Here is a 1,116,793-nt window from a genome sequence, read left to right on the forward strand (position 1 = left end):
AAGCCCTAGAAAAGCTAAAAACAAAAAATAAAGGTTAATAATTGAATAATATCAGTTACATTAATATATGTACCATTTGTGCAATAGGCAGAAAGAAGGAAGGGCAGTAAAAACACAAGCCGAGGCTGGAAAACCAGGGCAACATGACGCAAAAATGAATAGGTGTTCCAAAATGAACCATTTAAAATTTTATTTTTATGCCTGCAAGATCAACAAGACAGGTGTTGATTTAAAAAGTAATGACTCAAAAATAATAATAATAATAAAATAATAATCACGTACAACGAGTCCAGACTCTATTACCACGAGATTTTCCTAGGCGTCTTGAATTTTCTCATAAAACATAACCCTCAGTTTTTAAGGCCGATTCTGTTTACCGACGAAGCTAATTTTTTTAGAGAGGCAATCATTAACTACCATAATAACCACATTTGGGTAGATGAAAATCCCCATATCATAGTTGAAGCTTATCACCAACCAAAATTTTCTTTAAATGTATGGGTTGGAATCATTGGAGACCACCTTATTGGCCCACATTTTCTACCAAAGAGATTGAATGGGTAAACATACATTTTCCAAGTTTTTTCCAAGATATACTTCGAGGACTTCTTAAGGCGGTACCCCTAGATGTTAGAAGAGTAATGTGGTTTATGCACGATGGGGCTCCTGCCCATTTTAGATTATTAGCACGTCGTTTTGGCCACCTTGGTCACCAGATATAAATCCACTAGATTTTACCACATGGGGTCATTTAAAAACTTTGGTGTACAGGATTCCGGTACTGGATATTGATGACTTGAGAAATTAAATTATAAATTCATGTGCCGTAATTCAAAATTCTCCCGGAATTTTTTATCGGATTCGCCGACAAATGCGACGACGTATAGACTCTTGCATAATGGCAGAGGGTGTTCATTTTCAACATTTTTTATAATTATTTAATTTATTTTTCTTTCATTTGGTTTAAAACAAAAATTAGAATCACATCTAAACATTAATAATAAACACGTAATACATTTAGGTAGATGGATTTTATTTTTTTAATCGAATACGCAACCTCGGACAAAAGAAAGTCAAGAGATCAAATTTGCTCAGAAATAAATGAGAATTACAAAAACAAAAAAAAAAGTGGTGTACCATATTTTTTATCAAAAATATTTAGTTTAAACCTTACACGAACGTCACTGGTACAAACTAAAAAAATTAGTGAGCCTCAGAAAATGTTTTTTGATGCATAGAAGATGCATACCAAATTTTATTAAAATATTTACAGGGGTTCTACAGGTATTATAAAAAAACATATATTTTTTTCAATCTTTACCACCCGATATCTCAAAAGTTACGCCTTTTAGGACATACGTTCATATAAAGTTTTTTTCTTAAAATTTACCCCAGAATCAGCCCCTAAATTTTTTCGCATCTATTTATTTACACCCTGTATATTTTAGATGTATTATTTTAATTTTTTTGATCTAATGTACTATTAATATATATTCTTGCCTGTCTCACCAAAAATCTACAACGCATAAAAAGACGCGAAATTCAGCTAGTGACAAGTCTTTTAACCGGACACTGGCAAGAAGCCATCTCCATACCATCGGTATTGCAGACAACCCGGAATGCCGGTGGTGCTGTGAGGAGGATGAAATCGTTGACGGTTGTGGAGTGTATGTGGTCGGGGAGTGCCCAGCACTCACGCGCGCCAGGTTCAGATACTTGGATAACACTTTCAGTGCACCAAGTGACTTTAAGTCCTTCAGACCAGAGCGCCTTATCGGTTTTTCTAAGGCCATTGGGCTCTGGTAACCCCCGGTGGGGCATGACGGGTCCATCAGGAGACCTACATATATGCACAACTGCCTTGGCAGCCCTTTTTTTTTTGACAATTTCATTTTCAATATATATTCTTTTTATATGTTTTGATTTATTTTAATTAGAAACAAATAAAAAAATTTTATATTGCATTTTATAATCATCATTGGTATTATTGTAAGTATTTAGTAATTTGCTGTAAAAGTATTATAATCTAAAGGGTGTTTCAATAAGAACGCAAGATTTTAATTGCGCGCTATGTTTGACAGTCATAATGTCACAGGATTATGATGGGACAGATCGAAAGTTGACAGATGGGAGTTAGTTAATATGAAGCATTGCACGGTATAACAACACGTTCGGATTGTCAAAAATTATTATCGAAATGGTAAAAGTTTAAATGCTACTATTCGTAAACTGTGTCCAATGTTCGATCGAAATAATGTTTTTAAATCATCTTTTGCGAAAAGAATAATCAAAAAACTCGAAAGTACTGACTCGGTTAGTGATTTGAAACACGCTATACGAGCCCGTAGAGATCGTTTAGTACAAAGCATCACGGCAGTTCGCAATAGTGTGACAGAAAGGCCAAAAGGCCAGAGATGTCAATTAGTCATCAATGAAACAAGAATGGACAGATCAACAAGCACTCTTCAGCGAATTCTCACTAAAGATTCACTGCGTGCTCTCAAAATCCAACTGACTTAACAACTTTTACCAACAGATCATGAGCAGCGAGGAAAATTCGATACTGATTGGATACTCGAGCAACCTGCTAATTTTGCAAATAAAATAAAATTTTTAGCGATGAGGCTCACGAATAATTCATCAGAAATCCACAACGTATTACTAAATAGTGTGCATTATGGTCTGTAGGAATAATTGGACCGTTTTTCTCCGAAAGAAGGAAATTCAGAAGCGGTGAATGGCGAACGTTATCGAGCTATGATAATACAGTTTCTTGTACCTCATTTGGAAGCTCTTGATCTTAACGATATGTGGTCTTAAAAGTGGGGTGTCACATCTCATATCGCCCGTGACATATTGACGATCTTGAACGAGTTTGCTCGTGGTCATGTCATTTCCCAATTTGGTAACCAGAATAGGGCTCCACGCTCTTGCGATTTAACGCTTATAGACTTTTGGCTATGGGGTTATCTGAAGGTACAGGTTTATGCCAATAAGCCTGCAAATATAATATTGAACGCCGAAATTAGGTCCTATGTCAATGAAATACCACCACATGTGTGCAATAAGATTTCGTCAAAAGGGTACGCATCTACCAACAAAGCCGTGGCCGGCCATTTACAAGATATTTTGTGTCATACATAATTTCCAAATGTATATTTTCTAAATCAATAAAAAGTTCAATATTTTAATATAGAAAACTATGTTTTATTAAACACTGAAATCTTACGCTCTTATTGACGCCTTTATCCTATCCTATATCGTCAGTAATAGCACGAACTTTTGACAAAAGTCTATCTTTGTTCCAAAGATCATAAATATAAAATCTTCCAACATTACTGAAGTGACCAGATTTGATGAAAGAAGTTATTCCTCCAATCGGCAAAAAAGTGGACTTAAAAAAAAGACAGATTAAAGGCTGGAAGACAATGTAAGTGATATTATATCTTTTTATTTTGAATAAAAACATTTTTTTTGAGTTTCTGTATACCTAGTATAATATAATTATGTTGTCGGGTTTTTAAGATAATTTCTTTTTTCAGTAGAGAAAGGAAGCATATACTAAAATAGTGCTGTATCATTCAAGTCTAGATGCAGAATTTATATGATGTGCTTCATCTGACGACCATGTGCAATTAAAATTATAAAGGTTTTTATCATTCCTGCGTAGTGAATGAAACTAGAGGAACGAGAAACCAATAGGGACTTAAAGAAAAACGGAAAATAGCTAATTGACTAAAAAAACATCGTTCGATTATCTTGTAATATTGTTTTTTAGAAAGTTAATAGAAAGTCAAAGTTCGTGTTCCATTATCGCTAAGTAATAATAACTTTCAAAAAAATTTAAAACCAAAAACATGAAAACTTAAAGTTGGAAGCGCTGTTAATATTGTTTTAAAACTTAAATTTCTTGTATCAAGTTTGAAACATTTTTAAAACGACAAAATAACTCTTTTCGTCAATTTTGTTATTTCCTTTATTTAAAATTAAGTTACTTTTTAATAAGCAACTCCTGGAAACGAATTCTTTTCAATTAACACAAGCATTTCTTAGATTTAAAATCAAAGCGATGTGAACTAAGTGATAAGGTAATTAGAGAAATATTAGGATAAGATATTAACGAAAGAAACTCTTACCTCTTTTCTGACTAAAAACCTGGTTTCAATTTTAGATTTTTGCTACATGTTTGACTTAAATCTATATATTTATTAAAATAACTAACTATAATTAAAGATTTTTTTTTCGTTTTTTAGCCACCGGCCTACAGAAACAAAATTATTTTGAATATAAGGGAAACGACTCTCTACTCCCAGATATTTTTTCTTTTTCATATAATCCATGAATAAATCTATATTTTTTGAAATCTTTTTAATTTTTTTTTAGTTCCTTGTCTTGCTTTCTCAGTGCTTGATTTTCTTGCTTAATAATTTAAATTTATATACTATCGGCCATTATTCGACAATTTTGCTTGGTTTCGGTCTGAACCAAACACAGTAGCAAGTTTTTATGAGAACAACTGGGAGAAGTTCTTATCAAAAAATCTGGTTTTCTACAATAAGATAATTAGAAAAAGGATCATTATTATAACTATTTAAAGTACTTAGTTCTTTATATATGCTCACTAACATTCTAAACAATTTGCTCGAGGTGCAGTATATTGGGAAATAAAATTCTTCATATATTTTCTTGCAAAAACTTATTAGTTCATTTATATCTTTAATTTCTTGTAGAAGTAAATACATTAATATAGTATAGATTTATAGTTTTTCTTCTTCTGTACTTTAAAAGAGATTCTTCTTGGAAAGAAGGTAACAAATCACGTAATTGCTAATAGACTTAAAACATTCATGTATATCTTAAAGTTTGAATGAAATCAAGCATTAAATAAGCTTAACAGTGGCAGTACCATGAGAAGTAACACTTCATTTATAGATAGGTATGGATTCAAAAATGACATTAATTGAAGTCGAATTATTTTAGGATTATTTAGGAGCACCACATTCTTAACTGTGGTGTACCTCAAGGGTCAGTGTTAGGTCCTATTTTATTCTTATTATACGTTAATGACTTACGCTCTCTATCACTGCATGGACTAGTGGTTTAGTTTGCCGATGGTACTACAATTCTGTGGCATAACAAAGATCAAAAAGTAGTCAGATCTCTCATAGTAGAGGACCTTCACAAAATTAAAGAGTGGTGCATCTGCAATCAGCTTGTATTTAATGTTGATAAGACTTTTGTTCTGAGCTTTAAGTGTAATGTTGAGGGTTTTTTGTTTGATGAGCAGAGCCCACTACATGGTAGGGATTATTGTTGATTTCTCGGCCTCGTCATTGATGAGAGTTTAAGGTTTGACAACCACGTTTTGGGCCTCGCTGCTAAACTTTCTTCTAGTTGTTTTGCAGTCAGGGTTGCCAGGCATGAGTTGGGGGGGTTGTTTGCTCGTTCAGTTTATTTCGCCTTAATAGACTCTCATATCCGTTATGGGTTGCCGTTTTGGGGTTTGTGCTCCAAAGGACTCCTTAACATAATTTTTACTATTCAGAAAAAAGCATTAAGGTGTCTGTGTGGTGTTGGTCTGAGAGTCCCTTGTAAACCTCTTTTTGTAGCTGAAAGCATTTTAACAGTTTTCTCACTCTTTATATTGGAAACTGCAACATTCATACATAAGTCCGTAAGTCCACCAGCCTGCCCCAGTCATAATACTCATCAAGTGGGCAACTTATCTCTTCCAATCCCCACCTCCTCACTTACGAGAAACTCTCTATTAGTCGTAAAATATTTAATCATGTTCCTTTTTCGATTAGGACTGTTACAAACCTTAAAAAGTTTAGGAGAGAACTAAAGAAATTAATCTTACCAAAAGCTTACTACAGCATTGAAGAGTATTTTAACGACTCATTTTAATATCTAAAATTAATTATATATCTGTTAATCAGATTTTTTTTTTTTTATTATTCTTGTTTTATGTTGGTTCTCGCCTTTTCTTTTCTTTTTTTTTTGGTTTTTTCTTTGATTGTTTAAAATATGCTTCTATGTACAATCAAAATCGATTCTGTATTCTGTTTTTGTCCTGTATCCTGTATAATCAAATAAATACTTGTATTATAAATTCTAGGATTAGGAAGCTTTTAGCACAAGTTTGTAAACTTAGCAAATAAAGTATATTTTGACTTTGACTTTGACCTAGCTGAAAATGCAGGATAGGTTAATTGAATCAAATTTCAAGTGACATTCCAAAAAGTGAATAACAACAACGGGTATTCAATAAATTGAGTAAAAAAATAAACTATAATAGTTCCGCGGGTCATAAAATACCAGATAGGAACATTTGAACTGAATAATTGGTTCATGTTAGTTAACTTAATTGTCAAATTAACTAAAATCAACAAGTAATAAACCTTATAATCTTGAATTATAAGGTTTTGGCTCAGTAGGCTGCCCCTTTCCAGCAATTTTCTGAAGTTAATTTACTATATTTTGGACACCTTTCCCGAAGCACTTTATCTATTGTTTTTCCTATCGTAAAGGCGACCACTCTTATTGATTGAACACATAAATATTTACGATCATTGTGTGTACGCTATTCATGTCATTAGAAGTTATAAATTCTCCTGGTAAAATTTCAGCACAAATTATTTCATTGAAAGAAATAAAATTAGCGAAACCTACGGGTAAATATTAACAAAAGATATAAAGGAAATGCGATTACCCTTTTTACGGAACGATCAGTGGTATATGTAAGATGACAGTGCAGCCAACAATTCCATTATAACTCGAGACATCGTAAAGTAAGTTTAGTGAATAGAAGCAACCGATCCGTTTAGTTGGCGTTCTCGTTCGTCACATGCCAGTTCTTTTCAATGCCTTTTGTATGGATTTTTAAAATGAAAAATCAACTAAGACTTAAATAGTATGCGGATATTAAGAAAAAGAATAATTGCCGCTTTTAAAAATATTTTTATTCTGGGCTCAGAATACTCATTTAAAATAGAAATACTAAACGTTATTATATTTGAAATTGAAAGGCTAAATAATCTAAATTGATTTTTATTTCAAACGTACAATATGAATAGAACGTTTAAATTGAAAGAAGTAACTAAATATTTAGGTTTTCTTCATATTAGGAAATGATATAAATTACACTACTACATAATAAATTTCCGTACTTGCATTTTACTATGTGTATTATATTTTTTAAAAGGAATTGTTTGCAAAAGATGCTTTAAAAAATTAAATATAAGTCCGGGTATAAAAAAATAAAAAATGAAATATCCAAATATATATAAGCAATAGCTTTATATTTATTGTTCCAATAGACGTCCCTTACAACGGAAACTTAAAGGATCATATTTCCTGCCCATTTGTCGTTTTCAAACTGTCAGGCACTCTGACAGTTTTCTGGGATTGCACTTCAATTTTTTTTTCTCTAGCTTTCTTTTAACTACTCCCTGATTTCTTATTATTACTTGGTCCAATCAATTTTTTTAAGGTAACATATGGCAAATTTTTCATACTAATATTCATATTTATTTTTAAGGTCAACTTAAATTTAAAAAGCTCATTTTTAAAATAATCTTTTTTATGTATAGGTTAATTTCTAGGCTAGACAAACAATGAGCTACTTGAATGTTTGAATTATGCTCAAAATTGTATTAGGTAATAGGGGAAGGTCAGGAAATGGATTTAGTTTTTTAAAGGCCAGCAATTCTGTAACGTTCTTCTAGACAATTTTTTTTTTGTAAATAACTAGCCTAAATTAAATATTTTGTAAAAGTTACTCAAAAACATTGAGAAATACGTTTCCACGTTATAAGAATTAATTACTACTCTAACACCTCTTTACCTTAGACTATAACTTATAACATTATTATTTTATGTAGGCCATTTATGTTAATAATCATCCTAAATTATCCTGATGTAATTAAATAAATCTCTCTAAATATTGATAATACAATAACAATATACAGACGTATCGATGTTCATACTGCTATAAATTATTCTCTCTATAATAGAGAATACAAAAATACATTGCGCGCCTAAAGTTTAAGTTTTTTTTTAAATCGTGGACTAAGTTTTGGTTTACTGATATATTTTGTAATAAATTCATAGAGGCAAAATCTTAGAATTTTAAACTATTACTTTTTGTTTTTGGCGCCACATTAAAAATTATCACTTAAACTCCATATAAAAATTGCAAAAAAATATTTAAATAAATGTTACTAACCTCAACTGTCAATGGCTTTTCTTTAAAATTTGTCTACTTGTCACGTGGAGATCACTTGACCAAATTAATGCTTCTTGCATTATAAAAGCATGGTTATAGACTAAAAAAGTGGCCCTTTACGAGAATCAAACTGTAAAGAAGCAGGAATTAAAGCGCATGCGTACTTGTTGCGCCTTCTTGCTCTACACTACGTAAGGCCATATGATCGATATCATAGCCCATGTAATTCTAACTTTTACATGCAACAGGTTAGCACAGGCAATCTCCACCTTTTACAGCAAATATACAATAAATTGCAGTAACAAATGCAGTATTGTTTAAATTTTATTATCACCTTATTACAACTTTTCAAACATCTATGGGCACATAATTTCTCCTTGATTTCTCCTAAATATGGATCTTTAAAAATTGTTTTGAGGGTTGCTCCTCAATAATTGATTCGATCATAATTTTTTACTCATTTTTTATCATTCAGACCTTAGCAAAGTTAGCTTTATAAATAATTAATAAGTTAGGGATCGAGTAAAAATTCAAATAAAAGTATAATATATTCCTTTGAACTAAATTAAAGAATATGTTAAAATTTAAAAACATTATAATCCAGTGTATAATCCAATTTTTTTTGGACATCACTTTTTGGCCCCTGGAATAGGCGCCATTCCAGGAATATTCATCATTCCTAAGTATGAAAAAGGAAATATTTAAAAGAGAGTTAAAATTGAACCAGAAAAATCAACAATTTTAAGCTTATTACTAATTAATGCAACGTAGAAGCGGGTATATATAACATATTGAGGGAAAAAAAGAAAACGAATGCGGTCAAAAGGATCCTTTTGAATGAGTGCGACGTTTGATCAGAAATTTGTTCCACCATCAACACACGACGAAGTAAATGATTTGTTTTTAGTCTCTTTTGGTGCAAACTTATTGATATACCACCTAGTAAGCAAACTTTAGCGAAGGTTTAAACAGACGTTTGCTAGCGTTCGTTGGGACACACGCTACACGACATCGGTGTAACCGATGTCAAAATTAACCACATTTGTTTGCCTTAATGAGTTTACCCTCAATATAAAGGCTTAATATGAGACTGCTTGAATATTTCCTTTGGTCGCACTGGATATGTAAACATATTTTCTTCCAATAACTGATGTTATGCACAAGTAGTTCTCTATATATACGAGTTTTCAAGTTTTCAGCACTTTATATTATAAAATTCATTCACTCTTCACATTAATAATTCAACGAATAGAAAATTTTATTTACGTAATTTCATTCAACTTATGTGATATTCTATGCCTTTAACGGATAGTATATCACATAAGTTTACCACCTACCAAAAGTTTTCTTCTTGTATAAATGAAATCTGGCTCTAATGGCAGTAATAAATAGTAACCTCGATTACTATTCATTTATTTATTTATAAACAGGCAAAACCCAATTACAATTCTGTTAAACTTTTAAATTCACAACAGTAATACCTAATATAGGTAATATACAGAAATACAGAAAATCATTAAGTAATAATAATTAATAATATCTAACCTAAGCTTACTAAAACTTGACGCAGGAATTTGTTAGTAAGTTTCAAAAAGGTCAATATCATGATGTGGGTTTGCTAATCTCATTGTTCTAGTGAGGAAGTTATTAAGACCATAGTTAGTACGGTGGATTGGGTAATAAAAGCTATCAGTGGCTCTAGTTGTTCTTAGTGGAGCATGAATATTGATTTTTTGAAGTAGCTCTGAAGCTCCAGATTTCCCATGTAGGATATTGTAAAAAGTAATAAGATCCCTCCTCTTAAGGCGGATAGAGATGGGAGCCATATGTAGCATATCAAGTATATCTGCATCATTGTAATTATCCAATATTTAATTTATATGCAATTTGTTTCAAAAATTTGTGTTCCACTAGTTGAAGAGCATCAATATATGTACCCCATAGAAAGGAGACCACACATAGGAGGCATACTCCAGATTAGGACGGACCAGGGCATAAGCATGCGGAAAGCTTTATTGGTAGCACCATCTAAGTGATAAGAAAATTGTAAACTTGTATCGAAAGTGACACCCAAATCCTTAAAAAAAAGAGCACTTTCAAGAGTATAGCGACCGATCTTGTAGTCGAAATTAATAGTATTTCTAGAACGACAAAAGGTCATTATGTAGCATTTAGCTGGATTAAGTTCTATACCATTTCCTTCACACCAAACTACTAAATTATTTAGATCATATTGTAATTTGTCACAATTATCAGGGGACTCGATTATACAACTCAATTTCAGATCATCGGCAAACAACAAAAATAGGCAGCTAGTGAAGCATCATCTATATAAAAATATTTGAAAAAAGTGGCCCGAGATGAGAGCCTTGAGGCACTCCAAATGGAACCTGAATAGTTTTAGAAAAAAAATTACCAATTTTAACAATCATTCAACGATCAGATAAATAGCTCTTGAACCGGGATAATAAAGGTTCATCAATACCAATCATTTTTAGTTTATGGAACAAAATATTGTGAGGTACCTTGTCGAATGCCTTGGAGAAATCTGTGTATATTGTATCCACCTGATATCCCTTCTCCAAGGCATCCAACAAAAAGTCCACCTGAGTAAGAAGGTTCAGCTCCGTAGATTTGCGTGGTCTAAATCCAAACCGCTGATCAGTTAGTAGAGGTTCAAGAAGGGGGTGATAAGGTCACATACTAAGCTTTCAAAAACTTTGGGAACTGTATTGAGTATAGTGACAGGGCGATAGTTGATAGCACTGGTTTTGTCGCCCGACTTATGAATAGGCTTTAGGAAACTCTCTTTCCAATAGTCTGGGAACAGACCAGTTTGAAGGGATAGATGGAATATGTGATATAAGGGTCTGGAGAGATTAAAGCTACATATTTTAGGAATAAAGTAGGCATACCGTCTAGTCCAGTACCCTTGTTCAATATTCAAAGTAAATATATCAGATATTCTAATGTGAAGGTGAGGGATATGGGTATCGGATGCAGATAATTCATGAGTGGTAACGTTAACACTATGGTGTAAGTATACTGTAGAAAAATAATCAGCAAACATGTTAGCAATCTCCTCTCCGGAACAACTTGTCCCGTCCAAGTATCTCTAGTGTATTTGGAAAAGAGGTTTTTTCCTTTTATGATTAACAAATGACCAAAATTTCTTTATGTTTGAGCCAATAGCTACTTCAGTGCAGTAAATATACTGTGGGTAACATTCCTGTGTCAGATCCTTGCATAGCTGTCTCAATCTAGAAAACTCCCGATAATCTGCAGATGATCGTTTTTGTTTATATTTTTTGTGCATTTTTTTCTTTTCGAAAATACAATTTTTAAGTTCAATTGAAAACCACACTGGGAATTTTCTAGCCGAGTTTTTTTTTAGAGGTACAAATGTATCAATTGCAATAAGGATAATTTCATAAAAAATATTTAGCATTGCTTCAAGAGGCTTATTCAAAAATAAAAAATCCCAGTCGAACTGATCCAAGAACGTTACAATCTCTTGAAAATTGGCTTAAAATCCCTGTAGAATCCATTAAACCCGAGACCCTCTTCGACCTCCACGAGGCAACTATTTAACTTAATACATAGCGGTGGGTGAACAACTAGAGGAACCAAAAAATAGTTTGCTTATTTCTTTATTCATCTAATAAAAGAAACCAGGTCATTGCAGGTAATGTTACTCAATTTATCCTTGGCTAGAAATTACTATCTCCTATTTCCCCTCTATACTCAAACAGCAATTAGGCCTTATCTTAAAAGGGTCTCATAATAAGATCCTTGGCTTGTCTGTCTTTGTTAGTCTTCGTCCAATGTACCTTAGTTTTCTCCTATACTTATTCTTTTAGGATGTGACTGACTTGCTCATTTTACAGCTGATCTGAGTCTCACGAACTTATTTTTATTCTCGTTACCCTCCATTATAGAAGATGAAAACAATTATACCAATTGAATGTTTAATGAAGACTAAAACATAAAATTGACAATAGGGTAGCACAATTAATCATTCACCAACACTTGCAAGTGCACTCATCAATATCCATTTTTTAACTGAAAATCCGATTTTATAGTTTAGAGTTTTGTTTAAGAAAATTTTAATATAATAAGCTCAGTAAGGCTTTGACTCAAGCAATCACAACATATTTGAGGCCACATTTTTAAATGTCTGGTAATCTGTTGGGGATTTTAAAACTTTCATTAATATTGGAACCCTGCCAATTAGGCCGCGAAGACGCGCAATTCGGTCGCGCTCAAAACGACTAGAAAACGTTTTACCGCTATAAATCAGCTAAATTAGTATCAAGACCTTAAAAGGGTGGCCGATTTACGGAACACTGAAAGAGCTTGTACTTCTCGACATATAGATGGCGCTAAGAAAGCGACATTACCTTCCCGAAACTACACGGACTGTGAAGCATCTGTATGTCATATAAAATATTTTCATAGTTTTTAAGCTTGCAGAGGCATTCTTTTTTACTTTTGTTACAGACCCCACTTTTGTGTGGCCAAATGACATTTTGTATGATATATTTGAAATCAATAAAATAATATATTTTTATTTGAGTTAGAACATTCCATTTAGAAATGTCTTTTTTCAGACCATGATTATGAAGAACTGCCCACTTTGGTCACATGAAGCAGCAGCCAATAGCAGAATATGCTGATGGATTAAATTTAAAAAATTGCACCCAGGTCTTTAATAATACCCTAGTATCCTAGATGAAAAATATGGCAAAATATAGTAAGGTTTTAATTTTTTTGATTGATATTAAAAATTATTATATTAAAGTATGCTTTCTATTTCTAGACATTGGAGATCAAAAAAAATTATCCAGTGCAATGCAGTTTTAATGCATGAGCAATTTTGGATTCTACACAAATCTTGGAGTCTATGAAAATTTCAAAGGCAAATAGAAAAATAGTAACTCCTATAAATTTTACTTTTAACATATTTGCCTATTTCATTGCTAATTTGTTGATTTTTATTTAATTTAAAAGATTTGCTAAGAGATATTCCTTGGTGATTTTAGTAAATTTTTATTGCCTTTATACAGGGTGATTTTTAAGTTGATACTTTTTTTTTTAACTATGTATAGAACTCGGTAAAATTATTTTTTTTTTCAAATAACTTTATTCAAAAAACCGAAAAATAAAAAAATTGCATTGCCAAAATGTGATAAAATTAGTCCAATACGGTCCTCTCTAATTTAAATAAGTTGTTAGTTGCCACCATTAACTTCAACACAACGATTTGCTCGACGTAACCACTGTTCCGTAACGGCACGCAATAGAGAAATTGGTTTTTGTCTAACTGTTGCCGCAGCCTGCTCAATACGTCCTATTAGTTCTTCTTGTGTGTCGATAGGCGTCTTGAAAACTAAACTTTTCATATACCCCCACAAAAAAAAGTCACATTTCGGCCAATCCACCGATTTGGGTAACTTATATCCAAAAATTCGCTCACTTCTCGTCTAAAATGGGTAGGTGCTCAATCCTGCGGGAGCCACATAGCTTGCCTGATATTCAGTGGCACGTCTTCTAACAGAACAGGCAGATTATTTTGCAAAAAGTCCAAAAAACATCGCCCGTCAAACGGTCTGGTAAGATAAATGGTCCAACAAGTATCCCATTCACAATTCCTGCCCACACATTAGCAGAAAAGCGGTGTTGAAAATTGGTTCTGCGAATTGCATGGGGATTATCAACAGACCAAACATGCGTATTTCGAAAATTGTTAATTCCGTTCCGGGTGAATGTTGCCTGTGAAAGGGATTAAATTGATTCTCGCGCAATGTTGTCCATACTTTTGTTTGACTTAATCCGACCTGCCCTGCAACAACTCGAGTACTTGTTGTTGGATCTTCTTCGATGAGATTTAAAATGTGTTCTTCACTATGAACATTTTCAGGTCTCCTTCCTCTTCCTGCATGCCCTCCACGATGTTCCCGTAAATCGCAAGTAAGTATCCCTAGCCCGTTGATTAAGATTTATGAAACTTCTGGGTGTAGGATGATTCCGCAAAAGAAAGCGGTCTGCGTATAATACCGAAGCAGCAGCAGCACTTTGAAGACGCTCTCCATAAATAAGCAACATATCCACAAGTTTATTGTTTTCATAACGATGTGCCATTTTTAGGATTTGCAAATTCAAAATTAACAACAATAAACCAAAAGTGTCTAAGACTAACTGATCGCGTACAATGCGTGATTGATAATACAAAAATTCGAGTAAAAACTAAACATAAACAGACGATGAAAAACAAACCCATATTCACTTTTTTTATTCTGTATGTCCCTTGTTTTTGAGTGTATCGAAAAAAGTTATTTGAAAAAAATGTATATTTTACCGAGTTCTATACACAGTTAAAAAAAAGTATCAACTTAAAAAGCACCCTGTATATTTACTATAACCTTTTACAACATATAAATTTGATTTAAATTTTTTTTTCAATATTATAGTTCCAAGTTATGTTGTTAGTATTATCCGAGACCAACAAATATATACTATGTATGTGATATATGCTATACTATAAGTTGTTTTCATTTTATTTAGTATTTTTAGAATATGTTTAATTTTTCTTTAAGAAACAGAAAAAAAATATATTAAACAAAAATAATTCATTCAGCAGCGAAATTTAGATTTAAAAAAAAAAAACATTATTAACAATTTTTATAAAATATTTAATTTAGGTGTAGTTATATTTTATGTATCTATTTTTTGCTCTTTATGTCTGGGGTCTGCTATGTTTTGTTTTTAAATCATTTTTAGTAATATAGATTATGTATTCTTTTAACTTGTGTAGGTTTAGTATATGGATGTTAGTATGTATGTCATTAGTCTTAAGTATTATTACAAAAGATTACCTCAATCTGCTTGTGTAAGTAAAATAGAGATATTATTAACCTAATGGTAATGTCTTTACATGATAACAAAATAAAACAAAAATCTTCCAAAATTTTCTAATCTGTTTGGGTTGGCATAGTTCAGTGCTAACAAAATACTTTTAAACATTTTTAGATTAATTCTAATTTATATAATATCTGTTATAATGAATTATTGTATATTATGTATATAATTTTAAGAAAGTATTTTTCAGGAAAATTAAATAATAAATGTATTAAAAAAAACCATTATTTTATTTCCATTTTAAAATTGGTGATATGTTGTACACTATTGTTAACTGATTATTGGAGTACATTAAATCATTTAGATATGTAAAATAAATCTGAAGAATTTTATTTTATCCTGATCAATATCTGATGCTAACACCTAATCAGAAATTAACCTTTATGATTAGGTGTTCATTTTGGATATTGCGATTAAATAATAACATGAGATTTCTTATTAAATGAAATTTGAATTTTTCCGCCTTAATTTGGCACCCCTTCTACCATTTTAATTGGTCAAATTAGTTACGTCAAACTGTCAAGTTAGGTACAATAGTTTCCGTTGCCAAGCGATAGGACGCTAGCAGATTTGTCAGAAGAATTTCAATCAGTTTGTATGCAACCACCACTTCTCTATATATTTGTGTTTTGTGCCAATCAGTATCGAATCAACTTGCAAGGGAACTGCTGTGCTGGGCATCACTGAATAAAAACCTGCCCATTTTGTAAATTGAATTATGCTATAATATGAACAGATGTTTGAGTAGCAAAACGGTGTTTTACCGATCTCAATGCCCCAGAATAAAAATACAACATACAGTCCACGTTAAAGAATTTCCGGAAGAACTAGATAATGGTGGGCAAAAAATGAAGAAAAATTCAAGCTCTGATTTGCACTTCGTTCAAAATCTCTGTATAACTTTAATTGTTATTGTAAAATGTGTTTATAATACGAAAAGCTAAATACAGGCCCTTTGATTGTGGGTTGTAAACTAAAACACGATTAATTTGAATACTCGAGCCGAATTTTTGTTCTTATTTTTGCAGCCAGACTTTAATCCCGAGATCAAAGTGACTGAGGTCGATGATTTTTTAGATCAAGGTGCTGTTTGGCTGTTTGGTTTTGACCGACCACTAGGCTTCGTTATTAGTCTTCTTAAGTTACTTATTATATTGGGTATTACGTCACTTATAGCAAAAATCAATTTAGAAATGTTTATCTCACACGCTCAACAATTGAAAAGAAGAAGAAAATAGACTTATTCACGTATTTAAAAGAAATATGAACTTAAATCTGTAACGATACCGTTCGATATACTTAATTTAATTTAAGTTCAATAGGTTTTAAATACAATAATTTACTTGAGGTATAATAGATTTTTTATATACCTAGGAGCTGAGGTTCAATTTATTAATCTCTGAGCTCGTTTCAATATCCTATCTAATTTTGTTATGAATATTACAATTAAAAAACGATAAAAAACAACAAGAAGTCCTACTTTTTTTAAAAATACCTAATTTGAACCAACGTTTTGGTAGTTATATCTACTATCGTTATCAAGGTAATTAAAGTAAAATTAAATTAAATTAAAAATAAAATACACTTATCTTTTAAATTTTCAGCAATGTATAGTATCATCAAAATTTCTTCCTAATTCGAAAATACTTTATGTACTTTTTTATATGATTTGACGGTTTATTAATAGTTTGACAAACTATTTTTAATTACCTTGATAACGGTAGTAGATATAACTACCGAAACGTTGGTTCAAATTAGGTATTTTTAAAAAAAGTAGGTCTTCTTGTTGTTTTTTATCGTTTTTTAATTGTAATATTTATAACAAAGTTAGGTAGGATATTGAAAAGAAGAAAGGAGCTCAGAGATTAATAAATTGAACCTCAGCTCCTAGGTATATAAAAAATCTATTATACCTCAAGTAAATTATTGTATTTAAAAGTTATTGAACTTAAATTAAATTAATAACGCTTAGATCTTATATCTTCCTGCGTTGTGTATATTAGATATATCCCAAATATGTATACCGAAAATTAGACTCGGAAGTAACTTATTTTTAGACTTGAATTTTCTCTGGCGTATCGCGATTAATTGGATCATTGCCTTGGTGGGGTTGAATTCAATTGATCAAGTCATCGAAGCTCTTCATCATGCCTGGAGATCTTTTATCTTTCACTTTGTTGGAATAGGCTTGGTAAATACTAAGAAGTCGTCTATATTATTAAAAAAAAAATGCGTCTATATTGAAACAAAACAAAATATCACAGACAGTTGTGAAGAAGAGAGGATGTGTTAGTATATACTAAGTAAGCAGTATATGTCTTTTTATCACTGTCTTTATTTAGTGCAATACCATATATCAACATCACTTATACTGAAAAGAATTTTTATATATAATTTTCACCACTATCACAACCTGTCTGGAAAGGTAACAAATCGGGTCAGTATGGCTCCAATCGTATTACTTAGGAATTATGTCTATATCGTTCACCTGATTTTAACACGCGATACATTTGTATTTATTATATAAACACAAAGCTATCGTATTTAATATCTATTAGCGCTAATCGATATGTCCTATGATGTTCCTATTCCCTTTACCACTGATATACCAAAATTTTTAAGAATTATAAATTACTTTTATAAAATTCAGTTTGTACTATAATAAAATTTATAGGTCTAGTTCTAGATCAATAATTAAATTTTAGTGGAGATAAAAAGTACTAATGTCATAATTTTTTTTTTAAATGATTTTCACTTTGTTATGACCATGGTTTAAAATGTTAAGATAAGAGTTTTCCCACATTGTAATGATTGAACGTTTCTCTTTAAATGTTGGTATTTAAAACATATATATAATAACATAAGCCTTATTTATGGCCAGTATCTTCTCGAATAAATACTCTTGTAGTGGTTAGTAACATATTTTCATGATATGAAATATTTTTGTCACATTTCCCTTAAACCTTAAATAAGTTAATATAGAACATGATAATATAAAATAAATGTAAAAACTTAGCATAGTTATAAGATAATACACGAATATCTTAAAGTTTCTAAATATTTCTAATAATTGAAAGTTCCAAAGAACTAGGTGCCCTCTAAAATCGAATCTTACTAGCAAAAACCTATTTAATGCCATAAATACGTATGGTATTTTTGTAACCTCTTCCTTTGGTCTTATAGAATAAACTATACAACGTATACACTGATCAGAACTTACATTACCCACTAGGAGTATTAAGATGGGAATGGTCATCTGCATTAGTGCTCCTGTTTATCCCCTATCCTATCACAGAGATGGAGACAAACTCAAGACCATACGCGCAATCTCTACGCAACAAAATGATCAAAAAGTTTACAAAACTATGAAGCAAAACCATCCAAATCATCTAGAATCAAAGACGACAAAAGAACAGACTACTGCAACAAACAATTCAGACAATTAGAGAAGATATGGCCCGACAACTCGGTTTCATACCAGACGCACGCGACAACGAAAATAGGGCCCACGAACCAGACGTAGTAAAAGGACAAATATTTATGCCTAAACAGCAAGAAATACACGAAGCCTTAACAGAATGCATAGAAAACAAACTAGAATGCATCCGAACTTTCTAAAATACACACAAACCATAAGAAAAAAGCCGCTTTAAAACACATGACCCACGTCATAAAAATCAAAGCAAATAATTGCAACGATATCACTGAGCTTCATGACTTGGTATATTATGCAGCGCAAGCTATAAGAACCACATAATACAAAAGGTACAAAAAAAAAACAAAACCAGGATGGGAAACCTAAACGTCTATCAAGATAATTTAACACCATAAGAAATACAGAAGGTCAAAAATCTCATCCCCAAAACAAAAGACTAAGACCAAAAGCACTTGAAATCATAAAGACACACATAACCAAAAACAACTAATCGCAGATAGCAATTTTGAATTTTCCTGAGCAATGGTTGAGAGTATATGCCAATAGACTCAACCGATACAAATAAGCATAGCAAAGAAGAATGAACCTCCAGTCAGAGCCAACTAAATTTCTATCGGAACTACAACATAAACCAAGCCGACCAGAGCAATGTCAAATACCCAACTGATGCAATCAAAGAAATGGGCGAATCCAGCTTAGCACAAATCATCGGCCAATAAGATTAAAGATGAAGACAAAATCCCAAAAAAGCATTAATGTAGAACTAGATTGGGTATTCTGATCGGGGCTCCTGATCTAGACAACATTCAAAAATGTTGGTAACTGTTGTTAGGTTATGTTGGTAATTTTTTTAGACTTACTAATACAAGACTAAAAGTTTTAAACCTTTTAAACGAATGATGCGACAAAAACTCCCAGCTTTCTTATGAAAGGCATCTTCTCCCCAAATCAGACCAACTTTGTGAAGATCTGTCAAAATATAGACCCATCAACTGTTCTCGACACTGGATAAGACATTAGGTTGTAAAATCTATAAACATATGAGGCGTCAAGTTGCAAAACCCGCCTTATCCCACAAACTTGATTTAGAGATAATCGACAAAAACTATTTTACACAAAGGTACTAGCGGTACTTAAAAAAATATAAGTTCATTGTGTGGAGTTATAATTTTGCATCTATTTTGTTCAGGAATAATCGTATTTTTTCAATTTTCAAGAAAAAAACCAATAAACAAAACTGGATAAGGTGAGTTTTGTTGCAGTAGGATGCATATTGCCAGTTTTGCTATAGCAAGATGCGAATATAGCTGCTTTTGCTTCCGAAATTTTATATTTGTGTTTCTTAAATAAAATTAAACAAACAGCATTAAGCAATGTTTTATTAACAAAAATAGTTTTCCCTGGTTACATATTGTTATTAATTATGAAAATAATAAAAATAAAATGTTATTTAGGTATTAAACAAAAATAAAACTATCTATGAACGTATAAGAAAATCTAAATTCTTAAATCAGTTTCTTCTTCTTCTGCGATCGCACCTTCATCATTATCAGAATCTTCTTGAAAGTTTTCTGGGGCTGCCTGAATTCCATCTAGTAATTCCCGGTAGTACACTAGGATATTCTGATCTCGCCACTCTTCCCCATAGTGCTTACGTAGAAGATTTTTCACATCTTTGATTTTTTCTTGTTTAACAGGACTTCCAATAGGTAAACGTTCCAGTTCCATATTTCTATAAGACTGGCCTTTCTTTAGTAAACTTCTATAGGTTAAAATATCAGACTTATAATTAACTTGCCCTTTAACAACAATGTCACCTTTAATGTTTTTTTTCAGCGACAATCTTTTACACTGGGAAAGTTTAAAGTGCCAGCTGGAAGTATTTTTCATGACACGGGATGATTCACTTTTCCAATCACTCACAACACATTCTCTGTCACCTAGTTTTTGGAGTTTTTCTTGCTCTTCAAATAACAAGTAATAATCTTCTGATTTAACTATTTCTACGAACTTCCTTTTCGATTCTTCCAAACACTCGATCCGGGGGTAGGTAAGAATGCCCAACTACTGGAAATGTTAGTTTTACTTCAGTAATAGTAGGTGGTGCTTGCGTCTGTAACCAGTATCCTAACATGCAAATAATCGTGGAATTCTTGTTTTGTCCAGGGCACCCATCACAAAACATTTCAACTACATTAATGTCGTCGCTGAAGGTATATGTCGTTAGGAGATGATTTATCATTAAAGTTATCTCATTGGATCCGTTAGGCCTTTCATTTTCCAACCATGTATATATCCGTACAGAATTGCGTGTCTGTGTAGATTTTGAGCCTCCAATGCAAACGGTAAAGTTATAGCAGTACAGTTGCCTAGAATAATACGCTGCTTAATCTGGTATTTTTGGTAAAATCATGTTCTTTTGGCAATCAAAGGAGAACTTTACTGTTTATCTTCTCATTGCCTGTACGAACTCTTACAAAGTATCTGACTGTCATTCCTTTTCTGGAACTTCCTACTTTTTCAGCTCTTGATAGTTGTGGTTGTTCCTGAGTTGTATAGCGCAGAATAAACTCGGCTTGTTGCATTTTTGTTTTGTTTTCGTAAAATTGCTCGTGGAAGCGCCAAATATCTTGCATTCCTAATTCGTTGCATTTTAAGGCATTTTGTTTCTTGTGTTTACATGTTGGTTTGGTTGGTAATGTTTTTGCAGCATACCGATTCTTCTTTGCTCGCTCACGTTTCCAGTTTTCTACATTACGTTTACGTTTTCTGCTAATGATGACTGTAGTTTCATCCATTACAAATATTATGGAACACACTTTCTACCCCGAATAAGAATAAACGACTAAACTTAAAATGCTTTTAAAAAGCTAAAGACGACTGCTTCAAAATAATAAACTGATATTTCGACGCCGGGCGGTTTATCTGCACGTGGCTGAAACAAATCTGTTTGAATTGGTTGGAAATTCTCTGTTTTCATGCAGTAAGTACAGAGTTGCAAAAATTATCAAATCATTTATCGCACACGTTATGGATAAGGCGGCAGTAACATCATACTTGGGTAAGTTACCTATGGTATAAAGCGGGTATTGCAACCGTAATCACAGTGAAAGTATATAAATGGATAAGACGGATTCTGCCGCAGTAATAGATTTTTACACTTAATTTTAAATAGGAAGGAGCGACTTTTACTGCATTTTGTGGCTGTATTTATAAAGATTCTAAGGTCCACTATTGATATATTTACTAACACAATTTCTTTTGAAAAATGGACAAGGCGGGTTTTGCAACTTGACGCCTCATATAATAAAACATAATCTTCTGGCAGATGAGCAAAAAAGGTGCCGGACTAAAGGTCAAAGATGTGAGGAACAACTGATCATAAACAATAACAAAACATGTCATGAAAACTATATTATCTTTTTCTACTCGTATGCATAAAATAAATCAATCCATAAGAGAGCTCAAGGGTCAACTCAAGGGTCCCGTCGCCATTATGAAGTTTTGCAAAATGAGCTAGGGACCAAAGAGTAAAATATTATTAATAAAAAAAAGTAAAGTATTATAAAAGTATTATTTAGGTTGCTTATGATGTGTGCCAAATTTCCAAAATTTAGATAAACGCATTCAAAAGAAAAGAGAACGGGGGAAGAATTAGGAGCCGTACTGTATAATAAAATATCAAAGCATTACAATAATTTAATATAGAATGTGTGGCGAAAAGCATGAAAATATGTAACACCTAATGTGTAAATAAGTGGATACAAAGTTTTAGCGTCACAGGCGTACACCGCATGTCACAATAACGTACGAAAAGTTATTTATACCGAATTGGCTCACAAATTAGAACTCACCTTAAAGAAGAGGCTATACTAAACTATACACCATAGCACGTAATGGAAAACTAAAAATATCTTCTACACTAAGAGACTTGGCAGGTAAAGAGAATACTTACAATATCAATCTTAATCAGAGCAACCGGGGAAATGCCTAAAGAATTGCCTGGAAAGTTTTGGGCTCCCAAACTCTCTTCTTCCAACTACAAAAAGCGGTCATTCCAGGAACATGTAACATAATAAGGACATAATGAGTATATCAGTTGTATGCTGTGCTATGTACCGTTTTTAAAGTGAGTTACTTGGACAATGTCCTAAGCCCTAATGGTGGGTCACGGCCGAAAGAGCTAGGCAGCAATTTTTAATTTTAGTTATACGCGGAATACAAAAAATAGTGTGTTTTATTTATAATAAGGAAAGTTTTAAATAAAAGTAGTTATTCCTGTAAACGTTGTAACTATCTATCTGATAGCAGAACAGATAATACGGTTAACGTGATGTAAAAAAAATATTATAATAATGAATAGATGAATATAGCCCTTTGGTATACTCTGCCTATCGTATAAGGCGACTACTAGGAGAATCTGGATACAGTGGTACTGCCTGGGAATCGGCAGAAAATGTTAGGAGCCGAATGTTTAAACAATGTGCAAATGTTCGGTCGCAGGATACTGAGGAAGCGGGCTCCTGTCATGCAAGAAGCCACAGCTCCTCTGCAATCTCAAGACCATATGGAGGCCTACACCAACAAAGGTCTTGCCCAAGGTACAGGAAGCTTAGCTAGCTCGCACCCAAGCAGAACAAAAAATATGCCAAGCCAACCGAATTTATCGGAGGAGTGCGAAATCGAAAAATGTGGAAGCTGCTTTATGCAACAAATATAACATGCGCAATAGGATCCCTAAAATCGTAGCCCTATCCAGTGCCTTAAAATCCTTAACCAGAAACGCTCTCTTTTTGCCTTACATTAAGTCATTTAAGAAAGTACAAATCCTCAAGCAACCGCAAGCAGTACAATGCATTATTTGAACAGAAAAAATGTTCTATCGAAAGCCTAATGATCCTACCGCAAACCAAAATAAAAAAAGATGCCCATCTCAAAAAGACATTGAGAATTTCTGGAGGGCTCAATTAAAAATTTAACTATAAGTAAATGGAGCACCAACCTGTACACTATTTGTGCCTTATCCAGGGTGCTTTTTTATTATAGAGACGAAATTCAGGGGCGGGTTCCTTGGTCGAAATCAAGCAAATAAATTCCTATGAACATATGTCCTAAACATCTTAGATTACACAGTACAGGGTGGTAAAGTTGAGAAAAAAACTAACTTTTTTCGATAATTTTGGAACATGGAGGCATATATTCAAATGTTTTACCGGAAGAACTTTTAAAAAAATGCTAAAAAAACAGAATTATGAATGTAATACTTAAATAATATATTGAGATTTAAGCGTTATGGTTATACACAATAATGGGTTTTTATTTGTTTATGCGAAAACCGTGTCGGCACAAGCGTTTTGTTATCAAAGCAACAAAACTTCGAAGAAACTTATAAATATTTAGGAACAAAGCAAACTTAAAGAGTAGATCATCAAATAATACAGAATTAATTAACAGGCAGTTTATTCAAAGACGATCGATTTTAGTAGCAGAAACTTGTTCTTTAAGGATCTAAACTCGGATAGAATACTACTTTGCATGATGGACTAAGACCGACATCGATAACTTGTAAAGTCAGTACATTAACAAATACTAAAAAATATCACTCCCGAAACATCGTTGAGCGAACCACATTGCTGCGACATTACGGCGGAAAGATGATTAACAAATATAGGCAAACAACTAGATCAGCAAATTTTAAGCATAGGAATGAACTTAACACCATTTAAACTTCAGGAGCTTCATGTTCAAACCCACCATAGAATCATCGAACTGAATGAGCTAGATAGGTGGATGTGAAAACCATTACATGGGCGGCACATCAACGAGTTCGATAGGAGTACCTACCTCGCACCGCAGCGTCAAACTATAGGTTGACTTTCATCTTTTCTAAAAATCGAAGGGAAAGGATTTATAGTGGGTATACATTATAAAATCATTCTAACAAGGAGCTGTCTAAAATTTGCTTATTTATTTATTTCTCTTCCAACGAGCAATCGCCCAATTTACAACAATATAAAACAATTTATAAGAGAAGAACCTACACACATTGCACAAAAATAATAATGATAGCTGATTAAAACCTTAAAAATAGATAGGTTTAGTACAGTATAGTACAATTTGACTTAAATATTTTCACATCACAGCATAAACTTACAGAACATTGGCTTTCAATAGTCTTAAAAATTCTATTTTATTAGTAAAACAATCCAACTGATCCGAGTACTGGTTAGCAAGTTTGCCTGCCTTGGTAACAAAGGAATTATTCCCACAATTGGTTCGGTAGAATGGAATATGAAATGAGGGGTCTGCCTATAAGGAACATACTAATTTTACCGAGTATATCTGAGCAACAAGATCGAGAATGGAGAATGTCATAAAAGACTGACAACTCACGATGTTTACGACGGCTTTGGAAAGTATTGATAGTAAGTTTAGACTCAAATTCGTGGTAGATAATGGAAAATGGAACATTCCTTACGAAGGCAATGTATCTTAAAAATTTGTGCTGAACCTGTTGAATCATCTGAATGTGATGGTGTTCCCGTCGCAGAGATCTGAGAGAGTAAAATGTTTAATGTTATTCCTGATAAGCATACCCACCCTGGGATTATTTCCAAGGAGTGCTTCGATTACTTTACTAATGGTTATACCCAGTCCACAGACTCGACCTTTATTGGAGTTCCATGGCTCTTGGAGAAGGGCGATGTCGATTTTCGCCTCATCGAAGATTTTTGCCAGGACAGTGTTTGAAGTCCTAGGCTGCAGATTGGCTTGTAGTACTTGTAATTGGCTTGTAAAGCGTGGTACAGCAATTTTTTTATTTTTTTTCTAAGTAGTGAGTTTATCTCCACTGCCACCTGGCTTGGGCCCTTTAGGTTCCTCAGGTCCGCCCCCTTTGGGCGTGGCAAACGAGGTGGCTGCTTTAGAGGGCGGCTGTTATCGCCCTGTTCCCCTCCACTCACTTTACCACTTTAACTCTTCTTCGACACCGTTTTGCCCGGTGTGTGTTTGCCCTCAGCACAAGGGCAATTGTTTTTTGGATTGGAACTAACTTTTTCTGTGGACGACTGTTCAGAGGTTTGAGCTAAGGCCGTGCTAGGCGTCTTATCACGCACGGTCCTCAGCTCTTCGCTCTTGGGATGCTTTAGTCCTCGAACAAAACCGCACCTGCAAAGATCAGCAAAGACAGCAAAGATCCAGGTTTGACCCGGTCCCGAACACTCACGATGTAGGACGACCCACTCGCGGGTATTCAGGCCTCGCTTCATCCGCCTTAGACGTTAGCACATCACCCGAACGCGTTGATCTTCGCCGTCATCCAGAAGGTATGCCACGCAGGCACGAGGTCGTGGAAGGTCTGCACCTCTCGCGAACCTGAGGCTAGCTCCCTCCCAAGGTTGAAAAGTCTCTGCAGCCTTTTCAAACCATTTGGCAGTTTCGTCATTCATAATGATCTCTTCAGGTATACCTTTGGATCCCGGCATCGTTCGAGAGACTTAATTTAAGGGCTCAGGTGCTATGCAGATCTTGGCACAATAGCTTCCACCTTGTCTTAAGCCCGATACCCCAGAAGCCCCACCTCGACAGAGGAAAGAAGAAGATAGCACAGTGTAAAGACAGGAGAAATCTAGAACTGTGGTCAGAGTGCGTTCTTAGTCCGACAGCCACAAGTGCCGTCACCAGGGAGGTTGTCGACATCTAGTCTAGAGGCGAGTAGTTCATAAAGAGAAACTGGTATACATGAAATTTTTACCATTAAATAAATAACTGATTTGTTAACTAAGCACAGACTTATAAGTATGTATTAAAATATAGCTTTTCCCGATTTTATTTTTAATTAGTTAAACAAATAACTTAAACATCATTCTGCTAGGCGAAATGGTAATTTACACAGGCTGTTCGGTCTGTCAGTTTTTTTTATTCAATCAACTAAAACCAAAATTCCACAAATTCATCTTTTATAGGACATACCGAAAGTACTATAACTCTTTACGGCGGGCTTAATTTAACAAAGCCCAAGAATAATGTAGTAAAGAATCAAAACACCTAAATTTTGGAATGGTGTGTTTACAATAATGTTATATTTGTTAAAACATGTGAACAGTTGATGCATTTGTTAAAAACAACACTCATAATTGTTGTAGTATTCATATATAATCAATATTTTTAAAACTTAGTTTTATAATTGAAATACAGCGTTAAATGTAACCAAAAAACTCACAAAAAAGTATAAAGCAACACTATAATGTACTAATAATATGCAATAATATTAAATTGTTAATAAAGTCCATGTAAACATATCACAAATCATTTAAACCTATAAGATGGCCTCTTAAATACCTATATTATTTAAGAAAATATAATATATACTATGCTTAGTTAATTTTGGCTTACAACTGCGCCTTTATACCTAGTTGTACATATATACAGGAGTAGCAACATACAAAGTTTTTTGAGAGTTCTATAAAAAGACATAAAACGTTTTTATTGTTTTAAAATGTGAATCAATTCAAAATATTGAACTAAACCGTCAAAACTAATGTTAAACAAGAGTTAATATAATTCAGCCACTATAATGGGTTTTAAAAATCACTATATTTTTGAAATGTTATTCTTATATAATTTTCTTCTAAAAAAATTACATTTTCGATATCGGCATAAACGTTTTATGAGACTTGTTTATTTATTTAATAGTAAGAGAATTGATTATGAGAAAAAATATGAGGTTTAAAATGTTTGCATTAAAAAAATATATAAATGACAGAATTTTTGTATATAATGTTTATGCATCGATATTTTTATTTAATTTATTATCCTGTATAGAGGATGATAATTTAAATAAAAATGCGGAAGAAATAGTAATAATAACTGTACACAGATAACAGCACTCAGCTTCCCAGGATTAATTTCAATTATATACATATATAATACGTGTCTAATACCAATATTGTTAAAGGGTTGATAAATTAGAACACTAACTATGTAACATTTGTGCAATGAAAATGGCTATTAAAAATACCAATACAACATTTATCTTCATCCTACATTTTAAGAGTTACAAATTTAAATTCGTTTTTGGCATTTTCTTAAGGAAGAAAATGTTGAAATTCTTTGTTCTTCTTTCGTTGTAGAGTACAACCTTCAACCTTTGTTTAAATTTAACCAATGATTTAGTTTTTTTTTCATGACATACTTTTCTAATACGTTTTAAAGTCTAAAAAAGTGAAAGATAAATCAAAATAAACAAAAAACGTATTTTAAAATTTTCTATTTAAATCCACAAAAAAAATGTAAATAAGTCACTTATAAATCAAGATATCTGTTAATAAATGCTTAAGAAATTTTTTTTAGTTTTATATTTTGACTAAAAAAATTAACTAAGTTGTATTATATAATAAGTTGTATATTTTGATATTACTATGAGTTAATATGATGCACATGCACTGTGAATGGTATTAGGAGATAAATATCGTATAAAAAACAATACAATAACAAATTAAATTTACTTTCACTTACTTTTGTTATTTAAAATTAAAAGAACTGGACGCTGGAATTACTATATAACTTCCTAGAAAAAAATCAAATATAAATATTGATTTTCAAAAAAGACATTTAGATTCAAAATAAGAATTTTTAATAAGAAAATTAAAATAAGAAAAACGAAATCCAAAGACAAAAGTTATTTTTCGCGACTGAATACATATCAAAAGTGAATAGTTTAAAAAACCTGTGGGGTATATTAGACTAGTTTTACCTATACTTTGTTTAGATACCACTAAAATATAGGTCGTCGCAGGCCAAAAATAATCATTAGAAACTATTAGATTACCAGATCTAAAAACTCCTTTATGTCAGGAAGATACAGAGGTTCAATATGGGAGTAAACAATTTTCCATAGAATAAAGAATACTTTTTTTAACACCTATTGTTTAACCATAATATTATTTTATATATGAGAATAAGATTGAAAAAATGAAAAAAAAGATAAATATTTACATATAGTACTAATTTGTAAAGAGTTTACCATGCACTCGTACATAATAATTAAAATTTATATACAACTTTTTGAATAAGCAAATTAAAAAACCAAATTTACACATGAAGGAAAACGTGTATAAGCACCATACAATCAATAACACTGCATAAATCCCAACCCGAAACGAGTCAAAAGTAAATGAATGGCTCTGACAAACCACATATGTAAAATATTATATATTTACAAGTTAGAACTAAATATATTACTATTACTTAGCAACAATATTGGCATGAAAATTATTAGTACCGTTATTAAATATCCCAAAATAATTTAAAATAACTAAACCACTCGACTATTTAATACCAATAGCAATTAAATTATTTCAAAAACCCAATTATTAATTTAAATAAGAAACTTATCTTTTAATCTAATTTTAAGTAAGTAGGTATACATTACTCATATACTTAAAACCTATATATTATACATATATACGTACATATACAAAAGCCCTGGAGGAGAAGGCTTGTATAAGAAAAAAATCTGTGAGATTCAAGTTAGTTGAAAAGGTGCTACACTTCTGAAAACATTCACCAAAATAAAAACTAGTTTTGAAAGCCAGTTTTGACTACTAGTTTTTCAGCCGTAAAAATCAAAGAATAAACATTCTTTTCACTTACTTCAAATTTAATGAAAAGCTAAATTTATAACAATGTATGTAACTAATAATTAAGTGAATAAAAAAAACTATAATAAACTATGCATATATTACATATTGTCACTATGTAAAAAACGGTATATAATTAAATGACATAGTCACTCATTTAAACTATAAATTTATATAATTATAATTATACACTTTTTTAAAACAATTTAGCGACATGTAAATAGATATAGAGATATAACACAATAAATATTAATTTTTGAATATTGTAAGCAAGGTATGTTGGTCTATATGTCAGAACATTTACATCACCTTATATGTTATCATTGAGACCAAGCTGAAAACTAAAAATTTTTCCCATTATTATGACATTTGTCAGCGTATTTAAAGAAGTTTAGCTGGACGTTGAAGGTTCAGGAGAACCATTCCTCTTTCTGCTCTTAATTTTAAGCTCATCTAAATACATCTGCTGTGATTCTGCTAGGACCTGTGCCATGATTTCTTGATCAAAATCTTCATATCCACCTAAAAACAATAGTTACTAGTCAAAACTAAATTTTAAATAATATTCCTAATAATACGATCTATCACAGATACATCACAGACTTTTATATGCCTTTCATTTTAGATGTTTACAATTTATAACAAAATCATAATTTTTATACGTATATCTATAACATACTGTCGTTTCAAAGCAAAAAAACAGCAGATATAATTTTTTCAGTTTTTTTATTATTTATACACAAATAGGTCTATTCTGATTCCTTTCATATAAAAGAAAAAATATTACAAAAAAATTAAATATGGACTTAAAAAACAAAATGTTTTTCCATTATCCAAATACATATTTCATACAGGGTGTTTCAGAACTATGGGATCAAACTTCTGGGGGTTGTTCAGTGCAACAGAAGAATCCATTTGAGTATAGGAACCCATGTCCGGAAATGCGTCACTACGCCACTACAACCCTAAGACGCGTCAAAATTTATAAAAAACATTAATTAGCTAAATAGGATTTGCTGCATTTATTTTTACCTTTTGTACATAATACCATAACAACAATTGTTTAAAATCAACGCTTATCAATGTCAATTCTCAATGTCATGTTTAAAAATTTTATAGCTTACAATTTTTAAACATTTATTGCTAATGGAAAACTTTACCAATCAAGAATTGGCGGATATGAATTTGGCATACGGGGCAACAAACTGCAACGCACGAGCAGCATCGCGATTGTATCATGAACGTTATCCCGAACGACAGCATCCTGGATACAAAAAGTTTATTGCGGTTCATCGGCGGCTCGCTGAGACAGGCATGTTTAAGACCAAGATGCATGATACTGGTGTTGCTCGAACCGTAAGAACGGTCGAATTTGAAGAAGAGGTGCTTCAGCGAGTTGCCGATGAACCATCAAATAGCACACGTGACGTCGCTAAGAATATGAATACGAGTAACGCTTCTGTCTGGCGGGTACTACACGAGCAACAACTCCATCCTTACCACTTCCAGAAAGTTCAAGGTATGACTGCAGCCGATTATCATCCAAGAGTTCAATTTTGTCGATGGCTTCTGGATCACATCATTGCACAACCAAATTTTTTACGATATGTTTTGTGAAGCCTCTTTCACAAGAGACGGTATTTTTAATAGTAGGAATAGCCATGTTTGGGACGAAGAAAATCCTTATGCAATTTTTCCAAGAAAACATCAGAATCGTTGGTCTGTCAACGTATGGGCAGGCATTGTTGATGAATATTTAATTGGGCCATACCTTCTACTGGAACAGGTAACAGGACCTATTTATCTGCGTTTCTTGGAGGAAGTTCTCCCAGAACTCTTTGTTCCACTAAACGTTAGACAGCAAATGTGGTTTCAGCATGATGGAGCGCCGGCTCACTTTGCTGTACAAGTACGCGAATATTTGGCTCGGCGCGGCGGTTGGATTGCCAGAGGTGGAGCAGTTTCTTGGCCTCCTAGGTCACCCGATTTAACGTCGCTCGATTTTTTCTTGTGGGGACATGTAAAGTCTTTAGTCTACGAAACTCCAGTAGAATCAGAGCTAGACTTAATTGGACGAATAACAGCAGCATTTGAAATCATTCAAAACGAGGATCAAATTTTTAGTGTAGTCCACCGAAATCATGTGCGGCGTTTAAATCGCTGTATTGAGGTTGGAGGAAGACATTTTGAACAATTTTTGTGATGGTATCATATACAAAAGGTAAAAATAAATGCATCAGATCCTATTTACGTAATTAATATTTTTTCTAAATTTAAACGCGTCTTAGGGCCGTAGTGGCGTAGTGACACATTTCCGGACATGGGTTCCTATACTCAAATGGATTCTACTGTTGCACTGAACAACCCCTAGAAGTTTGATCCTATAGTTCTGAAACACCCTGTATAATAAAATAGGTTAGTAGGCTGTACAATGCTCTTTTACTTAGAACTGCGGTGCTCCTACTTAGATGCAACATTCTTTTATTTAAAGAGTCTTAGAGCTCCCCTTTTTCTGTTTCCCCTAAAAGTTCTCAATAGAGATTAGATTAGGCGATTATGATCGCAAAAACTAAAACCCTATTGTTAAACCCTGGTTTATAACAAACCAGGGTTTAACAATTCGGACGGTATATATTCGAGGTCATTGTCTTATATAGAATAGACCCACTTTAATTCTGCATAAGGCAGTTCTAAAGGTCCAAAATGTGAAACCTACCCCATTATGCAAAAAACAGCCCCATAATTTTATATTTACTCTCGACAGTTATCCATCTGATCGACACAAGAACAGCAAAAACCATTCCACTTGCATTTCTTATCTATTGTGTATACAATTATATTTTAAAAAAAAATTAAATAACTTTTTTTCATCTTCTTAAATTAAACAAAAACAGTTTAAACCATGGCTTGCAACTGATACAAAAAGCAGAATACTTAAAACTTATCAGAGAGAAACAATAAACTATCTAATACCATTATGTCAAAGAGGTGCCAAGAATTAATAACTAATACTATTATTTTGTTCAACACTTTTTATATTAGGATTTATAATTTAATACCTAATTATGACATATCATTATGAGAATTGCTATATGTTTGTTGTTTAGATGTTATATATGTTATTATATATGACTATATATTTAAAAATAAAATTAAAAACTTTCTTATTTTTCTACTAAAGGTATATAAATTAAATTAATTATTGAACCCTTTAATAAAATCATTTGAAAAATAAGCAAAAATATAATTGTTCATTTTGTCGCTTTTCATTATTTCAATAAAATAGAGCTATTAAATTGAAAAATTTAATACATTCTAAAAAATGTAAACAACAAAGCACCTATCTCTTTAAAGTCAATAAAGCATGCATACAAAGTTAATAAAAAATAAAAAGTGACTTACCAAGATTACTACCAAAAAGAGAAGAAGAGCCAGCTTCTTCCTTGGCTATAAAATTTCCAATAGAGAAATCTGTATCATTCTGCTCTGAAATTCTACGAGGCGAGTTATATACTCTTTTAGCAAAAGCTTCTTCTTCTTTTGTAGGTACATAGGAAGGTAAAACAACATCTCGGGTATCAGTTTCAGTGGTCGACCCGAATGTATTTCGTGGAGATGCTAACAAATAAATAACGTACTTAATTTATTGACTTAAATTCTATAAATATTCCGTCTTTTTCGGTACTTTGTCGAAAAAAAACGTACTATATTCTCAAGTAACCTATATTTCAGTATTTTCTGTTATCTTTCTTTTTCTTTGTTTATAAAAAAAATATAGTTTTAATGTTATGATAAACTTACTGTATATATGTACTTAAATGGTTATGTTAAACTTACCCAATGGAGTTACATTAGTACTCTTGGGTGAACTACTAGCCTTAGGAGACTGACAACCTTTGGGAGAAACAGATCCCCTACGAGAAGCTGTTGTTCGTGGACTCGAAATTGATGCTGAGGTGATAGTAGAGCTGCTGCCACTAGCTAGTGGATGTCCTTGTTGCTTTAACCTCTTTTCAGTATCGCGAAAATATTGAATGTATGATTCTCTTGCTACTTGCTCTTCTATGGCTTCATTTGTGGCCTCCCAGTCAGTTGCTTTTAGTTTATCTTCAAGCATAGTCTTAAACGAACAAATATGGTTTTTGTGGCACTTTACTAGTTTATAATTATTACCTGTTCAATAAGTAATTGCTCACTGGCTCTGACCGCATCATGGACGCGCCTTCTGTCAATGTCAATAGGATGGTAGTTTGGCAAACCTAGACCAACCCCTACAGATGGTTTACTAGGATCGCTGATTGAATTGTAGTGGCACATTCTGTGATAGGAAAGTCTAATTGGCTCATAACTGTTCACTAATCTAGAGGAGCAATTGAAAATATTGATTGGCTCTAAAAATGAAAAACATTTTTAATAAAATCCAAAATATAACTATTCTAGAAATACAAAATTAGTCTTACCAATCTGGTAACAGTACACTTCTATATTTCGGTTGTATAGTTCACTCATTGCTTGAATTTCGAGATGGTTACCATGAACATACCATGTGCGTTTTCTGGCCACATATTTATCAAAATCTTCAGTAACATACGGCTCGAAATAATCACGATTTTTAACCTTAAAAAAAAATTAAAATAAAAACCTGTGAAAAAAATTAAGAAATACATATAAATGGTATCAACGTACAATATAGTTCATACAATCTTGTCTGACTTGGTGGTGAAGTTCCTGATCGCCGTAAATTTGATCAGCGATGGATCTAAAGAGGCATGCACCATCTTCATTCATCTGTTTAATTTCCCATCCTAAGCTAGACATACAACGGTAGAAAAATTCATCTCTCTAAAAAAAATAATGTATTCTTCAGTAAAGCTATTTAACAGAAAATAATTTTGCGGTAATAGAGAGATTCATATTATTTCCTTACCTTCTGCCACTCTTCATCAGAAAGGAGCCTGTTCTTAAAGCTATTTTCATCATATTCATCTTCGCTGTTAAACCCTGTTGATTCTTCTTTTAGTTCATTTGCTTTCGTTAAACTATTATTGCACGGAGGTTCAACAGCCTGCTCAACGTTGTCCGATGTATTATCCAATAATGGCTCTGCTCCAATATCTCTTTTAGCAACCGCAATTCTATCTCGTTTTTGTTCTCTGCGGATCTCCCGTTTCTGTTCTCTCTCTCTTTCAAGATCTCGCGACCGATTTGACTCCTTAAATCTTTTTCTAAGGCGTTCTTTTCTATTAAATTGAAAAAATACCGTATATAAGCATCATCTTTAAATAAAAGAGTCAATGAGTCAAAAACACATTTAAAAAAACTTAAATGCTATAACCAACATCATTCTAAATATAGATCTAAGTAACATTTCAAAACCCTTATTTGTTCGTACTGATTATATTATATTGTAAAACCATTTTTCTAAACAGACTATATTAAAATTTGATAAAATATTTCTAGGTTTGATCAATATGTGTTGTAAAATAGGATATGTTAAAATTAATGTAGAAATGAGTGGGAATTATTTTTAATTGAAGTAACAGTTTTTGGAAAGTAGTATAGATTTGGAACATCTGCGGCTGGCTGTTAGGATGAACCGGCTGCACTTTTTTGTTTGCTGGGTATTCTTTACAGGCCTGCTTCTTACAGTTATAGACAGCTAGGGGCTGTTGACCCATTGCTTTCCGCAATGGGTCACATGTATGACTATTATGAGAATACGTAGTATACGATGTATTATCTTAACAGGACATATTAATGTATATTTACTCTAAGAGATTAGTCGTATTTTTTTTTTTTAATCAGTGGAATTGGATGAAGGAATGAAGTTTTTGAACAGTGGAAATGTACGATGTAACAGACCATAGGCTTGTTTATTCTCTCTTGAATTTAAAAGTCCCGATGTACATAAACCTAAACTCATAACTTTTCAAAATTTTAGATTTGATAAAAATTTGTTTAATGGTTTTATGAGTTATAGTAATTTTAGGAAAATATTGACCCAATGCTCTATTGACAAGTCCATTAAAATCCTGAACAAGCAATTAATTGAAATCTTTGATTACTTCACTGCAGCTTTAAAAACTATAATTAGAACATGAGCTAAACCATATATAACTGACACAATCAAGGAATTGAAGAAAACAACATATAATAGATACAAGAGCTCACTTGCTTGGTCTGATAAAAATTACTTCCTGAATCTTAAGCATTACTTAAGTCAACTGCAATAAAAAATGTAAAAAACGCTCACCTAACTTTTCAATTAAATGAGGTATTGAATAATTCTAAAAAGGTCTGGTCAAGGCTTAATAATTGGAATGTTTATTTTAGGGCTTCATTTGAAATCCCTGAAAACCTAAAAGTCACAAGAATTAGCAATTACTTTCTCAGAATAGGTGACAGGACCATTCTAGTGGACCCAGAACTGGTCAAATATTATTCATCCAACACTATGTCGCTTTCATCAAATAACGCCTTCAAATTATGAATCATTACAGGATGAGATTAGTTATGATCTGCTTCTGTTTAGCCTTAATTTTTTCGCTGTGATAACGACTATTTTTAATAGATGTCTACAAACTGGTGAATATTCTGTCATGTGGAAAACGGCATTGATAAATGCACTGCCCAAGACTACACATATCAATAGCCTGGATGAATTACGACCAATTAGTCTCTTGACGATCCTTAGGAAAATGCTTGAATGACTGGTAGAACTGGTCATAGCACAGCAATAGCACTCAGTAGGGTTACTAGTTGCATATCTAAAAACACGAATGAATCAAAGGTCTCCCTTTCTAGTACTTTTAGGTTATTGTAAGATATTTGAACTTATTAACCATGACATTTTTTTGGGTTGGGTTGAGTTAGGTTGGATCAAGCTTGTGGCTGGTTCTCATCATATTTAATGTATAGAAGGCAGGTTGTGGACTTTTATGGGACTAGGTCTGGCATTCAATATCTTCAACATGCTGTGCCTCAGGGGTCAATTCTTTGTCCCTTATTGTTTGCCCTTTTTACTGCTGACTTGCCATCTCAGATTCATTAATGCTCATCACATCTATATACTGATCATACTCAGCTTCTATCATCATTTTATCCTGAAGATTTTTATAGGGGACTCACTGGAGTCAATATTGATATTTTACCACTATTCATATATAAGGAGTAATTATCCCTTCTGTTTAATATGCTAGAAATCTGGACCTTGTAATGGATGTTACGATGAATTTCCAGCAGCATGTTTTGAAGAAGCTGTGCTCTATTTACTTAAAATTGTAGAGCCTTTACTCTTTTAAATATGTTCTTCCCAGCCATATTAAATATCTCAGTGGAATACTATAGCAAAGAATAATGCAGCTGCCTCAAAGAATATAAAACTAAAATAAAATTAGCTCAAAATATGTGTATGCGTTTTGCATAGGAAGGCAGTAAGTTTGACCACATCACTCCATTACATCTCAATAAAAAACATTTAATGTGCACTTTGCTATGTTTGTATATCAGATTGTAAAAAACAACTCTGCGTCTTATCTTACAAAATACTCAACAGCAAGGGGAGCTTTACATAACCTCAACCTTAGAAATGTGTCTAACTGTGATATTTCCTTTTATCATACGAAAAAATTTTAAAACTGCTTTGCCTACTGTGTGATGGAATTTCTCAATGCAAATTATTGGCTAGTGGCTGGTCATTATTCTTTCAAAAATCGATACACTAAGTTATTACAACAGATTTTTTTTCTCTTCTTAATGCTGTATGTTTCGGTTGTATTAATAAGCTTAAGTTGTCAGTATAATTATTTTTATTTAACTGTTTGCGCCTTATTATTGTTTCTTTTAACAGTACCATAATTGTATATGGAATGTATGGTGTTATAAAAGATCAATTTATGTGAATAATACCTTTTGTATATATATGCTATGTTAATGCGCAATAAACTTGATTTTGACTTTGATAGGCGAACTTATTTTATTAATATTGCATAGACCCAATATTAAAAATTTATTTAACTCTCCCTACACATCATGCAGTTGATCGCTTGTATGATTATTTGCAAAAAGTATTGTCACTTATAAGGGGAATTTTACATGCAATTGCATATGATATTTAAAACTTATAATGGGATTAAAAAATAGGTGTAAATAATTATCATCAAATAAATATCACCAAAAGGCTGAGATTTGGTGAAACTTTTTTTCTAAATCCAATTTCAAAAAAAAAACAAGGAAAACATATTATGAGTTTAAAAGGGGGAGTGAAGGGAGAGGAGGATAGCATTAGTTCAGATATAATAAAAACATATCAACATTACTTGATCAAACCTTAGCTTCATATAACGAATATAGTTTTTGTTTCAGGAGTATTTCCAGATATTTCGAAAACAACTCTTATTACACCACTTCACCACAAACAGGGAGACAAAAAGTTTCCCAATAACTACAGGCCCATTGCTTTAACAAGTATAGTTAGTAAAGTTATTGGAAAATGCTTCAAAAGTCAGTTAATGTATTTTTTGATTGAATTAGGAAGCGTTCTAATACTGAAAATGCTTCGTGTAAGGTTTCTTAATCTATTTTAAAAAACTTAGATGTGTGCAAAAAGGTAATTGGTATCTTGCTGAATATGCAAAAGGCATTTAATACTGTAGTGCATCAGGTTTTACTTGACCATTTAGATGACATTGGTGTAAGAGGAATTCCAAAGGATTTTATTGGATGCTACTTGCACAGAAAAATAAAACAAAATTGACTAATATAATTAGTCAGGAACAGAGGGTGGAATTTGGAGTGCCTGAGGGCACTGCGATACTTTTTAATATTTATATTAGTGGAATTTTGTTATCATGAGGTAGAGAAGAGGGAACAGTATTTTCAATTGCTGATGATTCAGTTGTAATAATTTGTAGGAAGGACTGGAAAACCACAAAATAGAGAGCAGAGAGGGTTTTCCAATTAATTAAAATCTGACTGGATGGCAGTTTGCTCTCCATAAATTAGAAAAATCTAAATTTGTTGCCTTCTCACTTTCTATGTGATCCCTTCCTTTGGGACCTTTACCCTGCAGAGAGGCCTTTGTAGAAATGACTGTGACATGTGATTGCTTCATTGAGAGAAATGATTCTATTAAATATTTGGAAGTGTTTATTGGTGAAACCTTTATATGGAAAAAATAAGTAAAAAATGTAACTAGCAAAAATAGAAAATTAATGTTTAAACTTAAATCTGTGTATAGGGCCTTAGTAGAATCTATTTTAAATTATGGCATTGTTGTTTGGGGTGTTGCAAGGGTAATAATTTTGAAAAAACTTAAAATTGTTCAAAAACGGATCATAAAAATTATATTAAATAGGAATAAAAAGCATCCAACTGAGCTAGGAACAATCAGAACCATTGAAGTACTACTTGGACTGATGCATCTGCACATATACCTGCAGGGGGGAGCCATAAGAACTACTTACAGGCTGTCATAAATGGCATCTCGACAAACAAAGTCTGGATGGAATCAACTAAACTGGTTGTAAAAGTGTGCAATAACACGACTCTTGGCATGGCATCAGACCTAATGCCAAAAAAAAAAACACTAAACACAAGTTCATACTCGGTCAATGTACCAGACTGGGATCAGAAATGGATGGAACTATAAAAAGCAGACATCCAAGTATATTCAGATGGCTCCAAAAGCTCTAGAATTAGTGCTCTGTGTTATCTGATCAAGGCATTTGATTGTCTTGATCATGGAGTACTGCTGTGGAAGCTTGAGTGATACAGATTTAGAGGGCTGTCTCTTCAATGGTTTGGTTCATATTTAAGACACCAGACTGTAACTGTAAATGATAGTCCCAAGGGAGCAATTTGTCACACATGGTGTCTCCCAGGGATCAGTGTCCTATTTTGTTTTTATTGTACATAAATGACATGGCAAGTCTAAAGATAACAGGTAAATTTACTCAATTTGCAGATGATGCAACAGTGCTGTGGCATGATCTTAGTGCTGCAAATCTAAATGAAAGAATAAATAGAGACATTGCTGAGATAAAAAAATGGTATGACTGTAATAAATTAACTCAAAATATTGCCAAAACCAGCATTATAAATTTCAAATGCAGTTTAAGTAAAGTATCCTTGGGTACAAGTGCTTTAAATAATTTGAGTGAAAATAAATTTTTGGGAATAGGCATAGATAATAAATTAAAATTTAAAATCCATATTAGGGTACTAAGCAATACTGACATGAAATTGATATGCTTTTAAGGTGGTGTCCCAGGAGGTTGAGTTTAGTGTTGCCAAAAATACTTATTTTCTATTAATTCAATCAAATCTAAGGTATGGATGATGTTTCTGGGATGCATGTTGTGACCAACTTTTCAAAAGTGTTTTTGTGTTGCAAAAAAGAGCTATCAGATACATTTGCAAAATTGGAGCAAGAGATTCATGCAAAGAACCTTTTATTTCACACAAAATCTTAACTCTGACATCTTTATTCATTTTGGAATCCGTTTGTCTTATTCATAAAAAATATAGAAACCACAGCAATGTAACAGAAAGACATGAAAATAGCAGTAGAAGTAATGTAATGATGTAATTTTACTGACACCTAACAGAACATCAATAAAAAAATATTTTATTTTCAATGGTAAAAAGCTGTATAATCATCTTCCTGCAGGTATCAAACAGATTCATAATAAAAAGCTCTTTCAAAAAGTGTAAAAAGATTGCTTGTTGTAAAAGGCTACTGACTATTACAATTTTTTTAAACTTTGCATGAGGGTTTGCCAGATTGGTCTCTTCAAAAAGTTATCTTACATTTTTTCTGTAAAATGTACAGGGAAGCCAATAATTCACCCCCTTAAAATTTACATGGGATCTCCTATATTCCGCTCGGCGACGCACCACCCGGTATAGTGGCGATTTCAACAGGATGTTAGTATGAGGCCTTGGCAGAAAGAATGTTAGGGGATGTCTAGTATTAAGCCTAAGCACCATGAAACTTACACCAGAAAGAAGTACAGGACTATCAATGAATCCATTCAGCGATGTAATGGATGTAGATTGAAGCGTTCCAATAGTTGCCGGTGATCAAACCCTCTAACTGGATATATGCCATCCTGCCAGAAGGCCAAAAACTTAGCAAATCTATGCTCAACAGATTCAAGAAGACCAACATGATTCTGATAGAGTGGGTTCCATATAATGCAGACAAACTTCAGTTTTGATCCCACAAAGCAACAGAAAAGTCTTAATGTAGATTCCAAAGTAAAACTCTGAGAACTTCTAATTATGAACCCACGACTTCTCAGGGCTGACTTGACTATGTTGTTGAAGTGTGGAATGAATGTAAATTTAGAGTCAAAGGTGATACCAAGATCAGTAATTTGCTCTAGCCTACTCAAAATAGTATCATTAATAAAGTAATCAAAATTTAAGGGTTTTTTTGATCTAGAGTAACTGACCACACTACATTTTGCCGCATTCAAGCCTAATCTGTTAAACAGCGCACCATACCTCCAATGCATTTAGGCAGTTAGTAATGCTTAAAATATCCACTTCACCTAAGTTTAACAATCTTAAAGTCCTCTCAATTGAAGAGTGAGATGAATAATTAGTACCACAAAAAGGCAGGGAAAACAAAAGATTATGTCTTAGGTTTCTAGTTGGCACATTAAAGAAAATCATGTTCAGAAGTTCAGGGCAATTTATATGACCATTTAACAACTTGAATGTAAAAATAAGATCTGAATGTAAACATCTTTGTTGTAAGGTTTTTAGATTTAGCATCTCCTATGCATGGTCATATATATATGATTATCAGGGATTCTCATATTTAGCTTAAATAAACAAAATCTAACAAACTTGTTCTGAACCCGTTCCAAGGCTAAACAGCTGTTCATGTAAAATGGTGACCAAACCATAATCAAGCAGAGAAACTACAAGTGAGATATAAACTCTCTTCAGGTCTCCAGTAAAAAAGCTCTACACTTGCGAACCACAAAGCCAAGAACCCGGGATGCCTTTAAGATTATATTATTAATGTGTGTATTAAAGGTTAGTTGTTCATCAAACCATATCCCAAGGTCCTTTATTGTGCTGCAGTACTGAATATTATGGCCAGCAACACTGTAAGATGAATCATTCCTCTTATTTCCTCTGTAAAAACTCATATTACACTTGCTAATGTTTAAAAATAAATTATTTTTAATACACCATTCATACAACTTGTTTAAATCCTGCTACATACTAACCTGGTCAAGGGAAGATGATATTTGTCTATAAAATTTAATATAATCTGCAAATATCAAGAAGTTACTATTTTCAAAACAGGAGGCAATATCATTAATATATATATTAAACAGCAGAGGAGAACAATGGCCACCCTGCGGAACACCAGAGTAGACAACAATGTTGTCTGACCTAGCATTACCAATGTGAACTTGCTGGGTCCTTCCCGACGAAAAATCAGAAAACCAAGCCACTAATCTCCCAGGAAAGCCAAACAGTTCCAACTTCCTTCGTAATATGCCATGATTAACTCTATCAAAAGCCTTGGAGAAGTCAGTGTAGATGACATCCACCTGACACCCCTTCCCCAAGGGAGTTAGTAAAGTCCTGATGAAATAGAAAAAAGAAAGAAAGAAAATGTGCTATATTATGTAAGAATAATCTTGTGTACAAGCATCCTACAAGCTAAATAAACAAAACAAAAATACAATTTCAAAAATTGACAAAACAATGAACAAATTTAAACACAAGAAGACAAAACTTTTTGAACATACTTGAATTAAAGATAACTAAATAAATCAATCAATTACTAAATAAAGGTAAACTTGTTGACAGAACTAGAGAAGAAAAAAGAAAAAAAAAAACTTTCCAACATTTCCAAGGTTAAAACCTATCATTAAAAAAGTCATCCAGGTTATAATATGCCTTAGCCAATAAAAGCGACTTTAATTCTCTTTTAAATTTCTTAACATCCGATATATGTCTAACACGTAGAGGAACATGATTGTAAATTTTTTTACTTATGTAAATTAATGAGTTTTTGGTAAGGGAAGACGTAGGAATAGGTAGGGGAACATCATTTACACGACGAGTCAAATGGCCAGTGTCAGAGGGTAGTTTGGGAATTTTGTGAATAAGAGCAGCTGTTTCTAAGATAAAGAGTGAAAAAAGAGTTAGGATTTTTTCAGAAATGAAGAGGGGTTTGCAAGAATATCTTAACTTAGCAGAACACAGGTATCTAACTGCTTTTTTTTAAATAACAAAGACAATGTTAAGTAGCCCCTTATTGGTTAAACCCCAAAAAGGCAAGCCATACCGAATATGAGATTCAATAAGTGAAAAGTACACTGAACGTGCAACCACTCCTCCCAGCTCTTGTTTTGCCATTCTTACTGCAAAACAGCCAGAAGATAATTTCCCAGCTAAATGTAAAATATGATCTTTAAACCGAAGGGGACCATCAATGGTAATTCCTAGGTTTATTCCTATAGTTCCTATTCTGCAAGAGGGAATTTTCGTCAAACATCAGACCCTGAACATCGCACTTAAACCCCATAATAGACGTCTTTCTTACATTAAACACGAGTCTGTTGGAAGCACACCACCCTGATAAAATCTGAAGGTTTTCAAGGATACAAATCTTAATATAATCAGAATTTTTATGGCTCCATAGTATGGTGGTATCATCAGCAAACTGAACCACCTTGCCCTGCAGTTTCAATAAACTCGAGTCATCCACATACAGTAAAAATAACAGTATATCAGTAAATTTGTCAATGTTGATTTTCCATATGTGAATCCATGCTGCTCACCCACCAATAACTCCTTACAATGCAAATGCAACTGATCATAAATAAGCCCATTCAAAAGCTTTGGAATTGCAGACTGTATACTCACACTTCTATAATTTGTTAATTCACTGATATCACCAGCCTTAAAAATTGGTACCACAAAGCTGTGTTTCCATAGAGTTGGAAAAAGCTGTGGTATCAAAAGATCTTTTAAATATAATAAAAAGAGGGTAAGAAATAGTACAAACACATTTTGACAAAAAATAATTGGGAACACCATCCGGAGCTGAACTTAGCTTTGGCATTAGCCTAAAAATTTTATCAAATACCAATTCGAGTGACAAACTTACATTGGGAATGACTGTATTATTTACCCTAGTATGATAGCAAGCACTAAGATTATTTGGGCTATTCTGTTCATATATAGTGGAAAAAAATTGAGCAAAACCCTTTGCAATTTCCTCACATCCCAAGAATTCATTATCTGTAATTCATCAAATTAGGTACTCCATTTACCTCCCTATCTTTATTTAAATTAAACCAAAAACTTTTAGGGTTAGTATAAAGCTGCTGATCCCACTTCTTCAATATTATGGTTTGTTCATTTTTTTATTTTTTTTACAGCTTTGTCAACAAGATTTCTTATGAGAATAAAACTTATTGATTAATTAGTACATATCTGTACATCTAGAGCAATATGGAGCTGCAAAAATGAGCTCATGCTGCTTGGGGAAGGGAATAAAATGAAGCTAACATGGTGATTCTACAAAATAAATTAAAAGATTTCACTGAAAAATCACATTTTCATATTTCATGTTACAAAATTTATACAGACATTTTCAATGGTTATTATGTTTCCACTTGTTTTTCCGGCAGAAAAAAAAAATTCAAATTTTTTTTGTTTGTTTTTACCTTATTCTATTCATGTCCCATAATGACTGAATAAATATGACATAATAAATATATTAAGCAGCGGCGGAGAACAATGGCCACCCAGCGGAACACCAGAGTTGACAACAATGTTGTCTGACCTAGCATTACCAATGCGAACTTGCTGAGCCACTAATCTGCCAGGAAAGCCAAACAGTTCCAACATCCTTCATAATATGCCATGATTAACTCTATCAAAAGCCTTGAAGTCAGTGTAGATGACATCCACCTGACACCCCTTCCCTGAGGGAGTTAGTAAATCTTGATGAAATATCAGCAAATTTGTCAATGTTGATTTTCCAGATGTGAACCCATGCTGCTCACCCACCAATATCTCCTTACAATGCAAATGCAACTGATCATAAATAAGCCCATCCAAAAGCTTTGGGATTGCAGACTGTATATTCACACTTCTATAATTTGTTAATTCACTGATATCACCAGCCTTAAATATTGGTGCCACAAAGCTGTGTTTCCATAGAGTTGAAAAAAGCTGTGGTATCCAAAGATCTTTTAAATATAATAAAAAAAGGGTAAGAAATAGTACAAACACACTTTGATAAAAAATAATTGGGAACACCATCCGGACCTGAACTTAGCTTTGGCATTAGCCTAAAAATTTTATCAAATACCAATTCGAGTGACAAACTTACATTGGAAATGATTGTATTATTTACCCCAGTATCATAGCAAACACTAAGATTATTTGGGCTATTCTGTTCATATATAGTGGAAAAAAATTGAGCAAAACCCTTTGCAATTTCCTCACATCCCAAGAATTCATTATCTGTAATTCATCAAATTAGGTACTCCATTTACCTCCCTATCTTTATTTAAATTAAACCAAAAACTTTTAGGGTTAGTATAAAGCTGCTGATCCAACTTCTTCAATATTATGGTTTGTTCATTTTTTTATTTTTTTTAGAGCTTTGTCAACAAGATTTCTTATGAGAATAAAACTTATTGATTAATTAGTACATATCTGTACATCTAGAGCAATATGGAGCTGCAAAAATGAGCTCATGCTGCTTGGGGAAGGGAATAAAATGAAGCTAACATGGTGATTCTACAAAATAAATTAAAAGATTTCACTGAAAAATCACATTTTCATATTTCATGTTACAAAATTTATACAGACATTTTCAATGGTTATTATGTTTCCACTTGTTTTTCCGGCAGAAAAAAAAATTCAAATTTTTTTTGTTTGTTTTTACCTTATTCTATTCATGTCCCATAATGACTGATTTAGTGCGTGATAACACACTCTTCATGATAAAATTTGGCTTTCCGCCACTCTTAGTGAAAAATATATATCCAAACCCATCTATTTTATAAAAAACCCGACCATTTTTCGTTAGTTTTGACAAAAGCCGCTAGACTGGAGAATTACTGTTTTTCCATATTAAATACAAGTATACATTTGTAACAAAATTGCCGAGATAATAGTAAGTAAATTTACAATGCGCAATTGGGTAGTAAGAGCTCTCCCGAGGTCTTCTTTTCTCTTCCTTTAATAACTCAATTTGAAATTGACTTTCTGAATTGAATTTAACATCCTTTAAAGATGTTAAAGTACAGACCATTGTTAGGATCTCTTACACTTAAGTTTAAGGAAGGATGTCTCTCTTCACAAAATTTTCAATTTCTGTTTTTAATTTTGTTTCAATGAATTTTCATGAATCTTTTTTAGTACAATTAACTACATCTATATTGATGGCCTAAAGTACTTGTATGTAAACAATTTTGATAATACTTAAAAAAAATACTTACAATGGAAAAGGTGATCTCCTTGCACTTGTATTATTCTCAGCTATTTGTATTGAACTAATGTCACTTCTTCTGTTACTTCTATCCACAGATCCCTGAAAGAAACATAAATACAAAAAATCTGGTTAGCCCTCTATGGTAGGCATAATTTATATTTATATCTGTTTGGGCATGATAAAGAAAGTGTATTCATAAAATTAGTGTTAAGTCAAGGGAGAAACAGGCTTATAACTTACATTCTGTGGGTTAGTTTCTTTGTTTTCCTCTGTGCTATTACGAATGGCGGGTAGAATGGTCATTATTTCTAATTTGGAGAGTGTTTAGTTTGCTGAAGGAAACTCTTTTCTTACAAAATAAATCCTAAAAATGTCACAGAGTTATGTCAGGTACCTTCCCTCATAAAAACAGCTGTCCGGACTACCAATATAATAAAAATAAAAACAAACACTTTGACACTGCGCAGGTACACCAACCTAACAAAGCATTGGGTGACAGATTTCTGTAATCCGATTTTACCGATAATTTTAAGTCTTTCCTAGCGTTGTAAGATAGAGAGATGTTATGTTCATAATAACTAATTTTTTCTGAGTTAACCAAATATTTGAATAGCGGTGGTGAATATTTCTATTTTATATTTATTATTTATGTGGCTTTTTGATATTGAATTTGTTAACTAAATTGTAGCCACGCCTATAGATAACTAGATAGCGCCACATGAAAAGCAAAATGATTTTCCTGTTTGTTATTAAAACATTGATACGAGGGTCGGTAAAGTAGTTATATCCACTTAATAAGGCTTAACTTTAGGATCTTCGAGTAATTGTAAGAATTTGGACGACAAAAAACTCAATTTATTAGTTAATACCAACTTTTGGACATTTATTGTCATTTTCAAGAGTTCAAGTATCAATCAATCAATCAATCAATGCTTTATTGTCAAGAAATTGTTACAATTTGTAGACAAAGCTGTAAAACAAAAAAGACACAAAAATGCAAACAAAACACAATTAAAAAAAAGAAAAACAAAACAAAATTTAAAAAAAAATATAAATAAATAAATAGAATAGATTATCTACAATATATACAGATTAATACAATTTAGAAATTGTAAGTAGTCAAAAATATTATTATAAAATATACAATTTAATGTACACAATGTCAAAAAAAAAGATCATTAAAAAAATCTCTCTACGTTAAAAAAAAATGTAAAAAATGTTTAAAAAAGTAAAAAATTATAAAAAATCCAAAAATAGCTACAAAAAGCAGTATACCTAAACATGTACAGATAGTAAAAATACATAATCTGCTAGTGCGAAATTTCAAATCAATGATTACAAAAAAAAATCGTTAACTGTGTAAAAAGCTCTCTCCAGTAAGAATGCTTTTAATGCTTTACGAAATGCAAAAAAAGATGTGATGGATTTAATTTCCAATGGCAGATGATTGTGCATTTTTTTTTGCATTATATAATATGGAACTTTTGACCAACTCTGAATGTGGGGTAGGCAGGTATAGATCATGTTCCGTGTATCTAAGTAGATAACTATGGGAAGGCCTATCAGATGCTGAACCGTGTTTGCGTATTAGACAAAGGGACTCAAATATGAATAAAGATGGAAAAGTTAATATTTGACATTTTTTGAAGAAATGCTGGCAATGACTTCTGTATTTAAGTCTCAGTGTATAACGTAAAGCTCTCTTTTGTAGTCTAAAAATACGGTCAAATTGAGTTGCACTACATGTACCCCAGAATGGAAGGGCGTATCGAAGGTGCGATTCAAAAAGGGCAAAATAAACTGTTCTAGAAGTAGACAGGCTAAGCTCCTTAGAAATTGATCTTAACGCAAAACAAGCGGAACTTAATTTTCTTGATAAAAAGTCAATATGTGTGTCCCATTTTAACGAGTTGTCAACAGTTAGCCCTAAAAACTTTACAGAATCAACTTCGTCAATTGTTGCATTACCAAGTACAAAAGATTGCAAGGTATTTTTATAGGACAACATTTTAGTTTTGGAAATGTTGAGACAAAGGAGATTAGAGTCGCACCATGATTTGATAGTAGTTAAGTCACTTGATACGGTTCTATGAAGTTTAGAAATATCCGGATCACTCCAGGTAAAACTAGTATCATCAGCAAATAGACAGACTTTACCGTTAATATTTAGATTAGCAATGTCATTGATGAAGATAAGAAACAAAATAGGGCCAAGTACGGAACCTTGAGGCACTCCACTTTGTATTGGCTTGCAAGAAGACATAGTCGAATCAATTCTCACAGCTTGACTTCTGTTACTGAGATACGACTTAAACCATTCAAAAGGCGCTCCTCTGAACCCGTAATATTGCAACTTTTTTAATAAGATGTCATGATTAACACAATCAAAGGCTTTAGAAAAATCACAGAAAATTGTTGCTGTAGGGTGTTGGTTGTTTAAGCTAGAGTATACATTATTAAAAAGAGAAAACATAGCATCATTTGTGCATTTGTTATTTAAAAATCCAAATTGATAGGAAGTAAGTATTTTATATTTTAGCAAAAATGATTAAAGTCTTTTTTTAACCAATCTTTCAATAATTTTTGAAAGTGTGGGAAGAAGAGCAATAGGGCGATAGTTGGATGACTGATCTTTGTCTCCTCCTTTATGTAGTGGAATTATTATCGCCAACTTAAGGCAGTTAGGAAAAACACCTTTTTGAAAAGACTGATTAATTAGAGTAATAAGATGACATAATGTACATTCGGGCAGATTTGAAAACATTTTGAGAGTAATTCCATCAATTCCAGAAGAGCCTTTGTTTTTGATTTCCCTAATTGAACTGCAAAGCTCTGGTAACACTACGGGCGTAAAGAAGAAGCTGTGGAAATTCTCATTTGCAATGGGAAGATATGAAAGTGGATCATGGGAAGGAGTTATGGTACTCATTAAATTATTTGCCACATTTACAAAATAATCATTAAGGTTTTCAGATGAAGTGGAGATAGTATTCGACAAAGAAGGCTTATTTCTCAAAGCATTAACAATCGACCATGTTTCCTTAGCCACATTTTTAGATTTAGCCAGTCTCCTATTATAGTAAATATCCTTGGCGGCTTTTAAAGTTCTCTGATAAATCTTTTTGTAAAGTCTTACGTACTCATGAAAAAAAGCGCTGTCTGAAAATTTCTTAAGATGAGATAATAAGCGCATGTTCTTAGTAGATGTACGCAAGCCTTGGGTAGACCAGGGGTTATGTTGCTTTTTTTTAAGAGGTCTCAAAGGAAAGGACTTGTGAGAAAGACTAGATAGCGTTTTTACAAATCTAGAGAATTCTGAATCAACGTCGTCAGAGAGAATATTCCAGTCAGTTGATTGACAAAGGTGCCTAAAATGTAAAAAATTTTTATCCGAGAAAATACGGCCTAATTTGCGTGGAACATTTTTACTTTTAGATTTAGTTATGGAAAACTTTGTTAACATTGCTTCATGGTCTGAGAAACCTGGGCTTAAGACAGTACAATCGACGAAATCTGGCTCAAAGGAAGATACGACATAATCTATTGTACTAGAGCTGGTTTTAGTTATTCTGGTAGGTGATTTAATGTGCATGATTAAGCCAAAAGAGTCGAAAATGGACTGGAGAGATTCTTGAGCAAAAACGGTACTATTATCATGCTAGCAAGACGACTGGTAGTTAGTTGATTAATAGTTTAGCTATGCCGGGTCCACACCAAACCAACAGAACAAAAACAAAACAGCAACTCTGTGTTTCTCAACATTTTTGAAACAAAATCAAAACATTTAGGCAACTATTTTGTTTTGTTCGTGTTTTCAGCAACTTTTTATTTTCCCGCCGGTAAAGATCAAAGGGTTGATGTTTTGTCGGCGTTTCTGGCAACTCAGTTGGTCTAGTGTGTACGCGCTACGCGATCGACAAAAAGAAAACAGAAATAAATTCGTGGTTTTAGTTTGTCTCGTGCTGTGTACAAAATGACTACGCCGGAAAAAACAATGAAATGGAGTGTTCAAAATACGTGTAAATTAATTGAAATGTATAGAGAATCTAGATTGTTATGGGACGCCCGACACCCAGATTATAAAAATCGATATAAAAAGGCAGACGCCTTAAAGGAAATCGGAATTTTGTGCGATGCTTCTTCAGAGGAAGTAGACAGAAAGATAAAAAATATCAACACCCAGTATCAAAGAGAACACAGAAATTATCAGTTATTGAAGAAATCCGGAGCAGGCAAAACTTTCGTTTCAAAGTGGTTTGGTTATTCACCAAGACCAAGACCAAGTGGGAATATAGGCGGATTAACGAATACACAGGTAGATATAATTTTTTTTATAAGTACATACATAGTGGTCCATATATTTATATATATCATTCTCAAAAGACTATGAACAAAATTTTAACTGCCATGGAACTTGACCTTGCTCAGACACAAAATATTCAGCAAATTCTTTTCTTATTTCCATAGCTTCTACAGATGATTTTCGTGCAGTCTGTTGTAGATTAAAAAACGACTGTAAAGTTTGTTGATCTTTTCTCGAGGCGCCATCTTCTAGTATACCACTATCTATATGTTCTATATCAAAGCTCCCTGCTGGGTTATATTTATTTTTCGACAAGACACATCTTAGATAGTTATGCAAACAAATGCATGCCAAACTCACTTTTTCTACTTTTTCTGGTTGTAGCAACATTGGTTTCCGAAAAACTCGAAACACAGACGCTAAAATGCCAAATACATTTTCTACTATTCTCCGAGCACGTGAAATTCGGTAATTGAACACACGTTCTATAGATCCCTTATCTTGATGGCCACTGTATGGTTTCATAATGCATGGTTTAAGGGGGAACGCATCATCTGCCACTAAAACATATGGACTTTCTTTTTCCCTTCCAAGAAGAACACATTTGTTTGGCAAATTTAGTTTTCCTTCAACTAATAGTTTATAAAATGGCGTAGATTTAAAAACACCTCCGTCAGAAATTCGTCCTTGACAACCAACATTTGCATAGAGAAAATTATAATTTGCGTCAACAACCGCAAAAAGAACTACACTAAAAGTCCCTTTATAGTTAAAAAATTCACTACCACTGAATGTAGGTGCCTCGATTACAATGTGCTTTCCGTCCATGGCGCCTATGCAATGTGGAAAATGCCAAATCTTATTGAAATCTTCGCTAACTTTGTTCCATTCTTCTTCACTTTGAGGAGTCTGAAATAAAATACGATTTAAATTCAATTGGAAGTTGAAGCTTTTATTTATATTTTTTTAATATAGGTACTTATTTGGCTCTTTTACGCAGTTTTTAATAACATACATTCTTTACCTTTACAGGAAAGCAATGATTCAGGTAGTGATGAAGAGACTGAAAAAACCGAAGAAAATGACCTTGATACCGCTAGCCACAACCAGACTACAAACAATAGTATTGAAGAAGCTCAAGAAAAAGACAAAGATCCGCAGGCTTAAAAAGAAACTATTAATAATACACAAATCACTAAAAAAAACATCAAGAGCTCACAAGCAAAATCTACCACAACAAAGAAAAGAGCTGTTTCCACTAGTGAGAAGCAAAGTGCAGAAGTTTATGGAATAATAAAAGATGTATATAAAAAAAATCAGCAAGGAACATCCGTTCAACCCGACGATTTTGACATATTTGGTGAGCTAGTTGCTAGAAAAGTGCGAAAACTTTCCACTCCGTATGCACAAGCTACTGTGCAGCATTTAATCAATGATCTTCTCTACAAAGTAGAAATTGGAGAGTATGACAAACCAAAAAACATAGAAGCTCAAGAGCAACTGACTCCGTTCCGTCATTTCAGATCTGCAAATTCAGTTCACAATAGTTCTATGGATACAAACAACCACAGTTATATGAGTCCAAATAGCATTCGGTCCTCCACAGGTGCCCTTCGCATTGAAATTTACTCAAATCCCTCTAGCGTTGAAACTTACTCAAACCCACCCAGCGTTCTGCCTTACTCAAATCCACCCAGTGCTCCAACGTACGTGATTCTCACTAGTCCGTCCTGCTCATCGAATCCACACACCACCCAGATTAATGAGCCCTGGTCAGCTTCGCAGATTACAACAAATGCATCGGCTCAGTCATTCATGTAGTTCTCATACACATTCAAAATAAAGATTATTAAAAAAAAAAAACATTTTACCTTGACATATGTATTTAGTGCACTTGTGAGAGCATCGCAGGTTTCTGAAATTATTAATGATATTGCCTGTTTGGATACTTTCAAAAGATACATCAGACTCTGGTAATACTCCCCAGTTGCCAAAAATCTTAAAGTAATCACTAAACGTTCTGATACACTAATAGCATTTCGAAAATTTATATTTTTCTTCTGTATCGTAGGTACAATGATTTGTATTAGATTTTCAAGATCAGTACTAGTCATTCTTAAAAAAATTTTAAAGCTAGATCGCATTTCTCCAGTAATACCTATATCATCTTTTCGTAAATCTTCCAATAATTCCTCAACGTAGTTTTTTTGTCGGTTCTTTAAGCTCGGCTTAACCCAAAAACGTTTTTTCTTTTTTCGGTTTAGGAATAGAAAACCACATGCCATAATAAATAAGTCATTGTTCCTTTGTAATTCAAAATTTCGAGCACGCCACATTTTCTGTCGGAGATCACAAGTTGACTTGTTAACGTTTTCCTATCAATCAATCAATCAATCAATCAATCAATCAATGCTTTATTATCATAAAATTTAAAATTTTGTTGACGAAGCTATTATTTAAATAAATCATACAAACAAAATATACACAAAGACAAAACAAAAAATACAAATATATAAAAATAAAAAATACAACAAAACATACAAAAAACTTAACAATTTTATAAATTGTTTAGGTCACATTTCCTTAAAATCTATAAAATATATATACATTCACTTGTATACAAAGTCGGCAAAAGGCAGTTGTTTACAAAAACATTATTAGCAAACTACTAATTTGTTTATATAATATACGAATATTATTTATGTACATTATCATAACAACATAAACAAATTTACCAGTGTTTAGGAAGCGCGTGCTTAAAATTTCATAACATTAATTTTTAAAAAATTTAAAAAAGTCGTTTACTGTGTATAACGCTCTCTTCAGCAAGTATGATTTCAGAGCTTTCCGAAATTTGGAAAAAGTTGTTATTGATTTGATTTCAAATGGGAGATGATTGTGCATTTTTTTTGCTTTGTAAAGAATGGATCGTTTAACTAGTTCTGATCGTGGGGTTGGTAGATAAAGATCGTACTCTGCGTTTCTAAGAGGATAATTGTGAAATGGCCTTTCTGACATATCTGATAAGTGCTTGCGGATTAGGCAGACGGATTCAAATATAAATAAGGAAGGAAGAGTTAGTATTTTAAATTTTTTAAAATATTCCTGGCAGTGAGTTCTGTAATTTAGTCTTAATGAATAGCGTATAGCTCTCTTTTGTAGCTTAAATATGCGTTCAAATTGAGTCGCACCACACGTACCCCAAAACGGAAGGGCATATCGGAGGTGCGACTCAAACAGGGCATAATAAACTGTTATAGCCGTTGCCAAACTTAGCTCCCTGGATACTGATCTCAGAGCAAAACATGCAGAACTTAATTTTTTGGATAAGTAATCGATGTGGATATCCCATTTTAAAGAGTTGTCTACCATCAGTCCCAAGAACTTTACGGAATCAACGACCTCCATTCTGTTGTTATTAATTACAAAAGGTTGCAACGCACCGCTAAATGATAATACTCTAGTTTTTGAGACGTTAAGGCACAAGAGAATTGAATCGCACCACGATTTAATGGTGACTAGGTCACGAGATATGGTTCTACGAAGAGCCACCATATTTAAGTTGCTCCAAGAAAAACTAGTATCGTCCGCAAAGAGACAAATTTTACCATTTATGTCCAGATTAGCAATATCATTTATAAATAGAAGAAACAAAATAGGGCCTAGAACTGAGCCCTGAGGTACCCCGCATTCTATTGGCTTGCTCGAAGACGTCATCGAATCAACCCTAACAAACTGATTCCTGTTGTTCAGGTATGACATGAACCACTCGAGAGGTGTTCCTCTAATTCCATAGTGCTGCAATTTATTAATTAGGATATTATGGTTTACACAGTCGAAAGCTTTAGAGAAATCGCAGAAAATTGTTGCTGTAGAGAGATGGCTGTTTAGGCTGGAGTATATATTATTAAAGAGGGACAACATAGCATCATTGGTGCACTTGTTACTTAAGAATCCGAACTGATGCGGGGTTATAATTTTATATTTAAACAAAAAGGATAAAAGTCGTTTCTTTACCAGGCTTTCAATAATCTTCGATAATGTTGGGAGAAGTGCAATTGGGCGATAGTTCGAACATTGATCCTTCTCGCCCCCTTTATGTAAAGGAATAATAATTGCCGTCTTAAGGCAGCTTGGAAAGATTCCAATTTGAAGAGACATATTAATCAAGTTGGTAAGATGGTTTAAAGTGATATCCGGGAGATTTGAAAACATTTTGAGCGTTAGACCATCAGCCCCAGATGAAGATTTGTTTTTAATGTCTTTTATTGTGCTGCGTAGTTCTTCTAATGCTATGGGTGTAAGAAAGAAATTATGTAAATTCTCATTAGCGAGATATGAGAGAGGATCGTGGGAAGGAGTTACGGTATTCATGAGATTTTTGGCTACATTTATAAAGTAGTTGTTTAAGTTATCCGGTGAAGTGGGGATTGTGATAGATGGAGAAGCCTTATCCCTTAATTCATTAACAATAGACCAAGTTTCCTTACCAACATTTGCAGAATTAGAAATCCTTTTATTGTAATAGAGGTCCTTGGCTGCCTTTATTGTTTTATGGTAAATTTTTTTGTACAACCTTACGTAATCGTGGAAGAACACACTGTCTGAGAATTTTTTTAAGTGTGATAAGGAGCGTATGTTTTTAGAAGACAAGCGTAAGCCTTTAGTAGACCATGGTTTTTTTTGTTTAATTTTGATGGGTCTAAGAGGAAATGTGGACCCATCAAATTGTGGCCCTATGTGGACGGCAGTTGCCAGTTTGTTCCTGTCTTCGAAAACTTGCAATTTTGTTTTGTTGCTGATTTGTTGGCGTTTTTGTTTGTTAGTTAAAAAATAAATTTGGTGGCTGCTTGTCGACAATAATTTATTTTAGACGGAAACTGCAACTTCTTTACCATTCCTCGTAGAAGATGAGTGTGGTAGGTTGCCTACCCTTTTTCCAGAATTTCAACCTGCCAAACAAAGGGCAATACACACAGAAAGGCTGCGGATCATAAACATGGTGTAATATCGATCTAGAGCGGCTTTATAATGACTAAGTGGGAGAAAGATAGAACGATGCCTTACTGCGTTTACCGGTAGGTTTCCGAATATACCAGATCATCAGGTGCTATCTCTTTCTATTGACATTTTAGAAGCGGTATGTTTAAACACATGCCTTCTTTTTTATTTATAACAGTCTTGAATGAATATACTCGATAGAAAATGAATCGCTGTGATTCACCTAATGTCAAAGTTTCAATGCATTTACCGTTTTTTAAAAGTATTTTCCCTAGTAATGCCAAAAGTCTTCCAATTTGACTCCACCTTCCATAGTAATTTCAAACATTCAGTCTGGTTGCTAGAGAGAGATAGAACCAAAATTCTTAGTGTTTCCCTATGTTCTGTATATGTGTGTGTCCCTAGTCAAGTAAAATATATGTTACTCTACTGTTTTTCGAGTTCGCAAATTTTGGTTATCATTAGACACTCCCCGCATTTATTTACTAATCGTGCTTGTTTTTGAATGAACTTCTATCAAAATAAATGTCTATACAATGGACAAGTGCCTAAAGACAACTTTTATGAACAAAGAATTCGCGGTTAATAGCTCCTTCGGCGTGTGTTTCAAAATGGAGTAGAACATTTTTTGCAGTTATTCCATAAGTAAGCAAGACAATCAGCAATTTCTACCACTTGTACTTAACTGTCTTTCAGTGAAATATGTCTTTAAATACAGAAGATAAACTGTCATAACCTCTACCACAGGTATGATGATGAATATATAGAAGATAATATATAAGTAGTTTGTTTTTCATTTTTTCCATTAGTTATTATTTCTAGCAATGTTTTGTGCATGCAACCTTTTCCATTATGCAGTTTCTTCAGCACAATAAAAGGCACCACTCATCCTATTTAAATGAATATTAAAATTGGAAATATTACCTGATTTGCATTTAGGTCATAAAATCCAGGATACCTGTAATCAGCCATCAGCTGTATTTAAAATGTAAACATTCATTCATTCATATATTCAACAGTAAATATTTAGATTTGAAATACTTCTATATTTAGCATTTAATTAACCAATGAATGAAAAAGGAGACCTGTCTTTAAGAACTTTTAGCTACCAACCTGCATGTTTAGGGTTATGGGGCAAGCAGAAGAATTAAAATGTATTGCATTATTTATATTTTATTAACTTCATTAATTTGTTTGTGAAAAATGCCTTCGAAAATATGTTCTTTTCTCATTGCAATATTTATAGAAAAAGTGGTCAAATACAACACTCTTTACTTAATTAATATAAAATACCCAAAACACTTGATTGCAAAGTTTCACTTTCTAAGACACTTGATTCTCAATGTTCAAGCAGGCTATCAAAACCAAAAAAAATACCTATTGGTCTGGCTTAAGATACCTACTCATTGTTTATTGAAATTTTATTAATTTAAAAAGAGAGATTAAAACTAAACACTAAATAGTCAAAAATTATGATGTAATGAAGAATCATTAAAAAATCTGTACACATTCACAAGATAAAAAAGGTTCAAACTCAAACACATTATGTAGATATCTACACATTATTATATTTTGAATGGATGGAGTTTATTTCATAAAAACATATAGATTTGATTCCATTTGATGGAGCTGTAACAAAAACAATGTAAACTTACACATCCTATCTTTTTTTATATCAAACAAACATAACACAATCCAAATTTCAAAGATTCATTTTATTGTGAATTGCTGATACCTAGAATATAGGAAAATACATCTTTTTTAAAATGACAAGATTACAACATGTATAATAATTTTATAGCCACAAAATAGTATATAGTCAATAATTAATTAGCCAAAATAATAAATTTAGGGCATATTAGTATTTTGAATATTGTGTATATAAATTTTATAATCATTTTTAAGGCAACTGTAATCGCAGGTACTATACAGAGTGCAGCTAAAAAGCTACCCATACTTCTGTGACCCAAATAATAAAAAAATATTACTTGAATACATGAAAAAAAGCATAAAGGTTCTAATAAACTTTGGATCAATTTATCAATCTTACTATATTTTTTTACATTATCATAGGGCTTGATTATTATTTCTGGTATGTTCGTATGTGGCTCAACTTCATGTAAAAAATATGATTTTGCCAACTCTCATAGATGGGATTGGACAGAACAAGATTATTATTAGTATTTAACAAATAACTATTCTTCTTCGTACATCTTTAATTACATACCAATTTTAAGTTTAAACTAGACACTTGTTCCAAAATGTGTAATGTTCTTCAATTTGTATATAAAGTTTGTATTTTCTCCAGTTACATACTAAATAATGGTTTTAAAGCTTCATCCATGTACACCCCTAATTTTACTTTTAATATTATAAAATATTTTGTCCCAATATAGTTATCACAATCATACATGGTGTCTCACTTAAGATGGATACAAGCCAATATCTTGGTGGTCTGTTAAGAGATCTTTTTTTATTTTTGGTAGGATGTTGTATGGTTATAAGGAGCACATTGTATTCAGGATACGAAATGTGATACCTCCTAGACATACATTTTAATGGAGGTTTGATAATTTTTGGTTCAAGAGTAAACTATCTTTATTTATTTATTACTATAAACATTTACATAAACATTCTAAGATAATACACAATAGATATACATAATATATAATATTAACAGTTAAGTATCTAGAAATAGAAAACTAAACTAATAATAATAATAATAGGCCTTTATTTCCAACAGGCAACTTGCCCAATAACAGGAAACAGTTGCAAAACAATGAAAAATATAGTTAAAAAAATGCACACAAACAAACCGAAAAGAAAAGAAAAAAAGTAAAGTAAAGTCACAAAAAGAGTTATCCAAAAAATTAGAACAAATAACTATTAATATGATATAAAAACCCAACTATAAAAGTTTAACAAGATAATCACATATTCAATAAAATTAAATTAAATTAACTGCAATATTCCTACTTACTATAACTTAAACACATGGGTCTTAATCCCAAGAGTAATGATCCACCAAGATATCGACAATCACATGAACCGGAGAGAAATTTATATCGCACATGTGACAGATCGGATTAAATATAGCGGATATTGTATATAGTAGCAATTTCAACAGGATGTTAATATGAGGCCTTGGCAGAAAGAATGTTAGGGGATGTCTAGCATTAAGCCTAGGCACCATGAAATGTACACCAGAAAGAAGTACAGGACTATCAATGAATCCATTAAGTAACCCATGCAGGAATTTTACAGAGAAGATCATTCTTCTGAGATGTAATGGATGTAGATTGAAGCGTTCCAATAGTTGCCGATGATCAAACCCTCTTACTGGATATATGCCATCCTGCCTGAAGGCCAAAAACTTAGCAAATCTACACTGAACAGATTCAAGGAGACCAACATGATTCTGATAGAGCGGGTTCTGATAAACTAAGATAACATCATATGCACATTTCTTAAATTTGTTAAAATTACTGCAAAATAAATCAAGACTATCTGTGTACCTGCTAACAGTTGCAGAAATCCTATTTATTGGATTATTTAACATATAATATGATGTTCGACAAACCTCTAGTTGCATAAAATGGGATATAGATTAAGAAAAGAGCCAAACACTCAGGGCATCTGGTTAGGCCACTCAGTACCTTTTAAGCAAAACAGACATTATAAAATTCTCTTCTTAGTGACAATGCAGTAATGGACAAATAAAACATAGTTTGCTCCATACTAAAAACTACCCCAGATTTGAATAGTCTGTATCTTACAAACTTTAGAAATCTGGATTGGATGTTTTCAATTTGAGATATGTTGTTCTGGTAACAAGGTGACCAGATTATATTTGCGATTTCAAGATTCTATTGAACCAAAGTTAGATAAAATGTTTTCAGTGCTGGAATGTTTGTAAAATCCTTGCATGATCTCCTCAAAAAGCCTAAAATTTTATTTGCCTTATAGATCATAATATCAAAATCGTAAGAAAAACTAAGGGGACTTTAGGACACTATTTATTTCAAATCTGTTAAATTATATTGAATCCTCCTTATCTAGGACACTAAAGTTCTAATTTTGATAGATTTTGTTTTTTTTCTTTTTTTTTTATCATTATTTGTAATATTACACATAGTGTTTTTACAAGTCAATATAAATGGTAATATATAAAATGCAATTTCATGATATAAAACTTAAGTATTAACTAAGATTAATAAATGAAAATTATATAGGCACATATACAGTAAGATTCTAAAATTTATATATATAATTAAAATCTACAGACACTCAATTTAAAAATACTTATAATAGACACACAATATTTATAAAACAGTTAAATTAGGTCATTAAAATGGTTATTTAGGTACTCTTCAAATGAATATAATAAGACTTTAAGAATAAAAAGACTTTTTTAATAAATAGTTTTTAATTTTTTTAATAAAAGCTTGTTCATTAAGTTCCCTAACCTGCAATGGTAACACATTATAGAAACAAATCCCATGATAAACAGTTCCTCTGCGGGTTCTCCCAAGCCTGCGAAATTCCGGCAAAATATTCAGATTGTTTCGAGTTGAATACTGATGTATATGACTGTGTGTTAAATATGATGGTAGATTATTTTTTATAAAATTCAAACATTGCAAGATGAATACACATAGAAAAGTGAGGATGCCAAGTTCAGAATAACAGTGTCGACAACAGTCACGGTGCGCCAAACCAGTCATAGCCCTTATGCACCTGCGCTGTAAACCAAATATCTTCTCCCCATGAGTAGAGTGACCCCAGTTCAGCACAGCATATGACATAACGGAGCTAAAGTAACCATGATAAGCCAACAACAAAACTTCCCTTGATACAGAGCTGGATAGATTTCTTATTAGAAAGGTTATTTTTGATAACTTAGATGCCAGCTGAATAATGTCAATAATGTGGTTTTTTCAAGTGAGACCAGAGTCAAGAAGTACACCCAAGAACTTGTGAAAAATTTAAGATTTAGAAATTAAAGGCCTTCGTCAGGTCAAAGAATGAAGCATAGGTGTCGAAACCCATTTCCAGACCCCTTGATGAAAAATCCACCAAACTCTCAATAGCCAATGCAGTTGACCCGTTACTCCTGAAACCAAACTGACCCTTCATAAGGAGATTGTTATTTTCAAAATGTTGGTACATTTGATCCTTCATGAGTGATTCCAGAATCTTTGAGAAAATTGGCAACAGTGATATTGGGCGATAGTTTGACACATCATCAACTGAACCTTTGGTTTTATATATTGGTATCACTTTAGCCACCTTATAGGATGTAGGAAAAATGTTTTCTTTTATGCAGGCATTTAAGAGATTTGTCAATGGATAAATGATAATATTTTTAATTGTTTTAATGAGTTTAACGTTAAGATCAAAACAGTCTTTGCTCTTTTTATTTTTAAGAGAGTTTATTTTATCTCTAACCATATTGAAAGTCACCTCATGAAATTTAAAAAGAGTCAGTGGTGATTCTACCAGGAGTTAAAAATGTGGAAAAATTGTTCGTGGGTGTAGGTAATTCTGAGACTATACTTTCTGCAATGTTAACAAAAAAGGTATTAAAAGTTTGAGCAGTAATAGTAAAAGGGAGATTTGAAAAGGTGTGAGATTTTTGGTTTCCTTGCAAAATGGATTTTTTGATGCTGTTCATGACTTGCCGTTAACTTATAGAAAGAATTTGTATATTCAGCTAGATGACCCTCTGATCCATAATGCTGCATCTGTAAGAAGGCCTAATAAATTTTTTTAAGATAAATGGATTGGTCACAGTAGTCCTCTTCTAACACGGCTCCTGATGTCTCTGTACCTCACAGCTCTGGATTGCTTTCTGTGGGGTGCTATCAAAAAAAAAATTATAAAATCCATCCACAAAGCTTATAAAAATTGAAAACTTTATTAGGACAAGCATGTGAATATATTTCTAAACCAGAATTGAGTTTTAAGGAACAGGCAAATTCATGAAAAATGCGAAATTATGATGGTTTGGTTGAATGTGTTGACTTTTAGTTTTTTTATCCAGTGGCGTTGTATGTACTGATACCCATAAAGCCTCCTACCAAAAATTAAAAAGATTGCTTAACACACAACCTGTCAGCACATGTTGGCTTCTATCAATCTTAAGTGGAACACCCTGTATGTAACAATCCTAATTCACATTGAGTGTTATGCATGAAAATCTCAACAAACTCAATCTTTTCTATATTAAAACTCTATATAAGCAGTATTATCAAGTGATTTTTTAGTCCTCTAATCCTCACAATCAAATGAAAATTCTTTTTTTCTTGCTTACCCACATTTAAATTTGTTCAGAATTATTATTTTTCCTCACCCCTAAAATATAAGTGGTTGTTAGGTTGTTGGTTTGTATATATAGGTATAAGGTGATTCTCTTTACACCTATACTGGTTATTTTACCCTACTGATTTTAAAACCTGAAATAAATGAGAAGTTCATTTAAAACTAAATATAGGACTTCAATTTTTAAAAGGTTGCCTTATATAGGTAGAGAATCCTTAGGGTAGATGTTCAATTTTTCTGTGTGAAGTTATACAGAATGTGCCTATTATTACCTAAATTAGTAAAGCTGATGACCACTAGTAAAAGGGAATTATTTTTGTATATAATTAATGTTATAATCAATCCAATCAATAATTTCAAGGTAATCAAGGACCTGTCTGATCTGTTTGATTATTTTCGCGGTTATAATATTATGATTTGGCCAGATTTGGCGCATATAGTCCTGGAAATGAGTAAATGTGCTTTTGACATGTCAAGGTATCTACTTGAAACTTATTATTTTGATTACTTATGATATGATTTGTGGTTTATTATTCATATAAAAGCACATGAAGTTTGGTCTATTAAATACTCATAAAAATTCATTGCAATTACTAAATGTACAGTAGATTTTTCCACCATTTTATAAATTGGTTTATCATGTTAAAATGTGTCTTTAAATGCAACATTTTTATCTATGCTATTATGAATACAAATATTATTCCTTCCTAGTCAATATAATAATCATGCTGTTATAAAATATTACTGGTCGATAGCACAAAGTGATGGAAAAGGCCCCCATGTTCGTCCCTGCATTATTTGAGCACTCAATTGAGCGATAACTTTAATTCACATACTTCTCATAAGAGTTAAGAGGAGCATAATTTAAATGTGTAATTGGCTCAAGAAGATATCTTTACAGCACTCCAATATTTCAGTACTTGAATTTAAATATTTTACCAGTGCAGCAAACACTCCCACATTCACAACTTGGTCCCTCAGATGGGAATTAATAAGTTAATTAATACTAATAAGGGAATTAATACCACTGTTGCTAACATTATAGTATGTTTGCTCAGGAAGATATGTAAGTATCATGAGACATGCCGTCAAATTATTTTGAAGTTTCAGATAGTGATGTAAAATTCCCAAAACATTTAAAAGCCACAAAATATTCTTGAAAGCTTTCAAGAAACTTATGGAAATATTATTTGCTTTAGTATGTTTATGGGTAAATAAAACAAATTAGTAGTAAGATTTATTTATAGTGTTGTAATGCACTGACTTCATATAGACTATTTTTTTTTTGTAAAATCTATTAAAAATAAAACATTTATGTTTATAAAAATAATTTAACATTTATTTATTAACTTCTTAAAAAAAAACTTAGATACTCCTACTCATTATAAAATACTTATTACTACATTTATATAAGTCAAGGTATAACTAAAAAACTACTTTTAATTCCAAAAATAAAATGGAAAATGCTAACAAAAAACAAACTTAAAATATTTTTAACTTATTCAGGTACCTTGCATAGGAACATTCCGGAATAGGAACTTCTTTCCATAAGATAAAATACAACTACTTTAAAGCCAACAAATCACTTTTTGAAATAATTATAAATAAAAAAGAGAAGTCCTCTTCATCCAAGCTTGACTCTGTATCATGCAGAGTGTAGGCTGAGGAGTCACTCTCTATTTTTCTTAATTCATCATTTGCTATATAGGTGTAGAGATTTGCTCTGGATCTTGCTCCATTAGATGAGTTGTGGTAGGTTATGTTTGTTATGAGTGGGACACATTGTGTCCCTTCACTGCGACCCTAGATCTATTGTGGCTCACTCCTAGGTGCTTAATCAAGTCCGCCCTCTTTAAGAGTTCGATAATTTGACTGGGAGAAGCATTCTTAATGTCTTCCGTCTTAGGTAAGGCTTGCATTGCCGAAGATGGCCTGCCTGATTCTCTCTAGTGCCGGACATCTGCATAGGATGTGCTCTGCAGTCTCGTCTTCCTCCATGTCTGCATTCGGCAACTTCCGCCAAACCAATCCTATTCATGTGGTGACGCAGTCTGCAGTGGCCGGTATATATTCCTATTAGGGCTTTTAGGTCCTTCATCCTTGTTACATCCGGTATGAAAATCTTCTCATGGTTGTGTTCTCGTAATTCCTCCCAGGAGAGCTTTGCTTTGTTGTGCACTAGGTCTGAGATTGTGTATTTTGCCGTATTGTAGGCAATGCCTAATGCTTGTTCTAGACCTATCAAGTTGGATTCTGCTCCTTTTTTGACTAGCTTGTCAGCCGCCTCATTTCAAATTTATTGGGCCCATGTTAGGGTAATTTTGTTCCATTCCCCAAGCAGTATGAGCTCGTTTTTGCAGCTCCATATTGCTCCAGACGTGCATGTAGGGGATTCTAGCGCTTTTAGAGCTGCCTGACTGTCACTGTAGATTTACGTGGTTCTGTTTTCAAATTGCATTTGGTTAAGCATACTTGCACAGATGAATTGTGGTAACAGGCTTCTTATCTACCTCTATTTTCCCATCTTTATTCGAATTGTTTAAGAGCTTTTGATTATGAGCGACATATATAAGTTTGCATGCCCTCCCTATAGTCAGTCTGTTTCTCCTTTTAGTGTGGATGAATGAGTATGTGCTAACACTTCGCTCCGTTTCAGCAGACGGTGGGGGTAATCCTAATATTACAGTGGCTTAATCTTTAATATTGGTTTGGCTACACATTCCTTGCCACCAGCTGATCTTCCTGAAAGCCAAATGAAATCCATAAATCAAAGTTCTGTAAAAACTTTTCTTTTTTTGTCAATAAAATTGGGATGAGTGCTTAAAACCTTGTTTATATACTGTATCGCTAATATATGCTCTTCACCAGTGAGGCTTTGTCCTGTTAAAGAAGGACCCAGTAAGTTTCCGGCATAGGGCATAGTTCTAACTGCCATTTTTTTTCTTTTTTCCAATTTAAAAAGCATTCCTTTTCCACAGATTTACTGATTGGTAGTAATGGAATATTATATGTAACCTGGTATATTTTAAACATTTCCTTTCAATAAAGTAATCCATTTAACAATTGGTGTTACTTTTTGTAATTTTACCAAGAATAATTCGTCATCCAAACAATTCGGTTTATCGTATATGAGAAGAATGTATAAAGCTATTCATGCAATTGAAAATTAAACTCCATCTAGTTTTTACCAGAAGTTTTAATAATAAAACTTTATTGTTGTTTTGAAGTTGTATTTTATTAAATTGAGCAAGACTTATGTGGGAGCTAGTTACCTCGTTAACCATTATGCAAGCAAGATGTTTTAACATGTTTATAAGAGAATTTTAGAGAAATATTCGATATATATCGAATCACATTACTAGTTGCGGAAAAAAATAATATTAGATATATTGTCTTCAACTCTTTAAAAACACCATTTGTCCTCAAATTAAATTTATTTTTGGTACATAGTTTAAGCGGGTACATATACAGGATGTTTACTAAACATGCGGCAAAAATTTAAGGAGTTATTTCTTGGACTATTCTAAGGATATTTTGTCCTTTTATGATCTTTAATAGGAAGCTTTGTTTCGAAGATACGGGGTAAAAAATAATTTTGACAATAACAATGATTATATTTATTACCAAAAATAACATGTAATGTTTTTTAATCTACAAGCACTGTTCAAAATGAATACCTCCCGCTTGGATACAAGAATCCAATCTTCTCCTCGTCGACTGCCGAACTCTTTCAAAAACATCAGGATCGTTTCTGATTGCGTTACATCCAGCAATTATCCGATTTCTTAAATCTCCTACATCTTCCACTGGAGTAGTATAAATTAATGACTTCAAGTGTCCCCATAGGAAATAATTCAGGGGGTTTCCTCGTTTTACCTCGACACCATCATGTATAAACCACATTGCTTTTCTTGTAGTCAATGGTACATCCTCCAGAAACTGAGGTGTTTGTCCTAAAAAGTTGCGGCATATTTCACCGCTAACTTCCTGGCAGAAATACCGGTCCAATTAGGAAGTCACCTATAATTCCCATCCAAACGTTTAACGAGAACTGATGTTGAAAGCGATCTTCAAGCACCTCATATCGATTTTCTTCTGCCCAAACATGGTTGTTGTGAAAATTTCTTATTGAATTTCTGGAAAAACTGGCTTCACCGATAAAAAGAATAAGAGTCAGTAGTTGAGGGATTTGAACCAATATGTGCAAAATCCATTGACAGAATGCAATAGGTGGAAGAAAATCTGCAGGAGGAAGTGGAAGAAATTCTGCAAAAGAAACGTGTTGTTTCTTTTGAACATATTTACTAAAATTCAAGTCCTGAAAAAATCTAAATTCTAATATAAAAGTGAGGAACAGCTTTTCCAGATGTAGAATACGTTTACTTTAAGGTCGGACTGAAAAAAATATTGATATTTTAGTGTGTTTTGTTTGACACGCAAATAAACAATAAATGTCATACCCCACAGCTGGGGTACATTTGAACAGGCAAAGGGGCACAAATAAACAGTACATATATATTGGAAGTTTTATTGATTTTTATTACAAAAAAATCTATCGTAAATTAATTTTAATAAATTGCAGCTTAAACTCCAGTAATGAAGATATCCTCTCAGTACCTTTTTGATGCGGAACAGGTAATTTCTTAACTTCATCCATAGACGCTACTGTGCCTATATCTTCGACTGCGGGAGAATAAAATTTCCGTCATTTTTTCCTTAAAAATTTAATGATATATTCATCTTCTTTTTGCCCGATAATTTTTCCTACGTAGTGAACCAATGTTTTCTTAGTGCAAAATCGGACTAAACCATAATCGTCAATTTGTACATCCGACGACAAATTTGGCGAATCTTCATTTTCATCAGATGACCTTGACAGCTCGAACTCATTTTCAAAATCATCTTGTACTTGTAGGGATATGGCATCATTACATGATGAGTCACTATCTGCCAATATTACTCTCTTCACTCTTGGCTTCTTGGCTACCGTTTGTACTCTTTTCTTAGCTTCCCGAGCAACTGCTTCGGCTTCAATGGCATCTCTAATTGGTGTATCTGTAAGAAACAGAGACTGTTTTGTTTTGCGACTTTGGCGACGCTTTTTGGAAGTCGAACAAATATCGGGAAATGGTCTGACCACCTCAGGAGATGTTACTTCAGGTTCAATTAATAAGGTCGTGGAAGCTGATGCTACATAAGTGATCGGAGCTGCAGATGAAGTAGACGGTAGAGTCATTTTGTTCCTTTGGTATTTTAGCAACATCATTAGTAGATGCTTTTCCTGCTGCAACAAAGTCACTATCTGAAAAAATATTTCTATTTAACGGTCAGATCCCTGTTTTTTGAAAACCAAATATTATGTTTTTTGGAGTGAATGAATAGCTATATTTGCCAGCCCAGCCAGGTCATGGATTGTTATGGCTTTTCCGGGATTCGAAATTAAATAATCATATTGCGCTATTTTTAAGTTAGCCTTAAAAGGAGCCATTATTGAAACGTCCAGCGGCTGAAGGCGATGACTACAATGAGGCGGTATAGTGACCACCTCCAAGCGGGTTCGTGGTTGTCCATTATTATTAATTTTTTTTAATTTAGGGTACATTTTGTAAAAGATTTTATAAGCCTTTGGAGACTAAGATTTTGATGGCGTTTCATAAACCCTTGAATCCAATCTAACCCTGCCATTTTGTTAGTATCTCAACTAGGTGGATATTTTATAGACATAGATTTTGCATTATCAAATGCCAATACCCTCAGATTTTTATACGATAAGCCATATTGTAGTTTAGAACACGTTAAAATATATTTTTCCTACATAATTTCTTGATCATTAAACACTTGTCTCAATGTATGCTTAGAGGAAAACGCCTGCTCCCTGGGTTGTTTTTTTAAGCGGTAAAACAAAGCAGTATGTTTTACGCCATAAACTTCTGCAGTTTTTCTTAAAGACATTTCTTTTTCTTTTACAGCTGCTATCGCCTTCTCGCTATGTCTTCCTCAGTAAACCCAGTTTCCTTCTTCCTCTTATATTGTCTTACCATAAGAAACATTTTTTACTACTAATGGGGTACCTTTGAACAATGTTCAACAGTGCCCCATTTTAAAGTTCAAAGACACCCCTTGTGCTTACACTCGAATTCAACCACGTTTGATAAAATTGTCCTAACCTCAAAAGTCACATATTTTCACAAAACGATCTACATATCTAGTCTAGTTGACGACCTACTGCAGAATAAATGTCCTCTTTATAGTTTAGTGTTGAGCCTAATTTGTTTAAGTAGGAAATATTACAAGACAAAAGTTGAAAAACAAGGTTTATTCGTATTTGCGATACAGCAAGTCGTGGAAGCCGCTGCACAATACGGTTGCCTTCTTGCACTAGTTACTTCAACCACGTGCCGTTTTTAAACGATTATCGCGCCAGAGGCGGGAAATTTGAATGAAGTTCAAATGTGCCCCACGTTCAAACGTGCCCCTTCCCCCCTATGGGTACAACAAATATTCTCCAAGATTCTTCCAAATTGTCTCGTTACTTACATTTAAAGTATTTGGAATTTTTAGAGTAGAGGTACCTGGATCTTCTTCTGCCATGGCCAGCACATTCCCTTCTAGTTCTACCGTTCACTGCCCTTTCTGGTCCTCCACTTCGCTTCAATGCTCCTGTTTTACGAAGTCATTGATTTATACTTTGGAAGGTTTTTTTATTAGGCACATTACGATTAGGAAATCGTTCACGGTACAACCGACTAGCTTCTAATGAATTGCCATCAGCAAGTCCATAAATGCATGTCAGCCATCTCGGTGTTCGCATAGCCATTTATGATAGACGACTTCACTAACACACACATAGAGGTATAGGTATTAAACACACAAAATACACGTCTAACTTTTCCTAAAATTTTGACACTGACAAACTCAACTTTATTCGGCTACTTTAGTCGGAATGTTTTTTCGTTCCGAACGTTAAAATTCTTTTTTTACAAACCGCATCTTCGAAATAAAGATTCCTACCAAAAATCACAAAAGGACAAAATATGCTCAGATTAGTCCAAAAATAATCTCTTAAATGTTTGTCGTATGTTTAGTAAACACCCCGTATAACTGACATAAAGTACTAGCACCAGATGCTTCAATAGGCAGTTCTCTTTAGCGAAGCAATGCGTAGGTAAAATATCTTTTTGCAAATCTTACCATTATCACATTACATCTTGATGTGAGGCAACGAGTAGGAGATAAGGTAAGTTATGTCATATTTCTTTTGCTAATCAGTTTTCATACTTTTCATACTGCTAATGTATTTCATACTTTATAGACTAAAGGAGTCTTGAAAGAGGGGTGTACCAGAAGGAGTACGTGTTAGCAGTGGCGAAGCGTGAACTTTTTTTTCGGGTAGACAAATAATAAAAATCATTAATTAGAAAAAAATGTGTGTTCAATATTATTCACTTTAATGAAATAGAGAATGAAAGCGCATGAAATATTAACTCAAAGAGAAAAATTATGTAGTGATATAAAAACAAAAATTATTACTACTAGCATAAAAAGATAGATAAATAAAAATAAATACTACTTACAAAAAAACACAACTAAAATACAATTGCCAATATCGAACAGTCGTTCATAAATAACCACTAAAAAAACCTGTAAGATGTATTGCAGCCGACCAGATCAAGCGTGTCCATAAACAATAACCCTCAACAGCATAATAAAATAGCTGGTCGACTTCGATAGACAAAAGCTCGAAGGTCTTCCCCGCGAGTAAATTTTGCATACGTAATAGGCTGAATGCTGATGCGGCCGGACCTCTGCCACCTGCTTGATGCGTATATGGGTCGATTAATTGCTCTAAATTTCGGAAGACAAATATCAATATGTCTTTCTGGGGCTCGTATACAATAATTGGGTGTCAGCCCTGCATTTTTATTTTAATTGGTGCGTCAGGCGGGGCGCGCCTTAGATATTATAGATAGATAGATATTATAGCCGTTTAGATACTATCTAATAATAGTAAGGAGCGACTACGTTCTGTGTTAATTTTTTTTTAAATTGTAATTCAACAATTACATGAAATAATTACGTAATAAATTAATGACAAATAACTGGATAATTTTGGGTAGACAGTGTCTACCTTGTCTACTCGTACGCTTCGCCACTGCGTGTTAGTTTCACTCCTTGAAAAATATTTAACTTTTTATAGTTTATTTAAAAGATTTATGTATAGCAAAAGAAGCAATAGTCTTTATGTTTGCTTGCTATTATGTCTCACAAATGAATGAATTTCGATTTTTTTTGTCAATAATGGCCTCGGGTTGATATTGCTTTTAATTGTATTTTTATATGCAATTAAAAGTGGACCCGATCCATCCAATAAAATATGTAAACCCTTATGTAATAATAATAAATGTTTTCTTAGGAGTTGCCAATCCATATTTCAAATTAAAATCCATTAGATAAGACGTACGCATAAAGTTTTATGATTGTGTAGGTTTGACAGGTTTGCTCCCTAATATATATATAGCCTGATTTACTAATCATTAAAAAAATAGCCTGTAGATGATCGGATTTAAAAAAACCATTAAGATGTCACTTTACAATCAAATATTACTGTCTCTTTTTAATGTCTAAGCCGAGAAGAATTTTATCATCCGACAATTAATATAATGACCATCCAGTTGTTTTATATGCATATATTAGGCGTATTGTTTAAACTGCTATATAAGAGATAAGGCTTATCGTATTTTGATGTTACATTTGGTCTGACCCATCAAAAAGCATTCTTTTTTAAAGTATACTTTTAAGAGGTATTTAATTTTTTATTTGTAGGATAACTCTGGTTAGGATGTATTGATTATTTTTGGACACTAAAAGCTTAGTTGTCCGCTGGCGGTTTAAAACCATGCTAAATAAAGAATAGATAACCCTATCAAAATGTTAATGGGCATTTAAATATCACTTCTTTGTATTAAAAAAAAGAAACATTTGCTCTAAGGATGCCTTTGGGGATATGCATACGTGTTATAAACGATGTTTAGGAAATTTTAAAATGTTGTTCTTCTATATTTTACGAATAAATAGTTTAATTATTTCATGGTTAAGTGTTTAGTTGTGATTCTGCGTAAAAGTAAGGCCGTGTAAAAAGATTGATTTATTAATACTACGAGTACAGAAAGCTCTTGACCGTCCGACATTGTAGCTTATAAATACCGTATGCTCTGCAGTATTGATTCTAATTGAGGAGGTTAACATTTGTGCTGCTAGGTCCCAATAGATAGATAAATTCGTAAATCGATTTGCGACTTTCAAAGCGCATCAGTAAGCGCAGGGCACTCGAAGATTATATATTTCTGTTCTGTAGAGGTGTTTCTATCGGCAGTGTTCGGTGTCAAGGGTTTAACCTCTACTCGGTTGCAGTTGACTGAGGTTAAAAAAATTTGCAGGTAATCTTAATCTGTTTACAGCTTTTATCGAAGATTGAAAAAAACAAGTCTCGATTGAGGTTCACAGTTGAAGAAACCACAATATTTACTTAAGCGACAATATGCAAATAAACAAATAAAACTTGGGATACATGGAGCAGGAAGTCATTTGTTACTAACAGATTCAAGGGGCGGCAACCAAATTGCGTTAGACGCGACGTGCATTGATGTTTATTTTATATGAACGATATGAGTTCTTAGCTTATGACCATATCTTTAATCTGTATTCGTGCACTTTTGAAAAAGTAACATTGGTGTTACAGTTTATTTTCTTCATCAGATACATAAAGAATAAGAAAATGTTAACGAAAGCATAGCTGGATTATAAAACTTTAAGAGGCAATTTCTAAGTTATTCTGGTGCTAAAGTTAATAAAATAAACAGTTATCATTTTAGTATTAATTCTATTTTTGATATTAATAATTTTCAACCCTTATGATGAAACTCAAATTATTAATCATAATATTATTATTTCTTTATTGTTTTGATTTCAGTAATGTCAGAAGTCATATCCTAGCCAATCAGATCCCAGCTCATTCTCCTATATCCCTACTATAACCATTTCTGGCGCGAAAATCTTTGACCTCTAGGAGGCTTGAAGAACAAGCCTTTGAAGAAGGTTGAGTTCTTGGTAGTTTTGCCGTTTTTACTCCAATGAAAAGTTGAAAACTCACCTTTTGGGTATTTTAGTTTATGGATACTAAATGCCATACAGCAAAAGTGCAGGATTATAAGTGGTGTAGTTAAATTCCAACTTTTTTAAGGTTCTCTGTTTAAGTGCCCAGTTTTGTGTTCCCAAGAAAAGGCCAATTCCATTGACTTTTTTTTCTTCTCGATATGGTTTTTATCGACTATTATAAGAAGTAGAAATCCCCACTTATCTACTCCAATAACGTCCACAACACCTACATTGACATTCACTGTTAATCCACCTAGGTCCTCCATCTCAACCATGCAGCCATCTTGGAGCCAGGTTTGATCAATGTTTGTGATGTATAGTGAATCATGCAGTCAGTAAACCGCCTAACCAGTAAACCAAAGTCCTATCAACATTTATTAGCTTTACTGTAGTATATTATACTGAATACTAACCTAAAAATTATATTGTTATCACTCTCATTATTAGATTTCGCTACTATACTGTTTTGAATAGTTTCATAATAACTAGATGTATATTAGTTGAAATAGACCGTATAGATCTCCTTGTAAACTGGATAAATAGGCCTATTTCGAAAGTACTCACGCGAACTTTTAGCCCCAAACAACAGAATATGAGATTTTTCCCTTGACACTATATTCAGGAAGGGCAACATAACTTGTTTTTAAAGTAATAAGTTTGATTATTAACTTTTCTTTTAATATAGATTCACTTGAATGTCATCTCAGAACTAAAGCTTTTCTTTTATGTTTATTTTGATTTTTGAAAGATAACCTAACTTTCTAAGTTAGACAAGGGACTTTTGGTGTGAGCCCATGAGTTTTAAGGTGCTCTCACACTAAAGCTGTAATTTAATAGCATATAATATTAAGGGTCAATATAATTAATTGTATTTATAAATCTCCCCGTCTGTTCTTCCTTGTGAGATTTTCTTTCAGGTTTATATCTGGGATAAAGCAGGTGGTGCTTATATTTTATTGAACTCTTGTGGAATCCAAGCCACTCTACCAAAGTGGTTAGTGCTAGTCGGCTTCCCTTTGAGGAGATCTCCTGAGCCGACACCTCTATAGTAAGTCTCCCTCCTCTCTCCCTCCTGCCATTGGTTCCCTTGTACTCATTTTGTAACTCTCACTTCCCATACTTTTACCCTCCTTTTCCCCCTTTTCCTTCCTGTTATTACCCACCCGTCCACTCAAATTTCGTTTAATCCAAGTAAATAAGTTAAATTATTATTAATTTTTTATTATTTTTTTATAAATATAACATGTTCTTAAAAGTTAACCTATGAATACGTTTCCAATGAGCCACATATGAACCATTCTCATTTTAGAAACATTAAAGATACACCATTTTTGTTGTTTTAATGTTAGTTAGAAATATAGCTTTGTATGGTAATTATGAAAAATAGAGGCTTTTGTGAAAATCCACTAAAATGTTTTTTTTTTTTTTGCAAAATGGGTAGATTTGGATATGTATTTCTCACTAGGAGTGGCGGAAAGCCAAATTTGATTACGACCAGAGTGTATCACGGACTAAGTCACTCATGGCGGCATGCGGATTACGTTACCGTTCGTCCAATTTTAACGCTATGGGACGTGATTTATCGTTAGAATAATTCTGTTTTTGACTAGTTTTGTCAACAAGCAGGTGACAACTGAGGTGAGGTTTGGCTGGGTTAAGTTGCAAAGTGATAAAATGCGACGACAGAACTTGTAACATCACAGCCAACCCAACCCAACCTCACCTCAGTTGTCACTCGCTTGTTGGCAAAACTAATCGAAAACAGGATTATTCTAATGATTAATCACGTCTCATAGCGTTAAAATTGGATAAACGAACACGCATGCCACCGTGAGTGACTAAGTGCTTGATAACATTCTCGTCGTGATAACATTTGGCTTTCCGCCAGTTTTCCTGAAAAATATATATCCAAATCTACCCATTTTCCAAAAAATCCGACCGTATTACATAAGGTATAATAAATATATGAGAAAATTTTTTATTAAGATATATATTATTTAACATAAACCAAACGCAATTTAAGGGTTTTTAGAAATACTCTTCATGTAACTTAATGCTTTAGTAACAATTTAAATAATTTCGATAAAATTGAAAATAACTAAAAAATTACGAAATTATAATCTAAAAATAAATAATCTTAAAGATCATGTTGCTCGCGAGATCAAAAAAAAATTATTTTGCTTATTTTATTCCCCGAAAGGGTATTTAAAATATCAGAAGTTCTAATGTTAAAATAAGACATAAAATTACATTTATTGTGAAGAATTCAATAGGTGAGGAGTTTATATTTGCTATCTACAACTTGATGTCTTTACACCATACGATATGAAAGGGCTTTTATTGCTATAGTTACACATTCCCTAAGTAAACATACCCAGTTCAAATAACAGAAATAAAAGTGAGAAACGAAATTCAGTTTGTTTTACATGACTTATCATTGATGTTACCCAACTTTTATAATACGTAAGGTCGTAAAAGTTAATTTTCTCCGTCTAAAACTTTATCCCCTAATCTTATTCGACGCCTACAAATTTACAGATTAACTTATTTTGAAGTACGTGATAAAGCAACCCCTATTTGTTTGGATGACTTTTTTACCCTACCATAGTAATTTAATTCTTACATTGTAAATATATTTAGTCTTCATGTTAGCTTTCCTGACTTATTTCCTATGTACTTTATCTTTTCTTGTTTTTTGCCAGGCACTAAATAAAGGTAAGTGGTAGAATTACTGTTGATAATTATAATACACAAAAACAAGATAGTCGTTATGTTCAGCAGTTATTTCTGAAAAAGCACATATTATTAAAGATTACTGAAATTGCTTGGCCATCCAATCTTCGGTTACGGAGCATTGGTAAGGATAAGGAGGACACACTTGTAGATAAAATATGGCCGATTTCATTCATGAAATGCGTGGCGTATGCAATTTGACACAAATGTGACCACAAAACACACAAACTTAAACATATTATAGAACACTAAACCTACAAACCTTAAAACAGCAAACGAAACGAAAACTCCTGCCACTGAATACTTTAATATTACTCCATTCTTTTTGACACAACCTTGTCATAACAAGCAATTTGTAATTTCTGGCATTTAATACGTGGTTAAGGCTAATAACTCTCTAATAATCATCTTCCTTGCTAGGAATTCTTTCATTGGACATAGTGTTTTTTAATGAAATTTATTAAAATACTTAAACAGATGGAACCACATCAAACTTTTGATACTTGTCGATAATCTAAGCAAATATATTATCCAAAATCCGCCATTTCTTCAATTTAAATTATCATTGTGATAGGTAGCCAAGATGAAATTATCATTTATGACCGAGTATGATGTTCTTTTAACCTGTGTCTATAAAGCATCTCTTTCCAGCTCACTTGCAGCGTTTATGTAGGTGTCCAGCGTGAGAATTCCAGAACACAAATATAGAGAAATGCGTGTTCCGTGATGATCAGACCGAAATTCCATTGACGTTGATGACAAGGACGGAGGCGAGCGTCTTCGGTGGCGTGTGGCGGGAAATTTAAGCCTGATCTATTGCGCGATATTTGAACTTATTCGAAGAATAACAAGTTGATGCGTTAACTGAAGAGTGATCAGAGATAAAATTAAATAGAATTTTATTTTATTTAAAAATTAACAATATACTTATCAGTTTAAAAATGCCCACATTTTATTAAAGTCGTTAATTTTCAATTTGAAAAAAAATTAATGTTAATATTTCATATCTCAGACATCCCTCATCATATTCTTCAAGAATTAACACATCAACTATATTATTTAATTTCAATTTAGATGAAGAAATTGCTTATTAAGGACATTCAAGTCTGGACTTAAAGATATTTAAATATAGATACTTACCAATAATTATAAAGTAGCACCATAGGTATGAAAGCAAATTTGAAATTAAAGAAAAATCATTAAAATAAAGTTAACAAAGGGCTTTAAAATGCATAAAAATAGTTACAATACATTATAAATTAAATACTGTAAACTGTAAGCAATGTAAGCATCGTATTAATGAGACCTTTTATCTATGAATATAGAATTGTTGCAGGTTTTTTCTTTTATAAAATTATAGAATTTCTATTATTTTTGAACTTTCAGAAAAAATCACCTGCTTTTTTAGGTTTTGATAAGTGTTGTGTAACAAACACAAAAAAATTATGTAACAAACACAGCTAAATAAAAAAAATAAACATAATTGTACCTATTTCTTAAATTAAATCTCTTCTCATGGTCCTATGGTTGGAACCTTTGGCGTGACATTCAAATTACGAGACAGTTTTACCACAAATCAAAACTCTTTATTTTTACTCTCGACACGTGTTTCGCTAACGATGTTAGCATCTTCGGGAGAAGATTAAAACAGTTTTAATGGCAAGGTAAGTATTCGAAGTTTCCTAAAAACTGCACTGCAGTCACCCTTATATCCAAACTCGCACACCCTAACTGCCTTCCACCTGACCTTCCACAAGTAAAGCATATGACAGATGTGCGTGAAAATAGCAAAATAAGAGGTTCTTGGTACTTTTAAGGCATACACTATCTTCTAGGTGGCGTAGCAGGTACTACGTAAATTTTTGGTTAGTTTTGACCAATATAATCATTTGCAGTTGATTTCAACATCCCTCAGCGTAAAATCTTTTTCTTTTGGATTTGTTTAACAGTAATAAGTAACAGTAATGTTTTAGACAACCCAACCCAACCCAGGAATAAATCCTCACAAGTTTCAGCGACAAAAGAAATGGTGGTGTCATCAGCAGAGAGAGTATATTTTGGGGTAGCCCAATTTTTATCTTCTGCTAGGACGATGTCCACCACCATACTGCATAGCCTGGCTCTTTGTAAGGTATGACATTGGAGTCGAACACTCTCTGAAAGTATCAAGCTTTCGCAGAAGGATTCGATGGTTGACACAGTCGAAAACTTTACTAAGATGACAAAACAGAACTCTATTGTGGCACCTACCATTATAAGCATGCATAATATCAGACATAAGATTAAGTATACCCAGGGTTGTACTTCTATTCTTTCTAAACCCAAACTGGTTTTTATAAAACAAACTATTCCTCTCAGAAAGTTGATAATTTGCTCAGGCAGGTATTTCTCGAATACCTTAGATAGTATAGGAAGCAGTACTTCTGTCGTGCATTTGGGAAAAATTTCTTCTCTAACACACGAATTTATCACTTTTGTAAGGGGTACCAGATAAAGATTCTTGACTGACTTTATGACTTTACATTAAAGCCATACATGTCAGGATTGTTTTTTTAAGTTCATTTGGTGTTCCAATATATCAGTATCTGATCCTGATGGTATTTGCAATGTTAATAAAAAACAGGCTATTAAAATCATATTCCTATTTATACTCTGCCATATGCTTCTTGTGGGGTTGCTAGAAAAATTTATATGTTTGTCATTTGCAGCAATTTGGACGGAGTCAATCGATTTTCTATACTGTCTTTTATAGTCACGAACTTATAAATATACCTGGACTGCCAATTCAATGAAAAGTAAATGACCAATACTATGGGGCCGCCATTTTGCGTGATTGTGTCCTTTCGATGTTGGTCACTCTGACAAATTTTAGTTGTGCCAACTGTAGGGAAACAAAACAACTAAAGTTTTTGAGAGGTTATGTTTTTCAAAAATACAAAATAGAAAGTTACATATAGGTAAGAATTTAAGATAGTTGCGTTAAATCTGTGATTTTTCTGGTACTTCTTTAAGAATTTTGTTAAAATTTATGAAAGAAAATAATGCTCTAAAATGAGACAAAGATTCAAACAACTTGGAATAGATGCATGCACTTTAAAATATTTGTTTTATCATTCTGATAATCTTGAATCTTATAAATCCTAATAACATGAAAATCATGATATTCATTTAAATTTTTGCTTGTATTTACTTAATAAATTTAGTTAAAAACACTTATTTTCTTTCTATTTTTACTATTACGAGTTTTACTTTCCTTCCATGTACAGTGTTTCTACATTAATAGGTACAACCATATATAAGAATTAAAATATAGATGATTTTATGAGGGTTTGTAATTATATAGGGTTTATATAGTAAAAATAGATTATTCTGTCAACACCTCAATATATTATTCTATTATAAACAACACAGACGGATAATTCACAATAATTCGGTTTTGAGAAACTGAACCAAATACCTTTAAATAAAGATGGTGATACATTATTCACGTATTAAATAAGGAGAAAGATACATCGCCTTTTCCAGACGATATACCCAAGCGCCGTTTACAAATCGCCAAAAACTAGGCAATCCGCTATACTCACACGTCAAACGTCAGCGTCGTCAACTTCATTAACGTTATTTAATATATTTTTTTGTTGGCAACACTAAAAATTTTCAGAGTGACCAACATCAAAAGGACAAAATTATAAAAATGGCGGCCACCATGCAGTGGTCATTTTTGGGTATCGTGGCCATAATATGCATTAGCAATCCAGGTATAATTAAAAGTTCGTGTTTATAGTGCATATAGTGATATCTATTTGCTTAGGTTATACCACAGAACACAAATATATAGAATATACTGTCTGCTGATATGGCCTAATACACGTAAATTCTCCCTCATAGCTCGCAGGTCTAGAGTGAACCACCTAATATAATTTTCCAATTGCATAATATTTCCGGAAAACTTATGATATATGTTTCATTTAAAATACTACAATCATTTCACATTTACTATCAGCATTAATGTGTGAGCTGTCAACAAAATTCCAAGATATTTATAAGATTATGTTATAAAGAAATTAGTTTTCTTAGTAAGGTGATCAATGTGTCTGGCCAGTTGAAGCAAAGCGCAGAGTAGAGGAAAAAGCGGTCAACTGATATGTAATAATACGTATTATTTTCATAAGATATCACATAAACCACGATCTTGAATTTGTAATTATCCGACTCTCCTCTCAGATACATTATCAAAAACAAAGAGTTAGTAATACAAACACTACTTTGCTTCATCGTAAAGTATCAAGCTGTCGTAATAAATATTTATTAAGTTAGGGTGTAACAATATTTAAGTTCAATTTAGACCATAAATTTGGGCATTGTCGCCGACAGAGCAATAGATCGAATTGAAATCCTTTTCAGGAGGTCATTACAATCAATCCTTGACAACCATATATATGGGTCTTTGTCTTTCGGTCCAGAAATATTTATTTATTTACAACACCGCTGTATGTGCTTTCCCTGTGATTTTTTACTTTGTTAAAATATTCTCTTAAGAAGGTGCTTATGCACAATATGAATATTATGTAAAAAAGTTTGTTAAATAAGCTGATGTATCTCAAGAAGTAATGAAAAATATTTTTCACTTTCATGGATACGTACATCATTTATAGGATCTTACTTTTTTCATAGATTTCCAATTGATTTAAAAAAGCTTTTTCGGGTATAGTTTTTCCACCTGGCAAGATTTTACAGCTTTCACTAACTTGATTTTCCTAAACGAGAACACATTTAAAATTGTGTAGTAAGGTTTATCGTACAAATCTAAGAAAATTATATCATAAAACACTATAGATCATAAATTATTCGGAGTAGTAGAAAAAAAGTATTACAAATTAAGATTAAACACAAAAATATATAAAATCATAAAATTCAAAAGCTTTAACCAAAATAAAAAGAACATACATCTGAATTCAATTTTTGGCCAGTTGCTAATTTCAGCGAATACCCACCTATTCACATTCCGAATATCCAAAAGTTTTTGAAATGTTAAAAACTTTACAATTTATAGGCGAAGATCTCAGGTTAAACTTCCCTTACGGGCTAGTGAAAACTACATTTTTAGATTTACTTCTATAAAGTGTTTTTTAGAGACTATTCCATGATACTTTAGGGTATTTTGCTGAATTGAGTGTTAAGTTTTTTTAACGATTTCTTCTTGAAGTAGAAATGTAATACCTTTGAGTTTTATATGCTGATACGCTTAAGTCGTCTTTATATACAGTGTATTTATTTTTATTTATTTATTAGCACTAAAAAGTACAAACTCTAACCTAACTCAAGTTCGAATCGAGAGATCGGACTAATCAAGTTACAGTTTAATTTAAATAAAATATGATAAAACAGAAAATATATCTAAAATTCAGAAATTTTAACCACTCATGCCTCTAGGCTTAAAGAAATCTTACTTTAATTACAATCTTTTTGATTTGGACCTTTAGTGAAAAATCTATGAAGGACAGGCAAGGCGTTAAAAAAAATTACTTAATAATATATCTATTGTGTAAAAAAAAACTTTTGATATAGGGTAGATCAACCTATAAGTTCTCAAGTTCTCAAGTCTCCTCACAAGTTCTTAATTCAGGTGTACTAGTAATATAAGCATAAACTTGGGAAGGTTCTCAGTTACCGCTTTATTACCATTAAAGCGTAAAGGTTCCGAAAGGACGTAAAGTCCCAAAGTGAAAATTGTTACAATACATTTTGTATGGATAATAATTAATAGTCTGGATAACAATCATGGTTCAAAGGTTGTACCTAGTAGTTGTTTTTAGATGTCATGGTTTTGTTTCGATATTACTTGTGGATAATTTCCTAAAGCCTATTTATGAAAACTACCACGTAACTGCTCTGGTGTTAGTTTTACGTTTTATAGGGTAAAAGGAGGAGAGATGGACCACATATTAAAAAATTAAACGTGGTTCTTTATTAAAAAAAAAAACAAAATTGGAAAAAATATGTATAACATTATTCTTTTCGTATAATTAGGAATTAAAATTATTAATTCTAGGCACTAAAAAATATACATAATGACAGGTATGGCGAAAACATCTTGTCGGACTTGCATTGTCTTATTTATTTAATGTAACACGACGTTTCGGTTGGTAAGTATCTCCAACCGTTATCAAGTGTAAACAGTTTACACTGACAAGATGTTTTCACTGTACCATTGTCTACCACCTTCAAAAACAGACAGGTATGGCATTGGTCTATCTATTCTGCTCTGTGGAGATGAGATGGACCACTAGGGGTAGGATAGACGGACCATGCTATACTTTCTTTTTTTTTTTTTGGTGGCTACAGTCTTTTCACACTTATTGCAAAGGTTAACGAAGCCAGAACAAGTTTCATGTAACCAACGTTTACAAATGATACATTGCAGCCATTCGTCTTTTTTAGACGTTTGGTTATAGTCCTCCTCGCAACCGACACATTCATTTTCTAAATCACTAAAGTTTTCTTCACCACTGGAACTGTCATCAAGAGTAACGTCATCTTCAGACACTGAAGATTCAGACACCTTTCTCTTACTTTTTAATTTTCTTACAGGTTTTACGTTTATAAATTCCTTAGCTGTTATCTCTCCGGATATTTTTTTACGAACTCTTTTCACTGCTGCAGATAAAACAGGTACAGGCGTTACTTCATCAAGAGCCTTTCCGGGAGTTATATCTTCATCAGATACTGATCACTTGTTAGGGTTGATGGGTAAGGCTTTTAGATTTTGAATACCGGAGGGGCTTGGTTGAGGAGACTCAGCTCTAACTGATAAGTTATCCGTCTGGACCGTCTGTAATGTTTCTGTTTCAGGACTTTCAAGGGGTGTCTGTGTTGAAAAAGCATATTCCGGGATAATTAACGGATTAAATGGATAAATTCCTAGTGAATTTAAGTGTAGAGGCCGCATTTTGAACAGTTGCTGAGTTTCCCCATGCTCGACCTAACAGCTTACCAAATTGAAGACGATTAAGGACCCTGTTTGGGTTATTTTGAACCATAAAACGATATTCAGCGTAGAAGTTGCTTTTGAGAGATTTAAAGAAGGCGCGATCAAGAGGCTGCAGGTAGTGAGTGGTATGCGATGGTAAACAAAACAAAATTATATCATTTTGCTCAGCAAATTCTAGTAGGTCCAGGTTGGTCGTATGGGACGTGTGGCCATCTACTATTAGTAAAGTTTTACCTGAGGGATTTCTTGGTAGAAAATGTGTTCGTAACCATTCTAAAAAAATCTCGCTATTAACGTAAGCAGATTTTTCTGACATTCTAATTTTAGAACCCGGTGGCATACCTTCATGCCAGTCTTCTTTTTTATTTTTTCCTTTGAAAATTTAATATGGAGGGATAAAAGTGTCTTCTGCGCTATAACATGCTATGACACTAATTGTCTCACCCTTTTCCCCAGAGCTTACGCTTGGAACATATTTTGATTCTTTTCGGCTAGTATCTGACCGGCCCTAGTGTTCAGCTGTAATCCTGTTTCGTCTGTATTGAATATATGCCCGGGTTTATCATAAAAATTGTGTTTAGTCACAATTCTCTGTAGATCCGAAAAGTAATTATGAACGGTTTCTCTTGACATTCCCAAAGCTCGCGCAATTGAGGTGTTTTCGGATGTTCTGATTGAAATTTCAGGTCTTCGCTTTAAAAACAGTTCTAACCATTTTTGGCCAGCTTTACCTAAAAAAGACGATAATAAATTAGCAAGGTGGTTTTCATTTTTTTTTAATCTACCTTCTTTTTTATTAAATTTATTTGGAATTCCCAATCGTTCAGCTAAATTAAACGCCATGATTCTTACTTCTGTTCTAATGGGTGCAAAGCCTGCCTTTTGCAGTTTTTTTTATGTGACAGCTATCGATGTTATTTGCTCTTAATCTGCGCTTAAAAGTTGTTTTTGGGATCCCAAATGCTTTCGCGGCTTCGTTAATGCCTATACCGCCATTCTTCACAGCATCAACTACATCACCTAATGCTCTAGCCGTCCAATAACCTCTTTTAGGTGCGTTTTGTTTTCGGATATATTTATTGTGCAAAATCCTAAAACAAAATAGGCTGGTCCAACTCTCCTCTACTTAAGTGGGCCATCTATCCTCAAATAGGAGGATAGATAGACCGGTGTCTAGCTTCTAAAATATGCCGATTAGAGCTACGATTGGTGCTCTCTAGTACACCTTGTATATGGTATCTAAACACTAATCCAACAAAAATCGGTGAAACTTACCTGATTTAAAAAAAAAAAATAAGATTCTCAAAACGGATATAAAATTTTTGCACATGGTGATTTCAACTATCGTAAATAACATTCGCGAAGGTGCGTTATAATACGTTCCAGTCGCCGTCTCAAAGGCATCTGATGCTAAGAAACAGAACGGGACAGGTTAGTCTTGCCCTGTTGCCAAACCTTGCCGGATATTTTGAGTGGACCGTCTACCCCCCTGGTCCATCTCGCATCCTTTTACTCTACATCAGTACGAGTTATAATTAGTATATAGGGAAAATATTCAAATATAATATTAATTGCGTTCGTATGCCACATAATTTAAAATAGTGTGAAACGATGTATAATGCATAGTAACCATCATATCTAATAAATATGGCAAATCTATGAACTGATTCATTATTTAAGCTATCGCATAAAATCTAACAATATGAAAAAGTATAAAAAATACAAATAGCATCGCAATAGATATTTTCTAGCGATTTACAAAAAAAAAATTAAGTTAATCACATTAGATCGAAGCTAAGAAAATTGACAATATAATAGCAGCATTCTACTAGCTAACCTGAAGTTATCCAAGATAAGCATCATAGGTAGTAATTCAGAAACACAAAGCTAATCCTTTGTACCAGAACAAAAGAAACCAAATTACAAAAAGATGTAGTCTAAATACCGAGATATAACTTAAAAGGTTCAAACATTATATAATTAACAGAATGACATATTGCTTCCTAAATAAATTCACTGACGGGCCAAACACTTCAATGTTGCTACTATTAATGAGATTGCAGTAACGAACTACAAGAGAATTTTAACCATAGTTAACACGGTAAAACGTAATACGGAAAGATTGAAAGGCACTCCTTCTAATCCTAGTTGGTAAATCTAAGTTTATGCACTCCAACAAGCTGCTACAATCGATATAACCATTTATGTACGACCCAGCTTATGTACGAACATCATACCCGACATATTTCGCATACGTCCCAATGTAACCAGAATTAAATGACTCTCATTATTCATTCATTATTCTCGTTTATGCTGAACTCTTTCCACAGACAACTCGTGTACTGCCTGATAAGGTGACCAAACTAATATGACTAAACTAACGAAACTATGGAGGCATAGTCTAGCTTAAAATGAACCAGTCAGCAGTACACACTCTTTATAGTATCAAATGAAAAATTGTTACAATGCCTGAGATCAAATCCAAGCATTTTTGATGATTTAACTGTAATTTCGTTCAGATGTTTATTGAAAGATAGATTCTTTTGAAAAATGACTCTCAAATCTCTTATTTTGGTTACATATTTTAACCGTTTCCCATAAATAAGATAGGAAGTAGTATGTTTTCTGACCCCCTTATAAAAAAGCTAATAAAACAGCACTTCGACACTTTCAGACTAAGCTTACTAACCAAGTTTTTCTGTAAAATTGTCTGATCCCCTTGACAGTGAATTGACAGTTTTCATAGTTTTAAATTCATCAGCGACAGCTAAAGCAAAACTGTTTTAAAAGCAATGAAAGATAGTATTTACAAATAAATGAAAGAAAATTGGAGAACAATGTCCCTCTTGATAAACCTCGGAGCTAACAATAATTGCTTCTGACAAAAAAGGACCTATTTCACCCTCCGCTGACGCCCCACAAAACAACTAGCGATCCAACCTAGAGCTGCCCCAAATCAAACTACTTAAAAAAACCCTATGATCAACTCGATCGAAGGCCTTTGAAAAATCTGTATCAATTGAGTCAACCTGTTTAAAATCCTCCAAGGCATTGATTAGCCTATTTTGATATAACAATAAATTTTTGATGGTCGATCGATCAAAAAAAAATCAAAGCTAATGCATATTGACTAAATTTCCGCACATCCAACTCAATTGATCACTTACAGTCACCTCTGTAGTTTCTGACCTTACCATTTCCCAATTCTTAAAAACAGGTAAACAGGTATTACAAAATCTATTCTTCCGTCTGTCGGAAAATACAGAAGTTTTCAATGACATATTGAACATGAATGTGAAGAGGTTTAAAATTGTGCAAAGATGCTTTTTGAGAAGCACATTTGGTATGCCATTAAGACCCAAAGTATATCTATTAGACAAGTAGCAAATCTTATTAATTTCTTTAAGTATTTTTTTATTTAACCTTTTTATTAATGATGTTGTTGATTGTTTTGATTATTGTAATGTGTCACTTTTTGCTGATGATGTTAGGATTTTTAGAATTATAGACAGTAACTTGGCACATCATGAACTTTGTTCTGACCTTCACAAATTTGGATTGAATTAAATGGTGGTAAATGCTAAAAAATTCAAATATATTCAATTTACCAGAAGTTTTAATCCACCATTCCATCAGTACCATCTAATAGGTTTACTTATTGAGAAGGTATCAGAGATACGTGATCTTGGGGTGCTTTTTGATTGGCGAGTAACTTTTTCAAAAAATATTGAAAACCTGTGTTATAAGGCTTACAAAATGTTGGGTTTTATTAAGAGGCACACTCATGATTGATTCAATCTAACTTCTGTATTTTTCATTGGTTCGCAGTCAACTTAAGTCGAATTCATGTATATGGTCACCTTATTATGCTAAATATATAATGTGTCTAGAAAAAGTTCAACGCAAATTCATAAGATACATTGCTTACAAGCTTAATATTCCTTGTATTGATATTAATTACAATGAAATGTATAGATTCCTGAACATTCAAACGTTAGGAGACTCGAGGTAAAAACTGCGATATTGTCACGACATACAAGATTCTCAACAATGTAGTATCCTGAATTGTTGTGTAAGCTTAATTTAAATGTTTCTCCTACTACAGTGCTCAGACAGGCTAGATAATTGTACATTGAACAACATCGTACACTGTATGGTGAAAACTAAATGATGAACTCAGATAGTGTCAGTATAGAATTGTTTCATTGTTCTCTGAGTTTACTTCAACGAATCTTAGAAACAGCTTAAGTGCAATATAATTTTATATCTTGACTTTGCTTAAAGTGTGTCTTCTTTTCTGTTGTAGTTACTCTGTTTTAAACCATTGTTGTCCTTATATTTTATTTGATTTTATTGATGTTACCTGTTTTTTATGCTAGATATTTAATGATAGTACTAATACTTCAAGTGCTTTATTGCGATATAAAATATTATTATATTAGATATTTTTCATACTCTATTTATTTTGTAAATTGGTTAATTGCCGTAATATACTGAATTGAAATGTAAAATTTTTAAATTATACATTGCACTTTTTTGGTTAGATATTGCATATGTAGATCCCACTTCAGATATTTATATCAATTATGACATCTAAATAATCCCTTGTCTTTGTTTATTTTAGAATATGAACCCTGTTATTGATTTCTATATTGCCTAAATCGTACATAGACAGTTTCAAAGTAAATTTTAAGCAAGTTAACAATAAATTATCCATCATCTGCAGCTTCCTCATTGTAAAACAAGAAGTGAGGAAGATTCTGAGTAGATTTTAAGCCGCAAACATATTTCTAAAATTAATCAAATTCTGTATGCGTTAGAATTTGTGTATGTGTTAAGTAACCCAAGTCTGATGATGGCAAGAACACTTGCCAAAATGCATAACTCCTGAAATTAGAGGATTAGCGTTTTATTTGTAGAGAAAAGACTTCCCCTACTAACTTTTCAATTTTATTCTTTTCAGTTTAAAAAGCTTTTGTAGGAAAAACAAATTCATTATGGAAAATTGCAAAAAACTGTGTTTCGTTGACATTGCCACCCTTTAACTTCGTTTCTGCTGTTTGTACAGCTTGACTCCTAAAAGAATAAAATTTTAGAGAATTTAATTGCTTAATTTTTTGTTTTAGCGGTTAATGTTACTAAAACCGCAAAGGGAAGCTTATTATATATTTTCTATTGTAATAAATATCAGAAGCACAATTTCAATTAGAGAACAGTGTGCGAAGGAGTAAACTAATTAATAAATCTGATCTGAATTTTGAAGAAATGAAACCTTATAAATTAAAAATAAAGTTGTAATATTATCCGATTTTTAAAGTGCTCTAGATAAAATATTAAGATTTACAGATATTATATTGTGCCTTTAACCAATTACTAAATAAGTGTAATCTTTTCACGATTTATATCTTAATAAAATATTAGCAAAATACGAATTAGAAATGAAATATATGAAGCCTGGGAAATTGGAAATCTCAATAATAATAATTTTCATTAGAATAAATGTCTTATGAAAAAAAACAATAGTCTATTCTCAATGACACTATACCAAAAGGCAAACGCGGATGAAACATGTCCTTTGTCATACTATTTCGGTCATTTACTAAATTCTAGTTCTTTTCTAAAGAACGATAAATTTTATTAGAAATAAGCCTATCCATAAATGTATATATTTAACAATTTGAACATTTAAACACCAAATAATGCAACTATTTATGGTAAAAAAGTTTTTTGTCAGCCACTTAGCGTTACGGATAGTAGTAGTGGGGTCACCATTACGGTCTTGGGATCTCATAGTTATCTAAACCAGTTTTAATTCTGATTAGTTCCTGGAAAATTAGAAAAGCACCCGTTCTCGCTTGAAATCGCTCCCGCACAGCTAATTTCATTAAAAATTTTAACTAGGCAATTTTACAAAATGCTGGTTAATGAGCAATTACTCTATATTAAATCTGATCGGACTAATTTATGGCTACTTTACAAGTAAAAAAAAGATACTTTTGCATAAGAAATGTATTTCTTTCAAAAACTACACAAAACAATCTTGCTGGGGTCAAATTTTTCTCTCGAGTCCGAACACCTAATTTTCCATCTACATATAAACTCAATACTGATCACGTCCCATAAGCAGTATCAAAAAAAGTCAAGAAAGAGAAAAAAAACATTGTCATATCCTATATTGATCGACATGTCTGTAGGTTTAAAAAAATCCATGCAGTTTTTTGTTAGTCATTAGTGCTGTGAGTAAAGCTTAAAAACGAACATAGCAATCCCCCCTTTGCGGTTTTTTAGGGAACTATTTTAATTATGAATAACTTAATAAAAAACCGTTAGTCGTACAGAAATATTTAACGTTCGATTAAAAAAATTAAATTCTCTACAATTTTCCTGTTAAGAGTCAAGCTGTACAAACAGCGGGAACGAAGTTAGAGTTAGATGTACAAATAGAGGGCGCCAAAGCCAACGAAACACAATTCTTTGCAATTTTCCATAACGAATTTGTTTTTTCTACTATCCCAAAGCTTTTTAAACTGAAGAGAATAAACCTACCGAATTCACGTAGAGGTTGAGGGATTGAAGATTAGGCATTTTCCAATATAATGGCAACACCAGTCCGTCGTCCGATAGGTATTTGCTGTTTTTATTTTTTACAGAAGAACAATAACATTATCATCATGCCTCATTTTGCTGTGAACTGCACGATGTACTTTGTTTGATTTTCAAGCGCTATTTTTTTTCTAACTTTTGGCTGGTTAACCTTCCAAAAAAATTCAAATTATTAAATGATTTAATAGCAATTTGGGAGTACGATGTAGGGATTTATTTTTATTTAAAAATAAAACGATTCCTTTGCTAAAAAATAATTTTAAATGTGTTTTGGAATTTTGAGACATCCTTTACCCATATTACATAAATACCCAGACAGAATTACCCAAAGACACTACACAAAGACATTACACAAAGACAATACACATATTACCAAAAACAGGCGAGGAATGAAATTTAGTGAAAGTATGACGGAAAACTCAATAAAAATGTTTTTTTTTATAAAATATTTTATTTTTAGATCAATCTTCTTCTCTATTTATCTTCTAGTACCTTTTTGCAAAATAAATATTATTATATGAGAAATACAATTCTGTTGTTGTTCGATATTGGTTCTGGGAAAATAATCACAGAAGTTTTCAATTCCGTACTCAAAAATTGAATGTTTGGGTTGGTATTTTGGGCAACCATATGATAGCATTTTTAACTCAGTACTTTAAACATCCAAAAATACTTTGAGTTGCTGCAAAACCAAACTCTTTCTGTCCTTTAGTCCTCCCTGATTTAGATTTGAAATCGGCCTGTTTTCAACAAGACGGCTGTTCTGTTCATATTTCGGTAATTTTTTTAACAAATACATTTCTAAACGTCTTATTAGTCGGACTAGCGATATTAAATAGCCTCGTAGAACTCTACATTCGTCCCCAAATCACTTTTATTTCTAGTGTTATCTTAAGGAGACCATTTACAAACATGAGTTTAGTAGGCAAACAAAGTTAGAGCACTTGCAAGAGAAAATTGTTGAATCTGCCAATCCCATTTCACTTCAGAAACTCCTTTGAAAATACGAAAAGGCTTTTTTGATCTCTCTAGTCGTATACTTCACGGCTAAAGAGTCATGCCATTTAAGTGGTGGTTTGGGCAATCTTTCTCAATTTATTCCTGATCGGCGAATTCCTTATCTTGGTCGATCCATTGTCTTGGGGACTGTCCTCTAGGTAGTTTGTCCTACACCTTCCCCTCTAGTGACACGTCGAAAGTATTTCAGAATTCGCTTCATTAATACACTTAACAGTCTTTCCTGGATTCCCAATTTCAGTATGGAAGCATTGGTTCTAGTTGCCGTCCACGGGATCCTCAGGAGTCTTCGCCACCCCCACATCTCACACATCTAGCTTTCCAAGCTTTCATATATATGGCAATGGAAAATAGAAGTGTTCTAACTTTAATTTTGTTTATTAACCTTCGTGTTGTGGTTATCTTTCCAAATTTCTGCTAGTTTAATTATAGCCGATTTGGCAAGCGCTGTTATTCTCGTTATATCTGTTGATAAGTTGTCTTCTATATTTTTATGGCCACCCAGATAGACTATTTCACTTACATTTTCTACATCATTAATGTTACTTGCGGCTGCTAGTTTGTTGATACGATCCATTACCATAAGTTTTGTTTTTTGTCAGTTGAATTTTAAAGCGAATCGGAAACTCTTTTGCTCGAGCCTTAAAATCAACTCGATCATCTGTTGTTTCTCTTCTGCGATAAGGCCTGTGTCTATATTTATTATCTTGCTGCCGACAGATAGGTTCGAGTTAGAGTTTCCGCCATCCACCCTGACTATTCTTATACTATTAACCTATTACTTTCTCAATAGTGCGACAAGGTGTAATGGGGTTCTCATGTCTAGTAACACTTTCTAGACTTGAGATCATTCCACGCAGTCAAAGGCTTTACTGTGATCGAGGAAACTGGCTCTGGCTCTCTTGGCTTCTGGATGACCTGTCGTAAGTTTATAATCTGTTTATTCGCTGATGCCTGGCCGGTACGACTCCGGCTTGTTCTTCTGGAATTTGCGACTAAAACTTTTTTTTGGTCGATTTAGTAGTTGTAAGCACAACTTTACGTGTATGGGATATCAGTGCGATGGCTCTCTAGTTGCTACAATTTTGACTTGACTCTTTTTTATGCAGCAGAATGAAAGTGGATGAAATTCAGTCACTTGGCCACTGTCCAGTTTTTTAGATGATTGCTTCCAGGCTCGCTCTACTTCTGATTTTAGTATTGCCAAACCTCGATTACGACGTGTAAATCATTGATCACGTTTTCGTCTTTGTTCTCTATCCTCCAGGTGTTTGTTAAATTCTCTTGTCATGTAGTGTGTTGAAAGGCGTCTCGGGTTTAATTTCTTAGCTCTATTTTCGATCTGTTGGAATATTTGTTTTATGTGGTACTGTGGTAATTTTTAGCATGTCTACATGGCCGTTGTATTTCTCTACATAATCTAATTTTATAAACATAATTCCATGTTCGGTTCTTCCTTGTTCTGCATTTGTGCCCTGCTGTGGGTTTGCGCTTGTCTGAGAGACTTTCTTATATCACATTCAAGTTTTGTCGGTCATATATTTTCGGTTTTTGACTTTTTATTTGCTTTGTTGTATCCCTTGGGTGGTTAATAGACTCGTATAACACATTTGTTGTGGACTTGATTATCTTGAGGTATCCCAATTTGTTATTACGTTTTGATCCAATTTTTGTTTGAATTGTTCCATGTTTTCCTGCTTTTAAGGAGGTAGTAATTTTTTCTATTTTCTTTTTTTTTATATGAATTTTAACTTTAGCTAGCAGGAGTTTGTGGTCACTTCCACATTAGCGAGTAGCAGAGCGCATGAAGTGCATGCGTGAGCGTGGCCTTATTTTGGCTTTAAGCACCTTTCTATGCGTAATAATATGGATTCTGCAAACTGTGTACATTTTTTTCAACATGTTATGAAATATACAGTACATAGTTATGGAAAAGGTAAAAATTAAAAATCTTTTTTCACTTTTCTAACAGTTAAGTTTTAATCTATTTAACTAATTACATCTTCATGAATAGTATAAAAATAGTTTATAAAAATTATAATTGCATGCTTCTAATAAAAAAACTTGATAGTAATGCATATTTCGCGTATACTCGCCTTAACGTGAATTATTATATCCCTTGTAAGTACCGCAATTTCGTTATATACTTTTAGCTCAGCTTATTCCGCGCTGAATAGTTATGTGTGCATGGGGGCGATGTTCCTTCCTATAAATAACGGCGTTGTGTGCCGCAATATTATAGAAACTTTCGCAGATTTGTCATCTTCCGGAAACGAGACAAATGCCGCGTATAAAATGTCTCAAAGATACCGCCGCAAATTAGATGTGGCACCCGTTAAATTTCTATTTTTCCTTACATGCCTTTCCTTGACGTTTAAACTGAAATAGATTTAGTTTTTCTTTACTCTTTTACCTGTATAAGAGGAAAATTGCTTTCTTGAATATAAATTTGTGTAGGTCAATATTATTGGAATTAATTTGTTTTTAAATATTAACAATGCCTCAATGGTAGTGTTTATATTTGCGCTTTGCTGAATATTACATTACGAGATGTTATACCAGGACACCTGGTTGATCATTATTATACTTCACTTTAAACGTTTTTGAATGCGACAAAAGTCAGCAACGGATTCTTTTAAAAGATCTTCGGTGATTGATGTTGGTACGTTTATTCTATTAATCTTTGTATGAACAAAAAACTAAAACAGGCAAGAGTTGTAGACAAAGCGTGCTGGATTAAAGGACTCGAATAGTTCACAATAGACTTCCTATTTCGAAAGCCGCTAACCAAATATGACAAAGATTTTCATTTGATCAAAAATATCAGATTTACTAAAGGATTAATAGCAGTCATAACTGCAAATATTATACTTCATTCGCACCTATTTTAGGAAGGTCATCGAGTGGTTGAAATGGTGTTATGGAGGTCTAAAAATTAGTAAGTGCTCTAGCAGTGGCTACATATGATATGCTTAACTTAGCAGGGTATAAGAATCATTAATGGATTGTTTTTACATATTATTTGCTTTAGTCCAGTATGTCCACATTTTTAATTATCATCATTGGCATAATCCAGAACCCATATATAAGATTTAGTATTATACTATTTAAGGAATAATTTGTGGCATTGGTCAAAATAGCTGCATTATTATTGACAAATTGTTTTTTAATAATAGTATAAATAAATTATATTGCAGCTATAATTTTTTCATTATTAAAGCAGTTTTATGCAAATAAGTATCCTGTATATATAAGCATTGTTCTGGGAATTTAGACAAAATAATTTTAATTTTTATTAAAAGAGGTATACATACTTCGTACATTTACTTTTAAATATTGCTTTATAACTTTTCATGCTAAAAAACGACACGATTAATTCTGTTTATTCCTGTTGGACACGTATTACATTTTAATATATGGCATGTTAGACTTGTAGCATTTTGTGTTTATTTGTTATTACAGTAAATGCACTTGAACACGTAATTTATTGTTGTCCATTTTGAACAGCTAACAAAATAAACGTAATGGAAAACAGGAATTCTTCGACCCCATTTATGAAACAAATGTTCGGGATGATTTAAAAGAAATTTTCAGAATTTTTTCGAATTAGGATATATGAAGAGTTGATGTCAACATTACTAAATTCAGGATATTACCATAGTCTTATTGATAGATTTGAATATACAGGGTGCGGCATAACTGTCTCCCTATTTTTAACCTTCCCTCGTAATGCCGTGCGGCGTCGCAGAATAGTGGGGGTACCGCCACTAAGAGCCGTATGGGAAACAGTTTTGTTTAAACATGTTTTAGTCTGAAACATCATGTGGACCAACGCACAGCGCGCATTCGCCGTGGAAGTGTACCTTCGCGAAAATCGGTCAGTTATTGCTGCGCAACGAGCGTTCCGGATAAGCTTCCAAATTCCGCGAAATGAAGGAGTCCCGGACCGAAAATCAATTGTGTTGTAGGTCAAGAACTTCAGAGAAACTGGATCTGTTATCAAAAAAGGAGGTGGACGGCCACGGACACCCGAAAACATCGAGACTGTGAGACGCTCATTTTTACGGTTACCTAGACATTCTGCACGGAGACACGCAGCTGCTCTTCGTTTATCTGACCGCACTGTGTGAAGAATTCTTCACAAGGATCTTCGTTTTTATCCATACAAGATGGTTCTGGCACAGGAATTATCAGAACGTGATTGGAACAATCGACGTGCTGCATGTGAAATTATGCTTCAAAATTTACCTCAGGGCGCAGTTTTTTTTTAGTGACGAGGCACATTTTTACTTGTCTGGGTAAACAAGCAAAACTTCTAGCCGCTGATAATCCGAGAGAGATACACGAGAAGCCTCTACATAGTGAGAAAGTGACCGTTTGGTGCGCCGTGTCTGAAATGGGGATAATCGACCCTTACTTCTTTGAAGAAGAAAATCACGCTGTTACTGTCAACACGGATTCACAATTTTTTCGCCCCAGCCTTTGCAGGACTCAATGTGCAAGATGCCTGGTTTCATCAAGATGGGGCAACAGCTCACACATCTCGAGCTTCAATGCAAGTATTGAGAGAAATGTTCCCCGGACGTTTGCTCTCCCTGAGAGGCGATATTTCTTGGCCTGCACGCTCGCCCGACCTAACGCCCTGCGACTTCTTTCTGTTGGGTTACCTAAAAGCTGAAGTCTTCAAACATCGTCCAACGACTATTAGACAACTAAAGGATGCATGATGATGAGTTAGTAACCATGATAAATAATTCCGAAAACCTGCTGCGATTTTTGACTACAACAAACATAAAGCCTATATTGATCTTTCGGATCAAATGAAGTCTTACACCACTTCATTACACAGAGGGGTAAAGTGGCATAAGCTTAAGCTTGCTATTGTGCTTCTTATTGGCAGTGCTTTGGTAAATGCACATATTTTGCATCAAGAAGTAGCGAATGAAAAACTGTCCATCACAAACTTCAAGCAGGAGATCGTAAACAGTCTCTTAGGTCTTGATATTGAGCAACCCAGGCAAAATGTTGCTTTGAAGAATTTCAACCTTAGAACATTGAAAGCCTTTCAATTTTCTAAGGCGTCAATATTCCTTGGAAGACGTTGGTAACAGACGTCGATGCGTTATTTGTTATCAAAAGCTTCAAAGAGAATCTGGAGTAGAGGCTTTTTTCAGATAAATAACTGTACCAAATAATTTTTAGATCTTTTAATTTGGATGTATATCCTTTGTTTTTTTAGCTTTCTTGCTTTTATGCTGTATTTTAATCAATAAAATGTTTATTTTCTATACATTTTGATTTTATGAATGACTTATTTTTAAAACCATGAAGATCCACTTTCGAGTCTCAAATTCAAAAACCAAAACTAGTGTCAGACAGTTACAGCCGCGCTCTTTCAGTTCCATATAACTTATATAGGATTGAGACGCCGATCGAGGCCCACACGGCTAGTACACAATTACCTCTGAGACACCACATTTATGTCTCACGGCAGTTAATGTGTTAATGAAGGCTTGTCGGCAAACACGCTTAAGACCACAGTAATTCCTTTCACAAATAAAACGTCCCTGGAAGGACCGAAAGAATCAAAATGAAAGACAAATACGATTCTCGAAAGAAGGACACCTAGGGCAGAGAGACCCTGGAGAAAGCCATTAGAGCTACCTGACAACGGTGATCGAGGTGCTGCTGTATCTACGCTAATTTACGTCTTCATATAAGTAGAAATAAAAGAGGTCCAATACAGGCTTAAACAAGCCCAAAGCCACATAGAAGGGAAACTTAAATATGTGAACTGGAAAATAGAGGAATCAAAAGGTAAGTCAATCTATGACATGCAATCAGGCAAGGTAATTACTTCATACTATTTCAACAGATACTTTTCTGAAAAATCACATGCAGGCAGGAGTGATCCTCTAATAAAAACAGACTTGGTCTGCTATACAGCCGACTTAATGACTAATCAAAACTCAAGCCGTATATATAGTAATAAGCCAAAGAACAATATTGTTATGAGTTTTGGGATTTATGAAAGCAGACCTATTAGCCAGCCAAAGCTGAAGTCACAAACTAATAGGCCCGGTGCCATTCTGCGTTCTGCGGTATTATAGCAAGGATAAAGAAAAAATCTAGATTATGAGACAATTCCACAGCAGTTTGTTTCAAACGCCATGACAAAGATAGACTAAAAGATTAAAAAAAAACATACACGCCCAATTTTACAACAGACCTTTTGAACCACAACTGGAAGTTGATAGGGATGATAGTGGGTCTGCTTACAAAGCACTGCAAACTAAATAAGGATCTGAAAACTCTAAAAATCACAGAAAAGAACTGTTAAATAGGGGAGCAAAAAACTTCTGAAAATGGGTGGTGTCATTGTGAAGCATTTCCAGAACCAAGCAGGAGCCAGTGTTACGGCTTTGAAGTGTTATAAAAAAGATGGACCTAGATAAAAAGTACTAAAACGGTTTGAAAGTGGTACAGCTGGTATGACTTTTGTCTAAAAAACATACCTAAACATACTAAAAAAAAACAGACAAGGTATAGTAGTTATCATGGATAATTTATTCTTTTCAGGTATGTTATCTGTCTTATGCAGTCTTCCACCAACCTGTTAATAACCTTGTGGAAACTGATTGACCATAATGAACTTGAAATTAGCTACAGACTTAGTTTGTTGCTATTTTTGGATACAATTACAAATCATTCTTAAAGCTTGGTCTTTTGCTCCAAAAAAATCATATATAGGGCGCAAATGAGGAGGTTATAAAGTTTTTTTTGGCTTAAGAGCAGATGAAGAAAAGGAGGTCAGAAATTTCACGTTGTTATCACAAATCTAGTGGCGTTTTAAAAATATTTTGGTTTATAATGTGGAAACATAAATTGAGTCAGCATTTATGATAAATAGTAAATATAATTATTTAATTAATAAATTTATTTCCTAACATTTAGTTAATTATACTATATTTGTTATAGTTTTTGATTTAAAGCACTGGTATTCAACGATATGAATTTTGACGTTTTTTATGACTGCAACTTATAAACTACCGATTTAAATAGTCATTTTGCAACAAGGTCTTAGGATTTTACATATGTTTTAACAATTACCACTTTTACTTAATTGAAACTCCTATGTTAGAGACAGTAATAGTGCGCAGCAGCATGCATTTTCTTCAAAACTTCAAATACGTAAAAAAAGCAATTTTATGATTACGTGACCAAAAAACGGTTATCGTGACGATTAGTTGTATTAAAACTTTTTTACTTTTTTAAAGTATTTATCCATTTAAGTCGACCGCGGGATTTTATTGTGAAGTCACTTACGGGAAGTCATTAGGGGTTGAATCGGCCCCAAAGCGATTTTGATTATGCAATAATACAGTATTCGAGAATAGCAAACTCATCGTTTCATTTTCCTGCTCAAAATTTCGTTAGAAATTCATTTATTTTTTGTCAACGTTATAGGGGAATTAAGTCTTTTATTAATAAAGGGCCGTCCTACCTTAAATAAAATTAGGATTAAAAAAAAGTCGCATATATTATTCCAATAAAAAAATGCACGATAAAAATATAATATAGGCTACATTTCCAGGAAACATGATGCCTCTATTCGGAAATCACGAGATTGAATATTACATTACTATTAGATATAATTCACTCGAATTTTATTACCTTTTTCCTTTCAGACCCGAAACAAAATTCACCAGGGAGGTTTATTTTAAAAGCATTTATTAAGGTTTCGCTAAGGGTTCTCCCTTTGGCCCATTTTTCAATGGTTTCTACTCGAGTTTCACTGTATAATATATTTCAATACATACGGAAAATATCATCATTGCGAAAAATTCCAGCGTCTTGCCTTAAGTTTTTCTTATTCTCAATATTAAATAAAAAAGTTTACCTTAGAACAAAAAACTACCCAAACCATGTATTTTTGAGTATTCATGCAAGAACTTGTGCATTTATCGAGTACTTTTATAAAGCATAATATATCGAGGTAAATTCGTTCTGATTTAGTTCTTTGGCTAAATTTTAGATTAGAATCTAACTTTACAATTCTGCACGGATTTTTATATTTTATTTTTTGTGTCCGACTCAGAAGACATTCTTGAATAGCCAAATTCTGCATGACATGTTCCAGAATGAAATCTTGCAAAACGAATTGGAAGCAGTTTGTGATTATTTAGATTACATTGACTCAAAAGTATTTATTACATTGAATTCATATTCAGAATAGCCTATCCTTATGTAAGTAAACATGGGAAGAAATTACTCTTCTGGCTTCTCTGAGAAGCTGGAAAGACATTTCTTATCGGTCGATGAAACATTTTAAAATTTTGGGTACTTCTACTAGTGCAATTAATCGTTTGGGGCACAGATAGAGAGAAATAAATGATGTTAGCTACCTCTGCATAACATCGTTTTGTATAAATGCAGGTTCGAAGAAATTAAGCTTCTGCGAGTGCATATCGTGGACTTTCCATTTCCAAACTATCAGAAACCGTTTGTATTAGAGAGGACTTTATGCAAGAAGACTGCTTAGATTCACTTGGATGTAATCGTACTGCAAGATTAACTTGGTTAATTGGAACCCAGAAAGATTATCAACTTTTCTTTTTACAGAGGACTCTCAGAGGTTTTGTTTTTATTCTGGATGAATTGAAGATGAGATGCAGGGGAATGAAAGACACTTGCGTCTTGCGTGAGAAATAGTAAGGCAAGGTGGCGTATTGATAATGACTTAAATAATAATTAAATATAATAACTTAATAATACCCAAATTGTAAAACCAATAATATGAGAAGCAAGACAAAACAAAAAATTCGGTTTTAATTCGTAATTTTTGGAGGCTAGTCTCCTCTGGCGCTTTAATTTCCACAAAGAAAATTGCAATCGCGCCGTTTTACGTAGCGAATTCGAGTATGTCGAGCACAAAATACAAAAATATAGAGAAGTGGTGGTTGCATACAAACTGATGAAACTGAAATTCTTCGGACAAATCTACTAGCGTCCTCTCGCTTGGCAGCAGAAACTGTTGTAATTAACTTGACAATTTGACGTACCTAATTAGACCAATCAAAATGGTAGAAAGGCGTGGCCAAATTAAGGCGGGAAGATTTAAATTTCATTTAATAAGATATCCTAAATTAATTGAAGGACCAATGTCTACATAAAATACAAATAAACTACCTCTGTCTTGTCTCGGTAACACGGGAATTGGTATGAAACAAGCATGAGTGCAAACCTTACAAATAAATTCACTAAATGTTTCATGTGAAAAATAATGACAAAAAAAATGTGTAAATAAATATGTATGGTACTGTAAAACTTTATTTAATATAGTAATTTAGAAATAAGAGTCTCATATATCACAGATAATTGATTAAGTGATTAATTATCAGAGAAATTTGACTATTACCAAATACAATTTAGTTTTCGAATTTTTAACCTCTTTGTTGGAATCTTTGACAGATTTCTTTTTGTTTTTTTGCATGATCATCACTGTTTAAAGGTTCCTGATTTTTATTTGTCATGTATTTATAGATTGTTAATTGAGTAACACTTATTCCAATAGATTTAGCAATGGCATGTGTGTCGCAAAAACTAAAGGCATTAAATTTCTCCCGATGAAGAGACCTCAAATTATCTTTTTTAGAATATAATCAGCGACATATGGTGTGGCATCTTCGGAAAAAAAATCATCCTCATCAGAAATTATATCAATATTAGCAGAAGGCTGAATAAAAAAAAATGTTCGGGTCCAAGTTGTTATCAGTTTGTTTAATAATATTTTTGTAAAAACTCGCCAAGTTACCAATTGACTTACAGAAATCATTTGCACCATTAAAACTTTTTCAAATTGAAGAACTAAAATTATATATACCCAAAGTTTTTAAAGCTGCAACAAACTGCAAACAATTTGGATTGTAGTTTGTAATTCCATGTTTTCTAATTTGCCCAAACTAATTTTCAATGAGATATTTAAGTCCCATATCTTTGAGATTTTGCTATAACAGCATCACTGCTCTTAGTCATTTGCCATCCCTGAATAAATTGTCATCTCTTATTTATTTGTCCCTCTGCATCAATAATTTTCCACCCACTTAATTTAGGCAACATGTTTGACTGTAATTTTCAGTGAGGGAAATCAACTGACAAAGCACAATGATTGTTTGCCATCACTATTAATATATTGTGAATTATTAAGTGAATGAAACAAAAGTGTCACTGAAGTTGACTGAAGATAACCTGATTTTCCTTTTTTATTAAGGCACTTATATGTTCTTTTCAAGTTGACATATTGAAAAGCTTGCTTAATGTACTCCAAAGTGTTCAGTTAGAACTTGATATTTTAATGGAGACCATATAGCATCATACCTAAGCCTATGAGGATTATGAAGTGATCAGAACAACCTCTCAAAATTCACATTGCATATCTCACTCCATATGTTTTTGTTGCAATAGGGTGTGAAGGAAAAAAAGAAAAAACCTTTTATTAATGTGTCAATCAGAACCATTTAAAATGTACATACTCATACATAATGGTTATTTACAGGAACATTTTAATATATCTTTTCATTGGTAAAAAAAAGAGAGGTCAGACATTTTGTAATATTTATTTATGATGATCAAGTTAAAAATTAAATATTTGAAAGGTTGATTGAAACCAATTGAATTTGATTTTATTAAAGACTAAAAATTGACAAAAAGATAACAGTAATAAATAAAATCACATATTCTTACCGGAAACCTAGAATTGCTGTAAACCGATTAAAACATTACCCCTAATATTAAAACAGAAAATTTTTTGAAAAACAAATAATTAATTTAAAATAGCATCGTTAACCTTAAAATAAACCCAACCCACGCTTACGCCGCTTACGGCATAGATAGAAAGTACAAACTGAAATTATATGACAAATGATGTTCCATCAGTCAATGTCAACAACGTCATTTCTGTCATATTTGCCAAGCAAGATGGTCGACATGCGATTTCGATCTGCCCCATGCAAGTTTCATACATGTGTTGTCGAGCGTGCATATTCACCGTCATATTTATAGATTAATACTTCGTAGGTAGGAAACTCCTATAAGAGCCAATAGAACACTAAACGTCGATTGACTGTTGCGCCCTCTGAATGTCGAGGAGTAGTACTAACCGGAAGGGAAAATTGGTTTGTCACGTTGAAATAAGGCGCGAAATTTTCAATTTTGCTCTAGTATACCGTGCGCTTAAAATTAGTGGGAAATGCGAGATTCTTTCGGAAATTATAGTAGGCAGATTAAAAGAGTGTTAAATTGTGACTTCTTTTGTCCACATATTAAATAAAGTCCTCGATTTGTCACTTTTTCTATCTGCGTATTTTATCAAATATAAAAATTCTTTAAAATTCCATAGTGGAGAAATTTACAACTTAATTTGATAAGGAACTTTATTCAATCAAGAGAAGTTTGCAAAGCACAATTTATACAGGTTGTGGCAAAAAGTTATATTAAATGTACAGTTAAATTTACAGGCAATAAAATCACCAAGGAATTACTCTCTACTCAATTCACTAGTGGTGTTCCTTAGTAAATTAAATTACTATCAATAATTTAGTATTGAAAAATGCAATAAGTAAATATGTTAAAAGTAAAATTTACAGGAGTTACCATTTCCCTATTTGAACATTTTAGACTTCAAGATTTGTATAGAACGCAAAACTAGTAAATAAATTTTGACATTGAGGCTGCCAAAAAGTCTATACAGAAACAAGGTGAATTCTCTGCGTATTGGTCTCCACTGGGTAATTTATTTTGGACTCTAATATCTAGAGAACAAATGTTTTGAAGTACTAATTTTTAAAATCATTAAAAAAAAAAAATTCTTACCCCATTTTGCCATACTGTTCATCTAGGATCCTATGGTATTACTAAAGACCTGGATGCAGTTTTTAACTTTTAGCCTATCAGCAATTCGTGTTCTGAAGACGGACATTTTTAAATGGAGTCTCCTTTACATCAATGGACTCAAAGAAAAAAAAATAACCATACAAAATTTTATTTGGTCACACAACAGTCTAAGAGATATTACTAAGTTAAATATAATACTTTTTTTACTACGATAAAGTTAATTATTAATTAAAGAGCTTAGTTTAACACAAGCAGTTTTATCATTAAATTAACCTGAAGCTTACACTTCTGGGGTCACTTGTTACTAAGACCACTTTAACTTACCTTCTATTAAGCCTGGGAGCTAATTTTTAACAAATACTTTTCCTAACCGCCTTATTAGTGGGACTGGCAATAATAAATGACCTCCAAAATTTCCCGATTTGTCACCAAATGAATTTTATTATTTATAAACATCATAATAGTAGGCCAACGAACTTAAAGAAGTTGAGAAACAAAATTGTTGAATCTACCAATTCCATCTTACCTCAAACTCTTTCGGAAGTATGAAAAGGCTTTAACGATAGGCTAACCTTTTGTTTAGCTAAAGAAGCTCTTTTTGAGCCTTTTGTTAGGTTTATTATTTAGAGTTTTATTTTCTGTTTATAATGTTTATATTCTATTTATATTAGAGTTTATATTTTATTTTAATGGGAACAACGCTTTAATTTTCAATATGCAATGCACAGCAAAATTGTAATTCCAAATCTATCCGGGTTTTACACATGTAATTCACGCATTATAACAATATTATAACAATGCCGCCTAATATTTTTTTAAAATTTTGCCACAAGATTTACAGCCCCCACCGACGTTATATGCTTACTAAAACAACATTTAAAATAATCGAGCTCGAACACCATCGTACTGTCGCGGCGGCGGCGTTGCATCATCTCGCCTGTTAGAAATTTTGTATGTGTAGTGATGCATTCACCAATCTGTATATCAGATGTATAGTAAAATATATTTTTTATATTTCTGTAAAATCATGATCATTACGTTCGAAAAAGAACACTTAATTATTTACCGCTTGGAGCAAAATGAAATAACGAAATAGCGGACCCTGGTTTCCATTAAGTCAGAAAACGTTACTGTAATGCGAGAAAAGTCTGTTAAAGTGTTATTTTGTCCAATAAAAATATTGACACAGTCATTTCTCGGCGCAGCGAACAGCCAAGTCTCGAGCCATTTAGTAACAAATATATACAACTTTATGAAGTTTTTGTAGCTAAGCCCTGAGAAAATTACGACCTCTTTTCGTCACACTTCGGTATAACGCAATTAAAATTCCCCAGAAATTAAACCAATAAAGTAATGGAAAAAGATATTAAAACTTTTAATGCTTTACTCTATTCTCAGTGCTGTTAACGAATAGAATCTATTATTTTTTGTTCAGTTAATTATTTTTCTTACCAAAAACTTAATTTGTTTGTTTCCTATTTCGGTTGAATAAAGCCTACTTATACGGATTAAAAGATGTTTAAAGCGATAAGAGTTTTCGATTGCTGCGCTTAGATTTATTTAACAATTTTTTTTCTAAAATGAAAACTATTTCTTATGAATAATTAAAATACTTGTGAAACTAAATAAACGGTAATTTGCTCTGTATCCGGAAAATATCTTCAGTTAAACAGTAGCATCTTTATTACGACTAATTATTTCTTGAAAAATTTTGTTAAACTTTCGGGTTAGTGCTTCGAATGAAATACTAATTAGATCTTATAATTTATCTTGCAATGGAGGAAACTCTTTTTAGACTAATCTCATATTATATCACAGCATAGCCTAAGGCAGCGAAGGATTTTGAGACTTACGTAATTAAATACTACTGCGCAGGATTGATAAAATTTTTCTACCTCTATCAGCCGGATGCATTTGGGTTAAGTCGTATTTTTGGGATTGCTTCTAATTTAGGATTTTCGACCAGAAACGAGGATAGAGTGTAATATCCTCACTTCTATTTATTTTATTGTGTGTGGGTGATCTAAAAAAATATACAATAAATAGCAATTTATCAAATAAAGAATATTGTCATTTTAAATTGTAAGTGACATGATGGAAATGAAAAAAAAATAAAGAAAAATAAAAGTAAAAAAAAACAAGGCGATTTAGCTAGCTAATCGAAAAAATATTAAGCTTAATTAAACGAATGCAATTCTAGAAACGCTCACTTTTCTTTTTTTTTGAATTTTATTCTTTATAGCAAAAATAGTATCAGGATAGCAAACTCAAAGTAGCAAATGTTAAAAAATGTCCCTTCATGTAAATATTCAATTTGTTTGAAACCATATGTGACTAAAAATTGGCTATAAAGTAGATTAAAGTTTTTTACTCGGATTAAACAGTTTTAGTTTTATTTAAGAAACTTATTTGCTTAGACTCAACAGCAACTGAGAGTATTGCATATCAAAGCATAAACCATTTAAGAATCATAGTATCTAACTATTGTAGAATATATATTTTTTTATTTAGAAGATATTTCGAAATTGGTTTATCTAGATACCTCATAAGCGAAGCGATGACATTCATAATAATATATTTTTTAGAACAAGTACACTTGTTCTTACACTAAGAAATGTGAGTCTACAAGTGGAGTGTGTCTACTGCCGTAGCCGCTATCACATACAATGCACATTCTACTTATCCGTAAGTCTCATATAAAGGTTATCCTTAGCTCATGGTGCAGCCTAGTGCTACCGAAAGGAATTGTTGAATTGAACCATGGGGGTGCTGCGTATTCATAAAGAGGGATTGTCGCGAAGGATATGTTCCATAGTGTTATTTTTTTGAAATTCCTACATTTGGGATCGTTGCAACCTAAACAGATTCTTGTTTAGTTTACAATGATCAGTCAGGATTCCAATAACTAAAAACTAATTTCTTTTTCTGGGTCGATCCTAATCTTAAGCTCGCTGAAAGTCTATCTGCATAGTTTAGCAACTGCTTGGAAAGATTAAGCCAATATCGAGCAATCCTTTTGATTCCTGGCTGATGCTATACTCAAGCCGACAGAGGGTTCCAGGATCGGATTATGATGGATGTTTAAAAATGTCAAAACAGTTTCTAATTATAACAATGCTAACTATATAATTGTTAAACAGTTTTATTGTTTGTCATATTGTAGTTCATATGAAAAATGCATCATTTTGTTGTTTTTTGTTTTAACGCCAAAATAAATTTCTTTATTAATTATCCGAAAATTTTACACTGGCCAAAATGTTGCTGAATAAAAGTTTTTTTATCCTTATTGGGACTGATTACAGAGCATGCATCATTTCGGAAATACTTTTCACATGGTATAACTCCACTTTAGTGTCTTAAACACCAATTAGGTTGGGATCCTCCTCGATATTGTTCCTAATTATATATTTGGTTATTTATGTTGTTCTTTTGTTATTCATGATAAAAAATATCTTGTTATACAGGATGTTTCAGAACTATGGGATCGAACTTCTGGGGATTGTTCAGTGCAACAGAAGAATCCATTTGAGTATAGGAACCCATGTCCGGAAATGCGTCACTACGCCACTATTTATAAAAAACATTAATTACCTAAATAGGATCTGTTGCATTTATTTTTACCTTTTGTACATGATACCATAACAACAATAGTTTAAAATCAACGCCTATCAATGTCATGTTTAAAAATTTTATAGCTTACAATTTTTAAACATTTACTGCTAATGGAAAACTTTACCAATCAAGAATTCGTGAATATGCATTTGGCATACGGAGCAACAAACTGCAATGCACTAGCAGCATTGCGGTTGTATCATGAACGTTATCCCGAACGACAGCATCCTGGATACAAAAAGTTTATTGCGGTTCATCGGCGGCTCGCTGAAACAGGCATGTTTAAGGCCAAGATGCATGATACTGGTGTTGCTCGAAGTGTAAGAACGGTCGAATTTGAAGAAGAGGTGCTTCAGCGAGTTGCCGATGAACCATCAAATAGCATACGTGACGTCGCTAAGAATATGAATACGAGTAACGTCTGGCGGGTACTACACGAGCAACAACTCCATCCTTACCACTTTCAGAAAGTTCAAGGTATGACTGCAGCCGATTATCATCCTAGAGTTCAATTTTGTCGACGGCTTCTGGATCACATCATTGCACAACCAAATTTTTTACGATATGTTTTGTGGACCGATGATGAAGCCTCTTTCACAAGAGACGGTATTTTTAATAGTAGGAATAGCCATGTTTGGGACGAAGAAAATCCTTATGCACTTTTTCCAAGAAAACATCAGAACCGTTGGTCTGTCAACGTATGGGCAGGCATTGTTGATGATTATTTAATTGGGCCATACTTTCTACCGGAACGGTTAACAGGACCTATTTATCTGCGTTTCTTGGAGGAAGTTCTCCCAGAACTCCTTGAAAATGTTCCACTAAACGTTAGACAGCAAATGTGGTTTCAGCATGATGGAGCGCCGGCTCACTTGGCTGTACAAGTACGCGAGTATTGGGCTCAGCGGTTTGGGAACCGTTGGATTACCAGAGGTGGAGCAGTTTCTTGGCCTCCTAGGTCACCCGATTTAACGTCGCTCGATTTTTTCTTGTGGGGACATGTAAAGTCTTTAGTCTACGAAACTCCAGTAGAATCAGAGCTAGACTTAATTGGACGAATAACAGCAGCATTTGAAATCATTCAAAACAAGGATCAAATTTTTAGTGTAGTCTACCGAAATCATGTGCGGCGTTTAAATCGGTGTATTGAGGTTGGAGGAAGACATTTTGAACAATTGTTGTGATGGTATCATATACAAAAGGTAAAAACAAATGCAGCAGATCCCATTTAGGTAATTAATGTTTTTTATAAATTTTAACGCGTCTTTGGGCCATAGTGGCGTAGTGACGCATTTCCGGACATGGGTTCCTATACTCAAATGGATTCTTCTGTTGCACTGAACAACCCCCAGAAGTTTGATCCCATAGTTCTGAATCACCCTGTATACAGTGCAACGGTAAAGTAGCGGATAAATTCAATAAAAATGAAATGGACCATTTCTGACAAAAATGCCCGAACCCGTCGATTTTAATATTGGGTTTAGCGTTTTTCTACGTGGAAATTAAATATATAGGGTGACTCAGAAAAAAGATATGCCGTCATCAATATGTTTTTTAAATGGAAACCACCATTTTTTATTGCAGAATCAAAAAGAACGCATTTTTTTACAAAGGATATGGTACAAATGAATAGTGGTTACATAACCAATTTTGAACGAAAAATTATGATAAATGAAGAAACATGTAAAATTAAAGAAAAACCTATCTAAATTAAATGTTCGAATTCAGCACCATTAACGACCTGACAATAACCAAGGCGATTTAAAAATTCTTTTTGAACATGTCAGTGACATCTGGAGAAATATTTCTAATTTCCTGGCGTATTTATTTTTTTAAATCTTCTAAACTCGCTGGTTTAGTGTCATACACTTTACTTTTTAAGTATCCCTATAAAAAGTAGTCGAGGGGAGTTAAATCTGGCGATCTGGGTGGCCATTCAATGAACCCCCGTCTACTTATCCAACGATTTGGAAAAACTTTATCTAGATAATTGCGAACGGGTAAAGCATAGTGTGGCGGAGCTCCATCTTGCTAAAAAAAAGATCACGTTGGTGCATGTCGGGTTCTTCCAAATCCAGATACAAAGTTATCAGAGCGAGGATAAGATCATTTTATACCAAATACCTCTCACCAGTGAGAGTATTATCAAAAAGTAAGGTTCTAAAACTCTTCATTTCACTATACCGCACTACACATTGACTTTTTGTGCATGACATTCTGTGAAGCAATGAGGGTATTAGGTCACAGTATCGACAATTCTGTCTGTTCACATAGCCGTTTAGAGTAAAACGTTGCTTGGTCAGAAATTATTTTCCGTTTTACAAAATTATTGTTACCATTACATAATTGCTGCATTTGCTCACAAAATTCATTTCGACGATCAAATTTATCTTCCGATAGCTCTTGAAGTAAGAATATTTTATAAGGGTGGAACTTTACTTTTTTCAATACTTTTTGCACAGTAGATCGGGATAAATTAACATTAGAAGCCGTGCCTGTGGCTTTGGGATTATCTTGGACCGTTAACATGCCCGAATTCACAAAACTTTGCTTCAACTCTGCTTACCATGCTTTGGCTAATAATTTGACTGATCAGGATGAGCTGCATTAAACAACTGAACCACCTGCTTTTGAATACATATTGATGACGTCATATCTTTTTATTGAGTCACCCTGTATATTTAATTTCCACGTAGAAAAACCCTAAACCCAATATTAAAATAGACGGGTTCGGGAATTTTTTTTCAGAAACGGTCCATTTCATTTTTATTGAATTTATCCGCTACTTTAGAGATGCCTTTTATTTTGTCATTTATTTTGATTCAATTTGTTTGAGTTGGGAAGCAAATCTAGGAGATACTACAGCATTCGATCAATAAGGTTCTTCTAAGTTCTTCTAAAAATTGAACTGAAGCACCTATAGGAAAACGGGCGTTGCCAACAAAACTCTGCATTCCTCAAAAGATCAGTTACACATCAGTCATATTTTGGGAATTTCAGATTACTTTTAGAACGGACTTTTCTATTTAATATTAATTAGTCAATTATTCTTATAGTTCAAACACCAAATTTGTTTCTAATTTGCTTAACAAGTAATACATATACTATGGCAGTCGCCATTATTAGCAAAAATCTAACGATATGTCATTTTTGAACACAGACTTCGTAACTTCGATTTCTACATTGTTTAACTTCAAGGAACCAAAACATTTGATCTATTGTCTCATCTGACTGTCTTATTATTTAATCTTAAGTCTACCAATTCTACCGTAATGTGAACCGTTCTGTCAGTTTGGTTGATAAATAATTGTTTGTTGCTTTACGTAAGCTGGACGTTCCCGTTGAGGTTACAAAAGTGGTGCGCACAATTTGAAAGCAGTTTGGGCAGATATGAACGTATTTGTCATTATTTCACCATTTATTATTATATATTGGTTAAAATGTGTTAGTAAGTATCTAAATTTCTTTTGTTTAGTTATTGAAAATACTAAATCAGTACTGAAATATAAAATTCAATCAGAACTCAACTTATTACGTTTTTTTTTGTTGAATCTTATAGTTAACAAAAATTCTCCATATAAATGTAACTTATTCAGGCATTTTTTGTTCTGAACTTCGATCAAGAGACATTCTTCGAGATACGCTTATTTTTAATTTGCTTTTTACTTTTTTCAAAGCAGCAGGGAAATATGATATTTTTATTAAAGAGCGAGCAATCTATTAAGAATCCTGTTTTTATTTGTTAAAAATCAATATATCAAATCAGGACAAAGGGGTGTTTTATTTATTATTTTCTCTTAACTTGGAAATTCTCGAACTTATATGAAATTCTAATATTCCCATTTCCAATTGTTAGAAACAACCTTATGCCGTGCACAGTATACGCTGCGCTGCGCCCTTTTCTTGCCAACGTGTTAGTATAATTGCCAATTTAAACACGTCACCAAGGAATATATTGACAGGTCTGTTCGAAAAAATTCAATTGTTGAGTTAACAAGCGCCCTTTCACTGGAAAAATCTTAATATTTTTTCTCCTAATATTGTTTTATTTGCTTGGAATGGAAAACATGTTAACGCTAACTATTTGTAACTCTCCTGATATATGATAGAAAAACGCTTAGACCGATTTCTAGGGGGATATCTTTTTATCTATCTATAGCCATAGTGATCTAAAAATAAAATATTGCATTTTAGTTTAGATTTTTATAAAGCCCAATCTGTTTAATTTTTTTTATTCTGTATCTTCAATCGGTGTGAAGCTAGACATAGTTTCCATAATAACAAGACTTTACTTAAAAATTAAATCAACTTACCGAGTATTAAAAAAAAACGCAAATAACTTTTTTTAACAGTTTACACCCACATTACAGTAAAAATGAATTAGGAAAGACGTAGGTCAATGTGGTAGTAAATGGTGTCAATTTACTCCGCGTAGTACTAAAGTTTTTATTTGAATCTATTCCTCATATTTTCAGCAATTTTTTGAGTTATTTGAGCTAGATTTAACCGTAGTCGCTTCTGAACGTCTTGAATGGAAGTTGGCTTCGTACGAAAAACTTTACTTTGCTAATGTCCTCAAAGAAAATAATCTAAAGGACTTAAATCCGGTGATCTCGACAGCCGCTCAATGGGACCTGCCGATCTACTGATTTGCGAAATACTTGTCCAAAAACTGTCGTATTGGAGTTACATAGTGCGGTGATGCACCATCCTGTTGGAAATAAATATCATTTTCAATATAGTTTACTTATTTTTTTATTATTTCGGAAATTCATGGCTCTATTGTATTTTGATGTATGATTATTTATACAAAAGTTGCAGAGATAATCTACATTATAAGTTTGAAAAAATCAATAACAATTTTAATTTAACAAGGATTGTTTATATTTAGGTAGATGTTATTGGTGGTAAGATTTCTGAATAATCGTTTTTTATTGGTCTGGTCTTGAAATATCCCCTCATTCTAATACATTGGGCTTTATGATAAATATGAGTCAATAAATGTCGTTATTCCTCCAGGGACATTTATTTTTCTAAAAGATTTTCAATTTCAGTGTAAAGAGAATTATAATAGATCAATTACAGGTTCATTAGAGACATATTTGAATAATTTTTTAATACACCAAACTTCTTCCTGGAAATTTAATGGCATGACATTTTTTTGGGATTTTCTACCGCCCAATAATTGGGTATTGTGTCTTTTCAATATTACCGAGATGATTCAATTTTTTACGACTTAACTTATTTTTTATTTTCTTGACACTTGGACTTACAGCATTATTATTTGTAGTCTTCCATCAAACGATTAGTTCATTATGAAAAAATAGTATAAAATCTACTAAAAAGTCATTAAAGTCAAAATGGCTTTTAAGTGTTTTATACTAATATTGTAACTTGTTTTTTATATTAATATATTGTAATTTAATCATATAAGTAGAAAATGTGATTCTGTAAGCGTTGATAACTTAAAAACAGCTGAAGATAGACATATAGTACCCTTATTAAAAAACAATTAGAATTCAAAAGTGTGATAATAAATGGGTTGTTCAATTTAAAAAAATGCAACATTTATGGCGTAATTCTTTTGCTTTTTAGGCAATTGGTTTTGACGATTTTTCAAAGTCGCACACCTAAAATATATCGATGGACTATTTTGAACTTGGAAAATACGGGGAAAGTCGAAAAAATAAGCCGCTTTTCCTCTTGTAAATGTAATATCATGTATTAAATGTAATTAGAAATTGTTCAATAGAATAATGAAAATATCAAAAATATACCAACAAATGTTGGATTGGATCCAATGATTTTTCTTTTATATATTTTCATTGCCTTGTCCTTTATTTTATACTTTTTTTAGGTCTGGGTATAGTTTCCATATATTTGTCTTATAAGTCTGATAATTTTAATCTGACTAAGCCTAAGCTGTTGTCCGTAAGCAAGAACTGCCTTATTTTGCTTTGTTTTCACCTAATCAAGATTAAGGATAACTCTTGATATCTAGACCTTGAAAAATAGCAAAAAATGTGGCTTTTGCAGCGTGAGAAATACCAGTCTACCATTCTATGGACTGTACTTTTTTATTTCCATCTAAGTGTAGTGCATTCTGTTGTTGTTTCCTTCATGATGAAAATCATAATTTTTCCAACACAAACATTTTGAATATTTATTTCTGGATTGACAGCAGATGTCGTTCACTAACTTCGTTTTCTTATGTCTAGATGTTGTTATTGTAACCGTACGGATCGTTAACGTTTTAAGAAATTGTACGCTTTATAGCGGGTGAAAGTGGTTCAACCACATTTGGATTTTCAGTTAGAGTTTGTATTCTTATTTGGAAATCATAATTTCGCCCTGAGTGGAGTTTTATAGGAACCTCTCCAGGGTTTATTTAGGATCAAATCCACTACGTCACATGCTCTTATCAACATGTTTTTTTTTTGTAACCCTCATTGGTTTGCGAGGTAAGTTTCATGATTTCTAATTGCTCCTATTTTAAGAGAGGATAATTTCTTGTAGGGTTTTTCTTTTTCTTCTTAGTTTTATATTCGGTTTACTCATTGGTAACCCTTTTGTCTTCATATATTCTAGGATACCTGAAGTACCTGGGCTTGACTGATGGTTGGGTTAAACCTTGCGCTGTTTTAGATCTTCACCAATGTGCAATCTGATTTTCTTCAATTATGACTATTTGACTTGTACCATTTGCACATTTGTTTCTTTAGTGACGACTGATTAGTTACATAGTTACACCCTATAGCAGATTGACACCTGCTAGGTATCTAGTTTTAAGTCAATAAACAGGCTGTTATTTGACTTTTATTACCTATCATATTTTTTTAAAATTTGGTAATGGTGACTATTATAGATATTCTGGATGATTCACTATGATGTAAACAAAATATTTTAAGTAATTTTATTATGATATGCAATATGCACGGCATGTAAAAAATATTTGAATATTGACCTCTTTTTTGTATTTTTGATCTTTTTATGCTACTCAAAATGAATATAGAGACATGTCTTGCATTTATTAAAATTTACTTAAATTGTTTTCAAAAGGCTGTTTGGTAATACGATTAAAAAAATACAAATTAGCGTCAAAAACAAATAAAGTTTATTTAAGAAAAAGGTACATTAATCATGAGTATGTCCACCTCTGGCTCTAAGAACTTCGGCACAACCATAAGGCATGCTTTCCATTAAATTTCTAATTATTTGTTGTAATAACTGCTCGTAAATCGTTAAAACAGCATCTGCAACTTGGTTCAGATTTTGGAAGAGTTGATGATCCTTCAAAAGTCAACAATCCCAGAGATGCTCAATAGGATTTAGATCCGGGCTACTAGCTGGCCATCTCATGACATTAATATTCTGCTCCTGTAGGAAATTTCTTACGACCCTGACTATCTGTGGCCTGGCATTATCTTGCTGTAGAATGAACCCAGTGCCCATATTTTGGGCAAATGGGACATGAGGTTCCAACATCTCTTCTATGTAACGAACAGCTGTTAAAGTCCCTTCCCGAAATACCACAAGGTCCGTGTGTCCTGTCAAAGTTATACCATACCTCCACCTCCAAATTGAATTGATTTTGATCCATCATTTGATCATTGATCCACCTCCAAATCGAACAATTTCCTGCACACAGTCGTCCAAATATCGTTCTTCATACACGAACATGCCCATTATTGTTGCATAACATGAATCTTTTATCATCTGTAAACATTACATTGGCCGACTGCTCTAAATTTCAATTAAGATGCTCTTGATAAAAGGTTCTACGATTTGCTCGATCAGCTGTGAAGGAGTAGGGTTTTCCTGAATCCCCAACATCTAGTGCAACACTTAATGTTACACCACGTAGAACCGCGCAACTGATTCTACTATTAACTTCGAAGGACCACAACCATAGGTTGAATTTTATCCCAGGAAAGGCAAAAGTTACATTAAAACATACATAAGGGTTACTTCTTTACATCCCTTTATTATTGTAAAAAAGAATCCGTTTTTTACACATCACTACTTGCATAAATGCTTAATACTTATTTACCCAACACTTACATTTAAGCGTACAGCAAACTTCTAATACTAAAATTACTTCCACTTTTAACAACACTTGGAGTACAGAGAAAAACTGCTAGTGAAAAAGCCAATATTTAACTTTTACTATTTTTGGAAATTCCGGGAAATATTTTTTATACAGAGATCGAGCGCATCGACAGTGTGAAAGATGAACAGCTACTAAAGACTTCCTTCGCGCCTGGAGCTGCTTACGTAATCGTTAAGCACCATTCGTACTTATTAGTGAATAGCGTATTTGGTGCAAATATTTCATTGTGATTTTGACAGTGTTGTGGTTTTCACAACAAGCTGGAGTTAATCTAGGGGCTCTAGCAGGTCGTCTAGCATGGAGTTGTTCTTCGTGAAGTTGGTTTTCTATCGTTTGTTCCGAAAATTGCATTCCCGTAGCTTCTATACGCCTGTTCTTACGCTGTTCTTGTAGTAGCGGTGCGACTCCTAATTGCCCAAAGTCGTAAAAAATGATCTTCTCTCTGGGTTGTTGCCCTTTGTCGATTGGGATAAGGGGCTCTTCTTACTATGCCGTAAATTTGGTAGCGATTCCAAACCGCAGAATGACTTATATTAAGCATTTGGGCTACACGACGCCTTGAATACCCTACTTCGATCTACTGCCGCTACTGTAGCAACTTGAAATTCGTTGAGGTATACCCTACGTATCCTCCTTCTACCAAATACATCAACATGCATTGTTAAAATTTGAAAAATTAATGCCTATCACGAAGTAAAGCAAAGTGAAACTAAATAATAATTTTATCATCTCATGTTTTTTTGTTTTTTGTAGAGCTACAAGTAAAAAAAAAGTAAACAGCAACCGAAATTTCTTTCTTTTCATGATATAGAATTAGTAGAGAGTACACACCAAAAGTTTCAATCGTGCAATATGTCTCGTTATAATAATAATTATCATTTAACATAGTGTCAAAATTAAAAAAGAGATTCTTTTTATTTTGAATAACTTAGGCCTTTCACCGAAAATTTAGTGGCGTAATTTAACATATTTCAGATTTTCTATTAACTTTTGATTAAAATAAAAATGTGTATAAACTTGTAAATTTTTGACCTAAAACAAACTCACCCCTGATTTTAAAATAGGTTTTATTGTCTCGCCAATGTTTATTTTTCTCACATATACAGTCTCTACTATAAAGTATTGAATAAAAATTATTTAAAGCTTATATTCTAAAGTCAAACTTCAGTTTATTTCGAAATAATCTAATTACACTGTAAGCATCAGTTTCATTAATTCATTTATCACTAATTTTAATTCATAAATATATTATTCGAAATACTCAAGACTGATGTACACCAAAAGGAAGATCTAATTTAGCATAAACTCATAAAACTCAAATACAGAGAGAACTTTATGAAACTATTCTTTTTGTAATACATGTATGTATGTATCAATATATCGACGAATAGTGTCCGCATTTCGGCCTTATGTATAGAATAAATGAATAAATAACCGTTCTTTTTAAAGTTTTAGAGCAGGCACTGATAAAAGGCAATTTTTCAAAGCTTTGAAGCGTAACACAAGCAGGTCAAATAATGAATTTAAAATACCAACCGCATCAATATATATCCAACAAAAGATTTTTTAAATTGGCTTAAAAATAAGTCGCACGCTATGATTAGTAGGTACAGATTTTGTTACATGTTATGGTAAAGAAAGTCTTTTATATACTTTGGCGAAAATTAATATCCATTTTCTTTACTGTAAGATATGTAACAGGGATATATATAATAAAATACTAAAATACCCTTCTGATCCTTTTTGTGTCGGGATAACAAAGTGCCTTTAGGTAGTAATTAAATTATATTAAATATTGTGTATCAAATATTGTATATTAAATAAGGATAGCGTAGGAAACAAAACATGGCGACTCTTTTGTTACATTTTGATGTTTTAAGCTTGTTTATTTTTTATGCATAGTATTTTGGTGTGTCACTGTCATGGAAACATGTGTGAACTAATTAAACTTCGCCTACTAATTTAAATTGAATAATTCTTTGTCATGTTAAGAATCAGACTTAGCAATATGTGATCTAGAAAGATATAGCGAATCCTTCGAGAACAACTTCTTTACTGTACTCTCTTATTATACGGGGTGTTATTTAAGATCCTGGAGTTTGGCCTCCAGGATTCTATGAGTAATTTCAAAATAAAAAGTTCACGTAATAGTTGTAATAGTTGACTTATAATAGTTGCTGAAAATGCCCTCCTTCAACCTCAATGCAAATATCAGCTCGTCTTAACATTGATTGCCGGACTCGTTAAAATATTTCCGGCGTATGTCTTATCTGATCACATAAATCCCGTATCCGTTAGGTTAATTCTTCTTCAGTGTTGACTGGAGTTTTGTAAACGAGAGACTTTAAATGCCCCCAAAGAAAAAAATTTAACGGATTTAAATCGGGTGACCTGGGTGGCCATGACTGTGGACCTGCGCGTCCGATCCAGTTTTCTCCAAAAGTGAGGTGAAGCCCCATCATGCATGAGCCACATTGCTCACTTCCAGCGGGACATTTTCTAATAGTCCAGGTAAAATTAATTCCAAAAAATTCGATATTCTTAACCATTTAATCTCGGGGGCAAAAAATTAGGTCCAATGAGATAAACATCTTCAATACCAACCCCAACATTCACGGAAAACTGTTGGTAAAAATTAACTTCTGTAAGCGCATGGGTATTTTCTTCAGCCCAGATATGATTATTGTGAAAGTTCATAATTGAATTTCGGGAGAAACACGCTTCATCGTTAATTAAAATACGTGATAGAAATCTTGGAAACGCTTCCTGTTGTAGCAAAAGCCAAATACAATACAATAAGCAACTAGTTGGGGACAATCGGCAGGTAATAACTCTTGAACACGCTGTTTGTGGTAAGGATACAGTTGATATTCTCTTAAAATCTGCCATACGGTAAAGTGAGAAATATTTAATTGTTCTGCAATTTTGCGTGTACTTGTACCGAGGCTACGCTCAAGTTCATGTAAAACCACTTCCTCAATCTCCACTATTCTTATTGTGGTAGGTCTCCCAATAACAGCAGCCGACGTTTGAAATGTGCGTGATTCGCACAGCCTTTGATATATTCTCACAAATGTTTGTCTTATTTGTCTTATTTGGTATAATGCAATGAGGGTATCTTTCTTAATAAATGCATCTTGCCGCTCTAGAATTGCCTTCAGCCATTCCATAAACAAAATGCATATCGGCCATTTCTGTGTTTGTAAATTGAACCATTTTCCAATATTAGTAATTTTATTCTTCGAAACACTTCAAATAATTGCAATCGTTAAGTACGCACTGTTTTAAGTGAGTTATGTCATAGTCAAATTTGTTTTAATAGTAATTGTTTTTCCTTCCATGGCACTCTTATTTTTTGTTACTTTTTTTTTAATAAAGGCTTGCACGTTGTCCCAGTCCAGATCTTTAAGATCTTCCCGCTGGAGTGTCGTTGCTCAGAAAATTTTCCTTCTTAGGCGACTCTACCTATCACAGATACCTAGTATGTGGTATGAAGTTTCCTCCCCTGTACCGCAATTCGGACAGAGTGGGCTTTCTCTTATACCAAGAAGGTGTAGATGCCTGTTTAGACTGTTGTGCCCGGTCAGGATTCCCACCAAGTCTTTGATACTTTGTGGGGTCTTTGTTAGCAGTCGCCTTGCTTTAGAGCCGGCATGGTCTGGTATCATTTCCTTGGCCTGTCTACATACTTCGGTCCTTCTCCAATTCTTCCTTGTTTATTTCCAGACCCAATTATTAAGTGCCTGGGAGATTTGTTTTTTGCTAAGACCGAGACAAGGTTCGGGGCCTACGAAGGGGTTATCGGAACCTTGTCTTGCCAGTTCGTCGGTCCGCTCATTGCCCTCAACACCTTGGTGTCCTGGGACCCACCTCAGTCTCACTTCCTTGTGTGCTGCAAGCTTTTCCAATGCGTCTCTGCATTGCTGGACTAGCGCTGAGCTGGCCCTGGGTTTCTGAATCGCCTTGAGGGCAGCTTGACTATCGGAGTAGATGCAAATCCCCCCCGTCACCTTCCAATGCCTCTCGTTTGTTCGCTACTTCGAGTATAGCAAACACCTCCGCTTGGAAAACTGTGGTGTGTTTCCCTAGCGGGAAGGATTCCCCTGTGTTCGTTTCCATCCTGTACACTCCGGCTCCGGCTGAATTGGTGCTTTTCATCCATGATACATCCGTGTACCAGGCCTGGAAACCACTTGGCTCTTTAACTTGGTTCGCCGACCATTCTTCCCTTGTCGGGATTTCGACTTGAAACCCCTTCTTTAAACTTAGTTGGCCACTTTCTGTAGTGCATCTGGATGTCAGAATTGGTATGTTCTTACACATCTTGAGAGCAATCGTCATATGGCCTTGTCCTAAGTGAACATTGCGCCACCCTCCGCTATCTCTCATCCTTTTATACGCCGCCATGTCCTCCCTCTCAATCCAGACTAGAAGGTCCGGTAGCCCAAGAAGAATATTTAGTGGTGCAGCAGGTGTTGTTCTTATAGCTCCAGTAATTCCCAAGCAGACCAGTCTTTGCAGTCTGGTCAGCTTTTGGGCGTTGGTGACCTTCAATACGGCTGGCCACCATACCACGGATCCGTACGAGATCCTCGGTCATATGACTGCGGTATAAAGCCACTGGAGAACATGGGGTTTAAGACCCCATCTTGTACCTATTGTTCGCCGTAATTGCCATACATAATGGAAGGTTTAAAGCCTGTCAAATTCCGCCTCTTAGAGAATGAGCTCGGTCTTTTCGGGGTTGACCGACAACTCTGTCTCCCGACACCACAGCTGTTCCACTATCCTGCACGCGACTTGCATTCGCTCACAGACTGTGTTCACGAATTTACCCGTGACCATCACTAGTCCGTCGTCCGCGTATGCCTGTGCATAGAATCCTTCAAGTTCTAGCTTCCTGATGAGACTGTCCATCACCAGGCACCAAAGGTGTGGCGAAAGGCAACTGCCTTACGGGCAGCCGCCTTTCACCCTGGCCTCGACTCGACAGTCTTTCAGTGTAGCACTGATCTTCCGGACTTCTAGCGCCGTTTGACCCACCTGACAAGATGAGCCGGAGTGCTTTCAGGAGGGCTTGGCAGATAGTGTCTGTTTTTGCCTTATCAAATGCTCCTTGCACGTCAAAGAAAAGAGCAAGTGCAATTTCCTTGTTCTCTATTGTTTTTTCAGCTTTGCTCACTACAGAGTGAAGTGCCGTTTCCGTCGACTTCCCTTTCATGTAGGCATGCTGATTGCTATGTAGTGGCGATTCTATTAGAATCTCCTCTGTTATATACCTGTCTATAAGCCTTTCTATAGTCTTAAGTAAAAATGAAGTCAGGCTTATTGCTTATAGAACTTAGTTTTAATCTACGCGAAAACATTCAAGCGACGACTTTCGTCTAATTTTCATTGCTTAATTAGTTTGGTGGTTCTAATATTTTATCATGTTATTTTCTCGGGGACATGCATTAAAGTGCTTTTAATATTTTATCTCGCAAACGAAGAAAGATATGTAGGAAACTCAGGAAACAAAAAAAAATGTATTTTTAGCTGCTTAATTTGAAACAAAGAAAAAGATTAAAAGAAAGTCTCTGGAGCATCATTTTTTTGTCAAAAATATTGGTTAGGGTGCCTTCCGAGATGCCCACTGGACATAGTAATTTTAATCTAATTCGAGATAAATTAACCTCTTACTGCTATTAATATCACTGTTAAATTTAAACAAAATCGATTGAAAGGATTGAATTGAATCTCTTGGATTCGATTAGAGACTTTTTACTTAGGGATTAACTCCTCAACGTGCATTGCTTTTCAAAATAAGTTTCGGTCCAATGTAGGAGGCAGTAGATCCCGTAACGCTTTCAAAATTTTATCAAAAAAAAGTTTCCATTTAAATTCATTTATTGCAAATAGTAAGTGCATGAGATTTTTTATTTTTGGGTACTCCACTGTATCCTGAAACCTATACATACATGTATAACATTTACTGAGTTACGGTTTTAGCCAGCTTTTCCGGTTCTACTAGGTATGCTTATTTAATCTTTGCTGTTATCTTAGGGCCGTCTGGCCGTCGGTTTATGCAGAATCCTTGTTTTGATTATATTATATTATAAAGCATATGTACAGGGTGTCCAAATTTGGACACTTTTGAAGATTATCTCGGTTGTCATAGAAGATAGACCCATGCGGTTTTCGCATGAATATGTTACTTTACGAAAATGACCTGACGGTATATGCATATGGCAAATTTTTGTCTTGGGTGCCAAAATACCTACGAGTCAACATGCAATGGAGATTCCTAGGTAAAGTATTAGGCAAAAGAGAGAATCACAATACTTCATTTAATCCCAATTCTTCATTTGCGCTTGATCTAATAGGAGAATATGTAAAATACGCCACTCTCAGCCATCTAGGCTAAAGCTATTTTTTTGAATTGTGATTCACAATTATTGTTGCAACTTAATACATTCATTTCCGCACCCAAGACGTTCATTGCCCAGGCCTGTATATACCACCATTAGCTATCCAAATGATTCGATTCCAGGCAGCCAAAAATTTAACGACCTATTTTAATAGTAACTATAAATAAATATAGTTTTGCTTGTTGTATTGACAGCTTGACAGGTTGACAGCTTCTGCATCTATATCTGCCATCTCCACTCGTCTATATTTAAGATCTTTAAATTAATATAAAACCACGGAAACGTCAAGCAAAGATTTAGCTTCGTCAATGTGTTTCACCCCAAATAATTTTTACATGTTGTACTAAAAATTCTGCTTTTTCACATCCATTTCAGTTTATAAAACAGTAAAATTTATGTCTGGTGTTTATTAAATATTCTACTTGGAAAGTATTGCGCCCCATTTCGTAGTAAATAAATTTATTTTTGTGTTAAATGAATGCGAAAACTTTCTTAAAGAGTAATGCATTCGCACTTTCGTCTTTTGTGTATATTTTGTCGTTTTATTTGACAACTCGTAACTCCCCTAAGTATTACTCCCCCTATTAATTTAAAAAATTTTCATTTTATATAGGGCCGTTTATATTTAAAGCAGCGACAGCCAGCCTATCTTTATGGGTGCAGGTTATTTATTATTTAAGATATAAGAACTTTAAAATACCGCTTGCTCCTTATAATAAGTTTACCTGATATTTTGTTTGAAAGTTTCAAAAAAGTAATTGAATATATGAGATAAGTATCGAATACTTAAAGCGATTTTGTTTGTATTGGTTAAATTTAAATCAACTAAGAATTTAATCATTGTGCTTCGAAATAATTAGATTTTATAACACTATTCAGTTTTCTACGATAATTATGGTAAGTTCTAAATTTTAAATTCAAGTCTGATACATCATTAAAAGTGATAAACGAAAAATAAAACTAGAAAAAACTATTTTAGATGTATACATAATTTTGCAAGGGTGGAAAATTGATGCGTGCTTGCGTGAAGTGCACCATTAAATAATAGGGACAATTTCAATTATCTTAAATACATCTATTAATGTGTTGTTTTATCGACCCATTTCCATTATGTTAACTTTTAAGAAAGTTCGATAAGGGATCAATTAAAATGCAAGCTATTCAAAACTTTTTTCTGTTGTTACACACCAGCAGTTTCATATCCTCACAAACTAGCGAATAAAGTGGAGCAGCTTCCACAAACGGCAGTTTTTAATTCAATATCAAAATACAAAATTTTTTGGAATTGGCTTGACTATAACTGCATGTTGCTTATTTTTTTCTCTCTTTTTTAAGGGTACTTACTAGCACGTTAACATTATTATATTTGCGCCATCATTTTTTATCGCATTTTTTGTTTAAGATGTTTAATTATTATTTATCTAGTTTTATAGATCGCTAGTTAAACGAGTACAATGGGTCCAGTTATTAAGTAGTTAAAAATAAAACTTTGTATTCGTAATACGGAGACTCCACTTGCAGTAAAACTCAAGTGGAATACGTGACAGCCACGTATTTCCTTCCCACGTGGGAGCAAGCTTAGTTATAATGTAATTATCTAAAAGCACAATGACTAAATTTATTTTGCCTAAATTAAATTTCACAGTGTGACTAAATGGTTTATATATACTAATATTTATAAATTAACTTGCTTTACAACACTTTCGGTAAGTAGGTACTCAAAGAAGTAAAAGAGTTTCTGAAAGAGGACCTGTTTTGCAAGTGATACTTTGAAGCAAGGGACCACTCACTCTAATCGATGGCCAGAAAGACAATAAATCCCAATGACATTCTCCATATTAAAATTTGAATTTAAATGTCATAATTTTAAAACTGTTCGCTAGATAATTAGTGTTTGGAAATTGAAAGAAAATAGAATGACCGGCTGATAACATTATGCAGCATTCCAATAGATTCAATAAAAATGAAATGGACCGTTTCTGAAAAAATGCCCGAACCCGTCGATTTTAATATTTGCTTTAGGGTTTTTCTACGTGGAAATTAAATATACAGGGTGACTCAAAAAAAAAAGATATGACGTCATCAAAATGTTTTTTTTAACCTCCTGGGACCCGGACATGTTTTTGTTAAGTTAGGGTTGTGAGGCTTTTAAATATAATAAAAAATACTTAAATAAACATTGTTTACTAATAACTTTTTTTATTTTTTTTCTTACTTTGACAGATACATGACGTCTATTAAAATGGACATTGGGTCTTAACCTAAACTAAAAATTCCTAATATATAATTTTTTTTCAATAACATTTAAAACGTATGAAAACGCAGAAAATAAATGTAAACTTAAATTTATTTGCTATGGAACTCCATGAAACAGTTTCTGTTGCCAGTAATGCACAAAAATGTGTTGCATATATTACAAAAAAACTTGGCTTTTTTGGCACAAGAGTAATTTTTACATCTGACCGAATTTTTTAAGTCTGTGGCAATTTCTGGAAAGTGTTGTTTCCGTTTCCTTTCGGTGGCTAATGACGATGACGGTGAATGGACAAAGATATTTCCCTCAGGATTTCTTCTAGTACCTACCCCTCGGATGTTTTCTTGGGATTCACTTTGTAGGTTGGGTGTATTTGCCAAAAGTTGAATGGCAATTTCGATTTTAAAATCTAAATATTGTTGTATTTTACGTGAAGGGTTTTTAAATATTTTTTTATCTCTTCGATAAAAAAACCATGAGTTAGCCATTGCTAGATCAAAGAAATGGAAAATGACCCTTACAGTCCATTTTTTTGATCTATCAAGTTTTAATCTATCAAGTCTATTTCTCCCATACAATCGTTGTATTTAGCAACAACGTAAGGTCTTTTAACAGGAATATATTTAGAGTCATTCTTAGACCACCTTTCACACTCATCGCTAGGTTGAATTCCTAGAGCAGTAGATGCCAAAAGTACAGATTTCAGATCATACCATTGTACAACTACTATTTTGCCATCTTGTCTTACAATTTGTTCCGAGCTGCCTCTACCTATCTTGGCCATCATTTTTTCCGAAGGTAAATTTGCTGCCGCTGATACACGAGATTTCATAATGGTTCCAGTACAATATTTCTCTTGTAGACGAAGATATTCCAGAAGTGGTATTGTCGTGAAATATCTATCGCAGTACACATGACTTCCAGGAAATAAAGTCCTTCCAAGGCGAACAACAGCAGAAGGTCCAACACCAAGTTGTTTTACAGAATCATCTGGAAAAGTATCTTTTCCTTGATATAATTCAAAATCTACGACAAGACCATCAGGGGCAGCAACAACAAAATTTTTCAAGCCCTCTGGATTTGGCTTTCCTCTAACGAACTGCTTCATTTTACAAGTCCCTGTAAATGGGATCTGTTCATCTACAGCAACCACTTTCTCTCTAGGTAGCTGCAAACACCCTGCCATACTGCTTTTATAATAGGACGTACTTTCCAAAATTTGTCAGACCTCCGTACCTCTTCAGTGGTGCCATCAATGACGATTTTAAGGTTACTTCTTATAGCAAAAAATCTATCTCGAGTCATTGTATCTGCAATAGCTGAAACTTTAATGGTTTTTGCCCAGTACATTCTGATTTTGGGATATTTTAGACAGAAGATCAAACAAACTATTCCAAAATAATGTTTAATCTCATTAAGAGTCAATTTAAGAGATACTCCTCTGAGTTCAACGTACCTTGCATTTGTGCAATCACACACTTTTTGGAATAACTCATCTTCAAAGTACATGGCTAAATACGATTTTGCAGTCCAATCATACCGGAGCTATGCGCTGCATTCACTAGAGGGGCCTTTAAAATTTGGAGGTGCAAAAGTATCATCTCTTCTCCAAGACTTTCGCTTTAAAGGATCCACAGATTGCTTGGCCATTTTTAAGTTTTCTCTCAGGACACTAAGAGGAATTCTATCTTCTTCTTCTTTCTCCTCACTGCTGCTTACTAGTTCTTCATTAATTATTTTTTTTTCTCTCCCCATTAAATTATCCATAGTTTGAATTTCTTCTTAATCATCAGACCTTTCAATGTCAGAGTCATCATTTCCAATGATTTTTATTTTGCTTTGATTTGCTTTGATTGCCAAAAAATTCTAAAATAAATATATTGTTATTTAAATTTGTTTATTAAACATTTGCAAATAAAAACTTTCACAAAAATCATTACAAAACGTTAAAAAATAGGCTACATACCATCATAATGAGAACCACGTGCAGCCGCCATCACAACAGAAAACAAACAACTGATTCCCAGCACATGTGCACAATTAAAGTCAACCGAATCGGACTGGGCGGCAGCACCGAAGTGTCCAACGTAGTAGATGCGAGGTCTAAGCTGCTTAAATAATAAATTAACGAAACATAAAACTGGCATGTCCATTTAAATGGACGCTAGGTCCCAGGAGAATATAGAAACCACCATTTTTAATGCAGAATCAGAAAGACCGCATTTTTTTACAAAGGATATGGTACAAATGATGTTTAGAAATCTTTATTATATTTTTATTTTATTTTTTCTTGGTAAATTATTGGAGACTATTGAATGGGTAGAACATTGAAAATAAATTCATTTCAACCTTATAATAAATATTAATTTCAGCACATATCTATATTCAAAATAATAATGCAAAATAATCTTACTTTTATATCGCATCTAATATACAGTATCGCTCTGTATAATTTCCTTTAAATATACGCACAGATCGTCTTTTTTCGCATCGAGCATGCCCATAAGTGATAAATTTGTCAAGCCCAATTTGAGTGGGAAACGGGAATGACAACGGACTCCGGTGAGAGAAGTGACGGTACCGTCCGCGTGTTTCGTGCGTTGAGATTAACGCACGGAACCACTAATTTCTGGATTCAACCCAAATACTTGATTAATCGTGTGTGGGTGATGAATTGAGTAATCGCCATTCCAGTACCCAAGTCCGATTTAGAAGCCTTACCAGGTAAGGGACTTGTGCGTATCGCGTCGCGCCGATTAAATCCAATTTTTTCTTACTTTATATTCTCATTCAATTTCATTATCTATTTCCTACATTTACAAATGAATATAACCACTATTCATTTGTACCATAAGCAATTTTGAACGAAAAATGATGATAAAATGTAAAATGAAATAAATACCTATCTAAATGAAATGTTCGAATTGGGCACCGTTAACAAGCTGACAATAACCAAGGCGATGTAAAAATTATTTTTGAACGTTGCCAATGACTTCTGGAGTAATATTTCTAATTTCCTGGCGTATTTGTTCTTTTAAATATTCTAAGCTCGCTGGTTTAGTGACATACACTTTACTTTTTAAGTATCCTTATAAGAAGTAATCGAGGGGAGTTAAATCTGGCGATCTGGGTGGCCATTCAATTAACCTTCATCGATCGATCCAACGATTTGGAAAAACTTCATCTAGATAATTACGAACGGGTAAAGCATAGTGTGGCGGGGCTCCATTTTGCTGAAAAAAAAAGATCACGTTGGTGCATCTTGGGTTCTTCCAAATCCGGATATAAAGTTATCAGAGCAAGGATGAGATTATTTTGAAGTAAGTCCCAATACCTCTCACCAGCGAGAGTATCATCAAAAAAGTAAGGTCCCAAAACTCTTCCTTCCACTATACCGCACATTGACTTTTTGAGGGTGTTGTGTATGACATTCTGTGAACCAATGAGGGTTTTCGGTCGCCCAGTATCGACAATTCTGTCCGTCACCGTTTAGAGTAAACGTTGCTTCGTCAGAGAATATTATTCATTTTACAAAATTATTGTTATCATTACATAATTGCTGCATTTGCTCACAAAATTCATTTCGGCGATCAAAATCATCTTCCGATAGCTCTTGAAGTAAGAATATATCTTGGACCGTTAACAGAACGTTAAGCTCATCTTCTTCAGTTATTGAACCCCGACCAGCTTTTTGAGTATCCCGAACATGCCCGAATTCACGAAACTTTGCTTCAACATTGCTTACCATGCTTCGGCTAATAGGCGATCGATCAGGATGAACTGAACCACCTCCTGTAAAATACGCTTTAAAATGTGGTTTATTACCTGTCAGAGTTGTTCTTAGCCAATGGGTCTCTACAATGCAAATTCACTCAACAGTCATCCTTCTTATATTGTTAGACATAAACTCGAACATCACATAAAAATAATAAAAAAAAACAATATTTACTGTTCTGTCAACTTTTGGCAATAATAAAATATACTCACCGGGGAACTTCCGTTCCCTTGCATCATCTCAGTCAACATCAATTTACACAATGTCACATTTCAATATATACATATGTCAAACATGTTATCTTCCTTTATTTGACGACTAGCTAGTGTCACCTAGAATAGTAAGGGCTTCCCCAGACGCTCCACTGCCGCTAAACAGTAAGCATCTCAACGAATTAGACAAAGGATATATTTCTACTATATCCTTCTGTTTATTCGTGTCAATCGAGCCCCAGGTAAGGCCCCAGTCTTACCAGACAGCACTCGAGGAATTGCGCATTCGTTCCTAATTGAACAGAGGCTTTCACACCTACTTGTGCGGGCATCTCAAGATGCGCAAACAGATCTGTACAAACTTCTCATAATGGCCACATATCTACTCAAGATCAACTATTTCTCACATATTCACCACTATTAAATTTAGCAGCCTGGTTTAACCAGTAAACACAACTCTTTTTCCAACACACCAACTTACACACATTTTTCTCAAACCTTGCTTTCTGACTGCCTCGTCAAATAATATTTTTGGGTGTCCTCTTGACTCAATGAATATTAGAGATCTTTAGCAATATACGTTATTTTAAATATATCAAGTTAATAAGTGATTATGGAATTAATTAAATTGAGATAGAATTATTATAGATCATTAAAAGAGTTTTGTTTTAAATGAGAATACATATATTAAAACATAAAATAAAAAAAATATAATATAATAAAATGATAAAAATATAATATATGTTTTACACTCCTTTTGAGTACGCGACATATTTCCGAAACCAATCATGCACAAGATTTTGATTCTTTCACGTTCGGCTAATTTTCTTATATTTCATACAATAACAGTAGGTAATAAAGGGTAGTTACTAATAAAACGCATGATGGACTGATTTTGCTTCTCAAAAAGAATAAACATCACTTGCAAATTTAAAAATACTTTAAATAGTTGCACCAAAATACATTCACTTTTTGACACTGACAACAACGCCAAAATACCAACATTTAATTTAGATAGATATTTCTTTAATTTTACATTTTATCATCATTTTTCGTTCAAAATTGCTTAGTAACCACTATTCATTTGCAACGTATCCTTTGTGAAAAAATGCGTTCTTTCTGATTCTGCATTAAAAAATGGTGGTTTCCATTGAAAATTGATGAGGTCACATTTTTTTTTCAGTCACCCTGTATATTTAATTTCCCCGTAGAAAAACCCTAAACCAAATATTAAAATCGACGGTTTCAAGCATTTTGGTCCATTTCATTTTTATTGAATTTATCCGCTACTTTACGGATGCACTGTATATTATTTCTTCAGCAATGTTCTTAATCGAAATTATAATTTTTGTGGGATAACCAAAAGTTGTTTTGTTGATAACCAACTATGTCTAGGTCTGCTATAAAATATATAATGGGAAAGTGATGTTACGTAAGTTACGTTTCTTACTTAATTTCCTAAAGGTGTATGCTACATGCTTAGTAGCCTTCCGTATGAACAACGAGAACTCATAATCTGCTGCAAATTGTATACAATGCTGAAAACTGGTTTTGGATCGATAAGGTTTTTTTATTGTAGTATCCATATTACTGATTATTGTATTGCCCTATAAGGTAAGGTACTAAGCGATTTTTTGCAATTCCTTACCATCCAAGATGTATATGTGATGCGTTTTGGGTGTCACCAGATTGTCCTAATAGATTTTTAATGATTTTTTTGCTGTGACGTGTATCACAATATATAAAACAGTCGCAGTAGAATATCAACATCTACATTCCAGTTAATTGGTTTATAATAAGCTTGATTCCCTACAGTAAATTATAGACTTTTTTATAGTTTTTTTCTCTGATCTGACTCATTTTTTATAGTTTTTTTCTCTGATGATAACGATAGCCCAGTTTCCTCAAGTGCCTCATGTGATAAGGAAAGACCATGATGGTGATTATGTGGATTATATGGTTGGGGACCAATATTGCATGTACCTGTTAAAACTTAAAGAGATCTGTAATTTTTGTCAATGAAAATATTTGACTCTGACTGTTTTTAAATTTATTTTTTATTTTCAACGACTACAAATGTCTATACTTTTTTAGAGGGTTTCTTATGAATAGCAACTTTTTAAAAGTAAGATGTTAATTTTAGCCAAAAATGCTAAACATTTAGCCATATACAAGCTTTATATTCAAAAAATAATGCTTCACCAATATTCTATTTTGCAGTTTATTCGTCAGAGGTATCGCTGAAAGGCTCTGCCAGAGGCACCTTTGATGATAAAAGAAACCGCAAAATAGATTATTGGTGCGAACTATATCTCTTTATGATCTGAGTATTATTAAGTACTAAGTATTACAATAAAATTTTCTTTCATTTTTTTAGGCTAATATTGCTTCAATTAATATTACTTTATATGTCATTGTTAGTATTCAAGAGGAATATGAATATACTCAGATATAAGATAAAAATACAAGGTGTACCCCTAAATATATTGCTTTTAAAATTTTGAGTAAATAAAACTATATTTATTATAATGCAGAACTTAATTAAAATTACAACATGGAATATTGACAACTAAAAAATGAAGACTGAGAGGAGACAAAAAGTTTTGCCTACTTACTTATGATGCAAAAGTTCCCAAAAACTATGTTTTGTCATATTTAAGCCATTTTCTGTAAAATGCGCAATAAAACTTTTGGGTATTGGAAATATATCTGAAATTTCAAACTTCCATTATAATTTATATTTCTCTCTAGAAACCGTTTACAAATTTAAGATAGTGAATAAGAATAATGGCACTTTTTAGCGGACTACACAACTTTTCCCGATAGAATTTCCTGTTTCTATCTCCGGCGGATAATCGATTGAAAACTGTTTTAAACGAACCATAACTTTACTGGCTTTTGAGCTAAGTATCGTCTTTTCCATTTTGATATTTTAGATTGGTTACCAAATACAGACTTTTTTAGGAAAAAGAGTCATAAAATAAATCAGAAATATATGTAAAATTTAAAGCAGTTTATTAAAGTAAAGGAAGTTTAAATAGGAATATAAAAAATTATATACAATATTCAAGTAGTCACTGTTCCAGTCTTATGGTAATGCTATTCGACAATTAATTAGCCTTAATAATGCTATTTGGCAATCAATTTGATTAAAATTTGGCTTTGTTGAAAACAAAAATGAGCTGCCAAGCAGAGGTATCACCTGAGCTCATGATTCTCTATGCATATGTTGGATGACACCTTAATTCTTAACGAGAGAAATCAGATCAGTGAACCACTGTTAATAAGAAACGTTAATTATTCTAATGTGTTTGATAAGATTATGACTTGATATGTATATTGAAAACACAAGTAGTTTATTTGGGAAATATAATAAAAAATCTAACAAGCTGTAATTACAAAGGCAGGAGGTAGTCTTGCCTGATATTTTTTGTTTTGCAGGTGCATCTGAATCGGAGATTGGATTAGGATGAGGTTACGTTAAGGGTTGCCAGATTTTCCTACGGTCTTCGAGTTATTTCCAGTAATGTAGGCACATATTGTTTTGAAATATAGATTAGTGTTTTGACTATGAGAATCTAAAGACATATATCTTATAAAAAGGATACTCCTATGCGGCCTAACTAAGTTGTTGCAGAGATAAATATTGGATCGCGGATTTTTGGAATATTTAGTATTTCTAATAATGAATCCTAATCGTGTGTGTGACCTTTTATGTTTTATTATTTTATTCGAATTACTTGATTTGGTTGAACTTTTTACGAATCGTTTTAAGACGAATACACAAAATAACTGTCAACTTCATATTCGTAGAAGATATATTTAATTTGAATAGTTTTGTCAATCAGTAATAGAAAATAAATTAAAACAGATTTAATAAAGTGAACAAGGAATCAAAACAATAGTAGTGTCATTGGTTCTGATAATAAAATTATTTAAATGATAAATTTGATTAAAGTGTCGGACTTGCAAAACGAATCATAATAGCTTTTCTGCGACAACAACCTACAAAACTTCAGCGAAAGTTAACGAAATCTTTTAGCCACTTAAAAGATGAATAATTAATCTAATAAATGTCAAAAATATATGATCAATTAAATATAGACAATAACAATCAGTTAACGTAGTAAAGTAAGTAAAAAATATCAGAGTATCACAGTCGATGGAAGGTTAGGCGTTTGCGGAAAAAGATACTGAATTTTTCTTGTGATTTAACGATTTAAAATATTTTTTAGTGATGCAGCGTTGTCGTTCCCTTATACCAAAAAGGAGCATCTTCTTTGATATTTCAGATAAAATCTTTTTTGCCAGCAAAACGATACTAAAATGTTTTATTTGATTTCTGCATAATCAAAAAAACTCCCAATTCGAACGAAAAATCAGGTTCGGCGATCGTCACTTGCTATTAAATATACCCAATCGCTCGAAATTGTGAGCGGCCAATACAATTTATAAATTGTCTACTTGTCAAATTGTCCCAATTTGCAATTGATATAATCTGCAGGATCCCTGCAAATTAAACCCTGCAGATTGCTATTCGGCTTTGTGTAGGGCCTTAAATATTTATCGTAAATAGACATAAAACGTCATGAATAAAAACGATATTAAAATTCTCCACTTAATATATTTACACCCACATAATACATTCACACATTTTAACAATGTAACTGAAAAGCATCATTATTCATGAAAAAAATTGTCAAATAAGATATGAAGGATTAGATGAGAAATAACAATGAAATGTTTATCGATGAAATCGACCGAGAAAACGTTCGTTGGTTTTTATCATTATTACAAAGTAACATACAACTAAGTAACATAAATAAAAAATAACAATATAATATAAAAATGCAATAAAATAATTTAAGGTTTTGCAATAAATGTTTAAAATGATGACTTTTAACTAAACATTTTTGAATACCTCTATTCGGAGACTCAGTTGTGACCTTTAATTAAAAATGACCTTTGCAAAAAATGTAACTTTTCCTAAACCTATGTTCTTCACAACTTGCGCATTTTGGTCACTTCACCAATACTCTTTCCTCATAGTGAATATGCCTTCCCTGGGAAATTTGACTTTATCGGTCCATAATTTTCTTTGAGAAATTAGGACCTTCTGGAATGCGGAACAGTACTCTTTCACAAAATTGTACTCTACGCTGATAATCATTCGGTGTTACTTGGGTTCTTACTGGGAACTTTTATAATTTTGTATGAGTGCATATTATAATGATTAAGGATTATTTGAATAAAGGCATGGGTTATTTTTTGCACTTTTAATGGAAGCTTGGGGAAAGGCGTGGAAATAAGCGTTTTAACACGTTGAGCCCCGCGTGCCCACCGGTGGACATTTGGATTTTACTTCCAGGGACCAAATTTTTATTCTGGATATTTTTTGTTAATAGTTATTTTTTTGCAGTTTATGTTGTTTGTGGATCAATACTCTGTCGACTTTTGGCTGTTTTTGTAATTTTTTTGCGGTGACCCACGGGTGGGCACGTGGTCCCAGAATGCTATTTTACATTTTGGGACTGAATGCACACTCGTGGACACTAGCTTTAATGTGTTTTTTTGTTTCAGAGTTAACCAAATATGGCTAAGAAATATCTATCGGATCAGGAGTTGGCAAAGGAGCTGGAGAATCTGTCCGACGACGAGTCAAGAGATATAATAGAAGACGAAATTACCGGATAAAGATTTTATTCCTGTTGAAAGTGATCTATCATCCGATAACGATTCATCCGGTAATAATTCAGATAATTCTGCCATATTATTATCCGAAAACGAAGATCTAGACGATAACGTACCTATAGCGACTTTAACTACTAAGCAAAAATGGGATCACGTTCAAGGAGACCGACTGTCTTTCAGTGAAAGCCCTCAGAATGTTGGTGTTGTTCCAGATGTTAGTGCAGACTTTGCAGGGAAAGAAACAACTGAATTCTTTAACTATTTTATCGACGATGAGATGATTAATCTATTTGTGACTGAAACCAATAGGTTTGCTTCACAGCGAATTGCTGCGGCAATAGCAGATCCAAACTGGAAGGCCAAGGTGCCGAAATGGGTGGATACCAATCCCGTGGAAATGCGAAAATTTTTTGGCATTATATTATGGATGGGCCTTCTTCCAATGCCTCAGTTACGGGATTATTGGTCAACCAAATCGTTGTACCAAAATCGCATACCCACAATTATGAGTAGAAACAGATTTGAAGGTATTTTGGGCATGTTCCATGTAAGTGATAATGCGAAGGACAGACCCTCTGATGACCGACTTTACAAAATATCCGAATTTATTGACATGCTGCAAAAGAGATTTAAGTCCTCCTACATGCCCGAAAAAGAAATTTGTATCGACGAAAGTAACGTTCCGTTTCGAGGACGCATTTATTTCAGACAATATATACCCAATAAGCGACACCGGTACGGTGTAAAGCTTTTCAAGTTGTGTGTATCTGGAGGATATACCTGGGATTTCAAAGTATATACCGGCAGAGAAAAATCAAGTGAATTTGCAGTTTCTGAAAAGGTAGTCATGGAATTGATGGAAGGTTTTTTGGACAGTGGCCGCACACTTTACACTGACAACTGGTACACGAGCGTATCATTAGCCAAAAGACTGATTGACCGAAAAACCGAAAAAAAAGTTGAATCGAGGTGGAATTGTAGCTCGGCAAGATAATGACAAAACTGTAGTCCTGTGGAAGGATAAGAGAGACGTCATCATGCTAAGCATCAAACACGATGATTCTACCGTTACTTTAGCAAAGAAAGGAAAGGAAGTTATTAAACCGAAAGTAATTGTTGACTATAATCAGGGCAAGGCCTTTATCGACTTGTCGGATCAAATGTCAGCATACGCGCCTCTTCTAAGGCGAACTTCAAAATGGTACAAACGCCTAGTGTTTCATCTCATTACTGCTACAACAATAGTAAACGCGTTACATCTTTACAATAAAATAAACAAGAAAAAAATCAGCATCACCACTTTCAAAGAAGAGGTAGTTTCAGGTCTCATTGAAAACGACGAAAAACTTAATACTGTTTCTCGTCCTTCCACGTCAAGAACGCAACGCTGCACGTTGAAGGAAGTGGAAGGCCAAAAACGAGTTACTCGAAAGAGATGCACTAAATGCTACAGCACCATGTCAATGGCTCACAATGCTGCGTACGCCCGAAAAAATGCGAAAAAGGTCAATACAATTTGTGTACCGTGTAATATTCCCCTTTGTATTACTTGCTTTCAAAAACATTTGGCTTAAAACTTTAGTGTCAGCAGTTTCTTTGCGGCAGTGTGTATTTCGTCAAACGTTAGGTCGTTTTAGTAAGTTTTATTATATTTAGGTTAGTCATTTTTATGGTATTTTAAGTTTTGGTTACATAAGAAAACGACTGTTTTTTTATGACAATTTATTTTTAAGTTTTAAGAGTATTTTTTCTGTTTTAAGGTAATATAACATGGTATATTAACTCAAATGTTTTTTTTCTACTCTTATAAACTAAATACCTAAACCATCGAAACTGCCCAACCCAATATATTTTTTGGCTCATCCTGGGACTAGATCGTCGTTTGGTATAGGCAGAATCAATGTAATCCATGCTCACGGGTGAGCACGCGGTCCCTGAATAAGCGATGCGATGTGCCCATCGGTGGGCACGCGGAGCTCAATGTGTTAAATAAAAATAAGCATTTTAAATAAAGTAGTTCTCACATTCATTATTTGTTTATCGGGAAAAATGTCATTATACTCTCTGTAAGTTCATGTTCCTGCTATTTTTTGGTCTAAACTTCATGGAAAAATAAACAACTTCGTTAAAATTTTAGTTGAATAGCTATTTGTTTCTATTTTAATTATTTTTGAGTAAGCTTACTTAAGAGTATTTTGATATGTTATTATCAATTGTCACATATTATGGATAATGTTATTTTTAATGTCTACACTTCGTGCCTCTAAGATGAACAGTTGCAAATGCAAAGTTTTGATTTTTAACTCGAAACTTTTTTTCTTTTATTTTAAAGTAAAAAGAGACCGAATAATTCAAAAGAAATTTCTCAAAGCAAACCAATACATAGGATTTGAGTTGCTACACGCAGAATTTTAAATTTTTACAAATATATAAAGTTTTAAAAGATATTCAATAAGTTACGTTTTAAACAAAAATAGAAAATAATTATTAGACCGTTAGAGGTCGTTAGAGATAGTAGAACATATACAGAAATCTAAAATATGATGCTACCTTTTCCTATAAGCAGCAGCATCGCTAAAAATATTTTAAATCGGTACGTCACTGGCAAATACCTACATTACCAAATAAAAAAAAATAACAGCCAAATTTCTGTAAACGTCTTACCTACTCTATTGACCGTGACACCCCACCGTGCGCGGGTGAAATATGTTATGAAATAAAAAGTGTTTTTTTTTAATACTGACGATAATATAGGTATTAAAATATTTAAAATTATTGGAGGATAGTAGCATAGTTCAGTTTTATCTTCTCCAGAAGAACGTATTTTTGTTAAGTCGTAATACCTGATTTAACTAAAAAAGTTGTCTTATATAGTAGCGATTAGACCCTTTACTTTATTTCCAAGTTTAGCCATAATTACGCAGTAAAGACGTTTAGCGCTAAGTAATTAGTTCTTTTGGTCAGTCTCTATATGGCTTCCGATCTGCTTGTTGGTACAAATAAACATATACGCTTAAAACGTTAAAACTTTAGTTAATGCATTAAAAGTCGTGCACATTTATAGCCCTAAAGAGAGTATTAAAACTATGAGGAAATACTTACATACGCCACCAATGACTTTTTTTTACACTTGACAGCTTGGAACTTGTAGGAGTCTCGGCCTCATTATTCTGCTTAAAATAAGTACACTGCTACATTTCACTGTTCTCATATAACATCCTCTGGAAAAGTTCCAATAATATTCCCGCTCATTAATTTGAGGAAATGTGGAAAATCATGCAACGTTTTGAATAAAAAATGACACATACATATAAAAATACGATTCCTTTTTTAACGCCGTACTAGTTTCCAATAAAGATTTTACAAAAGATAAAGAGATGCGATTTATTAAAGACAAGCTTTTAATAAAGAGATGCGTGTGATTTTTCTATTGGTAATAAGCTATTGGCATAAATGATTTTATGATTTATTTAAGAATGATAAGAATTTAAAGGTAAATTGGTTTAAATAATACATTTCAGTTGTTCACCTCTGTATAATTTCGATTTTGTCATATTCTTTTGAAATGCGAAATACGTTATTATTAAATGGTAATGTTCCTTAGAAAGCTCGAAAGTGCTCATAAATCTCATTTAAAAGGGAATTTTTGGATATTTAACTTTTTGGCCACGATATTAAAAAACTCACGATTTAAGGTAGGCAACAGATGAGAGAAGTCGGTAAATCTTTTCTCTTGGGACTTTCTAAGGCCGATTAAAACTTTTAGGAAGTTTAGTCTAATTTCCACTGCTCTTTACTATTTCAGAAAGAGATACGTCAAAAACATAATGAATGTTCGTATCTCGCAGCACTTATAAACGAGAAACTTTATCAATTTTAAGAAGTAAGTTGGTCTTTTTACTTATCAGGTAAGTGACGTATAGCGTTTGGTCCATTAAGTTTATAAAAAATCCCGAGCCGGACATAGAGTTATAAGGGCCTGGGCAAACTTTAAAAAAATAATAAAATGATTATAAATAATAATAAACATTTTTGGAAGATTATGTAGACCACCCGGAAAATTCAAGCATGAGGTAAACACAACTCTCTAACACCTTGTTTATGTAGTCTAAATAAAAAATTAAGACTACATAAACTTAAATGTAGCTTATGTAGTCTAAATGCATAAGCTAATAGACTTTAAAATCCCCATCAATAGCCCATACCAATATAGATCATTTGTAATAGGCATTTCATTCAGAATCGTGTAGAATATTGGATTAAGAAAAAGAGGAAGAACTAAAAACCTTCTGCCTTACTTCGCTCTTTAGTTTGACACACGCTTAATCGGATCATAAAATGTTTATTATTTACCTCTCGTAGCACTCTTGTATTGTGAGGTGTGAATTAAAACAATTGAAAATAATCAACTCTATTATTTACACACTACACTACGAAAACATGACCACTCTAGACTACTACTGTTTATTTACAACTATTTTACATTTTGCGACAATATTCCGAAATTTACTTTACTGAACCGACAATGGATATCAGCCATGCGGTCGCTTATATACTCAGCAGAATGAATGACGGAGAATTAGTCGGTCTCTTGGTATTTACAATATCGTTACAGTGCTCCCTTCCTAAGCTCGTTTCATCCCCAAATGATTCCAAAGATAGTGGATGTAGTGTATGACTCGAGCTATACCGCTCGGCGGCTTGTGTATCCTGTAAAGAACATCGTTGATGAGAACAACACCTGCGGCACCACTAAATATTCTTCTTGGGCTAGAGGATATGATATGAGGATAGCGGAGGGTGGCGCAATGTTCATTTAGGACATAGGCCATATGACGATTGCTTTCAGGATGTGTAAGAACATACCAATTCTGATATCCAGATGCACTGCAGAAAGTGGCAAACTAAGGTTAAAGAAAGGGTTTCAAGTCGAAATCCCGACAAGGGAAGAATGGTCGGCGAACCAAGTTAAAGAGCCAAGTGGTTTTCAGGCCTGATACACAGATGGATCATGGATGAAAAGCACCAATTCAGCCGGAGCCGGAGTGTACAGGATGGAAACGAACACAGGGGAATCCTTCCCGCTAGGGAAACATACCACAGTTTTCCAAGCGGAGGTGTTTGCTATACTCGAAGTAGCAAACAAACGAGAGGTATTGGAAGGTAACGGAGGGATTTGAATCTACTCCGATAGTCAAGGCGATTCAGAGACCCAGGGCTAGCTCAGCCCTAGTCCAGGAATGCAGAGACGCATTGGAAAGGCTTGCAGCACACAGGGAAGTGAGACTGAGGTGCGTCCCAGGACACCAAGGTGTCGAGGGCAATGAGCTGATGAACTAGCAAGACAAGGTTCCGTTAACCCCTTCGTAGGCCCCGAACCTTGACGCGGTCTTAGCAAAAAACAAATCTCCCAGGCACTTAATAATTGGGCCTGGGAAAAAACAAGAAAGAATTTGAGAAGGACAGATTGATCTAGACAGGCCAAGGAAATGATACCAGACCATGACGCCTCTAAAGCAAGGCGACTGCTAACAAAGACCCGACAAAGTATCAAATACTTGGTGGGAAACCTGACCGGACACAACAGTCTAAAGAGGCATCTACAGCTTCTTGGTATAAGAGAAAGCCCACTCTGTCCGAATTGCGGTACAGGCGAGGAAACTTCATACCACATACTAGGTATCTGTGATAAGTGGAGTCGTCTGAGAAGGAAAATTTTTGGAGCAACGACACTCCAATGGGAAGATCTTAAAGATCTGGACTGGGACAACATGCAAGCCTTTATTAAAATGACGGGCCGACTCAGTGAAGACCGCGCATTGGGAGTGGAAGCGTAGGGGTAGGTGATTCTGGGGTTGTCGAAAAGGGACTATCCAGGCCTACTTGCCGAGCTCTAGCTCCCCCACCCTTACTACTACATCGTTGATGGCTTCCAGCACTTTGTTTAGAGGATGTTTGAAGTTTCAGTGACAAAGCCTTCCGTCTCTTAGGGTGATAGAGCCAAACCAATTTACCATTGTTGTAGTTCTGATCTTTGGTATTCATATGCTAGTGCATAGTACATCATATGCGTCTTTCATCCGGTCGCTGGCATCTTGAATGGAAATGCGCACTATATTATGAATGAGATTCATTCTCCAACGTAGCTCACTGACGTGACGGCAATATCGGTTTCTGGTGGGCAATTGAACTTTAGATCGCATGGGAGACGGAGCTCTCTTCCCACTACTATTCGACCCGGACGCTCCCCTGTGCTTTCATGGATGGCCGATTCCAAGCCAGGAGAAACAAACGAAGAAACCTATCTCACTCACTTTGGTGGCTAGAGACTACTTGCTCAAATACCGATTAATGATCCTATACATTAGTTCCACAATGCCATATGACTGCAAGTGTATTGCAGTAGTTCTCGTTTTCTTGATTCCAAGCGTCTTACAGATGTTCTGGAACAAGCTGGATTCAAAATTTCGTACTTGGTCTGAATGTAGCTCCAAAGGTACACCAAATCGACAGACGTCCCCTACTATGTCTGTCTTGCTATTGACCCAGTAAAATCTTTCCCTTTAGTTCTCTTATATATGTATCTTATCTTACGCATTATCGATGATGGTGGTTCTTAACAATTGAGCATATTTATACTCTGTTCGCTGACAATGTTTGCAGTTCTCTGGGCAGGGTCTTCTGGACAGAGCATCTGTAATTCCATGGATTTGGTCGAGGAAGATGTCAATACCTTGTTAAAAAATATCATGAACAAAATTCAGTTCCTGTTTTGGATCGGAGGGGAAAACAGCAACACAAAAAACATAGTAAAGCTCTCTTAGAGATATCATAGACTCATTGCCAAATACGAGAGCCATTACAGCCGCAATAAAAATCCTGACAAGTTGTACATGAGTCTTAAGGGTAATATCGCATCTCTATTTGAAAGAAATTAGGAAGGAAACGCACTTAAGAAGGAAAAACTGCAATATCTTGTGATAAATTTAAGAAAATATTTACTGAAAAGTATAATATTTTCTTCTAGGGTTCAAAATCAGATACATGCGCTACATGTGATGAAAATCAAATCAAGATTTCCACAGCAAAGACAAGACAAAATAAGAACTGGACCATTGTCGCGCTGTGGTTACATTTTTTGGCCCAAAAGAGATTTTCCAAAATCATTCATGTCTTTCCGAAAGTCGGACATATAATTCTGCCTAGTAATTGTGATTTTGCACGTGTTGAAAAGGCAGCAAGAAAACAGGCGGCGTCTATTCTCCGCAGCAATGGAAAAATATTCTAAAAATAGCTCAAAAACAAATACCTTTTCAAGTTACCGTAATGGCAAAAGAAGATTTCTTTTTGTTTTCTGAACTTCGCAAGGTCTTTAAGCAGCCTCAGTATGCAGAGAAAGCTATGCCGTAAGACTGGAATTTCGTTGTGAAGACTCTTTATACATTTTTGGACATAAAACCTACACTGGCTTGCCTACAAGCTATTTTTTGAAGAAACGAGGTAGATCTAGTTCTCTTCAAGAGATACCAATAGTAAATTTGCGACATAAGTATTATAAAGATCTTCCAATAGAAGACAGTAAACTGATCCACGTGTTGTCCTGTTTACAATGGATTCCACCTGTGGAAGATGCCTTTGATTATTCACTCAAATCACAAAACCAATAATTTGGAAGAGAAGAAACGTGATAATACTGACTAAAGATGTTTGTTTTTAGTTTTCCACTACGCTTTTAATGTAAATTTTTAGTTAATCATGTTGCTAATGGTATCTTTTTATTACTTCCAGTGCTATAATGCTCTAGTTTATCTTTTGTTGCCTGTTAAATTCTCTCTAGTTAATTTAGGTATATTTTTTATGTTGTCTTTAGAGTCTGTTTAATTTTCTCATGTCATGTAAAACATGGTATCTATTATATTTTTTTAGTTTTTAAATCACTAAAACAAACAAAAATTGTAGCTATTGTTTTTATTAAAAATATAATAGTATGAGTACGAAATAAAACACGCAGATTTTTTTACCTTCTATTGAAAACGGTTCTAAAGGAACTGACTATTTAAGACAAGAAAAGCCAAAAAAAATATCCATCGTCTGTGTTTATATTAACACCATTCAAATTTAAGAGAGGCCGATGGTAATAAATTAGATAAGTAAAGTGCGGTCTCTACGGTGTCGAATTACAATTTTTGCTTCGACTTATTTGATATATTTAACAGTTTTTATTTATTATTCCGCTTAAATAATCCTTAAAAATTAAAAAAAAAATAAGATAAAGGAAAAAATTAGATATCCTTTATTTTATTTATTATTAAAATATGTTTTTTTAAAGTTTCTCAAATTTTCCTTTATGTTGCATAACTCATTTTACAACCGAGGTCTTCAGGTGATCTAATGCTAACATAAGTCAATCACTAAGCCAAAACTGCTCCACACTATCCGGTCCCGTAAATATTAAAACCTTCACGTACAAACTCGAAAGCCCTGAAAATACATAGATAGTATCTTTAACGTTAATAACAACTCGTTAGGCTCATAATAAATTCAATAAGGTCATTTACTTCATGTCATAATACTGTTAGATAGTATTTGATTTCTTACATATGTATCTTTAATCTCCGTTTATAAACACAGAATATTTCTTACGAGAAAGGCAATTAAAAATTTTAAATTATATGCTTCGTAAGTAATCGAATCCTTTGGCGGGTCGTTAAAAAGCAAAAGCATACCGATCAGATGACTGAAACAAGATCCTCAGATATTTAAGGAAAACAATTTAAGATTAACTGCCTGAATGGTAGATGTTGATATGAAGCAAGACTTGTTACCGATAATAGGTGAATATGAAGAAAATAATACTTATAAAGTCAAAGAGCGAAAACATTAATTTTGTTTTAATATTTAATAATTTTTTTTGCGTATCTTGCGAAAATGTTATAATAAGAAAATTAATTGACTAAAAATTTAAAACATTCAGGAATAATCACATTGTGACTTTAGTTTCCAATTATTTATTAGATTTTTGTAAAAGAACCAATTTATACTTTTTCCTGAAAAAGAAAACATTTTGAAAAAGTAGCCTCGAAAAAGTAAATGCAAAAAATCTTATTTATAGATATAGTACTTTAGTGGCAGAGGTAATAACAAATATTTGTATGATGTTTATATGGTCTTGAGTTCCCTTAACTATATTAGTTTCCGATCAATGTCAATACATGCTTCAAAACTATTTCCATTAGAATCCTTGCCATTATCATATTAAAGGATGACTTCTGAATTCCTATTTAGCGAATGACACGTTTAACTTATTCCAGAACTTCGTTGATATATTTCCCTTTGCTAACATATCATCGTTATGGTTTGAGGTGCTAAGATTATTAAAATCAATTTATGTGGCTTCGTTTTTGGCATATACCAGGTGTTTGATTGCCTACTGTTATAATTTATTATTGTCTACTGCTATAATGCCTTTGTTCAGAATATTTTGCAGCATATTCACGTGCCGGAATAGAAACATTTTCGTAATTCAAACTCATTCTGTGGATTATTTTTCATTCTAGATTTATCTCATCTAATTTTAATTCGATTAGAATTATTCAAATTCAATGCGAAGCAGGCGGGGGTTCTGAAAATGCAGGAAAGATAAATTAATTAATATTTATAACAATAATAAGTAGACAGCAATAGAAGATCGAGCGGCTCAGCTCTTTTAATTTTTATTGTAGATTAAGTATTGTTTTTTTGAGAATCAACCAGTTTATTACGAATATATTTTTATATGCAGTAAACGGAAAACTTTTGCAATTAGCCGGAAGTCTATTCCAAAGTTGAGAGGCGACAAAAACAAAAGATTTTTGAAAATTGTCTGTTTTATGTTGTGGTATTTTAAATAAATTTATAAATCTAGTGTTATGCTCATGAAAAGAATTTGTAAAATTGTTAGCTAAATATAATGGCTCCCTAGTTTTTATAACTTTATACACGAAGGAATACATGTGATATTTTCTACGATTTTTCATATTTAGAATTAAGTTATTGTTTAAATAAGGAGAAATGTGACTCCTAAATGGAATTTTGTAAGAAAAACGCATACAACAATTCTGAAGTGTTTGTATTGAGTAAGCGGAGTCTTCAGTCAATGAATCCGAATATACCACATCACAATAATCAAATAAGGATAAAACAATGCAATTGCATGCAATTTTGAATTTATTCTTTATATGTGTTTGAAATGAAATACCGCTATCAATGTATACTCCTAAGTTTTTGACCTCTCGTACTACTGGTAGCTGCTCATTACGAATTTTTGCATTTAAAGTTGTTACTGCATTAAGGGCGTTCTTTCCACCACCCAGAAAAATTACACATGATTTAGACGAATTTAATTTCAAATTATGGTCGCAGGAAAAGTTATCTATATTTTCTAAATCCTTATTAAATTGTTCTTCTATTATGGGTAGAGTTTCACGTGAAAATGAAGTATACAGCTGGGAATCGTCAGCATATTGTTGTAACATTGAGTACTTCATGCAGGATTTCATATCTGCAACATACAATGAAAAAAGCAACGGCCCCAAAATAGAACCCTGGGGAACACCGGTAGTTACAGGATAATAACTTGATTTTTTAGTTGTAGAAGCCTTGTTTATTACTACGCAATTCGCTCTATTATTAAGATATGACTTAAAGAAATCAATTGCGTTATTCGAAAAACCAAAATAATAAAACTTTGCTAATAACATTTCGTGGTTTAAAGTATCGAAAGCTCTACTAAAATCCAATAATCCAAGACATGTTATTTCCTTTTTTTCCTCATTTATCCTACAGTTATTAAAAAGGTGTACTAGATTCGTGGTAGTGCTAAAGTTCTTTCTAAAACCCGATTGGCAGTCCGGGATAATATTATAAAAATCAAAAAAGCTGCATATTTGTTGGTGCACAAACCTTTCTAAAATTTTGGATACCAGAACACTAACGGACACTTTTAAACAATCCTACATCGAACAAAATCGGATAAGTCTTTTAAAAGTTATAGCCATTTAAACAATTGCACTTTCGTTACCTTCCTTTACTTTAGGAAGGTACGCCAATGTGTCTTTGACCAAAATCATGGAAAACATTCCAAAGTTTCTAATTATGTTAAAAAAAGATACCTTAAGCTAACATTTTTCGGGGAAAATTAGAATTAAATTATTGATCTTTTAATTACGTCCCCTGCTGATAAACTTTTCATGGTACAAATAATTTGCATTTTCTCTTGGTCAGTTTATCAAAAAAAAAATCCTATCTTAGTGAAACAGTCTGTATATAAGCTGACCAACTGGCTAGTAGAAAGCAATTTGAAGAGAGGTTTAAAGGAAAAGAACAACGTATTGGGTAATGAATGATGCAGATATTTTAAAGGCAACCTGAGCTTGTCGGTTCACATTTGCTAACTCCATTGTTCTCTTAGGAACAATTACTGTGTTTTCTGTGAAGATAAGCTTTTTCGATGTGCAAAATAGGGAGGGGATAGTTTAGTTCTACTCTTATATCTAGTAGTATCTAGTTTAGTTCTTACTATTTGATGGTTTTTCAACGTTTGATGAGAGATCTTTCTTTTACCGATTATTGATAAATATTGGCACTTATCGCAAGACAACATTTTAGGTTGGTTCTCTAGGAAAATCCTGAAAAAAAAACTTATGAAAAAAAGGTTGAGGAAGCCTGCATTTTATATGCGAGTCAATTTTTTCACAAAATACTGTACAGGGTGTTACAAAATTCAGTGCAAACATTTTTAGAGCGGATTGTTGAAGCCAAAATAAAAAAAACATTTATTTTATTTATTTATTTTAATATACGGCAGAGCCAGTTTACAAAAACAAAATATATATTACACAATACTAGATAATACAACAACACAAATATAATACTAGAATTACAAAAAAAATATATGAAGATAAAACCTTTGAAAAAACAATCATCAACAAGGCTAAAAAATTAACACTATCCAAGGAACGTAAGTTAAAGTCTAAGATTATTGATTTATTTTTGATTTGAATGACCGTAAGCCGCTGGAAAATGGATCCAAACTATTTTCATTAAAGAAACGCAAAGTCCTAGTCAGTGGAGAACAAACCCATAGTTGGCCGAAAGAAAGGGTAATCAAAACATAGGACAGTTGATCCTTCTTTGACAGGTGTTAAAACGAATTGCTTCCAAGACGGTAGGACAACGATATAAACCATTAAAGATCTTAACCATTAAAGATCTTATAAAACGTTAAAGCATCAGAATAATGCTGTCTGACTTCAAGATTAGGGATATTAAATTGGACACTGATAGCATTATAGTCGATGTAATAATTACGAAAAATATTAACTTCAGCTCTATAAGTAAGGGATCTTAAGAATCTTCTTTGGACAGCCTCAAGGCGTTCAAAATGAGAATCATAATAAGGGGACCAAATTACAGACGCATAATCAAGCAAGGAACGTGCCAAAGAATAGTAATTTGAAACAGTAAGGTGAAAGATGTACATTATTTCTAGTGATAAAACCAAGACTACGCATACTCCTGTTAATAATATTCAAAGTGTGCGGCAATAAAGTTAGCTTAGTATCGAAAAGAACAACTAAATCTTTAACTGTATCAACTAACTTGAGTTCGTTATTGTTGATTGTGTATTGATAATTAATAATTTTATTAGAACGACCAAACGAAATACATACAAACTTTTTTATATTCAGTTCCAGACTATCGCTATTTCCCCACTCAGCAACACTATTTAAATCCGCTTGAAGTAGCTCAGCATCAAGATATCACTCAATGGCTTTATACAGTGCATTTTTTTTATATCGGGTCATAGGGTTTTACGTGTAATATTTTCAACCCCATGTTAGAACCTATTCTATTTAATCGATAGGATTGAAACTTGGAACAAGTGAAGTTTAAGTTAACAGACTTTAAAAAATCCCATTATTCTGCAAAAAAAATTGCGAGATACCTATTTAAAATACGTTTTTCTGATGAAAAAGTTTGCTTTTTCTGCACCTCGTAACCTTCATTACCTTTACACTTCAAGGCAGGTAGACAAATATCTAACAGTGACACAAAATAATTTTCTCAAAAAATAGGTTTCTTGCAAATTTTTTTGCAAAATAATGGGATTTTTTAAAGTCTGTTAACTTAAACTTCATTTGTTCCAAGTTTCAATCCTATCGATTAAATAGAACAGATTCTAACATGGGGTTAAAAATATTACACGTAAAACCCTATGACCCGAGATAAAAAAAATGCACTGTATAGTTTAAAATCGTCAGAAAAAGTAAGATGCTTTGAATAAACAATGACATCACTTAAATCTCTTATGAACAAGTTAAAAAAGACCGCTCCAATATACGAACCTTGAGGCACGCCTGAAGATACTTCAATACCATTAGAAATATAATTATTTATCCAGACCAACTGTGTGCGACCAGTCAAAAAACTGTGACAAAATTCTACCAAAGTCCTATCAAGGCCCATAGCCTCAAACTTCTGAACCAGATGTTCATGACCAACCCTATCAAAGGCCTTCGAGAAGTCTGTATATGCACTATCGACCTGTACAGACCTCTCAAAAGCACCAATCAAGTGATTTTGGTAAGTCAACAGGTTAGTCACCGTAGATCTACCCTGACAAAAACCATGCTGATGATCACTAAGCAATCGCCTACAGTGCCATGAAAATCGCACAGAAAACAACCTGTCAAACAGCTTAGGAACTACAGACTGAATACACACACCTCTATAGTTACAAATATCAGTTCTATCGCCATTTTTATGAATTGGTGTTAAAAAGCTTACCTTCCAATAATCAGGAAATTTGCCTGATGTCAAGAAAACATTGAAAAGGTGAAGCAGAGGTTTACTCAGAGTGCACACACAGCTTATGAGAAAAACAGATGGGATACCATCAGGGCCAAAAGAATTTTTGTTAAGAAGGCGTAAGATTTCATCAAATATGTCCAACAAACAAAAAGAGATGCGATTTAAATCGAGACTGTAATCAAATTTATAGTCAGGAGCCTTGCTGAGGTTTTTATTTTAGCTGAATTTTCTATAAATATGTGTCCTAAAATGCACTCCCTCAGAGCTACATCCCTCGCAAAATTCTTGATGAAATTTGATTATTTGAAACAGTGAGTTATGCGTCAGATCTCCTAAAAATTTGCAAATCTCCATTTTTTTTAGGTGCTTTTTTATTTTTTTTTAATTTATTGTATGGAAAAAATGCAAGAAACAATAATTTTAGATTTTTTCATTGTTAACTTTATGGTGTTCAAGATTTTCAAATCTCTTTATCGGAAATATAAGATATGGGCTTTGATAAGGGTGAACCTTCCTGAATCTTTCCCTAAAATTGGATATACACAATTTTTGGGACGGAAAATATCAAGAGTACCCAAAACAATGAGAACTTGAACTATTCCAATTAATCAATTATTTTCAAGAATTTTGCGAGGGGTGTAGCTCTGAGGTTGTGCATTTTAGGATACCTGTTTATAGGAAATCTTTATAGTCTTACTTTAACTCCAAAAATACGCTCTTAAAATATTTGCACCAAATTTTGTAACACCCTGTATAATTATTATTAAGCTGCATATTAACGTTTAAAACACGCCTAAAGTGTTAAAAGTTAAATACGTATTACACAAAAACTACTTGCATCTTTCTTGCTACCTTTGCTTGCAACATTATAGCTTTATAACAATCTTGATATAGATTAGTCCTTTGTATAAAAAATGCGATGCCACGTTCTGTTATTTAATTAGAGTATATTAGAAAGTACTCTATTAAGGTTAATTAAGACATAAAAAATGAAGTCATTGAAGTCATTTGCATCTTGATTTTCCGTTGCGTCCACACTACAACTAGGTACCAGAGCTTCCCATATATTAGCACACGCGGTCTCATGGTATAATGATATAATATAATATATTTATGTATGAGAATTATCATTATTCCATTTGCATTGATCACGCGCTTATATTTCTATATTCGTATGCTATTAACTTTTTTATTCGTAAAAGTAGATCGTTAGTTAGTTAAGATTGAAGTTTGAGTGTATGGGGATCACGTTTCAGAGTATTGTTAATTAAATATTTTAAAGTTCATTGGTATTATACGAGTTATATAAATGTTATGATTTGATTGATTCCCTTTAAATATAAACGATGCTCAATATCTATGAGGTTTTTCTGCAGTTTTGTCCAGGCCAGAATATTCGTCACCAATGTGATTTGTGTGAAACCACTTTCTCGAAGTCGCAAAAATCGATTCGTATTTGCGTTAGGGCAATTTGTAAGGAAAGTAATAAATAAGTTATAGTACAAACACATTTCCGGTAAAATATATTCATTTTATTAAATTTCCTGTTTTCTTTTTGAAAATTATGAAAACTCTCTTACATTATTAATAAGTAAAAATTCTAAATTACTTCATTTTGTCAAGATATTTTTGCATAATGATTATTAGTTTTTTTTTTCACTTTTTAAATATAAATATTCTGATACATGAATAATTTTTAACTCCATATTAAACACAAATTCAGTAAAATTGACAACTTGAGCAAATAAAAGAGGAACTTTAATTAAACAAAATTAAATTAAACTGCGACGCCCATACCTATCGTGCTTTGGATGTTACTCTGGAATAGCTGATGGACTGTTGTTTGGCTGTCCCGTGTTTAATAAACGTGCCTATGTTCTCCATTTGACAGGGCTCCGTTACCGAGCGTATCCAAATCGCCTTTTTTCAGCATATGAGATACTCTTTAGGATTATTCGCAGTTTCGAACTTGACGGATCATGTCGCAGTCTATATTACATTGGACACACAAAGTAATGGCCATTTGGAATTTTGTCATTTGGGCTTAAAAAAAATGTTAATAATTATTTCCATCAACATAAAACAATATTTGAGTCTTATACGTTTCTTGATGCTTCAGCAATTAAATGCAGACCTAAAAACCCGATAGAGACTGCGGAGGCTACTATTATATTTAGGGTACTTATTAAGCTTATAAGCTTGACCAAATTTTTGGCCTAAGAAGTTCTTCTGAAGTAAACATGAGTGCTGTAACCACCTTTTACTTTTTATTTAGATTTTTGTTTTTTATAAAAATTGACCAATGTTGAAAGTCTTTAATAAAGTGGCACATATGCTAACGGCAGCTTATGAGTCTGGAGAACATTAATTGGTGGTGAGTTGGTATGAATTATTCTAGAGATTCACCTTTTAAATTGTGGGCTCCATCTAGTTTGATGTGTTTATATAAAGTGCAAATGTAAGAACCTTTAACTGGCAAATTGGTTCTCACATAAACAAAAAGGATGTTAAAAAATATAACACAAAGTAAAACACAAAATAAACCTTAATTATTAACACCACTATATTATAAAAAAATGCAATTACTGGTCAATGTTTATTGTGTAAGCTCAAAAAATCAAATTCTATACACCAAAGTTATAAACCTAAAAAAAAATCAATAACCCGCTAGTATGTAACTACCCTTTGGCCAAAGCCAGTAACCTACCGCACAGTACACTGTACAACATGTACTAAATCAAATAAAAATAAATAAACCTTTCAGTGCGGTTGCTTACATATGTATAATAAGGTATGAAAATCAAAATAGTGAAAGTAAAATGTATAAAGTAAAATATTATTTCAGTAGATATGCAATTTACTTTATAGTGCAAATTGCCAAGAAAGAGGTACTGGACAATAACTAATAAATTAGGGACCCATCAAATAGTATAATACTATAATATATACAAATCAGAAATCGTAACATTGCTTACACATTCCTTTTATCTGATTTGACCTGGTAACCCACTGTGGAGATTTAAGGACAGCAGCTGACTAAGGTCCAATCAATAACGTCATGAAGAGGCAAGAATGAGATGACTCGGGATGGTCTTGGGATGGCCCTTAAAACTAAAATCTCACTTAAGACTTGGTTTAGGACCAGGCATAAGACCCTAAAGTTAACACGTGAAACCTTAAAAATGGCCTTAAAAACCATGAAAAAACGTTTAACAAAAATTAGGAATCAAGCTTACTTCAAGATGTTAGCGGGTCTTTTATAAAGTGTATTAAAGTGATCTTTCACATTACATTGCTAGTGTCGCCATGAGGTAACTATGAAGTCGAATCCCGACCTCGAGCAATTGAAGTTGTTAACCTGAAGACTACACCATTTGAAAAGAAAGCCAACACGCAATTTCTGGGTACCTCTTCGATCGACAATCCCACGCAGGCACAGTTTTACAAGAATTGACAATACAACGTTGCCTTGCTTAGCTTTAAGTTGCAGCGAATACGGAAATCAATCTAATCCTAAAAGGAAAAGTATTTTAATTACAGGAAAAACAATGGCAACAACAGCCCGGTTTCGAAAATGCCAACACGTAAAAATTGTTTCTTGAGCATGGCGTACGTGACCAATGACATCATAGACAGACAGATGGAAAAATCACGTTAGTCAGAGAGAGAGAGAGAGAGAAAAAAAACAACCTGGTTCCAGTAAATTATTTAAAATATAATGCCAAGAACAGCTATCGTCATCCAGAAGTTCTTATTTTTATAATGCCATTAACTAGACACTAGACGTCGTGATCAGTACTATTCATTCAGTATTAAATTATTACATTATAAAAGCAACCAAAAAATAAAAACGCTACAGTGCCTTAGATAGAAATTCCGTGAAAGGAAAAATCATTTTACATATATTATTAAATTCTTCTAGATTGAGATTCTAGAATATTATTCTGGAATCTTAATATAATATAATATTTAATATTAGATAACTTACCTAACAAAATATACAGCCCAACTTACTATAAATCTATTTTAAAAATTTTATGAATCTTTTCTTCTTATATAATTGGCCGCACGCGATATGTATTTTAGCCATTGAATTTTAATCGTCGTTTTATTCGTTAATGCCTATGCATGCAAACTCTTTCCACCCCTTAAAATTTTTTTTGTCAACATGCACGAAGCCTATTAGACATCCAGCTCAGCTCGACTGCTGAGTAAAAAAATTATTGTTTATCGTAATGTACTTCACCTGAAATAAAAATTTAAAAAATAATCAACATTTTAAGTTTAATTTGAAAGTAATGATAAACAGAATTAAAGGCAATTTAAGGTAGCTATATATTCTTTCTAAAATGTGCCTTTGCGCATGTAGATGTTATAGGAATAAGTCTATATTTATTGATAATTTAGTACTAAAAGACTGTTTTAAACACATTGAGAAAACATCTTTTTATATTATTAATTCCTGAAGATCAGCTTGTTTATTGTTTTTTTTGACTTCATAAATATTTGTTGGCAGTATCATAAAGGAATTATGAAGTTGCTTGATTTTAGTCATTGAACGATATTGGCTTTTGTTTTGTTGGTAAATTCACTTCTCCTTTTGTAAAAAGTGTTATTTTTTGTTTAGTGTTATTTCTGATGAAATTTCACGTCTTTAAAGATCATATCTTTAACGGTCTTTACAAAGAATTTAATATATTTAGTTAATTTTCATTAAAATGTTTAGTTTAAAATATTTCATTAAAGTTTTATCATAGTCTACCTTCTCAACTTTTAACTACTGAAACGTTAAAACGCTTAAATTAGTATTTTTATTCAATGAATTGGATTTTCGTATTTCTCATATTTAGAAAAATTATGTTATGTAGATATTGAAAGGAAGAAAGAAGCTCAGAGGTCGAATAATGTCACATGATTATGATGTGAAACATAGAAAGTTGACAAACAAAAGCAGTTAGTAAACATGAAGTATTACACGATAGAACGACGCGTCCTGATTGTCAAAAATTATTATCAAGATTCAAAGTTTAATTGGCACTATTCGTAAAGTGCGTCCAATAATCGATCGAAATAATATTTTTAATTTATCTACTGTAAAAAGAAATCAAAAAATTCGAAAGTACTAGTGTGGTTAAAGATGTGGCATACGATACGAGCTCGTAGAGGTGGTTCAGAACAAAATATTACAGCAGCTGGCGAGAGTGTGACAGAAAGGCCAGAGATGTCAATTTGTCATCGGGCACATTTCAACAGCCACAGCGAATTCTCACTAAAGATTTAGAGCTGCATGCCGTTAAAGTCCAACCCAACCCAACCACTTTTGCCAGAAGACGATGCACAGTCAAGAGAATTCACCAATTGGTTCCTTTAGCAACCTGGTGATTTTGTAAAGAGAATCATTTTCAGTGATAAGGTTCATTTTTACCTCGATGGCTTCGTTACTAGGCAAAGTTGTTAGACCTTAGAATATCCCCGAATGGTTCGTCAGAAAGTACTGCATCCACAATATGTGCATTATGGTCTGGATGAATAATTGCGCCGTTTTTTTTCGAAAACGAAGAAGGTAATGTAGTAACGATTAATGGCGAACGTTATCGTGCCATGATATCAGTTTCTTGTGCCTCATTTGAAAGCTATCGATCTTGACGACATGTGGTTTCGGCAGAAGGGTGCCGTATGTCATACTCGAAAATGTTAATGACTCATTTAACATTGACGATCTTGCACAAGTTTGTTTCTGATCGTATCATTTTCTGATTTAGTGACCACAATTGGCCTCCACGCTCTTGCGATCTAACGCCTTAGACTGCTAGTGTGGGTTTATTTGAAGTCACAGGCTTATGCCAATAAGTCTGCAACCATCGAAGCTTTGAAAGCCAAAGTTAGACGTTGTATCGGTGAAATATCACCACACGTATAACGTTATTGACAATTTTGTCGAAAGGGTATGCATAGCCGTGGCGGTCATTTACAAGATATTTTGTTTCATACATAATTCCCAAATGTATCTATGTAAAACCATCTCTTATGGAACATTGAAATCCTGTGCTCTCACTGAAATATCATTTAGGATACTAGTAAATTATTTAATTAAGGAATTATTGAACTTGAAAAAAAATATAACGAAATGTTTTTATTAAAAGATTCAATTCATACGTATATTTATTCTTTTCAATAATTCCGCATGTGAGAGAGTATTTTTTAAATTTAATATTTAATATAATTTTAAAAAGTGCCATATTATCTTGTAAGTTATTAGGATTTGCCACAACAATAAAGAATTTATTTAGATAATATACTCAAGAAAAATATAATGTTGTTTTTTGTGACTCAAAAATCTTTTATGCATCTGCCTAAGTGAGTTAGATATGAAGTCAAACCAGCTGGCGAAGCTAAAAATTAGTATTAGGTCATAAAATTACCGCTAAATAGATTCGACGTTGGTCGAGTTAAGCTGGATAGTGTATTAACTGTCCAGCTCAAAAGTAACCAGAGTCCAGGTTGTGTATGAATATCATATTCTTGTAGTAGTAAACGTACACTGAATTTATAAAGACATCCAGCCCAGCCCTAGTTCCATTTAATACCTTTTATATTTTATTACAGGATGACTAATCAGATATTTAATCCCAACTCTTTCGGATTTTATTATACACATTTTTATTTTTAATCCAACCGTTTGAAGAAAGTCTGACCCAACCCTAATTTTTAGTGGCCTTTACATATAGCTTATATATGGGGCATCTAACTTCTAAACATCTAAAACTTTATTTGATTGTATTTATAAGCCATTTACTTTAGCAAAATATTTTTTTTAGTTTACATAAGTATTTTAATTGTTTTTTAACTATTTAAGCAGATTTAACGCCTTGCGGTTTTTTCTGTGAGGCTTTTTGAAAGAGTTATGAGTTAAGAGCAGTATTAAATATTCCGGATAATTTACTTAATTCTAACGATATCAGCTCATATTTCAGTGAATTCTAAAATTAATTTTTACAATCAAAATATTTACAACGACAATATTTAGTTTAATTTTAATTTAGCTAGTGTTGCTCAAATTAACAAAATACTAAATGGTATAAAAACAAATGCTTCGGGGGTAGATGAAATTAGTGCCAAATTGCAATGGTCTTTTAGATCACTTTCCGAAGTTCTGATTTGTCTTATTCGTGTCTGCCTTCTAGTTGCTTGAAAAGCTGCCTCATACTCTAATCCATGGGCCAAAGCTTCTGAAATACTTTTATGATGAGCCATCCTTAGAGCGTGGTTAGTATCTGGATCTCGAACTCCGTCAATAAAACAATTTATAGAAACTTGTTCTCGGAGCTCTGTTGGGGCTGAAGGGTAAGCCAGATTTACTAATCGAGCAACATCGGCCTCAAACTGTTGGAGTCCTTCCTCGGGTTGCAGTCTTCTAGATTTCAATTGAGCCTGGTACACTTGTTGTAGATGGGCTTCACCGTATCTCATCGCTAAGGTACGCACCAGTACGTCGAAATTGAGCTGATCCTCAGATGGCACCATTCTTAATATTTCTGTAGCTTCTCCTCTAAGGCTTAGCTTAAGATTGATTACCTTTTCTTCGTTATCCCAGCGATTTCCCCAAGCAGCGGCCTCAAATAGGTACTCCATGCTTCTTTGCCGTCGAAGTTTGGTGGCTTTACTTTCATCATTGTTTGCATTCCAGGATCGGGATGAAGAGGAGTCCGTTTTACTTTCATCTCTAGTTCTTGGATCTTTTTTTGTACTTGCACCAATTCTTCTTCTACTGTTGCTTCAAAGTTAGTCATTAGTTGTTTCTGATTCTTCTCCAGATCTTCTCTAAGTTGTAAAAAAAGTTCCTCTTGTTTTCCGTCTCGTTCCTCCTGCTCCTTTTTAAGATTATCTTTTAAATTCAGTAAGTCATCTTTCATGGTTCGAATCAGGTCTTCATTTTCTTTCTTTAGGTCAGATTTAATTGTCTTAAGTAAATCTTCCTGTTTCTTGTCTCGCTCTTCTTGTTCTTCCCTCTGTTTTCGGTCTCGTTCTTCTTGTTTACGGTCTCGTTCTTCTTGTTCTTTCCTCTGTTGACGTTTTCGTTCTTCTTGTTCTACTTCTTGCTCGTCAAATTTCCTTAATAGCAGCTCTATCAATTTCTCGGTCTCCATCTTGGCCTGACTTCTTGTTAAAGGCATCCACTAAAATGAGCTTCCAAAGATCCTACTTCTGACACCAATTGTAACAAAATTCGGGAAGTCACTTTTATTGTCAACGTCAAAAACACTAACCTAACTCGCCTTGACTGTCGTTTAATTGTTTCAGCAAGTTTAGTGTGTGTCGTTTCTAGGACATTATTGGTATTTGACACTGCTATGTCAATTAGAAAGGTTTTCTTTTGGGCTTTGTTGATTAAGATTATATCTGGTCTGTTTGAAGTCAGCGTCCTATCGGTCAAAACAGTTCTGTCCCAGTAGAGGCGAAAGTCGTAATTTTTATGTACAGTGTATGGTTTGTACTGGCAAGTTTCGCCAACTAGATGATAAAGTTTTGACAATTGTTGATGAATAATTTTTGCCAGACAGTTATGTCGGTGCATAATTATTGCTCATTAGTGCAATATTAGTGCTCAACTTTGAGAAGACTCCGTATATACTTCTTACAATTAATCTTTTTATAAATAAAAACACGTCCACCCAGTCATCCCACGCTATTGGTTAATGGTTAAAAAGTTAATTTTTCTGAGAAAACTTACCTTAAATAATAACCAACCATCCCATGTAATTATTTAAGTTGCGGCAGGTGAACAATATAACTACCACAATAGTAATAATTATTTTTAAAACATCAAGGGCATTGTTCTTGAATGGCTTTTTAGATACAGCTTTATGTGCCTAAAATGACCAAGTTAATTATTCTAAATGCCCGCGTCTGAAGTATGGTAGGACATAAATTTTATTTGGAATATAGTTACTGCTCGTAAATAAGTAAACGGTCCAACAACTCTCCGACTAAAGTATGTAACTTGAAACTATATATACAAAACCACATTAGCACCAACCTAATTTACATATAAACACAAATAAAATATTAATTTTATGGCCTTAAGAATGAGGTTCTTTTTAACCCCACACTTGCCTATTTAATTTGATTTGTTTAAAATATTCATTTATTTCATAGAGCGAGCGGATATTTGAACAGGCCATTTGTTTTCACCTTTCCACGATTTATTAATCCCTGACTGCGCAACGAAGAAAAATTTCCCTATTATTTTTGATTCTAATCTCCTTAATTCGTTAAGGTGTGTAAGCCTAGTTCACGCATATTATAATCGATAAAATATATATTCTTATTTTAATTAATATAAATGTATATTATATATTTTTAAAATAAACCACAATAACAAAAGAAAATGTTGGAAAAATGTGTAATAATGGTGGCGAAATTTGATTTTTCTTAATTAATTTAAAACTTCGATCTCAGCTGACTAATGGCATGGGCGTGGCGAAATAAGAAAAAAAATTGGGGGGGCTGTTTAAGTGTGGCCTGAGATTTACTTTCTTTCGCTTGTTTTTTTGTGAGGGTTTTTTCCTTTTTACTTCGAATTATACTTCCTTATTGACTTAAAAATCATAAATTGACATAAAAATATCCTTACCCTGTTTTCATTTTATTTGTTTACTGTAAGACTAACTTGCCATAATTATAAGCTAAATTGGAACCATATCCAGAGGTTTGTTTTTATCTTTAGTTAAACTAAACAACTTTTGCTTGTTTAAAAAATTGAAAAAAAAAATGTGCGGTGATAAAGCATTTTTACTTAAAAGGCTTAGAGTAAAGAAAATAGCTTAGATCGATCTAGCTTATGGCAACAGTTTATAATTGGATAAATTAATTTAAACGTGGTCGTACATGATGAACATCATTTCAATTTTGCATAATAAATTGGAAATGAAAATACTCTCTTCGAAATGATGCTTTATTTGGTCTAAGCTGAGAAAAAACAGCTAAAACTCTTTTGAACTGAATGCATCGTATCCTAGATCAGTTCCTACATAGATTAGTAGCTGTAGATGAGCATGTATATAGCACTAAAAAGGCCAAAACGGGAAATGAACTGAAAATGTTGTGATTGCGTGGTATTATTGTAAAAAGGGAGAAACGTACACTGAGCCCTTATAGTATTTTTAGTATAGTGTACTGATTGTGCATCAAGATTAGATCAGCTAAATGAAACAATAAGAGATAATAGTCCCTTTTCTATAAGAGAGTGCATACGTGCAAAGTTTAATGGCTAAAATTAAGGAATGGATGAATGAATTGATAGACCATTCACCATATTCACTAGATCTGGCCTGGAATGACTTGCTCTTACTTTCAAATTTTAAAAAAAATGGCGCAGTGTAATAATTTAATAACTATACTTACTTCTACCAAAAAACGCACTGAAAAAATATTTCGAATTAAATTTAGATGGACAGCCATAGGCTCCTCTTGCGAACACCGTCGTGTTCCATTGATTTACCAAAAGCTTTAAAGAAGCCAATGCGGCTTTCCAGCTTAAGATGTTCTACGTTGCCGGCCAAATTATAAAGGATATTTATAGTTAAGTTCCCCGATACAAAACTCAGAGTGTTAGGCACTCGATCGACGACAATGTGTTTGGTATTTTCTTCCTCTTCCAAATACCAATGGTATTCCGGGTTGTTCAGAAATAGGTATTTTAGTGTGGCGATGGCGCCTTAAGTACTAGAAGCTATAGGTAGAAAATCAATCAGTAGCCGTATTTCACACCTATTTAGTTACAGTAATTGTCTGCTGAGAGAAAGTCTTACTTTTAATCCCCTTTCGTTATAAATAAGTAGGCGTTTGGATTTTAAATTAATTTAAAATAAATGAACTCTCAAAATTGCAACTATCAAATATTTTTAAGAACTGTGTGCAGAAATAAGACAAAAAATTGCAATCAACAATTAGTCGTCGCCCTATTTGGGGTATATGGCTTCGTGGTACATTCTTTTGCGGTTGGTTCTGCAGTTGGTTCTCTCTGGGTCGGTATATTTATTTAAAAGTTGTAAAAGTTGTATAATTTTTTGTATATGTGTTAACAATAGTTAGTGTTGCTGTATAGAAATAGTTTTGAACTTTGTAAAGTGGCAAAAAGCGTAAAGCAAATTCTTTAAAAAATAGACTGAAGACAGCAAGACGGTAAACTACAAAGATTATCATAAAAAAGGACTATACAGTAGGGGTAAAGCTGACTTTAAGGAGTCATACAAAATAATATATAATAGAGTTTGGTCAGACATCTATCAAAACAACTATTGCATTGATTTGCAAACCAAAAGTATATGGTAAGTTTGTAATGAAAGCACCGTACATAATAATAAACCTATAAAATTCATAGGACTTATTGAAGGCAAACGTGAATATGTTGTAAACGACCATAACGACTGTTTGATATTGTTACAAAGTGGCCTTACTACGGCCCTGTCTTGGCCGGATTATTCTAATCACTTGATTCGATCTTAACTTAGTTATTAGAAATAGTAAGTTATGGTAATTGAAATAGTGAATAAAAGTTTAATGGTTAGTGTTCAAGTGTGCTTATTGTATGTAACCTATGGGAAATCCGTAAAAATTGGTGTCAGAAAATGGTTGAAAAAGGGCATTCTGCATCTCAAAGTATTAGGAGACCAGAATTTGAGGGAGATGAATTTTGAAACTTTCATGATAAATACGAGAACGCGAAAATACGAGAAAGAGTGACGACGACAGAAAAAAACGAGAGAAGGAAGAGAGGCGACGACAGGATGAAAAAAGAAGATGCCAAGAGAAGCATGAATAAGAGAAAAGATTCCAGAAATTAATACAAGCTGCTTTTATGGGCGAAAGGGCCCGAAGAATAAATAAAATGAAACAAATTCGGGAAGAGCAGCCAAAAATAGGAAACGAGATGTCCTTCACATAAGAGGCTGTGTAAACAGCTTACAGTCCGAAATTACTCGGATGAAAAATCTTACAGAATATAAAGCCTTTAACGTTTAAAGGCCAGACTTCTTGAACAATGCACAAACGACAAGCAGCTGCAACAGCCAGTTGCTGGGAATGAAGATAAAGCAACTGCTTTGGTGGTAGCTCTTCAGGGATTTGATGACCAAAATCAAAGGCAGCTATACCTATTTCAAGTAAAATCTAGACATCAAAAAGACGCAGGAAAGTTCATAAGAGTTTAAGGCAGATATAAGACGCCTTATTCATCTGGCCTACCCAGAAACGTCTGAGGAATTTTTAAATGAACTTACTGCCCAATATTTCGTAGATGGCATCAAAGCTCCATATCTCCAACAAATGCTGCGCATTAGCAAATTTGAAAACAGCATGAAGCGCTTGATAGAGCCCTTGAAATTGAAGCTGCATATAATTGCAGGACAAAGATCAGAGCTCTTTCTCTCAAAGAGAATAAGGGTTGTGCCAATACTGATGGTCTACACAATTTCTTTACAGAGATCATCAATGTAATAAGACAGGAATTAAAAGAAGAAATCCAGCAGCCTCCTCGCCGCCAAGGTATTCAGTGCTATCGATCTCGTTCGCCATCCAGAGATCACGGAATCTCTTGGAAAAAACCCGGAAAAGTAAATACAGTCGGCTTTAAGGGGCGAGTGTTGGCTTGTGAAGATAAAGGCCCTGGAATTATCTCCATCGGAAAATCTAGCAAGCAAATTTCCAGCAGAAAGCCTGATTATCAAAGGGGAATTTAATGAAAGACTAGTTACCATTACAGTTGACAGTGTCGTTAATAAGATCAATCATAGTACGTTGACTAAAGATTGTGCTTTTTTTGAGAGATTGATGCTGCGCACGGTGACTGGAGATTCGGCCAACGGTACTGGGGAGATGAAAGTCCATATCCGGCTGGGAAGTATCAGTTTTACAAGGTATTGTTGGCTGATATAGAAGATGAGTTTATGTTGGGAATAGATTTTATTAAACACCACGGATTCTTATTTAACAAGAAATTGGCTCTCATTTGGCTTAATATTGATTCGGTTCGGAAGAATTTTTTTGTCCAGTGCAAGGAAAGGTGCAGCTGCTATAAGGGTTGTGGCAGCAGATTCTGTTCGAGTGGGTGGTAATAGTGAGAAGATCATTTTTGGGAGATTGGAAAAAAATTCTGGAGGCCGCATTGGATTGATCCAAGGACAAGAGAAAATCCTTCAAATAGCTTTTGGCAAAGTCACTGAACATCAGAAGGTGACATTTCTGTAGGGATTGCCAACATCCTCCCCAGTAGCCTTAAGATCATCAAGGGTGACTTAGTGACTTTATACCAACCAGTAAAATCTATATCCAGATGTAAAGAAAGTAGCGCGATTTCTTTGACCAAGAGACTCGACACGAATCTGGACAGCGTCGCAAAGGATTGGAAGCATCTTTCTCCAGACGAATTGAGCAAGGCCAAACAATTCATCGCCGAGCACAACGAGATCTTTTAAGAGCCTCAGAGTAAAATTGGAAGAACTGGATAGTTAAGCATAAAATAAATACTAAAAATGCTCAACCAATCCGTCATCCACCTAGAAGACTACCTGTTACCAAATACCAGGAGGCAGAGTCCCTTATAAACAACATTCTTAAGAAGGGAATGGGAATGAATAAACTAGATTCTGTGTGGACTGTAGAAGACTTAATGGCATCACCAAGAAATATAATTACCCACTTCCTAAAACTGACGATATACTCTTGCCGGTTCAAGGTGGTTTTCGACATTGGATCTAAAAAGTGAATATTGGCAAGTGCATACAAAACAAAAGGAGATAAACTCAACCCATCCTACAGTGACTGCCTAACTCATTGTGGAAAAATCCTCATAATCACCTGTGAAGCTAGGTGCCTCAAAGAGCATTGAAAGATATCACAGGTGGAAGTAATTTTGTGGAAGCAGTTTTTGCACATGATAAAAATAGTATCTTCATAATTAATGTTAGTTCTGGCACGATCAAGAGCAAAAGTAATATTTGTTCTGGAGGAAAGGCGCGGCACATGCAAAGAGATCTGACCAAGAAGAGTTGGAGAATTTATGTGACATATAATCATTGAGCAATATCCACAAGAATTCTACAAAGTGAGTCTCTCTCCTTAAAACAAGAGCTTCTAGATTGAACAGGGATAATAGGTGATTGTAATTATAACTTCTAACTGGATAAGCACCATCCTTTCTAAACATAAGATGTTTCAAAAAGCTTTTGGATGTATTCAAGGGAGTTAATATGGCATTCATAAGATGGATAGCAAACCAGAGACTAATATTTGAGCTCGGATCGAACCAATATTATGAAAGAAAATGAATTGCTAAAAAGCCTGCAGTTCCGAATAATAAACTCCTAGTCTTAAGGAAGCACCCACTATATAATCAGTGTCAAAGTGCAGTATATATTACATCATTATTGTTTGCTCGCATGTCTGAGGCTCTGCACCCAAGCATAGTTTAAACCTGCTGGATTCTATACAGAAGAGAGCTATTCGTCTTATCGACAAACCAGAACTGACAAAGAGTCTGGATAGTCTGGAGCACAGGAGAAAGGTGGCTGATCTCTGTTTATTCTACCGTTATTATCACGGTAAGTGCTCCTCTGAGCTGGCAGGCCTGATTCCATCCAGGGCTGTTCCGGCAAGAAGGACGCGTCTAGCAATTGCGGCTCATCAACATCTAGTCCACCTGCCTACCCCAAGGACGTCGCTGTATCGGGACTCATTCATCTGGAGAACATCTTCTTTGTGGAACGGGCTTCCACTTCACATATTTCCCGACGCATACAACCTACAGCGATTCAAGATAAACGCCCACAAATATCTTCGCGCAAGCACCACTCCAAGAGTGACATAGGACTTTCCTCTTGTGCTTGTGTTTACCATAAAAAAAAAAAAAAAAAAATCAACTTGGCTTTTTTTATCAAGGGCGGAGGAGAGACATGGAGACAAGATACAAAGATTTGTTATTATGATCCTTTGGTAAACAAACCATAAAACCATAATAGTTTGGCTTGTTTTATCATAGTATAACAGTTTGATAGTGAGTGAAATTATTAGCGTAAATTAAATCAACGACGATGAACGTAAATGATGATGTATAATTCCATATCAATAACTTTAAAATAATCTTTCACCGTTGAGATTTGTAAATTTTAATAAACAAACATAGTTATGTTAGAAATGCGCTACTAGTCTTTAAAAATTGTGCTACCTATGTATGCAAGATTATCGTACAGCAGAAATCAACATGGTTATTAATAAAAATTTTAAGGAGTCACATATATATTAGGATTTGTTAGATTTTTTAAGTGCTTTTGATTGCGTTTATTTATACCCTCATATATTTAAAGCTAAATATGTATGTATGGGTAAAAGCATTACAATTATTCGAATCTTATTTAACAGCACATTATCAAATAGTAAAAATTTCGAATAATGGAAAAAGGCACTTGTTTAAATTGATTAATTGTTTTTATTATGCTAATAAAAATTATTGTGGAAAATTATATAATAGTTTTATCCGACTGTGAGACGAAATTGCCAGGATAGATGGGTAAACATAAAACCGAAACGTAGTTCTTATCTACTACGAGAAATTATTATATATGTTATTTCAAATATTTTATTTGCGATAGTAAAAAGGATTTGCTAGAGCTGGAGTTACTGCCTGCACCTACACATAAGATTCTTATTTGAATCAAGGATGCATGCTTAAAAATTATTTTATAGAAATAGTTTTCTATAAAACTTCTCCATGCTTTTTCCTTTGCGAGTACCTAACGCTTTATCTACTGTCCTAATACTTTAATAATATATTGGCTTTCCAAATAAGTAGATAAAATTAGTATTTAAAGAGTCACACTATTCAACTTAAACTATTTTATTAGTTTTAATAGAAAACTTTCAGGGGCAACTGAAAATTAAAAAAAAAATGTGTGGATTCGTCCTGTGTTAAAATACGATCCATAGTCGCAGTTGGTAATTTCTAACCGATTATCCTACCGACTTCATCAAGATGAATCTAAAAGTATTTTATAAAATATATTTTTTCTAGTTTGCAGTCTCCGATTGATACTGCTCACCGACTGCATTTAAGTACCATTTTTTTTTAAATAATTCGTTCATACAATACCTACAGACATCCAAATAATTTAATTGCTAGTGAAATGATGGAAAACGCCTTTAATCCAGTAAATTTAAATGACACATGTAAAAGGAAGTGTACATAACATTGATGTTACGTAAAGAAAACGACTATCGTTGATTCACTGAATATCTGATCTCTTTTTAACGTTACCAGTGTTAAGTCCAATATATTTTAAGTCCCTTTTTTTAATAGTAGTTCACTAATGACGAGTTACTGGAGCGTATAGAACAACGGCACAGTTACAGCTTTGAAGTCAAATATTTCTTTCTTAAGAAATAGAAAATTAAAAGAATTTCGACTGCAAAGTTTACAAAATTAAAGGGGTTGGAATAAAATTAAGAGTGATATAAATCAACTAAGACCGATACGATGGGGAAAATTGCAAATTGAAAACGTACTATCAGTGTTGAATAAAACAAGAACGGAGTACCAACAAAATTAGTGGTAGAGAAGAAGTTTCATCGACATGTTTGTATAGGAGAGTTTTTAAGATTTGTCGTATTGCTTTGGATTTTGTACATACGATGGTAGTCTTCCTCAATAAAAAAGCATTTGGATCATTCATTAAAATAGTTTATACTAATTTTAAGGTATTGTAGTCTTTTAATTTTATTTTAGATTCGTTAGTTATGTTTATTTGGAGTTCTACTTACGTTTATTTTAATAGCTTTAACTATAAAGTCTAGACTTAAGTATTTTATCTTTTGAGGGCCCTATCATTAGCATTTCGAGAATATTTTATGGGTGTTTAAAATTGACCAAGGTTCGTGATATTTTAATCAGTTATGTTGTTTATCTTGGATAATCCAAGAGTAGAGAATCCAAGAAAGTTTTGTAATCTGTGATAGAAAATTTAAAAAATGTTTACATAAAAGTAAATTCCTGGCATAAGTGTTTCTAGGTGTTTCCACTATTCTCCATCATGTTCCTCAGTTCTGTTAAATCTGGTGTCAGAAGTTAAAAAACTGAAACCCAAACTTAGTGGAGATGGCGACTAATGAATTGATGGCTAAAAAGTTGCTGCTGTAGGAATTTGAGGAACTTGATAAGGAACAAAAAGAACGATAGAAGAAATAGAAAGAAGAGTAAGAGAAACGAGACAAGAAACAGAGAGAAAAATAAGAGGAACTTTTTAAAGCAATGAGCGTTGACCTGAAAAAGCAAATGAAGAACATAACTAAAACAGTTTTAATCTTCTCCCGAAGATGCTAACGTCGTTAGCGGAAGACGTGTCGAGTGTAAAATGAAGAGTTTTGGTTAGTGGGAAAACTATCTCGTGTTTTGAGTGTCACACCAAAGGCTCCAAACATAGGAGTAATAACCTTATGAGTATAAAAAATCTTGAGATAGACCAAAATATGAATCCGATTTTTTATATTTGAGCTTTATACCACTGTGACAAACGGTATTCCATCAGTCAACGTAATAGTCAACTCCCTTTCAATTTCGTCAAGCAAAATTACTAAAAAATTATTCTGATGAGAATTTATACGACTCAAGCTCAGTTACATTTATTTAGATTGTTAAAGTGGGATAGAATGTACAGATCGTGTTATCGTGAGCTAGGTATTACCCAAAATAATGGCAACACCGCTTGGTTGCGGCTACTTTTCCTAACTGCCTTATTAGTGGGACGGGCGATATTAAATGGCCTCCTAGATCTCCAGATTTGTTTCCAAATAACTTTTATCTGTGGGGTTACCTTAAGCAGACCAGTTACAAGCATGAATTTAGTAGGCCAATAAATTTAGAGGAGTTGCGAAATAAAATTGTCGAAGGTGCCAATTCCGTTTTACCTGAAACTCTTTTGGAGGTGCGAAATAGCTTTTACGATAGGTTAAGTTTTTGTTTAGCGAAAGTAGGAGTTTTGAGCCTTTTATTTAAAAACTTATATGTTGTTAAGTTTGTTTATTAGTTTTATTTCTCATTTTTTATTATATTTTTATCAGAGTTGATATTTTATTGTTTATTAAAATAACGCTTTAATTTTCATTATGCAAAACACAGCATATTAAACATTTTAAGATTACAATTCTATGCGGGTTTTTTACATTGTCATGTCTGTAAAACCCGCATTAGAATAAATATTTTAAAAATGCCTGGATGTTCGCGTAATATTTTGGGACATTTTGTCGCCAAACGACGCAGCTCCCACGAAAGTCAGATGTTTACTAATCCCGTGACCAGTGTTGCCAGTTTGATTTTGCAAGGGATAATAGAATGTCCAATGAAAAGGTAACAGATTTGAAAAAAAGGTAATAAATTTTCAAAAAAGTTGTGATTGTTGGGTTAGGGATATTTTGGGCTCGAATCTATATTTAGTTTAAAAAATAAATAAATTTTGACTGTTTAACGGATGCCGATATGAAACGGAAACATTAAACCATCATGCGCGAAGAAAAAGACGCCTATTATGAAGAGTACTACCATTCAGTTTTTGCCTCGCGTGCGAATTGCAAATAATCAGGAGTCGAAATATGAACTCATTTCATTATGTAGGTAGAGCGCTTTTATTTTCTTTTTAAAAGGTAATAGGTAATAGATTTTAGCAAATGGTAACAAGGTAATAAAACTTTTGAAAAAGTAATAGATCTATTACAGTTCTAATAGACTGGCAACCCTGCCGTCCTCGGGCCGGCCGAGGAGGTGCTCTGTCGCAGGCACTCGTACACGCACGACGTTGCAAAATTTCGCCTCTATGCGGTTTCCTAAGTAACGGACGATAACACGATCTGTATATGAATTCATGCTGACCAGTTTCAGTATCGTCAGCAAGCAGTATTTAATAGGGCTCTAAATGTTTATGCCACTGATATTATCTATCGTATGCCAGAGAAATAGAAGCTATTGCTTATCGTGATAGTTTGGTTGGGAGCCTACGGATTCCTGTATAATTTTGGTAATAATTTAATACTTGATATTGCAATACTTTTTGTGGACACATCGAATTATTCGATAACTTCTAAAGCATAATTATTTTTATTATTTCTGTTTTATAAAAATTGCACAGTACTTTAATTTATGAAGTTAAAAATGCGAGCAAATGTTATAAAGCTAAAAGTTCATGAAGCATTAAAATTAATCAATACATTATAATATCATAAAAATATATATTTTAGATATAAAACAAAGCTAACCTATTATTCAGCTGTTTATTTTTGTTATAATTTTTATCTACATATCCACTATTAAAATGTTCGCGTAAATAAAATTAAAAAGCATCAACATTATTACCTTAGGTTTACATTTTTTGATGATTAATATTAAGAGAATTTCCATTGGCTCCGAGAGCGAGGCCTGAATTTAATTAAATCATTGTTGTTTGAAATAATAAAGGCAATGAAACGTTGTGCAACGGTAGATCCAACGTTTAACCTTTTTACATTTTATTATTTTAAAAATACTTTTGTATAATTTCTTTTAGTTTTATATTCCGTTACGTTTATTTTGAGTCATTTTTAAAATTGGATTATATTAAAAGGAAGGTGACCTCTGCTTACTGAAATTAAATTATGTGAATATTATCAGTTCTTTTAAGTTCTAGAGCAGTATGGGATAGAGAAAAACGCAATGCAGAAGTATTTACAAATAGACGACAATTTGTTAAGGTCGATAATATATTAGGCAAAGAAGAAATTATAAAAATAGTAGAGCCATGAGTAACTGTACTTTTTTTATAATTTAGGTAAATTATAAACAAGTTGGGATTAAACAACACAGTACTAATTAGTACTAATATGCTATATATGTATATATATATATATATATATATATATATATATATATATATAAATTTGTAATGAAATTCGGTAACACACTTTTATTGTCAACGTCAAAAAACACTAACCTAACTCGCCTTGACTGTCGTTTAATTGTTTCCAAGGTAAAAACTGACTAAACAATTAAAACTGAATGAATTGTCATGAAGCGCGTCCTTTTTAAAACCCGATGGAACAGTTTCGAAATATTTAGAATTATCTTAATTGTTTTTGCCCAAAGAGACCAATAATTTCAGGAGAATACTGACAGTCAAAGCAAGCAAGTATACAAATTCTAGAAAATTAGTAGAACTACAGGGATTTACAATAATATAACCTAAATAACCTAAATTGGGGCCAAAATGGGGCTCTCGAACAAGATGAACTACTTAAAAATTAAACACTATAGATAAAAATAATAAACCAAACGTAAGTAGAACACTAAAGAAACCCTACGAATCAACTTTAACTACAGAATACTAATAAAATTGTACAAAAACTAGGAGAATAATTAACGTATTTACATTTTCATAATAATATATAAGGCCCGAAATTTCATTGCTTTTTCTCTCACTATTGTAAACAAACCAGATTATTCACATTTTTCAATTAAAAATAAAGGAAGTTTTACATTCAAATACCTTGGAATATTCATTGATGAGAACCTTAAATTGCATATAATTTGGTAAGTAGTAAAGTATTATAACCTAAAACTTTTTACTTTATCGTGCACCAACAGTATATAATATTCTACCACCTAAGTTAAAGGGAATAGCAAACAAACAAAAATAGCAACAAATATAAAAAGTAGGTCCACATCAAATATAATATTTTCTCCTCATTTATCTAGGAATTTAAATAGTAATATAGTCCTTTTTCACAGATTGTGTTAATAGGTTTTAAGGTTTTAGTATTTAAGGTTATTATCTGTTTATTTATTATTAACAATCATACGTGATAACTAGCGCATAGAGGTGTATATTTTACACCTAAACGTTACAACTTAAATTTGTAACAGTGATCAGAAAAAAATCTTCGCATAGTGTCTAGTAACTGGTAAATTAATTATAAAATCAATAAATGTCGTAGGGTGTCAAGGTTTACTGATCCCTCCAAATAAATAAATATATAAATAAATTTTGTAATCAATATTTAAATTTTTTGTCTGTAATTAAAAATAATGATGCCAGTGATTTCCATTTAATTTTATTAACCCAAAAAAATACATATCCAATAAAGCAAATGTGTAAGTAATAAGAGGGTTGAAGTTCAAGTTGTGTTGGCGTGATATAACGAAGCTCATTATAAAGATGATGCTCTTTTATTTTCTCCATCTAAAATTAATAAACTGCCGATCACGCTTTATTTGAAGCTGAAACAAATAAAAGAAAACTTTAGAGCATCATGAACAAACTGTTAAGGATTTTATTTCTTGTAATGAGTAAATATTTAGTTATTTTTGTTTCATTTAGGAATCGATTTGGTCTACTATCAATGAAAACAAAATAAAATTCTTAATTAATATTAAACGTGCTGGAAATGTTTTAACATTTTGTAAAAAAATTAACTGCAATATTTTTTGACCGAGTTTTAGTACATTTGGCATTAAAAGTGTCTGAAAGGTCGAGTTAGTGGATGCCGTTAATCAGAAATTATCCTGATTGGACATAGAATGGAAGTGATGGAGAAGAAAATACAAAACTAAATGAGCTATTAAGCTAATATGAAAACTTAAGTGAAGAAAGAAGTCACGCAGAGCACAAAAAAAAAACAATAACTATTGTAAACCTAAAATAAGACCTTAAAAAAGACACAAAAGATCGACGTTTTAGTTTCGAAAAAAAACCTAGACTCAAAAACAGAACAAGGAGAATGTAATGTGAAAGATTATTTATTGAAACATCCAAAGAGAATGAAATAAGTCCTAAGCTATATCTGAGAAGGGAAGATACGTAATCCTAATAACTGTATTGTTTTTCTTTTTTTGGGATCTCTAGTGTAAAATTTGCTTTATTTCATGAAATTTGGTCTGTATCTGTGCCACATATCTTTGTCTATAGAAGTTCAATGTATTTAGTTTTAAACCACGGGCTAAAAGAACCGCTAGTGGTTGTAAATTTCATTTCGTAGGCCTAAAATTCCATATACAGGGTGCGGCACAAAGAGCAAACGTTTTTAGAATAGGTAGCGATTGGCCATTAGAGAAGGGAGGGGTGTGCATCAGATTACATTCGGTGCCTTGACTCAAACCATTTCAATTCAATTCGGCTTGATCGATCCCGATTTTTTTTTAAGAAAACGGGGTTACCGTTTGAATAACGTCTGAACGTTAATATGGTAAACACCTTCTCTATCCCCGAGCTAGAAAGAAGACGTATTGACCGTGACTGTTTGTGGTTTCAGCAAGATGAAGCCACACCGCCAGGGCATCTATGGCTGTCCTTTGTCCTTTTCCGTCCGTGTTTGCCATCCTCGGTCCTCGGAACATGTCCCTGTATGATTTCTTTTTATGGGGGTACCTCAAGTCCCGCGTCTCTGAAAATAATCCTCGTCTATTAGATGAATTGAAAGATGCAATCTGCCAGGAAGTTAGTGAAATCAATAAATATTTGTTGCAAGTTTTCGCGAACGCCTTCAAAAATGCGTCGATAGAAACGGTTACCATAAGCCTAATATTTTTTTTCATAACTGAAAATCCATCCGAGTATTATCAAATGCTATGTCTTTGTGTATGTTGGTCTACCAATAAATTTTCCTTAAAGCAAAAACTAATGATTTTATGATTATTTCAAAAACATCCTATTCCTCTGCCGCACCGTGTACAATGCCTCATCAGTAAACAAAACGTCAATAAAAAATCTTTATGTAGTAGAGCTTGTAGACGTTTGATTTGAAACTGATACAATTGAGGTTTTTTAAATTTAAAATACAACGGTGAATAAGCTGCTTACGCTCAATATGTTATATATGTTATATGCTGCAATTTTTGGAGTACTCGTTTCAGTTAATAAGGAGAATTAAATGACAAGAAGATAGGTTTTTCGGGACAGGCCGACAGTCATGAAGCAAACAGGATAACGGTGGTACTTGCTGACACCTGTCTCTGCTTAATAGTTTTTCCAGGGCAAAGCAGATACACTGACTGAAACTGGAGGTTGTATCACACGGTTGTATGCTTTCCTAGTGTAGATGCTTTAATTTCCAAGGTATTAGATATACAGGTTGCCTAATAGAAAGCTACGCATAGGCATTATAAATGACTGCCCGGCTTCTCACTTCCTGGTTCATAAGCGGCGGATTCCAAATATCTGATTTGGTATTTTCGGCACAGCACAATCAGCACATCTCATTTTGCTGTGTGACTACATGCTGCACTATTGAATCTTAAAGCGCTATTTTAAGTTTTTGATTATTTATCATTACGGTTGTTTATACCCCTTCCGAAAAAGTTCAATTGATTAAATGGTTTTATGGATGCAACTCCGCAGTACAATGCGGGTATTTATTCTCAGTAAATTTTGAAAATAGATCGATTCCTTGTGCTCAAACTATTTTAAATGTTGTGTCAACTTTTCGCCTCAAAGAATGTAGAAATGATCACACATCAAACCTTAAGAACCACCTATTGAAAAGGTCCAGGAGATAGAACGACGGGAAGACATGGTTTGTCGTTCTTTAGTTTTGGATTCAACACGATCGAGCAGAAGTGTTGGAGAGGAACTGGGTGTGCACCTTAAAACTGTGACGAGTATTTAGAAAAAACATGGATCTAAATGTTTTAAATATTCCAAAACCCAGGAGGTGTTTCCTGAAGACCAGTGGCGAAGAATGGCATTCTGTCAAACCATAATGAAAAATTAAAATTTCTAAGAAAAAATTTGTTTTCAGATGAGTTCTCTTTTCCATTGCATGGCAAACAAAATCCTTCCATTGTTTGGTACTGGTCTCTGGAAAACGAGCACAGAAGTTTTCAGTTCAGTTTCAGTTCAGTCAGTATCAAGTTCTTTTTGCCGTTCAACTACTCCCTGATATAGAGCTGGGATCAGTCTATTTTCAACAAGATGGCTATCCTGCTCATAATGTGGTTAGAGTAGAAGAATTTTTAACAAATAGTTTTCCTAACCGCCTTATTAGTGGGACTGGCAATATTAAATGGCTCCAAGATCTGCCGATTTGTCACCAAATTACTTTTTTTAGTGGGGTTATCTTAAGGAGACTATTTATAAGCATCATAATAGTAGACCACCGAATTTAGAGAATCTGCCAATTTCATTTTACCTCCATCTATTTTGGAAGTAAGAAACAGTTTTTACGATAGGCCTTTTGACCTGGACCTTTGTTTAGCTAAAGAAGGAGGTCTTTTTGAGCCTTTTTATTAAAGAATTATTTGTTAGGATTATTATTTACAGTTTAATTTTTTGTTTTTTTATAATGTTTACATTCTGTTTTTATTAAGAATTTATATTTTATTTTAATAAGAACAACGCTTTCATTCTCAATATGCAATGCACAGGATTAAAAAAATAGTAATTACGAATCTATGCGGGCTTTACACATGTCACTCCTGCATTTGAAAAATATTATACAATACCTAATATTTCTTAAAATTTTGCCGCAAGAGATGCAGTTCCCACCGACGTCAGACGCTTACTAAAATAGAATTTAAAATAATCGAGCTGAAACCCCGAACTTCAGCGTACTGTTGCGGAGGCGGCGATGCAACATATCGCCTGTTCGGAACTTTATATGTGTAGTGATCCATTCGCCAATCTGTATACGAAGGCAGCAGAGCATACTACATGCAGAAATTGTTGCACCTATTTTTATCATATTTACTTTATCTTATTCTACATATTATTTTATTATTACATAAAAATAAACTCTTTTTTGGCGTCCCCACTCGGACGAAGCATACATCTATGTAAATTATTTTTACCTAATGTTTACAGAACTTTTTTTATTATTTACTTGAATACTCACCACTGAACATGTTTTTTACCCTATTTAACCCCAAGATTTATAATTTATTTTAATTGCGAGCTCCGTTGTTGCTGGTAATTACAACTTTATAAAAGTCTTACAAATCCGCAAAACCGCTGATGTACTGTAAATATTTTGCTAGACTGGCTCGTAGAAATGTGCAACCTATGGCGCGGCGGCTGACGGTGTTTGCTAAGTTTCTGCAAGTACACAGACACAAGATCTTAATTATGTTAAAATAATTTTGAGGGAGTGAAAGTTTCAATCCCTAAGGAGCGCATTAGCCTTCTGGCGGCCGGCTTGTACTGACAAATGACCGAGCATATTTGGAAACGTTTACTTTTAGTTGTACGTCTCACTTACATAGCATAGTCACTACTCATTATTTAGTAAATAAGGTAAAAAGAATAAAATGCAGAAAAGCTAATTTATCTAAATAACATAAAAGATCTCTCGCGTCATTACATTGAGCTCTTACTGAGATATTATTGCACTCGTTTAATAGATGTTTTCTAGCCACTGTACAGAATCTCTGGTTATAAAAGTCAATGCGAAAATCGAATGATAAGTTAAACTATCTGTAAAAGTTACTTGAAATACTTTATTTTTAAGCAAATTATAATTGACCATTGCCTAATTATGTTGTTTTTCTAGACTCTCCTAGAATATAATTTATCAAAAAATATATCTTAGAGTAAACAATAAGCTTAAACAAATTCTGGTCCCATTTTGGAAATCTAAGGAAAGAATATAGGTAGCAGAAGATGTATATGATGACCTTTTATGATTTTACATATAAATATGCCGTTTTCTTAAGGGTATTTTTCAAAAATTACATAAAACTGTGACACAAAGGTGATCTGAACAACAACAAGAGTTGACATCTTTGATTAGTACGATATGTAATTTTTTTTAAATCGTTCTAAAAATAAATAATTTATTTAAAAAAAAAAAGAATTTTTTAAAATAAAAATTGAAACAAAATATTAATATTTGGAAAAAGAATTAAATTTAGTAAAGGATAAAAATAGAACAATTTAAAACAAAAGATATTAAGTAAATCCACTTATGGGGTTTAGTACGAAATTGTAAGTTGCATTGAATTTTTTATTTAGTTTCTTAGACAAATTCTTTGTTTGTATTATTTATTATTTATAAGCTTATTAGGTCTGTTGTCCTAATTAGGCGAAATCTGTAATTTTGCAACGTACATTTTATAGTAGTTGTAGAGAAATCTTGTAGAAATCCTATAAGAATCGCTTTGTGGAATTACATTTTAGTGCCTTGAGAAAGTCAATATATTTTGCCAAACGTCGGTTAATTTAAATGCATTTGGACTGTTATTGCATATTCAATCCCAAAGTTGTTTTATTTCACTTTTTATTATTACTTTATTATATTGTTTCATCTATTTATTATCAATTGGTCCTCCAATCGAAATAAATCGAGGCCTAGCTAAGCAATCTCCTTTACGCGTCGGATTTTCTTTATTGCTTTTATCTTGAACTGATATACTATTTTATCGTAAATATTATTATATTAAGACGGCCATAGTTTGCTCTCGATATTACTTCACACATTTTCTTCTTATTAGGCAATATAAAATTAATTTTCTCCAGTTGATACAAGACTGCGCAGTGAAAATGAATTACCTACCCTTCTTGATCTTTTATTTACTATACTGTATTTTTCTTTAGACTCGAAGATTATCACGATAAGAGAAAATCATAGTTCTCTCACACAGTACTTCAACAATTTTATGTTATTGATTTATTTAATCATTAACAGTTAATTTACGATACTAGCAAAGTTAAGATTTTTACAGCTAAGTTGCATTTTGGCTTGTTGCGTTTGGCCGACTTAAATAGGCGTAATTTGCTTATACAGGGTGTTTCAGAACTATGGGATCAAACTTCTGGGGGTTGTTCAGTGCAACAAAAGAATCCATTTGAGTATAGGAACCCATGTCCGGAAATGCGTCACTACGCCACTACGGCCCTAAGACGCGTTAAAATTTATAAAAAACATTAATTACCTAAATAGGATCTGCTGCATTTATTTTTATCTTTTGTACATGATACCATAACAACAATTGTATAAAATCAACGCTTATCAATGTCAATTCTCAATGTCATGGTTAAAAATTTTATAGCTTACAATTTTTAAACATTTATTGCTAATAGAAAACTTTACCAATCAAGAATTGGCGGATATGCATTTGGCATACGGAGCAACAAACTGCAATGCACGAGCAGCATCGCGGTTGTATCATGAACGTTATCCCGAACGACAGCATCCTGGATACAAAAAGTTTATTGCAATTCATGGGCGGCGCGCTGAGACAGGCATGTTTAAGACCAAGATGTATGATACTGGTGTTGCTCGAACCGTAAGAACGGTCGAATTTGAAGAAGAGGTGCTTCAGCGAGTTGCCGATGAACCATCAAATAGCACACGTGACGTCGCTAAGAATATGAATACGAGTAACGCTTCTGTCTGGCGGGTACTACACGAGCAACAACTCCATCCTTACCACTTCCAGAATGTTCAAGGTATGACTGCAGCAGATTATCATCCTAGAGTTCAATTTTGTCGATGGCTTCTGGATCAAATCATTGCACAACTAAATTTTTTACGATATGTTTTGTGGACCTCTTTCACAAGAGACGGTATTTTTAATAGTAGGAATAGCCATATTTGGGACGAAGAAAATCTTTATGCAATTTTTCCAAGAAAACATCAGAATCGTTGGTCTGTCAACGTATGGGCAGGCATTGTTGATGAGTATTTAATTGGGCCATACCTTCAACCGGAACGGTTAACAGGACCTATTTATCTGCGTTTCTTGGAGGAAGTTCTCCCAGAACTCCTTGAAAATGTTCCAGTAAACGTTAGACAGCAAATGTGGTTTCAGCATGATGGAGCGCCGGCTCACTTTGCTGTACAAGTAAGCGAGTATTTGGCTCAGCGGTTTGGGCACCATTGGATTGCAAGAGGTGAAGCAGTTTCTTGGCCTCCTAGGTCACCCGATTTAACGTCGCTCGATTTTTTCTTGTGGGGACATGTAAAGTCTTTAGTCTAAGAAACTCCAGTAGAATCAGAGCTAGACTTAATTGGATAAATAACAACAGCATTTGAAATCATTCAAAACGAGGATCAAATTTTTAGTGTAGTCCGCCGAAATTATGTATGTGCGGCGTTTAAATCGGTGTATTGAGGTTGGAGGTAGACATTTTGAACAATTGTTGTGATGGTATCATATACAAAAGGTAAAACTAATGCATCAGATCCTATTTAGGTAATTAATATTTTTTCTAAATTTAAACGCGTCTTAGGGCCGTAGTGGCGTAATGACACATTTCCGGACATGGATTCTTATACTCAAATGGATTCTACTGTTGCACTGAACAACCCCTAGAAGTTTGATCCCATAGTTTTGAAACACCCTGTATGTAGCAACTAACAATTGTTGCTTGCTGTTCTCGCAAAACAATTATTGTAATTAAAGGATTATTCAATTTTTTCCGTACGATACGGAAAAAAAAACGAAAACGTTAATCGGTAAACTTAGCTATAGCATATTGAATGTCGAGTATGTGAAATGTCATAATTGGAAAAATGACCTAACCTCTATTTATGCCTCATTAATATTTGTGCTACATGAATTATAAAGTTTAAAAGCCGACCCCAGTAGCACCGTGGGCAAATGTTTACGATGTAATATTACGGTCTCAGGATCGAAACTTGGCATGGGCATAGTTGTTTGTGTTGGTGCTTACAAGAAATCAAAAATGTCTTTACAAAAAACAATACTATCTGGACGGCAGTCGATAAAACGACGCAACTTTATTGTCATCGAGGAGGAATAAGGAAAATATGAAGTCTAAAATTCGTCAGATCACTAGAACTAATTAAAGGTACTAAGGCTAAGGTACTAAATAGCCTATTTATGCCTAAATAAATACAGTACAATTTATGATATATGTATATACTGACTTACCAGTTTAAGATTAAATCAGCGATGGTAGCTAAATAAATAAATAATTTAGAAAAATATATAAATTACGTGTGCGACCCGACAACATTAGTACCTGAAGTGACCATTCCTGGAAGGTTACCTGTCTGTTTGAGTCTCTGACTTACAGCTTGGTTTTATTGAGGCTCCGTTGTTACTCCGTTGTTACTAGGCTATAAAAGCCACAACAACCAACAGGTACTAGGTATAGTCAACGGGGAGGAATGCAAGTCACATAGGTGGTATCCGAAGCAACCGAATATGGATACGAGAGAAAAATTGGAAAAAGCAGATGTGGTAAAAGCAGCAAAAATAGGACTACAGCAAGTACAGGCCTAAAAATAGTGAAAAAATGAAATTCGGCATGGATGTCAGTTTCATGGATTTGTTTTGAGTATGTACATTTCATTGAATAAAATTTGCCCTTTGAAGCATGCAAATAATGTGAATTAAACCGAAAAAATTGGAAATTGAACTTTGGAATATAACATGTGTTAACCATATATCGGTGGAATGTGGTCCTTTCTGATTTGAACGTATTAAAAAAAAACGATAGTAAATCCTACACAGTTTCTAGCCTAACGGTAAAACAGCAATAAAGCTAAATAATTACTATAAGCTTAAAATAGGCCGAGAGCGAGTTCACCTTTTTAAATTTGCACTAAGCGAACGTATTTGGATGTAGCTATCCAATTACATATCCAATTTACAGATAAAAAATGACCTATAGATGTTGATATGCTGAGTATAACTACTAGGTACTATTTTAGACACACACTGGTTTAAGTGGCTTGCAACAGTGGAGCAACTTATAAATTGAGGCCATGGTTCAGCCACAGTAAAGACTGACAGACGAGCCTGTTATTCTATTTTTATTAATATGGATTCTACGACTGATTGACCAAAATAAATAAAAAATCTGTGATTATTATTTATGTAAACCGAACTAGATTAAATTTACTTGATTTAAATTGACTTCCAAGGTAAAATCATTAGTTTTTATTAATACTAATAATACTACTTAAGCGAGTTACCCAGCCAAAATATAATAAAAAACTTCCCTATTTACTGTTTTTGTCTAATAATAGTTATCCTTGTGTTTCAGATCGGGTCTGTGAGAAGGGACACAAGCTTTATTTATATCTTCAGTGTAGTATATATTGAATTTTCAATACATTTTCAATACACTTATGGTTAAGATTTTTTTTTATCCCGACCTGTTTTTGAAATTGAGAGAATTAACGGAACATAATATTTATTTTTATTGAAAAAAAAAAACGAAACAAGAGATATGCATAAATGTTGAGTAATATATAGTCTCTAGAAGCTTAATAAGATAAAGCAATAAGCAATTTTCGTTAGTCCGAAATTATTTTGTTTCCGAGAAACAGGGTGATAAGACTAAGAAATAAAATTGTGTGTTTTTATATAAGTATTGCCTAGTTTATACAACATTTCTTAAAGCAGAGTCATAATTTTTATTTCAACATCTATAACTGTATAGGTTATAGATGTCGAAACAGTAATAAAAATCAAATTTTATGCACTAAATTGTTTTTTTTAAACTGCGCGTTTATCGATTTTTCTTAACAGCTCAAAATAGCAATACAAGGAAACAGAAAAAGTGTTATCGCAATAAACCACACTAAAGTTATGAATTGTCGTATTAAATTAAGTTTTTTCCATACGCATCCTGGGGTAAAAACGTCTTGTGAATCTAGCCTTAGCCACTGTTCCACACCGCACAAGAGAGAAAGAGAGGGAGCGAGCATCTCTGGCCATGGAAAATTGTGCGAGTGTAAGCGGACTTTATTAAGAAGAGGATTTGAAATAGAATCAGGATATGGAAGAAAATATGAGTAAAGGGAAAGATGAGGGAATGATTTATGACAATATTCAAAGAAGAATAAAAATAAAAATGCAATTACCTACATATCTTAATAATATTATACTGAATAACACTAAAAAAAAATATACCCAAAAAGAAGCAGTCAATGTTTACCTAAAAAGTTTTTTCTGTCAATGTAGAATTTCTTATTTGAAACCTATTTATGTAGTATGCAATCAAATATGAAAATGACTTTTTTAGACGATTCCTTATTGTGCGCCGGAATAGTAAGCAAATTTCTTCTTCCAATACTTAAGTTATGTACATTGATTCGCAGTTCCTATGCTCCAAATATGATAGAGACTCCCTTCCTATCCAATTTTAATTCTAAATGCAACATGCTCCTTAAATTTTTGTTTATGATCCACAAGATTATTGGCTAAATTTTGAAATTGTATTAATTCATTGTATTTATTTGAAGTCTAAAGTTATTTAAAATCTCAATCCGGCAAGGGTCACTACCAAGAAGAATAACTCTTTATTTGGCTGGATTAATTTTTAAAAGTAGATTTTGAGTTTCATCAAAGATCTTAATATCAAGTTTAGCTTCAAGAGCATGACTGACTTTAAATGAAAATAAATTTGAGTATCATCTGCATAGCAATTATGTTTACATTTATTTATTTATATTGTTAATTGTGATGTGTAAATTGTAAATAGCAATGGACCCAAAATGCAATCTTGTGGTACGCCAGACATAACGTCAAGCGCCTAAGATTTTTTTCCATTTAGTGAAACTCTTTGTTTGCGGTTTGAAAGAAAAGATGATATAAATGTTAAAGCCGACTGAGAAAATCTTGTATGATGCAACAAAGATAAATGTATCTTATAATTCACTATGTCAAATACTTTGGTAAAGTCTAAGAGATTTAAAAAAGTTGCCTGATCTTTATCATATCGAAGCACCAAATATATCGTCTCTATCTAGAAATAGAACGAAGATTGTTAAATTTTGTGGGTTAATTTTATTACCTTAATGTTAGGTAAGGGAACAACAGGGGACAATATGAGCCTCCTTTCACTTTTCCTAAAAATTGTATTTACTACTGAAGAAATCATAAAAGAGAAAATGCAAAATTACTTTACGCAATAGGCATAACAAAACCAAATTTCACAAAAATAAAAAGTATATTATGCCTATACTATTTAGCTGAGAGTGCGATCACCATTACAAATTTACTGTCATATTTAGTAATATGTCTAGAGACGTGACATTCGGATACTAGTCCACTTGACAAATAAAATAAATTGAACAATAAGACCTCTCAAGAAATTCTTATGATAAGAGGACTTCAACAAGGTTGTGTGCTCTCTCTTCTTTTGTTTAATATACAGAAACATTTTTCAGTGAAGCTTTAGGGGAAAGAACAGAAGATATAATTTGTCAACGGAGTAGACTGATGATATGCTGATGATACAGTTCTACTAGCAACAGACAACGATGATTTGTAAATACTTCAGCCATAATAAATCATAGCAAGCAAACTTAAAGGAAAGAAAACCAAATAGTCACCAGTAGAGGACTTCAGTGAAAAAGTAAAATTAATATTATGTATAAAGTTATCGCAGAATATCGTGGCTGGTCAGTGTGACGAATCACAACAGTTTTGCAATATCTAAAAAAGAAAAAGAGGTTGTTAATGCCATAAAAAGTAGAAAAATGGTGCACTTTTCTTCTTTTGCCTACGTAATGAGAAATCCAAAATATAATCAACTACATATATACAGGGTGTTCATTTAAAAACTTCCCACTTCGAATTTATCGAAAACCACTGTTTAAAAACAAAAACGCCGAAATACGTCAAAAGGTTTGTCAAGGGGAACAACTTTCTAAGCTAAAATTACTTCACCCTCTGCCCCCCAGGGTCATCCCCTTAAAAATTTTAAATGGAAAGGGGTATCGAGTAATAGCTTGTTTAAAAGGTCTTCCGAAGTCTTTTATTTTGACGTTTGATTTTTTTAAATCGGTCGATTCGTTTTCGAGAAAATGAGAAAAATCTGTTTATCTTAATTTGTTCAGATAGAAAACAAAAACATGAAAATAATATTATTTCAATAAGTGTTTAAAATGTTGCCCGTTAGGGTTTGCCAAATCTACAATTCGTTTATAATTTAAAACGAAAACTACCAACATAAACAGCAATTCCGAAGATTAGACGTGGAAAAAACTAAATAACAACCTGAATTTTTTTCCGCATTCATTTCATCAACACAGATATCCTGCGCGAACTGTATTTATTGTTATACCTGCTTAGTTATTTATAGTTGCTAAGGAAAATAAATAATTTATTTTGCAGTCAGTTACATTTGTGACAGTCTTGGAATATTGAAAATTTATTTGTTGAATTGAAGATTTTACTTCCAAAATGGTTTACACACTAGCCGAAAGAGTGGAAATTATTCTAATTTATGGTGCCCAAAATCAATGTGCTCGGCAAACTGCCGTCACGTTTACTGCCAGACATCCGGAGAAGATAACTTCGCATAGGTATGTTTTGGACCTTGTTACTAAGTTTACTGAAACTGGATCTGTTGCAAATAAAAAACGTGATCATCGGCAAATTTTGGATGAAGCCGCTCAAGTTGAAGTTTTGGGTCATTTTGGAATAAATCCTAATACTTCATTACGCAAAATTGTTGCTGCCACTGGTATTTCATTAGGCTCTGTTCACACAATTACCAAACTTCATAAATTTCATCTATTCAAAATGAAAACATTGCAGAGTTAACCGAAGACGATTTCGATAGGCGAGATGAGTTTTGTGAAAAAATGACTGAAGCAATTAATGATAATACTATGTAAAGAATATCTGCTTCAGTGATGAATGCACATTTTATCTAAATGGATTTGTTAATAAACATAACTGTAGATATTGAAGGACCTCTTTGTAATGTATAAAAAGATTAGGTGAGAACATTATTCCTGTTTATGATCTTCTATAGAGCCCTAAGATTCTTATTTATTTAAAGGCAGACACAACAAAAACTACTTGTCCTGTAGGGCCTTTGGTAGTATGAATCACCCTTACAAGATTTATTATCATTATATAAATTTAGTTTTCTGTATATAAAATAAAGTGGCTAGCACTTCAATAAAATTAAAATCAGGGCAATAAAAGTTAAAACAAAGGGTGGCATGCCAGATTTAGCTGCGCAAAGGGGTAATAACTCATTTCTTGCAATGCCAACGTCGTAAATCAAATCGAACATTATTAACATTCTAAAATATTTCTGTTTTATTTCAGGGTAAGAAAATTGTGCAAGTGCTTTCCACCAGGAACGACAAAAATGCTTAGACAGGTATATTTTTAACTTAATCCAAAAGGTTCGTTATACGTCGTTTTTTTACGTCAGATTAGGATTTTTGATTCATGAGTTTTTGTGTGTTTAATAATTAGATCACAAAGTAAGGAAAAATTAAAAAAAATTTTAAAACTTTATTACCACCTAAATTGTAATATTCATGCTGATGAAACAATATAAGAGCGAATCTAGTTATTTTATAAATTGATTGATCTGTTTTTGCTATAAGATTTCGCCATCAGTGATGTGAAGTGTAACGAACAGTTTGGAAAGATGTTTAGAGCAGTTTGCTATTATATTCAAGTGGGTATGATTCAACCACCCACGTCAAGGGAGTCTTTTGGAATGCTAAATTTAGGTTAGGGAACGGCACATTTTTTAAATCCCGAAGCTAGCGAATTTATTGCCTGCCTCACCCGACTTCCAGCCCGAAGTTTAGAACCATATTTTAACTTTATTTCTCCAGTGACGTAATGTAATTAAATCTTTTGTTTAAGTCGTATAGGCATCTCATTTTTGGTATCTTAAGCTACCATACGAACACATGATATGAGTACGTAACCCAAATTAATCTTCTAATAGGATATTTATCGCTTCCGTTTCGCAAAGGGGGGTTAATATCTGCTTTTAGAATAGATCAATTCTCGCTGTAGATTATTTAACTCTGACCTAATAAAATCTTTTTATACCTCTTGAACTAGCTATTATTTTTCTTGATTTCTTTTTTAATAGATGGTGTGAAGCTAAAAAAAAATCAGAGTGCTAAGAGCCTAGGAATTATATATTCATACGTAGTAAACCTTGCTGCTGGACTATTTTTGATGAATCGCCCTGTATAATTCGTTGACGCAAATAATTTTGTTTAATATTATATGAGGAAGACAGAACTGTTTCCATCTAAATGAGTTATCAGTTATTATTTTAATTATTTTTTGTGGTGAATTCATTCTTGGTAAAGATAAACCGGTAATTGAACAAAGGCGTCTTTACCGTGTTTATATGCAACAACACAAGCAAATTTATCTAAACGTTCTATTTTTTGAAAATACCCTCATGGAATAATATTTGACAAACGTCATTATATAGCTCTGTTTACTTTGGTGAAGCGTATGTACTGATTGAAAAAAGCTAATTACAGGCAAAATCAAACAAATTGGAAAAAAATCTTCATTTTAGAATCGTATTTAGACTAGGTATTTGTATTCAATATGGTTTTTTCTCGCATATTCGTTTTTTCATTTTGCCCTTGCGGTTTATTTAAATTTCTTGTGAAAATTGTAGTACAAATGATACTGTATGTAAACATGAAGATGATTATAGATATTTTGATTTTTTTTTGCCCAAAAATTTTGCCCGAACCTAAAATCGTCGGAATGAACTTTCATTATTTAGTTTACTAATATGTTTTTATTATAGTTCAATGCAGTTAAATTATTTAATAATTTATTCACGTTTTGTGCATTAATATAATCCGTAGAGATCTAATTTTTTTTACTTCTCTAAAACATGCACTGAGAAAAAAAAGGCTGCCATAACTAAAAACTTAGTAATAGTAGCCCGAAAGTGTGGATATCATAGACGACAGGTCAACAAATTAGTTATAAGAGAAGGTATAAAATAGTACGAGGAACAGGACGTTTCTATTGTTATGACAACTAAAACTCTGGTAGCTTTTTTAGAACTCCTCCTATGGTTTAGATCAGCGTTACTCAAGGTGTGCTCCGCGGAGCCCCGAAGCTCCGCGAAACCTCCGGTAGGTCTCCGCCAGCAGTCATAATAAATGAATGCATGTATTAAAGTGGACCCTATAAGAATAAAGTTACCTAAGACAAAAATAAACAACCAAGACGAAACGTCTACTTATAGGTGTTACTGGTACATATACGAAAATGTAATATATGTATTATTAAGTAAATGTCCGACCTATTACATAGAAATGTTACAGCGTTACTCATACGCCACCATTCGCCTCCGGACTATAAGCAATTGAATGACCTCGGTTCGTCGCGCTGTTTCTCGTGCTCGTGCGTCGACGCGTACTTCGGAGAAAATCGTCTGCCTCTCCGAAGTTTCTATGGAATTCCAGATGATTCGATGGTTGCTGGTATAATATAAAGCCGCGTCCAGATCTGTACCACGTCGCGCAACCGTACCACGTCGCGTACCACGACGCGAGCAGAAAACCCACGTTCACGTACGCCTTACCGAACAACGCTTCGCACTTCCCATTGCAACCGTTTGTGCGATCCATTTTACTGATATTTTAATTTTTGTCAGTGGTTAATTTAGCGTTCAGAATGGATGTTGCTGCTGCTCTCCCTTCACAATGAGGAAAGCAAATTAGTTATCTTCTTTTTAATTTCATCCACCGTTGTATTTAACTTAGAGGATATTTGAGTCCAAGAATCAAATTTTTTATTTTTGTTGTAATAGAATGCATGTTTTGGATTCCATAATCATTCATGATGCCTATAGAACGCAATTAAAAGAGATATATGCTCGTCAGGCCACTCCATGACACCTGCCGATACCCAAAATAATACTAAAATAAAGAAACCAATCGTGTCGTACGGTCTCGTCGTTCGTTTTCCGTCCAGACTTGCTTGGCGTCGTCGCGTACCAATCCTTTGATGTTTCGTCAGAAAACGTGACGTGGTACGGTTGCGCGACGTGGTACAGATCTGGACGCGGCTTAAAGGAGGATTGTTTGGCGCGGAGAATTTATTAATCAAGCGACGTACCGCAAAATTTACTCACACCGCGCTCAGTATTTTATGTTCGCTTGTCTTGTTGTTGTTCGTAGTGGTTGTAAAATCTTGTATTTCGTGCGTCAAGAGATACTATTTATCATAAAATTGACCAAATCAAATTAGTGTTAAAGAAGAATGGAGCGCTGGCTTAGAGGTGTTGCAAAAAATGTGGTTCGCTTGGATGATACGTCAAATTCAAATCAAGGTGATATGACGGCGTCAAGTTCTAGTTTTATGGTTTTAAGTTCATGTAATAAAACATCTAGTGACACACTGAAGGTGAAAAAACGAAAGTATGAGGAATCATACATTAATCTCGGATTTGTTGATTCCAACTGCTCACCTCTTTGTATGTTGTGCAGCAAACTCCTTCCTAATAGTTCGATGGTAATGAAAGTGGTAATGGTAATAAGGTGATGAAAGCGCCAAATTGTAGTTCCAGCCACTGCATCCTGCATAGACAATCACTCGCCGTTAAGAAAATGCCACCAAATCTAAAATTGGTTCTTGATGAGTCAGTAAAAATAATTAATTTTATCAAGTCACGTCCACTACAATCCCGATTGTTCTCAATATTATGTGAAGATTATGGTAGCGATCATAAAACACTATTGCTCCATACTGAAGTGAGATGGTTGTCTCGGCATAAAACTTTCACAAGGCTTTTTGAACTAAGAACAGAATTAGAAGCTTTTCTTACAGATGTTCCTTTTAATTTAAAACACCGTTTGTCCGATAAAAGCTGGTTATTTAGACTAGCTTATTTAGCAGACATGTTTAGAAAACTTAACGAATTAAACCTGTCACTACAAGGAAAACAGACAACAGTTTTTAATGCTAACAACAAAATAACTGCCTTTAAAAGAAAATTAGATTTTTGGATTACTTGTTTTGGTAAGAGAGAAATCGAAAGCTTTTCATTACTTCAGTGAGTTCCTTAGTCACCATAGTCTTAGTGATACAGAAATATTTCATAATGAAATGAAATTTCCCTATTTCTGACAATATATTTTTTTGTGAACATTATCACTGTATAATTTGTTCGATTGATCATACAGCTCGGGTTTATTACGAACAATTTCTATTAATTTCTCGTCCACGTTGTCCATTTTTGGTAAAAACACTAGCGCTCAAGTCTTGACACGATGAAATCTAACGCTCAAAATATCCTCGGCAAAAGATCGCGACGCTCTAATGAATGCGCGGGAGCTTGGTGTCAGTGGTAATGTGAACATGCCTATTTGATTTCATTATATCAATTTTGAGCGTACCTGGAGCACCGTATGAGTGGAGCGTGAGTGTCGCCTTGATGTGAAACATCCTTAATGATGTAATGACCATGAAGAGACTGAAAGTGATCCGACAAACTGAGGATTCGGTACACTTCGGGGCCGAGGCACTACGTGCAATAAGTATTATTTCCTAAAATCTTGGGTCCGAAAGCTTGCGAAGGATGAGCTAACAAACATTAGTTGTTTGAACCAGGTTGTCACAACTAAATTTGGAGTAATGTTTTGGTTGTTTTTTTATTGAACGCTCTTGGAAAATAATGAAGAATCGTTTCCACAAATAAATTAGTAGTAAGATACGTTATTACAAAAAATAGTCGTTTTTGGAGCTGATAAAGTTAGTTGTAGGAGCTTGCAAGACCCAACTTATTTAAAATAGCTGGAACAATAGAGACATAAAAATTGAAGCAACAAATTTGATAGTAATAGCAACTAAAAATGTCAACTAACATGTTTAGGTAACCTGTTTTTCTCAGTGTGGATACATACGTCTTAATATTAAGGTTAACTGATATAACATACAATGTTTTGTATACCATAGGTGTAACGAGAGCTCTATCTGTTAAATTTGCTTACTTCCAATGTCTCGAATTTCATTTTTCCATCAACCGAAGTCGAGAAAAAAAAATTAAAAAAATTTCAATTAATTCTGGATGTTCCCTAATAGGTTTATAAAAGGATTCCGATTTGGCGTAATTTTTAGTCAGCTTGGGATTTGCTCCTTCATTGTGAGTTAGGCAATTAAGGGGTAAAAGGCTTATTAAATGTTAATAGCGAAGTATAAGTCAATTAATAATCTTTTCTTGGAAGCTAAGGTAATAAAGGTTGAGAGTTGTAAATAAAGTGCATTTGTAGCAGCAGTTTTTTTTTTAGTCCAATTTGATTGATCAAAATATATTTACCATTATATAGTTATATTAGACGCTGTCGAATTTATTTTTAAATTGTTTAAAGAAGTACGGCTCAAACTTGTTAAAAAATAGTCGAATATGTGTTTAATTAGCAAGATATTTGGGAAAGAAAGAGAGAGATTGTATAACTTTTATTAACTTCATATAAACACAGTATCTATGAACTTTTATAATAAGTGTGTTATTTCCATTGGTAATGGACGTTTGAATGGATTAAATTTAAACGTTATTAAAGGGTTAATTTGTTCAAAAGCATTATAACTTAAAGTCATTATAATATTTTATTTCAAAAATTTGCCAATATCTGGATAGTGTGGAGTTAATAAAGACTAGAAACAGAGCGGGGATCAGGAGTTGGAGCAGCCCATATTTATCGTTAATTTAAGGTATCATAAAGGTAGATTAGATGATAGATAGATCTTAAAGGTAGATAGCAGTTTGCGATAATTATTATTATTTTAAAGCTATGGTTATGTATAAAATGTAATAAAATTTAAATTTGAATTGGCTTTTTTTTTAAAAAAAGTATAGGATTGTCGGGATACTTGGTAAGAAAAGAAGCAGAAGAAACGAAGGGGGTACCTGTCAATACATGCTTCTGCTTATTGACTTCTTTAAGAATAAGTCATATATCCCAGAAACCAGTGGAAAAACCAATAAGCAACTTTTTAACTTTTGGCTTTGAGTTTTTCTCTTATAAATTTTATTGACATTATTTCTGATGAACCATATTTCGAACATCTATTGAAAAGCATAATAGAAAGTCCGTTAAATACTCTACTTGTTATTTTTATTGCGACAGGATATGTAATCCTATGTTTACTATCCTTGTATAGTGCAGACACATTCACAGGATATTTGTATTTCTGATGCATTTAAAATAGATTAATACAAATGAGTTTTGTGCTTCTGTTCTTTAATTTTCTCCTCTTAAATGTGAAAAATTATAAAGGAAAAATTATAAAAGGCATTATTTAAAACGAAAAAGATTTGTTTAATTTCTAAGCAAAATCCCACGCAAGAGATACGAGATGGGATAATGCGATGCATAAGCTCAGCTCTGCCATGCCACGTAGTGGCATTAAAATAAATACGAGATAATTTATAGGGTTTTTTCCGTGTTATGAAATAATATTTTAATTCAGACAGTTAAATGTAACTTGACTAATATTTATTGTTATATAAATTGGAATACTTATTAATAGTCTATAGCTTTAACCCGATAGGTTCCAATTTACTTAAATAAATTTTTTCGATTATTTAGAAGCGTATTTTTATTTCCGTTAGCAGGTTTAAAAGTGCTTGTACGCTTATACTCGCATATACGCCTAAAAATTATCAGTATGCCTTTTGTGAAATTCGCACTTCTAATTGGATTTAGACTCATGCACTCTATGTTGTATTTGAAAAGTGATGCAAGTCATCCTGCTTATTCTATTAATTTTTAATGACTTTTAGTGAAAAACCTTAACGTTCTAGCTAGAATTTATCAGGAAAAGATCAGAAACTGCACATTATCAAGGTACTGCTCTATTGGTCAAAAATAATCGCATAAAAAAATAAAGACATTTTCTATAGGGGTGTAGTGTGAAGTTTATTTCATGTATTAGTTAATTAAATCACTTCTAATGATTGTATCAGGCATCACAAACTCCCTTTTAATATCGCCAATAAGGAACCAAACAGAACAATGCCTCCCAGCACGTCAAACCTGATAATGAAGTGACCATATTTGGTGATGATAATATGAACTAAATGATGTCATCACCAATGTTACTAATTAACAGATTCCTACCAACTTCGCCAAAGCTCACAAACCACTAAGACATATCTTCACTCATGCCAAATATTTTATCTTACCCAATTGAAGAGTCAGATTAAAAGGCTTAAAACAGAATGACTAGTAATCAATGCTGATAAATAAACAAATTAGTGCAAGTTAATCTAACCCTTAAAAACCATACTGCTCCAAACTTTATAAAATAGTTACAGTCTAAAGGGAGGTTGGTTGTTATTAGTTTGTCAAACAACTTCACTCGCATAAACTGTTCTTCAGTTAATTGCATCAGACACTGCAAAAAATCTCTGATGACAATTAATTATTAAACATTTTTGCAATAGGGTTTGCCTGGGTAAAAAGTCATTTCTTCAATAGGAACATAGGTACTCCATCAAGTCCAAAAAATTACCTCCGAGGCAAGGATAAAACTTTGTTATTGCCTACTACATACAGATCGTGTTATCGTGAGCTACGTATTACCCAAAATAATGGCAACACCGCTTGGTTGCGGCTTGCAGGCGGCGGAATTTTTCGTTTTTATTTTTTGAACCGGGAGTCAGCAGACCTCACTTTGCTGTGTTGCTGCACGTTGCATTAATAATTTTTGAGCGTTATTTTCGTGTTTTTATCACTATGGCTGTTTATACCCCTTCCGAAAGAGTTCAACTAATTAAATGGTTTTATGGAGGCAATTCGGCAGTACAATGTAGAGATTTGTTTTCAGTGACATTTGAGAATAGACCGATTCCTTGTGCAAAAACGGTTTTAAATGTGGTTACAAAGTTTGAGACATCTTTTTGTCTTCAAGATTGTAAAAAATGCCACACAAAACGTCAAGAACCACCTGTTGAAGTGGTCCAGGATATAGAACGGCGGGAAGAAATGGTTTGCAGTACCCTAGAACTTGATTCGACACGGTCCACTAAAAGTGTTGGAGAGGAACTGGGAATGCTAGCTATCACATCTAGAGGCTTTTTCTATGTGATCATCATTGATTGGCTTTAAACACTTGTTACAGGGCTTCATTATTCATAATATAACATTACAAACTCTTAGAAAAACTCCAATAAAAACAAAATACTTGTGTAAAATCAATATGCTACACACACAGTAGCGACTTAGCTCTTTAACTTTAAGCAAACTAAGTTTTAGTTTTAACTATAATATTAAAAAAACTCAAAATTAAATCAGAGCAAAAATAAACACACGTGTACAATTTGAGGTTAGATCAATGTTGTGTTATTCAGGGTGAGTTTTTTAAAGTGTTACAATGCGATATGTCAAAAACGGCTGCAAATTTTTTTTGACATTTTGGTGACATTTCAAGTATACCGGGGGGCACTTTTTGTGATATTTTTGACATTTGTGCCATGCAGTGCCATGCCAGTGACGCATGCCAGCCAAATTGCTTTGCCATTTTTTGTTTCTACCCTTTTTAGTTTTAGTTTTGTTCTTTTTTAGGTTAATTAGAAATTTTTTTGTGTTTATTTATAATGTTTTTAAGGCCTGTTTCACGCAAATTGCGCTATCGGTTTTATATAATCGCGAAGCAGTTCCTTTTACCAGAAATTGTCAATTTTATTTTCTCATGTAGCTAATTATATTTATAACTATTTTTTTGGTAATAAACTTTTTTGACTTTGACTTTGACTTTGATTTGTCCCTTCACCCCTCTAAGAGGGGGGAGGGTCACTTCCTTATTTCAAATGGAATGACGTGTTTTTTATTCTTAAATACGAATCTACATAAAATATGAAGTCTGTTTACAAAAAATTTTTAAAATTGCTCTGCTGGTTACGGAATTATGATCAAAAATGTTTTGATTAAATTTAAAAATAATTCGAATATTCTACTACAATAAAAACAAATTATTTCCTACTTTTTAACTATTTATCGTCTATGTATTATGCCTAAGGAGCTGTTCGAAGTGACCGCCTTCGACTTCCAAACACTTTCTTATCCTTTCTTGACATGAGTTTCGTACCCGCTGTAACATTGCTGGTGTCACTAATGAACAAGCAAAACGAATCCTGTTCTTCATGTCCTCTGGAGTTGTAGGTGCACTAGCCATTACTTTGTCTTTTATAAATCCCCATAAAAAAAAGTCAAGGGGGGGTCAAATCTGGCGAACGAGCAGGCCAGTTGACAGGACCACCTCGACCAATCCACCTGTTTTCAAAAATCTCATTTAAATAAGTACGGGCCTGTATGGCATAATGGGGTGGAGCTCCGTCCTGCTGAAACCATACGTTAGGATTTAAATTTTGGTTTAGTAGACGAGGTAATTGATTTCTTAAAAAATCTGTGTAGACCTGTCCATTTAAATGACCTTGGAAAAAATGCGGACCAATAACTCTATCCTCGAAAATACCACACCATACGTTCACAGACCAGGGATGTTGATTTGGTACAGTTCTCATCCAGTGAGGATTATTTGCTGCCCAGTAATGCATGTTGTGCCTGTTTACCTTTTAGAAAAACAAACAGCCAAAACTTGAATATGTTCTAATTTAAATAAGTTAAATCTTACCTGCCGGCAATTATTAAAAGAAGCCTCATCAGAAAAAATAACGTTTCTCAAAAAATGGTTATTTTCACGCATTTTTGTTGAAATCCAAGTGCAAAAATTAATGCGATTCTCAAAATCATGTCCGTAAAGCTCTTGATGAAGTGTAATGTGGTAAGGATGAAACTTGTACCGGTGCAGATTTGTTATAATTGATGATTGACTAATTCCAGCATCTAAAGCAAGCCGCTTGGTACTGATTTGAGGATCAATAGCTAGCTACTGCTCCTAATACAGCAACTGCCTTATTTTCATCTGTTTGCGTTTTAATCCGATTTCGTCGTTTACTTTTTAGACTACCAGTCATACGACTTCTGGTCTCCAGTCTCTTAAAGGCCATATGAGATTTTGGAATATCCGGAAACCTCTCGGCCCACACTACTGCAGCCTCCCTATAATTTTTTCTGCACTCCCCCAAAATTAACAACATATCTACTTCTACACTGAAATTCGCTTCCATTTTTTTCTTTTTAAACACAATTTACTTGTTAATAACACGTCAAAATTTTTATGTGACACTGCTTGTTATGTTGCCATTGAAATCCTACTGTTACTAGGATTTTCATTTCCATCCATACTAGTAAAATAAACAGTAGGATTTCCATAGCAACCGGCTGTTATTATGGTAAAATATTCGAATTATTTTTAAATTTAATCAAAACATTTTTGATCATAACTCCGTAACCAGCAGAGCAATTTGAAAAATTTTTTGTAAACAGACTTCATATTTTATGTAGATTCGTATTTAAGAATAAAAAACACGTCATTCCATTTAAAATAAGGAAGTGACCCTCCCCCCCTCTTAGGGGGGTGAAGGGACAAATGTCAAAAATATCACAAAAAGTGCCCGCCGGTATACTTGAAATGTCACCAAAATGCCAAAAAAAAATTTGCAGCCGTGTTTGACATATCGCATTGTAACACTTTAAAAAACTCACCCTGTATAAACTCATTTAAAAGATAAGAAGGAGGGAGGACATTTAAGAGCCGCACTGTATATTTGTATTCTTACTCAGTAACTAAACCATTGTAACCCAAAAGGTTATCTTAAAGAGACAGTCTGTTTTGCATAATACTTGACTTTGATTACAAAAAAATATATATTTTGGCTTTCGTTTTATACCTATCACTTTAGTATAATAAGTATCATATGGCATTAAAATTCTCTTCTAAAAGCATTCGAATAGCCATTACTTGTAAAGATAAATGCATACAAATCTATATTTAAGCTTTCAGTGTTTGGGAGGTCCACATTTTATGGGTTTATTTAATTAGCAAGCACACACCGGTAAATTTTTAATTAACAGAGTGTTTTATTTCAGTTTAATTATTGCTCATAAAATTCGACCCAGTTAAATAGGAGTTCATAGTTTTTAATTAATATAAAATTTTATCATTATACAAGACCGTCTTTTGATTATCATCAGAGGACTTTGTAAGTAATAATATTTTAACCACATATTGTGTATATTTTTGCTATACATATAGTGACCAAAAAATAGGGACTGCGTTGGACGTTCTTACAAGACGTCACTCTCTAGTTTTTGCTAACCTATAGTCTTTAAGTATCTTGTTGTTATTTAGTATATTATGTTAAAAATGGTTTAAAAATGGTATAATTTCAATACCATAATTTTAACTATACTAATACATCTTAGAGACATATGTAATAATGATGTACTCTTTCAGAATGTATGCACTCTTTCAGAATATACACATCAAAATGGTCTAAGGAACACTTAGAAAAATATTTTTTTTCGCCTTATAAATTTTTATATATTTATATTTTCATATGGAATAGATACTACCTTTAATATTAAGATACCAACGCAGTAAAATAAATATTTGGGTACAAAAAATCATGTCAGAACAGCGTTTTTTACTACTTGCACATTTTGTCGAAATAACGCAGATTATAATTTTTAAATTCTAACGCAATATCGCATTTTCTGTGGTTCCAACCGAACAATTGTGATTTATTTTTTATTCAATAAAAATGGAAAGACGACATTTAACTCGAGAGGAAATGCTAAGAGCAGTCGGAATGCTTGAGGCAGGAACAAGTCAAAGAGACGTTGCAAGAGTTTTGGATACATCTCCCAGTATAATTAACCGTTTGTGGACAAGATATAGAGAGACAAATGATGTTAGAGAACGGCATCAAGGCCCGTCGCGAGTTACCACACCTGCCCAAGACCGTTTTATAACTTTGCAAGCTCAAAGAAATCAGTAGTAACAGCCTCTGTTTTGGTTCAGCAGCTCTCACGGGTGCATAACGTCGAGGTTTCAGGTCAAACTATTATAAACCGTTTGCGTGAGAGAGGACTTCATGCCAGAAGACCCCTAAGGGTTCCTCGGTTAACTTTAGGAAATCGAGGTGCAAGATTAACGTGGTGCCAAGAACATGTTAATTGGAATCAAGAAAGATGGGCCACAGTTCTTTTTACGGATGAGTCTCGATTTTCATTTTATCCTGATTCTGGTAGAATTCGTGTCTGGAGAGAGGAAGGAAATGAAAGTCGTTTGCGTCATGCCCGGGAAGTAGTAAGGCAACGTGGTGGATCACTAATGTTTTGGGGTGGCATTAGACTTGACGGAAAAACGAACCTCATTTTTGTGGAAAATACAATGACAGGAATAAGTTATAGGGATAATATACTACTGCCTATAATTGTTCCATATTTACTCGATATGGGCCCAAATTCGTTGTTGCAACAAAATAATGCCCCACCACATCGAGCACGGCTTGTACCAATCGCTATTGAGGAAAATCAAATCAATCTTCTACCCTAGCCCTTTACCTGACCGGACCTTAATCCAATTGAGCATGTTTGGGATTGGTTAAAAAGGCAACTTCTTCAACGATTTGACTTTTTTCAAAGCGCTCTGGAGCTTCGTCTTGCTGTGACACATGTTTGGGAGGAGTTGCCCCAAGAATTAATTAATAATTTAATTTTAAGTATGCCTAGGCGATGCCAAAGTGTTATTAATAATAGAGGTGGACCATCTGGCTACTAGTTTAATTTGTATTTGGTAAATTTTTATTTTTATAATTTTTTTTAATAAACGGTAATAAATGGGATTTTGTTCTTTATTTTTATTTGGGCCCTAAGTTATGAGTAAATTTTAATCTACAAAAAAAAGTTAATAACTATATTGTTATTTTATTCGAATAATGTAAAAAATTGCAATAATTAACTTTTTTCCAATCTTCTCAAAAATATTAACATATTGTGTATGTGTTCCTTAGACCATTTTGATGTGTGTATGTTAAAAGTATTATTGAACAAGTGTTCAAGTAACCTTCAAGGTATTTAATCTAAGAGGAAAAACGTTGCTTTATAAAGTGATCTTATTGACACAAATAATTTTTTTTTGATACTTATAGTCAGTACATTTTCACCATTTTAATTTTAGTTTACAAATATTGATTATAGTTACACTACTACAGTATTAATATAAGCGTTTAGTAATATTCCATATTTTGGTTAGTGGCAAAACTGTTTGGTGATTTGAGTGTTACACCAATCGTTTCAACCATAAGACGACTCTCTTTGAGGACTTACAAGTCATTGAACGAAAGTTGAAGTGCAAGCTACATTTACTTTGTCACAGGAAGGATATAGTCATGGAAAAATTCTAAGCATTCTATATATTGACTAATTTTTCGTCTGTTTAACGTTTCGTCTGCTTTAGAGCAAGATTAACAACAATAACAGCACTCGACCTCTTTCTAGTCATGTTAATTTTGAAAAATCGTATAATGACAACTAGAAACTGACAAGTTTAGTTGACAAGATGTCGTCACATAAGTATAAATAGATAATTATCAATATACTCAGAGAAAATCATTTAAAACAAAAAAGAGCAGCAACTGGTCATACAAAATACCATGCTGTGAGATTAACTAGAAAACACTGTATAACCTACACTGTACTCAGATGAGTTAAAGTTAGTTGTATGATTAGTCAGGTAAGTATAGAAGTCCGTGAAGCAGATACAAATAATTCTTTTAATGGTGGAGGTGTTATGAGTTGGGGAGGAATAAACTTTGGTACTAATAATAAGGCTTTTATTTCCAACAGTCACCCACTTACAGGAAATACAGAAAGAATTGTGTACAACAGGTTTAAGGTTTAAAATTAAATAATACAATATAATATTAAGCTAAAGGAAAAGTTACGGAAGAGGCTTATAGTCTAATAAAATTTTTAGAAAACATACATTTACTCAAAGCATTACCTACCTACAAAATCTCTAAGAGAAATTCAAGATTTAAGATTATTGATTAAAAAATCCTACTAAGAACGACATTGAAGCAACAAAGAGGTCCAAGTTGTGGTTACAAAGAGTATTAAATAAGTTACACATATAATAAATCGGCGACCTTCTAAAAATTTTATTTATTGCTCTATTACACTGAAATGGTCGAGGGTTTTTAGAGTTTAATCTGGGAACGACAAAGTAAATTTGTTTTAACAATGAACTACAGTCGATTTTATAATTAACTAACTTATATAAAAAGACCAGGGCCGCTACCACACGGCGCCGCGGTCGGCTAAGGCTTTCATGTTAAAACGTGCAAGCATTATATCTTAACATGTTCCTTTTGCTGGATAAACATCATCGGTCTTGTACATTAAATATTTTAAAAATCTACGCTGAATTGACTCAATTTTATCAATCTCCACCTGATATACTGGATGCCATATAATTGAAGCGTACTCAAGCTTGGAGCGAACAAATGAGCAATATAAGAACTGCACCACCCTAACTTCATCAAAATTGCGACAATTTCTAATTATAAAACCCAGAGATCTAGATGCTGCTATAACTGTATTATGGATATGATTTTTAAAGTTAAAATTGTGATCAAAAGTAACACCCAAATCCTTAATTTCAAGACACCTAGTCAAAGGAAAATTTTGTATTTCATAATTGTGCTGAATAAAATTTTTGTTTCTACAAACAGTTACCTGAAAACACTTTGACACATTAAGAAAAAGTCTGTTATTCCGACACCAGTCATATATATTATTTATATATGACTGGTGGACTGCTGGACTAATCTTTATATTTTGTAACGAAGTACTTTACATACTGAGAAATATATTACGGAAATTTTTCAACGGTATGTTATCCCTTTTGAGCCATTTGTTTGTGATAATTCTACATTAATGCACGATAATAGTTGACTATAGATATCAGTGACATGAAATAGCCACCTAGATCGCTGGCCCTCAATCTAATAAAACACATATGGGATACCTTTGAAAAGCGCCGTTAGAAGTCGTTTAAGCCTAGCGGAATTCCTGAAGCATTTTCTGAAACTATTATATATTTAAAGAATAGGTTGACCTGAAGGAAAGTCGTGAGTAAGGAAATGTAATATGCCCGATTTAAAAATTATCACAAAGGGAAGAAAAGCATAATTACGAATCTGATTAGGTTTAGTAATTGCTCTTTTTTGACACACAGAATCGAAATAGAGCTTATTATAATTATGACGCTTTGGTATCCGTGAAAAAATAAAAATAACAGAGTATATATTTTGAATATTTGACTAACAAATTTATGCACGAATGCAGAAGAAATTTTTTTTTTATGGGACCTGTCTTGTTATGATAATACAATTTAACACGTATATGATGTGGACCAGCAAGATAAGTACACAATCTGAAAAGTTTTAAGTCGTATAATTTTTACTAAATAACTTAATTAAGGACTCAGGCGATAAAATCTCACGTAGTATTAATTCTGTTAAGGTTAATTTATTGGTCTCGTAAGTTTCTTGCTAATATTAACTAACTAATTTCATTACTTTTAGATGAAATTGATAGAGGTCTAAAACCTAAATTTCATCAATTGAAATTACTAAATTGAAATATGGAGGTGTATCAACACTATCTTAGCCCCTAAAAATAATAACCTATAAAAACGTTGCGTATGAGTTCAGCACTTGCTTAAACTTATGATTTGTTAAAACTGAAATCTAGTTGACGCCCATAAAAGGTGTAAAGATCAAAATCGATATTTTAGGAAATCTCTAAAATTAGTTTATTGGTATTATACATAAAAAGATAACTTCGATTTTTGATATTATTCAAAGCCGATTTAACTAATCGTTTTGTCTATAAGAAATTTACTGCTACTTTGTTTTTAGGTTACTAATAATTAGTATAACTAAAATTATTGATTGTAAAATAGTGCGCTATAGTTTACGCATGATTATTTTCGTCAAGTAAATCTTCTATGTATGAAACTGTCTAAAAACATGGTAATCTGTTAAGAAAACCCAAGTTATTAATATTTAACTTAATTATTTGTAACTTATTAGTTACTAGTTACTGCTCTTAATTCACCATTTTCCATTATTTTTAAATTAATTTATGTAATTATGCTTGGTAAAACAAGTCAGCCACAGCAACTGTACAGGGTGTTAGTAAATACATGAAAAATTTCAGGTAGTTATTCTGCATAAAAAATAATATATATAATGCTATGTAAACGTATGTCCGCAAATGTTTCGCGGTGTCGGAATTTTTCTTACAAACTGATGACTTGTTTATTGCTCTGAAACCCGTTGAGATATGCAAATAAAATTTGGTGGGTTTTAAGAGGCAGTTATTGTGCATCTTTAAACATACAATTAAGAATTTCATGTTCATCATTGACAGGCAAACGGGTAATGGTCTGATTTTTTTTTAAAGAAAAAAAATGGTACGTCAATAAGATATTTCAAATTAAAACCGGTTTTTGGATTCATGGTTCAATTTGGGACAATAAATCTTTGTTGCCTCTATTTCATGTGAGGCGTTGTTTTTATGTAGAAAAATAAAACATCGTATAGTTAATTTTTTTAATACGTTAACAAAAAAAATGTATAATTCAGTACCGTTAAACGCATAAACTAATAGAAAGTAACTCTAAGAAAATTTGAAATAAACCCAAAGCTACCAAAAATATTCAAAATTATCTACCTTAAGCCCCGTCCAGACCGAATTTCCAACGCTAGCCAACGGCACATGTGAAGTAGCTTGGGACGCGTTGGTTTTGGTGTGTACGGCGGCGGCCAATCGAAACCAACGCTTCCCAATAACAAAGTTGCCGTTGGCTTGCGTTCGGTAGTCGAGCGGTAACATCAAAGAGATGCCTGCTTGTGTCGAATTTGGTGTGGACGAGATTTGGATTATTTTCAAATTTCAGTCGTTCGAAAACATTTGTTCTGTGCGTGCGTATTCTGTGCATATTTTTGATATGGAGTGGACTGAAGATTTGTGTTAATTAAAATTAATAGAAATTTATAGGGATAACCCTATTTTATGGGACCCTACAAATTTACAATTTAAATTGTCAAAAAAGAAAATATACATTTGGCAAAACATAGCTAGTCAATTTAACTGCGACATCTCAGAAGTTAAGAAAAAAATTGAGTTGAAGTTTAATGACTTCTTACCGCCGAGAAGTTCGCCGTGAAAATACGACGTTTTCTGGAATGGGGACAGAAGATTTATACCGTTCAAAATTGGTTGCATTCCAAGCTATGCAGTTTTTAAATAGCAAGTTTCGTCCAAGAAAAACTAAAAATACTGAAATTGTAAGTATATATACCTACTTTATTATTTTTTAATTAATATAGTTACTAATTTTAAAAAATAGGCAGTTTTTCATGAATTTTGCAAAAATAGGTTTTTGTGAATGTGAAACCTAAAATACAAAAAAACAACATATTAAAAATACATCGATGTCACAACACAGTAGAGATACCTTTTCTATGCATAATCATTTTGCCAAGGTAAAGCACCATTGGACGTAAAATATATAACTCAGCTCGTATTTGTTCAGCACTTGTAGCCGATTTTCGAGCTACTTTTGGAATGGTGGTTAATCCAGTTTGACCATCGGATTGTTTTCGCCATAATCCTTCTATTATTTGTCCATTTATCTCGTTATCAAAACTTCCATTTGGACTATACAAATGTTTCGAAGATTGATTTTTTCTCAAATAATTGTGCAAGTAAATGCATGCCATAACAATATTTTCTGCTTTATGTAGTTCTAACAACATTGGCTTCCTTAAAAATCCAAACACCGCAGATAATATACCGAATACGTTTTCAACAATTCTTCTCGCTCGAGAAAGTCTATAATTAAAAACTCGTTTGGAAGATCCATTTTGATGAGAGCCTGGGTATGGTTTTAAAATATTATCTTTTAAAGGGAAGGCTTCATCGGCAACGAAAACATACGGGATATGGTTGTGTCTTCCTGATAAAACATCTGGATTTGGCAAATTAAGAGAATTTTCTTTGAGTTTTTTAAACAAAGTTGCATTTCTGAAAACACCTCCGTCAGAAATTCTTCCCTAACATCCAATATCGGCATATAGAAAGTTGCAATCAGCAAGTGCAAAAAGGACAATGCTAAATGTTGATTTATAGTTAAAATAATTACTTCCACTGCAAATTGGTGCTTGTATTTGTATATGCTTGCCATCCATGGCACCGAGGCAATGAGGAAAATTCCAATTTTCTTCATATTGGCGAGCTACTTTAAGCCAATCCTCGGATGTTTCGGGTAGCTGGAGAAGAACGTTTTGATTTATTAAGGAAATAATAAAAGTAGCTAATAAAAAATAAAATAGAAAAAGAAAAAAGGTACAAAAATAAAAGTTTATAACTGCTGAATATTGTTATGTACGATGACAAACTATGCGGTTCCGGGTTCCGACTAACAAGCAAATCAGTTTAAAAATATGGGTAATAGCCGAGATTAATACAAACCAATTGCAATTACACAAAAAAATGTTTTGAAATCATAAACATAGGACTAATTATTAGACTACGTAATTATTTCTCAATTATTTGTTTACAGGAGACCAATTTGGTCGGAAACACTGAATCAGAAGACACATCATTAAACATACAGCAAGAAAGCAGTGAACTTGTACAGGAAGACGGAGAAAATATTGAAGAGACACAAGTTCAATCAAATAATAAAATAAGTAAATGTAAATCACTCACAAATATGAAACCAAAAAATATGAGAAGCGAGGATCCTCGAATAGGCGAGACCTTCAACATCTTGAAAAATATTGAAGCAAAGAAAGCCAGGAGGATAGAGAAAACGGAATCTACTATGTATGTCGCATATGAGTATGTCGCAAGCCAGCTTGAAAAGTTTGATCCACATACACGAGCTGTGGTTAAGCACAAATTTGCCACCATTCTTTTCGAAGCAGAAATGGGAACATCGACATCTGCATTCTGCATCTATGCATTCAATCCCCAGCCCACAATGGAGTTACCCTGAAAGTAACAGTTCGGCGTTAAGATCGACTCCATTGCCATCACCCAATTATAGCCAGCAACCAGAACAGATATTCCAAGGAAAAAAAACATCTGGCTGGGATGCAACATCAGCAGCCAATACTGACTCTATACCAGCATTTTTATCAGCGCTCGGTTCTGCTCCAGGACTTGTCGCACTCAGTATGGCACAACCCTCGACATCCACTAATGAGCCATCACCTGGACAATATGAACAACTATATTAAGTGCCGCAAATAAAATAATACCTACCTAAGTATACCTAATGTTTTTATAGGCTAAATTTTATAAGCAAAACCAAATAAAAATTTACCTTGATATATTCTTGTAGTGATTCAACTAAGGCCAAGCAAATTTCTGGAATAATGCGATAGAATGAGATTAATTGCTTCGATACTTTAAATGTGTACGCCAGACTAGTAAAGGAATTTCCAGTTGCTAGATAGTGCAGGGTAATGGTCAATCTTTCTTTAGCTGGAATTGCTTTTCGTTAATTGGTATTCTTTTTCTCAATTTTTGAAGCCTCTAAATCAAGCAGCTCATCAAATATTTCTGGGGACATTCGGCAGAAGTTCCTAAAATGACGAGAGTCTTCATTCCGAAGCTCATCCAATAAATTACTCGCGTTATAGGAACTTCTGTTTTTATACGGTGTTGTCATCCACCAGCGTCTGTGCCTTCGCTTCTTATTTTTTTTGTTTAGTAAATTATGTAAAATGAGAAATCCTGCACTTGCACACATTAAATCATCATCACTTTCGCTCGATGACATCTTTAGCTCGATGAAAAATTGAAAAACCACCACACAATCAAAAAAAATTTAAAACCACAGAACCGCTACCAACGGTCTTCAATGCAACACTAAAAATTCGGTGTGGACGATGTTCTCAAATCCTTACCAACGCTTACCAATTCCAACGCCAATGACAGCACATGTGCCGTTGGCGTTGGTCTACGTTGGAAACTCGGTCTGTACGCGGCTTTAGACCCGACACAAGATTCTCTTTGCCTCTTTAATAGTCAAATTCGCGCGCATTCTAAAGCGCGTAAATATTCATGGTGCATTTCTTATTGTCTCGCAGCCGGCTAAACTTGATTCCAAAGGTTTTCTTCAAGGTTGATCGCAGGCCAATGTTCCATACCTCCCGTATTGAATAATTTGGATATAGTACATCTAAGAGATTTCTTAAATAAAGGCTAAAATGAGCTGGTGCATTATCATGCTTGAACATGTTATCTCGGCTGTAGAAGAATTTATTCAAAAAGGAATAAGATAAATATGACACATTGAAACTAATTCGCGTGTTAATCGTTGTGGGAGAATATATCGACCGATTAAATGATCATCATTTACCGCAAAAAGTAGATTTACTGAAAATGTCTAAAAGATGCTACACACTATTTAAAAAATTAAGAATTTGAGCAATTAGGAAAAAAGTTTCTTTGATTTCTCTAGTATTATAAACACACGTTGGATATAAAACGGATACAATTGTAATTGTAACAATACAACTCGATGTTCCTCAAGAATTTAGATACAGTGAAGTTGCTTACATTAAATATTTTCGCAATTTTTCGAGGTGACTTCGTAATAAACTCAGAAACTGCTACTTCTAGTTAAACAGTTGGCTCTTTTCGAGGGCGCCGGCAATATTATTTAAATCAGCACCCTTTCTTTCTTAAATGCATGATTTTGGCGCAAACGTTGGTGAAGACGAGGAAATATTGTATCGTTGAGTATCCTACGTCCAGGATGCTCCTCAGCATACAGTCGTCGAACTTGCTGATAATTTCCATTACGTACCATAGACAAAATACATCTACTGTCTATTTTGCATTTATAAAATTTCTCATTTGCAATAAAGAAAATTATATAACCTATGATACCATGACCGCTAATTACAATTATATTTATATTATTTTTTAAGGAATTTTGTAATTTACTTATAAACTAAGTATACTTAGATTTTGACAAGGATTCTGTGCGTAAAGTTATTAAGAAAACTTTCAAGATAATGAAATATAATATCCGAGAAGTGTGAAGAAGTACGAAAAGTTTTAATTAGAAAATTTAAAAGCAAAAATAATTCCTTAAGGCTCCTGGTATAGTCTCTTTTACCAAGTTCGTAATGCTAATGACTAAATGTTAATCACTTAAATCCGAATATGGCTCGTGAATAAGCTTTGTATATAACGTAGCAAAATAAACACACGTCCAATTATCAAAATTGCGATTTGATTTTGCGATAAAGTGAGTTCGGTTTACAATACCTCACGAAACAAAAGAATACAAAAAATACTGTTTATACAGACTCGCAGCGGGATGTCTTGTGTAAGCAGTGAGTGTTCAAACCGCGTGAGCCTCGAAATGTATCGTCACGATATCGGCATTATGTACTTTTTCATCATTGGTTTTCTTGGCGGTTTAAAAATATATTAAAAATATTATCTTACAATATATCACGAGTTTAGATTATTACGAAGATTTATCATTTATATTCATGTTGATTTATTAACTACTAAATGAATATGAACTTTCAAATACCTATACTATAGAATATTTTATCTATTAAAAAGATTAATTTGGTTTAAGTTAAGCAAAAATATACAGAGTGGTCTATCGAAACCCGTCCAGCAAGGTTAAAATTTAAAATCAATCCTTAGATCTTTGGGCACTTTGAACAGTTGCTGTACTATTATTTGGAAGTTAACGCCAAACATTTTTAATAATTATTAAGATAAAATGAATAAAATAAAATTAAATATCATGTAACTAATATCGATGTTTAAAACGGTCTTCTTGAGTCACAAAATTTTTTCTTTCGAGCAACAATTTTCCACTTTTGCATTCAACAACTATTCCTATCCTTTTTTACTTTCACAAAAAACTCAGTTATTTCTTATAGCTTTATTGATGTTGGAAATAGTATATGTATTATCTTTTGGCTCACTCAGAATTTCAGATCTCGTATGATAAAAAAAATTAAATATTTTAAATCTCTGAAAAATGGAAATATAATGGACAAATCACAATTCGTCATTTATAGTCAATTATTCATATTTGACGTTCATTCTTTTTCAAGCAAATTTTTGAATATTGTGTTTCATGATCTGAAAGGCTTCCAAAGCATGATTGTTTAAGTTTATTGCTTCAAGGTAGGATTGTACCAAGTAACTTGATCTTTGACACAATCCACTTTTATTCCCGAATTAATGTCACATAAAAATAATTTTACCTGTTGAACATTATGGAGTTTTCAGATTTTATCAGCTAACACAATATTTTTTAAAGAAATGTGTGTATCATATATTTTAATAACGAACAACAAATTTATCTATATATTTTCCAAAGCAACATGTTAGGACTAAAGCTTCATAAGGCACCATACTCCACTAAGCAAGATCCACTAACCTTATCACCAACTCTATAACGTGTTCTATTTTCTAGGGAGATCGGGGAGATAAGATAATTCCCTAGGGAACAGTTCCGAAGGACCACTACTTCAAAAAATTGTCGATTCAAATGAATTACATGAAAGATATAAATGCTTCTACACATTTGGGATACTGCTAGATACTCGGTTACTATTTTCCATTTTTTCTTTATCATATCCAGATTAAATTGAAAGAATGACGCTTTAGTTAAATTCTGTTAAACATTTTTTAAGAGTTTCTTCTTCAGATAGCTGAGCATATCTTCAAATTGCAGAAAATGCATTTGGAAAGTTTTGCAATTTTGGGATAGCTTTTACTATAGGTAACTTACTTAGGGCAACTCTTAATACTGACAATTTATTAGCATATTATGTACTTCTGTACAGTTTTGTAACATAATATATACAGTATTGTGCATAAATATAGCAACAAGCGATGTTTTCAAAAATATTATTTGCTCCTTTATTTATTTCATATTATTTCTTTACTTTTAACCCTGTTGTTTGTAATTGTTGTATGTTAATTGTTGCATGATTTTTTATTTTTGTCGGAAAAAAATATATAAGATAAATCAATGCGCACACGTAAATGGAAAAATAATTAAAAAATTATATATTGAGTTTTTATCAAAATTTTTTATAAAAAAGTGTATGTACCATATATGAAGCGGCATGCGCTAACTATTTTTTAATCCATACTGAATAAGTTTGTAAAACTTATTCAGTTATTCAGTGTGGAATCGAATGAAACAATTTCTGTCTTTATTTAAGCAAAGGGGTATTTGGCACTTAAACAATAAATGTATTTCTGTCATTCTCTCTCTATTCTGGCAAATGATCGATTCCGTCTTTTCGAACTTCAGTTTGGGGTATTTCAGTCGTAGCGCCACGTTTCTTCTTTTGCAAATAAGCATTTTCAAGATTGGCGCTAGGTCGTCCACGTTTTTTGGTTAATACAGATTTCCCACTGTTGCATAAGGCATCTGCAATAGCCACCTTAAAATCTGCAAGTGACATATATATATATATATATCATTTTGCCTTCTCCATAAAAGCCAACTATTTACAACGCACATGTCCATAAAATGAAAGAAAATGCGAAAATACCATTTCTTGGATCTAATTTTAATCCGATAGTAACCGAGCATAGAGTCTTATAAGTCTACACCTCCCATGTATTCATTATATTTCAAAATTGTTTGTGGGCACTCCACATTCTTGTAGCATATCTCGCTTCTAAAAAATCTTTGCTTAGTTCCCATTGGCTGTGAACCGACGTAGGATGATAAAGTTGAGACAATTTTATTGTCATACCAGCAAACGGTACTTAACTTTACATCGTCTTTAATAGCAGTTTTCTCTTGCCAAGATCCTCGTCCAAGTTTTTTAAACTCTTTTTCTGACAGCATTTTACATCCTTGAACTCGATTCAAGCGCACAGTTCCAAGAGGATAGATACCTTTGTTGGTCAAGTAAACCATAAGCGGGACGCTAGTAAACCAATTATCAAAAAAAATCTTATGATTTACGTGTTTGGGGACTCTTTCAACAAGTTTCACCACCACATTACTACTAGTTCCCAAATCAGGAGCATCGGCAGGAACGATGTTGCTCTGAGAACCAGCAAAAATGTCGAAACTGTAACTAAAGCCGGAGATTCCACTCAGCACAAATATTTTAAACCCCCCCCCCCTTGTAAAGGTCTTATCTTGAATAACTTATCATGACCGGGCTTGCCACGAGGTATAAAATTATCATTATCATTAAAATGTATAAATCCTTTGATTTCTTCCCACCTGTTACATGTCATGATGAATCCTAGATATGGCATGGTGACCTAAATGTGGTGACCAATAGTTCCTAGCTTGAGGCAATTGTATGATGGAAATATATAAACACATGCCAATGAATTGTTCTATTTCATTATCTGTAAGGTTTGCGGGACGATTTATATGTTTTTGTAAGCAATATAGATTTGATTCGGTAGTTATCGTCGATATAATTTCATTAGTCAAGAAGAACTTAAAAAACTCTGATGGTGTCTCTAAATCAGTAACCTCTGGGGGCATATTCAGGTTGCCCGTAAATCCAAGCTCCTTTGGATCTTTCCTGAGATTTCCGGTTCTCCAGATCCTCGATTTATCTTCTCCGTAATTTCCTGAGAGTCACATTTTCACTATCATCAGACTCCACATCCGTTTCAGGAATGGTTGTCTCGTCATAATCTCCTTCAGGCATAGAGTCATCACTTTCGTAGGCTAATATATTATGATGGTTTATTGGGATATTATTGTCTTTATCATCTGACAAATCGGGAATATCACTCTCATTATCCTCCGGTACATCCCTAACATATTTGCTGTTAATTCCATAAAATATTTCACTCAATAGTCACTCACGGTGGCATGTGGGTGACGTGTCCGTTTGTCCAATTTTAACGCTATGGGACGTGATTAGTCATTAGGATAATCTAAATATCTGCAAAGCGACAAAACGCAGTCGAAGACAGAACTTGCATCACCACACCCACCTCAGTTGTCTATTTTTAGGAATAATCACGTCCCATAGCGTTAAAATTGAACAAACTGACACGTAACCCGCATGTCACCGTGAGTGACTTAGTGTGTGCGATAACGCCCTTGTAAATAAAAAATAACATGATAGTGAAAAATATAGAGGTATCGAAATCACCCCACTTTGCAAAAAATCCAATAATTTTACATTACTTTTGGCAAAAGCCGCTATTCTCCATATTAATAAAAAACTCTTGATTAAGAACCAGATTAGTTCAAAAATTTATCGAAACTTTAGCCCAAATTATCAAGGTTCATCCTAATCTCCTTGCACAATTTTCACGAGATAGGACTGGAGCTCTAACGGGACGACTGGCGTAAAGTTCACTTTTATATAATCTTTATTGTTAGTGCACTGACGGGAAGAATGGCCAGCTCAGCGCTAGTCCAGGAATGCAGAGACGCATTGGAAAGGCTTTCAGCACACAAGGAAGTGAGACTGAGGTGGGTCCCAGGACACCAAGGTGTTGAGGACAATGAGCGGGCCGACGAACTGGCAAGACTTAAGCCCTTCGTAGGCCACGAACCTTGTCTCGGTCTTAGCAAAAAACAAATCTCCCAGGCACTTAATAATTGGGCCTGGGAAAAACAAGGAAGAATTGGAGAAGTACAGAAGGACGTAGACAGGCCAAGGAAATGATACCAGACCATGATGGCTCTAAAGCAAGGCGACTGCTAACAAAGACCCGACAAAGTATCAAAGACTTGGTCGGAATCCTGACCGGGCACAACAGTTTAAACAGGCATCTACACCTTCTTCGTATAAGAGAAAGCCCACTCTGTCCGAATTGCGGTGCAGGGGAGGAAACTTCATACCACATACTAGATATCTGTGATAGGAGGAGTCGCCCGAGAAGGAAAATTTTCGGAGCAACGATACTCCAGCGGGAAGATCTTAAAGATCTGGACTGGGCCAACGTGCAAGCCTTTATTAAAAGAACGGGCCGACTCAGTGGAGACCACTGGGAGTGGAGGCGTAAGGGTGGGTGATTCTGGGGTTGGCGAAAAGGGACTGCTCAGGCCTACTTGCCGAGCTCTAGCTCCCCAACCTTTACTACTACTACTACTACTACTTGTGCACTGACACCAACGCCATTAACATTTTGAAGCGCAGTACTAAGCTGGTTGACAGTAATATTAAGGTTTCGTGCCTAAAAGCGAATAAACGTGCTTTTGGTGTACCTTACACCTTCTGCGAAATTTTGGATGTTCATATCACCATGTATCATATCAACAACTCATAACTGTATTGCACGAGCAAATAGTGCCTTTGCATATTGACTATGTTGTACGCACACAGGTTGTAAGCCTGCTAGCAAATATTGTACTGAACACATTTTTCAGTTTACTAAATACGCCTCGAAGAATTTAAACTATTTCTTTAATATCAACAAGAATAACTTAATATAATAATGATTAGGTACAAGGTATGTCCAACAAATAATAAACATTATTTATCTTGGAAACAAATTTTTTCGTTTAAAGATAAAACGTTTTTTTTCCTTCTCCCTTAGACTATTTTGATGTATCTTAGAGTTTATAAAATATAATAGGCGAGTATAGATATTTTCTTTAAGGCTCATTTCGCACGTTTTTTTTTATCGCTTAGTCAAGATGCCCAATTAATCAAAATTAGATTTTAGAAAAACAAATCCATGGTGCCTCTTATTAGCAAAATGACGATGGTCCTTTTACAAAGAGGATCATGTTAAAGGACTAATTTTTCAACCCTTGGCAAGAATTCAAATTCAAATTCAAATTCAAAATTGTTTATTTTGCCAAAAGTAAAAAAATACAAGTATCATTTAGTTACACATAATATATACAGTTGACAAAAAAGGACCAATTCACGATTACAAAACCGGTAACAGTGACCGCTGAGCGGACGCCTGCGAAAGGACCCTTAACCTAATAAATAGCTACTATAATAAATACAAAAAAAAATAAAATAAAAAATAGTACATATAAAGTATGCAAAGAAAAATAAATAAAAAACTACTTAATAAAATAATTCCCAAAAAAAAAAACAAAAGAAAACAAAAGACAAATTAAAAATAAGAGTTCTGAAGAGAATGGGAGCGCGCAGAAGGAAAACGAGTCTTGATGACAGTTAGATTTTAGGGATAAGTCAGGGCGTGGCAGAATATTAGAAACAATACGAAATAAAAAAATAAAAAATCAAATAAAAAATCTCAACATCGAAATTATTATAATATTGATCTTATTTAAGTACTTAAATTTATTTATGTGACTTTTAAAACTTATAACCTAGTCTGTTCTTCCAATAGGATCTTATTTATTGAATTTTTAAAAAACAAAAATTTTGAATTCTTAAGGACTTGTGTCAAGCTATTCCACATTTTAACAGCAGTGTATGCAAAACTTTTTTCATAGCATGAAGTTCTATGGTGGGGTACAATATAGCTTTGGTCATTGGCGGTACGCTGTAGCCCTAAAGTAGTTCTTGGAAGCGGTTTAAATTTTTCTAAAAGGTAGGGGGGTTTGCCAGTACTTATTACTCTGTGTATGAAACAGTAAAAATGTTGTTTTCGTCTGTTGGCCATATTTAAAATTTTAAATTCATTTAGATAGGGCGTTATATGCTCTCTATAAGATATATTATATGATAACCTCATACACCAGTTTTGCATCTTTTGAATGGACCTTTTAGTTACCAATGATAGCGAGTCACCATAGACAACATCACAATAGTCAAACAGGGACAGAACGAGAGAATTACATAAAAAATATTTTTGTTTTTGAGGTAGATATTTTTTAATATAATTAATATTTTTAAGTCTTAAATATGCAGTGGAAAGTTTACTATTTATGTGTTGCTGAAAAGATAGGTCTGTGTCAAAAATAACCCCCAAATTTTTTGCATTTTGAACGACTGGTATAGTATTATTATTTAAAGATACCTGAAATATTTGTTCAATTTGTTCACGAAGTTGTTTATCTTTGTTTATTATAAGAATTTTAGATTTATTTGCGTTTAATTTTAAATTATGGTTCTTTGAATATAAGAATAATTGGTCTAAGTCATTAGTAAGTTTTTCTTTAGCTTCTATCACATTACTCTTCACTACAGGTATAGTAAGTTGGGTGTCATCAGCAAATTGATTGAATTTACAAAATTTAACACTCCTGTACATATCTGCTACATAAATGGCAAATAACAGAGGAGAAAGGACGGATCCTTGAGGTACTCCCTTTTTGACAAGTTTGAGATCCGACTTTATTATTGTAGAGTCTTTTTTTGTACTTACGTAACTATACCTAAAGGTTAAAATATTTTGTAACAAATTTAGTGCATCTGTAGAGAATCCATAATACTTTAATTTTGCTAATAACAGTTCAAGATGTACCGTATCGAAAGCTTTACTAAAATCTAAAAGTGTCATGCAAGTACTATTTGTTTGTTCTTGATTTTCTCTTATATCATTGAGGATATTAGTTAGTGCTGATGTTGTGCTAAAATTCTTTCTAAAGCCAGATTGGCAGGTTGGGACTATATTTTGCTGTTCTATGAATGACTCAATTTGTGAGTAGATATGCTTTTCAAATATTTTTGACATAGCAGAAAGTGTACTAATTGGTCTTATATCTTTAAGGGTTTTTGGATCGTTAGTTTTAGGTAGTGGTAAAATTTTTGCAGTTTTCCAGATTGTTGGATAAGTTGAAGTTAATATGCAAGAATTAATAACATTTACAATAGCATCCGCACAAAAGGGTAGACACAATTTTATATCCCTTATTGATAAAAGGTCCTCGCCAACAGCATTAGATTTTATTTTAGAAATAATTTTAAACAATTAAAAAGAACGTGTTATTAAGGAATTTTCTTGTTTGTGTTATGCGCGGGGAATCTACAAGTGCCTTTTGGGTTTTAATTGTATGATGTTTTTAAACATAATTGGGTCTTCAATAAAAAAGAATTTTTTATGAAAAGAAAGTCATTACAAATGCTTGTGCTAAAACAATGAAAAATAAATAGAATAAAATTTGTAAGTAGAAAAGGTGAATAATAATGGAATAAAAATATTAGCAGGGGTCGAAAGCAGGTCATCGGATATTACCTTTTTCGATATTTTTAACTAAAGCATGAAAGCATTATTATTACGCGTAAATGGTAATTTCTTACCTATAATAAAAGTTATTTTATATTATTATGGTCACACTTTTACAAGTATTCTTTGACAACTTTATCTATGTCTCGAAAAGGAATTTATGGGGTGTGCCATATCTACTAATAGTTTTAAAGCAAAGTTGTCATCCCCTAAAAACACTATATTTTTTTTAAATTTAATATAGCTAATTGTATATGCTAATTAATTCTCTAAAAACTAAAAAAAAATTAACCTTTTTGTAGGTTCATCTTATTCAAATTGAATAAAAAAATTATAATATTTGATTGGTAATGATTTGGATTAAACCAATGCTGTATACAACTATTTCCGCATATCTATTAAAATAAAACTAATATGACAACATAGCACAGTAGAGGTGCCGCGCGCGATCGACAGGCTATCTGAGTGGCTCGGTTACAACAACAGCAAAATCATGGCCGTTTTGCGCCGAGCCAATTTTTAAACTAATTGGCTCTCCAGCCAAGATGTGTTCGAGGCGTAGGTATTTTACGTCATCGTCAGGTTTTTTAGGAGGCGGTCCTCTACATCAAACAGAGACGTAGGCATATTTATATTTGTTTTGTGCTACATAAGTTTATAAGACTTTATGAAATTTAAGTTATTTAAATTTTCTAAAAAAATAAAAAATAGTACGCCACTTACCTCCCGTCTCATCTACACCTCTAAGATTCAAATAATTTTGTCGACATATAACATCACTTTTGTTAAAAAAAAATAAAATAAAATAATATTATTGATAATAGAAGGTTATAATAATAATAAGTTGATAAATGCCAGTATATTCGACCCCGAAGCGGGTAAAAACTAAGATTTCATTCCATCTTTCATGAGAAATTGTAATTATACCTATATGATTATATTTTAGCCTTAAACCGCAAAACATGAAGATGACTGAAAACCAGAAAATTATTATCCTAGGTAGTAGACCACGGTATAGTATTTGCCATGGATATGCATACATTTTATGTTTAAAGGCATCTAAAATACTAAAATTAAATTTATAAAGTTTTGCTTTTTACGTACTAGTGCCTAAAAAAGTATTTTTACGCGCTAGTGCGTAAAAAGTAATTTGACCATTACTTAACTAAAGAGTAGAAGACTTCGAATAGTTATTCAAATATCATTTAAACGTTTTCACAATTATCTTAAGAATCTCTTAGGGATTTAGATAATTAAGAACTCATAGGAACATTATATCCACAGCCTAAATAAATTCTTAATTTGACTGTTAATTATTTTCGGTCTAATAGGTTTGTCAGTAAGAAATATAGGCAAAAGTTGCTCTTTAATTAGCCTTTGTAAAGTACTTAATTATAGTCATTTCCTAGTAATTTATTATAAATATTGCTGCTTTTCCACATAGTCTATTATTTAACTATCCCTATTTACAATTACTCCTAAAGCTTTTAGTTGCAAAAATTAAACCAGCTACCTAATTATGTTATCACAGTTAAAATTGATATAACTCAAACCTAAAAAGGATTCTGTGTCATCTTTTTTCCGGCCATCAATTGATGCCTTAATAGATGTTATCTTGGAAAACTAATTTCCGTTCTTTTAAATCTTATTTACATTCTCGATTTACCTAATGGAGGCAAACTTGAATATGTCTTTATTTAACTCGAAAAATAAATAACAAAAGTTTTATGATAACTAAAAACTTATTAACCTGGTGGAGGCGGGTTTGCCATGTGGTTAAAATGGTTAACCTATCTTTTTTTTTTAATTTATTTTCAACACATTCGATAGTTCATCCGCATTTTGACATTCGCTATTAAACTGACATTTTAACTCCAACATTAGCTTATTGTGTTGGCGTGTTTTACTAAAATAAAACAGTAAATGAAAAAAAATCAAAATCGTTTGCGTTTTTTTTTATATTGTATGCAATGTTTATCCCCTTGATGTCTTAATCATTAAAGCATTTATTGGAAATTGCAAATGGAATCAATCTCTTGATATAAGAGTAAAGTATTACTCTGACAGTAGTTCACTTGATAGTTCTTTAAAGCAACACAGCCACTTCTTTGGTTTTCATGCGTAGTCGTTTTTTTTAATTGTGGGAAAAATTAGATTTGAATTTGAAATTATATACTGTCAAACGGGGTGAATCGGGACGACTATTAGATATTTATGTTATATTTTTTTATACAACTGCCTAACAAAGTTAAAATTTAGCAGAAAGACCGTTTGACCGTAGTCCATACAATAGCAGAAATATGTATTCGATTATTTTTTAATTTCCATGGATTATAAAAAAAATAAATAAATATAGGGTGTCCCGATTGACCCCGTTTTGAGGCGAATCGGGACGTGCCGCCGTTTTAGGCCATGTAAAATGCATGTCGCCCTGCGTATGAGGTGAATCAGGACAAAAAATTAAAAAAAAAATATATTTTTCATATATTTTTAAGTATAAAAACAAAAAAAATTCTACAGTAAAATACAAAAACAGTCTTTATTTTACAGATTTCAGTTTAAAATTTACTCAGTTTGATTACAAACTTAAAAAAACCATATTAAAAAAATATATTTTCAGAAATAATATAATGATATTAGATGGCATAAGATTTTAACTTCAGTTGTACAGGAAATTTGTATCCTCCTCGTCGCAATTCGGTTGGTTTAGGTAGTTTTTTATTAATTTGTTCCGTCGTAATCATGCAAATATCTTCCACTGTTGGAAAAATAAAACAATTTTTTATTTTTCGGTTTGATCTGATAAATTTAACTTCAAAAGTTTTACCAAAGAGTCCCTTAATTTGCCCGATAAAATATTTTTCCACTTTATTTGTCTTAAACTTAACCTTGACAAAATCGTCAGTGGCAATGCTATTTTCCATTGGATGCTGTACATCAAAGCACTCGTCCAGTTGATGATTCAGATTCTGCTTTATCTGACTTAAGTTCGAAAATGTCGTCTTGTTGAAAGTCTTGAGGCACTGTTGTCTTGCTTGTTGACGGTTGCGGTTGCGCTTCTAAAAAATCTGTGGTAGAAATGCTTTTGCCTTGCTCGACTGTAACTTTCTTTTTCCTTGCTACAGTAGGCTTGCATGCATTCCTGCTTTCGTTAAGCACTTCTACCACAGATTCCGTCCAGTCATTAGGATCATCTTCTTCGAGGTTTCTTTCCGGTGGCAACCTTTTCAAAACTTGATTTCTATCGATGGGAATGATTCCCGTGCCACGAAAACCGCTTTTAAAATTTTGTATTAGAGTTGCTTCTAGTTTGCTTATAGCTTGCCTTAGTAGGCTTAGAAAATACTCCTTCGGCAAAGAACCCTTGTCAACCAGGTATCGTATAGATGCTCGCTTTTATAAACAACAAATGGGGGTAATAGATGGCCATTACCACTTACTGCAAACATCACTGATGTCGATTGTTTTGTTGAATCGATGATCCGTTCTGGATGTCTTGTTTTTCTTTTTACGATGACCTTTTTCGTCCGGGATCATCCACAAAACATGTATCATCATAATTAATGACGAACCCAGGTTCAACGTTTTGCAAGTTGGTTTGGAGATTATTGAAGTATTTATTTACTGTTTCCCGAGTCACGGCTGCACGAGACCGTTTGATATTCTCGCACAGTCTCTCAGTCAGAAGTTCTTTATGTCGGACACAAAACAAATTCGCCCAATCAACACCGGGCATATTATTTTTAAATTTCGCCACTCTTACCCCTTTTCTATCAAGATATCCCTTAACAATGTATCGAATAGTAGTTTTCTTCATTGGGTAGGCCCACTTTCCCGCCAGTACTATTAAATGGACCAGCCTGGATTCCTCAGCTCCTGTCAAAATTGTTTGACCACCTTGTTTCTTTGGCTTCTGCTTCGCATGACGCTGTAATGTCGATTTTGGGATGTTATTAAGTCCTTTGCGTCTCAAAGAGTTATCTGGCCTCTTTTGAACTGCCTCAAAGCCTTTTTCAGTTGTTCTTGTTAGTCCCAGGCGTTTTTTTGTATTTCCGGACCATTGTCTCGATTTTGCGAGTTTTTATGTTTAAAAATTAATAATAAAAAAAATCTAGGCAAAATAATTTAACAAAAGTCCACTCAACATCTAGAAAATACCCACCGGTATACTATATTAACAACCCAATGCTCAAATCTCCCAATAAATACCTTTTCCAAACAAAGTTAGCAGCAGATTAAAAAAACGTTAATTTTCGCTCTAATATGTGGACACCTGTACGCACTGGAATCTTCCAAATAACTAACGGCCACACGTGAATGTCAAACAACTGTTGTGTCTACAACAGGTTTTTCATATTACCTAAAAACTTTTGCTGCATGCATGAAAATCACGTGTTTTATTCTTGATTAATTGAAATAGACTCATTCTGCTTCTATTTTCGATGCATAGGTGATTTGCCGTTTGCCTGCTTTCGGTGTGGAAGAGAAATCTTTCACATGTCAAGTTCAGTATCGATTTTTATTTCAGAGGATGTCTAAGATTCATTTTGAGACTTAGCGAGGTGAGTGGTTGACCATTTCTTTATTTGTACGGGCATAATGACATTGAGATTTTTTATTGTCATTGGGAAATTGTTTCAGGGTTTTTCTTTTCGTTTTCGGTTTCTTTTCTATTTCTCCTGCTAAAGCAAACTTTACCACTGCCTTGTGGGTGTAATGGTTTGAAGTTCTGTGATGTAGGAGTGACACCAGAACAGTCTGGTTTCTAAATCACCGACTGTGAAGGATTCGAACCCTATTATCAGGTTTGAGCCTCATTTCACACAATATAATTTAAGACGAACTGTCCAGCTTGTCTTCGTTAAACTCCACGTGTCGCCGACTGGGACGAGGAGACTTCAGGCCAGTTCTTTTATAATAATTACTTTATCATTAATCATTCTTTTTATATTAAGTTTGTTGTTATTGTTGATTGAGGCTAATTGACAGGATATGGACACATAGTTGAAGTACATACAACCTTGGGTTATGTGTTCCTGTCTTCCTCTTATTGATCAACAGTACAAACCAGAAAACATCACTTTTCATACCACTTGTTTTTGTAATTTGGAAAACTGTTTGGATAGAATTTAAGTCTTTAGTAAGTGATAATTTTAAAGATTTAAATTATAATTATGATTAATTAAGTATAATTAAGTGAAATACTACAACCACCAAACAATGTTCATGAATTTTCCTTGTGGTATATATTTTGTTATTTTAATTTAAATATATTTCTATTTTATAAAAAAATAATCATTTTTATACTGTACGGACAATAGTAAGCGTAAATAGTTACTTATGTATGTACAATTTAAAATTGTGCGAGAATGCAGGCAAACCTGTGGAGAGCTTAAAGTGAAACGCCTTTTTTATTTTAAATTTAAATTAATTAATAACTTCAACAGTTATTAATTTCGATATTATGGATTTTATTTTTATTATTATCCCTTAAAATATTTTCTTTTTTATTAAAAACTATTTACGAGTATGTCGACAACTTTAATTTTTTAATGACATTTACCTTTTGAATTTTACTGTAATTTTCTGTCTGATGCTAAAAAAAAATAAATGTATAAAAAGGATCTTGCAATGATAGTTCTGGGAAAGAGTAAAATAAAATTTCTTTAAAATGCTTTGAAAATCGGAAATCAACATTTTAGAGGAATTTTATGCCTGTGTGTTTATATTGGTAATAATCCAAACCTGTAATAATACATCTGTAGAGGGTGCTAAGTGTTACCAAGTAAAGCTAGGATATGAGAATTTGCCAAAAGCACTGAATTATCTAGTAACGAGAATTTGCTACCGTTGATAATACAAAAACCCTAAAGTAATAAAACAATAAAGCTAATAATTTGCAAAGTTCGCTATAGTGTGATGCCTGATTATTAAGTTTAGTACAAAGTGGCAATAACGATTACACAGAGCAATTAGTATAATCTGTTCTTTGCTTTATAATGCAGAAAGTTTAGATTGAACGCGCGATGTTTGGCATTTTCAAGTAATTGTAAGTTGTAGGAAGGAAAGACTGAATGAGTTAAATTATCTTAGAAGTAGAAATAGTTAGAAGAAGTAGAGGTTGACTTGTTTAGGGTTAGACTAGACTTTTGTAAATTTTTGTGTTTTTTTCGTATTTGTAAGAAACATTTCTGGATATAGATTATAGTAAATATTTGTAATAAATAATTCAAAAATATACATTCTAATTGGCAAATTTGACAAGATCCAATTATTGCAAAATGCTTTTCTAAATTCTCGTCTCTCATATTTTTTATAGCATCTGGAGATTTATGTATACTATATACGTATATTTAGATAAGTGTATTTAAACAACTGTGGATGCAAAGCACCAAAGAAAATGAATTTTCTTTTGATCACTGAGTCTGAGTATTTACCCAATAGTATCATCAGGCTGTAAAAGGTGTTTTCACTATCAGGTATTTCCATTTAATCGCACGATAGTAGCAGAATTAAAAATATTAATAAAACAATTACCTTATTGATTAAAACTTAATTTGTTTTCCTAACAACTTTAGCTTGGCATGAGGGCAAAGTTACCGAAGGATAGACTTGTCTTTTCACTACATTTGAATCCATTATCGACTTGACTTAAATACGAAGCATGTTTTTAAAGTAAGTACCGTTTTTAAATTACGCCGCTGCAGCGCTGCAGTCTGCATTATTTTGATAATAATTCTTGGCAATCAGAACACGTTGTTCTACCGTGTAATCTACTAGTTTCCTGCTGTCAACTTCCGATCTGTCACATCATAATCATGTGATACACTTATCTAGATATACGTATACTATATACGTATATCTAGATAAGTGTATTTAAACAACTGTGGATGCAAAGCACCAAAGAAAATAAATTTTCTTTTGATGACTGAGTCTGAGTATTTACCCAATAGTATGATCAGGCTGTAAAAGGTGTTTTCACTATCAGGTATTTCCATTTAATCGCACGATAGTAGCAGAATTAAAAATATTAATAAAACAATTACCTTATTGATTAAAACTTATTTTTTTTTCCTAACAACTTTAGCTTGGCATGAGGGCAAAGTTACCGAAGGATAGACTTGTCTTTTCACTACATTTGAATCCATTATCGACTTGACTTAAATACGAAGCATGTTTTTAAAGTAAGTACCGTTTTTAAATTACGCCTCTGCAAAAATTATAACTGGATTTTAGTAAATTTTTACAAATATTAACACTAGAAAGAGCGTTTTATTTTTTATTATAAAAGGTGCTCTGAAATTGTCTAATAATTACTGATATATAATTTCTGGAATAGGTTTTAAAACAATAATTTCATTAAAAGCCTGCCAGAAAAGGCAAAATATTGATTTTCTCCCTGTGGCGTTCCGGAGATAAAGTAAAAATGGAAGTTGATGATAAATAACAAAGGGGGATAGGTCTGCAGCTTTTAAATATCCCGTTTGAATTAAATTAATTTAGGATTAATTTTTAATTGTATTTTGGTCACCCTTCTGGACTGGCTAATGCAAAGCTTGACTGGGGAACCAATATTTTCAAAAGAACATACATTGGTGCAAGGCGGGTAACTCTGCGTTGTTTATTCTTCATTAAGAGGCTTATGCCATATTTTTTCTTAGTACATTTTTAATATTCTGTTTCACAGATAAAATTTATAATTATTCTTTTAAATGTTAACAAGTAGGTATTGTGATACTTTTCAGCATTTAGATTGTAGAGTATTGAGAATTAAAAAGGTTTGAAAATTGGAATCACATATATAATTTTGTAAAAAAAATCTAAAATTCTAAAAGCGTGTTTTAATAAGAACGCAAGATTTGAATTAGGCGCCACGTTTTACAATCATAATGTCACAGGATTATGATGTGACAGATCGGAAGTTGACAGGAGGAAACTAGTAGATTACACGGTAGAACAACGTGTTCTGATTGCCAAGAATTATTATCAAAATAGTCATAGTTTAATTGCCACTATTCGTAAAGTGCGTCCAATGTTTGGTGGAAATAATGTTCCTACTTCATCTTCTTTGAAAAGATTAATTAAAAAATTCGATAGTACCTACTGGTTCCGTTAGGAGCTTATAGTCGTTCAGAACAAACCATCACGGCAGTTTGCGAGAGTGTAACATAATTCGTCATCGGAAACAAAAAGTTGACATTTTAACAGGTACTCTTTAGCAAATTCTCACTAAAGTAGCATATCTTCAATATTCAACTTACTCAACAACTGGTGCCAGCAGACTATGAACAGCGAAGAGAATTCACCAATTGGATCTTTGATCAAGCTGCTGATTTTGCAAACAAAATAATTTGGAGTAATGAGACCCACACTCACCTCGGCGGCTTTAGGCGTTAATAGGCAAAACATTCGCAGGATTAATAAAATCCACGAATAATTCATCAGAAACCAATAATCTACAACGGGTCACTATGGTGTGCGTTATGGTCTGGAGAAATAATTGAATTGTTTTTCTTCGAAAACGAAAAAGATAATGCAGTAACGATGAATGGCGAACGTTATCGTTCTATAATATAGTTTCTTGTACCTCATTTGCTACTATTGGTCTTGCCGACATGTGGTTTCAGCAGAGCGGTGCTACACGTCACACCTTTCGTGAACCATTGACGATCTTCCACGAGTTTGCTCCAGGTCTTGTCATTTCTCGATTTGATGAGCATTTGGCAATTGAGCACTTGGCCTTCACGCTCTTGCGATTTTTCGCCTTAAGATTTCTAACTGTGGGGTTACCTGAAGTCCCAGGTTTATACCAAGAAGCCTGCAAGCGTCGAAGCATTGAAAGCCGAAATTAGATGGTATATCAATGAAATACCACCACATTTTTACAATAATGGTATTGAAAATAAAATATTTCAATACTTTGCTACAGAAAACCACGTTTGATGGAACACTCAAATCTTGCGCTCTTATTGAAATACCCTTTATAAATCTATTTATTATTTTATATATACATTTGTTTAATTTTGGTTATAAATACGGTCATACGAATGATAAAATCGATTAGGCTCTTTTTAGTAGGGTCAAAATAGTTAGACTGCTTTACAAGAAAAAAATATGGAGAATTTATTATCACATTTCATCAGCAGAATCTAAAAAGGAAAAACTACAAGACAACTACTTTTTGAAAATATAGCCCTGAAAATAATAATACCCATCTATCAAAAACGTTGCCAAAATTAATTTAGTTTGTAGTGGGCAATGTTGAAGTAAATAACGATTATCCTAACATACCTCATGACTTTCCTTACTATTTTTTCTTTTGTTTGGGGTTTTTGGTTGCTTTGCCCTAAAGAAACCAATAAGCAGAAACGCCCTTCGGCAAGTACCATTTTTTTTTTGTCTGCTTTCTAACTGACGAAATATCTTGACTATGTTCCTATTCCTATATGACTTGTTCTTTTTTTTTATTAATGAAATTAAATTTATAGTAATCTACGAATGACGTAAAAATTAACAGAACTGTGGGAAGTTCCAAGTCTTTTTAGACTAAAAGCCATTTCTTTAGCTCAAAAAGGTTTTATTCCCTTTATGAGTTTCTAGGCTAATACAGATCTGTCTATTCTAATTTTCATCACTAAGAATTCACATTAATAATGCCAACAAGAATTTATCTAAAAAAATACACATTAATGGCCTTTGTTATCATATTTAGAAATCTGGTAAGAAATGAGTGTTCGAATAGACTAGTTGCATGTACAGGAGAAAAAATTATATTTTTGTGCCTTAGGTCTAAGTTACAAGTGTCATATCTAAATCCGGCTTTTTGATACAGATATGAAGAAAGTTTCTTGACTATTATTTTGTGATACCGAACTATTTTATGAAGTATATTTCTCTCCGTTTTGCATTTACTCCCCTGTCATATTTTCTTATTCCATCAATTTTGTATTAATTGTATCTGCCTTTTCTCCATATGTACCAAATATGGCACACTGAACAACAAAAATCAAAATGCGAGAGCACCAGCGAGTCGCAGAGTAAGTTTGAGGTTGGAATAGGCTTGTTTCATACAATGATTTATGTGTTCAGAGATTCTAAGACCAGTATTAATTAATAAGCCCAAATTTTTACAGGTATTGCGACATAATAAAATGTCTCCATTTACCTGCAAGTTAAGGAGATGTGATAATCTTTTCTTAGCAGTTTTTGGTCCGAACAGTAAGACTTCAAGAACGTCTATAACTCTAATCTTAAGTCTTTTATTTAAAATGTAGATATTTTGATGCAACTTGAGGCAAATAGTAATAAAATGGTATTGTTAGGTTTCTATTTAGTAATTAGGCTATTTTAACCACTAACAGATAATAGGAGGGAGTGCTTATTTGTGCGTTAATAGGAATTCACCATTAAAAAGATATTTAAGCTCTTATCAAATTTTATTATCACGTACTGCGGTAGAAATCTGCAAAATTACCAAACTTTTTCGTTTTTTAAGGATTTCACACTATTCTCAGGAGTATCTCAAGTATCATTGATATTAAAGCATGAGGAGTCTATTACCTTATCTTCCGCTGTTGTGTATTAGATCTTCGTGATCACTTGTGACCATTTTTTCCTATCTCTGGTGCTGTGAATTAATTCTCTTGTGGTTCCTATTCCTATTCGTTCTTCTCTTTATGCCCAAACCCCTTCTTCCCTCTATTTTTCTTTTTATTAGTTATTAATAGTTATTAATAGAAATAGTACTCTTTGTTGTATAACTTATGTACCAGGTACGCTGTTTTCCTTTTTTGATGGTGCCCAGCGATTGCCGTTCTTTTCCTATCGTCCTTAAAACTTCCTAGTTGGTTGTCGATGGGACTTTCAAGATTCTTTGATAGATTCATATTTCAGATGCTTCCAGCCTATTTATTGCATTAATCTTCAATGTCCAGCCTTCGATACTATACATTAGTATAGTATGCTCCATATTTCTTATTTTGTGAACCTTATTCTGAAATTTTGGTTAAAGCTCATAATAAGATTCAAGAATTCATAAAAGTTAGAGTTTATAAAGACGTTTTTGAATTTCATGATTAAGCTCCTAGCTTTTTCTATCCGGCATTTGATTAATACGTCTTCACATAACCAAGTCCCCACATAGTTAAATTAGAGGAGTCGATAAGTAATTTTAAAGATATGCTATTCAATTTGTGAGACTAGGCCTTGTCATTTTTGTCAATAATATCTTGTAGGTCTTCAGTTTCTGAATAAAAGTTCTCATTATTCCCATTGGGATTACTCCCGAAAGTGAACAATATTGACGATATAGTGTAAACCAAAACTGTGTGTATTTTAGTCAATATCAGAAATGCAATAACTTATTGAAGAGAGACAAAAAATAATTTAAAAGAAAAAGTTAAAGTAGTGCATTTCTACGGCCATTTCTACTAGAATAGGATGAGGATTAAGTTCTATCAGATCTTTGATTGTAGGAATCGAAGTCTATAACACATGTAATTAATGAAATGACAAGAATTTAAAGAGATCTAGTTCCTTTATGTTTTTTTTTGAGAAAAAATAGTGTTTAAAGTACATATTGTGCTGGATCACAAATTTTAGTTATCCGTGTCTACGCTCTAACCAATTAAGCCAACCGGGTCATGAAGATTGCCGTAAGATCAGAACTTTTTAATCTTTAAACTTTTCGAACCCTACACACGTCTACTTTTTAACTTTTAAAATTTTTACTAATTTACCGGGTTTGCTGCTAAAGTTTTATATTAAATTTTATTTTCAGAAGTTAAAGCAATCTAGTTAAATAATCTAAGTAAGTCAATAAAGTTCAAAGTATATTGAAAACGCAAGATTAAAAATTCGTGCTAGCAATACATTGCTAGAAAATTATTAAGTTAAATATTAAAGTACTTTTTTTTAATTTTAGGTAGTTTCAAATTGCTCCTCAAAAAAGTTGATCATGATTTTTTAGAATAAATAATTCTCATTTTCGCACACATTCAGACGATCCAACTGTAATACCGAAATTTTATGTGAGGTTCCATTTTTCGAGCTGTCGATAAGATGGTTCATATAAAATTTCTAAAATGTTCAAAAGTCAATGTCCTATTCTTTCCTATTTGGTAGTAGATATATAAAAATAAATAAGTATTATAAGCACAGATAATAAAATAATTGATTTAAGCAGATATCTATATTACAGAGAGTTATAGATATAAGTTTTTATATAATTAAGTGAACCAATGAGTTTTTCTAATTTGTTTAAGACACAGGTGTATAGGTGGCTGTGAGATAAGAGCCATCATATAACATGAATACCGTTGTTCCATTTGGAACTTGTGGCTAAATGTGCTCGACACAAGGCTATTAAAAAAAATTTATTACATTATTTTTCTAATATTTGTTCTTTGAATTATGTAGGTATTTTGTCAAATGCAATATTACTAAAATTTATCTATTAATTAGTACCAAAACTTTTATTTGACGATGGTCAAATAAATAAATGAAAATTTTGATGAGCCAACGCTAAAAAAAATTTCTTTGCAGGTGTGTCGGCAACTTCCAATTACAGAGCTTGACGCAGTCGTAATTTACTTGTGGTATGTATATTTATATGGCACACTGTTGGGCCCAGCATATGGCCTATATCTCATTTGCGTCGCACGCCAACCCATATCTTTTTTCTTATGTTGATGGAAGTTATTGCGGCGGAGAGCCTTAGTGGTCTTATTCATTTTGATTTATTTTGAATTTGTTCAGCTTTCCAATTGTATTATTTTATAACAAGTAATTCTTTTATAAAAGGTAAAACCTTAGAACATTGAAATACTAGAAACAATAAACAATGACTTTGTTTGAGGTCAACATGTGCTCAAGGGTAAGGGTGTTTTTTCTTTACAAAAATATTCACCGAATCGAAATAGTTTCAAAATAGGAAATTTTCAGCTATATATTAATACATATAATAATATTAATTTAACTTATTAATTGTGTTAGATAGGGATTAAATAAAAAGTAAAATAGATATAAACTACTATAGGAGCAAAAATAATACCTTCAAACAAACAATATGAGAGTATTTTTGTTCCTAAAACTGCTTTTCAAAAACTTGGAATGGCAACACAACAACCAAAATATCAGTGATGTCCGAAATGTCAAACGACGTTATGTTTTCACTAGGCATCTGTGAAGTTCTGTGTGTTTTCTTACGTTTTTGGTTGAAAAAAATGTCTCATTTGAGTGTTTTTGTGAACTGTTACGGTGATGGAAAAAACTTATGCCGTTTATGCCGCACTATAGAAAACAGGTGATTAAGACGATCTTTTCACAAGTAAATACCGATACTGTCATAACATCGTGTCAAGGGAGAACCATCATTATATGATGGAAGTGATCATGAACTTATTTTTATAAAGACTGTGTTTTATTCAACCAAGAGTACGCCTATTTTTAAGACAACACGCTGTTTCGAAAGTATAAATCTGCGACAGTTTGAGTCGGATCTTCGGTCTATACCCTGGAACAATATATATCATTTAACAGATGTTGATCAAAAAATTTCTTTTATAACCGACAATATAGTTGCCTTGCTTAATTTACATGCACCACCTATAAAATTTCGCATTACCAAGCCGTACGCTCCATGGTTGACTGCCGCTGTAAGGGCTATGATGCAGGATAGAGATAGAATGCTAGCAAATTGCAAAAAAAATAAAGTATTGATGACTGGAATAGTTATAAACTCCTAAGAAATATGACCACTCTTGCAATACGTAATGAAAAAAAATAATATTTTAACTTACAATTAACTGCTACAAAAGATGTTTGGTCTTTAATAAAATTACTTAACCTAAAAAATAAACAGAATAGAAATAATATTCCTAAAAATCTTGAAAAAATTAACTCTCTTCCAAAAATTAATTTAAATAAAAATACTCTAAATTATTTTAAGTGTTAAAAATAACTTATTTCAATTTTCAAACGAGTTTTAGGTTTTTAGCCGTGTCGTAGTATGATATTGTAAAGGTTATTAATAACATAAAAACTACTGCCATGGGCATTGATGAAATTAATATACTTACCATTTGACTATGCCTGCCTTTTCTACTACCTTATATTGTCCATATCATAAACTTCTGTTTCGAAAATTCTGTTTTTCCTTCAATGTGGAAGAAAGTGAAAGTTAGCCCTTTACCCAAGACGTTAAATCCTCTTACATTAAGCGATCTGAGATCAATAAGCATTCTTACAATGCTATCAAAAATATTAGAAAAAGTAATGGAAATGCAGCTTCAGAAATATGTTAAAGACAATTCAGTTTTACCAGTGACACAATCAGGATTTAGATCGAACCACAGCTGTTGTACGGCATTGGCCTCTATAACTGATGATATTTTATCAGCATTTGATTCCAATAAACTAACATTACTAGTAATGCTTGACTATAGCAAGGCCTTTGATACTCTGAGCCATGGTCTTTTAATAAATATTTTGTCATTTGTTGGTTTAGGGGAGGAGGCATGCGCGTTGATTGCTAATTATCTTAGAGATAGATATCAACCTGTTTCTTATAATGCTACCCCATTATATTCTGGTTTTTTAGAGACTTCTGGCGTGCCCCAGGGCTCCATCCTTGGGCCAATCCTTTTTTCAATTTTTCTCAAGAAATACCAAAATTTCACACTTAAACGGTAATAGAGCGCAAGTTAATACAATTAGTATCGGAGTTTCAAAGTTTATTTTGTTTTGTTTAATGTGTATTAATAAAAAAAGATCAATTTCAAGCTTCGTACATATTCTTCATACGTAGAATAGGGGATCATAGAAATAATCCTAATTAAAAACTTGAATATGAAATGTGTGTAAAATACAGGAATCTTTATATTTTTAAATTCAAATATATATATTTTTTTAAATATATAATTGATAAGAAATCTATAATAATTGTAAAATATTTAATTTCCCTAAAATAATGCTTTTTATTAGATCAGATCTTTACACCAATGAAGTATGTTAAAAAAACGCATTAAGAGTTCATAAACGGTAATATTGTTTATATTTAAAGAATAATTTATTATTAATAAATATTTACCATGTAAATATTTTTTGTCGACGTCACTGGTAAAGATTTTTTGTGTCTGTAGCATCCACAATACGATCGAGCGGCGTTGTGATGTTGTTGCGCTTTTCTTTAATATATGTTATCTACGTTCATTTAATTTTGGATATTAACTTCTGTATAGACTCTAATCTATCATAGTTTATTTTTAAAAAAATGCGTCATATTTTATTAAAGAGGAACAATAGTACTGTTTTTTGCCTGTCAAAATAGGTGACAATTTTTTATGATATTATAAAGTATTTTTTTAACAGTTCGACATAAGCATTTGGTAACATTGCATCAGTGATATTACAAGCAAACAAACTGCCTACAATTTCACGGCAATGCTAGTTCTTGCCTTTCTGTGTTCTAAGGCTACAACCTGTTAATAATAATTAGTTATCAGCCTTTAAAACTTATATACAGTCGACCATTGACAAGACACAAAAAAAAGTAAATACTTGGCATTATATAAAATTATACCACCGTCATTAGATATTCGGGCTTCAGAATGCGAATTTAGGTTTCTATAATCTATAACGGGCATGTAATAAGTTAAAAAAAAATATCTACACTAGTAGACTGAATTTTTTAAGGGTTTCAGCCTCTACTTTTTCTAGGACTATTAATTAAGGTTTTTTATTTATATTTGTTCGAATGATTTGCGTTTTGGCCGCAGACACCTTATAAACCATTAATTACAAAATAAAGCTATTCTGTTTTCAAATACTATATCTCAATATGTAGTCATCTAAAAACCTCATTTACAAACTTTCCTTCTTTTACTATTTTTGCGGACGACACCAAGATTATATTCCTTAATGTCTTAATTGCTAGTTACAACATAATATGAACAGGACCTTAAATTTAACTCTATAGTTATAAATTCATTAGGCTTATCGGCTTTTCTCAGTCAATTCATTAATTTCCATTATAGTACACTGTATAAAGATCCTTTTAAATTAATATACTTCGCATACCCTAGTGGAAATTAAAGGTAAACATAGGAGGGCTAAAGAACATGCTTACATCACGCCTGAATTATTGATGGGTTTCTGTCCCGCGCCACGTTCGATCGCTGCTCCCTCAATTGGCAAATCAACAAGTCGACAAGGTAAAAATATCTCCAGGGACAGTCCAAATCTACCGTTATTTCATCTAAATATAAGCTCCAGGCAAATGAAAATAAGCCATACGCCATCTAGTAAAGTTTCTATAAAATATAATTTCATTAGGCGCTCGTCGCTCAATTTAATCAAACGAAATAAAATCTTGAAATAAATATTGAGTAAAATTTTGAATGGTTATTGTCGACATTCTGCCACTGTTGGGGTAAGCGTCCGTCGTAGGGATCTTGAATCACCAATTGTCAATTATTATTATCCTATATGCGGCATTTCGATTGTGTTTATATAGGCTTCTGTGTTTATAAAGTGGTCCCATTAATAAGTCAAATCATTCTAATTAAATGATTTTAGGTTACACAACTCGGAAGGGAGTTTAATTGTTCTGAATTATTAGGAAGTTTGTATTATAGTGGATTTGTACGTTCTGTTTTTTAAATTAATAAAGATCCATTTACGTACAAAAAAGAAAGTACTTCGCATTTTCTGTAGAATAATATTTCCTTTAAGATCCGCTTGGTTACTTTGTCGAGATGTTGGTTCCAGCTTGATTTGGAGTCCAAGATAACCCCCAGATATTTTATCTCTCCTAACATAGGAATTTCTTTACCATTCAAGATTAGTGGCCCGAAGTCCTCAATCTTTCGTCTTTTGGTGGTACAATTTATCTTTCTTTCAGCGACAGAACACCTCTATGTGGACATCCCTGACTTACAGAGCGTTCCAGAGCTTCATTCAGCACTTCGCATCTTATTGTCCTGCTTCTGAGCAAGCAGTCTATCCACCTGCACCATCGCTCATCTATCCCAAATTCTCCTACAGTAATGGTGTATTGTCGGAAGCTCCTTTGACATCCAGGAAGGCAGCTTGTAACACCTCTTTGGTTTCCAGAGTCTTCTCTGCCATAGTTAAGAGCCTATACAATGCCGTCTCAGTAGATTTGCCTGCGGTGTAAACACATTGGTCTTGCAGCAAAGGGTTTTCAACCAATGGTCCGTCCCTAATGTGTCGAACAGTTTTTCTAGTGTCTTCAGAAGAACAGGCGCAAGACTTATCGGTGTAAAAGATTTAGCTTGAGAGTAGTCAGTTTTTCCGATCTTGGATGTGAGAGCAACCCGTACCGGCCTCCATCTTAAAGGTATATATCCATAAGCTAAATTGGCTTTTATTATCTCAGTCAGTTTATTTATTTATTCATCTAGTCCTTGCACCATTGCTGGAATGATTCCATCTGGGACAGCGATTCCATCCGATGACAAAGATTTGTAGGGCTCAAATGAGATGATGACCCATTTTATCTACTCATATGTCACAACTTTCTTTGTAGCTCTCCAGTCCTTTCGACGTGCTTTATATTGACGTCGTTTTGTATCCTGACTGCTAGTTATATTATCTTTTATACCGTGTCCAGGAAAATGTACCGAAAAAAGTTCGGTCAGTGTTTCTTTTTGAGTGGTTGGATACTCACCATCGTATATACTCACTATTGCATAGAGAGCTAATCGTGCAGGCTTACTCCTTGGCAAGAACCTTTTGCAGTTGAGAATAGTCTGGAACACTTTCCAGTTCCTCGCAGTACTTCCTCCAAGAGTCCCCTTTTGCCTGTCCTAGCCACTTATTGTAGTTAGTTAGAGATGTCATATAGGTTTGCCTACTGCTACTGTATTTGGAATTCTTAAATTCTTTTTTAACAGTTTTCCTCTTTTCAAGGTCTTTACTCTTTGGTTTTCAGATTTCGATAAGTTGTTATTTCCCGGTTAACACCCGTAATTTTAAAACAAATGTATCTATGGTCCGAGCAACTCTCCTTCATGGATACATGCCAGTTTTTAATAAAAGTATTTATATAATTAGTACATACAGTTAAGTCTATAACCTCACTTCTTTGTCTTGTTACAAAAGTAGTGTTATTACCTTTGTTTACAATGTCTTAGTTGTTTGCCATCATAAATTGAAATAGTGACTCACCTCTGGGGTTCGTGTCGTATTGGTGCTCTCGCAAGTGTGATGATGTGCATTTGTACCACATCCGACGAGCAACTCAGTTCCTGTTTGCCTGCAGCTTCTCACCAGTCTCTCTACGGCTCCTGTTGGTGCAGGCCTTGGGTCATCATAAGGAAGGTATGCCGATCCGATTACAAAGTCCTTCGGGCTCCCCTTCTTATTTATTATCTCACTGCTAATATGCCCCTAAAACAAAAGAGTCTGCCAGTTTTCCATCTTTAAGTCCAGGTTCTGTGCCTTGAGACGGATCCTGACCCTTTTTTCTTCATCATGGTCTTTCTTCTTCAGCATGGCCGCAGATCGAGCCGATGACCTTTGGTCTCTTGGCAAGGTCCTTGGGCTCAATAGATTAAAGCACAATCCCTTCCAATATCTTAGGCAGCAACAAGTAGCTTCAACCAACAACGATATTAGAGCAATCTTGGAGTGGGGCGATAACAATTTGGTCAATTTTAACGCTAAAAAAACGCAGGCTGCAGTATTTACGATGAAGACTAACCTTGGTGGCCCGGAGCTGGTTATGGCAGGGAAAACATTGCCAATGAAATCATCTTTACATCTTCTAGGAGTCGAAGTCACCAACAGTGTGTCCTGGCATGACCACGTTGCCGAGGTCGCCAGGGCGGCTTCCAAAAAATTCGGAGTGCTTTTCAAAACGAAAAAACTGTATACACCAGAACAGCTGCTGACTCTTTATAAGGCTCAAATACGCCCTTCCCTCGAGTATTGCTCGCATGTCTGGAGCTCTGCACCCAAGCATAGTTTAAACCTGCTGGATTCTATACAGAAGAGAGCTATTCGTCTTATCGACAAACCAGAACTGACAAAGAGTCTGGATAGTCTGGAGCACAGGAGAAAGGTGGCTGATCTCTGTTTATTCTACCGTTATTATCACGGTAAGTGCTCCTCTGAGCTGGCAGGCCTGATTCCACCCAGGGCTGTTCCGGCAAGAAGGACGCGTCTAGCAGTTGCGGCTCATCAACATCGAGTCCACCTGCCTATCCCAAGGACGTCGCTGTATCGGGACTCATTCATCTGGAGAACATCTTCTTTGTGGAACGGGCTTCCACCTCACATATTTCCCGACGCATACAACCTACAGCGATTCAAGATAAATGCCCACAAATATCTTCGCGCAAGCACCACTCCAAGAGTGACATAGGACTTTCCTCTTGTGCTTGTGTTTACCATAAAAAAAAAATATATGTTCTTGAACCTGCCGATGTTCGTCGACAGCCACTCCTTAGTATGCGCGGTCGCGCATTTATAGAACCCCTGCGGAGAACAAGGCCTCCAGGAACTGTATTGAACTGGCTGGTTGACGCCAAAGAGTCCATTCCCTCTCCAAGCTTCTCCTGAACCAGCCTACTTTACTCCTGGCTCAAGAATGTTTCCGGGTGCCTATGGTTTGTTACCGCTATTTATCCCCGCCACAGTGTCTCTATAGCTACCAGGTCGCACGATGGTGCTCCTGGATCGCTTTGACAGCTATTTAGTTGAGCGTTCCTCACTCTCCTGCGCCTTCTCCGTTGGGCACTTCTTTGGCTTTTTAGCTGTCTAAGTGCTCACTGCCATTTTTTTCTCTCCGTATGCGCATTTTCTGCGCTCCGGGTACCTTATCGTTAACTAGTCTGAGTCTTATTGAGTCTTATTGACCTGCTGAGTTAGTTTTTCAGTTTCTCCTTTTCTTCCTTTTACTGCCCTCTCTTCTCTTGGACCGTCCGCAGGTTGCCCCCCCCCCCCCTGTCCACAACATCCAGCAGCATCTGGTGGTTTTTTGTTACTCGAGTTCATAAGAGATCACGAGTAGGGAGGAAAAGAGGTCCGCGTCCGCAGTGCCCCCGTACGGACGTACGGCTTCATACTCGATGGTTTTGTTTGGTTTCCTGGAGGTACCGTAAAAGACACCTATTAGGTCCGGTGCCACTCGTCTCCTCAACACGGGCTTTAAGCTAAAACTTATAAAAGTATAAATTATCCCAATTATCTTTTTAATCTAAAAAATTGCATGGGGAAAGCTTGGACAGGGATCATTACATCATTGTTTAGCACAAATCACAAAGATGTCTTGGAATGATAGACAACCTCCAACGTTACGGAGACAAAAATTCTATTTTTTAGCAATGCGGGCAATTTAGAATCAGTTACTTTTTTTACCGTTCTTTGATTTCTTTTTAACATGTTTTTTGATATGTTTGAGTCGGAAAATGTTTGACATTTGGCTCAAATCAATTTATGTCTTTTTTAACGAATGTTTAGTTTTTTTATTTTGACATACAACGCTGTAATCCGTGGTAGTTTTCAGTAGAATATATAGATCTTAAGGACTAAAAACTTACATCAAGGTTTCTGCTTCTAAACAAACAGGACTTACTATTTCACCAAAATATAACTTTATTGATTACTTAACTTTGTTTTTCCCCTGTAGTTGGTAGCATCTAAAGAAAATTAGAACTAAACGTTTAAACGTGAGGCGTTAAAATCTAAAATCTATCTAACGTTAATTAGACTTAAAAAAATTATCTACAGGAATTGCATACATATCTTACTGCGATTCTTCTTCATACATTTTGGCTTTTAGCTTAAGGTCGATCCATCGTTAAGTCTGTGGGGTTGCGTGGATTGGTTGCATCGCTATTTGCGTACTTTTTACTGCAGAACTTAACGCTGAAACGGGTAATGGTAATCTAGACCTAAAGATTATCATCTTTGCGCCCCGAGGAATAAATGCGTTGAATTAGCGGATCGCGGAATGTCTTTGCATATTCGCTATTGGTAAATTTGATACAATTCAAAGGAAATGCGAGTTTATATGGGAGATGTCATATCTGTATACATAGCAGGAATGCTATTTGTATGCCTTTTCAATGCAATTTACGAATTATTAAGATCAACAGTTTAGTGGAATAAATTCGTTAATTTCTATTTGCATAATTGCTGATGTGAAAAACCGCTTTGATAGCAAAACTTTAGAACTTAACATACACTCAATTAGATTATATTATTTGACTTTAATATACTACTCTTATATTATAATAATTTTTATATGATGTACTTATATACCGTATACATTACTAAAATTAATTTTACTACAATGGGTGTTCAGTTGCTTATTCATCGCTTGAAGCATCCGTTTGCTATATAATCATTTTGAGTGTATATACATAATACAAACTTTCATCTTTTATTTAAATATGGTATAGCTTTATTACTTTCTTAAAATTAAAATTAATTTACTTAAAATTAATTTTAGTACAATGAGTGTTCAGTTGCTTATTCATCCCTAGAAGCGTCCGTTTGCTATGTAATGATTTTAAGTGTATATATGTAATATACACTTTCATCTTTTATGTAAATATGGCATAGCTTTACTACTTTCGGGATGATTTCTTGGAACTGACTAATAAGTAATTATAGTTAAAATTTACGAAATCTCTTTCAATTAGACATTAAAACCAGTTATTAATTTGTAATAATGCATTATTTATACAATAAATCTACATAGTCACTTGAAGATATTCTCGATTTGTCAGCAAATATGATGTCCCTGAATATTTTTTTTTGCAAATAAGAGCTATAAATCTATATTTAGGCAGGATTCTTCCATGGAGCTAACTGGTCCTCCAACATTTAATCTACATTCTAAACATTTTCACATAAATGCATATAATTTTTACATATTTACATTTTTTTAGAAAAAGAAAGAAATTTGATTTAAAAACTAATATTTGATATCTAATGATAACTAAAGCGACGTAAAATATAAAAATTCTTCATTAACTTCTAAATGTTTTAGAATGAATAATATTCATTTATACTAGCTTGGCGTTTTTACAATTTATATTAAATGCAAACTTCAGATAATCATTCTGTGAGGTACCTAGTTTTCCAAAACAAATAAAATAAATCGTTATTCCGAAACAAAGCATGATTTATGTGGTTTTGCAATTCTGCGACATTGTCTAAGAAGTGTGCAATATATTTTTGTCCGATATCACTGCTGAACTCGACTTGAAAGCAGCAAGCAACCCTTTTTAGTTTGGTATGGGAGGGTCGGACATTAATTAGCATGAATATAGGGGCGGGCGACCGGCACGCTATTTATTTGAATAGCACACACACGCAATATTGGAAATAAATAACACATTGCACAAGAACAAATAGCATCATTAAATACCATTTAAAGCTTTATGAGGGATAACTTTAATGGTATTAATGAGCCATAGCATCTGATGGCACTTTCAAAAGACCGACATTAATAACCCGGGATGATTTGTTATGAAATCATTAGGCCTGTGCATATAGTCCCGTTTTTCTTATTAACAATAAGTATATGGCAAAATATAATTAATGAGAAATGGTTATAATACACCAAATCAATGTAATATTTGACTTTTGTTTAAACAAAATATGGGGTTAAGTTGATTGTAACTCTAAGTAAAAAGTGCAACTAATCAACACGAAATTGGTCGAATTTCATTCATATTATTATTACATATTTCGGCAGAAATGTCATTGCTGCTTTGCGATGAAAAATTTAATCTTCTTCTTCTTCTTTCAGCAACCCTTCACAGTCCACTCCTGGTCATAGGTATCCCCTATATTCCTCCATATTTCTTTATTCTGTGCCAGTTGGTGCCATCTGTTGCCCACTTTGTTTTTGACATCATCGAGCCAGCGTAACTGTGGTCTGCCAACGCTGCGTTTATGTATGCGAGGTCTCCATTGAACGATGTGTCTTGACTATCTCAAGTCGTCCTGTCGGGCGACGTGTCCTACCCAGCTGCAATTCAGGTGGGCTATGCGTGTTATGACGTCTTCAACTTCAACTTAGTTCTTTACTAATACTCTCGTTTGTGATATGGTCTCTCAGGCTTATTCCTAGCAGCATCCGCTCTGTGGCTCTTTGGGTGGTCCTAAGCTTGTTGGCTGATTTAACAGTGTGTGTCATGGTTTCTATTCCGTAAGTCATCACGGGCAGTAAGCAGGCATTGAAGACCTTTCTTTTCAAATTAATTGGAATAGTTTCATTTCTCAAGACGTGTGACAGTTTACCCGTGGCTGCCCATGTCAAACGAACACGTCTGTTTATTTCGGCAGTTTGATTTTCTTTGCCCAATTTGATGCAATGTCCCAAATATACATATTCTTCGACGTTGTCAATAATTCGGTCTTCTATATGTACTTGAATATTGTCAGGTGACATGACTTTTGTTTTATTTTAATTCATGGTTAAACACATTCTTTTCGATTCTCTTTGAAGTTCTGCCAACATCTCCTGTAATTCTATTATACTCTGGCTAAAGAGTACGGCTCAGATGTTTGCCGTCAATTTTGATGCCTCTCTCGTTCCAGTTCACAGTTTTAAAAACGTCTTCCAGTGCCAGTGTAAACAGCTTTGGGGAGATGGTGTCCCCTTGTCTTACTCCTCTTTTTATTTGAATTTTGTTTGTTTCTATCTCTTCCGAGATTTTAACGGTGATTGTTGCATATCCATTAAATCTTTACTGTCCTCTTTGATGTTTCCGTTTGTTGATGTATTTGGAGGCGTCCATCATTATTACGTGTTTTCAGTACTTTCATGTTTTTGTTGTTTTCGATGGTCGTCGTTATCATTTCTGTGTTGTATTGCCTTAAATCTTCCCTTGTTTTCTTTTTTATCAATCTGTTAATTTCGTTGTATTCTTGAGTCGCTTTCTCCAAGTTTCTTCTCTTCGCCATGAGTTCTCTAGTTTCCTTTTTTATTTTTGAATTATTTTTCTTGGTAGTGGCACATATCTTTTTGGCTGTCGTTCTAATGTCAGTACTTATTCTGTTTTATAGATCATTTATATTCAAGCTGCTCAATGCTTCTATATTAGACAATTTCTTGTTGAGTTCAGCTTGGCGGTTTTCCTGGATTGTTTTTGATGTGGGAAATGGTTGTATTTTGATTAGCTTATTTCGTTCACTCTTCACGTTTATTTCTATTTTAGCTCTTACCAACCTCCAGTGATCGCTACCAGTATCAAAGCGATTTAGGGCCGAAACGTCTTTTATAGTAAGCTTTTTATTGGTTAGTACGTAGTCGATCTCGTTTTTCGTATTTGAGTTCGGGCTTCTCCATGTCCAACGTCTCTTTTCTGATTTTTTGAAGAAGGAGTTTATACAGTACATACTTTCTTTTTGGAGATAATTGATCAGTTTTTCTCCTCGTTCGTTGGTACAACCCAGTCCGAATTTACCCATATATTGATTTCCGTTTCCCGCTGGTACTCCTAGTTTAGCAGTGAAATCGCCAATAATGTTTTTGTAGTGTGCTGTTTCTATTGTCAGCGCTTGTGAAATGTCATCGTAGAATCTCTCTATCTCATCATCGGGTGCAGAGCTTGTAGGGGCATATACTTAAATTATTTGGACGCTATATCTTTTCGATATCTTCAATACTATGTAAATGACTCTACTCGATATGGATTTCATCTTAGTAACTAGCCGCTTTATACTCTTATGAATCATTATCGCTGTTCCGCCAATGTGTGTATTTTCCTCTCTGTTGTTCCGATACAAAAGGTGGCCTGATTTCAGTGTGATGCATTTTTCGTCCGGTAATCTGGTGTTGCATAGGCCCAAGATGTTCCATTTGATATGGGATAGTTCCACCTCTAATTCTTCCAGATGTTCAAGTGATCTCATTGTTCGAATAATATAGGTGGCTAGGTGAGGTTTAAATTTGTTCTGGATTAACAGTGGAGGGGATGAATTTTTGCCTCCCCCAGAATCCTTGAGGCTGACCTTGTTACTGGTGTGGGATTTGTCATGCGATGATCTACCCACCTGGGGTACTATTTCGTTTGTTTTAAAATCCATCATGGTTTACGGGGGTTTTTAGCCATAATCTTCCACGTTGGCTAAACGGGTTAGAAGATGTGAATATCAGCCGCTCCTGAGATGAAGAACAGACGCTGTTTGCAGCCGTCCACTCTGGATCAGACGCTGCGTGAGAACTTTCTTAGCTTCATCTTCAGCACTTCGAGACCTTACCGGCATGGGTGGCCCTACCGGTAGCTATGCTAACGCCGGCAAAAAAAAAAATTAAATCGAAAATATTGCTGTTGTCACCAATATCGAGGTAAATCATTGTTGGCAAAAACTGAGTCTCTCCAAGATGGCAACTTGAAGTATTTTGAGGCGGATATTAGTTTACACCCTTACAAAACTGTGCTAATAAGCATTATACAGAAGCCGAAGAAACTCTTAACCATCATGAGTGTCTTACGTTTAGCAAACCAATTCAGGAACAAGCTGAAAATGATTTTTATGGTTTTAAAAATGGTGGTAGTCAGTAGTAAAAGATCGAGTACTTAGATGCAGATTATTTGCAGTAACAATTAGGAAAAATATACCTTGTTACGATGGCACATTCCAGACTACTGGTAAAACCACTGACTTGAAGAAAAAATTTTTGAAATACGTTTTTCTTTTAATTCGGGAGATTGATTGTTGAATAACTTCGAACAGGCGCTTGGCTATGCTAAAAACCCACAGAAATTAGACGACAATCAACAACAATCAACACAGAGCGCTGCACTCATAAAACGAATACGGATTTATTGCACAAAGTGTCCAAAAATTGGGTTTATCAATTTGTTGACATCGATTGCGGCTCTTCATTCATTCATAGCAGCAGAGAATATTTAAGACATGTATTTGTTTAAAACATAAATATCATTGATAAAACAGTCAAGTGAAAAAATCATTCGGTGCATTTTTTCGGTGCATTTAAAAACTTATTATTTATATGTATGACTTGGAATTTTTCATGAAGCGAACTTTTTTATTTATTCTGGTGATATCGAATTCGCTATTCGAAACTGACATGGTGAATTCTAAAAAAAAATTTTCTTAAACGCTGCACTTATTTTTAGCAAATCTGAAATACTCTTCGTCTTCCAACTGAGATGATTATAAAAACCGTTTCTCAACAATACCTCTGCAAGAGGCACTTTTAAGTGATACATCCTTAAAAAAAGCAACAAAAAAGCAAATAAAATAAAAACAAAACAAAAAAAACCTTACGTAAAAATATTTCTTTCAATTCATTTTGATTTATGAGAGCTTGAATTAAAAAAAAATACAATTTATTTACAAAATTATGTACAGAGGGCAAGAACAGGCGACGACTGAATCAGGGAAGTGCAGGAGAGGAAACTCATCCAATATATATAAATATGATACAGGTATATCTTATTAAATGCAAAACAAAAATGTAAGTGTAGGCTTGACCCAGTACAGCTATATGAATATGGCACAACCTAAATGAAAAGAGACTGAAAAGAATGCAATTCACATACAACTCAAAACACATTTATTTATTAGGCATTATACTGTCACTGCATGTGCATATTTTTTATATATTTCTCACACTTATAAAAAGAATAATATTTAAAAAAATGACGCAAATTGTTCCACAAATGAACTGCAAGGAAACTAAATGATTTTTGAAATGTTAGCTACGTATAATGAGAATAATAAGGGTCCTAATAGAGATCCCTGAGGGTACGCCATAGTAACAGAAATAAATTTAGATTTTGAGTATAAGGGGGTGAGAATCAATCTCCACGCATTAAAACCTGCTGGTCAGGTAGAATTTTAGAAAGGCAATTGTGTTAGAAAAACCAAAGAAATTTAATTTAGCTAGTAGCATATCATGATAGAGTGTCAAATGCCTTACTAAAATCCAGTAAATATAAGGTTGTTAATTGTTTTCTTTCTTCACAGTGTCTGAAATCATTCATAAGATTTACAAGACAAGTGGATGTACTAAACTGTTTTCTAAACCCAGATTGACATTCAGGTATAATTTTATAGGAATTTGAAAATGAAATGATTTGATTATATATGTGTCTTTCTAGAACCTTGGACAAAACAGGTAAAATACTAATGGGGTGTAGATTCTTAGCTTCTTTGCGGTTTAAGTCTTTTGCAAATAGTTTACTGACAGCTTTTTTTTACAAGTCTAGGAATTGATTTTCTAATACAAGAATTAATAATATTGAGAATAGGTTTGCTATAGAATGGAAAACAAGTTATTACATCTCTTATTAATAATCCATCATGGTCTACTGAATTAGTACGAATTATCTCATCCATAAGATTACAATTCAGTAAATTTGTGAAATTGAAAGTTATTTTGATAGAAGAAAATTTTTTCTTTGCAAGTAGTGTCATTCAATTTTTTAGAAGTAGCAAAGCCATTATGCACATTTTGCTTCAGATAATGCTGTAGGTATCTTGTAATCATTTTTTCATTTTATAATATTCAACTTTTTCACTGTATCCCAAAAGGACTTTACAGATGTTTTATATAAGATTTAACTTAATAGCGTTAATTTTTGCGAAGGTATGAGCGACATTTTTAGTTATTCTAATTAGCCGTCAGTAATTTCATTTAGCCGTCCATATCCGTAGCTTTTAAGAAACTTATTTTTTTTGGGCTGTCGGAAGTCGATCTACCCTATTTACCATTTCTATTTCATTTTCGTTTTAAAATAAGTTGTCGAAGAAAAGTCTAGTTTATGTATTGGTAGTAAACATGAACTTGATTTAAATAACTTAAATATTGATCTGTATGTACATATGTCAATATATTTCTTCTCCAAATTTAAAGCTTTGACTGCTTTACAGTTATGAAAAATTATTCAAGTAAAGCAAGTATGTCAGTTACATTGATGTAGAACACACATATTTTTTTATATGCTTATGTAAGAAAATTTAAGTTTTACAGCATAAATGTTTATTCAAACTACTCTTTTTAAATTACTTTTTTAGTATGGTGTATAAGTAATGAGGTCTAAATGGCAAGAAAAAAACACTCTTTCATAAAAATATCAAAGAGTTTAGCTCGGATTTACATACCGAGCCGATTAAATGGTGCCAAACTTTAAAGAAAACTGAAGTTTTTAGGTGTATAGTTTCCTAGTATGATGGAATGTATATATAATAATATGATGAAAAGCCACAAAAAGCTTTTCATCGAAAAAATTTAATAAGGGTTAAACACTTTTGAAATACATGAAGAAAATCGATTACAGAATAACAAAAACTGCTGATCTGTTTAACTTAAAAGAAAGTTCATTTAGAGAATAATAATCTTTTACAAAATATTTTCTTGTAGTTGCGTATCTATGTTCAGAACAAAATACAGTACAGTCTCTAAATGGTGTGTAGTATTGGGAATTTTATAAAATAAAATTACTGCTACACATTATGCTACAAGTATTATTCAATTATTGCTTTGTCCAATAGTATGTAAAACATATGAATTATGAATAATTATTACGTTTTCAGGTGATTATTTAAGTCATTGATATATGACAATAATGGATCTTATTTTAAACAAGAATAAACGCGATTTTAAGGGGTTTTGTTCAAATTTCCTACCATGTATGCTAGGAAAATCTACCCTCGTAATTTATGCGTTGGTAACAGTGAACAAGTTAATCCTGCTGTTTATATACAAAGCACAAGCGCACGTTCTTGTCATGCCTTATCCCAATTAAAGCATTTTCCGATATAAGGGAGCAGTATGCATGTTGGACTTCACAGACTATTATAATATATAATATATTTGAAATAAAGCCCTTAAAAGGGGATCTCTAATCCGAAGCAGAAGGTCAATTTATTTAAATGGTTAAAAAAATAAACTGCTGTTAAGTGAAAAATTATAAATATAATTACATCAATTCATATACAGGGTGTTCATTTGAAAACTTCCCACCACGGATTTATCGAAAACCACTATTTAAAAAAAAAAAACGCCGAAATACGTCAAAAGGTTTGTCAAGGGGGACAACTTTCTACCCTAAAATTACTTCACCCCCTTTCACCCTCTGCCCCCAGAGTCATCCCCTTAAAAATTTTAAATGGCAAGGGGTATTGAGTAATAGCTTGTTTAAAAGGTCTTTCGAAGTCTTTTATTTTGACGTTTGATTTTTTAAATCGGTCGATTCGTTTTCGAGAAAATTAGAAAAATCTTTGTTTATCTTAATTTGTTCAGATAGAAAACAAAAACATGAAAATATCAGTTTTTATTTCAATAAGTGTTCAAAATGTTGCCCGTTTTTGGCCAAACAATGATATAGGCGATGTTCAAATTCCTGACGGACATTTTCAGAAACATGTTGTGGAATATCATGGCAGCTGTGGATGATGCGTTGACGAAGTTCATCCAAACTTGTCATCAAAAACAATCATAAGTTAGAATTTGATATTTATAGAAAACAAACAAATACTTCTAGATACATAACTAGTGACTCTAATCATCGTTTTCAACATAAAATGGATACCATGCATTTTTTGGTATATTGTTTAGCGGTAAAACTGTCTCGTAATTTGAGTGTCACACCAAAGGTTCCAACCATAGGACTAAAAAATACTAAAAAATAACAGTCCGAATAAACATAAAAAATAGCCTTGATCCAAACAACATAGGCTCTTTTAAAGTCAATAAACTCAAACAATCAATTCTTCAAAAAAATTTAACGAAATTCATATGAGAAAATGAATAGCTGATATGGAAAAGTATTACATAATAGTCTCATTCCTCAAGCTCAAAAAGTTTTTTTATTGTAAATTAATAAAAGTTTCCAAGAACAATAAACAGTTTACGGTAATAATACTCCACATTACGACTATTAAGTGACAAACTAAACTTAAAATATTAATAAATGAAAATACACTTCATATTTATAAAGACTACATTTGCGTCATCCGCAATGGTATCTAAATCCTCATTTTTTTGAAAGTTTTTTTTTTATTATCTTTTGGGGTTCCAGTCTAAAACGAAACCAACGATAATCAGGGTGGTTTATTTTATTAGTCATGTATTTTATACATCCACGCCTTAATACATTACGCTGTATATGTAGACTAAGGCCGTAGGCGTTTATTTGTAAATCGATGTTTTGTCAGTTTCTCGTTTGCATCATCTCGTTGCTTTCATGTTTGCATCAGAAATATATCTATTTGTATATACTTTGGTTAATTTTTTTGTGTTTTTTTTCTCAGTTGGAATATTTTTAAATGTAAGGAGATAAATCTGGATGAATTGTTCAAATTAATCTTACTATATGATGTCTATGTAATTAGAATATTATTTAGAAATGTATATCTTTTCTACCAATGAGAATGGACAATTTCGTAGAACGATCTTCTTTCTATCAGGCAATAATTTTCAAATATTCTTTCGTAATAGACATTCTGACAGGGATACTTTCTGAATATTTTTTAGCTATATTTCAGCTTATTTAAAATTCGAGAAAACGTAACAATGGACACCAAGAAATCTATTCTGATAAAAAAGAAATATGACCTAATTATTTGATTACTGGAAATTTGATGAGATAAATTAATTATATTACACATTTACTACTGTTCTCATATTAACTTTGAAACTTAACAAGATTCTTGTTACTAAAATCTGTCACTGAAGAAAAAAGTTTAATTAAAGCAAAAACATAGTTTATGAGATCCAACAAGCCTTAGTCCTCAGGTGTTTACATCAATCACTGGAGTTTTTTCTTATATGCTCTCTAATTTAATCAAAAATTGAGTATGTCCGTTGAAATTAGCCTTTGTGTAAGGGAAATACCAATTCATTTAAAAACTATAAACCCATTATTTTTCTTACTAATTTAAAACAAAAAAATTATATTGATAAAGTTAATGGTCTATAATGATTTATTTTTTCCTTTTAAACAGTAAATACATGACGCTCACACAAAGATTCTTAAATTCCTTAAAAGTCTTTTGATTCTTCAGATATATTTTTTTTGAGAGGAATATAAATGTTTGATATATGAGCATTTGTTTCATGCACTATTTGTGAATGAACTATTTTTATCTTTGTTGTTGCGCGTCACTGGATCTATATAGTTCTGTGATCACATGAAATGATATTTAGTGACTTGCCTTTTGGTTGACTTTGGTGCTTTTATTCTGGTACTTTCCAGATCAAGCTGTTTCCGTGCCTATCCAGGGACCACTTGCAAATAATTTTGTACATAGATGGTCGAAGTACTTCTCAAAGATTTCAGGTTTATCGGGTTCCCTGGTAATAATCTCCAAAAATAAATCAAAAATAGATCTTCGTCTCCAAAGAGAACTTTTTCTGGGCTTTTTTCAGTAGACTCGTGTTATAATATATTCAGTGCATCCCAAGTTATGTCTAAATTCATTTAAAATTCAAGGGTGTGTTAGAAAAAAAAACGCTCGGACCCGTCGATTTTTATTTTAAGTTGCACATTTTTGTACGTGAAGTTTGTATATACAGGGTTTACAAGTGCATATTTACATTTAAATCGTCCGGTGGACTAGGAAATAGTTTTATTCCAATAATAATTTTTAGTTTATTGTTTGTTTTCAAGTCGTTTAATTTTATATTTGCCTTGTAATTTATTGTAAAAATATATGTAACTTAAAATGAATCGATAATTAAAAATTTATATTAGTCGACAATGCATAAAACTTTTCCTACGTATGTACAAAACGCTTAACGATAAACTTTTACTACTCATAATAAAAACGCTTACTTGCTATTTTTTAATATTTAGTAAGTTAGAACTAGAATTAAAGTATTCCGAACCTAACATAAAAATGTAAGTTTTTACAAGGCAAACTTTAAAATGAAACATTTCTATTTTACTGGCAAACTAACAATAACACAGTTAACATTGTAGCTTCCTCTGATTAATATGGCTTTATTTTTTCCCATTCGTAAAATATGAGAGTCGGAAAAACGCCATTATATCTAGTAAAATAATAAATAGTTTAAATTGAATGTGGTTCGTATCGCGCTGAGTTTTCAAATTTTGAGGTTTTATATAATTGGTCCAATTTTATCTATTTTATTGTTTTGTTACATACTGGCGTTTATATTTATTGTTTTTAAACTCCCGCTCTAAAATTATTTTGCTTAATTAGTGTAAGCGCCAGACTGAATAAACATTTTTATGTATTTTCCATTCCATATTATTCCTTGAACTGATTAAAATAAATTACTTTTCATTAAATTGAGTGAGAGCGCTTGAAAATTGAAAATGTTTTTTGAATGAAAATTATTTTATAGGGAAAATCTCATAAAAAAAAATATATTTTTTTTAAATATATACATACATATTTATTGTAACAAAGTCAGAATAATTTAGATTATGTTTAATGTTCATAAACTTTACAAATACATCCGTCGATCAGTATTCTTATTAACCGATATTAAAGGTGTAGGAGAAATAAGACGAAAAATTTAATACAGTGGGTCATTGTTGTTGTTTTGTTAACAATATCTTTGTGACCCATAGTTTACGGAGGGTTCCAAAATTCCCTATCTATTAGGACCCATCCCACGGTTAATGGAATCTCCAGTCTGCTACTTATGCAATTTTTTTACATTTTATTTGTTTTTAAATATTTGTATTTTTTCTTGCGAAAATATCCAGACAAAAGTAAATAAAAATGCATAGGCAAATCCTTAAGTTAAAGAGAACGAATATGCTTCAGATTTTCCAATGTCAATCCGCCGTACGTCTACTGAACCACATTCAATTGCGACAAATTCTAGTAACTAGAGGTGGAGTAGCAGGAACGGTGTTCTCTTTTTATTTTAAGACTCAAGATCTTTATTGGCCAGGCGTGTGTAATTATGTGAAGGTACTCTGTTCTAATCAATAATAAGCTAGTTTTAAGTAATGGTTTTTGTTATTCTACAGCGGACAGCGTAGTCGAATAACCACCACAATCAGTCTACGATCAGACAAGTAACTTTTGAACCAGGACAATAAGGGTTCATCAATACCAATTATTTTTAGTTTATGCAACGAAATATTGTACCCTACCTATCAAATGCCTTCGAGAAATCAGTGTATATTGTATCCACTTGATATCCCCTCTCCAAGGCATACAACAAAAAGTCTACCTGAGTGGTTCAGCTCCGTAGATTTGCGTGGTCTAAAGCCAAACTGCTGATTAATTAGTAAAGGTTCAAGAAGGACGGTGATGATGTCACATACTAAGCTTTTAAATACCTTGGGTACACTGGTTTTGTCGCCTGACTTATGAATAGGTTTTAGGAAACTCTCTTTCCAGTAGTCCGGGAATACTCCAGTTTGAAGGGGGAAATTAAAGATGTGGTATAAGGGTCTAGAGAGATTAAAGCTAATTTTTTTTAGTAATAAAGTAGGCACATTATCTGGTCCAGGACCCTTGATAAAATGGTATGATTTGGATTAGAGTTTAGTGAATATATCTAATATTTTAATATTAAGGTCACGGATATGAGTATCGGATAATTCATGAATGGGGACGTTAAAACTATAGTGTGAGTATATTGTAGAAAAATAATCAGTAAACATGTTAGCAGGGTCCAGCTCGTCTGGATACCTGGCCACGCAGGCCATTATTTTTTATTACACTTTTATATTTTTTTTACATGAGTATTACTATTAATAATTTAGGAAGTCTTATTAATTTTGAATGTAAAAATAAAGAGTTGCTAAAATTTTTGTAATCGACCCTACAATAAGTATTGTTTGTACTATATTCATTCTTGTCTTTAGTTATAGTTCAGAATCAATATTTTGAAATAATTTTTGTTATAATGGATTTAATTGTAAATTGTTGGTTTAAAGCATAGACACCTTCATAAAGTTCGCTATGTTGTTTGTTTATTAGAACAACGTATCTTCAGGGAATGAATGAGTTGTGACAGTGGGCAACCAGTAGGACTGTAGCACAAATAGGTTTTCTGATGTGAATCTTTTATGCCTTACCCAATGTTACCAGAGCATAATACCTCGAAGGGCCCCTTAGTTAGGCAGGCTCGTCATTGATGCGGTATCTACTTATTTCGTTATGCTGTTGGCTTACCGACAGTTTTGCGAACCTCGGGACTTTACTACTATTAGTTCCTCTAGCAAGTTTATAGACTCAAGTATAAGCTTGGAGCTTACCTTTTCAACCGTAATAACATTAATCGCGGGTTTGCTGTCCAAGCAAATTGATTGGACTGTGTTGTGGTATCCGCCTTCTACATTTTGTCTGCAAATACAGTAAATACTTTAGCCTGGAAGACAGTGGCGTCCTCTTCGAGGCCCTGCCGGTATGTGCAGCCGTCGGCGTACCATGTACCCCGGTAGTAATGTAGACTTAATAAAGTCTTGCCACTCCTCTTTACCTGCTATATGGATCACGAAACGCTTATAATTTAGTATCAAAGGTGAAATATGGTCGACTCCCATCAACAGGAGAGCCAGGCCGTAGTTCACCAAGGCATGTAGCCTGTACACAGTCCTGATTGTCTCAAATTGCATCACAAGGTCCAAGGATGGAAAGTTCAACAAAATCTCAAGGGCTATAGTTCAGCATAATTGCATGTTGCCCAGGCATGCGAGGCGTTGTACTTGAGTAAAATTTAACTCTTATGGGCTTGATGGATTCGAAATAGAAATTTCGGATCTTCTTTAACGATAAAGGATTTCATGTCTTGCGACGTCCTAATTTTCTTTTGTAATTCATATGTTTCATATCAGTACGATCCCATACAATAATTTTATATGAGTAGCCAAGGATCAAACAGGCATTAACAAAATAGATATTATTAAAATGGGTTAAATTGATATACTCTTAGCGTTTTGGATCCAAAATTACTTTGAATTACCTAAAAGGTAAGCCTTTGAAGGTAAGGTAGAGTAAGGGAGCACCTGGCAAGTAACAGGCTAAGGCACAATTAAATGGACCCTCTGCCTATCTCACTAGAAATCTTTTGCGCTTAAAAAGACGCGAAGTTGGCTAGTGACAGATCTTTTAACTGGGTATTGGCATTTAATTTAACCCGGAACACTGTTGGTATTGCGTGGATTATGAAACCGAAGACCATTTTTTCAGGGAGTGCGCAGCACTTAAAGTGCGGGACATAGAAAATATTTTGAGACCGAGACTTGGGGTTTTTATTTTTTCTCTACATTTATGACAATACAATGTAGTTGGCCTTATATTAATGCATAAGTTGCATAGCTTTTGGAAGCGGAAATTTTCCCTATTTCTCCTCTTTGACCCGGTAACACCTACAGTGTACCGAGCGACTTTAAGTTCTTTAAAGCAGAGAACCTCATTGATTTTTGCAAAACTATTGGCCTCTGATAATTATCGGTGAGATACGATGGGTGCATTAAGCCGGCTCCAGACGATGTGTGTATATGGCGAACGTTCGGCATTCGCGGTATTTCGCGGAGCGTGTGGGAGGTCAAGTGCGTGTATCATTCGGCATTCGGCCGCTATCCGAACTGCTGTCGGTTTTAGGGCACGCATCAAAGGAGGTCGCGCTCATTCGCGTTAGCTCCCAGACGGTGTGCTTAGCTACGCACACTTATTTGCCTATTTTGTCTTCAGTCAGAGTCGCGACAAGCTTAGCAGCGGGTGTTTTTGTATAATATTTTTGGTGAGTTGCCTTTTCAAGTTTACTTGAAAATTAAAATTAATATTATTTTTAATATTTATTGGTCTTATTTATTTAAGTTATCATGGAATGGTCTAATGATTTGGTGATTGAATTCTTGGTTCTCTACGAATTATATCCCATAATATGGGACCCAAAATACCCAGACCACAAAAATAGAAACAAAGTTGGCGACGCCTGGGTGCAAATACATTCATCTTTTTCAAAGAGGGACCAAATAAGTATCGCAGATCTAAAAAAGAAGAAAGATTCTTTAATGTCTATATTTAGAACCCTGCTTAACAAAGTTAAAGCAAGCAACAAATCTAGTGCTGGTACAAATGACATTTTTAAACCAAACTGGTTTGCATTTGAAAAAATGCAAAATGCTTCCTAAAATAACCATATAGGCCGCAACCGCAGCCGCTTGCTCATCGTCACTATCCATATTTTTATTTAAAAAAACCACTACTACTCCTCTCCGCTACTGTTCTATAACTGAGGCCCTATGGCGAACGTTTGCCAACAAAGATGCGATGTGGAATATATCCCGAATGCCGCAGCGTGTGGGAGGGTAGCCGAAGCCGCAGTACGAAGGTACATTCGCCGAATACACACATCGTCTGGGGCCGGCTTTAGTTGTCCTATGTGCATAACAGTTTCTGCTATGCACCCTGTATTACAAATCAAATTAAAATCAATATCTTAAATCCAAAATCTGCGTTAATGATTATTGAAACACTCAATAATTTTTAGCCTTGACATTAGCTGATGTTCTGTTACTTCCATTAGCTTTAGATTATACATTGGTTTCTGTCAGGATATTTCAGCCAGGTTCATTTAGTTGTATAGTGATGCTACTCGAGTTTTTGATGAATGTTGCAAAAAATTAATTAATAGCACACTAATTTTTGAAATATTTAACAACTGAAGTAGCCTGTTATGGAGTACTGAGTCAAAAGCATTTTTGTATTCAAGATAGCTCATAAATAAATTTTGTTTTTTTAGTTTAAACTTAGCTACCTTCTATATTAATAATTTGTTGCTTTTCATATTCTGTTCTTTTTAAGTAACAACATCCTGTTCACCTGCAAATATATTGTGGTCATAGTGTTGTATCCTCTATGCAATACGGAAGGTGTAAATGTAATAAAAGAAGGTAAGAAAAGAAAGCATTATTTGGAGGTTAAATTTTACTGTTTTATTAAAGGCTTATGATTGGAACTTTTGGTGTGATACTCAAATCGCTTCGAAAAAAGTTTAGTTAGGTCGCGTTCGTTTTACCACTAACGAAAACTCTTTATTTTATTTATGACATGTGTAAACTAAGTGTTAATCTACTCAAAGAGAGTTTTCATCTTCGCTAGCGAAACACGTGTCGAGAATAAAATAAACAGTTTTGGTTAGTGGTAAAACTGTTTTGTAATTTGTATGTTATTCAAAAACATTGTTAATTTTTCATTTGTGCATTATTCATCAACTTTTTAGGGTTTTTCTTTCTTTTTCTAGGGCTTCTTTGTATCTTCTTAAATGAACAGCGTATACGCTGAATACGGGTATATTAGTACATTACAGTACAATATTAGTCAGAACATTTTACAAACACAATTTATTTTAGCACTATTACATAATGATTTGTTTGCTTATTTTCTTTTGAATTTGAATCTCTCAATATCCTGGCATCTTTTTTTATTTCCTCAATTTACCAACTCGGAATCTATTTATCCAGTGGGGTTTATAGGCAATTTCTCGTTACCGGTTTCCAATATTTCATTTTATACTGAAATTACCTCCTTAATCCGGAACAAGATTATAAGTTAATCAAAATGCGGCGAGAAAATGTATATCATTAAATTACGGAAAAGCAGGTTAACGAAATTCCGATGGAAAATATTGTTTGTTGAACCTACGAGTTTTATTAGGCCAGAAAAATTGCAATGGTCGTTAAAGTCTTGATAAGGCTATAAATTGACGACTTACCTTCTTTATTTATCGCCATGATCAGGTTTTCATCCTCAGATGTTTTACTTTCATGGCTATAAGGCAGTGGAGAAAAGAAAAACTACCTTACGTGTATAAAGCTAAATTCTTATGAAAGACGTAAGCGTAAAACTTGGACCATTGTAAATAACACTGCTAGTCGGAAAGTTACATCAAATAAAACTCTGGAAGTCAAAGTTGATAATATGGTATTATCAGACCCTGGAATAATTGCTGAGAAACTTAATGACTTTTATGTAAACTTGGCTGAACACACCACAAAACACCTGTCCGCTAAACCTTAACAAAATAAATTATGTGGAAGTAACAGCCCTTAATAGTTTCTTCTTTAAACCGGCTGCTCCTGAGGAAGTAATTAAAATAATTAAAAACATAAAAAAAATCTTATTCTGGTTTGGATCAAATTAAACCAAAATTACTAGGACAGATACCTTTTTAGGTTGATTGAGGTTTTGACCAGTCTCATAAACTGCTCATTTTCTAAAGGTATCTTTCCTGATCAAATAAAATCATCAAAGGTAATTCCAATTCACAAGGGCGGAAGTGACAATCGTCCGGAAAGTTTTCGATCTATCTCCCTACTGTCAGTTTTTTTCTAAAATACCAAAGACCTTGTCCAAGACTCGCCTTACTGAATTTTTAGATAGGAATAATCACAATTTGGATTCAGAGCTAACACAAGCACTAAAGATGCCGTTACAGGCCCTTGCGGAACTAAGGTGTCCTCTGGATTTAGGATCATTAGGAATGGGGTTCCTCAAGGTTCTGTATTGGGTCGCCTCCTGTTTATACTATATATTAATGATCTAGCTGCTCTGAACCTCAAAGGGAAGCTAATTCTTCTTGCAGACGACACTTCTCTATCTTGGTCAGAGCAGGATCCGTCTCTTCTACAGAGTTTTAATAATAAGGTCTTGCTCAAAATAAAATGCTAGTTTGATGAAAACAGGTTAGCTTTAAATACTTCTAAAACTAAATTTATGGTTTTTCCAAACACACTCTCTCCTAGAATATCCTTACAAATTCACAATAGTTTGGTTCAGAGAGTGGGTGAGTAGAAGTTCCTGAGACTAATGATCGACCAAAACTTAAAGTGGGATGTTCACATTAACAAGATATTAAAAAGTCTATCATCAGCTATTTACGCAGTAAGAACAGTACCTATGGGGATTAATGACCCAGGCATCTTAAAAGAAGTATATCATGCCCTTTTTGAATCTCACCTAAGGTATGGTGAGATTATTCCTCACTTAGATTACTGTAGCTGTACTGATTCGTTCCTCTTCTTTGATTACTGTATTGCTACTAAGTTACATTCTCTGCTTCTTCTACAGAACAGAGCTCTTAGGGTCTTATCATGTGCAGACTATAGTGACCACTATAAGCTGTGTTTTAACACCACAAAATACTAACTCTATGTGATCTTATTTTGTTTGATACATTTCGTCACTGCCATTCTAATACCTTCCAACAAAGGGCTAATATACATAATTACCATTCTAGACAAAACCTTCAGGTACCTCAGTCTCAGAGCACTTTAAGTAGAAATACTATTTTCCACTATGGAAAGCTCATGTATAATTTATTGCCTTTAAGGATTCGCAACTTGAATAGACGAAAATTTGATATTGTAATTAAAAAAGTTTTTTTGAGATCTGCTAATTATTCTTTCACAGAATTTCTTGACCTATCTAGGTATTGCAGAACCTTAATGACTTGTAATTTGCGTGCATGTATGTCTAGGTTATTTTTATTTTATTTCTACTGTACTTCTAAGTACACTTTGTAATTGTTTGTTATATGTTTATTGTAAATTTAGGAATTCTTTGTAAATTGTACAGCAAATTTGCTTTTCAATAAACTTTTGATTTCAATTTTCAAATTTCATGAAATAAACCTTTTATTCAAAAATTACTTCGATCTAATAATCAAGTTTTTACTGTATCATATAAGTTACACAATCGCCTTTTATAAAAATGATATTACCAGCATTTTTATATTAAAATAATAATTTATCCTATATGTTTTATATTAAATATTTACCTCGCTTTAATAAAAATAGAAAGGAATGAATGGAAAATATTAGTTTATATAAGTTTTTATTGTTGGGCAATTTTACAAATCAGCCTTTTATTTTGGTAGCAACATCTAAAACTTTAATTTTTGGAATGTTAAATAAATTTACTAATAAAACTGAGTAAGTAAAGGCTTGCTTTAATATTATATAAACGAACGTTATTTACAAATAAAACAAGATAAAAGTTAAAAATCGATTTAATCTTTTGCGGTGAAAATTTTGCAATTATTGTAAAAATTGCCTCAGGTGGTCAGTTTTAAAATGGACTTTGCAAACTGGCCTTTATCGGAAATAATATTTTAGTGCTAAAAGTTACGAGCATTAGATTTTGAACAAAACAAAAAATTGGCAGTTAAGTACCTTAAGCTAAAAAACTGGATTTGAACAAACCAACTAAGTACGATTAAAATCTAAGTAAATAAACTAACAACTTTTAATTTTTTAATATTTTTAATAGTAATTTTTAATAAAAATTTTTACTTTGGCTTTGTTACATAGGAATGCAGTAGCTTATGTAGCTTATCATAATTTTAGCAATAACATTATATTGGGAGTTCTGAAGTCGTTTTACGTCTAGTCGAAATTGTATTTAGTTTGATAAGAGTTCTAAGTAGAATTGTAAAATACTTATAAAAATAACTTTAACAAAAATTTGCATATAGTAGTATTTATAATTGACGGTATCCAACTTTATATCTTTTCTTAGCTAAAATTCTAACCTAAACCAATATTTGAAGTCTCTAAATATTGTCGCCTAAGTCCTAACTGCATTTTAAGCTGCTTTAATTTAAGAACAATCTAAAGTAAGCAACCAACTATAGACCCTGATCTCAATAAGTGGAGCAACAAAAAAGTTTATTATTTTAAAATTACGGGTAAATTATTACGTTTGGTCACGAAAACTACCGCCACAAGCAAAAACGCACAAACGACCGACAATTTTTTTTAGCTGGTTCGAACTGCTTTGTTCTTGGTTATAGGAAAGTCTATATATTTCAACTGCTATATGTTGAAATGTATAGGCTTTTGTTATAGTTACTTTTTGTAAAAATTGGCTTTACCGACAATGATTTGATGTGGAAAATTCTAAATTTGGTAACTGTGATTATGAAGTTAATGATTAAATTATCCATATTTTTCAAGTCGTATTTCTATATAATTGTATCATTTAGGAGTTTCCTTTATGATAATTCCGTCTTAAATGATGTAATATTACCAATATTTTGCATTTAATATTTTTTTGTAAAACAATTTTCAACATGGTACATGACAAAGGAAATATTCTATAAGTTCTTTGATTTTTAAGCAAAACAAATGAAGTGTGTTAAATAATGGCAGTTTTTGAAATTTTAAAGTGTTTTTTGCCGCTTGCTGTTTCACGGGAGATTGCCTTCATTTTCTAATTTATTACATATTACGCAATAAACGTAAATACCAAGTTTTATTTGTTTTACTTAGAAAGCAAAGAAGTTATAGGGTGTTCCTCTTTTCCTATTATGTACATGGCCTATTCAACTTTAAATATGCACTAATAAAAAAAGGGTAATGAAATTACATTTCAATGTCATTAAATAAAAATAAATAGTAAAAACCATGACATTTATATGATTATATATGACATTTTTATCATTTTAAAATAATGATTAGTGATGTCAATGGAAATTAATCTTTTAACATACTGTATACGATACATATTAAGTTTTTCAAGTGCATTTCTTTTGTCTGTATGCATTATTAGATGAAACTTTTTGTTTTTCTTGATAGTATTTAACACTTTTTCCAAAAGTTAAAGCGTACGAAAAAATTGTATAAAAAATAAAAACTTTTTAATATTTTATTATTTCAATACGTAAACCGCATTTCAGTACCATGGGCATTTTTTTTAAATGTTAGTTCCTAATTAATTACAAACAAAAAATTACACCCATAACAAATCACTAGGAAATTGTGTGTGTTTACAGATATATGATAATTACCCATCACTCCTTTAGCAAATTATTCAAAATAAGCACTATAACAGCAGTCTTATGCTAAAATAGCTAAAAGTCTGCTATTGCACAATATTTACGTAAATATAGATGGATCTAGTAAGGCATCTGCGGCTGGTTTAGGACTTTTTATAACAGAGCTGAACTAAAAATTTCAATAACCTTACTGAAAACATTGCATACCATTTTCCACGCATGTATACCACGTATACCATGCACATTGTATACCATAATTTTAGGGGTAAGCCAAATGAAAAAACAGTAACAGTGTTAATGACAAAAACATATTGTTTAGAAATATCAAAAGGACACTGTAAACACTACACGAAGTGGAACAAAGAAGTGCTTTAGTAGAGAGTGTGCCTGATGCCGATAACCGCTCCGGAAAGTGAAATACCGATTAAATGGACAGAGGACACGGAGTCAATCCAGAAACTGAAATGGCGGATACACTTGCGTAAGAGGGCATTCAATAACACCTATTCTGAATACGTCCTTCAATTATCGAGAAAAAATAATAAATACTAACAGGACAGTTAGTAGGACTCAACGATCGTGACTAATAAATTCTCAATACCTCTTGCAGATTGTAATAGGGTGAAGTGGGGTAAGTGTAATCAAAAAAATGATAGTGGCACTTTAAAATTTCATAACAAAAAAACCAAAAGAGAAATCGGGTTCATTTTTAGTAGGCACAGAGCTTATTTCTTTGTTAAATCAATGTCATATTTATTTATTTTTTGTCTGCTTTTATTTTTTTTTATAAACCAAAATAAAAAAAACATGTCGGCTGATTACACTTGCCCCAGAGAATGGGGCAAGTGTACTCACGGCTCCTAACTGCCATATGCTTACTCTGCCGATGGATCTGGGGCAAGTGTACTATAGTATGAAAAATTCTGGGTTAAAAAAAATAGCTTGATACCTATCTTAATTTATAAGGAAGTTATGAACTTTTTTCGTGGAGCAATGATAGGGAATAAAACTCAAAGATTTTCTGAAAAGTATATTACGTAGGTAAGTTGAGCAAAACAGGCTGTGACATGTTTTTTTTTATTTATTTAACGTTATATGAGGTAAAGGATACTGGAAAAGTTAGTTCTCCTCTTCGCCCTAAAGTGGGTTCTGGTAAAACTCGCTCTATATCTGATGCAGCCACTAAGTGATGGTCCTCTTGTTCAGGCCATTGAAACACTGAACTAAGCGCGTTTCGGTTTGATTTTTTTTAAACTTAATGGTAGGTTGCGATTCTTCATCAAGCGTTGTTATTTGACCAGCATAGAAAAGTATACTTTTCTTTCCTTTAAATGAGACCAAAACCCAGTTTCCAATGTTAAGTTTTTCTACCCCTTTGAGAAACAATTCGTCTTATTTTAGTGCTTCTTCATCTTCCTCTAACCTTTTTAAGAGCCTAACCTAACCTTTTAAACCTCAAAGGCGACGTTGTCGGATTCACTGTCACTTAAAATTTGCGGCTCGTCTTCATCTGAAGAGCTCTCATTAATATGTTTTGCTGTTATTTTTTTTGATTCCTTCTTTGTTTTCTTTGCTTCTTTCGCTTTCTTTGCTTTATCTTTCGCTATTCTTTCATCTTCTTTTTCTTGCCCAGCCTTTTTCTTTTTTTCTATGTTTTCTTTTGCTGTTATAATTTCAGCTCCCGGAGCTACCCTTTTTCTTCTTTCTTTTTCGTTAGGGCGGGACAGATTGCCTCACTGTTTCCAGCAACAATTCTTCAAATGATACAGAACCGCTACTTGGTGCTGCTATTGGTGTTTGTCTACTTGGCCCTGCTCTTGGTTCTGGTCGCGGTTCTGATGCTAGCTGCTGGTTGGTTTCTCTCTCGATGGCTCTTCATAGCTGCTTGTGCTAAGTTCATTAAGAAGTTGTTCTGTGGCAGGTTGGGGATTTCTCAAACGTTCTTCATATCTTCGTAGAGCTTCTGGATCATATTTAGAGCGGTCGATGACAGATCTATTAAATGGGCATATTCCTCCTCTACGAAAGCCCGATGTCAGTAAAGCTGGATCTGTCTCTTTCCAAATTGTGCTCACAAGTACCGAAAAATCTTTCTTTGGTATTTTAAAACCCACATGTTTTCTTTGGTACTCCGCTAATTTGGAATCCCACCGTGACTTAAGGCTCTTAAAGACCGCTAGGTCCATGGGTTGCAATAGGTGGCTGGAGTGTGGAGGTAAATTAAGTACAATTATATAATTTTCGACAGCCGCCTCGATAAGTTTTGGGTCTAAGTGCGTTGAATGTCCATTATACAAAAGCAGGATTGGTCTTTCAGGTACAACGTTGCGAATAAAAGTTTTTGTAAAATAGTTTACAAAGATTTCGGTTTCCATCTAACCATTTAGTGACGCAGCGTAAGAAGTACCTGGATTAGTACCTAGTAGATTCCTTGGGAGCCAGCCAGGTACTCCATAGATTTTTTCACTTAAAAACAATTAATGGAGGCAGTTTATCCCCATTGGCGTTGCCACCCATGAGAACTGTCGTACTCTCTCTTCCAGGCCCGGTGGTTTGAAGCAGGGGCATTTTTCTAACCCACAATTTTAGTTTTACTTGGAGCGTAAACTAGTTTCGTCGATGTCATAAATCTGAGAAGGCTTATTTTGCAGGTCGTCATTTTCTAAGGTTGCTTTTAACATGTCAAAATATTGTTCAATCACAAATGGATCATTGGCTTTTTTTCTGGCATACTCCAGTCCTTGTGGTTTTTTTAAAGATAGCCTGTGCCTTTTTTTAAAGGATAAGAACCAATCCTCGCCAGGTATTTCATCTTTAAATGGCGTTTTTATATTATTTTTCGTGACATACTTGCCCACCAATTCTAAGATTTTCTTTCTGCTGAGCCCCCAACCCCACTTCTCCATGATTTTTATGGCATTCACTAATTTTTCTTCATCAACTGCAAGTATTGCGGTGGGTCTTCCTTTGGGCGTGCTTTTTGATCCTCGGGTTCCTCGTAGGTGTTTTTGAAGGGTGGAAAATGGGATTTGATACCTCTGGGCAGCACCACGAATACTGATACGATTTTCTTGGATGTTTCTGATCGCATCATTTAAAAGTTCAGCACTGTAAGAAGGGTCTTGTTTCTTTTTTTTATACACTCTCACTATTTTGAAGGAACTCACTAGGAACTGTATAAACTAGTCTTAGATCGATCCTATTTCAAAGATTTCCATACTATCTTTACAATTAATTAAAGTCTTTGGTAAGTATTTACACTATTTCTTCGATATTAGTCTTAGCCTGTAACAATAGAGAAAATGATAGATTATAGCCTAAAAACTCAAGAAGGAGGAGGCTGGGGCAAATGTAGTCAGTGATTACATTTACCCCAGTCTCAGTGATTACACTTACCCCATATGCGTATTTCGGTGGGGTAAATGTAATCGCTGGCATACATTTTTTGTTAAGTATCGAAAATCAAATCTGATCGGAGAATCAACATCCTTGTCGAAAATTACATAAGGGAGCAAAATATTACAACTAAATACTAATATTAGCAGTAGTAATAGGGAATTAAAATTCCTAAAAGACAGTCACAAAATTATTATAAATGTCAAAGTACAAAAAAGAAAAAGGGACATCTTTGAAACTGGAACTAAGAGGTTAATAAAAAGTAATATGGGTATAAAAAGGGTCATATTTTCGAATTTCGAAGAAAATATGTTCCAAAACGTTATAAAAAAAATCATAGAGCTTGATTACATTTGCCCCATGATTACATTTACCCCACTTCACCCTATTGCATTAATTTATCTAATACAACAAAATACAAATGTAGTAAATGAGTATAAAAATATGGTTGGAATGAATAGTTTTATTTTCCAGAATAAAATAAATCATCAACATGCAACAACAAATAATATAGCCTCAATATTAGACCAGATACTAACAAACATGAACATACAGTGTTCTATTACACTACAGGCATAAAATAGTGTAGTTGAAATAAACTAAAAGACACTTCGGTAAAGAACAGTGGAAGGATCAAGTTAATACTTAAGTTATCATGAAAGAAACTATTGAAAAAACTCTCCAATGTTATTAACTAAATAAAAAATAAATGCACAAAAGTAAGAACCACTAAAATAATAAGTGGGTCATAAATCAATATATAACAAAGTTGAAATAAAAAGACAAGCTATATGAGATGGGGGAAAATATAGAATAATTTCACTGAAATTGAATTTAAGATGATGAAAAAAAATTAACTTAATAAACTGAGAATAAAACTTCAAAAACAATTCACAGACAAAAAATTACAAGAAGTAACACAAAGAAGACAAAAAAATTATACAAATTGATGGAAAGAAAATACTTGATAATGAATTTTAAAGCAGAAATTCTAGAAAAAATAGACAAATGATCGAAATAAAGCAACAAAATCGAGATAACTGTATTGATAACTATATGACTGTATTAAGATGGCTCAAGAAATGAATACGTATTTTTCATGTATAGGCAAGATTGGCTTAAAAAAACGAAATACACGGATTGCCATTCATAGAAGAGGAGGAACAGGAAGCATGTATTGCATGTAAGCATGACACATAATACACTACCGCTCAAAAGTATTTACCCACATATGACTGTTTTAAAGTTATAATTGAAAATAATAAACCCATCAGTTATTCTTATGAAACGGTTTATTTATAACAAAATGAATATAAACAATACATTTTTCAATTAATTAAATTTAAGAAAATCAAATTTTGGATTCATCTACATGTTCGCCTCGATTTTTAATAACAGCTTCACAGAGTTTCGGTGGTCTTCTAATTAATTTGTCCAAAGTTTCCTGAGGTATATTGTGCCAATCTTCTTGGATCATCCTCCACAAGTCTTCTTTTGATGTGGAGCCTGATTTTCGCACTTGTCTATCCAGTTCAACCCACAGTTTCGGATTGAGGTCCGGTGATTGTGGGGGCCATACCATAACTTTCAGAAGATGTTGCCTTTGTAATTGACCTAAATATTGCTTGCACAATTTCGACGTGTGCTTGGGGTCGTTGTCTGAAAGATGAAGTTTTCCCCAATTATTCGAATACCAGAAGGTAAGTACATTGTCACTTAAAATTGTTTTGTAACCCTCTTTTCGAAGAATTCCCTCTATTCTAATTAGATCGCCCACTGTAGATCCTCTGAAACAACCCCACACCACCACCGTGTTAAACTAAGGCCACCGTACAGTTCTCAGCGACCCTTTCATTGGCATAACGGCGAACAAAAACTCGCCTCTTTGTTCTAAAAACCTCGAATTTCGACTCGTCACTCCAGAGAACTTTCTTCTAGTCATCAATGGTCCATTATTTGTGTGATTGGGCCCACTCAAGTCTTTTCTTCTTATTAACATCCTTCAGTAGCGGTTTTGATACAGCTAAACGTCCTTTAAGACCAGCATTATAAAGTCGCCGTTTTACTGTCGAAACACTGACTGCTTTTTTACGCTCCTTGTTGATTTTTGCTCCGATTTCAGGGGCGGTAAGGCGTCTATTGCGTTTGCTTGTAATTCTAATATGTAAATCCTTCTTTGAACCTGTTGCTTTTGGCCTTCCCGATCGAAGTTTGTTGCTAATAGTCCCTTCTCTGGTGAATTTCCTAACATTACAATCGACAGTCCGCCTTGGAATTCCTAAATCCGTCGAAATTTGACGGTTAGTCTTTCCAGCCTTATGAAGTCCAATGATAATACCTTTTGTTTCTACCGATAACTCTTTTGTTTTAGCCATTTTAAAGAATGTTGAAAAACCAGCAAAGAAACGGTGACAATCGTCAATAAGCAAGCGAAATTATTTACCAATGTTACACAAAATCAATTCTTAAAGACTAAACACCTTTAAATGGTTCAAATTTCATCGGAAACGAGCTGTAAACAGATTAGTTTTCTAAAAGAAGTGCATATTTTCACTACATTGTTTATTATTTGCAAGACTATTTTTAAATACTCAGTGTTTTTCAACGAACCATAATTGATAGGTATGCTGTTTAAGCATATATGCAATTTAGAAAAGAGATACAATCTAAATATAGGTATAAAGATAAGATTTTTGTATCTAATTTAAAATATTAAAAAGAATACATGGTGGGCAAATACTTTTGAGCGGTAGTGTAAGTGACATTTAAAAGAATTGTGCATCCGATATAGACGGTACAAAGATATTGTGACTCTATTGGATATAATTAGACCTGTGAACTTAATCAACAGTATGCTAGAAAGTAAAAGGTAATATCCAAAAGAACTTAAACTTGGAAAAATAGTGCCTATACACAAAAAGGTACACATGATGTAATCAGCAATTACCGCCCTATATCGTTACTGACTACACTTAGCAAAATTGTTGAGAAAGTTTTAAAAAACGCGTTTTACGCAGCATTCTAAAAAAAACTTTAAATCTGATAAAAACCAATATCGATTCCAAAAACAATAGCGCATTTGAAGCAGAATACATAACAAGTGAACTCGAAAAAAAATATGTTTTGTGTTAATACACTTAGAAAAGGCATTCGATAAAGTTGATATAAAACTCCAAAATTGGGGATTAAAATCGAAATAAATGTTATAATTTATTATCTTGCTACTTACTGCGCAGAAAACAGTGTACAGTAATGAATGGTTAACAGAGCAATAAAACTAATGCAAGTGTTGGTGTTATCCAAGATTTGGTTCTTGCACAGCGCTTAAAATATGCAGGCCTTACTGTAAAATATATGAAGTTTTGTGACAATACAGTACTTATTTTCCTGAAACAAATAAAGAACAATTTGAACAATTAGTCAATATTTTGACTACTTATGTTTTAAAAAATTATGGCAATAATTCAAAACAGTGAAAAAAAATAAAATCACTGATAAGGATCAATAAAAAAACATCAATAAAATCTTGATGGAGATGGACTGCATATATTCAAAATATATTGGATAAGGTTTCACCAATGTTGGGTATAATAAAGAGGTGTAGCCATAGATTGAATAAAAATACAGAATACTCTATAACAGTTTTATTAAGTCGCATAATCGATATTTATCGTCCTGTTACAAAAATATCAATCTGAAGCTATTAAACAAATTATAAAGAAATTTGCAAAATAAATCAATAAACATAATTTGTTCTTTAAGCCACTACACTCTCAATAAAAATTTATATAAAGGATATATTATTTCGGGCCTATTTATAATATATGTTTAATTACTTAAATCAAGGCTGTTTCAATCTTAATTATTTTTCAAGTTATCAAGGCCAGACTGTAAAAAAATGGGGACGCTGCTCCAGTCACACTGAAATAAGGTGATCCTTCTGTTTTCGACGCATACCCTTAGTGACTATGTAATAAGCGAAATAAAATAGAAACAAAATAAGAAGAGATATAATTTCACGTGAAATGAAAAAAATGACTCGACTTACCTTAATAATAAATGAAGTAAAGGATTTTGATATAAGGAACACCCCAATCAGCTTTCATTAAATCGACAAAGACGTGATGCACTTCGGTATTATCTCGCATGAGATTTAGGTACCGATCCAGTAATTACTCTAGTACTACTGTTTTCCGGTACTGCACAAATGTTCCGTATTTTAGGTTTTTGGCGGATGACCTCGGTCAAATAGCTTACTCCTCTCGCCCCGAGGAGTCCGTAAAGTAAAGTAGGATACAAGAGCAAGGCTTTATGGACATTGGAGTAAGAGAGTAAGGAAATGTAAGATAGGTCGAGTTTAAATAATAACAATTTACCAAGAAACGCGTGTGTTATACCGGGTGAACTTTTATATGCAAAATCAATGTAAATAAACCAAAATAAACAACGTATTACCGAACTAATTATTAAATATCCTAAACTTTAAAGAAAACTTATGTTAACTAAAAATAAGTTAAATTAGCAAAAAAGTAACAAAAGGAGAGAGAACGAAACATAAATATTTCGAAAAAATGGAACATTTTAAAAATCTGAACACGCAAAGCTTATACACAAAATAAAAATAATAATAAACAAATTTGGAACTTAAATCAAACATTGATGTACATAATTATAATTTAAGAATAAAAAGAAATTTAAGAACTTATATGTGCAAGTACATGAAAAGCACGGGCGTCAACATACAAAAGTGTATTTACATATAATAAGTTACCAAAAACTCTCTTTACGTGACCTTAAAAGGCATTTGAAAAACAGAGACTGGGATTTATTTATTGATTTAATTTTTTCTTGTCAGGATATTACCGTAAAAAATATTCATTCTAAGGCCTCGATTCCAGTTACATTTATACCTAATTAGAGGTTTGAATCAAATAAACAAAAAAAAAACGATAACCTAAACAAGAAAATCTATATCTTCGAGATTCTACTTGTAGAGGATGCCAAGTCGATGCTGTTTGTTCAATTTGGCCATTTGTTACGCTCAGCAAAAGAATTAATTCTTTTGAGAGGTGAATGATTCTAAATTACCCGATTCTTTAATTTTATCACTTGGCATAATTTAAAAATATATATAATTTTATTTCAGTGAACTAAATAAAGTTGAAAAACGGGCGTCTTGGTATTTTATTATCCTTTTCCACAATTGTGGTACTTTTTTGCTTGAAGAATCTATCTGGAAGTCCATTAAGGAGGGTACGTAAGCAATAAGTTTTAGTACGCATTTCGATTATCTTAAATATATTGACTAAAAGTAGCGTCCTTAGTAAGTAGCCTAGATGGAGTTCGCAGGTTTAGGACCAATAAATCAAAAACATCCTTTTTGAAAAGGTGTCGGCGTTTCGACCTTTATTTGCGTTTTTTTCAAGGCTATTTACTATAAAGAAGCTTTTTTGTCGATTGCATATATACTAATGACAACGGAACAATATTTGTAGATGAATCCAGTTTCATCACCGATGAAACCAGTTCATCTGTGGGTCCTGACCGCGTTCGTTTATTAGTAAATATATGTATATGTATATCGTAGAAGTAATATGTTAGTGATGTGAAGTATAAAAAAAAGTTATCGTCTATTATGTGTCGAAACGTCGGCACTTTCTAAAAAAAGGATGTTTTTGATTTCTTGGTGCTAAACCTGCGAACTACATCTACATTATCTTAAATGCAATGACTAAAATCGGATCCGCTAATCGAGTATCCTCATGCTTGTATTGATAAATGACAAATGACGATGATCATTCATTAATTGATTCATGTATGCAAAATAGGTAAACCCTAACCACTTGATAGTAAAAGATATTATTTATAGACATAAATCAGCAAATAAGTCGTCTAAGACGTTATAGCATGTATATAAATTTCGTAGCACTGGACTGTGACAACCTTAAATTAAAGTAAGATGCATGTGTGTAAATGTTATTTCCGTCAGGTATCTAAACGACAAGGCATAGCGGTTAAACCAAAGCTCATTCATCTTACCTTAGGATGCATATTTTTATCGCTAGAAGAATTACCGGCAATCATGATACTGCTAAAAGGCCGTTTTTTTAATTAAAAATATGTGTTTGAAAGCGGTGTATCGTATGCAAGTTTAATAAAAAATTGAAAATATCTTAAAATGTTAGCAGTAAATTGTTGTTCAAATACCTACGTCGTCCTCTATTAACCCTAATATCTCCTTTGTTATATAGAATAACTAGTGGGATATACAAATTTAATCGCCTAAAGATGTTATGGCATGAAATATATTTATATATAAATTTATACAGAGTATTTTTCAAGGGTGGTGAGGTCCCATGATAATCCAGCAGCTATGGGTAGAAAAATGGGTTAATAAAGGTGACGAATAGAAGGTACTGGAGTTTCTAACTCTTCCGATAGAGGTTTAAAAAAAAAAGAAAAAATGGAGGTCATATTGGAAAAGAGATGTTTATTTTAAAAAACATCCCGATAAAGGATACAAAAAGTATCACGCCTATGAATCTACTCTCTTTTTGACTTTTGGCTCTAAAATATCAAATTAAGGCAAGAGGAGAGAGAAAATGTTTATTGATAAAAGTATTAATATTTTTGGTTCATATTTTGATAAACTTGGTCTCAGAATCTAATCGCCACTTCAATTTAATCTTCGTGGTCCCCGCTAGAGGATGTTAATTAAAAAATCTTTTTAATTCCGTTATTTTGGGTTAAAAATTGAATTTGAAATAAAAAATTTTGAAAGACTCAATTCGACATTTTTAGTTGTAAAAAAATGAAGCATTTTTTTCCGCGATGAAGAAAAATAAATAATATTTTTCATGGAAATGAATTTTTCTCAATAGTTAGCTCCTTTTTTTACTTCTTATTACATTTTAAATTTTGATGCTTTAAAATCAATAGAACGTTATTCCGCCATAGGACTAGTCTCAACTATATAGAGACATAAGATTCGAAGCACGTTTAAAGGCCAAATGGCTAAAATAACAACAAGAACGTACTTACCCAAATAGTTGGATTAAAAGGAGTAGCTCGTTTAACGTGACTACTGAGTCTTCGGAGTTGAATAATTAGGCTAAATTTTATTGTTATGAGAGAAAGAAACATTTTGCAATGCCCGCATCATTTTAAATTTATTTTAAGTCTATGTTTAACAAGTTTTCTTTCTATGGTTCATTAATAATAATAAATCAATTATTTGCCTTTACTCTAATTTTCTAAGCCTAAATAAAATGTTACAAAAGGTACAGGATAGTAACAATAAGAACTAAAAATTCAACATATGAAATTAAATAATTATGAAAAAAACACAATTGTTTCTTTAATTGTTAATTTCTTAAGTTTCATATTTTTTATTGCAAATTTATTTTACTTAATAATAATAGTTTGATAATTATATTTTTCCAGTTAAATTTTCAGTGAAAAATTAAATAAAAGAAAGTTTTTTAAATACCGCCTTGTTTTTTTTTTAATTCTGTTCTGAAACTGAACCAAAATAATGAATACTTTTATCAATGGAATCAAAATGAGGAAGAAAAACCCCGCTTCTGCTCCAGCATCTTATGGCATAAATTTCAAGGAGTTAAATCCGATTTTTCAGTGTAATTTAAATGCATTTGTTTTAATATAGGTCATCAACGAGGCCAAACTAGTATTAGTCAGAGAAACAACAATTATCTGGAGTGAATGCTGAAAAAGACCCAAGAAGATTTTTAATTACTATTATAAATGGGCTTTAAAAATAATTAAAGAAAACTTAAAAAATATCGGCCCCAAGATTAAGAATGCACCCCAAAATGCACAAGTTTGGCCCAAAAAAAAAAACTAACAAAAAAGCTCGAAAACACTATGGATTAGTAATGCTAATAAGCATAAAATGGATATTTTGAGGTTTGAAAGACGTCATTCTTGCTGATATTAATAAATTTATTAGTTTCGATTCAAATGAGTAATAATGGATTAAGATCTGATGAATTATAAAAGCTACTAGAGAATTATTAGGTTTTATGAATACATATTTAGATGTCTTTATAGAAAATTTACTGATTTTTTTTTTGGTAATCGAAAAATTTTGGTAATCTTTACATTTTATCAAGGCAATTAGCAATTGGTCTAAATATAAAGTAAAAAATAATAAATACCATTCTAACTAAGTTTCTTTACAATCAAACCAGTTATCAATACCCATCTAATGCACGCAGATAAGAATTTATGAAGCCATCATCTTAAAGTTATGCTGAATGAAGATTGATCAAAAATCTCTGCAGAATGTGGCAAAAATTAAGTACATGTCAAATTACTTACAACACGTTTATATAATTGGACCTTTAACACATATTATATAGTGTAAAATTTGTTAAATTTCATCTACAAATTCAATAATATTGCCTTTAGTGTTTTCTTTTCATAGCATGCAAAGCACTATTTATTTAATTTATCTTCATAATTTTGTATCTAAGTTTTATTTTATGTATATTAGCTTTTTCGTTTTTGTTAAGTTAGTAATAAAAATAATGTAAAATAAGTATATTATTGATTATTTATTTGAAAGCATAACACCTAAAAACTAAGAAAAGTATTTTAAAAACATTTAGGGTATTAATAAACTCTTCATCTCTAACTAATTGTCGTATTTTCATTCACAATAATTAATTTCTCTGCCTTCAGTGCTTTTCGGCACCGTCAGAGCAGGTTCGGATTCAGTACAGTTACTGATATGTTGGGGTGAGTACAAGAACTCTTCCAATATTATGTTCGCACGATTTGTCATTTCATTTTTTATTTTTCTGTACACAATTTGATTTTGGTGCACAAAATCCAGACTCGCACTAATTCTGGGTATCTCGTACTATTCTTAAAGGGAACGGGATATCCTGTATATTATATTGACAAACATTATACATGGTGCGTCAGCAAGGCATACGGCTGAAATAGCGCCTAAACTGTGTGAAAAAAAACTATTTGACATAGTTATTAGGTAGACAAAATTTACAGACTAAAAATAATTTGAAATGTATAGGGTGCGTCAAAAAAAGTTTTGGAAAAGAAGCAAATTCGTATTTTTAAGATATTTTTAGTGTTTTAAGCGGTTCATTAAAATTGTTATAGTAACCGCTGTATTCAATCTAAATAAACGAAATTTTTACGGCAGTTAGTTTACGGTATCAGCTTTACCTTTTAGTAAATGTCTACAGTTTTTTTTTAATTCAAATAAAATGGGCAATAATTCAATTTTTTTTGAATGGAACACGAATTCAGATGCAATCCAAAAATGACTAGTGGGATGCGCCGTAGTACAGATGCAGAAACAACAAAATCGGGAAAGGTAAGTGCCACTTCTTTTGCCCTTATTTTAGCGTCCGATTAAGGTTTTAATAAGGATAATTTGTAATAAGTTTTACAATTAATAGCATTTGTGTAACACAAAAAACTATTCGGCTGCGAATAGATTTTAGTTAAAATCAAGTGAATTGATCGCAATTATATTTAAAATATTATTATTTTAAATTATATATCAGATACTGACTCAGATTTAGAAATGAAAGATTTAGTCAATTGATGAGATTGCAGTATGGCAACCCAAGTAGCCTTAGATAAACCCAAAATAAACTGGGATTTATTTAAATCAAGATTAGATAACATTAAACCGTATAAGGTGATGTTGATACCCTAAACAATTTTATTTAATAGTATTTTATTTTTATAGTTTATATTAGTTATTATTCTTTAAATGATAATAATTTCATAAAGTACATCTTCGCATCCGTTCAGGAAAAAATTATTGGAAAAGCTTATACAAAACGTCTCTCAGACAATGCTTGTCAGATAGACCCGATATTGACTACTTTAAAAAATTAATTCGAGCAAGAACTTTTAAAGGTGAAACCGTATTAATTTTGGTAATCGGTTACAACTTTAATAACTATTATCAATATTAGTGATATCTGCTTAGGAAAGAACCTATCAAATTAAACACCATGATAAAAAAGCATTGATTACTTTTATTACTGGTTATATCGGAAACCTTAAAAATAACATGCATTTAAAAAAGCCAAATTCATTAGAATCGTAATTGAATTTAAGAGTTTTGAAAGAATATACAATAATATTAACACTATTAATATGAATAATCGATCTAATAAATCCAGAAATTTTATCATTGATAGAGCATATTATAATAACAATTATCAACCATTTTATCACAATCACAAAAATTATTTAAATAACAATTACTTTGCAAACAATAATTTTAATCCAAATTTCCAAAATAAACAATTCTCAACTAATTCACAATGGCCCTGTCAACTTGTTGATACTAGACCTAGAAGTTAGTAAACGAAGACAATTCTGATGTTGGCCCTTCTACTTTCAGTAATCAGCAGTGAAGATGACAAACTGATAACTACTAGGAAATGCTAGGATCATATATAATAAACATATATTCTTCCATTACATTGATTTAGATATTAAACAAGTACACTTTTAACTAACAGAAACTAATTAAAACATTTAACATTTTCAACTCTAATATTTTAATGAATAATGCAACTATATCATATATTACCTTAAGGTCTAGCAAAAGGTTTACTTCCAGATCGGAATATTACATTAATTTAATTAAAAATGTACTAAAGTATTTTAGCCCACATCAAAGAACTAAAAGAGGCCTTTTAAACAATGTAGAGCAAGCACAAAAATAGCTTTTTGGAACTTTAGATTCAGAAGATGGTAAAAGATTTGATGAAGCTATAGCTATAGTGAATTTACAACAAAATCAGAAAAGTATGATTCAACATTTAAATACGCAAATTTCACTATCCAAACATCTCATTGATAATTTTAAAAATAGTATTACCATGATCAAGTATAATCAATAACAACTTTAAAAAGAATTGAATAGATGCTTTCACTAATTAATTTAGATTGTCAACACTTAAATATTTTTCTTGATAATTTAGAGAAGGATATATTATTTGCCAAATTAAACTCCCTATAAAATTCCATTATTTTAATATTTCAGTTATTTAATAACATCCTTTAATAACAATTTATGATGATAATACTATAGCAAAATTCAAAAATATTTTATATTCTTATCAATTAATTGAACTCAAATTTCGATTTCGAATACTAAGATAATATTTTCAATTCAAATACCTTTAATAATAAACTTAAAGAATATTCCTTTTATCCTATATATCTATATAATACCCTTAAGTGGCACAAACCAAAAACAGTCTGCCAAAGGAAAGGGACACTTGCGCTGAAGTTGAAGGAACGTGTTATTGAAAGAAGCTTTCGGCAAAGAAGTTTATTGCACCTCTTAGTTATTAAAAAATATACGTGCAACATCTTTCCAAATAAATAAATTGCACGTTAAAGAACCTTGGGTTGATTAAGTTACACAAGCCGAAATTCTGGTCTTTCCAAAACAAGCAGTCCAAATTTTGACAAAATGTGACTCAGAAAAATATACAGGGTGTCCCAAAAAATGTGGGAAGGCGCTCGGATTCTACTTTCCTATAAAAAAAATGTAGTCCTCTTCTACAAAGATTTTTATTGCTTAATTTACTTTGTTTAATTTACCAGGGGCGGGTTAGGTTGTACATTATAATGCTTAAATCTTTAAGATATGAAATAATAAATATGGATAGCCTGAACTTTAAACTTAATAAAAGGCACTCATATTCATCATCGATAAAATAAAGCGTTTTGGAGAAAAAAAATAATTCAGGAATCACTGTTTTATTTTAATTAAAATGAAAGAGAAAAAGAAATATGGAATTTACGTTTATTGAGTATGAAGATATGTATCTTATGTATGGTTTTGCGTCTTGCAATGCATTGGAAGCAATAAGGTTGTATGAGGAAAGATTTCCTATTCGCACTATTCCAAATCAAAAGACATTTTAATGAATTGACCAACGTGTAAGGGAAACTGATAGGCGATTCCACTTATTTATGTGATATTATTGACTTTGAAGTTTTGGGAACAAAGTACTGATGCTAGTCAAAGAAGAACAGTACGTACGGTGCAAGGAGGAAAATATTTTGGATGCTGTAGCTGATACTCCGAGCACTTAAAAATTAACCGCTCAGCTTAATGCGCCAAAAACAATAAAACATAAAGTACTTCAAGAACAGTTGGTATACCCATATCATCTACAAACAGTGCATTAACTAACTCCTGAAAATTTTCCTTGTAGAATGCAGTTTGCGAACTGGCTATAAGATTAGCAGCGAACTAATCCAAACTTCATTAGCATTATTCTTTTTAGCGATGAAGTAGAGTTTATCAAAAATGGTATTGTGAATTTACATAACTCGCATATATGGGCACTGTTGTTTCTCATCAACATCAATCCCAATCAATTAAGATCTGTGCATCATTGAAAATTTTTGATTGGGCCACTTGTATTCGCCATGATTGAATGGAGAACTTTATTTGGAGTTCCTTCAGAACAATCTTCTGGATTTATTAGAGCTCCATCATTTCAGCGTTGCTGTAAAGAACCACCTGAATAACGTTTTTCCGTAGAGGAGGATACATTGCCTGACCTCCCCATCTAACGCCATTGGATTTTTACCTATGAGGTCACCTCAAAACTGAGGAACTTTTACTGAGAATCAGGTTTATGATGATGTGATCCAGGGTTATTGTGGCGAGTACAGCAGTCTACGATTCGTCGTACCCGTGAGTGTATCAGACGTCATGGAGCCCAAGTTGAACCTACTTATGAAGTTTTTAATTAATTGTTTTGAATTATTAACTTTTTATTTATTACGTTCTTTTTTCAGGTTGTTTTTTCGTTTTAAGAAAAACATAGGTTTACATTTTTTTAAACAATTTGATTAAATTGCCTTTCTACGAACAACACTGCATTTTTAAAAATTCGTTCCTTTTCAGATTAAACAACTTAAAATGGAACTTATCTGTTGTATGTTCATAAACGTATGTTCATAAGTATACCTTCTCTTTAACTAAAATTAAACAATGATTCTTAATTATTTTTTTCTCCAAAACGGTTCATTATATCGATAATAAACAAGAGTGCCTTTTCTTTAGTTTAAGGTTCAAGCCATCCAGAGATTTCCCACATTTTCCGGGACATTCTGTATATACTCACCAACTCCTATATCAATTCCACATTTATGTGAAGTATCTATTGGATCAAGGAAATTTATCAACGATAGGAGAATAAAACCAGGAAGACCATTGATCCCTTCAGAACTTCTACAATTCTACTACTACCCTAACTAACAATAAACATGAGTACTATAGACTGTAGTGATGTATACCCATTAAAAGATCTTGTTACAAAATATCGGAGGGACGCCATTTTGAAAAATAATATTAAATAGAAAGCTCCCACTGAATGCTTTATGGTCCTAGAATATTAGGTCATTACTTCTATTACTTCTACCCATAGCAAAATGGCACCCTTTCAGAATCTTATTTTTCGCATTTTTATTTTCTTTACTTCTTTACTTTTACTTTACTTTCTTAATTTGTTTTTAGATTTTTGTATTTTTTGTCAATGTCAAAAAAAAAATAATCAAAAAACTCTACAAACAACAATACACGCAATGTAATTTGGTTGTAATTACACCAGGTGCAGTAAAGAAAATGAATATAAATAAAAATGTGAAAAATAAGATTTTGAAAGGCTGCTATTTTGCTATGGGTAGAAGTAATGACTTAATATTCTAGCACCATAAAGCATTCAGTGGGAGCTATCAAACGATGTATCGCATGACCCACCTTTCTATTTGATTTAATTTTTCGAAATGGTGTCCCGACGCCATTTTGAAATTTTTTTGTAAAATGTGCTAGAGACCAAAAAGTAGTATTTACGTTGATAATGATGTGTGCCAATTTTAAATTTTTATATAAATGCATTCAAAAGATAAAAAGCAGGGGACAATTAAGAGCCGCACTGTATAATTAGCGCGCATAACTATGTATTTTTAAAAAATTAAGATTGCTTAGAAAAATTTGTGTTGTTGACAGACTATCGGAAAAAATACTGATCTGACCTTTAAACAGTTCCATTTTAAAGTTTATTATTATTTTTTAAATAACGTTAATAACAAATAATTTGCATTAGAGCTAAAATAAGTTTTAAATATTAAAGTTATTGTATTACTTGCAAATTATACATTATCTACGGGAAGAACTTATTGATATGACATGTGCTTTAGGGGCTGCTGAATAAAATACACTTGTTGCAGCCAAAATTTCTGCGCAACGTTAGCCTAAAAAAAGTGACTCGTAATCATAAGTATTTGTTAAAACTTAAAAAAAGATTGTAAAGGACAGAAAGTATTACGTATGATGGTAGCTGAGACGTCCACCAAAAATACAAGACAACCTGGTAGAGAATTACCGGTTGTTATTAATGCAAGTTTCATTACACGAATGCTTCGAAGTGAACATTTTCTTTATTCCTTACCATATTCAGCTATTGCATGAACTACAGCCGCAAGATTTTAAAACATAAAATATAAAAGAGACGTGGATCAATGAATTGATGACCTTCATGACAAATTCTCAATGGATGTTTGACATATGTTATATTATTTTCTTACATTGTAGTAAAAGACTTAACTAAATTAATTTTCGTTATGCATTTCGAAACCGTTTTCTTTAAATTTGTATTTTTAATTCACGGAGAATTTCTCAAATTAGTGTGACACGTGAATTATCTTTAAAATCGTGCCAGTTGAAAAAAGACAACACGAAACGTAAGTAAAGTTTGATATCATTTAAAATTTATTTATTTATTTCACGGCAAAGCTAATTTTTAAGAATATAATAAAACACATAATAATAATAACAATAAGTGGCAAAAACTATAACAATAATCAATAATATAAAACTAAAAATAAATCTAAAAGCAAAAACTACAAAAACGTAAAACATAACCCTAGAAACAATTTCAGCACTTTAGGTGCTGAAGTCTTAATTTCAATGATTTAATAAAGTTATTTACGAAGGGCTTAAGCTTAATCTTGACAGCTCATTAAATGCTCTTATCATTCCGATGATTGGAAAAAAGAAACCGTAATTAGCATGATGGAAAGCAAACACAACATAGCAGGATTCTGACATCTATTATTGATATTGATATTAAATGGTATATATTCCAAATTATCAGGGCAATAAAAAATTTCATTTAATATTTTATAAAATGTGAGTAAATTATTATGAAAATTTTGGTAAAATTTAAAGTCAGCCTTGAAGGATGGGGAACGAAGAAATGCTTTTTGAACGGCTTTAATTATTTCCCCATGGTTAGAATAAAAAGGTGACCATACAGGTGACGTATATTCAAGCCCAGACTGAAAAATTGAATAGTAGAGCATCGTGAAACAAAAAACAGACCACTTAATAGAGTGATGCGCAACAAAACCAAGATTACGCATACTATATCCTTATTGAAAATCATAATGAGGCACAAATGTCAATTTGCTAACACACCCAAGTCTCTAACAATAGTAGTAAATTTAAGAACTAAGCCATTTTCATTTTTTGATGTTAAGCTCCAAACTATTATTTACTGACCGTAAAAAACACTATCAACAACAGCTTGTATAAGTTGCTTATTAATTGCGGATTTTATCACCTTGTACAATTTTATGTCGTCTGCAAATAATAAAGAATCCAAGTTACCTATAATACAACAAGGGTTATTAATAAATAGAATGAATAAAATATGCTTTATGTGGTAGCCCTGACGTACACCGGAAAAAAACTCGAATTTCTTCAGAAATTACAGCAACAATTAAAAATTTCATCCAGAAGTCAGTGTAAATACTATCCACCTGACTAAAGTTCTCAAAAGCATCGAAGAAATACTGCTGATATATAAGCAAATCAGTTACGGTAGATTTACCCTCAGAAAAACCGTATTGCTGATATATAGTTACTGATTTATAGTTCTTTGGCAAAAAGGCTATCAATAATATTTGGTATTTTAGATTGAATACTTATTTATACCCCTATAGTTGCCAATGTCAATTATACCAATATCATTAAATTTGAGAATAAAAAAAGTAACCATACTTATAACGTTTTTTTATAACATTTATAAAAAAAAATAATTCTAGTAATTTAACATCAGAACTCAGTATTACTAGTAAATGCATAGATATTTGCTGTAATTATGTACCTAAGGGCTATTATTAAAGTTGTTGGATATTAATTTGATAATTTTGACCATTTCTAGAAACTCAATTTAACTTAAGCGACTATATACATATATGTATATACATACGTATTTAATTATAGACCAAATATATTAGCGCTTTTAAATGAAAGATTTGTACCAAGCAACTATAATTAGTTGCTTTGCACAAAGCGCTAAAGCGCTTTCCGGATGACTTTTCCTAATAATGCAAAATATTTGCAACGCGGGAAGAAATTTTAATTCAATTTAACTACCATTCGTAAAAATGCTTGTACGGCTATATCAGTTTTGTCTGCAAAAAACCCAATTGCCAATATATAATACCTTAAATGTATAAAAAATATTCACTTTAACTAAATAAAATATTTTATTTTAGAGAAACTTAAATATGGTATTTTCATTATGTGAGTGAATAAACCTGACTTCATTCTCTATAGGTTGGTATCCCGGCTAACACTCTTTGAAATTTAATTGACGTAGGCTCTAAATTTCTACACTGTAATTAATAAGATCCTACTCAACAAGAAAAAACATGTTTTTTAATTAAAAAATATTTTTTTATATAGATTTAATACACATTTTACTTTAGAAAAATCATATTTCCCAAAAGTCATATTTCTGCAAAAGTTCTTTATACTTTTATATATTTCATGAACGTCAAAGATACGCTAAAATTGTAATGATTGTTAACAAAACGTAATTGGTGTATAATGCCATTTTAGGGTCTTAAAAGAACAATAAATCGCTTGAAACTAGCCGGAGCATTATACGTATAAAACCCCATTTGCTAGGTTTCCGCGTAAAATTTTGAAATATGAGATGAAAAGAATTTTTATTAATTTGCGGAGTTGAAATAGTGTAAAAAATTAATGGAGTCCGCCATTAATATAAGGAATTTTACAAAATTTAGTCTCATTAAAATTTTATGTGAGGGGTACTTTTATTTTTGAAATAATTGTGTTTTTAAGCAAGCCGTCTCTCCGCGAAAGCGCTTTAGAAACGAAGAAATATAAGGGATTATTTGTCAAAAGAACCAACAAACAAACGAATAATATTCTTTTTGATGGTAGTTTCGCCGATCTCAGTAATTAACCTAAAACGCTATATGATTGTAATTACAAAAAAACGTTCCTTGCTTGTATATTAACTGCTGTTAAATGAAACTTTAACTGAAATATTTTCGCTTTCTACGAAACTTGCATCATACCCTAAATGTTCTTTGACGTGTATAGATAGATATATAAGCTTCCATACTCCACATTTTAAATTAATTTCATTATTTTAAAATAAAAGAAACGTTACCTAACCTATTCTACAATAGGCTTTAATGTCTTAATTGAACGTACGTAAGAGTGACTACATTAAGAGATATGCTTGCTATTTGAGGCACATAGAATAATAATGTTCTAAATTCATTCTTTTCAAAATTCGCGCCATTTACGTAGAAGGTATCATTGGTATCAATCTACATAGATCTATCAGTATAAAGCTGGTCTAATTCGTTGTTTCAGTTTTCAGTCAATAGATAGAATAAATAAATCAATAAATGAAAAGGATTGGAAAATTATTAAAAACAAAAAACTAAGGAATACTGGCAAAGAATACATTTCTAACAGTGGCGTAAAAATTAACGCCAAGCTTTTTGAAAATTTGGACTGTAAGTGCAGAAAGAAGTGTATTAATTTATTTTCATTTACTGAGAAAGAAAATTATGTGGCGCAAAATAGCTATATTTATGGCTTAGTAAAAGCTTCACCCGTAAATAGAAAACGCCCTAAAACTGGATCTCGCTTAGGAAAGCATACACATTTTCAATACGTATTGAAAAGTAATAATAAAACGCATAAAGTTTGCAAGAAATATTTTCTTGATACATTTAAGATAAGTAACGGCCGTCTGCATAGATGCATTTCGAAACGAGATTCCTCTAATTGCAAAGAGCCAAGAGGTACTACAAGCTCTAGAAAGTTGGATGATTCTGATATTGTCAGGCATATAAAAACTTTTTCGGCTTATCAAAGCCATTATTCTAGAACTAAAAATCCCAATAGAAAATACTTGGTCAGTAATCTAACTGTAAAAAAGATGTATGATCTGTATGTAGAAGAATGTCGAACCAAAAAAATTAAAATATTATTATCAGGTATTTAATACAAAATTTAATTTGCATTTCAAAATTCCTCATCAAGACACCTGCAAGTTGTGTGATGATCTAAAGTTAAAACTCAAAAGTGCCAACAATGATGACTTAAAAAACAATATTTCAGTTGAAAAGGAGTTGCATATACGAAAAGCAGACTCAGCAAGGGAGAGTTAAGTTTTTGACTCAAAAAACTATTAAAAACAAAAAACTATAAAAATTACAGACGCATGCATTTGATTTACAAAAGGCTTTGCCTTTCCCTAAGCTGACAACATCTGTGGCATACTATAAAAGAAATCTGTATCTATATAATCTAGGAATACATTCCTTCAACAGCAATACTGGTTATATGTATGTATGGAACGAAACAGAGGGTGGACGCGGATCGCAAGACATTGCAACTTTTTAGTAAAGCATTTAAGGCACTATGCTACGAATCCTAAACATATCATTGCTTATTCAGACTCATGTACAGGTCAAAATCGGAATATAAAGATGAGTTTATCTTTGTTGAAACTAGTACAAGACTCACAATTTGATATCAACATCACAGATCTTAAATTTTTGGTGTCTGGGCATTATTTTCTTCCAAATGATGGCCAATTCGGTACAATCGAAGGTGAAAGCACACGTCACAGTGTAATCTACCATCCAGATGAGTGGATTAATATTATTAAGAATTCCAAACGAAAAGAACCCAAGTTTGTGGTGACTGAATTGCAACATCAACAGTTTTTGAGTACAACAGGTTTAGAGAATATGATTACCAATCGGAAAGTAACTACTAATGGATACAACTTTAACTGGCTTAAAATAAGATGGCTTTGATTTCAGAGAGATTGACCCCTTCAATTTCAATTTAAGGAAACTAAGTCCTGAAAGTGAATTTTATATTGTCGATCTTTCAAAAAAGAAAAATGTTGGTAGGCCCATTAGCAGTTTGAATATAATACAAGAACCACTCTATCCAACAAGAAGGACTGTTACAGCTGCAAAGAAGAAAGATATGATGGACTTGCTGCCATATATAGAGTACATCATCAGTTTTATAAAAACTTACCCACTCCATTACCCACCCGAGCATCTGGTCAAGAAAACCTCGAAGGCAGACCTTCTCACGATGAACTGATATATGATTAGATCAATTTAAACAAAATCATTCAGATTTATAGTGGTCTAAGTCCATATTTTTTTGTTTACCTCATAGTTTTAAGGCATTTTTTTATAAAAAATCTGAATTTGTCATTAAGCCCACTTATGTTACACTGTATTATTAATGAATAAACATTTGAGTTATGTTGAAGACTCTCACGAGATGTGTTATTCTAATTTTAACAATTATGTCAGTTCTCCATATTTAACGTATTCGGAGTTAGACCATTACTATTCTATGTGCCTCATTTGGGATAAGTAACACGAATATTATATGAATTTTACCATTTTTACTTGGTTACGCCACATACAACAACACAGTTTGTAAGATTTCCAAAAATCGGACTGTTTTTGAAAAAAATCTCTCTCTTTTATTAACTGTGCACAAATTTTGCTTAAGATGACACTATCATAACTACGATATGTCGAGGTAATTTTCTTTTTTGACCATTTATTTTAAAAATAAACATTCTATATGTTACCCTGGATTAATGTCCACAAAAACCGCGTGTTCTTATCAAGCGTGCATATTGCGGTGTCCATTTGAACAGGCGCATCAGAAAACCATCATAATGTAAAGGAGGTGGTCTAGATAATTGAATACTTTATTGTAGTCCAAAAAGATTTAACTGAACGTTTTATCGGTTAAATATAAACATTAGCGCCCAACAAAGGTTCAGTTAAATTGCATAAATTTTACTAAGCCGAATAAACTCCTTATCAAGTATATTATAAGACATGGTTTGTTAATCTTATTTATATATTCAAATCACAGCATATAGTTTTTTGTAATATGTTTATTTTGTTGTAAAATAATTTAATAAATCAGATAATTGAACATGACGTTTAACGGATTGAATACGCGTAATATACACATAATTAATGAAAACTGAACGTATATAAATAAAACCTACATTTATGCGTCAATTTATTCTTTGTTAAAACCCGTAATTATATTTTAAAGGCAAATTGAAAAAAAAACGATGTATATGGCCACCCATGGTAAGCGTCATTTATGGCCATTGTATGAAACGGATTCGAAATGCATTGCAGGAAAAAAATTGATGCGCTTCAATTCGAGTAATGCTAGCAGGGGGTGTTGTCTGCCTGTTTACTTCCCCTTGCGTCCGCGACAGCAGTAACAAACTGCTTCAGATATTTTGAAGACGGGAACTAGACACGGCAATATAACTAACATACACATTCATATATAAATGTAGGGGATATCCCTGCGATATGTTTTCGTACGTATTTTGCAGCTTGCTTGGTATACACGATAATGTTGGATAATGCAATGTCTTGAAACTTTTATTTATCTTCGGAGAAAAAGTAAACAGTAATGCATTTTTTCTTAAACATTAGATTTTTTTGAGTAATGGTTTATATTATCTGTAAACAACCTGAAAACTTTGATTGGACATAATTATGATTTGTGATTTGCTTGCAAAATAGCCGAGCGTAAATCCGATCCAATCTCAAGCTATTCTTTCAACTCCTCGGCTCTGGTTCACCTTACATCATAAAGTAGTCGACTGTCTCACAGTTTTCTTTTATCAACAATTACAAAAATAAAAATGAAACAATATTTTTTTAAAACATATTTTTTTCGACACTTTTGGTATGCCTGAGGATATTTTTTTAAAAGCTGATATGCAGCTTCTATGCATTCAGAGCTAATTTCGGATACATAATTAAAATTTTTATATTTGCCCTTGGCATTCACGCAGGCTGTGAATTGCATATATTTGAAAAAGAATCCAATACGCCACTGGGTCATCTTGCAATAAAAGCATTTTTAAATTTTTTTATTTATTTTACAGTATATGGGTGGTCTCTTGGTACTTTTTGGCTCGATACACGGTTTTCGCATAATAAAATAAAAACCACTCTCGCTACTCGCCTTCACACTTAATTCTTGTAATTTTAACAATTGCCTTCTATTACCTTCATATTGTTATTGTTATTATTAATATAGATTTCATGCCAAACGGCAATCGCACCCCCCTGGAGAAGGGGGATAATTCACTTTTCCCAGATATCTCAGATATTAGAGGGATGAAGCTCTGATGGAGTCCTTTCCATGTTATCGGACCCTGTTTTTTACTTTTATTAACAAATAATTTACATAGACTAAAATTACATGATATGTCTCTTAACTAGTTGACGTTATCTGTGTTTCTAATGAACTTTCTGACGATTCGAGATGTGGATAATAGCGTCGACTTCTGCGTTAGGTTATAGATGCTTTCCTTAAGGTTAAGCAGGTTTTTTGCTATTACTCCTGACACAATACTTGGGATTGTCCGCACTTCTCTCTTTTCCCATTATCTTCTTATATCTTATATGGTGTTCTAGATCCCTCTACTTAACAATCTTTTATTCTCAAACATTTAATTTCCATTAAAATGCTTTTTATTAGATACGTAACTTCAACAAATTGCGTTAAAAAAAAGCATAAAGAGTTCATAAACGGTAATATTGTTTATAATTTAAAGCATAATCTATTATTTATTAATAAATATTTATGATGTAAATATTTTTTGACGACGTCACTGGTAAAGATTTTCTTGTGTCGGTGGAATTAATAATGCGATCGAGCGGCATTGCGACATTGTTGCATTTTTCTCAAATATACAAATTTGCATTCATTTTACTTTAAATATTGACTTCTTTATAGAGTATCTTATAATTTGTTATTAAAGAAAATGCTTCATATTTTATTAAAAAAGCACATTAGTATTTTTTTATCCCTGTCAAAATAAGTTACCAATTTGTATGATATTGTTTGCCATTTCTACATAAGCATTTGGCATTGATGTTAGAGGCAAAGAAGATGTTGGAGGCAAAGAAACTGCCCATAGTTCCACGGTAATGCCGATTCTATCGTTTCAATGTTCTAATTTCAATTCAATCAAGTTTAAGGTTGTTTTCCTAGAAATTTTAACGATTAGTATTAGGTCATGCCTATTGTTACTTACTCGTTGGTCTGTAGGTACAGTGTGTTCCTAATAAAATATGTGTTGCTCATTGTCAAGAATTATTTCCGGCTTATAGTCATAATATGGTACCTTGTTATAATACGAGCTCTTGATGCAGTATCTTTGCAACTGGATTATTCCGTTCTTTATATTCCTTTGGTGCAAAAGTTAGATATTCCGTTGTCTCACATCCATACCTACTTTCTACCGTCGGGTCACTTACGACAAACTTTTAAAAATTTCTTGTTGGTATTACTTGATCTTGGATAGCCATAAGAAACTTTTCAGTTTCGGGGAAAAGTTGTTCCGAAGCCAACCAGTAGTTCGACGCCGCTTTGTGGATATACTCTTGTTGAATCTAATAAGTCTTCTTGGTGCTATGGTGTATGGGCTCAAGCTCCTGTAGTTTAAGTAGTGTTAAGCCGTCTGCTTCACATACGTCACGATGAATGTGGGATGTTTCAGCCTTTCTTAAGAAAAAGGAACGCAAGTTACTAATTTGCTGCTGAGTCAGCTGCTTCTCTATGTCGGCCATTCCTGTTCCTCCCATTTGTCGAGGTAGCATAGTTCGTTCTACGGCATTGCGCGGATGATGTTTATTGGCTTTATTTATTATTATTATTATTATTATTATTATTATTATTATTAATTGTTTTTATTTTTTTATTATGCTTTTAACGGAACTGGAAATTTTTAATTTAAGCAGTCTAAGAAAATCTTGGCTTCTGCATTCTTTTTATAAAATATTATAGTTTTTGAGTTATTCAAAATCACACAAGATGCTTAGCACATATACACTTGCATGTTTAGAAATCGGCCCACTGTAAACTTTTGACTTTAAAAATATTTTTTTTTTTAAATTATACATCAGATCAAAAAAAGAAATATGCTGTTTGAAAGACAATTTAATATCCTTTAATATGAGTATAAATTTATGAAAACTTATTTGAACATCTTTAACATAGTGAAATTAATGCATTAAGAAAATTAGGCTTTTTTATTATTAACATAAATAGGGTTATTGACAGTTTAAAACTTAACACTTAATTTTTTAATAATGGATATGACCTCCTCTTGCCCTGATAACATTTCTCATACGATTGGGCATAGATCTAATCATGTTTGCTATTGTTTCTTGTGGGATGTTTAGCCACCCTTCTTCTACTGCAACAATAAGCTCTGGGATCGAGTTTGGGGTACGAAGTCTAGCTCGAATTCTTCGTTTTAGCTCATCCCATAAATGTTCGATCGGATTTAGGTCAGGACTGTATGCTGGCCACTCCATGACCCGAAAACCGACTTCTGCAATGTAATCTTGCGGTGTGCGGCCTTGCGTTGTCATGCATAAAGGTAAATTCATTTCCAATGTAGTCGACATAAGGTACCACATAAATTGCTAAAATCTCCTCGATATACCTAGCAGCCGTTAAACCTCTTCTTCCATGAACACGGTCACCTACGAATGAACTGAAGGTCGGATCGTGCTTCTATAGAAATTGCACCCCAGATCATGCAGGAACCACCTCCATAAGCACTTCGCTCTTCAAAGCAGCAATCTGCAAATAGCTCTCTTGGTCTTCGGTACACTTTCCTTCTTCGGTCGCTACCATGGAGGCATATTCTGGACTCATCTGAGAACAAAACAGATCCCCATTGTTCCAACGTCCAATTCAGATGATCCCTTGCAAAACGCAGGCGTGCTTGCCGATGAGCTGGAGTAAGTTTTGGACCCGCAGGTGTTTTAGGGGTTAGGTTATTTTCCTGCAGTCTTCGTCTCACTGTCGACTGACTAATAGGGACTCCTCGCACCTCACGGAGCTGTCGTTGCACTTGAACGGCATTAAGGTAACGATTTCTTAATATTGTTGACACAATAAAGCGGTCATTACGAGCGGTTGTAAATCGCTTCCTACCTGTTCTAGGTCGCCTTTGAAAGGATCCAGTCTCCTCATAACGTTGGCACACTCTTCGAACCGCTGCGCGAGTCATATCCAATTGTCTAGCAACAGCTCGCTGACTAAGTTCATTTTCGATTAAAGCAATAACATGGGCGGCTTTTTGTGGTGTAGTATGCATTAAATGAACACACTTGAATACTATTGAGGTTATGAAAAACGAATAATATCCAAATTTCAGTTGCAAACACAATAATTTTATTATTTGACAAATTTGTGATATTCGTTACAATCACCACATAAACACGGTTCATTTGTTTACCGGTTGCTACGCATATAAACGATAAGCCTTCCTGATAAATTTCTACTGACATTAAAGGATATTAAATTGTCTTTCAAACAGCATATTTCTTTTTTTGATCTGATGGATAATTTAAAAAAAATATATATTTAAAGTCAAAAGTTTACAGTGGGCCGATTTCTATGCACGCAAGTTTATTTTCTGCTTGACTTCATTCATATGACACTTTTATAATTTTTTTTATAATTGGAACACATTTCTTGCCAGGAACTTGGCTTTGCCGCACATTAATCAAAATATTTCTATTGATATTAAAATGAAAAAAAAAACAGGAAAATAGACATAATACACAAAACTTACCAAAACACGTGTAATAAACAGACGTAAATTAAGTCACAAATCGTAGTCTATCAGTATATAATTATTATCTGTCAATGTTGTCAAGGAAGGTGGCCGATATATAATTCCAATTTCCACCATACTGACATACTACAGGACTAATAAAAAATTGCGGTTAATATTATTGTATAAGATGGTGATAAATTCCAAGATGAGAGTGTCCGACGGTGGAGATTATCTCTTAAGAGGCATATTCCGTTTTTATTATGCATTTTCATCATGTTAATTTACAATCATTTTGCCGAAAATAATTTTGTAAAATTAACCATTGTCTGATGTTATTATCATTATGATGTATTTTGCGCCGATTCTCGCGCACCTTCAAAAATGTTTTCTTGAGAATATTTTATATTTTACCTTCGAAATTTGCCACTAAAAGATTGTTCGTGAAAAAAGCAAATGAATTTTAGGGTAATTTTGGGCAGAATTAAGCAGTTCTTTATCGTATAAGGTGGCGGCTAAAAATGCTTTTCTTTAAAACGTAAAGCTGTTCCCCAAAAAAATTTCTCGCTTTTTAGTGTATATTCTAATGTAATTCTAAAATGGCGGATTGATTTGAATAAAAAAAATAGCAGGTAAATTATATAAGAATAATTTGAATAAAGAAATATTAACCCTTGAACTCAACTAAATGTTGTTTATTAAATAGAATGTTATTATTGCAAAGTTGACGTTTGACTATAAAAAAATATATAAAACAGTCAAAACATATATACGTATAATATTTAGTGTTATTAGATCGATCTTAAAGAAGCCAGGTAATACGATAAAGATAAATAAATACATTCAAGAAATATACGATGTTAGTGCATTGCATACTTCCTCAGAGCAAGTAATTTTATACATTTTATTTGAAAGGCAAATATAATCTAAGGTCACAAAAACTATTGACGAAAAGTCAGATCTATCTAACTTTATTTGAACATAACATACAAATATGATTTTAGTTTTCATTTTTGAAAGTAAAGAAAATTATTTCAATATAATGAGTTTATATTAGTTCTGTACTATTAAAGTAACCTTTAACTAGTCAAAAACTCAGTATGTGCTTTGAAAGTTGCAGACAGTGGATAGCACTGGTATGTAAACGTACTTTTACATGTCGCACTTTACGAAGGCGATTAAGATAGTCACCATCATGATTACTGTGAGGTCATGTGCTACGCGATAGCCTAACTGTCGTAACTTACTGCACGAAAACTTTATAAAGCAGAAATTCTTCATACAATCTAATAATTAAAGCTTCTTGTCCTCTTACAGCCTCGAATGACAGAAAAACAATACACTTCATTACAGAAAGCCGAATGTAGGCTTTACTAATGGCCACTTCGCCTGAAAATTCATTAAATAATATTTAATAAATGATTTTTAATCAAAGGTGAGGTATGAGAAGGCCTAAATTTTAACTAGAAAACTAAAATGACGTTTTTATTTATTTTTCTTTTGTAGGAGTGTCTCTAAATATTTTGCTGTTTTAGGAACTTAGGACTTAACCTTTAAATACTATGATGCAAATGTTTGGAACCCTGCAAATGCAATTATTTAAATGAGCTTTTTACAGTCATGCTATCGCGCGACCGAATCTCAAAGGTTAAGATACTTTGGTCAGTCTGTAGTTTTTAACACACGCATTATCTATTAAAATATTAAATACTTTACTATTAATTTGATTTTTTACGATCTCATTAGCTAATGTGCATTTCCTAATTTACCTCACATCTAAGAACTTCTGGTTCAGGCATTCCTATAACGTTTAATCACACCCAACCCTACGTTAATTATATTTTGTTTTAATAACCGTAAGGTATCAGCAACGTTGTCGTTACTCATAACACCTGGTATCGTCTATCTATATAAATTTTTGTACTGCACAAAATACCTTATCTATATAAGTTTTTGTACTGCACCTTAGTATATCGCCTTTATAAGTCCAAAGCTCCGATATATTTATTTAGAAAGAAACTTATACCTAGAAATCATGTACATGCTCGAATTATTAGGCAAAACACTCTGACTATGCCCCATCACTCAATGGCTCTCTTTGAACGATCATTCACTTATAACACAGTCAAATTTGTGAACGTCTTTAGACCTGATTTTAGCAATGGCCTGTATGTTTTTAAAAAACATTTCAAGAACCTGTTTCTACAGGAATCATTTAGGTAAATCAAAAGATTTTCTTATTTCTGTTAAATGAATATTGTTTTATTTTCTACTGATTTATGTTTGTTTATTTTGTTTTTTTTTGTGTAATTTAAGAAGGTTAAGAGTTTAAGAGTAGCTTTTAGCTAATCTTCGCCTTCGAAGGCAAAACTATGTAAAACTATGTATTTGCTAAATAAAGGCGCTTTATTATTATTATTATTATTATTATCGTGTTAGACGAAGAATTCTTGCCCCGTCCTCCCTCCACCAAATCTATTTCTTTAACAATGCATCATGCTTACTTAAAAAAGAATATGCATCAGCATCAGCAATTGTGTATATTCAAATGGTAAGGAAATCGTAAAATTGTAGCAGCAGTACAATGCTTCTCTGTATTTTAAGGGCATTTGTTTTTAAACTTGATAAGGCTCATTTCACATTGAATTATTTCACAGGACGCGGATTAAAGTCTGTATGCTTAACTGGCGCCCCATAAAAGCGTAAAGCGGTACATATTCGACAAAGGTACATTTTTGAATTTGTATGGGTGCAATAAAAAGCTATTGTCTGTTGAATGTTGTTTATCATTAGGTATGAGTGTTATTGTATGAAATAAAATTGTGCTATTAAAGACATAAAGCAGTGCAGATAATTTTTTCCATGCCATGAATATTACGTTTCTTAACGCCACTCATTAACTTATATCATATAAATTTAATATGCATAGAACTATTAAATGACCTTCTTTAACTAAATAAATAAAAGTCAAACGTATTTAAAGAATATATAACTCATATAAAAAATAAACGTCGTTAAATCAAAACGATTCCTGTTAATTCCATTCCTACCAATGGCAGGAATTAAATTCAGAATTTCATGATGTTAACACGTCGGACAGTATTCAAGGGATAACTGCAAAATGGTGCCAATTATTCTGTCAGTTTTTATGATTGATGTATTAATTTTACAATGTAATATCTTCAATTTACATACAATTTTCTCCGTTCCGCTGACATTTCCTCAAAAATTTTAGAAGTTCAAAGCTTGGGTTCATTATTGTTAATAAAAACGATATAATTTATTTATTTTATTTAATTAGTTAATTTTTTATGTTGTAATAATGATACCAACCAAATCCGTTCCGACCCGTGGGGTCAAGGCATCCGGGCGGCAAGCCCTATGAAAAGAGAAAAATTAAGTTAACCACTTGGCAAATATGAAATTTTCTTGTTTGAACACGTCTTAGGCAGAAGTAATAACACTGCGATACGATGACGCACATTTTGCGACTAAGAAAAAAAAGGAAAAGACTCATCTGTAGTTAACGCAAATAAATGCATGCATCAGAATTTCTTTTGTTTTAATTTAAGCTTACAAAACGTGTAATTGTTTAATCATTATTTTTTCGTCATAACTTTTTGGGTAGATGGTCCAGTAATTCATTTTTTGAAGTCTTAAAATCGAAAGAAGTTTTCTGGGACACACTACACAACGAGAAAAAGAAGAAATTCAAAAAGGCTAGTGGTTTACTCAAAACGTTTTTAACTTTAATCGCATGGGGCACCATCAAGTCTCCAAGGCCAAGATGATAATGTGACAGAGACCGAATTAATACTGGTCAATAGCGAGGAACTCTCTCGTCGAATACCAAAACTGCAACAAAAAGTTTTTTATTAAAAGAACAAAGTTCTGCAGAGGTAAGTATTGAAAATATTGTTTATAAGATTCCTAGGTACTGGTCTTCTGTAATTTGGACCCAACAGACCGAAGCTAATAAAACGTTTTCTTTAAATAAATACAATAGAGGTTTTGCATCTAATGAAATAATCAAAGCAGCAAACAATTTCTACCAAAATAAAAAACATTTTCTTTTAAAATGACAACTGATTTACTAAATTAGAAAAGAAGGGATAGGTTTCTGTTTTAAAAATGACACACATGCTCGAAATCTAGGGATATTTAAAACTTTAAGCTATCTTATCTTATAAAACTCGTTTAACAGCATCTATTGATGTAAATATACGTCTTAAATTCATATCCAAATATTTTTTAAAGATGCTGAAAATATACAATATCCATAATGTACAATATTATTAGTTCTTTGTCAAGTGTAGTACTGCAACAGTTTTCTAAATTGTTGCTAGACGTCATTTGGCAGATCATGAGATGTTAAGAGGTGTGGGAATGTTCGAGGCTGGAATGCGTTACATTGATGTAACTAACGCTATAAGCACCACTCAGAGCGTTATTTCTCGCCTCTGGAGACGTTATCGAGAGACTGGAACAACAGACGCAAGGTATTTGGGTCGATCAAAGCTGACTACTTTTCATATAAACCGATATATTATTTTTAAAGCTCGAAGAAATGACGCAGTAATACCAGTGTGTGACTATTCCAAGACATACCATCTACAGATGGTTGAGAGAAGTTCTGTAGTAAGCCAAAGGCCTTGGAAATGCCAACCCTTAAATCGAGGGAATCTAACCAGTCGACTAGCTTGAGCTCGGGAACATGTCACTTGGGAGCAAAATCAATGGCAAAATGTTTTATTTTTTGATAAATCTCGCTTTGATCTAGATTCTCGAAAAGTACGTGTATGGAGGGCACTGGCCCAAAAAATTGAATCCATCATACATGGGAGGTTTACAGTTCACAGGATTCTGGATTATTTCTTATTAGCAGACCGCTACATTAGAAATATTCTACAACCTGAGATGAGAATTTTATTATAATGCATAATAATGCCACTCCACACACAGCTAAAATTACACGAAAGAGCAGGACAGTCGTGTTTTAGAATGACCAGCTCGATCACTTGATCTCAATCCTTTAGAGCATGCCTAGGATATTGTTCAGCAAAGAGTTCTTTATGGCCAGAATCAGTTTCAAACCCGAGACCAGCTGTTTAAAGCTCTTCAACACTGTTGGATAGCAATTTCCGAAGAAGATCTAGATAACTTAATCACTAGCATAGAAAGACGTTGTAGAGCCACAATCAATGCATAAGGAGATCATATTCCATATTAATTTGTTTCTCTTCCATTTTTTTGGTAAAATTTTGGTTACACATTTTTTGTTGTTTGGCATGTATTGTAAGTAATATTCAATTTTTCTTACGAGAATCAATATTTTTATATCACGTCATAATTCATTTCTTATTAGGTTATCTCCACTTATAATGGTTATAAAAAAATATTTAATTGAAAAATTTAAAACTTCTTTGTAATTCAAATTACTCAATATCCCAAGATTTTCAGCTGTGTGTATTATTTATGTCGTTGATTTTTTATCCGGTCAAAATTTGATGACACGATCTGATCACATTAACCGGATTAGAAGGACTGTTATTACAATTGAGTCTGTGTCGTCATCTAGTTGTTCATATTTAAAACGAACTAAGTGGTTTCCATTTAAAAAATATTTTGATGATGTCATATCTTTTTTTTTGAGTCACCCTGTATATTTCATTTTTACATAGAAAAACCTTAAACCAAATATTAGAATCGACGGGTTCGGGCATTTTTTTAGAAACGGCCCATTTCATTTTTATTTAATTTATCCGCTACTTTACGGATGCACTTTATATGCTAAAAAGTCGTACAGACCAATTTACTGATGCAATAAGGTTTGTTTTGTTAAATGGTACATCTAATTAAATAGGGATTAGAGAGCAATTTTAGCTTAGATTCAATAGGACCAAGGTTAGAGGATATGAAGAGTCAAGAGCAATAACCATTTAGCAAAAAATATTTTGAATTAAGCCCTAGCGCTTTCTACGTGCCTTGTGCGGTCCCGGCCCGTAGCTTAAATTTAGTTAATGATTCTGCAAAAGCGTCTTTAGAAATAACAAGATTCTTTGCTATTGTGCAGGAACTTTTTTAGGCACTTTTTTATATTTTTACGTAAGGTTTTTTTTGTTTCCTTTTTTGTTGCTTTTTTTTGAGGATGTATCACTTAGAAGTGCCTCTTGCAGAGGTACTTTTGAGAAACGGTTTTTATAATCGATATGCATTCCTATTTGCTAACTTCACTTACATCATAAGTAAAATTGTTTTGTAATTTTTGATATTGGAAAATAAACGATTTGAATTTGAATTTATTTAACGAGCACTGTGATGATGAGGCTCCTTAAAACAGAGCTGACTAATTTAAAATTATTTTTTATTTGTAATAATGGATACTGCATTATCAAAGTTGGAGGAAAGATTGAAACAAATCAAGCAACATTGTTTAATTTTTTTTCAAACGGATAAATTTAAGATTTATAAAATGAAATTTTTTACGTGTGCCCTAAGTTACCCATAAATGAACGTATTGAATATTTTAAACTACATATTTACAAATAACGTATTTCTAAATTTAGTAATTTTTATACGAAATTTTTTCATATTACCTGTGAAAGGAACTAGTGAGAAAAAAAAATTTAAATTTAAAATACTATTAAATGATCTACGATCCACAATGGTTTAAAAGGTTTTCCTATCCATCATTACTACTAAAAACGAGATGCCAGAAAAAATAAATGTTTTACATATTTAAGATATTTTCATTATTACATTACATTACAAATACTTCTAATTCTATTATATTAAATAAACTGTCTTTACAATTTCGTATACTTCTTTTTTTTTACTTAAAATGATTTCAACTTCATTTCAATATAAAGGGTTATTTACAACATATGACACGGCATATTTTGACTAAACTACAGGGTAAAAAAAATGGGAAATAATATAGGCATTTCAGAAGTAGTCTGTGTGTTGTAAAAATATTGTTTTTTTAAAATTCCCGACATGCTTCGGACATAGTGATGTCCATCATCAGGGGATAAAAGGTTTAAAATTGGTATCAGATATAAGCCCCAGGGTTTGATTTCATGTCAAAAAAACCCTCTATTTATTATTATTGTTTGTTTTTCCCTTTTTTTTATATTTTTTGAAAGTAATAAGTTGCCCGTATTTTATAATATAAACACACTGTATTTATTTTCGTTTTTCATTTTCTTTCCATCACCAATAAATGTGACAATGAATTCTTTTTAGAATCTAATAAGGTCTTCGTATACTTAAACCTTCTCATTTTTATAAAAAATAGCAATATTTAAAATGCGTTTTTTTAAACTTAAACTTAATATTTCATAGTAGGCGATAACAAATTGACATGCCTATTATTTTATTGTAATTTTTTTTAATAATTGATTTATTTTTTGTATGTAAAAATAACTAATTTATGTAAGATTTAATAGTTTAGTGCTCCTCAGTGCAAATATGGTAAGAAAAGTGAAAACACATGTTAAGGATTTTTTTATTGAAATAAAGTTGTCTCAGTATTTTGACAAAACATAAAATATTTCGGAAACTTTAATGTTTAGGCTGGGTAAACCTTAATAAAACCTACCTTTATTTACAAAGTAAGCTACAAAAATCAAATAATATTTAGGGTGTTCAATTTAAAAAAAAAAAAAACTTTGATATGTATCTGCACTTTGAAACACCCTATATGTCATTAAAATAATTTTACTATAAAGATACTTCTGGAAAGTTTCTGATCATTCCAATTTTTTAAATTTCTTTTTATCCTGTAGTCCAGTCATAATATTCCGTGTCGTATGCCGTGAATAACTCTGTATAATATGTTAATGTTTTTAAATTTTCGCTAGAATATGAATATTTTATAGATAGGGAAGTTATCAACAAAATAGTTTTGATTAAATTTTCTGTTTTTTCTTCAACTTTTATCGATATTTCTAATTTCCAAATAATTATTTTCTTAAAAAGTATACCTTAAATTGGATTGACCAAACTAATTTAATAAAAACACTTAAATATTACGATGAAAGCTACGCAAAAACAAACGATAGCAAGAAATATTTATTTATTAGGACATAATAATATTTTTACTATTGTCGGGCAGAAACTTCAGTGATAAGTGTTAATTTTAACATTTTTACGATTCAGCTAGCTAGCCGTTAGAGCCCATTTTATGGAGCGAAAAATAAAGTAAAACACCACTTGCAGATCTACAATGTCTTAAAGAATATGGATTTACTCTTGACAATGTAACTGTTTTTTATTAGTTCCGTAAGTGATACTATTTAGCTCATTAATTTACTTAACGCTTAATTATTTTGTTATATCATAATTTATTTTATTATTTTTAATATATTATGGAATAATTGTTTTTAGGTGGTCGCGCATAATTTAAAAAAACGAAACTTCATTTTTTACTGCGCTACTTATACAGCAATAGTAAAAGCCAGATACCTGCAAGATTATCATCACATTTCTGAAGAGAAATCCCTGGAATATAAAATATAGAATATAGAATAAATCCATCAGAAGTTCTAGGTATCTAAAAAAGATCTCTTGGAATAATTGGAAATGCAAAATTTGGCCTTATTTTTTTTTAAAGTTGATTTTACAAAATCAGTGACGAAAAACCTGCCTAAGTAAAACTCTAAATTAATTTAACTACTTAACCTGAACTTAACACAAAGGAAAATAAAAACAAAGAAACGAAATAGTACGGAAATTATGGAAAATAAGGAAGAATGAAGATAAGTCTGCACCTCTCAGAAGTTTCATCACATACATTGTAAAAGTTAGGTCAAGATAAGACATCAGTTGAACCCGGTGACCAAGTGAGATCTGCCTTCCCAATCCGTTTGAAACTTTGGTGGCTCGCGTTTTGTTCATGGTAGATTATTAACCAGACTCCCTAAGATTAAAACCATCAATTTCCTTCTGTTTATAGCTAAAGCTTCAGTCCACGCCAATTCATAGACCCTTCACAAACGGTTTTGTAGATGATCTCAATGATTTCAATTTTGGTTGGACCTCCGGATAATAATATTTAAAGTCTACAATCGTTCATGTTGCATGTTGCAAGACTCAAAATAGAAAAACAATAGGCCAATAAAAATAGTTATATATAGGCCTGTTATAGTATATTTTTTCAAAAATCTTAAATAAACTTTAATAGTTGTAAATCATGTAAACATTTTATTAGATTGGAAATGTATCACAAATGGCAAATTCCCAGCAAAAGACAAACTTATAAAAATGCTTGTTACTCATGGTCGAATTTTTGGTCTGAAAATGTTCCTTTATTCTACTTTTTCAACCTCAGATGGAACTATATTTTTGATTTTTTTATTAACTCATAACCAAGATCAAAAAATTTCTGTTAATTAATCAAAAAATTAAATTTACTTATAATTTGCTTTAGCCGAGATATTTATTTATACACCGCCTTAACAAAATAGTATTTTTTATAACTCATATTCAAAAATTGGGTTAAATTTTGCGGCATTTTTTTGTATACTCATGTAATGATGTAAAACAAGAATATTAAATGTATAAGCGTTTCTTAAAAAGATATGCGTGTATCTATATATTTTTCATGAAACAAATAACGTATTTTATTACCTTTCAATGAATGTCTAGCTTACTGTCTCATAAACTTTACCCATACATAATAATACAATGATTACTTCAAGGTACTAAAATATTTATTTTTATATGATGATTATATATCCAAAATATATATCTTATTATTATTGCTTAACGTAAGCTGTCAAAACACCACTAAAAAAAAAAGGAGGCGTTCAAAATCAAATTTATATTCTAATATTTTTATAAAAGACCACTTATGCCCCGCGGTTATAGGTATGCTCGGCCAACCTTTAAAGTTATTCAATTTTCATTTACTAAGTGATAGTTTATATGCCATAATTACTTCTCTTGATAGTTTTTAATCACACTAGGTCTATCATTAGAGAAAGCTATATTATTTATGTTTCTAGGTAACAATTTTGAATTATTTTCATCCGGGGCAGTTATACAGTCCCGTCGTTGTCTGCTAATTATCCACTTTGAAAAGATTTACGTGCACCTTTTTGAGCGATTCATAGTCATGTAACGTAACTTGTCTTGACATCTTATAAATTAAGAGCAAGACACCTTTCGTCAAATTCGACCTACATGTCAGTGGCGTAGACATCTTGAGTTGATGAGGAAAAAATCTTACTGATAAAAATAAATCCTTTCTTGCCTTTTGTAAGTGGTGGTATTATTTTCTTACTGATTATCTACAAGTTTTACCAAGGTACTTCTTAATGAATTCAAAGAATAGGTTTAGGGTTTTTATTAATTAAGCGATAATATACAGGGTGTTCATTTGAAAACTTCCCACCACGGATTTATCGAAAACCACTGTTTAAAAAACAAAAAAAGCCGAAATATGTCAAAAGGTTTGTCAAGGAGGACAACTTTTTAACCTAAAATTACTCCACCCCATTTCACCCTCTGCCCCCCAGGGTCATCCCCTTACAAATTTTAAATGGCAAGGGGTATCGAGTAATAGCTTGTTTAAAAGGTCTTTCAAAGTTTTTTATTTTGACGTTTGATTTTTTTAAATCGGTCGATTCGTTTTCGAGAAAATTAGAAAAATCTTTGTTTATCTTAATTTGTTCAGATAGAAAACAAAAACATGAAAATATCAGTTTTTATTTCAATAAGTGTTTAAAATGTTGCCCGTTTTTGGCCAAACATAGGATATAGGCGATGTTCAAATTCCTGACGGACATTTTCAAAAACATGTTGTGGGATATCATGGCAGCTGTCGATGATGCGTTGACGAAATTCGTCCAAACTTTCAGGTTGGGGAGTAAACACAATAGATTTCAAATGACGCCATAGAAAAAAGTCTAACGGCGTTATATCAGGAGATCTAGCAGGCCATTTTATAGGCCCCCTTCGCCCTATCCATTTATCTGGAAACTCGTCGTCTAGCCATTGCCGAACGGGAAGAACATAGTGAGAAGGATAGGCCGTCTTGCTGGAAATATATTTCAGCCTCATCAAGTATAGGATTTCCATCATCATCGATTTGGTTTTCAATGGATTCAGTGATAAGCGGATTGATGGTATTTTCCAACATATCCAAATAAATGACTCCATTTAAATTTCCGTTAATAAATAATGGCCCATTCACTTTATTTCCTAAAATGCTTGCCCATACATTAATTTTTTGAGGGTACTGGGTATGCCCTTCTACAAATGCATGAGGATTTTCATTGCTCCAATATCTACAGTTATGCTTATTAACAAATCCATTTAGATAAAATGTGCATTCATCGCGGAAGCAGGTATTCTTTACATGAATAGTATTATCATTAATCGCTTCAGTCATTTTTCACAAAACTCAACTCGCCTATCGAAATCGTCTTCGGTTAACTCTTGCAATATTTTCATTTTGAATGGATGAAATTTATGAAGTTTGGTAACTGTGTGAACAGAGCCTAATGAAATACCAGTGGCAGCAACAATTTTGCGTAATGAAGTATTAGGATTAATTCCAAAATGACCCAAAACTTCAACTTGAGCCCTTAATACCCCTTGCCATTTAAAATTTTTAAGGGGATGACCCTGGGAGGCAGAAGGTGAAAGGGGGTGAAATAATTTTAGGTTAGAAAGTTGTTCCCCTTGACAAACCTTTTGACGTATTTCGGCATTTTTTTTTAAACAGTGATTTTCGATAAATCCGTGGTGGGAAGTTTTCAAATGAACACCCTGTTTATAAAATTGAATCAATGATAAAGAGTAACATGTTTTTGTCTGATTTGTGGATAAAAACTAATGAAATCAAATCTAACCAAAATGTACATAATAAAATAATCTTAGGTATCAATTTGATGATGATATACTCCAAGAAAAAAATACTTTTAATTTAAAAACCAATGAATTTCAAGTTGATCAATATACGTACTTCTCTGTGTAATTTATGATGTACGGTAAACAGTAAATGTTAGGTTAATGCTGATTTGTTATGAATATAATGAACGATTTATATTAATACATGATTTTGTACATTAAACCAGCGAACAGTGATCAGGTTATTAATGCTGCGACATGAGTTTTAGTTTCTGAATATTAATCTGTACGTTAAAATAATCAGTAGTGAGAATTAAAGCATATATGGTGCTTTATGAAATAGGATATAAAACATTATGATAGGAATGTTTATTAAGTCTATTTTGTCATAAAGAAAAAGTCTGACATAATAAATCAGAATTAAAGCATGTATATTACTAATTATTATGAAATAGGATATAAAAAATTTTTGTACAATTGATGGTATGTGCATTTATTAAGCCTTTTTTGTCTTGAAAAGTGTTTGTTGTTTCAACTAAATGTTTAAAATCAGCTGTATAAATAAAATGTGGATTTCTAACATTTCCACGGCCACATACCATCTTGGGGGAATGAAAGGCAAATGGGCGGCAGGGACAGTCACCATCATGAAAAACGGGATATTTTCTAGTTTCTTTTCGTTCAGAATAGTAAACTGTAATTTGCCAGTAGGTCTGTTAAATATAAATTTTTCAAAGCCATACTGGTTCCATTCACAGAGAAAGTATAATTGTATTATTTGGCATTTACTTTTATCCCTATCTATCAGTGTCAACCTTTAGGAACTTGCAAAGTTCCTTCGGCAAACTTTGAACCATACTAATTTAGATATTTCCCAGCATTTAACGTTATGTAATTAGCTTTACTTTTAAATAAGACCTCAATTAAATGGAGTTCATGGTATTTTTGTCAATATTCGCTGGAATAGTTTCCAGACAATGAATTGTTGAATAATCCAAGGTAACGTGGGTATGTTTCTGTTAAAATAGTGGTTCTGCTCGGACAGTACAGTAGGGTATTCAATTGATGCATAAAAAAGTGGTTCTTGTCAGCGATGAAGTTGAGAGTTCTTTTTATGGCTATTCAATACTATTTTGATGCAATAGCACTATTTGTAAACATTCTTATTAAATCTTTGTATAATCCAGTGACATAAGTTTTTTTGAAGTAGGTATTTACGAAATTTTGTGTATGTTTTCTCCCAGTGCACGTATCCTTAAAGCCCAAGGAAAACCCCTGAAAACAAAAGTAAACTGGTCCGAAAATTGTTTGTAAATTTTCACATTTAAAGCCGCAAACCTTGCTGGACTGTTTTCGATAGGCCACTCTATATATAAAAAACATCTCAATGAGTTAGGATATAGTTAAGAAAAAATTCGAATTTCAGGTACTGCGAAGATGATCGAAGTATTGTAAAGAAAGATGTGTTTTTTTTTTCGATATGTGAAATCGTTGCTACTATCAGTTGATTAGAATATTGAAAGTTCTCGGTATTGGTTTAAAAACCCAAAGAGTACAAAATAAATACATATTAATATTATTACATGGAACTAGTAAATAAAGTACAAGTACAACTCTTTTAATGAGTTTATTTACTTTTCGGGCTGATTTCACAGCTTATAATTGTCTCGAACCTTAGAACATTGAAAGGCTAGAATTAGTATTACCATGGAACTATGGGCAGTTTGTCTGCTTGCAACATCTCTGATGCAATTATGCCAAATGCTTATGTAAAAATGGCAAAAAAAACAGGTTTTATAATATCATAAAAATTTGTCACTTATTTTGACAGGTACAAAACAATACTATTCCTCATTAATAAAATATGAAGCATTTTTTTTCTATAAAATATGATAAGATACTCTATGGCAAAGTCAACATTCAAAGTTAAATGAATGTAGAGAACGTCCCTATATTAGAGAAAAAGGCAAAAACATCGCAACGCCGCTCGATGGAATTGTTGATTCCACCGACACAATTACTATTTACCAGTGACGTCGTCAAGTCAAAAATATTTACGTCAAAAAATATTTACATGATAAATATTTATTATTAATAGATTATGCTTTAAATTATAAACAAAATTACCATTTATGAACTTTTTATGCATTTTTTTAACGTACTTCATTAGAGTAAAGGTACTTGAAAATTATTATAAAAATAGTTAATTTTCATAAAAAGCATTTTTATGAAAATTAACTATTTTTATAATAATTATAGATTTTTTAATAAGTTTTTATTATTCTACGGTTATGACGACGGTTGTTCCTTGATATGATGTTATGAGAATATCGGTATTTACTTGTGAAAAGATCGGCTTAAATTGCCTTTTTCTCATGGTGCGGCACAAACGGCACAAGTTGTTACTATTGTAACAGTTTACAAAGACACTGAAATGACTCAACCTTTTTCCTTTTTTAACCAAAAACTAAAGAAAAAACACAGAACTTCACAAATGCCGAATGTAAACAAAAAACCGTTTGACATCAGCTTTATCCTGCGGTGTTGCCATTTCAAATTTCTTAGAAGCGGTTTAAGGAATAAGAATGTTAATATTTTTTTTTTCTTTGAAGATGTTAATTTTGCGCTTAGAATTACATATATTTATTTCTACTTTTTATTTTTTATCCAAAATCTAACATCAATAAGTTAAATTAACATTATTATATGTGTTGATATATAGCTGAAAATTTCCTCTTTTGAAAATGCATGTAAACTTGACAATAGAGAATCAATGAATATGTTTGTAAACAAAACACCCTCCTTGCCCCTGTGCACGTGTTGAACTCAAACAAAGTTATTGTTTACTAATTCTAGCCTTTCAATGTTCTAAGTCTCGGACGCTTCCTGGTGGGTAAGTTTATTATATTAATGTTAGTGCTAATGAAATATGTTGATCTTGATTTATTTATCTGATGGTTTTCGCGAAATTTATTAGAAAATGAAAACTTGTTCTTATTAGTTATGTTTTATATACGTCGTCAAAAGAAGGAACAAATGATAATTTTAGGTCTCAGAATTTTGTCAAAATAAGAAACCCTATTATTAAATTCTTTGCTTTAATTAGTAACTTAATTTAAGTTATATTTGAATAAGGCTTTTAAGTTTATTATATTGCTTTTGTATTTATTTATCTACGTTGAATAATTTTAAAGAACAAACGCGAGTTACGTCTGATGTATCTTCATGGAAAAATAAATTATGAGAATATTATTCTACTTAAATTTTTTACTATATTCTAATATTAATAGTTAATAGTGACCATTTTTCTTATAGTTTCACAATATTTTTTTTCCGTATCGAACACTTCGAACTCTAACCAAAACCCAAATAATAGAAATTCCTAATGGTAGGTTCATTTAAAAATTAAAAAGCTGGTATGAATTAGTGATGAATCATAATGTATTAGGAAGTTACTTTAAGTTTATTTCAATGGATGGGGAGCCATTGCTCGGTCCAAAGGTTTTATGTATCTGGCCCGGAACAAACTTCCTTCGAGATTGTAAACTTCTAATCTTAAAGCGTACCTACCTTCTTTAAACTTTTTTTTTTATTTGTGTTACTTTCGATAAAGACGTTCGTTAGAAAACGTTCAAGGAAAAAGTTTTTTGTAAGCTGTGCCAACTAGAGTCTTTTTTTATATTTAAATTAATCTTTAAAAATATTTCATATCTACTTTATAACCACAAAAGACAGTTTCAAAAAAATCAATGCCTGCATAGGTATTCATTATGTATTGCAAGTAAACAGAAAAGGGAATACATAAAAATCGTAACACTTAAATGACAAAGAATATCGGTTTCTTGGGAAAACGAAAGATCGTTTGCTGGGAGATGAAATATTTCATACGAGTATATTTGAATACCCTATTTATATTAGAAGAGCGCCTAAGGGCTTTGGGATGATGTCAATATAAACATTATTATTTGGATTTCACTCCCGAACGAAACGTATTTTTGTAGCAGTATACTGATTGATTGTAGCATCGTAATTTTAATTTTCCTTACAGAACAGTCCTGTTGTGATTATATTTAAGTATACCTAATAGATTTTTAGAAATATACTTAATTTTTTTCATCTTGAACTGCTTAAATATGTTTTAATACATAAGAGCATAATGTCTTTTATTATCAGCCATATTTAATCAAAAAATATCATTTTATTATTAAAAAAATTGAAGACAGGGTAATCTTTTTCAGTTATTTGATGATAAATTAATAGACCTTTGAATAAACTATTAGGGAATTGTTTTGCCCTTTTTTTTACGGAATACACTAGCACAAACGGGCAAATGCAGTACTCGAGTAGTGCCAGTGCTACAAAGGTGTCTGTGGATATTTTTGCTAAAGTTGTAACGTTCGGGAAATACGTGCTTTGAGAGTTGATTCCACAGGCTTGCACTTTTCTACAAAAAAAGGAGTCACAGTATGGAGACGTTCTAGCCATCTGCAAGAGCAATCGATATTCATGAGTCACATCTGCCTATTGAGTAGATCTTGGATCTAATAAAACAGAGCCCCTGTCTGCCACCCTCTTCTATGCACCAAACTGCCCAAGCTTCTATTTATCCTATAAGACGGCTCTCTTCAGAATAAAATCGAGCAGTTTCAAAGTGTGTCAAGCATTTTTTAAGTATGTGGCTTATATTTAAATTTAGCCAAAACATTTTTTTATTAATCATGTAGCTTCTTCAGAGATTGATCTGACACTATTATTAATAACTCTCTCTATGTCTAATCGTAGCTCTAGCATATAAGCTGCTTGCATATGGATAATAAGTAAAACCCCATAAATTAAGTAAAATACTATGGTTTTTTAATCGTTATATTTGTACTATTAATTAATATATGGATAATAGTAGATATACTACATGAATGTAAGTAGGGAAATATAATATTATGTAAATATAGCATATTGAGTTATTTTATTTGTGTCACCGTGCATTCGATTTACAGTTACCAAAAACTTAATTAATATAAACATTTCATGTATTTAGTTGGTGAATATTGAATTTTTGGATTAAAAAATATTCATCACATGTAAATAAAGTTTACTCTTTCATCGAGGATTAATTAGATATTTAATTTGGTTTCAAATTTTTTTCAAAACATTTTTTTTAATACAAAAATCTAAAATTATTGAATAGATTTTTTTCATTGTTATAATGACTTTTTTTGTACTGTTTTGTTTGGGAACGGATTAGTGGTGCTCTTAGAAATTTTTGACCTAACTCTGTCACTACCGGTTTAACGAAAAGATGCCCTTATTTTCTAATTTTGATTGCGGTACCTGGTATATTATTATATTTTTTAATAGAATAATTTAAAAACTATGTTACACCGCTTATCATTTGACACTTAACGTTAAATAAATATAATTTTAAATTTAAGAATAAAATCTACTGAATAAATTGAAAATGTTAAATTTGCGTCAAGTATCCATCAAAGAATAATTTTCATCATGTTTTGGTTTCGTAATGAGTTAAACATGTATTTTTGGAGTTATTTTTTTCTTCAAATGGCGCCATTATGGAAACAATAAATCTTTAGGCGTAATTTTTTTTCTTATTATTGTATATACGTTAATCTTACGTTAATCTTGGTGGAAACAATTAAACGTCAACGCAAGTCGGGAGTTTTTGACGTTGTCAATAACAGTGTGTTCCTGTTAATATAATCACCAGACTTAAAAAAGAATTAAAACAAACATTACAAGTAAAAGACCATTTTAGTATGGATTTTCTAAACTGTGTACTACAACTAAAAGACACATACTGATATTACTCGCTATACTATAATAGAAGATTTGCTGAATTTTCTGGCATTCCAATCTATGGATATAGAGCAAAGAAGACATATTTCATTTATAAAATGCCTAGCCATGTGTATAATGTTATACAGTGCTTTCATTTCAAAACTATCCACCCTTAATAACTTTCTTAAAAAAAAAAAAAAAAAAAAAAAAAAAAAACACGTCAAATTAGATATACAGAGGGACGTTTAATTATGCATTTACTGAAGTTCTGTCAATCACCTCCTCACCTCCAGCTAACCTCACTTTAATATGTCAAATGGGAAACCCCATCGTGTGATACATCATAGTAAGCAGCGTAAAATTCTCTATTTAACGGTACCAAAAAAATGAAATCGATAAATGTGTAAGCAAATAGTTAGCGAAAATGTCTAGAAATAATGAATATTTTATTTACAAATTTTCAAAAGAATAAATTTTTTAGCTAATATATGACTAATAATGTAAATTTAACTAATTGATGTTAGATTTTGTATTAAAAATAAAAAGTAGAAATAGATATATCTTATTCTAAGCGCAAAAATAACATCTTTAAAGCAAAAAAAAATTATTAACATTCTTATTTCTAAAACCGCTTCTGAAAAATTTAGAATCGCAACACCGCAAACAAAAGCTGAAACCATTTTGTGAAATGTCAACTTATTAAACGGCTTATTTGTAAAGTTCTGTGTTTTTTCTTTAGTTTTTGGTTGATAAAGGAAAAAGTCTCATTCAACTGTTACGATAGTAAAAACTTTTTTACAAGTAAATACCGATATTGTCAAAGCAGCATATCAAGGGAGAACCGTCATCATAAACGTAGAATAGGGGACCATAGAAATAAACCTCAAATAAAAACTTATTATAGCTGTAATAATTATAAAATATATTATTTTCGTAAAAATGTCTTTTAGTAGATAGGTACCTTGACTCTAATGAAGTACGTTAAAAACTGCATAAAGAGTTCATAAACGGTAATATTATTTATAATAAATAAAAAATAATTATCATGTAAATACTTTTGACGACGTCACTGGTAAAGATTCGTTGTGTCAGTGGAATTAACAATGCGATCGGGCGGCGTTGCGATGTTGTCGCCTTTTTCTCTAATATACTTTATCTGCATTTATTTAACTTTCAATATTGACGCATTTTTATGATATTATAAAGTGCTTTTTTGCCATTTCTACATAAGCATCTGGCATCATTGCATCAGAGATGTTGCAAGCAAACAAACTTCTCATAGTTCCACGGCAATGGTAATTCTAGCCTTTCAATATTCTAACGATCACACAAATTAAAAAATGAATGAAGATCCTCTTGTAGAAGAACAGTATCGTTTAAAGGCTTAGTACTTCTAAATAGTTTGAGGTCTAATATTAGAATACAAAAGTGTTTATATTTTTAACCAAATAAATTAAATATAGGCAAAACAAAGTAGGGTCACAATGGGCCCGATGATACTCATATTGCATCGGATAATGTGCCTGCAGGATTGACTACTTAAGTTGTTCCTTTGAGAAACTCAGATACCCCTTTAAAAAGAGGATTTACATATAAATAACCACGGATCATAATTTTTCGGTACCTGTAAATACGTGTATTATTCAGTACTCACAGATGCCATAAATTAAATCTCCCCGAAAAAATAGCCAAGAAAAGTCGAATTCAATGTGTATCATCAACTTTAAGCCAGGTCTAATTTTTAATATTCTTACTTAGACTTTCGTCATCTGTCTACTGCATTCAAACACCGAATAGTCTTATCACAGTAAGGCGTGCTGGGTTATGCATTTTAGGTAATCGAAATTTTCTTAAATTTTTTAGGTCTGATGAGGCTTTGCTTAAACCGAAATATGTAACCCGTCTGTTTTAAATTTTCCTTTTAATTAAAACTTGTTTTATTGCAGCAGGATCTTGTTCAGAGTTAGAGACAATTTCCTTAAACCTCTTTTAAAATAAATAGGTTCTTTCTGTGCATCTGTTGGCCAATTTTAATAAGGTTGCATCAGATTGAGCGAGCATCCTATCATGTATAGGCTGACTAGCACAATCAATTGCGACAATTCAGCCTACATACGATGCAATCTGCTGTATCCCTAAATTGTGTACCCTGCAGATTGCCATTAAAATTGGGTCGTATGCAGACGCCTTTAAACTCAAAAATATTATATTTACTTATTTTAAAAATATGTATGTAGTATATAAGCGTAATCTAGGGGTCCAATTTTCACACACTCTTTCCAGTACTGCAGGCTGTATTTCGGCAATCACGCGTCGTATGTTGGCTTCCAAGTGCTCAAGTGTTTCGGGTTTATCAGCGTAGAGATGCAACTTAACATAGCCCCAAAAAAAATCTAGTGGCGTCAAGTCGCACGAACGAGCTGGTCAGTTTACAGGTCCATTCCTTGAAATTATTCGTTGCTCGAATGTCTCTTGCAGTAAATTAATTGTTTGGCGCGCTGTACGGCACGTGGCACCGTCCTGATAAAACCACATTTCTGCAACGCCTGCAACGGCTTCCAATTGAGGCACAAAAAAGTTGGTTATCATGTTTTTGTATCGCTCACCATTTACTGCAACGTTCTGACCATCAGCATTTCTGAAGACATAAGGACCAATGATTCCACCGGCCCATAAAGCGCACCAAACGGTTAGTTTTTCTGGATGTAACGGTTTTTCGCCAATAGCTCGTGGATTCTCATCCCCCCAAATTCGGCAATTCTGCTTTTTTACATAGCCATTTAACCAAAAGTGTGCTTCATCACTGAATAACATTTTCATATGAAATCGTGGATCAACAGCAATCTTTCCTTCCGCCCATTCAGCGAATGTACGGCGCAAAAGATGATCCTGGGGTTTCAACTCTTGAACAAGTTGAATTTTATATGCTCGCAATCCGAGATCTTTGCGCAAAATTTTCCATAAAGTGGATGGACATAAGTTCACTCGTTGAGAACGACGACGAATTGACACATTTGGATCATTATCAACACTATGCTGCACAGCAGCTGTCGCTTGTTGCGTGCGCACTGTACGGCGTCTTACGGGATGCGTATTGTCGACTAGAGTAAGAGTATTGCGAAGACGATCAACAGTTTCTCGAATCAACTTTCAAAACGTCTACAACTTTCAAAACAACCACGTCTTTCAAAATAAATTTGAACAATTTGGAAACGTTGCTCCGGCGTGAGTCTGTTCATGATGAATTGCTAAATCAAACTAATCTAAAAATAACCCAGAACTAGCAGGTCGGCTGTCATAAAAAACAGTGTTGCCAAATAAAAGTTCTCCGCCTCTAAAAAAAACACCCTTTATATGTTCTCAGTTTTACAAACATATATGTTATATAGGTATTCCGAAAAAATCTGATAAAATTATAAAGATATTACTTTTAATTATAAGAAATTACTTTGAATATCTGAAGTGTTGGCCTCGCCAACTGACGCAAAATCCATTTTCCGTCTCTCAAGAGGCAAAATAAACAGCCATTTTTAAAAAGATATTTCTCAGATAATCATAAAAGCTTGAGATCATATAATCCAATAATCCGAAGTTCATCTAAAATGTTTGTTGTTACGTTTGTTTTTCTTATATAGGATTTTTAATTAAAATTTCCAAGCTTAGTTATATAAACGCGATCATAAAATCATCCACTTAACTGATAGCCTTTCCATGGCGTCTCTGGAAATATTTTTGTCTGTATCAGATCGTTTATTATTTTATATGTCTTCCGAGCGTCGCTTTTACTTTTGACATTTTCAATTCTTGCTTTAATTGCTTCTACGGATCGAAACTCCTTTTTTTTACCTTTGATTAATTGTAGGTTTTAAATCCGTTCCTGGGTTTTCGCAACACGTCGACTTTAAGACCTGGGCCAATTATTTTTAATTAATGACCAGATGTTGGTGCAAGAGCCGATAGTTTGTATTACTTTCAAGCACTTGAATGAGAAAAACTTTTTGATAGAATCGGAAAAAGTTTTAAGGCTGAAACTTATGTTTAAACTTATTCGATTGGACTATTTACACAGGTTCTTTTAAAGCATTAAAACTTGTTTACTTAAGAGGCTGCTTTCTCCGAATAGCTAAGAAAAATTTATTGGGTTTTCTTTACATAATAATTTTATAGCCAATAGCTAGTTGAGTATTGAATCAAAACTCTGCCAGCTTTAAAATTTTATTTGCTTTTTTTGTGCCATTTATAACAAAAATTAAGTTTTTTCCGTTATTTTTTGAAATTAAGTAAACTTTTTTATCGTACTTTGAATAATAGATATTTTCTAGAATTTAAGCCATCTAGATGAATTCGGAATTGGACTGTTGACCTTTTTTGGTGAATTTCCCTTTATAAAATGCATGTTGCCTGGATTAAGTCTTGTCTCCTTATAATCGGTGCTATTAGGTACATATTAAACCATAATCTTTTTAGAGCTCTACTTAGAACTGTGGTTTATACATACATATTATTAAAAAAGTTTTATACTCTTTTTGAGTCCACATCTGTTATTGCCTTAAAGAACTGTGGCATTTTTAGTTTGCGAAAATAATTTGTTACTATTAAGGTGAATGTTGAGACAAGGGTAATGAAATAAAACGGCTATTGTTGCGTCTCTGACTTAATGATATAATGGTGTGAAAAAGCAGAGCTGATCGAAAGATATTAGGCTCTAAATCTCAATTAATTTAATTCAATGCATCCTTTCGGACAGCTTATGGTGTCTGCACAGTGATATACAATGCTCGCACCCATATGTGTGATTATTAAAGTTTAATAACAAAGTGCCCATTATTTTTAAAATATCATTTAAATAAGGGTTTCCTTCGATAGAGTTTTATTAATTGTCAATTAAGCTTCATTAAGCAGTAGATAAAGGGTCATTGCATTGACTTGTTATATTTGCAGTTTCTGTTGATTTATATTTATTATTTAAATAGTGTTATTATTACAGTGTGAGAAGATGTATTCTCTAAAATATATAGCATGGAAGTGCTATTTTCTTTAGTTCCCTCCATGCTACTACCTCACGAAGTTGGTAATGCGTGTTATGGGTCTAGATTCAAATCAATTTCATTTCTGTTACTTATTTTATTGGGTATTACGTCACTTATAGCAAAAATCAATTCATATTTATTTGTAAGTAGTTACACAATAGCTAAAATTGTACTAACGCTTAGTGTTGTACGTTCTGCTAAATTATTATGATTCTCTAGTTTATTTTTAACAATATTTAAAGTTTTGTCAACAGGAATATTAGTAAAAAAACTTACAAAATCAAAACATACCAATAGATCATGAGGGTTAAAAGAAATTGTAGAAAGTTTTTCTAAAAAGTTTTGAGAATTTTTAATGTAAGAATCATAATTATTAGTGTATGGAGTTAAGATATTTAAAAGATATTTTGCAAGAGGATGAGTAGGTAATATAGTAGTATATAGTAGTAATAACATTTATTTTATGTATTTTTGGTAACCCATAAAAATGTGGTGTTTTACTATTATGTGGAGTTAATTTAAATCTATCAATATCAGAAAATCGGTTTTTATGCTTTTTAAGTAAATTATAAATTTGTCTTTCAATTTTTTCTGTAGGATCTTTAGATAATTTAAAATAATTACCATCATTAATTATTAAATTTAATTTATTTTCATTCAAGTGTTAATATTTAAAAGAATAGTAGCATTACGTTTATGGGCTGGAAGTATTTTAATAGTGTTATCGGATTTAAGTGTCTTTAAAGCTTTTAATTCTAAAGTGTTTAAATTTTGTTTAATTTTCATTGGTTTTTCAATTTCTATCTTTGTCCTGATTCTAAATTCATCTTGTTGATCCCTTGGTAAGTCTTTCGTTGCGTTTTTTATAGCTAAAATTATATTTAATTTAGACAGAATTTTTGGAGTAATTGAGTAATTGAGACCTTTAGAAAGAACAAGTTTTTCTCTATCAGATAAAACTCTATCTGACAAATTAATAGCAGTTTTATTCATAAAATCATTATTATTTGTGTGTAAAAGTTCTTGATTTATATTTTCAATATAAAGTAGATTTATTTTATTTGTGTAAATTTGTTTTTGTTTTTGAAAATTATTTAAATAACTCTTATTTATACAGAAACATATCTGATTGAAATTATCTTAATTGACTAAATAAAATAAGTTATTTTTTCTTTTTGTATTTCATTATTTAAATTAATTTTATTATATCTATGGAATTGAATTCTTTCTCTTAATAACGCTTTACTTGCTCTTTCGAAGATTTTATGTGTTTTATTATTTTTGTATGACGTGTGTGACGTGTTATTAATTTTGCATTTATGTAACAATGTTATACTATTTTCACTGTGAGATAGTTTAATATACATTTTTTCTAAATGTCTAAAAATATCTAAACAATTAGGCCCATACCTTTTTAAGTAAAATCTGTATTGTTGTGACGAATTTATAATGAGTATAATACCTATTTTATTGGGTATTACGTCACTTATAGCAAAAATCAATTTAGAAATTACTACCTCACACGTTCAAAAAATTGAAAAGTAGAACAATTTCACAAACTCGTCACAACAATACAGATTTTATTCAATTTCATTTCTGTCAAAACTATAGAGGAGCTGGTAAATATATGTTTATTCTTAATTATACGTTCAAATCATATTTTAGGCAAATATCAATTTGTATTCCAGAAATATAAATGGTGTTTTTTTAGAGGCGGAGAACTTTCATTTGGCAACACTGTTTTTTATGATAGCCGACCTGACAGTTCTGGGTTATTTTTAGATTAGTTTGGTTTGGCAATTCATCATGAACAGACTCACGCCGGAGCAACGTTTCCAAATTGTTCAAATTTATTTTGAAAGACATGGTTCTATTCGAGAAATACATCGGGCATTACATGAGTTTTATGAAGCTCATAATCGTCCTTTAGAGAGATTAATTCGAGAAACTGTTGATCGTTTTCGCAATACTTTTACTCTAGTCAACAATACGCATCCCGTAAGACGCCGTACAGCGCGTACGCAATAAGCGATAGCTGCTGTGCAGCATAGTGTTGATAACGATCCAAATGTGTCAATTCGTCGTCGTTCTCAACAAGTGAACTTATGTCCATCCACTTTATGGAAAATTTTGCGCAAAGATCTCGGATTGCGAGCATATAAAATTCAACTTGTCCAGGAGTTGAAACCCCAGGATTATCTTTTGCGCCGTACATTAGCTGAATGAGCGGAAGGAAAGATTGCTGTTGATCCACGATTTCATATGAACATTTTGTTCAGTGATGAAGCACACTTTTGGTTAAATGGCTATGTAAACAAGCAGAATTTCCGAATTTGGGGGGGATGAGAATCCACGAGCTATTGGCGAAAAACCATTACATCCAGAAAAACTAACCGTTTGGTGCGCTTTATGGGCCGGTGGAATCATTGGTCCTTATGTCTTCAGAAATGCTGATGGCCAGAACGTTACAGTAAACGGTGAGCGATACAGAAACACGATAACCAACTTTTTTGTGCCTCAGTTGGAAGCCGTTGTAGGCGTTGCAGAAATGTGGTTTCAGCAGGATGGGCCACGTACAGCGCGTCAAACAATTAATTTACTGCAAGAGACATTCGAGCAACGAATAATTTCAAGGAATGGACCTGTAAACTGGCCAGCTCGTTCGTGCGACTTGACGCCATTAGATTATTTTCTTTGGGGCTATGTTAAGTCGCATGTCTACGCTGATAAACTCGAAACACTTGAGCACTTGGAAGCCAACATACGACGCGTGATTGCCGAAATACAGCCTGCAGTACTGGAAAGAGTGTGTGAAAATTGGACTTCATGATTACGCCACGTACGCGCCAGCCGTGGGGGTCACATGCCCGAAATCATTTTTAAATATTAATGCCAAAAAAAATTCTTTAATATAAAAGCAAATTCGTTCATATCAATAAAATATTTTTTGTTTAATTTCAATTTAAAGTTCTCCGCCTCTAAAAAAAACACCCTTTATTAGTAAAAGCGGTTCTCGGTGGTACCTTATGCCATAGTTATTATATCTTCGGTAATAGACGGTCGGGGCTGTTGTTTTTATTTTATTTGTTTAAAACTTTTCTGTATCATAAAATATTTGTTTTGGGGTCAACCTTTGTGGTGTTAGTTAAATGGTTTTATACAAGCTTTTTTCACTGCTTTGGTTATTATTACAATAATTTCCACAAAATTCTTTTTTTGATCCAGATCCCTTTCTAAATTACTTTACAAGATAATCTTGCATGCCTTTACAATAATTGCAATTTTTTTTGACGAATTATGTGGTCAGGATCTTATTGCAAGATATTTAAAGTGTAAAAATGTATGATAATTTTCTAAGAATAATAATAATTTTTGTTATTATAATTATCATGATAATAATAAATTAAATTATTTATTCATATAAAAAGTAGTATAAAGCTGAAAAAGAAAAGTAAAGTGACGATATCCAACTGGATCTGCGTATATAATTACAATTTGCTTAATGCAGTGCTAATGACTAGTGGTAATGAATAACGCATGGAAAACAATAATAAAGCATAATTTTATAGCCACTTAACAATTTGGTATTTACTAAATTAACTAAGTGGGTATCAGACTGTTTGTAAGACTATTAGTAAATAACTACAGATTCCGATTAACTGATATGGAGAGATAGTAAGAAATCGCTAGTCTTTTTAAGAAAGCTAAATGAGGATGAAGTCCTGGTAACGCTAGAATTTAACGAATTGAATGCATGAGTTGCGGAATAGTTAAAACGTCTTTTATTTCATTGTTGTCTTGGTATCCAGTATATGGTATACACCATGACGAGCCCGAATCAAACCTACAGCATGGAAATCAGAATGTTTCCGGTATAGATACATTAGAAAATAGTCTGACCTAAGATCGAACACAAAATATGTACCTAGTACCTTTTTCTTACAGCAAGCCAAGCAGATTCTTTTAGATATGTTGATATATCATCAAACTTGTGAACAAAAGAACTGTGGCATAATCAAACCTTACGCATTAATTTTAAATTTTTTGCAAAGAGAACTGATTATGTTGAGTTAAAAAAGGCATTTAAATTATATTATAATAATTCTCTATCCGTATACAATAATCTTCTAAGCTTTTCAAAATTTTTCTGAATATATATGATTCAAGAATCTTTATGATAAAAATCGATAAAAAGTCACAAATTCTTACAAGTGCCTATTCGGATTAAATCAATAATGCCATTTAGATCCAATAAAAAATGCTGATCATTGAAAATAGTCTCTTTAGATTTACCAAACAAAATTATGTAAGTTTCGTTTCCATAAAGGATCCTAAAGGAATCTGTGAGATAGGTAAACAATGTGTATACTTTGCAAATTAGTGTTCATATTCCTATATGCCAAAGAAATATTATTAGGATTGAAAAAGTGATACACTATGTAAAAATATTGCAGAAATTGAGGTTAATAGTTTAATAGTCTAGTCATGTTATAAATCTGCCTACTTTGCAGTAAAATTCATTCACACCTGAAGTTGGAAAGGTTATGTAATATAAACAACTAATGCCGTATTTCTTTTTCTTGGCCAGAAATGACTTACTGTCGTCAATGCTCGGATTTCTAAGACTGCTTATCTTCGATACACATGTCTATGTAACTATTAATGAATAAAAAATCAGTTGAATTATTTGTATCTTATCATTTATTAAGGAAAATCAAGAATTAATTGTGATAATATTTAACTTATACTTCTCCAAAACCTTTTTTCGAGGCTAAGCACCGTTTGCATTTTGTCTCGTAAAAGCTCCCGCACTTGAGACTGAAAATAAAATTAATTAAAATTCCTTAAGTAGCAGGTAACGTTATTAATCATAAAATGTGCCCGTTTTATTATTTAATCCAGGAATATACGATACCGGATACGCTAAAAGGTTTTTGAATCTGCCTTGAAATTTTTAGCAGCCAAAAAAGGGTTCATGTGTGTGTATAACATACGCTTCATAAATAATAAATTTTAACTGGAGTACACTTTTAAAACGTAATTGAAATATACGGCATATCTGCTCAATACATAATTATTTTTTCATATTATTAAATTGTTAATATGTTAGCACCATTCGGGACTTAGTTCTTAGACTAAATTAAATTAATGAAGCCTTATAGATGAAAGTCCGATGCTACCATAACTTGTAGAAATTTATTCTGGCACCTACTAACTATGTTAGACCCCTTTATATAGAGTACAGACTTGATTAGAGTACAAAAACGTGATCCTGGCATGTTGTCTTCTTCTGTTGTCAAATTAAATATAAGAGTATCTCTATATAATTCAGCATAAAGTAACATGGATGAAATTTGATTATCTACTACTTTTCTGGTTCTGCACCTATACATAAAAGAATATATTATTTACCAAAACAGATTTTTGAGAGCTTTCGCCCTAGACTCATTCAGTTCTAGTAAGTATTCTCCAAGACAAAGCAAAAATGAGTTATTGTAGTCTAGATAGCATGAAGTTAAGCTCCGTGATCTGACGGACTAAAGCGTGTATTTAACTCGTTGTTACTTAATCTTTTTGTACACCAACTAGCAAAAAATACAACTAATTACAGCATTCTTTATAAAGAGCTTGGTGTGACCTGATTAAAACTTCTGTGTATATACTGGGTCTAAAGATATAACTGAAAATACACTATTTGAGCCGAAAATATTAGATATTTGATATACAACTGAACTATTTTTTTCCTAGATAGTAGATATTTTTTCCGTAGAAGTCTGTTTAACACACAATTTTTAAATGCTGCTGGCAGCAATTCTCGTTGTATTAAATAATATTTAATAATGTTTCTCTTTAGGTAGTGAAAAAATGTAATAGTTATTAATGTATTATAATTCGATCTAGTCTCGAGATTTACTATGAGAAGAATAAATGGAGAAGATCATTGTTTCGCCTTTTTCTAATCGTTTAAAGAGCACAATGAAGGATCTCGCGTGATATGACCCTATTCACCTACTGATGGTTATTGATCTATTTTTTTGTAGTGGGTTTATTTTTCCATTATTCCCAACAACTCTTATCTCATTCAATAGACGGACAAAACACGTCTGCAATCGGCGTATAAAGAGATCCTTATACAAAGAAAGAAGAAAAATAAAATGTGTTATAAATCGTGTTTGTAACATTCAAAATATATGCCCTATAATTTTCGAACGATAGTTAATTAGAAAAAGTATGCACGTTTTATGTGCATATTTATTGTTGTAATCTTTTGAGTTAGTAGTTCATAGTATAATATTACTACAAAAGCAACCGTCGATTTTAATATTGGATTTAGGGTTTTTTTACGTGGAAATTAAATATACAGGGCGATTCAAAAAAAAAAGATATGACATCATCAATATGTTTTTTAAATGTAAACCACCATTTTTTAATGCAGAAAGAAATAATTAAAATTCTTAACTAAATATAACTTTGTATTTTGTTATTGTAAACATAACCTCCCAAAAACTTTAATTGCTTTGTCTCCCTACTATTGGCACAACTGAAATTTGTCATAGTGACCAACATCAAAAGGACATCATCACACAAAATGGCGGCCAACTAGTAGTGCTCATTTACTTTCCATTGAATTGGCAATCCAGGTGTATTTATTAAGTTCGTGCTATAATGTAAATCGTGTAAAAAGCCTAAAAAACTGAACAACAATAATTACTTTAACAAACTTCACATTTTTCCACTTTTAGGTTCTTCAGGCTTCCAAATACCAGCTGGATTCCGTGGCAAAGTGAAATCAAAAGCAAAGTGAAATGATCACATTTTTTTTACAAAGGATATAGTACAAATGAATAGTGGTTACATAGGCAATTTTGAACGAAAACTTATAATAAAATGTAAAATTAAAGAAATAGCTATCTAAGTTAAATCTTGGTATTTTGGTTTTTTAGTTGTTGTTGTTGTCAGTGTCAAAAAGTGAATGTATTTTGGTGCAACTATTTGAAGTATTTTTACATTTGCAAGTGGCGTTTATTCTTTTTAAGAACCGAATGCAGTGTCATCCTGCGTTTTATTAGTAACTACACATTATTACCTACTGTTAATGTATGAAATATGAGAAAATTAACCGAACGTGAAAGAATCGAAATCTTGTGCATGATTGGTTTCGGAGATATGTCGCGTACTTAAAAGGAGGTGGTTCAGTTGTTTAATGCAACTCATCCTGATCGGTTGCCTATTAGCCAAAGCATGGTAAGCAGAGTTAAATAATAATAATAATAATAATAAGCTTTATTTCCAACAGGTTACATATACCCAGTTACAGAAAAATCAATTACATGTATAAATGTACAAGTACGAATGCATGAACTGTATTAGATCCATGCAACTAAACTATAAAAGAATTGCTATATAATAAAAAAAGTAGTGAGTTTGAGAAAATAAATAATAAAAAATCAACACTAAATTAGGATAAGAATCAAGAATTAATTTAAATCAAAAGAGCAGAAAAAAAATGAGTAAATAAATGTATTCAAACTAAAAACTAAATAGCCTAGCCTCACGACCATACGTAGGTGACTCAAAATTAGTGCCAGATTGTCATGGTAAATGTCACAAGAATCAGTAATAGTGTTAAAGTTTTGACACATAAAGTGAATAGGACTCTGGTACAGAATGTTGGACACTGTCTAGATCCTGGGCATGGTATATGAAAGCAAATTCTTTGCAAAAGGGATGGGCAGTCAATTTTATGGTTAAGTAAGTTAAACAAGAATTTCACCGAATGCATTTCTCTCCTCTTCGTAAGTGACCGTTCAGTATATCTAGAGAGCAGCAGGTTATGATCAAAACCCCTTGGAGGATAGATTCCATCATCCTTAAATGCCAAACATTTAAGGAATCGCCGTTGGACTGATTCTAATAGGCGAATGTGCTTGTTGTAAATGGGAGACCAAATGAGGGAGCTGTAGTCCAGCCTGGATCTAACAAATGCATAGTAGAGAGTTTTGGCAACGGCAGTGTGAAAAAAGTTTGCAATTTCTAATAATAAAGCCCAGCATGCGAGCAGCCCTAGAAACAGTATTTTCGATGTGAGGGATAAAAGAAAATTTTTGGTCAAAGGTGACTCCAAGATCCTTAAAACAGGTACACTTGAGAGAAACTCTCCATTAACTAAGTAATTAAAGACAACTGGACTTTTGATTCGAAAGTAGCTGGCCACATTACACTTGAAAACATTAAGTTTAAGCCTGTTTAAAGTGCATCAATGGTGTACAGTATTGATGTTCTCTTGCAGTTGACCACAATCTGCTATAGAGTCAATCCTGTGAAAAAGCTTTAGGTCATCAGTATATGCTAACCGAGAGCAATTGAGGGTGGAAATCAAGTCATTAGCGAAAACGTTAAAGAGAAGGGGGCCCAAGTTAGAGCCCTGAGGAACTCCAGGAGGGTGAAAAACAAGCAGATCTAAAGCCTTAGACCACTACAAACTGAGAGCGGTCAACTAAATAGGAGTTAAGGAGCTTTATCAAGCGATCGGAGAATCCAAACTGGCGTTCATGCTTATTTAATAGAATGAAGTGGCCAATCTCGTCAAAAGCCTTTTGAAAGTCTGTGTAGAAGAATGCTAGGTTATAGTATGTTGATCGTTGGACAGCATGGACTTAACCTTGGGAAAAATTAATTTATAAAGAGTCAACTTGAAGAACTTTGAGAAATTGCACAGAATGGATATAAGGTGGTAATTCTCTATTGTTCCAGCATCGCCCTTTTTAAAGATAGGACAAACTTTGGCTTGCTTCCAGATATTAGAAAAAATACCAGTGTTAAGGATCAGATTAAAAGTGTGGAGCAGAGGGTCTGTAAGTGCAACAGAGCAGTCCTTAGCTAAAAAACTAGGAATTAGCTCTGGGCCAGAGGTCATTTTGCTTTTGAGACACTTGCTCGCCGTTATAATATCGGTAGCCGCGAGCGCGACGACGTCTCAAGTTAAGGGAGGTTCAGAGACGACAGGATGATCGCTGGGAAGTAAGTTCGTGTATACACTCCTGAAATAATCTCTAAAAGCGGACACAATGCTGTCAGGCGTATTGTATGATTGGTTAGAAAGCTTCATTGAGCCGGGGATTAGAGACTTGCTTCGTTTGCTTCGAATAAAAGACCAAAATTCACTCGGATCGGAGGTTATTTTGTTCTCAATACTATGGATGTACGTTTTGTAGGCTTGTGCAGTTAGAGCTTTAATTGTCTTGCGCAAAGATCTAAATATATATAACAGCAAAGTTCGTGGAATTCGGGCATGTTCGGGATACTCAAAAAGCTAATCGGGGTTCAATAACTGAAGAAGATGAGCTTAACGTTAACGGTCCAAGATAATTCCAAAGCCACAATCAGAGGCACGTCTTCTAATGTTAATTTATCGCGATCCACAATGCATAAAGTATTGAAAAAAGCAAAGTTCCACCCTTATAAAATATTCTTACTTCAAAAGCTATCGGAAGATGCTTTTGATCGCTGAAATAAATTTTGTAAGCAAATGCAACGATTATGTAATGGTAACAATAATTTTGCAAAACGGATAATATTTTCTGACGGAGCAACGTTTACTCTAAACGGCATGTGAATAGACAGAATTGTCGATATTGGGCGCCCGAAAACCCTCATTGGTTAACAGAATGTCATACACAACAATCTCAAAAAGACAATATGTGGTGCAGTATAGTAGAAGGAAGAGTTTTAGAACATTACTTTTCTTAATAACACTCTCACTGGTGAGAGGTATTTGGACTTTTTTCAAAATGATCTTATCCCCGCTCTGATAACTTTGTAACCGGATTTGGTAGAACTCGACATGCACCAACGTGATCTTTTTTTTCAGCAAGATAGAGCCCCGCCACACTATGCTACCCGTTCGCAATTATCTAGATGAAGTTTTTCCAAATCGTTGGATAGGTAGACGAAGTTTCATTGAATGGCCACCCAGATCGCCAGATTTAAGTCGATTACTTTTTATGGGGCTATTTAAAAAGTTAAGTGTATATCACTGTTTAGTGACATACACTAAAACTCTATCTTCTAAACTCGCTGGTTTCAGCGAGATTTAAAAGAACAAATACGCCAGGAAATATTAGAGATATTACTCCAGATGTCATTGATAACGTTCAAGAAGAATATTTAAATCGCCTTGGTTATTGTCAGGTTGTTAAAGGTGTTTAATTCGAACATTCATATTTTGTTCAAAATTGCTTATGTAACCACTATTTATTTGTATCATAACCTTTGTAAAAAAATGCGTTCTTTCTGATTCTGCATTAAAAAATGGTGGTTTCCATTTAAAAAACATATTAGTAGAGTCACTCTGTATATTTAATTTCTACGTAGAAAAACCCTAAATCAAATATTAAAATCGACAGGTTCGGGCATTTTTTTTTTCAGAAATTTCATTTTTATTGAATCTATCCGCTATCTAGTAGTTTGATATCAGTAGGATTTGCTTATTCATATTATCTTTGTACATATTAAATTGTAAATATTTCAGTCTAAATCCCAATGCAAGACTTCTTAGTGAATAATATCCTTACTTGTTAAATTCCTTAGGTTTCCTAGTTAGAAAATATGTAGTATTACTTTCCATTTAAATCTAAACCAATTGTAACGTTTAATCTTGTGTTAGCCTTTAACATTCGTATATCATATCAGGCTAGTTTCTTCTCTAATAATAATCGCAAAAGAATGAATACGCTCTATGAATTCCATGGGCGTAGACATCCTAGTTTTTGCATCAGACTAAAGTTCTTAACAGTATTTTGTTCACCAGAATGCTGTCACTCTTTTGCCTTACTTGGACTCATATACTTTCTTATTCTTTCTAAATCATTTTGGCTCAGCTGAAGTTCAACTTGGCCTCTAAACCTTAAATTCCTTCTAGCTCCAAAAGTGCTTTACCTTGAGTTCTGTTAATGTTCTGCTATACTTGCGAAAGGCGTCAATTTAAATATATTCATTATAATTATATTTTACAAGATGGGTGACAACAGCTTCTCTTTTCAGGTATGTTTTGGTTACACATTTATTGTTTAAGTATTGGCATTGTCAGTTATTAAGAGTTATTTCTTCTGATATACATTAATATGTTAGTCCACATAGGCTATTTTTGTTATTCATTCTCGTTTGACTATAGTTTATAAAGTGTTTTGAGCCTTTATATTAATCCGTATATTATTGGCTTACCTTACATATTTATCTTTTTAACACTCTTATCTCGTCGGTAATATCCAGGTTGTGTATTCGATGATTACGTGCAGCTAGGTCAATAAAATATTACGTAAAAAAAATATAAATTGTAACTTTATAGTATACTTCTATTTTATTATATACCGACATTCGAAGTGGTAAAATATTAACACATCCTAATATAACAACACTGAAAGCTTTAAAAAGAAACTGCCGGTATTTCAAAGGTTATTTTCCACGTGATACCTGAGAGGCTATACGCCTATACATTTTTGATGAAACACTCATATCCAACAAGTTTCTTTAAGTTATTTGCATTAAGTTTTGTACCTGCCTAAGAGGCACCGTATCAGATATAAAAATTAATAAAATATATTGCGGTTTTTACCGGTTATCTTTCGGGCGTTCGGTAACGGTCTTAATGGCCGAACTTTTCGAAAATAATAATGCTTAGGTTTCATTTATTAGGTAAATTGTGGTAGAAGTGTCGTGGTAAATAATAACAAGTCTTTTAAGCAAAGAGAGAAAGGAAATAAAAAAGAAAACCCAAGATTTGTTCTAGCGTAATACTCACATATCTTTTAATGCCCTCTCTTAAACTCCCATTAGAGGTAAAATATTTCATATAATGACTTTTTAAAACGTCTTGTATATAATACATATATTTTTTATGATTGCGATTTACGCCTTATGTCAATAAAACTCAGCTTAAATCTAAAGGTATTAAAAATATTAATGGGGGAGAAACTTATTCTGGGGAGATAAGTGATTTTATTGACATTAAATAGTTTATTACCTTTTATATTATCTTTTCTGCTCATGCGCAGGGATGAAATTTTGTTGTTCTCTGTTTTTGCGTACATTATCGCTTAAGGTATCTCGCTTCATTTAAAATTGATACGTACGTAAATTATGTTATACAGGGTGTTCTTTTGAAAACTTCCCACCACGGATTTATCGAAAAACGCCGAAATACGTCAAAAGGTTTGTCAAGGGGGACAACTTTCTAACCTAAAATTACTTCACCGCCTTTCACCCTCTGCCCCCCAGGGTCATCCCCTTAAAAATTTTAAATGGCAAGGGGTATCGAGTAATAGCTTGTTTAAAAGGTCTTTCGAAGTCTCTTATTTTGACGCTTGATTTTTTTAAATAGGTCGATTCGTTTTCGAGAAAATTAGAAAATTGAATATTAATTTGAATTGTATATTAATGTAACTTTAAGTATTTCTTGCACTTAAGGTTTCTTTATTGCTACATTTTCTGATACTTTTACTTAATACTTAAATCAAACTACCTACATGTTCTTCTCGACCTGCCTTTGTATTCCATTACCTATTTTTACTTCCTTCTTATCAATCCTCTCCCGTATTAATTCTTATTCGAAAATATGCAAACAATATACTTTACATGTGCGAGAGAGATGCAAAGGCAGATTAAGGAAAAACACCGCTAAAAATGTGTGCGGACAGTACGACTGCGGACGAGAAGCGAATTAGCAGTGCAACTAAACGCACGTATATCATAAAGCTGCAAAACCTCTCTTACCTTCCTTTTGTGCCTTACCGGGTAAGTCGAGTATATATACATTTATAATTTATTAATTTGATATACATTCTATATTTACGATTTTAAATAATTTACTATTACAATTTTACGTAACTATAGACGAAAGGGTTCGGATCAGGGGATGACGGGGTGAGCGGGCTTAGCCTATAAAATTACATCCATCACGAATCATTACCTGTATTTCATTTTAGTGTCTGATGATTTGTTTACACAGCCGAAATGCATAGATACTAAATGATCTAGATGCATTTTTTCTTGGAGATAAAGACTTTCCCATAATTTAAATTAAACTGTCTACCTACTTTATCTCTAAATGTATAAACAAGATCAAAATCTAATTAATAAAAACAATTAAAAGATGTGGGTATTTTCCACTAAACTGGATGACCAAGTAATTAATAATCTCTTAGAGATGTACAGGGTTACAATTTAAAAAGTTAAAATGGCCATATATTAGGAAAGAAAAACTAGATTTACAAATATTTACATTTACCAATGTTTCTCTGGATATAGCATGGAATTCCTGCAACTATTCTATGCTAGAGTTGCTGTAGTGACTCAGGTTGCGCCGTAAAAACATAAAGAGTTGCTCCATCCTGGTAGAATTGTAGTAGGTGTTCATCTAAAGATAAATTACGGTGGAGGCATACACCGATAAATCTGATTTTCTGATTCCAGCACTACTTATGGTTCCATAGACCTCTGTAGCATTCATCACCACTAAGGCAAATATTTTTAACTAGTTGACGTCCTGCCGTCATTCTACTTATGTGTTATTATTTTACAAAATTTGATTACTCTGTCCGGGTCATCATTACCAGTATTTGCAATTTATAGTGATAAAGCTTATGAAATTTGAGTACATTTCTTATTGGTTCAAGAGATAATCAAGTTGAATTCATTGCAAACTGGTCCAGAATTTCAATTTGCGTTATCTAATCGACTAATATAGGCTCGGTTGACTTCTCTTGTTAACACACTTTTATTAGCTCGGGTTTTATCTATGTATGAACGTCACGAAATCTTTGAGCTTTATTTTTACTGGTTTCTAAAAGTCTGATCAACTTGAAACTTTGCACACGTATCAAGGACCGATGACAATGCAACAATTTGATAACAGTTTCCCATTATCCTTATTAGGGCTGCCGGAATTAATAAATTCCTTTTTGATCCTCTGTAGGAGAGTAAGAGTCCTGCATTCTCAGAGTTACTCTGACTGATTTCTGGACTCTACAACTTACTCTTTCGAACTTGCTTGGGCACGCGGCTTTGCAAAACGGAGACCAAAATGTTTTTAGTATAGTTGCATTCTCACCTTGTTTATTCCTTACACATGCGTGGGTATTAATATTCATATAAGATGTAATATGATAACCGTGACTTACAAAGGCTTCTTTTTAATTATTACAACAAAATAATCAGAACATAAATTTCGAGATTATTTTAGGGAACAAAATTTGGCGAGTAAATAAGGAATTTATCGTAATCAAGATATATTAATTCACAAAGTTTTATTGATTAATGTATAATAAACGAATATGAATTAAATAAATAATAGTTTAAAGACATTTTAAAAAAAAAACGCAATTAATTACCTCAAATAAAAATCATAATAAAATTTAAGTTATGAACAGAATAATTCAAAACAAAGTAAAAAGCGTGGGGTGCATTTTACTCCATTTTCTTAACTCTTCTCTCATAGCTAGTTGCTAATAGAATAATTGTCATATTTAATATATCGAGCACCCCACGCTTTTTTACTCTGATTTGAATTATTCTGTTAATAACTTAAATTTTATTATGATTTTTATTTGAGATAATTAATTATGATTGATTGTCCGATCTTCTACTACTGTAATAAAAACGCTTTGTAATTAAAAATTATTTTATGCTTTTTAGTTTGATTAGCAATAAAAGCGTGTTCTTTTAATTTTTTTAAACCATTATTTATTATTCGTGATAGAACCAGTTTCTTCACATTTGACTACTAAGTCACGTCAACATTCTTCGGGCTTACATTTTGGTATGAATGCCTTTCGTTAAAATGTTGAGCTGTCCTTAAGGAACTGGGAACCATAAATAAAAATAATGACTACATGTGCATTGCTGAACTATACACCATTGTTAAAGATAAGAAGTGCTGCATTTAATTTAAACTGAACCAAAAATCAACCGTTCTTAAAATAATAATACTAGTATGAGTGACTTTTAAAGTAAATTCTGTGATAATTAAATGCGAATATTTATTAACAACCCTTTTTTTGCGGCAAAAAACCATAGCAAATAAGCCAATTCCAAATGCGTACGGACTTGATCTGTTTAGAGTTCTTAAGAGACATGCTGGTATATCGGTAGCCATCATGTTCAACAATTAATTAAAGAAATATTAAAAATTTGAAAAATGTGATTTTATTTATTGTTTTCCTTGATAAACAGGGAAGAATTTGCTGAACAGAAATGTGGCTTTTTATGGTGTCATTGGAAAGTATTTCATCATCAATTTTAATGCAACATGCATACACTAGTAGTACCTTATAAATGAACCATTTTTTTTGGATTCGACGTAAATTATTGGTTTCTGCCTAAATGAATAAAGGCGTTATTAGTTTTTATAATTTATTCTACGGTTAATTATATTTGTGTAATGCCAGACGTCATTTTTGATGAAATGATGTATGCAGTGCAAGAGGTAGGAAAGTATTTCAAAAGAAGAATACAACTGACTACGTACTGACATCTTTCCTAGCACATGTAACAAATACTTTGATAAAGACTTAGACGATATATGAAATTAACGAACTATAGTCTACAACATTAATTTTTGTCTTATTAATTATGATTCTGTACATTAAGCTCTCACATTAGCAGTCAGGTCTTATGAAGCAGCTGTTCTCCATCAAATACTTCTTATATTATAACTTGTGGTGTACTTCAAGGTTCATGTTTAAGGTTGTTAAATATTATAGATAAATAAAGTTACTTACAAGGTAACAAAAAAATCGATCGGGTTAAGTTGTCTAAGAGATTTTAATATAGTTAAAACAAAACGGAAAACTCGTAGAAAGTCTCAAAAGATAGATAACAGATTAGCAACTAAATAAACTTTATGTTGCTCTCTCCTCAATTTATGTTTGTTCTACATGTAAATTTTAACAAAAATATTACTTATTACTTAAAACTTATATCTAGAAGTACTTGTATCTGAGCTTATACATCTTTACGTATTTGGTGCATAAGGGTATTGAGTCGCTCAGTACTCGAGAACCTGTTTCGAAAAGTTTTTGCCAAACTTAAATAAAGCAAATGGTGTTTAAAAATGGTGTATCTAACCTTAAAGCTAGATGAATTATTTCAATAATTACACTGCTTTTAGCAATATGGAGATATTAATTCATTAAACTGTTTTGAGTCTAATCTTTCTGAAAAAAAGCTATTAGTCGTCTTAGAAAATCAAACTCTTACTTAAATACTTCTTACATAACATGTGGTATATCTTAAGGACCGATCTCAACGTGCTTAAGATTGTTACATATTGAAGAATTCACGGTTTTGCGGATGATACGCAAATTTATTATTTTTTAAAAATATATTGAAATAAAGTAAATAAAAATAAGTAAAATATTTCGACATTCTCATGAAGCATTGTACGTTAATAGAAGTATTATTACCTACAAAGTAAAAATTATTCATTATAAAATACTGCAACGTTATACAGGGTGCTTCAGAACTATGGGATCAAACTTCTGGGGGCTGTTCAGTGCAACAGAAGAATTCAGTTGAGTATAGGAACCCATATCCGGAAATGCTTCACTACCCCACTACGGCCCTAAGACGCGTTAAAATTTATAAAAAACATTAATTACCTAAATAGGATCTGCTGCATTTATTTTTACCTTTTGTACATGATACCATAATAACAATTGTTTAAAATCAACGCTTATCAACGTCAATTCTCAATGTCATGTTTAAGAATTTTATAGCTTACAATTTTTAAACATTTATTGCTAATGGAAAACTTTACCAATCAAGAATTGGCGGATATGCATTTGGCATACGGAGCAACAAACTGCAATGCACGAGCAGCATCGCAGTTGTATCATAAACGTTATCTCGAACGACAGCATCCTGGATACAAAAAGTTTATTGCGGTTCATCGGCGGCTCGCTGAGACAGGCATGTTTAAGACCAAGTTGCATGATACTGGTGTTGCTCGAACCGTAAGAACGGTCGAATTTGAAGAAGAGGTGCTTCAGCGAGTTGCCGATGAACCATCAAATAGCACACGTGACGTCGCTAAGAATATGAATACGAGTAACGCTTCTGTCTGGCGGGTACTACACGAGCAACAACTCTATCCTTACCACTTCCAGAAAGTTCAAGGTATGACTGCAGCCGATTATCATCCTAGAGTTCAATTTTGTCGATGGCTTCTGGATCACATCATTGCACAACCAAATTTTATACGATATGTTTTGTGGACCGATGAAGCCTCTTTCACAAGAGACGGTATTTTTAATAGTAGGAATAGCCATGTTTGGGACGAAGAAAATCCCTATGCAATTTTTCCAAGAAAACATCAGAATCGTTGGTCTATCAACATATGGGCAGGCATTGTTGATGATTATTTAATTGGGCCATACCTTCTACCGGAACGGTTAACAGGACCTATTTATCTGCGTTTCTTGGAGGAAGTTCTCCCAGAACTCCTTGAAAATGTTCCACTAAACGTTAGACAGCAAATGTGGTTTCAGCATGATGGAGCGCCGGTTCACTTTGCTGTACAAGTACGCGAGTATTTGGCTCAGCGGTTTGGGCACCGTTGGATTGTCAGAGGTGGAGGAGTTTCTTGGCCTCCTAGGTCACCCGATTTAACGACGCTCGATTTTTTCTTGTGGGAACATGTAAGTCTTTAGTCTACGAAACTGCAGTAGAATCAGAGTTAGACTTAATTGGACGAATAACAGCAGCATCCGCCGAAATTATGTACGGCGTTTAAATCGGTGTATTGAGGTTGGAGGAAGACATTTTGAACAATTGTTGTGATGGTATCATATACAAAAGGTAAAAATTAATGCATCAGATCCTATTTAGGTAATTAATCTTTTTTCTAAATTTAAACGCGTCTTAGGGCCGTAGTGGCGTAGCGACACATTTCCGGACATGGGCTCCTATACTCAAATTCTACTGTGGCACTGAACAACCCCTAGTTCAAGTTTGACACCATAGTTCTGAAACATCCTATATAAGCTGTTTGTTTAAATAGAATTACTATGTATCGTTTGCAAATGGTTACAAATCAGTGTTGTAAAATTATTTTTGATTGAAGTAAATATTAAGGAGTCAGAAAAAATTGTGTTTTTAGATGGTTGCATGTAACGAATCGTTTTTTTTATTAGCGTGATTTTTTTATGGATTGATTAATATCTCTTGTTCGGCTTCCCTTGACAAAAAAATTACTTTTCAAATTTAATTTCGTATCTGTTTTATAAAGTGCTGTTTCAGTACATGCTCAATTTCCAAATTCCTATTTTTTCATGAACAGTTTTCAACTATACAAAAATTCTTCTTGTAGCATATTTTTTTGTTTATTTATACTTGTTTTCCTATTCAAAACAAATTTTATGGCCTTTATTTTCATATTACATATTTGCTTGCATAATTGCTGCTATTGTAATTTGGTATGTGTTTGTTCTTATAATTGTGGGTTAAGTTAACTATCCCTCGACAAGGCTATATCTATAGATTTTGATATATTGAAGAAAATATATTTATCTATTTATTTATTTATAATTTTTTCCTGAACAAAATAAATAATAAATTCAAAGAACCCTCGCAGTTGAGGCTAAAGATATTATTCAATTGTCAAGTGTCCTCAATTCTTAATCAGAGCTAGAGAATCAATTTCTCTAAATGAAAAGATATCAGAGATTTCCACTAGTAAAACAATTTATTTAAGAGATTGCCCTACAGAAACTACAGCGATCCGAGAATATGGCCTGACCAGAAAAAGCTACGTTACACAGTTAAACAGTTTGTGGTTAACTAATTCATATCTATGCAAAATTTGTAAGCAAGATATCGAGACCATGAAATATATTTTCCACGGTTTATCTGCTATCTGTTGTGAATACGCAATATTAATTAAGGTGAATCGTACAAGTCTTAAAAATATATGAGATGCTCTCTTCCTCGCAACATCCATTGATCCTGCATTACGATAAATATCGTATAGTTTAATGTTAATTACACTGTCGATCAGAATACAAATAGAGTTTTTCTAGGAATTGTCAGGAACAAGGAATTTACAAAATCAACAGATGAAACGATTAGATAAATTTGGTATTAATTCAAGCTTTAACGATATTTTCATACGTCAATCAAAACCTCACTTAAGTATTAATTATATTAAATATAAATATACAGCGATAATTTTCTTTACTATGTCCAGTACAATAAAGCGCCGAACGTTTGCCTTTTCGTGTCATGCAATACAAATTACTACTCAACATCGCTCCAAAGTTCTCGTCATTCTCATTAAAATTTAGTATCCAATAAACGTTATCACTGTTACAATGACGAGGAATTAATTTAACAAAACATCTTGTTAGCCTTGCAAAAATAAACAAGATCAAATCTTGTCTATAGGCTGTGTTGTGTGGTACAAAGAATCGTTCCTTTCAAATGGGAAAATTTAATTAAACCCTGTATCTATATAATTTAAAAGAAGAAAGCGCTTTGAATGTAAAGGGTGTTCTACTGTATAAACCACGTATTGAAAATCAGTTCAGGACTTAAAATGATTTTAACGGGCTTCTTACAGGATAACAAATATTTATTGGCATAATACTTTATTGCAATATAAAGATATCTAGAAGTCGTATTTTATTTTTATTCTCTTTAAATTTAATTAGGCGTTTAATTTCTTAGTTGTTTTAAATGATTTTTCACAACAAATTGGTGTATTTAAGTTTCAAATGATTCATTTTTTTTTAAAGTTGTTGGTTTTTATATTATTTCGGATCTGCGAAACGTCAGCGTAGCAACTAAATAGAGTACGTAGTATTTTTTCAAGTATTTTATTAATTACTATAAAGATTTTTAAGTAAACCATTAAGCAATCCTTTAATTAATTAAACTTATTGATTTTGTGACAAAATGTGGATATAATCTATTTGGTCTTCTATCAGCTACTGAGAGTAATGTCATTTTCTATTTTTTTTGTCTTTCTTTAAAAAGTTGAATCTTAAGAATTAAAATTGGCAATAAATTTAATTTTACATTTGCTTGTTAGTATTAATTTTTGGCATTCTCTTCTGAATCGTATTACAAACTCCTCAGTAATTTGTTTTGACCTTTCTCTTTTAAAGTAAATATTAAGCAATAAATTCATATTACAATATTACATTATTATTATAATGGATTGTTTAATTATTAAAACTTTCTATAAAAAGCCATCTCAACCTATCGTTTTTGAGGAAAGATTTATTTTAATGTATTATAAAACTAGAAATATATCTTTTTCAATATTTTTAATAGGGCATACTTGTCAACATTTTGAAAAAGTCATATATAAACCGTTAGTATCCAAAATCTTGGAAAAATTTATTCACCAACAAATTTGGGCATATATTAAATCACATTCTTTAATTCCTGAATGCCAGGCAGGTTTTAGAAAGAACTTTAGTACTTCTATCAGTTTGGTTAACCTTCTTAATGAAATCAGAAAAAATGAAGAAAAAAAAGATGAAGAATGATCATGGCTTGGGTTGTTAGATTTTAGTAGAGCGTATGAATCACGAAATGCTATTAGCAAAACTTCATTATTTTGGATTTTCTGGTGATGCAGTAAATTTTTTAGGTTTTATTTAGCTGGCAGGGCTCATTGCGTAGTTCTTAATAAGGAATTTTGCACTGAAAAATCAAGTTACTACACTTTGTCTACGGATATGCTGCAAGATTCCATTTTGGGTCCATTGCTCTTTTCTTTATATGTTGCTGACATTATATCTTGTGTAAAACACTCAACATTACAGCAATATGCGGATGATTCCCAACTATATCTTTCGTTTTCACGCCAAAATGTTCCTATAGCTTAATTTCGGTTTAATCAGAATTTAAAAAGTATTGATAACTTTTCACAGGATAACAACTTAAAATTTTATACTTCCAAATCCTATACAATAACACTGAGTTGTGAAAAAAGTGCTTTTGAGGTTTCTCCCAATTTTCATGCATATATTCGAAATGTTCAACTACCAGTAGTCAATGAGGTTAAAAATCTGGGCGTGTATTTTGACAGTGGTAGTACATGTCAACTTCATCTCAAAAATAAACTTAAAATTGCATATACAAATATGCCTAAAAAAACTATATGGTCTAAAAAAACTTTACCATCTAATATTAAATATTATTTATGTAATTCACTAGTTCTCTCTTTGCTCGATTACTGTGATGTTTTGTATTCTGATTCCTTGACTAAAACAACTGCTTACTGTATACAAAAACTCCAAAACTGCTGGATACGTTTTAAATTCAAAATAATATTTAGGAGTCATATTACTCCCCATTTAAATAACAATTTTATTTTGAATATGAAAATGTAATCGTAGAAAATGCCATATATACACCGTTATTTATAACATTTTAAAAACTAAAGAGCCCCTATATTTAGCAAATAATTTTAAAAATCATCTTCATATGTATAACACTACATTTATAAATTTATTTAGAGTTCCACAGCATAGAAACACAAATTTTCAAAAATCTTTTGTTTTTGTAGCCTTTCAACTTTGGAATAAAATGCCTGAGCATCCTTGAAAATGAACCTCTATAAAAAACAGCAATATGCTTAATTTAATTTGAAATAAATACAATTAATATGTTAAAAACCATAAAAATGGCTGTATACATTTTTTTATAAGGCTTTGGTATCCGCTCGCCTCCATCTAAAATTTCTTTACAAGTAGCATTTGTTTACATGCTACGTTTTCTTTTGCACCCCTTGCGCGTCTACCTACCTCTCCCTCTGATATTTCTTTTACTGTTAAAAAAAAACAAAAACTGTATTATCGTAAATTTGTATTAAGAAAAGTACTTATATTGACCAGGTTAATAGTTATTATTATTCTTTGTTTATTATTCTTTTTTTAAAAAGGGCCTTGCTACACAGGTTTGAACCTGTGCTAACGGTTTCATAATCGAGGCATGGTCCTATTTATAATAATAGTTTATTTTAAATTGATAATTATGTTTGTAATTTTAATGATACATACATTTATTTTGAATTTTGAATTGAATATATTAAATCATTGCGGTATAAATGAATAAAAACGGTTCTTAAATCTCTATGTAAATTAAAGGTAGGTCATTTATCAACATTATGCTAAATTAAAAAAGGCATGACAAAACATGATTCCGCCTTATATCTAATCCACAATTTTAATATACAAAAACCTGAGATAAATTGTCATCTTCTTTCTAACAAAATCCTTTTTAGTCTTTCATTTTCTCACCTATCAAGAGAAAAATTTCAAACATGAACAAATTTACCTAATATTAAAACCCGCACCGCGCTTTATCAGGTCATCAGTGCCCGAGCTTCCTCATATTAAATTCAAAAGCGGAGGTGCTTATTACGGTCCTGTACAGTGCCATTATACTTCTGATGGGAGATAAGCAGCGCCAGGGTGAGACCAATATCTAAGTCAAAAGGGCAACGTTACAATTTAGACATTCTTTTGTAAACTTTTATTACATCACACCCGATTGTCGCTGTGGAATTGTCTTTTTCTGCGAGATATTAGCATCACTAAATGCCGTTCCGACCTGTGTTTTTATTTACGTTAGTAGTTTTATTAAAACGTTTTGTTTTTAAATTTTACATTAAAGTACGAAAAGTAGGAATATTATAATAAATATTTGAAGCAAACATAAATATATTGTATCAAGACGATGGTTAAATATATTGTTGTCCATAGTGTATTGATCACTTATACTTTTATATTTTATATTTTTTGTATGTTATTTTATGAATAAAAACATCTATGCTGTCACTATGTAATACGCTCTAATGTAAACATGTGAAAAAAATAAAACGAAAATGGAATATATTGACGTATATTTCTAGTTAATATACACATTATATATTAATATATTTAACATTAAAATATCTAAAGAATCATAGACGATAGATATGCAATATTGATGAAATGTTTTATAATTGAAAAACGGATATTATTATTTTACAAGTTGTTTAACATTTCTGTTTTGCTAAGTACAATATAGATGTGCGCTTTAAGGCTACACCGCTTCTAAGAAATGGAAAACCTAGAAAGAGATAAAGAAGCAATAGAAGCCGCTATGAAAATATACCGCTGTGGATCCTTCCAAATTGTTAAATCCGTGCAAACTTTGGCCATAGAGCATTTACGATAGCTTGTTTATATTTGACCAATGCTTTTAAAAGTGGAGGCAACAAATAAACATAACTAGTGACTTTAAACATTGTTTTCAACATAAAATGGCTTGCATACATTTCTTGGTACATCGTTTGGTCTCATTTCCTCTAAGTAATAGCAGATTTAATTAAAAAAAAGCAACAATTAAAACAATTGCTAGGGTCAATGGTTATGACGATAATATTATTGATAAGCTGATTAGAAGATATAGGTTTAAAGTTAATTTTAAAAACTCTTGCTGCAATACCATATGATCCTATCTTGACGAGAGGCTTTGATAGGGCTTTTAATGACTTAGGTCTAAGAATGGTCTATCAAAGTTCGGCCAAGTTACGAAATCTTGTAGGAAACCCAAAAAATAAAATAAAGACCAATGAAAAGTCTGAGATCTATGAGATTAATTGCAACGATTGTGATAAAAAGTACATAGGACAAACCAGAAGATCAATTAATGTCAGATTTAAAGAACATCTAGCTCATGTGAAATATGGAAGAATTGAAAAGTCAAGTGTGGTTGAACATGTTTTAAATACTGGTCACTTTGCAGGGATAGACAACTTAAAATTACTTAAAGCAGTTAATAACAATAGAAAATTAGATGTATATGAAAGTTTAGTAATATTCAAAAATCAAAAAAACACAGGCAGACCAAGGTCTAATCCCTTATAGTCAATTATATAGTTTAGTTAGTGTTTAAGATGTGTTTGGCCATGCTTAACTGCCTTTTCCACTCTAGTAGTTACATCATTAGTATATAAGAAGATTTGTAAGTAGTTTTAGCTTAGTTTTAATTTTCTCCCGAAGATGCTAACATCGTTAGCGAAACACATGTCGAGAGTTTTGGTTAGTGGTAAAACTGTCTCGTAATTTGAGCATCACACCAAAGGTTCCAACCATAGGACTATGGTTGGAACAAGACTGGTGGAACTAGCCAAACAAATGCAATAAATAACAAATGCAGAAAATATAGACTTCGTCATTATTAGTGAACCGAATATAATCCTAGCTGCGAAGTATTGTTCACACATGGCCTTTTTAGGATGAATTAATAAAAAAGCTGAAACATCTCTCGCACCTTTTGACTATGACATTTAGTATTTGTTTGGTTGAAGGGATTTTCTGTTCATTACCTCCATTGACTTACTTACTAGGTTTCCCGGATTATCAACATATGCTCGGATTACTATGACAAGCAGGTCATCTAATACTTGTAACCATAGACAAAAATAGATGCAGCCCTGATTTTTACGATTTACCTGTGTTTTAACTTGTATATAACCAAACGTCTACATTTTTGGAATTTAAATTAATGCTCAGAAATATGTCAAACAAATTTTAATGAAAATGAGAATGAAAAGAAGTCTTACGAGCAGAAGATTCATGAGTTGATGATTGAACTAAAAAAAAAGGATAGGCATATAGAAAGAATGAGAAGAAACAGTTTGGTGTTTGAAGTTCATCTTCAAGTGTCAGAGGCCGAAAAGAAGTTTTCCTCCTCCCTAGATAATCTACACAAACTTAATGATGAACTTAAAATTGAATTAACAAATTTAAAAACTAAAGAATGTGAGTTACTGTCACTATTAAAAGTATGTGAAGAGGAAAAAATAAATTTCAATATAGAAATCAATGAGTTAAATACTTTAAATAAAAATTTAATTGTAATAATAAAAACATTAGAAAATGAATCTGCAACCTATAAGACGCAAATAAATATGTTACAAAAGGAAGTTAATGATTTAACTAAGATGAATAAGAATATGATCCAGTCTATAAAGGTGTTGGAAGTTGAAAAAGATACTTGCTATTCCGATATTTGTGCATTAAAGGAACAGCAAAACTTATCTAAATTTGTTAATATAAATTCTCCAACACAGTTACCATGTAGGCCAAATTCACCCGTTGATAATCGACCTAATCTTTTTTTTGTGGGTGGAAATTGTAATAGAGTGTTCCTGAAGAAATTGCGTCTGAAGTTTGAAGCTAACTACAAAGTCCAATATTTCCTGAAGCCATCAGTTCAAACAATGAACTGATTTATACTGCATCATCTATGGTTAAGGATTTTACAGAAAATGATATGTTGATTTGAATGTTAAATAGTATTTGCTCATCATTCGATATTTAAAAAAAATTTATACATTTACATAGCAATAGTTTAGTGATGACAAGCCCTTACATGTATCCAAACCATAATGTAATTTATAATAGCAATAAGGCTCTCTATAGAATATTTCATGCAAATAATATTAATCTAAATAGAATTTTAGAGTCTAATCATGCCAGCAACTTTGGATCAGATTTGGCATCATTACTGTATACCCATATTTTAAAAGTAGCATTTCATCAAAAAATGTGTCCACAATAAAACCAAGTAATCAACCTGGACTTTTAGATACTGACTGTGATAGGGATTCTTTTTTATAGATAAATACACAGAAGATGAAGCTCACTCACATTCTATAAATAACATTGAAAATAAGCATGCGAAAAGTTTTAGTAGTTTTATTTTTGAATATACAGTCGCTAAGAAATAAAATGGACGAGCTTCATCTTTTACTTGATTCATGTGATTTTCCTGATATTGTATTACTAACTGAGCACTGGTTAAAGCCTAACGAATGTTTCTTAATATCTGATTATATTTCTATATCAATTTTTTGTCGGCAACATTCCATACATGGAGGAATAGCTATTTTAGTTAAATAAACAATTGAAGCTTTTTTCTGTAAAATTAATAAGTATGATAGCTTTCTGTTGGAGAAGGTTTTTGAATTCTCCCTTTGTTTTTGTAAGCGATTTAATTTATATGTTATTTGTGTTTATAGACCACCCACAGGAGATATTGGTATGTTCCTGGACAAACTTAATTCTCTATTATCCCAATTGTCTCTACACTCCATAGTTATATTGGCTGGTGACTTTAATATTAACTTCACTGATGTAAGCTTGCTGTCATATCATACATCCCTTTTAAATATATTGGAATCTTATGACTTAAAGATGCATGTTCTTTCACCCACACATATAACATCCTCATCTGCAACTACTATTGATTATTTGTGTACAAATTTAAATGATGTGTTATGAGTACTCTCATCTGGTATTTCTGACCATGAAGCCATTCTCGCTAGGATTCCATGCAACACTGTATTTCCTTCTGCTCATTATATAGGAAGAATTTTCAGCAGAGCAAATTTCAATGCTTTTTCTTCTACTACAGCTTTGGTTAATTGGAATGAAGTTAAAATGGCTCCCGACCCGTTTACTTTGTTATTTCATGTGCTATGTGACAAGATCAATCAGTGTTTTCGTAAAAAGAGGCTTAAAATAAAAAATAGAAAACCATGCGTCACAGCGGGCCTCAGAACTTGAGCTAAAAACCTCCGTTTTTTGGCTAAGTTTTGCAAGGTTACAACTAATGCAAACATTATTCTTTATCATCAGAAATATCATAGTCTATACAGAAAGACGATAAAAGCAGCAAAGGTTAAATATTATAGTGGCCGCTTGAATGTGTCCTCAAATAGGCAGAGAGAATGTTGGTCAATTATAAATGACTTCAGGCATTCTCACAAGAAAGTTTCAGAACCAGAAGTAAGACCAAATAGTTTAAATGATTATTACTGTAATATTCCTCATTTATTGCTCAAGGATGTAAATACTAATATTGATCCTTTGCATTATATTCAACAAGTGTCAGTTCAAAATTCTTTTTTCTTTTATCCTGTTAGCCTTACTGACGTTGAAGATGCAATTAAAAGCTTAAAAAACCATAAATCAGCTGGAGCTGATGGAATATCATCAATATTACTACTCCTTTTGCCTGACTCAGTATTGAGTGCCTTAGCTTCTGCCATAAACAATTCCTTTCATAATGGCATCTTTCCAGCATGTTTGAAAGAGGCAGTGGTTATCCCTCTTTGTAAGGGTGGAGATTTGAGTGAGCCTTGTAATTTCCGTCCAATTTCTATATTATCTACCCTCTCCAAGATAGTTGAAAAACTTGCAAAAATCAGAATTTTGCCTTTTTTGCAACATAATTGCATTTTATCTGCAAATCAGTTTGGATTTCAAACGAGAAAAGGGACTCATGACGCTATTTTCGGCTTTTTGGAGAGTGTCTATGTATCCTTAAATTCTGGAGAGTCCGCGGCGGCAGTGTTTTGCGATTTATCCAAGGCATTTGATTGTGTAGATCATGGAATACTGCTGTCTAAGCTCAATAATTATGGCTTGAGAGGTATGGCATTGCAATGGCTGGAATCCTATCTGTTTAATCGTACCCAAAGAGTTACAGTATGTGGATGTTTATCCGATTCCACATCCCTTAAAACTAGAGTACCTCAGGGTTTAGTGTTAGGACCGCTATTATTTTTGCTCTATGTAAATGATTTGGGTTCATTAAAACTACAGGGCAAAGTGGTTCAGTTTGCTGATGATACCACCATTTTATGGAATCATAGAGATTCTGATAATGTTAGAGCCCAGGTTTTTAAGGATCTTAAGATTTTATCGGAGTGGTGTGCTGCAAACATGCTTGTATTTAATGTAGGCAAAACCTTTATTATGGGATTTAAATGTGACGTTCAGGGCCTTATGTTTAGTGAAAACTCCCCCTTGCAATACAAAGAAAGCTGTAGGTTCCTTGGTATTACCATTGATGGGTCGCCTTCGCTTCGAAGATCATATCCTAAATCTTGCATCAAAATTATCCTCTGGATGCTTTGCAGTAAGAATGGCGGGGCATGAGCTGGGAGGGGTAGTTGCACGTTCAGTGTTCTTTTCTCTTATTCAGTCCCATCTTCGTTATGGCTTGCCTTTTTAGGGGTTTAAACAACAAGGGATTATTAAACATAATGTTTGTGATTCAAAAAAAGGCAGTTAGATACCTATGTTGCGCTGGGCTAAGAGATTCTTGTAAACCTCTCTTTATATCTCTAAAATCCTAACTCTTTTTTCTCTTTTTATCTTAGAAACAGCTACTCTTATTCATAAATGTCCTAAACCTCCCTCTAACACTGGTCATATGACTCGCCAGGTTAACGATTTTCCCTTACCAATCCCTACATCCTCCCTCACCAAGAACTCACTTATATACCTTAGCAAAAAAATGTACAACCATGTTCCTCTATGAATCAGAAAAATTTTAGAAGTTAAGAAATTCAAAAAGGAATTAAAATCACTTTTATTATCCAGGGCATATTATAGCCTTGACGATTTTTTTAATGATACCTTTTGACCTGTGCTCTGACATCATTTTAGTGTTTTAGTTTTGTTTCCTATTAAATATTTTAATTTACTTCCTCTAAATTCTGTTTTATTGACAGCTTTACTTATTTTTTAATCAAATTTTTCAAAAAGATGATTTTTTTTAATTTTTCAATGTGTTTTGTTATAATTAATGTTGGTAATGTGTGTCAATTTTATGGTAAAATGTTTTAGATGTTATGTTTGTTTGAAATTTGAAATTTAAAGTGAATTTAGAATTTTTTAGTTTTTAGGATGCTTGTACACAAGATTTTGTTTTGTCTTACGTAATATAGCACATTTTCTTTCTTTCTTTCTTTCTTTCTTAAATTGTCTACTAAACCATCTGTCATTTCAGATCGGCTGCGGCAATCAGAAAATTCTATAAAAAACAAAATAAAACACAAAATATATGTAAACTTTATTGGGGTATCATGTAAACATGAAAAATTTTAAAAATCGAAATAAAATGGTTGCTCGTAATAATTTATTTCGGATCAATATTCTCTTTTAAAAATCCTGTTTGATATCAAAATACAAATAATTCATATTTATGTTATTGGCAAAAAAAAGGATATTAATATTCATCAAATAACATGTATTTAAATAAATGTCAATATGCAATAATGTTATTGAAGCCAATTTGCCATATATGTTTAAAGTAATTCGGTTAAAATTGCACGTTATTTGTATTTTGTGTTAATAAACTATGAATATTGGGGCGCGCATGGCATCGTTTGATGATTTTTGGTCTGATGTTCTTGCATTATTTAATAATAATTAAAAAATATTTCTATTAAAAATACATAATGCGATAACAAAGTTTATAATGCTTATAAATTTTTAATTGTTCCCCGTTTGCCCATTTAAAGCTACAATTTGTTAAAATAGTAAAATTAATTAATATAAATTCAAAAACTGGCTATATAATGAAAGGAAGGATACTGATAAAGGACTGTTAATATAAGCATTTCGTTATATATGTGTATAAGGAAAAGCTCATGCCCATTATAGATAAATATACTTAGATATTTTAAGAAGAAAATCCTTGACAATATGGTTTTTGACATTATATGAACCAAATTTTAAAATAAAAGCTATAATACTTATAAACTTTGAATTATTTACCTTTTGCCCATTTACAGGTACAATTAGTATAAATTCAAGAAACTGGCTATATAATAAAAGGAAGGATCTTTTAATAAGGGACGGTTAATAGGACCATTTTGTTATGTATGTGTACACATAAAAGCTCATGCCGATTATACATAAATATACTGGGATATTTTAAGAAGGAAATCTTCGATAGAAATTTGTACGAGTATATAAAATACATCTCTTCGTATATATTTGTCACAGCTTATATAACGTAATAGAACTACCTGATATGAATATGATACCCAAATCATATTAGGGAACTTAATAGTTTTACCCACCGCGCATGCGCGTCACAATCTTTATCCGTGTAATTTTTTAAACCGCATTTTCATGATAAAATATTAATCTGATGCAATATATCCGGTCTAATCTACCGCAGATTGCTCTATCCGATATTATTATATATAATACGTTTATCCGATTATTTCTAAAATACTATTGTGCCAGGATTTCAGTCGGAACCAGATACATCCATTTGCACAAAGTGAGAATCTCTTTAAACGGGGTTTTTGGTTAAATATTCTATCTGACCGAAAAACTGAATCGCTCCAATGTTCCTACCCGCCTATTCGATTGATCTAAACGCTGTTAATAAAGTTCTAACAGAATATTGTAATCCATGCGTGAACTAAATCACTTAAAAACTATTTATTTAACACTGTAAGTGCTATGCCAAATACTCCTAATCGCTACTTAGCTTTAATATTAGATTGTGTAATTCTTAAGAACAGTTAATTTTTGTAGCAAACTTAGAAGTCAGCCTTTTACAACAATAGTTTATCGTACATGTTTATAGAATAATTATGCGTAGGAGACAAATTGTTATGGATCCCGAGCACAATGCTGGACTCTTCATAGCGAATTTTTTTATAAAATAATATCGAAATCGAACTTATCTTCTGGTTTTAAAATAAAAAATCAATACCAGCTTTTAAGAAGCGAAGTTGTTATGGTTACTGGAAAAAATCAAGATTATCAGGTTGATCATCTTAAGATGTGTATATTTTTTTAACTTGTTTAATATTGCCGTTGTAATGTCAATTTCAATAAGTAAATTCGAAAACAATGAGATTAAATTTGAAAGTAAGTTTACTAAGAAAATATAATATTACTTATATTACCCTTAACACTATTATTAGAATGTTTAGGTGTAAGTTTACTATTAATTTATGCACTGATTGAAGTAAACTTCATCTTTAAAAAATACTAGTTTTTTCAAATTCTGTTGGTTGCCATCTTGGAAAAAATGCCTAAACGGAAATTTTATTTTTAATATAGTAATTTCAACAGACTGCAGACGTTTCCAGAAAATTTTACAAATACTAATTCAAATTTGTTTTCGATCCGTGAGACGTTGTAATTTAATGTTTTGTAATAGTAAAATACAAACCGATAACGAGCCCTGTGTCTCCGGGGCATAAGCGAGACGGGAGTAAAATATGGTCGCTTCATCTATTTTATTTATTTTTTATAAAAAAAAGTAAATTAGAAACAAATGGTTGACTTATACAAAATAAGTTTTAAAAATTATTCAAGTTTTTGAGAGTAATGATTTGAGAAATGTAACTCTTAGTTACTAATTTTGTAAAATGTACATATTTCAAGTATGTACTCATCGCGAATTGGAACACACGTCTACCGGTCAAAATAAATACATATATTATGCTCAAAATTTAGGGATTTTGAATTATTTTAATTACAAAGTGGTTTTAAATTTTCAAATTAAATATTTATTGTAACTATTATAAGTGCAGATACCCCAATAACAAAATTAATTATGACGTAATATCAAAATACTGATTTTCGTGGGGAAAATTATTTTTTCTACGATATATGCAAAACGACAAAAAAATCAAAATTTTACGAAAAAATAGAAAAGAAAAAAATTAATGAATAGTGATCTCCTCGTGCTACCTGTTGATTATCGCTCTACAATGTCTTTCCATGCTGAGCATTAAGTTATCCAGATCTAATTGGGAAATTGCTTTCCAACACTTGTTGAAGAGCTTAAAACAACTGATCTCGGTTTTGAAACTGATTGTCCCTGAAGAACTCTTTTCCTAAGCATATCCCAAGCATGCTCTATAGGATTAAGATCAGGTGATTGAGCTGGCCAGTCTAAAACACGAATGTTCTGCTCTTCCAAAAATTTCATTTGTTTCTAGTTGTGTGGGATGTGGTATTATCAATACATCAATAAAATAAAATGTGCACCATTATTTTGTGCGTATGGAATAACAATACGTTCTAGAACATTTCTAACGTAGCGGTACTGATAAGAAATGATCCAGAAGTACGAGCTCAGTTCTAGGTAGGGAGGACTGCGGTATTTAATAATTTTATAAAATAGCACACTGGAATGTAGCTTACGTCTATTAAAGATATTAAGCTACCTAAGACCATTAAGCTTATGTGATACATGACCTCGCCTATTAATACCATACTCACGTTCAATATTCAGATCTAAGCAATGTCGATAAGGGTACATGGTTTTTAGAGCACAATATGACTTTTTAAGATTATTTAATATGTGTCCACTAAACTTTAGCTGTGAATCGAGTGTTAAACCCAAGCTCTTGGTGCTCTCAACTACTTGAAGTTTTTGATGTCCAACAAACAAACAAAATTCTTCATAAATAGTCCTTATTTGAACATTACTTCCAAAGAGAATAACTACACATTTTTTAGGGTTTAATTTTAACATATTTACTAAAGACTTTAATAAGTGCATCAAGATCAGCATTTATATGGTTCAAAGCAGTTAAATAATCAGAAGGTGCAAAGGTGTAATACAACTGCGTATCATCTGCATAGAAGTGATACTTACAGTATTCAAGATATTGAGGAAAGCATGTTGTATAAATACTAAATAGTAGTGGCCCCAATATACTACCTTGGGGCACCCCATTAAGAACTGAAAGACGACTTGAAAAAGTTGCATCAATTTTTACCATTTGAGACCTAATGACTTTATTAAAGCTATAGCATGATTTGAGAATCCTATGTAGTGCAGTAAGGCTACCAATGTTTGACGATTTAAAAAATCGAAAGTTTTAGTAAAATCTAGTAATACTAGAGCAGGGACTTTGTTATTATCTGGGGCACGAAAAATGTCATCGGTAATATCTGCTGTTGCGCAACTATATCCACTGCGAAATCCAGATTGCTTGATGGATAATATTGAAAATCTATTAATATGGTTCCTTATTTGTACATCCAATACGCGTTCTATAATTTTAGACATAGTTGGTAGCACACTAATCGATCGAAAATGTGTATAGTCAGTAGGATTACTTATTTTTGGAAGGGGTAAGACAATGGCTTCCTTCCAACAATTGGGAAAATAGTAAGTTTCTAAGCATTTATTTATTATGTGTGTAATATATTCGCAAATATCAGGACAGCAAAGCTCAAGAAGAGTTATGTTAAGACCGTCTGATCCAAAGGCTTTACTTTTTATTTTTTTAATTATGTTAAATACCTCATAATTTTCCGCTGCTCTGAACTGCAAAGAGAAATCTATGTCAGTTTTTTTTATTTTTGAATAAAATTTAAAAGTTCCTGATCTAAAGGCGGTTTGAGATAGTAGAGTTTATAAAAAAATTGTTAAATTGATCAACATCATTAAACTGCACCGGAATATCTTTTTTCTTAGACGGAGTTAGTTTATTAAGTTCCTCCCATTTTTCTCGAGTACTGCAATTTTTAAATTTATGCTTATAATAGGCTTTGCGTTCCATTCTTATTGAGGCTGTTGTTAAGTTTCTTAATGATTTATAATATTCCCATTTTTCTGGACGTTTAGTGGGTTTAAACTGCCGAAGAGCTACATCTCTTAATTTCTGCATTTTCTTAATATTCTCTGTAATCCCGGGTAGGAAGGGTTTTTTAGGCAATGTAATTGTTTTAAGAGGAGCGTGAAGATCAAATAGGCTGGTTATAGCGTTGTTAAGAAATACGACTTTTTGATTAACATCAACGATATTGTAAACATTATTAAACGGTATCGATTGAAGGTCATTTTTAAATAGGTTATAGTTTATATTTTTTAGATTTTTAGAAATGATAGTTTTTGGTTTATAATTTAATTTGGCCATTTGTATCTCACAATAGACTACGAAGTGGTTGGAAAAATCAGAACAGATAACACCAGTGCATTCAATTTGGTCATAATTAGTGACTATTAAATCAATTAGGGAACTAGAGGATTTCGTGACTCTGGTTGGCTCCATTATAATTTGTCTTAAATTGAAGGGCTCAAACATCGAAACTAACTTTTTTGTGAAAAGAATATCGCATTGTAACATATCAATATTAAAGTCTCCTATACAAAATATGTTGTTATACAAAGAAAACAAGTTAAAAACAATGTCCTCCATTTTGTTTAAAAACTTATAGCTGATTATTCGATCTAGGTGGTCTATAAATTATTCCAATAGCAAAATGTTCTTTCTTTATCGTAATTTTTGCCCAGACACATTCTAAAATTTCATAACTCTCAAAAAAGAGAATTTAAGTTTTAAATTGATTTCTAATAAAGAGCCACATCGCCCCCGCGGCCATACGCTCTATCGCATCTTTTTAAGGTATAATTATTTAGTTTTATATTATTGTTTGGTATATCTGGACCTAGCCAAGTTTCAGTAATGTCGAAATTATTGTTGAACATGGTAGTCTTAAACTCGCCCAAATGCGGAACTAGTGATCTAACATTAATTTAAGAAATACGTAGAGACATATTGTACCTACCCTAAACAATTATTTGAAGTGAGACAGAAGAAAACCAGAAAAAAAATCTTTAAACTAAAAACTTATCTTAAAACTAAGGTTTACTAAACTAAGGCTTATTTCAAGTTTTTCAGTACCGATTTCTTATCTAGAAAACGAGTAAACCTAATAATGACTGGTCTATTGGCCTTTCCTTTTTTGCCAACTCTGTAAATATTGTCAATACTTTATTTGGACTGACAACGTGTCACTTAGCAGTTGATAAATTATGTCTTCCAAATTATCTTCGTTTTCTTGCAGTCCAAAAACGATAACTTTACTGGATTGTTCAATCTTTTGCAATTTTTTACTAACTTCCAATTTTTCCACTTTTTGCTTTAAAAATACTGGCCGATTTGCTTGTATAGTAGGTCTCGCTTACCGGTATGCTACTATCAGATTACAATGACTTGAAACTTTTAGGTGTATAGGGTATGAGCTGATAGTTTATATTGTTTTGATTTTTTAAACCTCTTATTTATAAATGAAAAAATTTGGTTGTCTGGTATGTAACGCATTAATATCACTAACTTTTATGTTTTAATTTTTATTCGAATTTAGCAAATTTATTACTTAACGAGGAGCTAAGAAAATTAAGTTTGTTTTATTGTTAGACCTACTATATATATCAACTATATATATCTATGAATTTAATAGCAACTAAACCACATATATATATTATAAGATAAATATGTCCCAAATTCAACCAATTTCATCTAAGAAAATTATTAAGATTGAATAATAGATTATTCGTCTTAAATTTATAGAGAAACTCATTATTAAAATGCTAACCAGAATGCAGACATATAAAATTCCCATCTTAGTGCATCTCGAATATATTTATTTTTAAAAACTACATAACAAAATAAAGTTGGAGAATATTTATGAGACAATCTCTATCACCGATGAGACTATAAAAACGACAGAAAATAACTTACGAATAAAATATGTACCCACAGTAAAAAGTGTTTTTTTTATTGTTTTGAAGAGTAAAATAGCCTTTTAGCGAGAAAAGATAGATAGCTAATGCTATTTGCTTAAAATATTGGTTTAAATTTATACAATAATAATGCTATTAAATTTGGCCGCTCCCCTGTAGCTTGAAGGATGAATAATGTTGCTCTACTTACTAAACAATGCAATAGAGTTCTTATTGTTCGTAACAAAGGAAATTACTTTTACAACCTCAGCGTCGCCGTAAATATTGGTGTCTCTATATTATTCTGATATGGATATAATGCAATGCTTGTATTCCTGCTGTTTTGGATTAAATTAAATCTTTTGTTATTCATAATTTCTTGTCGCCCAGGTCCGGTAACCTTTTAGCAGTCCGATAACCCAAGATTAAATAATGTAATTGTGATTGTGCATGCATTTTATCTAGTACATCGAGACGAAAATGATAATTTTTTTCTGTCGACAATACGGCAATATATTTCAGCTTAGTATACATAATAATAATTATAAGAATGGACCATGGGAACGGAGAATCATCTCTGTAATCGATAATTTAAGGGCGGATATCGGAAGAATTCAAAAAATAGCTAACGGACAGTGGAATAAAAAGAAGTTTTTCAAAATCCTTCCAAAAGATACACAAAAACAGACTATTACTACTACAAAAAAAAAACAAGGTCATCACATAATTAAAGACTTCATAGACAAGCGTAAACAAAAACTAATGGTTAAATCTCACAAATTAGCAAGATATCATAAAACCAATCAACGAAAGCAGCACAACCATCAATTCACAGAAAGCGAAAAACACTTTTACAGGAATCTAGAAAGTCCAACCTCAAAAACTAAAATCATCTCTCCACCTAAACAAGCTATAAAAGAGTCTTGGTCAGGAATATGGTATCTTTTTTTTAACATAAGGATGATGCTCAAGATTGAACAGGCTCGATATTCACATCATAAAATGTATCCAATTATATTCACACCAGAAGATATCAAATTAAGCTTCAAAAATTTAGCTAATTGAAAATCGTCAATATGTCACTACAGCTTTTAATATGATCCTTACCGACCCGTCTCTTTTACATCTATTCATTACTCAGGGATTAACCCATCTAATACTGAAATCTGAAGATACATTAAATATAGCCCAATATCGCCGAATCACTTGCTTACCCACCATTTACAAACTTCAATCAATGGTTTGAAACAAAATATTACCTGGAGGAAATTCAAATACTTACCTTAACAAAAAGGATGCAGGCGCAAAGATAAGGGGTGCAAGGAACAGGCAATAGTTCCTTCATATTATTATTAGAGCAGGTAAAAAAAATCGGAATATACATATGAGCTATGTCGACTATCAAAAAGCCTTTGATTCTATCCCTCATAGCTGGCTTTTAAAAATCCTTTAGATATATGGTATTAATCCTAAAGTCATAGAATTCTGCATGGACTCGTTGAAAAATTGGTGCACAAAAATACAAATAAAATCTGAAACAGCTCTGACTGTAGTTGACAGCTGTTTTCACACCCAAGAGAGCCTCACCTGTTTTACATGGATGACCTGAAAGTATACGCTGCCACACAACGACAACTAGAGTGAATCAAGCGGATCATTTTCAAGATTAGTAGAGATATGGGTATGACATTGGGAGTAAGCAAATGTCAAACAGTTACTGCGAAGAAAGGTAAACTCGCAGAGGTTGGTGAAATTGAACTTGATGATGATACTACCGTATCGGCCATGACTGAGGACCCATATAAATATCTGGGATACGTTCAAAGAAACTGTATTGAATACAAGGTTATCGAAGAAAAAATTACCAAGAAGTTTCGAGACAGACTTAAGACAGGTCTAAATTCACTCCGATATACTATAAACAGCTATGCTGTACCTACATTATTCTGCTCATTTGGAGTCGTTCATTGGACACAGACAAAGCTAGAAAACATCAACAGACTCATAGAAATAAAAATGACTTCACAGAGAATGCACCACTCAGAGGCTTCAAAATAACAATTAACACTGCCACGTGAACATGAAGCCAGAGGAATCTTGTTCTCGTGGTTCAGCAATGTGCCAAACAAATGCAATCTCTGAGACAGTATTTTTACAAAAAAAGTAACCTATTCTATAATACAATAGCAGAGGCAGATGCAAAAATGACACCTCTTAATTTCAGTTATTAAAAATACTTACCTTTCACTAACCTAAAAACTTATGACCAAAAGAGAACTCGACTAATGTGCATGGTAGATTTCAAAATTACTTAAACTGGGATAGTATCGACAAGTCAGCTTGTGTGCGCTGGATGGACGTGTCTTTGCCAGAAATAGAAGGGTTTAGGCTGGATATCCAAGACAATGTAATTACCACCAGACATTATCAAAAATATATATTGAAGCAACAGATAGAGACTGACAAATGTAAAAAGTGCAATATTCAAACTGAAGCCATAGAACATATTACGTCTGAATGCATCCAATTAGCAAAGACAAAATATTTGGAGAGGCATAACAAAGTGGCTGCAATTGTTGACCAAGTGCTACTGAAGACACACACATTTAATTATGACACCGATTTTACTACAAGTTAAACAAACCCACCACCATTCATTGAAAATGAGAAAGTTAAAATGTATTGGAATAAAGCACTGACCACAGATCATGAAGTCGAACACAACAGATCAGACATAATAATTATTGACAAAGTAAGCTATGCTTGGAAGCTTGAGCATGTGGAATTTGTCCCGTTAGTTATATCACCGATTGGTCTCATCCCGAAGACCCTGAAAAAAAACCGTACGTATCCTGCTATGAAAGCCGATACGTCACCTGAAATAAACCAAGTAAGCTCGAGTATATTAAAAAAAATAATAATAATAATAATATTAAACTTATTTTATTAAACAAACAAATAATTTACAGTTGTGTAAATACCATAAATTTATTTCAATAAGTATACAAGAGAGGAGAAGTGTAGCCGTGTGGCTACTCTGACTTAACCTACCTAATTCCTATAAAGTAAGAATAAAATATTATGCAATTTATTAGCGAACATCTCTTTAAAAATAGAAAAAGTAAAAGTAGGAAAAAGCTACTCAAAGATTGATTAAATTGATGATGCAAAAGAAAGTAATTTAACAGTTTTATCCAGAAGTAGGTAGAGATTTAACAAAAAAAAGGTAGAGAGTACATTAGTTATATTGCTACAAAATCTAGACGGGTACATTATGCAATGTCAATATCTGTTTATAAATTCCTCAACTGTTTTTCAACCAATAGCTAAGAATGTGCCGATTCTTATATAATAGTTTTAGCGCAGGATAGTTTTTTGTTGATAAATTCTGAAGGTTTGCACCAAACCCGAGATATTCAATAAACAAGATTTTTTGTGCTGGAAATTTTATCGTAAAATATCTATTTTTAATTTCAAATTATTTTTAATAGAGTTTCTTGTCATTCTATTTCCAATAAAAGTTTAATTATAGTTGAATAATCTTTAATTATGTAAAGATCAGCATTTATTTTATCGGCCACCTCTTGCATTTTGTTATAATCAAAATAAATATAGATTTGTATGTCACCCGTGTATGCCTGTGTTTTACAGGATTTAGATGCAATAATTATATCAATGGTGTAAATGATAAAGAAGAGGGGGATTGTTATAAACCACATTTTGCGACCGTTTGCTTAAAAATTAATGAACTAATTGAACGGAGCCCGCGTGGAAACCTTAATATTATAGCTTAGCGAATTAGAGATGGTGATCTAGACTATCAAAGGCTTTGGAGAAGTTAAGAAGTATCAAAATATTATGTAACTTTCATCGCAGGCCCTAAATATGTCATCAGCAACAAATGCTAAAGCAGATATCGCACTCAAATTCTCTCGAAATCCAAATTGATTATCAGGCAGGAATTTGTTTATACTAAAATAGGTGATTTGACTATTTGATTTTAGAGAATTCCCTTAAAAAATTTTGACAGTATGGGAAGAATACTTATGAACCTTAACTCGAAAAAATGAGTGCTGGCTATTCTTTGGTAGTGGGATACCCAGAGTTTTCCAAATTGTTTGAACTTGTTTCTTTTCTATTGCCGTGTTAACAATGTATAAAATTATGTGATCTATTAAAAGGCTGCATATTTTTAGCATTTTGGCATTAATTTTATCTGCACCGAAAGCATTAGTTCGGCTGTTGTGTAGAGAGGATGTAAGTTCTGGAATATATTTAATTGAATATACTCGGTACTATAATATAATATTTAATTATGTATGTAATCCATATATTTGATATGGTTTGCAAAAAGGGTGTAAAATAACTATTCATTCCATTAGGGTTTGAGAGGTTACTGAGTATAATGTGTTTTTTTTTGGTGAGCGAATATTTAAAGCTTCAAAAGTTTTACAGAGCTTAGCGGAATTGCTTAATGGAGAAGTATTTATAATATATATCTTTTTTGCAGCTGTAATGGTAGATGGGTATGCTGCTAATACTCTTATAGAATAAATGGCCAGCCTCTGATCCAGATCTCTTTTATATTTGAAAATTCACCAACTGTTATTTCTCAAGTCTTTAAGGTGACGACTTTCATTATTTAATTACATATTACTCGAATCTCTGTTACGGGAGCATGCTTATCAAAAAGTTCTATAATGGACTGGTTTGGTTTCTAATTTTGTATCCTAAAAAATTGATGACATGGACAAATTTAAAAGATCATATTCAAAATTTAATTGATTCAAATTTCTAAATGATCTAAAAGAGTCTATTCTATATAAGAGATGCCTGAACATACACTAGCTTTTTAACATATACTAATTTATTGTTTTACTATGTCAGAATTATTAATAAATATAAGATCAATAAAGGTGATTGACGTCATTCTAGTAGGCTTATCTATAAACTTTTGCATACCATAAGACTCAAACGTATCGACTAGAATATTAGATAAATTAAAAAAGTTTTCAGATTCACACTTTGTTTATATTTGTCGTCGCTTCAATGTTTAATTTGGAAGTGTGATTTTTAAAAATATGTATCCTAGTTAATCAGAAGTTTGAAAATTGAAATTAAATATTGTAAGTTTTAGTTTATATTTTACATAGGTAGTTTATATATAACAGTAGTTTATATTTACTATGGAATTTAAAAACAAAATAAATAATAATAATTAGGAGTAATAAAACAAACTAACATAGCTTCTTCGAAATAATTGTCCGAAAATTTATATGCATATATTCACGCCAATCAAGTAAGAAATATGACTCACAAGAAGAAAAAACTAATGATAATTAACTTAGTGACTAGCAGAGGTAGTAAAAGTTACTATAAGTTAAAATACATCTCTAATGTACGGAGAAAGGTCATTATTAGGTTAAAGGTATTATTAGCAAAGGTCAAGGTTAAGTATAGAACTTATAAGTTTGCTCTTACCTGAGATAAAAGCATAAACCGAACTATTATATGAGCACACCGATTTTCTCTGGAGCAGAAACTTCTGTTCACAATAAACCTTGGGCCCTTCAAATGTTTTTTATTATTTGTAAACACTAGATCTTTGTTGCCTCCCTGCATCCCACGGATGATCAGGTAGTCCGCATTGTATTTAAGTTGCACATTGCGCAGCTTATTTTCTTGTCGTTCTGCATTAACCTTTTGGTTGTTAAGTAGGCTGAAACGTCCATCCTCGTTGTTTGGCCCTTTTAAGATTTCAGCCTTTTTTAATTGCGAGAACTCTTGTTGGAGCATGCTCAGTCCGACATTAAACTCAGATGACAGCTGATCAACCCAACTATTCAACATTTGTGCCTGGTTTGGAGGAATGACTCAATTTCCTCTTTCCTAGTTAAAAAAACTTATCTTCTGCTTGCACTGCAACTTGCAAACTTGAACTTTAAAACACTTTTAATATTTAAAGGCTTAAATTTTTTTAAACTGTCTATCACTTGTCTGTTCACTACAAAGCGCCACCTATTATCCTTTACTGAACTACTGACTTCCTTATAAAATTAACAAAACTACATTTTAAAAAACAAAAAATTACGAAAAAATAAGGTTGGCATTTACACTTTTCAACATATTTCTTATAACACACATTTCACGAAGTAGAAGCTGAAAATTACCCCGGGTTCCTATATTAAATTATTTGTTAGTTTAGTTTTAGATTGTGGAAGGCACAAAATGCTTTTAAACTACAAATTGTCGCGTATTTCGAGCTATTGAAAAATGTTAGTAAATGGTGGCAAATATGGGTCAAATGTATTGCCAAAATTAGTTTTTGATTGGCAATTTTACGGTTTATTTGGACAAATTGCTGAAACTTGTTTCTAATTTTTTTTTTATTTTGTGATAAAAGTAAATTTTTTATAACTACAAAAGATAATATTTAGAAATGTATTTTGCAAAATAATTCGTGAATTTTATAGTATTTTATTTAACAATATCTGGATAAATGACAATGTAATCAACTTAGAACATTAAGAGACTAGAATTAATAAAGAACAACTTTGTTTGAGTTCAACATGTGCACAGGAGTAAGGGGAGTCTTTTGTTTACAAACATATTCATTGATTCTCTGTTGTCAAGTTTACACACATTTTCAAAAGAGGAAATTTTCAGCTATATATCAATGCATATAATAACGTTAATTTAACTTGGTGTTAGATTGTGGATTAAAAATAAAAAGTAGAAATAGATATATGTATCTTACTCTAAGCGCAAAAATAACATCTTCAAAGCAAAAAAAAAAATTAACATTCTTATTCCTAAAACCGCTTCTAAAAAATTTGGAATGGCAACACCGCAAGCAGAAGCTGATTTTATCTTGCGAAATGTCATTTGTCAACGCTTTTGTGTTTACATCCGGCATTTGTGTTCAGTGTTCTGTATCGTTTCTTTATTTTTTGGTTGAAAAAGGAAAATGGTCTCATTTGGTCTCGAGTGTTTTTGGGTGATTCAAGCTGATCTTTTCACAAGTAAATATCGATACTGTCATAGCATTATGATGTTAAACGTATGTAATAAGTCTTTATTATTCTAGAAAGAAATTTATAATAATTATAAAATATTTTATTTCCATAAAAACGCTTTTATTTAGATAGTTATGTTTACTCTAATGAAGTACATTAAAAAACGTATAAAGAGTTCATAAACGGTAATATTGTTATAAATATTTATCATGTAAATATTTTTTGACGACGCCACTGGTTAAGATTTTTTGTGTCGGTGGAATCAAAATGCTATCAAGCGGCGTTGCGATGTTGTGGCCTTTTTCTCTAATATAGGAACGTTATCTGCATTCATTTAACTTTTCGATAGAGTATCTTATCATATTTTATTAAAGAAAATGCTTCATATTTTATTAAAGAGGAACAGTAGTATTGTTTTGTGCCTGCCAAAATAAGTAACTAATTTTTCTGATATTATGAAGTGTTTTTTTGCTATTTCTACATAAGTTTTTGGCATCATTACATCAGAGATATTGCAAGCAAACAAACTGCCCATAGTTCCATGGCAACGGCAATTCTAGCCTTTCAATGTTCTAAGGTAACCAAATATGAGCTAAATGTATTTTAATAATATGTACAAAAAAGTTTATGCTCATTTGAATTAAATTTTGATTTAATTTTTTATATATTTATAATTATTTTGTAAGAATACTGAGATAGAATTAACATTATTCGTTTTAAGATTTTTAAGTTTTTAGTTCGAATTCATCTCATAACTGACCTATATTTCTAGAGAGCTGAGGATCATTAACTGCTAAAAATAGTCATTCTTAGCCATTCAAAGTTTAATGTTACTTTCTTGCTTTTTTCTCTTTTGATATTTTCAGCCTGTTTACCCTAATAGGCAAATCTGACCATTAAACCTTTAATGTATTTTAGAGATTTAAGCTTTCTCCAGACTTTTTCCATGCAAAAGTGCACTATCATTAAAGAAAATTTTCTTAGACCAAAAGTAAATGGGGCTTTTTACTTTTTTGCTTTCTTCTATATTTTACTCAATTTTCCTTTTATTCCATTGGTTCTTTAGGTATTCTGATGAGATGTAAGTTAGGATTATTTTTGCATTAATTTTTTGAATAGTTACTTGAGGGACTTTCTTAGGTTATTAAAAAGTATAATTCTTATCAATATTTTATTATCGCATTAATCAAGGGCATCATCAAGGGCGTGCTGATAATTTGTTATTACGGCTATATCGATGAAAAGTCTGCTAATAGAAAATTTATATTTTTTATATTTAATATGTTTTTGGTTTAATCATTTTCATATGTTTTCTGCGTTTCGGTAACAGATATCTTTATAATATAAACTGATTAATTACATCGCCATATATCAACTTACTTCTAACCCACAAAAAAGATAGCCGATTTAAGAATACCCTTTAAGAATAAATTCTGCGTTGGATTGGAACAAAAATTCTTTTATTTTATCCAATCTGCCATTCTCCATGAACCGCCGCCCCTACAAAGCATAAAAGAATCGCAAATAAAAAATTACGCCTATTAAATGCGGGAAAAGATAACGCAGTTTTTCTCGTCTTATAGATCGCCTAAAAGATTTGGACCGAAAAAGTTTCGGACAATAGAAAATACAACCTTAATGGCTTTCTTATTGCAGAATTAAAATGACTAATTGATCAATTTGTTTATATATAAGATCTATATTGCTTTGACGAATTCATAATAAGGTTCCTATTTTGTTGGGTATTTCGTCATTATTTCAATAAATATCAATTTAGACAATTCTTGTAATAAAAAGAAGGAAACATACATATACAGGGTGTTTCAGAACTATGGGATCAAACTTCTGGGGGTTGTTCAGTGCAACAGAAGAATCCATTTGAGTATAGGAACCCATGTCCGGAAATGCGTCATTACGCCACTACGGCCCTAAGACGCGTTAAAAAAAACGCGTTTATAAAAAACATTAATTACCTAAATAGGATCTGCTGCATTTATTTTTACCTTTTGTACATGATACCATAACAACAATTGTTTAAAATCAACGCTTATTAATGTCAATTCTCAATGTCATGTTTAAAAATTTTATAGCTTACAATTTTTAAACATTTATTGCTAATGGAAAACTTTACCAATCAAGAATTGGCGGATATGCATTTGGCATACGGAGCAACAAACTGCAATGCACGAGCAGCATCGCGGTTGTATCATGAACGTTATCCCGAACGACAGCATCCTGGATACAAAAAGTTTATTGCGGTTTATCGGCGGCTCGCTGAGACAGGTATGTTTAAGACCAAGATACTGGTGTTGCTCGAACCGTAAGAACGGTCGAATTTGAAGAAGAGGTGCTTCAGCGAGTTGCCGATGAACCATCAAATAGCATACGTGACGTCGCTAAGAATATGAATACGAGTAACGCTTCTGTCTGGCGGGTACTACACGAGCAACAACTCTATCCTTACCACTTCCAGAAAGTTCAAGGTATGACTGCAGCCGATTATCATCCTAGAGTTTAATTTTGTCGATGGCTTCTGGATCACATCATTGCACAACCAAATTTTTTACGATATGTTTTGTGGACCGATGAAGCCTCTTTCACAAGAAACGGTATTTTTAATAGTAGGAATAGCCCTGTTTGGGACGAAGAAAATCCTTATACATTTTTTCCAAGAAAACATCAGAATCGTTGGTCTGTCAACGTATGGGCAGGCATTGTTAATGATTATTTAATTGGGCCATACCTTCTACCGGAACGGTTAACAGGACCAATTTATCTGCGTTTCTTAAAGGAAGTTCTCCCAGAACTCCTTTCAGCATGATGGAGCGCCGGCTCACTTTGTACGCGAGTATTTGGCTCAGCGGTTTGGGCACCGTTGGATTGCCAGAGGTGGAGCAGTTTCTTGGCCTCCTTGGTCACCCGATTTAACGTCGCTCGATTTTTTCTTGTGGGGAGATGTAAAGTCTTTAGTCTACGAAACTCCAGTAGAATCAGAGCTAGGCTTAATTGGACGAATAACAGCAGCATTTGAAATCATTCAAAACGAGGATCAAATTTTAGTGTAGTCCGCCGAAATCATGTGCGGGGTTTAAATCGGTGTATTGAGGTTAGAGGAAGACATTTTGAACAATTGTTGTGATGGTATCATATAAAAAAGGTAAAAATAAATGCATCAGATTCTATTTAGGTAATTAAATTTTTTTCTAAATTTAAACGCGGCCGTAGTGGCGTAGTGACACATTTCCGGACATGGGTTCCTATACTCAAATGGATTCTACTGTTACACTGAACAACCCCTAGAAGTTTGATCCCATCGTTCTGAAACACCCTGTATATAAAATTAAATATTACAAAATTACTTGTATTTTTTATATTTCTTTGATTCTTCCAACAACATTACAACATTTAGTTTAGCAACATTTCCAGGTTAAAATAAGAACTCTAAATCTACAGCATCAGTTAATGTCTTTAATAATAATAATAATAATAATAATAATAAAATGTCTTTATTCAGCAAATGTTACAATAATGCCTGTTTGCTTACAAAGGCGAAGATTAGCTACAAGCTACTTTTAAACTTTTAATTTAATGAAGTACTTATAGTTACATGTTTTGCTTTAAGGGCATTATAACAATATTCACAGTATAAAAATTTAAATAAAAATGTTAATGTTTATTCTGTGAAATGTAAAATAATGTAAAATTGAGGAACATTCCAGTGTATTCTATGATGATTATAAAATGCTAGTTTTTATTATTTTTGAAAACCATTATATTTTATGTAAGTTTGTTATAAGTAAGTTTTTGAATTTATGTAAGTTCATTAATTAATGGTAAAGATCTATGTATATGTTTCACCTATGTAACATTTACCACATATCCACAAGGCATTTCATATATTACACTATTATTTAATCGATTCTGATTAAACGATTTAGTGTTGTTAATAAATATCTTATTGTATTTTGCCATTTAATAGTTATTATATTACAATTTTATTCGAAAATTCATCTTATGAGAAAAACTAGGAATAAATGGTGAAATAACATTTGTCGTCTAAAATTATGGATTTAATCTTATATGCGCAATATAAAACTTTCTAAAGTAAAAAAACTTTTTTTAGGAGAATCTGTATTACGATATTCATGTTTTCCATTGTTTATAATCTTGACTATTATAATTTTTTCTTTAGTAGTATAAGTTGGTTTATGGTAAATTCTAATTTCAAAATACTGCAAATATATTTTTATTATAAAGTATCACGAAAGTAGGAAGTTTACCTAGTGTCTCCGAAATACTTCCAAATGCTGTAAGAAAATTAATAGAATTATCGGAATTATGTATTTCTAATGCTAAAGTGTTTAAATTTTGGTTAATTTTTAATGGATTTTAATTTCTATTTTTGCACCGATTCTAAAGCAAATTTTTTCTTGTTAATTGAGTAATTAAGTAATTAATAAACCTTTAGAAAGAACAAGTTTTTTAATTTCAGTTAAAACTACCTGATGGATAAATAATAAGTTCCTTAATAAATTTATTATTATTCGTGTTTAATAGTTCTTGATTCATCTTGTCAATTAAAAGGAGATTTATTTATATGACTTTTTTTTGTTTTTAAAAATTATTTTAATAATTGTTTTTCATACAGAATGATATGATTAAAATCTTTTGGTTTAACTAAATAATTTCTTAAATTTTTATATTTTATTATTTAAAAACATTTATTTACATTATAATATTCAATTCATAATTTTTTTGTTTCAAATTCACATTCAAAAAAAACTAGGTAGAATATTGAAGAGAAAAAACGATCTCAGTGATCGATAAATAAAACCTTAGCTACTAACTATGTGAAAAAATCTATTACACTATATATATATATAGAGAGAAAATTATTATATTTATGAATTATTAGACTTAGATTTAATTAAACGACAAGTATCTTTAATGATTTTAATTCATAATTTTTTTCAAACACGTGAATTCAAAGTCTGTTTTTTCCTTCTTTTCAATAATTTAAGGTACAAGGGTACTGGATTTTTTAAAATTGATATTTATTTGAATACGACCCTACAAAATTGGTATTCATGAACTCGTCTCGAACAATATAGATTTTACTTCAACTTTGTAGTATTTATAAGTCTTAAGTTAACGACAATTTTTCGTATATGCATTATATTATATAGGGTTTAAGGAAAAAAAACTTATAGTAAAAATTCTATATAGTAGTTAAATATATGTTTTTAAGCAAGAGTGTTTAGTTATTTTGTCAACGGAATAATGACGTGAAGGGTTCTTTTTCAATTCCTATATTAGACAAATGTAAAGAGTATTCACATCTTTGTGAACTTATGCAACATTAAGGCTCTGGAAGTTTTATTTAATAGCTACATATATTTTATCACTCTTTGATATAGAGCTTTTCACTTACTGGATTTTGATATTAACCTCTCCAACTTTTCAAGATTTAGATCTGGCTCATGCACAATATCTTGTCTTATGCTCCGTAAAATAGAATTTAAATATTTTTTACTTAAATTTTATATTATACACAGTGAAACCTCTCTTGAGCGGACACTCATGGGACCTTCAAAAAGTGTCCGCTCAACGGAGGTGTCCGTCCAAGGGAAGAAGGCCACACAGAAGCAAAATTAAACAGCATGTTATTTTTTTAAACAAGTTTAATATTAATTATTTAATGACAATAAGTATATAATTAGGGTTACAAAATAATTATAATTATGCAAAAAAATAAACTTAAAAAACAAACAAAAACTTATGAAATAACAAACCGAAAATAAACTAACTAAACTAAACTAGTACATACATATAAAGATTTTTGTAAGAAATAATATGTAAATATTTTGGAACACATGTACAAATTAAGATCATTGTTTATGTTTAAAATATTCTAATAAAGACGTTTGTCGATTTTTTTTGTTGAGCAAAGTATCTTGGAAATGAAGATCAAGCTTAGATAGTAAATCTAGAGCAGATAGGTCACCCGTAGCCTGAGTGAAGCGTTTTAACTGTTGCGTCATATTTAAAGCCTGTTGATAGGTAGTCAATTCCTCTTCTTCCTCAATGTGTTCCTCTTCTGACTCATTGGATGATACCACTACTTCCTCTTGATTCGAAACTTTCAGAAGAAGGTCATCAATTTGCTCCAATATTAAATCATTGTCTACATTAAAAAATTCGTTGATATCATTATTCTTTATCATTCCAAAATTATCCTTATTCCTCAACAGTTGAGCTAAAAGTGACAATGGAATGTCGTCTTCATTTTCCCAGATTTCCAGGTTTTCTGCTCTATTTTCTGAACGATTAGAGTGTGTAATGCCAGACTTAATAAAGCAATTTTGAACCGTTTTCTTTGTCACTTGGTCCCATTCAATATTTATAAAGTAAATTGCATCTAGGACGTATATTTTTCTGGCTAATTCTTGGGCTGATCAGCTGTATTTATGGCTAATAAAAGTTTTTTAATAATGATTGTCCTATAAATGTTTTAAAACTCTTAATAATGCCCTGATCTAAAGGCTGTACAATAGAAGTCTAGTTTGGAGGCAAAAAAATCAATTTAATATTTTTCTTATATCTTATATCCTTTGGGTGCACTGTCGAGAAATAATAAAATTTCTCGTTTTTTACGCATCATTTTTTTATCAAATTGATTTAACCATTCGGCCATTAGTTTACCGCTCATCCAAGTTTTTTTATTCCACCTATAAGTAACTGGCGATTTTTTCACATTAATATTTTTAAATGCTCTTGGTTTGGCCGTTTTTCCGATCACTAGAGGTTTTTCTTTTTGTCCCTCCATATTTACACAAAAAAGTATAGTCAGTCTCTCTTTTGAATATTTACCTCCAATACATCTTTCTCGCTTCAAATGTAGAGTCCTGTTTGGCACTGCTCGGAAAAATAGCCCAGTCTCATCAGCATTATAGATATTTTTGGGAGCATAGTTCTTAATTATAGATGGTACTTTCTCCCAAAATGTCGTGACATCGGCAGAGTTCACACTTACGGCCTCCCCACTGATAGTTCTAAAAGCAATGTTGTGCCGGGTACGATACTTTTGCAGCCAACCTGCTGAAACTTCTATACCCCAAACCATCAGCGATTTCTTTGGCTTTCGTTTTAACAATTGTACCTAAAAAGATAATAGGCACATGTAAAATATACAGTAATATGATTTTGTAATAATTGAAGTATGTTACCTGATAATGGAATATTTTTGCTTCGAGCTCTAATGAACCACTCATAGCACTGTCTGTCAATATTTCTGCCCTCTTCTCTTAGGAAGCTTCTTTTTCATTAACATTTATATTTGAGTGGAACTTACGCTTAGTTGGTCTTTATTAAAAATCTCAATTACGTCAACTTTTTCTTTAAGAGTTAGCACTTTAGGTTTCGACGACATATCGGTTGTTACGCTAATAACGCTAGAAGATACGACAATAAACCCCCGATTGCGTGTTTAAATTTAGGTGTCCGCGTCCGCCCGAGAGAGTGTCCATTAAAGCATTTGGGAATTTAGTGTATTTTCAATGGGACAAAAAAAAATGTCTGCTCAAGGGAGTTGTCCGTCTATTGGAGGTGTCCGTATCGGGAGGTTTCACTGTATATATTCTTAAAAGCTGAACAACACTTGCTTTCTAAAACTTGTGCTTGAAGAATATAATTAATATTATTCTTGTGTTTATAAAACTCAAATACCAATTCTATAGTAAATTAGACCAAAGTTTTAGTACAATAGTTTTTTCTATTAAAAAATGTAACTGGATTCTTTAGAAATGATCTTACGGCCAATATAAGTGAGTCATCAAATGCATCAGATTCGCCCTCTCATAACATCATTCTTTTCCTTGATATGCAATTCTTTTATTTGGCATTACACGGGTAATAATGTAAATATCTTTCTCAATTAATTTAATTAAAAAGTGAAGTCGGACCCTTACGAAAACTCAACCATCTCGCTTGGAGAGTTTCGTTTTAATTTCGTTTGCTTGTTGAAAGACCGACCACAAAGCAATAAATCTTTTGTCGCTGACGATTAACGTGTGCCAGTGTCTTCTTGTTTTTCTTTTTTCAATTTTCTCTTGACAGGGAGGATGAAAAATAGAATTTCTAAGTCTAATATTATAAGTGAAACGCTCCTTTTAAATGTTTTGTTTTATTTTAGAAAAATATTAAGGCATTTAGTTGTCTAATTTAATTATGCCGTAATATGCTGGAAAAAATTAATGAATTTATAGTAATCCCGCTAGTAATTTTTAGCGAACACTGTGACAGAGAAAATAAAGCATAAACAACTATTTTATTTAACGCGTTTCAGCTAGACAAAAGTGTTCGCTAGGAATCACATGTTTTTAGGCAGAGGGTGTCTTACGTATTTGCTCTTAAATTTTTGTAATATCGGTACGAGAAAGAAATATTATGACAAATACCTTCCTTTAAAACACATTTTCTTTTGTTATTTTCAGATTCCATTTCCTATGCATAGCCTTGTCTACGTCTTCTTTCCCAGACCCGTGTTCAAGCTCCAGCACAGGTATCGCATGTGTTTAAAATGTATGTACAACAATATTTACTTTCGACTTACATATTTAAACGTAGCTATTTTAGATTTAGAGGGAAATTGATCCCTTGTAACAGTATACCATAATAGATAAACGTTTAGGGAGGTTACGTAAAAAATTTATGAACGTTCTTACGGTAAATTATTGGTTTTGAAATTAACGTCGGTATTTACTATTTTTGATAAAAAACATTGCGAGTAAAATACTAATTAACCACAATAATTATTAAGTTGTTTTTAGCTGTATAATTCCATCGTCAAATTGTAATTATTTACATTTGAAGACTAAAGAGGAAAAAAGTGCTTATAGTCATGATTTTTCATATGTCAAAATGTAAAATTAAAAACGCTATAATTTTTTATTATATAATTTTTTTTAAAAGTAGTTGATCAACTTTACTATACAACTGCAAATTCCTACAACATTCCTCAAAAATGTTACATCTTAACAGTTTTTTTTAAATAAATATTATTAATATCGGATAACGACAAAATATGCAATAAAGAGAGATGGTATGTCATGACTTAAAAACACAAATTAGGCAATATGCAACTGATAAATCAAGAAAAATATTTATTTACGGATGGTGAGTATTGTTACATATTTCATTCAAAACTGCGTGTTTTTATTTTTCAGTTAATAAATACTTCAACTAGGTTTGTTTAAAAAAAAGCTGTTCACCATCACCTCAAAGAGTTGCTGGATGATGAAATTGTTCCTTGGGAAGAGGAGCTTTATTAATTCGTTTTTTTTAAATGATGCTATCATTAAGAGTTTCCATGATCTATATGTAAAGGCCCGATTTTCTTATCGGGCTGTTCCTTTTTCTAGAATAAAATGCGTCGGTTTTTGTTGAGTTTAATTTTTGTGCTACTTGTAGCTTTTTAATTTCTACTTTATTTTAGCATTATTTCATTTCTTCTAGCATGAATTCACTTCGTACCCTATAGGCAATATTAAACTTGGTGCAGAATATTTGACTGTAACTTCCATAGCTTACATTTACTTTAGGATATAGGTTTTTGAAAATGTGATGCTTTTTTAGGTTCTTATAATGACTCAATCTGCTTTTAAAACATTTTACCTATTTAAAATGAGTGTTCAGTTTCGGTGAACTTGTGTTTGCTCTATAAATGTTTACCACTTTTATCAACAGGTGCATTTTCAGATATCAGAATGCTATGAATACTACATAATACTACTATATTGTTTCAATCCTACGTTAGTAAATTAAAAAAAGAGCTGCTTTTAAAATTACTTCCCCTTGACTATCTTGGATAAGAGATTGGATATAATAAAATTTGGGTAGTGAGATAAGCAGATTATTCGTGCTCTTTCTTCTAATATTATAATTTCGAAATATTTCGATCCTGAACATATACAATCAAGGTTTGTTGCATGTACCTGTAATCTCAATTTTTTTGAGTCGCATACGCCCAGTTGACGTTTAGCGATGATAAATTTTTTTCAATCCACTTCTCCAGTCTTCTGTATCCATCACAAACTGTTTTAAAATTAGACTGAACCAATACTATTTTAGTTGTTTTGAAACCTAAGCTAACCACTTTTTAATACATATAGTACGACTTTAATTACACTCAGTCTATCAGTTTTAATAAATTTCGTATTTTGCTACGTAATTTCTTATTAACGTATAAAATACATTAAGTCTCTATTTGTTTCAGAAATGGTCCCGAAGGCGCATTAACATTTCCTTGTCTGGCAAAATATTATTTTAGTGTTTCCTCGTTCAGAAAACCCATGAATAAGTGCCGGGGTTGTAAAGCCCTTTTTGCCCCGAGGGCTAGACTTAACCAAATTGTATGCAATAATTTTATTTTCACCCCTATAAGATAACATAGGAAACCTTTATTGTCTGGGTTTCAACGAATATCAGTCCTAATGTTTTAATATAAACAGTGTGTGACCCTTTTTAAATTTATTTTTGGCATATGTGGTAATAATATTTGGTGAGAATCACTTTTATTTTCATTTTAATAACGTGATGTTATTCCGTAAATTTATTCCAAAACACGGATACGAGGATTTAAATATGTAAGATTATAAATAAATACGCAAAAGGGTATGTAATATATGTATATTTATATGCTAAACTTATATTCTACACTGCTCAACATACAGTGCATCCGCAAAGTAGCGGATAAATTCAATAAAAATGAAATATACCGTTTCTAGAAAAAATGCTCGAACCCGTCGATTTTATTATTGGGTTTGGGTGATGTGGTACAAATTAATAGTGATTACACAAGCAATTTTCAACGAAATTTTTTTCTTTTCACTCTTATTACGCCTTATCAGTAGTTTATATACTTTTTATCTTCAAAAATCCTCGGATCCATCGATCAGTATTTTTAATTTCGCTCTTTTTTGTTAAAAACAATGTTATACGTGTTATATGTGTACTGTTATATGTCGATGACGTAAGATATGACGCCATCCACGATCTTTTTAAATAGTAACCCAAATTTTTTATTGTGCATTTTTAGAGAGCGTATCAGATTATACATAGCTGCAAAATTTCACGTTCATATAATTAACTATTTTCAAGATAATTAAAATATTCGTTTTTATTTAATATAAATTATTAACTCTGTTTTACTCAAAAAGTATTTTTTGCAAATGTTTCAAATGTAGTCCATTTACTATTTAATATTATGCTTAATATATTTATTTCAAAATCGTCTTGACCATTCTTAACGATGTATATAGAAATTAATATACAGTGTATTCCAAAATTGGATAACATTATAATTTTTTTTTAATAACTTTACTACCAATGTAGATATTTTTTTAAACCTTCAGATATGCATAAACCCTAACCTCCTTTAAAAACATGAGGAACAGGGAGCATCTTTGACGTACAATAAAAAAAAATTATCAGTGCTGTCGGTAAAAGGTTTATCGTAAATATTTTTTAATAAAAAAAATACACGACTGCATTTTTCTAAAATAAATTTAATTTTTTAAATCCTTACTTAGTTTTGAGTATCTGTATTCTTGAGTTTCTTTTTGAGGTACTGTTTTTGCATGAATTAATGAAAACTGAAAATGGAATAGTGAAATTGATATACGAGGTATGATAAAAAAATAAAGTGAATTTTTATTTTTTCTTAAAAAATCTTTATTTATTCATTAGTTTCTATTTTGTGCCCTTCAAAGTAATCCCCCTGGAACATAATACACTTATGCCAGCGCTTTTTCCAATCCTCAAAGCATTTCAAAAAATAATTTTTTGTGATCTTGTTCCGCTCCTCCTTCGATGCTATCTTTATCTGAGTCGTATTCTTCCACAACTTTATCTGTCTCGACAAGGAATTTTTATAACTAACTTTAATTAATATAACTATCATTGTATATACTAATTAATTCTATAAAAACTGGAAAAAATTACCTTTTTGTAGGTTCAATTTTATTCAATTTGAAAAAAAAAATTATAATATTGGATTGGCATGGATTTGGATTAAACCAATACGACAAGTATTTTCCCATATCTATTAAAATAAAACCATTATGACAACATAACAAGTAGAGGTGCGCCGCGAGATCGACAGGTTATCTGAGTGGCTCGGTTACTACAACAGCAAAATCATGGCCGTTTCGCGCCGAGCCAATTTTTAAACTAATTGGCTCTCAACCTAGATGTGTTCGAGGCGTAGGTGTTTACGTCATCGTCAGGTTTTTTAGGAGGCGGTTCTCTACGACAAACAGAGGTGTAGGCATATTTACTATTTGTTTTGTGGTACACGTGTTTATAAGACTTTATGAAATTTAAGTTATTTAAATTTTCTAAAAAATAAAAAGTAGTACGCCAATGGTGCGGCTACATTTAACTCTCGTCTCACCTATACCCCTAAGCTCCAGAGAAACTTTGTCGACCTATAAAATGCCGTCCTTTCATGGGCCTCTTCAGTTTCGGGAACAAGAAGGAATCGCAGCGGGCCAGGTCTGGGGAATACGGTACTTGCGGCATCGTTAATATCCGAAAATTCGCGCACAAGAAATGGTGTGTGAGCAGGGGCCTTATCATGGTGTAAAAGCCAATTTCTGTTCTTCCACAATTCCGGGCATTGTTGCCGGATGGCTTCACGAAAATTGTACATAACTTGCAGATAATATTGATTGCTTATTGACCGTTTTATCCTGTGGCAAGAACTTATGATGTACCACGCACCTGCAATTGAAAAACTGTAAGCAAAACCTTGACATTTGGTCGAACTTGACGTACTTTCTTTGGTCTTCGTGATCCAGAATGTCTCTACTGAGACGGATTATTACCCACGTTTCATTACCTATTATGACTCTTTTGAGTAAGTCTATATCATCGTCGACGTCATTTAATAGCTCATGGGCGATGCTCATGCGACGATTCTTTTGGTCGAAATTGAGGAATTTCACTGAACAAACTTCGCTGACACACGTCTCATGCCCAAAAGACCTGTTAAAATTGCTTAGCATGAACCAAACAAGATAATATCATCAGCAGTTTCTCTAATGGTAATTCGACTGAGGAATCGTACGAATACTATTTTCCTGAGGTAGTTCCTATTGTGCTGGGGCGTCCAGAGCGAAGTTTGTCATTGGTCTTTTCTCGGCCGTGTTTTCTCGAAAAAGTTTATAAGACTTGTCAACATTCTTTTAGCCTAAAGTAGTCTCACCGTCTGCCACTTTTAACGTTCAAACAAAACTATTGAAGTTTTGGAGCCATTGATTCCATTTTTCACACAAAATTTAATGCAAACTCTTTGTTAGTCGATGTTTTACGACTACAGAAACTCGTGGACCACACAAAACACTTCTAACCTTTATGCCTCTTACAAGCAGACTAAACATACTATGCAGCTGAAATTTCGCACATATGCTCGAGGCAAGTGTACCAACATAACCAAATAAAATGATCGAAAATCGAACGGATGTTGCCTGCTAGATTTGAAAATTCACCTTACTTTTTGATCACACCTCGTATTTACTCAACAATTATTAAAACTATTTTTCTTTAGTGCAAAAATCGCAGTGATTTAAATCAGATGATCTAGGAGGCCAAGCGATCAGAAACCTCCCCTTCACATCTATTTATTTTGGTATATCTGATTTAAATACTATCGAACGTTTGCACCAAAGTGTGAGGGACAGCCATCTTGAACCAGTAATTTTGACGTATATTTAAAGGTACTGCATCCAGCAGTTGTGGTACTATGATTTGTCAAAAACTTAAATATTCATTAGCGTTTAAGCGATTAGGCAGGTCGACGGGCCCTAATAAAATATTACCAAGCGCTGCTATCCAAACATTAAAGGCGTCTTTAAAAACATGAGGATTTTCTTAAACATTTGAATAATAATGGGTGTTATAAATTTTAAAAATTCCATTTTTAGTAAAAAGGGATTCATCACCAAACAAAATCTTTAAACCTGATAATCGTGGTTTCTTTTATTTTGCAGTTAGTGTGAAAATTGGAAATGGGAAGGGGAAGGTGAAATCTCGTTCCAAAAGCGCCTGAACTTTTTGAAAATAAAATGGATAGATGTTTTCCTTATGCGAAATATGCCCCAGAGGTTTTTTTTGACAAATGATTAACCACAGCAAGGCTTCTAACCCTAATTTTAGTATTTTCTTTAACGGTCGCTAAAATAATTTCCTCATTATCAGCGTTAGCGGGTATCTTCCTGTCTCATGATTCTGTGGAATGATCCTGGCTCTATAAGCCGCTGATAGGGTACAGTAAACGTAAAGTGCAAAGATATCTTCTGTTGGGAAATTTTTTCTGCGTCGAGCTAGTCTGGAATCACCATAAACTAAACGCATACCAGCATATTCTTCATTATTAAAATAAACCATTTATAAAGTTAAATTTTAAAATGTCGAAAAATATTTACAGTTAAGTTACTGTAAGAACTAAATCAAACTTGGTTTTGTTTCTGTCATTTTATTTTTAGTCTACTATCAAAATTTAAAGAAATTTTTAAAAATATTGAAATACATTGCTATGTTCTTATTTATTGAAATGATCCTTCTAAAAAAAAGGTTTTTATTTGTTACTTAAACAAAAATAGTTGATCAAATAAAAAAAACTCAAGGACAGAAATTTTGGTCAGAACTAAAAGGTTTAGAATTTTTTCAGGAAAATTCAGAGGCGTACTGTTCTTTTATTGAAATCACGACAGTTTTTAAGTTTTTTTTATTGAAAAATATTTAGGATAAATCCCTTCCGGGCGCCACTGGTAATTTTTTTTCCGGTTCGTCAAAAAATGCTCCTTGATGAAGACACATCTGCAAATTTTTAAAAACTATTTATAATAAAACTAAATATCTGTTATTAGTAGTAAAGTAATTTTTTTTATATATAATAATTTAGTTGTAAGCTTTTTAGGACATACATTTATATATTTTTTTTTCTTATTTTTATGTCGGAGAATCACCCTGTAAGGTTTGTCGGTAGAGTTTCTGGACATTCGGTATATTAGATACATCCAATTGACACTTGTTAACGATCATAGTAACTTATTTTTACGCTGTTCTAAGCGTTGTTATTCCAATATTTTGGGTAACTAATTTGTGTTAGAGTTTCTTAAAATAGTGATCCCTGTATACATATATTGTAATGTTACTCAGAAAAAAAAAATAGAACTGATTGAAATGTGGGCAATAATTTCTAGAATCTAGAAAAATTAAGCTCCGAGTGAACACAAAATAACTACCAATTGAATTACGAAAAAAACTATTAAACTAAATGTACCCTAAAGTAAACTTAACTCGCAAACAAAGAACAAAACAGTACAAAAACTAACAAGAAACTATAATTAACGCATTTACATTTTAATATTAACAAATAAAAATAAATAATAAAAAGGTATTTAATAACCAGGTTAATTAGTATAAACATGAAATCCTAGGCCAAAAATTAATTTTGTCTCTATTAGCTGCGTAACCTAATTTTGTAGGTATCTCATAAAAAAGGTTGTTAAAAAATTTAATTTCCTTAATAAAGTTGCAGCGTCCGCTGTAAAAAACCGAAAAGATCACAGGAAACCGATAAAGTTGACAAATGACATGAAATTAACGTGGGTAGCGTACCCTTTTGAAGTCCTTTTATGGCATCGGCTTGCCTCTAAAGCGGGATGCTAATTTCTATTAAAAAAAAGAATTATAAAGTTGTCAGTCATCTTTAAAGTAGTAAAAAATACAATGGACCAATTGATTGTCGGTAAATCTATTAAGTTGGTGTTAAACTTTTTTAAAGCTAACATTTACGTTTTATATTTGTGTAACAATTACCATTACCAGGAGATGAATCTCCACATTTTCTTTTTGGGGTTAAATCAATAAATCAAGCTATTACGAAGAATCAGCATATAGTATTTACAATTTAAATTACGCTTATATTATGTTTTCATTTTTAAACAATATCTATTCAATGATTAAATTTAGATAATATGTCGGTCATTGATAATTGATGTATAAAGTTTATACTTTTCAGTTTTTTTAAAAATTAGACCTAGTCACAAGGAGGATCAAGAATCCGCTTAAGGGTGCTGAATAAGGTTTGATATTCATATTAAGGTAGGTTAATAGAGGCAACGACCAAATATGTTTATAGCTTTTTAGTAATGGATATGTTTACCGAGTATCATGTCATTTTTCCTTGAGTCCCCTTTTAACATGTTTGTTTATCTCTATATTTAATGTCTGTTTGGCACTTATTTCATGTACAAGTTTCACAATTGCATAATTTATAATTCCCATAATTAATAATATAATAGCTTTTTAGACGGCTATTTTTTTAATTTGTATTACCATTTTGAGTTATTCAATTCAGTTTTACAAACGCACTAATTTGAAACACAGCATTTATGTCATCGTCAAATAACCTAAAAATCCAAAAGGAGGACAGCACTTGCGCTGTTTCGTTTTTTTTTCATAAAAGTTGAGATTAGTCAATATTATCCTTAGCATTATAAGCTATAAAAAGGTCGGTAAACTGGTGTATTTAGCAGAATTGTGTTAACTTCTTTTTTTTGCCCCTAGAAGCTTATTCAATAGATGATTATTTATGAAAGTTCTTCATGTTCTATTACATATACCTCGATTTGCTTCTAGACTATTCACTTGATAACGATACGTGGTTACGTAATGTCCACCCACAATCTTTCGCCTTTATCTAATTAATTTTTCCTTTAATTGCTCTAAAAGAAATTATGATAATACTAATAAAAAGGGTTACAATTTAACAACTTAAACTGGCCATATATTAGGAACGAAAAACTGGAAAAAAATGCTAAAAACAGTTTCTATAAAACGAAAGGGGAACAAAAAACAGCACATTATCTGACCCTTATCTACAACCTCTTGAACAGGATGAGATACATCATCTTGCAGATTAAAAAAACGCTTTCCATTGATATTATAGAATGCCAGATTTTAGGAAATTCTTCTCCGTTTATCAAGGAAATCAATAGATGAAAATTATTTTTAGCATTTCTTATTATTATTTAATTAAATGTTCAAAATGACGGCTACCGATATACTGGCATATCTCTTAAGAATTCTAAATATGTCAAGCCCGTAGATATTTTGTATTGGTTTATTTGCTATGGTTTTTTTTGCGTTTTATTATCACAGATTTTCCGTTAAAAGTAACCTGTACAAATATTATTATTTTAAAAATAGTTAACTTTCGGTTCAATTTAAGCGAAAAGAAGCACTTCTTATTTTTGACAATGCTGTACACCAGCATAGCTGAACGTGTAGATATTATTTTCATTTATGGTTCCCAAGATAAATGTTCCAGCTCAACGCTTTAACGAAAGGCATCCAGGTCGAAATGTAAGCCCAAAGAATGTTCACCAACTAGTAGCCAAATTTCAAGAACTTGGTTCTGCCATGAATGAAAAGAGGAATCAAACGAGATTAGCCAACAAAACAACTCAAATTGAAATTGCAACTTTGTCAACTCATCAAGCCGCTGTAGCAACTAGTTATACAAGTATTTGCTTTAGTAATGAGTGTACCTTTGTAACCTCTGGTTACACCATATATATTCTCAGCTTTGCTTTACTGAGACCCGCTAAAAGGTTGTCAATAAAAAAGAACAGAGTTTATTGATAGCTGCTGCCTTCTGTTCCTTGCGGTTCTGGAACCTACTTGGCGTTACTCGATTTGCCTTTTTGTAATCCCTGCTAGGTATCTCTAAGACAGCTTCAATGTACTAGGTGCGTTCAATGCATTTAAATAGTTAAAATCAATTAGCTGATTGCCAAATAAATATCATTAATAAATGTTATGTATATATATATATATATATATATATATATATATATATATATATATATATATATATTACATTATATGTAAATGTAATATTATATAATATAATATTATATATAAATGTAATATTATATATTACATTTATTAATAACTAAATGTAATATCTGTGATACTCACCTCGTCTGTGTTTGACCCATTCTTAATTAAAAAATAAGCTCAAAAAATATAGGCTGGCACAATATATGGCTTAAGTTAACTAGATCGGTCGGCTGTTTAGATCAGAAAGTAAGTTAAACGTGTTCTCTTCAACAAAGGAACCAACGCGTAGTTTCACAGGAACTCAAAAAATGATGGTTTAAATAAGTAAAAACGAATTTAATTTACATATATAATATAATAAAAAATATAATAATAAATAATATATATAATAAAAAAAATAAGAATTACCCGGAAGCCCCCCCACTTAAGCGTGGCGCTTCCAGACAATCAAATGACTGTCTTTTACAGAGATGAAATTGTAATTATTGAATTTATTGATACTGAAAAATCATAAAATAATTAATTAAGCCCAGCGAATCTACATTTGGTTTTGAAAACGAAGCTTATTAAAAATACAGTAATTCCGCCTGATCTGACTACCTGCCCGCAATCCATCAACCTTCAACTCTGCGAAGTTAAATAGAGAAAATCTGAATTTAGTTACTTACAAAATTACAAATAATATTGTTAACGAAAAGTATAAAATAACGGTGAATGACAGATGATTCCAAGTAAGTTTCTGTAAATAGGGGATAACAAAATATCTATAAAACTACATTATCATAAGGTCATACAATTCAGGTGATACATATATAAAATTAATATAAATAATTAATAAGTTCCTATATAAATAATAAAATACATAGTTATCTTAACAATTGCAGCATTACAATATAGGGAGTGAAGATCTTAAACAATATACGCACATGGTTGCCTAAATTCATTGTTAAATAGTCAGTAGCCAATGCCATCTATGCACGTTCTGAGCAAGGGAATGGTACTATCGATTTTTAAGTTTCGCCATTATATGAGTAAATGGAATATTGTGATTGTTATATAATAAACTATTCTAACCTAACATTGACATGTAATAAGCAAATATAATAAGCAAAACTGTCGTTACTGGAATGATAAAAACCCACACGTATTTAGAGAAGGGCATTTTTTTATTCACTTTTTGGTTCACGATATATGGAATTTGAAGATTTTAAATTGTCAGCCTGTATATTAAATGTTGCTTGCTCGGGTTATTTTTCTTATACAGGGTGATTTTTAAGTTGATACTTTTTTTTAACTGTGTATAGAACTCGGTAAAATAAACCTTTTTTTCAAATAACTTTATTCAAAAAACCGAAAAATAAAAAAATTGCATTGTCAAAATGTTATAAAATGAGTCCAATACGGTCCTCTCTAATTTAAATAAGTTGTTCAAAGTTGTCACCATTAACTTCAACACAATGATTTGCTCGACGTAACCACTGTTCCGTAACGGCACGCAATAGAGAAATCGGTTTTTGTCTAACTGTTGCCGCAGCCTGCTCAATACGTGCTATTAGTTCTTCTTGTGTGTCGATATCCAAAAAATTGGCTAACTTCTCGTCTAAAATGGGCAGGTGCTCCATCCTGCAGGAGCCACATAGCTTGCCTGATATTCAGTGGCACGTCTTCTAACAGAACAGGCAGATTATTTCGCAAAAAGTCCAAATAAACATTGCCCGTCAAACGGTCTGGTAAGATAAATGGTCCAACAAGTATCCCATTCACAATTCCTGCCCACACATTAGCAGAAAAGCGGTGTTGAAAATTGGTTCTGCGAATTGCATGGGGATTATCAACAGACCAAACATGCGTATTTCGAAAATTGTTAATTCCGTTTCGGGTGAATGTTGCCTCGTCTATGGCTAAAATTTTGTTCGAAAAATGTTGATCATTTTCATGTTGTTGTAGGAACCATTCACAAAACTGAACTCTGCGGGGGAAGTCTTCAGGCAGTAGCGCTTGGACACGTTGAACGTGAAAGGGATTAAATTGATTCTCGCGCAATGTTGTCCATCCTTTTGTTTGACTTAATCCGATCTGCCCTGCAATAACTCAAGTACTTGTTGTTGGATCTTCTTCGATCGATGAGATTTAAAATTTGTTCTTCCCTATGAACATTTTTAGGTCTCCTTCCTCTTCCTGCATGCCCTCCACGATGTTCCCGTAAATCGCCGGTATCCCTAGCCCATTGAATAAGAATTATGAAACTTCTGGGTGTAGGATGATTTCGCAAAGGAAAGCGGTCTGCGTATAATACCGAAGCAGCAGCAGCACTTTGAAGACACTCTCCATAAATAAGAAATATATCCACAAGTTCATTGTTTCAACGATGTGCCATTTTTAGGATTTATAAATTTAAAATTAACAACAATAAACCAAAAGTGTCTAACACTAACTGATCGGTATAATGCGTGATCGATAATACAAAAATTCAAGCAAAAACTAAACATAAACAGACGATGAAAAACAAACCCATATTCACTTTTTTTATTCTGTTTGTCCCTTGTTTTTGAGTGTATCGAAAAAAGTTATTTGAAAAAAATGTATATTTTACCGAGTTCTATACACAGTTAAAAAAAAGTATCAACTTAAAAATCACCCTGTATATATTTTTGTGTTCGTTGTCTTCTTGAGGCGCAATTATTATTCTCAAACATGTTTCTTGTATAGCTGTAGAATATTAGTAGTTCCACTAGGTTTTAGCTGTTATCAAAGTTTAAAAACTACCTTATTTTACTTTGTTTTCCTCAGTGTTTAGAGCTTGTTTTGGGAGTTGAATTGATTGTTCGTATTAACTTTATTGTGTGTTGGTTTTCTTATTTTGCTCTTTGAACATTAATGGTCTGGAAAAGCTTAAGAAATCATTTGGAAAAAATTATCTTAAATATTATGGATGATTGCTGATCTTTTGTTCTTGCTTTGGCGTTATATATTTTAATTGACTTATCTAATTTAATTGGACACAACAAGGACCTTTAAGATTTTTGTTTTTTTTTTAAATTACAACTCTTAATCTTATTGCTTCTACTTAACTATTATGAACATAGTCTAATTTTGAACTTGGTCTCGTTTTTACCACTAGTGAGAAAATAAAATTAATTGCATCAGATATTTAAACGGTGGCTGCTGAAATTTAAAATACCTTAAACCTGATTAAAATTTGGATTGCTTAAATTTTGCCGATAACAATGGCACCCAAAGTAGTAAGTTGACGGTAACAAATGAGAGAGTGGAGCTCGTAAAAGCACGCATTATTATTTTCAATAATTAAAAATTTGTGCTGCAGTGGCTGTATGCGCTATGTGCAAAACCAAAGAATGTGCAACCAAAAAAGAATTGTTTAAATCTGTTAATACGTTTTAGAACAAAATATTCAAAACCCAGCCATAATACGTATTTGGTATCACATTACTAACCCTATTAATAAATTTAACTAGTAATCTAATTTAATTGCCATTTATTAACTAAGCCTCATTTAATATGTAAAAAAAAAACAGCTTATTATTGTTTTTAAAATTAATAATACTTTTTTTTAGAAAAACCCCCGTTTCCCTATTTCTAAGTACTTTAATAAGTAGGTTAAAAAGTAGTAAGCTCTTTGTTCCCAAATTCACGAACCATTTTAACTATTCTTAGCAGCAAGGAAAAATTAGCTTAACCAGATTAACATGTATTGGCAGTAAATTAAAGCCGCAGAAGCCCTCAAATAATTGAAAGAATTTAAATTCTCACTCGCCTCAAAATGCTATTTTTTTTTTGCCTAATTGCAGCTTCTCTGGGTTTCATTTGGGGAGTTTTACATGTTCCGTTTTAACGTACTTTGTAAGAAAAACTTTTTATTATCCTTTGTAAAGTGCTTTGTGAGGAATTCGTAATGAGGCAATGCATAGTACCGCATTTCTAGAAACTGGTTGAAATATTTTGATATTTAATGTGCATATTTTTTTTCGTACAAAGCTACTGCTTTTTACAGCATAAAAAAATTTCTAGTTGTTATTTACACATATTATATTATTTACCCACACTAAAGGTTTAAAAAAAAATTCAACTTTTGAACGAACAAAAAAAAATTACCTTTAATTTTTGTAATGACATTTTTGTAATTTTTGTAATGATTGTGTGTAAAAATAACATTATTTATACACACAAAAACGAGGTAAACTTCTTTAACCCTAACAAGATTCTTGTTAATTATATATTTTTTAACTTTAATTAGTAGAAGAATTTAAAATGATTATATGTTCGAAAATATTTTTGCTTTGATTCCAACTCTACTTCCAAATCTTAATTATAAAAATTTAAACCTGATTTGCGATTCAAACGCTTCTCGTTGTTTCTTTGCCACACGCCTGAGGATATGGATGTGCTTGTGCTTTCATCGTCGAGAAACCCTTCAGAGTAAACATTTTTTGTTTTATTACCCAGCATAATTTAATTAAAAGCAGTTAAAAAACCTATTTAGAAATTTTCAGAGCTTGTTGCACCCTCAGGCCAGCCACAAATTCATTTATAATTATGGATTATTTTAATAAAAATATCTGGTAACGAGAACGAGGGCTGTTTTTGACAAAAATATTATGTTACGTAAACCACGATTTACGTAAGAAGAATCTTATTTAGAATAACCTTATTTACTTATGCAAATAACAGCTGCTTCGCAGAAAAATGTTTGAAGCGAATTATGTCTTCCAGCTTAATTCCGTCTTTATTCGAAAATTATTAACCTGTTTTTTTTTCCTCTTGGGGTTCGTGCATTATGCCCGACTACACCGTAGCCTAAAGGTTTACCCCAATATACATCTATACTACCCAGCCTAGCACCTCGCTACCCTGTACCAGCCGGTACAGGTCTTTTGCTGCTGTGGTACCTAGTGCTTCTGAGTCCAGTGTATCTTTCCAAAATTTGTTGCCTTTTGCGGCATAAGGCCTCGCAATTGCAAACTACATGTCGGACCGTTTCTGGTTCCTTTTCGCCCAATCGACAGTTAAGGTCTCCAGTATACACTCCAATTCTGTTCGGATGTTCTTTAACGGCCATGTGACCCGTTCTGATACCTATAGGTATTCTGAGTTTGTTCCTCCCAAATGTAAGGAGGTCTCTAGTCATTTTTCATCTATTTTAAAGTTCATCAACATGTTTTCTCTTTTCAGCTGTTTCATTTCTGTCCAGTGAGCTTGATGTTTTCTTTTCACCTTCCACCAGTCCCTGATCTCATTGCGGAGTGTGCTTCTTGGCACTCCCAGTGCAGGTTCTGGTCCGATGTAAGGTGCCGTAGAGCCTTTTCTTTCAAGTTTATTGGGTTTTTCATTTCCTGGAATACCTGTATGTGTCCGAACCCATGTAAGCCTAACTGAGTTGCGGTGTTCTAAGGTTTTCAGTTCCATGAGGCATTTCCAAACCAGCTTTAATGTGACTCTAGGGTTCGATAAGGCCCTTAGGGTGGATAGTCTATCTATTATTATTTGGATCTGCTTGTTGGGGTATCCCTAGTAAATATTTCTGTTTGAAAACCTGTGGCATGTCTTTCAAGCGGATGGGACGTTTCATGCTTAGGTTTTTCTCCAAAAATTCCAGCTCCCGTTCCCTTGTCGGTTTTGGATCCATCTGTGTACCAAATAAGATCTCCGTCTGGTCTGTGGTTACTGTCATTGCATTATTTTCTTGTTGGATATTCAACTTTGAATGGTGTGCGGAAGCAATACTTTAAAATCATGTGATCCGAAATCATTTCTGATTTGATTGCCTCACTTATTCTTTGGTGTTCTGTCAAGTTAACTTGACTATTATTTCCCATTCGCTCCAGTTCCAGCTTTCTCCTTGAATCACCAGGTGTAATGGTGGGAGGTAATATATAATAAACTTCAACATAATGCTTTGACTAACTTTCTAATAATCTTCAAAGCCGTTCCATACATAAATTAATTAACGTCATTTGCAATGTTTTTTAACGTAAAGAGTCTATACGCCGCAGGTTCCTATCAATATCTCCACTTAAAAATTATCTGCAACATTTTAGGAATTTATTCATGAAAAAAAACTAATTAAAGGTTGCCGAATACCAATAAATATATACCGGATTGGTCACGTGAAAGCCAAAAGATTTCAGGGAGAGAAATTTGGCCAGGCATTAAAGTCAACAAGAAGATTATCTTATGAGCGCAGATAAATTCTAGGTAAGTTATTTTTTTCTTCCTTTTGTCGCAGTAGGCCAGTGAATACTTTAAGAAATAAAAAAATACTTTCAAAATTTAAAATAAGAAGGTAAAAAAAAATCGATCATTACGATTTACCGTGCAGTTCCACTTTTTCGCCTTATAAAAGTAGAGTTGAAGTTAAGAGTAAGTTGTATATATCCATAAAACCATAATAGAAAGGTTTTACATTTATTACTTTTTTACGCTTTTTTTATTTTAAAGCTATATACTCGCGAATTGAGCAAAAAATAAACTACGCAAGTAGAAGGTTTTCACTATTCCATTGAGGATGGTTGGATATGGAGGAATGTATCAGGTGAGTATTGTACACGTTAAAATAATTTAAAAAAGCTGATATGTTCTTGTCCGGTTCTCATAGTTTTTAAAATTATAGCGTAATTAAAAGCTTTTAAGTAGTTTACCGCCACTCAGCATAAACACTGAAGGACATGTGCAAGTATCAGTGACAGTGTGTTTTACGCGTTTATTTTCGAGTTTGTACTACTAAAATCATATAAAATGCCACACATTTAGTCAAATTTAATTAAAACATTCAAATTCGATTTTTTGTTTACGGGTTTTGTAACGAGCTTATTATTTATCAGAGTTTTTAACAAACTTTGCGAGATCATAACTCTGCCCAGTAACATAACATCTGAACGAGCCACTCGAGAAGGTTCAGAGTTTCGTTGAAGATGATGCAATGCAACCAGCTCACGAAGAAGTCATTTCAAAAAAAAAGTGTAACCAACACGCTCCACGAGCAAGGCTTATATCCATATCCATACCATACAGCTCTTACAACCGGAAGATAATGTTAGACGTATGCAATTTTGTGACCGGATAAAAAATAATCGTCCTGTTGTATCGCGTATACTTTTTACCGATGAAGCAACATTCGCCCGTGATGGCATCAATAATATTCACAACTTCCATGTATGGTCAGCTATAATTAAAACCATGTTAATGTAGGAATTTTTATTTCTTTGTAATTACGCTATATTTTGAAAACAAATGAGAATCGCATAAGAATATATCGGTTTTTTTAAAATAATTTTCGATTGTTCGATATTCATCTGGAGTTTGGTGCGCTCCTCCCGACTCACCCTCTATAATTTAAATGTTGCATCTTAAACTGCTAAAATATTCACTATACTAGCTGCTACCTTCTATAATCCGTACCTCGATTGAATTGGCTTCTATATGGTTCTGAATGGTACTAGATTGGCTACTAGTAAAAAAATTTTAAATATAAAGCTAATTCAAAATTGGTTTAATAAGCGGCGGCCACATCAGAAACTTATCATTATGGAAATTCAAGTAATAATATCTAATATTTTCTAATAGTGATACATAATCTCGCGCAAATATACCTGCACAGAGAGTTTTATGCAGGTTGTAGGGCATTGGAAACGATTTAAGAGTATGTCATGGGCGAAACTCATGGGTCTATATATTGATTCTTAACGGCGCAGTATTTATTTTAACGATAAAATCTCTTATATTTTACAAATTAAAATGATTTATGTCACCTGCCTGTTGTCAATAGCAATTTCCTTTAAAAAAATCTTGTTGGTGTGCGTAACTTGCTGTATTTTTCCACATTCAGTGACGTTGGAGAAAGTTTTCTTTCGCAGACACCGGTCGATCGTTTGATAAAACAATGAGAAATTGAAAACAAAATCGTTTTTGCTAATTACTTAATTGGCAAAAAATGAATTCATGGATAATTAAAGGAGTAGTAATATGAAGTGTATTTCATATTATATTGCTACTTCATTTAATGTAATTCATCATTAAAACCATTTGATTCAAATGTTTTTAATAAGTTTCACGAAAGCATATAATTATCCAGTTATCAAAAATATTATTGTATTTAAAATTGTAAACCCAAAATTAAAAGAATATATATATATACATCGGAAATATAAACCATTATCAATAATACGTTATTTAAAGCATGCATATCTAAGTACTAAGTTAATGGTTGTACATAGCAGAGCGTATGAATATGGATAAGCGAGGAGTTTATGAAAATATTGGAAGCAATAAGTTCAAAATCCAGAGGATGAAACTGTTCGGGTTATACCATTCACGTAATTACGTGATTTAACTACTTGTAGCGGCCAGGCATTATTTGTGCCTGCAGGGCTTGTTATCAAAGCAAATTTGCTCATTTATTTGCGGTTATAGTTATTTAAAGTTATACTATTTAGATATACCGCAATTTGTATTTTTAGATGTGATAATGTTTAAGTCGTCATATATTCATTTTAAAAGTTTTAGAGAAGCAAAGATTAAGGATCTCAATAAAAATTACTTTTAATGAAATTGAGTTAGTTCAACGTATTGTAGCCCCAAAGAAGAAGATACCAAAATCGACACTAACAAAATGGTCTGTCCTGGAATTAGAAGAGGTGTTGCTATTGAAATATTATTCTACAGTAAAAGGAACTATATTCGGGATATATTTTGAATCTTGAGAGAGGTCCCATGTAAAGCCTACAGTTCTTCTAAAGCATGTATGTACTTGATACTTGATCGTATCAAGACAGGTTAAGTAAAACCTAGTAAAACGGCCATAACTGGCGGTGGCAAGATTTGTATTTCTATTACATTTAGTGTATCAATCCAATATGCCAATTTTTTTTACGTGTCACATGTTATAAATTCTTTCATTGCTTCAATGTTATAAAGTATATAAAAATAGTTATGTTTATTTTTTCTCAACTATTGTACAAATTATTATTGACAAAAAGTTTAATAAAAAAATAGTTTCTAATTATGAAATTAATCCGTATATTTACTTTCCAATTATTTCTTTTTTTTATTCCACACGGCATGTATAACAAATGTATTTAAATTCTATCCGTACATATATACTCCGACAAAACTAATGACAATTATTGATAAATTGTTAATTAGGCAAATTCGCGTATATTGGGTATTTAATTTCGATGATGATGAAAACCGATAAAAACGAATAGTTTGGATTTATTTCTCGGGAACGAATGAATAATTTTAGGTTATTAATTTTTTACGTTTACAAGCTGGGATCTTTTTAGGTCCTATTTGCGCTTCTATTTTTTTGTCAAACTACGCCCCAATTGCCTAAAATTAACCACGTTTTAGAGGTTTCCACTCGTAATTATCTTAAAAGGATTAAATATAGTTTTTGCTTATTATTTTTGATTCAATCTCAAATAAAGGTCATTCAAGTGGTTTAAGGATCTTGACAACTGTCGCAGATATTTCCCCACAATATCCTATATATGCTCTATTGGATTCATATCCGGGCTTCTGGGTGGCCAATCCATGGTACCGATTTAGACTTCAGCTTTGCCACGTGTCGTCGCGCACTATCGTGCATAAGCAGGAAATTACCTCGAACATAGGGGGGCGAATGACACCACATTATCTTCTAAAATGTCTTTAATGTACTCTGCGCCATAAGCTGTCCTCTATCTACAAGTAATATAATTTTGTGCGGCCGCTTCACACCATAACTAACGGTTCCCACTATATTGCAATGTGCATATGGTTCTCCTGGCCTTTTTTAGCTTATTTTCCCAACCAATGTGTTCACGAGCAAATTACAGTGTCCTATGCTCTCTGGTGAGTAATAGACCATTAGCTACTCTAGTAGGCTAATATTAGTCTCCGCTAGCCTTCTTCTGATTGTGTTTTAACTTATTCTAAAATTGTAATGCTCCAGGAACTATTTTGTAAAGAAGTGCTAAGTCGCAAACCGTGGCCTCAAGGTACAAATTCGTAGAAAACTAGAATGGAATTCGTAGGTCTTCAGCAAAGGTTGTAAAGGTTGTTGTCTTTCACGACCTTGGCCCGGTCTTCTAATGTTGCTACCATCTTGTGCAAGCCGATTCAATACTCTGGGGATGGTTGACTGGCTGACATTAATTCTTTCAGCAAGCTAAATATGGGTATACCCTTCTTCCTGAGAGGGAGTAACAACTCTAACACAGTCAGCTTGTGACAAATTGAGGTTTTCTCGTTTTTCAAGAACTCAATATGTAAAGTTAAAATCACGTCTAATATCGAAACTCTATTGTAAGTTAAACGCATGAAATTCTGAATGGAGAAATATCAACATAAATACTTTGTATCTTTGTTCAGTTTCTTTGCGCTTATAGAGGTATGCATTTACATAAAAAACCAACCGTCAATAGTCCCGTTATAACAATACATGTACGTCTATGGTTTTAGAAATAAAAAATATTTGAAATAAAATATTTTTTAAAGTTATGCGTTAATTTTGCAAATGCGTTAAAGTGCAGTGTATGTTTATTGCCTAGAGGCAAGGAGGCAACTCATTTGCAAAAATCTCTTTAAAATTGTTAAAGGTACATTTTTCAGCATAATGTAAATAGATACGATTTAAAATATTAAAATATATATGCCTATTTGGATGTAACCAAGTAGAGAGTAATTTTTAGGTGGTGGTCGAAGTGGTGCTATCATATTTTACGAAATCTAGCTAAAACTTATGTAAAAATGTGTACCTTTAAATAAAATAAAATAAACATTTAAAATAGAAATGAAAGTTAAATGTTATATTGTATTTATAGCCATATAAATTGTGTTTTCTGGTAAGATCGGGTAAGTCAGTTTTAAAAAATTTAATAAAATATTTTCTACTAGATAATAAAATCGATGTGATCTAAGAAAATGAACAACGCAAATGGATAAAAGCTAAAAGTGGTACATTTTTCATTAACGAAGAACGAATTTATTTAGGCTTTGCCGTATGCAAATTTACAGTAATATTTTTTTACTATAGTTTTTGCATAGAAGAGTAGCCAGTGTTCTTTTATTTAAAAATTAAAAACTTGATGATGAATAATCATCAGGCTAACTTAAAGATAAAATAAAGTAAATTAAAAATTAAGCTCTAATATAATTTCTCTTCATTTTAATAATACTGAATTGGGTCAACTGCAGAATTTTAATTTTTTTTCCGAAAATGAGAAAGGTGCTTCTGTTGACTTGTTCATATAAATTTTAATCTTATTAAACATTGCAAACATATTCATTAAAATAATATTAGCGCAGACTGAAGTAAAATTTTATATATTATATTAATGCTGATAAATACGGTTTTTGTGAGATTGTTTGTCAGTAATAACTTTTGTCAAACTTTATAATTTGCCACGGCTTTATTTGCCTTGTTATTATAAAGCAGACTTATACTTATATTCACCTATAATTAAATAAGCACCTTAGTGTACACTTCCATTTGGTGCCATCGGCATCTTTTTTTTAATTCACTCATTAGCCCTTTCAATTTTCTCTTGTTCTCGTCCTTCGTATTGTGCCTCTACGGCAAAGATTATTTAAATTAAAACTTGTTGGCTGCTGGAATAGATACTATATGTGGCTTAAATATAATAAATGCCCGACGGGCGTATTCCGCAGTTTTGAAGATTTTTTTTTTCGATTTCATACATACATGATGTGATGAACATACATGAAATTGAATATATGAATATAAAGGCAGTATAAAACTATAGTTAATATGTCTATTTTAACAAAACAGAAAACTGATATATCCAACAGATTTCTGGTACAGAATAATAAATTTCAAATTTGTAGTATAATACAGAAAATAATTAAATTGTAATAAGATTTACATTTAATTTTCATTTTAAGTGATTTTATTTTATCCAAACTAATAATATTAGCAATAAAACGATTTTATAGTATTTAGGATTCATACAAAATTAAATTTATTTAAAAAATATATAAAAAAGTTTTATTCCTTAAAATGTCCTTTAAATGCATGATTGTTTAACTATTTGACCGTCACTTAAAATTAATCCATCATAAATATTTGATTTTTATTATCTGATAACTTTTCTTTGATACCTTCATATAAAATCCTGACAGAGTCTTTTTTGAGAAGTAAATTTTAAGTAAAGAAAAATAAAAGTTTAAAAGACCACCTAAGATGGACAAAGTCAGACAAAAAGAATATACAATTTATTTGCATTTATAGTACTATAATACTTAACGTTTCCGTATTTCACCAACAATAATTCTGTCAAAAGTAGGCTTTTATCTTAGACGACCCTGATTTTGTTCCTAAAATAAGGTCATTTTCTTGGAAATGTGAGCTACGTATTTACTGGCCAAGTGGAGAGCCTTATAGTCTTGAGCTGGTACTATGACGTGACGCGACATCTCCAAAAAGGGTGACTTGGCAAAAAGCTTTAACAAAGTAAAGCAGCAAACGAAGCAAGTCATTTATATATTGCAAGAAAAGAATGGGTCCTAGAACACTCTATTGAATAACTTGAGTCCCCTGTTCTAAAGTTGTTTAAAATAATAGATAGCCAGCTCTAAATACTTACTGGCGATAAGGCTCTTGTAATAGGCTCTCATAATATATTGGAGTTAAAAAAAGTATATTTATAGCTCTCGCATTTTTTTGATATACTCTCAAAAATATTATGTTTATACTTTTAGTTGACGTTGGTAAACTTAAATTGGATTAGGTCGGTAAGATACCTCTGCATCGCATTTAGGCGACGTGAATTGGCCCTACGGCACTCAAGTTTTGTCACCTCAGCATGGTTAGCATGCCGATGTGTTCGGTTCCGGGAAAGTATAGTAAAAATAAGATAGAAAAAATAGCAGGATGACCTCTCTTGGATCAAATTGTTCCGGAGTTAAAACAGCCTCCCATTAAAATCTCCAGGTAGAGGCTGGTCTGGAGGGTCATCAGGCATGAAATATTTAAGAGTGGATATAGAAAATCTCAACACGTCATGCACCAATATCTGCAAACAAACAGACCTCACAATTTAAGCTTTAGAAGAGGTGAAAGTAGCGTAGGAAACAACCAAGGTTCAAGATATATCTTGCCTGTAAAATAAGGCTCTAGAGGCCCCAGATTTCGATGTTATGTGGTTCAAAATAACAACCAAAAGAGTCACAAAGTATTTCTGCTTCCTCTACAGACCAACCAGCAATAACCACTACAAAACTCTTTTTACCGACTTTGATGATATAATCAACCCTATTATTTGCAACTGAATCAAAGCCATGCTTAGTGACAGGAGAATAACGACCACCTTATAAGGTAAACGTGTGTACTTCAATGCCTCGCGAGGTTGCCCATTGCCTCTTTTTGGGTCGCTACTGGTTGACGACCTCTTGGTTATAACTCGACTGTAGGAGGTCAAAGTCTACGCAAGCTTACGCATATGATCTGATGATTCTGTTAAAAGAAAAAAATCAGAAGGCAGCACTACAAGAAGTGCTGAATATCATTCTAAAATCGTGCGAGAGAAAGGAAATGTCCATAAATCCGCATGAAATGGTAATACCAAAAAAAGGAATATGGGCGAAATCAGACCCTCAATACTGAGAGGTAAAACCATCCGATTTGCAACGGAGGCGAAATATCTTGGGTTAAGAACCCCTTACAGGTTGCACCATGTCACAAATTGCATCTTGGCAAACAAACTCTGGATGGAATTATCTGAACTAGTTGAGAAGGAATGCAATCATATCACACTTGGGATGTCATCAGACATAATGCCAAAAAGAAATTAAACCCAAGTTCATACTCAGTCAACATACTAGACCGAGCGGCCTGGGATCAGAAACTTAGAGCAAGCAGACATCCGAGTATATTCAGACGGCTCCAAAATCAATTTTGGAGTAGAAGTTGGAATATACTGCACTAACCCAAGGACAGAAATATCTATCTACCTTGAGACACACTCATCATTCTTTCAAGAGCAAGTACATGCCATTGAAATCTGCGCAAGAATGCTTAGCCAAATGCAAATTGAAAGTAGCAGCAGCAGCAAGCAGTTAGCCAAGGTTTCTGTAGATCAAAAATTGACTAGAGAGGATGGTTCCATTGCAATGATCGCAATAGAAAAAGCGGTCTTGCTAAGTCAGATGATGTCATTTAACTCTTTCTTACACTTCTTCACATAATCTTAAAAATGTATTCAAAGTATTAAATACTAATAGGGCCACTGGCCTTGATGGAATATCTATGGACCTTTGTTTTAATATTAATACGAACATCATTTTGGAGTAAGGTGAGTGCAATCCGATTGAGTTTAATGCTGCTTAGACTAAGGCTGCTGTATTTAAAAAAGGAGGCTTCCTCTGCCATCCCAAGTCTTATTATGTCCGGGCTTTCGTCAGTTCACTTTTTAGGAGTTTAGGTTAGGTTGGAAGGCATATATCGCGGCATGATTAAATAGTAAATAGTAAATAGGGGAAACACTTGGGACTCAGTTTTAAATGAAAAAGCTATATACATGGCAATAGCTTCATATTTGGCAAGGCTCAGATTCGTCCGTCTCTTCAGTATTGCTCTCACATAATAATATGGAGCTCTACACCCAAACACACTTTAAAGCTGCTTGATTCCATCCAGAAGAGGATATTCTTATAGGAGATCCAGAGATAACTAGAATCTTGAAAAGTTTGGCAAATGGAAGGAAGGTGGCGGACCTTACGAGAGCATTTGCTGTTTTGTGCGAGTGTATTCCATAAAAAAAGTTGAGGTTATTCTTTTCTGCAATAAATTTCAAATTCTTTCGTCTATATCCTAATTTTGTCAATGGTGTTTTTAAACCTATTTTCCTATTAGCGTATTGCTTTGGCTCCTGTATTTTGCTTTAGTTGGTACATATTTTCTTGAGTTTTTTCTATTCGTTTAATGAACTTTATTCTTTCTCGGCTTTTTTTTTGTTTTTTTTTTGGCTTTTCCATTTTGGCATCTCTTAAAGTTATCAGCGAACTTCTTCTTTTAAAACCTCTTTAGATAGCTGTGTAGTGGTGTTATCGGAAAATCTATTATCTTTTTATAAAAAATATGTTTGTTTATATATTTTTTCTAATAAAATTTTAATCTTTTTTTTTTGAAAATCAAATCTACTTTTGACGAACAATTGTAGAATTTCCCAGAATATATCAATCTAAAATTAAACTACCTCTGAATATCATGTTATCATTTCTTAAAACTTTCGCATTTATCACAAAAATTTTAAAATCACCATTAAAATTCTAATAAAACTCTAGCAACTAGTTTTTTCATTATTTTTAGTTCAACATTAAATGATAATAAATATATTTTGAAATAACCTAAGCGGTAATAATTTAAGCTTGCATAATAGTGAAATAAAAAATATCGATTGACAGTTACTCGAGAATGGCTCAGCTTTCATCAAAAAACTAATAATAATATATCTCTGTGAGTGATGAGAAAATCATTATAATTATATTAGTATTGCCTGGCGGGGGTATAATTGTTTCGCTACTAGCAAGGCCGTCGCCACGAAATATTAGGGAAAGGGTGCGTCACGCAACCCCCAAGGGTGAGCATAAAGCGAGTTAAGTGTTACTTAGGCCCCAGAAAAACAATCGTCCATTGACCGCGAAAAATATATCGCAGGATTTTCATCGTGCGCTCTCTGAGGAATACGCGACTGAACGACGCTGGTGTACACTATCCATCATTTAATTCCTTTTAAATGTCCCTGCAATAATTTTCTATGAATTATTAATTTCGCAATTTGTTTTAATGTTGTATAACGGTTGTGTACAAGGCCAGCTGGTTCACAAAGAAAATTGACATTCACCCTTTCGTTTAAAACGTTTTTATTAAAATAAATTTTAAATGGATCCTCTTCTCCATTTGTTTTTCCACAGACCCAATTGTCTGCATATGAAATGACGGAATAACAATAAAAAACAAACATTAATTAAAATGCTGTTTTATTAATAATTTTTATCAATATATAGGAGCGGACTGCTTAGATCTTATCATTTTTGAAAAACTGCGGTGACATGAAATTATTTTTTATTTGTTAAGTATAATAATAGTGCCTAGAGACAGCCAGTCACACTAAAATAAAGAAAAAAGAAATGAAAATGGTAAAATATATTTATGTCACATAGTCTATGTGAAATCTGGCATTATATATACGGTTTAGGCCATTTTGTACAAAGTGGTAGATTAGGTCGGCCTAAGGGTGAGTTGATGTCGTTTTAGTTTTCTTGAGTCGAATGTTGGGTTAATATACAAAGGTAAATCGTAGTCGAACCACTTCGTTCATAATATTATTAGACTAAAACTAGCATTCTAAAGCCTTCTTATATTGAGATAGGGGATAATTGAAACAAAATAGTTAACGCCTTTTTCACAAGTGAGGTGAGGATTTTATGGTTATCCTTGAGATTTATTTGTAAAAAATATAAATTCTTATTTATTATTAGGCAATATATTCCTAAGTAAACTAAATAAACTAAAAAAAAATAATCTTATGCATGATGATTTTTAAAATTTCTTATGACCTCTGTAAGTTCTGCATCTCATAAGAAGAATGATATTCTTAATTGAGGTTATTCTTAAAGATATAAGTTTCAAGGAACAAAATAAAATTTTTTCTTTTGCTTTCATACACTTTTTGACATTAATAAATAATATATTAAATTCTCTTAGATTCTATATTGATTTTTTATAAGGGTATTTAATTTCTTGAAAATATAATTTTATCACATATGTATTTCGAATTAGCAAAACGCCTATATTCTCCCTACATTTAAGTAATTATTTTTTATTTTTTAGGTAATTACATATTATTTATTTTTAAATATACTGTAGTCTTTTTAACTCAAAAAAAATAAACTGCCATTCATTTTCTACTTAACATTTCCTATAATAATTAAGTTTTTTTCTTCAAAAATTAATATTTAATTGACATATAATTTTTGTTTATTTTTGTACCTTCATTATTTAAAAATACCGAAGGTTCATTATAAATAATATGAGAGCATGTTTGCCTCTAATGCCCTATTAAAATCCATCTCTTTTATTTAAAAAAAAATCTTAAAGTATCATCTTTCTGCACATAGATGGCAGAAAAATTTGTGAGATAATATACAAAACAGGATCTATATCCTTACAAAAAAAAGTCAAATGAAATCAAATATATTACAGAAAAAATAAATATAATTTTGTGATACTTGAATGTAGTTCTACATCTTGATGTATAACATCTGTGTGGATAGAACATATATTATGCATTATTAAGTCCATTAAACTATAGCACAATTGTTAACTTAGACACTCTCTAGTCTAACTAAAGAAAAGAAAAACAGAAACAATAAATTCTCTAAACAACTGAACAACTAATAGATACATACTTAGCATACACCTTTTAGACATATTAATTTATTATAATACGAAGCACTACGTTACAAGAACAAAAAAAAAACTAATAACGAACAACTAAGAATATAATGACAAAAGCTAACAACGACGAACGAGCAAAACGAATTAACAAGCTCGTCTTCGACCATCTTGATATTCAAATTCTAACTGCTCAAACTTGTCTTTCACTTCCTCGCTTATCGAGCCGAATTCAAACAAAAGAAATAATATAATTGTTGCGACATATCCATAATATAGTAAGTTAAAGTTAAGGAATTAAGTTAAAAAAATTTAGGATCATAAGATTTAGGATACCTTTGAGTTTTTGTCTTTACCAGGAAATGAACACTCATTGCCTCTTCCGACTTACTTCTTCTTTGCTAATTTCAGATAATATGTTGTATTAATTCAGGATATTTATTAACTATGAACAGCACAGATTTTACATATAATTGGTGTAACAAAAGACGGGTCGAGTGCCTGGGCATTTTGTTGTAAATAATTTTAAGGAGCTGTATTTGTTTGACAATAAGAATATTTAGTGTAGTGTTATATGCTCCTACCCATTTAGATATTTCATAGCTCATAATAGATTCTGCAAGAAAAATGTACAGTAGTTTCAGAACATTAAAGGGTATGCAATTTTTAATCTGGTAGAATGTGTAGACTAATTTACACAGTTTAACGTTTATACTTTCTATCTGCTTATCCCATTTAATATTCTGATCGATGGTAACACCCAAGTATTTTAGATGTCAAACTTTTTTATAACTTCAGTACACTGACATAGTGTATCTCTAGTAGTCTGATTATTTTATGATTCAAGTATGCTAAAACACATAACCCTTTTGTTTTTTCTATGTTAGTTTTTAAACGATTTTTACATAACCATTCACAAACCTTTCAAATTCAGTTTTAGCTTGTTCTTTTATTACGTTCCAGGTATCTCCTTGTAGGAAAAATGCAGTTCCTTTTACCCACATTAAATGGTTTTTAACCCACTTTACTTATTTTTAATTGTTACCGATCTTGAAGATAGTTTTTTATGAAATCTGGGCAAATTCTCCTTATACTAGTGTCTTAATAGTGACTTAACTTATCGAATAAAATTTTACGTGAAAAACTATTAAAAGCTCTTGTAAAATCGAACAACAATTACTAAGGGTCTCTTATTTTTATTACTAGTATTGTAAATGAACTTTGTTCTTTCATAAAATACGTTATCCGTCGAACTTCCTCATCGAAAACCAAACTGCTTGGGTGAAAGAATATTTAATTTATCTATGTGACTTGTAATTTTGTCTTTTATATAAGTTTCCAGTAATGTAGCAGTGTTAATCAAAGACACAGGACGATAATTTAAAGTTGTTATTAATGTTTAATTTTTTTCGACCTTTGCGGTATTTCCACAGACTTTTTCAGTTCGCATGAAATTTTTCCAGTTGTAATAGAGCAATTAAAAATATGAGTAAGAGATTTTGCAATTGAGTATTTTATACTTTTTAAAGTCTTGCTAGTAATCTCATCAAGTCCCAGAGCTGAACTATTTTTTAATCCATTTATATTTTCAATTAATACTTTAAGTCAGTTTTTGTGTCACTGTAATGTAGTTCGTCCACATTAATTTACCAATATCTATAAAAAAATCAGTAAATATATCTGCAGCTTGAAATCTTGTAAAATACTATTTTTGTCGAGTGGTAGAATATTCTTTACGCTTTTATTACTTTTATCACGGTCCTGTATAACTTTTTACATTTTCTTTTGGTTTCGTTTATTTTTTTTTTATTTATTTGATTTTGAAGTAGTTTGCTATAGTTTCTTTTAAAATTAGCCGATTTAAAGTATTTCAATAAATTTTATATTGATTCAAAAGCACAGTATTTCCTTGTCCAGAATTGTCGAAACAGTGGAGTGCCAAGGCAGTTGTGCATATAGGTCTCTTGATGGACCCGTCATGCCCCACCGGGGGTTACCAGAGCCCAACGGCCTTAGAGAAACCGATAAGGCTCTCTGGTCTAAAGGACTTAAAGTCACTCGGTACACTGAAAGTGTCACCCAAGTATTTGAACCTGGCGCGCGTGAGTTCTGGGCACTCCCCGACTACATGGTCAACGGTTTCATCCTCCTCACAGCACCTTCGGCATTCCGGGTTGTCCGCAATACCGATAGTATGGAGATGGCTTCTTAAGTGCCAGTGACCGGTTAAAAGACCTGTCACTAGCCGAATTTCGCGTCTTTTTAGGCGTAGTAGATTTTTGGTGAGACAGGCAGAGGGCCCACCTATGTGCGCTTTGGCCTGTCTCATACCAGGGGACTCAGTCCATCTCCGGTGGGTCCACTTGTCCAGCAGACCCTTCATTGACGCGACCGTAACGCATTTGGCGATACCAATTATGGGTTCCGGCCTTATCGGCACATTCGCGGATCCCAGTATGGCAAGAGAGTCCGCTTTCTCATTACCTGCATGGCCTGCGGGGCCAGGTATCCAGACGAGCTGCCCTGCAGCCAACCTGTACCAGTTTTTTCAGGACTTTTATGCACTCATTTAGTACAAGCTTCGAGCTTACCTTTGCGGCCGTGATAGCCTTAATGGCAGCTCTGCTGTCCGAGCATATTGACACGACTGTATTGCGGTGTCCGCAACTTAGGATTTCCTGTCCGCATTTTAATACAGCGAATACTTTGGCCTGGAAGACAGTGGCGTGCTTCCCCAGCGAGTATGCCCTACTGGTATGTAGGATCCCACCACAAAGCCGTGATCCAGCTCTGTTATTCATTCTGGCCATCTGTGTAGCAGATGGTCCCCCTATTTAGCAATGCAGGTCTGTTGGAATGCTGCCACTCCTCTCTGCCTGCAATGTGCGTCACGAATCATTCGCAGTCCACAGTCACTGGAGCCATGCAGTCACTGCCCATCAGAAGGAGAGGACATTCCTGTATGGCCCGTGACCAAATTTTTGCGTGATCGGTCTCGCCAGCACGTAGTTCGCCGAGGACATATAGACTGTACGCAGTCCTCATTGCCTGAGTCTCAAGCGCTCTAGTTAGCGCCGTCCGCATGGAAACCGTTATGCTTAGACATGCAACACGTTAGACTCTGTCCAGTTGAGCACGAATAGTGTTTCCTTTATTTTCACTTTTTTTAAATATCTCGATACTTGATTTATTTTATTAATCCCAAAGTGATCCAAAATCTTCAATTTTTTTAGTTAACTGTTATATTAATTTTTTCATTTGCAAATTTAATAGAAACTCATTGTTTGACAAAATGCTTATATAATTATTTTATATACCTTTATCTATTGGGACTTGGTTTAAATCTGTAAGAAAAGTGGGGACATTACTTGTTGGAGATTTATAAACCGCAAATAATTGGTAATTCATGTTAATAAATGAAAAACCTAAAACTAATGTTACATCATTTAACAATAAACCGAAGCAACAGGATAGGTGGCCTATGGATATCAACCACAAAGTCAGCAAGTTGATTACTAAGTTAATAACTATACCGAGCCAAGAACTGATACTGTGTTCAGCTCTGGCTGAGGAATATCGGGTTGCCTTCAGAGCGACTCGAATATCAAGATAATGAGTTTAAGATGAATCTCAAGACATATTGGTGTAAAGGTAGGTCAGTCAGTACTAGATTCCTTAGACCGGAACTATTCTTTTTTTAATAAAAGACAAATTTCTAAAAAATTCAATAGTTAGGTCTAGAAACTGAAAACAAAAAAAAAACATCATACTTGAGGAATCTCTCACAGGTAGAGTTATCTAAGAGTGGGGAAATAGCAATCTGATGATGTTGGTGTAGGCAACGTGAGGAAGGTGGTTTGATGTTCGCACAACGGGCCTTTTTCCATATCTTCCGCACACTATAAGTCGTAGTCTACCGAAAGATGGACGCTTTGCGAAGACAAAATATGCTAGTTCTAACGAAAGGCGGGTTTGCTAGGCTCTTCATATTATTATTTCAATTCGAATTTTAAATGTTAATGACATTTTACTAAACTATTACTATTCACTCTAAGAATTAAAATGATTTACTAGTATTTCTGTGGTTTGTGAATATTACCTCTTAAATTTACTGTTTAGAAGCGATTTACTTGAAATATTATATTTGGTGAATACTTAGGACCGGCTGCCACAAATGCCTCTTTCCAGCCATTTTATATGCAGTACAAAATAAATTTTTGCATATATTTTCCCCGTTTTAGAGCAAGAAAATTCAGCTTTTGGGTGGTAACCCTCGAGGATTCTAAAGGTCTTACTTCATGGAAACATATTCATAGCTTTTAGTTTGAATAATAATACATTAATGCGGGCTGACATACTGTTAAGTTTGTATATTTCATTTTGAATAAAGTGCATTAACTTTAGTAAGGGAAAATACTAGATGTGGGTAAATGTCATACTACTTTAAGTATTTTGCTGTAAAAATGGTTTCTAACGACACTTTAAGGGCATGCAATATTTTATTAGGAATATTTTTTATCATAAAATCATTTTTAAGGATATATTATTTACAACAAACAGTAATTATTTTATTGCAATTTTGCAACAGTAGATATGAGGGATAAAAACCTCTACCCTTAGGTCTTTCAAAACGATTCAAAACCAAGAACTAATTTTCTCTGTTAAATTGAGTACGAGTTTAAAAATGTTCCTAGACTCGTTTTTGTATACTCATACATTTTCATTTGCAGGGTGAAATATGTAATAGATTACATATCTTGTGTAAATGCCTCGCTTTGAGAGAGGCGATTCGTTACCCGCAACTTTATTTCTTGGTGGATGCGATCAATAAAATAAAAAGTCGAGAACTTTGTTAGCCCATCAATCATAAGCATGACCAAGGCGAAGAAAAAGTTGGAAAACAGCTTAAAAAAAGTTAAATTTTTATTGACGTCCATGGTATAGCATGTCAGCCTGCGATTATTTATCATCCTACCTAGATTGATAAACAAACTTTTTTCTGCTTTAAATGGTTTCTAGGGAAAAGGGAGAATTTTTAATATTTGTAATGACTTTTTAATAGGATTTATTTAAAGTTAAAAAATTGAAAATTATTGCTTTAAAATGCCAAAAGCTCTTTATTATCGTAAAATTGTATAACTTTTTGAATTTTTTTCGTACTTATATTGATTGAGTCGATGAGTAAAATGAACAATATTTAAAAAATTGTTGACAATGAAAAAAATATATATTTTGAGAAGGACCTAATCGCTTAGCATTTATATATGCGCTTTTGTTTAAGTTGGCACTATTGCGTAGTTCAGTACTATTGGAAATATTAAATATTTTTTCTTACATAAAACTCCTTATACAGTGGTGGTCCATTTAACTTAAGACCTAATATCTCAAAAACAGCACGTTTTAGGAGAAATAGCTTCGTGGTAAAATTAAGTGTTGATGTAACTAATAATAATTTCAAGTGCATTTCAAGAACAACTTGATTTTATAAATGCAAATCGTGTTCATTTCAGAAGTTTTTATTCAATTGCCACTTGAACAGATATGATAATTTTTATAACGAGAGCAAATGAGATTTTAATTTTTTTTTAAGAAAAACCATATAGAGTTTATTTAAAAATAAAATTATTAAATAAATCAATGCTACTGTATTTTGAACTCTTTTGACTAAAAGTTCCTTGGAATTTTTACATTTCTTAATTCGTAGAATTTTTTTACTATATTTCAAAGGAGTTTACGTAAAGTTGATATACAGGGTGTCCCAAAAAGCAACGATAAGCCGGAAACGCGCAATAGACCAGGTGCTCGGGGATTCAAAAAAACCATTAAAAAAATCTATCTTGAGTGTTTTTAAAATTATAGGCATTCATAGAAAACTGAAAAAAATTAAGACCCCCTGTTGATCTTTTTGGTACTGTGGTTACAAATTTTTGAATTTTTAAATATTTTTTTTTAATGTAACCCTGAATAACCTACAATAATAATAAACTTTAATAAATTAAAAAACTAAATTCAAACACAGCTGTTTATATTTTTAAGAAAATCAGATTTTTGCTCAACTTTTTTTTTGAAAATTGTGTCTCTTGACCATCATTACTTAACTTTAAGTAACTGTCCTGGAAAAGAAAATTATTTCACTATTTGGCAAGTGATTTCAAAAGTTGGCGTATCTAAACTAGATTTTAAAACGGTAAGATACTTGCTGTTTCAAATGGAGTGTTTTTTTATACATAGTCAAATATACGCCGCTACTAGCTAAGTTAATAATTTTACAGTCAAATAAAAATAAAACTTTACTTAAGACGCAACTAGTGTTCAAATTGTCTGCCTCCATTTCTGATACGACGTTTTGAATTGGATTAATGTACACTTTCTCTTAATTTTAATTTTTCACTAGACTCAAATCGTCAGTATCGTCAGGTACCCAAATGAAGAGCGTTATCCAGATAACAGAGTATTTCTAAATGTGCATCGATTACTTCTAGAGGGCTGATTCCCAAATGAAATAGGTGGTCCAAGCAGACCGCGCTTGCCCTACGAGGCCGAAGTCTTACAAGAGGTTGCATGTGATCCAAGTACCTCATTACGTGGAATAGAAACAAGGACAGGCGTGTCTAAAAGGAAGGCAAATCGAATATTAAAAAAAAAACAGTTACATCCATACCATGTACAACGAATTCAAAGTTTATTACCTCAAGACTACCCGGCAAGACTTAAATTTTGTCAAACAATGTTGCAAAGACATAAAGATGATCCGCGATTCTTGGAAAAAATTCTATGGTCCGATAAATCGACTTTGAAGAAGGATGGATCCATAAATCTCCAAAAGATACATGAGTGACATGTGGAAAATCCCCATTTACACCGAAAAGACCGGTCACAATATCAGCTTAAAGTAAACATGTGGACAGGAATACTTAATGATGGAGTTATTGGACCATTCGAGTTGCCTAAAAAATTGAAAAAGTTTATCTAGATTTCTTGGAAAATCATTAACCAGACTTACTAGACGATATGCCGCTTAATATTTACCGAAATATGTTGTTTCAACAAGACGGCTGCCCGGCTCACTATGCCCAGTAAGGGAATTTTTGGACAGAGAATACTCGAACAGGTGGATAGGTCGGGGTGGACCAACGGGGTGGCCGTCACGTTCACCCGATTTAAATCCTTCGGATTTCTTTTATTAGGGAGCAATAAAACGCAAAGTCTACAACAATCCTATAGAAGACGTAGCTGAACAGCGCCGAAAAATCCAGGCAGCCGCTGAATAGATCAACAATTGAAGATTCGCCCGATTAATAACGCGATCTTTTCTAAAAAGGTGTAGAATATATATTAAGAATGATTGCAGATAATTTGAGCATTTGTGGTGACTCTAATAAAGTTTTATTTCATTTACTTATTTTGACTGTACAATGATTAACTAAGCTTAGAATGGTGGCGTACCTTTGACTATGTACTCAAAAAAAATACACCCCTTTTGAACCAATAATCTAGAACGTATTTTACCAGTTTGAAATCTACATAAGATACGCTGACTTTTGAAATCACTTGCCAAACACTGAAATAATTTTCTATTTCAGGACAGTTACCTAAAGTTGGGAAATGATGATCAAAAGACAATTTTCAATACAAGTTGAGTAAAAATCTGATATTTTCTTAAAAATATGAATAGTTGTATTTAAATTTAGTTTTGTAATTTATCGAGGGTTACATTAAAAGAAATTGTTAAAAAATTCAAAAATTTGTAACCACAGTACTAAAAAGATCAACAGGAAGTCTAAATTTTTTTTAGATTTTCTATGAGTCCCTATAATTTTAAAAGTGCTCAAGATAGATTTTTTTGAATCCCTGAGCACCTGGTCTATTGCCCGTTCTCGGTTTATCGTTGATTTTTGGAACATCCTATATACAGCAGAAGAAAAGAAAACGACAAACTACTATCACTGATGAGGTTGCAGTATTAGCAGCATTTTTTGTAAGTTCACATGCTTCTTATTAAAGAATTTCTCGCGATTCCAAAATTTCTGAAGCGGTATATTCAGAATATTAAAGAAGCACACATTTTATCCATACCACATTTCCTTACATAAAGAAGTTCATGATGATTAATACTACATTAACCAGCAATACATGAACCAAATTTTAAAGAGTATCTTAATCAGCCTACTAGTTTTTTTTTAATAAGAGTTAATATGTTTGAAAGGGCAAATATATGGTTGCAACATGATGTCTGCTTATTATATGAGATTTCTTCTCGTGAATCGGGAATGCCCTAATCAGTGTGTGGAAGAACCGGCTTTATGGCCTGCCAGGTATTTTGACTTAATGCCTCTTGATTTCTTTTTCTGATTTAATAACAAGAAATTGTGTATCAGGAGTGGTCCGTCCACATTTAGATTGTGAACGTCCACATAGTTTAATTTTTTTCTTTTTATAATATATTTTTCTCTCCAAACTAAAACTAATATCTCATTTTAATTTAATTTTCTCATTTTATTATAACCAATTTAATTAATATTTTCTGTCTTAACAACAACAAATCAGCGCGTGTACGAGAGCCTTTAAATTTCTAAATTCCTTTGGTTTGTGCTAAACAGAGACCAGAGAGATCTACTTCCTTGTTAGCACTTTTACGCATCGCGCATTGATTCCAGTGTGGTGATCTATACGTTTATTTCCGCACCTGTTGTTTTAATCTTACCACATCACATATCGTGATTTACTTGTCAAACCCGCAACCACTCTTAGTAATTAAACCCGAATTAGAAGACCCAAGAAGTCCAGAGCAGGCCTGCTGAAGCCGGATACACCTTAAGGCGCTTAAGGTAAGGATCTTTAAAGGCTGATTTTTCGACCTTTCCACATTTACTTTTAATCACAAAAATACAGTCCACTTTAAATATCTCACTGAATTGTCTAGACCCACCTTGTGCTTAAATAAGTAACAATTTTAATAAAAAAAGAAACGGTTTTTTTTTCTTACTAGACCAACCAAGGAGTTTCCTATATATCCAAAAAATATAATCAAATCAGAAATGCCTGTAAAGTAATTGACAAGTTTCTTTAAGCTGCACATAATAAAATGGTCGTCCCCTAGATATTACTTAATATAACACTTGCCTAATTATAACTTAAAAGATAATTATTAATAAGGTATTGTAAATTTAAAATAAAAAAATTTAAAGAAAAGATAATATAGAAGAAAAGTGTTTATTAATAGGATATATGACCACTCCTTTTGTTAATAACATCTGTTTGCCATGTTCCTAGTTAAATTCTCAATATTGTTTTGCACAATTTGTAGCCTTTGCTCTTGTCTACAGTTCAGCAAGTCTTCTCTTGTCTCGAATATCATTACTCTATTCAAAACATACCTTTTCAACATATCCCCAACGTGCTCGATAGGATTTATGCCTGGAGATTGCGCAGGCCATGGCAATACCTGAAAATCGTGCTGAACCATAGAGTTTCCAGCGGTTCTTCCAACATGCGGACGTACATTGTCGTGCCTAAATACAAAATTTTCAATGAACAATGGGTTCCAGAATTTCATTCCGGCATTCGTTTGCTATTAGAATCTTTTCCCTCATGAATCGCATGAAATAAAAATCTTAGGTATTGCGAAAAATAGCCGAATTCATTTTGACAAATACCGAAACTCCATTAAGTTTTAAGAAGACGTTTTATTATAATCGAAAAGCCCGAAAAGCGGGCTGTACAATTTCAAAAGATTTTTTTTTGTAATGCGCTTTCATCAACATTTTAATTATTTGCCTTTCAATTAAATTTAAATAAACGCATGTATTAGTAGAAACACACTTTTATTAGATTATCCACTAATCTGACTTTTTAATAAAGTATGGTGATAAACATTTTGAAAATGCCGGAATTAAGAATTTTGAAACTATCACAAAAAGTATTTTGGTATTATGAGTTTAATTTTAGAAAGGAGAATAATTTTAAGAGATAATATATATCGTCAGCTATTAAAAAAAAATAAGTAAATAAATTAAACATATGAAGAGTACATGGAAAAAACGACGAAAATCCATTTTCTGTCAGATTGATATTTACACAAATAACTTATCTTCCTGGGGAGCCGCATATTTTGTAATCAAATAAATGGAAATATCAGTGACAGTCATGAAAAAAAAGCTTTTTAAAATCACCCCATACTTGAAAAACAATGAGAGGCAATTGGAAGAATTGATGAGAGTCAAATTATTCATCCGTTATTGTTGCTGGAAAGGATATGGGAATGTAATGATATGAGAATTAGCCGATATTAATAGAAAACTTTTTAAAACTAACCATACTTGTAAATTTTTTTTAAATTTATATAAACTCTTAATTGTTAAGCATAATTAAAGGCTTGTTTATAATGAGTTCTTATGAATACATTATTTTATGTTTATTTATTTAAGTACTGTGAAGTGTGTGAATGGCTTTTAAAGGCCTGATGATGCGCTAGCTAGAGCGAAACACGTGTAGCCTATGATTATATATTGTGAGGCCGTGACTTGTTGGTCTCTTGACTGAGAATAATGGATGAGATTTTTGTATACATTATTTTTTTGGGAAGCAATTGGACTAACCTTACCTTTGCCCAAAAATGATTATAATCATAATAAAATTAGGCAAATACCTTCTCTACTGGCAGGTCTAATGGATTAAAGATGCATCAACACCACAACATTCTAAGGAAAAAGTAGAACTAGAGCATACGAGAAAGACTACATAAATGAACGATATACACTCTTTTTTCGCGCCCGCATCTGTCTCACTGCAACACTATATACTTATTTCAACTGTTTATATTATTGTTATGTCAAAACAGCAGCCCATATAAAGTACACTGAATTCACATTCTTTCTCACTGTTAACACGGTGAGAAAGAATCCTGGCATCGTGATTTAATGTTATAAATATCTACTGTAAATAAAATTCTGTAAAAATTTTGAGTAATGGTTTTCATTAAAAACTTAAATAAAAATGGATAAAGTCTCCTGTTTTCGAGCAACGGTTATCTGTAAGTTGTTATCTGAATTTATAACAAACGTTAAAGAAAATCGAGCTACAAATATTTAGCCCTTGCTATACTCGTCTATCATAATCTATATCTTAATATTCAGGAGTGTCATGAATATTTAGATTGATTTGGCTTACTTCCTGGTTGCTATAAAGCAATTTTGTCATTTTTTAAATCATATGCGGTAAAAGTATTTTTTGACCCTATTGGTATTTTTATAATATATAAGAGTTTTAGTACACTTCGACTTGTAACAAAAGTTTTCTAGCAGACTAGTTCTCCTTTTAACAAGAAAGGTTTCCTTTTACAACATTTTCTTTTGTTTGGCAACGTTATCGCCTAACTCTAATATATTTATCGCGTTTTATAAATCTGGCGAAATAGTTCTAACTCGGTTACATTGCCTCCCTAATTTGGGAACAGTTGATCGAAAGATTAGAGCTTTTCTAGGAGGGTGCATTTCATTAAATAAATCAACACCTCTTTGCGGCTCTTTCTTTGTCATCATGTACATGGGGGTATTGTGGCCCATCCATCGCAGATTTTCAGTAAATGCTAATATTGGACTCCGAAAACTGACTGGATATTACGTTATTTTATTTTTTGTGAAGTGCCCTATTTACAATACAATAGAAATGATCAGTTAGAAGCAGAATTGATCCCTAGATCTATTGTATCTGAATAAAACATGCTATCCTGAAAATAAATATATATTTTAGAGTATAAATTTTATATCTGTATATAATGGACTGGCAGAATGAAAATTTGGTTGAATAGTTTTAAAAAATGATTTTGAACATTTTATTAAAGATTTATTATATTATATGTCGGAATATCGAGAGTTTCTTATTTATATATTAACCTAACCCTCATGATATAATAATTGACGTGACCGCATGTTATTCATATTTATGAATATATTGTTACAAATAAATAAATATGTTATATTGTATTATAAATATTTAAATAAATTCCTAAATAATACCTATTCAGAATATTTTAGCCAAGTGACCATTCGCAGAAATGAATACCCCAAATAATCAAAGATAATTTGCCGAAATTTAAATAATCGTCCGTTAATATGACGTTCCCAAGAAGAACCACACATTATGGCAGACTTAATAGTTTAAAATACAAGCGTAAATTATCTTAATGTTCGATCTCCTCTAATTAAAATTTTAAAATGGTTTTTAACGATCTAAAAATGTTTATTAAAATCGGTTTTTTACTACTCATAAGAAGGCTTTTATGGTGGTAGAAAAAAAGGCGACAGGTGTGAATGATCTTTGTTGTATTGAAGGCTGCGTTCATTTAGAAATATGTTTTATTTTATCTATGGGCTCAAAATATTGGATTTTTTAAAGGTCTTTACTAATACATAATTTTGTAGCATATCTGACAAATAGTTTGCTCTTAATTGCCAAATACTTAGCATTTAAAAAAATATTCTTTAACTTTTAAGATGTTTTTGTTTAAAGAAAGTCTGATTTAATTTATTACTGCTATTAATACAAAGGATGCTGTGAATTACCATACCAGGTCATCCAACTGACGCTGAGGAGATTAGGCATAAAAATATGATAAAGGTAGAATGTGCATAGACCACTGCGCATCCAATTTTGGCGAATACATAGAGCGCCACCATTTTTCATTTCTCCTTCTGTTACAGCTGACTTTTGGCAAATGTTTTCAATTAGAGCAGGTTATTTATTTTGTTCTTTTCATATTAGTTAGTTTTTTTATATTTATATGGGACAGAATTCATACCCCAAGTGAGATTTCATATGTCATGTAAATTCTTATAGATTTAGTCCTTAAAAACTAGTATAGATTTGACAAATAAAAGTTCCTATTTTCTTTAAGTTTTAAATGAAAAACTATCGTGTCTAGATTTTAAAAACTAAGATAGTGGCAGATGTCTTTATTTGATCTACAAGCCCAGTCCCATTTCCGTTAGCCCAATAGAAAAAATTCTTAAAAATTGCTGTAATAGCCAAAAATAGACAAATCATGTAGTTTTGTGCACTTTTTATAATTTTTGAATAGGTTAATTATAATTAATCTAACTTTACCTCTACTAATTTTTAGAGATTACACTACCATCAAGATGCATCTTTTATCAAAAAAAACTTCTGCTGTGTTATACAATGCTATCGCATGATTTTGCAGCGCCAAGGTCTACTTAAATTTGAGTCCTTGGCCTAGTGGATTTGTGTCCTAATGAATAGAACCCTTAAATATATGTGTACAAAATTTTATTATCACCAAGACCTTTTTGACATATTTAATATCCCAAATATCATACGTAATGTTTATAGCATAAATAAAAATAAGAATCCAAAAATGAAAGAAACAAGAATGTAGATTTTTCCAGAAAACTCATGAGAAAGTTGAACTTAATAGTAAAATTTAAATTAGCAAATAAAAAATATTGCTAAATATAAAATTTTAAAAAAATAAAGATTCTATATTCTCCAACATTAAAAATTTAAAAAAGTTTAAATTTTTTTTAAGTTTTTAAGTTTAAACACCTCAAAAACAAAAAAATGCAGAAACGAAAAACACGTGGGATATTATCATAAAAGAAGAAGAAGACCGTACAAATGGCGGTCATGGTCATTAAACATTTGGTGCAGATCTTGGCCCATTCTACCTTTCTCTATGTCTATGAGATTAGGCCTTAGGTGCGAAAATTAATATGCTAACATGCAATAATATAATGTAATGAATTGCCCAGGTTGGCCTTTAACACTGTAACCATTTATTGTGCTTCCCCTGTCCCTATCTATTCAATGTTTGAGGACAGGATCAACTTCTTTAGTGGGTGCCTCAGCAGATCCTTTTCACTCAGCAATACACCGTACTCGCAATTAATGCTTTAAAAAAGGAAATACATAACAATGTATACCGAACTACTTAGGTATGACAAAGAAAAAACTGCATCCCGACCAGTTATCGTTCCAACGCTCCTGTTATCTTACAATTTTTATGATTTTTGTGCATGTCACCCATTGGTCATACATGCACATTGGTCACAAAAGCTATAGTTTATGCAAATAATATATTTAATAATAACATTTGAAAGGAATAAAAGTACGTAATAAATGGCTTAATATTTACCTAGCTTTACATCTCGTTCTGAAAGAAAGCTTGGTTTTAAAAATAAAATTAAAATAATTTGAAAAGTAATTATTAAATAGAACAAATAATATTAAACAAACTATACCTTCCCAAAAATTTCCTAGCAGAGTGCACTGTTCGCAGTCTGACGCGCCTCATGTGTTTCACAAAAATCACGGCCAATAAGGTGTTTCGCACTAAAATTGTGGGATAGTACGAGCGTCGGAACGATATCTGCTGGGGACCCAGTGCTCCACAATTTGCAATCAAGTGTTCCATCGACTCATCTTCCTCACCGCAGAATCTGCAGATATCTGTGTTGAATAAGGCTATGCTGTATCCTGTCCGGTCTTAGAGCTAGAGCCGTCCTCCCAGCGTCGAAGCTCAAGAACTTTTTGCAGTGAACCAACCCATCGGTATTATTTCATAGTCTCATTATACGAACGAAGCCCAACATAATCCAGATAATCCAGTACCTATATCAATCTGATTACGAGTCGTAAGGTCATTGAGCCTGCTGTGGTACATGTCTGTAGTACTCTGAACCTGTATGTGCAGCCACTCAGGAGCCTAAGAACCGATTAGTTATCCGATAATATCGTAACACCTATTCCCCCGTGTCCTCTTGGAAAACTGTTGTATCCTTTCTCAGCATTATGGATTTGTGTATTCTAGGCCCTATTATTCCTGCCCCAACTTTTTGAAGCGTTTTTGATCCATCCGTTTTCCAAATTTGGGATTTATCTGGTAACCACCTTGGTCTTACGTTCCATTCTTCCCTTGTAGGAAAGGGGATGGTGTATTTCCGATCGAAACAGTTTACCGGTTTCACATGGACCCCCGCTTGAGACATATCAAGTATATGCCAGACTCCCCTTAGGATTCACAGATGACCAGTAAGGTCGTGTCCGGCGGCGGGCACTTAAGGTTTCCTTTCATGTAGATAGAAATTGCTCTCATAGCTCCTTTTGTATAGTCATATTGAGCAGTGTTTTGTTTAAACGAGTCTTCATGCTCAGGGTTGAGGTTGATTTTATGGCCTCTGTGATGCATAGACATGCAATTCGCTACAGCCTGCACAGTCTCGATATGGCGTTTTTCTGCTCGGTTTTCCTCTACCATTCCAGAGTCCAATACAGTATGGTGGGCCTCACCATTTGGGTATATATCCAATAGGTTATTTTGAGGCCCAGACCTCAGGATTTCCGAAGTAGTTATCTTGCCAATAATCTTTTGCCCTCTTCGGTTAACGAGCCTGATTAGGTCATCCATCATCAGGTTTCCATATCCATCAATAGGCCGACCGGATCAGCTCCTATATTAGATAGCCCCAATGCCCATAAATGCAGATAGGGCTATTTCTTTGGATTCCAAGGAGGAGAGCAATTTCTCTTGACAACAGTGGCGGAAAAATGCCATCTGGCACGGTGACTCATTTCACTCTCTCATTATCCTCACAAGGCCATCACCTTATAATCCTTGTGGCATGGGCATTATGGTCATGCCACTTGAGTGTCAGTAAGCTCGAAACCTGCAGTTAGGAAAGTAATTTTTAAGAAGAAGCTATAATGTCTTGTAGAACTATCTGAGTAGGTTCTATTCAATTCATTCAGTGCTTATCAGATTCATGCCTTCTTTTGAAGGGGCTATGTGCAGCCTGGCTGAACGTCCTTAAGATCTTCATAGGAGAGCTTTTCTGACTTTCTTTTGAACTTTGTGCATTCTGTCCTTAAATGTATTCCTAATGATTTTAGATCTTGGAAGTATTTTAACCAATCTGTTGCCCTGGGGTTTTTATGGAGCGATTGAATTCATCGACCCCTTACTTCAAAAGTAATGTGTTTAGTCTCCAGTCACTGATAGTATCAAAAGATTTTTTAGTTATGAAAGTCAGATCAAGAACCTCTTGGCTAATTGCGTTGTAAAATTTTAGGTTATTACCTCTATTTGCAATCCCCATGTTAGTGAATATTAGATATTATAAAAGTGAATCATCTTTTTTGTTTGTCTCCGTGTTTCCCTATACTGTATTGTGCATCACAGGCAATGATCAGGATCTTTCCATGGCATTTACAATATTCCACTAGTTCCTTGATATTTAGAGGTGGAGAAGTAGGCTGAGATAATAACGACCTCTCTCCTGCTTCCTTTTAAGTCCAACTCGACTAGCACCACAGCTGTGTCCCTCATTCATAAATTCTGTAGGAGGCAGATAGTTAATATCGGTGTTCCTGATAAGCGCAACCCTTGGCCTGTCTGCGCCCGTGTCATAAATTACCTCAGTGTTTTGTACATGGATGCCTCGTATACGGCCTCTTGATCTCAGGGACTCATAATCCCCATGTTGATGAGGCCACCATTAAACCTTCTGCTAATTTCAGCCAATGCAGTCTTAGCATGATAAAGATTTGCTTGGATACACTTCATTTGTTTACCCTTGATTTAGAAGGAGGGCTTTCGCCCATCTTCTTCCATCTGCACAGCCTCCATCTGCTGAATCAACGCTTTCGTTGTCAACCTTGATCCTAAGGATAATTTGGCTAAACCGGAAGGTTAGCTTCCCGTTTGCCTTCGTCATACTGGCTACTGATTTTTGGTCTATTGAAAGGACTTACAGGAGAGTCTTTGTCAGCTATTTTTAGCAGTTTCCATATTTCAACGAAGAGGCCATGGTTCTGTCGCTGTAGCAGATTCAAGATCTTGCGCAGTCGAGTTTGGGAAGTATCCCACTGCAACTCGAGATTGAGGAATCTTGTGCCCTCCAACGGTGTCAAATCGGTGACTTTAACCGCCCTTTAACGGGTTATTTTAACCAACTCTTTACATTCAGCCGACGCACTATCCTTACTATTCATGACTAGGTATGCCGCCTTGTAAAAACAGCCCTGAAAAGCAGATCATATGGTCCGATGCTTACTAGTTACAATTGTTTTTTCAGAATGATACTCTGAATGGATTTCATTTGTTGCGTCGTGAGTGGACACCGATTTGCTTGACTGCTGCGACTTTGCAACTGGCTAGGTGGATGGTTTTTCATCTCTTCTTCAAACGTTTGCCTTTTCGGGCCAAATATCCTGCCCTCAGCCCCTTGGTCTGCAGTCATTAGATAGAGCCTTGGCATATAAAAGACTAAGGCTCTTTTTGAGTAAATATGCCAGCCTTATTTTGCCTGCTCCACTGAGTCTCTTTGACCTCTCTTCATTACTTGCTTTATTGGTTGTTATTTCCGCTCCAATTTCAGTTTAAGGACTTTCCTGCCTCTGTAATATTTTTAGCATTTTGTGCTTCTTTAACTTGTTTTTGTTTTTACTTTTTTCTGTGTTTGTCCATATTGTTCCACGGGTGAAGGGAAAAAGTCGGTTAATTGCGCCAGAGCCCCGGAAGGGCAGTAAGGCATCCATTGAAATATCCGTTTATGATAAAATAGATATAAATCGATAAAATAGAGACTGGCTTTGTAAAACAAGTGATAACATTTTACGTTGCTAAGAAGCAGATTTTGACGCCTTAATCAACTTTCAATGCATTGGTGTTGTTATTAATAATTAAAAATCGCTTGTGGTAAAGCTTTTTCTGACGAAATAAGAAAAGTGATCATTCACTTGCATTAAAATCGTCAAAATGCTTCCCAAATCGCTGACAGTATATAAAAAAGGTCAAATCGAATCCCGCAAGGACCGTTCCAGAACTGCAAACCCATTTTCAAGAAATTTGGAGCAGTTTTTACATTAGATGATGGCCAAACATTAGTTGACATTATGTCAAGACGTATCAACGTATCAAAGCAGTAATCAGTAAAAAGTAACGCATGTAACACAGTGGTGATTTGATGCTATTTGGTTTCGTTGATTTTTATTAATCGGCAGTTTTTTTGACTTTTTGTAAGATATTTTTTTCTGTTACAAAATATGTTGTATTTGAGGCTACTAATAAATAAAAATATGGTATGTTATCAGAAATACATTTTTGTTTTTAATACGTTTCCGCTAATATGACAAATTTCGTAAAAACATAGTTTTGATAGTTGCGCCAAGTTCACTGAGACAAGGCTCGTATATTGTGATATCTATATTTAAATTTAAGGATTACTTGTATATTATAATTATTGCAAGGAAACTGAAGCCCTAGCTTCGTGACCATGAAAGAAATGTAATTTCAAACTTGACACGAAACAAAAAGTGTACTTTAGTCGTTTGACTACAAACTTCACTCTTACTTTAGTTTTTAATTACTATAATGTATAACAAAATGATTGAAGTCAATACCATATCAGAAAAGCGGTATAATACCGGCTGTTCCTCTGTGATCTTTATCCATTCATTATAAGAAAAAATCAGGTTAGTAGAACATATTAACCACTGTAGAGACTATAATATTAAAATATTTTGTTGTTTCTCATAAATGTCTCCAATGTCCATTTCAACTTGTTTATCTTGAATGGAACACCATGTGTATAGTTGCATTTTTATTATAAATATTTTTAACTCTTTTTGAGGATTTTGGTTTAAAAAGTTACATTTTTCGGTACTTTGAACGCCTATAGAATCAAACGATTCGAAAAACATACCTTTCTCTATTCAACTCTATAACTCAAAAGAACAATAGACTCTATATGATGGCATGCTATTAAAATTAAGTAAATCTTTTAATAATAATCAGTTATAAAAAAAATGTTACAGACTACATACTGACTTTTAAATAATTTTTTTACATATGTAAATAAGGTCGCTTAATCAAATATTAGGTTGATAAAGATTGAACCTAAAAGTACACGTTAAACACGGCTAAATTGTATGCCTTAAAAATGAATGTAAATAATCGTGATGAAATTTTGTCTTTTTGAATGAGATTCCTACTTTCCCGCAAACGTGGACCGTTAAACATGAAAATACTATATATTTTAAAAACTTGTTGATACATAAGATTTTATTACAATAATTTAAAATATCTAGAAAATTTAATCAAAAACTGAATTTTCTAAAAGTTGACAAAAAATGTATTAATATAATTCTAAGACTGGTTGCTTAAACTTTGTTCTCCGAAACATCCCGTGTTTCATTGCTTTGATATAAATAGAAGTGAAATTCACTAGTTTAGTAAAAGAAGTAACATCAACACTTCAGAAACTTCTAGCAAAGCAAAATATCCAGCATAATTTTAATTTCTAGAGGTGAAATGCAGCACTGACTGTAAAACAAAAGAGTTGTTTAATTTGTTTGTTTAACTTGTTATCTTTTCTGTCAGAAAACTGAGACAAACTTTGATATGTCTTTATAAATACTAAAGTTGTTTTTTTTTTCTTTACGTCTATTTGTTACTGAAATTACTCTCGATTGACAAATATTTCATTTATTTTCACCGAATGCATGAGGCTTTTGTTTGATATTTCAATTTAATATTTTTGTAAACAATAGTTACTTCCGCACTCTTGTTTATTACATATTTTGTCATTTATTAATGCAAAGTTTAATTCTGTAAAATGCTTGTTCGAAATTTGTCACATCCTCGTACCAAAATGAATTGAAAACACTATTGTGTGCAAATATCATTGAAATTGGATTAATTAATGAAGCTTCCTCTCTGAAGGACGATATTTCCTAAACAATTACAAAACGATTAAATAGCCAGATTAGTTGTTGATAAACACATGGCTATTTACATGGTAAAGACGAATGTAAAATTTCATATCCGGGTAACCAATTTTACCGGTCTTATTCCAGAACACAGAGCTCGCTGATATGGGTTAATTGCATATATGGTTTATATACATTATCAGGAATATTAGTCTTTTATTTTTGTTTGTCTAATTTTCAAGTTAAGTTACTGTTGCTATCTCTATAGCGGTGGGAGCTGCACGATCGATTAATTTAGTGTAAATTTATTAGCGGAAAAAAGAAGGTTATATGAATTTATGATATTGAGTTGGTTACAGAATTACAAAACGTTCTCGTTTCCAAGATACAGAGGAAAATTAACAATCTGAATAAAATAATTTATTTAATATTTAAAATTATTTACTTTAGTACAAAATGGTTATTCACAAAATCATAGGTGCTACGACGATCATTAGGAAATCTTTATGAGGGAAGCATAGATGTGCCTTTTTGCTCTTTTTGTTCATTAGAACGTATCTCATGTACTACATGTATATGACCGTAACTTTCTTATTTCAAGTAGAATAGCCGCTAAATTTTTGCTTATTTTGATAATCTATTTGTCATTTTTTGACACCTTATCTAAAAAATATATACAGAACTAACAATGTAGCATAATACTATAGTTTTTTTTATACCTCTTTGGACTCAACTCTTTAGAGCTACGAGGGTGGTCCAAGAAGTACCCGACCCAAGAAAGAAAACACGAAAATTTTGGAAAAAAATTTATTTATTTTTCAACATAATCTCCTTTCAGCTCTATACACTTTTCCCAGCGATGTTTTATAAGTTCGATACCCTTTTTATAATAAGAACTGTCTTGCGCCTCGAAGTAGCCATTAACTGCAGATATCATTTCTTCATTGTTGGAAAATCTTTGACCACTGAGTCAGTTTTTTAAGTTTAGAAACAGAAAATAATCTGAGGGGGCTAAATCTGGCGAATAGGGTGCATGAGGTAGCAATTCAAACTTTAATTCGTTAATTTTGGCCATTGCAATAACGGATTTGTGAGCTGGTGCATTGTCTTGATGAAACAACACTTTCTTCTTAACCAAATGCGGCCGTTTTTGCTTGATTTCTTCGCTCAAACGTTGCAATAAGTTCGCATAATACTCGCCTTGATAGTTTTACCTTTTTCAAGATATTCAATGAAAATTATCCCTCGCGAATCCGAAAAAACCGACGCCATGACCTTGCCTGCAGATGAAACGGTTTTCGCCTTCTTTGGAGCCGGTTCTCTCTTTTGAGTCCATTGTTTTGATTGTTCTTTTGTCTCAGGTGTGAAGTGATGGACCCATATTTCATCCATAGTTATGAAACGACGCAAAAATTATGCTTTGTTGCTATTAAATTTCGCTAAACACTCAATTGAAACATCTTCACGACACTGTTTTTGCTCGAGTGTGAGCAAACGCGGCATCCATCTTGCACATAGCTTTCTTATGTCAACATTTTCAGTTAATGTGCAATGTACCGCACTTTTTGAAATGCCTACTATGTCCGCTAGCTCGCGCCACTTTATGAAATTTTCTTAAAAATTTCTGGAGTCGTCAGCTCATTTGGTCGACCACTGCGATGCTCGTCTTGGCAGCTCGTACGGCCTCGTTTAAACTCTGCTACCTAATATTTTACTGTTGTTAACGAAGGAGCAGACTCACCCAGAGTAGAATCCCGTTCAGCTTTTATATTGGTTGAGCTGAGGCCTTTCAAATAAAAGTATTGTATCACATAACGATGACCAATTTTCTCCATCTTCACAAATTCACTGAAAACGTTCACTATTGATGGCTGCCAAACAAATACTAAACAACGTGGCGTCTTCAAACTTGAAACATATGCTTTATAGATTGTATACTTTCCAATACACTGATATGTTTCAAACTACTACCGACATCTCTAGGTCAGGCCGGGTGCTTCTGGGACGCTTCTGGGAAAGTTAAAAAATAATTAAATAATTAAACCCCTTTACTCATTTTCTTTAATTAAAGATGTTTTAATTGGGTTCTTCTAGGCATATAATCACTAAATATTTGACAACCATTATAGTGCCTATTTTCTTTAATTTGAATGAATTCGTTGTTGCAACAAGATAATGTCCCACCACATCGAGCACGGCTTGTACGAATCGCTATTGAGGAAAATCAAATCAATCTTTCACCCTGGCCCTCTACCTCACCGGACCTTAATCCAATTGAGCATGTTTGGGATTGGTTAAAAAGGCAACTTCTTCAACGATTTGACTTTTTTCAAAGCGCTCTGGAACTTCGTCTTGCTGTGACACATGTTTGGGAGGAGTTGCCCCAAGAATTAATTAATAATTTAATTTTAAGTATGCCTAGGCGATGCCAAAGTGTTATTAATAATAGATGTGGACCATCTGGCTACTAGTTTAATTTGTATTTGGTAAATTTTTATTTTTATAATTTTTTTAATAAACGGTAATAAATGGGATTTTGTTCTTTATTTTTATTTGGGCCCTAAATTATGAGTAAGTTATAATCTACAAAAAAAGTTAATAATTATATTGTTATTTTATTCGAATAATGTAAAAAAATTGCAATAATTAACATTTTTCCAATCTTCTCAAAAATATTAACATATTTGTATGTGTTCCCTAGACCATTTTGATGTGTGTATATACATTAAAAATAAAAAAATAGGATTATTTTACAGTTACTATCTACTGATAAAATTGTTAAATGAGAAGTACAGTAGAGAAACATTTCAAATATATCATTAATAATTAATAATTCTAGTAGAGAGTAAATTAAAATATAAAAATTATTCTCTATACTTAATAATTATGTATGTAGATATGCCAACTATAGGCTGGATTAGAACGATTTTAAGCCTGATTTCGTTCTTTGGTCGCCATATCCCTATGCCAGACTCCAGAATTTTCCGACCCAACTCAACCCATTCCTACATCTCATTATTAATATTAACATTTTTATTTGTGCATCTGCAGGCATTCTGATATCAACCAAATAAGTATTTCTATTTTTTTAGAGTAAATGTCTTATGTATACATTTCTTGCTTATGCTAAATATTTTGTGTAATATTATCATGTTATCCGCAAATTGTCTTTTGTGACCATTTCAGCTGTTTGCTAACTCAGATTTAGAAGTCTATAGTTCTTTTCTGCTCCTACTACTGCTTGAAAATTTGCTTTGGATATATATTGTTGTCGGCTATTTATTTATTTTGCATGCAGTTCCGTGACGTCAATTATTTTCCTTTCCCCTTAATACCACTTCACTTGGTGGTGACTCTATGTTCTAATGTTCTAATGTTCTAGTTCTACTTTTAATGTCAAAGCCATATTTTGTCTAACATAGTGATTTTAATACCGGACTGAAATGAAAAGAAAACCATAGCGCGCTTAATGAATTTACCTGAAAGAAACTTCACTTAATGTTTCTTAGGTGTTAGGTGCAAATGTTCAGTACTTGTTGGACTTAACTGTGTAGAAGAATTAAATAGATTTCATCGATGTAGCATGTCCATTTATATTCGCATAGAGTCCACGATACTTATGCTTCGATTTACTTGTATGCGATTTATTATTTGATCCATTAATTAGTTTAAATTGCTTGCATTTAAGTGTGTAGCTTCAATAGATTAACTTTACATTCATTTAGTTTAATTTAAATAAAAAGGATCCCTAACGTTTTTGATGTTTGCCTGCATCTACTTGTCCCATCCGTTGGATTTGTCTTAGACCACTCTCTTGGAGTCACAGAAATCGATTACAGATAATACCGGACATTCGCATTTTATGTATAAATATGGGATATGTAAGTAAATGTGTTAGTAAAAATACGGATGTATAATGATTTGTTTAAAAGAACGAGTGAGAAACGAGCAAATATGAAACTGCAACACTGCAAGAGAGTACAAGTTTTAAGTTTCACGAACGCCTTAAGATAAACAGAGGTCCACAGAACAATTGACATTGTTACCGACAGATTTAAAACACTAAGCACAAAAGTCAAGTATTATAATGACAAGTCGGTATTAGTATTTTTATAGTTAACTACGGAATAGGAATATGAAAAATGTAATAAATAAACTATACATCAGAAGCAATATAGTATGTAGACATATTCTACAACCAACTTGTATTTATTCGTGTGTGGTACATACAAGTATGTATAATATAAGCCCGCCGGCCAATTTCTTTTGTACTCCATATATAAGACTTTAATAAAAGCAAGTTGGAACGAGTTAACCCTCTCTAACCGAATTTCAAAAGCCATTGAAATGTACAAGAAGTCTGCGGGATACGGTTTTATTATTAGCTGACAAGCTGCCTGTTATGTTGGTCAAAAACAAAAGCCATTATTTTCGACGCCACTGCTTATTCAAGAGCGCCTTTGATTAGGCTTGGGCCTCTAGAAACCGGTAAGTACAAAGAATAAAATATTCATTTTCATCTCACGTCTTATAAGATGTACGTACTTGATCAATCGACTTATTCCTAAGAACTTCATTCCTATTTATATCAGTAATATACTGTATTCCTAAAAAAATACTAATAAGAATGTTTATACCTTTGGGGATTTAAAGTAAAGGTAAGTAAAAAAGTTATTTTTTCATTTCAGAATTTTATAGAAGGATTCTTTTTTAGTTGTTATGGCACAATTTTAAATTATATATATGTATTGCAGACGGTAGCTCAGAATTATTGGAGGCTTGGGATTGTTCGAAGGTTCACTTATGACTGGCTATTAAAGAATCTAAACTTGATTATAACTATTAAATAAGAGGGCGCCACTTGTTAATAATTTATTATGAATTAAAATATGAATAATGTTGATATGATTAAAATAATTTTGACAAAAGTAACATTTAATTATGATTTCGGTACTAGGTAGATTTCAGCACTTAAAAAATAAATTGCAATTATTTATGCAATTAAGTTTTTTGTATATATTTGTAGTACGCAGGGAAAGTTCATGAACCTTTTTACCTAAGGCATATCAGCCTTAACCGAGTTACATCTACTTAACTACCAAAAAAGGTACTGAAAAATACTGAACAAAAAAAAATTAATATTATAGATAAGAAATTGACGTATTAAATTATGACATTGACATTTATTCAATATTTGTAACGTTAGATTAAAATAAAAGGTATATTAATAAAAATTTAGATAAGTGAGACAAATCTATGGTTAGTAATATTTAAATAAATGGAATAAAGTGGCCTGTATATTCCTCCAAGAAATGAACGGCTTCAAAACCGAGGCTGTGAATGTATGCCATTTGTAGCTCAGCTATCCGGACTGGAAATCTCTAATACTAGCTCTAACTCTGGCTCCAGCTCCACCGCTTTCAGCTATTTCCCGGGGAAATCAAAAGCCTGCAGCCATCAACAATTGAAGAAGAATAAAGAGGAAAACGGAAAAGTAAAACCCTAAAACAATGGTTGCCATTGTATTCACTGTCCATAAAAAATGAATGGCGTTAAAAATGTGACACACTTACCTTGCTAAGTTTCATTCTCTATCCATCAAAATCTTGGGTATCCTGCACCAGAATTATGAATTAAACGGTTCCCTAAAGGAACAAGATTAAGGACTATAAATTACAAACTATATTGGCCACTTCCTGCTTCACAAACTTCGGAAATAAAAAACTGGCCTTTTACGTGCGCTCCTACCTGCAACACGGGAACAAGTCGTCGAAAAATGGATGCAGTACCGACTAAATCAATAACGACCCCACCTCTCGCCTGTGCTGTCAATATCAGCCAATCAGAGAAAACATTAATTAAGACCAATCAGAGAAGTGACGGACCGTCAACAGAAAGCATGGATAATTATACCTGGAGAGTGATGCGTTACAGTAGTAATGTGTCATTGACAGTGTGAATTTAAAGAAATATGAATAAAAGAAGTTGACTGAAATTATTAATGTAATTATTGAAATTAATGAAATATCAATGGAGCGTTAGTGAACATAAGGAGTAGAAAAATAAAACGCTACATTACTCTAATTATATTTAAATAAAATAAATAAATATATACCACAGGGAGGTTCATGAACCTTGTTTGGTGGGTGTAGTATTAAAAACTATTACTAAATTATAATCATACCCAAAAAAATGTACAAATTACCAAAATAAATTTTATAAAAAATTATCTTATGTAGTGTGTAATGCTGAAGTGAGGAAGACAGGATTATACAAACCACGGGATTAGACTATAATAGATATAGACCAATACGGGCTTAGACTATACGTTGATGCTTCAACAATGACAACAAACTTCACTAATAATTATCAATGTTTTAAAACTAAAAAAAGGTTTAAATGTCTAATGGTCAAATAATTCAAAAATATCAAAAATAACTGGACAAGCTGAACGTTCTATTTTAAATAGTGTTATGTGAAATGGTGCTTATAGCCGCTGATATTGGGGTTAGAATCCTAGTGATTGGGAAACCAAGCTATTCTGGTATCACACATGGTATATTACAGAACTCCAAACCATTACACTTTTAAAGAAGTATTAAGATAAAGTAGCAATTTTCGAAGAAATGAGAATAACATATGATGCAACCAGATCACTTTAACAATTTGGAAGAGATTTGATAAAGATCTTATCTTTTATTTTAACTAACATTACATACCAATCATCTAAAATGCTTTTGTATTAACCTAGTAAGAAGAATTCTCGTTCCTATGACTCTCTCAATCTCGTTAGCAATGTCAGATTTAGAATCTCACCGAGAAAAACCATGATAAAAAAACAAAGAATAAACTATGTCCAAGAAGCCTTTGTGCAAATAGTGATGAGAATTTATACGGAACATTTCACTAACCTCGTCATTTTCTACATTGGACTTTACACATGTAAAAACTATTGCATTTTTATCAACATAGATTAAATTTGCACTGCCATCTTTCTGTTTTATAAAACTATCGTATCTAAAGTCTATAGATACTTTGTATATATATAGTTTAAGATCTTCGTGTCCCTTAATTTATTTTCATCTCTATAAATACTGTTAATTTAAACTGTGGTGTACGTTAAATAAATTAATTGTGGACTGCAATCTGTACAAAAAACCTTAACTCCCTGAATCAGCATAACGGATTCGTACTAAGCACACGGACAAGAACAGCTTATGTAGCGTGATTTTTTTTTGAGAATGATATAAACGTATTCAAAATATTTAAAAAAATAGAAATGAATAATATTGTAATGAAATTTAGGACCCATGAAATAATTTAGAAATGCTTAGAATTTTCGGCCTCACAATACCAATAATTAAAAGAGAATACTTACAGTCAAATCAAGCAAGTATACAAATTCTAGAAAATATAAAATATATGGATTCACAATAATATTACCTAAATAAGCTAAGTTAAGGCCCAAATGGGGTCCTCAAATAAGATAAACTACTTAAAAACTAGACACTTAAGGTATAAAAATAATTTAACTAATCAATTTAAACTACGAATAACAAGCAAAACAGTACAAAAACTATGAGAATAATTAACGTATTTATATTTTCATAATCTTATCTTAATGAAAGAAATTATTACTAAATATATAAGTATGGATGATTTACTTTTCTTACACGAAAAAATATACTAAATATATAGTTGAATCGTAATGATCTTTAAATAATAACTATTGCTTAATTTGATTATTTTAAAATACAGTTTGGAAGAAACACTCTTTTTCATATTAATAATTTCTATTCTCTTAATGGTCCTACATAGCCCAAAAGAATATAAATTTCGTTAAGGTTAGATAGACGCAGGTGTATATGTACTGGTGGAAGTGGTTGACCCTCTTCTTTTCTTTTATGTTTTGGCAGAAAGACTGATTGGGTTACGACCAAAAGAGGCTATGCTTTCTTGTTCTAAATATGGTGTGGGTGGGTTGTTAGGGTCCTATTTTGACTGTTCTAATCAATTATAGCAGCTGATTCTTTTTTTAGTAGATCTTTTTAAATTACCGTTTGAATAGAGGTATATGGTAAGATTGTTTTATATTTTAATGATTTATCTTATTTAAACATTAATGTAGGAAATATTTATATAAAAGCTATTTGGGGTTATAGGTACCTAAACTACAAAGCATACTTTAATGATTTTGGAGAGAAACGACCCAAAATGATATTACATTTTTGAATCTCTGCGGTAAGATTAAAGTAAAGACATAAATATTAATTTACGGTTTTATTTAATAAGATGACGTTTGACTAGCTACAAACACAAGTTGTTTTTCCAGTCTTAGAATTTGCTAAAAAAATAGTGTTTTTTAAAGACGTTTATTACCAGTTGTGATAAAAAACTTAATAAAATTACTAATGTCTCAAGGTGAGCTTTAGCCAGAAACCTAGATCTATATATATAAAAGAGTTTGTCCTGACTGACTGACTCATCATCGCAGAGCCCAAACTACAAGAGCTGGAAACGTGAAATTTTGCCAACGGGTTCCTTTGATAATGTAGGCACCGGATAAGAACGGATTTTTTGAAATTCTACCGATAAGGGGTAAAAAATGGGAAAATTGTTACCCGTGACCTCGAGAACTAAGGGGCGTGGCTTCGGAGTTTGAACGGAGACTGCCCGCACCAACGAGTCGCAGCAATCAACTTAAGAAAAAAAAATTAACTGCAACAATGTTTTTTTTTATAATGTAGGCCCCGGATACGAACGAACTTTTTGAAATTCCACTGATAAGAGGTGTTAGCGATATGATAAATATCGCATAGCGGTATAAAACTGATTAATCAATACGATTGAAAAAGTGCCTCTGTATTATTTATATTTTGGTAGACATAACAACAAGGCGGGTCCAGGCGAGACTGATACCCGAGAGGTGACTCGACTTAGTCTTACCGCTCGCTCTGCATCTAACGAATCATTTTTAAGATTATTTGTGTCTTGGTTTTATATTAATAATATTATATTAATCGCGCCCCCTGACCTCAAGAAAAACGGCGTGGCAATTGTGGGTTGCATGTACTATCAATGAGGCGAGGCTTCGGATTTTATTTTTGTGTATTGTGGGTTGCATTTACTATTATTGAAGGCCTTCTTCGACTTTTCTATTATTTTCACGCGAGCAACGCCGGGGGCATTCAGCTAGTATTCGTATATATGATGTACCGTATAAAGAAAACAAAAATCTTCGCAGCGAAATTCTTTCAGTGTTCAATCAAAGAATGAAACTAAATATGCAAGACAACCACATAAAGTTATAGTGAAAGGAATCTATTATATGCTTACTACCAAAAATTCCAACCCAGAAACATTTACGAATTTAGGACCTGTTAGTTTATTACCAGTTTTATGACAAATCTTAGAGAAGATTGCGCATAGGCAAATAGTCCAGAACGTCACAGTAATCGCAGCTGCACTTTTAACTGATAATATAATTAGAGCTATCGATAATCAAAAGTTAATGTGAACTCAATGAAAAGTTAATGAAAACTCGCAGTTTTTTTTTTAAGACTATTTATGTGATCGAAAACAAGAAGTTAGTTTTGATGGTTCCACTCACTACAGGCATTCCTCACGGGTCATTAATTAGGTCCGTTGTTATTTTTAAATTATACCATTGATATGTTTTCAGAAATTGACTGTCAGTTTATTACAAGTTTAAAAACGTTATATGCTAATAGGAAAAACTTAAAGTTTTAAATTAAGGAAAAAACTTTGTGATTTTTCCAATTTTTAATTATCCGAGTATTGTGTATGGTCCCTGTTTAGATTTACTAACGAAAACTCGGATCTAGAGGGTGCAGCCGACATGTGGTCGATTCGTGTTTGGAATCAAAAAGTATGGACCAATTTCCCAGAAACTAAAAGTATTGCGTTGGAAATATGGGAACTGCATCTCGTAACATTTACACATAAGCCTATTGTAACTAATACTTCTTGTTATTTACGAAATAAGTTAAAATATATAAATGAGACCCATGATATGAGATTTCGTACCTCATAGCTGTTTTCAATGTGCATATATAGAACAACCGTGTTTCGAGGGGATTTTTCGTATATGTCGGTTAAACTTTATAATAATATAGAAAACTTAATAAGGAAATTAAAACCATCATCTTATAAAAATAAAGTTAAAAGTTAACTGCTAGCTCACTTTCTTGATTCTTAATTTTTCTAAAAAACAAGGAAACATATTGGGTGTAACTCTTGTTAAATTAAATTTAACTTCAAATATTTATGTGGGACCGGGGATCTCTGCGGGTATGATTATTATTATCATTATTATTTGAAAATGATGCCAATTTCAAAGTCATCTTTTATCGTGTCGGTTATATCAGAGCTTATAAACGTTTCTATATTTCTAAAAAAATATAGAATTAATACTTTAAGTATATATTTCAGGGATATCTAATTCTAACAGGATTTAATTCTCAGGATCAGATTATTACAATTATTCAATTAAATAGTGTGCTAGAATGAACCAAAATTTTGATTATTTTGAATGCTTTCTTTTTTCTGTATACAGGGTGGTCCAGTTTAAACGTCATTAATTTTAATACGTGATAGCGAATTTAAAAAGAAATAGACTTTCATCATAAAATTTTTCTCAGAAATATTTAATAACAAAGATTTTAAACTACCTTTTAAACTACCAGCTCAATTTTAATTAAATTTTGCATGCACGTTATTGTAGTGAATTATCAATTACTGATAAAGCCAATTTTTAAAAAAATTGCCAGTGTCGTAACATAGGGAGGGGCTTGGTCCTTTTTTGCCTCAAATCTGCGAGGCGATAAAATATTTTTTTATAAGAAGTTAACTGTTAGATTCTCCATTTAATTTGAAAAAAAAAGTTACGCTTTAGAAATTAAATTTAAGGCACTGTTTTTAAAATATTTTAATTTAATTGTTCAAAAATACCTGCAAAAATTTATAAAAAAAAGGAAAAAAATCGGGCTTGATTTTTTTTAAAAGTTGAATATAAAAGATCATCAAAAGTTACCTTAAGTCATTATTTTATTTGACAGATTTAATTTAAGATTTAAGCCTAATTTTCTTTTTTTTTTCAAAGTTTTTGCACCATTTTAACTGGCGTTTCTGTACAATTAAACTAAGATATTTTAACAACAGTGCCTTAAATCAAAATTTTGCAGCAGTAACTTTTTTTTCGAAATTAAATGGAGAATCTAACAGTTGACTTCTTATAAAAAAATATTTTATCACCTCGCAGATTTAAGGCAAAAAAGGACCAAGTCCCTCCATGTGTTACGCCACTGGCAATTTTTTTTAAATTGGCGTCATCAGTAATTGACAATTTACTACAATAACCTGCGTGCGAAATTTAATTGATTCAAATTGAGCTGGTAGTTTAAAAGTTATGATAAATAAACAAATAATTATTATTAACTTTACCACCCTCTATCTTTGTTATTAAATAGTTCTGAGAAAAAAAAATTATAATGAAAGTCTATTTCTTTTTAAATTCATTATCACGTATTAAAATTAATGACGTTTAAACTGGACCACCCTGTATGTGTATAAGGTGACTTAAATTAGTACTTAGATCGATCTAATATATAATTTCGTCAAGTTATATTCTGATCAAAAACGCTGCTAACTTTGACTTAAGAAGGTACAATATCAATTAAAAGTACGTTAAACCAATGAATACTAACATTAATTTTATGCCAATGACTCGTGGACGATTAATTTAACGAATAATGGTACAAATCGGTGTCAACATATTTAATGTAATGTAATATAATTAATCGGACACACTTAATCAATATTAATATTAAAAATCTTAATAATATAAAATATGATGGATGGGTCACGTTTGTTCTTGCCTATCTTAGACTTGTTATTCCGTTTGATTCGTCATAAGTAATCATCAAACCAAAAAAAACTATTTGTAATTTTGGCATGGTCATAGCACCTCCATGTGAAGAAACATGTGATAACCCATAAGCCAAAACTATATTTAGTCCTGAACGAAACTCTAGCATTTTATTGAATATGACAATGAACAAAACATTGACAATATTCACCCAAGGCTCAGCTTCAGAATCTAGGAGAATAATATTAAGTGAGCAATAATATTTATACTATATCAATTTTTGGACAAAGTCAATTAACTGATTGTGTTCATTAACTCAATGTTAATTATTTGCAGAATCACCGGCTCTTATCAATCCAGTCTCTTTGTTATTATTCTTAAAGGTTGTTTTTTAATAACTTCAATAGCAATCAGCCTGAGTATTAATTGGATATTAACAAAAAAATCACAACTTTAAAAACTTACTCAGAACCTTAATATAATGGGGCAAGAAAAAAAATGTATGCAACTGCATATACATATTTTGTTTTAGCGCAACTAACTGTAGACAGACTATGTTATTTACCCATAGTCACTTAATTTATCTTACCGCCAAGTCTCCTAGACACGTGCAATATTTTTTGACAAAAATTGATGAAAACAACACCAAAATAAAAAAGTAAAATTTTAGTAAATGGCCCGTGGAACGCCAGCAACCGGCAGAGATTTCCAGAGTCAGACATGTCAAAGTTTAAAAGCCCACTAGACTGTGAAGTGGTTTGTACCAAGGCTTAATTTATCAAATCTGATCTGCTGCTGGATAATTTATCTCCCGTTGGCAAAAAAAGTTAGGAATATGACGTGACCGCAACAAAAAATATGGCCCACTGCTTGGATTTATTTATTACACCACCAGATATATTCGCGGTATTTTTTTTCTCCTAATTAATATATTATACCTGTCAAATGCAGAGATTTTATAAATCTATATGTGCTTTTAGCAATCTTCCCTTCCTGTATAAATATTTACTGGTTAATTATGAATATAATAATTCTGTTACCCCAATTCATGCACTATAAAATAGTTTAAGTTATTAATTAATATTATAGTTATTATGGTAAAATTTGTTTTATAGGAATGTGGTAAAGAATAATACATGAGCCTTCTGTCAGTCAAGCTTTATAATCTAAATATATTCGTTGTATGCTAATAGCAAAGAGCCGCCGACTATTTTATATTTCTATTATTATTTTCTTTGTTACAGTGATGTTGGGTTTAAGTGTTACGTCGGTGTTTTATGAACCATTTTATGATGTAGGGTATAAAAAATATATTTTTAGTGGTACTCTTACAGATATAAAATCCAAGATATTTATTCGGTTAATGTCAGTCAAAATGGGATTTTTTTTGTCTTTTGAACTTCTTTAACAATGTTATAAAAAATAAAATAGGTTACACCACATATTAATAATTAGGGCGCGGTACATTATTGGCCAAGGATGCAACAGTATTTCGAAAATTCGATGTAAAAATTAATATTTTTCCCTTGCGAAAACTATGGATTTTACTCAGCCAAAATATCGAAATCAACTGGCGAGACCGAATATTATCAATAGTTCGATTTACTTTATGAAGCCTGATAAGTTTAACAAAGAAAAAGTAAAAGGGAACTCACAATTAATACGTTTTCCACTTTTCTTTCCTGCAAGATAATGCAAAGTGGGTTTCTCGTAGTAATGACTCACTTTGCCTATTCTTTGCTGTTGCTTGAATGTAAAGATATAATTTCTTATAATATTTACCTTATATTTCTTTACAACAGTATCGTTTTCACAAAGTTAAATATTTTATGGGTTTCTCGAGTTTAAATATACAGTTACTAATCTAATATTATTTGTTCATAGATTATATTATCAGGCTATAAATTGCAAATATCAACTAGATTTCATCTACACAGATTTTACGAAATCCTTCAATAAGGATAAACTGTTATCAGCGCTGAAAATACAATACAATACAAAGTTTTCATTATTTGTGTATTAATTATATTCAGAAATGGTAGTAACCTGATGTTAGAATGAACGTGCCCAACTTAAACTAGCTGCAACTTACTTTTTATTTTAGTAGAAATACCATTTTCATATTTTAATGAAAATACCATTAGATTATCACTAAAATGAATCATTCGCTCCAGATTAAACTCGACCATAAAAAAGTCATTGCCAAAAGAGCGACGAAATGTCGATAAACTCTCCGATAATGGCCTTTTTGATTTTGCCGTTTTTCGATGTGCTTCTGTCTTCTTTCTATCTGCAACCCTAGGCTTGATGTTCTTCCTTCTGAGTGCTCTACCTTCCTTGTGCCAAGCGACTCTCCGAAGTACCTAGCCTTACCCAAGTATACGGGCCAATGAAATATGGACCAAACTGACGAGTGAAACAAAATATTAACCTCCTTCCCCCTCGATCCCCTTCACCCCGGTGCATTCTAAAACCTCAGTGCACTTTATTTTTTCCTCTCCCATTGCGGGACCTTTCTCTAAAGGGCACACTCATTTACTCTTGAGGGCTCTGTCTCAACAGGGTATCCATCATCCCATTCCACAAATCTATATACCTAGTCTACTAAGCCGAAGTATTTGCTAAGTTAAAATGTAAATAAAACACTTTAAAATGCAGATACCCCAAGACGTATATCGTATACAGTTGTACTGGAGTGTAGAAAGGTCCTAGAGAAACTGGTGAAGAATTACTGCAGGGTTCAACTTGTCTGTGTGCAGTAAGGCTAATAATAAAAAAGTGGATTTTCTTGACTAGACTGGGATCTGCCAAACTGCCAGTAGCCCTAAACCTAGGATCGGCATAGCGAAATATGTAGCTGCCGCATCAACAGAAGATTCGATTGCGGACATGGAAGTACCTGGCATGAGAAGGTACACACAGATAGGCCCTTTGCCTGTCTCACTAAGCAACTATTGCGCTTAAAGAGACGTGAAGTTTGGCTAGTAGCGGGTCTTTTAAATTTAAGCTATCCCTTAGAATACCATCTGAGCACCCAAGGTGTTGCGGATAACTTGGAGTGCCGTTAGTATTGGGAAGAGGAAAAAACTGCAAATGATGTCATCACTTAAGCGCTCTAGTTACATATACAGTGCTTTCATTCAAAGCAAACCACTCTTAAGAAACTCCTTAAAAAAAAATACGTCAATTCAGATATACAGGGTTTCCGTCAATCACCTTCATACCTCCAGCTAACCTCACTTTGATATGTCAAATGAGAACCCCCATCATGTAATACATCATTGTAAGCAGCACTGAAATATCTATTTAACAGTACCAAAAGAAATGAGTCAAATGATTACATATTACTTACGCCAAAAAAAATTGATGCAAGTTGATGCGATTTACCAGTAGAAATGTATGGTAATAAACAGTTCATTGAGTCCAAATAGTCCAAAAAATCCTCCTCGAAAATAGAATATATCCTTCAATCGTCCATTGTTTGGCAAACCAAGTGTATGTAAATGGTATTGTATTTCCAACAAGATGGAGATCCCCCGCATTACGCTTTGACAGTTCGATAGTGGCTTAATGAACAGTTTCCAGGGATGTGGATTTGCTGGCTTGGTGCAGTTGAATGGTCGCCAGACTTAACACCACTAGATTTTTTCTTTTGGGGGTATTTAAAAAGCAAAGTTTATAAAAGCCCACCTGAAAATATTAATGATTTAAAGGATCCAATTACTCGCGAATGATATTATCGGACAAACACTTGCCAATGTTTACACAAATTACACAGACATTATTATTGTCTCGCGAATAACGGAGCACATTTTGAGCTCTTAATAAAATAAATCCTGTAAATTGTTTATTTTATAAGCACCTTTTTACACCCTTACTGTTTATAAGTCTATAAACTTACATTTTTATACACCGTTTCCCTGTATATCTAGATTGGCATGTTTTTTTTTAAGTTTTTAGGGATGGTTCGATTTGAAATGAAAGCACTGAATATATGTATATATAGGATTCATAGTCCAGAATTAATTAATTCATTCAAGTACCTCGGTGCTAAACATTATCCAAGCTCTTTGATATAAGAAAAAATTAAGATGTTTAAATTAGTGACGATGTTTAATTTTGATGTTAAAAATTCTTAAATTTACCTGACATTATTTAATTATCATAGTTTAACTTGTTGTTAATAACAAATAAAAACTAATTTCTACAAAATCCATTTTCTTTTATGCACATTCAATTCATTAAAGAAGTCTATTACATTTAAAAAACTAACATCGCAGATGAACCAAACAAATAAGGAAAATGAATAAATGAAAAAAAAACAAGATAAGTATATGCAACCTAAATTGGGGTTGCATATTCATTTCATGCCTGAAAAATATAGCTTATAAAAATTATAAAATAGTTCCAATTAAAAATATAGATATACTATTTTTCTAAAAGGTGACATAAGTCATTATTTTAGTAAATGGAAGTTCTAAAATTGTCTTTATCCTTAAAGAAGCTGTGGGATTAGAAAAACTTGTCTTTTAATTATAATTTTAGTCAATATACCGGAAAAAAATCCAATTTGTAAAACAAAAAACGTAAAAAAAAGAATCGTTTCGGCGACGTAAAAGGTAACTCCTCCAAAACAAAAAGTTTCTTAGAACTTTCTGGCAATTTTCTCCTTTAAGGTAAAAAGTCGATGAGAGATCTTTATACACTTAAAGTACTTTTCGAAGTAAGGAAAAATATACCGGAAAGTAAAGTCAGTAAGCACCAATGCTATTTTATTAAAAAAGAGATTTTATACGTTACATTATTAAACTTCTGAATATTAAATAAAATTAATATAAAAAAACAGTATTTAGTATGCCTTGCCTAAATTGTTGCACGTAATGCAAGATGCAAGAAGCATTAACAAGTGTATGTTGTCTGAGGTTTTCTTTTTTTAATGATATAGTGCATGCATGCACTAAGGTAAAGTGCAGTTTTATGTTATTTTTGCGCTAATATTTTCTAATCCGGAGATTAGCCTCAGGTGAATACAAGCAGATTGTGAGACACCAAGCTTTAGAGTGTATGTAATGAAAGGTTATTAGCAAGAAATAGGAGTGTCTAAGTAGCTTAATGCATTCGATATTCTGCACCGAATAATTGCATCTAATGAGAATTATTCCTAATATAAACATATTGCTACGTTGCCTGCAATCTTGTTTAATCAACTAAGGATTTTAAACAAATTACATAGTTTACGCATGAAACCCTATAGCCATGTTGTCTCTTAATAAGTCTCCTGCGAGATTTATCAGCTTTTTAAATATGGAAAAGCAATTTTTATGGCACTTGTTGTTGAAACTGGGTTTATTACAATTTATTCAGCTTTATCTCTTCTTGCGACAGGGAGGAGAAAAGATATAATATTGATGGGTTCATATAACGTTGTTTTAGATTTTTTGCCCTTTTATGATAGTTTTATTGTAATTATGCATAAAAGATGATATTAGGTAAAAGCCAACTGCAACCCACGGCTTTACGTAATCTATTTTAAGAAATTCCACTGCTGTGAGGCACAATTGAAGTTTTATGCTGGTAATTTCAAATATGATCTCCTGTTTCAACTTTACAATGGTGTTAAGATTGCGGCGGCTAATTGATGCTACCATTACGTAAAATAATGGGACCTGGAAACTTGGCACGCCATAACTCTATTGTTTCTCTTACTGTATGGCATATGTTCACATTTTGCAACGACTTCTAGAAAAACTATATGTTTTGACTAATATCGCAACTGGTGAGAAATACAAATAAAGCTGCTGAGTAATATAAAATATCGTAAATAATTGAGTTATCGGCGAAATGAATACAAATCTTTCTTCTGAAGAAATCCAGTATTTCGAGTTTGAGCAATTAATATAATCAATAAAAATAATAAAACGAGTTAAAACTAGTCTCCCAATCTTAGAGGTAGAAGTGCAGTGTGAATTTGATCGAAGGGAAGAAGTGGCTTACAAAAGTTCTCTATGTGCTCTACGTTACGGGCGCCATACTCAATTTGTTAACTAACCCAATGAGCCTAATGCTAGGAAATGTAGCGAGATTCGATCAATAAGCTTGATGAGCCATCTACCAAAGATATTCGTAGCCACAGTAAAATATTTAAACTATCTGAGATCTAATTCATCTTTAAAAGTGCTGTAGGGACTAGAGAGACTCTATTTTTGATCCGGGTGTTTTTTCCGGCGATGTCAACTACGATGACATGTATCATATATTATAAGAAGGCATTTGATCAAGTGCGGCACACAAAAATAATAAAGATTCTGCAAAAAGCTGGCCTGGATGGAAAGGACCTGAAAATCATTTGAAATCTCTACCTAGATGACTTCTCTCAGGGTAAACAGAGAGACGACAGAAGATATACAAATATTACATAGTGTAAGACAGAAACGCATACTCCTGAGATTTTGAGTCTGTATTCGAAATACATCTTCAGAAAAGCCTTGATATTGAAGCTAAATTCCTGCTTAATGGAGAACGATTAAAAAACAATAATTAAATAGACTCCTTATGAACAATGTTCCATCGTACAGTCAACAATATGGTTTGGAAATCAAAACCAACACAACAAAGTTCCGGATAATCAGTAAAAACCAAAACATCCGTGGTCTTTATAAGTAGATGGAACTCTTGTACAAAAAATCAGCAATTCCACATACTTAAGACAAACAGAAATGATCAATGGGACCATTTTGTAGAGATCAAAATGTGTTGAAAAAAGCCATAGTCAGATGATCTCTTTGATGAAAAAAGTCTTTACCAGCCACGACTTACAGATTTTAACGAAAATTTACCTATTGAGATGCTACATGCTTTCGATATATTTTTATGGGGTCGAATTATGAACGCCAACGAATACCTCGGAGAGAGAGAATAACTAATACAGAAGTGCTGAGAAGAATTGGTAAGAAAAAAAAAGTCCTGAATACAGTTCAGGAATAAGACTCGAAAGGTAGAATAGAGACTGAGAAGAATATCTTGGACATGTAATGTGTAATGAGCCGCTGTGTCATTTTGCAGAAGATTCTCTAAGGCAAGATATATATGGAGTTAGAGGAGTGGGCAGAAGGAGAATATCGTGGTTGAAGAATGTAAGAACGTGGTTCAACCATTCAAATTTCTTGTACTTTACTAAATTTATCTAATTTGCCAGTTTTTGATAAAATCTTAAATCTTAGAAGTAACTTAAAGATATATGGTTGAGTCGTTAAAAATGAAAGTTATAAGTTATGGATATTAATCTATGCAAATAGTACACATCAACACAAAACATGAAGTAAAAAAAAATATGTTTAACATAACTATAATGAGTTTCCAACTAAAAGGTAATGTAAAAATAATGATTAATGATACATCGATGCAGGTTCTGACTTAAAATAATAACATTCGCGAATGTTACCTCTTAATACCAATTATTTGTGGGAGATGTCTATCAATATTTTACTTATCCTTTGTATAATCTTTAAATTGTAAAGTAAATAAAGAAAATATAACTTACTATAATTCTCCCCTTAAAAAATTATTCTAAATTCCGTTATTGTGGTTTCTCAGTAGTGAGATTATCCAAAATCCCTCAGGAAGGTCCAATTACGTCACTGCAACTATATAGGGGGAATATTATAAAATACGGAGGGCGAGAACAGAACACAAGCGGGGAGTCTGTTAGCGAAGCACAGGGGCAGGGTGATTGATCAGGCGTCGTTGCTCTGGATTTCCACAAGTTTCAAGGTACAAGGACCTTAACGGTAGCGACAATTTAAAGCACTTTTTTTAATAAACCCTGGGGAACACCGGGCCGCACATTATCTAGAAATATGAAAAAACATTCCCGTGTGAAATATGGAGAAGATTTTGTAACAGAGCTGTATGCATTTGGCGATAATTTTTTTCGGAGTTTCCGAAGAATATAATAATACTTGTAAATATTTAAATATTCATCATTATCATCATCATCAGCTATTGTCTATTCACGGCAGGATGTAGGTCTCTTTAAAAAATTTTCCAATCGCTCTGTGTGCTCTCTTCATCTCTCAGTTTTTACCCGGCTATGGCTCGAATGTCTTCGATCTATCTGTTAGGAGGTCGACTAACTGAGCGTTTTTCACACAGTGAGTCACAAGCGTAGTCTCCAACATAATAATGTTTTTGCCAATTTTTTCTCTAGCTGTCTGGCTATGTGTCCTACCCAAAATAATTTGGTGTTGAATATTTCTTGATGTCAGTGACTTTCGTTTGTCGAGGAATGTGCTTGTTTCTGGTCGCGAAAGCCTCTCTGACTTACCCCTAGAATGTTGGCACTTCGTGCCATCTCGCGTTGCCGTAATCGTGTCTAGGTCAGACGTCAATACCGACCAAATTCATTTATCAAAACTGTTTCTTTTTGGACTGTTCGGAATTTTGCAGATAAATATATAGTTGAGTCTACCAAAAGCTGTCCATCCAAGTTTGATCCTGCTATTCAAATATTACAGTGCGAAAATCTTGTAATGATTTTTATAAGCGGTACTTTTAATACGGATTTATGGAAAAGTAATATAGTTTAACGGGTGCTAGGCGGTATTGCTATAAATGATTACCACTGATTGCATGAATTTATCGTAAGCTAATAAATCCTGTTGCATTCTAACTAAATCTACGAGGTATTAATTAAATTTACTTCGATAATTCTTGTACGAGCCGTAAACTTCTTGATTTAATTAATACTAACTAACTTGTAGGCTCTGCCAGGTATCCCGGAACGGGAAATGAGGATTACTTTGCCTTGGATAGATTATCTGAAATTAAATAATTTTGTCTTATGTACTAAATCAATCCCTCTGTTAAAAGGTATTCTAGGGGATGCATGACTATTTTATTTAGGCCTTTAACTACAGCCCTAAACATTATATAGTTAGACTGTATATGACAAGATTATCAATGATGTTTAAACAGCTTTTAAAGTCTTATTAAAAACTAAAGTTATAAGAGAAAAGAAAATTACAATTGCTATAAATTTTATTATAATTTTGAACTTTCATCTAATATAGAGAGCAGAGCAAAGGCGCTAAAATGCAATTAAATAAAATTTATTTGGAAATTATTAAAATTGACCACATTTAAATTTATTTTGAAATAATTCTGAACATTAATTTAGCAAAAACACAGAAATTCTTTGTAGTTAAACACCCAGTATTTTATATAATGAAATCACTTATATAAAAAATCATTAAAAAAAAATTATATAACCTTTATTAATAAAAATATTCCTAAATAACTAAAGAACAAAAAAACCTGTATACATTTCCAGTTCACTGCTTATCATTTTCCGATAAATCCTGGTGGAAAAAAGCCGTTAACTATTACATTTTTGGTAAATATCCTTCATATTCCTGCTTCAGCAACATAACATATCGACGCCATGTCCTATTACACTTTTATAAGTGAGCTATGCTTGGATTATTGATAGTTCTTGTTAGCCCCATCCTTTCAGGGTTACTTTCACGGAGTTAAAGAAAATCGAATTAGATTTTTCTCTGACTTATAGCGTATTGAGCAAATGACTTCATGAGTCCGAGTGTTGACTCAAATAAATATCCCTATTTATTAAAAAGGCCAAAGCGAATTTATTGAACCGATTTATTGCTTTTATAAAAGGTTTTCAAATAAAGCGTAAAAGTGTATGTCTATATTGTTCCGGGATGAATGCAAAACGTAGTTTATTTATTAAGCCAATTATTCAAAAGCATGCAATTTGTTTTCGACTTTGGGGATTTAAAAAAATATATACATATATTGGTACATAAATATTTTGGTATATATACATATATATATATTGTAATGATTTTGTTTATTGTGATAAATAAGAAAGCAATATTTTCCGAGAAAAAGATTCTGCGAATTTACTTTTCCTTCAGTTTTATATAAAATTAAATAATTTTTCGACCGGGATGCTTTTTTGTCATTGTATTATTTCGTGTATAAAGGTAAATGCCGTTATATATTAAAAAGAAAATTCCTAGAGGTAGGTATTGTTTTTCAGGTGTTGATTATATCGTTTCAAGTTTACCATTCAGACCAAAATAGTAGATTTTTTCTGCGTGGATAACTTCTTTGCTAAATATAATTCTTGTGCATATGCTTTAGAGGTTTTCATGGGCTCAATCAAAATAGCTTCTCCCTATTTTCCTCCAGCTGTAGCATTAACAACCATCTCTAAATTTGCTGGTATGATAATACCCTTAGATAGCTGAATGATTCTGATATTTCCTTTATCATCATGTAAGTGAAGCATAAAAATCTTTGCAGATCTCGTCAACAATATCCTATTATATAGGTTGGTCAATAGAAGACTAGGCACAATCAGCAGACCTCGTTTTGCTGTGTGATTTTAGACTCAATAGTGTTTTAAAGCGCTATTTTAATTTTTTTTAAATATTTATCATTATGGCTGTTTATACCCACCCTTTCCGAAAAAGTTTAATTGATTAAATAGTTTTATGGGGGCAATTCCGCAATACAATGCAGGAATTTAATCTCAGTCAGTTTTAAAAATAGACCGATTCCTTGTGCTAAAACTATTTTAAATGTCGTGTCAAATTACGAGACATCTTTTTGCCTCCAAGAATGTAAAAATTGTCATATCAAAGCTCAAGAACCACCTACTGAAAGGGTCCAGGAGATAGAACGGCGGCAAGGAATTGTTTGTATTACTTTAGTTTTGGATTTAACACGATTGAGCACAATTGTTGGAAAGGAACTGGCTATGCACCATAAAATTATGACGATTATTTGGAAAAAACATGTATACAAATGTTTTAAATTTTCCAAAACTCCGGAGGTGTTTCCTGAAGACCTGTGGTGAAGAATGGCATTTTGTGAAACCATAATGGAAAAGGCAAATGAAAATAAAAATTTCTTAGAAAATATTTTATGTTCAGCTGAGTCCTCTGTTCCATTGCATGGTAAACACAGTGTTACAGAAAAAAAAAGAATGTTGTTGTTTATTATTAATTAATTAAATAAGGGTGGCTTATGGCAAAATAGGGGTATTCGGGGTTTAAAATTGCCTCCAGCTAGCCCACGAGAGTGGTGTTGGTAAACTTTACCGAATGTATCTATAAGCGCCACCTGCAATGATACCCTCAAAATCTTGCCTTAATATGGCCCTGAATGTGGCCCCGAACCGAAAGCAGGAAGTATCCCTAGATAATTAAACCACAACTAATTTAGGTCAGCAAAAGGTATAAAAAGGTAATCCGTAAATTCAGCTTTAGTATATTGACAAATAACCTAACCTCTAGTTATCAAAGTTCAAATGTCAATGTGTCAAAGGCTAAATAAAGAAATGGATATTAATCGTATTAAATTTATAAGTTCACTAGAATTAAAGCAATTTATAAAAGTTAAATAAAGTGATAAAAACCGGCGGTTTATAGTCAAATAAATAAGGTACAATTTATAATATACCTTGCATATACGTATATACTCAATTACTCAGTTCCCAACAAAGATAAGGGCAACAAGGTGCGTCAAAAATTTAAGTAAAACTAGTAAATGTATATGCAATAAATTATTAACAATGGTGAAAATAATGTGTGTGGCCTTTGTTTTACACTTCTTAATGGTTATATTATTCTGTGATACCTGTAGTCCTTGTTCTCGCCCTGGTTGATGACTAGACGGCTATGGGGCCCACTTGGTGTGTCTCAGGACAGTGTCTTCTGTGGTGGTTGGACAAAGTGATTCAGCCAGTATGGACGCCCTGTGATGGATGTCAGGATATCCAGAAGAAGCTTAAGTGTGTGCGATAGGGCCCAGACCATCAAATTCCATCAAGTCTTTCACAATAGCGGTGATGAAAATTATATGGAATGGGAAGTGAATCATGCCGCTATTGAACTAATAGATGAGGAAGCCCAAATGGTAGTTAGAAGGGGGTAGATAGATAGTAAGCAAAATAATTTTTTATTAAAATTTTGCTTCAAAAACTTGGATGCCTTTATAAACTTTAAATTAAAATAAATTCAAATATTTAATGGGTTATATGAAAAATTATAAGAACAAGTGTTGAATAAGTGCCATGTGCCACTTTCCAAGTTGGTATGTGGCCTTTTTTTGGAATTTTTATGGCAAAATAACACAGGAAACCCTAAAAACTCTTTAGTCTGTTTCTTGAAAACTGCCTTCGACAAAACTTTAATTTAACTCACAAAAAAAATCAAACCTAGATAGGGTGTTTCCTTTGTAAATCCGCGCAAAGCGAAACCAGCTGAAGCCTTCAACTTTCAGCTGAAAAATGACCCAATAACCCAAATCTGTCGAAATGGTTCCCCTCCAGATTTTACCATGTTTAAGTCATCTGTCAACCTTGCAATCTTACTGAAAACGTAGACAATTCTTGCATGAATTAAGTAGTACTGTAAGTATGTATCAGCCACAATAAAACTTAAGGAGGTCTTGAGAAGAAATTCAATATTTGGGTTTGACAGTTACTTTTTTTACTATTTTATTGAAACGAAGATTCTACACTACACTTTTCCTACAATAAAATTATGTGAAAAGGAAGAGCAACAAATTATGGTCAACTGACTATTGCAGACATGATAGATAATAAAGTCTTATTCTAATTTTCAGATCGATGTTGGCCAAGGCAACCGAAAGAAATCAGACACCTGTATAACCTCACAATGTAAGATCAAGGTACCAATAATATCAACCTTGTCAAGATTATACTTTAATATGAATTTTATTCCTAATAAGTAGTTACTGTTATAAAACAAAATATCCTATCCATTAATGTTTGTAATCTGTTCCGATATATTTATACATATATTTTCCATTTAAATACATTTGCAATAAATATGGTTATTTTTTAAACTGATCAAAATTTTATAATTATTGAAACCTATAGAATTAGGATTGATTTTTCTATAGAAATTAAGCCTTTCTTATAAGCCCAAACCCTATTTGCTTTCTACTTTTATAACTATTAATCTAAACCTTTGATAAATGAATGAAGTTTTATTAAATTATATTAAAATATTTCAAATTTGAATGCATTGAGTTAAAGTGTTATGCTCATAAAAAAACAATCCTTTCATTGTTCTTTACTGGTCTCAGGAAAACGAGCACAGAAGTTTTCACTTCCGTACTCAGACTCAAAAGTTGAATGCTTGGGCCGGTATTTTGGGCAACCATATTATTGGACCAATTTTCATTGATGGTACTTTGAACGCCAAAAAATTATTTGAGTTGCTATAAAACCAAGTTCTTCTTGCCGTTCAACTTATCCCTGATATAGACCTGGAATCAGTCTATTTTCAACAAAATGGCTGTCCTGCTTATAATGCACTCAGAGTAAAAGAATTTTTAACAAATACTTTTCCTAACCGCCTTGTTAGTGGGACTGGGAATATTAAATGGCCTCCAAGATCTCCCGATTTATCACCAAATAACTTTTATTTGTGAGGTATCTTAAGGAGACTATTTATAAACATTATCGTCAATTAACGTCATAATTCCAGACCTCATTACAATTCCAATAGCGGAATGGTGTCTTAGGTTCTCTAGCCACAAATGACTTAAGCTTTTTCAGGTAGTCCTTGAGATCACTTTCCGAAGTTCAGATTTGTCTTATCCGAACTTCCGTGTCTGGCTTCTAATTTCTTGAAAAGCTGCTTCATATCCATTTGTTGTACTTTAAGACTTGACTTTAAATTGAGCTGATTCTCAGATAGCACTTCTTAGTATGTCTGTAGCTTCTCCTCTTAGGCACAGCTTAAGATTGATTGTACCCTCTTCGTTATCCCAGCGATTTCCCCTAACAGCGGCCTCGAACTGATTCAAAAAGCTAGTTCACGCTTTTTTGCCGTCACATTTTGGTGGCTTTACTTTCATAATTTTTGTACATACCAGGATCGGGATGAAAGGGAGCACGATTTATTCTCACCTCAAGTTGGATATTTTTTTATACTTGCCCCAATTTCTTCTTGAACTGTTGCTTCGAAGTAAGTCTTGTTTTTGTTTCAGCTCCCGATGTTCTCTAAGTTGTATATAATCTCGTTCCTCTTGTTTTCTGTCTCGTTCGATCTGATCCTTTTTAAGATCTTTTAAATTTAATCGTTTTTCATGGTCTTTACAAGGTGTTCTTGTTTTCTGTCTCAATCTTTATTTTCTTTATTAAGGTCATCTTTCATTTTCACTTTCCAGTAAATTATCCGTCGTTTATATAAGCAGAAATCGACGTAAGCTCAAATGAATTGGTCCGTCAAATCATGTTGTTCTTTCAACACGTTAATTCGTTATTGACGTATTTTAATAAATTAAGTCTAAATTATAGAACGAAAAACCAATACCCATGTCTATTTACGTTGATTTACTACGTACTCAGAATTAAGTTGCCAAGCAGATATTTATTACTTAGAGGAGTTGTGGATTATTAACTAGAATAACATTAAACAAAAGATTTTTTTCTTTTTTAACATTTAATTGTAAAAAAGTAGGCTATATTTTTTTTAAATTAAAATTATTTCTATGCTTTAAATTTTTTACCTTCCTTTTAAATTATTTCCATTTTTTTTTAATCGACAATATTAATAAATTGGTTCGTTTTTATTTAAAGCGGTAAATGCATCGAGGTCGAGCGATAAATCTACATTATCTAAATTTAATACGTTTTTTGCGCATTTACAATTTTGGGTCCAATGACCTTAATGAATGTTTTAAAGTAAGACTTTTAATTGTTTTCCGTCGTAAATGCCTATGAAAAAATGTGTCATTCTTCCTTTAAGAACAAATATTGTAAAAACGATTAGAAATGAATGCAAAGTTGTTGGTAATAAATTAAAGGTAAAAGAATGCTCTATCAAAATGCGTTACTAGGTACAGGGTGTTCCATTTAAAAAATAGCAAAATTGAATTGAAAATATCATTATTTGAGTAAGGATTTTGATCACCCCGTATAACAAGTTTTTTTTCGCTTAAAAATTTAGCCGCACAATTAATCGAGCACAGCGATATTAAATAGGCACCCTATATATAACTAATATAGGCAAAAAAACACTCACTTCTCATCGTCCTCCGTCTTCTCACCATTGCCGTGTATAATTTATAAAGTCCACTTATCGCCGACAGGCTGAACCAAAACGGAAAAAAATTACCTCTGTGGCGCTTAATGTTCCATCAACATTCATTAGTGTATTAGTGTTATAATATGCAGCACAAAAATTGATTTAAATAGCAATTCTTCCAAGTTAATTTAGCGTGACCATCGTTTGGCACATTAATTTCCAAAATACCTTAAGTAATTATTAACAGAAAGTATGCGTGCGTGTCTGTTTAAAAAGGAAGTATTTAGAAGGAGGCGCTGACTTTAGTTCAGAACTTTTCCCACCAATTACGTTATCTATTCAATTTGAAGAAATTTTTTGGTAATGAACTTAAGACTTGCTGACTATGTAAAGTTCAGCTTCAAGAAAGTAAAGACCATACCGTGACGACTTTAAGGCATAAGAACCGTTAACAGTTTAACCCGGCCGATTGAAATATAAATAATTATTAATATACTACGACGGCTATGTAATGATAAATTACAAACTAGAAGAATGGAGGTGAAGAGACTGTGGCAGCTGTTTCGTATTCCGTTTGATGTTTTTTTCTAGTAACTGCTACTCGCTTAATATTAGAACAAACTATTTAGATTTGTTGTAACAACTTACCATAATGTTTTCCCAAGCATGATTTACTTCATTTAATGTTGTTATAATTACTTCATTTAATGTAATATTTAATACTGTTTCCTGAATATTTATCTTGATACTAATTAAAAAAAGAAATCAAACAATAAAATACCTTTTAAGTGTTTTTTTGTTCTCTCAAAAAGCAATCTCATTTTGAGAAATAATAAGCTAAATTTAGTATTTCTGAGGTTTCCTGACCGTAAAAGGATTTTATCTAAATTTGCGAGTTTAAAAATGAACGTAAAAGTTTTGCCTTCTTTCTGTTATCCTTAAACTTATTTTTGTTTAAAGTTCGGATTTCTATACAAAACTTTGTATGAGTTCCAATATCATTTCCTTATTTTTTTTGAGTTGGTGGAATTTTATTCAGCTTTTTTAACACAATCGCCTATTTTTTTATTGACTGATCTTTTATTATTTTTCAGGTGTTATCAGATATAAAATGGTAAGTACAGAAACCTATTTTATCTATTTATAAAGTAATTATGTTGTCTTTTAAAACCTAAAAAGCTTGGGATGTTAAATATTAAAATTAGTTTAATTATTATTAATTAATTTTAGGGTGTTACAAAATTCGGTGCAAATATTTCAAGAACGTATCGTTGGAGTTAAAATAAGACGTTTTTTTCTCATAATCATATATCCTAAAACGCCTTTCCTCAGAGTTATGCTTCAATGCTTCTGAAAATTTGCATGTCCTTGTATTTTGGTTACTCTTTTCATTTTCCGTCCTAAAAGTGATGTAAATCCAATTTTAGGGGAGGGTTCAAGGAAGCTTACCCTTTGATGGCCCGTATCTTATGTTTCCTATGACAAATTTAAATATCTAACAACACCATCTAGTTAGCCATCAAAATATCTAAAATTTCTGTCTCTTGCATTTTTTTGATATATTTAAGCGTTTTCGAGAAAATCGCTGATAAACGATAGGAAGGCATTATTACACCCGATTAAACTATCAAGTTAGAAAAAAACGAAGTGGGCTGTGACTGCTTTATTTTTTGTCAAATTAAATTAAGTTTATCAGAAAGTGCAAAAAATTATAATTTTAAATTTTTTCATGGCTAATTACATTACAATTTGTTATTGAAAACATAAGATATGGGCTATTATAAGAGTAAGCCTCCTTGAATCCTTCCCTAAAATTGGGTTTACACCATTTTTGGGACGGAGAATGTCAAGAGGACCCAAAACAATGTAGAGCTGCAAATTTTCAAAAGATGTGGCGCACAACTGTAGTCAGTACTACAAATAATCAATTTTCTTCAAGCAATTTGCGCGGGCTTTAGCTCTGAGAGGGCACTAGAAGACTAGACTAGAGGGTTTTAGGACACATGGTGATAGGAAAAAAAAGTCTTACTTTAACTCCAATAATACGCTCCTGAAATATTTGCACCGAATTTTGTAACACCCTGTATAATATTTAATATATTATTATGTTTGTCGCCTTAATAAAAAGAAAATCAATATATATATATAAGATCTTAAATAATTAGGTTGATAATAAGTAACCAATTTAAGTTAAATATCAGATTATATATTTATAATTTGGGTAAAAAAACATCGCTACATGATTTCCTTAAATCCATTAATTGATTATTTTACTGTTAAGTTACACTGTGATAGGCACATATACTAAAAATGTTCATGGCTAGAAAATAATAAGCAATAGAGAACTAATCAGTAACCAAAAAATCAGTCACTAAAGCAATCTCATATTTTAACTAATTGGGAAAACACTTTAATGCAAAGTTTGAATTTTTTAAATCTTCCATGTTTTTTTTTATAAATAATCAGTAAATCTTAAATTCTGCTATAAATCTTAAATTCTAATAAATTTGATTGGAATGTAAACGTTTTTGATTAACACACTTTAACATGTGAAACTTAATTATAAACACAGAAAGCAATAAATCAATAATTAAATGCCATAATAACTGTTTTGTGTAGCCAACAAATTACAAGCTACAATGGTAGTTTTAAAAGAATTTCTTAAATTTGGAAATGAAATGCATTTTATTCTCTCCGAGTTTCATGACTTTTCTGATAGTATAATTGGATTTTAGATCCATTAAAATTAAATCTCAATAAAGATTTAATTAACCAAGTTGTAGTAGGTCAATTTGCTCAAATTTAATTATCGCAAACCCTGTGATGTAGAATTTTCTTTATCAGTTTGTTTGCAAAAAAGGAATTCCTAAAAAAGTTCAATCAACAACATCGACTGGTTGATTATAGAAAAATAAATTAAAAAATCTACTTAGAGTAAGTATAGCGCATTTAGTCAACATTGTTCAACAATAGAGTCTGCGAGTGGTTTTTAACCTATGAATAAGGTGAAAAATTCTAATTAAAAATCCGCGTTTGCAGTTAAAAATTAATATTATGAAAATTTACCCATAGCGTTAGGCTTAAAAATTGCAATCTAAACATGCCAACGTGTTATAACTATAAGATAAAATAAGGCTAATATCACAAATATAATGAAAAAAAAGTATTGTCTTAAAGTTTTGTTTCGTTTTATATATGCTAATACACATTTCCGAATTTTTAACACATATTTAAAGCTTCAATGTTCTAAAAAGTTAAGAAAAGATTAATTAAATGTTTGACCTAATAAACGAAGTCTAAAAACCGATTTAAACCTTTGGAATAAATAACTATAGCCATTCAAATAACAAAACAGTTTTTACTACTAACCAAAACTCTTTATTTTATTCTCGACACGTGTTTCGCTAATGCATCTTCGGCAAAAGCTTAAAACCAATCCAAAGATTCAAAATGCATATTTAAAAAATACTGAACTATTAAACTAAAACGTGATAGTGCTTTATCATGCACGAAACATATTTTAGTACATATTGCCATTAACGCATCAACTCAAAGTTCTGGTAGATTATTCTAGAAAAATTCCAAATGAAGTTCTCCAGCTAGCCTCAGGCAAATTAGGCAATTGGACTCTATCTCAGTAAGATAGAGTCCAATTGCCTAATGATTTTGACCCAAACGTTGATGGATTGGGTTGGGTGTTGGATGTTGGTGATTCGACACATGGCAACACTAAAGTAGGATATAAATTTTTTAGTTCTAATCTGAATTATTATGTATTTTCTAGTCAACAAAATGCGATCTGCAAACTCTGCGAGAAGGAAACTTCAAGCACATTGATGAGAAACAGACATCTTAAGAAGTTTCATCCAGAATTTGTTGGCTAGGAATTCAAGAAACACATTAAATGTCCAATGTGTACCAACAGTACCCAGGCATTTTCTTATTTTAATAGTTTAAACAAACATTTGCTTGATATTCACAATAGAATGATTAAAAAATCATTTTTAAATTTCAGGAATTTTGAATAACATACCTCTTGGAAAGATCGATTATGATTGTCAGACCATATGAAAGCTCGTCTCCCTATAAATGTAAATTGTTAGTTTTAATAATCTGTTGCCGTATTTTAAAAATTTAGCTTCATCAGTAAACAGAATTAACCGAACCCCAAGTTGAAAACTTTATTCGTCGCGGACTTTGATTTTGGGTAATTAAACTGGACTGCTAATTTCGCACATTTGTAGAGGGATCTGCCTCTAAAGCATATAAAATATTTTCTTGTGCACCCTATATATTCTATATATTCCTACAATTATGATGATATGATTCCCACAATTTGTTAAGAAATTATGTACTAGTAAAAAAAATAAATAAAATATAATTTTGGTCAGTTTACCTGAGACGCCGATGAACTCGTTTAAATGATTCGGATAGGGTTCCTCGTAAAGCCTTTTGGCTAAAGCATTACAAGATGCAAGGCCTCACATAAGCATATCAGAAAATTTAGAAAACGTAAATTCCATTTTGGCAAACAAATTAAAAGAAGTATATGATAAATAAGCATAAAGAAAAGGAAAAAATACCTCAACACTTTTTAACAGTACAGTCTAGGGCTAACAAATATTAACTTAAAATATTTATGATAGATTACTAAAAATTGTTAATCTGCCTTAAAAAGTATATCAGTAATAACTCAACATAATATCAATAAAAACCCATTGTTATTAAAATACATTTTAAATATAATTTACTTCAAATTTCCCTATTTCCGATCAAAATTTAAGATATAAAAGACATGATATTTAGCTTAAGGGGCTTTATAAGGCTGTAGGAAAAAATAGGATTAAAACTTGTGGAGCGTGTAGCGTGATTGCCATAGTCAACAAAAAAATCATTTTTTCATAAGACGTTATAAAACAGGAGACTAGGGAGAAAGTCTATTGATAAAAGCACACATTTATCATTTTAGTTCACTTTAAATAAAAGCTATGTCACAGAAAAAACTTTCACTAGAAGAAGAAAGTATTTCAAAGGCTTATCTCTAATTATCCTCTAGAAATTAAAATTACTAAAAAACAGGCTCGGTCAACGAAGAACTTGCGTGCGAAAACCAATCTAATAATCATAAGTTAAAAAAAGGTTTTGTTTCTCTTCTTTCGATACGAACGATGGAGCGATATCGTCTTCCTTCTACTAACTACAGACCCTTCCAAATTGAAGGCACCCATATCAAAGTTATGTTTTTTTTAATAGAACTCCCTGTATATGATTTGATTTTTGGATTCTACATCCTATTAATAAAAGTAGTAATGGTGGGAAAACAGTGTCCGGCAGGTAGGCCTAAAAGTCCCTTTCCGCCAACCCCTGAAACCCGTCATTACCGCTGACCACCCTCTCTAGTCCGCCTAAGCAGGCGACCCGTTCTCCTAGTAAAAGAGAGCAGGCTTTTCCAGTTTTGCACCCATGATTTTTCTCCTAATATTAGCCCATCCTTCGCGTTCTCCTATAAAATAATATGCTGTTTTCTCCACAATGCCAGGCCAGTCTAGGGCACAGCGGGCTGAGCACCACGCCTTAGATATGCAGATGTCGGTTGAGTCTAACCGACCTTTGTATCGAAACAGCAGCCACGCTCTAGCTAGATTTGATAGCAGTTCTTTGGCCTATTGACAACCGCTGTTCCTAATCCAATTTTTCCTAGTCTTTTCCTATGCTCAGTTGTCTAGGATATCCGAAATGTGTCTTTTACTTAGTCCAAGGTAGGCTTCGGGACTAATCGGTGGAGAGAGCTGATTCGAGCCTCGCGAACTTGTCCGCCCGCTCATTGCCCTCCACTCCGCTGTCTGGGAACCCAACAAACTCAAACCTTCTTCCTCCTACCCAATGTGTCCAGCGCATTCCTGCACCTTGCATCAGTCTGAAGCTAGTTCTGGTTGCTTTAATGACTTTTAAGGCATCCTGGCTGTCAGAGTTAATTTTAGTCTCTGGGCCGATAGGCGAACACTTTCGCTTGAAAGACGATTGACGAGTATCTTATAAGCGAGAATGCTTGTCCTTGATCGGTGTTGATATGATACACTCCAGCTCCTGACAGCTCTGTGTGGGCCATTCTTAAACTGTCTGTGTACCATATTTGTAATATCCTTTCGAGGTCGAGCCTCTTTGTAAGGCCATTCTCCCTACTTGCTAGGTCGTCCTTAAAGGAACCTCTTTACTCTACAATGTCTGTCATGCTTCTCTACCAGTTTGATTATGGATGTATGCCCCGCTACCCCGGGTCGGTGCTGCGATGTGGTCCTATCCTTCATCTTTACATAGGATGCTAACGCCTCCCTCTGAATCCATAGCGGGAGTTCTGGCAAACCCAGGAGGGTATTAAACGCTGCACCTGATGTGGTTCTCATCACACATGTAATGTCGAGACTAGCCAGCCTTTGCAGTCTAGCTAGCTTGTCCACTGACCATTTCTCGGTTTGATTACAGCACTATATAGCCAGTGAAGGATGTTGGGCTTTGGGAGGTGTAGTACTCCGTTAACTACCCACTTAGTTGCCACAAGATGGCGATTTCTTTGTTGTCTGCCTCGGTGACATGTTTACTCCGCGTTAGCTTGTTATCCAAGTACACGCCTATGAACTTGACCTCTTGCCTGATGTGCAGACATCTTTGGATGATCTTGCATGCACTCTGTATGCGAGCCCACACTACCTCAAAGAATTTGCCTGTGAGTATAACCAATCCATCATCAGCATAAACCTGCGCATAGAACCCTTCCTCCTCAAGCTGCCTTAGTAGACCGTCCATGACCAGACACCAGAGCTTTGGCGATAAGCAACTTCCTTGCGGGCACCCACCACCCACTCCGATCTCTACCCGATGATAACCAGATTTGAGCTGGCGGTCCTCTCTCACAGCGCTGATCTGACCCAACCGACCAATAAAGCCAACGTGTTCCTGATCTGTAGAGCCTCGCAGCGCCTTTCTGAAGTTTTCATTAGAAAGGACGTTAAACTCATAGGCTTATAAGACTTGGTCAGGCTATAGTCCTTTTTGCCTACTTTGGGGATAAAGACAACATTGGCTGCCCTCCATGTCTTCGGTGCATATCGCATTGCTACGCTAGCCCGAAAAATACCCTTCAGTGAAGGAAAGAATAAACCTAGCATGACTGCAGGATCTTTAGGATTATTCCATCTGACGCAGCTGCCTTGCATGGGTAAAAATCACTAGCTGCCCATTTGATAGAGCTATCGGTCACTATTTCTACAGCCAATTCCCCATCAGGCTTCTGATCGTTCTCGACCGGATCCGTAACCGTATCGGCCTCTTCTGGGAAGTGAGTCTCAAGGAGATATTTCAGTGTCTCCTCTTTAGCGCTTGTCCAGCTGTCTCCTGCCTTTAGAGAACCTATTTCACGTCTCCTATCTGAGCTGTGAAGTTTGACTAGTCTGGCGGAATCGGACATCGTTTCCAGTTTGCTACAGAACTTTTGTCAGCTAACTCTGTTATTTCTTCGCACCTCTATCTTAAAGCGCTTTTTCACCTCTTTATACTAATTCCAAGCCTCTTGAGATCCATTGTGCTCGGTGGTGGGCCCTCTTAGACTCCGTTTTGAGTTTATCAAGGGGCCTCGTTCCACCTTGCGGGTACCTTCCTTTCCTAAATAAATGTACATGCTACATAAATGTAGGTTTTATTAAGGTTTTACCTACACATTAAAGTTTTCGAAATATTTTGCGTTTTGTAAAAATACTGAGACAATTTCGATAAGAAATTCCTTAATAATTATTTTCTTTTTTACCATTTTTGTGTAGAGAAGCACTAAATTATTTAATTGTGAAAACGTTTGTATAAAAAGTTATTATAGAACATTCAAAAATTAGCTTCAAATTATTACAGTGTTTACAAGACAATAAGTTGGTTAATTTAAATGGAACATTCTGTATTTTATATTACTATTTAATGTGACAATGAATTCTTTTTCGAATTTAATAAGGTCTTTCTATACCTAAACTTTCACATTTTTATGATTTTTTTTAATATGTATTGATTTTTTTATATTTATGTAATACTCACTGAGTAGGCGATGATAGATTGCAAGATCATGTTGTTCATAATTTATTTGTCAGTTACTTAAATGTCTTTTTAAAGTTCTCGTTTAATAATTAAAAGTTCTACCAATTTTTTTTTGCTTAAATTACTTTATTGAAAATGAAACATTACGCTAGAGAAGAACGAATTGACATGGTATTTATTCTTGGTGAATGCCTCCAAAATAACTTGCTAGCATGTCGCATCTATCCTGAAAGGCTTCCCAATAGAAATTAGTTCAAACGTTGGCTCAATTCAAAGAAACTAGAGTGAAAGAAAACCCATAATCGAAAATAAAGATATCGAGTTGGCCGTTAGTGCTGAAGTTGTCGAAGCTCCTCATATCAGACAACACCAAATGTTTCTAGGGAATAAATCGAAATCACTTTCATCCCTATAAAATTCATCGTCTCCCAAGAATTTCGGAAAATGATTTTAATAAAAGAGTTGAATTTTGTGTGTGGGTTTTAGAGGTTCTGGACAAGGCTGCCGGAAACACCTATTTTTTTTAATAATGCTCTATTTACCTACGAATGCACTTTTTACAATAATGGCTCTTTTAACAGACATAATTTTCATCATTACTCCGATTTCAAGCCGCATGGGTTTAGAGTAGTCCATAAACAACATAAATGGTCTGTTAATGTATGGAGAGAATTGGTCCACATTTTTTTGATGCAAGTTTTAATGAAACAAGATGTTTGGAGTTTTTAAATAATGATTTCCCCCTATTATTGGAGAATATTCATCTATGCCTTCGAACAACTATGTGGCTTCAAATGGATGGAGTACTACTACATTTTCACCGCGGGGTTAGACAATTTTTAAATAATAATTTTTAAAATCGATGGCTAGGAAGGTAAACCTATCGAGTGGTCTCCAACATCTCTTCCACATTTTTCTTATGGGGATACGTGAAATATTTTATTTTTAAGTTATCTCCAACCACATCAGAAAATATGAAAGAGCAGATGAGAGAAGATTTTCACACTATTTCTTTAAAAATGCTGTCAAAAGTCGCTGTAAATTTTGAAAAGGGGTGCGTCGTTGTTTGCAATTAGATCGTTATCCTTTTGAACATATTTTGTAATTGTAATTCTTTATTTTTCTTAAGTATAATGTATTATAATGGTCAGTTGAAAATTTATATATTGTTAATACAGTCTTAAATTTTACCTATAGCTAATCAATTGTGTTGCATGCTGTAATTACTTATAATCCAGTGTTTAATTTAAACTTAGCATGTCATTGTACCTCAAAAGCCATAACTGTTTAAAGTTAAACTTGAAAACCCTCGATGAATTGGTTACTTTTCCATACAAAAAATGAATAAAAAAAATACAAGAAAATAATAAACATGCGCAATTGTTATCTCCTACTATGAAATATTATATTATAAGTTTAAAGAAATACGCATTTCATTTTTTTATGAAAATGAGAATGTTTAGAGTATTTTTTTTAGAAATGAAATGTAAAATTTAATAGTTTAGTGTTGCTCTGTGTAAATATGTAAAAAAAACTGAAAACTCATGTTAAGGATTTTTTTACACAAAACACAAAATGTTTCGAAAACTTTAATATTTGGGCTGGGTAACCCTTATTAAAACCTGCCTTTAGTTACGATGTAAAATCCAATCAAATATTATACAAGGTGTTCCATTTAAAAACAATATAACTTTGATACGTACTTGCACTTTAAAACATCCTGTATGTCATGGTCTGGAACGCCTCTGATAATCCCAATTTTTTTTAACCCTTTAGTTAGGCCATAATAATCCATGTGGTATGTCGTAAATAATGAAATCGGTAAATGTGTAAGCAAATAGTTAGCGAAAATGTCTTGAAATAATGAATATTTTATTTAGTACCGTTGAATAGAGAATTTTACGCTGCTTACTATGATGTATCACACGATGGGGGTTCCCATATGACATATTAAAGTGAGGTTAGCTGGAGGTGAGGAGGTGATTGACAGAACTTCAGTAAATGCATAGTTAAACGTCCCCCTGTATATCTAATTTGACGTATTTTTTTTTTCTTTCTTTTTTTTTAAGAAAGGTATGAAGGGTGGATTGTTTTGAAATGAAAGCACTGTATTAATACCAAAACAGTTATACTTCTATTTTCAGAGTACTTTTCTAAATTTTACAGTCCACTGGAAAATAATGTTCAAGTAGGTGATGCATCTTTTTACACAATTATTACTTTACAGAAATATGTAATAATGCTTTAAATAAATTGCTACAAAAATAATTTAAATTAATTAAGAACTTGATTTATTTCACAGTACAAAAGTTTGCCACAGAAGCATAACTGAATGGATAAAAGAGAAAGAGAGCCAGCCAGAGAGCCCTAGGAAACGCAGTTTTTGAGCCATTAAGAAATATGATAGGGATCTCCATGTAATAGAGTTCCATATGACTTCTTCAATGTCGTACATGTGTGTCAATATATTTGACATTAATAATGATGTCAAATCTTTTTTACTATAGTGCTCTTTCTCGTTATTCATAGGGTCCATTTATTACACAGTATAAGCTATCTCTAAATAAATCTTGTGATAGAATCTTTGAGGTTAACAATAAAGTTTTAGAAAGTTTTTGTGCACTTTCCAAACAGAACTTTAGTATGCTAAAATATTGATATTATACTCAAATTTACTAAGTACCAGAAATTTGTAGGGGGGGAAATAATAAGCCTCTGAGAAATTAATAAATAGATCTTTACTAGGTTATAAAATAATTTAAATCTATTGACAGCGAGACAAATCGCACGTCTGAAATAATAATATTTAATACGAATTGCAATTTAACTGACGTTAGTTTTTTCAGATTTATTTTGAATTAATAAGCAAAATTATATTAAATATCTTCAAAATTGCGGAGGGTTGTTGGGTGGAGTCAGATGATTCTACTTTGTTAATTTATTCACAACTTATTATTGTAATTGCGTGCGTTAACCTCACACTAGCGTTATATTTAATTTTTTATACAAACTATTTTGTTTCTTGTAGTTTTATGAATAAAAGTTTTATTATTATAAAATATCTAATACAAATTGAAGGAACTCGTCCATTATCTCAAAGAGACCTACGTAAGTAAAACTGAGAGACTTATTTTTTCTCTATATCTAATACATATTCAGTACAGTCGCTAACCCTTAAGTAGCTAATCTTTTAAAGTTTATATAATTTTTAAAACAGCGTTTTCTCCCGCTACGCGGTATTTCGCAGTTTTAACATGTATATTATTTGAATACCATTAATTAAATATAAACAATAATATTTTCACTTGAAAATAATCCTAAAAAATTACCCCCAAACTTACTCAAATATATCAAATTTGTTTATATTTATCATTTAATTATTAATTGAGGTAAATACAAATTCATTATAAAATATGGAAAGGCAGATTTTTGAACTAAAAATATCAATATGGTTTTGAAATGGAAATAGAAACGCATAAAATGTTGAGTTTTTTATTCATATGCTTTATGGTAATACAAATATTAAAAACCGATAAAATAGTAATTTTTTCGACCATCGATTTATTAATGGATAAAGAATTAGAGAGAACGGTAATGCAATTTAAAATTTCTATTTAGATATGGATTTGTTTGTATAATTGAGTGTTGTTTAAAAAGGGAAATTTGTTTATTGTAGTCCTGAAGAAGTCACTAAAATATATGACAAAATATTCAGAACAATACAAAAAATACATATCTATGTATATATATAGGGTGTTACAAGATTCGGTGCACATATTTTCAGAGTGTATTATTGGAGTCCAAATAAGACTTTTTTGTCTATAAACATGTGTCCTAAAATGCTCCACTATACTGCACCACGCATTGACTTTTTGAGGGTGTTGTGTATGACATTCTGTGAACCCATGAGAGTTTTCGGTCGAGCAGTATCGACAAATATGTCTGTTCACATAGCCGTTTAGAGTAAACGTTGCTTCGTCAGAAAATATTATCCGTTTTACAAAATTATTATTATTAGTACATAATTGTTGCATTTGCTCACAAAATTTATTTCGGCAGTCAAAATCATCTTCCGATAGCTCTTGAAGTAAGAATATTTTATAAGGGTGGAACTTTGCTTTTTTTAATACTTTATGAACAGTAGATCACGATAAAATAATATTCATATATAAAAGAATTGACAATAATAAATTTATAAATTGACAAATGAAGAATTACTTAAAATGCTAGTCAAAAATCGTAAGTAAGAGGACAATAAATACAACTTAAGTTACTTAACTATATATATCTATCAAATTCTATTAATGAGATAATTATATACCGATCCTATTTTCAAATAGTTTTTCACCAAAACGTAAACGAGATATATATTTCTTTTGCTAGTTTTGAAGCTTCTAAAGTTTGAATTTCATTTGAAGATGAAAATTTTTGGTTAAAATTTAAAGTGTCAGTTCTTTTTTAGACTTATTTCGTTGAATGTTGTAAATCGTGTTTCACAAATATTCTTTGGCGATCGATGTTTTCAAGTATTCTTATACTTTTCTTGCTTCCCTATAGTTGCTAGTAATCTGTTTATTTAAATTTTAAGAACCCATTTCTTAGTATGACCGGAATATCCCAATATAGCATGAGTAGAAAGACCTGTGCGACATCGACGAAATTCTGCGCGGCAACCATGCAATTATAATTTTTATATTTCGACTTATCATAAAAGCACACTGCTCACCAGAGTAACTTGTTTCAGGTGGCGATGTCGCATTTCTCAGCATTGAAATTGAAAAAAAATACTACGTATATAAAAGTTTCACTACAATTCGCTTTGTTTTAAAACTTTTTATTATGAAAGATAAAATTAAGGTCGGAAGGGAAGACAAAAGTCTATTGATAAAAGTATTTTTAATTTTAATTTTTTTAAAAATTTTTGACTTAGCTCATTCTGATTTCTCAATTAGATTTCTTTTAATAAAAAGAGGTTTGCTGGTTAAGAAAAATTAATCGTTACGTCATATCGATTGCCTCGGTTTATGTTAGAATTAAAACTCATGTGATATAAAACATAAAAAAAATTCAATTTGATAGAACTCACTTTTAGTTTGCCACTCGCTGTAGTATATCTAGAGGTCCGAATTGGTGTGTTCTTACACATCCTGAGAGCAATCATCATATTGCCTTATGTTAAGTGAGCATTGCGCCATTCTCCGTTATCCTTTATCCTATCATGCGCTGCCATGGTCTCCCTTTCAATTCCAACTGAGAGTTCCGGTAGCCCAAATAGAATCTTTAGAGGTGATGCAGTTGTTATTCTCATGGCTCCAGTAATTCCCAAAACAGACCAGTCTTTGCAGTCTGTCCACTGTTGGTGACCTTTAATGCCGCCATACTACAGATCCGCCATGACTGTAGTATAAAGGCACTGGAAAACATGGGGTTTTAGACCCCATCTTGTGCTTATTGTTCGCCATAATTGGACTGTTGCCTTATTTACTACCGGTTGAACGTTAGTTTGCTGTCTAAAACAACTCCCATGTATTTGACCTGCTGCATCAATGTTAAGCAAGTCTGATATATAGTGAGAGGCTTAAATCCTGTCAAATTCCACCTCGTCCTAGTAAAAAGAATGAGCTTGTTCCTCTTTCGGTTTACCGATGTATGCGCTAACAGACTGTGTTCATGAAGTTACCCGTGATCATCACTAGTCCATTGCCCGCGTATACTTGTGCATTGAAGTTAAGTTAGACTAGCTTCCTGAGATTATTTATCGTGAGACACGTGACACGAGACCTGTATCAAGAAGCAATTGCCTTGCAGGCAGCCCCCTTCACCCTGGTCTCGCTATGACAATTTCTTAGTGTACCACTAATCTTCCGGTCTTCCAGCGCCGGTGTGAACCACCTAACCAGGTGAGCTAGAGTACCACTAGCCAGAAGAGCGTGGAAAATAGTATCGGTTTTCGCGAAATGCTCCTTCTACGTCAAAGAAAAGAGCAGGTACCGTTTACATCAATTTGCCTTTTATGTAGTCATGCTGATTTCTATGTAGTGGCGATTGTGTTAAAATCTTTTTCTATAGTCTTCATTAGAAATGGAGTCAGGCTTGTTCCCGACTTTGTGTACTATTAAACGCTGTTGTTTGGTGGTAGTCTTTCTTGCCCGGTTTTGGTATAAATTCCACATCTGCCGCCCTCCATGCTAATGGAACATATTATAAAGAAATGATGGTTTCAAAATCTCTCTTTAAGTAAGGGAGTGTAATTTTAATGCCTTTCTTTAACTTCGTCATGGGTATGATTCCATAAGGCCTCGCAGCCTTATATTAAACCCACCTACTGGGCTATCCACTACGGCCTAGATTTCAGGTATAAACTAGTTCTAACTAAAAGTAGAAAACACGTTTATTATTACTCATAAAACCATAGAGAATTTGTCAGATTTTTGTATTTAAAATGACCACGTCTTGCAAAATACAACTGATGCTATTCTACTGTGAACCGCAGTTACAACTTTGACTGCTTGCCAAATGTGTTTTTGTGATTGATAAACAATCTTTGGTTTTGCCCATGAGGAAAAGTCTAGTACGGTGAAATTTTAAGGTAACCACGAAACCCAACTTCCGATTCCATAAAAAATTTATTGGAAAAAGGGAATCAATGGGATTAATAAAATTTTAGTATTGACTGAATTAGAAAATGTATGAAAAAATTTAAGTAAAAGTTAAAAATCTTTAAAAAAAAAGTGTTACTTTCTTATTTCTATTTTTTCAAAAAAAAAACACCTTTTTTTGTTGGCCATATTAAACTCGCCCCCTAATAGTATTTTCTTATAATAATATTAATATTTAACTACTAAATATAAAGGATGTTCCAAGAATATAATAACAACTACATTTAAAGTACGAATCTATTTTGCTAAAAGACTTTAGATTTCAACATTAATCAAATTTTCCAATAAAGCCTTTTTGTAAGACCCGTCTAATCATCCAAGTAACTTATATATACGTTTATTTATCCCATTTTAATTTTTTTTTTCGATGTTTTTACAAACGCATTTTACCCAATATTAATTCCACCTTGCAGGTAAAGAATATTATTGCGTCATTAATATGTAGAATACTTTCAAATAATACGTACGTACTTCCTGACTGTTGTAGTTAAAATTCAAATTATACTAAGTAACTATTAATTTTGGACGGATGTTTATTGACGCTTGATCTATACTATACGGTTTTAAACGAGGCTTAATGTCATCCTGTTTGTTATAATATTAAGTTAAAGTCATTTAGAATTTAATATAGGTGCGTCATTTTTGATGTATTCCTGTATATATTTTTCCCTTAAAGTTATTTACAATATGTATGCTATATTTATCTGGAATAGATTATTGCCAAATAAAATGATGGTTAGTACATAATGGACATAACTTCTCTAATTAATTAATTTATTATTTTCGCTAGCATATTGTTTGACTTTATGTGAATATATAATTAGTTTTTAAAATAGAAACATAATTACTTACCGCAATTTCATTTAGTGAACTTTATAGCGCACGACGCCATTTTGACTGTATGGATAACAATAGAGGGTTTGTAATGTATTTGCGTGCCCCTTTTTTAGGTACGATATCCCTACTGAAAAATTACATCATCGTTTATCATCATTTATCATTTATTCAATGAAATAAATCGAGCAAGCAAAAACCCCAATCGATGCTAGGTGTGTAAAAATTAATGCTGCTCCTAGTTTTAGGAACAGGCATTACTTACTTAAGATTTTATTCTCCGTTATTTCCCAAAGAATAAAAATAAAGTCTTTATTGACACAATTCATTCGATCATCCTCGAAAATAGGAATTGGTGAAACTACGGGAATTTAAGGATGTGACTTGATCGCCCCATTTCCTATGCGTTGATAATGCATATCAAAAGACGTAACATGACGACAAATAAATTGCTTTTAGATGCAAGCAGGTTGAAGTAAAGGATTCACTTTTAGTTTAATAATTCTCTATATTGGAAACAATGCATTTATAAAAATTAAACAAAATAAAGGAATTAAACATACATAATTATATATAGGGTTGCCCAAACTTTAATCTCATCATTAGGGTAAATTATGGTAAAGTTGGGTCATTTCGTGATCAGTAAAATATGTTCGGCGATAACTAAAAAGCACGAAAAAAGTAATAAATCTTTATATTTTTTTTTATTTGAAAAAATTCTATACAAAAATAAATGTAGGGGAGGACGGGGCAAGTGAGACACCTTAAGGCTCTGCGGCTTATAACTTACTAAGTTTTAGAAATAAAAAAACTCTCATCGTTTGTAACACGAGTTTAATTGGTTTCAAACTAACATAACCTTAAAAATAAACTTAATGTTTAGGTACTCTTTGGAAAAATATCAAACTTAAAACAAAAAAAGAAAAATGACTCTCTTGCCCCAAGTTATAGGGGTAAGTGAGTCACCCACATGGGGCAAGTGAGTCCGAATGCTAATTAATCAACGACAATTGTGACAAACATAATTATTAGTACCTGGCTCATTATCGGAACAATCCTCATGTAACCAGGCACCACATTGCATGCACATTATCCATTCTTCATAACAAGTGTCTTCGTAGGTCTCATGACAGTGAATGCATAATGTGTTTTTTTCTTCGTCCGGCATTGTTTTTATGTTGTGTTGTTTCTCTTCTGCTCTTGACGTGGCACTTTGCTTCTTTTGCTGCGTCTTTTAATTTTTTTCCATTACTAGTACTTGTCCCTGCTTTGTCGTCTAGTTTCCTTTTTACTTGCTTAGCTTTCACTGGTTTTAATTTTTCTTCCAATTGATCTTTGTAAGGAGAACTGGTTATTATTTTAGATCCTTCTATGCGCCTAGATTTGGATTTGGCATTTTCTTTCTTTTGAGAGGGTTTTGGAACTGGGCTTAAAGTTGAAACTGAAACATAACTACATGATGGTTGCTCTTGCTCAAAATTGTTTACTAATTCTTTAGAAGTACTCTGGATATCATCTTTTCTCAACAAGACTTTATCACTTATTACGGGACTCTCGACGGGATTAATGTTTTCTGTCCTACATTCCTTTTGAAGAATGTTCTCGGCTGGTGCAAAGTCACTGTCTTGAAACACATCTGGATTATATGGGTAGATTCCTGTTTTTTCAAAACCCTTAATAATATTTATTGGTGTAAAAGCCTTAATAAGCGCATTTTTAATAATAGGAGCCATATCATATTCTGTGATCCTAGAGCCTGGATGATTTGTAAGCCAGTGATCCATTTCTTCTGCCAGATAGGTTTTAAATGGTCCAAAGACACTTACGTCCAGCGGTTGCAACTTATTTGATGTGTGAGGAGGTAAGGTTATAATAGAAACTCCTGATTTTCTAGCCTAGTATCAGTAGACTTGGACAATCTGTTGTTGTTTTGGTGCAGCCTATAAAATAATTTAAAAATTTGATAAATAGGTCAGCATCCATCCAGCTGATGGAGCAGGAAATCCTATTGCTCCAGGAAATGAACCGCTCAAAAACCTAGGATTCATTCGAACACGAGGGAAGACCATAAATAGTGGAAAAAACATACCTGTAGCGCTGACACTAGTTAATAAGGTTGTGTTTTTTCCTCTCTTTAAAGAAGTTAATCTTCCCACTTGCTTTCTTTTCAGCTAAAATTTTTCCCGGTTTTTGAACGCAGCTAATCCCCGTCTCATCACAGTTGAAAATCCGATGCGGCGGAAAATTAAACTTGTCCAAGGTCTTTTTTAAGTTTTGAAAAAATCATTAACCCTAGATTTGGAAAATCCTGTTACTCTTGCAATGCTGGTTGCTTCAGGTCCTCGAATGAAGAGGATTTTCTGACGATTTAAAAATGAGCTCACCCAGTCTTTTCCAGCAAGTTTTCGATCTTTATTAAAAGGATGACTTATTTGATTGGCTTCAGCAAATTGAGATGCAATCCTTCGAAGATTTGTTGTGGTCGAAAGTCCATAAAACAGTTTTTCCAACAAAACTATGTGTTCACATAATTCCTTTTCCATTTATTCAGTGAATACGGGTTTGAACCTGCCGTGGTTTACGAGTGGAGTGAGCTGTCGACGCTTTAATCGTGATTGTAAGGTGGTTCTCGGAATACTAAAAACCACACTAGCTTTTTTAATTGACATCTCTTAATTTTGAATCGCTAAGGCACCACGAATGGCATCTTCTGAGGATGATCCTTTTTGGGTTTTGCGCACGTAGTTACGCACCATTTTTCCTCTGCAATATATAAAATATATTTATAAGAACTTTTTATACTACAGTGTATGCTACAATGTTTTATACTACAATCGTTCTTAAAATATAAAAATTTAAAAGAACAGAAAAAGAACTTGAAAAGACAGATAAATGTGGCAACATTCTAAACATAACGCGGTATTAAGCAAATATAATATTTCTAGAAACGCACTTGCCCCCTATGATTCACTTGCCTCACTCTCCCCTAAATTTATAAGGGAATTCCCTATTTTAATTAATTTTTTATACAAAATGTTATTTCAGAGTATTTTTGCCATCTTATTATTTCTTACATAACAATTGGTTTTTAAATTACAATTTTGTTTCCCTTAACATCATGATAAATGATATTAAAGAAGTTTTTCTATTAAGAAAAACGTGTTCTTTCGTTATTTTCGCCATATGTCTATCCATCTCTAACTCGTTCTACTTCAAAAACAAATGCGTCGAAGTGTTGATAAATTTTTATTTATATTCATTTATTTATATTATACAGTCATTGTCTGCAAAAGTCTTTTCAAAAACCTACCACATATTATTTACACCAAAATTAGCCGATTTAGATAAACTTACCTTAGAACGAAGTTACTTAGTTTAACGGATTGCGGTACAATGATAATTTTAAAATCGTTTTTTTTTTCTTAAATTCAAACACTGTTCATACCATTTTGCAGAGATTTGATTGCTTGTTTTAATTTGAAGTATTTGTAAAATCTTTTACACACATCACGTGTATTAAAATAGTTTTAGAAGTAAAAGCTTACTCTATTTTTAAGTTTAAAATAAATTTTTTAATAATGTAAGGCGTGACTTTTTTCTACAGTGCAATGACTTGTGGCCCTAATGAAATAATATAAATTTATATATCGGATAGTAAATAAATTTATTTTTATAAACTAATCAGAACATACCAAAGCAAATTTTTATTAAATTAAAAAAAAAATACTTTACTTGCAAAGTTCTTAGGTTTTACAAAAATCTGCAAATTAGTTGGCAATATCAATTTTGTATTTTTTTAACCACACACAGAATAGCCTCTAGCGATAATCGAAATTTAAATAAAAATGTTCTTTCGTCTATTGGCACAGACAAACACACCGGAATTTTTTGCTGGCTAGATAGCGGGAGTAAAATGTTAAAGGCGTTTCCATTACTAATATGTCAGTGATTAAGTCGATTCAAAAAAATTAAGTTCGGTTAAAAGTGGGTAATATTTACATATTTTTTTATTCACAAAACTGATTAAAAGCTGACAAATTTATAGCAATGATATTAATGCTTTTAATATTTTTACTCTTGAATTGCATTATTTAGTACTACTTCTAAAATAAAAGTTTAATTATATTTGAAAGATTTATTTTGTGCGATCATACACACATGCTAAAAATCTAGGGAGATTGATTTTTTTTTATTACGAAGTGGTTTTAAATTTTCAAATTAGATATTTTTTGTTAGAATTATAAAGGGAGGTACCCCAATAACAAGTTAATTATAACGTGATATCAAAAAACTGATGTTTGTGAGAAAAATTGAAATTTATTTACAATATATGCAAAACAAAAAAAATTTCAATCAAAATTTTACAAAAAATAGAAAAGAAAAAAATTGAGACGGAATGTGACCTACCTGTGTATTGATTGTGGCTCTTCAACGTCTTTTCATGCTAAAGATTAAGTTATCCAGATATTCTTGGGAAATTGCTATTCAACACTGTTGAAGAGCTTGAAAGAGCTGCTCTCGGCTTTCAAATTGATTTTGGCCGTGAATGAATCCCAGGCATGCTCTATCCGATTAAGATCAAATGATTGAGCTGGCTGGTCTAAGACACGAATGTTCAATGCTTCCAAAAATTTCGTGTGATTCTATTTGTGTGTCTATTATCCATTAAAATAAAATTTGCATCAATATTTTGGGCGTATGGAACAACAATAGGTTCTGAAACATTTCTAACTTAGCGGTCTGCTGAGAAACGATTTAGAAGAACAAGCTCAGTTCGATTTCCAAGAGAAATTCCTGCCCATATCATAATTGTGCCTCCTCTATAACCGTGAACCTCCTTTGTGTAATGGATTCCATTTCTTGTACCAAGTGCCCTTCATACACGTACTCTTAAGAATCTGGATGCAAGCGAGATTCGTCAGCGAATAAAACATTTTGCTATTGATTTTGCTCCCAAGTGACATGTTCCTGAGCCCAAGCTAGTCGACTGGCGCGATTCCCTCTATTTAAGAGTTGGCATCTGCAAGACCTTTGGCTTACTAGATTACCTTTTGTCAGCCTTTTGTAGATAGTATGTTTTGAAACAGTCACATTATGAGATCCGCGCAGATCACTTATTAATTGTAGTGCTGTTACTGTGTTATTTTTTCGAGCTTCTATCTTCTTCTTCTTTGGTGAACCCAAATGCCTTTCGCGTGTGGTGCCAGTCTCCCGATAACGCCTCCAGAGCCGAGTAATAACGCTCTGAGTGAAGCCTATATCATTGCTACATCAATTTGACGCATTCCAGCCTTAAGCATCCCCGCAGCCATTAACATCTCATTATCTACCAAATGACGTCTAGCCATATTTAAACAATTTAAAAAACACCTTTGCAGTACTAGACTTGAGAAAGAACTAATAATATTGTATATTATCGATATTGTGTATTGTAGTTATTTTTTAAAAAACAATTTTTTGTAAGTAAAATATTTGCAGATGCATTTAAGTTGTATATTTACAGCTATAAATATTGCTAGAACAGTGTTACACTGCTCAACATAGTTTAAGGTAAAAAAGAAATAGTTATCAAAGAATTATTAGGTAGTGACAGTTTTAAATGTACCCAGATTTTAAGCATGCGTATAGCTACTCCGATAAGTTTGTATTTCTAAAAATAACCAAGTATGTATTTTCGAGAGCAAATATTCACAAAAGGGTATGTGTACTTCAAAAATACCTTGAAAAAATAACTGAAAAAAACGTTGGTCGCCGCTAACATTCAGGGGAAAGGGTAAACATACTTTCAAAATTAGCTAATACGCTGAACCAATTTTGAGCTCGGGCTTAGTTAGATTTCACACAGAAAATAACTTTTGAAATAATATTTGCTGTCTAACAAAAAAACCTTGCAGACCTGTGTCACTATTATACGACTTTTCTAGGACTAACTTCTAGTTAACAATATAGGCTGACCTAAAAATAAATGCGTTACTTGGAATTTAGACCACGCATCTAATCTCAATCAGCGAGTTCCTACCCGATATGTACTTCGATTACTCGCCGCGTCGCCACTGCTGTTGGGTACTAGAGCATCCCATATCTGAGCACGCAATTTGATAACCTTTTCACAAATTAACTATTATTCCGTACACCGCATTTATATTTTTATTTATTTGCATGCGATTTTATTTTATTCCTTACTTAGTTGATTGTCGCTAAATGGTATAGTTAATTAAATAGCTTATTACCATCAAACAAAATACATTATTGTATGTTAAGCTTTTATTTTTCTTTTTTGAAATTTGGGAATAATTTACGCAAAACTGTTAAAAAGTCATTTCAGAATAAATAAAACACATTTTACTTAACCAAGCAACTTAAGAGGAGAAAGCAACTTGTTTTTCAATTTTTCTATTCCAGTTTACTGGAATTAATGATTTTAGGAATTTGAATGTGTTAAAAGTACAGAGTCTTCCTATTATCATTTAATATTTGACTCCTTCTACCTGTTCCATATCTACTATAGTACCCTCAAAACTATGCAGCTCTAATATTCTACTGGGAACATCCTTAATAGGAGCATTAGGAGTGACATACCATAACACTACTACCGTAATGAACCAAAGTTGTTTTCGGTGAGTCCTATGTTTTAGAAAGTAACTTGAAAATAACCCGCACGGATTATTATTTCACTGCTTAAAATACAGTTATGGCATACAAATTCTCATTAAATTGCAAGACTGAGTTTACCCTTTGAAAATTGCATTTCAACAATATAGCTTCTAATTTGAATTTAATTTTAGCCACTATTATTAACTAAAAGCTATATATTTTTGTTTTCAGGCCTATTATATATTACTTAAGACATGAAAATATTGCCTAGAAACCTTATTGGTGTTATATTTTTTATTTAGCAACAGTAAAATAGTAAAGCAGTTTTTTATGTAGAAATAGGAAATGAAAACTCGACTAATCTCAGTAAATTTAATATTAATTTACCTGGTACTGAGTATTTGAGTAAGTTTTAATTTGATTAAAACTCGTATGTTCTTATCCGATTCTTATTTGTTCTTGAGTTATAGCGTAATTAAAATATTTTCAATCGATTACCGCTTCTTTTTACAAGTACCGTAGGTACCAATTGTTTTACCCTTGACAATTTCCACACTGAAGTAGTCTAATGAATAACGTATTTATCAGAGTTTTTAACAAACCTTGCAAGACTGAAACTCTGCACAGTACTTACATATATAGCATCTGTAACGAGCTAGGTTGACAAGGTTTAAAAGAAATTTTCTGAATTTGGTACAAGACGATAAAAGGACCAGTTCACGAATAATTGCTACTCAATTGGTCATTCTACAGAAACGAGCATCAACACGTTCCACGAGCAAGGCCTATATCCATACCATGTACAGCGTTTACAGCACCTACAACCAGAAAATTATGTTAGGCGTATGGAATTGTGTGTTTGAATAAATAATAATCGTCCTGGATGTATCGCGCATACTTTTTACCGATTAAGCAACATTCACACATGATGGCATCAATAATAATGCACACGTAACAGTCTAAACTAATTTTCAGCACAAGTTTTTGGTAAACGTCTTGTGTGGTATGGTCGATAGTTATTTAATTGGCTCACATATTTTAGAAAATCGTCTCACAGGAGAGAACAATTTTTTTTTTTGCGAAATCAGTTAGAAGCAATATTAGAGGAAGTTGCTGTAAGCGTCAGAATGCAAATGTATTATCAGCACAATAGAGCTGATAACAACAGCATTAGAAATGCGGCAGTGATTCTCAAAGAAAGACATGAATCACTTGGAAAAGAAACAAAGGTCCTTCGCAGATTAAATAGAATATGTTTAGGTTACTAAAGGTATTTTTGAATATTTATTAAAAGAGCAGCGTAATTAAAACCATATTAATGTAGGAATTTGTTTCTTGTAATTCCGCTATATTTTGAAAAAAAATGGGAATTACATAAGAACGTAAGGATTTAAAGAAAATTATTTTTACGTGTATAATAGTCCTTTGGTTGGAACCATCATCTGGAGTTTGGTTCCCGACTCACCCTATATTTCTGCTTTAACAAAACCTTCTAAAGTATTTGATTATGTATCGCAATTGAAAGGAATAAGGGAATTTTATCTTTAACTGGAACATACTTTTTCCGATTGGGAAAATGTGTCCCAAATTTTGCTCCTACTGCTCATCATAAGGCCTTACAAAATGTAAGATTTAACCTTGTTCTCGCTTTGTTGTAACATAATCGAAATATATATATTTTATAAGATGGATTTGTGCCAAAATTAGGAGTCTTGAGTGTTTTGTAACTGAATTAAAAAAAAATTATTTTTTTTATATTTTAACGTAACATTAATATCCTAGAATCGAACTTATACCCGGAATACATAAGCAAGGTGTATTTCGATTTATTTTAACGACAGCGCTGACCAGTTATTTAACTAACAGTTTATATAGCTACATTTGGGTGTCAAAATAAACAAAAGAAAAACTAGTTCAAATTTACAAACATTGTACTTTTTCGCCACTTTTAAAACTTGAAAATACGAGCATTATCCTATTGGCATAGTTTGGAAAAGCAACAGCAAGACCAGGCGAGTATCGATTTTAATTCTTCAAATCCCTATGGTATTAAATGGAAAAGTGTAACAACATGAAAATCCAAAACCTTGCTCAGAACTTGTAACTTTGAAATTCTTGCTCTTTATCACCAATACTGGTAAGTTCACCGTATAGGCTTTCCTCGTTCTCTGTTGAGGAATACCTTTTAAGTTTTTTATAACATTAAACCCTATTATCAATTCATTAGAAATCTTAGAAAGTGACAGTTGACACTCAGAAGATCACATGTAGCTAAGGATACATATAAAAAAACGCTTAGTGCTAACCTGTCTTTATGTCACTAAATTAAAATATGTGTGTTGAGGTTCATGGACAAATATCTAAAATTCTGTCTCTCGACAAGGGCGTTCCACAGGGCATCTTCGGGCCACTAATATTTTTAATAATTGCCAAAATGTATACAAAATTCTAAAATTTGTCAATGCGGAGACGACACGCCGGTTTTTAAAACAGAATGGTCTCAAGATGCTTGAATCTGTGAATGGAAGATTAGATTCAATTACTAGATATTGCGATAACGGTCTTCAACAATAGAACTTAGTTCACCCAAATCCTCAAAACCAGAGATTTTTTGCTTAGATTTTTCTTAAAAAAGATCAGAAATCAAGAAAATTTCATGAAACATGAGAGCACAGTAGCGGTTGGGGTCACTCATAGACTTCGCTTGTAATTTAAGATGTTCAATAATATGCTTAATGTGTCCATATTCAAAAGGAATATTGGAAAGGAAGGATTGAAGAGTGCGACGTGAACTGAAAAAAATATTTGTACAGTCTGGGACTAGATTTCAAAAATGGAGAGGGAGATAGCTCTATCCTTACTAGACCATCTACAACAAAAAAGACCCTTATACAGCAATTTGGGAGATGTTTGGTGAATTAGAACCAACCATTTTTTTTAAGTTCATTTCAAACTTTTTCTTTAAATTAACTTAGAACTTGCTTATTAACCGAATGAAGATGTTCTCTCTCTTAATTTGAGCAACATCAGTGAGTACATCTTAATTTTGAGATTGGGTTGCAAATAGGACTTTTTTCGCATTAGGGGTCTTTAGGTGATTATGCTCTGTTATTGGAGCAAATTCAATATTTTTACTAGGACTTATATGACATATTTTCCTCCAAGATTTGTAAGGATGAATTCGATGGAAATTTAAAAAATCTATGATTTGTGACTGTCTGGGCAATTACTGACTTAGATTAAATAAGGCTTGGTCAATAACTGTGTTTAGGGCAATATAGATACTTTTTGAATTTGAATAATAATATACAAGTTAGTGCATCAAGGATATTTGCATGAATATTTTAACCTAGATGAAGACTAAATTTTTAATATTTTGATCGGTAAAGGTGTGAGAATTAGAATTGAATTTTAAAAATTGAGAAATATGACATAGTAGATAGTCTGTCCAAAATGAAAACTTTAAATTAGAACAAAATCATGAGGCTTGGCTTGTTTTCCATCCAAAGGGAACACAAAAAAAGACATTTAAAATATCATTAGCGTTATTAATGTCATATTTAATATACGTCAAAAATTAGCCAATCAGAATAAGTCGACTGTCTTGGGTGGTAGACATATGCAACCTTCATACTCATGGAGCTACTAGTGAGTTTTTTTCACGTTCGGACAAAGTTTACAAAATATTCTATATAGTATAGTATATTCTGTAAAATTTAGTTCGGAGCTATTCATGCAATCGTTAATCACCATTTTAATTTTTCTCTAAATAAATAATCAATTAAAATTTTATCTATAAATAGAAAAATTTAGGAATTATGTTCGATTCGAATCTAAGATTCAAAGGTCAAGTCGCTAAAGTAGTAACAACTGCATAATATAATCTTAGAAAACTATACAGGAACAAGCACAATTAAAACTGTTAATTTAGAAAACAGTTATTTAAAAGCCTACTATTCTCCCATTGTAATCATTGGAGTTTTGTATATGAGCCGTGTCTCGCCCTAGCAAGTAAATGCAAAGCAAAATTCAAAAATCCATGTATACATGCTACATATACCATATTTATATTAAATAGCTCCAAACATCGATTGGATAACATTATATACAGATATATTAAATTGAATGTTGTTATTGTTTAAATGAAGAGATTGTATCGTTTCGTGCTTTAGTATCTGGGAGGAGAACTTTTAATTTGTTAATGTACATCCCTCGCCCTATTCTAGTGCGAGCGGGAATTTGTAAAATGTCAGAGAATGGTGCGCCGGCAAAGATGAATAACCTGCCTTCCTGACTATCCCGCCGCAGGATGAAACCACTCACCGTTTTCGGAATAACGACACATGGGACATGTTTTTACTCCGGGCATACGAGTTGGACATCTACTACTAGTTAATGACACTGATATGTATTATTGATGTTGTCCGTGAAATACGTTTTATATAGGAAAGTCCAATTAGGTCCTAAAATTTAAGTTACTTTCAAGTTTTGAAGTAAAAGAATAAATTGAAACCACAGTGGGTGTTCAAAGGCATTTTTGCATATGGGCCAAACAGTAAAAAAATGTAGCGCTTAAATTATATTTCGGGATGGTAAAACGGGGTGTTTTCACAGCCGTGAAGAAGTGAATTTAAAAAAAAATAATCATTAAACGATTATGTTATACTTCAAACAAACAACTTTTTAAGTGTAAATAGTATTTGCGAAACCTCTGAGATATAATAAAATTTATGAGATTTAATTTTTTCAGAGGGCATGATGACCATTGTCTTGATACTAAACGTATATAAAAAGTAAAAAATGTTCGGAAAATAAATTCAATAAATAGCTGCCTATTATAACCAAGAAATTCACAAACAAAGTTGCATTACTAGAGCCCTGTCTTGGCCAGATTATTCTAATCGACTTATATGCGTTTATAACATTCTGTTAAGATTCTGTTATTTATTATAATTTATTTTTAAACAAAGAATACATTTATTATTATAAAATTTAAATATACATTATTTACAAAGTCTCTTATTTCTCCCAAACTTACGTTTTAACAAGTTACTTTATATTGATTAATTTAATATAGGCATTTTCCGTTTTCATTCATTTTACAGTCCACTGACTTTTCCCTTACATATTTAACGCTATTCACCTTACATATATAAACTTACAAGATTTACGCTCAATGCCGCTGGTGAAACCTACACTGAAAGTGCAGCCTATGTACACCACTCTAAGTGTATATTAAACATAAATGTATTGGCTTAAGATATTAATGCTGTAAATTGGGTTAAGTATCCGAAGTCTGGGATATTAATGGCCTGACTACAGTGGCATTAGTGAATCCATGAGAAGAATACCAAGAATCTTTTGTAAGCCATTAAAAGATGGTTGTATATTTAACGACTGCAAGACTAAGATTTTAGAACAATCCGACAAATGTCCATTTTATAGTTCCCAATACTAAGTCAAAACCATACAACATGGTTCTTATAAATAGATTCGATTTCCACAATGTTCCAATCTACAATTACAGTGTTGTATTAAGTTAAATATGGAAGTTGTATAAAGGTTATTTTTGACAAGAATAACACAAGATCCTCCAAACCATAGATGAGAGGCTCAGAGGCTACCGCAAGTGCCAATTTGGGAATCGACGAAGCATTGTCGTTCTCTCTTTAACTTTGCCTATGATTTTTTTGTTGCATGTTAACGTGTGAGGATTTCGGCACCCATGAAAGAAACGTGCCAGACGTGAATACGGATATTTTTTCATATAGACATTGCCTCAAAAAAGTTTCTACACCTTTGCATATTTAATTACTATTAGTATTTTAAATATTGCATATTTGATAACAGGTTTACCAGATGTTGGAGCATTTCCTAAAAGGAAAGGTCTTAGCAGAGAGGAAAAAAGTTTATCTCTAAAGAGCTAGGTTCTCGATGCTAAGCTGTCTTTAACTGCGTATGACAAAACCAATAATTTCTAGACATTTGGTTTTTTATAAACCAGCTCTGGAGCAGCATTCTGAATTAGTTAATCATATTATCTCATTCTGAATAGCAGAGAATAGAAAGACATGTAAAAAGTTTAAAAGTAAGTGCAAATATTAACCCCAAGCAGTTTTTCCCTGTGACCAATGTAATCTTTTCTTGTGATTAACTAGACTACCTCTTCCCTACATTTTAATTACTTATATTAATATGGGTTGATTGAGCACGAGCAATTTATATCTCAAGTACTCCATGGTTTTTGTTTAATTTTTTTATTAGTTCTCTCTTTTAGTAGATATGAAGGGAAAGTTTTTTCATTTAAAGAGAATTAATTTTTATCGCTTCAGTATAACTTTCGAGTATTAGGATTCTATGTAACGTATTTGCTAAGTTAAGGCCATAAGAATAAGCTTTTGCAATAGTAATTAAATATTTATTAACTATAATAAATACAGTTAGTAGCTTATTAATAAGTTTTCTTTATTGGGCTATTATAGTGGCAATGTATAATTTTATCCCGAGACTTGCATTCGCAGGACTTGTGCCTCGCAGGCTCTTCCTCCCTGGCCTTACACTCTGTGACTTGTTCGATCTGTTTGGGATCGGTGCTGTTTGCTTTCAGTTTGGGACCAGTCTTTTGTATCGGATCTTCGTATTTTCTCACTGGTTATCTGTTGTCCATCGATCGCGATATCCTGCTTGCTTTTAAGAGGTAAATCTTTTCAAGATCCCTATACAGAATAGAATGGGAGAAAAGCCTGATTTTGGACCGAATCCTAGTATTGGTAACCGAATTATTCGGATTGTGTTGATGGCTTACATAATGATGGTTAGATTTGATCTCGAGAGGGTCGATATCTTTTTGTTGAACAATGTTTTGAATTTATGCAGTGATCTTGACGTTTTGTTTTGACATTCGGCGCTTGTTATTGTGTTCGCTTTAAAATCGAATCACCGCCGAACGGGTAAGTTGGATCACGTGACTGGGTTTGGTTGAAGGCGTCGTAGCCTTGCAGGGTTGCCAAGAAATACTCTAAAATCCTACGGATTGGGATGTCTTGTCACGCCACGTTTGTTACTAACTCTTTATCACAGGATATTTAGGCGATCGTGATAGATTTCTAAGAGATCTTGGCTCAGTGACGGGCGAGGATTCAGGTATCTTTTGGTGTATATATTTTTGGGGTTGATATAAATAAATATACAATTTTTGGTGGCGTCGTGGTCTTCCTGAAAATTGTTGGTAGAGGCAACGTTACCATCATTTCCAGTAGGGCCTTAATACCAGATTTCTGAAGCCTTCGGAGTTTGTCGGACGTCCCCTTGTTCGTGTTAACTGGGTACATCTTCCACCTGTATATGGTTGAGCTGAGCTATTGTCATTTCTCGTCACTCTTGTGAAAAAAAAATATTTTTTTACTCTGGTTTGTTTTGATGTGGAAAAACAATAAATCTAAATTTCCAAAAGTTTTGTCGCCGCTATAAATGGGAGTTTCGGCTCGCCCATTTTAGATCAAGTGAGTTAGTGGTGCCGAAAACTGCTTGAGCAGCGTCCGTCAATTTTTGTTAAGTTAATTTGGTTTGTTATTGGTTTGGCTCCCACTAAATGTAAGTTTCACCATTTTGGTTTGATGAGTTCTTGATGGGATATCCATACTCATTTGAGGATTCCGAGCACGTGCCCACTATTCATTCCACATGGGTTATTTATATTTTCGCTCTCTATAGTTCCTCCATCAGCATCTATAAGGGAAAAGAGAGTTTATCTACCTAAGGAAGTTGTGTTATTGCTGGATTTTTTTTGCTGTATAGAGTGATCTGTCTAGTCATTTAGAGTTGCCTAAGTAGAGAAAAAACCCTCCGTGCAGGTGAGTCTATAATCATTCCTGATACATACCGTATAGAAATGTTTCTGGAATACTTATGACGGTTGTATTTTAGGGTTTTTTCCTCCATATCTTTTAATGATTGTCCTTGCCTTGTGGGTCAAGGTCAACGTGGTTTAATCCCTTCACCACTAACTGCAGAGTTTTGCTTTTCTGTGGCTGCACCGTTTTAACGTAGTCAACTTATCGACCACAAGTTCTGCATCACAATGGATGAAGGTATATTACACTCTCAGAAATTGTGTGTTAAGTAGCTCTAACTGTACTAGTGAGATTAATGACCGGGATCTTCTAGTATCGTAACTACTATTATTAACATTGCTTTTATTACAATTTTTTTTGTTTACTTCAATTTTTTCCGTTTATACTTTATTAAGTTTTCACTATTTATATTGTTGTAATCATGTAGCAAAGCTTAACCTCATACCTATAATTAAGTTACAATTCTCTTTTTACCTAGTTTAATTTTGCTTATTTTGCATACTATCTTGAAATTGTATTATTTCATAGCACTTATATTTTCCCCATCTGTTAACTAAATTAAAATATACAGTATGGTATTTTAAACAAGATTTCTATTGTCATCCTTTCACCTCACACTACTTACAAAGTGTGGCTATCATAATAGAGTTTCTATGGAGAAATAAAGGGTATTCAATCATTTTTTTATTTGCTATACTTGGTTATTCTTTTATACGTATAATTGACATTGAGATTTACTGACCGGAATAGTTTTGTGCAATTTCGGGGTTAATTGTTTGTGATTAAGATTGGGTCTCAGGGCAGAAGAGCATTAATGTGATATTCTCTCTTTGTTAGCATTATGATGTTTTGATTACGTGGCATCCTCTTTTCTAACCAACAACCCACTCCATCCGACTGTAGCTGGGGGCATAATTTGCCATTCCAGCAATTCTCTTCTCACCACTGAGGGGTCAGAATATTATGTATTTTTTTTAATTCCATTTTTCAAAGAGAAAAGGGAATTACCGTCCGTAATGGGTGAAAGGGGTATTAACTAAGTATTTTTAATTTTTTTTTAGTGTAAAATCTTAATTATGTTTTTGATCAAATAACATTGTAAAAAATACAATAATATTGATAAAAAAGTCAATAACGCACATACATCAAGCTCTTTATTATGATTAGTCATAAGTGGGTTTTTGCATTTGCTTACAATTCAGTGCATAAACGTCTAGACGAGCCTATTAAAAAAGAACCATCGTAAAGTGGCACTTGAATGTCAATAGGGAACGTCAGTTGAATGCCAAACATTGGCCACTGAAGTGTAAAATAAGTTGATAAAAATGTGCATCTGCCTTTGGAACTGGCGAATAAGTGTAGTGTTAAGTTCTTTAACGTAACAGTCATAACAAGATATATATTATCGGTTTAAGTGGTTTCGGAAAAGGCCTTTATAAGGGAGAGTTAAAAATGTTTAAGTTTTATTGCTTATGGAAATTGAAATTTAATTTTTGGTGCAGATTCGGAAAGATGTGCACAGCCGCTGCGGCGATAAACAATATTTTTACTTTAAATTTGCTCTTGCTAAACTCCAATATTTAATGCGATAAGCAAAATAAATAAATGCGTAATTATTGTCAAATCCAGAATATGAATTAAACTTCTTTAGTGATTTTTTTTGGTGGAAACTATTAACATTTTTCTGCTAAAAATAAGAATACGTATTTTCACTGAAAATTATAATAATATGTATTAAAAGAAGAGTTTTACATATATATAAGAATCGTGACTACTTGGTTTTGGGTTTTCCATTTTGTTTAATTTTACCGTATTAAAATAATACCGTATTATTTATGCAAAAAATTATTATAGTTATACTAAAAGTAATAAATTGTATATAGTTTAGCACTTAAAATTTTAACTTTTTTATAAGAATTTTAAAATCAACATAATTAAAGAATTATGATTAAATATAATACGAAATTAAAGGTCTTATATAACGAAACTTCTATTTATATAAATTTTATCAATTTAATGTGAATTCATTAAATTAAATATGTATTAAACCTAAAAAACTTTTTCTTTCTAGCCAAGTCTTAATTAGTCAATCCCTTTAGAAGTTTTCCTTAAATAAGTCATCCTTTGAATTATCGAAAGTGCGACAACAGAGAATTACATGGAAAGTGTCGAAAGTTTCTTAAAAAGATTTTTTATGACAATCAATCTTAAGTAAATATTAAAAAAAGTGTAATTTGGTGTGAAAATAAATTAAATGCTTTTAAAAACACATAATTTTTATATAAAATGTACTCACTGTTATACTGAAAGTTTATCATTTTTTAAATAATTTTTTAAATATTTTAATTGAAATTAAACTTTGGATGCCTATGTTTACTATTTACTTCTCCAAGATTTGATGATGTCTTTATGAGGCGCAACATGTCACCTTGAGTCAGTACATCAAAGAAAAATCTGCCGTAATAAGTTTAGCTTAGACTTGTTGCGTATAAATAAAGTAAAATCGTGAGGATATTACAATTAATAAAGTTATACGAAAGACCAGATATGGATAGTTAACAAAAATAATTAGAAAAGAACAAACTTTACCTCAGAATATTTTTTCAAAAACATCTGGCGTTGTTCTGTTGCGTAGCGAACTTGATACAACATTAAATATTTTAACGGGAAGACTTTTCTCCACAAATGAAAATGCTAATGTTTTGTCAAAAGGTATTCATAAGTTATGCATTTCGATGAGTTCACTCATCATCATCAGACTCTTACATGTTTACATTTAAACATCACAGCTATGAAGTGTCCGAGTCTGATGATGACGAGTCAACTCATAATTCTTGACAAAAGATTAGCATTTTTGTTTGTGGAGAAGTCTTTCCGCCCTTCTCAACCCGCTATATTATAGCCATTTCACTTCAGGAATGGACTTCTACTTACAAATGTTCATATTATTATAATTTTTCTTAATATTGAAAATTAATTTGATAATGATGTTAATGATGAATGTTGAGCTCAATCAACTCAGAGCATAAATAAATAAAAAAAATTAATTAAAGTCTATAACCACATAACGAGCTTGCAAACAAATAAAACATTGATGTAATGGAAAATTAAAGTATTAACCAAGACATTTTTGGAAAATAATTTTTCTAAATATTAAAATTTCTTATGAATGTGACAAAATTAATATCTATAAAATCACTTGCACCATTTTCCAAAAATATCAATGATTACAGAAAATCCAATAAACATAATAATTTATGTAGATCAAACATACTAATTACAGAACTAATAGGTCCGCGTCCTGAGTTTCCAGTTTTGAAATTACAAAAATGAACAGAAAGCGTTTTATTAATTTTAAATTTAAGTACCTGCATTTCTGTGTTGCAAGTTGCTCAGTTCATTTACAAAATACCTGAATATGATTGAAATAAAATTCTGTTAACTAATTTTATATATTTTTATTTTATTTTTTATTAACTTCTCCCTCTATGTCTTGATTAATAGAGTAACATATATTAATAAGTTACTCCACTTAAATACATACAGGGTGATTTTCAACCTATGCGCATAAACTTGGGAAATGATAGCTGATAATTAATAATGAGTAATAATGAAAAAAAATGTAGTAAAATATTTTTAGTTTTGGAGATATCCATATTTTTTTAAATAAAAAACGTGTAGTTTTTAACGTGTTTAATTTAATCTAATTTAAAGCAACTGTTCGAAGTTGTTTCCATTATTTTCGATACAGACTTGAGCTCGTCGAATCCATGAAGACGTACATGCACGGGCCAAACCAAGCTGTAGGCGAATTGCGTCACTGGCAGCGTTTATGCGATGTCGTAGCTCTTGCTCATTATCAACTTCGTTTACATACACCATCGTTTTCATATGACCCCACAAATAAAAGTCTAATGGATTAAGGTCAGGGGAGCGAGGGGGCCACCCAACTGGACCATCACGGCCTATCGTCCGGGAAACACACGATCTAAATGTTGTCGCACTGGTCGTGAAAAATGTGGTGGAGCACCATCATGAAGAAACCACATGTTCTGCCTAACGTTGAGATTCACATTTTCAAAGAGCACTGGTAAATTGTTGCGCAAAAATTCTAAATACCGAGCACCACTCAAACGATTTTCCAGAATAAAAGGTCCGATGAGCATCCCGTTCAGAATTCCAGCCCATACATTTACAGAAAAACGTTGTTGAAGTATGTTCTCCGTGTAATATGCGGATTTTCCAAAGCCCAGTAATGAGTGTTATGAAAGTTGAAAATTCCATTGCGCGTAAAATTTGCCTCATCCGTAACTAAAATATTCATGGTAAAGTTTGGGCTTAACTGTTGGTGATGTAACAACCACTCACAAAAGTGTACTCGAAGCGGCAAATCTCTTAGAAGTAGGGCTTGTACCCTCTGCACATGAAACGGGTACAGCAACTCGTGCCTTAAAATTTGCCAACTTGATAACTTCTAAAATATCCTCCTCCAGGTTTAGAATGTGCCTAGGTCTAATAGCTCCTCCATCTTGTCCAGGCCGCGGCCGCAAATTGCCAGTTTCTCTACCCCGCTGAATAACACGTAAGAAAGCCCCACGTCTCGGGTGATATCTTCGGGAAAATCTTTGGGCATACAGATCAGCTGCTGCCACTGCATTCTGATGCGTTTCTTCGTAAACCAATACCATGTCGACAAGTTCTTCGTTTGTAAAAATGTGCGCCATTACAGTTGACGCTTTTATTTTGTTCGTGTAAAAATAACGATCGAAAACGATCACAGCCACCAACAAACTAAGTACTGCTAAAGATTCCAAACAACAAATTCCAAACATTATAACTTGTTTACTATCAGTTATTAATAAACAAAATAAGTTCGTCTGATACACGTTCTGTTGACATTTGTTTAACTTTATTTCGGAAACCAAAAATATTTTACTACATTTTTTCTCATTATTGATCTTCATCTACCATTTCCCAAGTTTATGCGCATAGGTTGAAAATCACCCTGTATTATTTAGTTTTCTTTAAGAGAGAACAATATTTAATGTGAAAGCTTTAAATCTTCTAAACTCGCTGGCTTAGTGACATACACTTTACTTTATAAGTATCCCCATAAAAAGTAATAGGAGGGGAGTTAAACCTGGCAAACTAAGTGGCCATTTAATGAACCCTCGTCTACCTATCCAACGTTTTGGAAAAACTTCATCTAGATAATTGCGAACGGGTAAAGCATAGTGTGGCGGGATTCCATCTTGCTGAAAAAAAAGATCACGTTGGTGTATGTCGGGTTCTTCCAAATTCGGATACAAAGTTATCAGAGCGGGGATAAGATCATTTTGTAGAAAGTCCAAATACCTCTCGCCAGTGAGACTGTCATCAAAAAAGTAAGGTTTTAAAACTCTTTCTTCCACTATACCGCACCACACATTAACTTTTTGACGGTGTTGTGTATGACATTCTTTTACAAAATTATTGTTATATTGTTAATTATTGTATTAATTGCTGCATTTGCTCACAAAATTCATTTCGGCGATCAAAATCATCCTCCGATAGCTTACTTTATGCACAGTAGATTCTAGTACCTGTGATTGTGGCTTTGGGATTATCTTGGACCGATAATCCCAAAGCCAGAACAGGTTAACAGAACGTTAAGCTCATCTTCTTCAGTTATTGAACCCCGACCAACTTTTTGAGTATCCTAAGAATGCCCGAACTCACGCTTCAAGTCTGCTTACCATGCTAATAGGCGACCGATCACGGTGAGTTGCATTAAACAACTGAACCACCTCCTTTTGATTACGCGACATATCTCCGAAGCCAATCATGCACAAGATTTCGATTCTTTCACGTTCAGTTAATTTTTTCATATTTCTTACAATAACAGTAGGTAATAAAGTGTAGTTACTAATAAAACGCAGGATGACACTGCTTTCGCCTCTCAAAAAGAATAAACAGACACCACTTGCAAATGTAAAAATACTTCAAATAGTTCCACCAAAATACATTCACTTTTTGACACTGACAACAACAACGACAACAACAAACCAAAAAAAACCAAAATACCAACATTTAATTTAGATAGGTATTTCTTTAATTTTTCATTTTATCATCATTTTTCATTCAAAATTGCTTATGTAAGAACTATTCGTTTGATTAGCAATGTTTCAACTCATTCAAAAAAATTTTTAACTCACTCATTGCATTAAAAAATGGTGGTTTCCATTAAAAAAACAAATTGATGAGGTCATATTTTTTTTGAGTCACTCTGTATATTTAATTTTCACGTAGAAAACCCCTAAACCCAATCTTAAAATCGACGAGTTCAGACATTTTTTCAGAAACGGTCGATTTCATTTTTATTGAATTTATCCGCTACTTTACGGATGCACTGTATATCAGTCTTATATTTCCAACCAGTTCTGGTCATTGATAATAGAATTGGTTCTGGTTGGTCTAGTCTATCAAGTCAGGGGTGGCCTTGTAGGATCCTAGAGGTAGGAGAGTAAAATCCTGAATTACAGGATAATATTTATATTCTGATCTGGTGGTCTTTTGACAGGGTTGCCTGCAAGTATTAAGTGACACTGGCGATTATGATCCAGGGTATCTTGCTGAATGTGTTCACTTATGGTTTATGTTTTAATTTAAAAATAACTTTGCCAGAAAATCGATAGATTTTTGGATTTTTTTCTGTGTATAATCTGAAATTTTTTTTAAGTTTCACTAGTTAAAATACATACCGGGTAAAATACATATCAATACTTTCAATCTCGAATGATTTTTAACAATTTTTGAAGCTATCTTTACTTAAAGAAACATGGTTGTAGAAACAATAACTGTTCTAAAAAAGAACTATTTTTTGGTTCGAAAATTAATATCAATTTAATAATTTGTGTACCAAATAAATAAATGGTTAAAATATTACCCAGTATTCATCAAATAATTATATAATTGTTGTTTAAAGTCGCGGCATTCAAAAAAGATCTTTTAATTCTTGCACGAAGCTGTTCCAAAATTGTGAAAAACATACTTTAAAAAGCCCTAAGAGAATTCTAAGGGCCTCAAAGCAGGTGATCAAGCTGCATATCATAGTTTCTTTTTGTTGTTTTCTATCCGTTTATCTGAAAATTCATTGTTTAAGAATTTTCGTACTAGAAGAACATAATAAGGAGGAGCTCGATCTTATTGGAACATTATATACAAATACAAATAAACAATAACAAATAATACTTGAAGTATTATTTCAAATTGTTTATGGTTTGTGTGTGCATTAAGTAACTCTAGTCTGATGATGGCAAAAACACTTGCCGAAAAGCATCACTCCTTGAATTAAAGGATTAGCATTTTATTTGTGGAGAAAAAAAATCCTACTAGCTTTTCATTATATAAAATAAGTTTTATTGGATTAATTTTGAAAATAATATTTCAATGCTTAGTAAAAAGACATATAAACTTACGGAGACTAAATATGACTTACGGTCTATTCCGACAAACCTATATCTTTACCATTTAACCTAACTTTCTTTTTTTTAAACTATATTGACTCTAGTATAGCTGCTTTTTTTCCTATGTCAAAGATACTAGAGGTAATTACACAAATTGTGTCTTGTTCGAGATTTCGATGATTTTTTAAATTTCGTTTCCTTTGGTTTTCTGGTTGTCTTGAAGAAGCCAATGAGTAGAAACACGTATCGGTGGGTACCAATTTTGTTTTTTCTCCTAGGAAGCATATCGACAAACCTTAAGTTTTTTTTTTGATTTTCTTCAAATTCTGATTCTGCCTCAAATTTCAGAAAATATGTAAGAATGATGTTTTTTTCAAGTCGAAATGATAATAATGAACTTTATAATTGGACTTATATCTATGTTAACTATACAGGCATTTTGAACTTTAATTGAATATTGCGTAAGTAGATATTATGTATATGACATGCAATTTTCGTTAAATTTTCTGTAAAATTTAAGGGTTAATTTAAAGTAGCGGTTTCGTGCAACTAAACAAGCTACGAGGTGTTCGCCTTTTTAATTGCAATAATATAATATTATCATTCTTAAAAAAGACACTTATTTTTTAATTACTTTTTCAAGTTTTGTTACCACCATAAAAATTCTAGTAAACATTTTTGTTTTTAAAAATTCAGCGCTAAAAAACTACTCCTCTAAATGTACAAATGAATGCCCTATATATTAGCCATATTCCTATATAAATTAATTAGATAATTTATTTAGATGTTTACATTTATATGTAAACATATATACTACACTACAATTTATTTCCGTCTTAATATGGTTAGTTCCTCGAACACACACTACGTTAAAAATTCTTTAGAAATCGGTCGTTAAAAGTGATCAGCTTAAATGAGTCGGATAGAAGTCATTAGTTAGAGTTCCCGTTTGAGATATACTACGAGCTACATATCAAGTGAATTTTAAAATTATATTTGTCAGTTGTAAGCAGCTGAAATGTCTGGGGTATGAATAATGACAATGGTCGCGTTGACTGATTTAAACGGGTGAAATTCTATTTTTATTTTCCACTAACTTTAAGCGTATTTCCTTTCGCGCATTCAGTGTTAAAGGATTTATTTAATAAGAAAGAAACACTTAACCAATGGTATCTCAGTTTTGACATTCTGTTTTAACTCAGGCGCAAAATTTATGATTTTTTTATGGAATGCCTCGGAAGCTTTATTTACTTTTTGATTTATTTAACAGCAGAAATCAAACCTTAGGAATATCTGGTATTACTAAGCGTTGAATATACAAATCGACTGTTCAATTCAAATTAACTATAATAGCTACTATTTTATTTATTCAGTGAAGTATCCTGAAAAAAACGTTATCATTCGTATCAAAAGGCATATTAGTTTATTGTTACACGTTCGTTACCTTAAGTATTATATGGTCTTGACGCGTAAAAAATCATTTATATAAACCTATATATGTATGTTTAGCCTTTGTAAAAAAAATAAGTCATAAATCTTATAGAACCTGTAATAATGTTAGACAAAAAGCCTAATTAGGATCCCAGAGCTGAGGTATTTTTGTCGGCGGTCCCCTCGATCTTTGTGGGAAGTCTTCGGCGCTTTGATACGGCGTACCCTATTGCAATATTAAAATTAAATAAGTGGAAAGATTTATGGCCTGTTTTTAGGGTAGAAATTAACTCGGCGGATATTCATATAAATTTTAAGCAATACACACTTCCTCTATACCATGTCGAGCTTAATATTAAATTTGTTTCGTAAAATTCATATTGTAATGCTACGAAAATTATCGGTTGTCCTGTTAATTCATAATATGTAACAGCATTGAAATATAAGGTTAATTAAATCTGTTTTTGAAAAGTATTTAAACCGTCCATTTTCGAAATAGCAATATTTGTTCTTTTAGATAGAACTCCTAAAATTCTTGATTGATGTGACGATGCCCTACTAAGAGCAACAAACTTATTGAAAAAGAGTTCATGTCAACAAATACTTAAATTAACCAATTGAAGAGCGGAAATTAGAAAGGGCTTAAGTGCAAAAAAAAAAAGGTTTTGAGATAATAGAGAAAAACTAAATAAAAGTCAGAGAACTTTTTTAAGCTTTATTAAGTATTATGCATTTAAACTGAAACGGAAGACCTACTTCTTACTACAAAATAAAAATGTTTAAACAAGTAAAGTTAGGAAAAGGCCTAAGTGCCATAACTGATTTTGAGTATAGAAATATTCATAAAATACATTTTACTTCTTTTTTTGTTCTAAACCATTGTCTTCAATCTGAAGTAGCTGTTTATAAAAACGTGTTCTGGATTTTGAAGATAAGGAATCATGCTTCGAAGAGATACCTTTTTATTTTCCGACACCTTGCTTTCTGATGGCAGCTTCATTATATTAGCCTGTCTGAATCCAGCTAAAGTTTTCCCTTTCTTTAAAACATTAACTTAATATACTAATCCGCCGCTTGTTTTAGGTCCCAAAAGCCGCGTGGAGTCATGTCAACAACATTCAAAGGTGGAGCGTACCTTGCTCATTTTACTATTGCTTGGAGGTCTGAGGGTACAGATGCTTTAGATAATTTCTTCCGCTTTTCTACTAAAGCAAAATCTTCATCGCAGGGCATGAAACTATGGCCACTTACAAGAAATGTTACCAAATGCTCCTTAAGGGTCAATCCACGGTTAACAATTTATAAAAGATATGATGCAATTTCGTTCGCTCCACGAGAAGCTACTCCCTCGTGCCATATACACATGTAGGCCTCATTTGTATCCCCAATATGAACTCCTAAGTTGTAGCAGGACAGCTGCGAAAGATAGAACATGTCGCTGTGTATCAATGATGGAACAAACATGACCTGCTGTGGATCCATGGATAAACAACACTTTGTGCTTTCGGGATCTTGAGACTCAATCGTATCTCGCTTTAATATCTCTCTTGCCCTTTCGGCCTTTCGATGATGGATTTCCAGCTGATCTTTTGCAGATTGACTTGACTTAATGTTGGCTTTAATTTGACACTCTAGTTTGTCACATGTGCTACACGTATCACCTCGTGGTCTGTGGAAATTTAGGTTGGGAAAATCCTTGATGAAAACAGATCTATAAAATTTGTATGTGACTGGCGAATCTGGGTGTAATTGCGTAAAAGCTTTAAACAGTCTGTGGATATTTAAGTCAGGACTAAGGTATTCTTTTTCGGATTTGGCTTTTGAATATTGACCAACTTCCCTTGGTATCATGTTTACATGATTTTTTACCAGAAGACTATCAGCTTCAGAAAATGTTGGAGCAGCATGTCTGGTACGTTTATCATAACAGGTCTCACCCATTTTCTTCTTTTCAATGAGGACCCGTACTTTTTTATCGTTAACACCGAATGTATTCTGAAATGTTTTCTTACATACCCGTTCAAATTTTCCTTAACCATTAGGAAGAGAGTAATATATTGTTGCTTGACGTCTGCTATTTTGCTCATCCTCATACGAACCATGTCGCCTTCTTTGAACATCACAAACACTTATAAGCCCCATTAGAAAAGTGCTTTGTGTTTTCATATTTTGTACATGGTACTTTTCAAAAAGAGAACGTCTTCTTTCGTGGGACCTTTGCAGCTGAACTTACATTTGCATGTAATCTACAAAACAAAGTTATAACCGGAAAAGAAAACTAAACTTTCTGAACACTAAGGCCTACCCTACAAATACATTCACAAACCAACGTCAACACACATACCATTTTCTTAATGTAATTCCTGCGTTGAGAACCGGTTCGGAATAATCTCCGCGAAAATAGCTAATAAGTTTGTATTCCATACCTGCTGTTCTGGATAGTTTTTTTCAGGTACTATCTTCTTTTATAAGTTTTGTATGACTTTCCACTTGTTTTTAAACGACTCTGTTCACTTCTAAATAAACCACTGCCTTTACTTCTCCTTTTTCTTTGGGTTTCTTCTATTATAATGAATTTCAAATCAAGAAATTATCACACACAACGCGTACACGTGCGAATGTCTAGACATAACTAAGGTAATAAATATATGGGACTTAGGACCTTTCTAAGGAAAATGCTTGCGCACATAAAACTATCGACATTTGTGAGGGACTCCTATAAAGGTAAAAATGATATTTTGGCACTTAGAACCGTTCATAGGACATAAAGCATGGCGCATAGAATGTTTCTATGTAAAAAAACTGAATTTAGTAAAAAAGGCACTTAGGACCTTTCTAATTTCCACTCTTCAATTAGTAAGATTTGCTTAATTGCACAACTGTATAACACTTGGTATGATCTCATTTCTTTTGCAAAATCATAATCACAATAAAAATGTATAGTAATTTCTTATAGTATAGTATTTTTATTGAACTCTAAATTATCAAATATTCACATTCATGTATAATTCTTTAGCTCTGGTTAAAGTGCAACACAGTTTTCATATATCCCTGCGGAGTATTAGTAGTCCTACTTTTGTCTAACTACATCTAAACTATCTGTCTAAAGAACTGCTTTACTTTGCTTTCTTTGCTTAGTGTTAGGAACTTGTTTGGCAGCTAGAATGGTGGTTGTTACTAGCTTATGCGTTGAAATACGGTTTGTTGGTTCTCTTATATGGTTCTTTGAACACTTATTGTCTGGGAAAGTCTTAAAGACTCTGGATCTTTTCTGATTTCTAATCCTTGAAATATAGGTAACATTGTAGTTTGTTTAGTAGACTGAAAAATACAACAAGTTTTTTTTTTATAAAAATGTAATTTTAAACGAAGCGATTTGCTTTGCAGCAAGAACACGGCAATTTTTTTGTTTATTTTTAGATTCTCAGCGGGAATCTTATCAACCGGGTCTTTGGTCTTTGCTCCTTTTGGGTTGGAAACGACTATAAGTTTTCTTTTAAGAGCGTAGTTATAGCTTAAATTCTAGCTCGCTCTCATTTGACTGGAAGTTGTAATTGTAACCTCACTGGTCCTTAGAATTTTTACTCTTTATAGGGGATGTAAATTATTTAATTACATTTAAAATTTCGGTATAGTTCTAATCTTCCACTGCGTGATCTGATTTTCCTGATTGCGACAACTAAATTTGGATTTTTTTTTTTAATTATTCTTAGTTTTTATGCTACACCTTTTAAATTGTGCAAGTTATTGCTATTATTTGTAAAGCACGTATGACCATACTTCGCTACTGACTAAGGAGTAAATCAACGTAAAATTTAATAGTTAATCCATTTCTTTCTTTTTTCTATGATTGATAGGTAGTTCATTTTAAGTTATCTGATTGTGACTTATGCACTTGTTTGTCGAAAGTACATTAAAAGATTGGTCTGCAAACATATTTCAATATTCAATTTTATTTTTTATTCTCTTTTGTAAAAATTTCAAATACCTAAACTTTAAAAATGTTGGACATGTCAGTCTCACCCCTCTGTAGAGTTAAATATTAAATGAATGAATTTCTAATTGTAGCTTTAGCAGGGCACAAGAACGACCTTGTTGGTATCAAGATTTTACTCATCACGCTTATTCGAATATTTAAATAATTTGAATTGTGACCTTGAATTTTCAATTTTTATAATCATTAGATTTGAAAAATGCATCTGTTCTTATTTTGCTAGACTACTCTAAAGCATTTGACATTTAAACCATGAACTGTTGTTGGCAGTACTGTAGTATATTAAGTTGTCTGACATAGCATTAAGGCTAATTAAATCATATTTAACAGATAGGTTTCAAAGGGTTTGCATCGGTGACTCTGTTCCAAGTAGTATAAAAATAACAGCTGGTGTTCCTCAGAGCAGCATTCTGGGCCTCTCTTATATTCTATTCACACTTGTAACATCTACAAATGTCTTCAATACTGTGATCACCATATGTATGCTGATGATACCCAATTAATTTACAGCTTCATTGTTCCTGGTACTGAGAAAGCCAATTTAAAAATAAATAGTGACTTTCAGTATTTATACGAAAAATCGACAAATATGCAGCTTAAACTTAATCCAGTCAAATCCGTAGAAATTGCCTTTGCCAGTGACATTCACTGAACGAATATAATATAAATAAAAAGATAATAATTAAAGATAGTGCAAAAAACTTGGGTTTAATTATAGATCATAAATTACGATTTAAAGAACACATCACTACAAAACTTAAAATAGCCTATTCAACTCTAAAAATGCTTTATTCACACATACATTATTTAAATCAAACAACAAAAAAAACATTATGCGAATCCTTAGTCTTATCTCACTTTAACTTTTGTGACTCAATTTATGGCCCATGCCTTGATAATGAAACAAAACGTCGAATTCAAGTTGTTCAAAACTCCTGTCTAAGATTTATTTTTGGTGTACGAAGACGCAACAGGATTACTGTAAAATGGTTATATATGGCAAAACGTAGAGATAAATAGCGTTATTACAAAATTTTAAAAAATCGCACCCCTCACTACATCTTTAATAAAATTAAACTAAGAACTTCAGCACATCATGTAAACCTAAGAGAAAGATATCTTGTTGACATTCCAAGACATCATAAGGAAATTTTTAAATCATCTTTTTCCTATAATGCTGCCAAGCTAATAAATAAGTATAAAATTAGTGATTTAACACTGCCAGTCCGCTCATTTAGACATTCAATTTGGAAAAAAATGTTTGTTTAATATGTAACCTATTTAATTATACAATATGTGACGTAGCGCTGCATTTATAGTGTCATCTCTTCTTTACGCCTTCTTTTCTTTCAATCTCTCTTTCTGTTCTCTCTTTCTTTCTCCCTCTTTATTTTGTAAATATATTCTTACATATATAATTATAATAATTATTAAAAAAATAAATAAATTATTATTATTTTTCTGTTTTAGCTCGCTGATAGCGGTGTTGTGTCGATTTCATCGGCCTGAAGGCAAGATGAATTTTGCTATGGTAGATTTAGGAACTTTCGAACAATGTTGCATGTATTCAGTATAACAAATTTCTGTATAGTGACAATCGTCCAGGAGGAAAGACCCAATGCGTTAAGGTTTTGGACAGTATTAAAGGGACAATACCACTGGATGAAATAACTAGAGGGAGTATATATACATTATCTTGCCTCCATTGTTGTTTTATCTCGTGAGCCAGATCTGCGTATTTAGCAAGTTTAGTGTCGTTTCTAGGACATTATTGGTATTTGGCTTTGCATATGTCAATTCGAAAGATTTTCTTTTGGGCTTTGTTTATTAAGATTCTATCTGGTCTGTTTGAAGTCAGCGTCCTATCGGTCAAAACAGTTATGTGCCAGTAGAGGCGAAAGTCGTCATTTTTAAGTACAGTTTCTGGTTTGTACTGGTAATAGGGGCAAGTTTCGCCAATTAGATGATAAGGTTTTGCCAGTTCTTGATGAATAATTTTTGCCACGCAGTTATGTCGGTGCAGATATTCGGCAGCTGATAGAGATGTGCATCCTGATGTTATATGTTGAATTGTCTCCGGTACACGCAGGCATTTTCTACATCGATCGTCGATTACTTTCTCATCTTTGGTAATGTACTTAAGGTAATTTCTTGTAGCAATAACCTGGTCTTGTATAGCCATCATAAAGCCTTTAGTTTCAGGAAATAGATCTTCACGAGTCAACCAGTAGTTCGAAGTTTCATAATCGACATGTTCGGCAATAAGTTCGTGAGGATGCTTTCCGTGTATTGCCTTCTGCTTCCATATGTTAACTTTAATGGCTGTGTGCTCTGATCTTGTTACAGTAATGTGTTCTGCTATACCTGCACGGAGTTTTTATTATTATTATTATTATTATTATTATTATTATTATTATTATCATTCTTATATACTACTAACCAGTGAAAGAATAAAATTTCACCAAATATTTCAGAAGTGTGCAAATTCTTAGTTAGTAAGTTAGTTTAGCTGTTTGGCAGATAGCACACTCAAATAGTTTACGATTTTAGAAATGCTTTCATATAGGTAGAGACGTATCCAGTATTTATTGTAAATTTCGAATATTGAAATTTGTTAGCATACGTAGCTTGGAGACTACCATGACTTTATTAGGACAAAGATGATTTTTCTTATGCCATATTAACCATGTAACAAACAGCTTACGAAATTGGTTTCACATGAAGATATTAATCACTTCGAAATATAACACTAGTTTTTTATTTTTCATTAATTAAGATAAATATAAGTAATAGTTTAGGCTTGAATATAATAATGTGTCATCTTACATAAAGAAAGGAAAAGGTATTAAAGTTATTCATACAAAAAATTATGACATATATAAATGGATTTGTAGACATAGAAAATTAATTTCTTTGCAGAAGTTGAGTCATCTCAAAGACGAAGAGATTCAAGAACCAAAGTATATATTTAAAAAAATATTTTCTAAGAATTGATTGAGTATAATTCTGATATAGTAATTTTTATTTGGCAATGGAAATGATAGTATATTTATGCTTTTTAATTTTAGTACCGAGAGTATATTTATAGTAAGATAGTATATTTATGTTTTTTTAATTTTAGAAACGTAGACCTGAATCCTAAATTCCAATAGGTTCCAAACAAATAATAATGAGACGCTGTTGACGTGTTCTAAAATTTGTTCTATTCTAAACTTTCAGTCAGTTTGTCAATATTTTATCATAATAACCATTCACCATTACTATTTCTAAATTGTCTCTACCTCTTTCTTAAGTTTTTTCTATTCAGAAGTTTCATTTCCTGGATGTGAATGTTAGGTAATCTGCGAAGTTATTAAATTTTAAAATTGTTTGATCAAAAATAGCAGAAACCTTTAAGGAAAATTACAATAAATAACTAAGCTAGAGGTTTTTATTAACTAAATTGTTTAACGAGAAATAAAGTTTTTTTTCGAAATCGAGGATAAATCTTAGTATCTGCAGTGCTTTAAAAGAATACTAAATGTAGAATATATCTGTTCGGCGATAACTTTATACGCATCTGTTATTAAAGTGTGACTTTAAACTGTCCATATAAAGCAATAAACGAGACATTCTTTATAAAATGTGTCGCATTTTTAAAAGGACACTTTATCCATATAACATTTTATTACTGACTTTATACTTCATAAATCCAAGTTATGACAAGTTAGACGTTGGTTGGCTTCTAAAATTTGTAATTTAGCCATAAGAGACACGAAGAAACGCGCTTTTAATATCTACGTACTTGAGCCTGAAAAGTTGCTTGAAAAAGAAAGAGTAAGGAGGCTAGCAACACAAAACATGTAACGCGAGGCAACGGGAAAATAAGTTTTAATGGCATCCGCCGGTGGCTAGGCTAAATAACTATGTTAAAAATAAAACTTAATTTAGCGGAAAAAGTGGCTTGAATATTTTATGCTTTATTTATGTTGCTTTTGTTGCCAGAAAAAGGATAAGCCAACTTTTCGTTTAAAAAAATCTTTTAATTGCGTTTGATAAATAATAATTATTTTATATTTAAAACCTACCAAATACCTGTTTCATGTACCACAATTATAACTTTCAATATTAATATTGAACACTAATTAAGGCACTGAACGAAACAGTTGATCTCCAGTCAAAAAACTAGTACTTCGAAGGAATAGATATCATTTCGTGCAACAGGAAATATTTTAAAAAATGCAAAGAAGAAATAGAAACCAAATTAACCAGTAGCCTAAATTGAATTTAAGCAAAATCGGTTCTTAAAGAATAAAACAAATTTTGGAACTATGGTAAGCCTTTCTCTCGATAAGTCTGCTAGAATAAAGCAACATTACAAATACAAAAATAATTTTCCGGTATTACAGTATTAATATTGAACTGTCCGTTTAAGCATGAATTAAGATATGCGATGCACAAAAATAGTCAACTGATTTATTACACATTTGATTTATTACATTATATTTATGTCGATTTAAAAGTCGCGCCAATATTCCGACTTCAATCGGCCTCCTAGCGGCGATGTACTAGGTATGCCATTCTTTCAAAACAGTCGTTAATTTTTCGTGTATGCCTGAAGACGTCACGCGGTGCGGCGGGTATGTATCGTATGTATGCATCGCTCGATCGCTCGCACCAGTATACGTTAAAAGACGAATATGCTCAGCCAATGAGAGCATTCCGGCACTACAGAGGCGTGGCTTGCGTACCGCCAAAATTCAAAATACGAATTTTCTAATGCATGTAGTTGAACAGCGAGATTTGGCATCTCTGACCTTTGTATTTTCTAATATAGGACTTTGTTTTGTTAGGCATTTATATTTTAGATGGAAAAAGAAATGCGATATGCATATAAAAGACGCTCAATAAATAAATATTTATACCTGTTATAGATTAGTAAATTAACGATTTTTTTTTATAAATATCTATGTAGTACCTTATTGAAATCATCTTATTATGGTAGCGATAGAGGTATAAAAGCAATTTCCATTATTACTGGAGATAGTTATTGGATGGGGTCAGAAATTTAAAAAAACAGAAACTAGTCATCCTCAGGACACTTAGTATTTCTAGGGTTCTTTAGTTGAAGTTTAAACGTGGGTAATAGGGAACCGAGTACGGTGGAGTTGCTGTATTAATTAGCAAATACATTAAACAATCCAAAAATTATGCCATATAACACTTAAAGGTTTTTTTTGTTTGGTCTTTTAGCTTGTTTTAAAGATGTATTTTATGGTATTATATTAAAATTTAGTGTGAAATTACCTCTTACATGTCATATTTCTATGATAGGTACCTATAATTTATAATTTTATTAATATAATAATTGTCAATGGACCTTTGGACTTTATTTAAATAGCCAATTATACATTACTTAGGAGATTGAAATGTGTGGATCAGAGAATATCAAGTGGGTAGATGATAAAGATTGCTAGGCGATAAATAACCAAAAGTATATGTATTTCCAAAAAACCATATAAATAACATAAAAATATTATAATCCAAATTTAAGTACATTTGAAAATGTAACTAGAAAATAAGTAAAATACCAAGTTAGTAAGTTAGTAAGTTAAAATAGTCTCAAGATAAAAGATAGTTTACGTCAAACCTCTTAAAATTGATATTTATAATATTACTTTACTATTGATATCTACCAACCCTGCACCAAAACCCTTAATAGAACACAAATTACTGAATAATACACCATCATATTTTAGCTACATACATACCTGCAAACATAAAATATAGCCATAACAACAATCCAAATATTTATAACCATTAACTGCTTAGCTTTCTTTTCTTTTCAAACCTATGAGAGTTTTCTTGTTTTATCGCTTTATTTTTGAAATTGTTGAATTGAGTCATAAATGTGGCAAAAGCATTTTCATCTAAAGTGCTACCATAGCTACACATTTACTTGAATAAAATGACTGACATTATCCTGATAATTTGTTAGCTAACTGCTGGTTCATCAACAAGCAAAACATTATCCTCTCCCTCTTTAGTTGAGGAACCTAAAATTTAATTTCTTTAAATTTCTTCTTTATAATTCCATTCATGTAGCCCACAGCAAAATCGTTATCATTCAGTCCCGAATAAAAATATCCTATGAAAATTAAAGCTTAAATAGCAAAAAAGAAAGAACAACTAAAATAAAATTATTAAATTGGCGAGAAAATCTGATGTCTTTCATTGAGATCACTCCCCATATGCATGAGCACTTTCATTATTTACATATATTTATATCATTATTAAAGAACCCAAAGAAAACTCTCTAATTTGTTATAAGTATTAATTTTTATTGTTATACATGTACACATACAAACTCTCGTGAAAACAAATGCATAATTTTTCCCTTGGCTATTAATTTTTATTATTTTTCAAAGCGGTGGCTACCATATTATAACCATATTTTTTTGTCAATGTTATATTTCCTTATCAAATATGCCAGGTCACCTCAAGCAAGTTTAGCGTTTCTATTATGTCATTCTGAGTTTTTTTTTGCATCTTGAATTATTTGTGTATTTGTCACACCTGCAGTCAATTTCTTAACAATGATATTTTCTTCAACCTTAGATAACCTTTTGGTTCTTAACTCGTCCATCTAACATGTCCTACATGTATTTCAAAAAATGTCACATCAATTGATCCTACAAAGGAATAAAATTATGAATTAGTCTAGGAATATAAAAATGAATGCAATATTATTACCATTCTTTAAAACCTTAACTAAAATCCTTGAGGGGCATATTCCTTGAATGCGTATGTTTGCCCCAGACTTAACACTTCTTATTTTACATGAGCTATTGAATCCTAAAATTAAACAACAAAATATACAAATATGTCTAAGAATAAGTAAGAGCAACCTCCAACCTCTGATGTCGCTCCTGTTACCATTGTAAAATACATATATGTTCTTCTCCATTCTTAAATTTATTTCGGGTCTGACAAGCATAATCAACTTCACTATTACGTTGTGCCCTCCAAGAGGTATATTCTTCGAAATTCTTAAAATTGAAAAATGATTGTTTTATTCAATCATTATATCATTAATATATCAAGCAAATGTGTGTTTAAACTATTCAAATAAAAAAATATTTGGGTATCGTTGGTACATATTGGATATATAATATGTTTCTTGTATTCCTGACCAACAAATTCTGGGTGAAACTTCTTAAGATGTGTGTTTCTCGTCGATAGGTTTAAAAATTCCTTCTCACAGACTTTGCAGATTGCATTTTGTTGACTGCAAGATACATAATAATTCAGATTAGAACAAAAAATAAAAAAATTATATCTTACCTTAGTATTGCCATAATTATCGTAAACAGATACTGCAGTAACTAAATAAGAAATTATACAGGAAGAAAATCACTGAAAAGTTTATTAGAAATTAAAAGTTAACACTAACCACTATGATTGCTGTGAGCACTCAAATAGTCGCAAAATCGATATAAATAATAATTATCGGTAATAATTAAATCATTCAGGAAGCAAAGCAAATAAAATCTGCAATCTAGGTTAAGGAAAACGAAACAAAATTAATATGCCATTCGGGCGCGTTTTCGGTCCCATATTCAATTCTCATTGGCTGGGCATATTCATCTTTAAACGTATACTCGCTCGCACCACCGAGATGATTCCCGAATGCGAACAAACAGCTGGTATATTTTCAGCGGTTAACATCGTTACAATATCTTCTTAGCAACCAACAGCAGCCATTTATCGGTATGTCCATTTATCGGTAAGGTGGGATGAAGTAATTTTAGATGGGAAAATTATCTTAATTATTTATCTATTTATTAGAAACACATTTAGTTGTTTGCCGAATAGTAGAGGTTTCAAAGCCTATAATCATCTTACACTATTGCTAGAACTGTTAAGCCTTCCTGTTTTAATAACAAAGAATGAAAGCACAAGTATTTTGTCAAAACCTTGGGCAAGTTTTCTATAAAAACCAAAGTTAAATACGTTTTCCACCTCGAAAAACTGCATTATCTGTTATAATCGACACTTGTAATAATACTAATAATCTTAGTGAAATAATATGTTTCAAACCTTTTCTTACCTGTCACATAGGCAATAAATATTTGGAATTAACTGATTAATAATTTAAAAGTAGTTTTATATTTTCGAGTGATTAATAACATAATGTGAAACCAATATCAAAAGCTGCAAAACAATATCTGTTGCATAGCTCGTTTAATATCAGCCAAAAATGCCATCTTTCTCCTAATAGAAGGGAACAAAGGATTGATGCTCTAGAAGCTATGTACGTTATTAGGTTTCAATATTCGAAATTTATAATGAATGCTAGTCAGGTCTCTACTTGTGTGGCAGCAAGCCCAAAATCGTAAACTATGTGAGTGTTACATGGTTGTACTAACAAACAAACCTCAATAGGAAAATAAATACTGCGGCAGAGAAAAGCAAATTGAATTAAAGATCAACTCTAAACCACCATCGGTTTATTTATTGGCTAATTACGAAGATACAACGAATTTGGCAAAAAAAGTTCTCTTTTATTTTCTAAGCTTTTGCATTCGGCTTTGATCTTAGTTAGATGTTTGTACTCTTTTGTGTTTGTGTAAAAGCAACATGATTAGAAAAGCGCATTTCGGATGTGTACATTTAAAGTGTTATTTTAAGCCGTTCGATAAGTTTCTACTGTTGGTTTTTAATTTCTACAATATATTAAAAGGAAATATAACATGGAATTAAAAAAAAAATATAAGCAATATTTCCATTGCAGGGCTAAAATTTTGCTTTTAAAATAATGATCTAAAATAAGGTAAATTAATGGTACTCCCTTGCAATGCACTGTGTTACTCATCTCCATTTATCGCAAAATTTACTAAGTTGATGTGGTTCTATAAAAAAACAAACCAAAATTTGATGTTACTCAAAAATGGATAATTGGGCTTTGGCTTTAGACATGTAACGTAACTTTATTAGACATTTATGACTTAACACATCGTCTCGTCAAAGTAGCAAAGTTAATCAAAATATTTTAGCCATATGCCTACTAAAGATAGATTAGATACGTATCCTTTAAAAAAGGAGGCATATTGTATTAAATTACTTTATTTAAATATATTTTTTTCACAGTTTTAAAATCCTGCACATATTTACTAATTAAAATACAGTCACATCCATTGCTTTGTTGCTTCATTTTCATAAATATTTCAACAAACATATGTTCAAAGGGCCATGTTTTATGTTAACCAAGCAGTCTGATGTTTCCTGGTGAACAAAAAGTGACAGTTTTGTCGAGTTTTGTAGCCCTTTCTCTTCGTTATGAAGTTATTACTTCTTTGAAGAATAACCGCTTTTATTTTTGTTCACTCTAACGCCCTTAGCATATGAACTATTGTCAAATTAGCATAAAGGACATGAATTTAGATCTGACCGTGACCGCTTGAAATTGTGATGATATAATTTATTTTTCTTTACAAAGTAAATAATTATTTATTTTATGAATAAAGAATGTTTCTATGCATGTTACGATAAACATTATTATTATATTCTATCTGATTAATATTAGATAAATGCTGCATTATTTATACTGTTAGATTCAATGAGTTGTCTGAATGAAGCATTTCTAGTATCTTGCGCTTAACGTTGGAAAATTCCAAAAATGGTCTGTCTACAATCTAGATCATTCTATTTTTGACAATTACATATTATGATGTGTGTTCCCTTCCGATGCAAAATCTGCATTAATTATTATCTGCCAAATTACTCTATACAGGGTGTTTTAAATTCGACTCTCAACATGAGGATCTCGGAATCTATAAGAAATACGAAGATAATTAAATTGGGGCGTTGAGAATCTGAGTTTAATAATATGCTGTTAAAAAAAATAAAAATTCCGAATGGTTCCGAAGATATTCGAAAAAATCCGACATTTTGAAAAATACATTTTATTTTTTTTTACGTTTATTTCTTATCCGACTTTAATATAATTTGCACTTTTGCATTGCCACTTTTTTCGTGCTGCTTGCTGGTGTTTTTATATTTTTAATACGCCGTTTCGACTTTTGCCAACTATCATTAACTTTGTTTTTTCTTATGGGCGCCATACTAGATTTTCACATTTTTAAAATCTCTGCAAAATTTCCTTTTTAACGATGTATCGCAAAATTTATTTTTTTGTAAAAACCCAAATTTTTGGAAAAAAAAACAATTTTTCGCAGTGGGCTGTAATAAACTGACAAGACAATGTTTTGTGAGTATTGTAGTACAAAGTGACAGGTATTTCACTAATTATTTAAGCAATTTTAATTTGTACGAATGCAAAAAAGCGAGATATGATTAAAATTTATTATAAATAAGATCGAAATGCCATTAGATGTTGATGTATCCGGGATGACAGCAACCTCACCAGACTTTATTTATAACTTTGGATAAAAATCTTGGTAAGTTCTTTTAATTTAATGGACCGATGAAAATACATCTTCATACTATGGTATTTTTAACAGAAAATAATAAACGCAAGTTGGAGTCAAAATTATCCCCGACAATTTCGGGGCAGAAGTGCGATTTAGTCTAAATGTTGAGGCAGGTATTTATAAAAATTGAATTTTGGGTTCTTATTTTATTATTGGAACTCTTAACGGAGATTTTTATTACCAGTTTTTTGGATCTGATTTTAAAGATTATGTATTTGGATAACATGATTTCTTTAAAAAATTATTATAAAGTTGGGTTTAATCTAGATGGTGCTTACCTACACAATACACGACAAGTTTAAAATTATCTTACATAAAGGTTTAATGACAAGTGAATTAGAAATAATGGTCCTATAAGGTGGCCGACAAGGTCTCCTTATTTAAATGTTTTAGATACATTTTTATGGGAAACACTAAAAAATCGGGTTTATGGAAGGGAGGAATTTGAAAATATTGAGGAGATGCGGTTAACTATTATTAGGGAGTTTAACAAATTAAGTTAAAGAGAAATAAATCGCGTGGTGCTCAATATTCATGAGAAAGTGCAATTGTGCCTTGGTATTCAGGGATAACAATTTAAGCACTTAATTGTTAAATTTATTTATTTATTTATTTTCCAACTCGTGTTAAACCCAATATGAAATAAAATGGTTAATAAAGCTTCCCTAGTTTAGTTTTTTTCCAAAAATTCAGGTTTTTAGAAATAAAAAATATTACTTATGATATATTATTAAAAAGAAAATTTTGCAAAGATTTCAAAAATGGAAAAACCAAATAAGGCGCCCGCACGAAAAACCAAAGTTGATTATGGTTGGCAAAAGACGAAACGTCGTATTAAAAATCTAAAAACACCATCACGAAAAAAGTGGTAATGCAAAAGTGTAAATTATTTTAAAATCAGATAAGGAATAAACTCAGAAAAAAATAAAATCGATTTTTCAAAATTTAGTATTTTTTTGAATATCTTCGGAACTAGCCAGAATTTTAATTTTTTTTAAAGGGCATATTGTTAAGCTCAAAAATTTTCAACTTTACCTCAGTTTAACCATCTTCGTATCTCTTATAGATTCCGATATCCCCATGTTGAGGGTCGAATTTGAAACACTCTGTATAGGCACGTATGGAGTGTGTTTCTTACTTGGTGCCTTATGATTTCTTTCATGTAATTTATATTCACAATCATTGTGTGATTCGGTATTAACCCCACAATAACTATAATTTTATGGTCAAGATTGTAAGGTTTTGCGACTACAAGATCTTTCTCGGTACCCCAGCTTAGTTTTTCTGTCCCTTCATTAGCTTTAACACTAATGAAATCATTATCATAGCAAGGGTTTCTTTGCCATTTCTTTAATCACGGTCATAGATGTGCATGTGTTATTATGTTCTTCTACAAGATACTTAAATATATGACCACATTCGAAATCAAGAATAACACAATGCAACAGGAAGTATAAGGCACATACTAAATATTTTCCAATTTCATTACACTATAACGTTTATTAACTACTTTCATAAACATTGCAAATTATACAAAAAGTTACTGTATCACTTATTTCATTAAGTCTACAAAGTAGTTATTATTAATTGTACAAAAGGATTCCATATTTATCAGTCTGTTCAAATAAGAAGTAAATAGTGGCCTTAAAGAAAATCGTGTATATACGTTTAAATATTTTTGATCACGCCGTTTTCTTTTTGCATAAAATATAGTAAATTCGTCTATCCATGATGATTTAATGAAAAATATGCTAAACTCAAATAGTTTTTTCAGATCTACCTTCAAGTTTATTAAATAATAAAGAGTATTGTACATTAAAGGTAAATTATGTAATTATGTAATATTTTTTTATCTTGATCAGAGTGGAAGTTTCATTAAGTCTCATCAATATCATCAATATTTTTGCACTACATACGAATTTGAGCTGTTTTTATACATAAATATCCATAAACGTATATAATACGTCGGTGTTTAAAAAAAGTTTTGTTCAATTGCTAATTTAGCTTTGTAAATATAAAACTATTGCCCTCATATATTGCGATTGGCTCAATTGTGATGGTTTATGAACAAAAACAATCGATGGAGCGCTCATGTATGTTTGTTTTTTTACTCGAAGGGGTGTTGACTTTTAATTAGAGCCTTGACCAGCCCAAACAACGCCTATTGTCGTTAACAGACATGTTTCACACGTCAACAACTTTGATTTTAGCAGGACAGCACCGAATGCAATGCGAAATGAAATATACATACATTATAACATATATCAGATCAAGGCAGTTAAAAAAATTCAGTTTCTGATCTGGATTATCCGCCTTTGTGGCGAAACAATTATATACACCAGAATTAGGTGCTTTAGTTAGGATAATTTAATATTTTGCAATAACTTGACATAATAAGTTATATGCAGTGCGAGTCTGTAACTTGAAATAAATTCGATAATAAATAAATGGGGGCCGTATTCAGAAAAACGCTTGGACACGTCAATTGAGATTATAAGTTGCGCATTTTTTACAATAAAAAGTTTTTGTATACAGGGTGTGCCATGTAGGCGGGGCTAATAGCAACTTTCGTATTTAAAATGGGACACCCTATATGTTATTAAATTTTTGGATTCTCCACAAAATTCTAAACATTTTGATGTATCACATGCTATACGTTTATCCGATTGTTTTTAACATACAGGGCGTTAAAGAAAACACATTTCATAAACTTAAAGAGGGTGTATTTAAATCTTTTTCTTTAATAAGTGTTTCAAATGTAAACCATTTACTATTTGGCAATGCCCTAAACGTACTACAAATTCATTTTGAACGTTTCTTATGCATTCCGGCAAAATGTTTCGACACCCTTGCCTTATTCTAGTTTTCGACTCCTCATTATTAGCCGGCCTGGTCACATAAACTTTGGATTTCAAATATCCCCATAGGAAAAAATCCAGCGGAGTCAAATCGGGCGATCTGGGTGGCCATTCAAAAGGTCCTCTCCTGCCAATCCATCTGCCTGAAAAAATAGTATCCAGGATAGTTTCGAAGAGGTCTTGCAAAATGGGGAGGCGCACCATCTTGCTGAAACCAGATGTTTCTATTCGGCATATCAGCTTCTATTGGATTAGGGAATAGAACAGCTAGATTTGGAATTAGTTCTTTTTGTAAAAACTGTATGTACCTTGCTCCATTTAAATTTTCTTTTAAGAAAATTGGGCCTATAACTTGCTGACCTAGAATTCCTGCCCAAATATTTTCTTTTTCTGGTTGTTGAGTGTGGCCTTGCCTCATCCAACATAGATTTTCTTGTGCCCAATAACAGCAATTTTGACGATTTACTTCTCCGTTCAGCATAAATTCACAAAATTCAATTCTTCTATCTGCATCCTCCTAATTTTTTTCTGCTTTAAGAACTCTTACTACTGAAGACTGGCTGACTTCCAATTTGCGCGCTACCTGCCTAGTGGGAATATTAGGATTTTCTTCAATAATAAATGTAGTAACACATTAATTTTGATGTCTTCATTAAGCGCAGATCGACGAGAACTAGTTATGTTCTTACGTGACCATTTTCCCAAAACTCTTTTTCAATCTTGCTTATAGTACTTTGAGATATGGGTGGTAAATCAGGATACTTCTGTCTGAATAAATGCAAAACTTCATTTTGGGTTCTTGTTCTATCTCCATACCCAATCATCATTAAGATTTCAATCTTGTGCTTTTCACTTAAATAGCCCATTTCGTAAAAAAATTAAAAGAAACTGAAATCTGATTATCCGACAGTAAAGGCACGTCTTGTAGCAATGTCAAAATTATAAAAATGCCACATTTTTATAGGGCATTCATAAAATACATTGCGAACGAAAAAAAAAACTGTTTACTGAAACGTATATTTTTGAATTTAAAACATTTTTAAAATAAAAAACCAAAACTTAAAAATAGGTGAATAAAGGTATGGCATGTGATACATCAAAATGTTTGAAATTTTGTGCAGAATCCAAAATTATAATAATATATGGGGTGTCCCAGTTAAAAATGACATTGACGTTTGCATGACACACCCTGTATAAAAAAAATTATTGCAAAAAATGCGCAACTTAAAATCTCAATTGACGCGTCCGAGCGTTTTTCCGAACACGCTTCGGTTTATTTATTATCGAATTTATTCCAAGTTACAGACTCGCACTGTATATTCTTTTTAGGTCTGTTTGTCCTTAAATTAACGCATACAATATATTAATATAACTCGTGTTTCAATTTTCAACTAAAAGTGATATTTGCTAAATAATCAATATCATCCCCAAGCTTGAATAGTTTTTATTTTATACCTGCAATATAAATAACATCGTTAAAATTAAATTGACATCGAACATCGAATGTAACATAAAATAATCACATAAAAATTCACTCTATTTAAACGTTTCGAAATTGGAGTTTAAAATCTGTATTTGTATAATTTTGTTAATTTTAGAATATTGGTTGTTTAACAATTCGCAAACGTATATATTTTAAGTCCTAGCAAGGGAATGCACATTAAATTTATTAAAAAAAATGGTTTTGTCTGTTCATACTCAACAGTGCAGCTCAAATGAATTGAATATATTAATCACTATTTTGAAAAAAGGTAAAATTAATAGTAGAAATCGCACTCTCACTAAAATAAATAAATTTCCGATTTTTAGGATCTTCATTTAAACTAATAGCAGCAATTAAGTTAATATATGCATACATAATGCTTCGCTAAAATCAAAAACTATATCATCCATAAAGAGATAGCTGAATTAACTGGTTTCAAATTCATCTATTTAAATTTACCACCAAATATCGTTATATCCAAATAACGTATTAACTAAGTTTATATGCATGCGAGAGGATTTAATCAACATTACAATAATCAATTTGTCATAAAATTCTCATAGAAGTGAAGTTTTAATATATAATTCATATTCTAATATATAACTCATAGTTTACTTAGTACATTTCTTGCATTTAAAAATTTCAATAATATTTCTGGTTAACCCAAAAACATACAGTAAATTAGCTTATAAAGTCTGCATATGCTGAGCTATGAAACATTGATAAAGAATTTGCTCTTGGGGACTGCTTAAATCTTTTTCGTACATTTTCTTAAATGTAACTAAACTGTATATGTTAATAATATTATAATTGCACTAAATGCATAAGCAGGGACCTGACATTGTCTTACATAACTGTTTTGATTGCTTTATTTATTATTAAAAAAATATATATTAGTATTCATTATTGTTTTAGGTTAGGTTACAGTTTATTTTTGTTTAGTTTCGTAAACCGGCTTTGAAAAGGTTCTGTTAAGGTTCATAAATGAACCCTTTTTGACATTAAAACTGACAACCGATTTTAATTCCAACAGCTTTTTAATGACGAGTTTCTCTTTGCCTAAATGTTTCTCTTTCCTTAAAAACTTATTATTTTGGAGGGTCATTAATTATAAGATTGCCTTTACACCATAGATGCCATCATCATTATTTAAGTAAAACAGGGATTGGATGTCGTTTTTTAAAGGCCTTCGAATTCCTTTCATAATGATATCAATTATATTATTAGGTGCAATAATATATTTATAGATTTAAGGTTTAAAAGCTAATACAAGCAGTAATGTTACCGTAGTTTACTGTGGTAAAACATAAATTAGCTATCATACGTATTTAGGGAAGGATCATATTCTGTTCCAAAAATATTATTACTTCAGAAAAGATTTATTGTGAATGCGTAATACTAATTAATACAGTTAATAATCGTCAAAAACAAAACCTAAAAATGACTCATAGTTTTTGTAATATTTTTTTCCGGTAATAATATAGAAACCCAAACTTTTAATTTAATAGAATACGACAGCATTAAAATTAACTGCTACATTTTAAATTACTATTTTTCGTGCGTGTCAATTGAATCGAATCAGTAAACATAAATGCTAGATTTGCAGTCGTTTGGACAAAGTATATAGGTATTATTCGCTGTTTTGTCAACTACATTATTAATTACAACTACTACATTACTATTTTAAGATTTAATAAAAGGTCAAGCTTCTGTTTTTCCATATGACATTCGACATATTTTTGCATTAATACTACCGTTTCTTTCAGATCGTTTTACATATGGTAATTTTGTCCAATTCGGTTGCTAGAAATTTGAATTAGAAAGACATACAAAATTATTAAAAATGTTAAGAGATCTTAAATATTCTATGGATATACTGTGCATTCACGATGAAAAGAACAAATTCTTTTATAATTCAGGTTTTTTTTTCTTTCATTTTTTTACACGACGATTAATATTGTCACTTGCTCGTTTTTTTAAGATTAAAGAAATCCTATACAGGGTGACTCAAATAGAAACTATGGCGCTAACATTAATTTTTTTTTAATAAAATATCCTATATATTCTGACGTTTTGCAATTCTATGATATATTCTGAATACGACGTAACAGACTAACGAAATATGAAATTCAAACATAAAAATTTATAGTGAAGAAATAGTCCATACTTGAAGTGAAGTCGTAAATTAAGATAAAATGAAAATCTTATGAAGCGACTGTAGGATATTCATTTTACCATAAAAATTCATATTGTCTGAATTGTTTAGGAAATAGGAGTGACATGACTCATGGAAATAAAGTGACAATGACCCATATAGAATAATTCAGTTTTGTAAAGATATGACAGAACTACTGGAAAACCTCTACTCAATAATATTTTTACTCTCTCACAAGTTTATTTTTTGTTTATTCTTTATTTTTGTAAGAAAGTTGACAATTCTGTTTTAAAATGCGACCCTAATCAGTAGAGTGTCACAGTCAATAAACATTTTTAATTTTTAATGTCGTATGTTTCATTAGTCTATTACGTCAAATTCGACAAACCGCAAAAAAAAATAAAAGAAGAAAAAAATTCCTGAACTTTAAATGAATTTGTTCATTTCGTCATGAATACACTGTATGTAGATACGGAGCCTCAAATAGAGTCTGCACTATTATTAACTTGATCTAGATGGAACAAATGTTCCATAATCTTTTCATAAAGATTTAACTTAAATGCTTACATGCATTTGTAACCGTTTAATAAAAACCTCTTATAAATAAAGGCAAAATGTTCCCCTATCCTGCACCCCTTGTGGCTAATGGATTTAGTCCATCAGTTGGTCAAGTATCGCTTCGAACCGGAAAGCTCTGTTTAGATTGTGCTTAAGTTCTGTTAATAATAACGTTATAGGTAAGCCAAATGTTTAAAGTGTTTCCAATTTCTCCATAATGCTTATTCAATGCCTATAATCTAGTATCGAATGGAACATTAAATGGTCCTTTATTGGAATAATATCGCTAGACTTCGATTTACAATTACTCTGGAGGTTTCATAGCCAAATTCTATGTTGAAAATTAATATACGTGCTAGCAGAATGATTCGATTAGATCCGCTTTGTTCTTCAAAATTTCAGACTTAAACGCTGACAAGAACTATCAAATGTATCTTATATTTGTCCTATTTTTTACTGTATGTTCCATTCATATGAGTTACTATTTTTTATATACTTAAATAAAAAACGCGTACATGAAAGCGCACTCATTAAATAAAAGATGTTATCATTAAGTTCTTATTTAAAATACCTTAACTTTTTGTAAGTAAACTTTCTGTCAAAGGATTGTCCAGTTACCCCTAACGTCAAGCTAAATGAAGCGGGATTGCCTTTATTACCTTGGTCATCTGAAGTTTTGTCAAATAAAGACGATTAACGGAACAGAGATGTTATGGCAGTTTGACCTGTTTGGGTTTATAGATTAATTTTCTGTTTGGAATTATATTTTGGTTAAGCTGAAAGAGGCTATTAGAACTTTTAGAAACTGATGTGAAACTAGAACAATTAACACAAATTAATTTAAAAAAGTTTAATTTGTTTTAAAACTGTTCTCTAATGCATTGTTTATTTTTGTAATAGCAGTATTAATATCAAATCACAGCATATTGAGTGTGTGTTTTATTTTTATTTTGATCTAGAAAGTTTAAACATCTCGACCGCGATCCAATGCTATTTATTTGATGAATAAAGATTCCGGTATAACCCTTTCTTGTTGGCAAAGATATGCCATTTTTCTTAAGATATAAATTTGAGATAGCGCTCTATATTTTGCCTGAGGATATAGGTCCAACATACCATGCTAATAATATATAGCCTATAGTGTATAGGTAATGGCTTATTATATAATATAAAATAATAATAAGCCGTTGGATTTTATTATAGTCGAAATTATGTGTTTATCAGAAAATTGATCACTTTCATTTTATTTTTTTTAGTAATGGACATTCATTCGGACATTTCATTTCCATTTATTTTAATTATAAAATAAAATAATCGATAAGGCGTGAAACTATATGGCTACTTTCAAATAATAAACAAAATTGTTTGCCAAATTATTCTTATTTTTTTAAAGCAAAAACATAGGCTAGTCAGAATATTTCGTAAGTTAAGTATGTTTCCTGACTTACGAAATAAACTGCTCAACAATCGAACTGGATATTTTATAAATTACCGAAATTTGCCTAAAAAAATTAAATTCATCAAGTTGCGTTTTATGCTATGAGTAAATCCTGTTGATAGCAAATATTTTTTGTCGTTTTTTCCATTTTTTCATACATTCTTATCTCTTTTAAAGAATTCGGTTTCAAAATCCTAACAATTTAGTCACATAAAAGTGCTTGTAGATACTTTATTATTCTCATTGTTACCAATAAATCTCTTTACTTTCTTAAAAATAATGGTTCTACGACGGTTAGAAACAGTACAACTCGAGCAATTAGTATGTTGGCTACAGGAGGGCCTAACTCAAGAAGTAGTTGCTAACCGGCTAAATGTGTCCCAAAGTGTCGTGAGTCGTGCATGGAATCGATATGTAGAGACTGGGTCTGCAGCTTACAGGCACGGTGGAGGCCGAGAACGTGCTACAACTCATGCTCAAGACCGCTATATAACAGTAACCGCAAGAAGAAACCGAACATTTACGGCTTCGAGAATTAACAGCTACTTAAGTCATGCTACTGGGAGGGTAATTTCTAATGTTAGAAGAAGATTACATGCGTCCAATTTAAGAGCCAGACGACGTGCCACACATCCACGGTTGACGGGGAACATCGTGCATGCAGAAATCGGTGGGCAATAGAACACAGTAATTGGAATTTTCAAAAGTGGAGGTCTTGTATGTTTACGGATGAGTCCAGATTTCGGCTACATATGTGTCAATTTTGGTATGGAGGGAAAGGGGACAGCGACACCATGAAAATTTGATGGCGCCCACTACTCTTTTTGGTGGCGGTTCAGTTTGCGTTTGGGGAGGCATATGTTTCGATGGCCGCACCGATTTAGTGGTGTTAAGAAATGAAACAATGAACGCTATACGATATAGAGACATTATTATAGAAAACATAAGTGTACCATTTTTTGGTGCAATAGGCGAAGAATTCGTTTTAATCGATGATAATGCGCGCCCGCACCGTGCGAGAATTGTCAATTATCGCATTGAATTTCATGGCATTACCAGAATGGACTGGCCACCACATTCACCCGACATGAATTGCATTGAACATGTATGGGCCGAAATGTCTCGAAGATTAAACCAGCTCGAACAGCCACCTCTAACCTTAGAACAACTAGCCAATCAATTACCGGAAATATGACAAAAGATTTCTCAACACTACATTAACAACTTAATAAGAACTATGCCAAACAGGGTGACAGCACTAAGACAAGTCAGGGGTGGACCTACGAGGTATTAATTTTCATGACAGGACTTTGGGGCAGGCTTTACAGGGTGTAATTTTATTTTAATTTTTCCTGTTGTGTGTTAAAAATTTAAATTTTTTAGGAGATATCTGTTTATTTAATTTTTTTTGGGGCTATTGTGAGTGAACTTAATAGAGATTTATTTATTACATTTAATTTTGTTTTATTGTAAATCATTGGCAAACTAAAATTGCAGATTTTTATAATATCCACTTCGATTGTTGAGCAGTGTATACCCATTAGGCAGCCTATCGTTTTGTTATTTAAGTTTCTTGCTAACTTTTTTTAAATAATTTTTCCTATTTTTTTTACTTTATTTTTTCTTCTCTGCACTTCTTATGTCACTATCGTATTATATCATGTCTTAAAAATGCTGACCTTCCAGGAAATTTCATCAGATTCATGATTATTTAATGCGAAACAATTTCAGTTTAGCTTCAGTTTAGCTTCCTGTCTGATTTTAAAAGTTCTCAGAATTTGATGCGTGAAGAATCCCTGGAGATAAGGAAATTAACTTATTGTATTGATATTTCATACATTTTTCACATTAAATAATGTGAAAAAATATAACATAATTAATAACTTTTTTTACTTTTAGTACAAACTGATATACCTAGTCAGGATTTAATAACGTTTTATAATACCAACCTTCAAAAACACTTTAAGCAAAAATTTTAAAAATTACAGAGAGTTGAAAAGTTGAAATAAGTGATGTAACTCCTAAAATTAAAAGTAAAGCTGCAGAGTGGAGAGATGTAAATGTTAATATTATACAATGCGGCTCTTAATTGCTTCCCCTCCCCCTTCCTCTTTTTCAATACGTTTATACAAAAAATTTCACATTTAAATGAAATAAAAAAATACTCTATAGTATTATTATTATTAATATTATTATGAACAATATATATTGTACAAAGTAATAAAATCTCAGGTAAATGATTCTATGCTAATAATTGGGTTTATTACGCATTTCATATCGCATTAAGAATGTACAGTCTTATAAGCCCATCAGGTATCGAACCTATGACCTTTAAAATTTATGACAATGACCGATCGAGTTAAAGCCACGTCAGACGAATTGGTATTTAGAATTGAAATGCTACCAAATGCCGGGTTCCTTCCAATAGCGACGGTATTTTAATAATGAAATAAAATACAAGCGTAAATATGAATGATTTTTCTTAATTGGCCATGATCATCGTTGAGATTTATTAAACTTTGTAAAATATTCTTTTTTCATTTAAAATCTTCTTAGTAATTTGTGCCTGTGTTAAATGATTTACTTTGCTTACTATGATTAGGTTTTATATTAAATGATATGATGTATTAAACTTAAATTTGAATCTAACTTATTATATATTCATAACTACAATATAAATTAATTTCGCTAATAAATAAATAAGTAAATAAATATAGGGAGGTATTAAGAAAGTATGATATTATTAAGATATATTATACACTATCTGCAAAAAGTCGTAGAAATCCTTATTAATTCGCGAACCCACCCCTTAAATACTGTTTCAAACGTACCTCGCCGATTGTACCTTCATTTCGCAAAATAAGTAAGGCTGTCAGTAAAATTGAAATATTTAGTTGCAAAATATCTCTTAAAATATATCTCTTTAAATCTATTTGGTATGAGTTTTTACGCAAAATACAAAATACGTTTTTTTTATGCAAAATTCAATTTTTTAATTTTCTAAAATGCATCTTTAAATTCTAATATTTAAAACATAAAAAGAGTAATGCAAAGCAAGTTAACCGATATTTCCGGTCTCGTGACATCGATTTTTTTTTAAATGTCCTCAGAAAAAGTAGTCTAAAATCCTTATAGTTGCGAGAATTGAAGCTTCTTGTTGGCCAATAAATTTTGGCATCCGCAGTTTGGGAAAGTTATAATTAAAAAAGTTTATACAAATGACCAACTAGAGTTATGCTGATGTATTGTGCGGTTTAAAAAAAGATGTAAAACGTAAAATAATTATAACACGGAGTTCAAAACAACACACGGATTTTATTACTAATTAATATAAATCAGGTGAAATAAAATAAGATGGTTATTTTACAGGACGACTACAATCATCCGCGTTGCAGGTTAAAAACCAAGTCTCCCGTCTTCTTTGTGGTTTTCCTAGACCCCTTAACGTAACTGACAAAAATAAACACTCCTGTTATTTATGGGTTCTCGATGGCGTCACAAATTGCAAGGCCTTGGAATGGTTCGTCTCGTCAAGAAGTTCAAGCATTGGTGTTGATAACATGCGGTCATCCTGACTTTAGAGTGACCACACTCTACTGCAACTTGTTTTGACCTAATTATAAAATAGAACCACATCTTTGTAAGTTCACCGGGCCATTTCCAGCATACCTTTACCATTTATCTCTAAAATTGCGCACGAGTATACCAGGTATAAAATATACTCGGCCGCCTAAGAACTTTATACTCTCACCTTAAGTATAAATCCGTAGACCATTTTCAGATACTTCTTACCTCCAGCTACACTTAAAACCGGATCCAAGGCTTTAAATTGTCTATATCAGCCACCCCAACATAGGAAGTCTGTGATCTGGTCATCTCAGGGATGTCTCTAGCCTCATATCGGTCATTCCCAAGTACCTTGAAGATCCAAAAAGGTCCCCACCATTTCAGTAACAATGAAGATGTTACTCGCAGAAGCCCTAAATCTCCAACTTGATACACATCGGGAGTACGACGCCGCGCACCAAATTGTTCTTTCTGGCGTGCCTGATAAGTCAGATAATTATCACACACCTTTTTTCCGTAACTCGGTAACGTCAATGTCAACTTCCTCGGGTACAAACGCAAGTTGTCCCGTTACGCGATACCCCATTAACACTTCACTCGGAGTCGCCCCTAGTGCCTTATTCACTGTCCCGTTAAGTCCCAATTGCATATTTAACAAATTTATATCCTAATCATTATATTCCAAATCAGCTCCCATGGATGACAAAGAGTCCAAAACAGTGCAGTTGTATCTTTCGACTTGTCCATTTCCTCGCAGCAGTCCTACCGCATTCAGGTAGTGAGTTATTCCGCGAAAATTACAAAATGCCCTATGTTTGTTAGACGTAAAAGCTGTACGCCTATCACTTATGATTCGCATGGGCACCCCAAAATTTTTTATAATATCCATTAAAGAGTCACCATTCTGCTCACAGGTCATTCTAGGCCGAGCGTAACTTCTTTCTTGATCCATAGAACGATAGCGAGATCAGCAGTCCTTTCTCCCTCACCACTTTTGGAACTTTCGTAAACACTAGGGGAACCCGAGTAATTTACGTAGCACCGTCCGGCGTTTTGAGGCATTTTTTTTACACGAAATCGAAACAATCACGTATCAACCCTTTAAACTTTTATAAGATCACTGGATTTACTATCCCACTTCTGATGTAAAACGTAAAATAATTTTAACACGGAGTTCAAAACAACACACGGATTTTATTACTAATTAGGATAAATATGGTTAAATAAAATAAGATGGTTATTTTACAAGACAACTAAAAAGTCATCTGCGTTGCAGGTTAAAAACCATTTTCCCCCTTCTTTAAGGTTTTCCTAAACCCCTTAGCGTACCCGATACCCAAAAATATAAATTCCTGTTATTTATGTGGTCTCGATGTTCTGGGAATGGTTGACCTCGTCAAGACGTTCATGCATTGGTGTTGATAATAAAAAACATCATATTTTTGCATCACGTACATCATAACATCATATTATTCCTTAGATAATTTTATGCGGCGCTCATTTTTAAATGGTTCCTGTATCAACATAATTTTATAGCAATAAAACTTGATACGTTTAAGGACTGATGAAGAACATATATTCATATATTCTATTTTTAAACTCTTTTGATTATTGCAGACCTCCCCGAGCGTTGAAGGTTGTTACAATTTCCTATTTGTCGGAATCTCCTAAATATTCAACTTGCCTTCATTGTAATGCTCCCTGTATATCTTCTGTACAAAATGAAATCAAATCAAATATATTATGAGAACCTGCAATATTCTATTTGTCCATTAAATACATATATAATTTAAAAACAATAAACTATACGTTTATTTAATTGGCATCTGTGGAGGCAAAATGGTTTACATTATAATAATTTATTACCATTGTAACAGTGTTGATGTATTTCATATTTAGGTTGTAATTTTATCATGTTGTATTGGTTGACAATATGAGTATATTGTACTAACAAACTCAAATGAGAACAAAATGAAAATTATTCGTGTAGCCAAAGAAAACAACAACTTTCATCTAGCGCAATTCACAGGCTTTATTAAATAATTTGAGACAAATTTCTTATGTTTAAAAGTAAAGGGTTGTAAGGTTTATACGTATAGGCATCATCTTAATGTTTTGGATAATTTATTTTGGGATATTTTTGGAGGTTCGTTAATTTTGTTTTTGATATGAATAAAAAAATAAAATAATATAAAAAATAAAAATCTATTTTGTAAGTGGAATGATGCTTATTATACATATTAAACCTTTTGAAACCATCTGAAAGCTAATTCTCAAATATGATGTATAATAAAAATTATACTTACCCCAGTCATAAAATATATCATGACTCAGAGTTAATGGACATACGACAGCTATATGCTCGTAGAATGCCAATAGCATAACACAAAAGAAAGAATGACTTACAAGGAATTTCTCATGAATACAAGATGAGGCACAGAGATTTCGTGTTGACGAAAACATACCGATCATCTAAAACATTAGCACAAAGGTAAGGATGATTTTGGTCCGTGTATATTTACCCAATATTCTCTAAAAAAATAAAAGATATATATAATATCGATTTAGAAATAAAGTTGAAACAATAGATTTGGCAGCCGCTTAAGAGAATTTATGAAATCTTGGAGTTAGAAGCCATTGGGAGCATTAGGAATAACATTTATTGACACCTCCTGTTAAATATTAATTTTAAAGGCTGATAATAAGGCATGCAGTTTTCATTTAATACCCTTTTATGAGATCGTAAAACGTAATATATATAGTTATCCTATAAAAGATTTGTGTTGATGAACTTACTCTCACGAGATGTGTAATATTCATGTTAACCCAAAATAAGTTAAAAGTATTTAATAAAATTGTTAAGAAATGACTTTTATTGCGATTCATATTAAGAACCTTATTACTAAGAAACAAGCTGAGATGATTATATATTACTTGCATATTCTCTAGCTTTCATCGCATTATATGAGTGGTATTCTACACAAACAACTAATACAACGATGGCTGTACATCTAACCAATTAATATTGTTTCAGCCAAATGCACTGCCCAAAATATGTGTATTTAGTAATAAATGTTCATTTGCAGATGTGCCTCGTTATTTATATTGATTTTGCCGCCTGCATTACTACTATTATATACAATTTATCATGTATATGCAAGAAATTAAGAAAAGTTTCCTAATTTACTAACTGAATCAGCTAATAGGTATTTGAGTATTAAAATTGTTATTATTATAATTTTAATAAGAATGTATTTGTATGTTTTTTATACGACTGCTTATAAAACGACTTTTAGATTGGTTTTACTTAACCTGACTTATGAGAAGTTAAATCATAGTAGTGCGATGTTTGGCATGATGCAATTATTGGAAAAAACTTTTATTTTAATATTCCTCTAGTTTTAATACAAATATTTTAATTGGTTTACATTCAATCAAGGTACCCTTAAAGATAATGAGTAAAAATCAAAGACATTTTTGTTCACACAGATACTTGCTATATTTTATTTTATATATTTTTATAATACTATAATTTGGTACTATACAATATGTTTCTATTTTTAGTATTATTTCTAGGCCCGAGCTAAAGCACGAGAATTTTATGAAAAACCCTTTTTTTATTAAATCGTCTACACGTCTATAATGGCGTCTTGAAGAAAATATAATATACCTGCTACGGAAAGCGGCTATAGTTTTCTTGTTGAAATTTAATATAATTAATCATCAGTACAGTGGCTATATACTAAGATGAAAAATAACTTACGGAGTAATCAGAATTATCAAAAATGTACAAAAATTACCTCAACATTAAAATGGAACTGGCTGCAGCTAGTCTTAAGAATACCGAACCGAAATGCATTTTTATTTTTTTTACAAATATATATCTTGTAATATACATATGTACCTTATTACAGATTAATTTAGCAAAGTCGATTTTTAAGTACAGAAGTCTAAAATATCTCTTTTAAAAGCAACAGAAAACTTTTCGACCTTTATAATTTGTAAAACGAAAAAGAAAAGTCCATTTTAGTTCGAAAAGCAGCAGTTCTGCAATGCGGTTCCAACGGCAGATTTCTGCCAGTGCTTAAAACTATCCTTTGTATTCTCAAAAGTTTTAACTTTTGCGAATAGAAAAGACATTTAATGCACATGGCCCCGGCCATAGTGCGCCCAATGTGAAGTCATCCATAGTAATTACAAGTTGCGGCGTTCTCCTCAAAGTTGAAAGAATAATTTCGTTATAAACAGTATGTAGTTACTTTAATTTACTGTGAACCTTACATGCTTTATTTGTGCTCGACCTGTCTTTTAAATTTACCGCAGGCCGCTATTTTATGTACTTTTTGGTTTTTACTATAAAGCTGGCTCCGGAAATAAACTCTTTTGTAGACTCTTTTCATAGTCATTTTAGAGGCGCGTTAAAAAACCGAATTCGCTTTTCTACTTTCGACCAATTACGAATTTCCTATATTTAAGTATCCTTAATGTTGGTTCCTCTTTGTTTAAGATCAAAATGGTATTACTGCCAAATGAATATACTTTTGGTTAAAGGATTGGCTCGATAAAAGAGCAAAGTGATGTTTTTCTTCAAACGTATTTTTACTTACCTACTGAAAAATAAAATGTATTAGTTAAAAAGATTTTTGAAACCATTATAATAAATTATTTTTATAAAAAGCAACAACAAAAAATCTCAGCATCATATAAAATGTATGTGACATATTTTGCATTTTGTGTTGTTGCTTTTTATAAAACGTATGACCAGCATCTTTGTGAAGATGGATGAAGTTTTCGATTATAATAAAAGTATAAACGTATTGCAATGAGCAGATGGCGCTATATGTGGTCGAATACGTAACGCGCAAAGGCTTTGATGAACAAGAGAGTTTTACAGATGGCATGTATAAGATAAGAGTCTCACTAAAAGAGTATTCTACGCTAGTATTGACAATCTATTGCTATCAAGAGATTATAGGTAGTGTCACCTTACAATATCATGTACTACTTATGATCTGATCATATTAATTTTTTTTATTATTGTAACAATAGTAAATAGATAGCAAAAATAATCTCCATATTTATACTATTTATTGATTAAAACACATTGATATCTTTATGACAAAGTAGATGCTGCAATGGAAATAAACTTATGGCGCATTTTGCAGAAATATGTTTTCCTCACACCATTACCATGAACTAATATCATAAAAGAGAAAGGCTACTATTATGAATAAATAGCTTATGAGTGCTTTAAAAAATATAACCGTATTTTCTGCTCTAAATAAATTATTTTCTTTTTATATGACTATTGTGTGGATTCCAATATAGTTATAGTTGTTGATAAAGGAAGTGCTGTTTTCGGTAATCAATGCGATCTCACCCTTATTTCGGAATGACATGTAGCGCCATCTATCAATTATGCTTTTAAGCATGAATTAAGGTATCTGAGGTCGAAAAGGTGACCTATTCAAATACATATTATGAAAAATTATTGGGGAAAATATAAATTGATAATACTAGAGTAGAAAATCTTCTTCTATTTCTTCATCTCTTTGGAAATAAAGTCATACGCTTCATTCATTCTTTACTAACAGAGACTGTTTTGTTTTCATTAGAAGAAACTTCACTTGTTTTACAAAATATAGTGAAAGAATTTAACATCTTACCAAATTGCCATCATATATGTAAATATTGGAGAATAGAAAAATTTCCAGAAGGCTAATATGAATAGTAGTTGTAATTATTAGAATAAGTTATTGATACGTCTATCCTTTTACTAGATAAATCATTTAACACTACTTCGTAGACAAATTTCTGAATTCCTTTTGTCAAAAATTTTCTACAAACTGTTGTGTTTTTTTTTTCGTTTAAAACACTTTTTTTTCTTAATTGTCATATTTGATTTTCATTTATAAATCAAAAATTTGATCTAATTTGTAGATCATAATGCATTCTTTTTAGTTGGTGCTATGTGCTTTTTGTAAATCCTAATGTAAATCACGAGTTTAGCTTTTATTTATCTCTTAAGCATACTATTTTTACCAAATACTAAGCAATAGGTTTCCTCCAGACTATTAGTTGCAAATATTGTTGCTGGAATGCCAAAAATTAAGTGATTGGCTCACATAATTTATCCTAGACTAAGAACCTCTTATGCTCATACGAAATATGCCTGTTGAATGTACTGATTAGGAATTACTTTGCCAAAAAAACTTCTATCACTCTTATACTTTCATGGTTAACTTTTCATAGATGTAGATTCTGGAGTTGAATATGGGATGTATTAATGTTGAAACTTTAATCAAAAACTTACGTTAATTTTACTATCATAAAGAAAATGCAAAATTTCTCAAACTTTTAAAATTAAGAATTTTTAATTGCTTCGCAGTAACCGTATATACAGTGCATCCCAAAACTTATGTCTAAATTCATTTAAAATTCAGGGGTGTGTTCGACGAACGCTCGGACCCGTCGATTTTTATTTCAAGTTGCGCATTTTTGTACATGAAGTTTGTATATACAGGGTTGCTCAAAAATAAATTACGACCATCAACTTCATTTTTTCAAATGAAAGCACCTTTTTTTATTTCATCTTTGAATTTCGCGTGGAATTCTACGTATGTTTCATGCATCATGTCCTATACCTAAAGTCAACAGTTATCGAAAAAAAGACGATTCATGTAACAAATAAAAAAAGAATAAAAATTATGTTAAATGTTCAAAATGGTTGCCATTCACGGCTTGACAATATCCAAGGCGATCAATAAAGTCATCATTTCCGGAGTTATGGCGCGCACTTATCTGCGAATTCTCTCTTTCAAGTCGTCTAGATTATTTGGTCTATTAACAAATACCTTCGGCTTGAGGTATCCCCACAAAAAAAGTCCATTGGTGTTAAGTCAGGCGACCTAGCAGGCCATTCGATGGGTCCTCTCCTTCCTATCCACCGATTGGGAAAAGTTTCATCCAAAAATGGACCCACAGTGGCAGCATAGTGTGGAGGAGCGCCGTCTTGCTGAAAAATTAGTTCTTCATCAGGATAGTCTGGGTCCAATGGATTTGGAAATAAAGCTGGTAATGTTGGAACTAATTCAAATTGGAGAAAATCGAGATACACTTGTCCCGTTAAAGTCTGTTCAAAGAAAAAGGGACCTATTACTCTTCCGCGCACTATTTCACACCACACATTTAGTTTTTGAGGATACTGGGTGTTTACCTCCATCATCCAATGCGGATTTTCTGTTGCCCAATATCGACAATTTTGTCTGTTCACACTACCATTCAAACAGAACGTGGGTTTATCGGAAAAAAATAATATTTGTTACTAAATTATTATTTAGATTGCACATGTTTTGTAAGCGTTCACAAAACTCATTTCGCCTATCGAAATCGTCATCAAATAACTCTTGCACAGGAATAACTTTTTAGGGGTGATATTTGTGCTTTTTGACTATTCGGTGAACTATAGATTTCGCCATGTGTAAATTTGCCCCAATCTGCGATAGAGGAGTGCATGGATTTTCTTCCAAAGAAATCAAAACGTCAAGTTGTTCATTTTCATCTCGAGCAGGACGACTAGATTTCGGCAGATCTTAACATGACCGAATTCTCTAAATTTAGCCTCTATTCTACTCACCACCTTTTGGCATATCGGAGGACGATCAGGATGGATTTCATTGAATAATTGAGCAGCTTCCCTTTGAGTACGTGTTCTATCACCAAACCCAACCATGCACAGAATTTCTATTTTTTCTCGTTCCGTTAACTTTACCATTGTGAAAACCGCAACTTTGCTCGTACACTTCACACTTGACAATATCTGTTTGGCGTACAAATGTCATACAGTTTCTATGAAAATACACGGTCACCAGCTAACAATAAAAAAACACGAATGAATGGAATTTTGCTCTGTATAAAAATTCTCAGAGATAAGGTGACTCATAAGGTGAACTTCAATAATAATGCTTGGTCGTCTTTTTTTTGATAACTGTTGACTTTAGGTATAGGACATGATGCATGAAACATACGTAGAATTCCACACGAAATTCAAAAATGAAATAAAAAAAGGTGCTTTCATTTGAAAAAATGAAGTTGATGGTCGTAATTTATTTTTGAGCAACCCTGTATATACAAACTTCACGTACAAAATGCGCAACTTGAAATAAAAATCGACGGGTCCGAGCGTTTTATTTTCGAACACACCCCTGAATTTTAAATGAATTTAGACATAACTTTTGGGATGGACTGTATAGGGTAATATTTACATCAATGTGCCTGGCATTGCTATCACAGTATGAGAAAAATCAACAGGTCATTCCTAGTAGTTTATATACTTTTCTCAATTTTTCACTAAGAAAATATATATTTAGTCATCGTTGCAAGCTAACAGTAATAATTCATCTTTTAGTGACAGCCACTAGACAGTAGGAGATTACGACGAATTAAAATACGACGACTCTGTCTTACGAATCCCTTGGCAAATTTGTCGCCCATCGAGTGCCCTAAGCTAATTTACTCTCTGGGGTATAAAATTATTAAACATAATTAAGAAAAATGCATGTATCACATTTTTTAATCCTTCGGCCAATTAATATTAGATAGTTAGATCCTATTTGACAGCCATTTCTTTGTATATTTTTTTTTACATATGTATTATTTTTCACCGCCTTCTCACGTACCATAAATTTTATCAAAAGCTTGTTAACATATGTTTCCTTAAGCAGATTTACAAGAAAAAATAGTCACGTACAACCATTAAACTCTTTCATAAAGTGTAATGCAGTACCGGCTCGGCTCATTTTTAAGTTGCCTATGTTGAAACAAAAATCGGCGCTTACACTACTATTACAAATATGGCATTTATTAGTAAATTTGCATTAGTACAATTTTATATATAAACATTAATATGCAAAGGGAACATATTGATCGTGAAACACAGTTACGTGCTGTTAGTATAATACAAGGTGATATGAGCTTGTTCATAAATTCCTACCTATAGAAGGTTATGGCTGAGATTTAAAGAATGGTGATGTAGGAGAATTACTGCTACAACAACAATAATAGAACAAAGGCATTAGTGTTACTGCTAGTAAACAATAAGGAAAAAGTTACATGAAAACACTTTACGCCAGACGTCCCGTTAGAGGTCCAGTACTATCCCGTAAAAATTGCACAAGGAAAATAGGATGGATATTAGCAAGAGCCTGAATGGGCAAGCATTATTTTTACAGAATCACTTTTTAGTTTGCATTCTAATTTAAGAAGGCTCAGGGTGTGGCGAACACCTGGCAATGCCTTTGGCTTCCAAACCATTCAAGAAGTTGACAGGTACCAAGGCGGAACTTTGATAGTTCAAGCAGAAGTTTAAATTGGTTTTCGGACTTAGGGAAATAGGGTTTTTATTAAAAACCCATATTTAAGAGCCAACAAATATTGGGATTAAGTTCTGCAATTATTCACCAACGAGCTACAGAATTTGGTGAACATTTTGTACTTATGTACATCTCTACATGACCGAATGTTACAAGAACCGCTACAAACATTTTAGAGTAGCACAAAGTTTAAGTATTGCCATAGCCTGCGCAATTTTGTGACCTTAATATTATCGAACACGTTTAAATATGTTGAGAGGGCGTTTTTAAAATCAAGGAATAGTGTTCCAGATAAGAGTTATTGAAATGTATGTTCGAGCAATGGCTACAAATTGGGCAAAATTGACATTTACAATATAATAGAAGCAAATAATTAGGAGCATGCCAAGCAGATGTCGGGCTTACTTCTTTATTACTTATTAATAACAGAGGTGATCATACACTCTATTAGCAAGTTTAGTGGTGTTTCCACAATTAAATTAGATGTATTTATTTAGATGCTTGATGTTTCCATCCTTATTGTTTCTGTTTTCCGTGCTTACTTTTTTTTAATATTAGTAGGTTAGGATCTGATATAAATAGGAATGTTTTTTCTCTTAATCTTTATTTTTATTACAAGTTAGCGCGATTTATTAAATCCAGATTAAGACAAACTTTTGGCGCTGTCAGGTTATTATAGGACTTATTATCCATTTTTTATCCTTTTCAAAATAATAATATTGGCATAGACATAACAAGAGCTCTTTGCGTAGGACAGCACATTAAAAAAAAATATTTGAGAAAATCATAAAGGTGTTTTTACTAATAATGCATACGTGTAAAATACATTTGTCTTGTTTAATTTAAAATATTTCGTGCTACGTATTTATTTTAAAATAAAGAAGACTTTTCATAATATATTAATAATGTATATATTCCCAACTTTACTTCAATTTAATAATTTTTCATTAATAGTTATTACATGTTAGTTAACAAATGTTAGGCACGAAAGAAGGGAAATGCAAGCGCATGAAACTTTATTCATATGCGAAGTTGCGAGTGGCTGGCCATGTACTATTGGAATGTCAATAGTCGCATTTAAACTTGGTTTTCCTCACTAAATATTAATACGGAATAAGACTATAAATTGTAACAAAAGACGTTGTTCTGTATTTTTCTTGTTTCTTATATCTAATATAGAACAAGTAAATGTTTAATGATAACTTTTTTTTAGAGTGTTAGATATTTTGTTTAACTAGGTTGACCAAAGTTAAAATAATCTACAAGCTGCCTGCAGTAACTTATGTATTAAGTACATATAGTTAGAAAGAACATATTTAACCTTGTTAAATCACTATTAGGCATTAGTAGACGAATTAAATCATTTGCAAAAAATTTGCCAGAATCAAGATTTTTATAAAGAACGAATAAACTTAACAACCAAATTGCTGAATTTAACACATGTTATATATTTGGATGTCACAAAGCTCTAAAGCGAATAAAATTCAATGAAGAAAATTATTTACTGACAAGTATAGACACCAAAGGTACTGCCTCTTAAAGGATATTTCTGTCTAAGCAGACCTATTTATATTCATCTTAGTGTATACTATAGGTACTGCACATTTTGCCACACCAGACACACCACTGATAATGATTGGACATACTTCCCAACCGAAACGTCGTGCTAAATTTAAAATAAAGACAATGGAAGTTCAAAAACTAGACTTACTATTCCAAAGGGAACTACGTAAGTCTCGGTCTCAAAAACTTATTAATTCTAACAGTAGGTTACACGTGTTTCGCTCATATCAAGAGCATCATCAGACCTTAAAAATCGAGTACAAACAGTACATGCTTTACAGTCTCATTTTTAAGGTCTGATGATGGTCTTGATATGATCGAAATATGTGTAACCTACTGTTACAATTAATTAATACTTTTGAGACCGAGACTTTGTGCAGTTCCCCTTAGCTTATTGAATCTAGGTCTCTTTGAGAAAATGGACGACTTCTTTCAACTAGACTTACTAGACTACTACTTTACCAATGTCCACCACTTTCAAAAATATATGCTATCTAGTTAGATCTCATTAGAGAACATTAATAATTTATAATTATTCTTATCTTTACTATTGGAAGACCCTCTTAAAAATATAAACTTCATCAACTTTGTTATTACACGTATACACGGTATATTATTAGTGTAGATTCAAATAAACTCCAAAAAACTTTAGACGAATTACTATAAATGCTTGCTTACGAACACTTTTATCATTAATTGCTGACCTTATATCTATTATATAGAACAAACTAGTTAGTCTTTTATTTCTTGTAAATGACCAAATAGTTGGTTTCCTAAATCAAAAAGCTTAATATTTGACAAAACTTTGCTAAACAGTCTGACCTACTTTACCTGTATTAAAACAGAAGAGAATCAGGTATTAATTTTTCTCAATAAAGAGGAATATATATAGGGTGTGTCAGTAATTAATTTAATATGAAAGTTAATCGTAAATTTTGCGTTAAATTCTATACATAATTTATATACCTCTACTTTACCTACATTTAACTGTTCTATAGAAAACTAAATTTATATAAAATGGGTAGGTACAGGTAAATGCTTTTAAGTACTGTTAGTAGTGAAATAACGACTATATTCAATAGTTATTTTGTTGTTTATAATTCTTACTGTGAATGTGTTAGTTCGAATAAAGGCGAATATAATCCATAATCTAATTTAGGAATTGAATTTTTGTACCTCTCTAACGTCAAATATCTCAAACGACCCATCGTAAAATATATAGGAAGTAAAGTTAATAGGTTATAAATAAATTAGAGACAGCAGCAGTCAGTATAACCACTGAAATCCATTGTAACTGAGGCTGAAATAAAGAATTAGACATAATATTTCAATTGCTATAATTATTACAATTAAATTATTTGTTGGTTCCACTTCTGTTTAAGTACCAGAAAGACCATTGATTAAAATTTAAAAAAAATTATGGTTCACGGCATTTTTATTATGGTTTTCAGGTTACCGGTAATATTTATGAACAGTAGATACTTTATCGCCATAAAGATGGTCTAATATAGGCCGTTAATAATAAAATTTAAAACCTGAATTTCATTTGTCCTTATCCTGCAGTAGCTAATGGCTTCAACGCCTGAACGGACAGTTTTAGTCAACTATGCGAAGTGAATAAAAATTATCCCGTGGCAGGGTATAGTTATGCGAAACAATTATGGAAAGGTGTAACTTTTGCTTTGAAAGCCAATTAATTGATGGTAAATAGACAAAACCTCAATTTCATTATTGGATAAGAGAAACAGTATTGGACTTTTTTTCCGCTAAAAATTACATAAGGAACCAAAATATGTAGTTTCTTCAAAATAAGTCCTACATTAGCAGAAGTATTTTCTAGTAAAAATCAACCTGTTAAGCAGCTTTTTTCGGATAATGAATTGATAGGAGGGGATGTAATGGTTAGCAAGTACGGAGGTCTCATACCTCGTAATTTTTCCACTGATGGTATTAAATATTAAAACCATATGAGGACGACCAGAAGATTAAACGTTTTATGAATACGACAATATTCTTATTAATAATATGCTTGGTTGGTTTTTAAATAGATGAGTTTTTGTTAACTCCAGTATTAATATTGGAAAGTATTTTTATTTAATTTGAAGTACGATACTGCCTATACCAACATTATACCGAAATAAATAAATGCCGGTTCGCTTCTAAACATAATTCTACAAAGAAAACCGAGTATAATTTATAAGAATTGTTTTAATCTTGCACTTAGATAAAAAAAAAACACAATAAAAATGATGTTCTGGTCTGGTAGTTCGGAGGCGTACACTGATTTGTTTTATGGTCATTTATCTCGGGCTCTTTAGCCGCAAACTCTTTTGTAATCCTCTGCGGTATCGAACCAGAGGTTATATTTAAAAATGTCAATTGCTTGGGTATTGTATATTTTTGCTTTTTAAGTTTGTAGCAAGCGGAGCTGAGTAAAACTATGCGATCATATCTAGAAAACGTCATAATAAATGCTATGAGAATTTGCTTCGATTACGCCGGTAATAAATGAAATTATTTTTTAACGAAAGATCCTAAGCACGAAAACCTAAACAATTTTTTTAATAATCTAAAGGTTGCTAAAAATAGATTTTATAAACACAATCCTTTATTTAATTTTAGCCGTATCGCTACCAATTAATATAAGAAGTGCTGTGTATCTTTTACATAGTTGTTGACTAACATTTTATATACTGCTAAGTAAGCAAACTATTAAATCGATGCTTATTAAAATCATCAAATAGACTATTAGGCAAAATAATAAAAATTAATCTATTAATAATGAAATTAACCTGCCTCTGCCTTGATCTTATTTTCCGCAATGAAAATAATTAATCCTATTGGCATTGTAACGAGAACGAATTTCCATTGTCTAACCCCGTTTTCAGAGTAGCTAAATCAAATTTACTTAAAGCGGTTAAAACTTTTCTGAAAATAAATACAAGTCTCTTTGTTTAACCAGATTGAGATTAATAAAAAACCAAGAGAGATAGCATTTTTTTCTGATATTACCTTTTTGCTAAATAATAATTAAAAGTTTTTAATTAATTTAGATAATTTATTACTTTTAGACAAGATTCAAAGTTCTGCAAACCTATAAGAATTTAGTTTTACTAGTTAAGATCATGTTATTATAATATTATATCAGGAAGTTAATTATGGTAAACAATTTTACCCCGTTATTTTTAAGAAGAGATGCATGATAAATACCCTTAACGCGAGTTTTTGACAATAAGGGCAGCAATAGCTGGTTCTTGTATAAAACAACTTTTGCTTAACTAGAACCTACCCTGTGCAAAACGATAATATATTTCATTGCTTTGTTTATCCTTGCGATTTGTAGATAATTTAGCCCCAATTAGATTAAAATTATTATGTCCAGTGGCGTCCCGGAAGACAACCTAACCAATATTTTTGACAAAAAAACTTTGACATAACTTACTTAAAACAATGCATACTTAACGATTGCAATTACTTGAAGTGTTTCGAAGAGTATTAAACTAATAAAATTACTACTATTAGAAAATGGTTCAATTTACAAACACAGAAATCGCCCATATGCATTTTGTTTATGAAATGGCTGAAGGCAATTCTAGAACGGCTAGATGCATTTATCAAGAAAGATACCCTCATCCCATTATACCAAATAGACAGACATTTGTGAGGATACATCAAAGGCTGTGCGAATCAGGCACATTTCAAAGGTCGGCTGCTGTAATTGGGATACCTGCAACAGTAAGAACAGTGAAGATTGAGAAAGCGGTTTTACATGAGGTTGAGCGTAGCTCCGATACAAGTACACGCAAAATTGCAGAACAATTAAATATTTCTCACTTTCATGGTAGATTTTAAGTGAATATCAACTGTATCCTCACCACATGCAGCGTGTTCAAGCAATATTATCTGCCGATTTTCCCCAACGAGTTTTTTTATTGTACTTGGCTTTTGCAACAACAGGTAGCGCTTTTAAGATGTCTATCCCGTATTTTATTTACTCACGAAGTGTGTTTTTCGCGAAATTCAATTATGAACTGTCACAATAATCAGATCTAGGCTGAAGCATGCGGTTACAGAAGTTAATATTCAGCAACAGTTTTCCGTTGGGTTGGTATTGTAGATGATTATCTCATTGGACCTCTTTCTCTAGCCCCGAAAATAAATATTTAAGAATAGCGTAATTTTTTGAAATTTATTTTACCTGGACTATTAGAAAATGTCCCGCTGGAAGTAAGAGGAGCAATGTGGCTCATGCATGATGGGGCTCCACCTCACTTCAGCGTAGTATCTCGCCAATTTTTGGATGCAACTTTTAGAGAAAACTAGATCGGGCGCGCAGGTCCACAGTCATGGCCCCCCAGATCACCGGATTTAATCTGTTAGATTTTTTTCTTTGGGGGCATTTAAGGTTTCTCAAAACTCCAGTCAACATTGAAGAAGAATTAACCCAACGGATACGGCATTCATGTGATCACATACGCCGGGAATATTTCAAACGAGTTCCGCAATCAATGTTAAGACGAGCCTGAGATGATGAAGAATGTTGGCATTGACGTTGAAGGAGAGCATTTTCAGCAACTATTAAAGGTCTGGTGTTATTTATTGTTCATTTTTTTTTTATTGAAATTAAAGTTTAAGGGTAGATCTTAAAACAGGTTTCTTAAATTTGAACAAAATCAACTGAAAGCTTATTATGTTTAGAACACACCGGTTTCTTAAAAAAGTTTTTGTATCTTGAAAATGAAGCATTTCTGGACCTTTATTTATGTGAACTTCTTACCTTGAAATTTCTCATAGAATCACCTCCTGAAGTGTGGCCACGTACTTAAATAATACCCTGTATATTATACCTGTTTGAGTCTCGAAGGCAGTAGGCCTATTTCCGGCATATCTGTAGTTTTGTCTTCTTTACAAAAAATAATAAGGCTAATTGCAAAATCAGAACCAAGAGGTTCTTAACAGCGTCTTTTCATTTTTCTGAGGATTCTTACCCTGGTTTCTTTGTCACACTATGCTTGATTCATGAGAAATTTGCTTCCGAGTAGCAACAATATGGCCACCTGAACAATTATCCCACACGCACCATTAGTACAAGCTTAAACGTAAAGAATATGTAAATATCGTTTACCTGTTGGCTATCGAATTCTGGCTACCAAAGGAATTCAGACTACATTGTCGTCGCTGCATGGTGATATATTTTTTAATTTAAAATTGATTTGATTAACTTTTCTTTTAAATGTTGTCCTTATCGGTTAAACTGATAACGTCAGGCGAAAGAGGTGTGTTGGTGCGATCTAATCGCAACTACCTGATTGCCGTGCTCGTTGTTGTAATAAAAATCGCGATTGGACATAGATCTCGCGTATCCACACATAGAAAGTTTTGTTTCGTCCAGTGTTCCTTTTTATTTATATATTCAGTGTTTACGCTGCTGGGCATTTTATAAATAAATCAGCCATGTTTTATTTACCAATGCGGTCCCTTACCGATGGCCGGTAGCCGCAGATTGGATTTCTAGAGAATATATTTCCAGTATGTAATACTAGTTTTTTTCTTGTAAATTTTAGGTTAAATTGTTAAATTTTCATTTTTGTAAGGCCTCTTGGATCATAAAAACATGTTTGATCATAGTTTCACAACTTCTTATCAGGTTCGGGAAATAGAATAGACAGCTGCCTATCTTATGGGAATTTTACCCTTGGCTGATCGTAGATTTTCTGACAATTTTAAGAGCCTACAGAACCCTGTTCTTAACTTGTGGTTAGCAAGTAATTTTGAAATTCTATCGGTTACGCTGCTTATAAGAAGGAAAATCGTAACAAATGTCTGGCGTGTCTATTGGGAAGTTTTACGGAATATGTGCTTATCAATTAAGTGAGTTTTCTGTCTCTGAAATGGACATGATTTTTAGTAAAATTAAATGTTTTAGTTTATAGTCAAGATATTACTTTTGGGACAGATCGCAATTTGTAAATCGCTGTTGAATATTATCATTTTCATACAGAATTACATTTTTGTATAGAAATAACTATTGATTATTCTCTTATATCTTCTGTAGAACTAAATATTTTGGTAGTTCAAGTGCTTGGTCATTTGTTGCTTTTAGGTTTTGAAAAAGTGAACGATTTTCATACTTACAAAACCTTAATTTAGTAGAAGCTTTCGGTACAGTAGATAAAAATTTTTAAAAAACTTTAAGAGTTTGACATAATTATAGTTTTTTTTTTTAAATTTACAATTTATGATATGTGGTTTAACTTCATCTAATAAGATCTAGCGTATGCCTTTATGGTCTTGCTTTATTTTTGCTTCATCATTCTTTCGTTTTCTTTATAACGCATTTTTTCTTCTATAATAATATTACTGTTTGTTTTTTCAATCATTCAGTTTCAAAATAATTAAAAATCTTTTTAAATTTTTTATGAAACTCGACGTACCAGGTAATAGTGAGCCAAAATGTCTGGTAATAATGAATATTTTGTCGACGTCATACTTTAATATGTCAAATGGCTATCCTAAAGTGTGATACATCATTTTAGAGGGCATACAATCTAACACGCAACGGTGTATAAAAATGTAGGTTTATGGACCTATAAACAGTAAGAGTGTAAAAAGGTGTTTAAAAAATAAACAATTTAGTCAGTTAATAATAATAATCTTTATTTAGCAAAGCTACATAGATAAAATAGTTCTATATTTTTTTTTACGAAGTGCTCAAAATGTGCTCCGTTATTCGCGGGACAATAATAAAGTCTGCTTTGAAACTCCTCACGAACATTGGCAAGTGTTTGTCCGCTAATATCTCTATATTCGCGAGTAATCGATCCTTTAAATCATTAATATTTTCAGGTGGGTCAAACTTTGCTTTCTTAATACCCCCAAATAAAAAAATATAGTGTTGTTAAGTTTGGCAATCATGCGGGCCATTCAATTGCACCATGCCTGCCAATCCACATCCCTAGAAACTTAGTTCGTTAAGCCACTCTCGAACCGTCAAAGCATAGTGCGAGGGAGCTCCATCTTGTTGGAAATGCAAATTATTTTCGTTTAATATCCCAATAACATTTTGATCCACTTGGTTTTCCAAAGATTGGACGATTCAAGGATATATTGTATTTTCGAGGAGGTTTAAATATATTTTTCCAGTTAAATTTTCTTAAAAAAAAATTGTCCGATGATTTCGTTACCATAAATTTCTGCTCATACTTTTTGTTTTGCTATATTGCTTGCCATTAAAAAAAAAAATGTCATTAGCTATGTTTACAACGGGGGTACCAAATATTTATTACTTGGATCAAATGCCGTAACGAGGACTATTTTTTCGGTATAAACGGCAGCGCACTAAAATTTGATACGCGAATTTGATACTTCCCAAACAGGGTAGATTAAATTTAGTTTATTTTTCGTGTAAACACCTAGGACCTATTTTAAAGTACCAAAATGACAAGTTTGACATTTTATTGGATGTTAACTTACAAGGTTTTTATTTTTGTACACAAAAATAAAGAAGAAAATACAGAGGGCAAGCTTAAGCCTTGAAAAAGGAATTATTAGTTTATTTTTATTATCTTTAAACAATAACACTTTTAAAGATTTAGAGGTTATGTCCTATAATTCTTCGTCTAAACTCACTTCAACTGACATTTTGATCGTAAAGATAATCCTGGACTAATTTAACCCTCAAAATCAATCCTTGTAAACAGGGCTGTACTAAATAAAAATAATCATTTGATCCATGGACCTAATAGATCCGCACGTTGTAAACGTAGGTAATATGAGACAATCATTTGACCTACCAAAGTTTAAGTTGGTAAAGTATCGTTTATTACCGCAGATTTTTGCTTACTATTCGCTTATACGTCAACCGATTTTGCATTTTTTTTGGATTGGTTAGAACGGAGATTGTATGCTTTTTAAAATGATTTATCACACTTAGGGTCGCTATTTGAAATATAAAAATTTGAGATCGATAAAATATCCATTATTCCCAGACATTTTTGGTCACTTCTCGCTGATACATCAACCGATTTGATTGTTTTGGCACTGCGTGTACTTAGTTAATAGACACTTTGCTGCTAACACACGATGCGGGTTTCTATTTGACATATCAAAGTGGAGTTAGTTGGAGGTGAGGAGGTGATTGTCAGAACTTCATAAACAGAATATGTATTTCTTTTTTCATGTAAGTAAAAATAAAGTTTTAATGTAAGTGTAAGTGAAAACGATTTATTATTATAAATAGTTGCCAAATGCTTCTGACAGTTTCAAAAATATTTTTCCTTTATGGGTTTCTACAGGTCTTTTAGGTTTTAGGAGTATATAACGGTCTTCAAACCGTTTATTGATTTTTTTCCACTCGGATTTATTATTCTCGTTTATAGTTGAGACGGATCATTTCAATACGTGTCTTATCCACAGTATATCAAATCTTAGTTTCCAACAGATAACAGCAACTTTAGCCTTTAGGCTTAAGGTTGACTTTTATATTTTATTTATCTTTCGAATTGCATCTTATTACATATCAAATGCATATATTAAACTGATTTAAATTCCTATTACAAAACAGCAATTTAAACTTGTAATTCAAGTATATTTAAAATATATAATATACTTCTAAAGAAATTCAGATAAACTACACAATACAAGGATCAGTGACAGAAGGGTCATATGAAAAGACGTTATTTTGTCATATATACGACACCAGCGGAGCAATACGGTGGTCAATAGCCATTTTATAGTCTTTGCATAGAATCTGCCTAGTCCTTTTCCCTTAGGGCTCATGCATGTTGCTAAGAATCGTCACGCTGATGGGGTGGGTTACCGAAGGGTTGTAAATTTTCGTAAATTGTACTTCCTTCTTAGATGTTTTGTACTAGAAACTAAATTTTTTTGTAGCTTCATAAGGATATTATTTCACGAATTTAAAAGAATTACAATATATCTATAACAATTTAGGGGAAATATCTTAGTGAATATTTATCAAAAAAATAATTTTTTTTTTGTTTTTTAATCCATAAATATTAAATTTGGATGGACAAATGAGCCAATTCAGCTAATGGTCAAGGACTCAAAATGCTCATTTTTTATTGAGTTAAAGCTATATTGCGTAATAATAATAAAACTCCAGTTCGAGGTCTTATTTTATGATAGAGAATATAAATTTAAATAAAAGAGTTTCGAATTTTATTTCTTATATAACATATACTAAACTTACTATACACGAGGCAATTTTAAAAAGATATGGTATGAAGTCCAATAACCTGTATTTTTTGCCAGAAAAGAATGTTCTTTTAACGACAATGTCGATATCTTTTTGTTTGGCAGGAACTATCTAGCCGTAGGCTCTCAAGCTCGTTTATGCTGCACAAAAAGTTTTCTGTTTTGTTTTATATGCACTTTTGATGAGATAATGCTACGGTCTATGATTTTAATGATAATTCAGTAACTTTAGTTGGTGTTTTGCCTGTATTATAGTTAATCAATTATAGTTAGACGTTTTCAATGTGAAATGTATTGCTTTTTTGCACTATGAGGAATATAAAATATTTGACTACGGAGATTATTTGCAAGAAAGTTTTAAATTGATATTTTATGAGATACGCCGTTTTTTTAAGTTTGGTTCAATGTAATCCATGTGTCGATCATATTGAAAACAAGCCTTGCAAATCTGCAGATCTACAAATAAAAATATATACCGTACAAGAAGGAACTATTCAGTACACCATACACTACACATACTAAAACTTAAAAAAGCTATGAATGTGAAGACTAGAATAACTTTGTGAGATTTGTGCTTTTGAACTGCAGATTTTATAATTTAAATATTTTCATAATATTTTATTCAGGTAAAGATCCTAAGAGTCTTAATATTTTTCTTAAGATCCTACCAGAATTAATAAGATACCGTCTCGTTTAATATTGAAAAGAAGCAATAAAATAGATTTTGCTTGATAATGTAGCGTTCTTCTATTATATAATCTTTTAATATTTTATTAATATTTAAGAAAACTAAAAATCTGCTAAAAGCCTAAATACTTTTAGCTGACTAAAGGTTATCTAACCTTTTTTGTGAACAATTGTTTGCTGAAGATGATATCTACATAATTTGGTTAATCTGTGCTTATACAGGTTAAAATGAAGTGCAGTAATTATATAAAATAAAACATGAAACAGTCTCTTTTCACCTGAGTTTAAAACTTTATTTAAACTCCTGCGAGAATGAAGGAAAAATTAGAAGTTTCCCATTCGTTTATGCCTATATTGTGGAAAAATCTTAAACAATAATAATTTTATTACTTTACCGAAATCCGTTATGTGAATATTCCACACGGGCTTCGCTTATTGTATTAGAAGCGGAGATTTAAACTAAATATTTAATTCTCTCCTTTAATTTTAATCTTCTCTGAGCCTGTAGGGCCTTGCCAAACACGTGTAGGAAATTTTAATAAAGTATTTTAGTGATGTAATAGCTTGCAATATTTACCTCTCAACTTATATTTTTTTAGATAAAAGGAAAATGAAAATGTCAACATGGTTCTTGGTTTCATTCTATTGAACGTTTTGATTATTTTAAAGTGATAATGGTTATAAACCGCACTTGTCTTCCTTTGATTTTTTAATTCTCTCCAACATTCACGCTATAGAAAATGAGAGTCTTGCATATAAACATCAAATTTCTTTGCTACAAAGAGATGTTGATGAGTATTCTTCTATTAATGAAGGGATGGTGACTTCTATAAGAGTTTTAGAAGCAGAAAAAGAAAGCCACCTTTTGGAGATTGGGCTCTTGAAAACTCAGCTGGTGGTATCAACAGTCACTGACTCCAGGAATGTGCGTACTGAGATCAATAAACAAAACAATAAACATGATGATTTTCGTCCAAAGCTTCTGTTTGTAGCTGGAAAATGTAATAGATTGTTTCTTAAGCTTTTACGTAACAAAATGGGACATGTGTACAACATTCAATATTTCCTAAAACATGGTTGCTTGACTCGGTACTAACTACGGTGATTTGGTACTAACTGCTTCAGCTCTTGCTTCCAATTTTACCAAGAACGATTTGGTGATCTTGTGGTTGAACGGAACATATTCTCCTACATCTATTATTAACGATTTTATCGTTCCCTGTAAAAACACTACTTTCCTCGTTATGACAAGCCCTTGTTTTGGACCAAGTTGCAGTGTTGTATATAATACTAATCTGTCATTATATAAAGCTTTACATAAAAACAACATTGACCTAAGTCGAATACTTGAATGCAATTATGCTAATCATTTTGCTGATTTGGCTTGTATATTACATGGCCACATAAAAAAATATTTTCTAAACCCACTGTATAATTCTAAGCATCTAAAACTAAATAGATCACCTAATTTTGTCGAAAGCGTAGGAACTGCGTCTGAGCGTGTGACTGCTTCTGACTCTTTTTTATAGATGAGTTTTTTCTTTCATTCAACTGCAATATCAAAATTAAAGCATTGTAGTGCATTTTTATTAAATATTCAATCCCTTCGGAATAAGGTGGATGAGCTTCAACTTCTGCTTGCTAATTTTAATTTTCCTGACATTGTTACATTAACAGAACATTGTCTTAGACCTAATGAATGTTTTTGTATTGATAAGTATGTACCACTGTCAGTTTATTAAAGACAAAACTCTCTGCATGGAGGGACTACTGTTCTAATTAGAAGACATTTTCAACGCTTTTTCTGTACTGTTGGTAAGTTTGGTGATGCCTCAGTTAAACGGGTTTTTGAGTGTTCGGTGTGTTTTTGTAAATTGTTTAATATGTACGTTATTTGTATATACCGCCCGCCCTCTGGGGATATCAGTGTGTTTCTTGACAGGTTAGATTGTCTTCTGTCCCAGCTCCCTATTCACTCGCGTGTTATCTTGGCTGGAGATTTTAATATTAATTATTCAGAGGTTCCTTACCGCAAAGAATTTCTCTTGATGGAATCTTCAAATCATTTGCACTCACCATACATGTTAATGCACCCACTCGTATTTCGTCCTTTTCATCGACCACTATTGATTATTTCTGCAGTAATTTGGACGGTGTTACCTGTTCAGTGCACTCAGTGGGTATATCGGATCACGAGGGGGTGTATGTCCAATTCCATGGTGACCTTAAAAACAAATCTGGCTGCTACACAACCATTTTCTTCCTTTTATTTTACATTACGTGATAAAAAAATATCTGCTTTCCCTTAGTTAGACTTAAATCCAAGAGACGAAAACCATGGATCACCGCGGGACTAAAAACATCTGCCCAAAATTTGCGATGCTTAGCAAGACTTTTTTTGCCACCCTGTAGATGCCACCGAGTTCCTTGAAACAATCCAGTGCTTGAAGAATCATAGGTCTTCGGGTTCCGATGGTATCTCTTCATGTCTGCTGTCACTTCTGCCTGCGAGCGCTTTAAGTGCTTTGGTTTGGGCAATCAATCAGTCATTTCTTCAGGGCGAGTTCCCATCCTGTTTAAAGGAAGCTATGATTATCCCTCTTCATAAGGGTGGTAGCTTGGACCGACCCTCTAACTTCCGTCCCATATCAATTTTGTCTACCCTCTCCAAGGTTCTTGAGCGGCTTGCAAAAAAGAGAATTGTCTCTTTTTTGACCAAATACAATGTGCTATCCCCTAATCAGTATGGATTTCAGTCATCTAAGGGCACGCAGGATGCTATTTTCAGATTCTTGGAGTGTGTATCTATCTATGAACTCCAAGGAGGCTGCAGCAGCGGTGTTCTGTGATCTGTCCAAGGCCTTCGATTGTGTGGATCATGGAATACTGCTGTCAAAGCTTGATTTTTACGGATTTAGGGAAGTGGCTTTGGGGTGGTTGAAGTCATACCTGTCTGGCCGCATCCAGAGGGTGGTTGCATCTGGATTTTCGTCAGGGATAGCACATCTTAAATGTGGTGTACCTCAAGGGTCAGTGTTGGGTCCTATTTTATTTTTATTATACGTTAATTACTTAAGCTCCCTATCACTGCATGGACTAGTGGTTCAGTTTGCCGATGATACTATAATTCTGTGGCATAACAAAGATCAAAAAGTAGTCAGATCTCTCATAGTAGAGGACCTTCACAAAATTAAAGAGTGGTGCATCTGCAATCAGCTTGTATTCGATGTTGATAAGACTATTGTTCTGGGCTTTAAGTGTAATGTAGAGGGTTTTTTTGTTTGATGAGCAGAGCCTACTACATGGTAGGAATTATTGTCGATTTCTCGGCCTCTTCATTGATGAGAGTTTAAGGTTTGACAACCACGTTTAGGGCCTCGCTGCTAAACTTTCTTCTGGTTGTTTTGCAGTCAGGGTTGCCAGGCATGAGTTGGAGGGGTTGTTTGCTCGTTCAGTTTATTTCGCCTTAATAGACTCTCATATCCGTTATGGGTTGCCATTTTGGAGTTTGTGCTCCAAGGGACTCCTTAACATAATTTTTACTATTCAGAAAAAACCATTAAAGTATCTGTGTGGTGTTGGTCTGAGAGTCTCTTGTAAACCTCTTTTTGTAGCTGAAAGAATTTTAACAGTTTTCTCACTCTTTATATTGGAAACTGCAACACTCATACATAAGTCCGTAAGTCCACCATCCTGCACCAGTCATAATACTCGTCAAGTGGGCAACTTATCTCTTCCAATCTCTACCTCCTCACTTACGAGAAACTCTTATATTTATTAGTCGTAAAATATTTAATCATGTTCCTTTTTCGATTAGAACTGTTACAGACCTTAAAAAGTTTGGGAGAGAACTAAAGAAATTAATCTTACCAAAAGCTTACTACAGCATTGAAGAGTATTTTAACGACTCATTTTAATATTTAAAATTAATTATATATCTGTTGGTCAGATTTATTTTATTTTTTTTTTTATTATTCTTGTTTTATGTTGGTTCTCGCCTTTTCTTTTCTTCTTTTTTGGTTTTTTCTTTAATTATATAAAATATGCTTCTATGTACAATCAAAATCGATTCTGTATTCTGTTTTTGTCCTGTATCCTGTATAACCATATAAAACCACTTGTATTATAAATTCTAGGATTAGGAAGCTTTTAGCACAAGTTTGTAAACTTAGCAAATAAAGTATATTTTGACTTGACTTTGACTTTGACTTTACTTCTGTGCATATATATATAGAGATAATTTTGCACCTATCTACGGAATTTTTCAACGCCTGATTAATCCCCACTAGCAATTATGTAATTATATCCTTTCAATGCACAACCTAATCCGTTGAAGCTTTATTTGTCGACATATTAGTAAATATCTCATATCTTTATAATTACCTAACGTAGAAATTTATTAGAACTTAAATAGAGTCTTGTTGTTGACGCTGTGGTGACGTTCATAATTTGTGAAGGATATTACATCAGAAATAAAGTTAACAACTATGTTTATTTGAATACTGGCGCGAGGATCATTATTTGACAGCAACTATATTAGGAATTTATATCATCGCATAATCTCGATTTTGTAAGCATATATTGAGGTTAACATAAAGAAGCTATATTTGGCACTATTTCCTTAAATTTAGCTTGGTATGCTGCATAATATACATTAGTTGTTTGTTAAATTAATCTGGATTTTACGTACAGTTCTGATCTATTAAATATAAAAAATCACAATGTAGGCATTCTTTTTTGCGTCTTGTCCAGCTTACAATTCCCAAAGATTAAAAAAAAAGCAAGTTTTGTTCGGCTATTTAACAAGCAAAAGTGATTGTTGATGCCTGTGAAATGTGTAAAAACACGTTTGTCTCGAGTTGTTGGTCTTTAAATATTTACCTATGAGGAATTCTTCTTACACTACAATTTTGGTGCAAATTGAAGCCATTGCAAATTCTCGGCCATTAATCCCTCTAAGCAGTAATGATTTTAAGTGATTGGCTGGAATTGTCATTTTTTTCACTGCTGAACCTTTAACTTACCTACAATGTTGCCTTATTAACGAATACTGCCATTTCTTGCTAAAAATTAGTTTCCCGCCTTCAACAGCATTATTGGATCGCTGGTCTCGCGAATATTTACATACTTTAAATCAAGAAGAATAGACTAAAGAGAATCTACTTATATTAAAAGGTTCTTTATATTTAATTAAAGAAGATAATTTCCCACCTCTAAAATGGTCCCCAAGTCGTGTTCTCTTTTCACTGGCTAAAATAGAAGAGTGAGAGTCGTATCTGTGTCGGCTGCCTATTTTTTATTAACAAACAAAATCATATTGCATCACCAGCTTTTTCTAAATTTTTTTTGATTTGGTGTTTTCAATTTTAAGTAATTTAAGCAAAGCCCAATAACGGAGGGACTCACAGTATTTAAAAGCTTAATAATACAAAGAAAAATATTTCCGAGTTTTTGGCATAGATTTATTAACTTACGTAATCAACTACGCAACTCTCACTGTTAATAGGATTGATGCGCTTGCTCTTAAGTTAGTAAACTTCGCTTTGATCAACTTTTTTTATTCTATTTGAATAGCCTCCAACGATAATTATAAAATAATAATAAGAATTAGGTACTTTTGTTGGCTTACTTTCGGAGAATTTCGACAAACCAACTATAATTTTTTGTTTGCTAGGAGGCCAATTATATCGGATTACTAAATTGAGAAATATTAATTTCGTGCCAAATAAAATTAGCAATAGCTATTTTTTTTTCTATAGAATCATTATTGCGTTAATTTAAATCAATAATACTAGCGGAAACCTACTCCTGTAGCTTTTTTTACCATATCTGGACGTAAGCTACTGTAATTGCGCCATTATCTAGATCTCTCTTTGGATTTTTTATATTTTTTAAATATGAAACGCTGTCTTGGTAAAACTTATTATATTTCTTTGACCTCTTCCTATCTCCATTCAGAATGGAATATAGATCTATTTTTGCGCATATATCAAAAATACTATTTAAGATTATATAGACGCTTACAAAAAGCCCTTGGTACTGCTAAAGGATTTAATAGTATACTGAACTGAATATTTATATATATTTTTTTAAAGTTTATTCTAGATCTTAAAATCATCAAGGCATGAGCAATTTAGGAAAGATAACGTTAATAGTGAACATTAAGCGTGAGAAAGTGAGTTTCTGATTACTCGTGTAGTTTTCGGTATCTCATCATGGTTGTGTGAAATTTGTCACTTTCTGCCCTTAGAAGGAATATTCTATTTTTCTTAGCCGATACATCGAAGGACAGGTAGTGGGTGATACATTATATTAGCAAGTAATACTATTCAATATAGTAATAAAAGACACTTCCATTAAATTATAATTTTACTATTGGAATATAAATTAAATGAATATTTTAAAGACATTTCTCAAAAAGTACAAACATTTTAATGAAAGTGCTTATTATTGTATAATGACTTAAAATCAAACCAGTAAATAAAAAATACAGGTTTATTTTATTTTATTTTCTTTCGGCTCTTCACGTGATCGATATTCCGTGAGATAGAGACACAAGGAATTAAAGAAATGTATAATAAATAAACTCCTTAAGATATATAATGGTTTACAACAAATTGCATTAAAATAACAAATTTAAATAAAAATAATAAACTATAAAACAACATTTTCTTTTGTCATTTGTAGTATTTGTCTATTTGTTGTTTTTTTTTAATAAAAGACGATTATTATTATTATTAAAAAATACAGAAAACATAAATTAAAAGATTCAAGTTAAGTGATATATTCTTTTATTGCTATTAGTTTCCTATTTTAAGGGTTAATATTACAACAATTATACTATGTATAAAAGATATTACCTACGATTTATTGATAACATATAGGTCCATCATCAAACTTAAATAAATTTTTAGAATATATATAAATGTTTCTTGACACAAATTTGACTGAAAATTATATTTTTGGGTGACGTCAAAATTGTTCTTCTTAGAAAAGACTGTACCAATGTAAATAAAGATCCATCTTCAATGTTCTCGTATAGATTTATTTCTCTGTGTCAGGAAATTACAAGTTACTAACACCTGTCTTGGCCATATTTTTTTGCGAAATAAATATAAATCAACTTATAACTTGTTTCTCTGGTTGGAGTTGCTCTCGTGACTCGAGGTTGCGTTTAGAAACCACAGATTTTTGCCACCTAGATCCCCGGACCATTCAATAGGATCTGTTCTTCCAGTTCGCTGGTTAGGATAATAATCATCCAACCATGGCCTAATAAATAATAAGGAGGTACTCCATCCTGTTGGAATTGTAGTAAGCGTTCTTTTAAAGATGAATTTCCGTATATTTTCCTCTGATTTTCTAATTCCTACACTATTAGTGGTTCGATAGACCTCTGTAGCATTTCAGCATACGTGTCGCCATTTAAATTTGCTGGTATAAATATTGGGCCAATATTACTACTTCTCAGTATACCAGACAAACAACCAGTTTCTGGAGGTACTGGGTATGCCCTTCTCTAAATACGTATGAGTTTTCGTCATTCCAGTTAACGACATAACGACAGTTACTGGAATGACAGTATAATGACAGGGATAACACTTATAAACTGTTCCTTTCCTATTACATTACTTACTACTACTTATTACTACTACTTATATACTAAGTTCCTTTCTTATTGATTTTAGTTGCTATAACTGCTTGACGAATTGATAAAGTTGATTTTTTTTTGTAAATAGAAGTCCATTCTTAAAGTGGAGTGGCTATAATATAGCGGATTGGAAAGGGCTGGAATACTTTTCTACACAAATGAAAATGCTAATCTTTTGTCAAGAGTATATTATTATATTTTGGTTTAATAGATATTAATATTAGGGCATAAAGTTTTTTTCTCTTTACGCAATAATGTCTTTTTCTTTTTTTGTTGTTGTCTCTTTCTTTATTGAGAGAAAATAAAAACGGTAGAGATCAAGGTGTATGATCTCGCAGGGTATCTGCTTTTTTCAAAAATTTGAATATAAAAAAAATTTAATTTACACTAATAAATTTGGTATTTTAATTTACTTAATTACATATTAAAAATATTTATTATTTAGTTTCGATGGATAAGTACTGAAAATCCTATGCGAGGCTCATGGGATCAAAGTTTTCAATTTCTTTTTATGTTTTCTAATAGTAAAACGGCATAGTGACACCAAATTAGTGATTTTAGACTCTCCAACGCAAGAAATTGAAATTGCGCGATAGTGCAGTGAAAGCGTTTTTAAATTATTTTAGTTTTTGTATATCCAAAAACTGAATTATTATTGAAGCGGATAGACCAGAAGACACATGACTTCTGAGCTCAAATCGAAGAAAAAATCAATAAATATTTCAAAATCAAGTCATCATAGTCATATCAGGTCAAATTTTGGGAAAATTTTAGAAAATTTAACTTATTGAAATTTGGCTTTCGTCGTTACCTCTTAAGCCATGATGAAACTCGAAAAAAAACTATAAATTTTCTAAATTGTTACAAAGACCTTTACCAATGTAATTTAAATGAGCTATTTTTTTTAGTTTTATTCTCATAATTATTGTGGAAAGGTAAGCGGTGCGAAAATGGTAGCTTCTCTCCCATAATCGAATAGCAGGAGGTTTAAATTTATATTTGTCCCGTATGTCACTTTTATCTCTGTCATTTTTGCTGGACAAAATTTACGGCTGTTTTCTATTCGTCTTAAGTCGGTTTATGGCCGTGCATTCTATCAGCTTGTTCAACAACATATAGGTTTTAAAGTAAAAAATTATGATAATAGAAAAATGTGTGTTTTGTTTTGACAGTTTCGTATGAAACAAAAAAATCTGCATCTCAGTCTGATATCACCTTTAAATAATGTAGGGTTTAGGTAAAAACGTAAAATTAATTAGAATATAGAAGATAACATTAACAAAGCTACCTCTGTAATTTTGGAGTAAAAGTCAAAACAACAGTATATAGAAAAAGCCGAGAAATTTTTTAGGTATCAGGTTTAATTTTTGTTTGAAAGTCTTAAAAAACGTTACAATAATTCATTGTGCTACTGGTATAAAAATAGATTAGCTAGGCTTAAGTCAAGTAGGTATATTTAAGCCTCAGGCTGCAGAAAACTGATTGCATATAACTGTAATACTATATAGAGTTTATAAGAATATTATTAATAGAAATATTTTTTATACAAATACATACATATTTTAAAATAAATAAAAAACACTCTGCTAGTTAAAATATCTATTATACATTAGTCGACCACCTCACATATTATGTATATAATAAACACATGCACAGTCCTGGATTTACACTGGGGGCAGTCGGGGCAAGTGCCCAGGGCAACAGAATTTTGAGGGGCGGCAAATCTCAAGAAAGAAAAGGAAATATTTTCAACGGTTATACTTATAAATTACCATGTGGAGTGTTTACATGTCAAATATTAAAATTAAAATTTGCTTTAATGAAGTAATTGCGAAGTTATCATCGAACAGTTCGTAACACAAAAAATCAGACGCGTCTTTCGATGAAAATGACACGCTCATATACATCTTTAGATTTCTATAGCTGTCAGATCGTTTTTTGAAACAGTTAATAATATTTTCAAGCAAGTCTGTAATTAAAAATCCGTCTCCATTTTGCAATTGTATTAAATGACAGAACATTTTACATCTTTCAATTCCTAATAAAAAGTATTTTTCTCCTGTTATTTTATATATTTTTTGTCTTAACCTCCCTTCGTGATAAAGAAAAAAAAGGCGAAAGTAAATTATATTTAATTGGATACAAATTTATTTCTAAAATAAGGATTTTACTAGTATTTCAATATGATAGTTTTAGAAAATATGTAGTCTAATATTCAAATTGACCAGCAACAAATAACAAACCTCAGCATACGATTTTACCTACCCTAACTTCGCAAGCTAAAATCACCTCAAAAAAAAGGGCGGCATTTTTCACTGTGCCCAGGGCGGCATTTTTTGTAAATCCGGGCCTGCACATGCATATTAAGAGAGTGCGTATTTTTGGTTCCCTAAGTTTAGAACTTCATATTCAATATTTCTGGCAACGTTAATATTAACAAGTAAAAGGTTACTAAACCTATCTTGGGTAATTCGACTAGACCACGTTCCAATTCTTCGCATTCTCGAACAAGATGTTTCGCACTTGATCCACTGAGAAAAATTAGGGCTATTTGAAGCAGGCTGAATGTGTTAAGAAATATGCCTTTCACGTCACAATATATTTTAAGTGAAAACTTTCGCTGAAATTATCAGCCCTGCAATTTTTAAGTACCTGCATCTTCGCGATTACGAAATATTTGTCAATATTGAATAATTTTCTACACTGTTCTATAAAAGTTTCAGAAAATCATATTTTCATATGATTGACATGACATTCAAGCATATATAATATTGATGGATTAAGTTAATATTTATGGATTAGCCAGAATTGAGTTATTTCAGTAAAACTTATTCCTGCACATGTAGCAATATCTTCATTTTCAGAATAACCTCAATAACCTATAGTTGAAACAGACTTTTTCTCTAGGGTGATCTTCCGATATCTAAAAAAATATAATTTTCTTGTGCCATTTTTTAAATATTTTTCCATAGTACATTAAATGATTCTTTGTTTCTTTTAATTTCCAGAGTTTGTATAGTTCCATTTATTATTTTGTGGATGCTACTAAAGTATTTGCTTTGCTCTGCAATTGTTCGCTTAAAATATTGGCAATTGTCAAAATTTCGGTTAGTAAAAATAGATTCATCAAAAATTTACTTGCTAGTTCTCATAGTTGATAAGGTCCTGAATAACTTTTTAATTTGAATTCTCCTTAATTTCCTTTTTTAAAAGTAAAATTATTAAGGAATATTTTTTTAACCGCTTGACAGTTAGTGGTTCTACAACTTCATCTTAAGCCTGAAATCCTACTTAGTACAAGCGTACTTATTCTCAATTCTTTTTGTATACACACGCTTGATCCGTCACGTTGTTAGGAACATTCGATGAATCCCAAAAAGCGTTCTTCTATTTGAAGCTTATTTGTAACACCTACGATAACATGGTAACTAAAACCTGTAAAATGTACTGCAGTACACAGCATTGAAGTATTTATAAATTTCTCAACTTTTTTTGGGATGTACTAATTTATATTTTGGAGATGCTAAGCATCACCAAACTCTCCCCTAACCTCGCCAATGGAAGATAACGCTTCCCTACTCGTCACCGACTTAAATTGCTCCCCTTATGCTAGTCCCTTTATTTTTATTTCCGTACCCTGCAAATGACTGCATCTTGCAGACGTTTCAAGCGTTACTTCAAATTTTCCCCGATCGGTAATTTCTGATTACTTAGCTCTTAAAACAAGACAAGGAAAGCGTTGAAATTGTACTAAAAGATCTTCAACCCTGGGCAAAGGAAATAGCGAATGCAACTGGAAGGGGATGATTGTATGAAGCGACGCTGTGCACGTGGTGATTAGGGCGACGGCGACGGCGCGTCGCGACGCTTCTCCCCACGCATCGCTCGACATCGCATCGCATCGCATCGCGAAGACCAACACACCTGATGAATTTTAGTTGCGATCCGACAGAAGAGTGAGTGAGAGTCGAGTTGGGCTGAGGTCGATCCGTTTCATTCTCGAGTTGTTCAAACGCTTCGAGACGGGAATTTCAGTTGCCTTTTGTCGTCGCGTGATCCTAGCGGAAATAAGCAGCAAGTTCGTGTGGCTTTAAGCTTTGTATTCTATATGAATATTATTTCTTATTTTCGTCGGACGTTTTTTTTACGAGTTCGAATGAAGAAATCGGATAGATTTAGTGTGTTTCTGTGATGTGATCTGTGAAATTTTTAAGTAGAATTGTGGGAATTACAGGGTTGAACTTCTAAGACTGATTGTGTTTCTGAAGGCTGAAACTTCCAACTTTCTTTTGGACAATTTATCAGTTTTTGTCTGTGATAGTGTGGGTCTTAGATGTTCTTATAAAACTACCACTCTTCCAAAGATAATTTAAGTAAAGTTTAGAAACTCGAGGCTGGAATCTTAACAACTTAATAAAAGGACTTAAATCGAAATACAGTTAACTAGTTTGAATTAACTTTTGTGCTTTGTTTTCAGTAAATTTCTTTGAATTGTGTGTTGTGTTAAACGTGCTTTTATAATGGAAAGGTATAAATTATTAAGAGATTTCGGTGCGTAAAAAGACAAAATGTAACTTTGTTGGACGTATACCTACATTTAACTTTAACAGGTAGGTGCTTTCAAACTTTAATATCCTACCTCTATTTAATTTAAATCTTAAGGAACTCTGTAAAATGTTATGGCATAGGGTTCTCATTGCATCACATGCATTTATTTTTAGTTAAGGCCATTGTGTTGTTTCTCTTTGCTGCAGAGGCAGGTATTGGTATTATACCTTGTTCTCATCCTTCTTTATCTTTTAAACGGGTATACGAATAGTCGATAATCGTATAGCGGGCCGAGATAGCGGTTTAATCAACTAAGAACTAAGATGGTTTTATAAAATATGAGTATCTTCGTTGTTAGAGACTAGACTACTCTTATACTGAAATACAATGAGGTACTTGCTTACTTTGAAAACCCATATTTTAGTAAATTAATGTTACAACCCTAATTGCTATTATCTATGTAAAATGTAGTAAAAAAGAGTATTTACTACAGAAACAATCTATACAGTGCATCCGTAAGGTAGCGGATAAATTCAATAAAAACGAAATTGTCCGTTTCTGAAAAAATGCCTATACTGAACCCATCGCTTTTAATATTTGGTTGAGGGTTTTTTCTACGTGGAAATTAAATATACAGGGTGGCTCAAAAAAAGATATGACGTCATCAATATGTTTTTTAAATGGAAACCACCATTTTTTTACAAAGGATATGGTACAAGTGAATAGTGGTTACATAAGCAATTTTGAACGAAAAATGATAAAATATAAAATTAAAGAAATACCTATCTAAATTAAATTTTGTTATTTTGGTGTTTTAGTTGTGGTTGTTAGTGTCAAAAAGTGAATGTATTTGGGTGCAACTATTTGACGTATTTTTACATTTGCAAGTGGTATTTGTTTATTCTTTTTGAGGGGCGAAAGCAGTGTCATCCTGGGTTTTGTTAGAAACTGCACTTTATTACCTACTGTTATTGTATGAAATATCAGAAAATTAACCGAACGTGAGAGAATCGAAATCTTGTGCATAATTGGTTTCGGAGATATGTCTCGTACTCAAAAGGAGTTGGTTTAGTTGTTTAATGCAACTCATCCTGATCGGTCGCCTATTAGCCAAAGCATGGTAAGCAAAGTTGAAGCAAAGTTTCGCGAATTCGGGCATGTTCGGGATACTCAAAAAGCTGGTCGGGGTTCAATAACTGAAGAAGATGAGCTTAACGTTCTGTTAACGGTCCAATATAATCCAAAGCCACAATCACAGGCACGGCTTCTAATGTTAATTTATCGAGGTCTACTGTGCATAAAGTATTGAAAAAGGTGATAACAATAATTTTGTAAAACAGATAATATTTTCTGACGAAGCGACGTTTATTCTAAACGGCCATGTAAACAGACAGAATTGTCGATACTGGGCAACTGAAAACCCTCATTGGTTTACAGAATGTCATACACAACACCCTCAAAGAGTTAATGTGTAGTTCGGTATAGTGGAAGGAAGAGTTTTAGGACCTTACTTTTTTGATGACATTCTAACTAGTGAGAGTTATTTGGACTTTCTTTAAAATGATCTTATTCCCGGTCTGATAACTTTGTATCCGGATTTGGAAGAACCCGACATGCACCAACGTAATCTTTTTTTTCAGCACGATGAAGCCCCGCCACACTATGCTTTACCCGTTCGCAATTATCTAGATGTTAATAAGTTTTTCCAAATCATTAGATAGGTAGACGAGGGTTCATTGAATGGCCACCTAGAACGCCAGATTTAACTCCTCTCTATTACTTTTTATGGGGATACTTAAAAAGTAATAATGTCACTAAACCAGCGAGTTTAAAGGAAGATTTAAAAGAACAAATACGCCAGGTAATTAGAAATATTACTCCAGATGTCATGGACAACGTTCAAAACGAATTTTTAAACCGCCTTTATTATTGTTAGGTTGTAAACGGTGCCCAATTCGAACATTTAATTTAGATAGTTATTTCTTTAATTTTACATTTTATCATCATTTTTCGTTCAAAATTTCTTTTGTAACCACTATTGATTTGTACCATATCTTTGTAAAAAAATGCGTTTTCTCTTATTCTGCATTAACAATAGTGGTTTCCATTTAAAAAACATATTGATGACGTCATATGTTTTTCCTCCCACCCTGTATGTTTAATTTCCACTTAGAAAGACTATAAATATTAAAATCGACGGGTTGGGGCATTTTTTTCAGAAACGGTCCATTTCATTTTTATTGAATTTATCCGCTATTTTACGGATGCACTGCATGTCGATTACGATTATCTCATAACAAAAAGGATGAAAAGCAATTATTTTGGACATAATAATTATTCGTAATAATTATTTCAACTGATATTTATCGATAATTAAAAAAAATTATTCATAAATTAGTGCAAGTTTCCTACTTAAGTGAAAAAAGTATAACAATTTTAGGTTTAACAGTTTACAAATCGGTTTTCTGCTATTTTACTAATATAAGAAAATCTTTCTATATAGGCCTTTTCTAGCGTCTTTATAGAACACAAAACTGTCGGCGTTACTTTAAAAAAGGTTTTTTTTTGTGGTTATTTTTACTCTAGAAGCATCCGGGACCCAGGAGTGAATAGGGGTGCGGGGTGGAGTAAATTAACTATAAAGTACACGTGAAACAGCATACGTACTACATACCTAAATATAGTGAGGTAAATGAAGGAACGTTCCCTTCGTGCTATGGCGAATATTCGCACACGTTCGCGCCCGATAAATCGTTCGTGCGCGCAAGATAGATCGTTCTCTCGTGCGCGAACGTTCGCCGGAGAATTTTCAGCACGATTCCATATTAGGCGCGCTTTATTTTACGGCGAACATTTAGTAGGTATTCGTATTGCCTGTAACCTTAATCTGATGACCAAAGAGTCCCAAAAACAAGGTGAATCAACGTCAATGGAGATAAATCAACCTCAATCCTTGGATCCTTCCACGTCTACACAGACAGCTCCTCCTCTGGGTGTTCAGGTCCATGATTTATTATTAACATTAGAATCTGAGAATTCAGAGACTGATGAGCCCGATGATGAAGAGAGCGGGGCCTACAGTGTTCACGATTTCGATTCCAATAGTAGCAATTGGGCCAGAAAGTTTCGATTAACTACTCTTGATCTTGATATTGATCCAGAATTAGAGTACCTGAGTTAGGTTAAAACTGTATTTTTGGTTTATTGCAGTTTATTTTTTTATATAAAGGTTTTTTTTGAGTTACTTTTTACTTCTTACATCATAAAACGTTTCTCATGTTATTTTCATGTTACTTTACCTACTTTGTATTTGTATTCACATAGCATAGCACACAAACTATGCTCAGTTTTTAAGAATATAATATCAAACCTGATCGGTAACATAAATTCTTGTATATTCTTTAAAAACCCCTTTAGATGTAATATTTGGTTATTTATGATGAATATTCTTATTCTATCCGGATTTATGAAAATTATGATGTTAAGGTTTTTATAAAGTTAGAACAATAATTGAGTGTCGGTATTTTACAAATCATTAGGAGAATATTGAGCATTTTTCTAGGCATTTTGAGAATTTTGAGCATTTTGAGAAAAAATCATGAAAAATAAGTTTTTAAATACTTTACCACATCCCAAACATAAATTCTCAGGTTTTTTTCGTTTATGCTTGTTTATTCTCGTTCATGCTCGTTCGTGCTCAGGGAACATTCTTTTAAATTACGTACTCGAGAATTTTACATCACTACTTAAATACAAAAAGTAGTTACAGGGTGTTTTTAAACAAAATAGAGTACCGTCAAAAAACCGTACAAAAACAAAATCTTACAATATAAATTTCAACGGACTTTTGCCACAATCGCATACGCATTGAGCAATATCATATATTAGTTTCTTTATATTAAGTGAATTAGTGGCCAAAAATTTGATTTTAAGCCACTTAATAGTGCAATTTGCTTTAAATGCCGTAAGTTTCGGTTGTTTTTTCCATTAAAAAAAAACAAGCTTTCATTTAAAAAAAAAAGAAGCAAATTCGTGTTTCCGCCAGCCACATCTATAAACTTTATACTCAACACAAAGTGCCTAAACCAGAAATATCCCGTTTATTGATAAAAAAGCTGAAAACCGTTTTGTAAATAATTACCCAATTTTCTTTCAAAGAAACTTCAGTCTTGAGAAATAATTTTGTTTCTTTTCATCTATCCTTATATAGTAGACAATTTCATATGACCACCGAAAATTCGTTGTTCATCTCTTAAGCGATGCGATGCATCTCTTAAGCGATGCGATTCTCACCCAGAAAATTTTTCTCTTCGCTAAGCTTCTAAAATTTGTGTTGGCTGTAAGGAAAATATTACTTTTGTATCTATCGTTTTTGCTTAAAAAAAACAAGAGACTTCTCAAAGAATGTCTATCACAACATATCCATATTGTGTAACTCATACTGGTTAGAAATTACAGCCTTTTGTCCGTCTTTTTATAATAAAATATGTTCTACTAGCTTAAAGGAAAATTCCATAAATGATTGTTAAAAAATTATTAGATATAACCAGTTAATATACAATTGTTTTAGAATAAAAAAGACATTTAAATGAAGTCTAAAATGGTATAATATTATATGAAACTTAAATGTTTTAAACCAATTACATACAGGATAACATTTTAAAAACTTGAAATATCCATATATTAGGAACGAAAAACTGAATAACAGAAACCCTAAAAAACAGTTTCTATAAAATGAAAAGGAAACAAGAAGAAACATAATATCGCATCCTTATTTACAACCCCTTGGACAGGCTGAGATCCTAACATCTTAAATAGAAAGGAAGATCGAGTGGATACATCTTGAAGCTCTTTGCTTTCCAATGATACCATAAAAAGTCACATTTCAGAAAATTCCTCGGTGTCAAATTTCAAGTGGTTCAAACTGTCACCAATAAAAAGAGATTAGTCGACGAAACAGCGCTATTGAAATTCTGGTACTGCAAATACTGCAAGAACTAGGTGACGACGACCCGGACAGAAGAATTCAGGTTTGTACAATAATGACAGATAGAATTACGGCTAGTCAAAAATATTTGCTTCAAAATATCAGTTCTGTTAATAATCAAAAATGTCGTTAGTGACATGACTGATGACTGACATGTATTTAGAGAAGGACTTTCAGTAGAATATTACGATTTAGGCTGGTATAATTGGAGTTGGTGATATGGGCCTAATATTTATACAGGTCTGTCGAGCCATTAGTAGTGCGGGAATTAGAAAATCAGAGGGATATACACGGCAATTTATCTTTATAATAACGCTTACTATACTTCCAATAGGATGGAGCAACACCTCACTATGTAGTTCCGTTCCCATTAGGCAATAGTTGGATGACCATTATCCTAACCAATGAATTGGAAGAAGAGGACCTACTAAATGGCCATCTAGATCCCCGGACCTAACATTTTTTGATTTCTTTTTATGGGGTAACCTAAAATCGGTGGTTTTTAAAACGCAACCTTAGTCACTAGAGCAACTCGGGGATAGAATAGTTCAGAGCGTGCTATATCCAGAGAAACGGTAACCGTGCGTGAACGATTTGAAAGTAAGCTTTATTGTTTTCTTCGAAATTACGAAAATCATTTTCAACATTTAATAAAATAATAACAAACAATTCAAAATAGTGTTTTTATTTATTGTTTTCCTTGGTAAAATGAAAAGAATTTTCTGAAATGTGGTGTTCTATGGTATCATTGGAAATTATTAGAAGCTGCAAGAAAATATATTACTCGACTCCCCTTTCTATTTTAGATTTTAGGGTTGTTTTTGTTCCCCCTTTATTTTATGAAAATTATTTTTAGGGTTTTTTGTTCAATTTCTCATTCCTAATATATGGCCACTTCCAGTTTTTAAATTGACACCCTGTGTGTGTAATTTACAAAGTAATTTATAAAAATGATTTAAGAGATTCTATTGGAGTACTGCATTTGTAGACATCTATTTAGTCTGTGGATAGCCACATTTTAGTTTTATTAAACCGCATTTGCCATAATATTATTCTTTGCCTTTAAACCTGTAAACTCCCTTAAGTGGCATCTTAGCGCTGACTCAAATTTTTGAAAGGAGTTGTTAAGTAAAGGAAAGTCAAGAAAAATAACACCGGTGCAAAAGTTGCCGGTGCCCTATTGTCATGAATTACAGCTTTTATAGTAAAATGTATCGAATCGGGGCATTTTAAGTTTGCATTCTAATAAAAATAATTTTACAGTTTTAATTTTACCTTCGAAATCATTATTTTGAGAAATTTAGCCAGTCCAACCTGAACATGAACCTTCGCATGAGGGTTATTAGGTTAAGAAATATTTACATTTAACAGGTATGTTTACTTATTGAATAAAAAGAAAACCCAGATCTAGAAAGCATATCGCTAACGCATACAAGACCCGAACAAGTGACAAAAGAAGACGAGGACTAGCAAGAAAGGAGAGAGCAGCCGACGTATCTGGACTAAAAAAGGATCGAGAAAAAGCAAATGGCGGATTGAAGAATCGGTTTTATTCGGTAGATTTGGTGATTCGTGGGAGCCAAATTTGGCATGATTTTCTAAGATTATTTGTCTAAAAGTTTAAAAACTTAAAAATTAATTCAAAGTACCAAAGTAGAATCAAAACCTGTTTTTGATACTAGGTCACAGTAACAATCTTGGAACTGTGTACAACAATATTTTTTTACATATTCTTTTCTCGAAACAAAAAAACTATTTAAAAATAATTCATGTATTTCATGAAGTACGTGAATTAAGTATTTAATATTGTACAGTTGCAATTGGTACCTGGATAGACGTATAATAGACTCGGGTTTACTTAGTATTAAGTACTTGTAACAGACCTATATGGCATCCTGCTGAGACATGCGCGACCTAAACAAGTTTGAAAACTAGACGAGAAGTAGAAAGAGAAGAGAATGCAGCCGACTTGTACGAAAGGAAGAAGAAAAGGTAAATGGCGGATCGGTCCTCCTCGGTTTGTATAATGTGCTTCGGTTAATATTTTTTCTCTTTAAGAACTACCACTGACCAACTATTCTGTTTCAAACCATTAACGATGGACCAAAAACTTTTTTTGACATGAACAGCGATACTTTCGGTTCGGTATGCCGAGGTCTTAAGCAAACATTTGTTCCTAGGAAAATAAAAATAGGAAAGATAAATTAATATATTTATTTATTTACGAAAATATTTACATGTTCTCGTAACCAAATCCATAAACAAAGAGGTATTTAAAAATTATCATTTGCTCTTCACCATGCAAAAGAAACATTATATTTTGAATACCACCGGAGCTGATGTTCCCTGTGATATCATACATTTCGAAAGTAAATTAAATATTAAGCAGTTGCAATTGAAACCTAGGCGGGTGTATAAATATAGACGCGGGTTCACTAAGAATGTGGGTATTCTTATTTAAGGGTTAAAGATGGTAAAAGGAAATCACATAGAAAAAGAAAGTATTTTCCAAGTCTTAATCTAATTGCCTATGTCATTATCTGCTTAAAAATATACTAAGTTATCTATCTATTTAACTAAGGTATAGCAGACATTTAACAAAAGCTTGTATGTTCGATATAACTGGTGATCTTTGCATGGGGAAAACGGTTGTTGGGTCCTATAGGTTAACGCTCAAAGTTAAAAGCTAACGCTAAAAATTAAAAAGTTTTATCTAAATATGCATAGTACAAAATTATTTCGTGACAAATATGATTCTGAAAAAAAACATTAAAGACATGTATAACATTGAAGTGAAATTTCATAGCCATAAATATGCCGGTATTTATAATGTTAAAGCAATATACGCTTCAGTTGAACACTTTGCCAACCTCAAAAGCAGCGTCTCTAGAATTTTCGAAATTAATTTATACTATTCTGAAAATAATATAATATACTTTTGATACTATAATGGAGAAAAACATTACGAATATCAAATAACATCAACAAAAGACAGCCGAAATGAAACTATTGAGTCCTCTACAATAAAAAAAAATTAAAGAACTGTTATGCTGTAAAAGCAAAGTAATTTTACTAAAGGTTATGTGAAAAATGCATTCCCGAAATAAAGAACAATATTATTTATTTATTAATTTATAGCCTCAAACGAAATAGAAATTAATCTTGATTTTTAAAAAAATAATTTATGAATTTGTAGGTTCTATCTGATATCAGAATAATTTTTTCTTTGAAAAAGTTTTTTTTTTGTAAAATTTTTCAATTGCAGTTACCGTATTTCTTCATAATATTGTTTTTCTTCAAATTTATAAATTGTCACATTTTTTTTATATTGTATTACATTGTAGGCTGGCATCCATTTTTATTACATTTATATAAAGTAATATATAGAATTTTCAAAATAAGTTATACAAATTGCACCGATTAGGTGCATTTTGCATTTAAAAAAAACTTTATTAAGTATTATTCCTAATTCTTCGTGATTTCATCGTAATCATTATTTCGCCAAACTTAAATTGTCTTTTAGCTAAATTAAATTTAAGTACACTATAAAATGTAGATTTTATAGAAACTAGGTTAATTAATGTTGTTTTTTTCTTAATAAATTAAGTTTCTTCCGTGTATATTTGACAGCAGCGTCTAAACAATCGCATCGAAGAAACTTCCACAAGTAGTAGGAGTAAAGAGCACTTTTAAATTTTTAAATAATAACTTTATTAATATCCTATGTGTATACAGGGACAAAATTCAGGGGCGTGTTGCTTGGACGAAATTAAGCAGAAAAGTGCCTATTAACATATGCGTTAAACGTCTTAAATTTTACACTACAGGGCAAAGTTGAAAAAAAACTATTTTTTCGATAAATTTGATACCCCTGTAGAGATTTTTCTGAAAATGTTTTAACATTTAAGTACTTTCATCATACTTCACCGTCTACCTTTTTACCCCATTATTCTCTTGCCCAAAACTTTTACATTTTATAAACATTGTTTTCATCAGTTGACATTGGCATCAGTGAATCATTCAAAGTGACTGTTTTCATAAACGTCGAAATCGAACGAAATGTGCGATATGCACTTTGTTTATGAACTAGCTAACGGCAACGTACGAGAAGCTATGCGTATTTATGCTGACCGTTATCCCAATCACGTCATTCCGCATCACTTTATGTTAACTCGTTTGCATAATCGTCTAAGAGAAACTGGTAGCTTTAAAAAACTTACCGCTGAAACCGGACATCCTCAAACAGTTACTCCTCAATTGGAAGAACAGGAACTTAATGAAATTGAGGAAAGCCCTACCACGAGCACTAGATAGGTTGCTCAGAGGTTACACATTAGTCATTTTACAGTTTGAAATATGCTTAAAAGGAATATTTTTTACATATATCATAGGAAGCGTATGAAGGCACATTTGCCGGACGACTTTCCGAAAAGAGTGGCATCGTCTCGTTGAATACAAGAACACAGAAGGCAATATGCAACGTTTTTTAGGAAAGTATTCTTCACCGATGAGGCTATTTTCTCCAGGGACGCAATCATGAATTTTCATAACAATCACATATAGAGTAATAAGAAGGCAAAAGCGGTGTCACCAGTTTTTGCTTAACACTTGGGTTGGAATATTGAAAACTTTCTGATTGGCCCATTTTTGTTACCGGAAAGGTTTACTGGAGAAGTATATCGTGGATTTCTTGAAAATTATTTGCCAGCACTGCTTGAAGAACTTCCTATTCAGCTTAGATAACGAATGTTTTATTACATGACGGTGCTCCAGCACATTTTAGTTTAGTTACTCGGAAGTATTTAGATATTACATATCCAAATCAATGAATAGGTCGGGAAGATACCCAACCTTGGCCATCACGGTGTCCCGGCCTAAATCCGCTTGATTTTTTTCTAAGGGACCACCTTAAACATTCGATTTATAGAACTCCAATTGAAAATGTGGAGGAATTGCGGAATTGCATTATAGCGTCTTGTGAAATAATTCGACAGGGCGCAGATGTTCACCAATTAATGCGACGTTTTTTACTTAGTCTATAACTACTTGTATTGATGTGCAAGGTGGCCGCTTTGATAAACTTTTGGAATCTTGTTAAGTATTTCTTTAATAAATAATTCATAAAAAATGGCGTATTTTATTTCATCACTTAAAAACTGTATTATTTTGAGGAAAAAAAATGGAGGAGCTACAATTTTTTTATTCTTAAATTACAATGTTTCAGTTTCGCAACAAAATAACGATAATAATAAAAATAATATAAAAAGTTTTTTTTTCATGCGAAAACCTCGAGTTGAGCGAAAAACTACCGTCCGAGACTAGATATACTCTAAAAAAATAAAGGATTTAAAAATATTTTTTATTTAAAAAAAAACCAATAGCGTACACTTTTCTTTAAAAAATATTCAGTTCAGTACCCTCATGAACGCCAATGGCGAATATAAAAATTTAAATTTTATATAGGAAAAACGCTATGGATGTTTTTAAAGTTTTTAGTGTAAAATCTAAGTTGTTTAAGACATTTTTTAGGACACGAACTTTTTTCCTTGATTTCGTTTAACGAAAAGGCCTCTGAATTTTGTCGCAATATTAAAAAAACACCCTGTATATTGTTACTATTTATAGAACTTGATTATTGAGCTTTTCGCTGCAAATCATATTTTCAAACTCAAGTTATCAGATTTATTTATACATTCTAAGAATGAAAAAATCAACTTTAGGAACACTTTAATGTAATTTAGATACACAGGGGGACGCTTAATTTTATATTTGACTCACCTCAGGCTAATCTCACTTTGATATGTAAAATGGGAAGCACACCGTGTGATACATCGTTGTAAGCAACAGTAAAATATCTATTCAACAGTGCCAAAAAAAAACTAAATCGGTTGATGTACCAGCGGATAGTGAGCTAAAATGTCTGGTAATAATGAATATTTTATCGAGGTTACACTTTGGTATGTTAAATGGCTCTCCTATAGTGTGATACATTATTTTAAAGGGCATACAATCTACCAGCCAACGGTGTATTAAAAATATAAATTTACAGTAGAGGCGTGAAAAAGATATCAAAAAATAAACAATTTAATCAGTTCACAGAATGTATTTTTTAAGAAGTTATTAAGGGTGATTCGATTTAAAATAAAAGTACTGTAAATGAAAACTATTTTAATTATGAATTCTAAAGTATTCACTCTTTGATCAATGGCTGAATTATTATCTTAAATATTAACTTATCATGCCAAAATATTATAATTTTTTATTTGATTTTAAACAAAAAATTATGGATTTATTTACAATAGAAAGTCTTTAAATATTTCTAAAAGTGTTATAATACTAAATTAGACGGGATGACCTCGGGGGAATTTCTTGAAAAATTTCTAGAAAAATTGGAAACGAAATCTTAAAGATCTTTATGGAAAATTTTCTATTAAAAAGCTGCATAAAACAAGAATAGAAAGCTTCAGATGGAGTTCTCTATACCTCGCCTCAGAAAAAATAGAATAACATGTATTCAAAAGATATAACACGTCAAAATCATTTGAATTTATAATACATTTTAGAAAATGTTAATGGCTATTAAAACATTTCTTAATAGATACTAAATAACTCCTTAAAGCATTCTTTAATTTATTAAATAATAGTAAACATATTACCGAAGGTAATTTATGAAAGAAGATTCGAGCGTAATGAAGTGCTGCATTCCTCAAGGTTTCCACTTTAAAAATTTCACATATTATCAGTGAATATATTGCCTGGTAAAGTCGGACTTATGTACTAGGCGAAATTCTAAAAAGCTATATAAACAAAGGTCAATAAAACATCATCTCTATAATAAGCCCTTGTTGCTGCAACCCTTGCAAACTGCCCTTTTCTGTAGTACAAATATTTAGGTGTGTGTCCAAAACATCTCTATGCAAGAAATCCATAACACTTTTAAAGTATGTTAAGCAATTAAACAGACTCTAGACTCAACAATACGCCCCAAATTTCGGCGAACAAATAATCCCGACTTGATCCTACTGGAATCTAGCTCAATCTGTTGTTCAAACGTTAGATTTTTATCTTAATTTATTCCCAAGGATTTATTCCTATAAGGGTTTTTCATCTGCTTGCATCAGTGTTAAGATTACATTGAATCTTTTCTTTAATTTATAATAAGCCTTCCTCGCAGGTTCAGACATATTTTCTTATAAGACTTCATGACTCTTGTGTAATCAGCATATGTCACCAAATAGTTGGCCAGAGTTGTTGTAATATCGTTTATATTGATAAGAGGAGATCCTTAAGGACCCCATAGATATTACATAATCTCTTACAAAACTAGACTTAAAAAGAGGTTACTTGTCTGCGATTGAACAAACAACTTTCTTTTAGACTTACAATCTTTTGTGCCTCTTGCAAAACACTAAAAAGTACTAATACGAGGGCGGGTCAATAAGTCCGTGACTTTTTGAATTTCCCGCCCTTTAATGGAAATGGCAACTCTGCTCCTGTCAATAGAGAACTGTCAGTTGACGCCTGTCAAAATTTGAACAAGCTGCGTCATTTAGTTTGTGTTTGACAGCTGTTGATAGCAGACTACCACTCGTTTTGAGAAGAAAATGGAAAAAAGTGAAATTTCGTGTGCTCATTAAGCATTATTTTTTACGGAAAAAAACCATTACTCAAACCAAGGCTAAGCTTGATAAATATTATGGGGACTCTGCACCATCCATTTCCATGGTAAAGAAGTGGTTTACTGAATTTCGATGTGGCCGTACAAGCACGGAAGATGCCGAACGTTCTGGACGCCCAGTCGAGGTCTCTATATCCAAAACAATCGAAAAAATTCACGATATGGTTTTAGCCGATCGGAGATTGAAAGTGAGAGAGATTGTGGAAGCCATAGGCATCTCACATGGTTCAGTAGTTTCAATTTTAAATGATCATTTGGGTATGAGAAAGCTTTCCGCAAGATGGGTGCCGCGTTTGCTCACAATCGACCACAAACGCAACCTTGTGACAATTTCTTAGGAGTGTTTGGCGTTATTCAACCGCAATATGGACGAATTTTTACGTCGTTTCGTCAACATGGATCCACCACAACACGCCGGAGACCAAACAGCAGTCAAAACAGTGGATTTCTCGGGGTGAATCGGCGCCCAAGAAGGCAAAGGTGGGTTTGTCAACCAATAAAGTCAAGGGTCCACACATGTGCAGTTTCCATGGCAAAAATCCATGAATTAGGTTACGAATTATTTCCTCATCCGCCCTATTCTCCAGATTTAGCCCCCAGTGACTATTTCCTATTCCCAAACTTAAAGAAATGGCCCGGCGGAAACAGATTTGACTCCAACGTCGAAATCATCTCTCAAACAAATGCCTATTTTGATGACCTCAACAAATCATATTTTTCCGAAGGAATAAAAAAATTGGAGAAACGTTGGACTAAGTGTATAGAATTCAAAGGAGACTATGTTGAAAAATAAAATAACTTTTTATATAAAAACCTGTCTTTTATCCAAAAAGTCACGGACTTATTGACCCGCCCTCGTATATTTTATAGAATAAGTGTCCCTTTCTATTTCTGCAATTTGAAACTGCCTTAACACTGAAAATATAAATCTCAAGAAAAAATATTTTCTTTAAAAAATAGAAAGATATTCCTTTATTTTATATTATAATAATGAATCAGAATAAGCTGCACAAACAAATAAACTCATAAGATAAATAGTGTCATGATCGTATTTTAAATTTTGTCTGTAAAAAAAGTGCCTTAAGCTAACGGAAAGTAAAGAGTGCTTGATGCTCCAAAATACACTTAACTTGTATAAATAATATCACATAAATATTTTCAATTTATTTTTCGTAAGTACCGTGAGAAAATTTTTAAATTTGTCATGATAATTACAAGCATGCTTTGTACTCAACACGCGCGTCAAATCAAAGTTGTAAAGCAAGAACTGCAAGAGATTCAATATTCAATCTATAGGCACGACGTCGCACGCATGAGGTGAATAATATTTTGTTGAATAAGTAACATTTAATTTATATTTACCAGCCATGGTCTTGTAGCAATTAAGCTACTGAAATGTGATTACAAATATAGCTTAAAAACAAACAGATGCAATCTACGCCCATAGAACTCATAGCAGAATAACTTATTTTAGTAAGTAAATATTAGACAATACCATTAGGCGATTTAGATAAACCGAGCGCACTTTATTTAAATCCACGGGAGAAAATACATTATTATTTTATGTAAAATTTAACCATATAAAACATAAGTCGATTAGGTTTTAGGATTTTAAATTTATTAACATAATTTTTACTGAATTAGAGTTTTTATTAAATAAATCTAATCTAGGGTCGCTCTTTGTGTTTGTCTAAGCTTTTGTTGGAAAGTTTTATGGTGAGTGCTTTCTTTTACCTGTTTCAAATATTTCGCTATGAAGCTTTTTTTATATCCACGAACCAGAGCTATCACATTAACAGGAAATTTTTGAGTTAACTGAAAAAGTATTACTTCTCTTTTTTCTCTTATGGTAAAGTAAATGAGATTTTTAGTATTCTATAAATCCAGCTCATTAAAAAATAGATAAATTATGAATAATTACAGTTAGATTTCGGAAGCTATATTCTTGTCGCAGTCGTTTGTACAGTGTTTATTTTTAACGATAATTGATCATTTCCTCGGTAGTGTAGGGCGGGGCTAGTTGAGCCACGGGACTAGTTGATCCACGCACCATATGACAAAAACCTAACACTTTTTAAGGAATCCGAGTGAACACGAAGCTACGTAGACCGGCCGTATTAGTTTATCTTATGAATTTAGTTGATCGCCAGCAGTTTAAGCGGAGGTATCATCAATTTTCTATTTTTGCACGCGAAAGTAAAAAATCGATATTGAATGTGTTTTTGGTCCTACTTCGTTATTTAAAAGTTGTGGACTTCAAAGTAAGTACAATATTTGTTCATAACCGTGTTATTTTAATAATATTTAGTTAAAAAATAACAGTTCTAAATACATTTTTTATTATGTGTTGAATTCCAAAAACGTGTGTGGGGTTAGTTGATCCAAAATTAACGGGGCAAGTTGAGACATGGCTCAACTAACCCCCTTTCATGTATTTGTTTTATTTTATATATACAATAATATTTTTGCTATTTTTCCTGTTTTATTTTCAGATGCGTACTTACAAGAGGACGACCGCACGTGGAGAGGCAACAAAAGAGCAGCTATTTAATGCAGCAAAAGCAGTTGAAAATGAGGGAAAAAGTATTAGAACCGCAGCAACTGAATTTGGAATTGATCGAACGACACTGGGCCGATATATAAAAAAATTAAAGAGTGGAGATGGACCAGACGAAGTAACAATGGGATATGTTGCATCTCGTTAAGTTTTTTCTTTAGAGCAAGAAGAAATTGGCATCCATTTTTTATAGTCTATCGCCAATTCATGTTAGACGTCTAGCCTTCGAATGTGCAACAAAATATAACTTAAATGTTCCTGAACCTTGAAAGATAAATTAAATGGCAGGAAAGGACTGGTTGACGGCTTATTTAAAGAGAAACCCTCAGCTCTCAGTAAGAAAACCAGAATCGACAAGCTTAGGTTGAGCAATCTCGTTCAATAAAAAATAATGTTAATATGTTTTTCGAAAAACTTGCCAACGTTATGGACAAGTATAAATTTTCGCCATCAAGAATTTGGAACACAAACGAAACGGGCGTGTCTACAGTAACAAAACCTTCAAAAATAGTAGCAGCGAAGGGAAAAAGAAACATAGGTGCTGTTACTTCAGGACATCGTGAAACTAATGTAACCCTAATTACCGCCGTATCAGCAATAGGGAATACAATACCACCCATGTTTGTCTTTCCCAGAAAAAAATTTAAACCCTATTTTATTTCAAACGGTCCTCCAGAATGCATCGGTGCAGGAAATGCAAGTGGTTGGGTGACTGATTTAGAATTTTATGATTTTATGAAGCATTTCGTTAAACATACAAGCCCTACTAAACAGTCTCCTGTTTTAGTTTTACTGGACAATCATTCATCACATTTATCAATTGAGACCGTAGAATATGCAAAGAACAACGAAGTGGTAATGCTTTCATTCCCACCACACTGCACCCACAAACTTCAACCACCGGACGTGTCAGTCTTCGAGCCTTTCAAGAAGTATTTGGCTTCTGCCCAGGATGCATGGCTTCGTAACAACCCCGGACAGACAATTAGCATATACGAAATACCAAAAATTGTTGCCACAGCTTTGCCATTAGGAGCTACAAGTTCCAATATAATAAATGGATTTTCAAAAACGGGTATATATCCTTATAATCGTGATATATTTTCTGATACAGATTTCGCGCCATCATATGTGACTCATTGTCCAGTTCCCGAATCTATATCTCAGCCGCCGTCGACAGAAAATAACAGCATTTCTGCCAGCACTTCCCAAACCATAGCTCCAGAAACATCTGATGACAACGGCATACCATCTACATCTACTGGAGCTTTTTCACCTGAAAGCTTGCGGCCTTTGCCTAAGGCAGGACCAAGAAAAACACAAAACCAGAGAAAGAAGAGAGCTTGCGCGATTTTGAGAGACACGCCAGAAAAAGAAGCACTGGAGAACAAAGCAAAAGAAATATGAAAAGTTCTGGTAAAGTAGATAAAAAGAAGAAAGAAGCTACTAAAAAAGCTATTTTAACAAATATACATATATATATACATAATGTGTCCTACTCAGTTAATACACTATTGAAAACTAAAGAACGACGGTCCAATATTACTTCTTCACATTCAGACGATGGAAAGACTCTAGGAGCCGTTGCTCGAGAAAAAGAAAACAAGTTTTCCAAGAACATAAAATAGCATAAAATAAATAGGAAATCTTTTTCCCCATTGCCATCATCTGAGTCTGAAGATGATGAATATTTATGTCTGATGTGCCTAGCAGCATTTACAGATAGTGTTCCGGATGAAGAATGGATACAGTGTTCCAGTTACAAAAAATGGGCTTATTTAAGGTGCACTCCGGGTATTAGTATAAAAAATTATATACTTACATGACGGATATTAGTATAAAACTGACTTAACCAGCCATTATCTTAGTTTAGTTTGTGTGGTTCAACTAGCCCCATGTGTCGGTTCAAGTTGCCCCATATGTGGGGTAAGTTGAGTCAACTGTACCCAGCCATATTGCAGTCATTTTTACCTAAATAAAACAATATTTCGTAAAACTTATTAATTGCTTTTTAAAAACAAATATATACATCAATAATCCCTAGAATGTTTAATTATTTATATTAAATAATAACAACATGACCTTTCATTTTTCCAAATCCGGCTCAACTAGCCCCACCCTACCCTACATCAATGAAGCCTCCATTCAATTCTTGTGAAGTTTCATATTAAACAGACGCTATTTTATCGTTTAAAATGTTACTTAAAACCAATTAATACTGAGATTGATAATAAATTGGCATTGTCGCTTAGCGTCTTGTTGGGATTAAGTACCGACATGGAGTAAAATGATAATAGCTGTTTATACTTGCTCTTTTAAAGAAATTTTTCATCTTATTGGAAAGCTTGTTAGGACTTGTTATAAATAATGTACCTTTTTCTGAATTAGGTGTTACTTATTAAACAGAAAACAAGAATGTATAATATTAAATCCACCAACCTTGCCTAATGTTAATAACAGCTTTTTCAGGTCGTGGCTAAAGTTTATTATTTAAATATTTTTCCTAAACTTGGTAAATTTGTTCTATATAGGATTTTCCATATTTTATCCGACCGTGTATGTAAGCTCTATAAGTTAAATTTTATATACTACTTAATGTCATTAGTTACTGAAATTAACCCACATGGTCGCATCAAAATCGATTTCGGCAACATTTCTTTGAATAAAACCTTAAATGGTCATATTCCTCTTGTCTTAACTATACTCGGTTCTTATTTTTGAGTTTTCGAGTTGGGAGTTCAATAACATATATTGTAGAATATAATACACATATGCAGTTGTAGCCACCTCGTTCATAATATGCCAACCACTATTATTATAATTGCATAAAAATAGCTTAGGTAAGAGACATTAGTGAATATATAAAATAACCTTAGTCCAACACGAAGTCCTCATAAATTTAATTGCATGGCTGTATACTTTTCATGCTTAATATGGTACTGTAATTAAAAATCTAATTGACGAAGCTTGACAAGTACGAGTAATTTATGGTCTATATAAAGAATCTTTAAATGAAACTCTGGTTCCAAAGGTTTGACTTAGATTGAATATGATTTCATTAATTTAATGAAACCTTAAGCCATTTTTAAATATAAACTTAAGCATAATTGCAATACAGTAATACAGTAAGTATAATTTAATATTACTGTTGCCTAGAGCTGAATTCAATCTCGTTTTTTTCTCTTTATCAACAGCCGGACGCTAAATTTAACTTTTAGCTCGTTTTTAATATTATTATTACTATTAATATACAGGGTGTCCGGAAAAAGGAGGCCAATCCGCCGGCCACATATAGGGTAGACCAAAATAATGCGACTTTCGTTATGCCATTTTTTAATTGGGCGCTCGGTATTCAATATACAGGGCGTCAAAATGAGAAATATAAAATCGTTTTTTTTTAATAAGGCGAATGTTTCATAAGATATTAAATTGAAATTTGGTGTGAGGCGGTTTTTTGAAACGAGAAATTGAAATCCGTTCACGGATTTGCTATACCTCGCAGAGGGCGCCATCTGCGGTATATTGCATGTGTTAAAAATGCCAAAACTTTTTTGTACACCTGTATAATAAAGTTCTAGTAAAAAATTCTAATTATCCAATCTTTTCTTGTAAAAAAAGTATTCTTAGTAAATGTCGTTTTGAGAATCCGTTTATTAGCTATCTTAATTTTAAAATCTAGATATATTTTAACAAGTTAACTAAATAAACGTAAATTATTTTTTCTAAATTAATGCTAAATTACTTATTATAATAAAATCATAAAATATTCACCCTAAATTATTTGTTCAACGTGACCATTTGTTTGTATACACATACGAGCCCTCTTTATTAATGAAAATCTAAGGCTTTCAAAAATATTTGGTTTCAACCTGAAATACTCTCCAGCTGCAAGGATTCTTTCCCTTAAATAATCCTCGTTTAAAATCGGAACCATATACACAAAATCTTTCATAGATCCCCAGAAAAATCCAAAGGTGTAAGGTCGGGCGAATGAGGTGGCCACGGAACAGGAGCATCTCGACGCCTACCAATCCAGCGATTAGAAAATACTTGATGTAAATAGTTCCTAACATTTATGGCAAAATGAGCCAGAGCACCATCGAGTTGAAACTAAAGATTTTGTCTTAAATTTAGAGGTAAATCATCAAGCAAATCGGGCAGTATTTCTTGTAGAAACAACAGAAATAATTCACCAGGTCAAATTACCTGGTAAAATCCTACTGGTCAGATCCTAAAAGAAAGTTAACCACAACACCTGCCCACTTGATGATGTGTCTCAACTATGGTCCTAGGATTCTCTTCAGCCAATATGTGTGCGTTATGGATATTTGTCATGCCGTTTCTCGTGAACGTGGCCTCGTCAGTAAATAGAATCGCACTTATAAAATCCACATTTCTATTATTCATTTCACATAACCATCTACAAAAGGCAAGTCTTGCCTCAGGAGCGTCGTGTAAAAGACCCTGTACTTTTTGAAGATGAATTGGATAAAGTTGTTGACTCCATAAAATATGATGTGTCTCGGTTTTCCTAATATTTCTCACCCGTTCAGCCAAAACCTTAGTACTAATGTTTGGTGATTCTTCGACAATTCTTAAAATGTCTTCCCCTTGCCCTGATTGCATCGCACGACATCCGCCGCAATTACCCTTCCGTCTTTCGCTGAAACTTCCAGTCTCCCTTAGACAGTTAATCAAATTTAAAAAATATTTTCTTTTGGGATGAAATCGGTTTGGGAATGTCTGGGTATAGCGTCTAGCGGCTAAACTAGCATTGGAGTCAAATTTTCCGAGTTAAGAATTGACAGGTATTTACCGTTTACAATAATATTTAAAACTTGCCAAACATTAAAAACATATCCGCAATTTCGGAAAAGGGTACATTTCTTGGTCTATGAGCCATTATGGTTTTATAAGTTGTAAGAAAACACGCCAAATACAAATATGTAATTAAAAAACGTAGACTTATCTTAGGAGTCATTGAGAAGCTTGTAAAGAGCGTCAGAAGCATTTAAATGTGTTACTTTGACAGTACGTAAAAAATTACTGGATCCGGGAGGTCAGCCGATTTGTTTAGAAAGAAGTATCTAGATTTTAAAATTAAGATATCTAATAAACGGATTCTCAGGCCGACATTTACTAGGAATACTTTTTTTACGGAACGGATTTCAATTTCTCGTTCCAAAAAACCCCCTCATACCAAATTTTAATTTAATATCTTATGAAACACTCGACTTATTTAAAAAAAAACGATTCTATATTTATCACTTTGACGCCCTGTATATTGAATACCGAGCGCCCATCTAAAAAATGACATAACGAAAGTCGCATTATTTTGGTCCACCCTATATGTGGCCGGCGGATTGGCCTCCTTTTTCCGGACACCCTGTATAACTTATAAAATACGTTTCGAATTAAGAAAACAAAGCTATTAGCTTTTAAAACTTTCAAATTTTAACAAGTTGAAAAAATCAACACAACACCCAAGTTTATCTAAAAAAACAACTTATTATACCTTATAAAATAAATTACTGTTTTTTAGGATTATTGGAAATTTGACAAGTACGAGTAATTTATGGTCTATGTAAAGAATCTTTAAATGAAACTTTGGTTCCAAAGGTTTGACTTAGATTGAATATGATTTCATTAATTTAATGAAACCTTAAGCCATGTTTAAATATAAACTTATAGCATAGTTGCAATACAGTAATACAGTAAGTATAATTTAATATTGCCGTTGCCTAGAGCTGGATTAAATCTCGTTTTTTCTCTTTATCAACAGCCGGACGCAGAAATCTAACTTTTAGCTCATTTTTAATATTACTATTATTAATAATATATAACTTATAAAATACGTTTCTAATTTAGAAATCAAAGCTGTTAGCTTTTAAAACTATAAAATTTTAACAGGTTGAAAAAATCAGCACAACACCCAAGTTGATCTAAAAAACAATTTATTATCCTTATAAAATAAATTACTGTTGTCTATGGTACGAAGGGAAAAAAAACTATATTTATCTAATATATGCGCTGAAAAAAATATTAAAAAAACCTGGAGGACTCTTAAATCTTTTAATGTTTGTTCAAATAATGATTTGAATATTCCGGATTATTTACTTAATCCTGAAGATATAAACTCATTTTTCAGTGAATTTTTGCAGAATACGTCAGACTGTTCTTCTAAAATTAATTTTTACAATCAAAATATTTTCAACGACAATATTCAGTTTAATTTTAATTTAGCTAGTGTTTCTCAAATTAATAAAATACTAAATGGTATAAAAACAAATGCTTCGGGGGTAGATGGAATTAGTGCCAAATTACTTAAATATTGCAGTCCCTTCTTAGATGTTTACATTACACACATAATCAATTGTTGTATAGAACAAAGTTATTTTCCTGATCAGTGGAAATTATCAATAGGTAAGCCACTTCCGAAAGTGAAAAATCCAACGAACTATGGTGATCTGAGAATAATTAGTATATTACCGGCTTTGTCAAAGGTTTTCGAAAGGGTTCTGTATAATCAGTTGATTGAGTACTGCGGTGTGAATAAAATTATCCCGGAGACTCAGTGTGGCTTTAGAAAGGATTTGAGTACTGATGTTGCCCTAATTGGAGTTACTGACGACATAATAACGTCAATAGATAAAAAGTTGTCTACTGCTTTGATTCTGTTAGACTTTTCGAAAGCGTTTGACACGATCAATCACGAACTTTTATTGGCGAAACTGAAGTTTTATGGACTTCTCGATGGTTCGGTAATGTTGATTAAATCATATCTTCATAACAGATTTCAAAAAATATTTTCAAATAATTCATTTTCCGAAAAAGCTAGAATTTTATCAGGCGTACCTCAAGGGTCAATCCTAGGACCATTATTGTTCATAATCTACACCTCAGATATACTTACATCATTAAAGTACTGTAAACTGAGAGCTTTTGCCGATGATACCCAGGTTTATCTTCACTTCAATCATCAGGATTATTTGCATGCATCTTCTTTAATAAACCATGACCTGAATTTACTTAACCAGCTTTCTTCTTGCCATAATCTAAAACTTAACCCTCTTAAATCAAATGTTATGATTTTTGGACCTAATAAAGATTTTCTTTAAAATAATTTAAATATCTTATTAAATGATGTTCCTCTTCCCAAGATGGATCGTGCAAAAAATTTAGGCATTGTTCTGGATACTGAGTTGAGGTTTCGTGAATATGTTAAATTGTTAATTCAGAAGTCATTTTTATCACTGAAAATTTTGTATAATAGTCGTCAGGTTCTTAGTTTTCATTTGAGAAAAATGCTTTGTGAGTCTCTGGTCCTGTCCAACTTCAGCTACTGTGATTTTATTCATGGTCCTTGCTTAGACATTGCAGATAAAAATCGTATTCAGAAAGTTCAAAATGCTTGCTCACGGCTAATATTTGGATTACGAAAATACGATCACATTTCACACACATTTAAAGAGCTTAACTGGTTGAGGATGGACAGGCGCAGAGAGTTACACTTAGGTAATTTTTTGTTTAAAGTTTTATTAAACCCCTCCCTTCCCTCCACTTTACGGAATAAATTTGTTCGTTTTCGTAATCGTTTAAACGTTCACACAAGAGTGATCCGATTTCCGGAGAGGATGACACTTCCTCGTCATTCGACTGCAATGTTTCAACGTTCTTTTACGTACAATGCCATTAAACTCTACAATAACCTACCAACTGAATTGTCAACTTTAGATCAGAAGTCATTTAAATCAAAGTTTAAGAAATATCTTTTACATTTAACCTTCAACCCGTAATTTAGGCCTTTAATTATTTATTTTATTTTTGTCAATCTTTTATATTTAGCTTAAGTTTATGACCGTTGAGTAGGGTTCAGTAGAGTAGCTGTCTTAGCTAGACTGCGCCCTGCTTCTCGGGTACTTAATTATAGAATATTATTATTGTCAACTACATCTGTAAATTTTGAATAAAAGACATTTATTATTATTATTATTATTATTATTATTATTATTTTTAAGGATTATTGGACTTATATTGAATTAAATATAACGAAGGGGATCGTTAAAGGCTAAAGTTTATATTTCTTCTAGCTACGTATAAATTTATTTTCTTCTTATTCTAAATTGAGCGTATCAGATACTATGTACCTACTAAATTGATATTTACTTAAATAGCGACATTTATAATTTTTGGCTGTAAATTAAATTAAAACAAAAAAAAATTTACGACTTACTTGTTACCAAAAATTAGTTATTCAGCTCAGCAGTTAATCTTTTAGTGTATATAACAAAATTTGAACTGCTAACGTTATCGTCCTTCCAACTTGACTTTTTAATTTGACATGTTCAAGTTTGTAAATATGTCATAAACCATTATGCTAATATCAATTGATTATTGACTCCTTCCCCGTCTTATTGGTGAAAATACTATCAGATAGGATTCGTCAACAGTAATTGAGTAGCAAAAACATTTTCGAGGTCGCCAATGCCGCCAATATCGAGTTTCTTTTTTCCAATGCTTTGAGTTACCTCGAAAGTAATTGCTCTAGTCTTAAAGTGGAAGATCAGTCATAAGCTTTGACATAAAATAACATATAAATACCGGATAAATTTCAACTATTTAAAAGTAACTGCCTTCTATACTTCTTGACGAATATAGCTTACGGCATTCCACCATTCTCTTATCATGTAAAACATTAAAACTAAAAAAAAATTGTCCTCGTGTTATTTATTTATTATAATAGGTATTTTTTAGTAATTATCGTACTGGGCGCACAAAATAGATAGTGCGCTATCTCACCGAAACATATTTGCTACAACACGTAGAAATATCAAATATATTCGCAGTTCTTGCACATTATTTTGAAAAAACTGACCTACTTACAATTTTTAAATAAATGACACTTTGTTTTGGTAACCGCAAAATGAGATGACTTTTTGATTGTGCTATATTGAGATACAGGTTTAAATTATAACAAATGGAATTGAGTTCCATGTAAGATGAACTTTTTTATTAGAAATAACCTTTTAGTTTCTATGCTCGGTAAGATATGTAAAATTTTCTTATAAGAATTCAGTTAATTAAGGCATATGAAGTGAAAAGCACAAAACTCAAAAATCAAAAAAAATATATCGATTTTGGTTTTCATAAAATCGATTTGTCATGACACTGGTCGTTTGAAAACATGTTAGCTACTCACTTTTGCCTGCCAACTTCAGTTGCATTTTAAATATACCAATCATATAATAAATATTTCTTGGTTACTTTTTACGAAAGGTTTCAAAGAATCTAGTATTTTTAGGGTTCTCTAGCCCTACTGTGAACCCTTATAATTTCGTAATTTCCGTCTGAGAGTATCACAGGACGTGGCTCCCTTGCTGATTGCGTGCATTGCGATAATTTTGTGCAGCTGTCCCTAGCATTTCCGAAGTAACAGATAAAAAAGAGGGTTTATTAAGAAGAGATGTCCCTATTTTACGCTACTGGAATTACTGAATCTTTTAAATGAATATTGCTTAGGGTAATGCAAACTTTGTCGGCGAAATTAATTTCATAGTAAGTTTCTAAAAAAAAATCGAAAACAAATTGATTTTGAGTTAAATATTTAGACGTTAAGTTTTTCATTTGACAAAAAATCAATTTTATTAGATGCTTGTAATAAGAAATTAAGCTATTTTATAAATCTTTTTAATATAGTTAAAGGGCGTTTCATGCAAAGCTTTATTTTTGCTTTGAGGAGTTCATGTAACAGTATATTGTTATACCTCCAACGGAGCTTTATTAAGAGTCATCAATTATTAACAGACTTGAAAAGAAGTTTAGTGTAGCTTCCTATTAGTTTTTTTACAGCATAATATCTGGTTTCCAGTTCTAAGAAAAACGATGAGTCACGGCGGGGTCAAGTTTGTTGCACGCAAGTTTATTTTAACGAAAATTAATTGTTTTTTAATGACTTTTCTCTTACGTCCATTATCTTTAAATATTATAGTCAGTTAAAATTTGTTCAAAACGCCATATAAAATCGAAAAATAAAAATCTCCGGCTTTGCATCATTCACCAGTGGCGGTTCTAGTTCTATTAAGTGAAAAACGTGACTAGAGACAAACGTATTTTTTTTGGACCACGCCTTAATTTTCATCATTCAAGATCTCCTAAATACATACAGTGCTTTCATTTCAAAACGAACCTCCCCTAATAACTTTAAAAAAAAATACTAATTTACCGACATCATACTTTGGTATGTCAAATAGGTATACTATAGTGGGATACATCATTTTAAAGGGCATGCAATCAACCACCCAAAGGTGTATACAACAGGTAAGTTTATAAACTTATAAACAGTAAGGGTGTAAAAAGGTGTTAAAATAAACAATTTAATCAGTTCACAGAATTTATTTTATTAAAAGCTCAAAACGTGCTCCGTTATTCGCGCGACAATAATAAAGTCTGTTTTGAAATTCCTCATGAACATTGGCAAGTGTTTGTCCGCTAATATATCTACATTCGCGGCAATTCGATTCTGTAAATTATTAATATTTGGGCACATGGGGTTTTAAAAACCTTGATTGTTAAATACCCCCAAAGGAAAAAATCTAGTGGTGTTAAGTCTGGCGACCTTGCATCATTCAATTGCACCACACCTGCCAATTTACATCCTCGTATTTTTGAAAAGGTCTCAACAAATTTCTCCAGTTAAATTTTCTTCCAAAAAAAATGGCTCCATGATTTTGTTACCATAAATTCCTGCTTATTCATTAATTGTATGAGTATGATCTTCTCGAAAAAGGTATGGATTTTGATAATCACAGTATCTGCAGTGTTTTGCCGACTTACCAATCCATTTAGAAAAAAAGTTGACTCGTCACTGAAGCAGATGTTCTTTACTAAATGAATCGTCAATTCGCTAGCACATCAGTTCGCAAAATTCAATTCAAAATCGTCTTCTCTTAGTTGTTGAAAGATTGACAAATTTTTTTTCAAAATTTTGTCTACAGAACCTATCGAAATATTATTTAGCTCTGCGATTTTGGGGATAGATAATGTTGGATTCATTGCAAATGGTCCCTGTACCCCAATTTGGCAACCTTCATTAACAACTTTTTCCTCAGTACACTTTTTATTGCAAACAGATCCCGTTTCCTCCAACTTCCTTACCAATTCTAGTACATATTTGTGGTCTACGTTCTTGTCTGGATGTCTGTCATTGAATGAACCGACGGTTCTAAGAGCGCTAAAAAGAAAAATAATTTCTATTTTTTCCGCTATGTACACACCATTTTAATTTATTTGCCTTGCTGAATTAAACAATAATAATCAACTGATTTTTACTGCAGTGTTATTTTTATAGCTGTTAGGTACAATAATAAAAAAAATATTTGGACTCGATGAACTGTTTATTACGATACATTTTTACTGGTAAATCGCTTCAACTTTCAATTTTTTTGACGAAGTAAGATGGAAAATTGTTTTCCATTTAAAATAATGTGTGACATTATAAGGCAATTATTTGACCTGCTAAAGTTGATAAAATGTCACACATTTGTGCTTGCTATTCTCCTATACGTCAACCGATTTTGTTTTTTCAGTCATTCTTGGTTTGGTTGGATAAGAATTCAAAAAATTGAGGTCGATAAAATATCTATTAAATTTTTGGTCACTTTCGCTGGTACGTTAATCAATTTAATTTTTTTTGGCACAGCTGCATAGACATTTTAATACTGCTTACAATGATGTGTCCTACATGAAGAGGTGATTCACAGACCTTTGTCAAATAAAAAATTAAACGTCCGCCTGTATATCTAAATTGACGTGTTGGTTTGAATCATATATCCCTTTTAATTGCATTTTAATTTAATTTGGGTCTTTCACACTTGCAAAATTATTTGTAACAAGAAGTTTGATAAACTGATCAAATGACTGTTCAAAGATTACTCTATACCCTCAACCCATATATCAAGATCGGTTTTGGCTCGAAAAGAATCAGAATTTTAGGTGCTTTCAGGATGGGCTAGATCGGTTTTACCTTAGCGATATCTAGAATCTGGGATACTTCCTTTAAGTTAAACATAACTGTTTCAGCCCAGAAAGGCTCATAATCTTTAACATCTTCGGCTAGGCTAAATCGGTTTTAGCTCAGGATTAATTTTTAATTATTTGTTGGTTTTTCTTTATTAGTAAATAATATTATTCGTAAAAAAAGGACACCAGTAAGTTCATTTTTTTCAGTCCGGAAGAGTCTCGGTCATAAATTTTCAATAAAAAATAAAAAACTTAGGCGTTGACCGAGCATCAGTTCTCTACGGCTTCATTCATACTAAGAAGAGTAGGGCCTCTCCAGTCTTTTTAGTTCATACATTTTACCTTAAATAATTATTTTTTCTATTTTTGCATTTATTAAATTGCTTTGAAAATTTAATGTAAATTATTGACAAATCGCCTCTTAATGTCAATATATGTGGTCAATCGAAATAGGCAGAGGCGATCATCAGGTTAAAGGCTTTTAATTTTACTGAAAAATTTTAATTTACTATGGTCTTTAATATTTAGAAATGATAATTTTTTTTAAATATATGAATAAGTACAAAATAGTTTTTCCTTTAGTCTTGGAAAAATGATATAATATAATAATGGGACATAATCTTCATCATTCTCTCGTAACATCTCATTAATACCACAGTTGAAATTTAGAAAAAGATGGTAAACGAGCATGCAAACAAAAAAAATTCATCAGGTTTACTGTAGGTACTAAAAAAGAAGCGCTCTTAGAGCCTTGGTTTTGTTGCAGCAATGGCTGATTTTTTTCCGATAACATGGAGGATTTTAAAAGCCTTTACGTTTAACCGAAAATACAGCGTTTCTTACAAAAATACAACGGTGTGTCAAACTTTGCCGGTGGATAGATCAAAACCTCTAATAGCGCAATTTTTTTTATTTAAATTTTATCAGCCTCTTTTCTTTAAAAATCTGATAAAGTTAATGTTTTTTTAAATATTTTTTCTAATTAACGGATTAACATCAAATTTTTTTAAAGCTGCGTATAAGTTGGTATTACCGGCATATAAAGTTTCATAAGAAATAAGATTACAATGAAATGATAACTTGAATCCAACTGTGCATTATGTATTTTTTTTAATTAAGAAGAATCCATAACATCCTATGATCTTAAAATTTCTGTGGTCTGTACTCTGTCCAATGGTATATACAATAATAAACAAACTTCTTGCTTATTAACTAAGGGGTGAAAAAAATCGTAATGGGTAGCTTTCGTTATCAGAGGTGTTACTTATCTACCCTTAAAGTTGAACACGCCATCCGACAAACATTCTAAATACAAAACTGGACTTAGACAAAGTTGTATCGCGTATTATGACCTTTATTTTTAAGTTATTAATATTGTTTTAAAAGGTTTTTATCTTTAGTGAAGACTTTTTAAAATTAATGGGATATCCTAAAATAGTGCCACGGGGAGTTTCGTGACCTAACCCACCAATTACATTGACCATGTGGAAACAACGTGTTTCAAATCGGTTCTTTTCTTATGAGATGTTTACTGTTTAGGCAGTAAGTATAGGTTGTATCTATCAAACATTTCTGTGTGCGTCTATGCTCCAATAACGATAGGCTGAATACAAGCAAGCAACAATGATTTATTTACCTGGTTTGTTACCCGGGTCTGAGTATAGGTCGATAATCAAGCCTGTTACCTTGAGTCGAGACAAGACACTGGTTTCGTTTTAATGCAATATTTGTGCAGCCGGCACTTAAGCATCGTGTAGCCGTTTTAGTTGGATGTAAAGAAGTTTTTTTTTATATTAAAATATTAGCGACCTAAAACAATTTTATTTTAAATAATCAATTAGGAAAATTCAAATATATTTATTTATTGTCTAACAGGAATCTAATCCTAATCACTAAGACAATATATCAAAATATAAGTAATAACAATTCATATATCATGAAAAATAATAATAATCATATATAAAAATATAACTAATAAGTAATCATAAACTATGTTCAAGAAGAAAGAAAAAATATATATAAGAGGTATATTAACTAAATAGGTTTACGATAATATTTGACAATATTTTTTTTAAATTACGAGAAGACATATTAAAAAGATCGACATCCAGACTCAAACGGACCAAGTTAAACTAAGAGCATGCTCTGTATAAAGGCTCTTTCTTTGCTAAATTTGTGCTATGTGTTTGTAAGTAGAAAATGTTTTGTCTTCTAGTATTAATGTAAGGCACAACAAAGTGTATAGCTGCTAGCAATTCCGGGCAGTTAATAAGACCATTACACAATTTGAAAAGAAAAAGCAAACAAATGGTTTCCTGATGAAGGGAAAGCATATTGAATCTGCTGAATAACAAGTGCTGATCGTATCCTTGTTCCGGATAAATTCCATCAGTTTTAAAAGCGATATTTTTCAGAAATTTACGTTGAACAAATTAAAGTCTAACAATGTGAACAGTATAGTTTGGATACCAGAGTGGAGCCACATAAAGAAATCGCAATGTTATTAGGGAATTAAATAAGATGATTCTACTTGATATACTAGTGAAGTCTGATGTAGCTCTTATAATAAAACCAAGAGATTTTAAAGATCGAGTATACATACAGCCAGTATATTAGTTAATAATAACAATGTGACATAATGAATTATTTTTTACCGTAATAATATTATCCTAATTATTTACTTTTATAAAGATACACATAAATTTATTATTATTCATAAGTTGTAAAAGTTATCTCGAAATGAAATTAGAAAATCCGACAACTAATCTGGGCGAAATTGTGTTTCGAGAGTATTAGGTTATATCGCGCATTAACCATAGAGTCCGACGGAATTATAAATTTGCAAGCTCTCACTAATTAGCTCTGCTGCTTTATTGCCAATTTTCCAAGATTGTTTCCGATACCCTATAGCCCGACCCTTATTGCCCTTGCCCCTGCTGCTACAGGAACCGGATGCCTTTTCCAGCTGAATAGCCTTTATAGAAACGACAGAAGGGAATTGCCTATATATATATATACTATTACCATTGATGCAATTAATAACATTAGGTATATAGTTTCCGTGAAATTGACTTATTTGCTATGCAAAATCGAGTAACTCGAAACCTGCAAATACTATGGTCAGATGTTATCTCCTCCCAAAGTCCAAGATCGGGGTATTTACATTTCTAATTGTTCTGTTCACTGTACTGTTTGTTGATCAATTTTGGGAAGCTAGTAACAGTATTTAATCGTCACTTATGTTAAGGACAAGTTGGTTACTTCTTTTAAGTCATTTTTCTTATGAATATTATAAAGTTATTTTATTAAAAACTACGACGTGTATCGATTATGTCTCATTATGCATTCTTAAAGTTTATAGTGCATTTTCCTTAATAACGAATGACTGTTTCTATACTTTATTGGATTTTTGGTTTTTGAAGTAGTTTGTGCATGAAAAATCTTTTATCAGAGGAGCATGACACATAGTGTATTTTGCTAAATATTATAGGGACAATATTGTCTGCATAATAGTTTATAATAACTTTATAGTTTATACAACTTTAATAAGGAGCTTATATATACACTGAAAAAACCCTAAAAATTCAAATTTACAATGTTTTATATACGCTTGCATTCTCATCCATCTTCGATTTCATCTGTTGGTTTTTCTACTGGCTACATGAGTTCAAGGAATATCTAAATACCATACAGAGTGTTTCAAAATTCGATGTAAATATTTTAAGACATTTTAATAAATATTTTTACGACCCTCAGAGGTACCGCCCTCGCAAATTGCTTGAAGAAAATCGATTATTTGGAACCGTAACTACAATTATGCATCAATTCTTCTAAAAATTTGCCCATTGTTTTGGATCCTCTTGATATTTTCCCTTCAAAAAATGGTGTAAATCCGAATTTAGGGTAGGATTCGGGGAAGCTTACCCTTCTGATGGCCCATATCTAACGTTTTCTATAAGAAATGTAAAGATCTAGGAACACCATCTAGTTAGCCATGAAAAAATCTACAATTTTTGTCGCTTGCATTTTTTCGATATAATTAAGAGTCGCCAAGAAAATCGCTGATAAAGCAAAGGGGAGCATTATTAAACACGATTAATCTATTAAATTAGAAAAAACGAAGTGTTCTGTGACTGGTTTAATTTTTGTCAAATAAAATTAATTTCACCGAAAAAATGCAAGAAACGATAATTTTAGATTTTTTCATGGCTAATTAGATGATAAGATGTAGATTTTCAAATTTCTTAGTGGAAGATATGGGCCATCAAATGGGTACGCCCCTCTAAATCCTTCCCTAAAATTGGATTTACACCATTTTTGGGACGACAAATATCAAAAGGACCCAAAACAATGGGCACTTACAAATTTTCAAAAAAATTGACACATAGCTGTAGTCAGTGTTTCAAATAATTTATTTTTTTAAGCAATTTGCGCTGGTTTTAGCTCTGAGGGGATGCATTTTAAGACACATGTTTTTAGGAAAAATAAGTCTTATTTTATTTCCAACGATACGCTCTTAAAATATTTGCACAGAATTTTGTAACACCCTGTATCAAAAATAGCTTAAATAAAATTATATTCCAATACTTATCCGTCGCCTCTATTAGGTCACTGGGTCAAAAATGTAATTTTTTAAAACTGTATCTGTTGCGTCACCTGCTTTTTCTTTAATTTTTTTTTTATTATTTGAATAATTCTTAAATCTACCAAATGCAAGGCATTCGTTATACGTTAATACGATTTCATTAAGATTAATTTAATTTTGCTTAAACTAATATGATTTTCTCATAAATGATAAATCTTTATAAAATTCCTATCGTGTATCGAGCCTTAAAATTTCGTTATTTTGTTCCGCAAATTTCACAAAACTGTTTTCCATATTTTTGGACAAAAGAAAATTATTGTTATTGTGATTCTCGAACTCTAAGCTTACCGTGAAAGTCGCTATATATCCAATCGATTTATTTAATTATTACCACCAATTTTACGTTTATACTTATAACTAAACACAGAGTGAAAAGTGCATCTTCCTCTGACCATTTGAACAACCAAAGACGAGGCTGGTCAACCACAGCAAACAAATCTTAAGGATAACACTAGGTTGTGTTCCGATACGTCATTTTAAGGCTGCGGATTGTACTATCTTTAATTATTTTCTTCTAAGGTTTAATTTATTTAATGTAAAATCTATCATTAGGCCATTTTTCTCTTTTCTATTTAAATTTCACCTCAAAACAGAATTTAAAATGAAGAACTAAAAATTGACGGGAGAAAATTAAAAATACTTTAAATGCTTGATAGACATCAATAATGACTAGAAAAGATAATTTATTAAAAAATGATTTGGAATTCCTTAAAAATAAAAGATACAAATTGATTCCATTGGTCTACAAGAAAATTATAAATATTTAAAATATGTGAAAACATATAAAAGATAAAGTTATATTCAATTCCTGGACATGAAAAATGAAAATGATAATTAGTCCGAAAATCTGGAACATATACGTAGAATGAATGACATAAATGACTTATTGTCTGAAAGGTAAGTTTAAAAAAACTGAAGCATTAAGAATTTTCAAAAGAATCAAAAACTAAAGATTTTGTCAATTTTGGAATGTCTTGTAATAAACTTGAAAAAACAAAATTAAATTTGAAAATTAATAGTTGGGGCATTGGAGTAATGGCTTGTAACATCTTGATTTATTTCAAGTTCTTTCATTAAAACTTTTAAATAATTCTATTTACTCGTATGATGGTGTGTTATAATCAAATTAGTTTTACTCTAACCCATCCCATAGTTCCAATCATAGTTGAAACTATAATTATTCTAGGCTAGTACATTCTCAAAATATTTAAAAAAAGTGCAAGAATGAATATATACATCCGCCAATTCAAGTAAAAGACGTAACATCTAATTGCACTTAATTACAAAATATACAGACTGTAGTATTTTAGTTTTTTTTTTTTTTAATTTTAAAACTTGGCCAATGATGTTTCATGTAATGATTCAGTGAAGCTCCGAGAGCCACAATATCAAAACTTAAAAAAATATATATATTGCCTAGTTTTGTCGTCAAACTGAATAAGGTTACCTTTTTGATCAGTTTCTGCTTTCCAAATAATCTGCAGTGTAAGGACCAAATAAACAATATTGAATAATTGATTTAATAAGTACCAAATATCATAAATCTGGCATCGATTTCATTTAACGAATATAATATTTTATATGCAGCACAGTAACGCTGTAAAATCCAAAGAGCAAAAATATTCCAAAGATAACAAGTAGTTGCCTTCATATCATGTGCAAAAAGCAGTTTTTTTGCTTATTGAACTTATTTGTTTGCATTTCGTTGTTGCCAAAATGGAAAAATCCGGGTGATGTATTTTCTTTATTGACTATATCAAGAGAGTTTTCGCTTCTACAATCTTGCTGGAAATCAAAAAGAGATCACTAACGAGTACTATTTTTTTTTCATTTGTTTTCTGGAACTTACGACTTCGGATTTACTATTTATATATACATTGAGCACTTTATTTGCAAACGGAGGATCTAAATGAAAAATCACCATTATAGGCGTCCATATTTTCATTTACCATAAAAACAAATTCGTTTTTATGAACCTTTGGAATAATTTGGAAATGGCTAGAAGTTTGTAAATTGTTTTTGCCGATAGAGTCAATCATTTTAAGAGAACGCTAAGGAAGCAAGTACACAACGTCAAAGAAGATTTAAACTATCATGATTTACAAGAAAATTACCTAAATTAAGGTCCACATGAGTTCCTGAAACAAGATAAACTACTAAAAACTAGATCCTATAGGTGAAAATATTAAACTAAACTAACCGACTTAAACTACAAAGTAAGAGCAAAACAGCGCACAAACTAAGAGGATAATAATTACCGTATTTATATTTTCATAACAATATTAAATGTTCGATATTAATGCGAAACGCAACGGTCAAGGTCTTCCAGGATCAATAGGTACGAATCAAGTTGGTGTTTATGACCTAGAAATCTGCTTTATACATTTATATCTTGATTAACAAATCAAATACATACATCAAGATGGTATAGGGGAGAAATATATTAGGAGACTATTAAATAGAAGAGTGATATTTTATTTGGAAAGTATTGAAATTAAGCACATCTGAATTCATTTCGGAAACACTGCTGAACATCAATTTATCAAAAACATGAAATTTCACGTACCGAGGGATCGGCTTTTTTCCTTGTTCCCTACACCATTTTGATCTGTGTAATTCTGCAACATTAGTTATTAAGTCTTTTGAATATATTAGTTTTATCAGTATGAAGGAGATAATTAATATTAGCAATATAAGTAATAAGCAGGATTAGATCCAATATGCGACTCTGTGGAATTATTAGTATTATCCGGTTTTTCATCTTTACTTACTTTAGTATTTGTATAAATTATCTCAGCACTATATTTTTTGATAATAACAATAATGAACTTTTGTTAGATTCAAGATAATTTCTAATTTATGAATATTTGTTGAAAAATCAGTTTAATATTTACCTCACATAAGGATGTTAAAAATGTAGTAGTCTGGGGCTTCGATCCAAGCTAGCAATCCAGCCATTTTAGCATTAGATTAATTTCGTTTAGGTGTATAGTTAAAAATAAATACTTAATAATTAGCTATAATCTACATTAATTACATTATGCTCATTCAGTTTAAATAACGAAACTTTTGTAGCCACTTTTTCCAGGTCAGGCTTCCGCATCTGGGTTAGGGTAATTTCTAGTTGTAACCTTTAACAGGTAATGGCAGAGTTTATTCTATTTTCCCATTTACTTTGAGTTACACACACATTGTCCTAATTCTATGATTTGTCTTCTTATTTAAGACAGATCATCAAAAACATTCCATTATTTTTAGTTTAAATTAAAGCTAAATGTAATATTTATAGATTATTGCTTAACTCTAGTGATGATATATGTATTATTATGTCCTAAACACCCCAAAAGGTTGAAGCCATATATTATTTCAAGTAGCTGGTTATAGTACAGCTGATGAGTGAAGCGCCTTATTACTTTTATTGTTGTGATTGCAACCAGGGATATAATAGTCGAATTCAGGTTCATCTGTTGTACTAAATTATCTAGCAAAATCATTTTATTTCAGATGTATAAACCATACATATAAACTAACCTATCTCTTATCTATGATATTATCTTGATACATTCTGATTCCCTGGATGAACTTTTGTTTCTAACTTCAAAGTAGCTCTAGGACTTAATAAAATATCATTTTAAATAAGATCCTTAAATCCTGGCCAATATCGAAGACTTATGGCCTATGATCATATATCAGAACCACTATTCGCGATTTTATCCGTAACACACTCAGAAAACCAAATGTATCAAAAATGCATATTTATTTCATTTATATAATAGAATTTATTTTATTTATAAAAGGCAGAAAATAGTTCAATTTATAATTGAAAACGCGCTACATAGGGTCCTTTAATTCTACGCTTTATATATATAACGTTACCAGTATAGTGGATTATTATATCTTCTTATTACAGCAAATTTCCCTTTTGACGTATAATGTTATATATTGTAATATAGTCGTGTCTTGGATATCAGAGATATTCGATATCTACAAAGGAATTTCTGAAATATTCTACTTGCCACAAAAGTATTATATGATATATTTTAAGGATAATAAAAAAAGAGTGATTGATAAAAGTTTAACAAATCCTCAACAACTTTTATAATACTTTGTTTTTCTTTTCAGTGATGCCAAATTGCTCTAAGGCGTGGAGAGCCCTGCTGGTGGGCATGCCTACTCTCAGGCCACCACTACCATTCAGTCACTCGCGGGTATGGTAGGGCTGTGGGGCAGAGCACTAGCTGCACTGGCGGCCTGGCTACTGTGTCTGGCTGATGCGGGGCTGCCGATCAGAGGCTCCCCCGGCTCAGGGATCAGGCCCCCTTTGCCCGGCTCTGGGGCTCTCTTGGCCCAATACCCCCGAACAGGCGAACCTACACTTCGTCTATCACATATGGCACTTGATCATAAGACAAGAAGAATTTATGTTGCTGGTAAGGCCTTTTTTACACTTCTATTACCTATTTAGTACAAGGTATAATCATAAAGCACAAATTGTATTGTCTTCAATGTACTTCATAGAACTTTTGTAGCTTTTGCTTTAACCGCTTTCATAGTTTTAAATCGTATCTCCTTTAGCGTCGATCAGAAAATAAGGGGGCAACATCGAGCGAGTTCAGGGAATGTTCCACGGTATTCCATGCTTACTTGACATCTTGTTTTGGTGTATGATCCAGAATTTGGTCTTCCGCAATTCAGGTCTTTTCTCAGGCTCACGTAGGTCCTTTGGGACCTTGATGTAGAAATGTTGATTTATTGTATATTTATAGGGAATCAATAAAACATTACAAATGTTGTACTTGATTTCCTTTTTCTGGGAGTAAGAATTGTTGCGCAACCCTTGTATTTCAGTAAGCCCAGATTTCAGTATGCTCATAATTTACTAATTTTTTTCAATTTCGATTACCGATTTTGTTATTTCTCTCCTTTCTTTGGACTGTTTATACCCCTTAAGAACTTATGTGTGGGATACATTTTTCTGTTAAATGTTGATGTCAGGTTTACTTAATTCAGCAAGAAACTTGATATTAACCCGTTGCTTTATTTGGTCACATTTTTCCAACCCCTTACTGGTGCATAGGGTACATAATTTAATCGGCTACTAGCTTGTCCACCAAGTTTGTATTGGGGGAAGGAACATTAGACACAGTAAAGTTCAAAGATTTGCACTTTTCTGGGAGTAGCATCAGTCCGATTATTAACAAACGAAAATTATTGTAAATTTTCTCATCTACTTCATTACGACTTAGTAATAAAATCATATCTTTAGGCGCACTTTAAAACCTAAATAATGCATAAATTCAAATTCGAAAAATTTAAGGAAAGTACAGTTTTTGATATTTTATTGGCATTAACCAACCGTTTTAGATCGTAGTGATAATAGCCATGTTTGCACTAGCTTCTATATGGATATTACCCATGGTAATGTCAGTCTTATTGAATGGTAATGATTCTAATTCTAATTAAATTTAAACAAATTACATAATATGGCGGCCGTTTTGGACTTCGGTTCACATGTAAACGGTTGCTCCTCAGTGGTGCCAGTCAAACAAGTTCAAAATAAGAGAAATAACATATTTTTACTTTTAATAATGATCTATATATATATCTACAATCTATTTTTATCCAATTGCAGGTGTAAACGTCCTTCTCCAACTGGATGCAAACCTAAACCTCGAACACTTTGTGATAACAGGACCAAAAAATGACAGTCCGCTCTGTCACGCCACCGGATGCACCGACCCGGATATTAAAGTCTCACTTATGGATAACTATAACAAAGTGCTTCTCGTGGAACCAGAATCTCGGACGTTGATTACGTGCGGTTCCCTTTATCAAGGTGCGTGCTCTAAATACCGACTTAGCAATATAAGTGCTGAGGCTAAGTTCATTCCAAAATCGGTTGCTGCGAATGACGCAAATGCTAGCACATTCGCGTTCATTGGCCCGAAAAGTTATAATCCATGGGGAAAATCAAATATTTTGTACGTGGGTACCACATTTACTAACCAAGGAGAGTACCGTCATGACGTGCCAGCGATAGCAAGTAGGGATCTTGATACATTAGAATACGCGGAAGATTCATTTAGTAAACAGTCCATGGTGCAAATAGATGTGAAATATAGAGACCATTTTATCATTCAGTACATTTACGGTTTTAACGCAAGTGATTACGCATATTTCGTTATAGTGCAGAAACAATCTCATCTTCCGGGTCAAGAAGAACTGGGTTATGTATCACGACTAGCAAGGACATGTATAAATGATCCGAATTATGATAGCTATACGGAAGTCACTCTGCAGTGCGTTGACGGTGATCAAAAGTACAATCTTGTACAAGATGCTAAGATTACTTTGGCTGGGGAAGAGCTCGCAGACTCATTAGGGATTGAAGTTGATTCTCCAGTACTAATAGCAGCATTCAGGCCAGCAAAGGGAATTACCAACGAGCCTCAAAACCATTCAGCGCTTTGTATATTTACACTTAGAGATATTGAGAATATGTTTATAGAAAATATACACATGTGTTTTAACGGAAGTGTAAAATATAGGTAAGTTTGCATGAAAGATTTAGTGTTTGCTTTTTATTTTGCTGATAAAATATTCTATTTAATTAATACTATGTCTGCATAAAACCATTTGATACTTAAATGTAAATTACATGTAGTCTTTTGCTGTATTATTTTACGTTTTTTTACTATACTTTCTTAGGGCAATAACACATAAACTAAGTCACAAACCCAAATATAACAATCATAAATTTATCGACCTTTTTAAAATTTTGAGAGGTTAGTTATTTGCATTCGACCTACTGACAAAATTCATAGACTTTTGACATGTGTGATAGAATGAAGTGTATGCGAGTGTTTTTTAAAGAATAGATATTTTAAAAAAGGAATTATAAAAAATCGAAAAGCTCGAAAAGCTCGCGAAATTGAAAAGCTCTCAAATTGTAAAAAATTCTTACACAGTGTAATTACTTCTAAAATTATATTATAAAAAATCATTAAAAATTATTTTTTACAATATTTGTTTGTAGTCAAAACCACGTTATAGAGGCCATAACATAGGCTTAATATTCACGGGTTTCTCTAACAGTGTTGTCTTTTTGGCTTGAATCTTCAAACCATTTAAGTACAATTAAATAGGTTTTTCCATTATATCGTTTTATTCTCGTTAGTTTAATTTTAAAATAAATGTTCTAGTATAATTATGTTAATCTTTTAACTTGCTTTCATTTTTTCATTTTCTATTTCTCGACGTCCTATTTCTTTCAGGTCGAAGTTCAAATTTAAAACCGCACATCCAAAATATTCATTTTTAAAATACATAAACATTATTATATTTACTATACTTTCCGCTATGCACACACTTGTATGTAAACTTCTAAAGATAAGGCCATATATCATAAATATTTTTACATAATGTAAAATGCAAATACATTTCTCCTCTCAACCTTTGACACACTTTTGTTTAATTTTTATTTCATATCGGTCATGCTGTACTACATATTGTATGTTAAATCCATATCACTATAAAGGTGTGTAATATTAATAACTATAATACATTTACAAATACATTTTTTTAAACTTTCCAAATTATCCAAAATGAATTTATTTTTATAAAAAAATTTTAAATGCGCTTATGTTTAAAAATAGGTCAGTCAAATAAAGTCAGACTACATATATTTGGACTTGTTTTCTACTTTTTTTGATCAGTCACGTATTTTATTTCTTTATGTTATGGATACGTGTATAAATTTATGATATTGCCTTCAGGCATCTCACTTTATGGCATGGCATTGTAGCTCTTTTTGGAGGTATGTACCGGGTGGCCAAATAAGCGAGTTAAGCGGCTGTATCTCAGGACCTGTACATCTGGCAATAATGGAATTTTTTCATTATTTCCAGATGAAATGAGAAATGATGCCATGAGAAAATTCTGGAAATTATTTTTAAGTTCCGTATTTCACCGCAAGAGGGCGTAACTAAAAATTAAATAAAAGAAACGTCTTTTTCTCCGAAAACTTAAATATTAACTTATACTTTTGATATTATTTTTAGTAAGCCTAGATAATTTGCTATAATTTTGGTTTATGAATTATTGACGTACGAACGATAGTAGGGGTGGGGGAAGCTATTGAAAGGGGAATCATTAAAATCTGTGTAAATTCTAAACCACTTATTCGAGTTGAGCAATTCAAAATTTATTTGCAAGATAAATGTAGCTGCTTTAAAAGTTTGATCTCATCACTAGCCTATAGGTCCTAATATAACCGCCAGAGGGCGCAATTTGTAATAATTCCAGTTTCTTTCATTTTGCTCCAAAAATTCAAATTAAATGGTATATTTTTAACATCATATTTAAAAAGTAGATAAAATTTGCAAAAATACTATGAAAACCGCACGATGATATCTTTGCTTGTTTTAAAGTTATAGCGAATTAAAGTCTTTTACTCACCGAGTCCAAACTTATGTACCGCCATCTAGCGCTCGGCCTTAGAATGTCTAGTTAACGTATAGTAGACGGAAAAAACAAAAGATACTTTTAAAAAGGATTGCATGGAAACGTCAAATATTTATTAGACGGCCAGTTTAAATCTGTTTTCAATGTTCTTTGCTCGATTTTTTGTAAAATGCCTTTGACAAATAATGAAGCTGTGGATTTGATTGCGGTTTTCTTTGAGTGTTTTCAAAATGCAGCAATAGCTGAAAGACAATATACCCTTCGGTATCCAGATCGCCGCCATTATGGCAGAAAAATTTTTCTACGGTTGGTACAGCGACTACGCGATACTGGGAGTTTTAGTCGGCCCAAATTTAGAAGGCGTTGCTCTACTGGAAGAACTGAAGAAAACATTATTAATGTGTTGGCCTACGTAGAGTTTAATAGGCATATTAGAACTCGTGCGTTATCTTTAGATTTGGGAATAGCTCGAACTACTGTTCAAAATATACTTAAAGACCACAGGTAATATATCTTTTTATTATAATTTTCTTCTCGAATATAGGCATTTCTTTTTATTTTAAGGCTACACCCTTTCCATATAATCCTACACCAAGCTCTAAACGAACATGATTTTGAGCGCCGAATTGATTTTTGCCAACGGATACTAGCAATGATTCGCGAAAACAGGGATTTTTTGTCACAGATTTTGTGGACCGATGAAGCCACTTTACCATATGCATTATCGGTCGGTTGAAAATCCTCGTTGGATGCAAGAAGTCCAGCACCAAGGCCGCTGGAGTGTAAACGTATGGTGTGGCATTATCGGAATGAAAATTATTGATCCTTATTTTTTTGATGGCACATTAACCGGTAATGTTTTTTTGCATTTTTTAACAAATTCCTTGCCTATTTTAATGGAAGATTTGACATTGGAAGTAATGTATTTCCAATTGGACGGGTGCCCAGCATATTTTTCCTGTTTGGTGCGGCATCATATAAATAATTACTTTCAAGGGCGCTGGATCGGAAGGGGGAGTCTATATCCTTGGCCGGCCAGGTCACCCGATTTAACATACCTAGACTTTTACTTATGGGGTCGTTTAAAAGATATTGTGTACCAAACTCCACCTACAACAATACAGAATATGGAAAACAGAATCCGTGGTGCAATAAATGAAATATCAGCTGCTGAAATCGAAACAGCAGATGTATCCACCCAGAGAAGATTGGAAGCTTGTTTGGAATGTGATTGAAAATAGTTTGAACACCTATCGAGGCATTAAATACCAAATATGTTTGGGTTTAAAATCGGTCCTTTTGAGGACCATAATTTAAATATAAAAAGAAATTTGTTAATAAAATTATTCGCCTTAAAAAAGTAACATAAACTTCCAGTTATTCTGTGATACATAGGTATTATTAATTTATAATTTATCAATCAATAATTACTTTAATAATTTATTAATTATGACAACATCATGGTATCCTAGTTGTAGTAATACTAATTAGAGATTTTTAGGCGGGACACTAGATGGCGGTACGTAAGTTTAGGCTCGGTGCGTAAAAAACTTTAATTCGCTATAACTTTAAAACGAGCAAAGATATCATCGTGCGGTTTTCACAGTACTTTTGCAAATTTTATTTACTTTTTAAATAGGATGTCAAAAATATACCATTCAATTTGAATTTTTAGAGCAAAATGAAAAAAACTGGAATTATTACATATTGCGCCCTGTGGCGCTTTTATTAGAAACTATAGAGTAGTGATGATATCAGACTTTTGAAGCAGCTACATTTATCTAGCAAATAAATTTAGAATTGCTAAAATCAAATGAGTGGTTTAGAATGTACAGCGATTTTAATGATTCCACTTTCAATAGCTTCCCCCACCCCTACTTTCGTTCGTACGTTAATAATTCATAGACCAAAATGATAGCTAGGCTAACTAAAAATAATATCAAAAGTATTAGTTAATATTTAAGTTTTCGGAGAAAAAGAGGTTTCTCTTATTTAATTTTTAGTTGCGCCCTCTTGCGGTGAAATACGGAACTTAAAGATAATTTCCAGAATTTTCTCATGGCTACTTTTATAATAATAAAAAAATTTCCATTTTTGCCAGATGTACAGGTCCTGAGATACAGCCGCTTACCTCGCTTATTTGGCCACCCGGTACATACTATATCGACTTTAATCCAACCAACCAAATTATTTTGCGCCTTTATAGAAAAAATAGTCTTAATAAAATTTAGTCATTTTACCTTAACTCGTTGAAAAAGGTAAAATTGATTCTGATAAGATTGGATACAACTTACGTAAAATTACGAGACAGTTTTACCACCAACTAAAACTCTTTATTTTACTCTTGATACGTGTTTCACTAACGATGTTAGCATCTTCGGTAGAAGATGAAAACTAATCTAAAACTACTTACAAATGGCGTTATATACTAATGATGTAACTAATAGGGAAGAAAATGCAAGAAAGCATGGCCGAACTAATCTTAAACACTAACTAAACTATATAAAGCGACTAGTATTTAAAACATACTCAGCCAAACTTGACTTTTCAACTCTTCCATATTTCACATGAGCTACATATTCTTTAAACCAGACATTAATTTTATTGATCTTCTGGTTTGTTGCAAAATCATTGCACAATCGTTGCAATTAACCTCATAGATCCCGGACTTTTTATTGGGCTTTATTTTATCTGTTGGGTTTCCTAAAAGATTTCATGATTTTGCCGAACTTAGACCACTCTTAGACTTAAGTCTTTGAAAACCCTATCAATGCCGCTCGTCAAGATAGGATCATATGTTATTGCAATGAAAGTTTGCTTATTTTCATCTTTTTGAAATGTGGAGTTTTTAACTTTAAACTTATGTCTTCTAATCAGCTTATTAATAATTTTATCGTCATAACCATTAACCCCAATTGTTGCAACCCAAGCAATTGTTTTAATTGTTGCCTTTTCTTTATTAAATCTGTTATCACTTAGAGGAAATGAGACCAAACGATGGTCCAAGAAATGCACGCTAGTCATTTTATGTGGAAAACAATGGTTAGAATCACTAGTTATGCATGTCAAAGTATTTGTTTCTTTTCTATAAATATTAAATTATTATTCTTGATGACAAGAGTTTCTAAGAATGGAAGTTTGTTATTTGTTTCTTGTTCGAAGGTAAATTTAATAGATGGAAAACGCTTATTGAGTTCTACAAAGTTATCAATATTGCATTTGCTTTTGTCGAACACTACAAACACATCATCAATATGTCTTAGCCAACTTCGTGGAAAGTATTGATATGTATTTTTTGCATTTAACTCAAAACGGTTCATGAACAGCTTTACTAGGAAGGAAGAGAGGCAATTACTATGATTTTACCTTCCAGTTGTTCATAGTATGAGTTGTTATATTGAAAAATATTTTGTTAGGTGCAAAGTTTTGTTAATTTAATTATTTCTTGGCTATTATCGAAACCATTACTTTCCAAAAGTTCAATCAGATATTCCAAAGTTTCTGGTACAGGAATGCTTAGGAACAAAGCAGATACATCGAAAGAAATAAGAATTTCATTTTCACTTAGAATTAAGTTATTGACTTTTGATATAAACTTTTCATCAAATAAAATCTTTTTATATGGCCCATTTTCAATAAGATCATCAAATCATTTAAAATATTCTGTTTTTTCTAAAATAACACTTTGTTTCAGTTGTCACCTTTTAAATAGAAACAATCTTTTTCTCTCAGTTGTTTAACACTATTTGTATCAAATTACAAGGATTTTTAAAAACTGTTTCGTAATTTTAGTGCCATAGCAAAGGTTCCAACCAACTTACGTAAAGTTATAAGCAAAATGTATATGTCTATACAGGGGAAGTTAAATGTTAAAAGCAGTCAGGATATAATAAAGAAATTTTATTTTTTCTGAAAATGATTTCATGTTTTTATTTAGAAATAAATGAGTTCGACGCGATGCCAACGTCACCATTAGAACTCGGATAAAAAATTCATTGATTTTGGAATATGTTACATTTGTGTTTTACTTATTGTTCGTAAAACCTTGATGCATACTCCGAGATCAAAATGAATGTATAAAAAAACATGTCTTTATAAAATCATAATTTGTAGCTATTTAAAATAAATAACCGGTTTAAAACTCACGAATGTGCACCAAGAACATAAAATTCGGTCTTATCTACATCAGGACGATAAAATCCAAAATCGAGGGTAAATTATTTCTTTTTTAGAAATATGAGCTACATTTTGGGACCTATCCTGAATGGCTAGTGCCAACCGAGCGGCTTTGGCACTATTCCAGACTTTTTAAAAAACAGTATTTTATTTTTGTCCTTATGCATATATATGCAAATGTAAAACAATATTTACATTGACTATTTGAACTTTATCGAACCTCTTTTTCATTGTTATTTCTACTAATGGAAGAGAGATTCACTTAGTGTCCCATTTAACTTTAACCATGACGCTAATTAATGCTTATACAGGGTTCCTCCTATTAAGCGAGCACTATTGATATTTTTGTTAATAATTAACATACAGGGTCGGGTAAATTAGCAAACGAAAATGGTGAAAACAGAGGAAATTTGAACATCGCGTTTTTGAGAAAATGTGAAAATTGTACTTTTGTCAAATGGAATACCTTGTATATTTTTACATAAAACAAAAAAAATAATTTTTATTTACACTAATAGCCTAAACCTAAAAATAAAGTGATATTGATAATTTTGCCAAATTTATGCAAATTGGCTTTGAGATTAAAACAAATAAATCATTGTTTGAAAAATAAAATGACAATAGCCCTAGAGATATGTATAATAAACTAAATAAAAACTGACAGTTACACATTAGCAAAGTTTATGATTTTTGGAAAATCTAAATTAGTAAAATGACGTTACGCATATTAAAAAATGTGATATTTTAGAATGTTAGGCCGAAAAAATAGCTCAGGGCGCTAGAAGAGTACCGCCAAAGGTTCCAGACTCGTAACTTGCCAAACCGGCGAAGATACTTTTTAATTCTCTACACAATAGTTGGACGTAATAAGAACGTGTTGTTGAAATGTCTATTTTGGAATATGGAATATAAGTATCCATCAGTACAAACATTGTTGCGCGCCGCAAGAAGACTTGCTTTTTCCAACTGATTATGTAATAATGCATATGAAGCAAATAATAACATTTTGAACTGTTTAAATTGTGGCGACAAAGCTAATTTTTCAAACAAAGGTATGTAAAGTTATGTTATATGGAGCCAAATTATAGGACCTATGTTTTATGATGGCACTTATGTTTATGGACCTATGTTTTATGACCGAAAGAGGTATGTTAACCTCGTAATATTTGCTGCGCTGTAATTTGGAATTTGCGTAACGTTAACTTGGAGAGACGACAACAAATTTATTTCCAACGGGATGGCGCATCTCCCCATCAACTAAATGATGTAAGAATATTATTTAATAGACTGTTTAACGATAAATGGATTCCAACATATGACCCGATTCGTTGGCCATCTAGCTCCCCAGACTTTAGGCCTCTCGACCTCTTCTTTATTTTCGGAGCTACATAAAGAATCAAGTGTATTAAAAAATACAGAATCGTTCATGAACTTCAAACACATATTAGACAAATAATGGGATCAATAGATGAAAGATCAATCTTAAAAGCTACAAGACGCGTACTAAAGTATGTTCAGAAATGTATTAATGTTGTAAATTAAGTAGGTTTACTTGATGTTAGTTTTATGTGTCAAAGTCAGCTTGCCTAAGTTTGATAAAATTATTAATATCGCTATAGCTTTGTCATTTTTAGGTTTAGGCTGTTAATGTAAATAAACTTTTTTATTAAGAAAGTTATTATTTTTTGATATTTGCAAAAATATTCAGGTCATTCCAACGCGATGTTCAATTTTTTTTCTGTTTTTGTCATTTTAATCAACAGAAAAAATCCAACTAGTTTGTATATTGGATATATCTCTGTATCTTAAATATCAACTAAGAGTGCCTGCTGAATCGGAGGCACCCCGTATTATATTGAGGGGCATTTTTCCATCCCAACCTGCACGCTAATATAAGAATGTTCTTTGCTATATCTATACTTCTATATCTAGCACTTTGTATTTCGACAATTTTTTTTAATATAATTAAAAAAATTAATTCATAAATATTTATTTCTCCTCGTGGGTTCATTAAAAGAAAATTATTTTATTTCGAGAAATGTTCAAATATGTTACGGCACAATCCAAGCCATTTCGTGTCTAATTTTCTATGTCAGCTCAGCAAAAGTCTTCAGGTTTTTTTTGTAAACCGCTCTTGGCATGGCAAAAATGACGAAAAACAAAGAAAAATACAAAGTCACGGTCATAACATGTAATAAAACGGGCTACACGTGTTTCGCTCAAGTTAGAGCATTATCAGGCCTAAAATAAAAATGTGTCAATTTTGTATGTTGGTCTCTTAGAGAATAATGGATGAGATTTTTGGATTTGAAAATGCTAGTCAAGCTGAACTCATCCGCCACTACCAAAAGAACCTTTTTGCACGGTAGAATCTGCTGCTAAAAATATGGTTTCTTCAACAATGTTTACTTTTCGGTTTGACCCCGAAATTCATCAATCTGAGGTGTAAAACAAAAACGAATTCATCAAAAACTGCCGTGAACGTCGCCAGAATAACTTGGTTGAAGGAAGAAGTGAAGTGCTTTTTACTAAAATACCTCTATTTCACGTTAAACTCATTTCTAAATCACTTTTTAGTACTTTAGTACTTTAGTCTGTTTATTCAGGGATAAATTAGAGGTTAGTTCTAGAAACACTTTTAATAAATTAAACAATAAGTTAGCTCTTAAAGCCACCGTTAGGTCTAATAACTTTAGGGAATATCAAATAAAATTAGGCCATTGTCATTTTCAGTTCCATAAAAGATTTTTAAATTTATCTGATGTTATTTTTACCTCTGACGAAGAAAGTATACTAAACCTTAACCTTAAGTTTAATCTTTATAATAAGGTGGACTCACAAACACGAGACTTTAGCTGTGGAGGCCGAGAGTGTTTTGCAGACGACTGATACAAGAAATAAGAACATCTAACGCGCTAAAATAATAAACTTTTTAAATTCTGGATGTGGCTCGAACAGCATGAACAATAACATCAATAAAAAGAACCTAATTTCGCTAAAAAATTAAATAAAGAGTAACGATTTGATATTGGCAAAAGCAGACAAGGGTAATTGCTTAGTCATTCTAAACAAGACTGACTATATTCAAAAGATATTGGATTTTCTCGACTCGGGGGATTTCATTACAGTTAATAGAGACCCCACCAGTTCGTATTTTACGAAAGTTAAGCAAACATTGGACAGATGGAGCTTAACTTTCGATTTCTTTAACTCTAAAAAAGAAAAACTGTATCCTATGAATCCTAGAACTCCGATCCTTTATGGTCTCCCCAAAATCCATAAGACCAATTTTCCCATAAGACCAATGGTTTCCTTTGTTAACTCTCCATGCTACAATCTTTCCTCTTGGTTAAATAACGTTCTCAGGGAGGTGACCAACTTTAAAAGTATTTATTCGACTAAGAATTCTGTTGATCTAACCAACAGTTTGAAAAATCTTATTATCCCTCATGGTTCTAAACTTATTTCCTTAGATGTAAAAAATCTTTTTTCCAGCATCCCTCCCAAAGATTGTTTAAAGTTAGTGAGAACTCTCCTATTAAAAACATCTCTTAGTCGTATAGTCAAGTTGAAGGTCTTTTAGACTTACTCGATATAGTGATCAACCAAAATTTTTTCCAGTTTGACAATAAAATTTTCAAGCAGGTTTCAGGTTTGGCTATGGGTTCTTGTCTTTCCCCTCTACTAAGCGAGATTTTCATGAGTCATCTAGAAAGAGAAATAGTTGAGGGTAGGTTTAGAGATTGTCTCACGGTATACAAAAGGTATGTGGATGACATTTTTATAATCTGGAATGGCAGGCAGGAAGACCTATAAAATTTTCTTATTTTTGTAAATTCCAACATTTCATTCACAATCAAAAAAGAAAAAGATGGTTGTTTGTCTTTTCTTGACCTTCTAGTTAAGAAATGCAACAATAAACTTATTTTTGAAATATATCGTAAGCCTACTAGTACCCATAATGTAATTCAGTACTCTTCAAATTCTCCTTACTCATATAAATTTGCCTTCTTTAATTTATTTTTCTATAGATTGTTTAATATCCCCTTGTCAAAAGAGCTTTCGCTAAAGAATTGAATATTATAAAACAAATTGCTCTCAACAACGGATTTCCCCTTCATTTAATAGACAAAATTTATTACAAATTTGTAAATAAATATAAATTGACCTACAATATTCATAATAACGACTCAATAAGTTCCTTTAGATCCTTGACCTTTTTTGGTTCTATCCCCGTAAATTTAGTAAGATTCTTTAAATCCCTAAATGTAAAAATCGCGTTTAAGACAGTCAATAATTTAAAGAACCAATTGGTCAGTACAGTGGACAAAGCAAACATCCTTTCTAAATCGGGAGTTTACTCTTTAAAATGTGACGATTGCAACGCAGTATACATTGGCCAGTCTGGAAGAAAAATCTCTACACGCCTTAAAGAACACGTAGCGATTTTTGAAAATTTTAAAAATACCAATGTCAGTGATACCAAATCAGCGTTTGCGAACCATTTGCTGGCCTCTACTCATAATTTTTCTCCGGGGGTGGGAGCTAAAATGCTTCATGAATGCCCTAAAGGTAAGAACCTTGACCTTTTGGAGAAAATGGAAATTACAAAAGTTAAAAAGAGTCCTGTTCTCGTGTGTGTGAATGACGTGTTTACTTTTGAATTTTTAACAATTTAATTTAGCTAAATATCGTTTAACATTTTCCTTGTAGTCACTTTCTTTAATTTACATTGGCTAACGTGTTAAGTTGTTTCAGCATTAGGTCCGTATAGCCGATAGGTGTTACATTTATACTTCTAACCTTGTTGTACCGGGTTCGATTCTCGTTGAGTCTATGTTGTTGCGTTCCACTTTTTTTCCACTGTTTTTGGTTTGTACAATTATAACCTTAAAATTATTGTTTATTTATGTACAGTGAAGTGTGTGGATGGCTTCTAAAGGTTTTTTATTGTTTTATGTAAGTTTTGTTTAAGTAATATTTTTATTTTAGGCCTGATGATGCTCTAACTAAAGCAAAACACGTATAGCCCGTTTTATTACATGTTGTGAGACCGTGACTATGTTTTTCGTCAATTTTGTATGTTGGTCTCTTAGAGAATAATGGATGAGATTTTTGGATGGCAAAAGTGTTATTATTACCGTTGCATAAAATATTGCAGCCTGAGCCTGAAAATTTGACGCGCAGGAAATATTTCTTCTGTTCTGTATCAGTTGTCATTATTGAAATTAGAGATGTTCGATATTTATATCTTTTACTTGCTCCCAGCAAAATTCTGTTAACATGTTTCGATAGCGAATGCCATTATTCGTCAAAACATTCGTCATATGATCTTCAAAAAAAAATGAAGCAATTACGGATCCGGGAAACAGGGATGCTAAAAAGTTACCTCTTGAACATGCAACATTCTGTCTTAGATTCTCCAATACCCAAATATGAACATTGTGCATGTTTACGAAGCCTCAAACACAAAAATATGAGGATCAATCACTGCGGATTATTTTTATTGCAAAATTTTTTTTAAGCTTCACATTACAGAGTGATTCAAAAGAAAGCGGCATCCTTTCGGGGGCATAATCCTTGCATAAAAATAAGACAAAAAATTCCTATTAACATGGGTCCGCAAAACGATTTTTCCTCTACACCTTTAAAACCGTTTACAATAATATTTTGAAAATTGTGAACTAAATGAAAAAGTCTAGTGACCTCACATACGGGAATGGTAGGGGTTAAAACAGTACTTTCTTTACGCTCTGGGTTATTGATTTTATTTAAAAATTATAGTTTTTAGGTACTTTTAGTTCATTTCGATGAAGCGTTGCATTTACGATAAAACTGGCTTTTAAAAGAACTTTAATTTGCGTATGTTTACTAATGAAACTTACTCTAGGTACTCTGTATTTCCATAGAAACAAAACATATTTATTGAAAAACATTTTATTTAAAAATTTAAAGAAAATGTTCAAAATGTTCAAAAAAATTATTACCATTAGCATCACGACAAGCTGCTAATATTTTTATTAAATTACGCTGCACTCGTGAAAGAATTCTTGGGGTGTGTTAAACTGTTTGAAATCCTTCCTCTATTCTTTCTCTATCATAAAACATCAATATTGGGTGTTGGGTGAGAATAAACGGGCTGTTTTATGTATCCCCATAAGTAAAAATCAAGAGGGTTTAGGTCAGGAGATCCTGGTGGCCATGACACTGGACCCCCACGACTTATCCAACCCATTATTTAAATTGTTTCTAGAGATAATGCTAAATTGTGTCGAATCCCCGGTGTGCATAAACCACATTTCTGCTCGAAGTAGAAGTGGAAGACTTTCTAATAGTGACGATAATTCATTTTGTAAAAATAATGTGTAGGTTTCTCCATTTAGCCGCTGCGGGCAAAAATATGGGTCCTAATAAGTGTATATCGATAATTCCCGCCCACATATTTAAAAAAAAAATGCTGCTGATGAGCTCTCTGTACCGTAGAATAAGGATTCTCATCTGCCCATACATGGTTTTTATGGAAATTAAATATTCCATTTCTTGTATAGCCGGCCTCGTCGGTGAATTTTTTTTTTCCGAAATGTTCAACAGCAAGGTATTGTTCTTCCATCTAATTACTAAATTAAACACGAAGTGGAAAATCTCACTCTTTTAATGCATGAATTCGTTGAATATGCTAAGGGTGCAATAACATCTCATGCAAAATTCTCCATACAGTTGACTGAGAGATCCCTTCTTGATTTGCGATGATGCGGGTAGTTAACGGTGGATCTGCTTCAACACAATCTAGCACTCGTTCTTCCAGTGCTAGAATTCTGGCATTTCTTGGTCACCCAAAAACTTCCTGTCTTTAAAAAGATCCTAGAATAAAATGTAAGCAGGTATTATACAACACCTTTTTCCTACATTTTTAGAATTAACCTTTTTCCCTTAAATTACGATCTACTCTTAAGACAACCGAACGATGTGGCACTCGTCGATCAGGAAATGCCTCTTCATACAACCGTCTTGCTTCCATACAATGACCAAAAGCCCTTACATACATAATATGAATATCAGCGTTTTCTTCATAAGTAAAATTCATATTTGCTTTTTAAACTTAATATACATCAAGTCAACAAAGGCGATTCTTATTATTAATAAATTAGTTTGAAAAACTCTTCTAACTAATCACTATAGCTAAGTCAAGCGTATTTTACAAAGGCAATCATCGGTGACCTACAAAAAATGCCAAAATAAATTTAGTAAGGTATTAAACGCATTCTTCTATCCATGATAGTAAAAAAGGTTTTTATGGAAGGGAGGATTTTGAAATTAGGTACTGAAGTTCATTTTAAATGTGTACTAATTTTAATACGAATAAAGCTACATACATAACCAGAAAATTTTCGAAGTCGATTTTCTCGTAAATGGAACGCTTTATCGAAATGAACTAAGAGTACCTTTTTTACGTACCTAAAGTTTTATAATTTTTAAATAAAGTTGCAACAACCCAGAGCGTAAAAGAAATAGGGATGTTTTAACTCCTGCCAACCCCCGTATGTGACGCCACTGACTAAAATTTTTATTTTTTTTATTAAGTATTTTAATTACCATCAAATGTTTTACAGTACACCAATTTTCAAACTTTTATTGTAAACCTTTTTAAAGTTATAGAGAAAAAATCGTCTTTAAGATGTCTTATTAGAAGGGGAACTCCCTTAGGGAGCGTTATATAGCCCCCGAAAGGATGCCGCTTACTTTTTAATCACCATGTATGCCTAAAGGGTCAATTTACTTAAGTTTGATCTTCGTTATTTTTATGATAAATCAATAACCATCGCGTCCTTCGTTGCTTCTGCACCCTCCACAATAAGAACCATTTTCATTTACACTGTATTCGCGATGCAATTAGCCTTCAGTCGAGCAGCAAGAATTGTTTTTAATACACTTTTCGCATTTCTTAATTAAAATATTGATTTCATTTTATGTATGCCTGATTTGTTCCATATTTCTAGGACTCCGATATATATTCTATTTCACTTAATTTCAATATTTTTTTAAGTAATCGTGTAAAGTATACATCATTTTATATGTCATGAAAATAATAATCTTTATTGTTTTTTTTTTCAGAAATATGGGCTACATTTCAGGACCTGTTCTGGATGGTAAGTGTCCATCCAGCGGGTCAGCTGGGAACATTCCAAATTTCTGCGGTGACGTAGGATTAAAAATCAGTGGCATAACACCAATTTCCACCAATGCTGCGTTGGTATTTCCAAATATATCTCTATCGGCTGTAGCTACAGCTTCGACTGGTAGACATGTAATGGCTTTTTTGGGAACTACAGACGGATTTATTAAGAAAGTTTTACTTAATGGTCCAAATCCGCCAGAATATGAAGAGATTTTGGTTGATGCTGGAAATCCTATCTTGCCTGATACTACTTTGTCAGTTGCTGGGGATTATTTATATGTTTTATCAGCTTCAAAGGTAAGAACAAATTTTAATGTACATGTACAGTTTTTTTGAACTATCAGAGGTCTATGAATTGCAAAACTCATTACACTTTTTCCTTTGTACATATATGAATAAATTTTATTTTGACTTTAAAATTAATTAAATAGAATATAGATATAGTTCAATTTAAATTTCTTGCAATGTTAAGATTGTTTATGTATGATACATGCTGTGAATCATAAAAGTAATTAATATATGGTACAAGGTTTTTTATATCAGTGAATTTGGTTGATGGGTTTCTTAAACTGCTATGACCCATGTTATATAACACCTTGATTTGCTAACAAAAAAATCTATGTTATGATAAAAATCGATTAAGAATTATTTTAGAATTGTCTGATCTTCAGCGTAAATTATTAGCCAAAGAAGCGTACTTATCAGAGTGTATGAACAAAAAATATATTAAGCTCCATTTCCTCAATCTTAATTTTGATTTTGAATGAAATTCATAAAACTGTAAAATTTACAATACTATAGAATGTTCTAGAAGACTTAAAAACTGAGGTTTTATTACTGTAGAAAAATATTTTATCGATCCAGAAAGCAGTACATATTGAAAAAAAATCGGATTTTAAATATTTTTTAAAAATTTGATTTTTTGGAAAATATTTTCTTATATTTTAGCTGCTATGTGTTAATGAAGCAATCGAGCCTTTAAAAAAATCATTTAATTTTAGTAGCAAATATTTAACATGTAAAACATACAAAGTTTAATTTACAAAAACTAAAACCGTACAAAAATTATAATACGAACAGCATATTATCATTATCTAAAATTAATTACTTTCTACACTGAAAATCTACGCAGGAATTCTAGCTCGTTTAATTTCATTTTATTTAACATTTAGATTAATATTATATATATCGTTTCTAAAATACAGGCATATTATTTTGGGCGAAAAGTCGAATAAAACAGCTAAAACATTATAAAATTAATTACTTGTACTCTTATTACGTTATGAAACTTTCTATTCTGTTTTATTTTCCCTGAATGGGGTAATTATAACATGTGCCACAGTTTGGTGGCGCCATTTCTCGTTTTATTCTGAACATTCTTCGTTGAGTGCCCCGACAGATTGAAAGAGATTTTTAATGAAATATTATTTCATCGTCCTTTACGGGACTTAATTTATTGAATATGAATTATTATTCTTTATATATTATTTTTTAATAAATATGTATTTTTTTCATACACCATAAATTTTTCCTTTATAAAGTAAAAAATCCAGTTTTAAATTAATATACTTAAAAAAATAGCTATATACTATTTAATACAAAGTAAACTTTTTTACGCGCCGTATAAAAAATAAAGTTTGATGATGGTTTCTCTTCAACGAAACGTCGTACGGAAAATCTCTCAACGCTGGTTTGTAGAGCTTAAAAAGTGGCCTTAAGAAGGTGTCTTTGGTTTTTCCATTTCTCTTCAAATAACGTCGGAAAAAAAATAAAAACGAAGCAAATCAGCAAATTTCGGTTTTTTAGGCAGATCTCCGGAACTACTCCAAATTTTATAACTTTATAAACGGCATATTGTTAGGCTTGAAAATGCGCAACTTGGACACACTGTATATACATATTACGTGGTTCTTCTAGAGGAAGTTATATCGAAAACCGTCAATATTTGACATATTATACATCTTTTATGTAGAATTAAATGAAGAATAAAAATTTGGTAAAATATACAGGGCGTTGCTTTGAAAAAAACCTACTTGACAACGAAAACTTTGTTTTTGAGACGCTCTGTATATTTATCAATACTCAACAAAATTCGTATTTCCAAACAAACACTTTTTATCTTAACTTTTTTTTTATATCAGATACAGGGGAGAAAAAATCGTCGATAAATAGAATTCGGACACCCTGTATATATACCGGGTGACACAGGAAAAAGGAACACTTAATAACTTTTTTTATTTTAAATAGGACAATTGGTTTATTATTAGATATTATGATAGAAAATATTATTCTGAGAATAATGATACCGCATTTGACACTTTTTGTTTTATACTCTTAGAAAAAATCAATTTTTTAAATGTTGAAATAGGGTGCTATGAATGCGTTAAAAGTTTTAATTGTTAATCAAGTAATCACGGAAAAATAATATTCATTGTATTTTATTACTTTAACCTTTTACACACCTATTTAAAATTTCGAAACTAGTATTTTTGGTATTTACTTTATGTTTCTAAATAGCACCCTATTATGAAAAACCACTACTGAAATGCAGTTTCTCAGAAATGTCGTCAGTAAACATCTAAAATATTAGTAAACACTAATATTGCACTTGACAAGATGTCATGTATTATGTAAATTGAAAAATAATTGAAGAACACGTCAAAACGCAGCTTCCTGTTCAAGAAATAAAAGCCTTCTATGCTATTTTTATTAAATAAATGCGTTTATTTATATGACTTAGTTTTTTTCATAAGAAAGATGATTTATTAACCAATTTAAGAAATAATCATATCAAATTATTGGAAAAAGAAACAGCATTTTAAAAGTGGTTGTTCTCAATGACGTGATATTTAAAAAAATAAAGTAGATGCCAAAATTAATGGTTTGGAGATTTTAAATAGATGTAAAAAATTTAAGTCATAAAACGCAATGAACGATGAAAAAAACAATTCCGTTTAAGATTCAGGTATTTTTTTTTATTTGTATGGACACATCGATTAGTATGGTCACATGCCCCTTTTTTTAATTGAAAAAAATTCTATACAGGTTGCCTTAAGTAGAAACTATGGCGTCAGAATTCATTTTTTTTTAATAGCATATATTATGACGTTTTACTATTTTATGATACTTTCTGAATACTTTTTGTTTAGCAAACCACATGCCCAAAGTAAATGGTTGTTCAAAAATGATACAACAGACTAACGAAACATGACATTAAAACATAAAAATTTATTCTACATTTATTGCAACAAATGTTTAATTTATTGTCCATTTGATTCAATGCGTCCTTTGCAATGAAAATTTTTATTACAGAGCGACTCAGGTAGAAACTATGATGCCAACATTAATCTTTTAGGTGCTTTCTTAGAAAGTAAGCAGACGGTATTATTCTCGAAGAGTTTTCAAATTTAGAACCTACTTGATGACTGTTTATCATGCATGTTAGTATAATTGTCATAATAGTTGTCATCTCACGTATATTTTGGTAACGAAATGCATTATCTGAAAAAATTTATTGAAATACTCATGATGATTGGTTTTGGAGACCGGGTGCGTACAGAACAAGAAGTCTGTCCATTTATTGCAATTTATGCTCATCGTTAGCAAAGTTGAATCAAAATATAGGGAACATGGCCATGTAAGAAATTTATTTAAAGAAAAACTTTAAGTATCTGTAGATGCTATAAAGCAATAAATCCAATTTTTAATTTCTATAGTTAAAATGTTCCATTAGAAACGGAAAATAATCCCCATGTTGCGATTAGTACAATTTTCAAGAATTGGGATTTATCAGTATGGTCATTGGGCAATCGGAAATCCTCATTGAACCCAAGAATACCACACATAGCGCCCATGTGTGGGCAGGTCTGGTGAAAAATGGAATCCTTGAACCCTTTTTTCGAAAAAACTGGAGAGCGCTACTTGAACTTTCAACAGTTTGAATTTATCCCTACTTTAGTTGTTTCATTCCCTAATCCACAAGAGGTTGACATACGTAATAACATGATGGTTTCAACAAGACGGGATACCTCCTCACTTTGGCATCGCCGTTCGATAATTTATTGATGCAACTTTTCCTAGCAGATTGGACGAAGAGGATCGACTGCGTGGCCACCTAGGTCACCGTTATATAACACCATTAGATTTTTTTCTTATAGGCTATTTAAAGTCCAAGGTTTATGTGTATAGACCAAATAATGTTGATGATTTAAAGCAAAGAATTCGACAAGAAATTAGACTAATCGATCCGAAAGTGATTGAAATACACATTTTCAATCACTTGCTTTGAAGTTATTATTATTGGAAGCTATTTACTGATTTCGAAAATGCATTGAAGTAAATGGACAAAAAATTAAACATCAGTTGCATAGATATTGTATCAATTTTTTTTAATGTCGTATGTTTCATTAGTCTATTATGTCAAATTTGACAAACCGTTGACTGTAGATATATGGTATGCTATACAAAAAGTATTCAGAATATATCGTAGAATTATAAAATGTCATAATATACATACAGGGTGTTCTATTAAAAAAAAATAATTTTGACGCCAGTTTCTGAGGTACCCACTATAGAAAATTTATATTACAAAAAACGCGCAAGTCACATGCTAATCAACGTGTGAGCGATCTTTTTCCTTTTTGGTAGGAGGCTGTATATAGCTAGCTATAAGACCCGCATTTTGTCCAGGGTAAAGAATGCAATTCCTTATTATTCAATACACTACTTATTTCAAATCTGTTAAATTATATTGAATCCTCCTTACTCAAGATACTTAAGTTCTCATTTTGATGAATATTGATACAGCGTTTGTCATTAAAATAATCAGACACTTTTATTATATTTTAAGTACATACTTACGACGCCACTGGATAAAAAACATATTTTGGATAAGGAGGATTCAATATAATTTACCAGATTTTAAAGATTTTAGACACTATTCAATTGCCCTTAACGTAGTTTACTCTTGAATCTAAAAATATCAAACCCGACTAAAACGTACGTCTATGAGGTATCACATTTCTTACCCTAGGCAAAATGTGCGCCTTATAGCCATACAGCCTCCTACCAACAATGAAAAAGATCGATCAACAAACAACCAAGATATTGGCTTGTATCCATGTTAAGTGCGACACCCTGTATATATCTATATATAGTGCATTCACGATTTCTATAAAGCAACGGTCGTTGTTTTCCTTTTTGTAATAAAACTTTAAATATTAGTATTATGGGCAGCAAAAGCCGTGCACCTAGTTTTTAATCCTGCCGGGTATGTTTTAGCTTTTACGGCAATATTGCATGCTGCCTCTTTTCCCGTAAATTTATATTAGCTTGGATTTAACGGTTCAAAGTAGACACATTAGCTGTCAAACTGCAATATTAGATCTAGTTATTTTATCCGCTTTACTACCGCCGAGAAAAATGCACCTACTCCACGTAAACACCTTTTGTTCTATTTTTAAATTGTGAAATATAAGTTGCCTTTTATAAAGCTGTATTTGGCGATAATTAAAATTAGATACTTAAAGTTGTTTTTAGATGTATCTCATATTCATGTAAATAAAACATTTACGTTATTGCACCAAAAATTTTGTCATTAGACTTCGTGACACGGGATACTCAAAAGTCTGCTTCTGGTGAATTGATCGAACACGAACAAACAATGACTACTAGAAGAAGTATAACAGTCCAAGTTAAAGTTTTTGTTAATAACAAACAGTGGAAAAGAATATGACAAGAACAAAATTATTCTAATAATTAGCAAAGTACAAGCGATACAACCCGAAGATCATTCTAGAGTTGCGCGTTGACAGCGACTTTTTAGAATAGTTTAATAAAAATGAAGATTTTTTCTAGATATTTAAACCAAGCGCGCGTAAGTCTCTCCCCGATGACATAGTCTGTAGTTTTCTCCCCAACACTCACAGCACTCCGGTTGCCCGTATTATTTACGGTGTGGATATGACGTCTTAACTGCCAGTGTCCGGTTAGAAAACATGTTAGTAGCCGACATCGCGTCTCTTAAACGCAGTAATTGTCTGCTGAGACAAACAGAGGCTTTTTCTGGATATTGCTTAGGCGGTCTTATAACAAATGCTTTCGTCCATCTCCGGAGGGGATTCCTGTCGGGCAGACTTTTTATTGATGCCACTGCTACACATTTGACTATTCCGATTATAGATTTAGGGTCTACCAGCAGTTTCGTATATTCCAATTTAACAAGACAGTCCGTCGCTCGTTACAAGCATTACCTGAGTGACCAAGCACCCAGACAAGCTAAAGCCTGTAGCCCTCCTTCACTAGTTTTTCCAGGAGCTTTACATACTGACTTCAATAAAAGCTTTTCCACTCGGCTGTGATTGCCTTAATGGCAGCTCTGTTGTTCGAGCGGATTGATCAATTCAACACTGTGTTGAATTTTTCTTGTTGGATCCCGGGAATGTGATGCTTAGGTATGCGAGGCGTTTTTGCTTCCTCTATGTAGGGCCACCAAATGATAGCTCTGTATATGAGAAGTATAAATATGTAAAACAGAATACATGGTTCCTACATGAGCCTCGCGACATTTCAAACGGGAAGTTCATTAACCTCTAAATACTGAGTAAATGGATAAAGCATAATTGACTTAAATAACTTGTAACCACTTTTTCTGTTTTTATAAAAATTAACTGATATTGAAAGTCTTAAATGGAATGGCACATAAGCAAATAGCAGCTTATCAGTGTGGAGAACATTAATTCAGACAGATTCTTGTTTTACCCTGAAATCAAAACTAAGCACCAAAGTTATAAAACATAGAAAGAAATTAATAATAGTCCGCTAGTATGTAACAACCCTTTGGCTAAAATCAGTACCTACCGCACAGTACACTGTACAACATGTTCTAAATAAAATAAAAATAAATACATATACTTTTCAGTGTGGTTGCTTACATATGTATAATAAAATATGAAAATCAGGATAGTGAAATTAAAATGTGTTAACTAAAATATTATTTCAGTAGATATGCAAGTTACATTACAGTGCAAATTGCCAAGAAAGAGCTTTAGGCACTAGACAATAATTAACAAATTTGGGATCCATCAGATAGTATAAATTAGCCAATATGACCATTCCCAAAATCGAAATAAGAATACAAATCAGAAATTGTACACGTTCCTTTCCTTCCTTGACCTGGTAACATTGTGCAGATTCAAGGATAGCAGCTGACTAAGGTCCAATCAATAACGTCATGAAGAAGCAATAAATCCTAATAAAGGTCTAATTTATGATGGGAAATGGGAACAGTACCTGAGATGGCTTGGGGTGGCCCTTAAAACTAAGATCTCACTTAAGACTTGGTTTAGGACCCGGCATAAAATCTGGATTATGACCCGGCATAAAACCCTAAAATTAACACATGAAACTTCAAAAATGGCGGCTTTAAAAACCATGAGAAAACCTTTAACAAAGAATAGGAATCAAGCTTACCCATTAGATGTTGGAGGATCTTCGCCATGAGGTAACTATAAGGTCGAATCCCAACCTTGAGCAATTGAACTTGTTAACTTGAAGACCACACCATTTGGAAAGAATTTCTGGATAAACGCAATATCTGGATGCCTCTTCGATGGACAATCCCACGCAGGCCCAGTTTTACAAGAATTGACAATAAGGCTGTAACTCTAATAAAAGGTTGCCTTGCTTAGCTTTAAGTTGCAGCGAGTACGGAAATCAATCTAATCCCAAATGGAAAAGTATTTAAATTACAGGAACAACAGCCCGGTATCGAAAATGTCAATACGTAAAAATTGTTCCTTGTGCATGGCGTATGTGACCAATAACAAAGGCAGACAGATAGAAAAATCACGTTAGTCAGAGAGAGAGAGAGAGAGAGAAAAACAACCTCATTCCAGTAAATTGTTTAAAATACCACGCCAAGAACAGCAAACGCCATCTAGGAGTTCTTATTTTTACAATCCTATTAACTAGACACTAGATGTCGTGATCAGTACTATTCATACAATATTAAATTATTACATTATAAAAGCAACCAAAAAAATAAAAACGCTACAAACTGTCTTATTGTGCAACTCTTAATATTCTAACTTGTTTTGAGAAATGCTACAAGCTAGTGTGTCTGGTATACGACTGTTTCTTTACTGATACTGGTAACTAAAATTCCTTTAAAATTAAAATGGATGCGGTGCAAGACGCTACTCAATAGTATTGGATACTTACCTAGTTTAAGTAGGTTTGCTTCCTGAATATTACCTGTATTTTAAGAGGTCTAAGAGATTCACAATCTGTATTAAAATAGATCTATATAAAGACCTATAATAAATAGCAATCACTAAAAAGATTTATTTACAGAGCACTAAATTAAACATGCTATATAGCACCATGTATATTGCCATGGTGTGTCTATTTAGCATCGAGTAAAACGAACACAAATTAAAAAGAGTAGGGACGTTAATAAGAGGTTAAAGTCTGCACTAAAATCATAAAAAGTCATGGAATAACCCAGAAACAGTATAAACAAGCAAACAAAGAATATTTACAAGACCGGTTATTATTTTAAATATTAATGTGGATATAAATAATACGGATAACGAATTGTCTATGAAATTATATTATGCATTATGAAAAATAAATTTTAAACTCAACAAGCCTTTAAAGTAATAAAAGTACATCTAAAATAACGAGTCTATAAGTCTTTATAGCAACAAAACCAACAAATATATATTAATAATAAATCAAATTGCTACTTTTGAAGTTAATGTTAACATTTACGATGCTTCTGTCCGAATATTTATTTATTTGTAACTCTGAATGTATTAAATAAATAAACAAATTTTTAAAAATATTTACTATTTGCGGTTATTATTACATAAATAGTCGCAGCACAAGGGTAAATACATGCGCACCTCCCTAGAAATTTTAATAAGTTTTCCAATCTCTTTCTTCAGCACAAAGGCTCTTAAAATAGAGTAAATATTTTTAGGAAAGTCAAAGTAGATTTAGCGTTTTAAAGGAATAAATTCTTTAAAAATACTATGTTATTTATTATTTTTAAAAAGTGCAATATTAGCAGTTTCATTCTGTAAATTTATTACTTAACATATAAATATTACATGTTCTTTTTGTACATTTCAGATTTTATTCAAACAATTGTTTGAAAACACAACAAAATTTCACATAATATGTACTTAGCAGAGTATCCACGGAGATATTGTTAAAGAAATCAAATACATTTTGATTTTTTAAATAATTAATCCTTTCTCAGCAAAACGTTTAATATGTTCTTATTTTAGAAAATGCATGCTTGAGACGAAGAAACTAATAAATTTAAATACTAAAATGCCTGTAGAATTACTCAAAAGGTTACAAAATCATAAGACTACAAAAAGGGCAGTGGGTGTTAAATTTCTAAAACAGAATATACTCATTAATACCAGATAACAAAAAGCCTACTATAAAATGAAAACATCAGAATAACACTGTACTTACCTTTAAGACATTATATAAAATATGTTCTGATGATTTGGGTTTAAATAGAAATTGATTAATTTTAAGCCTAATTAAACCTTTTAACTCTTGTCACAACCTTAATAAGTCAATTTGACGAAATGCGATATAAAACGCTTTTATTAATTTTTCTGTTAACAGTGAAGCTGCCGCCCTTTTGCGCCGTAGTTAAACAGGGAAAACATTTTGTAGTTATTATAAAATAAAAAAATATAAATAAAAAACTCTACTTTTCTTAAATTAAACTTAGATTATCCTGTCCCTGAATGATTTAAAAACAGGTCAACCAGCTGAAATACATCGAGATGTCTCTATGATCTTTCTTTTATTTAAAAATAAGATATTAAGAAATCTTCTGAAAGTTTATCATACATTTTATAAGACGTGTTTTAAAATTATTGCAAAAGTTATTGCAAGTCATATTCGGGTAAAACATAATGCAGATCAATAAATTATCAGCAGGGGAAAAATACAAAGGCAGTAGTCTTTTTTTGTAAAAACTTCTATATAGCGCAAAATTAGTTATGCATATATAACTTCAAATTTGACCAAAATGGAGCTGCCTCCTTCTTGCAACAACATTCAGAATTTATCAAGTACGTAATTTTCACTAATTAATAATGGGGAAGCCTTGTAGCGCAACACATGATGATAATACACGAGTTAACAAAATAACCATTAATAAAATCTCTATATTATACCTTCGTCGTAAAGTTTTCCAGTTATTATAAAAAACCTACCGAATTCATATATACATTTCCTTCACGATTCAATGCTTCTGAAATAAAGTACATTTATTTCCCGAATTGAGCCATTGTATCATATTATTATATAACTTGTGTGAAATGAGCGGCCCATGCTAGTTTACGGCATGTAGCAGCCGCGGATTATGAGACTGAGTGTTTTTAATAAAACAAACTTTTTTTGGATTTAATTTTTCCAAGAAATGTCAATACTGTAACGTTTGAAAGAAAAAAAAGATATAAACCAAATTCACTAACTAAATGGCTCTCTAAAAAATTACTAAAAGCTGAACAACCAACGGGAATCTTTATCCCTCTTGTTTCCCTCCGAACGTAGATTGTAGATAATTTAATTAAAAAAAATTTTTGTTCTATTATTTTGTTGTGCAACTCACGGTTGGAAGGAACTAGAAGAATAATATGAATGCGAATACATTATATTTTCAATATAATATTTATTTTTTATTAATTATTTTTGGCAAAAATTAACCAAATGGAGGAATTCCAAGGTATAAATGATAGTCCTGGAAAACCGCTTTGCTATATTTTGCAACGCCTTTATAGGTAGACTCTTAGCTTAAGGTGCCTGGTAAATAGAGTAATTATTTGTATCTCAAATTAATAAATAGTTTGCTTTATTGTCACAAAAAATTAGAAATTTGTAGACAACGTTGGTATAAAATAGTAAAAAAATATACTCTCTTCAGCAAGTGTAGTTCAAAGCCTTGCGAAGTACGGAAAAAGATAATATGGACTTGATTTTGAGTGGAAGATGATTGCGCTTTTCTTTTCATTGTAATTTATTGTATAGAACTTTTAAGTTGAAAGAACTCGTCCTTTATCTTAAAGAGACCTACGTAACTAGAGAAAAAAATGAACTCCAAAAACTCTAAGTCTCAGTCTCAAAATCTTTTTATGTATTGATCAGGTAACATGTTTCGCTAATAAAAGCATCATCAGACCTACAATAAACAGAAAAACACACGTAACTACAATAAAAACCTTACACTAAAACAAAATCAAATATTATTATTATTTTATAATTTTTTTTCTCTGAACTTGTGCGGTTGGAAGATAGAGATCATACTCCCCGTTCCCCATTGCGATGCATGCTTATAAACTTAAGAAAGAAAATCTTAAAAGATTGAACGATGGGTAAACTATATCACGGCTTGCTCCAAGTAAAGCTTGTATCGTCTGCAAAGAGACAGGTTTTACCGGTAATGTTCAGCTCTTCAATAAAAATCAACTCTTACAAGCAGACTTCTGTTATTAAGATATGAGTTAAACTATTAGAGAGGTAATCCTTAACCCGTAGTGCTGCAGCTTTTTATGATATTATGATTTATGCAGTCGAAATATTTAGAGAAATCGCAGAACATTCATATGGAATAATCCTTGCTTAGAGAGGAGTTTGCTCTACTAAAAAGAGAAAATATAGCATCGTTGGATTGGAAGTAACTAGTTTATATTAAAACAGGAAAGAAAGAAAACTTTTTTAACCAATCTTTCAATGATCGTGAATAACTTGGGAAAGAGTCCAATTGGACGATAATTCGATTGTGACAATTTCTCTATGCAACGGCATAATATTTACTAATTAAATTCGTAAGATGGTTTATCTGGCAGGTTTGAAAATATTTTCAGGGTAAGCACATCTGTCCCAGAGGATGTTTTGTTTCTAATGTCATTTAATATACTGCGAAGCTCTGCTAATGTTATGGGATTAAGAAAGAAACTGTATAAATTCTCATTAGGGAGGTAGGTATACAGTGTGATGACTTTAACTGGAATAAATTCAGTTAAAATTAATCAAAATTTATCTCGCAAAATTCCTGAGACCTGTTGATTTTTGTTTATTTTTTTTTCACATTTCAAGATAGTTTTTGTATTTTTTCACCTACAGGAGGAGTCCAAATTAACCCCAACTTTTTTTAAACTCTCATTGAAAAGAGCCCTATTTCTTGATTAAATTGCCCTATTTACTTTTGTGATTATCTAAAGGAGAAATACGAAAAAAAAACCATTAAATTATTAAAAGTTGCGTTTAATGTATAAGATGAGCTCAAAATGAGCACCATTTACTTGTTGGCAAAGCCCAAGACGATAATAAAATTCGTTTCTGACATTTTCTAACACTTCTGGAGATATTTGTCGGATTTCTTGCCTAATACATTCCTTGAGTTCGTCTAGGTTTCCTGGTTTGTTCATATAAATTTGACTTTTCAAATGTCCCTACAGAAAAAAATCAAGTGGGGTGAGATCGGGAGAACGTGCCGGCCACTCGATTGCACCCCTTCTACCAATCCATCTATTTGGAAAATTTTCATCTAAATACTGGCGTACATTACGGGCATAATGTGGGGGAGCACCATCTTGTTGCATCCAGATTCTTTCATCATACAAATCTGGATCGAACTGACTCGGATATAAGGCACGTAAGACTGGAACTAGTTCATGTTCAAGAAATTCTAGATATCTTTCCCCAGTTAAAGTATCATTGAAAAATATGGGCCCTATAACTTGCCTGCCAATTATGCCAGCCCAAACATTAGTTTTCTGGGGATATTGTGTATTAGTTTCCCTTACCCAGTGTGGGTAGACCAGTAGCGACAGTTCTGCTTATTAACATGGCCATTTAGGGTGAATGTAGCCTTATCAGAAAAAAGGATCCACTCCGAAGATATGCGATTTTCATCAATGGCGTTCATCATTAATTCACAGAAGTGAACTCTGCGATCTGGATCGTCTTCCAATAACTCTTGAACGGGTTGCATTTTACAAGGTCGTTTGTTTGCACTTTTTAAAATTTTTAGCACAGATTTATGATGAATAGAGTTTTCGCGAGCTACTCTTCTGGCTGAACTTCACTTTTTTTTTCAACTGGTTGAAATTTACTTTAACAGTGATACTACAACAATGTCAGGAAATGTCTCGATACCAATAAAATAAACAAACACGCCAAAAATTTATCAACACAAAATATTTGGAGACTTTTAATAATTTAATGGTTTTTTTTTTCGTATTTCTCCTGTAGATAATCACAAAAGTAAATAGCGCAATTTAATCAGGAAAAAGGGCTCTTTTCAATGAGAGTTTAAAAAAAGGGACTTTCCATTTGAAAAAAAAAGTTTGGGTTAATTTGGACCCCTCCTGTAGGTAAAAAAATACAAAAACTATCTTGAAATGTGAAAAAAATAAACAAAAATCGACGGCTCTCAGGAATTTTGCGAGATAAAATTTGATTAGTTTTAACTGAATTTATTCCAGTTAAAGTCACCACACTGTATAAGTGGATCATGGGTAGGATTTAAGGTATTCATTAAATTTTTTGCCACATTTACAAAATAATTGTTAACTATTTTCCCAAGTTGTAAAGGACATACCTGGCGAAGGGGGAAGAGGGGGGGCCTGATAATGTACAAGATTATGTAACACATTTCTCCCCACAATAAGTTCTACGTGACTCGAAGAAAATATGATTTTTAGGGCTCGGAATTTTTATTTATATGCCCTGGCATTGCCCATCTCTAACAAGAGTTGTAACTCGTAAATAGCATTGCCAACGAACAATATAATATTTTTTTTTTACAAAAAGGAAAAAGTAAGTATTCGGTATTATGGAATTTAACTGTAATATGTCATGACTATTATAATAATGAGGATAGATAAAAGAAATATTAGTAAGCCTGCATGGTATAATAATGTTACAGCTACAAACGAAAGGTTTTGTACATTAGTGATATCCGTAAATATAATTATAAGTACATAAATACTCCAGAATATCTTAATATAATCATAATTAAAATTAATGCGCATTTGATTACTAATTTAAATTTAACAAATCACTTATTTAATCTCGTGCAATACCACTTCGAAATAAAACGGGGTTGTTTGGAATGCCCCAAATTACTATTAGTTTAATACATTATCAATAATATTATTAATATTGCCATCTATTAAAATTAGGACTTAAACTATTAAGTCCTATAGTTTAAATAAATCACGTGATTTCCCCTTATCAGAGAAAAGGAGATATTTCTTCTAGAAAAGCAGGATATTTTTAGAAACAGTATGATCCATAAGTAAAAGGGTGTCGAATATTATAGATCGTATGTCTACATGTGTACACTGTAGAAATTAGATATTACCTCTATAAAATACTGAGTAAATAATCAAAAAATAAAATATTTAGAAGTTCCATAGGGGAAAAAAGAGGCTATAACGAAATTCCCTTTAGTAAGAAGTATTTTTGAACAGATTAGTTTCTGTCAATATTACAACTGTAGTAATCTGTCAACGTTGGCATTAACCTTACCAACGACGTCTTTGTTGGTCATCAATTATCCGTGTAGTCACTCCCCGATAATTGAAAATACTCTTTTGTAATACCTTTACTCAAGATAAATAATCCTCTAGGGATAAAAGGTTTCAATAATTACTCACATAAACTAGCTACCAGCCAACGTCAGTAGAAGTCCAAGGGATAAAATCGAAAATAAAAAAATCAGAATCATCTGGTTCAGCACAGTTGTCTTTCGATGTTTTATAGGAATTTATTTTGTGGCCTTCATTTCTTTAAACTAGTTGGAATTTTCCAGTATGCAGATTGAATTTTGGGATCCTTAAGTCAACTTAATCAGGATCTGGAGATACTCGCTGAAGTTGTTCAGAAACATTGTTTAAATTGAACCTAATCCATCCAACTCTCAGGTCTTTTCGTAACAATCGGTTACAAAAAATACGTTTAACGTAAAATACGTATAACACTTAACTTACCTTAAGTAATAAAGATTACCGAGTCTATTAAGTTCTTAGGCCTAATTTTACTATGTTTATAAGAAGGTCTTTTGCGAATCTAAAACATACATAGACTTTTTTTCAAAGTCACTACGTGCAGTCTTTTAAATCAGTATTATTCCATTTTTTTACAATTGTTTCACTCATTTCACGAACGTAATTAATAATCCATATCTTCTACCAAGAAATCTACTTCTCCTATTTTTAAAATCCTTGCAATTAATTTCTTGGAACAGAAGTATTAGACGTTATTATTTTCACTAGTTATGCTAAAAGTGTTATAAAGCTTAAGAGAAAATCATTTAATTAGATATCTCTAACATTAAAGTGGATGTTTTATATCACGCTAACTCAAGAAGGAAAATAGCAAAGATCAGGTATGAAACGTTTAAAAGATGCCATTTTACAATTAAGCAAATTTTCTCCTGATACATCATTGCTTTATGTGATAATTACCGATGAAATACCACCCCATTAACACATAAAATAGCAAAAAACAAACCTAATCAAGAAAAATCAAAAACTTAGCGAAAAAAAATAAATTCTTGTGTTTTGGCGTTTAGTAACAAAAAAATAACATGTCATTTCTGACTAACCTATTCTACCCTTGTCATAAGTAAAATAAATATTTAAGTTTACCCTGTAGCAGCTCAGAGCCTAGACAATGCATCACATTAAATCAAATGCGGTCGTGCTGGTTTCTCTTGTATTTCCCCAAATATGCTATTCTACATATACTTGGTATTTCATAATTAATATTGTATAAAATATTTAGTTAAAAATTAACTTTAATTACGTTTTTGTTAAATTCCGACTACACTTACGGTAATTTTTACCGTAGCATACTGCAATGTTAAATTTTAAAAAAAACGTGAAATCCATCTCTTAAGAAATATTTTAAATATAAAATCGAAAATATAAAAAAGAATACTTGCATGCGCGCCCGAATGAAACTAAAAATATTATTGAAACCCCTAATTTTTAATCGTAAATCGTAATATGCCTTAGCATTTAAATTCACATTTTAATGCTAACTTTATACTATACAATCCTGGTTAAGAATAGGTCTTTATACGATTTATTCAATTGAAGCAGAAAACCGTTTTGGCAAATAATTTCTTTTACGCTTTATTATCACAAAACAATTCAATAAATAAGAAAAACTTAAAATCCATTTTTAAGTAAATTAAAACGCTTGTAAGTGTTCTACGTGGACGAAAATAGGAATGTGTAAAAAATAAGTTTAATGGATATTTTCATATAATTGAAAATGATATATATAATTTTGAAATCCTCCTAGTTTTTTAAGGCTATTAAGAGACATACCTATACAAATTGTACTTACACAAGTCAAAAATAGACAAGTATATATACAGTTAATACAAGCAGTAATAATAGTAAAATAAAATGTACTAGGCCTCTAAAAACACTAAAACCCAATTAAATGCATCTGAATAGTACATGCTGCTATTATTTGGAGAGCCCTTTAAAGTGAAAAGATCTTATAGCTTTAGCGCTCTTACCCCATCCAATTATTTTATAATAAATTTGAGATAGACAAAGAACAAAATATGCTGCTTAATTACATAAAACATAATAACCTAGGCCAGGCAATACAAAAAATTTTTGAAAAGTTTATGACATCAGTATCACCGCAGTACTCTATCTAAATTGATTCTCAAGAAGTTCAATGCCATCCGGAAGGTCCCAGGTTGAAAATACTGGGTCTTTGCTACATCTGATTTTAGTAGAGCAAAACGAATAAAATGAGCCTTAATGTTGGCCAAAGGCAAGTGTAGGAAAAAGCATTGGCAGGAAAACCATCGTCCCATATCTTAATTTTGAATGTAAGCTAAATTTCATGTAAAGGATGGTAATCAAAATAACTTTGCTTAACGACTTAATACAAAATATGTAGTTAATATAAATTGATATTAATTTTTATTTAAAATCACAATAGCCAATAAAGAATCGTCGTTATACAGAGCGAGCCATGACATATTTCGCTCAATAAATTTTTCTCAATAGATATCTCTATAATAACTGTCTGTATACAATCCCGCAGCATGTTAAGTCTAAAGACTTAAAATCTTTAAAATTGATAATAGAAGAGAGTAAGTCGAAGAATAATTCCATTTTGCTGTTCAACTTGGCAAGATTATATGAATAAATGACCCATATTTGACGACTGCATTTTCCCGAGTCTGTCATTGATGGAAACATATAATGAAACAATCTTGCTCTTGATTGTTCTACAGCATAAACCCGTCAACTAGGCGTTCCTGTTCCCATTGACGTCATTAGGCTAACATCTCATTCTAGGGAATCCAATGTTTAATGGATCTCACTTGATGCAATCACAAGCAAGAAGTTTAAACCGCATAAACAATTATGCTGCAGTAGGATGGCAATTTCTGTGCATTAAAATTGCATATGATATGCAGTAAGGTATTATTACTATTCAAATTTGAATTATATGTACATATATTCTTTATCCTTGACGTGGCCTATTTCCTTCTTTGCTTTGGAAAGAAGCAAATAAAAAGAGGAAAGGATGGGTCTCAATGGTTTAATATGTTTCCGCTGATCATAAATCACTACGATGCGTTTATCCATTTTTGAAAAGTATTTAGGATTCTTCTGGGACACCCTATATAATATTTAATCAAGAAAATGGACTAGAGTATTTATTTATAGAGAAGCACTTTAAATATAATTGAATCGTTTAACCTCCAGAAATACAATGTAGCAAGACTAACTTAATTTTAACATGAGACGAATAGTCGTCTTTGTTATGATGATCTTTTCAATTGTTTTTTTCTCTTTTAAGGTATCGAAAATAAACGTGGAGCACTGCAGCACTTACACAAACTGTTCGACGTGTTTGGAATCGAAAGATCCCTATTGTGGTTGGTGTTCGCTTGAAAAAAGGTAAGTACATTTTATATTTCATATCTTTTTAAATTGTAAAAAAAGATTTCATTTAGGAAAACGACTTTTGCGAAAGCCCTCGTTAGTATTTGCTTTTGTTTTCTATTTTTATTGTTTTTCTCGTTTTTGTTTTGAAGAGCACATGTTTTTCAGAGTTTTTCTGTGTAATGGTAGTATATGCAATAAAAAACATATATATTTTTTTAGTTTACTTTAAAAATGCACTAAAATTTTGCAATTTAGCATTAAAATTTGAAGAATTTTTCTATTAACAAAAAAATTTTTTCTAGAGATGGGAAATCCATAAGACTTACTATTCTTAGGTCTAAAGACGAAGTACATTCATTCATCTTTGTTACCCGCTAAGAAACACCTCCTGCTCTTGAAAAGCATCTTCTCCTAGAATTGGCATTGTCCTTAGTTCTCAATTTAGTTTTGCATATCTACTATCTATTCAGGCCTATTTACCTAATTTAGGCATTTTATCAGGTTAAATTTCTGCAATGTTTAGGTAACGATAAAACCCTTACTAGTGCTTTCCTACAATTCTATTTTTTTTATTTCTTTCATATATTCTTCTTTTCTGTTCTATGTCGCATCATCGTGATTTAATCTGCTTTATGTAATTATAGTGACAAATAAAAAAAAAGAAATACTGTGAGTAGGTACCTAACTGGATTGGGTAAAATGGTTTACACATACCAATGGGTCGAAATTGTTTAATATGTTCGACGAAGCGGCACTGCGTTTAATGCAAGATGCCCAGATAAGCTAAAATTTCCTAAGTATACCCTATGCCTTATTTTGAAAATTGCTCAGGCTGAATTTGTTATAAATGTAAAACAAGACAAAGTTAGCCAAGGGGTTTCAACGAGGCTGCCCAAATTTTCAAATTTCAAAAGGTTGTTTTCATTGGTTGTGTAAAATTTCACCTTCGGTTTTATTTATTTTACTTGATTTCTCAAATGGTATTCGCAGTATCCTGGAAAAATAATTCAAGGGCAGGGCATTACAGTTTAGGAGACACCTGTTGGACAATTTTTTATTAATTAAAAGTGAAATAACAAACTTTATCTTGATACATTAAAAAATGTATAATTACTAGAGCTGTTAGAAATCTATTGGGATCCAAGTATTTAATAGACCGGAGTTAATTTTTATCAAAATGGAGATCCTCATTACTATGTTCCATCACTCCGACAATAGTTAGACAATGAATTTCCTTGAATATAGTGGCCAGCTACATCTCTTAATTTGAGGCCATTAAAGTTTGTTTTAGAGTCATTTAAATTCTGTTGTTTACATTTTGCAACCTCAAACTTTTTTACTCGTTCAAGGTTAGTGAAAGCATTACTGTTAGACTGCATGGCTAATAATGGATATTATTTGACGACAGCATTGTTTTACATTTACTATTTACATTAAAATGGTTATTGTTTCTAAGGCAATGGCCTTTTTAATAAAAAAAATTATCACCTTGAGGAGCTGAATTAAATGTATTTTTAACATCCGCTGTAGTTATTTTCCATACCAGCTTTTATTTTTCATATATTCGCTGAAACATTTTTAAACCACGAATAATTTTCTATCACATTGGGGAAATACTTTGCAAATTCTTCTCAAGTTGGCTTCCTCCCTTCCTTTATCCAGGTTAAGTATACCTGGATATCAATATCCTCTTCCTGGTCTTTTATGTTTAAGTCCCTATTTTGCTAAGTGTCATCGACGATTATGGTTCTTTACAACTGAAAATCATTTTGTTCTGTCCGCAGCCAATGCATAAGTCCTCCGGATAGAATCTTCTTGCTACGGTTTGCTGAAGATAGGTCGGCGATCGCCTCTTCGGATCGACCTTCCTTAGTTTGACGCAAGTGAAACTAGTGCCTTCTGGAGGGTGTCTTTTTACGTGACCTGCTTTGTCGCGTTTCCAACACTCCATTTGCCGGTCCTGTCAGCTACGTTCTCCAATCGCTTCCCTAATCATCCGCTAGACCGATTTTTTAAAGTCGTTCTCTTCTGGAATCATTGCCGGACACGCGCCTTGTTCTTGTTCTTGGCAGATTCGAACTCAACTGTGTAGTAGCTTGTGTGCATGCGCTGGTAGTAATTACTGCCTCGTTTCACAATTACGGAATCCATCCAATGCTTGTACTACCAAACGTGTTTTATGATCTGGATATGCCAATCGAATAAAATCTGCAATATCGGCTTCAAATTCTTGCAAGGACTCCCCTAATTTTTGACACCGATTTTTCAACTGTAACTAATTTTTGACAACGATTTTTAAGACGTGTGTTAGACATGTTCCAAGTGTGATTGGCCATAACGCATCTTCAAATGCCTTACTAGGTGGTCGTACACTTATTATTCTTCTAAGGACATTTGTAGGATGGCAACAGCATCTCCTTTTAAGGCCAATGTAAGAACAGTGGCCTTCTCTCTGGATGACCAACCATTTGCTTCTGCAGTCGCTTCAAACTGACCCTCATAAATATTCCAGGATGTAAAACCACCAATCAGTTTGAGGCGCATCAGCCCAACAAATTCCGTATTGCCAGAAACCTCATTATTATAATCCGCTTGTTTAAACTTCCTGGATCCTGTCCTCTAATAATAAAAGAATTTCTTATTTTAATTCCATCTTGTTTTCTAAAATCTTTTCTTTTAACCTGGCGTAATTCTCTCTTAGTGTGGCACAGTTTTCTCCTAGTTATTCTCACAATTTAGGTTCCAGTTTGGAGGTATTTTCTAGCAATTTGACTGCCAGGTTGGCGGAATTTTCTAGTAATTAATTTTTCAAACCTTGGCAACATTTGACTTAATAATTATAATAATAATAATAATATTATTATTATTATTATTATTATTATTATTATTATTATTATTATTATTATTTTATTTTATATTACGAAGTAGCGGGAACGTGCCATGATTACTTAAAATGAAGCTACTCGTCTACGTATTGTATTGCACTCTGAAAATATGCTGTTTTAAATTTTCCTTTCCTTGTACTCAAAATAAAACCAATCATTTTTACTGCTTTATTTAGTTAATTGGAAAATATCCATTTTCTTTCAACATTAGCAAGGTTTTCGTTAAAAGGTTGGATATTGGATTTATCATCTTTAATTTTAAATATTTGCTTTTTATTCTTGATTCTCGGATACCATACACTGTTAGTGATCAACAGTGTTTATAACTATTTAAAATAAACTTAAACCATAGTACGTTGTAGATTATATGGTGTATAATATTATAATATTATATCCCATAATTACCAACTCATTTATTTACTTTCCAACTTAATTTTTGAAAGAAAGTTAGAACGAAAAGTTAAAGGATAAGTGGGTCGGGATACTCCGTAAGACACGAAGCAGAAGAAACAAAGAAGGATTTGACTTATGCTTTCTTAGTAGATCATGTATATATGTACTAGAGCTGATTACTCAAATTGATTGTGCGCTCCTGTGTTTCTGACCGCTTATGTATTTTTTTCCATTCTTTTCTTTTGGTTTTCTCGTTATCCTTGCTCTAGAGAAGCCAATAAGCAGAAACGCACATCGACACCTTTATTTCTCCTGCTTCCCATCTTGTGGAGTTTCTTGTATCTTTGTACATTTTCAATATTTCTCTTTTCCGGAACATCGACGTGATATGGCTGTTGAGATGTTCTGTGGTATAACGAAAGCTTTTGATTAACGGGGGCAACCTCTGATAGGCAAGGGTGGTTTTTCAAACAATCTGTTGTTGTTTACGATACTACATGGCTCGGTACTAGGATCTCTGTTGTTCTTGATTTATGTTAATAATCTTCCAAATATAGGCATTTCATCATGTTTGCCGGTGACACAATAATTCTATAGCAGACCAATGGGCATTCAGTCACCTTTTGAGTTGAGAAGCAAGTCCTTTCTGTCCATTATTTATTCTGTAAACTTGTCTGAGTCGCGCAAAATAACCAATGTCTAAAATGTCTATACAGAGGTCATGTTACATGTATAAGATCATCCCATCTTTATATTATTATTGTCAATAACCTCCCAATGTGATTTTTAACAAAAAATTATCTTTTTAAAACTTTGATGGGTAAACCAACATTTTAAAAAGATAATTTTAAAACTTGGTATTGGAATGATAACATGGCACTGTGATAATATGTTCTGACTTATTTATTATTTTGTTTAAGACAGAATGTTAGGTAAATGTTGCTCTTAATTTTATTGCAATATGATTCATGACTGTAGTTTTGTACTAGTATTAGTAGAAATCAGCACAGAGCATAGCCAGCGCAGCTAATCTAGTGGATTAACTAAATAGTTGAATTTTCTTAATAAAGATCACGTTTCAGTCATTACGTTTTGAAACGAATCTGTTCATTAGGAATTATAAGAACGATGAAATTTCCTTTATTTTGAAAAGCTATCTGATCATCCAATTGGTTGCTAGTGGATCCATAAAGTTTTATTAATAAAAAATATTTTGTCTCGCATCTTGCATTTATACGTCAAGCCATGTCAAAAAAAAATTCTTGGTGATTTAGTCTGCGTTTTTTTATATCTAGGGTAATTAATTCACTATAAAAAGAATGTTTCTAATTCTAAGATTTGTAAATACAATGACACCATATTGATATAGGAAAAAGCATATTATTATCTCTGTTCAATTTACATGTCCTATTTAATCGAACGTGAACATTCCTCAATATACAATCCATCCGGACATATTGAGGGTGCCAGCAGGTAAACTGATGTAATGTTATTCCCCCTTCCCCCTTGATTTTATCTTCTTAAGTATAATGAATTCATCATTTGCATTATTTGTTGGCATTTCATTTTAAGATTTGTCTTATAAGTATTGCATTTTGTAGTTGTTCGATTTTTCCTTATATATATTTGTATAAAAGGAGGAAGTTGCGTGCCACAACAAGGGATTTAGATATCATCATGTTATTTATCTGTTAACATCTGGAAAATTAATACTGATATAATTATACTAGTATTAATTTTCTTAATTATTACTAAACTGTTTATAAGTCTCGATTTGTCAATAATTGCTATTTTTATATCAATATAATATATTTAAATCTTTGCTTTAGGTGTATATAATTATGTTTAACTAATTATCTAGCCGACCAAATAACAGCAATTAATTTAAAGTATTATATTCCAGCAGACACTTTTCAAAGGATATTAAAAAGTATAATGGGATTCTACATCAGATAACTGCATAAAAACTTTTGCTTCCTCTCATTAGGGATGATGATGGGCCGGTGATTGATGATGACACGCTACAAGCCACTTAAAAGTTAAAATAAACAAACGGGCATTTACCTAAGCAAATGTAGAATACCAAAGTATGGCGCATATTAAAATTAAAGAAACTCTGACAGCTAAATTCATTTGATGGTCGATTTACTGGTATAAGAAAAACGTTTTCCTTTGTTAGTTAATAGAATGAAAATGAATGATTTCTTTGTTTTGGTCTTATTAGTGTTCAAAACATAAGGTTGTAGGTTTTTTCTCATAAGCAAGTTTTATTAACCAACAAAAAATCCCTTATTGTGATACAATCTTACAAAATAACAGTGATTTTTTAAAGAAAAATATATAAGCGCCAAATAGGCCCCAGAAATAATAGAAATGACTACAAACTAGCCATACTTTTTAGTATCATGAAATAATGTCACTCTTATATATGAGATAGAGATATAGGAAGTAATCTCGTTAATGCTATAGAGGATAATGATTTGAAAGATAACAAACACTATAACTAAGGAACCAGGAAAAAAATCCATCTAACATTTTTTCCACCGGAAATCTATACTAATAATACAGATGTATTCGTATAAATGCGTAGAAATATTCCTTAAAATATTTTTCTTCTTTAGAGAAGTAATTTATTTAATTTTTAAAAAAATATAAATAGTTTATTTATGCCATTAACAAATTACAGTTTTACACACGTCACAAGAAGATTTATATAACAAATTAAATGAAAACATTTAGTTAATAATAAATAAATAAAAAAATATTATATTCAGTATAAAAAAAGGTTCAAGTATATTAGGTAAATTATTTCATTTTTGGAGTTTTAAAATGTCTCAATTTTTGACATATAATATCGTTTTAACTTCTCAACAAAAAAATATATTTAATGCATTTTTAAAATGTTAATCCTACCATATTTTTAAGACGATTTTGAAGCAGAGATACTTCATTTTTATATATACTAAATATTCAATATTCAAAATATTAATATGTCAAATTTATTAATTTATTGTCATATGTACATGTATTCAGATTACTAAAATTATTAAAAAGCTATATATTTTGGTTTTAATTATTTTATTCTAACCAATATCATGGCACTATATTATTATAATATTTTTAATATAATAAGAATATTTTAATGAAATTAAGATATTAATCGCCTTATTTATGGATTTGACTTATTAAAAATATTAAAATAGGATAGGAGAAAGTTAAATGTTGCCTAGTAAGAGGAGTAATTTATTGGGGATATTTTTTTAAGTGAATTATCATTTGTTTACATAAAGTAGGAAGTCAGATACATATTATTTTCAATTGTATATTATTCCGATATGTTATTTCACGTTCTAATGTATTTATGAATTAGGTATGCTAGAACTAAAAGATTTTTATTTAAAGAAAGAGACATAGTTTGTCTAATAAAGTTTAATACGTGTGCAATTTACAACCGATAATGATTTTTTTTTAATTCCAGGTGCACAATAAGAAGTGCTTGCCAAAAAGCCTCTCATAGTGCCCCAAGATGGCTATCTCTAGGCACCGGTCAGCAGTGCATAGATTTCGAACAGGTGCAGCCAGAACGGATACCAATTAACCAAATGACAACCGTCCGTTTAACTATAAGAACCCTACCAGAACTACCCTACGGTGCTAAATACAAATGTGTATTCGGTAACTCCGATCCGATCGACGCACAAGTTACTGACTTCGGACTTAGCTGTCCTACGCCCGACATTAAAAGAAGGCCCAAAATACCTGCCAAAATGGACCATATTTTGGTGCCGCTCAGTGTGCGGTCTTCGGAAACGAATAAAGACTTTGTTTCGAGGAATTTCGCTTATTACGACTGCGAAAAACACACAACATGCTCGGAGTGCGTTCGGTCGAAATGGGTATGCAATTGGTGTGTTTATGAGAACAGATGTACTCATAACATCTCAAATTGTCAAAGGAATATAATTAGTGGGGAAAATGTAAGTTGAGTTCTCGAACAATATAATTTTATATCCACGTTCAGCTTTAAATTCATAACGCCAGGTTTATTAATTATACTAATTATGAAAATATTTTTAAATCACAAAAAGGATTTAGGAGCATATTTTCATTAAATTTTATACAACATTAACGTCGAATCGCTTAATAATTTGGAATAAATATATTTTTTTTTATATTAAACATGTTTTTGGATATTGCTGGCACAAATAATTTCAGTAGAGTTTTGATTAAATAAAATAAAAATTATTTTTATTAATATAAATTTAATATGAAATAATAACATCCACCGATTAGTGGATTATGCGGATTATAATTATTGCTTTACAGATTCTGTAAAAATGCCAAGAGTGCACCATAAAATTTGTAAAAAATTTACCTTTGGAAGCAAACCTTAAACCCTTTAAAGTTTTAAAAAATACTTGTCGTTCAGCAAAATACTTTATTTAATACCCTCCACCTGTTTCGGTAACCATTAGCCATTAGTGATCAGATAAAAACATATTTAAGATTCCTCTAATAGTAGTATTAGTAGCAGAAGAATTACGTTAAGACTTTACACCATGATTTTGTTTAAAGTGATAAAAACATCTTCATATTAAAAATAATATTCAAGAAAAACAGAATGATTATTTGTTCTTCTTTAGGTGCGTCCAAACCGGGCGCGCCGAACCGCGCAAAACGTTTTGCAACGTTGCATTGCATTCAGTGTGGACGGGAAAGTGCGCACAAACGCGCACTAACGATCTTCTTTGCTCGTGTTCGTTGTTGTTCCGTCAGCTATCAGTACATCAAAAGAAAACCGAGGCTCGATGCGCGTCTTGGCGCAGTTAGTTTGGACGAAGTTTTTGATGTGAACTGTTAACATACGTTTGTTTTTATATGCGTGTATTGATTGTGTCACATTGACTTTTTTTGGTAATCGTGTGATTATGAATATCTGACGAGTGGACCCACGAAAAAATAATTTAATAGATCGCTTCCATTATACTTTTTTCCACTCTGAAATAGCCTTGTTGTCCACCGGCGTCGTCTTTTCTTTTTTTGAGCTTTCTTAACATGATCACAGATTAAAATAAATGCAGTGGCGGCAATTGCAATGTCAATATCACTCATATTTTAATATTGATGCAAAACTATCTCTTTAACGAGCAATATTTACCACAAAATTTAAAAAAACCAAACAACTAATCGCAGGACTTTAAACACTAATTAACAACTGTTTCTCGCGCAAAGACCAAATTATCTTGACTTGGCGCGGTTCGGCGCGCCTGGTCTGGACGCACCTTTTCATTTCTTTGAATTTTATATCCGGATTTTATAGCACCTGAAAGCAATAAAAATGCCTTTTTTACCTGCCAACACAACAGAAATATTACGAGAGTATACGTCATATATAATTTTATATACTCTATCTTCGGGACACCTGTTATAAATATTTTAATAATTGATAGAAATATTTTGACATGAGAAAAGATGAAGATTTACCAACTTATATTATTTAAAATATGAATAAAATACTTAAGAGGCTGGTTAGTAGCTCAATTGTAAAATTAAAACCAGAAACTTCCAAAAATGGTGCAACATTTTATTATTTAGCTAGTTTTAATAGTAAATGATAAAGTAAAATGTAATCCTGATTTTCTTTGAATTTACAGACCTTGATTTACGTCTAGCAGCGTTAAAACCTTTATCCCTTTTCGTAACACTATAAACAAATTTATACTCAGGTAACTTTGAGAAATAATTTAAAAATTCCATGTTTTACCCATATAGCTAAGAAAAGATTTTCTTTAAATTTTCCCTGTTTCAACCGACCACATTAATTTTATCCTGCCTTACACTGCCCATGGCAAATAAATGCTGCTGGATATCATCAATATTAAAAAGTACTTTCATCATATTTATTCAAAGAACATGTGAAATTTAACAGAAAGAAAAGAAATTTAACAGTTAGAAAACTTTAAAAAATTAAATTCATGAATAGCTAAACTTGCTTAAACTGCTTGAATTTTTGTTATATTTTGTTTACATATTTTTTTGAATTAATAATTTTATTTTGTACAAGAACAAACAATTGTAAAAGTATTTTTTTTAATTTTTTTAGAATCCCAACATTTTACCTAATCATGGCTACGCTTATTGTCCACAATTTAAGAAAAGGGATATGATATTACTTCCAAACAACGTATTAAAAGAGATTGTCTTTGAAGTTAAAAATCTACCCCACCCCCAAGCCGGTCATTTCGGCTTTCAATGTATAGTAGTTATAGAAGGTGCAACTATGTTAGTTCCTGCGCGAGTAGACGCCGATAAATATATTGTATGTGATAAAACGACTGTAAGTACCAACACCTTATTTCAATAGTAGGCTGTACCTCCTAGAACTATGTGAATGAATATTGATAAAGAGAGAAGCATATTGACATTACTGTTTCATCCTACGGATTTATACTATGATGAAAAATACAGGCCAAGATCTCTCAAAAAATAAATATTAACTTATAATTCTAAAACATATGGTTTTATTCCTTTATTTATGAAAATTAGAAATATAATTGTATACGTTAAAAAAACTTTTTTCAAATAAAACATAATGCTTTTTGGTCGTTAACATAAAGACGGGGCTTCTTTATATTTTGTTTTGGAAAATTAGATAAGAAAACTTTCCTCGTAAGGTGGTAGTGAGTTACCTCACCGACATGCATCATATTTAATATTTAGACCAAAGAGCATTTTATTTTGAGAGAAAAAGTTTTCCCAGCACATCCCTCTACAATATTCATTCTACTTCTACGAGATGAGAAATTTTATTACAAAATATTTTTAGTATTCGTATGAAGCCAACGAAGGTGAACATGAAGCTAGCGTTAAGGTTGTATGGAATAGAAGCCACCATATAGATTCTATAAATGTTGTTTTGTATAAATGTGATATATTAGGCTCACATAGAGAGCATGCAGATTGTTCGTTATGCGTTACTCGAAATTCTAAATACCAGTGTACCTGGTGTGGCAACTCCTGTCAGTACGCCGAGACGTGCCTACACACGCCCCATATTGAGTGTCCTAGGCCAAGAATTGATGTGGTAAGTACCAGAAAATACTCATTTTAAAGCCAGAGAAAAAAATCTTTCATGTATTATGATTACGTTTTGTGGCACATGAAAGTTCGAGCCCTAAATATTGTCCAAATTTTGTATCGAGTATTACTTAGAATCCGTATTATATGGGTTTTAAGTATTTTTAATTAAAATAAGTGTGATTATTCCCGCATCCCCCGCCTTTACAATGTCAATAAGTCCTAAGTTTTACATATTTTATTGATTTTATATGCTTTAAAGTTGATAAAGATAATAACAAAATTGAATTATAAATGTAATTATAGTTTGCCATAGTATATAATATAAATTGGCAAGTTGTTATTTGGATAAATGTCAATGATTGCCAGTTTGTCACAGAAAAGAAAATAAAGCCTTCTTATAGTTTTCGAAACATTAAATAACATTTATATCTTGAAAATAATCATAACAAAACCAAATAGGTCTGGATCATTAACATATTGATGTTGAGATCAAGAACATATTGTGCTGACCTTAATTGAAGCGCTAAATTAACATATTATTAGTTAACATGCAACGAAGAATGTCCCAGATATTGTTACCAATTAAGCAATTAGCCTTACTATTGTAATTAATAACAGTAAATAAATAATATGATTATTTGTTGTTATTGTAAATAAACATATGTTTATTTTATGCCAAATATAATATGTTCAAATAAAGGCTTAATATAGTATTAACCATATTTATATATGTAAAAATATAGAGAATATAAAAGTCTCAAAAATTGAATTCATTCTGATCTATTTAAGATGCCTGGGGAAAATGTTTTAATTCTGAAAATCATTGCTCAATTTATTGAGTAACCCACGGAGTATTAATATCAGTTTTTTTTTAATTACAAACAGGTAAAAATCATTCTTACTTTTGTTCTTTTTTTAATTTTATGCTTAAAAATATATCAAAATAATTATGCACAATATCTGAAATCTACCATTATTTGAACTCACAATTTAAACCCATGTGTTAAGAAGGGTTTTACAGATTAAAAGTGATTTGCTTTTTGATCTGTGTTGTCATTGATTAGCGATTCTCTCTCCATTTCTTAATTTCTGTATTGCATCATTGGCTTCTTATCATATAGTTAATATAAAAATACTATTAATATGCTTACACATAAATGTAACTTAATAATAAACGATTTATTACAAAAGGTAAGCACGTAAAGGATAATTGGAAATGTATTACAGCATAAAAAAAAATTTTATAATTACAAGTAAACTTTAAAGTTTTTCTCTGAAGCTTTAAAATGTTCGATTAAAGTTAGTTCTAATATTATGAATGAGGAATTTTTGAGCATCAACTAGCTTAACTCTAATTTATTTACTAAGTATACCATAATTTTAGAGATTGCATTGCTAACCTATCGAATTTATATGGCTTAAATGATAATTTAATTTTTTGCTACGTGATTTATATCTTTATTAAGTTAAAACAAATTTCGGTCAACAAAATGCCGTATTAGCTAAAGCAAATTAAGAATTTGTGGCCTGTGCTCTTTGTTAAGCACTAAAACTTGTGTCATTTTATTTTAGATAAAGCCTTTAAGTGGTCCCATTGAAGGTGGAACCCTTGTAACAATTGAAGGAAGCAATTTAGGTCTAAAGAAAGAAGACGTCCAAGGTAAAATTAGGATAGGAGACGTCCCTTGCAAATTAGTTAACTACGAAGTATCTGTCCGTATCCAGTGTGTAACGGGTCCATCCAAAAATGAGCATACAGCTCCAGTTATTGTAGGTAATGAAGCTGGATATACCAAAAGCACCGTTGAATTTAGTTATCAGGATATTAGATTATCCGGGATTTTTCCTTCTATGGGGCCCCAAAGCGGTGGTACTTTGTTAGCGATTACTGGCAAATATCTAAATATTGGATCAGATATCACAGCTTATTTAGACAACAATATTTGTACAGTTAATCTTACACAAGCTTCGAGTAATAGGCTAACTTGTATTACCTCAAAGGCAGCGAAACCTTCCAATATAGCTCGGCTTACTCTTAGTATAGATGGTGCTAATCGAACTTTAGATGGTAACCCATTTAACTATACACAAGATCCTACTATAATGGAAATCAAACCACTTAATAGTTTCGTTTCGGGAGGAAAAATGATTTTTGTACACGGTAAGTTTTAACATAGATATATTCTTTGTAATACAGCCTAAATGGGGATATTCTTTATAATAAGTTTTTTCATTTGATTTGTTATAAATTTTTTTTTGCTATTACCTTTATAAATGTCATTTGACACAAAACAACATTTGACAAAAAACGAAAAAAATTTAGTTCTAATGTTAAATAACCAAACAAATAAATAACTTTAAATCTTGAGCCTCATCATACATACATTCTCATCTCCTTAGGTAGAACATTTAAATATTTTGGTGAATCGCTTCAAAACTCTACTTTCGGTTATTTAAGTTAGTAATAAGTTGTTATTTTATAGGTACTAATCTGGACAGTATACAACGTCCAGAGATGGAAGTATTCTTGTATAATGACCTTACCAATCCTGTAAATCGAACAGTGTGTACTGTGTTAAGTGCCACTCAAATTGAGTGTCCAAGTCCAGCGGTTAATCGAGTTTTCGAAGCCAATAGTATGAGGCCAAGAAGGAGTTTAAGAAAGCCTGCTGCTATAAAAGTAAGAGAATGTTCGTTTTATTGTGAAAAAATATATAAAACCTACATTGAAACATTTTTACAATTTACCTGTTGATTTTTTTAGATGGAACCAAAGTTAATTCTTAGGGTCGGATTTATTATGGACAACGTGCAATCAGTTAGAAACTTAGAAAAACATTTCCCCAACATACGTTCCTCAATTCTCTATGTAGAAGATCCAAAATTTATACAATTCCCGAATGAAATTAAGCTCTACAAAGGTGATACACTAGTAATAGAAGGGGAGAACTTAAATGCGGCAAGTGACGAAGCTGACGTAGTGGTTACGATTGGAACCAAACCTTGTAACGTGACTAGCTTAGCTATGACACAGCTTGTTTGTTCGCCTCCTGAGATACAACCAGCCGATACAGATGAACATGGATTAAAAGTAATACAATATAAAAAATGTTTGAAGTGTTCCTATTTATAACACAATCTTTTTTTAGACTGATACAAATCTTCCTTTAGTTGTTGTTCGTGTAGGCAGCAGCTTACGGTTCCCAATAGGGTACCTCAAGTACGATCTATACAAAACCTTTACATTTCCACCGGAAGCCATTATCTTAATAGCAGCTGGTATTGTTCTTTTTGCTTTTTTCTTTATGGCCGTGCTATTTGTTTACCGAAGAAAATCTACCCAAGCCGAGCGAGAATATAAAAGGATACAAATCCAAATGGATACTTTGGAAAGTAATGTTCGATCTGAATGTAAACTTGGTAAGGCTCATTATTTATTTTTGTATTTCATAAACTGTTGACTGACCGTAATTTAATTGAATGTTTGATAAGTGTTTCTATAGACGGGAATGTGACTCTCGCTAGAATAGTTCTTTTTGTTTACAGTTGGGGCGCGTTTTAATGAAATTAAAACTTGGTTGTGTTATATTAATTGCAATTCCTTAAAAGCCTCTATATTGAGACATATTGATTACTTATACGCTCAACTTAGTTTTTATTAGAGGAAAAAAACCATAAAACAGGAATTCCTAGATAGTAGGAAATAGCACATAACTATCTTATATCAAGAAAGCGTACAGAAAAAAAATGCGAAACTTTAGGTAAAAACTTCTGGTGATTCTATATATTTTTGATAAATTACTATATTAATAATATTAATTATTGTTCACATAATTAACTTTAATAATAAAGAAATTTAATTTTTTTCTGTTATTATAGAAATATAAAGATTCCCCTTTTGCCAAACTCAATTAAGTATTTTCATCTCTAATGCTAAAAATTTACTCTAAGTAAAAACTCTATTATAACGATGGTTGTTAAGCCGGTTAGAAAAAATGATGCTAGAATATGTACTTGACTTGATAAGTTTATAAACAAGTTTGTGAATAAATAAAAAAATATGTATTGTATGCAGTTATTTCTGTAGTACTAACTCATCTAATAGTCTTTTTTACAGCTTTTGCAGAGCTGCAAACTGATATGACTGATTTAACCGCCGATTTAGAGAACTCAGGAATTCCTACTTTGGATCACACTACTTATATAATGAAAGTGTTTTTTCCGGGACTTAGTGATCACCCTATATTAAATGCTCTTAAGGTAAAATTCTATGACATAAATGTAAGACCTTTTGAAAATCAAATTTTATTTTAGGCGAGGCCCAATGGTCCGAAAATGCATTACGATGCTGCCATGTTACAATTCGATCAACTGATAAATAATAAATATTTTATATTAACATTTATAGAGATATTAGAGGATCAAAAATCATTTAATATTAGAAATAAGTAAGTATAATTATAATTTAACGGAATATTCAATGATGTTCGTTTTTGGATTGTGAACCTGTATTCTGAACTTTTTTGTGAATAAATATCTTAATGAAATTAGAATAGTAATACAACGTTAATTAAGATTTTTATCAGGTAAATCTGTGTCATTTCTTAATTATCTTTTTAATAAGAAGATATCTTGAAATGCAAAATTTAAGTTGAAATTAATACAATGGAAATTATGCTTACGTTTTTAGTTAAATCATATGTATATAGTAAATCTTTATTTATCCGTTTTAGAGTAAATGTAGCTTCCTTATTAATGGTAGTCCTTATGGATAAAATGGAATATGCGGCAGATGTACTGAAGTGTCTATTGTTACGTCTCGTAGAAAAATCGGTCAATACCAAGCATCCTCAGCTTATGTTGCGCCGAACAGAGAGCGTTGTAGAAAAAATGCTTACAAACTGGATGGCGCTTTGTATGTACCAGTACCTTAAAGATTATGCTGGCTCTTCTTTGTTTTTGTTATTCAAAGCTATTAAACACCAAGTGGAGAAGGGCCTTGTAGATGCCATAACTCATGACGCAAGATATTCTTTATCCGAGGAGAGATTATTAAGAGAAAATGTTGACCATAGTACAGTGGTGAGTGTTTTTAATATTGCTCAAATACAAAAAGATATAAATGACCCAATTTTAGACACTGCATATAGTTCAAGATGACCTAGATGAGAAAATACAGTGTAAAGTTTTGGACTGCGATACGATAAGCCAAGTAAAATCCAAAATTCTAGACGCCCTATTTAAAAATACACCATTTTCTCTAAGACCTTCCATATACGAAGTTGATTTAGGTATTTATTATTTACTCGTAAGAACATAGTTATAAAAGTAGTGACCCGAATTACCATTAAAAATTTATGTATTGTTAGCAACAATTAAAGAGAAATATTATATAGTAAGGTGCCGTTATATTACCTAACCTCTTATCATATATTATTCCATTCAAAGTCCTTTTTTTTAGAATGGCGACATGGAAGAGGCGGTCATTTAACCTTACAAGATGAGGATTTGACAAGTAAAACAATAGGCGGCTGGAAGAAACTAAATACTCTAGCCCACTATGGCGTTAAAGAAAGTGCTGTAATGTCGCTTATAACAAAGCAAAATGATAGTTACACTAATTGCAAGCAGCCTTGCCGTAATTGTGTTGCCGGTTTGTATTTAAACAACTCTCAAACTCCGATTATACCTCATTCGAACGGTGATGTAGAAGTCCCAAATCATCCAAGAGTTTTCCACTTAGTTAAACCAATCGAAGACCAAGCTTTTCATAACAATAGAATACATGAACGGACTCATAAAGCGATACCTGAAATATTTCTAACAAGACTTCTATCAACCAAAGGAACAATACAGAAATTCGTGGACGACTTCTTTCTCACAATATTAACAGTTAACGATTCCCTTCCCCCGGCTGTAAAATGGCTCTTTGACCTTTTGGATGAAGCAGCCCGAAAACATGGCATTCAAGATCCTGAAGTTGTATATGCTTGGAAATCTAACAGTCTTCCTTTAAGGTTTTGGGTAAACTTTATAAAAAATCCTGATTTTATTTTTGATATCAACAAAACTAACACACTGGATTCTTGTTTGTCGGTTATTGCACAAACATTTATGGACGCTTGTTCTACTACAGAGCATAGATTAGGAAAAGATTCACCTTCAAATAAACTGTTATTTGCGAAGGTAAGTAATCATTATATAAAATAACTGTTCAATTTTATATTGCACTTATTAAACTATTTACACCGTTTCATAACATTTCCTTTCTTTCACTAACACCTTTTTATTAAATATTTGTCATACACTTTTTGGTCTTTTGAAAGATTAAAAAGATATGTTTGAAGTATTCCTATATATTTTAGTTATTATTATTTAATCCAAATTCCACTAGTGATTAAATACATGCAAAAATAACGAACGTATTATAATATGATTATATTTACATCAGTTTTTAGTTATAATAAAGATAAATTGTTGGGTATTGTAAAAAACACTAATACAGAACTTTAATTTTAGGATATACCAAGATACAGAGATATGGTTTCACAGTTCTATGCAGATGTAGCCAGATTACCTGTGATAACGGACCAGGAAATGGGTTCGGCTATGCAGCAGCTATCAGCCCAGCAAGCTGAAGAATTTGACATTGTTGCCGCCCTTAAAGAACTCTACACCTATGTTACGAAATACCGAGAACCTGTAAGTTATTTCAATTCAGTTTTAATAAGGATAACTCTATAATTACTCTTAATTACAGTTGTGTGAGGCACTTTCGACTGACCCTCTATGCTGGCGCCTAAACTTGGCTCAAAAACTGGATAGTATCGCCTACACTTTGGGAGGAGATGACATGTCCTGCTGCTGACCTCGTGAGTCACCTGATCCGCTGCTGCCCGAATCGGCATCTTGACTGAGCATTTGACGCACGACTGCTTTTGTTGACAGTATTTTGACAATACCATTTGATTCGAGAGGACATCAGTCTAGCCCTCTCTTAAAATCATTAAATGTGTCTATTTTTAATAATGAAACCAAAGAACTGTGACCAGAGTTACATGCAAGAAAATGTGTTGACGCTAAGCTTTAAAAGCTAGTAACTAATTCCTAGAGTTGTTGTAACTTTTATCACGTATCCAACTAAATTATTCGTTCATTCAAAACAAATTTAATGTTACGAAGGAACAAAAAGAGGGGGCCAGAGAGATGTAAAGCTTTGAACCTGTTAACAAATCATACTACCGCAGGCGTGTTGATTTGACCGTGTTATTCTGTGATATGGCGCATGATCAGGTGACTGTGAAATGGATGAGTACTTATTTACCCTCCAGCGGTCACTAGTTTCCTTCCTGAGTGCCTCGCTATGCTGATGGGACGTGAAATGGACAGTGTTTTGCGCGCAACACTTTTGATGCAACTACATTTGAAAATGGCGCACTAGTACACTGAATTTTGAGTATTTGATAGATAACACTATAAAAAGGCGATAACTTTATGTAATACAGGAAGGCGTTTTTAAGCTACTATAAATTATGATTAGAAAACACATGTTCTTTTAATTTAGATCGGCTAGTTCAATTCCAATAAAATAAATTATAATAATCTTAAAATAGAGCTGAGGTAAAGCCGAAATAGATTACTAATGTTATAAAGCTGAGCAGAAGATTGAATATTCTTAAAGAACAACTACTTTTAATAGATTTAATGTTAATAAAATCCATGTGTCACTATTAAATTAATATTTGTAGGAAAATATATTTTCAGAAGAAACTTACACATTTATTTCTTATATTAATTCTCTGTTTAAAATGCTTTTATATTCTGAACTAGACATCTCTTTCAGCAGCTATATAATGATTTCGTCTTTTTATACAATGTCCTCTAAAAACACAAAAGGCAGTGTAGTATAACGTTCGGTCCGGTTAGCCTAGTTTTTCTGAAGTAGATATAGACATTGATTAATTCTGTGTATGACTGATGTTCAATTTGAATTCTTAGCTTAACGATAGTTGCGATTTTTTTGGGATACTTAATACTAGTTCATATAGATTCCAAGCTATTCCTAAAACAAATTCTAGGATGGCGGTCCATAATGAACATTTCAATATTGATATTATTGAATAATAAAATAATCTCGTACGAGTCCATATTCTTAAATTTTACCTAAAAAACAGTAAATAATCACATTTACCACAAAGGAATCATAACATAATAATAAAGCTCAAGCATTTTTCATATAGCCAATTCGATAAGGTTTAAGTTTAGGCTTCTTCAAAGTCTAACTTTAACCTGGGATTTTCATGATCGAATTACATAAGTGTTCTATCTGTTTAGAAATAGCTCTGAATCCATAAAACTTTCAGACCTTCAATTTGCTAGAATGACTCGAGAGAAGGGCCTAAAATTAGAATGATTGTATATTTTAAAAATATTTTTGTAGATCTGAAAGTTGTCCTGAAGTTTTTACATTAATCATTCTTAGCACCCTGTACACAACCGTAGTTAAAAAACATAATAATTTATCGAAGTGTTTGTTTAGATCTTAGACGAAGAAAGAGAGGTGGCCAAGTTGTCACCAAGCAAAATTCACCAATGACGTATCGTTGAAATATTAGTATATTTTTTATACTTTCATTATCTTGTCACATCAAGTAACTTGTATACTGAAAGTCCACTACATAAACACAAAGATGGCTACGGCACTTGTATATATACACCATAAGCGTTTAACGAATATACCATTATGTTAAGCCACTGGCTAAATTTTTTGTGAGACAGAATTGGCGAACTACGACATCCTGAAAAGTTTTGCGTATACCTGTCTTTAATTTTTTGTCTTAATAGTCAGTTTTTCTAAAACCTATTGAAGTCCTGTAAAAGAACGTAGACATCCAATATTCGAGGCTACTCTCTTTCCCAGTCCAAGGTTTAGATAATTAAGGTGTTACATTAGCCTCAATGTAAAAACACTTGGAAATAAAAAAAAAATTGGGCCGTTATAAATTATGATTATTTGTCTACTGTTTGTTATATATTCTCCTCCGTAATGTGACGAAAATATATGTTTGAATTTTGCCGCTAAAGAACTGAACTTTTAATATCGCTTTTTCATTGTATTTTGCAATTTAAAGAAAAAACTTAAATATTTCCATAATTAAAAGAACATGTTACCATTGCATATGTTTTAACATAGGTATTTTGTTATTGCTACAATAGACATTTAGTAATAAGTGGATTCTAGTTAAGTCTTTTGCCAGTTATTTATCTAGTATTTTTTTTATACCTTGGTTCGGCAAAATTCAAACCCAAAATTTTTATTTATTACCAGATTTATTTCGATGCTTTGCTTTTACTTAGGTTTTGACTATTATTTATTTATTAAATCAAAATATTTTTTATATGGCTCAATTTGCGGTTTAGCCTGTCACCCGATAGGTAGATATAAAATGTTGATACACGTTTTTAGATAATAACATTTTATTTTTCGAGAATAGAAAAGTTTTTAAGGAAAATTTGTTAAATATTCTGTTTTTTTTTGTGTAAATATATTAAAATGTGCATATAGATTATTATATCGGGTTTACAAAAGTGTTAATAATTTAAGGATAACATTCATCGATATTAGAATGTGTTAGAATAATAATTATTTTGAATCTCTATCGTGTACAAGTAGGAGGGCCTCTTTGAAGTGCGGCAAAACAATTTTTCCGTACCTCAAACATGACTTATATTTTTATCAATGTATGCTGCAAATTTGCAATTTATAAAGTATATTCTAGGAATGCATTTCGAGGAAGCCTTTTTTTAATATCGACATTTCAATTTAAAATAATGATATAATTAAAAAAAAATCTTAGACGATATACAGACTGTAAAGCTATGAATTTAGTTTATTTAATTATTTTTGTATTACTTTATTTCTATAACTTCGCAGCTTTTACTTCTCTTTAATGTTTTGGTAATGTGATTGTGAATTAAAGCTTTTTATATAAATCGTATTGTTTAGTGATATTTTTTTACTCTATTAAACATGTATTCCAGATGTGTAAGTATTTTATTTAAACAAAACCAATGTATTTCCATGTAGGCACGTAATCTATTATTACAGATCTCTGCTGATTCAATAATATTTTAAATGGTGAGTACTTGATCTATAATTTATGGTTTCTTCTGAATATTTTAAAAATCATTAAAGAAAAAATATAACTGTAAAAATTACACACCTATTGTAAAGTAAAAATGTATCTACTTATTTTAATATTTTTACTTTTATGTACTTTTTCTGTGAATAGTCTTGGAATAATCTCAATAATGCGATTTAACATGTTCTATTCACTTGATGTAGGTATAAATGTCTGGTGTTGCGTCGGACTATAAATAAGGAATATTTATCGTGAGAAGATAGTATTATCAACTATATACTATAATCGACTTAACCGAATATACATGTAACATCATCAAAAAACATGAATTAAATTTCCATAAAACATATAATCTGGACATTATTATTTCATGCGGATCCTATTTAGTTCATTCTAGTGGTATACTCTATTTTTAGAAAAGACTTATGATCGAAAGAACACGACAAATACCCTATAAAATGTTCCGAGAATGTGAGCAATCTTATTTTGGAATATTCTTAGCACATGGCACTGACGGTTAAAAGAGCTGGTTAGTAGAACTACTTTATCAATTTTGGTGCCACGGTTAGATTCGATGAGGTGGTCTATATTTATCATTTGGAAGATATATTTCATCTGAAGCTGGCACCATTTTGAATTTATGCAACAGATACTAGTATTTGCTTAGGATGAAATATTAACTTATTAATTATATTCGTAAGGTATTATCTCTTAACGTAATTGATATCTTTAGAAACAGGCCGTATTTGGAAGTTACGGGGCTCTATAACTGCCTAGTTTTGGGTTGCGCACCGTAACGGTGATGGTCTCTTAAACTTCATTGACATTGCAAGACGGCGTTCGGCACATTTAGTGAAGGCGTAGCCACCGCCGTATAAATTATACGGGGCCTTTTTTGAGAAATAACCAAAATCAAAATAAAATCTTTTTTTCCGCGTAAAGCGTGCGTTCAAAATTTGGCTACACACTATATCGGTTATCGCGGGCTGCGGGAATTCCCCGTTTAATTAATTTTCTTCAAAGGGCGAATCCCACAATAATCTATGTTTTATGTATATGTATACGATGATAAACCACAGAGAGCAGTGTTTACTTACGCGTTTTCTTTTATTAACTGTGCATTAGATTGCAATACAATACAAATAATTTTTTCCCAGCGAAGCTGAGCTACTAAGAGAAAAAGTAAACAGAGAAGGACGAAAGTCATAAAAAAAATGCCCAAAATTTCTTAGTTTTTTCAGAAACCAGCTCCCGTGAGTAATTTAAACTGCACAGGTCAGTACGACCCAACCCACTTCATATATCTTATCCACGTGTAACGAAGGGTGAATTTTGTTTTTAGGGTTCCGTACCTCAAAAAAACCGGCACTCTTACTTAGCCTGCGTACGTCTGAACATTTTCTAACCGTAACCTTACGTATAGTAATTTATTTAATATATATTTTTAAAATTTATCAAAACATTCGCTATTTTTTAGCAATTATATTAGATACTTACTACGCGCATTTTTCATCAGATGTCCATCCGGAAATAGAAGAAACTCAAATCGACGATTCTGAGATATCTGGAGATTGTAACATAGTTTAATCAGAAATTTTGGTTACAGTCCTCTAACTGAATTTGAACGAAAAATAATTTTTAAATTGGGTCCATTTAAATCACAAGGACCGTTTTCAAAAGATTCAGAAAGTAGCCGACCTTTTTCGGGCTATTATTCATATTTTAATAAGGCAGGCATAAAAATTGACCATGGTTATGTTATTCTAATGTTTTAAACAAACCGTATTGCCACTTTTGTTGGTTATTAGCAATCGTTAGAAGCAATTTCACCCAAACTATACTTGCCACAGCAGCATATTAATGCATCCCTATATTATAATAATTTGTTGCAAGGAAATACTGCCCATACTCAGCATCTTGTAATCTACCTTTAAGAGGCCATAATTCTGATTCTGGAAATTTTACGTTTGCTATCTAATTATATGCAACTTTAAAAGAAAAAAGAAGATAAAGATTTAGAAGCTAAAACATTTGTATCCAGTTTTCCAGAGATTATAACAACATCCTTTTATTCTTGACCCTTCCAGTTACAACCGCAACTGCTGAAAAGTTTTTCGAAATTAAAATTGATAAAAAATTGCCTAAGAACTTCGATGGGACATAAACGCCTCTCAGACTTGTCACTATTGTCAAGGCAAAAACTTTAGAAAAACTAAAGTCATCATCAGCTATAAATGATTTAATAAAGCAGTTTGCCAAAAAAAGGCACGGACAGTGTATATTTAATTTAAATTATTTGGAAATATGTTGAAAAAAGTGACAGACAATTATGATGAACAAATTTCTTTTAATTTTAAATAACATTTTTTGTTCTTTTGTGAGAAATCTTTACCCCTTCATAAGGGTCTGCAAACAAATTTTTATACGGGGCCCCGCCAAGGTACGCTATGCATCTGCAAAGAAGATTCGCTTACGGTAAAATTATCACATGGACATGATGTCTCATATCTCGTAATCAAGTAATGCGAGTATCACACTCACTTGTTCAACATTTGCACTTCTACGAACCCTTGGTATAACTAAGCCGAAATAATCGCAGTCTCAAAATTTTTTCAAATGTTTTGTTCCTTAGTAAACTCAACAAATCGGTATTTTGTGAGGCATTTCACCAAATGAGCGAAATTTAAACAAGATTACGATTTTTGATTTAAAATGTAAAATGGCTTTTGGGGCACCAATAGTTTAATAAAACACGTTTTAATTATACTTTTTTATTACGTACTCCTTTTACCACCTATCACATAAATGTGGATGACAATCAACCTGTTTAAAAGAGGAATTACAACATTTATTATAATGCGTACAATTTCAAAGGAAGCATTTGATTTGGAAAAAAAACATCAAATATGTTAAAATTGTTACATTTAAAAGGTAGGTTATTCCTTAGGTTAGGTTAGGTGTTTTTTTGTGGAAAGTGTTGAGTAGGATACTGATTTGTTATTCTACTAATGAATATTTACTAAAATGTAAATAAATAGCAAAAATCAATTTTGCTATTTTTATGTGGACCTAGAGTTTGCGATTTAGATTAAAAAATAACGTATTACAACCATCAATTTGCTAACCTTTCTAAAGAAGCCTTTTTATTAATTTTCTATAACTTAATATCACAACACAAGGCTATGAAAGGAAAAGTACCTAATGCTTAATAAACCTCATAAAATGAATTATATATAAACATTAATAAAATATAAAATATCTAGCAACAATAAATACCCTTTCTTCTTTTATATGCTAAGAGCTCAGGAATAAATTTAAAATATATTTATTCTTGAATTAGGAAGTTGAATAAATTAATCTATTTTGCCACATATTCCCCTTAGGATGGTTATACAACGAAAAAAACTTATTCAGGTAAATTAAGGTGATAAAAATATTATAATATCATCATTAATCTAATGTTTGAGTTGATTAATTGACAATTAATAATAATAATAATAATAGTCCAGAATAAAATCTTTTTTTATATTGCGAGGACCGTATTTATATTGATGGCAGAAATAGCATAATATTACTCAACTATTCCATTCATGCTTTTAATTCATTCGGTACATTCAAATAATGATTTAAACAGAAATATGGAATTAATTTTCCATTCATTTCAAAGCATACTAACTGGTATTTGATGTTTCTAAGTTTTTAAGTAAGAATTTATTTCTAAACCTGAAGTTATTGCTTATTGTGTTAAATTTAAGGTTTTTCCGTTCCAGCATCTATTTTAAAGATTTTTAGAGATGTCTCAAACAATATCTTGAATTAACTAAAAGGCTCACTATCCTCCAATAATTTTAAAAGACACATATTATTTTTGACATATACCACCACATATACTAGTTACCATAACTACGTAATCGAAAAATAACAAATCACCGAAAAATCACAGATATTTTAATCAAAAAATTACATACTAATTAATTGAGTCTTTATTTTCATTCCATTTCTTTATTGATATAATTGCAAATATATGCGTTATTCACAGATGGAAATTGTTATCAAACGACTTGTAAAAAATTATGATCAAAATACCTATCTTCAGTGTTCTTAAATTTTTTAGCTAGTAAGCTTTTTTTCTAATTAGCCATCGAACAGTTGATACACATAGATATTTTGACGAAAATACAGACATTTATATTTGAAACATCTAGAGATTAGTAAGTAGGGCACATATATGAATCGTTTGAACATATATCTTTAGGATCACAAAAACATAGAAAGTACCATCGTCTAGTAAGCAAAACAAGAATTGTTTTCAAAGGACAAACAGAGCGATAGATACATAAAGTAATCCAAGTTTTATTTTAGTTGCCAGCATCGCTGTAACCAGCTGGAGCTTTAAACATCAAATTATCATAGAAATTGCTGGTAATTAATAAATAGCAACTTCACAAAAAATCCTAATATTAGTTTAGACTTGTGATAGTGGTGCTATCTAAATTAGGCCAAATGTAACGGTAGTCCACACTTTTAATATGAGTTGTAATTTTGTGAAAATAATAGATAGCAACACCAATTGTTAAAAAAAAAAACCAGTGCAAAAATGAGTGTTCAAAACAATAATATAGTATGTAAACATTAATTTGACAAAAGAATGGCTCATAAAGAATTTTGAAATACCTCTTAGCTTTTACAAACTATTTTCCCACCCAGATATTATCAGACCATCAGCTTAGTCCTAAACACACAATAGGTGCTACCGCAGTATCACAAATTTTACTTTATTTAGATGGTACTATAGATTTTAGTTTTTTAATTTCCTACCTATTATTAATCTTGTACCTTTAAATTATTAAGAATTTCTTAAACCTCTAATATCTTTCATAATTTTGTAATTGCTTAGCATATGCTGCGGGAAACTTTTAGAGCTAATTTTCCTGGTAACTGGAATGGTGTACTCGATTTTTGCACGGATGTGTCCTAATTTGAACAAAATTCCTTTGCCTTTTTTCAAACAAGCGATTTTGGTGTTGCTTTATTTTCACATCGATCTGCAAATAAAATCACGAACATTTAAACAAACTTAAAAGCAATGATATATCTTAAACACCAAGAAGAAAGATCTATAGACATATTTTAAAATATACCCAAAACACAGATTTTGTGAAACTGGATGAAGAGAATATTGGGTCCTACCTTTCCAAACCAATACGTAATAAAAAAAGGAACGAAACGAACTAAACTAATCTAAATCTAATGACTAAAAAACAAAACGAAAATGAACGTAAGCTACAGCAAACATAAAAAAACAAATGACGTTTTTGAGTTTACAACTTTTGTATTACGGAGGTTTAGTTAGGTACTTAACGCATAGCAAATTTGAAATAAAAACTAATAAATTGACAAATTTTTCCGTTAAAAACTGTAAAGTCAAAGACGTCAAAACCAACAAACGATATATTATAAGATAGATATTTAACGTAAAAAACACCTAAGTTAATTATTAAAAATACAACTAAAAAAATAAATGATTTTACTGTATGAATTTAAATAAAAGTAAAACCCAACAGCTATAACAAAACATTTTATTTTATTGTGGCACCCACTGATTTCAGTTCTATACGGGCGGTGGATAACCAAAGTAAATTCATATACACCACTTTTACATAATAAATACCTAAGTAAAGTGTATATTGCATGATTTTTTTTTTGTCGAAAAAACGCAAATTAATTCTTAGTGGCTAAGTTTTTTTATTCCTAAACACCTAATAAGTCTCATCTTAAGTCTTAATTAAAAAAATATGCCGATTTTTAAAAGCTCGGCTTTAACCAACTGTAAAACCAAAATTCTAAAACAACTGCGTTAATCTTTCGCGATTTTCGAAAAATTGATCTAATAAATCTGATAAAACATTTATTGAAATAATTTGTAGCGTGTTTAAGAATAATTTGATACATTTTTGTTAGTAATTAGAAATCTTTCAGTTTTCAAAGGAATGAGAATATTAATTATTTGCTTGAGTAAAATTTTAGATTTATAAAAGATAAATTGAAAAAGATTATACCTTGATTATTAAATACATTGTGTTAAATTTAAATCATTTTGTTTTATAACCAACGTGCTGCGTTGGACACACCGAGTACTATCAAATATTCAATAAACATTCTTGGTATAGCATGAAATGACTAAAACAACAATACTGAGTATAGGAAAGAGATGATATATATTAGGAAAAGTTTCACAACAATCTATAATGATGACCAAGTTGTAAAACCCAAAACGCTAAGCAGAAAGAAATAAAAGTTGTCGACCCAAGTCTATAAAAATATCACTTGGGTCGATTTGTATAATCTATTGTCGTCCTATTTTCCATCATTAAAGATATTTCTTTATTACTACCGACAATGAATCAATATTTGTTGGAAAAAAAACGTTAAACTCTTCGTTAAACAAATAAAAGCTAAAACTGGTACAACCAAGTTAATAAAATTGTTTCTAATATCACTCAAGCAAGTTCAACTTTAAATATATGAATAGCCTCAACTAAAGCAATTTTAATTTGCATTTTCTCTTTTAAATTAAGGCTAAGGGATACAAATTAAAAAATTATAAAACCGTAAAACTAGAATCGAACGAAAAACCTCTAAGGATTATCCACCAATCGACCCCTATATGCATACATTTGAATATAGAGTCTATAATTGGATACTATTTATTTGAAGATACAAGGTATTATGAAGAATAAACGTAAAGTTCATTAGAAATTAATTTGCTTGTCTTATTCATACACATTTGCTGCAACAAATCAACCAACAAAATAAACCTTTCTAACATAAGGGCGCATCTTTACTGTTTTTACACTCTTGTATCTCCTGCTACTTGCACAATCACTTCGGCTTATAAAATTGTTTCATGTTCATCTCTATCATACTGAAAAATATAGAAGTAGATACGTATAAAATTGCCAAAGTGAATGGGATAAACATGAAACATTATCTGCAAAGACTAATCGAGAAACAGCTCATAATCTGACCAATCTGACTCATCGGAGTCTGTGAAGAACGCAACAAGGTCTTCGATGTCGTCGGCCAGGGATTGCCAGGGGAAATCTCGTTCATCGAGAAAGTCCCACAACATCACCTATAAAAACAAACACTGTTTATATTTAATTAAATACTTATAGGTCAATAATGTATTTCCAATATAACACAGTAAGGTAAAATAATCAAGGTTATATGCATGTCAAAGCGTTTAAATGATAACTATAAACCGAAACAGCGCAAAATTGTATCTTACGTTTGACCTTCACTATGTACATTTAAATAAAAAAATATGTCATTTAAGATCAAGGACTGTAATTTTCACGGCAGATTACGCACATTTAAAGGTGAAACTACTTTTTTAAAGAGGAATCCCCACATATGATCTGCATGGGCAAACCTTAAAGATAAATCATAGATGATTATTATGTCCCAAGACTTTTGTCCTTAACCTTTACAATTTTTTTTCAATTTAAAATTAAGCTGAAGCTTATACGCAACGTAACAAAACAAAAGCAAAAAATACTCTGCCAATCTACTAGAAAGGCCTTTTGCGAATGTATTAACAGTCATTGTGATACATGGAATAAATACTCACTTGAAGTACATCAAATTCACTGTCATTACTTCTATGTCGACGCTGTCGTGGAGGTGGACCGACGTCAATCCTATTTCCATCAGCGGTGGCATGCATGTAAAAACATTTGTTGCCAAAGGGGCATTTACCATCTCCCCTTTTAAAGTATTTGCAATCCTTCCGAGATAGAGCGTTTTTATAATCCTCAATCAATTTTTCTTTGTCTTCTTTTGTATCTACCCAGTACATACTGGGGCATACGAAGTCTGATGTTACACGACACTCGGGACATGCTCTAAAAAAAATGATTTGATTAAATATCATCAATCATAAACACTTTATTTTTTTTGCCTTACTATCAACCATTTGTTTTAGTGGAGTTTCCTAAAGTTTAGAGTTAAGAGATTAAATAATACAAATTAAAGACCAAATAGACAGTATATCAGAAGAAATGATAGCATCCATTTTTAATATTTGATATTTCTGGCTGTAATGGAAGATATTTTGAACTATAAATCTATTCATTATTAAAGTTTTGACGTTTAACAGTTATGTGTAAGGTCTTTTATTGAAATTTAAAAACAGGAACATTTAAAACCAACAGTTTATGCAGATATCATGAACAATTTTACATTATTACAAATATTAAATTCCCTTGCATTGCAAGGTATTTTGCGATTAACTCTGTTGCGTTTTGATTAAATCTCTGTTTACAATATAAAATCACATAAATTATTTATTTTGAATTTATTTTGAAGTACTAACCTTATAATTTTATTTTCAAACTGTCGGGCCTGACGCCACTTTCTGATGCAAGTCAAGCAGAAACAGTGACTGCAGTTGGGCAAAATTCCGAATCTTTGTTCCCCTGAAGGTTTCTCCATAATGATCTCAAAACATACACCGCATGTTTTTTCTTTAGATCGTTGGACAGCGAAGGATAATTCCATATTTTTTTCGTGCTGCTTAATGCATTCCTAAAATAAAAAAAGATTTTTACTTGCTCAAGAATAGCCCATATAAGTATATAAAGAATAACCCAAATAAGTTTCAGGTTAATGATATTCATGAGTAAAATTATAATTATCCAACAGTAAAACTTATACTTAAAAAGCATTGACAAATAACCTACTTGTTGGTGTTTTTTCTTCTCGTCATCATTATAAGGATGTAAAACGAATCTTTCACACATATCACAAAAACCGCCATGTACGTTGGTACATGTGGCGACATTCACACATATTCCATCTTTAGTTGTGTATGGGCATAGCCTGCGCGTCTCTTTACCATCCTTTTCAAATGTTTCATTTGGATTAAGGGCTTGTGCATAACTTTTTAGTTGCATCGGGCCCCTGGGAACAAACTCTGGTGCGTCGACCCAATTCTTTTTACATACTTCAGACTCCGCGGCAAGTGCCTCTTCGTTTTCACGTTTAGTGCGGCCAAGGTCTTCAGTGGAGTCTTCCAAAGTTAAATTAATTTCTTCAAGTTGAGAAGAAGTTGAAGGCTGGTTTGCATTACTAAAAGGAATATTAATTGTAATACAAAACTTACACTTACTTACTGCGCTTATACATAGAGCTCTTAAAAGAAACCATATCAGATACTTTAAATTAATTATTCTACCAAAACTAAAACTAAACACAAATAGTTTCGTCTACAGACGAAGTAAAAATATTAAGATTAATCTTACCGTTCATTATTAATATCACATTCTGTAGTTGGTTCCTGACCACTGTTCTGCTGATTGTTTCTCACAGGCTCACTGTCATGTAAAAAACGACATTTCTCCTTATACATGCATGCACCTATTTTATGAAAATAACACGATCTCTGATTGGTTAAAACTGGTGCCTGTCCCAAAAAAAAATCAGAACCTCGTAAAAATGCTATTGGCTCCACTTCATGTCGTAATTTGTGCTCGAATTGACAGTTTGCTCCATTTGGACAAGCTCTGGATTGGAAAAAGCTGAAAAAAAATTACAATTATTTTCATTATCTGGCACTTGGCTAATACATTAAATTTTGCTAAATTTTGTAGCATAAAATTATGTAAAACCTATTTTAATACATAAAATGTACCTCACATATCAAGTGATTGTAAACATTCTTATTAAAAACCTTATATTAAGTTGTTGAAAGTTAAATCTTTTCTCTAAATTAAAATTTATAATATTTGTCTTAAAAATATTTTATTTCAGAGGAAGCCATTTTAATATTTGAAGTATCGGATTGATTGGTGTATGTTCATTACAGTTAAGAACAATTTGCATTACTTCATTTTGATTGTCACTTAGAGCAAGATATAAGTAATGAGGAACAGTCACTAAAGTGCGGTAAACTAATTATATTGTATACTAACATATCGTATACGTCCATGAGACAAGCAGTTGAAAATTGTCTCAAAAAACCTAACCTTTTTGGCAATCTTTTTACAAATATAAAATTTAATTGTTGATATAAAAGAACCGCTAAATATTTAAACTGAAGTTTTAATTAGTTAATTTTAATACTTAAACCTTGATATGCAACTTCTTTGTTTGATACCTATTAGCATACACTTGTCTGATTACTTTAGTTTTACAAAGCTATTGATACAAAGTATTTAAGTCACTCATTGCTTACCAGTAATTTTTACCTGACCTGTTTATATAAATAACGAACGTCAACGGCCCAAAAAGAACACTACCTTGTGGTACACCTATATTTTCAATTTTATTTGAAAACTTTTGTCCTATACAAACTCTATTACACGTCTTATCCAATCTATAATTTTTAATCTAGTACAAAGCTATATTACATACACCGTAAGGTTTCTTAAGTCAGTTTTGGTTCTATTGTCTATTGTCTCAAAAAAACGTTGAATATCTAAAACTAACTTTTTGTTTTCATTAAATCTTTTCGCATTTCCACACACATACTTAAAGAGCCGATTCACAAAACTAATTATTCCTAAATCCTAATTGTCCAAAATATAACAGTTTTTTGTTTCTATGCAAAGTATTGTCACAACTGTGGGCATACATGTCTCTATAATTTTACCAATGACAGGAAATATCAGTCGAAAATCTGCAGTAATCTTTGGCATTATAATCATTACACTAGTTTTTAAATCACTTGGAATTTTTCCTGTTGATAAGCACGAAATTATCCAATAACAGTAAATAAATATTTTAATAAATTTACACTAAGTACATTATGGATAGTTTTATATTGCTAAATCCAAAACCCACCTCTATACTGCATGTATCAAAATGTCTTAGATTGTTTCTTATTTCCCAGTCAACATTTTAATGTTCAAAATAGGATCAAAGTTTTATATACTTAATTTATTCCTTAAGTTAATAATCTATGAGCAGATATGTAATGGTAAAAATATTAAATGGCTTTAAATTTATAAGTTTTGAATTACTATTTACTAAGAATTAGGTCTTCAAGAAGGCAAAATCGGGAGACAGTGTTTCTAAAGAATTAAATAAAAAAATGTTATTCAGATTATTGGCTGTTAATCACATATCTTAAACTCTTTAATATTTATGCAAAAAAGGAAGTAATGGTTTTAATCATTGTATCATTAAATCCATTGCACATCTTACCCAAACTCATTTACTGAGTTTGGGTAAGATGTGCAATGCAAAAAATGAAGTATTCTGGTCATATGAATAGCCCCGCAATCCTTTGATCAAGAGGAGTTTTATTCCACACTTAGAAATTTAATTAGCTAATTCAATTTTATTAGCAAGAATTTTTAGCTTCAGGATGTAAAAATTCAAAGACTGTAAAACCTTGACCGACTCTATACAAAATTCAGGCCATGAGGCAGATGAACTGAAATTATTTTTATAACAAATAGAAAGTCCCATCACTTTGCCCTTATTGGTAGAAAAAACTCTAATTTCCACTGAAAAATATATGTTGCTGTCTAGATGCTCAGAGTATATACACAAAATTTAGGGTAGGAAAAAAAGCTTTCAGATCTTTTTATAGTAGTTTGTCAAATTTAGATTAATATTTCTTACATGATGTATTAGTTTCCATTTGCTTACAAGACATTAACTTTACAGTAAAACAGTTTATTAAAAGATAAGCATAACCTGTCTAAATTTAAAAACAAAAGTTTACTTTAAAATAACTAAAAATATGTGAATAATACTGAAAGAAAAAGACTTTATAGATATTTACTCCTAAAAGTCACAGTTTCACTCTAAGAAAATTAAAGAATTCTCACATAATAATTGCTGCATTAAATGTAATTGGGAAATAAGGAAAATTACTAGACAAGTTAAAAAAAAAAGCACTAAACAGGAACAATGCATCTGGAAAGTAAAAAAAAACTGCATTCTTAGAATTTGACACAAATTTTTAATATAAACAATACTAGTATTCCAAGATGAATCAAGCACCGTCATACAACAGGGAAATTCGGTGACAAAACCAAAAATTATTTAATCTGTACTATTGTTTTCAAATTGGTCACCAGTAAGGAATAACACCAAAAAGAATTGTATAAGTCATATTGCCATTTTAATAATAATAAATTGATTAATTCAACATTTAAAAAGTTTGAGAGGATGTTATCTGTGAGTTAAAATGGTTAACAGGATTTAAGAAAAAACATTGCTCTTAAAACTTTGAACACCACCTGAATCTTTATACAGGGTGTTCGAAAAATAGACGGAGATATTTCACTGGGTGATTCCTTGTAAAAAAATATGAGAAAATGAGAAAAATGAGAAAGAAATGCACAGTTTTCAAGATACAGGGTGATTAATATTTTTTTAAATATATTTTTTTTTATTAATTCTTCGAAACCCAAAGACCTATGATTCTTCAAGCACTGAATTGTTTCAAGGACCTCGATGGCATCTACAGGGTCGAAGAAGAATGATTGGTTCATAGCATTCCGATTAAGATACTGCAATGGATCGCCGTCACTGGGAACTGCTTCCAGTAACTTCTCAGCAATATTAGAAAAATAGTCATTGAAATCATCGGGCTCTAAGTCCGGTGCAACCAACCGCCGACGAGAAGATTAAAGTGATGAGAAAACTGAAGGCTTGTATCAAGAGTGACACCCAAATCTTTAAAAGAAAAAGTTTCTTCGGGGAATAGCGACCGATCGTGTAGTCGAAAACAATAGTATTTGTAGAACGAGAAAAAATTTAATCTCTTTAGATCATAACTTTATATTTAGATCTGTTCTAGTTCCACATCATTTCTTGCACACCAAACTACCAAGTTATTTAGATTAAATATTTAAATATTATTGTAATTTGTCACAATTATTAGGGGATATGATTATACAGCTCAATTTAAGATGATCGGCAAACAATAAAGATAGGCAGATAGTGAAGCATTCATCTACATTCATCATTAATAAAATTATTAAAAAGAATTGGACCAAGATGAGCGCCTTGAGGTACTACCAATGGAACCTCAATAGTTTTAGAAAGAAAAGTGCTAGTTTTAACAATGAGTCTACAATCAGAAAAGTAGGTTTTGAACCAAGACAATAAAGGTTCATCAATCTCAATCATTTATCCCTTACGCTACCCGATGTCACAATCGTGACTTCCTTATTTACTAGTGTTATAAGGATCAAAAAATGTTTAATCTGGGTAGAGAACCGTGCGACATGATTGTGAATAGTGTATTTTATAGGTGTGCACGCGCAAATCGTTTATTTTGCCGGGAGTGCGTTCTTGTCATAACCTGAAAAGTTTCAGATTATTTTCAACAATGGCTCGTGCAGGTAAGTTATTATTTATTTATAGAATTTAGGGGAAAAAAGAAGTGCTTAATATTTAAATAGGTATAATAAACTTCAATTAAATGTATTGTTTTAAGAGATTGAAAATATCTTTAAAATTGTTGATTCCAAGAATGGTTTTGTTATGTATATCACAATTGTGAGCCACGGGAGTTAACGTGGTTTGGTTTTAATTAAGTTGGATACAATTAATTCTTTGTAATTCCAATTGTAGCACCAAATGAAGCTGATAGCTCTTCAGATTCAGAAGATGATTTACCCCTCATACATTTCCAGACTCTCCAGTGGAAGCATGGAAACTTTAGAAGCAAGGATTTTTCTGTAAAAGAGGACTATACTCAATCCATCGTAAAAACTCCAAACGAATATTTTGCTAAATATTTGGATGATGATTTTTTTGAGTCAGCCGCAAATTTCACTTCCCAGTATTTCTTGCAACAAAATGCAAAAGAAAACAACTTTACCTCTCAAGAATTAAAGAAATTTTTCGGAATTAATGCTTTGATGGGATGTATTCATCTTCCAAGGAAACATATGTATTGGAATGGAAAATATAAGTTCCCATTAATTGATGGGGTCATGACCCGACAAAGGTTTTACATAATACGTGTAAATTTACAGTGGGACTGAAGAATTTCGTTCTTACGACATCCGACGGACTGGTATTGAATTTTGAAATCTACCAGGGCAATACTACCCCGCTAAAAGATTTAGGCTAAGTGATTTAGGCTTGGGACCCTCAATAATATTGTGTCTAGCAGAAACATTACTTCAAAATAATTACCTGTATTTTGACAGATACTTTCCAACTATTGCTTTGATGAACAAATTGATGAGTTTTAATATAGATGCAACTGCTACTATTATGTCCAACAGAGTGAAAGGGTTTGATTTTAAAAAAGACAGTTTAATGAATAGGGGAGAGTCAGAAGAAGTTGTTAGAACCGATAATAAACTTTGCATTACAAAGTGGAAAGATAATAAATCTGTTTTAATGATATCCACAGCTTTTGGAAGACACACAGCCGGAAACTGAGGTGCAAAGATGGAATAAAACAGAAAAAAACGTTCAGGCATAGCATGCCCAGCTGTTGTTAAATCATACAACAAAAACATGGGTGGTGTAGATGTTTGCGACCAAATGATGGAATACTATCGATCTTTCTTTCGAACCCGGAAATGGACTCTTAAAGCCATCCTACATTTGTTCGACTTAGCAATAGTAAACATCTGGATGAAGTATCAAAGGGATTGTTATAGTCAAAACCTGCGAAGCAAAGATATTATGGATCTTTTGGAATTTAGACCTAATCTTGGGGAATATCTGATTGCCGGTACTAAGAAGCATGGATTGGAGGAAACAGAATGCCAAGAAAATATAGAGGAAGAGACTAGCGTTGAAGGAAATGAACTAAAAAAGAGAAGAATGCCTTCCAGTTTGCCCTGTGCAGACAAACACTTTGATGGTTTTGAACACTGGCCAAAGAATGAAGAAATGAAGAACCCAGTTAAATGCAGGTTAGAAGGGTGCAAAAGTCGGTGCAGAATGGGTTGCCGAAAATGTAATGTTTTTCTTTGTTTAACCAAAGATAAAAACTGTTTTATTTCATTCCAAACAAAGTAATAAATTTTGTTTCACAACTGTGCTTTTCTAATGTTGGCTCCCTAGACACGCAATTGTGTACTCCCTAAATCCCTCCCTTAACCCTTTCGAATATTTTTTAAAATAATTTTCCGTACCTTTTGACCCAACTTTATTGGCGTAAAATATATATAAACCCCAAACTCAATTTTTTTTATCTCGGTACTGTAAGGGTTATAGTTAATACAACAAAATATTCTGGAGTATTCTGTCGAACGCCATAGAGAAATCAATTTAGAAATTTTACCCACTTGATATCCCTTCTCCCAGGCATCCAACAAGAAGTCCACCTGAGTAAGAAGATTCAACTGCGTAGATTTGCCAGGTCTAAAGCCAAACTGCCGATTAATATTAATTACCAGGGATTTAAGGGGGGGTGATAATGTCACATACCAAGCTTTCAAATACTTTGACCACTTCACTGAGTATACTGATGAGAGGATAATTAGTAGCAGAGGTTTTGTCACCTGATTTATGTATAGGTTTTATGAAGCTCTCTTACCAGTAGTCCGGGAACACTCCACTTTTCTCAGACAAGGGGGAGATTGTAGATGTGGTACAAGGGTCTGGAGAGATAAAAGCTACATTTTTTTTTAGAAATAAAGTAGGAACACCATTTGGTCCAGAACCCTTGTTAATATCAAAGGATGAGAGTTTAGTAAATATATCTGCTATTTAAAAGCGTTTTGTTAAATATATTTTAATGTAGTATCTTTATTGTATAGAGAGACAAATAGTTTACAATAGCAATTTACACCACCAGGTATAATTTTTTTTCTACCTATCTAAGAAGGTGTGCATCATGTCAGTGTAAAATTAACATAACAAAAAAGGTATAAAAACCTGGACTTTCTTGTATTTTTGTATTATTTGTAATTTTTTTTCCTGACGTGTCTACATGACATTTTGTTATTTATCATGAATAAAGAATTGAATTGACTATTACTGTCCATGAATACCTCTAATCATATTACGTTTTAATCAAATTGTTAAACGGTAAAATACTTACAATACACAAAATAATATTAAATAAAAAACAAAAAATACATTAATCTGCGCAAGTTAATTCATACACTAATAGACATACTCACATACACTAAATAAATATAACTAAATGACAGTTTCATTTAAATTTGTCATCATATACTCTTGAATAGAATAAAAAGCCTTTATTTGCAGTTACAACTTTAGATCCCTTTTCATATCTTTATTAAATTTTTGCATAAAGTTCATTGTGAGTTTATTCTAGGCAGCCAAAATACCATGTACCACATTTCTCTTCACAAATGTAAAATTTCATATGTATGTTTTCAGGTTGTTCTCATAAATGGTATTATGTGTATGTTGCTCTTTTAGATCTTCAAAAAAGATTGCATTATACAGTATAAAAGGAATACATTCATAAATATAAATACAGTAAAAGTTTAAGCATTATGTTAAAAAAAAAATACAAAATCTTTTTGCATTTATGAGAGTTGAAGTCTGTTCCTAGTGATTTATTATGAAATTAGCTAATTTTGTTAATTTTTGAATGTCTATGTTTCAAATTTATAATGTTTAAATTATCTCTTAACTCTGACAACAAACACAACTAAATTATTTGAATCACTATTGTGAGAAAGCAGATAAATATATCCCATACATCTGCAGCTATTTTCAGATGAGATAATAAAACCGCTTTGTACAAAACTGCGAGAAAATGTAATGGGGAACAAAAGCTTATGTTTGCTTAAAATGAATATATTGACTTTCTCAAAAAAGTACAAACTTATGAAAAAACATATGAAAAAACAATATTATAGTTCTTCTGGTACCAAGTCACCATCTACAGTGGACCACAAAAAATCCTTTAACACAAGCTCTATGATGCGCCTAGCTATAATTATACATAGAAACGATTTATCGCAAATGTCAAAAATGTTCAATAACGGATTTATCGGGGTGAAATAAGTAATTCATTTGTAAACTTCTAGACTACTAGAAGTAATTTATTCTAATCACCACTTTATTTAATACTATTTTATAACTTTTTTGATTCAAACAAATTTACCAAATATAATTAAATTGCTCAACAGGAAATATTTTAGTGTGTCAACAAGGGCATCTTATAATAAAAAATCAGACCTCGTTTCCAATGTTAATGAAGTCATTATTTTAAAATGTCAAGAGTTATGCAGGTTTGTCTTATCTGATCTTTTTGTAGTGAAAAAATTGGAAAAAAATATACCATCATAAGACACAAAATTTTAGGATTTAAACTGGTTTGAGTATTAAAAACTATTAAGTTTCATTAATACTAACAGGTGTGTGTCAGGAAAAAAAAAGCATACCTTAACTCTAAATTTAAATCAAATCAAAAGAATTTTGGAAAAAGTTGAATCATTTTAAAAAGTAATCCAGCCTCAGAGCCATCTGAGTACAGTTCTTCTAAAAATCTCTGAAGAATTTGGTAATTACTTTATTAGCTCTATCCCAACCAGCAGGAATGAAAACACCTAAGGAACATTATTGATACTAGGTATGCTTATCAATCAATTTTAAACAGTATCAAATTGGGCTGTACTGGCTCAGATAATATAAGTCTAAATCTGCAAACTTTAATTTTACTGCAGCTCATTGATGTTTTTACTTTTATAATTAAAGAATGCCTTTCAATTGCTTAATTTCCTAATCAATGTGCTAATATAATTTAATATTAGCATTATATATAAGATTATTCTCACTACCATTTCATAGCACTAATTATGCATCCCACTCCCCTACTGAATGGACACTTAAATTTATTAACTCTAATGAGGTGGAAATATTGGCATTACTTTACCTAGTTTTAAGAGGCAAATTAAAAGTTTAATTTAATTTCAGTGTTCAAAGATCTATTAGTGTCATCAAGTAATATTATTATTATTATTTCTATTATTATTACTATTTTTTGTTATTTCCATAACCTAGTTGTTATAATATAAATTAGTGAATTACTATTGATTAATGTTGGATCTTAATTAATAGTAAATGATTTGATATATTTGTATTTATTGTTAAAGTTATTCAAATATTGGGCTAATATGGATTGTTATTTGTTATTGTTTTTATAGTTTATATTACTTGTTGGAATGTAGCAACATATCATATTGACTGTATTATTTTTGTTAGGGAGTGTTAAATTGGGTGTTAGGCTAAAATATTATTTTGTATTTGAATTTTTTTATTTTGTAATGGGGTTGATCCCATAAATAAAGAATAAAGAATAATTTCTATTCAAAAAAACTAATTGTACAATGTTGCCAAAATTTTGGAAGAATGTATTTAAATTGCAATTAAATCAATTCATACATAAGTACAACGTTTCAACATCTATATAGTCAGGTTTTCAAGCCAATCATAGCATGACTACAACACTCGCTAAGGTTACAAATGATATTTTTAAGGCTAGCCCTAAAGGATTAAATGTTTAATTTTACTTGATTCTAGCAGGCTTTTGACACCCATCAGTACAGACATTCTATTGCATAAGAAATTAAAATTTGATGCTTCTGTAAACTTTTTTAATAATTTTCAAAGCATTTTTTAATAACACAAAGTATTAGATTATATTATGATTAGAGTTCAGACAGTGTCCTTACAATATCACCACATCAAATCAAGGGCTTTTGAACAGTGCAATGCCCCAGGTTTTTGTTCTGGGGCCTGTTTTGTTCTTTTTGTATGTAAATGACTTCAATCTAGCCATGTAGAATCCCATTTACATTATGGAATATGCTTTTGGGGCTGTTGTTCTAAACAGCTGATGCAAACAGTATTTATCATGCAAAAAAACCAATTAGGTACATGACTAAAGCCAAACTGAGGGACTCATGTAATACACTCTTTATTGCAAATAACATTTTCACATTACCACCTTTGCTTATATTCCAAACAGTGCCACTGATATATAAAAAATTTATGCCACTAGGCAAACTTATAGGCATTACTTGTTTCCAGAATCTCCCAGATGCTTGATTCCATCATTTAAACAAAACATCAATTAGACTGTTAACATTCTGCAATAATGCTGTTAACATTAGAGAGATTTCCAATGAAAGAAAATTTAAGAGAGAAGTTACCAAATTGTTTGTTGTGAGAGCTTATTACAGTATTCAAGAATATTTTAATGAAAGATTTTAATATGATTATTCTGACTTTTTAACTGCCCTTTTATGTGTTAATGACATACTGTTGCCAACAAATTTCAATGTTTAGTATGGCCTTAATCAAGATTTTATTGACACTATATATTTTTAAAAAATTCATAAACCAACATTGTTTACATTCACCAGAGCAAATGTAAACAAGCATTTAGTAATGTCAATTATATGGCCACTTATGCTTAATATAAGTTTAGTTAAAGATAATAATTGTCTAACAAAAGAGTTTTTAATTTTTTTTTCATTTAATGTAGAATTGCAAATATAGTTAAAAGATTACACTATTGGATGATTCATACAAATGTTTTGATACTTTTTGGGCATCATTACAATAGTTAGTAACCTAAGAATAATCATACAAGATGTATAATCAAGGACTTTATATATATATATATATATATATATATATATATATATATATATATATATATATATATACAAGTACAAATTAAGAGATATATACATATATATCTCTTAATAAGATCATTTTTAAAAGCTAGAATACAGGAATTATCTCAGGAGCTGAAACAGTGTGCTGGAGGCAACTGATGTTAACCAGGCATATCCAATATTTACCTACATCTTGACTGAAAAACCAAACCTAGTCTTTCCTAGTAAGACTATTAAAAATATAACCTGCAGAACAAACAAATGGATAACAACAGGTTTAAAGAAAGCTTGCAGAAATAACATGGTACTATATCAAAACCCAATTTCAGGGCAAGTAACACTAGAATTTTATAAAAAATATATTGAGATCTTAAAAAGCCTTAAAGAAGCCAAAAGAATGATAATTCAATAATTTATTGAAGCTTCTGATAATAATACTAAAGCAACTTGGACATTGGTATAAAAAATAACTCATCCAAACTGTAAAGAGAAAAATCTTTCTGATTATCTTTCAAATAAATCTCAAAAAATCCATTTTGAATTAAATAAATGATTTTTTTATTAATGTATGCCTGGATATTACAGATGAGGGGTAAACAGATTACTCAAGAGCACCAATTAATCAGGCTATTAAATTTTTATGGAACCTGTAATACAAAAAAGTTATTAGAACAATAAAATTTCCAAAAAACAAAGAGATCGGTAGTACATGATAACATTCCTTGTTATGTTAAAACGTTTCAATTTAAAGCCCTCATATTCGACATATTGAGATCTACCAATCAAGTAAGAATGAAATAAATTAAATAATCTCTCTGAAAAAAACATACTGAGTTAATTTAAGCAGCAAAATATAGTGATCTATCCGATCAAAGGCTTTTTGAGAATCGGTATAAATAACATTGACATCAAGTGATTCACAGATGTGGCTAGACAGACAGGATAAGTTAGTAACATAAGATCTCCCCCTCAGATTTTTTAATATCTGATTATGTTCCTATATCAAATTTTGGCTAGGCAAACAATTGAAACAATTTTTTGTAATATTGATAAGTATGATAATCTTCTGTTAGAGAATGTTTTTGAATTCTCTTTTTCTTTTTGTAAGCGTTTAAATTTATATATTCTTTGTGTTTATAGGCCAACAACAGGAGATATTGCTATGTTTCTGAACAAACTTGATTCTCTTTTATCCCAGTTGTCCCTACACTCTAAGGTTATAATAATAATAATAATAATAATAATAATAATAATAATAATAATAATAATAACTCAAAACTCAAACTCAAAAATGCTTTATTATCAATATGAACATAGAAGTTGTAGACAAAGCCAATAGACTGTACATTAAATGAATAAAAACGAGAAACTAATTTAAAATAAAATAAAATTATATAAAATATAAAAATAAAACTTTGAAAAAAACTTAAATGCTAGTAATAAGCCTTTATTTCCAACAGGCAACTTGCCCAATAACAGGAAACAGTTGCAAAACAATGAAAAATATAGTTAAAAAAAAAAACACACAAACAAACCTAAAAGAATGAAAAGAAAAGAAAAAAAGTAAAGTCACAATCTCAAAAGCTATCCAAAAAATTAGAACAAATAACTATTAATATGATATAAAAACCCAATTATAAAAGTTTGACAAGATAATCACATATTCAACAAAATTAAATTAAATTAACTGCCAACTATACCTACCAACTATAACTCAAACACATGAGTCTTAATCCCAAGAGTAATGATCCACCAAGATATCGACAATCACATGAATCGGTGAGAAATTTATATCACACATGTGACAGATCCAATTAAATATAGCGCATATTGTACATAGCGGCGATTTCAACAGGATGTTAGTATGAGGCCTTGGCAGAAAGAATGTTAGGGGATGTCTAGCATTAAGCCTAGGCACCCATGAAACATACACCAGAAAGAAGTACAGAACTATCAATAAATCCATTCAGTAACCCATGCAGGAATTTTACAGAGAAGATCATTCTTTTGAGATGTAATGGATGTAGATTGAAGCGTTCCAATAGTTGCCGATGATCAAACCCTTTAACTGGATATATGGCATCCTGCACGAAGGCCAAAAACTTAGCAAATCTACGCTGAACAGATTCAAGGAGACCAACATGATTCTGATAGAGCGGGTTCCATATAATGCAGCCAAACTCCAGTTTTGATCTCACAAAGCAACAGAAAAGCAGCCTTAATGTAGGTTCCACAGAAAAACTCTGAGAACTTCTAATTATGAGTGGAACAAATGTAAATTCAGAGTCAATTTACTCTAATCTACTCAAAATAGTATCATTAATAAAGTAATAAAAATTTAAGGGTGTTTTTGATCTAGAGTAACTGACCACACTACATTTAGCCGCATTCAAGCCTAACCTGTTAACAGAGCACCATACCTCTAATGTATTTAGGCAGTTCTGAAGAAAAACACAATCCCCTAAACCATATACATTTAAATATAGCTTCAAATCATTGGCAAAAGCCAGCCTATGACAAGTGAGTGACTCAATCAAGTCATTTATAAAAAAAGCTAAACAGGAGTGGACCCAGGTTTGAGCCCTGTGGCACACGCAACATTACGTTAAAAAGTTTTGATTTAAAGCCCTCATATTCAACATATTGAGATCTACCAATCAAGTAGGAATTAAATAAATTAAGAAGGCTTTTTGGGAGTCGGTATAAATAACATCGACTTGAGTTTTAACATCAAGTGATTCACAGATGTGGCTAGACAGACAGGATAAGTTAGTAACACAAGATCGCCCCCTAAAAAACCCATGCTGGTCTACAGAGATGAGTTCTTTTGAGTGACGAAATAGCCTTGTGAACATGAGTTTGGAGTCTGTATATTAACCCTTTACACTCGAGGGCTCCATAGCGGAGCTCTGGAGTTTAAAGAATAATTTTAAATGGCTTCACTCCGGAGCCCTCAAGTGTAAAGGGTTAATATACAGACTCCAACTGCATGTTCACATATGCTTTTTTTGCTAAGTTTTCATATAAAAACATTTAATAATGAATGGATTCACGTACCTATCCTGTTTTTTAGAATAACTTGAAAAATAAAGTCTTGTTTAAGTACATAGATTATTTAGAAAGATTTATTTACATGTACAATCTAACTGGCATAAAACTTTGAAAAATACACAGCTACCATATTTTTAAGTCTTAAATTTCAATCGTCATTTTCTCGAAACCTACATTTTGGCAGGTACAGTCTTTGTCATAAGAATGGCAGTTATAACTGTATAACTATGATTTAATAAAACTGATTTGATTTGAATCTTGATTCGTCTTACTATATTTGTTTTTTTTATGACTTATATGTATTCTGGTATAGAAGTCGTTTTCATATTTCCCGATTTCATATTTTGTTATTTCATATTACTTTGATGTAAAAATAAAGACATATTATTACTAAAAAACAAAGAAATTCAAAAGCTAAACATAAAAACAAAACCGCAGTGGGGGGGGGGGAGTTTAGCCAAAATCAGAATGGGATTTTTGGCGGGAACACCCCGATTTCCGCGGGAGATTTGGGGGACCCGGTATTTGGCGGGAGCGGATATTTGGAGAGCAGCTATATAAAAGAGAATTATACATCCACGGATCGAAAGCCTAATTATTATTGTAAACGGGCGAGTCGTGGTTATTGGGGCAAAAATATTACTATATTTATTTCAAAATGCAAAGCCAAGAAATAAAGATCAATTGCCAAATATTGAATATGCATTATTTGAAAGCACTTACCAAAGACAGTATTTGCGGTACTGTGAGGGCCTAGCTTCGCTAACAGATAGGCTAAAGGGATAATGTCTACCGAAATCGCGGTCCGCCATTTTTAGGAAAAAAACTACTTCTTCAGGACAAACTTATGGCTGCATGCTATTTTGTCGAATCTGCAAAAAAAAATTATTATTAAGGACCGGTTGAGCTATATTATGTAAGAAAACATTAAGCTGAAAAATAAATATCACTTAATAACTTACATTCGGATAATCGTATGCAATGACCTAAAGTGCAGCCACAACAAGACAATTGAAGACAACGACAACCGTCACTACCACTCAGCCAACCACTGCCATTGCAATCAAATGCTCGAATCGCTTGGTTGAGTACACGGTGCATCCGCATCCGCCGTAAATCATAGAGGGCTAAACTTCACAGGGACAAGAAATGCTCCTCATGTCGGAAAAAAAGCATCACATTAACTTTATGGAATTAGGCACTCCTTTGGACGCATTAAGTCTTGATGAATTATTTCATTGACAGTATAGTTTTCTCTCTACCATCTATCAATCAAATAGGTCAAATAATAGAGAGATTTTGCACCTCTTAAACTCGATTCAGACGCAGCCAATGATTAGTGGAGTAAATAAATTTAGTGAAGTGACTCTAATGTCCACACTAATAGAGTTATTTATTTATTTATTTATTCATGCCAAAAAGTACAAACTCTTACACAAGTCGAAATACAGAAAAAAAGTATTACAATTAAAATTACAATAATAAAACTCATGCAGTAACTATATAATACCATAAGATAATCCACAACTAAAGGAAAAATACATCAAGGATTAAGCGTTAAGCAAGTAAAACCAACAAATGCAAAGCAGCTTTAACAGAAATACAATATAAATGTGAAAAACACAATGCTCCTAAAAAGCCACAGTAGAGTGAAGAAATTCCTCAAATGAGTAAAAAGGGTTGTTAATTAAGAAATCGTTAACTTTGAAGTGGCAGAACCCTGAGGCTGGCAGAGCATTAAAAAGTTTTATTCCATATTGCGAAACCCCAGTTCTTGATCTGGAGACTCGATGGAATGGTGGAATTAAGGAGTCATTATCCGGTGGGTATCAGCATATGTTGCATAGTCAGTCACATTTTCCCTAACATATAATAGGCACACTTGAATAAATGCACAGGGTAGAGTGAAAATGTTCAATTTCCTGAAGTGGTATTTACAATACTCTCTGTAGCCCAAACGAGCAATCACCCTCATATATTTTCTTTGCAATGCAAATATCTTAGACATGTGTACCGAGTACCCCTAGCTGATAAGACAGTATGTCATTATAGAATGAAAATAGCTGAATTAAGCAATCGAGAGTGCGTCCAATGAGTGTGTTTATTGAGACAGAGCCTTTACTGTTACATTCGAGAGATGCGGGAAAGAATCAAGATATCGAAGAGAAAAAATAGTCTGCTGGGTTTTGGTTTCGTTGAAAAAAAATCTGTTTGAAACAGCCCAGTCTTTCAAGTTTGCACATGACTCTTGAGATATGTGAGAAATATTCGCTGCACCAGCATCAACAATTAAAGAAGTTGTGTCAGTTAGTAGAGTTAGCTTTATTCTGGTAATTAGCACTACTGCTCACACGTATTTAGTAGCTTAGTAGAGTGGTGAAACAAAATCATATTCGATCAATATTTATCATCGTTCACCCATAAATATCCACTGCTGGACATAGGTCTCCATCAGTCCTTTCCATCTGTCCCTATTTTGTGCATCCTGCATCCAATTGCTGCTAATATGCTTCAGATTATCAGTCATCAGGTACGTGGGCAGCCTCTACTCCGGAAAGCTTCTGGCCTTGGACTCCACAACCTTTTCGTCCAAACGTCTTTTCCATCTGTAATAGTTTGGCAACGTGCCTTGCCCAATTGCATTTTATAGTAGAAATATTTTTTATAGCACTATAGAACAGGGACACGTCATAACGTATTTTTTCATTTTTGATTTGATCTCTAAGAAAGACACCTGAAATCCGGCTGCTGATCCTCTGAGTTACGCGGATCTTATCTACAACTTTTCTTGTAAGTTCAATGTTTCTGCGTCATAAGTAAGAACAGGTAGCATACATTGATTAAATCGTTTTATTTTGAGGTATACGGATAATAAATGTATGGTTTAGTTTACCAAAGGCTGCCCAGGTCAATCTAGGCGACCGGAAATCTCACAAGTTCGGTTAAGCTGATGAGGAAAATTTTTTATCTTCCCGTCGGACCCCATTGGAGTTAAGACGGTAACGGCCAGCAGTTCCAAGTTTTCGTTAGTGTTGTTGAATGTTCAATTTGTTCGTAATAAAACGAGTGAACTTTCTTTACTTTACATGTACTTAATGATCCTAATATTGTAGTTCTTACTGAACATTGGCTTAAAAGGAACGAATTGGTGAACTTTCATAATTATGTAGTTATTTCTAGCTTTTGTAGGACTGAATTATTTCATGGAGTCTGGATTCTGTCGTCTATTGCTTGAAATCCCTTGCTCCTCCACTGTTCTACTGACAGGTGATTTAAATGTAAATTATAATGAGGAGAGCTCTATTGAAGCACTAATACTACGTAGCTTAAAATGCATGTTGAATCTCCGACTCGCGTTACTCAGTTCTCATCCAGCACTATTGACTATATGTATTATGTGTAATATGTGTAATTCGAGTTATATTTTTCAGTCAGCTTTCTTCGTTTATTTAAGACCTCTTTGGGATGTTGGCTTAGATTTAGACCGGATAACATTTCTTTTCTGTTTCTTTTAGTACATGTCTGTACATTGCTGTCGCTTGAAATGCTTTCTACATTTTGTAAAGGTCTGGCTAGTGTATCTTCATATTAATCCTTGTTCTCTGGGAGACTCAATTTCTTTTTTCGTGTTTTTAGGATCATCTGGGTTCTTTCTATTTTTGACTATTGTATTAGTGTCTAGTGTATCGGTTGTTTGTCTGCAACTTGTCTTCGTTCTGCCCACCTAGTGCGGTAGAAGAATGTATGTTCAGCAGTATCAGTGCCGCAACAATAAGAGCATTTCTCTCTTTGATTTAAGTTAAAGCACTTTAGGTAAGCTTGGAAGAGTCCATGGCCAGTGAGTAGCTGCGTCAGGTGAAACTCTCCTTCATCGTGTTTCCTTTCAAGGTCTTATGTTGGGCATTAGCCTTTTTTCGAACATGCTGTACGATTATCGTGATCGTACTCTTTTTCTACTGGGATATTAGTCCTTCATTGGCTATATTTCTGGCCTCTTTTCCTTCTCTATCTATTCCCGTCCTCTATTTTGCTAGCAAGTCTATTGGAGGAGTTCTTGCTACTACCATTGCACATTGTTGATGTTGTACCCTCGAAATATTCCAACTCAAAACAACCAATGTTGACTTTTTAACAATGTTTTTGATATGGTTTGGGAAGATAAAGTTTTTATCTCCTTTTCTCTAGTTTATACTAGGATACTCAGATAATCCGCATATGCGCTCACTCCTCTCAATACTGGTAAATTTAGTATCCCGTTATAATAGACGTTCCACAGCTTAGATCCTAAAACTATCCTGTGGGACACCGCACGTAACTATTTTTTGCTGGTCTACTCTACCGTTTAGGCATCGGTCTTCGAAATAGCTAGCCAACATATTATATAGAGTATATAGAGCAAGTGAGAAGCATTTTTTCTTTTTCAGATTTCTGTGAGTAAGCCCTTGGAGCCGAGTTAAAAGCATTTTCTACATCGACCGTTACTAAGGCGCATAGATTTTTTCTTTCGCAGGGTATGAGCTTGACTTCTGCGGCTCTTTCCTGAATCTTTCACAGTGCACTGATACATCTCTTTTATCGGAAACCATAATCCTTGTCTGAGAGTAAGAGATGTTCTATGAGTTTTGAAGCTATAAGGACCATCAGTACACTGCTATTTTCCTCCTTCCGTTTTTTAGGAAAGGCAAAGTTGCAGGTTTTGCAATTTTAGTGCCTGTTTGAATGCTGCCTGTTTTCAAGTTTTTTGGAGATTGCTATGGACATTAGGTTTATGCTTTCATTTTTGAATTGTCAGTTTTTTCATCCACTTTATGTATTTTTGTGTTGTTTTTGCAGCCTGTCCTAATTTTGTACTTGTGTAATGTATTAATGAAAGCTGAGATTTTTCTTCTCAATGACTTTTCAGATCAATGAATAGTTGGCTATATTTTTAGTGCTGAAAGTAAAATATATTTATATATAGTCTATATGTATATATAAATATAGTCCTGATGCTGACGACAAATTAAGACGAACAAACAAATCAAGTAGTTGCTCCAAATAATAGACAATGTGAAACAGTTTTAAAATAAGAGGTGCAAGACATGCAACAGACCTCTATTTATGATATTTGCCCACACCCATGAACCCTAGGAACAGGACGTTCGACGCCGATACTGAATTATTTATTTGCGAGGCAAAAATCGAGGCGCACGAACGTTTCCTTACCTCGCTCTGTCGCTTTCTCTGTCTCTCTCGGGCTCATGTAACCCAGTATTATGCAGAAACATTATTGGCCCGCTTTTCCAAGGTTATGTTGTATTGTTGTTATTTCGTTTAGAATTGTTGAAAAAGTAACTATTTGTTACTCAAGTACTCGTAACTCGGAATTCTTCGTAATGAATACCGATCTGAAAATTAAATGATTACTTTGACTATTTCGGGTATTCAGTGTTCACTAAATATTAATAGGCCATAATGCAAATATACTAATATGTATATTCAAATGACTGTCTGTTTCCGGCCAAAATATAGTTTATTGTCTAGAAAAAGAAAAGGCTTAGTCATTTTGTTAGACCGATTTCCTAAGAAGAAAAAAATTAGTATTCCATATTTTATACTTAATTATCAAGGATTGAACAGTTATAAATTGTAGAAGATAAGGGTTTTAGATAATTGATTAATTCAAGAAAAGCCTTTTATACCATGTCTAGTAGGACTACTTTTACAAAATCATTCTTGCATCAAGAATATCAATAAAAAAAATGAAAACTTAAGGTCTAATTTATAAATCATATTCATTTGCTTTAACTGCCAATGCATGGACTTCTCAGTATGGACGTGGCTATAGTTGTTATACAACACGATTTATACAGAAACTTGGCTTCTATATTCTAATTTATTAGAGTGTGAAAAATTATTGTCTGTCAGCAATTGTTAAAAGTGTGTTTTAGTCGTTTAAAGTTCGTTAACTTCTTATATGAAAAAATGGTTTATTTAACAGAAACGCAGAATTTAAGTTGCTCGCTTATTTATTTCAAAATATCTCAATTTTCTTCCTATATCCCAAAAGACAATTAGGAAAATAGAAAAGCAGTTTCGTGAGCTTGAGCATGTAAGGCATATTAAAAAACCAGCTGCGAATTCAGTAAGTGATGATACAAAATAGGATATTATTCTTGATATGTTAGCCATTTATCGCTTTGGGCAGAAATAGTTGGAGATGTTCATCGATGGCAATGGTGATAATTATTTAGCACTGCTGCTAAATAACGTCGTGTCAACATTGACAAACTTATATCCTAATGTCGCAAATTCATAAATTCTAGCTAATATAATATGGTTTCAGCAAGATGGAGCTCCACCTCATTATCAAATCAATGTCCGGCAGGACCATAACCGAATATTTCCAAATCGGTGGATGAGGAGGCGAGGACCGATGGAATGGCCGGCACCACCCTGGTCTGGCATCATTAGACTTCTTCTTATGATATCCCCAACCTCAAAAATATTATCTACAAAACTAAACCCCTCTTAATCTAATGACTTAGTTGACTTAAGAGGACGAATAACGGCTGTTCGGTCACGTCTAAGATGTTGAGTAACGTTAGTATAAACTTCTATTTAAGATTAAGATGTTGCCAGGATGTTCGTAGCGAGCAAATTGAACATTTCCTACATTAATCTTAATGTTTTGTTGTTGTTTAATTAACAGATAAACAGTATTACTTATTAGTTTTTGAGTCTGTTGTAAACAATTTTTTTTTTGTTTTTAGTGATATTTTTCAAAAATGTCCTTATTTATTATGGAATTTATGCCATTTGGATGATACACACTGTATAACGACACTAAGAACAATGGTAGTTTATACGCAAATATGAATTAAAACAACACAGTAACCAAAGTAACGAATACTCCAAATCACTACCTAATATCTGAGTAACGAGAAGTAACGAGTAGTTAAAATTCTGCCGAAACTGCGGTAACCAGGTCGCGGCGCGCGAATCTTCGATACAATTCGATGCTTGCAAGGAATCCATGCATGCAGCCTGCGCTGGGCTATCTCCCGATGATTATACCCGCATTACGAGGAAAAAAGTTCGGGCCTTAAAAGTTTTATACTCACATTGCGAAATAAAGTTGGAGAATATCTCCAATATAAAGTCAATTATACAAGAGGAAACATCCAAACTAATGTCCAAGATAGCTGAGTTGGAAAACAAAGTAAGGGAGCTTAACTTGGAAAACACAGGTTCTAAAGAATGTATTACTCCAACCCCCTTTGAAGAAATTATTTCGGAGATTAATGAGCGTAACAACCGGAAACGCAATTTAATGATATTTAATCTAAAGGAGCCGTCGTCCACTATCAGTAAGGATCAAAGAATAAGTCAAGAGATGAAGGATGTCAAGGGAATAGTTAAGTCGATCGTCCCGGAGTTGCAGATAGATAATTTTCAATCCCATCGCCTGGGTAAATACACTCCAGGTAGCAACAAACCTCGTCCTATCAGACTGACATTTTCAAGCGAAGATATCGTACATAAACTAATAAAAAATTCCAAAAAGGTCCAAGAATCGCAGGATTACAAAAACGTGTCTATCTCTTACGATAAAACCCCTAAGCAAATACAAAGAAGTTAAATCACAACTTAAAATAAGAGAAGATAATGCTGAGCGTAATCTTGTGATTAAATATATACAGGGAATTCCTAAAGTAATTTCTTTAAACTAGTAAAGTCACCTCCTTCCAGCTTAAATGTTTCAAAAAGTCTTGTACTTTACTACCAAAACTCTAGAGGTTGTAAGACTAAATGTGACAAAATTTTTAACGCAGTTTTCATAGGTTTTTGTAACGTTATGGGACTTATAGAAGCGTGGTTAAAGGCCGATATATCTAACTCTGAATTGTTTTCCTCTAACTATGATGTCTGTCGTGCTGACCGCGACTGTGAATCTCCTGGCGTCGGAAGGGGCGGGGGGTGTTGCTAGCAACTAAATTGAAACTTAGGGCTATCCAGATTAATTTTGCCGATTTAATTCGGCGATTCCCATTAATCGATATTGTAGGGTGTAGAATAAGTATTAATAATCTATATCGTATAAATATTATTGTAATTTATATTATGCCTTCTCTACCCTACGACTACCTTGAGCAGTTTATAGAAACAATATGCATGCTTGATGAAATTCTTAATCAAAAACTTATTATTATGGGTGACTTTAATGTTCCTCTATATGGTATAAATGAATTTGACACCAAGGCTGCACTGATTTGCACTCTTTTTTAAATCTGCACTCTTTTTTAAATATTCTGGGCCTAAAACAATTAAACATTGTAAAAAATGTTATGGGGCGCACATTGGACTTGGTAATTTCAAATATCGATTGCGAAATCTCTGAAACAAGCAGACCCCTATAAAGAGTCGATCATTATCACCCCCCTTACTTATCAATGTTGACAATTTAATAATGAAAAAATCGTCTCCTTTTGGATTGTGCAAAACTGCTCCTATAGGGCATTTAACTTTCGTAAGGCAAATTTTCCTCTTCTATATGAATTAATCTTGAATATCGATTCGATTCGATCGAAGCAATTGTTTGAATGCACAGACGTTAACAAAGCCTATGACATTTTGTATAACTTAATTAATAATGTTTTAAAACTACTGTACCATTAAAAATAAATCGGAAACGAAGATATCCCCCCTGGTACACTTCTGAGATCATTCGCTTAATTGAAAATAAAGAATTAGCTTACAAAAATATAAAAAACACAAAACTAACTATAACTATAAAATTTTTCGAAATGCTAGACTAACTCTTAAAACACTACTTGATAGTACATTTTTAAATTATTTACGTCAATTACAAAATAATATCTACACTGACAGTTCTCAGTTTTGGACATACATACAGATGAAGAAGTGTGACTCCAGAATACCAGGTGTGGTGAAAAATGGCACTAATGAGTTCTCGGATCCCAAGTCAATAGTCGAGGCTTTTGCTAATTTCTTCCAGAGCGTTTTCATTGATTCAGATGCAAGCAACTTTGTTCCTCATACTTTACTGCATACTCAAAACACAATCCTAATTAATCCTGTTCAAGAGTCCGATATAATCGAAGCATTCAAAAAACTCAAAAAGAGATTAACAAGTGGTACCTATTCTATTCCAAGCTTTTTAGTTAAAGACTGCGTTACACCTTTAGCGAAACCATTAGCTCACATTTTTATCTTATCCATTCAAACAGGTTCGTTTCCGTCTTGTTAGAAGATCGCGCGAGTTATTCCAGTTTTTAAAAAGTCAGAACTTAGAAACTATAGACCGATATCAATTCTATACAATTTTTCTAAGTTTTTTGAAATTTGTATACACAAACAATTACACGCACAAGTAAGTACACTAATATTGCCCGATCAACATGGTTTTATGGAACAAAGATCATGTATCACTAATTTATATTGTCTTTCCGAATACATATGTCAAGCCCTAAACAACAGAAGTCAAGTGGATGTTCTGTACATGCATTTTCAGAAGGGTTTTGATCAAGTAGATATCACTATTTTATTGATAAAACTTTATTATCTGGGTTGCTCTGAAAATGTAATAAAATAATTTTCTTCGTACCTTCTAGACCGAATGCAGTTTGTCGAAATCGACGGTTTTCGCTCCAATCAATACATCGTAAGATCTGGTGTCCCACAGGGTGTAAACTTGGGACCGCTTCTTTTTTTGTTGTTTATGTTATTACCTTGCACTGACTATTTTATGTCTTAAACTGCTTTTTGCAGACGATTTAAAAATTTATAGAAAAATAGAAACCATATCTGATTGCCAACTGCTTCAATCTGAACTAAATAATATATATGACTGGTGTCGGAATAACACACTTTTTTTTAATGTGTCAAAGTGTTTTCAGGTAACTCTTTGTAGAAACAAAAATTTTATTCAGCATAATTATGAAATACAAAATTTTCCTTTGACTAGGTGTCTTGAAATTAAAGATTTGGGTGTTACTTTTGACCAAAATGTCAACTTTAAAAATCATATCCATAATACAGTTATAGCAGCATCCAGATCTCTGGGTTTTATAATTAGAAATTGTCGCAATTTTGATGAAGTTGGGGTGGTGCAGTTCTTCCAAGCTTGAGAACGTTTCAATTATATGGCATCCAATATATCAGGTGGAAATTGATAAAATTGAGTTAATTCAGCATAGATTTTTAAAATATTTAATGTACAAGACCAATGGTGTTTAACTGTTTATCCAGCAAGAGGAACATGTCAAGATATAATGCTTGCACGTTTTAACATGAAAGCCTTAGCCGACCGCCGTGTGGTAGAGGCCGTGGTGTTTTTATATAAGTTAGTTAATTATAAAATCGACTGTAGCTCATTGTTAAATCAAATTTACTTTGTTGTTCCCAGATTAAACTCTAGAAACTCTCGAACATTTCAGTGTAATAGAGCAATAAATAACATTTTTAGAAGGTCGCCGATTTATTTTATGTGTAACTTATTTAATACTCTTTGTAACCACAACTTGGACTTCTTTGTTGTTTCAATGTCTTTCTTAGTAGGATTTTTTAATCAATAATCTCATAATTTGAATTTCTCTTAAAGATTTTGTAGGTAGGTAATGCTTTGAGTAAATATATGTTTTCTAAAATTTTTATTAGCCTATAAGCCTCTTCCATAACTTTTCAATTAGCTTAATATTATATTGTATTATTTAATTTTAAACCTTAAACCTGTTGCAAACAATTTTTTCTGTATTTCCTGTAAGAGGGTGACTGTTGCAAATAAAAGCCTTATTATTAATGGAAATCGACATCTCTCATGTTTTTGTGAGCACTCGCATACTAAATGATGCGCATTTCATATGTGCGGCGCAGGACAGCGAAGCTTGCAGGCACCTTTAGCTTCCGCCATCAGTGCCCGTTGAACGTCCTGAGATTCTAGAGTTCATGACCACACCACAAATAATGGAAATTAAATTATAATTGCGCAAGCGGCTGTCATTATTACTGTCGTGAGATTTTCTTTATTATTTACTCCTGACTGTTTGGGCTGTTGTACTGTTTACTGTTTATTGAAGTATTGTAGTTTTGCCACTGCGATACGGTTGGTTGGTTGTTTGAGTGAATTGAACTTTGAACTTTTAAGGGTCATGTAACCAGTAAAGCAGTAGGTTGAAAACAATCATATTTTGAGGAATTATTAAGAAAACTTAGCAGCGTTTTCTATCCCTTTGGCTAAAACTAAAAGGAAACTTCTTAAAATGGTTAAAATATCTGGTGTTTGGGTAGTGCGAACTGACAAACGATGATTTATAATAGATTGTTTTTCCAAAATGGTGGGTGTTTGTTTTTGGATTTCTTCTATGGTTTTGCTCTTTAGTTCTGTAAGTGTGGCAAAATCCAAAACGGGAAAGGCCTGTCAGAACCTTAATACTTTTGTTGACTGTGATGGGAAAGGTCTCAAAGTTGTACCCAAAAATTTACCTCAATGGACAAATCACCTGTAAGTAAAAATGCTTATAACTTCACAAAAGGTATAGGTTTTTAGCTAGATTTTACTTAAAGCCCTACTTAGAGGTTTAAACAGGATTTTAACAATGGAGTTGTATATTATGTATTACCTGTGTTCTCAAAAAATTAATTTCTTAACATTTTGGTTTCTATTTTTTTTTACTGGTAGCAATTAAGCAAACTTGTTACTGAATTAGACAAATTTGTTGATATAATAAAAAAGGATAAAGTATAATTATGTTAGGACAATCAAAATATGAATAATTTGATAAAATTACCTTATGTCTTTTGATAAATGAAAATATAACTATACCATCAGTATAATATAAATCAGCTTGACACATAGTACTTTACTGTTTGTGAATATCAATAAACTTATAAACAAACAGCAGTAATGGTGGCACAAACAATACCTTTGTCAAAAAGACTGTCCAAAGGCAAAAGCTTTTTTTCTGAAATAATCATATCTCATATTTAGATATTCCTTTGACAAATAAACACCAGGTAATAGTGATACCTTAAGAAAGAGGTATTAAGTATTGGCAAAAAAATATTAGGTACAATTAATAATAATAATAATTTCTTTATTGCTTTCAAGATCTAATAAAAATAGTAAGAACAAAAAGATAATGTTGGACATAATAATGGGTGCATTACCTTACCACTTGTATCTCAAGTATGATACATTATGAAGATAAATAAATTAGTAAACAAACCCTTAATATTAATCATAATACACATTTAAAATTGTAAATCGAAACTATAGATACACTTGCCCAACAGATACCTTGCAGTGTTTTTCCTAAACTTCATGATATTTTTCTCTTGCCTTAGGGTGAGAGGTAATCTATTATATGTTTTAATAGCAGCAAAGGCAGGAGATCTTTGAAAAAAGGCAGAGTGATGAGTTGGGACACTCAGTTCAGCTCTCCCCCTTGTCACAATAGACATACCCTCAGCATAATGATCTTCATTAGTTTGAAAAACATGTAGGTGTTTCTTTGCAAAAATAGCTAACATAAGAATTTACAGAGCTGGAACAGTGAGTAGACCAAGCTTAGTAAAATAAGTCCTACAAGACATTTGTGGTGTGAGTCTGAGCATACATCTTATGATGCGTTTTTGTGCTATAAAGACTGACACGAAGTCAGTTGAAGATCCCCAAAACATCACACTATAAGTGATTAGAGATTGGACCGATGCATAGTAAAGTTGCTTCAGACAATTTAGGGAAAGCTCTTCTCATAGACGCCTCATTAACGCACAGAAACTATTTAGTTTTTTGCCAAGAGTGTCTATGTGTGGGACCCATGTGAGACAGGAGTCAATTTGTATACCAAGGAATTTTAAGGAAGCTACCTCTCAAAGATACTTTTTTTCAAACTTTACTAGTAGGGAATTTTGAGGTAAAGTTTTGGAGAATGTCAGTAGCCCGGTTTTATCAGCATTAAGCTTCAGAACATGATTGTCACACCACTCCTGCATCCTCTCTACCACCTGAGAAGCTCTGACAGATAGCTCTTCAATTAGATGTTCTGACAAGATTATGAAAGTGTCATCAGCATATTGGTTGATAAAACACCCTGGAAAACACTCACTGAGACCATTTACATATAATATGAATAGTACTGGGCCTAGAATTGAACCCTGAGGCACTCCCTGTACCACCAAGGATGACGCTGAGTAAACATATATACCATTACCAGAGCCAAGGCAAACTGTTTGTTCCCTCTGATCTAAATAAGAGGCTATAAGTGTGGCACAGTTTCCCCTCAGTCCATAATTTTCAAGGATTGACACCAGTAGACCATGGTTGATTGTGTCGAATGCTTTCAATAAATCGATCAAGCTTATATCACAAAGGATATAAGCTTGAAAACTGCCAACTGGTTTGAATGATTGGGCCTAAAACCAGACTGGCTATCTGAAAGAATAATTTGCCTTTTATGTTGTGTTTTATAATTGTGTTTCATAATCATTTAGGTATCAAATAACTGGTTAGTTAATTATTGAATTACCCCATTATTAATTTAAAAAACACTCATTATATCATTATGAAAAACTCATTTGATTTTTTGGTTGAATCATGAAAAAAAAAGAATTATTTCAATTTAATATAATTGTCTCATTTGAGTCATAAGAAGTGACGAGGCATGGGAATTGTAGAAGTTTTCCTCTAGATTATTATGAAGATGAGTGATTTGTAATTTTAATTATAATTGAATTATTGAAATAAGCAATTTCACCCATCTCAATAAATTACCATCAAATTAAAATCATTATATTTTATAAAAACCAATGTAAGTAGGCAGTAAGTCTACCTAAACCAAGTAAGCAATACTTTTAAGGAGCGGTTAGTAAGCAGTTCTTTTTTATGTCATGTTAATAATGTATGTAATTTTCATAATTTTTTTGTGGGTGCTTAATCAATATTATTATTGATATTTCAAGACAATTCATAGCATTAACCCATTTGGGATGCATGCCAAAATCAATGGTTACTTCCTTCCGTTTTATATAAGGATTGTAATGTTGGTTTTATAAATACTTGAAAAATTTTCATATAGACAAAAAAAAATTCTAATTTACTTATTCTCTTTTTATTTGAAAATGTTATTTCTGTCTTCTTTTACAACTTTTTACTTATTATAAGAACAAATTAATTAGGATTTTTTATGTTTATAAATTTTTGTTTTATTTATATCAGGAACATGTAGGGCGACAGCCTCAGTCACAAAATGTGAGTGATGCAAATGTACAGCATGTGGCCTGCAAACTGGAAAATGCCAAACATATCTGTAATCTGTATGGTGCACATCCCAAAATCGGTTACTAAAAAAAAAACAATGCTTGAAATCTTATATACCTATATTGAGTATATTATATTCAAATTATGTCAGCTAAGTCAAAAACCTCTTTTCCCAACAATCACATTCACAGGTTTTTGCACCTTAGTTTCCAGCTGCAAAATCACAGGTAGCTTCTTCACAATCTATTGATAAGGACAAATCTAACTACTGTCAACAATGCAAGAACATTTCACTTACCTTTCCCCAATCAAGATTGATGATAGTTTTATACATGTTTCTTGGCAGAGCATGATATTTCAGCACTACAGTTTAAAATAGAGTTGAAACAAACATTCTCAATGCAAAAAAAAATTGTATCCATACTTAAATTGTCCCAGGCCATCCCCTATGTTGCCTGTGTGGTGATAAATCGACCACTGCTCTCAGATTAGTTTTTCCAACCACATTGTGACTGCTATTTCAAATGCTGGACTTTAGATTAGAAGATTTCTAATGATCTTGAACATATGGCTCTTGCTTATCGTCACATTTATATTGTTGAGTCATTAGATCATCCCAGTGTAAAGGCTAAATTCAAGCCATCAAATGAATCCAGTTCAAATTTTTGGGGCACACTGTTGTATATTAAGTTTCCCAATACATTACAGGAGTCTTAGTTGGATCTGAAATTTTCATTTTTCCAATTAAGTATGATTTTTGGCATATACTAGACTTCACTTCCCACTTAGACAGACCCAAAAGGTTGCTTCTTCTCATAATCCTATAGCCTGCAAAAAAAATTCTCACAGGAAATCAAAATGCATTAAAGCAAATTTGCAAACAAATGCTGTATTCCATTAGAAAAATTTCTTTACTAATACCCATTAATAGGTATGGATGATAGCTATTAGTTTAAATATGATTCAATTTTTTCATGCTCTATTTTTTACAGATGTATTTATTTATCAACAGAATCCATTTACATTGTAATTACAGAAAATATATAATAATAAGATTTTGTGTTTAAGTTGAACTGATTTAATTTATAACTGTTTAAAACAGTCAGTATTATGAATCAAGTTATAGCTAATAACATATAATCACTAAGGAAAAACATTTCACTCTGTTAGTCTATTACATAGATCATATTATATATTACTCATATATTACCAAAATTAAATTGCTACATACATGTTTATATTATACAAAAATTTGTATGTTTACTATTGTAATTATATTAGGTACCTAGAAAACCTAATTTCTTACAGCATTTTTTTTTAATCTGCAAGAAATTAAATAAATAATATTTGAATTTGGGTCTAGATATAAAAACAATATGTGTACATAGACTCAAATTAAAGAAAATACCAATTCAAGATGCCTCTCATAATTCTATCAACATTTTCATAAAAGTCTGTTAATCCCGCAGCATAGAATTTACAGGGTAAATATATATCTACCAGTAAAATTGTTTTTAAAGACGTTTCAGGGCTTTTAGTTGTTGGAGATTGTCAATTAAAGTTGACTAGTTATAGGTTGTTTTTTTTTTCCTTTATTATTTTAGATCTACATAATTGTATAAACATACCAGGGGTTCCAAACATATACAGACAAATTTCAAGGGGTGATTAGACAATTATTTTTTGTCCAGTAAACATATGTCTGAAAATGAGCCATTTGGGCACTAGAGCAAAAGACACATGAATGCGGATATTTACCTTTTCTAAAAAATACTTTGCTGCTATTATTGTGAAACATCCCTATAAACCTTACAAATAACATAAGGTTTCAACATGACATAGCAATTCCACATTTTGGTGCAAACATTTTCCGGTATTTAAATCATTGATTTCCCTGCCGATGGATTGGAAGAGGAGGTTCCATTGCCTGGCCCGTGTGTTCTCCTGGTCTCAACCCCCTAGATTTTTTTCTTTGGGGTTGCCTAAAGGTTTGGTTTATGCAACATGTGTTCCTAATGAGGAAGGTCTGCTACCAAGGATAATGTCCGGCTGTACCCATGTAGAAGCTATTTCAGGAATGTTTGAAAGAGTTAGGAACTCAATGACTCAACAGTGCAATATTGAGCTTTAAGGAAATGGTTGGCATTTTGAGCAAATATTGTAACCAATAATTCATTTTGATAAACAATATAATGATTAAACTGCACTGCAGTGATTCAGTTAATGAGCAAAATAATATTATTGAAAACAGTTTTTTTGCTCTAGAGCCCAACCAGCTAATTTGCGGACATATATTTACTGGACAAAAAATATTTGTTTTGGTGTCACCTACCAGCCCTTTAAGTTTGTCGTTATATTTTTGGGACACCATGTATATGACTGGCAATAATTAGTATTATTACTTCTAATAATATTAATTACTAGTAAATGGTCTGTTGTCTGCCTTAATGTTGTATAAGCTGAGAATAATATTGTTTTTGTAGCATAGTAATTATAATACAATTATCATTTCTTAGGAACATAAATAACAATAAGCTGACAGCTATTGAACCCCTCACATTCAAAAATCTGGAAGACTTGCAGGTCCTTAATCTCAAAAATAATGAGATTAATACACTCAATGATGGAGCATTCTATGGACTGAAGAACATAGTAAAGTTGTAAGTGTTTTATTATGAATATGTAAAAATATAAATTAAAATTGATGGTTTTAGTTTTAAAATTGATCTGCTTTCATTTAAAATGATTGAATTTTTTGATTAGGTAGTTTTTTGTTTTTAATTTTCGAGCTTAAGATTAAACATGTCTATGTCCATGCCTGGTTGAATGTTATTTGACCAGTGGATTATGAATATTAGAACTGCATATATAATATTCTTGACTCTAATAAGTTCTAGTTTTAATAGATCCTATACTAATTATTTTAACTATAACTCATATTCATAAGGGCAATGGATATATTTTTTCAAATAATAATGATGAATAGGTAGGTATTTATGTCAAAAGTAATAATGCAATTATACTGACAGTAGCATGTCTATAATTAAAAAAAAAACCTGCTGCCAAATAGGTTAACTCTATAAGTTAAATGAATGTTTTAATCTTTATTTAAAATTACAAGACATTTCTTGGTTTTTGATAAGGTTCATTTATTACCCTGTATAGTAAACACATAAATTGAATATATAACATAGAATTTCCAGCATTATTAGAGATAAATGTCACCATTCCAGTTAAGGGCTATTGGTTATTGACATTCTATTGCTAAACAATCAATATTGTTCTCCAGAAAAATAACTGTTTGTGTTGGTTATTTACAAATACAATAACAATTAATAATATAACAATTTTTATAATTCTTATCAAACCTGTTATCTCTGACAATAATTCATGTGTATAATATTCTCTGTGCAGGTATCTGTACACATTTTTATTTTATATTGAGCTATAAAAGTATTTGTTTGGAATAACCAATCATGTTAATCCTGATTAAGTAAGATAGTTGTTATTTAAGATAAGAAATGTATTACACATTTACTTAGTATTATCAAAAATTTGTTACTTGATAAAATCATTTTCCTAAGTAGATGTTTAAAGCATTTAAGCTCTTTTTTATTATTGCAAAATATTTCTAGACGTTTTTGTAAATGAAAAATGAACAGATATTTGCAAGAATGAAAAGTTATATTTTGATTCTAAAAGATGAATTCAAAATCATTTTAAAGATTTTTCAATTTTAAAGAGCATAAATTTATATATATAGGTGCCAGCGGTAATAAGAATACCCACTCCCATGTTTATACAGAAGTGGATTATCGTGCTAGATAGCTTCTTTTGTATTTAAATATTTCATTATACAGGGTGTTTTGTTTTTAATATTGCGAATTGAATTTTTTTAAATTCAGGGGCATGTTCCTTGGATGAAATCAAGCAAAAAAGTTCAACATATTTCCTAAACATTTTATATTTTACACAGGATGGTTTTACAGGTAAAGTTTAAAGAAAAAACCTAATTATTTCGATAAATTTGATACTCTTGTAGATTATTTTATAAATGTTTTACCGGAAAACATTTAAAAAAAAAATTGCTGGAAACAGAGTTATAAAAGTAATACTTGACTAAGATAATCAGATTTAGGCGTTATGGCTATCCGCAATAATGGTTTTAATTTTTTTTTTATGCGAAAACCGTGCAGCAGGCAAAAAATAAGCAAGAGGCCAGATATGCCCTAAAAAAATTAAGAATTCAAAAATATTTTTCATTATAAGTAAAACAAAAATAAAATTTAAAAAAAATCAGTTAAAAGGCCGCGTGAACGCCAATGGCGAATATAAATATTTTAATTGTATATAGGAAAAACGCTATGGATGCTTTAAAACTGCATACCAATTTTCAGAAAAAATATCTACTAGGGGTATAACATTTATTGAAAAACATAAGTTTTTTGTTTCAATTATACCACTCTATAGTGTAAAGCCTAAGACGTTTAGGACATAATTATGTTCATAGGAATGTTCATTATTATTTGCTTGATTTCATCGAAGGAACACGCCTCTGAATTTTGTCTCAATATTAAAAAATCACCCTGTATATTTTGATAAAAATATAATAAATGGTCTCTTTCTTTTTAAATTACAATGCCACTTAGCCGATACATTAAAACATATATAAATGTGAAATAATTGACTAAAGTATTTATTTCATTGTGTATGCATCCAGAAAATAACTAGGTATTTATTGACAGTTGAAATCCTTTTTGTAGTTCTTATAATGTGAAATTGTTTTCTGTTATATACCTATGATCACTGTTCATGTATAAGACCTTTAGTTCAACATGATTTTCTGTCTCTGGTATGAAAAATATGTTTTAAGGGAAAAGTCCATTCTGAAGTGGAGTCAATGTAACATAGAAAAGTTAGTAGGGGAAGTCTTTTCTTCATAAATAAAATGCTAATCGTAATCTAAGTAGTGAAGCATTTTGGCAGGTTAATTTAATTACAGTTAATTTTACAATTTTAGTCTGTATTTTTTTAAATCATCTCTCAGAAAAAAAAACTGTTGTAAATGTTTTTGAATATATTTTAGAGTCTGATGATGGCAAGACCATTTGCTTGAAATGCATCACTCCTGAAATTAGAATTAAAAAATATGTGAATTAAATTGATGTTTTTGTTCTCTTTTCTGGAACTTATCTAAACCTTTTTATGTACGAACCCTTTATATTTATTAATAAACACTTGTAATACATTTTCAAACTTTAAATCGGCATAGTCATGTTATCGTATTTACTTTTTTACCCTCAGATGAACAGACCCTGAGATCTAAAATACAAGGAAACCAAGAACAAACATTTAAAATGCTTATTTTCATAAAACTTGCATATTGCAAAATTAGTTATGTTTTAAGGTTTGTTGGAATTTAATGATTAAGAGAATGAACTGTACAGCTGGTATGGGTCATAAATTACACAGGTATTATTAAAATATATGGCTAATGATTATCCTAATATTAAAATATATATCTTTAAATAAATATATATTAAAACCCAATGATCAAAAATTTCTTTTAAAACAAAGTATTAAATTGCTTTGATTTGTCTTTAAATAATCTACATTTCAAGGCTTGAAGATATTGTTAATGTTGCAGATAAGTTTTATCTCAACATGCACTCTGTTTTGCTGATTCAGTGTCTTTTGTTCAATTGATAAGCTTAGGTATGAACAATAACAAAGAGAGAATTACCTTTCATAATGCTTATTTACAAGAAAGGCTTATCACTTCTTAGAACTGCTTGACTCGCATATGCACATCTGGTCATAATATTTCTAATAGGACTTTCATCACTATAGAAAAATCATATTTAATAAATCAATAATTTAAACAATAGTCCCTGTATGTGTCGCAAAACAAATTTTGTTGACGAATAATACAAATCTATATGTTAAATCATATTTTAAATGGAGTATAGAAGGCGTCCTGCTTTTAACCTATTATAGAATTTATACTCGTTTTCTAACGTGTATTAATTTCTATTAGGAATAAACCTGTGGCTACACATACGTGCGTATATTATTTACACAGCCTATCAAGCAACTTGATAAATGTAATTTAGTGATTTATGAATTTGTATAGTGTATGTTATATTAATTTTTATGCATATTACTGTGTAATTCAAGTAGTGGGTGACATAATTTATTAGTTTGTTTATATATAGGGGGATTCGATAACAAATCTTGCCAGTTAGCTAGTTATTTCGATTTTTGAAATTATTTTTATTATAATTATTATTTGCTTTTACGAATTTATTTAAAGTAGTTATTGAGGATAGTGGCTTTTTTTTTGTCAAAACTAACGAAAAATGGTCGGATTTTTTGAAAAAGGCGTATATTTGAATATATATTTTTAACTAAAAGTAGCTGAAAGCCAAATTTCATCACGACGAGGGTATTATTACGCACTAAGTCACTTACGGCGGCGTGTGGGTTAGGTTGGGTTAAGATTGTTAAAAGTGGACAAACGGACACGTAACACGCATGCCGCCGTGAGTGACATAGTGCGTAATTACATCTATTACTGCCAACCTTAATGAAAAATATATACCTAAATCTACCTGTTTTCCAAAAAACCCAATTTTCGGAAAAGCCGCTATTACCCATAATTACGTTATTTAGTACTAGGAAGGAAAAATTCTTTGTTCTCCTAAGTGACTCTCGACATAAAGTATATGTGGTATACATAGTGCTATTCTATAATTCAAGAATACAATTGCCTTAGTGCTGTTTGAGAACAGAGATGTGTATCACTGTAAAGTATATCGTGGTTAGCTGACGACGATTTTTACCTGTAACAAGTTAAACAAATCAAAGCTGTTATAAAGATAGTTTTCAATACATCATTCTAATATATATAATTTGATATTTATAGACAAATTGTTAAATAATACCCTTTATACAAGTATACTAAATACGCTATAATATTTAAAATAAATTATATGCATGAATAAATAAAAGGCATCTACGTGAGGTGGCAGATGTAATTTTCATAGGAGCACAATATACAAAGGGTTTCTTATAATAATTTAAACTAATCCTTCAATTTCTAATCAAACTAGCCGAAACTATATTTAGAATAGCACGTAATTCCGAATAGTTCTCAAATTTGATTGGTTTTAATTATCTAAAGATATTTTGTAAATCTAAAATAATTATATGAATAATTTAGTTTTATAATATTGATGTAAATTAAGCACTGGGATAAAAAGGTATGAAGAACCAATCAAGAAGAGAAGCACTTCCCGATTTCTTTAAAGTATAGTAAAAAACGAATATAAACAATTTGCATTTTATAGTTGAAATGAGATAAAGTTTTGAGCAAGAATTGAAGCACATTAAAAATAGTTAGGGTATTTTTATTATTCATAGGGTATTACAGTGTTTTTCTGATATTACCTTTGGTGTGACAACAGATTTCACATGGTTTGTTTTTAGCTTATTTATAATATATAATGCGTGTAAGTATCGGCCTAAAAGAAGTGTATTTTAATGAATTAGGTAGTGAATAATTTTTGCATCATTATATTATTTGACGTATGTAAATATATTTTTTTAAATGTTAGTTATATATATAATTAGAAAAGATTATAAATAGAAAAGATTAAGTAAATTATTATATGTATTCAGAAGATGCAATTAGGAACCATATTGCACTTAAAAGTTATTATTGTTCAATATTTACTTAAATCTAACATGTCTCAATTATTAATACGCGTAGCCGATTATTACGATATTTTAATTTTCAATTAAAAGAATGTAGAAATATTAATATAAGGATCTATGTTTAACACTACGCCCAAGGTATAGTAAAGCATACATTTTCTGACAGTACATTAAAAAAATATATAATAAATGATATTTATGTAGAAAATATAATAATAAACATTGTCTGAACAATCTTACATTTTTCAGGAACTTGGATAACAATCATGTGACAGTAATTACTAAAGGGTGGCTTTATGGCCTGAACTCTTTAAACAGGTTATCATTGAGTCATAATTGGATCAATCAGATTCATAAAGATGCTTGGGAGTTTTGCAGTAACCTTACTATGCTGTATGTTTTGAATAATGCTAACTTAAGTTATTATTAACTTTTTTATGTTTATTATAGGAACCTTTCTTATAATAAGTTGGATTTTATTAGGGAAGAGACCTTCAAAAGCTTGAACAACTTGCAGAAGTTGGTCCTAAGCAATAATAAAATTGCTAATATTATGGACAACTCCTTTGTGCATCTTCCAAAGCTAAAAAAATTGTAAGCAATTTGTGAAGTATTTTTTTGTAATATATTTAATTTATTTCTTTAGATATCTTAACTACAACAAGATATCTTGGATGATAGAAGATTCAAAAGGAGTATTTCAAGGGATGGGCGAATTAGATAAAATCTACCTTGTAGGAAACAACATTAAGTCTATTAACTCTGATGCTTTTTTGGGTTTAAGAAATGTTACTTACATTAATCTGGCTGAAAATAATATTACTTCTATTCATAATAACACTTTCGTGAAAGTGCCGCAACTGAAAGTAAGAATAAACCATGTTTATGTTAACCTCTTAACAAATTCAATTTTTTTTTTTTGTTTTAGCAATTGATAATAAATTCTCAAAGCATGTTGTGTGACTGCAATTTAAAATGGTTTCTAGAATGGATAAAATCAAAAAAATTTGACGTTCAAGCTTCATGTGTTTATCCGCTTGCACTTCAAGGTCAATCTATAAGTGCCATTAGTATGGCCAACCTGACATGCGGTTAGTATATGATGGTTTTTAAACTTTAGCAGACTACATAAGTTTTATTGTAGATGAACTCCCAAAACCTAGACTAATTGATGAGCCGCCATTGGAGATTATGGCTCTCAAGGGAGCAAACGTTACTCTCAATTGCACGGCGGTTTCAAGTTCAAGTGGAAATATGTCATTTATGTGGAAAAAAGATAACATGGAATTGCTGAACTCAAATGCTATAATTAAATCCAAAGTAGACTCTGATGGTAGAACCATTGAAATGATCTCTCACCTAGAACTGATATCTGTAGAGCATTCACATGCAGGAAAATACCAGTGTGTTATAAGCAATGTTTACGGAACAACGTACTCCCGAAAATCCACAGTTTCTGTAGTAGTATTTCCCACATTCCTCAAAAAGCCGAAAAATGTTGAGGTTGAGGCTGGACAAACTGTAATGTTAGAATGTGCAGCCACTGGAGAGCCACCACCTGAAGTTGCGTGGCATAAAGATGGAGGAAATGATTTTCCAGCTGCAACAGAAAGACGCATGCATGTTTATAATGGAGATGATAGGTTCTTTATTGTCAGTGCTAGGTCTACAGATGCTGGCATTTATAGCTGCACTGCTCACAATCTGGCTGGAAAAGTAACTGCAGATGCGCGGTTAGAAGTAAGTTCTCTTTTAACCTGAAATATTTAAATTTTTGAAACTATCTTTAAAGTAAAAAATCTTGTTCTTATCAACTAACTTCTTTTATACTTTACCCTAAGAAACAATATGAACTATATTTTACAGGTGCTCCAAAAACCCCAAATAGCAAATGGTCCAGAAGATAGAGAACTGGCCGCTGGAGAGCATATAGTTCTTCAGTGTATGGCACAGGGTGTACCAAAACCCACAATCACGTGGTACAAGGTATGGTTTATTTTGAAGTTTTTCTTTCAGTCTATGAATTTAACTATAATCATTTAACTCACTTAATAGGATGGGGAACAAATAGTAGCAACTGAAAGGCACTTCTTAATAGCTGAAAGTCAGCTTATGATAATCATGGATTCCGTTCATAATGACTCTGGCATCTACGAATGTCATTTAAACAACTCACAAGGCGAGGTGGTTGGTTACAGCCGGATTGTTATTAAGCCAAGTAAGATTTTTGCAATATTTCTTATATCATTAAGATCTTTTGTATCAAATGCCAAACCATAATCTTTTTTTAGTTTAAGATGCAATATAATATACTTAAATTGCAAATGTAACGCTTTAAAATTTGGAAATGCATAGAATATTATTATTTTTATTGTTTAGGCTCCATAAAGTTACAAAAAAAATTAACACTGTCTTCATTTTAAACCTACAACCTTAAATACAAGGCGTTTTCCCAGTCCAAGAGATATTTTAGAACTAATCTTATAACCTTTAATACTTAAGTTTGATGCAATGTGCTTCATACAAAACGTAGTTTCATATCCCTGTTAAACTATTTAGAGTTTTGGAAAAAATATATTATTTTATTTTTTCCATTTTATAAAATGGGTTAGCTTTATTACTTATATAAAAATAATACTAATATATGATAGAAAAGTATCTAGTATATTAATATATCAATAAACTAATATACATACACATATAATAAATAAAATTTATCTGCATGGAAATAAAACTTTCTTTATGGGCATTGAAGTTTAACAGAATATTGTAATATTTTTAAGTTAGTTTAGTCTAGCTCTTCTTGATTTGAATTTGTTTCCGATTATTCGATTTCGCTGTACAAAAACCGCACTAACCTCCGGTTCATTCATAATGGTAGATATTTATATTTAGATTTAATATGTATATGAGGAAAAGTAAGACAAAACGTCTTAACGCAAAGCATACCCATGCATTTTCAAATAAGTGCAACTATTTGTCATTTTGAAAAAGCTGTGGTAATTTCATAACGAATAATTTTCATCACAGAAAAAAACATTGACTAAGGGATTATGGTATTTGGTATATGTTACAGATATTGCCTTATATACAGGGTATCCGAGACAAAACAGTCCACCCTGAAAATCTTCAAAAATAAATTGTGTAGCCAAAAACGGCCGTATAGTCCATTGTTCTCAATACTATCAATATCACTGGGATTAGATTAAATAAATATTTCGTGCTACTGTTGTTATTGTTCACACTCGGCGTCGAAATATGCAGGCATTTACTGCGTTTTCGTGCAAAATAATCTGAATTTTCGAAGGGTATTTTCTGTCTTAATTACAGATAACACCTGGATAACTTTAAATTTAAACTTTTGAAGATGACTGTCACGAGATGTGTTATTTCTTGCGAACGAATTGATAAAATTAAAAAAATTAAAATAGGGTATAAAATTAAATTCTCTTCGTTCAAATTATCACTCGACTGCTATTTCTATTTTAAAAAAGGACTCTGCAGGTTGAGGAGCTGACGTCAGAGAAATGCAGTTTCTGTCAATAAATGCCTCCTCAATATTAATTTTGACGTGTTCGGCCGTTTTTGGCTAAACAATTTATTTTTCAATCTATTTTTAAGATTTTCAGGGTGGACTGTATTGTCTCGCACACCTTGTATTTGAATTTTTACCAAAACTAAATTGCTATAATATTATTAAGAAATATCCTTCTATTTTAAGATGTTCTTGATACGGGGAATGTTTTGGGAATAGTTATAATCACGGTAGCGTGTTGCGCGGTGCTAACGTCAATTTGCTGGGTGTGCATCATCTATCACCATCGCCGATCATCTCGCGCCCGAAGTAAAGCTTTAGCACGTTTGCCTGGAACTGAACTAACAGAAATCCCACAGGATTGCCCATCAGAGCGGTCATCCTGCAAAGACAGCGGAACTGGTGATTCGGCCAGGAGGTCTAATGACGACTTGGCGGAATTTTCTGGTCTGATGCAGTGTTCAAGATCAGATCACGATCGGCTAAATCAAATAGACATGGGAGAAACTGGAGACTAATATGCGGCTTGTACTACCATGCTTGGTAATGCGGCTCTGGTATGCTTTAATATTTTAATTTACAGTTGCAGCAAGGGTTGGTGCAATAGGAGCTAGTTTTAGGGTGACCCCAAAGAAAAAATGAGTGATAGCGAAGGTGAGGTTTTTATGATCTTTTGAAGTTTTAAAGCTGACAAAATATGACCTCAAGATTTTGAAATGGAAAAATTGACTGCTTTCTCAGCCTTATTACATTAAACCGTCTCTTAGTGAAAATTATACTCCATAGAGGTATATATTTTGTCACCTAGTTTTATTGGCACTGTTTATAAATTATTCGTTATGATAACTGTTTGTTCATTTTGCCATAATGCGTTGACTATTATTTCACTTTTAATGGGTTTATATAATGATATGCGTAAATAAACTGGGCGGGTATTAAATAAGAAAGAAAATAAACATTACTTTAAGTGTTTAGTTACTTCAATCAAAAGTCGGTCATAAATTTCGCTGGACAGTCGTTTTTTAGCATTTAAGAGCTTGATATAGGTTTTCTCTTAATACATGTATTAATTTATTAAATGCAAGGAAACTGCATAATTAAATAGTACCCCAAATCTCATTGTAGAAAACCCAAAATATATAAACAGAGTTTACATATTCGGTGGATCCTTATTTTGTAGATATTAATGATCGATGCACTGTATATTAAATGCATACTTAAATGGGGTAAAAAAAAAGAGAACTTGGATTACAATGGTATTTTATGGACTTGAGGTACAACGGTATTTTACAAAACTTTTTACAAGCTTAATTTGCATTTTTTAAGTGTAAACCATGGTCTTTTGTCAAATTTCTTTACCGTTCTAACCTTTTTTTAGTCTATAACAATATTGCTCTCTTATTGCCATATGCCTCGATGTCTCTGAAGTTTTATATTTTTTTCTCTTTAATTTTTGTTTGATATTAAATTTCTAGAATTGTGCTATTATTAAATTATGTTGCTGTTTTAAGTTTTGAAATCATAAATTGTATAGTTCTTGCGGTTGTGTAAAGTTCCTTTTTTAATACGAACTAATTCTGTTTCTGGTTTCTCCTTCCTTAAGGAATATTTTGGCAGACTCGCAAATGACTCACTCTATATTTTAACGGGAAATAATCGTTTTCGCGTCTATATAAAAGTACACTGGTGATCTAGTTTTCCTCGGAAATTTTCAAGAAAATTCGTAATTGCTTATTAGAAAGAAGCTTGTTATAAAGCTTTAAACAGAAATGAGCATATTTTTTTAACGAATGAGGTGTATTCGTCCGCCTATTATATAAAATGAAATTTGAAAATGTACATGTATATAATTATATAAGTAAACTAATGACCTCTGAAAATGTCAAGGTAACTAAATGATTGTTACATTTTATAAAGATCGGACAAATTATTTTCTCACCTGCTCGTGTGTTAGAGGTACGCGAATAATGAAATCAGTACGTACAATTTTCTTAATGTTTCTTGTTTGTGTTTTTGTGATAGTTTTATCAAAAGGCAAGTTATAAGTTTCATATTGGTATAAGGAAAAAATAATTACTTTTCTGTGTTACGAAAGGAAATGGCACTATTAATTAATCATTTCTTCAAGAAAAAAAGTATTTTAACCTAGTGGATATTTTCTTTTCCTACATAGTAATCTACTATTATATCCTTCATTTTTTGTATTTCTTGAAGGACTAGTAATTTATTCGAAATACAGATCTCCTATAGTACCAATCAAACAAAGACAAGTGTTTAACACCAATAAATGAAATTACTATATAGCTTTAAAAGATACGATATAGTGTTAAGTACTAGTAGCGTCTTCTGTTTGGTCTAATTTTTAATTTGTTTAGTAATACCTCTAAATACTTTAGCTTTAAGTATAAGATACGATTTACATTTTTTTGGTTTTTAACTTAAAACAGCATTTAAAAAGTTTTTTTTTTAAATTTAATATACAAGAAATGTCACGTTTAAAATATATAAAAAATATGATTAACCTTACATTTATGCCAAAATATAGGTAATTAAGTGAGGCCTATTTTTAACTAAAATTAGGGTTTTAGTAAACCTTTAAGCAGCTTTAACATTTAGTTAATAATACTACTTAATAATTCTATTTGCTACCTATTAACTTAAATAGCCATTAATTCATGTTTTTCTTCTTTCGTTTTTCTTTCTAGTCTTATTATTAAATAGTTCAATGTTAGTGCAGTGGCAGTTATTTTAAAATTTTGGTATTTTCATAAATTTTAGTCAAGTATTTATGTTTAAATTTGCAGCTCAAATAAGTCGTTGCATTCCCGTATTTTTTGTGAACTGATATGAATAATTGAAAAATAGTAGACTACACAAATGAGTTGAATATTGGCCGTATTTTCCACCGTAATTTGACAAATGGGTCAATAAATTCTTATTAACAGAATGGTTGTTAAAAAAGCTAATGTACAAATTACATGTAATTTGTTTTTTTTTTTAAATTTCAAAAGAATATTTAGATATTAAAAGTCTTAAAATGGTTATTATTTATGGAGGCCTTTTTTTACTAAGTGAAGTAGATTTCTCAGAAACAAAAAGAAAAATAGTTCCGGTAGAAGAAAAGCTCTTTTAATGGGAATTTTAAAACCCGTATTATTTAAGTATTTTTTAGTAACTTTTCAATATTATAGTATCAAGACCTACACTCATTTCTGGTAACATTTATCTAGGGTGGAAAATCAACTTTTAATTCAAATCTTTATTTCTCATGAGTCAAAATAGCTTTGACGCTTAAGAAAGTTTCCTGTTACTAGACTGAAACTTTATTTGCATGTGAAGTGTTTATAGATTTACTTTGATCACTATTTAAAGACGTTTTCATGAATAACACCATTTTAATATGGATCGTATTGTGGTCCTCCTAATAAAATCAGTGCTTTAATAAATAAAACAATATCAAATTTTAAGTTCATAAAACTACGTGGTCGTGAGATACAACCTTTTTTGATGGTATATTGTATGTGATTAACACAATTCAATTTCAGAAAAAAAAAAATTTTGTCCCTCATAAAATAAATGGTACAAGTTCGTGAAAATTCCTTAAGTAAATAAGTTTTAGCACACAATAGACATATTTTGTTCCCTTCTTAATGTTAGGTAGTACCTTGTACATAACTGATTCTTATATTCTTGGTTCCTGCGTTAAATTTTATTTTAACTTTTAGAGCCTGTTATACTTTTAAGGTTTTTGTAAATGTGATATTATTTAAAGAGGTATTATTTGTTTTATCTTTGTCCTTTCTGTAGGTTTAATAGGGGGACTTACTGTTCCCTACAAGTTGTTTAATTCGTTTTAATTGTAGACTGTAATGAGTGTTTATATCTGGAAATTTGATTTATTCGTTATCTTGCCATAGAACAAATCCTGTCTTATTGATCAGAACAACATTTTTGTTAGTTATGTCGCATGTAAAATATACCAGGGTGGTTTTAAGTCGAAGCTTTGTCTACATTTATGACATAGTTCGATCTTTTATAAGTATTATATTTATGTTATGTAACAATATTACATATATACGGATATGTCCCAAATATAGACTGGGAAGCAATAGAAAAAACCGTACGTCGTACAACTGTATATTAATTCCTTTAGTTTAGGCAACTATGATCGTCCATTGGCAAGTTTCCACCTTATATTTCTTAGAAATCCACAACATTATTAAAAACTATACCCAGATGGTTAATTTCTTAAGTGGCACTTTTAGGGCGAGAACTTTTTTTAAAATATTTAGTTTGAAACTTATATATATGTATTATATATTAAGACTTTCACCATGTTTATTTTTTTTTTCATCTATGAGTAATACTTTTAAATATAGGATGAATTAAAAATATGTCGATTTACATTATGTAATACTTGGCAAATTTAATTGATAATACCCAATGGTTTGGGTAGCAATAACATAGTTTTTAAACATTCAGTTTACCTGATAACGTTTTTAATGTTAACATTTTTTTCGCATATTGTCGACTAGGATTTAAATTATTAAGACTGTTAAAATATGTGGTTTAAAGGTGGAAACTTATTATTTGGCCATCTAGTATGGATATTGAAGTGTTTGTGCTTGTCAATGTTTATTTATTATTTAATCAGTATGCATGCGTGGATGTGTCTTTTATTTCTTAGTATTAGTTTAAGTTCTAGTAATTTTATGTTATTCTACATTAAACACAGTACAACATTAACAATCAGTTCAGTTGAGTACAAACTAAAGAAAAACTGTGATAAAAATTATAATTTCTTTTGTTTAAATAAGTAAATGTTTGTTTTAAATTGATTCGGTTACAAATAAATATACTAATACATACAGAATTATGTATGATTCTTAATCGTATAACGTATTATTATTACCAAAATTACACGCTACATTAGATTCGATTTATAATATATAATGTATTATTGTATAAGTAAAATATAATGTTTACCTCATTACTACTTAGATTAATCTCAAAAATACAGTTTTTCTTTAGCCACACTACACACGAAAATATTTTTATTTATAAGTATTGTTATCGTTTATTCTCACATCACACTCCGATTTTATAGTATTATCATCTTGTGATGAGCGTATATTTTTTTTCAAATAAACAACTTTTACTCAACCAAACAAGTTCGTTTTAGTTAAAATACCTTTATTTTTTTGCCCACACTTTACAAAACACATAGTAAAAACACATTTGCGCATGGTCCGACCTGTCATGTTCGCATGGTAACATTGTACTGATAGGATAGCATTTGTATTTTTATTTAGTTTATGAAAACAAATATTTTTTTACTACTAAGTCCTGGTGAGATCGCTTAATGTGATTGTTTTATTCTTATTAACAGTTAAAAAATAAGAAGAACCGCAGTCATGCTGGCGTATCGAAAAAACAGATGACTACATCAAGAAATGACGCATTAGTTACTACATTATTTAATAACATAAAATGTGTACGTACTAGATGTTCGGTGTGATTAAACATTAAATTATAAACTACTTCACTACATAGATTTTCACCGACCTCAATAAACCAAAATTAATAATTTAGCGGTTTATTTCCGCATTGAGTAAGTACAGTTCTACAACACTAGAACCAGTAGAATAAAAAAATTATTTATGATAAATGTAACGTACAGCATGACGTATGTAATGTAATGTCAACATTTAAAGTAGATCTGTTGTATCATGTATGTCTTATCATGAGAGATGTCGCTATGACATTCTTTCGGAAAACGCTGTTCTGTTGTTCAAGGAAAGCTCATAAAATTTATTAGTGTTTTATACCTAGTTATAGTAAATGTAATCTAATATACACCGCTAGTATATGGATAGAATTTATCTATATCCACAACATGATGAGGCCAACATTCACGTGTACCATATACACGTGAGGGATACTGTCAGGTATGGGCTTAACATATTTTTGAACCCCATATGTAAAGGACAATAATCAAGGCGCTGTCAACATGCGCGGATTACACAACCATTTCAGTAGTGAAATTAGTAAAGTAAGACTTAAAAAACGAGATAAGCTATCGAGAAAAAATCCTCTGCCATAAACTTTGACCTTAAATCAAATAGGGATATGAAAATAATTGTTTAGGAAATCGGAAAGGGTAGTTTTTGCAAGGGGAGGAGGTAATTGTTTTTGCAACGCGGGTTCATTTTTTGATTCGTTTCTTACTTTTTTTCTACAAAAAAGGTACTCTTGTTGCACATCGCTCAGGGAAATTTTTTTCGAGAAAATTAAAGGCAAAGAGTTTGCTCTCATAAAATCAACATAAACTTATGGCGTGTCAAAAATAACCAAGTAGTTTTTAAATAATGAATTGAAAAATAATTATTTAAAAACTTCCTGTCCAGGATCCCTGTGAGATATTCCAGGCCTGGTACGAATTTGATTGGAGCAGTCAATAATACGTTGTGGTAGTTGCTCTTTTGTATTAATCGGCACTGAGTAAACCAAAGTTTTTAAGCAGCCCCATAAGTGGAAATCTAGTGGAGTAAGATCTGGTGATCTTGCTCTTTAAGCTTATAGACCACCACGTCCTATCCGACAACTTGGTTCAAATGATTCCTCATCACTAGCGGAAAATGAGCTGCTACACCATCATGCATAAAATACATGATCTGCGTCTTTGCTATGGGAGATTTCTCCAAAAGTGCTGGTAGATCAAATATTAGAAAATTAAGGTAACTTTGGCCACTTAGCCTAAAATCTTTATTATAATAAGAAATAAGTGACTTTTCGAAAGGTGTAAAATTAACATCAGGGGTAGAAAAAATGGTCCAATAAGTCTATCGCCAAGAATTCCCACCCAAACGTTAACTAAGGATCGAACTCCGTATCGAGTTTCCACAACAGCATTAGGGTTTTCATCGGACCAGTGATGTGTATTATGGTATGTAACATCAGGTGACGGTACCTACCGTCAAATTACGGCCACAGTCTTGGTTTTTGGGTTCAAACGAACCTGCTTCTCTTAGGCGCTGATCAATCCACGCTAGTATCCGATGAAGAGGTGCCCTGCGATATATAAAAAGGATGCATACCTGCAATTAATCAAATAAGTATGCGTTTAATAAAGAATTTTGATATTTGGTTTATTTCATTTGTTAAAGCCATAAGATGTTTTAAAAAATCATAAAATCACCATTTGATTTGGGGTTAAAATTTATGGCAGAGAATTTTTTGTCGATATCTCGTTTTTTAAATTTGTGATTTTAAAAAACCCGGTATTTCAAGTTTCCCATTCAGTGCCTCTAACTCCCTTAAAATGCCTTTTCCACCCTGTACTTAAAGGAACTTTTTTTAGTAATTTTAATTGTACTATATCTTCCCCCCCCCCCCCCGATTTTTTTTTACACCATTTCAATGACATCCTGTATACCCAATCGTTATTAACCTTTCATATCCGTATAGCTTTTAAATTTGTCTTACTATAACATTTACCAAATATCTTTCAAGGACTGTTTGCAAGCGAATCAACAATGTATTTTTTCTTTGCGTTAGAGCGTAAAAATGTTTCACTATTATTGGTACTTAATATTTAAATACTAAATGGTAATATTTTAATAAAAAAATTAATGCAACAATTTTCCCTAATGTTCTAAAAACTATACATCATATTTAATGCAATCATACATGTTCCTAAAATTTGCCCAGTCACCTTACGGTTTATTATACAGGGTGTCATTGAAATGGTGTAAAAAAATTCGGTGGGTGATAGTACTCCTAAAAATTTTAAAAAAAGTTCCTATAACTATAGGGTGGAAAATGCATATTAAGGGAGTTAGGGGCACTGAAAGGGTAAATTTAAAAAACGGTTTTTTGAAATTGTAGGCTTAAAAAACGAGATAAAATTTCGAAAAAAAATCCTCTGCCATAAATTTTGACCCAAAATCAAATGGTGATACTGAAAAATAATTTGGAAAATCGGAAAGGGTAGTTTTTGCAAGGGTAGGGGGTTAATTCGTGAATAACTTTTTTTAGGTTATTTTTTTCGCAAAGTGGGTTCATTTTTTAAAAACTACATACTTTTTCCTACAAAAAAGGTACTCTTGTTGCACATCGCCCAGAACGATGGTTTTCGAGAAAATTGAAGGCAAAAAGTTTGCTCTGATGGGCTGCTAACTGGTTAAACAACATAAACTTATGAAAGTTATAGGGTTTCAAAAGTAAACACGTAGTTATTAAATAATTAATTGAAAAATCTAAATTTCATGATTTTTAAAACATCGTATTGCTTTAAAAAAACGAAATAAACCAATTACCAAAATTCCTTATTAAAATAATGCATTTCTTAATTCATTCATAGTAAATGTTCAAAGTGACCACCATTCATTTCAATGCAGACATCTGCTCTTCTTCTCCATGATCTGCGTACCCTGTGGAATATCCCTGGGGTTGTACGAATTTGATTGGAACAGTCGATAATGCGTTGACGTAGTTGCTCTTCAGTATTAATCGGCACTGAGTAAACCAAAGTTTTCAAGTGGTTACCCTTTCAGTGCCCCTAACTCCCTTAATATGCATTTTCCGCCCTATAGTTATAGGAACTTTTTTTAAAATTTTTAGGAGTACTATCACCCCCCCGAATTTTTTTACATCATTTCAATGACACCCTGTATATCCGATAATGTTTTGTGTATATTTAGCAATCAATAGCGTATCAGCAATAACATTATTAATTTTCAGTTTTGAATTTATTCGCTATATAAATATAAACGGTTTTGATAATCACTGTTTTGATCGCATGCACTTTTTTTAAGAATAATTTTATTATCAACGTAAAAACGAAAAACAATTAAACACACGTCAGTTGGAATATTTAAGTACCCAAATTGGTGTATAATTTTCTGAACCGTCATTTCGCATCGAGTAGGCACTTACAATATCATCAATGTTATATGGGCGATTAAAAGTAACGTTAACGTGAGCTACACAGTTTGTACGGTTTTGGCGTTGGAATAGCTTGTCATCAGTTCGTAATTATTTCTATAGTACGTTAATGGTATTTTAAGCTGGTATTAAATAGTGTAGCCAACCAATTTTTGTTCTTTGGTAATTTTATATTTGTGACAATGTCTAAAAGTAAGTATTCTTCAATATATGTAATACAGTTATTATAATTTAACAAAAATTTTTAATAATCTACTTTAACACCGGACCAAAATTCAACCGTAAATTTAAAGAAAAAAAAACGCAATTTTTTTAGCGAGACGGTCCTACAGTTTATTTTTAATTTTTCTTTAACTGCCAGAATCCGCCTACGGATCTAAAAATAAAAAATTAACCAATTCTATATATAGATATAGATTTATTTACTATTATAAAGAATAAAATACCATATTTTAAATAAAATGCGTATTTAATTATTAAGTTAATGTCTAAAAAATTTAATAGAACTAATTATTACTTGGAATAAGGCGTCATTCATCATTAACTATACGCGCATAGTGTATTAATCTACAAAATAATACTAGTGAAAGAATTTATAAAATTTGGGTTTATAACAGTTCATAATTTTATTTTACAATCGTTGGTATAATTTTTGGAGATTCTTTCTTTTTGGAATGAACTCCTATTTAAAATAATTCGATCAGCCTTTATAGCAAATTAATAGATGTATTTTCTTTTATAATAAAATAATTACATTTTATTATTTAAAAGTAAAAATTATAAAGTAGTATCTATTAAATATACATCGATATTTTATTGTAGAATGAAGTGTCCTGATTTTTTGAAGCCGATATATAAAAACTATATTTATCAAGGGATTTTAACATTATGTTTTTGTAGCCAGTTTCGGTCTATAGTTTTCAAGGTTTAAGAATACGGAACCAAAAAATTAATAAGGGAAAAAGTTACTTATTTTGATTGGTGTATCTTTGTTGGCTCTGAATTTTTCAATTAGTCTTAGTTCCAAGACTAAACCGTTTTTATTTAGAAAACATTTTACTATTGTTAGAAATAAATTAGCAAATTTAAATAATTTGGAGCATATCTTATTACTACATCTACAGCACTAAATGGTATAGTAGTTTTAGAACCGTTCCTTGCTGTGTAAAAACAATAAATTTTATCAATTAATTTTTTATGTAAATTCACCAATTTTAAGCAATATTCTTATAGAAAATTTTGAATCTTGAGAATATGATCATTGAACAAAATTTTTGAAAAGTCTAAATTGAATTACCGATACAGATATGATAACTATGTAAATGATTGTCCGAAACAATTTTTGAAAAATGGCTCCAAGATTCTAAAAATTCGGGGTACGATAATAGATTGGAATACCGAAACGCTGGTTAAAATTAGCAATTTAATTTTATTGGTTTCTTTCTTTAAATATAAAACACGTGTCAATAGATCTTAGTTATATAAAAACTAAAATTATTGTGTATTTTTTATCGTAATTTTACAATTTTGACTTAGGTTAAAAAGTTTGGCAGCGGCTCAGGACTGCTTGAAATATAATTGGTACATCAAGTCAAGAAACAATGAAATCTACAATTAAATGATGACTTGTATTACTTAGTAGTACCAACATAACCTAAAAGTTATTGTGGTTTGGGTTGCCTATATCCAAACTTTTTTGGGTACTTATTTAATTAAAGCATCAAATATAAGCGTCCCTTGCGTAGTACCATTTCATTTGCAAAATTATTTTCGGCAAATATAATGGGACCCGTTTGTGTACACAAGCGAAATGGAGAGAACTGCGGTGAGTACAATTTTTAATTTATCAGCAACCCCTGTGAATTCAAAAAAGGCGGGAACTTTTAAAATACTTTTCTGATAATGAGTAATATAACATAACCTTGAAGTGAACCTTAAAAAATTGCAAATCTATGCTGTGTTATTGAACACCCAATGAAAGTCATCTGATTAATTTGTTAAGTTCTGAGTGTTTTTTATCTACTCTAAGTAAAGCAATAATTTGGTTTAAGAGTGATCCTACATCATGGCTCGTAGACCCCTTTTGTCATGCAATGACGGTAATGTTTACATTTTATTTATACTATTCTTATTTTTCTATATACATACTACATTTAAGAAAATTCTGTTAATTATTCACATATTTCGGTGTTTATGGCTTTTAAGTTACTAAGCTTGTCAATATTATGCTTTTTACATTATCTGCAGTAAAGACTTATTGATGTTCTATATAAGGATAAGTGGCTCTTATGGCCTTTTGGGTTCCAGACAAATGTAAAATGACACATTCAATAAATAAGAATTGTATTAAAACAAATTATACAAAAAAATATATATTACATATATCCTAACAAAAGATGTTGATAATGTTATATAAAAGTATAGTGGCTACAAATACATAAATTCTTTCTGGTAAGAATATTTTGTTCCTTGCAGCAGTATTTTATCCATTCTCTCTGAAAAAGATAATAACGGAAATCAAAAGAGCTAAATCCATGTAGTTGTTTATCTACTGAAAGAATGTATATTGGAAAGAATATTGAAGTAAAAATATGAAATAAAAGATCAAAAGTAAATGGTTGCTAGGGATTCAATCCACATTATTAAAACAGATTTTATCAGATACCTTGAATTACTAAAATATGTGATTTTCCCACTTATGTATATTATATTGATCATACACATTTCATTCAATTAAATTAGAAGCATTATTATATCTTCGCATACAAATTTTAAAACAAAAAAGTTTTAAATCTAGCATATACACTTAACGTTACGTTACACGTTAACTTTGTATGTGTAAAATGTGATAGTATTTGTTCGATTTCAAATTTTCTTTATTACATAAGATATTGTATTATTTCAGATCTGATGATGCTTTTAATTCAAATTAAGCAAATTATGTTATCAACACAATGTATTGGTTGTGATTTTCAAATTTTTTTTTACTTTACTTAGAAATCAGTTGACTGTTAGAAAACTGTTACCTGTTTTTGCACTGACAATAGAGTCCAGGCATTTAGTTATGTTAGCCCTACATGGTGTCAAGGGCAACAAAACAAATCCAGATCTCAGTCTTGATTTAGTAATAAATAATAAACAATAGGTCCTATTAAAATATTTTCAATTATATTGTTTCTGGCATTTTTAGTAAAGTTGTGACTCTGATGTCCAGCTTTCAACCAACATTTTGTAGCTAGTTGATTGTCAGGCATTCTATTGACGTGCTCTTCTTCTTGTTCTGGATCCTCTTATAACATCTTGTATTTCACATTGGGATCTGATGTTGCTGCTTCTCACTCTGTCCATCACATAAGTCTTTCCCCCAATATTGAACTTAGTGCCTTCATTTCCGTTGTTTTGAGCAGTTGCTTACTAATGGCTGTTTCTGCTCGTGTTGCTGTAATGTAGGTCATAATAGGTTGTATACATGTCTTGTATATTCCCCTCTTGCTTCCGATACTCATAAATTTATACCTCAATATTACATCTCGAAGGTATCTTAATACCCTAGCTGCCGCCATTGCTTGTGTTCAAACTTCTTCCAGGTTTCTATTACTTGTGATATTATTACCTTAGGTATTTAAAGGACATGATCTGTTCTACGCTTTTATTGAAGATCGCTATTCATCTTCTTGGTTCTCTTGATAGTATCAGAGACTTCATTTCCTGGACAGAAATCACCATATTCAATTCCTTTGCGACTGTTTCGAATCTATACCTTGCCTGATTCCTGTTGAGACGGGTATTTTATTGGAAATTTTGTTGTATGCTTTTATAAAGGTGCTATTTCCTATGTTCATTTTTTTGATAATTTCATTTGTTTTGGAATTCAGATTTCTGTCCTTTAATAATTTTAAGATATCGCTAAGTCTAACCCTATCGAATGCTTTTGTTAAGTCGATAAAGGCAGGTTTATACTCATTTGATTTTTCCGCTTTTTGTCTTAAGATAAATATTGCATCTGTGGTTGTCGAAACGCCTGTTGTTCTTCACTGTCATATGTCAGTCTGTAGAATTTCTTCGGCTAGATTTTTGTGAATAGAATTTGAAGGTGCACTTAACAGACAATCGTTATACTCTGTTTCCACTCTTCTGGCACCTTGCATATCTTATATATTTTCTTAAATAAAACTTGTATTTCGTCCAATGATGCGTCGCCTCCATATTTGATTAGTTCATTATTGATATTATCAAATCCTGGCGACTCTCACGAGATGTGTTTGGACACTGCTGATTTAATTTCTTCTATTTGTATCCTTTGATTTTTCTCTTCATTGTTTTTGCTGTTAACATTTTCAGGTCTTAAAGTATCTCTCCCACACTTCTGTTGTTATTTTATTTGTTTGTACATATTCGTTATAGGTTTTTTTGCGGGTTCATAGCATACTCCATATTTTTCTTTGGCCTCCGTACAATCTCCATCTCCATGTCAATTGAGTATTTCTCCCAGAACCTTCTTTTAATTTCCTGAATTGCTGCGTTCAACCTGTTTCGAACCATTTTATAATCTTCGTAAGTGATAGTTTGACTTCTAAGTTGTAGGTAAACTTTTCTTTTCCCCGCCGCAAGTATTTTGATCTCTTTGGTAACCCATGGTTGATTGACCTAGTGCTTCCTTTGCAGCTGTTGTCATGTTATTGCCAAGTAAATAAGTTTCATCCAGGCAATCTCAACATCCTCTTCATTCTCTATTTTATTTTCATCAATTTTCTGCTTCAGTCTTTGCTGGTATAAGTACTTTGCGGTAGCAGCCCTGATGCTACCGCAAGCTATTGAGTTTTTCAACTATTATAGGTTTATCTTTTGGTCTTATTTGTACACATCCCCTTAATTTAGCTAATACTAATCTGTGGTGGGTTCCTGTCTTTGCTCAGCTTAGTACCCTTATATCTAATATTTTCGAAGGTTGAATATTCTAGTTTGTGATGATGTAATCTATATGGTTGATTTTTGCCCCCTGGTATTTTCTAATGTGTATTTATGTGGATAGAATGTATTATTGATTCGCAGCTCATTACTTATATACACAAAAAATTGGATTAGTTGTTCTCCGCTATTATTTAGAACTTCTTCGTTAAAACTGTTTTTGATACATTCGAGAATTTCGTTACCCACTCTTGTATTGAAATCCCCCAAAATTATAACTTCCTCTGATTTGGATATCATGTCCAGAGTGTTTTGGAGATCGTCGTAGAACGAATCTCTCTCTTGTAGTTTTGTTGTATTAGGGGCATATAATATACACTTATAACGTGGGTTTTACTTGTTTTTGTAAACATTTTCGTAATTAGCAATAGTAATCTTCCACTGTAGATTACTGTATATATATATACTCTGCTATTTTTAAATTTCCATTGCCTTTCTTTTTACGTCTCAGACTATTTTAGGGTTCTTTTACTCTATTTTATATTCCATGCAGCTCTTCGTAGTTGTTCTCGTTTCCAAAATCGTTTTTTCGTTAATTTAACTTTGATTCATCCTATCCGAGGCTACTCCCTTTGTTCCGTGAGCAATTTCGATTTGCTGCTGTGCTTACCATCATTTTGAAATTATTTTATTTAAAAAACTAATAGAACATGTTCATTCCTTAAGCCAAAGAAATGATTGTATGATCAATTTTAATTACATACATTTGCAAATAATGTCAACTTCAGTTAAAAGTGATCAAGTGTATATGTATTCATTTTTCACCATATTTCGTCAGAACATTAAATCTACTGTGAAATTCTTTTGAATTGTAGAAAATGCAGAGATATGCCTTGCCCTCTACAGGCGTTCGTTAATGTCCAAGTGCATGGATCATGATGGAACTCATTGGGATGGCCAGTTACCCCATATTTTTGTTACACTTGGTGCTTCTGTAAGTGATTTCCTATATATATATATATATATATATATATATATATATATACTACCATAAAAACTTTATTATTAACTTTAATTTATAATAGCATTATTAAACTTTATATTTATAATAGCATCAATGCTACATACACATTAACCTTTCCTGACAAATTATAGCCGACTGTAATAAAAGGGCTTTTTAATTCAATAAAAACTTTTTTTTTGAGCTTGAACAAGTTAATGCCAATGATCTCTTAAATAAATTTAAAACATCGTCTTTACTATAACATTTTTTTAGGCTGATTGGTGCTATTTTAGTATTTTACCTGACAAAATAAACAAATTTCAAAATAAGAAAACCATTTTATAGACACTAGGTACTATATTAAATTAACGCTGGATTTTGTTATCTCTTTAATAAAAGGGATTTCATATCTAAAAATAACATTTAAATTGTAACATTAACATTTAAAATTTTGGTCCACTTTTTTTTTCAATTCTTTTTAACACCACTTTTCTTTTTACGCAGTTTTTCTGAGCGCTGTGCATAAATATATTAAAAAAAGTTGGTTGCATGAAACATCTGGGATATTTAAAAACATTGCTGTTTGTAATAGATATTTGTTTTGTATTGTTGAGCTTATGCACAATCACAAAGGGCCTTAACCTAAAAAAATCTTTCTTATCTCAGTATTGGGTAGTTTGGGTACACAGAATATTTCTACCCAGTCCATTACCTTGCTAGCCTTGATGGGCTTACATAGCTCTTTTTTGGTATGGAAATATTTCAGGATTTAGTTTGCCTATCAAATATTTTGCCTTTTATGGCACTGCATTCCATAAAAAATCTTTTTTATGTAGGGCTAGTGATGCTTAAATTATAAACGAAATAAGAACCGTTTTTGGAAATAGGAAAAAACTAAAAAATTGCGGGTTCTTGAGCATACCATATTTTGGGTAATTAACGGGTGTAGTATTAAACTAATATTGCGTGCAGCAATGTTATGTTTCTTATTTATAGCGCTGAACGTACGTTTTGAGGCTGAAACAGGCAACTATTATTGAAAAACACCCTTCATGCATTCATAAATGACTGGATGGATAGGGATGAATGTTCCTAAAAGATAATAGTAAAACCTTCAGTTAACCTTAAGTGAATATACAAATCCACCCCACATATTTAGTGGGTAAGAACATACAATCTCTTTGGTAAGTACCTGGTAAGAACTTTTTGTTGTATTTTTGATTTTTTTTTAATTTATATATATTTTTTGTAACTGTTTTGTAAGAAATTGCTAACATTTTTTAGTTATTTCCATTGGCTTGTGTTGTATTGCATGCTTATGCATGAATAGCATACGTAATGTTTTGATACTAATTGGTGTTATTCTAATGACTGTAGGGGAGAAACTAGAGCTACATAGATTTTACAATTTTATGTTGTGGATTTGCAGGAGCTAGTTAATTATAATTGGATTAGGATCGGGATTAAAGAGTTAGTGATATCTATTTGCGAATTTCCTGGTACCTTTTTTTGGCTAGAATTTCAGTTTGAGCCGCGAATGTTAGCAATTTCTTCTTATCATAAATGTTTTAGAAAGAGCCGCTTGTTCTCAATTTATGTAGTAATTTTCACGATAAATATTAATTATTGATTTTGTTCTTACCAGGCCTCAGAAATAGTCATTTATTTGTTCTCAACCGATTCTATAAATGTCGAAATTTAAATTGAGGATTAATTGATTGGAAATAGTTATTAGTTTCATAATTTTATTAGTAGTTCGATGCGTTTTTGATAATAGTGTAGAAGTTAAAAAACACACTTGATTCTTCAATTTCTCAGTCCATCGTATAAAGTTATATTTGGTAAAATAAAAATATTTTGACAAATATTTTTATTTGGGAAATAATTTCTTATAATGGAAAATTTATTAATTAAAAGAATGTAGAAACTTATTCCTATTCAGTATATTTAGATAACTGTGTAAAAGTTGTTCGAATTGTATTGGGGTAAGAAATAATTAAAAATTGGTATTTGATTAACAATCACACTTCCTCTTTCTAAAAAAAAAGAGTTTTTTAGGAGACAGAAATTTCCATGTATTGGAAATTACTGGTAATAGGTTTTCACCATCTGCGCAAAACTATAATCTTTGTATCTGAAGCATAATTTAAGAGCTGTTAAAAGCTGTTGAGATTAGTAAAACAAAGTAAACAATAGGAACCGGGGCAACATCTGAGATAAGTGTTATTATTTTGTTATTTCTCGATATGTATAAGTCTCCAGATATATTGTTTTTCTTAAGTTGTTCTCTTTGTCGTTTATAGTTGAGGAATACAATGTTGAAATGTTGTACGGGTATTTTAAGCTGCATAAGTTTGATGCTATTTATACTTTTTGTATAATTGTTAGATGGTTTTTTGTGCTCTGTGCTAATTTAAATATTTCTTTCGAAACTCCTCTGCAAAACCATTTATCTTAGGTTCCGGTGGTGAAACTAAATTAAAAATTGACTAACTATTTAGTTTTTTATTAATTATTTTTATCAAAAGGCAAAATATTTTAATAAAGCGTTTAGCCAACATGTGGATATTTTAGGGTGACTTAGCACGCAAAAAGATCTACCCTACCCTGTGGTGGCTATACAGGGATAACTTACTTCCTGCAAATACCCATTTTTTTGGTTATGCCAGAAGCAATACTACCATCGAAGAAATCAAAACAAAATGTGAACCTTATATGAAGGTTAAACCAGGAGAGGAGCAAATGTATGAGGATTTTTGGACTTTAAATTCATACATATCGGGCAAATATGACGTCAGAACTGATTTTGAGAAGTTAAACCAAGAAATAAGGCGATTTGAAACTGGGCCATCAGCCAATAGATTGTTTTACCTAGCTTTGCCTCCATCAGTTTTCCAAGATGTTACTGTTTTGATTAAGAATACTTGTATGGCAGAAAAGTATGTATACTATGCCGCTCTTGCCTTCCTTTATTGCAATTGGTAAAATCTATTTTATTTTAGAGGTTGGACAAGAATTATTATCGAAAAACCTTTCGGCCGCGACACCGCCAGCTCACAAGAGCTGTCTGACCATTTAGCCTCTTTATTTACTGAACAGCAAATTTATAGGATAGACCATTACTTGGGAAAAGAAATGGTTCAAAATCTCATGACTTTAAGATTTGGAAACCGAATTTTTGGTCCAACTTGGAACAGGGATAATATAGCATCTATCCAAATTACGTTTAAAGAACCTTTCGGAACTCAAGGAAGGGGAGGTTACTTTGATGAATTTGGTATTATAAGAGATATTATGCAAAATCATTTATTGCAAATTTTGACACTGGTTGCCATGGAAAAACCGCCTACTACTCATCCTGATGATATTAGGACTGAAAAGGTAAATTCTTGACAATATTTTTTTATGTGTTTGAAAATATTTATTTTCGTATTTATTAGGTTAAAGTTCTAAAAAGTATACCAGCTTTAGGACTTAACGATGTAGTGCTAGGTCAGTATGTAGGAGATTCCAATGGAGAAGGCGAAGCAAAATACGGATACCTAGACGATCCAACGGTTCCAAATGATTCAGTTACTCCCACTTATGCAGCTGCTGTTCTTAGGATTAATAATGAGAGGTGGGATGGAGTGCCTTTTATACTTAAATGTGGGAAAGGTAAAAATGCATCCGTTATCAAGTCATTAGTTGAATATAATAGATATAAGTTAAAGAAGTAATACATATTCCGTGCATTTGGTGAGAATCTATTTTTAATCATGTTTTAGCTCTAAATGAAAGGAAAGCTGAAGTAAGAATTCAATTTGAAGACGTGCCTGGTGATATTTTTGATGGTAAACCTAAACGGAATGAATTGGTAATTAGAGTGCAGCCTGGTGAAGCGCTGTATGTCAAAATGATGGTTAAAACCCCAGGGATGGCCTTTGATATGGAAGAAACTGAGCTTGATTTAACGTATGGGCATAGATATGAGGTAAATAATAATTAATGGTTAACAAAGAAAGAACCAATAGCCTACTTATTCATACATTTTTTTGTTGCTAGAATGTTAAACTACCAGATGCGTATGAAAGGTTGATCCTAGACGTTTTCTGTGGTTCGCAAATGCATTTTGTGAGGTCAGATGAACTTAGTGAGGCATGGAGAATATTTACTCCTTTACTTCACGAAATTGAAAACAATAAGGTAAAGCCTATACCATATATCTTTGGAAGCAGAGGTCCTAAAGAAGCCGATCAACTTTTGAAGGAAAATAACTATAATTATTCAGGATCATATAAATGGTACAAATCTAATATCTAAATGAGATAGATAGAAGTTTTAAGATCAATTTAATTTTATAAAATTGTTTTATAGTTGTTACAAGTTTACATTGAATTGTTATTTATATTAACTCTTCCCTTTATGAAGGTGCTGGTTTTTTCTATGAATCTGTTTTTTCATAAGCTTAATTAAATCCTGGAATAGTTGTAAATTATTTTAAATAAATACTCTATTTGGTTTATTGACCTATTTTTGTCACTTAAGTGTAATGTAGCTTTGGGTTTTACAGGTTATAATTAAAAATGCGCGGTATAAAAATATTTGACTTGAAATAAATTCAGCTGTAATAAATATCCTCCATAAACGGTTTCCAGTTGGGTTATTTGGTTTACTTTGTTCTTGTTTGGGTTTCGCTATACCTATGCAACATAAATTCATGGACAAAACCTAAGTTAAACAGAGAATGACTGTGCTTTGTGGATTAATCAATTGCGCTTACCACTTCTCTACGTTCAATTCAAAGGTTCTAGTGACAGTCCGATAAGGATATGTAAGGCAAATTTCTCACCAAAGTTGCCAAATCAACTTTCATCTTAAATCGGTTTTTTATATGATAATACTTTTAAATTACCTCAGTTCCTATTAAAAATAATAAATTTGTTTGTCAGTTCCTACCTATACACACACAAAAATTACATAAAGTAGCTTGCTTATTCATCTTTTAAAATTATACATATAATGATAATAAACATGAATCGCTCCTACTGACCCTGAACAATATATTTGATATCCGGAAACCGGCGGAGTTTCTATTGTTATACGCACCTGTTTATACGGTTAAACAGGTGCCCTGGCATTTACTAATCATTCTACGTGTTTGTTCCAGACTTGCGGTTATAATTATAGCGTTTTTAATAATTTTTAACCTTCAAAGATGTATTTTCATACAATACGAGCTTAAACCGGTAGGTTTGCGTGGAAGTAACATTAATTATCGTCATTCTGTAAGTAGTACTGAATGATGTCGCAAAGCAAAGAGTGCTGCGCGAAACGATCATACGACTATTATTCAACATTCGCGTAATGGTATTGCAAACTCGACGATGACTCTGCAATTAAAACCATCATTATAATCTTCCTCGGTCAAGAACACCTAATATATGAGTTATTATAAGTGTGCTTAATTTTCGTATTATTCCGCAGCGCAGTTTAGAGAGCATTGTGACGGACATTCAAAGTCCAAACGAACCACCCTTAATAACTTCAAAAAAACACGTCAATTATTTAGATATACAGGGGTCGTTTGATTTTATATTTGACAAAGATGCAGGGGGAGATGATATTTATAAACCAAATTGGTCTGCTTTTGATAGAATGAAAAATGTTTTGCTGTCGATATACAATATAGGAAGAACGGGAAACTCGGAGGTAAGTATATATAATTTTGTTTTAAAAAATTGTAAAAAAAGTTAGATTTTTGTATTTTTTTTAGATGTGTGTGTGTAGTGGCTTGATTTTTTGGCGTTCTGTAAGAAAGTCATATATGGAATAATTTTTTCTAGGAATATATAAATAATTTTTAACGAAAATGAAATATGGTTGTACTGTGTTTTTTTCTATATGAATTTATTTGAAGTCCAGTTTAAAAAAGTAGCATTTTTAATTCCCCAAGTTCAACTTAAAAATGTCAACAATAAACTTCCAACTTTCCTACTCCTGAAAAAAAGTCCCAAACCCATCTTTCACTTGTTTTGCTTGAAGTCCACTTCGTCTTGGAATATTTTGAAGAGGTGTATAGGAGGTCATTCCATTATCCTCTCATCTCCAAGATCCCTGAATTACCTGCCCATCCACCTCACGATCCAGAACCTCTGTAGGAGTATATCTTGATCTTGACTGTCTGCTTTTTCTTAAAAAATTGTGGAGGAGAGTACAAGTCATAACAACAGCAGAAGCCTTGTCGGGTTGTAGTAGCTTTGGTTTTCTAAGTACTCGAAATACAGAAGCCATCATACCTAAAACGTTCTCACCAACTCAACGAGCACGTGATAGGATACTTAAAATGTATTTCTTCGCTGTCTTTTTTGTGATTTCCTGAATACGGTTTCATAATATGCTCGTTCAAACCAAAAGCATCATCAGCTACAATAACATAAGGCTTTCGTGTTTGTTGAGTGGGGATGGATAAGGTGTGGGTGAGGTAAATTCAATTGATTATTTTCCAACTTTTCAAGCCAGGACGTATTTTTAAAAACATCTCCATCACTTGTTGTTGCTAATTTCAGCCTACATAAACCTAAATTTAGTACAAATATTTAAAAAAAATTGGAATGCAAGCAGATCCAACAAAAACTGAACTATGACCAACATGCTAAAAACCTGTTTGATGTATACCCACACAATAAGATCTTAATTCAACGAGGCCTTTGTTATTGGAAACCAGGGGTAGTCATTTCCAAAGGTGATTATAATGACCATCATGTTCGAACCGAGCAAGGGGGTGAATATAGAAGAAATCGCGTTGATTTAAGAGAAAGAAAAGAGAGACAGAAAGAAAGACCTGAAGAAAATATTTTCAATAAAGTTTCAGAACCAGCTGTTTCAGAAAATTCTGGAAGCAGAGATTTCAGCGAGACTAAGCCTGTTGTACAGGCTTTACCGCAAGTCAATTCTTCTGTAAACTCTATGGACAATAACATTTCTAGAGCTAGAAGTGGTCAGTTACTTAAGCGCCCTGAAAACGTGGACCTATAAAAATAAAATGTGCGCTTTTATATATATGTTATTCTATAAGTTTTTAAATTAAAATGTTCCTGTTCGTTCATCTTATTTTATAACTATCATTTATGTTAATAATAGGCTTTCTTTTATTTTTTAAATGAGGGGCGTATTATGTTTAAAATCTTATGATGCTGTATGACTCCACTATTAAGTCGTAGAAAAAAAAAAGAAAGCGTCTGCAACCTAAAGAACAATGAAAGATGGCTGCATTTTATATGACATATCAGATGCTTGACAGTCCGTGTAATCTCCAGAAGGTAATTTAGCTCTCTTACCGCCATCTATATGTCGAGGAGTAGAACCTTTTTCAGTGTTCAGTACATCGCCCAAGCTTTCAAGGCCCTGAAAAAGTCAAGGCCAAGACTGTCCCTAACATTACTACTGTCAAATGTCGAGTCGCGTCAAGATGGGCGCCATCCGAAAGTCCCCTTTGGCAAATCAAGATCAAGTTTCTTGATTAAGAAATGTTTCTCTTGTATCATTTTTTCTAAAAATTCACATCATTTGCATACTTTATTATCATCTTTGTTGCATCTTTCGTTATTGTATTTACTTAGTTTATTTGTAAATCGGTCGTAGGACGACCTAGATTTTTAATTTCAACTTTTTCTTCAAAGGACGCTGGCCTATTCTTTAAAATTTAGAATTGCATGCATTATTATTATTTAATTTTACGCAGAGAAATAAGTGCAACCGAAGCGACGACACGAGATCCGACGCATCGAAAATAAACCATAGATTAATACTTCTTACATAGGAAACTCCCATAAGTGACAATAGAACACTGAACGTCGATTGAATGTTGCGCCCTCTGAATGTCGAGGAGTAGTACTGACAGGAAGTAAAAAATGTTTTTGTACTGCGTGGATGGCCAAGTCTTTCTGCAATAGGCCGTATCGGACGACCATCGACTCGTAGAGCAACAGCATGTGCAACTTATTCTGGACTCATCGTTTTTAAACGTATCGCTTACGCAATAGCCCCGAAACACACTTTCAAAAATAACTTAAAAAACGCTTCAAAAAACTCAAAAATATACGGCAAAATTAAATCTGTAATTCGTCGACAAACAATCTTTTTGAAATAAATGAATGAATCAAAAAACAAGTTGTAAAGAAAAGATTGGGCTTGAAAAGAGAAAGCAGCAAAAAGAATCATTATTAAGTTGACTTTTTTTTCCACAGAGTGTTTAAAACTTTAGAGTAAAATTGAACTTTTTATTAATTCATATCTAACAACAAATCAGTTGGAATTTTTTTTAGCTTCTATATGAAAAAACTATGACAATAAAATGTCCTAAAACACGACAAAAATTTATTAAAATCAATGTAATACTGCAAAAGTTATTAAGAATTGAATTTGAACCAAATTTTCGTTGTCCGGTTAATTATGGGGGTCACCATAATTAACCGGATTAATGGGGGTCACAATATCACACCACCTTGTGAGGAAGGTGAAGGGTGCTCTGGGTAGTGGCAAGGCCTGTCTGGGTGCGTTTCTAGACATTGAAGGGGCGTTCGAAAACACCCCTTTCGCATTTATCTGCCAAGCATTCGAGAGCCGCGGCTCAGAACCCTGTTTGGTTAGCTGGATAGAGGCCATGCTCTCGAAACGTTATGTATTTGCCCAGCTCAACAACGAGATTGTCGAAACATTGGCGGCTAGGGGCTGCCTGCAGGGAGGAGTATTGTCTCCTACCTTGTGGTTGACAGCCTGATAAATCTATTAAACAATGCTGGCCTATACACACAGGCCTACGCTGATGATCTGATAATCCTTTGCCCGGGGAAAGACGGCGTCTCAATACGGGGGCCCTTTGATGAGAGCCCTGCGTATGGTGGACATATGGTGCCTCTCGGGGGGTCTAAGGATTAACCCCAAAAAAGCAGAACTCCTACTATTCACGAGAAGACGTAACTTTGGCACGCCCCCTGTTATATCTCTAGGAGGCGTGCAGCTGCATTACTCCAGGACAGTTCGTTTTTTTCGGAAAGTTAGATCCCAAACTCTCCTAGTACGATCATGCAGACACCAGAATGAAGAAGGCCACCTGCGCGCTATGGGCTGTCAGGCGGGCTTTCGGCAATACCTGGGGTCTGTCTCCTAAGATCCTCCACTGGATCTACTCGCGCATTGTGAAACCTCTTCTCACATATGGGGCTATCGTTTGGTGGCCATGTACGGAGAAAGCGAAAATTCGTGCTCAATTGGACAGAGTTCAAAGTCTTGCATGTCTCAGCATAACGGGTTCCATGCGGACGGCGCCAACTAGAGAGCTTGAGACTTTGCTGAGCCTTCCGCCTCTGGACCTCGTTGTGCAATTCAAGGCAATGAGGACTGCGTACAGGATATACGTCCTCGGCGAACTACGTGCTGGCGAGACTGGTCACGATAAAATTTGGGCCGGAACCCATAGTTGGTATCGCCAAATGCGTTGCGGTCGCGTCAATGAAGGGTCTGCTGGACAAGTGGACCAACCGAAGATGAACTAAGTCCCCTGGTATGAGACAGGCCAAAGCGTACATAGGTGGGCCCTCTGCCTGTCTCACCAAAAATCTACTACGCCTAAAAAGACGCGAAATTCGGCTAGTGACAGGTCTTTCAACCGGTCACTGGCACTTAAGAAGCCATCTCCATACTATCGGTATTGCGGACAACCCGGAATGCCGATGATGCTGTGAGGAGGATGAAACCGTTGACCATGTAGTCGGGGAGTGCCCAGCACTCACGCGCGCCAGGTTCAAATACTTGGGTAACACTTTCAGTGTACCGAGTGACTTTAAGTCCTTCAGACCAGAGAGCCTTATCGGTTTCTCTAAGGCCGTTGGGCTCTGGTAACCCCCGGTGGGGCATGACGGGTCCATTAGGAGACTTATATGCACAACTGCCTTGGCAGCCCACTGTTTCGACAATTCCTTCATTCATGGGGGCCAGTGTATATTAAGCGTTCTAGATAATTATTAATTTTATCAGGGGCCGTTTTTTTGCATCACGAAGAAATGTTATTAAAATGTGACGGATTAAGAAAAATGTAATTTCCGCCCCTCGAGACGAAATTTTGCTATTCGCTATTTCTAGTCGATGCAAAAAATCAAATTGTCCGGAGGTGATATCTTGGAAAAAATATTAACCGTATAAGGAGCGATATACAAATCTAAAATTTTTTCGACATTTTTTAATCGTGTATCTCAAAAACTAAAATGTTTATTACTCAATCTGTCGTTCCGCTTTTTCAACTGTAGTGTGAACGTGCTTTCAGCCTCGGCGAATCTGTCAGATAGTATTTTGTTTTGCGGACTTGCCATGTTTATAATTTCAATTTCAAACTTATCACTTATTTGTTCTGTTTTGTACTTTGACCTGGGGTTCTTACATTAATTTTTTCTGTAATTTGTGTAGGAATAGTTATAAGGAACTTTAGTTTGTGCTTAATTCACTAGCTAGGAAAGATGTTTTCCAGACATGTAGCTCTTAGAGTAAGTAACAATTAAATTATTTTTTAAAAGCAATAATTTAATTATTTGATTCTAGAATATATTATATATTTTTTTATAGTTCACAGGCCAGTTTCAAAGGTTTCAAAGTACACTACTTATTGCAGAGCACAACAATGAAACTTTGCTTCCAATAACTCAAAATGCTATTACAGCTGCTAAGAAACTAGGGGGTGATGTGACAGTTTTAGTATGTGGAACAAAATGTGGTCCGGCAGCTGAACAGCTTTCAAAAGCTGAGGGTTTATCGAAAATCCTAGTCGCAGAGAGTGATGTTTTTAAAGGGTTTGTAGCAGAAAATGTGTCAGCCCTTGTTTTAGAAACACAAAATAAATTTAAATTTACCCATATTGTTGCTGGAGCCTCATCTTTTGGGAAGTCCGTGCTTCCAAGAGTAGCAGCCAAATTAGATGTTTCTCCAGTCTCTGATGTAATTGGTATTAAATCACCAGATACTTTTGTAAGAAGTATTTATGCTGGTAATGCTATTCAAACTTTACAAGCCACTGACACTGTTAAAGTTTTATCTGTAAGAGGCACTAGCTTTGAACAAGCAAAGTTAGAAGCAGGATCTGCTACAATTGAGAAGATTACAAGTGACAGTTGTAATACACAATTAACAACTTTTATTAGCCAAGAACTAAGCAAATCTGATAGGCCAGAACTTACAAGTGCAAAAGTGGTCGTCAGTGGAGGTACAGTATTTATTGCATTTTCCCCCTTAGTGTGCGGCCACACATAAAGCTGGTCATGGAGAAGAAGCCAGAGAGTACTTTGGATACTAGCCACATATGTCGCGGGTTTGATGTGATGTTTTTATGGAAAAATCTCTTGCTTATAATGTATATTTAATCGATTATTAATTAAAGTTTCAGAATTGATTTTTCACAAGTACTTCTCCAAAACTCTATATGAAATAACCTAATACGCGCGAAAATATTAAAAAAATTTGAACGCTCTGCTAGCAACTACGCGTTTTTCCGCCATATGTGTGGCCGCACTTATTGATCAACTACATAGTATCTTAAATATCCATTTGTTCCAAATAAAACAGCCTCTAGGCCACTTTCTTTCCGACCCATTTGTATGTGCTTATTTTCGTGTTAAAAGACAATATAATGCAAAATATTTAAATAACTAAAATTTATTGCATCATATATTACCTAAGAGGTATTTTTAGGTTAAATATTGGTTAGCCTTTTTTTCCAAATTCTCTTTTCAGTAAAACTTTTATTTATATTAATCAATAAATTTAAGTATGAAATTTTATTTTTCAATTAATTTTGTTTTTGATATTCCATCTTATAGGTCATAGATTATTTAAAAAAGAATCTTTATAGTCAACAATATGCTTTAATTTTATATGATTTATTACATTTTTGTGTTTAGGTAGAGGCTTAAAATCTGGAGATAACTTCAAGCTGCTTTATGATCTAGCTGATAAGCTTAATGCTGCTGTAGGAGCCTCAAGAGCTGCAGTGGATGCTGGTTATGTACCAAATGATCTGCAAGTTGGACAAACTGGTAAAATTGTTGCCCCTGTAAGTATTTTTTGTACGTACTTAAGGGTTATTATAACGACTTTTAAAATATTTATTTTAATATACATATTATATTTAAAGTGATTGTATTAACATCTTTTATAGTTTCTTCGCAATACTGATTTAATAATGTTATATTGGTTCTTAATTTATTATTCAGCATATCAGATTTCTGTAAAAAGTCTTAGCTATATGTACAATATATAATTACTATTATTCTTTTAACAAATAAGATTATTGATAGGGCTTTAAATTCATCAGGTTCTTTGTAAATACGTTCACTGTTTTAAATTATCTGCACTTATTGCGCTTCATAAAAAACGATGTAATGGGTTCCTAAAGTGCTTTTTTAATCCATAATTTAACAAGCATACTCTTTTTTATTCACATGTTAAAAGTTTACTTCTAATAGGCCTATTAAACACAATCATAAATAAGACTTTTTACTGTACTCACGTACAATGAATAGGGGGTCGAGTTGATAGAAATTAGTTTAAGCACCATTATTTCCTTTGAGGAAAATAATTATTTTTTGGCTAAAATCAGCCAAATTGTAATGTGTTATAAGTTTTATTAGTATTTTGATGTATAGTAAATGTACTATATAAGTATTCAGATAGCACGCTTCACACATGGTTTAAAATTCCATCAAGTTGATTAGTCTACTTCACCTAAACTTTTCTTTTTAGGAACTATACATTGCTGTAGGAATCTCAGGAGCGATTCAACACTTGGCTGGCATGAAAGATAGTAAGACTATTGTTGCTATCAATAAGGATCCAGAAGCTCCAATTTTCCAAGTAGCTGATTATGGACTTGTAGCAGATTTATTCAAAGCTGTCCCAGAAATGACAAGCAAATTGTAAAAAAATTGAATTAAGAAGTTGCAAATTTTACATAGAGCATATAGCACACGTATATACACGTAGTTAAATATTAAAAAAATGTATAAATATAAATTTTAAACTATAATTTTTTTAATGTGAACTTTTAAATTTTCTATACCATATTAATTTTTGTATTGTAATAAAATTATTTCCTTTATTAAAAAGCAGATTTTACTATTTTGAACTTTATTTTACAAATGTAAATATATGGACGGAGTCTTTTCAGAAATTATCACACTTGTTCTGCCACAGTCTAACCTTATAAAATAATTTATTGGAAGAGTTTCAATAACTATTCAGTGAGTTAACTTTCAATATCTTACAGTAAAAAAATAAATTGAACAATATTTTACTAATAAAAAAATATTTTGTTCCAAAAAACGGGAACTCCCTATCTACAATGTATACATTTGGCAGCCACTAAATCTATATAACAATATATAGTACACATTTAAAAAATAATAAACAAAGGTTGGTGTAAATATTATAAAATATTGCTGTTAATAAAAGTGGAATAGAACTATGCAATGGTGGAAGAAAAATTAAGGGAATATTTTTTGCCTACATGAAATATAATTGCTTTACTATATAACCTGCAAGAAACAGATATTTTTTGTATATAGCGTGGGATCAGATCCACATTTCCAAAAAACAACAAATCATATGTGTAAGATGTTCAGAAGATTCCAACATTGCCATATGGCCAGCATCTGGTATTAGTTCTAAGAATGATCTTGGAATGGTCTGGAAAAAATCAATGTAATGTTGCAAGTATTTTTGGAGCAAACATATTACCCTTTCCATTTCACATTCTTGTACCAAGGTAACATTTTTATCCAACAGGCCATGTACCAAAAGAGTAGGTACTAAAATTCTCCTATGAAATGATGCATCACCTTCCAACCACTGCTGCCCATGGATTAAAAAGTCCTTAAAATGAGGAGGTACAGAAGATTCATCTTCACAGAATTTAAAATTTTTACCCCTGGATGAATAAAAAAAACTCCTAAAAAATTTTTTTTAGGCTATTGTTTCATATATTACTTTGGAATTTACCTCTTTAATCCACAGTACATAAAAGGGTGACATAAATGATGAGCCCAGCCATATCTTGATATTTCATTCATATCAGCAGGTGGAGCTAAAGGTGTGGGTCCACCTCCACTTATAAGGATTAACTGAGCTATTTTGGTTGCCCTGGTAGGGTATAGAGCTGTAATAATACTACATCTAAAAAGAAAATTGTTTCATAAATTAGTATTTTAAAAGAAGCATTATGTTAATATGATCTTACCCATAGGAATGGCCAATCAGCACACATTTCCTTTGGTTTTCTTTTTTCATATAATAGTCAAAAACCGTACTAAATTGGTTAACAAGGTTTTTAAACTGGTAACAGCTTGCTTTATTAGGAGCTGAACTAAAACCATGCCCCAACATATCAGGGGCAATAACCTCAAAACCCCTTAATGCCAAATTGTGCATTAGGGTATTCCATACTTCTGCAGTACTACCCAATCCATGCAGCAACATAATTAAAGGTTTAATATTTTTGTGAATACAGTTTTTTAAGCTAGGCAGACTAGAGTCTGGTGGCACTTTATGTGAGTCTTTGTTCATTTTCTGGTTCCTGAGTCTGACAGCTGAATCTACTTCTGATATCTCATAACTTGGGTTTTCAATACCTTCAGTGTTATTCAAAATAGTTTTCTTTGTACATTCATCAAGTGCATTGCTTAGTGTTTGTTCTACAAAACCTTGTGCAAATTGTTCCAGTGTTTCTTGTTTCTGTTGTGAAATACTTGAGGATGGCTTCTCCAGACTAAAAATATTATCATGTAAACTTAACTCTTTTTCTAAAATTATTAATCTCTTTTTCAATCAAGGTAAACCTAAATTCTAATGTATTAAAAATTAATATTTTGGGTTTCTATTTACTTTTTTTCAACTTTTTTCCATCATCGTTGCATTCATCTTTTTGCTGCTATAATTTTTCATCAAAATGCCATAAATTGCTTTATAATTACTTAAATTATGAAACAACACATTTTATAATTTTCTAAATATGAAACAAAACATCATATGGGTAAACTCTTAAGTAAATATACAGGGTGCCTCCGAGTAAGTCGGCACTATTGGTTTTGTTAATATTTAAGATAAAGGGTCGGATAAATTAGCAACCTAGTAGGATTTTTTCTGCTGATTAAAACTGTGAAAAAATAAAAAATTGAACATCAAAAATAATTTTTTTTTAAGTTTATTTACACTAATAGGCTAAATCTTAAAATAACAAAGTTAATCGATATTAATCATTTTGCCAAATTGGCTTTAAAATGTTTGAATAATTAAATACGAAAAGTTACACGTTAGCAAAGTTTGTAATTTTTGTAATATCTAAATTTAATAAAACATATTTCACGCGTATTCAGACATGTGATATTTTAGAATGTTACCTTTTATTTTTTTTTTTTTAATTGCGACAGAACCAGACTCGTAATTTGACAAACCGGCAAAGATACTTTTTATTTCTCTACAGAAAATTTAGAAGTAACGAAAATGTCTTTAATAGAACTAGAAAAAGAACCAATTTATCGTAAGCGACGATGTTGAAACCTCTATTTTGGCATATTTTGAAGCTCATATGGAAAACTCAACTAGAGATTTAGCAGATTTTTTAAGAGCTTACTGTGTGAACATAAATTCGTCCCATACAAGTATCGACCATTATGAACATTGTTGCCTGGCGATAACGAAAGAAGACTTGCTTTTTGCAACTGGTTACGTAATGCTTTTTGCAACTGGTTACGTAATGCATATGCAGCAATATTTTAAAACGTATAATAAACTGCTAATTTTTTAAACAAAGGTATATTTAACAGTAAAAATGTACCTACATTATTGGTTCCAAGAAAATCTTTCCAGAAACCCTCAAAATCAATTCATTTCAAAATAATTAAGCGTTTGGTGCCACTTATAGGAAACCAAATAATAGGACCAGTGTTTTATGATGCCACTTTGATCGGAGGGAGATATATTGACCTTATTATATCTGGAGCGCTGAAGGATTATTTGGGTAATGTTAATTTGAAGAATATAGACAAATTTATTTCCGACAGGATGGAGCATCTCCCCATCAACTAAATAATGTAAGAGTACTCCTAAATAGACGATATTTAACCATACATAGATTGCTACAGATGGCCTGATTCATTTGTCGCATAGGTTACCAGACCTACCCCTCTAGACTTTTAGTTTTGGGGTTACATAAAGAATGAATTGTATAAAAAAATACAGAACCATTGAACTTCAAACACATATTAGGAAATGAATTGGATTAATAGATGGAAGATCAACTTTAAAAGCTACAAGACGCGTGCTTAAACGTGGTCAGTGCCTCAATATATTGAACAAGATGGCGATGTTTTTGTAAGACTTGATGTTTTTTTTATCTCTCTTGTCGCATAATACGGCAACCAGTTCCCCACGACCATGTATTGCTTGTAATTTCTAATAGCAGGTTAGTGCAAAGGCATGTGGCTATTTTATCAAAATGCTTGAACATATGTGGTTATCTTTACTGTTCCAATAAAGCTCGTGAACAAATGTCATCTTTAGGTTTTCCAAACGACCAGGCAAGCTAAGTTATCGCCAAAAGCTGCCGCAAGAGGGTTTATGGGTTCCGAATGTTCCGATAAATAAACGAAATCATTTTCCTTTTTGAAACCTTAAGGTTTTGGAAATAGGTCCACCACTCTTGTCACGAGGTGGCTCTAGATTAAGTTGACCATTTGACACTAAGTTATAAGACAGTGAATGATCATGCTATCTTTATTTTTGCACTCAGTAGCTTAACATATATTTTTTACAATTTGTACTGACCCAGCTTTGTTGCCGTTGTTCTTCCTAATATTTACCCTCTATACTTGGGAATAAAATCCTTTGGTATTGCGTTATTTTGGTTATGTTTGACATCACTGTGTCATCTCTTTGTTCTTTTCGTTCTCTATTTTGAAGGACTCTGATGGGTAAAACATCTTCCCAAAACGCCGAAGATTGGCCATATTTTTCAAGTAACATGTAGTTTCCTTTTGTCATTCTTTTAGACGTTGTTTACCATGTAGACACTAACAAACGGCAAACTTCGATTAGTATTTTTAGTTACGCTCTATTTTTGTTGAAAACAAAGTAATGGAGTGTGTCCCAAAAATAATTTTTTTAGCGTATTTTTAAAGAGCATATCAAAATTATATATAGTTGAAAATTTTTAAGTTTACCTGATTAACCGTTTTCAAGATAATTAAAATCAAACTTTTTTGATTTAATATAAGTTATAAAATTTGTTTTACTCGAGAAGTTCTTTAACAAATGGTAAAAATGTAGTCCATTTACTATTTAATATAATCCCACATGTACTTGAAAATCATTTTGAACATTTTTAACGATTTATGTAGAAAGTGTGCACCAAAATTGAAGTACACATTATAACGTTATTGATAGTTTTTTTAATGACTTTTATTAATTATTTCTAAAGACCATATAGAGCATCACCTTATACAAAACTGCAAAATTTCAGGATTTTTACGATTTCCAAGATAATTGAAATGTTTTGTTTATATGAAAAACAAAAATTTAATGACAATGTTTTCCTTTTATCAGTGTTCAAAATATAGCCTATTTGCTACTTGGCACTGCCCTAACCCTACTTGAAGCTCAATGTGAACGTTTCTTATCTTTCTTATATTAACTCCTGGAGAGATTACTCTACACATGAGTGTAGCCTTATTCTGGTTTTCAACTCCTCAATGTTTGCAGACTTAAACACAAACTTTGGATTTTGAATATCCCACTAGGAAAAAATCTAAAGAAGTTAGATCGGGGGATCTGGATGGCCATTCAAAAAGTCCTCTTCTACCAATCCATCTGTCTGGAAATATAGTATACAGATAGTTTCCAACAGGTCGTGCAAAATGGGGAGGCGCAGCCTCTAGGTCAAAGCAGATGTTTCTATTTGGCATATGAGATTCTATTTGATCAGGAAATAAAGCAGCTAGATTTGAAACTACTTCTTCACGTAAAAACTGTATTAGCTTCCTCCATGTAGATTTTCTTCAAAGCAAATTGAGCCTATACCATGTTGGCCTACAATTCCTGCCCAAACATTTAGTTCTCTGGGTGATGAGGGAGAATTTTGTCGATTTACTTTACTTTGCATCAGAAGAGAATATTTTCTGTTTTAACAGCATTATTTTGCAGTAGTTCCATAAATTGTTCGCAAAATTCGATTCTTTAAGAAGTCCATAACTTCCTTTTAGGTTCTTGTTCTATACTCGCCGGCACAAAGTTCCGCCACCCTGAAATATTGGCCAAGTTTGATGTTTTATAAATTTTTAATTTTTTATCAGATTCTCACGATTTTGCCATCAGTTTTTAGATACATTTGTTGTAATTTTTTAAAATCATTTTGTAAAGTAGCATTTTTTGATTAGGCTATATTATACAGGAGTAAAACAAAGTGTTGTTTTTTCTCGTAGTTTCAAAAGACCCTGTAGGAAAATTAAGGTGGATAATTCTGTTTACATACTGTTCCTTGTATCCATCTTTCATGTATTCTAAACATTTCGATTTTTGATTCATTCCATTATCTCATTTCTGCTGCGAGCTGCAAATTTTTTCTTAAAACGCTGATTTGAAGCTTATTTTTAGAAAATTAATGTCAAGTTTTCGGTTAAAAATTATCGACGTTGGCTAAGGACGCAATTAATGTGACAAAGTTTGACAGTGTCACTATTATAATTTGTTGTGTGTCAATATGGTATTAACTCCAGCAGACGTGGGTAGAATTGTTGCGTTAATAAAGGATGGCCGTAGCAAAAGTTATGTCGCTCGTACTCTGAGATTTCCTCGGTCTACAGTTCGAGATGCCTGGAATAGGTATTTACAGACGGGAATTTTTACTAGACGACAAGGCTCTGGCAGAAGAAGAATGACCACTGCAGCTGATGATCACTTTGTCACCATTAGTTCTTTAAGAGATCGAAGATCTACTGCTGTGTGTCTAAAAAATGACTTGCGAATACTTCATGGAGTAAGTGTAAGTGAAAAAACGATACGTAGAAGATTAGCAGAAGCTGGACTTTATTCACGAAGGCCAGCCAGCAAGATATCCAAAATTACTTCCTCGGCATCGACAACACCGACTGAGGTTTGCAAGGTCGCATTTTGAGTGGACTCTAGAACAGTGGGCAAACGTACTATTCACAGATGAATCCAGGGTTTGTTTAGGGACGCCGAATGGTCGTGAGCGGGTATACAGACTTAGAAATTAAAGATATGCTGACTGCACCATTTCAGAACAAATCTCATATCGTGGCGGTTCAGTCATGATTTCGGCGGGTATTTCTACCGAAGCACGCACCAATCTTGTATTTATTGAAAATGGAGCTCTAACCGCCCACCGTTACATTGAGGAAATCCTTCAAGAAGTTGTTGTCCCATTTGCTCCATTCATTGGGAACCAATTTACATTAATGCATGATAATGATGCATGACATTAATGCATGACCTCACGTTGCACATGTAGTGAGCGAATATCTGGATGAAGTTGGACTCCCAAGATTGGAATGGCCCGCATGTCGCCCGGATCTCAACCCAATAGAACATCTTTGGGATCAACTTAAAAGGGCCGTTCGTCGTCGTCCTGTACAGCCACAAACCTTGCAAGACTTACGACTAGCGCTGATCGAAGAATATGAGGCTATTCCTCAAGAAAGAATAAGGAACCTTATCCATTCGATGCCGCGAAGACTGCAAGCTGTTATTGCTGCGAGAGGAGGAAATACACGCTATTAAAATTGTTTTTTTTTAGTTAACTTTATGATATACCTAGTGTTTGTTTCTCCTAATAAAAATACGCTTCAAATCAGCGTTTTAATAAAAAATTTGCAGCTCGCAGCAGAAATGAGATAATGGAATGAATCAAAAATCGAAATGTTTAGAATACATCAAAGATGGAAGGAACAGTATGTAAACAGAATTATCCACCTTAATTTTCCTACAGGGTCTTTTGAAATTACGAGAAAAAAACAACAGTTTGTTTTACTCAAGAAAAATGCTACTTTACAAAATAATTTTAAAAAATCACAACAAATGTATCTAAAAACTGATGACAAAATCGTGAGAATCTGATAAAAAATAAAAATTTATAAAACATCAAACTTGGCCAATATTTCAGGGTGACGGAATTTTGTGCCGGCGAGTGTATCTCTGTATCTAATCACCATTAAGATTTCAATCTTGTGCTTTTCAGTAAAATTAAAAAAAAGTAGTTAAAACCGATTATGTGACTTCAGATCTCGGCATCAGCGGTTCTCTTTTACTTTGGATCAAGTCTTATCTGATGGATAGAGAGCAGCGTGTTAAAATTGGTGGTTTTTTGTCCAACCCATTTTTGACAACTTCAGGGGTCCCTCAGGGCTCCCATTTGGGACCATTGTTATTCAGTCTCTTTATCAATCACCTCGGCTCCCTACTGGAGTCTGAGTTTTTGCTCTTCGCTGATGATTTGAAAATTTTTCGGCGGATTTCCTCCTCTCAGGATCAGTTGGTGCTTCAGAGAGATATAAACAGAGTGTTTTCCTGGTGTAAGTCGAATGAAATGTCATCGAATGTTAAGAAATGTGGGTTTATGAGGTTTACTCGTTTAAGGGTCTTCCCTCCTTGTCAATATGTTATTGATGGTATCCCCTTGAAGGAGCTTGACTCAGTCAAGGATTTGGGTGTCTTTCTGGACCCGAGTCTTACTTTCTCCCACCACTTCGAAAATACTGTAAATAGAGCTAATAAACTGCTTGGTTTTATCAAAAGATCTTGCAAAGACTTTACTAATGTGTCAGCATTGAAGACACTATATATTTGCCTGGTGAGATCTCTTCTCGAATTCTCCAATATTGTTTGGTCACCTCATTTTCTGATTCACATTGAGAGGCTTGAAAATATCCAGCACAAGTTTATCAGGTTTGCCAGATATACTCTTATGAAGTCAGGCCTGGATCTTACCTGTTCAGAGACCAGGTCCTACCTGAGCATAAACTCCTTATCAAGTAGAAGGCAGTTCTTTGATGTTTGCTTTGCGTTTAAGGTTCTGAATGGTATTGTTAGAAGTCCGGAATGTCTGTGCCTTTTCTCTTTGCATGTATCTTCTTACACAACACGAGGTCAGGCGCTTCTCCATATTCCCTTTTGCAGAACATCCTATCTACTAAACAGTCCTATAAATAGAATAGCTTCTACAGTGAATAGATTTGCAAAAGATCTTGATTTTTTCAGTACATCTTTAAATAAATTTAAGTCGTCAGCTAGGGCAACTATCTTGGGATAGTGCCGTACTCCCACTCTTTGGATTAGGTTTAGCACAGTATTGTTTATTAGTATTATAGTTTTTACTTAAGACTACTGTTAATTATTAATAAGTACTTGAAATGTTATATACATTGATGAATAAATCAATAAATAAATTTACTGTTTTTCTTTACTGTTTGAACAAATATGAAATACCACATTTCATCCAGATTTATGAAATTCCCTAAAACATAAATAAAAAAGCAATACTCTTAAAATTATGTTGTTCAAAAAGTTCACAATAATGTATTTTACCGTATTATTCAGTGAAACCAAGTGGTTTAAAATTTTTAAATAATAAATTACATATATTGAATACAGTTTACAAGAATTAAAAACTCTCAATTTTGTATAATTATATATGCTCTTTAGAAATAAGCAATAAAAGCTATTTAAAAAAAATCATCTATGTATTTCAATTTTGGGACACACAGTATATTAATTTCTACATAAACTGTTTAAAATGTTCAAAATGATTTTCAAGTACATTTAGGATATTATATAATAAATTGTATAAATAATTAATACAGACTCAAACTGTATAGCGAACTATCAATTTTGCGGATTGAATGCAAATCCAATATGCAAAAAACAACCCCAAACTATTATATTGCCATATCTGTGCTTAATAGTATGAGAAATAAATTTTGGATCCAGTCTTTTATTTGCTGGATGATGTATGTACTGCCCTCATCACTCAAAAATATCAAATTTGACTCACTACTAGACAAAACATTGTTCTAGTCCCTAGCAGTCCAATGTCCAATCCAGAATGAATGATATGGATATAAAGGCAGATAAAGAAAAAAGAAGCTCCATTAGCGTGCAGAGTTCGGATTAATCAACCATAGCTCAGAAAGGTTCATAATTGCAACAGGCTGTAGACTTGTCTTTTCCACAAGGCATGGCTAATAGTCTTCAATGTTATTTGAAATAATAATATGATCAGCACCTCAATGAAACAAAATACAAAACAAGTCTCTCTAATTTTATCACAATAATTTTTCTTTCTATATAAAAATCTTTGTAAAATAATTTGTAAGTAATTCTTTTTGTTGTTGGAAACACACTATATGTCAAAACTAACAAATACTTCAACTAACAAATATATATAAATAGCCTGAAATATTAAGACTGGTAGGTGTTTGTATAAGAATATATTTGTGAATTTATTAGGTTCAAAATTGAATTTATATGATCCCCTGAAAAACTCTCTATTTTTATACTAAACACTAAATACTGATATTGCTGAATACACATGCACATGTATAGGAGTACTAAGATCTATTGAAATATTTTAGTGTCATAAACTATATATAGGTTCTTACCATTCATTAAGTTGTACATCTACCGTCAAAGTTTTTGTTGAATTCCTTAAAGATTTTCTAAACGAATTCCTGAAGGAGCAATTACAGCTAGTATTTCTTAAAGGTTTATTTTTTGTGAACCAATATTCTTCTGATATAGACATCCTTTTGGAAGAGGGTTCTGGACTGATAACAAATAAATCTCTCGCTTTATCAGGCATGAAATGAATAACCCTTATATTAATTTTTGAGTCAACAGAAATGAATTCACTATCTTTTGGTGGAACTGGATCAGATGGATATACTCGGTTAGTTGAAGTAAAGGCACCAGAAACATTTCTCCAGGTATCTGAAATTTTGGGAAGACAACCCAAACCTGGACAACTGGTCTCCTCACTCATTTTTTCACAATTGTTATGTCACACCCATGATAATGTTTCAAATCATTTGTCTTAGGCTGCAGGTGACTCTTTAAGTCTGCCTACACATATTAACATTCAGTGTTTTTAATTAAATTAAAATTGCAACCTTTAACAGTACCAAATTCCTTTCCATTAATGGGTATCTGCTTATTACGTAAAAATACTTGTTTTTTTCTTTAGCTTCTGTTTCTATTAAATTAGTATGTCTGGCCAACAATTACTATGATAATTAATAATCCCAATATTGCTAATTCCAATACATTCAATAGTTGTAAACTTTACTTTTTCTGTTGTTTTTTCATGGGTTGTCATTGTTTATATGATGACATTGACAGATACTTATATAAATAAAAGGGCAAAATTGTTAAATGATTAGGGACCATACTATAGTGAATACTGAATAACAATCAAAGATTCGTTAAATTAAACATAAAAGTGAGGAGGTCTTGTGTATAAAATCGTTGCTTCTGTTTGTAAGTTTGAAATTACTGAAATGTGTTTATCAAAATATGAGGTTAATACAGAACTACTAGTCCTCTGGTTTTAGTATTCACACGCAAAAAAACAAAAATACAGAATAACAATGGATGACAGAACACAAAAATATAGAGAAATACTAGCAGGTACAAACTGAACACCTGTTGCTTAATATGTGGGTCCTTATCCTTAGGACTGTATACCAGTATGCCGGAATTACGATAGTCGGAACAGAACGCAACGGAACGAAGCGCAAAAATCTGCGCGTGAGTTGAGTTGACAGATCTGCATGCATTATGAAAATTTGACAATAGTGACACTCTTGACAGTTTTAACGTTGATTTTTTTATTTTTACTTTTGGAAGGTGTCGCCTCATGCGCCAAGAAATTATTGCTGAAATTACTGGTGACTAAAGCTTTCTATTTACCGTAAATTCTAGTTTTATTTCTTGTAGAATTAGAGCATAAAACGCCATAGAATTTGGAATCAGGTGAATTTCCTAGACATAGGGTTCCTTGGTAAAGGCAACATGGGCTAAATTAATGGAAGAAACGAGCTGGTAAGAATATTTAATACTTACAAATTATTATTAACTTAGTACTAAGTACAAAAATAAATTGGCGAGAGAAATGCCTGGAAAACAATAGGCCTGCTTTAAGAAGAAGAATGTAAGATTATAGATAGATCAATCAATTTTATCTATTCATAGCATCTGCTTGTGATCAGAGATGGACTGTTAAGAGCTAAATGCACAGATATAAAGAGGCTGTACAAAATACACCATCCGTTACCGGATCTGCAAATATGCCAAAATGGCATCATTTTAGGGCTATGGTCTAGGTCTTTTGGACCAATTTTTAACAGCAAGACGGTCGGTCATTCATTCTTTTAGATACATTGCAGAAATACACTATAATTAATATTACAGAACTACAACAAATTTCGAAGATGTTGCTGAACAGGCGGATTGTAGTTATGTTGAGGCTCCTGCTTCTGATTTGTGGGATTCCATGAATAACATTATTGGAATGGAAAAAGTTATTGTAAAGCGGAGAACGATGAAAATTCTCCTCCGAGGACATTGTGGTTGCGACATCGGGAACCAACAAGACTAATGCGGAAAAGCTTCCTTCTACTCCTAGGCAAGCAATGCCCATAACATCTAGGAAGAGAATCCTACCTTTGGAGAGGACCAGCACTTATCAAGAAATTCTTATAACCAAAATGGAAGAATGTATTTTTAAAGAGAATGAAAAATGATGACAAAGAAAAACAATACGATAGTCCAGCTTTGATTTTGCAAAAGGGTTGGCAAGGGACATGGAGATCTTAACCAAAAAAGAAAATACAATTATTCAAAGAAATTATTTATGATGTCTTAAATGATTTGATTACTTCCCGGGACATTTTAAGTATAATTTGTGAATTAATATATTTAATTTTTTCAAGTGTTTCAATTTTTCTTTGTGTGATATTAATTATTCCAAAGACTTGTGTTCTATAAGTAAACTTTTTTTGAGAACAAATGTATCTTTAAGTACGTTTTTGTAATATTTTTATTAGAGTTTTGTTTGTTCTTTTTTTCGTTGTAAAAAACTATAAATAAATAGTTTTTATTCAGGAAACTTAAGATTTTTTTGTAGATACATAAGTATTAAAAAAGTTTTGTATTTTGTGTTGTTGTAAGAATTAATATTAATAAATGTTCATTTAAATACATGCTAATCTGAAAAATTCATTTATTTTAAATCTTCAAGTAAGAGAAACAAACTTATTTCTTAACGCAAAACAAAGGTATAAAAAATAATAAAAAATAAATATTTTTACTTATTAAAACCGCCACTATAATAAAATGAAATTTTCTGATGCATCTTTTTATCCACATGGTTCCTCTAATATATTACAGAACCTGCATCAAAAATAAAATAGGAGACAAGTGTATCCCTCAAGTCTTGTACTGGCCTAGACTTGTTATTTGATCCTATTTTGTCTGCAGGGTCTAAATTTTCAGGCATGTTTCTCCACTGGCCATCATGCCAATTGCCTTCTTTGTCTTCCCAGTCCATAAACCCTGTTGGACAATACCGTCTTTTACTGACTGAGATGTCTTCTTCGCCTTTTTGAATAAAGTTGTGAAGAACACCAATGGCTTTCATAATATCTTCAGCAGTATCCACATTGGCCACTATTGGGTTGCAAAGACGTCTCTACCTTTGAATGATTTTAAAGGATTGAAATGATTCAAAGGGTACGTCAAACTATAGAAAATTATAGTTGGAATTTTATATGTTAAAAACAACTGACAACTAATACGCGACAGCTGATACGCTACCATGAGCGCACTACGTTGTTGTGATGCTCGGCCAAGCGGTTGCGCCACAACAGTTACTTCATTACACGAACTTATAAATATACCTGGACTGCCAATTCAATAAAAAGTAAATAACCACTACTAGGGGGCCGCCATTTTGTGTGATTGTGTCCTTTCGATGTTGGTCACTCTGACAAATTTTAGTTGTGCCAACTGTAGGGAAACAAAGCAATTAAAGTTTTTGAGAGGTTATGTTTACAAAAATACAAAATAGAAAGTTACATATAGGTAAGAATTTAAGATAGTTGCGTTAGATCTGTAATTTTTCTGGTACTTCTTTAAGAATTTCGTTAAAATTTATGAAAGAAAGTAATCCTCACCTGAAATGAGACAAACTTTCATTTAACTTGAAATAGATGCATGCACTTTAAAATATTTGTTTTATTATTCTAATAATCTTGAATCTTCAAATTTAGGTAAAAACACATATTTTCTTTCTATTTATACTATTACGACTTTTACTTTCCTTCTATGCACAGTGTTTCTACATTAATAGGTAAAACCATCTATAAAAATCAAAACGACTTTATGAGGGTTTGTAATTAGCAAGGTTTTATATAGTAAAAATAAACAACTTTATATATTATTCTATCATAAACAACACAGACAGACAATTCACAATTATTCGGTTTTGAGTGTGACTGAACCAAATATGTTTAAATAAGGATGACGATACATTATCCACGTATTAAACAAGGAAGAAGCTATATCGCCTGTTGCAGACGATTTATATCCAAGCGTTGTTTACAAATCGCCAAAGACTAGGCAATCCGCTATACTTACACGTCAAATGTCAACTTCATTACCATTATTTAATATATTTTTTGTTGGCAACACTAAAAAAGAGTGACCAACATCAAAAGGACACAACCACTATAAAAATGGCGGCCATCATGCAGTGGTCATTTTTGGGTATCGTGGCCATATGCATTAGCCGTCCAGGTATATTTATAAGTTAGTGCTTCATTAGCATAGGCTCATTGCATACCTTCTTTGGGTTTTTGTTTTAAAAAAGCCCCCACCCAAAATAAGGTTGATCAAGCCATTAATAATGCAAAAAGCGTCATATCCTTGTCTGTCAACTTTTTTTATTGAAAAAACAACACAAGTCAGTAGGTATGTTCAAATAACATTTTTAAAAGAAATGAAGAAATATTCCTTAACCTATAACATATTATAGTCCATAGACTTGCTAGTTTCAATGGCTTCTGCTACGAGGCAATCTGCCAGCACGATTTGGAGATTCGGGAAACCGTCGGGTATGTACCCTGTTCCCCGAATCGATTTTTTCACAATTTTTAATACTGAAATGCACGGATCACCGTTATCACGTCACCAGCATCAGCTTCCCCTACGATGCATCCGGCATCATCCGGCCTGGCTTTATATTTTATGGGCCTGGCTACCGGCGTGAATAGGTTCAGCTAGCACTGGCAAAGGGCAAGGGCAGGAAAGGGCACAGATGTAAATAGCCGCACGTATTTACATCTGTGAAAAGGGTCTAGGAAGGGTTCCAAAGGATAGGAAAGGAAAGAACAATCACGTGTTGACTGGGTGAAGGATGACGCGGAAGTGGGCTTGATACTTTCACTAAATTTACTTCTTAAAGGCACGTTCTATCCAACGGCAAGGGGTAGGAAAGGAATCTGAAGGATAGGAAAGGAAAAGCACGACCACGTGTTGACTGGGTGAAGGATTACACGGAAGTGTAACCAATAATATACACAAACAATTTAAAATCAATAATGAGGTTAGAGATGTAGTCATGCGCAAATCATCGATTTTCACATATAATGAGCCCAAAAGTTAAAAGTTGGGCAACTCTTATTTATTTTTTATTTTTATTTGGTGCGTAAACCCACCATTTATTCTCAAAATGTAATAATTTAATTTTGTCTCTATTTATAATATATTTATAATAATTTTTGGTTATTGATTGTACTATTTGCACAAATACAAACTTATTATCAGGTAGCGGTCTGAGGCTAATAAAACTCATTTGTTTCTTCTCAGTATTTTGTCCTATATTTTCGTGACTTCTTCAGGAGAAGAACACAGAGTCACTTCAACATCTAAAACAAAAAAAATTTAAACAAAACATCTTTTGTTCCTTTTGTATACATAATTAATACCGAGATAGTGCGACTGTACTCGTGATTTTTCAAACAATATATATGTGTATATATATAGAGGGTTTTAAAAAATTCGGTGCCAATATTTAAATAAGATATAAATATTCAAATATAAGAGAGTATTGTTGGATTGCCTGAAGAAAATCGTTTACTTGGAACCGCGACTACAGCTATGCATCAAATATCCTGAAAATTTGCTAGTCCATTTTTTGAGTCCGTTTTTTGAGTGCTCTTTTCATTTTGCGTCCGAAAAATGGTGTAAATCCAATTTTAAAGGAGGATTCGAGGAACTTATCCTTCTGATATTTTATGTTTGCAATATGAAATGTAAAAATCTAGCAACATTATCTCGTTAGCCAGGAAAAAGTCTTAAATTTTTATCCTTTGCATTTTTTTGATACAATTAACCGTTTTCGAGAAAATCGCTGGTATACGAAAGGAAAACATGATTAAACCCGATTAAACTATCAAATTAGAAAAAACAAAGTAGGCCGTGACTGCTTTATTTGTTGTCAAATCCAATTAATTGTATCTAAAAAACGCAAGAAACGAAAATTTTTGATTTTTTCATAGATGGTATTCTAGATTTTGAAAATTCTTATCGAAAAAAAAGATGTAGATCATCATAAAGTTAAGCCTTCCTGAATCTGGGTTTACACCATTTTTGGAATGAAAAATGTGAAGGCAACCCAAAAAAACGGAGACAAATTAAGACGCAAGAGAAGACGCTGGCAAATTTTCAAAAGATTTACCGCATAACTATGTGTTATTCATCCGGATTGTTTGTGGCAAAAAAACATTTAATTTGCAGAAGCTTCATAATGTAGGGGGGATGACCACGCACAGTGCTTATACCAGGCATGGAAGAGGAAATCTTAGCGCAAATTGACGAGTCTCCTTCCATAAGTACCCGAGCTGTAGCGCACTCGTTGCGAATAAACCACGTTCGGGTATAGGAAGTTTTACACGAACAACAACTACATCCATTTCATTTTAAAAAGGTGCATGCACATAGAATTCGCTCAATGGCTTTTACAACAAACGAGACGCGACGCTGAATTTCCGTCCGTAGTGCTGTTCACGGATGAAGCCGCCTTTACCTACGAAGGGATTTTCAATCCGTAACAGCCACGTTTGTACGTTAATACTCAAATATTTATTTCCATAGGGCATAGACTCATATAAATAAGTATCGGATAATGTCAAAAAATAAAACTATGCAATTTTAAATATTCTGTCACCGTATAAAAGGAATTTTTAATTAAAATTCTTTTCAATGAAGCTTTGAAATTTTTAACCTTCTTAATTTTTTTTATTTCAATGGGATGATTGTATAATTTAATAGGTAAAACTAATGAGCTGTTTGCCACTTTGGTTAAATTATGTTTGGGTCAATCCAAATTTAAGTTAACCCTGAGTTCATGGTGGGTATCTCTAGACAAAGAATAGTCAGACAGGTTACGCTTTATATGCATGACCGAGTTGAAAATAAATAGGCAAGGAAATGGCATAATTTTTAAGCCTGGAAAAAGTGTTCTACAAGAAAATGTATAAGGCTGAAATAAAATAGTTCTATTAATTTTTTTCTGGGCTGTAAGAACTTCACCACTTCTAGAACAGTTACTCCAACACATTATGACATAACCATGCGTAAGGGAACATCTAAACCAGGCATATCAGGGAAGAGTGATTGGCAGGGGCTTACCAAATGCATGGCTGCCACGTTCACCAGACCTGACCTTAAAAAATCTGAAGTTAAGAAATTCCGTAAGTTTTTCAACGTGACAAGGAGGAAATAGTACGACGGCTGTTACCCTTGCATTGAAGCGGATAGTCAGAATTTTAAACATCTTTTAATTTAAAACATTTTTTTTAAAAATTCCAAATATTCCTTGTGTTTTTATGACATTTATTAACACGGTTTTCGGTAGAAACACGTTTCTCCGTGCCCAAGGTTGGATACCACTACGCAGACCTTAATGCACTATTATCACTGAACGCATGCGCCTATGGGTTAATAAGTAAAAAACGTTTGCTTTGGTGAGATCTACCCACTCTTAGATTTTGGCACAATAGTTTCAGAACACCCTGTATATGTAAATATGAATATCTTTAAAACTTTAATTTTCAACTTTGTTACTAAGAGAAGCAAAATATGATCCTGATATATGGGTTCGGCAATAGATTCCAAAAATAAGATGAAAGCAAGCATTTCGTACTTTTTGAATTCTAGGAGAGTCATTTTATCTAAGGTCCATAAGGTTATCATAGTGGTTGAAGTTGGATAACACTTAAGAATCACAAAGATGTTTTTTCAAGTCTTGACTTAAAATTTTCTCTGGTTATAAATAAGTTTAAGAGCGCTATACACTTTTTTTAATAAATCAATTAAATGCTCATGAAATCAAAGATGAGAATCAATAATAAGCCCTAATAATTTCGAAGTTATTTATTTTTATTTTTTTCTCACTTATTTACGGAGGTCACCCGTATAGGGTAACTGATGATTTTGTAGGATTTAGTACTTTTAAATGACGCTCTTTAGAAGCTCTAATTAAATGTTCTAGATCGTATTAATATTTTAATTTGCAGGTGTTTAATTATTAGCGTAAATGTGAAAAAAAAGCTGAACATCTTTAGCACACAAATAGTAATTACAATGTTTTTAAACTTGAAATTTAATATTTGATTTTAGATAAAAAGCGCCACTTTTCCGCCTTGTTTGGTTATTACACCTTGCGATATTTGAATATGATTACTATTAATTATTCAGTAAAAGCGGGTTCCAGTTACTGCTAAAATATCTACATTAAAATCAAAAATACAATATTTAAGATTTGAGAAATTTGCTGGTAAAAACCGAAATCATAAGCGACATTTAAGGGCAGTAAAAAGGTTCTAAAGGTGTTGATATATATATGTCAAACATAATAAAAAAAAATATAGCTAAACACAAAGATATGCATGCCCTATGACCGCTGCTATTCAGAATATAACAAAGTATCTTATGTATTACAAATAAAAACCAAAAACCAAATTAATTATGGTCATAAACCATTAACCTAAGTTTAAATTTGTAACTTAAGTTTCTAAAATGATTTTGAAACAGTAGAGTATCCCACCCTAAACTCCCAGGCAATATTCTGTAATCCTCCATTGGCCAAATATTTTAGTCATTATCAAACGTAGTTCTGAGAAATTCTCTTTGACTGCGTTTCAATGTTTTTAAATTGAACTTAATAAAATATTATTAAACTGCAGGATACATTCTCGTATATTTAAAAAAATATTACATGATCATGTGTTTTCATGTGCTAAAATATGTTTACTAAGGCATCTTTTTTACTCCTAGGTAAAACTGTCTCGTATATTGATGTCAAACTAAAGGTTCCACCCTAATGAGAGGCTATAGATGCAAAATTTGCTTATAACGCTCATAAAATCATAAAAAGGTTGCAAAGAAAAAAATGTCTATTTATACAAAGTCGCAAAACAATCTAATAATTAAACTTTTTCTTTTTTTATATTATTCTTTCCCAAATTCTTACAAAAAACATAACTTTATATAATTTAATAATTCTGAAACTTTAACGATAATTTTAGAACTCTAAAAGTTTGATTGGCATTGTAATCGGTGTGCCAATTTATTTTCCGATGATCCTATCTATATTGACAGGAAAAAATATTAAAAATATATAATTACTTAAATAATTTTAACACTAGATATTTGAGATTTGTCACCCACTTCTTCCTAGAAGACGTTTTGTTGTTGAAAAAATCTTTTTAAGTATATATGCATGTATTGAAAGATTTATGATTAATTTTATGTATGTATTTAAAATAGCTTTAATTTATATAATGTAGGCTTTTATACTTAGGTTTTAATTTTTTTATATAAAATTATTTTTACTTAATTTTATGTTACTTTATATATAATAACTTTTAATATAGGCTATTCAAAAAATATATTTTTATAAATAAAAATAATTAGAAGCATTTAGTCTGAAGCTTTATACTTTTCCAAAATTGCTACCTAAATTCGTTGTTTTCATTGCGAATTTTAAAATGCGGTATCTCTCTGTGTGTGTAAAATTTTGGAACTGCGGCAACAATTGTCCAAACAAGATGCCATAAATAAAAAGTACGGTATAAAACTTATGCGGATTGTAATCTGCCTTAATAAGAAGTAATAAGAAGTAATAAGAAGTAAAATAGATGTTAAGTTCTCAAAATAGGCCCCTTGAAATCTTACGATCTCGACATACATAAGTGTGCCTATAAAGACATCCAATATTCGTAAGCAAGACGAATATTCTTATTATGGGTACGAATATCCAGGTCTATGTTTCTCTTATAATATAGCTTACCAGGAAAAAATACGATATAAATAGCTAGAATGCAGCAAAAATCACCAAAGGAGGTCTTTTAGATGATAGTTTACCCTATTGCCGTCATAATACCAAAGATGACCGTGCCTTTTTGTTTACTTATGTACTACAAGATGTATGAACTGTGGAAACTGTGGTTTTATTGCAAATGCGTCGTCAGCTATAATAACAAACGGCGATATATTTTTCTGAAGGCTGCTTTGAAAGGGGCAAATTTATGGTATTATTTTCCAAAGCTGTGGACAGAAACTAATTGTTATAAACACTACCTGATATTCTGCCATTGCAACTAATATCCACATAAGTTAATTTGTACGCACCATCATATCACGTACAGTCATCGCCATTAAAATTATACTATGTGTGCCTTTATAATTAAAATAATAGCTCGCACTATTAGGTGGTACAATAAAACTTGCATACCAATATACTTGCCATTTAAAGTGCCCACACAATTCGGAAAAAACTCCACATATTTTAAAAAGCTTTGGCAATATTGATTCATACCGCTTGAGTATTAGGCACCTAAAAAAGTAAGTAGAAGTAAATAATTTTTTTTAGACTCCAATAGAAGATACTTCATAAATAGAAATGCAATGCTCGTCAATACATACAAAAAAGATAATACCAGAATCCGTTAGATTGAAAGGATAGAACGAAATTGTTGTAAAAAGAAAGTATAAGGAAACTTATAATGACACTACCTTAAGTTAAGCTATAAAAGTTATGGAGTGGTCTTTACTTAACTTCCAAATATTTGGAGATTAACTAGCACCAGAGCTCAGTTCCTTACGCTCCGATCACCTACAAAAAAACAAATGATACAAAGAGATCTTACAAGTGAGAGAGATTGTGCAAATGTTAGATTTAACAGATCGGGCAGAAACTCGTTCTTTATTATCAATACATAACGCCGGTTTCGATCCCACTTGTCTCTCCCGTACATAGTACAAGTTGCTCAATTTTATAGTCATTTCATACACTGCAGTCATATACTACCTATTCTGATTCATTTTAACCAAGTCAAATAATAAAAAAACCAAAAAGACTTTTAAATATTTCTTTTGTAGAACCTTGTGAAATGCAGCCCAATACTGGGAGACAATCCTTGCGATTGTACTTTCAAGAATTCGATAAATAAAAATATTTAACCACCTGCAGAAAGGCATTATAGAAGCAAATTATTTTAAAAGATTTAAATTACTTTTAAAACGAGATTTTTAAATGGTCGAGCTTATTAGTCAGTACTTGAATATTTCAATGACAATAATATCTTGACGAACTAATGAAACCACGGTTCCCTTTTTGTGTTTTTTTCTTAATTCTTTGTGCATGTTAAATTTGTCATATCTAGTTAATTATGTCATGTCACTTTTTTTTATTAAGTATAACTACTTTTTACTTATTGTATGTCTCTTAAATTTCTATCTAGACGAAAGCTTTGTTCATAACAATAAAGCATATTTGCATTTGAAAAATTGTATGTATTCAAGTGGAATTGCTTGTAAATTCAACCTAAATTTAATGACAGGAGTTACAATGCAGCCGCAATGACACAGCTCACAAATGTCATTTAATTATTATCATTTTGTCAAAATAAATAACATTATATGCCATTTCTAAAAAAAATAAAAAATGTATTTTTGTATCTATTTTTATTTTTAGAGACCGTTTGATATGATTATTACATATAATAAGATAATACTAAATAGCTTATACTGATCTGTTATGTCAGGAAGGTACATTCCAGGTTCGTTTGTGAGGCGAAAATGCATTTTTCAATACCTGATACACAGGAATTAAATGAAGGCAGTGGATCTACCTTTATTGTATGTTTCACCTTTACTTTTTTCAACTCTCAGGCTTATTAAATTATCTTTAAGGGTTATAATATACATATTAATGGTGTTTTCCATTGCACTGTCCGCTACAAGCAACTCCACAATTTAAATGAGCAAATGAAGAGGGAGTTTGGCTCTGAAAATGTTCCTGTTTTTCCACCTAAAAAGTTGCTCCCACTAACATCTGGTCAGCTGGAAGAGAGACGAACTTTACTAGAAAAATATATACAAACAGGTGCATTTCATAGTAATAATTGTAGTTATGGTTCCATGTACATTTAGTAATAATCTTTAGAAAAACTAACTGCCTTACATATTTATTCATTTTGTGTGTTGCAATGACTAATATAATATTAGTAATATGATTTATATTTTTAGTTGGACAAGATTCAAAAATAATGTCTTCCAATTTAGTATCTGGATTTTTCTTATCCGCCCAGCAAGAGACTGCATGCAAAGAAAAACAAGATATAAATTTTGATGTTTATACAATGAACAATGGTTTAATTAAAATTAGGTTGCCAAACACTGATTCTTCACAAAAAGTGTTGAGAAAATCTTTAAAGCATATCAACTTGCCTGCAGAATATATGCCTTTTTTTTCACTTTACCTTGTTAAAGTTGATAATGCAGGTAATATCACTACAGTCCTCAGAAAGCTGCTTGACTTTGAATCACCATACTTGACCCAACAGGCTATTAGGACTGAGACTAGGATAGTAATTAGGAAAAAGTAAGTAAAATATACTTTTTTGATTTAAATATGGTTTAAAAAACAGTTTAATAACATCAACTTAACATTTAAATAAGTTGGTTCTTCAAAAATTATGAGTTTGCCTCTTCCTTATATTTATGTCACATAAAAATTCTAAAGTTTTATTGACAACTAAATTGTCTAAAAAAAAACATGGAAGTCAGATATAAATAAATACTAGGATTTTCATAGCCATGGCTGTTAGTATAATTAAAATATTTAGAATTTTTTTTACTTATTTAATATATTAATTTTATATTATTAATATTATATATACTTATTTATTATATTTAATTTTTTTTATTTACTTATTATATAGTGAGGACGCTAAAGTTGGAACAAATTCATTTAAAATTCTGGGGTGTGTTCGAAAAAAAATGCTCTGATTTTTTTGATGATGAATTCATGTATACAGGGTGAACCAAAAATAAGCAACAACCATCAACTTTAATTTTTTAAATGAAAACACCTATTTTTTATTCCATTTTTGAATTCTGCATAGAATTTTAAGTATATTTTGAATACCATATCTTATACCTAATACTAACATTATTAATAAATAAGTATCTGGAGAGGCCTATTACACCTTTGGTAGTAAAATTGAGAAAAAGTTTAGAGATTTTGGTCATTTTAGAGACAAATATGACCTGGACTGTCCTACACTTCCAGAAAACACACAATTAGATATTTTGCTTCATTTACAAGAAAACCCACATAAACCAACTTGATAAGTTGCTGCAGTTCAGTCGGTTAGTAATTCTTGTGTTCTAAAATATTTGCATAGGAATAAATGGCATCCATATAAAATTCATTTAATTCAGGAGCTTATTGAAAATGATCACATCCACAGAATAGAGTTTTGCGAAATAATGATGAATAAATGTAATGCAAACCCACAATTTTTAAGTAATATTTTTTTTTCCAACAAGGCAAGTTTCTTTTTAAATGGTTCTGTAAATAGGCAAAATTTTCGTTATTGGGCACCAGAAAATCCACACTGGAGTATGGAAAGTCACACACAATTTCCCAAGAAGTTCAATGTATGGGCAGGAGTTGTGGGCACATCAATTGTGGGTCCCTATTTTATTGTGTGCACTTACCTCTGAAACATATTTAGAGTTGCTTCAAAATCAGATAGTACCTAGTTTAATTGCACTTTATCCAAATGGTGAAAACCCATTTATACCGGCATATTTGATATGGTTCCAACAGGATGGCGCCCTCCACACTTCGCGAGTAGTATGAGATTAGCTAACCAACATTTTCCCAAATAGATGGATTGGAAGGTGGAGGTTTTATTGAATGGCCAGCAAGGTCCCCATTGGGTTTTTATCTATGGGGTTATCTAAAATCTAAAGTTTGTTTTGATAAACCTAAAAGTTTAGAAGAATTAAAAAATAGAATTAGAGCCAAAATACAACAAATCCAGCCTTAAACAATAAGTAAAGTATTAGAAGAATTTGAATATCGACTTGGTTACTGTCAGGAACTTAATGGTCAACAATTTGAACATTTATTTAAATTTTTTTGTTTTGTGTTTTTTTATAGATTGTTTTAAAAATTCATGGTTATTTATAAGTTATTTATAAAGTTGAATCGCAAATTTCTTAGAAATATTAAGGTTAGGTATAGGACATGGTATACAAAATATACTTAAAATTTTATACAGAATTAAAAAATAAAATAAAAAATTGGTGTTTCTATTTAAAAAAATTAAGTTGATAGTCGTAGCTAATTCTTGGTCCACCCATGAATTCATCATCAGAAAAATCGCGACAAAAAATAAAAATTAACGTGTCCGAGCACCCCTGTGTAACACCCCTGAATTTTCATTTTCACTGTATCTATATTTAATTTTCAATTTCTATTTTTCACTGTCTAATATACCAGCAGAGCAAATTTTTAAAATTTTTGCCAAACAAACTTTATTTAGTCATTGTTATTAAAGACATCACAAATAGATTTGCTTTTTAAAGTAAAAAACATCATTTCCTTTAATAAGAATGTGATCCTCCTACAAATGTCAAAAATATCATAAAATGTGTTCCCCATCTACTTGCCAAAAAAAAATGTGCAGCCTATGACATATTTCATAGTAACACTTTAAAAAACCCACTCTATATATAATAGTGCACATTTCATTTTCATTAACTTCACTGAAAAAAAAAAATACGACAGGTAACTTTGTTTATTGGGCCTAATTTATATAGATTAGTGGAAATTGGTTTATACCTTATTATATTTAATTATCTGTAAGATGGCTGGTGGCTTATTAATTGTTATTATTATTATATCTTGTGCTTTGATAGAGGAAGTTTGTAGAGTTTAATATATATAAAATAAGGTATCTTCAATAGTTAGTTGTACACAAAAAAGAGTATTCCTTGTTCAGTATCTGACACTAATCTTTCTAAGATAATAGGAGTATACTGTATATATACTTCATTAAAGGGTGTTGTTTTACTTTTTGTGTATAGATTAAATAAAAAAATTGAAGATCAATACAAATGATTAAAGGAGCAAACACTCATTAAGTAGTGGTAATTAAAATGATGAACTATGATTTGAACAACATATCCTTTGGTTGCGGAAAGTGCTGAAAGGGAATTTTCGGACAAAACAGAAAATTATATTACAGAATGTTTTTTGAATAATTTTATGACATCTATTATTAAGTACTGTTAGTTGCTATATATTTTGTTTTGCACTCTGTTAATTTTGTTTCCTGTAAGATTCTGATATGAAACTTACTGTATGTAAGAGTTTCTTTTGTGGTTTTAGCTATTGGAGCATGCAATATGATAAAGAACTTATGACAGATCCCATAGCCCTTAACCTGCTGTACAGTCAAACTGTAACTGAGATAGAAAGAGGCTGGATAATAGCAATGCGTGAATCCAAATCGCAACTTGATAAATTAAAAATGGGATTAGCTAAGAAGGAGTATATTGAGTTTGCTCAAAAGCTAAAATACTATGGTTTTATGCAGTTTGGGAATTGTTACTGTGATTATCCTAAACCTCGAACAAAGGTGTTAGTTTCAATAGGAGAGGAGGAATTAAGTTTGCGTATTCTTGGCCCTGGGAATTTGGTGAAAGAAGGTGTTTTTAAGGTTATTAGGATGAAATGCTGGAGGGTTATTGCCACTAACGTAAGTTAAAGTGTGACTTGTAAAAAAAAGGCTATTTACCTAAAGACATGCTTATCATGACCGCCACCACTACTAGTTTCTTATTTTTATTCTACACAAAGTTATTTCTGTAGACATAAACTTTTATTTACCAAATTACTTAGTAAAATAAATTTATCTCGCGGCGGTTTATTTGCAATGCTCTAAACAAATAATTTTATTAAGGAGAAACCTGTGGGTTTGTAATTGCTTTTAATCTTGCCAATAATAAATGTATGACATTGCAATAAAAAACAGTCACCATCATACTGTTGAAATCTGGAGCTTAGGTTAAAAGATGTTAATTACATTTATATCTTTTAATATGGCTACTATCGGCATTTAAAAAATGGTTTATGTTATTTCTAACATATGATTAATTTAAAAATGCAAAAATTAAGTTCAAAAGATACAGAGATAAACACTTAATTTTTTTTTTATATCTAGTATAAAGTGTATTTTTTCAAACATTATTTTCTTTTAAGAGACATAGTTTTGTCCCACTTGGTTCACCTTTTCTATTAATAATACATATTTTAATATAAAATGCTGGGGATTTCTGAAAAAATTTATACATGCTACATTAGCAAAATATATTTTAGGTAGATTATAATAACCAAATAGAAAACTCGTTATATGCCTGCAATAACAGCTCTCATATGATGTCGAGTTTGGAACTGTCTTTTGAGTACCTTATGTCAAAAGATAAATTACAGTGGATAACTATAAGCAGTGACCAGGCAATTTTAATGTCTGTATGTTTGCAATCCATGGTCGACGAGATACTAATGAGAAAGAATGCATATAAAAAAAAGAATCTTCAAAAATCCACTGAGGAGTGGACTTATATGAAACGGGATGGATCTTGCCAGATTATATCCAACAGAAGCATAGATTTGGATAATTTTGAGGTAAGTAGTGTTCGAGCAATTCTAATATACTGCGTTACTTCTTAGACCCTTCTGCATAGCCACGGTTGATTGCCGACCTTGACATTGATTTTTATTATCAGAACATTCTTGTATATCAAAATTCATTCAGTTATACAATGAAGTTTGCTTAGCGGAAAAGGATATTACTGCATCATTTATAACAAGGACAGGACTTACAAGGACACACATTTATGATGTGATTTATGCTTAATCTTTTTAGAACTGGTTTGTCAAGAGGCGTGTTGTTGGCGGTTAGGCGCTAACTGGCTAGCGCGAATCTGATGACGCGAATTTGAAACAAATTAGACTTATGAATTTGTCTAATTTGTTTCAAATTGTATAACTTATACATTTTATTAAGATAGTGGGTTCACAAATATCCTTTGGCCATTACGTGCTTTCTATTTAGTGTATATACAGCATTGGCAAACCGCAAATTGATATTGCAGACCGGAGATTAATGCATTAGAAAAGGAAGTACATGACAGTGTATACCCAACTACTACTTGTACTAAGGAATGACCAAGAAAGGACTGTATCCCCAACAGATATTGTTCCAACGATCGTACTCTCCCACAATTTTTTCTTGAGGCACCTGATTGGCCGTGATTTTTGTGCAACACATAAGGCGCGTCAAACTGCGAGCCGAGAATTTACTCTTCTGGGCGCTATTTTGTCTAGGTTGGTTGTTAGGTAGGGAGGACAAATCAGCAAAAGCAATTTTGTTTGGGCAGGTATAGTTTGTGGAATAACAATTATTCTATTTAATAATTACTCTTCAAGGAAATGAGAATAGCAGTGTTGCTAGACTTTGCCATAAACTTGTATAGTTTTTCAAATAAAGGCCAGATTTATTTTTTTATTTATTTATTTAGAAGTAATTTTAATTTTATTTTAAAAAGAGAAGTCTGTTTAAGACGAAAATGCAACACTAGGTAAAAATTTAGCCATTTATTAGGTACTTTTATTCCTTTCAGTTATTATGAAATAGATCAATTTATCTTGCACAAACTATAGCTTTTACGGGGCACTAGGACGGTCGCAACAAAATAGAAGAATAAATTCTCTGTTCTCAGTCTGAGACACTTCATGTGACCAATGGGTGGCGGCGACGCGACTTCCTCCTTTAAACAAGCCAATCGTATTCTGGATTTAGTGATCACCAGTTTGTCCAAGTGTGAAGTTAAATAATTTTTTGTTTGTTTAATGTGATTCATCCTTCTATAATTATGAATTCTAAATGTAGATTGCCACAGACATAATAATTTCACCCCCAATTTACTAGGACAGAATTGTTTCAGTTTTAGATGTGCTAAGTATAACCACTATTAATTAATTTAACAGAGGCTGCTGACTGGCAGGATATATTTGTTTCGTAATTTATTTTGTGAGTTTTGTTTTACACTTAATGAAAAATTTACACTTAATATAACTGAAAAATATAAATTTCCAGTCTGGTTTAATTCCTATATTATAAAAAATCTCGAATTGACTATTTAGGTAATTCAGAATTGAAGATTCAGTTAAACCTTAATACAGTTCAGAAAAAATCGGGTGTGATTCTGCTAAATTGTTATAATTATTATATTATATAGTTATAATTATTATAGGATTTATTTATCGAAACTGTCGGCATTTTGAAAATGATAATTCTCTACAACTACTTTTCTTCTCTTACATTCCCTTTTACATTTAACCTCTTCATTTCATGAACTGGATCATCAATTGTGTTGAAATATGTTTAATATTATATCCTTACAAAAAAGGACCAAAGTTCTTTCAGTAAAAATCTTATATGATCTAATCTATTACAAGATTGATTGCCCCAATCTATTGGCGAGACTTTTTTAGGTACCAAAAATGAATTCTTGACATTATAAAGCAACTTAGCGGGATTAACATTATTTCATGGTAATCCCGCTAAGACAATTATTTTGCTTAAATTCTCTATTACTATAATGTTTTAGAATTATAACAATAATAATTTATGTACAGTGTAATATTTTTGTTGACAGGTTAAGATCCATTAACTAAATATATCTTAGTCTTTTTTGTTTATATACACTGCCGGACAAAAGTGGAGAAACAAAGTGTCTTTTGTATTTATTTTTATATTAGTGTATTTGATCATTAATTTTTTATTTTTTTTTAAATATAATTTTGTTTCTAGTCTTCAGTACCTCAATAAAAAATTAAAAAAAAAAACAGGTGACAACTAATATATTTTATTCTTGTTTTTACAGGGGACAAAAGTGGAGAAACACTATTTTTATTTATTTTTTATACACAATGTATTAGTTAGTTGTACATAAAAAGACTAATAATGTGCAGCAAAACCCTTATTTTTTATAACTTCAGCACACCGACTTCGCATAGAGTTCATTAGGCTGTCAATATAATCTGCTAAAATGCAATTCTACTCCTCTTGAAGAGCTGTGAACAAATCATCCTGGTTTCTAAATTTATCTTTATTTTTTTGTCTGATTTTCCTCTAAATGGTCCCATAGGTTTTCTATCGGGTTTAGATCCGGACTTTGTGCGGGCCATTTCATAAGGGGCACATTGTTGTCTTCAAACCATTTCTTTACTACTTTTGCGGTATGCTTCGGATCGTTATCCTGCTGAAACGACCATCGAAGCGGCATATTTTCTTCTACGTATGGAAGCATATGATCCTGAAGAATTCTTAAAAATTGAAATCTGTCCATTTTTCCTTCAACTTTTCTTAATGGTCCTACTCCTGATCCGGAAAAGCAACCCCAAACCATGATATTGCCTCCTCCATATTTCACAGTTGCCCTGGTGTACTTTGGATTAAGTCTAGTATTGGCAGGACGACGAACCCATTTCATTCCATCAGATCCGAATAGGCAGAACTTACTTTCATTAGAAAATAGAACCGTTTTCCACTTTTGGGTTGTCCAATCAAGGTGTTCCTGTGCAAATTGGAGTCTAGCCAATCTATTCTTTTTAGATAGAATGGTTTTTTGGCTGGACGACGGCTATAAAGTCCAAATTCAGTTAAACGACGACGAATAGTACGCACAGATACCGAAACCCCAGGTATTTCATTATAAATTTCTGTGGCGGGCATAAAGGGATGTTCTGTTGCCAACTGTTGTTTCCTTGGCTGTCCATACCTTGGACACACTATTATATTTTTTAAAAGTAGCAATAGTTTTTGAAACTACGGATCTATTACGATTAATTTTCCTAGCAATTTCACTTTGTTTTACACCAGCTTGAAATTTTGAAACAATTAATTTTCGGAGATTAATACTCAGATCTATACCGCGAGACATTTTGCACAAATCGTATATAACAGTTTAACACTCAACGTTAAGATCAAACTAAAGATAAATAATCACTTTAAATACCAAATAAGATTTGTTTGGAATGTTTATTCACTTTTGTCCGCATAAAATAGCATAAATAATTTTTTGATCAACTGATAAGGTAAATACAAACAAGAAGGATGTGTTTTTATGCTGCAATAATAGAGCTAAATATTTTCTACTAAAAATGTAAAATAATATCTTGTATGTTAAGATGTTATTGTTAAATTTGTAAATGTTTCTTCACTTTTGGCCGGTAGTGTATGTGGAACTACTATGCTTTTTTATTATTTTTTTGCTTCTTGTAACTGGTTAACTAATCTGTTGGTAATAAATACCTTTTTTACCAAACTACAGGTAATTGAAAGTGGACTACATCACAAATATATAGAGAACGACCACATATAGCAAAATCGTCTTTATTATTTTAAAACGAAACATCCTATACATATTTTTTCAATAACCGCGGTATGACTTCTAATTACTTTATTTTAGGATCAAGAAAATAATGAAGCGGATAACTACCAAGAACCCTTTTCCGTTAAATCCCTGCAAGAAAAATTTTCAAGTGTGTCTTTTAAAAATGGAAGAAGGCACGAAAATCACGCTTTTGAAGGAATTGGAGATGATGATTTATAGTTAACAAAAAATACTGAAAAACAGGGTGTTTTGTGGTAAGCGTCCTAACTTTTTAATCCATGATCTGACTACAACTTTTATGACTATTATAATATTCTAATTTAAGAATATCAATTTAAATATGACCATTTTTTATGTATTTATTATTTTTGTTTTTGTTTAACTTTGAAACTGTTTTCGTTTGTGGATGCTAACTGTCTAAACATATTTTACAGAAAACGCAATTTGTTAATTATTTTATTTGTTGCTTTTGATTATTAAATTAGGTATATTAAGTTCTTTTGTTTAGGTTTAAGTTCTAGCAATACGTACATTTTTTAAAAGTTAGCTTTGATATGTAATTTTTCAGGTTTAAAAATGAGATCCTGTGACATTTATTAGATTTAAAAAATATATAAATTTCATGTTAGTAATTAAGTTTTGATCCCAATTAATTTTGCATATTTTTATATTTACTTTCTAAAGGGAGAGGCAAATTAAATTACATATACTTCAAACATTTTAAGACATAATAGATTATTATTTTGATCAAAAGAATAGTAGTTAATTTTCACAATTTTATACGTGAAAAGACATTTATATTTATAGATGACTTCGGTTGTTTTGTAGCTCAGCTAAAAGTTTTGGGCGTCCTAGGCTTTGAGATATCCCTTTAACATAGAGTGCGTACCAGTAGTTTTGTTTAGTTGCATAATTTAATTTTTTCAGCTGATGTTTTAAGAGCTTTTGGCATTTTTCAACATTTTGCTTCCATCCATAGAAACATAAAGGATTGGATGAGGATGTTGACCAATACGAGGTCCATGTGCAAGGGTCATGCGCACTCGCATATTCGTACATTACTGCATTTTGTGTACGACTATTTTCTTATCTATAAACATATCTGCATTAATGAGAGAATGTTTACAAATAGTTGTTATTCCCATACTACACGGGGACACAAATGGGCTTTTCCACAGGAATCTAACGGTGCACTTCTTGTGAGAGAATTAAATCTGGGCGAATATTTAAATGGGACATGAATACGGACGAAAACTACGGCACTTTACAAAGGTTAGCTTTACGTATATATTACGTACCATGATGCCTCTCATTTGATTGCACGGGACTGCAGCTTGTAACATTATTTTCCCAGAGCATACGTAGATGCTGAAGTTCTGACGAGGTTCCTGAGTGTTTTGTTTGTAAAATGTAGATTACCTTTTTAGATAATATTTTTTTTACATAATTCTAATAAATTTTTAATAGATGAACCTAATTAAGTGAGGGGCTCTAGAACTTTGCGCTGGCGTTTTTTGTTCTGGTGAGCTCGCTATAAAATTGAAGCAAATATTGGGTCTTTAAAACGTTTAACAAGAATGTTACAGAATTATGATTCGAGTGTTTTTTATAAAAGTAATCCACATCTGTTTTTTTTTTTACTTTTTTAGATATGCATATATATGCATTTAATTTGAAAAAAGAACATTTCAATTTAAATGCATAGATTAAAAATCAATACAGTAAAATAGTATATTGGTATATATCAGAATACAAGATCCCATAAATATTATATTTACGCGGGAATTTAATTATTTTATATTTTCTGCTTTGGTAATTAAATTTGATTAAATTTCATTATCAGATTCGTGGCTTTATGAATATATTTTGTACCTATTTATAAATATTTCAAAAAGTTAACATATTTAAACATTTTAACATATTACTCTCTTATTTAAAAATAGCACATACACAGGTCCATTTAACCTATAAACATTGGTAAACCTTTATTGAAAAAGACTCGGATTATTTATGGTATTTATTATTTACTATAATCAATTTAGAAAGTAAGTCCTCTCTGAAAGAACTTATTCCATCATACCGTGAAAACATAATAAATTTGTATATTTTTTAATTGCTTTAAGAATCAATAAGTAATTTTAGATATTTACTGTAAGTAATAGTCCTACGGTTTCATTTTTTAACCGCGGCTTGAACAAAAGTGTCATCAAACCATTACAAGAAAGATGGATAATTACATTTTATGTAATCTATGGGTTATATGTATATTGTACATGTAAAATTTAGGCAACGTAGAATTTATTATTTGAAGTTTTTTACCTGTATAAAAATTTTAAGATATAAACAAAAAATAATAAAAATACATTCCCTGCCCTTTATTTATTTAACATACTTTTGATACTTTTATATAATTGGAAATAATACTAGGAATTTACAATATTCGTACATTGACAAGGCAATTGCATTTGTATTATATGTTTATTTATTATTTTAAGAAAATATATCTTTTTATTGAAATATTTGTTTTACACTTTTTATCCTAAATGAAATTTTGTGTGCATCCGATGTTCAATCTTATGAAGGTGTTTACACAGCATGAGATTAGCTATCGAAGCTCCAACAGTAACTTGATTGATGAAAACTACAGGCTAAAATGCTTTTGGGATAAATTTGCAGTATCTAAAAACTCTCTGGTATACGCAAACGGTTACTTTTAGCGCTAAAATGTAAATTTTATTCTAAATAGTTTCCAGTTAATTAATAAATGCAAAATTACATTAGTGCACTTAGAAGTCAATGAGGGCGGAACTTTTTGGTACAACTTTGTAATAAATTAATACACACATGTAAATATGGTTTCAATCACGGTTTTTTTTCAAGCAAACGAAATTTATTTTTGATCATCTTTGCGTCATAAATTCTAATTGGCATAGGCATTGTATAAAAATTTTGTAATCATAGCGAAAGCAAAAGGGGCGTTAGAACATTTCTAAGTAAGGACCATCCCAAATACCACAATTACGTCTTAGAGTACCTACTTTATATCCACTGAGAAATATTCATTATATGCACGCCTTTTCTAGATTAGATTTTTAAGTCTTTTGATCGACATGGAGGCTACCTTGTCACAGTTTTACATCTTTAAGCTTCTGTTACCCTGACTTCGGGACACTTGTTTTTCTTATATACAATTACTACTTTAAAAAAATATATCTATAAGAAATAACAGTGACGGCGATATCCCCTTGCGACGTAGTTGAAATAGAACGATTATATAAAAAATACTTTTACGTTAATTTTTCTATTATCTTAAACAGGAATTCATGCCCCTAAGAGATTAAAAATGAGGGAAAATAAAACTCATATATTGCTTGCTTGCTATACTAGTTTATTTTAGGGAGAAAGGTATACACATACAAACATCTTAAGTATAAAATCCCTATAATTATTTTACATGGGGATGTTATGGCTCTTCATTTTTAAACTTTTCTCTTTTTAATTACTATAATATTGTCAGCAATTCAAAATCACAGAAAAAATGCAGACCAAAGATAACGTTTAGGGTATTTTTTTATTCATAGGTTTTATATATAAGTTTTTGTTATGAGTCACAATTAAGGAATAATGGATATTGACTAATGGATTTTAGACGACATGTTCCGAATATACATATTATTTAGTTTGTCCTGATTGAGTTTTTCATGTTAGCTCCACACTCTTACGAAGTCCGCACTTTTATTATGTATTTGACATATATTACTACTGCTACTACTATATTAATACCCTTAGAAAACTCCGTCTACTCCGAATACTAAAAGATTATCTCGATTCGGGTATAAACTTAATTTTTGAGTATGATCGAGGTTTGATCAGTTTTTAATGGCTCGTTCGGGCCGATAATAGTAAATATACGATAATTATACACCAGCACAAAAATAGCATGCTGGAAAATGATAAACAATAAATATAAGTCACCTGTCGAGACCTAAGCCAAATTGAGATACTAGAGGAGGTAATTTAGCTAGAAAGTCAATGTTATTACATTTTTTTCATTAACCTGTGTAAATTGTTCATAACTTGTCAAAGGTAGGTCAATTGCTATTTATAAAATAAATGAAGATAAGCATCTATACAAATTTTTTAATTCCTCGAATTTCGCTTAAGATTCTAAATATAAAAAAATATAGTAATATATATGTTGCATCTAAAATAATGGAAATATATTTTGCTAATTTAGTAAATAAAATAAAAAATTGACAATATGTTCATTCCATCTTTTATACTATATTATAGTCTCATCTCTATTATTTCAGAACGATCATATTATACAAAGTTAGCACTTCGTTTAATTGTTAACGACTTAGAAAAGGGATTAAATCGAGTTTATATGGCTTATAATGTTTAAATCCCCTTCCAGTCATTTCACTTGTATACGCAAATGGGCCAAAAATTTATAGTGCGAACAGCATAAGACGAAGGTCGAGAAGACTGAAAGAGTTATTACATGCCTGCGTAAACTTTATTTTGCACCGCGAGAGTGTGGAGCTCTAGTATTTAGTGACTTATAGTGCTTTGACTAAAAATATTTTTATTTAGAGGTCCTCTTGGTACCTTACAAATATAATCGGTGGATATAATGAGGAGTCTCCTTGCCCTGATAAACATTTGCTATTTTCTTATAATAAATTTATTTTGAAATAATTTATGTGTATTTATAATAATTTTATTTCATGTTGATGGGCGCCTTAGTATGCGGCCAAACATAAGGTTGGGAACAGTGGAGGTGGCGGAGAGGAAGACGGAGATGACTTCGGATACTGGCTAGTGCTACAGATGTCGCTGATTTGGAAGCGTATTTTAAGCCTCAAATTACATAAACAGTATAGAAATGAGGTCATGATGGTGTTGTTTTTACGGAAAAATATCTTTTGCTGATAATGTATATTAAATAGAAAATTCAACATTAAAATTAAAGTTCCATTTTTCACGTGTACTTCTCCAAAACTCAATATGAACTAACCTAATACGCGGGAAACTATTAAACAATGAACGCTCCGCTACCATCTCTCACAAATACGCACCTCTCTGCCGTGCGCTCCGCAGCATTTGTTCTTTACATTTCTAATTTAAATCAATTGAACGCTCCGCTATCCTCTCCGGTCCGTTTTATGCGTGGCCGCACACTTAGCATATGCGGGTTCTTTTTATGTATTTTTTTTTTTATTTTAAAAGATTTTCTTGCGTTAAATTAATTTCAGTAAAAGCAAACTTGGCGCCCAGCAGTCTGCTCCACACATAAACTTTATTTAAAACTAAAATTGACTTGCTATTTATTGTCGATTAACCACCATATTTGAGAATTAGCCAAAGTATAACTTATATTCCATATCTCACTTACCATATTATTATTTACTTTACTCATAATTTATACGCATTGTTATTCGATTGTAAAAAAGCCATAACAACTGACATAAAATTGCAAGGCATTTGCTTATTTTTAGCGGTAGATCGAACTGTAAACATACAGGGAGTTTTAGTACGCGTTTAAAATCTTTTAGAGGCCTATTAATAATTAAATTACTTTTAAAAAGGCAATTTCTTAGTTTATGATACCATAATTAGATCTTCAATACTGGTCAAATTAGCATAGTAAGCAGGATTTTTTTTAAAAACCTGAATGTAATATAGGCACCTCTTTATGGTAAGTGACATAATAATATATGTTTTCGTGGCACGTTTCTCATGTTAAGTAAAATTTGGTCCTATGCTTATTGACAAGTTTTTAATTTAATTTAAAGGCCCTATCTCAATGGTTCCTGGTTCACAAAATGGCAAAGCAATAGATACTATTTTTCACCATATGTACCGATTTACGACCATTAATATTTACGCAATCGTGGCTTGCTCTGTTTTATTCTTCCAATACTATCACTAGTATTTTGGCAGTCATATGTATTTTTTCACCATAATTTTTTTTTCAAATTTGTTTTTGAAAGCATTTCTCAATCTTATTTTGGTTGACCGACAAGATAGTAAGTAGATTGGTGATTGATAAATAAAATTATAATAATTGCATACGACTGTTTTTTAGTACCTAGGACTTTTGAGACTAAAAGTTTGTGTAAATGCAATCATTTGTAAGATATTTGCCATTTTGCAACCAAAAGGGGTGCAACCACGATTTATCAACTCCAATTTCTGTTTTACATATTTTAAAACAATCTTATTAGCAGTTCTTTTTACTAGTACTTACCAATGTTTAAAAATTCTAGTACATGTACTTTTGACAATATAAATATTATTAGACATAATAATTGAATATTTTTTGAGGTTACCGCCATACTTTGACAAAACATATACATTTCTTATATATCTGTCTAGAACATTACAGTATTAAATTTTGGGATATTTGATAATATTTAAAATACTATTTTATGATAAAATGTATTTCCTTGTTCTTTAATACTGTCACGTTTTTTTTCAATTCTTAAATAATTACAAATGTAAGCTTATATCTACTATTTGGTAAAAATATATTCTTAATTTATAATATTGTCATTTAAGCTTCTTAATTATTTTAAGAATACAACATTTAAAATCGAACCGTCAAAATATCTATATTATATATACCAAAAATGGTTGTTTTACGTTAAAACATATTATTTTTATTATATATTATTGTCAGTGGTTACTATTCTGAATTCTGTTAATAAAAGTTACATCCTATTCCAGGATTTATTTTCTTATATATTTTTAAATTTTTTTATTATCTATATATTATTGTCGGTTATAATACTGTTTAGGTATCATATTAATAAGTTTGATTAGGAAAAGTAGTAAGAATTAAATTAGCGTACATACAAGTATAATAAAGGCGTGTCAAACAACAAGAATTTTATAAAATAAGAAATCAGATCAATTGTATTAAAAAATAACAGAAAACTCGAAATGTATTTAAAGTTAATGGTGTAAAATAATAAACCTATTAAACGTACTAATCTGTTTCTTATCTCCTTTACCTACAATATATTTAAAAAGTTGAATGCAAATATTTAACATCGTAGAAGACAATAAAATCGTCTTAAAATATCTTTTTGTAAAATCCTTTTTTGAAAATTTCAGGTTTTTTAATTGATTTTTTTGATATAGCTGCATTAAAACTACCTTCCTGTAATACGTGATAATGTTGAATGTTGGATTTACTTTAGTTAGGTGATATTTGAAAGATATGCAAAAATACTTCGGATAGATATATGTACATAGGGCGAGTAAGATATGTGATCTACACCTATAATATATTTTACGAGTAGGTTTTTTCTTATGATTGAATTTTTAATAACAGAGATAGTTTAAAAAAAGATTTTTTTTAAATGAAAGTATAATTTAAATAAATTAAAATAATAATGTTTCATTTATTTCATCTAATAAATAAATATTGGAGTTTTGATATTTACAAAAAATTGACTTGGATATATAGATATCTTTAATTTGACCTCTTTATTTTCGAAATAAATGCAGTCATAAGAGTAAAACCTAAAGATCAGCCTCACAAAGGATCCAGTTAAAAACTTACATTAACAACTACATTTTTGTAGAAATATTCATTTAGAGTATATAATAAGTAAATGCATTCAAGCAAAGTAAGTTCTAGAGCCTACTCGTACATTTTCCTTGAACTAGGTGTACAAAATAGTGCACCGACCATTAAAAATATATATTTTCTTCAGACAGTCTATCATATCATCGAGGCATACGTTTCAAAAAAATACAGTTTCATTTCATAAATAATATCATATTATTCTTAATGATATTTTGTACTGGCAAGTAAAAATGTATGTTAGGCTGAAATATCCAAAAAATACACCTATTTTATGGTTATATACAACCCTACGCAATCTGCACTACCGTAGTACAAAAATACACTTTAAACAGAATTGAATTAAATACAAACATTCAATTTAAATAGCTATTTTTGATATTAAAATAGCATCATTTGATATGTCGGCATTGTGATAATGTCAAATGTAGAATTAGGTAGGGCTATATATTCATAAAATGGAACCATTTGATAAACGCAATGTCCAGCCTTTTAACAATTGTTTTTATCAGATTTCCATGTACATTACACTAAAATATACAAAATCTCTGTGATTGACTTTAGCACTTATCTAAGAACACCAAACTGACAAACGCGTAATGTTTTACTTTTTTTGGAAAATGCGAGTTTACTGATGTATACTCTAGTAGAGAAGGATGTTTCTTTTTTAAATTGGCGATAAACATTTTTTCACAAGGACCACTGTTGGTAATTTCTGTTGAAATGGCGATCCTTAAGTTTATCACAATTAATTCCTCTACAGGATGTAGTCAGAGTACCCATCCTGAAAAAAATAATGCTTTTAAAATCACAAAAAAAATACAATTTTGCAACACTAACAAGTATGTACTTTATATTTATAAATAAATAAAAGAATAAGTTTAAAAAGATGTAGTCAAAAAACATTATTAAGATTAACTCCTTAAATAAAACTATTTTTAATACACATCGCAGGTTTATGAAAATTAAAAGTATTTTTCTTTCAAGTATTTTTTGAGTCGAGAAATTTTTAACGAGAAATAAATTCACCAGAACCAATTTAAAACAGATTCACAAAATATAGACACATCAAAATGGTCCAAGATACAAGAAAAAACCATTTAATTTTTAGCCGAGAATCCGTTTTATTTTTAGACGCAAACATTTGTTTCCAAGATAAATTATGTTTATTATTTGTTGTATATTCCTTTGAACATACCTTATCCCATTCGTCATATTATTATGTTATTCCTATTGAAATTAAATTCCTCGCGGCGTATTTGGTAAACTGACCAATGTATTTAGTATAATTTTTGCTGCCAGTATAATGAATTTTTTTTTAATTGTGTGGGCAATATAGCAATATGCAAAGGCAACACCTTAATCTTGACACACGTACAATTATAAGCTATTGGTATAATACAGGGTGGAATGAAGATTCGCGACGTCACAGAAGATTGAGAGAAAGACAGACTGGTCCAACAAGACCAGCAAAACCTATACATGATAGGTTTGTTCGCCTTCGTGGATTATGAAATCTCAATATTGCTGCCAACTGGCTAAAAACTGAGCTTCTAAATATTCACGTTGTTAGTGTCACTGCTTAAACCATAAGGAATGCATTACATGAGAACAATCTTTACGCCAGACGTCAGACGACATTAGAACTCCAGTATTATATCGTGGAAATCGCGCAAGAAGATTAGAATGGGTTGAAGAATTGGTTCTAATCCACTTCAGGTGCCTCCGATTTTTAACAGTTTTGAATATGAAATACTAAGCTAAACTTTTTTGGACTATTTTGAGTAAAAAAAAATGGAGAAAAAAATAATTTTATCAAAGGACTAAAACTCAAAGGACTAAAACTCAGGTAACTAAAATTGTTTCTGTCATCCACACACAAAAAAAATTTTTTTTTTCTTTTTTTTTTGTTCTTAGTTCTTGTTGACATAACAATTATCCTAGTTTTGTAATTATGTGATTTTAATGTTTGTATAGACCCTGCTTAGTCCCTTCTCATGCATCTTAATATGCCCTTTTATTTATTGTTGACATTTTAACTTTTGACCTTGCTAGTAGCCCGATAGCTGTTATATGTTGTGACGAAAACCCTCATTGTATATCCCTGAAGATGGACATCTTATATGTCCGAAACATGTAGGATAGATGATTTTTAAATAAATTTAGTGGAGGATGACAGAAACAATTTTAGTTACCCTTTAACTTATTAACTCCACTGCAAGTATGGACTACTTCTTCAACTTTAAATAATTTTATATTTAAGAAAATAATAAAAGAACAAAAAATCATGACAATGGGTACCTACAATTGATCTGTTCCAGGTAGTTGAATGAAAAAATTTTTACTGCATAAAAGACAACATAATTTTCTTGGATTTTTCTTCAACTGCCTGGAACAAAAAATTAATTGGTCTATTCCATGCAGTTGTTAAAAAAAAAATTCTTTAGATTTGTCTGCAACTGCCTGGAAAAAAACATGACTTTTTCTATTCTGGGCAATTGAGGATGAAAGAAGCTCAACTACCTGAGAAAAACTATATATTTTTCGGATGATTCTGTAACTGCCTGCAATAAGAAACAAATATTTGATCTGTTCCAAGCAGTTGTTTTTATCAGTTTTTAGGCAATTAAAGTAATTTTTGAATTTCTTTCAAGCATTTGAAGATATTTTACATTTGTCTGAATATTTGAATGAATGAATTTTTTTTTAAATTTTTTCCAAGAAGTTAAAGTACATTTTTAGGCAAATAAATTTGTTTTAAGTAACAAATTTATTCCTTATTTCAGGGAGTTTTTAATTCCTTAGTTCAGAGAGAGACAATGAATTTTTTGTTTTTTTTTCGGATACTTCAAGTAATTTTTTTCTGAAATATTCTCAACAGTTCTTTCTATGTAAATGGAGGAAAATTTTTTAAATCACTATCAAGGAAATACCATGTATATGATAATAAAAGCCTACAATAATTTACCATACCATATAAAATCTGTTAAAAAATTCTAATACTTTCTTAAATTCTTAAAGTGTAATAAAGAATGTATTTGTCGAAAATCCCATAACCAGTACTTTGAATTAGAGCTAGCTATACTTGGGTTACCGAACAGATGGAGTGGTCACGTGATCGTTCTGCGCCGGAGGTGTGGCCTAGAGCCTCGATAGGGTTCATGACTTGGGGTTTTATTTAATTTTATTGGTCGAGCGGCTTCAGATCGTTTTGGTTGAATTTTCTGCTATTCGAATATTTGAATCTTCGCAATATTGAAAAGTTGAGATTGTGTTTATTTTTTTGTTAATTTGTTAATTTGCTATTGATTACCTATCCCTTTTCGGTACACCCCAATATATTAACATAACTTTGCATAACAAAATACTTAAAAGGGATTATTATATCATTACCTGGCACAACCTCAAAATCGGTTTGGACCCATTTTACAGGCGACCGTATTATATTTTAAAAAAAGCTGCTTACAAAGCAAAGCTGTACGGTAAAATAATTTAAAATAAGTAGGCATAATTCTCCTCGTCTAAATCTGCCAAGGTTGCATCGATGGGCGGGCCTATATTTCGCGCGCATCATTTACTCCATCTGTTCGGTAATCCGACTATAGGCCAGCCGTGATTACGTGTGTAACATAAATAAATAATTTTTTTATGTGAATTGACATATTACGTGTTTGCTTTTAAGTTGTAATTATATGACTTTGACTTTTATCGATGTAAGCCTAATTTTATTCTATTTCTCTTGTTCATAATTTAGGTTTACTATAGTTTTTTTTGAAGCACGCAATTTTTTATGAAATTTGTGTGTAAAAAAAATAAATAATTAAATCATTAACTCTTCGTCGCGGCAGTTAAAAAGTTTTTTTGTTGTTCAGGCAGTTTTGTTGCGTTTTTTTTTAAATATTTTTTGAATATGAAAAATGTTTAGCTGCTAGACAGTAATTTTTTTTTGTGGTTTTTAAGTTTTTTCAGGCAGTAAAACTTTTTTGTGTTTTTTTTTTAAATTTTAGATTGGGTTGGGTTGGGTTGAGATAGGTTATGTTGCATTGAGATGTCCAAGCCCTCTACATAGTTTTTATACCTAGTGGGATATCGTACGACTAGAATCTCAAAATGTGAAAAAATATGGAGACTACGTATGCACCTCTGCATAAAGTTTCAATTTTTCAGCGCTGTATATTGGGCTTGTGTACAGATAGTGAAACCCGTTCGCCATTATCATGCGACTACAGTGCTGTTATTTTGGCAGATAGATTTAGATATTTTCCGTCGTTTCTCTTCTTATATACGATTCACTTTTTAGATGTCTTTGCTTCTTATTACTTACTTGGGCTTCGTAACAGTTAGTTATAATAACATTCACAATTTGGCAACTGCGAAAACATCTGACAAAAGTTTGACAATGTAACTATTAATAGCAAGGGGTTTCAACCATAGAGAAAGTAAAATAAGCCTATTTTATTTTCGCTAGGCTTTCAACCATTAACTAGATTAAATTAGACCCATATTGTAGCATATTTAAAAAAAAAGCGTATTTTTTAGCATCTTTTATGAACATTTTTTTTTCTCCTAATGTATTTTCTTCAAAGAACTCATTTTACTTAAATTTAAAAATATTTCAAAGTCGGAAATACTTAAAGTCGACAAGAATTTGCAAGAAGGTGCATGGGCATTCTTTTTACCGATCTAGAAGTTCACAGGTACCAAGATTGTTTGGACTGGCTCGGCGTTTTGATATGTTTTCGGAATAATGTGGTTTTCATTAAAGAGGTTTTAACAACAAACGAATACTGGGATAATTTTTTTAACACTCGCAGGGTTTTGTACTTATGGCAAATTTTGCACGCATTTTCAAAAACCGCTTGAAAGAGTTTTTGGAGCAGCACAATAATCAGGTATTGTCATGGTCTGCGCAATCCACTGACTTAAATCCGATTGTTTTTGGGATAGGTTAAAAAGGCGTGTTTTAAATTAAGGTATAGTGTTTAAGACAAGGGAACAGTTGTTAAAATGTATACAAGAACAATAGCTATCAATTGAGCAAAATGACATAGGCAATTTAATTAAGGGCATGCGAAATAAATGCCGAACTATTATTAATAACATGGATGGCTTTACACTCTATTAGCAGGCACTTTATTTTTATTACTTCTTTAAATTATCGTACATTAATTATCCCATTATATACTATGCTGAATTTTGTGTTTTTGATAAACTAATATTCAGAATTATTTCGAAAATTAATTCATATTTGTATAATTTCAATATTGTCCAAATAAACTACCAAAGTGTTATTTAATTGTCTTTTAAAACCTTTGTCCCCTACACCATTTTAATGTCTGTATATAATAGATGCAATACTGATAAAATCACATATTGAGTAGTTTAATAAGAAATATTTATTTAATGGAAAGGGAATAATTAAAATAAACTTGGAGTTAAAAACATCAGTATTATATACATTTTATTTTTTATAAATTACAAAAATAGAAATAGAAAAGATAAACACAAAAATATTTGTTAAAGTTTTCTTATGAGTTCAGAAATTAAAACCCAATTATAATTTAGTTATTCATACTCCATGATGATTTCGTTTAAAAATCTTGAAAATATCTTGATCCAGTCTAACTCTAGTCCTAAATGCTCCACAATCATTATAGAAGGCATCTAATACACACATTTACTTATTGCTACTCAAAAACCTTTAAGGTCACCAAAGATCCTCTGGTACACGAATATTGATCACTTTGGACGCTCTTCTAGGTTATATGTAATCAGGGCCAATCCAATCGTTTAAATGGATAACCCCGTAAAGAAATATCCTGGAAAACGCTTTTTCCTACTACTCTCATAACAAACTTCACTTCAAAACCTTAAAGAAATTATAGAATAGAACCTTAAAAGAATGAATCATCATATAGAAAATACAGATGTCATACTAATCCAGAAATTATTCCGAACGAGCAAAAAGGAGAGCGATGTAAATAATTGTGGCGATGTAATAGTAGAGAGAAAACAAAGGCAAAGTAGGCCTACTGACAATTTGTTAAAAATGAACCGGATGTTTAGTCATTAATAAGAGAGGTGGATCATGGCCTATAACGAATTTGCATTTTTTCTATTGAGAATTTCCGATAAGTAAATGCATTTATACAAGTACCAGTTTTATACCAACACCAGCATTCAATTTTTTAATGTCTAAATACATTATCAAATTAACATTTAATTATTGTTTTAAAATTTTGTCCCCTAGGCCATGTCAGTATTTTTTAGAGCAAAATTTGATTTAAATTACATTAAAATCACACCTGTGATATAACAGGCATGCCTCATCAACCGCGATTTTATCTGGAAATCACATAGTAGCCTAATCACTGAACGATTCTGAATAAATTCATCAAAACTGTAACCGCTTAAAATTTTTTTAAATGGATGTAAGACGATGAAGATAATCAGATACCGTGAAGGCATTCACATATAGTCTTGTTTATATAATATTAGGTGAGTAAGATATCATTTCAGCAACTTCTTCTAAGATTATATAATTAAATCCTAGTAGATAGTCATTATGAAAAAAATTTTTTACGTTATACTTTTACTACGTTTACGTTATACTTTAACTATTTCGATAAAGGAACAAATTCCTAGAAGAAGACGTCTTATCATAATAGATTTTTATTCGTATTTTTACATAATGTTAGAGCATACTAAAATATTTGAACGAAAATTCCACATAATATACTTATGTCATAAGTACCCAATTTTTCCGATAAATTTATTAAAAAATATTATGATCAATTCTTATTTCATACAGTCCTATAACTTTTTAGAAAAATATAAAACTCGAATGCTGACAAATCCTGAGAAGACTGCCTAAGAACCTGTCACCCTTTATCACTTTAGTGTGGCATTAACTACTGTCTGGAAGCAGAGAAAATCTTTGAAACTAATCGGATATGATTCGATATAATATCTTGTTGCAGAAGTTCTTATATATTTTCAGAAGATTATCAATTTTCCATACTTTACCTAAGATCCAGATCGAGAATTTCTTACAACATATGATTAAAAAACAGTTGGTTGTATTTAGTATAAAATTCTTATTTTAAAATAAAGAAACCTAAACGCAAAATATTTTATTATATCTGAGCAATCTTAATACCTAACCAACAAATCTAGGGTATGATTTAAAACTTTCTTAGCATCACCCTGGACGGGAACTTATGAGTTAGTCATGTTTCGCAAATCAGCTGTTGGCTTTAACTTCTGCATCCAAGACTTCATATGAGAAGTTACTAGTTGCATATTGTATCCACTGTTGATATTTACTCACAAAATACTTCTGTTTATAGATTTTTTCTACGGCCCATTCATCTTTTTAATACAGTCTTCGGTATTCAATTCCACACTATCTAGAATTTACAGGTTTAGGGCCTATTTATTATTTCGGCATTTTGCTACAAAGTGACCTTTGCCTCATGTTATATCAGTATGCTCCACCACCCTCTCATGAATAATTTAGTTTTGGTTAGGTTAAGAGGTTTTGCGGGTAGTTCGAGGCCGATTTTCAGGTGTTGTTCCCTACCTAATACGGTTTTTTTGCTTGGTTGATGATGAAAAGCTGTCTAACCCTACCTAACTTATGACTCATGCTGACCAGCAAAACAGCAACTCCGTAGAAGGGTTCCTATCGAGAAGATCTGAAAAGGATAATCTGTATTTCCTAGCCTTTATTGGACAGATTTATTTTTGCTTTTTTTTGTGGTTACTTAATTGATCTAAAGTTAAAAATGTAGTTCATTCGTGTAATGAATTTTTGGAAATGAGGTAAATAAAAAACTTCAAGTACCTCGATAGTTATATTTTAATTAAATTCATATGATTTTAAGTACCCGACCCTATCTTAACGATCCATATAGGATCAAACAGCGAGGTCTATCCAAAGAGATATGAACTACCCCATCATATCTCTAAACCAAAGTGCCACTGATTCTCAGAAAATACCAAATAAGCTATGAGCCGCCGGAACGATGCTTTTAAAAAATATAAAGTAACAAAATTGTAATGCAACTTTCAGGCATGTAAGACGTTACGAAATTTAACCTTAAAATCTGTAAGAAAAGATGAATGTATCTGAGATGTGTCAAAGCAATTATTATTATGAATAATTTTGCAAAAATCTAGTATTCAAAAACTTACAATAAGCTATCAATCTATTATTGTGGTTTTTATCGTAGAAGATCATGTATGACTATCCTTCCAAAATGAGACTTATCAAAACCAATTTTACCAAAATGGTTATAGTGTGTGAAGTGCGGTGGTATCATATATGGAAGATGTATTAGAGAGCTTCCAAATATTGAGAAGCGATATTATTTAACATGAAACCTGCGAAGCGAAATTATTTGTTGTGCCAGGTAGAAACAACGATGTTTCGTTGTCTAGTAACCATTCCAGAAGAACCATTACTGGTGGTCTTTCATATTTGATGGTTTATTTAGCGCATGATAAGATTAAGCCATATCAAACCAGTTAGAATAAAGCGGAACTTACATCCCAAAATTACAATCCACAAAACCCATGCAGAAGAGACAATATGATGCCACGCCCAGCAGAAGAATCGCCTTTCGTATATTAGCGATCATCATTTCTTTTAGAAAATATATTAAATATTTCATTTGAACCAGGAAAATTTCCCAAACTACTAAAAATCGCCAAAGTCATCCCAATTAAAAAAAAGTCACAATTTCAATCCAAATAGTAACGCGATATTCATTAGAAAACACAAAAACTATTTTAAGAATAACGTTTATTTGAACAAATGAATTCAGACTCGTTCTAAATCGGACCTCAGCATTCGATCACATATCAGCACCACGTTTGAAAAATCACCAATGTTCCAGGTAATTCAACAATATAACTCCAACATTAAAAACTGATTTTTTTTTTATACAAGGAAAAAATTAAATCAATTTTAACTAGAAATATACTAGAATGTATAAATACTAAATACTCACATAATGACTATTTCCTGATCCTTTTTAATTCGCACAATAATTTTGCAGCACAATTGTAAGTCGTGTTACTCTCAGTTTTGCGATTCTTTCTTTATTCTAGTTTAGTCATAGATCAGTTTTATTGTACTTCAATGTGTTTTGTCGTATTTTATCATATTTTTTTGTTTAATTATAAACGAATCAGTTGAAACAAATTTTTGGTAATGACTTTATATGTAATGTCTGACTTGTCGATTAATTTCTTTAGAATTTTAACTTCTTTTACTAAGTATTTTATAAATAGGTATCTTACGGTTTTGAGAACTAAATGAAATAACAAAAATATTTGTGACCTTTGATTAGGTTAATTACATTGTACTAAAAAAAGTAACTGCTAAATTAAGGTTTTCCTAAAAACTGGGGAACCAGATTCACCGAATCTGTTTAAAGATTCTTAAAATATGTAGCGTTTAGGGAGGACGGGATTTTCCTGAATATAGTATTGTCTCGATTTAATTAAGTTCCTTAAAAGGCCCGCATAAATATCAGTTAATCATATTCATACACAAGTTTACGACAAATGTTTTTTCATTTAGAAAAAGTGTTTTTATTATAATTTTTAGTAAATCCTTTATTAAATGTTTTAAAAAGTGTTTAGTTAAAAGACGATGATGGAAATGTACCTTTTTTGGTTTTATTTAAATGTTTTGGGTTTGGCAACTGAAAGTCTAGATTTTTTTATTTTCGTTTATTCGGGATAAATTGAATTTACGGGCTAGGTCTAAGTCTCCAATATTTTTCTTTTTTAAAACGTGTTTTAAACACTTTAATTAATTTATTTACTTACAAAACACGCAATTAGCTGCTGGTTTTTATGTAATATTAATTTTATGTAAGTAGTAATTCATTTTTCCATTGTTTATTTTAGTCTAAATATTTTCATTTCTTTCTTAATCGCCCGAGCCTCATCAGGCTCTAAGGCTTAAGCGACACCTTGTTAAGTGTTTAATGCCATTAAGATTCACTGAAATGTTAATAAAAAATTACACTACTCTATATTTACCCCCTAACCACTATTGACGGGGTCAAATTGACCCAGAGACGCCTTTAAACTGAAATTTCCCCCTCCAATTTTGTAACTTGGGGGCAAGGCTTCACGACTTTGTCTAGCGCGCGTGTTTACTTTTAGTAGCACATTAACTACGTAGGAATGCAGCTTCGTTGCGGCCGAATTTACGAAAATTGGTCAAAGTGACCCAGCGGTAGTTGTTGCGTTATAAATATTTTCAATTTAGCACTTTATGAAATAATTATTTTGGTAAGTTTTTTTGCATAAAAATTGTTTCGAACAAGTGTTTATTGTAATTTTTGTATCTAGTTATCCATAAAAATGGATTCCAAATTATACACGGATGTGGAGCTTTTAGACATTATAGAAAATGACGATTTTTGGCAGGACCTCGAAAACGTGGATGAAACTAATGAGTTCACGGATGATGAAAATGGCGCCAATGTGCCCTTGGAAATTGCTAAGAATGAACAGGAAGGAAAAATTTTGGAGGATGGAGATAAAAGCGATGATTCTGAAGAGGACTGCGAGCTATTTAGTGAACATGATTCTCTGAGTGAGGCTTCTGGGGTTTCTGGCAATGATGATTCTGAGGAAGATCAACCTCTAATTAATTTTACGTCTTGGGTTGGAAAGGATGGAACAAGATGGTCAAAAGGAGTAGCAACACGTGGAAGAGCAGCAGCTCATAACATTATTTACACTAAACCAGGTTTGAAGGGCTTTGCATTGTCCAATCCACCCAAGTCACCTGAGTCAGCATGGAACTTACTTATAAATGATAAGATCCTAATTGGACTGTGTCAGGCCAAATATAAAAGTTTCCAAAGACGTAGGGCTGCCCGAAGAAAATTTCAGCCAACGTTTATTGCCAAAACAAGTAAAGATGAGCTAAAAGCATTTTTTGGTTTGTTATATCTTCAAGGCTTATTCAAGTCTGGTCATGAGGATCTAAGGTCAATGTGGTGTACTGATGGAACAGGAAGAGATATTTTTAGAGCTACAATGAGCCTTGCAAGATTTTCTTTTTTGCTTTGTTGTTTACGCTTTGATGATTTGCAAACCAGGAAGGAAAGGATCAAATTGGACAAACTGGCGCCGATTTCAGAAGTTTTTAATACATTTGTGGATAACGCACGGGAAATGTATAACCCTGGTGATAATGTTACCCTGGATGAGATGTTGGTACCCTTTAGGGGCTACCCCTATGTACGTATGTACATCCCTAGTAAACCAGCTAAGTATGGCTTGAAAGTACAAATTCTGGCGGATTCAAAGACCCACTATATATGTTGAACGCCGAAGTATATACAGGTGCCCAAATTGGAGATCGGGCCCCTAAAGAAAAACGTTTTTCGAATCCTTCCTTGTGCTTCGTTTGACAAAGCACATAATGGGTACCAACCGCAATTTAACCGCTGACAACTGGTACTCTTCAATTGAGATAGTAAATGAGCTGCTGAATAATAAGCTTACTTATGTAGGCAAACTAAAAAAAATAAACGTCAAATACCACCAGAATTTCAACCCAGCCGTAAGCGACAACCTAAAAGTTCACTGTTTGGTTTTTCTCCCGCGATTACCATGGTATCATTTGTTCCAAAAACTAATAAAGCAGTTATATTAGTATCAAGTATGCACCACGATAATAAGATAAATGAAATTTCATTGAAACCAGATATAATCGAGTACTACAATGGGACTAAAGCAGGGGTTGATGCTCTTGACGAAAAATGCGCAAATTATTCTACTTCGCGCAGAACAAGACGTTGGCCAATGGCATTATTTCATGCAATATTGAATATTGCTGGAATTAATAGTTATGTTTTATATAACTGTGCATCTAATGAAACAAAAATTACGCGCTATGATTTTCTAAAGCGGCTAGGGGTATCGTTATGCAAGCCGTTCGTCATAAAAAGACTAGGAAATACAAAGGTACCTCGAAAGGTTCGAGAAATGGGCTCCAATATATTTCACACTGAGATTCCAGAACTTCCTGTGCCACTCAGTGATAGAACAACGTCCAAGCAAAAAAGATGTACCATATGCCCATGGTCAAAGGACCGAAAAACAAATACTGTTTGCAATAATTGTAAAAAGCCTATTTGTCAACAATGTGCAGTAAAAGTTTGTCCTAACTGCACTAAGTAAGTTTTTTTTTGTTAAAATGTTTTTGTTTTTATGTTAGAAAATACGTTGTAAGTTTCGTTACCTTTTATTGAATAAATAATACAGTGGGTCATACTGACCCATCAATAGTTGTTGCGATTTTTTTTTTGGAATAGTTGTTAAGGGTTACTATTTAACTATGATGTTCTTTGAAAACCAAAGGACTTTTGTAAAAAGATATAACAATAAATAAAGATATAGACTTACACGAAAAGCAGTGGTTTCAAAAAGACTAGGTGCGTGCGAACGCATACGCCCACCACCGTGCGTCCTTGCATATGGCATATGTTCAGAAACAAATCTAGCCACCTGTCCCTCAGGACTCACTCGAGCTACCGGTGCTAATAGGTCAGGAAATGCGATGACTCCATCGGATGATCCATGATTCCTTTCTTCTTGTAGTCCCGTCTCTTGATGAATATCAGGCATATCTGACGAATACATAATTTCTTGAGGCTCACTAACATCGTAAGAGAAATGATCAGCAGTGTATCGACTGAAAAAATAAAAGTATATTAAAACTTAAAAATAATCAAAAAGAAAAATAATTAAGGAAAAACCTAATTATCGAAAAATGAACTTGGATTGGCGTGGTGAAATGACTAAATCTAATATAGCAAAATCAAAGTAGGAATCATAAATATTACGTTAAGATCATATAAAGTAAATGCAAATGAAAAGTTTTTTTTTTAATTTTATTTCCAATATTGATACAACTGGTCGGTATGTTAAGGATGTGCAGCAACCCAATTTCTATAAAGAAAAATCTCAATATAACTGTTTACCAATAAGGTTTATAAGTTTACCATAAATTTTTTTAAAGTATATAGTCTAGGATTATGCTAGATAATATATGAAATTAAACATGTATTTAGTAGTTTTAACAGTGAAACATTAGACAGTTTTCGAAACCATTAAAAAGTATGACCGGTAACCACTAATTGACATATATGACATTTGAAGTGTCATTTATCGTATATCCCTTCTGGCGCCCTGCGCTATCTTACGGTCGATAGACACAGCCATAAACATAGCGAAGCAGATGCGCATTAATGTTGTTTACATTATTGTCAAATAATATTAATTAGTAATTTAAGTTTATTTAATCTCCTTTTATCTAAAACAGTAAAAAGAAATTTGTTTTTTTTTTAATTTCCTTAACAATGACCACGACCAACCCAAATCTAAATTCCAGTGTCTTGACAAAATTCAAGAGAAGTATGGTCAGATTTAATGATGAAGATGACCAAATACTTCTAATGAACATCCTAGCAAATCTTCCCTATGTTGATCTAGCAAAATAGAACATCATACACAATAATTTCTGTCTGATTCTAGAGCTGCCAAATCCAAATTAAATAAAAATGAGGTTAGAAAAGTTAAGGAGTAATAATCATAAAGAAAACAATGAAAACGAATTTCTTAGAAATAAAGCTTTTTGCTATCGTTAGGTAAGCGATAAAGGTGTCACCTAGTTTGAAAACACTTTTTGGAGAGCTGTCAAACAGCGGCTAAGATAACATTTACGTCTATGTTAAGCGTCGAAACATATAGATCTTCGAAAACTGTCTATTGAGTAATGTGCCTTACTCCCCCTGGTAACAATCGATCTCTAATGGAAATAATGCAACCAACTATAATTACTTTCAGTGTGCTGCAGTACTACGCTGCATATTAATACTTTATGTGTTGTATAAAACTTTCATTATGTCTCCAATTTTACCATATTATTTAAATTATTCTGTAAAATAACACAATGACCGTTAGAAACAAATTTTATATAACTCTTTAAATCATCCGCGAACAGAAATACTTTGAATGACTAATTTTCAAACGTAGAGCGATAGTGAATCAAGATGTATTAAAAATTTTAGTTTCCTGTAGAAGTTTTCTATCAAAACTAAAAGGTAAAAACGTTACAAACAAATGTAGTTAAGCCAACTGTCACCCTACTCAGACATAGAGTATTTTTTGTATTATGGTAAGTGTTGTTGAGCTTTGATTTTGTTGCAGTTTCAAAAACTTTAAAAATATAAGTAGAAAGATTTACTAGATTATATTTTATAATTAAGAAACACAGCCCCTTTTTGGAATGTAATCAGGCAATCCATTAGACCCGACATATCTGTTGCCGATTAAGTTGTTCTGATGCCTGCCTTAATTTATTGTACAAGAAACGGCTTACTACAAAAGCAAATTTTTGCATAAATCCTTTTGCACAAAAAAATGGACATATATGTTGACATCCCTTTTGCCAGATACCGACATACTATTGTAACATTTTTTGGCACGTATAGCCTTAATATTTTTGGCTGCGAACTTTTACAAATTCTACTTTGTTCTATTTGAGGCGTATTTATTCCAAAGAATTTTGTTTTTCATCAAACTTATTCAGAAATGATTTTAACCTATTATTCTGATTAGTTTACTAGTTCTGTTTAATAAACCAAGTTGAGAAGATGGTTTTATGTTGAGAATTAGAACTTTTCCCGATTTTTCTACAAAAATCAGTCTTATCCTAGAACATAAAAAAGTTAAATTACCCTTATCCGGTAGCAAACATTATAAGGAATCATACCGAATTTCACATTGAATAGTAAAATCTAGCCTTATTCTAGACTAAAGTGCTCCATTTATCGTGGCTTATCTACTAAATGTAATTTTGGTAAATATGGTAGGCGTTTCCACTTATTAAGGTGATATTATTGAGTTCCTTCATTGTAATTTTAGGATGTTTTGGGGAAAAAAGTATTGCTGGTGGTCAGAGAAGAACAGTATGTACGGTACAATTGGAAAAATATATTTTCGATGCTGTAGATGATACTCGTATAATACAGTTCGCGAACTGGTTATTAGATTAGCATCGAACTAATCCAAACTTCATTAGCATTATTCTTTTTACCGATGAAGCAGGGTTTACCAAAAATGATATTGTGAATTTACATAACTCTCATGTATTGGCTAATACGAGTACTATGGCTCTGAATATGGCTGCGTGAGGCAAAGCTAATTTTATTTTAAATCATGTGCGTGCGAGAGAGATAAAGAATAGAAAATTTTAGGTGTGTGATGGGAAGCATGATACTATTACTGAAAAGATAAACTCACTTGGCGATGCAATTTCGTATGACTTTGCGCATGACGTCACTCGATGGCAAAAATTCTGTTTGTCGGTTGGAAAAGCAGTATTTTTTTTACATTTTTTTTATTTGACATTTATTAAGTATTAAGTATTATTATATTTTGGTATATAAAATATCCTATGTTTATATTTTATGATGAGATTTAGAACTTTTTTCCGATTTTTCTACAAAAATCAGTCTTATCCTAGAACATAAAAAAGTTAAATTACCCTTATCCGGTAGCAAACATTATAAAAAAAGCATACCTAATTTCACATTGAATATTTGCCTTATTCTAGACTAAAGTGCCCCATTTACCGTCGCTTATCTACTAAATGTAATACTGCGGCCTTTAATATGAAACAAAAACCGTATTAACAAAAAAACATGAGTGGAACGTCGGATGTGCTGAAAACCTAACATGTGTTTAAATAGAATTTTAACCTTTTTGGTCCAGGATTAGCTATGAACGACCAATTATGTATACTTGAACACTCAAACAAATAATTCTTAGATCTATGAAGGCTGATGATTGAACCCTTTAGGGACTAGCTAACCAGGGACTAAAGAATAACTAAATGAGCGTACATTAGGCAGCGGTCTAATAGTGCCAGAAGTAAATTAAACAATTTTTGCTCGAATAATATAAATTTTCTGACATTTTCTGAAACTGATTTTCCACACGCTGTTTTATAATATATGTAAGTAGAAATGGCAATATGTTTCTGAACAACATAATGAATATTCTAAGAAAATAAATATTTTGCGCATAAATTATCCTCTTCGTGCTCAGTTTTAAAATAAGTTCTTAGGGTTATTGCCTATTACAAGCCTACGCAAACTCTCCACACTACCTTCGTAAGTAAGATTTTTATTTTCATACTAGAAGACTGGCTGTGCATAAATATATTTTTATCCAAAGCTAGGTGTATATACAGGGTGTCCCGGAAAATGTGCGAGATTTCTCGGATTCAGGTAGAAAATTACAAAATAATATGAAACTTTCCTATAGGCCCTCCCTACGAAGATACGGCCTCTTCAAGACGCTGCTGGAAATCGGTTTTACTTGAATAACTTTTGAAGTACTTGGTATAATTTAATAAACATTTTACGTGATCAACACTACTAAGAACTTCTTAAAACCGAGTCCTTAAAACAAATTTATCTTATTTATTTTACCAGGGTCGGACTAGGTTGTACATTATAATGCTTCAGTTTTTAGCACCCAGGATAGCATGAACCTTAAACTAAAGAAAAGACACTCTGTTCATTATCGATAAAATGAACCGTATTGGAGTCAAAAAAAATTGAGGAATCACTGTTTTATTTTAATCAAAAAGAACCATGATATATTTTTTTTTCAGCGATGCGACAGTTATTCAAACAACAGAAAAGTTCCATTTTAAGTTGTTTAATCTGAAAAAGTACATGTTTTTAAAAATGCAGTGTGGTTTTTAAAAAGCCACCTTAACGAAATTGCTTAAAAAATGTAAACCTAGGTTTTTCTTGAAACGAAAAAACAACCTAAATAAAAATGTAAACGAAAATGCTTTTGCATCTTTTTATTGGCATTTTTTTGTTTTTATAAACGCACTATTCTTGCAAACGTTTCTATGGTATACAATAAACAAATACCTATCTTTCAAAACTTGCCATCTTTCACGTTAATATGTTATTTCTTTATTACGATAATAATTTATTGATTTTTGGATTTCTTGGTGAAATCAATTTAAATTAAGTCGAAATATGGAATTCACGTTTATTGAGTATGCAGATACGAGATACATCTTATGTATGGTCTTGCCTCTTGCAATGCATTGGAAGCAAAAATTTTGTATAAAGAAACATTTTCTAATCGCACTATTCCAAATCAAAAGACATCTCAACGAATTGACCAACGTCTAAGGGAAACTGGTAGGCGTTTCAACTTAGTTTAGGTAGGAAAAAAGTATTGCTGGTGGTCAGACAAGAACAGTATGTACGGTACAATTGGAAAAATATATTTTCGATGCTGTAGGTGATACTCGTGAAAATTTTCCTCGTAGAATACAGTCCGCGAACTGGTTATTAGTAAAAACTAGTAAAAACTAATTAGTAGTTACTGATCTAAATCAGCAGCGAACTAATCCAAACTTTAGCATTTCATTAGCTTTTTACCGATGAAGCAGGGTTAGGAAAACAAAAGGAATGATATACAGCTTATTGTGACAATTAATTTTTATAAATTTGTGTGCGCTAAGTATACATATGAGTACCCATTGGTTGCTGGTAATAATAGTATTACCAGTAAATGCCAAAAGAAAACGCATGATGCCATTGATGACATACAACCAAAGTTTTATTTATTTCCCCTTTTTCTTAAGTATCTAGAGTCCGTAGTTTTTATATTGTTTATGGGTAGAGGTGTTACTAAAATGATCTTGTAATCCATTGTCGGCAAACTTGTTTGTCCTTTAAAAATCTAAAGAATCGGCAATCCGAAACTACCTTACTTTTTTGTTGTTGTTGCTTGAACAACCCACCACTGTATAGTACACCACGATACAAACATTTTAATTATTATAATTTAATAAACGTTACTACATTTGTCAGTAAAAATAAATACAAAACAAATAAACCATGCAAGATCTACAGTACCTAAAGAAAAACGTTACTAAAGATGAGATGCTTCGTGTCAATGATTCTGAGACAGAATATTCAAAAAATTCATTAATTCCATCCATTGAAAGGGTTAAATATCCGAATAAATATATATTTTACTGAAGGCAGCTGAATTCCTGGATATCTAGGAGATTGTTACAAACTTGCCTTACTACGGCCTTGTCTTGGCCGAATTATTATAATCGTATTATATACGTTTATATTTGTACTTAAAGAACATTCTGTTAAAATTCTAGAAATTAGCAGTAGAATTTTATTAGGTATATACCCTGTATATATCAATTTAACTTGAGACATCGCAATATCTCGAAAACTAAACATGTATCCAGAAAATGTTTCAGGTGAAGTTTAAATGGTTTCCAGGGGGCCATAAAATGACGTCATTGGTTTGACCTTAAGTGGACGTCTTCAATGTCAAATGAAAGTCAACTTCACTTTCTTGCATAGAAATCTCTATTTCTTTAGTAGTATCTGATTTAGCGTTAAAAAATAAGTAACTTTCATTTGACACTTTTTTACATGCGCCCTCTTCCTTTAAAGGTATTAATTCTTGATTCTTTTACAAATTTTTTCCTTGACAATGATATTTGCTCTTGTAGGTAGTATCTGATGATCTATCAAAAGGAGTGAAAGTATCTTATGATAGAATTTTATTATCAACAGAATGGAAAACTTGAAAATAAAACGTACAAAGTTCAAATAAAAGAAATTGAAACAAAAAAAGTCAGAAAATTATTTCAATAAATGTTCAAAGTGTTGACTTTCCACTTTTATACATTTTTCGACTCGCTTTCTAAACGATCCATAAACAGAGTGCAGCATCTGTGGAGTTATCTGCCCGCAAACCTCCGTGATTCGCAGCTTCATATTTTCAGGAGTCGTTGGTAGATCGCGATACACGACGATCTCCTTCAAATAACCCCATAGAAAAAAATCTAAGGGCGTCAAATCGGGTGACCGTGACGGCCAGTGGACTGCTCCACCGCGACCTATCCAACGTCCATTGAGGTCACGATCCAACACTTGGCGCAACGCGTGAATAATGTGCAGGACAACCATCATGCTGGTACCACATATTTAGTCTTACTTCAAAACACATATCTTCCAAAAATACTGGTAGAATCTCCAGCAAAAAATTACGGTATTTTTGGCCTGTAAGGACACCATCAATAAAATAAAGTCCCTATGACTTTATCATTGATGATGCCACACCAGACATTTACAGACCATGGCCGCTGATGTTCTATCGCTCGAAACCACCTGGAATTTTCAACTGCCCAATAACTGATTTTGGGCCCATTCACAAAACAACACTCGATTTTGGAAATCATTCCCGTGAAGCTCTTGATGTAACGACAAGTGATACGGATGAAACTTGTGGCGTTTTAAAATTCTCAGGATACTTGTTTTGGAGATTCCAGAAGCAGAAGAAATTGATCGTGAGCTGACTCCAGGATTATGGCGCAACTGCAGCTAAGACGGCAATTTTATTATTTTGACTGATAATGATTCTCTTTCGTGATCGATTTATCGTTCTCACACTTCCATCTTCTATAAAGTGGTTCACTACACGATAAAATGATGCTCGCGATGGAAGTCGCCGTTGAGGATGTCGCATGGTATACAGTTCAATGCCTCTATTAATATTCCGTTCAGATTCACCATAGATAAGGAGCATTTCAACTTTTTTATTTATTGTTAGACATTCCATAGTCACTTAACAAAATAGTCAAATACTTGATAACTGAACGAATACTGTGAACCAAAATAATCTCTCAATTACTTTATTCATCAGTATTTGTTTACAATCGCCTGAAATACCTGGGATAAACATATGACATCTGTTCACTATAGAAAATTTTTGCATCATAACAACTTGCATTGATCATTGATCAACAATGCCTTGTCACAACAATATTGAAGAATTGCTGAACCAAAGCTATTCCTGTTTCTAATGTCATTGTCAAGGAAAAAATTCGTAAAAGAATCAAGAATTAATATCTTTAAAAGAACAGGTCACATGTAAAAAAGTGTCAGATAAAAGTTACTTATCTTTTAACGCTAAATCAGATACTATTAAAAAAAATAGAGGTTTCAATGCAAAAAAGTGAGGTTGACTTTCATTTGACCTTAAAGTCGTCCACTTAAGGTCAAACGAATGACGTCATTTTATGGTCCCCTGGAAACCATTTAAACTTCACATGAAACATTTTCTGGATACATGTTTAGTTTTCGAGATATTGCGATGTCTCAAGTTAAATGGACCACCCTGTATATAGACCTGATTCGATGTTAAGTTGAAGTTTTTACTTGTTGATTTGAGTAGGTTAAATAATTAATAATAGAAGAAGTAGAGAATAAAAGTCTATTGTTAAGTGTTCAAGTATGCTTATTTATTGAACCCACGGGAACCCACATAGCTTTTTTTTTTTTCCTTGAAACTTTATAACCGGCCCACAATATTTAAGAAAGTATCCATGTTATGATGAAGAACTTTTTTTTATTGAACAAATTAGTAAAGAAAATGAAATTTGATGAAACCACCTACTAGCTCGCCATTCTGGGACAAAACCTCCAGATTTCTATTTACGGGATCATCTTGTTTATAAAATCGTACTATTGACAATTAAAGAAGTTTACATGTTACATATCAGATCCATTTATTTTATTTTTTCGAATTTATTACTACATTTAGAATCACGGAATTTATTTTTATTTCGCTTATAGTCTTATTTTACAATACAAATACGCGATTCTTCTTTTAATCTAAATTAATAATTTCCAAAATGATTATTGACCACTATACTTTGCTTAATGAATTTAAAAAACATTTCTATTTCGTTAATAAACACGTTACCACACCAAGTATTTTATCACCATATATAAAGGGTGTTGCTTGGAGAAATTGACAGAAATTAAGTTCTTTCATTGACTGATGGAACATGCATTTGTCAAATTATATTTCAGTTTGTTTCTCAATGTATGCCGTAAACGTAGGTTGGGTCTGTTTTAAGGATGCTATTTTAAATTAATTACTTTTTTTCCTAAAAATGCCTATTTTAATACCAGCTGTAATGTTTTAATTAATTTGCAGCAATTCCAATTTTTTCTAATCTCTTGGGGTTGGCGTAGTTCAGTGCTAACAAAATACTTTTAAACATTTTTAGCTTAACTTTAATATATATAATGTCTGTTATAATAAATTATTGAATATTATGTATATAATTTAAGAAATTGTTTTTAAGGAAAATTAAATAATAAATGTATTAAAGCATTTTTTTAATTGGTGATATGTAATACACTATTAATTATTGCAATACATTAACTTATTTAAATATTTAGATATGTAAAATAAAGGCGAAGAGTCTTATTTTATCTGATGCTAACACCTAATCAAAAATTAACCTTTTTGCATTTGCTTTAGATATTCCGAATAAATAACAAAATAATGAGATTTCTTATTAAATGAAATTTTATTTTCGCGCTTTAGTTTGCCACCTTTCCACTATTGTGATTGGTCCAATTAGGCACGTCAAACTGTCAGGTTAATTACAACAGCTTCCATTGCCAAGTGAGGACGCTAGCAGATTTGTTAGAAGAATTTCTATCAGTTTGTACGCAACCACCACTTCTCGCCCCTGTTTGTCAAAAATTATTATCAAGATAGTGAAAGTTTGATTGCCACTATATGTTAAGTCCAATGTTTGGTCGAAATGATGCTAATTCATCTACGGTGTAGAGAATAATCAAAAAATTTAAAAGTACTTCCTCTAAAAAGTTTGGTTAGTAGTGAAACACACGATATGAGTTCGAAGAGGTCATTCACAACAAAACATCACGACAGTCAGTCAGCTGCATGTCAACCGACCATGAACATATAACCCTTGAGTAATCTGCTAATTTTGCAAACATGCATTTTCAGTGATGAGACCCATTTTTACCTCGATGTCTGGTCCTGTCATTTCCCGATTTGGTGACTAGAAAGGGTCTCTACGCTTTTGCGATTCAACACCTTTAGGCTGCGGAGTTATCTGAAGTCATAGATTTATACCAATAAGCCTGCAACATTCGAAGTACTGAAATACGAAATTAGACGCCTTTAATACCTTGCTACCGAAAACCATGTTTTATTGAATAGTGAAATCTTGCGTTCTTATTGAAACACCCTTTATTGCGTCAGCTCCATTTCTACCGGTAGTGTACGGCGTTGCACGTCGGACTATTTTACCAGGCCACGATGTACTTCTTTCAAGGACAAAGGTGATTGTGTGTAGACTGTGGGGCCGTTTTACGATACCACCTTCTGCCTTAGATGTTATTTCTGAAAAGGAGATAGTATTGCGTGTCGGACCGTTTTACCAGATAGTACTGGATTCTAAAAAGGATTGTGTGTCGAACCGTACAACGAGATAATTCTTTGCATCTGGCGCCATCATATTGCAGTTCTTGATCCCGTTGCCTCTTACATGTTTCCTAAAATTGCCACCTACTATCCTAGAAGTAAGGCCGCATTTACCGTCACTATAGAAAAAGCTGGCAAAGGTTATGAGCGACCGCACTATTCTCTCCTCCAATATCCTCCAAATCCTTATCTCCTCCAAAAGTAATTTAACGCTGACTATCTCTTTAATATTGACTCTTTAATGCTTATTTTCCTTGGTGCTATCTATGGTACGCAAGTATCAAGTGTAGCGTTAATGCTACGAAGGTGTCTGTGGATATTTTTCTTAAAGTTCCGCAACTTGTAATGTCCGAGAAACACGTGGTTAGGGAATTAATTCCACAAACTTGCACTTCTCCATAAAAAAAACATCGATATAACGACATCCTAGACGCGTGCAGGTGCTCTTGATATTCATAAGTCGCATCTGACTGTCAAGTAGATCTTGCGTATAGTAAAATTGTTTAAGTAAAATTGCTTCAGGTCACAACAAAATAGGTCAGGTCCGCTACCTTCTTTCTGTGCGACAAACTGTCCAAGTATTTAGTTACCTCTGCATTTTCGTCGGTGCAGAGCTCTATATATGAAAGCTATATGTGAGTTAAAAGCTGCTGCAGTGTATTCAGGCCTTTCGTTTTAAAGAGAGCCTTAAGTTTTTTAGATGCTTCTTTAGCTATTTCTGCGACATGATCATGCCAAGACATATTGCTTCCATCCTCCATACCTAAGAAGCGAACTGACCAAAACAGCGACCAAGTAAGTTTTTTGTATATACAGCAGCCTGACTCTTAGCTGCGTTAAACTCGATCGGATTGCAATCCTCCCACTCCAAAACGATGATAGGACGGGATTACTAATTTTTATCTGGTGACGCCTATGGCACTGGGGGGTCAGCTGAAGTTATCTGGTTGGGCGAATTGAAGTACACCAATGTAATGTCATCAGCAAAGCTTTAAATTGGATTAATAATTGTCTTGTCGAGAAGGTCGTTAATATGAAGAAGGAAGAAAGGGGGCAAGACGCATTTCTGAGAGATACTGTAGAACTATTTTAAATGTCCCCATTTCTAGTTCATATGTTACGGTTATTAATTTGTGATCTGATGTTCCTATTGCTGTATGTACAGTTATATTGTACGACTCAAGATGCGTCGCGTCGCGAGAAACAGATTTAGAAAGCTAACAAAGTCTCCCTATTAATTAGGGATTCTGGTTAGCTCCTGTATAAGCTGCGTTAGGCCATGACTAAACACAAAGTCCTCTGCTTGGCGCCCCTTATCATCTATCCTATTAGAAAACGTCAACCAGTTAAAATATTATGGACGTTAAACTCTCCGGCAGTAATAATTTCTGCACTTGGATAGTTTGCTTGCAGATCGTCGATTTTATCATTAAGGTAGGTAAAAAGTCATCTGTAGTGAGTATCGCTGGGTGGTGTGTAGAGAAAGTAAAAATACTTTCGTCGCATTTAATTTGACCGTAAAAATGTATATAAGATTTATGAGTTACCTACTAGTGAGAATTGAGAATAGTGATGACCTGAATGAGCATAGTTATGACCTGAGAGTTGACGTGTCGTACAAGAGAGCTGGCAAGTTTGGGAATGAATTAATATCGTTTTGTTACAATATTGTAGCTTGCTTACTTTCTCCACTATTTAAATGCTATCCGGTGGGCCGTGGTCTCTTACCCATATTAAACTTGAAGGTGGCGCTTAAGATAACCGTTGGATAACTACAACTTTATAAATAATCCAGATGATTGACGAACGGTTTACAAAAATTAGTAAATACCATTGCAGGTTTTTATTTTATGTTATTCAAAGATAATTTTCAAAATAAGTAGATGATTCTTTTCTCAAAAACGAAGACAAATAAGTTTAATTTTTAATTGCTTAATTTAAGAAAATATAAAAAAATTATAAGAAACTGGCTGTGGCGCATACTGAGACGCCACTGGATTAAATAATTTAATTCTAGTTATAATTAGATAAGCGCCTTATTACTGCAAATAATACATCAAATATCGATCAAATCCGTTTACGGATAACTATCATATTTTATAAATACCGTTTTCCTTAAACTTCAATGCTTATTTGTCAACTTGAAAGTTGAATTATCTACAACCTATACTTATTACTTTCGGTTAGATTGATTGCACTAATCCTGTTAAAATGTAGAGAATGAAAAGCCCTTTGATATTAATTCATCCCCTAGCAATAGAGGATGAATAGATTTAAGATATTTGTGAGGCTGACTCTGACAAAAGGGTTGAAGCAGGCAAAGAGATTAATACGTATATTTTTTTCCTGTTAGCTAGTCTGTTTCTGTTGGCTAGTTCTAGAATTATTTTAACTGAAGCCCTTATATGAAGATTCTTTAAATTAATAATCTGTATATCATTTATTTGTTAATTAATAAATTATTATTTATTAATTTTTAATCTGCTTTTTCTGGTTACACTGGTTAAGTTTCTGTATTTTCCTTACATCAGTTATGGCTAAAAAAAAGAATGCAAAATTGGTTGATTTGTATTTTTTTAACTTACGAATATTTAGCAAACATGATAAAAAAATAAACATTTTACTTTACACATGAAAATCATCTTGTACTAAGTGATAATACCCTATAGACTTTCTATAGAACAAAACGATTTTGAAGAAAGTGTTTCTCTAGTCTAGTGGAACGTAGAATAAAATAGGCCAACAATTTTACTATAAAATAAATCACGAACATAATTATTTTTGCTAGCAAAAATTGTTGCTGGCCGAAAATTTTCAACATTTTTTATTAAACTTTACCCTAAAACAGAATAAATCCAGTCTTCAGAACTATTAAACTTGGTCTTCTTTCAGTGAATTCTTAAACTTATTTAGGGTCTTGACAATTTAATATTTCTAAGTAAACAGTCTATTCTTTGAAGAAACTTTCAAAGCATGCTTTTAAAGCGGAAATTGGGATTTATGTATATTTGTTCAGTTTGCAATCATGCCAGTATATTTAAAGTAATTAAAAAATAATTTAGAAAATATATAACTTCTAAACGACTAAAAATAAGAAATAATTTTTTTTTATTTAAAAACTTATGAACTTAATGTTTTAATGATTTTCTTCATTACTTAGTTTAATTCAATATACATATAAATAAAATACCTGTGTATTGGTAAATTACATAATATATAAAGCAAGTCCCAAAATAAAATTATTTAAAATAAATATTTAAAATAAATTTTTATTACTTAATATAGAACTAATATTATTTCAAAAACATGAAATTTTACATGTGAGTAACATAAAAAAAATAAGACAACATACTAAACCTAGAGACCCTAAAATTTATAATTTTTCATTAAAATCGCTATTGATATTGTCTTCATATATGGATTTTTCTCAAAATTTATATTTTATTTTGAAGTTAATTATTTAACAAAAATTGGCAAGAGTTAATCGCTTATTCTTTTAATCTCGAGATAGTCAGTGCTCAATTTGGTTCTCAAAAGTGTGACGAAAACCTGGGAAAATATAAGTCTATTGCGAGTAGAATAGTAATTAATTAAATTATGTAAAGTGTAAATTGACAGTCATCGTGTCAAGCAGACAGCGAAGTTTACATATATAGTGTCTGGCAGAATCCGTACACCAAACTTAATAAAGCGATATTAATAAATTCGCATTCCCGTGATATTGCATATAAATATACGTAAAATACGTATGTTATAATTCATATTTGAACCAATGATTTAAACAAGTCTAAGATAGCATGAGACATAATTGAGAAGAATATCAATGTTATGCTGTAATACATACAGAATTTATGATAATGAGGTTAACTTCTTACAGACGTATGAGCCTCCCAAGTAAATATCACATCAACGAAATTTCCCTAAACATTCATTCGCAAAGAGAATAGGTTAGTTCAGGCTGTCTCTCAGTTTCGTTTAGCATCCTTTATCTGAGAATCTGGAAGTTTCTCAAATCTCAATGGATATAAAATAAAATCATCTACCAATAGAATCATTTTCTCCGTCTGGCTATTAAATAATGAGACAGCTTCTGAAAAAGATTTTTAATTTAGGAATTATTGTACAAACAAATATTCCCATTCCAATGTATTTGTGTTACCACAGATTTAACGCTACGAGCGTAGCTAGTTAAATCTGTGGTGTTACTAAATATTCCCTCTCCTTGCCCGACATCATTATTATCCATTAGTTTTTTTCAATGGTCAAAGCAATGCTGGAAACAGGAAAAACTAGCAGATGCGCTTCACAGACAGTGCGTTATGAGCAGTTGAATTACTCTGGTGTAAGATCCACGACTTGTTTTTCCACAACCTTGGCTGCTTCTTATCATCTCGCTCCCGTAGCGTTGTGAAAACTATATAATATATTTGATTTATATAGTTTCTTGCTATTTGACCCTATAGAAGCCATTCAAACACCATAATGCTATTTAAACGAGAGATTAACCTGAGCGGCTTAGCAGTGCATAAATTTCCGTTTAGTTTTATTATCGTATTAAAATACTCAGGTTTCATCGCAAGTGATGATGTTTTCCATTATTCATGTTATTTATAAAACTTCTAAAAAAAATCTAACTAAAGCTTCTATTGATGTATGAGCTTTTGGGCAAAGATTAAATTTCTTATCATCAACTTCGCACAGATTGTCTTTATGTTCAATTGGTTAAGTAATTTTTTTCTGACAGTTTTTTGATCATCATAAACAGTCTCAGCATTCATATGGATACTCCTACGATAAACTCCGTACATATTTTCATTCAGTCACTATTTGCCGAATTGAAGCAGAAACAGATTAACCTGAACGTTCGTGCTCTCTCGGCTTTCAGAAAATCGTTCTCTTGTTTGGTTGCTAGTGTTTTTCATCACACATTGTTATCTGCATTAAAAAAAAAAATACGTTTCTAACCTCTGTAGAAAAAATACAGCGACAAAAAAAGTGTTAAAATCGTGTTATCGTACTGCTTCAGGTATCTTACTTAAGGAGCTTATCTAAGACATACCAATTATAAAAAGACCAACGCCAAGACTCCTTTAAAAATATACTTTGCCTTATTACAAACTTCTTTACATGACAGAATTCTTTATCATACCCAGTTATTACTGATCCTTGACTTGCCTTGCCAGATAGCTCATTAAATTGAGTCGTTATACATGTAATTTTTTTCTGATCATTTAACACTTTTTTATATAATTATTATTCTTTTCTATATTTGATCAAAAGGGCGACTATAAAAATATATTTTTAACATTCGAACTTCATTATTATTTTTATATTCACTACCTTTTAAAATATATTCTTTTAATACACGTGAAAAGAGTTTTTTATTCGACGACTTTTAGGAGATATATATACACAGAAAAAGAACTATTCATTTTTTAAATTATACTTAACACATGTAACCTCAAACTGCCCTTCCACTGTTAGGATATTTATTTTAGGCTTACAGTTACTTTTCCATATTTTCCACTACAAAATAATGATACATATTGAATAAATTTACTTTATCCAATATCCAAACACTCTTGGTAACATTTTTATTTTTGAGGGATGATAACTTCATTCTGTGTTATTCACAAAATATAATCCGAAAATATTTTGATGGATAATAATAGTATGTGTAAAATCGATTGATTTGGTATTTTTTACGCTTGTGTGCAACTTAATATTAGTTTTTATCCTGTAGCTAGCTTATAAGATTTTAGTAATTTAGATGGTGTTATCATCATCATACATTTCATATTTTCATAATTTTGTTCATTTTTTGCAGGATAATTTGCTACAGCTCCAGATAAATTTATTATGACATATTAAGCACAGTACAGAACTATAAAACACATCACATGATGGCTATTACAATAGCCGAAATGCATTATAAATTATTTTAAAGATGTTTGCATTTCATTATGAAGAGAACGACAACCTTACGTAGCCTTTGTAGTTATTATATCATATTGTTAGTCCTTAAGAAAAAATGTGTATTCCCTTAGAATGATAATTAGATCTAAACCATCGAATGGTCAAATTGAGACAAAAGGCTGAGGCAGTTCTTTATCATAAGTCTTAATATAAAAATATAGTTTGCCTCCTACCCACAATTTTGCAAAGTTTTACAAAGTCGTGAATTAAGCAGATAAACTTGTTAAGCAAAAAGTTTTTTTATTACATGCATTTAAGGACAGCTTTTACATTGTACACGGTTTTACACATGTTATTTTTGTTTGCTAGAATAACTGTCCCTTCATGTAAATGCTTCGCACAAAAGCAAACACTAATGAAAGCTCCAATACATTTGCCACCTCAATTTCTTCTATACAGGGTGTTTCAGAACTATGGGATCAAACTTTTAGGGTTTATTCAGTGCAACAGTAGAAAACATTTTAGTATAGGGATTCATGTCCGGAAAAATTTCACTACGGCACTACGGCCCTAAAACGCGTTAAAATTTAGAAAGACCATGAATGGCTATGAAATATGATTTAATCCATTTAATTTTTGCCCTTTGTACCGTCACAATAGTTGTTCAAAATCTCACTACACCGATTTAAACGTCGCACATGATTTCGGCTAATTTGACTAAAAATTTGATACTCGTTTTGAACGATTTCAGGTGCTGCTGTAATTCGTCCAATTAAGTCTCGTTCTGTTTCTACTGGAGTTTCGTAGACTTAATTGACATTGACATTGAAAACATTGACATTGACAATTTAAACAATTGTGATGTTGCTATCATGTACAAACGGGAAAAATTATATGCATTAAATCCTATTTAGGCAATTCATCTTCTTTCTACATTTGAACGCGTCGTAGGGCCCTATTGACACTTTTCCGGACATGGGTCCCTATACTAAAATGTTTTCTACTGTTGCACTGAATAACCCCTAAAAGTTTGATCCCACAGTTATGAAACACCCTGCATAGAACATAATATTATGCCATTAGTTTTACAGAACACATATTATGACTATTTCTCTTGTCATGATGATGTTGGTATTTAAAATTTGAAGTTTTGTGATTAGGCTTTATCCTAAAGGTGGATTCATAAATTCCGTACGGTATGCAGTAAGAAGTAACACGTAAGAAGTAAGAAGTAAGGAAGGTTTACAAGGAATTGATGCCACTGCGACCCATTACTAGCTCAGGAGATTCAGCAACGTCAGAACTTTCTAGGTTCCTTTTAGAAATAATCAAACAACTCCAAGGGAATACTGATTCATACGTTAAGAACTCCAGTCATTTTGTGGATCTACTTCGACCTATCAACATCGGACCAGAGGATAGAATGGTTAGCTTTGACGTGGAAAGTCTTTACACCAATGTCCTGATTGGAGATTCCCAGAAGATTATCCATGATAAACTGAGCAATGACACGTCACTTCCGTCTCGAGGAGTGATGGAACTTTTGGAGGTCTGCCTACGTAATTCCTATTTTCAAGTGAAATATAGGTTTTACGCCCAGGATGATGGTCTGCCTATGGGATCATCGCTGTATCCGGTGGTAGCCAACATATATATGGAATGGTTTGAGGAACAGGCAATCAGCACCTCACGACAAAAGCCGAACTACACCACCTGAACAACATGGTGCCAAGTATCAAATTCACCATGGAGACGGAGAAAAATTCGACGCTGCAATTCTTAGATGTTCTTGTCAAGAATACAAATGGCATTATAAGAACGTCTGTGTATCAAAACCTACACATACTGGACAATACCTACACTTTGATTCCAATCACTCTGGTTCGACTAAAGTTGGAATCATCAGGTCTCTGTATAACCGAGCTGTAACCATCTGCAATAACGACGCAGGCTTTAAGGCGGAAGTAGCACTTCTTACTAAAGATCTGCAGCAGAAAGGCTATCCCAAAAAACTTATCCAGAAAACTATCCAGAGGTCGAAGGCGAAGGAAACCAAAACCAACCAAGAGGATGAATCAACTGGGCTTCTCGCAATCCCCTATATAAAAGGTACATCCGAGAAAATTCGACGAATTGCTAAGAGGTTTAATCTAAAAACCGCCTTTAGATCTGGCAATATAATAAGAAGTTCTGTTTCCAAAACAAAGCCAGAATCTACAGCAGACACCAAAAACTGCATCTACCAGATACCTTGTGAGTGTGGGGACTCATATGTTGGCGAAACCAAAAGACTTTTGGCAGTTAGGACCAAGGAACATCGCAAATGGACGACCACTGGAGAAGTAGTCAGATCAGGCATTGCTGAACATGCTTGGACAAACGGCCATAACATTCACTGGTCTGAAACAAAAATCCTAAGGAAGGAATCACACTGGCGAAAAAGGATATTTCTGGAAGCTGCCTACATAACGCAAAACAAGGGCGTCTTCAGCCAACCCAGTGTGGATATTTCCAACATATGGAGACCTCTTCTAGCAGACGCTCTCTTCACGCATCATCAGAATTCACGCCTCATTGATCCCATCAATCATATATAAGCCTGCAGAATAGGAAATTGCTTTAGTTTACACTTGATAACGGTCGGAGATACTTACCAACCGAAACGTCGTATTGTACGAAAACAAAGACAATGTCAGTCCGACTACCTGTTTCTACAAGTAAGAAGTCAGTTCCATGCCGTAAGGATAGTACGAATTCATAATATAAAAACGTAAGAAGTAAAAAATTTAGCAAAATTCATACGCAGAAAGAGAGACATTCTGAATATTTTCCTCTGTGAAATCCCTACTAGCCTACCCCTTTTGATTGGTTATATTGGCGAACATTGACGATCACTTACGATTCCGTAAGAAGTATGACGCAAGAAACAAAATTAAACCATTTCATGCATCTTACTACTTACGGCATACGGCAAAATATGAATAGCTCCATTTGGATATTAGTAGTTTATTTTACCGCTTACCGTATGGAATTTATGAACCAGGCTTAAGGCTGACCAGTTTTTAAAGTGTCAATTGAGTACCGGAAGTATTTCAGTTAAAAAGCATTGTAGAAAGCACTAAAATGGAGGTTCTTTTCTTGGTCTTTTAACTTTTGTTCTGTAAATACATTCTTTTTTCTACCATCAGTTTCACCCGCATTAATAATAAGAGGGTTTAAACAGAGACATTTTACTACGTCCAACAGCAAAGTTTTTAAGAGGATTCGAATGCTCCAAAAATGTTTTTTTAATGACTTTCGGTAAAGAATTTGGATGCGAAATCTTCAGTTTTTTTAGCCTTCTGCGGACTCTACGCCGCCCTTTTTTATCCTTCATTTAATATTACGATTTACTTGCACCTCCCAAATACAAAATCCACGAACCGCCATTGTGTTTTATAATCAACATCTTTTCTGATTACTATTTTAAGTTTGCCTTTACACCATGTTGCGTTTTTATTTTTTTTTGTTGCTTTTATAATGTAACACGACATGTAGTGTCTAGTTAATGGCATTGTACAAATAAGAACTTCTAGTTATGGCGTTAGCTGTTCTTTGCTTTGAATTTTAAACAATTTACTGCAATCAGGTTGTTGCCTCTCTCTTTAACTAACGTGATTTTTCTATCTGTCTGTCTTTGTCACTTTGTCTTTGTCAAAAGCCGCAATTTTTGAGGTTTCACGTGTTAATTTTAGGGTTGAGCCGGGTCATAAACGAGATCTTATGCCGGGTCTTAAACCAAGTTTTGAGTGAGATCTTAGTTTTAAGGGCCATCCCAAGACCATCTCAGGTGCTGTTCCCGTTTCCCATCATAAATTAGAGCTTTATCAGGAGCTTTATCAGGATTTGCTTATTGATTGGACCTTAGTCAGCTGCTGTCCTTGAATCTGCACAGTGGGTTACCAGGTCAAGGAAGATAAAAGGAACGTGTAAGCAATGTCATGATTTCGGATTTGTTATTGTTATTTTGGAATTTTTAATTTGTTATTGTTATTTGGGACTAGTTATATTGGCTTATTTATATCTCATTTATTATATTACTTAATTTATTAATTATTGTCTAGTGTACAAAGTTCTTCCTTGGTAATTTACATTATAATGTAATTTACATATCTACCTAAATAATAATTTATTCAATACCTTTTAAGCAATCGCACTGAAAGGTATATTTATTTTTTATTTGATTAAGTGCATGTTGTACAATGTAATGTGCAGTAGGTTACTGACTTTGGCCAAAGGGTAGTTACATACTAGCAAGATATTGATTTTTTTTAATGTTTTAGAACTTTGGTGCATAAAGTTTTGATTTCAGGGGTTGTACTTTTAACAAGAATTATTTATTTAGGTGAAAGTTTAAACAATGAACATTGGCCAGAAATAGCATATTTTAATAATATAATGTTAATCATTGAAGCTTATTTTGTGTTGTACTATGTTTTATATTTCTTAACATCCCTTTTGTTTATGTGAGAACCAATTTGCCAGTTAAAGGTTCTTACAACTGCACTTTAAATAAACACATTAAACTGGATGGCGTCCACAATTTAAAAGGTAAGCATCTCTAGAATAATTCATGCCAAGCCACCACCAATTAATGATCTCCAGACTAATAAGCTGCCGTTAGCATATGTGCCGCTTTATTAAAGACTTTCAACATCAGTCAATTTTTATAAAAAAACAGAAATCTTAATAAAAAGTAGTTACAACCAATAAATAACTTACAACCTATTTTTAGGCTATTTACTCACCACACAAATTCACTGTTGAAGTCTAGTTTGTTCCACGACTTTGTTTTATCATCCAATTGTCAGTTCAAATCCAGTTGTCATCCAACTTTTGTCACAATTTTGTGGTCAATCTTTTCAGATCGATTCCTCCTCATAACGTCTAACGAAATTTTATTTAATCTTAAACATTCTAATCTTCACCACTAATAACAATACAATCAATTTTCCTAATAAAGTTACTATCTATATTTCGGTTATGGAAGATAGAATTTCTGCATGATTTGATGGGAGCAATGATATTTGCCATTTTAGCCACAGAATAAAACCAAATCATTAGCTATAATCAGAGGACCAATTAAATTAAGTTAATCATTTGTTTGGCTCATCAAATAATTTTAAATTAATTGTAAAAATTTCATTTCATTCTTAAAAACTTTGACAAGAATTGCCGTTTCTGATATATTTATGACCAAAATCACCAATCAAAATCTTTATTTCATAATTAAGTGATAGATACAGTGAAGGAACCTCAAAATTAAAAAAAAGTCAAAGACACTTGCTTCCAAGAAAGATTTGTAAACCTATATCTCACAGCACTTTTCATCCAGATAATAAATTAAGCCGTTGAATGCTCAAAAAGAACTTAAATAATTATCTCAAGGAAAAGATCAATTTCTAAATATTACTGCCATTTTAGAAAATAAACGTCTTGCATAATTTCACTGACTTAGTACGGATATCTTTAATATTGTTTTAAACTGTGGGATGTATAAACTAATCCCTTTGCTGCTTTATCGGATCTGCTATCTGAATTAGTTTTTTATAGATTACATTTTTGACTTAGTTATTATACCAAAAATCGCTTCTGTTGTTGGGTCCCTTTCCAATGAAACTAAAACAGGTCTTAAAATAATCTTTGTTTTTGTTGAGACTATGGGACTGTCTAACAATTATGAACTGGAATCGATGTACGATATAATTTTTCCTGCTCTCGCAGGAATTTAAGATATATTCGCTAATTTCTACATTCACGTATTATTAGAATTATTTGATGGTTATCTGCAGGTATACTTATTATCGTTAGTTCCTATACCGGCAATTCTTTTTATCTTGTTCATAATAGATTCTTTCTATACCGCGCCAGTATTCGTGTCGATAATTACGTTTTCATCGGACTGGGAAATATTAATCGATTCCATTGAAAGTGTCCTATTGTGTAACAAATTGAAATCTGTTCCTTTTTTCGTGACGCCCATTTTTTACCATTATTTTTTTTTCATTTACATGGATTTTTCATCGCATTTTTATGTTAAAAAGTATGTCTTTTATATAAATTTAATCGTGATTTAAAGATCAATATTTTTTACACTAATCACGTTTTTTAACGACTATTAATAGTAATTCTAATTTAGTTCTTTGCAATACAGATTCATTAATGGATGTATTGAAATTAAATTCATAACGATGTGTTTTGGATGCATATATCTATTAATCTATAAGTCTGTAATTTAGTACTTATTATTTAAGTAATGATATGATATATGTATATGTAACGCAAATGGTCCAAATTATAGTTGAAATTAAAATATTATATTATTATATAATAAATATTATGTTGTCATGTTGGCATTGACAAATACAGAAAACAACATTGTTATCCGAATTTAAAGACATATTTTTTCTATAACTTGTAGAAAATTTTCTTCTAAATAGAAGTTTTTTTATCTTTTTCTTTGAATTTAAAATAACAAATTAGCAGTTTAGAGGCATTGCCAAATATTAATACTAAAATTTATTTTGGATTCATTAACTAGATTTAAAATAACTATTTTAGAGCAATAATTTTGAGTTCGTGAAACGCAATTTAATTTTGAAAATTAATTATTTACTGAAGGTATTATTTAGTGGAGACCAGTGCAAAATATTTCAAGAGTTACCTGATCAAGATGATCTTTATCTAATGAATTCCAGTCTGCCTCAGTATATGAATTTCCTATACAAATTTATTCTTTTAATGAGAATATTATGCCACCTGATACATGTTATGCAATGTATCTTATGATTCTCGGCGACCTCGCATTGTACTGTAAGTTGCAGTATAACACCTGACACTGTCGCGTAGTTTAGTCCGGTAATAGCTATGTGCATTATGCTCGTCGTCATTTTATCCAACTTAAAAGAAATAAGTCAGACTAAATAAACCCCTGCCTTCCTATTTAATCTCGCTACTTACCAACTACTAAATATTACATTGTGGCAGTGAGTAAATAGGTGTAACTTGTTGATCGGCCTATAATATGACAATAAAGGTATTAATAGGGCAACTATTGTAAAATAATAAACCAGGACATCTGAGTATGCAAAAATAAAAATATTTGTAACTACTTATACTATGTTACTGCAAAATACACGAAAAGCTGTACGAAAAGCAGGATAATAGATAAAATGTCTGAGAGTAAACTACCCAGTGAACTTAACTTTTCAGGTGGCTTGGCGTCAAACTGGAAATTATGGAAACAGAAGTTTGAAAATTACATTTTAGCTACTGGCGAATCCAGTAAAGGTAATGATATTACAATTTCCACCCTTCTAAACTTAAGGAGCAAAGACTTCAAATTTATACTTTTAATAATAATAATAATTAATACTTTTGAATATTCGGAGATGGAGGACAAAACCAAACTCGCAGCTATTTTAGATAAATTTGATGCTTACTGCAACCCTGTTAAAAATTTTGTTTATAAGTATTTTACATTTTTTAAAAGGGCCAGCAAAAACAGTGGATCAGTTTATCACAACTCTGAGGCAACTTGTTTCTACATGTGAATTTAAAGAAACCCACGCATTAATCAGAGATAGATTAGTTTTGGGTATTAAGGATAGTAGAATACAGGAAAGATTTTTACAGAAATTTGATTGAAAGCTTTCCGAAGCAATGTAGATATATAGGTCAATCGAAGAGTTTGTGTTACTACTCAAAAATTTTCTCAGCCACAAGATCAAGCTGTACACTTTGTAAAACCTATGAAACATAATCAGGGGCTAGGAAAATCTGAGGGTACATAACATAAAAGTTAAATCTGGGTATGCTGAGCAGTCTCTGGATAAAGCTAGGCGAAGGATTAATTCATCAAATTTTGGAAAAGACTCTAGTTGTGGTTCAATTCATGCAAAAAGCCAATGCCCTGCATATAATCGAGTATGTTTTAAGTGCCATCATAAAGGTCATTATAGAAGGATTAGAAAGTACTGTAACAGAAAATACCAAGTACCACATGGAGTCGATGCAGAAAGTGACAGTTCTTACACAAGTTCTGAGAGTGAAAAATCGATGATATCCTTAGAAAGTGATAATGTCGTTTGGACTTTAATAAACCCGAATATGAATGCTGTGAAATGGTTTGAAACCCTAGTTATTAGATAGTGTAAAATAAGCTTAAAAATTGATATTGTAAATTTAACATCTTGACTACAAAGACTTTAAAGTGTTAAATATAAAGACTAGTGACATTTTAAAGTGCTCTTCAATTTTGATTTCATACTTTGGTCACAGAATAGCTACTTTAGAGCAATTTAATATTTTCTGTGATTTTGGTAACAAATCAGAAGAGCTATTGCTTTAAGTGTTTAGTCCTGGACAATCTGTCTCCTCTATTTTTGACTTAGAACGTGAAAAAACTTTTGAACATTCTTAATAGCTTTTCTGAAATTACTTATCGGAATGAAATACCTGATCCTAAAGTGTGTACTGCTCGAAAAATACCTCTAGCATTAGAGTATAAGGTAAAACAAAAGACGGGCCAGATGGTAACTAAACTAAAGAGTTGGGTTCATCCTATTGTTAGAGCGGTAAAATCCAATGGTGATATAAGGATCTGCATAAACCGCGGGACTTGCTTGAAATTCATTTATTTAACGCGAGAACTTTCCTATTCCCACTATTGACTCTTTGTTCAGTGAACTTTTTTACAAAAGCCGTTAGGTTATTACAGTTCAACAATGTGTATAACTACTCCCTGAGGTAAATACCGTTATGTCCCTTTAGTCCGAGGTGGTGGCGTGATAAACTACTTCGATAATATTTTCGTTTTTGGGTCTTGGCTAAAAGAAAATAATTATAATTTGTACATTGTATTAACAAAGATTTTTAAAACATTAAAATTTATCGGTCATGTGATAAGCGAAAGTGGTGTTCCTCTGGATAGTAGTAAAATTTAAACTATTAATAATTCAAAACCACCGGAAAATAAAAAGGATTTACAAAGATTTTTGGCAAAGTTTATTTTTAATTTCTCGCAAGAAACTGGTCCACTTATAGGAAACTCATTAGTACAAAAAAAACGATTGGCCCGGGTCAGAAAACAAATCTAGACTGCTTAAAAAAAGAAAAATAGCAACGTTTGCGCCAGTTTTGTCAATCTTTGACCCTTTAAAGAAAACTGTTTTATCTATAGATACTAGTCCTTATGGCCTAGGTGCTGTATTAATGCAAGATAATCATCCAGTTAAGTTTGCCTCGGTTTTTTTAACAGAGACGCAACAAAGGTATAATCGAATCAAGAAAGAGAGACTTGCTTTAGATTTTGGATGAAAAATATAATTTTTATCTCTATGGAAATAACTTTTACTTAATAAGTCTCTAATAGGTCTTCTTAAAAAAGCACTTGATAATTTTACTCTTCGGCTACAAAGATTGGCAATTAGACTCTTAAATCTATTGGAAAGTAGAAAGTAGAGTGTTGTGGGAGTAGATTCCCCAGGTAAAAAATATTTTTCGAAAGTGTGAATGTAGCAAATCAATTCTGGGAGCTTTTCTTTATATTCTATATATATAATATATATAATGATATATATAAATTCTATATACAGTGAGAGCCAAAAGTCCGGAATAAATTCATTTAAAATTCAGGGGTATGTTAAAAAAAAAACGCTCGGACACGTCGATTTTTATTTTTAACTGCGGGGTTTCTTACTATAATTTTATGTATACAGGGTGGTCCAAAAATAAGTTACGACCATCAATTCAATTTTTGAAATGGAAATACCTATTTTTTATTCTGTATTCTTAAAGAACAAAAAATTCTAGACATATTTTATGTATAATGTCCTATACCTATCTTCATTTGTTTTTGAGTTATTGACAGTTGAAAATCGGCATATTTGCACTTTTGACATGTTATAAAATCCGAACGGTTAGACATAGACAAATGCGGTTTGCACTTTTTATCGAAGCTTTTTTAAAACCATCTGTTGACACTAGCTAGTTAGTGCAAAATTAGTCCAAATGCAAAAAATCCCAATATTCCAGAAGCTTCAATTTGGTTCCAGCAAGATGGCGCGCCGCCACACTTCAGCAGAGCCGTGCGCCAATATTTAAGTGAGGTATTTCCGGGTCGATGGATTGGACGAAGGGGTCAATTGGAGTGGCCTGCTAGGTCCCCCGACTTGACTCCTTTGGACTTCTGTTTGTGGGGTTATTTAAAGCATAGAGTGTAGGTAAATAAACCCAACAATTTAGAAGAATTGAAAAATAATTTAAGAAATGAGATTCAACGAATACTTAAAGAAATGATACGCAACGTTCTGAGAGAATTCGAATCAAGACTCGCTTACTGTCAAGAAGTTAATGGGGCTCAATTTGAACATTTAATTCAGTCTAGATTAGAATAGTTTCTTTTTGTTCAACGTTTATACAATACTTTTGATTAAATACATTAATATTTTGAATGTTTTTTAGAAATTCAACCGTAAATTTCTCAGTACCCGTTGACACTTACTAGCTAGTGTTAACAGATGGTTTTAAAAAAGCTTCGATTAAAAGTGCAAACCGCATTTGTCTATGTCTAACCGTTCGGATTTTATAACATGTCAAAAGTGCAAATATGCCGATCTTCAACTGCCAATAACTCAAAAACAAATGAAGATAGGTATAGGACACTGTACATAAAATATGTCTAGAAATTTCTGTTCTTTAAGAATACAGAATAAAAAATAGGTATTTCTATTTCAAAAATTGAAGTTGATGGTCGTAACTTATTTTTGGACCACCCTGTATACATAAAATTATAGTAAGAAAATCCGCAGTTAAAAATAAAAATCGATGTGTCCGAGCGTTTTTTTTTTGAACATACCCCTGAATTTTAAATGAATTTATTCCGGACTTTTGGCTCTCACTGTATATAATGAGCTGGATGATGTTGTTGGGGAGACCACTGTACTTTACGCTGATGATCACTCTCACATTTAGTAACGAAACCATGGAGATACTTGAAGAAAGAGCTGAGTCAGTACTTGGGTCTGTTGGTGCATACCTTCAGGGTAATAACCTGCTTTTAAATGTATGCAAAACTCAGTGCGTATGTTTTAAAAATCAAAGACATGTTAATTTTAGTTTCAATTATAATAATAGCAGAATATCATCTATTGAAAAGGTTAAATTTTTAGGTAGTAATGTAGATCAACAATTGGATTGGAAAGCGCATGTTAGGGAAGTTGTTACTGGGATAGGGTGATTTTGCTATGCCCTTAGAATTATCACAGGCAGAGTCGGTAAAAGTGCCGCAATATCTGCACTTATTCATTCTCCAATGAGGACTTATTTTTTGGGGAAACTTCGCTGAGATAGGAAGGGTGTTGTGATTTTGTTTTGTTTGTCAAAAATAATGAGGATCTTTATGGTGAATCATTTCGAACACATAATTATGATACAACAACGAGGAGTAACCTGGTTATTCAAAGTCTATTTAAGCTTAAGTAAACAAATTTATCTTCTTATTGTTAGGTCATTTATTCTCTTGTTGAAATAATTGTTCCACGCCTACGGTCTTTTGTATTTTGAAAGGAATTTAATAAATATTATTATTATTATTACATTGATTATATATTATCTAGAAAATTAATACAAGTATACTCTGTCCTTGAAACTTTTAAATAAAATGAATAAAAACTGCTAAATCCGATTTCTAAATATCTTATTATGCAGAATAAGATATTTAGAAATACTCATAGATTATACAATTTCAGGCTGGCCAGAGCATAAAGACAATTTAAAACTATCAGAGCTTAAGTCGTATTTAAATATTCACAACGAAATATATCTGCATAAAAATATTCTTTTTTATAAGAGGTACTACCGTAGTATCCAAGAAGAGCCTTTGACACCGTATATAGTTTCAACATTACCCTGAGAAATAGTGGATAGAGATTTTAAGTCTCCTACCGACTCTCGTTATCTGGGCATATTTTTCAAAAATTGGAATGCAAGCAGATGCAACAAAAACTGAACCATGATCAACGTGCTACCTGATTTACACTCAAATGATAACATATTAATTTAATGAGGTCTTCGTGATTGGAAACCAGAGGTAGTAAGTAATTTCCAAAGGTGATTATAATGACTATCATGTTCGAACCGAGCTAGGAGTGAATATAGAAGAAACCGCAAAAAAAAAATCGTTCTAAAAGGGTATACAACGCGATTTATCTTGGATTCTTGTGATGGGGCCTATGGGGTGCCACGGGCTCAAAGTGTAAAATTGGTTGGGACATTAATGGTATATCCAGCTTGTGACAACGGCGGTGATGTATGTGTGAGTATGTTTAGGGCCACCGAAGAATATTTTTTGGTTCATATTCACTATGTCGTTAATAAATCCACCGCAATATGGACTTTTTAAAAACTTCTAATTTGTGAAAAATAAATAAAATTAGGAAAATTAAAAAAAAAACTTATTTAGGGGTTATTATTTTCTTCTTGTAACAACTTAATTAGATTGTATTTTACTATTATCAGAATTGATTACATTCTTTTTTTAGCAGACAGACAAAAAGCTACCTTCGATATGGGAGCTTTGTACCATTAAAAAGCAATTTTTAAGAGCTTCCAGATAAGAGATCACAAGCAGAAGGTTGTTTGTCACCCTGTTTATAGCAAGCTTAAATTTTGCTATTCTTTACTACTTTAAATTATTAATTAACAAAAAACACACATTCTCTAATATGTGGCTTTCGAAAACCTAAAATCATATTAAAGGAATATATTTAATAACATAAATCAAAACATCAGGGGTTAGTCAGATAGCAGAATTAGGTCACATGTGGTCCATGCTATATTATCTACGCAAATTTGACCAATTTGCTTAACGTCCGTGTTTTAATCAAAACAAATTATATCTTAACCCTAAAAATAATATAACCTAATAACATAATGTAAATAAATATATTTTGTATTTCACACTGTGCAAGAATAAAATTTTCTATATAGATATATACCTAAATATATATACAAAATATATCTGACGAAAATGGCATTAACGAAAATTTAAATTGGCAACCAGCACTCGTTCAAAAATATTTGTAACTTGTAAAGTAGCTGTAAGAGTCGAGATAAAAATACCAATTTAAAATTTGACCAAAATCACAAAATTAAGATATAAGTTTGATAATGCTAGTGGTAACCTCAATAAATTTTCTGTGAATTCCCTTTAAGCCAAATTTTCATTGGATCAATAATAAGGGTGGGGGAAACAAATATGGGGAAACAAAATGAATATTCTCATATTTAAATCGCGGTACTTGTTCTACACTTCTTCTTAACCAATTTTAACGAAGGTGTCCTAATTTACAATAGACAACGAGAATAAGAACAAAACTCTCCGAAAAATTGACGAGATAGTAGTTTCAATGTCCGCCACAGATATGTCTTTTTTAATTCTCTCGGCCATATTTTCTCGTATACTGGTCGAGGTTTGTAGACGAGTTCTTTTATTCTTGCCTATAAAGAAAAATCGAGATAACGTAAGTCCGGGGACCTAGCTGGTCCAGAATATAAACGTCCTCTTCCAATATACCCGAACGAGAACTGCTGGTCAAGGAGTAATGCACCTGATTCGTAAACGCACCTGGGCATGATCCATCGCGTTGAAAATTCATAACTTTCATCTTATCGTGAGGGTCACCTTTTCTTGTACCTGTGGCATGTCATTAATTAAAAATTGAAGGTTAATTCACCATTTAGAGTTCTATCAAGGATAAAAGGGCCGGCAACAACTCTACATCATACATTCACTCTCCAACCAGGTTGATGGTAAACTTTACGCATCCAGTAATGTTGTGCAGGTTTACTGTATCATTCTCACTAGTAAATGAGACTTCATCTGTCCATAGCACTCTATCCCAAAAACGACGATTGTCCCTTATCATGTTAAGAAGCCAATGATAATAATTTAAGCAGCTGTGAAAATCTGCGTCCAGTAAAGTCTGGTGCAAAAGAATTTAATAGAGATGCATGTTAAAATCCATAAAAATCTTATGAATGGACCCAACTGAAAGTCCCTGGAAAGTTCGCGAATACTGGCATAAGGATCAACAACGTTTAAGTCTAAATTGGTTGGCCTCTGCCAGTTCCTCTAAGTCCTCTAAATAAGTAAACACGTGCTCTCTTGAAGCTTTGACTGCATTTCGAAAATACACATGTAACATATCGAATGATACTGCATTTTTACTTTAATAGCGGAAGTAAGAAGTAAATTTTCACAAGACAATAAACAAACCAAAATGACAATTACTGCTTCTGCAATGACAATGAGAGACAATATTTTTATTATTTTCCAAGGCTTCTCTCAAGGTTCAACTCAGTTAAGATTTTTTAACCTGGAAACGAATGAAGATATCGATATGCGGTTTTCGCCAAAATGTAGTAGGCTTTATAATTCGTGAAAATTTCCGATTTATTTGAGATTTTAAAAAAATTCCAAGAAAACTCTAATAGCATTGACAGCGCCACCAAATTTTTTTATATCACTGTAAAAGTCCATTAAAGGAGAGGAAAATTATCTTTTACACGACACATTATTCATTAAAATTGGTTAATAAATGTACAAGATAAAGTGATTTAAATATAACGACATTTATTTATTTCTCCCACATTTGATCCAATGAAAATTTGACTTAAACCAAATTCATAAAAAATTTACTCAACTTTCCAATGGCGTTATCAAACTTATAAGTCTGTAAGTGTAAATCCTTAACTGAACTATATTGAATATTTCAAAAAAATTGGTAAATAAATAATGAACACCTATTTATTACCATAATAAGCATATTTTGATTGCAAATAACATTTAGTCACTCGTTTAACATCTGTCAGCTACATTGCGGCTGGATAGAGTTAAATTTGCACATAAATCCTAGTATTAATTAGGATCCTCTGTTACATAGCATGGATTAAATTTAATTATTTAGGACTTATGGCAATTTGTACCTACCAACGTGAACAATTGATTGACAATGCATACTGACTTGTTAATTGTAAAAAAGCATCTACTTTGCTACTTTTATTTATTATGGCATGATCTTTCGTCTCAGATTTAAGTCTTTTTCAGATAGCTACTAAGAAAATACAAGTGATAAAATTAAAACTTACAATATACAACAAAATACGAACCTAGGATACAAAGTATCATGCAAACAAAGCAATAGTCACATAATTATTGAACTTGAAACATTTAACAACAAAGTTGAGTCTAGTCTAACAATCTAGCTTGATTTAAATTACTGTGGTCAAAATGTGTCTCATTATTTTTCTGAACAAATTGTATTTTGCTCTCAAAAGAAGAAATAATTTCAAAAATAAATCTTTCTCTCTGTGAAGTATTAGGCGGCATGCCAAAATTAGGCCCCATTAACAAAGTTCTCTATGTCAAGAATGTCAACGCTATTTGAAAGTTTGCTAATAAAAAAATCTTTGTTTTTTAACATACAGGGTATTCATTTGAAAACTTCCCACCACGGATTTATCGCAAACCACTGTTTAAAAAAAAAAACGCCGAAATACGTCAAAAGATTTGTCAAGCGGGACAAATTTCTAACTTAAAACTTCTTCACCCCCTTTCACCCTCTGCCCCCCAGGGTCATCAAATAAATAGCTTGTTTAAAAGGTCTTTCGAAGTCTTTTATTTTGACGTTTGATTTTTTTAAATCGGTCGATTCGTTTTCGAGAAAATTAGAAAAATCTTTGTTTATCTTAATTTGTTCAGATAGAAAACAAAACCATGAAAATATCAGTTTTTATTTCAATAAGTGTTCAAAATGTTGCCCGTTAGGGTTTGCCAAATCTACAATTCGTTTATAATTTAAAACGGAAACTACCAACATAAACAGCCATTCCGAAGATTAGACGTGGAAAAAACTAAATACCAACCTGAATTTTTTTTCGCATTCTTTTCATCAACACAGATATCCTGGGCGAACTGTATTTATTGTTATACCTGCTTAGTTATTTATAGTTGCTAAGGAAAATAAAGAATTTATTTTGCTGTCAGTTACATTTGTGACAGTCTTGGAATAGTAAACATTTTACTTCCAAAATAGTTTACACACTAGCCGAAAGAGTGGAAATTATTCTAATTTATGGTGCCCAAAATCAATTTGCTTGGCAAACTGCCGTCACGTTTAACGCCAGACATCCGGAGAAGATAACTTCGCATAGGTATGTTTTGGACTTTGTTACTAAGTTTACTGAAACTGGATCTGTTGCAAATAAAAAACGTGATCATCGGCGAATTTTGGATGAAGCCGCTAAGTTGAAGTTTTGGGTAATTTTGGAATAAATCCTAATACTTCATTACGTAAAATTGTTGCTGCCATTGGTATTTCATTAGGCTCTGTTCATACAGTTACCAAACTTCATAAGTTTCATCCATTCAAAATGAAAATATCGCAAGAGTTAAAGACGATTTCGATAGGCGAGTTGAGTTTTGTGAAAAAATTACTGAAGCGATTAATGATAATACTATTCATGTAAAGAATATCTGCTTCAGCGATGAATGCACATTTTATCTAAATGGATTTGTTAATAAGCATAATTATAGATATTGGAGCAATGAAAATCCTCATGCATTTGTAGAAGGGCATACCCAGTACCCTCAAAAAATTAATGTATGGGCAGGCATTTTAGGAAATAAAGTGATTGCGCCATTATTTATTAACGGAAATTTAAATGGAGACATTTATTTGGATATGTTGGAAAATACCATAAATCCGCTTATCACTAAATCCATTGAAAACCAAATCGATAATGATGGAAACCCTATACTTGATGAGGCTGAAATATATTTCCAGCAAGACGGCGCTCCTCCTTACTATATTCTTCCCGTTCGGTAATGGCTAGACGACGAGTTTCCAGATAAAGGGATAGGGCGAAGGGGGCCTATAGTTATATCTCCTGATATAACGCCGTTAGACCTTTTTCTATGAGGTCATTTGAAATCTGTCGTGTTTACTTCCCAACCTGACAGTTTGGATGAACTTCGTCAACGCATCATCGACAGCTGCCATGATATCCCACAACATGTTTTTGAAAATGTCCGTCAGGAATTTGAACATCGCCTATATCATTGTTTGGCCAAAAACGGGCAACATTTTCAACACTTATTGAAATAAAAAGTGATATTTTCATGTTTTTGTTTTCTATCTGAACAAATTAAGATAAACAAAGCTTTTTCTCATTTTCGAAAACGAATCAACCGATTAAAAAAATCAAACATCAAAATAAAAGATTTTTAAACAAGCTATTACTCGATACCCCTTGCCATTTAAAATTTTTAAGGAGTTGACCCTGGTGGGCAGAGGGTGAAAGGGGGTGAAGTCATTTTAGGTTAGAAAGTTGTCCCCCTTGACAAACCTTTTGACATATTTCGGCGCTTTTTTCTTTAAACAGTGGTTTTCGATAAATCCGTGGTGGGAAGTTTTCAAATGAACACCCCGTATATGAAAGTTTTCTGTGATCATCCAGTAGTTCCGTGAATAACATTATAAATTTAAAATCAAAAAGTAATACTTTAAAATCCTGTATGTCTTTGATATTATACAGTTTGAAATTTAAGAACTTTAGAAAAATACCCTCGTCTCGACATCGACGTAACAAATATTGATGATTCTTGACTTTCGGTTCTTGAAATTTTCATAGGGTTAAATCTATGATTCACTTTTGATGGCAAGATTTTTCAACAAATTTATGGTTGCCCTATGGGCCCTTCCTTAAGTCTTACAATTGCTGATATTGCTCCATGTGGAACAAAGAATTTTATCAACGACTGATTTCCCAATATCTATTTATTATCGATACGTAGATGATACTTTACTTCATGTACCTAAAAATAAGATTCAGGATATGTTTTATAAATCTACCCTTGTAAAAACGGCTTTCTTGAAAAATATTTCGATTTTACAAGCAAAAAGAGATTTAAGAAATAAGAAAATATTATAAACAAATAATAATATAACCAACAACAACACAGAATGGAGAAGTACGTAATTTTTTCTAAAATCAAAGATATCAGTCCTCTTATAAATAATAGTAATGTAGTTTATAAGGTTGATTGTCTTTTTTATTAGATACCTACCTGTTATATTGATAAAACACTTCAGTTACTGCACAAAAGGATCATTCAGCACAAATATTATTGAGAAAATCTAACCCATAATCATTCTGGCCTTTGTGAATATACCATAACTACAGGACATAAGTTCTACTTTAAGATTGTTACGATGCTTTATAAAAAGAGTGACCTTTACAGAAGAAACAGGTTGATCAACAGAATATCTTGGAAAATTATAGATTTATCCTTAACAATATTAAGTCACCAAAAAAGACTATTCAAAAAATAAAAGTTATATTAGTGCTCATTTCACTAAAATAAGAATTTTAAAAATCCTAAACACAAAAAATGTTTTGTGGGCCATCTAGTTGTTTCTTCTCCAAACGCAGGTTTTAAGTATTTGATTTAGAATAATATTTCTGTTAGTATAGTTTAATTTTTAAGTTTTTATTGTGGATTTTTTAAGTGAAAAGACGTATACTGAACGTTTTTTCTTCTGGATAATTGTGTGTGTTGTTAATTGTTATAAGTTTAATAATTATGTAACTGTTGCTTTGTTTGAATGATACTTTGTGCCCTAGGTTCGTAATTTTCAACCAGTTTTAATTTTATCATTTGCATTCTCTTAACAGTTATCTGAAGAAGTCTCAAATTCGAGATGCCATTATAAATAGACGTAAAGAGAAATTGAGGCTGTATTTTTGGAAACCTTTTATTTATCTACTTTGCTACTGAATATTTTAAAAATGGCAAGTTTAAAAAAATGACTATTTATATATTTATATATTATGTTATTGTTTATTTATTTAAGTACAAGTTGTGGATCGGATGCTTATAATGCCTTATCTTTCATCCTGCCAATGAAAAATTTAATAGGGAGTATGCTATTTTGATTGTAAATCATAACGGTGGTATTATGCACAACTGTGACGCTATTTCTATAAACGAACTGTAGTACTCTATATTAATGCAACTCTCTTATTAAAGAAAACTTTCCTAAATTAATTGACTGACTTTCAGGAATAAAATGAGGTTACAATTTAACTATCTCAAACTCTGAACTTAAAGCCTTTGGGAAACTCCCAAAGTTGATGTCCGTAAGTAATTAGAAAATTGATATTGTTAATGCTCAGAAAATTATATGAAGCTATTAAAAGTAAAGATTTTGCAACAAAATATTCACCGAATCATATATTGTAAGTTTTTGTTTTTTAAATTTTACATTCCACTTGATTTAGTTTTCGGTTGTTATGTTTTCACAAGAGTTGTTTAGAAACCAATTTTTGACTAAACATTTAAACTAATGAATAGGTTCTATTAACGAATTTATAAAATATCCCCAAAGGGAATTACAGACTTTAAAAACTTTAACGGGAAAAAGTTCTTTAAAGTCCTTTTTTGCGCCATTTTTTAAATATATTATGGAGGCAAGTTGCTAATTATTATTAACGTTATAATCTATATTTAATTGATGACTTTTAATTTTTTAGAAATTTGTATTGTAAATCAATATTTGAAAAAAGTTGGATTGTAAATCGATTAACCTTACATGTAATATAAAAGGCAATAAAACACTTACCCAGGCAAGTTTCGCTCAACTTCTTTCATAGCAGCGGCTTTTGCAGCTGCCTCTTCGACGATTCTTTGCTGTTGTAGCTCTCGCGCCCTTTCTGTTTTAATCAGTTCCTGAAGGCAAAATGAGTATTTAATAAAACAGAATCATTTGGAGCAGAAAGTACAAAAATGAGATTACTTAAAGACACTAAAGCTGGATGGCAAAATCGGTTGCAATAAAAAACAAAATGTGTTCTTGAAGTCTAAAAAGTCCTTTAAAAGGGGAAATTTAAAGACATTTTAAAATAATACTACCAAAAATATAAATATTTAATTAGCCCTAAAGAACTTAGTTGGCGAAAAAAAAAAAAAGAACCTGAAAACTTAAAACGTAATAAATAATTAAATCTGTACCAATACTTGACGGATTTAAAGCTGATTATTCAGAAACTAACCTTTAATGAATTTAGTAATTTAAGAACTTGAAACTAAGAAAGCATCATGGTATAATTTAATTAATTCTAAAACACTAAAACATATTTCTGAAGCAGTCACATTACATCTATTTTTTTTAATTTTATAAACCTATTTTCTCTCATTCCATCAATTTAGTATTTTTATTAAAATAAATTTTAACGTGTTCGATATGCATCTGCCATGATCTTAAGGCTTTTAGTAAAGAGTTTGTAAAGTATTATCTAATTGTAAAAAAAATATAAATAAATTTTAAATTCATATTATGTGGAAATTTCCATTTGGAACGTGAAGTTGGAAGGGTCCCACTGAACGTTAACGAACTGAACATTTTCCCTTTATATCGGTTTACATCAAAATCAACTCGAGCTGAGACGATGATTTTAAATAAGATGAAACGAAGAAGAAACTGCTTTTACTTAAATTAACCATAGAGAATGGTAGATAAATAAAATAATACAATATATTCAGGCAGATAATGATTTCTTAGGTCTATTTCGATATTATATTCAATATTTTTTTAATTACTAAATACATTCCTATTTAAAAATGCAATTTAAACAAATTTTACCTGTAAAAAAAACTTATTTATACTACAAATTTAATATAATGGAAATAAAATGAGCTTCCGATTAAGAACGTCTAATTAAAAAATCTCTATGTAACGTGTTCCTATGATGGTAAATATTTTACATTATTTGATTAAATAACCCGATCTTTGTTATTCTTAAGTTTAAAATTATAGCTAAAGATACTTTAAAATATTTTCTAAGAAAATATTGTCAATCGAGTATAAAAAGATACAGACATAATAAAAACAAATTTCAAAAGTTTGATAAACTTGAAAAAGTCTTTGCATTGTAAATATGACTACTAATTTTTTTTTTACAAAATAAGGAAATGTTATTAGAACTAAAATACATATTGTCAATGAGATTTAGATAAAATACATTTGATGGAATATGAGAGAGAAAATAGGACGATATCTAGAACCGACGCTAGCTCTCTATGATTTGTCCAACTCTCGTATGATAATCCTGAATAGGGGTACAGGTAAACCAAATATTTTTTTTAAATTAATTTATTTATAAATGAACCAAAACTAATAATTTTTACTATAAAGGTTCTTCATGTATAAAATTATGTTTAAGTGTTCAAAAATATACTATGTTATCTATCAATTTAAATAAAACTTAAAAGAGATCACCTGAGCATCAAGGGTCCTGAAATCAGCTTCGGAGGTGTGTTTTTCTTAGGTAATAATTATAATTATCATTACTATTAAATAAGGAATGCACTACATCTCTTATTCAAATCTCATCACTATATTTATGTTCTAATATTATTGTTTGTTAGTATACTTAATCAGTTAGTATTTAATCTGATAAATAATTTGTATTACTGTATTGTTCTGCTTTGGTTGTAGTTTATTCGAAAAATGTATTGGTAAGTTTTCCCAGGATGGGACAAGATATCTTATATGTGGCAAAGCAATGGAGTTATGCTTAATTTAGTTTTATTTCTTCTATTTCTGCTTAATGCTGTATATTGGGTTTTATGCTTTGAGTATGTTCTTTTACTTGTTAATATGCAATGCCTCTATACTTAATTCTTTCTTTTATTATCTTCTCTACTGTTTTAAGAATAGACTTATAACAGAGATCAATCTGCAATTCAGTTCTTTTGATAGTTAATTGTTGGTTAAAAAATAGGACTTATTTAAGCATTCTTTAATTCCTATGAAAAGTTGCCACTTTTCAACATCTGGTTTACCAGCTAAACAATTTTTCCACCATCCTGATTGATGAGATTGCTTCCTATTCCTTACAGTTACTTATTGGGCTCGCTTTTCCTTTGAATTTTGTTGTATCTAGTTTTTTTCTTTTAACTATCATGTTTTTGGTTTTACATCTCTTCTTTGTTTACTAAAGTCTCTTCTTTATTATGTACATCACCTTATGATCTGTAATATAGTAAGTACTAAGTAATATAATACCTAATGTGTGTAATATCCCAGAATATGTCCTTATTGCTAATTATATGATCGATTATGCTTAAAAAGTTTGAAGTTACTTGGTTACTGGAAGTCCTGCTATTTTTATGTATTAACGACGTTCTATATTCATCTAATTTCGCAGCCTTCATATGTTTAAATACGTAATGTTAAATGTAACGTTTGAATCTATTTTAATGACTTTTCCTATGATTGTGGGGTTTGTTCTATCTAAAAACGAATTCTGATTAAGAAGTCTTCAGCGTTTCTTGAAATGAATTCATCTATTATAATCTATTTTTACAGAATAAAGCAGAAAAATTGTAGTTTTCTTATATTCTCTAACCTTTTTGAAAGGAGTTGTTATAGGTTAAATTGTCGTTAATAAATATGCGTTCATTTTCCCACACTCACGAACTTTTTTAAAATCCTCTTTAAAATCTTTGATTTTTTTAAAATTTTTTCTGTTGCCCGTCAGTCCAATCAGTATGTCTTTTTTTGTGATATCTAAAGCATTACGTTATTTCTTCCTTCGTCTACCTTCATTGATATTATGACTCTCTCAATTGCTCTTTTCTGATCATCTTTTTGTTCTTCGCATAGAAATATGATAAAGGTAGAATGTGCATAGACCACAGCGCATCCAATTTTATGCGAATATATAGGACGACACCATTTGTATGGTCTCCTGTTACAGCTGATCAGCTGTTTTTGGCAATTAATTTTGTTTTGAATTAAAGCAGGTTATTTATTTTGTTCTTTCTGCTTGTAAATCAAAATTTCAATATTTTCAATATTTGTTTTATATTTAGTGCATGTTAGTTTTTTATATTTATATAGGACATAATTCATACCCCAAGTGAGGTTTAATATATATTGCCATGTAAATTAGTATGCATTTCATTCTTAAAACTAGTCTAGATTTAACTAATAGTTCCTGTTTTCTTTACGTTTTAAATGAAAAACTGTCGTGTTATAGACAAATTAGACCAAAATAGACAAATTATGTAGCTTTCTGCACTTTTTATCATTTTTGAATAGGTTAATTATAATTAAACGAACTTTCCAATCAATAACTTTACCTCTACTCAATTTTGCAGGTTAAACCAACATCAGTAGGTACTCCAAGTATGCATCTGTATAACACGAACTTAAAAATATACCTGGACTGCCAATTCAATGAAAAGTAAATGACCACTACTAGGGGGCTGCCATTTTGCATGATTGTGTCTTTTGATGTTGGTCACTCTGATAAATTTTAGTGTGCCAATTGTAGGGAAACAAAATAATTAAAGTTTTTGAGAGCTTTACAAAAATATAAAATAGAAAGTTACATATAGGTAAGAATTTAAGATAGTTGCGTTAGATCTGTGATTTTTCTTGGACTTCTTTACGAATTTCGTTAAAATTTATGAAAGAAAGTAATCCTCACGTAAAATGGGACAAAGTTTCGATCAACTTGGAATAGATGCATGCATTATAAAATATTTGTTTTATTATTCTGATAATCTTGAATCTGATAAATCTAAACTTAAACTTGAATCTTATAAATCCTAATACCATGAAATCTTCATTAAAATTTTTGCTTGTATTTAGTTAACAAGTTCAGGTAAAAACACTTTTATTTTCTTTCTATTTTTACTATTACGACTTTTACTTTCCTTCTATGTACAGTGTTTCCACATTAATAGGTACAACCATCTATAAAAATCAAAATATAGATGATTTTATGAGGGTTTGTAATTAGCAATAATTCGGTTTTGAGAAACAGTGAACCAAATACGTTTAAATAAGTATGGTGATACATTATCCACGTATTAAATAAGGAGGAAGCAATATCGCCTGTGCAGACGATATACCCAAGTGTCGTTTACAAATCGCCAAAAATTAGGCAATTCGCTATACTCACACGTCAAACGTCAGCGTCGTCAACTTATTTAATCTATTTTTTGTTGGCAACACTAACAATGTTCAGAGTTACCAACATCAAAAGTACACAACCACTATGAAAATGTCCGCCACCAGGCAGTGTTCATTTTTGGGTATCGTGGCCATATGCATTAGTAGTCCAGGTATATTTATAAAGTTCGCGGTAACTAAAAAAAAATTCTGCTGTGCTATCGCAGGGCCAGGGCCGACTTGGATTTGGGTCCACGTAAAGAATTTTATTATCAACGTTTTTGACATATTTGATATTATAAATATCATTCGAAGTGTTTATCAACTTTCAAAATCTATACTAGAGGTAACACTTAAGTAATGTTTATAGCATACTAATACGAGTTACTTTTTGGTACTGTGAAATAAAGGCTACTACATTCATTTCTTACTAATTGATGAAATAATAGTTAAGGTATTAAGATATAGTAGTTATTATAGTAGGTATAAAAATGCTTGCCATTTCGAGAAAATTAAGAAAACCCAATAGTTTAATTGCCTTTTTGTTATACTTAATAAAAAAACTTTTGTATTTAACTCCATATTTGTTTAAAACAAAGTTCTCAGATCTAGAACTTGCCTCTGGTATTTCACTATTTTCCCAAATGTGCCAGGTTATTTCTTGATCATTCAAGCATACATGCTTTCAGAATAGTAAATATTTTTATTTTATTGTTGTCGCAACGTCAAGAGGTAGTTTTGATTCTGGTTTTCATGGAAGACTGATAAAAAAAATAAAAACCAAAAAAATAATAAAATTAAACTTGTCAAATTTAAATTTAGAAACGCACAACACATGGAATATTATCATAAAAAAAGAAGAAGAAAACCATACAAATGGCGGCCATGTTCATTAGACAATCGGCGCAGGCCTTGGCCCATTCTATCGTTTCACTATATCTATGGTTCTTTGCTCACAGTGAACCAACAAGATCACTGTAGATCGCAAGTTGCAATATAGTTCGCTGGTCTGCGGTATGGTATCCGTTGGTCGTATATCTACAAATTTTAGTGCATCGTTTACTCTCCTTTTTTTACAAAATTTCTACCAAATTCAGTAGCGCCATGGATAAAAAATGAGTTTCATTATTTGACCTGGATATTCAGGGCCAGCCCAAACCATCAAAGTTCTGCCTTGGTAACTGTCAACTTCTTGAATGGTTTTCAAGCCAGCATTGTCAGATATTCGCCACACTCAGCCTTCCTGAGTCAGGATGTAAACCACACCTTGATCGGTAATAAGAATGCAAGCCCATGCAAGCTCTTTTGATGTTCTTTAGCCCACCCTAATTTCCTTACCCGATTTTTATTGGGTAGTACTCCAGCTCTAACGGGACGTATGGCGTTAAAGTTTTTTTTCATGTAACCTATTCTTTATTGTGTGACCAATGACACTAATGCCATGAACATTTTTAGGCTCACTTTTGCTGCAGCTAGTTGGCAATAACATTAAGGTTTCATAATGCCTTAAGGTGAATAAACCTATTATGCATAGCTTCTATTGTTCTTCTTCGACCAGCATGTTTTTCTCACATCACCAGTCAGATCTCTGCCACAATCTTGCTAGCTCCTAGTAGAATTTACAGCTTTTATCGCGATATTTTATACCACCCTGTATCATATCAACAGTTGTTAACTGTTTTATGATCAAGATGTGGCCTTTGCATATTGATTATGTTGCACGGAATTAAAGCAAATTCTCACTTCAAGGACAAGATAATATGATGGATGTGATAAATTATGTTTAAAGAAATGTTCAAGAAATAATAAACTTAAATAATAATTTTATCTTCGAAACAAATTTTTTCGTCTAAAAATAAAACGGCTTTTTTCCTCGTCTCCTAGACCAAGATTTTTGATGTGTGTATATAAACATATTCTAAAGGTTATTGTTGTTGTTCTGTCTTGCTACTTAACCACTTGAAGCGACTATACAGGGTGTCCGCTAATTAATGGTACATGGAAAAACCACAGACTCTTAATGTAAAAATATTACGATTTAACTATATTTACCTATATCCAAAAGTTGATATTAACTGAGATACAGGGTGTTAAACTTATTTTTTGTTTTTCCCCAATAACTTTAACAAAAGTTAACTTTTTTTCACAAAAATTTGTAGTTAGGGGTTTTTTAGGTCGAGAAATTCATTTTTTTTAACAAATTGAGTGTAAAATGTAAGGGACATGTCTGCGACATCTTTTTCTCTTTCATAAGGTCATAACTTTTTTGTTTTTTAAGTTAAATCGTAATATTTTTATATCAGGAGTCTGTGGTTTTTCCATGTACCATTAATTAGTGGACACCCTGTATAACACAATATGGTTATTTAAAGCAGGATACTGTAAAAATTCATCCTCCAGAAAAATTGACACTGTTGGCACCGATCTTTTGTGGGGATTTATTAGCACTAAGCTAATAAATATTTAAATATTTTGGTGGATATAGTACTTTGATAATCCCCCTTTCCATAAAGTGCACTTTTACTACCCTTATCATTAGATAAGCATCATTATCTAAATTTTTAATAGCTTCTGCCAACGAGACTTCTTGCTCTAGACTTTTTCTTTTCAAGACCAAAATAAAAAACTTAAGCTTAGAAGTATATATAAATTACGTTTTGTATTTTCAAATATAAACTAAAAAAAATATCTCTTTTCAAAACCCATTTTTCGAAAAGAAAACGTATTACACAAGTAAACAATGAATCTACTATTATTACTTCCTTATTTCATTAAAAAATAAAATAAACGAAAGGGCGAGGCGGTAAAGAAAACTTAAGAAAACAATCAAAAAAGTTCTAGAAACGAATAAATTGTTTCGGTATTACGAAATATAATTGCGCATCCACAAGTAGATCTTCTTTTTCGGGATTCAAGCCAATATGTGAAACTCAACAATTATGAAAAGGATGGGGTTTATGTTAGTAACGGTTGAAAGAGAATGACAACGATGCTTAATACCTGTTTTTCGGAAATCCATTTTCTGCTATTGAAAGGGGCTTAATGTTTAATGTGCTTTAAAAGTTTATTCTTTTATTATTTTCTATAATGATTAATCTAAAATCCATATTTGCACCAAATTTTCTCTGATACGTTGAGATAATTATATATTACTCTTCGTGATAATGTTATGTCATAATGTCTCGTAAATTTTGCTTCATTCTTTTTACTATATACAAATAAAAATTAGTATTCATATTTTAAAGTGTTTAAGTTTTCGACATTTTTATATTAAACCAAACCTTTAAGCCGTCTTATTTCGAGTTTGCTTTGATGTAATCTTTCCTAAGTTTGTCCTTTGTACTCCTACATTTCTGAATTTTCGATCGTGCTGTAAGCTTACTAGCTTGGCATTTCACAACTCCCTATAAAATGATTTTGACTCTGGACATGATTTACCCGAAGTGAATTTTTTCATTAAATCCATACCAACGATTTTGTATTTGTCATGTGAACCAATTATAAGAAGGGAAATCTGTTGGCTCATGAATGTTTAGCATATATCTCAACGTGAACAATATGATCAATTCTGGGCTTTTGTTGTATTGAACTTGTTGAATACTATCGTGACAGAAATGCAGTATATTGTTTGGCTTCCCCATAAGGAAGAGGATTAAATAACTATTGCCTAAATAGTCCTATGGTTTGAACTTTTTTGATGTGATATTCAAATCATGGCGGTTTTAATCTTCCCTCTTAGATGTTAGCATCTAACATCCTTAGCAAAACTTGTATAGAGAGTAAAATAGAGAGTTTTGGTTAGTGGTAAAACTATCTCGTCATTTAACTATTGTCTTAAAATTGTATCTGTTACAATAATATTATGCATGTTTAAATATTCAGTATTACTTTTTCTTGACTTTTTATTTGCATCTTTTCACCCAGGGATGTATGTTCAGAACTTTATTCTAAATTAGACATTAAATACAAGATACTTAAAAAAAAAACTTAATCTTAATAATGTTACAACCTAATTATGCTGATTATAGGAAAACTCGTTTAAAAAAGTTATTCCAAAATATTATACTAATTTTTGTGATATGGATTAAATTTATTAATACATTTTGTCTCTAATAGCATTAACTCAATCAATATAGAGCGTACAAAAAATAAATATAATAATTTTAAAGAAATTTTCTAGCGGAGCTTGAGAGGCGAGAGAGAGCTAGCTAAAATGTAAGAAGTGGCTAATTGACCATACATACCTAGATTTCACTTTTACTTATTTCACTTATTTACCTTATTTTCACTTTTTTACGAATATTTTATTATTTAAATTTTTTTTTTCTGTTGCATATTAATGCCTGGGCCATTCGAAACAAAGTAAAAAATTTGTGCAGTGGTATATACATATATAATGCTATTCAAGTAACTATTAAGCATCATAACTCTTGACATAAACCGTTTATTCTGCATTTTATTAATATTAAATTTACCTTTAAATGATTGAATTGCCCGACCTGAGATGGAGGGAAGAAGCCGTGCACAGTATGACCTCCCCCAGGTAACCTAAATGATCCTGGTCTTCTTCTGGGTGCTAGTTGTGCCTCATAGTGTAGATAGGACATTAGATGCTCTGGATTAATTTTGCCGCTTCTTAAAGCATTGGGGCCATAAGCTACTTTACCAAAGGCTATTGGAAAACGCCGTCTGAAAAAATTGAATTTTAATCACAACTTTAAAAAAAAACGTAAATTTTTATAAATCTTCTTAGACTGCCATGATTATCCATAGGTTTTTAAAGGGACAAAACGGAATTAAAAATATTAATAATTGTTCCAAATTAACGAAATCTTTTTAAAAAATAATGTAGTGTTAAGTTCAGTACCACTACAGAAAACGTATGTACTATGTATCTAATATTAAGCACTATAATATAATGTACCTTTTTTTCATATACAAAATACTCCATCGAAAACGTACCGCAAGACATTACAAGGTTTGACACAGAAAATATAGCAAAACCTTTAACCTCATTAGAATTCACCGATAGTAACTAAAATTCTTTGTCATTAAAAATAAGTCGCTTAAAAATATTTTTTGAGTATGGCTTAAGTTATCGAGATTAACTGAGACATGGAGCTTTTGGCAATGCAAAGACCGATTCGATATGTAGGTGCTCTATAGTGTCGGAGTATCAGTTTTGTTGATCGGTTACAGTGGGTCAGATTAGTCAGATCCGGTTTGCGAGAAAGGATTACCAGATTCTAAGAGACTACCGCATCTGATGAAAACCAAAGTAAGTGGCGGCCATAGAATAATACTCAAAAAACTGAAACATCTTAAATAGGTCATCAGAACTATTAGCTCTCCAATCTACCGGGCGGAAACTACTCCTAAAAATGAGTATCATGCAAATCAAATCTCTCTTAGAAGAAAACTAAATTGGACAAGGAACAGCTAGTGTAAAAAAACGAAATATATTGACACCGAGTCCTTATACCGGATATGATTGGATTCATCACAGGTCGATGTAAATTTAACCTGGAGCTATGAAGAATGGTGCAAACTCTCTGTGATGCAATCAAGGTGCAGCAGAAGAAACGGCTTACCATTTTATAGGAGAGTGAGAAAGGTGGGCTAGGTTGTTCTCTTCTTGTCTCTCTCTGTTCTCTTTTATTGAAAGGATTGCCTATTACATTAATTAATGGTCGACTAACTTTATTAAATAATATAATAAGTTAATGAAAATAATATAAGTAAATTGATATCCTGATTTTATTAACCGTGTCCTAATCTAATGAAAGAAAATCGGTATTAGGCATAAAATGAAAAAGCATAAAAGCGCGAAAAATAAAGCAAAGTTTATTGAGTTCTAATTCAAAGTTTATTGAGTTCTAATTTTAGGCCCCTATCTTCAAACTTTACGGCACTTTAACGATGTTAAAGTTTTCCACTTTAATGTTTAATGCCATAGCATTTCTTAATTGGCTGTTACTAATCAAATTTCCAAAGAACTGTTCGAGAAGCACAACTGGCGCAAAGCAATTTCCGTATGAAATATTTTATGGAACATCTAAGTACAAGCCTTTCATATAGCACTTATTAAAGAAATAATCATTAAGTAAAAGCGATTTATGATAGCGTATAGTGGATTCTGCCGATTATATAATTTAATTGCTAAAATATATGTTGTTAAGGATTAAAGATCTCATTTTTAAAAATAGGCTTAAATTTCATAATTTTTTAAAAACATTTGTGCAAAAACAATTTAGAAACTACTCTCAGCTTTTCAATGTTGCATAACAAGTTTTTAGACATTTGTACCAATAATGTAAAGAAGGACATGAACTAGTATCAAAAGCATGAAAACTAAACCTCTTGTAGGAAACCAAAAAAAAAGAACATTTAGAAAAAAAACTGGCTCTTGTTTGTGATTCTTTGTATGTATTTTAAATTATATGTAGCTGTATTAAGATTTAATACCGTGCAAAGAATCCTTAACGAGGAAAGGGTCCTTTGTTGTATCTTAGATATCTCGAATAAGTGGATGTTTTCCTTAATGTGGGGGATATGCGATGCGGTCTGAAATCTGTATAATATTGGTAAACAAAACGTTAGAAGTATTTATGGAAATAAATAGAAATGCCAGAGAGAGCAGTACAGGCATATTAGGTTTAAAACATAACATTACTAAGATTTATAAATCTGTAAATAAACATATATTTTAAGATATAATTTAAAATAAATATATTATTAATATGTTAATGTTATTTTATATTTTGATATATTTTTCTAGTTATCGTTTTTTTTAAATACAATTTAAGAAACTTTGAAATGTTGCCTATAAACTTCCCCGAATTCGAGCTTTCTAAAAGATACCGTTAAAAATCTAGGATAAAACAAATCAAACCAATAATGACACATATTTGTGAAAACACATTAATGAAAATACGTGATTTTCTTCCCAAGTAACTAATATTTCTGATCAACAGAAATTCGTGTATTGAGATAGACAACTCTCTATATATTACACTATGTATCTTTTTTGGATAGTAAATAAATGCGAGAAAATATAAACAAAAAAAAAAGCAATTTGCTTTATAGCAATATATTTATGTAATAATGTCAAATATGGTGCCCTTGTTTTTTTTATTGTATTAGTTGTCAGGAAAGAAATAAAGTTGATTCAGTTGAAAAATTATATTTTGTAAATTAATTTTAAATAGCATTACTAGCAAATTTGAAGAGCGAAAGAGGCGATCTAAGAACATCATGCTGTACAATGTGACTGAGTCGACATCTGAGGATACTAGAGAGAGAGTGGCGTTTGATGCGAACAAAGTTAGAAGCTTGCTTCAGAACGTGGTGGAGGACAGATCAGAGGATCAAATTAGTAAAGTTTTTCGTGTTGGGAAGAGGGGTACAGGAGTGAGACCTATCAAGGCTGTTCTTACTAATGAACAAGTGGCATTGAAGATTTTGAGGAGCAAAGTGTATAGTGACACTGGTGTTAAATTAGGTCCTGATCAGCTTACTCTTTCGAATCGCCTTAATAATGGAGAACAAAATCTGGGAATCAAGTACATTAGAGGAGTGCCCAAGATCGTGCCGTTGAAAAATGTGAGGTCTTAAGATGGTGATAACAACTCAAAAAACGATTAAGCCTCTACTGCCAAAATGTTGGTGGTATGCGCACTAAAATTGAACATTTTCATCACGGAGTGCAGCTGTCCGACTATTCTGTCATAATCCTAGTTGAGACTTAGTTGAATGAGGATATCTCTGACAGTGAAATCCGTGTGCCTGGGTATACCATCTACCGCACTGACCGTAGCCTGGAATCAAGTACAAAGATTAGAGGTGGTGGGGTGCTTATAGCAGTTAGTAATAAATTTAGTTCTAGAAAAATTGCTACTCCTTACATCTCAGTGGAGCAAGTATATGTAGAAGTAAATATTTGCAAGAAGTCATTTGTTTTTGGATTTGTTTCAGTGGAGCAAGTATATGTAGAAGTAAATATTTGCAAGAAGTCATTTGTTTTTGGTAGAGTTCCACCAAATGCTACCCGCGATAAGTACGAGTTACATGGGATGTCAGTTCATGAAATCTGTGAAAGCTACCAACAATCATCGGTGCTGGTGTTCGGTGATTACAACCTACCTGAGGCGGTTTGGTGAAATGGTGTTGATGGGGTTTGTGTAGCTTGCAACGAACACTATCTAGCCCGAGTATTAGCTGAAATGTTTTCTTATCATAATATGTTTCAATGCAATAATGTACCAAATAACAGAAACACATTTTTAGATTTAGTATTTTCGGATTTGCATAATGTTAATATTTCAGCTGTTGTTGACTGCATTTTTAGTAATAGTTTGCACCACGTTTCTTATCATATTAATATTCAAACTGACTCATCTTCACCAATGCTTGATGAATTTTATATCGATTTTCGGAATGCCGACTTTGGGGCTATTAACTTTCATTTGGGGGCTATTGATTGGAGTATGAATTTTGATGGGTTGACTGTTGATGGTGCTGCGGGTAAGTTAAATGATATTTTATAGGATTGCCTTCATTTGTATGTTCCTAAAAAGAGACTAAAGTCTTCATCTTTTCCTTAATGGTTTAGTCCTTTACTTAAAGACTTAATTTGTAAAAAGAAGGCTGCACACAGGAAATATACATCTACTTCCTCACCTGACTCTTATGCTCATTTTTCGACCCTTAGATCTCGATGTAAAGTAAAACACGATCGTTGCTTTAGTGAATATATTGGTAAAGTAGAGAGGTCAGTGGTGGATGATAGTCGTTACTTTTGGAGGTTTGTCAATGACAAAAGAAAGAGCAATGCATTTCTAAATTCGATGTTTTTGGGTCAGGAAATGGCAGAGTCTAGAGAAGCAATTACTGACTTGTTTGCAAAGTTTTTTGCTACAGTTTACGACAACTCTACTTATCCCGTTCCTGATTCTCTTGAATTTGGTTCCCAGAATATTATTGTTGGACGCTTCACTCTCTCGGAGGTATTTTCTAAGATCCAGAAATTACCTAACAAGTTTATCTGTGGGCCAGGTAATATACCTAATGTCCTTTTAAAGAATTGTATTTATACAATTAGTAGGCCTCTCCAGATGATCTTTAATATGTCTTTACAGGACTCTACCTTCCCAGAAGCTTGGAAGCACAGTTTCATCATGCCGATATTTAAGGCTGGCAATAGGGGGGATATTGCCAATTATCGTGGAGTATGTATTCAAAACTCATTAGCCAAATTGTTTGATAGTTTGGTTTGCGATCAGCTAACATGGCAATGTAAACAAATTATTAGTGAAAAACAGTCAGGATTCTCTTCTGGGAAATCCACAACCAGCAGTTTGGTTCAATACGAGTGTGATCTGTTGGGGGCTTTGGAGAGGAGGATTCAGACTGATGCGGTCTATATCGACTTCACCAAGGCCTTCGACAGGGTGAACTTTGGTCTCTTGCTGGCCAAGTTGGAAAGTGCTGGTTTTCATGACTCCCTCTTAAAGTGGCTAAAGAGTTTCCTGATAGGAAGAACTCAGAGTGTGAAGGTGCATGGCTGTACTTCTGCACCTACTAATGTAGTCTCAGGGGTTCCTCAGGGATCTCACTGTGCCCCTCTGCTCTTCAATCTATTTGTGAATGATATTGTTAATGTGATCAATCATAGTTCTGTAAGTATGTTTGCTGATGACCTGAAGCTCTACATGCAGATTAAGCAGGTGAATGATATAGCCAAACTTCAGGAAGACCTTGATGCTTTGTGTGAGTGGTCAGTGATGAACGGATTGAAGCTCAATATTTCCAAGTGTTCCTACATATCATTTCATAGAGGTTCGAAGAGATTCAATTCTACATATAGTATCCTTTGTAAGTCCTTGCAGTATGTGAATGTAGTCAAGGATTTGGGCGTGTGGTTCGATGAGCATCTGAGATTTGTTCATCACATCTCTAAAATAACTTTAAAGGGACTAAGAGTGTTGGGTACTGTAAACAGGTATAATTCACATCTCTCTCTGCAAGCCTATAGACTCCTTTATGTCTCACTGGTTAGATCTAATCTTGAATTCTCTTCAGTAGTGTGGTCTCCTCTATATCAGAATTCAATAGATATGATTGAGAGAGTGCAAGATGGATTTTTACGGTGTGCTGCATTTAGAATGGGCATCAGCTTTGACGAGTACCATCGTGAGGACATGAGAGTAAGACTTAACCTAGATAAATTGGCCAAAAGGCGTGTGAACGCTGATCTTTGTTTTGTCTTTAAGCTGGTTAATGGCATGATTAATGCTCCTTGTTTCTAAAGTGGGTCTCAATGTTCCAAATAGAACTCTACGCAATTTAGACCTTTATCATGTTCCTTTTAAAACAGCTTTTAAAATGAAACCTGTTCAGGAACTGCTAGAGGATGATCCTGATCGTAGATTAAAATTATGCGAAACCCTGATGAATTTAATTTATAATGGATAGGTGTTATTTTAAGATGAAGCCAGTTTTACTATTAATGGAGAGGTACATGCGTAGGTAGATGCTGATACCGTTTTAAAGTTTAAGCCAAAATCTTATTATGTAGTCTTTGCAAATATCTATCGCTTACATTTTCTTTTTAGGTACCTGCAAAATTATTTTTACTATGCTGAAACAAATCCAAAGTAAACGTCAAGCAGCATACACAACATCAAGCAAAAACTAATATGTGCGCTGGAATCACTGGAGATCACCAATATTTTTTAATAACAATTTAACTGTTGACAATTATCTTGATTTTTTACGAAACACGACTATTTCCTACTGAAAATAGAAATTTTGATGAAAGAATCTACTTTTAGCAAGATAGTGCTACTACTCATTATACTGCTAATGTACGACAATTTCTTAATGGATGGATTGGATGGAGAAGGACCATCGAATATCCAGCAAGATTTTTACCTTTTGAGTTACCTTAAAGGTAAAGTATATGCTCCAAGACCCAGAAATATTGAAGAACTAAAACAGAGGATCACAAAATATAATTAGTTACCCCAAATGTTTTAAGAAGTTGACAAACAGAGTTCTATTTTCATTTAGGGATTTATCAAGAAGTAAGTAGTTTCCATCTTGGACAGTGACTTAAGTTATTAATAATTCCTTTTGTACAAAAATTACAGAAACAGTATACTAAAAACAGTAACAGTACCAAGAATGCTTAAATTTAATGTAAAAAAAAGAAATTTAATTTTTTTAATGACAAACAAAATGTGTCATCAATCTCCATTATTATCTAGCATTCGCACGAGGACGCCCAAGAGGTATGATTCCATTTAAAAAATATGTGGGATAAGTTCTGACCTGACCTGATTCCTTGTGGGATGACTCGGGCCATTTTTTAGTGATTGATTACTTTCTCAAGATAAGCAAAACACGCATTTTAACGTCAGGATATTTTGTTTTCATACCTCTAAACAGTTTTACTTAATTTAAAGTAAAGGGTTAATTTGTTTTAAAAAGAAAAGTACACCGCTAATTTCCCATTTAAAAGAGCTTTCCAGCAAGGTGCCATAAGTGCCATAAGGCCTTTTAAAAAAATTAAGTACTGTTGTAGTTAAGGGTTACTCTTTTGGAGGGATTGAAAAAGGCCGTACGAATTTTTGCGTTTTTGTGAAATATTTTTCTTAAGATTGTTAGCGAAGTTCTTCCTATTAGAGCATCTTGTAAATATTAAATCGTTCTTTTGGTTGACCCTTATTATTAACACATGTTTTACACTTTAATAACATTTTGGAAACTTGGAGTTTAACTAAACTTTATTAGTTTACCGTCTCTACTGTGTATGTCTTGAAACCTGTTAATATTGTATTAGAATAATGAGTATATATCTATAAAAACTAAAAACCATCAGCAAACAAATGAATGGGGAATAAAGAAAGGGAAAAATTTTAATACCTACTACTGTTAAATTGTAATTTCACTCATTATAATGATGCACGGGAAGCCTCGCATGGCTTTAATGAAATCGTAAATTCAGTATTCAGCAAGGAATTTGCTTGTAGGTTTCGCAGGCATTTTAATTAAGCAATAAGTAGTTTTACCGCCGGTGCTTAAAAAAATAGGATCGTTTGACTGAGAAAATAAATTTCTAAAGAGTAAAGCTATTACAAGGAAAAAAGTTTGAATTGCCAGAGCCTTTTAAAATAAATTAACTTGAAAGCTTGCATGAGATTAATATTATTTTAAGACTTTAGGCGTGATATAAATATTAATTTTCTTTATAAAGTTACAGCAGACTGAAAAAACTGGAAGTTATTGATTTTATTGCATTAAAACCCTAAAATATCAGGATAATTGATGTATAGCCTCAAATGTGTTTAAAATAAAATATCTTGTCAACTAGTAGTATTCAGTATTCGGTTTTGCTCTAATTAACAGCTTTTCAGTCGAAGAAAAATATTTTTGTATAAAGCCATTTTCTATAAATTGGGAAAATACAATTTTAAAAAGCAATTTTTGAGAAAAGTGTAGTTTTTGAGTCAGACATAGGCTTTTAAAACAATTTATATATTATATTTTTAATAACAAGGCTGTCGAAAATTCGATTTGATTTTCTGCTCTAGAGACAACATTATTTTCGGCGCTGCTAGCTAATTTATATTCAAATTTATACCTTTTTCGTATTGTGTGTTGTGCTCCCACACAGTGTTTCTATAATAAAATAATCTCAATTTTCCAGGTTTATAGCAAAACAGTGTTATATATCCCTTTTTTTGAAGTACCCGTAGAAATATCTATTCATCTCACGGTTCATCTTTTGGTTCTTTTGAAAACAAAATAATGGCTTCTCATTAAATTTTGGATATATTGATTGTTGAGATCATGTTACCTTCTATTGCTCAGTTGCTTGAAGTCTGGCATATATTTTGTAAGATAAATTAATTTTTTTTATTGAATATTTGACATATTGATTATTATTGTATTTATCATGGCATTTTTTTTTGTAATTATGGTCTGTGTAGAACAAAATAATTTATTTCTATTAAACTGAATGTTAAAATCAGGTAACAATTTCATTTGTTTGCTAGTTAAATAACAATAAGTTAAATATTATTTTAATTTTCTTCTGTACAATTAAATTTTCTTTAATGATTTAAAAAACTATTTTGCAATTACGCAACCCTGAGCCATATCGTGATTATAATAATGTTTACTTGGAGTCTCTAAATAAACATTATGCTGCTACATGGATAAAATGCTGCTAACATTTTAATAATATAATTTCTTGGCCGAAATAAAAATTGACGTGTTAAACAATAATTTAAGCATTTTTTTAGACATGCATGCTGCTTTAAAAATTCGTAGAGAAAAGCAAGCTTTTTTAAAATCATCTGTTGATCAAAATGATTAAAAAAAACTTTGGCCTGATCTGAAAAAGTTGGGGGTGTATGAAAGTAAATGTTAGTGAGTTATTTTTTCAGAATGATTTTTTATGCTTTGCTGTTTCTTTCTTCGTCAATATAAAACACACATTATAAAATTTATTTTGTATTAATAATCATGAGATTCCTCGTCAGTGGAAACAGGCCTGTATTGTCCCTATTTCTAAAACCCTTAGTCAAACAGAATATAGCGAGCTGACACCTATAAGTTTATCGTTATAGTTATCAGTTTTGTCAAAAATCTTTAAAAAAATTAAAACAATAAATTGCGTATCACATATACAAAAAATATAATTTGCCAAACAGAATCTGGTTAAAGGAGGGGGCAAAGCTGTGCCACTGATTTATTCAATGACACAGACTATATTTTTAAAGTCAACGATAAGAGAATGTGTATTATTCTGGTTTTGTTCGATTATTTCAAAAGTTTTTGACACTCTGATATCTCTTAGGTTCACATTCTCTTAGGTTGAATAGTAAAAAATTAACTGCTGGTCTATTCGGCCTACCAGTTGAAAGAAGTAAACTAGCTTAACAATTAGAAATAATAATAAATGATCAATTGTTACAGTTTTTTAGTAAAATGAAAAATGTGGGTATAATTCTCTATAGTTCACCACGTTTTGCAGCATATTTCATCTTGCATTAAATAAACTATTATAAACCTTACAATTCTGTATGCAAGCTTAAAAATTATGCTGTTCGATGCTTTTGTATTATCACATTTTAATTAGTGTGTTTTAATTACTTGTTTGACTTCTGAGACGGATCCGCAGATTTTAAAACTATTGACTTTTTCATGGAATTAGAACAAGACAAGGTATCAGTCATAAAAAGAAAATTTTCATATTTATACATTTGACAAAATCATTGAAGTGTAAAGCTTCCATATCTATACAAGGGGTCATTGGAATAATGTAAAACAAAATTCGGGGGTGATAGAACTCTTTAGAATAGAAAACTTTGGTTTACTCAGTGCCGATTAATACTGAAGAGCAACTACTGCAACGCATTATTGACTGTTCCGATACGTAGATCGTGGAGAAAAAGTCTGTATTAAAATGAATGGTGGTCACTTTAAACATTTAATATGAATGAATTAAAGAAAGCATTATTTTAATAAGGAAATTTCATAATGGGTTTATTTCGTTCTTTAAAGCAATAAGATTTAAGTCGTAAAAATCGCGAAATTTTTATTTTTTAAAATAATTATCTAATAAATACTTGATTACTTTTGAAACGCCTTAACTTTCATAAATTTATGTTGATTAACCATTAATATAAATTTACTGCCACATACTTAGGTTACAGCCAAACTGAAATGCGGGTGGGCCTGAAGCGGGCGATAAGCGAGCGAGCGATTTTTCCAAAAGCTAAAGGGGGGTTTACACGATGCCAGTGACTTGAACAAGTTACTAAAATCCAGCACTGGATTTTAGTACTTGCTTTGTGTAAACATATATTCCAATACTAAATTCCAGTACTGATTTTAGTAACGATTCCAGTACAGTGAATAGAAAGCATTTCTATTTACTGGAGCAAGTGGTTACCCCCACTCCCACTATCCTCTTAACTAAACCTGTGTAGACACGATGATTCCAGCGTTCGATTTTACTAAATAAATCAGTACGTAGTTTTAGTAATTGTTTTAAAGTGTAGGTGTTATTATTATTCAAAATGTGCGCAAAATGGACTGAAGATACCACAGTAAAGTTTGTAGAATTATATAGGGAGGAAGAGTGCCTTTGGAATACACAGTTGGTAATCTATAGAAATAAACAAGCCCGTGAGTCGGCTATAAAAAGAATTGTGGAAACAATGGAAATCGAGAATTTTGGTCCAATAGATGTAAAAAACAAAATAAAAACTCTAAGGTCGACTTATGTACAAGAGGTAGCAAAAATTAAGAAATCGCAAAGCTCTGGGGCCGGAGCCGATGAAATATATAAACCAAAAATGAAGTGGTTTTCAGTTATGCATATGTTTTTACAAACAAGGATAAGAGAAGGGTAACATGCAGTAATTTGGTAAGTAAGAAGCTACTATATATTTTTTATTATATGTACCTATATTAGTAATTGAATACAAAATATATTAAAAAGAAATTAAAAAATCATTCGTTCCTGCCATGAAACGGCCCCTGTAGTCATAAAATAGTGTTTATATTTATCCCTTAAATTTCTTGCAAATTGTGAAGAATGATTACTTCCTATACGTGAAACTGATGGCAAACCAGCTACTTCTGACCTCCAACTTCCAAGAATAATTCTACCTTGATCGATATCTTCTTCGTCAACGGATCCCTTTGGAAAATATTCATTTACAGTAGTGCATCTAAGCCAGTTATGTAGGACACAACATGTTCTGACTATTTTATCTACTGATGATAGTCCACAAGCTATGGGTTTCTCAAAAACTCGAAATCTCGACACTAAAATACCAAAACCAATTTCCACAATTCTTCTTGCACGAGACAATCTATAATTGAAGATTTTTTCATCAACAGTAAGTGCATTCTTTGAATATGGTTTAAGTAAATAATGCTTTAACGGAAAAGCGTCGTCTCCAACAAGAAATCCACCATCCGGTAATATATTGTTTTCTAAAGCAGCAAAAATAGAACACTGCGCAAAAACTCCTCCATCTGAGGCTCTTCCATTGTAGCCAACATCAATGTATATAAAATTGTAATTTCCGTCTACAATTGCCATCAAAATAATACTGTTTTGTCCCTTATAGTTGAAAAAGTTACTGCCACAATTCTCAGGAGCTCGAATAAGTATGTTTTCCATCAATGGCACCATAACATCCTGGAAAATTCCATCTATGGTTGAAATCACTTTCGATAGCTTTCCATTCTTTGTTACTTTTTGGTACCTAAAATAAAAAATACTAAATAATTTCTTATTATGACAAATGTGTGAATATGAGATATTTTCTAGGCTTCAGAAACATATAATGGATCGAATACATTACAAGTAGAAGATGAAGTTGAAGAGGCAACACACGAAGAAGTACCATTAGCAGCAGAGGTAATAAAAGCGAATGTTAGTGGAGCTATTAATGAACCTACTCTAAAACGCCATAAGGCAGCGAAGTCCAAGACTAAAGAAGTTGCTGGTTGCATCAAAGACTTAAATTCTTTAACGACGTCTATTCGAGATCTACAATCTACGGAATCATCTGAAAATGAATTCGATATTTTCGGGAAGAGCGTAGCTGCACAATTAAATAAGTTGCCCCTTTTAGCGGCCGTCACGGCTCAAGCTGAAATTCAGCAAATTTTGACTCGTTCCAGAGTGTCAAATATAGAAGGTACAAGCAAATTAGGTTCTTCCAGATGCACCAGTGCATTTAGTACTTTGCCGATCCCGGAATCAGGTGAAACTTTGATTTCTCCAGAATCACCCAACACATCCCTACCACCGGCAGATAACAATACAAGCAATATTCTTTCCGAAGCATATAGATCCGCTTTTGATCTAGATACTGATAATTGGGGTTAGAATCATATACTTTATTTTCATTCATACTTAATATTTAGATTTCAGTTTAAAGAATAATGTGTTATTTTACGTTTAATTGAATAATATGATATATGAATAATGCAAACTCAGAGAACTTGCACTCTTGAACTCCCTCTATTATTTGTTCTTCCATCAAAGGTAGGTTAATTATTTTCCTGATATTGCTCCGATATGTGACGATAGTGGAGATCACTGTTGCCATCTTTGTGCCGTTCTAAATTATGCAGGATACAAGCACACTTAATAAGTATGCAAGATTTGACAGGCAGTATTTCTATGTCTTTATTTAAAAAACGCCATTTGGCACAGAGTATTTCAAAAGTATATACATACTCGATACATTTTCTAGCAGTGGAAAGGCATTTGCTAAAGTATTCTTTTTTGGGATTAAGTCCGCGTCTCGGATAAGGCCTCATTAAATATGATTTTAGAGCGTACGCTTCGTCACCTATCAAAAAATGTGACAATTCTACGTTTGTGTAAATCAGTAGGACGAGGGACATTCAAAAAATTACTTTCTAAAAAATTGAATCGCGTTGATCCTGCAAATCTTTGTTTACCACGGCCTCCAACTTCAATGGTTAAAAATTTTTTGTCCACATCAACTACAGCTTGTAGCACGACAGAGAAATAGTGTAGATAATTTAAATAATGTGATCCAGAATTTGGTGGGCATCTTATTTGACAGTGTTTTCTATCTATCGAGCCAAAACAATTTGGAAATTTCATTCTCTCTCAGTTCTCAATTGGAATTGGCATACATTTTTCCACTAGTTCTTCCTAAATAATTTGGTAGGTTTCAAAAACGATGTTGCTTACGGTAGATTTTCTCATTCGAAAAGCAAACGATCTGAACGATAAACCCGTTGCCAATTACCTAAAAAAAAATATAAATAAGTAAAAATATCACAAAAAGTTAATATAAAAATCATAAATTAGCTATCATAGTGTTTTAAATTATGTTTTATTTTTAGCTACGGATGCCAAAAACAGGTAACAAAAGTTAAAAGATCAGTTCAGAAAGGAGGTTAAAAAAATATCCATTCCCAGATCGGGAGCCAGTACCACCTGTAAGACCAAGGTGGTAGTATTTTGAACAAATGTATTTTTTAAATAATTTTGTTACTCCTTCTGCTACACAGGGGAATTTGTTTTCTTGCAATGAAGATTCAAATGAATTCGAAGAAATCTATTCCGTAGAAAATAATGAAAACAATGAAGCCAGCGATCTACATTCACAACCTTCTTTATCCTCATCAATACCGCTACGAACAACATCAAGAAGCAGCTCAATTTCTCGAGTACTTAAAAGGACCAAAAAAGATATCCAAGAACAAATTTTTAAGTTTAGAAAGTAAAAAATTGAAATGTGGCAAAACGAAGCGAAAGACAATGATAACGCCGATTTACCTTTCGTTAAAAGTCTTTTGCCCCATATGGCTAATTTCACTGAATTTGAAAAACTAGAAATTAACTCGGATATCATGTAATTAATTTTAAAGAAAAAGAAGCTGACAGAGCGCGAACAGCAGATTTTACAACTTTCGCTTTTGGAAAATGATAACTTGGAAAACCAAGCAGGTTGCAGTAATGACCCAGGTTCATATTTAACGTATAATATAATCTATTGGAGTTTTTGTTAGAAAATTGGTTTAACTAGCCTGTTATAATAAAGTTAACTAAAAACTCCTATTTCTATAGCTAGCATTTCATTATTATATATAAAAAATATATTCTTACCTTAACGTTACTACCAGTCTTTCTTCTGCTGATATAGGAGATCGATAATTTGTCGTCATTTTCGTAAGCCTTTTATTACCTTACTTAATAAAATCCATATCTACGAAACTTCTCCAAAAATAATTTCCACTTCATATAGGGATTATTGTGTATTAAAATATTTCTTTTTCGTTTAGATAAAGGCGCCACGTTTACTGGCCACAGAATACGACAAATCTGCGATTTTATATTTTTAGTATGGCCAAAAGATCGCCTTCCAAAAAATCGCTCACTCGTCCAACGTCTAACGTCGCCCGCTTAACGCCCGCCTACATTTCAGTCTGGCCGTACACTTATAGGAACTTTTTTTACTATTTTTAGGAGTACTGTCACTCCCCGAATCACGTACAATAATTTGTATAATAAAATTTACATTTATTATACAATAAAATATATAATTTTGTATAATAAAATCACAAATGTTGAGAACAGATGTCTATGCTCCGAACATTATATTTCACCACAGAACATTTCACAGAACATCCCAATGTAGACATTTTCTTCCGAACTATTAACTCACTTCTCTCTTGGATACTACAATGTTCTATCTCTAGTTTTGGTAAGAGTTTAAAACCAAAATATGTTGACTTGCTTAATCAGTAAAATAAATACACAAATCAAAATGGTCTAGAAGACAAGGAAAAAATCCCGCTTTATTTTATTTATTTGTTGGACATTCCTTATGCAGAAACATACCTTATCACTGATTCATCATTTTAGACGGTATTCCTTATTTTTATAGTTACATTTTATGTAAGTATAGTACATATATGTCACATAACTCTTTTTATTGGAATATATCGATGAAAATGAACTAACATTAATTTACTTACAATATTGAAAATATATATAGTTATAATTTACACTAGGGTAGGGTATTAAAACCAACGTTGTTACTTTGATTTCCACCCATTCAATAAATTTTTGTTCATATACATACTACGTATTATTAATATCATTTTTGTATGAAATTTACTTTTACCTTTTATTGAATAAAGTTGGATTAGCATTATTAATGTAACATGTAAATAATAATTCCATCATAAAGGGACGAAAACCGAGTTATAATGAATTACGAGAACAGAAAATATTTTGATCCGAACCTCAAGCCAGTAAGTCTGGAAAAAAAAGAACAAAATAATATACATTTTAAAACAAGAGTTATGCTTGACTAATTTTATTCGTTTGAAGTTAAATAACTTAGTAAATTTTATTTTTATTCAAATTTAAAGATACATTTATAAATAAATGCGTACAAAGTTTATATTATCTATAATATTATATATTAAGTATTTTCTTATATTAATATAATGTTATATATTATTTAATGTTATATTTTCACTAGACTTTACTTAGATTCGAATGCATGAAAATTAACTTACTTCTATATCACCTTTGTGGAAGTTAGTAATGACAACTTATTTCAAGGCTGAAGGATTTTAAAAGTAAAGCTATTTGTATTTCAGGACTCTCTTATCTTCCTCGAGTAAAAAATTATTTGAAATAAAGTTCCATTCTCCAGCAAATGAATGGATGAGCCTATCAAAAACAACATTAAAATGAAATATACTGTTGTATTTATGACGCTTTTCTTGTATCAAATTTGAAAGTAAATAAACACTTTATTAAATATCAAAGACTTGAGATTTTGAGGGGAAGTAAAGTAGTTTTTTTTTAAGAGAAATTGAAATTATGGTAATATGACCTATATCAGCCAATTTAATTTTTTTTTCAATACTACTTGAAGACAATATGAAAACAAAAGAAATATGTACTTTTCAACTGCTACTGAATTTTAACTCCTTCATAAATGTGCTGATTTGACAAATCAACAAACATAGCCGATGTATCGATCTATAATATCACAGAAAAATTTTTCAATAAGGATTTTTTGACTTTCTCTTTTAGCTAATCGAGCTGTAAATTGCTTAAACTGTTAGTTTGGGACAGAACTGGTAATTAAAATGTAATTAAGGCTGGTAATCTAATTAAGAACTAGAAGTGTAGCTAAGATTTACCATAATAAATGCAAAACTCCCCACTTGACATTTACTTAGAAAGAAGCATGAATTATTATAGTAAGCAGTGAAATTCTTTATTAAAAAAGAGTAGCCCTTTTTATATTTAGAACCAAAACCCTTCGTGGGACTTTTCTTATATTAAAAAAAAAACATTGTTAAAAATTATATTATTTAATTGATATTATTATTGACCTATTAATTAACTAATTTTAAATTATTTGCATAACATTCAGCTATTGTCATTGTCAATAAACATGGTTTAATTAAATAATTGTGTTCGCTACGGATGTCATGATAAAATGTTTATTAAATTTTAATTTTGTGCAGATATAACTTTTACATTTTATGTTAATTATATAATTTACAATTTAATTGATATTATAATTATTTTGGACCCAAGAATTTCTACTTAGTTCTAAGTTCCAGCCACAATTATTTTGAGCATATAAATTTCATTACAGCGCCTTGCTACGAGAGGGAAATTCATGGAAGTGGAAGTACGAAACTTTCTAAAGATAACCCGACAAACTTATTTCGTGCCATTTATCATAGTCGAAATTTCTGAAAACTTGTTGAACTACGCTCTGGCGTAAATCATTTTACTTTTAATATTTTCTAGCATTTCGTGCAAAGAAATATCTTCGTATAACAAGTGTTCAAAAAGTGCGCAGCACTTAAGGTCTCGGTTGTTATTTATTGTCTACTTGTTAAATCAATTTTGTTTTTGCCATTTTTCGTTTCACTGAAATAAAGAATTTATGTTAAATTTAGACTTGAAAAATTATTTGATTTCATCTTTCCCTGTAGTGTAATGTAACCTTTACGATATATGCTTCATAAACCTTGTACACTATAATGTATTCCTACCATAAATGAATCCTTACTATAGAGGCGTGCGTTAACAGCAGTCCGTCAGATTAGTAAAAAAAATCGATCATCAGAAAAACCCGAGCGCGTTTGATTAAGACAAGGTAAGTTAAGTATAAGAAGAAGAGCGTATATTTCGATAATCTGACGATTTGAACGTGGCGTAAGGAGGTGGGCAAGTCACAAAGTTGTAAGAAAAAACCCTAATATTGAAATACTTGAGCGTGATTGATTTTTTTTTTATTTTGAAGAAAATTCTTTAAGAATTACCGAAAAAAATATCATCTGACGATTTTCATGGGGCGTTGTAGCTAAAACCATAAATACTAGTATAGTATATAATACTAGTATATAAGTACCTACTATTACTAAAATAGCGTGGAGCGTACAGCTATTGAGAGTAAGAATTGTATTTTCCACTTTGCATCTCTCTTTCCTTCTCACACTTTCTCTATATCTCACTCTCTCCGATTTGTTTGCTGTATCAAAACAATTATGTTAATTTAATGTAATAAGCTTTCTATGCATTAAAATAATGAATTTTGTGGAGACAAAACTTGGTTTGGTTACCGACTTGGTTTGTTGATAACACCTTACGTTACATTACACCTCGACATTTTAGGAGCTGTAGATTTACATTCAGGTACGTTTCTACAAAAACACGAGATGACGAAGAAATTGACCAAGTGGAAACCAACTTCGTAGAGGAATCCAGTGAGGATGAAGATTAAGATACTTATTTTTATTTTTTTAAGCTAGTTTTATATCAATAAATAATAAAATTATATATAAAAATGTATATTGTTTAATTACGTCCAGTAATAAAAAATATAAATATATTTTTTTTCCTTTGGTGTGAGATTAACAATGATCCTCCATATATTGTCAAAGTATCATTTAGGACGACAAGGACATCAAATTGAACCGTCTTTTTAAAGATCTGACGCGCTCGAGTAGTTCAAAGTCACATTTTGTTTTACATCTTCAAAAATTGATCATGACTTTTAGTCCCGTCTGAACCATAAGACATTTGAATAGGACGCTTTTTTGAGGTCACTTAACGTCCCCTCTAAATATCTCACACGCTCGAATAACTTGTTTTTTCTGTTCTTTTTCTACCTCTTTTCGACACCGTTCGCTCACTACTCGTTAGATTAATATCTCTCGGTTATCAGAAAGACATAGCGCATATACATGATGAATGTCTGACGCGCTCGAATATTTCCATGTGATTGTTTTACTTTTTCGTACGAAAATTTGTATATGCTCACATCCACACTAAAATACCAAACTTAATATACACTTTTCTTCGTTTTAAGACCTAATCTTCTTAATCCCATAGGTCTCGATGACGCTTACTGCAAATTTAGCATCCCAGGCTTCCCTATTATAAGAGATTAACACATTTCTTTAAAAAATATTTTTGGGGCCTCCTTAAAAATATACCGTGATGTTGCTTCTTTAATGTCAAGTTTACTGATATTTTTATGCCTAATAGAAAATGGATTTCTGCCTTAAATTTGACTTAGGAAAAGACAGATCTAAATTTTGTGGCTGACACATCACGAACCTGAGAATTTCAGGGACAAATTTATGACGATGCTTAAAGAAGAAGACACCGACTTGCAGATATCCGATACCTGATATTTGTTGTGGTAACGAATTTTTCTCGGATAAATAATGGTTTACCTGAACGTAATCTGATAATCTATGATTAAACCAAGAAATGATAACATATTTAATTGAAGTTTACATTATTTAGATACAGGGTTACGTATCTAAATAATACAAGCTTAAGAAACTTAGGAAGTTGCTTTCACAATACCAAGGAATTCTCAGGTTAACAGTAAATAAATGTTTTCTCTAAATATTCAGATTTAATTTGAATTGATGCGTGTGATCTATTTATAACATTGAAGGACACACAGCCCAACACATACGCCTTATCGATATTCAAAACAATATACAGGGTGTTACACAATTCGGTGCAAATATTTTATCAGCGTATTGTTGGAGGCACAATAAGACTTTCTTTTCCTATAAACATGTATCCTAAAACGTGTCCCCTTAGAGCTACAGCTTGAAGATAATTGGTTATTTGGAACACTGACTACAGTTATGCGTCAAATCTTTTAAAAATTCCCCATACATTTGGTTCCTTTTGACATTTTCCTTTCCAAAATTGGTGTAAGCCCAATTTTAGGAAGGATTTAGCGGGCTCGCCCCTATGTTTACAATAAAAAATTTGAAAACCTAGAACACCATCTAATTAGCCATGAAAAATCTAACGTTTTTTGCATTTTTTCTATAAAATGAATTTGATTGACCAAAAATTAAAGCAGACACAGCCCACTTCGTTTTTTCTAGTATTTTCTCCAAATCGCTTAATTATATCGAAAAAATGCAAGAGACAAAAATTTTTGATTTTTTCATGGCTAACTAGATGGTGTTGCTAGATTTTTAAATTCTTTATCGAAAATATAAGATAGGGGCCATCAGAAGAGTAAGCTTCCCTGAATCAACCCCTAAAATTGGATTTACACCATTTTTGCAACGGAAAATGAAGAGACCACCCAAAAAACGGGGACATGCTAATCTTCAGAAGATTTGACACATAACTGTAGTTACGGTTCCAAATTATGGATTTTCTTCAAGCAATTTGCGCTGCAGCTCTGAGGGGACGCATTTTAAGATACATGTTTATAGAAAAATAAGTCTTATTTTGACACCAACAATACGCTTTTAAAATATTTGCACCAAATTTAGTAACACCCTGTACTTAATTTGTTCTAAGACAAGTGTTGTATCAGGAAAGACTTTTGTGCTTCAATAGCTATGATTGTCGATATTATCATACCTGTCTATATTTCCATAATTATTGGTCGCTAGACAGTATGTAATAATAATCTAAATTCTTTATATTTATTCTATTCTTTATATCTATAACATGTCTGACGATATTCTTCCAATGATTGGAACTGACAGACTCAATACCCTTATATAATAAATCTAATAATTTGGTAGCTCTTAAATCACCAGTATTATTTTTTTTTATATCGCTTTACTTCGGGCCATACTAATTTTATAGGGTTTAATTCGCACATGTAGGTGTTCTTAGTGGAATATTTCCTGAACCAATTTCCTATTGCACCTTTTGTCGAGGATTAGTACTACAATGTAGCGACCACTCGAACTAAGTAGTATAATTCTTAGTAAATACCCCAATATACAATAATCTTAAAATTATAGATTAAAACGTTGCTACGAGCTATGATTACCGAAAATACCGAAAACCTCTTATGGTTTAATTAGTGCATCATCAAAGAGTTGATATAATGGAAGGTCGTGAGCTTATCGTTTTTAATTTTGGACTGTCTAATGACAATAATTAAATATTCCTAAATTATTTTAAAGATGTAAAATATTGAAAAAAATTTTGTACATAAAAATTTGCGTAGAGATTCCAGAACTGCTTAAATGAAAGCAAATTCCACGTATATCTTCTGGTACCTTTTATATGTCATAATAGTGACAATATTAGCCACCATGTAGCAGCATCAAATTTGATTTTGGTTTTGAATCAAACACCCTACATAATATTACTTATAATAAATTCTTTCATTTTAAGATCAGATTCAGATTCAATTAAGGTAAAGATTAAGGAACAAATTAATTTATTTATTTAATCAATACACGGGATCAACCCTATTACAAAAAATATATATATTTATGAAAAAGAAATAAAAGCTAGACTACCTAACCACTAATTAACAATAATTATCAGAGTTAATCTTAATAACAAGGATAATTAAACTGTTTTACAAGTAGTAATAATAATTTCTCAAAATCTGAACAATTAATAATGCAAAATTAGCTAAGACAAATCAAAGTATATTATTATAAATGACAATGATCAAATGCACTTCAAATTATTAATCATGGAAATTCCCAAAACTTCAATTCCAGTAGAGTTTACTAGCCTCAAGGTTCTTTCAATAGGCGAGTGCATAGCAAAGTAGGTACGATGATGATGAGGCAAAGAAAACAATCGATTTACCCTCAGATTACGACGTGGAATATTAAATAAAATTTTATTAAGTAGTTCGGGACAAATCACAGGCCATTCAAACGTTTATAAATAAACATTGAATCATTCTCAGTGCATCTCTTAAGTAAACTTCGCATATTCAGAAAGTTCATTGCTTTATCATAATAATGGTCATTAGGAACCGGAATGTGAAGTTTATAAAGGCAAAATCGTAGAAATTTATTTTGAACTCTGTCCAGTACCATACAATTATTCATGTAAAGAGGAGACCAAATTATTGATGCATACTCCAATAAAGAGACAAAAAGTGATATGTACAACCTTTTGCCAGTTTTAACCGACAGGTCTTTACAACTGCGCAGGACAAAACCAAGGACCTTATATGCTTTAGTTATAATAGTATTCACATGGGTATTAAAATTCAATTGTTCATCAAAAAAGATACGAAGGCCTTTACTACTTCAGTGTACCTAAGATTGACATTATCAATAATACAGGAGGCAATCACCTATTCGTTTTATCTGTAGAAACTAATGTAACTGCATTTACCCACATTTAAAGCCAAACTATTACCAACACACCATTTACACAATTTATTCAGATCATCTTGCCATGTCTTGTCTGAACTGATCACCCTATAAAACTTTAAATCATCGGCATATAACAAAAAATTACTATTTTCAAAGCAAACCAAAATATCATTAATAAAAATATTAAACAACAGGGGAGAACAATGACCACCCTGTGGAACCTCAGAGGTCACACTGATAAGGTGTGACCTAGCATCACCAATTTGTATCTGCTAAAATCTGTCAGAAAGAAAACTCGCAAACCAGGCCACCAAACAATCTGAAACGCCAAAAAGTCTCAATTTATTCTAGTAATAAGCTAAGGTTGACACTGTCAAATGCCTTGGAAAAGTCTGTATATATTACATACACTTATTCACCCCTCTCCAAAGCATTTAACAGACCACCCTGATACAACAACAAGTTTGTAATAGCGGACTTGCCACGACTGAAGCCATGCTGTTCACTTAACAGAAGTTCTTTGCAATAAAAATTAATTTGGTCATAAATAAGACTGTCCAGAAGTTTTGGAATGGCAGACTGTATGCACACACTCCTGTAATTGATCATTTCATATCAGCACCACATTTAAATATAGGCGTAATAAAACTGACTTTCCACTGGGATGGAAAAACTGTCAAGTCTAATGACCTACTGAAAAAACTAAAGAAAGTGGGTTTTTAAATTATTTTTCTTTAGCTAGCTGGTAAAATCAAAGACTCTGTGAAGAATAAAAACGTTTTGGTTTTCTAGGGTATCATATTTATTTACCAGAAAATGTTTTATTTAAATATGATCTGATATATGCATATAACTATCAAAATACGGTGGTGCTCTATTTTTTCGAGTTCCTTGGAGAGCTAGAAATCTAGACCTCATTTTAACGAATAGGCAAAGGGCAAATAAAGAGATCTAAGTAAATCTTTGCCATTAAATCTTTTCGAACGGAAACATTTAATTTTTGAGGATTTTAGGTGCAATTTTCCAGCATCTAAACGGAGATTTCAATTTGACACATATCTGCAGTTTAATACGTAATTAAAAATCTCAAAAATAAAAACAGTAAGGACGTGTTTGGTCTAAATGTAAAGTAAATAAAGTGCAATTAATATTTTATAACAATTCCCCTTAATTAAGTTAATCGTTATCCGCATCTTTTTCCGCAATTATTTGTCCTATTTAAAAGAAAGCAAATATAGAACACTCTGAAAATTATAGACCTATTTTCCAGAAACACAGGAATAGAAAAAAAAGTGCTAGAAAACTTACGAAGAGCCGCTATGTTATTATAGCGTGATGCTGCCGATAGGTTAGTGCTAAATGAATACAACATTTATAACTTATTATTTTCAATAAGAGATGCAGGTGGTTTAAATAATGGTATAAATGCTATCAAATTTTTGGCTAAGGTACTAAGACGATGCCTACAGTTCTTTATTCGACTCTGATCTCTTCTATGTTCTGTGAGTAAGGACATTTAGGTAAAACATACAGAGTGTTTGCACTTGAGCGTAAAGCACTGAGAAACCTTGCAAGGCTGGGATGAAAACCTTACTGTTCCCTCTTCGTAAATTCTTGATAATCTCATATTTATTTTAAAAATGTCCAAGAAATACACAGTTATAACACATGTCAGAGATCTAATATGACACCAGCCTATTCATTGCGGAAAGGGTTTAAGCAGGGATAAAAAATTCTGCATAAATACGAAAAAAAATATTGGCTCAAAAATAAAAAAATTATTTAATTTTTATTTCTTAAATAAAACCAAAAGATTATGCTAAAACTTCTTTTTGTGACAACACTTACCCCGCAATACTTCTTGAGGCGGCGAAAAAAGGTGTCCAGATATTTTCAGCAAAGGGGTCTGGATACATGGGAAGCTCATTTGTCAGCTCGGCCGCTCTTGATTGACGTTTTGAAAATCTAGGATATATAAAACACCTTTTTAACAAAGACTCATAAACATTATCATGTGTAGTTAATTAAATAATAATTTATTTAGAGTATCATGAAGATACGAGGGTTGTCATTTATATTTCTGGTCTTGGTAACAGCGAACGTTGCCACGCGACACCTGACGTTTACATGCGTGCCATTGTGTTGTTTAACTTGAAAAATGAATCTCGGGCGAAAAGTGAAATTAACTCCTGAACGTTCTCGAGTAATTATTTTTAGACGTAGATTATTAAGACAAGAGTGTATCAATGAACTTAATTTTTTATGCAGCGGAAAAGCATCATCCTACGGCAATGTAAAAACTGGTATAACGAATTTAATTATGGTCGACGTTCGCTCCAGGACGAATTCGTGAAGGTCGTCCAAAATCGGGTTTTGGGTCAGAAAATATCGATGCTCTACGAACTGATGAAACAAGATCGTCATCCGTTAAAATACAGAGGCATTCTTGGGCATTAGTATGACAAGCATTAATTAGATATGGCATGGACATTTGTCCGTAAAAAAAATTGTTCGTGGTGGATCCCGCATAAGTTGACAATCGCCGAAGAGAATGCTCGTGCTGCTTGGTACAAAAAAATGTTAAAAAAACATGTTTAAGGTACATCGAAGACTATAATCTATATAAAATCTAAAGAGAATCTAAATATATATAAAATCGAATCTATATAAAATCTATACAGGTGAAGAATTATGGAACTATGCCTATGAGCCTGAAACAAAACAGCAATTGACTTTATGGGTCTTCCAAGAATCCACATTTATAATAGGAGCGTAGAATTGTTTTTAACATGGGTTAAATTGTAGGTGTTATTGTGCATTTTGTTTTTTGGCTTATTGTTGATTCTAGTTTGCCCACAATAACACCTACAATTTAACCCATGTTAAAAATAATTCCTATTATAACTTAAGAAACCTAGACTTAGTGTCCTGAGGATGACTTAATATAAGTCGAAACGTCGACATTTAAGTAAACAGGTTTCTGTTTCATTTCTGACCCGACCCAACAACCCTCCGCAATATTAGTTTAAACGCAGACAAAAGTGTATTGATTATAATGTGAGAATATTTTGAAGAACAATAAAACTAATTTTAATTGTCCTATAGTTGGAACCGTTGGTGTGCTGCTCAAATTACGAGACAGTTTTACAACTAACCAAAACTATTTACTTTTACTCTCGACACGTGTTTCGCTAACGATAAACATAATTGACTATAATAAAGTTTAGTTAGTGTTTAAGATTTGTTTGGCCATGTTTCATTGCCTTTTCCGCTCTATTAGTTACATCATTAGTATACAGTGCATCCCAACAGTTATGTCTAAATTCATTTAAAATTCAGGGGTGTGTTCGAAAAAAAAACGGTCGGACCCGTCGATTTTTATTTCGAGTTGCGCATTTTTGTACGTAAAGTTTGTATATACAGGGTTGTTCAAAAATAAATTACGACCATCAACTTCATTTTTTCAAATGAAAGCACCTTTTTCTTATTTCATCTTTGAATTTCGCGTGGAATTCTACGTATGTTTCATGCATTATGTCCTATACCTAAAGTCAACAGTTATCGAAAAAAAGACGATTCATGTAACAAATAAAAAAAGAACAAAAATTAAGTTAAATATTAAAAATGATCGCCATTCACGGCTTGACAATATCCAAGGCGATCAATAAAGTCTCGTTGCACATTTTCAATCATTTCCGGAGTTATGGCGCAGACTTCTCTGCGAATTCTCTCTTTCAAGTCGTCTAGATTATTTGGCCTATTAACAAATACCTTCGACTTGAGGTATCCCCACACAAAAATTTTATTGGTGTTAGGTCAGGCGACCTAGCAAGCCAGTCGATGGGTCCTCTCCTTCCTATCCATAGATTGGGAAAGGTTTCATCCAAAAATGTACGCACAGTGGCAGCATAGTGCAGAGGAGCGCCATCCTGCTGGAAAATTAGTTCTTCGTCAGGATAGTCTGGGTCCAATGGATTTGGAAATAAAACTAGTAATGCTGGAACTAATTCAAATTGGAGAAAATCGAGATACACTTGTCCCGTTAAAGTCTGTTCAAAGAAAAAGGGACCTATTACTCTTCCGCGCACTATTCCACACCACACATTTAGTTTTTGAGGGGAGTGGGTGTATACCGCCATCATCCAATGTGGATTTTCTGTTACCGAATATCGACAATTTTGTCTGTTCACACACCATTCAAACAGAACGTGGCTTCATCGGAAAAAGTAATATTTGTTACTAAATTATTATTTAGATTGCACATGTTTTGTAAGCGTTCACAAAGCTCATTTCGCCTATCGAAATAGTCATCAACTAACAGGAACACAGGAATAACTTTGTAGGGGTGATATTTGTGCTTTTTAACTATTCGGTTAACTATAGATTTCGCCATGTGCAAATTTGCCCCAATCTGCGACAGAGGTGTGCATGGATTTTCTTCCAAAGAAAGCAAAACGTCAAGTTGTTCATTTTCATCTCGAGCAGGACGACCAGATTTCGGCAGATCTCTAACATGACCAAATTCTCTAAATTTAGCCTCTATTCTACTCACCACCTTTTGACATATCGGAGGACGATCAGGATGGATTTCATTGAATAATTGAGCAGCTTCTCTTTGAGTACGTGTTCTATCACCAAACCCAACCATGCACAGAATTTCTATTCTTTCTCGTTCCGTTAACTTTACCATTGTGAAAACCGCAACTTTGCTCGTACACTTCACACTTGACAATATCTGTTTGGCGTACAACTGTCATACAGTTTTTATGAAAATACACGGTCACCAGCCAACAATTAAAAAACACGAATGAATGTTTGTTCTGTATAAAAATTCTTAAGCTGACTCGTAAGGTGAACTTCAATAATAATGTTTGGTCGTCTTTTTTTCGATAACTGTTGACTTTAGGCATAGGACAAGATGCACGAAACATACGTAGAATTCCACGCGAAATTCAAAGACAAAATAAAAAAAGGTGCTTTTATTTGAAAAAATTAAGTTGATGGTCGTAATTTATTTTTGAGCAACCCTGTATATACAAACTTCACGTAGAAAAATGCGCAACTTGAAATAAAAATCCACGAGTCCGAGCGTTTTTTTTTCGAACACACCCCTGAATTTTAAATGAATTTAGACATAACTTTTGGGATGCACTGTATAAGGAGATTTGTAAGTAGTTTTAGTTTAGTTTTAATCTTTTCCCAAAGATGCTTTTATCATTAGCGAAACACGTGTCGAGAGTAAAAATAAAGAATTTTGGTTAGTGGTCTCGTAATTTAATTTTGATTATAAATATTTCTGTTTTTATTATTAGGCCTGAATTATAAATATGAACCCTCGTAAGTGGTAATAAAATAAAACTACTACTTTCATTAAATACTCGTAAATTTTTTTGAATTCTCAGTCATAATATAACATTTCTTAATATAATATATCTCAATTTTCTGCTTTAAATCATCGAGCCAATTTTTTTCAGGGTTTTAAATGTTTATATTAAATCACGTTTTTCTGTGCGAAGAGAAATTTTTATACATATTATATTGAAATTCGTTCGAAATACGTGCTTTCATAGCTAGTAAGAATAGAGAAGTTTTGTTTTTTTTTTAATTTTACAGTCTTTAAATATTTTTTAATTATGTAATAATATCTTTATTATAATATTTTAGATTTGGATACTGTGTTGGCAAAATTCAAAAGACTAAATAAATCTCCAAAATAAAGTTTACGTTATTAATGATAAATAAAGATTGATTCTTTAGTAATATTACATGAAAACTAGTTGTCTAGTTTTTCTAGTTGGACTAATCCTTTTCATAATTTACTAATTTATTCTAACCTCCACATTGCTTTAAGTTCTTCACAGGTCGGCTCAGGCTGAATTTGGTTCTTGACAACCTCTCCGGGACTTCTATATTTAGCTCCGGGCAAACCATGAACCAGAGATAGAATAATGCCCCATACCAGAAGGCCTATGAGCATCTGAAATATCAAATATATTTTCTTTAAATATTACAAATATTTCACTATGTGGAGTAAGTAATTAAAATATAAAGTCGAATTATAAAAACAAAATCATTTATGTATATGTTAGCTATTAAATTTTTTTTTAAAAATTTGTGCGCTGCATAAAATTGGTCAAGACCAGAATTGTTATGATGATATGAAATATGAACCCGATCTAATTAATGTTCCTATAGATAAATTAATGTAAAAACTCTGACTCTTTATACATAGTCCTACTGCCGTAAGTCTGAGTCTTTAAGCCATAATCCTTAGGAATTTGTTCCGTATAGTCTTTATTTTATCAGTGACATTATTATAAATATTTAAATTCATCTGCAAATATTTTACTCACAAAAAAATGGTTTTTTAAAGATGCCTAAAATACAGAATATCGATAATGTATAATATTATTAGTCCTTTGCCAAGTCTAGTACTGCAAAGGTGTTTTTTAAATTGTTTAAATATTCCTAGACGTCATTTACTAGATAATAAGATGTTAAGGGCTGGGGGGATGCTTGAGCTTAAAATGCATCAAATTGACGTATATATGCTATAGATACCACTTAGAGCGCTATCTCTCGCCTCTGAAGCCGTTATCGGGAGACTGGAACCACACACGAAAGGCATTTGGGTCGACCAAGGGTGACTACTTCTCATATGGATCCAGATGTTCATTTAGAAGCTTGAAGAAACGACACAGTAACAGCACCACATTTAATAAATTATTTGCGCGGAGCTCATATGTTGACTGTTTCAACACATACCATCTACAAGATGTTGACATGAGGTAATATAATATGCCGGAGGCCTTGGAGATGGCAACGATTAAATCAAAGAGTACGTGTATGGAGGGTACCTGGCATAAGAAGTCGAATCCATCACACTCACTGTAAACTTCTTTCACAGTTATAGAGGAGGCATAATTATGGTATGCGCAGGAACTTTTCCTGGGAGTCGAACTGAGCTCGTTCTTCTGGATCTTTTCTTATTAGCAGACCGCTACGTTAGAAATATTCTAGAACGTATTGTTGTTCCATACGCCCAAAATATAACACGAAGTTTATTGAAAGAACAGAACATTGTTGTTTTTGACTGGTCATCTCAATCACCTAAGCTCAATCCTATAGAGCATGTCTGGGATATGGTTTAGCGAAGAGTTCTTTATTAGAGATATCGAGCCAGAATCAGTATCAAAGCCGAGATCAGCTGTTTCAAGATCTTTAACAGTGTTGGATAGCAGTTCCCCCAAAAAGATCTGGAAAACTTAATCCTTGGCAGAGAAAAACGTTGTAGAGTCACAATTATTGCATGAAAGGGCATTTCACACATTTCATATTAATTTTTTACTTTTCTATTTTTTTGTAGAATTCTGATTACAATTTTTTCTTGTTTTGCATATATTGAAAATAAATTTCAATTTTTCTCACGAAAATCAATATTCTGATATAACGTGATAATTCATTTATTACTGGGATATCTTTACTTAAAACGGTTCTAAAAAATATTAAATTTGAACATTTAAAACCACTTTGTAATTGAAATAATTCAATATCCCTAAATTTTGAACATGTGTGGAATTACTCAAATCATCAAAGTCAGACGCTTACTAAGTACTAATGCCCTATTGAAAAACAATGACGTACTAGGTGAGTAGCAGAGCTCATAAAATGTATACATGCGCGTGGCGATATTTCGCCCTTAAGCACTTTTCTATGCGTAATAATCGATTTCCGAACCTCTATATCAATTTAAACAGTAGCTAGCAAGATTATCACTTCAATGATAAAATATTTTGTTAATTAATATTTTGTTGCATTTCAATTTCTATAAAAAGATGCATATGGAAAATATTAAATAAATAAATGTGCATGCTATTATTCAAAAACCAACCTTTTAAAGTGCACGCCAAGGTGATGTGTTTGCAAAAGACTGTATTAGCCTGTTCGTCAAAAAATACATTTTTATTATTCTGGGGATTATGAAAGAATTTCCTGCATATATGCTCAGTGCGTTCATGTTTAAATATAAGCGCTACTTTAGAAGAAAAACGTTCATGATGGTAAAGTCGAGTTTAATTGCGCTTTTGTCCATTTGTAGAAATTCTTAGGGTGTAGACGCGCTGAATGCTAATACTAGACTGAACGTTTTTTAATTAGTATTGCATGTTCTAAAACGAAATGGTCTTTTTGCTCTCATATTGCTCGCAAATTTTCAGTTACAAGGATAATGATTCAAAGCAATTGTAAATGTAGAAAAGGACTGCTTTATTCTTTTATACATTTTTGGTTAATAGTAGAGTATCTTTCTCTTAATAATTGTTTTAATGTCTACATAGTTAGGACATTGATATAAGTAAATATAATTAATAGAAAAAAAGTTGAATATACATATATTAATAAATATATACTGGGAATATTACAGTGGCGGATCCAAGGTGAGAAGGGAGAAACTGAGGCAGAGTCCCTTCCTGAAACTTTTTCAGTTCCAATTTGAAAACACACTTCTCTAAAAAAGTTTCAATTTCTTTTTAGTTAGCATGTAAGCGCGACAGAGTTTTTACGGAAGGGCCGTATTTCTTTGAAGGCGCGGTTTTTTTTACTTTTGCCTGTTTGCCCGACGTTCAGATGTTTTTTGTTAATTGGTCGTCAGCTCCACTGTTGTTTTTTATCAAGCGTTCAGTGCAAATCATTTTGTAAACTATTACCATAAAGCAAATAAAGGGTTCAATTACTTTTGGCCTTTTATTTTCTTCAAACTGTCGTTAAGTACGTTCAGACGGGTAGTCCTAATGTACTAACGGGTCATCAGAAGCCGACACAATATTAAGTCTACTTCTACCCAAACTAAATACAAAATTGGCAGAAAAAGAAAGAGCTGAATTAATTAGCTGCCGAGGGTTTTGGTAAGTTTTTTGCAAGGTAGCATAAAATAAGTATGATAAGGACATCTATCCAAATATTCACACACTACTTCACATTCTGTGAACATTTTCAAATTGAATGAACTCGTACATTATCTAAAAAAAAGTTCTACGTAAGTAGAGACAAAATAAAAACACTCAACGCCTCAAAATATTTTTGACATTGATGACCTGTTTTGTCATCCCGTGAGAGATACTACTGGTTTATAAGGTCTGATGATGCTTTATTTTAAGCGAAACATGTAACCTTGGATATACAAATATTTTAAGACCGAAACTTAGTATTTTTAATTTGTCTCTTTTGTGCACATTGCTATCCACCGTTGGTAGAGCCGAGGTCATTTACTTCTTTGCGTCGGATCAAAACTTGGCTCAGAAGTATGTGTATGTAGCAAGAGAGCCTAAACATGCTAGCTCCCCGTCATGTAAACTATGACATTGAAGTAATACCCGAATACGAGTTGAAAAGATTTTCTTAAATGGGTAAACATACTATACATTAAAATGCAAAAATCTATAAAATTTATGTAATAATATAATTAATATTACCATTAAAGATATAACTTATCCCTATTGATGCATTATCGCAAATACAATCATTTAATTCTTAAGTTCCCCGCCTAAAATTTTCCTCTAAATTCGTCCTGGATTTCCTGGAATAAGCTGACCATATTTTATTTATAATCGTATTAATTTTACTTGGATAACAAAATTCAACATTTCTTTGTTATAGATTATTCTTTATTAAGAATAAATCAAAAAAATCAAAAGTTACGATGTTATTGATCGAATATCCCCAACCCAATCATTCAAACAATTTGACATCAAATATGCTACTGTTGATTCGGGAAAATGGAACGGTTATTGATATATCAAGATTGATAATATTTATTGAAAGTTCGATCCACAATTATTTCCTTGCTATTTCGAGATAAAAATTATTTATATAATTTATATATATGATAGAGAACAATTTTTGGTTATTGACCGTACTATTTGGAGAATACCAACTTATCAGGTAACGGTCTGTGACTAATAAAATCAAAGAAATACTATACAAATAAGTTTGTATTTATCTGTATATATCTATATGCATTGCATAATATAGCATTATATATTTGGAAGATGCATTTCATACTAGTTGTACTGTAATGTATAATCAATATTTAAATATACGCTATTTATCCCTACAGTAAAACATTAATATAAATACATAAAATGTTCCTACATATATATTCTTAATAGAATATTCTTAGATATATAGAGTACGAAAACTCAAGAATTTCCCTTTATAATAAAATAAGAGTCTTTATTTCAAGAATAGAGCCGCTCTAGACAAAACTTTCAGCGAATATATTTTCGCCAGGATGCAAAATAAATCGATTTAAAAAGGTGTATGTTATATTGCAAAGGAGATAGGTCACCGCCTGAAGAGTGTGAAGTGGATAACAAAGTTAGCATAGATCAAATGTATATTATATTGCCATATTCCATATATTAGTTCCTGTTTCCAATGCAAAATATTTAAGAATATTTTTTATTGTGCTTATATTTAGGTTAAACACTTAAAAATCGCAAGAGATAAGCATGGGATGTGCATATTATTCTTCTATACTTTTTTCTCATATTTTTAATTTCACTTTTTGTTTTTTTGTTTGTAATTATTATTTTGTAATAATACAGGGTGTTTTAAAATATATTATTACCAGCTTATTAGAGGGAATCACATGGATGGAGATTGACGGCATACATTTTAAGGAATGTTATTATGGATTGAATAACTTTTGATATTAATATTAATGAACAACTTTAACACCTAATATAAATAAAAAAATATTCAATTCACTCAAAAATATGACATTCATAAACTATTTAAATTGCTTTATGATTCTTCGAATGAATCATAAAATACAAGAAAAGAAATTTAAAACAAAAATTATGAATATTTGCCATGATCGACATGTAAATATCTCGAAAATAGTGAATTATATCCAGATTTTTAAAATATACCTTTTTTAAGCAAAATTGTTTGTAGAATGCATATTCTAAATAAAAAATGAAATTATGCCAATCGTAAAAAAGTTACGGAGTTAAAACAAAAAAATTATAAAAATGTTGCTGGTGGCGCCCTCTATGAAATAACTTTTAAAAATGTTAATTTTAACATGTGCCATATAAAAACCGATGGTCCAAATTTTATTAAAGCCATAAACTAAATGCTAAATTTATGGCCATTATTCGAAAAAAATACATTAAGTTTATCATTAATTAATTTCTCATTTTTTTAAAGGAATCTGCTGTTAAATTATTTGCATGTAAAAAGACTTTATTACCCTTAAGATTTTTTTTTTAAATAGAGGTTTATTTTTTCATACAAATGTAAGTTAACAAATTGAGAGTTTTTCTTAATAAAGGTATTGGAAAATTTTTTAATACCGTGTAGTTCCACCTTTAGCGTTTATGCAAGCATGAAGACGCCTACCCACACTGTCTATGAGATTCATGATATGCTGTTAAGGAATATTGTGCCATTCTTCCTGCAGCACGAAGCTCTAGGTTGGTTTCTGCCTATTGCCAATGCCCTGGAAAGCATGTCCCAGGCATGTTCTATGCGTGGGATTCAGGTCTGGCAATAGTGCGGACCAGTTCAAAGAATTGATGCATTTCGATTCCACAAACATTCATTTATAGCTCTGATACGGTGAGGTTGGGCTATATCATCAATAAAAACGAGAGCCTCGTCATAGTTTGACGTAAGGGTGTAGAATTTTCCTCATGTCTCTATCACTAGTATTTATGCTTTAAATATGACTTTAATATGTGTAACCATTAGAGATATATATATATATATATATAGTATAGATATATCTCTAATGGTATATAATTATACATATGGATAATCCAGGAAATCATTGACCCATATCAATAATACCGATATTATCCAAGCCCATTGAGCTCTGTCTAAACCAACGTTGACATATCTTTTTTTGATAAACATAATTTACTTTCACCAGCGCAGTTTGGCTTTCGAAAAGGAAGCTCCTCTGCTGATGCACTCAGGGTAATGGTAGACTACCTGGCTGTTGCATTTGAGGGGGGCAAGACAGTGGGTGCAATTTTCTGCGAACTCTCAAAAGCGTTCGACTGTGTCTCGCAATATTTTGTTGAGCAAGTTTGATTTTTATTGTATCCGGGGTATTTGCCTGGAACTTATCCAGTCCTACATTTGTGAGCGTCAGCAGATGGTGACTTGTGGAGGAAGAACATCCTCCATACTTCCAATAACAGCAGGGGTGCCTCAGGGATCAATCTTTGATCCTCTTCTGTTTTTACTTTATGTAAATGAATTACCCGCCCACTTCTCAGAGGTGATGTCTGTACAATATGCGGATGACACAATTCTTCTCAGTCGGCATTCAGATCTGATTTCCCTACAGAACTAGTGCAACACTTCACAAGTTAAAAGCATGGTTTGCTGACAATAATCTATGTTTGAATCTAAATAAAACAGAGGTGGTTAATTTCTCTTTAAGGGAAAGATATTAGAGAATAGACGCGATCAAATTTCTGGGTGTTTATCTAGATAATAAATTATTATGGAAGAGCCATATAATAGATCTGGCAATAAAACTCTCGTCGGTTCTTTTTCTGTTGCGCAGAATTGTTCAATTGGCGCCTCCAGTAGTATGTAGAATGGCGTATATGGGACTTTTTCAATCAAAGTTGTCATATGGACTGTTATTTTGGGGTAACTCGGCTGACTGGCAGAGAGCATTTAAGTTGCAAAACTCTGCACTCAGAATTATAGAAAACAAAAAACCAACAGATACTTGTAGACCTTTATTTAAAAATTTAAAAATTATGACAATGCCTGGCCTATACATCCACCAATGTCTGATGTTTGCTAGAACACACTCTTTTAGATTTAGCACAGTAAATAGTAGGCACCTATATCTTTAACCTAGTCTATCAAAATTTATCGAATATTATATCAAATGCTATGTATAACAAATGTTTCATATATACTTAGTGAGCATTTCTGATGCGAACCAAAATTGTATTTTGTTTTATATTGTAAACAAAATGTAAGTTTTTTGTTTGCTATGTTATGTAGGTAAAACATTGATACATTAATGTCTCCCTTTATGCACTGTATTATTGGCGTTTGACAGTCTATACTTTTTGACGATGCTAAGCTATTGGATATATATGTGCAAATAAAAAAGTATTATTATTATTATTATGATATAAACCCAGAACATAACAGTTGCTCCAGTAAAAAATGTTATGGGGTGTGCATGAGTAAGCTGGGCAGCTCTATTTGAGTTCCAAAACTCTGCAGGTAAAGTCATGAGCTCTTTTGCCCACTGTATTCTACTGACTTTATGCTCAGGTTGTAGTCGGGGTACTCTTAATGATCGGCGACACTTCAAACCTGTCGCCAATGTACGCCTCCCATCCATGTTGCTGCTATTGCCATAGCAACAATCTTTGGATAGTTGAGAGAATATAAGGGCTCTATTGTTGATTAGTTACACGTTAGTATGCAGAAACCCACCTAGGACTATACAGGAGCTTGCTGCTCAAGAAGAATAGCACAATATTTCTTAAAAATTTAACACCGATCTCGTAGACAGTGTGGGCAGGCGTCTCCAAGCTTGCATAAAAGCTAGAGTTGAAAATACACGGTATTAAAAAGTTTTTTCCTAACTTTATTAAGAAAAACTTTTAATTTATTAATTTTAATTTGTATTAAAAAATAAGTTTGTTTATTATATTAATATACAACTTATTTTGGCCGATAAAAAAAACTTTCGGAAATGCAAGGGTGATGCAAAACTTTTGAAGCCATGTGTATTTAACAAAAAAATTATTTGGATGTTCAGATGCCGATCATGAAGGGCCACAATCCATTATATGTCATAAAACCTTAGTATTGCAAATTACTTTCTGAAATAAAAATATCAGCGCATGCTAGCACAGTTTAAGGATAGACTAACCTCTAGAACCAGTTTAGGTATAAGTTACAATAGTGGTAACAACTGGTAACCTGTCTAACCTGGATAAGAAAAGATCCGGTAGTGGGATAAATTACTAGATCTTAATCATGCAAAGAAGGCATTCAATCGCAGCACGGTAGTAGATATTACTTAGTAAAAATGGTATATCTCTATTTGGAGTTGATGTCATTACGTGTTTTATGTCATTTATATTATGTCATTACGTGTCAAAGATTGGTTTGACAGAAAATAAATGGGAAGTTATAGCTACTCCATATAACATATGTAAACTAGCTAGAAATATTGTGTCAAGTATTGAAATCACTTGGAGGAGATAACTACTCCGAATTTTAATATGGATGTCTTAAAAGGAATAAAATCGTGATGCCCGATATTGAAGAGCTTACGGAGTCGTCTATCGGTCAGGGTAATAGAATTGCCATTATTAAGAAATATCACTGGAACAAACGCAATTTGCTTTTACTTTATCGATCCATGTAGTCAAAACAACAAGACCGTCCCACACTTTTATGCCTCTCTCGTGCAAAAAGCCTATTTCAGATAAAATCTTTAATTCTTAATAAATTAAAGGCTTTTCCAATTTTCTTTTTTTGCTTAGGAAATAAATACAGATATTTTTTTTTCAGATTGTTGTTCCGTTAAAACAAGGCAAGTAAGAGGCAACTTTTTTTATTGATTTATTTTGTCTAATGAACATATAAAGGGTGTTTTTTTTAGAGGCGGAGAACTTTCATTTGGCAACACTATTTTTTATGACAGCCGACCTGACAGTTCTGGGTTATTTTTAGATTAGTTTGGTTTGGTAATTCTTCATGAACAGACTCACGTCGGAGCAACGTTTCCAAATTGTTCAAATTTATTTTGAAAGACGTGGTTCTATTCGAGAAACACATCGGGCATTACGTGAGTTTTATGGTGCTCATAATCGTCCTTCAGAGAGATTAATTCGAGAAACTGTTGATCGTTTTCGTAATACTTTTACTCTAGTCGACAAAACGCATTCCGTAAGACGCCGTACAGTGCGCACGCAACAACCGACAGCTGCTGTGCAGCATAGTGTTGATAATGATCCAAATGTGTCAATTCGTCGTCGTTCTCAACAAGTGAACTTATGTCCATCCACTTTATGGAAAATTTTGCGCAAAGATCTCGGATTGCGAGCATATAAAATTCAACTTGTCCAGGAGTTGAAACCCCAGGATCATCTTTTGCGCCGTACATTAAAGTAGTACATTACTGAATGGGCGGAAGGAAAGATTGCTGCTGATCCACGATTTCATATGAAAATTTTGTTCAGTGATGAAGCACACTTTTGGTTAAATGGCTATGTAAACAAGTAGAATTGCCGAATTTGGGGGGATGAGAATCAGAAACATACACAGTTACATCCAGAAAAACTAACCGTTTTGTGTGCTTTATGGGCCGGTGGAATCATTGGTCCTTATGTCTTCAGAAATGCTGATGGTCAGAACGTTACAGTAAACGGTGAGCGATACAGAAACATGATAACCAACTTTTTTGTGCCTCAGTTGGAAGCCGTTGCAGAAATGTAGTTTCAGCAGGACGGTGCCACGTGCCATACAGCGCGCCAAACAATTAATTTACTGCAAGAGACATTCGACTAACGAATAATTTCAAGGAATGGACCTGTAAACTGGCCAGCTCGTTCGTGCGACTTGACGCTATTAGAATATTTTCTTTGGGGCTATGTTAAGTCGCATGTCTACGCTGATAAACCCGAAACACTTGAGCACTTGGAAGCCAACATACGACGCGTGATTGCCGAAATTACAGCCTGCAGTACTGGAAAGAGTGTGTGAAAATTGGACCTCTAGATTACGCCACGTACGCGCCACCTGTGGGGGCCACATGCCCGAAATCATTTTTAAATATTAATGCCAAAAAAAATTATTTAATATAAAAGCAAATTCGTTCATATCAATAAAATATTTTGTGTTTAATTTTAATTTAAAGTTCTCCGCCTCTAAAAAAAACACCCTTTAGTAGAGGAAATACCTACATATCTTTAGGTATGTATTTCCTCCCTAGTAATGCTTTCTTTATGGAAAATTGCACTAGTTTTTAACATCATAGTTGACTTAATCCATAAAAAAAACTATTAGATTACATAGAAAGAGTATTAGATATGATATTGGTTTATATTAATTAGATCACTACTATGTATGAATTATAACTTTAAGTGACTTTGTGGAGCTCTAAGGCTTATCAAATGACTTTCAGAACTTACTTTTCTGAGTTTGACTTTTTTTCTCTGTTTTTGCAGAAATTAATGCCTATTATAAGGTTCTGTTCCTTTAGAGTCCCAATATTACTTCTACATACATATTATATACTTTTGTGCTATGAAATACTTAAGAATCAACACCCACTCTATCTGTTTAACAAGATAATATTTAAAGCTACATATACAAGCAGCTGCTATTAAAATCAGACATCTCATAGCCATTCCTCGACTTTATGAGAAAATTTTTAAACGCTTGTCTCTTTATAACATGGCATTCGTAGTAAATAAATATATCACAAAGATCTCGCTATCCACTAATGGTTTTCAAAATACGATAAGCAAAGTGCTGGTAATCTAGCGAGGCGGGTTTAATATCGACTTTTTTTAAATAAATTATTATAAGAAAAATTCATTGATAGTATATAAGACCCCATAACTATGTTGTTGGGGAGCTGTCTTTAAGTTGACACTGCAATTGATATTTAGTACATTGTTTTCATTATTATTACTACTATTATTTTTAATTATTTTATATCCCTGCTATAAGATGTTTTGGATGCGGGTGTTATAAATCTATTCCTTCTATTTCCTTTAATACAAACATGGCTAATTGGCTAAGCTGTAAATAGTGATTTAATTAATGTTGAAAATAATAAATATATTCTTTTGCTCTATATCTCAAACTGTTCATTTATGAACATATTTATTTTATGCAATAATACATAAAAACTTGTTTAATAGGGACAAAAATTTAATTTGCGTAAATTGTAAATATTTCGTAGCTGACATTTGTGAAAGCTCTATTATTATAAAATTTGATACTAAAATAAATTTAAAATCACTTTATCGAAACAAAATTATAAAAATGAAACATGCAAATTTTAGCTGGCTCTGTCCAGATTCATTTTGATGCAAAATTATTCGACTATAATTAAGTGCTATTGAGGCTTTTAAGTGAAGTTTTCCAAATCATAGGTATTTTTTAACCTACGCATTAATTCTACTCTATTAATACACAATGTATATGCGTTAAAATGTGTCGCCCCGAAAATCATTTTAACGTAAATCACCAATTTTAATAATTCCCTTTGTGTTGGGCTTATATCGTAAATATACCTTAAAAACTATGTTCGCTTTTAATTGTATTTTTTTTAATTTAATAAATTGGTCCAATTTTCACTATTCTTACTTACATGAATACTGTGATAGGCTATCATACCAAGAATATATAAAAATAAAATCTATGTTTCTCATAATTAATAATTTTGACTAACGTATTATAATTTTATATTTATACTTTTATATCTATATTTCTTTCAGACCATTGGAATTAATCTTTTCGATTTCGTAATAGAATCTTACTCTTATCAGCTTATTGGAATGTGATACGAGCACTGATTTGTAAAAATATGTTAATATTTTCAAAGGTCCTAGAAGTACCAATAGATAAAATACCGTAAGATTTTTCAAGTAAATTTAATCTTTAAAAACACGATTTTGTACTGTATATTTGCAAGTTTCAGTCATTCTTGATATGTAAAATACATTACTATATATTAAACATTCCATTTTACAAAAGTACGAACTCCCCATTTCGAAATCTATATTTTTATTAACTCCAAAATTAACAGGTGAACCAGAAAATTGTAGCTTAAGAGTCAATGATTTACAATATATATTTCTGAAAATATTTTTCCAGAAAACACGGTAAAATGTGGCCTACTTTGAGGTTATTGGGTAAGTAACATAAAATGTTCCTTGGTAACGACGTAGTTTTTTATGTTTAGCCGCAATTTTAAAATAAATATATATAGCCACATATATAACATGTCAATCAGTTTTACAGGAATATATTTAACGTTTTAAAGATGCATTAACATAATACTTATAATAAAACAAAATGACATAAATATTTTAATAAATAGTTTCTCCCTTAGCTAGTTAAGCTATGATAATTAAAAACAATATAATAAATAATTTATGTTATAAGATAAATTATTATTAATACATTTTATATTTGAAGTCATATACAAGAAACTGTAGAAAAAATTATCAATTTAATAATAATAATAATAATAATAATAATAATAATAATGATAATAATAATGGTTTATTTATTCCCAAATAATAATTATATACATAGTTAAACTATAAACTATTCGGAATAAAAGGCTACATCAGCTTGCCTCCGAAGAGAGGTTGCTGCTGGAGCAAAGGAAAAATGATATAAAAAATAAATTCATGGCCGCAAAACAGTGAGCAACGAAAAAAAAACATTTCTGTTTTTAGTTTAAAAATTACGAGAGAAATTGAAGAGAAGAGGAAGAGGGAGAGATAGAGATAGTAAAAAGCTTTAATTTTAGATTATTGATGTTATAAACATCGGTGCGATATTTATATATGTGTGGAGATATGAAAGACATTTCAATTTAATTATTTTATAAAAAAAAATACTGCCGAATGTAAAGTGAGCCGTCAACTCATATTAAGCTACTCTATTTCAGACAATTTGTGAGATGTTCTGTTTACGCTCTATGCCAAATATAAGTCTCAGATAGCAATTTTGCACTTTTTGAACTCTTTTTATGTCCAGTCTGTCCAAAAAAGGCCCATATACGAGATTAGCAAAGTTGAAAAATGATAAAACGAGTGTTTTACAGAGAATAGCCTTAGTTTCTTGCGATAAATAATATCTACGTGAATAAGTTATTTTCAACATCGAATATGCCTTTTTAAAACAACAAGTAATATATTCTTTCAATTTTAATTTATAATCCAATATTAAGCCTAGATTTTTAACTGATTCCTTAAATTCTATTATATTGTTGTCTAGTTTCAGTTTTATACTGTTTTGCAAGTGGTTTTTATAAGTTTAAATGCAGAATAGAATGACTGTTGATTTGTTAGGATTTATTTTCAGTAAATTGTCTTCAGAAGATTTCAGTAATTCCTCTAAGTCATTATTTATTGGTTCTATTGATACAGCAGCTAAACTAGGTATAAATAGTGAAATTTGAGTATCGTGTGCATAGAGAAGATGTATATGCTATATAGAAGTGGGCCCTGAGATACTCCTTATTTGACACTCAAAAATTCAGATTTTTTACCCTCGCTATTTTCTGTGTTACAAAATGAATTAATTATAGAAAACGAAGCTTCCACAGAGTCTATATATTTTGAAATCGCAATCATGATTACATATTATGGTCCATCATATCAAAAGCTTTGGAATAATTTAAGAGTAGCAAGATAGTTGCATTTCCAGAATCTTGAGAAGTGGCAATTTCGTCAACTTTATCATACAGTGCCGTCTAACAACTATATCGGAGTCTAAATCCCGACTGCTTAGAAGGAATAACATTAAGTCTATAAACATAGTTAATTTTCCAAGTTTCCATAGCTTTTTCGAAAATGTTTGAGGATGCTGGCAAGATTGATAATGATCTTAGTTGACTTAATTCAGTAGTGTTATTAACTTTAGCCAGAGGCAAAACGTTAGGTATTATTTTAATAAAACTATTTATGATGTGTATTATATATGGTATAAAAGGATAGCAGAGAGAAAGAAGTATAATATTTAATTTATCTGCACCAAAAGCTGTAGATTTTGTATTAAGAGCAATTTTATAAATTAATTCTTCATCAACATGAGTAAATTGAAAAGTCATGTTATGTAACAAGTTATTGTTAGAAAAATTCAGCAAATCAGGTTTAGCATTTCTATTATTTTTTCCATTTCAGTAAAATATCTGTTTAATTGGTTAACATTTTTTAGGTGATATGGAATTATTTTATTTTTATTTTTAAGAACATTTAATTGGATCAGAGTCCTTACTATGCTTAAAGTGATTAAATACTTGTTTACAAAGATTTTTCATAAACCTGATGTTATCTGTTACCTAGGATATATACGACTTCTTTTACCATTTTTTATTCTTGACGGAGCATGTGTATATAAAAAATGCTTAAAATTATTACTTTTGAATCAACGTTGTTAATAAGATAAATGAAATTTCAAGATGCACTTTCGATGTAGACCTAATATAGAAGTTACATGAGATATTCTCGTTGGTTCTAAGATCATCCGACTGAGACTAAACGTATCCAAAATATTAAGCAACTCAACAATATGAGAAGCATAACTATCTAGCATATTCATGTTAAAATCCCAAACAACTAGCATATTTAGAATTTTGTGTTCTTCTATGCTAGTTGTTAAACAGGGTTATTTTAAACTTTAGTACATAGTTCCTTAATCATGTGGAATAATTTTGTAAAAATATGTTTAACAATGGGTTAAACATATTAAGTTATGGGTTAAACAGTTTAACAATTAAATTGTTTATTATTATCTTATATATTTTAATTATGAATATGTTATATAAAATATCATGCTTAACACTTTAAATCAAAAGTAACTACTTAAATTTATACAAAACCACAACAATTGCAAAAAAGCAATAATTGAAGACTTCGGTCTCCTATTGGAATTAAGAAGCAATTAAGAACTATATTGCCTAATGCTGGCGTTAAAATAATCATCTCATAAAGCGCACTTAATACTCGATAGTGTGATATGCTTTAAACTTGAAACCTAAACACTATCGCAACTGATTACAGATTCTTTTAGACTTCAAATTTTAGGGTCGTGATTTAATAGCAACAAGAGAGTTTTTAAATTACAAATAAGCACAGTTACTCGAAAACTAGAATATTAAAACATAACATATAAAAATAAACTGGCCAACTTATAAACCTTATAGAGCATCTGTAGGACATACTGGAAAATGGAAGGTATGAGAAATAAGTTTCAATTAGATTTTTAGAAGAAGTTATAAGTTATGCGGTTATAGAAACTAGAGATATTATAGAGAGTATTAGGTTATATAGTGCTTTCATTTCAAAAAGCGTAAAATTCTCTATTCAACGGTACCAAAAAAAATTAAATCGGTAAATGTGTAAGCAAATAGTTAGCGAAAATGGCTAGAAATAATTAATATTTTATTTACGCCAAATTTTTAGTGTGGTACCTACATCATTTTAAAATTCTTATATTTTTTATAATAGATCATCAAAAAAAAAAACAAGCAATTTAGAAGTTAAAATGTGTGGTAACAAACAGTACATTTAGTTCAAGCAAATTATTTATTTTTTTAAGTAAAGAATGTGTACCGTTATTTGCGAGAAAAAAGAGTATCTTCAAATTTTTTGCAAAAATCTTTGCAGTCTTTTAACTTTGTATGTGTATTTATTTCACTTATATTTTTTGCGAAACCTACCTAATAGGTACAAAAAAACACTGCAATACCTTACATTTTTAAGGCGTTTAAAAAGCAGGCGATTTATTATTGTTAAAACTGTCAGTTTGATGCGTGCAATTTTTCAATTTTAGTTAAAATAGTGAGTTAATAAAATGGTGTATACGCTAGCCGAAAGAATAGAAATAATTTTCCTTTATGGAGCTCAAGATCGGTGTGCTCGCAGAACCGCGAGAGCATTTAATGAAAGGTATCAAGATAAAAACGTGAGCCATAAATACGTATTAGAATTGATACGAAAATTCGAAGAGACGAGATCGATTTGCAATAAGATAAAATATGAAAATAGAGTTGTCGATGAAGCATGCCAAGTTGAAGTACTAGGACAATTTGCTATGGATCCAACTTTGTCTATATCAAAGGCCGCAAAACTAACAAATATTTCCACTGGTTCCGTACATACAAAAAGTTCTTTCCTTATAAAATTCATATTCTTCATGAACTCGGAGAATATGATTTTGATAGGAGAATTCAATTTTGTGAAGTGATGTGCCAGCGAATTGACGACGATCCCCATTTATTGAAGAACATTTGCTTCAGTGACGAATCGACCTTTTTTTTAAATGGCCTGGTGAACAGACATAACTGTAGATACTGGGATAATGAAAATCCGCATGTTTTTCGGGAAGGCCATATCCAATATCCCCAAAAAATTAATGTTTGGGCAGGAATTTATGGGAATGAAATAATCGGGCCATTTTTTTTTGGAAGAAAATTTGACTAGCGAAATTTATTTAAACCTTTTAGAAAATGCAATATACCTTTCCATCATCCAATCTATGGAAAATCAAGTGGATCAACATGGTGCTATATTATTGAATAAAAATAATATACCCTTGCCAATGTTCGTAAGGAGTTTGAAAATAGGCTTTTTTTATTGTCTTGCTAATAACGGCGCGCATTTTGAACATTTAATAAAATAAATTTGTTAAACTAATTAAATTTGTTTTTCTACCCTACCAATTTATTGTATTTATTACTTTAATTGCTTCTTGGTCAATCAATTTTATTTTTTTTTACAACCATTGATAGCATAATGAATGCCCTTTAAAATAATGTATCACGCCATGGGGTAGCCATTTGACATACCAAAGTTTGGTGTAAATAAAATATTCATTTACGCCAAATTTTCGCTATCTATTTGCTTACACATTTACCGATTTCATTTTTTTTGGTATCGTTGAATAGAGAATTTGACGCTCCTTACTATGATGTATCACACGATGGGAGTTTCCATTTGACATATTAAAGTGAGGTTAGCTGGAGGTGAGGAGGTGATTGACAGAACTTCAGTAAATGCATAATTAAACGTTCCCCTGTATATCTAATTTGACGTGTTTTTTTTTTTTTTTTTTTTTTTTTAAGAAAGTTATTAAGGGTGGATGTTTTGAAATGAAAGCACTGTATAGTCAGTTATATCGTCAAAGTTTTTTTACCTATATAAATACCATCACTTTTTACATTTGTTTTAAAAATATCCTAGTAAGAAATTGTAAGTTGTTTCATTTTCATATTTAGATATAGAATAATAAATAAATTAGCTTTTAAAGTTACATAATCCAAACTATATACATTAAATCATTGCCTCTTTATTATTAAAATGAAAAAAACATGGGCCACAATAAGCTGTAGCACTTTGTTAATAACATTCCTTAAAAAAAAACCTGGTGCTAATTTAATGGGCAATATTTAAAATTTATATTTATATATATATATATAGAATTTTAGAAAAAACCAAATACTTAATACAACTTATTGCGTTAATTTCTACATCTAAGCTTATTATCCTAGGATCATGGCAAAAAAGGTTAAGCCGATAGCTAATAAGTGAAAGAAGGTCGGATCGATGCCGACGGAAGCTAATTTTTAATTAAGGAGTAAAGTGTCTGTGGCCAGTGCTGGAGCCAGCGGTTGGCCGTTGCGAACTACCCACAGCTTTCTAGTTGGCTTATATAGGGGTTATATTGGATAGATATTAGGGTCGAGGGTAGATTAGGTTTATAGAAAATGGAACATCAGATTTCTTTGAAAATTTATCAACATAGGTTAATGATATCCTGTTCTCTAAGGCTCTAAAATATTTTTAAGGATGCAGCTTTGCCGCAGGTAAAAAATAATTATCCTCATATTTAAAACAGAACAACCTGTATATGTTAGAATTTGATAATCCGTAATTTTCTTCCAATATATATATTTTTTCCTATTATAGTCCTGTACTTATCTCTAACGGTTATCGAATTAAATTATAATTTTCCATTATTTCGTCAAAACATATCTGTAATCATTTAAATTTTGCGTTCGGAGAAATTCTGGGTATAGCATCTCAAAATCCTTTAAATTGGTTTTGTTTCCTCTAAGTGTTTTAAATTATAACAGTTTGCTTAAAATTCGTGAATTTATCGCTAGAAACGGACATGCTTAAAATTTTTTTTTTTAATGAAACAGCCTTATAAACAGACTAAAGGAGTATTTTAAGATATATTTTAGTTAATAAAATGTTTATTTAATGGGGTTTTAAATGTTTAGAATAAAACAAAAAATATTAATCCAGTCTGTCAATAAGGAACAAATATTACCATTTAAAAAATGTTTATAAAAAATGTAGTCAGTGGGATTTGCGTTAAGATGCATATTTTACATCTACTAAGAATTTACCAGAGAAAATTCCCGGACTATCCTACAAAAAACTGCTGACATCAAAATACACATTCCTAGAATGCTTCATTGAAATATTCCAGAAAAGCTTTATTAGATTAATTTAAGATTTTAGTTAAAGAGTAATACATTTTTAAAATTGAACATAAAAATAAATATTAAAAAAGTATTTAAATAAATAAAAAATGTTTACACACTATGCTTATACTTATATTTTTGCGCAAAATATGATAGATCCAATATAAAAAAAGCAATATCAAAAACTATTTAGTGATACCCAATTTAAAAAACCCATATTTGTTAATCTTCACTCTCTTTTTTAAATTTACATAAATTTTTAATTATTAATATTTAATTTTTTTCCTTCTATGTATTTTAATTCTAATTAAAAATTTTAACTCTAATAATTAATTTTATTACATAAAGTTTTAAAAAGAACAAAAAAATTCAGTTTAAAAATTCTCTTTTTTAAATAACGTTCTTTTTAATTTTTTTTTAATTATTAATTATATTTGTCTTCTAAACAAATACTTTAATTGTAATTAAAATATACATTTTGAGTATTTAATTTTTTTTAAATAAAGGTTCTCTAAATATGTATTTTTTTGTTTATTCACCAAAAGCGTTAAAAAAACAAAACAGAAAAAAATAAAAAAATATAAAATGTTTTTTTTTTATTGAGGAAACCTATATGTTCTAATAATATTTAAATAAATCTTAATTAAAATTTGCTAAAATCAATCAAAAAGAAAACGTCATTTAATTAGGAAAAGGAAATAATGCATAAACCGTAATAAAAATTAGGTATAATATAATGTACAGCAATAAATAATTAGCCAACAATAAAATATTTTATTTTTTCAATATATTCTGTATTATTGATTGAATAATATATTTAGAGTCCTAACATTTTTAATATCAATATTTTATCAAGTTAAAATATTAAAGAAAATTCGATTATAACCAACAAATACTATAACCCAATTCAAGTTAACAAAATAACAACGTGCTTACTTACCATGCCTTAGCGCTTCTCGTTTGCGGTGTAGTAAAAAACCAAACTTTTATGATCAGCAACACAAAGAAGGCAAACGCTATTAAAACTTTATACTGGTTGTAATCAATCGAGAAAATACAAAAAAAGTAAAAGTTTTTAAACGTAGAAAAAGTTTGGAAAAGTTTACGTCTATCTCTCTCGCTGTATATTTATGAATGAATCGGCGTGTCGACGTTGAGTCAAACAGAGCACTCTATAAACAGCTGTGGCATACTCTGAAGTTGTCAGAAACCGTATGAGCGTCAAACACTCATACACCAGAATATATTTTCTGGTTAGCGCAAGACAACTTCGCAGAAGCCACACCGCCGGTTTTGCGCTGCCGACCCTGCTCTTCCGAACTGATGCCGAGATTTAAGATTTAGCTCTCCCTAAAAAACCACCTATTGAAAATGCCGGACGTATAGTCTAAGAAAACTATATGCCATCAATCCCATTAGAAGATCAATTTTCAAAACTATGTGCCCCAATAGCTTGTATTTAATATTGGAACTCCGGCGCAACAGTTCGGAACTTACGGCAAACTGCGCCGATGTATCCATTTAGCGGGGAGAAATATTTTTTCAAATCTTTTTTTGCTAATTTTCAATTTAGAGAATAAAGGCGGGTTCAGGAGAACATCTTTTTGACTATTTATCATAACTGGACTTGGCTGAACAGTTTTATCCTGAGTATAATGCTATATAAACAATATAATATGTAAGAAACTAGTTTGCCAAGCAAATAGAAAATGCCGCAGTGAGGGGCAAATGTATTATGCAGGGTGTTTTCGAAAGGCCCTGCCAAGCCTTAATTTATTTCATTACTATTAATAACAGAAATACAGGGTGTCAAATTTTAATTTTGGAATATTTATAAGCTGTTGAAATTATTTAGGAAATTATATTTAGAATCTGTGTTTTTTTTAATTCAAGAAATTTAAGTTCTAAGGCTTGGTTATCTGTTCTAGGGGACACTATCGTATGTTCCCCTTTTTCTAGCTGCGTAATCATGTTAATTTACATATAATGCGTTCATCTCCTACCAGACGATATGGCTGCTCAATTCTCTTTTGCTTCGAAGCTTTCTTGGATAAATGGCAAGATTGGAGATAATGGGATTATTCTTGTGTGTGGTGGCATGAACTGTCCCTTTGTGAAATAGAAACAAGTATCTACCAAATACTTAACACCTTTTAGTTTAACCCTTTTGCATGGAAAATGAGTCTCACAAAACATTAGATTTAATATTGTGCAATATGAATTTTGTATTAAATGTCAGCCGACGTAGAAACGCGCCCAGACGTCTTTTGGACTGCTACTTAAAAGAATATAATTATCACTCAACTATCACATTCGACTGGAATGTAGCAAGACTTTTAAAAAGCTTAGATTGCAAATACTTAATTACCACACATAATTTCAAACTTATTAATAGAGACCTACAAAATCTAGATTGGAAAAATATACTTTTTAATGAAGTCATAACATAAATATTTTAGAATTTCCTTACAGACATTATTAGAGAAGAGTCTCTTTAGTATAAAAAGCGAATGATTTTCCTCGATAGTTTTCTATAGCTAGCATTCAGGGTATTAGAGAAAACATTAAATTTAATAAAAATGCAAACCTTATAAAATAATCCTTGCAACTTAAATACATTTGAATTACTAAGAGCTCGTAGAAATTCATAAAACGGGATTTTAATTAATTTTGGAGCTACTAAAAGGGATTCGTTCACCTATACCATCTGAAATAAAGTTTAATAACCAGGTAGTTGCAAAATTCTTTAACTAGATATCTTTAACTTATTTGCCGAAAACTTTAACACTGTTTTCAGACAGTCAAGTCATTTCAAAATTAATAATATTATTGATAATAATAACGATAATAGTTAAAATTAATCACAACTGGATATTGAATAGGTTTGTGTGGATATTCGTGAATTAGCTCTTAAGGCGAGAGCTGGCTCTAATGGAATTCCTATTTTCTGTTAAAAATTTATTTAAGACCTCTTAATTAAGGACTCTTAAATGGTCCATGTATGGAAATGATCATATGCTTATTTTTAAAAATGGTTACAAAATTTAGTACACAATTACCGACCAATTAGTGAACTTTGTATAAATAAGTTTTTTAGTTACATGTCAGATCATTTTGGAATAACATGGATTTTTATCCAATCGATCTATTGAATGTTACTTTTTAATTTATACTGAGTGCCTTAAATATAAATATATATCGTATTCAAATTGATGTTATTTATAGTGATTTTAGTAAAATGTTTGATAAAGTAGATTACTTTATATCGCAAAATAAACTGAGTGTGGGCGGTTCTATATTAAAATGGGTTGGCTTCTTTTGAACTAATTGCAAGTTTATAAACGGAACAATTTCTGTTTTTAATTTTCAATACATTTCCAATAAGATCTGAAGTTTCCCAAGCATTTTTTCTTGGACTTTTATTCTTTATCATATACATCAACAAAATTTCTCAATGTTTTGATTATTGTAATGTGCTCTTTACGCAGATGATCTGCAAATTTTTAGACCAGTTAGATCCATGAATGATTTACTTACTAATAAAAGAAGATTTGACATGCCTTAAAAATTACTGTAAAGGTAATATAAATAAATAAATGCTATTGTAATATCTCTTTTATAAAAAAATAAAATTAATTAGAATAACTTCATCATTAAGTCAATTGTAAAGAAAGTACAGGAATTGAGAGACGTCGGTATTTTCTTTGACTATTGTTGTTTGATAAACATGTTAATTACTAATGCTCTATACAGGGTATCCCATTAGTGCGATAACGGACGATAGCTCCTTATACAGTGATACAAAAAAATTTTATACAAAGTTACTTTACTGTCTAAGGTGCATAACATAAAAATATTTTTGGATATACAGGGTGATTCATAAATGTGATATGATACACAACTTTTGATATACTTACATATATACATTTGATGATACTTTTTTAATTTAAATGGAACAGCCTATAATTTATTGCATTTTTGGATTGCTTTAAAAATTCTGCATACATTTTATCAAGAATTGTCTATACCAAAACTTACCCGTTTGTGAGATATTTAATATTTTATCAAAAAATCGACGTTTGCACGTCTCCACAAAAACAAAAATAATTCACTCATTTGGGATCCTACAAGCCAAATCTTTTGTAGGTTGTTAGTGCATACTTACACTTACTTGAGGTCCTATGAGAATTTGATAATATTCTACAGGGTCTTCGCAATACTCTATCCAAAACCAAAAAATGTAAACAACCATATCTTATTTTTTTTAAATGGAATGACCCATATTTTTTTATCTTAAGATGTTCACAATGTGATAAGCTTTCTTTTTTGTTAAGCATGTCCTATACCTATCTGTAATAGTTATCGAGTTTTTTACACTTTTTCCTAATTTCGCCCTTAAAATCCACAAGGGTGGAGCGTTTTGAAATGAAAGCACTGTATACATATTATATGTATATATATATATATATATATATATATATATATATTTATACATATACTATAAATGCCATTATATACATATTGGCATGGCATGGTATCGTTTACTAACAAAATAATCACACGGTTATCGATAGTCCAGAAAAGTGCCAAAATCCAGATCAAGTCCAGAAATCACGTCCAGTAAGCCAAGCCAAATTAACGAAAAAATCTAAAAAAGCCAAAATAAATAAAACACGATATCAACACGAATACAAAAAAATACGTAGTAAACGGAGGACAGCAAAGTACTGTAGTAGCAAAGGTCTTATTAAATGATCTGAAGTTACGTCACTTACCTGTTACCTGTCTTAGTTACCCCTGTAGGGGTATTTCTGAACAGGGAATACCCGTACAGGCAGATAGGGCGGGACAGAAGAAGAGCCTGGCGCCGTGTTTACCCAATTGAAATAAATTATTTAAATTTACCAACAATTAATTTATAAAAAGTGAGAAATTAAAATTAAGGAAAAGTACACTAATCCAATTTAAAACGTCGTTGGAAGAAAAACGAAAGAAATAAATAAAGGCAGACAATTTGAACATAAGTTGCGACTTAATTATTAACTTAGCTGAGAGTAACGACGTACATTTGATTATGTACTAAACAAAATATACCTCTATTAAGCCAATAATCTAGCAAGTATCTTACCATTTTGAAATCTAGTTTAGATATGCCAACTTTTGAAATTACTTCCCAATTAGTGAAGTAATTTTCTTTTCCAGGACAGTTAGTTAAAATTAGGAAATGATGGTCAAAAGACACAATTTTCAATACAAGCAAAAATCTGATAATTTCTTAAAAAATGTGAACAGTTGCGCTTGAATTTAGTTTTGTAAGTTATCCAAGTGTTATTCAAGTTTACATTAAAAAAAATTTAAGAAATTTAAAAATTTGTAACCACAGTACTGAGCTCGATAGAGGGTGTCAATTTTTAAAGTACTAGAAAAATTTTAAAGTAAGAAAAGATAGATTTTTTTTGTTTGAATGTATATTTACGTAAAATCATTGACTGTAAAGAATACTAGTTAAGCAAATCGTAAAAGGACTAATATAGTCGTTTTTAAACAATTGTTAAGTATTTTTATTAAATTTTTTTCACCGTTTTGCATATTTACAGAATTTAATATTGGCATATACAAAGAAATATGTCAAAGGAAAGGGCAAAAAAATTTAAATTATTTTTTTGACAAAAAAATAATGATAGTATAAATATTTAGCCAGATATTTCAATTTTAAAAACTAACAAAAATTAAATAAAAAATACAAATAATTAAATATAAAGAACCAAAAAAGCATTTTACGGAGGTATTAATATATCCCCTCTTCCCATTAAGATTCTAAAATTAGGAGCTCTCGTAGATGCGGTGATGATAATACATTTTTCAAAGTTAAAGCCTAAGTGCCTCGTTATAGCGTAAAAATCCTTTTGAGCCGTTTTTATTGCGTTTATGTTTAAAAGTAATTATAAAATAAATAAAAAGAATATAATGTGATACAGGAAAAACTATTGAATAATGAATATTTTATACCGGTAAATCAAATAAAATATCTTGGGGCTATACTGGATATACAGTTAGTATCAGCCAGTCTTTATCTATAGTATCAAGAATCATAAAATATAACTCAACCCCATTTCGATTAGTGTTGAAATGTTTATTCCTTACAATTTTTGTCCCCTCTCCTCAGTGTATTTTTCATTTATTTAAGGATATATTTGGTTTATTGTATTAGATGTTGTTGGCTGTAAATTTACTATTAGGTTACAGATATTTTACATGATTGTTTTGTACATCCCACCATCTATCACATCTGTAATTTTCGAGCAATTTCTGGATCAGTTTACACTTTTAATATCAAAGCTAAACCATAATGTAATAATAGTGGGCGATTTTAACGTGTCTGATTTCTCTATTAACTCACCTACAGTTAATCAAAAGTCTATTGCTGTGAATAATTTTGCTAACACTTTTAATCTTGTTCAGTGTAATCACATCCTAAACTATAATAACAGACTACTGGATCTTGTTTTATCTAACTTCACCTGTACTGTTTCGCGTAGTGACGTGCCTTTTGTCTTGGAGGATTTGCATCACCCTGCACTGGAAATTGATTTTGCCGTCTCAGGCCAACGTGTCCATAATTTTCAGCTTAATAAAAACGTATCTCATTCTTTTAATTTTAGAAAGGCCAACTTCCATCTTCTTTATGACTCGATCCTTGAAGCTGACTGGTCTACTGTGTATTTATCCTCTAACGTTAATGATGCATGTGGAGCTCTATATGATATATTGAATGGCATATTTGCCGCACACATTCCTCTTAAGAACAACGTAAAAGAAGATTTCCAAATTATTATTTTCGAGAATTGATTAGGAACATTTATAGGAAAGAAAAGGCTTTCAAGGACTTTAAAACGTACAATTCTCCATTCTTTCAAAATAAATTCCATTCTCTTAGACGCCTTATCAAACTACAAATACGCAATGAATATAAGTTGTATATATCAAACACCGAAAGGAATATTTCTTTGGACCCATCTAGCTTTTGGAATTTTATTGGTCCTAAGAAGGCTGGCACCAGGATTCCTGGTATGATGAGGCTACCCGATGACGTGGTAATTAAAGACCCACAAGACATAGTTGATGCTTTTGCACTGTTCTTTGGTGAGGCATTTATACTATCAAATTTTATTAACCATTCGTCGACGTCTGATAATGTGCCCCACTTTGACATTTCCAACGTTGATGCTTCCCAGATTATTTTGGCCAGTAAAAAACTCAAAAATAAGTTAACATCTGGTGTAGACGGTGTGCCTAGCTTCTTGGTTAAAGTTTGCATTGGTGTCCTGGCTGATCCGCTGACCTACATTTTCAACTTAATATTGTCAACAGAACAAATCCCTGAAATTTGGAAGACTGCTAAAATAATACCTATTTTAAAAGCTGGAGACTCTGATCAAATCGTGAACTACAGGCCAATCTCATTACTCTGTAACTTCTTAAAATTTTTTTAAATTATCCTGAATCGGTCGCTATTTAGTCACGCAAAAAAACTCATCTCTGTAGACCAGCATGGATTTTTTAGCGGGCGATCTTGTGTTTTTAACTTATCCTGTCTGTCTAGCCACATCTGTGAATCACTTGATGTTAATACTCAAGTCGATGTTATTTATACCGACTTCCAAAAAGCCTTTGATCGGATAGATCACTATATTCTGCTGCATAAATTAACTCAGTATGGTTTTTCAGGGAGATTATTTAATTTATTTCATTCCTACTTGATTGGTAGATCTCAATATGTTGCATATGAGGGCTTTAAATCGAAACTTTTTAACGTAACGTCGGGTGTGCCACAGGGCTCGAACCTGGGTCCGCTCCTGTTTAGTTTTTTTATAAATGACTTGATTGAGTCACTCACTTGTCATAGGTTGGCTTTTGCCGATGATTTAAAGCTGTATTTAAATGTATACAGTTTGGAGGATTGTGTTTTTCTTCAGAACTGTCTAAATACATTGGAGGTATGGTGCGCTGTTAACAGATTAGGCTTGAATGCGGCTAAGTGTAGTGTTTTCAGTTACTCTAGATCAAAAACACCCTTAAATTTTAATTACTTTATTAATGATACTATTTTGAGTAGATTAGAGCAAATTACTGATCTTGGTATAACCTTTGACTCTGAATTTACATTCGTTCCACACTTCAACAACATAGTCAAGTCAGCCCTGAGAAGGCTTGGGTTCATAATTAGTAACTTCTCAGAGTTTTACTTTGGAATCTACATTAAAACTGCTTTTCTGTTGCTTTGTGAGATCAAAACTGGAGTTTGGCTACATTATATGGAACCCGCTCTATCAGAATCATGTTGGTCTCCTTGAATCTGTTCAGCGTAGATTTGGTAAGTTTTTGGCCTTCAGGCAGGATGGCATATATCCGGTAAGAGGGTTTGATCATCAGCAACTATTGGAACGCTTCAATCTACATCCATTACATCTCAGAAGAATGATGTTCTCTGTAAAATTGCTGCATGGGTTACTGAATAGATTCATTGATAGTCCTGTACTTCTTTCTGGTGTACGTTTCATGGTGCCTAGGCTTAATGCTAGACATCCCCTAACATTCTTTCTGCCAAGGCCTCATACAAACATCCTGTTGAAATCGCCACTATATACAATATGCGCTATATTTAATCGGATCTGTCACATGTGCGATATAAATTTCTCTCCGGTTCATGTGATTGTCGATATCTTGGTAGATCATTACTCTTGGGATTAGGGCCCATATGTTTAAGTTATAGTTAGTAGGTTTATTGCAGTTAATTTAATTTAATTTTGTTGAATATGTGATTATCTTGTTAAACTTTTATAATTGGGTTTTTATATCATATTAATAGTTATTTGTTCTAATTTTTTGGATAACTTTTGAGAATGTGACTTTACTTTTTCTGTTCTATTCATTCTTTTAGGTTTGTTTGTGTGTGTTTTTTTTAAACTATATTTTTCATTGTTTTGCAACTATTTCCTGTTATTGGGCAAGTTGCCTGTTGGAAATAAAGGCTTATTATTATTATTATTATTATTATTATTATTAGGATTTTCTATAATAACCTTTATTAATTCAATTAGATGTTTAACATATAAAAGGTATGGAAAAAAAATTTACCAATATATTTGATCATTAAAAGAAAGTAAGTTACCACAAAAAGTTAAATGATAAAAGGGATGGGTTGGTAAGGAATCAAAAATTAAAGTGGTACTGGTTGACACGTCTTTCTACTTATTAAGTTCTTCAGAACAGGGCAACCAGTAAGTCAAAGGAAGAGAAAAAAAATCATAACATAATCCATCCCCTAATCCCAAACAGCTCTAGTGTCTCTGGTTTTGGAGTAGTTCCTTTATTTGGTTTTTTTGTTCATTTGCCCTGAAGAAGCTAATAAGCAAAAACACGCATCCGTATTTTTACTTTTAAAAAGAAATTCAATTTTCTGCCTATTTTCTTTATTACAATTGTTAAAAAAATATACAATCTTTTCATTATTGCTCATTCGCTTAATATAGGTAACAAACAAAAAAGTACGAAACATTAAAGAACATTTCATTCACTCTTCTGGTACGGGATGCCATTATTATGTCCTCTATTAGTTGCTTTAGCTAAAGTCACGTGTATGCGTTACGTTTGCTATTTTATCTGATGAACTTATATCAGGATTCAGGCCAATAACAAAACTTTTTTGTGACTTTGACAAACAAGTACTTATATTTCATCACCATTTCAACCTGCATGAGATCATGCCCAAGGACAAATTATCCGCGTGAGTTAAGAAGAGAAAACACATTAATACACACTTACATTTAATAAATATCTATTATTATTACTGATTAAAGCTTTCTATATACATATATATATACAGTGTGGTAACTTTAACTGGAATAAATTCAGTTAAAACTAATCAAAATTTATCTCGCAAAATTCCTGAGACCCGTCGATTTTTGGTTTTTTTTCACATTTCAAGATAGTTTTTGTATTTTTTCACCTACAGGTGGGGTGGGTCCAAATTAACCCCAACTTTTTTTTTTCAAATGGAAAGCCACTTTTTTTAAACTCTCATTGAAAAGAGCCCTTTTTCTTGATTAAATTGCCCTATTTACTTTTGTGATTATCTAAAGGAGAAATACGAAAAAAAAATAAATGCACTTTTTAAAATTTTTAGCACAGATTTATGATGAATAGAGTTTTCGCGAGCTACCGGATTTTCTTCCATCGCTAACCATACATTTAATTGGGTGTTTTCATCGATTTTAGAAGACCTTTGTCTTGAAACATCCCTCACGTGCCCAACTTCTCGAAATCTGCTTTCGATTTTACTAACCGTACCTTGGTTAATAGGTGGCAAATCTGGATATTTCTACCTGAATAAGTGGACAACCTCTAGCTGAGTACGACTTCTGTCCCCATAACCAATCATCATTAAGATTTCAATCCTGTGGGATTCGGATAAATAAGGCATTTTTTCAATATAAGTTAACTTACTTAACAACTGGTTGAAATTCACTTTAACAGTGACACTACAACAATGTCAGGAAATGTCTCGATACCAATAAAATAAACAAACACGCCAAAAATTTATCAACACAAAATATTTCGAGACTTTTAATAATTTAATGGTTTTTATTTTTTTTTTTCGTATTTCTCCTTTAGATAATCACAAAAGTAAATAGGGCAATTTAATCAGGAAAAAGGGCTCTTTTCAATAAGAGTTTAAAAAAGTGGCTTTCCATTTGAAAAAAATAAACAAAAATCGACGGGTCTCAGGAATTTAGCGAGATAAAATTTGATTAGTTTTAACTGAATTTATTCCAGTTAATGTCACCACACTGTATATTACTTGTGACAGTTTTAAGAATTGTAAGCTAGTTAAATTAAAATTATTGACGAAATATACAGCTTTGGTGTAATAATTACGAATTGGATTACAATGTTTTTGAATGTACCATTATCTGAAATATCGAATCCAATTGGGACGGAGAGGACTCTGAAATTCATCTGTATAGGGACAGGCAGGGAGGATATTTAGTTTAGTAGGCAACGTGTCTTAATATTACCAAGGGATCCCTTTATCAGCACAACTGACTCTCAATTACCGGTTAACCCAGATATTGTCTGTCAAGCTGAAATAAGAGAGGTGTTAGGTATGCTTTGTCATAGTCGTATTAGATGCTCAGAATGTGCCTATAAAATTATTTTTAATATCAATCTATAAAATTTAACTCCTAAGTAAAGAGTTCGAGATCGATTTCAAATAAGTTTTTTATTGGATTCACTCTTTATTGTATATTATGTGTATTTTTTGTGGTTATTCTGTTGTTATTAGTATTTTAACAATATGGCAGGATTTTCTGTAGCATTTATGTTATTATGAAAGATCACTTGTTAAATGATTTAATTTATCTAAGTTCTCTCTTGTTTTGCATAAAAATATGACAAAATATTTTTTAAAGAGAAACAGAGAAAGTATAGGTAAGGGAAAGTAGGTTTATTTTGAGAAAAAGCTTGGAGTGTGTTATATTAGCATGTAAATTTTCATAATGATTAAAATTTATAGTTTTACTATAAAGTTAATAGATTAATTAAAATAATATTGCTGAGAACCAAAAATTACACCAACTCGCGTAACTAAAAAAATCATCTTCTGTGATTTGTAAGATGCTCTTTTTTCCTGTTCTTAATACTTAAATTTAATACTTTTAAATTATATTTTGTATATTTTTAACGAACTTGAATGTTTAAACTCAGTTATTATTTGATTAATGGATTTTTTCGCTCCATTAAAATTAATAAGTTGAAACTAAAAAAAAGAATCAAATATATGGATAACAGTATAACTTAAAGCTGAAAAATAAACCTATTCTTAACTATAAATAAGCAAAACTAAATCCTCACTGGAATTAATATAAGAAAAAAAAGTCAATATTACTGTAAGACTTGAATTAAAAACCTTTCTAGTGCTTATCTGTAATGTGAATAAAAGCAATAGTAAACTATTACGATAATTATACGGTAGCTTGATGGTTTGTTCAATAAAACTATTATTTATTTGCTTGTCTCCTAATGCGTCTTAAATGTTTCTATGATTTTATTATATTGTTCTCATATATTGCCCAATAATTAATATATTGTTATATATTAATTATTGTTATATATTGTCTCGATAATTAATATATTGTTACCGACAATTTTCTTTTTGCAGTAATAACTAGGCGTAGTGCGCATTATCGATATACTTTACGTAACATCGAAAATTATTCGTATTTTAGACTTTGCCTTCGGCAATCCTAAATTTAACAAGTATGGAGCACTCAAACTCCGAAATACGGTACTGGCCCAGTTAAGGAATCAAGAGAAGCAAAGTATTTTATAACAAAATAATTTATTGGTAATTGAATATGAAACCTACGAAATCGATATTGCAGGTACAATAAAATGTTTTAAAACATAACATAATGAAACAGAATATATTTTACTTATTGGCACCAAATGTCATGGTGATACTTTGAACTCCATAGTAATTTCATGCATTTCCAGGAATGAGTGGTGGAGTTCTTAGTACAGAAGCATGTTTGAGAACCCTGCCCTCCATAAAAGATTTAAAAAAATTATTTCTTGCAACCGAAAATCACGAAAAAAGAATGACAGCATTTTTTCTACTTCCTCTCTATTGATTATAGTTCGACATAAATTGAACAAGGGGTTCAACGTATTGCATTTCCTCTTTCAGATGCAAGTGCAAGTTCGAATTCACTGAATAGGAGAATGACAAGAAAGACGACAACAAATTTATTTCCAACAGGATGGGAATATCATCACAAAAATATTATTTATTGGACTGTAACGATAAATGGATTGCGATACATGATCTGATGCGTTGGTCACCTTCGTCACTATAGTCGGATTACCGAACAGATGGAGTAAATGATGTGCGCGAAATATAGGCCCGCCCATCGATGCAACCTTGGCAGATTTAGACGAGGAGAATTATGCCTACTTATTTTAAATTATTTTACCGTACAGCTTTGCTTTGTAAGCAGCTTTTTTTTGAATATAATACGGTCGCCTGTAAAATGAGTCCAAACCGATTTTGAGGTTGTGCCAGGTAATGATATAATAATCCCTTTTAAGTATTTTGTGATGCAAAGTTATGTTAATACATTGGGGTTTACCGAAAAGAATGCAAAATTATGCCCGAATACCAAATTTTATAACCATAGGCCTACTTTGATTTTTACAAATTTCAATCTCTAATAATTAAATGAATAAAAAAATTCATTGGTACACAAAACGTAAAAATCAAAGTAGGTCTATGGTTATGAAATGCGGTATTCGGGCATAATTTTGCATTCTAAACAACCTTTTCTTATAAACTTTTTTTATATCTTGCCTAGAATTACTACTTTACCCTCAACTTTACCTACTTATAAAATTTAAAAAATAATAATATGCTAAATTTTATTTTTTAATCAAGCAGAACTGGACGCCAAACGGTCAAATTTTAACCACAACATTTTTTGTCATTTTCACGTATAAATTCGCTCATCCTGGGACACACTGTATATTAAAAATATTTATTACCTGCTGCTTCTGCTGTAAACTGGACTTTTTGCACTTTGTTGTATGCTGGATGCTCGTTATCACATGTTTTATATATGTTCATAATCACTTCCTTTTCAGCAATGGTCAAATGTTTTCGTACTCTTTTCTTGGGGGGTGACAATGGGGGTGTACGTGGCGCGTCAGCCATTATTTGTTAACAAACAAATTAACAAGTTAACAAAAAAATAAACATAATCTCAAGTTTTCAATATTGCGAAGATTCAAATATTCGAATAGCAGAAAATTCAACCAAAACGATCTAAAGCCGCAGGTACAGATTTCGTTTGATAAAGATAATCATTGTCGTCTAGTTTATTATATCTGAATCTTAAGACAGTCATAGCTAAGTTTTGAATTACTTATGACAATCCTTCGGAGGAGCTTCATTTACAAGATTTATGGTACATTGAATCTGTATAGATAAGAGTAGAAAATCCCAGAGTCTCTAATTTTCCGTGAAGGTTTGGACAAGCTTAATCGATAAGTTGCTAATTGGTCCTCACAATCTTCCTTATATCAATAAGATATTAATTTTAGAAAATTACCTACAATTCCCGACTGACTTGAATCACTTTACAGGATATTTCCCTAATCCTAAGAATGGATAGTGCATCAGCATATTTTAGAATTACCATCCAGAATTTTATTATTTGTATGGGTTTGTCACTTTAAAAAGAAAGAAGTTCGAGCTCCAACTTTTGTGTTATCTTTTTGTATTAGAATTTATTCTATATTATATTCCCATAATTTAGACATAACGATAAGATAACACTGTATATATAAATAATCAGAGATGTATAAATTAATATCCTTATTAATTTCCAAATATAGATCGAAAAAATTTCCCTAATTTACCAAATGCTCAAAAATCAAACGTTCAAATTGGTAAACATTTTAATGTGCCAGTAAGTCAATAAACATTATCTTATATGATTTGAATAAAATTTATTTCAAAGTAAGGCTATTTATGGATTTTATTCCTTTGGAAGAAACATTTTAAGCTTTTAAGAGCATTACGACCTAAAAAGTTTATTAAATACTTTGCAAGCCGCTTAAAAATTTAATACAAACATCCAGTTTTAATATTCTTATTTGCTCTTAAACGGTACTTTGTCAACTATTCATTTTCATTTGTAATGTATAACAAAAAATTAATTGGCCAGTTAAAGAACTATTTCTACCACTGTGGAAAACCATTATATATCATACTAATAAATAAATTCTAACGGCGTATGTGTTATCCTAAATTCATCTTGTGATTATTAATTATACTTATATAATAGTATAATTAAAAGTCAAAAAAGAGCCAATCTTCTAAGATAACATCATTTTAAACCATAGCGATTAATTAAAATGTGTCAGTTATTTATTGTGGCAAATTATAAATGCGAGGAGAGTTTTAAAACGAGATAATGGCTGGAGTAAGAAGCCTAAAAAAATTCAGCCAGATTAAGGCAAAAAAAGAGCGTGTATTAATGAAGTTGGATAATTAGAACGTTACTGACTGAAGTTGTTTTTTAATAATACTTTTTAAAATTAAAATAATTTTATTTTACCATGTTTGCCTTAATGAGATAATAGCTTGTTACTTTGAATACTATATCTTGTATATTAAGTGCAGTCAATTTTACCAGACAACCTAATTCTCAATACCAATCAAGCCATGCAGTATTACCAGTTCATTCTCTGCTTCTATTTTGTAGTTTTAGAAATATATAGAAAATACCGAATACCGCTCTAATGAAAAACATATGTCAAGGGTTTCTCGGCTTGTACTTTCTATTTTTATGGCTCTGTTTGTTGTTCGTAGATTTTGAGGAATGTGTAAAAAGTATGTGATGGGAGTTCTTGTTGAAACGCCCTTGTGAAGAGTTAGTCTTAGTGCTGTCACGTAACTTATGAGTATTAATGAGTTTTAGTTGCGATTTCAATAATAAAAAACGTTTAAAGTGCATTCAGTAGTATTATTTTTGTTAAAGACTAAATAAGGTATTTTTGGAGTCATCAATGAATTCCAAACCTATGCGAATCTCTAGGTAGGAGATCAGTAACAGAACCTAGATAATTTAATAAAACAGCTTGTATTCAACAAATCATGCATCTCCTCTTAAAATTCACTGGCAAGAAGAAATTCTATGCTCAATAGCTTAGAAAGAATTTCATTCTCAATATGTTTTTTAGATGTGATATTCAAAAACGGACAAAAGGCCGAGAAAAGAAGCAGAGTCAAATGGTCAAAGGATAGGTCTATCGAGAGATTTCATAAAACATGAAGCAGAAGAAGTAAAGTGAACCTGCCAATGTGTTTTTACTTTTTGGCTCTTTATGCCAGCTTTCTTTTTTTGAAATAATATTGACTCAGAATAAGATAGTAAGTAGCTTATGCTTTCTTAGTGGGGATGCTGTATTTTTCTCTAAAACAAGAGCCCTTGTGAAGAGTTAGTCTTAGTGCTGTCACGTAACTTATGAGTATTAATGAGTTTTAGTTGCGATTTCAATAATAAAAAACGTTTAAAGTGCATTCAGTAGTATTATTTTTGTTAAAGACTAAATAAGGTATTTTTGGAGTCATCAATGAATTCCAAACCTATGCGAATCTCTAGGTAGGAGATCAGTAACAGAACCTAGATAATTTAATAAAACAGCTTGTATTCAACAAATCATGCATCTCCTCTTAAAATTCACTGGCAAGAAGAAATTCTATGCTCAATAGCTTAGAAAGAATTTCATTCTCAATATGTTTTTTAGATGTGATATTCAAAAACGGACAAAAGGCCGAGAAAAGAAGCAGAGTCAAATGGTCAAAGGATAGGTCTATCGAGAGATTTCATAAAACATGAAGTAGAAGAAGTAAAGTGAACCTGCCAATGTGTTTTTACTTTTTGGCTCTTTATGCCAGCTTTCTTTTTTTGAAATAATATTGACTCAGAATAAGATAGTAAGTAGCTTATGCTTTCTTAGTGGGGATGCTGTATTTTTCTCTAAAACAATTTTTCTACTAAAACTGGTTACATAAATGGGTTGTTTGATCTCCTGATCCATTATGTTTTATCCTCTCTCTTTTCTTTGATTTTCTGGTTGACCAGCCTGAAGAATTCAAAAAGCAGAAACATGTTTTGGAAGGCACTACCTTTACTTTTTCTACTTTCGATCGAGGGAAACCAATCCTTTTGATATTTTTTATAGGATAAATTTTTCGAAAAAATATTAATCCTGTCATTTTATTCAGTGAGAAAAAATATCTGAAATCGTATAGTTAATGTATAAAATATGAAAAGCTCTTGGAAAATGCATTATTTAAAGAAAATTTTATTTAAAATAGAAAATATATTAGGAAACTTGGATAATTGAAGAAAGTATAGTAAAGTAATAAATATTTTTAAATCGTTTTTCAGATAACCCTAGCAACATATCTTCGACGCGCCCTGCATTTATGTTTTTTTATACCCGAAAATTTTATAAAACTATCTTAAAACAATATTTTTTAACCTTTTAACTAAACAGGGTATTTCAGTTAGGGATATTAGACTGGGATTGCCATTTGGCTCAATCTCTTAGTATATTAAGAGTATTAGTGTATATTTATATTTTTATATAAAGCAAAAAAAAACATCATTTAAAATCTTTATTATGAATTGGAATAATAATTAGGAGAATACTCTAGGTAACCAGGATTCAATTTTTTATAAATAATAATCTAGTTTCCCTTGTCTCGGATGTTAAAAATCTAGATATATTAAACGGCTGTTTCATTCTCTCTCTTTCGGAGTCTGACATAAAAATCAAATTAAAAAATTGCTTTTTTACGCTTAATGAAATAATATAAACTGAAATATAATTTATTCATAAGACAAAAATATTTATAATGCGATAAACTATATAAGACAAATTACACAAAGTATCCAAAATTCGTGCACGGGACTTACATTTTACTTTATAGATATTATGTAACAAGGCATGTCTAATCATGTTATGAAAATGAAAAGACGTTAATTATTCTCATAGTTTTTGAACTGTTTTGCCCTTATTTTAGAGTTTAGCTTGGTTAATTAAGATAATTTAAGTCTACTTACGTTTAATTCTGTAGGAGCTAGTTTTTTGTAGTTTATCTTGTTTAATGCCTGCATTTGGGCTTGTTTTTTGAAAATTCTGGCAGTTTGAATTTTATAGATTTTGTGAACTTGTTTATCTTGAAAATAATTTAACAATGACAACCAAAATAGTGTGTTTCTGACATGAAAGCATAATTCTAGAAAAAGTGCCTTCCAAACAGAAGTCTGTTCCGTTTATCTATTACTCTAATATGAATAATATAATTAAAATTGCATCTATATGACTTTGTATATACTATCATGAGAAACGGCCAAGAAATTAATTTACAAAAGCAATTTGATTTGAAGCTACAAGATTTTGAACTTACATATAATACAAGGTACGTAGTAAAATAATGTCAAATTTGCCCAACTTTATATGCACTTTTATTTTTATAACAATGTTAGTAGGACGAAAAAGATAATTTTGGGAAAGTAATATCATATAAATCAATAAGATAAAAAAAATCCTATTAATTACCCTATTAAATATTCATCTCAATTAATGCGTCTTTTGCTTATTTATAAAAAAGGTTAATTTTTCACACTTTAAAAAGTTTAAATGCTTAATAATTAGGGACATACACTTTTCAAATATTTGAACTTTTTTCTAGTGCAACAAGTTAGTAATTATAAAAAAAACCTCTTTGCAGCAAGCAGTGCAGTGAAATAAATGTCACCAAATAATATATATGACTTCTTTTATTATTTTTAAACATCTTTTTTTAAAACTGCATAATAAATTATTACACTCTGCTTTGTAATTGCCCTTGCTAGTTTTTTAAAATAATTCATACCCTGGATAAAGCCGAGCAGCTTTTATGCAACACAGTTTCCACCATTAATAACAAAATATACAACGTTTTGTTAGATTAAACTGAATGGAAAATGCTAAATATTATTTTAAATGTTGCAATATAAGAATTTGTTTCTAAAGTTTTTTGTTTCCACTTGTATCTAGCATACAAACATCTGATCTACTTTTAATCGGCTAGGGTCGTTTCCATATTCCACTAGAGTAGTATAATTCAGCAGGTGGATCATAAACAAGGTCCCTCCGACTAATCCAGCAATCTCCATATATTACTCTTAAAAACTAGAGGTAATCAACAATCACCGTAAAATGCGCTGGTGTCTCTTATTATATTTCTTGACAATAATGCATCCTCCGGAAAAAAAGGTTAAATTTAGAAAGTTGCAGTTAGACTTCCTGATAAACATACTGGACCATTAATGAAGTATGCACAATTCCAGCATAAATGTTTAACTAAAGTACATAATGTGGATATCAGCCTATGTTTGACTTTTCTAGTCCTCTTCAACTTTGCTTGCTTGCTAGGTTATTGGTTCTGCTACTAGGCAATCTGCCAGGGATTCGGGAAAACCGTCGGGTATATACCCTGTTTTCCGAATCGATAACTTTCACAATATTTAATACTTAAATGCATGTTATAGAAAACGGCAAGGGGTAGGAAAGGGTTTAGGAAAGGAATCTGAAGGATAGGAAAGGAAAATGAACGACCACGTGTTGACTGGGTGAAGGATGACGCGGAAGTGCTCTTCAACTTTGCCTTAATCTTTCTTTTCCAAAGATGTTTGTAGGTTAATTTTTTTTTATCGAGGACATTACGGTTTTGAAATTGTTTAATGAGTCTGATCACCAGATCTCTTGACTTGAAAATGATTTGCCCCACATAAAACCCATAATTAAAACGCATATTACCAATTTCGTCATTCATATACCGATTCCTGGTAGATGACTTCACTAACAGCGGTTTAGGTATGTGTAGTACCACCAATTATTCTCGCTCTAAGATTTAACTCAATTTGTATTTCAATTATCTATATTTTATTAAATTATATAATTAAACAAAAATGTGATATAAATTGATACTTAAGTTACAGACTATAAATATTTACGTTTGAATATAATTAATAAATTGGCATGGAACAAGCATATACAAGTGACAAAATTCCCCCTATGCTTGGAGCAATTAAAAGATGCTCTAAAAAATCTACTATACAATAGTTTTGTTGAATCGCATATCCTATCTTAGATACTTAATAGTTTGTTAGGGAAATGCACCAAAAAATCTGTTAAGCAAAATACAAAGAGTGCAAAATAAGTCAATTAAATATATATACTATTTTGATTGTTGGACTCCTAGTGAAACTTTGTATAAAAAACTCAAGTACTAAATATAGAACAAATCGGAGAAAGCGAACGAATAAAATTTATAGAAAGTGTGCAGCTTATTCTACCAGAAATAAAAACATGTTAAGAAATGCTTTAGTAAGAACAAGAAAATGTGAGAACTTTCCAGTGCATGTGCTTGTATCATGATATCAATTGAATGCTTGTTGCTCACATAGCATTCAATTCAGTACCTGGAAGTATAATAAATATTGAAAATAAATTAGTAATAATTTTTAAAGTAACTTTATATATAAGTACCTTAAGTTAAAACTTAAAATTAAAATTGCTATTGTAAAATTTAATAAGTTATAGGCCCCAGTGCTAGTTTATTGTAAACTGTTTAAGAGTTATTAATAAAGTTATTTGGAAAAAAAATAAAAAAATATTAAGTACGAGCCTTGTTATTATTTCGTCTAGACTGTACGCGTATATTTATTTGCTCGATTTATTCGTTTCCTATTTACTATTTTACTCAATTTTTGTTCAATTCAATTATTAAAATTTTTAATTAAAACTAATAATATAGATGTTTGTCTGTTCTAAACAAAGAAGTCCTTTTACCAGATTTTAATAATATTATTCATAGACGCAATACACTTCGCTAATAAACAGACATTTGTGATTGACGTCAAGTGTCACTTGACCTAAAAATGTGTTTTGGGCAATAAATCGCCAACGCCCTCAAAGATTATTTGTGGTTTTCTTTTTGTTCTCTCATTTAGATTGCTTGTTCTGCAGGCAAAAAATTTAACAATAGGCAAATAAATATATATAATATATATATTAATAAGTAATTATGATGGTATAACTAAAAAATACATTTTCTATATTTATATATATAATAAATTTTAGAGACTAGTTGGGTGGTTCGTAGGTAAATGGAATTTTTCCTCTCAATACCCTTAGGCGTCTGCTAACTAAAACTGAAGCAGGCAAATCATTCAATACCCGCTATTTTGCTTTTGACTGATCATTTAATATGAAATATTACACTAAAGCTGATATATTGAGATGTGACCAGATGTGTAAAGTAAAACACCTAATGAAAAAACAGTATCTAAATAACAAACAAAATTACGGTAATAAACATACATTTTCATCATTCAAATAATCATCCATAATATAACATAATTTTTTACAGAGAATTTTCTTTAAAATTGTTTCATTTCGTTTAATGGTTTTATATTAGCTGAAACATGGTCGTAAACTTTCACTCCGATATAACCAACATTTTGTAATTCTTTAGTACAAAATTTTTCCCTGATTGAGAATGTGATTATGCTTACCACATTTTTTTGATATACATATCCACAACTGTACCATTTCTTTCTTGGATATTTACGCATTAACATGCAACAGATAATGACTTCACTGATTCGTCGATCCCCCACTTGCGATGACCCCTGAGAGCAAAAATATTTTTTGCGTTGAAGACTATACACGATTCAACTCTGACGATCGATTGATCGGACGCCCCCATCGTAAGTAAATTCCTGCCATTCCTCTCTCGCCGATCGGCCTTCTCTATGTTCAATTTCAGTCAAACTCTAGTAAGTAGCAGAAAAAATATATTAGGATAAAAGCTATCGCTCTTTTTTTAACGTGTAACATAGTTGTTATTGCAAGTTAACATATTGATTTTCGCACCCCACACCTGAGTTGTCCAGACGTGTATATAAATGAAGGGCAGAAAGCCTCTCTTATTAAGAAGTTGGGAAACAGTATTTGAATTCTACTCAGACTATAGAATTGAGATTCTGAAGAGGATATTATTATAACACTACCCGAGAAGAGATATTGAAACACCCCCTTATTTTCTTGCCAACCAATGATCGATCCTATATATAATGTAGTCTATTACATGTATAATGTCATATAATGTAATCTATCATATATAATGTATTACTTATAATTATTCAAGCAAAGTCAGTTTTTTCTTTAAAAGTTGCATCCTGTTTCATTGGAAGTCTTCGAAATCAAATCTTCTCTATTGGGTTGTCAATAAGGCTTTTAGAAAAGCATTTGCTTAACATAAAATTAATCTTTACTCTAGGTATTCAATTGATTGAAACGTTTAATACAGGAAAAATATAAAGGGATGATACAATAAAAATAAAACTGAAATTAAAGCACTTTTTCGGAAGCCTTAAGAAAAACATTTTTTAATAAATGAGTAGATTTTCTATTAGACTGCGCCCAGTGTTTTTGTCCACAATCCCGAATAGAGCTTAGTTTGATATACATACAATATTAACGACTGGAAAGTTGAGGTTAATAATCTAGGATTTTGCTTTCAAATATAAAATTATCACCTAATAAAATATATCTTTTTTTTTCATTCAAAAAAATTTTTATTAAGTGTAGATATTTCGTGCATGATATCATGTGAGTAAATTGTCAAACGAGTTAAAGGATTGGGTTTATAATATGAAAGTACCCTTTACTTAAGATATGAAGTAGTTCGTCGGCAAGTTGAAATTTTTTTACGATTTATAAGAGTATACAAGATATAAAATTGTGCATAAGTAGTAGTAGAGTCTGAGATAAATAGTCTTCGCCTAAACGTGCTATAAGGAAATTTAGCTTGCAAGTGTAAGACCCTGTTTATTTTCTAAAGAATTGAAATATTTTTCTTAGTCATTAAGATGAAATTTATCGGTCTGACCGAAAAGAGGGCCAGGATATTTACAAAACTAAAGCTAGCTCAGCGGTACCGAAAGTAACCAAATACGGTTTACACTTAGCGTTTCCCTTCGGGAATTATTTTTATGGGTTTCGATAAAAGAGTCTGAGATAAATATTTGGTTTATAAAATTCATTTGAGTTTTGGTCACCAAAGAGTGAAGTTATTTAATAAAAACAATAAAGGGTGTTGCGACGTAAAATAAGCTGTGTTGGTTTGGTGTAGTGTTTTACTACAAGAAAGGGTGAGTGTTTTCACAGAGTATGCTTGTTTCTATCTTATTGCTTACACCGATATTTTACCTTGAATTGAATTATGAATTATCGAAACAGTGGGCTGCCAAGGCAGTTGTGCATATAGGTCTCCTGATGGACCCGTCATGCCCCACCGGGGGTTACCAGAGCCCAACGGCCTTAAAGAAACCGATAAGGCTCTCTGGTCTGAAGGACTTCGGAAGTCACTCGGTACACTGAAAGTGTACCGAGTGACCGAGTGTACCGAGTGTACCGTGTACCGAGTGTTCAAATACCCAAGTATTTGAACCTGGCGCGCGTGAGTGCTGGGCACTCCCCGACTACATGGTCAACGGTTTCATCCTCCTCACAGCACCATTGGCATTCCGGGTTGTCCGCAATACCGATAGTATGGAGATGGCTTCTAAAGTGCCAGTGACCGGTTAAAAGACCTGTCACTAGCCGAATTTCGCGTATTTTTAGGCGTAGCAGATTTTAGCCAGGTATCCAGACGAGCTGGATCCTGCAGCCAACCTGCACCAGTTTTTTCAGGACTTTTATGCACTCTAGTACAAGCTTGGAGCTTACCTTTACGGCCGTAATAGTCTTAATGGCAGCTCTGCTGTCCGAGCATATTGATACGACTGTATTGCGGTGTCCGCAGCTTAGGATTTTCTGTCCGCATTTTAATACAGCGAATACTTCGGTCTGGAAGACAGTGGCGTGCTCCCCCAGCGAGTATGCCCTACTGGTATGTGGGATCCCACCACAAAGCCCTGATCCCGCTCTGTTATTCATTCTGGAGCCATCTGTGTACCAGATGGTCCCCCTATTTAGCAATGCAGGTCTGTTGGAATGCTGCCACTCCTCTCTGCCTGCAATGTGCGTCACGAATCCCTCGCAGTCCACAGTCACTGGAGCCATGCAGTTACTGCCTATCAGAAGGAGAGAACATTCCTGTATGGCTTGTGACCAAATTTTTGCGTGACCGGTCTCGCCAGCACGTAGTTCGCCGATGACGAATAGCCTGTACGCAGTCCTCATTGCCTCGATTTGCACAAGAGGTCCAGAGGCGGAAGGCTCAGCAGAGTCTCAAGCGCTCTAGTTGGCACCGTCCGCATGGAACCCGTTATGCTGAGACATGCAAGACGTTCGACTCTGTCCAGTTAAGCACGAATTTTCGCTTTCTCTGTACATGGCCACCAAACGATAGCCCCGTATGTGAGAAGAGGTCTCACAATGCGCGAGTAGATCCAGTGGAGGATCTTAGGATATTTTACCTTCTTAATTAAAAATGTGATTAATGAAATGTTTTAATGACCGATTATTGCTTGTCTTGCTTGTGTTGTTGTGACGATTGTTTATTGTTTCTTGTTAAGATACTGAGCTGGTCTGGGACCATTGCAGAGCTCGTTGTATTTAACAAGGCTTTGTATCTGGAGAGGACCCTCGCGTTTTGGTGTCCATTGCACCCCTCAGTACAAAGTGTGTTATCGTCAAGTGGTCTAGATTGGAGATTGCTGTCTCAATCTCATGCCTTATGATAATGATTTTGGTAGCATTTTGGCTACGGTTTGTGAATAATGTGTTGCTCACCTTTTGGCATATCGAACGATTGTATATCATTCAATATCAGTACGTTGTCGTTACTGGGACATTTAACAATCGGATAAAAGTAATAATTTGGTGAATAATGAATTTTGGGATATTTAAGTAAAGTGGTTAAATGTTGGTGAACATGAATTTAATGGTTATCGTAAAAGTAAAATCACTGAATCACTGGTTTTAATTATTATACAAGAAATAACAAACATGAAAGCATAAAGTTTCTTGGTGTGGTACTTGAACCATTGCTATCCTGATCCTCCCATGTAGATTATACGGTAAGTAATGACTAAAAATATATTCCTAATAAGAAAATTGGAAAAATATTACCAACAAATTCCTTATCATACACGCATACTATTCACTTATTGTGTCATGAATTATTAATGCTATTACTTATTTAGGGCAGTCTAAATACAGTAATGGCCTGTTTAAATTACAACTTAAAATAAGTAGACCTATTTTAAGAAAAGGGTTATAGAGAAAAGGTCTGGAAAGTATATGAATCAAACGGTATATTAACCCTTACTAATTTATATTCGAGAGTCGTTCAATAAGTCATTAGAAAATATAAAAGATAGCGCACGTAGCATCGAAGAATAATGTTTTTTGGTTGGCAGTACTATTAGTTACATTTTTTTTTGTCATAAATGTCGTTACGAGGTGCCATTTTTTATTGTCAATTAAAGTTAACAACTTTTGTTTGTATATAACAATGCAGAAAAGTAAGTTTCGAGTGGTGATTCTTAAATATTTTCGTTTTAAAGGCTTTACAGCGAAAGAATTCCACAGTCTTTTGGAATGGACATCATTTTTGTCAATTACTGAGAGAAAGGAACGACGATAAGTGTGGAAACACACGAGGCGGTTTGCAAGCGGTTTGCGCCGCGACGGTTGTCGCGCCGTGGTCGAGCTCGACGTCTCGTTTATGGGACTTGTGAGCTTTGAAACAGACGGCGCCGCCTAATCCCATAAAACGCGGCGTCCGTCGCGCGTACCCTGCTCGATACCATGGGCCGCCGGCACACCGCTTGGTTTTTATTGCTTTAGCGGCACTACCGCGGCACATCATTTACTTATCTTCTGTGTTGCAAACCACACGTAGGGCTTTTTGGTGCGTTTTTTTTTGTGCAGTGTTGAAAATTGTTCATTTATTATGGAAACCAGGGATTCAACATAGAAAAATTAATTACTGAGGTTCAATTGAGGCCAGCGATTTGGGATATGCGTGATGATAATTATTCAACCAGAATAAAAAAAAACAGGCATGGGAAGAAGTTACTACAGAATTTCTAAGCGCAGCTGCTTCTGTTGAGGAAAAAAAAATATAAGTATGTACATATTATATGCTATAAGTAGGTACGTTTATTTTAATAATAATGATATAATATACATATAGTTTATATTGATTCGTTTTGCCACTCTAGTGGATAAATATTAACAAAATAATTTGCAAATTTATCTCGGCCATTTAATGCTCTTGGATTCCCTCTGCTAAATGAATCAACTGTCAAATCGTCATGCGTTGTTCCTGCTTCAATGTCATCGCTACGGTTTCCATCTCTGACTCTTACAAAATTATGAAGAACACAACAGGCTTTAATTATGTCTTCAGCTAGATGCCGCCAACAAAAATAAAAAATCATCTTCACTGTCGGAGTCCATTTTGCTCACGATAAATAAAAAACTGTGAACTATACGCAAAGCTTGGCAACATCAAACTGATCTTGTAATTTTTCGTGCCGTTCGTAGTTGCGAAAGCCGTCGCGTGTGTTTTAGGTCGAGCGGCGGTCCACCGGCCGCCGTCGCGGCGCAAACCGCTTGCAAACAGCCTCGTGTGTTTTTAGGCTAACAGTATTATGCATCGTTATTGCACCGGCTGAGCGAGGAAATTAAATAAAACGGTTTACATTTGAAGAGCAAAATTATTCTCTTACTAAAAAAAAATCGGTATATTAGATTGCAACTAACTATACACCATAAAATTAGGTTGCAATATTATTATTATTATAAACGGCGCTATTATATTTCTATAAATATAATTCTTTTGTGTTTCTAGAAAAGGCCCATTTTTGGCTTCTTTATTTCCTTTCGTATTGTGAAACTGCAACTGTTGTGCATTTCTCAACTTACCTTAAAAAAAAATTGAAGCAATTGAATCTAAGATTTAGTAAAAACAACAAATACCATTTAAGCGAAACCTAGTAATGAATATCGTAGTCCGGAATTGGAATACGAAATGGGTTATAGATTTAACATTTTTTACTCTTATTCTTCCAACTTTTAAAAATTTTATTTAAAATCTCTCGGAAAATACAGGGATTTTTTTCTACCCCTTTGCTAATAATAAACGATAATCAAACATAAATACCGAAATATTATTTGTCAAAGATCAGAATATAAAAAGATACGTAAAACAAATAATGATGACAAGCTTAGCGTACTATAAAAAATTAAGTAATTTCATTAAATATAGGATTAATCTATAAAAATTACTATTTTAAATAAATGTCGGTAAAAAGGACAAAGTTTAAACCAAATATAAAAAAAAACAGAACCTTAGCATTGATTCTGTTTCTGTTTTTCAGGCCTCTGGATTTAAATAATAATTTTTCTATGGTATTTCAATATTTATATATATTTTAAGGACAAATAAAAAGTTTTGAATTTGAATTTAAAATGCCACATCTTATGAAAAAAATTTACTTAAATTCAGATAGACGAAATAATAAAGAAATAAAGAAATTATTAAAATTTTAAATAATATAGGGACAAACGCGAAGGTACTGATAAAATTTAAAGCAACGCTTTTTGTTTACGACCTCTGCTAAATTCTCTAAAAAGTTTCATTATAGAAAATAAATTTTTGAATAAGTGGAAAAAATTAATACTTAAACCTGTGTCGAAAAATTCTTGCTCTGAATATATAAGAGATCTTCAGCTAATTAGTATTTTGCCTGCATTTTTTTTCACCTGCTATCGTATAACAAGTATATATGATAACCAACCATATAAGCATTTTAATTGATATAAGAACTGAAGAAAACTATGATATGTCTAGCACTGTTAGACTTCAGTAAAGCATTTAGCACCATCGATGGCTATGGTGTCAAATGCTTTTAGTCAAATTAAACTATTTTGATTTTCCGGACCAGATTATGAAATTTTTTGAGTCTTATATAAGGGACCCTTCACTGTTTTAGGCATGGTCTTGCGACCACGAAAGATAGTAGATATGTGTACTCAAGCATTATAGAAGGTGTGCCGTAAAGCTCTATTCAGGGTCATGCGCTCTTTTCTCTTTGGTTTGCTGACATAAATAAAAGCCTTAATCACTCAAAGTTTCAGCTGTTAACTGTTTGGTCTGAAACAGTTTACATGATAACACACACATACACACGCACACATTTAAAGTTGCAACAATTTGCGGACGATTCACAGATTTATATTCCGTTCAGCATATCAGATATAACTAAGGCAGAAAAAAATTCAAAATTAAAAGGGAATTTCTCCTTTAAAAACCATAAACTAAATATAAAAGTTGTGTAAAATATATTTCTTGTAACATATCATTTGAAATAAAACGTGGAGATTTTAAAACTAAATGTAAAGTTCATACTGAGCAATGCTATAGATCTTACATTGCTACCTTAAATGAGTCAATTCAATCTCACACCACACAATTTTGGAATCATATTAACTCCCTTAATAAAAGTCATGGTATCCCAAATGCTATGCATTTAAATGATATTTTAGCAGATTCGGGGGAGGATATTGCAAACTTATTTTCTACCTATTTTTCTAGTGTTTATCACTCTGATGAGGTTGATCTCAGTAACTTTAATTTTCCAGTAGCAAATTCTGTCGGCATGCCTTTTATCTAGTTCACCCTGTCTGAGGTTTTTGAATCTATATTTGGTCTTAAGGACAAAATGAGTTATGGTCCTGATAATGTTCCTACCTATTTCCTAAAAAGATGTGTTTATAGTTTGTCTAGACCTTTGTGTACATTATTTCATTTGTCTTTAAAATTACAAACCTTCCCTGAGAAATGGCGTGACAGCTTTATAACTCCTGTATTCAAAAATGGTGACAGGGATGATATAAAAAATTACAGGCCCATTGTTATGTTATCTGCTATCCCTAAGCTTTTTGAGCTTATCCTGAACAAATATCTTACTTGGCATTGTAGAGGTCTCTTGATCAACGAGCAACATGGGTTTAGGCAGGGTAAATCTACCTCTACAAACCTTGTACTATATCATGACTTCATTGTCAGGGCTTTCGAGAAGGGTCATCAGGTCGACTCCATCTATACTGATTTCTCAAAGGCCTTTGACATAGTCATCCACTCATTGCTCATTTTTAAATTAAGTTGCTATGGTTTGCCTAAGTGGTTTCTTTCTTGGCTAAATAGTTACCTACATAAAAGGATATAATTTGTTAATGTAAGGGGTTCACTTTCAGTTCCTATTTTGGTTACTTCAGGGGTGCCTCAGGGGTCGCATTTGGGGCCTCTACTCTTTAATTTATTTATTAACGATATTTTTAGTATTATCAAATTCATATTATTTGCAGACGACCTGAAGCTATTTTTACATATTTTAAACTTGTATGATTGCCTGATGATACAATCAGACATAGATTCTCTATATAATTGGTCTGTCTCTAATGGCTTACATCTTAATAAGGATAAGTGTTTTATCATTTCTTTTACTAAATCTAGAAAAGTTGTCCCATTTGACTACCACATAAATGATAATATACTTTCAAGAGTATCGCTAATTAAAGATTTAGGGGTGTTGTTTAACAGTTCCCTGACTTTCATACTCCATATAGATAGTTTGTCTAGTAAAGCCCTTCGTACTCTTGGTTTTATAACTAGAAATACTCAAGACTTTTCAGTACCTGCCTTCAGAGTTTTATATCTTACACTTATTCGTAGTATCATGTCTTATTCTTCCATAGTCTGGTCCCCTTATTATGCTAACCATATTTACAGTCTTGATAAGGTCCAAAATAAATTTCTCAGGACTTGTGCCTGGCGATTAAATGTACGAGATGAGTCTTTATTGGAACTTAAGTCAAGGCTAAATATGACTTCTCTTGAGGACTATCGAACTAGGTGTGATATGATATTTCTTCACAAGTTGATTTATTGATTGCCCTGAATTGTTATCGCGGATAAACTTTAGATGCAATACCAGAGTCCTTAGAGAGATATCCTTTTTTCTGGTTGAATATCACCATACAAACTATGGTAAATTTTCTCCAATTAATCGACTCCACATGTTGGGAAATAGATTTAATCAGGCTTTTGACTTAGTGGATTTAAAGGCTTCAAAACTTAAAAGGTGTCTGAGTGAGTTGAGTACGTGTGTTAAGTATCAAATAAATTTGATTGCTTTTACTTTTCGTATTTTGATTATTTTAATGGTATGTTTTTAGTTGCTTTATATTTTTTTTTGGAAGTTTTTGGTTAAGTTATTGGAAGTTTTATCTTATTTGTATATGTTGAGCTGCTACATATTTATATACTTGTTGATGGCAGAATAATAAAATACATTTAGGGTTAGGATATAATTTATTTTGTAATTTTGTTTAGAATGGCGACATCCCGTAAATAAATAAATAAATAATTGTAAAAGTACCTATAAGTACAAGTAAATTTTTTTTCAAGTAAGGTTTTAGTTTTTCTTTCAATTCTAGTACTTATCCCCTATCATAATATTAAACTTAAATGGCTTGCTGTCGATTAAAAAGTCTGTTATTTAATATCTAATATAAAAACTTTATTGTGTGATTCATTTTTACTCTCACTAATAGATTATGGTGATCCATACCATGATTCTGTAAATGTGGCTCCATCAAACAGAGTACAAAACTTGCAACATTGTTATATAGGATTTTCTTTTAATATACCCTATAGGGATTACATAATTCATATTCTAAATAATATCAATTGAAAGAAATGAAATATGAACAATTTAGTATACAAAATAATTAAAACAATGTCACTTAAGAGATTTATTTTTTTATGTCATGTACCTAGTACCAGAAACAGTCACAAGCAACCAGCTGATGACCCATTTTTCTTAAAGATTTTGTTTTGTGACGAATCGACTGGAATGTGCGTTTTTAATTTCCGAAATAAACATGATTAGAATATTAAACACCCTAATTTTAAAACAGAACGTCACTTCCAGCATGAGTTCAAAATAAATGTTTGGTGTGCTAGAATTAATAATTACTTTTTGAGATCAACAGAGTTACCACCGAATTTAAAGGCGAACTCTATTTAGATTTTTTGACGAAATAAGCTTATCGAGTTTTTGGAAGATCTTCCATTGCGATTACGAAGACGCATGATTTTCATGCAGGATGGTACCCCTCCTCACTTTTCCAGACCTGTCAGGGAATATCTCGATCAAAAATATCCTAACAGATGGATCTGTATTTAGAATTTCTGGTCACAGAACAGAACATCAAATTAAAAAAAAATCTTATCAATATGTAGAACTTCACGTGTGGAATAAGTTGCCAGTTTGTGTTAACGATGGTTCACCTACAATGTTTATAACATACATGAAAAAAGTCCTTTTGGATTCATAATTTAAATAATCTTGATAAGTCTAGAAATTATATTACAGTGTGGAATGGGTCAAGTCTTATACTTGGTAATTTTCCAAATATTTCTGTGTGATATAATTTTTGTGTTACTCTTATATTATTTTATTTTGTGCTTACTTGTGATGTGTCGCTTTTTCCACTCAGCCCCTTGGTTACTGCATCCCGCTCACTCCTCCTTGCTTCTTTAATATTTCAGTTATTGTATATTAACACAATATGTACTTTTTGTTTATTTTTAATTAATTTTTTTTGTATCTAATTTAAGGATTAAGATTGTTAAGGTCCCATTTAGATAGGTAGTAAGAAGCTTCTACGGGATGCATATGTCATACAAAGTGTTTTTATGTATTATCGGCTATTTATTCGCAGTATAAGCAGTAGCTTGTAAACATCTTTCGTACTAATATTTTCGAAATTTATATTTACATAATTTTTATTGTTAGTGATAAATATTATGAATTTCAGTTAATTGAATATATTAATCTAGCAAAACATATTGCGTAATTTAATTTAAAAACCCGTAAAACACTTTTACAGCAGACTCCGGAAAACAGCAAATCCTACTCGCTTCCTCGTGAATGGTAAGAGAGAATCGATCTGGAATCGCCCCATTTTATTTGCACCGCCCCTCCTTTCCTGCCGAATACTATAACTGAATGAAATCGGGTCAAATTTAGTTGAGACGGGGCCGTGCCTTCTTCTTCAATTAGAACCAGGACCGAACTAATACAATATTAATGATACTAGTATACATAAATTGCCCCATAACTATTGGTTTTGATGTTATCATGTAGTAAGGAAATACCTTTTTTTAATTCTAAAGGGGTATAATTTGAATTTGAAAAGTAAAATTGAATAGTAAAACAATACATTATTATTCGATATGTATATCTGATTATTTTTTTATAAATGTATATCCCATGTATATTTAAGTAACAGGAGTCAATGCAATAAATATAAATGGTTGGATTTTAGCTTACTATCAATCAACATTAGTAAAACTCGTTTTATGGAATTCGCTCTCACACAAGCTTTTTTCTAGTTTTCTGGTTACTCTGCCCTAAAAAAGCCAATAAGCAGAAAAACTTTTTTTTTTGCTTCCTATCTTACGGGATATCGCAACAAATCTTTCTTGTTTTTATCATTTTTTCAATTATATAATCATCATTTTACTTTATCATTTTACTCTCCGTGCGATCTTCTGTCTTCTAAAATACATTGATTGAAGCTGTATTACACAAGAAGCTTAGTTTCCTTCGGTGCTATATTTTTCCTAAACGGGATGCATTAGATTTGTAGAACAGAAGAAATGTTTCTATTCTATTCACACATCCAAATCATTTTTCTTTAGAGTAATTATACAGAGTTTTATCGGTGCCATTTTCTGTCCATGTAGTCCAGAGATGATCGTCTCATAGATATAATGTATACGACATAGGTAGAGATGACATTTTTTATCTAACTGCCGCAAAATATACTTGATACTTTTACTAATCAAGATTTTATTGCCTGGATTGTCACTTAAATTTCGCTCCTCATAATTCCTCATTTTTAAATGTAGAATATTTTGTAGTTTTCTATAGGGAGTCCTATATTTTCTATTTAGTCGTTTAATTATTTTCGAAAACTTCTTCTCGAACTCTAAATGATATTAGAACCCATTCGTGGAGATACATTTTTATAACGCAATAAGTAAGATAATGTCTACCCGTAATGAGGAAGATTACTCTTAAACGCTGGAATAGGAACTGCTTTTTCAACAAAATATACTTTTACAGCCATTACAAAGTCTATTGAAACTACAGGGAAATCAAAATTTGCATTATTAAATATTCTTCAGCATCCAAAAAAAACCGAGCGACCAATATTGTTGAGTACTTATCTTTTAATTTGTTTTTAATGTTAGACTTTAGAAGCCGAAAAGTTACTATTTCTTGCAATTCCGATCTCGACCCAAAACGTTTTTCTGATTCTTGCATGTCACGACATCATCTGTAGTCATCATCATAGATCATCCTAAAAAAAAGACACCATAAAGCAAAACATAAATTATACATTAACCAAAATAAAATTAATTGAGGCACCAAGTATAGATAAGCATTTTTAATAGAGTTGGTACCAATCAAGTTTCAACTAGTAATTTTTTTTACAAGAAATATGCTGTCGGCACTTGCGCTGCCTATCACCTATGGACATCAGTGTCCTATAAATTTGTTTGGATATTCGACAGTTTTGTCGGTAACGTGTTTATATAAACAAAAATTACACTCGTCACTGAAACAAACATTAATAAAAGTATTCCTCGTCACAGTAATTTTGGATTTATGTTATAGAAAATTGCAGCTATGCAACTTTAGTACTTACCTTCGAGGAGTTGGGAGCGACGGGTTACACAACGGTCTATCAAGACTGCGGGGTACCTCCTGATACAGATTGGGGGTTGAGGACCAGCGAGGAGTGGCGGGACGCTCCCCGGGGGCTTACAACGCCGGGAGTCTTAAGGGGGGGGGGTGAGCGTGGCGTCTTTGGGAATATAAGAACACCAGAGTTGCACCGACTACCCTCAGGAAGAAAGTTAACGATGCGCAACGCAAACGCCTAGTTAGGCTTAGGACCGAAGGCAAGGACTATGAAACTGCCCTTATCATCGTCCTTAAAAAGTCGAGGGGGATAAGTCTAACTTAACCTCCGACAGTGGCAAGCGTCTCTCAAAGCAACAGCTCTGAAGGCAGCACCCCAGGGAAAGAGGCGAAACGTCCTATAGAGAGAGCGAAGGCATGCCGTCGTGCGGAGCAGTCGCTAAAGGCACGCGAGTTGGGATTGTCCACTCCGAGCACCCGGTGACTGTTCTGCTCGCTGGTCAGCTGACTGCTTTACAAAGAAGGGTCAGTCATATTTAGGGCTGTTTAGTCTCTGCCTGAGGGTGACCCACAAGTGGAGTTCTACGGCTGCTCGCACAAACCTGAGTGGCTACAACTCACTTATCCAGACGGCGAAACTGCCAAATGGCTTAAAGAGGCTGCAGAAACTCCAATAAGGACTCTAAAAGGTACTAGATCTAACTATTAGTTCAAACTATATCGGCAGCAAATTCAGGAACTAGGTTGTGTCATCGGAGTCATCGTGCTCAGATCACAGATACATACGGTTTGACATTGCTATCGCTAACAGACCAATAGTTGAGTACAAGAACGAGAGAAGTGCTGACTGGGCCGGATATAAAGCGACCCTACAGAGGAACTTACTATCCTGTGACAAAACTATTAAGAATCATGATTAACTAAATTACATGACTGATTCTATTGTACCAACATATCATAAAAACTGTCCACTAAAGGTGAATCGGGATAATCGCGGCACACCTTGGTGGAATAATAATCTTAACAAAATGCGGTCTGAAGTACGCAAACTCTTCAACCGTGCCAAAACCAATAACAACTGGGAGCCAAGTACGGCTGTTAACTGACTACAATAAGGCTATAAGTAAAGCTAAGACGGACTCATGGAGAAAGTTCCGCGAGGACGTCAATGAAATGCCTTGCAGTGCAAGGATCTGAAAAGTGCTTGCAAGGGAACGTGAACAAGAGCTGGAGTTAATAAAACGCCCTTTACCTTTACACAACCTTTTACACAAATCAGACGAGAGACGCTTAAAGTCCCAGCACAAACACTCTTCCCCGGGTCCGAATTTCTTGATCACTTTGGAGAAAACGCTGGGCCAGAACCCCCAGTTTGATCATCTAAAGAAAAACTGGCTTTTTACCAGAATGGAGCTGCAAAAACGAGCTCAGACTGCTTGGGGAAGGGAACAAAATTACTCAAAACATGGATTCCGTGACATGTTGGGCTTACAGGAAATGTATGCCCGTGATATGTTGGGCTTACAGGTAATGTTTGGCGGCTGACAAGCTAGCCAAAAAAGGAGTCTAACCTGATAGGTCCAGAACCAGCATTGGGCATATCCTACAATAAGGCAAAACACAAAATCTCAAACCTGTTGCACAACAAAGCAAAATGCTACTAAAAGGGATTACTAGGACACAACCATGCGATGGCTTTCATAATGGACGTACAAGGAAGGTGATACCATAAGGGAACTCAAAAGGAAACACCTAAAAGCCCTAATGGTACTATATACCGGCCACTGCAGACTGCGTCACCACTTAAATAGGATTGGTTTTGCGGAAATCGTCGAATGCAGGCTATGCATGGATGAAGACGAGAGTGTACGTCCTATGCAGATGTCCGGCACTAGAGAGAAACAGGCAGACCATCTTAGGCAATGCCTTACCTAAGACGGAAGACATTAAGAATGCTTCACCCAGTCAAATTATTGACCTCTCAAAAAGGGCGGACTTGATTAAGGAGGTATAAACACCTAGGAGTGAGCCACAATAGATCTAGGGCCGTAAGAACCTATAATCCCATCTCTGCCGCTTTCAGGGCTAGATCGACCCACTGACCAAGAAAACGCAGGAGGAACTTTAGTCCATAGCAGTTAACTACAGAAAACTTTACTGGTATTTGAATAGTCGGCATTCAAACTATTATCTATTCTACTTTTGTCTACGTTTTCTATCTGTCTTTAAGGAATAAATTGGAGAAGAAAAAAAGGGTAGTTCCATTCTTGCCTGCAGCAATGCAGATTATAATAATATTTTAATGAAAACGTAAATATGTATATATATTTAATAAAATTTAAAAAAATCGTTGGTAAGTTAAAAAACAAATATACTGCATGCATCTGATCAGCTAGATTATATTATATGTATGTAATAAGCTTTCATGAAATAAAACACAAACTACAGATTCGAAGAATGCGAATTTCTCAAAATTATCATGTGCATATTGATTAAAATTCAATCTTCTAAATACGATCCTGGGACTGACGCCAGAAAAAAGCAATTAAACATATTTAATTAAGGTAATTCTTCCACCTGTCAAGACTGTGATAAGCAAATTGAGTTTTCTCATTCCAGAATTCTTTTTCCAATATTTTTTACTTGAGGTTTCAAGTATTTCTTTTCCTAATTAAGAAACACTAAACGCAAAAAATATTAATAGCAATTTTTTTCGCCTAATTAATTTTCCTTAACTAGATATAAACTAATTACGAAATGTTAATTGAGTTAGAGGGGCTACTTTTTAAAATAGTTTAGTTGATACAGGGTGTTCCAAAAAAGTGTGGTACATAATTTGAATTTTTTTTTCTATATCTTTTTCCGAAATGGGAGTCTAATGTGACTCCTTTTTTAACCCAAAAACAGTGTTTACCTAAAATGCGATGTTGCCTAGTTATTAACAATTTAAACAAATTTTCACGAAAATTACTGTTTCACTTAAATATAAATATTGACCACCGACGTTTTTTATCTTTCTGAAAAATCTATGAGTCCTATCTATCTGAGTCCTTGGCTAAGTTCAAATCTTCTAATCTTTCGAAATTCAATTTTTTTTTTATATAGGGTGATCAAAACGTTACTCAAATCTTGATATTTTTAATTCAATTATTTTTTTAAATGGAACACCTTGTATCTAGTAACTCGTTTTGATCGAATATTCTTTGATCTTTAATTTGATACTAACAAGTTTCCTTTTATCGTTAACCGTTTTCTTAAAATTTGTTCTTAAAGGAAGAGTGACATATTGTTCCTGGGCATTACGACGGAAAAAAACAAAAACAAGCACTTTGTCACTCTGTTCAATTCTATTTCGAACACTTTTTAGTAAGATAATAACCACAATAAAATAATAGTAGTAGAGACAAATAATATTAACCCCTGATGCTATCTTGTTTAAAAATTGGAATTTTTTTCTTACAAGTAAAAAGTTGGCCATAATTCATTTATTCTTTGTTGTGTGACGTCAATTATAATGTTTAACTGTTATCATTTATGTTAAGTGGATTTGTGTCAAAATGAATTACTCTCAGCGAGAATGAGTAAATTATTTACGTTATCGGTGAATGCCTTGGGAACTGTTTTTTGGCTTCAAGGGTTTATTAGTAAAAATGTCCTATCAACGGATATCCTGATGAGAGTGTTGACGAAGTTCGAGCGTACTGGAAGCGTAGAGTACAAAACGGAAACTGAAACGAAAACAGTTTTAAATGAAGAAAACCAATTGGTAATAATAACGGTTGTTGCAACACCGGAATTTAGTGTAAGACGCATAAATAAGAACTTAGAAATATCGGAATCGTCCGTGGGAAAATAGCCCAAGAAAAACAAATATGACCCCTATCAAGCACTTGCCGAAAATGATTTTAAAAAAAGAATAATTTTTTGTCAATGGGCACAAAATAAAGCAGCAGGAAACAAGATTTATGTGCCCTTCAGTAATGAAGGTAGGTTCCACAGAAATGATTTTGTGAACCGACATAACTTTTATTTTTACGACACCGACAATCTCCATCGAGTTTTTATCAATAATGTTCAACACAGATGGAGCATCAATGTTTGGGGTGTCAGGAAACATATCAGACACCAATTTGGTAATAGATGGATTAGAAGGATATGATATTTCATAATTTTATACTGGATATGCCCCACTGGATGGCCTTCTAGGTCACCGGAATTAACGCTTCTGGATTTCTTCTTATGGGGAAGTGTGGAAATCTACTAAGGAAGATATGATGGAGCGCATACAAGAGTCTTTTAGACGTATTACGTCTTTTACGCTTAGTACAGTTTGAAGATCTTTTGCACCCAGGGTTGTGTTTGAAGAAAAACGCTAGACATTTTGAGTAATTTTTGTGATAAAACTTATTTATAATGTTGTTAATGTTTTTGATGAATCCTGATGAATCCTTTGATGAATCTGTATTTGTCTCTACTCTAATTTTCGGTTTTTCTACAACCGACTTGATAAATGCCAATTTGATTTCTTCATTTAAAACTGTTTCTGTTCTAGTTTGTATTTTGTACTCTACACTTCCAGTATGCCCTAATTAATTCTCAAGTAAAAATAAATGGTTTTACTTGAGAATTAATTACAAGAATCACAAGTTTTGAGATAATGGTTAGAGATAAAGGCAAATTTATTGGTATCAAATTGAAGATCAAAAAATGATCTATCAAAACGAGTTACTAGATATAGGGTGTTTGAGTATCGATTTTGATCACCCCGTATAAAAATAAATAAATTTTGGAATTTCATAAGATAAAATGAACTTAGGCAAGGACCATACATAAATTTTTAAAAAAGATAAAAAACGTCGGTGGCAAATACTGGTAAATATTAAAATTTGAGTGAAACATTGATTTTCGTGAAAATTTCTTTAAATTGTTAATAACTAGACAACGTCGCATTTTAGGGCAAAAAAAATTTAGGATTAAAGAGACAGTCAAATGAAACTCTTATTTCAGAAAAAAAATAGGTGGTTCCATTTTAAAAAAAAGTTCAAATTATGTACCACTTTTTTTTTGTACACCCTGTATCAACTAAACTAATTTTAAAAAGTAGCCCCTCTAACTCAAGTAACATTCCCCTTATTAAAGGTCTTTTCCGTTTCAAGATTTAGCCGCAATCGAGCACTGCGATATTAAATGGATACCCTGTATATTAAACAACGATTTTACATACACGTAGAAAAATCACTTATTTAAGAGTTATTTCATTTTTTAAAATCTATGCATATGTCAAATAAATAGCAATTGTACTACTTATTAATAATTAAAATAAATGACTGCAATATTTAGGAGTTTCCGTAAATCAACAATGAAAAACGCAATTTATTTAAATCAACCATCCCTAATCTTAGTTTACAATCTTATTTTAAAAATGTTGAAATGCTATATCGATTAAGCTTAACAAAACAAATTTTATTTTTTTTTAAACTGCGGAATATTGATTTTCTTTACTTCTTATTAGATAAGCGTACACTTCAGTATGGAGAGTAAACGATTTAAGACTAGAGAAGGCTACTGCTAGAAGAATTCTGCTGTAGGCCTTCAGAAAAGATTCCTCCGGCAGTATACTCTTATATATATCAGTACAAGATGTACTTTTTTCAGTTGTAATGCCATCGTAAATAGTATCTATTAGGAGGCACAATCTCTTCGGAAACTACACCCAAGAGTGAAGAAAGTTCCTGAGAAGAAATGCCTATCAATCTCTTTAAATTTCAAAATGAGCCTTCCATTATTTATTTAAGAACAGAAATTGAATTATTTATAGCTGCTCGCCAAAGCTTCTAAAACTTGAGCTCAGAAACTTGGCAGCTCAGTTTCAGCCCTCAGATATACTTCTCTCATGCTACGCTTCAAATCAAGAAGATGCGTCGAATAAAGAAATTGTTGTACCTATAAAAAAGAAAGTATCTATAAAGTAAATTTTTAAAAGCTAATATAATTTGATAGTTCACTTATGTAGAATAAAAGTTCTTGTTGATTTTTAAGTTGCGTCTAATACAACTGTATGCTACAATCAACTACGGAAATATACGGAAAATTATGTGGAAACAATACCAATAATGCAGCCACAAATTTAAATTAAAAAACTTGCTCTGAATGCATGTAGCTCTTGGCAGTAGATATCATACATATATTTCCCAAGATAATGTGGGTGTCAAAGTAACTTTGGAACACTCATCATTTTTCTTTTTTGTTGGGTACATAGACCCTCACTCTTCTCAGTAGACGATCTCGAGAACGTCTTTAAATTATTATCTTCTTAGTTTTAAAAGTTTGGCAAACAAATACACATAATAAGCGACTTTAAAATATGTTCTTACGCGAGCTATCATACTAATGCAAGAACTTAGAAGAGTTTAGCCACTAATAAGCTTTTTAGATTTTATAAACTTCCCATACTAGAAACAAACATAATCGAATTCTTATTCTGGTAATACCAAACAATGAGTACTAACCAAATTTCAAGCTGTTTACACCGAATGCAAAAAATAAACTGAGACTCTTTGTCCAATGAAATTGATATTAATGCTACTTGTGACAAATTCTATTCCAAAGGTATAAAAGCTATTTCATAAATTTATCCCAAAAATAAGTCGGCATTATCAACAAAATATCCACAAAATATAACTAAAATTAAAAATAGACAAATCTTATAAATAATATATTTCCTGGCTAGAAAACAAATTAAAAACAGTCCCCAAAAGACTTCGGTGTTACCTAAGAAGTAAAAAAATAAACTTCTGGCTTTGAATTTAATGTCATATAGTCGCGAAGAGCTCTCTATCATAATAGATATTCTAAATACATTTGTAAATTTCCATAACACATCATATGTGTTATCTAATGTCCCAACTTTCCTCTTTATAGCCGAATCTATCAACAACACTCAACACAACGTAAATTAAAAAATTTACAGAAACTATTACATTCAGCATGCAATAAAAAAACTCAAGCCACTGTATTTAAACTACTAGGCCAGATCTGCTAGATAACTATCTAGGCTAAATACCTGCTTTTTTGTTCGTGATTGTATCTATGTACTATTAAAATCAATTTTAATTTTTCAATAGTGTGCCCAATGTTTAAAAAAGACAAGTCTGTAATAGATAATTATCTCCCTATCTCTATTATTTGTAATTTTGCCAAAGTTTTTGAAATAGCAATTTTTACCTCTATTAGTTTCTCACGTCTTTTCTCAAATATCACCAGCACAACATGAACTTATTCCGAAGCGATGCATAGAAAAATGTATTGATATCCTAAGACAATCAATTGCTGAATCCATTAAAGCCCGCAGTGAGGCTGCCGTCATTTACACACTCTTTTCAAACGCGTTCGACACACTTCATTCTGTTCTCAGGACAAAGGTTATTACTTTTGATATTTTAGAAAATTGATTGCAGTTTTTTCATTCATATATTTTAGACTATGCTATGCTCTATGTATCTATATTTGACGCAAGGTCTGTCGAGTATATATCAACGTCAGGCAACTTACAATAATCATGTAGGCCTGAATCTATCCGTAGATTACATGATTAATATGACTTTAAAGCTTACTGTGTGGTTAAGACGCTGCAAGATCATAAGCTTTTTCTCTTCATTTCAGTTTAATATTCTACTTACCTCTTTTGCGCGTAAATGTATTCAGAATCTCTCCAATATACGAAATTTTAAAGAGAAATTATCTACATGATTTATTGAAATAAGAATTCTTCATATGTAGGATTAAATAGATATAAAAATTAGTTTTCAAACAACCAACTTAAATCTACCTATACTGCCGTATGTTATGCTACAATTTCATTAAATTAGATTTTAGTTTTAAGTAAGTTTAGGTTTGCTGTGAGTGAAGCACCTTGTGACCCTTGTGAGTAATCCTATTTATGTGGTGATAGGTATACATTCCCATTAGGGCTTTTAATTACTTTCTGTTAAGTTCTCTTATAGTATCTGTTATCTTCCTCGTTGCGTCTGGTATGAAAACCTTTGCATGCTTGGGTCCTGGAACTCCCTTTCAATAGCGCTGGGAGGGAGTACCACAGTTGGATGGCATTTCAACTGTGCTATGATTGCACACCTTCTCAAGCAGTTTAGTTGATTCCATCCAGACTTTGTTTGCCGAGATGGCATTTATTACATGGTACAGCCTGTAAGTGGTTCTTATGGCTTCCCCTGCAGGTATATGTGCAGAGGGGACAGTCCAAGTAGTACTTCCATGCCGGCCTGTCGGGATGGTTCTGATCGCTCCGTAATGCACAAGCAAACCTGCCTTTGAAGGCTGTTTTATTTTGGCAAGTTGTTGTGTTCCTTTGCTCCACCATACCATAGAGCCGTAGAGCTCGTAGGTCTGTGCTTATAACTACTCCAGCTGTTTTGGCTTCATTCTCCAAGTCTTGCCGCAAGTGCTGCGACAATTTCATAAGCCCAGTTTTTTGCTTTCTTGATTATTTTGTCGACTTTCAGTTAAGCGTCCTATTTAATGTTACTCGAAGATATTTTGCCTTTGTTGCAAATTGGCTTGTTTTGCCTCTCAGGATTGGTGGTTTCAGTTCACCCATATTCCGTTTTTCTGGTGAATGGCATTATTATCATCTCTTGTACCATTTTAGAATGATATTTAGCACTTCTGGTAGTACTCTTGAGATTGCTTTCTCATTTATTACTTTTAACAGGATCACTAGATTATCTGTGTAAGCTTGGACTTAGACAGATAACCTTAAGCTTGGACCTCCCACAGTCGAATTAAGCCAAACAATACTTAGAAAGAAACCATATTTCTGATAAGGCTGAAATATAAAATTTGATTTAAAAGAGCATATACGCCAGGAAATTAGAAATATTACTCCTGATGTTATTGACAACGTTCAAAAAGAATTTTTAAATCGCCTTGGTTATTGTCAGGTTGTTAAAGATGCTCAATTCGAATATTTAAGTTAGATAGATATTTCTTTAATTTTACATTTTATCATAATTTTCGTTCAAAATTGCTTCTGTAACCTCTATTCATTTGTAAAAAAATGCGTTTTGATTCTGTATTAAAAAATGGTGGTTTCCATTTAAAAAACATATTAATGACGTAATTTTTTTTTGAGTCCCCTGTATATTTAATTTCCACATAGAAAAACCCTAAACCAAATATCAAAATCGACGGGATCGGGTATTTTTCTCAGAAACAATTCATTTAATTTTTATTGAATTTATCTGCTACATTACGGATTCACTGTATAATGCTCATACTAACGAGATATAGCTTTTGTGCGACAAAAACTGTATCTCTATTATATTTTATTAGGAATTTTACCAGGAATTTTATTGTAAAACTCCAATAAAATTCCTAGTATTTTTAATTAAGCCTTAGGTATTCATTTACGTCGGTAATACTTTTCCTAGTCTACTCAATGTAATATTACGGTCTAGGGAAATTCATTTACCGCATTTCCGTCGTAAAATGTCGATCGGATGCAGCTAACTCGATTGAAACTATTCGCTTTCAATTGCCTTTCTATTGCGGGTCATATTTCTTTAAATCGAGGAATACTCTTCCATTGAAAAAATGATAAACCTAATGCTAAAAAGCGAAGATACGTATTTTTATGCAGGGTTGAATATGTCAAGCACTAAGAAAATATGGTAAAAGCTCAATGGAAATGCGGAACTTGATGCATGGAGACTTCTTTGAGATCTCTATATATTGTTTTATAAAATAAAACCGTTCAGTTACTTAAAAAAAGTGTAAAAAGGGTCACTTTTCTATCCGGCTTATGTTCGCCATTTTCAGAGATTTCTTTCTCGCCTTGACAGAGCTTACAAAAGTTATCGACTATTATCGACGACTATCGACGACTATTATCCTTAAAATTACCTAACTGGGGCTCATAAGAACTCTAATAAATTTGGGTTCATATTACTCCCTAATAACGGCTTATACAAAACGCGATTTAAATAAAATAAATTTATTAAAAATAATATTTGAAATCACAAATAAAACAAAGATTTTTCCAGTACGGTTCTGTATAGGGCGAAACGCGTAACAGGCCAAAGTTTCTGAATGAAAATGCAACAGCTAGTCGCTCAATACGAAGAGGCATAATGGTCTCTTTCTCTCTGACGCCCTCTTGTTTCCCCTTTGGCTATATTGACAACTACCCATATTGAATATATTTTAATACCATTTATCATCCTCCTTTTCTAATCTTTATTGATAAAATGTTTTATGTAATACAGGAAGGGGGTTGATATATTATACGTCAACCGAGACATTAAGTTCAACATGTTCTTATCGATATCCCGAAGTTCTTACGTGTATACTTAAACTCGCAAAAATAATGTACGTTTTTACTACAAGCCAATGCAAAAAAATAGCAATACGTATTCGGAATTTCTGTGCTCATTAAATTATTATTAAAAATTACGTACTTCATACGTTATAATGACATAATAATTTCAAAAATTTGTCAATAAAAATTAAAAAACCAACGAACGCTATTTAAACAAGAAGATTTTTGCTTACTTTAATATTTTAAAAATATTTTTTGAAAATCTATTTCAAAAAAATTAATTTAATAATTTTGCAATTGGAAACGTTTTAGCTAGGTAGATAGTAGACAAATTATTAAATATTACTGTATAAAATGAAACTAATTAAAAAATGTAACAAACTTAAAAAAATCGTATAATATTCAACCTCCAAGATATTCTACTATCATAGAATCTTTTTAAAAGAATAATCTGTTTAAAATTCTACTCTGACATTAATAAAAATTAAAGGGGTTATTCCTGCACACAAATTAGTACGTTGTTTATTTAGAGAAAAAATTTAAGGGATGCTCCTGTACGAAAAAGTTTCTAAAATAATGGAACAGCGTACTGTTCTGTTAAGCCGTAATGTCTAATTGAAATTCAGATGGGCTTCGAGTAATAAGGGAAGTGATATTCTATTTAGGCATTTGAAGACACATGGGGTTATTTAAATTTTCTTCCAAAAATGTAGCTCTAATATTTATTTCTTGTTTTAAAAAAGAAAGTTAGCACGAAAAGTTAAATGATAGAATAATAGGTTTGACGGCGTATTTCGTAAATCGGGAAGCGAAGTAGGAAATAAAGGACGGCACTTGCTGACATGCGCTTCTGCTTATTGGCCGATTCTGAAAAGGAACCAGAAAATCAAAGGAAAAAGAAAAAATACATAGGGATTATAAGCAAGAGGGAACAAGCGATTTATGTCATCAGCTCTAGTACCTTCGGTTTGGGATTAAAAAAATAGTATCTATACTAAGGCAACGTGTGTGATGAACCTTAACTCGAATCAATGTAGTTTTGAAAAAAAAAAGTTATTACAACAGTTAAAGGATAAAAGATGTGTTTGTCGGGACACTCCGTAGTTCGGAAAATCCATACGCGATAAAAATGTGAATTTACATGGAACAAATGGATCCCATTATTCATCTCTTCAAATAAGAAAAAGAGTGGAAGCTTTTAGAATATGCGTGTACAGACAAATATTGTCAAATGCCAATGCGTATAAAAAGTCACCAACCACGAGGCTCTACGGCGCCTAAAAAAAAATACTCAAAAACATTAAAGAGAGAAAAATGCAAAATCATAAACTCGGTCAATGATGTACAAAACACGTGAAGCCGTTTAAAAGAAAATTAAATAATTTTTCAAATTAACTTGTATTCTTCCGTTTAAAAAAAACATTCTTTTACATCAAGCCTGTTATTTAAATCCGTTATGTGAAAATATGGAAAATCATTGAACTGTTCCACAATTTATACCTCTACCGATTTTAAATATGTGCTCAATGGGTGGCAAACGGTAAACGGTCTGGAATGAACTTAACTGGATTTGCTCGCTTGCGCTGGAATGTGCTATTGGAATTTTATTATCTTTGCTACTAAAAGCAAATGACCAGAAGACAAAAGACACCAAAAAATCTCGTTTAATTTCCATAGAAGCATGGTTTTTAAGAGCAGTTATATTAAGCCTAGTGATACATATTAGATTGTGAACTACTAGAAAAACGCCACATATTTACCGATAATATTCTTTAATCAAAATATTGAATTTAATCAAAGAACTTATTACAGATTCTAGCAATTGAACATCTAGTCTTACCGCTATTTGGCAAACTAGTGACTGGATTCCATCACGGCTGGAGCATCTCTACGATTGTACAAGTCTATTACTTGCTACTTTGCTACTATAAAGTGTCACATTAAACCGGCTACCACCGGCTTAATATGTTGTATCGCAAATTATGATGATACTTTTCATATGAATATGGATCATTTCTAGAAAAATTCTTTCAATTCTCAAAATCTCAATATCATTTCAGCCGATTATGTGGCTGGTGTTGCTGGTATGCTCAGCTAATGCACATCTTTGTATGTTGTGGCGACAGTCACTTTTCTGTGATGCGACCTTTTAGAGTTCGAATTCTAAAAGGTGGTGATCTGTGTGCTCAAAATCTCAGTACCATCTATGCCAATGTTTTAAAAATATCACAGAACTTAGAGAATACACTTCCAGATAGGCCATCTCAGATATTTTTGGTCACTATTTCCTGGTACGTGAACCGATTTAATTTTTTTTGGCACTGTTGAATAGATATTTTTAACGCTACACACTATGGGGGTTCCCATTTGACACATCAAAATCAAAATTATCAAAAGGTTAGCTGGAAATGAGGAGATGATTGACCGAGCTTTATCCTGTATATCTAAATTGACGTTTTTTTTTTTAAGAAGTTAGTAAGGGTGATTTGTTTTGAAATGAAAGCATATATGTTTGCATTGTAGACACTGTAGATATATTAAATAACATTTTTATTCATGATTTTTATCATTGATTTTCATTTCATGTATTGAACATTGGCTGAAAAACGTTGCTGAGTTTCTAACCCTGTCAAAATATTTAGTAATAGATAAATTATTCAAAGAAAATCGTTTGTTAAGTATTTTAATAAAGAACATTGTGTGCGTATTTGTAGGCATAAAGGCGAACATGGTCACTTACTGCAAAATTTCAATATATGAAATGAAAATTAACATTACAGCAGTTGCCGAGTTTGTAACCATGTGAAAATATTTGGTAATAAATAAATTATTTAAAAAAAACTTTTGTTTTAAAATCGTATTTTCAGGCCCTCAAAATCTTAAAAGGAAACCCCATCGTCATTTTTCTATTAAGTTGAATATTTCTATCTACATAGAAATTTTTCATGTAAAGAACTTTACTCCTGAAGTACAAAGTTTTCTATATAATGGCATTTTTTAAAACTTTATCCTCTTTTAGGTAACGAGTGAAAAAGTTACGGGCGCGAGCACTGAAGGGCGTTTTAACAAGTATCCCAAAAATGTGTATCTACTTTTAATACCTTGAACATAATTCACTCATCCATATGACTTTAGTAATCTGTATTTAGATTATATGAACTCACAAGTCTAAAAAAAGAGAATATATGGAACATTGATATAAATAAATACAAAGTAAAGCACGTATGGATATGATTGGACGAGTAAGTATATTATAAATTGTAGCCTAATTAATTATTACAATAATTCTATGATTTCCAGTATTAAAATTAGTATATAAGTAAATAATGTAATTTTTATAAATTTAAAAATTTTAAAAATAAATGAACAGAATAAATTTTAACTTTAAGTTAATTCATTTTAAAAATAAATCAAAAATACCTTCAATCAATTTTTATTATCATAATAATTTTTTATTTCCAATAAAATACGTTTGCTCTCCTCAAAATTCAAAATGTCAGAATATCATAGCTTTGAGCAGATATATTATAACAAGTATGCATAATTTAAATGGATCTCAACCTTTTTGATGTTTTTGTTGCCTTTTTCTTTTAAATTTTTTCATATGTAGGTATTAAAAATTCTCTCTTTTTTGCTTTTCTATATTACTTGATTTTCAGAGAATAAGCACCATAAATTGGTTTTTTAAAGTTAGTAGGTTTTGTAATATAATAGGGATAACTATTTCTTTCTTACCTTAAATTTGGGCCGACCAAGCGTGAGTTATCATTTAGTTAGAAGCTCGAAGGAATGATAGAGCAATAGCAGTAAAATTAATAAGTCATCTGAGCTCATAATGTGTCTGTTTTAAGACATATAATCTACAGAAGGATAAGAGAAGGTAATCTAGTAAGCCGAAGGTCTTGGTCCTTGTTTACAGTTTTTTATCAATTGGAATGTTGAAGACATATCGACAGCTCTTTCTGTCTTCTCATTTAAAATTTGATATTTGAAGAAAAGCACAATTTATATTGGCGGGGCGGTTGGAAAAATTAAATTTTAGAACTGCCAAGACGTTTATCTAAAATACAAATATTATTCATCTTATTTCACTTAAGTTAAAATAAATATTTACAGTTAGTGTAATTTATGGATGAATGCAGTTCATTAATACTGAGTTTACATTTTTTTAGAATAATTTTTCACATTTTTCAAACTCCTTTCTTCTGTAAAATGTTGCTGATTAACAACAGGCTGAGATAATAGTAACTAATTAAGCTGCTATGTATAACTCTAAATGCTCTACTATATTTCGATGAACAGTTTTCAATACGCAATTTTTTAAACACGTGTCTTAAATTAATTTAACTGGATATAATTTAAGCATCATCATGACGCCTCTCACATTTTAAATGCGGCTGTCGGAATAGCAGAAAAACATTTTGTGCAGGCAAACTGCCCTAGATTACGCCCTCGTCAAATTATTACGGTCCGCTTGTTTTCGCATTGAAAAAGAATATAACCCGTACGCGTAGGGCTGCTATTGAGTTTGGGCGGGCAGTACATTGCAATGAAGGGACATTTTGTTATTATTAAACTCTGTGGGAGCGTTCTAAACGTCTGCTAATAATGCAACACATTTTGGTATACAGATTTTGGCCTAAAATATAAAGTCTATATATTTACGCGTTTTAACTTGGCTTTTATCACCTTTATTTTAACATATTCAAACTGTTGAAATTTATAATAAGGAATGTGGGTTTAATAATGAGACTCGATATTCTTTTTTAATTAACATTTAATTAATAAGGCATGAAATATAACAAATTTTTACTTCTTGGAACTACAATTAAAAATGGAAAAAAATAATATAGAATTTACCCTAAATATACCTATATTGAACGGCTAACGTATGAACTCCGCATGGCTCCATGAAACGATAACTTAAAAGAGAACAATTTTCTAAAGTTGAATTAAAAAGGTATTTAATTCAACTTAAGAAAAAACTACAGTAGTACCTAAGCTATTATGGATTTAATTCATCGAATACAGACTGTACTTGAGAGCTATAATACGCGAAAGGTACCTTTATTATTACAAACTTTCTGAGATCTAAGCGATGTGCCCTATTACCTTCCACTATGTCACCCAAGACTTCTTTTTGGAAAATTGGGAAAGTATAAGCTCTAATTTATATGTATATAGAAACCATCATTTTAGCAACAGAAGTATTGACATGAGTTCCACCTATGTAACAAAAAAGTAAAGTACAGAGTACATTTGAATGAGTGACATGGTGGGTTCAAATAGAATAAGTATATTGTAAAAAAAATGTAAGTTTTATTAACTTAAATATATATATTTCTCTACAAAAATATAGGTTTTTAATTTTTGACATTCTGTCATAATTCGGCATATATTCACACTAATTGTAAAGATAAGTAAGTGCTAAGTTAGTTTTTAAAAAATCCACAAATCAGATATCTCTGATCAGATGTAACGTATTTGTATTAATAATAAAATTTTTTATGCCCCCTTAAAATTTCTATTTTTATTTAATATGTTATTTTAGTGACCCGGTTTAACTGTTTTGAGTTTTAGTTCTGGACGTAAAGTCAAGTAAGATCCAAGAAGTTAAAATTTTTTTTTTATTGCTAACATTTCGGTCTATATTATGCCTTCTTTAAGGCGCTACAATAAAAAGAAACGTAATTAATGACAATTATAAACTTACTTAAAAATATTCATGGTAAGTATACAATGATCAAAAACAATATTAAAATAAATTGAACTAAACTCTTATATTATTTAATAACTATTTCAATTATTTAAATATATATTTAAAATATAGAAATAAACATTAATAATAAAAGATATATTAAATTTAAAATACTCATAAAACAAAGTGCATATTCTTTATTGCTTTTTAGTTTTAAAGGCTTTTTTGAAAGAATTCAAAAAAGCTATAAGAATATATTCGTTATATAAAATATAAAGAATTTCTTTCAATAATATTGGTGCTAAGTAGGTTTACATTACATTACATGCTGAATTGAATTCTTATTCATATATAAACCTAAATGAATCCATAAATAAAAATTATAAATTGCTTTAAACATATTGATGTGGTTAGGAATAGATCGTTTCATCTATGAAGAGTATTTAAAAACTGTACTTCTAAAGTTCTCTGTGATATGTCAAACTGTTCTGACGGAACATAGAATTGTACTGTCAAGACGCAACAATTATTTACCATAATCTAAACTAATCAAAAAGGAAGGAAAAATAAACCAACAATTCCTCACATTAAACCATCATATGCCTAAAGTTAACTAAGGCATTTTTTTTTGGAAGACAGCTGCATCTCAATTTTGCATAAGTTTCTAAAACATAAATTAGAAATAAAACATTGCCTAGTTTAAGAAACACACAGATGCATATACAAAATTATCCCGCTTAAAACGCAAACAACTCTAGAAAAGTTATTTCTGAGTTTCAAAGTAATATTTGTGTAGTCAAATTAGACTCTTGTTTTATTCTATAAGAAAGTTTTATTCTATAAGGAAGTTCTATCTATCGTATTTTGTCCACATAAATATTTGACTTGGTTATAATAAAGGGTGTTTTTTTTTAGAGGCGGCGAACTTTAAATTGAAATTAAACACAAAATATTTTATTGATATGAACGAATTTGCTTTTATATTAAAGATTTTTTTTTGGCATTAATATTTAAAAATGATTTCGGGCATGTGACCCCCACGGCTGGCGCGTACGTGGCGTAATCTAGAGGTCCAATTTTCACACTCTTTTCAGTACTGCAGGCTGTATTTCGGCAATCACGCGTCGTATGTTGGTTTCCAAGTGCTCAAGTATTTCGGGTTTATCAGCGTAGACATGCGACTTAACATAGCCCCAAAGAAAATAATCTAATGGCGTCAAGTCGCACGAACAAGCTGGCCAGTTTACAGGTCCATTCCTTGAAACTATTCGTTGCTCGAATGTCTCTTGCAGTAAATTAATTGTTTGGCGTGCTGTATGGCACGTGGCACCGTCCTGCTGAAACCACGTTTCTGCAACGCCTGCAACGGCATTCAATTGAGGCACAAAAAAGTTGGTTATCATGTTTCTGTATCGCTCACCGTTTACTGTAACGTTCTGACCATCAGCATTTCTGAAGACATAAGGACCAATAATTCCACCGGCCCATAAAGCGCACCAAACGGTTAGTTTTTCTGGATGTAACGGTTTTTCGCCAATAGCTCGTGGATTCTCATCCCCCCAAATTCGGCAATTCTGCTTGTTTACATAGCCGTTTAACCAAAAGTGTGCTTCATCACTGAACAAAATTTTCATATGAAATCGTGGATCAACAGCAATCTTTCGTTCCGCCCATTCAGCTAATGTACGGCGCAAAAGATGATCCTGGGGTTTCAACTCCTGGACAAGTTGAATTTTATATGCTCACAATCCGAGATCTTTGCGCAAAATTTCCCATAAAGTGGATGGACATAAATTCACTTGTTGAAAACGACGACGAATTGACACATTTGGATCATTATCAACACAATGCTGCACAGCAGCTATCGCTCGTTGCGTGCGCACTGTACGGCGTCTTACGGGATGCGTATTGACTAGAGTAAAAGTATTGCGAAAACGATCAACAGTTTCTCGAATTAATCTCTCTGAAGGACGATTATGAGCACCATAAAACTCACGTAATGCCCGATGTGTTTCTCGAATAGAACCATGTCTTTCAAAATAAATTTGAACAATTTGGAAACGTTGCTCCGGCGTAAGTCTGTTCATGATGAATTGCCAAACCAAATTAATCTAAAAATAACCCAGAACTGTCAGGTCGGCTGTCATAAAAGACAGTGTTGCCAAATGAAAGTTCTCCGCCTCTAAAAAAACACCCTTTACATATGTAACTAGATTTACATTGATAAAAAAAAATTAAAACACGATTGTTTCATTTGACTCAGCCGAAACCACATAGAACAGAAAACTTACTATGCCACACACATATTGATTATCGCATCCAAGACGTTCGTTGGCCAGGCGCCTATGTTGTATGCCCACTATACATACACCAATACATTTTCCTAAAAGAGTAAAGCCCTTTGTGACAAAAAGCTTAACAGAAGCTCGGATCACCTGAATTCCCTATCAGACCCAGAACCTAGATTACCAAGTCTGCCTTCGCCTATCATCAATATCATTTAAACAACGCAAACCTGGCATCTAGAAAAAGTTACGTAAAAAGATAACTTATCGCTACCACCCAAAGGTTCCTACTGATACCGAAAGGGATTCAATTTTCAGCACTCCATCACGCTGCACCAAACAACTAGGCTTTCGTCCACTGCGAAGTTCAAATTTCGCATCTTCAAAGCCTAATTGCGATTTAGACAAACTCCATTTAAAAGGCATTGAGAAACGTTTTATCTAGTGAAGAAATAGTCCATACTTGCAGTGGAGTCGTAAGTTTGTAAAATGAAAATCCTGCAGTCTCCCTCCACTTATTTATTAAGCATTTAGTTATTTAAAATTCCCTATATATTTCGGACACATTGGTGTTCATCACGCCCCAGGGTTTGATTCCATGTCAAAAGCCCTCTATTTGTTATTATTGCTTTTTTTTAAATTTTATTTATTTACATTCTGTTGTTGACAAGGACCAAACAGTATGCTAAAAAATATATATTCTCTTTATTTATCTAGTGTTTAGTGTTAGTTTTATCTAGTGTTATATATAATATAAAAATACAAATTACTCCATGCCGGAACAGACGCCAAATGAAAATAATACCAAAAACGATTTATGTATTATTGTAAAATATATGCTCGTTTTTGCAGCAGTGGTATTTTTTCTGTATTTTTTGCAGCAGTGGTATTCTAAGATCCATTCTATTTTACATGCCACAGCTGTTTTATTTATTCATTTCCGTTCTCCAGATCGTTTATCCCTTAACTCGTTTATTTAAGAATCCGAAGTTAAACCTCCATTTGTATACTGTCAAGTCCGGATTTCCTCACTATTTAGCAAGCCCCTTTTAAAATGGAAGGCATTGTCTGCCTTTTACTATTATTTATTGCATTATTTAGATATCTGTTGATATTAATAGATATTAGTTATTAATTATCAAAAAAAATAAGAACGCTAAGTCGTACTACTCGTATATAAACACAATTAGTTTTTTTATAATAGCTTACGCAAAACCAATTTTTTTATAATTCTTTCTTGTTACAGATGTCTCCGCTCGAATACATCCAGCAAATTGCTATTGTTAAAATCTTACCTATACTTTTAAAAACGTTACTACATAGCCCCATGCCTCCTGAAGCCGACGATAATCAATAATAAAGCAACATAACGCAGAGCTCACCTGAGTCTTTTATATAATCCCAGCGACAAACTTTTTAAGTACACTGCATAATTTGTATCTCTTTAGATACCATCTGGATAGTCTTCATAAAATGGTAGATTAAATAATTAATCAATTAAGTAGAGCAGGGAAAATGTCAGCCTCCAATGGTGGATTTATGGAAGTAGTTACCTCAACCCCTCTCCCACAGAGTGATTCAAAAATAGCACAAATAGATGACAAGAAAATACAATTAAAAAAATATCCTAGTTACATGTCAACTAGTGTGGTTTGCAATCTTAAGTATATATATACTTATTTATATATATATTATACTTATATATATATACATATATATATATTATATACTATTATATATATATATATATATATAATACAACACTTTATACAGGGTGGGGACCCTAACTTGAATAATGTCACCAGCGCTTTTAATAAAAATATTTCAGAAAAATGCTAAAACAATAGACTTCTTTTAAAAATATATAAAAAAATAATTTTTTAAGCCCTTCGAAAGGGTAAAATTTTTTGAAATAAGATAATGCTACTTGTCGTACCTTGTTGGAAGGCTTTTTTAAAAAGGAAATTGACGGTGTACTTTTCTTCTTGAAACAAATCACACATTTGACTTTAAATTTAAAAAAAAACTTTTGGAATATGAAAATTAGAAACGAAATATCCCGACTTTAAATGCGTATTTTGTTTATCTTAAGAAAGTGATCACTCGCTAAAAAATGACTCGTGTTATCCCACAAGGGGTCAGGTAAGGACTTAACCCATATATTTTTTTGGATGTGGAATGATAGCTCTTGTGCCACCTTGTACGAATGCTAGTTTAAAATGGCGGTTGATAGCACATTTTATTTTTCGTTAATTTATTAAAAAATCAAATTTCTTTGTAATTTTTTAAATTAAAGCATTTTTGGCACTGTTGCTGTAAGTTTTAAAAGATGATGAAAAGTCGAAATATGCAAGTTTTTTGTAAAAAACATTATTTATTACTTAAGTGGAATGATGATAATCTAATGGAGTAAGGTCAGGAGAGCCTGCTGGATATTCGATCGTCACTTTCCGTTCAATCCATCACATACCTCTTCATTAATAGTAAAAGTGGCTTCGTCTGAAAATAACATCCAGTTTAAAAATCTGTTTTGTAATATGCATCGTGATCTCGAGCTACTTGCCGGAGTGAAAAGTGATTCTTTATAACTCAGTAGAATATCCAGTGTTGCTTTTATCTAGGGATGCTTCTTATATGCCCATGAGTTTTTTAATCGCTCCTCAATTTTACTTACAGTACTTTGACTCACTGGAGGCAAATCAGGATTTTTTCGAAATAGCGCTACAACTTCGTTTTGAGTTCGCATCCGGTTTCCAAGCCCAATTATCATTAGGATTTCGGCTTTTAATCTTTCTGTTAAGTACGAGTAGGACATTTTAGCGTAAATAAATACTCACTAATAAATATTGGGTACCTACTTTACCAAAGAACATTTTTCTAATAATACCTACTCATTCTTTGATTCGATTTCTTACAAAAATAAATCTGTGCAGTCCTATGGTTGGAACATTTGGAGTGACACTCAAATAACGAGACAGTTTTACCACTAATTAAAAATTTATTTTTACTCTCGACACGTGTTTTGCTAATATTTTTAATCTTCTCCCGAAGATGCTAACATTGTTAGCGAAACACGTGTCGAGAGAAAAAATTAAGTTTTGGTTAGTGGTAAAATTCTCCCGTAATTGAAATATCTGTTCCTTTTTTTTAAACAAAAATTTTAATTTTTATATTACTTAAAGGTGATCATGTACCGTGGAATATATGTAATTTTGGGGCAGTTGGGTCATTTTATAGCATTCATCATTCTCAAGATAAACAAAATACGCATTTAAAGTAGGGATAATTTGTTTTTAATTTTCATATCCCAAGACAGTTTTTTCCCATTTAAAGTAAATTATTTTGTTTTAAAAGGATTAGTACACCGTCAATTTCCTTTTAAAGGAACCAAGATGCCAAAAGTGACATCATTCTATTTAAAAAAAAATTAAGCAGGGTTAGATTTGTACATTTCCGAGGGGTTTGGGAAAAAAATCAATAGATTTTTAAAAGCGGCCAAGAATCTTAGTAGAGTTGTTTTTTCGTTTTCTGCAATATTTTTTTCAAGAGCGATAGCGAATTTATTACAGTTAGTCGCCACCCTGTATAACTAAAATCAAACACAGAATATAATTCCGGCGGCTTGATAAATCCCGTTATTTGAAAAATCGGAAATATGTTTTATGAATAAGACACACTTTCCAAAGCAATGCATTGGAAAGTGGTGGGCACAATGTCCTAATAAAAGCTGCTTTTTTATTTACAGAATTTAAATGATTCAAATTTGTAATCTATGTGTAAACGAAGGTAAGAAGCTTGAGCAACCTTTATTGAAAAATGTTGCCATTGATACAATTTAAATATTAATTTACAAATCCATACCTCTATATCTTAATGAAAAATCCATACCTCTATATCTTAATGAAATATTCATAGGTTAAGGGAACCCTAACAAGCATCACCACGTTTCATAATTTTTTATTATTTGTTTAAAGAAGTCCTTCATTCAAGCTCATTTACATTGTACGAAGACAACGAAAAGAACATTTCTTGCTGTTTGAATTACATGTATTCTCTTAAACAGTACTCTCAGTACTGGTATAGGAGACTCAACTAGGTGTCTATGATATATTAATTCACTATCAAAGAATATTATCAAGAAAATAACCAGTTTTATAGGCTAATTAGTCATGAAGGATTATGAGTACGTGAGCTTATTTAACCAAATAATTTTCTTAAAAGGAATTACCCATTTTGTTATGTAGTCGTTTATCAAATTATTAATTTCGTTTTGAAATAAATTTTTCTGTTTCCTAAATAGATATCAATGTCCCTAAAAAGAATCTAAGACATTTAACAAGTTTTCATGCGGGATAGTATCAAGAGCCTAGGTAATTTTGTGAATTTTTTTATAGTTCCAAATTTTCTAATTTTTTCTAGTTTCTCCAACAAAGTCAAACAACTTCAGTGACAATTTATGAAAACAACAAAATCTAGAGTAGTTCTTATATGATAATGATTTACATTAAATATTAAGGTCTGCTTATACTGTTGTTCGTTGTAGTGTTTTATTTTTCTTTTGTCTTGGTTCCCGCGACAAATCCAAAATAGGATTTTGGAAACCTTTTTTAAATTTACTGATAAATTCAATTTGCAAAAAAGTCAAATAAACCAGCAGCAGAAGAAAACACAACAAGGTTCTACGAAAATCTATTTTATTGTCCCTGACAATATGTAACAAAATAAAAAATCTCATAAGAGATTTTCATATTATTTCTAAACAGTTATACTAATTTAAACGACTGTTAAATTTATAAACCTTGGTAATCAACATTTACCACCAACAATTATCTAAATATATTACCACGCAAGGTAATAGAAAAATGAACAAAGGCTTAACATGACCACCTTTTTAGAACTTTTAACACAATTCAACTGCCATAGCAATACCCATTCCACCACCAATGCAAAGAGCCACAACTCCCTTCTTCTTCTTTAAACGCATTAGGTTGTGTATCAATGTGACTAAGCACCTAGCCCCAGAGGCTCCTATCGGATGCCCTAGTGCGATAGCTCCACCTGTCACATTTACTTTACTAACATCTAGCTCTAGTTCGCTCATACATATCAAACTTTGAACGGCAAATGCTTCATTTAGTTCAAAGAGATCGACGTCGTCTTTTGACCAACCACATTTTGATAACTAAAAAATAATAATTAGTGTAAGAATTATATATTATATTAAAGAAACGGTGAATTGAATCTAGGGTCAAGCTTGCTACTCCAGTAAAATGAGTCTAGCAATTTACATAAGTTATATTTGCTTGATACCTTGGGTGAATTATTCTATTTAAAAAACAAATTATATAGCTATTATGTATTTTTCAAACAACAAATTCGAGTCCAAATATTCCAGTCTAATTGTGAATCAAATTTTGATTCGTATTGATTGGATATTGATGCGCCTTCATATTTTTAATTTTTTTTGCAAAATCTCTTACTGCTTCTTGTGCTCAACCTATTTTATAAACTTGCAAAGTTGAACGCAAGTAAGTTACGGATCGGTAATCTGATTTCTATTCAAACATTCTAAGTAAAAAGCGTTTCCGCACCTCTTAAGGTAACCAAAATTTTCGGTGTACGTATTATAAATCGTTTTTTTTTAATCTATTCTAATTAATACCGTGCGAAAACATTTCAGTTCAACCAATGATCCAAAGAGAAATTTTCAACTAAAGTTGTAAATTATGTAGGAAACTAAATTTAAAGACATTTCACATCTGACTAAAACCTAATTTCTATATCTTTCTGTGTATTTCTATATCTTTCTATATCTTTCTATGTATATGGCTCAAGCCAAATATACTGAAGCAAGTATCGCAGAGATCGAAACAGAATTGCCGTAAATAAAAATATTTTATCATTATATATTAATTATATTTACTAAAAATTCTATTATTTAATGCGGTATACGGTAATATTAATTAACTCATGTCCACATGAGAATAATTATAACTAGTAAAGAGAATATCTATTTTTTTTAAGAATATTAATAAATTACAAAAAATTATATATATACATATTTAGGCAAACTGTCAACCAATATTTATGATACTTACAACTTTCCTTACTGCTTCTATTGGTCCAAGACCCATACACATAGGTTCTATTCCAACTTCAGCATATGCCAAAATTTCAGCCAGAGGAGTCATGCCTTTTTGCATCACTTGATACCCACTGGAAAGAACCAAAGCTGCAGCACCATCGTTTATTCCTGAGGCGTTACCCGCTGTTACTGTGCCATTCTAACGTATAGTTAAATTATAAAATCTTTTAGACCTTTCAAATTAAGTATCGCATACCTGATCAAATACTAGTGGTAATTTAGCTAATTTTTCCAAAGTACAATCAGCCTTCGGGTATTCGTCTCTCAAAATGAGACTCTTGGTTTTTTTATGTTGTACCCCAACTATTTCTGCATCAAAATATCCGCTTTTCTGAGCAGCTAATGCTTTTGTTTGTGATAAGAGGGCAAATTTATCTTGCTCCTGTTTGGGAATATTATAAGTCTTTGCCAAATGCTCCGCTAAAACATAACAGGTTTTAATGCCAAAACATAATATGACATACACAAGTTCGAGTGTGTTCATTAAATATGTAGACAAACTTGAGCTAAGGGATTTTTTGGCTCTTAATTTTTGAACAACAGGATGTGAGTACTACAAATTTTAATGTATTTTTTATAGAAGTTTAATTTTTTTTTGATAGATTTAGTACGTACTTGGTATGTTGTTTCATTTTGATTGCCCGATTCACAGTATTTCTTTCATAAGGTAATTATTCTAAATATTTATATGTAGTGATAAAACTGCATATATCGTATTTATATGCAAACATGATTTTACCTAAAGCTATTTTAATGGCTTTAAAACTATATAGATTAAAATATAATCTAAATACTTAATGAACACCCTGTAAAGATATTTAAGTACAGCAGAGACATATCCCTTTACATACCTGTATTACCCATATGCACTTTATGGAAAGCATCAGTAAGTCCATCATTTAAGATAGTATCACATAAGTTAAGTGACCCTAGCTTTGCACCTCTCATATAGGCAGAGTGCTGAGCCCTGGTCATATTTTCCTGACCGCCAACAACTACAACTGCGCAGTCATCATTTTTAATTGCTTGGAAACCTAAGGCTACAGCTCTAAAACATAGTACATAATGTAATATCTAACGTTTTTTGGATTTAAAAGTTTAAATGGCTCCTAATTATTACAATAATACAATTTTTTAAACATCTGTGTTTAATTTATGCGTAACCTGAAACGAAAATTGTATACAAATATATCATACTTGTTGGGGAAATTAGGGTAACACCTGTGGGGTGCAACCTATTGCTTCGGGGGTATCACAGAAAGCTCTGTACTATAGCCTCTTTGTTCCTGATTCATGTCGATGATTTTCCAAATATCAAAATATAAGGTAAATTTATTATAGTCACCAATGATAATACAATTCTATGGCAGCACAAACTGATAGAGGATCTTTATAGACAACAACACGCTCTGATATGTTAGTTCATGAAAACTGGACAAACTGAATGTGTGAAAGTCCAAGATCTTGTCCTTCCTTTTCTTGTTTCCTTCTGATATACCCTGGCCTCTAAACCTCTAGAAATCCAGGAAATGATTATAGTTATGAATTGTTGGGGTTTTATATTCACATTCACAATCGATTAACTCAGAGGGTTCCATGAGCTCTACCAGATCATCTTATCTTGTACCATTGTTACTACACTCTTCTCTATTAACATTTAATAACAAAATTTTTTTTCAACTAGTGAAATTTTTTTTTTCCATATTCTACAGAAGCTAAGATAACGGTAAATACAATTAAATTGCATAAACTATTAGCAGGTAGACCATATTCCAGCATAACTTAGTTTCGAAGTGATAAAAATGGAAATTGGTGTAACCCAATAAAAAAGGAAAAATACAGAACTATTAATTTCTGATTTCTACTACTAAGGTTTTAAAAGTTTTTGTTAATAAGAATTAATTTTTAAAAAATAATTCATACAATTAGATACACAATTATTGAAAAATTAAAAACAAATTACTATCAGCGACCATTGCAATTAAAATTTGCAAAAAGTTCAGTAACTTTCCTAAGCTTTGCCCACTTCGGGCAGTGGCATACTTTTCACATAAGACGGCTATTTAGTGCAAGCATCTGAACCGAACCAAAATAATAGCTCGTTAATAGTTAAATTCATATTCTCATTCCGTTGTGGGGTACACAGAAACCTGTTACAAAGAATATTTATAATAGGGTTTTTGACCTAGTGAAGTTAAAAGTCAAAAGTTAAACCTATAAAATTCTTATTTGTTCTTAGTTTATTTAAAACCTTTCAAGCTTTCCTTTTTAAGCAAATCATGCAGAATTAGAATATAGTGATCACAAAGATATATGATATTAAGAATAATATAATATGTATATTATTCATGATGTAAATATTTCTCTTTTATCCTATACATATATATTTAATTTAATTATCAGTCTATAAAAAGTATTACAGTTAATTCATACTTTTTACAACTTTTTGTCAGCGCGTTTTCAATGATGGTGATAAAATCATACAATAAACATTTAAATTTTTAAAGTCACCTTTCTTGACCCTGAATAGAATATAAATTCAAAAATGCATTGTTAGTATTATTATAATTTTGACATTTTAAAAGGTATATAAATGAAATGTGCTATCAAATAATACTTTTAAAAATAACAAAAAACACAATCTTCGGTATACTAAAAAAATTTGTTAGAACAAAATATATCTTTTTTTCATAGTAAATATGCCTGATACTATCTTCTTTTTTTTACAAAAAGTTCAACAGTTCAACGTCAAACTACACTGTATAATACTTACTTTAGTCCTGAGCCACATAACATATTAACGGTAAATGCTGTGGTATTTTGTGGAATTCTAGCCTGAACTGAAGCTTGGCGTGCAGGATTTTGTCCTTGCCCAGCTGTAAGCACCTACATAATATACAGTTTAAAAATCATTTGTAACACATACAGGGTATCTCATAAGACAGGGTTCAAACAGGGGTAAAAGGTCTTTTAATCTTTCATTTAAAGTGTAAATATTTCATGCTTTTCAATAAATCTGAAAACTTAATTCATATCTTAGTTTTCTGGTAATCAAAATACGAACAATTTGAAAAAATGTATTTCAAGACAATCCAGTCAAAAAATGTACCCATTTTGATTTAAAAAAAGAAGACTACATTTTGATCTTGATTATAAAGTTTGAACTTATCTGATTACTTGAAAAAAATGAAGAACCAAACCTCATGTTATATGAAATTTCTTTATTATAATTTGGCAATGACTTAGGATAATTTTTGACACATTAATTAATTATTATCTAATATTATAAAATCAATTACGTTAGAAAGTTTATTACTGGTTGGATTTTACAGCTCTAAGAAAATGATATGGTCTTATTTCAACAAGTGTTCATATATAGTGACTGTTAATAATGTGTTAGTTCTGATCTTCCAAAGCTATGAACCATTTGTTATTGTCTACTATTACTATTACTATTTTTAATTTATGTTAGTCATTTTTCAACCATAACTATATTGATAATTAATAATACCTTCATAATTTTTTCATTATTTAAAATAGATGCTCTTTACATAATGAGAAAATAGTTCTTTTGGCCAAAAGAGAAAATTTGCAGAACTTCTTGCTGACTAAGTTGAATTTCAATTTATAGTTTCCACTATAAATCACTTGCTGCAAGAATAGTGTTTATGTGCAGCAAAATTAAATCAATAAGGGGTTAACAAAGTTCCTTAGATGAGCACATTTTCTATTTGGCAATATTAACTTATCACAGTCTGCTATTGGTATTTTGCAGGGATGACTATATGTATTTGTATTGAAGTGGAAAGGTGTTAAAATGAAGTAATATGTAGTTAGTTGTGTGAATGTAATGAAATGAATGTAAGAATTTAATGAAAATATCTCTTTTATAACACATGACAACCGCAATAACTGTAAATCATATAAGAAGAAATGTATATACACAATTATGTTAAGTTCTACATACAAGCAAAATTAAAATGTGTACAAATAATACAATTGCTAATAAAAAAATACCTATTATCTTCTATTATGACCAATAAATCATGTAGTGTTAGTGCCCTCTTAAGTTTATGCAAGGATCTTATGCTAAATGAATCAATATTCAGATTCTTTAACAAATATATATACCTGTCCAGAGAATTATTAATTCCATAGGAAATTCTGTAGAGTGTAATATCAGTTTATGGAAAGTTATATTACAAGCTATAAAGCTTGTTCCATAATATACAGGGTAGTCTAGAAGCCCATAAATGATATCAAATATGAATGTAACACCAGAAGATATTGTCAGGTTTACACAGAACAGAAATTGAGAATTATGGTTCAACATTAATTTAGGTGTGATTTTCAATTAAAGAATGGGTTCTATGAGCAGTATTTATAATATCTCTAGAATTTATGTTGGAGAAAAGAAATGATATATTTTATGGATATTCAATATTTCCTATTGTTGTCACTTCTTTCCAAAAAAAATATTACTATTTTTATATACTTTCATAATAAGTCTCAGCAATTTGTAAACATGCAATATTGATCATAGCTTATAGCAACTTCTAAATAGGGTTTGTGCAATAAAGCAAGTGCTTTTGCTCGAAAACAAAGCCGTTAGGTACAAACAAGCCTTCAAATTGACCAAGGATTTAATGGTAAAAGTTTGTCTACATATTTTGTAATAACATCCAGTATAATTATTAAAAAAGACTTAAATATAAAAGCCGGATTGATGCCAGGTAATTCTTAATAAAAATGCAAATCTATGAAATAAATTGGCCTGATAGCCCTGTTCTGGTAATTGGTAAAGTACAAAATTAAAGAAATGTAAGGTTAACTTCACCTAACTTACAATTCACTACACTTATTCAAGTCTAGATTAGTATATCCTCTGATGAGACTTCTTTCTTTAAGCTCACATCGACACATTTTTATGTTATATTAATATATTGAAACACATAAACAATATTTTGGAATAAGCAAATACTTTTTTAAATTTTATTGATCCTAGTGGATGATTGAGACAAGTAAAAATCTTTTACTTAGAATAAAAGATCTTTAATTATTTTAGTCTCTAAGAACTTATCTTAACAATATAAATAGTAGGTTAATTGGTCCATTAGAATATTATTCATTATTCGTTACTAAAAATGTCTATGAATAGAAACTTACTTGGCCCATAATACATTGGTCTATATCCTCTGGGATAAGTTTGGCCCTTAACACAGCTTCATTAATAACTATAGCACCTAATTCAGAAGCCGAATGTTTCTCAAATTGCCCCTGAAAACTTCCTAAAATAACGGAACAAAGCATAGTATGAGGAAATAGTTGAAGAAGTTTAAACCCACCTATTGGAGTCCTGCAAGCAGAAATTATAAATACTTTCGACATGATTTAATACTTTAAGTGATAATACTGGGCACAAAATAGGCTTGATAAGTAACGAACTATGCGGACATAACTGTAATACTTAGCGGAGGAAAGTGGGTCTGATTTTATAACTTTCCGTTTTAATAATCTATGCAAATTAAATTTTGAATTACTGCCTTTATAACCCTACTTTATAAACAGACGTGTATCCGGTATCGAATATTCTGTTCCGTACAATAATGTGCAGGGTTGCCAAGTCTGGCATTATATAGGTCTAGAAGTATTTAAAATTTCTGCAATTGTAATCTAACAGCAGAGGTAAATTAAAAACTTAAAAAAAATTTCAGAATCCCAGTGTTTTAGCAACGCAGTAAAATATTTTTGTAGAAAAGTTGATAAACTGACTTCGATAAAGACGTTCAACTTTTTCCTCGATTTTTCCCGATCTAACCGACTTGTATGGATGTATTATAGCTTTCGAAATGATCTTCTGAGAAAGGTAACTTCATAGTGCATAACTTTCATGCAAAATAAATCGGATATTGGTCCAATTTTCATCCACTAGTGTAACAACTCTAAAAGACTATGAAATACAATCAGTATGGCAACTTCTTTCTTGTCACTTCATTTTATACCACGAATGGAAGTGTAGCCACACCCTATTTTTATTTTTTATTTACATTTACACAACCTCAAGGTTACCCTTCAAATGTAGGACACATCTAAAATGAAGTTAGAAAATAAAAACCTGACTTTAAATGTTTAAGGATTGAAAGAAAAAAGTAAATAGTAACAGTGGGTTTTTACGTATTGATAGTGATAATAATTTTGAGTTCTCAAACAAAGGTTATGTGGTAATTTAAAGAAATAGATATGGTATCCTGCACAGTAAGCAGTATTTTAAGAGGATTTGCTGCAGTTTCAAACCATAATCTAAGAAGATCTAGTGCATTCAAAAACTTTAAAATGTGTACTCGTATGTTTACTTCAAACAATCATCAGAAACCAGTCAAAGAAAACAGGACAGTAATGGCAGATAATTCTTGGGAGCACTCCTATTTTCGATTCACAGATTATGATTGCATTGGCTTTGATTTGGATAATACTCTAGCAAGATATAAAGTTGGTGCTATGATTGAGATGGAATATGATATTCTTGCAAATTTTTTGGTGGATAATAAAGGATATTCTGCCAAACACTTGTTAAAGCCTCTAGATCACAATTTTATAATTAAAGGGCTGATCGTTGATGATGAAAATGGAAATTTGTTAAGAATATGTGGAGATGGAACGATTATTCAAGCAACTCATGGCACTAAATTCTTATCTCAAGAAGAAATTAGAAATTTTTACCCCAGTCTTAGATGGAAGGCTACAGATTTATTTACTGATAATCCATTGCAAACATGGAATGGGCCCTATTCAGAAAAAATGCGAACACTATTAGATTACTATGACATCATTGCTAGTTTAGTTTTTGCAAGAGCAGTAGATTCAATAGATGAGGATAATACAGACAGGAAGCTGTACAATATATGGCCTGATCTTTTAGATGCTTTGCAAGATATGTTTACACGGGAGCACTTCCAGAATGAAAAGGGAAAATATTTTGCAGAAATTAAAGCACATCCAGAAAAGTACTACTATAAATGCAGTAACTATCTGATTAACTGGCTTCAATTACTAAGACAGAGAGGAAAAATGACTTTTCTGATCACTGGCTCCTATGTTGACTTTGCCACTCACACAGCTAGTCAAACTATTGGGCCAAACTGGAGAGACATGTTTGATGTTGTAGTTAGCTATGCAAAAAAACCTGGGTTTTTTACTGAAAGAAGACAGTTTATTGCTCTTAATGGTTTTAAAGAAGTTGGACCCTTAAAAGTAGAAGATTTATCCATAGGAGGAATTTACACACATGGAAACTGGACTGATTTGAAAGCATTTCTTAAGAAACATAGTCAGGTATCAGAGCCAAGATTTCTATATATAGGAGATAATCTGGTTCAAGACATTTATACTCCAAATGTATATGCAGGATGTGAAACAGTTACTGTCTGTGAAGAGTTGGAAGCAGAAGGGGTTTATGGACATGAAAAATGGCATCCTGATGAGCAGTTCCTTTGTTCAAGTATTTGGGGATCTTACTTTAAGTGCAAGGACTCTGGAAGGATGACAAATTGGTACACCATTATGAAAAAGCATTCAAAGTTCTTTATTCCAAGTTTGGAGTATGTCGCTACTTATCCAATTGACCATCAATTTAAATTAAATATTTATTAGCTTAATTTAATTTATTTATTGTTTTATTTGAATTGTAATTATTTTTTTTTTGTTTTCACTTGATGATTTTATCTGTACATATTGTACAATGTTGTGTAATATTTAGGATTTTTAAGATTATTATTGGCAAGGAATATTTTGAAATTATTCCTTAAGAGTTCTTTGAATAAAATGTGTGGATCAATTTAATTGCTAATAATTTGTTGAGGCTGAATAAATATATTATAATTTTATTTGTAAAAAATGTTGATGTTTCATGTAGTAATTATTCCAATAAAACATTTTGCTTAAAGATAATTGCTTTATACACTGCAAAGAGACAAATACAATGTGACCTTGGCAATAGTTGACATGATTCTATGAACAATCTCATGTTGACAATTCATGAAAAATTCTATCAATTATCTAGGAACTTTTCAAAATGTTAGGCATTAATAACATTAATAGATAGGCTCCTAATGTAATCTAGTATATGTAAAAGTGGTTTGGCATGTAATTTTTCATGGGATGTTCTATAAGATCTCATATAAAGCTTGTAATATTATATATACATCTGAAAGTCCCAATTTTTGATTAATTGATTGTGATAACTAAACGATTTTTCTAAACGTTTTTGCTAGATACTTTTATTATACTATTTCTTAGAACTAAACAATTTACCAAGTATTGATACAGACTATTTTAGTATGAATAAATCATCTGTTAACCCAAGTTACCAGATAGATCTTACGTTCATCTTCTTCTTCTAAGTTTCCTTTCTCTTTTGAAGTAGGCGAGTGTTATTTATTTCCTAAAAAAAAAAGAAATATTCGCTCTTACCCTTATTGTCCTTCCTTAAGATTCAATAAAAAAGTGTTTTCAAAAAATAGCCTTTCAGGAAATATGAAAACTTTCTACAGTCTCTAAGGAAACTTTAGCAAAGGCTCTCATTCCGCGACCCATTTTGAACTTATTAATCTTCCACTTATATATATTGACTCTTATGCTTATGTGCCCTTGTTAATATATTGCGTTTTCGAATAAGGCGCATAAGAGGGTTGAGTAGACTTTGCTGGTAGACTATGAAAGTAGACTTAGAGTAGATAGTATTCTGGATGTGGAGTCTGTAGTCTAGAAATCATAGAACTTCTGAAAATGCACCTGGGTCAGCATTTGTGGTGGAGATATCACACTGATCCTAGACTTTCTGGCCGCATACCTGTATTATATATTCTTCTTGAAAAAGTGATATAGAGTCTCGGGCGTATTATATATAGCTTATTATGGTATATTGATAACAGGACTGCATACTTTACAGACATACTGCTGTTTTAGGTATATTCTTTATCCTGGCATGTTAGCTTGGGAATACATAGAGGAATGTAGGGCAATTTTTGGAGACGTATCATGATGATCCAGGCTCTTCAACGGACACTTTAACTCAGAGATTAATAACTAAATATCCCAATGCAGTTTGATAGGATTTGTTTTTTAACACGCTCAGCTTACGATGTTGTTGAACAAGATCTAGAATTTTTTTCTTATTAGAACTTTACTTGAAATTCATAGATTTCTATTCGAAATCTCCAAATAAAGGTTACCAAGTATAATCTGTGAATCCTTCATTAAAGGTGTGAGTAAACTATTATGTTAGTTGAAAAGATATAGAATTCGGGAATTATAGTAGAATTCTTTAGAATGGTTCTCAAATTATAGGAAGAACACAATTTGTACGTGTTCAGGCTGGGCTTCCTCTCCATAAAAATCATTGTACAATCTGGATTTCCCCAAGGGCCCACTTAAGCCCTTTTCTTTTTTATGTATGTAAATGGTGTTTTCTACTTAATATTCCTGATCTTTGCAGATGATCCAACATTATATATAAGAGTCAGGATAGCTAATGTATATTATCTAGTTCTGCCGGATGATTGTCTAACTGACTTATATGAAAACAGGTGGAACGGCACCCAATATTGAAAAAACTTTTTAAAGATCACATCTATACTACAAAGGGTTGCTTTTTAGAATATGTATTCTAAATAAAGAGAGGTTGTTCTTAATTCCGACTTATCTATTCCCACAGAGAATAAGCTGCCAATGTTTGAATACTTTGAACCTTGAGAACATATTCCTAGAAGGTTTAGTACTAGTATTGTCTTAATATTTTAGTTTTACTAAATTACATATTGTATACAGATTCAGAGTTAATTCTTATGCAACAGCATTCATTATAAGGTACATTTAATATATTTCAAAAACTGCAGATTGGGATACTGTTTTGCTTTTAATGGTAAACTACTAAGAAATATAACATGTGTTACTAAATAATATTCACTCACAAATAGCAAATAGGCAAAAGCAAAAAATCAATAAAATAGAATTTTACGAATGTTCAGATATTTTATAAAATTTTAGAAATTTAATTAGAACTCAAGCCATTAGTGGTTTTCTTGGATCTGTCAAAGGCTTCGACATGGTGGAACACCTCATTCTCTTAATGAAACTTAAAAATATTGGTATAAGAGAAGTCTCACTGGATCTATTTAAGTCTAACTTAACCAAAAGAATACAAGTTGTAAAAATTGGAAAATATACAAGTCGACCTCTGTATGTCGAGTGTGGTGTTCCACAAGGCACAGTGCTCGGTCCCATTTTGTTCCCAATCTATAAGAATTATTTAACGGAGCTTTTAACCGATGGTAAGACTATATGTTTTGCTGATGACACTGTCCTTCTAATTTTGGACCAGGTCGGCGCTTTCGATAGGTATGAGACTGCCATGACCACAATTAAACACTGGTTGAACTTCTTAACCCTTAATGTCAAAAAAACACATTTTCTTACCCTTGCAATGCCCTCCAGAACCTTGCCAAATACACAGAGACTTATGATGCATGACTGTAATTGTTAGAGAGACGCATCATGCAATTGCTCACAAGAAATCCTTAGAAAAAATAACGCTAAATATCTAGGCGTATTCTTCGACAACTGCGACATGGCATGGCAAAACTATATAAACTTTTTAAATAATAAATTAAGAAACTTCAAATATATCTGCAACGAAATAACATGTTTTAATAGTATATCAATCTAAAATTATTAGGTAATCATTGTATAACTGTTATTCACATAGCGTAGGGTTAACTTTGCAATTTTTGTCACTGAAATTAACATTCTCTAAAAAATACGTAAATGCGGTAATTTCTAGGCCAGAATAAGTAATTCAGGGTGCACAGACTTTGGTCCATTGTGCTCCAGAACTGTACTATAAGTTGTTAAATGATTTGTACTTTTTGGGAAATGAATACTTTTTTGATTTAATTTGATTTACTACCAATTTGAAATATATTTTGAACATTAATTAATCTCTAAATATTCTTGGGCTATCCTAGGAAGCTTATTATAGACTAACACTAACTTCTAAAATCTACGGTATACAGCGTAACAATTTAAAAAATGGAAAAGGCCATATATTAGGAATAAAAAAATGCTGAAAACAGTTTCTATGAAACGAAGGGGGAAAAAATAAGCATATTATCTCTCTTATCTGTAACCCCTTGGACAAGGTGAGATACACTCCTAAAATGTTGAAATTTTTACTAATACTTAAATAAAATATATTTAAATACTTTCAAATTATTCACGTAATACCATACCGATCCGATAATACCATTTTCCAATATAGCATCCCAAACATTCATTTTTTGAGGGTACGACAGTTTTGTTTATTAACATGCCCATTTAAATAAAAGGTACTCATCACTAAAGCAAATATTTTTAACTTGTCGAGGTTCTGCCGTAATTCTATCTATCATTAATTCAAAAAGCTGGATTTCTTCTTTCCGGATCGTCGTTACCAAGGTCTTGTAGTATTTGTAGATTATAGAGATAAAGCTTATGAAATTTAATTACCTTTCTTATTTATTCACGAAATAATCTATGCATAGTCTTGGCGTGTAGTCTGGACATCAGCTTCTGCACTAAGAGGTAGCTAAGCATAGCTACTATAAAGAGTAGCACGGTCTAAATGCTCGTCCAATCTGGTAATAGACTGGTTGGTTTAGAGCTCGGTTAAACCTTCGGTATTGCATGTACATAGCTTTCTGGATATGCTTGACTTTGTTTAGGTCTAGTGAGGTCAACTCCAAGTTGGTGTAGTGAATCGGGATTGCTTCGTTGTTAGGTGAAGACAAGTTGATATGGGTTCAATGATCTTGTAGTGAATTTCTAAATTTCGATGATTCTTGATGACAAGGCTTCCTACGTCGAGTTCGCAGGCAGTTTCAATTTCCAGGATGTTGGGACTATTAATAGACTGTCCTCTTTGTAGGGATTACAAATCTGGGTTGCTGCGAGGGGTGTGGTATGACTAGCATCCATTTTTTCTGTTCCAGTGTTTCAGCTTTTATGAATTCGACTCGTATTTTGACCTGGTGGCATTGGGATAATGTTTCACTTCAACATGTGAACTTTGCAGGGCACATCTTTGTTTATTGACGTTGTACTAAGGTCTTGGCAAATGTACTCGTTGGTTACGATATTTTTACATGGGTGGTTGAATTTTGTATATTTGTGCTCATGGAGGATTAGGTATTTGGTTTATTTAGAAAATATTATATTATGCAACTATTGTGAAGGGGTGGGTAGAGGGTAAAGATGGTACAGTAAATAACTATTTTTTTTCTACGATGGCCATTTCGGCAATAAAAATTACTTTATTTCCCTTTGCATAACTTATTATGTTCAAGCCTTTTTCCAAATGAAATATGTTCTCGATATTTGAATCAAATAGTAGTTTGCAAATTTCCAAACTCGTAGACATTAATTGAGTTTCATTAAGTAAGTTATGTGGACTTATTATAGATAGATGAAAGGTATTTATTTTTGAAAAAGTCATTGCTACTTGAAGCTCTTCTAAAACATTGTAAATCTCTTAAAGCTAGAAATTAGCGTGAGACAACAGTATTTGTAAAAGAAATTAATGTTTATGTTCTAGAGTTATTTTGCTGAGCCTTTCGACCTCTTTTTCCATTTCTTTAATTTGGGATTGTGCAACATGGGTTTTTAATTCTCTTTACATGAATTACTTCTTCTCTATTATTCTTTGATCTGCAAATGTTAAATTCAAAGTTTGTTTTCCTTAAGCCCAAGTGTTTAATTGTGACCTGGAGCCAATTAAATCTGCTACTCTACCCCTTAACTTACTTAAAATTGTATCGATTAAAATTGCAATAATACTATCTTCGCAATTTTGTACGCTTTAAATTTTTTTTAGGAAATTTTGGGTTTCCATCAAAATTAGGGATGTTGTCCGCTTGATGTCCTAAAAGGTTCATATCATTGTTCTTGGATTTGATACTGCTAAGTTAGATTCTAAGTTTTCAGAGGGTTCCTCTAGAAATGGAGAAAATACCGTTTGATAATATAGATGGAATAACTATATAATCAACGGTTAAACTAGGTGAAGATTAAGCTTCTACATTCGATACAGTTAATCTTTCTAGTCTAAAAAGCAACTCATCACTATGTTGAGATATAAAATTTCATTTAAAAAACATAAAAATTACGCAAAAATTAACTAAAAATAATTAAATAAAATATTCTACTCTACACTAAAAATAACTAAATAAGTAGTAATTTAGATTTGCAATTACTCAAGAACAGGAAATTCAAACACTAAAATAGGTTAGGATTAAAATATATATACACAGAAAAAGAAAGGAAAATGAGCACTTAAGGTAGACATCCAGCGATGAATAATAGCTCCATTTTTTTACTGCCTAAGAGACCTTAAAACTACGCTGCCTATAGGAAACGATGCTTGTGTTTCCAAGCCTAGTCCAGGATGGTGGTCGAAGTTGGACATTGGCTGAACGTTTTTGGGTTTCCCAATACATTTGGTCGAAGTTTGATCTCCTTCTGGGTGCTGCCTCTCATATATTTGTATTCACTTGACTCCTAATCCCATTTAAGAATTTCGGGTTGAAGCTCACTTCAAATCATTGCAAAGCTGATGATGTGAGAAAATATTTTCCCCTCAAAATAATTGACGGGCCCGAGCGATTTTTTTAACAAGCGGTATTGATATACCGCAAGACTGATGTCTTGTTTCGTTTTGATTGGCCCACCCTGTATATTTAGACTTTTTATTTTTCAATGGTCTTATAATACGCTCAAACAAACATCTTTCTTGTATAAAAATGGTTTTATTATAGGAATTTTCCAAATAATACCCCAGAAATAAAATAAACCACGTGGCAAAGTTAGGCCTGGAGACAGGGTAAATTGAGAAAAGTACGCTTGAGCTCGACAATTTTAAATTTAAATTAAAACGTTGATATACTTCATTACCTTAAATTATTGTAGAGCCCAACTAAGTACCCTTAAAAGATGAGGTTTTTGAAATTAAAATTCCGTCGAATCATATTTAATTTTCAACGCAAACAAATTTAAAAATCACTTTCCTTTAAATTATTAGGGCAAACTCTTTATAATCGTTCATAAATGTTCTGACATAATGCTTAAAATATCCATTTTAATGGTGCTTTTCGTTAGAATGATTCCTGAGCCGAAATAATTTTGGATTACAATTTACAACGCAAGCTGCCGTAAGAAATGGAAAGGAGCTGGAGTCGAGAACTTGAAATTTACTAAACGAGACAAATCCTCTAAAATATTTCTGTATCATAAAAAAGGTTTTGCGTAGAAGACGAATTGTTCAAGGTAAAATGTAAAATAGGTCTATTAGTTAATCTAGACAACGCGCCTCATAAGATAAGGCTTAGTGTTAGCATTTATTTGTTTAATAAATGATGCTTTTAGACAACTGCTGGCATATTTTAAAACGTATTTGTTATATATAAATTACTAATGGAGGGACCTTATGAGGAAATTTCGCAAGTAAGAAAAGCAAAAAAATTAAAGATCATACTCTACACAAAATATTTCTACATATTATTTTTTATTAGAATATGTTAAACAGGAAAAAAAGAGAAAATAAAAATTGACACCTAGATATAGATAATTTGTGTAATTAGTTCTAGTATCATAATTAGATAATTAACACGATAACGGTAAACGAGACCGCACGTAAAATTGTTGCTCTGGCATTAAATCTATGAAAATATCGCGAGAATAAAAATACATTTTCCGCGCGATTTTGCCAATGGCAGGTGGCGATGCCTTTACATATTTAGAATTACATTGTGAATAAGATTGTGTCTAAGATACAAACCCAGTTAAGTGATTAATTAAGATTTAGTCGCATATGTGTGTGTTAAGAAACAAGTTCAGTATACAAATTCCAATTCCTTAAGGTGCGTATTGACTTGCAACAAAACACTACAAACAAACCTAATGCGCCTCGCGCGCTTTGTCTAGTGAGTACGTTGCACCGAAGAACAGAACGCGCAAAACACTTTCGGAGGTTTGTGGGTAAATGGAATTTGCTCAAAGAGAATTTGTTTGTTTGCAGGTGTTCAGTGAATATGCTGTGAAATGTGGAACGCTGCAAACATCGCAGACAGCCGAAACGCTCTGCGCAACGTTTTTTGTTGCAGGTTATTTCTAGTGTGTGGCGAATTTGGTTTGTTCGTAATGTTCTGTTGCAAGTCAATACCCACCTTTAGGCTTAATACACGTTCCGGTTGTAACGCGCGTTTTCAAGCATTTTCACATAAATTATTACATTAAATGTCTTGTTTTAATACAGTTAACAATTCGCCAAATGATTTTTAAGACACTCTGTAATAATTGAAAAACTTATCATTATACTGCCGAAAATTTGTATAAAATTTGTCGATTTTTTTTTCTACACCACTTTCAAAATATGGATGCCTTCAACGTTTATGTTATACTGACTCTCGCAAAAAATCTTCAGGATCAAGACCACAAATAATTCTCAGCAATGAAGACATTATCCCTCGATAAAAGTCTCAAAGCAAATAAATTTTTGAAATTTTCTTGGTGCTAGATCCGTTCTAGATCCCTGTACTGTAAAAGATTGTTACTTTTCATTATGTTTCGCTCTTAGGTTGCTATTATTATGAATAGCTACGTCAATGAGGATTATCTTACTAGAAATTTTATCGGTTAGTATTAGGTTGGGACTATTGTTACTTACTCGTTGATGTATGTACAGTGCGATTCCAATACAATTTGTGTTGCTCATCTTTAAGAACTGGTTCCATATTATAGTTAATATGTTACCTTGGCTGCTGATAAGAGCTTAAGCTTTCCTGCGAGCTCTTGATGTAGTATCGGTGCAACTGGATCATGCCGTTGGTTATATTCTGTTGGTGCAAAAGTTTGGCATTCACCGGTGACATGCTGAATGGACTCCGTTGTCTCACATCCATTGCTACATCTATTATTTTGCAAGGGCGGGTAACCTACGACAAACTTTAAATAATTTCTTGTTGATATTACTTATATACATATAGCCTTTTATATTAGCCTTTATAGTTTTGGGAAAAAGCTGTCCCGAAGTCAACCAGAAGTTTGACACCGCCATGATGACATACTCTTGTTGAACCTCGTGAACATGCCTTCCATGTAGGGGTTTTCCCATATACGCTTGCATTTTTTCTTGCTCCGTGCTATGGTGTATGGGTAACTCAAGCTCATGGAGTTTAAGTGGTGCTGAATCGTCTGTTTCATATAGGGTACGATGAATGTCTGTTTCAGCCTTTTTTTAGAAAAAGAATCGTAAGCTACTAATTTGCTGAGTCAGTTGCTTCTCTATGTCGGCCATTTCTCTTCCTTCCATATATCGAGGTAGCGTAGTTCGTTCTACGATACTGCGCGGGTGATGCTTATTGGCTTTCGTTAGGAGTGTTCTAGCCTTTCTTTGCAAATTTTCGATGTCCAGTTTATTCTATCCTATAATATCAAAAGAGTAGGTTAGTGAACTGACTACATATGTAGTAATAGCTTTAAATAAGTTTCTGCTATTATGACTTATTTTAAGGAGTTGTCGCATTCTTGTATTAAACTTAGTAGTCAGCTCATTTTCTACAGTTCTATGGTCTATTCTTTGCACCTTCTTCATTCCTAGATATTTGTACCATTCTTCTTCATCCATAGCATTAATTATCTGACCGTTTTCTATCTGAAAGTCATCTGGTTGTAGTTTACTCTTAATAATCTTCATAGTTCGGCACAGATAATTTTTTAACCATCTTAACCATCTGTTCTAGGTGTTGCCGCAAGAATTTTTAAATATTCCATTTAAAGTAGATGGTTTAAACCCTGTGGACACCCTAGGTTCTTTATCCAAAAATTGTGTATTCCATCGAGTCCCGGTGCTTTCCAGTTGTTTGCATTTTTTATAATTTTAGTGACTTCGTTGGTTGTCAAGAGATTATGTCTCATTTCAGGGATATTAGCGACACTTCCTCTCTCTTCATTTATCCACTCGTTACGTTGATTGTATTGTGCCGGTATTTCAAACTGGTCTTTCCAGAACTGCTGGATAACTTCTTTAGTAGGATATGTAATGTTTTCTCTAGTTGTCAGGTGCCTAGAATTAAGATTACGATAAAATATTTTTTCATGTTTAGTAAAAATTGCATTATCTTGTTATCTTGTATTGCTTTGCTTGTGTCGTTTAAAACGAGCAGTAAGCACTAAGTTTGTGTTGGAGTGTAGCTAAGCAGTGTTGCACAGTTGCGTTTTCTGCATTATCTTGGACGTGTATACTGTTTTTAGAAATTATTTGCTCGACTTTTCTTTTGCACTTTCTTGTTTTAGTTCCCGCTGCATACTGAGTTGGGCCTTTTGCAGCCGTTTCGCCCACATTGGAGCTTTACACATTAAATTAATTGTCACATGTTCTACTACTGTTGCGTTTACTTTCTGTGAACTTGTGATTGATGAATGAAATTGATGATAATCTATTACCAGAGTTCTATCTGATTTAAGTATTCATGAACTTCATCTCTGAAACGAATACCCGGAGCAAATTCAGAGGCAAATTTGGGAGAGTAAGCGAAACTCAACCCTCATGGATCCGCCACTGATGGATACCATGGACTATTTTTTTGTGGAAAACATTAAGAATACGATAGAAACTGTTAATAAAAGTACTGTATATTAATCCATCCTCTAATATGGAGTCCTATGAAGTTTTCTGTCAAGTAACGTAATACTTAGTGAAGCGAAACTGTGCATTCTGGCTCATTATAAGACACTCTTGCATTCTTTAACTATTGAGATTATGCCATTTGAAGTTAGTAATAAGCCTAAAGATATATTTTATAAAAATATTAATCATAAAATAATATCAAAAAATTAGGACAAAACTAATGGGTGCTAACTGGTACTACTCCTCTACTGATGTTAATATTATATATTCTGATTTTTTAGAGATTATAAGAGCTGCCGTGGATAAAGTAAGTCCCAAACAAAAACGTACACTAAAAAAATATCTATCGATTAATGATACTGTAAAACAAGCACAAACAGAACCTACCAACGCATACAAGCGATTTTATCTTACCAAAAAAGAAATTGATTGGGACACGTATCAAAAGTTACGCAATAATGTGACTTTACTTATACGACACAAGAAAAAAATATTTTATGAACAAAACATAGATATGTGTAGGGGTGAAAAAAATTACCTACAGAGTTTGGAGATATTGATTTTGGTGCATATAATACCAGCGTAGAAGAAAATTTCAACCAATATTATGCAGATAGTGTCGAGGAAATTTCAGAAAATATAAAGAAAGGGCAATGGGACTGTAAAGTTAGTGAACATAAGAACTCAGAGATAGCAAACTTTAAAAACCTTACTATTCAGGAACTGAAATCTATTATATTTAAACCTAAAAACACCAGTGTATGAGTACCAGTGATGAGTTTTTCAGTGTTAAGTTGATCAAAGACTTAATTTGTGTGGTAGGATATACTTTACTCTATTTAATAAATACCTCTTTAGAAACTGGTAGAGTTCCAGATCCAAAACCAACCCTCCCAGAATAATTTCGACCCATTAATTTACTCCCTGTTGTAGATAAGATCATCGAAAAAATTGTATATCAGCCATTGAGGTACTATTTTGAGAAAAACAACTTACTCTATGTTGGACAATCCAGATTTAGAAATAACCATTCATGTGCGAGTCGGCTATACAGTATATTTGTGCTAAGTGGAGAAAAAAAAGAAATAATGAAAATGTTGTGCTTAGCGTTTTTATCGACTTAAAACCGGGCATTTAAAACTATCTATGATCGCGATATCCTTATTAAGAAACTAAAGTTATATAGAGTTAAAAGTACTGTATTAAAATGGATTAAGGATTATTTAAGTAGCAGATGTACTAGAACTGAGGTAGGTGATAGATTTTCAAATAAGGTTCCAAGTAAACTAGGTGTGCCACAGGGCAGTGTTCTTGGGCCCTTATTATTTATAATTTACGTTAATGATATAAATACAGGTTTGCGTGGTAGGAAAGAACTTCAAAATCATTACCAGAATAAAGAACTCTGAGATGCATATTTATTGGTTGTGCAAAAATAAATTAAGAATTATAAAGAAAACAAAATATACTGTGTTGGGGTCAAAGACAAATTGTAATAAATTTTATGAATCAGGCTGTACTGTAAATAATATAAATGGAGAGAAAGTAGATTTTGTTTCTGAAATTTAATACTTAGGAATAATTATTGTTCCAACCTTTTTCATTACACATAGATTATGTTTGTGAAAAAAATTAATTTTTGTCTCGTATTTCAACTTGTTTGTCACTATGGTCCAAAAAGTTAGTATTTAACACTATTATATTGACTCATTTTAATTACTGTTCAGCTTTATATCTTGTAGACAAGACAACACAAATAGTCTTCAATTATAGCAAAATAAAGCTATGATGATTATTTTGAACTGTAGTAAATATACACCAATTGAATCTATGCTTTCTACATTAAATTGGGTATCGGTAGGAAAAAATATTGAAAAGGCAAATTTCACATTAATTTTTAAAATCAAACATGGTCTTTTACCTAACTACTAGTATTTAGCGACGTTTTTCGAAAAAAAGAGACAATTTCTATCAATACAATATTCGGTCAAAGCAGAACTACAATATTCAACATGTTAAAACCACTGCTTTACAAAATTCACTGTTTTTTTAAGGAATTCGCCTGTTTAACAACCTACCAGTAACTATTAAAGAAGCAACATCACTGAATATGTTTAATAGAAAAGTTTTTAATTTTTTAAAGAATCAATTATAATTTAATTTTGAGGAAATTATGTTACACACATATGTAATGAAATGTTTGTTATTTGTACTATATATTATATGTACTGTTATATGTATATACCAGGTGCTAAATAATGGACATTATTATTATTATATTATTTATATCAGTGAAACTATATGCCATAGTACAGTCTAACAGTTGAAATCTATATCTTTTGGCCATAGTATCCTTAGATTTGGTTTTTTCCCATCATATATGCTTCCTACTGATGTGATTCCAGTCATGGTAAATAAACAAAAAATATATTATAGAAAATCTTTTTAAAATTTACAAATTAAAATGACCACTTGGGAGTACAATTATTTCGGATTATTTACATTTAAGCTATATAATTTATCCCAACTAATTCTAATTGAAGGAAATGTAGGATGTAGATTGTACTGTCTAATATTTCTATAACGCCTTTTATGTATAATGGTATATATTTATTCACTCCAATTAAGACTGTTGAATGTTGTTATAAAATTTATCATTATCAATATATAATTTTTACCTATTGGTTTACCCGCTCTTTAATATTCTTTAAGCTGAATGTTATATAATTTCAAACAGAAGTCTTAATATACTACATCCTTAATAATATTTTCATTAATAATACTATATATTTTTGTTCATTTTATTAATAATTTGTCGTGTTTAATAAAGAGTAAAAACAAAAGTAATTATTTGATTAGAACCTTCGTTTAGTTTTAATTTCCAATCTTGCGTATTTCCTTTTCAGGGTTTTCGTCACCCAGACTCAATCTATACAAATAATAAAAAGACCGAGGGAAGCCTTTTATCAGCGTACGAAATGTTAAACGATTTCTGATGCCAATGAAACACTGGATCAATATTCGGTAGTGCTTTTTTATCCTGAAATAAGTTTTATAATGAGGTTTACTGTACTAACAATGATGTATTTCATACGTTTATTATTTCTATTATACATTATGCATTTTACTTAAAATTAGAAATTTTTATTGACATGATACGAGAGTCTTGAACAAATTGTTAGTCACAAATTGTAACGAATAAAAGAAACCAAGTTTGAATGCGAACCTGAGAAAACATTATTTGAGGACATAAGATTCTGGTAAAATTATTTTTATAAGTATTTTTGATCAATATATTGGTGACCGAACTAATAATAGTAGGGTTAGTTATTGGTCAATAGCTTAAAAATATACTCTGTCAATCTATTTATGTTTAGCTTTCTTTCGATGTTGACCAATGCACTCACTAACACTGTTAATAATATTAGTCTGGCCACCAATATATCAAAACAGATTCTTACTCAAAAATTTAGATTAATGATAAAGGGGGTATATCCCTTCTAGAGAAAGTACAAATAGTCCTTTGTTATAAAGGCTATTTAACCTACCCAGCATTCCAATTGCCCTCCCCTGCAGTGTAAAGAACTTCTTTGTGTGCGGGAAGGGGCTAAAAAAGCATATGTGGAAACAGGTTGTTCTAAAAACACAAACAGGTAGCAAAACAATCAACAACTAATTTACAGTTATCTGAAAAGTATAATAATACAGGTTGTTTGTGTCTAGAGTGCCAATAAAAGAGAGAATTTAAAAAAAAATGACGTTATTCTTATTTTTTTATGTCACTTGATTTGAAAGAAAAAATATTTTTTTCTGTAATATCTGTATTAAGATGGAATTGATTGTACTGAGCCATGCCTTATTTCCACTCCATATAATACTGATTTTCTTAAGAGTCTTCCTTTGGACTATTGCTTGAGAAAAAAAATTAATTTAGCCGTTGATTATATCAATGAAGGTCATTAATGTAAATCAGAAATAGTCTCTGACCCAAGCCTACAGACCGAAAAAATGTACTATTTGAATTGATAATATTTTTTCAAATAAGATTTATAAAACGGATAGTACGGAGAGAGGATTTCTTCTTGTACTTGACTTGTACTTGTGTTTGTTAATCTTTCATCTCGTAACAGAATATCCTACTAAATATTATAGTAAACTTAAAAAAAAATATATTATAAGGTTTTTTGCCCCAAAAAAAAATTAAAAATCCAAAAAAACAAATATATTTTTCTTACCTATAATTATAATTAAAATGATGCTGAATGATACAAATCGTTTTAAATTTAAATTTTATAAATAGTAGCTGTGGTTATTTTAATTACAATTAATATTTCTCTGTTTTCACATTAAAAAAGTAAAAACAGAATTTTAAGACAGAAATATTTTAGCCTCTAACAATTCTTTCTGAAAGGCGAAATTCCTTTAAATTGAATTATGAATAAAAGAGTTTTTTTACGGTTTAAATTTATTTTTCAATTTAAAAATTTATATTGTATGGAAAAGTGTCAATGTTGAATTACAAGGTTTATTATTACAAGATTTAAAAAAATTTCCAAATTAAATTATTTCTTTCATTGTTTGGTTTTACGTAGGTCCTTTTAAATGAATCCCTTAGGGCTATGGCGTCATATAAACCTAATATATCAAAGACAAATTCTGTTAATTGGTTGTTAATTTTTTTTTTAATAAATAATGTCGTTGTTAGATTTAGTGGACTCTTTTATCTTTTTTTTTGAGAGAAATTGACATATAATGTCTTGAGTTCTTTCTTTTTCAATAAATTTTCGAGTGTTTATTAGTAATGCACAATGGCTTACCTTGTCTTCGTTAATGTCGGGCTTGGTAGCGCTATAATTTCATCATTCCTTTCATATCAGTCACTCACACTTTATATAAAGTTTAAATCTACTAGAATTTTATTCATTAAATAATTATTGCATGAAATGCACGGCGGTCGATATTTAAAAGGCTATTAGCGGTTAGCTGTTTTATAAAGCCTACTTGCAAGTCTGTATAGGTACTGCTGCACGCTTCCTTTCAATTTTTGGCATTTGGCGCCTGCATTGCGCAAGGTCAGTGATGGTACAAGCCCGCAAGACAATGTGCGTACTTTTCGTGGACAATATAGTTTAAATAAAATAGTTAAATAAATATTAAAGAGCCATCCTATATTTTCCAAAAATAATTTAAAAAAGTATATTCCATATTAATTAATCTTAAAATGATATCCAACATTCCACCCACCATAAACTAAGATAAACAAAAAAAAAGTAAATTACCATAGTTACCGTAAATTAGAAAAATATTTATAAAAAAAATATTTTCCTGCCACGGAACATATCTAAACCGCAGCCCATTGCAGAATCCATTAAAGGTCTTCAGAGTCACAACTTGTATAATACCATCTTTGCCCGGGTGCGTACTAATAATTCGAGCAAGAGCCCATTCAAGGGGAGGTCTTTATTAATTTTTTATAGGAACCAACAATCCTTCATGGAGATTGGGTATTCACGTACCCAATCTCCAACCAACCAATAAAACACCACTTACTTTGTTATTGAAGCGTATGTAAATATTCCTACGTCCATCTTTCCCAAAAAATCAGAATGCATACGTTGCAATAATTGCCCGCGGTTGAGACGATTTAAAGATATAGAAAAATATTCAGGTTCGGGAAATAAAGAAAGTGGTTCCAAAATAAGAAAAAGTCAATGGAGTGAGATCGTTCGGATCTTTACTAATCAAAGGTCGAGATTTAAGAAAAGAATCTATTTGGGTTAAAAGAGTATCGAACTCCTCATATATTTTGATAGCCGACAACTCTATAAATGCCACTTTTTGTTTGTTTCACAGTAGATTCTATTGGCCTATTGACATGAGGTGACCCACTAGGGCAATTATTGGAATTAAAGTGGAATTGTTGGACATTTTAACAGGTGCAGCTTTAGATATTTCGATTGGTTATTCGCTCCTTTATAGTTTGTTCCTTAATGCGAATGTAAATGAGAGACCCTACCTCGACGAGCAATAAGTCGCCTGAAACTAGCCAGGAAAGCTTCCGAAGTCAAATCCGATGACAATTCAAGATGAAGAGCTTTAGTGGAGCAGCAAGCAAATAAAGAAATATAGGCCTTGGTATTTTTTCCCCTCTGTGCTTTCCCTTAGTAAGCAGAAAAGTCCTACATAGTCCAAAGCTACGTTAGAAAAATTTTTTACTTTAGAGATCCCAAGACATGGCAGATTTGCCATATGAGGTCTTAGACGAAAACAAATCAAACACTTTAATATGCAACGGTTAATGGCTTTTCTGGGAGGCATAGTTCAGAAATGTTCTATAATTAGGTTAGGCATAGTTTTAAGATCTACGTACCACCCACCCTAAGGACACCTACTCCATCCAGAAAGGGGGCGAGCTTTCTAAAGGTCTTGGGAAGAGCTTTTACAAGCAAAAATGAGCGCCTTAAAGTACTCATTTTGTACTTTTTTAGGAGAATGTATCATAGAACTGTGAAGTTCAGATAAACTTAAATCAAGTGAAGAAAATATTTGCGATTTACTAGCGACAGAAAAAATACGCAATATACCGGGTAACCCCATAAAACTGTTCCTCGTTACTTCTAACCACAAAAAAGTAGAATGTTTTTTTTACCATTTTTTTCCATTTAATATACTTGGAAAAAGCATTTACGCAATAAAATTCCTTCCGCCACTTCGAATTTATCCTTTAAAAGCATTTACGACGTTAAGGCTTGCACGTGCCGGCTACTTTTATTTAATTGCTCTAGTGTACGTGCTTATATAGTGTTCAAATAAAAGACCAAGATTTACAAATAAGTTAAAAATAAATAATACGCTATATAACGGCTTGTACATATTTTATATATAATCTATTGCATAAATAGCTTAAAAAAACACTTTTTTTACAAAACAAAGTTTTGTCTACCTTTAGGATTTTAACATTAAATTGGATCCTTCTTTTCGAATTATTGATAATAAATCACAAAAATTTGTATATACATATTGTCGCGCTTTTACCGATTTAATAAGTGTAAATTAAAATACACGACTAAACACGATTAGACTATTAAAAATATTTATTTACTAATATTTCTGTGGATCTAAATATTGCGCCAATATTCCGAACTGAACTGGTCTCCGGGTGGCGCGGGCTCCTTATATAACAATCCAATCATGGTTTCGGAAGATTTACTAACCTTCCACATGTCTCCCGAGATGTGGTCCAGTATGCAACTGCCTCTATAAAAAAAAAACACGTCACATCAGAAACCAACCTATAAGAATGTTTGGGATACATCTTTATATGCTGGTTTCTGATGTGCCGCCACTTTGGTAACCAGGTAGAAAGTCTTTCTATCAGTCTTTTCATTAGTTATTTTAAGTGTTTGTTTGACCCTGAGGTTAGAACAAAACAGTTCTTGATTTTGTAATTCCTTAGCCACACAATGTGCCAGAGCATAATCAGCTAGAGCAGTAAATAGGTGTACACTTGTTGCTCTTCATAGGTCGCGCCGTACCGACTCTTTCTGCCATTAGAATGATAAGCCATAGATTCATCGAATGTCAATGTCATGTCCTCCGGCGGCCTTTGTGTTTTGTAAAGAACATTGTTGATGGCTTCCAGCAGTTTGTATCGCATATCGCAGGATGTGTAAGTTTAGGCGAGAGACCCTTCTTCCTACTAGAGTCGTAGAGCTAAATTAAGTCACCGTTGTTATGCCTTTGGTATTTATCGTTAAAGTCATATGCGTTATCTATTTAGTTTCTGGAGAAGATGTCTTCCTAACACACCATGGATATTTTCTAGTAACTCGGAAATTTTTACTCTTTAATTTTAACTCTTTTGACAGGATTTTCTTGATAGGGTATCTATATTTCCATGGATTTAAGTAAATTGGTAAGTAAACTTTTTATCTCTCAGTGCCACTTTATCCTACAGATTTTTAAACTGAAAAACAACAACATTTTAAAGCTGTATGGTCAGTTCACATTAACCTCCCATAGAGGTACTTGTAGAAGTGCTCTATAGTTTTAACAATAGCTAGCAACTCTCAGAGGCTAATGCAATAGTTATGTTCTGGCTTGGACAGGATCTTACTAAAATAACCAATGATTTTTTTTCCTTGGCCATCTTTAATTTGAGACAGAACGTTTTCTATGCCCACATTGTTAGTGTCGGTGTAGACAAATTTTCCTTAAGGTAAGGGATAGCTCAGATAGGTGAACTTATCAGAGCCTCTTTTAGGTGGTCGAAAGCTTACTGACAGTCTTAGGACCATTGGAATTTCTGTTCTCCTTCTGTGAGCCTGGTCAGTGGCTTTGGGATGTTAGCAAATCCCTCCACATAGCGTCAGTAATTGCATAATCCCAAGAAGCGGCGTAGCTCATGCTTATCTTTGGTAACTGGCCAATCATTGACAGCAAATGATGTGACTTAGACACCGCACAGCTCTTGTAAATAGACGGCATTTTTTTAAGATAAATTATCATCCAGAATCTTAGAACCTCAGAATCTCGTAGCCTCACTATCACTTCCTCTAGATTTTTTATAGGGTTTAGTTCCTCTAGATTTTTTTATACTCAAATGATTTTCCTACCACAATAATGTCATCAGGGTAAACCTGGCAAGTCTTCTAGGAGAGTCCCTTTAAAATCGTTTCCGCCAGCCGTTCAAAAAAGAGACAGGAGCATTACGCATTTCAAATAGCATCAGGTTAAATACCTTTTTTCCCGATCTTCAGGGACCAACTTAACTTGTCTGTATCCGTTTTTCAGGTCATGGAAAAGATCTTTAACTCAGTCAGGGTGTTCAAATTATCATCAATGAGAGAAAGAGGCTTGCTTCTTTACCAGTACCACCAGTCAAGGCCATGGACTGCTAGATAGTTCTCTGACGCCTTCCTTGGCCATACTCTCGACAATATTATCAGCGTCCTCTCTCGTGGCTAGTGATAGTCTTCGAACTGTTTGCCGGATGAGACAAGCATTTTCTGTATTGATTTTGTGCTGGGCTATGTTGATCCTTTCTTTCTGCCCAGTATCAAACACATCTCGACCAAAGGGACTAAATATCTCAACTTTCTTCTTTGGTCTAGCCTTAGACCGGTGGCTGACGACCAAACCAGCGCTTCTAATTCTTTCGGAATGGCTTCTCGGGTGATTTCCACGGCCGCAGTTCATCGAAGTATTACTGAAACTGTAGAGCATTGTCCTAATTCCGTGGTCTTCTTTAATAACATAGGTGAATATTTGGAGTTCATTACCCTCACAGGAATATTCCTTTCAGCATGTACAAGGGTCTTTCCGACTACTATCACTCGACCATCAGCTTTGTGTTACCATAGACATTTGCTTCATATCCTATCACTGTTCGTTGATGCCATTTTCATTGCTAAATCTTAGATGCAGATTTTATGACGTCGTGTCTTATGATTGTCTCTGTCGCACCTGTATCCAGTAGCACAGGGCGGAAGAATCCATAGACAGACAAACGCGTCGATGAAAGCACTGTTGGTTTCCTAAGCAGCACAAATGTGCTTAAAATTATCATATATCACGTTATATAATATTATAAGGAAACTTTATTGTGGTTAAACTTGATGATGAACTTGAATACGCTATATAAAATGGCTATTATGGCTCACGCTAATTAAATATTTTTATTTTATTAAACTTGTTTAATAGTTTTTTATAAGATTATAAAGTCGATTTCCGTTCATAATAAATTATTTATAAAATAATTTTTTTTAATGTTATATTATTGTTGTATTACTAAGTTATAAGACTATAGAAATACAACTATACAATATAAATATTTCAATCAACACAATTTGTATTCGCCTGAGATTATTTTATCACACTCGTAGAGATTAATAAAATTAACAAAGTTTGAAATTAAAAACTACACCTCATCTATCATGCCGGTTTGGCAGATCATATCTGTAATCTGTAATGAATATTATATAAGGAAGCATTATTTTAGGATTCCAGGCGAATATTTTCTTGCGAAACGAATTTTACTTATATTATAGGTTCATATTTGCATCTCATTTTTGATGCCCTTTCGAGATGTTATATAAGTTATATAGTTTCGAGGATTTTATATAAGTAAAAAGAATTTTCTAAAATTAAGATTAAAAAAATTGCAATTTTTTCGCTCAATTTTGTTTTACATTTATACCATATACTTAAATAAATTAGAAATATCACAAACTGAATCGTATTTACTTTTATTCGTAAAAACCAACATGGCGAAAATACACCTAAATAAATGTTATTAAAAACTGGCGTCATTAGATAAATCTATTTAATTTTATAGAAAACATTTAATATTAGACATAAAATAATTATGTTATATAATTATATTATATCTAATTTAAGTGATATATAATTTTATTTTATAAATAATCCGCTTAAAACATAATTGTTCTACACGCAAACGATATCAACACTTCACAGATGGCGCAGGTTTAACATTCTAGAATGTCTAGAATCATCTAACATCTAGAAAAATATTTTTTAGGCGGGGTCAACAGGAAAACTGTTTTAGGTTACGTTACATGATCTCTATGTTTTTAACAATATCATTTCCTTAAATTCTTAGTACTAGTTATATCTTCCACTTTATCATCAATGTTAAATAATATAAAAAAAAGGTTAAATACTTTAGCCTAAGAACTCGTAACTTATAAAGGTTGATTTTAACATGGTTCAGAGTATAAGGATGGTTCCGGACTAGAACTAGGTCACTATAAAAGTGCAAAGAGAGACCCGTTGGGTTATTAGAGAGAGAGAATTGTTATTCATATTTCATCAAAAAGAGATGTGAAAAGGGGTCTAAGGCCTAAGAGCCTGCTAATTTTAAGGGAATTTATGGGTTGCATCTATGGTCTTTAAAGCGTTTAAAAGTAACTACTTAAAATTTATTTTTGGTGACCCGTGGGAACCTTCTAGGGATTGATTACGTCCTTTAAATTATGAAGATTACACTAAAACCTTCATAACCGAGAAGGGTGTTGTTGGGTTATTTCCCAACTTAATAGCTCGCGTTGAAGCGCCTCCTTCAAAATGATTAAGCAGAAAACCCCTTAACAATCTCTTTTAATACAATTTTAATCTTCAAATTTAAATTTTAATCTTCTTTTAACATAATTACGTCATTTATCTTAAGATTCGTTGAAAGAGTTACCCATTTTGGTCTTTTTTGCAGGAGATTTACATAGTCAATAGACCATCTCTTCCAAAATAATTGTCAAATTTGAGTAGGTGTTGATAAAATGTTAACTTATTTTTAGGAATATGGACTACATCAGGGTCGGGATATGCTATAGTACTATGGTTGGAACCTTTGGTGTGCTAAATCATGAAACAGTTTTACCACTAACCAACAGTCTTTATTTTACTCTCCACACGTGTTTTGCTAACGATGTGGCATCATCAGAAGAAGATTAAAACTAAACTTATACTCTACTGAAAGGGATCGCAGTGCCCCCCGAGAATTAATGTTTAGGCTGGTATATTGGGATATGGTATTATCAGCGCCGTATTTATACCAGAAAATTTAAATGGTGATATATAAGCTGAAATGCTGCAGAGATCAATCAAACCACCAATAGTACGGGAATTAGAAAATCAGACGGACATAAATGGACATTTATCTTTAGAAGAACGCTTACTACAATTCCAACAGGAGCACCTCCTCATTATGTAGTTCCCGTTAGGCAATGTCTTTTTAATATCATTATTCAGTGGATTGGAAGAAAAGGTCCTATTAAATAGACTATCCACCTAAATCCCTGGACCTAACACAGGGTCACCTAAAATCTACGGTTTTTAAAATGCAACATGGGTCAGTCCAGCATAAAATAGTTCAAGAATGCCGAGCTATTTCCAAAGAATTATTTGTAAATGTACGTGAAGTAATTGAAAGTAGTATTTTTATTATCTTCAACATCATACATCACTCGGCCTTGTTATTAATAATTATTATATTAAATATATTAATTATATTAATTAATTCAATGCCATTATTTAGAGTTAGGACCTTTTTGGGTAAATTAGTCCTTAAGTGAAGAGTCCATTGAGCTTTGTATTTATTTGATTGAAACAATTCGTATTTTATGTAGAAAATTAAAAAAAGATTCTATTCAGATTAAATATCACTGCTCTCAGGACTCCCACATTGGACTAACTTTTAACATACCATAAAGTCGCCAGATGTTGGGGATATCTATACTTGGTGGGCTGAAAACTCTTGGGTGTAATTGATTGATCTGTAGTTTGCCTCTAGGAACTTCCTCTTTCTCCAGTATTTCTCCTTGCAAATAATATTGCATTCAGTCCATGTGATATCAAGGCCCGTTAATCCATTATATTCTGCTATCTTTGATTCAAGTTTTGATACTGCTTCTCAGATTGTATTTCCTGATTTTATTGCAGATTAAATTCAGACTTTATTTACGCTTGATAGAAGTTGAAAATTTCTTGATACCGAAACGTCGTGGTAAATTTTTTTTTAAGCTTGTGATGTCGAGTAAGATATGTTTGATATTTAGGCAATAATACTAATTGTGTTTTACTGATGATTTCTTGTCCACCTTAAAAAGTGGATATACTAGTTTACCATTTCTGTACAACTCTTCTTGTGTATTAAGTTGGCATATTTTATGCGGCATAAGTCGTACCTTTTAAAATGCTTATTCTAATTTCATGCTAGTAAGTTTTTGATGTTCCCCAAAATGGAATTAATAAAGCTAGAAATTGAACTAAATATGTAAATTGCCTTGAATATAATTTAAATGATATTTATTCGCATTATTGCTCAAGGCACGTAATTAAAGTTGAAAGGCTTCTATAAGGCGAAACTTTTAAGTAATTTCCGGAATAGCTAATAACTGAGCGAAAAATTATGTCTTTCTTTGGAGGTGAATAAAAAAGCGTTTTGATTTAATATAAGCCAGTTTAGCTGAAACATAAATGATTTAAAAGTAGAAAATCCAAGAACGTAATGCATAGTTATTTTTTGATATGTGATACCCATTTAAATAATACTTGAATATTACATTTTTAGGATTTTTTCTACTGCATGGATTTTTGCTTGCCTAATTTTTAATTTTTTCTTCACTGTGTTTTTTTAAATTTTCTTATACATAGTTCTGGTAAGACCTATTTTAATTTTATATACTATTTAAGCAAAATGTATTTTCTGAATTTTAATATCTTGCTGCCAAAATAGCCTAAATAATAGCTACAGTTTTAATACAAGACTTAACACTCTATGCTTTTATAGTACTTATTTACTTAATTAATAAATTCAAATAGATTAAATATTATTGGTATATTTAAATAGAATATTAAAAAAATATATATTTTTTTTTACGATGTACTGATAATATATGACAAAAAACAAGTTATTTAATTTACGTGCATTGATTATTTTAAATTAATAAATGAAATTTAAATTTAACATGCAAATTTTCCCTAAATGGCAAATTTAATCTATACGGGCAACAATAATACAAAAATATTATATTAGTTTAATTGTATTATCACGTAAGCGAGAAACTAAATGAATAACAACATAAAATGGGAGATGTTAATTAACACGAAACAAATGTCTTTGTTATAAGTTTAATATAAAATGACGGTAACTCTGAGAGAGTTTGTATTCACAATTAATTCGGGGCAACAATAGGGATTTAATTTCAACGTATAAGTTTATTTATGTACTATAAAAGCAGCAAATTACTTTATAACAAACTTAAATAAGCATTAAAAAAATTTAATATGATTTGTCGGGTTGATTTTGACCTCACAGATCCTAATTATAAAAAGCTAGAGTATTTAAATGTATTGGTTGAATTAGAATATAATTTTAAATAGTCAGATGATCATCTTAATAAAACTTAACAAATACATAGCATAATATAAAATAATAACTAAAAGTTTTCAAGGTGCTTTCCGGATTGGTTTAAATACCTCATATTAAAGCCCATAAGGCTAAGCCCATTTATTCATTTATGTTCATAAGAATATAATTTTAAATGTTATTGAATATTAATGTAATTAATATAAATTTTACACATTGATAAATCTAATGTACAACATATCTTTAAAAAAAACGGAGCAACCTTCTCTTTTTATGCTCAATACTGATACTTAGGGCATAGCATTAGAGCAAGCTTGAAAAGCTGAAAGCTCCCTCCAGAAGTCTTAATATGATACATATTTGTAGTATTGCATATAAGATTTCATTTTCATATTACTTTCATATTACTTTGCAAATCTTATATGCGGTTGGGAGGATGTTTTACGACTCGATGATTAAACTTTAATTTTTTTGCAGAAAAAAAAGTGACCCTTTTCATTTTTATCTGCAGTATATCAGGAATCGCTAACATGAACTTGTGGCTTGATGATGAGATTGAGGAGCTTCAAAAATTTCGATTCGAAAGGAGCAGGCGAAGTTCACTTATTAACATATCTACTGATAGAAAGATGATTTGTACTTTAAAGTGTTTTTCAAAGTTATTAAATTTATGATATACGCCCAATCCTTGATCATGAAGTTGTTTCTTCTTCCGAACGCGCATCTAATGCAAACAATTTTACCTTAGTTAAAATTGCTGTCCAGGAATTTCTTAGGCTATGTGTTTGAATTAAAAGTTGGACAGTCAAGTAATTCTAAAGGCAAATCAGGTCTATAGGAATTAACACGCATTCACCAAAAGGCGCTCTACTGCAACTGCTCTATACGCTGTAGTTAAAAAAGCAGAGGGGGTCGTCAACAATAAGGAGGTTGCATTAGTACTCTTTTTTATCGTTGAAGGAGCCTCCGCTAAGGTGAAAATGAAGGAGATCTGCGGGGCCATACAGGCCAGGACCACACCGGCTTCATTAGTCGGTTGGGACAGATCAGCGCTGAGAGAGAGAGGACTGCCAGCTCAGCTCTGGGAGATCACCGGGCAGAAATTGGTAGTGGCGGGTGCCCGTAAGGGAGTTGTCTGTCGCCAATGTTCTGTTATCTCTTGGTCATGGACGGTCTGCTAGGTAGCTTATGCAGGAAGGGTTTTACAAGTAGACTTAAGCAGACAGTGGACTGCTTATAGTTATGCGCAAACTTATTCAGGGAGTGTATGATCGCAAGCACAACGGACGCAGGATTATCCAAAGGCCTCTTGCCAAAATCTTGACAAAACAGAGCTCATACTTTTCACAAAAAGTAAAAATTTTGCATGATTAATGCCGCATTAATGTACTAGAAACTTTCACAAATCAAACAAGAAGTCATATACTTCGGTCAACGAGTGAGTTTACAAAGAAATTGCTATTTTGTAGCAAGTTCAAAGGGTGATTATTACAAAGTGGGATATAAAGCTAAACATCCTACACTGGATATACGGTAATGTGATCACACTTACAGTACATAGCCGGTCAACTCTGGCCGGTCTCGGCATTACAGGTGCGATGTCATCAGGTGCCGCCCTAAACATGCTCCTAAGTTTGCTGGAACTTCCACGGTGGATTAGAAGGAGGAGAAATATCGTCATAGAGCTCGATCTCAAAAGAATTTACTGTTTACCATATACATAGATAATTGAAAATGGCCCGCAGATGGCTCGGAGAAGATGGAGAGTATCGTAGCGATACCGATCGGGAACGAGGTTTCTCGCTTGGAAGATATTCGACGTTCTTTCAATCCAAAGTGTTCGCCATTCTGAAAGAAGTCAAAGAGAGCTCTAATTATTTACTCGAATAGCCAGGCAAATCTAAGGCCATCCAATAAGTACCCAGGACTAGCTCCAAACTGGTTCAAGGATGCAGGGATGCGCTGGAAACATTAAGTAGGAGGCAGACAGTTTGACTGTGTTAAGTTCCAGGACACAGCGGAGTAAAGAGCAATGAACGGGCAATTCACCAGGCTCGGATCATTTCTTCCACCACATTGTACTAAGTAAGAGACGCATTTCGCATATCCTAGACAACTGGTCGTGGCAAGAGACCGGTGAAAATTGGAGTCGAAACAGCGGCTGCCGATAAATCTAATTAAAGGTAGGACAGCGTGGTTGACGGCATAGAGACATTTTAGCAGACCTGACCGGAGTCCTAACAGGTCACTGAAGAATCAACCAAATGTCATATCTTAAACGTAGTACTCCATCAGCAAATCATGTCATACGAGAATATGAAGGATAAGCTAGAATCAGGAGAGATATTATGTGTTTGCCATTCCTGCTACGCGAGAAGCTAAATGACCTCAACTGGAAAGGCCTGCTCTCCTTTACTAGGAAAACGGGTTGCCTATTTAGGACAACTAGAATGGTAACTAGCGGTAATGATGGGGTTTCAGAGGAACTGAAAAGGGACTTTTAGGCTTACCCGCGGGACACTGTTTCTCTACCATAACTTTTACATAATCTGTTAAAATAACGCCAGGCCCTTTTGAAATTTTTGACACTTATTTTTTAAAGAAAAAACAATTATAAAAATTATTACACTTAAGTCATAACCCTATACATGACCATTTGAAAACGAAACGGAGGCAGCTGAAAATAGGGTCAGTAACAAAAAATAAGGAATGCGGTAATAAATGAAGCTACAGAAGTGGTGAAATCGCCAAGAAATGTTGTTCGGGAATCCACATTTGGAATTAGGAGCATTAGAATACAAATAATGTTGAATAAACACAAAAAGCTTTATTTTATGGAATGCAATTCAGTACAAATATAATAATAAATAAAATTAATAATACATAGAAAACAATATATTAAATATAAATACCAATCTGAGAGGAAGATGAGATTGTCTAAAATTATAACTGAAATGCTGGTAACAAATGATCAGCACTTTCTTTTTAATGAGTGTTCTTCTAACTAATTGCCCTTTTTGGGCATCTGTTGGACATGCTATAGTGGTATGCTAAATCACATCTGTGGTTATTGGTTTAATTTTAATTCTAGAATATTTCGTGAAGTGAAATTTTTAAGTTCTTTTTTCAACATCTAGAAAAACTTAATGTTTGGGTTGGCATTTTTGGTAATCGTGTAACTGATTTCTTCTTTTTAGCTGAAAATTTAATGGCATAAATGTATTTAGAATTGTTAAAAAACGCCATTTATACAGCAATAGTAGAGTTGTGATTAAGAATTTCAAACAGGACCTAGAAAACAATATAATATTCGAACAAGACATTTACAATGGCTATTCGTCAGTATATGGATGAAATGTTGCCATCAGAATGAACGAAATGACTCTTTTTTAGGAGCGTCATTTCATCACTGGCAGTTGTGGAACAGCAGATAACTAATCAATATCATTACATCATGATATTTGAAAGCATTCTGATTAGAACATTCATACTATTGAGAAACAGGGTCAAAATTCCTAGCATTTACGCAACTGACTGGTAGGCATTTAAAGAAATCATTGAAGCTAATGAGACAGTAGCGATGTAAACTTAGGGATATATGTGTTAAAACTAAGTGCGTTTCATTTATCTATCGACTTTGAAGCAGCCTTTGATTTTCTTTCTTATTTTTTGATTCTTTTTTTGTTTTATCGTTTTTTTGTCGTTTGGCCGAGTTTCTCGAAAATGTACCTCTATGAAAATGTACCTACTTACTCCCTTCCCTTCTGTCTAGCACTGCACACCACCTATTTCTTAATTCTTATAATCTATTTCTATAAAATTCTTTGCTAACTAAAACACTTTACTAACTTGAATAGAATAGCATTAGTTTGCTAGACTTCGCCATCCATGCACTATTAGGTGTAAGTAATGATTATTACGAACGTATTTTGTTTCATCCAATAAAAGGCCTTATTTATTTATTTTATTTAACTCAATTAATAAAAAATACACATATAGTTTTTTTCTTAAATAAACTAGCGTATTATTTTTAGTTTACTGCATATGTTTAAACTTATTTACGATATAATTGAAGTTAATGGACATGAGCATGCTACAATTACCGTAATTTCATATTTTAATTTATATTTACCTATGCGTAATATTTTGGAAATTATTAATAATAATAAAATATATATTTCGTACAATATTAGAAATTATTGTTCTACGCAATTAATCTTATGCCGTCCTCGGTAGCGGGGCGGATTAGTAGTTGCCTGCCGTACAGTTGTACGGTCTTAGATTTAAATATCAGCTATGGCATGGTCGTTCGTGTGTGTCTGATATAGTATGTAAGTATAATTTTGTAAAAATGATAATTGATCGTGACTAAAACATTTAGTTTATAAAGCCAATCTACCTGAGAAAAAAATATCTTAAAAACACAATCGCCTCCTAATAAGAAAAATACCGAAACCAATTCGATAAGCATATTTTAGATATTGAATATAATACATCATGTTTCTTTAGAGTTGAATGTACGACCTATATATTTATATAAATATCATTTTACCCTAAATGACAAAATCGATAAAGCCAGTCAGAACCGAATTTTATTTTCTATGGTTTAACTTTATGTAATGTCGTCTATATATACGTTGTTTTAATGCTTTATGATTTATTTTGCCTGAATATCATTTAAGATTTTTTTTAGCATTATATTAGTCATATATACCGTGAATAGATAATATTTATATATAGCATATCTATTTAAACTATATGTCACTCACCTGCCTATTATTTATGTATTTAATTAAATTTAGTTATTTAAACTTTTAATAATTGGTATACATAAATTAATACTATATATTATAAAGTTTAAAGATTTTCAGTGTGGTCTCAGTTGACCCCAATTTAAGGGTCTTATTTCGTTTTATTTCATAGGCATTTTACGTTCGTAAAACTCTTGGTGAGGGCAAATGGAATAATTATTAACATTACATTTTATTTTATAAAAAAATATTAGTTCAAATATTAGAAACAATTTAATTTCAGTTTAATTTACCATTTAAAAAATAAAGAAAATTACCAATAGTTAATAAAATTACATATTATTTTAACGATGAACACTGACCCAGTCTAAAATAGCTTAAAATGTTAACTAGTTAAATAAACTAAAGGGGCTTATACAAGGTAGTTCATCGAAAATGCTACGAGGCATAACTGCCACAGATTTTTTTTTTAAAGTTCCAAAATACGTCAAATTTGTAGAGAGGCAGAAACAACAACAAGCGGAAATGACATGTTCTTCTTAAATAATATAGGACTCAAGAGCGAGGATCTCATGTTTTTCCTTTTCATGTATATACTTTTTATTTGTTAAATTAAAATACCTCTCAACGATAATTGTAAGCCGCTTCCGTCCTATACCGTTGGTCCATGGAGACCATTCTTCAAAGAACCAGAATGTGTTTATATAGTCGCTCTGAGTAAGTTACTTAGTTAAAAAGATTTACAGAAAAATCCTTCAAAGGAGAAACCAATTTTTATAACTTGCATAAACATCAAATACAATACTCCAATCTGTTCTAGCTAATAGAAAAAAAAATAATATTAGAAACGTGACCCCGAACTCAATGATAAAATTTTATCAACAGTAATTAACGTATCTTATATACAGCCCAAATACGAAATTTCAACCTAATCGGGCCAATAGCACAAAAGTTCCGCTAATCATGTGACCTGATACTGAAATGTCAATTTTAAATATTTTGTAAATTTTTTTCTAGTATCCTAAAATGCATCATCAAGTTGATATTTTAATTCTAGTAGATTAATATGATCCACGGTGTAAAAATCCGATTATTTTTAAATGAATAAAAAGTGCCTTGTCGTTGAGCCTCCCGGTTTGGCAAGATAAAAGAAATTTTTGGAAGACGTCGAAACTCTGCAGATTTTTCCTGGCCGCGATATCTAATTTCTTTAACCGATTTGCGTATATTCGAAAAATGTAAAGCTTAAGGATATCGTCAGTAGCATTTTTCGCCAATATCATTTCTTTTCTCTAAATTTCAAAGTGAAAAAGTTAATACAGCAATTCCCGCCGTTTACCGAAAACCACGAGGGAAATGTCATCGGGACATAGGCTTGTTGACTCAGAAATCTTTCCTATACTTTAACATTAGATGCTGGACCACAACCTTATTGTCGCGAAATGGCCGGTCCCAAGATATCGAGGGTATGACTGGATGATTGTAGCGGGAGTCTAGAAAATGAAAATATTTAAATAAAAACAGTTTTTAATGGATTATAGCCAGATAAATTCTGAGAGAAAAAAATGGTTATCGTATGTGGATTAATATTAAAGAGAATATGATTTTTCGTTTTCGAAAACATGGTCTTCGTGTGAAAAGTTCATTATTGCTCGCCCTCTATGATTCACACAAATTTCATTTATGGAGCATTTGATAGATAAATAATAATGATTATAACAAATAAGCGATTGTTTTTCATAAAATTAGCGGAAAATTCGAGAAAATTAAAAATGGCAGAACGCTTAAAAAAATTTTTTTTCAAAAAGGAGCTCTAAATATGTCATTTCTCTCATTATCTTCAATTATAGCTTAGCCTCTAAAAGAGTTAGTAAGTTTTTTACTCTTTTTTAGTCACTTGTAATTACTCATCCTCCTGTATCTTCCAGCTCTTAAGTCCCAATAACCCGTACGTCCTGAAGATTTCAAGTCGTTCAAAGGCTTTAAATGTGAGTTCTGGCAAACGAAAGGAATTTTACCCATTTTTTATGAATTGTTGACTTTGCGGTGGTACCGGAGGTTGCAAAAAAATATTTACCGATACATCAGTCTCAATTTATTGAGAGGACATGCCAAATTTCATCGTTTCGCTATCCATACAGCCAAAGATATGAATTTTTATATGTCAAAAAACAGAAAATTAGGATCAGACGTAGCGCCCTTATATATAATCGCTGATGCTCGTATATAAACAATTAATAAATAAATATTTACTCTTATTAAATGTTCAGCTGCGATGTCTCTATTAGGCTATTTATATTATATAAATAGAATTACACTATGAGGCACTAATACTTACCTGGCTCGCATACTCTCAAAACGTAAAAACATTTCTAACTTAATAACAGATTTAGATGATCCTGATAAAATAATAATAACTTTTTGATATTTATTCTAAATACAAAAAAATCAAAAAAACAACTCTAGCCCAAACTAAAGCGAAAATTAATAAAAAAACTCTAATATGGATTATAAAAATAGATTTAAATAATACAGAAACTATTTAAATAGCATTGCCTTTTGGAAAATAATTTTTTTTAGACAAGAAAAGTTTTTCAGACTAAGGCTCATTTTCGTAATTGTTATTTGGTCGTAATTTTATTGGTACACAAATAATAGAAAAAAATGTGACACCCACACAGTTTAAAAAGCTGGAATATACAATTACCCTAATTTGTAAATCAGGACTTAAATGTGCCAACAATAATTACCGACCAAGCAGCCTAATAACTTGCTTTGTAAAAATTTCTAAAAAAGTCTTAAAGACAAAATAATTAACTTTTATACTGAGAATATTAAATAATGTTTATATGTGAGCAGATAATCAATATGGGTTTTAATCATTATTGTTTAAAAATATAAAATTTTAAGAAGAGTTTTAGGAAGCCATGTAGGAGTCAATTCTGGTTATAATTTATTTAAACTCATTTGTTAAAACAAAAATAAATATTAGAGTTACTATTTCATATATACCACATTTCATATACCAACAGAGATCAGACCAAACAATATGTCACAAAAGATCTTAATAAAAATTCATCGAAATTATATCCCTAAATCTTAAAAGTTCTCAATAATCAACGCAAATCGATCCGAATTTATAATTTTCTATTAATAGATATAATTAAATAAACGAAATCCGAGAAGTTTAAAAAATATAAAATTGAATTCCCTTTTATATGTAGCGGAAAAACATAATCCTAATATGCAAGTGTAGAGATTTAACACGGTTTTAAAATGCATTTTAGTGTGATTTATCACAATCGCTAATATAGGAAAGGAAATAATAAATAATTACAATGCAAAATTATAATGCACACAGGTGCGTTTTAGATCTTATTTTTATAAATATTGAAGCGTTTTCACAGTTTCGTGAGGTATGAAGACTCGATGCACAGTCATGGTGAATTATTTATTTAGTTTATATTTATTCACTACTATTTATATCGTTTTTAAAAGTCGTGGCAATATTCTGATTTGTGTTGGCCTTCTGATGGTGTCGGCTTCTTATATACTCACCAGACTATGATTTCAGAAGGTTCGCTAATCTTCGGCGCATCTTCAGAGATGTTGTGCGATGAACAGCTGATATTTGGGACGTTACCAATAACATTACGCTGCCCCCTGGATAAGCTTATTTCATTTCGAAATAATCCCAAAGATAGTGGATGTCAACATCAGCAGAATGTTCCCCTTTTGCAACTGATTTTCTTGTAAAAATAAGAATTAAAGCTTTTCTTCAGAGAACGATGTTGGAAAATATAACAGCACTTAAATGCTTAACTTGAAGACGTGTAGTAAACAGGTTTTGTTACGTTTGACAGGTCACGCCGTACGGATTCTTTCGACCACTAGAATGATGGGCCATGAATTTATCGAATGTGAAATCCAACTCTGATTGGATTTGCCGTAGCTCAGCTTCCTTGTTTCTATAATATCAGGGAACTAGTCGGTTGAAGCAAATGCTTTGATCTTTAACCCTTGGTGTCTGTTGTATTAAGTAAAGAACATCATTGATGGCTTGCAGCACTTTGTATGGTCTATCCCAGGACGTTTGAAGATTCAGTGAGAAATTCTTCCGCCCCTTAGGGTCATAAAGCCAAACCAAGTCACCGCTTTTGTACCTCTGATCTTTGGCATTGACATCATTTAATAGATTATTCAACCGATCGCTGACATCTTGAATAGAAATGCGAACTTTACTATGCATGACAATCATTCTTCTACGCAGCTCGTTCACGTAGCAATATGGGTTCCTGATGGAAAACCAAATTTCAGATCACATAAGAGACCCAGTTTTTTTTCCTATACGAGCTGAAGACCCTCCTGTCTACTTTCATGGATGGCCAATCGATAAGCCAGTATGAACAAATGAAGAAACCTATCCTAGTCTTTTTGGTGGTAGAAAGTACTTTGGCTAAATGCCGATTACTGGTTCTATAAATACATTCCAGCATGCCATATGACTGTGGGTGTAATGCAGTAGCCTTCGTTTTTTTTTTTGATTACAAGCGTCTTAAAAGTTTACTTTAAAGTTACTTAGAAGAAGCTGGATTTAAAATTTTGTCCTTCCTCTGAATGTAGCTCTCCTAGAAAAAGCTCCCCAAATCGGCTGATCCGTCCTTTCATTACAACTCATTTGCTAAAGTGCCTAGTCTATCACGCTTACAATGTACTTTTGAGCTTTTGACTAACGTGAACCTAAGTTATTGTACGTTGGCTGGATTGTTGCCTGACACTATAAATAATATACCCTTTTTAATATGGTCCACAAAATTATAATATTAGTTAATTGGTTCCTCTAGTCAGAGATAATACATAGATATTTAAATAAACTGTATTAAACGGATTGGAATAAATGGTAAATAAAGTCAATAACTTTAATACACAAGTTGCCTCGTAACTACCGCTATATTAATCTTTTAATATCGACAACTAGCATACTACTCACATGCAGACAGCATTCAATTATTACTTTATTATATTAAAGGCATATTATCTTCATATTGACATAAATCAGAGTTTATCATTATTGAATCCTATTTTTCTGATTTTTATGAATGATACGCTTTTTGCTCATGTGAGAAAGGTATTCTGGTAATTCTTTTTGCAGATGATATTGTTATTTTTAAAACCAATCATCGGTCCTGATTAAAAACAGAAACCATCTTAAGCATTTGGTTGTTTCATCATAAATTATGTCTGAACTAAAATAAAACATAATCCATAATTTCCAGCTTGAGAAGACCAAAACTGATCCATCCACTTTTAAGATATAGTGATCAGTTGTAGTGAAGTTAAGCTCTTGGGTATCTATCTTGTTATCGTAATATCATAAAATTTATTAAAATCATAATGTAAATTATTTGTCCAATAATAGAGGTTTGTAGTAGGTCTTTTATTTATCGTATCTGATCCGAACTCTTTCAGGACACATTTTCATAAATAAACTATTTTTAAAAACTGCTTTTATTTGTTTAATATTATATAATTATGTTAATTTTTTTACTTTTTTACTTATATTTAAAAGAAAAAATTATATTTTCGTATCATTGCCCATCTGTCTCGTAAAATATAAATTATTTGCAAATGCTAGTAAGGTCGGTTTACTACATATAATATACTACTATCGGAAAGAAACGAAACTAGTACATTGGGATTAAAATTTATAATAAAAAACTGTTTAAAATAAGGCAGAGATGTCGCCAGTATCAAATTTCGAAAAAGGGCTTTTCATAATATTAATATTTTATAGCTACACAAGTTTTAAATTAAGGAGTTTCACTATACGATTCCTCTTTTTAAAATTTCTCGATATTTGACAAGAAACTCATTTTTGTTTTTTACCGTTAGTGCTAGACTGTGAATTTTTATTCTACTAATTAATTTATAAAAAATAATTTGAACATTAAAGCACCTTCGAACATTAAAGCATGCTTTTTAGATTAGATGTTTTGTAAACGTTTATATCAAAAATAATGTCTAGTAGATCTAAAGAAATACATGTAATATGCATCAATAAATAAAAAGAAATAGTTTTAAATTTGATATTTATGTCATTTACCATATGATAAAAAACATAATCCACAAAACAATAGAGATAAAGAAAAATTGTTTATGAATGCTTCTATTAAAAGATGAAAATATGTTAACAATGATTTAACTTCATAATTACTCCATAATCGTTTGTTCCCCAGAATTTAGATTCTATGTATCCTAGGCAACTGATTAAAATTAATATATGATGATTTTCTTTATAACAGATAAGAGTCTGTTTGTTGCCGTTGATTTATGGACTTTCTATACGTTAGTTGTATGAGCATTTACTTTATCATTCTTATACCAGATTTCCAATCAGCTAAAATAATATTTCGGATGTTCCAAAAGAAATTTATATTAAAATTTTCTGCAAATGATGCTAAGAGACTTAGACACTTTAATAGTGGTGTTAAAATCAAATTAAATAAAAGTATAACAAAAATTTGATTTAGAAAAATCAATGTCGTTGTGGAAAAGTCATGTTTAGTTTTAATCATATTTGTTATGCTCATAGGTCTCCTTTATAATGGACCCATCGTCCCCCACCGACGGTTGCCAGAGGTCAATAGCCTTGAAAAAACCAATGAGGCACTCTAGTTTGACATGTCACACACAAATGACGATGTATGTTCAGGTATTTCAGGGAATCTTTAAACTAGACTGATTTCAAGTTACCCGATGACCTCATATAATTAACTTAGCCGGCTTAAGATTTAAATCGCCCTTTTATTTCTGACTGCACCCACTCATATCCTCGTCCCAACATCACCGGTATTCCGGGTTGTCTGCAATACCTATGCCACAGATGTAAATAGCCCTGCACGTGCGGAGCTATATACATCTGTGGCTATGGTATGAAGATGAGATCTTAAATGCCAGCGTCCGGTTGAAAGACCTATGACTAGCCGAATTTCGCATCGTTTTAAGCGCAGTAGTTGTCTAGTAGGTGAGACAGGCAAGGGGCCCTTCTATGTGTGCCTTATCCGGTCTCTTGCTAGGTGCTTCCGTCCATCTCCGGAGGGCTCACTTGTCCAGATTATAGGTTAGAGGGATTTCAGGACTTTTGTGCTTTCTAGTTCGAGCCTTTTCACTTTTTTTTCACCTTTTCGACCGTAATAGCCTTAATGGCAACCGTGCTGTCCAATTAGATTGATACGACAGTATTGCGGTCTCTGCAATTTAGGATTATTGGATAGAATATATAACCTTTCAGCTTTAGCTTTCTTTTATTAAACATATAATTTGTTAGTGTGAATGATACCAAAAGATTTTTTTTAAATTTATTGCCTTAAATTTTCTTACTTGTCAAGAAATTTGATCATGTGTCGCCCCTATTTGAAACTTCCAAGTGGTTGAATCTAGAAAAAAGGTATTTGGTACATCTGTCAAATCTTACTAATAGAATTATATTTATATTGTCCCAAAGTCCGAGATATCTTTTTGATAAATTTACCACCACTCACTTTGCAACACATGGTTAACATACACGTACTTGTGATAGTTTTGTGATTTCAAAGCATAAAACTGAGAAATTTAGGTTCTTTTAGCATAATGCTGTTATCATTTAATATCCTTCTTAATGAACTTAAAACCTTGACCTCACTATCGAACTTTAAAAGCAATATCAAAAAAACGTTTGTAAACGCTCCCTGTTCTTTGGATCAGTTTGATCTTGATTATCGTGTTCTGATATTGAACACATCAGGTAGATACTTTTCTTTACTTATGAAAATTAAAATGTAAGCTTTAGTTGATTTTTAAGCAGAACGCTAAGATAGAATAGCTGTGTTATATCTCGCCGTCTGTTAGATTTAATTATTTAACAGTATAATTTAAATAAAAATACATTTATTATTATTATTATTATTATTATTATTATTATTATTATTATTATTATTATTATTATTATTATTATTATTATTATTATTATTATTATTATTATTATTATTATTATTATATATATTTTTACAGGCACAACCCAAATTGTTCATTGGCACGATGGAATATTCATAGCTATGAATGTGATATCTATATTTTTAGTGTTTGAGAGTCTAGACAGGACGCATTTTTTTATTGTGTGCTTTTAGAGTGGGCATTCACATTTATAACATAAATACACATTTCTTGAACTGTATTCATCTTTGCCTCGCTTAGAAATCAGAAATATCAGAGATATATTTGGTTTAATGTTCATTATTCTTAAGCATTGCGCAACAAATAACTTTTCACGTATATCATTATGCATAATCCCCTGGATCCCTAGAACGATAAATATTTTTGTTACATTGAATTACATTTAGAGAATATTTGTATAATTTTTGAGACAATTAAACTGAGCTATTAATGTGTTATTAAATTATTTTTAGCAAGTTTGTTAATAGAGTTAGATTTCACTGATTCGTATTTGTTATGATTTCTGTCTAACTGTTTTTACTAAATACTAATTATGAAAACTGTTAAAACTCTCATGATTTAAATTAATTATTAAAGTAATAATTATTACTATTGTCTCCTAAAAATGCTGAAACGCTGGGCCAGACTGAATTAAGTTTTCTTGCTCCTCAAATGTTTGCTATTAGCCAAAGATAAATAAAAAATTCTTTTACATATTAATGTTATCAGAATTTAATTCAAGTACATTGGCAAGAAAAGTAAGTCCATCTCTAGTAAGACGTAAATTTTTCCACGGACGCGAATTTAATTGTTCCGCAGCTTACCGTCTGGAGACGTAGCACATTCGTCGATGGTAATGTTTGCATTAAAAATGGGTTTGGGATCAGACTTGGGAATTCTCTGGCAACAACGCTGGCGGTGGCTGCCGTCATCGTCGTCGTCTATTCGAAGTAGTCGTGCGAGTCCTGTGCGCGCCCGGCGGCCTCAGCTGGAATTCTGTCGCTTTATCGGAAACAGCCGTTCGCTCGCTTGCTCGCTCGATGCAGCAGAAAAGCAAGCACCATATTCCCGGCTGCCCTGTCCCTTCGCTTTTACCTGTTTGAGATGAAAAGCTGATGAGACGATAACTGCCTTTAGATTACCAGGGATATTTATAAAGTACTCTAAATTTAGCAAAAAACTTTTTTTTTATAAGAATTATTCAGATAAGATTTAATTTAGTTTATAGAATTCTGGTTTCTATGGCAGCTATTTTGCTTAACATTCTTTAAATAAAATTTTCATTATAAGACCATTTATTTATAAAGGTATATTTTTTTAGAAGAAATTTATTTGTTAAAAGCATTTGAAATACATCCGCCTTCTTTAACTCATTTTGACCATAAATACTTGTTTTGTACATTAATAACTCTTTTTAAGAAAATTTACTACCATGATGTACTTTGTACGTATCTTTGTACATAAAATGTTCATCAGAACCAATAAAATGATGCATGTACTATTAGAAAATTTAAGAAAGTATGTTTTCTTATATATGTTAAACTTTTAAACTTAATTAGGATTACTTTTGTTTGTTTAACTAATTATAATACATTTTTATGCATTAGTTTAAACATACACACATATGTAAAATTTACCATCTATAGGATAGGTTTAATTTTCCCTTTTAGCATAAAGTTAAAAAGATGGACAATTAAAGATTCTCCAGCGAACAGCAAAGTGGAAGACAGATAATAAGCAGGGCCACATCGACAAGTTACAAGTTATATAGTAAATAAAATATGTTTTGTAGTGGAATATATAGATTATTTTTTCGTATCCTGTATGGCGGTATGAAAATTAGGTTAAATCTCTTTAAGTTATTTTCTAAATATCATATTTGAAATTTTATAATTACCTACACGAAATAGAAAATAAATATATTTTTATTAAAAACACGTGAGTAATAAAAACGCTCGCATCTAAATACTCGTAATATAAAATTAGTCAAACAATTATATTAGAAACGTTAAATATTTTTTACAAATATCTCGAAAACAGTTGAGTTTTGAGATAAGGTGTGTTATACAAAACTTGCTTAGAATTTCGCCTATATTTCACAAATGCAATAAAAAATATAGCATTCCATTTAAAAAAATGATCGATGACGTCATATCTTTTTCTTTACCCTGTATACAAAAATTTATGTGGAATAATGCGCAACTTAAAATAAAAATCGACGGGTCCGAGCGTTTTCTCAAAAAATCATGTCTCTAATTTTTATCGAATTTATGCGGAACTTTAGGCGGTCACTGTATAAGTTCTATGCACTATTTGAATAGTTACTTACAATAATTATTATATATTTTATTATAATTAATATAAGGTAAATAATACAATTTTATTTTCTTATCATAATTACTTAAATTACTGCGTAAATATTTATTAGTTAGAGCCCCACCAATTAGAACTTTGAAAGTTATGCCGTAAGTCTTGACCACTGCTAGAGGCAAGAGTGGACTCTGTTTAGCCAATCTTTGTATTTAAAAAAAACATACATAATCAGCATAAAGGGCATTTGTATTATTCGATTTTTTATTACGAATTAAACATGCAAATAGCCTAGACTATGTGTTTTTCAACCAGAAATAACTCGGCGGTAGAACAATTAATCGGTATTAACTTAACTATAATAATAAAATAGCGTATAGTCCTACCGACTGCAGTAGTTTTTCCACTGTTTTAACCACGCCTCACATTAAAATAAGTGCAACAATCCTACCCTACCCTTGTGGAAGCTTGCACCAAAAAGAAGCTGGGAGTTAGCTGGATCAAGGGACATAACGGCAAGGCTAATTGTTTTCCTAATTAAGAAGGCCGCCGCTGGAAGAAGACCGGAGTCTTCCGTGTGTCTGACTAAGGCAAATATCAGAAAAATAATCAAGAGGCACTTTTGTATAGAATGATACCAATAGCTGCAAGTTATCTGAGGAACTTCTTAGCTACCTAGGCAAACCGCAAATATCTCTTCTGTCTCTGACTAGAAGGAAACTACGCCTAGTAGCACCTCACTGATTACTGTCAATTAAATGGTCATATTTTCACAAAGAGCAGATACTTTATGATAGTTCCACTGCTCCTCAATACATGGCAGACAGAATTCTTAGATCTCTCCTCGCGACGTTGATATCCTCGTTATCGCAATTAATTGTTGCGCTGGATGACGAGATAATGGCAGTGACTCTCTTCAACAGAGGCATAATGTGTCCATTGAGGCCAAAATAGTATTCATACCAGCCTCTGTACCTTACATAAGCAGATAATTAATCCTATGTAAAAAGTGTGAAAACTAAACTCTACTTAATAAACTTCTAATGAAAAATTTAAGGTAAAAAAAAATGTACCTTTAATGAAATTTTCCATACTGGCTTAGTTGTAGTAAAAAATTACTCTAAAAGTTTAGGAAACAACCTTGATAGCAGACCTAAAATATGTTTTAGGCTTTATGTGTTACTTAAACATAAAACAAATTAAATTGTTTAATTCTCTTTGAGAAACATTTTTGAGAAAGGAATAACAGTCATAATACAGCGGCTGTTATTAAATTTAAAATACTTTAACATTTTAAAGTTCGAAAGGTCAGGGCTCAAAATATACTGATGAAAATGATCATCTATACAGTTGGAATTCCTAAAATTTCAAAAATGTCCATTGATCGCCAAAGAGGACTTTAAGTGAATGAAATATTAAACATTTTACTTGGTTACATAAAAAATGCGATCCAAATGTCTAATTTTCATTTAGTTATATACTGGTCAGTACAAAGCAGGTCATCTCGTGAGAGATACTACTAGTTTATAAGGTGTGATGACGCTTTATTTTAAGCGAAACATGTAACCTTCGGGACATAAAAATATTTTGAGACCGAGACTTGGTGTTTTTATTTTGTCTCCAGGATTTACATTTGTTACATTAATAATGGATTCGACCTGTATAAAGTTATCTTAAGACTAAATACAAATTTAACCTAAAGAATAGCATTATTTAAATTCAAAATTGTATAGTAAAATTGTAATTGTATATATACTAAATATGTATTTTAAGATGTGAGCTTTAACTAAATTCGGATTGCTTCAACTATATTAACGAACTAACAGATCATTATAGTATAGTTGAATTTTTTATAGCAGAAATAAATACTTAAATATAAATAACAGTCCGGTATAGCAGAGTAACTTTTATATTTTACAATTAATTTGTTTTAATATATATATATATATATATATATATATATATATATATATATATATATAGAAAATTGTTAAAAAATTATATATATATATACTTGGATTTTTAAGAATAACCTAAAATCTTATATAAGTTTATTTAAATATCGACGTTTTAATATTATTTGACCCAGATTTTGAATAAAGCGTTTTCAATAAGTCTTCACTGTTTCACAATGGTGTATGGCCTCGAGCTGATGAGTATTGGTTGTAACTTGATAGATATATATATATTAATTTTGGTAACAGTAATAAATTAAAGTAATAAATAACAGTAATAAAAAGTAATAAATAAACCTAAAACAACTTTTATTTAAAGAAAAGTTTTATTGATTTATTTCTTGTTAAATGTTTATATAGAATGATCATATTTCATTCTAATTTTCTTGACATTCATTTAAGTTTTATGGAAAAAGCTTAACGCATGTGGAAAACGCTATTATTAATTATTCTAAAAAAAATATTAACTTCATATTTAACTGCAATGTTTAATAAGAGTTATCATGTTACGATTACTTATCCAATGTCTGTAGTAGACAAGATTTCTAGGGATTAGCATAACAATTTTAACATGAATAGATATTTCATCAGCCAAGAGGCAGAAAAAACAAAGACTCTACTTGCCGACACGTGTTTCTGCTTACTGACTCTCTTTAGCAACCACATAAAGAGATAAATAAAACACAAAGGATAAGAGTAAAAACAATTTGTGTAATCAACTCTACTACCTTCTATTTAGGAGGACAAAGGCTTATCAATTCAATATCTTTATTATCAAATTATATAATACCTGTGAGATATAACTTTAACCTTAGAACATTGAAAGGCTAGAATTAGTAGAGTTAGTCAACAACAACTTTTCTATTTTTACAACTATTTGAGTTCAACATGTATGTACATAGGGGCAAGGGGTGTGTTTTGTTTACAAACATATTCATCGATTCTCTCTTGTCAAGTTTACACGCATTTTCAAAATATCTATTAATAATACATATTTATCAATTAAATATTTTATGACGACGTCACTGGTAAAGATTACTTGTGTCGATGGAATCAACAATGCGATCGAGCGGCGTTGCGATATCGTTGTCTTTTTCTCTAACATTCGTTATCTGCATTCATTTAACTTATGACTTAATGTTGACCTCTTTATAGAGTATCTTACCATATTTTATGAAAAAAAATTGCTTCATATTTTATTAAAGAGGAATAGTTTTGTTTTGCGCCTGTCAAAATAAGTATAATCGTAAAATTTTGATGATATTATAAAGTGTGTTTTTTGCCATTTCTACATACACATTTGGCATTATTGCATCAGAGATGTTGCAGGCAAACAAACTACCCATAGTTCCACGGCAATGCTAATTCTACCCTTTTAATGTTATTAGACCCAACCCAACCCAAGTCAATTAAATCTCAAAAAAAAGGTTAATATAGAAAGAGAAATGATAAAAAAAAGCTTCTTTTTTTTGCTCCTAATTCGAAGGAACTAGAGCTGATTACGCATATTAGTTGTTTAATACTATTCGTGCTTTCTTTGTACTAATTTTTGTTCTTCGATTCATCATTTTATTATTTTTGCCTTATGCGAAGCAAACCAAGCATCGAAACGTTGTTTTATTAGATTGCTAAATAAATAGCTTGACATCTAATAAAGATTATATGGTCTTTCATTTATAAAAAAAGGAACTCAAAGTAAAGACCTCGAACCTATTCATAAGTTTTATGAATAAATGACAAATTTTGTAAACCTATATGCTTTCCGATTCTTTGATGGATAAACGTAATCAAAATAATAAATATTAAAGTCTAGTTAATAAATTTATCTTTATTTAATTTACATTTTATCTGTTAAGTATGTAATTTATTTATAAATATAAGATATTTATTAGTTTTATCTAATTGAATTTGTCTGTGCTTCGAAACTATCTATTTTTTCTTCAAAGACATGTGAAGTTTTATCAGCAACTGGCTGCCATCGAGTTAATAACTATGAGTAATCCTGTCAGTACTATTCAAAAAAGATTTGTAGCTATGATAGCTGCATACTATAAAATCGATTTTATTTTAAAACAACGGTCATTAGAAAAAAAACGTTTTATTTCTATCTATGTGAATAATACTTCACTAACTGTTTACTATAGTATTTAAAAAAAATTTAATAAAAAGATACAATTTATCATAAAAACTAAAAATAAGATTATGTTTCCCGTTTTAAATGTTATGGTTATAAGAAACCACAAATGCTTCAGTATCTAGTGAAAGGTTTCTTACTGCATACGAATTCAGTTTTTTAAAATTTATACTCTTGTAATAGTCTATCTTATTTAAAGATAATCTATTATCATAAATCTAATTTTTTTGGAGTCAATTTCCCCTTCGCATCCATTGTTTAAAGTATATAATAGTGTATCCAGGTTTCATCTACGGTAACAAATAGATGCCAAGACTCTGATCACGTTTTAATTTACCGTAATTACAAATACATTCAACGCGCAGACAACCTTCTCATTTATAAATTTTGATGTAATATACATCAAACATCTATTCTTAATAACATCTACTATTTTTCTTACTATAATTCGATGGTCATTTAGCGATATTATCATCAGTTTTACGTCTCCCAAATTGGTAGTCCCCATAAACGGTGTCTAAATTATTTTTGATTTTCGTAGGTACCTTGCCTTTCAAAATCCAATATTTAATAAGAGCTTACAATAACAGTTACAGTCACTAATATTTGTTAAACTATGCATCCATAATGGCTAAAGTTTTGGTACCCGTCAAAAGATCATTCACTAGCTTTTATTAAGGTATGCTACCATCAATATTATCATCTTCGCATTAGGGTCGGAAACCTTTTATGCCACGTCTTAAATTTATCATCAAATACCACATAATGATGGTTGTAATGATGGCTCTAGTAAAAATCATATATCTCAATATATGTGATGATGCAACAACGTAAATGATCCACTCACATATGGTATTATCAAAATCACTCTATCAACATCGATGGACAATTTTCAATTTGACCATATTTTGAGGAAAGAGACTAATTTTAATTAAAAATTATTTTTTGTATATACATTTTTTATATATCCTATTGAAACAGAATATAAGAAAACATTTTGAAAACGTCATAAATCTTTAAAGACCCGGCTCTGAGTTTAACTCTCAGATCGCGTGAAATGTCTAGTACAAGTCCTTAGCATGCTGACGATTGAACAGTCTTAACAAAGTTATGCAAATTTGCTTTGAAACTAAGTCGCCAATTTGGGAAATATATAAAGGCTTTTAGGGATGACAATTTTTGACAATTTTTCAATTTAGTTTAATTATATTTTGTTTGAACAAGCTATTTAGAAACGGATTTCGAACCTCATATTCTTTAGATGAAGTATGCAAAGAACTTTGCCTCATGAAGAGAATATTGCCACCCTAAGTCCTTTATAAAGTGCTAAGTGCTATTACCTAAAGTGCTTCCAAAAAAAAAACAAAACATTATCAACTGAAATGTGAGGTTCATTTTTATTTTTGTGGTATTGGTAATAACTAAAATAACCAGATATTGAATAATTAAGATACAACGTAGAACCTAGAAAGATAAATAGTTACTTTAAAGGAGAATATTAAAATACCGACCCACTTTATAGGCTCACGATATTGTTCTTAAGCAATAAAAAATGCTTGGAACAACGAATGAATCTCTTAATCTAACCTCAAGGACTTTGCTGACAAATGCCAGTAAAACACAAATTAAGACGACGAGGACTTCATGGCGCATAATGTTTGGTTGAAAAACTATGACCCAAAGTAACAATCTTGTTAAAAAAAAAATTATAACTATAATATATACCATAATTTATAATGTTTTTTTTTGAATAGGAAGTAACACATCTTCTGCTTAAAGATCAGGTAAGAAAACAAGATTATACAAAATATTATATACTTATCCATTTACATACGCTATATAAGATACTTACTTCCTCTGTTATCTAAAGGATACACTGGACGGCAAGAATATTATTGCAGATGTTCAGTAAGGCAATATATCATCCCGACAAAACCCATGCAAATTAAAAGTGCATATTTCAAGGAGTCGAAATGATACATAGATGCCACTACATTTGAAGTTTTATTGAGAGAATTCTACAAGACAAGCAGAGAACTTAAAGATATCGGTAGGCAATTGGGCAAATTACTAATATTACTAATTTAAGAAATTATTTTGAAAGAAAGCACGCAATTATATTTTGGTTGGGTTCGGGATAGATTTTTTCTTAAACAGAAGGTTTTATATTAATTATTTAAGGTTAAGTTAAGTGACAGTATAGATACCATTATGAATTCATATATTTACTTAGACTACTTTGGTCTTGGGCAGGAAAACCAAATTTACGAAAACAGCCAGCGCAAGTGGGGAATTTTGCTATGTTCTGTTAGCTATAACAAAATTATAATTTAGTAAATGCTAAAAAATAGCAGGCTGCTACCATGTCATTAAATGGTCACGCTATGTGGAAAGTTATGCTCTTCTTATGAACATTACATCTAAGGACTACTCGAACTTCATTTAAAATTTTCAAAGACAAAATACAAAGATATACTATATTCTGATCTCTTTTTAGTCTAGTCTCTTTTTAGCATTTAAGTTCCTTATACATGTGAAAAATATCAAATTTGTAAGCAGATAAGGAGATTTAAAAAAAAATTAACAGCATCTAACTGCACGTTTATGTTATATTTTATTTTACCTTTTTAGAAGGTTTATTTAATGTAAGTAGGTATTTACTAATGCAATTTTTAATCTCAGTATTGTATTGTTTTTACGGTTCACTACGGTGTGAATTATAGTAATCGATACACGAAAATAGTCAACTAATTTATATACACACAATAACTTACGACTACTAAAAATATTTTTTTTTTACCATATCCATTTACTACTATTTATTTCAATTTAAATGTCGTACCAACATTCCGGACTTCACGATCAATTCTCCCAGCCATAAATTAATACTTAAAAAACTGAACGCCGATTGACTGTTGCGCCCCGTGAATTTCGAGGACTAGTACTAACCAGAAGTGAAAGTGGATTTATGACGTCATAATAGCGGGTAATTTAAAATGTAAAATGTAATTATAGCGTCAAATTTGAACTTCGATTTACTATATCGTGCGCTTAAAATTAGTGGGAAATTTGTGGTTATTTCAGAAATTGTCCTCGATTTGTTACATTTTCTGTTTGCGTACTATAATTTCTGAAAGACCCATACATTTCATATTAAATACATAGGTCTGGGATTTATAAATTAAACAAGAAATATTTACAGAATGTATTACCATAGTATAAGAAGAGAAACATTATACAATTAAACTTTACAGTTGTACATGTATACATTTATTTTTAAAACTTAATTTAATTAAAAACTTTGTTCTATAAAGAAATTTGTGAAGTAGAATTTATTTAGAATGTTATAAAAGATTATAGTAAATGTATAAATAGCAATAAAAATTTTATAAAATCACCAAGAAATTATCACATACTTAATTCACCAGTAATGTTACTTAGTAAATATTATAAATTAGTTAATAAATTAATTAATCAACAAATTAGCATTGAAAGAGGCAGCAAGTAAAAATTATAGCAACAGAAACCAAAGCTGAAAAATTTACAAATGTATTACAATAATTAAAAGAGATTATAGAAAAAACATCACAATTTATACAATCAAAATTAACAGTTATACATGCATGTTAAGATACTAAACAGATTAATATAAACTTACAATTTAATTTAATGAGGAACTTTGTTGTATGAGGAGCAAAGTTCGCTAAATAGAATTTATATAGGGTATGACAAAAGGTTATAGTAAATGGACAAAGCCAATAAAATTTTTATAAAATCACCAAGGAATTACCCCCTACTTAATACTCTATTTCTTTTTTTTAATAATTTAAAGAAGTTTTTCTTAGTAAATATTACAAATTAAATAACTATGAACAATTTATTAATAAAAGAGTCAATAACTAAATATATTAAAAGTAAAATTTATAGGAGTGACAATTTTTCTATTTACCTTTAAAAATTTTAGACTCCAAGGTTTATATCGAATCTTTGAAATTGGATTAACAGTAAGTTTTGACATTGATTCTGTCAAAAAGTCTATATAGAATCAAGATGAATTCTACTGAATATTGAGCTTCACTGAATAATTTATTTTGCACTCCAACGTTTAGAAGCATATTTTGAAATTCATTCAAAAAATAAAAACTTACCCCATTTTCCCATATTGTGCACCTAGGATCTTATAGATTTACTAAAGATCTGGGTAAAGTTTTTAATGTTCAATCAATCTGCTATCGGCTGCTGCTTAATGTGATCAAGTGGTCAGTTCCTTATAATTGTGGTCTGAAAAATGGTATTTTTAAAATACATCTTGGACCTAAAGAAATTAAAAGATACTATTTTATTGATTTCAAATATATCATACAAAAACAAGAATGATGTCAATCTAAGAGACACATTACTAAGTTAAGTACGAAAAATATTTTTTACTACGATAAAGGTAAATTATTAATTAAAGAGCTTAGTTTAACCCAAGGAGTTTATCATTAAATTAAGCTTAAGCTTACCCTTCTGGTGGCGTCACTTGTTACGAAGACCATTCTAACTTACCTTGTATTAAGGGAGGTTAACCGAACTTATGGCGTGCGGTTTAAGGCCCCTCCTTGAATTAGGTAAAATAGATTTCACATACATACAATTTTAAATAGAATTGTTCATTACTGAGATTTTAATAGTTTCGCCTTGAAGAAGAATCTGAACCCAATTATTAAACATGTTGGGTTTGTTAAAAAAAACAGGAAATCTGTATCTTTTGCTGTCTACAGATTTAACACAATAGCTTCTTCTTCTCAGAATCAATTTTTACTTCTGTTGTTTACTTATGCAAATGCAATTTCGACAATGGCTATATTCGATTTAAATTTTAACTGTTTATTTCTTAATTCTTTTACAACGATATCACTACTTTTTAAAAATTTTTCTTCAGCCCACGGGCTAGCACAGCTAAATGAATACTTATGGCACTGGCACACAAACAAGAATTTGAACTAAACACCTGAAAATATTTTGTGCGAAATATAAAAACCGATTAATTTTGTTAAGATTTTTCGCGAAATTTGATTAATAAAACTTAGTTTTTCGGCAAAAGTAAAAAGAAAGCCTGTGCAAGCTAAAGAACTGTGATAAATGGCCGCAACTTATATCACATATCAGATGCTTGACAGTCCGTGTAGTCTCGAGGACGTAATTCTCTTATTGCTATCTATATGTCGAGGAGTAAAAGCTTTTTCAGTGTTCAGTAAATCTTCCAAGCTTTCAAGGCCCAGCTCCCAGAGGCGACGCGACTCCTTATATACTCGGATGACCATGGTTTCGAAAGATTCGACTTTCGATGCATCTCCAGAGATGTCGTGCGGTGTGCTCGCTTATATTATTCTGGAATGTCGGAGAATCAGCTAGTAATCCCGGAGTTTCCAATATCATTATAATATAATTGCGCTTCATCTGCAAAAGCTTTTATTTAATAATAATAATATAGAATTAAGAATTAGCCCCTGTGGAATAGCGAAAAGAAATCGAACTTATTATTATCCGAGTTACTACTTTAAAAGGTTTTACAGAAATAAATGTTAATAAGAGACTTAGAATTAAAATCAAATAGTAGTATATTATTGTTAATACAATAATGATTAATTGCATAAAATATATAAGAAAAATCTGTGAACACAAGCAGAGGTTTATCTGCTTATCTACTCCTTAACTGAGGCACAAAAAATGCAATCGGTATCATTGTCTAAAATTTATTCTTACACCCACCTTGGGTATATGTTTGCCTATAGTTAGTATCTACAATAAATAAGTACCGATGCTAGTTACTCTACATTGATTAAAATAACAACCTTTTCGGTTCCCCTCATTTTTAAATAAGTTTAATTTACTAGTCAGGTTTTGAAAAATATTTCATTAGTATTAAATTGTCGCATTTGATTATTATTAAATTGATAAGTAGCGACAGTCAACATGTTTTTTTTTGACTAAAATTTGACTCCAAATCAATCAAGTTTATTACGAAACAAGTTTAATTTGATATCTTGTTTTATTTAACTCATTACTATTATAGAAGAAGAGGCTATAATAAATTGGGCTAGTCCAACAGTAATAGCAGCTTTGCTGCTTGCGTTAGTTTAAGTCTTATTAAAATTGAGACTGTTATGAAATCAATATTTCTTATAATATAAGGAAGATATTTTTTCCTTTCAAAAACTCAAATCATTATCGTTCAGGCGATATTTTATTGAACTGGTCTAGGCCACTAGAGAAAGAGCTAGACACTAGAAGACCGCCAACCTCTTTTATCTAGCTGCCAAATGTCGGTAAAGATTAAAGCAATTTCGGCGGTTTTCACAAGCAATCTATAAAAAATGCAACGCCTTTAATTAATAATATTGTTCTGTCACATTGTGATATAACAGATATCTTAATGAAAAATTACATAAAAGTATAGGAATAATTAAAAAAAATTAAATATATATTTATCTGACTAAACACAAACTTTCACAAAGCAAAGAAGAGAATCAATTATGTAAATAAAAAAACATTATACTCTGGTGCTGATATAATTTCTAATTTTTTTAAAGAGTTGTATCACTACTTATAATTCTGTTTAAATTAAAGCGTACTAAAGACCTGTATTTTCTTCTTTTTTTTGCTCTCGTAATAATTCATAGGGTCATATAGCTGAAAAGAATATTATCCAAGTCCATGAATATTCTTGATTTTAACCAGATTTTTAAACCGAACATAAGAAAAAGCGAGTTTGAGGGAGTTGAATTCCTTTTCTTGACAAAGCTGCTAGAAGATGCTGAATCTTAAATGCAAAGCTGCTATTGCAATTGGAGTTTGGCAGATATTCTAAAGTTATTGCAAATATTTGAGCCTAGCCCTATATATCTGTCTCTTCCTTAAATTAACTATAAAAATTACTTTTACTTTTTCAAATTTTTTTCTTTCAACTTCGGTTCTTTCCAATCTCAATGATCGTAATTATGTAAAAAAAAATCATTGTTTATAGTCACAAGATATTTACAATACTTTTCTAACTATTTACTAAATCTGTATTTTTTTTAAATATTAAAATAGTCAAAAGACTGCACTATTATACAAATATGGATATCATTTAAAGGCTTTTGCAAATACTAACACATGACGGAGACTAGACAGAAGACCAACAAATAGGACGGATAAGCTTCGTGCATGTAAACGACTGTTATCTGCGTAAGCCATAAAAATTGCTTTGATCTTTACGGGAATTTCTCTGCTAACAAAAAAAAGGCAAGCAGGCCATGCCGGTGGCCTGGACTCAGATTTCCAGTTGAATTTTTCCTTGTTCAAGGTCAGCCCGGCCCAGTCTCCTATAAGCATGATTAAAATGGCGCTCCAGCTCAAGTTATCCGGAAAAAGTTACTTAGCAATCAGGTTAATTTAAATTATTATTATTTATCTTTAATTAAATCTACGGCTTTTGCTAATGAATTGGTATTCAATAAATTAGTTATACTAACTCAACCGAAACAATTTTTAAGAATAAGTATGTATTTGTGTTATTTCCATATTTTGTTTTCTCTTAAATACTTTTACAGTACTTTAATCTTTTTAAATTACCCCATTTAATCAGATCACTCATGAAATAATAAAAATGTTTAATAATCTTTAACTTTTTAAATCAAAAATATTCGCCAAAGTTTTACTTATTTTTTAATAATTACGTACTTTTAAAGTACCAAAATAAGCTGGTCGTTTTTTATTATGGCGATAAAGTTTAAAGACGTCTTCATTTGATAAATCACGCAAAAAAGTTGCTATGAATATATAACCTAAGCATTATTGTTGGATTTATTTTTTTACCCCTAGAGATATTTTACCGAAAATTGGTACTCAGCTTCTATGCATCAATTAACAACCATTTTCCGATTCAAAATTAATTTTTTTATATTCTCTATTGCCGTTCACGTGGATTTTCAAAAAGATAACGGTTAGTTAATGGTTCTGCTCTAGTTAGTACTCTTTCGTTAAAATGTTTTTTTTTTTTTAATTTAACAATAATTACTGTATTATTTATTTAAGGAAAAATAATGTTTTGTAATTTAAGATCGTTGAGTTTGTAGGAAGCTAGTTGAATATTATATAGAGGGCTATCAAATTAATCGAAAAAAAATTGAATTTGCCAATTTATCACAATATAGCTCAACATCTAAGATATTTAGGTATTGGATATAAACTTTAATGTTATAATATGTCCCTGAATTTTGTGGCAATAGTAAAAAAACATCCTATGGCAGTTAATTCAAATCGTAAACTTTTTAAAAACATTTTGCTGAACATAATTGTTTTTATTTTCATAGTTGTCAATGATATTTGATATCTTAAACTTAATATTGACTATAACCATTAGGATTATTAATAGTCATAAAGATTCACTACCTTTGCTACGTACAATTTCTTGCGTATCGTCTTCATACGTGAAAATGTCTTAAAAATTCTCATTCTCAATCTATTTAAATACGTATGGTTTTTTGTTTCAACTCCATTATTTATTACTCCATTTATTATTATTATTTTTAAATTTGATTAAATAAATTAGCCGATATTTTAATAATTGCTATTAAAATCCGTTGAAAAATACACAACAATACGCTATTTATATATATTAAGAAGATAAAAATAGAGAATAGAGAAATAAATTGGCTTTTCAGCCTTAATGGGGAGAGGGAGAATAAAAGTAGCTTTTAGAAGATTTAACGCAATATTGAAAACTGGAAAGGTACTTTAATAAAATAAAGAACAACAAAATAAAGAGGAGCATTAGTATTTTTTTTTAATTTTTCGATGCTCGAGGAGGAAGCCCCTGGAAATCCATCGACCAATTGCTATATATATTTTTTGAATATTTAAAAATAGTCATATGCAACTGATAAGCTTGAACCTACAATGATCTCCTTTGCATTTTCAGCAGAACGAGTAAAGTTATAGTTTATACAACTTCAACTGCTCGGTTTTTTGATTCGTGAGTACCTAATTTTTATCTGAGAGTTGTTAAACTTGACAGTTTATGTTTCTTGTCTAGTTTTATATTTGTTAGAGTTAATTTTCGAAATATAACGATTCTTAGCTACGCAGCTAACGCATGCCTTCATCGCATGCGTATATCATGAAGGTAGGATAGTAAATAATGTAGTTATGGTGGCAAAGAAAGAATCGATTTTATTGTTTAAGACTGATATATAAAGCATTCGTCAGTTGTAGGGAAACTTAGGAAACAGTTTTATTATTTTTAGTATTCCAGACTTAAAATATTAAGTTTTGTGTGTGCTATTAAGAAGTATTTATTTTTTCATTTTAGAATAACTAGCTAGAGTTCTACCGAGAATTTAAGGGGAAAAATTATATTATTATATTCTGTCTAGAGTTCTTTATGGGCTAGTCATAAGGATCATCTAGATCAGAATAGACATCTCCAAGAGAAGCCCAGATCTAAGAAATTTTATTATATCACACTAGTAATATGAGTTCTATTATTTTCCAAGTCTTTTTGACTGCCACTAGGCCTGGAAATATATAACCTACTCTGCAACAAACCTCGACAGCAGACGTATTATAAGGACCTTATAGGTATAAAATATGCAATGTTAGTAGACAAAATCACAAATATGTTTTCAAAGTATATAGGAGATATAGTTTAATGCATGATGCAGGCCTTCATACCATAACCGCCATAATTATAATAGAAAGATTTTAGAAAAACGGCTTTGGAATACTTTTAGGCATAAAGGAGTTCTCAGAGCCTAATAAGGCTGTTATTAGATTAATTATAAGCACCTTTTATATCGGGTAAATGATTATTTGAAGTTACAGTAGATATTAATAAACTTTAACAAAACGGATCGACAAGAAAACAGGAAGTATTTATATGTTTTTTTTGCTAGATAAAAACCGAGTTGAGCGCGCCAAAATAAATAAAATCAGAGTCAAAACTCCAAATATTATCCTGGTGCGTTTACACTTGATTATGTCTGATGTGACAACGCTGGAGAATAAGCTAGTGCGCATGCGAGCGAAGAACTTCAGGCGCCAGAAGTCTGTTCCATGCACATGTGCTTTTCTCGTTGTGTGTAGTGCACGTGCCGTAACGACTGAGTTTCACTCTACGTAACTACGATAGATTAGGTGAGTCATACTAGTTGTAGATTTATTTTTTTCCCGCCAAAAAAAGACACAATTTTTCATTTGTTTATTTTTTTAAATTATACTGCGTCACCCAGCACTTATGAATTTAAACTTATTTTTGTGTTTCAATAAAAAACTATTCGAACATAATTCTTTAAAGCACTATACACTTATCCTATTAATTGTATTTGCCTGTAATATTTAAAAAAAAATTATCATTTAACTTACATTAAAATGACTGTATCCACACATATTTTAACATTCGCTTCTGATAAGATGTCGTGGTAAATGTCTGTTAAAATTTATTAATAATATGTTCATCATCACCTTACGTGTTATGCTTCATAAAATAAATTAAATTTTATAAAATATATTAAAATTTCTTATATTAGCAATAACCAGTAGGTAACAATAGTATAGAATATTTATTTTTAAGGCAAAATTTATGACTTAGCCAAACTTTTTAATATTTCAAAAATTTGCATATGTTTTTAAAACGTTCAAATAATTTAAAATAAGTGTCATGATATCGACTGCTAGAAACCAAATATATGTTACATTAAATAATATGTTTATGTTATTAAAACAAAATTCATGTAGGAATTATAATTGATCATCGATCAAAACTTTTTTGAACTATTTAATATGTATGTAATAAAGTAATATAAGTTCAGTTATAAGTAGTTTTAATCTTCTCCTGAAGATGCCAACATCGTTAGCGAAACACGTGTCTTGAGTACAATAAATAGTTTTGGTTAGTGGTAAAACTGTTTTGTGATTTGAATATTATTGCGAATGATTTTTTAATATTTTTTGCATGTTTTCCTTTATTATTGTTTTTGTATATCGTTTATAAAAACTGCATAGATCATAGAAGTTTTTATTAACATTTTTATATAACAAGTCTATTATTTTCAATATATATTAAGTGTCCTTATATGTAGTTTTAGTTTAGTTCAGTTTTAATCTTTTCCTGAAGAATTTAACATTATTAGTGATACACGTGCTGAGAGTAAAATAAATAGTTTTGGTTAATGGTAAAACTGTTGGGTGACTACGTGTCGCCCCAAAGGTTTCAACCATAGGGCTAAGAATATTATCTATAAAAGTTAATAATATGTTCTTAAAAGTGAGTCGAAAAGACCTGAAAAACAAGTGATTACGATGTTAGACATATAATGTTTCTTAAAAATAATTATAACATATTCAGTAATATTTTAAAATGCAAACTTTTTATGTACATGAGAGAGAAAGGCGTTAGTGAATAAATATGCTATTTAAGGTTTTTTTAATTATTATTCACGAAATTAATTTAATTCGGCATAACATTACTACCAATTGTAAAAGTATTGATCTGTCCTATAATATTACCATTAAAATCAAATAGTTGAATAAAAAAATATTGCAAAAATATGATATCTGTGACATTTGCTTTGGATGCTTTGCGTTCCTAAGTGCCTCCCCATATTTTTCCTCTTTTATCTCTGGTCCTCTGATGTCCTCCACATTATTTGTATATATAATACAAATATTTAATTAAATATTTTGTTGAACTGGATTATCAGAAAACGAGTAATATACAGCCTATACAGTAGAGCTAACAGCGAAAGACCTTGTAAAGTTACTATATTTACTTATTAGAATCAATTTTTATATTACCCAAGAAAATATATAGTATACATCATTTAGTAATTATTAATTTTTTGTTTACGGCTATTTTATAAAAATAATACTTATAGGAGTGTGTGTTTTAATTTTTTTAATATATGACCAAGTTAGTGTATTTTATGTAAATTCATTCATTTTTCATAATTTCAAAGAAAATACCCTGCGGTTTCTTATCTCAAACTAAAAGTTATGCAAATAAACACGTATAATTTTCAATTATTCGTCCAAAGAAGTGTAAAAATAAACATAAACAAAATAATAAAAAAGAATGAAACTCATTTAACATATAATTTTTTTATTTTTTTTCAGTCCTAGTGTCTAAGAGTTTTGGTTCCTTAAATAAGCGCTTTTCGAAAAATAATTTCTCTTTGCTTTTTTATGATTAGATTCTAGAATGTTTGTAAGATAGCTAGAATGAAATTTACATGCTAATAAACTATTTAGGTAGAAAACTACTTTTATTCAAACCTGGTATTATCTACGGCTTACTAAAGTACATATGGTAATATAGCCTATTATAATTTACATATACCTACAACTAACCAACTAATTTTTTTTACTTATTTTTATAGTTTTTGGAATAATTAGGTTTTATTTTAATCATCTATTTTAAAGTGTCAAATAAATATAAGTGGTATTTTTTTTAGTCTTTTAACATATTTTTTGCGTTTAATTAAAAAAAATCTCAATTTAAATCGTAACTTATAACCTGGCTTTATTAATAATTAACAAAAAAATAATAATAATAAATTTTTAGATATCAAAAGATCAACTGTAGATTTAAATTAATTGATTTTACTTGAAAAATTCTGCAAATTTTTGTAAGTCAAACAAATTCCATAATAGAAAATTAGGTTTAATTTAGCTAAATATGATAAAAGTTAAATGCACAGAGGCTGGATTTTACTTGTTAAAATGGTTCATCCTTTACAATAGTTAACAGAGTGTCTCTTTCTTTATAAGACTTCAGGAGATAAAAGATATATAAAATATCAATAAATAAATAATGCCTTTATTTGTACTTCTCAATAATGTATGTACATGCACGAAGTCTAACCTAAAGCTAAACTACTTAACCTATTCTAGTAAAAATAAGCAACATAATTTTCATTGGTCCTTAATTGTTCTCGTTTGTTAAAAAATGCAGCCTTATCTTACTTTTGAAACCTACTAATGTCATTTCTTAAACTGATACAGCATTATATAGAAAACTATGACGAAAGAAGGCTGATCGATATCTAGGTATTGACAACTTATATATAAATTTTGTATTTGTATGGTGGAAATTGTTTCCGAAGGGTAATTTTTTCACGGAGGTAGAGAGAAGAAGACCTACGTCTAGCAGTTTATGCACAAAAACTGCCAATTGCAAAGAAAAAAGATTTTCTACGCGCAACATGTTCTTACAGAGACTCTATCATACTTTCTCATGCCAATAATAAATCTGCAGCATTGATTTTGCAGCTTTCGCAAATGATACTTAGTAATTTTATCTTAAATGAAAAATAAACAATATTGCAGTAACTCATAATAGATTATATTAAAGACTCAAATAGTTTTTCCTTTAAAACTAATTATATTTCTGCTTGCATACAATGGCTTTAAAGCATAGTATGATTTTTCAATAATAGTAGAAACTTAAAGCGTAACTTATCATCCAAAAACAATCCAAGATTTTTAGCAGATTTAATCAAATTTAGCAAATTTCCCATCAAAAGCCGCGCAAATGAAGCACATATTAGCACTTTGAAGGGTCAAGTTTGAAATCATTTTGAAAGGAAAAAACAGGAATTTTGGAAAAATCATCGTTGATCTTATTAAATGCCTTAACATAAATTCAGCCTTAAAAGAATGATTAATTTAAGTATCATATGCATACCCTATTAATATAGATAAAGCGTTGTAAATTCCTTTTAAAAACATCGTGTATAAAACTATAAACTAGCTGTTAACTAACAAGGCATTTTGTAAAATTTGTTAATAAACTAAATTAGTTTTATATCTAAATAATAAAGTATTGCAGTGGAAAGAAATAAGAATATGAAACGATAATGCGACATATCTTAATTTATCTATTAATAGCGACGTATAGATAGCAACCCAGTTAAAGTTATAATATGGTAACTAACTTAAATTAATAAAAATAATTTATTGAGGGTATATGAAGGTAATAAATATAAATTTTGTCCATATTGAAAACTTACTTCTGGGGAAAACTACATATGAAAATTTTCCTTAAATAACATAAAGGGAATCTCCAAGCATAATTTAAATGCAAATATCCTAAAATTATATAAGCAAAAATAAATTTAATATCGCCCTCCCAAATCCAAATTGATTTGCAAATGAAAAAAGCGGAAAAGAGATAAAATGCCAACAGAACATTCTATTTGACATCTAATATACATGTTGCTATAATATTATCAAAAGGGTTTAATACTGTACCTAATTCTTTAAAAAATTAATGATATACGAAATGAATTTATTCGTATAAGGCTATACACGAGAATTACACATAATATTATAAAACATATTTTGAAACCTAAATATACAATTAACGATATAATATTTAGTAGATAGTATTAAAATATAATAATTTAAAAATATTAAATGTTTATCTCTATATTTAATTAATCCATTTATGAATATGACAGAAAAATGCGGTCTTTTATATAAATTACGATATAAGAATCATACGTTGTATGTCTTGTTAATTTTCGAATCTGTGACAAAGGATTATTCATGTCGATTCATTGTTTTACGGAGATTTTTATATAACTTTTTTTCAAATGATACACGGCTAGTACAGTTTCAATAAAGATTTGATACATTTTTACAATTTTGGTAATTTAACGCTATCATATGGTGCTGATTTGGTTATGTATTCTTCCTTTCCATCAGCCAAAAAATCATCCATTATATTTAAATTTATTTAAAAATATTGTCCTATAGGAGTAATCTTTTTCTATAAGGGAGAAAAATGGTTTTGTGGTTAAAGTATAATGAATGACTCATTAACATTTTTAAGTATATATTCCCTATTATTAATTTCTTAGTTTTATGTAAAATCCAGGTACACGTAATTGGCAAAATAATAATACGAAGTAATTTTTTTTCCTGTAGATTAATGAATAATTAAAATACTGAACACAATCTTTTAAATTTACAGTTCTATCATTTCAGAACATACCATCCCTAACAACTTCTTAAAAAAAAACACGTCGTTCTGTTAATCACTTCTTCACCTCCAGCCGATTTGAATTGAGAACTTTGTCCAATATAAAATAAAACGTCCCCCTGTATATGAGACTATCAGCGCAACAGTAGCCTAACCCACAAAATTGACATTTTGCATTTTATGCTCATTTATGTTCCATATAGCGCGATCTTTAAGGCAACAGTGGCCCAAGCCACCTTTCTCTCTTTGATAATAGATGGCAGCACTATAGTTACTTGTTGCATTTCCTGATTAGTCGTATAACTGAGTGCAATACTGGCCTAACCCTGTAGTCTGTGGGTTAGGCCACTGCCGCATTATTATTCTGTTGTAAACAAAAAATCTCGTGCGTCAGCGTAAAAGTGAAAATAGACTGTTTTCTTTATAGTATAAAGTTAAAAAGAAGTAACTTGATGTGATTATGGCTTGTTCTTCATCTTTTATTGTCGGTAAGTATTTTGTATACATTTTACGTTATATTATTTGTTACGATTTAACCGGATATATTTTTGAGGTTAGGTTTTAACAATTTTTAAATTAGGCAATCCAACAACCTGTCAAAGTCAAAATGTGACTGCGATGGTCAAACAGTGTGTTGTTTACATGTTAAATTGCAATTATTTTTGAATATTGAGAATTGCAATTTTTACTGATTATTTTGGCGGATTTTTATCATACAAAGGGTACAAATTGTTAAATTATTTAAAAATACCTGCGATATAAGAAAATGTGTTGACTTTCGTTAGTAAATGCGGATCGATTTCAATGTTTGACCATCACCGTCATATTGAATAGATGAATAAGTCACGTGGTTTGGATTGCCCAATTAAGTTCTTGCAAAATGGTTTTTTGAAACAATAACAATTCATAATAATTTCAACAGAGGAGTCGTTTTTTAATATTATTCTCCGTAGTTTCTGAAAATTAGAAAATAAAAAATAAATATTATTTATTTTTTGTTTTAGGTTTAGAAAATAGTGATGAAGATCCATTTCAAGATTCTGGGTCGGAGTATGTACCATCTGAAACGGGCAATGAAATATTTGAACAACGAAATGAATCTACGGGGTCCGATAGTAAAGCCGAAAAACAAAGTAGAGGTAAAAAACGCATAAGAAATGAAAGTAAATGGAAACGTAATATTGCAAAGAAAAAACGAAGTGCCGGTCAAGAATACGTTAATAGGTCCAAAAGAGTTGTGCCAGCTAAAATTTTTCTAGAAGTACAAGACTGTTGTGAAATTCACTGTTGGGAAAAAATTAATTCACAGCGCCAACAAGCTATTTTTACGTTATTTTATAGCATTGAAAGATTTGATCTACAATCTGCCTATATTTTTGCACTTGTTGAAGTTGTAAATAAATTAAGAACCTATACTGAAAGAGCCGGAGCTTCAAGGCATGAGAAAACTCGTATTTACTTTTTATGTAGTGATGCTGGGGAAAAAATAAAAGTCTGCAAATTGTTTTTTAAGAAAGTCCTTCAAGTTTCTGATGGCAGAATCAGTCGGGTGTTGGCTACTAAGAAAGAAGGTTTAGTTGCACCAGTAGATGAAAGGGGTAAGGGAACATCTATAAACAAAACTCCAGATGTAATGGTTCAGAGCGTAATACAATTTATTGAAAAATTCCCTGCGTATGAGTCTCATTACACTCGACGCAAAAACCCACACAGAAAGTATTTAGCCCCAGATTTAAGTCTTGGAAAGATATATGAACTTTATAAACAAGAAAAAAAACTCGAAAACGTGACTCCTGTCTCGATGTTCATATTCAGAGAAATTTTTTTTTTAAATTTAACCTTTGTTTCCACGCCCCGATAAAAGATTCTTGCAAGAAGTGTGATTTATTTGAAAACAAAATAAAGTTTTCAACGGATGATGCAGAAAAACAACAAATTCAAATGGAACGAGAGTTGCATCATCGGAAAGCAACTTCTGCCAGAGATGGTATGAAGAGAGATGGGGATTGTGCAAAAACAAATCCAGACGAAGTAACTGCCATAGCTTTCGACCTCATGAAAACTTTACCAACACCCGTCATATCTACTGGGATTTGTTATTATAAGAGACAACTTTGGACGTACTGCCTCGGTATCCATAATTTAGGCACAAATGAAGTGTTTATGTACACATGGGACGAATCTGTTGCTTCCAGAAGTCCTCAAGAAGTGGGTTCATGCATTTTCCATTTTGTTAAAATTATGTCAGCACTGAAAGACTAATCATGTATTCAGATCAATGCAGTGGGCAAAACAGAAATTTTAAGATGGCAGCTTTATGCAGTTACATTGTGTCCTCAGAACTAAACATGGTTAATGAAATTAATCATAAATTTTTAGTAAGTGGGCACTCCTTTCTACCTTGTGACCAGGATTTCGGGTTGGTGGAAAAACAAAAAAAAATCTTTAGAGACATTTTTATTCCAAATGATTGGAGGAAAGTTGTTCAATCATCCAGAAAAAGATTACCCTTTAAAGTAATAGAAATGTCTGGCAGTGAGTTCTACTTTACAGCAAAGTTGGAACAAAATCTAACTAATCGAAAAATATCAGCAACTAAATCGAAAGTAGAGTGGCTTAAGATTCAGTGGCTACTTTATAAAAAATCAGAGCCATTTTGTATATTCTACAAGTACTCAATAATGAAGATGTAGTATTCGAATCATTTAGTGTTGAAAAAATAAGATCAATACAAACTTTGGAGAGTATGGAACTTAGTTACTTGTATCTCAAAGGCCGCAACATAGACGTTAAAAAGAAGAAAGACCTTCTGGAGTTAATTCCCTTCATACCGCCAATTCATTACGATTTTTACAAAAACTGAAAAACATCACAAAATACATCAGAAGAGATTTTTTCCGAAGGAGAGGAGGAAGAAGAAACAGAAGACGTCTAAGTCTAGCAATATTTTGACATTTTGCTTATTTGTATTTTTAGTTTAATGTTTACTATAATTTTATGACTTTCTAATAAAATATTCTAATTATTTTTTGTTTTTTAGTAATAATATACTACCAATAAATCAGGCTAATTAACACATTATCGCAATTTTAATAATGCAACAGTGGCCTAACCTAATCATTAAATAAAAAATATTAAACATAGATTAAAAATTGTAAAAAGTTTTTCTAATTTACATAACTTTTACCAAAAAAAAAATTATAATTTAACGCTAAAATTATAATGTAAATTTTCTCAAAGCATTCTTTTGGGCTTAGGCCACTGTTGCGCTGATAGACTCATATCTAGATTGGCGTGTTTTAATTTTTTTATTTTAAGTTGTTACAGATGGTTCGTTTTGAAATAAAAGCCCTGTGTATTGGAATAATAATAGTGGGAATATTTCTAACTTTTTTTTTTGTAAATAATATAAATCGTTTGAACTATTTAAAAAAAATACTAACTCTTGGATTAGGTTAGGTTTGGTCATCATTAGTAACATTCCAAAACATTCTCCTTCAGGAATAATTATTAGTAATGTTATTAGAAATTAGAGGCCTTTTTCAAAATTTTCACAACATCGGGAGTGGTTATAATGGCATCTCAAGAAAAATTATATGTGATGCTTGTTATGCTATTGAAAATCGCGTATTATATATTATAAAAACATGGTTCATAAGTGATAATTTTCCAGAGGCAGGAAAAATGTCGGCTTTGATACCTGTCCAAAAATGTGTCTATTTAAAAAAAATCATACCTGGCAAATGACTTCAAGTCAGCGTTTATAAAAAGGAACTAGAACTTGCACACAAAATTTACTTGCAAAATTACTGCGATAATAATAATAATATAATAGCAGCAAACTAGCCTGCTTTCCAAAAAATTATTAATGCGAATCTGTGATAATTAGAGTCTGGGATGATTTTCTTAAAAAAATCGGTAAGGATAATTTTGTTGAATTTCAAATGGGTACTAAAACTGTAGATATAGGTTTGTTAATAAAAAAAAATTAAGGAAATAGGCATTAGAAAAACAGTATTAAAATTATTTTAATTAGATTATAGACATCAGTATTTTTCTTTTATAATAAATCCTTATCAATACATTGGGGATAGAATATAGAGTTTCACAAGATTTTAGGTCCTTTTTTAATATGTATAAATAATATAACTAATGTAGTGAATTATTTATATATATTAAAATATATCTATAACTATATCTAGTTATCTAATAATAAGCTACGTATTAATGCGTCAAAATCAAAGTTATGCTTGTTTGGAAAAAATAAAAATTAACTGATATAGGCTTCGAAAATCATTATATTGTCATGATAACTAAAGGTCAGAAACATGAAAACCAAATGGAATATCTAGGAGTTTTGTTTAAATGCAATATAAATTTTGATGATGATATTATAAGAAAGTTTTCGAAAAAGGTTTATTTCAATATGAGGGTAGGTACGCTCCTATCAATGTACACACCTCTATGTTATGTATATTTTATCTAATTCTAAGATCGAACAATTACAGCTAGTTTAAAACCAATTATTTAAAAGCTATTTTAAGACATGATAAATATATGGCCATTTAATTAATGCTTAAACTATTAAATTTAATTTGTAAATTTTTAAAAAAGTAATTCTTTACTATTAATGAAAATATTATATTTTTCAGCAAGGAATTTAAGGAAATAATGTAAGTACAATGGTTGATCGCCACAGGAACAGCTTTAGTCAAATTGAGGGATCCCACGCCTACCAAAGGTGAGTTAATTTTTTATTTATTTGAAACATAATCAAATGTATATAAATTTATTCGAATTTAAAAGATTAAAAAACGAGTCTTGAGAGGAAAAAAGTTGATTTTATATGATCCTTACAAAAAACTATTTTATTTCTATATATTTCTATATATAAACTATTCTACTTTCTTTAAAAGAGTCGTTTCTTTTCATCTATTTTAAAAATGCAACAAAATTCTTATAAAATACGACGCTATTGCGAAAAGTTCTAATGATCGGAATTGCTGCGTCTTTTCACCTCAAAATATAGTAATAAATGGCAAAAGTAGCTTTCAAATCGTTCAAGAATATTTACTTTTTTCTTAGAAACTTCTTTTAGTTCCTCTGCAAAAGTTTTCTTATCTGGAAAATAAGAAATAAACACCATATCATGTAGTCATTTGCCATCGACTTGATGTCAAAGAAAGATATTTATTGCAGCTACAAACGCTGTAGAAATGCGATAAAAATGTGCTTGTCAACAAGTAAAATGTGCATTATATTTTTTTTTGTTAAATTGATGCATAAACTTTTTTTAGTAAACAGTTATCTATTTTCGGGAACCAATTATTTATTTTTGCTTAGGTTAAGTATAAAACAATTAACCGTAATATAATATATAAATATTAACCACGTAATTTTGCTTTATTTTTATCAGAAATAGCTTGACTTAATCCTAAAAGTTGGTTCCAAAGAATTGCTCAGGATATATAGATGAACTAATTTTTATAGTTTCTTTAAAGTACTAGTTTAATTAGATCAGTTTTGACTTACATGAAGTACGTTTAAATTAGGCATAGATTTTATTAAGCCTATATAAATCAGAACTGTAATCATGTATACAGGTTAGGGAATTGAAAATTAGGCATTATCAAAAACAATAGCAACACCGCTTCTTCTCGTCGATAAGTGGCTGCCTTCGGTAATCTAATAAGTATTTGCTATTTTTATTTTTTACAGAATAATAATAAAAATATCAGCATGCCTTATGCGAGATAAGAGTGTAAATCTCTTTCCGAAAGAGCTCAAATTATTAAAATGGTTTTATGGAGGCAAAGTAGTGTAATCTAGGGATTTGTGTTTAATTATATTTAAAAATAGAATGAATCCCTGCAAAGAAAACAATTTTAAATGTGGTTTGGTACTTCCAGACCCTTTTGTCTTCAATATTGACATAAATGCTCTATTTATGTGCAAGAATCTTCAAATCAAAAGATTCCAAGAGAAAGACGACTCGAAGAAAGGTCTGAAGGGCCCTAGAAGTGGATTCAACTTGTCAGTATTGGAGAAGAACTAGGCATGGACCAGAAAACTGTTGCTATTATTTCGAAAAAAAAACATAGGTATAAATGTTTCAAATATTTTAAGACTCTATAGGAGATATTTGCCAAAGACCAGTGGCGAAGAATTACATTTTGTGAAGCCATGATGGAAAAAGTATATAAATTTTTTTTTACGAAATATTCTCATCATTCATTTTAGGGCCATTTTTATTGATGGTGCTTTAAACGTCCAAAATAACGTTGCTGCAAAATTAAGTTTTTTCTGCGATTTCTTCCCCAATTTAAACCAGAACCAGTCTATTTTCAACAAGACGACTGTCCTGCTTATAATGCGGTTATGGTAAAAGATTTTTAAATAAATAATTTTCTTAATAATCTTATTAGTAAAGACTGAGGATATTAAAGGGCCTTCTAGATCTCCAGATTTGTCTCCAAATAACTTTAATTCTTGGCGTTATCTTAGTAGGCCAACAGATTTAGAGGACGTGCGACAGAAAACTCTCGAATGTACCAAAGGAAGAACGACGTCTGTTTGGGCCTTCTATTTAAATAATTAATTTTCATTCAGTTTATTTTTAAGAGGTTTATTTTTTTATATAGTTTTTTTATTTCTATTAAAGTTTTTTTTTCAATTAAAATAACGTCTTTTTATTATCATTTTACGTCAGATTCTAATTCTATGTGGGTTAAACACTGATGTAAATAGAAATGAATTTTAGCGAAATATTTTAAGAAATTTTATTGCAATTAAATAGGTACTCCCATCAAAGTCAGAAGCTTACTAGTGTCGTAAAGAAAAACAACGACGTAGCAGGCGAGTAGCTGAGTGTACGAAATGTATGTGTGCGCGTTGCATATTTCGCCATTAAGCACCTCATGAGCGATTCACCAGCCTGTATAGGGTGGCCATTTGAAAATTAAACTGAGCACCTCAGGTCATTTTTATTTTCTTTAAATGCTTACCAGTGAGTTATATAAATATTAAAATTGCCTGAGCCTCCATGCAATAACGCAAGTCTTGTTCAAGAGACTTTCGGATATTTTGAAGTATCTGTAGGGTGATTTGATGATTTTCATCAATTATCCGCCGTCCCAAATCTTTTAGTGATGTTGAATGGTTAGCGTATCTTTTGATTTTCAAGTGTCCTTATAAAAAGAAAAACAATCGAAATTAGATTTAGAAAACGGACGGCTCACTTACTAGCGTACTTTAAAAATACCTTTTATATACAGTGACCGTCTAAAGTTCCGCATAAATTCGATAAAAATTAGAGACATGATTTTGAGAAAACGCTCAGACCCGTCGATTTTTATTTTAAGTTGCGCATTATTTCACATATTTTACTTGCTTTCTTGTTGGTTAAATGTAAATATTTCTGAAACAGTTGAGTTTTGAGATAAGGTGTGTTATACGAAACATGCCTGGAATTTCGCCTATATTTCATAAATGCAATAAAAAATATAGCATTCCATTTAAAAAAATGACCGATGAAGTCATATCTTTTTTTTTTGTTCCGCCCTGTATACAAAAATTTATGTTAAATAATGCGCAACTTAAAATAAAAACTGACGGGTCCGAGCGTTTTCTCAAAAAATCATGTCTCTAATTTTTATCGAATTTATGCGGAACTTTAGGCGGTCACTGTATATAAAATCCTCATCCATTTTCTCCAAGAGACCACACAAAATGTAAACAAACAAACAAAAAACAATGTTATGGTCTCATAAGCAAATTTTTATTGGCTACACGTGTTTTTCCCTGTATAAGCAGTGCATCATCAGGCCTTAGTTGTCAACATTATTGTTTTACAGTGTATGTTAGGTTGTAGGTCCTAAGGCCTGATGATGCCCTGCCTATACAGAGCGAAACACGTGTAGCCAATAAAAATTTGCTTATGAGACCGTGACATTGCTATTTGTTTTTTGTTTGTTTGTTTATATATAAAGAATTTCTATTATTTGCAGCTATTTATACTTACGTTAATTCAATTCGTGATGACACATCAAAGAAAGTGAATATATTCGAAGTAAATTCTTACATTAGAAAGCTTATTGAATAATACATAAATCCGTATAAGTGTATAATTTTAAGCTTATTTGACTATAAAGCCTGAGAAAGCGACTGCGACATAAAATTAATTGGTTACCGACTTTAATTTAAAAATTCTTTTTAAATTAATTTAGAAAATATATTGTTTAATAAGTACAATAAATAATATTTAACTATTAGATTTTTTTTCACATTAAAGAAACTAGTTGTTAGAAACAACTAGTTAAATTGACAACTACGCCTTAAATTAAATGATTCAAAAAGCACATTCAACAATGTTACTTAAATGTTCTCCAGACAAGATTTAATATTTATTCCAAAAAGTATAAAATAGTTATTTATTCCATGTGCTTACTTAAATTATGCAATAACTCTTATTCATTTAATTTTAAAAGCTTTTTCAGTGTGTCATATTCGTAACATATATCTAGAAAGTAAGTATTAAAAATAGTTATACAATAGTTTTCTTGAAGTAAACGCAGTTTAAGATCCTAAAGATTCAAAATGCTATTATTATTCACCTATTTATTCTCTAGATAGATATGCAAAGTCAGTTCTTACATATCTGATTTTAATATTTTATTTGTTAGTTTCGATTATTATTGTTGGTCCATATAGTTCAGAAATTTTTTGAAAGTATTTTTTAATATGTTAGGGTTAATTTCTTTAAATTTTTTTTAGTTTTAATTGGGAAGTTCCAAAATTATTAAAGAAAAATAATGAAAATAATAGCTCAAGTAAAATAGTAAAATCAATTAATTCCTCAAAAAATTGTGAAAAAAGTAATTTCGCTAAGAAAACTATGTATTTTAGATATATTGTTTTATAACATACGACGATATACTAATAAAAAGTCCACTTCTTACATCATCTTTTTAAAAGACTAGGGTTCTTCCGTTATTCAAAGCTTAAGGGTAATCATTTTAAAAGCCATTAGATTCTCTTTTCCTAGAAAAATACTTACGTTTGTTATCTTAAAAGCGACTTTGTCATCGTTTTATACTTCATTAAATGCATAAAACAAGAAAATAAATTTAGGCAAATAAAGTAAAATAAAAAAAAAGAAAATCAGACAGTTAAGAAGCATACAGAATTATATCATAATATAGCTTTGTCACTTACTTTGTAATAATCTTATCATTCTGATTAATACGATTTCTTGACTAGTTCCATGAAAATTTAGTTGTTAATTGTGGTTTTCTTGATTAAGGTAATAGCTTCCAAGGCAAGCGATAGTTTATTATATATTTTTATGCAAAGTGACCTTAAGTTAAGTACAGAAGATAAATATAGAATCTCAGAATCGGCAATGATGATTCAAATAATTAAATTACGCAATATAACTCATTCATTAAATTTTAAAAGCTTTCTCAGGTTATTAATTTTAACGTTCAACATGGTAAATATTCAGCTACTCTTTACATAGATCGGAAAACCGAGTTTTAAAAAATATATTTTAAGGCGTACACGCGATTTAAAATTCTAAAGCTTCAAAATGCTATTATTATTTAGCTCTTCATAAGAAAGATATCGAAAATAAGTCCTTACATAAATGCCTTATTTATTACTTACGATTATTTTTTAACGGCTTATGGAGTTCCGAACAAATTGTTATGTTTGAAAATATTTTCATTAATATGCTAGGTTACCACCGTTGTTTAATAGTTTGAGCTTTTCTTCATCCTTTTAAGTTTTAAAATTCTTAAATTGTTACAAAAAATATAAGTAATAGGATTCTTAGCTCAAACAACAACTTAAAATTTATAAATTCTTTAAAGCCTTCGACACCTTAGATAAAGAAATCTTGTGCTATAAACTTCACCATTTTGCATTTTGGTATTAGTGTAAATGCTGTCCAACTTATTAAAAATTACCTATCAGGTAGAAACCAAAGAGTTTGTATTGGATTTAAAGTACCTGAATATGTAGGTCATGATACAGAGTTCCACAAGGGTCAAATCTAGGGCCACTTTTATTTTCTCTTTACACATGTGAATTTAATAGATATTTGAAGGAATGCCGTTCTCATAAATATGCAGATAATATCCAAATTTACCTTTAATTTTTTTGTGAAGATTTATTTAATGCCGCAAAATAAACCAAATAAGTTTGAATCTAAAATTGAAAATATAACACTAACCCCTTCTGAATGGTAAAAAAAATTAGGTGTTTGAGTGGATAGGGAATTGAAATTTAAAAGTCACGTATCTAAATTACTTTAAGGAGCTTATAGTAAATTAAAACTCTTAATATTACTCATAATAGTATTCTTTCAGTCAATATTCAATTAACTTTGTGTAACTCATTAATACTATCTAATTTTTCTTTTTGTGATGTCTTTACTGGCCAGCACTTAATCAAAAAGAAAAACAGAGTTTCCAAAAATTTTAAAATTTTTGCCTTAATTTTTCTCATCTTATCTATCATGTGTCGCCTCTATTTGAACCATCCAAGTAGTTGAATCTGGAGTAAAGGTATTTGGTATATCTGTCAACCCTTACTTATAAAATTGTTTTGTCCAAATGTTCGAGATATCTTTTTGATAAACTTACCACTCACTCTTCAACAAAATATTCTTTATTTTTTATTCAAGAAATTTACAAATCAATACTTACATACTAGTAAACATTATTATTATTATAAATTCTTACAGGTTTAAATTGCACCTAGGTAAGCATACCTGTGTGTGCAATAAATAAATATTGTATTACGAATTGGATCAAAATTGGCATCTATATAATATGTAAATATCAAAACAATTTAATTATTTTACACGAAAATAGCGTACTACATACTTATTGATGTATTAGAGAAACTTCAAAAAAAGACTTAAGTTATCACAAATGAATTGTTTGACATTTTTATTAAAAAGTTTTTTGTTTTTTAAATTCCTGATATTTAGTGGAATTAGGTTGTAAAATTTGGGTGCTAAATAGGTGGCAAATCTGAGATTGAGATTTCTTTTTGATGAAGGTATTTTTAAGTGTTTGTTAATGTTTTGCCTAGTGTTGTGTTTGTGTTGTATAAAATTTGTTTTAATCCAATCTTTTAAATAAGTAAATTTACAAAGAGACAATACGTACAGTGGACGAATACTGCAGAGAGGTTGGAAACAGTCTTGCTTTTTTAAAAATAACTTTAAGAATATAGTTTTGGATAGTCCTTAGCTGTTCTAGATTGCTAGAATACATACCGCCCCATACCAATATCCTATAGGCAAGTAATAGTTCAACAAATGCTTTGTATGTCATAATAGTAGTTTTTTTGTTTAATATTTCACGCAAGATATAAAATTTTGGAATTAAACTTCTTATTTTATTCCGCAAATATAGCACATGTTGATCCCACTTTAGGTGTAAATCAATTACTATACCCAGGTATTTTATTGACTTAAATTCGTTAATTCTTAAATTCGTGATGTGTTGTTTATTTCTATTGAACTATAATCCGGACGGTTCGCTTCGGTTAGTGAAAAAGCCATATAGCAAGTTTTGTCTATGTTAAGTGATAGTTTAAATGTGTTAAAATAATTTTTTACAACTTCAAAACCGGCCTTAAGTTTTTCTTTAGCATTATACCACGAGTTTCCCCAAAAAATAATGGCGGTTTCATCTGCATGTGCAAAAATTTTTGCGTTTAGTATGTTTAGTTCACACAAGGAATTAAAATATATATATAAATATATATAATATATAAATATATAAATTTAGATAGTATTTATGAAAATTGAAATGTAAGCCTTAGTCAATTTTTAAGCAGGATGGTTAGATAGAATCTCGTCGTCTGTTATTAAACTGTATAATTGAAATAAAAATACATGTATTGTTATTGTTTATGGTTTAAAACTAGGAAATATTTTTCAAAAATGCAATATATATATATATATATATATTGCATTTTTAATGTAATGTTTGATGAAGAAACTTTATATTAATAAAACCTCTACTTCTTAGAGCATCCTATGTCCTTCTTTGTATTATCGATCACGCATTGTACCGAGCAGTTAGACTTAGACACTTTTGGTTCATTGTTGTTAATTTTAAATTTGCAAATCCTAAAAATGGCACATCGTTATAAAAACAATGATTTTGTGGATATGTTGCCTATTTATGGAGAGTGTCTTCAAAGTGCTGCTGCTACTTCGGTATTATACGCAGACCGCTTTCCTTTGCGGAATCATTATACACCCAGAAGGTTCATAAATCTTATTCAACGGGCTAGGGATACTGGCAATTTACGGGACCATCGTGGGGGGCATGCAGGAAGAGGAAGGAGACCTGAAAATGTTCATAGGAAAGAACAAATTTTAAATCTCATCGAAGAAGATCCAACAACAAGTACTCGAGTTGTTGCAGGGCAGGTCGGATTAAGTCAAACAAAAGTATGGACAACATTGCGCTAGAATCAATTTAATCCCTTTCACGTTCAACATATCCAAGCGCTGCTGCCCGAAGATCCCCGCACAGTTCAGTTTTGTGAATGATTCCTACAATAACATGAAAATGATCAACATTTTTCGAACAAAATTTGAGCCATGGACGAGGGAACATTCACCCGAAACGGAATTAACAATTTTCTAAATACGCATGTTTGGTCTGTTAATAATCCCTATGCAATTCGCAGAACCAATTTTCAACACTGCTTTTCTGCTAATGTGTGGGCAGGAATTGTGAATGGGATATTTGGACCATTTATCTTACCAGACCGTTTGACGGGCGATGTTTATTTGGAATTTTTGCAAAATAATCTGCCTGTTCTATTAGAAGACGTGCCACTGAATATCAGGCAAGCTATGTGGCTCCTGCAGGATGGAGCACCTGCCCATTTTAGACGAGAAGTGAGCGAATTTTTGGATATAAGTTACCCAAATCGGTAGATTGGCCGAAATAGACCAGTTGCATGGCCACCAAGGTCGTCAGACCTAAATCCATGTGACTTTTTTTTTTTTGGGGTATATGAAAAGTTTAGTTTTCAAGACGCCTATCGACATACAAGAAGAACTAATAGCACGTATTGAGCAGGCTGCGGCAACAGTTAGACAAAAACCGATTTCTCTATTGCGTGCCGTGACGGAACAGTGGTTCCGTCGAGCAAATCGTTGTGTTGAAGGTAATGATGACAACTTTGAACAATTTATTTAAATTAGAGAGGACCGTATTGGACTTATTTTATAACATTTTGGCAATGCAATTTTTTTATTTTTCGGTTTTTTGAATAAAGTTATTTTAAATTTTTTTAAATTTTACTGAGTTCTATACACAGTTAAAAAAAAGTATCAGCTTAAAAATCACCCTGTATATACAGAACAAAAAAGATATTTTAAATCAGATTCCAATTATACTGTCATATTTTTCTTTATATCATCTTACAAAGCCAAATAATTATAGGATTATTAAGATATTAATTTTTGAACTTAGATATTAATTTTGAAATTTTTGTAAATATGTTTAAAAAAATGTTTTCCAAATTATATTTACTAATATCTTCAAAAAAAGATGAATCCATACTACAGGCAATTTTATAAATAAAAATAGATAAGAATTTTAATGTAATTTACCAGTTTTTTCAGCTTGCCAAAAAAGTTGCTTTTAACGTGGGTAATTGCAAGTCATTGCTCTCGCACATTTACTATAATGTTGAACAGTTGTTAGATTTATAATCTGACAAACTGAACCTCGCCTTCTTGAATATTCACTTTTATTTGATTTTTTTATTTTGATTTGTCAATCTGTAATCTGAAATGTGAATGTACAAATAAAGACTTTATTATTATTATTATTTACAAATAGTTATATAGTATTATTTACAAACAAAAGTTCCACTCCACAAAGGTGGTGATCCATAAAAGTGGTAATATCAAAAACATATTTGGGCAGACTTCGACTTCTTCAACTCTTTTAGATATTATTCAGAAATTCTTAAAATGGCTTTCTTTCTGAGATAGAAATAAAGTTTTAAGCTGCTACCAATTTGGATTTAAATAAAAAACCAATGATGCAACTTTTAAGTACCGAAAAGTCTTTATTTGGATATCAATTGTTTTACGATCTATTAAAGGCATATGACGGAATTCTTTTGAAGAAGCTTTTGCATTATGGTTGTAAGCAAATAGACCTGTCATGGAGTTATATTTATTTGGTAAATGCATTACATGAATTCTTCTGAATCTCAAATACTAGAAAACTCTTAGTGGGTTTCTCAAGAATCTGTCCTTAAACCGATATTAAGACTCTTTTAGGCCTGACTTATAACTGAACGTTTCCATAGACAAAATTTCTATAGGGAATCAGCTTCAAAGTTAACTATTATTTCCAAACTTAGTATTGAAAGATACGTAAACTGTAATATGCACTTACTAAGTTAAGGGTTAAATTTAATAGTTGTTTTGCAGCCTGTACCCCCATGCATTTTCGTTCTTACGGGCTATATTAATAGGTAAATGCACTATTTTATCAAATTCTTAGCAGATGCAGCATTTATCATTATTTTTTCAGATAGCATGGGGTATATTGTCATACATCTTTTTTGAAAGAGAATTTAATATTATTTATTGGAAATGTCTGCGTGTTCCATACAATAGTACAGCAACTGTTTAAAGTATTTCTGGAGATTTTTTGATGGCATCCATTAGTGATGTGGTTCCCTATATCTTTGTAAGATTAAGGCTGGGTAGACACATCTTTAAATACATCTAATTTTTCTCATGATGTTTAAGAAAAGTTTGAATCGTAATGTGTAATGTGTAATCGTAACGTAATCGTAATCTATGAAGGTGAATGACGGATAATTAAAAACAAAGCGCTGTTTTAAAGAAAATTAATCCTCTTTGAGAAAATAAGTAAATAAGCGTAAATGTCGCCACTGCTAAGGGGTTAAATACCTAGTCAATAAGTTATAAAGAAGTCTAAAAATAGATGTAAGCATTCTAAAAATATGTACGATAGCTCATTCGATCCGAAATATTATCTTGAGGATTGTGTCAAAAAGTGGACATGTTTATAAAAAAATGCAAAAGCTGTAAGCACTTTCAGATAAAAAAAATCAGGTATTTCGTTTATTGACGACATCCCGTAAACTATCATTAAATTAAAAAAAAAAAATGCTTTACTTGTTATTTTAATTTAACACTAAAATTGGGCCTTCGCACGAAAATTACAAGTAATTTTTAATTTATTATAAAAATTTATTATTAACCAAATAATAATAAATTTTTTTAAGACTTATGATATGATCTTGTTAGGTATAAATATAAAGACTCCAGAAAGTGAAAGTTAAAGTAAAATTTCGAATGCCTATAAATTATTTTAGGTGTTTTAAAAACATCTTAATCTTTTCGAATTTTTAAATTTATAATTAAAAGCTTAAAAAAATGCGCGAAAGCCTATTTTTAGCGTTAAGTTAAAATTACAAATAATTCAGGTAAAATTTCGAGAGTTTAAAGTTTTTCATCCGAATTATCCGGCGCTTTAAAGATATTTTTTTGAAATTTCTTAAATATTGATAACTTACTATATAGGGTGCCTCCGATTAGGTCATCTTAAACCTGAAAATAACAAAATTATAGCGATATTATTTTCTCTTGCCAAATTTAGGAGAGTTGGCGGTGTACTTTTTAAGAGAAAAACACATAAATCATTATTTAAATATTAAAATGATAGTTGCCATAGAAACTTAAGTTTGTGATTTTTGTAAATCTAAATTACAGAGACGTTTCCAAGCCGAGGGTATAGTTTTTATAACTAAAAGCTTTTCAAGAATACAGCCTCGCTTCCTCTTAACAGCAACAGTTGCATAATTACAGAAATTCTGTAATTATGTAACCTTTGCTTTGTATGCGTTGTTTGTATCCTAGTTATCTGAAGAAGCCTTAAATGCGACACGAAACGTCGTGTCACATAACTAATAAAAAGAAGTAAAGAAAAAATGAGACTATATTCTCTTATTAAAAAACTAATATTTACCTACTGTGATCATTTTCATAATAAATTGACCAATTTAACTAAGACAATGAATAGCTAAATGCTGAAATTTCTGGCATTCCTGTAATAACAGGAAATTACAATTGGAGTAAATAAAATAATTTCAACAATGGTTACGACATTCCCGCACTGGCCTATAATTTAAGACATTAAACAGATTGTTAGAGTCCTTAATATAAACATATTAAAAGAAAACCACACAATCTCAGTCTCAAATTTTTTTATTAATTAATATTACGTAAAGTAGAGACCCGTGTTTCGCTCCTAAGAGCATCATCAGACCACAAGGTATAAACACAACCAACTGGGTCACATTATACACACACAGTCTCACTATCACATTACATCACATACCCTTGTGATAAATTGAAGTGTAATTAAGTACAACTTTTATTGTTAGAAGAACAACTAAACAGAAAAATACAGATTATTATTATAATAAAAATGATGGCGGAGACGTCGTAAGCTTAAATAGGTTAGGTAGTGCTGATGTGGCATTTAATGTCACGTAGAGTTGCTCAGTGTCCTGTAGTCGTAGAAAAAATCAACAACAAGCCTCTTAGGTTTCATGGGAAACAGAATTCTGTTTACTGGAATGGTCCTTTTTGCGTTCTGAGTCAATAAGGATGCTTTTTTATTAAAATAATGGTTTTTTGTAAGTTTGTTCTGTAGTAACTTAATACTTGTGTGACTTGTTATGAATCTGTTATATACCTTATGTTATGAACCTATTGCGTTGTATAAATGACTTTGATTGTCCTGATGTGAACCACTGATATAATAACTCCCCCTTTTAGTTAAAAGCTATTGCGTCGAAATAGCATTTATGTAAGACTCTTATTGGAATTTAACTCAAATGCTTTTTCTATAAGTTCTTTAACGTAAAAACTAGGTCTTTGTTTTGGCAGGAAGCTTTTAAAATTCTGAAGAAATAGACGTAGACCACATGGAGAGAAGTCTGAATTTGAAACAATGCCAATCTTGAATGGATATGCTTATTTATGTATGATTTTATCCAATTCTTCTGCTAGTTAATTTAATTTATATTGTTCTATGTTAGGATCATCAGTATTCGGTTTACTTATTTTTATTGGTTTCAGGTCTGGCATATAAGATTTATTTGTACATTTTTCACAGTATCTATAAGGTATTTCACACTGGATAATAATTATAAATTATATTACTGTCTGTTTCAGTAATGTTTTTTTAATGAATTCTTGTTGTACCAATAACTGCGTTACATTCGGGTTGTAATTTGAAAATAGTATTGTTTTTAATTATTTTGGCCACATTGTCTTAAGGAACACTTAATTGCTAATGGTAATGAGTCTATAAGAGTGTTATTAATCTCTGATTGAGTTCACACACTACAAGTTGTATAATATGATGTACATGAAACACTATAGTATAATATGATGAATGCCAGTTGTCTCATCAAAACTTGATATTGGATAGAGATAAGAAAGGTCTTTCATTCTCTATACGGCTATAGCTAGCTAAAAGGATTTTTACTTCAGCAGTTCTCAAGCTAATGACTATTTTAACATTTAATACAGTTTTTTGGAAAATAATCGCAATTATTTGTCAAAATATTAATTTAGAACAATCATATATAAACACTAGTCCAACAAACGGTGGAAATGGCCACCGTTAACCTACATGTAATAATACAGATTTTGTTCAAATCGACGTCGCACATTTCGAAGCATATCAGGAGTTATCTGTTGGCATTTAAATGTAATCCTTTCGTGCAATTCTTCTATTAAAGCAGGTCGGGTAGCATGGATTTTGTTTATTAGGTGACCCCACAGAAAAAAATCCAAAGGTTAAAGATCAGCGACCGCGCGTGCCATTCAACAGAGCTTCTCTTTCTAATACTTCACTGTCTATCAGAATAATTCTCATTTAAATAATTGCGGACAGCTATTGTGTATTGAGGGGGCGCACCCATCAGAGGCTGAAACATCAGCTCACCTTCAACGTATTGATTGTTATTGTCCTTTTCAATAATGTTCGTTATTGCCAGATCGATAGCTTCTTGTAATAACTTGAGGTACATATCCCCATTAACATTACCGGATATAAAAAATTTTCCAATAATATGACCGCCATAAATGCCAGACCTAACGTTTAATTTTTGAAGATGAGTATGGTGCTTCGTGATAAAGTATGGATTGTGGCTCGACCAATAACGGCCATTATGACGGTTTACAGTGCCGTTTATGAAAAACGAACATTCACGAGAAATAGATGTTAAACACATAATTGGGATTATTTAATCTCTTTCACGAGTTATTTCACAGAACTCCAAGCACCTATCCTCGTCGTCTTCATTTATTTCATGTACCAGCTTTATTTTATAGGAGTGGAAATCATGAGTTTTTAGAATCCCTTGTATACTTCCCCGATTGATCTCACATACAGAAGCTAACTGTCGAGTGTTTAGTGTAGGATCCATATTAACAATTTATAAAACCGCAACCTCTACAACTTCGTTCCTTACCGGTTTCTCAACATTCCTTTTTTTATTGGCCACCGATCCTATTTCCCTAAATTTTGTAATTAGTTCTATGACATATTTTCTTTGCACGTTTCTGTTTTCTTCACGTTTACTGAAAAGTTCCGGTGTTCAAAATGCATTTTGATGGTTAGCAAAAAATAACTCCACTATCTCTATTCTCTCTTGTAGGGTATAAACCATTTTGGTTTAGCACGATAAACTAAAAATCAAGGATCCCATTTTATTCTGCCGAAATTGAACTTACATCTAAGTGACATTATTATTTATTGTTTATTTGTATTTTGATATTCTTATTTTTTTCCTCCTGAACGTCGAATTGAAAAAAATCTGTAATATTGCATATTTGTCTTATAGAATTGTGGAAAAGTTTAAGTAAACCAGTTCAGATACCTGCATACAACCATTCTTATTGGCATATCGTTCATTATCTTTAGACATTATTACTGGAAGAGCCGACAAGTCTGAAATCCTCGAGAAGTACGTCGACCGCCGACAGGAGAGTTTGCAAAAAATGGTCTACGTGCAAGCACGGGCTAAACTTCACCTAGAAAGTTATAGAATAAAATTACGTTATCACATAAAGGCAAATCTATCGGTTTAAATGCTGGGGATCCAGGCTGGTTATAAAATCCATGGAGGACGAGGGGTAAGTCACCAAAGCTGCAAAAGGATTCAGAAGGCCCATTCCATGTGGTCACCAGAATCATTGACGTGGTGCACCGGATGCAGCGACGTTCGACAACAAAGATGAAAATTGTAAAGATGGTCCGGTTAACGCCTTATCATGATTCAGGTCGTCCCATCTCTGACCCTGGAGGTATTGATTAATCGGTATGATCACACTTGAGAGGGGAGCGGTAGCGTGAAAATGTAAATACGTTAATTATTCTTCTAGTTTGTGTACTATTTTATTCGTATTTTATAGTTTAAGTTGATTAGTTACGTATGTTTACTTTATAATTTACTTATTCTCGTTTCTACATACGTTAAGTTTAGAATTTAGTTTATCAAGGTATGCTCCTGACAGAAAAGAGTGTTCCTGGAGTAAGTGTGTGTAGGAGTGTGTTACGGAATTTTGTTACAATATATTTGAGACCAATATTAAGGTTTGTGGTCACTTTTCATTCCTTTGAAAAAATTGCACATATCTGTTCACCAATTAAATATTTTTATTATAGAAAATCACTTCTTAAACATTTTTGTGTATGTCTTTGTTCGACGTTCCATGATAATGAATGTATAATTTTGTGTTGTACTATATTTGGGTTTCTGATAAGGTTAAACTAGAGTCATTTTTAATAATTATTTAAAAATGATTAATTATTTAAAAATATGGGGGATTTACGTCAATTAAAAGTAAAAAGAGGTAATATTAAGCGTTATTTGACTCGGACAAATTCATTTTTAGATACGATTAATTTAGGTAATTTCTCCGAGTTAGAATTAATTCAAATTAAGACTAGACTAGATAATGTTGAACCTCTATTTTCGCAATTTGGAAATGTTCAGACAGACATTAAATATCAAATGACATTAATGAAGACAATAGAAGCTATAGATGAAGATTTGGGCGCCTTCCTTGAGGAGAAATCTTCACAAAGAACAAATTTTCAGAATAAGTACTTATGAATAGAATTGCCTGATCTTAAATTGCCATTTTTTATTGGTTCATATGAAAAATTGGTCGAGTTTAGGGATGGTTTTCAAGCTATTGTACATAATAATGGGCATTTGTCTGATGTAGAAAAATTCTTTTATTTAAAGTTGTTTCTTGAAGGTAAAACATTACAAGCCGTAGTAAATTTGGAAGTCACTAATGACAACTATTTGAATGCATGGTCTATATTGACTGATCGGTACGAAAATAAGCGGCTTATTATATATAATTATATAAAAAAATTATTTGATTGTCCCAGAGTCATGAAAGAGTCTCAGGTAGAACTGCGCAAAATTTACGATTTATTTAACAAATATTTAAGGTCATTAAAAAGTCTTGGGCAAGATGCTGAGCATTGGGATACATTAATTATTTTTATGCTTGTAGATAGATTTGATTCTGTAACACGTCGTGAATAGAAAAGTTTTTCTGTAAGTGGGGACTGACCACAGTTACAAGGCGTTAATAGTTTTTAAAAGACAATTGTGAGTTACAGTAAACGTTACAATCTTCTCGAAAGGAGGGTAAGTTTCCTATTAAGAGTGCAAAGGTTAAATGTCATACTGCAACTACAGTGCAAAAATTTGTGTGTTACTATGGCAAGAAAAATCACCCAATATATAAATATTTTGCCTTTAAATCCCTCAATGTAAAGGCCAGGCTGGCAGCAATAAATAAATTAAAACTGTGTATAAATTGCTTTAATCCTGATCATACCAATAATTGTCCTAAATTTAGTTGTTGTCGACATTGTGGAGAAAAACACAATTCTTCGTTGCACTTAAACCTAGAAACTCCGGTTGCATCGAGCAGTAGTAGGCCCAATGTTGCAGTTAATTCACAAAACTTGTGTGATACCGAGAACGAGCCGGTCTTTGAGAACACTGTTGCGTTAAGCGCCTCGTTTAGCGAGATTCCCCGAGAAGATAAGGAGAAAAGGCAGCGTTCTCGAGAATTCGAGAATTCGAGATTTTGATTCTCAAGGAGAGATTTTTATTGTGAGAGCACTATTGGATCCGAGATCTTAAAGTAATTTCATATCGGAGAGTTTGGTTAATAAGCTCGGTTTAGAGAGACAACCTGCTAATTTTGAAATAATAGGATTAGGTCAGATAAACTTGTTGGATAATGTATTTTATCGAATTCTGCTTATGAAACAGATTTATAGTCCAGGCATGCCAGTTCTTTAGAAGACAAGATTGCGATGGATTGTTAGTGGTAATTTTAATCCACATAAAGTTCCCATTTCTGAGAATAGAATATTGGCTTGTGTTTCTTTAGAACAGAAGATTGATCCAAATTTGACAATGTTCTGGGAATTAGAGGAATGCGAGGAAAAACTAGAGTTCTGTCGAAACCTGAACAATATTGTGAGGATTATTTCTCAACAAAATACTCTCTCTTGTCAAGTATCCCTTCAAAGAAAACTTGAATCAGTTAGGTCTTTCAAAACACATGGCATATAAAAGATTGATTTATAGGAAAGGCGCTTACTTAAAAATAAAGTCTTAAAGGCAGATTATGTAGCCCTTCTGGATGAATATAGGAATCTTGAGCATATAACCAAAGTTAATAATTTTTCCCTGAAGACAAGGGATTCAAATAAATACTTTTATTTGCCGCACCATTCTATTATTAAGGAAGGTCATTTAAAAACTTAAATGAGGTACAATAGATTGGTCCTAATATTCAGAACGATCAGCCCGCTGTTCTATTAAATCTTCGTGTTTATCCTTTTGTTATGAATGCAGACATCACCAAGATGTATCGAATAGTATTAATTGATCCTAGCCAACGTCAGTATCACAGAAATTTATGAAAGACTCTTGGCGATCCACGCGCTGAAATCGAATATTTTGAGCTTAGCACTATCACTTATGGTTATGTTGCTTCACCGTTCTTAGCAGTGCAATGCTTGTATCAGTTAGGTTTGGAATATAAATATAAATATCCTAAAGCAAGTCAGGTTATTATGAATTGTTTTTATTTGGATGATCTTTTAGGCGAGGAATTCTCCCAGACAGACCTTTTACAATTACAGCAAGATATTACGTTTATTCTCAATACTGCCGGGTTTAAGCTGAGAAAATGGCTTTCAAATAAGCCTGAACTGATAGCACAATTTAAAGTAGATGACAGTGAAGTATGTAGTGTTATACAAATTGGTGAGAGCAACAAAATAAGACGTTGGAAATATTATGGAATGCCGTGCAAGATTCTATTCTTTATTTCATTGGGGAAGCTCATGTATCTATAAATGTTACAAAGCGATTAATTTTGTTTATAACTGCCCAACTATTTGACCCGTTGAGTTTACTAAGTCCAGTTGTTGTGGTAGCAAAATTGATATTTCAGACTGGCAAAATCGTTTAGGTTCGGATGAGCCAATTCCTCAAACCCTCGCAGAAATATGGTTAGAGTTTCATAAAGATTTATAAGTATTAAATAAAGTAAATGCTGTTCGTTTTGTTCTTAATGATCACTGGAAGCTTATACATATTCATGGATTTGCAGATGCGTCCGAGAAAGCCTACGGAGGCTGTGCTATATCTAGTTTCTTTTACGTCAACAGGCGATTATCTTTCTTCACATCCGATGTTATCTAAATGGCGGGTGGCCCGATTAGGAAGATACTCTGCCTAGGTTAGAACTTTGTGCTGCAGTTGTTACAGTTAAATTAGTTGAAAGGGTTAAAAAGTCAATCTATATTCCAGTGCAAAAGTGTATTTATTGGACAGATTCATCGACTGCATTATGTTGTATTCGGGCATGCCCAAGTCGATAAAAGGCTTTCGTAGCAAACCGGGTTACTCAGATTCAAAATTTATCTGTTGCAGAGGATTGGCATCATGTGCGATCTGAGATGAATCCCGCCGATTTTTTATCGAGAGGTATCTCTGCTACATATCTGCTTTTGCTTGAATTGTGGTGGAGAGGACCATTCGTTTTATTTTCTACTCCGGTCATCGAAGTGCAGGGTGAAACGGAAGATCTTTCTAATATACATGACCAAAAAATTATGAGTCATTCGAGCATTTTAAATCCACCAAATTATTTTGACTGTTGTAGATATTCGTCTTTACTAAAACTACAACGCATAATTGCATTCTGTTTCCGGTTTAATTATCGGCTAAAGTCAAAAGTAGCCTTAACTGGTCCAGTTGATAATAAAAAACTTGACAATGCTCTGATCTCTTTAGCAAAGATATCGCAGATTCAGTCATTTTCTAAGAAATATGCAAATTTGCACAGAAATTCTTCTTTACAACTTCTAGTAATATTTTAAGTTTAAATCCTTTTTTGGATGATGCAGGGCTTATTCGCGTTGGTGGTCGTATACAGAAGGCCAACCTTTCGATGGAACGGAAACATCCAGTTATTTTGCATTACAAGCATCCTTTAACTACTTTGATTTTTAGACATGAACATGTAAAATTACTGAATTGTGGACCACAACAGCTTTTATATTCAACTAGCTGAATGCCCGCGGCGTTGGTCGCGTGAAAATAAAAGAAAAGTCGAAGAAGGCCTCCAATAATAGTAAATGCAACCCACAATACACAAAAATAAAATCCGAAGCCTCGCCTCATTGATAGTACATGCAACCCACAATTGCCACGCCGTTTTTCTCGAGGTCAAGGGGCGCGAATTATATATTATAATTATTATAAAACCAAGACACAAATAATCTTAAAAATTATTCATTAGATGCAGAGCGAGAGGTAAGACTAAGTCGAGTCACCTCTGGGATATCAGTCTCGCATGGACCCGCCTTGTTGTTATGTCTACCAAAATATAAATAATACAGAGGCACTTTTTCAATCGTATTTATTAATCAGTTTTATGCCGCTATGCGATATTTATCATATCGCTAACACCCCTTATCGGTGGAATTTCAAAAAGTTCCTTCGTATCCGGGGCCTACATTATAAAAAAACATTGTTGCAGTTAATTTTTTTTTTATTGATGTCTGCGACTCGTTGGTGCGGGCAGTCTCCGTTCAAACTCCGAAGCCACGCCCCCTTAGTTCTCGAGGTCACGGGTAACAATTTTCCCATTTTTTACCCCTTATCGGTGGAATTTCGAAAAATCCGTTTTTATCCGGTGCCTACATTATAAAAGGAACCCGTTGGCAAAATTTCACGTTTCTAGCTATTGTAGTTGTAGGCTCTGCGATGATGAGTCAGTCAGTCAGGACAAACTCTTTTATATATATACAATTGTAGTAGTAGAAGTAGTTGTAGTGTAGTAGTATTGTAGATTCGTCAACGTTTTTGGCCAATATCTGGTCGAAGAATTTTGCGATCAATAGAAACTATGTGGTATGCTTTAGAGCAAAGCCAATTGTCCAAAAATATTTAATGGGCAACTTACCTGAAAGTCGTTTAACAGCATTCCAACCTGTGTTTACATATACGGGCATTGATTATGCGGGCCCAATATATATTAAAGACAGAAAAACGCAAAATCCTAAATTTTTAAAGTCTTATATATGCATTTTCGTGTGTATGAGTACTAAATGCATTCATTTAGATGTTGTTACTGATTTGAATACTTTATCTTTTATCGCCGTATTAAAGCGTTTTATGGCAAGACGTGGAAAGCCTTTGCACATTTATTCCGATAATGGTTTGAACTCAGTACTTTTTAATTTTTTAAATGCCAATTCAAATAAAGTGGGTTCAGTATTATTAGACGAAGGCGTATCTTGGCATTTTAATCCGCCTAGAGCTCCCAATTTTGGTGGTTTAAAGCGGGTGATAGGTGATTCTAGATTAACTTATGAGGGCCTATGTACGGTAATAATTCAGATTGAAAGAGTGTGGAACTCCCGGCCATTATCACCATTATCTACGAACCCTGAAGATCCGATGCCACTGACGCGACGCCGGCACATTTTTTAGTGGAAAAACCGTTGACCGCTCTTCCTGAACCAAATCAAACCACAATTGCCGAAAATTATCTTAGTAAATACCAGCGTCTTCAGGCTATGGTACAGCATTTTTGGAAGCAATGGAACTGAAAGTATATATCCGAATTGCAGTTTCGTCTCAAAAGGAGGAAATTTTACTCAAACATGTTCTCGATTGGTAATTTGGTAATAGTGAAAGAAGACAATGTCTGTTCATGGAAAACAGGTCGAGTGATCGAACTCCATCCTGGTGCAGACAGTATAACTCGTATTGTAAGTGTAAGATGTGTTGATGGTTCTATGTATGGACGCTCTATACGGAAAATTTGTATCTTACCAATAGATTCTTAAGGCTCTAATGTTAGAATAATGGGTTGTTAATATACAAGTTATAATATGTTTAGCTTTAATGTACATTATGTTAAAATTATTTATTTCAAGGCGGGCGGCATGTTTGTTCATCGTATTAATTTAATTTATATTATTATTTATTTTACAAAGTGACACAGTTGGTTTAATTCCCACTACAGCTACAGACCATCAAGTAGTGATGCAGTAGTACGTTGTAGAGTTTTACGAGGCTTGTCGGCAGTAAATATCTGTCTTAGTTTAAATTTCGTTTTCTTATTTATACAGTCCACTTTTTTATTATTTGGAAACTACCAATGACTTTCTCTCATACAAGGTAAATTATTTGGACTCCAAGACCCAAAATGCTCACCACAAAGTATCCTTTAATGAAAGACATGAAATTAAGTTGCACATTTTCCATTATATCAGCCTTTATCTCATGTAGTTTTCTATTCTTGTGAATGAGCCTTTTTGTATTTATAATATGCGTGAAATTGTATTTTGCCTAACAGCTTTATTTGAAACTACTTCAGAAGATGTTGATGAGGTTTACTTTCAGTTTCGAGTATTTTGTATAAATATTTTATGTTTCTATTTGTTTTTAGAAGACGTGGACATAGATATTATTTACCTTGCCTTGTTTAATAATTATTTTCTATCAACCAATTTTTAAATGAATTTTGTGCAATATAGTACCTATATATACCGAATTTAAAACGATATTTGAATACGAGTATAGTGTTCCACATGGAAAATAAATAAAATTGTACATTACATCTACTATTTGGCACACAGTTTAGTGGCAAAAAATTCAAAGCAAAATATTTTAAAAGGTGCACTCAAAATAATGGTGAATGAGCAATTTTTTTTCCCGTATGTGATAAAACATCTAATCAAGATATAAATATATTCTTTTAAACAACCTTCATTAAATTAATTTCATTTTTTAAATTATTATATGTTTCAAATTATTATTTGTGTTATTCATATATGACCTTTGATAACGTTGTTACTAGCGTATCAAATTTGAACAATTTGTTTTTCTTCTATTACAGATGGAATATTGGACAAAAAAATAACGAACAGGAACAAACATTGCACGAATACTTAAATCAGGATAAGGACAGCGTACGCGCTTCCTTATTCTTGGCTCCAATTAATGCTAGTAATATTTATGCGCGCCGCCATTCCGCTCACGCATGTACTGCTAGTGAAGATAGACGACTAACGGTAAGACTAATTTTTGCATGATTTTATTAAAAATTTAAGCTAGAAATTCTCCTGACAATAATAAGTATAAATATAATGGTTAAATAATAAGTAATTATAACATATTTGTAATAAATTATTCAATAACTTTACATCAAATTACATCAATCGCATTTTCGCTTTTTAAACGAGAAAATCATTTTTCTTTTGCAAAAATGTGTGAATTTTTGAAGTTGCCTTTTTCTTATTTCTCTTGGTTTTTAATTAAAATTGGGAAAAAAACTTAGTGTGGTTTTTATGGCAAAAAAATTCTCGCGCTTTTTCCAAAATAAACCGAAAGTCGAAAGATACGATTTTTCCTTAAAAACTTCATAATATACCCTATTTGTATCACTTTTTATACAAGAGTTACTTGTATTTTTATAATAAAGTTTTTAATCTGATTTTTCCGAGATATGATTGAGGTGTCTCATGCGGAAATTAAACCAGCGTTCTTAAGAAATTCGTACACCTTATTTCATTCTAACGCGTTAAAAACAGTTTTAGCGTATTCCAGGGGAATAATTCCATATATTCCTAAAAGATTCTTTCAAGGCAAGACTTGGGTAAAAGTTCAAAAGTTATAAGTTCAACTTTTTCTCTAACTGGACCGATATACAATAGAAAAAAATATATAAGAGATTAGCAACTTTGGAATAAATTGTAATACTTCCATTGCGTAATAAGGAACATAAAAAAAATGATTAAACAGTCAATGTCAAGCAAGCCTAAGTCAATTCGTTAAGTAAAACATATGACATTTTTCCTAATATATCTACAACACGGAACAGTAGAAATCTCCAAAAAAGAAGTTACTTCAATTTATAACATGAAACATCTAAATCAAAAACTCTTTAGAATATAGACAATGTGGTAAGAAGTAACACACATAGACTCTAACTTTTTGATTAAATGAGGTTATGTCATCATAAACAATACTCACAAAATAAAAGCCATTATGGTATTTAGAAGCAATTTTTACTAGGTTACTAGTTACTGTTAACTTTGTGTTAAATGGTCTCTTAAAAATTATATTATTGGAAAATCTGACGAATAAAAAATTATATGCTGTTTACCTTTAAAGGAGTGCGAGCTTAATGATTCTAAATGATATTAACAATACTTCGGAAATCGAGCCAGCAGACTCGATTGTTGAAGTTTGAAGTGTTTAAACTGCGGTAAGAGTTTCTGTAACTGGGGTATATTGGATATAAGACAAATCTTATATCAAACGTTGAAAATATCTTAAGAAGTATCTGCAGATATAGGATAAAAGTTTAGTTTTCTAAATCTAGTAAAACTGAAAAGCTAAACAAAAAAACAACATTTGTATCAAATATATAAATTTTCATTTCAGACAGTTTGACATCTTAAACTTTAAAACTGTAGACTTTTGTAAATTGACTTTGTTATTCTACTAGAGTTAATAATTAAGATTATTAAGACGCATATTATTCTATAAGATAATAGCGAATAGAAGCGGTGAACACGCAATGATCAAATCTTCCTGCATTTGTGGTGCAATAATTTCTGCCTAAAAAGTACCAAAAGCAGCATTTTTGCAGAGTGCATTTCTAAAAGCTCTAAAATTACTATATTTGCCATGTAGCCGTCCTACATCCAGTAAGGTCAAACATAAGAACCCGTAATTTTGTCCATTCCTACTGCTCCCTAACAACGATGTTAGTTTGTTTTACATTATTTGGCTTATTAATTCTTTTTATTTGATAGAGCGTATGAAACAAGATATCCCAATATATAGCCTTACATGGCCATTCTTTACAACTGAATATTACGTTATATCGGTTATAATGACATCGTTATGTACCGAATGTACTAGTACAATATCTGTAAGGCATGACATTGGCTCGTCAATCATTTATGGGATTTTCCAACGTTTTGATAACAATATACTACAGAGGCCTTGGATACCCAGAAGAAGAGAGAGCTTTCTCGGTATCCAACGTAAGTATGCTCAAATTTAAAAAGGAGTACGTGCTTAGAGAAACCGTGTTTTCTTTAATATCATAGAAAACGTTCGTTAGTTTCTTTGAATGCTGATGTATTAATGTAGCAACTTTTACCTTACCTTGGTTTAAAAGCTGTGTAATATAGCTCCTTTAGTTCTTGAAAACTATTTCGAGTTTATCAGCTAGGGACAGTTCAAGCTGTTGTTACCAAGGCCACCAATTATCTGATATAGCTTTGTCAATATGTTTTTACATAATATAGCTTACATTTCTTTCATGTAAAGGTTTTTGATTTTAGCTTTGAAAACAATTTTCTGAGCTGTTTTTTTATGGTGTGTTTGCATGGGTATATCTTTAAGCGTGGGTAAGGTGGATTCATTGACACTTCTCATATGGCTACAACTAAAGGTGATTCAGCCGACTTTCTTTAAAAATAATGAAATAACTAATTTATTAAACTAATTTCTTACATAACTATTATTATTATTATCAGATTTCATGCCAAACGGCAACCGTACTCCCCCCTGGGGATAGAGGGATGGTTCACTTATCCCAAATATCTCAGATATCAGAAGGATGAAACTCTGGTGGAATCCTTTCCATATCATCGGACTCTGTTTTTTTAACTTTATTTACAAGAATAAAATTAGACTACAAGTACATGATGTGTTTTTTAAACTAGTTGATGTTATCTGCATTTCCAATGAACTTTCTGACGATTCGAGATGTGGATAATAGCGTCGACTTCTGCATCAACTTATAGATGCTTTCCTTAAGGTTGAGCAGTTTCATGTTTTCGATCAGGCTCTTTGGTATTATTCCTGTTGTTGATACAATAATTGGAACTGTCCGCACTTCAATCATTTCCCACTGTCTTCGTATTTGGTGTTCTAGACCCCTGATATTATTATGTTTATTATTATTAATATTAATATTATTATTGTTATTATTATTATTATTATTATTATTATTATTATTATTATTATTATTATTATTATTATTATTATTATTATTATTATTATTATTATTATTATTATTATTGTTATTTACAGCCAGTTAAGGCTCGCACTCCCTCTAAGGGAGGGGAAGATCATTTACTTATCCCAGATACCTCCTATATCAAAAGGATTAAGCTCTGTGGTCTATGGGGGGTCTTTTCGGTGCCCTTAAGTGACCTGAAATGTAGAGTTATCTCCTAGGAATTTTCGGGTGCTGCGAGCAGTTGCCAGTAGTACTGCCTTTTGCATGTGCTTATATAGATGTTCGCCAGTTCCTAGTTGTTTAAGGTATTCCAGTAGACTCTTTGGTATTACACCCGTTGTCGATATAACAATTGGTATGGTCTGAACATTATCCATTCTCCATTGCCTTCCGATTTGAATTGCTAGATCTCTGTATTTGGCGATTTTCTCAGTGTGTTTCTCTTGCAGATTATTGTTGTTCGGTATGGCTACGTCAATTAGAGTTGTTTTCCTGGAAATTTTATCTATTAAAATAAGATCTGGTCTATTATGCCTTACATGTTGATCGGTAAGTACACTGCGGTCCCAATATAACTTATATCGGTCATTTTCCACTACGGGTTCTGGAGTATATAATACGGAACCTTCTCTTTTGTAATAAGTTCCAACTTCATTGCCAGCTCTTGATGTAAAATTTTCCCAGCTGAGTCGTGCCGTTCTTTGTATTCTGTCGCTGCAAAGGCCTGACATCCTCCTGTTATGTGTTGGATTGTCTCTGAATTTGGCATCCATACCGGCATTTGTCGTTTTGTACGGACGGATCTCTGACGATGTGCTTGAGATAATTTCTTGTTGGTATAACCTGATCTTGGATGGCGAGTAGAAAGCCCTCGGTTTCTGGAAACATCTTGCCTGATACCAACCAATAGTTCGACGAAGCAGTGTCGACATGATTTTGGCTGATCTCATTAGAATGCCGCCCGTGAAGGGGCTTCTCCATCCAGATGCGGAGTTTTTCCTGGTCCGTATGATGGTAGCTGCGCGCTTCCTCGCTCTTAAGCTGTAGAGGAGTGGAATCGTCTATTTGATTTATTGCGCGATGCAGCGTGGAATTTTCTCCTTGCCTGTAAAAATAGGATCTTAAGTTAGTGATTTGTTTTTCAAGTTGTTTACCCAGATCTATTAATCCTCTTCCTCCAAGGTGGTGGGAAAGCATTGTTCTTTCAGTCGCACTTCGAGGGTGGTGGTTGTGCGTTTTAGTAAGTAGGGTCCTCACTTTTCTTTGTAGCCTTTCTATGTCTGTCCTACTCCAATTAATTACCCCAAAATATTAGATATTCTCCTGGCTGAATTTTTCCTCGGATTATATGAGAGTTTATTATTATTATTATTATTATTATTATTATTATTATTATTATTATTATTATTATTATTATTATTATTATTATTATTATTATTATTATTATTATTATTATCGATTAGCGATAGGCGAGGAGGCGCTTATCCACTTATCCCAGATATCCGTGAGAATCTTTTTCAGGTTATCGGCTTGTTTTACTGCTAAATTGAGGGATATTAACGGAAGCCGAATAGTAATTAACTGCTGTCTAATAACGTTGCATACAATAAAACTGGCTCCTTCGTATATCTAGGAAACCCTTGAGTAGTAGGGCATAATTTATTTCAGATAAATATACAAGCCAGCTATCAACCATACATCATAGATATATTCAAAATTTAATAATACAGCACTATATCAGCGATGGATAGAATTTAATCATGATCAGGAAAATCCAATATTACAGTATTGCTGCACAAGTAAATTGAGAGCCCGCACTTTAGGATGTTATGCATATATATAACATCGTTGTTATGGTTTACAGTACATGCAATGTAGCAAGAAATTATTCATAAACCAAATTGCTTGATGCACTTCGTAAATATTACAAAAGTAGTTCAGTATTTTCGGTAAATATATCTTAAATCAGACGTATCAGTAATTGAATTACGAGTATTAATATTAAGGAAAATTATTGAGTACTACTAATGATTAAAAATATATTCATCATATCTAGATAGATTCTATTTACGATAGAATTTTTGTGTATTAATTTAGACTTAATCAGCATTTTTGCATAAGAGAAAACCAAAATTATGATTTTTGTCTCGTGTCTTTTTACTTAAAATATTTTTGGGTATATTTCAAAATAAAAAATACATTTCGATTACAGATGCACGTATCTACAAAAACTAAAATAAAAGTAAACATTTTCGTTTTTCGATCTAGTGATCTTAATTTTCGATGTAATGTTTTTTTTTTAAATTATCTACGAAAATAAGAGTCGGTGGCTTTATGATTCTGTCATCATTCAAGTAAATACTCCTTTAAAAAGCGATAATATTAGGGCGTAAAATACAAAATCTTTTGATTTCAAACGATTTCATTTTATCTAGATATATTGAAAGTTTGGTGCCTTCAAGACATTTATGAGTATCGTAATCTTAGAGAAAAAGACTTTTGAGCTAGGATTGAAACAAAACAGGTGCTATGACTTATGATCGTATGAGCATAGACATCGACATCCTGGAAACAATACATAGAATGCAATAGACTAAAATGTCGAAAGGATGAATAATCAACGATAGCCAAAGTGAATACTATAGTGCAGGAAAAAAAAGGATAGACCAAGAATATCGTGAGCAGAAAAATTAAACTGTGCAATAGAAGATAGGGGTCAACAAACATATGACTGGAAAGATCGCAAGCCTTGGAAACTAAGATGCGAGAAACGACGATAGCCGTACCTAAAAAAAGTAAAATACCTTTACTGATTAACGGCAAGATTATAGTCTTATATAAGGCCTTACAAATTTACATTTTAATTCGTAATTGATAGTGATATCTTCAGAACAGGATTAAAAACGGATTTCAATGTGTCATTTAATGTTATCTTAAATCTATATATATATATATATATATATATATATATATATATATATATATATATACATTATAAATAATATAATATACTTATAAAAAATCACTCAGTGTAGTGAAATTTAAATTTAGTAGCCATTACATCGAGTGTATTATGGATAGTAAACCCAAAATCTGAATTTAAATTGATATTCGAGTCATGGATGCCGGGATACAACAAATATAATTTCTGATCAAAGCAAAAGCCTAAATCTAACTTTGTAGTAACTTTACTATTTACATTGCTGAGTAATTGTTCCCTACAACTTTCAACGGCAGTTACAAATGACAAATTTAAATATTTTGGATAATTCCGTGTCTCTAATTTGAACTTTAATTTAATAGATGTAAATAATATAAAAATACCGAATATCTATTGGATATGACCTTTTAGCAACGATTCTTTTTTTGCTTTACTTTTATCCGATTTTTAAAATTCCTATTTTAGAAAAACGAAAAAAAAAAATTTTAAAAAAAAATTTATATTATTTGCCCAGTTGTTATAATTTTATATAATATTAAATTCCGGGTCAATGTTTCTATTCCATTCAAAAACGCGCCTAAAAATTATTTGCCTGGTCTTCGATAAAAAAATTACCTAGGTATTTGTAATAACCTATTACATAATTTAAATGTTGAAAGATCAAAACATAACTTGCACAAAATCTTACTACGACGTTGCTATAATCAAAAATTTTATTTTTAAATCAGCTTTAATCAAGGAAAAGAACATTCAATTTAAATATTGTATAAAATTCTTGGCTGTGATATCAGCGACTCAATTAAGATCTTATTTAGATCTTCTTAAACAAGAACCAAATGTAAATGTCATATTCAATAAATCAAATAGTATATTCAAAATTTTTCTACCTTCTTGTTCAAATTTCTCTGTTTTGCTAATAATCAAAAATATTTTATATCTATGACATCAAATGACTGCATCAGACTGCAGACTAATTTGCAAAGGGGACTAAATGGCGTCAATATTACTTGCCCTTACCAAATACAACATCTAAGGCCCTAAGAATAGTAAATTCTTGATATCACTTTTAATTTTTTCTTTGCACTTTTCAGTTTTTCTATAGAATTACCTATCCCAACTAGATTATAGATAATCTAGACAGATAATTTATAACTTAGATCGACTACTCTGGATTTTAATTCTTTCATTCCAATATTTAACAAACTGACAAATTTTGTTCCAACAGTAACATTTACTTGTTTAGAATGTTTTAGAAATATGTTGGGACTGCTTTTTAAATTACATCATAATGTAAATTATTAAGTATATGCCTATCGCTTGTTTGCTTATACATGTCATTTTGCAATTTCAAAAAGATTATTAGTAGGCCCTAACTAATAGGATAATATAATTTAATTACCAATGTATACGCGAATAATAATTAAGATTGACTGATACGCATATACCAAATAATATTGATAACAAAAATTAATATATTTATAAAATGACGTGAGCGCCAGGATAGACACTCGCGCTTTGTTAAAGTTGATTTTTATACTGACTACTTGATCGTAGTGCGGAGTCAAGAGGAAAATGACTTTTCCCATCAAATGCCCATTTCCTCTTGCACTCATAGAGTTCCTCCTTGTACTTACTTGTTGTTCCTGACTTAGACTTTAGAGTCTTTACAATACAAAGAATTTCTGCGAATTGGTGTTAAAATTCTTTTTTTGATCGCTTTCCACCACACCACAGAACAGTCCTTGTATCTATGCCTGTGAAGAGAGTAATCTGTTCAATGTATCTTAGTACAGCATAGCCAAGCCTAGGGTACCAGAGGATATTATAACAGATGCAGTTAAATCAAACGCCGCATATTCGATGTAGTTGCAAAGAGGTCTGCGCGACATAGTTGCAGAGTTCTGTCTGGCCTCTCTCGGTTGTGGAGCAAGCACAGTTTTTATTGTAGAGTTGTGACAGGAAACAATATAATTAATTAAACTGATGACCGAAACAAATTCTTTTATTGTACAAGTTCTTTTTATGACACAGCCTTCTCTTGAATATTATCTTAAATTAGCTTTAAATTCCTTGGAGTGAAAAATTAAGGGGATCATTATCGTGATGGTCTAAAAACAAGTGTCCGCCTTTGCATTCGAGTACCTGGCTCACCCCTCGTAAATACCCCTGATAAAAATACCAGTTTTGGGTCACTTTCATCCATGCCTGGTTCTTATCGTTGTGCCGACGATAACATTCGGTCCTTCCTGGCAATAGAGTGTCCACACTCTTCTCCTTATCCCTAGAGAGAGATAAATGCGTCAAAGAGATTTGAAACAATGGCGACAATTAATATTTGAGATGTCTTATTTGTAGGTATATCTTTGATGCAGCAATTCCGCTCGGTGTTGAGATTCCATCTAATCAAGGTATAAAATGAAATAAATGAAAATAACAAAAGGGGTAAAAGTCAGGGGTTTAATTCAAAATCAGGGAACAAAATAATACATAAAATTGTTTGAATAATAGTAACTGCAGTTTGTTAACGCTTTAAACCTTATGGGCTCACGCTAGATTCTTGGAACGCAGTACCATCTGGAATAATACCAGGTCTTACAACCCTATTCCAGTATCCAGGCCAGGCCATCCCTCATCTAGCACCTGGAAATATGAGTTTACCCAGACGCACTATCAGTTATATTTGACCAGGCCGTCCACTCATAGTTCCAGTACTTAACCTAAGCTCACCTTAGTAACCTTACTGTTTACTCAAATTGGATCCATGGCTTGATTTTGTCGATGCCAACCACGCTCAGGTACGGAGTACGCGACCTGGTTATTCCCGGTATATCCCTTATTTCATACCGGTCACAGCCCAAGACTTTGGAAACCCTGAAGGGATCCCTCCATTTTGGCTTCAACTTTTGACTGGCGCCCGTTGCCGGATGAGACGTGATTTTCAATAAAACCAAGTCTCCCTTCTGAAATATTTTCGGTGAACACCGCTTCGAATCAAACTGCTCCTTTTGGCGAGCCTGATATACAGGATAATTTTCACGCACTTTTTGACGTAGCTCAGACACATCTATTTCGTCCTTGATTGGCGGAGGGTAAAATGTAACTTGTCCGGAAACGCGGTACCCAAGTCAAACTTCACTCGGTGCTGCTCCTAGTGCTTTGTTTATAGTCCCATTCAAGCCTAACTGAATATTCGGAACATTTTCGTCCCAGCTATCATCTTCTAAATTCGCACCCATTGTCGACAAAGAATCCAAAATTGTTCGATTGTAGCGCTCCACTTGCCCGTTCCCTCGAGGAAGGCCCACAGCATTCATGTAGTGAGTAATTCCACGCGTATCGCAAAACTTTAATTTTTTAAATTTTTGTGAAGTAAATGACGTTCCCCTATCGCTTATTATCCTCTTAGAAGCCCCAAAGAACTTTATCATGTCATTTAACGAGTCTATAACGTATCGTGTTTTAGTGTTTTTTTTACCGGGTACATTACAACAAACTTAGTGAACTTATAGAAGCAATAAAGGAGGGGTGGAGCTCCTGCCTTGGTCAATCATCCCATGTCGCCGTCGTTTGTTTTCATGCACATCGCGAAAACCACTTCGCGAGCGGCGACGAGCACTAGGTACCGACCGATCCCTCTGCCTATCACTTATATTCCGATGACGATGCATTATTGCTATTGTTTGGTTTCAGTATAACACTTTTGCACGAACAGGCACTGAGTTTCTATCCCACTTCTGATGTTAACTTATTGAAGTAAAACTACTAATTTATAACAAAACACGAATTTAATCTTAACTATCAAAAGCAAAACAACAAATTTAGTACAAAAATAACGAAAGCGCTCTCACAAAAACTATTCTTTTAAACCCCGCAGCAGTCTAAAAACAAGTGTCCGCCTTTGCATTCGAGTACCTGGCTCACCCCTCGTAAATACCCCTGATAAAAATACCAGTTTTGAGTCGCTTTCATCCATGCCTGGTTCTTATCGTTGTGCCGACGATAACAATTACAGCTTGCAAATGCCATGACGGTGGCATACTTAAAATTAAGTTTCTGGTACATTCTTCGGTTATTTGGTCCCATGCATCATTTATCTTTAGGCGTAATTCATTCTGATTTCTAGGCCTAAAGTTATCTTTATACATATATTTTGCCATTTTACCCCAAACGTTTTCAATTGGGTTGATATCAGGACTTTTCGAGGGCCACGGTAAAACTTGAGTTCGTCTTTCATCTAGATAGTTTTGAACTATACGGGCGGGCTGTATGTATAGGAGCATTATCATGTTGGAAGATAAAATCTTACCCATAGACTACACCAACCGATGGCATCATAACATAGTTCAGGATATTGCAATATCTTAAGACATTAAGCCTTCCCTGCACCATTTGACAAACGCGTGGTCCTCTAAAACTATTCCAGGCCGAAGGTTTATACTAAAAGGTCCACTTTGATTAGTCTTATGTGTATATCTTTCATCATATCTGGTATTAGAAGGCCTGTAAACGCGGATTTTGCCATTATTGCACGATTGAAAGGTTTTTTCATCCGAAAATATTACCGTTTCCCATATGTTGCTTTGGTGTGCATATTGATGGACAAATTCTAATCTTCCCTGTTTGTTTGCTTCAGTCAAAAATATTTTATTTGTTACACAGCAACTTTTAATTTCCGAATTTCCTATCCTGCTACGAGCTGTGTTAGCAGAACTAGGAAAATGCGTGTCTTCTTTCGCCTTTATTGCTGTTTCAAACGGATTGTTTCTTAGAAAGCTAACTAACTCTCAATCTTAAATGTCGTTTTAAATTTTTGGTCGACCAGAACCTGGATTTCTTATAATAGCTCCATATTCTGCAAAACGGTATTTTTACTAATGCCCAATTCTTCTACGATTCTTCTTAAAGGAACTTCATCCATCAGACGAGTGTATAATATCGCTTTTTGTTGAGAAGATAATGCAGGCATTTTGAAAGAACGATTTTGTTGATGCGGCTGTCACAAAATTAAATTAACTTTGACAATATCAAAATATATTATTCTAATAGACCAAGAGATTTAGGAGATTTTGCTGTCCCAGTTTTTTTTCGACACGATGGTACTTGTATTAATATATCAGTCCTTATCAAATTTTTTATAGCTATCAATATTTAACCAACATTTATTTTAACTGTAGGCCGTCGAATAATCCACTTAAATATGATAAAAATTAAAATTTGCAAAACCTATAAAGACTATATACAACAATGAGCGTGTAAAAATTTAAAGGACATTTTGAACGCTACTTTTTATCATCGAACGGAGATTTACATACAACTTGACAGGTTTCGAAAGCAGTGCCAATTTAAAAAATGTAAATAGGAAAACGGAGCTATGTGATGTTTCATTTTAAAGCGTTTGGTGTTTTCTATGCGATGCTTTTAAAATTATTGAAATCCATTCCCCTTTGTTAAATTATTACGGTTTTAAAGTTTGTGCAAGACATGTTTGATTTTTTACTTGATTATTGATTATGTTAATAATAGCAATGTTCTTTTAAACCTTTGTAATGAAGAATTGAATAAAAAAAAAATAAAAAATACATTTTTCGAACTATGAAACATCATTTTAACATTCAATATTTGTTCTTTCAGCATTAAAGTATTTCAGAAAAAAATGGTTTCGTTGTCTAAGAATTAAACATAAATATTTTTTTATATTATAAATAAGGAAAAACTGCAACATGTATTAAAATAAACAAAAGTCTTTGATTATTTAATTTGCAAATTGCTACTTTTAGATTAACAGTTGTATTAAAAAATAGACGTGGATACCGTGTAAGTAATTATTATAAAATATTTAGTTCTCGATTTTTAATAAAACTCTTAAAAATATAAGTTTAATTTAGAAAGAAAAGTATTTGATGCTTGTGTAAGGAAATTAATACATCTTTTACTTACGAGAAATAAAATATATTTACTTTTCATAATAATGAAGTATTGTGTATAGTGTTTTATATGTAAAAATTTATTGAGAATTTGCACTAAAGATGCAATATTAATGCTTTACTTAGTAACACAATTTAATTTTTGAGATGTACAAATTCAGTGGCATAATTAGTGCCTTATTAGTGCCCTATTATGTGCCCATTAGCTTTTTTAATAAAAAACATATTTTACTGAAGCCAAATTTAGGTTATTGCTTTAAACGGACACTGTACATAAGAAAAAACTGAAAGACATAAGTAAACACCTTAAAAAACGCTGAAATTTATTGCAGAGTCAAAGAAAATCAGTACCATTTAAATTTTAATATTGTAAACATAGTGTTATTTGTTAATTATGTCCAGGGCAGTTCTTTATGCTGAAGATCCAATGCGCATTATTATCCTACATGAACAGGGTTGGAGTCAGTGGTGTATTAATAATGGCGTATTGGATTTATTCAAAGTACAGTACCGAGACTAATTCTAGCATGGTCATGTACATAAACTACAAAACTGGATGTAGGAGAGCTACAACGGGAAATCAAGATCCCTATTTGTTGAAGTATGCCCGTAGGAACCCGTTCCAGTCAGTGAGTATATAAGGCACTTCCAGATAAAACTATGGGATCCACTTATTAAGTCGAACAATATGTCGGCATCTTAGGAGTGGCGTTTTAAGGTGCAGGCGTCTCTTAAAGGTACCCACGTGTTCAATATGGCATTCGTACCCCGTTAATTTTGGTGCCAAGAACTGTTATTGAAAATGTTGTTAAAGGAATAGTTATGGGTATTTACAGGAGTTATTGGAGAAAATTTTTGTGTTTATGGCTATTCAATTACCAAACTATTTTCATATTGGTTTAAAAAAATTAAAAGAATATCCAGCCCTTTAAAAATTATTACCTAATAAACTTACTATGCCGCTAAGCATATACATTTTTAATTTTCTATGAGATATATCTAGAATAGAACAATTTAAATCTTTTTCAGATATCAACAATACCACCTCCTATCCCGGTACGACCACCTCCAGTTCCCAAACGAACCATTCCTCCAAGACAAGCTACAGTCCCTGGGTCAGCTTCCCAAAAAACTCCTTCTCCAAATCTAAATGTTGGATTAGCTAAATGTAAAAAATCAGCTAAACCTCCGCCTTTACCTCCCACTCCAAAAAGTAGAGCTCCACCCTTCAATCAACTACTTCCGAGCCAGAAGCCAGGTCTACCAACGACATCTGAACAACCATATGAATCATGTCAAAACCCCAATGAGAATCGAAATATACATCATAATAATAAAACAAATTTTGATTTTGATAACATAAAAAAAAATGGAGGGATTCAAATCAAACAAGACAACAACAATAAACCGCCTACTCCGAGTAGAAAGACTAAACCGAGTCAACAGACTCGAACAATGAGACAAGATTCTGGTATATCTACGGATAGTTTTAGCCAAAATTCTTCACCCAGCTATACAACTAAGAGTATGGAGACTCCACTAATTCCTCCAAAACCATCAACGAAGAGTCAAAATGGTAAAATCATTAATAAATCCAAAGATATAAATAGTTTAAAAAGTCCTATAGAAGAAAATAATGGATTAACGAAAAGTGTCTCTACACCAGTAGGATTACAGGCTGTTGTTAGATTTCATAACGAATCTACAATGTCAGTGCATCACAAGGTAAGCATACTATATATATACATATTATTACCAAAACGTTTTTTTTAATAATAATGTAATTTGTACTTATACTAAAGACCGAAACAGTAGAGAAAAGAGCCAAGAAATAACGTCACGCAGTTTTTTTTTCAAATAATCTCACTAAATTATTATAATAGACATAATCCTAAATATATTACATAATCCTTTTCCGTTAGTTCTATAGTTTACACAGTCATCGAGTTGTATGTAAATCATGTCATTTAACAAACGTTTAAAGCAATTACTTCCACACTGTAAGCTTTAGTCACACTGTAAGTGTTAAAAAGTATGAAAATTTAAAAACCGTTTAATCAAATTATAAAATGGAGTAAAGATTTTTGAATTTATAATTTATTTATGGACCTTATGCATTTTTACAAATTACAATATTTTATAACCTCAAACAATTAGTACTCAATGATGTTTCATACAAATATCATTTAGTATTTACAACATATCACTATCGAGTTCATAAAACAAAATGGGATTAATAATCTCCCGCAGGAATGAATTTATCTATAATAAACTGGAATGATAAAAATCTTATAATACGCCAAGTCATCTATGAAAATTCAGAAGATACTTAGCAAAGCGCCTTGCATTTATATTAAAATCTAGGTTCAATTATGTACTATTATTTGCTGTCAGTCTGGCTGATCTTAGTACTAAAATTATTGTACTTAATATTTGTTTTATAAAAAGGTTGATAAAAAGGGCAGGTTGACATTGTATTTCTCGTAGATATCGTCAGACATATTGAATATAACAGCTCTGGATAATATACGGAAGCAACCAACATTTTATACAAATTCTTTTAATCACATCCTGCCGAACAAAAGGAAAAACATTTGATACAGAACTCTGTAATCATAATTTTCATATTTGATAGGGGTGTATTGTACAAGACATTCGCGAATCTTGTAGCATTAATATAACTGCAAATACTATGACATTTAAATAGAAATAGATTCCTGCAATTCTAAACGCACCACTCTTCCTGTGTTAAAAGATCTGACTGTAAATTGTCACAGTCAGTAAAGAGATAGCTAAAAAATAATTCAGGTCATCAAACATCACAGGAATCTAGAATATTGAAAACATTAAAAAGAAACGGTCTCTTTGAGAAATACTTATCTCGGAGGATATAAAGCTATGGACCTTTACAGATTGAGACTGCAAATGCATTTCATGAAATTATCCCCTACATTCTCTCCTCCATAATGGTAGGACTTTAAATTTAAAGTGGTTTTGTGAAAGAATTCTATAGAATTTAATACAGAGTAATTTCTATTAAATTTTTATAGTATTCCAGATTTAGTCGATTAACTTTTTTTTATAAACAGTTACTATTCTATCAAATCTAATATAACAAATAAATGAAACATTTGCAAAAATGCACTATAGTCCTACTGTTCCGCTTTACAGACATTATTGCATTTTTTAACCTTATTATCCAATATAGATCTAAGAATGTTTTAGTCGCAACAATATACGGCAGTATTATAGTGATAGGACCGTACTTAAAAACTATAAAGCTTAGTCTCCAATATGTGGAATTCAATATAAAATATATTTTGAAAAATATTTTTGTAATTAATGCAATAACTCAAGTTCCAAAGTTCTTATAGTAGTGTATATTGGATACTCCAAACTCTGGCACCACATAATTAACATTAGATAGGTAAACAATGCAGATTTTATCGTTCAATATTGAAGAAGCGCTTGCTCCAGTTAACTTATTAGCTGGGGAAGGTCTAAATACTTGGAAGCCTCAATATATTAAGCTATAGTATAGGGATGAAGGATCAAACACTCCACTTTGAATCTAATCTAAGCTAATACAACTAATTAGCACACGCTTTTTGGTTAATTACGATTAAGATTAATAAACGAACGATTTCGTTTTCGTTTTATTTTCCTGTAATTAAAATACTTATTACTTGAAGGGTATGCACGTGATGAATTTTTTGTCCAGATTTGGTACGAATTAAATTGAATCAAATCACATAAAATATTTGTGAATAAAAATTGTTGATATATAAATACAGCTCTAAGGTCATGTGAAGACATAACGTCACGTAAAAAAGTAAAGCTTCGGCAACAAGTATTAGAAAACGCCGACGCACTTGCAACAAGATCATACCTAAACCGCAACCTGCTTTGGAGGTTCTAAAAAGTACTACAAGTAGAAAAACGACACCTTAAAAAAACCATAGATACATTTGTTTTTGTACATACAGGATGCTTTTTGCGATAAAATTATTCAATTAAAAGTCCACATAAACGGGAATGGTGAATATAAAAAAAATTAATTGTATATTGGAAAATGGCTCTGTAAACAAGAAAGTTCGTGCCAATTTTTAAAATACTATATTAACAGATATGAAATTTATCGAGAAAAAAACTGTTACAGCGTTACTATCCTGCACTTAAAAAACTACAACATTTATACTCGTACAATTTTTTTTGCTTAATTTTTTTTTTAAGTAACATGGCCCTGAATTTTATAAATAAAGCGAGTAATATTTAAAAAAAGCAATAGCTGGCCATTCAACGAGTCATAAATTAAATTTAAATAGAAATAGATTTACCGTTCAATGAGCACCTAAATTGCAAATTATGTAATAAGGAACCCGAATAAGATTATTGAAAAACGGTCCGACATTGTATAATTTGTGTATGCAAAGCACCATAAGGAGTGGTGCTTTACAATCAGGGTAGTGACTTAAGTGAAGTTTGGCTTGTTAAAAGTTAAAGTTATCAACTTTACAACAAAATGCAAAAAGAACTAAAAAAAAACATTCTGAATCTACGACTAGTTAACAGGCATAAGTAATATAATTAACATGGATTTCTTTTATAAATTGTTTATCATTTATTCAATGGAGACTAGTAAATATTTTGCCATAAATAATTAAGGCTTTGCTTATGGTAAGCCAGTATATAAGCCCTAAGATAATTTTTTTTTAAATGAAATAATGAATAAAAAAAAGCTAGAATACAGTCAAACTAAAATTTAAAAATATTCATGATCAGTTTTATTACAAAAATATGAAACGATTTTTTCTAAATAATTCTTTTACTATTAAGCTCCTTAGATGTATTAGATTTAGGTTTACTAGTTTAGTTTATTTAGGGTTCTACTTACGTTTAGTTTAATAGTTTTATCTGTAGGATCGAGTTTTCATTATATTTTCTTATTGGAGTACTTTATTTGAGTTCCAATTTAGGTTTTACTTGCTTGCTTATCAATGTTACTTTTTAAACTATGGGCTACATCAGCATAATAACTCAGAATCTTCTAAGCTTTTTAAAATTATTCTAAAAGTCTTCGAAGGTGGATAGTCATGAGTCCGGTGAAAGTATTGCAATTTGATGTGGAAAATAAAAAGAGTCTGTACTTGGCATAAAGAGTTTGTGGACAAACGCTGAAACTTTACTGTCTAATGTAATAATACTAGAGTAAAGAAAAAAGAGACGTAGATTTAGGGCAATGATTTTATGTCAGTGCGATAACCGCGTATAAACACCGTTGAAGTGTCAATAAGACGCGAGTTTGATGACGAAATAACTGTTTATTTTTCAATAAATTTACGACTTTTATTTCATAAAAATACTAAATACAATTTATTTTTAAAATTAAAACAATATTTTATATTTAAAGAAATAGAGAACTTATTTATCAGTGTTATTATTTACCTTCTTATGAAATTAGTAATTACTTTTCTTTCTCGTATCTTTGGAAACAAGGCTTGTTAGATATGAGAAATAAAATAGCAAAGTCATTTATTTGATGCTTCTGCATTCTAACACAAATATTTTGAGTGTTAAAAAAAAGTAATCACTAATTTCATAAGAAGGTAAATAATAATGTTGAGAAATAAGATCTTAAATTAATTTAATTTTTTTAAGCCTTGTTATATTTCGTTGCAGATTCTTAAAGAATCAAGAAGACCCTCAGAAAGTTACAATAATAGGTTTTTCTTAAGATTTAGGTTTATACAACTAATAGTTAATGCATTAGCTTTAATTGCAATTGGTGCAGGAATGACTGTATATTTTAAAGGTAAGAATCATTAAACTTTGATACAATTTTTACTTGTCAAAATATATTTTTTAGCCTTTCCAACAAATACAGTGACAATAGTAAACAAAACAATAAACGTAACTGCCCTACCAGTGATAATAGAAAAAAAAAGTGACAATCCAGCTCCTGGAATTTGTCTTCCCGTGATTGTAAAATTTTGCAAACAACACAAATTACCATACAACTATACAATTTACCCAAATTACGTTGGTCATTTTGGTCAAAGGGATGCACAAATAGATCTAGAAATATACGATGCTATTGTTGATGTAAGATGTTACGAGCTGGCTGCACTGTTTTTATGTACGATATTTGTTCCAAAATGTGGACCTAATGGAGTGTTGGTCAGACCATGCAGAGGAATGTGCTTAGGTAAATTTAGTTTTTATTTTTATATTTATTATACTAAACCTGTTTGAAATATTTTTTAGGAAATTTGAGTGTCATTGAGCCATTGCTAAATGTAGATTTAAAATTTTTTTGAACATTGCCCTAGGCTTTTTAAGTCTTACTTAATGTTCTTTGGTGATAAAAATGGGAAAAATAACATCAATATTCACTTACATGAGAGCCAAATTATCTGTAGTTAATGTGGCAAGAAACCAGATATGTTTAATGAATATATAAAGAATTTACTTCAAAAATACTTTTTCAAACTTTAAAATTTAAAAAAATGGATAACAACAGACTTTAAATAATAAATTAAAAAAAACATTTATGAACTGTCTAAACTTCTCAAATTTTTAAATATTTAAAAAATATTCACATATTTAAAAAAAAATTCTAGACTCCTCCATGATAGTGTTTTTTCAGATACGAAGTTGTAAGAAAATACATATATATGAACTAAACTGCACTTTTTCGTAGTTATTTCAATTAATTTTATCTAATAAAAACACAGCATTAAAAGCAAAATACCAACCTTTTTAATTTCGCCTGTAATGCCTGTTCTTATATTTTAATCTTGATAAACTAAAATTTAAAATCCAATTAAGATGAAAATAAATAAACAGAAAACCAAGTAACCATTCCAGTAATTTTAAAAATATAAAAAGTCTTGATTAAATCTCTTGACTTCTAATCTTATCTAATATAAGACCTTTTTTTACGTGACAAATAATTTATATAAAAATATAATAATTACTTTATTTCATGACAAGTAAATATACGTTTTACACAAATGAGAGTTTTATCACTAACTTAATTCTCAAAAAAGAGAATGGCCAACATATTTAATAAATCTATTTAATCAATGAAATATCGGTAATTCTCTTGGAGCGATTAGCTCTCATCAAAAAAACCAAAGTGATAGGTTGTAGGCAATTAGCGTCATTTCCAGAAAGGCCCAATTATATGTACTGCTAGTAAACGCCCTAAGAAAATGATTATTATTTCGTTTGACTGAATTTATCCATAATTTCACTAATTGGCATCGATGAGGGTAAATAGTTTGGTCAATTCGGTTTTTGACCCATACTATATTGCTATTGCTTAGAATATCATGAATTTATAATAAATGTTGATACCCTAAAGTATGGATATCAATATTTATATATCAATTTTTATATATCGTGCAGGACTTTCAATGTTACAAAGCGAGAGATAGATCGTTGTTTATCAAACACTATCTTACCATTTCTCTCATAAAAAACATAACATTATTTTAGCATAGCTAAAGCATGAATAACAAAATACAGCTTGCTTTAGAAAATTGTTTTAAAGTTTTTTTTAACGATTTTATGATATATATAATTTCAATCGTTTAGGTACTATAGATATACTATACATATACTAAATATTTATTAAATAACTGGCAATAAAACTCATCCTTATATTGAAGCAAAAAAAAAATCACATTCAAAAAGTAGATACATTAATAATAAAAAAGTTAAAATAGAAAAAAGTCAGTTTTATTTCTTTTTAGCTATTTTAATTTTATAGCCTACAATCAAAAATGCAACTTGATCAATTTTCAACGGTCTAGTACTATTTATTCAAGACTGTATTAGTAAAAATCGATATATTTAGACACGTGATAATTAAATGTGAGAAAAGATTGTACAACGTGTACATATTTTTTTTATAAAAATATTAAAACTATAATATATACACGTTGTACAAATGTCTTCTTGCATTTTATTAGATCTATACGTAGATCTAATCACAGTCGCTCTTGCAAGTTACTTGATAATCTATATGTACGGTATTTTTATAATCCTGCAATATTTTTTCCATATTTGGCTTATTTAAGCCTCATGTTTAATTAGACTCATAACTGCAATTGCATTAATAAATTACTGAACTTGCAACCGTCAAAAATGTAATGTTTAGTCAGTCGGATTTGTGCTTCTCTCCTTATAGGTGGAAGACCTTTGTAGCATATTAAGTTAGATATATTCAAAAATTAATACTAACAAACAACTTTTTGGCAGTATGTGCCTTTACAGCAAAATCCAACTGATTCTGCTAGTTGTAGTTTGATCCTAGCACAACTTTTCTCGTCTTGGTGTAGTCTTTGTCAGTCGAAGGAATTATGGCCTTTTTAAATCACTTTTCCTGTTCTTCTAAAATAATACAAGCAAAATCTACTATGTTATTAACTGAAGTCTGTTGTGAAAATTTCATATTAGTTCTTCTTTTCAAATTTTCTTCCCTTAGGAAAATTAAAAGAATAGTTAAATCAACATTTTCTTTTGATTTATTTATATTAACGTCTCTTTGACAATATAGACGACTTCTTTGAAGAAGAATAGTTAGTTATATTTCACGTTTTTTTTCTATCATTAATTATTTATCATTATCAATCTTTCAATAATTAGCGTCTGACAAAAACGTCTACGGTACTTCTTGGAATAACACATTATTTTAGTCAAACAAGGTAAAAATAGTTCTATAAAGGCTTTTGTCGGCAGTACGTATATTGACAGATTTGCAGGTACTGACATTTTAGTCGATTACCTACCACATAATATAGGTACATAAGATTTTAAGCATCTCAAAAGGATAAATCTAGATTATGAAGTACCTTGGAATAGGATTCTATTGGTTAAATCTTGGTGGATTATTGATTTTATTAAGTTGCGAAGGGTGGGTAAAATCAATATGTACACAATCTAAAAAAATCTGAATCTATCTTTTTATATTTAATAATATATCTTTTTAATTTTTCAATAAGGAATCGTGATTGAAAAAGTTTTAAGATTTTGTAGTACTCAGAATAAAATATCAAATGAATAAAACCGTATCTGTCTACAGAACTACTAAATAGAACTAATGTTTTGCTATATTTTCCATTTGGTCGTAAAGAGAATAATATACCTCCCACCTCTCTATAATAATATGGATGAACTTCTAAAGACTTAAAACTGAATCGTATATATAATATTCTTATTATATTTGACCAGATATAGTCCTTAAATCGAAAAATAATGTCATAATGTCTTTATTTAGAAAATCATTTAAGGGAAAATAACTTTACTATTCTGCTGGAAGTTTAAAATCAATAAAAGAAATGCATATAAAGACATAGTAATAAATAATTTTTTTGTAAATTGTTACATGTGGCGTATTAGATAAAAGTACACCCTTGTTTATAAAAATCTCGATAAGGGATGATTTATGAGATGTTTATTGATTTAAATTAGAATTCTTCTGTCTAATTTCTTAAGGTGTATATTAAGAAAATTAAAATTTATTAAAACTTTTTATAAATTATAGGTATTTTGGCAACGTTGAATTTTTACGCAAATTTTATCGTCGCCTGCGTGACATTTGATTGAATATAAAAAAATGGTAGAATTTGATGAATGGAAGAACACGTAAAATTTTACTACGAATATGTTAAATATTAATTAGTCTTTCTCTTGTTTCTATCATACATGGAGAGTGAGATATAATATCCTAAAAAGTTCAACTTTCGTTTTCACCATGTACCTCAGAAAAAAATTATAATAATTATATAATCACCGATTGTGAAAACTCCATATAAAGGAAAAAACATTCTTGCTTTTTAGTTTGTTTTAAAACCAATATTTTTTTGCGTAATTCTACTTAAGGTGATAATAAAGTATCCCAAGAACATAGTTCTCTCAACGAATGTTATTAGAACAGGTGCACCAGACAATAGATGTTGAGTCAACAGCCTCAAGTTGACGTCAGGTTGAATATTAAGTTTTGAGAATGTTAGTAAAATAGTGGGCAATTGTTTGCCGGTTAGTAAATATATATTTTATTTAATATATCATCTTAAAATACGAACAGAAAACACTTAGTCTCTGATTTAAGTTACAAGGTTCTCCAAAAGCCAAATATTAGTCTTTGAAGTGTTAAGTTAGATGTGGGGTCAAATAAAATCCAAGCTGTTCAAAACTTTTTTTTCTTTAATGCCAACGTTTCGGCCTATATTAGGCCTTCTTCAGAACGAACAGAAAATTTAAAGCTTCTTGTTGTACCGTCTAAAGTCGACCTTGGCTGTATTTTTTATTGATTGCATTCGGTTTATTTAGTTTTTGAGGAGACCAAAGTGCTGGTGTATAAGCAATAAAATTAATGATTGAAATATTGCAACATTATTGTTACAAGATCCCCTACGGAATAGAAAGCATTTTGGATAATTAGATTTTTACTTCTGCATCTTGTCAAATTATTAAAAAGTTTAATACTACAATATTCTGAGCCAAGTTGATACTTGATCAAAGATTAAAAGATAAGCACTAATATGTTTTTAAACCTGGTGCTCAGACTGGAAACCTCCTTTTGAGTATGATAAGTTTGGAAATTTCTGTGAACGTATTATATATTTCCGGATATATGTTGATGGACAGGGCGTTATACTAAACTTGCATATAACACGCTTTATAATGTAGAGGTCTCAGAAACTAAATTGGATTTCCTATAATAATGTCCATGCTAATACCATTCTTAAAAAAACTTAAAAAAAAAACGTTAATTTAGATATTTGTTATATTTTTATACAACAAATTTCTTATATAATATTATACTTTTATATTTGACAAAGTAAAGTTCTTTCAATCACGTCCTTACATGCAGATGATCTCACTTTAGTATGGGAACCCCATTGTTCGTAGAATGTCTATTTAACAGTGGCAAAAAAATTAAATCGGTTAACGTACGAGCGAATAGTGATCAAAAATGTCTAGTTAGGTTTATGGCAAGTTAGGGTTTCTTTATTTAACCCAGACATTACGGAATTAATTTTTGGAAAGAAAAAATTAAAATTTTTGTTAAAAATGGTTGATTATAGTTCCTACTAATCAAATTAAATCATTTTTATTTTATCCAATTTTTTTAAACCATAATTTTTTTCAAAAAACTCGGGTCCTTTTAAAATGTCGCTAGTAATATGGGGTACTAATAATACAACTAAAACTTTTTAAGTCATTTATCAAGACAAAATATTCTATAGTATGTACTTATGTTACAGTATGGTACTCCTTAAAGCAATCCTTGGGATGCAGCCCGATGTCACATTTATCGCATCTAAACTGCACTTTCTTGTGACAATTGCCACATTTTGTTTGCTTCTCTTGATATATAATTAGATGGTCAATTCCATCATATCGAGAGTAGGCATGGGCATTATTTGATAATCTTGGGCGTCCCTTTTTTAAAGGTCTCTTATATGTTTCCAGGAAATTAGTGGCAATTGCTCTTCGGAATGTAAGTTGATCAATTTTCCCCCCTCGGAGTCGGTGAATTTGCCATGCATTCTGTACAGCCATATCAATACAGTGAGGAAAGAGAGGAAAGTACCATTTCTTTCCTCGGATTGAGATTCTATATAGTCCGATGTTTTGATCAGACCGATCAACTCCGCCCATGTTTGCATTATAGCTTTTGATAAAATCTGGTTGATCAACTAATATTATCTGTTTTTCTTTTTGAGAATACCGTTTTACTTGCCGAACAGGCTCAGAGGAACATGCATTACTAGCTATAGATATAACAATATTGTTATTCCACTAACATACAAATATTTTGGAAGCATTAGTCATACCATAGGAGCTTTCAAATTTGCCCCTTTCAGACTTTTTTAAAATCTTTGATGATGGTATAGGACATAAACCAAGCCTATTTTCTCTAATAGTACCTGTAGCTTTTACACCTCTCTGAGTAAGTACGTCTAATAATGGAAGGCTCGTAAAAATATTATCAAAGTAAAAATAGCCTCATCAATACAGTAATTTTCTTCATTCGGAGAAAATAACATAAAACGCTGATTTAAAGCATTGAAGAGAGGCTTCATTTTAGAAAATTTATCATTTTTATCGAGATCATTATTATCGCAGCAATAAATGTTTTTCATTATATATGTAAATCTATCACGAGACATTGCGGAAGCAATTAATTAATTATGAAAGTCGTTAGCAGTCTCCCAATAGATAAATCGTTTTGGTACTCTAACGTAGCCACTAATCATCAAAATACCAATGAAGCACTGTATTTTATTAACGCTTATATCTGCAGGACGGTTATTTTGGCTGCAATAATTATTAGTATAGAGATGCAAGAGATGTAAAACATCATTATCAAAAAATAGTTTAAATAGATTCAAAGGAGAAATATTATTTGGAGGTTCGAATGGGTTTAAAAAATTAGGAAAATCGTTAAGAGCAGCATTGTTTGTCCCTAAAAAAAGATTTGGCTGGTGTTATGATCTCCCTTTGGACTTTCGTAACATTTGAGACAAATTTGGTTTTGCCACAAAGTACTGAGAAAGGAACATCCTCGTCAGAATCCGCCTCTGAATCGGAGTTTTCACAACTTTGGTTTGAATTCATGATTTCGATAGGTGCTCGAAGTTGACTTCCGGGTAAATTATTTATATCTACCAAGTCCTCTTCACCTGAATCTTCATGGGTATGGTACTCGTTTGCAGTTTCGGGTGGAAAAATCACTAATTCTACAGGCATCATCTTCGTCAATATAGGCATTCTCAACCTCGATTAGAAGCTCATGTAAAGTGAGTGATTTTTTATACCTGAAATTAAAATATAAACATAAGTAAATATACATACATATTATACAATCTTTGGTTACCAATATAATTTTTTAATAATTGGGTAACAATTTAAAAAAATGCAAATTTATAAAAAATATCTATAATTTCACAAAGACACAAGGTATTACCCTCCAAAAAACAAATAATTATCATTCTTTTATTATATATACAGCATACCTATTAGATGCTCAAATTACTAGCGTCCTTTAAAAAGGCCACCAAAGATATACCGGCAAAACGTAAACTTATGCATCTCTTTTTTATTATTGCATATCGGCAAAGTAAGTATTTTTAATTATAATTAACATAATTTTCATCCAATTACTTTTAATTTGTTTCATTTACTTACCTCCAATTACTCATGGTTTTATAACAAAATATACCCGTCACTAAAAAAAACTTAGTTTGTATACAAATTCGCAAACTGTCAGCCACCTGTTTCTAGAATATTCGTACAAGTCCGGAAATACAATTCAACAGGTATATCAGTCACTCCATCTTTCGGGCCGTAGCTGTAACATGAAATACAGCATTCTGTATAGCGTACTTTTAAAAGGACGCTAGTAATATTTGGGTTAAATAGAAATATCTTAAGTTTAACGTGTATATCAAAGATATATCAGTCAATTTTTATTTTTTAAATTGATAATAAAGTACTGTACGTACATGCGGGATACAATCCCATGACTGTAATAAAAAGGACTCTATTTAATTTTTGTGTTATTTTTATTATCGATTTATTTTTTAATTTAATTAGCTTGTATTTTTTTTTGGTCTATAGTTTCTATATTCTTGCTGAATCCTTCATGAACATGCTCTCTGGTTCATTAGTGAAGGAATTTAAGATGATAGCTCTCAGAGATTTTTAGGAGAAATAGTTAAACTGTACAGGTATGCATCAAAGTATAAACTGATTTAAAATTCAACAAATTTATCGTTTTATTAATACAACTTGAACCAATCAGTCTGAGCCAGTAAAATTATGTAACATGTATATGACCGCCTGATGAGTAGCAGGTCTTAAAGTGTTTTTCTTGGGTAAGCCTAGTTTTATTCACAATTAGATCTATCATCCTTTGATCCAAATAATGCCAGATCAGGCATTGTAAACATAAAATCATAAGTCCAAAAAAATATTTAACTTCAGTCTCTAACATTAAGTATCTCTAATATCAAGCCATTATTGTTTGAAACCAAATCTCTGTAAAAGTTAATTCCACTGTTGGTACCACTTATTCAATAATGTCCAGTAATGTTAAATAGACATCACAAGATGAAAAGAGCTATGTCGTAGCTCGTAGCTTCGTAGCATAAAAATATCTAAAATCACTTATAAAGTATAGAACCAAAATTATTGTAATTTAATGGTTATGATGATGCCTATATTATAAAACAACGATAGTGAAATGAGCACGTTTTATTCCCAGCGCAACAGGATATTAACATATTAATTCAATAGAGGTTCTGCTGAGGCTAGCCAGGGCTAAGTGTCCTTAATAGTGACCTTAGCAGCAGCGACAAAAATCATTAATTTTCTGGGGTGGATTAGGGCTTTGCTGCTTTCAGAAAGGCCCGCTTAAGAAGGCAACGGGGGTAAAAGATAATACCTAAGGGGTTTTACGGATAATTGTAAATTATTCCTTTTATTTAAAGGTTTATACATCTATTTGTTAAGTTTAAATTAGACAGTGGCCTAAGTTTTTTTTTTAAATTTGGACAAAGTAACAGTACATCATAATACTTGTATACGCTGTTAATTTGAAAACATCCCATCCTCATTTCTTCTTTAATTTTTTATATTTAAAAATGTGCAAATATTTGTCAAACATTTTTCTAAGGTTTTCAATTAAATAACACCAAATCTTTAGCGGTGGTGGACAAAACACCTAAAATCTTAAATGGAAAGGCTGTTTATTTACTTTTTCAAGATTTAACATTTAACCTTCATCACCAAACCACACCTAACCTCCTTTTTTAAAACTGTAAATGAGTTTAAGGTTTCAAAAGCACCTTGTGATAATGTTTTATAGAATTAGAATGAAAATTAACTGTTGTTATAAAAAGGTAATTTTCTACAATTATTTTTACTGCCAGTATGAAACACAATAAAAGATAATATATTAAGATAATATTTAGCTAAAAAAATAGACCAGTACTTGTATAGTGAGAGTATAATATAGAGAAAAAAGTGTGCGGATTTGCCCTAATGATAGTTATTAAATAATTATTCTCTATTTGTTATTGTTATGTTGTATTCTATTTTTATCAACGTTATTGTAAAAATCAGTTTCTAAGTTTTGCTAATTTTAATTTTATGTTAAATTATTTTTAAAAACTGGATCTTATACTTAAAAAAGGTAACATGGTTTAATAAACGATATTAAATGATTAAACAATAACTATGTCCTGAAAATATCTTTAAGCTGAATGAAACTTGTACCATGGCTAATAAAAAATTGCTGTATTTTTAATAAATGGTTTAGCCGAAAAGATTATATAGAACGATAGTAATAGAATAGCCGTCATGATGATCCGACGATTCGGATTTTGTTCATATTACAACCTCAAGATTTTAAATATTTGAAGAGAAAAAAAGCTGCCTGACCATTTATCGGTATTTGGCCAAAGTAGCCTCTTGCTATCAAAGAGACTGGGATAGATTTTTTCATTTGTTTCTGCTGGCTTATCGATCGGCCATCCATAAAAACATACCTAATATATTATTTAATAAATATACAGTATTAGGCCATTTCAAAATACGACCTATGCTCAAAGTTTAATTTCCGCCCTCTTGCCTAAATATATAATTTGTGTCTTTCGAAAAAATTATCAGAAATATCAATCTTTCTCATCATTTCTTGACAGAATGTTTTATAGTATAGAGCTGAAAAAAATAGACTTCAGGCAGAAGTTTTCTGGAATGTTAGAGAAAACTTTCAGGGCAGACTTCGTCACTATTTAGAAAATATTTGATAGTATTTGACAAATTTAGTAAAATAGGTAACTTTTTATTAATTGTTTACATATCCTTGCAAAGCACTTGATGCTTAAATATTTCATGTATTTCTACTGAAGGCACTAAAAAGAATAATCAAGAAAGTGCTATTTTTGGCAATGTTTAATATACCGAATGATATTTGACAGTTCTGATACAACTCTAGCATGAAATACGGGTGGTTCACAATCCAGCCACCGAGATGGTTCATAACCCATGATGTAATTTTAGAAAAGTCAAAAACAAAATATTCATGATCCCAATACGACATAAACCAATATTGGATCGAAAAATAGAATCAAAACACTCAACAAACATTCATAACACCAACCGTTTCGGCACAAATTCAGCCACTTGGATAGCACTTTACAAACAATCCGGAAACTTTTCATAGTCAATTGTTGGTACCACGTCTGCAGTTGTCACAAGTAATCTGACTGTGGGCTTCTGTGTTATTACTAAAACTGACTCATGATAATATACAAGCTTCCACTGAAAGATGGCGATATTGATCAATTAGGGTAAAAAAGAATGCCGATGTTTCACTACTCAGCCCGGTTCACAACCCAGCATTTTCCCCTACCTTTATTAAGAAAAAATTATCAATTTATTATTTTTAATTTGTATTAAAAAATATCCCTACATTTAAAAAATAATTCTGAAGAGTCATTTTTTCACAAGCATTTTAGTTGTTTCCTTAATTAAAACTAATCAATTAATAAGTTTCTAAGCTATATTTGTCGATAAAAAAAAACTTTCGGAAATTAAGGGTGGTGCAAAACTTTTGAATTTATGTGTATATATGAAATATAAGCTCATAAATAATCCAGTCTTTAATAAATAAATACTAATAAAATATATAGAAAACATTAACAATGAAAAAAAAACCTGTTCGTTTACATTAAATATTTTTTAATTTATAGTTTTTTAATAAGGAAAATAATAATAATTTTTGGAAGTAGAAATTAGGAATATTCGAATGTTCTCCGCTTATGACATTTTACGAGACGTTGGTTGCCAAGGAAAAGAAGCCATAATGCACCAACGTCATGCCTCTTTCACGATGATTCTTTTATCATTTTCTATTCATCAATATATTTTAAAGGCATACTATGGAAAATCAAAAGCTACTTTTATTTTCTTCTTCTTTCATGTAACCACATACAAAGATTCATAAAAACATCAAACTTTAAACTTAGTTTTTAAAAAATCCTTAAAATAAGACTCCTTACATAAAAAGTTAGACTTTTAAGAAAGCTAATTTAGTTTAAAACTTATCAGAAATCAAGTTTTCTTTTATTGAAATTAATAATGTTAAATCATTACTTTCATTAATCGTCTAGCTTATAATTATGATTATTTTTTAATAGCTACGCACCTAACTTTATTTCAGAAACAAAAAGGCGGTGTGGATTCTTCTTAGACGTCTTTGGGCTAACGTTGCCAAAATATCTAGAGTGTGACCTATTTCCGGAGTCACCCGATCCTAACGTTTGTATTGGACAAGCAGAAGTGAAAGCGGTCAAAATCCGAGAATCTAAACCAAGTAAGTGGATATATATCTGCTCTTGAAATACGATTTTCATCAAGAGAGTGAACGTTTTCTCAAGGGTAGCTTCCGAAAATTTTTAGTTTGGAAGTCGACGAAGTTAGAGAATAGTTAGTTGTATCAATATATGCTCATCGAAGAGCTTAATTGCCATGCATAGTTTCCATATAAAATAGTGCTTCTATCTATATCTGTTTCTGTTGGAAGTTTTATAGTGAGGACTTTATTCGATACCTTATTACTTGAAACTATCATTTAAAATAAATAAACCGAGGCATTAACATATTTATATCATTAAATCACTTTAAAAGTATGATAAGCACGTGCAGATAAATAAAAATAAAATAATATATTTACCATATAAATAAATAGCGCATACAGGGAGACTCATAGAAAAACCTCTTTCAAACTCAATTTAAAAATTTGCATTTGATATTATTTTCTAATCTGTATGCAACCATAGGTTTAACTTAAGTATTTTTAACCCCACGTAATATTTTTCTCATATACGGTGAAAACTTTTTGTTTTAAAACATTTTAATCAAAATTTAACTTGTGCACTTTCCAAGTAAAAAAATATGTTTTTTAGATTTTACTAATCTTACTCTAAAAAAAGATACTTTTAGCGAATATCGATAAAATAAGCGGTTTTCGAAAAAAAGTTCAAGTAGGCATGTATTTCTAACATGATTGGAAGTAGTCTAAGCTTGGACCGTAGTTCTTGTTAAAAAATACAACAAGGGCAGCAATAAGATTACTGCAATACGTGCTAATATGTGGTTCCTGATGGATCAAGCACCACCACTTTTTAGCCTAGCAGTTTGCGATTACTTTTTTTGTAAACACTTACTTATTTCATAATTGATTCCCTCATTTTCTGCCGTATTTAGCACAGTATTTTTTTTTTGTTTTTATGATGAACAAATGGTTATTGATTAATTAATTGATTGATATTATACTATTTAAAATTTGGTATTTTGAACATTTTTCCTCACAGAGAAAATCCTTAGTGTACGCTAATCAAGTTAATACTAAAGAAAAAATTTTGTCGGGATAATCCGTAAGATATGAAATAGAAGAAACTAAGGTGGTAGCCGCAGTTGCGTATTTCTATTTTTTGGTTTCTTCAGGGCGAATCCACAAAAAAAACATATTTAAAAAAGCGTACAATCAATCAGCTCTTCTCTTATTTATGTACTCAGCCCTAATATTTATAGGAGGAAATATATAACACAAGATTATTCATATATGTATCAAAAAACCAGATTGCTTTAAATCAGATAATTTTGGTCTAACGAATATGTGATAGGTCTTATTGAACACATCTAATGGACGCTCTGAAATATAGTACAATTAAACAATGACTTAGAACTTCATACATATTTCATTTAATGAATATTGCCACATATTGCTTGCAAAATACTAATTTTTGAATCGTTTTGTTATTTTTATTTTTTTAAATTAAATATAATTTTTCTTATTAATGTATAAAAAAAATATACAGCTTAAATCGTAAATTAAATTTTTACTACTATAAATTAAATAATATTCAAGTTGCGTCCTCGTAAGTTCTTACTGATGCATATCACGATTTTGCATACTAGTCGGGTTATTTGAGAAGCACAAACTGTCTACGTAATTTATTCGTCTATTTCGTTATTAAAACTAAATAAAAACGTGAGTAAAATATTAGCTCGCATATAAATTCAATAGACCTAATCTTAAATATATTTTTAATGAAGGGAAATATACAGTTTCTAAATTGTACCTTTGACATTAAATTTTTAAAAAATGCTGTGAGGCAATGAAAAAGAGTTTTTTAAATTAATTTTATTTATTATTTGCCATGCGAGTGACAATTTCTAGTCTTGTAGGTACTTAAAATTTTCCATATATTCGTGGATAAAAGACACCATAATGACAATCTAATAAAAAGTAGAACCTACATTTTACTCAATTATGCTAAGGTGTTATAATTATATAACAACGAAATTCAAAGTTACTTAATAAATTAAAAATTAGCACGCAAGATTTAAATTCTTGCCATAACTATTCATTAACCCGGCGTCAATACGGTTGGCTTATGTTTTACGATCGGTGAGATATGAGCAAATAATATAACTATCCAAAAAATATTTTATACTGTGCAAAAATACAAAAAGTCTAATACCTACTGCTTTAAACAAAATAGAAAATAAGTTGTAATCAATTAAAAATTATCTTTTTTTAATTCAAAAAAATCTTTAGCTTCTACTTTACTCTGACTTCTGTGGGAAACATGAATCACATGTATTGACAGAATGCTTCAAGCAAACAAATTTATTACAAGTAACGCATACATAAAAAGATTTACGGTCCTTACTCCGGTCACAAATGAAGCATCTTCCACCTTTTTTTTTACTTATTTCCAGGATTTTCACCATCCTTGTCATGCACAGGCTGTAGAACTTCACCTGTGATTTCTGAACTTTTCCTTTTAAGATATACCGGAAGCCTCGAATTTAACTATTTTTAAGCTGTGTTCAATAGTGAAAAAAACACTGTTAGTAACTACCTGCGACTATTATGTGACACATTATAGTTACTTGAGAGTTCACCAACTATATCGACTCCTCCTTTTGTAGAATTATAAAAGGTTACAATTTCTGGTTTGCGTTTGTCTCCCGTGGAACCATCAATTTGATCAGAATGGTGTAGTGTCGATAAAAGTAATATATTTTTTTAAAATTTTTTTGGGATAGTAGGATACAAAGGTTACATCTTTTTGGAAAGCAAATTAAAGCTACACAAGGTTCGATCTTTCAGTTGTAAAATTTGCGACGGTATTTACTTTTTATTTGTAATGTACCTACTTACGTCAGCTTGTATTCACGAAGCAATCTAGGGGGTAGCTAGTAAAATAATTATGGAAGGTCAAATTACGACCAGTATTTTTGATTGTTTTAGCGAGCCGCATAACTACATCCTCGGGACGGTTACTCAAATTGAATGGCCCATCTGGCTGTTATCCGATATAAACTTCTTGAGCCAAAGCGTAAAATGTTTTTGCGTCTAGCAGTGCAAATATTTTAATTCCATATTTAGCGGGCTTATTTGGAATAAATTGACGAAAACTGCAACGCTCCCTAAATGATTCTCATTTTTCATCAATCGTAAGGTATTCACTGGGAGTGTACACACCTATATAATTCTCAACAAATATGTCGAAGATTCCTTTTATTGGGGCAAGTTTATCTAAACGACGCTTTTCATCTCGATTTTCTTTGTTGTCAAAGTGTAGACACTGCAAAAGAAGGCTGAACCTCTTCTGAGACATCGTTATTCTAAAAACATCCACTCCAAAGCCATCGGTAGCTCATAATATTTGCTCAAGCTCAAGTCATAATATTTTGAATTCCCGATTTCAAGAGCCCTGTGTATAAAAGTCCTAAGAAGGCTTTTAGCTCATCCAATGTTGTATCCTTTGTCAAATCCTATGTGTCTGGACGGCTGTAGTTTCGACCTTGAATTTTTTTATTTGTATATTGTACAATATCCAAAAGCATTACATCAGTGAAGAAAAGCTGCCAACATTCTAATGGTTCTTTGATATCTCTAAATTGGCGCTTGACTCCAGGTAGATGAGTTATTATATTTTCTGTTCTCACCTTTACAGCTAAATTTCGGTACCTCTGCTGTAATTTTGTAGAATCATTTCTACCAACAAACTCACTTTCTCTGCTGTAGCCCAAGCTGCTTGGTACAACAGATCTCAATAAATCTGCATCATTGATTTCCTGATCGGAGTCAGAATTGGCTGACCTTTCACTTATACGATCATCCTCTGCTTTCGAATCCGATGCTAAGTCGTGCTCCGCAAGATCGTAATCATCCGTTTCTGCCCATAAATGAAGTAAACGCTTTTTTTTTTAAACAATTTGTAAAACATAAAGCTAAGGCAATTACCTTGCACAAGGGCAGATCCAAACTAAGCAAATATACGGTGGGGTATGGAAGGTATCGTTGCAAACGAAGCGTTCTACTACATGCGCGAAACGTTGCTGACCGGAATTAAAACCCATCGGCAAAAACCCAAGTTAAAAAGTTCAGAGTGCCTCTATCTATCAGACAATAAATAAAACAACACATTTTTTGGGACATATTGCAAAATTTATTTCCGCGCCATCTTTCGATCGAGCGGATAACCTCAAAACAACCCAACACCCTCCTTTCATTTAACTTTCTTTTCTAAAGGGGAATTTTCTGTGTTGTTGGTCATACTGAAATACAAGAAAACAACGATTACAGAAACGACGAAATTAACGAAAACAGCGCGTATTGCCATATTTCGCCTTTAAGCATCTCTCTATGCTTAATGATCGATTCCCTAATCTGCATAATATTAACATAAAATCTCTTAAATACACAGGTAACACAATTCTACTGATAAGTATGATTTGTAGATACTTCTGTCAACAGTAATAAATCAGAGCAAGCAAATAGTTCTCAGATTAAATCTACAGAAAACCAATTAGATATTAATTCTCAAAAATCATAGTTAAGATAAATACTTGAGGTATATACAGAATGTTCATTTGAAAACTTCTTACCACGGATTTATCGAAAACCACTGTTTAAAAAAAAACGCCGAAAATTATTTCACCCCCTTTCACCCTCTGCCCCCAAGGGTCATCCCCTTAAAAATTTTTAATGGGAAGGGGTATCGAGTAATAGTTTGTTTAAAAGGTCTTTCATTTTGACGTTTGATTTTTTCAAATAGGTCGATTCGTTTTCGAGAAAATTAGAAAAATCTTTGTTTATCTTAATTTGTTAAGATAGAAAACAAAAACATGAAAATATCAGTTTTTATTTCAATAATTGTTCAAAACGGTGGGAAGTTTTCAAATGAACAACCTGTATAAGAAAATAGTAAGAAGTACAAAAATACAAATATTTAAGCTGTTAGGTGAAATAAAAAGAGGAGGGCAAGACCAAATATCCCAAATTTTCATTTGTTGTTTCATTTATGCTGGAACACAAGCTTTATGTAGGTAATAATATTATCAATCCATCATTATTATTTGTTCTAATTCCCGCAATGGCTTAGCAGGATGTATAGGACCAGCAAAGAGTTTAATTGATTGATCGCTGCCATACCGCAATTTCTTAACTTTAATTCAATTATTCTGTTGTAACACAAAGGTCTATAAAATTAGAAATAACCAGAATCATATGTTATTATGGATGCCTAGACAGCAAGGCGTGAAAGAAATTTTTTCAGTCAGATATAAAGACTGCTTGCAACCTTGTTGCTAATCTTGTCTAATTTACCACCTCTTAACTTACTTATTGGGTATCTTTTACTTATCTTATTTGGATACCTATATACTAATATTTGGGATGTCATGTGTTCTCCAAAATCTTATAAGATCAATTTGTTCCGCTTCATGATTTCCAAAGGCCTAATATAGGGCGAAACGTTAGAATTTTATTTGATATTGAATATTGAATATTTGGCCCAAATATCCAACTAAAGCTAAAAAACTTACTTACTTACAACCATCATTTACGTAAACGAATGAATAATAGTTCTTTATAGAATAAGTATATAATATGGACCGATAAGGTGCACTGCATCGCAATCGGACACGAAACGATTTTGGCTTTAATAATAAATTTAAATTTAATATACAGGGTAATCCATTTTATGCTTGGGAAAGTAAAGTTAAATAAAACACACAAGATATTCAGATGGAGACGAAATTTTTATTTTGTTTTAAAGATTGAATCATTCCATTATATGTGAAACACAATGTCATTTAAATGTCCACCGCGGGAACTCTGACAAACTTCAATCCTTTTAAGAAAATTTTCAATCACTTTTCGGCACATTTCAGGTGATATCTCGGCTAGAACTTCACGAATGTTGGCTTTAAGTTGTTGAAGAGTTTGAGGGTTATTGGCGTAAACACGATCTTTCGCATAGCCCAACAAAAAAAAATCGAAAGATGTGAGATCACAGGATCTTGAGGGCCAATAGATATCACCTAATCTTGAAATTAAACGTCCTGGAAACTTCTCTTGCAAAAGAGCTCGGTTGGCCTGTGTTGTGTGGCTTGTGGCCTCGTCTGTTGGAACTACTTGTCTTCCAGATCTTCTTTTTCGATTTTTCTCCAAAAATAATTGGTCAACATGCTTCCATACCGCTCAGAGTTTACTGTTCCTCAGGCTCTCCCACGATTGTTTTCAGAAAAATACGGACCAATGACACCACCAGACCATAATGCACACCATACAGTCTTTTTTTCGGGATGCAAAGGCCTTTCTACAATCACCTGAGGATTTTCAGAACCCCATATGCGGCAATTCTGTTTATTTACGTAGCCACACAGCCTAAAATGAGCCTCATCACTGAAGAAAATTCTGCTCGAAAAATGAGCATCAGTAGCTTGTTGTTCAAGCACCCAATTTCCGAATGTTCTGCGTTGTCTGTAGGCTTAAGTTCTTGAGTGAGTTGGACTTTGTATGGATAGAGCTGTAAATCCAAATGCAAAACTCGCCACAGTGAGCCGTAAGACAAACCCAAATTTTGAGCACGCCGAGGAATTGACAAATTTGGGTCTTCCTCCACACTTTGAGCCACAGCAGCGATATTTTCAGCTGAATGACTGTTACGGTGATGCACGTGCCCTACAATATCAGTAACCGATCCAGTCTCTTTAAATTTTCTTACTGTGTTCGAAATTGCTTGCTCTGTAGGACCATTATATCGACCGTAATCAGCTCGTAAAGCTCTAAACGTTGACACAGGAGAATCACCGTTTTTATAGAACAATTTAATAATTTTAGTACGTTGTTCGACTGTTAAACGATCCATATTTATAAATGGCAAACCTTCAACTAAAAAAACGCTTCACATGACGTTTATTTCTGACAGGTGTCAAACGGCAGGGTTGTACTTAGCCAACCTCGAATTGGATAACCCGCTATTTATGCAGACATAAATTAAAGTTAAAGTTTGTTAAAACTTCAATAGGTATGCAAAATGATGCACCCTTTTAAGCCATTGTAAAAATTATACTTTTAAGAAAAAATATCGTTGACATTATATAAACTGGAGAATCGATATTTGACGATACCTAATATGATCCATTTGTGACGTCTTCTTAACGTAGTTATGATGAAAGTGATGCCTTGGAAGCTATAGTTACTGTCCCAATGACGTCGACGATCAATGAAGAGCTAATTGAAATGTCTTGAAGACCTTACTCTTTTACCAGGATATAATATAATAAACAACTAAATTTTCTGGAATCTATTAATGAAGTAAAGGAAAATGGATGCGAGAAAATCCAAACTCAAAAATTTTGTCAAAGCAAAATAGGAGTAAAATAAAGACAAAAGAAGTAGCATGTTAATCAATTTATTAAAAATATCTTAACAAGAACTCGCGAGGTATTGATTTCTTGTAAAACATTTAAAAAGTTCCAAAGAAAACTTATTGTTTTTAATTGTCTTAATCCAAAACCTGTCTATATACCTGCATTATAATAATTTCTCAAAGTGTCAAGTCAGCAAAATTCTACACAGCTAGAGGTGTTTTTTTATAAAACGGCTAAATGAGCAGGTGTGAATGTTAAATTCCACATCTGTTTTGTATTTTTATTTCTTGATTCAGTGAACTTTGAACATAATTGCTGGATGGCTCCACTTATTTCAAAACACGTAACGTAATAAAGATTCCTCTCTCAATTAATATTAGACAGCATATTTTTCATAATAAGTCACATAATAAATATGGTGTTAATGAAAGGATATATAGATATTATTTAACTTAATCCTTAGACATAAGTAAACTGTTCTCGAAAACGTATAAAAAAATCTCTACCAAAAAAAGAAGAAAAATAAAGTTAAAGGTACTCCTATTAAAGATCAATTTAAAGCAATTAATAAAGAAAGCCACATCAAAATTCATGCTAGAGAGTAAAAAAAAACTTAATGAGACAGGCAAAAAAAGGTTATAGATCACTTGCGAACAGATTTTTATAGCAAATTAAGCTACCAAAAATATATTATAGAAATTTAAAATGTGTGCCAAGCTAAAATGCCGATGTGGCAGTATGTTTACTTATTGAAAGTTATATTACTCAATAAATTTTCAATACTTAAAAATACTTATAAGTGAAAATTTTATAATTTTTTTTATTGTTTAATAATTTTAATAGGAAAAAAAAGCTTCTATTTTTTAATTAGAATAATTTTTTTAAAAACATACCGTCTTCGGAAAAAAATATTTCAGGCAGTAACTGGCACACTAAATTATCTGGCTTTAACATCGGGACCTGAAAGGTAAAAATAATAAAGGAAGATAAGATTAATGCCTCTGCCACCATTTTACGGTTATGTTTATCTTCTTAAACGGAATGACAAAATAAAAACGAAACATCAATTTCTAAATATTGACTCTTCTACAAAATTGCTTGAGGGAGTTTTGTCTTAGGAAAAACCATTACATTAATTAACCGATGTCACTTTAAGCTCTTAGAAGATTTCTAAATCTATATCGCTTATGTTGAACAAAAAGACTTTTTTTTTACTTTTCGATGTTTAAAATCCATTAAATGTTTACCAAGGGACAGATGAATTTACGTCATCAGCTTTAAAACTTCCAACAACGGTTTCGACTCAAGGTAAAAGGAGAAGGGATTACTCACTTTAAACTTTCGCTTCACCTTAAACTTTTTCTTGTTTGTCTAAACTTCTTAAAATTTAACACTTATTCCATATAAATACAACATAATCTAATAATAGACGCAACTTTAGGTATATAACTATAACTAGAATATTATTAGATTAGAAGAAAAATAAAAAAAAAAAATAAGTTAATAGAATTAAAACAGGCCTAGCATGAAAACAATAATTTAAAACAAAAATAATTCAGTCAAGCATTTATAGAATTGTTGAATAATATTTTACTGTTAAAAACTCAATAAAAGTTGAAATTGTGATTAGAAATCCACCATAAGCTTTAAGATTTCTTCCTTATCGCACTGTTACTACGAGTAGTTGCTACTTGTAGAGGTTGCCGTTTCGCTATTAATCCCACAGGATTCTCCAATTCGAAACGTAGAAATAAAGATTTATGCTTTAGATGCGATCATATACTTGCAATAAGTCAGTCAAAAATCAAAATTAAACGTACGAGGTATTATATTTCCTCTGTGAGAAGCAGGTGAGGAATCGCGGAATCGGTCGTTTTCTTCTTAATTTTTTTTAACGCTTTGCCTGAAGAAAGAAATTTGGCGTGCATGTATAGATAAGTGTCTGTACTAGTGGACAAAGTCTCGTATTTTTCTTTAGGAGTTTTTCTAACTGACTGATGATATTTCTTACATTTTATAGATATTTTTACCAAGCTCGACTAAAGAGAAGACAATATATATTTAAGTGTTTGACTGGTTTGGTCTGATAATTATATCCCGAATATTACGAATAAATAATGATCGCTAAGACGTTAAACATTGACTCAAAATTGTAAATGTTAAACCTTGAAAGTAATTTCGATCAGATACATAATATTGTATGGAATATGAACCATTGTAAAAGCTTTACTAGCAATTGCCTAGAGGTAGCACGAGATTTTTAAATGGAACGTTTTATATTTTTTTAATTGTACATATTCTAGGAGAATATTCGCTAAGCGTATTAAGTTTTCATAACGATATTACTTTTAAGATAACCAATAATTTCAAAATCTATATTGAATCGAAGTTTAAATAAAATATTAGCTAAGGCCGTTTATTCGAATCATACAAAATAGAGAAAAAACAAACAAAAAAAAGGTTTTTTTTAAATTACTATGTCTGTCAAGATTAATGTCTCGTCAGGTCCCAAATCCTATTCAAATATGTAGTAAGGAGATAAAAAAGATTTCAATAATGGAAAGTTGGAAGAAAAAAAAGTTTAAAAAAATATATAATTCATATTATAAACAATTCAATATACGGGATGTCTATTAAATATCCGAACGCTTTCCGAATCCGCAGTCAAAAATAGTGGGGTCTATTTAAAATTTAGAAGTTGACATCAAATTTACCGTCAAAGATATTCTTAACCCGCGATCACTCGCGCGGTTAATTATTACGTTGCCACTCGCGTGTTAGATTTAATCTAACATATGAATTTCAGACAATTTTATATAAAAATCAAATACAGTGTGGTATTATTTTATTTTAACATTTATTCAAGAAACATAAAACATAATGTACATTCGTAAAATAAACAGAAATTCGCACTTTGGCCATTAAAAGGAAACATTAAACAAACAAAAATGTGTTAGAAATTAAATGAACCGAATCGTTGTCAAAAAGACATTATTAAACTAGTGCAATCAGTCTATTCATCTTCTTGCATAACACAGTCCTGGCATAAAACTGTAGTTTTTATCCTATGTTCCTTACAAATAGGTTTGGAGCATACATCACACTGGCAATTTGTAAATCTATTTTTTCTGATTGGACAAAAAGAGCATCTAGGTTTTCGCTGTGTCCCAATTCGTTCTTCGCTGGTTCGTTCTGCTAGAGGTGCTTCAGAACCAAGGACATTTCGAATTTTTTGCTTCAAGGGGATTAAAAAATGTTGAATTCTATAATTTTAATTTTATATTAAAAAAGCACGCATAGTAAATGAGGTTTAGCAAGCTTATAGCTTATAGCACGCTTTAGTAAATGAAGGTTAGCAAGTTGTTTTGTAAGCTCACTAAGTAATTGTCTTCGAGGAACGTCATTTCCGGTGTTGGAGGTATAAATAATCCTGGAATTTATTCCTCCAATGTTTAGCATTGAGCAAAAGATATTGAGTGGCCACCTGTTGCTTATCCTTGTAATGGAGTATTCCGTTTTCATCCTGTCTACAACGTCCACTGCTCCCTTTGTAAGGTTATAAAATGTAATAACCGAAGGCTTATGTTCGTCACCAGATTCGACATCAATTTCGTCGGTATCCTGGAATGTGGATAACATAAGAACATTTTTGCTAGGCCTTGGTATGTAAGATGTAAGCATGCATTGATTGGGGTCTTTCCCATGTGCAAAGATACTACTTTTAGGTTTACGAATTTTTGTATTTAGAAATAAGTTAGGGATTTCCCTTTTGTTTTTCCTTAGCGTTCCTACTAAGGTCAGTCTGTGATTTTGATATAGATCATTCGCTAGCGGTACCGAAGTAAAGTAATTGTCAACGGTTACATTCCTACCACTTCCACTGCAATGCGTAAGAAGACGTTTTACGACACTTGCTGCATTATTAGGTAATTGGAACTGGCCATTGGGTTGCTTTCCAGCGTATATCTCCAAATTGTGGGTATAAAATATTCTTGCATCGACTGCTGCATATATTTTGATACCATACTTTGCTGGTTTATTGGCAATATATTGTCTGAAACGGCAACATCCCCTAAACGCCTCTAGCATTTCGTCTATGGTAATGTATTCCCCAAGGGAATAGTACTGAACACATTTTTCCACAAAATGATCAAAAATGTAGCGCAGTGGAGCCAGCTTGTTTTCTTTTGCTTTTTCGTGCCTGGCTGCCTTATGGTCGAATCGAATACCTTGTACTAGCAAGTGAAATCGGCTCTTAGACATAACCGCCGAAAAAAACTCCGGAGCTCTTCCATCTGTCCGCCATAGGTCATTTATATTTAAATGTTGAGATTTTTTTACCCCAGCTAAGTACAGAACTCCCAAAAAAGCGTGCATTTCTTCAAAGTTAGTCGGCAAACTATCTCTCTCACGTTGATATTTAGGTCTCATCAGGTCAAGCTGTAGATTTGTACATTCCACGATATACCCAATAATTTCATCTGAAAAAAATATTTTCCAGCAATCCATATATGTTTTAGCATTCTTGGCAGCATTTTTTACTCCCGGTAATTTTGTTACAATGTTTTTAAAACGCGTTTTACTTCGAATAATGTCTTTATGCTTTAACCACTTTGTTGCACCATCTTTCCCAATGTAATATAGTTCATTGGGAGTCACCGTTTTAGTCCTTTGAGGTTCAAGGTCGCCGACATCAGATTGCTCGGTGTCCGTGTCATGGTCGCTGTGTTGAGATGGTGCATCTTTATCTGAGACGTCACACTCTACTGCAGGTAAAAAATCTGTTTCTTCAGAAGCTTCCCAAAGTGCTAATAACCTTTGCTGTTCCTTTTCATATGACATTTTGTAAAAGTGCAACTTTAAATACTTCCAACAGGATCACTCGCGTAGTTAGATATTTTCTAACAACTTTGTAAAAAAACGTGAACGTAATAACTCGCGCGTTAGATTCCGTCTAACAGCTTCGTCATGCTTGCCTAAAAGCTACTAAAACAAATTTCGTGGATGGCGGTAGACAAAACGCAATATGGGGGGGAGTACTGCGATAGATGAACTAGGAATTCACCGGACAGACGTTGCCGCACTACTATTCTTGGTATTTTACTGATGGAAAATGTTAGAAAAAATCTAACAGCCCTAATGATCGCGGGTTAAGGTCGAATTTGAGATTTACCATTTAGTTCCTTTTTCAATTCCATTAAATTTTTGTTTAATTTTTTTTTTACGAAAATTTATATTTTCAGAGATATTTTACCGTTCGGATATTTAATAGACATCCAATATCTGTATGATAGTAAATATATTATTTTAGGATCCTAAAATAAGATAAGATAAGATTATTTTTTTTGGTTATGAAGTCTATTATTTTTTTTGGATTTTGGCTTCTTTAAAGAAATTTAAACAGGAAATCACTCTTAATAGATTTCTGCTTATACTGCAAATGTCTTTATTAAATGTCATATTATTTGCTATTTCCTTAGCGCTTTTACCTTATCTTAAATCAATGCCACAGCTAAACAGCTTTAACAAACCTTAAGAAATTCTTCCAAACTCTATGTTTATGTAAAATTAAATTACTATATTTATGTAAATTAATATTGCTGGCTAAATGTCGAACCACTTTAAATATATAAAAAGTTTTACTATATTTTTTTTTAGTTTGCCCTCATGGATTTCAGTGCGATATAAAAAGATGTATTCCAATGGATTGGCATTGTGATGGTCATGTCGATTGCAAGGATCAATCCGATGAACTAAATTGCAAAAAATGTGAATCTGATATGATACATTGCGGTTTCGATAAGTGCATTAATCAAGGGCATATGTGCGATGGAAAAGTTGATTGTCCTTGGGGACAAGATGAGAGAAACTGCTGTAAGTATTCTAGTTTTTTTTCTGTGAGGTCACGATTTTATGATTTTTTGTCAAACATTATGTTTGTTTATTTTTTTCTAAAAGCCTTTTTTTATAAACTTATTTTTTTTTAGTGCGACTAAGTGATGAAAATGGCGATGAAGGAAAAGGAATATTAGAAGTTTTTCGTCCTGATCAGAAAAAATGGGCACCAGCTTGCGTAACTCAGTGGGATGATCATTTATCAAAAAATGTTTGCTTTCTGCTGGGATATAAGTAAGTGTTTATTTGCATGTTGTAATAGAAATATTTTTTTAAACAAAATATTTTATTCGCATATTGAGATAGTTCAAAAAAAGCTAACAATCGCTAAAACTTTTTAAAAATTTCTTAAGAATTTTAAATATTAATAAATAATTTGCATCTCATAAAATAAAATGGTTAATTGTAGCTGAAACTTTATAATGCCTTGCCCATCTTTTGCCTTTTCATTTACATTAGATTTGGCTTTAGTTAACTGGTCGTAATATACATGCCGATATTATATACGGGTTGGCGAATAGAAAACTATACATAAGAATTAAAAATGGTATCACCGCTTCTCGCTTACTTTCTGATTGATAAGTGGCGCGGCGGATTCTTATTTTTTTTTAATTTTTAATTGATTTAATGGTTTTATGGAAGCAATTCGGCAGTATAAAGCAGGGATTTATTCTTACTGAACTCTGAAAATAGACCGATTCCTTTTGATAAAACTATTTTAAATGTCGTATCAAATTTTGAGACATCTTTTTGCCAAGAATAAAGGAATTGTCACATCAAAGCTCAAGAAAGGGTCCAGGAGATAGAACGGTGGAAAGAAATGGTTTATAGTGCTTTAGTTTTGGATTCAGCACGATCAAGCATTGTCGGAGAGGAACTGGGTATGCACCATAAAACTGTGATGAGTATTTGGAAAAAACATGGATACAAAAGCTTTAAATATTCCAAAACTCAGGAGGTGTTTCCTGAAGACCAGTGGCAAAGAATGTCATTTTGTAAAACCATGATGGAAAGGGCAAATAAAAATACATTTCTTAGAAAATATTTTGTTTTCAGATGAGTATTTTTTTCCATTGCATGTTAAACCCAATCCTTCTATTGTTCGTTACTATTCTCAGGAAAATGAGCACAGAAGTTTTCCGTTCCGTACTTGGTACCCTAAAAATTTAAATGTTTGGGCTGGTATTTTAGGCGACCATATTATTGGGGCACTTTTCAGTGATGGTCCTTTGAACGCCAAAAAAATACCATGAGTTGCTATAAAACAAAGTTCTTCCTGCAGTTCAGCTACTCGCTGTCCTACTCATAATGCAGTAAAAAAAAGTAAATTTTTAGCAAATACTTTTCCTAACCGCCTTATTAGTGGAATTGGCAATATTAAATGGCCTCCAAGATCTCCCGATTTATTATCAAATGATTTTTATTTATGGGGTTATTTTAAAAAGACTACTTATAAACATCATAATAGTAGGCCAACGAATTTAGAGGAGTTGAGAAACAAAATTGTTGAATCTGCCAATTCTATTTTACCTCAAACTCTTTTGGGAGTAAGAAACAGCTTATAGGATAGGCTAACATTTTGTTTAGCTAAAAAAGAAGGGCTTTTTGAGCCTTTAATTTGAAGAATTATTTCTTAAGTTTATTATTTAGACTTTTAGTGTCTGTTTTTTTAACGTTTACATTCTATTGTTATTAGAGATTATATTTTATTTTATAAGAACAACACTTTTTATTTCTCATTCTATACATTTTTCTCACTCTATACAAGATCAAAAAAAATATATATTAGATATTCAAAGAATAACCAGAAATATTGTTAAAAGTTCTTTTTTTCACTTATCATGTTGTTATGAAACAAAAATGTTAAAGACATATGCGATATTTTCATCAAAGAAGTAAACAAAATTAGATGCATTTTTCGGTCTAAGTTTAAACTTCCTAAACTTAAGTGCTGATTCGAAAGTTTTTAGGTGTTTTTAATTTGGCGAAATGAAAGAAAACCATGAAGGTGAGTACTTTAATATTTATTATGAGTAATTTTTATATGTTTAATGTTATATGAAAAAAATACTATAAATAAAAGTTATGTAAAAAATAAGAAATTATAAATTTAAAAAGGTTAATAGAGTTTTAAACAAATGAACACGAGAGAACTCTTAGATTTTTGGTCCAATAATTACCACATATTATCGATTAAGTCATACCTGTCTATTCGGTATTTTTTTAAAAATATTTAAACATATTTGTTGGCATGGGTGTTACTGTTTGGAAACCTATTTCTAGGAAAATATCATTATTCTTATTGTTAATTTATATCTTCTCCTCTTGAAATAGTGTATTTTTTTTAATTTCAGTTATGGAATGTGATTTTGAAAAATGGATTTCTTTAACTGGCGATAAAGTAGATAAGATTACAGAATATTTTATATCTATTTTTCATTTAAATCGTACAAAAGAGTGCAAAAATGAAATTAGGTCCTATCTATTATATATCATTATATAATACATAGGACCAAATAGCAAAATGGCACCCTTTCAATATCTTATATTTTGCATTTTTATTTGTTTTTATTTTTTTCACTACACCCGTTTAGAATTTTTTTGTAGGGCTTTTATTGTTTGTAGAGTTTATAATTTTTGTCAGTGTCACATTATTATCATAAAAGTTAGTGGTAAGATAGTTGGGATTATTTGAAATTAGTTCGGACATTATTTCACAAAAATGTAAACGGGTGTCGTAAGTTGAATTTTATATAGGTGCCATTTATTATGTTTTAGAATTCTCTGTACAGTAGTCCGCGAGACTCCCGTTACATGAGAAAGTTTTCTGGTACCCCAATGTAGGGTTCATACTAACTTCACTGAGAACACCGACTTCTACTGCCTCATTTCTCACTGGATTTTCAATATTCCGTTTTTTATTTGCCACCGAACCAGTTTCCCGAAATTCTGCCACTAACTCTAGGATGTAACCATGATGTTCGTGTTTCTTCCCATGTCTTTCATTAAAAAAAAGTTGCCGTTAGTTTTGCACATTGATTGTTTATAAACTAAAATTCAATAATTTCCACTCTCTCCGCAATAGAATAAACCATTTTTATCGAATTGAAAGAAAAGCATAGAAATAACTAATTTACATCAACTTGTTTACTAAAGATAAAGTCAGATTGTTGAACTGAATGCCCTTTCAAAGATGCCCTTTTACAACACACCCCTTCCCATTTAAAAAATAAAGGTGAATGTCACCCCCGCTGAGAAGTTAAAGTTGTGGGGTTAAAAATTTAAACAAAAAATCTTTTTTCTAAATTCAAAAATCGATGGGTGCGAGCATTTTTGTTTTGTAAATCAAGAACCTCTAAAAACTAGCGCTAAAAGTATTAAACGATGGTATTGCTTCAACATCTTTGACAAGCTGTCATATTGCGAAAACTCAAGCTAGCATTTTCAAACTTGGCAGTTGTAACTAGAATAAAAAGATCACTAGAACCCCACTCCTATGTAAGATTTTAAGGGTGGTTGCAACCCCCGCCAAGAAGTTGATGTTAATGAGTTACAAAAAATTGTCCCCCTAAAATCAAAAATCGACGGGTCCGAGCATTTTTTTAAACTTTTTAAAAAAAGGCCCCAAATTTCCGACTATTTTCGATGGGCCACCCTGTATATTAAATCCTTTGTCTTTAAGTTCTTTATGATATAAGAATTTATGTGCTGCTTCGGGGTTATTTAACTGATCCATGATCTTATTTCGACCTTTTCTTATATTTTTTTTTATTTTGCTGATATTTAGATTAAAGATCACCTTGGGCATGGTCATAGGGTGAAGATTTCCTAGGTTTTTCCTTTTATTGTGTATCGTTGCCATGTTACCATTGTTTTACGATTTTGTAAAGGGTGTTTTTTTTAGAGGTTTGGATTTTAAGTTGTCAAAACTGTTTCTGGTGATTGTCAATTTGACAGTTGGTGGTGTATTCGTGGTCAGTATAGTTTGTTATTTTACAATGAATAGACTTACTCCAGAACAACGCTTTCAATTGTGCAAATATATTTTGAAAATCATAGTTCAATTCGCGAAACTCACCGTGCGCTGCGTCCATTTTAGGGTCGACATAATCGGCCACCCGAGCAAGTTATTCGAAAAACCATGGATCGTTTTCGTACCACGCATACTCTAGTTGATAATACGCATCCACAAAGACGCCATACAGTGCGCACAGAAGAAGTTATTGCTGCTGTGAAGGATACTGTTGAAGAGGACCCGAATGAGTCAATTCGCCATTGTGCACAACAATTGGGGCTGTGCCCATCCACTTTGTGGAAGATGTTGCGGCAAGATCTTGGCTTGCGAGCTTACAAGATCCAACTTGTGCAAGAACTGAAACCGCGCGACCATCATGCGCGCCGTACGTTCGGTGAATGGGCGGAAAACAGTATTTAGCTTGACCCATTTTTTCAATCCAAAATTTGTTCAGCGATGAGGGCCATTTTTGTTTGAAGGGCTTCGTCAATAAGCAAAATTGCCGAGTTTGGAGTGGAGAAAATCCAGAAGCTTTTGTTGAGACGCCCTTACATCCATTAAAAGTCATAGTTTGGTGCGCTTTATGGTCAGGAGGAATCATTGGCCCATGTTTTTTTAAATATGATAACGACCAGAATATTACAGTCAATGGAGAACGTTATAGAGCCATGATTGCCGACTTTTTTATTCCCCAGTTGAACCGACTTGATGTGGCAGAGCTTTGGTTTCAACAAGATGGTGCAACATGCCACACAGCGCGTGACACTATCAATTTATTGCGGGAAACATTCCATGATCGCATAATTTCACGCAATGGACCTGTGAACTGGCCTCCACGATCGTGTGATCTCACACCCCTGGATTATTTTCTTTGGGGATATGTGAAGTCACATGTCTTCAAAGATAAACCACAGACATTGGATCACGTGGAAGCAAACATTCGCCGCGTTATTGCCGAGAGCACGGCCCCAGATGCTTGAAAAAGTAGTCGAAAATTGGACTTCCCGATTACGCTACATTCGAACCAGCCGTGGCGCTCATATGCCCGAAATCATTTTTAAGCACTAATGGCATAACAATATCTTTTAAATAAAACCAATACCATATCAATACATTTTTTTTAATAGTTTTATTTCACTTCAAATTTGTATACCTCTCAAAAAAACACCCTTTATATGGGCTCAGTGCCTCCATAAGACTTGAACTTCGGTCTTTCTTTGACACATGCTGACTGCTTCTATTTAGCTGCTTATCTTGAGATATTAAGATATACTTTTTTCTGTGTTGGATTGAATATCTGCGTCGTGTGGGAAGATCCTAGACTTGATGAAACCTCTGTAGGTGCTTTTGCACCATATGTTTTGTCTGCCTAGAATTTACATATTGTTAAAATTTCTTATTGCAAAATGTTTAATTGCCTTTCTACAAATTAGAAAAATTTTATCTAATTTGAAATATATCAAAAAGATGTTTCTCGCATTAAGTCGATAAATGTTTTTCCAACTTAATAATGAGCAACGTTTTAGCCTGCAAGTCAAATACACTTTTCTATCGGTAGGTGCGTTATATTCTTTAGTAATATAAGGGTGCAGAAATACTGGCGAACCAATCTTTTAACTCTCTTTAGAAGTTTTTATCGGTTTTAATGCTTTTCCAATGCAAAAATATCATTAAATTATTCAAGGCTCATTTATTTTAAATTGTCATTCTCCGTAACACCTCAATGTTCCGTCATTAGCCTCTCCTTTTTTACTTCAACACTAGGAAGGCCCGTTTATAAATGGCATAATATTCAATTTTAAAAGGCTGTTTACAAGCGAGAATAACGTTACTTCTTAACGAAATTATTTTCTCTTTTCGTTATTATTATTTTTCTAATATTTAATTGCGATCCAACAATAAGAGTCATCCTTCATCAGAGAATCACTCATTATTATTGGAGAATACTATGATAGTATTACTAGTTCATAAAGTAATTAAGAAACTATAGGCAGTATATGGTGTACCGTTTTTCTAGAATAGTGTTGTTGCTTTGAAAATGTCTTAATGATGATGGCCTACGGCCGAAAGTGCTAGGCACCAATTTTTAATTTATTATATACGCTGAATACAAGTAGTATGTTTTATTTATTTAGTAATACTATCTTCATGTATTTGAAGATTTCAAAGTGGTAATTTTTATCTTTAGAGGTATAAATATACTGCAGTGTGTATATGGTGTTAATCGAAATTATCTCAAAAAAAGAGCTTTTTTTCTTTGGATGTATGATTCTAAGCTGTTATTTTTTATTTGACGTTGAAATAATGAAATTTATCATATCATAAAGAAATTAGAATAAATGCTAATTTGTGTTGACTCCTGATTTTTTTTCTTTGGATGTATTTAAATTTTTCGGGGATATAATTTTAACTTAAATAGTTATTTTAAATTTATGCATAACTTCCTACATTTCTTTTTATTATTTTATACAAACATTATGCAAGAGTTAAATGCATTTAGTCTTAATTATAAAAAGTTTTATAAATAAATAATTATTACTAAATGAGCATTAATTTTATTCCTAGACCTAGGCATACCTGTTAAACACTTGAAATTCTTCTGACTATTGTTGAAATTTTGAATTTTTAAAACATTAAAATTTTTTTTGTTAAAATTTATTGGGCCCAGTAGAATACTTATTTCCAGAAACAATATTTTAATGTTCTTGAACAAAATATTTGACTACTCCAACATAATGACCATAACCTTCAACATAACAGTTAAACAAATAAAAGAATTGTTTTATAAACTAAAGTCCTATAATGCTACTAACTGTTGGTAACAACCCGCGCTCAGGGCGGCCTTTCACGGCAAAAAATTGTATTATGAGCGTTTTATGTACCAGGAGTCAAAAAATTAAGATAAAATATTATGCACAATAAATAGAAACCTGTCACAGCTTTCAGTAAGCTTTACCATCATTATGCATAAGCAACATGTTTGCAACTAATGCAATAAAAGCTTTATAGGTGATACTATAAAGGACAAAATTCTTTGAAATTGAAAAGCTCGTTGGAAGCATGTGCTTCAGTCGACATACGTAAGTTTACTTACCATGTAACCTCAGTCCCCTTGATAGTCATGCCAACAACCATCAATAGAATTACTTTATATTTGCTAATAATTTACATATATATACATTTGTGGCCAAAAAAAATAAGAGTGCATATTAAATTTCAAATCAAACGAAATTAGCTTCCCTATATGTTGGAATTTGCAAATAAAATACTACGCATTTTCTTCCAGCATTAAATCTGCTTACTTAGTAAAATTTATAAATAAACCAAGAATGCCTTATCTTCTAAAAGCATTTTTTTTTCATTATTGTTTAAAAATCTTGTGGACAAAAAAATAAGAGTATTTCTTTATTGTAACTATTTGGTCTCTGTTTATTTAGTTAGAAGATTTGTTTGTGATATTTTCCATAAAAACAAGTCAGTTTCAAGAAGATCGTTGCATCGCGTTGGTAAATATGGGTCGCCAAAAGCATTGCCCCGAAGAAAGGCGTCTAATTTTGCAATTGAAGAGTCAAAATAAATCCTATGCATTTATTGCAAATGTGCTTAAAAGATCACCTTGTGAGTTCAAAACACAAAATAGAACGGAAAATGTTCCTGAAAATCGAGGCCGTCCGAGAAAAACCACACGGAAGACTGATAAGCTTATTGTAAGCGAAGTCAGTAAACAACCTTTTTCCACATCTACCTCTATAAAATGAAACTTAAGCCAAAGTATTAGCACTAGGACGATAAGAAGACGTTTGCAAGACCAAAAATTATATGGTCGAGTGGCCAGAAAAGTCCCATTTGTAAGCAAAAAGAATATAAAACAAAGACTGGCATTTATTAAGAATAATTTTAATGAAAATTTTCAAAGAAATTGCTGCAACATTCTTTTTAGTGATGAGATGAAGATCAACTTATTCAGATCAGATGGAAGATGATTCGTTAGAAGGACGAAGAATGAAGAATTAATCCTAGAAACATAATAGGCACAGTTACACACGGAGGTGGAAATATCAAACTGTGGGGCTGTTTTTCCTATAATGGAGTAGGTTCCATATCTTGGATTAAAGAGACCATGACAAAAGAAATTTATTAGGATATCTTGGATATAGTCGTGGCTACCATATGCCGAAACAAAAATGCCTATAAGGTGGGTGAATCAATAAGATAACGATCCTAAACATACGGCACGGATTGTTAAACAATGGTTTACACAAAATAGGGTTTCGGTTCTGGAATAGCCATCACAATTGCCTGACCTTAATCCTATTTAAAACCCATGGAAGGAGCTGAAAAACCGAATAGCTTATAAAAAAATAACAAATAAGCAAGATTTATGGAAGGAAGTTCAGGAAGCACTTATCTAATGCTGTCGTTTGTTTTGCGGTACATTGTAATTATAATTTTTTATGGCTATTTTTGAAAAATACCCTTATTTTTTAATGCACCATAAAACGTGTTAGAAATAAATTATTTATTTATAATTACAAATTAAACTGGCAAAGAATAACGTGTATTTATTTTTTATCACTGATGGCATATGTTGTACAAATATGAAATCATTATTATTAATATTCAAATAAAACCAGGCACTCTTATTTTTTTGGCCACCAGTGTACATATTTTCTTTCTTCGACGAGTAGCTCGTGTCCCCTAAAATAATTAAGGCTACCCCAGACGCTCTACTATGGCTGAGGCTAAGCAGTAAGCATAGGAAACTAAGATAACATATACCGATTTTTGATCTTAGAATCCAAATATGTCACTCGAGAAGACAAGCGACGGCTCTCTATAACTCAGAAGACCAACTCGAAGGAACTGCGAGCTCAGAGGGCATCCCTGTCGATTGCTACACAATCGATCACAAGCTGGTAATACCTCGATAAACAGCGACAAACTCTGGTATACCATAAAACTCTAGCAATAGACTTATACAATAACAACATGAAATATTATTCACATGTCGACATGATTTACCTGTGTACAAAACAATCAACCATTCTAATATCCACCTAGTGGACAAACACCACCACACCTGATAAACTATGACCACTACATGGCTTTTATAAGCTGAAGTGCTAGCACTCACTGCCTCTTTCACTTTTGGTCTCTCTGAACCTCTGCTTATATTATTATTTATTTATTTATGTTTAGGGTATAGATTTTCAAGGACTCTAAACTCTCGGGCGGTTGAGACAATTTTAAACGAGTACAGTATACAGTATACGAATACAGTACGTAGTACCGGCAGTATAGAAGGATTTGTTATAAATGCGTTACTTTTGTGTGCTAGAAATACTTCTTAATCTTCGGCTGATTACCATGCAGATATAACTGCAGGATTATTTGAAAAATGCTTCTCTAATCTGCTCTTATCAAACATTCCTCCAAATTCAGTATGAAGAATATAAGAACATTCCCGTAACCGACAAAATCGCTTTAAAAAAGGAATTGTAAATAAAATTAAAGGTTATAACCTAAAAAAATTAATATGGTATTGACAATATTGCCAAGATTATTAACTTTGATCTGATCGACTTAGTTTGGGGTTGGGTTGAGTTGGGTTGGAAGAATTCGAAAGTGTATTGAAAAATCGTGTAGAATACGTAATTCAAACAGAAAACGAATATACAGTTTTACCACCCCTATCCCAAATAATAATTCGGTCTGACGATGACGATTCTAGTTCTGAAAAATCTTTTAGCATACTAAATATTGCTAAGTTTATAATAATTTAATAAGTGAATTTATAAACGACATTATATTTTAAATTAAACTTCATTTGCTTTGGAGAATGATCTCTAAGTTGAAAATACCTGCTTATTTTTTGGTTTCCTATCTTAAAATATTGTATAACGTTAAAACCATAACCCATGTAAGCTTTACAACATATTTTAATAATATCAATCGTAAATCTATTAAACCAAAAACAAATTTAGAATTGATAAAAATTCAATCAGATCAAAGCAATTAGTTAAGTTAATATTTTTACTAAAACTATCACAAAAAAAATTAAAAATATGAAGAATATTTTATATTATACAGCCGGTTTATTTTAACAACGAAACGCCTCTGACGGCGGCAGAGTTCAATTTTTTTTTGCGGTCGCTTAATATTGCTTACTATGGCTCCTTCACGTAAGAATAAAATGGTTTTGCGTTGTGCACTATTAGGACTGATCTGTTTTTGAAAGTAAGACTTTGTTATAGTACTAAATTCGAATTTCCTTTGTTTTAAATTTAGTTCGAAGTTTAGAGATCCAACAGAAACATTGCGCTAAACTTAAAATAAATACAATGAAAGCTTAGAAATTAGAACCGATTATCGGGTCTGAAATTCAATTTAATATACCTATAACGGCTCTAACGCTTTACTATGTTTCTTACCAGCTGACAAAGGCAAAGAACAAAGAAGTGACTAGGCTCAGTAAGCTGCTTTAACTAGACAAGAATCCATCAGTTTCACATCCATTAAATGATAAACTACAGCAAAACTTTAGATAAAAAAACTTTCTTTAAGGCAGAACTTCTTTTCCAATTCCCATAATGATACCTCATTCATATTTTCAGTCAGGTATATTACTCTGAAAAGAGACTTCTCCCCTTTTGTGGTGATAGTTTTAAATTTCAGACGAGATTTTGATTAACCGAGAGTTTTTAATATTTTAATATCATGATATTTTTTAGACTTATGACACTCTTTATAGCATGAAGCTAAATTTTAAGTTAATTATATATAATGCCCAATAAAAATATACAGAATTCCTATTTTTATTAAAATTACTTTTAACCCATTTATTAGACCCACGTTAACGTTAATTTTTATCTGAATTTAATACATTTATTTAGTCTTAGAATAATTTTATTATAATAATATCAAACAATATAATTTTGTACAAGATAAGCACTTAAGCAACTTAATATGTGTTTATGCCTATATATAGGTTGGTCCATTTAACTTGAGAGATCGCAGTACCTCTCAAACTAAACATGTATCCAGAAAATGTTTCATGTGAAGTTTTAATGGTTTCCAGGGGGCCATAAAATCAAGTCATTGGTTTGACCTTGAGTGGACGTCTTCAAGGTCAAATGAAGGTTAATTTCACTTTTTTGCATAGAAACCTCTATTTTTTTTTAATAGTATCTGATTTAGTATTAAAAAATAAGTAACTTTCATCTGACACTTTTTTACATGCGACTTTTCCTTTTCAAGATATTAATTCCTGATTCTTTTACGAACTTTTTCCTTGACAATGACATTAGAAATAGGAATAGCTTTGGTTCAGCAATTTTTCAATATTGTTGTGACAAGGCATTGTTGATCAATGATCAATGCAAGTTGTTATGATGCGAACATTTTCTCACGTGTTTATCCCCGGTATTTCAACCGATTGTAAACAAATACTGATGAATAAAGTAAATGAGAGATTATTTTGGTTCACAGTATTCGTTCAGTTATCAAGTATTTAACTATTTTGTTGAGTGACTATGGAATGCCTAACAATAAATGAAAAAGTTGAAATGGTCCTTATCTATGGTGAATCTGAACGGAATATTAATAGAGCCATTGAACTGTATACCATGCGACATTCTCAACGGCGACTTCAATTGCGAGCATCATTTTTTCGTGTAGTGAACCACTTTATAGAAGATTTTCTTTGAAGAAGAAAGTGTGAGAACGATAAATCGATCACGAAAGAGAAGCATTACCAGTCAAAATAATGAAATGGCCGTCTTAGCTGCAGTTGCCCATAATCCTGGAGTCAGCTCACGATCAATTTCTTCTGCTTCTGAAATCTCCAAAACAATTGTCCTAAGTATTTTGAAACGCCACAAGTTTCATCCGTATCACTTGTCGTTACGTTAAGAGCTTCACGGGCATGATTTCCAAAATCGAGTGTTGTTTTGTGAATGGGCCCAAAATCAGTTGCATGAAAATAACAATTTCTTTCTGCGCATCCTATTCACCGATGAAGCTTCATTTACAAACTATGGTGTAGTTAATCGTCATAACATGCATTATTGGGCAGTTGAAAATCCCAGGTGGTTTCGAGCGATAGAACATAAGCGGCCATGGTCTGTGAATGTCTGGTGTGGCATCATCAATGATAAAGTCATAGGAACTTATTTTATTGATGGTGTCCTTGCAGGCCAAAAATACCCTAATTTTTTGCTGGAGATTCTACCAGTATTTTTGGAAGATGTGTATTTTGAAGTGAGACTAAATATGTGGTATTATTCACGCGTTGCGTGCCAAGTGTTAGATCGTGACTTCAATGGACGTTGAATAGGTCGCGGTGGAGCAGTCCAGTGGCCGCCACGGTCACCTGATTTGACGCCCTTAGATTTTTTTCTATGGGGTTATTTGAAGAAGTTGGTATATCGCCATCCACCAACGACTCCCGAAAATATGAAGCTGCGAATCAGGGAGGTTTGCGGGCAGATAACTCCACAGATGCTACACTCTGTTCACCGATCGTTTAGAAAGCGAGTCGAAAAATGTATAGAAGTGGAAGGTCAACACTTAATAATTTTCTGACTTTTGTTTCAATTTCTTTTATTTAATAATAATAATAATAATAATAAATAAATTTATTTGCCAGTAATAGTACAAGTTTACAATGCATTATTGGTATACATTCTTCATACATGATAAATGTATTACTGCAAAATGGAGTTTAAGGCAGAAAAAACTGATATTGAATAAACTCCGTGAAAATTTTGTAACTGTAACTAACAACAAAGAATATTAAATTAATATATAGATTCAATGTTAGCACAATAGCAAATCATAAGTAGTATGTAGTTTTATAATTCCAACACAAGTAAATTACAACACTGTTTTTACCTAAAACATTCTAATAGTTCCTAGTTCTTATACTTATAGTAGACGTTTGTACCTACCCAAAACACAAGTACACTATACCGTATGAAAAAAAAAGATAAATAAAAAACAACAAGACTTAGTGGTGTGTTAGCAAGTTATTTTTATATAGATATTTGAATTTTGTTGGCGTGAGTATTTTCATTTCGAGAGGAATATGATTGTATATTAGGTAAACATTATAAGAGAAAGATCTTGCAAACAAGGCAGTCTTATGGAAAGGAGGAGATATTAAGCCCCTATACCTTAGGTTTAAGTTGTGAACATCTGTTCTAAACTTTATTTTGTTGTACAAATATGGTGGACTTTTATTAAATATTATTCTGTGGAATAAGACAGCGGAGTGAAATGTACGGCGATTTTCCATATCCAACCAATTGCAAGTTTTGAGTTTGTGAATTACTGGCTCAAACTTCCTTATGCCAAATGCAAACCGCAAACACGACCTCTGAACTCGCTGAACTAATCTGAACTTTGTACGTTTTATTTTCAAGTTTTCGATTCTGTTGATAATAAAATTCTATCATAAGATACTTTCACTCCTTTTGATAGATTATCAGATACTACCTACAAGAGCAAATTTCATTGTCAAGGAAAAAATTCGTAAAAGAATCAAGAATTAATATCTTGAAAAGGAGGGGTTGCATGTAAAAAAAGTGTCAAATGAAAGTTACTTATTTTTTAACGCTAAATCAAATAATATTAAAAAAAATAGAGGTTTTTATGCAAAAAAGTGAATTTAACCCTCATTTGACCTTGAAGACGTCCAGTCAAGGTCAAACCAATGACGTCATTTTATGGCCCCATGGAAACCATTTAAACTTCACATGAAACATTTTTTGGATACATGTTTAGTTTTCGAGATATTGCGATGTCTCAAGTTAAATGGACCACCCTGTATATCCAATAACTAGAAAAAATAATATAATAATATAAGCAATTTAGTGACACAGTATTACAATTATGAGAGAGTTTTACCAATAACCAAAACTTTGTATTTTACTCTCGACACGTGTTTCTTTAACGATGTTAGCATCTTCAGGAAAAGATTTTTGATTACAGGTTCAGACATAACAAAGGTTTAAACTATAGGACGAACAGTATTACAATAATTAAAATAAGACTTCATAATAATGACCAAATTCTAACTATAACTAAACAAACAGAAATTATTATTTCCCACAACAACTTTACTTTCCCACTACTACTACACAACTACAATACAGCATATTTTAAAATGATAAAATATTGGGTTTGACAAATACTTTTTATAATTTGAAACTGATCAATCTATACAATGTGGTCAGCAAATTGAATAAATGATTAATTATATTATTAATAATACCATTAAATAATAATATAATTGTTATTAATTAGATAAAATAATAATTTTCGTATATCCTTATAGGCCAATAATAAGTTACGTATTTAAATGTAATCGTCTAAAAATTATTGGCTTTTAACTTTTAACAACCAACAGTGTTTTTGAATAGAGGCATTAAAAAGAAATTTAATGTGTTTCTTGATTAAATTACAAGTCTACCAAACATTGCGTTATTTAAATCTAAGCTTACGACCCATTACGTTATAATCCTTCCAATACGCTTAATGAATTTTATGAGGACGCCAATGTAAATGCCTAAGGGCTTGCCGAGGTATTGTAAGATTAAAAAGGGTTGATTTGATGAAAACTTTTAACGAATGAATAAGAATATTTAAGTGTTCTACATTCAGTTTTACGTAATTTTTTTGTTAAAAGTTATACTTTGGAAATTGTGATGTTGGCGAATAATAATCATACTTAATATGCTATTATTTTAACACTGCGTGATGGAGCAAATATTGGGAAAGCTATTAGTACCATTAAAAGGATATTTCATGAACATAAATACATTCAATCAATGTAATTATTATTTACATTTTAAGAGAGGATAAATACACTTTATTTTAGGAACATATGTAATGTACAAATAAGAAAGTTTATTTATATTTTGCACGTTTGTGTGGTATTGCTTATTATTTTTTATTATTTATGGCACATAAATAATGAAAAATTATTTATGCACATAGACCGGTGGGAGTCACCAGGGATCATTTGAGAGGCCTTTATCTATTGCTCATCTTAATAAGATATGTTTCACATTTCATGGTCTGGAGATGCTCGAGTCATAAGCATACAATTTGAAATTAATTCACAAAAAATCTAACTCACTACAGTTAATAAATATATTTGAAGATTTTCTGGTGAAAAATAAACTATTATATAATATAACTCACGATAACTTTATTATTGTAGGCGCTTTTAACATATATTTTTTGCAAGATTCCCCGCAGAAAATTGCGAAAAACTTTAATCAGAAACAAATTATAACAGAGCCAATTCGTATAAATATAGAAGCAAATACTCAAATACTAATTGATTTAATGTTCACTAATCTAAGCGTTAAGTCTGTAGAGAAATTAGAAGCCGTTTCAAATGACAACATTATATACGCAAACTTTAACATACCTCTCAATTTTTTTTCAAAAAAAACTATATCGTATAGAGTTTATAAGAATATTAATAAAACAAACTGTAGGTCCAAAATAAACAACAGGATTGGGCGGCCGTCAAAGTACGACGTGAGTCCATTGTAATTAAGGGAAAAAAACAACTTGATGGACACACACGCTGCCCTCTGCTTTAAGAATGTATTTGGGAGGTCTTAATCTAGGGATTTCAAATAATATTAAACTTTTAATGAAATTAAGAGATAAGGCTAGGCACAGTTATGTTAAAACTAAATCTAAATTAAATTTTTCTACTAAACTAAATTTTTTCATTTTAATTTGCTGACATGAACAAATTACTAAAACACTTTCAAATTCTTTAGTATTTGCTTTATTCTGCGGATGACTCTCAAATGTATTTACCATCAAACTTTAACAATATTTAACAGGCAGAATTAAATATAAATACTGATTTAAATAATATTTCTCTATATGCATAAGAACATAATTTAAAAATTAATCATTCTAAATTTTAAGTAATGATCTGTCATTCAAATCCCCAGATTAAAGAGCTTGTCAAAGATAATGTAAATATTAAAATTGGAAATGTTCTTATACCAATTACTTACGAGGTACAAAATTTGGACTGGATTTTGATTTTCTTATCAAAAACATAAGATAGGGGTCATCAGAAGAGTAAACCCTCCTAAATCCTCCCCTAAAATTGCATTTACAGAATTTTTGAGACAGAAAATGAAATAAGATTTTTTTTGATTGCAAATTTTCAAGAGATTTGACGCATAACTGTAGTTACGGTTCCAAATAACCGATTTTTATCAATTAATTTATGCGGGCTGTAACTCTGAAGAAAATCATTTTAGGACACATGTTTATAGGAAAAAAAAGTCGTATTTTAACATTCTGTGTATACTTAAGAACCTCTCAGTATTCCCGAAGGCCCTCTTAAATGTCGCGGATCAGTCCTACCTTGTCTGGCGGGGTACCACCAAACTAATTTCGACCTTTTGCGCACCATATGAATCTTAATTTTGTTTCCTTTTTTTCTAATTATATTTTTTAACCACATATTTTTTAAGCCTTTCGTTTTGTTAAGTTTCCAAATTTATTAAACGTTAAGTATTAGTAATAAGGTAGAATTGTATCACTCCTGGCATACTTAATGATAACAGTTTTAAAAGTCGCTATATCATGTGCTTCTTCTTACAACTAGTTTTTAGTAATAAGCAAATAATTTGTAATAGTATTTTGACTTTATAATAGAATAGGCTGCTAAAATATAAAACAAATTCATCAAGAAATCAGATTTTGAGTGTTGTAAAAAGTCATAAAAAATTGAACTTAATTTTAATTTTAGAATTCTTTATTCCATATTTATGACACTAGTTTCTTTAATATATGCAGATATTATTAATTTCGTTAAATGCAATATTATTTTATTAAATAGTTGACTGTAGACTGTAGTTTTATTGAATAGTTGACTGTGACATAAGATCCTGTAGTAACAATATCAAAGTGAGTTTTCGCTTTAGGGTGTCAAAGTAAGTGTCCCCCATAAGAAAACTTTTATTGAAATAAAGGGTGTTTTTTTTAGAGGCGGAGAACTTTCATTTGGCAACACTGTTTTTTATGACAGCCGACCTGACAGTTCTGGGTTATTTTTTGATTAGTTTGGTTTGGCAATTCATCATGAACAGACTCACGCCGGAGCAACGTTTCCAAATTGTTCAAATTTATTTTGAAAGACATGGTTCTATTCGAGAAACACATCGGGCGAAAGAAAGAAGAAACACATACGTGAGTTTTATGGTGCTCATAATCTTCCTTCAGAGAGATTAATTCGAGAAACTGTTGATCGTTTTCGCAATACTTTTACTCTAGTCGACAATACGCATCCCGTAAGACGCCGTACAGTGCGCACGCAACAAGCGATAGCTGCTGTGCCTGCCATAGTGTTGATAAGGATCCAAATGTGTCAATTCGTCGTCGTTCTTAACAATTGAACTTATATCCATCCACTTTATGGAAAATTTTGCGCAAAGATCTCGGATTGCGAGCATATAAAATTCAACTTGTCCAGGAGTTGAAACCCCAGAATCATCTTTTGCGCCGTACATTAGCTGAATGGGCGGAAGGAAAGATTGCTGTTGATCCACGATTTCATATGAAAATTTTGTTCAGTGATGAAGCACACTTTTGGTTAAATGGCTATGTAAACAAGCAGAGTTGCTGAATTTGAAGGGGATGAGAATCCACGAGCTATTGGCGAAAAACCGTTTCATCCAGAAAAACTAACCGTTTGGTGCGCTTTATGGTGCGCTTTATGGTGGAATCATTGGTCCTTATGTCTTCAGAAATGCTGATGGTCAGAACGTTACAGTAAACGGTGAGCGATACAGAAACATGATAAGCAACTTTTTTGTGCCTCAATTGGAAGCCGTTGCAGGCGTTGCAGAAATGTGGTTTCAGCAGGACGGTGCCACGTGCCATACAGCGCGCCAAACAATTAATTTACTGCAAGAGACATTCGAGCAACGAATAATTTCAAGGAATGGACCTGTAAACTGGCCAGCTCGTTCGTGCGACTTGACGCCATTAGATTATTTTCTTTGAGGCTATGTTAAGTCGCATGTCTACGCTGATAAACCCGAAACACTTGAGCACTTGGAAGCCAACATACGACGCGTGATTGCCAAAATACAGCCTGCAGTACTGGAAAGAGTGTGTGAAAATTGGACCAGCCGTGGGGGTCACATGCCCGAAATTTTTAAATATTAATGCCAAAAAAAATTCTTTAATATAAAAGCAAATTCGTTCATATCAATAAAATATTTTGTGTTTAATTTCAATTTAAAGGTCTCCGCTTCTAAAAAAAACTCTTTATATTTACAAATTCAACATTTTTCGTATTGTTTAAGATACAGTATCGAATTTCCAATAGGTTTGTGAAAACAAAATAGTATACTAATTCCCAATGAACTGTAGATGATTCACATTCTGCTTAAAATTAACTTATATATCACACGCAATTTAATGTCAACTTTCATCTAACTTTAATACATTAACAATGTAAATTGTATTATCCCACATTATTTTAAAATAGAAATTATTATTTCTCACAACCACTAATGCACATTAGATATTTTGAAATAAATTTTTTTAAAATAATTTTTGTATACAACTTCAATCAAATATGATAAAACGTGAGTAATAAAAATTTAAGTATTTAAATAAAATCGATATAGAAATTAATTGCTTTTAACTTTCAGAATCCAATTTCCAATAGATTTGATAGAGAAAATAGCAGCTTTTTTACGTAAATATATGAAATAGCGCGAGTTATAAATTTATATTCGTCAAAAGTCATAACTATATGTAATACAAGTTCATTACGCCAAAATACCAAAAACTAATGTTTTTGGGGACATATTGACAAATATTTAGTTTTCTTGCTGGTAAAATAGTTTAGAATGATTCTATTGATATAATAGCACTGAGCAAATAAAACATAAGAGGAGAAAATACATATAAAGCTTTGATTATTTAAATGTAAATACAATTTAAAATTCGACACACATTATATATCTGATTTTGAAAACTAATTTGAAATATAGACCTGGAAATAAAAGTAAAAAATAATTATCTACAGGTTGAAAACTGTTTGTATTGTTTGTATAATTTTTCAATAATAAACCTGTTTTGGCTGGTGCGCTTCTTTCTCCCCCGTTACTTAGAATTTGTATGTTGTTCAATAGTTCAAGACACTTAATTAATAATAATGCAATCCCTTACTATTTCTGCACCTATTGATATAAGATTTCAGCAATCAATAACCCTGATTTTTTTATCCCTATAAATACAATTTTTATCCAGGTTTATTTTAATATACTTCGCTTGTAACAAAAGAATATCGCAGCTTTTGGAGCTTCATTCAGATAGGAAAGTTTTGCTTAGGTTAAACTATTAATGACAACATCGATGAAAATATTTTTTTGAGAAGTTATTTTCCAATTAAAACTACTGATTTACACTAAGCTAGATATCTTAAATAATTTAAATCTACGTTTATAGATAATTCCAACTAATGATCTTCTACATATTTGCTTTTGAAATAAAGCTATATAAGGTGACTGGTGAATTTGAGAACTAACAATGAACAAAACAAAATCAGAGATTACAATTTCGGTAATAAAGAGAGGAAAACAAAATAATGTAATAGCTAACTCGTTTTCACAAAAACCTTTACTACAGCTAGCTTAACTTTATAATCGTAAATGGAAACCTCTTGCCTCTGATACCTTATCTAAAAGATCTCAAAAATACTTTTTAGTATAATAATTTTTTAAATTAAATATTTAAAATACCACTTTTTTACAGACGTAAAATATTAGGAATTTTAAGGTTTGTGCTGCAATAGACATTTTATTAAAATTTTTCCATGATTAATAATCAAAAATGTAATTTTCATGTAATTAGATGGAAAGTATTTTTAATAACTTTCAGATAAGGCAGTTAAGATAGTTACCGTTTTAGATTTTAAAGTTAAGGTGGCTGAGGTTAAATAAATTATTATTTCCCTCTCTCTAGTATGGGAATATGTTTTTACCAATTTTAATTTTTTTTAGTTCCTTAGATAAAGATATGATATATTGTAAAATGGTTCCCTGTATGTTCCTACTATAGAATGAACTAGATATAGCCTAATTTAAACCGTAGAATGTTTAAGACATGTCAAAAATGCTTTTTATTTCCTTAGTAGTAAAGTAACATATCAATTTTAATATTTAGAAAAACTAAGGGAACAAGATGTATAAATTATTAAATAAAAAATTTTTAAAGGATTTTTTTACTAATCAAATTATGCAAATTGGCAAATATTGTTCCGAAATCGCAAAACGTTAATTTTAATTATCATACGCCATATTTCTGCAAATGAGTTTTTTTTACTTTCAGAAATTCAAACGTGAGTACACTAATCAATAACTCTGTCGATATAATTGGAGCTGAAGCAAGATATCATGTGAAAGAAGATTTAAGGCCTCGGGAGTTCAACCTAATTAGAGAATTTGCTTCATGTAATGGAACCAATTACCAAACAGTACACTTACATTGCACCGAATATAGTAAGTTATTTATTTCCTTTAAGATTATGGTTTATTTATGAATGATGATAAAATATCCATATCCAACAGTATTTTATTTATTTATTTTTACATAACATATATCAATATACAATATACAATCATTTGTACATGATTATTATATTGCCAAAGAAGTATTAAGTCGGAAAAATAAGCAGAAATCAAGTACTCTTATTCATAAGTTTCGCAAAAATTTGCTTCCACTAATAACGCTATATTATTTTCTTAAAAAAATATATATTATATGATGGCCATACATATAAATAGGAAACATAAATAGCTTCTGTTAATTGTTTACCACGAGTTCTAAACAAACAGACTAGAAAGTATTCCCTTTAATAGTTAATTATTTTTGAAAACCATTTCATAAAATGTCAAATATTCTGTGGCATGAATCTTGCGGAAATTAGGAGTTTTCCCGTAAAAAATATATCAAGTTCTAAATAGTGCTGAAAAGAGCTATCCAATCCTTGACAATATTCATAAGAAAATGTATATGTTTACTGAACGCTATTCTGGGATCACTATTTTACAATTCGGAGAAAAAGCAGTCTCGGTATTTCGATCTCAAAACATATAATATCGCTAAAGTTCAATTGAAATTTAGGTGACATTTTCGCTTAATGAACTAAGAAGTGAATCTTTAGATCTGAATGGTCCAAGACCACGTTTTATTATTATTATGTTATATATATATATATATAACATAATATATATATATGTATATATATATATATATATATATATATATATATATATATATATATTATATGTAATTTTTTACAATTATAAAATAACAAGGGGCTATTCTCCGATTTTTATATATACACATTGTGTTGGAAAAAGTTTAATTTTAGTTTATTTATTCATATTAAAAGAAAAATTGTATTTTAAAAATGCGCATTAATTTTGGTAATATCATGTGAATGATAAGTATTAAATTAATTTTAAAACTATTGTTACTCGCATCTTAATTACTGATATAAGTGTTGATATTTTCGTTTTGATATTTCCTATTCAAGTTTTAACATTTAAACTTACTGTATCTACTTTTACTGTATCGTAGTTGGCGGAGAAAACTTTAATGCTTCTAAATGTATATATGTCTGAAGCATGCAACAAAAAAATAATTATTATTTTTCTCACTTTACGTTCTCTCACTCTACGTTCAGTTTGTTCGCAGTTTGACAGCTTTTACGAGTTTGTGGAGGCCGAGGAATATGATGACGTGGCGGTGGTGTCGCTTTTTATATACGTAGTTCTTTAAAATTTGAAGTTTTAGACGCCCCACCACAAATTAGTGCTTTAGAGCAAATATGGTTCCGCGCAAAAATTAAGGGCAAAGTTATAATCTTTAGTTCACTTTACCGACCACCATCTATTAATCTTGGTTCTTGTTTGAACGATTTGGAAAATTCCATAGTTTTTTAACTCATTCTGATAATGTAGTTTTTGGGGGAGATTTGAATGTAGATATGTTGGATACTGGCAGCCCTGGGTATATTTGTGTTAACAGTCTTCAGTCTCAAGTGGTTCAGTCTCCAACTCGAATTTCAAGCATTGGAGCCAAGTTAATTGATGTTCTTGTTACTTCGGCTCCCGGCTTAATTACGGATGTGCAGGTTATTAATATGAATGACATCCGATCATTGTTTAGTATTAAGTAAATTAAAACTTGAAAAAACCCGTACACTAAAGTCTTTCTTACAGGGACTATTCAAATTTTGTTTTCGTAGATTTTCTTAATGACATTTTATAAATTAACTGGCAAAATATATTTAACTTTACTGATATTGATGAAATGGTAACTTTTTTCCAAAAAAACGTAATTGATGTATTTGATATTCATGCGCCCTTTAAAACCCCCAAGTTCACTAAAAGTAAAGCTCCATGGATTACTGACGATATACGATTTATGATGAAACTTAGACAAAAAGCCCTCACGAAGTATAAAAAACTAAAAACTGATGCGGCGCTTAATGAATACAAACAAATTAGGAATTTTGTAACGGGTGCAGTACGTATCGAAAAGAAAGCCTACTTGAATGAACAATTTAAATCAAACCCTACTTGTTTTTGCAAAACATTGAATTCTCTTAACATAACATCTAAAGTTTCTCATTCCACAATTATTAGCGATTATCGAAACGTACCTGATGGACTTAATTATTTTTTTATTAATAGCATTCCCAAGGTAAATACGGTATGCACTAATAATGGCCTTAAAACTAAGTATACCAATAAAGTACACCCTAATGTTAAGAAACTATTTCAATTTAAAGAAATTTCTGAAAAGCAAGTTGAAAAAATAATTTGTAGTATAAAATCTACTGCAACTGGTTCTGATGGCATGGGCATTAAAATAATTTCACTTTTAGTTCCTTATTTAACACCCTATATAACTTTTATAATTAATAAAGCACTTGTATTATCAAAATTTCCATCTGAATGGAAGAATGCTGATTTACTGCCCATCCTAAAAAATAATACCCCTACGGAATTTTCTCATTATCGACCTATAAGTATATTGCCAACCCTTTCTAAAATATTAGAAAAGGCCATGTATATGCAATTAAATGATTTTTTTAGACTTAATTCCATAATTCCTATTACTCAGTCAGGGTTTGGATCGCAGCATGGTACCACGACAGTACTATTGCATGCATATGATGATATTTTTAGTGCTTTGGATAATAGAGAGGTTACTGCATTAGTGCTGCTGGACTAGAGCAAAGCGTTTGATACTCTGGATCACTCTTTTCTTCTTACCAAACTAAAATATTTTGGATTACACAAGTCGGCGCTAAGTCTACTTTGTGATTACTTAAGTAATAGAAAGCAAAGAGTGCGCTTAAATTCCACCTTTTCAGAATATTTAAATATTAATCAGGGTGTTCCTCAAGGCAGCATTTTGGGGCCACTACTATTTTTGATTTATACTAGTGATTTTTCTGAATTCCTGCATAACTGCAAGTCTCACCAATATGCAGATGATGTTTAACTCTACTCAGCTTTTCCGATAAATGAACTGAATACTGGCTTAGCACGCATTAATACCGATTTAAATCAAATTGTACAGGTGTCTAATTTTCATGGGCTGGCTCTCAACGGTACTAAATCTAAACTATTACTTTTTGGAATGCCTAAATCTTATCATTTGAATTTAAATGTTATTATCGATGGAAATATTATACAACCATCTGACTGCGAAAGAAACCTAGGCATTCTTCTTGATAATCAGCTTAATTGTAAAACATATTTCCAGTATTTTACAAAAAGCCTATTATAAATTGAAAATTCTATACATGCATAAAGATATTTTATCTTCTGATGTTAAACTCAAATTAAGTGATTCGTTGGTTCTCTCTTTAATTAGCTATGGTAGTGTACTCTTCTGGCCAGCTCTTGCTCAAAAGGATAAGTTAAGCCTACAAAAGCTGCAAAATGCTTGCTTAAAGTTTTGTTACGATAGAAGAAAATTTCATCACGTCACCCCGTTATTTCTTGCCTCCGGCTGGTTGAATTTGGATGAACGTTATAAAATCAATATGGCTGTTCTTGTTTATAGGGTACTCCATAATAAACTTCCCCAACATCTATATGACAAATTATCCAGTCATAACAGCATACATGGCCGTGAAATGCGCCACTCTGCAAACCTTTTGATACCAAATCATAGAACTTCCAAATTCATTCATTTAATTTTAAGTTATATCACTAATTACTTACTTACTACTTTTTTCTTTTTTTTTTCTTTTATAAACTAGATATAATTATAATTATTTTAATAACTAATTATGTCATGTGATATAAGCAAAATTCTATTTTAGGCTTCTCTTCTTATATTTTTTTTCTGTATGTTCTTCATAATGTTTAAAACTTATTTAATTTATTTATTATTTACATTGTTATGCTTTCGTATGTTAAGTTAGCAGTGCGGTTAGATAGAATAGCCCCAGGCTAGATCTCGCCACATTTTTGGTTAATAACTTTTGTAACTATTTTCGTAATATAAAGGCATTTATTATTATTATTATTATTATTTTTATTTGGCAGTTTAAATAAAAATAGTAATAAATAGTGGATACTGCAAAATAATCGAAAATTTATGCAAGAATTGTTGAAGGAATGCATTTAAAATAGATTTTGTAGAGCGGTTGACTTGTAAGCATTTTAACTTAATTATTATATTACTATTTGATCATCATATAGAGATACTTAAGACATTATGAACTTACCTAACTTACAAGCCACATTATTTTCACCTTGTAATTTTTAAAATTCATTTAATGTAAACTTTATTATTATTAAAAATTAAATACGGAATAAATGGGAATAAAGTCCAGAAAGTAAAAGCATATACTGGTATATCTTTACCGGCTTATTAAAATGTATTATGATAATTTTATTATCTTGTTAATTATTATTAAAAAAGGGTGAATTAACCGAGTAGAACTAATAAAACCACTTTATTTCATTTTATATTTTGTTTCATTTTATATTTATAAAATTCATTACTTTCTTGCCAAAGTAATAAGTATATTTACCTCGCAGATCTTACTTCGCAGATGGATAAAGAAATGGGGATAATACTTATATCTTACAAGACTTATGTCATTAAAATAAACAATTACATTCATAAACCTTAACTTGTCTGTATAAAATTAATTTTTTATCTTTAAATAAAATTAAAATTAACCTTTTATGCAGCATGGTGATAAACAATTATTTAAATTTTGGGGGTTTTAAAAAAGTGAATATCTTTATCTAGTGATCGATGCAATGTAATTATGTATGATAAAACATAAAAAATATGTTCACAAGTAACAATCTGTTGCACCTGACAATAAGCTAACCGAAAGACGTGTTAACAAGAGCCTATGAAATTTCAGTATTTTACATGTCTAATATTGGTATACAATTCTTAGCGAAATATTTACTTTTCATGGCCACTGGGTATGCTTTACTTGTATCTACTTATCCAGGAGTTTCTGTTTTTAAATTCCATCTTTATTTTTTTAAATAATATCATTCATTCTAGATCACAATCATATGATTTTAAATATATCTACCTCAAATAAACAACATTTTTCAATTTTTATTGACTTGTAAAACTTAATATAGATATCTTCTTTTTATTTGTAAACGGATTTATTTATTAACGACTAATTCATAAAAAATAATACGAATATATTGCAAAATGAAAGAAAGGGTATGTAATTAAAGCGGGAGAAAAAAATTTCCAATATATATCGAAGAAACATTTTAAGCTATTAAAAAAGATGTTAAAAAAATCCAATACCTATTGAATTAACATAACACTTATAATTTCATAAACCATATTCCATATTAAAATTCAAAATTCTTTATTTGCCTTTAAAAAGAAAAACAACTTTAACTAAAAGCTAATTGCAGAAGAATCACATAGTTTTCTTTAGACAAAAAGAATGGTATCGCGATTTTTAAAATCGTTGACATCTGGCATTAAGCATTTTAGCATTAATATTGAAATCAATAATTAATTTTAAATCAATATTTTTTTTATAATAATCAATATAATTAAGATAATAAAATTAAAATTAAAACTTTTTCCGGGATTTATATCGAAATTAGAGACTCATTGTGGATATGATATAATGTCTACGGGAACCTAACAAAAAATACTTCTATTTTTTCTTTTGTTGTTTTTCTACATAATCCCGTGGTAACTTCTTTCAATGATGCTTATATTTTTTTAACCCTTCCATTTAGTACTCGCCATCTTCGTCTGCGAAAAAATTGTTAACGAAAATGATTTTGAACTATGATGACGAAAACGCAAGTTTTAGATTAGAGAATAAAAAAAAATACTTATGTCAGATCTGGTGAGTAAGGAGGAAGATCAAGCAGTATAAATCGTAAATCACGGATCTTTGATATGGTAATCGCTGTAGTGTGATAAAGCCTTGTCTTAGTAAAATGGATAATTTTTCTACAGATGTGGGCATTTTACTAGAAATTCTGCCTTTAGCTTATCCAGTAATGATTTATGCATTTATAATGGTATTTTTTAGTCATTATTGATTAAATAACTTTCTGATGATCACAAAAAATTTTTCACTTACATAAACATACTGAAACGATTTTTAAGCAACCACAATGGATCCAAAACATCTGAAATTTTGATGAGTATATGTCAAAAAAACTATAAGACAATAACAAAATGACTTTTTTGACTGTTGTTATCATATTTAAGTCAAAACTTTTTCAGACCGCCCTCGTACAATCATAATCGATAGAGTTTCTTTAAAAGACAAAAGAGTCGCCTTAATAAGCTCTTTTACTATTTATAAGTTCAAAATGGTTTCATGGTATTTTTAAGTTTGCGGAAAAGCTCGAAAAAGATACGCAGAAAGAAGGAGGGTTCCAAGAATTGTTGGGGGTTTTGCATCTAAGCCCGGGGATTGGCCCTTTCTAGCAGCGCTGCTTGGAGGACCGGAAGAAGTATTTTATTGTGCTGGAGTTCTTATTGCTGACCAATGGGTACTTACCGCATCCCATTGCGTTGGAAAGTACGTTCAAATCCACAAATATATAAACCTAATATGTATATCTTCGTTATTTCGTTTAGCCATTCCGATGTCAATGGATGGACTATTCAACTAGGTATTACTAGAAGACATGCACATTCCTTCTATGGTCAGAAAATGAAGGTTAAACGGGTAGTACCACATCCTCATTACAATCAAGGATTTGCACACGATAATGATGTTGCTCTATTTCAGGTAAGGTTTGCAAAAAGTTATATGTAACATTTTATAGTGTATTTTACTATAAAATGTTAATATGCGAAGTTAACTAGTATTAAACCAATATGGTTTATAGTTATGATCTTTATTATAACTTAATCAAAATATTGATCACAGAGGTAATAAAATTAACAATTTTTAGTTTAATTTAATTTAATAATTTTAATCAGTTTTATAATCAAGTGGATGAATAAAAATCGTTGTTTTATAATCAACAATTTCTTCGTTAGCCAAGTTGGAATTTTTAACATTAAGAATCGGTTTTTGCTCTTAACTTTGACATATTTTTGTAATAAGCGTCATAATCAGGTGAAAGATAGCTATGAAACTTGATATTCTATTAGTCCTAGAATTTTAATTTCATTTCCAAGTTAGCGCTATAGTTCATTGCATGGATCTTGACATTTCTTGGGTAAATCTGTTTTTTATGTTGGTTAAATTAAAGTTTTCTAGTACTAATGAATTTTGCCAGATATTGATTTTGCATTTAAAGTTTTAACATTTTTAGTTTCAGATTTAATAAACTAAAATATCTATTATTAAATTCATTAACTAAACATATTTATTTACTAAAAGAATGCATTAACATGCAATAGAAATTGAACATATTGATTCCCGCACCAAGGACTTTTGTTGACCGGAGCTGTATAACAATTCTAGAGCATGTAATGATATATTGTATAATACAACATCAATATCATTTTAATATATTATTTTGACAGTACATTAAATTTTCTTCAAAAAATGCGGTGCTTTGTTTATATTTGAGCTATAAGTTGCTGAGAAATTATATTTAATGTTGTCGATTAATACTTATGTTTAACCTCATTAACTTAAAAAAAAATCCGCCGTGCACTTATTTACATAAGTATAGCAACTCTTTGAAGTGTTCCCGGATATTCTGAAGAGTGTAATTTGCATACATTTAAGAGTTACTTTTGGGAAACCGCTTGAAAATTCCTAACATCGTGCAAATTGTTTTATTAAATTCAGTTAAAGTGGCCCAACTGAGACAAAGATACAAAAATGTTTTTTTAACTTAATCATATAAACCTTAAATTTAAAAAAAATGCTTGCACGAAAGGAAATTAATAGAAATTTAAAATCATTTTTATGACTAATCCGAAATTTATTTAATTGTTTAGGGAACATATATTTTAAGGTATAATAAAAGATATCGTCTTGCTTTCTCATAATATTCACACGACTATGAGAAACTGCAAACATGAATTAATTAATTTTAGGGCAAAATTAGTTGTTAAAATTTAGTTTATGGTCAATCCAATAAGCTTTGTAAGAATCGCGCTTAAGAATAAAGTCCTCATAGAATGAAAGTTGTAAATATTTGAATGTTAATTTTTCCTATACTCTGAGTCGCTTTAATAGGTTTTTTTCGTGGATACTTTTACTTGAATAAATGGATTTACAAAAGGGTTGGTAGTTTTAGCTTTTGCATAGAAATAAAATATTAAGTTTCAGACTTTCCTGTGTAATGAAAAACCTGTATGAGCATTTACGTTAGAGTTTTCGCCTTGCGGATTCGATTATCTAAAACATCGTTACAATGCTTCCCACTTACGGGATGGTCTTTTGTTTTTCTCCAACTATTCCAGTTTCTATTTATTTAATATTGTTTCATTAAGTTGTTATTTTATATTTTCCCTGTTCTCTCTCTCAATGAATTTCACGAAGGAAGCATATTCGACAAAATTGCAAAATATTAGAAATTCAATTACATCTTCTTAAAAATGAGTAAACAACATTTTTTAAAATTGTTTGATGTCTTAAGTCTCACGGTATTATAGCATATAAATAAGTAATAAATACAATTAACTTTTATTAAAATTCCAGCTACAAGGCATTCGGTGAATTTACGTGAAACTCTATTATTAGTTTTCTTGTACGTATTATTTCTTACATTTCATACACACTTTATTTTTAAAGTAAATATATTTTTAATATATTATGCTCGGGATTTTTAATTTCTAAATCAATCTAAATTACTAAAAGGAACACGTCAAAGAGAATAACGCTATAACCAAATTATTTGAACAAAAGTGTCAAAAAGAATTATTCTACTAATTCTTTATTATAATTCTCTTTTTTATCTCGTTATATATATTTTTTAATTTCAGTCCGTTTTTATTACAAAAAAGTTTAAAATGCGCTGTTTTACAAACACAGAAAAGATTCCCAAGACTAATTGGTCATGTTAAATTACTTTAGTAATTTTAATTTACAAACTTCGTATTTGCAGTCTTATTAACTATATAAATATTTGTAAAAGATAACAACGAATTTTAACAAGTTTTTTTTTTATTTATAATCCAAGATAAACCAAAAGTAGATTCATTCATTTTGAGTAATAAGAGTTGAACTTTTTTTGTTGTTTTTAAGTTTTGACGGACACTATTTTAAATGCTTCATTTTTATTTAATAACCACCCTATGTATTTCCTATCAATACGTTTAATTTTTTTCACAAAATTTGATATTCTTTAATAATTTTATTTTTAATCTTAGGAAAGCCAATACAAAATAATTAGTTTTAGAATCTTTACCTAAAATAAAGCTGAAAGCAAATCACTTATATATAAAAAAAAGTCTAACGAACATACGCAATTACCATTTTTGACTTATTTAGTGAACTAGTTAAACTTTGAAATAATTAAGATTACGATTTTTTTCAGCTTGCTCATAGAGTTACTTATCATGAGCATCTACTGCCAGTTTGCTTACCAAAACCAACTCAGACTTTAGAACCTGGAACAATATGTACAGTGATTGGTTGGGGTAAACGAGAAGATACTGGAGGTAAGAGAAAACAACCATTATAATTTAAATAATCTTATCTGTTTATAATAAAAATAAAATATAGATTGCTTTTTACATACGACTTACGATATTCTTATTTTGAATGTGTTGTGTAAGATCCATGAGATATTAACCAACTTTTGTTTTGGGGCTTATTTGGTTAAAATTCTTCTCTCAACATTATCAAAAATAATCATGAAACTTTAGAAAATCAGTAAAGGAAGACAGGTACAAATGCTGTATTTTATGAGGGCCAATAAAATTCTAAGCCGAAGTCAATGTAGTTTTCACGAGAATTTAGGCACAACAGATGGTACATATAACATAATTCTATCTGCAATAGCTTAAATAAGAAATTCACTATTTTATAAAGGACTAAAAATCTTTGAAAATCACATATCTGTTATCTCTTATGAATTCCCTTCTAGATAAATCTAGAACACGTGGTTAAAGAGCTCATGTTAGAGAAGACATACTATTCACTGCTGAATATTTTAAGAACTTTCTTTAGGATCTTGATTAATTTAAATTGCGTTGTATAGATTTTTTTATTAACTATGTTTGGTGTATTTTAGAACAAGTTCTTGACCGTTCAATAGAACGTTCAATAAGTTTGTTTGTTTTTTAAAAATATTGTCGTATCTTTTTATAGCAGGTGTTTAACATACATATATTTTTTACTTAGCTAAGCTTTGTTTAAGACAATTTTGACTTTAATATAAATATTGTTGTGAAGGTGAAAATAGCCTTCGTGAAGTTTAAGCATTTAAATTAGAAATATATTTGACTATGCGTTTACTTAAAAATCTTTAAGATCGGACACGTATGCAATCTTTGTAAAATATTAAATGGAACAATTGATTGCTCCGAAATTCTCTATTTAAGAAGAGTTAATGCGCCAAATTGAGTTGGTAGACAGATAAATGGCACGACATTCATCTTCTTATGATTTATATTCTCAGTTAATAGTTGTATGTAAATTATGAATAAATAATGAAGAAAGAGCCTTATACCGGGTGATTCAAAAGTAAGCGGCACCCTTTCGGGGGCATAATTAAAAACGATTTTTCTCTATAACTTTAAAACCATTTACAATGACATTTTGAAAATTGCCGTACTGTAAAATATTAGATGGTAATTAAAATAGTTTAAAAAAAATTAAAAAATTTAGTCAGTGGCGTCACATACGGGGGTACTCATCTATATACATTATTAACGACGTTATAACGACTCCAATGTTAATAGGAACTTTTCGTCTTATTTTTCTAAAAGGATTACGCCCCTAAAAAGAATGCCGTTTACTTTTGAATTACCCTGTATAGTCTTTTTATTAAAATTAAATTTACTATAATTAACATTTCTTGATCATATTATTTCATTTTCATTTTATAATATAATATATATTATAATAACAAAAATTAAAAAAATAATAAAAATAATAAATAAAAACTTCTTCATAGTTTCACAATAGTGATAAACGATACACTAGTCATCAGTTTCTTTAAAGCATTATCTAAAACTAAGGATTTCATTCATATATTAGTTCATAAATGCTGAATTGATTATGTTTTTCAAGCTGACATTAATGTACGATATTTCATGTACAGGGTGTTTCAGAACTATGGGATCAAACTTCTGGGAGTTGTTCAGTGCAATAGAAGAATCCATTTGAGTATAGGAACCCATGTCCGGAAATACGTCACTACGCCACTACGGCCCTAAGACGCGTTAAAATTTATAAATAACATTAATTACCTAAATAGGATCTGCTGCATTTATTTTTACCTTTTGTAAATGATACCAACAATGTTTAAAATCAACGCTTATCAATGTCAATTCATAATGTCAGGTTTAAAAATTTTATAACTCACAATTTTTAAACATTTATTGCTAATGGAAAACTTTACCAATCAAGAATTGGCGGATATGCATTTGGCATACGGAGCAACAAACTGCAATGCACGAGCAGCATCGCGGTTGTATCATGAACGTTATCCCGAACGACAGCATCCTGGATACAAAAAGTTTATTGCGGTTCATCGGCGGCTCGCTGAGACAGGCATGTTTAAGACCATGATGTATGTATGATACTGGTGTTGCTCGAACCGTAAGAACGGTCGAATTTGAAGAAGAGGTGCTTCAGCGAGTTGCCGATGAACCATCAAATAGCACACGTGACGTCGCTAAAAATATGAATACGAGTAACGCTTCTGTCTGGCGGGTACTACACGAGCAACAACTCCATCCTTCCAGAAAGTTCAAGGTATGACTGCAGCCGATTATCATCCTAGAGTTCAATTTTGTCGATGGCTTCTGGATCACATCATTGCACAACCAAATTTTTTACGATATGTTTTGTGGACCGATGAAGCTTCTTTCACAAGAAAAGGTATTTTAAATAGTAGGAATAGCCATGTTTGGGACGAAGAAAATCCTTATGCAATTTTTCCAAGAAAACATCAGAATCGTTGGTCTGTCAACGTATTCACAACGTACTGACAACGTATTGCCTACGGGCAGGCATTGTTTATGATTATTTAATTGGGCCATACCTTCTACCGGAACGGTTAACAGGACCTATTTATCTGCGTTTCTTGTAGAAAGTTCTCTCAGAACTCCTTGAAAATATTCCACTAAACGTTAGACAGCAAATGTGGATTCAGCATGATGGAGCGCCGGCTCACTTTGCTGTACAAGTACGCGAGTATTTGGCTCAGCGGTTTGGGCACCGTTGGATTGCCAAAGGTGGAGCGGTTTCTTGACCTCCTAGGTCACCCGATTTAACGTCGCTCGATTTTTTCTTGTGGAGACATGTAAAGTCTTTAGTCTACGAAACTGCAGTAGAATCAGAGCTAGACTTCATTGGACGAATAACAGCAGCATTTGAAATCATTCAAAACGAGGATCGAATTTTTAGTGTAGTCCGCCGAAATCATGTGCGGCGTTTAAATCGGTGTATTGAGGGTGGAGGAAGACATTTTGAACAATTGTTGTGATGGTATCATATACAAAAGGTAAAAATAAATGCATCAGATCCTATTTAGGTAATTAATATTTTTTCTAAATTTAAACGCGTCTTAGGGCCGTAGTGGCGTAGTGACACATTTCCGGACATGGGTTCCTATACTCAAATGGATTCTACTGTTGCACTGAACAACCCCTAGAAGTTTGATCCCATAGTTCTGAAACACCCTGTATATGCTTTTCTACCAGCATTTCCATTGTATTTCTTACTATCGCTGCGGAGAATATAGTAGACACATAGGTTTTCTAATAGTATTTCAGTTTTGTAAAAAAACTTATGGCAAGAGCTTGATCTGTATGAGTCTAGTCCTTAGTTGTTGTGATGATGATTACCAGAGATAAAGCACATTTTGTTTAACTATGTATGAAATGTCTTCTTAAGATACTAAAACCGTTCTGAAAACCAATGCGTTTTCTTTGAATATCTAAGCAGAGTATTGCTTTGCTCCATTTTAATCGCGAACTAAATAATAACGTGAATGGACTTCCATGGGTAAGAAAATTCTAAAAATAATCACGTCCGCTTTATGATTTTCTATAAGTGAAGCTTGCTTATAGTCTCTCTTTCAATAAATTTTCAAAGCGTAAAGAATTGATTAATATTGTTTAAAAAGTTCATAGCTTCGAAAACACTGCAGCTATATAATATAATACGTAGTTAGAATATATATTTATTTTTTCTCTTGAAATAAAGTAATTTTTTTAAAGACTGTTCTTTTTTAGAGTACCACAAAACTAATTTGATTATGCCCGTGGCTGCAATATTACAAACTTAATTTTAAACGTTTTAAAGTTTCTGGTTTAGAGATGTAGATTCGAAACCGAGTTATAGCTTTAAAACTTTCGTAATATTAAGCAGAAGTTTGTAACATATTATCTTGCAGTGAAATAAGTTTCTATATATTTTATGGAATGTTTTTTTAAATGGGTATTGTGATTTTGGTAGTTTTGTTTTTTTTTATTTAATCAAATCAATTCATATTCAGCATGAAAATACAATACTCTACGGCACAGAAATACATCTAATTAAAATATTACTCAGTAATATAAGTTATAGCAAAAGTCTTGCAAAAATACATAAAATCAAATAGTAATGGATCTAGAAAAAAATTTCATATGTGTGATTAAATGTAAAAATTTAAATTAGGTAACATATACTATTACGCTTACTATCAACAATACTAATTGGTTATTTAAATAGATATAAGTTTCCAAAAAATTGATTTTTTTAGCATCTGAGAATATTTATTTTGCATTTAGAAAGCTAACGTCTTAAGACTACACTATCAGGACAAAATATATTTTAATCCTAGTAAAAATTATTGAAATATGTATTTTTGCAGGGCTAAATGGCAATAAATAAAAAAAGTGAAAGATATTCTTTTATTACGAAACTGTTTTGTTTTTAATTTTTAATTATCCTCGATTTTATAAATGAAATCGAATTGTGAAAGACAAAGACATATTAGAGCAAGAAAAAATTAAAGAAGAAAAAAAATATGTCATACTTAATCTTATAATAAACATCACTGGTATTGTAATAGCATTCCTGGCGTTTACAAATTTTTTAAAACGTTTCCAATCGTCAAGGTTGTTAGTAAAGTTTGTAGTTAATTATCGAACGATAACCAACATAAAGTTATCTGATAAACAGACAGAAATTCTATTGACAGCTTTATTGACATTGTTGACAAGGCCTCATCTTGGGTGGCGTGTGGCGGAAAATTTAAGCCTGATCTATTGTGCGATATTTAAATTTGAAGTCATTTCCAGAATTACAGAAGTTAATGCGTTAACTGAACAGTGATGAGAGATATATTTAAATAAAATTTTATTTTATTTTAAAATTAACAATACGCTTATCAGGTTAAAAATACCCACGTTTTATTAATTGTTAAATATATTTTGGAAGTTAGGAAAGACAAATAAATATTATTATTGCATCTCGAACATCCCTCATGACTTTATTCAAGAATTAACACATCAAGTAAAATATTATTTGATTTAAATTTGGTTCTCAAGATATTGCTTCTTTAGGACATTTAAGTCTGGGCTTTAAAGATAGTTAGATATAGATACTTACCAAGAATTATAAATTGGCACCATAGGTATGGGAGCAAATTTTAAATAAAAAAAGAAACAAAACTAAATTGTCTTTTAAATATTTTACTTTAATATATGATTATAAGATTAAATAAATGATTATAAGATTTAAAATCATTTATTATTCATTTTTTTTCTTAACATTTAAGATTATTTATTTAAAAATAGAATAGTTACTAAATAAAAAAAAAATATTACGACTTTTTTGTTAACTCTTACATCATAACCAAAGTAAATGATATTTATTTATTCCTTATATTTTATTTTCAAACAAATATACCAAAAACAATATTAATCAAAAAAACATACAAATAACGCTACTATAACAACTTTTTAAAATGCCTACCATTAACTTCAAGGCATTTGAAATACGTTTAACAAATGACTGCCGTATTTTAAAAAGAAGATCCTCATTAGTTTTTAAAATATTTACAGAATTTACAATTTTTACATTTCATGTCAGTATATCAATTGGTTCAGGACCTATGAGAAAAAAACGATAAATCAAATAATACTTTAAGTTATTTCAGTTACTATTAAAGTTAGGATAAAGCAAGTTGACCTCAATCACATTATTTTGACGTAAGGAATATACTGTTGATCAGAGTTTTTTGAAATAGGTGAACTAGTTATTTATCACCAATGCTTTTAATGCTCCAACAAATTGTAAACAGGATTTGAATTGCATATACCATGTTGCTAATTTGCCCAAACAAGTTTTCAATTGAGACATAGAAGCATTACTGCTTTTATTGTAGTTTGCCAGTTCTTTACAAATTTATGTTTGCTACTCTCTTTACCCTCTTTCTTATCAATAATTTAGACAGTCCTGCTTTGGCAAGAGCCTCATTTATTCTAAAGAAGAAAAGAGTATTTGTCTTGGCCTGTTTTAGTTTTCAAACTGGAGAAATCATGGAGGATATCGAAGTACTATCCAGATTCACAGTGCAAGGTCTAAAAGATGTTTGGTGAATTAGAACTTGTAAGATTTGCAACCGTATTTTTTGAGGATTTTTGTTCTTAAAAATTGAATTGAACTTAGACCTTCTTTATTAACTGAGTAAAGATGTTCTTTCTCAATTTGAGCAACATCAATGAATACATCTTAAGACACACTTTGGGAATATGTTGCAAATAGCTGGTTTTTCATTAAATGCTTTTTTTTCATTAGGGGCCTTTGAGTAATTATGCTCAGTTTGCATTTCAATTTTATATAGTGACCTTTTTATTATGGTGACATTTTGAGTAGAACTTACATAACAGATCTCCCTCCAAGATTTTTGTAAGGATGAATTCAATTTAAAATATCTATGATTTCTGTGACTGTTTGGGCAGTTACTAATATACAAACTAGTGCATAAAGGATATTTGCACGAATATCTTAACCTAAATGAAGACAAGGAAATAGAAATACTTGACATTTTCCCGGTGGAGGTCCACGAATTAAAATTGAATTGTAAAAAAATGGTAAATTGAGAAGAATGACATAGATATGTCTAAAATCGAATTGAATCGATAATTATACCCTGGAAAATAATAATATATCCAAAATGCACCTCAACATAATTAGATATGTCACACAAACACTTATATGTCAAAATTGAAATTAACCTGTGCTCTGCTCCATGTAGTTGCACAATGATTGGATGTTAGCACATACAATAATTTATTAAACCATGACACCGGAAAATCACAAAAAAACTACAAAAAGCTATTAAATTACTTTAAAATGAAAGAGAATCATGAGGCTTGGATTGTTTTCTATCCAAAGGGAACATGAAAAAGACAATCGTCAAATACGACAGTTAAAATGTCATTATTGTCATATTTAATATATGTCAAAAATTAATCAATCAGAATCAATCGGCTATCTTGGGCGGTAGACTATTCCGTCCCGCCATATGCAACCTTCATACCCCTGGTGTAAACTAACAACAACTACTATTCTACGGGCTTTTATATTAATGATGTGCGTAGTCATGTGAAACACTTCATCATGCATGCAATGCATTATATCGAACAGTTAAGGTCTCCAGATGTGGAGAATTCGACAATGGGCTGGCTGAAGATTCCTTGATTTTGCGCAACGTACGTTGGTTTAAGAAATTTTTCTTTTTTTCATTGTTGTTCCTTACATATAATTTTTGCTTTGGCCGATGAAGTGTAGATCATCTATGCGTCACTTTTGTCCCAGATGATGGATTTTTGATCTACGCATCGAAGCTACATCTTGAATTTAGAATGTGATGTTCTTATAGTGTGCTCCTTAAATCACCCCATGTAAATGTTGTCTACGACTGGAAATAGCGGGGAACCCATTGGGTGTCCCTCGTCCTAGACGTAAAACCTGACTTAAAAGTGGCAATTACAAAGACAAACTTCCAAAAATCCCATCACTCCCTCAAGTGGTATTCCAGTGCGTTCAGCGAGAGTCATGCTCTTCCTAAGCCTTTCGTTGATGGTGTTCAAGGATTCCTCGATGGGCCTATACAGACTCTCAACATCAAAGCTTATTAAGTTGTCATCGGGCCGGACCCGATGTTGATGGCCTGAAGTAGTTTGACGAAGTGAATTGAGTTTTGGACGAACGATTCCGTGTTTCCTTGCAGTGGTCTAATGATGTTCAATAATACCTAGAAAGTTCGGAAATTGACGAATTCCTGGGGCTGGTGATAGATCGTAACGGCATCTGTTCCTTATGTATTTTGGGAAGTCCATAGGAGTGTGGTAGTTTGCTGTGGTGTGGAGTGATTTTGGTCTGCAGTGCATCCGAAATATGAGCTGAATAATGCTTGAGTGCCCTGCAGACTCTTCCGTCTACTGTTCGTGTAAGATATTTAGTAATCAGGCGGTATTCACCTTTGTTTAAGATCTCTTCAACTTTGCTGCTATAAATATCCACGTCCATTATGACTGTTTCGTTGCCCTTGTTCGCCGGAAGGACCTTAATGTCGGTGTCCGTTTTTAGGTCTCTGACTACGGTCTGTCCTGCTCGGGCGATATTCATTTTGGTGGTTGCTTCGTCAGTTAGTCCAGCGTGCTCCTTACCTTATAGCGAAGTTCGTCGGCTTCTGCACGGGGAAGGTTGATGGTCTCTACTGAAGTGACGACGTCCAAAATCAATGGTTTCGAAGAGATGGCAAAATTAAGTCCTTTGCTTAGAACTTCATTCTCGGCTTCGAAAAGGGTCCTCTTTGATATATTGATTATGGTTTTTACATTAGACGGTAAGCCATTCATCTCGCGGTTGTTTGTGTATTTAATTGCAGTTTCGACTGGCATTTAGCTTTTAAATTATTTCTCAACTTTTGACAAGTATAGTCTATCTTGGTCAGTTCATAGTCTTCATCTTGAGTAAATTCTTTGATTTCTTGAAAGCGTTGTTTACAGTCGTTTGCCAGATGTGCCTTTCTCCAACGATGGTATCCCAGTTGAGTGCGTTACAGCTCCTTACTGGCGCGCTCTGTAATGCCCAATGACCTTATTCCCGTCATCGTGGATTTTAAACGAAAACCCATCGGTATGACATTGTTGTCTCTCGCACCTCGTAGGAAGTAGATGTGCTCTTCTTCCTTGGTTAATTTAATCCTTGATTTTTCTAAGCCTTTGAATAGTGCCTTGCTGGTTCCGGGTCGGTACCTGTTATCCAATATAGTTTTGAAAGTGGTAAACATTGGTACAGTAGTAATAACCAAATCTTCGAACTTCCAATGCCTTTATTTTTAAATGTAACAAGACGTTTCGGTTGCAAAATCAAGGAATTCTCAACCAGCCTAGTGTCGAAATACATGATAATGGTTGGAGATATACACCAACCGAAACGTCTTATTAAATTTAAAAATAAAAGCATTGAAAGTTCGAAGATTTAGTTATTAAACCCTATATGCGGTCAAATTCAATACTGTCCAGTGCAAAAAGAGGAGCGGTGCAATGAAGAGATCCAAGTTCGGGAAGCAAAGTGTAAAAACGCTAAGGTTGGTGAAGAAAGTAAAGAAAGGAATCAGATACAGCCCAGAGAAAATAAAGCTTAAAACGGTCGAAATTAACGGAATGGTAAGCGGCAAATCAACCACAGTAGATGAAGTAAATGCGGTCGTTCGTAACCTTGACCAACTCTTAATATAGAGACAGTAGGCGCGGTTGGAAAGATAGGAAGTTTAGCAATAGGAAGTGGCAATTTTGCGAGATCGGTCGGGATGTAGTATGAAATTGTGTTTCGTATCAAAAGCAACTTACACATACATTTTGTTGAAATGTGTATTTTTAAAATATATCTGCATATTTTTAAATAGAAAAATCCGCTTTATTTTTCCTTTTCAAAAATATATAACACTATGTATGACAACGTGGCTTTTCCGACACGCAGCCCCCTTGTATTTTCTATATATGCTATCCCAGTATAAAAACTAGTATTCATATTTATTTACTAATTTACTCCTATCAATAGTTTTCTGTATATTAAAACGTTGCATCATTTTACTTTAATCTACATCTATGTTTCGACAGTTAAACTTTTTTTTCATAATTACGGTCAAAAGCTCGCGTCAAACATAATACTTTACTACCACTAATGTGTCCAATAATTGGCATAATATAATCTATATAGTGGGCAATTTTCACGGAAGCCAGCTCCTTCTAAATTCTAAATCCATAAATCCTGTCTCGGCTATTAATGTTGGCCTTGCATTCACCTCATGCTTCATGCCAGGATTAGTTTAAGCTCCTGATAGAAAATAAAATTAATTTTTTTTGTTTATTTTCCTTTGAGTTTCTTTTTTACTTTATAACTTACGTCCGCATATTTATTAAAAGTTGAGTGTTTATTTAAGTACTTTCTTTAATATTTAAAACTTATTACGCGAATAGATTTAAATAAAGTACGGCCGTGACAATTATAACTTAAAGTATTAAATTTAAAACTTAAAAAAAAATTAAACTATACAGAATTTAGTTATTTGGTCTGCAATATTCATTTTTCAATGATTTTTTTTCATAGTTCATCAGTAAAAATATTTTTCGCACATGAATATTTAAGAGGATTGTGCTGATTGCGGAGCTTTGTGAAAGGCTCCTATTTTCAATTTATATCCTATCAATTGTCCATTAATCCCTTAAATGATTTTTCCTTTATTTTCTGATAATAAAATACATTGTATAAATTAGTCAATTATATTATTATGTTAATTATGACTAAATTCTAATCTGTAACATAAATTGTGTAGCTTTTCAATGTTTATGAATCAGCTGGTACTATTTTCTAATAAATCTCAAATATCAGTATTATATTTTTTCAAGTCCTCTTTGCAAATGTAAATATTCTTTCATTTTTAAATACTAGTTTACATAAAACATCTATTTAATCTAACTGGTATAACATCGCTGCTAAGAATATATCTAAGCATATACCTTTAATTTTTTTTTAATAGTTGTCACTGAAATTATTTTAAATAATATTTTTATCAAAAATCTCATTACATGTCCACATGTTTTTAATGCAAATTCTAAAATATGCAACTCATAACTTAATATCTTAAGTTATAACGCCTGAAAGCTCTTTAAGAGAATTTAGAGTTGGCATCATTGGATTTATAAATTTTTGTAATGCATCTAATGCCTTTATTGTATTTGCGGACTTATTTGCCTTTTTGCAGTCGGCCATCACTTTGCGTTGCCTTTCCAGAATATTACAGTCAGTCCTAACTTTTTTGCAATTGGTTGCTCATAATTACAGAAACTTCCTTTTCTTTTTCATTTAGATCAGGTTAGTTAAGTTCAAGTTAGTTTATCAAGTTCAGTTAAGGTGATATATTGAATGCAAAATGGTATCCCAGTTTCAAATCCAGGAAGATAACATTAAAAAATTAAAAAAAAAAATATATATATATATATATATATATATATATGTTTCTTGTATTTCTGGCCAACAAATTTTGGGATGTCTGCTTCTCGTCGATGTGCTTCAAAATTCCTTCTCACAGACTTCGCAGATTGCATTTTGTTGATTGCAAAATACATAGTAATTCTGATTAGAATAAAAAATATATCTTACCATAATTATCGTAAGCATATATATAATATATATATATATATATATATATATATATATATATATATATATATATATATATATATATATATATATATACATATATTGCAAAACATTTACTTTATAAACATTAATTTGAAAATGGAATTTTTAAAAAGATGCAAGTATTTTTATGTGGAAAAATTAAAATAAAGTCTTTCATTGATGGATCACCCCCCATATGCATGAGCACTTTTATTATTTACGTATATTTACATCGTTATTAAAAAACCCCAAACTCTAATTTCATATCATCACCATCTTTTTTCTTGTTAACATTATATTTCCTTATCAAATATGCCAGGTCACCTCTTGTTAGCAAGCCTTTCTATTGGATCATTCTGAATTTTTCTAGCATCTTGAATTATTCATCCATTTGTCATACCTGCAGTCAATTGTCCAACAACGATATTTTCTTCATCCTTATATAATCTTTTTGTTCTTCACTCGTCTACATGTCCTACATGTGTTTCAAAAAATATCACATCAACTGAATGATTAAAATTAGTCGAGGAATATAAAAATTAATGCAATATATTACCATTCTTTAAAACCTTAACTAAAATCCTCGAGGGGCATGTTCCCTAAATGCGTATGCTTCTCCCAGACTAAACATTTCTTATTATACATGAGCTATTGAATCCTAAAAGTAAACAACAAAATATACAAATATGTCTGATAACAAAGAGTTTTTACAACCTCTGATGTCGCTCCTGTTATAATTGTAAAATATATGTTCTTCTCCATTCTTAAATTTAAAAATGATTGTTTAATAGTTATATCGTGAATATCAAGAAAATGTTTGTTTAAACTATTAAAATAAGAAAATGTATGGGTATTGTTGTTACACATTGGACATATGTATAATCTGTTTCTTGTATTTCTGGCCAACAAATTTTGGGATGTCTGCTTCTCGTCGATGTGCTTCAAAATTCCTTCTCACAGACTTCGCAGATTGCATTTTGTTGATTGCAAAATACATAGTAATTCTGATTAGAATAAAAAATATATCTTACCATAATTATCGTAAGCAGATACTGCAGCCACTAAAAAAGAAATTATACAGTAAAGAAATCACTGGAAAGAAACTTTACTAGAAATTGAAAGTCAAACAGTAAATTGTTGTGAATACTATAGAAAACGGAGTCAACACTAAACACTATGATTGCTGTGAGCACTCAAATAGTTGCAAAATCGATATAAGTAATAATTATAGGTGATAATTAAATCATTCAGGAACCAAAGTAAATAAAATCTGCAATCTAGGTTAGGGAAAACAAAACATCATTAATATGCCATTCGCGCGCGAAATTTTACGGACACATGCCCACGGTGCTACCGGGGTTGGCACTTTATTATTTAATTTTATTTAATACATAACTAAAATGGATACGATATTTCATTTCTTTCTCATGTTATCACACTAGATTTATATAGAGTATAGATGTGAAGTTATTATTATTTAGTATATACTCTTTGATACATCAAATTTTTTATTGCAATTCATTTTGTTTATCAAAATACATATTATTATAGAAATTATTTTACATAAATCGGAGTAACTAAGCCATATATTAACTAACAATGTCTATTTTGCGTCTACCGTAATAATATATGTCCTTGTGTTATAACCTTACCTGTTATGTATAAAAAGAATCTAGGTCTGGCAATTTCCAGGGTCAGAATACGAACCGGAAATAAATGAGGTCGAAGTGCCAGTTCTAGACCGAAATTTGTGCAATGTCTGGCTGGAGCATCGGGAACTGAACGTAACAGATGGAATGATATGTGCGGGCTACAAGGAGGGTGGTAAGGATGCATGCCAGGTAAGCTAGCAAAAAGTAGTTTATAAAGCTCTTTTGAAATTCCGCGGTCGGTACATGTATTTCAATATTGATTTCTTTCTTCCTTTAAACGATATTGATGATAACATTTATTAAATAATATTTTTTCACATCTTTATTTTGGAATTTATCTATACATCTAGCCCAGACATTTCTCTTTACAAAATGTAAAATGCAATTTCCAACAAAGTAAATTTATGTAATTTCGCATATTTTATCCTAACGCTTGGCAGTTATTACAGCCCTTGAGGCTTAATTTCTAAGATGCCTAAGACGTAACATCATTCAAAAGTATTTGATGTATTTTATACGACCACATCTCTAGAGAATTTTAGTGATTTTATTTATTTCATCGGGTACGTAATCTTTTTTAATTGAAAACTCAAAATTAAATAAGAGATGTACAGTATCTCTTAACAAATCTTAAACAAATAGTAGGTCAATTTTATAATATTACTTAGAATGATTTTAATTACTGACGATTTTATTTATTTAACGATTTTTTTCTAGAAGTTTTGTTATATTTGTTGATTACTTTATTTCTCTTTTTTTGTAATATAACCAAATCAATTAACATTTTCAAGTGTAGTTTATACTCCAGTGCAACCAAAATTTTAATTGATAAACGTACTTAAACTACGCTGCATTGTACTTCATATTGCCTAAAATCCTATAGCTAAAGCTAAAATGATGCACTACATATACAGGATGACCCTGAGATATGTAGAATCTAATGCTAGGTTTATACAACTTTCACTAATGCATAATTCATAACTCTTTGTTTTCTATTTGGCTTTTAATTTAATATATAAGCCTACGCTTAACTTACAATTCATATAATGGTTTATACAAATTCATAGCAATAAGTCTAATATAATTCAAATTACGAGACAGTTTTACCACTAACCAAAACTCTTTATTTTTACTCTCGACACGTGTTTCGCTAAGATCTTTAAAAGAAGATTAAAACTTTAATTAAGCAGTTTTAATCTTATCCCGAAGATGCTAACATCGTTAGTAAAACACGTGTCGAGAGTAAAAAGAAAGAATTTTGGTTAGTGTTAAAACTGTCTCGTAAGTTGAGTGTCACACCAAAGGACATATATGTTTTTGACGAAAATTTTTTGAATATGCAGGGTGTCCGGAAATTACTTACTTCTATACAATTTTTTCGAAAACTCAAAATAAAGGAAGATACAGGATGTTAAAAAAAAAATTTCTTAGTTTTTTTAATACGTTTTTTCTAGTGTACTGATTTTCGCCAAATTTTGCATGCCTGTTACTAGTGTGTTTTTGTATTCGTCGTATTAATTTGACGCTAGTCGTCAATGACAAAAGGCTTAAGCTGTCCTTCACCTTAGGAAAATGACTTTAGAGCTTTTTTGTTTTAATCTTTTTATAAATTTGGTGTCAAAATTGATGTCAAATTAGTAAAGAGCATCAAAATATCTTTTAAAAAGGTGCTCTTGTTGCATCATCGTAGAATTAAAAGTTTCCGAGAATAACGACTTCAAACATTTATGTACGTAAGATTAGAAATTTTGATTTTCAGAATTGACAAAGCAAGCCTTGAAACGAAACGCTTTAGTTTCCATGGAAATGAACTATAATATTGTATTATAAATTTTGACAGATAATATTATCTGCAATTTTAATCATTTTAAAATCATTAAGATGGAAAATAAGATGAATAATAATAATAATAATTTGTATTCCAACGCAGAACTCCGCGGCATGCATTATTATTATGGTGCAGCTGGGGAAAATACGGTAACAGCACAACGTTTGTACAGAGAATCATTTCCGAATAGAAGAGTACCACGATCGCAAATTTTTAGCACTATCCATCAGAGACTAGGAAAATTTGACTAGAAACTCGAACTTAAAGAACTCAAAGAACGGAACTTCGTGTTTTAAATGAGATTGAGGATAACCCTACTCTTAGCGTAAGATCAATTGCAACTCAGGAAAATATTCCGAAAAGTGCAGTTCATGAAATTTTACAAAAGCAACTCCTACATTCCTTTCATTATCAAAAGGTTCAATCTTTAAACCCTAAAAATCTAGTGGCTCGACTTAATTTTTGTAGGACCATTAGAAACCTTTATAATCGCAATCAAAATTTCACACGTTGTATTCTCTTCACCTATGAGGCTGGCTTTGGACATAATGGTTTATTAAGCCTTCATAATGAACATTATTGGTGCGATGAAAATTTTGAGAATAAATTTTCCCTCAATGCGTGGCCGGTATTGTCGACGATCATTTAATAGGGCCACATTTTTTCCCGCAAATGCTAAATGGAGAGGTCTACTTAAACTTTTTAAGAAATGAGTTGCTCAATCTACTAGATTATATTTCTCTTCAAATAAGTTGTGAAATGTCGCTGCTACAAGACGCCGCCCACCCCATTTCAATGGAGCAGTGAAAGAACATTTATATCAAAATTTCCCTGAAAAATATTTTCTTTAACACCCTGTATCTATTAGTTTATTAACGCGTAATTTCCGGAAATCCTGTATATTGCTATTTTGAGTTCTATAAAAGCACATTATTTAAAACACATTATTTATATAATATACATAATTCAAAATCTAAAATTATACGTATATTATCTCTTACAAACGAAAATCTCTAAACCTTGTGAGAAGCTGTTAGGGCCGCAAGAACCATTAGAGTCAAGCTTATAAATTATACATTATCTTTATGCTTTATAAATTATGAAAACCACTGAGATCCAGCTGAAGTCACACAAAACTCTAGACTATTTATTCTTAAACATTTTTCTAATGTAAATTGTAATATACTTAATTAGACGGTATATTTCGACAGTATATTTTTCTAGTATTTACATATATTACATTTTCTCTAACACATTATATACGTACAGTATCGGACAAAATTAAGGCAACTTTTAAAATCTTTGCATAAATTGTTTGTATTGAATTCCCTACTGAATGTTTTATAAATGTGTTGTTTGTTTACTGTTACAGTTTTTCTTGTGCTTCAAAGTCGAAATAAAAAAGGATCATAAAAACAACTGCGGCAAAATTGGAGCAACTTAAAAACAAACTAGTTTTAGTATTGTATTAAAAACGGTGCAGTTGTGAGGTTCTTATTAAAAATGAGCCGCCTGGCGTGCATTATTCGCTGGACCTAAAACAAAGCATTATGTTGGTAGTATGGATATCAACTACATTTGGAGTTACTATAAAAATTACCGAATCCGAGGTAGGGTTACGACCTTTAAACGTAGTGGTCAACTACGAATAACTTGGACAGGCGAATTAAACGCCTTAGTATAAATGACGCAGGAATGTCTTCGACTCAGTACTGGGATTCTAAAATCACGATTCGACACGATTACTCGATATGGCTGATTCTAAATAAAATTTTCAGTCGTGAGTGTCTTGCAGATTCCCTAGCTTTTAACGATTTGTCGACGACACGCTTGGGTATATCGTATACACCAGACGATATAGCTTCTTCCTTTTTTAATACGTACATAATGTGACAGTATACTTTTTTAAACGTATTTGTTTCATTTATTGTTTACCAATAGTCATACCAGGTTTTCATTAGTATATCAAGAAGCTTTCTTATACACAATGGCTAATAGATTTAATTCGACCCTATTTTCCACAACCTTCTGTTAATAATAGAGGCAGAAGAATAGAAGATAGAATTACCATTGAATGGGCAGTTTTAGTATCTCAAGATTTTATGCCACATATTGTTACCGAAGAAGCATTGGACAAGGTTTTAAATTTGGAATTAGCGAAACGACTACAAGTCGTTGGATCCATAAAATTACTGAAATTATTGACAATCACCTTGCTGACCGATTCAATCATTTTTCAGATATAAGAGATGAGATAAATTAATAAATTAACATTTATAGAGAGATCCAATTTCCCTGGTGTTATAAGTCCTATTGATTGCACCCATGTTGCCATATTAAAACCAAAAGTGAATGAACACAACAAGTTTTTGTGATTTTCCATGAATTCAATTTTTATTTTCCAATGGATTGTGGTGGTTTTAAACGACATTTTTTAATTTTGAAGAAATAATATAGGCATATATTTAAATAAAAAAAACACGAAGGCGTTTATCAATAGAAAAGACAATTGACGTTTCCATCTGTCAAATATTAGGGAAAATAAGAAATATATACCAAGAAACCTAAATCAAATCGAATAAAACGAATTTAGCCGACGATTGAAATTTAGAATCACCCTTCTCGTCACGACCGAGTCGCGATCGAATTCGAAGTCGTGATCGTATCGAGATCGAGTCGTGATTTTAGAATCCTAGCCCAGATTTTAGCCGCAGTTGGTAACGTAATCGTGTCTTCAAGACTATTCAACGCGGTTAGTGGATTTCGGATGACCAGCGAGAAAACCAGCCAAAACATCTTTCTTATATAAGAAAAATAGGGACACAAGAATTTTATTTGCTAGGTTTCATCAAAACTAGACCACCCACGATTTGAAAAAGGTACTTTTTTCTGGTGATTTTAAATTTCTTATATTTTCAAATGACTAAAGACAATTTGTAAAAACAAATGTTTTTACTATTGTAAAACATGGTGGCGGTTATATCATGGTGTGAGGCTGCTTTTTGGCTTATGGAATAGGTCCTATTTACAGAATTAAGGACATAATAGACAGGTTCGAATATGTAAATATATTGGAAAACATAATGCTGCCTTATGTGGAATGGGAAATGCCCCTAAAATTCAGATTCCAACATGACAGCGACCTAAAACACACTGCTAAAATTGTAAAAGAGTGGTTTACTAAGCAAAAAATTAATGTTTTAAAGTGGCCGCCGCAAGCGCCAGACTAAATCCCTTAGAAAATCTATGGGAAATAGTAAAAAAACATGTTCGTCGATTACAAATACATAATGCTTATCATTTGTTTTAAAAAGTCCGTTTAGCGTGAACTTGCGATGAAGATGTAATAAACAATCTGGTCCTTGAATGCCGAAAAGATGCGATGAAGTCATTGGGCGTAATAAGTACTTGAAAAAATATTGATTTTTGTAGCTCTGTGTATAGTTTAATTTAGAAAAAATATTAAGTTGGCCTAATTTTGTCAAGAGAAAAAATCTTCATTTTCGTTATTTTAATAATATAAATAGGATTGTATTAGAAATTAAATGTAAATATTATATTTTACCTGTGTTTCAATTAAACTTTATTTACCAATTAATTTAAAATATATATGAATTAATGATTAATGATTTACAAAGTTTCTCTAACTTTATCCGATACTTACATCAAAATAATCTAGGGGATAAAGGTATTAAAAGAGGATTAAATGAAAATGACGAAAATTATTTGGGAAATATCGAAATTAAATACATCTGAATTCATTTTAGAAACACTAGCGAATATTAATTTTTTTAAAACACAAAAATGCATCGTAGTTATTTGGGAGTATTAACGTATGAAAATTTAAAGAAGTAAAATATCAGAATTTCAAATATCAAAAACTTTAAGAATGGTAAGTATTAAAGAAAAACTCCTCGTTAATATATATTTTTTTAATTCATCATTCAAACATAACATATTCATTGGCTCTAAAAAGGATTAACTATTTTTTCATTTAATTTTTAAAAAAATATTCCTGGCATATATTTATATAAAAATCTAATTACAGCCAGAAATATCAGCAAGGCTATTACCATGTTAATAAACTAATTAGATGTAGATATTCCAAACTTTAAACCATCTTCATTTACCTTTACCATTTGCTTCTAAATGGATCGTGATGCAGAAGAAATAAAGAATAATCAAAAGAAGAAAAAAAGGGAATCAGAATTTGAATACAGGTCATTTGATTATAAAATGAGGTTAATATTAAAATATGTATTTTTGAGTCGTCCTATATTTCCAAGTAAGTAATACTATTGAGAAAAGCTTCAAATATTATGCATCTTAGATTTCATTTGCTATCGGTTTACGGAATTAATTTTGGACTACCGCAAATTACTCTATTCATTACCAAGTTTGACGCTTTTACGGTCGAAGATATTCTACTCTGGGCTATCAGTGCATTAAATTTAATGGCAGTTGTAAAGTGTTAATCAAATTTTTACTTAGTTAAATATCTTACTAGTTGTTGTAGCAGTTCATAAGAAAAACTTATATTTGGCTAATATTGGTTTGGCGCTTTATGAAATTTGATTATGGTTACTCACTATCCGAGTTATATTTTTATAAATAATGTTAAAAAGTCTAGAAAAGAATAAGAAAAGACATTGTTATTATTCTTTTAAAAATTATTTTATGTAAAAAACTTACTTGCTTCTTGATCCTAAAGAATTTGTATCATTAAAAGGGTTACTGTGTTTGACAGTTGGCCCTGACGTCATACTATATTTTTCGTTACAGTTACATTCGAATTTACAGACCATTATAAACATAAAAACAATTATATAAACATTGCCCTCTGTGATATAAGGTAAACATATTTTCTACATCAAAAATTTGAAGAAAATCTAAATTCAGCAATTAAAATACAAGATATCTTTAGTAGAGAGCCTCATCATCAATTGAGTTTTTTTAATGGAATTTAATTTCTAATATCATTCCTCTTGAATTAAATTAATTCTCTAAACGCTCTCTAGTGTTTCAACTTTTAATTTTTTTTATGCATAGTAATATTTATTTTGAAAACCTTTAAAGTTATACATATGTTCACACTAAGGGAATGTCCACATAAAATAAGACAAAATTATTAATTTTGTTTACCTAAAAGATACTATAAGTCGGTTGTTTACCTAAAAGATACTATAGTCGGATTACCGAACAGATGGAGTAAATGATGTGCGCGAAATATAGGCCCGCCCATCGATGCAACCTTGGCAGATTTAGACGAGCAGAATTATGCCTACTTATTTTAAATTATTTTACCGTACAGCTTTGCTTTGTAAGCAGCTTTTTTTAAAATATAATACGGTCGCCTGTAAAATGGGTCCAAACCGATTTTGAGGTTGTGCCAGGTAATGATATAATAATCCCTTTTAAGTATTTGGTTATGCAACGTTATGTTAATATAAAAGTTTATAAGAAAAAGTTGTTTAGAATGCAAAATTATGCCCGAATACCGAATTTCATAACCATAGGCCTACTTTGATTTTTACAAATTTCAATCTCTAATAATTAAATATGAATAAAAAAATTCATTGGTACACAAAACGTAAAAATTAAAGTAGGTCTATGGTTATGAAATGCGGTATTCGGGCATAATTTTGCAATCTAAACAACCTTTTCTTATAAACTTTTTTTATATCTTGCCTAGAATTACTACTTTACCCTCCACTTTACCTACTTATAAAATTTAAAAAATGTTCGTATCAAGGCAAGCTTGATTTAAAAAAAATAATAATATGCTAAATTTTATTTTTTAATCAAGCAGGGCTGGATGCCAAACGGTCAAATTTTAACCACAACATTTGTCATTTTCACGTATAAATTCGCTCATCCTGGGACACACTGTATATTAAAAATAATTATTACCTGCTGCTTCTGCTGTAAACTGGACTTTTTGCACTTTGTTGTATGCTGGATGCTCGTTATCACATGTTTTATATTTGTTCATAATCACTTCCTTTTCAGCAATGGTCAAATGTTTTCGTACTCTTTTCTTGGGGGGTGACAATGGAGGCGTAGGTAGCGCGTCAGCCATTATTTGTTAACAAACAAATTAACAAATTAACAAAAAAATATACAGAATCTCAACTTTTCAATATTGCGAAGATTCAAATATTCGAATAGCAGAAAATTCAACCAAAACGATCTAAAGCCCCTCGACTAATAAAATTAAATAAAACCCCAAGTCATGAACCCTATCGAGGCTCTAGGCCATACCTTCGGCGCAGAACGATCACGTGATCACTCAATCTGTTCGGTAACCCAAGTATACACCGGTTAGGTGACCCAATTCATTGCATTTTTTTAAAACTGGCATTAATAAGTTTATAGCTTAAGTAAGCCAATAGATCTCTCAATAAAAAAATTACTGTTCTACATCGTACAGGTTGGATATTTAAAGCACGGTGAAAAGTAAGGGGTTTTTAGACCCCTATGTTCTTATAAATGATTTTTACAAAATGTGAGTGGATAAACTATAAATCAAATATAATTATAAACTATAAGTAATAATTATTTTCATAATGCCTTAAAACTGCCAAAAAATCTGAAAATACTTTGAACCTTGGCGTCAATAGTTTTGATGTAAAATTTCGATGCAAGTAGGCAGTATATACTACATTTAATTTTTTATTTATTTAGGGTGACTCAGGAGGTCCTTTATTATGCAGGGAACATAAAAATTCAGATAGCTGGTTCGTTGGAGGTATAGTAAGTTGGGGTATAAAATGTGCACACCCTCACTTACCAGGTGTTTACGCTTATGTGCCCAAATATATCGACTGGATACATAGTCAAGTAGAAAAATATTCAGAACTGAATGACTAATTTATTGAAATTTGACAATAAGATATAATGGAATGATTGGTACAAATTATACAAGCACCATGGTTTTCTGTGGCTTTTTATAACAAAAAAAAGTTTGTAAAGAAAAAAGTGTTTTTATCAATGTACTGTGGTCCTATTACTTTACATAAATATGTGTTTTACAGTTAGACAGAGTTTTAGATTACATTTTAGAAAAGACTTTCGAATAACCGGCAATTTGTAGCTGGTATATCGAAGACTGCACGTTGCAAAATATGACTTTGGCAGGGATAATTTATACAGGGTGACTTTAAAACACTATTTTTTAGATTTATGCGCAGTCATTGCTTTTATGATTTGGTATAAAAAGTATATTCTAAACTATAATTGTTTCGTAATGCATATCAAAAAACATTTTAAGAAAAAAATGCATATCAAAAAATGTTTTTTCTTTATTGACAAGAATATTATTTTAATAGTGGAACTAATAGAATCTTTTAAAAAATACCATGTTGAATACTACAATTTTTAAGAGCGCCCTGTAAAGACCCTAATTGGACTAGGGCTACGCACAATAAATGTAGTTTGACCCCAAAATAGTGATATCTTGTGACAATTTATTAGTGTTCGAGCGGACCGCCATCAATGTGATCTCTGATTTATACTATTTTATTATACAATCCTTGTGAATCATTTTTTGCATTTGTCCTACACACTTTTTCTGTGGAAATAAAATATATAAACACTTACGGCATTTTATATTTTCTCAGAAATATTTTGGGTATCTTTCGTATATTCATACAAATGAATATCAGTCCAACTTTAAACAACAGCAAAACATTATAAAGTAATGCAGTCCTTCCAATATCCAAACTATATACAGAGCGTTTATTCAACGGTATACTAAATGCAGGTATTTAGTAGATATGATTGGTTCGTTTATGCTTTAAATCTTTTTACATATGTTATTAAATGCATCAGTTAAGAAAATCGTTTGCATAATTTTATTTAATCTATTTATTAATATAAAATAGAGTTGACTAATGTCACTTATGTACGATTATGATTAACTTTAAAAATATTATGAAAGTAGTATAATCTATGGTGTGGTAAATTATTCTAGTATGTCAAAAATGCGTAAAGATTTTCACAAACTTTTTTTAAACTACTCATGTTTTTAAAACTATATAGTTGTTATTCAGATTAAAATAACTAGATGATTATACTATTATCACCTGCATTTCAATTTTTCGTTTAAAGCGTTTTCCAAAATAAAAGGAAATTAATAAAATTATTATTAAATATGAGTTCATCCCGTTTAACTGCTCTTATCTCTTCCTATCTTACTAAGCATCCTCAATATGTTGAATACACTGGACACAGATTAAGCAAAATAATAGCTTCTTCAGGTGCACCACAAGCCTCTATATTGCGACCTCTACTCTTCAATATTCATAAATAATATTTGTAAGAATTTAGAAGAACTTATAATACTGTTACAAAAAGTTATACTGTACAATTGACATTATCGAAAAGTGCATTACGCATCAAGGGAGATTTAATTTATAAGCAACTTGCCTTTATATATATTGTAGTTTCATTAAAAATTAACCATATTATTTTTCAGTAAAAAACTATACTATACTGTTAATTTTTTTTGGTTTAAATGCGAAAGAGTAGTTTATGGGGTTTTTGCAAAAAGCATAGAAAAATTTCAGCAGAGCTATAATTTCTATAAAAATCAATGAATGGGCTATTTGACTCACCAGAGATCTTGCAATTAGATCAACACACCCTTTATCAGACAAGTCCGCAAAGTTGTAATCTGCCAAGACAAACAATACAAATAACGAATTATAAAACTTGGCAGAAATTAAAATAATTGGCTCTATTATTGGATTTTCTTGCATTTATTTATATGGTACTTTATTCGGCATATAGTTTGATTAATTGCATTTAAGTCTACAGTTAATGACGTAGTTTTGAACTAGGATACGCATTACATTAGTGTAGGTTATAATAATTCAATTTAATTAGAAAATATACTCAACATCCATGCGGTTTGTCTGCAGTCGCTTTTTCTAGATAATCCATGCGGGTTATCTGAGACTACTTTTGACGGCTAATTTTTACGTTAACCATCACTACATTTACGGTGTTAATTTGAGAATGTTAAATGCGAATCCCTCATAGGATATGAGAGTTGAACAAATGCGGATCGCATTTTGAAATAACTGTTATAAAGGTTCATAGTTCATAGTGTCATTTAATATTTAAAGGATAGCATAGAAGTCGCTTAGTAAGTGAGTCATTCCTTTACAAAAATAGTGGTATTTGCAGTTCTTCCAACCTCTCAATGATAGTTATTTCAAACCGTATTTTTCAAACTCATAATTTTTGCATTGCAATTATTCAAATTTGTATCCTGTATGTAAATGAATATTTAAAGGGTCAGTGAGAAGGTATAATCTGACAGGGCTACAAGAGATTTCATCTTCAATATTTCAAATTGACTAAAAAAAATTAAATAAAATTGTGTGTTGTTTATTATGCTTTCAAATTGAATGACTCAATTTCGATTACGTACAATTATCCCGTAAATAGATGCAGTTAGCTGTGAATTGTGTTCAAGGGGGACCTGAAATTAAGATAGATGATGTAACACTATAGATAACCTAAATCAAAGCGACCATTAAAAAACGCTTTGCACAATGCCTTTATTCCTCTACATGATACAGTCGTTCACTTTTCAAGTATGGTAACTTTTTTATGAAAATAGTTCCTTCTTATTTTCAGTCAAATTCATTATAGATAGGCATATCATGGTTTACATTTTGTTCAGTTTGTCTATTATAAATATTTTAGAGAAATCATATAAAATAGTGGAATTAATATAGCATTATATAATAAATATTTTTTCTAGAATGAGCAAATGGCTAGAACAAAATTCAATATTTTTTTATTTATTTTATATTTTTAAGTCCTATTATGGTAAAAACTATATACAAAAGAATACCGAAAAATCTTGAGGACACAAAAACGAGAGATTAATCAATCCCCTTGCCAACATCTATCAATGATTTTAAAAGTGCGGCGAAGTCAATCACTCTTTAGAGTGTCAATATTTGACAAACCATGACGAACATGAAATAACAATATATTCGCGATTTCTAGCATTTACATGAATTTCAAATAACGGTCCCTTTGTGTATTCTGAAAAGTTCAACCCAAAAGCATAAGTATACTTGGCGTTAAACGTAAGTCAGTCCGCTATTTATGCAACCAGATACTATTCAGATTCAAATATTTATTTACTATAATATATCCACATAGTAGTTTTGTATGTCGCACTATTAAAAGTATATAAAAGGCAACAGTATTAAAAATTATACTTAGATCTAATATATTTAATTAAAACTATTATTTACTGATTAACAGTTACCCAAACCTTTAAGAGAAAAGCAAGAGCATCCATTATTATGCTGCTAATTTTTTTTTTAATTTGAGTTTCGTCTGATATCAGATTTAAAAGATCTACTGATTTTTTTATCCTTATACCATGTGTTCAAAATTAGTAATCAATGTATTGATATATCGAAAACTATTAGAGAGGAAAACAGTTAAATAAAAGAACGAGGTTTTGTGCTCAAGTTTTATTGCCAACATTACACATTTTTAAACGATGATTAACTATGTTTTTTTTTAAATAGATGACATTAAGTGCCTGTTAACTTTTTATCATAGATAATATAAAAAGATTTAAATCGTGGTTAAAAACGTAGAAAGAATAATCATATAATAAATTATCAACATTGTATAATTACACATTAGAACTTTAGAACTATCTATTTTCAACTATGTTTAATAATAAAAATAATAACCAACAAGCAACATAGTAAAACAAGTAATTTAATTGAAAAACACAAAATTTAATGTTTATGAAAATAAAGTATTCTTCATTATTAACCGCCGATTTACCTCGCTGTATTTTCAAATTTTGTTATTGCGGATTTAATAATCCAATAAATTGTGTTTCCGTTAATATGAGTTACGCCGTCTCGCATACCCTGCTCTTCAGAACTTCTCGTTGTTATTGAGGGATTCAAATTTGTAAATTTTGTTTTTTATGTAACCCCATAAATAAAAGTGAGATGCGCAAATTTCAGCAGCAGGTCGGCGAACGAGGTTGGTTTATCTCTAAATATATGGAATAAAAATAGTTGCACTTCCATAAGCACAGCAACCATTTTATTGATACAATATAGTTCGAAAATAATTATTTGGTAGAGTTTCTCTAATTTCTGGTACAACTTAATTTTGCAGCATTGCAATATTATATTTCACCATGAATAAATAAGATTAGTACTTAAAATCCAATAAGATTATTACTTAAAAAAATTTGTTATTTTTTGCATTTCAATGGGTATACTAAATTAATTAAAATGAAAAATTTAATAAGTATTTTTCAAATTCAGAAATAACCTACTTCCAATTTTGAGTCCAAAGGGTATCCGTAATCTCTATCCTGCTTCGGCGAATGTGGTTTTTCGATATCAGGTGAAGCAAATGGTGGAATTACTATTGCCTGTATATTAATATAATCTAAATCCTAAAATTAAGGAATATTTTTAACACTCTAAATTATTTTTGTTCATTGGCAAAAGCTATTAACATTAACATCCGGTTAGCTTACTGAATCTCAAATAGAAGCACAACTAACTTCTTGGCTTAAATTTGAGTCAAGTTTAAGCTTTGTTTCCCTGGAGCTCATTGCCTCACGATAACCGGTTAATAAAACACGCAGTCACACTTCTTAATAAATTATATAAGCACATAGTCAATGGTTGCTGTGAAATCTCCTGAAAGTTAGACATCGTGTTCCATAGACTTACTAGATTATATTATTATATAATATTATACATGTCTGGCAAATTACTTCCTTGCATGCCAAAATATCCATGGATTAAAATGCAACAGAAATTAATAGGCAAAGTATTACATTAAAAAGAGACGAGAATGCTTTTTCGTTTTCTCCGTTTGCGTGAGGGGGGGGGACAATAATGTAATATACCGCAGGTCTCTTCTTAGTATAAGATTTAGACTTTTTATTATCATTTCAGTGATATCAAGATTTTTTTTGGCCGAGCCGGTGTATTTAGTCATATAATAGATTTCTTATTGCAAAAATGGGAAATTTAATAAATTTCAATAAAAAACATGTCAATTTAACAATAAAAACGTTAAAAAAATTACATTAAAAAGTGATGTTGAAATTTTACAAAATAAGTTCTTTAGAAATATGTTTTAGTATTTTTACTGAAACATACCTTCCACCCATAGTCTTATTTATTAGAATTTTAGCTTCTAATAAATAAGACTATGAGTGTATTTTTAACAATTTTAATAAAAATAAAAAAACCCATAAGCACACCTTGTTTACGATTTATTCAACCAACCATAATGTCATTTGACATTATAAGCAAAACCGTAAGAAATTCAAATATTTCCTATAGAATTCAGGTAATAGGCAACTTGCAACATGCTTTGTTTTCCAAAACAATATCTCAAACCTATTCCTAATCTTTTGCTCAAGGTTCCGCTCGAAAAAATCGAAAAAATCCTCGGACCCGTCAATTTTTGATTCAAGCGGGAAACATTTTTTTGCTAGTTTCGCCCCCCTGAGGGCAAAGCCCTAGCGGGGGTGACAAGGGCCCCCAAAATTTTAAATGGAACGGGGGGTCGAGTGATACCTTATTTTGAAGGTATTTTTATGTGGATTATAACCCTAAAGTTTTAAATCGTTACTATTTGCCTAGTCGATACAGGGGCTAATAAAAGTTACAAAAACATGTCAACATTTTTTATGAAAAAAAATGCTTGTATATTTAGCAGTTAAATAAATACAAAAAATTTTGTTCTCCTACATTGTGAGCCGTACTTTCTGTTGTTTTTTTTTAAATACCCGTAGGTATCTATGTCAATTCTGCAATGGAACTCTTGGTTCTGAGTATTCTGAGGGACCCAAAATAGGCTCTGTTTCGTTTTCAAATGGCCACCCTGTATAGGTTTTTCATGTGTAAATTTAATAATTTTACATAATAACAAGAAGTTGCTATACATATAGTAAATAAACAAATATTGATACACAACTAAGTAGCAGTTCTTGACCATAACCCTTTGAATAAAATTACCAAAAACTAAAATTATATGAATACTAGCTAAATTTTAAAATTAAGTAGCTTAATAAATAATACAGGGTGTTTAATTTATCATTAGAAAAAAATTCTTTAATATGTTTAAAGTATTAAAAAAAGCTAGTAGGCATTTATTTGGAAGAAACAATATTTACTAACATTCAATTAGGTGGAGATAGAAAAGGACGTCAATACTATAGCTCAAGAATCTCTCTTTTTAAAGGTCATTAAGTGAACATATTGGCCTTAAATTGTAAAATTATCAAGTATAGATTATTTATTAGCTATGTCTATCTTTTTTATTTTCTTTTTTATGTTGAGGAATAGTCAGAATAGTTCGGTGTGTTTAGTTTTGGTTGTTAATATCTTGCGTTGTTTTCGCTTAAGTTGGTGTAGAAGCATGTTTTCTGTAAAATAACTCTGTTCAGCTAAGGAATATCAGATCCTTTAAAAAATTGCATTTAAGGTTGGATTTCAATGTAAATGTTTGCATTTCTTCCCATTTAAAATAAAATAAAAATTATTAGAGAAGTATGTTTCTATACTATAATAATTTTAACAAATGAAATGAATATTTTAATTAGAATAGGTAAAATAATTTTTTCATATATTTTGTTAAAAAAAAAATTAAACTGGGCTATTATTGTTACTAAACTAAAATGTAGGCAAAAAAAAATTAATTACTAAGCAATTATAAAATTTAAAAAAAATTGCCAAACTTGGGCGGTGGTTTAAAAAAGGTAGAATTCAAGGTCACAAAATTGAAGAAGAAAGAAAGAAAATGATGTTTTAAAAGTTTTATTTATATAGTATAAGATATTTCTAAAGATCTTTTTAAAATAAGAAAGTCATGATGATTCTCAGTCAAACTAGGAATAACAAAGACAGTTTTGAGATAACATATGTATTTATGACAACATATCTGATTCGATATTTTATTTTAAATTTATAAAATTGATGAAAGTATGAAATGTGAATATATAAAATATGAAAATGAATGAGTCTCCAGAGGCCCTTGATACATACAAAATTAAATAATACAATACAATATTAAAAATTTAAAAAATTAGAGGACAAAATACAAAAAATCGATTCACAAAACTTTTAAGGGCTTTGATAACAGCCCATATATACTCATAACCATATTTAAGGTTTTTTATTATTGGCTGAAGATAGTCTGAATCTTCGCAAAATCCGTGATTCTTAGAGAAATAGTCTTAACAATAAAATTAAGCTTCGCATTTAGCCAGTTATTTTATTCAATTGAAAAAAACTGTAAGTAACGGTTACCTTCAAAGTCCTTAAAATTTGCTTTACATGAAAAAATTTTATACTCGTAGAAATATTACTTACATAGTTTTTATAGGATTTATTAGTACTTCTAAGATTTTAACTGTTATTTACAGGTGTTATTTTCAAATTAAACTTTAGGTCTAGAATAATTTAACCACTTTAAACTGCAGCTATTTTATTTAAGGTCTATAATTTCTAATATCATATAGCAAAAATATTATAAAATATTATAAATTTCCTTGCAATATAAAAATCTAAAAAGGCAACCGGCTGTTACCTTTTTTGATTTTTTTAATAATTTAAAAAAATTGTTAGCCCAAATTGGCATCTGTTATATTTAAAATATATATATACATGTACAATTTATCTCTAAATATTATATTCACTGTGGTTTGATAATTTTGTTATATTAAACAAGTTTCAATTTTTTTCGGTAAATATAGGAAATTAAATTTTAAAGTTTTAATTAAACTTAATTTTGTGAATTACAAATTCTCTTATTATTCTTTAGGTAGTATTCCTAAGTTAATGTTAACATAAAAAAATATAATTGTATTCTTTAACATACAGTAATTCATAAGATCTCAAACTTTTATAAAGGATTTTTTTAGCAACTGCTACTAGCTTGCCTAACTATTATCTATATTTATAGAATACTGATCATATTAAAAAACAAACATTTTTAAGAAATGTATAGTTCTAGCAAATTTATAGGATCGAAGTAGTTTTTGATAGGGATCCATAGGTCTACTAAATTATATAAGGCTGGAACAAAAGCTTTTTTTATGGGCGCCCTACTCATTTTTCAATCTTACAATAACTAGTGCCGGTGACCATAAAAAATATATATATTTTTTTTTCTGGATACGCTTTGACATCCCTATCAAAAAGGAGTCACATCTCATATTGTGTTTTACACAATAGCTGAATTATAAACTGCCTCTATTTATGAAAAATATAACATGCATATATATCGATTTACAGCATCCTAACTAAATTATGCACTTTGTAAAATATAACAGATATCAAAGGGATCTTAATTTAAGAAACTTGTCAAATTAAACAATGAAAATATATATGAAGTATTATAGAAACTTCGACTTAGTTTTGTACAGGGTGTTTGGTCTATTATTAGAAAAAAAAATTAAAATGATTTCGATAATATGTAAAGGTACAAACCTCTTAAAAAAGCTAGTAGGCATTTATTTAGAAAAAAAAATATTTTTACTAAAATATAAGAGTAAAAAATATATATTTAGGTGGAACTAGATAAGTAGGTCAATATTTTAGTTCAACAATCTCTCTTTTTAAAGATTATTAAGCAAAAATATTGGCCTTAAATTGTAAAATTATCAAGACTAGATTATTTATTAACTATGTCTACCCCAAAAAATTCATAAAAGCTTTTTAAACGTTTTTAAACAATCATTTACTTAAAAATTATTCAAATATAATAAGTATATTGAGTGGTTTCAACATCCAAAATATCAGGGCTATTATCAAAATATATTGGTTATAAAATTAATTATCGAACACAATTTGCGTTACATAAAGTGAATTATGGTAGCCAAATAAATGTTACTTAAGAAAATCACATTTTACAGGTAAATCAAATTCATTCGAGGTTTGACTTAAGACAAATAATAGTATTTCAGGCTGCGCTTGCCTTCTCTGAATAGAAAGAAATAGTTTAAGTATGGTAATCCAAGCGATCCAAAAAGTGAATTCTAGCTCAATAAGCTTTTTTTAACCGGCGTGGCGAAAATTTCGTTATGTCATTATTTTATATAGCAATAGCATCGTTAGTGCGCTTTTGAATTCAACAATAACTTGTACTGTAAGGAAAATTGATGTTAAAAACATTTTATTTTGCTGCCTTATGGATAAAATTAACTTATACTCCCATCAGCTACTTTGGTTGCACTGGTTAAAAATTCAGTATCTTTAAATTGCTTAAAGCAATAAAGGTCAAAATATTGATGTACATTTCTTTGGATAAAGAGATTGCACGTTTAGTTTATTTAGTCTAAACTAATTCGTATATACAACGTAATATTAGAATTGATTCATAATCGTTCATTTTTAAGTAAGTTTATAAAATCCCTAGGAAGCTTAACACCAAATAATCAACTTCTGGAAAGTTTTTTGCTATTCAGATTTGAAATTAAACTTTATTACATCAACATAATTTACAATAGCATAATTTTTTTTTTCAAAAAAGCAAGCCTTTAAATCGGTTGCTTAAAGTTTTTACATACTTGGTTTCTTTAACATGTTTTCCCTAAAAAGTGTAAATCTAATTTTTTTAAAATACACATTTTCATCATTGAACTGTTGGATAACAGTATATATTCAAATATACAATTATAAAATTTTAATATACCCAAGAGCTAAAGATTCATCTTCGGCCTAATAGGACCGCTCTACTTTCATAAATAGAAAATATTATAAAATAATTCGACATCCTTAATAGTAAAGTAATAGTACATGTAAATTTATGTTGAAATCCCTTGGCTTATTTACAATAATACTTGGATTCTTATATACATTCTTATTAGTTATATTATTATACAGGGTCCGGCAAAATGATCTCCCACATTTTGATTTTTAATAAAAACGCCAATGTAAATGCTATTTATATTTTATTTTTATTAACTAAAAATATATAGTATGCCATTTTGTTTTTATTAAGTTTTGAAAATTACAGAGTTCAAGTGGCGACCATTTCTTTCGACACACATTCGGAGCTGATGTCCGAAAGTTTCCATTACTCGAGCAGTAATTTGAGGCGATATTCCTGTAATTTCTTGGCGTATAGCTGCTTTCATTTCATCAATGGTTCGGGAATGATGTTGAAAAACCTTCTCATTCAGGTAGCCTCAAAGGAAAAAGTCGCATGCGGCAAGATCGGGTGAACGCGCAGGCCACCCAACGTCTCCACGTAACGAGATTACGCGTCCCGGAAACATTTCCCTTAACAGGTCCATTGTCCTTCATATCCGGATGTTCAAGTTCCCTAAGTTTTGGTTCCAAAAAATTACGTAGCATGTCGACATATCGATCAGCAGATACGGTAAGCGTTACGCCTCCTTCTTCAAAAAAATAGGGACCCCAAACACCAAAAGAACCAACAGCACACCAAACGGTAACACGTTGGCTGGGAAGTGGCCTTTCATGGAGCTGCCTCGGATTTTCTGGTGCCCAGTAGCGAAAATTCTGCTTGTTCACACAGCCAGACAAATGGAAATAAGCCTCGTCACTCGTTATTAAAAGCGCATTTTGTGGGACGTTTTGAAGAATATCATTGGAACATTCTCGGCGATTTTCCCAGTCCCGTTCACTAAGTTCTTGCACGATCATCATTTTGTATGAGTGGAACTGCAGATCGGTGTGCAAAATTCTTCTCACAGAACGATCTGACAAACGCAAAGTAGAGGCATGTTTAACAGCTGAACGTCTAGGAGATCGTTCAACTGCTTCTCTTAGAGCTGCAATGTTTTCAGGTGTCCGAACACTTCTGGGTCTACCAGTTGATTTTCTTTTTAAGGCTGAGCCTGTAGCTCTAAAATTTGAAAGCCACAACAGTATTGTTTTGCGATCTGGAACTGGATCATGTTTACCAAGCGCGAAGTGAGTACGAAAATTTCTTTGTGTCGTACTCACAGATTCGTTACTTTTGAAAAATGTTTCGATAACGAAGGCACGATGCTCAAACAGAAATGGCATGGCGCGCGCAGCCAACCGACTACGCGGGCTCCCTCTTTAGTGATTCGGGCTGAGTGGTGGCGCAAAATGTGGGAGATCATTTTGCCGGACCCTGTAGTACAGCTGCAATTATCTGTTCATCATTAACATACCAAACAACGCTTAAACAATTTATTAATACAATCGCTGCAATTTATGCCAAAGATCTATGATTTATTAACATTAAAATAATAGTTATAATATTATTTATATTATAGGGGTACATAGATCAAAAAGTTAATAGATACATCATATTCGACTCTAAAGGTGAGCGGCGAAAAGACAAGCAAATTTAAAAAATTTACATAAATTGTTTATTTTATGTAAATTTTTTTAAAATTCAAATTTTTTTTCTTTATTTGAAGGAGAATTTTTTACTTTTTTAAAAGAGTTTTTAATAAAAATTAAGAAATTTCTATTATAACTAAAATTTCACTTTCACATTATTTGTCTCAAGTAAAAAAGCCTCCTAGATTCTATTTCTCAAGGTGAATATGTACTGATTATTCTGAAAGTAAAAAATATTAAAAATACCTTCCTGTATTTGAGTTCTTGCTCATTCTTAAAAATATTATTAGTCTCATCTTCCGCAACATTGGATATTCAAAAAATTGTTTATTGCAGACCCATTTTAAGCCACAACTTTGAGCATAGGTAATTAGATGTCTGCTTCAGAGAAACTGCTAATTTAAAAGAACAGTAGTTTCTTCTCAGGTTGTAATTTACTAATACGTACAATCTAGGCCGAGATTGCATAACTCAAGAAAGTCCGAAACATACTGGAGTGCTCTTTGAAGTGAGGCTAGTAAGAAACATATATAACATTCTTTCGGCACGGTTTTAGCAGTTTGGGTTTATATGCATCGTCTGAATCCAAAGCTTTTTTTTTCTGTTATATTGAACAACTTGCTAGTGTTCATGTCAATGTTCTTTATTGTTCCTTTGAATTGAAAAATGATAACGATCTTGGTGTGTAAAAGAACTACTTGGAACAAAAAATGTTGGGTTCGATGTATTAAATTAGATTCAAAGCAATATAATAATTAACGATTATCTTGACGAAAGAGAATTAGAGTTTTGATAGAGAATCTGTATTACGTTTTGTATTTACTGTTTAACTGTTACCAATATATCTCAATAATAAGCAGAGCACTCAGTAATGCTTAGAGTGAATAAGGTTGTTAGTGAAAAAGTAAAAAAACTCTCCCAAAAATTAAGAACGCTCTAAAGAACAATAATTTTAACTTAGTTTAAGAATTATAGTTAAGAACCGCTTATTAAAATATTAAACATCTTTGTTAATTCTTTATACACCATGCAAAGTTTTTACTGTGTATGTTACTTTTCAATATACCAAATTTAATGGGAAAATTGATGAGGAATTAGGTCATCGAGGTTTAATTATTTTTTTATATTAACAACTAAAATCACGTTCGTTATTAAAAGCAATTTCGAGCGTGGGGCCTATTAAGAAGACCAATGGCCCACGAGAAACCGGATTATTACGGATGCTATATCTGGTAGTTTGTCATATTACTACACAGCCGGAAATTGGTTTAGCTTGCCCCTGGCTTTTATTTTATATTTTATTATTAATGTTTTATTTTACTACATATGTCTTTAAAATAGAAATCATACACGGTATCCCAAATTTTAAAAATTAAAATGTTGTGATTTATTTTTTTATTAATTTTTCTCTGACAGTATTTCAATAGCAAAATAAATTGCACCTTTATAGTCAAGTATAAATTACAATTTTTCGCTCTGCATGATGGATATCTAAAATGTTTCCAATAATCCTACGTCCTCCCTACGTTATTAAAGATTATCGAAATATTGGTTAAAAAATACTTCTTTGATTTCTGTTTTCATCTAAAAATCTAACTGCGCTCCAATTTTGATGTTTATTAACGATATTTTTAGGCTAGAAATTATCGACCAAACTTGTCACTCCACGAACGATTGTAGTTTCATATGGAGCACTGCACTGTTACTAGATGTGAAAACATATCTAGTAACTTAATTATCATCAAATACTCAAGTTAATCACTATATAAAAATGAAATACTTACTCGATTAAATAATTTCCAATAATTCCCACCTAGAGGTTAACCATAAATCTCTGTTGATATCTTTTCTGCGTTACTGCTTTGGGCTTTTGATTATAACATGTGAATTATGAAAATGTATAATGCTGTTTCTTGTGAAACCAGATTCGTCTGTAAATGCTTCCAGTAAAGTGTGGATTTGTTTTAAATTGTTCTAAGTCTCATAATAGTTGGTCATTAAATACAACATTAGGATTATTTTTATTTTCCTTAAATGCTGCTAAAAGCTTATCCTATACTGATCGGGTAGAGCAAAATGGAAAAATAGTAAATATATTTTTCTTAACTAGTTCACTTTTTGTTTTCTGAGTTTTATTTTCCGTCAAAACTGACATTCTGTAAAATATTAAACATTAAAATAACTATTTCTAATACCAATTGTCTATGCTTGATATTAAAACGTTGTTCATGGCTTTCTAATACTTTAACAGTTTTTGAATTTTATTCATTAACTTTTTCTTATCAACAATTCACAATATACATACAAGAACAAATATACAATAATAAAAGCTTTAGGTAAAGGTAAGATCTGTAATTGTGATATCATCATAATTCATTCTTCTTATTTTGCGACCGCTTTAAATAAAAAGTTAAATATTATAAGACTGAAGGTTCAACTTGACAATAATGCGTCAAAAAATGACAATATTTTAGTATAAATTAGGACAAATTATATACTTAAGCCGTTTTTTGGATGCTGAAACCCTTATAATTTTTATAGAACCCATATATATATAAAGTGTTGGAGTTATACCTATATAGAATAAAAAAATGACAATACTAATTTTTGACAATATAACGGGGTAAGTGTATTGGGATTTATGAGTTTTCGCATAGAATATTTTATCAGAAACAAATGTGCTTGCAATAAATTAATCGTTGCCATGCTGGCGATAGTTTAGCCAACGACAATAATTGTTTTTAGAGATATTTTGGCAGATTTACTAGAATATTATATTTATTAAAGCTCCTTTATTGCTAGTCATATTGCCAGATATTTCATTATTTAATAATCCCGTTTCTTATATGCTTTAGTAACTAACTTTACTTATTGTTTTCTGTGTTCGCTTCTTATAATCTGCCGTCTATTTATTGTAAGTGTTACCTATAGTGTAGGGTACTAAATCTTCCGCAGTATATACAAAATAATGTGGAAGGAACCTCTTATTATTATGGCATACTTCGCTACACAACTGGAATTTACTGCACTCAAAGAGTATATCTGAATCAAGTATTTCCTAAACATTATATCACTTATATACGAGCATAATGTGCGCACTACCAAAAGTATAATTAACAACTAATGCCTTACATAGAAAAACCAGAGTAAATAAATCCTTAGAGGAAACAAAATAAGTACTATTTACTATTAATTCCTAAAAATAACGCAATATTATAAAAACCATCCTTATTTCCTTTTAAAAATAGTCCTCCGTTCTAAGGGTGGGTGTTATAATTTGTTTCTTAAAACATCTTGTTACTATAGTCTCCACCCCATGTATTCTTTAACTAAATTCACATATCAGCTAATGTAATATTACTTAAATTTGAAAATATGGTGCTTAATACTTGGATATTATGTTCACGAGGGTATCAAAGTGCCCACCTTAATAAATAAATAAATAATGTTCATTATAATCTATCATATCGTTTTATTATAAAATATCTTAACCTTTATTATCATTATTTAAGAGATAAATGAATATTGGTATATATAGAGTGTTTTTAAATAGATGTGATTTTACATGTTTTTATTGAAAATTAAAGAGAATCTTTCGAGTGTATTTTTAATAAAAAAACATTTTTCATCCAAGTTAGAATCCTTCACTAAAATTTAGTTCAGCAAAAATTTATATATAATTATGTATAAAGGATACAATATTTCTACGCGATGAAGAGTTATATAGCGAAAAATTATAAAAAATTGATAATAATAAAATTATATCTTTGTTACCATGAAATGTTTATACAGGGGGTACGGAAAAGCTTTGTTCAAAAAATAAGTAGGACGAGATTTTTGTAATTCTGCTCCATAATATGATTATTAGTATGTTTAATGGAAGCTCAATTGAGATATTGAAATGCAGAAAAAATATCAGTTTTCGGGCGTCATTATTAAAATAAGGCTAAGAAATCAATAAGCATTTAAAATCGACACTGTTTTTTGAAAACTGGTTTCGAGGAAATGTACACGCACGATATAGTATTTATTACATTATTTGCTAACTTTTTACTTCTTAACTCTTACCCTACTTTTTTCGTAATTTTGACTCTACTTTAAAGGGGCTGGAAGTTGAAGAAAATTAAGTCGAACAAAAAATTACTCCCTCAGTCTCAATTTTACTTAAGTATTTCGCATTTCTTTAGAAATACTTAGTATATATAATCTTAATAAAAATGTATCCTAATATTAGTTGTTCCTTAATTTTTTATGTTTCTTATTAGAAATTTCAGTAAAGAAGTTGTCAATTTAAACTGATTTGATGCGTTAATTAATTTATAAAAATATGGTAGGTGTGTATTAGTATTAATACATTGGATAAACGTTTATAATTAAAAAAAAAAGTTTTATTATTATCATTCTAGAAACAATTCTAGTAAAAATAATTTGGATTTAAAGTTTTTATTTAAAAAAGGATGTGTGAAAATAAGTTAGTTGCTAATGCTTATAGGATTATAATTTCTGCTCCCTGAACTAGCCTTATATCTATTAAATAGATAGCGGATTCCTAAATAATGTGATTTAGCTAGACAAAATATTTTCAAATAGTATATTTTATTACGCGTACCAATTGAGGCGATTGTTATTGAATACAGCTCCCTCTTAAGTCAATTTAAAAAAATATCTGGTAATAAGGCGCGTATTGATAGTAAAGCTGAACGTTGTAGATTAATTTAAAACAAGATAGTGCATATAGAGCTTAGTACTTTTCATAAAATGGTAGATGTTAATGCAGTTTATTTGTATAGTCAGATAAAAAATACTGTATTTTATTTATTTAGTGATATGTCTGTTTATACTAAATGGCGAGTCTATATGTATACAGCTACTGATTTACTTAAAGTCATATTACTATAACAGGCAGAAATATATGTTTAGGTATAACCTAGAGAAAGTATAACTGCACGTTCCTTAAAAGCTTTTGGTTACTATATAGATGTGTATGTCTACTAAAAAATGTATGCTCTTTGTGCTTCCAATCATGAAATCCCAGAAACAATCCTAAAATGCTATTTGGTCTTAAATGTTTAATGTGTTAATTATTATTAGTATGTGCCTATTGTATAGAGTGATCTTAAATGCTTTAAGCTTATTATTGAAAATAATTTGTGTTTCCTGTAATCTAGACCTAATTATGTTATATAAAATATACAGCTTTGTGATAAAAAAATGGACTTTTAAGTTTAAAAACTAACTACTATTTCCCATGTTTATAGATATTTAATAAGTCTGTAATTAGGGACAAAAGAACGTGACTGTAAATTATTTTAATATAGGTAAAATAGTAGCAAGAATAAATAAATAGTTCAAGACAAGATTTATCTTCCTTACTAAACGTTGCACTATTTTACTTATTGTATTAGATAAATATACAAATTCAAGTGTTAAATTTTTTTTTGTTGCTATTTGAAAATAAAATGTATGGTATATTATATGTGACATTTGTTATATTTCTTAAATTTATTTGATACAAACATATATAATTTTAATTAGTTTAATTATCAACAATCAAAAAAATCTTAAAAAAAAATCTTAGTTCTATACTGTTTTAAATGTATGTAATTTAGCACTTTTTTAAGATCCCCTATATAAAATATTGGTTCAGAATTATTAAAAGAAATACCCTTACTTGTCGCTAATAATTTATTTTAATTAGTTGTCAATGTCTGAAAAAATTACTCTGCTCCTAAAACTATTTAAAATCCATCATGTCCTTATCTAAATTAGGGTGTCATTCAGTAATTCACTAAAAAATAAAGCTCAGGATTTAAGTGTGAGGCACCTAAAATTTGATGGCGTGATGGGTTCTAGATACTTATTTGTATTTGTGCTGTATTTTCCTGTGTTAAAACTATGTAGATGAAGAAAAAATACAACCATATTAAATACTTACAAAATCCTCTTTTATTTCTTAACACCTGGGTAGAATTATTTTGGGAAAAATATTCTGCTCGATAAGTTTTTGCGATAAAAATTTGTCATATCGAAAACTACGGTAAAATATCACCTCAAACAAGCTTTTTCTAAGAGGGTGCCAGCCAACAAACAGAGCCAGAGCTATGTACAACAATTTTTGTAAACTTTTAAGGTAAGTAGTTCTGATTTATTGTAGTATTGCTATCTTGGTCAGTCCTATTGTAGATAGAGTGCGCTCAACAAGAAAAAAAAAGATTAGTTAATATTGAGCACTGCATTGAGAGGAAATATAGCTATATACAACATTTTTTTGCTGATTGACATTACATTGCCTAAGGTGTTGTTTATTTAAAAATCTAACTACCGTCTTTTACAAGTTAAAAAAATGAAAAATAAAGATATTTTTTTAGGTACAATATAGCACTAACTATTAATTAGAAAGAAATTCTACAATTAAAGAAGACACCTTTTCAGTAAGCTCTTCCAACGCATTTTGAAAATTAAAAAAGAAATCTATATTTTCTTAAAATCTCTATGTTTGTACTGTAAATATTACCAAGCCTTATCATTCTTCTAATTGGTGAAAATTATATGTTGGTTTTCCGGAATGGTATACGGAAAATATATCTGTATCTTAGCTGCCCAGGCAAATGTTGAACAATATATGTCACACCAACTCAGAACAATCATTCTCATATATTTAATATTTTATGCAAATATATAATAATAATTCGCTAGTTTCCGTGAGTTAATATTCTATATTATTTGTAACTAACAAAATTCAAATAAATTTGCACTTTTTCAATAATAATATTATAAGTGAAGTAAACAGGACTCCATACAATTGAGGATCAATTTAATCTAGTCTAGACAAATGCATATTAGAATGAAAGATATGATTTAGTATTTGTCAGATACTTAAATTGTCTATTAATAAGTATGAGCATTTGTATCCTTTTCAGAACCAAGTAATTAACATGTTTATCAAATAACGATTTGTCATGATATATTACACCGAGGGATGTTGCAGATAATCTGACACACTTTTTAGATCATCCGCATAAAGGGAAAATTTACAATGATGAATATATTGAGAAGTGTTATTGATATTGATAATAAAGAATAAAGATTTAAGATGAGATCCTTGAGGATTTATAGATGTTCTGACTTCAAACTAGATTATAGACGGCGAAAATACATAGTTCACTAATTGGGCGATACTTTTTTAATATGTTTTTTTGATAATTTCCATAAATCTGGAAAATGACCAGATTAATTCATTACGTAATATTAATTATGGATATGAGAGACCTTCAATAAATTTAAAAAAAGAAGGAAATCCATCAGAGCCGGCTTTGTTCTTAAGATCTAATTCACGAATATCCACATAAATAAACCAGTTTAATATTCAATTGTAAATAATTTCAACTATTATTATTATTATTATTTGTCCAATATACAGAACAGTTGATTCTATCCTATTTTATAGGGTTTTTGGGACGCTTTGAGTATATATTTTTGTATGTAAAAGTGAGCATTCGAAAGTTACTTACAAATTTTCCGTTTTTAAAAAAAGGATTTCAAACTGATGTTAGATTTTGCATCAGTTTCTAATTTTTAGTTTCCTTATTATAAACTGGAAAGTTGTTTAATTTCTCAAAGATCTTAATTTAACACTAAATGCAAATCTATATCTACTTCAAATTAATTATTTTAATTTAAGTCCGTACAGCAGCGTATCGTCTTTTCTCCATACGTTGGGCGCCAATGTATAGCAACATTTAGGAAAAAAATTGCCGACTATAAGTAAAACGATTTTTTTAAAGATCTTAAAAGAATGAGACAGAGAGGAAAAGAGAATTTAAAAATTATAATTTTTTTATTGGACGCAATAACGCAAGAAGAATCTAAATAACATGATAGATATAATAGATGCATCATAAATAATAATAGTATAAAAAAAATTCCAATTACAAAGCCTGAAAAATAAAAGAAAATAATACAATGAAATCTTACTTCAAAACGAAAATAAAATTAATATTGTTATTACTAATAACATTATCAAATTTAAAATCATTTGACTATATAGAGACATTTCTAAAATAATTATGCAAATAAGTTAGGGATATAGAAAGGATTTGAAGCTACTTGACCATTAAAGTTTATTTTAGATGGTATAGCTGAACAAGACCATTTAGATGCCACAAAGTTCTAATTTTGTAGAATAATTAGGTAAACAAGCTTCTTTATGTTCATATTGCAATGCTTTTATATTGAATTATACAAGGTGTCTAGTATAAAAACCGCCAAACTTTAAGAATTGATTAAACAATTCATTTGCAACAAAAAAGTCATATAATATTTTTTCGAAAAGTTGTTAGTTCTTCTGGTATTTAACATTTTTTGCTTTTATCAAATTTCTTTGTTTTTTTCATGTAAATAAGAATATCTCCGTTATTCTTACTACCACATAAAATATAGATATACCATCTGAAAGAGAATTAAATTTGCTATAAGGTAGGTATAATTCAGTTTTTGAGTAATTTTTTATACCGGGTGTTATCAGAAGTTAAATGTAACATTTGGGAAATATGCAAAATTAGTGGTATCTTCTTCGTTGTCGTTTTTCTAAAATTTGGTAAATAGGTACATGTTTTTTTTAGCAAAAACTACTGCATTTAATATGCTTTCCAATGATGTACTTACTTTTGTAATAGCTATTTGTTTTCACAGCAATATCATGGACAAAAGAAAGAAAGATTGACCAAAATTCAAAAATCAAAATTTCATTAAACAAACCTAAAATTTAACAATTGTTCAAAATATCTTCCCTCTTGTTCAATACATTTGATGCATCTTCTTCTGACACTATCAACAACTCGTTCAAGTTCAACGCGTTCTTGTCGCATTTCATTACAACACACACTAATTCGATTAATTAGTTCGTCTCGAGTATTAATGTTTATACTATGAACATTAGATTTTAATGTGCCCCAGACATAAAAGTCAAGGGGCGTAAGGTCAGGGCTTCTGGGCGGCCATCTTACCGGACCGTATCTTCCGATCCATTTCTCCCTAAAGCATTGATTCAAGGAATTTTGCACAATTCTGCCATTATGGGCTGGGTATCCGTCCATTTGAAACCAAAGTTCCTGTCTGGCGGCTAAGGGAATTTCTTCCAGAAAGTCAACAAGGTCATTATTTAATAAATTTGAAAACTTATTGGAATTGAGCCGATCAGGAAGTATTACAGGCCCGAAAAGGCGAATCTCTAATTAATCCTATCCATACGTTGACCCTTATCTCATGCTGAAAATGTGAAACAACAGTCGCATGAGGGTTTCCTGTATGCCATATATGGTTATTTCTTAAATTCATTATTCCGGCTCTTGTAAATATTTCATCTGTCCAAAATATTTGATCTGTTTCCCACTCTTGCAACTTATTCAAGTACCACCTACAGAATTAAAGCCTCACCTCACCATCCACTGGCAATAAATCCTGGACTTTTTTCAAATGAAATGGATGCAAATTATTTTTTTAAGAACTCTATGTACAGTGGAATGGTGAATCCTTAATGCAGCACCAATGCGGCAAGTACTTCTAGATCTATCTTCTGTAACAGCTCTCATAATCGCAAGTTCTGGTCTCCAGTTTCCCCACAGCATCTAAACACTTCTGCAAATGTACTTCTATGGGGTTGCCGTCTATTAGGAAAACGAAGCGCATACTCCCTTGCTGCCTCCCGCGAGTTTCCATTTGCGACACCGTAAATAAATAAGATGTCCCGACATTCAATGTTTGTGAAACTAGAGAAGAAGGAAGAAGGAAAACCTGTCTTTTTTCTTAAAGAATGAATATCAATATGTTTTTTGTTTACGGCTTCTCTAATGAAAATTTGTGGAGTTGTAGATCTACAAGTACTCACCGCATTGGTGCTCAAAAGATCAAGAAATATAAAATTTAAAAATTTTCAATTTTTGTGGTTTTCTTTCTTTTGCCCATGATATTGCTGTGAAAAAATAACTATCACAAAAGTAAGTATATCATTGGAAAGCATATTAAATGCAGTAGTTTTTGCTGAAAAAAAAACATGTCCCTATTTACCAAATTTTTGAAAAACGACAACGAAGAAGATACTACTAATTTTGCACATTTCTCAAATGTTATATTTAACTTCTGATAACACCCGGTATAAAAAATTACTCAAAAACTTAAATATACCCATCTTATAGCAAATTTAATTCTCTTTCAGAAGGTATATCTAAATTTTATGTGTGGTGGTAATAACTGAGATATTCTTGTTTATATGAAAAAAAACAAAGAAATTTGATAAAATCAAAAAATGTTAAATACCAGAAGAACTAACAACTTTCCGAAAAAATTTTATAAGACTTTTTTGTTGCAAATGACCTCTTAAAGTTTGGCGGTTTTTATAGTAGACACCCTGTATAGTTATGAAGTAAGTCTATGTAAAACTCAAATATATAAAAAATCAATCAAAGAAATTATTAAACATATAGTACATATCGCATAAAGTTAATTTTATAAATCTAATATTGGATTGTGTGTCAATTTTATGGTAATTTCACATGTTATTCCTGTTTGGTGTATCTCAAGTCTCTTATCTTAATAATAATAAAGATATTTTTCTTACGATTAATTCTTGAAGCTTACGGTTTTCACGAATATCTACCCTTTTTCGTCGAATAAAATGAGTTTAATCGATCAATCAATATATTGCAAAAAAATATGTACAAAATTATACTTGTATACTTAGATGTCAAAACTGTGTGTGTACAAAAAAAAATATTAAAAGTTTCTAATACTTGAAATAATTTATAACACATGAAACTAAAATATTAATAATAAACATAAAACAAGCATACACATTGTTTCACTAAAAACATTTTTTTTTTAATTTTCGTAAAAAGGAACAAATAAAAATAATTACTTAAAGCATTTTACAAATTCGCAATATGAAAGCTTAACAAAAAATGTTTAATCATAGAGATAATGATATTATAAACAAAAAAAAAAAGAAACCTGTATTAAATTATTGCTTTCTTCGCGCAGGGCTTTCTTATTATTAACAAAAACTTCAGCTTTGAAATCTTAAAGCTCATGCATGCTATTTAAAGGGCTTTGAAAAGTTTCTTTTTTTAATAGGACCAAACAAACTCTTAAACTAGTGTTAGCTAATTTTAAAGTTTATTTGCTATATATTGGGAATAACGAATCTTCGTAAATTGATAACAAAAATTAATTTTACATAGGATTTGATGCATAAGTAAGAATTGGATTTAAAAAAATTGTTTTCATATCTACTTTTTAATTTTGTTCTAAAAAATATAAAGTTTCTTCAGCTTTATATCCTATAATATAATCTGCCATTACAAAAATCAATGTTATTAATAATAAACGATAGGTTTGCCAGGTTAATCCGTAAGTTACAAATAAGATAAAATAAACGTGTTTCTATTTATTTTCTTCTTAAGGACACCGCAACTAAAGAAAGGGAACAAAAACAATTTAAGGAATTATCAACAGGAGCCAACAATTATAGAGCCAACCCTGCAACCACGAGTCAATGGAGTTAAAAAAAAAAGAAAATAGAATAGAAAGTAAAATGATAAAAATTATAAATAGGTTTGTTGGAATAATCCATATGTCAAGGAACAAAAAAAGTTAGCGACAGCGGTTTTTGCTTATTGGCAATACAATAATAAAAATAAGTAAGGAAAAAAAAACATCGGGAATCATGAACGGAAGCAAACCACTTAGTGAGTAGATACTCTAAGATATAATGAAGCCACGGTACGTAATATTGGATTGGTAACCTCTGACCTATTTCCTTCATTTCATGAAATATTATTTCCTTGCAATGTCATTAAGAATTTAAAGCCAAATGAGTGTCTATGTGTGAGTTAACGTTTTTGCTATTTTGGATTATTCTACATCAGATATTGATACTGTGCCCAGGAAATGCATATTAACGATACTATAACTTATTTTCCATTGCAATCCATATGTAGCAGGTATATAGTAGGTTTTACGCCGAGACGACCTTTTCATATAAATCAAAACAAATGCTACATACGCTGACATTAGCAAGGCCTTCAAAAACTTCAATTCTTTGTATGCTGAATAGTCTCCTATCAATCAGGCAGATGCCAACAAGTTTAAATTGACGAATACATCTGGGATTCCTCAGGGATCTTAAAATAAAACTCCTAATAAAATAATTCTTTAAATGAAAGGCTCACAAAGACCTCCTTTAGGTAAACAAAAGTTAGGATATCGTAAAAGCTGTTTCTTGCTTTCAAAAGAGTCTGAGAGAAAATGGACTTGGCAGATTCAACAATTTTGTTTCTCAACTCCTCTAAATTTGTCGGCCTACTATTAGGATGTTTATAAATAGCCTTCTTAAGATAACCTCACAAATAAAAAAGTTATTTGGTAACAAATCGGAAGATAATTGAAAGCCATTTAATATTGTCAGTCCCATTAATAAGGCGGTTAGAAGAAGTATTTGTTAAAAATTCTTTTACCCTAACCGCATTATGAGTAGGAAGCCATCTTGTTGAAAATAGACTGAACCTAGGTCTATATCAGGAAGTAGTTTAACGGCAGGAAAAACTTGATTTTGTAGCAACTCAAGGATTTTTTCGGCGTTCTAAGTACCATCAATGAAAAATGGCCCAATAATATGGTCGCCCAAATTAATAGCCCAAACATTCAACTTTTCAGGGTACTGAATATGAAACTGAAAAGTTCTGTGCTCGTTTTCCTAAAACCAGTAACGAACAATGGAATCCTTGTGTTTAACATGCAATGGAAAACAAGACTTATCTAAAAACAAAACATTTTGTAAGACATTTTTATTTTATTTGCCTTTTTCATCATGGTTGCACAAAATGCCATTCTTCGCCATGGGTCTTTAGGAAAAACCTCCTGAATTTTCGTAGCTTATTAATATTCGATTTTATTATATTTTATGACTTGGAGACAATTATTAAATTGAAGTAGGTTTTAACTTGGAAATCTTATTTAAAACCTGCATGTATTTGTAGAATAGATTTATTAGGATTTATAGGATAATTATCAATTATTTTGTGGTCCTAGTTGTTGCTTTTTACTTATTTATAAGAAAATCTTAATTTAAATGGTTTTAGAGTTGTTATATTTTTATTTGAGATGTGCAATATATTAAGCTCGTACTGTTGGTATATTCATCAAAATTTAGGATACAGAGTCGGTTTAATATAACTAACTAATAGGATTTTTTCTGTTGATTAAAGTGGTGGAAAAAAAATTAGCATCGCGTTTTCGATAAAATGTGAAAAATGCACTTTTGTTTTATAGAATATTCTGTATATTTTTACATAAATCAAAAGATAATGAATCAGTTCCCTTAATAAAAAAGTTTATTTACTCTAATAGCTTAAATATAAAATTAACAAGTTATAGCGATATTAATAGTTTTACCAAATTTAGGCAAGTTGTCTTTCAAATATTAAATAACATCAAGTAAACCTACTTAATTTTCAGTAAATGAGCAAAAACATCGCCATCTTTTTTAATACATTTCTGACCATACGTAAGCATGCCTCTTGTAGATTTTAAAATTGATCTTTCATCTATTGGGTCAATTAGTTGTCTAATCATCAACGATTCTGCATTTTTTTTTATACAGTTCATTCTTTATATAACATCAAAAATAAAAGTCTAGAGAGGTGAGCTCTGGTGACCTATGTGGCCAACGAATCGGACTACGTGTCGCATTATATGTTGATAAGGAAATGCTCCATCCTGTTGGAAATACATTTGTTGCCGTTTCTTCAAGTTAAAATTATCCAAATAATCTTTCAGCGCTCCAGATATTATAAGGTCAACTTATCTCCTTCCGAGCAAAGTGTCATCATAAAACACAGGTTCTATTATTTAGCCTGTTAAGATGCACCAAACGTTTATACTACATTGATTTTGACACTTTTTGAGATTAGTAAGGAAAAGATTTCTTTGGAACTAATACTGTACTTTTTTATGATAAACCATGCCTTTATATACCTACAAATAGATAATTCAGAGGAATATGAATTATTAAACAAAACTCTCTGCTTACGATCTGATAAGTAAGAGCAAAATCACTTTAGAGCGACTCCCCGAAAGCCATAAATTTCCAGTTTACGTAACATGTTTGGTTGGTGCACGCAATCGAAAGCTTTCGACATCACAGAATGCCGAAGCTGCAATATCACCTGTATTGAACTTGACATACAGCTCCTAAAGAAAGCCAAACATAACGTCACTTGAGTTTTTAGATTTTACAAATGCAAACTTTTTACAAATAGTGCGGTTCAAGTAGTTTATCGGTCCAAATTATACGGCTTATAATGTTATAATTTGTTTCACATGCATTCCGTAGCCAGGTGCAAAAAGCCAAAAAGTCTTCTTTCGTTATCGCCAGGCAACAATGTTTGCACTTGTCGATACTTAAATCGATACTATTATAAATTTCAAGATCCCCGCTTTCGTCGTTTTCGTTATTTTCATTATTCTGTAGAGAATTGAAAAGGATCTTCGTTTTGGGAAGTTAGGAATCTGGAATCTTTGGCGGTGCTCTTCTCTTGCTCTATTAATATTTCTTTGGCATACCAGGTGACATTCTTACATATCACTTTTTTCAATGTGCGTAAAAGGCATTTTACTAATTTACATTTTACAAAAATCACAAACTTTGCTAACGTCTTTATTTCTTTGATTTAAACAAACTTGCCTAAATTTGCCAAAGTTATAAATATCACTATAACTTTAATATTTTTAGGTTTAGGCTATTACTTTAAATAAACTTTTTTATTAAGAAAAGTATTTTCTTTTGATTTATTTAAAAATATACAGATTTTCTATATAACAAGCAATCTTTCACATTTTCTGAAAAACGTAATGTAAGCGAATATTAATCGAGGTTTAATCTAATAATATCTTAAATAAAATAAAGCCAAATTATCTATATGAAAACTAATAATAAACTGTTTTATAAAATTACCAAGACATCGAATTTCACGTCGCTTAGCGTTTATCAAGCTCGCAAATTAATCGAAGGGAATGAAAATTCCTATAAAATTAAAATTCTTCAAAGAACTTTGAGTTAATCTTAAACCAAAGAATTTAATTTTGTTATAATATTTACGAAAATCTATAAATTGGAAATACTGGCGCAAAAGAATTTTATTTTGGTAACTTTAGGAAATATATTGATTAATATTTAGCTATGTTGCTATAAAATAAAAATTCTTTAACAAATTTGAGATGATCTTAAGCAAAAAAACTTGAGAAGTAATATATAATGAAAAGTATAAAAATAACTAATAATGAAAAGCCTGCAATCTCCCTCCACTTTTTTATTCAACATTTAGTTTTTTAAAATTCCTGTTATGTTTCGGACACAGTGGAGCCATCATCGGGGGATAAAAGGAAATTTACATTTGGATGTTGACTTGTTTATATTCTGTCAAATACAGAATGTAAAGAAATAAAATTAAAAACAATAACTGGGGTGTATATCTGATACCAATTTTAAACCTTTTATCTTCTAATGATCAACACCACTGTGTCCGAAACATGTCGGGAATTTTAAAAAACTGAATGTTTAATAAATAAATAGAGGGAGACTGCAGGATTTTCATTTTACCTCAATCTATGACTCCACTGCAAGTATGGACTATTTCTTCACTATCAAAAAATTTGAATTTATTAAAATAGTTAAAAAATCTATAAATTAGAAATTCTAACAAAAAAAAGTTATTTTGATTGATATCCAGATATGCTTAATTTATGTAAAATCTATATAACAGTGTCAAACTTGTGACAGGGCTATTTTATTGGATTTTCTTATTTTTCTCTTTCAGCTAGGGCTCTAAGTTACTTCTTCAACATTTTTGGTGATCTTTAATCCAGTAATTAAAAAATTTAATGGCTGACAATGTATCCAGAAGCCCTATTGATTAGCCTAAATTAAGGTAAGATAAACAATTTGCATTAAGGCTCTAAGGAACAATTGAGTAAAAAATATGAAATACCTATCTTTTATGCATTTGCAAATGTTTAATTATTTTCATTACTTCACCTACCATCTAAACAAAATTTAAAATTAAATAGCAATATTATATAGAGTTTTAAAAGAATGGAATAAATTGCAGTATAAGTTGTTTTTTCATAAAAACTATATGATATTAAGGCAAATACTATGAAGAACAACTATGCAAGGAGAACGATAATTAAATTACAGAGATTATGGATGCTTTTAATGATAATTTCTAAAAATTAACGCTGTTAAGTGAAATACTCAGATCTATAAGATCGGAAGCGAAGTAGTGGCAATAGGAAGTATTGATAATTTACAAGCTTAAGATTATTAGCAAACTGCAAATACACCTAATATTACAGCAGAATCTAACTCTACTAACATTGCTCTCACTTTGCGCCTTCTTGCGCTCGTACATACAGTGACCGCCTAAAATTCCGCATAAATTCGATAAAAATTAGAGACATGATTTTTTGAGAAAACGCTCGGACCCGTCGATTTTTATTTTAAGTTGCGGATTATTTTACATAAACTTTTGTATACAGGGTGGAACAAAAAAAAGATATGACGTCATCGGTCATTTTTTTAAATGGAATGCTATTTTTTATTGCATTTATGAAATATAGGCGAAATTACAAGCAAGTTTCGTAAAACACACCTTACCTCAAAACTCAACTGTTTCAGAAATATTTACATTTAACCAACAAGAAAGCAAGTAAGTACTTCTATTACAAATTAAAATAAAACGGAGGATAAAATGTTATAAACTGTGAAAACTCTTATTAATGTATTAAGTATTCAAACTGATCCCCTTTTACTTCTTGGCAGAAAGCAAGACGGTTTACAAACTCATGTAAAACACTATCAATTATTTGGAGTGATATACGTCTAATTTCATATCTAATTCTATTTTTCAAATATTCTACGTTGTTTGGCACCTCAATATAAACTTTACTTTTCAGGTACCCCCATAGAAAATAGTCGCAGGGATTTAGGTCTGGTGACCTGGCCGGCCACACTATTGGCACTCTTGTGGCGGTGCGCCGTCTTGCTGAAACCACAAATTATCTGTCGGGATAGCAGGGTCTTGTTCGTCTGGGTATAGGGCAGCCAAAGCAGGGATAAGATCTTCTTGAAGAAAATTCAAATAGGGTTGTCTTGTTAAGTTTTCTTCGAAAAACTATGGTCCTATTACTTTATTTTCCACGATACCAGCCTAAACATTTATAGCTTTACGGTACTGTGTATGAGCCTCAGTTGCCCAGTGTGGGTTTGACACTGACAAGTACGGATAATTTTGCCGATTTACGACACTGTTTAAACAAAAAGTTGCTTCATCCGAAAAGAAAACTCTTAGTACAAACTGACGGTTATTATTGCAAATGTTCATCATTTGCTCGCAAAATTGGTTTCTTCGATCAGGACCATCCTCATTTAACTCGTGTATTAGTCTAATTTTATAAGGGTGGTATTCATTTGCTTTCAAGATGCGTCTTACTGACCTTCCGGCTATATTATTATCAACTGAAATTTGTGAAGTTGCATTGTTTGGATTTTCTTCGACGGAGAGTAGAACGTCTAATTTTGTTTCTTCAGAAATGTTTGGACGACCTGATCTTGGTAAATCCCTAACATGACCTGAAGTTATGAATTTGTGCTTTAGTCTACTAGTTATCAAGTGTAAACTGACGACAGTTTACACTTGATAAGGGTTGGAGATTCTTACCAGCCGAAACGTCGTGTTACATTAAATAAATAAGACAATGCAAGTCCGACAAGATGTATTCAGTGTCTCATATATTCATCAATTTTTCACTCTTCTTATCAATTACTATTACAGTTTGCCACTAAAATGGTATACCATATAATTTTTTTTCTATACCGAATTTAAAAAAAATATATATATCGAAAGATAATATTTCATTTTTAATTTCAGCGCAACCGTTCGTCTCAAAAAAAAATTAATAAATAAATTTCCATCGCGTATAACCTACTATTTTTATAAAAACAACCAGCTATTAATCATGGAAAATTAAAAGCAGTGATAACCGCAAGCTGAAGAGAAGCAAGGAAAATTTTTATACGCTTCTGGCAGGCAATAATAAATTATTGACCAACTCAATTTAATTTGATAACCAAAAGGATCAAATTGCGGTATTGCGGAGCCGAAACCGGATATATTTAGCAAGAATATTAACGATAAAGATCTGGCAACACGGGTATTATTAGTATTAGGTGCGACATCTATTTGGTAAATTTTAAACTAGTTAAACTTCGATGAAAAATTGAGGAAATATTGATTCGCGCTTGTTGAAATTTATTTAATGTACGCCCATCAATTTTGTTGGTTTCGTTCAATAAAAATCTATTCTATTATTGGAGAAATACTGAAAATTATAACTTGCTACAGACTTCTATTTTTTATTAGTTAATATAGCGGCAGGTTCCTTGCCTTAAATTAGGAGTAGTTCAAGGTTTGAGAGCAAACGGCATTTTCACCATTTTAGTAAAATTGAAGATAATCCATATCTGGTTTAGTTTCTGACAAAGGATTTTATTGGACTTAATAAACTCTTTTAAATATATATTATTCTGGCATAACTTGCAGCTCTCTGCATGTCCTTATCCTATAACACTATAACTGTTTCTTTTTGTATATTTATTTAGAATGTTTATTATATACTCCTCGTGGAAAAGTATCAATCCAAGAATTTTAAAAAAATACGTCTGATTCCACTATATATTTTTAAAGATCATTTTTATTTATAGTCCATTACCCAAGAGGCTACACGTAGACAAGCCCGCGTCGCGTCGCCTCTAATTAGTCCACCCGCCTATCAAGTCAATGCCTGCAGCCGAGAGAGCATCGTGTGAATGGACTATAGTCGCACTAAAGTGTCTACTAATGAAATTTCTATGATGAATGTGGTAGCCAGAGTTGTCTATGGATATTTATCACACTATTGAATATACAATACACAATTATCAATCTTTTAAAATTCGATGATGTGACGAATTTCTTCTCCTCCCATGAAATACTACATTTAATTAAATATCCTTTCATCTTATATTTTAATTTTAAGTTTCAGAATATACCTTACTAATTATTAAATTCTGGCGTTACACTGTTGTTGCTAGTTTTTGTTGATAAATGTTTAAAAAATGATCGTCATGTTTCACTATGTATAAAATTATGCTTACTCCGATACTCTGAAATATTCATATCATCGTTGGAGGAATCTTAATGTCTGTCGTAAACACATATATAATTTTTGCAGTATTTAAAACCGATTTTCCACAATCTTTAAAAGTACTGCTTTAAATAGAATTTATTTTATTTCTATATATACTAAATGCTTTACATCTCATGAACAAAGAAAATAAATGAATAAACGAACTTCAAAGAAAGAAAGTTAGTACGCAGAGTTTAATGATACAAGGATATATTTGTTAGGCTACTTCGCATGAAGGCAAGAAGAAGAATCTGAAGGAGCCGAAACGAGACACAAATTGGATCAGCTGTTAGAACTAAAAATTTATTTACCAAATTACATATTTTAGCTATTGAAGATAAAAAAGATTAAAGTCCTCTCCCTTTCTAACTATCAGTTTGTTTTTGATATTTTATTTAAAATTGGTAAAAAAGTTCGTAAGTAAAACGCTGAGTCAAAGATGAAAAAAACTCAAGATTCATTTAAATTTTTTTTAAAAAGCGATTTTTTTGATGATGAATTCATGTATACAGGGTGAACCAAAAATAAGCAACGACCATCAACTTTAGTTTTTTAAATGGAAACACCCATTTTTTATTCCATTTTTGAATTCTGCATAGAATTTTAGGTATATTTTGTATACCATGTCTTATACCTAATACTAACATTCTTAATAAATTTGCTAAAACTGTTTGGGTGATTTGAGCATATTCAAACATGTTTTTTCATAGTTTTTTAACAGGTATATTTGATTGTTGAGACCTTGTCATTACTTTACGTAAATGTCAGTAAGTGTCAAGTGCAGTTGCAAAGTTTAAAAGTATGGCGCCTTAAAAAAAAGAAATAAATCTTTGATGATGGTAGGATATGGCGACAAGACTCGAACACAGGCCGAAGTCTGCGATCTGTTTAACAATAAGTACCCGGAGAAGCCTATTACACGTTCGGTAGTAAGCAAAATTGAAAAAAAGTTTTGAGATTTTGCTCATGTTAGAGACAAATATTACCTGGACTGTCTCACGCTTCGAGAAAGCAGACAATTAGATATTTTGCTCGATGTACAAGAAAATCCACAAAAATCAACTCGAGAAGTTGCTGCAGATCAGTCGGTTAGTAAATCATGTGTTCTAAAATATTTGCATAGGAAAAAATGGCATCCACATAAAATTCATTTAATTCAGGAGCTTATTGAAAATAATCACATCCACAGAATAGAGTTTTGCGACATAATGATAAATAAATGTAATGCAAACCCACAATTTTTAAGTAAGATTGCTTTTTCCGACGAGGCATTTTTTTTCTTCAATTTTTCAGGTTCTCTAAGGAGGCAAAATTTTCGTTATTGGAAATATTAGAAATATCCACACTGGACTATGGAAAGTCACACACAATTTCCCAAGAAGTTAAACGTATGGGCAGGAATTGTGGGCACGTCAATTGTGGGTCCCTGTTTTATTGATGGCGCACTTACCTCTGAAAAATAATTAGAGTTGCTTCAAAATCAGATAGTATCTAGTTTAATTGCACTTTATCCAAATGGTGAAAACCCATTTATACCGGCAGATTCGATATGGTTCCAACAGGATGGCGCCCCTTAACACTATTCGTTAACAGTGTACAGATTACCTTACCAATATTTTCCCAAATAGATGGATTGGAAGGGGGGTTTTATTGAATGGCCAGCAAGGTCGCCAGATTTAACTCCATTGGATTTTTATCTATAGGGTTATCTATAATCTAAGTATATTTTGATAAACCTGAAAGTTTAGAAGAAATAAAAAATAGAATTAGAGCCGAAATACAACAAATCCGGCCTCAAGCAATAAGTAAAGTATTACAAGAATTGAAATATCGACTTGGTTACTGTCAGGAAGTTAATGGTCAACTATTTGAATATTTATGTTAATTTTTTTGTTTTGTTTTTTTTACAAACTGTTCATAGTTATTGGTCAAAACCAAAAATTCATGGTTATCTATAAAAAATTTAATCGCAAATTTCTTAATAAATATTGAGGTTAGGTATAGAACATGGTATACAAAATATACCTAAAATTGTATACAGAATTAAAAAATAAAATAAAAAATGGGTGTGTCTATTTAAAAAAATTAAGTTGATAGTCGTAGCTCATTTTTGGTCCACTCTGTATACATGAATTCACCATTAAAAAAATCGTGACAAAAAATAAAAATTAACATATCCAAGCGTTTTTTTTTCGAGCACACTCCTGAATTTTAAATGAATTTGTTCCAGCTTGCGCGTCCTCACTGGATAAGTTTTAAAATAAGATCCATTCAAAGGCATAGACCAAATAATCAAAATGCATTCTATATCCGTGAATTCTCTCCCACTTACTTATTTCATAATATTACTATTCCAGTATCTATTATTTACAACCTATCCCATTTAACCAATCCTAATCATTGGATCCTATCAGACCGATCCCGATTTTGCCTCCGGATTCACTATGGTTAAAGAAAAATCAGGCGTCAACGCAGTGAAAGGCCCTTTTTGGAATTTGCTTTTGATAACCGAGCAGAGTGATAGCTTGTGGTAGAATCGGCCTAGGTAGAAGATTTTCTTTTACTAGAGAAATACTTTTAGCTAGTAAAAGAGTAATTAGGGGTCCTACTAAAATAGGCAATAAGCTAACTCTTAGCGCGGGTACTAGCCCAGAGGACACCATAGAAATAAAAAACGTGATAAGGTAGCAAAGTAAGTCTCAAATAACAAATAAATAATAACGTATAATCCGGAGAACACTTCTAGATACTTCGTGCTTTAGTAGAGCCGTAGAATGTATTCATTTAAAAGCTATGTGGCAACATTTTATTAAGTTTGATCCATAAAAAATACAATTCTTTAATGGAAATAAAAATAGTTTATTTTGTTACTTCACAAACAAATATATATTTTTTTAATATAAAGTTTAAAAAGGCAACATTTTTATTATACTTCCCTTCATTCAATGTGTGATTAATCGTGTAAACTAGTGGTGGATCAGAACAAAGGGAACACTCTTAAACTTCTTTCCTTTTCTTTTTACTTTTCTATAAGTAGATAAGTAGTTTTTATAGTTGTTTTATGTCACTTCTGACTTAGCGGCAAATAGCCTTAATTTTGTATCTTAAAGGAGATACGCGGTATATTTTTACCATAAAAATAATGTTCTAAATATAATGTGCGTTTGAATTGCACATAATTCAAACTCGCTATCTTTGGACTTCCCCATCAATGCGGGATCCAGGATATATGCTTAAAATAAAAATTACTCACGTAACTTGTTGTGTATGTTTTATTAATACGACGTCATATATTTATTTATTTAATGTACATGTAAATAATAATATTGCAGAGAGGACTGCTGATAAGCACATATAATATACCAGTCACCAAAATTCTAAATTATAAACATTAATTAATAAATATATACACACAAAATATAAATACAAAATCTAGTAGTAAGTCTCTCCTGGTTAGTATCCTGTGTATGAGTTCCCTCGGTTTCTGTAAAGTTATCACCAATCAGGACCGTAGTGAATGTGAAAAAAAAGATCTTGCTATCGATATTTATTTTAAAGTTAAACTTAAGTGTAAAAATTAATAATTTATTTTGTTAATTCAAAAGTTAAAATATAAAATAGCTTGGCTTAGCAAAGCTATTTATATTTATTTTTTATTAGTGCATTTACAGGTATTTCATCTCTATAGGGGTACTTATAAAGCCATAAAAGAAAGAGTAGATCTATTTTATATTTTTTCTTTATTTTTCGATATTTATTTTAAAGTTAAACTTAAGTGTAAAAATTAATAATTTATTTTGTTAATTCAAAAGTTAAAATATAAAATAGCTTGGCTTAGCAAAGCTATTTATATTTATTTTTTATTAGTGCATTTACAGGTATTTCATCTCTATAGGGGTACTTATAAAGCCATAAAAGAAAGAGTAGATCTATTTTATATTTTTTCTTTATTTTTCGATATTTATTTTAAAGTTAAACTTAAGTGTAAAAATTAATAATTTATTTTGTTAATTCAAAAGTTAAAATATAAAATAGCTTGGCTTAGCAAAGCTATTTATATTTATTTTTTATTAGTGCATTTACAGGTATTTCATCTCTATAGGGGTACTTATAAAGCCATAAAAGAAAGAGTAGATCTATTTTATATTTTTTCTTAAAAACTGAATGAGTTAAGATGGTTTTAAATATAAATAAAAAAGCTTAATAGTATTCACCCTATTTGGTTATATCTATTATCATATAATTTTTGCATCAATCATTCATGCCCTTTCAATAATATGGTTTATTATAATGCGTAGGCAACTTTATTAAATATCCAGTAATAGTAATGAATTGTTATAGTGACAGTTCATCAAAATTTGGGTTTATTGGTTTAGGAGTTATATATGTACAAATGGTATAACTCAGTTAATTAATTTTTCCCGTTATTAAATTTGTTGGCTGCGAATGATTAATCAGTATTATCTAGAAATGATGTATATGAGTATGAAACATCCGATTTAAAAGATGCGTTATTGTAATAGACTTTATTAAAGATCTGCCTTTTTAACAACAACTTTATTTTGAATTAGGTTCTGACTTATGTAATTAGCAGGACACGTGTTATAAGAATATAGTAATAGAATAATGTAGTAATACACCAATAGATTACCTTTCTCTATTTTTTTTTTGATAATTCAGCTTTATACATCTTACAGTGATTTTTTCACACATGTAATATCTTTTCTTGTTTGGATACCTTTACCTGCATCATATAATATGATGAATCCACCAGAATGTCAGGGATTCCAAATAGCTTATTCCGGCTGGCCTAAAATTTCTCTTAGAATAACATATAAATTTTCTGTCGGCTTTTGACCATTGGACTTGGAAATACTTTTACTACTACAATAATTAAAGAGCCAGCAGACATCATAGGTACGTAGTTTTATACAATGACTGGACTCATTTTATAGGTACATACATTTGGCTCAGAATAGGCCAAGGGTGATACGGAGTGCAATTTCTAGTACCTAAATAAGTAGTAAGTAACAGATAATAAGTAGCAAAGCAACTTCTGGTTTCTCGCATTCAGTTTTATTGACCCCAAAGTACGTACAATCGAATCAAAATTTCTGACGAACTAGATGCGGTGCAGCTTAATAGAGAGCACATTGATAGGACCAACTAGAATGAAATTATTGTAGGGTGAATTATTGAAATAAACGTGAATTTTCTTTTTTGCTTTTCTTCTACATACATATTTTTATTGCTCTACCTTTAAGAATTCTGGATTTAATGACAATGACTTAACTTCAAATTCAAATTGGTTTGAAGTGGGATGGATTTTTAAAGCACAACTAAGAATTTTATGCACGAACGTAATTTTAAGCATTTTACTCATCTTTGAGATTATTAATAATTAAGAAAAACAACAGACAAGACAATGTCTAGTTTAATGCTGTCAAAGATTTTCAAAATTTTTGCCTACCGTTTACAAATTGCCGTATTTGAAATTTCAATTCCAGAATTTAATACTTCGTTTTTGAGAAAACTAATTTCATAAAATAAAAAAGCATTGGCGTAGTTGGTTAGTGCAACTTTTAGCCAGTCAGGATAGAGTTTTTGACATTGTCAATAAAAGTGTGTTGTGTAGTGAAGTGTGTTCCTAAATTTCATTACAATACGTTCAGACATAAGAAAAGTTATTGTCAAAATAGTTAAATTTGGACAGCTGCAAAAAGAATTCAAAGAATCTGTCAGATGAGTAATAATAAAACTATTTAATTTTTTGGCACGTCAGATTTTTTCCATATTTTGATTAATTAATATAGATTTCTCGTGATTTTGTAGTAATCGTTAGTAAATCTAATAAAGAATAAAGACTTTTAAAATTTAAACAGTATTAGTTTGATTTAACTTAAAGGACTAAATATTAAGACTGACCATCTAATATAATTGATAATTATATTAATGTTACTAGTTAATTATAAATGGAATAGATGGAAAGCTTTAAGTAGTAAAAATAAATTAAACTATTTAAAACATAAAATAAATAAAGGTTATATATAGAAGAAAGTTATCTAAAACGGCTACCTATAACAAATAAATACATATTTAGTTTGATGCCACTTGTCCATAAAATAAAATACCTACCGAAAATTAATAATAAAATGATAAGCTGATATGGTTTTATTTACTTATTCCACTTGCAGAGTTACAGCTTGCTGGGATTTAATAATAATTATTAATTTTTCTGTTTCCATTAATTTTATCAGTTTATCTGCTTATATTTCTAATTGCGATATCATTAATTTATACCAATAAGTCCAGGCTTGTATCGACAATATTCCTAAAATTATTAAACTCTATTAAGATGCTATATCTTTATTATAGATTTACAAATAATGTGAAGCAATGGTTCCTTCTTTGACACAGTAAAACGATGAATATAAGTACATTGTTCTGACTTTGCCTAACATGTCACAGAAATATGTGCTAGATTTATTAGCTAAATTTTGAAAAACTGGCGGTGATCTTAAAAAAAAGCTTTCAACATGATATTATTACCAATGACGCAAAATTAGTAACTGTTCGGGGTTAACCCCAAATCCTAATGGGATCACGACATTTGCTTTTCAGATAAATGTTTTTAGTTAATGATAGATTTTTCTAGACCATTTTGTGAGGTCCAAACTTAATTCTATAAGTATCCAAACTTATTCCGTGGGGAGTTTGGCAAATCCTTTGTTGTTTTGTACTAATACTCTGTAAATTTTAGAGTAAATGAAATGATAGAGCTCTACATTTTGCTGTTTATGTGAAGTTTCTTCGAAACTTATTCTTATCTTGCTGAATTAAGAGAAGAGAATCGCTTATTGATTACTGGATTTGATACTCTTGGATGTTTCAAAATTAGTTACAAAACTAATAATTACATATCAATAATAGTTTTAATTTTAAGTAAACACCCTGAAGTAAAGACAAATGATTTTCAAAATTCAGTAAAGTCTTGTGAGGTTTGGATATTTTTGAAATGATTTAAATATTAGAGTTGATAAACGCCGTAGATTCAATTTAATTTAAATAATAAAATGAAAAGTATGTTTGAGTATCATTTGCATATTGATGAGAATGACGTGGCCATACAATGTGACATTTTTTTTAAATAAAAAAATGCTATAAGCTTTCTCAATTTAGATATGAACCTGAATTTTTTATTTTACTATTGTATGCTTTATAACTACAAAATAAATTTTAATATTTTATTAATAATTATTTTCTCTACATCTAGTCCAAAAACATTTTGACATTTAGTAAACAAAAATCCCAAGGCCAATTGGCCCAGTCAACATAAGTTATTATCGTTGTTCAAAATGTAATACTAATTGTTTTACAGGATTAGACAATGCGATTCCATAACTCTTTAACAGGTTGTAGTGAGATCGTAAATAATAAACTAAATGTTTGAATTTAAGTCTGGAGGCTTTGGAGGTGAAGATTTAATTCCTCCTTAATCTGTCCAAATACACTGTGTTAAAAAATTCGCGCGATACTCTGAAACTGAAATGAAGTGAAGCACCATGTTGCATGAAGTAGATTTGCAATTTCAAATTAAATGTTTACGTGTCATTCATCTGCTTAGCTGATTCCTGCTTTAAACAAACATTAACTCAAATTTCTTATGTTTTAATGTTTACAATATATTAGTTTTCGTCTTCCCTTTTGCCCCTTTTGCGGTTCTCGCTTGCCTTTGTGCTTATCATCCAAATGTATGGACAATACATTTTCAAGAAAACTCGATAAACTTCTCCAGTAAGCTTCGGTAGCAAAAAAAATGATCCTATTAACTGTCTGCAACAATTCCAATCCATATGTTAAATAAAAACTGGTTTTAATGACGGTCTTCTAAAATTGCATGTAGATTCTCATCCCAACATAGATGATTATTGTAAAAATTTATTATGTCTCGTTTGAATTTCTCATGTCAAAAAACCTCCATAGATGATTCAAGTATCAGGAAAGTAATTTGGTTATCTTTCTAAACATGTAAATAATTAGAAATTTTTAATTTAATAGAACTTCTTTGGTTTCTCCCCGTTGAGTTTTTTGTATAAGTGGAAAAGCATTGAGCTTTATAAAGCCAATATATTAAAGTTTCTGGTAAAAAATAGTTTCATCTAAAATATCAAATGCTTTATTGCAAACGAAAATTATCAATGTTGTTGATCGATTTTTATCAATAGATCTAAGAATGTTATCTCACACATGCAAAAGACCATTACTGCCATGACCAATTCGGAAACCTAACTGTATTATCAATATACGATGTGATTTAATCAGAGACAATTTTCTCAAGAATCTCAGATAAGGACACATCCTTCGTTGTAAAGACTTCGTTGTCCACTATAGTGGTCGATATGTAAAGACTTGGTTGGAATATTCTATTTAGGAATAGAAATAACATTGGCACAGAATTTTCTGGCTTTTAAAAAATTATTAATAATAAACGTTACGTAATGATTTAGGTATTGAGTTACAAAAAAAAATATATTTAAAAGTCACTACATTCACGACCAGGTCGATGTATATTTATTTTATAAATATATATCGACTATTGTATGTTTGCATGTCTGTATTTTATTAGAGTGATTTTAATCTCTTAAAAATAAGGCTACCGTATCTGAAATTGAAGGAAAAATTGCATCGAATTTGGCTATATTTCGTTTCGCTAAAATACCCTTTTCAAATTTTATTAGCTATAAGATACATTCCCCTTAAAATAAAGATTCAACTGTAAAATCCCTCTGTATAAGGAATTTTTATGCTATCAAATTTTCCATAGTAAATAACTATGTACAACTTCAAAGTCAATTTTTTCTTAATCCGGCCTCTATTTATAACAGTATATTTCACTGCGTAATTCTCTCAATTTGCACTGAAATATTTAGAAACGTGAACGCGGTTGATTATAAAAGTGCCAGTGAAAATTTATGTTACATTATATTATTAAACCATCAATCTAATGTTTATAATAAAGTAAAATTTGAACATCTTTTAACTCGTGCAATGAGGTTTTATAGCATAATTTTTACTGCTTGGCTTATTGCAATAGCCAATATGCTGTAGAGGCTTCTCGGTAGGTTAAGCAGTTAAATATTTAATGAAATTAACTGAATCCTAAAAAGGTATATTATTTTCTTATAATCTATAAATTAATTATCTTTTTGAATATTCTTGATCATTCATAAATTGTGACTTTTCAAAAAAGTTTCGAATTGGATTTTTTTATTTCCGAGACAATGAAACGAATTTAATATGTCCTATTGATTTCCGATTACTTAGCCAACAGGTATAAGACTCTGTCTAAAATACTTAGTGTTGCTGATAGCGAAGGTAAAATTATCCTTGTTTCTTTTATTACAGAGGTGTATTGTTGTAAAAGCTAATACAGATAGATACAAGTATAATTCACTAATCATGAGGTGAAAATTCAGAAAAATAGCTAGTTTGTAATTTAGTTATCATATACGGTATCGGATAAAAATTAAGCGACGCTATAATATTCCTAAAAAACTTTGTGACTGTACCTCGTATAATTAGGAACAATTTTGTAGTATCAGTACATACTATCAGTTAATCATATTTAAACATTCTTTGCCTCTTGTGATGAATAGCAAGAGATTAGTAAATTGTTGTATGGTTTTATGCATTTTTTCATGGACAAAAATAAAGCGACTTGATCGATATTGTTCATACCATTAGTAGATAAACAACGGTTTTGGTCGGTATCAAATCTATATTTTGTTTAAAAATGCCTCGTGGTAAAAGTTTTTCTATTGATCTTGAAGAAAGAATTATTGCATCGTATAAGATGGGAACACCACAATACGTAATAAAACAAGAACTAAGGGTTTCAAAATCTGTTGTGTCGAGGACCATTCAGAACTATCGAATTAGAGGAAAAGTAGTTAACCGAAAACAGACGGGTAGACCGAGAAAAAATTCAAAGAAACTGGATAGAAAAATTAAAAGGATCTCCCAGGCAAATCCTTTTCTGTCAGCATAGCAAAATCTGGCTGAAGCTGGGGGCTCTAACGTTTCCTCTCGAACGATACAGCGCAGACTGGTTAAAGCAGGCTTAAAAGCATGCAAACCTGCCAAAAAACCGCTTGTTAGTAAGAAGAATATTAAAGCACGTCTTCTGTTTGCAGAACAACATGCTCACTGGATACCAGAGCAATGGAAAAAAGTACTTTTTAGTGATGAGTCAAAGTTTAATTTGTATAAAAGTGATGGTGTCATCAATATGTTCGTCATATATCAGGTAAAAGACTTGACCCAAAGTATGTCCAAGGTACTGTAAAACATGGAGGTGGCAACGTGTTAGTGTGGGGTTGTTTCTCTGGCTATGAAATGGGACCAATTTACCAAATTGAGGGCATTATGGATAGGTTTAAGTATAAATATATCCTTGAAAATGTCATGCTACCTTATGCGGAATGGAAAATGCCACTACGTTTTGTTTTCCAACACGACAATGATCCAAAACATACAGCAAAATGTATAAAAGAATGGTTAATTGAAAATAAAATAGCCATCCTTAAATGGCCAGCCCAATCGCCCGATCTTAACCCGATCGAAAACCTGTGGGAAATTGTGGATAGGCAACTTAGAAACCTATAAAAACAAAGAGTACATTTTTGAAGAAATTAAAAATATATGGAAAAATATTGATCAAGATATAATTATTGATAATTTAATTTCTTCCATGCCTCAAAGGTGCCGCCAGGTAATGGCAAATAAAGGCTTGTGGACTAAATATTA

At 31.8% G+C, this 1,116,793-nt stretch overlaps 12 protein-coding genes and 3 long non-coding RNA genes across 24 annotated transcripts; 7 read left to right on the top strand and 8 right to left on the bottom strand.

Annotated features, from left to right (window-relative positions):
• Positions 1 to 29,304: 29,304 nt before the first annotated feature.
• LOC126749133 (OTU domain-containing protein 5-A) lies at positions 29,305 to 133,905 on the bottom strand. 3 transcript variants are annotated; one of them, XM_050458791.1, is made up of 10 exons: positions 133,887 to 133,905; positions 45,948 to 46,071; positions 45,715 to 45,806; positions 34,149 to 34,461; positions 33,908 to 34,063; positions 33,682 to 33,838; positions 33,395 to 33,612; positions 33,059 to 33,341; positions 32,624 to 32,839; positions 29,305 to 29,743 (listed from the first exon to the last, which is right to left on the bottom strand). In XM_050458791.1, the coding sequence occupies exons 2-10, from the start codon at positions 46,008 to 46,010 to the stop codon at positions 29,613 to 29,615; spliced, it is 1,629 nt and encodes a 542-aa protein (XP_050314748.1). In that variant the 5' UTR covers positions 46,011 to 46,071; positions 133,887 to 133,905; the 3' UTR covers positions 29,305 to 29,612. The 3 variants fall into 3 exon arrangements, with proteins under 3 accessions (XP_050314748.1, XP_050314747.1, XP_050314746.1); XM_050458790.1 differs by lacking the exon at positions 133,887 to 133,905 and adding an exon at positions 102,577 to 102,595; XM_050458789.1 differs by lacking the exon at positions 133,887 to 133,905 and having other exon boundaries at positions 45,948 to 46,135.
• Positions 55,188 to 614,188, top strand: LOC126749132 (plexin-B). Of its 2 annotated transcripts, XM_050458788.1 has the most exons (22): positions 55,188 to 55,758; positions 219,984 to 220,036; positions 351,135 to 351,222; positions 425,761 to 425,780; positions 559,127 to 559,434; positions 560,637 to 561,552; positions 575,756 to 576,116; positions 593,700 to 593,800; positions 600,545 to 601,043; positions 603,170 to 603,403; positions 603,893 to 604,150; positions 605,719 to 606,307; positions 606,630 to 606,826; positions 606,911 to 607,237; positions 607,296 to 607,566; positions 608,264 to 608,406; positions 608,461 to 608,594; positions 608,880 to 609,228; positions 609,284 to 609,437; positions 609,608 to 610,332; positions 610,666 to 610,848; positions 610,907 to 614,188. In XM_050458788.1, exons 5-22 carry the CDS (start codon positions 559,215 to 559,217, stop codon positions 611,012 to 611,014), a joined length of 5,769 nt encoding a protein of 1,922 aa, XP_050314745.1. In that variant the 5' UTR covers positions 55,188 to 55,758; positions 219,984 to 220,036; positions 351,135 to 351,222; positions 425,761 to 425,780; positions 559,127 to 559,214; the 3' UTR covers positions 611,015 to 614,188. The 2 variants fall into 2 exon arrangements, with proteins under 2 accessions (XP_050314745.1, XP_050314744.1); XM_050458787.1 differs by lacking the exons at positions 55,188 to 55,758; positions 219,984 to 220,036; positions 351,135 to 351,222; positions 425,761 to 425,780 and adding an exon at positions 522,501 to 523,181.
• LOC126749134 (uncharacterized) lies at positions 548,821 to 557,327 on the bottom strand. The gene is made up of 3 exons (XR_007664904.1): positions 557,119 to 557,327; positions 551,996 to 552,168; positions 548,821 to 549,571 (listed from the first exon to the last, which is right to left on the bottom strand). It is a non-coding gene; the product is annotated as an uncharacterized LOC126749134 (long non-coding RNA).
• Positions 614,189 to 617,043: 2,855 nt separating the features above from the next.
• Positions 617,044 to 638,170, bottom strand: LOC126748741 (probable E3 ubiquitin-protein ligase makorin-1). The gene is made up of 7 exons (XM_050458160.1): positions 637,897 to 638,170; positions 637,658 to 637,806; positions 623,594 to 623,869; positions 623,033 to 623,420; positions 622,666 to 622,877; positions 621,922 to 622,195; positions 617,044 to 621,423 (listed from the first exon to the last, which is right to left on the bottom strand). The coding sequence occupies exons 2-7, from the start codon at positions 637,744 to 637,746 to the stop codon at positions 621,289 to 621,291; spliced, it is 1,374 nt and encodes a 457-aa protein (XP_050314117.1). The 5' UTR covers positions 637,747 to 637,806; positions 637,897 to 638,170; the 3' UTR covers positions 617,044 to 621,288.
• Positions 638,171 to 647,957: 9,787 nt separating this feature from the next.
• Positions 647,958 to 663,166, top strand: LOC126748935 (leucine-rich repeats and immunoglobulin-like domains protein 3). The gene is made up of 11 exons (XM_050458481.1): positions 647,958 to 648,437; positions 653,711 to 653,854; positions 659,160 to 659,303; positions 659,361 to 659,504; positions 659,557 to 659,776; positions 659,839 to 660,001; positions 660,055 to 660,650; positions 660,777 to 660,896; positions 660,966 to 661,128; positions 662,632 to 662,973; positions 663,029 to 663,166. The coding sequence occupies exons 1-10, from the start codon at positions 648,268 to 648,270 to the stop codon at positions 662,961 to 662,963; spliced, it is 2,196 nt and encodes a 731-aa protein (XP_050314438.1). The 5' UTR covers positions 647,958 to 648,267; the 3' UTR covers positions 662,964 to 662,973; positions 663,029 to 663,166.
• Positions 663,167 to 664,340: 1,174 nt separating this feature from the next.
• On the top strand, positions 664,341 to 681,806 carry LOC126748936 (glucose-6-phosphate 1-dehydrogenase). 5 transcript variants are annotated; one of them, XM_050458483.1, is made up of 8 exons: positions 671,353 to 671,583; positions 672,928 to 673,216; positions 677,175 to 677,293; positions 679,877 to 680,241; positions 680,305 to 680,683; positions 680,743 to 680,959; positions 681,070 to 681,275; positions 681,347 to 681,806. In XM_050458483.1, the coding sequence occupies exons 2-8, from the start codon at positions 673,174 to 673,176 to the stop codon at positions 681,602 to 681,604; spliced, it is 1,587 nt and encodes a 528-aa protein (XP_050314440.1). In that variant the 5' UTR covers positions 671,353 to 671,583; positions 672,928 to 673,173; the 3' UTR covers positions 681,605 to 681,806. The 5 variants fall into 5 exon arrangements, with proteins under 5 accessions (XP_050314439.1, XP_050314440.1, XP_050314442.1 ...); XM_050458482.1 differs by lacking the exons at positions 671,353 to 671,583; positions 672,928 to 673,216 and adding an exon at positions 664,341 to 664,479; XM_050458485.1 differs by lacking the exon at positions 672,928 to 673,216.
• Positions 681,807 to 687,654: 5,848 nt separating this feature from the next.
• LOC126748939 (electron transfer flavoprotein subunit alpha, mitochondrial) lies at positions 687,655 to 690,445 on the top strand. The gene is made up of 4 exons (XM_050458491.1): positions 687,655 to 687,822; positions 687,902 to 688,535; positions 689,230 to 689,381; positions 690,071 to 690,445. The coding sequence occupies exons 1-4, from the start codon at positions 687,796 to 687,798 to the stop codon at positions 690,245 to 690,247; spliced, it is 990 nt and encodes a 329-aa protein (XP_050314448.1). The 5' UTR covers positions 687,655 to 687,795; the 3' UTR covers positions 690,248 to 690,445.
• Positions 690,438 to 701,005, bottom strand: LOC126748938 (protein ABHD8-like). 2 transcript variants are annotated; one of them, XM_050458490.1, is made up of 6 exons: positions 699,994 to 701,005; positions 691,563 to 692,090; positions 691,325 to 691,498; positions 691,252 to 691,274; positions 691,064 to 691,198; positions 690,438 to 691,012 (listed from the first exon to the last, which is right to left on the bottom strand). In XM_050458490.1, exons 1-5 carry the CDS (start codon positions 700,371 to 700,373, stop codon positions 691,161 to 691,163), a joined length of 1,143 nt encoding a protein of 380 aa, XP_050314447.1. In that variant the 5' UTR covers positions 700,374 to 701,005; the 3' UTR covers positions 690,438 to 691,012; positions 691,064 to 691,160. The 2 variants fall into 2 exon arrangements, with proteins under 2 accessions (XP_050314447.1, XP_050314446.1); XM_050458489.1 differs by having other exon boundaries at positions 691,064 to 691,274; positions 699,994 to 700,996.
• Positions 701,006 to 711,443: 10,438 nt separating this feature from the next.
• On the top strand, positions 711,444 to 722,731 carry LOC126748937 (sorting nexin-17). Its single transcript, XM_050458488.1, has 6 exons — positions 711,444 to 711,592; positions 711,647 to 711,839; positions 711,983 to 712,337; positions 715,140 to 715,509; positions 716,130 to 716,438; positions 720,290 to 722,731. Exons 1-6 carry the CDS (start codon positions 711,533 to 711,535, stop codon positions 720,431 to 720,433), a joined length of 1,431 nt encoding a protein of 476 aa, XP_050314445.1. The 5' UTR covers positions 711,444 to 711,532; the 3' UTR covers positions 720,434 to 722,731.
• On the bottom strand, positions 711,649 to 715,732 carry LOC126748941 (uncharacterized). Its single transcript, XR_007664836.1, has 3 exons — positions 715,549 to 715,732; positions 713,459 to 713,710; positions 711,649 to 711,796 (listed from the first exon to the last, which is right to left on the bottom strand). It is a non-coding gene; the product is annotated as an uncharacterized LOC126748941 (long non-coding RNA).
• Positions 722,732 to 727,090: 4,359 nt separating the features above from the next.
• On the bottom strand, positions 727,091 to 831,832 carry LOC126748940 (uncharacterized). The gene is made up of 7 exons (XM_050458492.1): positions 831,574 to 831,832; positions 812,230 to 812,372; positions 808,244 to 808,360; positions 784,687 to 784,900; positions 775,871 to 775,977; positions 740,253 to 740,541; positions 727,091 to 728,595 (listed from the first exon to the last, which is right to left on the bottom strand). The coding sequence occupies exons 1-7, from the start codon at positions 831,574 to 831,576 to the stop codon at positions 728,569 to 728,571; spliced, it is 900 nt and encodes a 299-aa protein (XP_050314449.1). The 5' UTR covers positions 831,577 to 831,832; the 3' UTR covers positions 727,091 to 728,568.
• Positions 795,671 to 799,083, bottom strand: LOC126748942 (uncharacterized). The gene is made up of 2 exons (XR_007664837.1): positions 798,891 to 799,083; positions 795,671 to 796,500 (listed from the first exon to the last, which is right to left on the bottom strand). It is a non-coding gene; the product is annotated as an uncharacterized LOC126748942 (long non-coding RNA).
• A 55,215-nt stretch (positions 831,833 to 887,047) lies between the features above and the next one.
• LOC126748844 (acetyl-CoA acetyltransferase) lies at positions 887,048 to 894,067 on the bottom strand. The gene is made up of 7 exons (XM_050458345.1): positions 893,862 to 894,067; positions 893,683 to 893,804; positions 891,290 to 891,402; positions 889,368 to 889,564; positions 888,713 to 888,936; positions 888,470 to 888,655; positions 887,048 to 887,553 (listed from the first exon to the last, which is right to left on the bottom strand). Exons 1-7 carry the CDS (start codon positions 893,902 to 893,904, stop codon positions 887,272 to 887,274), a joined length of 1,167 nt encoding a protein of 388 aa, XP_050314302.1. The 5' UTR covers positions 893,905 to 894,067; the 3' UTR covers positions 887,048 to 887,271.
• A 479-nt stretch (positions 894,068 to 894,546) lies between these two features.
• Positions 894,547 to 896,410, top strand: LOC126748843 (5'-nucleotidase domain-containing protein 1). The gene has a single exon (XM_050458344.1). The coding sequence runs from the start codon at positions 894,757 to 894,759 to the stop codon at positions 896,164 to 896,166; it is 1,410 nt and encodes a 469-aa protein (XP_050314301.1). The 5' UTR covers positions 894,547 to 894,756; the 3' UTR covers positions 896,167 to 896,410.
• A 52,931-nt stretch (positions 896,411 to 949,341) lies between these two features.
• On the top strand, positions 949,342 to 1,076,110 carry LOC126748925 (atrial natriuretic peptide-converting enzyme). 2 transcript variants are annotated; one of them, XM_050458467.1, is made up of 15 exons: positions 949,342 to 949,396; positions 958,895 to 958,983; positions 980,809 to 980,983; positions 993,847 to 994,542; positions 998,497 to 998,629; positions 998,684 to 999,022; positions 1,010,060 to 1,010,212; positions 1,023,235 to 1,023,450; positions 1,023,564 to 1,023,705; positions 1,043,876 to 1,044,045; positions 1,050,425 to 1,050,614; positions 1,050,674 to 1,050,827; positions 1,053,541 to 1,053,664; positions 1,066,554 to 1,066,702; positions 1,075,026 to 1,076,110. In XM_050458467.1, the coding sequence occupies exons 2-15, from the start codon at positions 958,925 to 958,927 to the stop codon at positions 1,075,209 to 1,075,211; spliced, it is 2,886 nt and encodes a 961-aa protein (XP_050314424.1). In that variant the 5' UTR covers positions 949,342 to 949,396; positions 958,895 to 958,924; the 3' UTR covers positions 1,075,212 to 1,076,110. The 2 variants fall into 2 exon arrangements, with proteins under 2 accessions (XP_050314424.1, XP_050314425.1); XM_050458468.1 differs by having other exon boundaries at positions 1,066,560 to 1,066,702.
• The last annotated feature ends 40,683 nt before the right edge of the window (positions 1,076,111 to 1,116,793 follow it).

The sequence above is a fragment of the Anthonomus grandis genome, chromosome 22, assembly GCF_022605725.1.
Source record: "Anthonomus grandis grandis chromosome 22, icAntGran1.3, whole genome shotgun sequence".
Lineage (NCBI taxonomy): Eukaryota > Metazoa > Arthropoda > Insecta > Coleoptera > Curculionidae > Anthonomus > Anthonomus grandis.

Excerpts from the sequence above, each read along its gene's own strand:
- LOC126749133 (XM_050458791.1), bottom strand. The coding sequence starts at position 46,010 with ATGACCATTCTACCCGCCATTCGTAATAGCACAGAGGAAAACAAAGAA. Across the intron at positions 34,462-45,714 it reads AGGAGATCACCTTTTCCATT|AAAAGAACGCCTTAGAAAAA; the intron begins GTAAGTATTTTT and ends TCAATTTAATAG. Across the intron at positions 32,840-33,058 it reads TACTAATGTAACTCCATTGG|CATCTCCACGAAATACATTC; the intron begins GTAAGTTTAACA and ends TTTATTTGTTAG.
- LOC126749132 (XM_050458788.1), top strand. The coding sequence starts at position 559,215 with ATGGTAGGGCTGTGGGGCAGAGCACTAGCTGCACTGGCGGCCTGGCTA. Across the intron at positions 559,435-560,636 it reads AAGAAGAATTTATGTTGCTG|GTGTAAACGTCCTTCTCCAA; the intron begins GTAAGGCCTTTT and ends ATCCAATTGCAG. Across the intron at positions 609,438-609,607 it reads CATATACGAAGTTGATTTAG|AATGGCGACATGGAAGAGGC; the intron begins GTATTTATTATT and ends CCTTTTTTTTAG.
- LOC126748741 (XM_050458160.1), bottom strand. The coding sequence starts at position 637,746 with ATGGCGGACCGCGATTTCGGTAGACATTATCCCTTTAGCCTATCTGTT. Across the intron at positions 622,878-623,032 it reads AGAAGAAAAAACACCAACAA|GAATGCATTAAGCAGCACGA; the intron begins GTAGGTTATTTG and ends TTTTTATTTTAG. Across the intron at positions 621,424-621,921 it reads GTGAATTTGATGTACTTCAA|GTGATGTTGTGGGACTTTCT; the intron begins GTGAGTATTTAT and ends TTGTTTTTATAG.
- LOC126748935 (XM_050458481.1), top strand. The coding sequence starts at position 648,268 with ATGGTGGGTGTTTGTTTTTGGATTTCTTCTATGGTTTTGCTCTTTAGT. Across the intron at positions 659,304-659,360 it reads TGCAGTAACCTTACTATGCT|GAACCTTTCTTATAATAAGT; the intron begins GTATGTTTTGAA and ends TGTTTATTATAG. Across the intron at positions 661,129-662,631 it reads CCGGATTGTTATTAAGCCAA|ATGTTCTTGATACGGGGAAT; the intron begins GTAAGATTTTTG and ends TTCTATTTTAAG.
- LOC126748936 (XM_050458482.1), top strand. The coding sequence starts at position 664,341 with ATGATTGTTACATTTTATAAAGATCGGACAAATTATTTTCTCACCTGC. Across the intron at positions 680,242-680,304 it reads AATACTTGTATGGCAGAAAA|AGGTTGGACAAGAATTATTA; the intron begins GTATGTATACTA and ends ATTTTATTTTAG. Across the intron at positions 681,276-681,346 it reads CGTATGGGCATAGATATGAG|AATGTTAAACTACCAGATGC; the intron begins GTAAATAATAAT and ends TTTTGTTGCTAG.
- LOC126748939 (XM_050458491.1), top strand. The coding sequence starts at position 687,796 with ATGTTTTCCAGACATGTAGCTCTTAGA. Across the intron at positions 687,823-687,901 it reads CCAGACATGTAGCTCTTAGA|TTCACAGGCCAGTTTCAAAG; the intron begins GTAAGTAACAAT and ends ATTTTTTTATAG. Across the intron at positions 688,536-689,229 it reads AAAAGTGGTCGTCAGTGGAG|GTAGAGGCTTAAAATCTGGA; the intron begins GTACAGTATTTA and ends TTTTGTGTTTAG.
- LOC126748938 (XM_050458489.1), bottom strand. The coding sequence starts at position 700,373 with ATGAGTGAGGAGACCAGTTGTCCAGGTTTGGGTTGTCTTCCCAAAATT. Across the intron at positions 691,499-691,562 it reads CTGATTGGCCATTCCTATGG|ATGTAGTATTATTACAGCTC; the intron begins GTAAGATCATAT and ends TTTTCTTTTTAG. Across the intron at positions 691,275-691,324 it reads ATGTACTGTGGATTAAAGAG|GAGTTTTTTTTATTCATCCA; the intron begins GTAAATTCCAAA and ends AAAATTTTTTAG.
- LOC126748937 (XM_050458488.1), top strand. The coding sequence starts at position 711,533 with ATGCATTTTTCAATACCTGATACACAGGAATTAAATGAAGGCAGTGGA. Across the intron at positions 712,338-715,139 it reads AGGATAGTAATTAGGAAAAA|CTATTGGAGCATGCAATATG; the intron begins GTAAGTAAAATA and ends TTGTGGTTTTAG. Across the intron at positions 715,510-716,129 it reads GGAGGGTTATTGCCACTAAC|GTAGATTATAATAACCAAAT; the intron begins GTAAGTTAAAGT and ends AATATATTTTAG.
- LOC126748940 (XM_050458492.1), bottom strand. Across the intron at positions 784,901-808,243 it reads GCCTCAAGAAGTATTGCGGG|ACGGCGTTTTCCAATAGCCT; the intron begins GTAAGTGTTGTC and ends CAATTTTTTCAG. Across the intron at positions 728,596-740,252 it reads TTGAAACCACTGCTTTTCGT|GATGGGTACTCTGACTACAT; the intron begins GTAAGTCTATAT and ends TATTTTTTTCAG.
- LOC126748844 (XM_050458345.1), bottom strand. The coding sequence starts at position 893,904 with ATGTCGAAAGTATTTATAATTTCTGCTTGCAGGACTCCAATAG. Across the intron at positions 891,403-893,682 it reads ACCAATGTATTATGGGCCAA|GTGCTTACAGCTGGGCAAGG; the intron begins GTAAGTTTCTAT and ends TATATTATGTAG. Across the intron at positions 888,656-888,712 it reads TACCACTAGTATTTGATCAG|AATGGCACAGTAACAGCGGG; the intron begins GTATGCGATACT and ends ACTATACGTTAG.
- LOC126748843 (XM_050458344.1), top strand. The coding sequence starts at position 894,757 with ATGGTATCCTGCACAGTAAGCAGTATTTTAAGAGGATTTGCTGCAGTT.
- LOC126748925 (XM_050458467.1), top strand. The coding sequence starts at position 958,925 with ATGGTTGATCGCCACAGGAACAGCTTTAGTCAAATTGAGGGATCCCAC. Across the intron at positions 998,630-998,683 it reads AATGACTGTATATTTTAAAG|CCTTTCCAACAAATACAGTG; the intron begins GTAAGAATCATT and ends TATATTTTTTAG. Across the intron at positions 1,053,665-1,066,553 it reads TAAACGAGAAGATACTGGAG|GGTCAGAATACGAACCGGAA; the intron begins GTAAGAGAAAAC and ends GGCAATTTCCAG.